The 967404-nt window shown below is 46.9% G+C and overlaps 260 protein-coding genes and 1 non-coding gene across 261 annotated transcripts; 132 read left to right on the forward strand and 129 right to left on the reverse strand.

Moving 5' to 3' along the window:
• Positions 1-1293: 1293 nt before the first annotated feature.
• Positions 1294-3543, reverse strand: GIQ15_05388 (uncharacterized protein; the record flags this gene model as incomplete). The annotated part of the gene is made up of 6 exons (XM_033552805.1): positions 1294-1423; positions 1475-1860; positions 1932-2050; positions 2110-2187; positions 2244-2791; positions 3170-3543. 6 exons carry the CDS (start codon positions 3541-3543, stop codon positions 1294-1296), a joined length of 1635 nt encoding a protein of 544 aa, XP_033403949.1.
• Positions 3544-4500: 957 nt separating this feature from the next.
• Positions 4501-5948, forward strand: GIQ15_05389 (uncharacterized protein; the record flags this gene model as incomplete). Its single annotated transcript, XM_033552806.1, has 2 exons — positions 4501-5345; positions 5405-5948. 2 exons carry the CDS (start codon positions 4501-4503, stop codon positions 5946-5948), a joined length of 1389 nt encoding a protein of 462 aa, XP_033403950.1.
• A 633-nt stretch (positions 5949-6581) lies between these two features.
• Positions 6582-7765, reverse strand: GIQ15_05390 (D-mandelate dehydrogenase; the record flags this gene model as incomplete). The annotated part of the gene is made up of 3 exons (XM_033552807.1): positions 6582-6695; positions 6765-6849; positions 6906-7765. The coding sequence occupies 3 exons, from the start codon at positions 7763-7765 to the stop codon at positions 6582-6584; spliced, it is 1059 nt and encodes a 352-aa protein (XP_033403951.1).
• A 715-nt stretch (positions 7766-8480) lies between these two features.
• GIQ15_05391 (peptidase S8 and S53) lies at positions 8481-10571 on the reverse strand (the record flags this gene model as incomplete). Its single annotated transcript, XM_033552808.1, has 1 exon — positions 8481-10571. The coding sequence occupies one exon, from the start codon at positions 10569-10571 to the stop codon at positions 8481-8483; it is 2091 nt and encodes a 696-aa protein (XP_033403952.1).
• Positions 10572-15210: 4639 nt separating this feature from the next.
• Positions 15211-16825, forward strand: GIQ15_05392 (uncharacterized protein; the record flags this gene model as incomplete). Its single annotated transcript, XM_033552809.1, has 3 exons — positions 15211-15382; positions 15433-15589; positions 15646-16825. 3 exons carry the CDS (start codon positions 15211-15213, stop codon positions 16823-16825), a joined length of 1509 nt encoding a protein of 502 aa, XP_033403953.1.
• Positions 16826-17391: 566 nt separating this feature from the next.
• GIQ15_05393 (oxidoreductase, short-chain dehydrogenase/reductase family) lies at positions 17392-18333 on the reverse strand (the record flags this gene model as incomplete). Its single annotated transcript, XM_033552810.1, has 3 exons — positions 17392-17862; positions 17973-18220; positions 18282-18333. The coding sequence occupies 3 exons, from the start codon at positions 18331-18333 to the stop codon at positions 17392-17394; spliced, it is 771 nt and encodes a 256-aa protein (XP_033403954.1).
• A 566-nt stretch (positions 18334-18899) lies between these two features.
• GIQ15_05394 (amino acid permease) lies at positions 18900-21229 on the reverse strand (the record flags this gene model as incomplete). The annotated part of the gene is made up of 10 exons (XM_033552811.1): positions 18900-19051; positions 19111-19516; positions 19578-19700; positions 19769-20112; positions 20175-20295; positions 20351-20385; positions 20452-20642; positions 20719-20794; positions 20863-20911; positions 21128-21229. 10 exons carry the CDS (start codon positions 21227-21229, stop codon positions 18900-18902), a joined length of 1599 nt encoding a protein of 532 aa, XP_033403955.1.
• Positions 21230-22107: 878 nt separating this feature from the next.
• On the reverse strand, positions 22108-24078 carry GIQ15_05395 (uncharacterized protein; the record flags this gene model as incomplete). The annotated part of the gene is made up of 1 exon (XM_033552812.1): positions 22108-24078. The coding sequence occupies one exon, from the start codon at positions 24076-24078 to the stop codon at positions 22108-22110; it is 1971 nt and encodes a 656-aa protein (XP_033403956.1).
• A 3248-nt stretch (positions 24079-27326) lies between these two features.
• GIQ15_05396 (fatty acids protein 3 elongation) lies at positions 27327-28556 on the reverse strand (the record flags this gene model as incomplete). The annotated part of the gene is made up of 3 exons (XM_033552813.1): positions 27327-27718; positions 27772-28054; positions 28134-28556. The coding sequence occupies 3 exons, from the start codon at positions 28554-28556 to the stop codon at positions 27327-27329; spliced, it is 1098 nt and encodes a 365-aa protein (XP_033403957.1).
• Positions 28557-29335: 779 nt separating this feature from the next.
• On the reverse strand, positions 29336-30124 carry GIQ15_05397 (uncharacterized protein; the record flags this gene model as incomplete). Its single annotated transcript, XM_033552814.1, has 2 exons — positions 29336-29695; positions 29738-30124. The coding sequence occupies 2 exons, from the start codon at positions 30122-30124 to the stop codon at positions 29336-29338; spliced, it is 747 nt and encodes a 248-aa protein (XP_033403958.1).
• A 59547-nt stretch (positions 30125-89671) lies between these two features.
• GIQ15_t0032 lies at positions 89672-89743 on the forward strand. Its single transcript has one exon. It is a non-coding gene; the product is annotated as a tRNA-Ala (tRNA).
• A 779-nt stretch (positions 89744-90522) lies between these two features.
• On the forward strand, positions 90523-91216 carry GIQ15_05398 (cytochrome c oxidase polypeptide VI; the record flags this gene model as incomplete). The annotated part of the gene is made up of 4 exons (XM_033552815.1): positions 90523-90722; positions 90816-90861; positions 90927-91044; positions 91095-91216. The coding sequence occupies 4 exons, from the start codon at positions 90523-90525 to the stop codon at positions 91214-91216; spliced, it is 486 nt and encodes a 161-aa protein (XP_033403959.1).
• A 333-nt stretch (positions 91217-91549) lies between these two features.
• On the reverse strand, positions 91550-95820 carry GIQ15_05399 (ABC multidrug transporter SitT; the record flags this gene model as incomplete). Its single annotated transcript, XM_033552816.1, has 3 exons — positions 91550-94638; positions 94695-95568; positions 95713-95820. The coding sequence occupies 3 exons, from the start codon at positions 95818-95820 to the stop codon at positions 91550-91552; spliced, it is 4071 nt and encodes a 1356-aa protein (XP_033403960.1).
• A 1282-nt stretch (positions 95821-97102) lies between these two features.
• GIQ15_05400 (aerobactin siderophore biosynthesis protein iucB) lies at positions 97103-98474 on the forward strand (the record flags this gene model as incomplete). The annotated part of the gene is made up of 2 exons (XM_033552817.1): positions 97103-98089; positions 98148-98474. The coding sequence occupies 2 exons, from the start codon at positions 97103-97105 to the stop codon at positions 98472-98474; spliced, it is 1314 nt and encodes a 437-aa protein (XP_033403961.1).
• Positions 98475-99391: 917 nt separating this feature from the next.
• GIQ15_05401 (stu1) lies at positions 99392-103574 on the reverse strand (the record flags this gene model as incomplete). Its single annotated transcript, XM_033552818.1, has 5 exons — positions 99392-101678; positions 101733-102540; positions 102600-102841; positions 102914-103032; positions 103119-103574. The coding sequence occupies 5 exons, from the start codon at positions 103572-103574 to the stop codon at positions 99392-99394; spliced, it is 3912 nt and encodes a 1303-aa protein (XP_033403962.1).
• An 801-nt stretch (positions 103575-104375) lies between these two features.
• Positions 104376-105272, forward strand: GIQ15_05402 (uncharacterized protein; the record flags this gene model as incomplete). Its single annotated transcript, XM_033552819.1, has 1 exon — positions 104376-105272. The coding sequence occupies one exon, from the start codon at positions 104376-104378 to the stop codon at positions 105270-105272; it is 897 nt and encodes a 298-aa protein (XP_033403963.1).
• A 963-nt stretch (positions 105273-106235) lies between these two features.
• GIQ15_05403 (uncharacterized protein) lies at positions 106236-107706 on the reverse strand (the record flags this gene model as incomplete). The annotated part of the gene is made up of 3 exons (XM_033552820.1): positions 106236-106289; positions 106333-107042; positions 107115-107706. 3 exons carry the CDS (start codon positions 107704-107706, stop codon positions 106236-106238), a joined length of 1356 nt encoding a protein of 451 aa, XP_033403964.1.
• Positions 107707-108770: 1064 nt separating this feature from the next.
• On the forward strand, positions 108771-109705 carry GIQ15_05404 (uncharacterized protein; the record flags this gene model as incomplete). The annotated part of the gene is made up of 3 exons (XM_033552821.1): positions 108771-109012; positions 109071-109379; positions 109585-109705. 3 exons carry the CDS (start codon positions 108771-108773, stop codon positions 109703-109705), a joined length of 672 nt encoding a protein of 223 aa, XP_033403965.1.
• Positions 109706-110298: 593 nt separating this feature from the next.
• GIQ15_05405 (uncharacterized protein) lies at positions 110299-113381 on the reverse strand (the record flags this gene model as incomplete). The annotated part of the gene is made up of 5 exons (XM_033552822.1): positions 110299-111381; positions 111750-111884; positions 111936-112157; positions 112370-113127; positions 113204-113381. The coding sequence occupies 5 exons, from the start codon at positions 113379-113381 to the stop codon at positions 110299-110301; spliced, it is 2376 nt and encodes a 791-aa protein (XP_033403966.1).
• A 594-nt stretch (positions 113382-113975) lies between these two features.
• Positions 113976-115745, forward strand: GIQ15_05406 (adenylyl cyclase-associated protein; the record flags this gene model as incomplete). Its single annotated transcript, XM_033552823.1, has 4 exons — positions 113976-114022; positions 114098-114335; positions 114402-114703; positions 114761-115745. The coding sequence occupies 4 exons, from the start codon at positions 113976-113978 to the stop codon at positions 115743-115745; spliced, it is 1572 nt and encodes a 523-aa protein (XP_033403967.1).
• Positions 115746-116412: 667 nt separating this feature from the next.
• GIQ15_05407 (uncharacterized protein) lies at positions 116413-118927 on the reverse strand (the record flags this gene model as incomplete). Its single annotated transcript, XM_033552824.1, has 3 exons — positions 116413-116441; positions 116599-118477; positions 118658-118927. 3 exons carry the CDS (start codon positions 118925-118927, stop codon positions 116413-116415), a joined length of 2178 nt encoding a protein of 725 aa, XP_033403968.1.
• Positions 118928-119436: 509 nt separating this feature from the next.
• On the forward strand, positions 119437-120116 carry GIQ15_05408 (uncharacterized protein; the record flags this gene model as incomplete). Its single annotated transcript, XM_033552825.1, has 2 exons — positions 119437-119523; positions 119571-120116. The coding sequence occupies 2 exons, from the start codon at positions 119437-119439 to the stop codon at positions 120114-120116; spliced, it is 633 nt and encodes a 210-aa protein (XP_033403969.1).
• A 906-nt stretch (positions 120117-121022) lies between these two features.
• GIQ15_05409 (uncharacterized protein) lies at positions 121023-123976 on the reverse strand (the record flags this gene model as incomplete). The annotated part of the gene is made up of 2 exons (XM_033552826.1): positions 121023-123808; positions 123859-123976. 2 exons carry the CDS (start codon positions 123974-123976, stop codon positions 121023-121025), a joined length of 2904 nt encoding a protein of 967 aa, XP_033403970.1.
• A 404-nt stretch (positions 123977-124380) lies between these two features.
• On the forward strand, positions 124381-125392 carry GIQ15_05410 (uncharacterized protein; the record flags this gene model as incomplete). The annotated part of the gene is made up of 4 exons (XM_033552827.1): positions 124381-124549; positions 124605-124750; positions 124808-125000; positions 125067-125392. The coding sequence occupies 4 exons, from the start codon at positions 124381-124383 to the stop codon at positions 125390-125392; spliced, it is 834 nt and encodes a 277-aa protein (XP_033403971.1).
• A 357-nt stretch (positions 125393-125749) lies between these two features.
• GIQ15_05411 (isocitrate dehydrogenase) lies at positions 125750-127272 on the reverse strand (the record flags this gene model as incomplete). The annotated part of the gene is made up of 6 exons (XM_033552828.1): positions 125750-125821; positions 125894-126613; positions 126683-126805; positions 126875-126961; positions 127041-127106; positions 127183-127272. 6 exons carry the CDS (start codon positions 127270-127272, stop codon positions 125750-125752), a joined length of 1158 nt encoding a protein of 385 aa, XP_033403972.1.
• Positions 127273-127553: 281 nt separating this feature from the next.
• Positions 127554-130710, forward strand: GIQ15_05412 (uncharacterized protein; the record flags this gene model as incomplete). The annotated part of the gene is made up of 2 exons (XM_033552829.1): positions 127554-129935; positions 130006-130710. The coding sequence occupies 2 exons, from the start codon at positions 127554-127556 to the stop codon at positions 130708-130710; spliced, it is 3087 nt and encodes a 1028-aa protein (XP_033403973.1).
• A 291-nt stretch (positions 130711-131001) lies between these two features.
• On the reverse strand, positions 131002-133959 carry GIQ15_05413 (nitrate reductase; the record flags this gene model as incomplete). The annotated part of the gene is made up of 7 exons (XM_033552830.1): positions 131002-131891; positions 131944-132576; positions 132629-132849; positions 132899-133134; positions 133190-133448; positions 133515-133614; positions 133683-133959. The coding sequence occupies 7 exons, from the start codon at positions 133957-133959 to the stop codon at positions 131002-131004; spliced, it is 2616 nt and encodes an 871-aa protein (XP_033403974.1).
• Positions 133960-137943: 3984 nt separating this feature from the next.
• Positions 137944-138721, forward strand: GIQ15_05414 (uncharacterized protein; the record flags this gene model as incomplete). Its single annotated transcript, XM_033552831.1, has 3 exons — positions 137944-138026; positions 138077-138144; positions 138228-138721. 3 exons carry the CDS (start codon positions 137944-137946, stop codon positions 138719-138721), a joined length of 645 nt encoding a protein of 214 aa, XP_033403975.1.
• A 6373-nt stretch (positions 138722-145094) lies between these two features.
• On the forward strand, positions 145095-148607 carry GIQ15_05415 (1-phosphatidylinositol-4,5-bisphosphate phosphodiesterase 1; the record flags this gene model as incomplete). The annotated part of the gene is made up of 1 exon (XM_033552832.1): positions 145095-148607. One exon carries the CDS (start codon positions 145095-145097, stop codon positions 148605-148607), a length of 3513 nt encoding a protein of 1170 aa, XP_033403976.1.
• A 940-nt stretch (positions 148608-149547) lies between these two features.
• On the reverse strand, positions 149548-150283 carry GIQ15_05416 (uncharacterized protein; the record flags this gene model as incomplete). Its single annotated transcript, XM_033552833.1, has 2 exons — positions 149548-150021; positions 150083-150283. The coding sequence occupies 2 exons, from the start codon at positions 150281-150283 to the stop codon at positions 149548-149550; spliced, it is 675 nt and encodes a 224-aa protein (XP_033403977.1).
• A 752-nt stretch (positions 150284-151035) lies between these two features.
• On the reverse strand, positions 151036-151985 carry GIQ15_05417 (U3 small nucleolar ribonucleoprotein IMP4; the record flags this gene model as incomplete). Its single annotated transcript, XM_033552834.1, has 2 exons — positions 151036-151929; positions 151980-151985. The coding sequence occupies 2 exons, from the start codon at positions 151983-151985 to the stop codon at positions 151036-151038; spliced, it is 900 nt and encodes a 299-aa protein (XP_033403978.1).
• A 571-nt stretch (positions 151986-152556) lies between these two features.
• On the forward strand, positions 152557-155935 carry GIQ15_05418 (uncharacterized protein; the record flags this gene model as incomplete). Its single annotated transcript, XM_033552835.1, has 2 exons — positions 152557-152843; positions 152980-155935. 2 exons carry the CDS (start codon positions 152557-152559, stop codon positions 155933-155935), a joined length of 3243 nt encoding a protein of 1080 aa, XP_033403979.1.
• A 2333-nt stretch (positions 155936-158268) lies between these two features.
• On the reverse strand, positions 158269-160563 carry GIQ15_05419 (anthranilate synthase component 2; the record flags this gene model as incomplete). The annotated part of the gene is made up of 1 exon (XM_033552836.1): positions 158269-160563. The coding sequence occupies one exon, from the start codon at positions 160561-160563 to the stop codon at positions 158269-158271; it is 2295 nt and encodes a 764-aa protein (XP_033403980.1).
• A 348-nt stretch (positions 160564-160911) lies between these two features.
• GIQ15_05420 (uncharacterized protein) lies at positions 160912-166614 on the forward strand (the record flags this gene model as incomplete). Its single annotated transcript, XM_033552837.1, has 4 exons — positions 160912-160976; positions 161038-162004; positions 162071-165166; positions 165229-166614. The coding sequence occupies 4 exons, from the start codon at positions 160912-160914 to the stop codon at positions 166612-166614; spliced, it is 5514 nt and encodes a 1837-aa protein (XP_033403981.1).
• Positions 166615-167825: 1211 nt separating this feature from the next.
• GIQ15_05421 (4-coumarate-CoA ligase 1) lies at positions 167826-169728 on the forward strand (the record flags this gene model as incomplete). Its single annotated transcript, XM_033552838.1, has 4 exons — positions 167826-168880; positions 168949-169237; positions 169291-169412; positions 169488-169728. 4 exons carry the CDS (start codon positions 167826-167828, stop codon positions 169726-169728), a joined length of 1707 nt encoding a protein of 568 aa, XP_033403982.1.
• Positions 169729-171577: 1849 nt separating this feature from the next.
• Positions 171578-172126, forward strand: GIQ15_05422 (uncharacterized protein; the record flags this gene model as incomplete). The annotated part of the gene is made up of 1 exon (XM_033552839.1): positions 171578-172126. The coding sequence occupies one exon, from the start codon at positions 171578-171580 to the stop codon at positions 172124-172126; it is 549 nt and encodes a 182-aa protein (XP_033403983.1).
• Positions 172127-172565: 439 nt separating this feature from the next.
• Positions 172566-173774, reverse strand: GIQ15_05423 (uncharacterized protein; the record flags this gene model as incomplete). The annotated part of the gene is made up of 1 exon (XM_033552840.1): positions 172566-173774. The coding sequence occupies one exon, from the start codon at positions 173772-173774 to the stop codon at positions 172566-172568; it is 1209 nt and encodes a 402-aa protein (XP_033403984.1).
• Positions 173775-176863: 3089 nt separating this feature from the next.
• On the forward strand, positions 176864-179194 carry GIQ15_05424 (uncharacterized protein; the record flags this gene model as incomplete). Its single annotated transcript, XM_033552841.1, has 3 exons — positions 176864-177272; positions 177327-177652; positions 178199-179194. The coding sequence occupies 3 exons, from the start codon at positions 176864-176866 to the stop codon at positions 179192-179194; spliced, it is 1731 nt and encodes a 576-aa protein (XP_033403985.1).
• A 1219-nt stretch (positions 179195-180413) lies between these two features.
• GIQ15_05425 (guanine nucleotide-binding protein subunit alpha) lies at positions 180414-181710 on the reverse strand (the record flags this gene model as incomplete). The annotated part of the gene is made up of 5 exons (XM_033552842.1): positions 180414-180457; positions 180518-180661; positions 180724-181136; positions 181196-181538; positions 181593-181710. 5 exons carry the CDS (start codon positions 181708-181710, stop codon positions 180414-180416), a joined length of 1062 nt encoding a protein of 353 aa, XP_033403986.1.
• Positions 181711-186256: 4546 nt separating this feature from the next.
• On the forward strand, positions 186257-188480 carry GIQ15_05426 (uncharacterized protein; the record flags this gene model as incomplete). The annotated part of the gene is made up of 4 exons (XM_033552843.1): positions 186257-186312; positions 186389-186455; positions 186557-188164; positions 188271-188480. 4 exons carry the CDS (start codon positions 186257-186259, stop codon positions 188478-188480), a joined length of 1941 nt encoding a protein of 646 aa, XP_033403987.1.
• Positions 188481-191176: 2696 nt separating this feature from the next.
• Positions 191177-193111, reverse strand: GIQ15_05427 (uncharacterized protein; the record flags this gene model as incomplete). The annotated part of the gene is made up of 1 exon (XM_033552844.1): positions 191177-193111. One exon carries the CDS (start codon positions 193109-193111, stop codon positions 191177-191179), a length of 1935 nt encoding a protein of 644 aa, XP_033403988.1.
• A 6591-nt stretch (positions 193112-199702) lies between these two features.
• Positions 199703-200338, forward strand: GIQ15_05428 (NAD(P)H-hydrate epimerase; the record flags this gene model as incomplete). Its single annotated transcript, XM_033552845.1, has 2 exons — positions 199703-199810; positions 199901-200338. 2 exons carry the CDS (start codon positions 199703-199705, stop codon positions 200336-200338), a joined length of 546 nt encoding a protein of 181 aa, XP_033403989.1.
• A 277-nt stretch (positions 200339-200615) lies between these two features.
• GIQ15_05429 (uncharacterized protein) lies at positions 200616-203043 on the reverse strand (the record flags this gene model as incomplete). The annotated part of the gene is made up of 3 exons (XM_033552846.1): positions 200616-202420; positions 202480-202933; positions 202996-203043. The coding sequence occupies 3 exons, from the start codon at positions 203041-203043 to the stop codon at positions 200616-200618; spliced, it is 2307 nt and encodes a 768-aa protein (XP_033403990.1).
• Positions 203044-205128: 2085 nt separating this feature from the next.
• On the forward strand, positions 205129-206166 carry GIQ15_05430 (serine-threonine kinase receptor-associated protein; the record flags this gene model as incomplete). The annotated part of the gene is made up of 4 exons (XM_033552847.1): positions 205129-205177; positions 205224-205242; positions 205303-205949; positions 206030-206166. 4 exons carry the CDS (start codon positions 205129-205131, stop codon positions 206164-206166), a joined length of 852 nt encoding a protein of 283 aa, XP_033403991.1.
• A 483-nt stretch (positions 206167-206649) lies between these two features.
• Positions 206650-208335, reverse strand: GIQ15_05431 (RNA binding domain-containing protein; the record flags this gene model as incomplete). The annotated part of the gene is made up of 6 exons (XM_033552848.1): positions 206650-207333; positions 207398-207464; positions 207520-207586; positions 207785-207808; positions 208144-208219; positions 208297-208335. The coding sequence occupies 6 exons, from the start codon at positions 208333-208335 to the stop codon at positions 206650-206652; spliced, it is 957 nt and encodes a 318-aa protein (XP_033403992.1).
• A 438-nt stretch (positions 208336-208773) lies between these two features.
• GIQ15_05432 (uncharacterized protein) lies at positions 208774-210295 on the forward strand (the record flags this gene model as incomplete). Its single annotated transcript, XM_033552849.1, has 2 exons — positions 208774-209361; positions 209612-210295. The coding sequence occupies 2 exons, from the start codon at positions 208774-208776 to the stop codon at positions 210293-210295; spliced, it is 1272 nt and encodes a 423-aa protein (XP_033403993.1).
• A 2960-nt stretch (positions 210296-213255) lies between these two features.
• Positions 213256-215457, reverse strand: GIQ15_05433 (serine/threonine-protein kinase MST20; the record flags this gene model as incomplete). The annotated part of the gene is made up of 1 exon (XM_033552850.1): positions 213256-215457. The coding sequence occupies one exon, from the start codon at positions 215455-215457 to the stop codon at positions 213256-213258; it is 2202 nt and encodes a 733-aa protein (XP_033403994.1).
• A 7301-nt stretch (positions 215458-222758) lies between these two features.
• GIQ15_05434 (short-chain-fatty-acid-CoA ligase) lies at positions 222759-224766 on the reverse strand (the record flags this gene model as incomplete). The annotated part of the gene is made up of 5 exons (XM_033552851.1): positions 222759-223046; positions 223135-224181; positions 224248-224283; positions 224344-224491; positions 224729-224766. 5 exons carry the CDS (start codon positions 224764-224766, stop codon positions 222759-222761), a joined length of 1557 nt encoding a protein of 518 aa, XP_033403995.1.
• A 559-nt stretch (positions 224767-225325) lies between these two features.
• On the reverse strand, positions 225326-226669 carry GIQ15_05435 (SET domain protein; the record flags this gene model as incomplete). Its single annotated transcript, XM_033552852.1, has 1 exon — positions 225326-226669. The coding sequence occupies one exon, from the start codon at positions 226667-226669 to the stop codon at positions 225326-225328; it is 1344 nt and encodes a 447-aa protein (XP_033403996.1).
• A 906-nt stretch (positions 226670-227575) lies between these two features.
• GIQ15_05436 (uncharacterized protein) lies at positions 227576-231411 on the forward strand (the record flags this gene model as incomplete). The annotated part of the gene is made up of 9 exons (XM_033552853.1): positions 227576-227662; positions 227757-227825; positions 227867-227951; positions 228068-228181; positions 228239-229456; positions 229515-230023; positions 230074-230483; positions 230652-230956; positions 231017-231411. 9 exons carry the CDS (start codon positions 227576-227578, stop codon positions 231409-231411), a joined length of 3192 nt encoding a protein of 1063 aa, XP_033403997.1.
• Positions 231412-232841: 1430 nt separating this feature from the next.
• Positions 232842-233854, forward strand: GIQ15_05437 (osmosensor protein; the record flags this gene model as incomplete). Its single annotated transcript, XM_033552854.1, has 4 exons — positions 232842-232910; positions 232959-233114; positions 233163-233285; positions 233342-233854. 4 exons carry the CDS (start codon positions 232842-232844, stop codon positions 233852-233854), a joined length of 861 nt encoding a protein of 286 aa, XP_033403998.1.
• Positions 233855-236310: 2456 nt separating this feature from the next.
• On the forward strand, positions 236311-237484 carry GIQ15_05438 (uncharacterized protein; the record flags this gene model as incomplete). The annotated part of the gene is made up of 8 exons (XM_033552855.1): positions 236311-236461; positions 236510-236544; positions 236589-236674; positions 236726-236816; positions 236868-236997; positions 237064-237120; positions 237183-237231; positions 237295-237484. 8 exons carry the CDS (start codon positions 236311-236313, stop codon positions 237482-237484), a joined length of 789 nt encoding a protein of 262 aa, XP_033403999.1.
• Positions 237485-238209: 725 nt separating this feature from the next.
• Positions 238210-241188, forward strand: GIQ15_05439 (response regulator mcs4; the record flags this gene model as incomplete). The annotated part of the gene is made up of 3 exons (XM_033552856.1): positions 238210-239797; positions 239888-240585; positions 240643-241188. 3 exons carry the CDS (start codon positions 238210-238212, stop codon positions 241186-241188), a joined length of 2832 nt encoding a protein of 943 aa, XP_033404000.1.
• A 1071-nt stretch (positions 241189-242259) lies between these two features.
• GIQ15_05440 (uncharacterized protein) lies at positions 242260-243150 on the reverse strand (the record flags this gene model as incomplete). Its single annotated transcript, XM_033552857.1, has 3 exons — positions 242260-242714; positions 242769-242818; positions 243116-243150. 3 exons carry the CDS (start codon positions 243148-243150, stop codon positions 242260-242262), a joined length of 540 nt encoding a protein of 179 aa, XP_033404001.1.
• A 415-nt stretch (positions 243151-243565) lies between these two features.
• GIQ15_05441 (uncharacterized protein) lies at positions 243566-245459 on the forward strand (the record flags this gene model as incomplete). The annotated part of the gene is made up of 3 exons (XM_033552858.1): positions 243566-244617; positions 244684-244990; positions 245055-245459. 3 exons carry the CDS (start codon positions 243566-243568, stop codon positions 245457-245459), a joined length of 1764 nt encoding a protein of 587 aa, XP_033404002.1.
• Positions 245460-245643: 184 nt separating this feature from the next.
• GIQ15_05442 (uncharacterized protein) lies at positions 245644-246534 on the reverse strand (the record flags this gene model as incomplete). Its single annotated transcript, XM_033552859.1, has 1 exon — positions 245644-246534. One exon carries the CDS (start codon positions 246532-246534, stop codon positions 245644-245646), a length of 891 nt encoding a protein of 296 aa, XP_033404003.1.
• Positions 246535-248825: 2291 nt separating this feature from the next.
• GIQ15_05443 (ubiquitin C-terminal hydrolase L3) lies at positions 248826-249515 on the forward strand (the record flags this gene model as incomplete). The annotated part of the gene is made up of 1 exon (XM_033552860.1): positions 248826-249515. One exon carries the CDS (start codon positions 248826-248828, stop codon positions 249513-249515), a length of 690 nt encoding a protein of 229 aa, XP_033404004.1.
• A 2232-nt stretch (positions 249516-251747) lies between these two features.
• On the forward strand, positions 251748-254182 carry GIQ15_05444 (dipeptidyl-peptidase 5; the record flags this gene model as incomplete). The annotated part of the gene is made up of 5 exons (XM_033552861.1): positions 251748-251815; positions 251882-251933; positions 251997-252229; positions 252286-253741; positions 253811-254182. The coding sequence occupies 5 exons, from the start codon at positions 251748-251750 to the stop codon at positions 254180-254182; spliced, it is 2181 nt and encodes a 726-aa protein (XP_033404005.1).
• Positions 254183-254783: 601 nt separating this feature from the next.
• On the reverse strand, positions 254784-256821 carry GIQ15_05445 (uncharacterized protein; the record flags this gene model as incomplete). Its single annotated transcript, XM_033552862.1, has 6 exons — positions 254784-254981; positions 255045-255688; positions 255755-255848; positions 255921-256288; positions 256387-256548; positions 256650-256821. The coding sequence occupies 6 exons, from the start codon at positions 256819-256821 to the stop codon at positions 254784-254786; spliced, it is 1638 nt and encodes a 545-aa protein (XP_033404006.1).
• A 578-nt stretch (positions 256822-257399) lies between these two features.
• On the forward strand, positions 257400-258318 carry GIQ15_05446 (uncharacterized protein; the record flags this gene model as incomplete). The annotated part of the gene is made up of 3 exons (XM_033552863.1): positions 257400-257455; positions 257519-258108; positions 258167-258318. 3 exons carry the CDS (start codon positions 257400-257402, stop codon positions 258316-258318), a joined length of 798 nt encoding a protein of 265 aa, XP_033404007.1.
• A 311-nt stretch (positions 258319-258629) lies between these two features.
• Positions 258630-259960, reverse strand: GIQ15_05447 (SVP1-like protein 2; the record flags this gene model as incomplete). Its single annotated transcript, XM_033552864.1, has 6 exons — positions 258630-258673; positions 258732-259167; positions 259216-259572; positions 259621-259718; positions 259773-259811; positions 259867-259960. 6 exons carry the CDS (start codon positions 259958-259960, stop codon positions 258630-258632), a joined length of 1068 nt encoding a protein of 355 aa, XP_033404008.1.
• Positions 259961-260846: 886 nt separating this feature from the next.
• Positions 260847-262372, forward strand: GIQ15_05448 (cell division control protein 12; the record flags this gene model as incomplete). Its single annotated transcript, XM_033552865.1, has 5 exons — positions 260847-260864; positions 261008-261083; positions 261140-261398; positions 261452-262057; positions 262132-262372. 5 exons carry the CDS (start codon positions 260847-260849, stop codon positions 262370-262372), a joined length of 1200 nt encoding a protein of 399 aa, XP_033404009.1.
• A 1535-nt stretch (positions 262373-263907) lies between these two features.
• Positions 263908-267869, reverse strand: GIQ15_05449 (uncharacterized protein; the record flags this gene model as incomplete). Its single annotated transcript, XM_033552866.1, has 4 exons — positions 263908-263982; positions 264109-264486; positions 264548-264975; positions 265040-267869. 4 exons carry the CDS (start codon positions 267867-267869, stop codon positions 263908-263910), a joined length of 3711 nt encoding a protein of 1236 aa, XP_033404010.1.
• A 1070-nt stretch (positions 267870-268939) lies between these two features.
• On the forward strand, positions 268940-269875 carry GIQ15_05450 (vacuolar proton-translocating ATPase subunit; the record flags this gene model as incomplete). The annotated part of the gene is made up of 6 exons (XM_033552867.1): positions 268940-268987; positions 269042-269059; positions 269393-269505; positions 269563-269647; positions 269697-269782; positions 269833-269875. 6 exons carry the CDS (start codon positions 268940-268942, stop codon positions 269873-269875), a joined length of 393 nt encoding a protein of 130 aa, XP_033404011.1.
• A 788-nt stretch (positions 269876-270663) lies between these two features.
• GIQ15_05451 (serine/threonine-protein kinase PRKX) lies at positions 270664-272035 on the forward strand (the record flags this gene model as incomplete). The annotated part of the gene is made up of 4 exons (XM_033552868.1): positions 270664-270835; positions 270920-271012; positions 271084-271208; positions 271313-272035. 4 exons carry the CDS (start codon positions 270664-270666, stop codon positions 272033-272035), a joined length of 1113 nt encoding a protein of 370 aa, XP_033404012.1.
• Positions 272036-273051: 1016 nt separating this feature from the next.
• On the reverse strand, positions 273052-274186 carry GIQ15_05452 (alpha 1,6 mannosyltransferase; the record flags this gene model as incomplete). The annotated part of the gene is made up of 2 exons (XM_033552869.1): positions 273052-273095; positions 273148-274186. The coding sequence occupies 2 exons, from the start codon at positions 274184-274186 to the stop codon at positions 273052-273054; spliced, it is 1083 nt and encodes a 360-aa protein (XP_033404013.1).
• A 19790-nt stretch (positions 274187-293976) lies between these two features.
• On the forward strand, positions 293977-295605 carry GIQ15_05453 (homoserine O-acetyltransferase; the record flags this gene model as incomplete). Its single annotated transcript, XM_033552870.1, has 1 exon — positions 293977-295605. One exon carries the CDS (start codon positions 293977-293979, stop codon positions 295603-295605), a length of 1629 nt encoding a protein of 542 aa, XP_033404014.1.
• A 1535-nt stretch (positions 295606-297140) lies between these two features.
• Positions 297141-299025, forward strand: GIQ15_05454 (thiF family protein; the record flags this gene model as incomplete). Its single annotated transcript, XM_033552871.1, has 3 exons — positions 297141-297488; positions 297597-297702; positions 297770-299025. The coding sequence occupies 3 exons, from the start codon at positions 297141-297143 to the stop codon at positions 299023-299025; spliced, it is 1710 nt and encodes a 569-aa protein (XP_033404015.1).
• Positions 299026-299805: 780 nt separating this feature from the next.
• On the forward strand, positions 299806-300809 carry GIQ15_05455 (bis(5'-nucleosyl)-tetraphosphatase, symmetrical; the record flags this gene model as incomplete). The annotated part of the gene is made up of 3 exons (XM_033552872.1): positions 299806-299905; positions 299976-300511; positions 300585-300809. The coding sequence occupies 3 exons, from the start codon at positions 299806-299808 to the stop codon at positions 300807-300809; spliced, it is 861 nt and encodes a 286-aa protein (XP_033404016.1).
• Positions 300810-301188: 379 nt separating this feature from the next.
• GIQ15_05456 (uncharacterized protein) lies at positions 301189-301931 on the reverse strand (the record flags this gene model as incomplete). The annotated part of the gene is made up of 5 exons (XM_033552873.1): positions 301189-301225; positions 301280-301335; positions 301398-301585; positions 301645-301813; positions 301869-301931. The coding sequence occupies 5 exons, from the start codon at positions 301929-301931 to the stop codon at positions 301189-301191; spliced, it is 513 nt and encodes a 170-aa protein (XP_033404017.1).
• Positions 301932-302976: 1045 nt separating this feature from the next.
• GIQ15_05457 (uncharacterized protein) lies at positions 302977-303839 on the reverse strand (the record flags this gene model as incomplete). Its single annotated transcript, XM_033552874.1, has 2 exons — positions 302977-303662; positions 303713-303839. 2 exons carry the CDS (start codon positions 303837-303839, stop codon positions 302977-302979), a joined length of 813 nt encoding a protein of 270 aa, XP_033404018.1.
• Positions 303840-304468: 629 nt separating this feature from the next.
• Positions 304469-305980, reverse strand: GIQ15_05458 (nuclear protein Qri2/Nse4; the record flags this gene model as incomplete). Its single annotated transcript, XM_033552875.1, has 3 exons — positions 304469-304656; positions 304726-305565; positions 305629-305980. The coding sequence occupies 3 exons, from the start codon at positions 305978-305980 to the stop codon at positions 304469-304471; spliced, it is 1380 nt and encodes a 459-aa protein (XP_033404019.1).
• Positions 305981-306334: 354 nt separating this feature from the next.
• On the forward strand, positions 306335-309299 carry GIQ15_05459 (uncharacterized protein; the record flags this gene model as incomplete). Its single annotated transcript, XM_033552876.1, has 2 exons — positions 306335-306570; positions 306641-309299. 2 exons carry the CDS (start codon positions 306335-306337, stop codon positions 309297-309299), a joined length of 2895 nt encoding a protein of 964 aa, XP_033404020.1.
• A 3816-nt stretch (positions 309300-313115) lies between these two features.
• On the forward strand, positions 313116-314231 carry GIQ15_05460 (mitochondrial GTPase 1; the record flags this gene model as incomplete). Its single annotated transcript, XM_033552877.1, has 2 exons — positions 313116-313376; positions 313461-314231. 2 exons carry the CDS (start codon positions 313116-313118, stop codon positions 314229-314231), a joined length of 1032 nt encoding a protein of 343 aa, XP_033404021.1.
• A 180-nt stretch (positions 314232-314411) lies between these two features.
• On the reverse strand, positions 314412-315236 carry GIQ15_05461 (pre-mRNA splicing factor isy1; the record flags this gene model as incomplete). Its single annotated transcript, XM_033552878.1, has 2 exons — positions 314412-315164; positions 315234-315236. The coding sequence occupies 2 exons, from the start codon at positions 315234-315236 to the stop codon at positions 314412-314414; spliced, it is 756 nt and encodes a 251-aa protein (XP_033404022.1).
• Positions 315237-315794: 558 nt separating this feature from the next.
• Positions 315795-323280, reverse strand: GIQ15_05462 (uncharacterized protein; the record flags this gene model as incomplete). Its single annotated transcript, XM_033552879.1, has 5 exons — positions 315795-316256; positions 316329-322311; positions 322374-322558; positions 322625-322768; positions 322828-323280. The coding sequence occupies 5 exons, from the start codon at positions 323278-323280 to the stop codon at positions 315795-315797; spliced, it is 7227 nt and encodes a 2408-aa protein (XP_033404023.1).
• A 678-nt stretch (positions 323281-323958) lies between these two features.
• GIQ15_05463 (uncharacterized protein) lies at positions 323959-327969 on the forward strand (the record flags this gene model as incomplete). Its single annotated transcript, XM_033552880.1, has 5 exons — positions 323959-324204; positions 324333-326526; positions 326587-327278; positions 327336-327582; positions 327770-327969. The coding sequence occupies 5 exons, from the start codon at positions 323959-323961 to the stop codon at positions 327967-327969; spliced, it is 3579 nt and encodes a 1192-aa protein (XP_033404024.1).
• A 1173-nt stretch (positions 327970-329142) lies between these two features.
• GIQ15_05464 (multidrug resistant protein) lies at positions 329143-330938 on the reverse strand (the record flags this gene model as incomplete). Its single annotated transcript, XM_033552881.1, has 4 exons — positions 329143-329402; positions 329468-329799; positions 329859-330462; positions 330524-330938. The coding sequence occupies 4 exons, from the start codon at positions 330936-330938 to the stop codon at positions 329143-329145; spliced, it is 1611 nt and encodes a 536-aa protein (XP_033404025.1).
• Positions 330939-332239: 1301 nt separating this feature from the next.
• GIQ15_05465 (phosphoribosylformylglycinamidine synthase) lies at positions 332240-336337 on the forward strand (the record flags this gene model as incomplete). Its single annotated transcript, XM_033552882.1, has 1 exon — positions 332240-336337. One exon carries the CDS (start codon positions 332240-332242, stop codon positions 336335-336337), a length of 4098 nt encoding a protein of 1365 aa, XP_033404026.1.
• Positions 336338-336610: 273 nt separating this feature from the next.
• On the reverse strand, positions 336611-339307 carry GIQ15_05466 (uncharacterized protein; the record flags this gene model as incomplete). Its single annotated transcript, XM_033552883.1, has 2 exons — positions 336611-339172; positions 339236-339307. 2 exons carry the CDS (start codon positions 339305-339307, stop codon positions 336611-336613), a joined length of 2634 nt encoding a protein of 877 aa, XP_033404027.1.
• Positions 339308-339665: 358 nt separating this feature from the next.
• On the forward strand, positions 339666-340864 carry GIQ15_05467 (alpha-1,2 mannosyltransferase KTR1; the record flags this gene model as incomplete). The annotated part of the gene is made up of 3 exons (XM_033552884.1): positions 339666-339822; positions 339877-340140; positions 340221-340864. The coding sequence occupies 3 exons, from the start codon at positions 339666-339668 to the stop codon at positions 340862-340864; spliced, it is 1065 nt and encodes a 354-aa protein (XP_033404028.1).
• A 745-nt stretch (positions 340865-341609) lies between these two features.
• Positions 341610-342955, reverse strand: GIQ15_05468 (uncharacterized protein; the record flags this gene model as incomplete). The annotated part of the gene is made up of 4 exons (XM_033552885.1): positions 341610-342474; positions 342541-342610; positions 342703-342816; positions 342940-342955. 4 exons carry the CDS (start codon positions 342953-342955, stop codon positions 341610-341612), a joined length of 1065 nt encoding a protein of 354 aa, XP_033404029.1.
• Positions 342956-344079: 1124 nt separating this feature from the next.
• On the reverse strand, positions 344080-346238 carry GIQ15_05469 (proline-rich protein HaeIII subfamily 1; the record flags this gene model as incomplete). The annotated part of the gene is made up of 4 exons (XM_033552886.1): positions 344080-345579; positions 345784-346027; positions 346091-346126; positions 346216-346238. 4 exons carry the CDS (start codon positions 346236-346238, stop codon positions 344080-344082), a joined length of 1803 nt encoding a protein of 600 aa, XP_033404030.1.
• Positions 346239-346526: 288 nt separating this feature from the next.
• On the forward strand, positions 346527-347818 carry GIQ15_05470 (uncharacterized protein; the record flags this gene model as incomplete). The annotated part of the gene is made up of 4 exons (XM_033552887.1): positions 346527-346579; positions 346626-346791; positions 346854-347516; positions 347570-347818. 4 exons carry the CDS (start codon positions 346527-346529, stop codon positions 347816-347818), a joined length of 1131 nt encoding a protein of 376 aa, XP_033404031.1.
• Positions 347819-348157: 339 nt separating this feature from the next.
• GIQ15_05471 (DUF255 domain-containing protein) lies at positions 348158-350760 on the forward strand (the record flags this gene model as incomplete). The annotated part of the gene is made up of 4 exons (XM_033552888.1): positions 348158-348256; positions 348318-348435; positions 348506-350023; positions 350138-350760. 4 exons carry the CDS (start codon positions 348158-348160, stop codon positions 350758-350760), a joined length of 2358 nt encoding a protein of 785 aa, XP_033404032.1.
• A 2095-nt stretch (positions 350761-352855) lies between these two features.
• On the forward strand, positions 352856-353851 carry GIQ15_05472 (extensin; the record flags this gene model as incomplete). The annotated part of the gene is made up of 3 exons (XM_033552889.1): positions 352856-353373; positions 353431-353714; positions 353784-353851. 3 exons carry the CDS (start codon positions 352856-352858, stop codon positions 353849-353851), a joined length of 870 nt encoding a protein of 289 aa, XP_033404033.1.
• Positions 353852-357243: 3392 nt separating this feature from the next.
• Positions 357244-360124, reverse strand: GIQ15_05473 (uncharacterized protein; the record flags this gene model as incomplete). The annotated part of the gene is made up of 10 exons (XM_033552890.1): positions 357244-357988; positions 358047-358343; positions 358398-359011; positions 359071-359304; positions 359357-359477; positions 359535-359577; positions 359740-359788; positions 359843-359973; positions 360028-360050; positions 360117-360124. The coding sequence occupies 10 exons, from the start codon at positions 360122-360124 to the stop codon at positions 357244-357246; spliced, it is 2265 nt and encodes a 754-aa protein (XP_033404034.1).
• Positions 360125-361161: 1037 nt separating this feature from the next.
• On the reverse strand, positions 361162-362484 carry GIQ15_05474 (prolyl-tRNA synthetase; the record flags this gene model as incomplete). The annotated part of the gene is made up of 1 exon (XM_033552891.1): positions 361162-362484. One exon carries the CDS (start codon positions 362482-362484, stop codon positions 361162-361164), a length of 1323 nt encoding a protein of 440 aa, XP_033404035.1.
• Positions 362485-363671: 1187 nt separating this feature from the next.
• GIQ15_05475 (CCAAT-box-binding transcription factor) lies at positions 363672-367379 on the forward strand (the record flags this gene model as incomplete). The annotated part of the gene is made up of 4 exons (XM_033552892.1): positions 363672-364589; positions 364650-365785; positions 365846-366392; positions 366459-367379. The coding sequence occupies 4 exons, from the start codon at positions 363672-363674 to the stop codon at positions 367377-367379; spliced, it is 3522 nt and encodes a 1173-aa protein (XP_033404036.1).
• Positions 367380-367673: 294 nt separating this feature from the next.
• On the reverse strand, positions 367674-369473 carry GIQ15_05476 (uncharacterized protein; the record flags this gene model as incomplete). The annotated part of the gene is made up of 3 exons (XM_033552893.1): positions 367674-368457; positions 368646-369201; positions 369293-369473. The coding sequence occupies 3 exons, from the start codon at positions 369471-369473 to the stop codon at positions 367674-367676; spliced, it is 1521 nt and encodes a 506-aa protein (XP_033404037.1).
• A 556-nt stretch (positions 369474-370029) lies between these two features.
• Positions 370030-370860, forward strand: GIQ15_05477 (putative short-chain dehydrogenase/reductase; the record flags this gene model as incomplete). Its single annotated transcript, XM_033552894.1, has 1 exon — positions 370030-370860. One exon carries the CDS (start codon positions 370030-370032, stop codon positions 370858-370860), a length of 831 nt encoding a protein of 276 aa, XP_033404038.1.
• A 2980-nt stretch (positions 370861-373840) lies between these two features.
• Positions 373841-375428, reverse strand: GIQ15_05478 (uncharacterized protein; the record flags this gene model as incomplete). The annotated part of the gene is made up of 2 exons (XM_033552895.1): positions 373841-374530; positions 374607-375428. 2 exons carry the CDS (start codon positions 375426-375428, stop codon positions 373841-373843), a joined length of 1512 nt encoding a protein of 503 aa, XP_033404039.1.
• Positions 375429-378032: 2604 nt separating this feature from the next.
• On the forward strand, positions 378033-382787 carry GIQ15_05479 (uncharacterized protein; the record flags this gene model as incomplete). The annotated part of the gene is made up of 3 exons (XM_033552896.1): positions 378033-378293; positions 378345-380747; positions 380817-382787. The coding sequence occupies 3 exons, from the start codon at positions 378033-378035 to the stop codon at positions 382785-382787; spliced, it is 4635 nt and encodes a 1544-aa protein (XP_033404040.1).
• Positions 382788-386146: 3359 nt separating this feature from the next.
• Positions 386147-391019, reverse strand: GIQ15_05480 (MAP kinase kinase kinase Czk3; the record flags this gene model as incomplete). The annotated part of the gene is made up of 3 exons (XM_033552897.1): positions 386147-390492; positions 390620-390894; positions 390982-391019. The coding sequence occupies 3 exons, from the start codon at positions 391017-391019 to the stop codon at positions 386147-386149; spliced, it is 4659 nt and encodes a 1552-aa protein (XP_033404041.1).
• Positions 391020-391139: 120 nt separating this feature from the next.
• GIQ15_05481 (uncharacterized protein) lies at positions 391140-393351 on the forward strand (the record flags this gene model as incomplete). The annotated part of the gene is made up of 11 exons (XM_033552898.1): positions 391140-391301; positions 391397-391516; positions 391573-391976; positions 392028-392130; positions 392185-392340; positions 392389-392590; positions 392708-392885; positions 392943-393074; positions 393140-393165; positions 393222-393263; positions 393314-393351. The coding sequence occupies 11 exons, from the start codon at positions 391140-391142 to the stop codon at positions 393349-393351; spliced, it is 1563 nt and encodes a 520-aa protein (XP_033404042.1).
• A 2035-nt stretch (positions 393352-395386) lies between these two features.
• Positions 395387-397202, reverse strand: GIQ15_05482 (delta-1-pyrroline-5-carboxylate dehydrogenase PrnC; the record flags this gene model as incomplete). Its single annotated transcript, XM_033552899.1, has 4 exons — positions 395387-396518; positions 396572-396640; positions 396694-397097; positions 397152-397202. The coding sequence occupies 4 exons, from the start codon at positions 397200-397202 to the stop codon at positions 395387-395389; spliced, it is 1656 nt and encodes a 551-aa protein (XP_033404043.1).
• Positions 397203-397608: 406 nt separating this feature from the next.
• GIQ15_05483 (uncharacterized protein) lies at positions 397609-399002 on the reverse strand (the record flags this gene model as incomplete). The annotated part of the gene is made up of 3 exons (XM_033552900.1): positions 397609-398011; positions 398091-398677; positions 398769-399002. 3 exons carry the CDS (start codon positions 399000-399002, stop codon positions 397609-397611), a joined length of 1224 nt encoding a protein of 407 aa, XP_033404044.1.
• Positions 399003-401952: 2950 nt separating this feature from the next.
• On the reverse strand, positions 401953-402864 carry GIQ15_05484 (uncharacterized protein; the record flags this gene model as incomplete). The annotated part of the gene is made up of 1 exon (XM_033552901.1): positions 401953-402864. One exon carries the CDS (start codon positions 402862-402864, stop codon positions 401953-401955), a length of 912 nt encoding a protein of 303 aa, XP_033404045.1.
• A 2612-nt stretch (positions 402865-405476) lies between these two features.
• Positions 405477-407219, forward strand: GIQ15_05485 (isocitrate dehydrogenase family protein; the record flags this gene model as incomplete). Its single annotated transcript, XM_033552902.1, has 1 exon — positions 405477-407219. The coding sequence occupies one exon, from the start codon at positions 405477-405479 to the stop codon at positions 407217-407219; it is 1743 nt and encodes a 580-aa protein (XP_033404046.1).
• A 1664-nt stretch (positions 407220-408883) lies between these two features.
• Positions 408884-409763, forward strand: GIQ15_05486 (uncharacterized protein; the record flags this gene model as incomplete). Its single annotated transcript, XM_033552903.1, has 2 exons — positions 408884-408973; positions 409083-409763. The coding sequence occupies 2 exons, from the start codon at positions 408884-408886 to the stop codon at positions 409761-409763; spliced, it is 771 nt and encodes a 256-aa protein (XP_033404047.1).
• A 39-nt stretch (positions 409764-409802) lies between these two features.
• GIQ15_05487 (uncharacterized protein) lies at positions 409803-410641 on the reverse strand (the record flags this gene model as incomplete). The annotated part of the gene is made up of 2 exons (XM_033552904.1): positions 409803-410159; positions 410225-410641. The coding sequence occupies 2 exons, from the start codon at positions 410639-410641 to the stop codon at positions 409803-409805; spliced, it is 774 nt and encodes a 257-aa protein (XP_033404048.1).
• Positions 410642-413539: 2898 nt separating this feature from the next.
• Positions 413540-413886, reverse strand: GIQ15_05488 (ubiquitin-like modifier SUMO; the record flags this gene model as incomplete). The annotated part of the gene is made up of 2 exons (XM_033552905.1): positions 413540-413596; positions 413671-413886. 2 exons carry the CDS (start codon positions 413884-413886, stop codon positions 413540-413542), a joined length of 273 nt encoding a protein of 90 aa, XP_033404049.1.
• A 1298-nt stretch (positions 413887-415184) lies between these two features.
• On the forward strand, positions 415185-418866 carry GIQ15_05489 (putative Nuclear pore complex protein Nup107; the record flags this gene model as incomplete). The annotated part of the gene is made up of 6 exons (XM_033552906.1): positions 415185-415241; positions 415299-415680; positions 415756-417834; positions 417903-418203; positions 418260-418375; positions 418433-418866. 6 exons carry the CDS (start codon positions 415185-415187, stop codon positions 418864-418866), a joined length of 3369 nt encoding a protein of 1122 aa, XP_033404050.1.
• A 2128-nt stretch (positions 418867-420994) lies between these two features.
• Positions 420995-425272, forward strand: GIQ15_05490 (uncharacterized protein; the record flags this gene model as incomplete). Its single annotated transcript, XM_033552907.1, has 1 exon — positions 420995-425272. One exon carries the CDS (start codon positions 420995-420997, stop codon positions 425270-425272), a length of 4278 nt encoding a protein of 1425 aa, XP_033404051.1.
• A 1245-nt stretch (positions 425273-426517) lies between these two features.
• On the reverse strand, positions 426518-427216 carry GIQ15_05491 (uncharacterized protein; the record flags this gene model as incomplete). Its single annotated transcript, XM_033552908.1, has 2 exons — positions 426518-427044; positions 427198-427216. 2 exons carry the CDS (start codon positions 427214-427216, stop codon positions 426518-426520), a joined length of 546 nt encoding a protein of 181 aa, XP_033404052.1.
• An 868-nt stretch (positions 427217-428084) lies between these two features.
• On the forward strand, positions 428085-430694 carry GIQ15_05492 (succinyl-CoA synthetase subunit alpha; the record flags this gene model as incomplete). Its single annotated transcript, XM_033552909.1, has 9 exons — positions 428085-428309; positions 428405-428518; positions 428591-428734; positions 428791-429173; positions 429233-429440; positions 429495-430096; positions 430162-430193; positions 430248-430540; positions 430602-430694. 9 exons carry the CDS (start codon positions 428085-428087, stop codon positions 430692-430694), a joined length of 2094 nt encoding a protein of 697 aa, XP_033404053.1.
• A 933-nt stretch (positions 430695-431627) lies between these two features.
• On the forward strand, positions 431628-432317 carry GIQ15_05493 (thioesterase family protein; the record flags this gene model as incomplete). Its single annotated transcript, XM_033552910.1, has 2 exons — positions 431628-432227; positions 432288-432317. 2 exons carry the CDS (start codon positions 431628-431630, stop codon positions 432315-432317), a joined length of 630 nt encoding a protein of 209 aa, XP_033404054.1.
• A 484-nt stretch (positions 432318-432801) lies between these two features.
• GIQ15_05494 (vacuolar ATP synthase subunit C) lies at positions 432802-434230 on the forward strand (the record flags this gene model as incomplete). The annotated part of the gene is made up of 5 exons (XM_033552911.1): positions 432802-433099; positions 433180-433274; positions 433335-433426; positions 433481-433973; positions 434036-434230. The coding sequence occupies 5 exons, from the start codon at positions 432802-432804 to the stop codon at positions 434228-434230; spliced, it is 1173 nt and encodes a 390-aa protein (XP_033404055.1).
• Positions 434231-434656: 426 nt separating this feature from the next.
• Positions 434657-435499, reverse strand: GIQ15_05495 (adenylyl-sulfate kinase; the record flags this gene model as incomplete). Its single annotated transcript, XM_033552912.1, has 2 exons — positions 434657-435437; positions 435492-435499. 2 exons carry the CDS (start codon positions 435497-435499, stop codon positions 434657-434659), a joined length of 789 nt encoding a protein of 262 aa, XP_033404056.1.
• Positions 435500-437229: 1730 nt separating this feature from the next.
• Positions 437230-441047, reverse strand: GIQ15_05496 (uncharacterized protein; the record flags this gene model as incomplete). Its single annotated transcript, XM_033552913.1, has 7 exons — positions 437230-438292; positions 438382-438799; positions 439226-439286; positions 439346-440302; positions 440355-440481; positions 440545-440717; positions 440811-441047. 7 exons carry the CDS (start codon positions 441045-441047, stop codon positions 437230-437232), a joined length of 3036 nt encoding a protein of 1011 aa, XP_033404057.1.
• A 1367-nt stretch (positions 441048-442414) lies between these two features.
• On the reverse strand, positions 442415-446466 carry GIQ15_05497 (pfs; the record flags this gene model as incomplete). The annotated part of the gene is made up of 2 exons (XM_033552914.1): positions 442415-442486; positions 442894-446466. The coding sequence occupies 2 exons, from the start codon at positions 446464-446466 to the stop codon at positions 442415-442417; spliced, it is 3645 nt and encodes a 1214-aa protein (XP_033404058.1).
• A 2486-nt stretch (positions 446467-448952) lies between these two features.
• GIQ15_05498 (uncharacterized protein) lies at positions 448953-450146 on the reverse strand (the record flags this gene model as incomplete). The annotated part of the gene is made up of 1 exon (XM_033552915.1): positions 448953-450146. The coding sequence occupies one exon, from the start codon at positions 450144-450146 to the stop codon at positions 448953-448955; it is 1194 nt and encodes a 397-aa protein (XP_033404059.1).
• Positions 450147-453538: 3392 nt separating this feature from the next.
• On the forward strand, positions 453539-454916 carry GIQ15_05499 (Subtilisin-like protease 11; the record flags this gene model as incomplete). The annotated part of the gene is made up of 4 exons (XM_033552916.1): positions 453539-453850; positions 453914-454456; positions 454507-454621; positions 454675-454916. 4 exons carry the CDS (start codon positions 453539-453541, stop codon positions 454914-454916), a joined length of 1212 nt encoding a protein of 403 aa, XP_033404060.1.
• A 1233-nt stretch (positions 454917-456149) lies between these two features.
• Positions 456150-456740, reverse strand: GIQ15_05500 (uncharacterized protein; the record flags this gene model as incomplete). The annotated part of the gene is made up of 2 exons (XM_033552917.1): positions 456150-456677; positions 456732-456740. 2 exons carry the CDS (start codon positions 456738-456740, stop codon positions 456150-456152), a joined length of 537 nt encoding a protein of 178 aa, XP_033404061.1.
• A 2132-nt stretch (positions 456741-458872) lies between these two features.
• GIQ15_05501 (vacuolar import and degradation protein 24) lies at positions 458873-460085 on the reverse strand (the record flags this gene model as incomplete). The annotated part of the gene is made up of 3 exons (XM_033552918.1): positions 458873-459234; positions 459300-459450; positions 459513-460085. 3 exons carry the CDS (start codon positions 460083-460085, stop codon positions 458873-458875), a joined length of 1086 nt encoding a protein of 361 aa, XP_033404062.1.
• A 512-nt stretch (positions 460086-460597) lies between these two features.
• GIQ15_05502 (mago nashi domain-containing protein) lies at positions 460598-461491 on the reverse strand (the record flags this gene model as incomplete). The annotated part of the gene is made up of 7 exons (XM_033552919.1): positions 460598-460612; positions 460665-460790; positions 460839-460926; positions 460980-461043; positions 461102-461197; positions 461252-461289; positions 461343-461491. 7 exons carry the CDS (start codon positions 461489-461491, stop codon positions 460598-460600), a joined length of 576 nt encoding a protein of 191 aa, XP_033404063.1.
• Positions 461492-461783: 292 nt separating this feature from the next.
• Positions 461784-464889, forward strand: GIQ15_05503 (coatomer subunit beta; the record flags this gene model as incomplete). The annotated part of the gene is made up of 5 exons (XM_033552920.1): positions 461784-462088; positions 462155-462575; positions 462630-463019; positions 463075-464674; positions 464747-464889. The coding sequence occupies 5 exons, from the start codon at positions 461784-461786 to the stop codon at positions 464887-464889; spliced, it is 2859 nt and encodes a 952-aa protein (XP_033404064.1).
• A 5140-nt stretch (positions 464890-470029) lies between these two features.
• GIQ15_05504 (sphingoid long chain base kinase 4) lies at positions 470030-471812 on the forward strand (the record flags this gene model as incomplete). Its single annotated transcript, XM_033552921.1, has 2 exons — positions 470030-470177; positions 470497-471812. The coding sequence occupies 2 exons, from the start codon at positions 470030-470032 to the stop codon at positions 471810-471812; spliced, it is 1464 nt and encodes a 487-aa protein (XP_033404065.1).
• Positions 471813-472926: 1114 nt separating this feature from the next.
• On the reverse strand, positions 472927-476231 carry GIQ15_05505 (protein kinase kin1; the record flags this gene model as incomplete). The annotated part of the gene is made up of 3 exons (XM_033552922.1): positions 472927-474911; positions 474962-475589; positions 475659-476231. The coding sequence occupies 3 exons, from the start codon at positions 476229-476231 to the stop codon at positions 472927-472929; spliced, it is 3186 nt and encodes a 1061-aa protein (XP_033404066.1).
• A 499-nt stretch (positions 476232-476730) lies between these two features.
• On the forward strand, positions 476731-479444 carry GIQ15_05506 (DUF1604 domain-containing protein; the record flags this gene model as incomplete). Its single annotated transcript, XM_033552923.1, has 4 exons — positions 476731-476796; positions 477009-477061; positions 477113-477394; positions 477485-479444. 4 exons carry the CDS (start codon positions 476731-476733, stop codon positions 479442-479444), a joined length of 2361 nt encoding a protein of 786 aa, XP_033404067.1.
• A 623-nt stretch (positions 479445-480067) lies between these two features.
• GIQ15_05507 (uncharacterized protein) lies at positions 480068-481235 on the forward strand (the record flags this gene model as incomplete). Its single annotated transcript, XM_033552924.1, has 3 exons — positions 480068-480070; positions 480254-481057; positions 481110-481235. 3 exons carry the CDS (start codon positions 480068-480070, stop codon positions 481233-481235), a joined length of 933 nt encoding a protein of 310 aa, XP_033404068.1.
• A 681-nt stretch (positions 481236-481916) lies between these two features.
• Positions 481917-483041, forward strand: GIQ15_05508 (uncharacterized protein; the record flags this gene model as incomplete). The annotated part of the gene is made up of 3 exons (XM_033552925.1): positions 481917-481962; positions 482021-482128; positions 482203-483041. The coding sequence occupies 3 exons, from the start codon at positions 481917-481919 to the stop codon at positions 483039-483041; spliced, it is 993 nt and encodes a 330-aa protein (XP_033404069.1).
• Positions 483042-484071: 1030 nt separating this feature from the next.
• On the reverse strand, positions 484072-484826 carry GIQ15_05509 (uncharacterized protein; the record flags this gene model as incomplete). The annotated part of the gene is made up of 2 exons (XM_033552926.1): positions 484072-484291; positions 484354-484826. The coding sequence occupies 2 exons, from the start codon at positions 484824-484826 to the stop codon at positions 484072-484074; spliced, it is 693 nt and encodes a 230-aa protein (XP_033404070.1).
• A 1287-nt stretch (positions 484827-486113) lies between these two features.
• Positions 486114-486781, forward strand: GIQ15_05510 (uncharacterized protein; the record flags this gene model as incomplete). Its single annotated transcript, XM_033552927.1, has 2 exons — positions 486114-486356; positions 486410-486781. The coding sequence occupies 2 exons, from the start codon at positions 486114-486116 to the stop codon at positions 486779-486781; spliced, it is 615 nt and encodes a 204-aa protein (XP_033404071.1).
• A 2817-nt stretch (positions 486782-489598) lies between these two features.
• On the forward strand, positions 489599-490516 carry GIQ15_05511 (histone-lysine N-methyltransferase Clr4; the record flags this gene model as incomplete). The annotated part of the gene is made up of 1 exon (XM_033552928.1): positions 489599-490516. One exon carries the CDS (start codon positions 489599-489601, stop codon positions 490514-490516), a length of 918 nt encoding a protein of 305 aa, XP_033404072.1.
• Positions 490517-491244: 728 nt separating this feature from the next.
• Positions 491245-491880, reverse strand: GIQ15_05512 (uncharacterized protein; the record flags this gene model as incomplete). The annotated part of the gene is made up of 1 exon (XM_033552929.1): positions 491245-491880. The coding sequence occupies one exon, from the start codon at positions 491878-491880 to the stop codon at positions 491245-491247; it is 636 nt and encodes a 211-aa protein (XP_033404073.1).
• A 2018-nt stretch (positions 491881-493898) lies between these two features.
• Positions 493899-500532, reverse strand: GIQ15_05513 (calcium-channel protein; the record flags this gene model as incomplete). Its single annotated transcript, XM_033552930.1, has 5 exons — positions 493899-494499; positions 494570-494883; positions 494944-496377; positions 496431-498782; positions 498850-500532. The coding sequence occupies 5 exons, from the start codon at positions 500530-500532 to the stop codon at positions 493899-493901; spliced, it is 6384 nt and encodes a 2127-aa protein (XP_033404074.1).
• A 653-nt stretch (positions 500533-501185) lies between these two features.
• GIQ15_05514 (uncharacterized protein) lies at positions 501186-502578 on the reverse strand (the record flags this gene model as incomplete). The annotated part of the gene is made up of 3 exons (XM_033552931.1): positions 501186-501690; positions 501894-502483; positions 502528-502578. The coding sequence occupies 3 exons, from the start codon at positions 502576-502578 to the stop codon at positions 501186-501188; spliced, it is 1146 nt and encodes a 381-aa protein (XP_033404075.1).
• A 330-nt stretch (positions 502579-502908) lies between these two features.
• GIQ15_05515 (60S ribosomal protein L6) lies at positions 502909-503770 on the forward strand (the record flags this gene model as incomplete). Its single annotated transcript, XM_033552932.1, has 3 exons — positions 502909-503016; positions 503209-503544; positions 503618-503770. The coding sequence occupies 3 exons, from the start codon at positions 502909-502911 to the stop codon at positions 503768-503770; spliced, it is 597 nt and encodes a 198-aa protein (XP_033404076.1).
• A 485-nt stretch (positions 503771-504255) lies between these two features.
• GIQ15_05516 (sterol desaturase) lies at positions 504256-505298 on the reverse strand (the record flags this gene model as incomplete). The annotated part of the gene is made up of 2 exons (XM_033552933.1): positions 504256-504768; positions 504822-505298. The coding sequence occupies 2 exons, from the start codon at positions 505296-505298 to the stop codon at positions 504256-504258; spliced, it is 990 nt and encodes a 329-aa protein (XP_033404077.1).
• A 323-nt stretch (positions 505299-505621) lies between these two features.
• GIQ15_05517 (uncharacterized protein) lies at positions 505622-506574 on the reverse strand (the record flags this gene model as incomplete). Its single annotated transcript, XM_033552934.1, has 4 exons — positions 505622-505960; positions 506007-506152; positions 506198-506219; positions 506278-506574. 4 exons carry the CDS (start codon positions 506572-506574, stop codon positions 505622-505624), a joined length of 804 nt encoding a protein of 267 aa, XP_033404078.1.
• A 619-nt stretch (positions 506575-507193) lies between these two features.
• GIQ15_05518 (3-ketodihydrosphingosine reductase tsc10) lies at positions 507194-508304 on the reverse strand (the record flags this gene model as incomplete). The annotated part of the gene is made up of 3 exons (XM_033552935.1): positions 507194-508018; positions 508072-508203; positions 508260-508304. 3 exons carry the CDS (start codon positions 508302-508304, stop codon positions 507194-507196), a joined length of 1002 nt encoding a protein of 333 aa, XP_033404079.1.
• A 661-nt stretch (positions 508305-508965) lies between these two features.
• GIQ15_05519 (Sas10/Utp3 family protein) lies at positions 508966-511033 on the forward strand (the record flags this gene model as incomplete). The annotated part of the gene is made up of 2 exons (XM_033552936.1): positions 508966-509158; positions 509223-511033. 2 exons carry the CDS (start codon positions 508966-508968, stop codon positions 511031-511033), a joined length of 2004 nt encoding a protein of 667 aa, XP_033404080.1.
• Positions 511034-512206: 1173 nt separating this feature from the next.
• GIQ15_05520 (mismatch repair protein 5) lies at positions 512207-515059 on the reverse strand (the record flags this gene model as incomplete). Its single annotated transcript, XM_033552937.1, has 11 exons — positions 512207-512284; positions 512401-512599; positions 512655-512744; positions 512804-512900; positions 512959-513313; positions 513366-513425; positions 513480-513557; positions 513609-514008; positions 514198-514420; positions 514507-514614; positions 514672-515059. The coding sequence occupies 11 exons, from the start codon at positions 515057-515059 to the stop codon at positions 512207-512209; spliced, it is 2076 nt and encodes a 691-aa protein (XP_033404081.1).
• A 285-nt stretch (positions 515060-515344) lies between these two features.
• Positions 515345-517504, reverse strand: GIQ15_05521 (heat shock protein 78; the record flags this gene model as incomplete). The annotated part of the gene is made up of 1 exon (XM_033552938.1): positions 515345-517504. The coding sequence occupies one exon, from the start codon at positions 517502-517504 to the stop codon at positions 515345-515347; it is 2160 nt and encodes a 719-aa protein (XP_033404082.1).
• Positions 517505-517930: 426 nt separating this feature from the next.
• On the forward strand, positions 517931-519091 carry GIQ15_05522 (elongation factor 1-beta; the record flags this gene model as incomplete). The annotated part of the gene is made up of 5 exons (XM_033552939.1): positions 517931-517970; positions 518027-518066; positions 518348-518730; positions 518788-518996; positions 519071-519091. 5 exons carry the CDS (start codon positions 517931-517933, stop codon positions 519089-519091), a joined length of 693 nt encoding a protein of 230 aa, XP_033404083.1.
• Positions 519092-522710: 3619 nt separating this feature from the next.
• On the forward strand, positions 522711-523117 carry GIQ15_05523 (uncharacterized protein; the record flags this gene model as incomplete). Its single annotated transcript, XM_033552940.1, has 2 exons — positions 522711-522770; positions 522830-523117. The coding sequence occupies 2 exons, from the start codon at positions 522711-522713 to the stop codon at positions 523115-523117; spliced, it is 348 nt and encodes a 115-aa protein (XP_033404084.1).
• An 866-nt stretch (positions 523118-523983) lies between these two features.
• GIQ15_05524 (ubiquitin-conjugating enzyme E2S) lies at positions 523984-525496 on the forward strand (the record flags this gene model as incomplete). Its single annotated transcript, XM_033552941.1, has 3 exons — positions 523984-523986; positions 524201-524374; positions 524429-525496. The coding sequence occupies 3 exons, from the start codon at positions 523984-523986 to the stop codon at positions 525494-525496; spliced, it is 1245 nt and encodes a 414-aa protein (XP_033404085.1).
• Positions 525497-526470: 974 nt separating this feature from the next.
• Positions 526471-530853, reverse strand: GIQ15_05525 (uncharacterized protein; the record flags this gene model as incomplete). The annotated part of the gene is made up of 5 exons (XM_033552942.1): positions 526471-526510; positions 526575-527587; positions 527649-528008; positions 528090-530692; positions 530748-530853. 5 exons carry the CDS (start codon positions 530851-530853, stop codon positions 526471-526473), a joined length of 4122 nt encoding a protein of 1373 aa, XP_033404086.1.
• Positions 530854-532452: 1599 nt separating this feature from the next.
• Positions 532453-534099, forward strand: GIQ15_05526 (uncharacterized protein; the record flags this gene model as incomplete). Its single annotated transcript, XM_033552943.1, has 2 exons — positions 532453-533271; positions 533329-534099. 2 exons carry the CDS (start codon positions 532453-532455, stop codon positions 534097-534099), a joined length of 1590 nt encoding a protein of 529 aa, XP_033404087.1.
• A 2698-nt stretch (positions 534100-536797) lies between these two features.
• GIQ15_05527 (uncharacterized protein) lies at positions 536798-537785 on the forward strand (the record flags this gene model as incomplete). The annotated part of the gene is made up of 2 exons (XM_033552944.1): positions 536798-536870; positions 536944-537785. The coding sequence occupies 2 exons, from the start codon at positions 536798-536800 to the stop codon at positions 537783-537785; spliced, it is 915 nt and encodes a 304-aa protein (XP_033404088.1).
• Positions 537786-539544: 1759 nt separating this feature from the next.
• On the reverse strand, positions 539545-546489 carry GIQ15_05528 (myosin class II heavy chain; the record flags this gene model as incomplete). The annotated part of the gene is made up of 1 exon (XM_033552945.1): positions 539545-546489. The coding sequence occupies one exon, from the start codon at positions 546487-546489 to the stop codon at positions 539545-539547; it is 6945 nt and encodes a 2314-aa protein (XP_033404089.1).
• Positions 546490-547319: 830 nt separating this feature from the next.
• On the reverse strand, positions 547320-548403 carry GIQ15_05529 (beta-glucosidase 4; the record flags this gene model as incomplete). Its single annotated transcript, XM_033552946.1, has 4 exons — positions 547320-547561; positions 547612-547772; positions 547829-548086; positions 548144-548403. The coding sequence occupies 4 exons, from the start codon at positions 548401-548403 to the stop codon at positions 547320-547322; spliced, it is 921 nt and encodes a 306-aa protein (XP_033404090.1).
• Positions 548404-548953: 550 nt separating this feature from the next.
• Positions 548954-549787, reverse strand: GIQ15_05530 (uncharacterized protein; the record flags this gene model as incomplete). The annotated part of the gene is made up of 3 exons (XM_033552947.1): positions 548954-549148; positions 549212-549619; positions 549674-549787. 3 exons carry the CDS (start codon positions 549785-549787, stop codon positions 548954-548956), a joined length of 717 nt encoding a protein of 238 aa, XP_033404091.1.
• A 495-nt stretch (positions 549788-550282) lies between these two features.
• GIQ15_05531 (suppressor/enhancer of lin-12 protein 9) lies at positions 550283-551134 on the forward strand (the record flags this gene model as incomplete). Its single annotated transcript, XM_033552948.1, has 4 exons — positions 550283-550480; positions 550593-550800; positions 550866-551053; positions 551117-551134. 4 exons carry the CDS (start codon positions 550283-550285, stop codon positions 551132-551134), a joined length of 612 nt encoding a protein of 203 aa, XP_033404092.1.
• A 1726-nt stretch (positions 551135-552860) lies between these two features.
• GIQ15_05532 (uncharacterized protein) lies at positions 552861-553674 on the forward strand (the record flags this gene model as incomplete). The annotated part of the gene is made up of 2 exons (XM_033552949.1): positions 552861-553016; positions 553177-553674. The coding sequence occupies 2 exons, from the start codon at positions 552861-552863 to the stop codon at positions 553672-553674; spliced, it is 654 nt and encodes a 217-aa protein (XP_033404093.1).
• Positions 553675-553816: 142 nt separating this feature from the next.
• Positions 553817-554723, reverse strand: GIQ15_05533 (uncharacterized protein; the record flags this gene model as incomplete). Its single annotated transcript, XM_033552950.1, has 8 exons — positions 553817-553939; positions 554001-554020; positions 554076-554178; positions 554231-554246; positions 554298-554437; positions 554486-554520; positions 554588-554615; positions 554682-554723. 8 exons carry the CDS (start codon positions 554721-554723, stop codon positions 553817-553819), a joined length of 507 nt encoding a protein of 168 aa, XP_033404094.1.
• Positions 554724-555273: 550 nt separating this feature from the next.
• GIQ15_05534 (endopolyphosphatase) lies at positions 555274-557240 on the forward strand (the record flags this gene model as incomplete). Its single annotated transcript, XM_033552951.1, has 2 exons — positions 555274-555445; positions 555505-557240. 2 exons carry the CDS (start codon positions 555274-555276, stop codon positions 557238-557240), a joined length of 1908 nt encoding a protein of 635 aa, XP_033404095.1.
• Positions 557241-558165: 925 nt separating this feature from the next.
• GIQ15_05535 (uncharacterized protein) lies at positions 558166-558987 on the forward strand (the record flags this gene model as incomplete). Its single annotated transcript, XM_033552952.1, has 3 exons — positions 558166-558195; positions 558269-558305; positions 558374-558987. 3 exons carry the CDS (start codon positions 558166-558168, stop codon positions 558985-558987), a joined length of 681 nt encoding a protein of 226 aa, XP_033404096.1.
• A 9013-nt stretch (positions 558988-568000) lies between these two features.
• GIQ15_05536 (uncharacterized protein) lies at positions 568001-569158 on the forward strand (the record flags this gene model as incomplete). The annotated part of the gene is made up of 1 exon (XM_033552953.1): positions 568001-569158. The coding sequence occupies one exon, from the start codon at positions 568001-568003 to the stop codon at positions 569156-569158; it is 1158 nt and encodes a 385-aa protein (XP_033404097.1).
• A 715-nt stretch (positions 569159-569873) lies between these two features.
• GIQ15_05537 (acyl-CoA dehydrogenase) lies at positions 569874-571276 on the forward strand (the record flags this gene model as incomplete). Its single annotated transcript, XM_033552954.1, has 5 exons — positions 569874-570062; positions 570129-570379; positions 570453-570673; positions 570725-571060; positions 571143-571276. 5 exons carry the CDS (start codon positions 569874-569876, stop codon positions 571274-571276), a joined length of 1131 nt encoding a protein of 376 aa, XP_033404098.1.
• Positions 571277-571638: 362 nt separating this feature from the next.
• GIQ15_05538 (fungal specific transcription factor domain-containing protein) lies at positions 571639-574225 on the reverse strand (the record flags this gene model as incomplete). The annotated part of the gene is made up of 5 exons (XM_033552955.1): positions 571639-572626; positions 572683-573696; positions 573758-573830; positions 573893-573921; positions 574065-574225. The coding sequence occupies 5 exons, from the start codon at positions 574223-574225 to the stop codon at positions 571639-571641; spliced, it is 2265 nt and encodes a 754-aa protein (XP_033404099.1).
• Positions 574226-574978: 753 nt separating this feature from the next.
• On the reverse strand, positions 574979-576907 carry GIQ15_05539 (ankyrin repeat domain-containing protein; the record flags this gene model as incomplete). The annotated part of the gene is made up of 1 exon (XM_033552956.1): positions 574979-576907. The coding sequence occupies one exon, from the start codon at positions 576905-576907 to the stop codon at positions 574979-574981; it is 1929 nt and encodes a 642-aa protein (XP_033404100.1).
• A 1543-nt stretch (positions 576908-578450) lies between these two features.
• On the forward strand, positions 578451-579284 carry GIQ15_05540 (uncharacterized protein; the record flags this gene model as incomplete). Its single annotated transcript, XM_033552957.1, has 1 exon — positions 578451-579284. The coding sequence occupies one exon, from the start codon at positions 578451-578453 to the stop codon at positions 579282-579284; it is 834 nt and encodes a 277-aa protein (XP_033404101.1).
• Positions 579285-579362: 78 nt separating this feature from the next.
• On the reverse strand, positions 579363-582392 carry GIQ15_05541 (intracellular serine protease; the record flags this gene model as incomplete). Its single annotated transcript, XM_033552958.1, has 6 exons — positions 579363-579965; positions 580031-580388; positions 580439-581566; positions 581626-581706; positions 581764-582065; positions 582135-582392. The coding sequence occupies 6 exons, from the start codon at positions 582390-582392 to the stop codon at positions 579363-579365; spliced, it is 2730 nt and encodes a 909-aa protein (XP_033404102.1).
• A 1423-nt stretch (positions 582393-583815) lies between these two features.
• GIQ15_05542 (2,4-dihydroxyhept-2-ene-1,7-dioic acid aldolase) lies at positions 583816-585189 on the forward strand (the record flags this gene model as incomplete). The annotated part of the gene is made up of 5 exons (XM_033552959.1): positions 583816-583981; positions 584073-584165; positions 584217-584540; positions 584588-584727; positions 585034-585189. The coding sequence occupies 5 exons, from the start codon at positions 583816-583818 to the stop codon at positions 585187-585189; spliced, it is 879 nt and encodes a 292-aa protein (XP_033404103.1).
• A 361-nt stretch (positions 585190-585550) lies between these two features.
• GIQ15_05543 (CORD and CS domain-containing protein) lies at positions 585551-586663 on the forward strand (the record flags this gene model as incomplete). The annotated part of the gene is made up of 3 exons (XM_033552960.1): positions 585551-585656; positions 585744-586281; positions 586348-586663. 3 exons carry the CDS (start codon positions 585551-585553, stop codon positions 586661-586663), a joined length of 960 nt encoding a protein of 319 aa, XP_033404104.1.
• Positions 586664-587881: 1218 nt separating this feature from the next.
• On the forward strand, positions 587882-589440 carry GIQ15_05544 (uncharacterized protein; the record flags this gene model as incomplete). The annotated part of the gene is made up of 5 exons (XM_033552961.1): positions 587882-588061; positions 588130-588241; positions 588311-588792; positions 588858-589201; positions 589266-589440. The coding sequence occupies 5 exons, from the start codon at positions 587882-587884 to the stop codon at positions 589438-589440; spliced, it is 1293 nt and encodes a 430-aa protein (XP_033404105.1).
• Positions 589441-590044: 604 nt separating this feature from the next.
• GIQ15_05545 (uncharacterized protein) lies at positions 590045-590983 on the reverse strand (the record flags this gene model as incomplete). Its single annotated transcript, XM_033552962.1, has 1 exon — positions 590045-590983. The coding sequence occupies one exon, from the start codon at positions 590981-590983 to the stop codon at positions 590045-590047; it is 939 nt and encodes a 312-aa protein (XP_033404106.1).
• A 539-nt stretch (positions 590984-591522) lies between these two features.
• On the reverse strand, positions 591523-592391 carry GIQ15_05546 (cu-Zn superoxide dismutase; the record flags this gene model as incomplete). The annotated part of the gene is made up of 2 exons (XM_033552963.1): positions 591523-592079; positions 592151-592391. The coding sequence occupies 2 exons, from the start codon at positions 592389-592391 to the stop codon at positions 591523-591525; spliced, it is 798 nt and encodes a 265-aa protein (XP_033404107.1).
• Positions 592392-593974: 1583 nt separating this feature from the next.
• GIQ15_05547 (uncharacterized protein) lies at positions 593975-596326 on the forward strand (the record flags this gene model as incomplete). The annotated part of the gene is made up of 1 exon (XM_033552964.1): positions 593975-596326. The coding sequence occupies one exon, from the start codon at positions 593975-593977 to the stop codon at positions 596324-596326; it is 2352 nt and encodes a 783-aa protein (XP_033404108.1).
• Positions 596327-597469: 1143 nt separating this feature from the next.
• GIQ15_05548 (extracellular serine-rich protein) lies at positions 597470-598651 on the reverse strand (the record flags this gene model as incomplete). The annotated part of the gene is made up of 2 exons (XM_033552965.1): positions 597470-597994; positions 598301-598651. 2 exons carry the CDS (start codon positions 598649-598651, stop codon positions 597470-597472), a joined length of 876 nt encoding a protein of 291 aa, XP_033404109.1.
• Positions 598652-601580: 2929 nt separating this feature from the next.
• On the forward strand, positions 601581-602237 carry GIQ15_05549 (uncharacterized protein; the record flags this gene model as incomplete). The annotated part of the gene is made up of 1 exon (XM_033552966.1): positions 601581-602237. One exon carries the CDS (start codon positions 601581-601583, stop codon positions 602235-602237), a length of 657 nt encoding a protein of 218 aa, XP_033404110.1.
• Positions 602238-603659: 1422 nt separating this feature from the next.
• GIQ15_05550 (uncharacterized protein) lies at positions 603660-604475 on the forward strand (the record flags this gene model as incomplete). Its single annotated transcript, XM_033552967.1, has 1 exon — positions 603660-604475. One exon carries the CDS (start codon positions 603660-603662, stop codon positions 604473-604475), a length of 816 nt encoding a protein of 271 aa, XP_033404111.1.
• A 584-nt stretch (positions 604476-605059) lies between these two features.
• GIQ15_05551 (uncharacterized protein) lies at positions 605060-606175 on the reverse strand (the record flags this gene model as incomplete). Its single annotated transcript, XM_033552968.1, has 1 exon — positions 605060-606175. The coding sequence occupies one exon, from the start codon at positions 606173-606175 to the stop codon at positions 605060-605062; it is 1116 nt and encodes a 371-aa protein (XP_033404112.1).
• A 1109-nt stretch (positions 606176-607284) lies between these two features.
• GIQ15_05552 (ADP-ribosylation factor) lies at positions 607285-608702 on the reverse strand (the record flags this gene model as incomplete). The annotated part of the gene is made up of 5 exons (XM_033552969.1): positions 607285-607377; positions 607427-607492; positions 607548-607823; positions 608292-608467; positions 608669-608702. The coding sequence occupies 5 exons, from the start codon at positions 608700-608702 to the stop codon at positions 607285-607287; spliced, it is 645 nt and encodes a 214-aa protein (XP_033404113.1).
• A 398-nt stretch (positions 608703-609100) lies between these two features.
• GIQ15_05553 (GNAT family acetyltransferase) lies at positions 609101-611002 on the forward strand (the record flags this gene model as incomplete). Its single annotated transcript, XM_033552970.1, has 4 exons — positions 609101-609758; positions 610226-610403; positions 610487-610680; positions 610740-611002. The coding sequence occupies 4 exons, from the start codon at positions 609101-609103 to the stop codon at positions 611000-611002; spliced, it is 1293 nt and encodes a 430-aa protein (XP_033404114.1).
• Positions 611003-611192: 190 nt separating this feature from the next.
• On the reverse strand, positions 611193-612443 carry GIQ15_05554 (uncharacterized protein; the record flags this gene model as incomplete). The annotated part of the gene is made up of 1 exon (XM_033552971.1): positions 611193-612443. The coding sequence occupies one exon, from the start codon at positions 612441-612443 to the stop codon at positions 611193-611195; it is 1251 nt and encodes a 416-aa protein (XP_033404115.1).
• Positions 612444-612825: 382 nt separating this feature from the next.
• On the forward strand, positions 612826-614235 carry GIQ15_05555 (basic proline-rich protein; the record flags this gene model as incomplete). Its single annotated transcript, XM_033552972.1, has 2 exons — positions 612826-612909; positions 612967-614235. 2 exons carry the CDS (start codon positions 612826-612828, stop codon positions 614233-614235), a joined length of 1353 nt encoding a protein of 450 aa, XP_033404116.1.
• A 744-nt stretch (positions 614236-614979) lies between these two features.
• On the forward strand, positions 614980-617390 carry GIQ15_05556 (uncharacterized protein; the record flags this gene model as incomplete). The annotated part of the gene is made up of 10 exons (XM_033552973.1): positions 614980-615066; positions 615117-615499; positions 615556-615980; positions 616199-616215; positions 616348-616545; positions 616594-616706; positions 616768-616935; positions 616993-617072; positions 617132-617212; positions 617278-617390. 10 exons carry the CDS (start codon positions 614980-614982, stop codon positions 617388-617390), a joined length of 1665 nt encoding a protein of 554 aa, XP_033404117.1.
• A 3490-nt stretch (positions 617391-620880) lies between these two features.
• Positions 620881-622206, forward strand: GIQ15_05557 (uncharacterized protein; the record flags this gene model as incomplete). The annotated part of the gene is made up of 1 exon (XM_033552974.1): positions 620881-622206. One exon carries the CDS (start codon positions 620881-620883, stop codon positions 622204-622206), a length of 1326 nt encoding a protein of 441 aa, XP_033404118.1.
• Positions 622207-623498: 1292 nt separating this feature from the next.
• Positions 623499-624657, reverse strand: GIQ15_05558 (ER-derived vesicles protein ERV29; the record flags this gene model as incomplete). The annotated part of the gene is made up of 5 exons (XM_033552975.1): positions 623499-623571; positions 623625-623689; positions 623751-624244; positions 624298-624410; positions 624491-624657. 5 exons carry the CDS (start codon positions 624655-624657, stop codon positions 623499-623501), a joined length of 912 nt encoding a protein of 303 aa, XP_033404119.1.
• A 1895-nt stretch (positions 624658-626552) lies between these two features.
• On the reverse strand, positions 626553-627767 carry GIQ15_05559 (uncharacterized protein; the record flags this gene model as incomplete). The annotated part of the gene is made up of 1 exon (XM_033552976.1): positions 626553-627767. The coding sequence occupies one exon, from the start codon at positions 627765-627767 to the stop codon at positions 626553-626555; it is 1215 nt and encodes a 404-aa protein (XP_033404120.1).
• A 2387-nt stretch (positions 627768-630154) lies between these two features.
• GIQ15_05560 (uncharacterized protein) lies at positions 630155-631043 on the forward strand (the record flags this gene model as incomplete). Its single annotated transcript, XM_033552977.1, has 2 exons — positions 630155-630237; positions 630314-631043. 2 exons carry the CDS (start codon positions 630155-630157, stop codon positions 631041-631043), a joined length of 813 nt encoding a protein of 270 aa, XP_033404121.1.
• A 360-nt stretch (positions 631044-631403) lies between these two features.
• Positions 631404-632771, forward strand: GIQ15_05561 (uncharacterized protein; the record flags this gene model as incomplete). The annotated part of the gene is made up of 1 exon (XM_033552978.1): positions 631404-632771. One exon carries the CDS (start codon positions 631404-631406, stop codon positions 632769-632771), a length of 1368 nt encoding a protein of 455 aa, XP_033404122.1.
• Positions 632772-633164: 393 nt separating this feature from the next.
• GIQ15_05562 (acetamidase) lies at positions 633165-635176 on the reverse strand (the record flags this gene model as incomplete). The annotated part of the gene is made up of 6 exons (XM_033552979.1): positions 633165-633529; positions 633609-633792; positions 633868-634292; positions 634356-634497; positions 634585-634854; positions 634913-635176. 6 exons carry the CDS (start codon positions 635174-635176, stop codon positions 633165-633167), a joined length of 1650 nt encoding a protein of 549 aa, XP_033404123.1.
• Positions 635177-636328: 1152 nt separating this feature from the next.
• Positions 636329-637753, reverse strand: GIQ15_05563 (uncharacterized protein; the record flags this gene model as incomplete). Its single annotated transcript, XM_033552980.1, has 1 exon — positions 636329-637753. The coding sequence occupies one exon, from the start codon at positions 637751-637753 to the stop codon at positions 636329-636331; it is 1425 nt and encodes a 474-aa protein (XP_033404124.1).
• A 21023-nt stretch (positions 637754-658776) lies between these two features.
• GIQ15_05564 (uncharacterized protein) lies at positions 658777-663361 on the forward strand (the record flags this gene model as incomplete). Its single annotated transcript, XM_033552981.1, has 3 exons — positions 658777-659509; positions 659769-661643; positions 662763-663361. 3 exons carry the CDS (start codon positions 658777-658779, stop codon positions 663359-663361), a joined length of 3207 nt encoding a protein of 1068 aa, XP_033404125.1.
• Positions 663362-667876: 4515 nt separating this feature from the next.
• On the forward strand, positions 667877-668467 carry GIQ15_05565 (uncharacterized protein; the record flags this gene model as incomplete). The annotated part of the gene is made up of 1 exon (XM_033552982.1): positions 667877-668467. The coding sequence occupies one exon, from the start codon at positions 667877-667879 to the stop codon at positions 668465-668467; it is 591 nt and encodes a 196-aa protein (XP_033404126.1).
• Positions 668468-668671: 204 nt separating this feature from the next.
• Positions 668672-670052, reverse strand: GIQ15_05566 (extensin; the record flags this gene model as incomplete). Its single annotated transcript, XM_033552983.1, has 3 exons — positions 668672-669238; positions 669288-669803; positions 669864-670052. The coding sequence occupies 3 exons, from the start codon at positions 670050-670052 to the stop codon at positions 668672-668674; spliced, it is 1272 nt and encodes a 423-aa protein (XP_033404127.1).
• A 245-nt stretch (positions 670053-670297) lies between these two features.
• Positions 670298-671815, reverse strand: GIQ15_05567 (nucleoside hydrolase; the record flags this gene model as incomplete). Its single annotated transcript, XM_033552984.1, has 5 exons — positions 670298-670948; positions 671010-671285; positions 671420-671570; positions 671632-671735; positions 671783-671815. 5 exons carry the CDS (start codon positions 671813-671815, stop codon positions 670298-670300), a joined length of 1215 nt encoding a protein of 404 aa, XP_033404128.1.
• Positions 671816-672615: 800 nt separating this feature from the next.
• GIQ15_05568 (uncharacterized protein) lies at positions 672616-673717 on the forward strand (the record flags this gene model as incomplete). The annotated part of the gene is made up of 2 exons (XM_033552985.1): positions 672616-673389; positions 673460-673717. The coding sequence occupies 2 exons, from the start codon at positions 672616-672618 to the stop codon at positions 673715-673717; spliced, it is 1032 nt and encodes a 343-aa protein (XP_033404129.1).
• A 547-nt stretch (positions 673718-674264) lies between these two features.
• Positions 674265-676308, reverse strand: GIQ15_05569 (fungal specific transcription factor domain-containing protein; the record flags this gene model as incomplete). The annotated part of the gene is made up of 3 exons (XM_033552986.1): positions 674265-675201; positions 675260-675868; positions 675947-676308. 3 exons carry the CDS (start codon positions 676306-676308, stop codon positions 674265-674267), a joined length of 1908 nt encoding a protein of 635 aa, XP_033404130.1.
• Positions 676309-684607: 8299 nt separating this feature from the next.
• GIQ15_05570 (benzoate 4-monooxygenase cytochrome P450) lies at positions 684608-685950 on the forward strand (the record flags this gene model as incomplete). The annotated part of the gene is made up of 2 exons (XM_033552987.1): positions 684608-684904; positions 684973-685950. 2 exons carry the CDS (start codon positions 684608-684610, stop codon positions 685948-685950), a joined length of 1275 nt encoding a protein of 424 aa, XP_033404131.1.
• A 2348-nt stretch (positions 685951-688298) lies between these two features.
• On the forward strand, positions 688299-689774 carry GIQ15_05571 (alkaline protease; the record flags this gene model as incomplete). The annotated part of the gene is made up of 4 exons (XM_033552988.1): positions 688299-688619; positions 688691-689230; positions 689314-689419; positions 689533-689774. The coding sequence occupies 4 exons, from the start codon at positions 688299-688301 to the stop codon at positions 689772-689774; spliced, it is 1209 nt and encodes a 402-aa protein (XP_033404132.1).
• Positions 689775-692104: 2330 nt separating this feature from the next.
• Positions 692105-693696, forward strand: GIQ15_05572 (secreted carboxypeptidase McpA; the record flags this gene model as incomplete). The annotated part of the gene is made up of 6 exons (XM_033552989.1): positions 692105-692435; positions 692508-692743; positions 692822-692924; positions 692983-693135; positions 693196-693318; positions 693386-693696. 6 exons carry the CDS (start codon positions 692105-692107, stop codon positions 693694-693696), a joined length of 1257 nt encoding a protein of 418 aa, XP_033404133.1.
• Positions 693697-694129: 433 nt separating this feature from the next.
• Positions 694130-696938, forward strand: GIQ15_05573 (fungal specific transcription factor domain-containing protein; the record flags this gene model as incomplete). Its single annotated transcript, XM_033552990.1, has 3 exons — positions 694130-694264; positions 694401-695743; positions 695807-696938. The coding sequence occupies 3 exons, from the start codon at positions 694130-694132 to the stop codon at positions 696936-696938; spliced, it is 2610 nt and encodes an 869-aa protein (XP_033404134.1).
• A 1360-nt stretch (positions 696939-698298) lies between these two features.
• Positions 698299-700937, reverse strand: GIQ15_05574 (threonine synthase; the record flags this gene model as incomplete). Its single annotated transcript, XM_033552991.1, has 5 exons — positions 698299-698382; positions 698472-699130; positions 699202-700007; positions 700061-700096; positions 700162-700937. The coding sequence occupies 5 exons, from the start codon at positions 700935-700937 to the stop codon at positions 698299-698301; spliced, it is 2361 nt and encodes a 786-aa protein (XP_033404135.1).
• Positions 700938-701226: 289 nt separating this feature from the next.
• GIQ15_05575 (threonine synthase) lies at positions 701227-703179 on the reverse strand (the record flags this gene model as incomplete). Its single annotated transcript, XM_033552992.1, has 6 exons — positions 701227-702203; positions 702268-702414; positions 702473-702527; positions 702592-702742; positions 702810-703027; positions 703126-703179. 6 exons carry the CDS (start codon positions 703177-703179, stop codon positions 701227-701229), a joined length of 1602 nt encoding a protein of 533 aa, XP_033404136.1.
• A 283-nt stretch (positions 703180-703462) lies between these two features.
• On the forward strand, positions 703463-704068 carry GIQ15_05576 (glutamyl-tRNA synthetase; the record flags this gene model as incomplete). Its single annotated transcript, XM_033552993.1, has 1 exon — positions 703463-704068. The coding sequence occupies one exon, from the start codon at positions 703463-703465 to the stop codon at positions 704066-704068; it is 606 nt and encodes a 201-aa protein (XP_033404137.1).
• An 89-nt stretch (positions 704069-704157) lies between these two features.
• Positions 704158-705190, reverse strand: GIQ15_05577 (uncharacterized protein; the record flags this gene model as incomplete). The annotated part of the gene is made up of 3 exons (XM_033552994.1): positions 704158-704674; positions 704733-705069; positions 705184-705190. 3 exons carry the CDS (start codon positions 705188-705190, stop codon positions 704158-704160), a joined length of 861 nt encoding a protein of 286 aa, XP_033404138.1.
• A 786-nt stretch (positions 705191-705976) lies between these two features.
• On the reverse strand, positions 705977-706231 carry GIQ15_05578 (uncharacterized protein; the record flags this gene model as incomplete). Its single annotated transcript, XM_033552995.1, has 1 exon — positions 705977-706231. The coding sequence occupies one exon, from the start codon at positions 706229-706231 to the stop codon at positions 705977-705979; it is 255 nt and encodes an 84-aa protein (XP_033404139.1).
• A 726-nt stretch (positions 706232-706957) lies between these two features.
• On the reverse strand, positions 706958-712406 carry GIQ15_05579 (uncharacterized protein; the record flags this gene model as incomplete). The annotated part of the gene is made up of 7 exons (XM_033552996.1): positions 706958-708836; positions 708998-709228; positions 709880-709951; positions 710009-710589; positions 710646-710821; positions 710872-710949; positions 711002-712406. 7 exons carry the CDS (start codon positions 712404-712406, stop codon positions 706958-706960), a joined length of 4422 nt encoding a protein of 1473 aa, XP_033404140.1.
• Positions 712407-712792: 386 nt separating this feature from the next.
• GIQ15_05580 (asparagine synthetase domain containing 1) lies at positions 712793-714594 on the forward strand (the record flags this gene model as incomplete). Its single annotated transcript, XM_033552997.1, has 2 exons — positions 712793-713473; positions 713548-714594. 2 exons carry the CDS (start codon positions 712793-712795, stop codon positions 714592-714594), a joined length of 1728 nt encoding a protein of 575 aa, XP_033404141.1.
• A 1215-nt stretch (positions 714595-715809) lies between these two features.
• GIQ15_05581 (bZIP transcription factor CpcA) lies at positions 715810-717933 on the reverse strand (the record flags this gene model as incomplete). Its single annotated transcript, XM_033552998.1, has 3 exons — positions 715810-716501; positions 716556-717438; positions 717913-717933. The coding sequence occupies 3 exons, from the start codon at positions 717931-717933 to the stop codon at positions 715810-715812; spliced, it is 1596 nt and encodes a 531-aa protein (XP_033404142.1).
• Positions 717934-723992: 6059 nt separating this feature from the next.
• GIQ15_05582 (uncharacterized protein) lies at positions 723993-726100 on the reverse strand (the record flags this gene model as incomplete). The annotated part of the gene is made up of 6 exons (XM_033552999.1): positions 723993-724466; positions 724521-724873; positions 724940-725302; positions 725368-725569; positions 725622-725820; positions 725871-726100. 6 exons carry the CDS (start codon positions 726098-726100, stop codon positions 723993-723995), a joined length of 1821 nt encoding a protein of 606 aa, XP_033404143.1.
• A 1509-nt stretch (positions 726101-727609) lies between these two features.
• GIQ15_05583 (sulfate transporter) lies at positions 727610-731233 on the reverse strand (the record flags this gene model as incomplete). The annotated part of the gene is made up of 6 exons (XM_033553000.1): positions 727610-728208; positions 728267-728888; positions 728937-729170; positions 729223-729422; positions 729484-730893; positions 730984-731233. The coding sequence occupies 6 exons, from the start codon at positions 731231-731233 to the stop codon at positions 727610-727612; spliced, it is 3315 nt and encodes a 1104-aa protein (XP_033404144.1).
• A 1423-nt stretch (positions 731234-732656) lies between these two features.
• Positions 732657-734608, reverse strand: GIQ15_05584 (cyclohexanone monooxygenase; the record flags this gene model as incomplete). The annotated part of the gene is made up of 7 exons (XM_033553001.1): positions 732657-733145; positions 733215-733651; positions 733709-733855; positions 733915-734007; positions 734059-734268; positions 734333-734376; positions 734445-734608. 7 exons carry the CDS (start codon positions 734606-734608, stop codon positions 732657-732659), a joined length of 1584 nt encoding a protein of 527 aa, XP_033404145.1.
• A 3542-nt stretch (positions 734609-738150) lies between these two features.
• Positions 738151-738865, reverse strand: GIQ15_05585 (DNA replication complex GINS protein PSF1; the record flags this gene model as incomplete). The annotated part of the gene is made up of 2 exons (XM_033553002.1): positions 738151-738759; positions 738839-738865. 2 exons carry the CDS (start codon positions 738863-738865, stop codon positions 738151-738153), a joined length of 636 nt encoding a protein of 211 aa, XP_033404146.1.
• Positions 738866-739882: 1017 nt separating this feature from the next.
• On the reverse strand, positions 739883-741379 carry GIQ15_05586 (HMG box protein; the record flags this gene model as incomplete). The annotated part of the gene is made up of 2 exons (XM_033553003.1): positions 739883-741253; positions 741323-741379. The coding sequence occupies 2 exons, from the start codon at positions 741377-741379 to the stop codon at positions 739883-739885; spliced, it is 1428 nt and encodes a 475-aa protein (XP_033404147.1).
• A 12077-nt stretch (positions 741380-753456) lies between these two features.
• On the reverse strand, positions 753457-756559 carry GIQ15_05587 (uncharacterized protein; the record flags this gene model as incomplete). The annotated part of the gene is made up of 7 exons (XM_033553004.1): positions 753457-754129; positions 754186-754427; positions 754501-754881; positions 754938-755777; positions 755848-756047; positions 756095-756230; positions 756386-756559. The coding sequence occupies 7 exons, from the start codon at positions 756557-756559 to the stop codon at positions 753457-753459; spliced, it is 2646 nt and encodes an 881-aa protein (XP_033404148.1).
• A 1154-nt stretch (positions 756560-757713) lies between these two features.
• Positions 757714-758643, reverse strand: GIQ15_05588 (cell differentiation protein rcd1; the record flags this gene model as incomplete). Its single annotated transcript, XM_033553005.1, has 4 exons — positions 757714-757894; positions 757945-758320; positions 758371-758526; positions 758580-758643. 4 exons carry the CDS (start codon positions 758641-758643, stop codon positions 757714-757716), a joined length of 777 nt encoding a protein of 258 aa, XP_033404149.1.
• A 923-nt stretch (positions 758644-759566) lies between these two features.
• GIQ15_05589 (uncharacterized protein) lies at positions 759567-760592 on the reverse strand (the record flags this gene model as incomplete). Its single annotated transcript, XM_033553006.1, has 1 exon — positions 759567-760592. The coding sequence occupies one exon, from the start codon at positions 760590-760592 to the stop codon at positions 759567-759569; it is 1026 nt and encodes a 341-aa protein (XP_033404150.1).
• Positions 760593-762516: 1924 nt separating this feature from the next.
• Positions 762517-765290, forward strand: GIQ15_05590 (uncharacterized protein; the record flags this gene model as incomplete). Its single annotated transcript, XM_033553007.1, has 5 exons — positions 762517-763565; positions 763748-764190; positions 764242-764379; positions 764604-764692; positions 764751-765290. 5 exons carry the CDS (start codon positions 762517-762519, stop codon positions 765288-765290), a joined length of 2259 nt encoding a protein of 752 aa, XP_033404151.1.
• Positions 765291-765910: 620 nt separating this feature from the next.
• Positions 765911-766696, reverse strand: GIQ15_05591 (uncharacterized protein; the record flags this gene model as incomplete). Its single annotated transcript, XM_033553008.1, has 1 exon — positions 765911-766696. The coding sequence occupies one exon, from the start codon at positions 766694-766696 to the stop codon at positions 765911-765913; it is 786 nt and encodes a 261-aa protein (XP_033404152.1).
• A 961-nt stretch (positions 766697-767657) lies between these two features.
• GIQ15_05592 (solute carrier family 25 member 38) lies at positions 767658-768739 on the forward strand (the record flags this gene model as incomplete). The annotated part of the gene is made up of 2 exons (XM_033553009.1): positions 767658-767700; positions 767757-768739. The coding sequence occupies 2 exons, from the start codon at positions 767658-767660 to the stop codon at positions 768737-768739; spliced, it is 1026 nt and encodes a 341-aa protein (XP_033404153.1).
• Positions 768740-769225: 486 nt separating this feature from the next.
• GIQ15_05593 (uncharacterized protein) lies at positions 769226-770873 on the reverse strand (the record flags this gene model as incomplete). Its single annotated transcript, XM_033553010.1, has 3 exons — positions 769226-769438; positions 769516-769581; positions 769665-770873. The coding sequence occupies 3 exons, from the start codon at positions 770871-770873 to the stop codon at positions 769226-769228; spliced, it is 1488 nt and encodes a 495-aa protein (XP_033404154.1).
• Positions 770874-776437: 5564 nt separating this feature from the next.
• On the forward strand, positions 776438-777016 carry GIQ15_05594 (uncharacterized protein; the record flags this gene model as incomplete). Its single annotated transcript, XM_033553011.1, has 1 exon — positions 776438-777016. One exon carries the CDS (start codon positions 776438-776440, stop codon positions 777014-777016), a length of 579 nt encoding a protein of 192 aa, XP_033404155.1.
• Positions 777017-777960: 944 nt separating this feature from the next.
• GIQ15_05595 (alkaline phytoceramidase) lies at positions 777961-779146 on the forward strand (the record flags this gene model as incomplete). The annotated part of the gene is made up of 4 exons (XM_033553012.1): positions 777961-778041; positions 778105-778291; positions 778373-778877; positions 778957-779146. 4 exons carry the CDS (start codon positions 777961-777963, stop codon positions 779144-779146), a joined length of 963 nt encoding a protein of 320 aa, XP_033404156.1.
• A 361-nt stretch (positions 779147-779507) lies between these two features.
• On the reverse strand, positions 779508-780383 carry GIQ15_05596 (uncharacterized protein; the record flags this gene model as incomplete). Its single annotated transcript, XM_033553013.1, has 1 exon — positions 779508-780383. The coding sequence occupies one exon, from the start codon at positions 780381-780383 to the stop codon at positions 779508-779510; it is 876 nt and encodes a 291-aa protein (XP_033404157.1).
• A 5523-nt stretch (positions 780384-785906) lies between these two features.
• GIQ15_05597 (tRNA (guanine-N(7)-)-methyltransferase) lies at positions 785907-787055 on the forward strand (the record flags this gene model as incomplete). Its single annotated transcript, XM_033553014.1, has 3 exons — positions 785907-786061; positions 786152-786339; positions 786421-787055. The coding sequence occupies 3 exons, from the start codon at positions 785907-785909 to the stop codon at positions 787053-787055; spliced, it is 978 nt and encodes a 325-aa protein (XP_033404158.1).
• A 238-nt stretch (positions 787056-787293) lies between these two features.
• GIQ15_05598 (LIM domain-containing protein) lies at positions 787294-789696 on the reverse strand (the record flags this gene model as incomplete). Its single annotated transcript, XM_033553015.1, has 1 exon — positions 787294-789696. One exon carries the CDS (start codon positions 789694-789696, stop codon positions 787294-787296), a length of 2403 nt encoding a protein of 800 aa, XP_033404159.1.
• A 3133-nt stretch (positions 789697-792829) lies between these two features.
• On the forward strand, positions 792830-794470 carry GIQ15_05599 (Mch2p; the record flags this gene model as incomplete). The annotated part of the gene is made up of 2 exons (XM_033553016.1): positions 792830-793054; positions 793121-794470. 2 exons carry the CDS (start codon positions 792830-792832, stop codon positions 794468-794470), a joined length of 1575 nt encoding a protein of 524 aa, XP_033404160.1.
• Positions 794471-794680: 210 nt separating this feature from the next.
• Positions 794681-797371, reverse strand: GIQ15_05600 (exosome complex exonuclease; the record flags this gene model as incomplete). Its single annotated transcript, XM_033553017.1, has 1 exon — positions 794681-797371. The coding sequence occupies one exon, from the start codon at positions 797369-797371 to the stop codon at positions 794681-794683; it is 2691 nt and encodes an 896-aa protein (XP_033404161.1).
• Positions 797372-798820: 1449 nt separating this feature from the next.
• Positions 798821-799229, reverse strand: GIQ15_05601 (uncharacterized protein; the record flags this gene model as incomplete). The annotated part of the gene is made up of 2 exons (XM_033553018.1): positions 798821-798908; positions 798979-799229. 2 exons carry the CDS (start codon positions 799227-799229, stop codon positions 798821-798823), a joined length of 339 nt encoding a protein of 112 aa, XP_033404162.1.
• Positions 799230-800263: 1034 nt separating this feature from the next.
• Positions 800264-802557, forward strand: GIQ15_05602 (acyl-coenzyme A oxidase 1; the record flags this gene model as incomplete). Its single annotated transcript, XM_033553019.1, has 4 exons — positions 800264-800626; positions 800688-801061; positions 801128-801797; positions 801865-802557. The coding sequence occupies 4 exons, from the start codon at positions 800264-800266 to the stop codon at positions 802555-802557; spliced, it is 2100 nt and encodes a 699-aa protein (XP_033404163.1).
• Positions 802558-805264: 2707 nt separating this feature from the next.
• Positions 805265-808568, reverse strand: GIQ15_05603 (YlBUD6; the record flags this gene model as incomplete). Its single annotated transcript, XM_033553020.1, has 2 exons — positions 805265-808294; positions 808386-808568. 2 exons carry the CDS (start codon positions 808566-808568, stop codon positions 805265-805267), a joined length of 3213 nt encoding a protein of 1070 aa, XP_033404164.1.
• An 891-nt stretch (positions 808569-809459) lies between these two features.
• Positions 809460-813226, forward strand: GIQ15_05604 (PAB1-binding protein 1; the record flags this gene model as incomplete). The annotated part of the gene is made up of 4 exons (XM_033553021.1): positions 809460-809635; positions 809914-810112; positions 810165-810441; positions 810492-813226. The coding sequence occupies 4 exons, from the start codon at positions 809460-809462 to the stop codon at positions 813224-813226; spliced, it is 3387 nt and encodes a 1128-aa protein (XP_033404165.1).
• A 2452-nt stretch (positions 813227-815678) lies between these two features.
• Positions 815679-818490, forward strand: GIQ15_05605 (SCY1 protein kinase; the record flags this gene model as incomplete). Its single annotated transcript, XM_033553022.1, has 9 exons — positions 815679-815801; positions 816085-816195; positions 816248-816283; positions 816462-816654; positions 816715-816835; positions 816887-817181; positions 817231-817434; positions 817488-817660; positions 817719-818490. The coding sequence occupies 9 exons, from the start codon at positions 815679-815681 to the stop codon at positions 818488-818490; spliced, it is 2028 nt and encodes a 675-aa protein (XP_033404166.1).
• A 4675-nt stretch (positions 818491-823165) lies between these two features.
• GIQ15_05606 (fungal specific transcription factor domain-containing protein) lies at positions 823166-826484 on the forward strand (the record flags this gene model as incomplete). The annotated part of the gene is made up of 9 exons (XM_033553023.1): positions 823166-823190; positions 823244-823863; positions 824209-824274; positions 824315-824774; positions 824827-824858; positions 824914-825351; positions 825399-826173; positions 826232-826375; positions 826423-826484. 9 exons carry the CDS (start codon positions 823166-823168, stop codon positions 826482-826484), a joined length of 2622 nt encoding a protein of 873 aa, XP_033404167.1.
• A 780-nt stretch (positions 826485-827264) lies between these two features.
• Positions 827265-831627, forward strand: GIQ15_05607 (putative transporter; the record flags this gene model as incomplete). Its single annotated transcript, XM_033553024.1, has 6 exons — positions 827265-827437; positions 827497-827875; positions 827927-828004; positions 828079-828786; positions 829419-831408; positions 831491-831627. The coding sequence occupies 6 exons, from the start codon at positions 827265-827267 to the stop codon at positions 831625-831627; spliced, it is 3465 nt and encodes a 1154-aa protein (XP_033404168.1).
• A 360-nt stretch (positions 831628-831987) lies between these two features.
• On the reverse strand, positions 831988-832784 carry GIQ15_05608 (ARD1B protein; the record flags this gene model as incomplete). The annotated part of the gene is made up of 2 exons (XM_033553025.1): positions 831988-832379; positions 832439-832784. The coding sequence occupies 2 exons, from the start codon at positions 832782-832784 to the stop codon at positions 831988-831990; spliced, it is 738 nt and encodes a 245-aa protein (XP_033404169.1).
• A 797-nt stretch (positions 832785-833581) lies between these two features.
• On the forward strand, positions 833582-836192 carry GIQ15_05609 (uncharacterized protein; the record flags this gene model as incomplete). Its single annotated transcript, XM_033553026.1, has 5 exons — positions 833582-834095; positions 834163-834762; positions 834821-835002; positions 835120-835329; positions 835746-836192. 5 exons carry the CDS (start codon positions 833582-833584, stop codon positions 836190-836192), a joined length of 1953 nt encoding a protein of 650 aa, XP_033404170.1.
• Positions 836193-837380: 1188 nt separating this feature from the next.
• Positions 837381-839150, reverse strand: GIQ15_05610 (uncharacterized protein; the record flags this gene model as incomplete). The annotated part of the gene is made up of 1 exon (XM_033553027.1): positions 837381-839150. The coding sequence occupies one exon, from the start codon at positions 839148-839150 to the stop codon at positions 837381-837383; it is 1770 nt and encodes a 589-aa protein (XP_033404171.1).
• A 792-nt stretch (positions 839151-839942) lies between these two features.
• On the forward strand, positions 839943-841354 carry GIQ15_05611 (WD-repeat protein pop3; the record flags this gene model as incomplete). The annotated part of the gene is made up of 4 exons (XM_033553028.1): positions 839943-839964; positions 840026-840047; positions 840110-840605; positions 840683-841354. 4 exons carry the CDS (start codon positions 839943-839945, stop codon positions 841352-841354), a joined length of 1212 nt encoding a protein of 403 aa, XP_033404172.1.
• Positions 841355-841869: 515 nt separating this feature from the next.
• Positions 841870-842496, reverse strand: GIQ15_05612 (uncharacterized protein; the record flags this gene model as incomplete). The annotated part of the gene is made up of 4 exons (XM_033553029.1): positions 841870-842178; positions 842239-842313; positions 842369-842407; positions 842470-842496. 4 exons carry the CDS (start codon positions 842494-842496, stop codon positions 841870-841872), a joined length of 450 nt encoding a protein of 149 aa, XP_033404173.1.
• A 408-nt stretch (positions 842497-842904) lies between these two features.
• On the forward strand, positions 842905-843355 carry GIQ15_05613 (vacuolar transporter chaperone 1; the record flags this gene model as incomplete). Its single annotated transcript, XM_033553030.1, has 2 exons — positions 842905-842938; positions 843009-843355. 2 exons carry the CDS (start codon positions 842905-842907, stop codon positions 843353-843355), a joined length of 381 nt encoding a protein of 126 aa, XP_033404174.1.
• Positions 843356-846985: 3630 nt separating this feature from the next.
• Positions 846986-848601, forward strand: GIQ15_05614 (cytochrome P450 2C38; the record flags this gene model as incomplete). Its single annotated transcript, XM_033553031.1, has 2 exons — positions 846986-847959; positions 848322-848601. The coding sequence occupies 2 exons, from the start codon at positions 846986-846988 to the stop codon at positions 848599-848601; spliced, it is 1254 nt and encodes a 417-aa protein (XP_033404175.1).
• A 184-nt stretch (positions 848602-848785) lies between these two features.
• On the forward strand, positions 848786-850903 carry GIQ15_05615 (uncharacterized protein; the record flags this gene model as incomplete). The annotated part of the gene is made up of 1 exon (XM_033553032.1): positions 848786-850903. The coding sequence occupies one exon, from the start codon at positions 848786-848788 to the stop codon at positions 850901-850903; it is 2118 nt and encodes a 705-aa protein (XP_033404176.1).
• Positions 850904-851433: 530 nt separating this feature from the next.
• Positions 851434-852313, forward strand: GIQ15_05616 (vacuolar protein sorting-associated protein 29; the record flags this gene model as incomplete). The annotated part of the gene is made up of 3 exons (XM_033553033.1): positions 851434-851490; positions 851710-852123; positions 852197-852313. The coding sequence occupies 3 exons, from the start codon at positions 851434-851436 to the stop codon at positions 852311-852313; spliced, it is 588 nt and encodes a 195-aa protein (XP_033404177.1).
• Positions 852314-852768: 455 nt separating this feature from the next.
• On the reverse strand, positions 852769-853449 carry GIQ15_05617 (mitochondrial 54S ribosomal protein YmL8; the record flags this gene model as incomplete). Its single annotated transcript, XM_033553034.1, has 2 exons — positions 852769-853107; positions 853234-853449. The coding sequence occupies 2 exons, from the start codon at positions 853447-853449 to the stop codon at positions 852769-852771; spliced, it is 555 nt and encodes a 184-aa protein (XP_033404178.1).
• A 1193-nt stretch (positions 853450-854642) lies between these two features.
• GIQ15_05618 (uncharacterized protein) lies at positions 854643-855410 on the reverse strand (the record flags this gene model as incomplete). The annotated part of the gene is made up of 1 exon (XM_033553035.1): positions 854643-855410. One exon carries the CDS (start codon positions 855408-855410, stop codon positions 854643-854645), a length of 768 nt encoding a protein of 255 aa, XP_033404179.1.
• Positions 855411-858676: 3266 nt separating this feature from the next.
• GIQ15_05619 (40S ribosomal protein S23) lies at positions 858677-859262 on the forward strand (the record flags this gene model as incomplete). The annotated part of the gene is made up of 2 exons (XM_033553036.1): positions 858677-858935; positions 859084-859262. 2 exons carry the CDS (start codon positions 858677-858679, stop codon positions 859260-859262), a joined length of 438 nt encoding a protein of 145 aa, XP_033404180.1.
• A 326-nt stretch (positions 859263-859588) lies between these two features.
• Positions 859589-861143, reverse strand: GIQ15_05620 (translation regulator GCD7; the record flags this gene model as incomplete). Its single annotated transcript, XM_033553037.1, has 3 exons — positions 859589-859661; positions 859716-860990; positions 861046-861143. The coding sequence occupies 3 exons, from the start codon at positions 861141-861143 to the stop codon at positions 859589-859591; spliced, it is 1446 nt and encodes a 481-aa protein (XP_033404181.1).
• An 870-nt stretch (positions 861144-862013) lies between these two features.
• Positions 862014-863332, reverse strand: GIQ15_05621 (kinase activator; the record flags this gene model as incomplete). The annotated part of the gene is made up of 4 exons (XM_033553038.1): positions 862014-862542; positions 862607-862721; positions 862785-863005; positions 863310-863332. 4 exons carry the CDS (start codon positions 863330-863332, stop codon positions 862014-862016), a joined length of 888 nt encoding a protein of 295 aa, XP_033404182.1.
• Positions 863333-863687: 355 nt separating this feature from the next.
• Positions 863688-865157, forward strand: GIQ15_05622 (uncharacterized protein; the record flags this gene model as incomplete). Its single annotated transcript, XM_033553039.1, has 3 exons — positions 863688-863827; positions 863889-864009; positions 864117-865157. The coding sequence occupies 3 exons, from the start codon at positions 863688-863690 to the stop codon at positions 865155-865157; spliced, it is 1302 nt and encodes a 433-aa protein (XP_033404183.1).
• A 2042-nt stretch (positions 865158-867199) lies between these two features.
• GIQ15_05623 (eukaryotic ribosome biogenesis protein 1) lies at positions 867200-869521 on the forward strand (the record flags this gene model as incomplete). The annotated part of the gene is made up of 1 exon (XM_033553040.1): positions 867200-869521. The coding sequence occupies one exon, from the start codon at positions 867200-867202 to the stop codon at positions 869519-869521; it is 2322 nt and encodes a 773-aa protein (XP_033404184.1).
• A 160-nt stretch (positions 869522-869681) lies between these two features.
• On the reverse strand, positions 869682-872037 carry GIQ15_05624 (ribosome biogenesis ATPase RIX7; the record flags this gene model as incomplete). Its single annotated transcript, XM_033553041.1, has 3 exons — positions 869682-871598; positions 871669-871917; positions 871978-872037. 3 exons carry the CDS (start codon positions 872035-872037, stop codon positions 869682-869684), a joined length of 2226 nt encoding a protein of 741 aa, XP_033404185.1.
• A 1462-nt stretch (positions 872038-873499) lies between these two features.
• Positions 873500-876785, reverse strand: GIQ15_05625 (protein of unknown function DUF1605; the record flags this gene model as incomplete). Its single annotated transcript, XM_033553042.1, has 5 exons — positions 873500-873926; positions 874077-874331; positions 874702-874802; positions 874858-876492; positions 876561-876785. The coding sequence occupies 5 exons, from the start codon at positions 876783-876785 to the stop codon at positions 873500-873502; spliced, it is 2643 nt and encodes an 880-aa protein (XP_033404186.1).
• A 397-nt stretch (positions 876786-877182) lies between these two features.
• GIQ15_05626 (CUE domain-containing protein 5) lies at positions 877183-878714 on the forward strand (the record flags this gene model as incomplete). Its single annotated transcript, XM_033553043.1, has 5 exons — positions 877183-877203; positions 877278-877587; positions 877649-877909; positions 877976-878263; positions 878341-878714. 5 exons carry the CDS (start codon positions 877183-877185, stop codon positions 878712-878714), a joined length of 1254 nt encoding a protein of 417 aa, XP_033404187.1.
• Positions 878715-879113: 399 nt separating this feature from the next.
• On the forward strand, positions 879114-879973 carry GIQ15_05627 (acetyltransferase; the record flags this gene model as incomplete). Its single annotated transcript, XM_033553044.1, has 3 exons — positions 879114-879117; positions 879162-879276; positions 879406-879973. The coding sequence occupies 3 exons, from the start codon at positions 879114-879116 to the stop codon at positions 879971-879973; spliced, it is 687 nt and encodes a 228-aa protein (XP_033404188.1).
• Positions 879974-880675: 702 nt separating this feature from the next.
• Positions 880676-882514, forward strand: GIQ15_05628 (protein phosphatase 2C Ptc2; the record flags this gene model as incomplete). Its single annotated transcript, XM_033553045.1, has 7 exons — positions 880676-880711; positions 880822-881140; positions 881194-881267; positions 881345-881429; positions 881491-881697; positions 881761-882021; positions 882108-882514. 7 exons carry the CDS (start codon positions 880676-880678, stop codon positions 882512-882514), a joined length of 1389 nt encoding a protein of 462 aa, XP_033404189.1.
• A 1277-nt stretch (positions 882515-883791) lies between these two features.
• On the forward strand, positions 883792-887399 carry GIQ15_05629 (putative DUF6 domain protein; the record flags this gene model as incomplete). Its single annotated transcript, XM_033553046.1, has 7 exons — positions 883792-884342; positions 884402-884752; positions 884849-885263; positions 885690-885793; positions 885892-886279; positions 886377-886455; positions 886588-887399. The coding sequence occupies 7 exons, from the start codon at positions 883792-883794 to the stop codon at positions 887397-887399; spliced, it is 2700 nt and encodes an 899-aa protein (XP_033404190.1).
• Positions 887400-887693: 294 nt separating this feature from the next.
• Positions 887694-890097, reverse strand: GIQ15_05630 (digestive organ expansion factor; the record flags this gene model as incomplete). The annotated part of the gene is made up of 5 exons (XM_033553047.1): positions 887694-888621; positions 888678-889243; positions 889301-889500; positions 889575-889936; positions 889994-890097. 5 exons carry the CDS (start codon positions 890095-890097, stop codon positions 887694-887696), a joined length of 2160 nt encoding a protein of 719 aa, XP_033404191.1.
• Positions 890098-890360: 263 nt separating this feature from the next.
• On the forward strand, positions 890361-891546 carry GIQ15_05631 (uncharacterized protein; the record flags this gene model as incomplete). The annotated part of the gene is made up of 3 exons (XM_033553048.1): positions 890361-890465; positions 890522-891234; positions 891306-891546. 3 exons carry the CDS (start codon positions 890361-890363, stop codon positions 891544-891546), a joined length of 1059 nt encoding a protein of 352 aa, XP_033404192.1.
• A 615-nt stretch (positions 891547-892161) lies between these two features.
• GIQ15_05632 (uncharacterized protein) lies at positions 892162-892794 on the reverse strand (the record flags this gene model as incomplete). The annotated part of the gene is made up of 2 exons (XM_033553049.1): positions 892162-892673; positions 892734-892794. 2 exons carry the CDS (start codon positions 892792-892794, stop codon positions 892162-892164), a joined length of 573 nt encoding a protein of 190 aa, XP_033404193.1.
• A 1007-nt stretch (positions 892795-893801) lies between these two features.
• GIQ15_05633 (pentatricopeptide repeat protein) lies at positions 893802-894887 on the reverse strand (the record flags this gene model as incomplete). The annotated part of the gene is made up of 1 exon (XM_033553050.1): positions 893802-894887. The coding sequence occupies one exon, from the start codon at positions 894885-894887 to the stop codon at positions 893802-893804; it is 1086 nt and encodes a 361-aa protein (XP_033404194.1).
• Positions 894888-896564: 1677 nt separating this feature from the next.
• Positions 896565-897677, forward strand: GIQ15_05634 (complexed with Cdc5 protein Cwf18; the record flags this gene model as incomplete). The annotated part of the gene is made up of 3 exons (XM_033553051.1): positions 896565-897119; positions 897285-897359; positions 897447-897677. 3 exons carry the CDS (start codon positions 896565-896567, stop codon positions 897675-897677), a joined length of 861 nt encoding a protein of 286 aa, XP_033404195.1.
• Positions 897678-898813: 1136 nt separating this feature from the next.
• Positions 898814-901439, forward strand: GIQ15_05635 (uncharacterized protein; the record flags this gene model as incomplete). Its single annotated transcript, XM_033553052.1, has 4 exons — positions 898814-898861; positions 898922-899691; positions 899747-899887; positions 899942-901439. 4 exons carry the CDS (start codon positions 898814-898816, stop codon positions 901437-901439), a joined length of 2457 nt encoding a protein of 818 aa, XP_033404196.1.
• A 706-nt stretch (positions 901440-902145) lies between these two features.
• GIQ15_05636 (RNP domain-containing protein) lies at positions 902146-902664 on the forward strand (the record flags this gene model as incomplete). Its single annotated transcript, XM_033553053.1, has 2 exons — positions 902146-902214; positions 902305-902664. The coding sequence occupies 2 exons, from the start codon at positions 902146-902148 to the stop codon at positions 902662-902664; spliced, it is 429 nt and encodes a 142-aa protein (XP_033404197.1).
• Positions 902665-904091: 1427 nt separating this feature from the next.
• On the forward strand, positions 904092-907125 carry GIQ15_05637 (E3 ubiquitin-protein ligase RSP5; the record flags this gene model as incomplete). The annotated part of the gene is made up of 10 exons (XM_033553054.1): positions 904092-904111; positions 904196-904218; positions 904280-904318; positions 904388-904493; positions 904547-904641; positions 904746-905940; positions 906009-906302; positions 906359-906496; positions 906567-906962; positions 907026-907125. 10 exons carry the CDS (start codon positions 904092-904094, stop codon positions 907123-907125), a joined length of 2406 nt encoding a protein of 801 aa, XP_033404198.1.
• Positions 907126-907809: 684 nt separating this feature from the next.
• GIQ15_05638 (alanine-glyoxylate aminotransferase) lies at positions 907810-909016 on the reverse strand (the record flags this gene model as incomplete). The annotated part of the gene is made up of 2 exons (XM_033553055.1): positions 907810-908869; positions 908928-909016. The coding sequence occupies 2 exons, from the start codon at positions 909014-909016 to the stop codon at positions 907810-907812; spliced, it is 1149 nt and encodes a 382-aa protein (XP_033404199.1).
• Positions 909017-909107: 91 nt separating this feature from the next.
• GIQ15_05639 (uncharacterized protein) lies at positions 909108-910544 on the forward strand (the record flags this gene model as incomplete). Its single annotated transcript, XM_033553056.1, has 3 exons — positions 909108-909301; positions 909557-909841; positions 909905-910544. 3 exons carry the CDS (start codon positions 909108-909110, stop codon positions 910542-910544), a joined length of 1119 nt encoding a protein of 372 aa, XP_033404200.1.
• Positions 910545-910973: 429 nt separating this feature from the next.
• On the reverse strand, positions 910974-913833 carry GIQ15_05640 (NIF domain-containing protein; the record flags this gene model as incomplete). Its single annotated transcript, XM_033553057.1, has 4 exons — positions 910974-911116; positions 911285-912605; positions 912775-912912; positions 913372-913833. 4 exons carry the CDS (start codon positions 913831-913833, stop codon positions 910974-910976), a joined length of 2064 nt encoding a protein of 687 aa, XP_033404201.1.
• A 375-nt stretch (positions 913834-914208) lies between these two features.
• GIQ15_05641 (presenilins-associated rhomboid-like protein) lies at positions 914209-916229 on the forward strand (the record flags this gene model as incomplete). Its single annotated transcript, XM_033553058.1, has 6 exons — positions 914209-914392; positions 914499-915026; positions 915124-915227; positions 915300-915633; positions 915709-915883; positions 915971-916229. 6 exons carry the CDS (start codon positions 914209-914211, stop codon positions 916227-916229), a joined length of 1584 nt encoding a protein of 527 aa, XP_033404202.1.
• A 566-nt stretch (positions 916230-916795) lies between these two features.
• Positions 916796-918913, reverse strand: GIQ15_05642 (uncharacterized protein; the record flags this gene model as incomplete). Its single annotated transcript, XM_033553059.1, has 1 exon — positions 916796-918913. One exon carries the CDS (start codon positions 918911-918913, stop codon positions 916796-916798), a length of 2118 nt encoding a protein of 705 aa, XP_033404203.1.
• A 991-nt stretch (positions 918914-919904) lies between these two features.
• On the reverse strand, positions 919905-923899 carry GIQ15_05643 (uncharacterized protein; the record flags this gene model as incomplete). Its single annotated transcript, XM_033553060.1, has 4 exons — positions 919905-921712; positions 921773-921883; positions 921942-923550; positions 923603-923899. 4 exons carry the CDS (start codon positions 923897-923899, stop codon positions 919905-919907), a joined length of 3825 nt encoding a protein of 1274 aa, XP_033404204.1.
• A 758-nt stretch (positions 923900-924657) lies between these two features.
• On the forward strand, positions 924658-927442 carry GIQ15_05644 (hydrolase; the record flags this gene model as incomplete). The annotated part of the gene is made up of 2 exons (XM_033553061.1): positions 924658-926443; positions 926523-927442. 2 exons carry the CDS (start codon positions 924658-924660, stop codon positions 927440-927442), a joined length of 2706 nt encoding a protein of 901 aa, XP_033404205.1.
• Positions 927443-928090: 648 nt separating this feature from the next.
• On the forward strand, positions 928091-930442 carry GIQ15_05645 (Glutaredoxin domain protein; the record flags this gene model as incomplete). The annotated part of the gene is made up of 7 exons (XM_033553062.1): positions 928091-928165; positions 928307-928598; positions 928707-928970; positions 929215-929412; positions 929766-930021; positions 930151-930328; positions 930392-930442. 7 exons carry the CDS (start codon positions 928091-928093, stop codon positions 930440-930442), a joined length of 1314 nt encoding a protein of 437 aa, XP_033404206.1.
• Positions 930443-931811: 1369 nt separating this feature from the next.
• Positions 931812-933552, forward strand: GIQ15_05646 (uncharacterized protein; the record flags this gene model as incomplete). The annotated part of the gene is made up of 4 exons (XM_033553063.1): positions 931812-931875; positions 931949-932070; positions 932142-932295; positions 932369-933552. The coding sequence occupies 4 exons, from the start codon at positions 931812-931814 to the stop codon at positions 933550-933552; spliced, it is 1524 nt and encodes a 507-aa protein (XP_033404207.1).
• A 582-nt stretch (positions 933553-934134) lies between these two features.
• On the reverse strand, positions 934135-935052 carry GIQ15_05647 (uncharacterized protein; the record flags this gene model as incomplete). Its single annotated transcript, XM_033553064.1, has 5 exons — positions 934135-934210; positions 934294-934657; positions 934807-934823; positions 934889-934928; positions 935007-935052. The coding sequence occupies 5 exons, from the start codon at positions 935050-935052 to the stop codon at positions 934135-934137; spliced, it is 543 nt and encodes a 180-aa protein (XP_033404208.1).
• Positions 935053-967404: the final 32352 nt, after the last annotated feature.

Consider the following 967404-nt stretch of genomic DNA (forward strand, 5'->3'; position numbering starts at 1 on the left):
CCCGGAAGCGTTGACCACAACGTCGAAACTCGCCTGGCTCGGAGCCATCGTTTTGGAACGTTGGGGACGCCTCCAGAGCTGCCTGCTGGAATCCACGGGCTGGTATAAATCCTGACGGCGAGGGACGCATACATATCGTTCCCCAGTCATGATGATCAGAACCGCGACTCGGGGCGTAGCCCGTAAGCCCGCAACTGGTCCTGCTCCTGGTCCGCGGCCATGGTCGTAGAGAGTGATGCTATATGTATCTCAAGAGATAAGCACAGCCGTCGTCCGTCGGCGATTGAAGATATGTGATGAAATGGAGAGAATACAAGGCAGACTCTGGATGATTGTCGATTTAGCCCATCCTGACACCTGCTTTTTCCTCTACCGTCGACCCAGAGAGAAAAACGAACAAGGTCAAGGAAAAAAAAGGAACCTGGAAAAGAATCAGATGATGCAACGGATATTTCTGATAGGTTCAGGCCTTGGAAACACGATGGGAAGAACTTTCTGGCGAACGGTTTGTGGAGCAGAGCAAGCCAGCTAATATTAATAGTTAGCCTCTGGGAACCCGCGGAACAGCTATAGGAGGAGGGTTCAGACCTCTATCATAGGGGTTCCGGTAGCATTTCATATATTAATCCAGCTCCCTGACTGGGCGCCCTGGGAGAATTGTCCCTGGAAGCTGTCGACGCCATCTGAGCGTTTGTTGCCAGGTTCCTTGCACAGTTTCTCGCACATCGCCAAGTGGCCAGCCGCGGGATTGCCCAGGTTCAGCGTTCGTTTGACATGTTGCGGCATGGATCATTATTCATTGGAAGACTATTCTAGTGGTCTTTCAAGGGTTCCTCAGATGTACTATGACTATCAGCAGATTGGTCCGTCGGCTCCCGGCGGCTAGGGTTATGCCCATTTGATGAACATGGCGAAGAAGTAGGATCGAAAAAGTAGGATCGAAGAAGCATGAGTAATTCTAGACCTTTATAATTAGTTGCAGGATCAACTAGCTATGTTTTGCTGTCTTAGTGGAGGGTGTGTATAACGTTCTTCTCCATATCGTTGTAGTATTTTAGTAGTTTGTAATGAAGATTACCCCAGGCTATAGCTATTGGGAGAACATCCATCACTGAAACATGCCCATTATAACAGGTCTATTGATCCATAAACCCTAGTGTCTACATGAACTAAGTACAAGTGGTTTCAATATTGTTGTTCAAGTCTCTTATTAACAGCTCCACAGTTCTGGTGGCTGCTGTTGCAAAAAGCGAAAAGCTATGATATCCAGTCTTATTAATGATACAATCGGGTTTATTCGGGTAAGGTCATTTGGGGGAGGAACATTTCGGTGATAAGGGTGTGAGATATGATGATACAGTGCGAGGTGTGGCTTTCAAATTGCCCGGTAAATCCAGCAGGGTTGATGTCGACTTCCGTTTGTCTGAGGCAGCCGTAGTCAGGGGGTTATGTATAAGAGAGCGATTAGGCATACCCAAACGCTTCATATATTGGGGGCTTTTTATCCGCAATCTTAAGCCACGGATGGCGTAGTGCTTCCTTCGCTGTAGGCCTCGTCGTGTGGTCTGTATCTAGAAGATATCGAATGAACGCGATGCAATCTGGAGGAAGATCGATTTTAGCAAGCTCTTCTTCAAGAGTGCCAAGTTCGAAACTCCCATTCTCCGCTAGGGTCTCCGCAAGATCAAATTCTTCCTTATGTTTTCGTAACTCGTCTCGTTTTAGAGGGCCAAGAAGCCGGATGATTTTGCCAATACACCAGGCAGCTTCATCTACTTTAATATAAGCAAACCCACGAAGACCGACGAAGTCCAGGTTCCCAAAGAGTGGTCGGGTTGGAGGTATAAGGGCTTGTGCTAGCTATAGTATCGGTTAATAAGGGATCAAAATAGGATAACCACGTTAATCAATAATAATATTATGAAACTCACGCAAACGCCAACAGACCAAACGTCACAAGCGGGTGTGACCAACCCTCCTTTCCAAATCTCAGGAGCCCGAATCGAACGCCTCTGTACTGGGAAGGGGGCGATACTCCCAGAAGCAATCACTATAGGAAATGAGCATGGGGTGTTTTAATGGAACTGGGAAATACGCAATAAGACATACTCCTTGAAAGGTTTCCTAGTTTAATCGAGAGATTCCATGCATTGGCATCTGAGACGGTAATATTATATGGTTGGATATCTTGGGAGATGTCAGTTTGTCCAATGGTATACTGGATTAACTCTGGTGGGGTTTACCTGTATGCACATGGGGACCCTTCCCGTCCATATCTGAAAATACCTTGACGGCTTCGAGGAGTGACTTCGCTAGAGCTGCTATAAATACAGGACCCCGTTCGTACATCTGTTCCCTCGCTGCCGGAAGGTGACAGCCCATGGAATCGAATACCATGCATCTGTCCTCCTCATTATCGATGATCTCTCGAATCGGCTGTATATAGGGGGAAGAGCGAATGCAATTTAATTTGTAAAAATCCAATTCTCGCTGGTATAGGGCGGGAGTAAGTCCTGTCTTCATAACCACCAAGCTGTAGGGATTTACACTTTTAGGTTGTGATGGAGTGGTCTGCGAGCTTTCATTTTCCTGAATTGAAGCCTGAAAGTTGTAGTCCCCCAGTGTTTTGAGGACCCGGTACGAAACATCGCTCCCTTTTATGATCACTTGCTTGTTCTTCGCAAGGAGGGCCGGAATTGAACGGTACATCGTTGAGGATGGAAGCATTGAAGCGCGATCTTGACATTTTTCGAGCTCATCCGGCCTGTTGATTATCCGGGCATACTCTCGCCTGTTTATATAAGCCAACTAATCCGGTTACATAATCCTCTCCTTTTGTCAAAACGACTCGACGACTTGATATAAAGATGTTAACATTTCCACGAGTTGGCTACAGTAGCAGGTGGCTGGTGGCTGGTTCAAGAACTAATACGCTGGAAGCTGGTAGAAATGATGTCCGGTGAGCAACGCGCAGGTTGCATCGGGTTCGTACTTGTATTATCTCTCAAGATGCCATTTACAATAGATTATCCTCAAAGGACTTCGACCAAAAAGTCACAAACTAACAGGCAGCCTCTTTGCAATCGCGTCTCTCAGTCCATCAACAGTGTCTACCATTTCAACTCCATATCTCTTGCACACAATCTGAACGTTACTCCTCTTCCAGTACCCCTCGGGACAGACAACGATGGCCTTTCCTGGCGTCCGCGCACAGAGCCCGAACTCGAGCAAGCTGACCGGTGCCTGGGTAGACGGGTGGAAGTAAACAACGACAATGTTGGCCCTCTCCTGCTTTTCGAGCTCCCACTCCACCTGTTCGCGATAGGGAGCGAAATTGATGTCCTCGCGCCACGAGCTATCCCAATCAGCGCGGTAGGGGTTATAGATTGTCACGGGCGTGTCAGAGAGTGCGGTACATATAACCTCACGCCAGTCGCGAGCGTCGACTCTGCTGGTGGTGCCGGCGAGAAAGACTGATGTAGCGTTGCGGGGAGCCTCGTCTGATGGCGCGTTGATGACCTGATTCCGGGCCTGGGTTGTCATTCTCAAGGATGCAAAGGTAGTCTTGGGCGTGCAAGTATGCAAGAGAGGTCGGAGAACGCAGGTTCGAAGCATTAAACTGAGAGGACTTTCTACTGTAGATATGGATTGGGGTCCACAGAGGAGGGTTGCGGTGCTAATAAAACGGCTAAACCCTCCTCTATCGAGGTCTTTGTCAGGTATATAGCAAACTTGGCAGGGATTTGATAGGGAAGTGCAAATAACCGTTGGGTATGTTAGACCTGGACGTTTCCCTATGGTGATGAGTTACCGAGTTATTTACTTCCAGCACCATAAGCCGAACCGCGCATCAAACTGGCCTATATCGAGCACCAAATTGGCCTAACGAACCAGATATCAAACATTCAACGGGCCTGCTATCAAGCAATTCGCCGTAAGGGTGGTTTTATCGCCAAGCCCTTGGTTCAATGGACGCATAACAATCACGGCGGCTGCAAGATGGCGCGTAAAAACACTCGGCCCATTGCTAGACCTCGAAAGACCACAATCAATGCTGTGATCACAAAATGGCCGTCCCTGCGACTGTTGGATCCGCCTCATAATGTACTGGTCTTCGCTCATCTAGGGCAGCTGCTCGACCCTAGAGAGGAGAGTGATAATGAAGATACAAATGGTCGTTCCTAAAGGACAGCAGGGCCTGCAATGTATCAGCCCCATCTTTTAACCGCCAGCCTCACATTCAACTATTACTGGCACAGAAAGATAGAAGGGACATGTCCCATTATGTGACGTTAAATACCCCGGATCCGTTCCGTGTATACGGCCTTGGATGATATTCGCGTTCACAGCCGTGACTTGAAGGGAACAACAAACATACACACTCTGTTCAGTTTGACAGCTTTGTTTTTGGAGTTATTATTTTGCTCGTGAAGAGGTCACACTGGGCGCAAGTGTCGTTTGAACGTGGACGGCTCCAAAATGCAACGACTGCTTCAGAAAATGACATTATCCCGCGAGAAATCAGAGGATTTAGAAACACAAGCGGACTCGGTTATCCGGAAATTTGCCTACAATAGACGCTTGGAATTTATCCAATTACTATTCGACGTCAAGCCGGAAATTCTCACCAGCTTCCCTGGGATCGAATCATACTGCCACTATTTAGAGCATGACGCTTTCCCGTCACTGATGGACCCAGCCTTTGGCTTGATCTGGGAATTGATATCCTGCACAAAAACCAAAGAGATTACAGATTGTTGGGACTGGAGTGTTGCAGTGTTGCGGTTGATACAGTCAGAATCACCCGAAGTCAGCATAGACGACATAGCAGAGTGCCTCGACGAGCGAAGTGGTGCCTCCAAAACGCATATAAGAGCCCAGGAGACGGCCTATCTTTACATTGCCATTTTTGGGGTTTTGTGCTGGTCAAGCCTAGCGATGCGGCCTAGGTTGATCTTCACAGATTCTGTGCCGTCGAATTTCGCATGCCTCCTGCCGAACGGCGTCAAATCGACATCAACCCCCTCTACGAACAGGCTGAACGACAGATGTAAGCGGCCACTCATGACCATCTTTCGGGCATTCAAGTCACAAAACTGGGGTGGCCAGTCCCGCGAACGCATAGTTGATAGATCGAGACCTCGAGAAACGGATAGCTTGTACGAGGCAAGCCTTAACATCTACTCTTTACGCTACTTTGGACACGTCTCGATTCAATGGACCGATACCATCAGCGAGCATCTACGGTTCAATCCAGCTAATCGTCGGCTGTCCTTGTTTCGCTTCCCCACATTCTGCGCATTGCTTGCTACCCATGGAGACAACGTTTTCCCGGTGATTCAAAGGTATAGTGCAAATCCTCGTACAGGCCCTTATTAACTTCGTTACAGCTAACCGATGATAGTGTTTATGAGCAACTCGACCCTTTGTCCCCAGAGGAGAAAGACCAGTGCTGCGTCAGTCTAGCGCAAGAAATTATCCTCTCCTACCGCCTTCTGTTTGGACAAGATGGCAAGTCCAGGAAGGTTGCACGTGAGGAAATCTGCAAGTTGAAGAACTCGTCCGCAGACCAAGTGGTGGACAGAATGCTCTCGGATCTCTGTGAATGCAAGTACGAGCGCGGCAGTAGGTGGTGGAAGACATACGACACAACTTTGCAAAGCTATCCATCCGAGATATGGCCAATCACCTGTCGGACCATGGAAGGTCAACTCCAGCAAAGTGACGTGTATAGCTCTCGAGGTGATTTCCCGAGGCTCGGACCACGGTTGATCAGGCTCCAGCAGTTCAATACACGTCAGAGACCTAGCAAGCTGACTGATTTGTGGTGCGACAGGCGTAATCCTTTACAATGGTACACTTTCTGGGCTGTGTTACTGGTTGGGGGAGCAGCGAACATCCTGGCGGCACTTCAGCTTCTGGTCTCCATTGCCGCATTGAAGTTCTAGGAGTTGGCTATTCTAGGATTGCCATCACAGCATCCATTTGAAGATAGCTACTCCGGAAGAGCAACTTCCAAGGAAGCGAACCGTGCTATAATATATATATATATATATATGGAAACCCAGGGCAGATACTGCACTGAAGGAACTTTCAAACTACGGTTAAGCACGCATAATCCACAGTGTTTCCGCAGGTTTCTTTCTCCAAGTCAGCGGTGACGGTCTCGACTCTTACCGTGGAACGCAATTTCTCTAAGCGCGCAGGAGTGTAGAAAGAACAGTCTCGATAGCAAAAGGCCCTGTATTGAAAACCTGGGCGTTGAAGGCGGAGAGAGAACATTGTTTAAGGAGCAAAGAAGAAGGATGAGCTAAGAAGGGAGGGACTAAATAAATAAAATGATATATATGCAATATTGATAGCATCATTTACACTAATGTTACCAAGAGTATATACAAGCTTGGAGATATCTGCTAGATAACTAACGCTAACAACACCAAACATTCAAAGAGCTAGGTAGCCAACATAAAACCTGTGCTGTGTAATTGAACTCATACACATAGAAATGCATAACCAGCTCAAAGAAGTCACCATTTACCAAGCCAAAAGAGACAAGCAAGGAGGTTATATGTTCCATACCCCTACAGTCGCTCTGTACTGGGTTTGTAGTCTTCGACTTTGTTGACTGGGGTAAGAGGCTTGCCATCACCGAAGAAGAACGCCTCAATGTTGCCCATGGCTATTTGTTCAAAGTTCTGTATAATTGTCCTTGTTAGCTTCGGAAGCCGTTGGCAACTAGAGACAGGAGGGAGCATCGAGCTTACTGCTTGCGTATCAATCGTTGCTCCTCCAACATGCGGTAACAATGTGACATGCCAGTTATCGAGTAATCGGGCATTAATCTTGGGTCTATGGATAGGTTGTCAGCGAAAAGTGAATATTTAGACGTGAAGAGGGAGACGTACTCGTCCTGATAAACATCTAGCCCAGCACTGCTCACTATCCCTTCGTCAATGGCATCAGCCAACGCCTCTTCATCCACACACTTCCCACGCCCAACATTGATGACTCGAACACCGCGTTTCATCAGTTTGAATGTTTCTGAATTAAGCAGATGGTGCGTTTCCGGCGTATGCGGACAAGCTAACAACAAGCAATCCGTAACCTCCAGCAACCCTTTCAACTCGGAGTGATATACTGCGCCTCCCAGCTTTGATTCCACCGCGCTAGTTTTTTTCGACCGGCCGAAATAATGTATCTTCATGCCCAGCGCCAAAGCTCGCGTGGCTACCGCCTGCCCGATCTCTCCCAGACCTACAATACCTAGGACCTTCCCGTGTGGATTGTGCGCGATCTCAGCAACCTCATCCTCGATGTCATAGTAGTTTCCTCTCCGTAAGCTACGAACCTTATGTTCGCAGAAGCTCGTTCGTCGAAACGTAGCTATGATTAGAAACAAAGCTAGGTCTGCTGTCGAATCGTTTGCTGCACCGGCACCGTTACAGTACCATATTTTATGCCGTGCTAGTTCTTCCGTATCCTGTCCGTCGTAGCCATGGTTGACCGAGGCGATTATCTTCAACGACGGAGGTAGATGAGGGATTAGCTCCTTGTTGAAGAGAGGCAGATTGTTGGTCAGGGTGTTATTCGGTCGAAGAATGCCGTCTACGGTCGAGTATTTACCTCCCTCGCTGAAGGCCTCTATGAGCTCGGAGAGGGGGAGTTTAGAGTAGTATAGCACGTTACAGCGCTTTTCAAGCTCTGCCCAGCGCTCACGGGAAAAACGTATCGGGTTTCCGACATAGAGAATGGTTGGTTTTCCCATTATTGCTCGTTATACGTATACGATGCGGCTGTCCTGCTTCCTGCTTTGAGCCAGATTAGCTATGATGCTCACACGCATTCCGAACTGGACCAGCCTTACAAATCTGCTGCCTGTCGATATATGTATACCTACTCGCAACTGTTCTTCTCCGCTTGCATAGTCTGCGAGAGAAGCGGTTACTGAGGTTCAGGGACATCAGGGACATCAGGGACATCAGGGAATGCGGAGGGACCTCCGATGCTGCCCCACATCGTAGGATTGGGATGATATCTCGGGGGAGAGAAGGGCGCATCTTCGTATCCCATGACGTACAGAGCGTTTGGCTGAATAATGATGGCATATCTTCGCTACTGACGATAAAACGACATGGACGGCGAGAGAAGTGATACATGAAGCTCTTGTGGGCCTATCAAGCTATACTACGTGTGATCTGCCACGCTCATTCTAATTTATGTTTCATCCTAAGGGGTTAGAGTAGGTTGAAGATGTAAAAGGCCTACCAAACTTCCTGGGGTTATAGATCGGGTTAACCGAGGCACCTTTACTGGTAAAGCTTTGGGGCTTTGGAGAATTTTGATAAGACATTTGTATCATATTTTCGTCCTGATATAAAAATTAACCCGAAAATAGTACTAGAATTCAAACTAAGAGTGTCATAAAACATCCTAACTAGACATGCCTTTTGTCCAGTACTAATAAAGACTGTTAGACCAGCCTATTTGAGAGGCTTATCGATGCTCCAGGCAACCGCAAAGCGCTGTGCAAACTGCTTCTTGAAGATGTGGAAAGCTCGCACTTGGACCTTGACATCTCCACTTGGAATCTTTGTCCATACAACCTGCTCGACGTTGTTAGATCGATCAAAATCTTTCTTAGAGCCCATATTGCCATGTCTCTCGGTGCCATCGGACGCAGTCACGATCAAGTCCAGGTCATTCTGTAGCGTTGCACCTGGTGGGTCGGACCAGACCAAGGTCACTTTCAAAGTAGAGCTACCTTCTGCCTTCTTGGGCACTTTGATGACCAGCTCGGAGTCAGTCTTGCCCTGAGTAAGAGGGCCTCCCTCGCGATATCCAGCACTTTCTTCATTGGGCAGGGAAATGGAGTTCTTGACGTGAACACGGCCGTATCCGGAGCTGATATTTGGTGATGGACCAGCCTCGGATGGAACGTATTGACCAGGCAGCTCGACGGCGCCGTTGATGAGCATTGCTTTGATAAGGGCAGCGGATGGGTCCTTTGTGCCGTTCTTAACAAGGGCCTGGCGAATGAGTGCCACACCTCCGGCCACTAGGGGGGTTGCCATGCTGGTTCCCCCGTTGAAAAACCAAGCTGGATCCGTGCTCGTTCCGAACGTGGTGCTAGGCTTCAACAACTTTGACGAACGAGTGGATAGGATAGATGTCCCTGGTGCAACGACATCGGGCTTAATGCGTCCTTCCTTGGTAGGACCACGGGAGCTGAATGCTGCCATGCCGTTAGGATGGTCGGCCACGCGGTCGTCGTTGTAGGGCTTATTTGGGAACCATGGAGCGTAGGTTACTGCAATATCAGGGCGATCGTTTTCACTTGCGCCAACAGTGATGCAATTCTTTGCTGCGGCCTGGGAGCCGATCTGATTCTTATCATTGGACCCATCCTGATCCGCATCAGCGCCTGCATTTCCAGCAGCGAAAAGGATGACCATGTCCTGATGATCCCAGACGAAGCGGTCGATCTCTTCGCTGCTAGAGTCATAGGGGAGTTGACCGCTTGGGCTGTTACTTCCCCAAGAGTTTGTATGAATCCTCGCACCGTGGTCTTTATATGGCTGAATGAACAGGTTGGTGAGGTCGTCTGGGATTCCACCGAGTCCATTGTTGCTATCTAGCAGCGATTGCAGGACTAGAGTGGCTTTAGGTGCTGTGCCCTGGATTTTCCCGCCCATTTTTTCAGAGACCCCGTCTCCAAGGACAGAGCCGCAGACGTGAGTGCCATGGCCGTTTGGATCGTCAGCCGTTGCCGGGTTCGTGCGGCCTAGGGCATAGAGATGCTTGACACGTCCCGTAAATGCTGGGTGGGTATCGGTTGTGCTGCCTTTGTCGAAGCCAGTGTCACCAACGGCAACGATTTCGCCCTCTCCTGTATAGGGTAGAGCCTCGGTTTTGGCCTCCATGGTGCCAATAGGGGCATCACTACTAGTGTCGACCTCGCCCTTGATGATAGGGACAGCCTTGTTGTTGAACAGAACGGCCGGGTGAACTTCATGGATGCTTCTAACGTCGTCGATAGCTGCAACTTCATCCATGTGTTGCTCCTCGATAATCATTCGGATCTTCTTCGGTCCAACACGGAAGCACGAAGTGGCAGCCCGCGTGGCCATGCCAAGGGCGTCGTGTAGCTCCTGTGACGTAGAGTCTACATCGTTGTGAAGCACGATATCTACCGTACGACGACGGCTAGACCTCGGCACGGTACCAGAAAAGGCAGCAAGCGCGTTTGTGCTTGGTGGTACAGATTTCATGGCCGACTGGATGACAAACATGTCAAGGTAGACGTTTGCCCATGCCACGAATGGTAGGGAGCGGATAGCAGCTAGATCAGCTGGTTTATAGCTGCAGAGGTACGTCTTGAACGAGACATATTCCTGGATGTCGACGCCTAGGCGCTCGAGCTCGTCTTCCTGGTCGTCCTCGAGGAGCTCCTTGGTTTGAATCAGGATATAGTTCGACTTGGACGAGTCTTCCGATTCCATGCCAAGGGCCTGGAGGACAGGTCTTTGGCTCTGGGGGTTGAGGTCATTCCCGTTGATGGAGATGAGAGACATGATTGTTTATCTCAAGACTTGACGGACGAACTGAATGTGGTGATAAGTAGATAATCAGGATATGTTTGATCAATGAATTGCAGGTTGGTGCAAAAAGCAGTTGAGTATTGGAATGGGGAAGGTAGATATATATAAGGAAGGGGTATAAAATTACCCGTTTTGGAAAAACAGCTGATCCACGCAGATGCTTCAGTCACTACAACCGTGACTTGCCAGTACATCACCAGCAACGAGAACAGGAGCTCTCTTTTATAGATAGCCCGACCCTTCAGTATATGCTGTGGCCGCGCAAGCTGAGATAGAGAGGGGTATTGTATCCCTCCATCCCCCACATCTTCCCTTCAGCCCGTCCAATATCAGGTGCAGGCCATAGAACTCTCTCCCGCTTCCTGGGTTTTTCTGATGCAGCTCAGAAATGGCTTCCCCCACAAGAACTCAAAAGCGACTTCTAGTGGCTATAAACAAGTCATCCTGACGGGCCCATCTGCGGTGCGAACCGAGATGAGAATGCCTCCGGACATCGCAGGCCTGGTCGTCACAGAGCTGAGGTCTTGACAATGCAGAACAGCCAAACAAACGTCTCTACTAGACGACGAGAAAAGGAAACACGGTAGCTTTGGCAGCGCGATGGATGACCTAGGCGAACCCCCTCGCGATCTTGCTGCAGCGACACAGCTCCAAGTCAGCCACGGCGACCGATTACTGGCTGATCACCGGCATCGCGATCCTTGGTCAGGCCAAGTACTGCAACGTCCAGCTGGGGGGTCTTAGCTGCAGCTTCGTGTTACTTGAGGGCGTCTCCCATGGGACAGGAAAAGGAACGAAGAAGCTATCCCTGATTCCCATCGGGGTTGGATGATGGATGTCATCATCTCACGAATTTGTTTTCATAAACGCCATTGTTACATTGACGGGGGGGGCTGATGGCGACGGCTGCGAGGTCTCGTACTTCGTATCAACGGGCGTGTGCGATGATGGTGGCGACTGTTGAAGAAGCAATATAATGGCACGGAGTACTGAAGTAGCAATGATCAAGGTTGTTCGCGGATCATCTTGCCTCCTTATTATAGCTTCCATGCCAATAACGGTGTGTGATTTAACCAGTTACATCACTGCCCTGTTATGGAGAATAGAATATAGGTGATATTACTGGTTGATGTTAATATAGAAGGAATTTTCTATCTGTTTATGTATCACGTGCTAAGTACAGGTTCATGATTGAACACAAAGTGAAGGTAAACGGCGATATCAAAGAAGATGTATAGAAGTTAAGAGGGAGCTGCTGGCTATGTATGATTAGCTCCAAAAGATTAGTTAACCCCACGATCCATATTTTGAAGCTGCTGTTTTTATTGTAAATCGACGGCGTTGAGCTATCCACCATCTCTATCTGCTCATGATCGATGAACCAACTGGGATAATCTGTCATATGATAGAAATTCACTATCAAATAAAGTTAGTCCAGGCCTAGCGATTATCGTATATGGCCATAGGTTAAATCTCTGCGAAATGCTGTTCGTATCTTCTCCTGCTTCGCCTTGTCGTGTCCGAGAATTAGTCAAGTTTATTCTCTGTTTATATTATAGTCAAGCGTGCTGCATTCGAACCGGACGGGGTTATCTTTTTGTTCTCAAATAGATCGCTTGTCCAATCATCTGGTTCGTCGTAGTACCGACCCATGAAGTAAAAACATGTATATAACCCAAGGATATTGTATCGATCGAGCAAAGAGGAGCGCAGAGTACGCCGTATGGTGAACATGGATGAAGTTGCCTGTTTGTTTATCGCTAGCTCGACCAGTTAAAACGGAAGTTCCGGCTTGGCTTATGTAACTAACTATTAGAGTTATTCTTTAGCGCGGGCGCTTAAAGTTCCTTCGTTCTCGTATAATCTCCATATCATCGTTCAAGGGGAAGGATAAAGGCCAAATCATTCAAGGAAAGGATAAACACAAGGTGAAGGAAATGTTATCTTTGATGATGGGCCTTTGACGATGATAAGATTTCGTACGAGAAGTCCCATCACACAGAAAGGGGATGGCAAGGATAAGCAATCAGAAGGATGATCCCTTCAGCGTTGAAGCATGTACTCCATTGTTCATGTTCCACTTTGATTCCTTATATATCAGTTATATACATCGACACTAGCACTTATACTTATATATATCTCATTCGCCAATTCTCGACAGACGATAAAGGTCTGCAGAAGTCTCTACCTAAGCCTTCAGGGCCCCGAGCGACTTATCAGCTAATCGGATAAAAGTTACACCTTTCTCATAAGGGGAAGTCCAAGGGGTAAGGGAAAGTGTGAGGACAAGGTTAAGGGCTCTTAACTAGAGATGCATAAAGGGATATCTCCTCCGATTGCTTGAGCAAAATATGGGGTCCGACGGACCCTCTGGTTTGATAATTGATACTTGTATGGAGCACTCCATATGGATTAATCATGTATTGATCGCCCTCCAAGTCGCAGTTCGTCAAGGGCACACCCGATCGATCGAGTTCTGATTTACGAATGAGTGTCGTATCAGATCTCCAATGCCTCCTGTCCACTAGCCTGGCTCATCCATCAAGATCAACGAAGATTACGTAGATTTGGCTAGGTAATATTATCCAAGGACTTAACCGTACCGGGTGTGACGGCCAATCGAAAATGGAGCAGGATTAATTGAGATGTAGTCGGTCTGTCGGTATCAGATTGCCTCCAAGCCGTCGCCCCGTCGTCAAATTTAACAAGCAACGAATAGTTACCCCTCTGGTAGTGGCTTGAAGGCTTGCTGCCCTACGGCGTGGCTTTAGCCGGACACATGCAAACATGGATACCAACGCGCACTGTACGACGGCGCTGGTGGTGGCTGGCGATGACGACAGTGGCTGATTGGAACCACCTACTCAGCCTAGGATGTTCGTTCCGATGGGAGCAATCAGAAATTTTCGCAGAGAAACACAGCTCCAGGTCGGCAGTGACTGAGGAAACATAGATGTGACTAAACAATCCTCCCGATCAGGGGAAGCGGTACAGGTACAGATCAATGGATGGTCAATGTACCTAGACAATAGGAAAAATGCCGTATCAGAATTGCCGGGCCGCAAGATCGATCTCCCCTGGGTCAAGCTTCAATAGCACAGCGTGTCCGTGGAGCAAACATGTCATCGCTGTTATTTGTCAGTGTCGACACTCAGCCACGCCACGTTCATCCACCTGTTTGCCTCGCCATCGGCCGCCCTGCCGTGGCCACTCTGCCTAGAATGAGTTGGCTGAAGTAGAACTAGAACATTACTATTAGACATCACCGTTAAACGTTAGCCCCCACGTCTCAGCGACATCCCAACCGATAACTCAGGGCATAAGATGACCGACCGCCAGGGTAGATTTAGCGAGAGCATGAGAAACAAAAATAAACCCCTGAGAGAGGAGGGCGGCAACCTCCTTGGCAGGCTGTATGTTTCTCTCCCACAGACATTCAACGGTCCAGAAGTAGAAGGCAGAGGCAGCCAAACGGCCGAACTGACCGTCTACTTAACTTGTCCCTTCGTGCCGTCGAATAGCGCAAGCTGACACCGCGGCATGGGCCCTATAACTACCGTCCTCCGTATACAATGTCCCTCTCCGGTATGGATGGAGCCCGCTAGGCCCGTAAACCCATGGGCTCACACCCACCACTTCGCCCGTCGATCCGTCCCGCGGAGAAAAACGCGGTTGACTCTGATACCGCACCCTGGACGAGCAGGCCTGCGCATTGAATAAGGTGTTCTGTGCATATTAGTACCTGTGTCTATGCGCCCGGAACTCGCTACTCGCTGCTCACTGCCTGGCCCCTGGCAGTCAGAAGTCGCATTGACCGACCCAGCGACGATGCCAGGTAAATGAACATTCCGCCCCAGGGGCAACACACTCGCGAATCGGCGTTGAGCATGGCGATCGAGGGGCGTCATTGGCCATTAGCGCTGAAGGACAACGCAGGAACAGAACCATCTATCATCATCATCCATATCGTTATTGTACGGTCATATCGTCCATATCGTATGGAACATCCATCACCAGTCTGTATCATCCGCACCATCTGTATCGTGGCCATATCGTAGCGTAGGTCCCACGCAATATGGGATGTCGCGGTTTAATGAACTGTGTCAGATCGGCGGTTGGCTGTTTCAGTAGACCCAAATCGGGCTAGCGCGGGCGGGCGTTTTTCTACTTCCTTTTCCCCTGTTCATCCTTCTTTATCTCTATCTCAGCCCCATCTCCAGCATCGTTTCTCTTCTTCTCTTCTTCTTGTCCCTCTCTTCTCGTTCGTCTCGTCCTTCTCTTATTTATCAGGCCGCGCTGCTTGTTGTCTCTCAGACAGATCACTCCTTCGTTCTCGGCGCGCAGCCTTGTCGTTCCTTATCCCACACTGCCCATCTGCCTTCTGATATTGACTATCAGAACCCCGTTTCGCTGGTCGCCTCTGCTCGCTCCAATACCAGAAAGATTCAAACATAGCGTCGAGCTGAAATACGTCTCGCAGGTGTCCAGATACGACTCTCAAAAAGTCACACGCTCCTTTGTTGACATAGAACATCTACATACTACATCTCGACTGGGTCGGGATCACGAACTCCCTCTGAACTAGAATTCAAGCTGAGATTTGTCTCTCACGATGCATACCGTTCAGTTGACCGCTTTGGCGGCTTCTGTCCTCTCCATGGCTGCGCCAGCTGCTGCTTTCTGGCGTATGCCTTGCCAGGGCCGTCTGGGACTGGCTAGGATGGATCCTATCGTCAACCCGGGCGAACTCTCCCCTCACGCCCACGCCATCCACGGCGGTAAAAGTATGTGCTGCTACTTATGTTGAGACGAACTGGGCTAATTCATATACTAGACTTTGATTTTACCGTTACTGGTGACCAGTTGGCCGCCTCCGACTGCACGTCTTGTGCCGTTATCGAGGACAAGTCCGCTTACTGGGTTCCTACCCTCTACTTCGTTCACGCCAACGGAACGGCTGAGCTCACCGAGCAACTCGGTGGCACTCTTGTGTATGCATTTGTTCATTCATTCGTCTACCCAGATCAAGTCCTAACTCGTTATTTAGCTACTATCTTCTGTATGGAGATAACCTCAAGGCCTTCCCACGCGGCTTCCGCATGATTGCAGGAGACACGGGCCTGCGTGACTTTCCCTTCGTCCAGCCAGACCCTCCAAAGGGTGCCTGGACCGAAAAGGAGCGCACTCAGTCCGCCCTTGGCCAAAAGTCCCTTGGCTTCAACTGTCTGAACTATGCCAACCCCCCAGAAGCCTCCATGTACAGGCACACCATGCCCGAGCGGTCCTTCATCGACAGCACTTGCGACAACGGTCTCCGTTTGGAGATTATGTTCCCATCCTGCTGGAACGGCAAGGATCTCGACTCCAAGGATCACAAGTCCCATGTCGCCTATCCCAGCGAGATCAACGGTGGAACTTGCCCCAAGGGCTTCGAAACTCGTCTCGCCACTCTTTTCTATGAGACTATCTGGGTCACCAAGCCTTTCGCCGGCATGGATGGCAAGTTCGTCCTTTCCAACGGTGATCCAACCGGCGCTGGCTACCACGCTGATTTCATCGACGGATGGGACGAGGGTGTGCTCCAGGATGCCATCAAGACCTGTACCGATGACTCCGGCCTGATCGAGAAGTGCAGTGCATTCACCATTCAGGACCAGGCTAAGCAGAATAAGTGCAAGATGGAGGTTCCAAAACTCATCCAAGACGAGGAGTACGAATTCTGCACCTCTGGTCTACCTGGAGGCACCAAGGTCTCCAACGGACCAGCCTACGTCAGCGGTGCTGCCCATGCTCCAGCCGTCAGCGTCCCATCCGTCTCTGTCCCCGGCGGACCAAAGCTTCACGTCCCAACTCCGGCTCTCCCAGCTCCCCCAGCTGCGCCTGCTCCCCCTGCTGCACCTGCTCCCCCTGCTGCACCTGCACCACCAGCTCCTCCAGCTCCTCCAGTTGTACCATCCCCTCCACCAGTCAAGGCGGGAACTACTGCCATGCCACCTGCTCCAAGCGCTCCCGCCGACCCCAACGGTCCATACACCACCACTACCTATACCGAAGGAGGCGTTGTGCACGAGGTCGCTATTATTCGCCAGACCGTCACGCACACCGTTGATGCTACAGCCGTTGTCCCAGGGCCTACCCACCAGGGAGCTAAGAGAGACTACAACTTCCTCCGCCACCACGGTGGACATGGCCACGGCCACGGCCATCGCCGTCGTCGCAACTTTTAAATTTCCTGTCAATAAGGTGATCACATAGGAATACATGCTTTGCTTACATTTTTCTTTTTTCATTCGGCAAGAAAGCTGTATTCGAGAATTCAATTCTATCTATGTCACGTACTTCATGTACCTTCACCATTAACCCTTCTTCATTTGCCTAGGCATTTCCCCCTTGTTACCTTCTTATTCAGGTTGGAGTCAATTCCCATCAATACGGCTGAACCAATGCCTATTGTCCACCCAATCAGAACACTATTGTTTATTCAACTTCGAGTACATACTTATTCATTTCCCCCCTTTTTTCGTGTACATGGGCTTTGTCGTTTGTTTATTTTATTTTTCTTTATGGTGTTATTTGATCGTTGTAGCTGGATGGCTGGAAAACAAAGGGCGCAATCTGTATGTGTATGAATTCTTTGTATGTGTTATGAATGAATATGGATATAGATATAGAGACCGTTCTTTATCTTGCGCCATTTTCGTTTTTAGTCAACGACATCACACAAAGAAATATATACTGTCCTATAGCCCATTCATCCATCCATCCATTCACCGTTCCACGCCGTACAGATCTATCAAATACACTTCCCCCCATCAACCACAAAATCCCCACCATTGATAAACCTGGCTTCATCCGAGCCAAGATATAAACACATATTTGCAATATCGTCTGCCTCCGCCAACCTCCCCAGCGGCACATTATCAATAAACTTCTGCCGATTCTCCGGCGTATCAGGTATGCCAGTGAACATCTCAAATAGGCCCGTTCCCGACAGTAGCGGACACACGTTATTCACTCGAACCTGATATTTGCCGTATTCAGATGCTAGGCCCTTGGTAGCGTTTGACACCGCACCCTTGGACGCATTGTACCATACTAGACCCGGACGTGGTCGCTGGGCGCCTGTCGAGGAGATGTTTATCATTGAACCACCATGGCCTTGTTTGATGAGAAGGGGGATGAAGGATTGAGAAGCGAGGAAGATGCTTTTCACGTTCACGTTAAAGACACGCTCGAATTCGGACAGGGTTACCTCGTCGGATGGCTGGATGATGTTAGTAGATAAATATATGCACGTCCATATATACTAGGAACTAGGGAGATCACAGCAAGGTATTGGAGTATTGACCAGCACTATAGATGGGACATATATACCTTGTTCTTATAAGTAGTTCCAGCATTATTCACCAGGATATCTACCTTCCCGTACTTTGAAGTCGCAAGGTCAAGGATAGCCTTCCAGTCCTCAGGGCTGGTGACATCCATCTTCTGAAACGAGATGCTCGATGGGTTGTTTGAGGCTACTTTCTCGCCGCCATCGACGTTGATGTCGCCTATTATGACCTTTGCGCCTTCTTGGGCATATCGGATGGCGATTGCAGCGCCGAAGCCTGAGCCTCCACCTACAGTGATATTTATTATCAGCAATCACTCGACATTGTAGATTATAGTGAAAATACTTACCAGTAACGATGGCTATTTTATCAGCTAATCGAGTTCCCTGGGATTGAGACATGTTCGTTTCAAGTAGATATCTATAGATTGTCCGTTGTGGAGATGCGGGGAAAGCTCTAGATATTTAATTGATGAACTCGTTCAATTCGAGACTGGAGCGTGATGATCGATATCTTTCAGCAGGCTGGATGAAGAGGAATTATCAATTGCAGTTTACAAGGGACGTCTTTAATACTTTTACTGCGTTGTAGGCCTGGAGGATCTCGAGGCTGCGGGGGTTTTGCGTTTGCTGTCGGCGAACTGCCGCCGGGCCGACGCCGGTTGTCGGCTGAAGCAAGGAACAGAACTATACCACAGAATACTCACATCAGTTGTGTTACTAGAATATATCTATATGATATGAATACTATACATCTATCATCTTCTAGGTCGAGATCATCGAGTTGGGGTAAAGTTAAGCTGGAGACTTTAGAGAAGAAGTTTAAAGATATTAAATATTTTCTAGATGGTTTTTGGTTTCTTGTAGATAAAGCTGGACTTTACAAGTGGGCTATAAGGGACTGAAACCCTAGTTTGGACTCGCAACAGCCGTCAAGTGCTGAAAGGGGGCCCCAATTTAGATAGGCTTTATTTTTCTTTCGGGGCAGTGACATAGCTCTCCTGGGGTTCACCTTCGACGAATTTAGATATACGCTCGCTTGGGAACCACGATTCTTCTGGGATGATCCGATATGAAACTAGGGCGATGATGGTCACTCCCGCCAGGATTATCGGGGCATCTGGAGGGAATCAAGTATTAGACATAGCCCATGGTTTGAACCAAGGAAAGAGGACTTACAGTTCAGTGTCTGCCCGGTGACAGGGAAAATATAAGGTGAAAACAGAATGGCGACAACCCATCCATTCCAGAAGATACCGATAATCTGAAACGGCCTGCTGAACGCTCCTAAGCTCCATCTCGGCTTTGGGAACTTCTTTGGCGTTAGGAATACTCGCCCGAAACAGATCAAGCCATATGCAGCTGCTGATGGAACGCCGGCAGCTGAAACGAGGGACGTGAACGCTACGCTTGACGGGAGGATAGTGCATGTTACTAGCGATGCAACACCCCAAACCACCTTAATGGCGTTGTAAGGTTGGCCGGATGGAGAAACGCGAGAGACCCAGCTGGAGAATGGGAGGACACCATCACGCGCAACGGCAAATACAAGTCTTGATGCAGCTACTATGGCGATAGTGGTGTTCTGGGCGACGTTAGAAAGCTGTCAATATCAAGGATTGATATAAAAATGGGGGGATACGTACAAACCAGTAGGTAATAACGCAAATAACATTCATGACAACATGGGCCCGCTTCCCCAGCACGACGGCATAGAGAGGTACGAAAGGCTGAGGCGAACCAAACGAAAATAAGGTCTGGGGATCGGGCTATCAGGCAATATTTAATTAGCAAGAGAACCTCCAAGCATACTCAGAAGAGGATTATCTGTTCTCACCGCACAGAACAAAAATAGGACGATGGTCATCGCAGCACCAATCCCGCTGACCGCGGTACTCCAGAAGATACCTCTGGCCGCAGTCAAAGATGCATTCTTAGTTTCTTCCGCAATATGACCAGAAGCATCGAATCCAATCAGGATTCCAGCAGTAGCAAGGTAGGAAAGACACCAATTCCAGCCAGCTGGCGCCCCAGTGCCGTTGTAGGTTGTCAAGAATGCTTCATGTGGAGTGCGGAAACCCCATGTGTTATGGGCACCAATTGGTAACCAGATGACGTTCAGAAGAAAGTCTAGAAGGACAAACGTGGACGAGAGATAGAAGACGTATCTAAAGATTCTCGCTGAAGTAGTGTAAAGACTTGGTTAGTTCTGATTTCAAGTTCATGAGTAGAGGTAGCCGTACGTGGTAGGAAATTGACAATGGCAGCCAAAGCAAGAAGAACCTCAGTACATGCCCACTGGACAGCTCTGAATTTTATGTCATCGACATTTTTGGGGAAATCGACATTGAAGACGGTCAATTCCTGTAAGTGGCCGGTTAGCTAACGCTCCCTTACCGTTCAACTTTAGACCACATACCGACAGAATGTAGTTCACGGCAGATTGAGTGTTACCTATATGATTGGGATTACACAATCAGCCAATTTATTCCTCATCCACAAAGATTATAGGATACATACTTGCACAGAACGTCGTCCATGCCGTGGTACTCCACCAAGCAACGACGAAGCCCAGCAGGCGTCCATACTTGGGACCACCAGCTTCAGCAGCCCATAAATAGATCGAACCAGCAGACGGCAATGCAGAGCAGATCTCAGCAATGACTGAGGCAGTGATTCCAGTGAAAACAGCCGTGATCAAGTAGTTTGTCCTAGTAATCGGGTTAAAACATGCATTGCATCATACACGAGGAGTCGGAAATTCTCCGCTGAAGAACGTGGACTCACCAATACGCCAAGTTGCCACCAGCTGCGATTCCGGTGCTGAATGTGACTCTCACTCCGCCGACGAAGTACAGGGCAGCTGTAACACGACTTAGCAGGATGTTCAAAACGGTCAGTGGAGATACCCCGTTAGAGCCGATCACTTACAGAAGGTTGTCGCAAAACTCTCCAAAAACGTATACGTTCGGTGAAGTACCTATATCAGCGACAAGTTATTGATTGATTCCTTTAATCCGAGATTCTCAATCATCTTGCATGGACTAAAGAGGATATAGACCCCTATCTGGCATCCGTACCGGTTTATATCCAAGAGTTTCCTATCATACGGCGCGTGTCAGCTTGGATGAATCCACACCTCCACCACTACGGGAGTACGGAAGCAGATAACGGAGCAACAACGGAGGCGATATACCAGTAGGGCTGCATCAGAAAGGGCCTCGTTGTTTTCCCGGCCACTTCTCTCGACTTCAGCTTCGGCTGTACGAGCTTGGCTTGTCTCGTCGAGGGGCGACATTATGGCCTACCCACACGCTCCGGCAATCCACCAGAAGAATCCAATTGGTGAGAAATGATATATATGTACGGAGTATATAATCATAGGATGAAGTATTCCGTATATATAGAAGAAAAAGAGCCAATGCGGTCTGGTATATAGATAGAAGGTAAACGTGCATATGCACAGAAGATATTTTAACTGCTTCCAAGCTAATATTCCCGGTCGACGCCAAAAGCTTCCAAGAAAAAAAAGCTAAGATAGGTGAAAAACGGTGGACGAGAAGAGTAAAAGTTAGACCGGCGGATCCTCGGGTAAGGCCGAAGTTTACGACGATGGCCCAATAGTTGGCGCTAAAGGCGTATCGTGGAAGCCCGCTCTTCGGGTAGGGCGTTTCTACGATATTCGGACATCAGGAACCGTTGTGAGGATAAATAGTCAATTTCTTATTAGAAACTATCAGTATGTGTAAGTTTGTGGTATATGCAAGTATAGGAAAGATGGGAGAAAACGAATGTATCCCAAACAATATAATATCCGAGACCCAAATAGGAAAGCGAAAGAAAAGATAGAACAAGGAAGGAAATATAAGTAGGATGGCCGCCTGAAAGGTATGCTGTTAAAACAAAGACGAGAAATGGGAAAGACATTAAATAATAGTCATTATGTTTGGGTTGGTTAGTATAGGAAAAAGCAAAGACGAAAAGACGAAAAGACGAAAAGACGAAAGAACAAAGATAGACAATATCCGCCCCGGACCCGGAAATCCTATCCTTTTTCCTGTTTGTTTGAGATGTAGTTGTAATAGACGAAAGTAGAAAATTAGAAAATAAAGGGTATAATGAAAGTGTAACACAAAACCATTATAAGTTTGTATATGTATGGGTTGGTGTGCAATATTAAGAGATGGTCGGCATCGCGACAGATTTCTTTCTCAGCATCGACCCAAGCTTGCTACCGGCAAGCGTCATACTCTCGCCCGTACCCTGAAGCCATTTGATGCTCTTAGACCGGATATGCTGAGGGTTGCTAACGCTAGACCTGGATGTGCTGACGCTGGTTTTCGATGTCGAAGAGTAGCGTTTTGACTTTCGTCCTAGGCTGTTGTTGTAGCTTTTGCTCTGGTAGGGGCTGCCTATGCCGTCTTCGTCAATGGTATCGTGTGCACTTGTAAGCATGCTGAGGTTGGTAGTTGACATTGCTCGAAGGAATTGATGTCTGGGCGGTAGGTTGGGTCGTTCAGACATAGTGCTGCCACAGTCTGATGGGCGACGAGGGCTTTCAGGTGCAGTTGGTCTAAGGTTGGATGATGACGAAGGGGTAGGGGATGTCGTTCCCGGTAAAGGGGAGACTGCTCTATTTTGGTATTTTTTGGCAATAGCTTTTAGAGAAGCGCTGTCGAAGGCCGGAATGCTGAATTTGCTTGCGTTGCTAGCTATGCTGCTGATTGAGCGGGTGCGGGCACGGGAGCGAGGAACTGGCATTTGGTCTAGATGGCTAGGTACTGGTACTTGGAAGGTATTGGACTTGCGCAGTGGGCCGGGGGACGGTGGTGGCTCCGAGACGGAGCTTTGTTGTCGATTAAAGGGCCATTTTTGTGGTACTGGGAGGGGGCTATTAAGTGATGTAGTGCTGTATTCGGATGGGGAGGTAGGAGGCGATGCTGGCCTCCATGCCACATTATTAAAGGATGGGGGTTTATCGGTTGCTCGTCTCCGATGGCCCTGATTAAGTTGTATTAAGGGCTGGTTCTTTGCATTCTGTGGCTCAAAGTCTGTTGGTGGAGGAGTTTGCACTGATGCGTTTCGATCTCGTCTACCGCCTCGTAGCTGGCCTGGAATTAGTGATCGCCGACGACTCTCAGAAGGAGCTTGTTTGTGCTTCTTTGGCTCGGTGAAGAACTTTGCAGAGTCTGGCGGCGTCATGGCTAGCATGGGAGAAGTAGCGCTCAAGGCAGGGGACGGCGCAGGTGAGATATATGTTGATCCTCGTCGTGGTTCGTTCCTGCTGACTTTTATGTGAAGGAGATTCTTATTAATATTACTGCTGCTGGTGCTAGAATGCCTGCTGACGACCGAGTCTGTCCTTTCCAGGGAGGCTGAGTCCCGTTTCTTCTGCTTCTTCTGTGCTCTGGGACTTTGTTCCTCGGGCTGTGATGGGATCTGTGGCGAGCGGCCGGACTGCGATGGCGGTGGAGAGATAGAGACCAGGCTTGGTCTGCCCTTGGGAAGATGGTACGTTATGGGAGTAGCAACGAAGAATAGTTCATCGATGGCTCCTCCATCCGGGGCGTCGTTGTCCTCGCCGGGTTCACTGTCGTTGCAGGTGTCATCGTAGTCCGACGGAGGATCGGAGTAGATGGAATCTACTTCTTCGGCCTCGAATATCATGGTGGCAGGTCTCTCAGCTCGGGTACGCGGGGTGACGGATGGACTCCTCGATCTACTGGCGTCTCTCCTCTGTTGTAGTTGCTCTGTGGATGTCTGCAAAGGCGGCAGAAGCGTCAGTCCACTTATACGCCTGATGGTATACACAGAAGTGCGCTGAGGTGTGTCCGTTCCCTGTCGCCTATCTGGCATCCGCTGCAGTTCAGATGGAGACATGGTAAACTCGAAACCTCCCTCGCAGTGATCTGTCGTCATTTGGCTGCCTATCGCAATATCACTTTCTGCATCCGGGGTTGAGAAGAACCGATCATCACGAGCGGCGGGTATATCTAGTTCTGATTCCTCCTCTTCATCGGATTCGTACCTGGTTTGCGGCAAGGGTTGAATATGCAGAGAAGCAGAGACAGCCGGGATGCTCCCGTCCAACTTCTCTCTTTCCTGAGGATTGTTCGATATAAGAGAGTGAAGCGGCGTGGTGGCCATAACGAATCGAATGTCGGGCGATAGAGGGGAGGGATAGCTAGCGGGACCGAAGCCAACCAGCCCTTCCCTGCCTAGTAGGTCTGGTGAGAAGAAAGGTGAAGAATGAAATGGCCCACACCTCGCCTCTCCTGTCGAGGTAGTAAATTAAAAATATCGCCCAAACCCTAGAGGGAGAACCCTAGAGGGAGAACCCTAGAGGGAGATTGTCGAGGTTAAATATGGAAGAGGGCAAACACGCCAGGCGTCGGCGGTTAAGTCCTTTGGTCCGAGCAGGGGGCCGTCTAATCGTGAGACCTGGGCCTCATATGAAGGAGAACTAAGGAAGGACTAAAGGAAAGGAACAATGTATAAAAAGGGAATGGAGAGAGAGAGAGAGGGCCGTCTTCACGCACGTTTTTTCAACGGCAGCATCGGGTACAAGCGCGTGTAAGTAGGCGTGAAGACAAGAAGACGGGTGTATCAAACCGGTCCATAAGTAAGATTAAGACTGATGAAGGGTAAGATTGGTTTGAAACATGCGTATACAAGAGTCGGCGGACAGGGTACTCTCCAGGTATGATCCTTTGGGGTTCAAATGAATGATCGACGAGGGCAAAGTATACCTTTCTTCCTCTTCTCTCTCTTGAGCCGCGGATTCAAGTAGATATCCCCTTTGATAGCTCTCCCTTCCTCTCTTCAGGCAGAGAGAGAGATTTTAATTTTAGGTTCAGGAACAGGAACCGAACCGTGTCCCAGGCAAAGTCCCTGAGATCATAACGTATGTATATATGGACTAGCATTTGAGACCGTCCGCTCCTTGCGAGGAGCCACCCAGGAGAGACGGCCGCATCTTCCACCATGCACATCCACCATGCACATCCACTATCCATGGCGGGGATTAGGGCCGGTGGGGAGGGAGGGTGCGTTCAGGGCCCAGCGCAATTTTATACCGCGACGAACAAGATGCATGCAAATGCAATGCAAATGCAAGCGCACAGCCCTTGTCTAGGTTGAGATATGGAGTCTCTGACTGGTGACCAACAGTTCGGCGGACATGATTGGACCACGAGCGCCAGAGTCGATGAGTTAAAAAGGAATAGAGAAAACGCCACCAGCAGTAGTTGGCTAGTAGTAGCAGCAGGCAGTGTAACTGTCCATTGGAGAGCTCTGCAGGTTATGCGCATCGGAGCAGATGGAGAGACGGTGGGTGTTTTGCTAACGGCGCAAGCGAGTTTTTCTCAAGCGTTATACTGGCGAAACGGCGGGCAGTCCAGGCGAATACGGGTAGCTAGCCAAATATACTCCCATGGAGAGGCCCGCCTGGTAGACATGCGGAATACCTGCTGGCCGTACGAGCTGCACCGTGGACTGGCGGCCTTGTCGAGGTACTGTCGAAGTCAACCTGCGCTGCTGAGAGGGCCTGGTCTGACATGCCCCTGGCGATGAGACAAGCCACTTCCTTGCATGTTGCACCGGGCTAAAACGAAACGACATGGATGGACTCGAGGTGGACCAGTTCGTGGAGGACTTTCTCCTTTCTCGAAGCCTCCACTCTGGTCGTAGTCTATACCGTCGTAGTCTATACCGTCGTCCCTATCCGTAGTCGCAGTCGTAGTCTGTTGAGCATCTATGTGCAGTGAAGCAGCGATCAATCGGTGATCGTGTCGATGGCCAGACTAGTTGCTGCATCGCATCGCTGGCTTCACTGATGCTCGACTAGGTGTCCGCTCGCCGTCTTGCCATGTTATCTGACTTCCTCTGCCTTTTTCTTTTCTTTTTCCCTCCAGCACACGATTCACTGTCCATCAGGGCTATGAGGGCATTGGATCTACGCCCTCGCTGCGGTATTAAGACTCGAAGGCCCAATATAGAGACCAAGAGACGAGATCGCCTCGCTATTTCCATCAGAGTCAGGGCTATGTTGGGGCTGTAAGTGATAGTGCTTGACTTTGGCCACCTCCTGGCTATAGCACGCTTGTCTACTTACTTATAATGTATACGCCCGGTGGCTATAGTGTATAAGCTTGCGGCGCCATCAGGAGGCTTCGAGGAGACGCGCCACCAACAGAGCTATGTAGCTTGTACATCGTAGCTCGTAGTCTAGCTCGAGAGAGGAAGGTAGTTTGCCGTGAAGAGTGAAGAGCTGGAGATAGCTGTCGGTGGTACCCCTGAGTGAAAGCCTGAGTAAGGAGATGCAGAGGGCTTACTGGCACGGTCTTACTGGTATACCCCGTCTATATGTAGCTCATGCAGATGTATGTCATCCGGAAATATAACGATCCTGACTGACGGTCAGCAAACGTGCAGCCGTGATAAATCTCCTGGGCAGTTAAATTACCGACCTGAGTCAGGGTTTGGGCGCTCGAAGTGGAGTTACGGATGGCTTGAAGACGTATAATAGTCGTGATAAGGGCTGGGAGGTCGGTTATGCCGAGGACGGATGCTATGACGGCACGAGGTGAGTTACTCGGTGAGTATATAAGAGGATTGCTTATAGTATATAGGATGGCGTTATATCGAAGAATAAGAAGAGATCACCAGCAGATACTAGACATCTAATAAAATGCAATCCACCTATACCCACCGCTACTCCGTACTTGAAGCCGAAAGAGATGTTTACGAGCGAAAGAGATATTTACGAGCAAAGATGAAGGACTTATAAATAGTTTTTTCGATTTCCATAGTCATTATACCCAAGAAAAAAAAAGAATAACAGGATAGGGCAGAAGGTGAAGGCGAAGAAGGAAAAAAGGGTCAAGTAAAGTCAGTAGGAAGACAACGTTGTGAAATGAAGTAATGCAAGTGCAAATGCAAGTATGAAAGGGAAGGGAAAGGTAATTAGTAGGTAGTAAATGTAGCAGGCATGGCGAAAAGGGATGGATAAGGTGGAGGAAGCAAAGAAGCGGCAAAAGATGCTCATCCATCCAAGCATCCAGGTCCATCGTGGTCTTCTTTTTCTCTTTCTAGTATGTATATCTATGCCTTTTTCCAATCTCCACGCAAAGTAAGTAGGTGTATGTGAAGTGTGTGTGTGAATGGACGCAATAGGCCCTTTTTATATAAAACCATCTCAATCGTTCCGGCGTCCGTGTATCAACCCAACCGTCAGCCAAGCATCCGTCAAGCTTGACGGAGCCGACTCGTTCCAACATCTCCTGCTCTCGTACAACACAATTATATTATACACGCCATCGCAACATGTTCAAATGCAATGTAAAACAAATATCAGGGAGCCTCCCGGTGGAGTCGATCGATGCAGCGCTGATTTTTTACGCCTTTCTCGACCTGGTGACGGGTCCGTTAGCGCGGGCAGTCGTGGTAGCAGCTCCGTTGGTGGAAGCGCTTCCGTTGGCGGAACCGTTGGCAGAGCCGTTAGCGGAACCGTTAGCGACGATGGCAGCTCCGTTGCTTCCGACAGAGGGGATCTCCATGTTCCTCATGCCGATGATGGCTTGCTTTCCGGTGTTTCGGCGGGGTCGGCCGGACTTGGCTCCCTTCTTGTAGGTGGCGAGGTAGAAGGAGATGAAGAGAAGGAGGTACGACGAGAGGATGATGAGACCTGCAAAGGCAGCGAACTCTTCACCGGCGCATTTGCCTGCATTGGGCATCCAGTCAAAGTAGGTCGAGGTGAAGTAGGTGTAAGATGCGAAGTAGACGAATCCTGGATCCCTGTTAGCAGATGCACGATAAGAAGGGGGGAAAAGAGGGACATACCTAGGTCGATGACGAACTGGGCGATCTGGAGACGGGTGATCCACTCTTTCCACCAGATGCGGATTCCACGGGCACTCTGGAAGTAGTACCAGTACATGACAACGTGGACGATCAGGTTGAGGGTGATGGGCACCCAGGAGACGGCGGTAGAGCCGATGAGCTGGGTGTAGCAGAGCAGAGCGGTGGCGCCATGGTGGTAGGTGTGTAGGAAGGTGAGTGGCTTCTTCTTGAGCACGAGGAAGACGGTATCAAGGAGCTCGAGGTATTTGGTGAGGTAGGTCAACTAAACAACATTCGTTAGCACGGAATTAACGGAGTAAATGGGCTGCAGATTGGACATGGACCAGGGGGGGTGCACCCACATAGTAGAGCAGAACCAACGGCTTGGTCCACCCGCCGGCGTGGTCGCAGATGGCGAAGAAGATGCCCTTCCGCGCCACGGTGGGCAGCAGCTCCTCGACGTAGAGGACAAGCAGGATAAAGCTGACAGCTGTCAACACAAAGTTGTGCACCATGAAGATACCGTTGAGTTTCATGGCAGGACGGCTGCGCATGAGCTCGCGGCCACCGAAGATGATGACATAGTAGGATATCAGGGCGATGGCGGTGGCCCTGAGCGTGGACATGGGCGTCTCATCGACGACGAAGCGGAAGTCATCTGCGGAATAGCCCTTGACGGCAGTGAAGAAGTAGTCGAAGATGGGCCATAGATGGACGCCAAACGGACGATCTATCGAGGGAGCGGAGACGGAGAAGGGGATGTTGGAGAGCAGGTTGGCGGACATGGCTGAAATATTATAGATACGTTATTTTTTTTTTTAAATGCGGTCTAATCTGGTAGAAGTCGTAATCGCCCGCGTGTGTCTAGTTTCTAGAAGTCTAGCGGCAGCGCGACGGCAGAGGCGGAACAGCGCAGAAGAAAGAGGCCCGAATCAAAAGGAGTGATGATCCGAGTCAGCCGGCGACGAGAGCAGCCGGCGTCAGGGCGGGTGTGGGTGTCAATGGCTGCGATATAGGGCACTTGTTGAATAGGGGTCGGTCTGGACGGAGCGAGTCTCAGGTCTGGGTTCTAAGAAATGAAGCCAAAAGGATAACGATTAAAAGAGGTAGACGGGAAGCATTAGAAAAAGAAGAAGAAGAAGAAGAACAAGCAAGAAGAGAAGACGAGAGAGAGAGAGAGAGAGAGAGAGAGAGAGAGAGACAGAGAGAGAGAGTTGACGGATCGCGAGGAAGGAAGAAGCCAGAAAGTTGGACTTTTGGATGTAACTTTTTTTTTGGTTGAGAAAAGCTTATGTCAGCGCCACTTAGTAAGCAAAGGGGTACCGAGGTATGACGATGATGATGATATAGATGATATAGATGATGATGATAGAGATGATATAGACGATATAGACGATATAGACGATATATTTGCTGCTCTATACTATTAAGGGAGTAGTCTGATTTACCGTCTGGCACCGGCTGAATGTTAGTACGGCTGGGTTCAAGATTAGTGTGTTGGCCGGCGTCTTGAATAGAAGCAACATTACGCTTTACTCTTACCTACTGTCCACCTCCAGAGTCTTTATCCGTCCAGGATTCCTCGGCGAGAGGGCTTAAGCCTTGGGTACATGGAATATCGACTCCCCGAGCTATACCCATCATCCAAATAAAAGTTGAAAAGACACGGCGGCGGAGGTCCATATTCCGTTTCCTCCTCAGTTTCCTCTTTCTCCGACGCCCCCATCTCATCTGATGAGTCAAATTCCTCTGATTCGGATGCCCAGTCGTATTCCTCTAGCCATAGGCCAGAATCATACGTTTTATGCCGTCCACTTGGTATTGGCTCCTCAACTCCAGTGACTTTCTCTATGTCGTTCTTCCCTTTGTCGTTTCTTCCTGAAGATGAAATTTGGTCCGTGTGATATTGGCATTCACCCGGTTTCTACCCACGTATGACTAGTTGTTGCAAATTCGGGGGTAGTACCTCGTGCGGTTGAAAAGAGGGGAGAGGATGTCCACTGATATCACTCGGTTTTCCCAGGAGCAAGTCGACCCCAATGCTAAGGTGCGTCAAAGCAGTAAAATACTTCAACGATTTGATAAACTGGTTAGGCAGGGAAGTAGAGGATTCGAAGTTTGAGTTTTCATTAGTGAGCGTTTCATCATCCTTCTCAGCCTGCAAATCGGCGTCTACGTCAAGGTTAAGCATTCGTAGAGTAGAGCAATGAAGGAGTAGCGTCTCTTGTAGGTCCAGTGGATAGATGTAACCGGGTTCATCCCCTGGGTGATGTTGTCGACCTCCAACGGTGTAGGTGAATTCCTCAAGTATCTTCGGCTGTCTGATAATATCGGCAAGATGGCCGGATGGCATATTAGAGTCATTAATACGGATTCCTGAACTTAGAAGTACCAGGAGTAATACACTCGGAGTTTCTCCAGTATTCAGAGGCGCATACATAGTTAATGCTTATTGTCCTAATGCTTGGTAGGTGGTCGAAATAGCCCATTTGCTTTAGAAGATCAGCTCTGATGTAATTAGCTGTGCGGGTAGGAACTCCGTAGCAAATGTTCACAACAACTAGTTTCTGAAAGCAATTCGAGACCGTAGATTTGTTGATCCTCTCCATAAATGGAGAGACCAAGGATCTTGATATTGGGGGATTTCATTATCAGCGCTATTGCAAAGACATGCGCAGCAGAGGCCTCCAGTCCAAGTATTAAAGACCTCCTAGGCATAGTCGGAGCAGAAAGTAAATTTAGCCTGTCAAGAGGCATGTTAGCCAAGTATCTTGCATTATTGGGGTCTGAACAGGAATAGAAACATTTGGGCGGCGTCAGGTGCATATGCATATTGCATCCAAAGCCAGGCTTTTTCCACAACATCGTCTTCAAAGCCGGCGCTCCTGATTGCATCTTTGAACAGCTCACTCTTCCCGAGGCCGGGAAACCTTCGACGCTCCTCCGGCAGAAGCGTGTTTTTTGGAGCGCAGAAACCCCAAAAATCGTTTGATGGAATGGCCTCTAGTTCGTGTAAATATTTCCCTGAATAAGACCGTTGGAGGATATTGGCCAGTTTTGTAAATGCTTCTCGACAGCAACGCTTTGTTCTGAGTCGGATTTGGTGATACTGGCGGCGTGTGGCTGGGTCGATAAGGTGGTAGAAACTCCGGCAGACAAGTGATAGACTTGAGTATCTCGCGAAAGGAGTTGAGATACGCGGCAACCTCCTGGACGAGCTCGAGAGGAAGCGTGTCGAGTCCTCCCATCGTCCTATCTCGCAGTTTCGAACAGTGATATGTTCGTGCAATGCATGACTTTTAAAGGCCTTTCTCATTAACAATGGAGCTTTGGATAGATATTTTTCTTAATACCTAACGTAAATATTGTTAGATGTAGTTAGAAAGCAGTGAACTAGATCCGGATCATCATTCAAACGGGCTGTTGGTTTAGTGGTATAATCGCCGAATTTCATCACAAATACTTCCGGAATAGTGCGCGAATGCCTTCTTGTGAATTTATATAAATTCCTCTATAATTTCTCTATAATTCCTATGAATTCTTGGCGTTTTACCAGAATATAGGTATAAGGGACCCTAGAAAAGACGGGAGAGTTATCTAATTAATATCTAACTAACTTTTAACTACCCTGGCTTTAGCTCGTGTATTCTTTCTATTTTCCTACCTCCCCTGCACGTATCCTCTACTAATAAGGGCTATAAAACTACCCACATACTAGGTGTGTATATATTATATAATGATCCTACCTTCTTATATAATAACTAAGGTAGGCTCTAACCTTGGGCGCTTAGAGAGATAACCTATATAACTAAAAAGTCTAGGTAACGTATAGCTTTCTGCACTTCTACCCTTTTTTATAAATACTAGGGCCTCTTGGCTATAAAGAGATTAATATAACATATATATAATTTATAGCTCTCTTTCTATAGTCCTTTTACTATTATAATATATAGAGTATAATCTACTAGATATAGTGGACCGCTATATTACCTTTTTTATAAGTTTGGACTTTCTATTTGTCCCTAATAAGTAAATTAATATTACTAAAAGCTAAGAGGTTTACTATATCTGAATCTTATAAAAATTATTACTTTTATCTTTTTGGTTTCTAATTAAGCTATCTAAAGCTATTAATATACTAAAAGCTAAGCAAAAGTCTACTAAGTTCTACTAAACGGGGAACCTATAGGGGAATTATACTAAATTTACGGCGGAAGGGGAATTAAAATCTATATACCTAGTATTTAAGCTAACATCTACGTATAATATTATTATAATTAAGAAAAGCTAAAAACCGCTAGTTATAGACTACCGCTAGTATATTATAAAGACCTCTTATCTAAATATTGTGAACCTAAAGGCTACGTATATTAATAGGGAAACCGTTTACTTTATATATAAGCGGATATAGCTATCTATTAAGTATATTTACTTAAGCTTGCGGCTTAAGAATATTTATATTACTATAATCTACTAAGAGGTTTAATACTTTTATATTTCCCTTTCCTTATAAGGCTCCTAGCTAAAAATTATTTAGCTAGGTCCTTCTTAGTATATTTTATATTTATAAGGAACTATATATCGTATATAGTAATATAAGTTATAGTAATATTTTTATATCACTTACTAGCTATATTAAAATAGATAAGATAGGGTACTAGAATATATACCCTTAATCTACTACTTATTAATTACCCGTATATATAACTTCTAAGTGATATTAGAGTAAGTATATTATTATAATAGAATAAGAAAAATCTTAGTATCTAAGTAATTAGCTATATAATCCGAAAGATCATAGAACTAGAAAACAGTAACTTAAATCTACATATGTTTTCTCTTAGAGATTCTTTAAGATAGAATCTAGATTTACTTAACTTCTTTAAATAGGCTAAGAATTCATTAATAACGGACTTCCTTAATATATATATATTCTATTAACTTTATCTCTAGATTCTTTACTAATATAAATAGTATATATTTCTAATATAGTTTAAAAATAGCCCAGAGTATCTAGGCCCGCCAGCTATAATCGCCTTAAGACGTACAAAAATTAAATAGAAGACTTATAATCTTTAATATTTAAGAATACATAATTAAATTAAATAAATATAGAAGTAGTTTAATCTAAAGCGAGAGTTAAGTATATCTTATATACCTAGATTAGTTTAGTCTAATAATTCTAGAAAGGTATCTAGTAAGGCGTTAAGTAGTAAGATGCTCAAGATATTTAGAAGCCTAGTTAATTTGGGCTATAGCTTACTGCCTAGAATAATAATGCCTAATCCTTTACCTAGAAAGAGTAGACTAGGGATAGGTGAGCAAGGCTGGCTATCTATATAATATAAAGATACTATAGGGCAGAACCCTTTTATCTATATAAGCGCTTTAATATATCCTACTATAGTGATAAGCGGTGGTTATTATACTATAAAGCCTACCCTAAAACTCTAAAGAAAGAGCCTTTTATATAAAAAGTATAAGAAAAGTAATCTATAATTCTAAATCGATCTATCTAGTAATAACTATATAGAATCCTAGTATAGATTAGGCCTCTATATATAGGCCCTTTTTATTAGTATACTAACTAAAGAAGTAGTATTATTACTTAATACCTCTTATTACTCTAATATAGCTAATAATTTAGAAAAGGCTAAGGGGAAAGAAAAGGAGGAACTATATATTAGAGAAATATTATATAGAGTTATAGTACCTCTAGCCGTGGTAAATACTATTATATTTTCTAGCAAATAATTAAAAGAGAAGTAAAAGGAAATCAACTATAATATAGTATAATAAAAGCTAATAAGGAATTAAAGAGGTTTAGGAGATTAAGGATTAAACCAAAAGTAAAGGTACTAGTTTTATATTAGTTTACCAAAAGCTTATTAAAGTTTATTATTATATTCTTTTTAGCCTTCTATCTTTTTATTAATAGTATTAGTAATATTAAATACCTAATATAATATTATAATAAAGTTGTATTTATCTTAGTATTAATTATATATATTTTCTCTAAGGAGTCTCCCTTAAATTCTATTAATAAATAGATAGAAGATAGTAACTGGGTTTTAAAGGGCAGATGGGTACTAAAAGGTACCTATCTTCCATCCTCTTATTATTATTATTAATAGCTATGGTTCTTATTTTACTTTAAGTTCTTCTTAGACTAGAACTTATATAAATTCCGTCTATATTTCTTTATATTTATCTTTGTTAATAGTGTCGACAAAATCGCCTATAAGCCAATAAGATAGGTAAGTTATCTCAATTGGTAGAGAATATCTCTATTTAAGATCTATAAGTAAGGTAATATTCCACTTCTTATTAACAAAGATATTACTCTAATAGAGATTAGCTAAGGAGAATATAAATAGCCCTCGGTGTAGATCTTATTAGAAAAAGAGAGGGATTAAAATATATATTTTAGCGAAAGTTGTTATCTATTATAAAAAATCTGATCTATTATTAATCGCATTTGGTTAATAAAGTAGATAGCTATTATAAAGACTAATAATATTAGTAGCATAGAAGTTGGTAGTTAAATATATATAATTATAAGGAATATCTATTAGGATTTTATTATTCTTTAGTTATTAAATTTTGAGAGTTAAGGGCCGATTTAATAATAAGATAAAGCTCTTATTATCTATAATACATAACCTAATATAGAGCAAAGGGACACGGGCAAGGTTTAGTATTATATAAGTAAGACTTTAGAATAACGTTGTCCTTAGAGTAGTGTTTAAATTTCTAAACCAAGTATCTAAGAGTATTCTTCTTTGACTTAGCTTAATATATTTTATTAGAATATAACTAAGGTCTAATAGGATCACAATAGGATGGTGGACGTATCAAGATAGAATTATATAATCAGACTATATAAATTTATTAATTCATAAAAGGATTTAGTAAGATATATAGTAATAGTATTTAATAAGAAGAGGTAGATTCTTTATTATAGTAAACTAGGGCTATTAGCTAGCTTCGTTGGCATTAAAAATATAAAAGGGAGACTTACTAATTCATCTAATAATAGTAAGAATCTATAAAGTTATAGGATAGGGATATTAGAATAATTTTCTTAAAGTTATATATAAGTGCCGGCTTTATATCTAATTTTCTTATTAGAGTTACTAGGCCTAAATGCCTCGCTAACCTTAAATGGAAGAGGTAAATAAAGAAGGATACGATTTCTAAGCTAGTATCTTATTTAGTCTTAAATCGTGACTAGGATATATAGATTAAACTACCCTTGAGCTAGGTTACTAAATCTACTATATAGTATCTGTTACAGACCACCTGCGGCGCAGCCCCAGGATATACACTCATTGGACAGGAGGATCACGGGCCAGGCCTTGAAGGCACTAGTCACGTGACTAATAGCGATAGGACCGATAGGACGGGCTTGGTAGCTTTCTATCAATACTATCATAACAACTAATAGAAGTGATAGGAACCCCTTGGTGGAGAACTATCATACTTATTACTAGATATATACTATATATATAAAGATGCTCATTACCTTAGGATCAAGAGTCTTATACTTGCGATCAAACCAGCTATAGTTTTACTATACTGCTCAATACAAAGCACCATTCTAGTTGTCTTATACTATATTTACTGAATACCCCTTTGCCTATTAACGCAGGTCAACTTTGTCTTTACTGCTTATAAGGACCTTTAGCCTTCATCCAACCTAGGCACTGACTGAAGCCATACTTAGAACTGAGGGATAGTCTTACTATAGTATTTTATCTTGCCTTAGTATCAAGCTATCTTCTATAATAACTTACTTCTAATCTAAGCTTTCCCTAAGACCTTTGTACCTTCTGTCTTACGGCAGGTGTGAACCTCTAATCACCTTTAGATAATCAAGGAGCGCCGTCAGCTTGTGATATTGATCGCCCTGACTTTATAGTTATAAAGAGGCATAATCAATTTTGACTTGATAGAGCCCCGACTTCATAGTTATAAAGAGGCAAAAGTAATTCTAACTTACTAGAGCCACTATACTGTCATAGACACTTCGACCTGAGTGACTTACGATTATATATCAAGAAGGACAAAACTAGGTACCTATCACCCTACCCCTAAGAGTATACTAACTATAGGAATATACCAAAGCAAGACGAGCTAATATGTTATTAGCAAGTGGACCAACCACTAACACCAACGCCTTGTTAGGGCAAATGCGACAGAAAATCATTGAGTTGGAAAAAAGGGTTGAAGAGTAACCTAACGATGAGTAGCTGGATAAGACTAACAAATAAGTAGAAGAATAATAAAGATTACTTAATAAATGCAAAGATATTATTAAATAGACTTTAGAATAGATTAAAAGTCATAAAGACGCTATTAATATACTTAGAGTCAGAACTAGAGATAAAAGAACTACTATTAAGATCTATGAACCTAATACTTATAAAGGAGACCGTGCCAAACTAGAACACTTCCTAGGGGAATGTGATATCTATCTGGTAACTAAATTAGGACTTACTAATATAGAAAAAGTTATCTTTGCAGAATCCTATATGCAAGCGGTAGCGGCAATATGGTTCAAACCATATCTTGAGGACTGGACTAATATTAGAAGATGACCCATACTATACGCGGATGTACTCAACAGCTACACATGATTCAAACAAGTACTTAGACAATTCTTTAGAGACATTGATAGAAAGAGGACCCTATAACGCAAACTACAGGGACTCAGATAAATCAGGGACGCAGCGCAGTACGCAGCGCAACTATAGCAGATCTATCAAGAATTAGGAATCCACAACGATGAGCAGAAAATGGCTATATTCAAACAAGGATTAAAACCAGAAACCCAATACAAAACCATCAAGATGGGACCATATAATAGTTTCAAATGAATGGTTGAAATGGCAGTACGCATCGATAATCAACTCTATAACCTACAAAATATATAATAAGGAAAGAACACTTTCTAGAAAGTAAACCAATATAAAGGGTCAAATAAACGCAATAATTACGGCACCACACCCATAGAATTAGACGCTATCAAAAAATGACTTTATAATACTAAGAAAAGCAAAAGATATAGAGACAAGAAGCTATATTTCTACTATAAGAAACCTAGGCATATCGCAAAAGACTATAGAAAGAAATAAAGATATACTAAGAAGCACCTTAACACTACTACTATGTCTAAGACTAGTAGCTATAAGAAGGAATAGGGTAGAGAAGGCTACTAAGACTCAAAAAATATCAGATAATACCTTAGGGCAATAAGGAAAGTCACCTATCTATAGCCACCAGAAAACGAACTCGACAATATATATAAATAAGTACTTAATATATAGTAACAATAAGAATAGCAGAAACAGAATAAATAGATTGAATAAGGAAAATAACCAGCATTGATATGATAGAACGCGATGATAGGATAACAAATATATGATCCAGCAATAGGCCCAAACCAAGGAATTGTGACATTAGAATAAACAGACTTAGAAGGAGAAACTGAATCAGAATACAAAGATACATAGGAAACAAATAATTAGAAAAATAAAGTACCACAAATAATGTTCAAAGATAGTCACAAACTACTATAGGAACAAAGAGAGAAATATAATAACTAGATACCTAACAAACACTAGACAGTGTGTAAAGAAAAAGGACTATATTTCAGACACAATAAGGAAAAACAAACAGAAGTCAGAGACCCCAGGCACCCATGCCACGATGAATATAGATAGAACTACCACTACAAATACCACATCTTTAAAGAAATATAGAAATCAGGATAAAGATTTCATTATAAAAACTACATATAATATCTATTATATAGAGATAGTAAGAACATCCACTAAAGGTATTTTACCAACAAGGAATATCTAATACACACTAATAAATACTTAGAATAGATAGATAGAAAAAGTGTCAATATAATGGACCAAGAAAACATAACGCCACACAAACGACTAGAAGTCTTATACTAGAAAATAGGCAAATAAATCACTATGTAGTATAAAGGACACACTATATAGTTCAAAGGAAAAGCAGCAGTACAATATTAGTAAAAAACTACATGACATCTACGAAGATAGCTATAGCTCTAAAAGGGTCAAAAGGACTGAGCAACACAGACAATGAAGTACCTGGACAAGGACTCAATAAATGAACTCAGTTGGGAAGAACTGAATGAGGAAATTCAAACTTTAACTAGCACTGAAGGACCATAGAATAAAGCTTATGATTAATAAATTAAGATAATAGGAAATGGCCGATTTCAATAGTCTATAGTACTTAAAATAGATAGAAGTCTAGCTATAATAAGAGGAAAGAATCACTTAGCGATAGTAGTCTAATTAGTAGGGCTAAACGCGCAAGCACTAATCAATTTAGGAGCCACTAGGAACTTCATAGATCTGGAATTTGTGAAGTAGTCAGGGATTTATACCCAAACGAAAAAGGAACTATACAAATTGGGAGGACTTAATAAAGATTGGAATCAAAGAATCAACAAGGAAATCAGAGGTATAAAGGTATACGTTAAAGGATAGTATAAGGGAACAGAATGTTTCGACGTGATAAGCCTAGGGAGTTACGACATGGTCTTGGGACACCCTTGATTAGCAAAATATAACTCGACTATTAACTAGAGAGACAGCATATTGTGACTAGATGGTGGAAACCGCCGCTCTGATTAGAAGACTGATACCCTTGCGGCCACCCGCACTGAAAGAAGGGATTAAGGTTAGATACTAGGTAAGACGCCCTAGGTCGAAACGGGAATGATAGAAACTACAAACAATTGATCAATAAAGAAGTAGGAAATGGTTTACCAAACGGAGGAAGCTACTGAAATAAATAAACTACGATAATAGATACTGAAGGAGTATCATGACCTAATTAAGGTATTTAGAGAATAAGAATCATTAGAAAGCTTGCCAGAATATCAGGTATGGGATTATGAGATACCCCTAGTGGAAGGGAAGACGCCTGCATATAAACCTATATATAGGTTGATTAAGATAGAACTCGAAGCATTATAAAAATATATTAATGACAACTTAGTAAAAGAATATATATGACAATTATAATTACTAGTAGGATACCTAATCATCTTTGTACTAAAGAAAGATAGAAGTCTATAATTATGTATAGATTATTAACAACTTAACAATATAATAATCAAGAACTGATATCTATTACCACTTATTAATAAGATATAAGACAGATTTAGAGGAATAATATACTTCATAGCATTAGATATATAAGAAGCCTACTACTAGATATAAATAAAAGAAGGCGAAGAATAGAAAATAGTATTTAGGACATGATTTGGATTATATGAATTCTTGGTTATACCTTTTGGATTAACTAACGCACTAGTAATATTCCAGGCGCTTATTAATAACGTGCTATGCGAATATTTGGATATATTTATAGTAGTATATTTGGATAACGTTCTGATATTTACTAAAGGAATCTAAGAAGACTATATAGAAAAAGTCAGGCAAGTACTTAAGAAACTTAAAAAGTATGAGTTTTACCTTAAAGTATTAAAGTGTGAATTCTATAAATAATTAGTTAAGTTCTTAGGACACATTATATTAATAGAAGGAATCTAGATGGACTCGGATAAGATCAGAGCTATTATTAATTAGCCTACGCTGATAATAGTTAAAGAAGTATAATAGTTCTATAGACTAGTGAATTATTATTGATAATATATATATAAATTCTTAGTAATAGTAAAACCCCTGATAGACCTATTTAGGAAGGCAAAAGAGTTTATTTGGGGAACTAATAAAGAATAAGTATTTAAAGAACTTAAGGAAAAGTTTAGTTAAAGAGATATGCGAATACACTTTGACCTAAATAAAGAAAGTTATTTTAATATAGACGCATTAGACTATGCGATTAGAGTATGGTTATAATAAAAAGATAATATAGGAAAACTAAGATTGGTTATATACTATGTAAGAACCATGACCCCTATAGAATAGAATTATGATATCTATGATAAAGAATTACTAGTAATTATTGCAGTATTTAAGAGATAGAAATAAGAGCTCCAAGGAGTAAGGCATCTAATCACAGTTATTAGCGACCACCAGAATCTAACATACTTTATAATAACTAAGGAACTCACTTATTGATAGTTGAGATGGTATACTAAGGTGCTAGCCTACTATAACTTTAAAATATAATATTATAAAGGAATAGAGAATGCCTTCACAGACGCGTTAAGTAAAAGATTAGATTTAATAATAAAGAAAAGAGAATCTAAAGTAATATTATATCTAGATTCAGATACTAAGGGTATGATCCTAGATTAGTAAGTATTGAGGGCTACTTGAATGGTCACGATCAAGGAAGACACTCTGATAAACAAAATATAAAAAGTAATAATAAAAGATCCCTTATTTAAACAAATTAAGGATAAAAAAATATAAAAAGAAAAACGGAATACTTCTATATCAAGGCTTGATATATATACTTAGAGAAGTATAACCATGAATACTAAGAGATAACCATAACGCAAAAGTTGCAAGACATTTTGGAATTAAAAAAACTATAGACCAAATTATATAAAACTACTATTAGCTAGGAATATGGAGAGAGATTAGATAATATATCTAGGAGTGTGAAGTTTGCTAATAAAATAAATTAGAACAATACGCGCTATATAGACTCCTATAGCCTATACTATATAAGAAAATAGCATAGAAATCAATGGTGATAGACTTTATAGTCAAGCTACTAAAGTTAATAGAGCCATAAATGGGCATTTAATACGATTTGATATTTATAGTTATAGATAGATTAATAAAGTATACTTATTTTATACTATTTATTAAAAAGACTATATTACTGGAAACAGTATATATTCTATTATAACATGTCTTTACAGATAAAGGATTACTAGATAAAATTATATTAGATAGAGATATAAGATTTATATATAAATTCTAGATAACACTTACTAAAAGAATAGAGATTAAATAGAAAGCCTTAACGGCATATCACCTATAAATAGATAGATAAAGCGAAAGGATAAACCAAATGGTGGAATAGTACCTAAAATACTATATTAACTATAAATAGGATAACTAGGTTTCACTACTACTAATAGCATAGCTCGCCTATAATAAAGTAAAGAACGCCTTAACAGGCATGACACCTTTCTTTATAAACTATAGAAGAGAAATAGAAATAATAAAAATACTAAAAAAAGGCAAGACGTATATTTTAGAAGTAGAGGTTTTAGCAGAATAAATATATAAACTCTATAAACACCTATAGTTAGATCTTGAATTCTTGAACTATAGAATAAAATAACTACTATAACTAATAGCATGTTGTCACAAGCTGACGGCGCTCCTTGATTACCTAAAGGTGATCAGAGGTTCACACCTGCCGTAAGACAGAAGGTACGAAGGTCTTAGGGAAAGCTTGGGTTGGAGGTGAGTCGTTGTAGGAGACGGCTCGGTACCGGGGCGAGATAGAATACTATAGCGAGACTATCCCTCAGTTCCAAGTGTGGCTTCAGTCAGTGCCTTGGTCGGATGAAGGCTGAAGGTCCTTGTGAGCAGTGAAGACAAAGTTGACCTGCGTCAATGGGCAAAGGGGTATTCGGTGAATATAGTATAAGACAACTGGAATGGTGCTTTGTATTGAGCAGTATGGTAAAACTGTAGCTGGTTTGATCGCGAGTATAAGACTCTTGATCCTAAGGTAATGAGCGTCTTTATATACATGGTATATATCTAGTGATAGGTGCGATAGTCCTCCGCCAAGGGGTTCCTATCACTCCTATCGGTTGTTGTGATAGTATCGATAGGAAGCTGCCAAGCCCGTCCTATCGGTCCTATCGCTATTGGTCACGTGACTGGTGCCCTCAAGGTCTGGCCCGTGATCCTCCCGTCCAATGAGTGTATATCCTGGGGCTGCGCCGCAGGTGGTCTGTAACATCATCCCCTCCTTTCTCAACAAGTCGTCCCGACGCACGCATATATAAACCTGGTTGGTTTCCCTTCTCCTTGGTTTATTATTGTGTTTTCTTGAGTATGCCTCGCCATGGCTCGTTCTAAGGGTGTTGCTGATGTTCCAAAGTCTTCCAAAGATTCTTCCTCCATCCGTGCTCGTGTGCTAAAAGAAAACGTTGCGAAGACTGGTGTCGCGATGCCTTCCCGTTGTGTTCGTTGTTTGGAGAATGGCGACCTCTGTGTCATGTCGTCTCATTCCACAAAGTGTTTGAAGTGTATCCGTGCGGGTCGTCCTTGTGTTCGCGATCGTGCACCTTCTTCGTCTGACTGGGCCAAAGTTTGGCGTGAAAAGGAAAAGTTGGAGTTAAAAGAGCGTGAGGCTCGCGAGGAATCTCGGCGAATTCGCGAAGCCTTTCAAAAAGCATTAAATGATTCCGATGCCCGTCTCGATCGTCTTGCTCGTCAGCGCGAGTTCCTTCAGAATCGTATCGGCAAGTTTGTTGAATCGTCTGTCGAGACCGTGGAGGAGTTGGAAAAGCTGGAGGAAGAGGAGAGTCGTCTGGCCGAGCTCCAAGAGCATGACTTCCAACGGCTCCTGAGTGAACTGAGTTCTTCGTCCAACCTTACTTCGTTCCTGGATCCTGCTCTGCTGGTCTCTTCTCCTGACGCTGAGTCCGCCGGTGAAACTCCTTCACTAGGCGCGGTGAATCCTTCAGGTGTCTAGCTGGCTCGTAAGTGTTTTCTGAGAAGTCGTATCCTTTCCATTTGACCAAGTAGTGAGTTCGTCCGCTAATCACTCTCTTGTCTAGGATCTTTTCAACTTCATATTCTTTTTCTTGATTTTCTGGTTGTATTTCTGGTTCGTATGGTTTGGCGTTCTGGGGTGCTTTTTCAATTAGTGAGACGTGAAATGTTGGGTATATTTGCATGTGGTCTGGAAGTTGGAGTTTGTAATTGAGTTGTCCAATCCTTTCCAAAATCTTGAATGGTCCCAGTTTCTTGTGGTCCAATTTGTCGCTTGGTCTCAATGTCTTGATGTTTCGTCGAAGTAGGAATACTTTTTCCCCCTTCTTAAAGTCTGGCGCTTCCACGTGCCGTTGGTCGTAGTAGTGTTTCATTCTGTAGTTCAAGAATTCGAGATCCAACTGTAGGTGTCTGTGGAGTTCGCGCATCTGTTCTGCCGAAACCTCTGCTTCTAAGGCGTGTGTTTTGCCTTCTCTTGGTGTTTTTATCGTTTCTGTTTCTCTTCCGTAATTTGCAAAGAAAGGTGTCATGCCTGTCGAGGCGTTCTTCGCTCCGTTGTAGGCGAGCTGTGCCATTGGTAGTAGTGAAACCCAGTCATCCTGTTCATAGTTGATGTAGCATCTCAGGTACTGTTCCACTGTTTGGTTCATCCTTTCGCTTTGTCCGTCTGTCTGTGGGTGATATGCCGTTGAGGCTTTCTGTTCAATCCCCATTCTTTCAGTGAGTGTCGTCCAGAATTTACACATGAATCTTGTGTCTCTGTCTGATATAATTTCGTCCGGTAATCCTTTGTCTGCGAAGACATGTCGTAATAGGATGTATGCTGTCTCCGGTGATGTGGTCTTTTCGATAAATGGTATGAAATAGGTATACTTCGTCAGTCTGTCCGTGACTGTAAGTATCGAATCGTATTGAATGCCCGTTCGTGGCTCTGTTGACTTCGGTAGCTTGACTATAAAGTCCATCGCTATTGATTTCCATGCTGTTTCTTTGTATGGTATAGGCTGTAAGAGTCCATATGGCGCGTGTCGTTCTGATTTGTTCCGTTGACAAACTTCACACTCCTGGATGTATCGTCTGATCTCTCTCCACATGCCTGGCCAATAATAGTTCTGCGTTATTCGGTCCATGGTTTTCTCAATTCCGAAATGTCCTGCAACTTTTGCGTCGTGGTTGTCTCTTAGTATTCGTGGTCGTACTTCTCTGGGTATGTATATCAGTCCTTGATATAGAAGTATTCCGTTTTCCTTTTTGTATTTTTCGTCGTCGTCCTTGATTCGTTCGAATAAGGGATCTTTTATTATTGCTTTTCGTATTTCGTTCGTCAGAGTGTCTTCCTCGGTCGTGACCGTTCGAGTAGCTCTCAATGCTTGCTGATCTAAGATCATACCCTTGGTATCTGGATCTAGATGCAATATTGCTCTGGATTCTCTTTTCTTCGTCATTAAATCTGGTCTTCTGCTCAACGCGTCCGCGAAGGCATTCTCTGTTCCTTTGCAGTGTTGTATTTTGAAGTTGTAGTAGGCTAGCACCTCGGTATACCATCTTGACTGTCGACGTGTGAGTTCCTTAGTCGTCGTAAAGTATGTCAGGTTCTGGTGGTCGCTGATAACTGTGGTCAGATGCCTTGCTCCTTGGAGCTCTTGCTTCCATCTCTTAAATGCTGCAACAATTGCTAGTAATTCTTTGTCATGGATATCATAATTCTGTTCTGCAGGGGTCATGGTTCTTGCGTAGCATGCAACCAATCTTAGTTTTCCTGTGTCGTCTTTTTGTTGTAACCGTGCTCCGATCGCACAGTCTGATGCGTCTGTATCGAGATAACTCTCTTTGTTCGGGTCGAAGTGTATTCGCATGTCTCCTTGACTAAACTTTTCCTTAAGTTCTTTGAATGCTTGTTCTTCATTGGTTCCCCAAATAAACTCTTTTGCCTTCCTGAATAGGTCCGTCAGGGTTTCGCTGTTGCTGAGAATTTGTGTATGTATTGTCGATAATAATTCGCTAGTCCGTGGAACTGTTGTACTTCTTTGACTGTTGTCGGCGTAGGCCAATCGATAATGGCTTTGATCTTGTCCGGGTCCATCTGGATTCCTTCTGTTGACACGATATGTCCTAGGAACTTGACTGATTGTTTGTAGAATTCACACTTTGATGCTTTGAGGTAAAGCTCGTACTCTTCAAGTTTCTTGAGTACTTGCCTGACTTTTTCTGTGTGGTCTTCTCGGGTTCCTTTAGTAAATATCAGGACGTCGTCCAGGTATATTACCACAAATATGTCCAAATATTCGCGTAGCACGTTGTTGATAAGTGCCTGGAATGTTGCTGGTGCGTTGGTTAATCCAAAAGGCATAACCAAGAATTCGTATAATCCGAATCGTGTCCTGAATGCTGTTTTCCATTCTTCGCCTTCTTTCATTCGTATCCGGTAGTAGGCTTCTCGTATGTCCAATGCCGTGAAGTATGTTGCTCCTCCAAATCTGTCTTGTATCTCATCAATGAGTGGTAATGGGTATCGGTTCTTGATCGTTATATCGTTAAGTTGTCGGTAATCCACGCATAATCGTAGGCTTCCATCTTTCTTTGGTACAAAGATGATTGGGTATCCTGCTGGTGATGTCGATTGTCGTATATATCCTTTTTTCAAGTTGCTGTCGATGTATTTCCGTAGTTCTTCGAGTTCTGTCTCGGTTAATCTGTATGTGGGTTTGTATGCAGGCGTCTTCCCTTCCACTAGGGGTATCTCATGATCCCATGCCTGATGTTCCGGCAAGCTTTCTGATGGTTCTCGTTCTCTGAATACCTCGATTAGGTCGTGATATTCCTTCGGTATCTGTTGTCGTAGTTTGTCCATTTCAGTAGCTTCCTCCGTTCGGTGAACCGTTTCCTGCTTCTTTGTTGATCGATCGTTTGCAGTTCCTGTCGTTCCCGTTTCGACCTGGGGCGTCTTGCCCAGTATCTGACCTCGATCCCTTCTTTCGGTGCGGGTGGCCGCAAGGGTATCAGTCTTCTGGTCAGAGCGGCGGTTTCCACCATCTAGTCACAATGTGCCGTCTCTCCAGTTAATAGTCGGGTTGTGTTTCGCTAACCAAGGGTGTCCCAAGACCATGTCGTAACTCCCTAGGCTTGTCACGTCGAAACATTCTGTTCCCTTGTACCGTCCTTTGACGTGTACCTTCATACCTCTGGTTTCCTTGTCGATTCTTTGGTTCCAATCTTCGTTAAGTCCTCCCAGTTTGTATGGTTCCTTTTTCGTTTGGGTATGAATCCCTGACTGCTTCACAAATTCCAGATCTATGAAGTTCCCAGTAGCTCCTGAATCGATCAGTGCTCGCGCGTTTAGCCCTGCCAATTGGACTACTATCGCCAAGTGATTCTTTCCTCTTGTTGCAGCTAGACTTCTGCCTGTTTTAAGTCCTGTAGACTGTCGAAATCGTCCGTTTCCTATCGTCTTGGTTTGTTGATCATGAGTTCCGTCGTACGGTCCTTCAGCACTAGTTAAAGTCTGAATTTCCTCATTCAGTTCTTCCCAACTGAGTTCGTCTGTCGAGTCCTCGTCTAGGTACTCTGTCGTCTGTGTTGCTCGGTCTTTCCGACTCTCTTGGAGCTGTAGCTGTTTTCGTAAGTGTCGTGTCGTCTTCAACCAATATCTGGTTGCCGCTTTTCCTTCGAACTGTGTGGTATGTCCTTCATACTGCACAGTGATTTGTTTGCCTGTTTTCCAGTATAAGACTTCCAGTCGTTCGTGTGGCGTTATGTTTTCTTGGTCCGTTACATTGACACTTTTTCCATCTATCCATCCTGAGTATTTGTCGATGTGTACCAGACACTCCTTGTCTGTACAATACCTCCAGTGGATGTCCTTGCTATCTCTGCACGATGGACATTTCATGCAGTTTTCGTAGTGAAATCTTCGTCCTGATTTCCATGTTTCTTTGAAGATGTGGTATTCGCAGTGGCAGTCCCACCCGTATTCGTCGTGGCATGGGTGCCTGGGGTCTCTGACTTCTGTCTGTTTTTCCTCGTTGTGTCTGAAGCATAGTCCTTTCTCTTCGCACACTGTCCAGTGTTCGTCGGGTATCTGGTTATCGCATTTCTCTCTTTGTTCCCGTAGTTGTTCATAACTATCTTTGAACGTTATCCGTGGTGCTTCGTTTTCCCAGTTATTCGTTTCCTGCGTATCTTCGTATTCTGATTCGGTTTCTCCTTCCGAGTCTGTTTGTTCTGGTGTCACAATTCCTTGGTTGGGCCCTGTCGTTAAGTCGTGTTCGACGTCTGTTGGTAGTTCCGATCTTTCCGTGACGGTTCGTCTGTGTTTTTCTAGTGTTCGTAATTCTTGTCGTAATAGATCGTTGTGCTGTTCTGTTGTGATTCCGTCGGTTCGGCATCTCAGGAGTCTTCGGTATTCTTCCTCCGTGAGTCCGTTAGAACTTGATCCATACCCTACGACTGCGTTCTGTCGTATCAGAGTAGGTCTCTTGCTGGTTGCCCTAAGGTATTGTTTGTCGTTCTGTGAGTCTTGATAGCCTCCTCTACCCTGCTCCTTCTCGTGGCTACTAGTCTTAGACGTAGTGGTAGCGTTGAGGTGTTTCTTGGTATCCCCTTGTTTCTTCCTGCAGTCTTTTGCGATATGTCCGGGTTTCTCGCAGTAGAAACATAGCTTCTTGTCCCTGCATCTTTTGCTTTTCTCGGTATTATAAGGTCGTTTTTCAGTGGCGTCCAATTCCATGGGTGTGGTGCCGTAGTCGTTGCGTTTGTTTGACCCTTTGTATTGGTTTGCTTTCCAGAAAGTGTTTTTCCCTTGTCGTATGTTTCGTAGGTTGTAGAGTTGATTGTCGATGCGTACTGCCATTTCAACCATTCGTTCGAAACTGTTGTATGGTCCCATCTTGATGGTTTCGTATTGGGTTTCTGGTTTTAGTCCTTGTTCGAATATAGCCATTTTCTGCTCGTCGTCGTGGATTCCTAGTTCTTGACAGATCTGCTGTAATTGCGCTGCGTACTGTGCTGCGTCCCTGGTTTGTCTGAGTCCCTGTAGTTTGCGTTGTAGGGTCCTCTTTCTGTCGGTGTCTCCGAAGAATTGTCTGAGTACTTGTTTGAATCGTGCGTAGCTGTTGAGTACATCCGCGTATAGTATGGGTCGTCCTCCGGTGTTAGTCCAGTCCTCGAGATATGGTTTGAACCATGTTGCCGCTGCCTCTCGCATATAGGATCCTGCGAAGATAACTTTTTCCGTATCAGTGACTCCTGGTTTAGTTGCCAGATAGATGTCGCATTCCCCTAGGAAGTGTTCCAGTTTGGCGCGGTCTCCTTTATAAGTATCGGGTTCGTGAATCTTGACGGTAGACCTCTTGTCTCCAGTTCTCACTTTAAGTGCATTGATGTCGTCTTTGTATCCTTCGATCTGTACCATAGTTTGTTCGACGGTGTCTCTGCAATCTTCAAGTAGTCGTCGTTGTTCTTCCACCTGCTTGTTGGTTTCGTCCAATTGTTCGTCGTTGGGTTGGTCGTCGATTCTTTTTTCTAATTCAAGGATCTTCTCCCTCATTTGCATGAGTAGGTTGTTGACATTGGTGGTGGGTCCACTTGCTGATGACATATTGGCTCGTCTTGCTTTGGTATATTCCTGTAGTTAGTATATTTTTCAGGGGTAGGGCGATACGTACCTAGTTTTGTCCTTCTTGATATATAATCGTAAGTCACTCGGGTCGGAGTGTCTATGACAGTATGGTGGCTCTAGTAAGTCGGAATTACTTTTGCCTCTTCGTAACCGTGAAGTCGGGGCTCTATCAAGTCGAAATTGATTATGCCTCTTCGTAACCGTGAAGTCGGGGCGATCAATGTCACAAGCTGACGGCGCTCCTTGATTACCTAAAGGTGATCAGAGGTTCACACCTGCCGTAAGACAGAAGGTACGAAGGTCTTAGGGAAAGCTTGGGTTGGAGGTGAGTCGTTGTAGGAGACGGCTCGGTACCGGGGCGAGATAGAATACTATAGCGAGACTATCCCTCAGTTCCAAGTGTGGCTTCAGTCAGTGCCTTGGTCGGATGAAGGCTGAAGGTCCTTGTGAGCAGTGAAGACAAAGTTGACCTGCGTCAATGGGCAAAGGGGTATTCGGTGAATATAGTATAAGACAACTGGAATGGTGCTTTGTATTGAGCAGTATGGTAAAACTGTAGCTGGTTTGATCGCGAGTATAAGACTCTTGATCCTAAGGTAATGAGCGTCTTTATATACATGGTATATATCTAGTGATAGGTGCGATAGTCCTCCGCCAAGGGGTTCCTATCACTCCTATCGGTTGTTGTGATAGTATCGATAGGAAGCTGCCAAGCCCGTCCTATCGGTCCTATCGCTATTGGTCACGTGACTGGTGCCCTCAAGGTCTGGCCCGTGATCCTCCCGTCCAATGAGTGTATATCCTGGGGCTGCGCCGCAGGTGGTCTGTAACACATGTAGAAGCGCCAGACTTTAAGAAGAGGGAAAAAGTATTCCTACTTTGATAAAATATCAAGATATTAAGACCAAGTAACAAATTAGACCACAAGAAACTAGGACTATTCAAGATTTTGGAAAAAATTAGACAACTTAATTATAAACTCTAACTCCTAGAATATATATAAATATACCTAATATTCTATATCTTATTAATTAAAAAAGTACTTTAAAATATTAAATTATATAAACTAGAAATATAACTAAAAAATTAAGAAAAAGAATGTAAAGTTAAAAAGATCCTAAATAAGAAAGTAATTAGTAGATAAACTTACTACTTAATTAAATAGAAGGGATATAATTTTTTAAAAAATACTTATAAATTAGCTAGGTATTTAAAGTATTTATAGCACTTAGTAAAGGACTTTTATTAATATATAAAGAATTAGTAGAAGGAAGACCTTTAAGAAGTTAATTAATAGAAAGATTATTAGAAAAGGGAGTATTAAAGAATAAATTAAAGAAATTCTATATCTTTTACTATAAGTAGGCCTAATCTTTAGAAAGTAAGGATTACATGGTTAGGGCTTATTTCTACTTAATATTAAAAGCTTTCAAATCCTCTACTATCTTTATATTAGAATAAAGAAATTTATTAGTATAAAAGTAAAGTAATTTTTATTATTTTTTAATCTAGGATAACTAATTAAAGAGCTTTAATATATATATTTAAATTTCTTCTTCCTTATATTTTAAATAATTAATAGCTTAAATAAGCTCATTTTAGTCTAAATCTAATATTAACTTCTTAGCGTTATAATACTTAATAGAATAAATATACTAATTATATTTTTTTAATTTTAAATTAGGATTAACTATATACTCTTTACCTAAATAGATATAATAAAAATGATAAATAGTTATAATCATACTAAATCTATTAATTTAATTAGTAAGATAGTTTTTATTAATAGTTAAGCTATAAGGAGATATAATTAGAATAGAGAATCTATAATTAAGGAAATAGAGAAAAAGGGAACTTATAGATATTTATATACTTATTAAGATAACTTAATAGGAAAAGAGGGGATAATATTATAGACTATCTATAGTATCGTCTTAGACTATATACTTATTAGATAAAGTAACTAAAATAGAAGAATTTAGTACTAGCTAGCTTACTAGCTTAGATATCTATAAATAGTAAGATAGTAGAGATAGTAAATACTAACTATACTAGTCTAGATATACTAGATAGTATAACTAATATAATTAATATATAAGATATATATAAAGAATACTTATTCCCTTAGGATTAAGAGTCTTATACTTATAATTAAACTAGCTATAGTTTTACTATACTATTTAATATAAAGTATTATTCTAGTTATCTTATATCATATTTACTAAATACCTCTTTATTTACTAATATAGGTCAACTTTATCTTTACTATTTATAAGGACCTTTAGCCTTTATTTATCTAAGGTACTTACTAAAGCTATATTTAGAACTTGTCACAAGCTGACGGCGCTCCTTGATTACCTAAAGGTGATTAGAGGTTTATATTTGCCGTAAGACAGAAGGTACAAAGGTCTTAGGGAAAGCTTGGGTTAAAAGTGAGTTATTATAGGAGATGGCTTGGTACCAGGGTGAGATAGAATACTATAGTAAGACTATCCCTCAATTCTAAGTATGGCTTTAGTTAGTGCCTGGGTTAGATGAAGGCTAAAGGTCCTTATAAGTAGTAAAGACAAAGTTGACCTGCGTCAATAGGCAAAGGGGTATTTAGTGAATATAGTATAAGATAACTAGAATGGTGCTTTATATTGAGCAGTATGGTAAAACTATAGCTGGTTTGATCATGAGTATAAGACTCTTGATTCTAAGGTAATGAGTGTCTTTATATATATGGTATATATCTAGTGATAGGTATGATAGTTCTCCGCCAAGGGGTTCCTATCACTTCTATTAGTTGTTATGATAGTATTGATAGGAAGCTGCTAAGCCCGTCCTATCGGTCCTATCGCTATTGGTCACGTGACTAGTGCCTTCAAGGCCTGGCCTGTGATCCTCCTGTCTAATGAGTGTATATCCTGGGGCTGCGCCGCAGGTGGTCTGTAACATCATCCCCTTCTTTCTTAACAAGTTATCCCGACGCGCGCATATATAAACCTAGTTAGTTTCCCTCTTCTTGGTTTATTATTGTGTTTTTCTTAAGTATGCCTCGCCATGGCTTGTTCTAAGGGTGTTACTGATGTTCCAAAGTCTTCCAAAGATTCTTCCTCTATCTGTGCTCGTGTGCTAAAAGAAAATGTTATAAAAACTAGTGTCGCGATGCCTTCCTATTATATTCATTGTTTAGAGAATAGCGACCTCTGTGTTATGTTATCTTATTCTACAAAGTGTTTAAAGTGTATCTGTATGGGTTGTCCTTATATTTGCGATTGTGCACCTTCTTTATCTAACTGGGCCAAAGTTTGGCGTCAAAAGGAAAAGTTAGAGTTAAAAGAGTATAAGGCTTGCGAGGAATCTCAGCAAATTCACAAAGCCTTTTAAAAAGTATTAAATGATTCTAATACCTGTCTTAATTGTCTTACTTATTAGCGCGAGTTCCTTTAGAATTATATTAGCAAGTTTATTAAATCGTCTATCAAGACTATAGAGGAGTTAGAAAAGCTAGAGGAAGAGGAGAGTTGTTTGGCTGAGCTCTAAGAGTATGACTTCTAATAGCTCCTAAGTGAACTAAGTTCTTTATCTAACCTTACTTTGTTTCTAGATTCTGCTCCGCTAGTCTCTTCTTCTAACGCTAAGTCTGCTAGTAAAACTCCTTTACTAGGCGCGGTGAATCCTTTAGGTATCTAGCTAGTTTATAAGTATTTTCTAAGAAGTTATATCCTTTCTATTTAACTAAGTAGTGAGTTTATCTACTAATCACTTTCTTATCTAGGATCCTTTTAACTTTATATTCTTTTTCTTGATTTTCTGGTTATATTTCTGGTTCGTATGGTTTAGCGTTCTGGGGTACTTTTTTCATTAGTGAGATATGAAATATTAGGTATATTTACATATATTCTGGGAGTTAGAGTTTGTAATTAAGTTGTTTAATCTTTTCCAAAACTTTAAATAGTCCTAGTTTCTTATGATCTAATTTGTTGCTTGGTCTTAATGTCTTAATATTTTATCGAAGTAGGAATACTTTTTCCCCCTTTTTAAAGTCTGGCGCTTCCACGTGCTATTAGTTATAGTAGTATTTCATTCTATAGTTTAAGAATTTAAGATCTAACTATAGGTATTTATAGAGTTTATATATTTATTCTATTAAAACCTCTACTTCTAAGGCGTGCGTCTTACCTTCTTTTAGTATTTTTATTATTTCTATTTCTCTTCTATAGTTTATAAAGAAAGGTATCATACCTATTAAGGCGTTCTTCGCTCTGTTATAGGCGAGCTATACTATTAGTAGTAGTAAAACCTAGTTATTCTATTTATAGTTAATATAGCATCTTAGGTACTGTTCTACTATTTGGTTTATCCTTTCGCTTTATCTATCCATTTATAGGTGATATGCCGTTAAGGCTTTCTATTTAATCCCTATTCTTTTAGTAAGTATTGTCCAGAATTTACATATAAATCTTGTGTCTCTATCTAATATAATTTTATCTAGTAATCCTTTATCTGCGAAGACATATCATAATAGAATATATACTATCTCTAGTGATATAGTCTTTTTAATAAATAGTATGAAATAAGTATACTTCGTTAGTCTATCTGTGACTATAAGTATCAAATTATATTAAATGCCTATTTATGGCTCTGTTAACTTTGGTAGCTTGACTATAAAGTCTATCACTATTGATTTCTATGCTATTTCCTTATATAGTATAGGCTATAGGAGTCTATATAGCGTGTGTTATTCTGATTTATTTCATTAGTAAACTTTATACTCCTAGATATATCGTCTAATCTCTCTCTATATTCCTGGCTAATAGTAGTTTTGTATAATTTAGTCTATAGTTTTTTTAATTCCAAAATGTCCTACAACTTTTGCATCATGGTTATCTTTTAGTATTTATAGTTATACTTCTCTAGGTATATATATCAAGCCTTAATATAAAAGTATTCCGTTTTCCTTTTTATATTTTTTATCCTTAATTTATTTAAATAAGAGATCTTTTATTATTACTTTTTATATTTTGTTTATCAGAGTGTCTTTCTTGGTTGTGATCGTTTGAGTAGCTCTTAATGCTTACTGATTTAAGATCATACCTTTGGTATCTGGATCTAGATATAATATTACTCTGGATTCTCTTTTCTTTATTATTAAATCTAATCTTCTACTTAACGCGTCTGCGAAGGCATTCTCTGTTCCTTTGCAGTGTTGTATATTAAAGTTGTAGTAGGCTAGTACCTTAGTGTACCATCTTGACTGTCGATATGTGAGTTCCTTGGTCGTCATAAAGTATGTCAGATTCTGGTGGTTGCTAATAACTGTAGTCAGATGCCTTGCTCCTTGGAGCTCTTGCTTCCCTCTCTTAAATGCTGCAACAATTGCTAATAGCTCTTTGTCATAGATATCATAATTCTGTTCCGTAGGGGTTATGGTTCTTGCATAGTATGTAACCAATCTTAGTTTTCCTGTGTTGTCTTTTTGTTGTAACCGTGCTCCAATCACATAGTCTGATGCATCTGTATTAAGATAACTCTCTTTGTTTAGATCAAAGTGTATTTGTATGTCTCCTTGACTAAACTTTTCTTTAAGTTCTTTAAATACTTGTTCTTCGTTAGTTCCCTAAATAAACTCTTTTGCCTTTCTGAATAGGTCTATTAGGGGTTTTACTGTTGCTAAGAATTTGTATATGTATTGTCGATAATAATTTGCTAGTCCGTGGAACTGTTATACTTCTTTGACTGTTGTCGGCGTAGGCCAATTGATAATGGCTCTGATCTTGTCTAGGTCTATCTGGATTCCTTCTATTAATATAATATGTCCTAGGAACTTGACTGATTGTTTGTAGAATTCACACTTTAATACTTTGAGGTAAAGCTCGTACTCTTTAAGTTTCTTAAGTACTTACCTGACTTTCTCTGTGTGGTCTTCTTGGGTTCCTTTGGTAAATATCAGGACGTCGTCCAGGTATATTACCACAAATATATCTAAATATTCGCATAGCATGTTATTGATAAGCGCCTGGAATGTTGCTAGTGTGTTGGTTAATCTAAAAGGCATAACCAAGAATTTGTATAATCCAAATTGTGTCCTGAATACTGTTTTCTATTCTTTGCCTTCTTTTATTTGTATCTAATAGTAGGCTTCTTGTATGTCCAATGCCGTGAAGTATGTTATTCCTCTAAATCTGTCTTGTATCTCATTAATGAGTAGTAATAGGTATCGATTCTTGATTATTATATCATTAAGTTGTCGGTAATCCACACATAATCATAGACTTCTATCTTTCTTTGATACAAAGATGATTGGGTATCCTGCTGGTGATTGCGATTGTCGTATGTATCCTTTTACTAAGTTGTCGTTAATATATTTTTGTAATGCTTCGAGTTCTGTCTCGGTTAATCTATATGTGGGTTTGTATGTAGGCGTCTTCCCTTCCACTAGAGGTATCTCATGATCCTATGCCTGATGTTCCGGCAAGCTTTCTGATGGTTCTTGTTCTCTGAATACCTTGATTAGGTTGTGATACTCCTTTAGTATCTGTTATCGTAGTTTGTCTATTTCAGTAGCTTCCTCTGTTTAGTAAACTGTTTCCTACTTCTTTGTTAATCGATCGTTTATAGTTCCTGTTGTTCCTATTTTGATCTAGGGCGTCTTACCTAGTATCTGACCTTGATCCCTTCTTTTAGTGCGGGTGGCCGCAAGGGTATCAGTCTTCTGGTCAGAGCGGTGGTTTCTACCATCTAGTCATAATGTGCCGTCTCTCCAGTTAATGGTCGGGTTGTGTTTTGCTAACCAAGGGTGTCCCAAGACTATATTATAACTCCCTAGGTTTATCACGTTGAAACACTCTGTTCCCTTGTACCATCCTTTGACGTATACCTTCATACCTCTGGTTTCTTTGTCGATTCTTTGGTTTCAATCTTTGTTAAGTCCTCCCAGTTTGTATGGTTCCTTTTTTATTTAGGTATAAATCCCTGACTGCTTTACAAATTCTAGATCTATAAAGTTCCTAGTAGCTCCTAAATTAATCAGTGCTCGCGCGTTTAGTCCTACTAATTAGACTACTATCGCCAAGTGATTCTTTCCTCTTATTATAGCTAGACTTCTGCCTGTTTTAAGTCCTATAGACTGTCGAAATTGTCTGTTTCCTATCGTCTTGGTTTATTAATTATAAGTTCTATTGTATGGTCCTTTAGCACTAGTTAAAGCCTGAATTTCCTTATTCAGTTCTTCCCAATTGAGTTCATCTGTTGAGTCCTCGTCCGGGTACTCCATTGTCTGTGTTGCTTGGTCCTTTTGACTCTCTTGAAGCTATAGTTGTTTTTATAAGTGTCGTGTCATCTTCAACCAATATCTGGTTGCCGCTTTTCCTTTGAACTATATGGTATATCCTTTATACTATATAGTGATTTGTTTGCCTATTTTCTAGTATAAGACTTCTAGTCGTTCGTGTGGCGTTATGTTTTCTTGGTTTGTTATATTGACACTTTTTCTGTCTATCCATCCTAAGTACTTGTTAATATATACTAGGCATTCCTTGTTGGTATAGTACCTCCAGTGGATGTCCTTGCTGTCTCTGCATGATGGATATTTTATATAGTTTTTGTAATGAAATCTTCATCCTGATTTCCATGTTTCCTTAAAGGTGTGGTATTTGTAATGGCAGTCCTATCCATATTTGTTGTGGCATGGGTGCCTGGGGTCTCTGACTTCTATCTGTTTTTCCTCATTATGTCTGAAATATAGTCCTTTTTCTTTGCACACTGTCCAGTATTTGTTAGGTATCTGATTATCACATTTCTCTCTTTATTCCCGTAGTAGTTTGTGACTGTCTTTGAACGTTATTTGTGGTGCTTTGTTCTTCTAGTTATTCGTTTCCTGCGTATCCTCATATTCTGATTTGGTTTCTCCTTCCAAGTCCGTTTATTCTGGTGTCACAATTCCTTGGTTTGGGCCTATTGCTGGATCATATGTTCGTTGTCCTATTGTCGCGTTCTGTCGTATCAACGCTGGTTGTTTTCCTTGTTCAATCCGTTTGTCCTGTTTCTGCTATCCTTATTATTGCTATATATCAGGTACTCGTTTATATGTGTCGTCGAGTTTGTTTTCTGGTGGCTATAGATAGGTGACTTTCCTTATTGCCCTAAGGTATTGTCTGATGTTCTGTGAGTCTTGGTAGCCTCCTCTACCCTATTCCTTCTTATTACTACTAGTCTTAGACGTCGTGGTAGCATTAAGGTGCTTCTTAGTATCCCCTTATTTCTTCCTACAGTCTTTTGTGATATGTCTGGGTTTCTCGTAGTAGAAACATAGCTTCTTGTCCCTGCATCTTTTGCTTTTCTTGGTATTATAAGGTCGTTTTTTGGTGGCGTCTAATTCCATGGGTGTGGTGCTGTAATCGTTGCGTTTGTTTGACCCTTTGTATTGGTTTGCTTTCCAGAAAGTGTTCTTTCCTTATCGTATGTTTTGTAGGTTGTAGAGTTGATTGTCAATGCGTACTGCTATTTCAACCATTTGTTTGAAACTGTTATATGGTCCCATCTTGATGGTTTCGTATTAGGTTTCTGGTTTTAGTCCTTGTTTGAATATAGCTATTTTCTGCTCGTCGTCGTGGATTCCTAGTTCTTGATAGATCTGCTGTAGTTGCGCTGCGTACTGCGCTGCGTCCCTGGTTTGTCTGAGTCCCTGTAGTTTGCGTTGTAGGGTCCTCTTTCTGTCAGTGTCTCCAAAGAATTGTCTGAGTACTTGTTTGAATCGTGTGTAGCTGTTGAGTACATCCACGTATAGTATGGGTTGTCCTCCGGTGTTAGTCTAGTCCTCGAGATATGGTTTGAACTATATTGCCGCTGCCTCTCGCATATAGGATCCTGCGAAGATAACTTTTTCTATATTAGTAACTCTTGATTTAGTTACTAGATAGATATTGTATTCCCCTAGGAAGTGTTCTAGTTTGGCGCGGTCTTCTTTATAAGTATTGGGTTTATGGATCTTGATAGTAGTTCTCTTATCTCTGGTTCTGACTCTAAGTATATTAATAGCGTCTTTATAACTTTTAACTTATTCTAAAGTCTATTCAATAATGTCTTTGTATTTATTAAGTAATCTTTATTGTTCTTCTACTTATTTATTAATCTTATTCAGCTACTCATCGTTGGGTTGCTCTTTAACTCTTTTTTCTAACTCGATGATTTTCTGTCGCATTTGCCCTAACAAGGTGTTGATGTTGATGGTTGGTCCACTTGCTAATGACATATTGGCTCGTCTTGCTTTGGTATATTCCTATAGTTAGTATGCTCTTAGGGGTAGGGTGATACGTACCTAGTTTTGTCCTTCTTGATATATAATCGTAAGTCACTCGGGTTAGAGTATCTATAATAGTATGGTGGCTCTAGTAAATTAGAATTACTTTTGCCTCTTTATAATTATGAAGTCGGGGCGATCAATATCATAAGCTGCCGGCGCTCCCTGATTACCTAAAGGTAATCAGAGGTTCACACCTGCCGTAAGACAAAAGGTACAAAGGTCTTAGGGAAAGCTTAGATTAGAAGTAAGTTATTATAGAAGATAGCTTGATACTAGGGCAAGATAAAATACTATAGTAAGACTATCCCTCAGTTCCAAGTATGGCTTTAGTCAGTACCTGGGTCGGATAAAGGCTAAAGGTCCTTATGAGTAGTGAAGACAAAGTTGACCTACATCAATGGGCAAAGGGGTATTTAGTGAATATAGTATAAGATAACTAGAATGGTGCTTTATATTGGGCAGTATGGTAAAACTATAGCTGGTTTGATCATGAGTATAAGACTCTTGATTCTAAGGTAATGAGTGTCTTTATATACATGGTATATATCTAGTGATAGGTATGATAGTTCTCCGCCAAGGGGTTCCTATCACTTCTATTAGTTGTTATGATAGTATTGATAGGAAGCTGCTAAGCCCGTCCTATCGGTCCTATCGCTATTGGTCACGTGACTAGTGCCTTCAAGGCCTGGCCCGTGATCCTCCTGTCCAATGAGTGTATATCCTGGGGCTGCGCCGCAGGTGGTCTGTAACAGATAGCCTCCTACAATATAGATCAATCCATTATATTAAAATAATTATTATACAAATGGTTACTAGCTCAATAGCTAAATAATTATTATTAAATTTAACTTCCTTTAAAAGCTCCTGCTTAAGCAGTCCAGAGATACCTAGCGTATTACTAAGCTTAAAAAAACCCTTCATATAGTAGGGAAATTTAACCAAGAATTCCAAATTATAAATAATTAATAGACTAAAAGATGCGAGAAGCTCTAAAAGGCGTATTTTAGTATATTCTCCACTCTAGAAGACCTCTAGCGAGACTCAAAAAATCTAGAAGAGGTTAAGAGAGTCGAAAATAAGCGTTTTAGAGCTATAATATATTAGCTTAAGTAGGAGCTTCAAAATTATAATAACGTTTAATCCTAAAGAATTATAATCTTAGCTCTTCTAAACTCTAAATTAATAACAATAGGTGCAGGACGTGTTGCTACTTTGAGCCCTAGAAGTGGGGAAAACTACTATAAAAATATTAACGGTGCTAAGCCTTAATGGTCAGCTACACGGCTTATATTTCTAACTTAATATCTTGTCTCTCTTAGTCCACGCCAACCTTAAAGAGAGAAGCATTTAAAATAAGGTTAGCGCGCTACTTTGCGTTTATTTTAGTTAAGCAATATTTATATAAAACTTTATTAGTTTAAGTTTTAGCCCCGCATCGCCTTACTAGTAATGCTATAAATAGCGCCTAAATAATGATAGAATAGCGTCTATATTAGCTACTACTACTATAACTACTAATTCAGGTATAGGATACACTGGCTAGGCCATACAAAACATCTTTCCATTCTAGTTTTAGCTAGTGGATGCTTCAAAGTTTCAGATAGGCGTATAATAGTATAATAATAAATTTATCCATATAGTATATCTACTTATTAACTTTACCCCTTAAGCTCACCGCCCTATTTATTCTATTCCTCCACGTTCTAGGTCTCCTTCTTATAATTTTCTTTATATTGGCTATAAATCTCTTCCCTTCAAATGGACTTTATTATACTATCCAGCTACTTCTTATTTTAAGTCTTCACTTCCTTTAAGTACCTTTTTCTTCTACTATATAACTCTATCCATAGCTCTATAAGAATCAGACTTATGGCTCAAAAGAATACCCTAGAATTAAGTCAGTGAAATTCTATAATTAGGTAGTTTTGCCATAGCTGCCGCTATATAACTTTTAAGGTTAGGTATTTCCTCTAATTTAGAAGAAAAGATCTAAAAGAATATTAATTTAAGCTATGCCTTTATCGCAAGAGTAAACGATATGATTAGATCTATACATCTGGGGCAAATAAGCGCTTTATCTAGCCTCTCAGGATAATTAGTAGTTATTATTAAGATTCTTCCTAAGGCCAATACTAGGCTATTAATTATATTAAGAAGGCTAAATAGAGATATTTATCTTTTATATCTTTAGCTACCTAGGTTCTCTCCGTCACATCGTCTAATATATATATAGTTAATATCCTCTATCAGAATAAAGCATTATTTGGGTAAATTATTAAGTAGATTAGCTAGGTCTTTGTTAGTAAGGAACGGGTCCCCTAGTAACATATAGTATATATTTAGCCCAAATTTTCCAGCCATAGCGTATAAGAGGCTTATCTTCCCCATTCTAGGGGGGCCTTCTAGTAAAATTTTAAAGCAATAAGAGATGCTATATTAGGTATACCACTACTAGCTGCTTAGAAAGTCTTTAATACTAGAAAGCATATAGGCTTTCTTCTTTTTATTTAGAATAACAGATTCTATAGAGCGAGCCTTATGAGTATTAACTAGCCTTTAAGGTATGATTTGTTGTGCCTCTGCTCATACTAGGTAAAAAATCGTAATTTGATCCTTTTTTAAATGGCATAGTGTTTAAAGAAAGTCATTGATAAGCCCTATTGGCCAATAAAATATATATAACGTTAGATAATACCTCACTATTAGACTAAGAGTAACTTAGCATTGAGAGTATTAAATCTACCACCCACGGTATTTAAATAAGCATATCCTTTAAGCACAATATTTGACCTCAACTTTTTTCTTTTTACTGAAATTCTCTCTATTAAAATTTATATTTTCTATCTTAGTGCGGGCTAGTAGATAATTTATAACTAGCTTTTGTTCCTTAAGCTATTACTGGATATTATAGTATAATATATCCTGCGATAGTATCTTAACGGAAGTGGTAAGAAGGTCTAAGATTGTTAAAGAGAAAGTCCAGAGGGTAAAAAGTAAAATTTTAGGCAGAAGAGAAGAATACAATAACCCAGAAGGTTAAAAATGTTATTAAAAAGGGAGTAAATATATAGGAAGTAATAGATCTAAAATTATTAGTACTAGGCCCGTAAGCCGAGATATGGTGGTGTTGGTTTCTATTATAATATCAAACGGGGATATAGCTTTAGTTTCTACTCTAGAGCGGATTATTAGTAAGTTATATATCCCGTTGCTTTTAGATATAGTTATTAAGTTTACTACCTTCTAGAGCCTCTATATAGGTTTCTGGCTTTTTTATAATTCTAATTTAGCGGGTATATATTAATACTAAACTTAAAAATCCGCTTTCTACCTATTAATTTGACGATTCAAAAACAAAACTAAATGGTATTAACTTAGGAGTAGTCAAGCTCCTCCGCCTACTTCTGGTGCAAGCATTATTAAGCGGTAACTAAACGTATCCCTCTATGAAAAGCTTGTATTTAGCTGTCGGAGTGTTACAGACCACCTGCGGCGCAGCCCCAGGATATACACTCATTGGACAACAAGATTCCGGGACGGAATAACTACACATCACGTGACCATAAGGACAGGTCCCAGATGCCAAGACCAGGGACAGGTCCCTATGGGACCGAACATGAAAGGTCCACAAAGGGACCAGGACATCAGGTCCATGACGGGACCTAAGAAGAATCAGGAGGAAGGGACCAGATATACCATGTATATAAAGACGCTCATTTCCTTAGAATTAAGAGTCTTATACTCGTGATTAAACTAGCTACAGTTTTACCATACTGCTCAATACAAAGCACCATTCTAGTTGTCTTATACTATATTTACCGAATACCCCTTTGCCTATTAATACAGATCAACTTTGTCTTCACTACTTATAAGGATCTTTAGCCTTCATCCGATCAAGGCACTGACTAAAGCCATACTTAGAACTGAGGGATAGTCTCGCTATAGTATTCTATCTCGCTCTAGCACTAAGCCGTCTCCTATAATGACTCACCTCTAACCTAAGCTTTCCCTAGGATCTTCGTACCTTCTATCCTACGGCAGGTGTGAACCTCTGATCACCTTTAGATAATCAAGGAGCGCCGTCAGCTTGTGACACGGAGTAGCCAGATATAGCTGGAATACTAGTTACACTACTATGCCCTAAAACTAACCACTACTAAGATATATCCACTTATTAACATCAAGTTAACTACTAGTTACCTGAGGTACTTCACTAAGGGTATGATTATTACTAGCGCATAGGGAGTAAGGAGTAAAAATAAGTTAACCCAATATTATCAAACTATATAAAACACCAACCGCGGAAAAAATAAAAAAAAGCCAAAAGATTTACTTTCTATATCTAGTATAAGAAATAAACTAAAAGTTTTAAATTAACTAGTATTATAACACACTAATAGTAGAGGCTATAAACTAGCTATATTATACCCCTTTGATATTTCTATTTTATATAATCTTAGCTAGTATCTGACCTTTTCTCTATAGCTGATATACTCATCCCCTTTAAGCTCGCTATTCAAATTTCTAGATCCCGTTTCCGTAGGGGGTTCTAGAAGATTAAGTATACTCTCAAGGTAGTACTCAATTACTTTCTCTTCTATATTTCTATATAATGGCGAGGACTGGGTAAGTAATATAATATCTAGTATATATATATAAGATTGAAGGCGTTCTATTACCCTTAATGTGGCTATATACCACTCAAGCCTAGCGTTAGGTATTATTAGCTTTTATATTATATTAAACTTTCCGTTTTCCTAGCTTATAATTGCCTCTATCTTTAAGATACTTTTAACTCCCGCGATTAGGTTCATATATTCTTCTTTAATATTAGTAGTACTAAAATTATAATACTTAAAGAGAAGAAGATTTCGGTAGTAGCTAGATATTAATAAAGTATTTAAGCTATTATATCCCTTAAGCTTATAAATTTAATCATCCTCTTCCTAGGAGAGTACTTCCTCGAGATTCTGAGACCATGAGTTAATATCCTGATTTTCTACTAGGGCGTAAAGAATAATAGTATAAATAAGAAAGATATAATAAGATTAGGATCGCTACTAATATTTAGTAAGTATAGTGAATAAAAGGCGGGAGGCGTAAGGGGTTCTTACTATAGTAAAGTTTATAATAGTTGGTGAAGCTGGCTCGGCTAGGAGAAATAATTTATTATTAACTACTATAGATATTTTAGTAAGCTCTTTATTAATATATAGAAGATTGTTTAGGGAGTCAATCTACTTTTAAAATATAACTTATAGGTAATATAGGTTATTAAATATATTAAGCTAATAATATATATCTTAATACTAGTTAGCTCTCACAAGTAACTACGCGATATGGTTTAATTATCCTATTTAAGCGGTAATTATATTTTAATAAAAGTATACTAATTGGCGTAAAACCTTAGGGTTTTTATTATATAGGTACTTTGTATATACTATTAAATTGTTTAAGTTAGATTTTAAGCTATATAGTTTCTATAACTACGTTAGAACCTTATATAATGTGTCTAGTTTTCCCTTTATATTAATAAGGTTATTTCTTATCCTTTTAAGGAGGATCCTTCTAACCCTCTTACTTAATATATAATAATCTAGAAGGGCTTTATTTAGCCCATTCCGGGCTATAAACTATTTATATTTAATATAGACGGCCTATTTATCTAATTCCGCATCGGCGGTAGTATTCAAAAACTCATCTTGATTATTATAGATAAATATATCATCTAAGGGATAAGCGTTAGGTATAACTAGCTTCAATAGAGTTGCTATAAGATAATGCCTATCCCCCTAAAACGTATAATAGCCCTCGATATAATAAAGGGCTATAACCATATTAAGATCAAGGATTAAGGAGTCGTTTAATTTAGTAAAAGCGATATAATAGATATTAAAATAAGTTGCTATTATAGTTCTAGAGTAAAGTATACTCGGAGCTAGATTCTATACCTCTAGAATCTAACTATATATACTAGATTATTTTATTAGGGGAAGCGAGGCCTTATATATTATCTATAAAAGAACCAAGGGGCGTATAACCTAACCCTGGTAAGAATACCCCCTATTTATTTTTACTTCCTATATATAAGGTATACTAAAATAGCCCTGCTAGGGAATAGACAATTAGCCAGTATATAGAACTTCTTAGATAGGAAAATAGGTAAGGAAGTCAAAAAGTGCCTACAATTGTTTCCAGGGAGGTATTAGTAGAGGATATCTAGATAACTTTAGGGGTTCTTCTAGGGTTCTCCCAAAGCGCTCATCTTATATATAATTAACCGCCTAGGCACGGCCTCATGTGTTTATTATATAGGAAGGCCCTATTAGTTACTTCTAAGATTAGTTAGAATTAGTCTCGCTAAGTATGTAATAAAGAACTATCCCTCTTCTATATATTCCTTTATGCCTTTATATATACTATTTATAAGTTTATAGATCTATCTACTTATTAATAAGGTCTTCTAGGCAAGTTATTAGTTCCCATTGCCCTTCTATAGTCCCATTATTCGAGCTCTATAGACTTTTCTACCCCCTAGGGAGCTTATATAGCTACAGTATATCTAGTTATTAGTTAGTATATAATATAGATAAATTAGTTTCCCCTACTAATATTAAATTGACCGTCCAACCCTATCTTAATGTTACAGACCACCTGCGGCGCAGCCCCAGGATATACACTCATTGGACGAGAGGATCACGGGCCAGACCTTGAGGGCACTAGTCACGTGACCAATAGCGATAGGACCGATAGGACGGGCTTGGCAGCTTTCTATCGATACTATCATAACAACCGATAGGAGTGATAGGAACCCCTTGGCGGAGAACTATCGTACCTATCACTAGATATATACCATGTATATAAAGACGCTCATTACCTTAGGATCAAGAGTCTTATACTCGCGATCAAACCAGCTACAGTTTTACCATACTGCTTAATACAAAGCACCATTCCAGTTGTCTTATACTATATTCACTAAATACCCCTTTACCTATTAACGCAGGTCAACTTTGTCTTTACTGCTCATAAGGACCTTCAGCCTTCATCCAACCAGGGCACTGACTGAAGCCACACTTGGAACTAAGGGATAGTCTCGCTATAGTATTCTATCTCGCCCTGGTACCGAGCCGTCTTCTATAATGACTCACCTTCAACCCAAGCTTTCCCTAGGATCTTCGTACCTTCTATCCTACGGCAGGTGTGAACCTCTGATCACCTTTAGGTAATCAAGGAGCGCCGTCAGCTTGTGACATTGATCGCCCCGACTTCACGGTTATGAAGAGGCATAATCAATTTCGACTTGATAGAGCCCCGACTTCACGGTTATGAAGAGGCAAAAGTAATTCCGACTTACTAGAGCCACCATACTGTCATAGACACTCCAACCCGAGTGACTTACGATTATATATCAAGAAGGACAAAACTAGGTACGTATCACTCTACCCCTGAGAGCATACTAACTACAGGAATATACCAAAGTAAGATGAGCCAATATGTCATCAGCAAGTGGACCAACCACCAACACCAACGCCTTGTTAGGGCAAATGCGGCAGAAAATCATCGAGTTGGAAAAAAGAGTCGAAGAGCAACCCAACGATGAGCAGCTGGATGAGACCAACAAACAAGTGGAAGAACAACAAAGATTACTTAACGAATACAAAGACATCGTCGAACAGACTTTAGAACAAGTTAAAAGTCACAAAGACGCCATCGATGTACTCAGAGTCAGAACTGGAGATAAGAGAACTACTGTCAAGATTCACGAACCCGATACTTATAAAGGAGACCGCGCCAAACTAGAACACTTCCTAGGGGAATGCGACATCTATCTGGCAACCAAACCAGGAGTCACTGATATGGAAAAAGTTATCTTTGCAGAATCCTATATGTGGGAGGTAGCGGCAACATGGTTCAAACCATATCTCGAGGACTGGACTAACACCAGAGGACGACCTATACTATACGCGGATGTACTCAACAGCTACGCACGATTCAAACAAGTACTCAGACAATTCTTTGGAGACACCGACAGAAAGAGGACCCTACAACGCAAACTATAGGGACTCAGACAAACCAGGGACGCAGCGCAGTACGCAGCGCAACTACAGCAGATCTGTCAAGAACTAGGAATCCACGACGACGAGCAGAAAATGGCTATATTCGAACAAGGACTAAAACCAGAAACCCAATACGAAACCATCAAGATGGGACCATACAACAGTTTCAAACGAATGGTTGAAATGGCAGTACGCATCGACAATCAACTCTACAACCTACGAAACATACGACAAGGGAAGAACACTTTCTAGAAAGTAAACCAATACAAAGGGTCAAACAAACGCAACGATTACGGCACCACACCCATGGAATTAGACGCCACCGAAAAACGACCTTATAATACCAAGAAAAGCAAAAGATGCAGGGACAAGAAGCTATGTTTCTACTGCGAGAAACCCGGGCATATCGCAAAAGACTGCAGAAAGAAACAAGGGGATACCAAGAAACACCTCAACGCTACCACTACGTCTAAGACTAGTAGCAACGAGAAGGAGCAAGGTAGAGGAGGCTACCAAGACTTACAGAACGTCAGATAATACCTTAGGGCAACCAGCAAGAGACCTACTCTGATACGACAGAACGCAGTCGTAGGGTATGGATCAAGTTCTAATGGACTCACGGAGGAAGAATACCAAAGACTCCTGAGATGCCGAATCAACGGAATCACAACAGAACAGCACAACGATCTATTACGACAAGAATTACAAACACTAGAAAAACACAAACGAACCGTCATGGAAAGATCGGAACTACCAACAGACGTCGAACACGACTTAACGACAGGGCCCAACCAAGGAATTGTGACACCAGGACAAACAGACTCAGAAGGAGAAACCGAATCAGAATACGAGGATACGCAGGAAACGAATAACTGGGAAAACAAAGCACCACGGATAACGTTCAAAGATAGTTATGAACAACTATAGGAACAAAGAGAGAAATGCGATAACCAGATACCTGACGAACACTGGACAGTGTGCAAAGAGAAAGGACTATGCTTCAGACACAATGAGGAAAAACAGATAGAAGTCAGAGACCCCAGGCACCCATGCCACGATGAATATGGGTGGGACTACCACTGCGAATACCACATCTTCAAAGAAACATGGAAATCAGGACGAAGATTTCATTACGAAAACTGTATGAAATGTCTATCGTGCAGAGACAGCAAGAATATCCACTGGAGGTATTATACAGACAAGGAGTGTCTGGTACACATCAACAAATACTCAGGATGGATAGATGGAAAAAGTGTCAATATAACGGACCAAGAAAACATAATGCCACACGAACGACTGGAAATCTTATACTAGAAAATAGACAAACAAATCACTGTGCAGTATGAAGAACACACCACACAGTTTGAAGGAAAAGCAGCAGCACGATATTGGCTAAAAACTACACGACACTTATGAAGACAGCTACAGCTCCAAGAGAGTCGAAAGGACCGAGCAATATAGACAATAGAGTACCTGGACGAGGACTCGACAGACAAACTTAGTTGGGAAGAACTGAATGAGGAAATCCAGGCTTTAACTAGTGCTGAAGGACTGTATGACGGAACTCATGATTAACAAACCAAGATGATAGGAAATGGACGATTTCGACAGTCTACAGGACTTAAAACAGGCAGAAGTCTAGCTGCGACAAGAGGAAAGAATCACTTGGTGATAGTAGTCCAATTGGCAGGGCTAAACGCGCGAGCACTGATCAATTTAGGAGCTACTGGAAACTTTATAGATCTGGAATTTGTGAAGCAGTCAGGGATTTATATCCAAGCAAAGAAGGAACCATACAAACTGGGAGGTCTTAATGAAGACTGGAAACAAATTATCAACAAAGAAGCCAGAGGTATGAAGGTACACGTCAAAGGACGGTACAAGGGAACAGAATGTTTCGACGTGATAAGCCTAGGGAGTTATGATATTGTCTTGGGACACCCTTGGTTAGCAAAACACAACCCGACTATTAACTGGAGAGACGGCACATTGTGACTAGATGGTGGAAACCGCCGCTCTGACCAGAAGACTGATACCCTTGTGGCCACCCGCACCGGAAGAAGGGATCGAGGTCAGATACTGGGCAAGACGCCCTAGGTCGAAACGGGAACGACAGGAACTGCAAACGATTGATCAACAAAGAAGCAGGAAACGGTTCACCGAACGGAGGAAGCTACTGAAATAGACAAACTACGATAACAGATACCAAAGGAGTATCATGATCTAATCGAGGTATTCAGAGAACGAGAACCATCAGAAAGCTTGCCGGAATATCAGGCATGGGATCATGAGATACCCCTAGTGGAAGGGAAGACGCCTGTATATAAACCCACATACAGATTAACCGAGACAGAACTCAAAGAACTACGGAAATACATCGACAGCAACTTGAAAAAAAGATATATATGACAATCGACATCACCAGCAGGATACCCGATCATCTTTGTACCAAAGAAAGATGGAAGTTTACGACTATGCGTGGACTACAGACAACTCAACGACATAACAATCAAGAACCAATACCCATTACCACTCATCGATGAGATACAAGACAGATTCAGAGGAACAACATATTTTACGGCACTGGATATACGAGAAGCCTACTACTGGATACAAATGAAAGAAGGCGAGGAATGGAAGACAGCATTCAGGACACGATTCGGATTATACGAATTCTTGGTTATGCCTTTTAGATTAACCAATGCACCAGCAACATTCTAGGCGCTTATCAATAACGTGCTACGCGAATATTTGGACATATTTGTGGTAGTATACCTGGACGACGTCCTGATATTTACTAAAGGAACCCGAGGAGACCACACAGAAAAAGTCAGGCAAGTACTCAAGAGACTTGAAGAGTACGAGCTTTACCTCAAAGTATCAAAGTGTGAATTCTACAAACAATCAGTCAAGTTCCTAGGACATATTGTGTCAACAGAAGGAATCCAGATGGACTCAGACAAGATCAAAGCCATTATCGATTGGCCTACGTCGACAATAGTCAAAGAAGTATAACAATTCCACGGACTAGCGAATTATTATCGACAATACATATACAAATTCTTAGCAACAGCGAAACCCCTGATGGACCTATTTAGGAAGGCAAAAGAGTTTATTTGGGGAATCAATGAAGAACAAGCATTCAAAGAACTTAAAGAAAAGTTTAGTTAAGGAGACATGCGAATACACTTTGACCTGAACAAAGAGAGTTATCTCGATATAGACATATCAGACTATGCGATCGGAGCACGGTTACAATAAAAAGATGACACAGGAAAACTAAGATTAGTTGCATGCTACGTAAGAACCATAACCCCTACAGAACAGAATTATAATATCCATAACAAAGAATTACTAGCAATTATTGTAGCATTTAAGAGATAGAAGCAAGAGCTCCAAGGAGCAAGGCATCTGACCACAGTTATCAGCGACCACCAGAATCTAACATACTTTATGACGACCAAGGAACTCACTCATCAACAGTCAAGATGGTACACTGAGGTACTAGCCTACTACAACTTCAAAATACAACATTATAAAGGAATAGAGAACGCCTTCGCGGACGCGTTAAGCAGAAGACCAGATTTAATAACAAAGAAAAGAGAATCCAGAGCAATATTGCATCTAGATCCAGATACCAAGGGTATGATCTTAGATCAGCAAGCATTGAGAGCTACTCGAACGGTCACGACCGAGAAAGACACTCTAACAAACGAAATACGAAAAGCAATGATAAAAGATCCCTTATTCGAACGAATCAAGGATAACGACAAAGAATACAAAAAGGAAAACGGAATACTTCTATATCAAGGATTGATATACATACCCAGAGAAGTACGACCACGAATACTGAGAGACAACCACAACGCAAAAGTTGCAGGACATTTCGGAATTGAAAAAACCATGGACTAAATAACGCAAAACTATAATTAGCCAGGAATGTGGAGAGAGATCAGACGATACATCTAGGAGTGTGAAGTTTGCTAATGAAATAAATCAGAACGACACACGCCATATAGACTCCTACAGCCTATACCATACAAGGAAACAGCATAGAAATCAATAGTGATGGACTTTATAGTCAAGCTACCGAAGTCAATAGAGCCATGAATAGGCATTTAATACGATTTGATACTTACAGTCACAAACAGATTGACGAAGTATACTTATTTCATACCATTTATTGAAAAGACCACATCACTGGAGACAGCATATATTCTATTATAACATGTCTTCACAGACAAAGGATTACTGGACAAAATTATATCAGACAGAGACATAAGATTCATATGTAAATTCTGGACGACACTTACTAAAAGAATGGGGATTGAATAGAAAGCCTCAACAGTATATTATCTGCAAACAGACGGACAAAGCGAAAGGATGAACCAAACAGTGGAACAGTACCTGAGATATTACATCAACTATAAATAGGATAACTGGGTTTCACTACTACCAATAGTATAGCTCGCCTATAACGGAGCGAAGAACGCCTCAACAGGCATGACACCTTTCTTTACAAACTATGGAAGAGAAACAAAAATGATAAAAACACCAAAAGAAGGCAAGACGCACGCCTTAGAAGCAGAGGTTTTGGCAGAACAGATGCGCGAACTCTATAAACACCTATAGTTGGATCTTGAATTCTTGAACTACAGAATGAAACACTACTATAACTAACAGCACATGGAAGCGCCAGACTTTAAGAAGGGGGAAAAAGTATTTCTACTTCGACGAAATATCAAAACACTGAGACCAAGCGACAAATTGGATCACAAGAAACTGGGACCATTCAAGATTTTGGAAAGAATTGGACAACTCAATTACAAACTCCAACTCCCAGAACATATGTAAATACACCCAACATTTCACATCTCACTAATTGAAAAAGCACCCCAGAACGCCAAACCATACGAACCAGAAATATAACCAGAAAATCAAGAAAAAGAATATGAAGTTGAAAAGATCCTAGACAAGAAAGTGATTAGCGGACAAACTCACTACTTAATCAAATGGAAAGGATATGACTTCTCAGAAAACACTTACGAGCCAGCTAGACACCTAAAGGATTCACCACGCCTAGTGAAGGAGTTTCACCAGCAGACTCAGCATCAGGAGAAGAGACCAGCGGAGCAGGATCCAGGAACGAAGTAAGGTTAGACAAAGAACTCAGTTCACTCAGGAGCCGTTAGAAGTCATGCTCTTGGAGCTCGGCCAGACGACTCTCCTCTTCCTCCAGCTTTTCCAACTCCTCCACGGTCTCGACAGACGATTCAACAAACTTATTGATACGATTCTGAAAGAACTCGCGCTGACGAGCAAGACGATCAAGACGGGCATCGGAATCATTTAATGCTTTTTGAAAGGCTTCGCGAATTCACCGAGATTCCTTGTAAGCCTCACACTCTTTTAACTCCAACTTTTCCTTTTCACACCAAACTTTGGCCCAGTCAGACGAAGAAGGTGCACAATTGTGAACACAAGGACGACCCGCACAGATACACTTCAAACACTTTGTGGAATGAGACGACATAACACAGAGGTCGCCATTCTCCAAACAACAAACACAATGGGAAGGCATCGCGACACTAGTTTTTGCAACATTTTCTTTTAGCACACGAGCACAGATAGAGGAAGAATCTTTGGAAGACTTTGGAACATCAGCAACACCCTTAGAACAAGCCATGGCGAGGCATACTCAAGAAAAACACAATAATGAACCAGGGGGAGGGAAACCAACCAGGTTTATATATGCGCGTCGGGACGACTTATTGAGAAAGGAGGGGATGATGTTACAGACCACCTGCGGCGCAGCCCCAGGATATACACTCATTGGACGGGAGGATCACGGGCCAGACCTTGAGGGCACTAGTCACGTGACCAATAGCGATAGGACCGATAGGACGGGCTTGGCAGCTTCCTATCGATACTATCACAACAACCAATAGGAGTGATAGGAACCCCTTGGCGGAGAACTATTGTACCTATCACTAGATATATACCATGTATATAAAGACGCTCATTACCTTAGGATCAAGAGTCTTATACTCGCGATCAAACCAGCTACAGTTTTACTATACTGCTTAATACAAAGCACCATTCTAGTTGTCTTATACTATATTCACTAAATACCCCTTTGCCCATTGACGCAGGTCAACTTTGTCTTCACTGCTCACAAGGACCTTCAGCCTTCACCCGACCCAGGCACTGACTGAAGCCACACTTGGAACTGAGGGATAATCTCGCTATAGTATTCTATCTCGCCCCGGTACCGAGCCATCTCCTACAACGACTCACCTCCAACCCAAGCTTTCCCTAGGATCTTCGTACCTTCTATCCTACGGCAGGTGTGAACCTCTGATCACCTTTAGGTAATCAAGGAGCGCCGTCAGCTTGTGACACTTAAGAAGAGAATTCTTAAGAAATAAATTTATACTTTGCATTAGACTTATAGCCGAGTATATTTATATAATAATAATAATAGAAGATAAGGATATCTAGTAGTTAGTAAAGTCTTATACTCTAATAGAGGATATTATCACGGCAATGCGATAGTAGAATATAAATTAGGCCATTAATATTTCTCTTATAGATTTTATAGTAAACGCCTTACGCCTTCTAATTATTAAGCCTCTAAGTCAACTAGAGGTTTTTGGGACCTATTTTCCTTTCCAACCTTTAGAGAAGATAGCTATAGTAGAGAAAGTTATTAAAGTATAAATAGTGGTATAGTAGTTGCTCTATAGTGGTTAATTAATATTAACTTCTTCTTAAAAACTAATTAAATATCGAAAGAGCCGGAATAAGGCCCAAAAGGGAAACTATAGATTATTTATCCGCGTAGTATCTAATTATTATTAACCCAATACTATAAGCGGCATCATTAAGGGGCATTATACTAAACAAAAAGAGGTTAGCTATTATTATTGCTTTAGGAAGACTTATATACACAAATAGCCTTTTTTTAGGTAAAGCAATTAAGATAGATAGCGGAGAAGATATTATCTTTAGTAGAGGGGAATCTATAATATTTCTAGGAGGCGGAGGAGGGTTAGCTATTCTATTATTATTAAATATATAATTTAATATATAAAATAAGCATCGGTTTAAAACTTCTTCTAAATTAACCCCTCTTAAAGTGGTTCAAAAGGCTTTAGATATTATATAATATTATTTTTAAGAGGGTTAGATAGATCATCCTAATTAAAGGGCAATGATTCGTAACTAATCAATAGTTTTAGAAGGTCATTCTAGTTATATTCTACAATTAAATTAAAGCTAGTATCCTAGATATTTTACTAGTATACCGAAGTATTAACATGGTTTAAGAAATACTGTTGGCTACTTTCAATACTACTAAAGGCTTAAGTAAATAATAGATTTAAAAGATCTTTAAAATTAAACTCATTAGCTATATACATAGTATCTATTTATATAATATTATTATTTACTAGATAAATATTATTAGTATATATAGTAGTTTGACCTATAGAAGTTAAATATAAGTTAGTAGGAGTTTTATCTAGTATCTAGATATCTATACTCAATATTAAGGAAGGTAACTATAAACACAATAGTCTATTATATAGCCCTATATATAAGTAAGCGTTTGTTCATTAAGCTATATTCTATAGCCTAGTATGCTAGCGCTAACTTACTATCTATTCAGCGTTTATCTAACAGTGGCTATAGGTATTTCTAATATCTATCAGCGCCTGGCTTTTTATTAATATATAGGGTTAGTATTATATTTAGGTAACTGGTTTTATCGCCGAGTAAATATATATCTATTACCTTCTTATTAATAAGGGTAAAAAAGAATTCTACTAGTAAAAGATTTACTATTACGTTAACGCTGCGAGATATAAGCTAGTAAAGTTAAATTAACTCTATTTAAAATATTGTTATTAAATAAGTTATTACCTATTACCTATTAATAGGAGTAAATCTCCTTAAGCTAGGCCGCTAATATATACCCTGTGGAGCTTATAAAGACGATTCTGCCCTAAGATTATCTTAGCTCTCTATTCTATGCCTGGTTAATACCTCTTTAGGCAAAATAATAGCTGAATCTATATTATAACAGCTAGATCTAGTTATTTAACTAGGTAGACTACTCCTTTAGCTTATTAATGAGATATTTTAATAGTAGCGCTTCTATTAAATCCAAGATTAAGATAGCTATAGTAATAATAAGAGGGGGACTCCTATATCTTTTAGTTACTTAGTAGCTTTTACTTAACTTTTTAGTATAGTATATATTTACCCTAATTACTAACGTCCAAACTAATATAATATATAGAAAGGGTTTAATTACTATTATCTAAGAGTAGTATCATTAGTAATCTATTTAAAGAAAATATCTTTATACTATTGGCTATATCTAATTTATTACTTATTTATAGTTTTTGGTTTATATACTTTAAAGTTTATTCCACAATATAATTACTAAGAGGTAAAACACCCTTCTTTTTAGCTATAGTATAAATACTAATTTCATTAAGGTAATCTATATTCTTTATAATCCCATTTCGGTTATATCTATTTATATATCTTTATATATTTAATAATATAAATATTAAGATTCTTTAAGAGTATAATAACTTACTTAGTCTCGCAGATTTCTAAAGGTAATAATAAGAGATAACCCAGCCCTTCTAGCTACTTTATCTAAATATCAAACCCTTGACCCAAGTAAATAAAGTTCTAAAGCTTCTTCTTAACGGTATTAATATTAGAATTAGGTATATTTCTATAGATATCTAACGCGAGGCTCCAACTTCCCCCTTCTCGCTAGTACTTTCTAGAGTAGTAGTTATAAGTAACTATAAAAGTATATAAGTTTCTCAAGTCAAATCGCTATCTAATCATCTAAATATCTCTATCCTCCTTACTTTACTGAAGCTTAACAAATACCGCCCCTATAGTTTTATAAGAATAAGACTTAGGGGAGGTTTCGAAGAAATATAAGACGTTATTATTCTTCTATAATAGTAGGCTTTTTTCTAGGCAAGGCGCAAGCTAAATTTTAATAATATCTATAACTTTAATTATCTTTCTAGTGGAACCCCCTTTTACTAAGTTCACTATTAAGACCTTCCTAAGCGCGGATAACTTCTTCTTAGAGAGTAAGCGGAGAGATATTTTAAGTTATTACTTTAGGTTATTATCTTATAGAAACTAAATAAGACGACGTAGAAGACTTAGAGACTTATCGGCCATTAATAGTAAATAGTTAAGTTAGTAGAAGTTAAGGTAGAGATAGAAAGGAAATAAATAGATGGAGTAATAAGTAAGTAGCAATAAGTATATTAAGATAAAGATAGTGTTTTTATTTAAAAACACTATTTTTATCTTAGTATACTTATCTATAATATTTATTAACACCGCTACTAAAATAATATAGAGAGAATATAGGAGGGTAGTTTATTTATACTCTTCACGTGTGGTTACACCCTCTTCCCTTAGGGGTTAATATTAATATATACTCTATACTTAGTTAAGTTTTTCTCTAGAAAGACTAATAAGATATAGATACTCTTTATCTATATATACCTAAGCCGGTGGAGCCAAAAGTAACTCTAACGTCTATATTTTATAGTTAGCTTCATCTACCTAATTTATATAAAGCGACCTTTGACTTTAAAATTTCAGAATAGAGGCGGACCTATCCTATTAAAAAAGTATATAGGGACCCTAAGTTAAAAATAGCTACTATTGACTGAAATCCTAGTTATAAGCGTGAGTTTAAAAAAATTAATAAACTCACTAGCGTCTAGTTACTTCTTATATTTTAATATATTCTTTGATATTTTGCTTTTAATATATATTTACCTTAAATTTTTAAATCTATATTTTCTATATATACCTAGGCAACCTCTAATAAATTCTTTAAATTCTTTCTCTATTATTAATAACCTACCTGGTGGTTTTTATAAGATTATAGGCTATCAAGGTAGCTAAAAGAAAGCTTATAGTTATCCTTTTCTCTTCTTACCCTAGTCTTCTTATAGTCCACGTAATAGAAATTTTATGACTCTTTTAGTGACCCTAGAGCCATGCAATTCAAAAATTTATATAATAAATTAGTAGTTTTTATATAAATAGGGATACTTCTCGACTATCCCTAAATAGAAATTAACCACCTAGTATTAGAAACTTTAAACTACTTCTTTGCCTTAACGCCTCGTATGCTTATATTTAATATAGTTAGGTTTTATTAGCCAATCTACAGAGGTGTTAAATATAGGTATAAAAAGGCTTGGACGATTATTAGAAAGCATAGTTTTAACTATATAAATAATTAATGACCTCTTAGTAGATCTATAAATACTATATCATCTTTTAAATATATAAATTACACATTCTTTATATATTACCCTTTTCTATATTTATACTTATATAATCAAAAGTCAATTCCTATTAGGTAAATACCTATCCCTACTTCGTTATTTAAATTTATTACTAACTATATTTCAGGTTAAAAATCTACTTAAATTTTATAAAGAAAGTTCTGGTATAGTGCTTTAAGCCTATATACTAATACCAATTATATATAATATGAAAATATAAGGGTTTAAGATATAATAAGTTATAATTCTTATTAACCTCTTTATAGAGAAAATCACTACTAATAATGCCCTTGTGTATTACTAGGAGGTGATTTATATCTTATACATAGTGTAGGAGATATAAAACACCCACTATGCAATAAGATAATACTAATTAGAGCTCTATAAGCTCGAAACTATATATATAATAAATATATATCTTTTAAATATTTTTATAATATTCTTCTTAATAAATATATCGCGTTAGTAAAAGAATTTAAAGCCTAATAAAAGAGGTTAAAGGTTATTGTATATATAGAGAAGCAAACTCAAAAGATATTATATAAGCTGCGGCAGAAGCTACAGAAGCGGGCTATATTAGAATAATAGATCTTAATATTACCTTTCTTTCTATCTTATTATATACTATAATATTAATTTCCCTATATTTAATTTAAGGAATATTTATAATAGTCTTTTAAGTTATTCTGTCTCTACCTATTTATAAAGAGTAGGAGTGTATAATAATAGATTAGTAATAAGATGCCAGAATAATATATCGCGGGCTCTTATATTAGGACCTATTTTACAAAGTGTTTAATATAATGTTCCTTACTACTTATTTAATTAAACCTATACTAATATCTTATCCCTTATAGAAATAAATAAGGAAGAGTTTATTTTTGCCCTTAATATACTCTCGTTAGGCCTATAATGGGTATTTGTAATTTATAAAAGTAGATATATATATATGCTACAAGCGGGCTTGTTGTAAGCTTTATAATCTCTAGAGAAGAACTAACTCTGGAGATTGCTTATTAGTGAGGTGAGTCATAGAGAAGACGGCTTAGTACCAAGCCGAGATAGGATAGAGTATATCGAACTATCTCTCAGTTCTAAGTGTGGCTTCGGTCCAAAGACTGAAGGTCCTTATAAGTAATGAAGACAATGTTGACCTGAACAATGGGCAAAGGGTATTCTTATAGAAGGGCAATAGAATGGTGCTTTGTATTGAGCAGTATAGTAAAACTGTAACTAGTTTGATCGCGAGTATAAGACTCTTGATCCTAAGGTAATGAGTGTCTTTATATACATGGTATATATCTAATGATAGGTGTGGTAGTTCTCCGCCAAGGGCTTCCTATCATTCCTATCCCATCCCTTGATAGTATCGATAGGTGACTGCCAAGTTTTTCCTATCGGTCCTATCGTCCTGGTCACGTGACCAGTGTCTCCAAGGCCTGGTTCATGGCCCGTTTATCCAATGAGTGTGTAGTCTGAGGCTGCGCCGCCGTAGGTCTGTAACAATATAACTCTTATATTTAGATAAATTATTAGTATTTAGAATATATATATATATATACTATTATTAGTCCACCTAGGGTGCTACTATAATTTTACTAATATCATTTTAAAGATATATAACTTTAAAATACTAGTTTTTAAATATAAATATATAAAATATACTATTATAATATAATATATAAAATACTAAAGGATAATAATACCGTGCCCTCTTTACGTTATTTCTAAGGAGTAAGTTTTGGTCTATCTACCTTCTCTCTCTTATAACTAACTCGATGTAGGGAAAGGAGAGGACTTTGTGGTATATTAAGATAAATAAATTTTAGTATTATACTAATAAGCGTAATAGGAAAATATAGCGGAAAAGGCCTTATTCTAGCCAAAACTCTTAGTTAAGTTAATTATTAGATAGATCTCTAGATAGTATATACCAAGTAATTAAGTAGGGGTACTAAGTTATTTATCTAAAAGCTATATATCTGGATATAGGTCGTATAATTAGGGGTAAATCCTTCTAGGATATTTAATAGAGAGTAGTTTAAAGCCAATGAGGGAGGAATATATTCAAGTTTAATAAAGTAATTACTAAAAAAATAGAAGGAAATACAAATGAAATACTTCTTCTTACTTATTTAGGCACCTTATTATCCTATATACTATTAACTAGCCATCTAATCTCAGAACTTTCTTCTAATATCTACTAAGAGATTGCTTTATTAACTTGAAGGTCCTCTCTAACTAACAATATAAATAGCTTAGATATTAGTACCTTATGTGTAAAGCCTAAGACTCTATAGTCTATAACTAATAGCTTAACATTAGCTATACCCCTAATACTAGTACTAAAATAATTCATAATATACCCTAATCTATATACTATAGTTGGTAATTAGTAGCTAGATAATAGGGTAATAATCTATAAGATATAGTCGCCCCACGGGCTATAATAGCCAGGCTTTTGGCGGAGAGATTCTTTCTTAATTAATAGCTATTTATTTATTTTAGATACTTTAGTACCAAAAAGCTATTTTATATACTAATGTAAAGCCAAGGTCTAGAACCTATTAAAAATAAGGATAAAATTTTTAAAGCCGGGATTCTAAGTTCTACTAGTTAATTAAAGGGTATCCTTAATTTACCTGATCTAGCTTGGTAGTCTCTTTGTTATAAGCTTTGTAGAGTAAGGCCTTTTATTTAAATAATATAAAGGAAGCGCCTATATTATATTTTTTAAAGAGTTAGCTACTAATCTTAGTATTATATATAAGATAGAGCACCACGTTAGTAGTGCTTTTAGAAAGATTAGTAGCTAGGATTGACTCCTTAACTAAATAGGGGCTAATAATTTATATAGTATTATAAGATAACCTCTTATAAGGCGTATGGCGACTAAGTAAGCTATATCTAGAATCTAATATAACCTAGGGTATAGAAGCTATACTTATATATCTGCTAATAGTGCGCTAGGTTTTTCTAGGAGGCTTTGTTAGTTCTAGCGATAGCTCAAAGCTTTTAAGGGTAGTAATAATAAATTCTTCCTTAAGGTAAGAGTTAAAAGGGCCTAATGGGGTATTTATTATTTTATTAATCTCGCGTTTTTACTTGCCGCTACCCTATACCTTTAGTATTAGTATACTATAGATATTATAGTAATAGCGCTATAGGCTAAGTACCGAGGGGAATATTATATTAAGGCAATATAGCGATCTATAGCCTAATAGATTTTTCCTCTTAAGCACTTAATAGTGGTTTTATAAGTAGTTTATAAAGGCTCTTAAATATATAAATAGGTATAGGCGCTCTGTGACTAGTAGCGCCGTGTTACTAAGGTAATGAAGATAATAAATAGATACTATAAGCATCCTTTATACTTCTAAGTAGCTATACTTAATAGGGATAGTATTAGGGTAGTTAAGATAATACTAGTAGTGGCTCTTGAAAGCCTTATAATCTATAATCTACTTATAGTAGATAAAATAAAGATCGGTAAAGTAATACTATATTATTAGCTAGCTTCAAAGGTAATTATAGATATGCCTCTACCTCTTACTTAGAGGTAGACTACTTATTTTAAGTTAGTTAGTTTTCTACTAAGAAGTAACGACGTACTTACTTTCCCTACTAGAGGTATCTAGTAGTAGGGCATCGGCTATTATCTAGTATTAAAGCTAGGTGGTTAGACACGGCCGTCCCCTTTTTATAGAGTATAATTATATCTTTAAGTATTTGCCTTCTCTCTAGGCTTCGTAGCAGAATAGGTATAAGAAGTAATTCACTAAGTCTCTTTCTCTTAGGTATTAGATATGAAACTTAATTAAATAATACTAGGTACCCTATAGTTGGCTTTTTTTTATCTTTTATATCCCCACTTGGCTAATAATTAAGTATAAGGCGTCTCTACTAGCTATTTAGCTCATGATCTAAGAGCTTGCTCCTCTTAGTATAAAGAGCCTAGCGCTTATTTTCTAGCTTATACTTATATTCTCTAGTAGAGGTATCCTTAATTTTTTTACTAAAATCTTTAATCTTACTATTAAGCTAAATATATTTTGGGCGCTTCTTAAATTCCTATTATAATTTAGTGAGGAGAGCCTATTATAGTATTAGATAGTAATAAAGGGAGAGTCTATAGAGATGTTTATGTATATTATCGCGGCGTGGTAGCTAAAGGATATTACTAATTCTATTAACTCTAAAGAACTTGTTTATATATAATTTATAATAGGTTCTTAAGTCTTTATAGCTAGTAAATTTTATTAAGTCGGCTAGTAAATAGCTATTTTCTAAAAGGTGTTTAGATAACTAAAGTTAGTAACTAGTCTAGTCCCTATATAAGAAGTATTAGCTACTTACTATTAGCTACTATTAAAGCCTCTATATAGAAGTCGTGGATTATTAAGTTATTATATTCTAATTAGTATCCTAATAGGGAGAGGTGATTTAAGAGCTAGTTGGACTTCAAAGTCTTGTCTATTAACTCTACTACTTTAACTCTCTTAAAGAATAGCGATACCTTTACCTTAGGCTTTACTTTTAACTAAGTCTTCTCGCCAAATAATTAATTAGTAGATATATATAACACTAACTTAATATAAGGTGCCTTCGGCTGCGGATTAAGTATAAAAATCTTATTTATAGTTTTAAAATCATAAAAAAGACCGCGCGCAAGGTATAATACTAATAGCTTTAGGACTAGGTTTAGATAGAGAGGGAGTAAAGTAATATCTTCCTATATAGGATACCGCGAGCTATTAAGTAGGATAAGAGATTAGCTTCTACCCTAAAAACTATTAACTTTACGACCTTAGATAAGTATATAATAGATAGATATATTATTATTTTTTCTACTAAGACTTATTCTTTATGTCTCGTATAGGGGTAAAAATAAGCTCTAGTATACCTTTGTGGTTATAGATTACTAAAAATATAATATTCTATAAATAGATTAGTATTAATTATACTTAGTCTAACTATATCGGGGGGTGAGCGGTTAGTATTAATTACCTTAATAAAGAGTTCTTAATTTAAACTGCTTTATAAGCTTAATTTTATATATTTGCTCACCCTCCTAGATAAATATATATATATCTTTAGAAGGCTAAATAGATATACGTGGTCTATTAGGAATTAAAATATAAATTAGTCCCTTTACTATAGCTACCGTAGTAGATTCTAGAAATAGATAAGTATAATAAAATACCTCTACTACTAGTTATAGTTAAAGGGAATATACTTGTTAAGCCTATCTTCAGTTGTGATCTACTACTAGAGTAGTTAGCTATAGTTTATAACTCTATTAGGGTATAGACCACTTACTTGTATACTAAAATTTATTACGATAGGTAGAAGCTTAGCGCTAGTCCTTTACCTCTACTTTGCTATAAAATCCTTCTATATTCTAGTAATATTTGAGTCTATAGGTTTATCTTTGTCTTTCTCTTTAACGCCTTCTACTATATATATAATAAAATATTTTAATATTTACTAATTAAAGATATTATTATCTTTAGTATTATAGCTCTAGTAGTACCTATATAGTAGATTAATATATTATAGTCTCACTTAGTTAATATACTAGGTATTTACTCTAGCTATAAATTCCTAGATTTAGTATAGTTATATTAGATACTAGGCTATAACTTACTCTATAACCTCCCTTAACTAAGAGAGGACTTATTAGGGTTAAACCCTTTTTACTAGAGCCTCTAGGCCCTCTCTTTAGAGCTTATCTTTCTGCCCATTATGCTTAAAAGAGTAGGTATTTATTTTGATGTTAAATATTTGAGGGAGGGTTGTTACAGACCACCTGCGGCGCAGCCCCAGGATATACACTCATTGGACGAGAGGATCACGGGCCAGACCTTGAGGGCACTAGTCACGTGACCAATAGCGATAGGACCGATAGGACGGGCTTGGCAGCTTCCTATCGATACTATCATAACAACCGATAGGAGTGATAGGAACCCCTTGGCGGAGAACTATCGTACCTATCACTAGATATATACCATGTATATAAAGACGCTCATTACCTTAGGATCAAGAGTCTTATACTCGCGATCAAACCAGCTACAGTTTTACCATACTGCTTAATACAAAGCACCATTCCAGTTGTCTTATACTATATTCACTAAATACCCCTTTACCTATTAACGCAGGTCAACTTTGTCTTTACTGCTCATAAGGACCTTCAGCCTTCATCCAACCAGGGCACTGACTGAAGCCACACTTGGAACTAAGGGATAGTCTCGCTATAGTATTCTATCTCACCTTAGTACCGAGCCGTCTCCTATAACGATTCACTTCTAACCCAAGCTTTCCCTAAGACCTTTGTACCTTCTGTCTTACGGCAGGTGTGAACCTCTGATCACCTTTAGGTAATCAAGGAGCGCCGTCAGCTTGTGACATTGATCGCCCCGACTTCACGGTTATAAAGAGGCATAATCAATTTCGACTTGATAGAGCCCCGACTTCACGGATACAAAGAGGCAAAAGTAATTCCGACTTACTAGAGCCACCATACTATCATAGACACTCTGACCCAAGTGACTTATGATTATATATCAAGAAGGACAAAACTAGGTACGTATCACCCTACCCCTAAGAGCATACTAACCACAGGAATATACCAAAGCAAGACGAGCCAATATGTTATTAGTAAGTGGACCAACCACTAACACCAACGCCTTGTTAGGGCAAATGCGACAGAAAATCATTGAGTTAGAAAAAAGAATCAAAAAGCAACCTAATAATGAGTAGCTGGATAAGACCAACAAACAAGTAGAAGAACAACAAAGATTACTTGACGAATGCAAAGACATTATTAAACAGACTTTAGAATAAGTTAAAAGTCACAAAGACGCCATCAACGTACTTAGAGTCAGAACCAGAGACAAGAGAACTACTATCAAGATCCACAAACCTGATACTTATAAAGGAGACCGCGCCAAACTGGAACACTTCCTAGAGGAATGCGATATCTATCTGGTAACTAAACCAGGAGTCACTAATATAGAAAAAGTTATCTTCGCAGGATCCTATATGCGAGAGGCAGCGGCAATATGGTTCAAACCATATCTTGAGGACTGGACTAACACCGGAGGACAACCCATACTATACGTGGATGTACTCAACAGCTACACACGATTCAAACAAGTACTCAGACAATTCTTTGGAGACACTGACAGAAAGAGGACCCTACAACGCAAACTACAGGGACTCAGATAAACCAGGGACGCAGCGCAGTACGCAGCGCAACTACAGCAGATCTATCAAGAACTAGGAATCCACGACGACGAGTAGAAAATAGCTATATTCGAACAAGGACTAAAACCAGAAACCTAATACGAAACCATCAAGATGGGACCATACAACAGTTTCAAACAAATGGTTGAGATAGCAGTACGCATTGACAATCAACTCTACAACCTACGAAACATACGACAAGGGAAGAACACTTTCTAGAAAGTAAACCAATATAAAGGGTTAAACAAACGCAACGATTACGGCACCACACCCATGGAGTTAGACGCCACTAAAAAACAACCTTATAATACTGAGAAAAGCAAGAGATACAGGGACAAGAAATTATGTTTCTACTGCGAGAAACCCAGACACATAGTAAAAGACTGTAGGAAGAAATAAGGGGATACTAAGAAACACCTTAACGCTACCACTACGTCTAAGACTAGTAGCAACGAGAAGGAGTAAGGTAGAGGAGGCTACCAAGACTCGCAAAACGTCAAACAATACCTAAGGGCAATAAGAAAAATCACCTATCTATAGCCACCAGAAAACGAACTCGATAACGCATATGAACAAGTACCCAATATATAGCAACGATAAGGATAGCAGAAACAGGACAAATGGATTGAACAAGGAAAACAACCAGCGTTGATACAACAGAACACGACGATAGAACAACAAACATATGATCCAGCAACAGGCCCGAACCAAGGAATTGTGACACCAGAATAAACAGACTTAGAAGGAGAAACCAAATCAGAATACGAAGATACACAGGAAATGAACAATTGGGAAAACGAAGCACCACAAATAATGTTCAAAGACAGTCATGAACTACTACGGGAACAAAGAGAGAAATATGATAACCAGATACCTGATGAACACTGGACAGTGTGTAAAGAGAAAGGACTATGCTTCAGACACAACGAGGAAAAACAGACAGAAGTCAGAGACCCCAGGCACCCATACCACGACAAATACGGGTGGGACTGCCACTACAAATACCACATCTTTAAAGAAATATGGAAATCAGGATAAAGATTTCATTATAAAAACTACATAAAATATTCATCGTGCAGAGACAGCAAGAACATCTACTAGAGGTATTGTATAGACAAGGAGTGTCTAGTACACATCGATAAATACTTAGGATAGATAGATAGAAAAAGTGTCAATATAACAGACCAAGAAAACATAACACCACACGAACGACTGGAAGTCTTATACTAGAAAATAGACAAACAAATCACTGTGTAGTATAAAGGATATACCACATAGTTTAAAGGAAAAGCGGCAACCAGATACTGGTTAAAGATAACACAACATTTACAAAAACAACTACAGCTCCAAGAGAGTCGAAAGGACCAAGCAACACAGATAATAAAGTACCCAGATAAGGACTCAACAGACAAACTCAGTTAGGAAGAACTAAATAAGGAAATTCAGGCTTTAACTAGTACTAAAGGACCGTATGACGGAACTCATAATTAACAAACCAAGATAATAGGAAATAGACGATTTTGACAGTCTACAGGACTTAAAATAGGCAGAAGTCTAGCTATAATAAGAGGAAAGAATCACTTGGCGATAGTAGTCTAATTAGTAGAGCTAAACGCGCGAGCACTGATTGATTTAGAAGCTACTAGGAACTTCATAGATCTAGAATTTGTAAAGTAGTTAGGGATTCATACCCAAACAAAAAAGGAACCATACAAACTGGGAGGACTTAACGAAGATTGGAACCAAAGAATCAATAAGGAAACCAGAGGTATGAAGGTACACGTCAAAGGACAATACAAGGGAACAGAATGTTTTGACGTGATAAGCCTAGGGAGTTACAACATGGTCTTGGGACACCCTTGGTTAGCAAAACATAACCCGACTATTAACTAAAGAGACGGCATATTGTGACTAGATGGTGGAAACCGCCGCTCTGATCAGAAGACTGATACCCTTGTGGCCACCTGTACCGAAAGAAGGGATCAAGGTCAAATACTGGGCAAGACGCCCCAGATCGAAATGGGAACGACAGGAACTACAAACGATTGATTAACAAAGAAGTAGGAAACGGTTTACTAAATGGAGGAAGCTACTGAAATAGACAAACTACGATAACAGATACCAAAGGAGTATCATGACCTAATCAAGGTATTCAGAGAACGAGAACCATCAGAAAGCTTGCTGGAACATCAGGCATGGGATCATGAGATACCCCTAGTGGAAGGGAAGACACCTACATACAAACCCACATACAGGTTGACCAAGACAGAACTCGAAGCATTACGAAAATATATTAACGACAACTTAGCAAAAGGATATATACAACAATCGCAATCATCAACAGGATACCTAATCATCTTTATACCAAAGAAAGATAGAAGTCTACAATTATGCGTGGATTACCGACAACTTAACGATATAATAATCAAGAACCAATACCCATTACTACTCATTAATGAGATACAAGACAGGTTTAGAGGAATAACATACTTCACGGCATTAGATATATGAGAAGCCTACTACCAAATATAAATAAAAGAAGGCAAAGAATAGAAAATAGTATTTAGGACATGATTCAGATTATACAAATTCTTGGTTATGCCTTTTGGATTAACCAACGCACTAGCAACATTCTAGGCGCTTATCAATAACGTGCTACGCGAATATTTGGACATATTTGTGGTAGTATACCTAGACGACGTCCTGATATTTACTAAAGGAACCCAAGAAGACCACACAGAAAAAGTCAGGCAAGTACTCAAGAAACTTAAAGAGTACGAGCTTTACCTCAAAGTATCAAAGTGTGAATTCTATAAACAATCAGTCAAGTTCCTAGGACATATTGTGTCAACAGAAGGAATCCAGATGGACCTAGACAAGATCAGAGCTATTATTGATTGGCCTACGCCAACAATAGTCAAAGAAGTACAATAGTTCCACGGACTAGTGAATTATTATCGACAATATATATACAAATTCTCAGCAACAGCGAAACCCCTGATGGACCTATTTAGGAAGGTAAAAGAGTTTATTTAGGGAACTAATAAAGAATAAGCATTTAAAGAACTTAAAGAAAAGTTTAGTCAAGGAGACATATGAATATACTTCGACCTAAACAAAGAGAGTTATCTTGATACAGATGTATCAGACTATGCGATCAGAGCACGGTTATAACAAAAAGATGACATAGGAAAACTAAGATTGGTTACATACTACGCAAGAACCATAACCCCTACAGAACAGAATTATAATATCTATGACAAAGAGTTACTAGCAATTATTACAGTATTTAAGAGATAGAAGCAAGAGCTCCAAGGAGTAAGGCATCTGACCACAGTTATCAGCGACCACCAGAATCTGATATACTTTATGATGACCAAGGAACTTACTCGTCGACAGTCAAGATGGTATACTAAGGTGCTAGCCTACTACAACTTTAAAATATAATACTATAAAGGAATAGAGAATGCCTTCGCGGACGCGTTAAGTAGAAGACTAGATTTAATAATAAAGAAAAGAGAATCTAGAGTAATATTATATCTAGATCCAGATACCAAGGGTATGATCTTAGATTAGCAAGCATTGAGAGCTACTCAAACGGTCACGACCAAGGAAGACACTCTAATAAACGAAATACGAAAAGTAATAATAAAAGATCCCTTATTCAAACGAATCAAGGACAACAACAAAAAATATAAAAAGGAAAATAGAATACTTCTATATCAAGGATTAATATATATACCTAGAGAAGTACGACCATGAATACTAAGAGACAACCACAACGCAAAGGTTGTAGGACATTTCGGAATTAAGAAAACCATAGACCGAATAACGCAGAACTATTATTAGCCAGGAATGTGGAGAGAGATTAGATGATATATTTAGGAGTGTGAAGTTTGCTAATAAAATAAATCAGAACGACACGCGCCATATGGACTCCTACAGCCTATACTATATAAGGAAACAGCATGGAAATTAATAGCGATGGACTTTATAGTCAAGCTACCGAAGTTAATAGAGCCATGAACGGGCATTTAATACGATTTGATACTTACAGTCACGGACAGACTGACGAAGTATACTTATTTTATACCATTTATTAAAAAGACTACATCACCAGAGACAGCATATATCCTGTTATAACATATCTTCGCAGACAAAGAATTACTAGACGAAATTATATTAGATAGAGACATAAGATTCATGTGTAAATTCTGGACGACACTTACTGAAAGAATAGGGATTAAATAGAAAGCCTCGACGGTATATCACCTACAGACAGACGGACAAAGCGAAAGGATGAACCAAACAGTAGAACAGTACCTAAGATATTATATTAACTATGAATAGGATAACTAGGTTTCACTACTACCAATAGCACAGCTCGCCTATAATAGAGCGAAGAACGCCTCAACAGGCATGACACCTTTCTTTGCAAACTATAGAAGAGAAACAGAAATAATAAAAACACTAAAAGAAGGCAAGACGCACACCTTAGAAGCAGAGGTTTTAGCAGAACAGATGCGCAATCTCCATAAACACCTATAGTTAGATCTCAAATTCTTAAACTATAGAATGAAACACTACTATAACTAATAGCACGTGGAAGCGCTAGACTTTAAGAAGGGGGAAAAAGTATTTCTACTTTAATGAAACATCAAGATATTGAGATTAAGCGATAAATTGGACCACAAGAAACTAGGACTATTCAAGATTTTGGAAAAAATTGGACAACTTAATTACAAACTCCAACTCCTAGAACATATGTAAATATACCTAACATTTCACGTCTCATTAATTAAAAAAGCACCCCAGAACGCTAAACCATACGAACCAGAAATATAACCAGAAAATCAAGAAAAAGAACATGAAGTTGAAAAGATCCTAGATAAGAAAGTGATTAGCGGACAAACTCACTACTTGGTTAAATAGAAAGGATATGACTTTTTAGAAAACACTTACAAGCCAGCTAGACACCTGAAGGATTCACCGCGCCTAGTAAAGGAGTTTTACTGGCGGACTTAGCGTCAGGAGAAGAGACTAGCGGAGCAGGATCCAGGAATAAAGTAAGGTTGGATAAAGAACTTAGTTCACTTAGGAGCTATTAGAAGTCATGCTCTTGGAGCTCGGCCAGACGACTCTTCTCTTCCTCTAGCTTTTCTAACTCCTCCACGGTCTTAATAGACAATTTAACAAACTTACTGATATGATTCTGAAGGAACTCATACTGACAAGTAAGATAATCAAGATGGGCATTGGAATTATTTAATACTTTTTGAAAGGCTTCATAAATTTACTGAGATTCCTCGCGAGCCTTATGCTCTTTTAACTCTAACTTTTCCTTTTTATACCAAACTTTGGCCTAGTTAGATAAAGAAGGTGTACAATTATGAACACAAGGACAACCTGTATAAATACACTTTAAACACTTTGTGGAATAAGACAACATAATATAAAGGCCGCCATTCTCTAAATAACAAATATAATGGGAAGGCATCGCGACACCAGTTTTTGCAATGTTTTCTTTTAGCACATGAGCACGGATAGAGGAAGAATCTTTGGAAGACTTTGGAACATCAGTAACACCCTTAGAACAAGCCATGGCGAGGCATACTCAAGAAAAACACAATAATGAACCAAGGAGAGGGAAACTAACCAGGTTTATATATGCGCGCGTCGGGACGACTTGTTGAGAAAGGAGGGGATGATGTTACAGACCACCTGCGGCGCAGCCCCAGGATATACACTCATTGGACGGGAGGATCACGGGCCAGACCTTGAGGGCACCAGTCACGTGACCAATAGCGATAGGACCAATAGGACGGGCTTGGCAGCTTCCTATCAATACTATCACAACAACCAATAGGAGTAATAGAAACCTTTTGGTGGAGAACTATCGTACCTATCACTAGATATATACCATATATATAAAGACACTTATTACCTTAGGATTAAGAGTCTTATACTCGCAATCAAACTAGCTACAGTTTTACTATACTACTTAATACAAAGCACCATTCTAGTTGTCTTATACTATATTCACTAAATACCCCTTTGCCCATTAATATAGATCAACTTTGTCTTTACTGCTCATAAGGACCTTTAGCCTTTATCTAACCAAGGCACTGACTAAAGCCATACTTAGAACTAAAGGATAGTCTTACTATAGTATTCTATCTCGCCCTAGTACCAAGCCATCTCCTATAACGACTCACTTCTAACCTAAGCTTTCCCTAAGACCTTCATACCTTCTATCTTACGGCAGATGTGAACCTCTGATCACCTTTAGGTAATTAAGGAGCGCCGTCAGCTTGTGACAAGGGTCAAATAGATAGTAGCTAAGTGGTAGGTGAACATAGTGACAAAGAGAAAGAAGAGAAAGAAGAGAGAGGGAGAAAGAGGAAAAGAGGAAAAGGGGAGAAGCGCTTCCTATCTATAGGGTCGAGGGTATACTAGATAACTATAGTATTATAAATACTTGCTAGTAGTTAAAGCGCTTATAGGGTAGTGTAAATACGGCGTTAAGTTCTTTTAAAGTACTATGAAATTATATAACTTTAAGAGAACTTACGTGAATTCGTATAAATTCACAAGCATAATTCTAATACCTGTTTAGGAAAACTTATAAAATGGGGCTGTTGGTTTAGTGGTATAATACCCCCTTAGCATGGGGGTGGTCCAGGGTTCGATTCCCTGACAGTCCATTTTTTTTGCTCTTCCTGTATCTTGACTTTCACGAAAGTAGGCGCACTTCAGTTCGGCCAGCTTATCTGAATGTCCTCGCTTTTTGGTGGAATTGAGTATATGCACGATAGAAGGATGCGTTCATCAACAGGCTTGGTATCCGTATCGTAACACCACATTATGTGATACCTACACTGCAGACTGGATCGCAGTTTATATTTCGATATAGAGAGCGAGATCTAATATTTTATCTATTGGCGTCTTTTATTACCTGGTAAAGCTCAGTCAAAAGTAGTATGGCCTATATACGGAGTAGAGACATCGAATATCGAGCAGTGGAGTTCATCGACCTGACTGTTCAGATTTATATATAGATTTTTTAGTATTACATCCCCTTCGCATGAATTAAATAAGCAAGCAGTATGTAGGTATGAATTATGTTCCATCACGACTTGACCTTTCCGTCTCTACTATCTTTCCATCTTCTGTATTTACCCCTATTGTCATACTCTATCTTCCACTTATTCCACTTATTCCTCTGTTATACTGTTATACTGCTCTATTGCTGCTCTCCAGCTAGGTGGTGGTGTGGTCTGATGATCCCGTGACTCGCACCAACCTCAACCTGCCAGAAAATCTTCCTCCAACGTCACTGCAAACCACAACCAACGCCATATCGACTTCCACCGTGAGCTTCATCTCCCTCTTGCGTCTCCAATTGACCGTTGCCCGCATTAACACGCCGCCGTACAGCTCTCCCTCCGCCTCCGAGCGTCAATCTTCGCTTCATCCACCCGCAATGGCTTCCACGACCCTCTTCCGTCTCGCTACGCGCTCCTCGTCCGCCGCCTCCCTCTTCAAGGCCGCACCATACACCGCTCGCGCCAGGCTACCGGCTGCTGTTCCTGCGCCGGCCGCCAGACTCAGCGCCTTCAGCACGACCCCCATGCGATACAGCGGCGCCCACGAGGAGGAGACCTTTGAGCAGTTCTCAGCCCGGTGCGTCTAGACCAGCCAAACACAAGTAGCAATTGGCAGTTAAACCTGTCAATATAAGCATCAATAGTCAATGGAGGGTACTGACGGAAGCAGATATGAAAAGGAATTCGACAGCGTACAGGATGTCTTCGAGCTCCAGGTTAGACACTCGCCAAGTCACGCATTTCAACGACCATCGACTCACACACTGCTTTTTTATTATAGAGAAACCTTAACAACGCCTTTGCGTACGATCTCGTCCCATCCGTCGCTGTCATGACCGCCGCTCTCAAGGCTGCCAGAAGAGTCAACGACTTCCCCACCGCCGTCCGTGTTTTCGAAGGTAACTCTACCCGTGTACCTGGTTTATCATCCATTTCTAACATCATCCAGGAATCCGATCAAAGGTCGAGAACAAGTCCCAGTACGAAGTCTACCTTGAAGAGCTCAAGGATCTACGAGAGGAACTCGGCGTCGTTCTCCAGGAGGAGCTATATCCAGAAGAGTCCAAGTAGAGTAGCACATATCACTTGCTCGCTCCCTCCTTTTGTATCTGAAAAACCTACTGCTCTTGTTGTAACATGTCTTCATATAGATAAAACAATTCTTATCTTTGTTTTTTTGTCTGTCTTTTCTGCCTGTCCTTTTTTGGAGATGGCACGAATCGATGTATACATATGGTGGTCGTCTGAATCAATTGACTTGTTCGTTTATCTGATCAAAGTCGATATTTACACACGAATGTGCCCAGCATTATATCCAATGATAATCATCGTAGTCTATATACAATCTTTTAAACACCTATCTAAATATTCTTTTGCAATACTCAATTCTATGCTTCTAAGCTTTTACGTATCCAGCGACTGATGAATGACGTTCGCCCTATAACTCTTGCACCTCTCTACCAATTCCCCATGCGTCCCCTGATCAACACACTTGCCTCCCTCAATCATAAATATCCTATCCGCCCGATGGATCGTGTTCAACCGATGCGCTATAGCCACTATGGTCGTTTTACGTGCAACCTTCGCCAACGCATCCTGAACATGCTTCTCGCTCTCCACATCAAGCGCACTAGTGGACTCATCCAACAGCAGAAGACGAGGTTTCCTCACCAGAGCCCTCGCAATACTCAACCTCTGTCTCTGACCACCACTAAACTGTTTTCCATCCTGGCCGCAGACGGTATTATATCCGTCCGGCAGCGCGGCAATGGTGTCATGTATATTAGCTAGACGGCACGCCTCCTCGATCTCTTCCTGTGTAGCTTCGACGTCAGGACGGGCGCCTAGACCGATATTAAAGGCTACTGTTCCTTCGAACATGACGTTCTCCTGTGGTACGAGGGAGATGGTATCTCGGAAGGCAGCGCCGGATTGTTTGGTGATGTCTGTGCCGTCGACCAGGATGGAGCCTGAGGCTGGATTGTAGAATTTCTCCAATAGGGCAAAGGTGGTTGATTTGCCAGAGCCAGAGGGGCCGACGAGAGCACAGAATTGGCCTGGTGGAATGTTAATTGTGAGGTCGTCGAGGGCAGGCTGGTTGGGGCGGGATGGGTAGCGGAAGTGGACGTTGCAGAATTGTACGCCCATGCCCTTTGTTGGGAATGAAGATGGAGTAGCTGTATTTGACTGGGCCTCGACATCCTGGGGCTTGTCTTCGATCATGTAGAATCTTGGATCGGTGTGTTTGGCATGGGCACTAGAGCTACTTTTGTCATATTCTTCGTCGCCGTCGTGTTTGATGGATAGGAGATCGACGATGTTGGATGCTGCAATGCGTGCCTTGGAGATGTCAGGTACCAGAGCGAACATCTGGCCGCATGACTGTGTACTGAACAGCAGTGCAGGCAAAACGATGAAGAATTGCACTTGCGTATACATGCCAGATAGAATCTGTTGAGATCCCCACCAGTAGGCCAGTGCATATACCAGCGTGCTGATACTGTATGCCAACGATAGCCAAAAGTTCCCATACAATACCGACTTCATGTTCGACTTATACGGAGCTCTCAGAGACCGACTAAATACTCCATAGGCCTCACGCTCAAGCGAGAATGCTGCGATTGACTTGATATTATCCACAGCCTCGACGGTGATAGCCGTCGCTTGTGCAAATGCCTTCTGATGCTTCTTCTGGTATTGAGCCATTATACGAAGTCTAAGGACTCCCGAAGCCAGGAGAACCGGCAACGTAGCTAGAAGAACGACAGCGATCTTCCATGCAATAATATGCGATAGGATGACACCTGCAAATAAATTCGCAATGGTGGAGAAGAGCACGCCAATCGTGGTGCCTGTCAGACTGCTCAGGGCAGAGGCGTCGCTGGTAACATGGGCAATTAGTAGCCCAGGTGTTCGTCCATCAGAAGTATGCCATTCCAACGGCTGTCGGAGCAGTGAGCGCAGTGAAAGTACCCGTGTTCGATAGAGGGTCTTCTCAGCGGCCCAGCCAAACGCGGCTCCGTTGACTATCACAGCGATGAACTTGACTACTGCAAGAATGAAAAAGAGCAGACCAAACAGCATACCGCTATCGCGGATGCTCGGGCCGCCTCGACAGACGCTGAGGCTGCCTACGGTGTGACCGAAAATGACTGCTTCACCAGTATAGCTGACTCCAATCATGATGGAGGTAGCCAGTCCAAGCGAGATAAGTAGTAGATTCGGCCGGATGAGCGGGAATGATCCCTTCATAGTAGCCCATAGGCTTTGTTTGGGCTTCTCCTTCTCATCAGATTCAGCCTTCACTTCTTCCGTTTCTTCAGGTATATATAGCTGGGCGGCTTTCTCCTTTTCGTCTAGCGCGCCCTTATCCATTACCAGCGTCCCGTCTTTATTCACAAGCGTGTCCGTAGTGATTAGAGACTTCTCGACGTTTGCATCAAGCTGTGTGGACTCCGTCATAATCGAACTAGAGGAACTGAACTTCCCTAGATTCTGCAGCCGGACCATACCAGCATACACCCCATCCTGTGCTACGAGATTCATATGCGTTCCCTGCTCCATCACCTTACCCTTCTGCATAACGATGATGTTATCAGCATCCTTAGCAGTAGCCAATCGATGTGCGATGGAAACAGTCGTGACATTTTCAGACACCTTGTTCAGAGCTGCCTGTATCAGTCGCTCGCTGGTCGAGTCAAGCGCAGCCGTAGCTTCATCTAGTAGTAACAATGGTGGATCTCGAATTAGGGCCCGAGCAAGGGCGATCCGTTGTTTCTGACCACCACTTAGTTCCGCACCAGAACTGCCTACCCTTGTCGCTAGACCATCGGGTAGTGCATCGATGAAGTCAATCGCATTTGACAGGGTAGCCGCATGACGCGTAAGATTGACGATCTCTTGGATCGTATCTTCGTACTCTGATACAGCTTCCTCTTCACTTGCCCCCTGTCGCATTTTCTCGGCTAAGTCAGAAAGGCTCGAATCTAACAAGGCAGGTAGAAGATGTTCGTGTTTCTTCTGAGAGGAGCTGACGAGCCCGTGCGCGATGTTTTCTAGTATAGATCGATCGAGCAGATTAGGCTCCTGTTGAACAAGTCCAATGCTTCCTCGTAGATGTCGGACATTGATATCCTTTAGGTCCCGATTACCCACACGGATGGAACCTGTGATTGGATCGTATAGTCGTTCCAGAAGTGCGACGACAGTCGACTTGCCGCTGCCTGAAGTCCCTACAATAGCCGTATGTTTGTTTGGAGGGATCTTGAAGCTTACGCCTTGCAGCACGGGGACCTCGGGGCGAGCTGGATACTTGAACGTAACGTCTTGAAGCTCAATTTCCTCTGCGGCCAAGGAAATGGTCGCGTCACCTTCCGAGGAGGTTCCGTCAATAGCAGACTGACGTCGAATGGTGGTCATGAGCCTTTCCGATGCAGATGCCGCCGAGGCGAAAATATGCATAAATGGGGCCATCTGGCTGAGAACAAATGAGGCTAAAACCGTAGATGTTAGAATTTACTCTTAATTATGAAGGGATGGAAGTACTCACCGTCAAGTAGAACAAATATAACAGTGTATACAGCGCCAACCGAGACCTTGGATGGCTTCCCCTCCGCAAGATCAGCTATCATTCTACTCCCTTGCCAGAATGCAAGCGCATTCGATGCATATGCCACAAAATAGAGCATACCGAACTGCATAGAATGGGTGAGGGCCTTCTTCAACGAATCCATTCGTGCACTAGCCAGATGATGAGCGAATAGCTTCTCCAGCCTCGCATTCGCGTTAAATGCGTGGACGATACTCATATGAGACAAACTAGATGATGCAATTGACGTTGCGGCGTTGATATGAGTCGATATTCGGCCCGAGTATTTCTTGATATAGTGTCCTCCACCAAACGCCATCAGGAAGTAGATAGGAACAACCGATATGAGCATGGCTGCGATGGTTGCAACTTTGAGAAATGCAACAACGTACGCAGCAACGAAGTAAGAAATGGTACCGATAAACAAGCCTACTTTCTCTGACGTTCCTGCTTGAATTACTTCAATATCACTGACCAGACGAGAGGTAACATCACCCGAAGGTAGAGTGTCTGTATAGGAAATCTCTTGTCTCAAAAGACTGTGGAAGTATTTGGTCCGTAGACGTCGAACCAGGCGTTCGCCAACCATGCTCCAGCACCCAGTGTGGATGTACATGCATACGAAATTTAGGATCGAGACATAAATGACCTGCAACACCTTGGTGGTGATGGCAGCTTGGTAGCCTCCAGGTGGAGGTGGAGCGGTAGTGCATGTCGACGAGTTCAAGTCATCGACTAATTCACCGAACAGAATACCGAGTAGAGGGAATGGGATGCCTGCACCTATTCCTGAAATTGTTCCAATGATTATGAGTGCAATATCTGTCTTCGCAGGCTGTGTCCCAAACAGTAGTCGAAAGTATCCGAATGTTGGAGTTATGGTGTTTTCTCGAGAGAATATATTCCGGATTTGTGACGACCACTTCAATCGGGTAAGCTAGAAGCAAAGAATGGGGGCTTCGAGTAGTTTTAGACATACCTTTGGCGGACTCTGTGATGGTGTCTGCACTTGTACGCTGGTATTTGCTGTGGTGTCTCCGGTCACCAGCCCTGCTCCCGAGGGAGTGTCCTCCTCTTCCTTTGCCATTGAGAGCCGTACTCAAGTATGGTCGATAGGAAATTGCTCTCAATTCGACCACAAGAGGTCAAGAGGCCAGGAGAACGGTTGGTAAACTCCGGACGAGGAATTGAGGAGCGAGAGATTGCATCCGGTAGCTCATCCCATCGAAAGTGTATATATCGGGACAACGGGGAAGAGAGGAAAAACGAACAAAAAGACAAAGCTGCTTCCGGACGAAGCGGTCTTAACGTATGCATGCTGAGGACTGCTCCAGCACCCAGGTCTAACCCAGGCCTAACCCAGATCAGAAACCTTTGCTTTGGGCACGAGTGGGTATTCCATGGCGGGGCCGAGCAAAGGAGAAGAATTTTTATCAGATTGCAAGGATGGGAATTGTGCAGGCATAGGTTGCCCCGTCGCTGGGCAAACTCAGCTAGTGCACATTACCCTGAGTGCCTTGGGGGTTCGAACCAGGGGCGATGCCGTGACCTGAAACATTCTCTCGTGGCGGCTGCATCCAAAGCAAACATGCAGCCGGACCAGACAGCCATGGCAGACAGACTAGACAGTCCAGACAGTCGTGGTAGACATGGCGGACATGGCTGAGGACAAGGCGAGGAGTGTTCCGCTGAGGGAAATGTCGGATGCAAGGAGATGGCCGAGAGACGCTAGGACAGAGATAAGATGGCAGTGGCTCCACTCTTTTCCATCTGATAACCTTGTCTCGACTTGTGCGCGGAACGAGCGAACTTTTCGCATACGAACAAGAGACCAGCATCAGCGCTTTGCTGCTGGCAGTGGCCATCATTGGCCTGCAGGAAGCCCACACGGCATCTGATAAGGATCCACGTTGTCCACGAAAAACGAGTTTCGTGCCTGTTGCATCATGGAGGGCCCCCTGACGTGTTTGCACTTTCTTGCGGAAAAACCCATGAATGGCCAGCCGTGCTGATGGACCGAGGGCGGGTAAGGGTCCAGGGGTCGCTAAACCTACGTTGCATTATCAGATGGACATGGCCGGAGCGATTTTCCAGAGAGTGGGTTGGCCAACGTCCCCTCAATGGCCTGATTTATGGATATCCGGCTCTCTCTCTCTCTCAACGAAAACGCTAGCTCTTAAGTTGCATCATATACACTCGTATTCCGGCTCTCTTGTGACCGTTGGACAACAAAACGAATATATTTTGGCCCCTCTGACGTCCCCTCGGCCGCCAATTCAAAAATTTCCCGACGTAATCCCGTTGTCCTGCGCTCTAAGGGAAAAAGGCCATTGTTCATAGTCCCGGTTTACCCAATTGATTATTTGAAGATGTCGAATTACTCTTTGCTCTCACAGGAGCGTGCCCCCTTCATTCGAGTCCCTGAACCACAGAATGCTAGCTACGAGATCGTCGAATCCTCTCCCAACTGTAACCCGAAATCTCTCCGGGTTCAATTATGCGCCGAGACCAACGCAGAATCAAAGCCGCAGAAAGTAACTCTTCATCACCCCAGCCTTGCTTTCACAGACCTGTGCATGGAAGATGCTTCGTCTATTCCTCCGGACAATAATAACTCAGCATGGGCTCGCGCCAAAAAGAACCCGATTTCTAACATGAAATGGGAAGGGAATGATACTCCAACCGTCGGGCAGATCTGGATTGTTGTCTATTCTATCCTCACAGTCCATCCAGAACTAGAAGTGTTCAGAATCACATTAAACGGAGGCGGGAGTGATGTACTAGCTCGACAGCTTGAAGCTGTTGGATTGGCGATCTCTCACCCCGCGCCCAGCGCCCCTCCAGGCCAACCAGTCCCTACTTCGGAAGACCATATTGGCCAGCTAGTTGTTCTCAGACGGTCATTCTGGCAGGGTGCCGGCTCTCCCTTTGGACCAAAACCAATTTGGGTTGCTGGACCTGAAAATGCGGACATCTCTCCATCGTTCGAATCTGCTTTCCCTCCCCGAGCACTGGATTACTCACTGACCACAAAATTCCCCTCGTCACGAATTCACACAACTCATCCAATTCGCCCAGTGAAGCCGACACCGGGATCGACCATTTACAGCCGCTATATCCCTCACTTGAAGGAGACATTCTCCATGGTCGCGCTTGATTGGACGAATGAGGAACATGTTAACTATTTCCATGTATGGCAGAATGATCCCAGAGTCGCTGCAGGGTGGAATGAAACCGGAACCCTAGAACAGCATCGGGAATATCTACGAAATATTCACGAAGATATTCACCAATTCCCAGTCCTGGCCAAGTTCGATGATACATTTTTTGCCTATTATGAGATTTATTGGGCCAAGGTAAGCCATCAACTAAAAATGAAGCGAAACCAACACATATTAATGTATTAAACCATAGGAGGATGCCATTGGGCCCTACTACGATGCCGGTGATTACGACCGTGGTCGACACTTCCTTGTAGGCGACGCTCGTTTCCGTGGCCCACACCGCGTTAAGGCCTGGCACACCTGCCTAACACATTACATGTTCCTCGATGAGCCTCGCACCAACTTGACCGTTGGCGAGCCGAGAGCAACTGGCGCCAAAGTCCTTGCTTACGACCAAGCGAACGGATACCATATTAACAAATTTATTGATCTACCCCATAAGCGGGCCGCTCTGATCATGTGCCCACGGGAGAAATTCTTCCAGCAGCCTCCCTTCGAATATTGTGAAAGTTCATAGGAATCCTTTTGGAAATCACTTGATTTATTTGTATTGTGCGATAAAAAAAATCTGCCCTCAAGTGTAGGGAAATGTACCGGGTTGATAGTTATTACGCTTCTCTCCGAGGCGATAATGAACATATGCAAGAATACGAGATTAGCCAAGCGTAGTTGGATAAGCTGTTCAAACGAAATCTGCCTCCCCCGTTCGTAACCAGATAAAAAGTGTGAATTCCCGAAGTTGACTAGAGGTACATGCATCCTGCATGCATGGAAGCCCATGAACGAAAGACACGAAACGAAAACTTTTAACAACCTTGTCGCCCAGTCCAGAATCCAAATTCTGGTCAAACTCCCAAACCCTCAAATCACTCTTCTTTTACCATGGATGTGCCCCTATACAAAGCAGATAGTCCGTACGGTAGTAACGATACAGCCAGCAAGGAGGGTCGAAACGCTGATATCTCGAGCAAAGCTTTTGAAGTTCCGAAGAAAGAAAGCAGGAACAGGGAAAAAGAAATGTGTAGTTAAACGCGGGCACGGGGGTTTTTTTAGCACACGACTCAGTGAGGAGAGAAAAGAAGAAATATATAAAGAAGAATTAAATGGATACTATTGAGGTTGGGCACAAAGATGAAAAGAACTAATATCAAATAATACAATCCCGACGCTGAAGCATCATTGGCTAGAAGGTATCCCAGTTCATCTCACAGCGTGACAGCGTGCAAAACGCGATACATTGCCTGCGTCGTGAAAACCAAAGGGGCAGAAAGGGAGAATAAAAGTGTTGACGAGTTGGTCAGGAGATATTAAAGAGAGTATAGGGTTGTCCAAAGTCAAGGGTATGACGCAAATATGTAGCTGAGAAAAGAGAATTTGAAGAGGAAAAAACGGGGCTACGGGAAGAAAAGGAAGACAGAATGAGAATGTCTCGGATCAAACCTTTGGTTTCCGCATGATATAATATGTTAGGAGCGGTCGGACATCCTCAACTGGGGAGTTAACTATGGACCAAAACTTGTCTTCCGGCTTGACCATCTCGTGTAACTCTAGGCAGAAGTCCATCACTGCACGACGAACATCAGGCTGTGGGTTCCTGAGATTCTCGCTGGCAAATTTGCCCAGTCGTTCAAGTTCTGGATCACTGAAGTATAGCTTCTTATCGTTTAGACGACGTAGGAGTCCGCAGAGAACATAAGTGCCCATGGATATCATGCGACTCGCCTCTGGAGATTTCTCTTCTGTTTCCAGGAGGTCGAGAATTGCGTCAGCTACTTCTGGAGGATTGCAGGCACTGACGATATCCTCGGACGTTTCCTCAAGGCCGGAAACAATGTGATTTGTGATCTCGTAATGTTTTCTTGCCGTGATGATCGAGATCATTGCCCTGGAGTAGAACTTTGAAAAAAGCTCTCGGTTTTGGGAGAACATAAGACGTATGGTGAAGAGAACTTGTGTTTTTAAATCGAAAGACCGACCAGTGCTTGAAGCCTTATCTCCATCGGGGGATTCCAATGCATCGAATAACGCGAGCAAAATTTGGGAATATTTGGTCTCGTCGTTAACAATTGACTCGTGGTATCGGACTAGGCCCTGAAATTTCCTATAACCATGGACATCTAGAGAAGACGTTCGGATCCTCATAAGTCCACGATCGATCATGTCGCGAGCCCTGGCTGGATCTTTGGAGTGAGGGCTAAGGCTCCTTCGTCTTTCTGATATTTCGACTTTCTTCCATCTTCGGTGGGAGTTCTCATTGGATGCAGGGGAAGGAGGAGAATATGACAATGGCGCGATACTCTGTGTATCCTGATTATATTTACGATTAGTGCTTGAGGGTTCATTTAAAGGTAAAGCCTCAAGAGGTTTAGTTCTAGAAACTAGCCGGTTTGTGTGTGGTGTTGTGGGAGAAGGATCTGCAGCTTTTGAGAGAGGGGACTGAGGGTCCTCATAAACTTTAAGAGCGGTCGCTCCATTGGATTCTGCAGATGTAGAAGGCGGAGATAGCTTGATAATGGTAGAGATTTCCGTATCAGGGGGCCGAACACTGCTCTTTGGCGGGGTCTGAAGGGGGCTGGAGAGGGTAGTGTCCTTGCCATTTTTGCGAAATTTGGGAGATGGTATAGGGACTTTGGATAGTGGCGTAGTGCTGACGTGATGAGGTCGAGGGGGTGTAATTTGGCTGTCTGCGATAACTGCATCTGTAGTGGGATCTGGCTGCACTTCTGGCATATCCTCAATACGGGACTGCGTGAGATCTGCATCTACCCTGGACAGATCGGTCGAGTCAATAGCAGTTGGAACTTCAGCTGGTGACTCAGCTGGGATATCAGCTATGATATCAGCTGGGGGTTCATCCGCGACTGCAATAGGCGCTTCAATCGGCGAAGCAACCGGAGCTTCAATTGGGCTTTCAGCTGCAGCATCAACTGGGGCTGGATTTGGAGCAGCAATGGCTGAAGCGTTAAGATCAGGCAAAACGATAGTAAGATCTTCATCTGCCTTAGTCGGGCTTGCAACAGCCTGCTCGACTACCTGGGGCGCCGGAATAACCGGCTCCGGCTCCGGCTCTATAAGGTTGATAGCTTTCTGCTCAGTCCTCTGAACCACTGGCGGCTCAGACGCTGCAGGTTTCCTCTGTAGAGTATTCGTCGTTACACCCTCCATTCGAGATTTAGGCCGGGCTGGAGGATTCCTGGTGCGAGAAACGGGTGCTGTTTTCGGAGTTGGCCTCTGAGGGCTGTTGGAGGGACTTGATACCTTTGACTGAGCGCTGAGTGGAGCGTTTCTCCGAGAATAAGGGTCTGCGGTTGCAGGCCTCATTAACTCTGGCCGACGAGGACGCATGGCTGGGCGCATGGGGGCAGAGGATAGTGAACCTCCTTGCGCAGATGGTACTGATGATGAAAGCTGTGCTCCAGTGGGCACGTTACGAACAGAGGAGGATGACGCCGGTTGTCTGTTTACGTTAGGCCTGGCAGGCCGTGGCTCAGAGAATGTAGATTGAGCGGATTCTGGGCGGGGTGGAAGGCTTCTCGCGGCAGCCATACGAGCCTTCTTTTGTGCAGCAATAGTTTCTTTCAGAGTCATCCTTGTGGAGGAGGATCCTTGAGACTGTCCCTCACGGGATGTAGACGTAGAACTAGAGGGTGCTACGGCATTAGGGTTTCCGGGGTCCTTCTCAAGGAGGGACCTCGATTTTGTGTCCAGCTCGGATATGATGCTGCAAAAACAGTCAGTATCTCTATCATATAAAATGCGTGAAGATATACCATACCTCCTAGCTCTATCGGGCCAGATGTGTGCGAATGTCCAGTAAGTTCCTCTCATGTTTTCTCTCACGCCCGGGTTAGCGTCCGCCAGACCTCTCTTGATGCACTTTTCAATAAGATCAACACCACCGCTATGTTCGATAGCGTTTTTCTGCCTCGCGTGTCGAGTCATGATCGTTTTGAGCCATCCAGTAGTATACAGTCGTGGCTGTGTATTTTTATCCTGACACGCAGCCCACATATGCTGAAGTATACGCGCCGAATAAGATATGTTACCAATAATAGTGTCGACAGTAATATTCCCACTCTGGGATGTTATTTTCTTAACGGCACCACAAAGTTTGATAAGACTTTGAAGCAGGATTTCTACCATTGGCTCAATGGCCGGTCCGTTTACGCGAGCGATATCTTGAATAAGGGAACATCCTGCAGCTGATAGAGTGGTGCGGAGGGAGTTGACAGCTTTCAAAATACCGTCTAGGAGCTGTTTGATACCAGCCAGATAATGGACCTGGTATTCGTGCGGCGCGTTCCCTTTTGTCAACCTTCGTAAGGTAGCGACTCCCTTTTCACGGAATAGCCAGTTGTGTTCAGTCTCCTTGCCTTCAAAATGAGGTGTCATGTCTCGGAACATGTCGTCAATCTCTCTGTTAGAGTATATGGTGATTGGATCAATGGGTTCAGGTTCTTCAGATTCAAGATTAACAGCCGGTAGAGACTCGATGCTGGCAGCATGCGAGAGAAATGCGTCTTTTCGGGGTGGATCTCCCTTAGGGACTCTCGATTGGCCATAATGGGAGTCATCATTTCGACCTTGAAGATCCGTGTTAGATTATAACAGTTTGAAGAGTGAAGTGGATATTAGAGCATACCATCTTGGTTTGGGTGTGATCGTGTTGAAAGAACCGAGTTGGGCCTTGGTACCTCTTCTCGACGATGAGAAAAGCTGCTTCCCGGCCGAGCAGCACTAAGCCCCGAGTGGGATGATGGGACGTCTGCATCGGGGACGGAATTGATTCCAAGAGCAGCAAAAATTGATAATGTAATAGACCGCCTCACATTGTGTGACTGGATCTGTCTCTTGAGGTCTGATATAGCTCGAGAAGGGGCGTTCCTACAGGGACAAAACAGAGTTACAGGGTATGAACTGATAAGACAGGGTACTAAATGGAGACTGCTTGCTTACTGGAATAACTCGATAACAGCGGCTTTGGCTGTTTCTCTGACGGCACTGTCTGCATCTTCGAGGCCGACAACAAGACTGCGGACGTGCGTGCGGAAAAGAACCCCATGCTCCTTCGTCATCTGTATAACAGCAAGGGTCAGCAGGTGTGTATATTTATATAAGAAAAAAAGTTATCATGGGGAATAAAAATAATGAGATTGCATACCTTCACAAGCCATGTCATACTAGTCTCCTTTGCCCTCGGACTCTTGCCGACGAGGGCCACCTCGAGAACATGATGTTCAACTTCGGCGGGTGACGCTGTCCAAAAGTCCGTGAATGCCTGGGATGCTTGGGCCCGCACACGTTCCTTGTGATCACCAAGCTTTTCCAGTAGCAAGGTATATGTATTGCGCCCCTGACTGGCGATGAGTGCATTTTGTTCCTGGAGGTAGAGCCGCTTCAGCAGGTGGCCGAGTGCGGAGAAGCCCCCGGCAGAGAGGGAGGCATGCTGTGACGCAATGGCCAAGCGGATGGCATCAAAGATATCTCCAGCAGCAGCAGTGGGAACGTTCCTCTGCTTGATTTCCGACTTGAGCTTGGCCAGCGATGCTATCTTCGCGTCGACGGAGAGGGAGGAGTTGCGCAGGGCAGCCAGTAGCTCCGTGGCTCGTTCGTCCATTGTCAGAGTCGCACAACCGCAAATGTCATTGGGATAATCGTTTAGTAGTGATCGCCGGGTGTCAGTCTGTATGAGAAAGCGCGGGTTGGGTTGGTTGCTAGGGCGTGTGGTGGACAGGATAGGGTGTTGGTGCGGGTCGAACTACTTGCTGTAGATAGACCAGGAAGCGAGGAGGTTACACGGAAAAGGAGGTGATGCCGCAGCGTGAGAGCGTTCGACGGTGGCTATCGAGCCTTGTGAGACCGGACTGGAGCTTGAGAGGGAGGCAGCTGTTCGCAGCGGGCTCGCAGTGCTGTCTCGATGACTCGGGCGGTCGTGGTGTTTCTTCTGCTCTCGACGTCGTCGTTTGTTGATGCGCTTCCCGCGGTGTTTTGCCGATGCGCTTGACAAACGCCTTGGCATTGCTTACCTCAGCCGCTCTCTATATCAACCGCGAACTTGTCTATATCAACGTCAGGAAGCATCACAATACAATGATAGAATGATACAGCGGTGATGGCCAGTGGTTAAGGTGATATTGCTACGGTTTTCTGTACGTACGGCCCGCGTCTCTCTACCGTGGCTCGCCAGTCAGGCACAAAACCATGTCATGTGTTTCCATGGCTCGGTGCAACCTAACTTCTAACTTCATACATATATTTTGTCGGCTGACTAGCTGAGGAAAAGAAAAGAAGAGAAGAAGAAAGAAAAAAGAGAAGAAGAAAGGAGAGAAAGACGGATATATAACTCGAGTCTGTGGCATATATCGCTGCTCCTATGAAACATATACACAGCGCGTTTTGCAAGTTGATATCAGCAGCCATGTCTAGCTCTTCTTCCGCTATCCCGACGCCTACCTCCTCCCTACTCCCGCCAGGGGTAGAGACTGGTGTAGATGAAAGGGAGTCCCCCAACGACCCTCCGCAGTGGGGGAAGGAGGGATGCGGGAGCACCGCTGCACCGGCCGTTCCCAAGCCAAAGCTCCGCCTTCACTTTGAAGATCTAGGCAACCAGGCCTCAAAGACCTTCATCGCAGCAGTTCAAGATCCATACGCAGCGATCCAGGCTGCTATAGGAGAGATTGTGAAATATCTTTATACCTCCCCGTCAGGTTCAGCTGCGCCCGGCAGACAAGTCCACTTCAACCCTTCTCTACCGCCAACCAGCGCTGTCTCGTTTATCCTCCACGATTTCCAAGGCGTCGCCTATACCGTGGGTCTGAGCTCAGACAACAACCAAAAGGAGATCCATTTCTCACTCTCCTATATTGCCCACACTGCCAATTTGAAAGATACGACAGCCGAGATCTTGGGAGTCATCCAGCATGAGCTCGTGCACTGTTATCAACATACTACTCCGCGAGGCAGATCAGCTCCAAACCCGCCTTCTGGACTGATTGAGGGTATTGCAGACTTTGTCCGTCTAAAGACGGGGCTCGACGCTGCTCACTGGAAACGCCCAGCCACCGTGGCTGACCTCCCCAAGAGTTGGGATTCAGGCTACCAAAACACCGCTTTCTTCCTTGAATGGATTGAAAATATCAAGATCGGAACTGGCGCCGTGGGCATGATTAATGACCGCCTCCTGAGGCAGGGGTATCTCGGTACTAATGGTGATATTTTCTGGAACGGCCTCTTTGGCCAAGACGTTTTGGATCTCTGGGTCGACTACGCTGAGTATGTCGGGGGCTTGAACCCCAGGGACCAGAACTGTGAATAGATGTCTGATGTTGGCGGAACTATATTAGGGCCGATGTCATAGGCTACTTCGTTTCTTCGTGTAACTATTTTGGGGTTATTGGTAGAATAAGGTACTCGACTATTTCTGCTATAAATTGACCTACATAAGTGTATTTATCGTACGACCCGAGGGCCAGAGGACCGTCTATGCATATAACAATCAATTAGGTTCGTCGTTATCCGACGTTAACGATAGGAATAGGCGTTAGGCTCGGTCTAAAGATAAGTTTAAAGCATTTCACGGGTAAGCCTAAGGATAAGTTTAAGGGTAAGCCTACGAGGGAATTTTAGGGATAAGATAAAACTTATAAGTAGGCTAGGGAATACTAGCTATCGGCTATAAAGAAATAAGAAATTGCATTTATATGACTATCTGATAAAACATGTGTCCACAAGGACTGTACATAGACCTGCGTGAAAAAAAAAAAATGTAGAATCCACCTTAGGGCATAGAGACCTGCTCTAGTAGTTCACCTTAAATCATCAACCAAGCTATCGTCAAGAACCAGCTTGAGTCGACTATAGGGGCGCATTTATCAGTTGCCTAAGTCCTAATATTGTTCCATTGCGCGTTATCTGATAACAATGAGCGGGAGCCAGACGACGCAGCAGCCTCACTTTTTGCGAGACTGCTTTCCAGAGGTCTTATTCGAGGAACGAAGCTTTCTCCCCTTAGGACTTTCAGATCTGGAAGGCTGTGCATCCTCCCTTGGTCGATGAGCCAGGCTCAAGCTAGCATGCTCACTCGGTTGATAAGCGCTCGGTTGACGAGAACTCGGCAATGGGAACCCGGCCATGCGCTGCCCCGAACTGGGAGCTGGTGTTGGTGACTGTAGGAATATATCACGGGAATCCCTTGCTGTAAGTTCTTGATGATATGGCAGGACGTCTCTTCGGCCTGGCTCTCTGGCTGCTCCCCGTTGAGAACTTGAATATTCCGAATCTAGTCTTGATTCCCCCCTTCGGCTTGGCTCTCTAGAGGAGCTTCGCTCATGGCCTAGATAACCTGAATCCAATCTAGATTCTCCTCTTCGGCCTACAAGACTTGATGGCTCTTCCAGACGAGATGAATCTTTTGCCGAACGATTGGAAAACAGCCCGCCTCCCCCTTTTGAAGGTTTTGGGTTCTCTCCACGTGAATCGCTGAAGGCAACTGTGCGCTGGCTAGAATTCCCGTCCCCTTTTCTCGCATCCGGTTTGAGAGCAGTAGATAGGGATTTATTGCTCTTGTCATCGAAAATAATTACCTCTATCGATTTTCCGTTGATTTCAACAAGTTTTTCACCACGTTTCTGTTCGTGAATATGACGAGCCTGGAAGGAAATGGTTGCTTCGAATGCCAATCCATTTTTAACTAGGGCTAGTGGCGCAGACGACTGTAATGGTTGCATACCCATCGGTGTCATTTGGAGTGCTTCGTGCGATGGTTTAGTCATTTTGGTGACAGGAGTTAATTCTCCGTAGGAAGGTAGTTTGTAAAGTGGACCAGTCCAGTCTTCTTCCTTGAAAGTATTCTCCATTTCACGCTGATTAGTTTGGTTGATGACGGAGAGGATGTAGTAGAGGCATTGTCGAACCGAAACGTTATCATCATCATTGTTTGGAGAACTAAACGCGTTGATGGGCGGTGAAAAAAGTAGTCTCGACTTTCCATCACTCCCTCGGTCCTGCTGGAGGAATATGGTGTCGTTGTATGTTGTGAGAAACCCGTACCTCATTTGATAGCGATACATATAAGAGGCGATCTGGCCTAGAATAGGGACAGTGTTAGTTAACTAATCGTACAACGTCATCAAACGCAGGAAACTAAGAAAATGCATACCAAGTGCTCGCCGAAGGTGGGTATCCTGCCCCTTCTTGTATCTAGAAACGTATTCACAAAGGTCATGCTTCCATGGAGTCTTTGCTTCTCCCACAACGGCCATATTGGGCTCAGTCAAAAGCATTTCTAGCTCATCAGGGGTTCTGGCTGAGCAATCGACGGCAACATGATCTGGGATATGCCTTTTATTGCCCGGATTTTGGCTCTCAATGCAGACCTTGTGGTCGCCGAAGCGGAAGTTGATACCATTATGGATCGCAACTGCGCTTGCCGGGCCAAGAGCGTTCTGCGCAAATCGCCCGCATATGGACTGCTCATCGCCACAAAGGTAGTGCTCATGGTGGATATAGCCTGCGTATTTCATGATGCTTTCCACGTTGACGGATAGAGGTTGTTTCTTCAGCAGGTTTGAGGCCGTCCAGGCCTTAGCTTCCTTCATCATATGCCAGGGGCGCAACTCTCCCAGATAGTATATATCGTGCCAGGCGGAGCTCATTGTTTGAAATCCTTCTCGAATTAAAAGTTCAGGAAGCGGATCGCGGAGGATTGAGGCGCCATCGAAGTAGCTAACTTTTTCTGGTGCTTTCTGCATGTTTGCGTTGAATTTAAATTGGAGATCAAGGGATAAAAGTAGATACTAAGTCTTGCAGTGATAGATTCTGAGAGAAGTATAGGCTTGAAGGTGAATAGTAAGTGCTGTGTGAATAGTAAGTTCTGTGTGATTGAAATTTCGAAGAAAGCAACGGCTTTATAACACTGGGGGTGTACGTCTGTAATAGTAGTTCATGCACCTAGGATCTACTACGGGCATTGTCGTGATAGCCAGCGCGTAATGGTTGGATGAGATATCTGGGATCCTTAATGTTGGTAAATCCACCGCGGCGAGACGCCGTCTCTGTATATCCCGCATTATATCCTTGCAGAGCTTGCTCGTCCAATAAGTACTGTGCGTTAGCGTTATACCAGAAACACACCCATCATAACGTGGGCCAAATTAGCGCCACGAGTTAGGCGCCGATGACCTGCTAGTTCGGCCCCCATATAGTGGGTAAGAACCCCAGCAATAGCCCTTTTGGACGCTTGTTCAATACCAGGGAATGACGAAAGCGCTGCCCATTAGAAAAAGAGTAAACCGAAGGTGGGTATAAGGTTGGGTATAAGCTTTAATACTTAAGCAGGATTTAAATGGATAAGGGCTGTTTCTATCTGATTCCTTAATAAAATAAAGAACCTTAAGGACTGATCATATAATCTCTGTTTGGTATATAACCATCTTGCGCTAAAATTATAGCATTGACTGGCCAGGGAGGGATCAGAGCTGCACGCCCTACAGCAACGGCGGAATCCTGGCCGCATATGAATGTATCAATGCACATGGTTCACCCTTCTAGCCAGAAAAAATAGGCCATACTTATAGTACGCGCCCAAAGTAGCTGCGCCGTGCATTGATTTTTGATGGTCAAACGAATCTAGTTGGAGTTTGGGTGGTTGTCGTTGTTTGAATCTAATAGCCGCCCCCAAGGTCTATTTTCAAATTTGCCAAGACTCAACTAGGCGCCAAACATATAAACAAAGCAACATCACTGTCGGTTTCCCTTCATCCATCACCACAATCATCTCTCTGCTTTCCTGTTCTTACTTCGATCAATTTACATTATGGGTGGCCCGGAATTTTACCAAGACTGGATTGGGGACTTGTTTGACAACCTCGTGATTTGGTGCAATGACGATAAATCAGAGTGGTTGATCCAGGAAAAGCTATCTGAGCGGGCAACTTTCTGTCCAGGAACAGTAACTGGAACAAGGAAGCCACTGGCAGAGGGCCAAGCAGTCTATACTTGCCGACAGATCGAAGGAAAATCGGTTGGGATGGAGGCTATAGTTAAAATTCGACTACAGTAAGAACCAAAGCCATAAGTATTCGAATTTCGATGGTTGAATCTGACATTGACACAGAGTGCCCCCTGAATATCCGGCCAGCAAGATTCCGGCAGTTCGAAAGAGACTGGCTTCTACCGAGCCTTCTTCTTGGACAAATCAGGAGGTTGGATCTTTACGGCACTTCAATAAGAAAGGCTGCAAGGTGACTCCGAAACTCTTCAACGTGAAGCGGTCATTGCAAGAATGGGGCCATTCACCCGTACCAGGTGGCTATATCATGTTTATAGTGATGGAGAAGGTCCCCGGGGTGCCCCTTACTCATTTTTGGGAATACGACATGGCCAAACGTAACAAGATTCGGGCTGCTTTTCGCAAATCTCTAGAGTAAGGCTCCCACTTTACTGTTACGCTGTCGTCTGTAGTTGGGAATTTGCTTTAACCAGATATGTATTAGGGAGCTATATCACTATCACGCTTGTCCAGTCGACACGCATCTCGCCAACGTCCTCTACGACGAGGAAAAGAATAAATGGCAAGTTTATCGTGGTCCGATATATATTGTGCTTAAATTCTGACTCTGACCTTACAGCTGGTTTGTCGACTTTGAGCATATCTTTGTGGACGAAAAAAAGGAGCCAATGAAATTCTCAGAAGGCGACTATATCCTCTGGGGCCTAGCACGTTCCAGCGCCCGTGGAACGAAATGGTAGTCAGTGTAAGGCTTCTTATGAGTTTTGATGTACTGTGGTGGTATGGGGTGAAGGCGCTTGTGTGTTTCCTCCTTGACCGGTTATTTTGGACTCGGCTTTCCGTTTTTTTTTTTTCGGTGGTAGTCATGTCTACCCATTCTTTCTTTGGCGGCATGCGTTAATATTCCAAGTGTATCTGTCACTAGGGTTATACTATCGCCTTAATATGGCTTTCTATTCAGGATAAAGGAGTAACGATGTTTACCATACCAACGTTAAGGATATACTAACGGAACCAAGGTTACTCTTATTAACTACACTTTGACTGCAGGTGCTACTACTTCAAGGTGGTTATAACCCTTTTGAAAAAAGGAAATGTTAGGTCATAGGCTTGGGGGCGGGTACCAGTTTAAAAAAAACGTAAAAGTATAGAATTGACGCAACAACGCCATATATATGGTACATGTATTTCAAAAAAGAAATCATAGTTAAACATGGTTGGAAAAAGGAGTAAAAAGTAATGTATCATGTCCAACCTCCGCGCGCCATGACCAGCCAGATAGATAGGTAGGTCTGTCTCTGTATGTAAAATAAGCTTTTTGCGCTCTCCCAAATTAAACAATGATCTCTCCCGGATCGATGTGTGCTCGTTTCCATGGCTGCGCGCCCTCTTCTTCCATTGAGCTGGGGACTCTGGCATTGAGTGGGCTGTAGAGGTACCAACTCTTCAACGCGGCGACGGCTGCCCTGACGCGAGCCTCAGATAAGCTTGCACCAGCTCCTTCGCCGAGTTTATCCTTGCCGGAGTAGATGCCGACGATATACACAGGGTGTCTGCTCATTCGACCCGTTTCGCTGATAATCTTGGCCACGGGAGCCTCGAATCCTTCGCGCTTGCACAGTTTTGAGAGGTCGCGTGTGGGCTGCGAGAAACCAAAGAGATCAGCAATTGGTAATTGGCGGGTCTTGAAGTGTTCTTCGAAGAAGGTCTTCGCGGCAGGCCGTCCTCCGTGGAGGTATATGGCACCCATCAACGCACGGACGAAGTTTGCAGAGGCCTGTGTTGGTGTGATGGGGTCGCCGTAGGAGTTTGGATTGAAGTCACGACCCTCGGTGAATTCGCTGTCGTTTACAAACAGCGAGCCTAGCCCTCGCCTAAACTTCTCGCCGGGCAAGGGGGCGCGGGATATGCCCGGAGGCACCTGTTCGCTCTCCTTATCTAATGTTTCCTGGTCCGCTATCCTGAACTGGAGGTAGGCAGGATCAACCTCGCTGCCTGGCTCGGCTGCGTGCTCAACGCCCCATTCACGAGCCACGACAGCCAATGCCTTTGGCCCTATGTATGCGTACAATGCTGTCCAGAGTACCGACATTGGGAGCCGTGGGTATTGGCAGATGAGATGTTCGGTGGTGTAGTATGAGAGGAGGTCATTACCAAGGACGGAGAAGGAATGGTTGTTAAATTGAGTCGAGGTGTCAGCGGAGGCATCGATTAGGGTGCGAGCCAGCGTTTGGAGCGGTAGTCGCTCTGGTAACGAGAGTCGAGCATGGAGTGACGAAAGCTTTGGCGAAGCTATGAAATCCACTGCAGATGCGAGCGGCGGGCTTGGAGTTCGAATGTTGTGGGAGAGAGGAGGAAGGTCATGGTCTGGAACGACTGGCGCGGCCACGGAGGAGAGACATCTCGCACTCCTTTGCTGAAGAGGCCGTAGATATGTGCTGCTGCTGCTACTGCTGCGGCAGGATCGTATTGGCGGCGATAAAACGGCACCGCTCCAGCGTAGGAGCTGCAGTCTTTTCATTTGGGCTCCCAGTCCGCGGGTACAGATGGGTGAAGGGTCGGGGGGTTCAGACGAGCAGCTCAATTGGAGACGCTGAAGTGACTGCTCGACGTTGCTCGACGTGTTGCTTCTCCTGTGCTGGGGAGCTGATAAATTTGCAAACTCGCCCGGAGGTTGAATTTGTGAGATGGGTTTGCAGGGCGCGCTAGGCCGTTTCGGGGTGGGCTGGCACTTTCACTCCTTCGACGTCAAAAGTCCAAAGTCGCAGGCCAAACAAGCAGAACCACGCAGATACACCACATCGCGCTCGTTGTCCGGCCGCACAGCTTTGAAAATGGGTGGAGGTCCAAAGATCCGGTGCGCTCGCTGCTCTCTTTGCCCTCTCTGCCGTCTCGACCGTCCAATTGGCGGTTCCCCGGCTGGAAGTCGACGCATAGCTGACATCTTGCCATCACAGTTACCCGACTCACGTCTGGTCGCCCGCGGGCGGCTGGTACGCTCAGCCCTCCAACTGGAAGTTCAATACGTTCGTTATCGGCACTACCGCCCTCGGGTTTGCCGCATTGCTCTTCAACTACAGCGCGGAGCACGAATTCCGAAACAAGTTCCCAGAGCCAGGCCGTTTCTTCCCCAGCCGATGGTATGGACGCACCTACGAAGCATACATTGGGACCAAAATATTCTAACGGTGTCTTTACAGGTGGAGCAAGCAGATTATCGAACACGAGCGGGCGATAGCGTCGAAAAAGGATTTATGAGCTAGAAGTGGATTGTGGCCTGTACAGTTATTCATATCACGGCGTTTTGTTTTCAAGTGGATAGAAAACAATTGATGTTCAGTTATTGAGCCACCACCTTATTTCTTATGGGATGTCTCAATAAGATTCCTGGTGTAGAGACGAACCCGCGCAACATAACTCGTGCCGTTCCAGTATTCCTCGCCTTCGGGCGAGCAGCTTAGGACAGGGACGCCTACTTGCTCGATTACATAGCTAGCTGCGACTGTGGCGCATATCAGTCCAGCCAGGACGTTCTCCCTGTCATCCCATGTGACGCAAGCTGCTCTCCAGTCCTCCGATTCATCCATGATTTCGCGGGCTGCTTTAATGGGAGCCTGGTTGGACCCCGCGAGGACCTGGCAGAGGGCTCCCAGAAACGCGTTTCCTGCACCGGTGGGATCTACTACTCTCGAGTTCAGATATGCAGGCAGTGCCAGCTGGTCGCCCCGAGAAAAGGCATAACATCCTTCTCGTCCGGCCCGCACCACCAGTACCCCGTTTCCGTCTATCCCGATACCCGACCGGACAACCGATCGAGATAGCTCTTGGTCCCTAGGGTTGTCAACGTGCCACGAGGAATTGCCAAAGTAGCTTCCCATCTCAAGCTCGTTCGGGCTCACCACGTCTACATGACGAATGACCTCGTAAAACCCCGAGAGCTCCTCGGGACGACAGGAATCTGGGAATGGCTCCCAGACAAATATTGGTCGTCGTAGTTCCAACTTGTGTTCCTCACTTAACTCGCGCCTCCTTTCAAGTATCCCTTGCACTATGTCATAGCACCTGTCTGCAGAGCATGACATATGGAACGTGTTTGAAAGGACTAGCTCCGGCGTAAGTGACTGGGGGCCGATACGGATTTTCGGCGTAAGGTACTTGAAGACTAACAGCAGTTCCAAGGCAAACGTTAAGAGGAGAGCTTTAGCGCCTGTGTGAGTGTATAGATAATTTCAACCCACCTCTCTTCTCATTAGCCTCGTAGCCGTTCCAGCCCTTGGTGGTTTGCCTGTCCGGGTCCTCCCTAAAGACGCAATGCGTATCCCAGCTTGCAATCAGGTCTCGGACATGCGCTGGAAAATCGTAGCCCATATCCACGATCCAGCCAACTGAGCGCGAGTGTTCCTTTCCAGCAGCCATGCGCGCACCTATAGCGGCAAATGAGCCAGCTCCGCCGACGATATCTCGCACCGGAGGCCTGGGAGGCAGATATTCGATCTCGTCTACATCTTCCCCCTCCGTTAGCTTCGGCGGCTGGACAGGGAGACGGAATGGACGTTTCACTAGCCAATGATGAACATGGCGAGAGTACAGAAATCTATCTGCCTGCTCCCACCTGGCGGCGAACTCATGGCCATCCTCTCTGTTTATCTTATTATTGCTGCCTGTGTTCTTCTTCTTTTTTGATAGATGTCCAAGGGAAGATGTGAAGCTATATATGTATTACGGTAATAATGGTAATTAATCTCCGCTTTGACGCAGGATACTTTGTTACCTCTGTATTAGGCTGTAAGCTAAGGCATCTTAATTGTTGCTCTCCTTAACTGTATCAACATCGCCATCTACATCCACCAGCAACCCTTCTTCCACCTCACAGCGCGCCGGTGGAAGAACGCAGGAAGCAGTTCCTGGACGTACGGAGTACTACTTGTCCAGCTCGCCAGCTATCGTTTATACAGGCTGTCAAGCCGCCCTCTCCCTTATCCCCCCCAGACGCGACATACATCCGGCAAGATGGTTGCGAATAACCATATGAATAATTTAACGACCCTTATTAAGCGGTATGGACACTCTGATTCTTGGGCGACCGGTATAGCTGGAGTGAGATTGTTAACTGATACTCATTTCTATCATAGGCTTGAAGCTGCAACCTCTAGGCTGGAGGACATGGCCTCCTGCCTTGACGGCCCCAGCCCAGGCCCGTCATCAGGCACCGGTATCGTAGGTGCTGATGCCTCAAAGGCCGCAGCTCCGGCTCTCCCAGCTGCAGAGCCTCTACCAAGATGCATCGAAGCCTTTGACGCTATTATCTCCAACGAAGTGAAGGCGTTCATCGATATCAGCCAGCAGCTCGGCGGCCTCGTTGCTCCTCAAGTAAGCTACCACTAGGCTTCTACAGCTATGAGAGGAGCTGTATACTAATGATAGCTCTTACTATAGTCAAAAGCCATACTCAAAGCCTTCGAAGCCGAGCGAAAATACCTCCTTGTGTCTACAAAGGCCAAGAAGCCAGAAGCGCAACCCCCAGAGCTCTTCACAGACCTCCACAGAGCCTCTGATGAAATCAACAATATTCGCGAGAGCAACCGTCCTTCTCCGTTCTTCAACCACCTCAGTGCGGTTGCCGAAGGTGTGGTTGCCTTGGGCTGGTTCTTCGAGACTAGACCGGCTACTTTCGTCACGGACACGCTCGGTGGCGCACAGTTCTACGGAAACCGAGTGCTCAACGAATACAAGGACAAGTACGTTTGCGGAGTCGACAGCATGTCAAATACAAGTATCCTGCTAACGTCTCGAAGGGATAAAATCCATGTCGAATACATCCAAGCTTACTACCAGATCTACAAATCCCTCATCGACTATATCAAGGAATACTACCCTCGCGGTGTGACTTGGAACGACAAGGATGGCATTGATGTGATGGATGCATTGAAACAGGTGTCTTCCGGGTCGCAGGCTGGCACCCTTCCTACTCCCTCTCCATCCACTTCGGTGTCCAAGGAGGCATCAGGCGCTTCGGCGCCACCTCCACCACCACCACCACCTCCTCCACCAGGCCCTCCGCCTGTATTAAAGGGGGCTGCAGCTGGTAACGATATGAGTGCTGTTTTTGACCAGCTCAACCAAGGCTCCTCCGTCACATCGGGTCTCCGAAAGGTGGACAAATCCGAACAAACGCATAAAAACCCCAGCTTGCGAGCTCAGTCTATTGTTCCAGGCAGCCCAACCGGCTCTTCCCGAGGCAAATCACCTGCTCCCAGCAAGAAGCCAAAGCCTGAGAGCATGCGTGTCAAGAAACCTTCCAGAAAACAACTCGAAGGCAACAAGTGGCTCATTGAACACTTTGACAACCCCACCGGTGTCATTGAAATTTCCGCCTCCCTTTCCCAGTCCATCCTAATCTCCCGATGCAACAAGGCAATCATCAAGGTCAACGGTAAGGCCAATGCGATATCAGTTGACAACTGCAACGGTGTCTCAATTATCGTTGATTCTCTTGTTAGTAGCCTGGAAGCAATCAAATGCCTCAAGTTTGCGCTGCAGATCGACGGAGCCGTTCCAGCCGTCATGTTCGATCAGATTGACGGAGCCCAAGTTTACCTCAACGCAGCCAGCTTGGAAACGGAGGTCCTCACAAGCAAATGCACGGCCATCAACCTTGTTCTTCCCCCGCAGGAGGATAATGAATATTCAGATGGTAAGGAATGTCCTATTCCGGAACAGATTAGGTCGTATATCAAGGATGGAGTGGTTGTTAGCGAAATCGTGGACCATACTGGTTAGGGTACAGTACTCTATTATGGTTAATGTCTCTAAACTAACTCGCCATCCGTTGCACATACTCGGATATATACACTATGTCTTGATACATATTCCAATATACGCCGCTTTTTTATTTAATAGCTGTACCCTCCTAAATATTTGACTGTTACGGAGTATATCGAAAATAGTTCAATTTCATTTATAGAATATCTGAACGGCAACACGACCGTAATATTTCCTTAGCTGTATACACAAAGGAGAAACAGACATAATGCTCTACATTATGCATTTGAGCGGGGATATCCTGGATGGGAGTTTGACCGAAGATATAAAGAAAAATAAAAATAAAAATATACCTGCAAAATGTATTATTCCTCCCACCAATACAACACCAAAAATTGCCAATTAGTTTATTTTTTGAACTCAGCAGCCGTAGTGAAGAAAAAAAAGGAAAGAGTTGCGACCGGGATATAATGCAATTTAAGATCGGGAACACAGTAACGGACTAGCTGCCTTTCTCTAGGATTAAGAGGGGGTGGGTATCTTTGCAAATGACGAAACGTTCAGGAATAACAGGAATAAACGAGATGAGATGTGCGATATATGTATGAGTGTAGGAAAATATATTGAAGACGACGTTGGATGAGATTTCACGTATTTTGGGAAGAGGGTGACGATGACGTTTCATTTAGATCTCGTAGTTTGCGAGATAGTAGGCTTTCAGTGTTAGAGGATCTGCTCGAAGGACGTGAGTGGGAATGCGGCAGTGGTGCCTGTGGATCTTGGAAGGAACGTAATGGGTTCGAAGCCGGATTGTTTAACGTATTAAGTGTAGATAATGGTTCATGTCTTATATCCCGCAGAGGACCTTTACCGATATCGTTGAAAGGTCGCGTTTTTGATCGTGGTGAAGTGGAAATGTCTGATATACCGTCGAAGGTATCTAGAGCACCTGCACTAGGCCGGATACGCCACCCGGCGGGAGGCATGTATAACGGGCTTGGGAAAATGTTCTCACGCGTCTGGGATTGCGTATGGAAGCCGAGGAGTTCAGGCATTTGGGGACAGAGTGATGGCGAAGGTTGAATGGGCGAGAGTGTTCCTGCACCAAAAGGTGAGGGGCTGACTTGTTCCCTAGCGCCCAGTCGTATGCCAGAGCTGCGTCGACGGTGCTGCTGCGCTTTATCAGCCGCTAATCTGGCGGATTCCTTTGATAGCTTATAGCCACTGAATCGTGGCTCTGGGTATTGTAACTCGTTCCGTAGCTTTTCTTTGCCGTCCGGAACTCGGTTTGCGAATACGGCGCGGATTCCAGAGTACAGATAGAAACGACCACGGGAGGGACAGCAGATGTTGATATGGATTAGATAGCGAAGGACCGGCTTGTCCTGGGGAGAATCATCGGTGGTTGGCATTGTTTGTGGAATGTCCACTGCGGGACCGGTGGAATAGCTTCGTTGTCGGATAAAGGTCTTGGTGCCCGGCTCCATACCTTCAAGGTCGTAGGGTACAAGAAAGAGCTTCACGGCCGTTTTGTTTGGATTCTTAATGATAATCTGTAGCTGACCTTGCTGTGGAATACGGTAACATCCACCTGGAGGTGACTTTGGGGACTGCGAACGGCGGGATCGCTTTTCCCGTGCCCGGATCTCGCCATGGGGCGAGAGAGACAGGTCTGAAGAAGCAACGGCCTCTTCTGGCGGGTGACATGGACATTTTCGTGGAGCTGGCTGCTTCTTCGACTTCTTAGCATGGGCTCTGCTTTCGCCAGGAAGAGAGTTTTCAAGGTCGATAAAGCCGACGTATGGACTCGGGCTATCATCTGCTATGTTCATACCGCTAGCCGAGCCAGAGTAGCTGTAAAACACGGCGGGAAAGGGCACGGTGACATGCGGGGGGCATCTCAGGTTAGATTTGCAATTGCCCTTTCCAAGGACTCCTATCTCGGCAGTGAAGTCCAGCGGTTTGGATGGGTTGGTGGACATCCTGCCTCTGAGGATCGATTCTTCATATGATCCGACCATGGAGGCGTGATGCAAGGGAGATGCTTCTGCGGACTGGGAGGGCCGTCTGGGACGGTAAAAGTCGGGACCCTGAGGAGACGAGGCTATCTGTAAGCTTCGCATGGATGTAATAGACCTCCTGGGCTGATGTGCTTGGTAATAGGACGAAGGAGAAGATGGGAAATTTCGAAAAGTTTCCGGAGGTAGAGTCCGTCGCCTGCTGGCCTTTTCAGAACTTGAACATATGTCCATATGTTCATCCTTGACGGAGAAGTCTAGATCCGGATTGTTTGCCTGGATTACGAGGGGACTGGTGGGCGCCTTCAGGATGTAGCTTGAAGGAACCGAGCCGAGAGATGGAGCTCTAGACCTTCCTAGCGGAGTACCGAGTAATTGGCGATGGTTAAAATTGATATCAGCAAAGGCATCCAAGGGCGCTGGCGTAGGTTCGACGTTCGAGTCAACCCAGCCTGGTGCCTGAAAGGACTCCCTCGAGACATCAGTAAACGGGGGCTGAGCCAGCTGCTCTAACCCCAGGATCTTGGGAGAGCATTCACGAAAGTCTCCCGAGTGCAGAGCTGACCTTGGACGCTCGATACTAACCGGTGAACCGCACGATCTATAGCTGGGGGCTTCCTGCTCAGGTGAACGTTCAAGCTCAACCGACGGCAGCAAGGGCGAGCTCTTCCTCTTCTTCTCCTCGAGTCTCTCGAGCGGAGAGTCGCCATGTGTGGCGAAGTATTCTTCGAGCTATTTTGATTAATTGTTAGCATTGTCCGTATCAACCAAAGGTCCAGGACCGTATATGTCAGAGTAGAAGATTAAAGAAGAGATATCGATCTAAGCCGGTTCTCTCCATCCTTATGGCCCGGGACAGTCCAAAAATAAACCGCTCTCCTTGCTATGGAAGCTGTGAAGAGGACTACTTACAGCACGGTTGGGAACCCATGTTGGGCTTTCGCCGTCCTTGATTCTCCTGATCAGTTCTTCACGGCTGCTCGTCTGAGGGCCAGAACAGCCAGGCGTTTCCATGGCGGTTTCGAGAGACGGCCCGTCTATCATGGCTTCGTCTTCAACGGTCTCTGCCGCCACATCTGTCTGACGGGGACGCTGTGGTGTTACGGGGCGAGGAAGCGGACTCAGGGCCGTGAGCCAGAAGCTATACTCCTGGCAGCGATCTGGATCCTGATATACCGGCATGTTGGGCTCCAAAACGCTTCAACCGCACATTGTACAGGCTGTAGTCAGGCCCAGGAGACAGACGTGGCAATCCCACGGCAACGAGAGCGTCTGCGGCCCTATGGAGGTCGGTGGAGAGATGACGATGCCAGCAATGGGACGGACGAGTAGAAAAAGGGGGACGGCCGTGTAAGACGCAAGGGCAGGTTTTACATGCTATTCAACCAGAGCCATGTTTCAGGGCGCCGGCTCCTATATTAAATATGTTGGCCATCGAGCGAGTTCATGCTCCAGCTTGTAGAAGAGCCCAAGAGTCAGCTGGCTCAACGGCGAAGATGACGAAAAGCTGCAAAGACGCCAGCGCTAGAAAAAGGTACTTCCTGTGTATGGGCGTTACCGCTAGGGCAGAAGTACCTGGGAAAGTTACGTCCCGCTGCATGGTTTCGGGCGATACAGACTTTTCACACGACAGACAGACAGACAAGAAGACAAGCAGATAGACAGAATGCCGCCGAAGAGGAAGATAGACGATGAGACGGGCGAGGGAGCAAAACGGGCGAAGAAGGGCTTTTCAGTCGGTCCTGCTAACCTGCCAGACGGCACATATCGACGCAAAGGTATACATCTCTACTGTCTACTGTCTACGCTACGTTGGATCTAACAGAGTATAGTCCAGAAGATCAAGGCCGATTTGATCCACAAGGCCAAGTTGAAGAAGTCGTATGAGAAGATCAAGGCCCGCGAGCTCGCTTCGACTCCGGTCAAGTCTATCTACGAGACACAAAACGACGATGACGGTGGCAACGAAGACTCGAGGCCTGCAGAGGAGCCTGCAGAGGAACCTGCCAGTCTCGAGCTACATCCAGACAGACAGGCCATGGTAGCCTCCCACAACGACGAGCAGTCAGAAGAAAGGCCGAAACGGCCGTCAAGACGGAGAGACAGGACGCAGGATGAACATGACGGAGACAGTCGACCACACGGCAGGAGGCCACGCCGGGCCAAACCGTACCCCTTCACGAGGGAAGAGGAGGCCGCACAGAAACGGATCGAGGAAGCGAATGCTAGAGAGAAGCTGAGGCTGCAGAGGGAGAAAGAGAGAGCAGACATGACGCGGGCAAAGAGGCCCGATCAGTTCGGGAAGAGGAGACTGGGCCGCGAGAGCAAAGTGCTTCTGGACAAGGTCAAGAGGCTCGTAGGGACAGAGTGATTTGCTATACTCCGTACTCTGTACTCGAGACAGGCATATAATCGCCTGTTTACCATACCGGGCCCGGAGCGAGTCAAATATACTGGCTCGATAATTACCTGGAAGGAAACTCTGCTGGGTATCTCTTCCATGATGAAGAGCCGAATACCAATGCATCTCGCCCATGGATACAGCCTTTTCGACCTGATAGACTTCTGACGGCGAAACATCGACATTCCCATTCGGCTTTAAAATGCCGTAAACCAGGCGTAGCTTCCAGGCTCACCTCTCTCGGTAAGGATTCGCCTAAACTATCAACTTACAAGCTGTGCGAGAGATCATCACAGGAATCTTCGGGGATAGACCTACGCCAATATGACGTCTTCCTAACGGAATGCCTTTCCGGAAATTTACCCTGACCAACCCCATGTAGTTATTGTAACTCTGCCTGTACACACCATGTATGTATGATAGACTAAGCTCTGGAGATAGCAACGAGCCGGCCCTCCCAGCGAGAACCAATAACACGATGCCGTATAAAGTACCTGCAGATATGGTATCACTCACAGCCAGCATCGAATAAAGAGCGGTCAGTCTATGGGAAGAAACGTGAAGAAAGCACGGGTTGTATCACGGCTAGTCGAGCAGGCTTTTCTCGCATATGACTTACATATAGCCAAATAATAAGCAGCCATGGACGCCACATCTTGCATTTCTTTCTCGACTGGTTTAGAGAATGTTTAGTACATGGCACGAATAAATACCCTGGTCATGCAGCCGATCTTAGAACGAGTTCACCCGCAAAATGCCTCATGAGATCGGGTGCGATTTCTTCGCAGCTTCATTCATGCGCGTACAGGCAGTCGGCCGTAAGTAAACACAAAAGTATCTAGACAAATATATGTATAACAAGGGGATCAGTCATATCTATCTATAGAATTCATTCATATCAAGTCGTAATAGCAGGTGCTCAAAGGTTCCGTTGCCGTCCATATCGGTTGCCGCATCACCCAGGTCATCGCGATCGGTCATATTCTTAACACCGCCCACGACCTCGAGGCCGCGCAGGAAGCGGATAAACCCGCTAACCTGCTTTTTAAACCGCACGTATAACTCGTGAATAGATCGTTCGTAGAATGCTGTTGTTTTCGACGTTGGCATCTCACCATCCGCCATGGCCATCGCGACTCGCTCTTCGTAAGCTTTGACATGGAAGGAAAACGCAAGGATGATTCGGAGAACGTCCTCCAACAACTTCCGAGCTTGAGCTTGGCTCTTATTTAAAAATAGAGCGTAGATGATTCTATCGAGCACCCTTTCATGGTATTCTCTCAGTCGACGAAGCCCTTTCGCATGCATGATGGTGCCCTCTACATCGCCGGCGTCAATGCACTTTTCGATCTTTGACAGTCTCTTTTCGAAATTCTGCAATGAATGCTGGATTCCGACCTGGAAGCAGTAGTCGCTAACCACTTGGACGAAGTGGAATGCTTCCAAGCGAAATCTCTGGTCTAGTGTTCCCTGACTTCTTCTGTTCCGTGACCCTGACGGGCCCCGAACCAGATCACGCGCAACGGAGAGCATCCGTATTAATCTCAGCAACTGCCGAAATATCATGTCATATTGCTCCAGGCTACGAGGAGTGATGACTTCCTCCAACGGTGAGGGCGGGGTATATTGTATTCGAAGGAAATCAAGTGCTTCAAGCGAACGCGGGTTTTTGCATCTCTCCAGCTCCTCTCCGGTAAGGTCTCGGATAGAAAAACTAAGACCGCCAGGTAACTCTCGGGAGCCACCCAGGTGATGATCCCCCTTCTTATTACCGGCATAGCACTCAGCTAGCAACCCAGTCAAAACGAGACGAAGCTCAGAACTCGCGGGGGGCCAGGTATTCCGGTTTCCAAGACGCAGACCAGTGGACGAACCGCCTCTTGCAACGCCAGATTTCCGTTCACCGCTGTGCATATCCGGGTCAAAAAGGGCGAGAGATATGCGTAGTAAGAACTCGGCATTGCCGAGCAACTGGAATTGTTCCTGGAGTTTCAGATGATCTCTAACTTTGTGGACCTTGAACAAGAGATGGAGACACGAAAAGTTCACCAGTCGACTTTGCGCTGAGATAACGGGAGCAAAGAATAAGGATAGAGCAGATTCCAGCGGCGGGCCAAAGGTGTGCTCTGCAATAATGCTCTTTTCAACATCGACACATGGGCCGTCCTTTACCAGCTTGTAGAGCCTACTCGATCTCACTGGGCAATCCTCCTCCCTTTCTCCTGAGGAGCCCGGAGAAGACTCAAGGTCGGCAATTCTATAGATAGCATCGATGGACAAATCATCCTTCTGTAGGCGGTCTAAGATATACTCCTTTGGCGTATTATCACTTTCAGAACCCGGTCTTTTAATGGCATTGTTATACTTCAAAATCTCATCGCGAAGACAAGCCTCGTAGCTTCTGGCTTTGAGCTGAATCTTATCGATATCTTCCCATGTAAGCCCCCACTCCAGCGACAAGGAGGACGTATTTTCCTTCTGATGCACTTCGGCAAGCGGATGGCCTTTGTGGGACGACTTTAGGAGATTCAGGCCGGTTCCTGTCTCATATATGACCTCTGCATCTTCGTGTGTGATGAAACTTGGCATCGAATTAGGGCTAAATGTGGTTTCTTCGGTGGTATATTCATCGATGTATCCAGGATCAAATTCCTGTGAATGCTGCCTTGGCATGATTTTGTCTTTGCTATTACCAGGTGCATTAAAGTGCCCGCCAGCCGGCCGTAGACCAATCCACTGAGCCACACGGTAAAGCCATAAGCTGGCAGTGGTACCCATGATTTCATGGAATATACTGGCAAGCCACAAGTGTTGATGTGAGTACTGTTCACATTTTGCGAAAATAATCGATATAACTTCTGCATCAGTTGTAAGATTGGCCGCGTTCTGGACGATATCCACCAAACATTTGATGAGACAACCTATCCGCCTGAAATATAGCTGCGTCTGGAGGAGTGTTGGGTTGGTCTTTGCTCGTGCAGAAAGCTGGTCTTCGATGCTAAACAGTAATATGAAAACCACTCGAGAAAGACTAGCCACGGAATGAGGTGCGCCACACTGGGTTGGGATAGTAGCAATGAACCGTCGAAGTTTCCGCACCCACGTTCCGCATTCTAGAATACCCTCGGCCAGTCCATCTAGTGCAGGCAAGCTGATGCCAGAAACGCGGACGTCTCTAATATGCTTCTCGAACTTTCGCGACTGCTCATTGTATCGAAAAAATACGGAGTTCCAGCCAAGTCCAAGCTTAAAGAGTGAAGAAACGACAACGTCTGTTCGTGCGACTCGCCCGGAATTTTCCAGACCGGTCTTCGTCGCTTGATAGCTTAATGCTGCATCAAATCCACGGGGTCCAGCTTCACTTAGACAGGTGGGGAGAGATTGTTCTTTCCAGGTGTCCGGAAATACGTCCCAGGATCTTAATTCATAGCCCACGGTGGGAGATGCTGAAATGTTATCTAGTGACCATATGTCCTCACTAGAGTCATCGCCATCGCTCTCTTCCTGGGTGTCATTCTGTGCAGAACTGGACGAAGAACCAGCCACGCTTGAAGGGGATGCATCTTCCAGTTTCTCGTCGCCAAATATATTCAGCGTGTGCACTTCCGGCCCATCATTTTTGAGTAGGTGCAGGGGGTTTTCAAAAAGCCCCGGCGTAAGGTCTTTCAGAATATCAGTTCTGGCTACTCATTTATAGGATATACGCACTCACCTGCTAGATCGTCGTCCCACGAATACTTCTCCAGGGGTTTGATGGGATCAATCGCAAAGAATATGGGCTCTTGAAGAACATCAAGCTCAAAGGGGTCAACGGGCGGCTCAAAATCCATGGCCGCCACCGGGTATACGACACGCGATCCCCAGGTCAAAATATGCAGTTAGTAAATCAGCATCGGCAGAGAATACCATTGTCCCTGTCCTCCTCTTGCTTGACCGTCTTCATGCCAGAATTACTGTTGCATCTCGACATCTTTTGCTCTTCTGTTGTCGTCGATTTCCCTTTTCGGCCTTCACGATGCGTGACTTATGTAAGCAGAACGCGACCGATGCTATTAGTCCATATGGGGCAACGATCTGCACATCTCCAAAGGTTCCCAAAGAGGTAAAAGAAAGAGCTTCACATATATATCAAATGACAACAGCCACCATATAAGACGAGGATTGAGGGAAGAAACGTCATCATACAGCTGAAAAACACAGCCAGCTACAGCTACTGAACAGCAATTACTCCGCCATGCCCCCGCGCAAGAAACAAAAGACCTCGTCAACCCCCTCGCAGGCCGAGCATCCGCAGCCCACGCCCACTGGCCGCGAGATAGATTACGATGCGATAGTCGCAGACCCATGGACAGACGAGCAGGAGACGTCGCTGCTAAAAGGAATAATACGATGGAAGCCTGCAGGTTTGTTCATCTTTCAGCTACACACAAGCAGTTGCATAAAGCTAACAGACACCAGGTATGCACAAGCACTTTCGCATGCTAGCTATCTCGGATTATATGAAGAGTCAAGGATATGCGACGCCGACTGAGCAACATACACGAATACCGGGCATATGGAAGAAGCTGGGCACACTCTACAATCTACCTGCGCTAGATGAGAGGGTAGGTACAGAAACGTGAATCCAGGGCTTATCATGATGCTAAACGGTTATATTTTAGGAAGAGCCAGTATCTACAGAAGAGTCGGAAGATGCGGAGCAACCACAAGAGCTGTATTGCCCATTCTCACTACCGATGGACGAGTTTGGAGAGATGATGTGGGACCGACGAATAAATCCTGAGGGCTCGGTGTCTCCGTCAGTTAGCGGGAGAGGAACTTCGAGACGGGCTAGCACAATTGCAGATACAGATGGTAAGCTTCAATTCTCGTTATCTAGGAATATATATACGTCCAAAGACTGACGCATTCGCTGTTTAGAACCACGGTCATCACCTGCACCGTCACGAGGAAGCCGGCGCGGAGGACGTTCGAAGCGTCAACCACGAGGCAGCACGCGCTCTTCACGATTACAAGTCGAGGTAGAATCGAACAGGGATGCAACTAGCGATAAAGGAAGTGCCAATGAAATGGAAGATGGGGACGAAGACGACACAGAGGCCGGGAGAGAGGGTAGCGATGAGGATGGTGATGGTGATTCGAAGATAGCAGAGTCACCCGCGCCGCGAGCTACGAGGACACAAGCGACGCGCGGGAAGCCCAAGAAAGGGAGGCCTGCATCGAAACGAGGCGGTCGACGGCGGTGATATCTAACAATCATCATTACCGGAAGGTGTATCGTCTGGTGATAACGCTGGTTGTATAAAGATCAAGCAGTTTAGAGTATTTTCAACTCTCGTCTGAGGTTCCCAGAATCAAACCACATATTAAATCATCCACGTATCATTTGTACATACTTAAATAACATAGGAACATGTGACAGGTTACAAACACATCAGGGGGGATAAACAGATAGGAAATACAGGCAAATGATGTCCAATTCAAATGGGAAATGCAGAACGATTCTACTCCGTCTAATTAATAGTCTTTTTTTGGGGCTCTGACAAGATCCACGCTAGATTAATGAATTAGGTAGATGGCCTTACTATATGGTCGCGGACCGTTTATATGTTTTTGATGATGGCGTCGGCATATTCGTGGGTCTTAGCCTTGCCTCCGAGGTCACCGGTAAGAGCCTAGCGATAACGGTTAGTTGATACTCAACCCAGCAGTGAGATAACGGTAGATTCAATTGTGTTTGTTCTTACCTTTCCTTCGGAGAGAGTCTTGAAGATAGCAGCTTCGATCTTGTTGGCGTCATCGGTCAATCCCATGTGGCGCAACATCATCATACTACTCAGGAGGAGAGCTGTTGGGTTAGCTAGTCCCTTGCCGGCAATATCAGGAGCAGAACCGTGGACAGCCTCGAAGATAGAGCACTCGTCTCCAATGTTTCCGGATGGGGTCAATCCCAGACCACCGATCAAGCCGGCGCACATGTCGGACAAAATGTCTCCGTACAAGTTGGGCATGACGAGGACCTTGTCGTTGTAAGGGGCGGGATCAGTAACGACTCTCAAGCAGGTGTTGTCGAGAAGTTCAGCATCGAATTCGATACCGGGGAAGTCCTTGGCGACATCTCTGGCGGTGTTGAGGAAGAGACCGTCGGACATCTTCATGATGGTGGCCTTGTGGACGACGCGGACCTTCTTCCTTCCGATCTCTTGCGCATGCTGGAAAGCGAACCGGAGGACACGCTCAGATGCCTCGCGGGTGATGAGCTTAATGCTTTGGACGACGCCATCGACAACGACGTGCTCGATACCGGAGTATTCTCCCTCGGTGTTCTCTCGGATAAGGACAATGTCAACATCGTCGTATGGGGTCTTGTATCCGGCAATGGATCGGCAGGGACGGAGGTTCGCGAAGAGGTTAAAGGTTCGTCGGAGGGTCAGGTTAAGGGAGACATGGCCTTTGCCAATGGGAGTCTACTCAATCGTTAGTTTCTTTCTTATGACCGAAAGCTCGAGCCGGGATTGATTGATCTGGTGTCATACAGCAAGAGGTCCTTTCAGAGCAACAAAGTTCTTCTTCACGCTGGCAATAGCATCGTCTGGGATTGCGGTCTTTCCGTTCTTCAGGATGGGAGTAACGTCAACTGGTTCCCATTTAATTGGCACCTATAGTAAAAAAAAAATTGAAATTGTAAGTTACAGCATAGGCCGGTGCAGTCGCCTCTGGAGGTATACCTTAGCTGCGCTGAAGATCTGTTTCACGGAGTCTGAGATCTCTGGTCCGATACCGTCACCCTCGATCAGAGTGACAGTGTATTTGCCCTAGACAATGCATAGTTAGCAGCTCGTTCTGAGCTTGAAGAAGCCCGAAAGGCCGGGTATATGGGACAGTCGCGCGTACATCAGAGCCCTTCTTGCCGTTGAATTTGGCAATCTTATCAGCGGCCTGGACGGAATAACATCGAACCTAACCAACGAAGCCACTGTTAGTCCTTATTCTGCCTGTTATGAAGCTATCAATGGCCTCCGCTTGCTGGACTTACGGCCTGGAATGAAGAGGGGCGGAACGCCGAAAGAACAGGTCCCCGCAGGGACGACCGCATGGGAAGAGTGAACAGACGCCCTGTAGCCATGATGCTAGACCTCCTGGGTACAGCAAGCAACGTATCGAGGTAAAAACAGCACAATTGAAGGGATAAACAGGCGGGTGGACGGGAGTTGTTTAAAGACGGAAGATGTGAAGCCGTGAAAAAAGTGCTCGTTCTTGTTACATCGGAAGCTTTGCCCTGTTTGTCTTGTTTGCCTTCCACCAGCGTCGCATCTCCGAGCTCCACCTGGCCTCCTTGTTACAACGAGTCTGGAGTAAACAACGAGATATATAGACGACGAACAAGGACGCACTGGAGCTGTGACGATGACCGATGTGCATTCCCGGGATGCGTCGCAGTACTACAACCTGCCCGATCTCTATCCGGAGGAGTGGCCGGCAGAGCTAGACTCCAACAGCGAGGACGAGGGCGACGCTGCGCCGAAGAGCGATGAATACCGCCGGCGGTCGCAGATAAGATACTCTGGACTGCTGCCCGGACGAAGGGACCAGGAGAGGGTCAAGGGCGGCGATGGCGCAGTGCTGAAGGACGAGCCTGACCCCCTGGGCGGTCCGGATACGATATTGAGGACTCTCAGGCAGCGCGGACTCCCAGTCGACGATGACCGGGTACGCAAGCAGTTTCTACTGTCTTCAAAGAGCTTTTCGCCTTCTCAGTTCCTCTCCGAGACCCAGGAGTCTGCGTCAACCCAATCGCTGCTTCAGGGCCTCGATTACCTGTCGAGGTCAATCGACGAGAAGTCTGCCTCGCTGAAGATACTTGTCGAATCGAATTTTGAGAGATTCGTGAGAGTAAAGGCGACACTGGACAATGTCTACACTGAGATGAAAAACGGCGGCGAGGCCGATTCACGTCTTCGTCAATCGCCCTCCAGCGAACACCGCAGGTCAAATTCCCAGCTGGGCGCACCTAACGCGGGCTTATGGCGGTCGAAGAGCAAGGCAGCTCTCCGGCCGGAGGTGCCAATCCCCAGTTCTGGAAGCCAAAGCCAGACAAGCGTTTCCGGCATCAGCACTCCCCTGGCCGAAGCATCCGATCAAGCAAAGGAGCTGTGGAGTGAGGCACTGAACGGTCAACAGCGCGAGGAAGGCTTGAAATCTATTTTGGATGCTGTCGAGAAGCAGCGCGATATATACGAAATTGGTGGACATTTATCAAAATCCATCCAGGAGCGGGACTACCAGACCATCTTTGAACAGTATAGCAATGCTAGAAGATTCGCAAACGAGGCAAAGGTCATTGCGGAACGGGCAGCTTCGACTAACCAGCCATTGAGGGACGAACAGGTTTATACAATCCTAGTCACCGGAAGAATGTGGATGGATGTTGAAAAGCAGGTACAAGTCTTTAAGCGTGATCTATGGAAGCGGTTAAGCAACGCGCAATCTACTTCGCCGACAAACGCGAGTGGCGGACAAGCCGAAGAACATATGGAGCTTATAGCTGCTCTACTAGAACTCGGAGTAGACGACAACCCGGTCTGGGTCTGGCTCCTCAGTCGATACGACTACCTAAAGACAAAGATCACTGCCTACTGCCAGCGGTCGAGGTTTGAAATTGAAACGTTAAGGCGCCGTCTTGCGGCTGGGAAGAAGCCAGAACCCCAATGCGTGGCCCCGTACCTCCGAATCTCTTTACAAGAAGGAGCCAGGACGGCCAAAGATCATCTTGATTCAGAATCGGTCATCGAACTATGGGAATGTATCCATACATTCTTGAAGAAATTGCTTTCCGTTCAGGGGGGCATTCTTGGAGATGTGCTTGGATTTTGGGACTCAACTCAATCCTTCCTTGACGGCAGCAAGCAAAGACTCCTGCCCGCTGGGTATGATGGAGAAAGTCGAAAACATCACCGCTTATCCGCCAATGGTGTCAGTGATCTCAAAGATGGGATCATCGAGCTTATGAGCCTAATCCGCGACAACGTTGTCTCTATTTTCGCTGAGCCTCCCCCAGAAGATATAGCTTCTCTCATCCCTACTGTTCCACCAACAAGTCCTACCGCGAACTTCACTGGGCTGACTTCTGAATCCCGCTTCAAAATTGACCCTCAGGATATCCCTCCCGTCCCAGAGAAAAAGGGGCAACCCTGGGATGATTTTGCATTTTGGCCTCCCTACTCCAATTCCTTGAGTGGAGTGCACTACCTTAGCGAATTTTTGATATTGATTGGCACTGCGGCAAGCGAGATGGCTGATCTGAGTCCTATATCAGGCCATAGCGGTGCATACGACAGACTCAAGCTCCTCGTTGGCGGGACTCGCGAAAGATGTGCTCGTGCCGCGTGTGCGGCATGGAACAGCGACGCCGAACTCTGCAAATACCTTGAAGATTGGACGCGCCATCCGACAGTTAAAGACTTGAGTAAAATGCCTAGCCATTTTATGACTTTCGAAACTTCAATTCTCTCCGGTATGCAGAAAATATTATATATCTCTGAGGCAATGAGGAAGCCTGGCGCAGTAGATGTTGTTACACCCCCACCAGCGAAACTCCTCCAGATGGTGCGAACGCAATTCGTAACCAGTGTGTATAAAGCCTTAAGTGGCCTCGTCGAGAATGCAGAACACCCAGTCAACATTGATAATGATACCGAATGGGTACTTCCCGGTCCCGAGGCTGCAACGACAGGACCAGACATTCATTCTTCAGTATTTGCAAGCGGAGGAGTTGACTCGAAAAACAGGGTTAGTTACTTCAAATACACAAACACAACTTGATCTCTACAACTGTTATACTTACCAATAACCACTTTAGAACATTCGTATACTTTTAACTCTATCCAACCTCAGAGCTCTCCGTGCCGACCACGTACCCCGACTCGTCACAACTTTCGAGTCGTCATTCGCCGTCAAACTAACAGACGAATCAAAAACTATTCAAGACGTTCTAGGCCAGATCGACACCCGCCTATTCCAGTCATACTTAAAACCAATTGTTGAAAGTTTAAAATATCCTATTCTTGAGGGAATCGCATCCCCCGACTGGATTCCTACAAGCAGCCGCCCCGATCAAATTAGACCATACGTATATTCAACGATGCTCGGTCTCGTAATGGTTCACAATGAAGTCTCCACAACCTTACCAACAAGGACTTCAGCCACACCTCCCTCGTCATCCTCCTCCAATCTAACATATAAAATCTTGGCCGAACTACTCACTCAGGTCTCAAGCGCTCTCCTCGAGGCCTTCATGGGACGGGCCCAGTATACTCTACCTGCACTCATGCAGGCTACGTTGGATACTGAATTTATTGCCCAGACACTTTCTCAATATTCCTCCGAAGCAACATCTAAAGTGCAAGGCCAAATATACCTCGAGTTAGATCGCAGGACAACTAATGAAGCTCGTGCAAAACTACAGGCGGAACTTGGGGAGATGCGTGGTGTTTTGAAACGATTGAGAGAAGCAACCCGTGGAGAATTTGCATGCTTTAGGAAGCCAAAGAACCCCTCCAAATAGCTGTTTTAGCGTATATAAATGACGTATCGTTTGTTTTGCCTTCCAATTAGTCTAAGTTTACAGGGCATTGGAGCTAAAAGTATGAGTCTAGACAATATGACAGGGCAAGGTTTATTCTTGTATTCCATCTATAGTCAAGCTAACTAGTAGAGACAGGAAAAATTGAAGGAGAATAAAAAACCAAATAAAATTCCCCAAACCAGAAGGGTGATATAAGACATGAGGAGACTAAAAAGAGATATAGAAATATATGTTCAAGCAACCTCCGATGAATATAGGAATTCGAAACGCTTAAAAGAAAAAGATATCATCCTCACTCCACTGCTGTTTAAGCAGCATACCCATCACGGACTTTTCCATAGAGGCAGGACCACAAATAAGCACCATGCTGTTCTCGGAACGAACAATGTGCCTGGATAGCAAGTCCTCTGAAATCCTACCCCTATACCCGGACCATGCCTTTGAGGGCTGTGTCAGGGTATGAATAACCTGGAATTTATTCTTCTCATCACGCGATACAAACGAGGCCAGCTCGGATCGGCACATGATGTCCGCCTCGGTGCGGTTACCATCAATGAGGGTGCATGTCGTCTTATCCTCCTCGTCTTGCAGGATTGCTCGGATAACCTGGAACATCGGGGTAATACCACTTCCACCACAGATCATGTTGAATGAGGATATTTTGCGCTCAACACCATTGATAACGGCTCTGCCTTGGCCAAGGTATTCGAATTTGCAATGAGAGGAAAGCCTGTAATCGACTTGTGCTCCAATGGGTAACTTGTCCAGAGGAACGGTTAATTGTCCACCAGGGAAACCGGGACCGGGCCGATAAATTTTGATAAGAAGGCCCATGCTGCCTTTCTGTGTCGGTTCGGAGAGTGGTGTGATGGCCCTGATAACGGCACTGGTAGGGTCGCTAGGCCTTGCATTTACCCTCAACATGATGTGCTGACCAACACCGATTCCTAGAAGCTTAGAGCTGTCGGCAAAGGAGAATGTGAATAATGCCGTGTCAAGCGATAGGTTAGTTTTTTCAGTCAGGTTTACTTTCTCCCATTCGTGAACAATCGGAAGAGGCTTGGTGGATACCCCCTGAGAGCTCTGGAGTTTACGCAGTGCGGCAGCGTCAAGAGTCCCAAGATGGTAATCAGGCATCATGGCCTTTGCTGATTCGCTATCTGTATAAGACGTTAGTAATTGATCGAAATAATCACGGTATTAGCAACTTACGAATCGCCAGAAATTCATCAGTGCAATCTGTCGCTGCGGTCGAGAGAATGCTTTGAGCACCCCCTGGATGTCCTTCAAGGAAAGGCGTGCCATCGTATACCTCACCATCAACCACGAACCAAGGGTCTGTTTCCCGACTTCTATGTGCTTTGAACTCTTCCAGGCTAATAGTGACGTTCAATCCAGGCTTTTTCATATTAATTTCTGGCTCTGGTTTAATGTCGGCTGGTTTCGTGGCACGGTCTGATGCCTCACCCCAGTTCCCATCTTGTAAATCTCCGCCAGCCTTTTTAACTGCTTCCATCCAGCCACCTGGCTGAGTGGCAGGCAAGGTAGGGTGTTTGAATTTCAATACCCCATCTTCCTTGGTTATCGTGATGCGGAACCAAGGGTTGTTCATCATACCAAGGACGGTCCAGTACATTTCTTTTGGCTGGAGGTTCAGGGCTTCGTCCATGGCGCGAACAACAATACTGTCTGCGCTTTCAAGCTCGTGTGTTTGGACTTCAAGAGACCAGAAGCACCAGCAAAAGTAAGTCTCGCGCCAGGACAAATCAAGTTGTCCACCGTATAGGTACTGGCTCGTTGCCCTGTACTTATCCTCGTCATATTGAATGGGTGCTAGTCTCCAGGCTATGGATATGTTAGCATTGTTCGTATGGTATACACAGTATAAGCAACTTACTCTTCCCGCTATCCAATGACACCTCCATCCTTGATATCTGTCTTCCACCACCCGCGTATGCATACCCTTTGATAGTGTACGTAGGTGTGGAGGCTACAACAAGTTCTTCGTCGTGTTGTGGGTAGGCAATGGCCGAATTGACGTTGAGATGTTGAATAACATAACGCTCATCTCGCCACCATGAATCATCTTCAGTTGCCATTTCGGGAGAGCACATCGTTCTATACTCTGTTAGCGTTAAATATACCAAGAAGGGCTAGCAATGCTTACGGTAGCACTCTGTTGTCATAGATATGATACCAGTTATCACTTGGGTTCTCCGTCAATGTTATCTTGGTGATCCATTTGACACTTCTGCCACCAATATGGCCCGGGATCACTGCACGGAGTGGCCATCCATGGTCTTGACGTAGAGGCTCCCCGTTCATCATATAGGAAAGCATGACACCCATAGCTGGGTCCATAGCCGTTGACAACCTAATAGACGTGCCGTAGTTGCCATTTGGCTATTGGAAGAATTAGTATTCTAAGAACTAAAACCATGCATAGGTCACGACATACCAGTTCATCAGCTCCCTCCATGCACATGTATTTAGCCCTTCTCATCGGCCTTGCCCGGCTCAAGATATTGTGCATCATTGGCCCTGTAAAGAGGGCCGTCGACAAACCTGCGGCTCCCCAGTTGAAGCCTTTGGACTTCCGAACCATGTTCTGCTCTTTACGCCTGTTACCAGCGCACACGAGAGTGATGGGGCAAGTGACCTGTTCGAATTCGGAAATTATCTGGCGTAAAGTGAGGACGATCGGGTTTTCCACCAACCTAAACAGGATTGGAGGTTAGATCTTTGAAATTCAAGGGTGTCTGTCTGATATGGAGGTGCCTCACCCTTCAATAGAAAGCTCCCAGTTGAGGATGTCATCACGCTCAATGACAGGTACAGCTCCATGGTTCCGAACGAAGAACAGCTCAGGGGAAGTTAGGAATCCTGTACCATGACAGCTGCCAGTTAGCAAAGATGGAGCCATTCAAAGCAGCATGCCAGGGGAACAGTACCCTCATCAAATAGGGCAGTCAATGGAGACTCTGAGTTGAGCGGGTGAACACCAGTCAGGCGAACCTGTATGGGGTCTCTTGGAACGTGTCCATCTGGAGTGTCCTTGTCTATGCCCAAAACTTCCGACGGCTTTTTAGAAGGTGGTGGAAGTGGTATGTTAAATGCATTTATAAACGCATCTTCATTCTTAGCAAAGCTTTTCAGAGAAGAGATACCAATATCTTTGGTTTTGATAACAGGGATAGGCTCGACAATGATTGGATCGTAGGATGGCATGATGGCGATGTCAAGAGATTGCCTGCAATCTAGTTTATGTGTATATGAGCAGACTCATGTCAAGAAAACTCCAATCCTCCATGGGCATCCGGCGCAATAAATATTTCATCTCTCTTCCACCCAGCTGATATGAGCGGCAAGTCCAGTGAAGGCTGGGTACCGCAGTGCTGACGCAAGCTTCGCCAGCTGCAGGGAAGCCTGCTCACTCCAGAACAGAAGACGGGGTTTCTCCATCTCGAGAGGGAGTGTATGGGCATGAAAGTCGATTTCTAGCAGCATAGAACCTGTTGCTAACTAAACTTGTAGAGAAAAACAGGAAACCTCCGCGGAGATATAAAGAAATCCTCTCGACAGGGAAGAGGGATCTACAGATGGGCGTGCATAGAAAAAGAGAAGGAGGAGCGGCATCGGGGGAGAGAATTTAATTCCGCTACCGCTGTGCAACAGCAGTGTTTCTGATAGAATCCATCTTCGACGTGGATTTGGAAGGGGTCGGCGATGAGTAGAGTAACCAGTCAAGCTTTTGGCTGATTCGAACTGCATGAGCTTATGCAGGATGGTGGAGGAACAGAGGCACCCCTGTCCTCGCATGCACGACCGAGCAAAGCTTGATTAAGCTTGAAATTCTGCTTGCCTCGTCCAGGGTCGAAGGGACGGGTTTTATTTCGGCATGTTGACTGCATAGAAAACGAATATCTGGGGGATATATGCTTATCCATCAGTCCCTGGAGGTAGATGATAACCCCTGACTACCAGAACCCACGAAGTAGACAGTATAGCGTGCTGATTTTGAAGATGATAGCAGACAACCTACAGTCAACGCAGGTGTGCTAAAAATGGCTGGCCTAGACTCGTGTAGAGAAACTCCTGAACGACGTTGAACAAGGGAGCGACGTAAGACAGCTACGCCCCCGAAACAACGATAGCGCCCACGCCTCCCTCTAGGATGGCTTCAACGTTGCATAATTTTGAGCTCACCGACCATTTCATTCGGATCCTTTCGCTGAAGGGCTCGGTGGCCCCAGATCCGCAGTCCCGGCCGATTCTTTAATTGGTGAGTTGTAGTTACGGCCAGGGGTCGTGGTGGCAATCAAACATGCCGCAGCCAAACTGTAGATAAGACAGCTGTCCTTCTGCTGGAAGTGTCTCCATGTCTCGCTAATAGCGATGGCCTCTCGTGTCGATAAACAGGGCGAGCTGCATGGCCCTCCGTATTTCCCTGGTGTCTTCATCAGTTGTAAAAAGAGGCAGTTCCGTAGACATCGGCTCCGTAGAGGTGGATCTAGTAGTCCATAGACGGAAATGACAGAGATGCTTACCGTTACTCGCTATCGAATTACATCATAGCTATTTGATAAGTAACACCAAATGATGGACAGACAATTCCCGAGCCATACTCCGCACTTACATTTTGGAGCTGAGCAAGAGCAGTATCCCAGCGTCCAGCCAAGCAGCAGGGAACACCGGATGATCCATCATGTCTCCAGGGTAAGATGCAGTTCACGGATCCTGTATGCAGCCAGCAGTCATTTGGTCCTGCTCCTCAAGGCATGATCTTCTACAATCCAGGTCCTTGGCGAAGGCTTCTTATCTTGAGCAGAGAGACGAATCACTCTCAGCCGACTGTCATCATCCAGGACCCCATGGATATCGAACCGTCTGCGGCTCCAGTTGTCGTATACTCGAGGGAAACGGCTCGCACGATGTTATTCCAGATATCAGGAGGTCTCCGATCAAGGTCTCGGATGGTGATTCAGTTTTATGCCACTCCTTCGCCGCTATTATAATTAGCAGCTCCGCCGAAGGAATATATATATCGTCGCGGAAGTGGCATTAGCTGTCCAGCGAGCAGGGGAGAAAATGGCCACACGTGGAGGGTGTCAGGTCGCATGAAGAATGGGATCCATCGATCTGCCTTGCCAGTGTTTATGCAGACGGATTCAGGCAAAGGAACGAAAGTTCATCGAATGAACTAGGGGTTTATTCTTTGACTCCTAGTTTTGAAGATATCCATAGCCCAGTATCCACCCCGGGCCGCCGTATAACACTAGCAGGTGAGACGATGTGCGAGTAGCCCTCGCGCACCACACTACTAACGACAGATAGTGCATCATGCTTCCACATCTAGAAACTCTTTGAGCGGAACGGAACGATCGTTAGTATGCATTGCCGTATGCATGTAGAGATAGATCTCAGATTGGATACTTTCCACTGACAGGCAGGGAAAAGAGACCCCTAACATTACGTGGCACGCATCCTGCCACCCTCAGGCATAATAACCTCAAAAAAAAAAGCAACTTTGTGCATGGGGATGAGAAGGATCACCCAGCGTACGGAGTAGGGAGGCCCTGTATCCGGAGAATGCTGAAATTGATCATCCTTCCAGAATAAAGTGGAAGCGTCTGCTCACGAGATATGTATCTTGCGGCTGATGGGCAGTTTATGCGCCCAACCAGCAGGGCCAGTGCCTTGTCGATAGCCTGTTGAACCCAATCGTCTGCTTCTCTGGCCGTGCTACTGCATAACTGGGCTAGTATAGGGTGTTCATTCCAAGTCAGGACTTCCGGGAGCGCCGTCGTCTCGAACCAGCTATGGACGGGCTACTGAGGAGGATGGAGCAGGACGTCCATTATAGGTATACACCACGACGGGCTTCCGTAATTAAGCTTATAAGCTTATATATTAGGTATATTAACCTATCGTATCCCAATATGGTATTCGGTACTCAGTCCTCCCTGTAATCTGGCCGTGATCTCCATGTATATCGTCCGTCATCAGGCCGCCGCCGTGCTGCTCGACAGGCAACGGCAGTGCCTCGAGGTCGCAAGTCCCGAGACTCTCGACGTCTTAAGTGGTTTCAGTATCATTTAGGGTTGGCTAAGCATCGGGGGCCCGATTTAACCGTACCGACCGCTCCCGGCCCTGGTGGACGAGACGGACATGGATATAGGCAGATCGATATGTCGAGGTGACATCGCCCCAGCCTGTCGACGAGGACTACACCGAGCACCCGATCTCGGGCTAATTGAGAGACGAATCCTTCAACCTGTCAAACCTATCCTCTTCCACGGCCGTGGAAGAATCTCCGCGGCGACAACCAGCAGAGGAGATACATATATCGCCTCCCGCCTGCAGAGTTGGACAGGATCGACTGGCGATAACCTGATGCGATGTTGCATGTTGTCCTTTTGCTGAATATCGTCAAACACGAGGAAAACACGTGGTGCTAAGAGTCCAAGACTTCATCCATGAATATCTCGACGTTGCACTTGGATCAGGGTGTTTCCAGGTGCAGTTTTGGCTTGCACCATGAAGCTTGACAGTCTTGGGCGTCTTGGTCACTCTTGGCTATGGCAAGAGCCTTGAGATATAAAGAATCAATGTACCCAAAGGACCAAGTGAAGGTACTACAAGTCGGTAGACATGCTACAACATTGTCCTACGATACCTATTAACAGCTTGAAAGATAGTCTCAATACCCTCAACCCAGGCGCCTTTGTCTCTGCAAAGTGATGCCAGGAGCAGAACTTGTCAGGCACATAGATGTTGGTGATTACCATGCTGTCATGGACTGCTGTCACCAACCATCTGTGTGACTGTGGTTAAGGCCAGCTGTTATTTAATCTCATCATGATGGCATGCATTCACCACCTATAACCAATTGAATAAGGAGTCCAGCTCACGACTTCAGAATGAAAGAACTTAGGTCCTTATTTAAGCACTTTCCGCTGCTAGACATTCTGGATCCTCTTGATATTTACCCTACTTAGGATATTATATCTACATCCTTATCTGGACAGATATCTTACATCGAAGGGGTTATCAGAACAGAATGTAAGTTGATTATTGCTAGAATATGGACAGAACACACAGAGCCAGAAGAGGGCTCATTTTATCAATTTTGCTGAAGAAATAACCAAATATAGAAATCTAGTCCAATATCTATTCACATTTCAGCTGCACACGCACAATTCCACTGTCAAGATGCGTTTAATATACCTCCTTCTAGCAGCTTGTCCCAGTGCATTTGGACACATCGAGATGAGGAAACCATACCCCTTTAAGAGGTGAGTACTGAGAATAATAAATAATCGATCATATACTAACTATCGTGCAGCAAATTCGACCCAGAAAACAAATCCAACGACGTCGACTACTCGATGACAACCCCACTCAACGCCGATGGTATGTCCATACTAACCTCGACCCTCATTAATAGTCATGGAACCCATCAAAAGCAGCCATGACGTTAACGCCAACCATTGCAGGCTCGAATTTCCCCTGCAAAGGCTATCATCACACCAAGACCTTCCGCGCTACAGCAAACTACACCGCCGGCCACTCCTACTCTCTCGAACTTGCCGGCTCTGCCACCCACGGCGGAGGATCCTGCCAGATATCCCTCAGCGTCGACAACGGCACCTCATTCCAAGTGATAAAATCCATCATGGGCGGGTGTCCGCTTACGCAGTCATATATCTTTACCATACCAGACACGGTGCCGTCCGGAAAAGGGTTGTTGGCCTGGACCTGGTTCAATCTGTTTGGTAATCGGGAGATGTATATGAACTGTGCTCCTGTGATCATTACTGGCAGCACTTCCAGACTGTCCAATCACATATTGCCGAAGATGTTTGAAGCGAATATCGGAAACGGTTGCAAGACGGTGGAAGGACGAGAAACGGTATTTACAAGTCCAGGAAACGATGTTATCTACGGTGGTAAGATTACGGCTGGCAGTCCTCCAGTACCAAAGTGTTAGCAGGTTTCAACCAACGACGCAATATATCGGCCGTCGTTCGACCGCTATTTTACAACCTTACAGCCTATTTGCTACTGTGGGCTCCAACATTGCGAAACGGTATCAATAACCTGTCTATCTTCCATTATATCCCCTCCCGTGACCCCTGCCCCGTGGCCCCTTTTTCACTATACTTTCAAGCTGATAGAACTTCCCCTCCCGCTCCCTCTCACAGCAACGGCCCTTCCTCCAACCTTCTTTTCAAATCTCATTTCCATTCTCCAACATTATGTCCCAATAGGAGACCGTTTCCACACTTCCCGCCACAGATCCATGACGTTTTTTGCCATTTGCCATTTTAAAGTCGCACCTACTGGCGTTTTGGGTATGACTATTTATTTTCTACGGAGCACAAAAAAGGCAGCACATCCAACGACTTGCCAATCTCAGCGTCGCCACGCGGTATCCCAGCCCTCTCGTTGGCCAGAAAGACGGCCGATCTCAATTTCAGTCACGGGCGAGGGGAAATACGAGTGGACATGAAGGGGGAAACAAGCTCCCAAGCCTCCAACGCCAAAGCCAACGCCAACGCCGAGCTCCAACGGCGCGCGGGGATATTGAGATGTGCATACCGCCTTTTGAACATGTGCATTCCTACTTATTATGTGCTATATGTGTAGATCGTAGTCATTCTCCACCGTTAAAGGCTTAACTGTTAACTGTTCAACTGCTAACTGTCCAACTGTCCAACTTGTTTCAGGAAGGTTGATCGCGAACCTATATTCTATGGAGTAAGGAACGTCTCAAGTAGCGAGATCCACGTCGGCCAACGTGATGGCAGGAAACTCCGCGATACGGCATACGGCCCTGCGAAGATAAGGAGGCCGTCGCTTGCGGAGCGCTCTCCCCGTCGCCCTCGGCCTGCCAGGATGGAGAGTAAACGTGGAAGACACAGCCAATGGGGCAGGCAATGCTGTCGAATGCGACTGATCGAGCAGGTTAGAGTTGCGCCATCTGCAAGGCTCAGAATAGTTTCCATCCAGCTGGGTACCTGCACGCAAGTAGAGCAGAGCTGTGGCTGGTGTACATGAGCCAAGCAAGGAACGTACATGCTCATGGCTTGCGAATACAGCACGTATATGCAAGGTTGTCTATATTTGGCAGAAGGATGGAGGATGGAGGGAAAACCGGCTGCGAGGCTTTGCTTTCTTCTCTCACTTTCCCCCTTTTAAACGAACTTCGGTATCTGCTTTCTCTTTGTCTTTTGCCTTTTTTACCGAGTAAGTAGAAGTTATATCTTATATATTACCCCGAGGTATTCGGCAAACAGGTCGATACTGGGTCGTACGATACGTATACGAGCCAAGGAATAGCACGCTAGTAAGAAAAAGATGCTGTTTTATTTTGGGCTTGTTCCTTTTTTGTGTCCGCTGGGCGCAACTTCGACCTCTCGCCATGCACCACGAATACAAACCTGTATCACGCGAGCGCATCTTGCATATCGATTGTCTGCCATGCATGATCGCGCTACGACGGCCTCCTCTTGAAACGGAACTTTGCCGGTATTAGCCGGTGAGATCATGAGCTACGACTATCTTGCGGACGTTCTCCGTCAAGATATACTCAGCATCCTCACATAGTTACTGATATCCTGATATTGATATACTGATATTGATATACAGAGTACTGATATAGAGTACGTACTGTTGATATACGGAGCAGGAGCCGGAGGCTTGCCCGGATTACCCGATGAGAGGGCTGGTCTTCCATCTCCGAATAGAAGAAAACATGCATGCTCGTACTCCTGACGCAAGCTGTCCATAGTCTGGTCGCTGGCGGGGTAAATAAGGTATAAAAAAGACAAAATAAACAAATAACAAGGAAAAGATTGCTATTCCTAGGAACGAGACGAGTGCCGCCGCGCGCCGGGACCAAGAGATCAACCTTAGCTTTCGTCCTTTTCTTTGTCATTCTCTTTTCTTTTGGAGCAGGCTCGAGCAGGCCTGAGCAGGCCTGAGCTGAATATAGACAAGTGCATATAGTGGCCGGGGTGGGATGGATGGCCGGGTACTTGCATATATCGGTATCCCACGGAGGAGAAAGCCACACTTTATATGTACGACTACCTGCGCGATAAGTATAGACATGTCCAGCCTCCGTGTCTGGTTGTATGCTTACATATATGATATATGTATGATACGTGGCGGTGGGCTGCGGGTGGGGGTTTGACCCTTGCCGGCAACGGCTGATGCGCGTCCCATTTAATTCGAGTGAACGGGGGGAATAGGGAAGAGGGAGAAAAAGAAACCAGGTCATGCCCTTGTTGCGCCACAGGTTGTGGCACCGTCCTGGAAACGGTGGCTCGGGATTCCCGGCCTTTGGATATATCCTGCGATGATGTCGTGCTCTACCAGTCGGACAGCGACGTAATATGTTCCACAGGACGGCGTAGACATCTAATTCAAAGATGAAATCGGGGCTGTACTTCATACGTGCTCGTAGATGACATCGGGACGTACTCTGGCCGGGGAGATGAGTCAATTGGGCGGTCAGGATGGCAGCGAAGTCATGGCGTTGGAAACGGTCTGTCTGGGGATGTAAAGTCCGAGAGAATGGATCGCGATCTGCTTGGACGCACGAGATAGTCGGCCCTTTCTCGGCTTCTCCCTCCCCCTTTTACCCGCCCGCCTTGGCTCATACACGGCGTATACTCCGGCTGTGATCAAGCCCGTATAGATCACTGTCTTCGTACTCCGGTGAGACATTTGATCATGTTGTCAGCGTTAGAAGAAAAGAACAAGATAAGAACTTACGGCGTACTATTAATAATATCTCATCGACCCCGGCGCCCGTAGCGATCTTGCGCCTCCACTCAACACCTACTCCATCGAGCAGGTCGGTAGGCGGCAGGTCTGACAAGCCACACAGCATATATCCATGAGCCAACATCCAACCCTCCCATCCAACGCCTTTTTAGCCTCCCTCTTGGTCGATATTGAAACCCGGCCTGACCTAGGGTTCGACTGGCCTTGCTGCGGGGCAACATGCCTGATCCATGCATACGTACATGATGATGGATGATTACTGCTGTACGTATGTAGTATGTGCATATGTAATGCGTCTCCAGGCTGCAGAGAGGCTACGCTCAGCTCATCATGTACGAAACACGACCTGCAGCCCAATCGAAGCGGCTGTTTCTGCGCTCGATTCTTCGTCTCTCGGTGTATGCGATTCAGAACCCGCTCAGCCGAACTGGGCGAGTCGCAGACCTGAGCTGTTGGATGGCCGACGGTCGGCTCTCGCATCCGATCCAGTCAGTCACCCTGTGTGACGACAGGGCAGGGAGGGATGAAGGGATGGGGAGGGGAAGCGTCCGGCATCAGCATCAGCATCCAACGAGCGGTGGGTCGGTTAGCAAGCCACACAATTCGATGGATAGGATTCAGTTGGCTAGCGTGCGGTCTGCGAATGCTGCGACTGATCTTCCAGTACTTTTTGCTGAAGCATCCAGTTGTTAAAGTATCCAGGCACAGTCACCGTAGATATGAGCTGATTAGTGATACATCGGTGTCTATCCAATAGCACGGAGTATCAGGAAGTCCTATATCACATCCTAATTTCGGCCATCAGCGAGCCTGGGGACAATTTGCCGTCCCCGTCGCTCCACTTTTTAGATAGTTTTAGTGATGCGTCTGCGCCAGTGATGTCATCGTGCCTCGCCTCTCCGCCTTGCCAGGAGAGAAGACAGCAGTCGGAGTAGGCAGCCGGAGAAGAGAGGACAGTCGGAGTAGAAGAGAAGAGAGTCGAGGTGGGCCAGACTGAAACTGCGCAGACACGACATAAATTAACGACTCCACGACGTCCATGTCTAATTAGCAGCAGATTAGGGCTGAGTACGATACTGTACATACGATACACATACATCGACGAGACTTACTTATAGTCTTAAGTATAGGTTAGAGTATTGTTTATAGAGAAGACTCTAGATATAGGCATAGATATGTGCCAGGTGGCGTGACAGGCTCGGCTGAGTCTACGCTATCTGCCTAGACGAGAAAAGGTCAGAAGAAGAAAGGTGATGCAGTTTTTTTCTCTCTAGACCAGATCCAAATGCCAAAAGCCAATTGACAGTCTGCCTCCCGTTCGCTCAGCGCTAGCAATGCGAACACAACTGCCATCCCGCTGTCGAACCCCACGGTAGATGGGGCAAGGCAGGGCAATTGAGCTTTTCTTCGACGTCTCGTCCTGCCTGGCGGTCTCCTGGCGCGCCCGATTCGTCTGCGCGCTGGAACTGTTGCCCGAGCTGTAGGGTAGTTCCTTGCCGTGGCCGCTGGCATGGTGTAATCGTGTGCCGTGGCTTCGCTGGTGGCCGCCATGACAGGGGTGACCAGCCTGGCAGCCTGAGACTGACGACTGACGACTAACTGAAGAATCTGACGGCCGTTGCTACCTGGGGCGCATCTTGGGTCGCTCTTCTCTCGTCTTCTCTCTCACATTTCAGCCTGATAAAAATGGATCCGTAGCTGTTCAATGCGGACATCGGTCACCGCTTCTCGTTACGTATAGCAGGCTGCCGAACAGCCTAGATCAGGCAGCATTCGAATACAGAGTATACAGAGTAGGTAGAGCAGAGTATAGTGTAGGTAGAGCAGAGTACAGCGTAGGTAGAGTAGAGCAGAGTAGAGTGTTGGTACAGAGTAGGTAGAGTAGACAGAGTAAGTAGGTAAGGAGAAGGAGTAAGCGATATGGTAAGAGTAAATGTAAGAGTAAGTGTAAGTGTAAGCGAAATACCGTATGGTATCTGGTATCTGGTATCTGGAATACGAGTACCGGCTGTGACGTGGGCGAAAAGGGAAAAGAAAGGGCAAAAGACCTAGTGCGAGCTCATCCTCAACTTCTCGTCCATGGCCCAATCTGCTTTATTTTCCCTCCCCTTGCTGCGGCATTGTTTGATACAGCCCGATAGTCAGGCAGATCTTCGCTCTCGTCTTCTTAAAGCCAGCCCTCCTCGCTCTGCAGCTTTTGCTTCTTCGTCCTGCCGTTCATCCCCCCTGCTCGCTGCGATCAGATAACTCGCCTACCTGCCTTCACCCCCCCGTCCCTCCGTCGACAACGACGCCTACTCGACGCCTCGAACCGTCCAAAGGTCCCTCCGGCGCATAAGGCTATCGACGTGCCTGCATTGCAAAAATACGAGCTTCAAAGGACCCTTTTGCTCTCCCTCTCCGCGCCAACGAGTCGCTCCTTGCCTGCACCTGCACCTGCGCACCCTGGGGCCCCCTCTGACCCCTGGTTCTGCAAAAAAAAATATAAAAATAAAAACAGCTGAACCCTGCAGGCCCGGCTGCATTTAATACCCTGGACGGGGTCCGTTTACTCTTCACTATATACAGCGGCTTGCGCGCTGTTCGTTCAAAAGGCACCGACTCTGTCAATTTCTCGCTCAACGCGGACCATCTTTCTCTAACTCGCCGTCGTTTCGATCGTCTGCACACCACCAACGATCGTCTTGTGTGACTCGACTGTCTGCTAGTGAGCGAGCATTGGGTCTTGCCCTTGATCGTCCTGGTCTAACGGTCCCTTATGAAATAGTTACAAAAACGACCACTTTAAAACCCTTAGCTTGCCTCGTCTGGGTTTTTTTTTTTGCACTTCAGCTGCAAGAGCTACCTCGCTCTTAACCTTACCCGGCCAGACTCGACTTGTCCATCCAAGAGATCGTTTGACGCCCTGAAGCTTGCTCTGGAGCTCTGACCGCCGTCACTAAGTCCCAAAAAGGCTGTTGGGGACCAAAGTTGATTCTCCCGGACGGGAGGCCCCGGGAGTTGACAGCAAAGAGAAGAAAAGAAAAAAAAAAACAAAGAAAGGAAAAAAAAAAAGCAGCCTTCGCCGAAGGAAGTAAATATATTCGCAAACATTTGCATATTCAAATTCTGCTCGTTTGTTTGAATATATTTTTTACTTTGAACCGCCAATGCTCTCTGGAAGAGTTTGACTTGTTTAACTACCGCCTGTCAATATGCACAACAAACCTCTAGGCCAGGTAGCTTAGGTGACTGCTTTGGTTTTTACCGCTCGCATTTATCGCATTACGCTTTATCGCATTGTCGCTTAAGGATTACCATTCCCCCCAGTCACTCCCTTTTTTTTACAAGTCGCAAACTATTTTCCTTCCCTCGCAGTTAGTTTATACGTTTTCGCATACAAAAAGCAGCTTCTCCCCTTTCCTCGCAAGTCACAAACTCGACGCCGTCCCCCAACTCTAAAACCTCGTTTGCTTGTCTCTCAGAGCAAGCATTCTTCCCGAAGGGAGAGGGACGTGCTCTCTCATGCACATAGCACCGGCAACTTTTCTCCAAATACACCGGTCTTCTCTTTTTTGCGAATCCTCAAGATGGCCTCCGCACCTCCATCCCCTACCCTTGTCGGCCGTTCTCGTGCCACTCCCATCAAGTCGACTTCGCCATTCCATCGAATCCCTCTAGTACAGGATTTCATTTCTTCGTCATACCCGGCTACCCGCTCGGTAGCAAACTACGGCACCCAATCCACCGACATGTCAAGCTTAACGTTAGTTCATCGAAGTCATCTATCAAACTCCTCAAGCCCAGTAACGGGCCCCATTCAAACTTCAGACCTCAATATCTCCGGACTCCCCATCATGGCCTCTCCTTTAACTAGCTCGCTCGAGAACCCCGTTCCTCTTGAACTTCCAGAAGGAATTCTATCCGTCCCTTCACAGCAAAGCACTCCCTCTGAATCATCTCTCATGAATGCTTCCAATAACAACAACAGCAACAACACTTCCAATAACAACTCCAATAACAGCAAGGGTCCAGGCCTGATGAGGAGACTATCAAGAGGCGCCGCCAACAAGCTCACCCGACGACGGCGGTCGAACTCGCAGGATAGACGTGATAACAACTCTGGCCCCGTTACGATGCTCAGAAGGAGCAACAGCAAGAAATCCGGCACTACGGCATCCTGGGATAGTGCTCTGGATTCAAGCTACGAGGAGGACGAATCATGTGATACCCTAGGTACATGGTGCGGCCCCGATAGCAGCCAGGTCAAGGGTGACTATCAGAGGTCCATCACCAGCACCGCCAGTGGAATTGCTCCAAAGATTGATCCAATCCTCCAACGCGGCTGCACATTGATAAAGGTAAACAAGCTGAAAAAGAAACCAATGACCTTCTACCTCGACTTTGACTCGGGAAAGATGTTCTGGAACCTATCAAACCCCTCCAAGAGGGTATATATCGACGATATCAAAGAAATTCGACTTCGCCAAGACGCTCGCATGTACAGAGAAGAACATCGGATACCAGAGGAGTTCGAGAATCGGTGGTTCACTATCATCTACAATAACTCCGAAGGGTCGAAAAACCGCGCGGTAAAGACCGTTCATCTGATTGCACCTAACGAATCCATGTTTGAGCTGTGGACCACAACTCTTGAGAATGTCGCCAGATATAGAATCGGTCTCATGGTCGGCTTGGCCGGATCGGTGGAAAGTGAGTCCATCTTAAACGCCCACTGGCAACGAGAGATGTCCAGACGTGGTGGTGCTCAGGACGTCAAGTCGGGCGAAGGAGAGAGCCTGGACTCGGAAGGGATCGGTAACCTGTGCCACAGTCTTCACATCAACTGCTCCAAGGAGATGCTTCGCGTCCTCTTCGCTCGCGCCGACACCTCAGGTACAGGCAGAGTCAACTTTGCACAGTTCAAAGAATTCATCAACCGCCTCAAATACCGCAAGGATCTCAAAGATCTCTACGATCGTCTTGTCATCGACGACGTGCATGGTATGACTCTAGATAACTTTCTAGATTTCATCCACTACACTCAGCGCGAAGACGTCGAAAATAATAGGGATTACTGGGTCTCCGTATTCGAGAAGTTCGTTCGCAAGGCTAAGCTTCGGTCACAAAGCCAGCCAGACGCCACGTCACCTGACGACGCGCCTCTTCGGATGAGCCTCGATGCCTTTTCTAATTTCATGATATCGACTTCAAACGGTATCTATCCTTCGCATGTCCCTGCGCCTAAATTCGACCACCCTCTAAACGACTACTTCATTTCAAGTTCACATAACACTTACCTCCTAGGCAGACAGGTTGCTGGCTTTTCCAGCACCGAAGCATACGTTACGGCACTTCAAAAGGGCTGTCGATGCGTCGAAGTTGACTGCTGGGATGGCGCTGATGGCCGTCCTATCGTCTCCCACGGGAGAACGATGACCACGAGCGTCCTGTTCGCGGACTGCATCTCAGTTATCAACCACTACGCCTTCCTTTCATCCGACTATCCACTTATCATCTCTCTTGAGGTTCACTGCAACCCTGAACAACAGATTGCAATGACCAACATCATCAAAAACACCTTCAAGGAGAGGCTGGTTCTTGAATCGTTGAGGGAAGAGTGGCCTATCCTGCCCACCCCGGAGGCGTTGAAGCATAGGGTTCTCATCAAAGTCAAGACTTCCGACGAAGTAATCGATACCGGGCCCGCTTCCGCACCTATCGGCCTCGTCAGCGTCAACGTCGGTCGCAAACGCAGCTCTAGCTCTCCATTCATGCCTCCCACTGTCATGGAAGATCCGCTCCATAACTTCCCACCGCTCTCATCTCCCCCAACAATCGGGTCAGGAGCAGATGCCGCGCCCCCTACTCTCAACAGACGTGCATTCACAGCAACCAGCGTCTGCAGCACTTCGGAAGAGAGTGACATCGGCCAGGGCTCAGCCGCCATACAGAAGGAGAAGAAACGATCGCAAAAGAGCAGGATTGTTAAGGACCTAGCGGATCTCGGTGTCTACACGCGAGGATACAAGTTCCATAACTTCCACTCACCCGAAAGCAAACGGTTTAACCACGTTTATTCATTTGCCGAACGGGCGTTTGAAGGCATATGTCGGGATCCTGAAAGTAAAGCTCTTCTCGAATCGCATAATCGACGCTATCTGACAAGAGTATACCCTTCCGGGTTCCGTGTTCGATCCTCAAACTTCGACCCGAACATCTTCTGGCGTCGTAGCGTGCAGATGGTTGCTCTCAACTGGCAGACATACGATGTGGGGATGCAGATGAATCAAGCCATGTTTGCTTCAGGGACAGATCGAACTGGATACGTTCTAAAGCCAGAAAGCCTGAGGTTGCCGCCAACCTGGAAAGGTCCAGGCCTGAAGCCAAAAGTTGACAGAAAGCTTGTTCGGTTCTCCATCGACGTTATCTCGGCCCAGCAGCTACCTAGACCTAAACACATTGGGCTCGATGATAATATCAACCCCTACATCGAGATTGAAGTGTTTAGCGCCGATGACAAGACGAAAGGTCTCGCGTTCGGAGAAGGCGGAATGGATACATCTGACCGCAATGGGCTTTCTGGCATCGGTCACCCTCACCGCCGTCGAACAGGTATCGAGCAAGGAAACGGCTACAATCCCATATTCAACGACCAATTCAAATTCTCCCTGGAAACAAAATACCCTGACCTCGTCTTCGTGCGCTGGGTCGTCTGGAACTCCATCGACGGCAAAAACGTCGGCAATAACAGCAGTTCGCAGCTAGCCACCTTCACAGCCAAACTTAGCAGTCTCGCCCAGGGTTTCCGCTACCTACCTCTCTACGACGGTAACGGAGACCAGTACCTCTTCTCCACACTCTTCTGCAGAATCACCAAGAGCGAGCTTGCACCGGTCGTGCCTCCTTTTGACTCCGATGAGATAAAGAATGAACGCCGAGGTATATTCAAGCAGATCGGCCAATCCGTGCTCAAGCGAGCGATATCTACTGAACGCGATTCCTCCAAGTCTAACACCAGCTCAAGTGACCAGTCTAGGAAATCAGACAACAAACTCCCTTCCTCTCCCGCATTGAACCCGAGTGTAACCACTTCTCCCTAAAAGCTCTCCCATTTCATTTTCCCTATTCATCTACCTACCCTCTGACCCATTCATACTACCCGAGATATAAAACCACACCGACAGATACCTCCGTGTGCAACATCGTCATCTTTAATATCCTTTTTTTTCTTTATACTTCATTTGTACCCCCCTAACGACCCGTGATGACCCTGTGCGAATAATATAGCGAGAATATGACCTGTTTTTTACCCCCTTTTTGTCTTCCGTCATTGTTTTCCATCTTTTACCCACTCGAGTCTGAATCGATGAATGTTTGTTTTTCATTTTTTTTTGTTCTCTCCCAAGGAAAGGGAAAGCCCCTTTATTTTATAAAGCATTGCTGGGGCATGGTATATGTGATCTGAAGAGAGCCGGCCTCCTAAGTTTCGTTGTTTGCTTATGTTGTTGATATGGAAATGGAAAGGAAATGTGCATTGAAATGGATGTCATAATATCTGGGACATGGGATGGATTAACTGGGTCTAGAACGAATCATGCTATTTATTTCATACTTCATATGTGATTTGCCTGTATGGGTTGATGCATATAACAATACCATTATCATTATACTATCTAACATCCTACCGATTATCCTTAATTACTACTTTAATACTAAATGTAAGAGGAAGTTTTAGGCACCGGCCAGTTTATAATATACCACCACCCAAGCTATACCGGGGGTCTGGTAAGCGGCTGCAATCGATGCATGAATGTATTTCATTATTACAACTATGAACAGAGCAGGGATAACAATATAATAAACAGACGCCCTTAACTTCTGTACTGGAAACGTACTGCCATAACAATTAAAAAAGGAACAGTCGGCCATTCGGTCACTATTAATATAAACGGTATTGGCTATAAAGAACCCTCCCCGACCAATCTTTGCTGCTATCTGCCAACAATTGGCACAAACTGAAATCAATTAGTAGCAGTTTCGTTAAAGAGCAAGAACGTCTCGGAGACATTCGATTGAGGCATGATCGCGAGTGGTCTTCATCATATGGTACCAGACCGGGTGCATGGTCAGCGCCCCATATCCCTCGGGTAGGTCATCAAAGTCGAATAAGATTTCACCCCCGTTTTGCGCTGGGTTCCCAGACTTATGGGCATCTCCCTTCCAAATGCGACTGAGGGCCTGCGTGAACCCCGACCAAAATAGAGAGAAGGAAGTACGGTCCGAGAAGGTTGGGGGATTCTTGCCAATGGTGAGATTGCGCTTCATGGCAAAGATCTTGACCAGCTCTCCGGTGGGCTCGGTGTATATCGGAAATGGACACGCGGTTACTCTCCTGTAATGATCAATCAGGGTATGCGCGCCAATCCCGACAATGAACACCCTGACATTCGGCGAGAGATCTGTTTCTGGGTTCGCGAACGCCTCTGACACGGCGCGGATATAGTCTTGACAGTTCTATAAGACGGTCAGATAGCCGCACTTGGAACGATTCGTGCATGTTTACCAGAGTACTTACGCCGCAGAAGAAGTGTCGGATGAATATAGCAAGCACTCTCTTCGCCTGCAATCTATGCAGCTCATCCAGTGTATCCCCAAAGTCGCGCTTTGCACCCGCATCATCGATCAGGGTAACATCGCGGGCTTTCAGGACGGCCTCTGCACTTGGGAGCACGTCGGAATGCTCTGTCATCGCTGGAGTGACCCTGAGAGGAGGCATTTTCGTCTCGGCTGCTTGTGTAAACCTTGGATTTCAGTCACAGTAGGAGGTCCGGCTGAATATCTCAGATTCCTTGCCGGTATTGTCTTTGTATCCTCGTCTACCTCTCCAGGCGCAGGAGGAGGTATTTAAGGTGATACGATCGTCCGTAGGATTCAGGCCAGCAGCTGCACTGGGATCGCCCATTATCAAGTTAGCTAGATACTTCGCGGCCGGTGTCGAAAAACTTACTAGGAGAGAACTAGATAGGAAGACGGATGAGAGAAATGTATCAAGAGGGCGAGCTGGCTTGTTTATTATGTGCTTCTATAGTTGCTCGTCACTTCCGCCGGCCAAATATGTAAACATATGTATATATTGGCAAGTTCAACCTATAACTCGTTCACTCTTGTCTTATGGGATAGATATATATCATTCTCCATGCGAGCCATCGTGTTTATTATAATCACCTGTTATACTCTGGGGTTACTGTTGATAGGCGAAGGATCATACATCCCTGCCAAAGACAAGCATAAAACTAGAAAGCCACTGATTTACGTGAGAACTGCATCGTACGAGGGCGCAAGGAAGCGCGGAAAAGACGAGATGATAAAAGCCGACTTTATTCAGCTCGCAAGAACTCCTAATAGAGGTATAGGTATCAATATATAACAACGGACTGACTCCAACACGCCACATGAAAATGCTTTTTGATACGCCCAAGAACCGCCCTCTATTTTTTGACCCAATAAATGATAAGGAAAACACTAGGATCATAAATAGTCCTTCTTCTTGCTCGTCCTTGTGTACTGGGTAAGAGCCCATTCAACGTCTCCTCCGGCACCTTTCTCCAGGGTGCCTCCCTTGATCTCAAACAGCCGCATGGTCATACGAGGACCAACCTCAGCTAGCTCGACGTCTTGATAGCCAGTCTTCACAAAGACGTGATGCCGTACCTCGATGCTGTCTTCGATATTTTTAAACGTGACCACTCTGCTGCCAATCTTGCCTGGTTCTCGGGGAGGGAAGAGATGGGAGAGGATCTGGACAACCCGCTTCCCCAGCTTCGTCGTGAACCCTTCGAATATCAAGTGAGGGTAGCTTTCCGAGACCGTTCCCCGCGAGGCGTTGGGGATGTCGGCTCGGAGGACGACGTTGTGTAGAGAGAAACTGGCAGTCGGACCATGAGGAAGATGGGAGATGGTGATTGCCGTCGGTGTGCCTCTGTGTTCGTGTAGAATGACCATATCACTGAGTGCTGAAGCAGTGGCGCTGGCCACCAGGTCGTTGAGAACGAGCGTTCCTCGATTCAGCCGTATCGACGTAGGCATGAGCAGCCGTATCTCTTTAGCAAACGTGCTCAGACGTGAAGAAGGGTCGCGAGAGGTCGTAACGAGCGGCCGCGGGTCTACGAGGCCCGAAGTAACCGCATACTCATCGTCGACGTCGATTTCCTCTCCCTCCTTCGACTTGGGGTCGGCCGTTGGAAGCGATTCATCGTACTTGAAATCCTCTCTTAAACTCCTGTCGTTCGCGATCGACGGGTCTAGCGGTTTCCCTGACGCCAGGGACGCTTTCAACGTCGCTCTTCGCTCTGCGATCGAGGCATCCTTGAGCAGTAGAGCTTTGCGATAGAGATAATCTCTCCGCTCGCGTGCTTGCCGTCGCTATCTCCAGTCAGCAGGCAATTCCTCATAGAGTCCAGATAACCACTTACTATCATATCGTCAGTCAATCTCCCGAATAACAGCTGGAGATTGTATGTTGTAAAGCTGAAGTTGTTGAAGAGATATATTTTTTTTTTGTTCAGCGCTAGTAGGCCGGCTGCGTGACCGTAGGCGCGATACGCTTTTTTCCCTCTCTCTAAAGTGAACGAGGAAGAAAGTTGACAACGACCGACTGCGCCAGAGCCCAGTGCAGCGCCGTCTCTTTTCTTCTTCTTCTAGATCTCTTTAATTCTCTTTCTCCCTTGCAGTGCTGCTGGCTAGCTGCTTGCTTGTGGTGTATCTGCCCCTATCGCGCAGATAAGTCAGCGTCCTTTAGGTTTATCCAGAGCTGATTCTCCACAACTACTTTTTGATAGGTATTGCACTGCTCGATCTCTCGCTCCTCCGGACAATTATATTCCCTGCTCAAGTCAGATATCTTGACTGTCTGCGATCCTGAGCTAATGAAGTCTTGCTTATAGTATTGTTTCGGTTTTATTTTTTTCTCTTCTACGGGGGCTGCGCGTGTTATATCGGACAAAGTTACCCCCCCAGGTCTCTGCGTGAAGCCGAGTCATATGTGGTAGCATGGAGGCGTTTACAAAGATGGGAAACCATATGGTTTCTGATTCTGCAGCTACGATTAATGCCGGTGGTGACGATATGTCCACCGTCGACGGTGACGAGGGCGTGTTGAATATGGGAGGCGGGCCACAAAAACGAAGACATGATGATGAAGACGAGGGTTCGGATGCTCTCGATGATGACGATGAAGACGATCTGGAGAGCATGGCTAGTGTTGCAGTTGATGGTGCCGGGAAAACGCAGACAACCAAGGCAGAGGAGGAAAAAGAGCTCCCCGCACACGCATGCGGGTAAGTACATTCTGCATCTTTCGCCGGAAACGAAGTTATTTGAGAAACGACGGAGCTAATTCGCACTTAGATACTGCGGCATACATAACCCCAGCAGTGTTGTAAAATGCTTGAGCTGCAACAAGTGGTTTTGTAGTGCTCGTGGAAACACTTCCTCCTCCCATATCGTGAACCACCTAGTCAGAGCCCGCCACAAGGAAGTTCAACTCCACCCGGCGTCCTCTCTCGGAGATACCATACTCGAATGTTATAACTGCGGTACAAAGAATGTGTTCCTCCTTGGGTTCATCCCGGCAAAGTCTGATACCGTCGTCATCCTGCTCTGCCGTCAGCCATGTGCGGCGATGCCATCCTCAAAGGACATGAACTGGGATACTTCACGCTGGCAGCCGCTCATGGAGGACCGTTCGTTTCTCCCCTGGCTGGTTGCCGCGCCATCTGACCAAGAGCAGCTCCGAGCCCGCCACCTCAGCCCACAGATGATTGCCAAGTTAGAGGAGTTGTGGAAAGAGAATGCATCGGCAACCGTTGAAGACTTGGAGAAAGCTACAGGTGTAGACGACGAGCCGGCACCAGTTCTACTTCGATATGACGACGCATACCAGTACCAGAACGTTTTTGGCCCTCTTGTCAAAATCGAGGCGGACTATGACCGTAAATTAAAGGAGGCCCAGTCGCAAGATGGCCTAACCGTACGATGGGACCTTGGCTTAAATAACAAACACCTTGCCAGTTTTGTTCTCCCAAAGCTTGAGCTTGGTGATGTGAAGCTTGCTGTTGGTGATGAAATGCGCATCAAGTACACCGGAGAGCTTCGGCCGAAGTGGGAGGGTGTCGGATATGTTATCAAGATTCCCAACAACCAGTCTGACGAAGTTACTATCGAATTGCGTTCAAAAGGGGACCACAAGTCGGTACCTACGGAAATCTCCCATAACTTCACCGCGGATTATGTTTGGAAAGCAACATCCTTCGACCGTATGCAACTCGCGATGAAGACATTCGCTCTGGACGAGATGAGCGTCTCAGGCTATCTTTTCCACCGTCTGCTTGGACACGAGGTTGCTGCAGCGCCTATGAAAACCCAGATGCCGAAACAATTCAGCGTTCCCGGTCTCCCTGGTCTCAACAGCAGTCAAATTAACGCCGTCAAAGCGGTTCTACAGAAGCCGTTGAGTTTGATTCAAGGTCCCCCCGGCACAGGCAAAACCGTTACATCAGCTACGATTATTTACCATCTTGCGAAAGTCAATGTAGGCCAGGTCCTGGTGTGTGCTCCATCCAACGTCGCCGTCGATCAGCTTTGCGAATGCATTCATAGGACTGGATTGAAGACTGTCCGCGTGACAGCAAAGTCTCGAGAAGATGTTGAATCGCCAGTCCGCCACCTCTCACTCCACGAACAAGTGCGCAACAATGATAGCAATATCGAGCTTGTCAAGCTCAACCAACTAAAGACTGAATTGGGTGAACTTTCCAGCCAGGATGAAAAGAAATATAAACAGCTTACTCGCGCTGCCGAAAAGGAAATTCTGACCAATGCCGATGTTATCTGCTGCACCTGTGTTGGTGCTGGTGACCCCCGACTGGCGAAATCGAAGTTCCGCACCGTTCTCATTGACGAATCGACCCAGTCTGCGGAGCCAGAATGTATGATCCCGCTTGTCTTGGGCTGCAAACAAGCTGTCCTCGTCGGTGACCACCAGCAGCTTGGTCCAGTTATTATGAACAAGAAAGCTGCCAAGGCTGGTTTGAACCAATCCCTCTTCGAACGACTTGTTATTCTGGGTTGCCCTCCTATCCGCCTGAATGTTCAATACCGAATGCATCCTTGCCTGTCTCAGTTCTCTTCAAACATGTTCTATGAGGGCTCTCTGCAGAACGGTGTGTCCAGCGAGGACCGCCTGCTCAAGAACGTCGATTTCCCCTGGCCAGTAGCAGATAAACCCATGGTGTTCTGGTCAAACCTAGGTAACGAGGAAATATCCGCCTCCGGAACATCGTACCTTAATCGAACTGAAGCCGCGAATGTAGAGAAGATTGTTACTCGCTTCTTCAAGGCTGGGGTTAAGCCATCCGGAATCGGTATTATCACGCCATACGAGGGCCAACGCAGTTACGTCGTTAGTTCTATGCAGTTGACCGGCACGTTTAAAAAGGAGTCTTATAAGGAAATTGAAGTTGCGTCCGTCGATGCGTTTCAGGGGCGTGAAAAGGACTTTATCGTTCTCTCCTGTGTCCGATCCAACGACCATCAAGGAATCGGTTTCCTTAGCGACCCACGCCGTTTGAACGTCGCCCTTACCCGTGCTAAATATGGTCTTGTTATTCTTGGGAACCCCAAGGTCCTCTCCAAACATCCATTGTGGAATTACCTATTGCGTCATTTCAAGGAACAAAACTGTCTCGTCGAGGGCCCACTATCTAACCTCCAAGCATCTCTCATTCAGTTCAGTCGACCAAAGCAAGCCTACCGCGGTCCGCAGCGCTTCCAAATGTCGTTCAACCATGCGTCCAACGTTGATAGCAGCATGATGAATGGAAGAAATGGACATCCCCAAGATTATCAGGACGCTGGATCGGTTGTTAGCTATATCCCTGATGATGTGTCCTCGGTGCACTCATCTGCATTGGGTGGCGTTGCAATTCCTTCTGGGTATCCCCATATGTTCCAGAACTTCACCGAATCCTGGCCTACTGCCCCCAACAACCGTCGTCCAAATGGCTCCAGGATGAGAGGCGCACCTAGTGTGGCAGGAGAATCAGTCGCCGCGACTGAGTCCGACGTTACCGGGAGCGTTGTTGACGGCAGAAGTGCTGTTGGCCAAGGTGGAGTCAGCCTCGCTGGTCTGAGCATTCATGACGTCCACAAACAGACAAGTCTGAGTCAGTCTGACCGTCTAAAGCGCTATGTCGAGTCAAGCGGTCGCCCTGAGCCATACCGAGGCGGCACTGACACTGGAAGCGTCTTTGGTGGCAGTGCTGCAAGCATCCGCGTCCCACGCCAAAACCTAGGCCATCTAGGTGACGACGATGACGCGCGTAGCGTCTCTACTGCGTTTGCAAGTCAAGTCGGTGGAAACTATGACTGAGCGGTTCCATAGGCTCCTGTCTAAATATGCAGGGATACAAAAGATTGCTTGCTGTATAGGTGATTCAAGTACCATGGGAACGCAATGCCTGCAGCTCTTACGCCATAGGTCTTACCGCCGCCGTTAACCACGGCTGCTGCATGTTTCTATTGTCAACGCTGCGAATATTTTGCACTACACTTGGGCCAGCCAGCTGTCTCGAAAAGTTCGCTTTCCGCTAATCAGTTCGGTCCAATTTCATGTACAGCGCACCTGCTGTTACCTCGCATTGGAAGATATATCGGGAGATGCATCTATGCAACGCCCCCACCTACCCGACCACCCGCTCATGAACTCGACAAAACCAGTTTGGTCTGGCAACGCCCAACGTTTGCCTGTTTGCCTAACCGGTCCAGTGTTGATGGACGGTAAAGGTGGTAGGTGTTTGCCTGTGATATAGCAGTTAGTGATGTGAGTTGTCGGGGGAGAGTGCACGAATCTGGAGGTGAACGACCTCAAAAAGCCGAAAAAAGTACAAAAATACAAAGCCAAATTGAACCCGAAATAAAAAAGAATGAAAATGTGAATTAAACAGATGAAATGCCGCAATATCACACCACACTCGTTTAGCTTTTCATTAGTTAATATCTATATTACAAAAAAAATATCCTAGGATAAAACGGAATATCTTATTGAACATTATATTTTATTGACGCTCTTTGCATTTCTAGATACACATCTTTGGCACCCAGAATCATCTATATCACTGGACCCGCCCCTCGAAATCAACATTCTCCAATCCAATTTAAGCTTCTGCAGTAGTAATTGCAGCAGTAGGTTTTGAAGGCTCAGGCACATATTCAAACCAATCGTCCCAAGAGGGTACCTTTTCACCGGTTTTTGCGTTCTTCGGCTTTGGCACACCATCCCTTCTGCACCAGGATTTGCCTATTTTAGAGAGAAAGAATTTATTGAATAGCTGAATAGCTATAGGTAAAGGGCTGCCGATAGGAGCGCGGTAATCTGATCCAACTCGCCCTGGGCGTGTGTATTTTGCAAAGACCGCATACGTGTGCGGAGAGCAGTCCGATTCATAGAGCTATAGTGTGAGTATATTAAGCAGAGATTCGACAGCCAAAGTCTACAGGTATAATACCTTCAAAATGTGCTTTTCTTTAGCCATGGATCCCTCAATAGGCCGAATTAGTGTTGCCATGTAGCGAGTTCCGGCTGCATCCGAGTAAATATGGTGCCCAGCTACAAACAAGGGATCATTAGAATATAAATTCCTGGTATAAGTTTGGAATCCAAGGTTATTCACCAAGCTCTGCATTTTTCTTCGGTGCATTGCCTGTTTAAGGAGAAATCAAGGGGTTAGTAACGTATTTATTTTGGCCCTTAACTTTTGCATAAAAAGGGGCATACAGACCCTTCTTCTGGTCGGTTGATTTAGGCCCCTTGCTCAACCGCCGTTCTTCGGCAGCCTTTTTCTTTGCTTCTTTAGTCGTGCGAGCCCAGAGATAGGGGCCTTCTCGCTTTGGGCGCCGTGATTTAGACAAGAGAGAATCTTCCAACTAGTCGGAAGAAACGATTCTAATGCTCTTGATACGTTTGGCGGCTCGCACTATACAAGGGTGTTAATAGTAATGTAGACAGTAGGAGTAAAATCCAAGTGAAATGCAAGTCAACGAGGGACTGCGGTAGATAGCTAGGTAGCGTACTGGCAGTGGTGGCCTTTTTGAAGGCTTTTTCGGTGGACAGTAGATGGGTCACTTTGTTATCGACTTCTTTAGAAAATGTACCACCATTGGCTTCAACCCATTGCTTGAACTTGTCAGTTTTGGAACCAAATTCTCCTGTTACGCTTAAAACGACATTCCTGAATGTTTTCCCCATGGCTTCAGCTCAGTTCTAGATCTCTCTGTTATATTTCGCCCCTTTTGTGTTCCAGTAGATATTAGCGGAAATGAAGCGAAACTGAGACCCTGTTCGAACGATAAAGGGTAAGTATTAGCTGGAAATTTGGTATCAATGAACCCTCGGGAAGGGGCTCTGTAGAGGGCTTAGTGACGCTATGAGAGACACAAGTATAGGGGGCAGGTAGAAGTTGAGGTTAGCAAATTGCTGCTAACAGATAGGTAAGATAATTGATAGATCAACGGAGCGTTAAACGTAGCTCCTATGGCCAGAAGATAGAGGATAGGCGACAGGGTGATAAACTCAAAGAAGGTATATATTTCCCGAATCACATTAACCTTAACTCATTATCGTAAAAACATTCTATAGCGGATAAACACCGAAACCATAGCAAAATAGTCCCTATGAAAGCATTAGGGACACCCGAAACCTCGAAATCACAAAGCAGTGTTTCTGATATTTTTAGCCGCAGTGATGAAAGCCTTGATCTTTTCCACATCCTGCTCTCCATCAGTTTCAACGCCACTGCTGACATCCACACCCACGACCTTTTTGCCTTCTTCGTCAAGACCTTGAACGGCCTCGATGACATTCTTATCATCCAGCCCGCCCGCCAAGATCACGCGTAGTCCGGCATCATGCTGCAGAACAGCTTTGACTTGGTCATGGCCAAGTTTCTCGCCGGTACCTCCAGCACCCGAGTCCAGGAGGGGAAGCGTGTGGTGACCCCTTCGGGAGACCCCTGAATCTGAGGTCGAGAATTTTTTGATGACTGGCACAGGAAGAAGGGATGACCATTCAAGAGGCTCGGATCCGTGAAGTTGAATTACATCGAGGCCTAACTTCTGCTGTTGTGATATAATGTAGGATAGGGGCTGGTTTTGGAAAACGCCGACCAAGAGGGCACGGTCTGGATGCCTGAGGAGGCCGGTGGAATGATCGAAATAGTCGGAAGCAAGGAGTGCGTCTCCGTTGGTACTTTGTGTTGTCAAAGGCGATGGGCGCGGGGTTGACTTGACAGTATTGGAGATTTCAAGGGCAGTCTCGTTGGAGACAGTTCTTGATCGACCTTCGGCCAAAATGATACCAATCAGGTCAGCACCAGCTTCAATGGCCTCCTTGGCAGCGTTGGCAGATCGTGTTCCACATATCTTTACCAGGGGAGCACCTGGCGTTTGGGTGGCAGGCCCAGGTTTTGTCCCGAAAAGAGTAGAAACAAATTCATTGACGTCTTGAGCGCGCATTAGAGCTTCTCCTACAAGGACAGCCTTGACCCCGTTCTTCTGATATGGAGCAACGTCATCGGGACCAGAGATGCCACTAAGGGCACACACAATGGTGGACTCAGGGACTTGATCCATTAGCCGACTAGTAGTCTCCAGATCGACTTCGAAACTCGAAAGATTGCGGTTATTCACGCCAATGACCTTGGAGCCCAACTTCACCGCAATAGCCATCTCCTCAGGGTTGTTTACCTCTACCAGGGGCTCCATGCCAAGCCCTCGGGAATATTCGAAGAGCCGCTTGAGGAGTGACTCTTCGAGCATCTTAACAATCAGAAGCACTGTATCAGCACCGGCAAGACGTGCTTCAAGGATTTGGTACTCGTCAAAGACAAATTCCTTCCGTAGGATTGCAGGGCGGTTTGGGGTACCCTCCAAGCTCTGTCGAACTGCACGTAGGTCATCTAGGCTTCCCTTGAACCACTCAGGCTCAGTAAGGACGGATATAACACTAGCACCAGCCATGGCGTACTTTCTGGCCTGAGCAGGGGCGCAGATGGATGCCGCAATGATACCCTTCGAAGGGGAAGCTCTCTTAATTTCAGCCATGAGCGAGAGAGGGAACGGCGACTTCGCTAGACGGTCTGGGAACGAGATCTGTGGAGGAGAAATGCCGAGGTCATACGAAGCCTGGAGGTCTTCGGGGGTCTGAGATGGAATTGTCTTCTGCAGTTTGACTGCTGCTTGACGGTGGGCGTAGATTTTTTCCAGGATTGACCCTTTCTTGGTGTCAGTAGATTGACCGTTCGTAGACCCAGCAACGGGTGCAGAGGCATTGTGCTCTTCCCACGTCCCACCACGAGTCAAGAGGAAGTTCCGGAACATGGCTCGCCCATGCTCGGTCAGGATACTCTCTGGGTGGAACTGGACTCCCTCTACGGTGAACTCCTTGTGTCTCACGCCCATGATGACCTCTGGCCGGTCAGCGTCTCCCAGGTCGGTCGTGGAGGAGATCTCAAGACAGTCCGGAATCGTGGTATGGGTTCCAGCCAGCGAATGGTAGCGTGTGATGTTCAGCGAAGGCGGGAGCGAGGCATATACGCCCTTGGAATCATGCTTCAACGGCGAAGTCTTGCCGTGTAGGATCTCGCCGGCGATGTCTACCTCTCCGCCAAACGAGGATATGATGCACTGCTGGCCCATACACACTCCAAACACCGGTATCTTCCCTGCGAAATGCTGGATTGCCTCGTTGCAGATGCCCGAGTCGGTCTTGGGATGACCGGGACCAGGGCTGAGAACGAGCTGGGTGGGCTTCTCTGCGATCAATTCCTCCAAAGTGGCAGCATCATTCCTGATGACCTTGACTGTGGCGCCCTCCAGGACAAGATACTGGTACAGATTCCAGGTAAACGAGTCGTAGTTATCGATCAGGATCACCTTCGAGGCATTGTCCAGACGCCCAGCTGTGGTGGGGTGGTTTGGTGAATGGTCGACCAATTCAGCCATCTCGACACTGAGCAGACGCAGATGCAGACGCAGACGCAGACGCAGACGATGCTGACCTTCTTTCTCTCTGTATCCTGTCTCTCCTCTTGGTATATGGTGGAAGTTGTAAGAATGTGCAACTTGTCTTCAGCTGGAGTTATGGCTCATAGACCAGACTGAATATATCGCCGGCTCGTATCCCAATCGGGGCTAGGCCCAGATAGGCATCTACCTTTGTTGACCCCAAAAGCTTTTGAGATCTTGAAGCTTCAACTTTTTACACCGCGTCTCGTCCCTGAAGCTCGACTACGGGCGCTGCTTGCACTCTCCCTCAGCTCCCGCCGGACAATGATATAGCTGGATGCGCTCATGGCTCCGCCGACGGACGTCTATTTCCCATCGCTGGACGATTGTTTTGGCGACAGCCAACTCATGTACATTCACACCTCTAGACGCCTTTTGATCTAGGAAACAGGAAGCTAACTACGGCGATAGATCATGGAAAACCGCATACCTGTCCATAGCGAGGACAGACGATGAATCTAAACCCGATAGGAATATTGCAGACTTTCTCTCCGCTCCAACCAGTCTCAGCATCCTCTCGAATCCCTACTCTCCATTCCCGAAACCATCTAATGCTTCAAAAACCGCATTCGAGTCTAAGACGGCCGCTATTCACGTTACGTCCTCTAAAAACACATCTGATTCCGATGAAGTAAAGTCGGATGCGCTATGGCTGAGCAAGGAGGCCGGAATAGACGAGGTGTCCGCGTTGCGCATCGTGGTGCTAGCCTGGCAACGTCGCCGTGAAAACGAACTGCTGTCCCATTTTTCGGAGGAGGAATTTACGAGTCTACACGATGCTGTTGGAATTGGAAGGTCACCACACGGATCCTACGGAAATGAGGCCTCTAGCATCATCAAATACGCTGGCTCGCAAACCGGAACGTCCGATAGATTGAAGTCCAAGGAAACGAGACAGAAGATCCTCTTCCATATTTGGCTATCAGAGCAACGACACATACTCAAGCTATCGCATTTTTTGATAGCCACGTCACTAAGAGATAGACCGCAGGGTCAACAGAATTCGGAGTCTAAGCCATCTGGCGATTCCGATGAGGATTCTTCCATTGCGGAAGCCAGCCAGTTAGGAAGTGTAATTCTCAAGGGTCAGTGCGGCGAATTAAAGGTGGATAAGACCGAAATTAATATTCCGAGCTGCATCGAGGCTTTCCGGCTACGCATCAAGGGACTGGAGAGTGGGAGCTGGTGGTCAAAGGCGGTAGGGCCGGACATGTTGATGGAGAATTCATGGCAATCAAGCTCTCTCGAGGAACTTGTCCAGATATTAAGCCTCATTTTCCTTCAAATCAGATCCTCCGAAGCTATTCCCTCCTCTGAAGTGCTGTTGTCCTGGCTCAGATTGATGAGCGACTATGAATTTCTAGAGACCATTCGCCCAGTAAGTACCCCAGAGCGGTTGAATCTCTTCTTCAAACACGCAGTCCAATTCACTAATTCACACTAGTCAACGGAGGAACAAGTGGCTATATGCTCCAAGCTTCAGACGCTCATATCAATAACGACACTTTCATTCCTCAAGCTTCAGACATCTTCCGCGCGCTTGGATAAGCCAGAACTAAAGCCAACGAATGCGCCATACTTCCTATCCCAAAAGGACATTGGCGAGATCAATGAGATATTCCTCAAGGCAGCCCATGCTGGTCGGCTAACCGCAAGTCCTGCTGTATTTTCTTGGGCAGTAATCATGTACTCCGTTGGGGAAATCGCCTTGGCCATAAAGGAAAATAGGGAGCTTCAGCAGGCAAATCATGCCGTTGAATCCTTTAATAACAGCACACAGTTTGCGACACCGTCTGGCCTTTCAGAACTATCCATTTACGAGGATGTCTGGGAAAAAGCACACAACCCCGAATTCGACGAAGACTTTGTCAGGTTTCTTGTCTCGAGTGCCGTTGATAGATGTCGCTTGCTTGAACTCGTATTCGCCATATCAGAGCAGCTCCGAGCTATCCCTGGCCAGGGAGAGGAAAACTTGGTAAACCAATGGGGTCAACTAGAACTTTTGGACCTGATTAGGGCCGGCGTTCAATACCTGGACTACATCCCTGAGCTTGTAGCGGCGGTTTTGTGTATCGTTTCAGAACCGAATGAATATCAAAGCCTGGGCAAGGAACCAAAATCCGATGATGCTTACGATCCCCGAGCCGTGTTCCTCGGAGACGACGTTTTGATGGAAAAGATCTTTCGAAACGCGAAATCTCGATTCCCATATGAGGCTATAAACTTTTTGAAATTTTGCAGAGCTCTCGCAGGATGCAGCTTATCAAACGACGACGGATTACCCGTAATCTGCCAAGAGCTAGAGTCTATGGCTACCTACACGCAGGCCGTTGCACCTGGGTTCCAGGGATATAGGTCAATCCGAGAAGACGAGAACGCGAACTACGTCAAGCTTATCGCTCCGCTTGATATGAAGGAGGTCGCTTCTACAAGGCGAGATGTAATGCAGACCTCAAACGAATTGGTTCTTGCCAATGAATTATCTGTTCTACCCGCAGTCACCGTTGGCCAGGTTGTCAGCGAGTCGAAGCCTGCTGTGATAATGTGGCATCACCAGTATAACTGCCTTGGATTTCTCGGAAAGTGGTTAGAACAAGCTACGAACAGTCGTGGAAATGAGAATGCCCCTGATGATGAAGTAGCCTCCGATATCATCGGCCTACTCGCCGATTTGATAGACACTGCATATGCAATTTCTAGAAGAAATGGGCACGAATCTTCTGCCAAACGAATTCTAGAGATGGCGAGTGACGGATTGGATCGTCATGCCGATATTCTCTCTGTGATTTTCGATATCTTTGAACGGAGCCTCCAGAGCGCCAGTTCCGCGAGCTCCAGCAATCGAAACCTCGATCTCACCATGTCGTGTATGCATTTTATTTCTGCTCTAACCAAAGTTCTCCCCGGCAGAGTTTGGCCAGCACTTATACGAAGCTCATTCCTGTCAACGAATGGAAATGGAGGAATGCTCGATAAAATCATTTTCTCGGTGGAGGCAAGCTCGGGGGATCTTTCATTCCTCCTGTCGTCTATTAGACTATTTGAGTCTGTTGTCGATGACGCTATTACACATGCTGCACTTCGAAGGACGACCGCAAAAGTTACCTCTTCATCCTACGTCGTTGAGTATACAGCTGGAATTCCCGTACGTTCAATGCGCACCTGTCTGCTCAGCTTTGTTCGGGCGATGGTGGAGATATACAACAGCGGTTCAGGTTGGAAACACAACGACATTCATCAGCAGATCCAAATCAACACATCTTTAGCCAATAACTTCCAGAAAATTCTCTATTATGTTTACGGAACAGACGATACCCAAGATCTCGACGATAAAGTGACTGCCGTTTTTTCAAGTTCTGCCAAATACCTATTGAACATTCTTCGGCCAGGATTGAATGAGAGTCTTCCGGCTAATCCTATCTTGCGCATTATACTGGGCGGCTTTGAAGCCCATGTGCCTGAAAATATGGTTCATTTTAATCCTCACTGGAATACGTTAATAGTATCGACACTTGATCTGGCCAAAATATTAGTACAGGTCGGGTGGCTGACAGATGCTCCTGTTTCTGCGCTCGAGAAGCAGCTCTTCAGCGCTTCACCGGTACTAGCGAGATTATTTGTCCTTGACCGCAGGTATCAGCTCCCGGTTGCAACATTGCTTGAGTTACTCATGTCTCGCGCTTCCGCATACACAGAGGGGGAGCCTCCATCGTTACTTGGACACCTTGGTGCCGAATCCTCCTGCCGCTTCCTAGATGCTCTTGCTAAATTCGACCAGCCATTTGGATCCGAAGATATTAAGATAGCCATATGGACGCTTGTAACCTCCGTCATAACCAAACGACAACAGTGGCTTGCTGTTTTCCTGCTCACAGGTTGCTCACCCCGAGAGTCATTGAAAGCCGACTCGGATAAAGGAGCTGCGTCTATGAAATCAAAACCATTCCTAGAAGCTTCTCTGGATCTACTGTCCTCCATATCTTCCATCCCTCCCCAGATAGCAGTCGCTGCCCTACATTTCATCGCCAAAGCCCAAGAAAACTGGCCCTGGGTAACACCAGAGCTAAAGAAGCATCCAAACTTCTTCACAGTGGTGACGAAATATGTCACAGAGCTAGACATCAACAAACTCCCACCATACAAAAAATGCATGAACATAAGGATTGCAGCGCTGGTGGTCGATATTTGCAACGTATATCTGCATAGCGCCAAGGAAGCAAGAGACGGATCGTTCTTCAAAACACTGATTCCACTTGTGTCCTGGCTCTCGGAGAATGCAGTTGAAGTCGACGGCTATAATGCGTCACTACACGTGAACTTGAAACGAAATTTCGAGATGAAGTATCGCGAGAGCAAGATATCAAACATCAAACGTACTGCTCTCGTACGACCAGAATTCGGGGAAGAGTACTATTACGATGTTCCTATGGGCAATAAGTTATTTGGCTATGATTTCGCATGGGTTGGTAAACGGGATCAAGGATTCGTGGAAGAAGTCAAACGAGCCAATCTAAATCTGTCTCTCGTTGAGGCGCAAATGGTAAGTTCTATCCTAGTGAAGGATGTAGAGTGAGCAGCCTTACTGACTTTAAAATCACATAGTCACTTCTTCATAGCTGGAAATTCTTCGCGATTGAACATTGCTCGGATTTCATGCCTGACCGTGAAGTTCAGAAATCCATGGCTCGCGTTGTTCGTCGTTGCCTAGTTGCAAATTCTCAAGATATTCCTGATGAGCAAATATTTTTCAAGCTACTTGAAACTCGAGCAGAGTTCGCTGTAGCTTTGCTTCATCGCCTGGTCGAAGTTAAGTCTACGGGTGCAGAGGTGTTCAGCCTTCTAGCTGTTGCATGGGAGACTATCAGGGTTTGCAGCCCGACATACGAGAGCGCTTTGTTGCACGATAATACGGAATACTACGGCCTTTTGCTGAACGTATTGTTTCTCACTCTGCAATTCCACGTTGCAGGTGCTAGCAAAGTCAACCCCGAAGCTGTTAGCAAGAAACCTGAGGTGTCTTCCGACCTCTCTGTGGTTGTCGACGTGATTAAGAACGTTGTTGCGAATGGCTACCGGACTCTATGCACACATCTACATGATGACCCCCAGAAGTGCACTCCAAAGGACTTCGCGATCTTGACCGCGATCCTGCAAACTTCTCTGAAGGTGAAAGATGTCGACCGCATATACGAACAGATTGCGTTCCATCTAGCCGATAGCGATACCATTAGATATGCAGCCACTCTCTTCTCCTGGTCATATCAGCTGACTATTGACGGTGACCCAGTTTACGGAGAGATCAGCATGTTGTACCTCCTGGAGCTATCTTGCATCCCTAATATCGCTGAGCAACTAGCAGTAGACGGAATACTTGTTAAACTATCAACATACCGACTAACCGAGATATTCCGTCAACCTCAAGGGTGCGGGCCATTCGATCCTACTCCAAGGCTCTTCTCCATATGGAATACCGGCTTCCTTCCTCTCTGCTTGAACTTACTCTACCACATTGGACGCACTGTACCCGAAGTCGCTGCATTCCTCAACCAATTTGAAGGCCAACTCCGCCGAGCGTCGACTGCATTTTCACTCGGTAGCCCAACGATAGTTTCCAACTCAAGTCTAGCTGCAAGCCATCATTCCGTCAGGCGGCTATCTCTTGGGATGGCGACCGAAGCCTGTTCGCTGGCACTTATATCGATGATAATTCAAAAGTTCCGAGACGCAGGGCCAAGCGCAGGTGTAGACCCACAGAATATACAAGATCTCAAGTGGGACAGGGTGCAAGTGAAGGACGATATTGATGCTTTGTTGGAGAAGCGGTCGGTTCTGCGATCGCGTATCACTCCAACTAGTGAAAAGGAAGTTGCTTGGTCTCAACGTCCGCCTCTGGATCGATCGGGTGGAGCGGAGAGTTTGCTCGAAGAAAAGATAGTGAAGGAGCTTCAAACAGCCGTTGCATGTATGGGCGCAGGAAATGATGATTAGTTTATATGAGCCATTTTAAATGTCAACCTTTTTCTTGTTAGTTTTGTCTTCCCTTTTTCTATTCATTCTAAGGGTATTAGAGACGGAGTATGTAAACGCATGTTGATGCTAGATAGCCCTTTGTACGATCTGAGATGCTCACCGAATAAGTTCGCTTTGACGAAGTTTATATCTCCTTTCTTTTTTCGGTGAACATTCCATTTCCACCGAGTTTCTCGCCAATTCAACGTTGATCGTTGGGTCAAGGTTCATGCATGCAAGTCTGTCATAAATTAGGTAGTTAGGAAGTCAAGGGACTCGAGTTGCTCCCTTTTTCTATCCGCTAGCCAAGTCGCTTATTTTTGAGCACCGATTTGTCCAATAATGTCAACGCAATTTGCTGGTATTTGTGTCAATTAAACCCCCTCGCCTGCGAGCTCCCGTTGCAGTGTTTAGTCTATTCGCAGCCAGGACCAACTCATCAGTGTAATGCTGGTTGGAAGCAGTCGAATTTGATATTGCAGCAACGGCGTTGTCCGCAACCGAACCTCGGCCGGCTGATCCGTTCGTATAACGGCCCCTGGCCCACCGCGGAGACTGAATATTCCATAGTTCTCCATTATAGACCCCGAGTGCCGAGGCATTCTCGAAGGTCGAAAGGTGTCAAAGCGAAAAGGGGTCCCTGGTGGCTTTGTTCTGCTCAGATCTTACGTAGTACTGGGTGAAGGGATACACCGGAACGCAGGGAATGTAATGCGATAAATGTCCTTTGCGAAGGAAGATGCCTAAAGTTGTGAAGCCTCGGAATTTCGGTTAAGGTTGTCTTCTCCGCAAAGTGTATTTATTTCTATTCGACCTTCCATCAGGCAGATCCATGACCCAACAGAGGGGAACCGGGACGGCTTCAAGTCACCGTCCGTCTCTTAAAATTAGTTAAATGTTCACTGAGCGTCAAGCTAGTGCGGAACGAGGAGACTTCCGACATCTGAGCCCTTCTCCTTGGACCTGATTGAAATCACTCCTATGCAGCTCAACCCCCCGTGCGCCATTCCGTTTGTCATAGGTCTATAATAAGAAACAAGAGGCATATTAAAGACCTGTTGATCTCCAGCCCACTCGACGAAGGTAGAAGTTATACCAGCCCATATCTACAAGCATCTTTCTCGAGTTCGTAGGGCTAAAACCTCTCAGCATCAACTACTCCTCACCTCACCTCACCTCACCTCTCCAAAATGCCGTTCAAATCTCGATGGTCAGTGGAGATACCCAACGCCTCCCTACCAACCGTTATCTTTGAATCACCTACCCATCCACTATCGACGGCCAAATGCAGCTTTCTCGACGCTGCTCGGCCTGACACCCATTATTTCACAGTCCATGACTACCGCCTATGGTGTCAGCGGTTCGCTGCCGGATTGAGAAAGTCAGGTCTAAAACCAGGCGATCGAGTTCTTCTATTTTCTCCCAACGACTTGTTCTTTCCTGTGGCATTTATGGGAATCGTGATGGCTGGCGGTATCTTCACAGGCGCAAATCCTACATATACACCAAGAGAGTTAGCATATCAGTTAAAGGACAGCGGTGCGAAATACCTTTTATGCGCCGATGCAAGCCTGGATACCGGTATTTCTGCAGCAAAATCCATCGGTATGGGCCTGGATAGGGTATTCATATTCAACAGCGCAGTATTTGACGGAACAGGCCGTGGTGCAAATGGGTGTCGTCACTGGGGAGACCTCATCGCTTCTCCGGCCGACGGAAGCCAATTCTTCTGGGACTCCTTGACGGCTTCAGGTGAAGCAAACCGTACACTAGCATTGAATTATTCTAGCGGGACGACTGGTGTTCCCAAGGGAGTTGAAATTACACATAGAAACTATGTGGCCAACCTCCTTCAATTCACCAAGACCGGCTCTCTTCATAATGACTATGTCAATCGGAATGCTAGAACTAAATGGCTCTGTTTCTTGCCAATGTATCACGCGATGGCACAAAACATCTTCATAGCTGCAGCCCTTAGGCGTGGCGTCCCAGTATACGTCATGGCGCGGTTCGATTTCATCCAGATGTTGGAAAACATCCAAAAATTCCGCATCAACGAGCTATTGGTGGTTCCACCGATTGCCGTGGCGCTGGCCAAGCATCCCCAAGTCAAGGACTATGATTTGAGCTGCTTGGAGTCAATTGGAAGCGGAGCTGCGCCTTTGGGGAGAGAGGTTAGTGAAGAAGTAGAAGCCCTGTTCCCTGCTGGACAGCTTCATGTTAGGCAGGGCTGGGGTATGACTGAGTAAGTTATGTACCTCGAATGTACCTTCTTCTTGCTATGTGGAGAGCTGACGATAGATGTGATACCAGGACCACTTGCTCTATTCTCGGCTGGGACCCAAATGAAAAGGGCACGAGTGCATCTGTCGGGGAACTAAATGCAAACTGCGAGGGCAGGATAATGGCAGATGATGGTGTGACAGAGCTGGGCCGGAACCAGAGAGGTGAAATCTGGGTTAGAGGTCCCAACATCATGAAAGGCTACTGGGGTAGGCCCGACGCAACCCGAGAGACTCTCACCGAGGATGGTTGGCTGAAGACCGGAGACATCGGCTACGTGACTGACGCAGGGAAATTCTTCATCGTGGACCGAAAAAAGGTAAGCAAATGCACCAATTGCAGCTCCTCCCGCAGGTTCCAGGCTGACTCCAGGGTATCCGAAACGTGCAGGAACTTATCAAGGTCAAGGGAAACCAGGTAGCCCCCGCCGAGCTAGAAGGGGTACTTCTAGACCATCCAGCCGTAGCTGATGCAGCTGTCGTTGGCGTAACCAGGTTAGAAAACCACCATTTCCAACCCACAGGAATGAGCTGTCAAAAAAGTCGTGCTAACGCAGGCTGATTCCATAGAGATGGTGAGGAGTATCCACAGGCATATATAACCCTAAAAGCTGGTGCAACAGCAAACGCCAAGGACATCGTCGACTACATGAAGAAGAACGTTGCCCCCACGAAGCGAATCACGGGCGGAGTGGTCTTTGTAGACGTAATACCCAGAAACCCGTCCGGCAAGATCCTGCGGAAAGTCCTACGCGAGAGGGCAGCCCAGGAGGCACAGCAAGAGCCAGTGCAGGTCTCCGCCAAACTTTAGCGAACGGACAAGCTGCGGGTGCGGAGTGCGGAGTAACAACTGCGGAGTGACAATTGCGGCTTTCAATAGAACATTGGGCCGCTTCCCGCTTGCCAGGTAAAGGGCGTAATTGGGCTTTAGCTCATACATCGGTTCAGCTGGCTGCATGCATGTATGTAGAATATGGGGTAAAAATTGCGTTCAATTCATAGGGAATCGCTGCAGCCTGTCGCAGTCGAGATCGCCATGGCCAAAAGTATCGACGGTTAAGCGTAGATATCGACGGCAAGCGGCCTATCAGACCGTAGTAGCCGTCTGCTCGTTTAGATGCCGAGTCCGGTTAAAGACGAGGGAAAGCCAAATTGTGCCTCTTCAGCTGAGGGCTGCCGCTGGCTTGCATTCTCGGGATCCATTTCGCTTGACGCGCTGGAGATCAGGCCAGTCGGTGGGATTTGTGCATGGTGCAATGTGCCGATACGGTCGTTATGCTTCCTATCCGGTCCATCCTTGTTTGATCGAGCGTTTGTCGAGTGATACGTGGCTGGCGCAGTTCCTCCCGTGATTGCCTTGACCAGTGCGCAGCAGGGTCTCGGCAGGACCAGGCCGTACCCGGGCTATAGCAGGCAGCAGGATAACGTAGTCAGAGGCGTATGTACATATCGTAACTGCGTAGAAAACTCGTCCTGAATATGTGGACGATGGCGTCTATATAGTAGAACGAAGCTCGAAGTCCAAAATTTCCCTTCTGAGATGTGGCTGGTGGCGTGTGGCTGGTGCAAAGCACGTGTTTAGTGTGGCTGTGTCCACGCTAGTCCCGATACGGCTAACAGGTTGCCATCGCGAGCTGAACTTCGCCTTGCATCCTCAACCTCCACAGCTTTCTTCAGCTTGCATCGCTTCGGCCGGCGCTCCAGGGCCGCGAGGTTACAGCGAGGTCGTTTGAGGCTCAGCTGACATGGAGTGGCCGACAGAAGGTTAACGGCAGAAGGGAGAAGGGTACGGCCGTGTTGGTTCGTCGAGCTTGGAGAGGCTCAAACAGCTACAGCAGGATACACCTATACTACCACCACAACGGAATCAAGTTGAACCCACCCCTGCGAGGTAGTGGCGCTGGCCGAGCTTGAAGTTTTTTCTTGTCGCTGCGGGGCAAGCTCCGTCTCATTCGGCCAGCCTGCTTCGTGCTACGTAAGGGGGGCATGCGAAGCACTACCCCGTTCTTGATGCGATGCCACCTATACCCTCCCGTCTAATAGGCAATATCAGACAGTTCCACGGAGATCTTCACAGGATGCCGGCGTTCCCGTCTTCCCCAGCGCTTAGGCCTACCAAACTCGATACTTTGACTGCTGCAATCGTTCAGGATCGGCCGCCATCTGCGTGTACCAGGCTTAGTAACCTGTCTCAGCGTTTCTTCCAAGCTGAGCTGGCTCTTACGCAGACCCGGAGCCGTGGGCTATGGGATCTCGGGAGCTTCGGGGCATGATCATCCAAGCTTTAACGGGCCCACCGTTGTGAAGTCTGGCCATGCGGTTGCTGAGACGTCCCTGTGGAAAGGCTAGATGACGCCGACCCGGAGGCGTATCCTTCTTCCCTCTTTCTTTTTTCCTTCTCTCTTTTAACTCTTTATGCAGGGATCGGAAAATAGTTTGATCTTCAACTGCTAGTCAAGTGTATATATCTGTCGCCTTCTGCCATATATATATCTTATTCCTTTTTTGGAAAATCTATCCTTGCATGAGCATCTATATCCGCCTCCTTTGCCTCCTCTGCCTACTCTTTGCATAATTCAACGTCTCTTTAGTGATACTTCCCGAGAGGCAAAATTATTTACTCTGTTCGCCTTCGACATCTGTCATATAAAACATCCGCCATGGCTCCCGTCAAGCAAGATATATTTCAACTACAGGCGTTCAAAGTTCCTGCTACCTGGCTATATCTCCTCCTACCCCTTTCCGTGCTCATATTTGTCATTGTCCGACGGTCTCGACAGCACAAGATGTCATCCTCTCAAAACTCCGGTGCCAAAAATTACTCGCGAGCAATAAATATATCCGACCATTCTGGCGAAAAGCTACAAATTCACTTGTTCTTCGAAAACGGGAGCCCTCCCAGCAATCAGCCAACGCAGAATGCGAATCACACTGGCCGTCCTGAAATTCCAGCTTCAAACACATCCGCCAGCGAACCCCACCAGTATACACAAGCCTTTGATATGACAAGCTTGCCTCTACCTACCGCGACTCAGGATATGAAACACCACACGACGACATTGACAGAGCGAGAGTTCGCACAGCCTGTCTATTCGGAACAGTCCAATCCAGCAGCGCCGCGCCTCCAAAAGGAAACCGTGCAGGTATTCAGAGAAGTTGGATCCGAGACTCGAAAAAACTGGAGGAGAAAGGTACTCGAGTACCGCTAGAGCGTCTTACAAAGCAAGGGAAGGGGTTGTTGGCATCTCGTACCCTTGTCACGATTTTTAAACTCTGTTCCTGGCTATCTCCTTTTTCCTTTCTTGTTTATCCCTTTAAAAAGGATGATATAATTTTACGATGAAGTGATACCCTCAACGACAACATCATATTTCTTTTTTTTTCTATTTTTGATTGCCTGGCTGGCGGGACAGTTTATTTAATCTAGCAACAGGGGCCACAGATTAGTCCGTTCAATGAATAAAATAAAGTTATCTAAAGCCTTATTACCATACACTGCGGCCACGATGTGCCATTATCGTAAATATCCTTCTAGACCATTTCATATAGGTAGTATTCTAGCACAGAAAATGAATCCATAATGCAGGTCTCCCTTGCTCGCCAATAAATATTCCGAGGGCATCGAATAACTACTATAGCTTGTTTACTCTAACAGAGTGGCTTTGTCCCGTACACCTTCTTTAACTGCTCCCAAGTGATCTCTTCTCCAAACATGACCTTACGAGCACGCTGTGCAAACCAGAGTGCCTGACGGGAATTACTAATATGACAGAAGTAAGCAATCTCTGCCTTGGGAGACTCCATGAAAGCCGAGAGGAGGGTTTTCGAACAGTCCTGGTCCTGGCTTCCACGCTCTTTGGCCTCCCTTTTCTTTATAGCCTGGATAACCAGGTCCCTGAACTCGATGATCGGTCGATTATCGTCGTCGGAACGGCCGGGGAAAGTTATAAACTCCGGACATAGTGCAAAGCGCTCCAGGGGCACAGTTTGGGCATGACTCCAATCCAAGACTCCAGTAAGGTTATATTCTTCATCAAATAGGATATTACCATGGTGCAAGTCCAGGTGGCAGAGAGGGAACGGGCCATCGATCCTGTCATCGGTATAGATGTGATCGGTTGCCATCTTAAGCACCCAGCAAGCAGTCAGCCAGTCCGGGTCGTCCGGGTGAACAGACACTATCTCTTTGTTCTGTATCACTCTCTCTCTGTAAAAGTAATCAAGCGAAGTTTGCGGCGGCTCAGCATCTTTATTCGGCCCGTGTGGAATCAATTCAAATTCTGACCTAGCATCACCACTCGATACAACTTTCCCGATGGTGTCAAACGATAGCTGTTGGAGCTCAAAGAATATATCAGCAACCTGACTGGCAGCCTTTTGAAAATGTTTCGAAGGAGCTGCTGTTGCAATTACGCTATCGCAAGGTTTCCCTGGCAGGCACTGCACCAACATATAGGGATACCCAAACGGGGTATCTGAAACAGCGTAGTCAAAGACTTCAGGCACAGGAATTGATGTGCGTTCGCGAACAAGACGCATTGTTGCGATCTCACTAAGCATATCTTCCTGGATCGATGCATCAACGGGACCATGCTGGATGCGTGCAACCCAATATACCTGGTCGGAAAAGACGACTTCGAGAATGAGGTTATTGAAGCCACAGGTAAAGCGACTGGTATCAATGCTGCAAGAAACATCGGGTGATAGCGTTTTGTCTTTCTTTGTGCGAAATCCGAGTGCCCGAGTCTCGAGGTATTCAAAATTCGCAGTGGACAGCAGCTTCAGGATGCGATGGTACTGATCAGACTCCGAGTCTAGGTTATCAAAGCCAGTCCACGCATTACTTGGGCGTGCCATGGCGGTTAAATTTTTGAGAAGCCCAGTGTTTTGAAATGGTTAGTTACCGTTGTAGTTACCAATAGTGTAACTCACAACTTCGCCTGGCAACCGATGAAGATTTTATATACGCCTGTCCTGCTATGTTGACGCAAGTCTCGTGCCAAGAAACGACTGAGTTGGCATGTTTGAAGCTCGACGTCCTTTACATATGGCCATTCCATTTGATCCGAGTTTCCGTTTGACATGGCCCATATCCTACTCGACGCATGGTTGACTAGGCTTCAAGCTTCAACACTGTTGATAAAATATAGCCCTGTCAGGCTGCCAAAGCAGTCACAATGGGTAACTACCTTGTTTATCAATATGTTTCCATTTGTAAATGCATATCGATGCGTCTTGGTTTTTGGGGTCATGCTGAATGGATTGGCTACAGGGAATATGTTATTCATTTGACGCAATGACAAGGCCCAATACCCCTACCGGATTCTGAGGAAACCTTCCTGGCCGCATACCCCTCACAGTTGTCTGCCATACATCAATGTGCCAGAGCATGGTGCTGCCAGCGTGTCCAAGGGTTTAGCTGGATCATGCGCTAAACAACCTTCGAATCAAATGGAGACTCCAAATTTTGAATTTCGGCCTCGTTATCTCTATTCTCTTTTCTCTATTCTCCATTTAGAATGAGTCTGATAATACCCGAAGGCCGCGGGGGAAGTCTATATAAGGACGTCAATTATCTTTCTCCCTAGGACAAGATAGAGTGCCCAGGACACCACTATCAGACACAGCCATTGAAAGAAAAGTCAATCTACCTACCTGAAAGATACTCTAATCTTACCTATCTTGCCCAGCTTCGCATTTTCGATTACGTCTATCAACGACCTGTACCCCCAAAAAACATCCAACACTACAAACATGCCTGAGCAAAACAAGGCAAAGACTTCCAAGAAAACCAATACAGGAACGTCTAAGAAAACTACGAAAAATCCTGAAACTAATTCCTCCGGTCAGCCACGCACCATCACGGGGGTTACTAGTTTTCCCGATTGCTGGAGTTGCGGTACGAAGCTGAAAAATATCCCGCCTTGTGCCTGCAAGGGATGCCAGATTCCCAACTGATACAAACGTCATCATTCAAAATTGGCTATGTATGCACATCTACTTTTCAAATTTGCGGATAGCAATCTTCTAATTAATTATTTAAACACAGTGCGACCTATCAGTATCCACTAAACACCAAGAGGGTATTTCCGACTGGTGAATGCCTTACAATGAAAGCGAATTTATTTTTATTTTTATTTTTATTTTTTTTTTGACCTCATTCAAGTCTTGTCATTTTTTTTTTGCTTCCTCTGTGTCCGTGCATGTGGGTAGGGGTTGTAATGAAGGGGATGCTACGGCCGATATGTTACCTAAATATCTGTTATTTGTAGCCATGGTGTTGATACGAAAATCCAAAAACAAGAGAGAAAAATGCAACCTATGTGCTATATTAACCAGATGTTAGACACTCCCACTTGTTTCCCATACTTTATCACTCTGTTATAAAAATACCACCTCTTCTTGTACATCTCAGAGCGAAGATAGTAATGACCGCTCTAAGGCAACATGACTGATCATCATTAGGGGAGATCTGATGGCTCGTCGTCAGAAAAACTTGACCCGTCTGCCGACTCGTTTTCTAGCGAATCTTCAGAGTCCGTCTCACCCTCTTCATTCCACGCCATCCAAGGTTGCAGAACCATTTTTCTTCCAGTATTCACATTGAAAGACTGCAATTTCCACCCCTGGTCCGTAACACCATGGAGTTTGTGCATTAAAATCTTGATGTTAGCGGGGCAAGAAATCCGTGCCGCGAGCAAGGTGGCTTGTTCGTACATATTGTCCTGTAATTGTAAAAAATTTCTTGGTCTTCCTTCAGAGCCGCATCGGGCGCTATATTTAGCGGATGTTTTTAGAGAAGGTTCGTTTGATAGACTGAGATTAACGAGGACCTCTTTTAAGTGTTTAATTTCCTTATCCCTAGGTTGGAGAGCAAGAGGGCATATTTGACGCATGCGCAGTTGAACGCGATGTAATTGTGGGAGAAGCGCGGATATATAACGGCATATATGACTTCGATCTTCAGAATGCGGAGTGACCGTGTCAGCCTGGCGGGATATCAAATAGCTACCACACGTGTCTAATACCAACACGGATAAATTTTCTAGAGAAAGAATGTTGGAGATGGTGTCTGCGTAGAGATAGCTCCGTAGTGCAGACACCGGCGCATCGGGATGGAATTCACTATATGCGTGAAACTCAAGAGTTCGAAATGCTTTATTATTGCAGAGCTGATCCCTGAGTTTCGACAAATTCTTGTTCAGCCTTTCCGTCCATTCATCGAGGCGTTGTGTGATATCGGCATCGATCTCTGTTCTGTCGTCCGAGTCCCAGTCGTCGTCGTATCCATTAAGCACCACCCTGAGCGTTTTCACCCCGTTGCTGATATTTCTCACTTGAGTTGATAGATTTGGACTGGCAAAAAGCCTTGTTAAGGCCTTGGAGGATAGTTTGACATCGGTTTGGAGCACGCGGTAGGCAACGCGATACCACTGCTTACAGACCGTCAGTCGTCCTAGATCATCCCGGAAGAATGAGGCACCTAGGTATTCTAGCACCCAATGAAGAAGTTCCGCGGGCAGCTTCAATAGGTACATCCTTTAGAAAGAGGGGCTAAAGGGAATAGTGCTCGACAATGATAATGGTTGTAAACACAGTGTGGTTGTAAACGGTGAAATTGATGAAGTGGCCTTTGGCGCCGAGATGAGGCCATTTAAATAGCCCAGTCCCTTTTCCTCAGCCAAACATTCATTGACCTTTTAAAATGTTATATACGAAAGAATATTAATATAATAAAATCGGTTCTTTTTAATGATAATTATTTCAAAATAATCATGACTAATAGCAGTAATGGCGTTCGTAGTTCTAAAATTAGTAGTAAATTGCGGGCCTGATTTCTATGCGTAAATGCTACCTTGCGTTCCAAAATAAGTATATAAGTCAGAGTAACCCGCGTAAAAGAGGGCGTTACCACTATTCAAATATCTACACCAAGCGAGGAAAACATGCATCTCGAACACCTCCCTCTCGGGGATGCAGACTTCCCAGAACTAACCAGGGCATTGTGGGAGGCCTACGAAACACCTCATCAACCGTTCTTCCGCGCTTATTGTCCGATTCTTAACAATGACCGGGAGAAGAGTATTGCAAACTCCGAGAGACTCTTCGAGGAGGAATACAGGGGCGAGTTCCCCAAGGCTCAGTGGATGAAGGTAGTTGATACAGACGCGGACAATAAGATCGTCGGTGCAGCACTATGGAAGATCTACGAGACGGATCCATTTGAGGGCTACGATGAAGAGAAAGTTGTAGCCGACTGGCACCCCGAAGGCTCGATGGGCAGAGTGGTTGCGACTGGGTTTCTTCGTGGAGTCACTGCCCCTCGCGCGAAGATGGCAAGGAGACCTCATATATGTAAGTTGTGCGCTGACCATACATCTGCAATATGAGCTAACTTTTTTAATTCAGTTTTGAATATTGCGTTTACCATACCTTCCTACCGCCGTCGTGGTGTAGGAGCCCTGTTCCTCCAATGGGGGGTGGACAAGGCCGACGCTATGGGACTTGAATGCTGGCTCGATGCTACCGATTATGGTCGGCCGGTCTATGAACGCTATGGTTTTATCAACGTGGACGATCGGCATATAGAGTCTCCCATGCCCGAGGGGCTTTCGGAGACGGAGATGAAGGAATTTGAGGCTGCGCGAGCGGAGATGCTGCCTGCGCATAACTCCTGCATGTGGCGGCCAAAGGGCGGGGTTTATACCGAAGGTGTCACTGAAAAGCCATGGGAGGTGAAAGGACAAGCTTGACCGTCATTATCTTAACAGTATATGTGTTCATCTTCCCACCTGATTGTCAATAATATAATTATAACGAATTTGAATAGATGAATAGAAGTTGAAAGTGGAAGTTGAAAGTTGATTGTGGCTTCTCTTTATCGATAAGATATCACATGACATGTCTATAAACATGCTTACCTAATCTCTAGATAACATGTTCAAGTTGCCGAATATCAAATAAAGAACAGCAAGTCAATTCAAAAGAGCAGAAGACAGACGCTGGATTGAAGGCTCTAATACTCTTGCAATGGCTCGAAAGCTATCCGAAGCATACTCCTCCTCGAACACAACCTCTATAAATCTTACTCAGCTGTTATCTCGCCTGGAAAGCAACATACTATCGCCTTCCGCAGACTTGACGCCGTTGCTGCGATCGCAATATCATAGAGCTCGCGTTGGTGCTGTAAGATTGCCTAACTCTTGGATGAATATGTCATAGGGACTATTCACCCTCGCCCCTGCTTGTTCTAGCGTGACAATAGCTGACATTTCGTGTAGAACATAGAATATGGTCGCAATCTACTCCTCCAACTCGAACGCAGCTCGTCGGAGATAAAACACCCCCAGCGCAAACAAACCGTTCAATCAGACCTCTCGCAAAAGAGACAGCAACTCAAGATCCTCCGGCAAAGGCTAGATGACCTAGGCACTCAGGCACATGCTCGCGCAACAGCAGCAGCCAATACAGCCACACCCGAATCCGAAATCGATGCAAGCATCTACACGTCAGAAGATGAAGAGGATATCCTTCCCACGCCGCAGGACAGTGCCACGCCGGAAAATACATCGTCACGAGCATCGACCAGCTCTGCGAATGTAAGGGATGACTCCAAGCAGACAGGGGAGAAAGAAGCGTCCACCCGATCAGAACGAAGTCTAAGCTCAACTATTCCCACACCACCATCCTCGACGTTCGGGCCCGGGTCTGTTCACGGAGAGGAATTCAGCTCAAATACATTACGCAGCCGAAATAACATACCCACCCCTACGACAGCACATACTCCCACCGAAACAGCCAGCCACCCTACCAAAGCCACCATGTCAACAGGGACCTTCTCAGCTTCCGCCCATCCGGCTGCATCCACACCCACATATACATCAGCCGCCCCCAACCCTCCGTTCCGCCCCCACCCCTCTTCAAAAATAGGTGCAGATGCAAGCAAAGAACTAGATTCCGAAACGTCCTTGTCCATCGATCGCCAAGAACAGGAATCTCTCACCGACTCCCTGCTCACACTGGCTGCACAGCTAAAGACATCAACACATACGTTCCATACGACGCTGGAGTCGGAGAAATCTGTCCTCGACCGTGCTGTTGAAGGGTTGGATAAGAACACCTCTGGCCTAGAGTCGGCGGGGCAGAGGATGGGAATGCTTCGACGGATGAGCGAGGGGAGGGGGTGGTGGGGCCGTATGCTGATGTATCTATGGATATTCGGGCTGTGGTTTGTGGCTATTATGATTGTTTATGTCGGGCCGAAGCTGAGGTTTTAAAGGGTATCCATGCCTGTTGTAGGATTTTTAGCGGAGTGGGCATGGGCTGGTCTTTGACTTCTGCGTAGGGAGTAGGGGTGATGTTGATACCCGTATTGTTATAATTACGATTTAATGATCTAACTGATGACCTGATAAGCACCGTAATCGTCTCTTACATGTACTTCGTAATTGCCATGCGGGAGGGAGGCGAAGGCCAGTCGTTGCTAGATCTATCATATTACTTTAGCAGGGGTGTAACTGCGGCCCCATTTCATCTCGTGATGATTGTGACTACAGTTTCGAACGGAGGGAATAACGTTGAACATCATCGAATAGCTATCATTTTCTATGGGAACTTCGCCAAAAAGTAATAAGCGATAGAGAGATGCAAGGAAACACGGCAGACGGAGAGATAAAACACAAGAAAAAGGGCAATCAAGACGCGAGAGAAAGACAAGTGGAGAAGAAGAAAGAGAAAAGAAAATTATAAAATAGCATTTACGGCCATGGTTATCCTCCCAATTTCCGAACCGACATTTAGTTAGGGAAAAGTTTGCATTTGAGGCGTTGTACAGGATTCCCCATAAGTGAGAGAGACAAGACAGAGACAGAGACACGGGTAGGGAAAAGGCGCAAGGAAAGGGGGAATACCTGTGAAAGAGAGACGGAGAGACAGAGAGAGGACTGAGCGCAGAGAGAACAAGGAAATGTAAGGAAAAGAGCTAAACAATTGACATGGAATCCGTAAATAGGCCGGCCAATGCAATGCGAAAAGCATAGCGCTAGCATCGAGCAGTGTGGTGGGGGGTGTAGTAAGTAACGACGAAGAGATAATTCCGTGGGAAAGAAAGGGAAAACCAGGGGTGTGGAATGGAATAGAGTAGCAACAAGAACTTGACACGAGGCATGGAACGGTGGATATCCTTCTGTGAATAGGAATGGAACAAATTAGTAGGAAATTATAGTGATCCAAGATAGAGTGACCATAGATTCAACGGTCAACGAGACGCCTGGAGTTCAAAGGAAAATCAAGGAAAACGGGAATAAGGAAGAAGAATGAAAGGTCACCGGGCCACGCAGATAGGGGAATTGAGAATTTGGGAAACGTGTCGCGTAGGTTGCTGGGTTTTTGGCGGGTAAATTATGGGATATCAAATACACGTAAGATGAAAAAAACCGATGAGAGGTCTGAAAGGTCAAGATTTCCTTTCATGGAGATGCGAGGAGGGGGGGTGCATTATATAAGACCGCAGAGTCGGAGATTCTCTTGTATGATGATGTCTAGACGGAAGTTAGTAAGATATTGATGTTTATGGTGAAATTGGGCAAGATATCACGTACCATTGACAGCTGCCATGACGAATCGAATCTGGGTGGTGTCAGTGGCACATGTGAAGTGTGTGTAGATCTGTTTCTGCTCTGCTTGGTTTAGCGAGACGAAGCGGTTGAGGATGTAGTCGCAAGCAGCAGAGTAGTCGGCGCCTCCTAAAAAGAAAGCATGTCAGTAATCAAGTCTAAAAGGTTAGTGTATCAATGGCGAAACGCACCTTCGTAATCTGGGAAGTAGTTCTTCATTGGGCTAACAGGAAGCTTCTCCTTGAATCGATCGATCTTATTCAAAAACAAGATAATGGAGGTGTTGATGAACCACCTTGAGTTGCAGATGGAGTCGAACAATGTGAGGGCCTCCTGCATTCTGTTGACGGTCTCGTCCTCGAACAGGAGCTGGTCGTATTCTGAGATAGCGACGAGGAAGAGGATGGTGGTGACGTTTTCGAAGCAGTGGATCCACTTCTTACGTTCAGAACGCTGGCCACCGACGTCGAACATGCGGTAGGTGAGGTCGCCGATGATGAAGGTGGTCTCGGTGATACCGGTGGTCTTGACACGGGAGCGAAGCACGTCCTGGTCGTTGGGGAGGTAGTCTGGCGCGGCAATGCGACCGATAGAGTCAAAGTAGCTATTTTTAAAAGGGTTAATACATCGCTAGAAGACGGTAGCAGCGAGAATATAGCTTACTATCGTGCAGAGTCGTTCAATTGGTACTCTCTCGACCGCTTGAAGCACTCCTGGACACCAGCGTCCTTCCACAGGGCCTCGATGGCAGCACCAACCTCTGGTGGCAGAGAGTCACCCTCGATCTGAGCGGGTTGCATGAAGATGGTGTGTACATGGTATTCAGCGCGTTGGTCATCGAGTGGTAGCTCCAAGCTCTCCATGGCCTCGAGGATAACACGCATCGACTGAGCGGTGTTGCTGAAGATAATTTCTTTAAAGGATTCACGTTCATCACGCGAGTACGATCCCTCGTGGATAAGTTTCATCTGCTTCAGGATGGTGGATTTTCCAGACTCTCCAGCGCCTAGTTTATGCATTGTAAGCCACTGCTCTGAACATGGACAGCTGATGAACTTACCAAGCAGAAGCATCTTAATTTCATTTCTCTGCATGAGTTTATCTCTCTTGAGCTGGTTCTCAATCTCTTCGTTTCTAGCCTTCCCCTCCTTATCCTCAGTACTCATTCCGCAACCCATCTTGGCGGTTTCGAAAGAACGTTGTGTTAACGGTTTAGGTGGTAAAAAGGGATCTGCTCAGCGGTGAGGTTAGAAATTGTGTTCACCTAGAGTATTGCAATGTCTGAATGCTCCTTTGATGCCATATAATCATGGTAAAAGAAGAAGATGGGTGTAGGTTGATATCCAGCTCGACAGCCCCCAAAAAAAACCGGCATCAAAAAAGAAAACAAACTGCCAAAAGACAGCGTTCTGGACGAGGATTGCACTCACACTATGGACTCCCGGCGGCGACAGAGGCAGACACAAAGACGTGCCAGCTGCTCTCAGGCGATGCAAGATCGGATGCAAGCACGCAGGCAAGACCAGACAAAAGGGGATGGGCCGTGGCGGAACCGTATCGAGACGAGAGCTGGGAGCTGGCGTCTGGCGATTAGCGACGAAGAACGGCCGCCCTGGGTCTCTAGACAGCGACAGTCGGCGTCGAGAGCGAGAATGCGACGGGCGACGGGCGATGGGCGATGGGAGACGGCGGTGGTTGGTCTTTGGTGGATGGAGATGGTCGTGGATGCGGATGGCGGAAGGGCAAGAAGGTCTGAAGGGGGAAGAGAAGGCCAATTCCTGGCGCGTCACGGCATGACAGTACGGGAGGGCATAGAAATACCGCACCATGCCAGATCGGGACACCAGACCCGCCCGAGAAGCGTCCCAGGAGTGCGTTCTTGGCCACCTCGGGTCGCCCTAGCCGTATCGCCGTTACATCGGTATCTACGTATCTCTCCATTATTATCTACAGTATGTCTACTCTACAGATGGACATCTACAGAGGATGCTAGAGATGGATGAAGAAGATCTGATGGCGTCAGACAGTATCGTGTACGGTGCTGTCAGCCCTGTTCGAGCTGCCACGCAGTGTGATTGGGTGTGCCGCGAGGATCACAGCCTCCGACTCTTCCACGCAGCCTGGAAAGCCCATTCGCTGCTCGCTGGAGATCGCTGGCTATACGGAGTACCAGCAGGCTCATTCGCCAGCGAGGTCCCGCAGCCTTCAACCTTCTTTTTCTGTCTTTGCTTACTTCGGCCTAGGAACGTACCGTATTACCGTACGTACAAGCACTAAGGCACACTCTCGGAGTCTGCTAATATATCAATATATCTTCGAAGCTGCTTTCTTAATATTACAGGCTGGTCCACCTTCACTCCGTCGAGACTGGTAATTAGAGCTGACATTATTAGATCGCGACAGAGTGGGCGATAGAGTCCCTTCCCCTATCTCGAGGCACATTTGTACGGTCCGGACCGAGGAAACATGAAACACATAGTGCCACCATCGGCAGTTCGTCTGGTCTGGAGGATGCAACTCGCCATCTAGGCACCCCATCCCAGCCTCGCCATCGCCAGGCTATGAATCGAGGGAGAGATCTGGCTATGCACGGGCTTATACCCCGTTGCATGGATCTGGATATATAGGTTCATGGCCCTTCTGCCAGCCTGATACTCCGTGGCACCGCCGTTCCTCAGTCGACATACACTTACAGCCCCCGGTGACGTTTCATCCCTACTCCTCGTGATCCATCCTTGCATAAACGCCCATAGCTACAGGGTTAGATACCGACTCTATAGCCTATGCGGAGCATATTCCCTCTCTTCATGCAAGTTCAAAGTCCGAACTTTCCACCAAAAAGTGATATCACGTGGTCTCCAACCCCTTAAACTGGGGCAAAATATCACGTGAGAAGTTATTTTTATGATCTTCTGGTGGGTCAATTACTGGTTTAGGACTAGCGCCATGCTGGACGAACTTGACGATGTTTTCCTGCAAACTCGCGATAGAATGGAACATGACGATAGAACGATAGAAGATGGAACGATGGAACATAAGTTGCCCCACGATCTGCGGCGGATATTGAGCTCCGACCCTGTCTGAATATGACGAGCAACTGCGAGAGACCCGCGAGTTGGGTATAGTGCGTGGATAGGGCTTGGTATCCCTGCTGTTTACCTCTCTACTTCACGGAGTACGGAGGGCATGAGAACTGAGGATGCCACGTCGTGGCCCTGGGCCTGGCGTCTGGCTGGCCGCTGTCCGAGGTTACGCACATCGATGGAGAACTCCGCTTTTCGATGTCATGCACAGAAGGGCCCCTACTAGATTATCTTCCGTACGCGAAATGCGCGTTCCGAATGGGCGCTACAGACAGCCGCCACCCAAGGGGCCAGAAGGACGCCAGAGGATTACGATACGCTGCGTCGCTGCATGTAAACCGCTCGCCGTTCGGTTGATAGTGGATTCTCCTCCGCTGACAAGGTTTCATCGAATTTTTCTAGAACAAGTTTCTTCTCCCTGTCACTTGATGGAAGAAACGGAGTAATATTAAGAATGAACCTGACCAAGCACGCTGCTCGCCGTGTGTATGGCCGTCGTGGCCGAAACTATTGAAGTTTTGCAGTGATGATCGAATTGGCATCGTGTCTGATGATGGGCGGCCCTGTCCTTCGCTCCCTAATAGATCTGCGCCTCTTGATACCAGTATGGAGCCCATGTATGTAAGTATTGACATCTTGATCACCAAGCTAGTTGGCGACAGTTGGTGATCATGGCAAGGGACCATGGTTCCCCCCAGCACCTCTTCCAAGCAGCATCCATCCCACGACTTACTCCGTACATCTCTTGGGTGCCGCGTTCTCCGTGCTTCAGAAGATGGATCATGGCTGTTAAAAAACTTCATACTCCAGTCTATCGAACCAGCCCGCTTGTGGTTAAAGTTCGCTAGGCGAGGCTGGCTTACTAGTTTCACTTATAACAAGGGTCTTCCTCTCTCGCTAACTACGGGAAGGATGATGGAATAAAATTATTCGATATCCTGGGAAAAATTTGCCTTGCTTGGAAAGCACACCGTCTTTCTTGACTTTGGCGAAGAACCAATCGGCTGGGCTTACCTGTACGTAATACCCCTATTTTAACCAGCAAGCACCCCATTCGTAGCAACATCAGGTATAAGCATTCCAAAGCACCCAGTGGAACGACAACGACAACTTTATTTTGACTATTTCCGGATGGCCACTCTCCTGGTATTTGGGATCGGAACTTAGGGTCACCAACGCCTCTCCCGGGTCGGTAGCGAATTTTTCGTTCTACCCATGAACCACCACCTCGTTATATAGGGACATTCAGAAGGCTTTGAATGCCGCCTATGGGAGATGGCGATTCGCAGTCGTTTCTTCCTATCTCATTCCGTTGCTAGACTATATGCAAGATAAGAGGTCTCCCACGATATCCAGGGTCAACCAATACCCATTCCATTCCATCACTGCACAGATGCAATCCGGAGGTTCCTCTAAGAATTAAGCTTCAATTTTAGCTGGGTAGCCTGGGCTATCATTCCGTCAAGTGCAGTCGACTTCAGTTAGAGATGCCCGAGTTTGATCTCGATCTCCTAGCTCAGACGTTAAGCATCCAGACCGTTGGATGTATGGCCCAGGAGAGCTTTGATAGCCGTTGTTCCAACTTGCCGAGCAGGCTTATCCTGCGATAGGTGCATAATGCCCTATACCGTTGTGATCTAGTAGTTCACATGGCCATAACCAGGGCTTTTTGTATTGCTTTAGGCGTTGCAACCAGGTGGATCTCAAGTATACCATCAACTCCTATATCGCCACGGAGTATATAATTGGAACATTGAACGGTTAGTATTCCGCACTCAGAGCTGATGTATTTTGCTGAATAATTTGTCTATAGCCATGGATTTAGGTAGGTAATACTAAGACGCCCCTGGAGATATGTTACCGGCTATGCACGAGGAACTTCCGCAGTCCGCTTGGTGCTGGAATCGTCGGAATATATAACCATGGGACAGTCTGTAGACCTAGTTCCAACGATCACATTATGGCCTAGAATATTGCATATCATAGCTTTTGCCTGATTTAGAACCTATATCAGTCTCGGACATCCAGCATACTCGGACACTCATCTGTTCAAGTCATTCAAGCGTCGAAGCAGCCATTTGACCAAATAACGGCCCAAACGGCCTCGGTATGATCGGCAGGCTGCATTAGTTCAGCAGGGACTGGATAAGATAAGTAAGTCAGTAAATGTATCAGATATATTAGCTGTCAATTGGCATGACATCATCTTATTGGGAGCAAAAGAAAACAGAGAACCAGTACGTAGCAACGTTATATACCCCTCCTCAGAGTGCCATCGAGCCTGTATACAGAAGCGAGATAATCAAATAACAAACAGCCCTGGTTCAGGGGAGAGACTCCGGTGGTTGCCCTGATAACCAAAGGATGGCGGTTTGTTGACAACGGCATCGGCCTTGGCGGGCAGCGTAACTCCTCGTCACTTCGTGCAGCACGCCAGCATCTTATATTCCTGACGAACGCACACTCGCGGTAGCCCGGATAATTGATATTATTTCTGTCTCTAGGGCCACAGAGAGGGCGTCAGACTCTGGCCTAGGTTTAACTAAATCTAAATTCCTTCTTCGAGTGATCATTACATTTTGTATACAGGGGCCTGAACGAGGGCCAGGGCCGCGCCACTTTGGCAGCTTAATTGTCCATCATGTTGACTGTAGAGAAGCAGTGGATTAATGTCCAGCAAAAGACATTCACAAAGTGGTGAGCTATGGATCCCCTGTACTTGTTATGGGTACTCCAAATCCAAATTTATTAATCCTCTCGTCGTCATCTGCAGGTTAAACAGCAAGCTCAAGGTCCGGGATATCGCCATTAATGACCTGGTGGCCGATCTTTCAGACGGAGTCAGTATTCATGACGTTCTACTCGTTTATACTCTATTTCTGCGTGTCACAATATCCTAGAATGAATAACGAAGTGCTAATATACCGTGAAATCAACACAGGTCATCCTCATTCACATCCTCGAGATACTTGGGAACGAGTCACTTGGTCGATATGCCTCCAAGCCGAAACTTCGAGTCCAGAAGTTCGAGAACGCGAACAAATGTCTCGACTTCATCAAAGGGCGAGGGATACAGATGACAAATATCGGAGCAGAGGACATTGTCGACGGGAACAGGAAGATAATACTGGGCCTGATATGGACACTCATTCTACGGTTCACGATCAGCGACATTAGCGAAGAGGGCATGACAGCAAAGGAGGGACTGTTATTATGGTGCCAACGGAAAACTGCCTGTTATCCTGGTGTGGAAGTGAGGGACTTCTCCTCGAGCTGGAACGATGGGTTGGCATTCTGCGCACTGCTGGACATCCATCGACCTGATCTGATTGATTTCGACGCTTTGGATAAGACGGAGCATAAGAAGAATATGCAGCTGGCCTTTGACATTGCTGCAGAGGAGATTGGGATTCCAGACTTGCTCGATGTCGAGGACGTGTGCGACGTTGCAAAGCCGGACGAGAGGTCTCTCATGACCTATATCGCATACTGGTTCCATGCCTTTTCGCAGCTTGAGAAGGTGGAGAACGCTGGAAGGCGTGTTGAGAAATTTGTCCAGAACATGCAAGGGGCGTGGGAAATGCAAAACTCATTCGAACGCCGGATGAGGGCTTTGCTCAAGAATATCGCAGCCCAACATCAGCAGTGGCTAGACTCGTCGTTTGAGGGAACGTACGCAGATGCCAAAGAGCAAGCGAGCGAATTTGCTGCATACAAGAAGAACCAGAAGCGCGAGTGGGTTGCTGAGAAATCTGATCTCGCCGCACTTCTGGGGAATATCAAAACAAAACTGAGCACATACCGCCTGCGAGCCTATGATCCGCCGCCAGAGCTTAGGCTAGAGGTTTTGGACGATGCATGGGCTAGTTTGACTAGCTATGAACACAAACGAAGCCAGCTGATTAACGAAACTATCCGTGATATCAAAAACGCCCTTCGTCGATCCTTTGCAGACAAGGCAAACGATTTTGCATTAACCTTAAACACTCTATCTCTTGCAATATCAGGCCTCGAGGGAGACGTCGAGGATCAGCTAACACACGTTCGGCGGCTGAGCGATAACCTTCCTCCTCTAGACGCCTTCCTTGATACAATCGAAGATCTCGACGAACAGTGTGAAGAAGCTAACATTGAAGAGAACGACTTCACAACATACACTTTTGAAGAGCTATCATACGAACTTAGCCTTGTCAAGTCGAGTGTAGCGAAGAAGTTGGCATTCTTAGAAAACCAGATGGTTGCGCGGAATATGACCAATCTTACACCCATACAACTCGAAGAATTTGAGTCTGTATTCAGACATTTCGACCGAGATGATACAAATACACTGCATGAAATAGAATTTTCAGCCGCACTGGCCAGTCTAGGATTGGTGTATGATGAGGACGAAATGCATGAAGTCTTTGTGGAAACGTGCGGACCAGGCCGTCTAGAGAGAAATGCAGGAGTCAGCTTTGAACAGTTTATTCGGTTCATGGTCAGCGTGACAGAGGATCAGAATACGGCTGAACAGGTCCTCCAGAGTTTCAAGGAGGTAGCTGATGGGAAGGTAATAACATCATTGAAATCTGCTTATTCCCTCCTTCATTCTACGGGAGCTTTTTACTTGAACCCTTGAAATAATCCTACTCACCAGGCTAACCATTTTAACGCAGCCATATGTTACGGAACTTGACCTTCGACATTCCCTTATACCTGATGAACTTATCGAGAACCTAGTAGAGTCAATGCCCAAACACTCGGGACCCGATCTCCTAGAAGACAGGGAGGTGCCAAAATACGACTATATGACCTTTATGGAGCATATGATGAATAAGGGTGGCCATGGTAATGATGTTGGCGGCGAAGCTAACAACACTGGATAGAAGAAGAACTGCATTTTTTCAACCTAACCTTCTGATATACCTCCAACTTTGACTTCAAAGCACAAGGAGAGCAACATCCGCAGCCAGAATATTCGCTTTCAGCTCGTACGGATCAGCGCACACCTTTCGACTAATTCTTCTTCTCTTCACGTGGATGCCTTTTCAACCATGCTATATTTTTAATTTCTCTTATTGGCATGGTTCTTTTTGCCATCGGCAGGAGTGATTGTTCATCATTTTATTGCATTGTGCATTGAAGATACCATGGTCAAGGGGCTGGGTTAAAATGTATGTTATCTTTTTAGGGTTAGTTAGCAATGATAGTAACTTATCAGTCTTCTTCAGAAATCAACCGTGGCATTGATAGGTAATGGCTAATAATATTACAAACCATATTCTTACAGATAACTCGAAGCTGAAAAGAGGATTTTATAAAAGTAATATCCAGAAGAATACTAGCTAAATATTCCCACAGGTGGAAGTTCGTTGACGGAAGAGGGCAAATAGCAGTATACGATGGATATAACTCTGCCGGGGGGTGTACTCCCAGGCACTAGAGGAAGAAGCGAAAGAAGAGCAAGTCGAAAGCGTGAAAGAAAGTGGAAAACGCAGTCGCATAACCCATAATCCGGCCAGTGTACGATCTCCAAATCCCGCTTTGTGGTAGAACGCTGTGCAGATGAGCCCGCCTCAAGGAGGAAAGAAGAATACACATAAGCGAATGAAAATGATATGCCTGACAGCATACGGAATTCAAAGAGGATTAAAGAAGTAGAGTTAAGAAAGCATTTGAGTCCTCTGGAGATGCGAATGTTAAATATAAATAAAAAAAGATATAAAAAGTATGATGAATTCCCGCGGTTCGGGGACGCCTGGCCCGATCTGCCTTAACCAGGGCAGGGGCAGCAGGAAGAAGAAGCGAAGTACGTCGAAAAGAAAAAAAAAAGAAAAAAAAAGCTATGCTTATGAATGAGAAGAGAAGAGACGGATAGAAACCAAGAAAGGAAAAAAGGAGAAGAAGATATGAGAATATAAAGGAGCGTGAGGGTGATCTGTGAGGTAAATTCGATGGATGGTCCCCCTTTTCCTCGTCGACTGTGGAGGAAAAAAGGCATACAACAAAGCCAAAAAAATAAGTAACAGAAATATCAATCCATAATTGAAATGAAATACAACAAATAGAAAAAAAAGGCAGACCAAACACAGACCCGGTAATGACAGGAACGAAAAAATGCAAGGGGGAATGGGGTATACATGCTATCCGTTTTTATAGTGTGCAGACAAGACAAGACAAAATGAAAGAGCTCAAAAAAAAAGCGTAAAAGAGATGATGGACAACTTCAAAATCAAACCAGACAAAACCACTTTGATGACCCGGCCAGGCGCAATGATGACTCGACTCCTCCGTATCCTTTGCTTGCCCGTTTCAAAATTCTACCCCACGCGCGCCCTACCTCCACAGAACAAACTGATGAGTAAAAATATAAATAAAAACGAAGCGGACATGCAGTGGCCTAACAGTTAACGGCTGATTTGCGTCCATTGGTTGGGACGTGTTGCGTTGGGAAGCGGTTGGCTCGCATGTTTGATATTTGGTTAGATTGCGGACCGGAATGTGAGCCAGGGACGGAACCGTAGTATATCGCCTCCATACCGTGGGACAGACCGGTTGGCAAAACAAGGGGGTAAAGCCATGCAAAAGTGCAAACAATGAGATAGAGACAAAATAAAGAGATATATAAAAAAGCGCGGCTACAAGGTGTGGTGGGAACGCCTCAAAGATGGGAACCGGAACGCAAACCGACAGATAAACGGCAATGACCAAATCATGATATGTTGGACGCAAAGCAAAGCAAAGCAAAGGCAAGGGGGGGTAAGTTAGTAAGATAGACGCCAGCCAGCCGCAAAACGAGGAGCAAAATGCAACAAAACAACCAAGGAATTAATTAATCAATCGTAGGCGCGCGTGTTCCATGACCAAGACCATGACCATGACCGTGTTTTCATACAACAAAGTGCAAAGCGCAGTGTATCGCTGCGAGGTATCAAAGAGGCAGAAAAAAGTAGAAGGGTTAAGGTAGCAAGCGGAAGGGAGAGAGGACGGAATCGGAATTGACGGGGGATAAGGGGGATGAGATCAGACTCGAGCGAGTTCAGAAAACATCATATTTTTTTTTGGTATTCCGGTTGTCCGTTCCGTGAAAGCAGGTAGGCAGTGGATGGGTAGAAGACAAGGACAAATCAAATACGCTTTAAACGGGTGCATGGAGATGATATAAAATGAGACGGTAGGGGAGGAAAAGGGGGAAGAGAAAAGGAGATAAATGGAATAGATAAAGGAAAAAACCACTCCACCTGCATACCATGCCGCTGCTAGACATAACCCGAGAAAATGATCCTATGGTTTGTGCTGAAATGAATATGATGAAAAAGAAGAAACGGTCCCAAATAGATAAGATGACAAACGTAGAAAAGGAAGAAAACAGAGATATGACAGCAAATAGAAGACGTATAGAAGGGTGAGTATTTTCGAAATTGGCGCCTCTTGGGAGGGAAAGGTGATGGTGGTTGTGTTTGTGGTCCGTTGCGCCCCAATGCTCCGTGCCTTCATCATACATGTCATGCTATGCTATGCCATGCCACACGCCATGCGAAACCAGTATACAGACGAGATGTAAGTGAGTGCCGCAATCTCTCTATCTCCCCATCATATAGTCAGGGTACGAGCCGCCGTTGTTGATGGCGCCCATGTTCCCTGCCGTCGGCGACCCGATGCCCACGCCGACGCCGACGCCCATATTCATCTGCGCACCAGGACCAGCACCCGGACCGGTTCCGGGCCTCATTGATCCCATGGCATTAGCGTTATGGTTTAACCCTAGCCCCAGGCCGTTGAATTGCGAGGCATTAAGGACCTGGACCTGCTGTGGCGGACCCATGCCTGAGCTATTTGTCGGGATAGACATTGGCATTGGCATGGGTAAACCGGGCGGGGCGCTGAGACCGGGTGGTGGGCCGTTGGCTGTTGAGAACCGGACCGGTCCCATGCCTGTTGATGAGCTGTTGTTGATGCCGGAGACTGGTCCCGGAGAGCTCATGGAATTGGCAGGATGGATGCTTCCCGGTTGGCCGTTGCGGACGCCAAGAGGGTTTTTGGAGAAACTGAGGCGGATGCCGCCCTTGACGCTGTTGGAGAGTTCGTAGCCGTAGAGTTCTGTTAGGCATTTGGTTGCAAAGGAGACGTCTTCGAATTCGACGAAGCAGATGGGGCCGTTGGGTTTTTGGCGGAAGATCATTCGTTTGTAGCCGCGTTGGCGCGAGAAGAGGGCCTTGAGCTCGTCTTCGGAGGTGTCTGGGGGCAGATTGCCGACGTACAGGGTGTTGCAGGGAGGGTTCTGGTCGGCCGGATTGACGGGCGGGTAGTTGAGGCGGTGGAACTGCAGCTGGTGGTAAGGGGTCGTTGAACCGCTGCCGCTGAAGGTTGATACTGCGCTGGTAGGCGTGGGCATGTTCCTCGTGGCGGGCGTCCCGGTGCCAGCGCTGAAGGGAGGGAGAGGAGGGGAGGACATGGTCGTCGTTAAAGAGAGATTGGAGAATTGCGACATGGGGAGCTGGGGGTTCGTCGAGCGGCGCTGCAGGCCCATATGGCCTGACGGGCCGTTTCGTGCGTATGCAATGGGGTCCTTGAGGAGTTCGCCGGTGTCTTCGTCGACGTCCTGATCGATGACTGATTTTCCAGAGACACGCGGGCGGTCGTTCATCCCGTTTCCTGCGGGCGACTGAGAGGAGAAGATGGAGTGTATCCGTGAGCCCGTATCGGGCGCCGGGAGTTCACCGTTTGTCGTAGCTGGCTTGCTGATGGACGAGCTGTCCAGCGCGGTGTCGAGGGAGTGTATATCATCCAGACGAGACATCATACGAGACGGCGGAGGCATGAACGGATGAGGCGAGGTCGGAGAGAGCATGGTCATGGAGCGAGGCAGATGGTCGATGGTATTGCGACGAGATATCATCGCAGACGTCGTAGGACACGCAGACACGATCTCAACGATCATATTGGCGTCGTTTGTCGAGTTGGGCTTCCCGTTCAGCATCGCCTGAGCCTCTTCGGCGGCAGTCCTGGTCTCGAACAACGCAATTGCAGTGAGAAAGGACGAGTCTTCTGAATACTCGTTCGGTATAAATTCTGCATCGACCAGGTTCTTTGCGAACAGCAGCATGCTCCGTAGCGCTTCGTAGCTGGTATTTCGTGGCAGCAGTCGCATGCGAACAGCGGTGGCTCCTCCGTGCTGCTGCTGCTGCTGCTGCTGCTGCATCCCACTCCCGTTTCCCATGTTAGAGCCGTTCGAGCTGGTCGAGAGCTGTTGTCCCAGACGGGCTGAGACGGGGGTCCTCGAGTCGAAGCTGGACGGCTTCCCGATGGGCGTGATGGCGTAGGGCATGGAGGTAGGCAGATTCGCAGCCTGCGAGGTGCTCGAGAAGATATCTGAGGACAGGCCGCTCTGTGAGACAGACATGGCCTTGGACGTGGCCAGGGAGAGACGAGGGAGGCCGGCGGAGTGCGAGTCTCTGCGCTGGAGGGCGTTTTCAAAAGCGACGCCGGCCTGGTTTGGATGCGCAGTGCCCATCATTCACGCAGCGCTTCTGCTGGCCGAGCAGACCAGGATAGATGTGATCGCGAGGGAGGTCCAGCGAGGAGGCCAAGGGCGCGATCCTCTTAACGAGACACGGCGACGTTGTGGTGGATGAGGATGAAGATGAAGAGGACACGGAGTCCTGCGCGCAACCTGAGGCGCAACAGCGAACAGGCAGAGCAGAACCTCTTTACGGCGTGTAGGCCGAGATGCGACAGAGAGCGATTCGACGAGATTCGCAGTGTTGCCTGAGTTCCTGACTAACTAACGCGCGGCGTAACCATGATATCTGACACGAGATGAGCAGAGAGAAGATGAGATGAGAAGACGAAGAGGAGATGAAGATGAGTACGATTCGGTGAAGATGAAGAAGTTGAAGTTGAAGTTGAGATGAAGTTGAAGAGATGAAGACAGGGCCAACTTACAGATATCAGCAGGACTAGTTAACGTCGACGTCCACAGACGATATGCGATGCGACTGACAGGATACAGGAGACGAGCCACTGATGTTATTTCTGTCTTCCAGAGATGCCAGAGTCAGGATAGACAGAGATAGACGACAGACAGAGACGGCGGTTGAGACGACGAGACGAGACAAGACAAGACAACGACGAGACGATGAGACGACGAGATGAGAGACGACGACGACAAGAGACGACAGACGAGACAGAGCATCGCTTTCACGGTCTGGAGCGAGCTGAGCAGACCTTCGCGGCCAGGGAGAAGCCAGTAAAGGACGAGGATGCACAGTGGGCCAACGATACGGGGCAGGAAAAAGCAAGCATGGATACAGACTACGATTACAGTACAATGATAGGACGGTAGATGGGATATGGAGGATATACGGAAGAGAGATGGAGATGGGGGATATGGAAGATATATGGAAGATGGCCTCGTCGATGCCTATCAATATCTATCAATATCTATCAATATCGCCGTCGATATCGTCAATATCAACATCGTCAACACCAACACCACGATACATACTAGCCCGCATACCAGGACCCCCGGCCAATCGAGCGGTCTCCAGGCTTGCTTGGTGCTTGCTCGATGCCTTAGCCTGCGCCAGCGTCAAGCACACCGGCCATCAGACCCGTTGATTGGCATCTCCGCCGTCCCTCGTCGCGTCGCCCAATCAGCCGGCCGCGGGCTGCTGCTTTTCCCTGGCTTGGGACTTGGACTGGACCTCGCACAGGGGTACGACCTGTCGACGCCGGCTTGCAGGTTACGGACGTTACCATGAAGCCACGTTAGACGTTGGGATGAGCAGAGCTGGCTTGGGCGGGCTTGCGAGAGCTCGCGGTGGCTCCCGGTTCATCGTAGCGTCTCCGTTACCATGTCCGTGGTGGAAGCTATCAACCTTCGACTGTTACAGGCATCCAGCAGGGAGCAGGTCGTGGTCACTGCATCTCCTGCCAGACGGTCCTTCGTTTCATTCCTTCACGATATCACAGCATCTAAGCATCAGGATCTTGCAAGTGCAATCTCGCCTGCTGTTCCGCCGATGGCTGCCCCGGACCCGTCCATACATAGATATATACTCCGTGCTACACTGCAATGCACTCCCTGCAGCCCTTCTCTGCACGAGGAACTGCCTCTATCCATGTCACAGTTCATGCAAGCCGCATCTTATACGGGGATAGCTTACACGTGATGACAGGAGATACTTGGAACTGGAGAGACTGGAGAGACTGGAGAGACTGGAGAGACTGGAGAGACTGGAGAGACTCAGAGAGATGGAGAGACGGAGAGAGGAGAGGAGAGATAGACGGAGACGAGACTGCTGGGTGGGTATGAGTTTCGTGGTAGGTTTGTCGATACTTTCCAGATATTCCCCTGAACCGTTGAACGGTTTTCAGTAGCCGAATCACGGCCAGGGGATGACCGATGCTAAGTTTCTCGGAGGCCTCTTGTCAGCCAGCCGGATAAAGCCAGAGAGCCTATTTAACATCATTCCTCTTGGGTGGCCACTCCGAGATGTCAGAACGGATTCGAAAATAGCTCCCTTTTTTTCTTTTTCCCGCCATTGTTTTTCGGTTTACCCGGTTCATCCCTGCGTGAGACCCTGGTCGCGATCTCTAGGTTTGCTGGACGATTGGATTCTGGTAGCTGGACACGATATCGCCTTCATTTCTCCAATTTCTCTTTACGACCCTGTTGCCTGCTAGCTGCGAGATCGGGTCAATCTTTTTTATTTTTAAAATCAAAACGCCGCTTCGTTTTGAGTTAGCGCCCCATTGATACCACCCCGAGATCAGCAAGCTGCGAATTCTCGAAATGATGCCGGTTTGTTCATGTCAATGCATTGCAGGGTTCTTGCCAGGAGACTTTGATGATCCCTATTTTACTCTCTTTACCCTTCTCTTCTTTATGGAGATAAGGTCGAGGTTAGCAACGAGGATAATTAGGACTGCGGCTCCTTCGTCCGTCGTTTTGGAAATCCGTCCATGATCTAAAGCTGGCTATCCGGGATCAAGCTTCATCCAAAGCACAAGCGCTATCTTCCCGATGAATCTCGAGCGGCTATGAGATGAAAGGCTTCACCGTTTCACAGGGGCTATTTGCGTTCTCCACGCTAGAACTGCAAGTCGTTCCCGGTCCGCAATCTCTCTTCGTATGATCCTGGGAACAATGGCCCGAATCGATGCTGATTTACGAGTATCTTTATATCGTATTCATCGTGGTCTACTGGGACATCGGGTCTAAAGATGTCAACCCTTCCATACCGCGGACTAATAGCTGCAGTGTAATTTGCCATTGATCGCGCTTCACGGACGAAACAGATGTTTTGTTTTGGAAACGAGGAATGTCTCGTTTGCTGTGCAGTGGAAGTGGTTAACACTCTTCACCCCAACCGTCCGGGCATGGGTCAAGTGCATACCCTGCAAGCCAGATGCAGTCTTGTGGCTGTTGCGTCCTCTTTAAAGGCCGAATTTATCTCTCAGATCTCCACAGGCGCTGTAGCCTGGATTGTTCAAGAAATGTGCCCGGAGGTCAATTTAGCACGGCATCATCAAATGAGAATATACCCAACGGATAACAGGAAGATACCAGCAAAGGAAGCTCCCTTACTAGTGCCTACTACTCGCGTAAGGGATGCTTGTATCACGGTACATGCTTTTCAGTGATCGGACTCTACGCAGACGATAAAGACTGTAGTTCAACAACTTCCGTTTCATGAAGGCACCATAGCCCGTCTCCAGACTCAACAAGTACTGTTAATCGGGATATTACAAGTCGATGGCGCGAACTATATGACCAAGTATATATGTAGAGCCAAGAATGGAAACTGAAGGCGACTGAAGAGTTCTCCCTGGCGATCAGGAGGAATTTTAGCATAGACATCATAGACATGACGTAGACGATTAGAAGAAAGGAAGAACGGAAGATAAAACGGTTATTCTGTGGCTTTGGCCGTTTTGATGTAGTACAACTACTGTAATTAATGTCATGTTTGATATTTAGTTCTACGTTGATGTAAAGCCTTTGAAGTGACATTGCAGTGTCATAGATATCTATGTCTCGATTCTTCCTATATGTATCAATATATAAATGATGCCATATTACTCCATAAGCTTATCGTCGTTATTGTCAGGCATTGCATCCTATATTTTCACCACTCCCCTCCACAATCTAACACCGCCACTTGATAGACACAAATTCCCCTCTAGATCTTCGGCGTTAGGGAACCTTAACTCGATCTAATCCCCTCCTTGAGGTTAGAAATCGCCTAATGACCGTTGATGTCTGGCTCAGGCTCGACATGGTTGGGAAAGGGGCTTTGGGTTCTAAAAAAATATACGAGATGCTGATGGTGTGGCTTGAAGGAAAACGCCTGACATATATCTACGTGCCACACTGCATGAGCAGACTTTACACAATATACTCTATATACGGAGTACCGAGTGCCGGCGTCTCAGTCTCGCCAATTGGCAGTTCCTCCTGGTGAACGATGCCCGAACAACGTGCGATGTGGAAGAGATATACTATGCATTTCCTACATAGCCTTTCATGCGAACCGACGGACCTTTTCAGCTTTGGCTTCGACGGTGTCAGAAAACCCCTGGGGTGATCATGATCAGTGAAATGCAAGGATCTACCTGATTCAGCACAGCTTAGAGTCCCATGTTAACGGTCACATATAGGCGGAGAGTTGCAGAGGACCATACTGTATGGACGCATAATACTCCCTACGTGTGACTGATTTGACGTCCCGCATGAATACTCTGCTCCCGGCGAGATGAGAACGAAGAGGGGATAAAGGGCGTCGTCACTATCACTACGACTACTGCACTAGCTCGATACCGCTCGACATACGAGCTGCAGCCAGGCGAACAATAAAAAGACGCAATCTTGCTTTTTTCAACCCCCTTGTTTACGGGGTACATGGTACATCGGGAGTGACCATCTGAGGAGGCCGATGAAACTGCTATCCAACATGCAGCTGGGCGAGGCCACAGCGTCCAGGAGATGACGATGTTCGACTAGTACAAGGGTAGATATGACATCTCAGTTAGCCACAAGAGGAAAGTCGAGAATTCCCTGTTTGGAGCTGGACGGCTCGGAATCGACTGTATGATTGCGGTTGGTTTAATAACTTCAAAACAAGCTATTATTGACCCATGGTGGAAAATGTATTCCCAAGGGACCTGCCTGTTATCGAACATAGACGGAGATCGGACTCTGGGAAAATGGCCCGAGGCAACAGGGACAATCCATATCTAGCGGATCGGGTATATCTTTCCGCCTTGGGACGATAATAGAGATGCATTCCGTCTAGTAACATCTAGATTATTGACATATCCTACTCTCCAGCCAATAGACGCCGCATCCCGAATCAAAATTTAAAATACAACGCAAATGCTTGATACATGTGTAAGTAGTGATGACGGAGCTCACCAGGAATAGACGTTGGAAAAGAAAAAAGGGTATGTAATATACAGAAAACAAGAGCGCTCGAGGATGCCGCGCAAGGGGAGGAGGTCGGGAGTATGCGTCTAGGCTGTGATGGGCGGCTTCTCTGCGCATTGTTTTGGTAATCATAACTGCCTCGGGAGACACGATACCGTCGAACGGCTCATTTAAATAAATCTTGATTAATTGGTATTTGCCGCCTTTTCCGTGGACTGCGGCTTAGCCTGCGCCTTTTGCGCCTTTCCCATTTTCGGTTCAAGTAAGCCAACCTAGTCGTAATTCACTATTATTAGCAGCTGTAACCGACTCGAGTAGTAAAATTCTGCTGCTCAGGATGTATGCAGCATCGCAGAGGTAGCTATGATATCGACTGGCAAAATTAAGCCCAACATACCAAACTTAACAACCGCCATACGCTTTCAGTTGGCTGGGCTCCTACACCAAGCCAATATTTTGTCCTGGCTCGATCAAGCAATATCTCTTTATACGGCTTCGCCCTTCGTGCTTCGTGATCTGTAAGGCCAACCGGCTTTTGTGGGACGGGGTTATAAGTTCCGAGGACTTCGATGGGCTTTGAGCAGGGGGCAATTCTGGTTCGAGTTCGTTAGCACTGCACAGCGGTTACATGACTTGTATCTTTAGCTCTTAAGCAGCGACTCAGTCATCACTGAGGGAGCGACAGATGCATTGAACGGGATCGTACTTTGCTTGAGAAAGGACAATGTTGTAGAATGGGTCGTGTCGTTTGCCGAGACGAGCCAGTCGAATTCGGAGCACCATTGTGAAAAGCTGGAGGGCTGGTTCGTGGATAGATCGATTGGGTTAACAGACGGGATATAGTGCCCTCCTGTATCAGCGACCAAGGGCTCGTTATTGATATATCTCTGTCTCGACGTCGACCGCAGCTTTCACGCGATGTTCATGAAAATTGTCCGGGACGGATGTTCTATTTTCCGCATACACCACGTGATCATTTTATATATTACATAAGCAAACAAACGTCATACATTTCTCAGAGCTCAAAAGAAACAGCTTCACTCTTGGAGATAGAAGTCTCAAAGGTGGTTGATGCTTGTATTTACTCTCTGGATGGTTTGAGATTCTCAGGGCAGGTAGATGATTAAGTTGTAAAGCCTGGATGTTCAGAACCTTGGTACCACAGCCGCTGTTTACATCCACTCGCAAATATAGCCGATTATCCATGATGGCATTAAAAGTTGAGTATCCAAAGGGAATCATGACATTCTCTCCTTTTTCTCACTTTACATCGGGCTATACCAAATGATTCCCCCGGTATTATGAACCGTCTAACGGGAATTGAATGATACCCAGACTATTAACCCCAAGGATGCATCCTCCCTCGATAAAGATCTCATGGATGCGGGGGCCTTCTCCCTCGACCAGTTAATGGAATTGGCTGGCATTTCTGTCTCTCAGGCTGGTATTGAATTATACTTCCTCTTCAGCTGGTCCACATTAAAAGTGCTCGCCTGTTCGAGAGAGTTTAGCTGACTCCTACCGATTCTCGGATGTTTCAGTATATCGAGTCCACCCGCCAAAAGAAGGACGCCATATTCTAGTTGCCTGTGGTCCGGGAAATAACGGTATGGGTGTACCCTCCCTTCCCCAAATGGCTCAATTTGCTTTGGCCGCGGAAAGTTTGTAAATCTCCTAATGGCGAATACAGGAGGTGATGGTCTGGTCGCCGCTCGTCACCTAGCGCACTATGGATATAAACCTACCGTCTATTATCCGAAACAGGGCAAAAACGAACTATATGAGGTACGTCAACACACCCTCATATACGCGATATACCCCAGATAATGCGTTCTAGACCTTTAAAGAAGCCATGAGCTAAACTATCTGTCACAGCGCCTCAAAACCCAGCTGAAGAATCTTTCTGTACCATTTACATCGGATTTCACTGCGTCTCTTGAATCATCCGATCTGGTAGTGGATGCTATATTCGGTTTTTCATTCAGCGGGCCGCTCAGAGACCCGTTTCCCGCCATAATATCCCAACTCGAGCGGACCGAGGTTCCGGTACTGAGCGTTGACGCACCCAGTTCATGGGACATCGAGTCTGGGCCGCCCAAGGATGGCCCTGGCTCGAAATTTATGCCTGACGTGCTGGTCAGTCTAACAGCCGCTAAGCCGTGTGCGAAATGGTTCAAGGGAAGACATTTCTTGGGCGGAAGGTTCTTGACCCCTGATATTGCGGGTAAGTATGGGTTGGATCTTCCGGAGTATCCAGGGGTTGATCAGATCATGGAGGTCGATGTGAACGGGGACGGGGGTGGGAGGCTCTGAGTCAGTTAGTTTAGTTCACGTTTGATCGTTGGGCGCCAGGCTGCTAAAACACGAGTTATGTTATTCATTAGGTAAATGATTTTCGGTGCATGAATCTAAGCCGATGATTAGAGTACCTTGGAGAAGCGGGTAGTTCTCGAAAAGTTATTCTAAGACATGCGATATTTATAACCCATCATTTCCAAGGCCGAACGACCAAAGCGCAGCATATAACAAGGAAGTACATGTCATTAGTAACTTCAAGTCTATGTAACGTTCATACTACCCCATTAGGACTCTAATTGATTGCGACTCTAATCTCGCTTATCACTCCTTTAACCCTTGGCTCCCGCCCAAACCCAGCATCTAGAACGCGAGTCAAGGTCCGTTCAAGTTCGTAGATTTCTTTCGCGGCCGCTCTGATTTCATAGTCTAGGCCAACGACTAGTGTTCCGAGAGCGACCAGCCCTCGATAAACGGCTTCTGAATCTTTCTCTTTCATCAGAACTTTCGTTAGCTGGTCGAGTAGCACTAACCCATGCTCCGACGCCTCCGGTGTGTCAACTCTTTCCTTCGTGGTCAGGTAAACGGCCAGATTGATGTATAGCGTTGTTGCAGCAATCGTCACATTGCGGTTACCGGTACCGACAGAATCTGACATGACAGAACCTATCTTGTTGGTGACTTCCTCAAAGCAACCAGCGACAAGCGTGCGGCCTGGATCGGTTTCGAAGAAGTTGGCCAACATGCGAATTGCCAGCATGGTGTTGTTGGGACTGAGAGGAGCGTCAAACACGCCGCTTGATATTATCAAAGCCACCAGATTTCCTTCGCCTTGATCCCAAGTTGCTGCGAGGGGGGAAGCAGCGGCAAGAAGACGGAGAAGATCTAGGCCTGGAAGCCGATTTCCAGCTGGCCAACTTGTTGATATCTTTACAAGTAGGGGGATGGTTGCCTCGACGACTGGTGACTTGGATAAAGTGGAGGGCTGTTCTAGTTGAGAGCAGAGAGCAGATACGGCTTCCATTTCCAAAGGGGCAAGAGATATATCCTTCGAACCCGAGGATATCAGCTGTGAGTTTAACTCGGAGATTTTCTTTTGTATCGCCTTCAAGTTTGCTGATTTTATGGAGAGGTATGACGTTTGTGGTAATACTTTTGGACGAGATTCTGGAAGAGATTGTTGCTGATATGTAGATTCGTTTGTCTGTGCTGGACCTACCACAGCCCCCTTGGTATTCGACGTTATAAAATTCGCAACCTGCTCCAGGTACGTTATAGGAAGCTCGTTGGTCTCGATAAACTTCTTTGCAACGTCGTACGGGTTTTGGGATAGGTTATATGGGAGCTTCAGAGGTGGCTTTCCATCTTCGATGTCGACGTCAAAGACGTAGTCGTAATCTTGGCCCATATATTCCACCTTTCTGCCACTGCTTCCAACAGAGTCCACAACGGTCCCAACGGGGACCCATTGAGACGCGGCGGAAGACCAGGTATGGGCGGTAACACTTCCGTCCTCTTCACGGATCATCTGGACTTGCCCATCCTTTGTTCCAGATTTCTGCTTAAGGAATTCCGGACTCGGGAGTTTTTCCTTGTTGACCTTTCCAACCTGTTCCTGGGGAATGGATGATTCCTTGACGGCATTCTCGAATATCTGTGTGGTAGCCTCGTCCGCATGGCGGTCCTCAGCTCGACTAAAGACTCGAGCTATCCTGTCACTCGCACCAGAGACGATATCACCGGACTCTGCGCATACGGCAACGGACCATACCGATATAGCAGGGTGTGTAATCGTTTGAACGCAGCTAGCACCATTCCATATCCTGACGGTCCGGTCTTCTCCGGAACTCACCAGCTCGCCAGATGGCAGGCTAGCGAGAGAGTAGATAAAGCTCTCGTGTCCGTGTAGCTGGCCGACCTGCTTTCCTTGGATCGTCCAAAGCCGAATGATACCGTCATTCCCTGCGGATGCTATTTGGGCACCCGATGCATGACCATCTGGAACCTTGCAAAGTGCTCGAACAACGTCCCCGCAGCCACGGAAGGTATTTAGTAGCTTTCCAGAGGTGTTGAACACACGTATAAGCTTATCAGCGCATCCTGTAACCCCATTAGCATGTGGTAGCTCCCATTGCACTCTTCAAAAAAGTACTGCTCACCCGTGATAACTGTATCTTTGTCGTACGCAAGAACAGCCCAGACACTACCGCCGTGGCCTTCCAAAACGACCTCTTTGCTCCATTTTCCAATCTCCCATAGACGACCGGTCGAGTCCCAGCTTCCACTAGCTAGCCATGTACGATCAGGCGAGACAGCGAGGGCACATACGTTGTTAGTATGACCCAGCAGCATGCGATCTGCATTCTCATCGGCAGCTTTCCCAGGCTGTCTTGCTTCTATTATTGTATCCTGACCACCGCTGAATATCAATCCCTCCGGATAGTCTTCCGTAGGCGGGCAGTATGCCAGAGAGTTTATGAATGCCGACCCATGCACGGTGATCTTGTCATCGAATTTAGGAGGCGGGGAGGATATGACCGTCCACATGCGTACTGTGGCATCTCGGGACGATGTTAGGACTGTTTTGGGATTTGGGAAGGCCACAGCTCGAACCTATAAACAAAAGGGTCAGTCAAAAGGTTCTGGGTCTGAGTATGGCATCCGTATCAACTGACATCATCGCTGTGGCCTTCCAGGAGCGCGGAGATCTTGAAGTCAGGCATACAAGGAACGCTGCAGTTTGCGGAGTAAACGCTTCAAGTTAGTATCCGGAAGATAATTGCGAGGCTCCAAGACTTGATGAAAAGAAAGAACAGCAACTAGGTGAGCAGTGAGAGATCCGTGTTGCTGCAGAGTGTGGGGGGCTTTCTTCTATATACAACTTGTGCTCTATATCGAATGACATAATACAGCTGTTAGTCACCTGACCTAAGCATCTGCCGTCTTAGACCATCATCTTTGAGTGATAAGTTAGTTATTTAGTTACGGGTGGTAAGATAGTTATGGTATAAGATATAGGTGGGAATAGAATGGAGATATAAGGAGAGGTTAACTAATGTGAGTTGCTAAGGTACCTACAAACTTATACCTCTATGCATATTTTGTATGAGAGTATACATTATTACAAGTACCCAGTTCAACGACATCCATCAACTTCCTACCTGATAGTAATATAGAAGTGGACAATGATAAAAATAGGCCTCAACCAGCATCTACACATACTTCTGCTTCTGGATAGACATACGAGTACTATCGATCGTAACTCGTATGTAACAGAATGCTCGAATCCTGTAATTTCGCATCCGCTCTCCGGCGATTAAATGATAGAGTTTAGTATCATTGCCTCTGGTGGATAAAAATAGCCACGTAGGTTTGATAATGGGAATATGGTGATGTCAAAGAAGTCAAACTCGATCTAGATACTCACGGGGGAGTATGGCCGGTATCAAGCATGCTGAGGCTACCGTCAACAGCACAACCACTCCAGGACACTCCCTCTGTATAGGTTCGACCGCGGGGCTCGGAATCGATGAACTCGCCGAGACATCTCCTCCAACGCCAGCCAGGTTGCTCACTAGCCAAAGGATATATCCCTGTGAACAAGCCGATGGGCCAGGGACGTCCGGGATGCGCCAAATTGCAGGGAAAAGTCATGGACGGGCCAGTGTTCCCCTGCAGCAAAGTTTCTTCAGCCCAAGGACGCGCTGATCTCGATGTGTTATATCTTATATCGTCCATTCTATGTCCATTCTATGTCTATTCTATGTCTTTTCTATCGTCTTTTCTACTGAGGTTGAAGAATAGAGATCATGTGCCCTGGCGCCTTGCCTGATCACGCCTAGCGCTTCCTCCCTCCGAGCTAAACTCTCCACCGAGCCCTGTGTGCTGGTATCAAAAAACGCAGTTTTGTCCTTTTCTCTTCACGACGTATACGACCATTCCCTCCAGGAAGTTCTCGCAGAGCATCGTCAGTGTCTCTAGAAAGGGTCTTGGGAGACGGAGACGCCCGTCTTCACCGTTCGCCCTTGCTGGGCTGCTCTTCGTCTATCTCGCCACCTCTTTCTCTTCCGCTCCCTTTAGACGACTCTTCTTTTTAATGACAGGAATGTTTTGACGACTGAACGGATTCCCTTCTTCTCATATTACCAGTGTAAAGACCGGTGTTCTTGGCCTCTGTTTTGCTACCCGAGATACGATTCCTGTCTGGCTCGGGGATCTCTATTTCGCTAATCTTCTTGATATCTCTCTTCTCTCCTTGGGTCTTTTTCTTCTCTTCATATTCTTTCCTTTTAACGCCCGTCTACGGACCGTTTTATTTTCTTTATTCTCCCATTTCTCGGCTTGTGACTGCTATTTCTCAGTCACCAGTCACCCTGTCTCTGAGCAGATGGCGTCGGGTAAGCGGTTTCCTACCAACAGCTACCCCTCCATGACATGGCAACCTGTAACAATGACTTGACCACCGTTGGATTGGCAGGGGACCGATTTTCAACGCAAAAAAAGGATGTTTTTGCTGACGATGGGGGCTTTTTACTCTAGATGCTTCAAAGGTTGTGCCCTTGACTTGTCATGGACATTCACGGCCTGTCCCTCATATCAGCTTCTCTTCAATTACCGAAGATGACCAGTACTACCTGATCTCAGCATGCAAAGGTACATTATGGACTGGTCTTTCTCTGCTATAGCACCTCGGTTAAGATTTTCAATATAGATAATAACCCTATGCTTCGAGATGGCATAACTGGTGATTGGTTAGTAAAATACTTCTAATTTGTGTAGCAACATCTCTTTTATAACCTCCAACTGACATGACCGCATCAATCAAGGATTGGGACATTTTTGGGCCACAAGGGTGCTGTATGGCAGGCAAGACTATCTGTGGATGCTACTATTGCTGCTACAGCTGCTGCAGACTTCTCTGCGTATGTTGTTCCCTAAGCATCTAATCAGTCTTATTGCTTACTTTTCACTCTCTGTCCCAGAAAGGTATGGGACACACATACGGGCGAGTGTCTGCACACACTGCAGCATTCCCACATTGTTCGAGCTGTTGCATTCCCTGTTCAAGCTGGCCCCCAGATCCTGGCTACCGGCGGCATGGAGAAGAAACTACGCATCTTCGACCTTTCTCGAGCACAAGGTAGTAGTTCTTCCTCTCCTACGTCGCAAAGCGGCTCGGGAACTGCAAACGGAGCAGGCTCAAGCTCAAACTCTGCCAACACAATGAGCTATGAAATCGGGCCTGGCGTACATACCGGCACCATCAAATCCATTATCTGGTACCAGGACTACAACATCCTCGTCACCGCAGCTGATGATCGGAAAGTACGGTGGTGGGATCTTCGCTCCCGTCATCCATGCGCGGAGTACTCTGTAGATGGAATCATCGGCAGCTGTGAACTGAATGCCGTTTCAACCACGCCAAACGACCCGGGCGTGTTGAGCGTTGCCGCTGGAAAGTCAGCTTACTTTTTCGACCCCGTTCAACCTGGTCGACTGATGAAGAAAGCGGACTTCTCATACGAACTTGCTAGTGTTGCTGTAAATAAGGCTACGAACCGGTTCGTCACCGGAAGCACGGGTGATACCTGGGCGCGCGTTTACGATCTCGAAACGGATGAAGAGCTAGGTATTTATATTCACACTCCGCCCCCCGCTATGGAGGTATTAGTTCTATACCGCTGTGCAGGTTTACTGATATATCTTTAGAGGTTCAACGAGGCCACCACGGCCCTATCTGGTCACTTAGCTACTCCCCAGACGGAAAGATTTACGGTACAGGAAGCGAGGATGGAACTATCAAATTATGGAAAGCATGTAGAGAGCCATATGGTCTATGGAGATAGGGATGGGAATTTAATGCATAAAATTTGCAGGTCAAAGGATCATGTAGGAAGAACCCCTTAAAGGTGGTTGGTTAGCCATGTAGGGTTACTTATGGAGAAACGGGGGTGGTTCTTGTTACCTTCAAAATAACAATACCACCCTTCATCTACATTTCTATTATTGACTTGTTTCTAATGATACTGTCTCTGCATATATTGGGATAAGAGCTTGCTTTCTCGTGGTGAGTTACGGCATACTTGTTCGTGAGTTAGTTGGAGAAAGAAACACAGGCATAGCTCTTATCAATTTAGATGTTTTCCTGTTATCTGGTTCCTATTGCTATCAAAGGTCAAAGTTGATATCTCATACAAAGCGGAGAGTAGTAAAAATATGCCGAACATCTGTCACAGTGTTATGCAACTCACAATTGCGGCCCGGGAATAGATTCAGTCTTTATATTTCCATAGCCGTACAAGCCGCCAAGTAACCCCCAAACAGCACGCCTATTCAATCATGTCAATGTCCTCCTCAGCACCAGCCGCAGGAGCGGGAGCAGGTTGGCTAGGCTGAGCGGCTTGGTTGGCATCGGTAGCTGCAGCAGTAGTAGTGCCAGCGTCGGCACCCGTAGCAGCTTCAGCTCCAGTATTCGCCTTCCCCCAATAATCTTCCATCTCCTGATCCAACTCTTCCTGCGTCTTTTTCGTTCTTCCTGTTCCACGAGTTCGGCTATCGTTGCCTTCTCTAGCCTCTCTACCGCCGCGACGGCCTCTGTTTCTCCCAGAGTCATGTTTCCGTATCGGCGATCGTTGACCGGGTACATAGCGATCGATGTTCTCTGGCGGTGCAAGGTTGGTATTGTTCCGCCTGCTCCGTCGTCCACCGTTAGCGTCTGCGTCTGGGCTGAGACTGCGGCTGTCTCTGCCTCGTGGCCTTTCGGCACGATCGAATAGGCTACCCTTTGGCAACTCGGCGGAGTCGAATGGGTTGCGGCGTCTAGGGCCGGCGTTAGACGTGACTAGGGAGAGACGGATTGGTTGACCCTTGGCGTTTGCGCCGTCGAATTCTTGGATAGCGGTCTGCGCATCGGACAGTCGTTTGTATGTGACGAATGCAATGCCTTCGGAACGACCGGCTCGGTCATAGAGTAGAGAGACGGAATTGACTGGTCCAATGCGGGTGAACAGCTCCTATACGGACTGGAGTTAGGATTTTGGGTGCTTGAAGCGTGGTTGGATTGAATAATAGTCGAACCTCGAGATCTTCTTGAGTCAAGTCATAGTGAATATTGTTTACTCGAACTTTTGACCCACGTGAATCGCTGAGTTCATTATAGGTTAGCGATGAAGCTTATATGCACGAGAGAAAGCACATACTGGTCGACAACGGGGCCAGAGTTGTATCGGTCGGTGCGAGGTTGTCGTGGGGGTCGGGAAGAGCGTGCTAGAATGCCAATGTTAGTATCTTACCCCAAAGAATAAGTAGAGGTAGAGACTGACTATCTCTATCATCTTCAAACCTGTCATGAACCCAATCACTACCAATAACGAAACAGCCTGTTAGTCTTGAACGCCTAGACGATTCCAAGCTCCGAAGAATGTAGTGTTGGAACCCTCTCCATCTTCCATATTTAGTACTCACAGGTCCAAATCTGCACGGTCTCCTCTGGAAGGCTGTTGTTACTCAGAGGAAAAGGACAAAGGTTAGCCGAAGGTCAGTCAGATCTAGTTGATATGGCCTTGTGTATCATATCGGAGAAGTGTAATTCTTCTTTCTGCTGGAATAGAGGCAGGAGCGTGAAATGCGCCGAAGCGCGGCCTGGGAGAGCAAGACGTGCTTCGGCGCATCCCACGCCTTGAGCCACACGGTACGGCTTTGCAGGTAGCTAAGGCAGCGATGGGAGGAAGAGGATGAGGACCTATATATATCAACAGGACCGCCAGGTTAGTGTCAAACGGCTTCCGGAGCGGGATCTTGTATGTCCATGTATATAATTGAACCGACCTTCTGAGAGTCGCGGTAGTTATTCCTTCGGGGGCGGCTATTCGCCATCCGGTCTCGAGGGCGAGAGGTATTCTACATAGCAAACGTCAATACATGTCTCTTCATTGCCATCGCTGCCTTAAGGCTCGAGGATGGACGTAGAAACTCACAGGGCGTTCAGCTATGATCTCATCCAAGCTCTGGTCCATCTTTGGAGCAATCGGGCTGTATCTTTTCTCGTTCAACTCGGATATTGTGCAATGAGGATGCAGACGCAGAGGCCGACAGGGTATATAGTGTCTACTCGTCTTCAATGCTCCAGCAGTGAATCTTCAGACCGAGCAAAGGTGTGTTTTTGTCCGTACTCTCTTGACCCTGAACTGAAGCCTTATCACGGCCTGCTCGAAATTAGTGAGCTTAGTCATCATATTCAACACGTGATCACTAACATCGGAATTTTCTGGGAGAGCAAACTTCTTCTGGCCTTTTTTCCTCCCTGTATAGCAGATAGCAGCTACGACAGCCAGCATTTCCAACCCATTGGCTGATTAAAGGCATATAAAGTCGCAGCGAGGGCTCAGCTGTTTTGTTTGCTGAACCCTCTATCATTTTTCCGTGTCTTTATACCGTCTTTTTGACCTCTCACAATGCCTCCACGATTAGGAAACGCACAACGGCTCCTCAGCTCTCAGCGCCAGATTACTTCCTCTCAATCTCCTTTAATATATAACTCATCGACCGCCCTCTCTTCGTCGTCTATATCCTCGCCATGTCGGTCTCTCCCTCAATCGCGTGCGTTCAGTTCCACACCCAGAGTCCAGGCTGGCCCGAGTCTTCGTCAGGAACTGATCTGGTGGTTAAAGGGACCTGGCTCGGTGTTCAGGAACCCTCTGCCCGGAAGCACAAACTATGTCAGCGCCTATGATGATAAGGGAGTTTTACGACGTGAGAGACATAGGCGGTTCGAAGGTGAGGATGCCGAGGAAAAGAACGAGGGCGAGAACGAGGACGAAGATATTAGCGCGGAGCGGATGGAAGATCTTAGGCCATTCCCTCTCAATCAGACCTTTCATAGTCAGAGTGTGTTGAGTGAAGAGTTGCGGAACGAGATCTACGAGCAGGTTGTTACTAAGGGAAACAGCGTTCGGCATGTCAGTGTGTCGTTTGGGATTGATATGAGGCGTATTGGAGCAGTGGTGAGGTTGGTTGAGTTGGAGAAGAGGATGAGGAGCGAGGTATGTTATATTCCCCGTTGGCGTTTATACCATATACCCTAAAAAAAAAAGAAGCGTGCATCGCTATCTTCTTTCTATGATGAGTAAATTTTTCGATTAGTCTTGATGACTCCCCTGGGAGAATGCTTAAGTCAATTTAAAATTATATCTCTCTGAGAAAGAAAAGATGTACGCAGTCTCCTGCAATACGCTACTTGATCAAAGTCACACACCACCCTTCAATTGAATCAGAAGACTGACCTGGATGCAGAAAAAACCCCTCGCATTACCATATGCCCGTGCAATCCATCAAATGGTCCCACTCACACCACTTGCCGAAAAGGGGGAGCTGCAACGTCGTCATGAGCCGATCAATGATCTCCCAGTTCACAAACTCACCGACCCTCAAATATTCTACCCAGTATCTGAATCCCGCAGGTTCACTCGCGTTGACGCTGCACGAGTATTCTCAGCAGCACCCGAAGTCACTGAGGACAAACGCGACGTGCCCGGAAACACACCCGAGGCCATCGCCAAGATAACGCAGGCCCCTCACAACATAGAGAGGGTCGGCAAAGGAGCGAACGAGCAGCAAGTTCTTCAGCCGGCGGATGTTCGAATCCCCCATCCTCATCTCGTTGCATTTGAGCACGACGTGATCGAGTTTCCTAGCGAGACCCGTAAGCGCAGCCAGCGTTACAATGACCGTCTAAAGGCCGAGATGGAGAAAGAGACCCTCCGCAAGGAGAAGAAAAAGGCCCGAGAAGCCGCTCAGTTAACCCGGGTTCAGCCTGAGAATGGCCGCTTTGAGTTCCGGTTCCGAGACGTCGTTGTTAGCCGCGAGACTACCGGGCTGGACGGCCGTGGTGTGAAGGGTGTTGGCCGACGGTACGGCGTGCCTCACGCAGACAGGAGGAGAGGAGAGGTCAAGATCCCGACCAAAGTGGAGGTTTAATGTATTACTATACCACTGTTCTGTTTCCCTTTTGCATTCCTTTTGGCTGTATACTAGGAGCCTGCCCACTGTACAATATATATGTCCATTAGCGGAATAAACGATCTTGGCCATTCCCTTGACTCCTTAAAACAGCGTCCGTATCTCTCTACCAGCGTAAGATACAATACTTTTTTACATACGTCCATACATCCATACGTCCATACGTACAATACTTCCATACATACGGAGTACGAACTGCAGCTTGCATAAATACAGGCTGCATACCATCTTTGCATACGAGCGTGCAACAGGAAAATCACCCAGGTATCCAAGCAAAGGATGCTCGCTTCTTCTCGAAGGCGGCCTTGGCGGGCGGGTTACATCGCAGGTCACGGAAAAGCCTTGGCACTCCTTCTTCAGGCCCCGGCGCCAAGCCCCAGATACCACCCGCTTGGCACGTCTTGGCAGCCCGCCTTCCTCCTGATTTTCCCGCCGTGTCACGGCTGCTTTTGGCCATCGCGGGCCTGCAGTTGGCTGACTTATGCTTATGCTCGCGGGGCGTACATGCTGCACCGTCAATCATTCTTTCGTTTCTTCTTCATGCATCGCCCCGATCTGGTCGTGGTTCGTACCGATTGGGCGCGTCGAGACTCCTTTCTTTCTCTCCCGGCTCGTCCGTAACAAGGCGTGTGGGCGGTCGCCTGCAAAGTCCTGCGCGCCGACTATATCTGACCATGTCGTGCCATGCCAATACTCCGCGGTGTTGCGCATTCTTGCGCACTCTTGGTATCGATAGTAGGCGCTGCACTGCCTCCTGCGTCGCACGTCGATGATGAGCGACAAACGAAGCCCGCCCAGAGAGCCAAGATGAGAGAAGAGGGAGATCATACTTACCTAGTGTAGATCATGGATCTTGATATGTTTGGTTTCATGCGACCGACCTTAAAAAAAAAAGGGTAGGAAGAAGAAAAGAAAAAAACAAGCCTCGTTTCATTCATCTCGCAGCGAGCGAACGAGCGAACGAGAGAGAGAAAGAATAAAAAAGGGGAGGCCAAGGTATCAGCGAAAAGAAAAAAAACAAGAACAGATAATCCAGTTCATTCGGATACACAGACAAGACCTTTCTACCCCCTATCCTATATCCGCTTCTTCGTTCTTCAGCCTTCTTGGCCCGCTGGGCCATCTGACAAGGCAAACGAGACCTGAGAGGTTTATCCATACCCCAGATCCATACACCTACATACCTTACATGCATCCATAACCCATACACATGTCCACAGACAGGCATACGCAAATGACCTCTTTCATGTGTTCATTCAGATCATCAGCCTCTCTGAGACGTGGATACCTTGGCCAGTCTTAAATTTCATTTTTTATTTCATCCATCTCTTCCCTTCATGCTGTTGCGAGAACGAACGCCCTTGGCATGGCGTATGGCTTACGTAGCTGGATCTCGGCGACGAGACGGGTTCGATGGGCGTGAAATTTGATACCCTGTGCTCCCGTCTGGGTGCTGTATTTGACACGATCGGCTCTTCATCATCAGCTCGCCAATGTTTTCAGCAGGGTGCGATTGGTCCGCTCTTGGCGCCGACGGCGGAGGGACATATAGTATGAGTTGGCATTGCGGCAGGTATTGGTGGCATTGCACAAATATGAGACGGAGGATGGATGCATAACTTACGCGCCGAAGAGAGTCGATGTGTTCGGAAATGACCGGCAAAGTCAAGAGGTGAGGCTGATTCAGTAAGAGGCTGGGCTGGATTAGGCTGGCTGGATGGTCTGGGTTGGCTGGTCTGGTCTGTTGGCTATGGGTGGCTTGTTGGCTGGTTGTGAACTGGTCCGCGACGAGATGAAGGGAACCGTAAATAGCTGGCCAGCAGACATACACCGCCAAGAGGTGATATCTGGACAAGTGATCAAGCTGACCTGGCAGCATGTAAGACACAGAGACGGATGTTCCGAGTTATATGTTTCGAGGTAGTAGAAGAGCCGTTGCCAAGAGGGCGTAGGTTGTAGTGCGACGATGGAGATGGAAGATATCGAGATGCGAGGGTGATAGTTGGCCTGTTAAGGGCAGGCATTGCACAGTTCATAGGGGCACGAGGGTTGCCAGGGGAAGAGACGCCACTGATCATATCAGAGCACATATCGAGTACAACACTATGCAGTGTACAGGCAAAGTCATGTAGCCAATGGTAATGTATCTCATTCAATGCCTCGCAGCAGTAGCTTAGTATAGCAGTTGACCAGAAACAAGCCCGTGTATAGAAAGGAAAGACAGCATTATCGTAAGGAAAGGCAACAAGTATAGTAGTGGTGGTGGTAGTAACCCAACAATCAATCCATTGACGTTAATATTAAAACAAGACACAAACATTAATCCTAAACAGACAGGTTTTTCAAAGGTTTTGTTATCAAAAGTGTGTTTTTTTTTTTCAAGTCACCATACCATGTAATCGCAATCAAACAATCAGCTAGACACGGAGGACAGGAAAAGAAAGAGAAGTAAAGAGAAAAAGGAAACGAGAGAACTCTCAACCCTCGCTCGGGGAGAGTATATTAAACAACGCCAGTTTAGAAGAACAATTTAGCAAGTTGGGATATTCACACAGAAACAAAAAGGCCAACCAACCGGTTAAAGCAAAAGGTGGAAAGTTCAAAGGTGGAAAAGGTAAGAAGGAAAGGAATTGGGGGCCGTTATTTATGTACGCTTGAAAAAGGAATGTTGATGATAGAAAGCCTCAGGGCAAGGGGAAAAGAGAAGGCAAAAGGACAATCTTTTCAGTGAGGATTAAAAGGGCTAGAGAAGGATGGAATGATGATGATGATAGGAAATTGGACCCCCGATGCAATCGTGATGAGCAAACATGAGCATAAACAGAAAGCCTCCCTTTGTATGTGTATGGTGAAGATAGGAAAAGTTGAGATAAAGGAAAAACGTATTCTTGATCGGGCGTGCAGTGGCAGCGCGATGATTAATAGCCATCACCCATATCAAAGCGGTACTGAGGCAGGTATTTCTTCTGAGGCGGGAAATGATGGTGAATCTTCTGCACAACCATCTTGCTGGCGAGTCGAGAACTTCCCTTGTTGGTGACATCAATGCCACCGCGTTCTTGAGACTCTACGCCTTTCTTGCCAGCCTCTGGTGAGCAGCATTCGACAGACTTCATGAAGCGATCGCCGATAACCTCGGCGATGGTGGCGCGTTTCGAAGGGTCGGGATGCAACATCTTCAAGAGAAGGGTCTTGAAGTTTCTGTTACCGATCTGCTTGAACGCGGGTCCGCAGGAAGGGAGTTTGTCGTCGCTTGGAACGCCGGTGGGCGAGGTGGCAAGGAACTTTTCCCAGCCGTTGATGAAGCGGGAATAGTTGGCGTGTTCGGCGTTGGCAGTGGGCCAGAGGTTGCCGCGGAAGTGGAGGGTGAGGTAGACGACGGCGCAGGACCAGACGTCGAGCGGACGAGGATCATAGCTTGCCTTTTTGGCCAGGACTTCGGGCGCGATGTATGGCAGGGAACCGCAGATACCGGGTGAAGAGAGACGAAGGTCGCCCATCTCCTTACCGCATTCGCCTCCGGAGCTGCGAAGGCCAGGGTGAAGACCAGAGAAGACCTCTGAGACGCCAAAGTCGGTTATCTTGATGTATCCGTCGTCTGAGAGGAGGAGGTTCTCAAGCTTGATGTCACGGTGGGCGATACCATTTTCGTGCAGGTGAGCGACACCACGAACGATCTGCTTGAAGAAACACTGGTTGTCCTTTGGAGTGAGATAGTTCTTCTGCACGAGCGAGAAGAGTTCGCCGTACGAGCAGTATTCCATGACATGGTTGTATCGCCCGTTGTGGGTGCAGAGACGGAAGGATTCGACGATGTTCGGGTGGTGGAGGGACTGGGCGATGGAGAACTCCGATTTCACTTTCTGCTCGTATTCGAGTTTGTCTTCCTTTGAGCCACATTTGCGGAACTCCTTGACTGCGAACAACTCGGATTTACTGCTTCCCTTGCGACACATAATCTTGACGGTTGCAGTGGCTCCACGGCCGATCTCTTTACCTCTCTTTCCGGGCATTTTGCTGCTGTTGGTGTACTCATCGCCAAGTAAACAGGTGCTGACGGAAAAGTCGTCGGGCAGGCTGGTGCTCATGCGGCGAGCCTTGAGGCCAGCGCCAGAGACTGCAGGGATAGAGAATCCGGGTCGCTCGGGCTGGTTTTGGACGTCACCTAGGCTTGGAGAGCGGATACGGGGGTCCTCGTCACGCTGGGGTCGAGGCGTGGCTCCGAACATGACCCTGCTTCGTTCACGGAGGCTGAGGCCGGTGGATGAGCGGTTAGGTCGTTTGGGAGCGAAGGGGCCCTCTGCGGCTGGCGAGACGCCGAGAAGCATGGGGTTCTGGCCTCCATGGAGAGTGCTGGATGGAGAAGAAGGCGACTGGGGAGAATTCGAGCGAGAAGAAGTTGGAGAGTGTTGGTTTGTGGAGGAGACGGATCCCTTGCGGTTGGACGGCTGGAAGAGATTGAGAGATAGTTTTCGAGGGTCCGAGCCGCTGATCGGGGTTGGTGGTGGCGCCATGGCTTCGGAGGAAGTACTTGGGCGTCTAAACATACCCTTGATGGATTTGGATGCCTTTCTCAGCGGGGAAGAACGCTGTGAATTCGAGGCTGAAGTGGTAGGACGCTGCTGAGGAATTGGAACTGGAGCAGTCTGAGCAGAAGAAGTAGTAGGGGGAGAAATAGGAACCGCCGCAGTGGAAGGTTTGGCGGGCGTTGATGGGGGCGTGGGTTCGGTATTTACGATGATCGGCCTCTTGAGCACCTCGACAGGGTTGGCGTGGACGTCGACGACCGGATCTCTGCTGGGCGGGTCGATGCGAGGATGATGGCTGTGGAAGGGGTGATGTGAGACGCTGGTCGGGGTGACCGGCTCGGAGGGCTCGGTGGCAGACTCTTCTTCTTCTTCGTGGATGACCTCTGGCAGGTCTGAGCCGCGAATACTCTCCGGCAGGTCGATCGTGGGCCGTGCTGGAGTTTTTACCTCGAGGGCCGGAGCAGGGTGTTTAACTTCTTCCTCCTGGTGCTGCTGCTGCTGCTGCTGCTGCTGCGGCTGTGGCTGCTCGTTTTTATCAGTCTGGCTTTGGCTGGGCCAGGGCGAAAGGTTGACGACAGCGGTGGTGGCCATGATCGTCGAGGGTGCTGGGATGAGCCCTGCTGGAGGTGGTGATCGAACAGGAACGTGAACTGTCTACACCGAGTTATGCTCAGATAAGTTTTTCACTCCCTTGCAATCTTCCTTGCAATCTTTGCTGTTGATATGGCCAATTGTGGTCTTGTTGCTGATGCCTTGACGTCTTTGTGATGTCTGGTGATGATGACTTTGGTGTCTTGATGATGGTGTCTTTGATGATGGATGGAGTTGATGAGGCTAATCTCTCTGGAGCGAGCTGAAGCGGCCAGACGGAGCGTGTAGGAGACGCAGAGCCGAAGCAGAGACTGGACGTGGAAAGAAACTGGGACCGGATAGCGAACCCATCAGACAAAGGCCAGATGCATGTGGTTGACGGCAGTAGGACAATGATGGTGTGGACAGTGATGACTAGAGTCAAGTGTCAAGTGTGAGAGTGAGGTGAGGAGAGGAGAGTCTTGAAGAGAGAGAAGAAGAAGAAGAAGAGGAGGAGGAGGACGTCTAAAGAAGAAGAGGGAGGAGTATAAACGGAAGAAGCAGAAGGGGGGAGGGCCAAGCAAGCAAAATCTTTGTATCGCCCGTACCGAAGAGCCCCGTATGCAAAAAACCGCCGTACTACCCCGTACTGCAAATATGGACGATACGCCCATAAAACAGCATAAAACAGCAAGTATACGCCCAGCACACACCAAGAAAAGCCGAGGCACGGCAAGAAAGTGCCTTGCCGGTGTATGGCCCGTACGTGGGGACGCCTTGAGTTGATACCGTATCGAAACCGACCAGCCGGAAGAAGAAGAAAAAAACAGCAGCAAAAAAAAGAAACGGGCTAAGTTTTGGGTGGAAAATCCTCCACACTTGAAAAACAAATACCGCGGGCAGACGGCGAGTGATGTCATATACGTACGGTACGATGATACGGTGATATGACACGACACGACGATGACACGACGAGATGATGGTGAGATGATGATATAGAGATGGGATGTTAGTGAGATAGGGGATAGGGGAGAGGTAGGGATAGGTGAGTGTGAGAGATAAGGGTGAGTGGTGGTATAGGGAATGGTTGACTCTTTCTTTTTAAAAGCTCGTATATACAGTTGACTGTTTACGGAGAGCTCAACTGCCGTCAATCGCTGAAAAAGAAACCACCAGAGCCAGCACAGCATCATCAGAAATATGTGTCTGTTGTTGTCGCCAGCCAAGCCTGTAACGGCCACATCGCCAGGCCCAGCAAATACTGCGACTGCCCAGTCTACATAGTCCTGCTTGGCTGAAGATCAGGAGTCGGCCACATCAATATCGATATCAACATCACATCACATCAGCATCAACCACAACTATCTTAACTACGAGATGGAGTGTTATGGAGTTATGGAGTATGGAGATGGTGGCTTTCGTGTTTTATAGGGCGATAGGCTTTGCCAACCCTGCCCATGTCGCGGAGGATAAGACAAACCATCCGCGCGGGCTTCTCGTTAGACCGCGAGGACTGCGTCTTGCGTGCTCGACGGGAACCGGTGCCGAAGGTTTATCCTCGAAACCCCTTCTGCCCCTTCTGGTATCCCGGGCCGTCTATACTACACCATTACTGCGTACAGCATGGTGGCTGTTTGCTGGGGTAACGAGGTCTGCCATGCGAGGCGACAGAGTTGGCACTAGAATGTAAAGCAAGGACGGGCGGCCTTGCTCTTCTATTCGACTTGTCGCGAATTTCCCAGCAGCCGCCGATTCCTGAACATAAAAATCGTGGAGGGGGGACGTCTATTGGGTCGCTGCAGGGAGGACGCTGATTCGGCGACGGGTTTGCTGGAGAACTCGCCCTGGTCCCTCGCCCTTCTTCCGGCTGTATCCTCGAGCACACAGACGCCCGTCAAAACACCCCGACTGGCTGGTCTACACCCTAGCACTATGGACATTCCGATATAGGGGATGGACATATCAACCTGGTATACGGAGGAGAGGACTCGGTATATGAGACGGGATAAGAGAGAGAAGAGAGGGTCGCGTGCTTGCTTCCTTCAATCGGCCACTGGACATGTTGCGATCAATTAACTAGCTAGCCGCCAGTTCCTTTCGAAATTCCCCAGCCGGCCAAGACAGAGGGAGATGAAAAAGACACTCGGGCCCAGTGACTGGCCGGGTTGGGATGCTTGTTACATACGTGCATGATGCATGCACCAAACATCAACACCAATCTACTGACTACAAGAAGACAATAAGAAGCACACAAGCAATACAATAAGAAGAAAGAAGAAAGACGAGGCGAGACAAGAAGAAAGAAGAAAAAGAAGAAGAATCCATGACAGAGGCACGGGACGCGGACAAGTCAATTGCAGTCAAGCTTCTGCATAGTCTCGTATTCAACGGGAAGCAGAGCAAAAGAAACTGCAGAGTTGCTTACTTTTCTCATCTCTCTGTTTGGCGTACCCTTTGACTCTCCTCCCCTTACTTCCCGACCGATAGACAGCCGCTGACACACGACAGCACCCAAAACAAGAAACAAGCTCGAACTAGGCGTCTCGGTAAGAAAGCGGCCTCTGCCAGCCCGAATTGCAATGCTTTTTTCTTTCTGGGGAACGTTGGACAAGAGGATCGCGATAAGCTCTTTCGGTGAGCTACCACACGGATAACTATGGATAGCTGCCTGCCGATACGAATGGGCTGCTGGCTGGCTGGCTGGCTGGTGGTGCTGCTCACAAGACCAACGACCGCTTCTACGTGCGTGCAGGTCGAATTTTTTTCAGCCCCGGCCGACAAAAGCACGCACTGACGGCCTAGTGCACTGCACTATTATTGGTAATATGTTGCGCACGCAGAAGGTTTCAGAACATGCATCCATGGCCATGCGGTGCCCGGAAAACGTCTCCAGCAAGGGGGCCCATCCATTCAGCGACCGCCATGTCAAGCGCAGAGGCGGAGAAATAATTAAATGGCGCATACCGAGTCCATCGATAGTGCTTAAGTATAGTCTCTTCTCACCCCTTAATCACCATGTCACTGCGAACGGCTGACGGGCTGGGCCGGCCACTTGATGGACAAGGCATGGAAGGGGGAGGGAGGGAAGCCTAGTCAGCACGGCATGGTTCGAGACATCAGCATCGCCTTGGTTACGGTGATTACTCTGCCGTGCAATCTGAAACGTAGGAGAGGTAAGGAGGTTTGGCTATTGTCGGCAACAAAGGCGTACGTATGTCGATATTTGCGGTGACTGGGGATAGCGAGAAAAACTTCCGACAAAGGGGATGATGGGACGTTGGGATGTCGGCCCGCTGCCTAATTCTACCTAATCCATCAACCTGAATACGTACCCTTTGCCCTGTCTGCCATCCGTTTGCCCTGGTTGTTGGCATGCCTGCTTCTACGCCCGAGGGATGATCGGAGGCGAGGACCTGTCCATCTCCATCATCGGTGAGCCATGACACCGACTCGACAACGGTCTCCATGGGCAGCATCCATAGCCATATGAACACATCATATAGGCCGGCCTATCAACGCCTGTGCGCCCGGCCGAAGCCAGCAGCATGGAAGCCATGGCTGCCATGGCTACCATGTACCACCTGTGCGACGGCCTTCACCTTGCCTATCCCTGTCTGCTAGACTACCGCCACTCCTGACATCGCTACCAGCCATGGATGAAGATGACCGGCAAGATAGGCAAAACACGTGATGTGGCGCTGGCCCCGAGACGATGGAAGATGACGCCAGTTTAGAGAGCAGATGCCATGAGCAGTGTGGATGGCTCCGATCTGGTTACCTTTGATGGAACTGTTGCAGTCGGGCGAGACGGACTCGGTGCTGCCGACATAGCAACCATGGACTACCAGAACCAAGAACATAAGAAGACAACCAAGAACCATGGACAACAAGACAACCAAGAGAACCAAGAGAAGAACATACAAGAGATGCATCCGAGGAGTTACAGCAAGAATTACAGCAAGAGTTACGCAGCAAAGAGTGAAGAGTGAAGAGCAAGATGTCCCATGGGGATACCCCAGCATCTTTCTTGCTTCTTCTTCGGTCTCCATCCGTCGCCGCTTTAGTAGTTACCCGTATTTAATTGCGTATCATGACTGTATCACTGCCATATCCTGTAAGTTATGTAAGATAACCCCGTAATGACCATACACGTAAGTTCCAGAAAGCTTCCCTGGATAGCGCGGAACCTTGGCCACACCCGCAGGTATTCTCCGGCCTGCCACAAGTACCTCCCCGCCTGCTCTACTATGGCAAGGTACATGGCAAGGGCGTGCTCAGAATATCGCCGATGAGGACGAGAACGTGCACGGTTTTAGCCCGATACGACAGGCCTCTTCGTAGGAAGTTGAAGTTGAAGAAGTTGAAGATGATGAAGAAGACGAAGTTGGTGGGAGATCTCATGTGCCAAGCACGCAGCATCGAGCACTTGCATATACCGATCGAGTGTTGTAGGCTTAGGCGTCCACGGCCGTTATACGTACGTTGGGAGATGAAGGGGCCGTGTAGGAGGTTAAATCGCGCAAGCGGCACAGTGAGCACAATAATAGTACTGATAAGACGACTACGCTGGACTGGACTGGACTGGATAAATTAAAAACCCGAGTCTCCCATGCTTCGACCATCCATCCGTGGCTAGCTGTCATGGGAGCCAGTCCCAAGCGTGCGAGGCGAGGGCCCGACCATTTAAATCAACAGCGCCAAACGCGGCATGCACAAAATTCCCCCCGGTTAAGGTTCTCCCTGGTCTCTTTTCTTTTCTCCGGCTTTCTCGCTATTTCATCCTATTCCAGACTAATGTATGGAGTATCCTATTTATATACCCTGCAGGTTACATAAGCATGTCATGCAGGGTGGAGAAGCTCGGACCCTGTGCTCCTTGCCCTTGCCCTTGCCCTTGCCCTAGCCGCTTTGGGACATCCGGTTGCCGCTATTAGTGGGGGTTGGTGCTGCTTTTGCGGAGGTGGGCAGGGGCTTTTCCGCGGACCGTGCGTCTCTCGTCCGAAAACAACAACAACAACATAACATGAACAACAACATGAACAACAAGAACAGCAACATGATATAAAGATATAAAGATACGGAGTATAAAGATATAGATGGAGGAAGACTTCGAGAGCAACGCAGATCTGGAGTCGAAAGTCTAATACCGCCTCTGCTTCCCGAGAGCGAAGTCGACCTATCGAGATGGCCAGGAAGAGCACGGCCTGGGGACGAAGGTCCGGGATGTCATCTGATACACACTCAACTAATGTTAGGGACCTACATACGCCCCCGTAATCAGCCGCCCTAGCAGTGTCGACAGGAAATAGATTCGATTACTTGATGTCAACTCCGTTCGAGCGACTTGCTGGCGCCTGGCACCGCGCAGGCAGGCAGGATGGTGGCTTATACAGCTGACCCTCGTGTCGAAGGAAGCGAGTGGCGATGACGATGGCGACAGCCCCTTCCAAGTGTACGCAGTATACATTACCTGCTTTCAGCCTGGGCTATATATATCGTTCAGGATGTAGGACGCCGTCAACGGCAAACAGGTACTCCGTATGTATCTGAAAGTTCAGCCGATGACCGCTATGACTAGAGGGAGGAGATGAGACAGCGTCAAGCTCGCCTCAGTTCAATGCATGCATCCCACGGACGGATGCTTAATTCTGGCTCTGTCGCATAGCTCGGCTCGTCGATAGATTGGACCTGGCCTGACCTTGCTGGCTGCTGGCTGCTGGTTGCTGGTTGCTGACATCTGCATTGTTCCATGCATGTCGGTGGCCGTTGGGCAGAGCTATCCGGCCTTATCCTGCCCTGCGGTGCCCTGCTGTGCCTGCTCTACCTTGAGGCCATGTCATGGACGTGGCTCGTTTGGGCGATGATGTGCCGCATCTAGATGGTTATGTCCTACGCTCGACGGTAACTTTCAAAGTTATGTGCACATATACGAGCATGTACAAACAGGGAAATACGAGATTTTGCTCAAAAAATGTCAAAATTTGCGAACACCCATACCGTCAACTATACATGTAAGAATACCAGCTGGTTCTGTATAGATGACGGTATATTGGATAATATAAACAAATAGATCGCGGGGGGAGGGACAAGGCAACAGAGCAGGAGGGAGGGGGATCATTATTCACTCATATGGAGAATGAGTATATCCAGTAGAAACATCCCTTTCCTTCCACGTTTCTCGACACGACCTAACCACGTCTGACCTTCTCTCGAGCCGCCTGAGGTTGTTTCAAGTTCAGTGCTTCTCCTCGAGCAGCTCAATTGCACGTTCACGGAGCTTGAACTTCTGTATCTTGCCACTAGCGGTCTTCGGGAAGTCTGTGCCATCGATGTAGAAAATATATTTGGGAACTGCCGAGAGGGAAGTGATCGTCGTTAGCGTCAGCGGCAAAGCACCAGAGCGGCCCATACTGAAATGCAGGTGGGAATATGGAAAAACGGGAAAGAAGGGGGAGAGGGAAAAGGAAAGTATAATGGGGAAATTCTCCGGGGAACTGGGCTTGAAGAATGAAACAGAAAGGCAAAAAAGAGACTGTGATGGGCATGGGCATGGACGTTGGGATGGTGACAGCTTCAGCCCAGTCAAGGGCACGGATTACTCCGTTATCTGCGCCGGGTTGACAGCCGAATGGGCAACGATGGGCGAGGGAACATTAACTCAAAGAGACCAGAGACGGGCCCTGTGTACAAGCATTCAAGCGAGTAGGACGCTAGAGATGGGCTGTACAAGGGCAGCTTGCACTTGTTTTACCACTCTCGTGGACTCCACATGGATCACATGGAGGCTTGCTTGAGGGTTGCACGGCCATGTTGCGAGGGTGGTGTGGGATATCGGTATAAATGACAGCGAAACAATTGGACGCTGCTGGACCGCGCTAACGTCGTTGGCCGTGGGCGACTTTATCAAGGTAATCAATCGCGGATATGTGATCACCACCCGCGGCCATGGGGTGTAAAGTATGAAAAAAAAAAAATAGAAAAAAACAAGGATAAACATGAAACGCTGTCCGTGATAAGGGTCGGGCAGAAGCGAGCTTCACAGGGACAGATAGATTAAGGTAGGACAAAATGCCGAAAGGTCAGGAATAGGAAAAAAAGAAACATGGCTGTTTAACGTGTCGATGGGAGAATAACCTCAAATAAGCAAAACCAAGCATTGCCAGGGATGCCTTGGCGGGTGTTGATCCAAAAGGAAATATAAGGGAAGTAGATATGGGCCACGCAAGACACGGCAACCATCCCATAGAACTGGGACAGTATTTTGCAAAGAAGATCAAGGACGAGCTCCGGGTATGGATGTTGGATGTTGAATATGTTCTAGCTCACTTACCTAGATGATGGCTAAGCTTCTCCCGGACCCAGCTTCTAATCTCGTCGGAAGTCACCCTGACTCCTCCTTCTTCATGTGCAACCACGAAGGCAGCAACGGCCTCTCCGTATCGCGCGTCGGGCACGCCTAGCACGGATACGTTGGATACGCCGGGGTGTGCGAGCAGGCAGTTCTCTATCTCGAGGGGGTGAATGTTCTCACCCCCACGGATGATCAGGTCTTTTATGCGTCCAGTGATTGTGATATACCCATCGGCCGACATCGAGGCTTCGTCGCCGGTCTTGTGAACGAGCATGTTAGAAAGCCGTAGGGTGTAGGATGCAGGGGCAAAAGGAAAAGCAGGTAAAGGAAAAACAACGGGCACTCACATGCATCCATATCTTTCCTTCTGAGTCGGGTATCATCACGGCTGCTGTTTTCTCTGGCGCGCCCCAATATCCCTTCATCACAAGGTATCCGCTGACGGTCAATTCGCCTTTCTCACCGAGAGGGAGGATTCGGCTGTGGTCCAGGGGGTCGACGACCCTCGCTTCGACGTGTGGCAGCAACTTACCTACGGTGTTTAGCCGTTTCTCGATAGGGTCGTCTGTAGCTGTCATTGTAGAGACAGGACTCGTCTCTGTCATGCCATAGCATATCGTAAGCTCTGTCAGGTTAAGTGTCTTGTGTAGTTTCTTCATTAGTTCTGCCGGAACACTGCTCCCAGCTGCAATTCCGGTGCGTAGATGCTGGAACCCTTCGTACGGCACCACGCCGTCCGCCAGGAGCTCAAGCTCCTCTATGAACATCGTTGGCACACCGTATAGTGCCGTACACTTCTCTTCCTGCACCGCTTTCAACGTTGCAACTGCGTTGAAAGATTCGGCTGGGAATACGATAGCTGATCCATGAGTAGCTGTTGCCATATATCCCAATATACATCCAAAACAATGGAAAAGCGGCGGAGGACAGCATACGATGTCGTTGGGCGTGAGTAGCATTCTGTCTCCGATTTGCACCCCGTTATTCAGAATCGATCGGTGACTCAAACATGCAGCTTTAGGCATCGACGTTGTCCCAGATGTGAATTGAATATTTACAACATCGTTAGGAGAAAGTCCCTGGTCGGGCAATGCCTTCATATCCTGCGAGAGTTCTGAATATATCGAGGTATATGGCGTGACGCATTTCAAGGAGGAAGTATCAACTCGTCCGTCATCGTTCTGAACTAATATTATTTGTTTGAGGGACTGGACGCCGGGAGATTCAACCTTTATGGACTCGAAATTCGGGACAATCTGCTGGAGCAAAGGAATGTTGGATCGAGGGTCCCGTCGTGGTAGGTTCACTTCCGTACTTATAATCAAATGCGTGGCTTCCAAGTGACTGAGGGCAGAAACGACTTGGTTGAAATTGAACGAGGGATTGAGAGGAACCTGATCAATGTACCAGTTAGCAATTCCACGTCGTTAACAGTCAGACTGGGAATTTCTTATGCTCACCAGAACCGCTCCCAGTTTGAATAGAGCGTATGTTGTCTGCCAAACGCCCCGTCAGCTCAACTCACTCCGCCAGCTTCACCGTGGCTATATTCTTACAATTGCATATTCCATGCCATTCCCCAACGAAACGGCTACCCTGTCACCCTTCCTGACACCGGTAGCTGCCAACCCGCGAGCCAGGGAGTTACTCCTCTTATCCAATTCTTCATATGTGACTCGCTGATTCTGGTGCCTAGAGATAACACTGTCCGATTCCAAGCCAGTTAGACCGCCATCGCCGAGTAACAGGGAATGCTGAGTATAGGTCTAACGCAGTTCTCTCTCCATGTTTCTTCACGGTATTTGCAAAGTAATCGCCGACTGTCTGCTCGAATAACGGAGGCTAATAGCACACTGTGGTTAGCTGAAGCTCGACGACGGCAGAGAAACAAGTCACCAACCTCCGACGGACCTCGAGCGTAACTCTGACCCGATGAATTACGACTCTGCAACACCCCCAACGGGCTTCGACAGCTCCATCTCGTTCTCTGTAGGCTGGCGATGCGCCTAGAGAGCTGCCATGGAAGTGTTGTTCCCCGCATAACTGCAGAGACGGACGACCGGAGCTCGAATAACCAACGTCGACCGGATATCGCCCTCCACGCTCACGCAGACGCTAACAAAAGGAACGAATATACAAAAAAGCCACCACTACCTCTATCTCATGATGTCGTCTCAACAGAACTGGAGCTGGGGAAACACGAATGTTTGTCGGCGTGGGCGGTTTGGCCCGTTATTTAGGGACTCGGCGCTGAGCCCCGAAGCATAGCCGAAGTATGGGGAAGCCTTTTAGCCTTGGTACCTACATTTTCACATGGAACCCCTGAAGGCAATAATGGAATATGCAATATTCAATATAACACTGTTTGGATTTAATCTACATCTCAGGACCTCAATCATCGCGTAGTTCGCACCTGCACCCATTTCGATGGAAGTCCTTTCTGGGGTTTTTGGCAGTTGAAGAAAAGTACCTCTCTAGTATCCAGTTAGAGCTTGCTTGTCGAATGGGCTGCGTAGAACTTCCTTCTCATCTCAATCTTCAGTCTTCTGGCGTTAGCTCGAGTTTTACCTGATGTTCACGCTTGTCGAGTCCACACTGGCATAGCATAGACGAATGGCCGATGTTATAGCTCACAGTAATCTCCTGCATCGGTTCAATGCGCATGGTTGTGACAACCGCCACAGCGAAACGGTCGTTATATACACTCGGCACGAATTTGGCATTGGCTTTGCAGGAGTGATTCAGGAAACGTGTCCAGTTCCCGTTAGTGCTGGTATCAATAAACGAGAAGTAGGTGTCTTCGAAATTTGAATCCGGAGGCACCAGTTGATCGCCCTGAACTATGTCGAGCTTAACTCCCTTCTCGATCCTGACGAGGGAGCGGACGCCAATTCCACGCTCATCGCTACACTCCATTAACTGAAAGAATGAAGGATTTATATCATCTCCTTTCCCCTCCTCTGCCGCTTTGCACCGTTCCAAATATCTGCACCAGCACACGTTGGGCGGTTTCTGACACGATTGACACATTCCTCCAATGCGAGCGTCTGTGATATCCGGTGTGTTGAGTTCCCCCTGAGGCCAATCAGCCAGGTTAAACCGACAAACAATGCTGATAAGAGACGCGTTTGGTCTGCGACTCTTCCATTGGTAAATCTCACCTGTGCTGTCGTTGACAACAACACTATGGAGGTGGTAGGTTGTCAATGGCTGGCCATCAAGGTATGCTGAGGATAATGTCACTGTAAGTTCCCCGGCCTGTGATATAATTGGCCACGTATAGTCCAAACCTATGCCTTGAGCGAACGTTTTGATGCTGGTACGGTAGTGCTGAAGGTCTGCCACTAACCTATCCCAGAGCTTCGGTTCGAGCTTCACCAGCATATCCCTGAATGCCCTTGCGTGCACTATGATTAACATATATTCAAGGTCTATGATCTTGCCGTAGAGGGCATACCACCTATTGCGCATTAATAGTTTGGCATTGTTCCAGGGGTCAGAGGCGCTGCCACAGGTGGTAAGTTGTGCCTCGTGCATACTCTGTGACGTTGCCGATATTGATGGATCCCGACTCCTGACGTTATTAACTATGGGGAGAAGGATGTCGATAAGGAGGTTCATCCTGCGGTGCTGTAGGTCGTCACAGTCGAGTTGATAAAAAGACGACCCACCAGCATTCTTTGCCTGCTGCATGGAGACAGTGTTCACTAGATCCTTATAAACCCCGGAAAGGAGATATTTCGTAACATCTATACCAGTCTGATCATCTGGTACCCCCCACTTGGAAAGCTGGCTTTCGTAAACACGAGGCTCATCAAGCTTCTTGAGTCTCTTTATGACGGCTAACGCCTTCAGTTCGTCATATTTTGCCCGTTTTGACATTCTAAGCACAGATCAAACTTTAGTAAGTTTGAATCTTGTAGACTGGTTGCACTGACCAGGACACCAGATAAGTAGATAGAGCGGGTGGAAGTATATAGAGAGGAAGCGTACCTCCGGTTTGAATGTCTTTATAGGGAGACCCAGCGTTTCTTGTTCAGACAATAGAGGGATAAAGTCAATGCAATCGAGTTATGATGAAGCAAGTCAGGAGAGCAATATCGCAGTATTCGATTTCTGGTTGAGCCCAGAGTGGGGAATGTGATGTTGCTTTTAGCTGACAGCGAAGTGAAAGGAGTTTGAGAGGCGAGACTCGCAGGTGAGAATATGAAAAGTCCACAGAGGGAATGAGAAGGTTTTATTTTAAGAACCTGTTGAAAATATGAAGTTCTTTTCAAGTAAGCCAAAGGGCCTTTCTTGCCCACTGTATGTTGGCTGAAGTGCGTCCTCTTGTAGGTGAAGAGGGACGCAAAAATGAAGGTGCTTAACTGAAAAAGCTAAGCAGAAGCTGGTAACTCGGGTAACAAGATGATATGATCTTGATGGAGGCCTGATATAACTTCTGACCAGTAGTAGGGGTTGCATAGCGTAACTTTCCGGTTGGAGTTTTGCCTGGGAAAAAGGGCCATAGTATCATAATCTACTTTCATGAGATATTATGGTATTAACCTGCAGATAGCCACACGCTTAACTAGTGTTATAGCTAGTTAGTCGTAGGCCATGGACTGGTAGAATGGAGTTGGATATCTAGCCTTGACGGTGTATCTAAAGATGTACAGAGTAGAGGTTGGAGATGATGACGAATGCGAAGTGGCTTCCCCGTGACCTGGATCTATAAACGTCTGCCAAACCCTCGTTCGCAGCTTCAACCTCTAAGCTCACCACCAGCAGGCGGCAGGCAAACCGATCATGGTCCCGGAGATATCAGAGGAGGCGATTGAGGCATTCGTGTCGTTCACGAGTGCCTCGAAAGAACAGGCAGTCGCTTTTCTCCAGGTATGTGCTGCTACCTGACTTCCAGACAACAAGATCCCCTCCATCTGCTACGCTTGAGATACACCTGCTAACGGCTTCATGCTACGAATTACAGCACAACAACGGCGATTCCCAGAGAGCTATCAATGCGTATTTTGAAAACCCGGACGACCCTTTCCCACAGGTAAGCGGATGCCAGCTTCTCACCACCGACGCGCACACCAGACACCTCCCCTAACAGCGCATCGATACGACCAGGAACCTGTTACCGAGATCAAGACTCACGACTACCAAGGCCCGGGACCCCAGAGTAAGCATGCGCCATCCTCGACCAGCGATCGAAGCTATAATGGACACTTATTTACCCCACTAGAATCCATTTTTTCTGACTTGTTGTTCGAGGATCGTTTGATATCGAGTGTATAGATACCGGTTATGGAGCTGCCCCGTCCCGTCCGCCCTCGCGAGTCGGGATCCGCGAGAAGAAACAGGTGGAGTCGACTACTCAGACAGCGAATATACTGGGAGACCCGAGTTATTGTGAGCTTCTATAACTATCCTCTTTACATGCCTTGGCTTACGGGAGGGTTGGAGTAGCGGATAACCTAGAGGGGTTTACGTTGGCGCAACGTGAAGAACATGAGATGCAACATGCGATGGCCGCATCACTGGGCCATGATCTGTCTACCGCCGGTCAGGAATCCGGTGTGGTCACTTCGGAAGGCTCCAAACTTGGACCTGCAAATCGCGACCACTACGAGGCACAGTCGTGGGCCCTGACGCTACATGGCGCTACGTCGCGGGAGATATGCTTGGATCCGGACCCAGAGCTACGGAAGAGAGCTGATGATATACCTGTCTTCCTCCGACCCAGCGTGGATGGAGATTACCTTCCCTCCTTTTTAACTATTCTCCACGCTATCCCGTTAGCCAGGGAAGAGCTCTTATGGAGGGATAGAGTATTATCCGATTATGGGCATGACAGCCAATGGTGGAATGGACAGCCGATATTGAACGCCAGTGATCAAGTGGATGTATCACAGGAGACAGAGACACCACTAGAGGATACCATTCACGAGACTCAACGGTTGATGGCTCTCCTTGACCGCACCCATCGAGCGTTTGGAAATGCGGATGTTTTGGCTGATATGAAGGCATTAAAATGCTGGAGACCCGATGACCGAATAGCTACCTTTTTCAAAATATGGGAAGAAATCTCACCCCCGGAAGATGATGAGCTACCGCAGAAAACCTTCTTCTCGAGAGGAGTCAAACAGTCACTCGCAGAAGACGAATCTGCAAACGAAGCATTTTCCTTGCTAGATCTCACGGTCGACAACAACTCCGCTGGACGAACACTATACGAGCTCCTCGATGGACATATCTGGTGCGATATGCCTGGCAAGGACCTCGATGACGTATGGCTAGACGAGGTTGCGCCCGTTTTCACGATGCGTATTAATAGTAGCCATAACAACGGCGGTCGTGTAGACGTGAAGATTCCTGCTGTGTGGTACCCTGACAGGTACATGGACCACTGCAAAGAATTCGCCGCGGAACTTAGAAAACGGCGTCTCGTTGTTGACATTGAGCTGGAGAAGCTGGGAATGCTGATTGACCGGTTTATGGCCAAGAAGGGAGGTGTGTCGATTGATACGATTGTGGAAAAAGTTCTCGCTGGCTCGCAGGTCGCTCTAAACAGCCCATACCAAGCTGATGGCGCGACAAAACCACCTTCCACTACCCTGGAAGACGTAGCCAGCCTTGTCGACCAGCTGAAAGCGTTGTCAGAGGAAATTACCCATAAGATAAAAGGTAGGTCAATCCCGATCAACTAATACAGAGCATACCGCTAACGTGATACTGCAATCAGAACTGGAGGAAAGAAAGAGACAAGCTATCGAGAGCCTGCGACAGCTCTCCAACAGCTTTACCGGTCCGCCGTCGTCTCCAGATGAATCACCACGTCACAAGTATACCCTTCGTGGCGTGTGCACGGAGCCACATATTTTCTACATCCTGAAACGCCGAAAGCAAGATATCGACCTGATGACGGACGATATCGCTGATGCACCAGCGTCTGACGAGTGGCAGTGGTGGCGAATCAGCTTTTCAGTCGCAGATGCGAGAGTTAGCTCTGGATCCGCGACACTGAAACCAACCCCCCAAGGAGACTCTGCAACATCCTCTCAGCCCGGCAGCAAGAGCGTATCTAGAGCCGTGGTGGCAGATAACGTGGATATCATTGGGTATACGGCGCGCCCGGTACGAGAGGTTGAAGTCCTGCGTGCTGCCAGGGAAGAATACAGCACCGTTCTGCTGGTCTATGCCAACGAAGATGCTATGAATTTCGAGGCCGCAGATCTCCCCGAACCATTAAAGGTACGTTAGAACCTAACCCTAAGGCGGCGTCGATGCTAACAAGCTGATAGAATTTCGTGGATACGGATAACGAACTATTCCGGCAAGAGCTCGAGGCATTCACAGCAGACCTTCAAGGGAAAGCAGACGGAGGTGAGAACGATGATGTCTACAGCACTGGAGCAGAGCAAGGTGACCTTTTAATGGAAGAGGCAGGCTCCGCTCCTCAGCCAGCGGTAGAGGATGAGGGCACCTCTGACAAGCCGCCGACGACTGGTAAAAACGCACAAGCCCAAGAGCAAGGCGTTAAAGGTCAAGAGATGCAAGAACGAGCAGGACAGCACAGTGCCAGCATCGTTCCACCACCGACGACGCCACGACGAGCAAATGTACAGCCCAAGTCGATGGACCAGATCAGGGAGGAAGAGGGCGAGGATGCGGACCGTATGCACATTGATGGAGGAAGCCAGGCTCCGGCGGCGTGAGCATGATGACTATGTATTTAATGTATGAATTAATGCGAATATACTATCCTACATTCTTTCGCGTGTCCTTGTTCCCTGTACTCCGTAGATAAGCTACGATGCCTAAGCAGGGCAAGGTTCAGGCCCCTGGCTTTAACTGTGGCTCAGTTAAACCCAAGCCCAAGCTCCAGAACCATCACCAACATAACATCACCATACATCACCACACAGCAACACGAGGGCGAGGTAGAGATGGACTCCGAATACACGACCAGCACGGCAGCAGACACCATCGAGCTCCTCGAGTCTCGCCTCCGAAGAATCGAATTCCTACTCACCGGTCAGACGAACTGGGCCGGCGAGCCAGAACAGATATCCGAACCACCAGCTTCAGTTCGAGATACGGTCTCTGCCCGTCTAGCTGAGCTGGAACACGGCCTGAAACGTCTATCTGCCCAAGTACCAGCCGTACAAGATGTGTTGAAGCTATGTAGGTCACCATACTCCGCGAACAAAGCTACGAAACGTTCACGACTAACATGCTATGTAGACTCGCGATTCCCTGACCTCTTCCAGTCTGCGCCTACACATACACCACCGCCTACGCTGTCGCCTGGCACACTGGCATCTATCGTGCTTTCATACGCTACTGCTTTCCCCGAGACTGCATCACGGCTTAGCTCGTTACAGGACCTGCCTATACCGCCTGCCAGCGCGTCGACGGCGCTGGTCGAGCTACAGCCGCGACTGGATAAGTGTCTGGAGACGCAGAGACGGCAGGCGGAAGAAGTAGCTGAGCTGAGGGTGCAGAGCACGCTGTTGATGAAGAGGTGGATTGAGGTTGGGCTGGTGGGCGGCGGAGAGGTCTGGGGAGAATGGGAGGAGCGCGTGAAGCTGGTTGAGAGGGAGGTGAGGAGGGAAGAGAGGGCGCAGGAGGAGAGATAGATAGAGCTGGATACTACATTGATATTGACATCGACATCGACTATGATTGTCTAACTTCTACCCCGGCCTGGAGGATGTCTGAAGAACACGACGACGCACTCCATCGAGAGGCCATAGACTCTCTACACTCGCTTCAGACCGTCAACTTCTGATGCATCATGCTTCCACGAGACTATTCTACGGCTACAAAAAGCAAAGGTGAAACACGACACGCTCAGGACGCACAACAGCGCTCGTGGAGCCGGCGAAGACCAGTCGAAGCCAGCAAGCCATCCCCCCAGCGGCAAACATGGATCTGACTTCCGGACGCCAGCGACTAAGGGTCTATTAGTTGAAGACTAGCAGGACTGACGGGACGAACCCAACCGCCCGTCCAAGGACTTTCCTGTGCTCTGCTCTGCTCAGGGATCCGATCGATCTCAGAAGCAGGCAAGACCCTGCCGTCCATTGGCGACCAGAGCCTCGACGAGCAGAACTGCAAACGGTGAGCCGGCGTCATCGATCGCCGTCAACGCACTGCTGAAACCTCCATCCCCAGCAGCCAGCCAGGAGCCACCAGGAGCCAGCCAGGAGCCAGGAAGCCAACGAGAGCCTCCGTGCAGGCTAGTCAGGGCCAGCTTGGCGCGCGGTTCGAAACAAAGGACAGAGGACACAGGATAGGACGGAGAGGATGCTGAGAGGAGAGAGGACAGGACGGAGAGACCGGGATAGACGGAGGGGAGGACAGCCTATCTGCGGCGTAGGACAGGCCGTTGTTATTCTATCATCGTTATATCGTTATATCTGTTGGCTATTAATAAAGCGTCCGTTATAGACTATGCGAAGGATTATTTACTCTAATCTCGGGCTTAAGTAAGGCCAGGCGCAGCCAACCACGGGCCCGCGCTCTTTTTCTCCTGAGCCATCTTCACTCTGCTTCATCTTCATCTTCAACTTCAACTTCGTCTTCATCTTCGTCTTCATCTTCGTCTTCATCTTCGTCTTCTCTTCCTTGCCTTCGCTCACACTCTCGCTTCCGTTGCGTTCGTTCTGGCCTTGCCCGTTCTTCCAGCCAGGTGCTGACGACTACTTTCCATCCTCGCCGTGCCAGGACACCACCATCACCATCGACATCGACATCGACATCGACATCGACACCACCACTCGACCGTACCGTTCACTCGTTAACTGTCCTTGACCGTCAAAGGAGTACGGTGTCGCCTTATCCCACTGCGACCTGCCAAGTATCAGCATCCGTCAATCAGCATTCAGGATCAGGATCAGGACCACGACCAGGACGCACGACCAAGGCTCGCACTTACACGACAGAGACCCTTAGACGGAGTACGCTCCAGCGTGTCCTACGATAGTCTCTCTGGTCTTGCGGATAGGCTCTTGGATGGTCACGTATCCGTTCTACTTCGCCGTATCCCAGATAACTACAGACCACAATGGCGCGCTTCCAGATGAGTAACCTGGTCGGAGACCCGTTTGCGTTGGCGACAGTGTCGATTGCGATGGTACGCTTCTATCTTTTTCCGTCGTTGAATAATACTTACTCTGCGTAGCTCGCTTGGATCATCGGCTTCGTCTCCTGCATTATCGCTGATATCAAGACCGACATTCCAAACTTCTTCTGGTGGACGGTTGCGTTCCAGTTCTGCATCGTTACTGGAATCGCGGCCGTCATGGGGTCGAATACCGCTCATATCTACAGCACGGCGGTAGGTTTCGTCTCTTGTTCTTTGCCGGGATGATGCTGATATGTATAGATTGTCGGATACGCTGCTGCTGGCCTAGTTAGCACCACCTTCGTCGTAGACGGACTCCTCACCAGCAAAGAAGGCGCAAAACAATCTGGTGGTGCCGGTCTCATTCTTCTCGCCATGACTGATGTATGTCCGCTCTCAAGTCGTGATCCCAAGTACCACCCGCTAACAACTGATATCAGATCGTCTGGATCTTCTACTTCGGCTCAACCCCTCAGTCACGACCAAGAAACTACATCGACTCCTTTGCCCCTCACAAGGAACAGCCAAACTACCGAAGCAGCAAGCCAATCTCACACAGCTACACGCCCCGACCCGAAACCACCCTCTCCTCATCTCACCAGCCACAATTATACACATCCGCCCAACTGAACGGCTTCGAAACCTCCTCGCCCATGACGGGATACAACCCAACCACCGCAAGCGCAACTGGCATCCAGCCCATGCTTGGCTCGCAGACCAACCCAAGCACGGTCGGCGGAGAGACATCGAACGAAGTCGGCCAGCCAACAGAATATCCCTACCGCGCAAAGGCGATATACTCATACGAAGCCAACCCAGATGACGCGAATGAGATCAGTTTCACGAAACATGAGATTTTGGAAGTATCGGACGTTAGCGGACGATGGTGGCAGGCTAAGAAGTCTACCGGCGAAACGGGAATCGCACCATCGAATTATCTGATCCTCCTCTAAACCAAACGAACAAAAAGCATATGCCGTTTTGCACAGTTAAAAGGTATCTAAAACAGTTCACCTACCTCAAAAAAAAATTATGCCTAGCCTGGCCCTCCCATTTTCCTCGCGCGTCTTTGGTTTAGTTTGTTTGGTTTAGTTTATGATAAGGGAAAAAAGGAGGGAAGGGAATGTGCTTGCTTCTTCCTCCTTTTCTTCCCCTAGTTCCATCCTCGTCTGCGAAATACTTTGATGGACGCGATACCCGCTTTGGCCTGCCTTTGATTGATGGGTTCCTTTTTCTACTTTTTTTCTCTCCCAACTTCATTTCCATTCTATTTCGTTTTACCTCGTCTTCATCCCCCGGCGCACATTAGGGGCGGTTTGAATTTTATGCCATGTCTCTCTCTATCTCTTGTCGAAATTCATTTGTACAACTCGCAAATCCACCCATCCATTGCATCTTGCATTACCGTCTACCTTCCTTCCTTCCTTGACCCCCTTACTTATCGCGTTCTTTATGACGAAGATTCGTGGATTTGTGACCATTTTAATGCCCTTTCCCTCGCCCTGGTTACCATTAACCAGCCGATCGACCTCCTTTTTCCTTTCTACCAGTGCTTGATTTGTACGTTTAAATCCATTTTATGTCCATGATATGGTTCCTCTTCCTATTCGTTCTTTTTCTTCCCCCTTTCCTTTCGTGTGGTTTAGATAGGTAAGGCAGTTTAAATAAGAGATCTGAGATCTGAGCGCCTTTTTCTTCTTCTCGTTCTTGCGCATGCTACGGATGCATGTATGTATGCATGTATGCGTTGGATGGACTAGCGAACTGGTCGTATCCCTGCTTCGCTTCTTGGTACTTGCCCAGTACGTCCCTGCTTGCATCTCATGCCGGATATATATTAATTAATGCCTGTAGTTCTATATGCTTGTACGTAAGCGCTCTTTTAACGGCGCTGTTTGCGGGTAAACGAATATGGGATAATAGTTACTACACTGAGATATTGAGGCTCGTGAAGTCGCATTTCGTTTATATGACGGTGCTGGCGCATATAGTCCGTACAGTGTCCATATAAATGCCGCCCATGCTTGTCTACTCCTGAAGATCTGCTCTACGACCCCGCCATGCCATACGATCCTTGTCGAGTTGCGTATATAACAATATAGCCCAGAATTAAGATCCCCAGCCACCTGTGGCATCAACTTCAACGAGAACATGCCGGCCTCTGGTTCCGTCACGGCAAGTTATATTTGTAGTCTTCTATTGATAAAATGTAATTGATCATAGTATCTATTCTTCTATATTAATGGTAATAATATCATGGTTGACTGTAGAACCTTCGTTGGGATGGGTGTGTAGAGTAACTTCTCTGAGAATGTTTTGTATAACAGGGCGTATATAGCCAGGCTGATACATGCACTTCAACATAGTACGGCTGGTGAGATAACATTCAACTTGCTGCATCTTTCTATGATAGCCTTGATATCTCACCTTCTCAATGAGCTCGACTCTACCTCATTAAGGACTTGTATCAGTGGATAGACCAAGGATAAGCAAAGCTCAAGGATGATTAGACAAAATGACAACATCTATCCCACCCGAGAAGAAACATGGAGCCTACGAACACATAGCATGGATCCCCGTATATACCCAGCAAGCGTCCTGCACATCCTGTGGGATATGCATGTATCGTTGCTCGCCTGTCCCGCGCCGGTCACCATGACATAGTACGCCGGCTATTGGGATCACTCCTCTCTCTTCATCTACCCTGGTGTTCTATCTGCTTCATTCCAGCAGGCTGTTGATATCTGACGCCGCGCTCCCTGTGGCCATATCTGCGGCAAATCGCGATCTCATCTGCTATGGTAGCATTCGCCAGGCTGATATAGCGCAGCCTTGGGGATATCGCGGCGCCTACCATCATCGAGATATCGGGATTGGACGTCCCTTTACCCCCTGTCTACTATCCCTAAGCAGCCTATTCGCTATCCTTATACCCAGTCTTACTTCTGCCTGCTCATTGACTGGGAGCTTCTGGTTGCCTTATCCTCCTCCCGATACCAATGGCATGATCTACTCCTTTTTGGCCCCCTATGCCCGTATTACTGGTTGTTGATAAAATGTCAAGTTTGATATATATAGGCCAAAGGATGGAGGGCTGCGGTGTCTATTCGTTGTGGTGGTACTGTACCCTGACCGTGCCTCTATGGGATGCCTGAAATCGACCTATTAGATGGATGAAGGTGGTATTTGGATACATCTTGATGTTGATATGTGTGGACATGGGTGAGAATGTCGCTCAGCCCGTTTCCATTCCGACTGCGATCTATATTGAGAACATGTTGCCGACGTTGATATCTACTCGAGGTGTATATATTGGCCTCCAGTCCTGTCAAGGCGTCTTCTATCGACTTATACAGCATATTGCTTTATATATTGCGCAATATACGGTCTTGTTATTCCTCCAGTCTACATGGAGGGCAGTCACTCTGTTACAGTCAACGTCCTGGGAACCTTAGGCACGGTGCTCTGGTGCATACAGCTGGTGCCTCAGATATGGCTTAACTGGCGAAGGAAGAAGACAGAAGGCCTACCGGCTGCCATGATGTTTCTCTGGGCTCTATGTATGTTCTGCTCTCTGTCTGAAGTGTATAGATAGCTGATTGTCTCAGGTGGTGTGCCGTTTGGTATATACATGATTCTACAGGTACGTTCTTCAACCCACAAGCTACCAGCGCTGACCAGTTGTAGGAAGTGAACATACCATTGCAGGTACAGCCTCAGGTTTTCACACTTCTATGCCTGATAAGCTGGGCCCAGACACTGTACTATAACAGGTGAGGTCCCTCTACGCCTATAGATGCACTGGACTAACCTCTGTCGAATAGCAAATATTCCAAGACCATGGCCGTTGCCATCGCCACAGTATCGGGAGCACTGATGGGCGGGACAGAAGTACTGTTCATCCTTGCACTGCGGGTAAGCTTGCCCCTTTATCTTACACGAGCCACAGTTCTGACTCGTATACAGGTCCCGTATAGACAAGGCACCACATGGCCCGCGCTGGTATTCGGTATCATTGCCGGTATCCTGCTGGTCCTTGGCCTGGTCCCCGCGTACCTGGAGCTATGGAAGCGAGATGGCCGGGTGATCGGTATAAGTACGTCTTGAGTCCACCATCTATTTTATTTATCGGATCAGGAAACCTTACCAGCATCCTATCTAGGCTGGATATTTTTGAGTATCGATAGTCTCGGCGCATTGTTCTCCCTCTTAGCTCTTGGTACGTGCCGCTGTCTGACGTTGAACCGCTGCTGGATGACCGGATTCTAATGTAAGGTACAGCCGCCGAAGGGACGTTTGACGTACTGGGTGGCGTCCTTTATATCACATTGTAAGCTCGACATCGTCCTCCCTCCACGCGTTTCCCCCAGGGGCAGAACTGACAGGTCCGAAGGCTCGTTTTAGAACTCGGCATAATGACCAGCCACATTATCTGGCGGGCCAGGAACCGAAACCTTCTTGGAGAGGCGAGGAGTAAAGGGCTGAGCGTGGACGAGCTGCTTGACGGTCGACGACCTGCTCGGCCTGCTCGACCTGCTTCAGACGAGGAGGATGGCCATATACCGGCCAAGTCGCAGTCGTAGGAGATGTATCCAAGATAGCAGTTCATAGTTAAACGGCGGCCCGGACCCAGGGATAGGGATCTTACATTTTACCTTTCCTTTCTTTTCTTTTTCCGCCTGTTCTACACACGGTCGTCTGCTCTGTGCTGCTCTGTACCGCATGATCGTTCATATCGGTCTACCACGATAAAGGGGCAGTCTCTTTGAACAAAGATATAGGTTCGTCTGCCAATCCCTGTGCGGATCAGCGTAAGCCCGATCGTGCTGCATGCCTCCACTGCTGCAACGGGCGAACGGCTTGAGATACGCAGCCAGACGCCGGGCGCAGCTAACGGGAGGCGTAGGAAAGAGAAAAGAAAGGGACGAGATCGTAGTTTGTCCAGGGCTATCTCATTGGCAAGCCGGGGAGTGAGACACCTCAAGAACGCCGACGCCCATCCCTGCCTCGCATTCCACATGTCATTTAGAGGCTGCTATAAACTGCGCATATGCTGTGATCATTCATCTCTCGTCAACTTCAATCAACACGATAACTTCAAGTCAACACGATCACGACGTCAACAGCTTCAACTTCAACTTCAACTTCAACCTGCAGTCAGCATCAAGCGGTCAAGAGAACTCAAGTTATAGTCAAGTTATAGCAGGCCCGCAGTAATCTCGCTTACTTCTTGCCTGCACCATGCGCGTCCTCTGACCATTGACCGGCTTCAGCTTCACGGCCAACTGCCTCAACTGCCTCCAGCCTGATGCCCGCCGCAGGCTCTCCTGTCGCTGAAACGATGCCGGCGGAGAGAGAGCGTAGGTTTTCGCGCTTGACGGCTCTCTTGCGGCGTCCGTCGTCCTCGTCCGCCAAGAACGCCTCCGTCGACTCCACCACTTCGACTTCGACTTCTTCGACGACGCCGACAACTTCGCCCATCACCCATATCAACAGCGCCAGCACCGAGAAGAGCGACACTGCCAGTCCGAAGGAGACCCCCAAGACGCCCTGGCACTCCTTCGCCACGCCTTATACCCCGAATTCTGCTCCGACTCCGACTTCAACGGCTACTGCTACTGCTACGGCTTCTGCTGCTACGACTATAAAAGCACGGCGGACTGCCCTCAAGTCGCCAGAAGAAGCAGATGGACCCGCGCTGAAGGGCCAGAAATTGGGCGCCGAGTCGTGGCCCAACCGAGCTCTCTCGCTGTCCAATCCGTCGCGAACCCATACTCCCACTCCCCAGGCCACCGCTACGGCTCTACGCTCTGCCTCCGCCACTCCTCGACAGACGCTCCCCGTCCCTCTCCCGCTCATCGAGACGCCCGGTCCGGCCTCGAATCTGCCTCTGGCGCGCGCGAGGGTCGTCAGCGTTGACGGCGGAAAGGACGCTGCGGCTCTCAGACGGTTCGAGGACTATACCTTTGCCTCGTCCGCGGGCCAGGACCCGGCCCAGTTCCAGAACCGCGCCCAACGGCAGCCCGTCTCCAGGGGAAGCGTGGTGCACTCTACCCGGCAGCTGAACGCTCTCGACGAGTCCCGCCAGAGCCTCCCTGCCTCCGCCTGCACCACCCCAGTACCGGGCAGAGTACCTCAGAATATCGACCCGAAGGCCCCTCGCCGCCCTACGCTTGCCGTCAGGCGTCAGTCTCTCGTCCCCGCCTCGCAGCAGAGGCTGATCAACACCCTCCTCGATCCGCCATACCCAAACGGCAACGGGGCCGACTACTTTGCCCGTGGAACGCCTACCATCCGGTTCGACATGATCAACCGAAAGGTATGGGTCAAGCGGCCCGGCTCGTCGCCTACGCTCGTCCTGGTCACGGAGGAAGACCTTGTTGACGACCTGCGAGATGCCATCCTCAAGAAATACGCCAATTCCCTGGGCCGGACCATCGACTCGCCCGATATCACCATCAGACTCGTCCAGCGAGAACCGTCCAGCAGACACGGCCACCAGGAACGTGTATTGGGGCCAGAGGAACCCCTCGCCCGGACACTCGATCATTTCTACCCGGGAGGACAGACTATAGACGAAGCACTCATCATCGAAGTCCCTACTCGACGCACCCCGAAGCCTTCCCCGCTTACTCCTTATACTCACCCGGACGATCCCCGTGCCGAACCAGGCGAATACTTTCCACCGATGCATATGATCACGAATTCTGCTTCGTTAAAGGATAACATGAAAGCACCACATCAGCCGTCAATGGCGGTTCTCACCACCGGCCAGCTGCCCGCTCTTCCGTCTCCGGGGAACCGAGGGTCATGGCCACAGCCTCCGCATCGAGGTAGCTATCCACACAATAATTCCCAGGGTGCCCCGGCTTCTCTACCATCACCCTCTACCAATGGTACGTTCTTTGTTTTTATACTGCTTTTGTTGAAGGTACTGCTTTTGTTGAAGAAAAATGTCGTTAACTTGGGGTGATTCACATATGTAGATTCGGTGAATCCTCCAACCAACGGGGTTGCCACAGCGTCCTCTCCTCCCTCAACCACCACCCCTCCTGCTCTCTCCGAACCAGCTTCTAAATCAGCCGTCTCACCCCCATCTCGCGTCTCCTCTCCCCGCCCCACTCAGGTTCTTCGGAAGTTGAACAAGAATAGCAGCACGAACTCCGACTCGCTACCGACCTCCCTACTCGACGGTGCAATACCGCCGATCAACGTCCTCATTGTCGAAGACAACACCATCAACCTAAAACTCCTAGAAGCCTTCATGAAACGCCTCAAAGTACGCTGGCAAACTGCCATGAACGGTCGTGAGGCCGTGAACAAATGGCGAGAAGGCGGTTTTCATCTCGTCTTGATGGATATCCAATTACCCGTCATGAACGGTTTGGAAGCCACGCGAGAGATCCGACGACTAGAACGGGTGAATAATATCGGTGTATTCCAGAGATCGGTCTCTGGTCCATCTTATTCTGCAACCATGGTTGGCTCGCCACCTGCTTCGCCCGCTCTTTCAGAGACACCGGTTGCACAACCGGCCGTGCAAGAAGAGGTTAAGCCCGAAGACATGCTGAACAAGGAGAACCAATTCAAGAGCCCCGTCATCATCGTGGCGTTGACAGCGAGCAGTTTGCAAAGTGACAGACACGAAGCATTGGCTGCAGGTTGCAACGACTTTTTGACCAAGGTATGTTTTTTTTTTTGCCCCTGTATTCACAGATCATAGCTAACCATCGCCACTCAGCCGGTAAACATCGTCTGGCTGGAACAGAAAGTCACCGAATGGGGCTGCATGCAGGCCCTAATTGACTTCGAAGGCTGGAGGAAATGGCGCGGCTTCAACGACCTATCTAACGTCTCCAACAGCGCCAATGGCAAGCCCAAAGGAAACCCCAACTCAGGCTTCGTAGCTGCAGATCTCACGCCTCGAAAACCCCACGCCGTCAAACCAGTACCAGGCAAAGCGAGCAGTGGGAATATACAGCCCAAACCCTTACCAGCCGCCACGGCAGCCGCGGCAGGCGTGTACGGTGAGGGCGCTGAAGCCGGTGCCGACGACTCATCGTCGACAGTCAACTCTACGAAAACGGTCGTTCTAAGCACAGAGTCGAGTCTCACTGGCTCCGGTATGGGAGCTGGCCCGTCGCCTGTAGCATCGAGGAGATTCCCCGTAGCTACCAAGGCGATGACGTCGAATGGGAATGCAAACGGCAACGGCAACGCAAACCCGCAGGCTTGGAAGAATGCTCATCGAAACAGTGTGCCTACAGTGGGACATAATATGTCTTAACTACCCTATTTCCGCCGTTCCATCTCCATCTTCATCTCCATGTCATCCTTTCCTTTCATATATCACTATCTAACTCCCTTCGTTCCGCCCGCCCACGTACCGTATGATCTTCTTCACATTTCTCACATACCTTTCTCCCCGCCTCTTCCATTTGTTTTCATCATGTCTATTATCCATTTTATAGCGCACTGAGGCATGGGAGAATAAGTTCTATCGTTTTTTTTTTCTTCTCGTTTTTCTCGTCTTCTTCATCTTCATATACCAGTCCGCCTTTATACCATTCGTTTTCTTCTTTTCTTTTCCTTCGTATCTACCTAGGACCGACTCCTTAACTGATTGATTGATTGATATGTACGTCTGGCTGGGAAGCGTTATCGTTCACGTTTACGTTTTGTAATGGAGGCATCTTACGCTACTCTTTTCCATCTCTATCGTCATTTCTAATTCTGCTTTTTAGTCATTTTCATTTTCATTCTACATTGTATTGGTTGATGGGTTGGGAGGGAAATTCGTGTATGTCCTTTTTTTTTTTGCCTTCGTTTTCTCTTTGATAAAGCATGGCTTTTGTTGGATTTTATACATCGTGAGTAAATAGCATCTATCCTACAGATGACAAACAGATAGTCAGACAAACAGAAAAATGGAAATGGAAATGATATTTCCAGATCTCTTTTGGTTGCTGTGGTTTCGTTTTGTGTTTCCTTATGCCGGCTTTCTTTGATGAGTCGTTCAATCGGTCAACCCTTACCAATTGTCTGGTGTGTGGCATGGTATCATTGGCTCCTGGCTTTAAATACCGGCCGCATGCGATGTCGTGGATAGTCGAGTGCGTTGGTCGGCAATACGGGTGTGTTGCTATTCATCTTCACTGCGGATGGTTCGCCTCGCCAAATATCCTTGGGCCATGATGCAGCGATACATCACTCAGTAGTATGAGCCTGCACCTGAACCCAACGGTCCGAATAGAAATCCCAAGTAGATTATGGATGTTGAAATGGCCCAGGCCAGCTCTGGTTAAACGCCAAATCTTTTCCATCAAAAAGGCATCAACCACGAACCCAGACTGCCGGTTCAAAAGTCCTGAATCCCCGTTTCTCCCTTCAGTGACTCTCTACCATCCCCTCCCTCTCCCTTCTCAACAAGCCACTCCGGCTCTTCATCGTCAAAATACTTATCCTGCTCTTCACTCAGGTCATCATAATCCTCACACCCATCCACAACCGCATACTCAAACTCATCATCTGCACCCTTCACAAACCTCATTTCCATCTCATGTTTCCACCGTTCAGCCCCTTCCTGCTTAGTACCCGGTATCTCATCTCTGTCTTCTGCTAGAATCTCCCCGTTCGGTCCACGGGTATATGTGAACAATGAAGTCGGGTCAGGATGAGCCAGGGCTTCCATCTTCGCCTCTGCACGCTCGAGATCAGCCTCTAGGGCGCCAGAGTGGCCTTTTCGACGACCTTCGGCTTCGCGTTCGCTAGATGTTTGGAAGCGGCGGATCAGCCTGTCGTAGAGGAGGGGGTCTGATGTTGTGTTAATATTTTTGTGGATGGCTGGTTTATGTTGGGGAGACGTACCGGCTAACTCTAGTGTTGGAGAGAAATATTCAGGATGCAGGTCTAGATATCTCTTTCGTCAGTTTTTTATCTGTATAGATGCCGGAGGGTTCTTTGGCTGCTCGGGGTTATGCATCTGCCTTTCAGTATGGGTTGTGGCTGGTGTTGAGCCGTTTGGTCTGTCTTTGCCTTGAGGCCTATCTAAGCCTGTGTTCATGGGGAAGAATGGCATTTTAATGGCTATTGGGAAGTTCTTCTGCTCCTTAGAGTGATGTATAGTTCAAGTATGGCGTTTTACAGTTTGATATTGCGATAAAGCTGCGATCGAATGCCAAGCACTGTGATGTCAGATCGAGCCTCGGCCTAACATCTTCTCTAGAGCTCTAACGTAGCTCTCTTCCATAATTTAGACACCCGGTAGTAGTTCTCCTGTAGATATCTATATCTTCCGGCTATTTTATATGCCGTTGTCTTGCCACTTTAGGAGTCCGGGGTAACTCGGCTTTTATCGGGCCTTTCTCCACGCGGCGGTTACAGGTGGGGTTAAAGCGGCGTGCTTCAGGACCTAATCGAGCCAGCATGGGGGTAGAAACATATTTATACCAGTTCAGCGTTGGATAAATTCAACCTCCAACATGATCATGTCCAGCACTTTATAGCGCCACGTCAGTCCTTTTATTTACTTCCATGGTTGCGGTATAGGGTGACTTTGCACGACCTGGCTCTCTCGCGTCCATCACCTTGATACGTTGTTTAGATGAGGCCAGCTTGACAACAACTTTGAAACACGGCAACCTGAACATCAGCAGTTGCTCGCCATGGCGAAATCAAAGTCGACTCCGTCGAAGCAGACGGCTGCGAGGAGTCCGGCCAATGCATCGGCTACAGCAAAGCCAGTTGAGAAGTCAGCTCCCCGTGGACCGGCGATTGAAGAGCAGCGGAAGGCTTCACTACCAGAGCTCTTCTTTGTAGCTACCATTGGAGCAATCGTGATAGGTCTTGCTGGAGCATATTCTTACATATCTCAGTTGACGCTTGCTCCTGTGTACGGCTCGGCTCCTGCAGGAAAGTATCATACTGCAATTACGCTGATAGCAGCAGGCGTGGGCTCAATAGGTCACCAATTTGTTCACAGATACGCCCGCCCGACGACAACACTGCCAATTCTTGCATTTTATATTCCAACCATTCAATTCGTCTTGTTCAAGTTCAGCTCTACCCTTGGACCTGTTTTGGGACCTATCATTACCGAAGTACTCACGTTTGCGCCCTTGGTTTCGCTGTCAATCTGTGTTCCTGGAGTTTTGATCCAAAAATTGAACCTGAGCCCCAAGCTGAAGCAAGGAATGGAGCAGGGAAACATTCTGGCCGCATATGCTCTCTTTAACGGTGCGAAGGGCAAACTTGCCGAAACGTTGCCTTATCATATTGGATCAAGCTTTGTGACGACAAGTGTTGGGCTTCAATTCATCATCGCTCTCAGTCAAGCTATTCTTCTACCATCAAAGTGGCTTATCCTTGCGCTTCCGTCTCTTATGTTCACGGCTACTTACAACCCTCATGTTCCACTACCGTATACGACGGACCTGCTCAATTCTACTCTCAAGGCAGATAACTTCACTTTACTCCATCGCCAGGAATCATTGACTGGATATTTGTCTGTGCTGGAGAACACGGATGCTAAGTTCCGCGTGATGAGATGCGGTCACAGCCTTTTGGGCGGAGAGTGGCTGCCACATTTAATGACCAAGGATGCCAAAGTATCGGACCCCGTTTTTACTGTTTTTACGGCTCTCGAGGCTGTCAGACTTGTCAAGAAGGATTCCCATAAGCCAGAGAAGGCTGATTCAAAGAAAAGTGCTCTCGTTATGTGAGTTAACCTATAAACCCCTCCCCTTTTCTGGTAAAAAAATCTAGCTAACGAGGTGAACCGTAGTGGTCTGGGTATTGGCACGACCCCTTCAGCCTTTGCTGCACATGGTATCAACACCACTGTTGTGGAGATCGACCCAAATGTACACCAGATAGCCATGGACTATTTTGAATTCCCTCGAGGGGTTAATACGGTGATTGAAAATGCTGTGAGGTTTGTTGCTCGTGCTCAGGAGGAGACTCCAATCCAAAAGTATGACTACATTATTCACGACGTTTTCACCGGAGGCGTAGAGCCACTGGACCTTTTCACTCAAGAGTTCATGCAAAGCCTCGACGCGATGCTGGATGATGAGGGTGTCATTGCTATCGTAAGTCTAGAACAGAATATACCCTGTGGCTGTTGTATTAGGTTTTAAGCTAACTATATAATAGAACTATGCTGGCGACATTGCTCTGCCACTCGCCGGTCTGGTCGTTCGCGCCATCACGTCCACGTTCCCATCATGCAGGATATTCCGTGATAATAAACCATTGCCAGGCTCTTCGTCTAGAAGAGACCTTACAAACATGACTATCTTCTGCAAGAAAACGCCAGGACCTATCAAATTTAGGACTCCGGTGCCTAGTGATTACCTAGGAACTTATTCAAGGAAAGAGAGCTTGGTACCGCGCCTTGAATTTAGTCCAGGCTCTTTCTCAAAGGACCCCGAGGGAAATACGGATGCTCTAGGACCAACTGTGCCAAAGGAGCTTGCATACTGGCAGTTCCAGGGAGCAATCGGCCACTGGCATGTTATGCGCAGCGTGCTTCCTGCTAGCGTCTGGGAGAATTGGTGATCTTGCAAGCAAGAAAGTCCAACGCAAGTATGTTGATCTATTTGGTGGTATATTTTCTAAATATACTCTAACTTCTAGATATGAAAAAAATCGTTACCTCATGTGCAAAAATGACAGCACTTGCAGATGTATACTAAATGACATAAGAAATCCAACCTTTATCCTGTTCACGTCCATGCGCCGCTTAAAGGATTGCCTTCTCTTCAGCAACAATATTCTCCTTGATCTTCTTTATATCCTCATCGCTAAATCCAATGGCCTGCTTCATATATCCCTCCACGCCTCCATATTCGCTATCCAAATATTTCAACGTCCCGGTAATAGCAGCAGCTTTAGCACCCGTCATCCTCACCGCCCCGTCTCGATCGCCCGAAACGGCTGGATGATCCATCAGCTTCTTTATAAACTCCCCTCGAAGTTCTCCCAGCCCAACTTCAGTAAGCGCGTATTCTTCCCCGATAACCTTGTCATCCGTCACACCAGCAAGACGCAAGAGCAGAGCTGCAAATACCCCTGTCCTATCCTTGCCAGCCGTACAATGGAACAACAACGGCTCCGTAGGCTGGTCTCGAATATGTTCAAAAACAATCTTGTACGCTGACTCTGCTCCAGTTCGTAGGATTTCTTTATATGCCCTGATGAACCCTTCTGCTCCGTCTGCGGCGGAGTAGTCTTTATATCGTAGCGCCAGGCTCGCGGGGCTTGCATCCTGGTTTCTGAACACAGGGACATAACGGCGCGTGGTACCCGGTATGTCTACGAGCGGATACCTGGCTATCTCGAGGTCGGAGCGGAAGTCATAGATGTATGTTATCCCCAGCTTGTCGACGATAGCCTTGCAGCCTGCGGGCGTTATCCCCGCTAGATGCGCTGAGCGATAGATGAAGTTGCGCCTCACTGATGTGGTGGGGGAGACGGCGTAGCCACCGATATCTCGGAGATTGTAAACTCCGTCTATCGCGTAGAATGGAGGGGAAGGCAGAGCGGCTTGGGAGGTGATGTTTGCCATGGTCCTTTGGATAAAGTATGTTCCTGATCGCAAATTTGTAGCTTGGTTCATGTAATTATGTTCCATGGGTTGAGATGTGTTCCTGAACTGAAGATTAGTTGCCGAGGCCCCTACCTATAGTTTCACCTTATTCGGATCCTTCGTTTAGGCTTTGGGATCATAAATTAGTCGGTTTTATTGGTTGATTCGTGGTATATTGTCTATCCAACTTTTGGGATGTTATGCTTCTGGACATTGATATCCCTAGATTCGTTAAATTAAATTCCAAGCAGTGAAGGTGTCGCCCAGCTTCTTCTCACATTTGTTTCTATAACCAAGTTTCACCTTCTCGTACCGCAAGCGAAGGTCATCTGTTCAAAGTGTCAAACGGGGCGTAATATCCCTAAGATGGCATCGCTGCCGGGTCGCCTAGGTCCATCCCGGCCTGAAAGAATTGGGGAATCTGGGGAGATGCGTTAGACGAAATGATTGTACTTGAACAGGCATTCCCCATTGTACTAGATATGAACAATTTCGGCTTTAGCCCGATATAAAGGCACAACGCATCTTAATATCTAGCGTTAGGGACAGACATTTGGGACATGTATCTCCATAACGAGACTTCGGGCAGCAAGACTTCGGGGAAATCAAGCCGTACTATAATTTGTCTGATGGTAACTTATCGTTGTTGGATTCTTCAAGGAACAAAGCTGGGAATCTGCATCCATGAAGACTGTATCACGTGTTCTTGATATAAAAACGATATTGGTACCTAAATACTTGGAATTTAATGTAAGTTAATCTATTTAATCTTCTAAAACCTGTGTGTTGCCCTTGTGGTTGTTTGACTATATGATAAACACCGAAGTCCCGCTATGCAGGGATAGAGCGAAGGTGGAACTCTATGCTCGATGGTAAATCCCCGGGTAGATCTTTAAATTTACCCAATAACCGGAAGACTTAAAGTGAGGTGGAAGGGATGTAAGATGGAGATTTGTGGTGGAGACAAGCTCCATAGAAAGCTGCTTGCTGGCGAGGCACCGAGTATATAACTATTATAAGGAAGGTCGACCATGAGAAAGGCGAGAGAAATGAATCAATTATTCCACGGTACTGGCCATTTTAACAATTAGAATCTATGTGGAAAGTGGCTATCTCAAGGACAATGAGGATTCACCAGGGGTTGATTGAATTTTATATGGTTCTTTGACTTGTATTGATGCCACCCTACATCTGATGTTCCAGTACGGTGACGCCTATCATAAGTTTACAGTGGCCCTTATATTTACCCTTTATAAGGAGAAGTCTAAGGAGTCTTAAGTGTTAGAGAGAAAATAACATCCCCATCTGATCCTACCAAATAAGAGGTATTAGGGTCATGGTAGGAACTTCTGTACTCTGGAAAGAGTCAGTCACTCTAGGACGCCGTAAATTGCCAATCGAAGGCTCACTCTTGCACGTTGATTGTAAAATCCTGCCTGGTGGGTGTTTGTTCTTGATCTGGATTGTATAATGCAAGACTAGTGGGCAAAGTTCTCACAAGTAACGTAGTAGTTGTGTCTTATAGCCGGCACCAGAAGAAGAGCTCTGTAAGTAGCATCCTTTAAATAGTCTAGACATCATCTCGGATAGTCTCCACGTATCTTTGTCACGGAGACGTGAACTTGACGGATCCTCATTTATATCTTTGTAGTTGGTGGGCATGTATCTTTGATCTGTGAAAGATGGTATCCTTATCAAGTATAACCAAAGCCTGCGAGTTCGAGAATATAAGGAGGAAAGACTGAAGTTGAAGTTTGATATAAGTAACTACGCACTTTTGAGGACTGTGACGTCATTGGCTCAGTGATGGATTAGTAAGCTAGGCAACCGTACAGCTGACGTTATATATTTCAAATGACTAAGCAAATCCACGCCCAATATGGCCGTTTTTTACCAAGTCCGGTGGTAACGAGGGCGTAACGCTAAAAACGGCCATGTTTATCAGAGCAAAAAGACATGAAGAACTGCGTCATGGTTGTAACCTACCACAAACACATCTCTCTTATTGTTTATAACAGGACAGAGATTATAAGAAGAGTTGACAGACAGGTTTGATCGGTGACGTCTAAGGTTCTTGTCTTGTCAGTATCAGCCATGGCGGAAGAAAACAGAGCGGAGATACAGTATATCGATGGAGTAAAGACTCTGGTTCCTCTAGGTACGGAGTTGTCTTTGTCTTGATTCTTCTTCCTTGAGTTTTCTCCCTTGAGTCTTCCTTGAGTCTTCCTTGACTACCCAGGCTCTAGGATATATCCATGGATGAGCCTTTTTTTTAGCTTCCAATGTGAGACCTCTGCTAACCACGGTGAGCAAGGTCAGAAAACAACCCGGAAGTCATGTCCCACCTAATCCATGAGCTGGGCGTGTCTCCCAAGCTAGGGTTCTACGATGTCTACAGCATCGATGATCCGGACCTGTTGGCCTTCATCCCTCGTCCGGTGTACGGCCTCATCTTCATCTGCCCTCATGATGTCTATGTCCGTACTCGCGAGAGTATGGACACCGACAACATGCCTGAATACACGGCCTCAGGGCCAAACGAGCCCGTCATGTGGTTTCGACAGACCATCAAGAATACCTGCGGGCTGATGGCCCTGATCCATTGCATCAGCAACGGGGAGGCGAGGGAATATATCCCGGAAGGATCTGAGCTGGACAAGCTGTTCAAGACAGCCGTGGATCTGGCTCCAACTGAACGAGCCCAGTTGCTGTACGACTCGACCTTGCTGGAAAGGGCACATCGTTCGGCGGCGAAGAGAGGAGACAGCTCTGTGCCGGCACCGGACGATAAATGCGGTTATCATTATATCTGTTTCGTGAAGGGTGCGGACGGCCATCTGTGGGATCTGGAGGGAGGGGTGAAGGGTCCGATTGATCGAGGGCTGCTGGAGGACGGTCAGGACGGGTTGAGCGAGAGAGCTCTCGAGCTTGGGGTTCGAGCGTTTCTCAAGCATCAGAGCGATATAGGGCAGGGAGTCGACGCATCTGGCTTCAGCATTGTGGCTCTAGCACCGAGCATGGATTGAGGGAGTTTTGATTCAATTCTACCAGGTATCTCCGCGCCCTTCCAGGTCGGCTAGCCCGGCTAGTCGTTGTGTTGGGTCGACCGCTATATGATATGTTTCCTTATAGCAGGCAGTTTATTAGACATAACCGTGCCCGTCAACCAGGTTGATCCCAACTTCCACTGCATGCCAAAAGCCTATAGGAAGCCCGCCAGAAGTATAAAATACCCGATCCATGTGACATGACGGGCGTGCTTGATATATCGTGCATATTATCCGAGCTCGCTCAAGTCCTCCGTACAGAGTAAACCTTCCAGAAACACTGTAGATATTAACTCGCAACCTTTCTTACTGAGTACTTTGGGTTTGTCTGGGTAAAAGACCTTTCTTTTTCTTCTTTCTATCATATTATATCATATATTAGCGTTTCCCAGCGTTTTTATCTATGGAGCATGCCCGAAACCTTCCGCAAAGATCTGTCACGTGAAGCGCATATCTCAACCTCCACAAGGTCGCGATGTCGTTTTGCTCAGTGTCAGTTCTCTTTGCAACTTGCTGTCCAACGTCCCACCGGCTGAATGCAGAATTGCAAGGGGTTTGGCCGTCTCTCGAGGCGATATACAATGCCCCACCGTCCAGCGGGCTGTCACGCTGGCAGAGGGCCGGGTCTAGCGAGGGTCCTTCATCCTTCTCGCATTTCTTTTAGGCAGTACGCCCCGGACGCAGGGCCATAGCAGCGCTGCCAGACGCGACAGGGGTGCAGGATGAAGAGGCAGGCGAGACGGCGAGGACGGCGAGACATCGCACAGCCAGAGGCTGAAGGGTTACCACCATCCAGATCCGCCTTAGCTGCGATTATTGCTAACTTCCAAGGCCAATTAGCAGCCCGCGTCCTCACCAGGGGACCCTAAGTCTTAGTGCTGCTGATCCCTCCCAACTCTATGGAGAACGAGCTGCTGCAAGCCTATTTGTCGCTCGCCTTCTGGAAAGGCACAAGAGACCGCGGGCCCTGCAATCAGAAATCAGGCGTGGGGAGATCTCCACAACGCCCCAATAACTTGGCATTGTAACCCTTCCCTTTCCCCATGCCAACCCACGATAACGAAGGGGAAGAAAAAAGCTCCCCTGGTCAGCAAACACGGCATCGGCTGCGCTGTCCCCAGTCGAATGGCCTCATCTCCCCTCTGCTTGACGTGCCGTTCCACTTAGGCGGCTGCCAAAACATTGCTAGGCGGATGGGTTCTACAGCGTTATTTCGGTACGGTTGCCACCCAGAAAATGCTTCCATTGGCAGTCCGTCAGGAACCACTCTTGCATCCGCAATGGCCGGCGCGCCCTAGATCTAAGCGTATATTCTCGTATCACTCAAGTCGAAGCTCCATTTCCCGCATCTGCCCGCGAAAAAGCTATAGACAGGCTTGATTGTTGAGATGAAGTCGGGCCTCTAGGCCAAGGCCAACTCGAGAATCGATTTGCTAATAATAAATCAAGCGTTTTTTCCCCGAGCTCTCTCGTATCGGCTAATTGCATCTCCATTTCCCTTTTCGCCATATCGTATCAGTATCCTGCATCTCATCCCTGGCATTGCTCTTTATAATCTCCGGGGGTGAGGGACCCGAGCAGATATGCCTTGGTTGCGGTGGGAGCTAACCTCGACTGCGCAGTCTCCACGAGCTAAGCAGTTTTACTCCGCCGGTGATCCATTCTTCCATTCTTCCGTTGCTCCATTGAGCAGAGCGGCGATAAGGATAATTCCAACCGGCAGAATTGTCAGCAAAAAGTCCATCCAACACTTTCGGGCATGAACTCGATCCTTAACGTGGTTAGCTTGACAATGCGGAATGGAGGATGATAGGAGAGGGGTAATCCTGCCCCGGCTTTCCTTTCTTCTCCAGATTGGAAATCCAAGGGTACATCCCAGCCTGGGGAACGAATGACCAGGTCGAATCCCACGGGGTGATGCAAAAAAAACTGGGGCAACCTTGAGGTTCCGCTGAAAAAGCAAAAACGAGAACCGAAGCTCATAGAACATGAGTAGGCAGAGTCCATACGAAGTGGTAATGTTTATTTGATTTGATTGACGAGCTAACTGGGGCCGCAAAAGTATTAAATGCGAAGGGTACCGCCGACCTTTCTCCCGTCTCTTTTCTCTTTTCCCTTCTCTCCAGTGACGACTTCCAGAATCTCTTTTGACCTTCTGGCTCTTGTATCACGCAGTCAAAGAGAGAAGCTATTAGATTAGCTCCATTCACAATGGCGGGAGCCAAATGGTTGATTGCCTCCCTGGCGTTTGCTTCGTCAGGGTTGGCCTTCACCCCAGAGTAAGTAGATCCGTGGATCTCGATCATCTCTAGATTTCGCAGACAGGATGTTAATCAATTCTGCAGGAACTTCATCTCTGCCCCACGAAGAGGAGAGGCCATCCCAGACCCCAAGGGAGTAAGTAGCTACCTATATTTGCATGCATTAAAGATTTGGAGCTAACATGGTTTGCAATTGTAGCAACTCGCTGTCTTCCACGTCTCCAAGTATAACTTCGACAAGAAGGACCGTCCCTCAGGATGGAACCTTATGGACCTCAAGACTGGAGCCATCAGCATTCTCACCACTGACCCCGATGTTTCTGAGATCACCTGGCTCGGTGAGGGTACCAACGTCCTCTACGTCAACGGTACCGACTCAGTCAAGGGAGGAGTTGGAATTTGGATCTCCGACGCCAAGAACTTCGGCAACGCGTGAGTGACCCCTTGAATGGAAAATATATTGGTCTATTATTTACAATTTGCAACAGATACAAGGCCGGTTCCATCTCTGGACCATTCTCGGGCTTCAAGCTTGCCAAGTCTGGTGACAAGATCAACTTCGTTGGTTACGGTCAGTCCACCACCAAGGGTGACCTTTACAACGAGGAGGCCATCGAGAAGCCAATCACTTCTGCTCGTATCTACGACAGCCTCTTTGTCCGTCACTGGGATGCCTACGTCGGCACCCAATTCAACGCCGTCTTCTCCGGTGCCCTCTCCAAGAACGGTGGCAAGTACACCTTCGACGGAAAGCTGAAGAACCTCGTTCAGCCCGTCAAGTACGCCGAATCCCCCTACCCACCATTCGGCGGATCCGGTGACTACGACCTCTCCCCCGATGGCAAGACCGTTGCCTTCATGAGCAAGGCCCCAGAGCTTCCAAAGGCCAACCTCACCACCAGCTACATCTTCACCGTCCCACATGACGGTTCCCGCCTTGCTGAGGCAATCAACGTCCGTGGAGGCGCTCGCACTCCAAAGGGAATTGAGGGTGCCTCCTCCAGCCCAGTCTTCTCCCCTGACAGCAAGAGAATTGCCTACCTCCAGATGGCCACCAAGAACTACGAGTCTGACCGACGTGTCATCCACGTTGCTGAGGTTGGCACTAACAAGCCCGTCCAGAGAATTGCCAGCAACTGGGACCGATCTCCCGAATCCATCAAGTGGTCTTCCGATGGCCGAACTCTCTACGTCACTGCTGAAGAGCACGCCACCGGCAAGCTCTTCACCCTGCCCGCTGATGCTCGTGACAGCCACAAGCCTGAAGCTGTCAAGCACGATGGCTCCGTCACCGCATACTACTTCATCGGTAGCTCCAAGGCCGTCCTCGTGTCCGCTAACTCCCTGTGGTCTAACGCTCTCTACCAAATTGCTACCCCCGGCCGTAACTTGAAGAAGCTCTTCTACGCTAATGAGCACGATCCTGAGCTCAAGGGTCTTGGTCCAAAGGACATTGAGCCTCTCTGGGTTCAGGGTGCCCGCACCAAGGTTCACTCTTGGATCGTCAAGCCAACTGGCTTCGATAAGAACAAGGTTTACCCACTTGCTTTCCTCATCCACGGTGGTCCTCAGGGATCTTGGGGTGACGGCTGGTCCACCCGCTGGAACCCAAGAGTTTGGGCTGATCAGGGATACGTTGTCATTGCTCCTAACCCAACTGGTAGCACTGGTTTCGGCCAGCAGTTCACCGACGACATCACCAACGACTGGGGTGGTGCTCCATACAAGGACCTCGTCGCCATCTGGGAGCACGTCCGTGACAACCTCAAGTACGTTGACACCGTCAACGGTATTGCTGCCGGTGCCTCTTTCGGTGGATTCATGGTCAACTGGATCCAGGGACAAGATCTCGGCAGAAAATTCAAGGCCCTCGTTTCCCACGACGGAACCTTCGTTGGATCTTCCAAGATCGGAACTGATGAGCTCTTCTTCATCGAACACGACGTATGTATTCACCGTTAAAAGCTCAGCCACATTTTATAGTATGCCTTGCTAACTTGTATTGATATTTAGTTCAACGGTACCTTCTACGAGGCCCGTCAAAACTACGACAGATGGGACTGCTCCAAGCCTGAGTTGGTTGCCAAATGGGGCACTCCTCAGCTCGTTATCCACAGCGACTACGACTTCCGTCTCTCTGTTGCTGAAGGTGTTGGTCTCTTCAACGTCCTCCAGGAGAAGGGTGTTCCCAGCCGTTTCTTGAACTTCCCCGATGAGTCCCATTGGGTCACCAAACCAGAGAACTCTCTCGTCTGGCATCAACAGGTCCTTGGATGGATCAACATGTACTCCGGCATTAACAAGAGCAACCCTGACTCTATTAAGCTTTCGGATACCAAGGTTGAGGTCATCGACCACGAGGCCGGCTCTACCTTCAAGTACTAGATTCTTTTCACTTAACGCAGACCATCTGATGTCATGTCTTTACTAGCAATGCAAATATTGTAATATTTTTTCACATCTGACTACTTTCTTAAAACCAACGGCCCTCAAAAGGCCAGTCCAACTGTTGTATACTGTTGTGTATTTAATAAGTGAGTAACAACACAATGACCATCATTTTTAACCATGCACTATATGGCGTTAAAAGTCTAACCGACGTATGGATTGGCAGTAGGTTATCGAGATAGAAGTATAGATGAGCAGCATGATCTCCCATAATGAGAAATTAATGTACATTTAATTCCTCTGGTTGAATCTATGTACTTGAAAATGGGTATCGTACAAAGCAGTGATAGGTAAACAGCAACGCAACGCAACAAAGGAAAACAATTAGCAAGTTAGTCTGCATGAAGTGTATATAAACCAATGCATCAAGAAGGGTTGGAAGCAAGAAGAAGCTGCACTCGTAGTGGTAGTATACAGCTGACAATGATCGGACGCGAAGGATAGGAGCTTCATGAAGGTGTATCCCAAAGCCTTAAAAGGTATCTCTCGTCATCATATTATCCGGAAAATCTAGTACGAGCAATCATATTGAGATTGATTAAGATGCGGCGTTCGACCTTGGGCTGCCGCCGCTAGATTTCTTAACTAGATCTGCGAAAAAGGTAGCTAGCCCTTGATTGGCGAGCTTCCCATCACTAGCTTGTCCGAGAGGCGGTATTCCCGGAGATGTCGGTCCACCAAGCGGCGTGGGCGACACGGAGCCGCTTCCACCAGCTGCACGGCTAGCTTCTCTCTCCTAAGAGTGGTTATTAGTAACTGGGTGAATATCAAAGGAGAAAGGAGAAACGGGGTAGCTTACTTTTAATCTCCTTAGCATGTCATCCGCATCAACTTGGATACCGCCCATATTAAACTGGACAGGTCCAATGTGCTCGTTTACTCGGTTCATGTCGTCCATTCCTATCATCATCTCTGCATCTTTGATGATACCTCCTCCCTTGCGCATTTGTCTTTCTTGCTTCTCGTCCTCTGCTTTGAGCTGTTCCAGCACTTCAAATTGCTCCGTTAGGAAAGCCTGGGAATCGACCGTCACTATCTCGATCTGGCTACCTTCCGACTGCCTAGCGCGAGAGACGGATGCGCCGCCTTTGGGATCCTGGATGGTTTGTTCGTAGATAGTTACAGCGCTGGTTCCAGATTCTAGCTCATCTGTCTCCTGTCGTTCTTCATCGTCTGCGTGGCGAGATGGTTTAAAAGATTCCGGGGGTTCTTGGATTTCGATGGACCAGCTCGTCCCAACACCTTCAATATTGAATCCTTCTCTGATAATCCGTATCTTTCCCCATGAGTCCCAGTTTGATGGCACTAATATCTTATCTCTATCGATGACATTGTGTTTAAGAGATTGCCGTTTGAGCAGAGAATGAATGCCCAGCGAGGACTGTATCAAGCTTTGTAGTGAGTTGGCCAAGAAACGTGTGGTGTATATTAAAGATGATCCATCTAAGTAGCCAAATCAGTCGGTTAGCAAAGTAGAAAGATTATAGCCAGGGGACGATGGTAGCTCACGCTTAAGAAGTATTGTTCGCATGAACTGTAGAATGAAGTCGAACTCTTCTTCTCTCCATCCATGGTCCTTTTCTAGCTGTTCGATCTTCTCTGCCTATTTCAGTAGAAACAATCGATTTTAGCGCTGCGGACCACCTCACTGGTAGAAAAGAAAGGGGAAACATACCCCTTGACAAACAACACAAGTGGGAATACCCAGCCCTTCATCCCACTCGCCTGGCCCCAACGGTATCGATGATACGGGGCCAGATCCGGCAACATGTGAAGGGTCCAATCCTCTTCTACGATCTTTCCAGTCAGTCATGACCTCTTCCATGACCACTTTTGTTTCATCATCCAGGGATATCAAGACTGAGCGCAAAAGCCGGACCCATTCTCGCAATTGCCTGACCCATGTCCAGGGGTTTTCCCAATCCAGGAGAAAAACTATCAGCATCTCAGGGGCGGTTTTGGGGTTGATCAAGGGACGAAGGAGAGGCGCATAGGACACTGATGGTTCTGAAAGTAGATAAATTGAGATTCTGGCGAGGATATCTGCATGTTAAAAGCGTATATAATTAGTTTATATGCAAGAAAGTGGGTGGGGGGTGGGATCCGTGTTAGTTAGCGTTCTTGGAAGCTCCCTTGCTTACCTTCCTGGTCCGCATCAAGGACGTTCTGATATGTGTACCCAAGTGCAAACTGATTCGCAATCGGGGGTGCCTTTTGCTTCCGTCGCTCTGAGGGTAGCCCGGCCTCGGTATGGTCAGTAGATAATGTTGCTAGAAACTCCCGCTGGCTCTCCGGTGTACCGCCTGGTGTAAACCAACGTTAGAATCGTGCTTGCAGGAGTGATAGAACGGACAGTCTCGTAGGTGGAAGTATAGATTGATGTATGAGGGTATCCAGGACGTACCCAAGACTAATAATGTCTTCTCCGGTAACCGTTTCCCACTCGCTCCAGCTTGGAGCATCGAAGACCAAAGCTCCTTTTTGCTGCCATCCTTACTGGTCGGCCGACTGTTGGTTCCTCCCTTTGAAGCTGAGTTCTGGCTCAGGGTTGAAGCCCGCTGTCCTAGTTCTACCATATTGGCGCGACCATACCCTTGTATATGGATGCCGGAGGAGAGACACGGACGCGGTAGGGGGAGGCCTGCGGAGGTCGGAAAGGGACCAGCGGTAGAAGAGATATCTTGAAGTTCGCAAGACGGACCGAATTGACACTTGAGCAGCGGTCGCAGGAGCTTCCTGACGTTATTGCGATGTGCTCTCCCAGTAAACCAACCTTGGGACTATTTTGGTTCCCTTATCGGGTTCACGAGCACACGTGATTAAACTTGATAAAGGGGTGTTTATTCTTCGTGTGCGTGTTTCCGGCTTTGGCTCTGGTTCTGATGGTTGTCCGCGAGAGACTGCAACAGTTTTATTATTGTAATAATCGTTATGCTACGAGTCAAGCTGGAAGAGTTGTATAGATATAAAATGTCCAAGTTTGGGTGTCGTCCCAGTGCCTAACACGTGACCACTTGAAAAAGCAGAGCTGACTAAGCTGTGGCATCAAAAGGTAAAAGAGCCAGAGATGAAGCTGATAACCAAGTTAAATACACCCTGGGACGCGATCATACGTCTGTTCATGACCTGTTAACAGGCTGAGAGTATAGCCGTCATGAATGCGATCCGCCAAATTGAAGCTCTCAATAAAACAGAGCTCGAGAACGCAGTGTACGTCAAGCCTCTAGTGTGATTCAGCCGACCTTGCTAACAGCTACTTTTCTCTTCATTTAGATCTCCAGAAGCTTCCTGGCATGCTGACTACCGCGATACGGCTTACATCTATATCGGAGGCCTCCCGTTTGACATCAGTGAAGGCGATATTCTAACAATATTCTCTCAATACGGCAACCCAGTCCATTTAAACCTAGTTCGAGACAAAGAGACAGGAAAGAGTCGAGGGTTCGCGTTTCTTAAATATGAAGACCAGCGAAGCACAGATCTAGCTGTGGATAATCTAGGAGGTGCAACGGTGCTCGGCAGGTTGCTTAGAGTGGACCATGTGCGGTATAAAAGACGTGAGGAAGAAGGGACGGAGGATAACCTTGCGAATGTGGACGAGAATGGGGAGGCGGTGACTAGGGAGAGAGATGGAGAAGAGAAGGGAGGAGAGGAGAAGGGCAGCCGAAGGAAATCGAGAAGGGACGAATCTGAGGAACCGAAAAGACCGGCTCGACAGCTGTTGAAGGAGGAAGTGGAGCTACAGCGGTTGATGGATGAGCATGACGATGAAGATCCGATGAAGGAGTACCTTGTCAAAGAGAAGAAAGAGGAAGTTGAGAATGCGCTGGCACTGGTGAAGGTGAAGTCAAAGTCAAAGTCGAGTAGGAGAGATCGCAGTAGAGACGGCCACAGCTCGCGTCGTCATCGGCATCATCACAGAAGAAGACCTAGTGAGGAACGATCACGCTCTAGGGAAAAACGCTCACCACACAGGAGCAGAAGGGAGAGATCTAGGGAACGGTCAAGTGAACGGAGACACCGTCGAGAAAGACGGGATCGGAGTTGAATATTCTAATTCTATCCTGCCCTAAACTCAGCTACACATCACAAACCGGAAACAGTAAGCTAAACCACGAAATATCCTCGGCCTGTCATTCGTCTGTGGTTCCTCCTCTTGAAAGACAAGTCAATATGCACTTGCGAAATCTCAGCTGGGGACATATTAAGCAGCGTACCGGATCATGGGGGTCTGCATTGACTTCCTCCTCTTCTGCCAGGTCATGGATACGGCAGTCAACGATCAACTGCTCCTTACTAGGAACTGCCCGGATTATATTTCCTTTTCTTTATGTGTTGGATCAAACATGCAATTCTCGGCTGCATGCATGCAGCATGACTTCCATCAAACAACGCTTTCAGCTTCCGAGGTATCGCTTCCATCCGGCTCTAAGACATTGTCTTGTCCCGTCACTTGCTTCCTGGAGAACAAACCGTTCCCACCTACCAGCCTTGCCAGCACCGATTACGAGTAAAGTCTGATCGCTCGTCCAACCAATAATGCCCTTTGACGGTCGTTCAGAGGGTGCACCAGGTGGCGGAACGTACTGGGAGCCAACTGGCTCCTCGCCAATATCAAACCTGGCACTGGCGAATGAATAGACGTCTGAAAACACACGAGGAAGGAATGGAAGCTTTCCTAGAATCCCCCATCCGCGATTTGCGGATTCTTCAGGGGTAGCTGTTGGTGGATTGCTGCTGTCCTGCTCGTTCCGTGCGTGTGGGATGTCGAATATGTGCAGAGTTGCTTTGTCAGAGGTCACTGCAAGAAGAGTGTTGGAGGGTGAAATAGCTAATGAGAATATCTCTGCCTGGTCAAGTCCTCTTCGAAGTTCGGCCATCTTGGCACCGTTACTGGTAGCAAAGACCCTTATTATAGTTCCCTATATCATATTAGTATAGCCTTTATAAGAGTATTATGCTATATTTACCGTTTGGCTTGCCGTGGCCAGGACAGCACCGTCACCACTAAACGTCATCGCACTCAGCGGCGACGTGTGGGCTGGAAGAATGTTCACATTCCCCGTCTTTAGCTCGATGAGCTGAACCTGCCCGGGAGACCGGCCGGGAACCGCGATATGGGTCTCTCCCAGACACGCAAGACCATGCGGGTTATCTCCAGTCTCATAGACGGCTATCTTCTCTGGTGGCACTGAAAATGCGTAGAGATGAACGCAATCATGGAGAGCAACTGCGATGCGAGACTTGGTGATACACACTCGTAGGATCGAGGTGCGGAATTCAAGCGTCATCGCCGCGACTTGTTTCGCATCGTCCCAGATGATCACCTGTTCAGACATTAGAATACATCCTTCAACTGAGAGCGTACTCCGTACCTTGTTCTGTGGAAACTTGGGCGTCTGGCCTCCTCCAACGACGGCCAGGTAGTTGGACTGCCCGACCATCTCTATGATTCCGATGCCGGCATTAAAGTCTGATATGTTTAGCAACAACATATAAAATGGTAGATGGCCAGTCTACTCCGTACCTCTTGATACTTTAAGCTCACAGGGGTCCGCATTAAATACTAGATATATATCAGTGCCCGTCGTACTATGTATAGAACGACAAGATAGACATACCACAGAACCCCGAGTCCAGCCCAACGGAGAAACAGGTGCTGTCACGGTTGAACGACGCCGTCAACGACACTGGGCCGCCAGAGGCATCGAGCATCTCCCTTGTATTCATAGCTGATATCTCCCCTCTCCCGCTGTAAAACGGAGTAAACGACTCAAAACCAGGCCTGCTGCGTTGACCGTCAGCACTGATCCAGTATCAGGCAGCAGAGAAAGTGCGCCGTCCGCTGGTTGGAGGTATAAGTGTATGAGCTGGCGAAGTAGATATCCATGAGAGGTCGAACCTCATATTAGGGAGTAAGGTCACATGACCCCAGGTTGCCCAAGAGAGAAACGATGCAAGTTGTCTCCCCCGTTTGCTGCGGCAGCTGTTTGTCCGTCTGCTCGGCCTGACCGGCCCATGCAGCGGGCGCAAACTAGCCTGCACTCCTCGCTGCTTCACCCAGCCGCCATCGCCCTTCCATCGTCCTGCTGGTGGCTTCGACGGCGGGAGAAAAAAAGGGGTAAAAACTCAGGAGTTACCCAAAAAATACACGCCCGTAATTCGCTCCACCAAAACCTGCGCACGGAGCGTATTTCTGATACGCGAAGGGGCTGAACTGCCCGTGTATCCGTATTATATCCAGCCAATAAACATGTAATTTATCGGCTGATATTACACAGTCACCGCAAAGTGAATACGTGATGTGACCGTATGGTAAAGGGATAACACACCACGTGACATAAAGGGAGAGCCCCCTAACCCAAACTGAATTGTTGCTCTGCTCTGCTAATAATTACTCCTGCTTCAAGACATCGACCGACACACCAGCATCGTCCAGCTTGTCTCCCCGCCGGCCATCTCCAGCTCCTCTGCAGCCTCAATTCGCTCCGGATCCAGTTCGCCTTTGCTTCTCTCGCTAGGCAGACGCTGTCTCTCGCTTTCCTGAAAGCAGCACCTTGATCCGTTAACTCTATCATACCTCACCCCCGAAACCAACACGATGTCCGCTCCAAACAACGTACGTGCTCTCCCCCCCCCCTCCCCCCTTCATATCCTTGCATTGAGACTCGTTGCGGGTCTCTGTACGCGGCTCTGGAGTGTCCTCTTCCTAGAGCTGTCGACTTGTCCTGACGGTGAACGGTATACTGACTCCGGCAATAGATCAGGATCCGCAAAAAGAAGAATGTCAAAAAGGGTATTCAGTTTAGTTTGATGGTGTGTGGTGCTAGCGGAACTGGTATGTGGCCCTGATACTGCGTTTGTCGCGTCCCTGGCTGATGTCAATGGCTCTAGGTCGCACCACCTTCGTCAACACTCTATGCGGAAAGCAGGTCCTTCAGGGGAAGGATGCTGATGATGCTGGAAGCGCCCACCTCGAGGAAGGAGTTCGCATAAAACCAGTTACTGTTGGTATGCATATCTCAACGTACGCTGGACAAGACAACATCCTCACTGAAGCTATAGAACTAGAACTTGACGAGGAAGGCACACGCATTTCTCTCACCATCGTCGACACCCCCGGATTCGGCGACCAGATCAACAACGAGGAGAGGTATGCTTGTAGATCTTCTTTTACAGTATGGACATGACTAACTGGTGTGCTAGCTTTTCTGAGATCGTTGGATACCTCGAGCGCCAGTACGATGACATTTTGGCCGAGGAGTCGAGAATCAAGCGTAACCCAAGGTTCCGTGACAACCGTGTCCACGCTCTTTTGTACTTTATCACACCCACCGGCCACGGTCTCCGCGAGCTGGATATCGAACTGATGAAGCGTCTCTCCCCCCGTGTCAACGTCATCCCCGTCATTGGCAAGGCCGATTCGTTCACACCTGCTGAACTCGCCGAGTCGAAGAAGCTTATTATGGAGGATATCGAACACTACCGTATCCCCGTCTACAACTTCCCATACGACATCGAAGAGGACGACGAGGATACAGTTCAGGAAAACGAGGAGTACAGATCACTCATGCCATTTGCCATTGTCGGTTCCGAGGACGTGCTCGAAATCGGTGGCCGCAAGGTGCGAGCTAGACAGTACCCATGGGGTGTCGTAGAGGTCGAGAACCAGCGCCATTCGGATTTCTTGGCCGTCCGCAGTGCTCTCCTCCACAGCCATTTGGCGGACCTGAAGGAGATTACCCATGACTTCCTGTACGAGAACTACCGTACCGAGAAACTCAGCAAGAGCGTTGAGGGAGGTGCTTCTGCGTACGTCTACACTTTTCTTATTTTTCCCTCTTACCCCTTTAATTCTATGTTCAACTTGTACTAACCTTCGCCAGTGCTCACGACTCTACCATGAACCCTGAAGACTTGGCCTCTCAGTCCGTGCGCCTGAAGGAGGAGCAACTCCGCAGAGAAGAGGAGAAACTCCGTGAAATCGAACTCAAGGTACAGCGCGAGATCAACGAGAAACGACAAGAGCTGTTGGCCCGTGAGAGCCAGCTGAGAGAAATCGAGGCCCGCATGCAGCGTGAACAAGCTGCTCAACAGAACCAGGACCCTAACGGAGAAACGGCATAAGCAAAGAAACCTGCCAAGACCCAAAGCTAAGCAAGTAAGGGAGCAAAGGCTAATGCTTGCGCGGTTTGATACTGCGGTTTAGAACGTTTTCTTTTTTGACATACGAGGAATGGAGATCGCACACACTCACACACAGGGGACGAGGGGATTAATGGTCCTAAGCCGCGAGGAAAAGGAAAACTTGGCTTGAAGAGAGATTCACTTTTTACGTTAAACATCATTTTCCCTCATGTATACCTCAATCAACCTCAACTCTCAGCTTTCCTTCTCACTTCCCTTCTTTTCTCTCCTTGTGTTTCTACCTGCAGTCTCTTAATCACCTTTCCTTAGCCATTGGTCTCCGTCCAGCTTGGACTTCGAATTTTTACCTGGTCCTGTCGAGGATCTACTTCTTTCAATCCCTCCCCTTTTTTATTTTTTATGCCCTCCATTGCCTTATGCAACCACCGCCCACCATTTTTCATACCCGGTTTCCGCGCGTGTTTTTTTTTAACCTCTTGTTTACTATTTTAAAGAAGAAGAGTAGTTTAATTAATGGTATTTAATCCTATATCCTCTTTCCCTTGCCATTTTAACTGTGCCTCTTGACTACGTTTTGGCAGATGCATTAAAATGCATGCAGGTGCTCGAATTTTTTTTGGCGCGAACACAAGGATTGGCTGCATGAGCTGACAGTAGAGATCCGTGACGTTTCAGTTGGATTTTAAACATGGCATCGGAAATCTGCGTCTGTACGACTCTTTGACAGCTGGCCGAGCCTGCTGACCAGATTCCACGCCATTTGTTTTAACGATAAACCCCCGTTTGAACGGGGAGAAGATACAGTACAATAGAACATGCAAGCAATAGCAACAATGACATCTAAATAATCTAAACACCCAAACAAGGCCTACGGATAAAATGGGAATATCAATCCTATCCACACTTTCTTGCTTGCAGAGGGGTATCTCAAGAGTTGCACGAGCCTTATGAGAAATTCGCAAATCATCCGTATGTAAAACTGACAAAAAGGAAATGAGGTCAGAGATACTAGATATGTAATTAAAATAGTCGAAAAGATAGAGATAGAGAGAAAGAGAGAGAGGACATGAAGAAGAAAGAGTACAGGGTAGAAACCTTCCACCAACCAACATGAAAGAGAAAGAGATCGGGATGATGGAAGAGAAAAGACCCCACAAAGATGGGAAGGAATCAAATGGTAGGAACAAACAAAGATGGTATAGAAGAATAGAAACATGAAGGACTAATTCATCGACAAAAAAAGGAGGGATAAAGGTGAATGAAGGAGAATGCATCATCATCAGTTGAAGAACAGAAGGAGGGGGTGACATCAGGCATAATGCCCATTCAGGTGCTGCGCGAATAGACGTTGGCCAGAACGAGAACAGGAAAAAGGTGCATAACGCTCGAATTGTAAAAATTAGATGCCGCAGGGCAGGCAGGCAACTTCAAATGCTCTCAAAAAAAGAGAATTGGACAAGAATGTCCCGTTGATTCCCAGTGTAATTTTTTTTTTGCTTTGCAGTCCTTCCCGTTTATGCAGGCTTGTTCCAGAAATCAAGGCTAGTGACGACATCTTCTCCGGCTTCGTCTTCATACGCATATATGATCTGTGGTATATCAGTTAGCAAACATGATGTGGAATAGGTGAGTATGAGAAAATAATATGGGGAATTGTTTACCTCTCTCGTTGAAGTATGTAGCATACGAATATTTCGTCCAGTCATAACATGTACCAATTCACTCGTTTCAAGATGTCGAATCTCAATGAAACTAGGTTCAAAAGCGAGGATGTAGGGATAAGAGAGGGCGAAAGCTGTAGGGTTACCTTCCCAGGCAATTCGCCAGTCTGGTCTAGCTCGCCACCCGTTACGGTTGACGAAGAAGGAGAAGTCTGAATAGTTGAGTAAGAACTCTCCGTTAAGTCTTTCAATATGAATGGGTTTGACGTTTTCTTTTCTCGCGACGAAATCAAGAGATGTATCGGCTTGGTCTAGCAGGGATTGTCTCTCGGTAGTTTCTAAACTGACGACCTCAAAGCCACGGGAGCAGCCGACACAGAGGGTTGATCTTAGGAAGTGAACAGAGGATGATTCAGCGGGGATGTAGAATTCCTGATGTAATTAGCGATCTTATTAGCAAAATGTACAGCGCAGATGGTTGGATAGTATATACCTTAAATGGTTTCAATGCATCTTGACCACTCTGGAACATTTTGCTTAGAGGCTTCTTCTTGCCCTTTGCAAGGTTCTCCATAGGTTCGAAAACCTTGATGGTCGTTGATAAAGTTGACGTCTTTACAGAGCACACCAGGTGTCTGCCTAAGCCGATACCGGACTTGAAGAAATTGGCATGCCCTTGAATCTTCTTGGGCCGTCGCACCATAGCGCTCTGGTTATCGTTTGTATCCAATGCCTCAAGCGGGTAGGAGCTTAGAGTCTTGTTGGCTAGCACCAGAAGCAATTGATATTCTTCCAAAGTATCGATCTGGGTCACCGCACTAGCTTCAAGAACACGTTTTGGCGTTGATGTTTTGTCCTTTGGCCAACGTTCGGAAACGTAAATGCCATTATCCGTTCCGTATACCAGCTTTCGTCCTCCATCTACAGTCATGATGTTAGCAAATATTCGGGTTAACGTATGTAAAAATATGACGGTGGTACGTACCAATAGGAACCAAGCAGTTGATTCTGTTAACGGCGCTGAAGAAGTTCTCGCAAAGAGTAGTCTTCGAGTAGAAATTGCTATTTCTCTCTCGTAATTTCCGCTGCTGCTCTTCAACTAGTTCGATAAACCGTTTTCTCTGGGTCTGTGACGTTGCATGGAGAGTTATATCGTAACCACCTTTGCCCAGATGGCGGAAGGTAACGGGAAGCCCATCCTTGGCTGAAGTAGGAGTAGCGTTAACCGCCCTCCCTCCTGGAATGAGGCCGGCAGCAGTGGGACGTTTGTGGATACCTAATTTAGGCAGGACTTCTTCCATCTGGGTGATGACAAGAAGTTCAAGCGGGATTGGTTTCTTATATACTCGGTACTCCTCCCGCTTATTCACAGGTTTTATTCGAACTAGTAGGACGGAATGATCGAATAGGTAGGCGGTGACCTCTGCTGAATCAGTAGGTCCCTTCTTGAATGCCATCTTAATCAACATCACTCGGTTCTCCTCTGTAAGCTTCAGATCAACGTAATCGCCGGGGGTGAATTTCAACGCAGAGTTCAATTGAACGAGATTGAAGTGGTTCTCTGCTTTTCCACTCTCAGTGTTCACTCGAGAGAGGAAATCTCGGATCAAGACAATAGCCTTGGGGATGTCTTCCTTGTCTGGGCTGTCATCGGCAGTATACTTGGCCACACCTTCCAGCAGCAGTGGATATCTTGCTAATCGGGTCGTAGGCTTCGTAAGATAACCGTTCAACTCAAGCTTTCGGGACTCCTTCAAGCGCTCCGTCTCTTCAACGAATTTGGCAAAGGCCGGGTTGGAGGATCGTTCCTTTTCAAACTCATATTTTCCATGAAGCTGGTTGGCTCCGTATCTAATGAATGGATCGAAACGGGGCACAAATTGAAGGAAGATGTCGCCAATTGTCTGCACAACCTGGTTCTCCTTTTGCCGGGTGTTTAATGCCTCGGATAGCTTAGAGTTGACACCCAGCACTTCTAGACAGTTTCCGAATACCGTGCGTATGAACTTTTCTCGGCGATGCTCAGGGATGGGAGAAAGGTTAGAGTTGTTCAGCGAGCGCAGTGGGCGCATCCAGAAGTCCCTCAAGTATTCCAAGTCCTTTACAAAGTCACGTTCGGTATACATAAGCTCGAAGATAATCTCCTGTCGCTTCTTCTCACGGTCGTCAAGGCTATCAGCCACCTCCTTGGGTACCATGTTGATCCACAGTTTCTGGTCATCGTTATCTTCCTGGTCATGGAGACTGCCCTTGGAGGCAGATGGTCTTAGTCCAGGCTGGGGCTTGAGATTCAGTCGTGCCTGTTGCTCTAGTCGTCGGGGGCAAGCAATTGAATAACATAGCTGGTCTCTGGTACAGGTTGGGGAGTAGCACTCGGTCAAGAGCGTAAAGACACCATTGACATCGTTGACGGGAGATTCCTCACCCATCGTCTCCCTAAACTGGTAGAGCTCGCCGGGTGCATCTCGCAATCGGTGGTCATAGGTAACGTCATGGAACAGCTTTTGGGCATCCAAGGCTCGACCAAGGAGGAGAGCCAGATTGCGATCTGTCGTCTTGATAATGTACGATATCAAGTCAACTGCTTCTGCACCAGTAAAGGCGTTCGTGTAAGCCAGGTCATTCTTGATACGTTCCCCGACCGCGACTCGTTCCCTAAATACAGCAGCTACCCGAGATAGGAGAGCAGGATATGCAAGCGGGGTCCTGCGGTGAGCAGTACCCGCTGGCGGAGGAGGCCCTGCCATCGAGTTGTTGGCTGATTTCGTTGGGAGAGGCTTTTGCAAGCTGTTGTTTCGTTCTGGGGTGACAGTTGACGCCATAGATAAAGTACGTGAATTAACCGAGCTTTCACTCGGGTGTCTAACACGTAACTGAAGATCTTGCTGCGGAGGAAGGACGTGGTGGCCGGAGTGTGCAGGAGTGATAGGTTCGTCAATAGTTGGTTGCATGGAAACTGGAGACTCCATGAACTGGCGGTCCATGCCTCCAGCTCGCTCACGGTCCAAGGCCGACTCTCTCCTTCTATTCGGCACAACCCTTCCAGAGCTGATCGTTTGGGCGTGGTCGCGGTCTGCAGAATAAGAGCTCATCGACATGGCCCGTTCGTTGTCGTGTCTCTCTGGCACTATGCGGCCCTGTGCTGTCCTAGATCCCATGGAATGATAGGATTGCTGGCGGAAAGCATTGACAGGGGTAGGCGGGTACTGTGATTGTGGCGATTGGTACGAAGGAGGGCCTCCGAGTCTTGCCATTGAACGTGATCTATACTGATCCGAGTTCAGAGCGGGCGGAGGTAGAGGTCGATTCTGGGGGTTCGGTTGCTGGAATTGAGGAGGAGGCATCGGCCCTGGCCGTGAGTCCAGGCGTTGAGGGTGCGGGTACTGAGGTCGGCCAGGGTAAGGTCGCTGCATGCTCGGCGGATATTGCTGAGGGTTCTGCGGGTGCATAGGGCGCTGCTGGGGATGGGGAGGGGGAGGTGCGCGGTGCTGTGGGGGAGGCCCCGAGCCGTTGGGTTGCCATTGGGGCCTGTGGTATTCCGCTGGCGGATTTGGCGAATATCCGCCACGAGACTGTCGCATAGGCTGGGGAGGTCCCCGGGACTGCGAGTAGGAGTCAGACGGGTGCGAGGTCATTGTATGTGCGCGCTCCTGGTTGAACTGTGGCGTTTGCGATGTCATCGTCTGAGACCGGCCTGGAGGCGGCGTGCCTCCGAAAATCTCAGAAAAGGCAGCATCTCGCTGGAAGGACGAAGCAGGGCCACGAGAAGCTCCAGGCCGGTAGCCCCGTCCTTGCTGGGCTCCCAGATCCGCCATGATGGAAGCTGGCTATCCCCTCTCTCGATGTATGTGCGAATACCCTGGGGGACTGCAATGCAGGCGTCGGGCCTCGATTATTGATGGTAAGACTGGTGATCTTCGAGTCGGTCGGTAGGAAGACAGTGCAGGTTGCCTGCTTCGTAGTAACATCCAAATTCGAGCCAAAAAAAGATAGTTGACTATATTGAAGGTGATCAGCTCGCCTTCATCCTCCGAGGAGCTAGCCACGCAGTCTAAGAGGGCGAGACAGCGGTGCAAAACGCCCAGCGATGCCCTATATACCAAGACGAAAAGATAGAGCGCCTCAACAGCAGGCTATTCGGCAGGGGAGAGGAGCAGGGTCTTTCTGTGAGGGCTATGATAGGGATCCCCTCATGCTCGAGACGGGGAGTCGAAACACGAAAATTCAGCGGCCGTTGCAGGACAATGCCGGGCCAGTGGTGAGCTGGCACAGGAGAGAACGCGGCGGCCGGACAGGGCTGGTGGTCGGGTGCGAAGACAGAGGATGGCGGCCGTGATGCGCGAGTTGGATGTCCTCGTCGTCGTCGTTCGAGTTCAGTCTTGATTAGGTGCAAGATGGATGTGACGAAGGAGGCCGAGAAGGGAAACGTATCTCCGTGACCGCACCTCGACCTGGGCCTGTCAACGCAGTCTGCAGCTCGTATATTTGGCGTAGAAGCTGTATTCAGCCAGTAGATGTGTAGAGGATGTCGGTAGGCATAGAAAAATGAAGAATAGAGGTGCAATTCCTGGTTTATTCAGTTGTCGAGATTGTACGGAGGTTGTATCGTGTATTCACGTGATGAGGATCCTGATTGGGCCTGCTCACTTCAATATACGACAACGGATACAACAAGAGAAGAGACAAGATACGACAAAGAGAAGAGACAAGACAGTATACGAAGAGACAAGATAAGAGACGAGACAGTATACGAGAAGACAGGAGATAGGATACGACACAGCATCGATATAGAGACGACAGCTAGCTTCACTTGCTGCCTACGGCAATCCAGACGGTGGATGAGAAGCATCTCTACGACAGGATATTGCCCGGAGCTGCAGACACAATGGTGGACAGTGAGCTTGCTCCCAAGTTTGCCCCCTTCTTTGGGATGGTCAGTTCTGCTTCTTCCCTCCAGCTTGACCATGGCTAACAGTTAGAATAACAGGCCGGTATAGCTGCTGCTGTAAGTACCCTTCCACCTCAGAGCTCGGAGTATTGAATTCAGGCTATCGAAAACAGCATTAACCCGCCGGTCTTAGATAATCTTCGGATGTACGTTACCTCTCGCTCGCCGGAGCTGGGGTCTCCCTTATCGAGGACTCTAATATCGAGAACTCCATATTGACATTGAGTTATACAGGTCTTGGAGCTGCATATGGCACAGCAAAGGCAGGAATTGGAATTGCAGGTGTCGGAACATTCAGGCCTGATCTGATTATGAAGGCATGGCCCAATTCTCCCATGTTCATTGCTGCGGTTATGAAGAAGATTTGCTGACATGATGGTACCTCTACAGTCGCTGATACCCGTCGTCATGGCCGGTATCATTGCCGTGTACGGGCTTGTCGTTGCCGTCCTCATTGCTGGAGACCTAGGGCCACCACCAGAGACCCATTACAGCTTATATACGTACGTTTATATACCGTTTGACCAACGAGGATGGATCGAATATTGACTGGGTTTTAGTGGGAGTTTGCACCTTGCAGCTGGACTTTCGGTCGGCCTCGCAGGCCTTGCTGCCGGTTATACCATTGGAATAGTCGGCGAAGCTGTGAGTTCCGTCAACAAACTCTTTATGGGCCATTACTAACATCCATCAGGGAACGCGCGCCTACATGCAGCAATCCAAAGTGTTCGTGGGTATGGTGTTGATTTTGATTTTCGGAGAAGTTCTGGGTCTATACGGGTACGTCTGTCTCCTTGTGGCTGTCTATAATATGACACTAACCTTGGTAGATTGATTGTCGGCTTGATTCTGAACTCGAAGAGCTCTGCCTAGACTGGTTACTCGGAAGCTGGACCTACATCCAGCTCCAACTTTCTCACATCTCTCTTCATCTCTTCATCTATCCATCTATTCATCCATCCATCTCTCCTAGCTCACCAGCAAGAGCTCTCCGGTGTCCTTGTTGTATATACTCCAGCGACGCGTCCCTACTGCCAGCCACGCAGCAACGGGTGTTTCGGGATGTTTTACTGCGCCTTCTTTAGACATCTTCCTGTACTCTACTACCTAATAGCATCGTAACAATATATATCTACACGCCCTGAGTAAGCCCTGACTAAGAGCCCCCTGATGCCCCGCGTTACGTCAGAGTGCGGCTTGTTAGTGAAAGCGCGCCCGAAACAGCGCCGTATAGCTTGCTTAGCTTACCAGGAACCCAGAAGAGAGAAAAGTCTGCCCCGAACGCGATGTCTCGTCTGGCTCTGCTTCGGCCTACGGACGGTTTGGAAGTCAATGGCAATCACTGCGACCCTTCGTTGCCCCGGACACCGCGCTCAATGCCTGCTGAGCATGCTGCATGAACTACATCCAAAGGATCTCTCGTTGCCGAAATCTCCGAACCCGTTTCTCCAGGCCTGGTCCTCTTGCTAGTCGTGGATTCGGCATGGCGAGGTGAAGGGAAGAAGAGCAAGAGAAGGAATATACTTGGGAAAGACTGCTTGTCGGGATATATATACACACACTGCGTCCTGTGCTACGAAACTCTGCTGCTCGTCCTGATGGCGACGACGAAGTTGATAAAGCAGCTTCTGCCCGACATATCTCACGCACAAGGACCCCAGATGCAGCCAGAGCATCGCGAGACGGAGGTGAAGCCGGACCGTCTCTCATGGCCGGCGTCGAGGCCACGAACGCCCAGGGACGTCGCTGAAAGTCGCATAAGGGAATTGGCTGGTTTACCGGATCGGAGGCTGGCGTTTGATGATTTTGAGCTCGTCAAGACATTGGGGACTGGTGTGTACATGCGGGTTGACCGGACAAGGCCATTTCCAGGGCTTCATTAACTTCTGGGGGCTTCGTTGCCTCTCTGTCAAACAGGTACTTTTGCGCGCGTCTGGCTCGTCAGACTCAAGGCGACCAAGGAGCCCAACAGCAATGTCTTCGCCCTGAAGGTCCTTCGGAAAGCTGAAGGTAGGTCGTTTCATCCTCGAAAAGAGTGAGATGGGTGGCCATTGGCTAACGGAAGATTTGTCTACTCGCAGTTATCAAGCTGAAACAGGTCGAACACGTAAGAAACGAGAGCAAGTGCTTGTCAAAGGTTGCCGGGCATCCTTTCATAACAACCCTGGTTACGACCTTTTCAGACGAACTCTGCCTTTACATGCTGGTACGTAATCTGTCCCCGTCTCGTTTGGCACTAGCTGTCAGAAAAGAAAAAGAGAGGCGCCGGTTATAAGATATTTCACGGGTGGAGGCTGACCAAGTCTCTAGCTTGAATATTGCCCTGGTGGTGAAATATTTACCTTTCTCCGTCGATCGCGCAGATTCAATGAATATACATCCAAGTTCTATGCAGCTGAAATAACGCTAGTAATCGGGCACCTGCATGACATGCATGGAATCTCCTATCGCGATCTCAAACCCGAAAACATCCTTCTTGATCAAGACGGCCACCTCAAACTAGTTGACTTTGGTTTCGCCAAACAACAGTATAACTTAGAGACATATACCCTCTGTGGCACGCCAGAATACCTTGCTCCAGAAGTTATACATAACAGCGGCCACGGCCTTGCCGTCGACTGGTGGGCGCTGGGTATCCTAATTTACGAATTTCTCGTCGGCCAGCCACCCTTCTGGGACTCAAACCCAATGGGCATATATGAAAAGATTGTTGAAGGGAGAATCCGGTTCCCTGCAAATATGGCAGCTCCCGCTAAAGATATAATTAGCTCGTTGTGTAAAGTGAACCCGTCGGAGCGACTGGGACATATATCCGGAGGAAGCCAGCGGGTTCGGGACCACCCGTTCTTCGAAGGGATCAATTGGGATGACCTGTATCATAAACGGATGAAGGGCCCCATTGTACCGGAGGTAGGTCATCCGGCAGACACGACCAATTTCGAAGAGTATCCCGAACCTCCTGACCCAGCCACTCAAGCTGTTTATACCGATGAGATGAAGGAGAAGTACGAAGAACTATTTCAGGACTTTTGAAGCAATGAATGAAAGAAAGGAGAGCTGCAGCGGAAGATCCCCTCCTATAGATGTACAAGCTGCATTTACACGACGTTTATGCGCGACTCAAACTTGCGTAGCATCTCCGCATAGAGATACCTCATCTGCCTTTGAATACGCTGCTGACCTTTTACTCCAACATGCGGCTTGCGAATCACAATACTAATAGCCATTATCCCGATCGACGTCATCCATCCTCCACTGTTTCTCAGATATTCTTACGTGTCACTTCCCTGCTGCCACCAAACCTCCACGGGACGAGATCTTCTGGGTAATACTCCACTATATAACCGTCACCCCTACCTTACACAGGGATTCTACATATACTCCACACCGTCTATATAAACACATACCCCAAGGAAGGAACTGCAGCCTCAAAGTGGCAGGATATCATGTTCTTGCTCTACCGCAACTAGCTACTTTGGAACGTGACACATTTTCCGGCCTTGTGTTGGAATCTAATACTTTATTTAACTATCTATTATGCCCCGAGTAGAAGAGAGAGAGGAAGGAAGGAAATGGATGCTGTAACTCTGAAACAACAGAGCCTGCTCTGTGTTTATGGCTTCTTTTTCAGCCGGTTCCCCTAACTGTGGAAACATGATGCGAGATAGTAGACTTGTAATCCTTTCTAGAGGAAAAACATAGGTAAAGGGGACAGGGTGGAGCGTTAGTGGCTGTTATAGGAAGTATGAAGTGGTATCTGAAGGAAAGCGAGGTCGTAGGAAATGCTTTAAGAAAGTCTATGTATAGACGTCAAGCCGAGGGAGTCTGAACGGTAGGAAAATCCCTTTACAAGGGTTTTGGGGGAATGATCGCTAAATTAACTGACAAATAGAGTGTGGGGTTGTAAAGAGAATGGATGGACATGCCACAATGGGCTATGAAGGATCCATATATCCGGGTAATGCAGTTGTAATACTAAAAAGGGAATTATGGGGGTTGGTTCATCAAAAGGAGGAGAATGCGAGACATGTTAACGAGCAAAGAGCCCATTACCATTTGCCGATTCGCCTGTCTTCACTCGACTTCCACGATCCTATAGATAAAAGTTAGATCAAGGTCGTTCAATCATGTATTTAGGATCATACCTGAAAACTGGTGCTGGACAAAAGCCATCTCGCTGTCCAGCTCTTCAGAGCCCATCTGCTGTACACCCGGGCTGAAACTTGTAATCGGCAGAACAACAATGTCTCCCATCTGCTTTTGCTTCGTCATGCCAGTGAAGTGGGTAGCAGAGATATTTCTGAGCTTCCCATCCTCACTAGGGAAGTAGACTGGATCGTTGAAGTATCTGAAGATAGCATCCGTCCAGACCGCAGGCCCGGTGAATTCCACAATCGACCTATCCATTTTCGATTTCGTTAGAGGACCATCGCCCTTCATGCGCATTGTCTCCTCCGTGATCGTTGCAATCACATCTCGAAGAATTGGGTGGCCCGGCTTTGACTGGATGGTCCACTGGCAAAACTGTATTCTTCGCGAATACCACTTGGCCCAGTCGACACGGTCAGGATCAGCTTCAATGCCAACAACTAGTCCAATGGTCGATCGGTCAAAAGACGACGGTATCCATTCCGTGGCTGGCCGAATGACAAACGTATCTATGTCGGAGTAGATTCCTCCCCGAGCGTAAAGGATCAGGTAGCGGAAGAAGTCTGCCTTGAGAACAGGCAATGGCATGGCGTTGTATGCTTCGATGATTTCCGGGAAGGAGGCATATAGATATCTTAGAAAGTATAGTGCACTCTCGTCGTCGATGACCTGGTGGACGAACCCGGGATGGTATTCAGTCCAGCTTGCTTCCAGCGGCCGCAATGTCGGGTCGAACTTCCCGGAGGCGGGAGTGTACTTCCATGTCTGCCAAATATATCCAGGAAACTTGGCCGCAACGCTGTACGGGAAGTGGTATTTGAGGCGGTCTCGAAGCGTCTTTGGCTGTTCCGGGACAAGCTTAGCAGTGACCGGTGTGCTCTCCAGCACTTCTTCCGACTGTATTTCTTCTGATCGCTGGTGGTGAGAGTCGGTCTCCGCATTGATAACAACCGGGTTGGCGTGAGACGCGTGGAGGAGGAAGAGGCCTGAAATGATAACGAACGCAATAAACACGCATTTTCGAAAGGAAATCATGGTTGCTCGAAACTAGTGAGAACTGTCATTGGCACACCAGGGGGTCGCGGATGTTTGTAGTGGGCAGCTATCCGTAGCTGGCTTTGAGGCCCTGGCTCTATATGCTGCTTGCCATTAGATGGAATTATTGAACCGTTTAAAGATTAAGAAAAAGAAGGCCAAGAAAGGCTGGGGATCAATCCAGCAGAGAAGAGAATTAAAACATATATTAAGTGACAAAGGAAAAGGGAGGCAGGAGTGGGCAGTCTGGTGTGATATGTATCAGGTGTTGGAGGTTGGAAGGAAGATCCTTTTGGGGTACGTACCCCTTTCCGGTCAGCTTTCAACTACAACTTCATTCCACAATATAACTGCACATGAGGAGGACAGAGGATGATCCAGCAGAACAAAGGAGAATGCAGACACTCGAGCGCATCACGGCGTATATGTGCTAAACTGGGCCACCATCACGAGCAGAATACTACCTCGCTATCACCGGTCCGCCGCCGTTATTACCCTTGAACGGCCCAACTCTGTGCCCCCGTCTCCAGGTTCTACAAGTATCCCAGGCCAGAAGGGAACCGCATACGGATTTTAGCATCGGACGGCCTCACGTACGCATGACGTCTACCGCCAATCACGGACAGCAGGATGGGGTCTTGCACAAAGTTCCCGTTCGGCCTATCTTCTGCTCCATCGTCGTTCTGGAATGCGGATTTGCTCGACCATCTCTTCCGCTAGAAGATCGATCCAATCCGCCGGCGGTAGCTGTACAAGCTTTTTTGGCTCAGGGCATGGATGGCATGACGTACCTTGAAGAAAAACCTCTGCCAGTGTCCAATCAGACGGTCAGGTCGGCATGACCTCGTATGTACGCCTATTGAGTGGATGGAGCGTGGAATGCGCCAGCGATCCTGAAACGCGGATCATCCTCTTCCTCTCGCGACAAGCAGAGATGACGACGCCTCTGGACCAGAATTATCGCTGTCGGTTTCTCTGATAAAGATAATCCCCACGGTGGCCCCCTTGAGATTTTACCCTGCAAGGACCCTGTCTATACTTCGAGAAGGCAGATACAGCCCCCTGTCAGGAAGGCCCCGGACAGGGACCAGGAAGCTTGCGAAGCGTAAGGAGAATTATTTTGGCCCACATATTCTGTTAAGAGATTTTGGTTCAGTCGCCAAAATTGATCCCTGATCTTATTACGGGCGCTCTTCACGAGGCGACGGCACGGAAAGTCAAGCTACACATCAACCTCCCTGATAAGAAAGAAGCGGTGGAGATCGCCTCATCGACTCCTCCGTGCTTTCAGGTGATTACCTGACGCTTCATGTTGGGCTTACGAAGTATATGGGACTTCTCCATACATTTATATATATGCCATCCGCCGTCAAACGAAGCTAACCCTGAGATTTTAGAGTGCAGAGGCCTCGGAACATAAGGTGTTTCGCATGAGTTTGAGATTTTATGTTTATTGTCCGCCCGGCCTTAAACGAGATAACCAGGGTTTCAGAACTGGGCGCGAACATTCGGCCAGGCCCGCCTTAAGAGCCAGTCTTCGTCGCTGCACTTATCTTAACGCCCTTAATTTGACTATTGCATGCTGACTATGATCACGACATCCTATGTCTGCATGTTCACCGGGAAAATATCGGCAACTAATTGCGGATATACGGAGTACAGGTAGGACATGTATTACCTGAATATTGCAGTTTGGGCCCATTTTGTACCCATGATCTCTCGCACGGTATGCCCGCCCATCTGGGCGATATCACAACTTGCCTCTTTGCCGCTTGTCCACGAACAAAGTACAGTTCATTTGCGACACCGTATTGGGTGGCCAACCACGCATACCCGCCGAAGGCGACGGGATGTGGGCTTCTACTTGGCACCATGACGAGTTTTGGCCTTCATATGCTCACTCCTTCCTCACATGGTAAGGGAGATGTACGATCTTATCTTGGCTGCGAACTTCTCCGCTTCAAACAATACTTATATTTGACGTACGATCGTATATACACGCGCGGCGGCCGTGTGATCGTCGGCCCAGAGAAGAAATCAATGCAATGAAACACGTAAGTACCAAGAGGCCCCTGGCTAATTGTCGTGACGCTACAAGGATCCTCTCCAGAATCATTTTGAAGATCTCCCAAGAAATACGAACACTCTGACATATTTACGCCTTGTGTTCCTGGCTTCATTCGGCTGAGTGGAACAACCTTTGGATATCATCGCTCAATGCCTCACGACGAAGGATTAAAATGCCTCGATCAGCATTGAGATTCCATCTGACTAGATGAGGGGTGAAAGAGGGGAAGAGGCATCAAGTCATACCATAGCAGCATCTGGTGCAAGGCGTCTATAGCCTTGCTGTTAGATTCGGTATTCTGGGAGTACGGAGATGTCGATTGCATATATTCCCCCGCTCTGTAACCATTTACCACTGGTGCACAGGCGATGTTTCTCGGATTTTGCGGGGTATATACATGACGCCGACGTTTCTGAATATTCACTATATATAGCCTGGCAAGGTACAGAATGTTTCCGCGACAGACGAGCCGCAAGTGCTGAAGATTCGTGTTGCTTATTTGAACTCTCGTTCTGCCGAACACCATGCGATGTTACCACGATGATCCCATACCCCAGGTCAAGAAACAAATCTGGCTACCAATAGAAGTGCTGCATCGTTGACTAGTTAGGGAGAACGTTCAGCCGCCTCAAGCCTTCGGGGCTACATTCTTAGGTTGGGGGAGATACATTTAGTACCACCAGAGGTTTCCTACGGTTGAATTGCTTCGTTGGCCTACGTTATTGCCCCCTTAATATATAGAGAATTCTCAAGAATCTTATGGCCCCGTCACAATCTCTAACATTTACTGTCTCATCGAGCTGGGAGTATATTTAAATATAGTACCAGTTAAGCAACAAGAGAGAAACAAAACTAATCTTGAAACAAGAAATTAACGTTCTCATATACTTCAGTATATGTGGTCGTGTGGCCCGAAAGACCCCTGCCAGGATATCGAAGGGTGTGCTATATCTCTGACGAAAATAGTCGACTTACCTAGTATCACAATAGTAAGTCACAAAGCCAGATGTAGATATCCGAATGTAGTGTCCGGAGTACCCCGTATTCATATTCTTATAATTGAAACTACCTAAGCACCCGGGATTTGGACAGCCATAGTGGCCAAATACCTGACATTGGAGCAGTGTCTCGTGTAAGAGCTGTGAGGTTGGGATTCTGATGCTTCTTCAGTTTGTTGAAGCCAAAAGTCATCTTCGTGTCTTGATATCGTATCTATGGTATACAACTTACACTAAATACATGTATTAACAAAATATTATTGGATAATATGATTAGGTCTGGTATCGTCTGTAATAGCATGACTCAGCAGCTGAATAAGCAACACTATATCTAATAACGTAATCCACATGCGAGCCGGCCACTCAAGCGAGCCGGCCACCAAATTGATTATATATAGATTAGTTGTCAGAATCTTCGTGTGTACGGCGTCTTGGCAGTATCAGGCCAACGCCACTCCCCCCTGCAGATCTGTTTGATTACGGCTCGTACATACGCTACGCCTTCCCCCATATATAGAGGCCAGATATGGCCTGTTTCCCTAGTTATTATCATCATTCATCGATATTAGGCCTATTTTTCGCTCTTTGCTATTGTATCTTGGGCTTATAGGCATTGATTTGCCGTTCCGCTGTGTCCCGTAGAGACGCCATAATCGTACCGATCATTAGCGCGCTCCGATATTAGTCAACTTTTTATATGATAATTAATATTAAAAAAAAAGTATTAAATTAAAAATTAAATAATACTAGGATTAGGATATCTTGTTCTTCTATATCTAAGAATATTATAATTACTATATTATGGTTAAGCTCATAATTATGGTTATAAGGCTGATGGTTTAGCTTTAGTAGACTGATTAATTATATATTTAGTAGATAAATTAGGGGGGGTAACAAGGCTTTAAGCTTCTTCTCTTATAATACCCCCTGGTTGTTGAATTCTATGATTAGATCTTATATATTTTTGCTTCTCTTTTTTATTTATAGTAAATATATCCTGATATTGCTTCTTTATTATTATTATAGTAACTATCCTATACTTATAGACCTTAATAATTTGATTAAAGCCTTTCTTAAATTATTTAAAGGGTTTTATATAGTCTTATCTAAAAAGGTTCTTAACCTTATTTGCTTATCTATATAACTAGTAAGGGTTACTAGGTGTTTATAGACTGTCACAAGCTGACGGCGCTCCTTGATTACCTAAAGGTGATCAGAGATTCACACCTGCCGTAAGACAGAAGGTATAAAGGTCTTAGGGAAAGCTTAAGTTAGAAGTAAGTTATTATAGGAGATGGCTTAGTACTAGGGTGAGATAGAATACTATAGCAAGACTATCCCTCAGTTCTAAGTGTGGCTTCAGTCAGTGCCTGGGTCGGATAAAGGCTGAAGGTCCTTATGAGTAGTAAAGACAAAGTTAACCTACGTTAATGGGCAAAGGGGTATTTAGTAAATATAGTATAAGATAACTGGAATGGTGCTTTATATTGAGTAGTATAGTAAAACTGTAGCTGGTTTGATCGCAAGTATAAGACTCTTGATCCTAAGGTAATGAGCGTCTTTATATATATGGTATATACCTAGTGGCTCTCCTGGCTCTCCTGGCTCTCTAGGCGAGTTGGGCGAGCTGGGCGAGCTGGTGGCTCTCCTGGATAGCTGGCTCTCTATAGCGAGTCGAGCGAGCCGGCTAGTCAGTAATTCATTCTTCTGGTGATCCTTCTGGATCAATTGTTGCAGCCTATGAAGTTGTGAGGCTGTTGGTCTGTAACATCATCCCCTCCTTTCTTATTAAGTCGTCCTGACGAGTCCTATTTATATTACACCCTTCTTCCTGGTACATTACCCTATGTTTCCTAGTTATTTATTCTTGACTAACCATGTTATCTAAAAAGTCTCTAAATAATCGCCTTCTTGCTGGCCATATTGCTTAGTTTGGTATCATGATGGCCGTCCGTTGTTCTCGTTGTGCCCGTCTAGGTAAGGAGTGTGTGGTGGATCCAAATTCAAAATCAAAAAGGTGTAGCAAATGTATTTGCTCAATAAAGAGGTGTAATATTGGTGAGTTAACGTTAGAGCTAGATTAGAATAAGTTGGTCTAGGCTACCGATCATCTTAAGTATAAGGAAGAGGAAGTTCGCACTGAGATCGCTTGAGTATTAATGCTATTTACTTATCTATTATGTCTTAAGAAGCAGAAAAAGCTCCTTCGATCTTATGCCAGGGATATAAATTGTGGAGGACCTAGAAGCCTATAAGGCGGAGCGTGAGCGTGCCGCTCTATTAGAGGATTAAGCTTATCTTTAATAAGAGGCTAATAATCCCTTCAACTTAACTTTTGGCGCTCCCTCCTCTAGCGATTTCTTTATTAAGTAGCTTCTCGAGGGTATTCCTTCTCCTGGTTCTTTACCCATTAATAGAAATCCTTCATCAGGCACTACAAATGCTTTAGGTGCCTAGCTGGTTCATAAGTATTTTCTAAAAAGTTATATCCTTTCTATTTAACCAAGTAGTGAATTCTTCTACTAATCACTTTCTTGTCCAGGATCTTTTTAACTTTATATTCTTTTTCTTGATTTTCTAGTTATATTTCTGGTTTATATGGTTTGGCGTTTTAGGGTGCTTTTTTAAGTAATAAGATATAAAATGTTAGGTGTATTTACATATGTTCTAGAAGTTAGAGTTTATAATTAAGTTGTCTAATTTTTTCCAAAATCTTAAATAGTCCCAGTTTCTTATAGTCTAATTTGTCACTTAGTCTTAATATTTTAATATTCCGTCAAAGTAGGAATACTTTTTCCCCCTTCTTAAAGTCTGGTACTTCTATATGCCGTTAGTTATAGTAGTGTTTTATTCTATAGTTCAAGAATTCGAGATCTAACTATAGGTGTTTATAGAGTTTGCGTATCTGTTCTGCTAAAACCTCTGCTTCTAAGGCGTGCGTCTTGCCTTCTTTTAGTATTTTTATTATTTCTATTTCTCTTCTATAATTTGTAAAGAAAGGTGTCATACCTATTAAGACGTTCTTTACTCCGTTATAGGCGAGCTATACTATTGGTAGTAGTGAAACCCAGTTATCCTATTTATAGTTGATATAGTATCTCAGATACTATTCCACTATTTGGTTTATCCTTTTGCTTTGTCCATCTATCTATAGGTAATATGCCGTCGAGGCTTTCTATTTAATCCCTATTCTTTTAGTGAGTGTTATCTAGAATTTACATATGAATCTTGTGTCTCTATCTGATATAATTTCATCTAGTAATCCTTTGTCTATAAAGATATGTTATAATAGAATATATGCTGTCTCCGGTGATGTGGTCTTTTCAATAAATAGTATGAAATAAGTATACTTTGTTAGTCTGTCTATGACTGTAAGTATCAAATTGTATTGAATGCCCATTCATGGCTCTATTAACTTTGGTAGCTTGACTATAAAGTCCATCGCTATTGATTTCTATGCTGTTTCCTTATATGGTATAGGCTGTAGGAGTCTATATGGCGCGTGTCATTCTGATTTATTTTATTAGCAAACTTCACACTCCTGGATATATTATCTGATCTCTCTCTACATTCCTGGCTAATAGTAGTTTTGTATAATTTGGTCTATGGTTTTTTTAATTCTGAAATATCCTGCAACTTTTGCGTCGTGGTTGTCTCTTAGTATTTATAGTTGTACTTCTCTGGGTATATATATCAGTCCTTGATATAGAAGTATTCCATTTTCTTTTTTATATTTTTTGTTGTTGTCCTTGATTTATTTAAATAAGGGATCTTTTATTATTGCTTTTTGTATTTCGTTTATTAGAGTGTCTTCCTCGGTCGTGACTGTTCGAGTAGCTCTCAATACTTGCTGATCTAAGATCATACCCTTAGTATCTGGATCTAGATACAATATTGCTCTGGATTCTCTTTTCTTTATTATTAAATCTGGTCCTCTGCTTAACGCGTCTACGAAGGCGTTCTCTATCCCTTTGCAGTGTTATATCTTGAAGTTGTAGTAGGCTAGTACCTTAGTGTACCATCTTGACTGTCAATGAGTGAGTTCCTTGGTTATCATAAAGTATATCAGATTCTAGTAGTCGCTAATAACTGTGGTCGGATGCCTTGCTCCTTGGAGCTCTTGTTTCTATCTCTTAAATGCTGTAACAATTGCTAGTAATTCTTTGTTATAGATATCATAATTCTGTTCTATAGGGGTTATGGTTCTTGCGTAGTATGTAACCAATCTTAGTTTTCCTATATCGTCTTTTTGTTGTAACTGTGCTTCGATCACACAGTCTGATGTATCTGTATTAAGATAACTCTCTTTGTTTAGGTTGAAGTGTATTCGCATGTCTCCTTGACTAAACTTTTCTTTAAGTTCTTTGAATGCTTGTTCTTTGTTGGTTCTCCAAATAAACTCTTTTGTCTTCCTGAATAGGTCTGTTAGGGGTTTTGCTGTTGCTGAGAATTTGTATATGTATTGTTGATAATAATTTGCTAGTCTGTGGAACTGTTGTACTTCTTTGACTGTTATTGGCGTAGGCCAATCGATAATGGCTCTGATCTTGTCTGAGTCCATCTAGATTCCTTCTGTTGACACGATATGTCCTAGGAACTTGACTGATTGTTTATAGAATTCATACTTTGATGCTTTAAGGTAAAGCTTATACTCTTTAAGTTTCTTGAGTACTTGCCTGACTTTTTCTGTGTGGTCTTCCTGGGTTCCTTTAGTAAATATCAGGACGTCGTCCAGGTATACTATTACAAATATATCCAAATATTCGCGTAGCACGTTGTTAATGAGTGCCTGGAACGTTGCTGGTGCGTTGGTTAATCCAAAAGGCATAACCAAGAATTCATATAATCCAAATCGTGTCCTGAATACTGTTTTCCATTCTTCACCTTCTTTTATTTATATCCGGTAGTAGGCTTCTCATATATCCAATGCCGTGAAGTATGTTATTCCTCTAAACCTATCTTATATCTCATCAATGAGTGGTAATGGGTATTGGTTCTTGATTATTATATCATTAAGTTGTCAGTAATCCACACATAATCGTAGACTTCCATCTTTCTTTGGTACAAAGATGATTAGGTATCCTGCTGGTGATTGCGATTGTCGTATGTATCCTTTTGCTAAGTTGTCGTTAATATATCTTTGTAATGCTTCGAGTTCTGTCTTGGTCAACCTGTATGTGGGTTTATATGCAGGCGTCTTCCCTTCCACTAGGGGTATCTCATGATCCCATGCCTGATGTTCCAGCAAGCTTTTTGATGGTTCTCGTTCTTTAAATACCTCGATTAAGTCGTGATACTCCTTCAGTATCTATTATTATAGTTTGTTTATTTCAGTAGCTTCCTCCGTTTGGTGAACCATTTCCTGCTTCTTTGTTAATTAATTGTTTGTAGTTCCTGTTATTCCCATTTCGACCTAGGGCGTCTTGCCCAGTATCTGACCTTAATCTCTTCTTTTGGTGTAGGTGGCCGCAAGGGTATCAGTCTTCTGATCAGAGTGGTGGTTTCTACCATCTAGTTATAATATGCCGTCTCTCTAGTTAATAGTTGGGTTATATTTTGCTAACTAAGGGTATCCCAAGACCATATTGTAACTCTCTAGGCTTATCACGTCGAAACATTCTGTTCCCTTGTACTATCCTTTGACGTGTACCTTCATACCTTTGGTTTCCTTATTGATTCTTTGGTTCCAATCTTTGTTAAGTCCTCCCAGTTTATATGGTTCCTTTTTCATTTAGGTATAAATCCCTGACTACTTTATAAATTCTAGATCTATAAAGTTCCTAGTAGCTCCTGAATCAATCAGTGCTCGCGCATTTAGCCCTATTAATTAGACTACTATCATCAAGTGATTCTTTCCTCTTGTCGTAGCTAGACTTCTGTCTGTTTTAAGTCCTGTAGACTGTCGAAATCGTCCATTTCCTATTATCTTGGTTTATTGATCATAAGCTTCGTTCTATGGTTCTTCAGTACTAGTTAAAGTCTGAATTTCCTTATTCAGTCCTTCCCAACTGAGTTTGTCTGTCGAGTCCTCGTCCGGGTACTCCATTATCTGTGTTGCTTGGTCCTTTTGACTCTCCTGGAGCTGTAGTTATTTTTGTAAGTGTCGTGTTGTCTTTAACTAATATCTGGTTGCCGCTTTTCCTTTAAACTATATGGTATATCCTTTATACTATATAGTGATTTGTTTGCCTATTTTCTAGTATAAGACTTCTAGTCGTTCGTGTGGTGTTATGTTTTCTTGGTCCGTTATATTGACACTTTTTCCATCTATCTATCCTGAGTACTTGTTGATGTGTACTAGATATTCCTTGTTGGTACAATACCTCTAGTGGATGTTCTTGCTGTCTCTGCACGATGGACATTTTATGTAGTTTTTGTAGTGAAATCTTTATCCTGATTTCCATATTTCTTTAAAGATGTGGTATTTGTAGTGGCAGTTCTACCTATATTCGTCGTGGCATGGGTGCCTGGGGTTTTTGACTTCCGTTTGTTTTTCCTTATTGTGTCTGAAACATAGTTCTTTTTCTTTGCACACTGTCTAGTGTTTGTTGGGTATCTGGTTATTATATTTCTCTCTTTGTTCCTGTAGTAGTTTGTGACTGTCTTTGAACGTTATTTATGGTGCTTTGTTTTCCTAATTGTTTGTTTCCTGCTTATCTTCATATTCTGATTCGGTTTCTCCTTCCGAGTCTGTTTATTCTGGTGTCACAATTCCTTGGTTCAGGCTTATTACTGGATTATATGTTTGTTATTCTATCATCGCGTTCTGTCGTATCAACGCTGGTTATTTTCCTTGTTTAATCCGTTTATCCTGTTTCTGCCATCCTTATTATTGCTATATATTAGGTACTTATTTATATGTGTCGTCAAGTTCATTTCCTGGTGGCTATAGATAGGTGACTTTCCTTGTTGCCCTAAGGTATTGTCTGACATTTTGTGAGTCTTGGTAGCCTCCTCTACCCTATTCCTTCTCGTGGCTACTAGTCTTAGACGTAGTAGTAGCGTTGAGGTGCTTCTTGGTATCCCCTTGTTTCTTCCTATAGTCTTTTGTGATATATCTAGGTTTCTCGTAGTAGAAATATAGCTTCTTGTCCCTGTATCTTTTGCTTTTCTTGGTATTATAAGGTCGTTTTTTGGTGGCGTCTAATTCTATGGGTGTGGTGCCGTAATCATTGCGTTTGTTTAATCCTTTGTATTGGTTTGCTTTCCAGAAAGTGTTCTTTCCTTGTCATATGTTTTGTAGGTTGTAGAGTTGATTGTCGATGCGTACTGCTATCTTAACCATTCATTTGAAACTGTTATATGGTCCCATCTTGATGGTTTCATATTGGGTTTCTGGTTTTAGTCCTTGTTTGAATATAGCCATTTTCTGCTCGTCGTCGTGGATTCCTAGTTCTTGACAGATCTGCTGTAGTTGCGCTGCGTACTGCGCTGCGTCCTTGGTTTATCTGAGTCTTTATAGTTTGCGTTATAGGGTCCTCTTTCTGTTAGTGTCTCTAAAGAATTGTCTGAGTACTTGTTTAAATTGTGTGTAGCTATTAAGTATATCCGCGTATAGTATGGGTCGTTCTCTAGTGTTAGTCTAGTCCTCGAGATATAGTTTGAATCATGTTGCCACTGCCTCTCGCATATAGGATCCTGCGAAGATAACTTTTTCTATATTAGTAACTCCTGGTTTAGTTACCAGATAGATATCGCATTCCCCTAGGAAGTGTTCCAGTTTGGCGCGGTCTCCTTTATAAATATTAGGTTTGTGGATCTTGATAGTAGTTCTCTTATCTCTGGTTCTGACTCTGAGTACATTAATGGCGTCTTTGTGACTTTTAACTTGTTCTAAAGTCTATTTAACAATATTTTTGCATTTATTAAGTAATCTTTGTTGTTCTTCTACTTATTTGTTGGTCTTATCCAGCTGCTTATCGTTAGGTTGCTCTTCGACTCTTTTTTCTAACTCGATGATTTTCTGTCGTATTTGCCCTAACAAGGCGTTGGTGTTGGTGGTTGGTCCACTTGCTGATGACATATTGGCTCGTCTTACTTTGGTATATTCCTGTAGTTAGTATGCTCTCAGGGGTAGGGTGATACGTACCTAGTTTTGTCCTTCTTAATATATAATTGTAAGTCACTCGGGTCGGAGTGTCTATAATAGTATGATGGCTCTAGTAAGTTGGAATTACTTTTGCCTCTTTGTAACCATGAAGTCAGGGCTCTATCAAGTTGAAATTGATTATGCCTCTTTGTAACTGTGAAGTCGGGGCTCTATCAAGTCGAAATTGATTATGCCTCTTTGTAACCGTGAAGTCGGGGCGATCAATGTCACAAGCTGACGGCGCTCCTTGATTACCTAAAGGTGATCAGAGGTTCACACCTGCCGTAAGACAGAAGGTACGAAGGTCTTAGGGAAAGCTTGGGTTGAAGGTGAGTCATTGTAGGAGACGGCTCGGTACCAGGGCGAGATAGAATACTATAGCGAGACTATCCCTCAGTTCCAAGTGTGGCTTCAGTCAGTGCCTGGGTCGGATGAAGGCTGAAGGTCCTTATGAGTAGTAAAGACAAAGTTGACCTGCGTTAATGGGCAAAGGGGTATTCGGTGAATATAGTATAAGACAACTGGAATGGTGCTTTGTATTGAGCAGTATGGTAAAACTGTAGCTGGTTTGATCGCGAGTATAAGACTCTTGATCCTAAGGTAATGAGCGTCTTTATATACATGGTATATATCTAGTGATAGGTACGATAGTTCTCCGCCAAGGGGTTCCTATCACTCCTATCGGTTGTTGTGATAGTATCGATAGGAAGCTGCCAAGCCCGTCCTATCGGTCCTATCGCTATTGGTCACGTGACTGGTGCCCTCAAGGTCTGGCCCGTGATCCTCCCGTCCAATGAGTGTATATCCTGGGGCTGCGCCGCAGGTGGTCTGTAACAAGTCAGAACCAGAGATAAGAGAACTACTATTAAGATCCATAAACCCAATACTTATAAAGGAGACCGCGCCAAACTAGAACACTTCCTAGAGGAATATAATATCTATCTAGCAATTAAACTAGGAGTCACTAATATAGAAAAAGTTATCTTTATAGGATTCTATATATGAGAGGCAGTAGCAATATGGTTCAAACCATATCTCGAGGACTAGACTAACACCAAAGGATGACCCATACTATACGCGGATATACTCAACAGCTACACATGATTTAAACAAGTACTTAGACAATTCTTTAAAGACACCAACAGAAAGAGGACCCTATAACGCAAACTATAGAGACTCAGATAAACCAAGGACGCAGCGCAGTACGCGGCATAACTACAGCAGATCTATCAAGAATTAGGAATCTATGACGATAAGCAGAAAATGGCTATATTTAAACAAGGACTAAAACCAGAAACCTAATATGAAACCATCAAGATGGGACCATACAACAGTTTTAAATAAATGGTTGAAATAGTAGTACGCATTGACAATCAACTCTACAATCTATGGAACATATGACAAGGAAAGAACACTTTCTGGAAAGCAAACTAATATAAAGAGTCAAACAAACGCAGCGATTACGGCACTATACCCATGGAATTAGACGCCACTGAAAAACGACCTTATAATACTGAGAAAAGCAAAAGATATAGGGACAAGAAGCTATATTTCTACTATGAGAAACCTAGACATATTATAAAAGACTATAGGAAGAAATAAGGGGATACCAAGAAACACCTCAACGCTACTACTACATCTAAGACTAGTAGCAACAAGAAGGAGTAAGGTAGAGGAGGCTACCAAGACTCACAGAACGTCAGACAATACCTTAAGGCAACCAGCAAGAGACCTACTCTGATACGACAGAACACAGTCGTAGGGTATGGATCAAGTTCTAATGGACTCACGGAGGAAGAATACCAAAGACTCCTAAGATGCCAAACTGACAGAATCACAACAGAATAGCACAATGATCTATTATGACAAGAATTACAAACACTAGAAAAACACAGACGAACCGTCACGGAAAGATCAGAACTACCAACAGACGTCGAACACGACTTAACGACAGGGCCCAACCAAGGAATTGTGACACCAGGACAAACAGACTTGGAAGGAGAAACCGAATCAGAATACGAGGATACGCAGGAAACAAATAACTGGGAAAACGAAGCACCACGGATAACATTCAAAGATAGTTATGAACAACTAAGGGAACAAAGAGAGAAATGCGATAACCAGATACCCAATGAACACTGAACAGTGTGCAAAGAGAAAGGACTATGCTTCAGACACAACAAGGAAAAACAGACAGAAGTCAGAGACCCCAGGCACCCATGCCATGATGAATATGGGTGGGACTGCCACTACGAATACCACATCTTTAAGGAAACATGGAAATCAGGACGAAGATTTCACTACAAAAACTACATGAAATGTCCATTGTGCAGAGACAGCAAGAACATCCACTAGAGGTATTATATAGACAAGGAGTGTCTGGTACACATCGACAAATACTCAGGATGGATAGATGGAAAAAGTGTCAATATAACGGACCAAGAAAACATAACGCCACACGAACAACTAGAAGTCTTATACTGGAAAACAGGCAAACAAATCACTATGCAGTATGAAGGACATACCACACAGTTCGAAGGAAAAGCAGCAACCAGATATTGGTTAAAGACAACACAACACTTACAAAAACAACTACAGCTCCAAGAGAGTCAAAAGGACCAAGCAACACAGACAACGGAGTACCCAGACGAGGACTCAATAGACGAACTCAGTTGGGAAGAACTGAATAAGGAAATTCAGGCTTTAACTAGTACTGAAGGACTGTATAACGGAACTCATGATTAACAAACCAAGACAATAGGAAACGGACGATTTCGACAGTCTACAGGACTTAAAACAGGCAGAAGTCTAGCTGCGACAAGAGGAAAGAATCACTTGGCGATAGTAGTCCAATTGGCAGAGCTAAACGCGCGAGCACTGATCAATTCAGGAGCTACTGGAAACTTTATAGATCTGGAATTTGTGAAATAGTCAGGGATTCATATCTAAGCAAAGAAGGAACTATACGAACTGGGAGGTCTTAACAAAGACTGGAAACAAATTATCAACAAAGAAGCCAGAGGTATAAAGGTACACATCAAAGGACGGTACAAGGGAACAGAATGTTTTGACGTGACAAGCCTAGGGAGTTACAATATTGTCTTGGGACACCCTTGATTAGCAAAACACAACCCGACTATTAACTGGAGAGATGGCACATTGTGACTAGATGGTGGAAACCGCCGCTCTGACCAGAAGACTGATACCCTTGCGGCCACCCGCACCAAAAGAAGGGATCGAGGTCAGATACTGGGCAAGACGCCCCAAGTCGAAACGGGAACGACAGGAACTACAAACGATCGATCAACAAAGAAGCAGGAAACGGTTCACCGAACGGAGAAAGCTACTGAAATGGACAAACTACGGCAACAGATACCAAGAGAATATCACAACCTAATCGAGGTATTCAGAGAACAAGAACCATCAGAAAGCTTGCCGGAACATCAGGCATGGGATCATGAGATACCTCTAGTGGAAGGGAAGACGCCTACATATAAACCCACATATAGATTAACTGAGACAGAACTCGAAGAACTACAGAAATACATCGACAGCAACTTAAAAAAAGGATATATACGACAATCAACATCACCAGCAGGATACCCAATCATCTTTGTACCAAAGAAAGATGGAAGTTTACGACTATGCGTGGACTACAGACAACTCAACGACATAACAATCAAGAACCGATACCCATTACCACTCATCAATGAGATACAAGACAGATTCGGACATATTGTGTCGACAGAAGGAATCCAGATGGACCCAGACAAGATCAAAGCCATTATCGATTGGCCTACGCCGACAACAGTCAAGGAAGTACAACAGTTCCACGGACTAGCGAATTATTATTAACAATACATACACAAATTCTTAGCAACAGCGAAACCCCTGATGGACCTATTCAGGAAGGCAAAAGAGTTTATTTGGGGAACTAACAAAGAACAAGCATTCAAAGAACTTAAAGAAAAGTTTAGTCAAGGAGACATGCAAATATACTTCAACCCAAACAAAGAGAGTTATCTTAATACAGACGCATCAGACTATGCGATCGGAGCACGGTTACAACAAAAAGACAATACAGGAAAACTAAGATTAGTTACATGCTATGCAAGAACCATGACCCCTATAGAACAGAATTATGATATCCATGACAAAGAGCTATTAGCAATTATTACAGCATTTAAGAGATGAAAGCAAGAGCTCCAAGGAGCAAGGCATCTGACCACAGTTATTAGCGACCACCAGAATCTGACATACTTTATAACGACCAAGGAACTCACTTGTTAATAGTCAAGATGGTACACTGAGGTACTAGCCTACTACAACTTCAAAATATAATATTGTAAAGGAACAGAGAACGCCTTCGCGGACGTGTTGAGCAGGAGACCAGATTTAATGATAAAGAAAAGAGAATCTAGAGCAATATTGCATCTAGATCCAGATATCAAGGGTATGATCTTAGATCAGCAAGCATTGAGAGCTACTCGAACGGTCACGACCAAGGAAGACACTCTAACAAACAAAATATAAAAAGCAATAATAAAAGATCCTTTATTCGAACGAATCAAGGACAACAACAAAAAATACAAGAAGGAAAACGGAATACTTCTATATCAAGGCTTGATATATATACCCAGAGAAGTATGACCACGAATACTGAGAGACAACCACGACGCAAAAGTTGCAGGACATTTCGGAATTGAAAAAACCATGAACCAAATTACGCAAAACTATTATTAGCCAGGTATGTAGAGAGAGATCAGACGATACATCTAGGAGTGTAAAGTTTGCCAATGAAACAAATCAGAACGACACGCGCTATATGGACTCCTACAGCCTATACTATACAAGGAAACAGCATGGAAATCAATAGTGATGGACTTTATAGTCAAGCTACCAAAGTTAATAGAGCCACGAACGGGCATTCAATACGATTTGATACTTACAATCATAGACAGATTAATGAAGTATACTTATTTCATACCATTTATCGAAAAGACTATATCACTAGAGATAGCATATATCCTATTATAACATGTCTTCGCAGACAAAGGATTACTAGACAAAATTATATCAGACAGAGACACAAGATTCATATATAAATTCTGGACAACACTCACTGAAAGAATAGGGATTGAACAGAAAGCCTCAACAGCATATCACCCACAGACAGACGGACAAAGCAAAAGGATGAACCAAATAATGGAACAGTACCTAAGATGCTACATTAACTATAAATAGAATAACTGGGTTTCACTACTACCAATAGCACAGCTCGCCTATAATAGAGCGAAGAACGCCTCAACAGGCATGACACCTTTCTTTGCAAACTACGGAAGAGAAATAGAAACAATAAAAACACCAAAAGAAGGCAAGACGCACGCCTTAGAAGCAGAGGTTTCAGCAGAACAGATGCGCGAACTCCATAGACACCTATAGTTAGATCTTGAATTCTTGAACTACAGAATGAAACACTACTATAACTAACGGCATGTAGAAGCGCCAGACTTTAAGAAGAGGGAAAAAGTATTTCTACTCCGACGAAATATTAAGACATTGAGATTAAGCGACAAATTGGACCACAAGAAACTAGGACCATTCAAGATTTTGGAAAAAATTGGACAACTCAATTACAAACTCCAACTCCTAGAACATATGCAAATACACCTAACATTTCACATCTCACTAATTGAAAAAGCACCCCAGAACGCCAAACCATACGAACCAGAAATATAACCAGAAAATCAAGAAAAAGAATATGAAGTTGAAAAGATCCTAGACAAGAAAGTGATTAGTAGATGAACTTACTACTTGGTTAAATAGAAAGGATATGACTTCTCAGAAAACACTTACGAGCTAGCTAGACACCTAAAGGATTCACCGCGCCTAGTAAAGGAGTTTCACTAATGGACTCAGTGTTAAGAGAAGAGACCAGCAGAGCAGGATCCAGGAACGAAGTAAGGTTAGATAAAGAACTCAGTTCACTTAGGAGCCGTTGGAAGTCATGCTCTTAGAGCTCGGCCAGACGACTCTCCTCTTCCTCTAGCTTTTCCAACTCCTCCACGGTCTCAACAGATGATTCAACAAACTTACTGATATGATTCTGAAGGAACTCGCGCTAACGAGCAAGATGATCAAGATGGGTATCAGAATCATTTAATGCTTTTTGAAAGGCTTTGCAAATTCACTGAGATTCCTTGCGAGCCTCATGCTCTTTTAACTCCAACTTTTCCTTTTCACACCAAACTTTGGCCCAGTTAGACGAAGAAGGTGCACGATTGTGAACACAAGGATGACCCACACAGATACACTTTAAACACTTTATGGAATGAGATAACATAATATAGAGGTCGCCATTCTCCAAACAACAAACACAACAGGAAGGTATCGCGACACTAGTTTTCGCAACGTTTTCTTTTAGCACACAAGCACGGATGGAGGAAGAATCTTTGGAAGACTTTGGAACATCAGTAACACCCTTAGAACGAGCCATGGCGAGGCATACTCAAGAAAAACACAATAATGAACCAAGGAGAGGGAAACTAACTAGGTTTATATATGCGCGTCGGGACGACTTGTTGAAAAAGGAGGGGATGATGTTACAGACCACCTGCGGCGCAGCCCCAGGATATACACTCATTGGACGGGAGGATCACAGGCCAGACCTTGAGGGCACCAGTCACGTGACCAATAGCAATAGGACCGATAGGACAGGCTTGGCAGCTTCCTATCAATACTATCACAACAACCGATAGGAGTAATAGGAACCCCTTGGTGGAGAACTATCGTACCTATCACTAGATATATACCATATATATAAAGACGCTCATTACCTTAGGATCAAGAGTTTTATACTCGCGATCAAACCAGCTATAGTTTTATTATACTACTTAATATAAAGCACCATTCCAGTTGTCTTATACTATATTCACCAAATACCCCTTTGCCTATTAACGTAGGTCAACTTTGTCTTCACTACTCACAAGGACCTTTAGCCTTCATCCAACCCAGGCACTGACTGAAGCCACACTTGGAACTAAGGGATAGTCTCACTATAGTATTCTATCTCACCCTGGTACCAAGTTGTCTCCTATAACGACTCACCTCCAACCTAAGCTTTCCCTAAGACCTTCGTACCTTCTGTCTTACGGCAGGTGTGAACCTCTGATCACCTTTAGGTAATCAAGGAGCGCCGTCAGCTTGTGACATGACTCTGAGTACATTAATGGCGTCTTTGTGACTTTTAACTTGTTCTAAAGTCTATTTAATAATATTTTTGTATTTATTAAGTAATCTTTATTATTCTTCTACTTATTTGTTGATCTTATCCAGCTGCTTATCGTTAGGTTACTCTTCGACTCTTTTTTCTAACTCGATGATTTTCTGTCGTATTTGCCCTAACAAGGCGTTGGTGTTGGTGGTTGGTCCACTTGCTGATGACATATTGGCTCGTCTTACTTTGGTATATTCCTGTAGTTAGTATGCTCTCAGGGGTAGGGTGATACGTACCTAGTTTTGTCCTTCTTAATATATAATTGTAAGTCACTCGGGTCGGAGTGTCTATAATAGTATGATGGCTCTAGTAAGTTGGAATTACTTTTGCCTCTTTGTAACCATGAAGTCAGGGCTCTATCAAGTTGAAATTGATTATGCCTCTTTGTAACTGTGAAGTCGGGGCTCTATCAAGTCGAAATTGATTATGCCTCTTTATAACCGTGAAGTCAGGGCGATCAATGTCATAAGCTAACGGCGCTCCTTAATTATCTAAAGGTAATTAGAGGTTCACGCCTGCTGTAAGACAGAAGGTATAAAGGTCTTAGGGAAAGCTTAGGTTAGGAGTGAGTTATTATAGGAGACGGCTTAGTACTAAGGTAAGATAGAATACTATAGCGAGACTATCCCTTAGTTCTAAGTGTAGCTTTAGTCAGTACCTGGGTCAGATAAAGGCTAAAGGTCCTTATAAGCAGTAAAGACAAAGTTAATCTACATTAATGGGCAAAGGGGTATTCAGTAAATATAGTATAAGATAACTAGAATGGTACTTTATATTAAGCAGTATAGTAAAACTGTAGCTGGTTTGATCGCGAGTATAAGACTCTTAATCCTAAGATAATGAGCGTCTTTATATATATGGTATATATCTAGTAGCTCTCCTAGCTCTCCTGGCTCTCCATAGCGAGTCGAGCGAGCCGGCTAGTCGGTAATACATTCTTCCAGTGATCCTTCTGGACCAATCGTTGCAGCCCATGAAGTTGCGAGGCTGTTGGTCTGTAACAGTTTGAATTTGGTGGCCGGCTCGCTTGGGTGGCCGGCTCGCATGTGGATTACGTTAAGGAAATTAACTGCTTAGTCATTATTTCAATATCACGGGGTCTCAATATAATTGACAGGAATCAGGTGATATTTTCTTAGTCATAGCCAATCGTCTTTTAGTATTTTAGCTTATATAACCCCTGTTCAGGCCAATGGTTAAGCGCCAAGATGACGCAATAACTACCGAGGCACAGGATTTGTCATCACGGCGATAAGCTGATGGCTATAGAAGTTCAGGCGAAGTCAAGGAAGCCGAAGATAGATAGGAGGATATCCTCTTGTCGTGCTTCTATTCCAGTCGCATACAGCCCCAGGAAAGATGAGTGGCCTCCAGCGAGTAGCCGGAGTCACGGTCCGGCCGTTCTCGAGGAAGTCTTTGAGCCAGCACGGCCGGTACCTTGGTATCAGGTGGCCGGCCACTTCACTTGCATGTCACCGCGTCAGCCCTGTGCCGGCGATCTGCCAGCGTCCCATTCACGTTCAATCCTCTCTCCAGGCCCAAGTCGTTGCTTCTCAGTCGAAAACGCAGGGAAAGGGCCAATATGACTCCTCAAACCCGGCCATGTCGTTCCCTTGCCTGGACGCATTGGAAGCTAAGTCGGCTGCCTTGTCGATGCGATCGCTTGCTTCGGGACCTGAGCCGTCATATACGGTTGGAAAACATGAGCGGTTCATATCGAAGCAGGATCTCTTGCTGGATTGGGGTGGCATACTTCCGGAATTCGAGATCGCCTATGAGACGTGGGGTACCTTGAACGCAGACAAAAGTAATGCCATCCTACTTCACACCGGCCTCTCAGCTTCAAGTCATGCGCATAGCACGAGGACGAATCCTCAGCCAGGATGGTGGGAAAAGTTTATTGGGCCGGGAGCTCCCTTGGATACGGACAAACATTTTATTATCTGCACGAACGTTATTGGAGGCTGTTATGGTAGCACAGGGCCGTCATCTATTGACCCGTCAGACGGGAAACGATACGCCACCAGGTTCCCCATCCTCACCCTCAACGACATGGTTAGAGCGCAGTTTCGACTTCTGGACTTTCTAGAAATCCGAAAACTGTACGCGTCAGTTGGCTCTAGTATGGGCGGAATGCAGAGCTTGGCTGCAGGAATACTATTTCCTGAACGGGTGAACAAGATTGTCAGCATCAGTGGTTGTGCAAGGAGTCATCCGTATAGCATAGCCATGCGTCATACGCAACGTCAAGTTCTCATGATGGACCCCAACTGGGCACGAGGATTCTATTATGATTCCATTCCTCCGCATTCAGGCATGAAACTGGCCCGGGAGATCGCCACGGTCACCTACCGCAGCGGACCAGAGTGGGAGAAACGATTTGGCAGAAAGCGGGCAGACATCAGCAAGAATCCAGCATTGTGTCCTGACTTCCTAATTGAGACATATCTCGACCACGCAGGCGAGAAATTCTCTTTGGAATATGATTCTAACAGTCTCTTATATATCTCCAAGGCCATGGACCTTTTCGATCTTGGAATATCTCAGCAACAGGCTACGCACAAACGCCGGTTGGAAAGTGAGAAGTTAATATCCTCTCGTGGTGGTCGGCCGGTTGAGAATAATGCGTCGTGTAGCTTGACTTTACCTTCGGAACCATATGAGGAACAACCTTCTACACCGGAAAGTCCCCAGAGCACTGGAGCTCCTTCACCTGCCCAGCATCAATCCTCGTCATCAGGGCCGCCAATGGATTTAGTGTCTGGTCTCTCTCCGCTGAAGGACCACCCTATACTCGTCATGGGAGTAGCAAGTGACATTCTCTTCCCGGCGTGGCAGCAACGAGAAATAGCAGAATCGCTTCAAGCTGCTGGCAGTCAGACTGTCAAGCATGTGGAGCTGAGCGAGGATATATCCCATTTTGGGCACGATACCTTCCTTTTAGATCTGGAAAACGTTGGAGGCCCTGTTAAGAGGTTTCTTGAATGATATATCTAAAAACCATTTCCACCTTTGAGATTCGGGGTGGCACTCTGTTGGAGTTTGGAGGTTAATTATGATCTAAGCGTTGTACATCTAGCATCTACTTATTTTTAATCGCCTATTATTTAGGGAACATCTCATGCATATAAATTTAGATAACACATACATCTATCATTTCATCTTCCTACTCGTATAGTAGTGCTGGTTGACTTCCAGGGCATTCCACCTATATCAACCACAACCCTGGGATTGCATAAAAAAATATAAAAAACACAAAGGGGATTCAAATTGAAAAAAGCCATAAACGTCCTCAGATTAGCTCTCTTTTGTTCTCATTGATTTCCATGCAATTGTATTGATGTGCAATGACACAGCGCCCCAACCCAAAGCCACCATAGAAAAGAACAGATTAACACACTTATATCTGGTAGGCTTTGGTCAGGGCGATAATATCTTTTGCAGGATATCGTGCAACTTTGGCTTAAGACACGTTGAATCATCACCGGACGGCTTATCGTGTTGATATTGACATTGGTTTCCGCAGCCCTGAGACGTCAAAATAGGTGTGGTATAATGTGGGTGGGGTAAGTCATCTATTTTGCATATCATAGCGCCAAATTAAAGGGTATTAGGCCGACATTTCAATTCCACCAAGGCAATCCTAGGATATACTGAAGATCAACGGTTAGTCAACACATAACTTCACCTGTAGCAAAGCCAGAAACAGGAATCAACACAGCAAGTGATTGACAAGCGTATCAGATTGAAAACTACATTTTATCTCGGCATAGGTAATTGCTCAAAACGCCGTTTTACTTCCCCGAAAGGCAAAAACATGCGGAGCAAAGAGGGATTCAGTATCCCCACCTTAGTAGACCTTTGCGGTAAGGTTTCTTCATATTTTTGGGAAGTATTTTGATGGAGGGGAGGGCATAAATTAGATAAATAAGGGCAACATCAACGTACCTTGAGTGTGTTATATCCGTAGCTTCTTCTTCTTTGGCAAAGTTAGTATGGGAGACTGAAGATAGACGACAACGCACGTTAGGTTGGAAAAGCAAGATGTAGAAGACGGCGTAAAGGGTATTGCACGCGTATCTTGAATAAAAATGCCATTATCAAAACGCGAATAGCTGTTGGAGTGTCTCTAAGATTTCTGTTCAATTTCCTCATCTGTATCCCTCACGGGTACATTGCAAGCGATTCCATCCCTTCCGGCTTGCGAGCAAGAGACATGCAAGGGTGGATTCATCCTTAACGACCTGCGAGGGAGACTCGGATAGCTCTGTGACGGTTCATCATCATCGAGACAAGTTGTGAAAGAGTCGCGGTCTCTCTCCAAAAGTTCCAAGGTCGAGGCCGAAAAATACAGTGTCACGTGTCGCCGTTTATGTACGATGACATAGATGCCAGCTAGAGAATGCGACAGCGAATGGAGGAAGACGCATCGTCACTCGGCTTCGTTGTCTATATAACATCCTTCATGTCGTTCAGTCAGTCTATTTAATCGAGGATGAGTACGGAAGCCCTATATCCAAGTCATGGATTACCCACGAAATCATAAATACAGCAGGTCACATAATTACGAATATTACCACGACAACCCATGGGCAGATTGTGACGATAAGAAGAGGATTGACCATCGCCGCTACAACAACGAAAGCGAACAACCAAGGGTAGTCAGAGAGGGTGTTAAAAGGCGGGAAACGATGGCCAGTTGGATTCAGCGCCAGGCAGGCTCACACGGTGTGCAGCTGGCTGGCGCAGCGGTGTTGTCTGGAGTTGCTGTAGCCGGTGCAATTCTTGGTTACCAGAGCGTGAGGCGTCAAGCAGCTGTGGAGGAGCTGAAGGCCTCTATCCCAGCTCTGGACGAGAGGTCGGCGGAGAAGGTTGGTATTCCCCTTAGTTATGGGACTAGCAGTTCACAAGAATATCTCCAATTTCTTGATATATACCCGGATTTAAAATTATTTGCAGCTAGCTAACAGGTGGTGAAGCTTACAGAATATGGTGTAGCAACACCACCGCCGCCGGCAATGAGTGAGGAAGATAGACGGAGTGCCCTTCTTGCTCGGAGAGCCCAGCAGGGAGACTACGATGACGGTATGAGATCTATTCATCTCTAGACAGCTTTCTAGATCAAGCTAACATATACTTCTCGCTTCTATAGATCTTATTCTCGAACAACTTGCTCGAAACCGTGTATTCCTCAACGACGAAGGCCTAGAAAAGCTACGATCTTCCTTCATAATAGTGGTCGGCTGTGGTGGAGTGGGCTCTCATGCGGCCGCTGCCCTTGCTCGATCGGGTGTTGGGAGAATCAGACTCATAGACTTTGATCAAGTAACGCTTTCGTCACTGAATCGGCATGCGGTTGCAACACTGGCGGATGTCGGAACGCCCAAGGTCCACTGCATTGAGAGGAGGCTACAGCAAATAACCCCGTGGGTACGTTTTGACTGCCGCAACCAGCTGTATAGCGAGGCGGCTGCCGACCAATTGCTGAATCCCTGGTCTATGGCGAACGACTCGGGGACTCGCAAACCGGATTATGTACTCGACTGCATCGACAATATCTCCTCCAAGGTGTCTCTACTTCATTATTGCCACTCGCGCGGTATCAAGGTGATATCGTCTATGGGAGCAGGGTGTAAATCGGATCCTACTCGCGTCGTCGTTGGAGATATCTCTCTTAGTCTCGAGGATCCCTTATCACGGAGCACACGACGCCGTTTGAAGCTACTAGGAGTTTCAACTGGCATACCTATTGCTTTCTCCCTCGAGAAGCCAGGGCCTGGCAAAGCTGCACTTTTACCCTTGGCCGATGAAGAAATCAACAAAGGAGATGTTTCTGAACTGGGAGTGCTGCCGGATTTCAGAGTCCGTATACTTCCAGTACTAGGTACGATGCCTGCAGTTTTCGGTTACACCTTGGCGAATCATGTTATCTGCGAGGTCTCTGGATATCCCAACGAGTACAACCCAGCAGGTAAAGGACGAGATAAATTCTACGACGGAATCTTAGGAACGTTACAGGGCACAGAAGCACGACTTGCAAAGACTATTGAGGGCCAGGATCCAATTGGATTGAGAATACCCGTCAGCAAGGAGGACGTCGGTTACCTTATTGAGGAAGTCTGGAGAAGCAAAAGCGTGGTCAGCGGGCTCACTACTCGCCTTTCCCTGATAAGATGGGAACGTCCGGCCCACGGCTTCGGAGCTGACCCTGGGCTGCTCAAAGAAGGCCAAAAAGGCGTACGACTACAGCTTAACGACTTGGTATGCATGACCAAGGAAGAGGCATTAAGGCATGAGACAGAGATCTTCAAGGGTGGGAAGAAACACTCCGAGATCTATGATGATACGATAATACAAAAAGTGCGAGAGCGAATGGAGGAGGAACAGTTTTTCCAAAGATATAGATGATTATGCTTTTCGTTGCAAGGTCTCAACTTTTATGCATTCTGTTATGTTCATATTATTACTACTGCCATTGGAAGTAGTCTACGTTGACGATAAACTAAATAATGAAAGACTGAATCTCCATGATACTACAACAAAACGTATAAAGGCGATCTGTAGGGCTGGATGTCTTCAACCCTATTTCAACCAACTATATCTTGCAACAAGCGAATATTCCCCTAATCGAGCGCCTGTCTCGCATAAATGACCTGTATTATTGGCCATCGATGTTAGATTTTAACCATGAGAGAGTTGATATAGTTTAATCCTACATCAAGGAAGCAAGAATACAGAGTTTACTCACAACCATGTTTCCATGTCATAACCGAGATGACGCAGCTGTTTTATAAAATTGATATATCTCAGTAAACTTCTAGATGCTTTACTTACTCAATGCATATCGACCGTCGGCCCCTGTATACCCCAAACTATAAGACTTCTCCAACAAATGACGCCCTGATGGCGATCGCATAATCCATGCCTTCTGACCAGAAGAATACGCCACGCGGAGGGATTAGAGATATCGTAGCAGTCACTTCAGCACCGCGGTTTTGGCGACGCTTAATCGTCTTCCTTGTTTTTCTATGCATATCCTACGGAGTCTGGATGAACTTTGAATCAGCCCAAGTGGAAAGGAATGAAGAGCTAGACAGGGCATTGGACACGAGTAATCGAGACCGAGTTGGGGGGTGGTTTGGCTCGAACGCGCTGCCTGGCTTTGGGGATATGTCTCATATACAAACTATGAACCCAGCATTGCTTCCGGGGGAGAGTAGGGCATGGTTTCGCCGTTCTAGGCGCAGACTTGTGATTGTTGGCGATGTACATGGGTGTAAAGATGAGTGTATGCCGCTTCACCGTTGGATGTCATTTCAGTCTGAACGGCTAACTGAGAGACTCGCTTAACGATTCAGTGGAGAAACTTCTTGTTCAAGTCTCATTTAACCGTGAAAAGGGTGACCATCTGATTTTCACAGGAGACATAATCTCAAAGGGCCCGAAGAGCGTTGAAGTAGTGCAACTTGCACGAGAATACCATGCTTCCTGTGTCCGGGGGAATCATGAAGACAGGGTCCTTCTGACACGCCGGGAGATTGCATCACAATCATCAAAATCACCACATCGCAGAGTATCCGGTAATGAGGCAGCAGGAGAAGAAATTGAAGGTAGTGCTACGATCAGTTCCAAACACGGGAAACTAGAAGATAAGGTACATACACTCGCCCGCCAACTTAGTGGTGAAGACACCGAATGGCTCGAGTCATGTCCTGTGATCCTTAAAGTTGGGAGTATCAAGGGCATGGGCGATGTAGTCGTGGTTCATGGCGGATTGCTCCCCGGTGTCCCGCTTGAACGCCAGGATCCATCTTCAGTGATGCATATGAGAACGATTGATCTAGACACTCATACCCCTAGCAATTCTCAAACTGCGGGTACTGCCTGGTCTAAAGTAAGTATTCCCATTTACTCTGCCTCACGGATAGTCTAGATGGCTCGATTAGTTCAGCTCTGATTTATAATAGGTGTTTGATGAGCATCAGTCTCGTATATCAAAAGAAAAAGGCTCACAGCCCACAACCGTGATATACGGCCATGATGCGAAAGATTCCCCCGTCATACGAAAATATACAAAGGGGCTCGACACGTCCTGCGTACGTGGCGGGAAGCTTACAGCCCTGATTATTGAAGATGGTGGGAAGCAACGTTTGAAGCAGGTGAAATGCAAGGGTTATGTTTCCTGGAAATAAGTCTGGGGGTGGCGTCGTTGACTTTATGATTGATACGAATTGACAATGCAAGATTCGTGGTCGAAAATAGAACATTCGTATCAACAGATTATTTCATTGCATTGAATCGCTATATTCATTACTAGTAAAATCATAAGCTCGCAATAAAATCATGACTCGGGTATATGAAAGCAAGGAAATCGGATCGCGTGAAGGAGGGCATGGAGGATAATTAGATATTAGAGACATTGGTATCGTCAACAGGTCATGGACATAACATGACATAGCAGCGCGTTTCTTCGTTCCAGACCGCAATGGATAGCCTCTCAAAGGTCAAAAGGTGATTAATTTAGCCATGTCCCTTTCAGCCCTTTTTGGAGCTTTCTTGGTTCGAAGGCGTTTAGACGGCATGACGACGGTACCACTTGCGGCGGCCACTAGAGGGAAATCAGTAAAAAGCACTTCCATAGAGATATAGAATGTATGCTTACTCAACTCCATCACCAGCAACGGATTCATTGCGCTTGCGGCAAGTAAACCAGACGCCCTATTGAGACTCGTTAGAAAGGCCTATACGTAAATACTACAATGCGCATGGTGGAGACTTACCAAGAGCGCAGATGCCATCCAGAAGCAGGCAGAGAGGAAGCTGAATGCCTCAGCGGCTCTCCAGCGACCACAGGGGTTGCCGCTGGTGAAACCGGTCCATTGGAATGCAGTACCGCAGTTGCGGGATCCGAGAGAGTTGACCTGAAGACCGAAGGAAGCAAACCAAGCGAGCGAGAGGATTAAGTCCACTAAGAATTGTATTAGTATCAGGGAACTAGATTTTAGCCATGGACGGGGCAGCGCATACATGGCCATGCCCAGAACGACCACGAGAAGGGAATAAGCCACAGTAGACCGAACAGCATCGAGAGACCAGCGATCACCTCGGTGTAAATCCAGCGACTCTGAGGGAAACGACGGACATGTTGCCAACGATGGAAGGAATGCAAGTATGAGCCGATGATACCGGCGACGACCTTGGAGAGCAGTCAGTTTCACGTCACTTCACAACTTGTAGTTAGGTCTACCTACCGCAGCGAAGATGATTTCTCCCACTCGGAAAAACGGAGAGATGAGGCGAGAGAGGGCTGGCATGGCGACTATCTTGCACTGATACCGTTGATTGAAGATAGAGGAGTCGTTGAAGGTTACGAGAGACGCAGCGAACGGTTATATGCCTTGGCAGGACTTGTTTGCTGGGTATCAAAAAATATCGCTACTAAAGCTCTCCCATCTCGATTTGCGTCCGGGATACAAGCTCGAATTTATAACAACAGAAAAGCTAACTAGAAGAGCTTACACCAATGACGCAAGTGAGAGCAAAGAGGACCATTATTGGCCACTGCTGGGGGGGCTATACTGGAGCAGCTTAAGCTCTGATCTGAGAGCAAAAAAGTGGCTATCAAATCATGGCCTGGTTCTACAGGGAAAAGGCCCATCTCCACGGGTAAACCTTCTCCTAGGCAAGATTACCGTGATCGAAGAAGGCGATACCATGCAGGCCGTGAGGGGGAACAGCCACAAGTCAGTGTTTCCTTTCCGTGCCATCCATCTCGCTATCACCGCCATAGGAGGGAAAAAGGGAACAAGGGAGATGCAGAGCCGGGCGCGCCTGGCGGTCGATGACGCAGTGGAGCTCTACATCCCTGTCGCCGGCGATGTTAAGAGGCCAGCATGCGAGGATCGGCCTTCGCTAATTCTCCTTGTTCTTCATGTCGGTGGAGAGGAAGAAGCAAGGTTGCGATCACCCTGTGCTGTGGGCGTGATTGGCTCGATGCACTAAGCTTGCTCTGCGAAAGGTTGCGCTGTCACCAAGCAGCTCTGGCTGCGTAGCACACTTGCAGGACGATACAGTTGATACACGGCTGCCGGGGGGCGGGCTCTCGTTGCGATCAGAACAACGGCGGCCGTCTAGTTCGCCGTCTGCGCACTAGCACAAGAGCACTGAGTATGGAAAGCCGAGATTGATATTTGCTGCGTCTTGTGATCCTTGCAAGTCATGTATTTAAGCTCTGGTGGATAATATGACATCACAGGCATTTGCATGGTAAAGGTCTTTTATGATTAACGGCAGACTCCGTGATTATACCGTACATGGGATAATGAATAAGGAATGAAGAAATGTTGAAGTCGAAGATAGTTATTGTGAACCCTGGGTCGAGAGGAACCATCGGAATAGGGTTCTGAACATGTCCTTTGCTCCCTGATCAACTGTATCACCATGGCACGGAATTGCACGGTCAAACTCCCACTCATCGATCCTCTGCACCGACCGTTTGAACGCCTCACGGTCGTTTTTTGACAGGACGTACCAGATGAATCTCTGCTGCCCTATCGCGCTACCTTCCGTCGACATGACCGAGACGTAAATCTTGTTCGTGAGACCGTCCCTGGGGCCTTCCTCCGACTTCTGGTACTGCTCGACGGCTGGCGGGTTGAAAAACATATCTGCTTGGATCAGGGTGGCTGAGGGCTTATGTAGGATGACAATATCACGGTTGGCATGGGCATGAACGTATTCGATATCGAGATCCGCGGCGAACTCGTCCGATATATGAAGCGTCTTCTTATTCTCAGGCGTAAAGATATACTTGAACCTCGGTCCGGCTGTGTCAGGGTTCTTTTCTCTCTTCTCCCATAGCCCTTCTGGAGCTATCACGTCTGCATCCGGGTACGCTTTCGTCCAGTCGTTTAGGAACAGATGATGTTCCATGTCTGGCGCGATGAGATATTTCACCGTTCCATTCAGGCTATCGACAGCCTCTCTCACAGACTGCGTAAGTGCAACGGGAGAGAAGACTGCGATAGACCCGGTTTGTAGACGCACTGTATAAACGAGTTAATACATGGTCTATATGATATGGAGATTGACCAACCTAGGGTTGCACGACCGCCAAATTTAAGAACTCCGAATCGAGCAAACGGTAGACTGCATGTAATAATATCATCGCACACCTTGCGAATAACCATCACCTTGTCCGGGTCGGACGGGGAGAGCGACATGTCGACTGAAGAGCTGTGGAAAGGCGCAGATGCGGAACGATGGACTCGAGATAGAACGCTGTGCTTGTCCCTTTGCTTCCCAGGCCGTTTAGAAATGCAGACGTAGCTTATATTAGCTCTTGATAATATGTGTGTTCTCTTTGCGCCGTTGGTCACGGAGAGATATGCTTGACGGATGACTGAAGCGCAGCTGGGAGATCGATGCAACATGTGAGCTTTACAACGCTCTCTTATGCCGTGGTCATTTGAAATATGATGTTCAGCGTATGACTTTTGAGATATAAATGTGTAGATTCGTAGACCTCGGGATGTTGTCGATAAACAGGAACCAGGGCTGCCTTCCTTATTAATATGGACATTTTCTTCTATATGACGTAGGCACACGGGAGTACTCGACGTTTCTGGAATGCCGGGTGAATGACCAATATGTACAAATAGTATAATAAGTATTTCAAGAGTGTAAAATGGCAAATAATCATGCTTGCTAAAGATAATGGATGCCTCCCAAATAAGAAACCCAACTATAAAGGGTTGACGGTGAATTACAAAAACACGTCTTTTGCGCAGCAAAATCAGTTTCAAAGAAGATAAGGGGATAGATAAAGGGTAAGGGCAGGAATTATGCAGTGCTATGCATGCCATCTGCCTGTGGAGGTGTGATTCTCAGCTTCATCATCCCGGTGTGGAATTAAGGGGTCTTTGATATCGAACGTCTCGATAAGTTGCGCCCACGTATTGAAGTCTAGCCCAAAGACAGCTTGGTGTTTTTGGATGCCCTGTTCCCGAGCCTCTGAAGGAGCGAGCGGTTCTGACGGAACTATTTGTAGAATATACTAGGTTAGCCTCTAAAGAGCACATTAAAGGGGAAAAGGGAACTAGGACATACGTAATGTGGGTAGGTTGTTCCCGTCCATCGACATGCCTATACTTCCATCACGGACCAGGAAACTGACATAGAACAAGTTCTCGACGGACTGGCCAAATGATCTTGGGTTGATACAGAACCGGAAGAGCGGAACTCCGCCATCGTCTGATATTCCATGTTTATTCATCACTTCGACGGCTTCAACCTGACTGACATCGCCCATCTGTGCCAGTTCATCACGGGCTGATGATTCCGCCTCTTGTTGTATCTTAGCCAGAGTGGCTCTTATGTTCGTACACATGGTCGTTAGCGTTGCGGTTTCCTGCTTCCCCAAATCTGCAGCTTTAACATCGTTAGGCCGTACGAGTTGGGACGGATCTATTCGTTCTCTTGCTCGTCGCTGAGTCTGTTGACGAACACGCTTCTGTACCGATAGTGGACCAAGCAGAAAACCGGAGATGGAGGGCCGTAGGTTATTTGGGAAACAGGCATTCCGCCCAAGATAGTCCCAGTTGAAGGGTTCCTCCTCATCGTCACTATCAGCTGCCGCGCGCGAAGGATGACCGGAGCTGCGACGATGGCTTTGTGTTGGGGTAGGTAATGATGATTCAGTACTGGCGGACTCTCTCTGCATGAATGAGATACATTTTGACACAAATTCGTCAATGTCAAGACCCGCTACATTGTTTCCTAGGCTAGCTTGCGCTGTTCGTTTATAAGAAAGGTCCGCCGCGGTAACAAGGAGACGGGAGTCAAGAGTTGCATCTGAGGTTTGCTTGACCTTTTTGAAGTATTCGTTTGCCTTTTCAACAGTTTGCATAAGACCATTTGATTCAAGCCGGACAAACTCTGCTCGTGAATCTATACAACCATATTTTAGTAAAAAAAGACACTCAAAATATGAAAGGAAACATATCCTCATACCGTTTAAATTTGTAGCTAGTTCTCTCAGCCCCTTCCGAACGGCTCTCCGCTCCTCTGGATCCTGGTCTGGGTCATAGTAGTCGGTGTCGATAGTTTGACGAAGGCGGCGCTGGTGGGTGGTCTGTGACTGTTCGGGCATCTGCTCAGACACACGCCTCTTCTTATTCGACGCGCTGGCCATTGGAGGGACCGCTAGGCTGCCGGATTTCCGCTTCTTCAGGTGCAGCGTGCGTGCGCTTCGATTCTCTTTATCGGAAGAAAAGGAGGTAGGTGGTGACGGTTCAGAGCCCCGATCCGAGGCCGGGGGTGTTGCAGAGAGAGATCCATCATCACGGCCGTTCCGTCCTGCCATCTTTAAATATACGTCTAGCGTTTTGTCAGGGATAGGATGCAAGCGTCGCAAATTCAATGCGAAAGGCGTTTGTTGGAGCGCGTAAATTGGGAACAAAGCCGTTCGGGGTCCGCATAAAAAGGTCAAGATGGTGTACGGAGTAAAGGACTGCTGGCTCAGCAATTGTCTAGAGACATCAATGTTGTACTGCGATTGTTGCACTGAGGTGGAAGCAGATATAGGAGTTGCCGGTCTCCCCTCTATCTAAAAAACATGTCAACTAGAAAGTGGTTTCCCAAAGAAGAAACAGAAACGCGATGGTCTGTGCACCCTCCACAATTATTCCTAGCGGAGTTACGTTTATCCGGATAAGATATGGACGAGGTCTTGGCGCGGACAGCTTCGCCCTTTGAGGTCATAGATATAGACAGACGAGACGGCGACGACGACGAGGAGGCTGATACTGTCTGTCTGCCCGAGCGAGAGTCCGGCTCCGAGGATGCAAATAGCTCAGACGGCGAGCGTGATATCTCTAAAAATTGGGTGACCGTCATGGACACCTTCACCTTTGCGACCTCGACGCAGGTTGCCCTCCCCATCCGGGCCAAGATGTAGGTATAACAACTTGGGAAAAAACAATAGGCCGTTATGCAGCTGTACTGACCGGTGTTTTTACTGTAGATGTAACTTGGAAGGCAAGCAGAAGCAGATTCCGTTTTCTGTCTTGCTTAAAAACCCCGAGCTTCGTCACCTTGGCTCCAACCAGAGCCCAACTTCGGACCTCTACGTTACTGCACAGCTATGGAGCAGCTGCAAGCCGCTTGGAATGCCCATGCAGACGGCCTACAAGTCGTTCAAAACCAGTCGAACATGGAACGAGTGGCTGGAGATGCCCATCCTGATCAAGGATGCGCCGCAGAATACACAGCTAGCGCTCACCGTCTGGGACCTGGCGCCCTTTGGCGGAGATGGAAGGCATGACCATTCAGTTCCATTTGGTGGAACGACCGTTTCGATAATTGATGAAGACGGTACCTTGAAGAAAGGGAAACAGAAATGCAAACTATACCGGCACAAAGCTGCGGATGGCTTCTCGTTCACGACAACACCGTCTACCCCACCGCCAAAACGCCGTACGGGCCAGTTTGCCGAAGAAGGTCCTACTCCCGCAGAACTTGAGCTTGAGAGGCTAGAGAAACTGCTGAAGAAACATGAAATGGGCGAAATACCCCGTATTGACTGGCTGGATCAACTGGTCTTTCGTGCAGTGGAAAAGATCAAGGTCGAGGCTGAGGAAGCTGCGAAGAAACGTGCACTCCGAAATAAAGCTGCAAGGGATAAGGCAGTTGATGAAGCCAATGGCGATGCCGTCACCCAGGATGACGACGAGGAGAATTTTATTCTCTATATCGAGTTCCCCCGTTTTGACTTCCCCCTCGTTTTCCAGGATTTCGAGTACCCTCCTCCTCCAGTTTCTTCACTTGTGCAGCATGCCGCGCCTGGGTCTACTGTTACTCTCAAACCACCGCCAGAAGTTCGTCTCGGCCCTGACATTGAAGGTGCGACTGATGACGAAGGCAATTATCCCATCATCCGAATTTATGATCCCGAGGTGGGCCAGAGAGGGAACCCGTGCGAAGATAAGCACCGAAGGCTAGTCCGTAGCCATCGAACTGGTATTATGGACCGTGATTTGAAACCGAACCCGAAGATCCGTGATGAGATCAATGAGATCATGTCATACGGCCCAACTCAAGAATTGAATGCGGAAGAGAAAGACCTTGTCTGGAAGTTTAGATTCTATCTCACTCGAGATAAACGAGCTTTGACTAAATTTGTCAAATCAGTTAACTGGCAGGATGTCAGTGAAGCTAGGCAGGCGGTTGAAATCCTGCCGAAATGGACCGAGATTGATGTGGACGATGCTTTAGAGCTACTTGGTCCGCTTTTCGACAACCCTGAGGTTCGAGCTTATGCCGTTGATCGCTTAAGAAAATCAGACGACAAGGAATTGCTTCTATATCTTCTGCAGCTGGTACAAGCACTGAAATTTGAAGCTATTCCGAAGGACGCCACGGAGGAAACAGATGGCGCGCATGATTCCTCCTTGACTAATTTCTTGATCAGCCGTGCAGCCAACAATCCTATACTTGGGAGCTATTTCCACTGGTATCTAATGGTTGAATGTGATGACACGGCTGCCGGGACACTCTCTACGCACCGCAAATTCTTTGCACGCGTGGAGTTTTACTTTATGCTTGAACTTGAGAAAGTTAACCCTGCCCAAAGAAAGGTTTTACTCAGGCAGGGCGAACTTATTACCATTCTCTCCAAGATCGCAAAGGACATTCGATTTGCCAGAGTAAATCGGCCTTTCAAGATTGAAATGCTCAAAAAATTCCTCAGTGACCCTAAGAACGACATGTTGCAGATTGACCCTCCCCTCCCTTTTCCATTGGACCCTGAGGTCTCTATTGTTGGCTGCCATCCAGAGGAAGCAAATGTTTTCAAGTCATCCCTATCTCCGCTTTTCATCAACTTCAAACTATCCGATGGCCGAAAATACCCTGTGATATTCAAAGTTGGAGATGACTTGCGCCAGGATCAGCTTGTCATCCAAATAATTACCCTTATGGACCAGCTGCTGCAAAAAGAAAACCTGGACCTCAAACTCACACCTTACCGTATCATCGCAACTGGTGCTGCTGCCGGTGCCGTGCAGTTCGTCCCATCAACACCATTATCTGCTGCCACAGCAAAGTATAAAGGCTCCCTGCTTGCGTATCTTAAAGCAAACAACCCTGACGAGAGTGAGCCGCTGGGGGTACGCAAAGAAGCAATGGACACTTACATCAAGTCCTGTGCAGGATACTGCGTTATCACCTATCTCCTAGGGGTTGGCGACCGACATCTGGAGAATCTCCTCCTTGCACCAGACGGACACTTCTTCCACGCCGATTTTGGTTTCATCCTTGGTCGTGACCCAAAACCATTCGCACCCATGATGAAACTTTGCAAAGAAATGGTCGAGGGAATGGGCGGAGCGAACTCTCCGAATTACATCCAATTTAAACAATATTGCTTCACAGCATACATCACCTTACGCAAATCCGCCAATCTCATTCTTAACTTGTTCAGCTTGATGGTCGACGCTAATATTCCAGACATTCGAGTAGAGCCTGACAAGGCGGTGTTGAAAGTCAAGGAACGATTTCACTTGGAAATGACTGAGGAAGAGGCAATTCGGCATTTCGACGAACTCATCATCAATAGTGTCAACGCTATCTTCGGTGCTGTTATCGATCGAATACACGATATTGTTCAAGGCTGGAGGGCATAAACTACGTTTTACTGACCCTTCAGCGTCAAGGCTGATGCTCACCTAAAAAAGATTTTGGTCTTTCTCGTTTAAATATTACATACATAGATTCTCAAACTGTACTAGGGGATAGGAATTACCAGGAGTTGCGAGAACGTTTGGAGCAGGACTGGTTTATGTCCAGATGATATACCCATTTTTACGCGACAATTTATTTATTTTACTCACTAGTTTACGGTGTCCCGCAGCCTGGAGCGATATATGGACCTAGATGGTTATACAACTAGACGGTTTCTTCTACATTCCTAGTACTAAGTTACGGGGATTATCCTTCGCCATGATCGCTCGCTAAACCCGATCAACCGACTCCCCTCTAGATTCTAGCACACCGGCATCATTTTCGCCTTGCCTTCCTTTCTTTTCGCTAATATCTTCCTCTTTGTCCTCAGTATCCTCAGGCGTACCAGCTTTACAAGCCCATGCGTCTACAAACCGAAGCACTTCCCTCCTAAACCAGTGCTTCATAATCAAGAGCCTAAAAGGGACGAGTAGGATGATTAAAACGGGAAAGGCCGGGGCTCCACGTGTGAGGGTCAGGACGAATATAGCTGTCGTGATTACGAGTTGAAGTAACGTGTATAGATGGATTGGTATGTATGATGGCTTTGACAGAGCTTCGGGGGTCGTGGGAGCAGACGATGGAGTAGACAATGAGGTGCTCAATTCCGCCGGAAGGGCAGGAAGTTCAGATGGTGGTGTTAAAAGGTAGAATGTTCGATAAAGAATAGGACTAATGTGAGAAACCCGTGCAGTGGTTAGTACATGGTTTTTCAATATATAGTAAATATTACTTCCAGGTGAAGATATACTTACTTGACTGACAAGCTCTGCTCACCCATGAACAGGAATAGACCCGCTAACACGCTGGTAGGGGTCAAACCGAGGACCTTCATGAAAGGAGGGCTGACAAACGCAAGAATGCCGCAGCCGTGGAGGAAAGATGACCATCTCTGCTCATATACCCTTCTGGTCGGTTGAACTTCAACTGTCTCCTGACCATCCACTTCAACTATAACTTCTTCCGTATCCGCATGCATCAAGGACTCGGAATGAAGCGGAGCCTGGGGCAAGAGTCCATTTGCAGGAGGAATACCCAGTATGCCACATAACGCTGTGGTAGTGCCGAGGAGAATGATATCCCAAGCAAACCCACCAGGTTTCCGCGTTTTATATCGGTCGATAGTGCATATTATGGAACTTATCTCATGGTCGAAAAAGAAAAGCATCGTGATAATGATGCCTGGAACGATAGCTGCAAATATCCAGCGTAAAGGGAGCTTCCAGAACTCTACAAAAAACACCTGTCGATCTGGAGACGTAGGCTTGAACGTGGTGCTCACGGGGAGCGTCGACCTGTCTAGATGAGAAAGCTCTCCAATATATGGCAACCCGATAAATAGTATGATTGATATTGCGGCGGCGTACTCCGACAGACCCAGACGGATATATCGATGAAATAGGGGTTTCCAGGATTCCGCCGTAGATAGAAATATGGCTAGCAGCGTTGTCCCTACTGCCCCTATTATAGCATACAGAAATGCTGCAAAAGAGAGATTCGCATGGGCACGTTCAAGCTCCTGGATAGCCTTGTGGAAGTATATCACGCTGTTCAGAAGAGAGAATATTTCGGTTGAGAAAGTAGTAACGTAGCCCATAGTCCAGTCATGGGCATTGAATATAGCTAATAGGTAATGTAGCCATCCAGCATGGACGAGCGACCATGCCATGAACGGAAGAAATGGAATCTATATATCGGAATTAGGAATCAAAATTTGAATAATTAGAAAAGGGACATGACGGCCAACCTCGAAAGTCTCATCACAAAGAGAGTATAAGTTCTCCGCAAGCACAGAAAAAGGGCCAGTAACCCCTAAAATGGTAAGAGGTTGAATGGAGAACCTAGATATATGATCATTCAGCTTTGGGTATTTTTGTATATTGAGAGAACTCGTTCAGTTTGGGGGGTCCCTACAGAGAGAAGATGATGCTGCATAACCCCGTACTAAAGACAACTTCGATAGCGCCCCAATTCTTGCCCGTGAGCACATAAAGATCACTTGCAAAGGTGATACCTGGTAGCAAGTTTGTAAAGAATACATAGACTGTGCTAGCAACTATTAACTGATTGAATATTTTCCAATCTGAGAGATATCGTTGCCGCAAGTTCGCCAGGTCCTGCTTTACAAGACGATAGGGCCGCAACGGGCCACCTGGCCCAATGGTTCTGTTCAGTAGCCGAAATGGCTTGGGCGTATGCTTGGATGGGGTTATATATGAGTGAGCATCGTCTCCGGGCAAATCTTCATTGAAACCGCTAGAGGTTGCACTTTGATTTAAACCCGAGGAACGACGCTCCTTTCTTCGACGAATCATGTCCACCATCGGCCTGGTAGAACGAGGCCGGAGGTACGAGCCTACAGACATGCAGATAGCTCCTCTCTTATGATATCTCAGGGAGTGACGATACCTAAGTCACCACCGCCACCTTGCTCTTTCAAGTTATGATTAATGTGGATAGCATCAAGTGAGTATTATATGGACTGGAACGCGTGTATTGAGCCGTTGTAGGAGTAATAGTACCTCAACTGTTCTACTTCGTTAGTGATATAGCTTTGCTCCAACGAGGGGGAAATATTTTAACACTTTTAGGTTCAACGTGGGAACCAGGATATGGCGATACAAAGCGCAAAGCAGAGCTAAAAACATGAACTGCTACGTAAGCCAAGCGCTGCCATGCCTTGTAAAGGGGAATGAAATGGCAGACGGCGAGCATGAGGACTCGTTTCTTGCATGAGTTCTTGGGCACTCTTGGATACCCAAGGCACTAACAGTGAGGCCGAGCCTTTGTCGATCCAGTAATACCAGATATTCCATCTCGGCGCCGAGTTCTAAGCCTTGGAGATTGGTTCTGAAGACAGAGTACTGCATGATAGTCTGGGCTTCTCGGAGTATAAAACAAATAAGTCGTAGCCCTGTGTGGTTTGCTTAGAAGGATATGTGTTGAACGGAGATTCGGTGTAATACTGCCTGATCGTACGAAACACGTTAGTCAACTACGCCGTTTCATTAAATATCAGTGTCAGCTCTCCATCATCGAACAAATGCTACGCCCGGCGTTTTAACGCCTGTTTCAGCTGTAGCTGGCATCTCCGCGATGGCAAGATACATGGCCGTATGAGGAACATAAATAGGAGCTCAATATCGTGTATTTAGATGATCAGTGCTTGATAGATTGAAATCTCATAGATTGCTCCAGACCCACCTGACCAATCAAATCAATCAAATATCTCGTATCTCAGAATATGACATTATTTTGGAGGAAGTGGTAGCTGTTGCCTCAGTTCGTTGCATATTTGACACTTTCTCTGCTAACGCCGCATGCTCTATCTATACAACACTTCCCTCCTCTTCTCTTTAACAAGAAACTGAATTAGTTATATCCTCTCCCGCCGGTATAGCAAGTGATTGATAGTTGTAGTCAAGAATATCCTCAAAAGATGCCTCGGCAAGAGATCAAATTGGTTACTTAATCACATCACGTGTACTGATTAGTCACGAGATTGTCAAGACCTTCGCCGCCTTATGCTTTTCTGCCATGGCTTATCGGGAATAAAGTTGTTCCGTTATCGATCTCGAGGATCCAAAAGTTATCGCATCAACGACTCGTAGGATTCGAATATCTAATTGCTGAATTTGAGCGTGTATAGTGAAGATATCACGGTTTTTACTTTCTATAACCATGTTACTATAACTATTATAATTGAATTTCTTTTCAAAATGGCATCCTTTGTCCCTCGGGCGGTGTTCTCGGCGTCAGAGAACATCCAGCGAAGCTACTTTCTGGGGCATCATCGAGCTGGTCTCGACAAAATGAAAGCAATGCTGGACTCCGTTGACCATGTGATCGAATGTCGAGACTTCCGTGTCCCCGCGACTTCCATAAACCCGCTATTTGAAGAGGCATTGGGCGAGAAGAGCCGGACAATTGTCTACACAAAGAGGGACCTAGGAGCTGACTCGGAGCTAGAATCACGGATGGTACCTATCACTTTTCTTGTTTTGTTATTGTTCTTTAAATACCGAGATATACTTGCTTATTTACTAATATGTTTTACTATCTAGAGAGAAAGACTCATCTCACACTGGGAGCAGAAATCTACAAGGGTGTTCTTCGCGAGTAGAAGCCTGAGGAACTCGGTCACGCCGTTAGCGAAATATATCAAAGGACTCCCGGTGGCCGCGAATAGCATAATTGGATACCGCATGCTGGTTGTTGGAATGCCGAATGTTGGGAAATCAACCCTGATCAATAAGCTGCGGTCGATGACCAACATTAAAAATGTTAGGAAATCTGCAGTTGTCAGAACTGGCGCGGACCCAGGAATCACAAGGAAGATCGGGACATCTATAAAGCTATTTCAGAAGGACGATGTGGGCATTTACGTATATGACACACCAGGTGTGTTCGTGCCGTATATGTCTGACCCAGACAGCATGTTGAAAATGGCCCTCTGCGGAATCATTAAAGACTCCCTGGTTCCTATTGTTACCTTGGCCGACTACCTTCTTTTCCACATGAACTGCCACTCATTATCAAACATGTACAAAGCCTTTTGTCCCCCGACCAATGATGTTATGGAGCTACTGGATGCAATGGCAAAAAAGGCCGGCCGACTTGTGAAAGGAGGCGAGCCGGACTACGAGGCAGCCGCACGGCTCTTCATCACGCAATGGCGAGAGGGAAAGCTTGGGCTATTCATGCTTGATGATGTAGCGAGGATCTCCTGGGAGAAGAAGAACGCCAAATTGGGGAACACCGACTCGGCAGCCGGAACCTCGCTGGATTTTACGCCTGAAAGAGCCCGGCGAATACTCGCGACGGGGGCAGTATAATAGTTGCCCTTATTTTCGATGTCTATGTTTTATATACTTTGCAATATACCCACACAAATGTACGATAATCACTGTAACGTTGGATGGACTAAATAATTATACATAATACTATCATATAAAAATCTCGAATAACAGCACTATAGCACATGCATCTAATGCCTGTGGGCAGCCTTGGGCACATCAGCCAATCTTATCGAGTAGCTTCCTCCTCCGTCTTTCCACCAGCTCTTCCTGGACGTCATCTAGCGTAGGTAGCTGCCATTCAACGCCATCCCCTGCATCGCCGGGGAGCGGCTCCCACCCGTCGTCGGGTTTATCGTCACCCTTCTTCAACACTGCCTCAAATGCTTCCTGTTCCTTCTTCTTTTCATACTCTAGTAGCGTACCGTCTTCCTCGTCTAGCCCGTATCCAAAGTATGCTGCATCAACATGTTTTTTGAACATATCAATCTGTGCCTTCTGTCCTCCCGCACCATCCAGCTCGTCGGCACTCCTCTTTTTCGTCGCAGCCTCAAACATCTCCTTGACACCCGGCAACTCTCTCGCGCGGCCAAAATATCTATAGCCTTTACCACCACCAGGAATCTCTTTCCCATCCTCATCATATACCCTCCCGCCGCCGCGAGTATAGTTTGGACCCCCCAAATTCCGTATTTGAACTTCCCACATCCATTTTTCGCGCATCAGTTTGTTTATTTCATCGTTCACATCTCGGATCTGAAAATCGCTTAAACTTAGGTCTTGTATGCGTGTGACTTTCCGGGATATTTCCTTGAGCACTTGGCCTCTCCATTTTTCGCATACGGGGATGGAGTCGATTGTTGTGATGGCTTTTGGGCGACGGGTACGACCAATATCGAGGATTCCAAGGTCTGCAGCTTGAGCGGCACGAAACCGAAAGAGCATAGACTGCGCCTTTTCGCTATTGCGAGCCTAATGGACGCGGGAACGTACTGCAATTAGTAGGCAGTTATAAGATGGAGTGATGCGGATTAGGCTTACCATGGCGAGCGAACGGGGCTTGGATTAACCAGAGCTCAAGCTGGGAATATTTATTTGAAGCCAGAATATGCGATGGTGTAGTAGACTGGTCAATTCTTCTCACGTCAATCCTCGTTGTTGTTTTGTTTGAAGGATGTGACTTTGACCGTTGCTACAGCACAAGCTTTGTTGCCGCCAATCTTATCAATCTCGGCCAAGCACCTGCACTCTCTCCGCCAGCTCAACTTCCAAAGACCATGTATGATTTACAATTAAGTCAATACCTACTACACGAGAATATTGCAGATATTTGATGATAGAATTACACCGACCATCCTATTAAATACATGAATTCATATGAAGAACCCCGCTCATCATCATACAACCAGAAATCAACAAAGAAACCAGGCTATCGTCCACCTAAAACCTATACAGATTTGCAAGTCCTAATAATCCCACGTACTCCATCCAGGATATCCATCGGAACAAAATAAATTGGGCCAGGGAAATGCAAACAGCACTCGATACCCCGATCTGCACCATATTATCCATGCAACAAAGCAAACGCGGCAGTATGAGGTCTTACAAGAACCCCTTGCTTGTGCTCATCTTCCGCTGAGGAACCTCAATCCCAGATCCGATATATACTCCGCTTCCTCGACGGCTGAACCTGTCGCCCATCTCGCTCACTCCTCCGTATGCTGGCCCTTTCCCGGCTACACTACCTCGCTCCATTCGTAGAGCCTTCCAGCCTTCTAGCTCTCGCTCCAGTCGGAGAGACTTTTCGCGCTCCTCACGCAGTTCACGATCAGCACGACGAGCCTGAAGTTGATTTTCGGAATCGCTGGTTTGAAGTTCTTCAATGGTTTGGAGAAGACGTTCGATCCTGTCGCGAGACTTTCCGATGTCCTCAGTGAGTTGATTGTTCATCTTGTCTCGTCTCTCGATCTGCGTTTGGAGGTCTTTAACAGTTCTATCGACATTACGAACAGACCTCTGCTCAGCATTCCGCTTTGACTCTTGGTCGTCTAGCTGAGTTTCAAGCTAAAATTGGGAAAAAGAAACAGATTAGAAAATGACCATTGTATAGAGAGAGTTAGGATGAATTCGACATACCTCCTGGATTCGTTTATTTAGGAACCTGACATCTTGGCTAGAAGACGAATATCCCTTAGTTTCAAGGTCAACACATCGCAACTGGGCCTCTTTGAACTGTTTCTCCAATGCAACCTTGTCCTTGAACAGTTGGGCAGTCGACTCTCGTTGAGCTACAATTTCCTTTTGAACCTCGGTCGCTAGAGCTTCTGCTCTCCTCATCTTGCCAACCGCAGCGGATGCGAGATCCTCTTGCTGGGCAAGCTGGGCTTTTAGGTCGAGAATCTCACGGTCCATCCCAGCGGCATTCCGCATTGGACTTTCGCCCTTAGCAAGATCCTCTAGGCGGTCTCCCGCTTCAGCAAGCCTGGACTCGAGACCTCGCTTTTCCTTGAGAAGCATATCACGTTCGGCTGAGATGTCATCCACGGAAGTACGAAGGGTGCGGACTTGAGTTAACAAAGTAACAACCTTGCCTTGAGCTTCGTTATGGGCCTTGACAGCGTCGTCTCGGGATGCTGAAATGTCTTGCAGAGTCATCTCTATCCTGGATTTCTCCTTGGACCAGGTCGAGCTATTTAGGACCTCATCATCCCACTTGGATCGTAGCTCTTCAAGCTCCTCCTTGAGGCGAGTGTTTTCTCCTCGAATATGGAGTACATTTTCACGCTCTATTTCAAGCTCGTTTGTAAGTGTTGAGAATTCCATTTGGTATTTCTTCCTGGTTTGCTCCATCGAAGCCTCCTTGTCCTCGATATCCATGGCTCGCTGGCTACGGTAATCCTCGAGCTCGTTTTGAAGGCGCCTCTTTGCCTGTAGCGCCGCATCAAGGTCGGCAGAAAGATCTTCGATCCTTTCTTCTTGGGATTGTGTTTGTCGCTGCAAGTCTTCAATGAGGTTATCTGTTTGTTTCCGTTCAGACATGATATTAGCGCAAGTGTCTTCAGCCTCTTTGGCTTGCGATTTGGCAAATTGTTCGGCGCGGGTAGCTTTCAAAACTGCTATCTCCGCTTGCTCCAATTTGCTGAAATATTCGTTTGCACGGCTCTTGTAGAGACTCAAGCTAGAGGCGACGTCAACAGCCTTGGAGGTTTCGGCATCCAGGCGTATTTGAAGATCAGAGAACTCCTGGAGTAATTGGCTGCGGCTGGCCGCGTCCTGTTCCCGTGCAACCTGCAGCTCTTGAAGCTCAGATCTTGTGTCTCGTAACTCTACCTCCATAGCAGCCCTTGCGTGCCTGAGTTTCTCGAACTCGCCTTTAGCCTCGGTGAGATCTGACAAGGCCGCCTTGTGAACCTGAAGGAGGGACCTTCGCGATTGCTCCTGAGAGCTGAGAAGGTCGTAGAGCTCTTCATGTGATTTTGCCTGGACATCACGAAGGCTTAACTCGCCGGATTGAATATTCTTTTCCAGCGCGGAAACTTTCTTAGCGGAATCATCGAGCTTTTCATGGAGGCGGCCATTTTCACGTTCAAGTATCTGCATCCGCCGGATAGATGGACTTTCATCCTGCCACATATCTCGAACCGGAGTGGACCTACCAACCTGACTCTGAAGGTGGCGGTTATGCATCTCAGAGAGCTGCAACTGATTTTGGAGGCTCTCTATTTCTGCAGCATGATCCATTCGCTTCTGATATGCTACAGTATCGACAGTTCGATCTGATCGGCCTGAATCACCAGCACCATCGATAAGATTGTTGTATCGACGATTGGGTGTTGAAGGATTAGAATAACGCTTGTTGGGCTCTGAATTCTTTCGGAAATGTGAAGGGGATCTAGTGTTGGCCACTTGATTTTGATCAATCTCCTCGAGTAGAGCACGCTTTGACGTAGAGTAACGAGCATCAAGCTCATTCATCTCGTCTGCATGCCGGCGACGCATTTCGTTGAGTTGATTTTCTGCTCGAGAACGCTTTTCCTCGCTGATTCGAAGCTCATTGTGAGCGGCCTCCAACAGAGCAGCCATGTCAACCTTTTTAGACAAATCAGGCTTGACTGTTTCCCATGATTTTGGGGCAGGTGATGGGTCAGAGTCAAATACTTTATGCAGCAGGATTAGCTGTCGATGGCAGTCTTCGAGCTCTGCGTTTGTTTGGTCCATTGAGGCCTGAAGCTTTCTTGTGTTAGCTTGCGCTTGAGCTTTTAGTTGTCGTTCCGTCTCAAGATTCCTGTTTGCTTCAGCTAACTGTAACTGAGCTGCGGCAGCAGACTTCTCTGCATTTCGACTAGCTTTATGCTCGCGTGCCATCTCGTGATTCAAATCCTCAGCACTCAAGGCGAGCTTTTCCTTTTGTTTCTCAAGTGAATTTATTGATAGCTGGGCGTCTCCGAGTTGGCGTGTCAGTAGCTTGTTTGCCTCGTCAAGCCGTGATTTTTCTGTTTGGAGTTGCGCCAACCTGGCCCGTTGAGTATCACCAACCCTTGAGTTAGAGCGTGCGATGTCTAGATTCTTTTGCTGGACCTTATTCAAAAGTGCTCGATTATCGTTTTCAGAAGCCGCAAGACGGCCCTTGACAGTCACCAATTCCCTCTCCAACCGCTCCTTATGCTGGTCATGATGGGTACGGAAATTTTCAGACTCCGCAATCAAATTGCTCAGGTTTTGAACTTGAGAGCTTAAACGGGCGTGTCCAGCTTCGGCGTTGGCGAGGGCCTTGGATTTCTCGTTAAGCTCAGTCTGAAGTTTGGCTAGCCTTTCAGTTGATTGAGCAGTCATTTTATTTGCAAGGGAGGTTTCGGCATTCAGGCGAGCTTCCTCGATCTTTGTTATTCGTTCCCTGAGTTTGATAACTTCTGCTTGAAGTTGCTTTCGGGACTCTTCTGCAGCGGCTCGTGCTTCCTTTGCCCTCCGCAGAGTATCCTGTTGGATATACATTTCCTTCTCGATAGTGATCTTGGAATCATTTAGAGCCTCAAATTCTTCTTTCAGCTGTGCAAACTTGTGTTCTGAAAGCATTTGCACATCGTCTCTTGATTGTTGAACTCGACTGAGCTCCGCCTGTGTTTGATAAAGTTGAGCCTTGAGATCTTGAACTTGTTTGTCTAGCATTTTCCGGCCTTGGGCTGACTCTGCGTCTTCAGATAGCTTTTCTTCAAGGAGCTTTCTGGCATCTGCAGCTTCACGCTCGAAGTTAACCTTTTCAAGCTTCGTGGTGTCTATCTCGGCCTGTAGGTCACGAATTCTTCGCTGCATATCATCGTGTCGATCAGATAGGCCTCTCTTTTCTGTTTCGAGGCTTCGCTTCTCGAACTCATGCTTCTTCAAGTCAGCTTTAAGAACTGCAACTTCGCCTTCTTTGCGTCGTACTAGTTCTTCATAGCCAGTTGACGTTGAGGACAGATCTGTTATCTGCTTCTGGATTTCGCGATTTTGATCCAAAAGTTCTTTGATCTGCTTTTTAGATGAGTGAAGCTCTTTCGTAGTGTTCGCTAACTCAAGGTCAAGCTGTTGGTCAGATGTCAAAAGCTTCGCTTCCAGGTCCTGAAGCTTCCTGTCCTTTAAGCTTAAATGGCTGTTGAGCGTTCTGACCTCCTGGTTCAGATTCTCGATTTTATCATCGTATTTCTCGTGAGCAGCTTCAACTGATTTTAACTGCTTCTCCATGTCTGAAATACGGTCCTGCAGCTCCTTCTTTTCACCCTCAAGCCTCTCCATTATTTGTGCTGCTTGCTCGAGCTGGCCCCTGCGAAGGTCCAGCTCATGCTCTACCTTCTTCTTAGCGGCGATCAGTTCGTCTAATTGATCTTCCAGGCTCTCTTGATCAGCAATTGCTCCAGCTAGCTTCTCGCTGAGTTCAACTTCCCGAAGCTGTAGCCGTTTGAATATTTCCTCTTTGTCTAATGCAAGAGAACGCTCGCTTTCTAAAGTTTTCCTGACTCGCTGCATCTCGGCTTCCACCTTCCGCCGCTCTTCTTCTATCCTCTGCCGATCAGATAGATCTTGCTGAACTTTTGCTTCAAGCTGCTGGATCTTCTCGTCTCGCTTTTTAACCTCGCCTGCAGTACGAGTTTCCCCAAGCAGCGGTTTCATGGTCGCAAAAAGCCTCCACCACGGCGATGACTTGAGGTTGAGATAAAGGTGGAAGTTCCGCTGGATGATCCGTGTAGCTTCCGCACGGTATAATCGCTTGTTGGCAATATGTCTTTGAACAAATCCACGGGCTACAGATTGGAATCGTTTCATGATCTCACGGATGAGGGTATCGCGTTGTTCTTCCAACTCTGCCAATACTCCGGCCCTGAAGAAGATCTTTGATAATCCCACTCTGAAGAGAGACTTGTCTAGGCCTAGCTTTTCCACCATATAAGTGACAGCCATCTGCCCATCCAAATAACCTTTGGGCATGCCACGACAGAGTACTTCGTATCTCTGACGGAATTCGTTGAAAGTTAAGCGATTGGGAAAGCCGGTTCGAGCAATTCGAATGCCTTCCAGGACACCGTTGCATCGTAGCTGGTCCAAGACAAGTGGCCCATTGAAAAGTTTTGGCCGCTTCTTGTTATTTGGCAAAATACAACGGACGAAATGGGGATGGGTTGAATGAAGCTGTGCCATCAGACTTGAAAGTTGTTCTTTATGCCTCTGCGCAACGGTTCGGAACAGACCCTTCTTCACAACACTTCTAGTCCCATTGGATACATCATCGGCATAATCGGTAAATAGGTTGGCAACGTGCGGATCGTTAGAATTGGATAACAGCCGAGTTACGTTGTCATTGAGGGGGTCCTTGTTTTTCTCCAGCCAATTTTCCGTGTTATATTCCACCTCTGCTGCATAATGGGTGAGAATAAAGCCTTGGTTTAGACGCGACGCGTGGTACTTCGGAGATTTGCGATCCCACAACGAATGAAGTTTCTCAGTAAATGTTTTGTCTGTCGCCTTTGGCATCACTGAATCCTCGTCAAGACAAGAAAAGATACCAATAGGGTTGGATAATTCAATGAGGTCGATTGTTGGCTGGAGATCCTTGCCGAAATCAATGAACTGCCATTCGATTTGCTCCCGGGAGTATTCCTCCTGTTCTAAAACGAACATATGGTGGTTGAAGAATTGCTGTAGCTTTTCATTGGTGTAATTGATGCAGAGTTGTTCGAAGCTGTTTGTGCCAAATATTTCGAATCCTGCAATATCAAGGACACCAATGAAGTGACTCTCCTCAGTGACAATTCTGCTACGGTCCAGTTGGTTGTTAATTCTGTTGACCAGGTCTCCGAATCCGCGTTCATAGATACCCTTTGCCAAAGAATCAATTGCGAAGCGGACTTGTTCGGGTGTCTGTACCTTTTCCACCCATTCTCGTCCAGCTTTCACACGGGGGTGTAGTAAACCTTTAACAAAGGGTTCGACAGGTACACCTAAAAGATAACAGGCATGTTTGACGCTTTCGGTATCATCTTGTGTGAGCCTAGCTTGATCCGCGCGTAAGCTCTCCTTTCCAACGGTGATGTTCCCTAAATGTAACACAGCAGCTACTGTTCGCAGTATCGCTAGCTGATCGTCCTCCCCAAACTTCATGGTATCAAAAGCTTCAATAAGGGAGTCCCACTCGTCTCCGTCGGATACACCAGCTATAGTGTCATTCCCGTCTCTTGTGTATGCGAAATCTTGGATATCCAGGTTTGAGAGCCGTAGGCGGTCTCGTAGTGCCTTGCCAGCTCCGTGAAGCAACTGGTAAAAGATGTGGTAACTCCTTTCTTGAGCATTAAGCTTGACAACTCTAGATTTCTCAAGGAGATACCAATCAATGAAAGCTCCACAGATTTGACCTGTCCGAGAGAATTCAATACGAATAAACTTTCCGAATCGCGAGGAGTTGTTGTTTCGTACAGTTTGCGCATTCCCGAACGCCTCAAGGATCGGATTCGCCCTTAATATTTGCTGTGAAAGGTCCCCTAGTTGCTTGGAAGATAGGTTTCCGTGGCTAGCATCACCAGGAGCAACGGCCGCTAAATACTGAATAACCTTCTTGGTGTTTTCCGTCTTTCCAGCACCAGATTCACCACTATAGTTCCAGATATGAGCAACGAAAATAGAGTATTATGAGGGAACAAAGGTCGAACTCACGTCACAAGAATACTCTGGTTCTCTCCTTCGTCCACAAGATTGCGGAAAGCCTCATCTGCCATTGCAAATATGTGCGGCCGTGTTTCCTCTCGGGTTCGGCCTTTGTACAATTTGACATACTCATTTGAATATATAGGCAGCGGGCAGTAAGGATTTACGGTCACCAAGAATAACCCAGAATAGGTCTATATGTCTAGTCAGTAACTCATCCTAGCCCACACTCCAAGGGGGCCAAATGAAGTAAAGCATACGTATATCAAGTCCGATTTGTATCGAGTGTGCAAGTTATGCACTACTGAGCCTTCGTTTAAATGAGTGAGCTCGGCCATATCGTCTGCCTTGTCGAACTTCGGCGGGTTGACCTTGTCGACATTCTCGGGGTTGATTTCCACCTGCTGTAATGCTGATTGTCAGAATACCATTTTCTAAAGAATGGTCGTGCTTGTAAACTCACGCGGCCATCATCGCACTGTACAACCAAGAGGCCATCCTCAGTCTCTCGAACTACAGCTCCACGGATAAACGCTTTCTCGGGGTCCTTCAACCACACGTATCGCTTTCCAGAAAAGTCATTATCACCCTCTTCACCTCTTATCTGATCCGCACCTCTCCGTAACTCTTCCGATTTTATAAACTGCGGAGCAAACGTGTTGGAGGTTTCGGAGGGGTGTCGTGCTGAATTAGATCGTTGCCTATTTACGCCATTTGTAGAGGTAGGATTCAATGGCGTCAGGGACGAGTTCCGTGAGTGTCCCGTAACGTATGTCTGTACAGGGGAGGTAAATGTGACCGACTTGGGCCGGCCTGACACTCTGGCGGAGGAATCTGGAGGCGCTGGAGATGGAGAGGGAGAGCTGCGGGAAAATGGATTGTTTCGTTTCGTGGTGCTATTATATGAGGGATGCATAGTTTCAGGCGGTAAAGAGGAGCGATTAACTAGGATCAGGTCGTGGAATAGGCGTTAATTCATGAGATATAGTCCTGACGGCGAAACGGGAGGAGCCTAGGCATAAGGGTCATGGAGCGGTAACGGAAAAGTGTTAAACGAAAAAACAAATATTTCCAAGGTCGAGAAGGAGTACAGCAGGGGAATTCATCACACGTCAAGGGTGGTCGGCCTTCAATAATAGTAACCTGGTATGGGCGTTCGCGATGAACCAAACGCCGCCTTTATCTCAATTATCACCAACTTTAAGCGTTGTTTGTTTACATCCTTCCTAACCAGGACTAGCTCAAGGACCGTGCTTGGCGCGAGCGCTTATAATCACGTGATGACTATTTTGGGCCAAGAAGATCGATCTTTTTTCCAACTTCAAAATATCAAATTAAACAGAGACAACGGACTGGATATCGAACATTTCGTTCACCCTCAAGACTCAAGACGGCTGATGTTATCTATCTTGATCCTCTGACGCGTATCCGTTTGGTTTCTCTTTTTAATTACCGCGGCGGTTTGATACGGGTGGCACCTCTCCTTTTTTTTACACCGACTTCTTTCACATCCCGTTCACATGCCTCAGTATCAATCCGTGTACAGCATAGACACAGTCGCGTTTATTCCTGACCTGCCAGTGCGCAGCTAAGAATGCTTTCAACCGCTACATCAGGAAATATGTCCGGATATCCGCCAGCTCCATCGTATGGGGGTGCCGACCCCCGTTGGCCTGCTAACCAACAAGCAGGTTACGACCCGAATATGCCCTATCCCCCATATAATATGAATCCACCATATGTTCCTCCTCGAGACCCTCACACCATGTATGGTGCACATGCGGGAGCTCCTTACATGAACCCTGGGGCTCACCCGTTCACCCCGAATAATATTCCGAATGTAGGTTATCTACCTGCAGGAGATGCGCGCTATTTACATCCACAACCTCCATATACATTTCCTCAAAATATACCGGTAGGCCTTGTTTTCATATCCCCTTTATACTCGTAATCTCACACCCAGACCAGAATCCTCCTCCACCAGCTACGTACCACCAACCAATCGAGGAAGCAGAGCAGTTATCAGACGCGATGGACGTCGACGCAAGGGAAGAGGGCGAGTTGAGCAGCTGTGGAGGGGATGTTGAACGACGGAGCTTTAATTCCGATAATCGGTCCTCTCATCGACATGAACGACATGAGCCCCATGCTCAATCCTCGAGCGGCCTGAGACAGGGTGATGCCAGTACGGACCTTGAAGCGAATGGAGCTCAATCTACGGGAACAGGCATTCTCACAGGATCACAGGAGAAACCTGACATCCCAGAAAAGGGCCCTTCCGCAAAAGACGATGTTCACACGAGCTCCCTGGCGGGGAAGTCTCCTTCGCAACTGAAAGTCCTTGCGCAAGGAGCGCTATTAAATCTTGCACCACACAAGATTCGATATAACGAACTCGTTCAAGAAGGCATTGATGCAGCAGTATTGAAGTCCTTGTATGATGAAATCGGGATAAAAATCATGGCGGAGCCCGACAACAAAGCAGTCTTAGCTCACACAACCTCTAATGAAGCTTCACCCGTGGCACAGAAGACCTCGCAGGCCGTAGGTCTAAACACCCCCAACGGCGCATCTTCAGGGCAGGGTAAACCGACAGCACCCGCCAGGGAAGAGCAAGCGGCAACAGCGAAGCAAAATAATGAAGTCACTTCTGCTAACTCTAATAAGCCGATGGAACGCAAAGATGTTATTGCCCGCATGTTGGCAGCGAAGGCTGCAAAAGCTCCAGCTCCCGCAGGAACCCCAAGCCAAAGCGCTAGCTCCCAGCCAACTAAGATGGCAATTCGGCCGCTTAATGAAAGCACTACCCAACCAGCACAAAGTACGCCACTAAGCACGGCGCAAAGCACGGCACAAAACACGCGTGATGAAGTTCGCACAAAAGAAAAGAACAAAGCCCAAACGGAATTGGCTAGGCAGCGAATGGAACAACTTAAGAAAGTTGGACTCGGGAAAACTAATACTCAAATTCCTGGCCTCGTTTCGACTCCTCCAGCAATAGCAAACATGGATAGTTCTGTCCCTACGGCCTCTCAGGAACCATCATCCCTCCCTCATCCCTTACCCGATCGTCCTCCACTGCCAGGCAACGCAGCCTCAACCCGCATTCCAGGACTAATCATGACAAACTCTGAGTCGAGCAAGGTCGATGAGCCCACTACGAACGATCAAACCCAGAATGAGAAAAAGGAAGTCACCGAACCCTCCTCTCGTATGCCTCGGAAACGCCCTAGAGCTTCAGATTTTACCGATGACCTTGACGATACACCGGCAAGAAAATACTCCGGAGTAGGGCACCGTTCGACCAGTGCTGAACAGAGAGTCATTATTGATATCAGTGACGACGAGGCCATGTATGGCCTAGATGACGACGAGGCTGGGGGAATGACCGATGCCACGAATTTGTCGCGCGTTACTAGCTCCTCTACGAAACCAACAATACGAGAACTACCCCCTTTGCCTGATTTTCCGCCCCGGAATTATGGTTCTCATCGGTCCACCCCTGTTACGGTATCAAGTACTCCTCCAAAGCCAACCAATGGTCTACTTCAGAAAAATATGGAGATACTGGCCATGCGGCAAAGGATTGCAGAGTTAGAGGCCCGACGGGGTAAGAAGCAAACAACGGCTCAAAACCGAAATGCCGAATCTTCGAATGAATCGGGTGCCACTCAATCAGACGATGCACAACAAGAAGCTGAGAACTCGTCTTCTGAACTGGAAAATGCCCGGAAGACGTTGAAACAAACCGTTGAGCGAGCCTTGAGCGAAGCTAATGAGCCTACCACGAGTGCCTCGACGGTGTCCATCCCTGTAACAAGCTCATTAATCAATCCCCCCAGTCTATCACCAGCACCATCTTCTCAGGCTATTTCTCACCCTAATTCTCGCCGAGCTGAAGAATTAAGGCTAAAAGCGCTCCGCAGAAAGGAAATTGAGTCTGGGCTTCCACTTCTCGACGCTGAGTTGCTAAAAACCGAACAGAAATTAGCCGAATTCCGTGAACAAGAGAGGAAATTACTTGAACAAATCGCCAAAGGGAGGGAAGGAAAACGCCGGTTGATTGAAGAGCTGGAAAGTTTAGGGATTGAGACTGAGGGGCTGTCTATGGCAGAGCTTAAGGAAATATCGAATGATATTGAGAGCACGGAAGACGGTTCAGGTAAGATATACATACCAACTCTTCCTACCATTCTAAATACTAATATCGTTTTTATTGTAGTAAATGAGCAAGAACCAGCTACAAAAACCACCATCGACCAGAATCAACAACACGAAATTACCCCTCCTAATGATGATAAAGGCAATGCTCCCGATACTAACGTCCCTGATGCAAGCGAGGAGGCTAGCTCCCCTGACCCTCATTCAGCACAGGCCGAAGGCGACGTTCATGATGCAAGCAACTCACAGGATGAGATCATGCAGGGAACATCGTCTGCCGAAACACACGAGCTCCGTGAAGGGTCCTATTCAAGCTCCGCCATGGATGAATCTATGGGAAGTTCTGAGGATGAATCAGAGGATGAACCCGCCTCAGTGGCTAAATCGCTATCACTCGCTAGTACTGGCAACGAAGCAGCAACGACCACCAGGGACCCTTCTCCCCACCACGTAGAAGTCAACGCCTCGCAGAATGACGCCTGTGTAACAGGCACAACTTCTATATTACCAAACCAGGATGATGACGAATATTGCCCTACTCCGCGAGAGGCCTCGGTTTTATCTGACGGATATGAACCGCCGGAGCCAGACGTATCAATGGATGATGGATCGCTAGACAGCCCTCCATTCAGCCCGGCTCCTCCAGACCCAATAGAACAGATATCTATAGCGCCACCCGAAACCCGAGATACCCCGATGCTAACTCCTAGTAACCAAGAAGCAGCCACTACAACGGCACCGGAATCCCCCATGGTACAATATCTTCTCTTTTAACCCCAAAATGGTAGATTGCTAACCTAGAGCTCATAGAATGATGCCAATGCGCCTTCGCATCAACTCACTCATCGTTTCGACCCCTACCATAGTCCATTGAATATATTTAGGGCATACCGCTACCATCCTAATTTCACAGATCATGTAGAGGGTGGTTTCCGCTCCCTGACATACAGCCACAAAATTGACCCACATAAACCACTATGTGATCTTGAAATTACCGGTGGCGTTTGTGACGCCCCTTCCTGTGGCTTCCAACATTTTCGAGACATGAATCTGAGTGGTGCGTTGATGGGATTATCATCTTCAGATTCTGGCCGTTCCCATTTTTCCCCTACCGATACCCCTTTCTCTTCAGGCACTTGACCCTCCCAGATGATACCCTTCTTTCTCTCCACGCGTTTTTTAAATTATTCTTTTGGGGGATTAGAGTGACAGGCTGACAGTTAGGTGGCGTTAACGTTTCATAGATGATAAAATCCTCGTCGAAATGGGCTCATTGCGAGAAGGCAAAACTCCAGCTGAACGTGAAGAGTACGTGACTGGCCTCAGACAAATCATCAATGACATGCGACGTGATAAGGTGAAAGACTTCGCCATAGTTGCGCAGGAAATTGCTGCATATCGCAGACGCTTCCTTCAAGACCCCTCTCGAGTTTTAGCTCTGTAAGCCATTTCCACCCATAACCACACGACCAGACCGTAGGAGCAGAGTCAACAAAGCTATTGAAACCATTCTTCTTAAAGAAAGGTGAGATGCTCGACTAAAGATGCTGCGAGCCTTGGCCCATCCAACATATACCAAGAGATAGGGTTTTGTGTGAAGAATTTGTGACTTGGAAGAAGCAATAATTCCAGCCGCAATTTTTTTACATATCTTAAATCCTCGATTAATTTGGTTATCAAGCTGTTTTTGACAGCCACGTTTCCCTTCGACCTTTTCTTTTCATTACCAATTTTCCCCCATACCCCATTTTTGGTGAGCATAGCATTGCCCGAGAGCCTTGAGCACTTGAGGAGTAATGCGCGTTTGAGCTACGACAAACAATACGTTTATCTTCGGGCTAGCCTAGCACGAATTATATGGTTTCGCCATTTTAGCTTTTACAACATCGATATTTTTGTTTTATACCGAACAGGCAGGGGACTTACATATCGGTTCAGCAACATTCGGCGCCTTCGGATACATTGTTTAGTCTGGCACTCCCATACAATGGGATTCCAGCTGGAAAATGATGCATTTCAGAGGACATAGGTGTATAACAACAGGGAGGTTTTCTTGCTATTTATCATGGTGAAACAAAGAGAAAAAGAAGGGGTAGAAGGGGATATCGAAAGTACTATCTATCCTTTGGATATTTTTTCTTCCACATAGGATGGATGGAAATTTCGAAGGGATGGGACAAATAGGAAGGAGGACGAGCCCAAACGACACGTACCTGGCTACTCCCTGTGCTGCGCTGGTGCTTCGTATGAAGCTGTGGCTCCGTGGCACGATCGAATGACGCTTCTGACTGTAAAGCTTGTTATTCTCGCTGATATATACCCCTTTTATGACTTTGTAATTCTAGCTCCGGTGCGTCAATAATTAAACATTATTACTTTATCTTCTCATATTTAAAGGTGTATCATTCAATAAATTATGCTCTATACATGATCTAATAGCTAGTATTTCTATATATAGGTAGCCCAACTTTTAGAAAGCAAATGAAACGCTTCATAACTTGACGTTAACAGCCTCCGTTAGGAGTTCCCCATAACCTGTATAAGGACAAAAAGCGCTATTCTTCTATTATTCTGCTCGAAAGGTATTGAAAGCCATGTCGGAAATTTGCGGGTGGGACTATCTCTTCTCTGGCGTGTTTTCCTCGTCCTCGACGTATGCGTATCTGGAATGTCGACGAATTGCCTCCCCCTTGAAAAAGAATACAAAAGGAATTACGCAACAGGCCAGAGCAATAAATGCGATGAGTGAGCTAGCCCACTGGTCTCCTAACCTGGAATACATCTGGTTGGTGAAGAGAACTACCGCGGCACCCCACATCGAACGGAGGAATGTCTTAGCGGCCAGGGCAGAAGCAGCCTGGTGTTGGTAGGTATCAACTATTTCAAGAATCATGTTAGCAAGTTTTTGTCTTTTATACAACTCCTCCAATGGAACAACGTACCTAAATAGTTGTTGCAAGCGTTGTAAAGGAAGATGAAACCAAAGCCGACTGGGAAACCGCCTATGGCAGGACCGATCCAATGAACTTCGGAGTACGACGTCCAGGCGAAGATGAATATACCGATTGGGATGAGCCAGCAGGATATCATCATCGGGACAAGACGCATTTCCGCCGGAGGTTTGCCATTATATTTAGCAACAAGCGTTAAATAATGCTTGTTAACACTTGGAGCAAAAATAGCACTGCCTGCTACTCCTATAGCTAGGGGGATAAACATCAACCCCGTAATGCCAGATGAATAGCCCTTTCCTTCCTCATATACAATGGGATATCTAAGGAGTAAACTTGGTTAGCAGCGTTCTGATAGAATGTTTAAGTAGGGTGTACTTACGCAATGAAGAACATATACAAGAGCCCGTAGAGGACCGACATGTAAATCGAAAGAAAAAGGACGATCGGTTCCAGGAATAGAAGCTGGAATGGTCTGATCATGAATATGCGTAGTTTTTCTCCCATGGGCCGCGAGTCCAGGTCGGCTTCAGTAACATATGAAGGGTCGTTTTTCTCCTTTTGAAGTTTCTTGGCTCGTTTGGCGAGTAGGGTGGGTGTGTATGTTTCGGGAAGAGTAAAGGTGATTAGAAGGAATACAACGCTGGATAGAATCAACTGAATCCAGTATAGCCATCTCCAGCCCATAGCATCACTCAAGAAGCCTCCAACCAAGGGTCCGATCGCTGGACCTAGAAATGGAGCTGCACTGAACGCAGCCATTGGGACTCCTCGCTCCTCACTTCGCCATAGATCCGCCAAAGTACCTCCAACAAGTGTCATTGGGGCAGAGAATGCGATGCCGTCGATGGCGCGGCAGACTAGGAGCGTAGCAATGTTTTTTGAAACAGCACACGGTATTATGAATATGACGGCGATAAACAAGGTCGAAACATATACTGGCTTTCGACCAACCAATTCGGATGCCGGTGCAAATGCCATGGGGCCTATAAACGAATACCAAAGTCAACATATGACACTCTACAGAACTTCCAAATATATACGTACCAACACCAAAGCCGACAACAAACAAAGATATTGTTAGGAGGGTCACCTCCAGGGAAACATCAAACTCCTCGATAACACCCCCTAGATCAGCAGTTATGACACTGCTGCAAAAAGCAACCACAAAGCAGGTGAATGCCACCACCATGGTACAATACCATTTGTAGAGCTTGCTCCAGTTCTTCGGGTTCTCGGGGTCTCCGACTGTGAACGTGACGAGCTTATAATCCTCAATCTTCCCCGTCACATTAGATTTGACGGACTTGAGTATCTGTCCATTGGGCGTCTCTTCTGTGAACTCCTCAAAGTTCGCCGTTTCGTCCAGCTGGCGATATGGTAAATCTGTGGGCTCAACACCGGTAGGGACTGCTGCAGGATGATGCGAGTCCGATGACTGCGAACTGAATGACCTATCCATCTTGAAAATATTATCCAATGGATGGTGGAAGGAGTGTTGGAGGAAGGTTGGGTTATACAGTAAGGGGCCCTCGGACCAACCCAGGGGTATGGACACACATATATATAGCCATTGTACATACACCTCACGGCAAGTTTATGCCGATATCTGCATGGTTTTATCGCAAACCCGTGGTAGACTCATGACGGCCAAATGAAACTTTTCATCTAGAACCGTATATCAAATATTTTCAGGAACTCGGCAAACTTTCGGCCCATGCTGAGCTCTAAAATTAAGCTCTTTGGGCTAGATTTATATGGACAGATAACATCCATATAAATGATGCAATCGAGTGGGCCGTCCTGGGAGAAGGAACAATGCCCATTCGCTGAGCTATAAGTCTTCATCGGTGATAACAAACGGCTCCGCAGCTGAGTCGACGATCGTAGGTACACATATATGAAATGAATAACCGTGTATCCGGCTGGGCAAAATCTGGCACACCCCATCGGCTGATGCTATCCTTGTGAAGCATCTTCTCAAATTCAATAGTTTCTGTTTTTGAGCTGTTAGGTCGGGGTCAAGTTGAAGAAGATAGCAATCGCGGTTTGAAGGTACCTCACATATAATCTATTCATTGCTTGGGCGTCCATCCAGTCTCTATTCATCATCCTGTTTCTAGTTTCTATAGCTCGGACTCAACGATATAAGCCGAGATAGCATCCCTTTTGCTTGGTAAGGATTGATAAGGTCATAGAAAGAGCGAGGCCCGAACTATCCCCGGGCAGACCTTTTGGTCAAACTCGGAGAAAACTCGGTGTCTCGGGCCGATAGATTTTCCATATCATGTGACTGTATGCTGACTAATCATGGCACGGACGGGTATTAATATAATGCCGGAGGTCTATTAATCAGCAAGAAAAAGTATATGCAAACAGTACAAACGATCCAAACTAAACAAACATAATAATGAGTCATCCATCTGCCCCGCGCTTAACCCAATTTAGGGCTTATCAGTTCTTTATCATCATGTGACTTTCCCTAGGGCGCTGGAAGAAGTGGAGGAGAAAAAAAAAACTGTGACTACGAGGACGAAGAGAAGGAATTGCTTTCTTGACCCCAAAAGAAGAGGATGGATCCTATGGGGGACTGCTTTGTTATGCTCTGAGTATCGACGAATTGTGCATTCATTTTTGCCTAAGTAGTAATACCTTTAACTACTTTGATATCCATCCCAACTGGCCTACGTGGGGCAAGTATCTGGGGGCAACGCCGTTGATAGACCTAGCTGCAGCCGGAAAATTGTTTGATACATCTCCAAAATGGCTACTTCAGACTCACTATATCTGACCCTACCGGGCTCCGTTGCATTCTCGGATTTCCGATGTCGCGGCATAGCTGCAAGCACCAATGCTAAAGCCGTCCGGGCTCAGTGGGTTCATTACCTACACCTCGCGGAACCATTGCAAGGCAACCAGCCTACGGACTTGAAACAGCTCTTGCAATACGGAGATATATCAGATTCTCCGGGATCTTTTGCGGCCCAGGATGGCCGGTCAATTACCTACTATGTCAGCCCAAGAGTGGGCACCATTTCGCCATGGAGCTCTCAAGCTACCGGAATCGCTCATGTCTGTGGCTTTCAAAAGTGCCTCAAGCGGATAGAACGTGGACTCATGATATCCTGTCTCTTGGACGAAGGGGTTGACAGCCTGGACTCCGCGAGCCTTGATATTTTACACGATAGGATGACGCAAGTCATAAGCACCAGCGAGCCAGACCTTCAGGCTATGTTCGCCGAGAAGGCACCTGCTCCTTTGGAAGTTGTGTCTCTTACTGATGGAGAGAAGTCTCCGCGAGAGATTCTCCAAGAGGCAAACAAACGCCTCGGCTTGGCGTTGGATTCGTCAGAGATCGACTACCTTGTCGATGCTTATGCGGCGGGAGGACCCATCTCAAGAGCTCCTACGGATGTCGAATTGTTCATGTTTGCGCAGGTAAACTCCGAACATTGCCGTCACAAACAATTCAATGCGTCCTGGGTTATAGACGGAGAGGAAAAACCTAACACGCTTTTCGGTATGATTCGCAATACCCACAAACAACACCCCGAATATACAGTCAGTGCGTATAGCGACAACGCTGCAGTTCTAGAAGGAGAGGAAGCAGGTCACTGGGCTCCGGATCTAACTACAGGAGAATGGTTCCAGACAAAGGAGAAGGTCCATTTCGTTGCCAAAGTTGAAACTCATAACCACCCTACCGCCGTCTCGCCCTTCCCCGGCGCCGCCACTGGGTCTGGTGGTGAAATTCGAGACGAAGGATCAGTCGGCCAGGGATCACGACCAAAGGCGGGACTCTCTGGTTTCTGCGTCTCGGACTTGTTGATCCCCGAACACAGACAACCTTGGGAGCTTGACGTCGGAAGACCAAACCATATTGCCAGCAGTCTCGACATCATGCTAGAAGCACCTATTGGAAGTGCATCTTTCAACAACGAATTTGGTAGGCCGTGTACAGGTGGCTATTTCCGAACTCTCCTGACCAAGGTTGACCTTGGCAATGGGGAGTCTGAATTCAGGGGCTACCACAAACCTATTATGATTGCTGGAGGTGTCGGTACCGTCCGCCCTCAGCATGCCCTGAAAAATCCACATGCAGTTAAGCCAGGTTCCTACTTGATAGTACTGGGAGGGCCAGCTATGCTTATTGGGCTTGGAGGTGGTGCAGCTTCAAGTGTCGCCTCAGGGGAAGGCTCTGCGGATTTAGATTTTGCAAGTGTGCAGAGGGGGAATGCAGAGGTTCAGAGAAGAGCCCAGGAGGTTATCAATGCCTGTGTCGCTATGGGAGCAAACAACCCCATCAAGTTCATTCATGACGTTGGTGCTGGAGGGCTATCTAATGCGTTACCCGAGCTTATCCATGATGCAGGCCTAGGGGCTTCTTTCGAGCTTCGGGAAGTTGACAATGCCGATAAGGGAATGAGCCCCATGCAAATATGGTGCTGTGAAGCCCAGGAACGATATGTTTTGGCCGTATCTGAAGAGGGAATGGCCGATTTTGTAACAATCGCAAATCGTGAACGATGTGGATTTTCTGTCGTTGGTCGTGGACTCGGACAGCCGGATGAAAGTAGGAGACTTGTTCTTCTCGACAAAGACTCAAAGGAGTATCCAAAGCCAATCGACCTCCCTCTCTCAGTACTCTTTGGCAAACCGCCCAAATTGACGAGGACGGTTTCCTCAAGGCAACTCAGTCTCCCTGCATTTGATTCTAGTCTGAAGACATATCTTCCTACTCTACCAGATCAAGATTTGATGGGTGAGGCTGTGATGAGAGTTTTGCATCTTCCAGCTGTTGGATCTAAGTCCTTCCTTATCACCATCGGCGATAGGACCGTTGGTGCCCTCACAGCTAGAGATCAAATGGTCGGTCCCTGGCAGACTCCTGTATCGGATGTGTCCGTCACCGCCACCTCGTTACTTCTTGGGATGAAGACTGGGGAGGCTATGGCTATGGGAGAGAAACCCACTCTTGCCCTCATCTCCCCTGCAGCCTCGGCAAGGATGGCAGTTGCTGAATCGTTGATGAACATTGCCGCAGCAGACCTGCCTGAGAGGCTCAGTCGTGTCAGGCTTTCAGCAAACTGGATGTCTGCTACCAACCATCCAGGTGAAGGTGCGGCTATCTACGAAGCTGTTGAAGCCATCGGGTTGGACTTGTGCCCCAAGCTTGGAATAAGTATCCCTGTTGGAAAAGACTCCATGTCTATGAAAATGAAATGGAGCGACCAGGAAACAGGAAAATCTAAGGAGGTGACCGCACCTTTATCCCTTGTCATTTCTGCTTTCGCCCCAGTTCAGGATATTAAGAATACGTGGACTCCCACTTTGCGAAGCTTCGAAGAGGTTGGCGAGACTGTTCTAATGTTCGTTGACCTCTCATTTGGTCGTAAGAGCATGGGGGGCTCAGCCATAGCACAAGTTTTCGGACAGGTTGGAAACGATTGCCCCGATATTCGTGACGTGCAACTCTTCAAGGACTTCTTCGATGCCACCCAGTCACTTCAGGAAGCTGGAATTGTCCTCGCCTATCATGACCGCTCGGACGGTGGACTGTTTACAACCCTTGCAGAAATGATGTTCGCAGGAAGGTGTGGAGTCCAGGTCATGCTTGATGATATCTGTGCCAGCCCTAATGTGAAAGATGCAATTGAGACCCTGTTCAATGAGGAGCTGGGTGCCGTTTTCCAAGTGCGCAAGAGCCACGAAGGAGAATTCAGAAGTTGCTTTGCAACTTGCGGCCCCCCTCCAGGTTTGATCTTCAGAATCGGCCGTGTTGCGGAAAAGAAGAAGCAGAATCTGTCCATTTACCATGGATCCACCTTGATATACCGAGAAAGCCGAGGCCGCTTACAACAAGCTTGGTCCGAGACTTCATACCGCATGCAACGACTCCGAGACAACCCAGCTGCTGCTGACCAGGAGTTTGAAAATATTCTGGAGGATAATAATGCCGGACTATCGTACAACCTATCCTTCGACCCGAAGGATACTGCAATGCCATTGATGACGAGCCTTACGTCTCGCTTCTCGCCCTTTGCAACTCGGCCAAAGGTTGCAATTCTCCGTGAACAGGGAGTTAACAGCCAGGCAGAAATGGCATTTGCTTTCAATATGGCCGGATTCTCTGCTATCGATGTACACATGACCGATATACTTACGGGCAAGGTTTCGCTCTCTTCGTTTGTAGGTCTAGCCGCGTGCGGTGGTTTCTCATATGGAGATGTTCTGGGAGCAGGACGAGGATGGGCCAAATCAGTACTTCTTCACAAGCAGACACGAGAGGAATTCAAAGCATTCTTCGAGCGACCGGATACTTTCGCTCTTGGAGTTTGCAACGGTTGTCAATTCTTCGGCCGTCTTAAGGAACTTATTCCTGGTGCTGGAAAATGGCCTAGCTTCGAGCGGAACGCAAGTGCACAATATGAAGGACGTGTGTGTATGGTCCGTATATCAGAGCCAACTGACATTCCACCAACCGTTTTCTTCCATGATATGAATGGCTCTTCTCTACCCATTGCTGTTGCGCACGGAGAAGGCAGAGTATCGTTTGAAGATACCCCTGGTATGGATGGCAAGCAGCTCGTACAGAGCGGGCTTGTCCCAGCTCGTTATGTTGATAACACAAGCCTCGAGCCGACGATGCGATATCCCTTCAACCCTAACGGTAGCCCTGAAGCTATTGCTGGTGTACGTTCACCAGATGGAAGGGTTCTTGCTATCATGCCCCATCCGGAGCGAACCATTATGACCGGCATAGGAAGTTGGTTCCCTGGAGATAAAGCAATGAGCGAGGAATGGGGCAATGTTGGTCCATGGGGTCGGGTGTTCTTCAGCGCTAGACGATGGGTTGGTTGATCCCGCCTAAGTTATATCTCGAAGACTCGAAATAGAGGGATGAATAAAAACGAAAATTTCAAAACAAAAGATAACCACGCGGTTTTTTTCAACGGACTTTTGGGTCCGTTTTCCCAATAGCATATCCTTGTTTGTCTTGTTGAAAATTATGTACATAAGCTCAAGTTCTAACAAAAGTACTTTTATACAAACAGAGCATAAATGAGAGGATGAACCATTCGGCAAGTATTCTATTGGTCTTAAATTAGCAGCGTAATATCATTAATGTACTCATTAGCCCCATTCGAGGCTATCAGCTAAAATTTCCATACTCTGTGAGTAGTCGCCATGATCGACCCTCAGTCCAGCCTTGATGGACTCGCATAAGTTATCAAACTTCGATTTTACGTGCAAAACACGTCTGCGGTAGGACTCGTCATGGAAAGAAATGTTAGTGGCATTGCCAGCCTCAAACATAGATATTTCCATATCAGATTCGCTGTCACCAGACTCATCTTCAGATGATCTTTTGCCGGCAAGTCTTGCCAGGCGTACTGTGCTCAACGTCTGGTCGTTTTGATCTTGCTGGTACTCCAGGGTGCGGGCAACTTGTGTATCTGAGAAGGATATACATAAGTCCAGTAAAGATATCAACGCGCGGTGAATAGGCGCGAGGCCCTTGCTAAGGAGACACTGTGCCTCCAAGGACTTGATGTACGATTGATGTATCTCGATCATAGTATCGACGTCCGCCGATTCTTTGGCAGCTTTTACCATCTCTCGGGTCGAACGAGCAATGATCACCTCTGTAAAATGATGATAGAGAACATTCAAAAACCACAGCAAGCGATGTCGAACGCAAAAGCTTAGGACATGGTCAGCTCTCTCTTCTTCCTCGCCCAGGGATAGATGTGGCTTTGTAAACCAGCGCTTTTCCAGAATATATTTTCCTCTGCGGATTTGCATGAGTAATAACGAGATACGTTTGTAGATAAGAATAGATTCCTTAGTGACGATGTTTGCAACGGGCCAGGGTAATGTGTAATCAACGGATATAACCTTCAAAATTTGGACAGATCGATTATGCTTTTCAAACACGTCGAATGGTATTTTTGCTGACCGCCCAATCAGCCGTGTGACATCAATGCATGGCAAGGAGCTAAAAGCCTGTCGAAGGAGCTCTGTGACGAGGAACCGATCATTCCAAGACTGGCTGCCCCTATCGATTAAATCGAATAACCTGTAGTCCGTTGCAGAATATCTACCGTAGTCCTTGCCTAGATATAAGTACTCTAGAGCATCCAATGCCTGCCATAAGCCACACTTCTCATCAAGTTCTGATTTCAGCAGGGAAGACGCAAAGTTATGGTTGATATCAACAAGTCGATTGAAAGCTGCCTCCAGCTGACCAGCGAAGGGAAATAATGACAATGACTGGTCTGACGGACAGATATCCTCGTAGTGCAGAGACGGTGCATCGACTAAACTGGAAGTCATGGGGTCAACTCCAAGATGGCGTAGAAAGACTAGACTTTTTCCAGTCGTGAAAATCTTCCTAGATGAAGGGTGAAGGAATTTTGGTGCATAGAGACGCCCGGAGCGCTGATGTAAAATAAACCAGTCATGCCATAGCGTCCGCAGGTCATCGCGCGAGCTAGATGAAGCAGTGACGAAAAAGGCTGAGTTCTGGGTTAAATCCAACTCTCCCGTTACCATCCAACGTCGAATGGGTCTCGTGTAGCTTTCAAAACAAGTGAAAAAGAGCTTCGAGACGTCCCGATATTGACTATCTTCGCCAGTAGCTTGTTTTTCGCACACTAGGTCATATAACAAATCCAGACAACGGAAATTTTCATGACTAGGATTTTCATCTAGCTTTCTGACAAGGCTGGCAAGTTCAAGCAGCACTTGCACGCGTTTCTGGACCTTGAAGAGTAGATGCAGAAGACTGACGGAGAGGGGGGTAGGTTGGTAGAGGTAATGTGACTGTTCTTCGGAGAGGTATTTGTCGAAATCCGAGATCAATGTTTCCACTTCTTTCTGAAACGTTTGCATAAATGGCACTACCTGTGGGCGCTTCAAAAACGTCCTAAGGGCCTGGGTAGAGGAGCCTATACGACTGAATGACTTCGCCAACTCTTGAAATGCATCTCGTGACGTATGGCGCATGGAAGAGCTACGGTTGGCGACAACCTTGTCATTAGTCGTTAAGAATGTAGTCGTCGGTAGGCCGCGCAGCATAGATATGGCATCTTTGATGGTTTGAAGCTCGGTCAAGTATGAAATCTCAGCATCGCCTCTCTCTGTCCGAGCCTGAGATTCGATAATTGAAGCGATTAAAGTGTCGTCCTCCACGTCGATAAATAATTCATCAGGTGGATTAAACTCATCCAAGGGGATTGTTGAGCTATGTGGCACGATTTTTGGAATCGAAACATCGCTTGATGCTAACGATATGTCGTCGTCATCAGAAGACTCGGCGGCGTAATCAATATTATTCCATAGGCCCTCTGGCTCCGTAGTTTCTGGATCATCGAGATCAGCCCATGTTAAGACCTTGGGTGCTTTTGGTTGTAAAAAGCCTTCCGCCTTCTTTGGGTCCGAGAGAGTGGCAGGGTTATCTGAGAGCTGCAGCAGAAGGGAAAGAATGTCAGGGGCCAAATTGAAACGTATTTGGCCCAGTTCTTCTAATCTTTGGTGTAGTGCATCTGCCAACTCATCGTTTCCGACGACCTGAAACTTCTCTACTAGACCATCAAGACTTTTCGTAACTTGAAATTTATCCGTTCTCATAGAAGAGTCATCCTTGATTTTCTTCTCGATGCCCGCTTTCAACGTTTTGTAAGAAGGCAAGTTCTACTATTGAGTTAGAATTGTAAATGTATCATAGTGAACGTATGTAAAAAAAAAGCATGTCACCTTATTTGAGGTCTTTGCGACAGCAGCTATCAACTCATCTATCAAGGCACCCGTTCGCAGTGAGATAGGCATTGTCATAGATATAGAGATCTATTGGACCCAACATTACGGAGAGAATTGAAAGTATAGACACGATCAGTATAAAAGGAAATGGAGATGTAACCCTTTCAGCTACCGACGGATCATCTCCTTGTAACTGACAGCCCCAGCAGGCTTGCTCTCCTCTGTATCTTGTGCTTCACACTTGAGTCGCGATCGTTTCTCAATTATCGCAACAGCGACGCGATTGACCAAATCACGTGATAGATAAGCTCCATGTATATATCACGTGATGATTCGCCGCTGATAGCATCATTTTGATGCCGGCTGGAGGATCAAATTACATTCTTAATTAAAAGCATCGCATATGTTTTGAGTGTCCATTGTCAATATGGCTCTCGCGCGACCGATCAGGCTAATTATCGGAGTCTGTATCGCTTTAATTCTGTTGCTTATCTATCAAAATTCTAGTTCGCCATCCCTACCCCTTTCTCCTATCCGAAAACATAAATTCGACAATGGGCTGAAGCGCGAGCCGCTGAAAGAATGTAGGTCTTTTCATATAATATTTTGTATTAGCGAGTTACTGACCCATTTTATAGTCACAGGGGAGCCAGAGGGGCCACTATGGAGGGCAGAGAAAGACGCGTACAGCCCTAACAATCCAAATTCCGCTCGAATTAAGGCGACACTTATTTCACTGGTGCGGAATGAGGAATTGGAAGATTTGATTCCGACTATGAGGGAGCTGGAGAGGACGTGGAATAAAAAGTTCAACTATCCCTGGACGTTTTTCAACGATAAGCCTTTCTCAGAGGAGTTCAAAAAGAGGACGCAGGCGGAAACGAAAGCAAAGTGCAATTATGGTACGGCACCTAGCGCACCCCTTGGCTATTTTTGCATTGAGTGTTATGTGAATGCTAATACGTCTTGATTTCGCCAATAGAGCTCGTACCGAAAGAACACTGGGATGTTCCCTCGTGGATAGACATGGATAAATACCGCACTAAATCCAAGGCTATGGAGGATAACGGTATCCAATACAGTACTATGCTATCATACCACCAGATGTGTCGTTGGAACAGCGGGATGTTCTACAAACACCCTGCCCTGGCGGATATGCAATACTATTGGCGTGTGGAACCGAAAGTGCGCTTCTTCTGTGACGTGGATTACGATGTTTTCCGGTATATGCAAGACAAGAACAAGACGTACGGTTTTACAATCAACATATACGATAATCCTCAGACTATACCATCGCTATGGCCGGAAACCGTCAAATTCCTAGAAAAGCACCCCGATTACCTCCATGAAAACAACGCTATGGACTGGTTGACGGATTCTAAGCAAAGGCCCGATCATACTAAGAAGGCGAACGGGTACTCTACTTGTCACTTCTGGTCCAACTTTGAAATAGGTGACTTATCCTTCTGGAGGAGCAAGGAATACGAAGATTACTTCAACCACCTTGACAAGGCAGGAGGCTTTTTCTATGAGCGATGGGGTGATGCGCCTGTTCATTCTATAGGGCTCGGTTTATTCGCAGATAAAAGCAAGATACACTGGTTAGTATACCCTCTAGGCGTCTAAGCATCTCATTGCCAGACTTATTACTCATACTTATCTTACCATTTAGGTTCCGAGATATTGGCTATAACCATATCCCTTTCCTGAACTGCCCGAATTCCCCCAAATGCAGGGAATGCGAGGCAGGACAGTTTTACCGTGGAGAGCCATTCCTTCAACTCGAAGATTGCCGGCCGAACTGGTTTAAATATGTTGGAGAGGGCTAATTGCCAACAGCCATATAACCGGCTGATAGCTCCTGGGATAGCTGCGTATAATTGTGTCCACTCGGAGTTGCCTTTCGTGCCTCCTATATACCCCCCGTTCCTTCACTCCTATGACATGATATTCAGATGCCAGTCCCACGATATCACTATCCTCTCCTATTACAGCTAAGATAATGAACGCCGATATCATGCATGCAGGTGGCGTTTTGAGAAAACGTTTCCATGATGGAATATTTAATCGTTATTAACTAAAATCGTTTTGTTTTGGTTGGCGTTTTTTCTCCTTCATATATTTTCCACTCTATTTCAGAAATGTGTAAACGAAACAATGTATTATTCTTTATAATTATTCATCTTATTTTGCATCTTTCGGTAATTCTCATTGATCTATACCAAAACTGCCTGACGTCAAGTTTATTAACCTCTATGTTGGTGTAAAATAATTATATAATTGTTCTAATAGAAGGCTAGGGAATATTGAAAAAAGGTGGTGGTGATGGTGGTGGTGCAAGAATATGCTAAATCAGTTAACATATTTGAACCTACCGCCGGAATATTCGGATATTGGATAATCTCTGCTTGACTTCGAGCCATGCGGACTTGAGTGTCCTCCCAAGCCGTCTCTCGTCCCGCAAGCGGATATATATGAGAAGTATTCCCAGAAGAGCAAGGTCCCAGCATAGTTGCCGTACAGCGACCCAAACCAGCCATTTTAACCATGCCCATATACCGGATTTCTTCTGCTCGAATGCTTTGCGTGATTCTAGCTGCTCTCTTACCGCAGCAACTTCGACGGTCATTTTCGTCAAGGCCTGCTCAACGCGTTTTTGCCATCTTTGGTAATGTCGCTGCCCAACCCTCGCGGGTGGTTGTGGCTGCTGAAGCCGTGGGTCTTCACCAGGTTCTCCATTCTCATAAAAGCTATTCCTAGCTTCTTGGAACTCTTCCTCTTCCTCTTCATCGTCTTGCTCTTCTCCCTCTTCGCCTTCCACGTCTTCCTCCCTGTCCCTATCCCCCGAGCTTTGGTCATGTTCTCTTTCGGACTGGCTGCCGTAGCGTTGTCGCCTCAATCCTCCGTCTGGCTGACTTACAGGGCTCAATACGCGGAGCCTAGAGTCCCTCCCAGCATCATCGAATTCCTGTCGCGCTATTCTACTTCCAATGTTATCGTAGCTAGTGTGCGATTGTAAATGTGCCGGGCCCGACACGCTTATGCCTTGGTCCGGGTTCGAGGATGAGGGTGAAGTATTAGACTTGATCTGGTCCCAAACGAATTCCAGCTCAGATATAAGCTCCTGTGCCTCCGGAGTCGGAGACGCATAGCGATGCATAGTCTCTATAAGTGTCGTTATATACCGTCGTTTCGCTTCCGTTCGAGATATGTTGCGTTGTGCATACCACGAGTCCCTTTGATAGTAAATAGATAGAAATTAACCTATACGTTCAAAGCAAGACGTTTGAGATTGTCTTTACCATTTCTCTTTCTCCGCCTGGACGTCAGCATCACCAACCGGTCGATCCATTACACCTTCCACATCGCCCTCTAAATATTGTCAAATAACCCCAAACGTCAGCCTTGTATCCAAAGATGTGCCCTTAAACTGGTCTCAGAACGGAATAGCCGGCGGTAAATACCCATGCTTTGTTTGTATAATCCATAGAGCTTCAACCGGTCAGACGGAGGCGGCCTGGCCGACCCCGTCCGGGGAATCTTTTTCACAGTATTAAGCGCATGGACAAAGACTCGATCTAATAGACGTTCATCAGCTTAGTGGACCATAGCTTGATAAGAGGCTCTATCTCTTGCGGAGGAGTGGATAATACACCCTTGCAGGGGTTTTCGGCGTAAACAAGAGCAGGAGGATAGCATACCGACTGAGTCTGACATGATTCATGGGCTGTACTGGCTTGGTCCCTACATGAGACTCGGACTCGAGGAAATGCGGAGAATGGGAAGAACCGAAGCTGTGGACGCGGACTCCGGGAGCGTAGGCAACATGGAGGATGTATTTGCCCATGTAACGGTCTGCGAGTCAATTCTTTCTCAGGAGAGTATAACGGGCATCGTACTCTCTCTTAGCAGGCGTTCACTGGATCTGAAGACGTTGACGGCGCGTATCATGGCAACTTGTCGAAAAGGCTCAAGGCAAATGGCCTTTTGTTCGTGATGCAAAGTTGAGCCGCGGCTGTCGGGCGCGCAGTTCACGTGCTACACTGCCAGTTCCTATCAAGGGGCCAAACAAACAAACAACCGCATCTACGATATATCTACATCGGCGTTCTACGGTAGAAGAACACGGGAATATGCAAAGAAGCCGATAGCTGCGTCTTTGATTTTGTTATTTTGTTAGGTGTTTTGTGGTTGCATATGATACAAGCTTGCCCCCTGCGTCCACTGCTAAATTCACGTTGAAAAAGCATCATTATCTAGACAAGGAATCGAAATCAAGAGTAGAAAGGCGTTTCGCAAGATGAAAAGGAAGAAGGGCTCACGATGAAGTCGACCGAGGAATAGAGAGAAATGGACTCATTTTGAAGGAGAAAAAGAGGTGGCAATGCCTGAGCAGAGAGTACATATTATTGGTTTTCTGGGATGAATTGTTGAAATGAAGGGAGCAAAAGAAAAGAGGAAACTGGAGACATATCAACCGGTTAGAGAAAAAACAACGGTATGATCATTTTCAGTGGCATCAGCGGCATCACTCATCGACCTGGCCAACCTTGAATAAAATCCATAAGAGACACCCACCGAATGCGCCATGCAGAAAAAAGAAAAAGAGGTAAAGGTGAGAGAAATGCTCAAGCCCGCACACCGAGTTGCGCATACCAACCTTAAGACCAAACCAAGGGAACGAGGCGTGATATCATTCTTTCGCTACAAAATGAGCAGATTGAAACTTGCAGAGGCATTCAAAGTAGGCGTTGAGAGGGGCCGATTTGAAGAGGATACATCCAGTGAAGACCGGGAAGTGAGGGAAAGACAGCTCATCTCGGCCTGGGTCGTAGTATCGTTTAGGAGCTAGATGGGACTCCCGTGGACTCAGATGCAACTCGTCCGCCACGGAAACCGCCTCTGCCACGTCCACCGCCATAGCCGCGGTTGTAGCCTCTGCCACGGCCGCCGAAGCCTCGTCCACGGCCACGGCCTCTACCACGGTATCCGCTGTCGACACTTCCTTGTCCGAACGTCTCCATGTTCTTCTTTTCTTCCTCTCCACGCCATTCGCGGCCGCTGGTCTTGGACCGAGTATTTTCCTCTCTGTCACGCATCTCGCTGGATAGGTTGTCAAAGAACGATGAGGTTTTATCATATACCCCTATAGCAGAGGCATGACCCGATGCAGCACTTGACGCATCACCGGCATCAGCTCCATTAGCTTCAGAAGGAGTGCTAGCTGGCTTTCCTTCAGCCTCGAGCAATGGCGATCCAGACGCAATGGCCTCCTTCACAAGGTCCTGTTTGTTAAATTTGGCATTTGCAGATGCAAAGTCGTAGTCGGTTGTAGGGACCTCGATTTTCTTCACCTGCTGCTGTTGGTGGTGTCCACGATGAGCACCGCGGCCGCGGGGAGCATGGTGGCCCTGGCCTCGTCCATGACGTTCACCGTCGAATGGTCGCATCTCGCCGACCTTCTTGGTCACTCCGTCTACGGACCCGTTCGTAGGTTGCTGTTGCTGTGACCCAGCGGGCTGCGGTAGCTTTGCCATTGCAGCTGCAACAGCGGCCGTGGCAGCACGAGTAGCTTCCTCCATAGCATTAGGAGCATTTCGATTCGCCTGTTGTCCAGCAGGAGCAGGAGCAGGAGCCTGGGCCGCGGGCGCAGCGGGCTTGAGTGGCACGGCAATAGGAATAGCTGGGATGATTCTATCATTCTTCGGAGCAGTTGCTGGCTCGGGAGCCGGCTTGGCGGGCGCAGTAGTTGGAGCCGGCTTTTGGGTTTGGTTAGTCTGCGTGGTGGAGGGTTCTGGCTTGGCCTGAGATGACTTTTGCTCTGGCTTCTCGGTGGTGGTACCTGGGGCTGGTGTCGCAGGCTTCTTTGGAGCTTTCTCGCCGCCAGGAAGCTCTGAGGTTGGCGCTGGGGCATTCTGAGATGCTGGGGCACCTTCGGCACCAGGCTGCTGCGACTGAGGCTGCTGCTGTTGCTGCTGCTGCGGTGGTTGCTGTTGTTGCCCTGGTGGCCCTCGTGGAGGAGCTATCGGCATCTGGGGTGGTCCGAATGGGCCTGGCTGCTGTGGAAAGCCTTGTCCTGGAGGCGGATACCATCCTTGCTGTCCATAGGGCATGTTAGGAAACCCGGGACCAGGACCAGGAGCGCCCGGGAATCCAGGTGGACCGCCAGGTGGGCCACGGAACTGTTGTCCATAAGGATTGTAGTAATTGGGATAAGGAGGTGGTTGCTGAGGATATCCGGGTGGTGGTTGTTGTTGTCGGGGTGGCTGCTGTGGGAATTGGGTTGGCTGACCACGACCTGCTTGGGCCGGACCAGGAGCCTGACGTGGAGGAGCGGTAGTCTAGTTTAAGCATAACCGTTAGCTGGTAGTCTAATATATATTATTCACACAATGCGGGCGTCGATATCAATCCTAGTCCAGAGAAGCGTGCAGCATGTTTATATGTTCATGCGCTTATAACACATCTATGGTCCACATCCCATGTTTTATAGGACAAAGGCGGGATGCAAGTCTTAAAAAGTGAGATGGAAGTCCACCACTTACTCCAAGTATAGCAGGATCATTGGGCACCTGTGGCTGTTCTGGAGGCTGGTTTTCCTTCTCCTCGTCTGCAAAGTTGATATCCTTCACATCACTGCCTCTAAAAACAATGTATTCGTACACGCAGGTGGCCGGCGGGACTTCCTCTGACGCATTGCCGCGTCTGCCTTCGGTGCCGTGTGATATGACGTTCTCGAGCGCGATGGTGGAGGCCTCTGGGTTGATGTCGTGCAGAGTACCAACATAACTAGCATATGTCAACTAATAACGCCCCCACGAGGAATCCAAAGGTGGCATCTGGGTTTCCTACCGGATGTCGCTCATCGACACGAGGTTGAATCGCCGACTAAATCACATCGTTAGCTCGCGAACGGGTTCCTGGCAGGTAAACGGAGCTGAGGCTGGGGTTTGGGTTCTGCTCTTCACAGGCCGTACCCGATAAAATTGTTCATCTCCATGGTGAAGGTGGTGCGCGGATCCGCGCGGTGAAAACAAGGGGAAACAGAACCGAAACACGAGCGTAAGGAAACGGACGCAGAGAGCAGAGAGCAGAGAGAAGAAGAAGAAGTCGAGATGTCGAGGTGTCGAAGGTGAGAGTTGCGGCGCGAAGGGGCGATGTTTGCAAGTGAGGTTCAAGTTGCTTTTTTAGTGCAAAATCGTTACGGCGCGGGGGTCGGACCGAGAGCGCACTTCATCTACATTTTATATATTACACTTATATCAACACTTACACTTACATCATACATATGATAATAGATACGATGCAGACGTCGAACAGGGACTACTTCTTTCAGACAACGTATGAGCTCTGGCCGAGATTTATAGACGGCGGCTGACTGGTTTAGGGCCCAGCTGGAGAACGCTGAGAGGAAGCGGAAGAAGTCGACAAACTCGAATGGAGAGCCAATTAAGCTGCAGAGCAAGGTCCTCGCCATAGTGGCTGATCCGACTAGAGATGACGCCGTGTTTCTTGCAGAGAGCTCTGGCACTGCTAGGCGGCTTGTGCTAGAAGTAGGTGAGATATACATCCGGCATATCGAGATTCCACGACGGTGGCTAACACGCCAACACAGACGGGTGAATCTGCCGCAGTCTACAAGGGCCCTACTGCCCCGCTGCCCTGTATATGTCTGTCTATGGACGGCAGTACTGTCTATGCTGGCTGCTGGGACAAGTCTATCTGGAGCTGGGACGTCAAGACCCATAAACCTGGCCACAAGTTTACCGGCCACACTGACTTTGTCAAATCAGTCATCTACGTCAAGTCTGGCGGCCGCAACCTGCTCATCTCGGGAGGTGCCGATACAGATGTTATTATATGGGATCCCGCCACCGGGGAAAGACTGCACGTCTTGAAAGGCCATACCCATGGGATCCAGTGTCTGGCAGTGGATCCTGTAGCAACGGCAGAAGGTAACCCGCTTACAGTATTTAGTTCATCCAGCGGCCAGGGAATTCACTCTTTCAGCATCCCTTCAAGTCTCAGTGAGACGGCCCTGTTGGAGCCTTTCAAAGTCCACGAGACTAGTATCTACAAGATATTCTTCGACGAAGATGGGGAACTATGGACTGCCTCGGCTGATAACATAGCTCAATGTCTCAACCGGGAGAGTGGATGGAAATCTGAAACGGCGCTGGAACACCCGGATTATGTCAAAGATATTGTGATCGATGAGGCCCGGGGGTGGGTTATCACTGCTTGTCGAGATGAAGAAGTGCGAGTCTGGGATCGAGCCGTGAGTTCCACTCCTACCATTGAGTGTTACTTTTGCTAACTGAACTATATCAGACCGGTGAGCTCCACCACACGTACACGGGTCACTTTGAAGAAGTAACCGGACTGCTCGTCTTGGGCTCAAAAGTAATCAGTGTCAGTATCGATGCGACGGTTCGACAGTGGCCGCTGGACCCCAAGGAGATACAGCGTGCAAAGGCTGCAGGGGAAACGGGCGCTCAACCTGCCCCCGAGCCCGCCCCCGAGTCGATGCTCACGGAGGAGGAGGAGCGAGAACTCGACGACCTCCTGAACGATAACTAGATACTGATACTTGTATATAGTTGATGCATACTTGAATTGAAGAAAAGCTTCCACTTTCCACTAAGTCACGTGTTGTATGATATCATCTTCCTTTTTACCCCAGCGACGGCCGCATTTCCACCCTGACCAAAGTGCCCGACTGGCGCATTCTATACGATCGCCCTTGACTATCTCCGAGGCGTGTTGTAATTCCATATAGCATTGATGAGTGCGATTGCCAGGGGCCCCTAGACCGAAACCCACCATTCCACCCAATCCCGGCTGCTGCCTATATCTTTAAATCGGGAGTACTCCGCCGTCGTCCCTCCTTTACGCAAGCAGCAGACAACATCCCGCAGCATGGATTCCGCATCGCATAGGAAGCAGACGGAGGGGCCCTCTGGCTCAGCAGCTTCTCCTGAGCTGGTTAACCGGCTTAGTGAAAGCCGTTCTCCATATGTATGTTCTATAGCAATGACGCTCATACCCCGGACTGAGGGCTAACTCCCGACCTGTGCAGGTACGCGGCCACATGCACAACCCGGTTGCATGGCAATTATGGGATGCTACCGCTATAAATCGAGCAAAGGAGCTTAATCGGCTAATTTTCCTAAGTATCGGCTATTCAGCTTGTCACTGTGCGCTTTTACCAGAAGACACCCTTCCCCGGAACCTAGCTTCGCCTCGGGTTATTAATAAGTTTTATAGGGTGCCATGTCATGGAAAAGGAGTCCTTCATGTCTCCTGAGGTCGCCGCGATTCTCAATAAATCGTTTATTCCGATCAAGCTAGACCGAGAAGAGAGGCCGGACATCGACGATGTGTACATGAATTACGTTCAGGCAACTACAGGCTCCGGAGGCTGGCCACTAAACGTTTTCCTGACCCCCGACCTTGAGCCTGTGTTTGGAGGCACGTACTGGCCGGGACCAAACACAATTCCACTCCCCAAGTTTGGAGGCGAAGGACCTGCGGCTTTCGTTGATGTGCTGGAGAAGCTGCGAGATGTCTGGGCCACGCAGCAGCTACGATGCCGAGAGAGCGCAAAGGAGATCACTCGGCAGCTTCGTGAGTTCGCTGAAGAAGGCACCCATTTGGCGCAAGCAAACAAGAACGAACAGCAGGAAGACCTTGAAGTCGAGCTGCTAGAGGAAGCCCTCGGACATTTCGTCACTCGATATGATGCCATCAACGGCGGGTTTTCAACATCTCCTAAATTCCCAACACCTGTTAATCTGTCATTCCTTCTTCGCCTGGCAAGATATCCGGATGAGGTGATGGATATAGTTGGCCGGGAGGAGTGCGCCAGGGCTACTGAGATGGCAGTAAACACGATGGTCAAGGTGGCGCGGGGAGGTATTCGGGATCAGATTGGCTACGGTTTCTCGCGGTACAGTGTCACTCCGGACTGGAGTCTACCGCACTTTGAGAAAATGTTATACGATCAAGCTCAACTACTTGATGTCTATATTGACGGATTCGAGGCGAGTCACGAACCAGAGCTGCTAGGTGCCATCTATGATCTCGTCACCTACATGACGAGCCCCCCGATCCTATCGCCTATGGGATGTTTCTACTCATCTGAAGATGCAGACAGTCAGCCCAGCCCGGAAGATACCGAGAAGCGGGAAGGTGCATACTACGTATGGACATTAAAAGAGCTGAAACAAATATTGGGACACCGCGATGCTGACGTTTGTGCACGCCACTGGGGAGTTTTACCTGACGGAAACGTGGCGCGTGTAAACGACCCCCACGACGAATTTATGAACAGGAACGTTTTAAGGATCGCCACGACACCCGCTCAAGTTGCGAAGGAGTTTGGACTACACGAGGAAGAAACGATAAGGATTCTAAAGGCATCTAGAGCGAAACTGCGAGAGTTTAGAGAGACGAAAAGAGTACGACCGGAATTAGACGATAAGATAATCGTTGCATGGAACGGACTTGCGATCGGTGCGCTGGCAAAATGCGCCATACTGCTCGAGGAAATCGATATTGAAAAGTCAAAACACTGTAAGCTCATGGCTGGAAATGCAGTCAAGTTTATCAAGGAGAATCTCTATGATGCCGAATCCGGCCAGCTGTGGCGAATCTATCGTGCTGATTCTAGGGGTAACACGCCTGGATTCGCTGACGACTATGCCTACCTTATATCGGGGTTGGTCCAACTCTATGAGGCAACATTTGATGACAGCTATTTGCAATTTGCAGATCACTTGCAACGTAAGTAGTTGCGCCCCAACCCAGCGGGCAGAACAAAATCTTGCCCGATTTATTTATTACCAATTAAACAAACCTAGAACGTGGGGATCACAAAGGTCTAACTAACGTGTATAGAATATCTCAATAAATATTTCATATCCGTGTCCGCGGACGACAGCAGCATCTGTACGGGGTTCTACCTGACCCCTTTGGAGGCCGTGACAGATACACCTGGCGCGCTCTTCCGTCTCAAGACAGGAACTGACTCCGCGATGCCTTCTACCAACGGTGTCATCGCTCAGAACCTGCTGCGACTATCCTCGTTACTAGAGGACGAATCCTACAAGACGATGGCTAAGCAAACATGCAACGCCTTCGCGGTGGAGGTGATGCAACATCCCTTCCTCTTCGTTGGCCTGTTGGATGTCGTCGTTGGCCTTGAGGTAGGTACAAAGAGTATAACAGGCGTTTTGGGCAACGATCAATCAACAGGAACAGCGACGGGTGATGGTAGCACGAAAGCGGAAAGCAGCCTGATTCGGAAGATGCGCGCTGAAGCGGGTAGTACAGCCTCGACCAGCGCAGCCGTTCCCTCCATGGTCGACGTTCGTGCTACCGGCGACGGACGGGCAAACACATCGAAATGGCTCCGGGGGCGGAATTCGCTGCTCAAGGACCTCTCGTCGGGGAAAAACTTCTTACTCGTGTGCGAAGCAGGATCATGCCGGACGGTCGATATCCCGCTGGAAGATGCCTAGATCCATTACTCTATTCGGGATTTGATGAGTTAGATATATATGCATATACATGGAGCCCGTCTAGGTCTGGGGTGGTTTAAGATGGTCAACATTTCAATGCTCTTACTCTTATTTTTCCAGCTGAAGATAAACAGCTGTGTGATGCAGTGGAACCAATGATGTCAGATATCTTTCCTCCATTCATGCGAGATTGTTTACGAGCGCTGGCCAGCCTGTGTCATGTCTTGCCGAGCTTTTCTAACACAGACGGTGGAGAGCATTTCAATGCCCAGGTCTCAGTAGCCGACGATGTAATTATAATTAACTAATTGTTGCATAAAAATTCTGGCGGGATCAACGGATATAAGCATTCCTAAAACACAGCCTGGTCCATGTCTCTCCGGATGGATGCCGCACATCCCCGACACCACGGAATCTACTTACCTAGGTATATATGTGAAGACCTATACTCATGCGTGCCAGGGAGAAAGACAGCGGCTATACTTAGGTCCTACACAAGTTCTAATACGTCGCCACAGCACATCGATGTTGGCCATCGCAGACATCGCGCCTTGAGCTTCCGGTGAGGGATCCGATGCTCCCAAACATGAGACAGAGCGTGTTCCGCAAGCGTAATTAACAAAGGGTCAACAGCTCTAGCTAGCTCAAGGACGAACCGGCGAGTAGTGAAATTATCACGCAATGATTAAAATGAGAAGAATAAGAAATGATATCATGTCCTTGGTGACCTAAATTTAACAACTCCAGCATTACAGACCCAGCATTACAACTCGGGATATAACTGCAACGCCGGGATATCACTATGACGGATCGTGCTGAAGTCCATGCAGCAGCAAGGAAGGCGACGGCCAGAATACGGTCGGACAATTCCAGACCATGGCGTGTTGAGTGTCTATCTATCTTAAAATGGAACCCCTGAGGGCGAATATAAGGGAGCCCCTGACATGAGTTCCACCGCAATCCCTGAGCCCGTCGCCACTAAAATGCCCATTGGCGCCCTGTCATCGCCGGGCGAGCTCGATCCAATCGATCTATCGCTGGACGGCCGCGGTCAAACTCCAGCGAAAGCCCCAAAACGGAGTCCAAACACCAAGCGCCAGTTAGCCATATGTATGTCATGGGTGGCTCTTCGCTGTCGCACCACCGAGCTAACACGGAGGCACGCATTGAGAAAGCAACCGGCGCCTCTCTTTTCTTTTCTGACAGCCGTTCATGCTGTCAACGACGCCCCGGGGGACATGAGCAGGCATGCTGTCCGTACTCCACTGGATACGCTAAAGCCGCCAACACGGAGGTAGTCTACATACGTCGAGATGGGATGAACATGACGAGACGATCGGCTGCGCTGTGAGGCTACTGCTGATCAGCATGCCATCACCCCAGATATATATGAATCCTGTGCACGCAGAGGCCCGAATGGCCGGTGATGCATGGTGGCACGAGAGAAAAGAAGAAAAACACCTTTAGACGCTCTTATTCTCGGTGACCAACCTTATTGTTGTTTCCCGCCGTGAGATTGATACTTCGCGCGAGCCCCTGAGCTGTTTCAGCGCAAATTGCGACTCTAATTTCTCTCCCACCTTGCGACGAGCTTGCTGTAGGCGACGGCGACGGCGCGAAGATGATGAGACCGATGCTTAATGTCCGCTTTATTATGCTGGGTCCTGCTAGGGATCTTCGATATCAGGCGATGGGCTAAGCTGGGCTCCGTACTATGTATGGAGACGGCATATCCCCCAGGCTTCCCGTGTCCTGTTCCCTTACTAGACTAATCTTAATCTCAATAATAGCTTCTTTTTTAAGGACTATCCCTCCCCTCTTCAGGGGCGGCTTCTCTTCCCTTTTATTACTTCGTCGTCGCCCAGCTGTCTTCTCCTTCTCTTCTCTTCTCTCTCACCAACTACCGCTTCTTAGCCACTTTCCATTCCTTAAAGTGCCTAAGCAAGCCAGTCACTCTTTTACCCTTTACCCAGAACATCCTGCCTTGGCCAGGATCGTGTCTCCCGCGTTGGAAATCGAAGAAATCTCGCAGTTGATCTGTGACCATCATACCCGGCTTTAGATCGTTGATCAAAGAAAGAAGAAGACCGCAAAGATGAAGACCTCTATGTTGTTCACCGCGCTGTGCGTTGCTGGAACCCTCGCAACCCCGGTCCGCAAGATCTCAACCGTCGTCGATATCAAAATCGTCACCACGACCATGACCACCGTCATTGGCTGCCCGACTTTGCTTCCAGCCCCTACTCCAAAGCCAGAGCCAATTCCAGCTCCAGCTCCTGTCCCATCGCCAAAGACGAAGATTATCACCTCTCTGCCAGAGCCAATTCCAACATATGCTCCCCCACCACCTCCTTCATCGACAAAGGCCCCTAAGCCGACCTATGCTCCTGCTCCTCCACCACCGCCACCACCGCCGCCACCACCAAAGCCAACCCAGGCTCCTCCACCACCTCCACCACCTCCATCCAACCCAGGAACTGACTACAAGTCTATTATCATGCACCACCACAACATCCATCGCTCCAACCACTCCGCCCCTGCCCTCACCTGGGATGCCGGTCTAGAGTCCAGTGCCAGGCAGCTTGCCGAGAGCTGCAGCTACGGACACAACACGTAAGCATATCAATTTATCCCTTAATATCAGATTGTTGCTAACAAGTACCGAAACAGTGAGATTGGTGGTGGTGGATATGGCCAGAACATTGGCTACCAGTCTGGCTACGATGATGTTGCTGCCCTCATCACCAACAACATGTACAACGACGAATTCATGCTATTCGACGGCAACTGGGGCTTGGACAACCCACCAAACTTCCACGAATGGGGCCACTTTACCCAGATCGTCTGGAAGGGCACTGAGCGTATTGGATGTGTCACTGCTGACTGCCCAAGACTCGGAGGTCAAGCCTCTGCCAGCAACGCCAAATACACTGTTTGCAACTATGGCCCAGCAGGTAAGCATCCATTGACCCCTGACTGAAACATATTTTACCTAGGTTATGATTCTAACATGCACACATTAGGAAACGTCGTTGGTCACTACGCTGATAACGTTGCTCGCCCAGCTGGACAGCCTATCGTCGTTGCGTAAGGGATTATCATTTAAGTGCCAATAGCTTAAGAAATGCTAGTGAAGGTGAATGCGATTAGAACATGCTGTGGGCTGTTAGGGCAGCGTTCTCTGCATCCACATGTACGATGCATGCCTTTTTAGGGATTGGAACATATCTGGGAATAATCTCCTTACCATCTGCCCTTTATCTTTTTAAAGATTTGGACAGCATGTCTCGTCGTGATACTTGACTTGACAAAAACTCCGTTCGATGTTTTACCTTTTTACTTTTTTTCACAAAACAAAGAACCATTACCTCTTCTGACTTCTTACGGGCCTCTTTCATTTCACTTCGTTTTGGTCTCCTCGATCAACCCTCTTTTACCTCTACTTTTACAAACCACTTGTCTGAACACATGTCTTTTTTTTGTTGGATTTGTTTCTCCGTAGCCTCTTACGCATCTTGATGAGTAGCTTTATGAACCGTCTTTTTAACATGGAACGAAACTGGGCAAGAGCCCCGTAGATTTATAATATAACAGATAAATCCCCTCAACACAACACAGCGATAGGCAAGACAATATCTAAACATGGATGTAACATGTTGGTCGTTTCGAGCTAATATTTACACGTACACAAGGGGAAAGGAAAGAGTCCGATTTCAAGAAAACCGACTCTAGTATTGTTCGCCTTGGTAGTTTGCATATATCTGTTTCTTTCGAAGGTGGACGGGGACTTGGCCGGCTGGGGTATCGGGAATGGTTTTCTTCAGGCCCTGTATAAATTCAATATATGATCAGCACTCATACTCTCGTCTTGCGATGGGGGATGGGATTCGTCAAACGCACAAGATTCTCAAAGACACAGTTGCTAAGTTGATTCTCATTTTTTCGGCAGTACCACAGCTGGTGGTTGTTCTGTTCTAAGCACTCCCAGTGTGCCTTGAATTGTTGCATGCAGTGCGTGTTGATGTCCTTTATTCTGTAATACCCATCGGCCGGATTAGCAATACTCTCGTAAACCGACAGTTCACCTGGTCTCTAGTCTCGTGCTGCCCATGATTTCGCAGGGATATAAAACGTACACGCTTGCTGCACAGCGGGTGACCTTGCGTCCTTCCTTCAAACATTCGATCTCTCCTCGTCCATTGGCCTCGGCCTTGCACTTCATGTAATCGTCATTGAACGCTCTGCATCGGTCGCCAATGAAATATGCAGCACTCATTAATGGCGCTGAGGTTGCTCCGACTTCATCCACCTTCGGAATGTGATCGGGCATAGGCGTGTGGTCCACGAGGGACGTCTGGTTAAACCTGGACAAACACCGGTGTCAGCAACGAGCAATCAGAATAGTAACACGCGAGGGCTCAAGGACGCACTGGGGTCTCCGTGAGCCGGACATCTTGGCGGCTCAATGGCTCTTTGCGAGGTGAAGCTGGCGGTTTTGAAGCTGGCGTCTTGCGCTGTGGAAGCAGCTCGGTCAAGATGAAGTCGATGGCCAATTTCCTGATTGGTCGTTGTTTGCTTAGTAAGCGGTACTCGTCAAGAGGGCGATGTTGTAGAAAATATTCAATATTCTTGAAACACAAATTTCACGGATAAGACGATAAATATATTAATTTACCGTGGTAGAGTGAAGAGTATAGAAAGCAAACACTCGTGGCATCCGAGCCTAAAAGTGACAGCAGATTAAGCTAGCTACGCGCAGTATAAGGAGTATATACGACATAAGCTGCGACCATGCCAGGAAATATAAAGAAAGACATAGTATCTATAGCTAGGGCTAATATAATATTGTAGATAGGCTGACATAGTATAGTTAACCCAAGGTTGATATATAACATCATCAAGAGTTGATAAGATATAATCCGTGGGCTAAAAAGATATTAATATTCACACGTCACTTTCCCCCGATCCCTCCCTAAACAACCTCAATGCTCCAACCCACCAATATACCATATACCACCACATAACACCGCCAATTAATACTCGCACCTCGACTAGAAATAGAGAAATGGCTGCATCACAGAAATCTGCAGCTCCGGCTCCAGGCACAGGTTTGTGACTATAACCCCGCATTCTGGCTCCCACCAAGATAGATATCCCTACCGAGCAAACAGGACGACGGTATAAGCTGCTCGCATGCTAACATATGGAATACAATTAGTTGATATTGCTACGCTCTCCGTACCCCAGCTCCGCTCTCTCCAATCTCGTCTAAGCTCTGAGCTCGAACACCTCACATCATCGCATACAAAGCTGCGATCAGCGCAGTCCAAATTCCGAGAGTGCATCCGCTCCATAAATGACGGCGTACTTGCCAAACCGCAAAAGGAAGGACAAGCAAACGATATTCTTGTACCGTTGACGAACTCATTATACGTCAGAGGGAAGCTCTCGGATAGAGAAAAAGTGATCGTCGATGTTGGGACTGGGTTCTATGTTGAAAAGGTATTAAGGCCTGATATCCGCCTTTGTTTCTTCTTTTTAATTAAGGTGCTGGAAGGAAATTCGCCGACGCTGATTGCTAATACGCCATTTACTCAGACACCTGTTAAGGCAACAGAATTTTACAATGGGAAAGTGGGAGAACTAGGAGCGAATCTACGTGACCTAGAAAAAGTGGTAGCTGCAAAGAGCACGAATCTAAGAGTCGTTGAAGAAGGTATTATCCCTTTGCGCGCCGGACTATCCTATTTGGCTACTTGGGTGATAACCTGCTAACAATACCCTTACAGTTTTGCGGCAGAAGCTTCTCGCTGGCGAAGGCAACGCGGCGCAGGCTGGGCCTAGCGGAGGCGGACAATCCTGAACGAAGAGGGTGACATTTAATTCTCGCCATCCGGAAAGTGAAAAAAAGGCTATCTATCCTTGGATAGATCACATTTTGCCATCAGTGTTCCGGTAATCGATATGCAACAATTCGGAGAACATCGTATCTTCACGAAGATTTGGCTAGTGTCCTCAAAATGTACGGTAACTACATCGGTGAAAATGCCTTGTAGCAATAGAAGCGACTATTCCCATCTGAAAAGTCTTTAGCAAAGAATAGATCTATTACAAAGATTTTTTATATATAAAGGAAACCTTGAGTTATAGTTTAATATTGACTTGGCTAGTAAAGGATTTTCATAATTCATCTTCTCTTATGGGCTCGAGATACATCTTGAAATCAATTTTTAGACATGCATTGGTATTATCCACCTCGAGATATATGAGATACCACAATGAGGTGGCGATGGGGAGTTCATAGGCGTGAAGTTCTTGTGGCTCTACCGTCTCCTCCCCCATAATATCCTTCTCGTTGCAACAAGTGGCAATTCACCACAAATATTCTCAGAAGCATCAACTTGGAACAGGAGGGTGAAGAGAAATATGTCTTATCCCTCATTTCACTCGATCTTCTGTTTATTCTCTTGAGGCCTGGCTTCCTTAATCCTCCAAACCTGGAATGTCACGCGAAGATGTATCCAGGGTCGAGCTTTTTGAGACTTCCTTCCCCTGTGTCTCAAAAACCTGGGATTCAGGCTCAATGGGCTCTACGACGCCAGATGTGGAAGGATTAGAGCTACCCTCTTCCCCACTCTTCGTTGTTTGTTCCCTTCCCTGTTCCAAGGCCTTATTCTTAAGGTCCTTTTCATGTTCTGGCCCAAGGAGGGATGCAACCTGTTTAACAAGAGGCATAAAGCTGTCGAATCCGCTGCGAAGGTCAGATGGATCTGCATCACCAAGAAGGGGGAAGAAAGTCTTTAGGTTAGGGCACCAATCTGCTTTTTGCCCGACTTGGAGGTTGGCGTGCTTCCCAAGCTCGTTGTCCCATTCCGGATGAAAGATGGATGCCCCCCAAGACGTTACAGGGGTAGTTGGCATGTAGTTCGTGTTTGGCCCTTGGAGCAGAAGTTGAGCGGCCGACAGCTGAACGCGTCTGTATTCATCGTATCGAGCGAGTTCAAAAATGTACTTTGTTCCTTTCAGTCGGTACTGTAGGGCTGATTTTTCAACATGCCTGGCAATTGGGACGCGGTTTGAGAATGATACACGTTTTTTCCCAGGGCCGCTCAGATTGGCAATTTCTTCAGGCTTGAAATGTAGAGAATGCCAGAACTCCTTGAGAGACTGCTCGAAGGTGGACTGCTCCGGGAATTCGAGCGCTTTGATCTCCAATTGCCAGTCAGACCTATCAAAAAGGTAAGTATAATGTGTTTAACAAGGGTTGCACAAGTAAATAGTAATACCTTTCGAAGTCGATGACAGCAACTTGAAGGGGTGGCCTCCTATCCCCCGTCCTATCCTCTCCCTGTGGATGTATCCAGCGCTTGGTACCAAGTCCATACTCGTTTGTAATGGAAGACTTCTTGAATTCAACTTCTAGCCTCAATAGGGTTTCATTGCCCTGGAACTCAAAATTAGCAGAATATAAAGGTTCCGGTTGTTCTAGGGGAGCTTCGTGAGGGCCGTGAAGGTTCGTGAGAATATGGCTGGCCGAAGCGCATTTTGCAACAAGGTTGGTATCACCACAGTTATACTCCAGCCTATATGTACCTTTAGTAAATTGAAGAAGCTCAGTAGTGGAATCTGAACATTACCCTGGTACAAGATGACCCCTGGTTCTAGGATTGAGTAACATAGTTCTGAATTCATCGAATGTGTATCGAGCCCTTGACCCCTTGGGCATCCGGTAATCGTCCAGAATAAAAGTCCCAAAATTGACGCGCATACGGACATGGCCACGTAGGAATTGAATTCCGTAAAGTGATTCCTCAATTGTCTCACATAGGCGACGTTCATTATTCGCGGCGGCATTTTCCTCTTGTTCGTGCCAGAAGTCCAATTTCATTGCAGTCAGGGGTGTCCCATATAGCACCGGTGTTGCATAAGTATGTCCTATTCCTCCAACTGAGTGAGCGACTCGAACTACCGCAACTTCATTCTTCCTAACCTGTGCTGAAGCTGACTGCACCAGGTAGAGCTTAGCCTGAATGTGGATTTTTGCCATAACCTCAACCCATTTAGCACGAAGCCGATTAACAACTGTGATAATCTTTTCATGATCATCGCCATCTACTTTAATAAACGACGGCTGCTCGTCGTAAATGTAGATGCAACAACCTGTCTCACGGCGTATGGGGTCGAGAGCCTCTAACTCTGACCCGAGTGCTAAATCAAGGGGCACCTCGTCGGTCGGCCATAAAAAGAGCAGCTGCACCAAAAAATTTAGTTAGTGAATATAAAGTAGTTAGGGGGGCGAGTGTAACGCACACTTTCTGAGAATTCAAGGGATGGATCTGGTTTTCGACGGAGCTGCTCGATGACGATACTGTGTTTGTCAATCTGATCAAGCCGTGCTTCCTTGCTGGCTGAGTAGCTATAAACTTTTGCAAAGTCTTCTTTCTTCTTCTTCGATGGTCCTTGAGCCAAGCAGCGATCGATTAGTCGAATGAGAGCACTCCGGGCGGTAGCTACTTGAACCGGGTCACCCCAAATCTGAAGCCACTATGACCATGCAAATTAGCAGCGAACAAGTATAGAATGAGACTAAACATACCTGTTCAGAAAATTTCTTTGGCTGTGGAATGAACGCGCCCGTCTCCTGGTTTATCTTTTCAAACAAGAAATCATCAATGCTACCGCCGCCAGCTCCTAGCCCGTTGATATACTCCGCGGCCCTAGATATACATAGTTAGCATATGACCTCAACTCGAGAAAATAATTCATTGACTAACCTCTCCTTAAAGTGCCCAAACGATATCGGGAGACGGAATGTGCCTAGATATTCAGTTAACTAGCAACCAAAATTTATATTTCAGGGGTGCTCGCCTGATGAAGCAGCGCCACAGGCCCACGCGTTTCTGCTCACGGATACTGATTTGTGGTGAGGTCTAATGTAGCGTTCCCCCGGGATAAAGGCATTTGCAACTGGAGAAAGACGCGTTGAAGTCGATATAGGTGCCGATGGGATGGTGACCTTGATCTCGTTCTATATAAGTTAACCAGTCAGCCTCTCTCCGTCTACTGGCGCTACGCTACTTACCCTTTCTGCTCTGGGACCTGTTGGGATTTTAGGGACCACCACTCTATCAGTATCAACAGGCTCGTCATCCTCGTCCTTCCTGACAGCGCTTGTTTGAGGATTAGGCGGTTTTTCCTCCTCTAGGCTCCATTCTATAATCGTAATTAGCTCATATATTTCTTCAGAGAGAAATTAGCCTTGCTAACCTTTGGCACCTGAAATTTCGTGACTGTAGAGCTTGTCAGAACGTGGTTATAGGAAGTATCGGTTGGAAGATGGGTACAGAGATACTCACTCTACCATTGCTTTAAGCGCAGTAAAGCCACTTCTTAAAGATTTATACGTGATATCTGAGAGTAGAGGAGGTTCTTATAGTATCATGGGTAGCTGTAGTTGTGTTCTTGAGAGGAGAAATGGCGTAGGGTAGAGGCAGCAAGTGATAGCTCGGAGTCTTCACTCTTGCCGCAGCAACAAGTGAATGTCTTAGGCCAGCTGGGACTTGGAGCAGAGATTTCACCATAGAATCTAATACTACTAAGCAATGCATTCGGCAAAGGAACATGTTTATTCTGAGAATCAAATGGTATCATTGGGCAACTGCTTCCTATGCTGTGAATGGTATGCGTAAAAATATGCAACTATCCGGATAGATGCATATTTTAGGCCTCTCAATGTTGAAATTTGTTTAGTTAGAACCGCTCTCCTTTGATATAATCAAGGGTCCTAGGGCCCCGTTTAGGATTGATATCAGTGTGTGGTCCTATCACTGGATATTGGCCTGCAGTGAGGATTTCGCCCTGGCTGCCACATCTAGTTACCGCTTAGAACTCCAGAGGGCTAACTATCGAGGGCGCCGACATATGAAAATAGAATATGGTATTCTCTCTCTGCTTCTATCACCACAGTATGGAGTCTTGTTGCTTCTTTGTTTGCCCATCGGTATTCATACCGCCGTCGGGTTTGTTGTCACTGCATTCAGATTTCTCTGTCTTGCATCGCGGTCAGCGTTCTCGCAGTTTCTCCTTTGTCTTCTATCTTGTACTGTGGCAGAGTACTGGCTGCTCACCCTTCAGCCGCTGCACTGCGAAGAGTAGGCTGCTTCCTTTGTCCTTGCCCTGGTCAAGAATCGCTCTTTTTGCATCGTGGCTGAAGCGTAACTAAATAGTTACTAATCACCGTGTCTTGCGCTGAAGCGTCCAGATTTTAGGCAAGGCACTGTCAACATTGAGTCTATAGTACAGGTGTATATGATATCTGCTTAAAACGCCAATCGCTATAGTACAATCGCTATATTACAGGTTTCACAAAGCATAGGCTGCTTGGGACGAGACATGATCCCGCTATAGTTTGCTGAGTAGAGATGAAACGAACTTGGGCAGCTCTTCCAAGGAAACAGTGGTTCGAAGATTATCAAGTCGTCGACATTGAACCTCTACCTGGTTCCCGGAATTCCATGATTTCTTTCCAACGGCCAAAATAATGGGGTATCCCACGAGATCGGCATCTCTCAACTTCCAGATGAAATCTTTGCTTCTATCGTCCAGAATTGCGTCTACGGACTCGCCATTTCGCCCAACAACTGAATCGTAGACGAGTTCCGCTTCTTTTTCGAGTCCCTTGGCAGGTACAACTGCAACCTGGAAAGGAGCTATGGCTTGTGGCCAGTTGAGTCCCTTGTCATCCGCAAGGATATCTGATACCGCAGATATCATTCGAGAAACCCCAATTCCATGGCACCCCATCTGTACAGGGACCATTTCTGTGTGTCCCTTCTTCCCAGCTTCCTCTAAGATTGCAGGGTTGACGGCCACGTTTGCCTGCAACACATCACTATATCGCGTTCCAAGATGGAAAGTGTGAGCGAGTTCTATGGCCTGGTCAGGCTTAAGCGTTGGCTCCCCACAGATAGGACACTGGTCACCTGCTCTGGCCCGAAGTAAGTCAAGACCAGTCTCGGTTCCGGGGAAGCGGTCGAGTAACGAGGAACGGATATTTAGGTCACCACTGGGCACTCCCTCCAAAAGCTCCTTGATTGGTGGCCGGTCATAAACACGGACTCGTGCATCATAAACGTCCACAACTCGTATATTTTGCTCTGTTGTCAGAGGTTGTTTTTGGATCTCACCTTTCCAAGCAGCAAGTGCATCCTTCACGCCGATATCAAGGTCGATTCCATAGGCAGATAGAATCGATTTTAAAGAATGCTGGTTCACCTCCCGTTGAGCGGGTTCTGATTCCCCATCTGTAATAAGGAATTTGGGATAGAAGGCCCTCACTAAGACCTTTCTGTCCTTTGAGATGGATGTCCATTGACCAGTTGAGATCGCCGATGCCTCCTGCCGACCCAACCCGTCGGACGTAGATGCAGATTTAGAGTCAGCTGTAGGTTTATCCTTAGCATGATTATTAGAACACTTCCCGCTCGCCAACTCCTCGTTGAAGACATATTCACAACTGGAGCAGCTGACGATAGTATCCTCTCCCTTTGGACTAGGGAAATGGAATTCGTGGCTTAAGTTGCCTCCCATATTGCCAGAAGCCGCTGAGGCTACGACGTATGGCAGTTTTAGTTCCTCAAAAAGGTGCACATAAGCTTCTTTCACCGTATTATACGTCTTCATTGCTTCAACTTCTGTGGAGTCAAACGTGTAGAGGTCCTTCATGACGAATTCTCGACCACGTAAAAGGCCATGTCGCGGCCTAGGTTCATCACGATATTTCCTCGCTATAAAATAGACTCTTAGTAAGCGTAACCAAATATGCCTCGAAAAGAAGAGTCATACAAATTTGATATACTCGAAGAGGTAGATCTCTGTATGACTTAACAAGATTAGAAACAAGGGCTGTGATTTCTTCTTCGTGAGTGGGAGCAAGAAGGAGCGGTGTCTTCTTTCTGTCTAGAAGCCGGAAGACCTATCCTTGGTAATTAGCACAAATGACCCAGTTCAATTAAGGCTATCAATTCCGATCAATACCTCTGAATCACCATCATTTAGTCTTCCAGACTTCTTCCACAGCGACTGAGAGGACAGGGACGATAGAGATAGCTTTGAGGCACCTTGGTCAAGATATTAGCGGTGAACATGGTAGGGGCAACGCAACGGGCTAATTACTTAATTTGCGCATATGTTTATCGATGAGCCGCTCTAATTTTTCTTGAACTCGAAGTCCTAGAGGAAGAAGATGGAATACCCCTGAATAGGGCTACTCTAATGTGAGCCTGGAACGCGGTTGGGACTCTTCTGGGACTCATGAAAACATACCTGTCTAAGAAATCCGGCTCTAATTAGAAGGTCATTTGAATCTACTACGTAGGTAGTTAGTATTGAAATAGCTCCCCGCGGAAGTGAGTATTGTTCTATTTACCTCCTTTTTTGGATGTCCCAGCTATTCCACCAGATGGTGTCCAAAAGCTAGATGTTCTGTTTCTTGTATCATCCTATATTAAATGAAATGATAAGCATATTGCTCCCCAATGGAAAGTATTTCACTTACATGGTATTTCCGGAGACGCTGATGTGTGTCCGCTCGAAGAATGTTCAACGTGGGTCGCCATTGGCGCAACTCTTGACAATAACTTAGCCGAGACCGAAGAAACATGAGTTAAGGCTAGTATCAGAGATCGGCGGGGGACTAATTGAAGTTCTCAAAGAGAAATTGTAACTGATTCTACTATCATGAGATTGTAAGTCGTTGAAAGCGTTGTCAACTTTTTTACATGCCTTATCTGATCTGATAATATCATCGGATAAACTATCTTCCGACATATGAAAATCACAGTTTATTTTTTTGATGCGAATATCTGAATTCCCGAATTACTTGTTGCAACACCAAACCAAACAAAAACGACATGACAAAGGCACAGGGAAAGGTTGAGAGGTCGCCTAAGGTCAAAGATGGTGTTGCCGCCGAAAATAAACGGCTGAGCGGCGACGCTGACGCCGCGCCTAGCTTCTCTGATGCTATGGTAGCTAATCTCACAAAACGAATTGAGCAAAAGTTGAAAGGGGGAGAAAGTGGGAATGGAGCTCCAAACAAAGTTGACAAGAAACCGAAAGCTGGGAAGAATGAAAAGCGCAAGGACCGGGACTCGATCATTGAAACCAAGCCCGCCGATAAAGCTCCTAAGAAACGGGAGTCAATTCCTGAGAGCAAGCCTGTCGAGAAGACGGCCAAAATAAGGGAACCAATTGCCGATATCAAGTTCGCCGATAAAGCTGGCAAGAAACGGGACCGGAGCGGAAAGATAATTAAACCCCAAGTGACGGAACGACCCCAGTTGGCAGAGAAGGGCCAGTCTGCAGGTGGGAAGTCATTGGAGGAGGAGGTGTATGCGATTGGCGGTACTAAGGAGGATATTGACCTGGTTGCTGGCGTTGAATCCGACTCGGAAATGGAAGATAAAGAAGTATCCAGTGGCGATCTTGAGAAGCTCCGTAAAGATCTCGGAAGACTCATTAACGGCGGCGACGCACTTCCCGATATCGAAGATACGCCGGCAAAAGAGGAGACGAAACCTGCTAAAGCGAAGCAAGAAAAAAAGCAAGACAAAAAGAAGGAGAAAAAGCAGGAAAAAAGGGAAGCTGAGGAAATAATCCCAGAGGAGGCAACCCGAGAGAAATTGGTGCTAGAGAAGGCAGCTCCAGAGTCAGCTCCAGTTAAGCGTGATAGTAAAGAGGCGCAGAAGAAGGATGCCGTGAGCGCAGTAACTGCTGTGACGCATGAAGCTAAAGCGCCAAAGAAGGCACCGCTGTCGTCCTCCAACCTCGTGGGTAAAGCATGCCATTACACTCGAAACCGTTTTACTGATAGATATCTATATATATAGGTTGTCCCTGATCGATCCGACTGGTATGCTACCCCTCTACCCGAAGTTCCATACGATGCCAACCGTCCTGCCAATGTTCCACGACAAGTGCTTGAGCGTGTTCGCGAATACGCAATGACATTGCTGGAAGCAGACAATAAAGCGTACTTGTCGAATAAAGACTCGAAGTCCTCGAGCCACAAGTTTTATTCGACTATTGTCTCTTCAGGTACTTTAAGTGACAAAATATCTGCATTGACCCTCTCTGCACAAGAATCACCTTTACACAATACACAGGCATTGGAGACTTTAGTTGGTTTGGCGAAGAAGCGAAGCAGAGCTCAAGCGGTTGAGGTCTTGCGGTCGCTGAAAGATTTGTTCGCCCAAGGAACCCTGCTACCTAGTGACCGAAGATTGAAACACTTTGTCAATCAGCCGGCCTTGGCTGCTGCTATTGCAGAGTCTGGAGGTAATTGGGATATCGGAGACCGACTCCCAGGACAAATTGAAAAATGCCATTTGGTTATGTGGGCATTTGAAGACTTCGTTAAAGAGCAGTACTTCGAGGTGCTAAAAGTTCTTGAAGTTTGGTGCAATGATGAAATAGAATTCTCTCGATCCAGAGCCCTGAGCTACGTTTACGAACTTTTGAAGGAGAAACCGGAGCAGGAATCTAACCTGCTACGTCTTCTGGTAAACAAATTGGGTGACCCCAGCAAGAAAATTGCTTCGCGCGCATCATACCTCCTCCTTCAACTGGAACAAGCCCATCCGCTCATGAAGGGAACAATTGTTTCTTCAATAGAGTCAGAATCCCTCTTCCGCCCAGGGCAGAGTCAACATGCGAAGTACTATGGCGTCATCACTCTCAACCAAACAATTTTAAGCACAGCCGACGATAAAGTTGCATCCCAGCTTCTTGATATTTACTTTCCCCTTTTTGTGGCTCTCCTGAAACCAAAGAAAGAAACTCATGTCTCTGGGAAACATAAAAAGAAGGATAAATCCTCTAAACAGGGCAAGAAGGGTCACGGTAAAGAGGAAGAAATTATTGCCAAAGGAGAGGCCCAAGACGAGGAGCTGCGGGAAAAGCTCATTTCAGCTGTCTTGGTCGGTGTAAACCGTGCTTATCCTTTTACAACTTCAAGTTTTGAACTGTATGTGTGGCTCATATCCTAACGATATTCAATCGTGATGCTAATACTGCTATGCTCTAGTCTTTCCAAACATCTGGATACCCTATTTCGCATTACCAACTCATCCAATTTCAATACCAGTATCCAAGCTCTTATGCTTATTCAACAGCTTTCATCGTCACACGCAGTTTCGGCAGATCGTTTTTACAAAACGCTCTATGAATCTTTGCTGGACCCTCGCATCGTGACGTCTTCAAAGCAGTCGATGTACCTTAATCTCTTATATAAGGCATTGAATGCGGATATCAACATAAAACGAATTAAGGCCTTTGTTAAGCGACTAGTCCAAGTCCTAGGCTTGCACAATCCGTCGTTCAGTTGTGGTGTGTTGTACCTGATCAGACAGCTGGAATCGACTTTCCCTTCCTTGACAACATTGGTGGACCAGCCGGAAGATCTCGAGAGTGATGATGAGGAAGAAGTCTTCAAAGATGTCCCTGAGGAGGGAGAGGAAGAGGCGGATGCGGTTGACGAGGGAGCTAAGAAACAACCTTTTCTAACGCGCTACGATGCTCGGAAGCGAGATCCAGAACAGAGTAATGCTGATAAAAGCTGTCTTTGGGAATTGGTCAGTAATTTTAATCCGAAAACCTCTCGGTTTATATACTTCGAAGCAACTAACAGTATTTTTTAGCTTCCTTATTTATCTCATTTCCACCCCTCGGTAGCCGTTAGCGCTAAGCAGCTTCTAGCGCACGAGAAAATGTCTGGGAAGCCTGACCTCACGATCCACACTCTCACTCACTTCCTAGATCGTTTTGTTTACAGATCCCCCAAGGCTACGCCTGGCCTTCGTGGATCCTCTATTATGCAGCCTCTTGCAGGTGGGGATTCAAGTGGTCTATTGGTAACATCTGGACGAAGCGCAGCACAACAACCCGTGAACAGCGAGTCATTCTGGAGGAAACGGAGCGACGAAGTATCTGCCGAAGACGTTTTCTTCCACGACTACTTCAATCGCTTGGGTAAGGACAAATTGCGCCAGAAATCCAAGAAGAAGGCCGGTTCCAAGGGCGATGGCGAAGACGAGAGTGACGGAGAGTCCAAAGTTTGGAAAGCTTTGGTACAATCGCAGCCCGAACTTGATGGTGAAGGCATTAGCGACGATGATATGGATATGGACGGCTTTGATTCTGCCATGGAAGGAAGCGGCGATGACTTGGAGGGTATGTCCGATGACATGGATGAGGAAGATCGTGAAATCGACGATGGAGTTATCATTAACGAGGATAGCTCCGCCGGGGAAGAGGAGGAGGAGGAGGAAGAAGAAGAAGTGGCTTCCGAGGCTGAGCCTGAGGTAGACAAATCTATGGACATGGATGACGACATGTTCAATTTCGATCAATCCGATGATGAGGCGTTCTTGGGTAGTGATGAAGAGCTACCTTCTGACCTGGATATGGACGTCGCCGTACCAGAAGATACGTCGTCTACCAACAAATCTCAATCACAGTCAAAGAGGGAGAAGAGACGAAAACTCAAGCACCTACCCACGTTTGCGTCTGCCGAAGATTACGCTGCGCTGCTAGGCAAAGACGACGACGAAGATTTTTGATTTGTTTTCTGCTGTCAATAGCCTGGAAACCATATGTTGAAGTACTAGAGAGACTCTTCTGGTTTGAAGATGTATACCAAAGCTATCATGTAATAGTCCATGATTTTTGCTTTGTAGACCATGTTCGCTAAACAGCTAAAATACCCCCCCAAAAGCAATAACTAGAGCCAGTCCTTTTTGCCCAAATCCCATGTAGATGCTTCCACCTAACCTTTTAACCACCTTAATTATGCACCAAGATTACCACAAATAGAAAGAAGAAACCATTAAATATCAAAACAGGGTTGGGATACATTATATGTATCCTTGAACAGAAAGGCCGGGCATCCCCAATACATGACGGAGATCTCGACGGAACTCTCCATCACTATCAAAAGCGCCGTGACCAATATCTTCGTCGACCGCCATTTTTCGTAGACGAGCTGATATCACCACACAAGCCTCTGACCAGGCAACTAATGTCCCAGAAAGGCCTTCGTAGAGGCTGTAGGGGTGGTCTGGCATACGGTACTGTATACTCTCTTCATAAGTGTGCGTGTTGAATGGCTGTGTCTTTCTGGCATGTAGCAGGAAAGCCAGCGCCCGAGAAAGATATTGGTCAGCAGTAAATTTCTGCGGAAGTGGTGGTGATTTGGTCATTCGTTCATTAAATGCCATTTTATCGGCTCTCGTTCCCTGGGCTCCGTATTCGAATATATTGTGTAGCATTAAAAAGGGCCATGCGTTTCCTGCGATACCGTGACAGAGACCACCGCCTTTGAAAACGAGGCCTTGTTCCCAGACTCGCTGGCTAGCAAGGGAGATCGCTTTGTCCCAGCTTGGATCCCAATGTAGGCTTGATAGTCGTGCATTGTCTCGTGAACGAGCCAGAAGGACTAAGAGCCCTGGGGCGCCGTGGCAGATCTGGACGAGAGGGGAGCGTCGTGCTAGCGGATTATGGGGTAAAGTGGACGGAAGCTGGCCTTCATTTGCGATAGCCAGTTTGGAAAGCTGTGTGATTGTCTTTCCAATGATAGGAAGATGGTCATGATTTGGTTGTCCGTCTCCTAGTTCCTCAAGTTTGCATTCAAGAAGAATACTGAGAACTCCACCTATGATTACCGTATCAGCATATATCAACGACGACTGGAATAGTCATGGGCAGCACTTACATATTCCATGACACCTGATGATTTTTAAAAAAAAATCATATAGTTAGCTCGTAGAAAGGCCAGAGGTTGGATTGGATTTATCAGTGGTAAATAGGAGCGAAGAGAAAATACTTACGCTCCAGCATAGTATTTCCCATGCCACGGCCACATAAGGGGGAGTGCCTCGCTCTCTCCATACTCTTCGACGAATGCCTCCGCCCCAAGCTTACCAGCCTCAACCATACAGTTAACAAGATAAGGTACGTTTTCAAACACTAGCTGGTAGGAAGCAACTGTTTCCTTGTCCAGACGGAACTGACGAAAGGCGAGTATGGCGCGAAGGAGACCAGCACGGCCGGTCAACGCATCGTCGTGCCCAAGGCCATAATCCTCATCGCATGCATGATCAAACGCCTCACATACACATGCAACGTCGCGAGAATGAACCCTGCACACTCCGGTTCGGGAAGACATATTCGCAGCAGCGGCAAAGGTACGAGCGAACGCAGCACCTAGGTGTCCTGATCCGGTGGGCGAAACCATTCCATGCTGCGGGTGTATTTCGACTAGATGTGGACTAAGACGCTCCTTCGCGAGGGCATGGCAGCTGGCAATTAAAGCATCTGTCTCTGCCTTGCTGCCGCCGAGATATTTGGCTTGAATCGCAATGCGAGTAGCCATGACCGCAATGCCTGTTACCGGGAAGTTCGCATCTCAGCTAATTGTCCCCTTTTAAAGCTCTTCCAAAAGCACTAGAGAAGCAGGATATGGGTCTGAGCATACCATTGTCGCCATTGTATAGGGATCCAAACGCCTTGGTATCGTTTATATCTGGCGCAGGACTGTTTGCCTTGATCAATGCGAATCCACAGACAATAGCCGCTCTGAGCTCACTCAGTGTATTCCGGAGCGATACCTTGTCGACGGGGACCAGATAAAGGTCGTTCTTGAAGTATTGGGGCATTATCGCTCTCACAGATGAACCCCTTGCAGTGAACCAACCCCGTATGGACCGTTACTTGGACTGTATGAAGCTCATAGACGGCGATGATCGACTTGGGCATCAGCTATAGCTTCCGTGGCAAGGTTGGTGATGTCATCCCGTTGAATCCTAGAGCTAAAGCTTGACTTGACTCCAGGTAGACATCATGATATTATACATGAATTTGTCTCTCTCGGGTCAAGAGATTCCGATCTACCAGCAGAGTCTCGCCTGGCCCCTGAATGTTGTAGGATCAAATAGAAGCGCCGGTTAGATTCGTCCGTATGATTTGACCGGACTTAAGGTCTTAAAGTCGATCCTGCGCTCAACCAGCTTCCTAACGCCGAGTACATGATCGGTTTTACTGATAGACGTTTGTCCGAGCAGCTTTCCATTTCGTCCGTTAGGCGGATGAACGAGATGTATATAACGACCGTGTGCAAAGTCGAGATGTTAGGCATGGATACCAACAAAGCAAATAAATCGAAGAATCTACCCTTAAAATATCAGGTTAATCGCCATTCAACTTGTCTCAACCATGTCTTCCTTCATTGACCAGGTAATTACTGCGCCAAATTCCAAATATCTGTCAAAACTAGCCAACAACAGAGTGGTCGTATTCGGAGGATCCTCTGGCATCGGTTTCGCCGTGGCAGAGGCTGCAATTGAGCATGGCGCCTATGTGACCATCGTCAGCTCCAACGCGCAGAAGCTAGCAGATGCCCAGTCCAGAATCGTGGCCAGATACCCTGACCGCGGCGAGTATATCAGCAGCGCAGTGTGTGATCTGTCAAAGAAGGATGATGCTGAGACTGAGATCGAGAAAGCCCTTGACCTTGCTGCCAACACCGGCCCCTCGACCCCTGGCCACGTCGACCACATCGTCTTCACGGCCGCTGGTTCAATAGAAACAAAGCCGCTCTCGGAGCTGACGGCTAGCTCCATCGATGAAGCCTTTGCTGTCATGTTTCTGGGCGGCGCGCTGGTCGCAAAGCAAGCATCTAAATACCTTCGAAAGAGCCCATCATCGTCTCTTACGTTTACCGGCGGCGTCAACACCTACAAGCCCGGAGACGGTTGGGAGGTCTTGGCTGGACTCGGTGCCGCGATGGAAGGACTGTCAAGAGGTCTTGCGGTTACCATGAGGCCCGTCAGGGTGAACCTCGTTTCTCCCGGCGCTGTGATAACGGAGAGATGGGAAAGGTTTGGGGAAGCCATGGGGCCTATCGCTGAAAAGTTCAAGGGGGAGACAACCACAGGATCATTGGGGACACCTGAGGATCTTGCAGAGGCCTATCTGTATTTGATGAAGGACAAGTTTGCCACTGGTTCGGTTGTCCATAGCAATGGAGGCCGATTGTTGGTGTGAGAAGTATCTTATTTATGATCTCAGTATAGTTACATAGTACGCATTCAACTCTTCACTCTCTATCAAATGAAGCATCTTATTACGGAAATATCAAGTGGATGTGATTTAACTACCGTTTGATGGGGTTTCTGAGAGATTGATACCTACCACGGGAGATATATTAGCAGAAGATGAGTAGTCTATGAAAATTGTCTGGTAGATATTTGAATTATTTGCGTGTTAATGAAGGGTAATTTCTAGTGGCAAAGGATTTTTTTGAGTCTGTCTTGAGAGGAACAGGTCCTAGGTTTGATCCTTTGACATATATTGCTCAATTTGATACTTTTGGAAAACGCAGGGTATCCAGCATTGCCAGTGGATTTACCATTCTAGGATTTTCGGACACTACAGGTAGGCTTTATCACCTTTACCAATGCTTTGTTTACCCCGGATATATAATTCTAACCAAATTTTTGCTGTAGTCGAACGTCTTTTCAGCCTTAGTTTAACGAGCGTGGCTAACACTGCACCGCCCCTATTAGATCCGGGTGTTGCGAAAGAGCAGCCCTTGATCCAAATATAAATGATATACATATAGAGGACAAATAAAGGATGTTCACTCTTATAACCTAGTTTTACCTTACGGTAACGTATCTCACCAGTCAACGATCACCACCAGTCAACAATCACCACCTCCAAATGCTCCTTACGTCCAAACATGCGTGTAAATATCGAGATATCTCAACACAACGTAAATAACAAATAAAATTGACTATTAAATAACGATAGTAGGGTTCTAGTTTACATACAAATTAGATAGATTAAGAAAAGAAACGAGTGTTGGGCTTGATAACTCGCCCGGAACGGGTTCCCCGCGGTTGGGATAGGAAATTGGGTATTAGAGCAATAGGGTCGATAGGAGCAACCTTAGAAGGTGAAGTCTTCTTCTTTCCTAATCGGGAAGGTGAGATAGGGCTTGAGACGTTGTTTTGAGCCTTTTTGGCCTTCTTAGCCATTCGCTCAGCTTCCAATTCACCAGCTTTACGCTTCTGTTTAATCGCTGCCTCTGCGCGCCGTGCTGCAGTCTCCTCGCGGGCCTTCTTAAGAGCCTCCTTACGTTGCTATTGATCTATAAGCCTTTAAGCCTTCTTCTCTATAGCCTCTTGAGTCTTATTATTGTGGTAAATTGATTGCTAAAGCTTTATTTCCTCTGCCTGAGCTATCTTATCTTGTTTTTTAGTCTCTACCTTAATAGTTCGCTGCCTTGCTGCTTTAACCTTAGATAGAGAGAATATCTGCGCTTGGCCTGCTTTATCCTTTTTAAATAGGCCTAAGCCCTTGCCTTGCTTCCTTTTCTTCTTCTCTTATATAAGTGTAGCTATAAGAGACTTATTTTTATATAATAAGATCTCTTTATTGAAGACTAGCCTCTCACTGGTGCGGATGATCTTTGATATATAAAGGCTGGTTAATGACTGCCAGAGCTGCACTTTCTTAACCGCGCGGCGGAGACCCCGTACAGTAATAGGGGTAGGAGGCTCAATATCGATATTTGGAGGTGTTAGAGGTCTCTTATTGAAGTATTTCATTTGACGTTGAGGCATAATAGGATATATCCCTGTACTTGCAAATCCAGACTTAATATTTGCTGGTGTAAGAGCTCTTTTCCATGTAGTGTAGAAGAGTCTCCAAAAGTCTCGCTTTGACATTGATAGATACCTATATCCGCTGCGTAAGAGATTATCAACTTCCTGGGAATATGCACTGGCTAATGGCCCAAATATCCTAACATCCAATGGCTGCAGACGGTGTGTTGAATGTGGAGGTAAGATAACTAGTAAGATATGGTTTTTATCTGCATATTTGATGAATCCTATATTGATATGAGATGAGTGGCCATCTAGAATAAGAAGCCTTCTTCCCTAGCTAGCCTTTGCCTTTGTATGCTTATTGAATATTTGAAGCTATTCCTTGCCAAAGTTATCATTGCTCCAGCCATTTGGAGATACTATAAAATATGCTATTTCTCTCTGAGGGTTAAATTTGTCCACCCAGGTGTCTTGTAGATCACCTTCTCCCTTATAAATAAGTGTAGGAGGAATCTATTCTCCATCTGTAGAGATAGTAGTAAGTAGAGAGATAAACTCGCGACTTCTATCTTGTATAGCTATTATCCTTCTATTTTTAAGCGTATGAATAGGAACCACCCGTTTAACAGCATGTTCTAGGCCAATAAGGAAGCCTTTCTTATCAAAGTTATAAATATTATCTGGAGTAATATTATACTTATTTATTGCTTCCCTAAGCTAAAGAAGAGGTTAATATCAATATTTAATAGCTAACTACTAATAAACAAGTACTTACAAGCTTATAAAAGTGTTCAAAATGCTTGGAATTATCAGCAACATGCCTGGATTAATCAATGGTGCGGAGATAGAGACTCTTAATGCGATCCTTGTGCCGGCTACAGAACCGAGCCACCCAGTTGATGCCAACAGCCTGTTTAGTGAGCTCGTATACAAGATTTCGCAGTACCTGGGGCGTAGGTAATAGGCCTCTCTCTAATAATCGATTTATATGCTGTAGGAGCACTTCTTCTTATGCATTTGTCAACTTTTTGCGATGGATAGATGTTGCTTCAGCTCTTGAGACTGCAGCACCTTGATACCGCCGCGCCAGCGTTATTCGGTTAATTTTGAACTTTTTAGCGGTTTGTGAGTAATTAGGAGTCTTTTGTGATTTTAAATCTTCAATCACAGCAGCAATTGCTGCCTCATTGACCATTTTGTGGCTGTTGGAAGGTGGTTGTTTTGGTGGATGCAGAGTTTTTGGGGTGTGTTCATTAAGTGGTGATGATCGTTGACTGGTGGAATACGTTAAGGAAAGGATTTAGTATGTTCCAGCCACCACTAGTAATATACAAAGGGGTATATTAAGAGGCACCGCAAGGGTCATCATAACGGCATCTAAAAGTAAAATTTAAGGATAAGTATTAGGGCGATTAGCAGCTACCAGCCATCACAGGCTCAGATTTTACGCCGTCATTAGGTCCGCCAACTGCAGCAACTACAACTTTGTTGCCCGAACTCTGCGCCTGTACTGTCGTCTCAAATCCACTCCTCGGCTCGTCTTTAATCTCTTTCAGCTCTCCTCCATCCAAGGCTTCATATACCTTCCACGACTCCACGTCTGTAACTCCATTCCAGCTCACATAAACTGTTAATTCCTCCTTATTCGTGGTGCTGCGGCATGCTTTGACACTTGGCTTGGTTGTTGGTGTTCCGGTCCAGGCAACTCGATGCACGCGATAAGAAGCGTCGACTATATCATCGCCATAGCGAAGGCTCATGACAAGTGTATCATTTCCATTATATTCCTCAATCACCGGGATTTGTCCGTGATTCATCAATATATGTCCATTAGCCAGACTCTGAAAGCTTCCCAAATCTCGAGAGACGATTGGATGTTTCTTATTCCACAATCTTCGCCTCCGAACAGCTTCCATTTTCTGTAGGTCAAGGTCCAAGACAAGTCCGACTGTTGGCTGTGTTTTTGTGCTGAATTTTGAGTTGGCGTTGTTGTGCATGGTGATAGTGATCTTGTTCTTGTCCGGGTACTCGTTGAGCCGGAGACCATACTGATAGCAAAAATTGGCATCAGGGCCAAGTTTGAAGTCACCGCCGTTTATTCCCTATTGAACGGAAGACATCCATGGTTAGCTATAGGTGATCATGTTTAAAAGGGGCAGTAGAAATGACAATACTTACACTGAGGTTCCAGGCAACTGTTCCGTTGCGGGCAATATGGAGGACGCTGCATCCAAACCCCCATGACACGAGGTAATCGTCCCCGTACCTGACAGTAGACGACGTGCGGAAAAAGTCCCATGGATTTTTCTCAGATGTTCCAGTTCTGTCAAGCGGGCTTTGAGACAGCTTGAACGGGATTTCGTCGATATGTTCTACCGCACTCCAGCGAAATAGCACCTTGTTCGTCGCAATATCAATGTCGTAAATCAGGGAGTCTAAAACCCAGCCGTCCTCAGGCCCACCCACAGACCGAAGGTCGGCCTGAGTAACATTGACAGCGGCTACAAGCAGGGATCCCTTGTCATTCTCAATGATTCCCTCATGCAGGTCTATGTAGGATGGAAACGTCTGCGGCTCGTAAATCGTTTTGAAATATTCATCGGAAAGGGTGATTTTGTGGGCCGGGTGGTAGGAACTGTTGAGCAGATTGACAGCACCGTACCCATAGCCTTCTTTGGTGAAAGGACCTTCCCAGTAAACGAGCATGGGCTCATCATGCAGCGTCTGCGGTCGAAAACCGTAAATGTTTCCCTCCGGGCCTTGCCAGATGAGCTGACCGTCATCCTGGTAGATCGAGGGATGTCCACTGCGACCTCCAACCCAAGGCGTGACGAATATGTATCCTGGCTCCGTCTCGCCGTACTTTGTGGTGTTAAAGGAGCCTGCGCGGATGTCGGTGCTGTGGTACGTCTGTATCGGCCATGTTGAATTGGGGACTGTTGCTGCACCCGCACCTAGAGCGAAAAAGAAAGTAGCTAGGCGAGCAGCCGATGAATGCATCTTGGCAGTAGCCTGGGTCTATCGTTCAATTGATCTGCCCTTTTTTTTTTTTTTTTTTTTTTCTGGAAGTTCTAATGGTGAAGGGGGACTGCAATGTTGAATATATACCCTGATCATACAGGGATTGTTCCAACCATCTGTCGGCCCTCGCCATTGTCGTGGAGAAACAATTGGCACGTAGTGATCTGCTGCCATGCGTATCTAGGATATCCAAACGGTTTCAAACTGGATGGGTTTGATATATCGATCGCCCAATGGTGTTGATCTAATGACCGCTAGATCCTGGAATCGACTCCGCGAGATGTTCGGCCCGGTCGACTAAAGAGCGATCTTGCCAGACAAATACGACAGAACTAAATATACCTGTCCCTGCCGTGGCCCGAGACCAAATCCCGATGGCGAGCTGCAGGGTTGTATATGGAGCAGCGAGCTGGTCGGGAGTCCATCGCTCTGATATCAACTGCCATAGTGGAAGCCGAGATGCAGGAGATCGGCAAGAAGGTCGTTCTGCAGCCGCGGAGATGGATGGCCATGGTGTTTATATAGCTGGGATCCGCTGCAATCATGGGCATGGCCATCGGAAGCTATACAAGGGCAAGGCCTTTCCGTGGCAGAGAGTATCTCCATATCTCGGGCCTCTTCTGGCTCATCCCAAGATCTCGAGCAGTCAACGATGGCATCGCTTTTAAGTCTCGGTCTAGCTCCGAATCGTCAGGGGTAAGCTGCTATGATCGCCTTGCCACATATTATACCAAGCCTTTCTGTCGTTTCAAGCAGACGCCGGCAGTGGAAAGTCTGGAGAAGGCCAAGATATATATATATATATGCTTATGCGGGGCTTGACTTTTCATCGTTAGCATCATTAACTCGGATGCAACATATCGACCTGCGATGGAGGAGAGTTGATACGCCGTTCGCTTACCGGATGGTAGGCCGGAGCATGTACTGGGAGACAGGAATGCATAGTTGATGAATTGGCAAGGGATGGGCATACATTGCTATTTTCGCGGTAATGTTCTTGAATACGTTCGGCAATCCCCTATATAACGTACTTCACCACCCGATGACCACTACCACTAGATGAATAATAAAGTCGGCTCCGGCAACGTTTCTGGTAGATTATTTAGTCAACACTAGAAATTCCCCTTTGCAATGTCCTCTTCAAACCACTCTGGGCTAGCTTCCATTCCTGTATGGGCAGCGAACTCTGCCATTTTCATAGCGAGTGGAAAGTGGAGCAACGCATCATCATGGAGTATATCCTTAGGAACCGGCTCCGGGTTCCCCAGGTTGCTGAAACTATACATACAGAGTGGACAAACGGGGCCGACCGTGGGCTGTATCACGGCCGTTTCAATGCGACGGTACCTATATCTTTCACGGCACCCTTCAAGGCAAGGCTTGCACCCGCAGCATCGTCTACAGTAGAACCCGGATTTCTGTATTTTCCAGCATAGACCGCACACGAACCCGGTATGTCCATTGACCTGAACTGATTGTCCTGACTGGTAGATTCTTTTCTCAACGCCACAACGAAGGCAGAATCGGATAGAGCTTTCAGTATGACCTTTCCCTCGTTTCTTCTTTGTTTGTTTATCGGCAAACGCGTCGCGGGGACGGAGCTTGAGACAACGGCTGCAGGCAAAGCAGTTTTCATATCTATGTTATCGTTAGCTGGAGAGCCGGATTGTCCAGTGTCTGGAACTATGTTATGCTTACTCTGGCCAGGTTTCTGCAGAGATTATGAACGATAATATCTCCTCTGGCTTCGTAGGAGGTTCGCCTTTTTGGACCATCGATCTGAAGAAGCTACTGCTCTGTGACAGCGCGACGCGGGAGGCATAGTCGAGATAGGTGGAAATCTGTAAATGCAGCTCAGTTGGTAGATCTGATAACGCCATAGTAAGTCGTTTTGCCGTAGCGATATTACAGCCTGTTGACTGCTCCGTAGTTTGGTAGAAAATCGAATATCTGTATGAAATATTCATATGAAATGCAAGAGTTGCGAATGGTGGAAGTCTGCTCTTATGATGTCACGCTGAAGTGAACTTGAGGATCTATACCACTTTACATTACAATGCAAACCTCAGTTCACTACCTAGGTATGAATGCCCATGACACATCAACATAATACCTTGTGTTTATCTTCAGTGTACTCCATACTGAACGTCCAGTTGACACTTTGTTCTCTCTATCACGGTATCAACATAACTGCCTATTATTTTCTTCTTCGAGCCTACTCACGATGTCTCGCACGCCGCCCGTCAAGGTGACCAACGAGCTTCCCCAGCCTTGCATCTCGTCTATTAGTTAACTATGCAGGCCTTCATTAGCTCGACAGGGTTCGGACTTTCATCCTTCAAGCCCCGCTGCTAGCACAGCGAGGCTGAACGCGAACGGGCCAAAGCGAACCCTATTCATCCTTCAAAATACTAGCCAGCGACGACGAAAATGCCTTTAAAAGGGAAAAGGCTGGCCCCTGAGGCGGGTTGCAGAGAATCGGCGATTTCGTCTTCCTGTGTCTTCAGCGCGTCGATAGCTCGCCTGGAAAAAAAATTTACTTGCGCTTCACCATATATCGGCGACTGATAAAGGCCCTCCAGCATGGCGGGAGCCGAGCCTGCAGACGATGTTGACATCGAGCAGATGTGGAGGGAGACCGAAATCGAATTCCAGAACCTGAGCGGAGCAAATACAAAGGAGCTGAAGCAGCTTACGGTGGAGGAGGTCCTTGCTAATCTTCAGCAGAAGAAAGAGGCAGACGCAAAGACAAGGGCGAGATACGCCAGAGTGCAGAATGCCGTCGACAAGACACTCATCTGCATTCAGACCTTGGGGTCTTTTGCGGCTTCAGTTGCTTCGAATGTGAGTGTGGTTTGCCATTGGACCATTTTTCGTACTAATATTTTGTTATAGTTCTTTGGACCATCAAATCTTTGCTTCAGCGCGGTTAGCATGTTGATAACAACATCGCAAAAGTACACCAAGATTTTCGATGGTCTTTCGGAGCTCTTCGAGCGTATTTCCACCTTCTTGGACAGATTCGAAATTTATGCAAGAGCGAAAGTTGTTGGTGTCCAAATTGACCCGCATCTGAGGAGAATTATCCATGACCTACTGCGGAGCTTTGTGCGCATTTGTGCGCTTTCTATCAAGATCTCCAAACACTCAAAGGTGCTTTTGGCCCTTGAAGTGTTCAGCTTCGGAAGCGATAAGGGCGTTGCGGCCGAGCTCAGCAAACTGGAGACCCTTGTACAAAATGAGACTAATATGAGCATCGCCCTGATTTTGGAGTCGGCCAAGATCAACGAGGGAAACATCACCGCTGGATTTACTGATGTCAAATCATCGTTGGATACCGTGGACTCAAAGCTAGACACCATTGATGAGCAGATGGATAACGTCTCTTCCCTCTTGGAGAGACACGACCTTGCCGAACGACGCAAAGAATCGGACGGTCTAACAAAACAGCGTCGCGACAAGATCAAGGCGGCCCTGAAAATTGACAAAGAAGTATGGAGATCCCACCAGGAAGACTACGTTAGCAACATAGTGCCGGGTACCGGTCAGTGGCTTCTGAACGATCCTCAGTTCTCCGCCTGGGCAGACGCAGAGGCAAAATCGGCGCCTATCATTGGGCTCAAAGCGAAGGAGGGATATGGAAAGAGTTACCTGTCCTCTGTCGCGATCAGATATCTGTATCGCCTCTACCCACCAGGAAACCAAGACACGCGGATGTCAGTGGCATACTATTTCTTTGAGGGAAATACCTTTAATTCTACGGAGAAATCCGTCAACACCGCGCTAAGGTCGATTATTTGGCAGCTCACACAAAATGACGCGGTTTATCAAAAGAATGTCGCGTCCGCGTGTGACAAACCAGAAGAATTTGGGAACTCCTTGGAGCTTTGGAAGCAGCTCGTGGTCAACTTCTCTCCAAAGACGAATGCCGTTTTTTACATTGTCCTGGACGGTATTGAAGAACTGGATAGCGAAATCGGAAAGCCACTCGTCGAGGTATTTCGCGACATATCACTGATGGCGAACGAAAAAGGTCTGATGACCGTGAGGCTGTTCATCACTGGCAGACCCACCATCTTCGCTGAAGCTGAGACGGCATCTGGCGTTTCCCTCTCCACGATTGAGCTTGGAACCCGAAATAAGGAGGATATTGAGAAGTTCATTGAAATGCGAATGGATAAAATGGAAATCCTGAAAAATAAGGAGAAACCTGAGATAGTCGAGCTAAGAGATCTTGTCAAAACAGGCCTCACAAAGGGCACTCAAGGTGATTACTTCCAGCTAAACTACCTGCTGACTGAAATCAGCAAGAAACGAAGAAAGAAGGAGATCCAAGAGGTTCTGGAGCATGCCGGCGAGGATCGAGAGGCAACCATCGCCCGTGAAATTGACCGGTTGAATCATACCCTTGGATATGAAGATATTCAGGATCTTGTGGAATTGCTCAGCTGGGTAATGAATGGAAAGCGCGCCCCGTTCTTGAAAACTCTCGAGGGAGTCCTTCTGGTTAAGAACGGTGAAAGCTCACTTATGCCGCTAGAAGAACAAATACGGAACAAGTACTCTTCGCTTCTTGAAATAGCAGAGTATGATACGGTCATACTTAGCTCGAAAGCAATCCGCGAATTCTTTACTAAGCAAACAAAACAAGCAACAAACGAAGCAATTGCAAAAACAGAGCTTCATGAAGCCGAAATTTCCATTGTGAAGAGGTTTCTAAGCAGCGTCTGCGATAAAGAATTGTTCGACAAGTTCGGATTCGAGGAATTCTTCAAGTCAAAGCTCGGAGCCAAAGCTGCTTCCATTCGCGTGAATATGGAGACCCTAAAAATCCACGCGCTTCTTGTCGGTATGAAAGCTGTTGCTAGCGATTGGGATAAGGAGCTAGAGTCGCTCAGACATTCGCATTTCTATTTCTTCCAGGACTATTTAGATGAAGTTGACCTTGCACTAACACAGCCGGAGCCTAAAACTGAAATTGGAGCATTACTCATCAGACACTTTACGGATGAGATTTTCATTAAGAAGTGGTGGATTGATGACCGGATGTTCCAGCGCACTTGGTGGGCATATCAAGACAAACACGTCAATACGATGTTGAAATGGTTTAAAGACTCTGCGGTGACAAGGAACCTTACTCCTGAGATGAAGGAATGGGTAAACGGGCTAATCTCGAATACCAACCCGGGTGATGATCTCCTTTGCCATGTTGCAAAATATATTGCAAGGAAGTGGTTGCAAACCGTGAATTGGACGCCAAAGGAAGCCTTCCTATGGCTGCTTGGATACGTTACTAAGGTTAGTATGATCTACACGCTCCCCTACTATGAACATTTTGGTATAGACTAACATTGTTGATATATGTAGATTAAGGAACGTAAAGGGGAAGGCAAGAGAGTTACAGGAGATGTCTCGCCTACATTGGAGCAAATCTACGATGTGGAAAAGTGGGCAAAGTCTGAACTGGAAATAACAACCGGTGATACACTTTGGGAGGTACAGATGGGAATCGTCCTCCAGTGTTTTAGTTTCTTTGACGAATCGATTGAGAGATGCATTATTTCTCGCGAGTTGGATGCGTCGAATTGGCGTGCTCCCTACATCCAAGCACAGTCATTGTGGGAAAGGGATGACACGAAGTTAGCGCTTGAATTGATAGCGCCTGTTATCGAAAGGTTCAGGAACGAAGAAGCACTGAGAATCGAATACGAAGAAAAATTCTACCTTGGAGTTCTTGCATTCTACGGAGTCTGGAATACTGATATTAATGAGTACGACAAAGCGACGACCGCCTTCCAAGAAATTCACGAGCATGATATGGATCAATATGCACCAATTTATTGGACTTTGGACCTGCTTGAGCAGCAAGAGAAGCACTCGGAAATCATCGAGACCCTCCAAGACTTGAAAGGCAAGAAAAATAGCAAGGGCCAAACCCGTCTTGCAGCAATGCATCATCAATACGCAAATAAGGAGGAATACCACAACAGGTTGATTGTTGCTGGGAGAGCTTCCGATAGTATGGACGTTATTCGCGAGGCTCTTCATGAAGCACTAGCACCAGAGAACACTGCTTCAGTGATCCCATATGTTATCCAATGGCTCAATCACTTCCTTGCCCATGTTTTGTACCATGATCCAAGGTCTGATGCGGATAAAGTCGAGGCCATCAAGATTTGGGCGCACATTGTCAACAAAACCGCTCGCAAGATCTATCTTACAACTGAATCCGATGTTCTCGAGGCTACGACTGAGAAATTAGGGGAAGTATATCTTCACCAAGCGATAGATGCCGGATTAGAAACACCAGCTGCACAGGAATATTTGACAAAGTTAATCGATTTACTTCCCAATAACCCAGACACAGCCAACCTATTTTCTTGCCAGAATTTGAAATTCCCCATCGCCCGACTGCAATACCTCTTGAACCAAAAGGAGAAAGCAATGGAAACCTTGAGGGGCCACGTCAAAGTTGCATTGGACTTACTTTGCGATGACGATGAGAGTAATGACTGGGATGCGTTCCTAAAGCTAACGTCTGTGGCATATGTTGGAGATGATGTCAATTCACTCGCAGCTTGGTCTCTGCTCAGCCCATCCAAACCCGAAGAAGAAGCGGAGGAAGCGGAGAAGGAAGTGGAGGAGGCCACCCCTGGGGAACCCACAGTTGAGCAGGAAGATGGAGCTGAGAAGGATGACTCCAAGGAACAAACGGGCTCAGAGCCAAACGAAGAGTCACCGACAACCGATGTGTCAACTAAAGAAGAATCCAAGGAGGAAGAAGTTAAGGAGGCAGAAGTGACGGAAATAGAGATCAAAGAAGTAGAGGCGAAAGAGGAGGCGGAGGTAGTGGAGATAGTGGTAAAGGAGGACGAGGTGAAGGATGAAGCGGAAGACGAAAAGGACGAGAAGGAGGAAGAGGATGGAGCCGCGGAGCCAAAGGAGGGAGGCGAAGAAGACGGCAACGAAGAGCTAAATGAGGGTGAAGCAGAGGATGGACTATCAGGACCTATTGAGCTGTCGTGCGATGGTGCATGTGGAAAGGAGTGGACCTACGCAGATGATTTCTATGCATGCAAAGACTGCTTGGATGTGCAATTCTGCAAGGAATGTCATGACAAACAAAAGGCCGGTACGCTAAAGGAAAGAGTATGTGGCACAAAGCATGAATTCCTGCATATTCCCCCATGGGATGCAGAAGCTGCAAAGGAAGTGCCCAAGGGATCTGTTCGGGTTGGAGAAGAGATCATCCTGATCGCAGACTGGGTGCAGCAAATGCGGGTGCAATGGGGTATTAAGGAGGATGAAGTCAATGCAGGCGTGGAAACACCTACCTGATTTGTTAGTATACTGGTAGCTACTTGATATTTTCTTGGTAACGTCTGAACGATAACAATTAACGGCAAGGATATAATGCCATATCTTTATTCACACTTGGCCCAACGCGCATATTGGATTCAATTGCATTTACTCTCGTCGCCTTTCTTTTTCTTAGTTTTGCCAGCCGTTTTTGAATTTTGCTCTCAACGCCTAGTTTACCGATAATAGTCTCCATAGGCGTATATACCATCACATTGTTTTAGCCAAGCACATACACAATATCTCCTACTGCTTTACAGGAACAGCTGTACATCTAGTGGATATCTTGATCTCTTCAAATGGTGGCGCCACGGCAGACGCATCCTTAATGCATGCCCGAGATTTCTCAATTTATTTACCGTGATAGCCGCCGGCTATCGTCATTATCTTTATGCATAGATAGTTTTGGGCTTAGGCAAGAAGGTATTCCAGGTGCTATATTGCCAATAGCCTTGCTAGTAGAACACTGGGACTTTGGGTCTGAGGCCAGGGTAGAAATGAACTCCTAGGCACAATTGTACTAAGGTTACGTTTGGATAAAGTGAAGGTGGCGTATAAATACCAGGTCTTGGTTTCCAAGAAGTTTTCCAGCAAGAAAGAGAAGGGACATCTCGATGTTATGTTGTGATTTGACAGATATCTCGTAGTAGATCCAAGCCATAGTCAACTTGGCCTCGGCACATCTAGCTGGAATCGCTTTAAATGCTGGTACACGTGCTGACAATGGAGTAAAGGATCAGCTATGTTAGCTGTGTTTGGATATAAAGGCAAAAGCGTAAGTCGGAGCGTTCTATAAAAGCAAGTAACGAGGGAAGCCTACTTCGTGATTATGAAATGAGTCTTTCGAAGAAGGCGAGGTGGAGCAGAAACTTTGGAGACGGGAACCGGGAGGCCCACTTAGTAAGCGGATAGCTTATTAATCAACCTTAATATAGAAACTATAAATAGACTATAAACTTGCATAACGTCGCAGTTTTACTGATTAATGGCAAATTTATATATTATTAAGAAGACTCCCTGATGTAACATCCAAATTCAATTCAGGCTGCCAGAGGGATGTCAATTCCCTTAGTCTATAGCATCTAGAAACTCGTTACGTTGTTATTCAGCCATTCTCATGGTTACTGTTTCTCAAACACATTGCCGTTCCGTTCGATCTGCACGCTACGACGGTGCAAGCTGGGTTGTCGTTTTCGCCGGCTAGGCCAAAAATAATTTGTACCACCAGCCCCAATCTAGCCCATACCTTTTGCCTACGGGGGATCACATTTTCTCATGGCTAGTTTTTTCTATCCCGTATTTGTATTAACCTACGAGAATAATCATGTTGAAAGGCATTATGCAGAAACTATTATTTTCAGGATATTTTTGCTATAGGATATTGTCCGCCTACTTATACGTAGGAAATTTGAGAGATTGAATATCGTCGACCAGCTAAAACCTCTACAACTTTATATGTAGAACGCTAGTGCTAATAATTCCCGGCCTCTGGGATCTACAAAAATTCCGGAAACGTTTTTAGCCCAACCGAATGAGATTACTCCACCTCAGCCCGTTCTTGTTAAATACAACAGCTCAAATTTTCACTAGGGAACGTGGGAAACGATAGGCGGCTCATATATGACGCTGGCTAACCGCCAAGTCGCACAATAATGCTTTGTACTACATATATTTCCCCCTTAAGCTTGTTTCTCACCCGTTCACCAACTCAACTCCAACAAGTAATTCTACTCAATAGTCCGAGTTAAAAGGCATAGGTCACCTTGACCCATCCATGTTGTCGCCACGTCAAATCAAACGTATCTAAATGATATTAGTCAACCATCAAAGCAATATTACTTGCTGGCCTAGAAACGCGAGCCGAGGATGAATATCCCTAATGCAATCAGGGGGCCGTTATAAAGTTGGGATAGTTCAACTTAAAAGCAAACTAGCCTCCCCTCCTTGTTGCCCACTTACGGGTTGGCATGGAATACGATTGTTGTTTTTGTCACACATTAGACCCCTGGTTTTGACTACAAGGCTATCTACTCAAAAGGATTGCGGGATATCTATGGCTCTGAATGTTGAATTATTTAAGGGGATATCCTTCCTCAAGCAAACAACATTCCCTTTTGCTCTAAAATCGTTCTCTATATGCATACCATAATTTAAAAAGCCCGACTCAGCTTGAATTCCTCTTCATATCAAAATAACATCTCCACCAATCGCAATAATGAAGGCAGTTCTGCATATATTTGTGGCCGTCGCGCTACTTTTCGTTACGGCGCTTGCTAGAATTGGCCAGCCTAAGGCTGCTTTCGGCGTTGATTCCCATGCCGACCCGGTGGTGGTTCAAGGGTGCTGCCCCCCTGGCAGAAACAGGGTGAGTAAACTGGAAAACCTTCACTAAGAATTTTTATTATGCCTTCAAAGTCATACTTCAATGCTTATATTGGCCAAATAGAGATGTAGGGATGGCAGCGAGGCAAATCCGGACTGTGGGAGAGGAGGTAAGTAATTTTGCTCCCTCCTCAAGTCATGCTTATGAAACCCTTGTTCAAGGATTAACCAGAAACTTATCAACTATAGCTTGCAATCCATTTGGTTGTCAATGTCGCAGAGGGTGCCGTTAGTGGAGGATTACTCGCAGAGGTAAATTCTGAAAGCATCAGCTCCATTTAGTGAACATATACTGATTGATACCCTTATTTTTAGGACTGACTTGTTGCCCCTGAATTTATCTCGATTCCTGAGCATAGCATTGAAAATATTTATATCTTTCATGTTCCGCCTCACTGTGGTCAAATGAGCTATCAGGGCAGCTTCACAATACTTCTATTTTAATAGCGGTTGAACATGGCTATACTTTCAGAGGATCATTTCAAAAAGATTTTTTTGTGTAATTGAGTGCTATATAATGAACAGCTTCCCAAACTTTCCAGAAGTCCGGCTGGGTATTCATTTGGAAAAGAACATACATATAACTGTGGAGATAAATGGCTAACGGCGAGGGTGGTATGCATTAAGAAAGGCGCATATGTAATGATAGAATATAGCTAGTCGGTCATAAGAATCTGTTGGACAGGAAGTCACCCACCCACTTTAACGCCAGTTACAAAAGAGGGAGGAGAATGGAAAAGAGAAAGATATACACTCCCCCCAGTCCTTGGAAGAGAAAGCGTATATATATGTATATATGTAGAAAATATAACATAGATGATAAAAATGGAAAATGCGTAGGTCCAATCGTTAACTCCGGCCCAACGCAATGAGAGCCAATACCAATACCAATTTCAACCAAACAAGCGGGTTGCTCATTTTGGGTTGTTTTATATATATGCATGTTTCCATCATTTTCAAAATTGGCTTGAGTTCTGCCGGGTGCCGACTAGGCTAGGAGTATAGGCGCTCCCCTCGCTGCTTGGAGTTTGCGGTTCAGCGACAACCTGCTTCCTAATGCAAACCATCCATTCATGTTGTAATAGTTCAGCGGCACTTGGCCGTTTGGCTGGATCTGGTTCGAAACATTGTCTGATGAAGTCAATTCCGAGATCGGATAGTTCACCTTTGCTCGGGAGATGGGGTTGATTGCCTTGTGCGATCTTGTACATTATCGCCCATTCATTATCAACGCCAGCCCAGGGTCGCATTCCCGTTGCCATTTCGAGAATGACACAACCTAAGGACCAAATGTCCATTGACCCATGACGGGAGGAGGTGTGGCTTGTTTCTCCCCTTACGAGTTCGGGAGACATATACATTGGCGTACCGGTGACAGATTTCTGGTTCTTGCGTTGGTCCTTGTTGGCGACTGCAGGATCCTTGTAGTGGTCCATGGCAGCGAGGGTCTTGCCTTGTCTAGCAATGACCATAGCGGCGCCGAAGTCGACGTATTTGATGACTCCGTTATGGTCGAGGAGGATGTTGGCGGGTTTGATATCGCGATGGACGATGCCAGCTTGGTGGAGGTAGGCGAGACCCTCGAGCATTTGGAGGGTGTAGACCATGATGACGGTTTCGTCTTCGATGCGGCCATGCTCGAGGAGGGTGGCAAGAGAACCACCAGAACAGTATTCCATGAAGATGTAGACTTTGTCCCGGTGGACTTCGATGCCGTGATACGAGACAATATTGGGGTGATCGAGGACTTCGAGGACACCCATCTCGTCTCTGATCTGTTGAGCGGCGCCAGGGATGACAGACGGTTCCTGGAGACGAATTTCTTTGACGGCCATCAGGTAGCTGGTATCCAGGTCGATGGCGGCGTAGACGGATCCTGATGTTCCGCCACCAATAAATTGACCTTGCTGCCAGCGTAAGTTGATGTTTGTAGCCGATGAGGAGAGCACTGTAAGCGAGCGGTCGGCTTCGTTGACTCCTTCCAGCACCTTTCCAAGCGGTTGTCGCTTGGAATCTTCCTCTGCCCTAAAAACCTCTATATCGGACAGATGCAGCAGTCGTTGCTCTCGTACCTGTGCTAACGCCACTTCGTCACTTGCAACACCACTGCAATCCAAATTCCTGTAGCTTCCAGTGGCATCCGTGCGTTGCTTTTCAGCCTTTGCAGCCAAAGTGGATCTGGCACCCATAATATCGAAATGGGAAATTAACAACGCCATGCAGCCGGCAACCTTGACACGGAGCAGGTCGTACTCCTCGTCGCTCATGGCAATGACAGAATGGCCATGAGTAATGATCATGGCAAACTCGAGGGCAGACACGGCCCATTTAAAGGTCTTGCGATCTGCAGCATCACAGTCGTCGCAGATGAAGGAGATCCAATCGAGACCTAGCTTGACAAGTTTGCCATGGTTCATCGATCGGTGGTTAGGATCCATGTACATTAATGATCGTTTGCCGAATTCTGTGGCGAATGCGAAACAAGATTGGATGAGCTCGAGGTTTTGTCTATCTGTGCCCTGGCTTCTGATGATCTCTACACTGTCGATAATGGTGTTTGACAATTTAAATGCCGTTTTCTTGATCTTGTTGAGTTCGACGTTGACACGTCCCAAGTTCGCACGTTGTTCGATAGTGACATCGAATTCTAGTCCAGTGGACCTGGAAAGTGCCAGACGAGCATTTTGAAGTCGTTCTTGCGATCCATCAGCGACTAGACGGAGTTTACCCATGCGTACATCAGTCGGATGTTCGAGTAAATCTACCTCTAGTCGTTTCCCTGACCACTGGAAAGGCTTGTCCGGCCGAATGACGAGAATGTAGGGGTATGATAAATTTTCGGGGGCATCTTCGGCGAGGAATGAAGTGCCAAGGATGGATTGGATGTCCTTTGGACGGTCAAACAGAGATGGTGAAGCGAGAAGCGATACACCTTTCTGGCCCACAGAGTCCGTAGACACAACGAGGAAATGGCCTGATGCTAGCAGCGCTTCGGTGAAGGTATCTATACTGTCATTGCGTAGATTGAACTCAGTGGCATTTTCGAAACGTTGGCGAAGGAAGCGAGAGAAGCGGAAGAGTTTTCGCTGTCGAACCCGAACGGAGTCGAGGATATTTTTGTATTGTTTCTCGCTCTCCATGGCGTCCTCTTGGGGCTTAGTAAGGAGCTCACGTTCGAAATGCAGCATGAGTCGCTGCAGAGCCTTAGCGGTCAGGGTACTAAACTGTTCGGCAACCTCGATATCGCCACCGTCAAGCTGTCTCCCGATCTGGTTCGAGAAATCCCACTCCTGCTCTAATATTTCTGCCTCCTTGAAGGTATTCTTGTTCGCGCTGAGTTTCCAATTGAGTAGCTTGAAGTAATACTTCAACGCATCTAAAACGACCATGTCGAAGTTCTCATCCACACATGGAGGAAGGTCCCAGCCCGGCTCAGGGTCTGAGATGATGAGGTATCGGAGCTTGATTTCGGTGGCTACTTTCATAAGGATCTGGAACTGGACGATCATCTGGTCCAGGAGGATAGGAGACTGTTGACCTGGATCTTTCATCTTTTTGGCGTACGAGAGGCGGATGCGGGTGACTTCTTGGATGAGGCGAGAAGGGAAGTTGATCAAGGTGAGTAGTTCCTCGATGTACGGGGGTAAGTGACGCTGGGCAAAGGAATCTGCGTTATCGATGAGAGTGTTTTTGGCCTTTTTGATCACTTTGCCTACCCCATCAAGCATCTGGTCGCCACCTTGTAGTGTCTTGAGGCCGTCTTCTTTCATGATGCGATCGAGGAACGATCCTTCATCAGACAATTCCGAGGCGTATGAGGTGTTGACGATGGGTTTTGTGAAGTCCAGTTCTTCGTTGCCTACCCATTTCTGTAAGATAGAGAGCTGTGTGTTGATAAGCTTGGTGGTATTGTGCCATGAGATGATGGCATCGCAAGATTGATAGAACTCCTCCGAGGCTGCGCGGGAGTTGGCGAGCTTGAGCTGTCGACGCGAGGCGAATAGGCTTTCAACCTTTTCAATCTTCTCAACGATATCCTCGACCTGTTGAAGAGGGGGTTTCCCAATTTCTGCCTGGCCCTTGATCTTGAAGTTGATAATATCTTCTAGCATGGGACCAATGGTTTTTCTCTCCTCCTCGATAATCCTAGTCTGGGTCGCGACGGTGCGTCCGAACGAACGAGCTCTGACGCCCATCCAGATCTCACCGCCCAGTACCTCTTTACTTTTCTGCTCCATGGTACCGATGAGACGTTGCTTTTCCTGTCTCACGACATCGCCCTTGAGTACCGAGGCCAGCATGGAATGCCACTCCAGCCTCTCTCGTACTCTAGGGTCCTGCAGTTCCTCAAACGTGGGTTGTAGGTCTTCCTCTTCCAGAGCCATACGCAGGTCTGGATCAAAGGTATCATTATCGAACTGGGCCTCTGATGATGGCGACTCCTCGCCCACATCAGACTCGAGATCCATGGCTGCCGCGGCCGAAGCCGATGACATCTGAGGAGAAGTATTGAACCACTCGTGCGGGGGGCCCTGCCGTACTCTCTGGACGTAGGCCTTCTCCTGAGCTTGGTACTGCGCGTTGGGGTCTCGGTCACGGTCACGGCGGGGTGTCCGCTTTGAAGAGAGCGGGAGTTGGCTGGTCGAGTGCGCGGTGATAAACTGATTAGGCCGTCGTGGGGGCGCGTAAGTGTTCGAAGGGGTTCTGGCAGGTCCTAGGGGCCTCTGCGGGCGCATAGGAAGATTGCTGTTCTCTCTTTCACCCATTATGCCTGTGCTGCCTGTGATTGCTGTCGTGGCTGCTTCCGTACCACCACTACCACCGCTGCTGCTGCTGCTACCTCCGAGAGAATGGCTGGCGGCAGCACTGCCGGGCCATGAGGGATACGTGGATGGAGAAGCTGCTGGCGAAGGGGAGTAATGTGGTGACGGTCTGATGAGGTTGAGATTGGGACCGACGCCAGGTGTAGTTGGGCCTACTCGGGCAAGGAGGTTGAGGTTTAGCTGTGAATTGTCTTCACGGTTGGAAATGGAGCTTGCCGTTGCAGTTGCACCTTGCCCCGGGCCTGGACTGAGAATGGCCTGGTCGTGGTCGTCAACGGCGGCCGGAGTGGAAGCGGGGAGGGCGAAGCCAGAGGGATGATGGCGCGAGTAGAAGTACTCGCCGTTGGGATCACGGTCTCTATCACGGCCAGGGCTCTCCCTATCCATCCTGAAGAAGTCTCGTCGTCGGGCGTCGCTGGCCGGCGGGCGGGTTGGGCGGCTTGCGGCTTGAGGCTTGAGGTCTGGGGCTTGACCTTGAGCTGTGCTTGTTGGAATAGTCCCCCTGTCCCTTCTTACTAGACCCTGCTTCCTGGTACTAGTGACCTCTCTAGCGAACCTCTAGTAACCCTGCTAGTTCTCCTAGTGGCGGTACCGCTGCGTATTTACACTGGCTAGCTTGCAGTTGGCCTGCCGGGATAGGAGGGATGGGAGATGAAGCTGCAGCAGAGTTGGCGAGTAGCGAGCGGGCGAGTGGAGGGCCCATTGGCCACTTCGAGTTTAGCATCGCACTAGTAGCTGACAGGTCGACATTTGCACCGACACGCACGCCTGGTTCCTCGCGCTGGAGGCGAAGGGGACGGGAGATGTTGACTGATATCGAGGGTTGAAGAAAGGCAGAGAAGAGAGAAGAGGTCAGAATATCCCAATTGGGAAGATACGAGCTGGACGAGAAAGTGCGGGGTAAAGAAAATACGAAAAAATACGAAGAGGACGCACGTGTATTATTTTTAATACGGTATTTACCTTACAACGTGACCTGGCCCTTGGCCTGTGCTCCACTGAACATCCCAAGCTCGATTTTGATATGAAAGAGCGAACACGAAGACACGATCGGCTTGGATACTGCGATTGCGCTGATATTGAGACTTATATTGAGACTGATATCGAGCTCGAGAGTAAGACCACCATGTCAGACACCGAGCTGCCGCCGTCGACGTTCCCCAAGCCAGAAGACTTCGACACGGACCCGCGCGTCTCCTTCTCCAAGCTCGACAACAAATACATCCTGGAGACAGACAACGGCGAGGAATTCACGTATGATGACGCTTTGAAGAGATGGATACCCTCGGTAGGCATGCTCATGGCTTAGTGACATTGAAAGAGGCCACGATGGTGACTCAGTCGGTGGGGCGTCCTAACTCATTGTCTTGACCGGAGATACAGCTGGACGAGTCCTTGATGGAACAGCAGAGAGAGGCATACAAGATAGAGGGCGTCGACGAGGAAGAGCCCGCGAATTTCAAGGCCATGCAGGAGAAGAAGAAGCGGAAACACAACAACGATGTCAGCTCCCTCTCTCATGTTGCCATGTTATCAGTCCAGCCTACTTACGGATCCAGGACTCGCATCCCCCGCATAAACCCAAGAAACCCCGCGTCAACACCGCCGTCTACGTAACCGCGATCCCTCTCGATGCTACCCTGTCCGAAATCAACTCCCTGTTCAGCAAGTGCGGCGTCATCGCGGAGGAAATCGACAGTGGCAAACCACGCATAAAGATGTATACAGACGACCAGGACATGTTCAAAGGTGACGCGCTGGTAGTTTACTTCCGTCCCGAGTCCGTCAACCTCGCCATCCAGATGCTGGATGACACCGATTTTCGATTCGGCGAAAAGGGCGCACAGGGAAACATGCGGGTGCAGCCTGCGGATTTCTCCTTCAAGGCCGTGCAGGATGCCCCAGCAAAGGTCAATATGCGAGATAAGATGAAGATTATGCGAAAGACGCAGAAGCTAAACAGGTAAGGAGCATCGTCGAGCGTAGAGTGTGATGTGGCTAATCCGGGATATAGTAAGCTTACGGATTGGGATGATGACGGCGCTGAGGCCCAGCAGTCGTCCAGGGGAGGGAAGGTCGTGGCGCTGAAGCATATGTTCACGCTAAAGGAGCTCGAGGTAGCTATTTCTCCCGGTATCGGCCGTTATACCGTTAACACGTATATCATGTAGGAGGACCCTGCTGCCATCCTCGACATCAAGGAGGACATTCGAGAAGAGTGCTCCAAGCTAGGCGAGGTGACCAACGTCGTGCTCTACGACAAGGAGGAGTCAGGCGTCGCCACAGTCCGCTTCTCAAACCCAGAATCTGCCCAGGCCTGTGTCCAGGTTTGTTCTCCATACACCGTCTTGTGCGTACATGTCTGACCTGTCTAGATGATGAATGGCCGCTTCTTCGGCGGGACCCAGGTTGAAGCATACATCATTGAGGGTAAAGTGCGGTTTAAAAAGTCCGGTGCCAGTGCGGCTGCGGCCCTGGAGGACGACGGGGCCGGCTGGGAGGCCGAGGTCAAGGACGACGACACGCAGCGTCTGGACAAGTTTGGAGCCTGGCTGGAGCAGGAGAAGGATACTAGACGTTAAGCCGTAGCATGTATCATAATATATCTCTTCTATATCTCTATATCTCTTCTCTCCACGCTGTATATTGTCTGTCTTAGTAAGCAACCCCTGATCCGCGCTAAGGGTAAACAAGACCATGCCCGATCGGGCGCCTCCTTGCACACCGCCCACCACGTCAACTTCCTTCTCCTTCTCCTTCTTCTTCTTCCTCAACCTCAACTCCTCCGACTCTCCCTGAACGCCCATCTCGACACTCTTCACCACCCCAATCACCCCAGAACACCGTCTACCTCGCCAACATGCGTGAAATCGTAAGTCTACCCTCCCTCCCCCTCCATTCGGTGCCCAACACGACACGCTCTGCACAGGCCAAGAAAGGGGGGGCCACCACACGATCATGTCCTCGGGCACGAGCGTGAAGCGACGAGCCTCCAGTTTCAGAATTCAGATCCAGCTAACGTGTTGTTGTCGTATAGGTGCACCTTCAAACCGGCCAATGTGTAAGCTTTGATCGATCCCTGGTTCGTTTTGCAGATTCCCGTTGAATTAACGCTTTTGACCTCAGGGTAACCAAATTGGTGCCGCTTTCTGGTAAGCATCGACAAGGAAACTGATATTGGGTGTTCGTCGTTACTAACAGTCTATAGGCAAACCATTGCTGGCGAGCATGGTCTCGACGGATCCGGACAGTGAGTGATACTACTGATGGTAGAAGGATTCAGTTATTGACAGACTCTAGCTACACTGGATCTTCTGACCTCCAATTGGAGCGCATGAACGTCTATTTCAATGAGGTTGGCACGACCAAGACCCTTTTCTTCGGCAGCATACTAACTCATTGGAGGCAAAGGCCTCTAGCAAAAAATACGTTCCGCGTGCGGTGCTCGTTGATCTCGAGCCCGCCGCGCTTGACGCCGTCCGTGCCGGTCCTTTTGGTCAGCTCTTCCGCCCCGACAACGTCGTCTTCGGTCAGTCCGGTGCCGGAAACAACTGGGCCAAGGGCCACTACACTGAGGGTGCCAACTTGGTCGACCAGGTCATCGATGTCGTCCGCCGTGAGGCCGAAGGCTGTGACTGCCTTCAGGGTTTCCAGATCACCCACTCTCTCGGTGGTGGTACCGGTGCCGGTATGGGTACCCTCTTGATCTCCAAGATCCGTGAAGAATTCCCAGACCGTATGATGGCTACCTTCTCCGTCGTCCCATCCCCCATGGTCTCCGACACCGTTGTCGAGCCATACAACGCCACTCTCTCCATCCACCAGCTCGTTGAGCACTCCGACGAGACCTTCTGTATCGACAACGAGGTAAGCTCGTCATTCTTTTCCTATTTGGGTATATCTTCTAACATGCCTAGGCCTTGTACAACATCTGCATGAAGACCCTCAAGCTCACCAACCCATCCTACGGTGACCTCAACCATCTCGTCTCCGCCGTCATGTCCGGTGTCAGCACCAGTCTGCGTTTCCCAGGCCAGCTCAACTCTGACCTCCGCAAGTTGGCTGTCAACATGGTTCCATTCCCCCGTCTTCACTTCTTCATGGTCGGATTCGCTCCCCTCACCAGCCGCAACGCCTACTCTTTCCGTGCCGTCTCCGTTCCAGAGTTGACCCAGCAGATGTTCGACCCCAAGAACATGATGGCTGCCACTGATTTCCGCAGCGGTCGCTACCTCACCTGCTCTGCCATCTTGTAAGTTACAATCATCTCATCCAAACCGCGTTCCCTATTTTACTAACACGTTCAATAGCCGTGGTAAGGTCTCCATGAAGGAAGTTGAGGACCAGATGCGCAACATCCAGAACAAGAACTCCGCCTACTTCGTTGAATGGATCCCCAACAACGTCCAAACCGCCCTCTGCTCCATCCCCCCACGTGGTCTCCAAATGTCCTCCACCTTCGTCGGAAACTCCACCTCCATCCAAGAACTCTTCAAGCGTATCGGTGACCAGTTCACTGCTATGTTCCGCAAGAAGGCTTTCTTGTTCTGGTACACTGGTGAGGGTATGGACGAGATGGAATTCACTGAGGCCGAGAACAACATGAACGATTTGGTCAGCGAGTATCAACAGTACCAGGACGCCTCCGTCTCTGACGGTGAGGAAGAATACGCTGAGGAGGAACACTTCGAGGGCGAAGAGTAAATGCAAAGCTATCCGTATAACTGAAGCACATAAGCATCACTTATCCGCGCTCCTTGCTTTTCTCTTTTGAAAAATATCCCGTCCCTCTCCCCCCTTTTCTCCCGCACAGCAGATGTACTATCCTTCAAGCGTGCGCCTCGCGTGTGCTAGCTTATGCTTATGCTTACGCTTACGCCTCCGCTTCCCTTGTCTTGTCTGCTTAATAATTCCCCCCAAACCAGCGTGTCCGTTCGAGTCAAGCCAATATTCAATTTCACAATAGTCACTAAGTGATAAAAAAAACATGATCAATTGGTTGTTTGATATCCCCTCTATCCCCAATATTTTTTTTTCTTAATTCCTTTTGTTTCGGAGAATCAAATTACAAAAAAACATTTAATTCAAGGTATCCCATCACCTTACCTTCTCTTTGCCTAGGTAGATACTTGGCATATATGTTATATCCTCATAGAGGAGAAAGAGAAAGAAATCAAAATCCAGCTCCCTGATATCATATCACATCATCGTCACTCTTCATCTTATATATTAACCTCGCCTATATTTAAACATTGAAAGCAAAGCCGTCCATTATATTTTATGACCTGTAGGAGTATAAACGGGGTAAATACTATTTGATTACGCCCTCTAGCCAGTCTGGTAGGGCAACTAACGACTATTTTACCTACCTACCTACTCATTACTCGGATACAGCACGGTATCCGCGGGCACAAACTCCTCCTTGATAGACCTCATACTCACAAACCTACCCATCAACGCCGCACTACCCGCCTTATCATTCGTTCCCGACGCCCTCGCACCTCCAAACGGCTGCTGGCCAACAACCGCTCCCGTACATTTACAGTTGATATAGAAGTTTCCTGCCGTGCCCCTCAACGCATTCTCGGCATAATGCACCGCCTCGCGATCCTGTGCAAACACGGCACCAGTCAATCCATAGCTACCGGTGTTGTCGATGGTGTTGCAGATCTTCTCAAACGCATCAGGAGCATCTTCGCCGTCAGGATAAATGAGGATAACAAGCACGGGCCCAAATAGTTCGGTGTGTAGTAGTGGATGCTCAGGGTTGGTGGTAGAGTATATGGTAGGATGGATGAAGTATCCCTTTGAAGCATCATATTTACCACCAGCGAGGAGAGTGAGGTCTTTATCCGCCTTGGCGTCATCGATGACCTTGGATAGCTTCTTAAACGACGCTTCGTGGATGACGGGTCCGATGAAATTGGTGAAATCTTCAGGTGAGCCGATCTTCAGCTTCTCCGTCTCTTCTACCAGTTTGGTGCGGAAAGCGTCCCATTTCGATTGTGGAACGTACGCGCGTGAACAGGCACTGCATTTCTGGCCCTGGAACTCAAAGGCGCCGCGAACGGTGTGGATGGCAGCGTTATCTGTATCGGCGCTTCGGTGGAGGAGATGGAAGTTTTTACCACCTGTCTCTCCCACGATGCGCGGGTAGCTGCGGTATCTACCGTCTGCTACGCCCTGGGCTATTTTGCCGTAGATGGAGCGGAAGACCGCGGTGCTGCCGGTGAAGTGTAGGGAGGAGAAATGCTTGTTGTCTAGTACGAGGCTGGTGATTTGTTCTGCGTCGCCGGGGACGAATTGGATAACGCCTGGGGGCAGGCCGGCTTCGGCTAGGACGCTGTAGATGAGGAAGTTGGAGGCCATGGCGTAGGGGGAGGGTTTCCAGAGGACGACGTTGCCCATTAGGGCTGGGGCGGCGGGGAGGTTGCCTCCAATGGCGCTGAAGTTGAATGGGGAGATGGCGTAGACGAAGCCTTCTAGTGGTCGGTATTCCACGCGGCTAGAGGTTGATTAGAACAAGCGTCATAATTAGGACACTATATGGGTGCTTACTTCCAGATCCCAGGAGCATTGTGGACGGGCTGCTGAGCATACAGCTCAGATGCATAGTGAACATTGAACCTATATCGTACATTAGCAAGACTACTAGCTGTAATGTAAGAAAATAGACATACCTCAAGAAGTCACACAGCTCAGCAGCAGCATCAATCTCCGCCTGCCACGCATTCTTCCCCTGACCCAACATAGTAGCGGCCATGAGCTCGTACCGGTACTTGGTGCTGACTAGATCGGCAGCCTTCAAGAAGATCGAAGCCCTGTCGGCGAACGGCATGGTCTCCCACATCTTCTTAGCTTCCAATGCGTTGTCAATCGCAGCTTTGATGTCCTCGTCGCTGGCACTGTGATACTTTGCAATGCTGGAAGCGTGGTCGGACGGGTTCTGTTGCGTCTGTATCTTGGAGGTCGTGATCGCCTTTCCTCCGATCATGACAGGAACCTCGATGGGAGCTTTCTTCTTGAACGCTTCTAGGGCGCTGGCAAGCTTCTCTCTGTCCGGAGAGCCCTTAGCATAGTGTTTCTATAGGTACAGTGTCAGTAAGCGTATACATGCAAGCAGGGGGAAGAGACAGACGTTGGGCTCGTTCTGAACCGTTGGAGGCTTGAAGGTAGCTAGCTGTGCCATGGTGACGGTCTATACGGCGGTGGTAGACTGAATTGGAGTCGTATATACTATCTGTATCTGCCTTCTAAAGGAATACAAAGCTGTCTGCCATCGTGAAGCCAGGAGGAGGAGGGGGAACTTATATAGACCCCAACCGGAGCGGGGAAACTCGGCCAAGCGCTTCTTCTCTTCCGCTCAGGGCAGTCTGGTCACTTTTCTCTCTTCCTGGACCAGCATAGTAGGTACCTGCTGTATAGGCCAGTTTTCGCCTGGGCGGGAAGTACCTGCGATGGAAACACTGGGAAAGGGGCGGATAGGGGCGGTCGGAGAACCTGGGGTAGTCACGTGTAGCTGTCACTATAAAAGACCTATATAGATATAGATGATATAGTTGATATAGAAGAGCTATGTATTGATAGTAAGGTCATCACTTGATAAAGGGACACTGGCCCGTCCGCTCGACCTGCAGCCTCTTCTTCGTCTGCTCGTGGTACTCTTTGCCCTTGCCCAGAAACCGCTGCGGTCCCACGTCTGGAGGGTTGAATCCGCCGGGGAAGTACTTGTCGCCGTCGTCGCCAGGAACCGGTCTGCCCAGCATGCGCGAATACATGGTTTCGGGGCCCCAGCGGTTCCAGAGCGTCGGCTTGACATAGTAGGGCGCGTTGTCCCAGACTAGAAGACTATGCGGAGCGGCCTCGTCGAAGGCTTCCGTATGGCGGGTCACCCGTAGACAGTAAGGGCGTGGGAGCATCAGGTGGCGCGCGACAAACTGGCGAGCAACGAGGATATTGGAGAATATGAAGCGATATATCCACTCAGGCCGCTCGTACCTAATAATTGTTAGTGGTCTAGACTCTGTCACTGTTGTCATCAAAAGGGCGTGCGTGGGCGTGGGGCCATTTTACATACATCATCGCAACGCGGAGACGGTCTTCCAGCAGGAAAATAACACCCTTCCACATAATAGGGTGGATAAAGGAGGGTGCGTTGTAAAGCAACAATGCAACAGTTTCGTTGGCCGTCTGGTGGTTGTGCTTATCCGGAACCATGTACTCAATTTCATACTTCCTGCTCCACGCTTCAATCTCTTCCAGCCAATGTAGCCCATCTCTGAACCCCGTTGCAGCAGACGGCAGCTTGTCATACTTGATCTCCATGCAATCACCTATGCTCTTCCAAAACGTCCCCACCGCGCATCTCTCCAGCTCACTAACTTCACGCCAGTCATACCGGTTCACGAAGCGTGTGGGTTCGAGCGCAAACAAGCTTAGTGTATATAGCATGTCGTCATCCAGGACCTTGCCGGCCTTGCGGTAGGTATGGTGCAGGTAGTTCATGCGTGCAATAGCTTCATGTGACCGGTCAGAGGAAGGCGGATTCGACATGAACTCGTCAATCAGCACACTAGTATCCGCGTACCGCTTCGTAGATGTCTCGGGGCTGGACAGTTCAGACGTCTGAACCAGTAGTTTCGAAATAGTAGGGATCCCGTATGTCTATCGTTCCACCGAGTCAGTCTTTCCATTCTCGCTCCAGCTGGCCTTGCCTTGCCTGGCCTGGCATCTAGAATAGACTCGATAGGCATACCTTGAATAACGCAAACTGCAGAGCCTTGAACGTGAAAAATGGGAACTCCAGCATGAACATCGTCCGCTGGATCGCCCACGCTTCATCATCCGTCATCTTCGCAAAGGACTCGCGCGTCTTGTAGCCATACTGCTTCTCCAGGCTGCGTATCCTTTGAAAGCGAAGTAACTGCACCGCAGCAAGATACGCGGCACCCGCACATACCAGTCCTGGCACCGAGAAGAGCGACTCCATCGTCGTCGTGCACAGCGAGGAAATGTGTTCCATGATAGCCAAAACACGTAGATTGTCGTCCTAGGCCAAAGTTCATCCAGCTTTCAGCTTTCCCCAGGGTGGCGGGACGTAAAGATCTAAAGTCTTCACCGATATATTGCAGGGATACCGGGCAGCAAAAGTGGCTGAGTTGTTGTTCCTGTTCCGCATTGTTGTTACCTGTCACCTGTGTTTCGCGGATAAACGTCCAATAATTTGGTCCTTCCTCGGCACAATCCACGATTTCGGCTGAACCCATCTAGCCGCTCACCGTCAACAGAAACACCGACTACCGTGATGGCCTGAAGTCGGATGTTGGCCAGGAAATGGTAGAGAACAGGAGAGAGTCCAAGACGGAAGCATCCGCTGAGGTTCCATCCTACTGGCACTAAGGGAATACTTTAATTCTTCCTCCCATCAAGTCACCCATGTAACCCAACATACGCGGTTACGAGTACTTTAAAGCCCTGGACGTGTGTCTAGTTAAGGGTGACTCGGCTGGCAGAATATAAGGATGAAGCTATAAGAATGGAAGTAATAAGGCTCTCCCTTGTTACGGTGTTTTTTATTCTTGCTAACATTTGGAATCTACACGGTACTAACATTGGTCGAGCGACAACCAGCTATCTACGAAGTGTCTCTGAACAGAGAGATAGAGACCTTGAGACCACATTCCTAGCCTTCTTGTAGATCTTGCATCGAAATATAACATGGACAGTGATTTCACCAGCTTGGTTCCTTATGCATTCTTACGATTCAATTGTACCCAAAATACTTGACCTTCTGGTTACTTGGGGAGGAAATATATATCCTCCAGGTCCCGATGTTTTTCCTGACGATAGTACGCGCGAACCCCATTTTCTTATTCGACTTTCACCGCTGATAACTTATCCGTACAGGGTTTGCCTAGTATCCATGTCCGTTCCAGCTATCTTTGGTCCTCATTCCTACCGTTCGTGAACACGAAGGGGGTCACACCCTCTATTTCATCTCGAAAATGAGAGGGGAAACAGGGCTGAAGTCATGCCATAAGACTCAGTTCGTCATGGTACATTATCCAGTAACCATCCGCGCAGCAAGGTTTGGGCGTGGTATTTATCAATAACCTGGTCTTCGCTTTCCCCGTGTGACTCAATAATGACATCGTATAATAGGTTGATGGTTGCATCAGGAACACGCAATAATGCAAGGGTATCGAGATCGAGGATTGATACTTTAGGTGATCTGTTACCTGGTTAGGGCTGCTAAATCACCAACGGAGATGGCAAAGGCACTCTATTGTACCTCTAACCCGGCCCGAATTAAACTCTAAGTTGAGTAGCAGGATCTGCTAGAGACTTAATTGCTAAAGCACTGCCAATAAAGCATCCTAGAAACTGTGGTAAGCTTTCCGGGATGCATAGCAGGACTCGGCTGATACACGCAAACGTCAAGGTCTAGAAATAGCAATCTAGGGAGGTAAACCATCAGCTGGATAAAGAAGGAGGATCAACATGTTGCACGGTTTGCAAGACTCTAAGAGGAGAAACCCAAAGGCGACAGGGAGAGAGAGAGAGGAAACGATGAGAGGTGACTAGCATAGTCGACATAAATTTCATGGCTGATATATAATTGGAAGTGGAAATTATACAAACCAGAAAGAAAGATACAAACAGGCGATATGCCTTTATTCATATTCGCCTACTGAAGCACCCGTTGTTGTTAGAGCCGGATCTGTCTCTTCTCGCTGTCGTGTAGCACAACAGCTCGTTTTTTCGATGCGCTAGTTTGGTCTCGAGATCCAGGGGTAATCCCGCCGGCAACTAAAGATCATTGGCTAATTACCCGATCCGTCCCTGGACACACTATTGGGTTACCATCTTAGCGCCCGAAACCTAAGTAAGTTTCTAAATACAATTGATGCTAAATCCTAACGTCACGCTGGCCAGCGCTGCCATTCAAGTCTCGCAGTCTCCGGTCAACGCGGAGCCAGTGTTCGCCTGGAGAACGAATATCAGATTGGGCCAGTGCAACGACACAAGCCCTTCTTCTATCAACCTTACTACATGGATGATATTTGAACTAGTATAGGAGGTATGCAATGAACTTATGAAGCCTATAGAGAACTTCTTTTATAAATATAAGTAACTACTCGAGGGTGGAGTGAAATTAGAATGCAAGTCATAAGTATATTAAATGATAGATACTGACCATGTTAGGGTCATCTTTCTCGTATGTATATTACTCGGCGAGCGCAGAGTAATTTATGGAATTGAATGTGGGGATCATTCTGGATTCTGTGATGCGTTTAAGGATATTAATATACTTACTTTTTGGTAACTATCTAGTTCAGTAAATTATGATTAAGCTCAAGGGGTCATCAGGCCTTGTTGGCCTCTTCTTTTTTTTATTTGGATAGCTTGATTTACTAGGGTATTACTATACCTAAATTTAAGGGATTACTATATACGTTTATCATTTCACCTAGGAGTACTGGAGTAGCTAGATGAGGTTATAGCTCGTGTTAGGGTCCATAACCAATAATTATATCCTGCCTATCCTCGCAATGCAAATTTTGTGGTCGACCTAAAGGTGTAGGAAAGGATATCGCTCCGTTTGCTATCGAAAATACAATTGTTGAGCATTAATCAGCTTCGAGCTAGCCCCTAGAGTCACACTGGCTGGCTGGGGGCCTGTGTCTCGCTTCTCAAACTTGAGATACATGATCCGTGAAGGACTTCCCTTATTAAAGCATTCTCACAGATTCCAGGCAATAAATGGCTATTCATACGGCTGTTGAAGGATAGACTAGCAAATGGCTATATACATTTCCTTGCTATAGATACCGTTGTGTTGACTCCTCTCCCCTTCTCCAATCTTGGCGCGGTACAGTTAAAATTCAGGAAACTCCTAGATAACACGCGAACTCATCGGATCAAACCAATATCCTCAGTTATATTACAGCACGCAGCGTTTCCCTGCTTTGTTTCCGAGCTATGCTCACAACCCGCGGCATAGACAGAGCTACGCCAGCCAGTGATTCCTGATAAACTTCCCCAATCAGGTTAAAAATCTTCTCCGAGGCCTGGTGATTGCCTGCAGTCGCCAGGGTAGTTGCAAATTCTTCCATCGTTAACAGGTGTTGGTCTCCATTGGCCTTTGCGAGGTCCGGTCTATCGACGTAGTTGTACTGTCTAGCACTTTCAAATCCCTCGCTGCTTAGAATTTCAGGAAGCTCCAGGACCCAGTCGTGGCGGCCATTGGAGTACACAAATTCTCGCAGAGAGTCGAATGCTGGGGTGGCTGCTGTTCTCTGCGTAGATGACGATACCGATGGTCTCCTAACATATGTGTCGGGATAGTTAAGGTCATCCCATTGAATGTAGCCGCCGGGCTTGAGCATCTTAAAGGCTTTTCGGATAATGGGTCTTGGGTCGCTATTTTCAACCACCAGGATCAACAGCCTTAAATGGACGATGTCATATTTCCCAACAAGGGCATCCGGTACGTCATCGAAGACGTTCCACTCCCGCATCGTGACATTTCGCGGCCACCATTGCTTCTGGGGAGCATTTGCCAGGCTGATATCAAAGCCATCCAGTTGTGCCGATGCAGGCAGCTCGCGTGCCACGTCAAACAGCCATAGCCCGGTCCCCGTGGCAATGTCTGCAATTCGCAAGTCGCTTTCTATTGGTATAGAGATGGAAGGGTGCAAATTAAAACGTAAAGATTCTTTCCAGAGATAAAATTGGAAGTTTAGCCTCGAAGAGGCGAAATAACCACGGTCAAGCATGTACCCTCGCCCATCGGCTAAATGGAATCCGGAGTTGACATCGTTTTGAGGTATATGAGGAGTTTGAGGCATTTGTCTGTATTACCTCGCTCTGGGGAAAGCTTTTTTTTTTCTGAGGGACAAGGGCACCAGAGAAGCAAGTGGAAGAATATGTAAAAGAAAGCTTGGCCGTTCTTTTAACTCAGGGGTCACACTGCAGACACAGTCTTGCCAGGTCAATATAAGAAGAAACGTCTCTCCCAGGCTAAAGGAATAGCCTTTTGGTATACACACACCGCCACCTTGCGAAACCGAGATTGAAAAGAAAAAGGAAGGAGAAGGTTCGACATCTGACTCAATCAAAGCTCCTCCGTAACGGTTCAGAAATAGCAAAAATGTTCCGCCTCCGCGAGGTTTATACATAGTACATCCCGCACAGAAACGGCAAAACCTTAGACTAGCACAAGCTTATCAAGCGTGTGCCGGTTCCGACACACATAATCGGTATGGAGAATTTTATCCCCTCCTTGCCGAGCGGAGAGGCAGGCCGGTCGTTGTGCTCGGGCATCTTCGCTTCCTTTCTCCGTACATGACTCCCTTGACTGTGGGGGGCTGATAATGCAACGCGGTCAGGCATATGCATCATATCAAGAACCACTGTTAAGTAATCCCACCTCCAACGCCTCTTGCTTGTTAGATCAGGTGTGGCTAGCCATGTTAGCCCTGGGGGGTGATTCTCAGGGGAGACCTGGAAAACTTTAATCACCAACCAGTTGGTTTCCGGGAGTGGTTGTCACAAAGGAAGTATATACGAGCGAAGGTCGGTGAGAGTCGGCTTCGTCGTGAGTGATCCAATCGGTCCAGAGTTAGCACCTTCGGGGATGTTCGTATCGAGCAAGTTTCAGTGACGGGAGCAGGGATAATTCGGGGTGAAGGTTGCAGGAATCGAGCGAGTTATTTAGATTTCGTAGACCAGAATTATACGTTTAAAAAAATAAAATGAGAATCACATGGATTGAGAGCCAGACCACGTCATCGTGATAGGAGTTGGAACTTGTCAAGTTCTGCGGGTTTGAGGTGTTCGTTTCCATAATTTTGATTTTTGCCTTGGGAATGCCCCTTGCTTGGGGCGATGAGTGGTTGGAATTGGACCCCATCCCTGTGTGTCTGAAGATATATCGTGGGGTAAATATATCTGCAAAATGCTGACATGGGCCAATACGGAGTACGATGGACTGAACTATATCCGGCCTTTCTCCAATATGACAACGCCGATATTATGGCAAAAAACAAATATGCATGATCCTCGATCAAGGGGATCGCTGGAGAGTGAAGCGTCCATGTCCGTACAGAGTAGGAATCTGCTCTGCTAACGACGCAGATGATGCCCTCAGTCCTGCCATGCAGGATGCTGCCTTAGTCACGTACAGGGGGGTTGATGTCCGCCGCCGGGCTGGAGACCTTCTATTCACGGAATAGTAGGAAGCGGATTTTAATATATATAAAGATCCCTTCTTTGTTATTCCTGGCCATCCTAGGACAGACATTGGATGTGCTAGAAAGTAGACCAACTTTTGGTGGAATGTTAGTGGTCTTTTGTACCCTGATCCAAGCATCGGAGCCAGGGAATAATTTGGAAGGAATAAGAGTGATGGTGGCGCTTCAAGTCAAGAGATGAATACGAGGCAAAGAAGTTTCATGTCGGTTGATTAAGTCTCCACGAATTAGACAGACATAGATCTGGGGCTGTCAGGGAATCAGCATGCTAAAACGCCTTATCAAGTCTCCTCATCTAAGGTCATCGGGATGCAGTATCGAGATCAGATCTGCTCTGGACGCATGGTCAGGCGGAGGAGAATTTATCCATACCAAGAGAGATCGCCACAGTCGTCATTATGGGTACGTAACGTAAACTTCACGATATACGACTGCAGATGGGTGCCAATTGTCTGCCTTTTGAATCGGGAATCCTGCCAAAAAAGCTTAGGTGATTGATTCCGACCGTGCATACAACCAGTAAAAATACATATATGCGAGAAGTACTAAAATAGAATCTCATGTAGCCTAAGGTCTCACCCCTGGAAGACTCAGGAATAAGAAATGAGATGTGAGAAAAGAAAGGAAAGATCGCGGAGGAAGCTTGTCACGCCGTATTAAGACCTCCATACTACTACGTACGGAGTAGGTCTGGCTTATAGAAAATCCATACAAGCTCCAAGTTGGAAGGCAGAACGAGAGGGACAGAGTTAAAATCCCGTAAGAAAAGGGCTAATGTGTTGTTGGGCTCCAGCGCCAATTTAGATAGGGAAATTGTGCATTCGGTTGTCATAGAAGGAAACGATCCATCGAAGTATAAAAAAAAATTGGTGTCTAAAAATGGCGGTAGGAGGGAGGCATCGAAGGTATATAGTAGCTTGCGGCCTTGACCTGGTCAGTAGCAACACGGACCTCGTCCCAAACGTCGCGACTGCTTGTTCCCTTGAAATACTACTGTTTCATTTCTGTCGATTGCAATTTTTTTCAATCTCGTCTCCTGTTTCGTTGACATAGCTTAAATATCAGCTAGCTCTCGAACCGCACTTCAGGAATTGTATATTGTTGGGTTTGGTTGACAAGCGGAGATAAAATCAACCCAAGAACCCCCCAAGAAACAGCGGTCGACAACCCCCCTCCAAACCTTTCTACTCCATAATATTTTTGCCAAGATGCATGGAACGGGTCCATTACGCGTTGGCGTTGCCATTGGACATGGAACGGGTCCAGAGCTCGCAGCAGCATTTGAGCATGTTGCGCAGCAATTGGCATCTCGTTACTCTTTGAGGGTCGAGTTTGTCCGTTCAGACAGAATCTACCATTCCTATAACTCTCTGCCTCTTGCGGAGAATAACCAAAATGCGACGCTTGACACCTGCGACGAAACCGTAAACGACATAACACACTACCAACAATTTTGCGAACAAGAAGCAAGTCGGGGCCTCAAAGTCATATTTCGAACGGCAATAAGTGCGCAGTCGCTGTACACTGTGCGCCAACAACTGGAGGCCGTCAAGGTTGAATGCTTCGACCGCGGAACGTCATCTCTTTTGGTCATCCGCGATCAAGCGCAAGGATTCTATACTGGGACGAATAAACTTGATCAGGATCAGAACTCGGTGTCGAGAACATGCGAGTTCCGCAAAGAAGTTTTTCAGCATATCATAGCGTTTTCTCTCGAGCGAGCAAGGGAAAAATGGGGTGACGATCTCGGAGGGATAAAATCCTTGTTGTTGGTGTACAAATTCCACTTGTTTGACGGATTATTGCTGTCCTGGGCGAAGGAATGGACGAAAGAATTCGGTATCAAGGTGGAGTTTGTACAGCCAGATACGATGAATAGGAACTTGATCGCGTTCGGCGTAGGCCGTTGCCTCATGGTTGCGGGTAATGAATATGCTGATATCATGCAAACAATCTTCCTCGAGAAATTCAACATGCGGGTTCAAGAAACCTCCTGCTCTGAGAACGTTTATTTGCACCCAGTATTGAACCGGCTCAGCGAGTATCAGACCACTCACGGCTCGGCAGATGATATCACAGGAAAGGGAATCGTAAACCCTTCTGCCACAATACGCGCGGCTGCGGCCATTCTTGAACGTTTCGGGGGATGCACTGGCGTTGAAGCAGAGGTCGATGGTGTTTTGAATATACTCCAGCAGAACAAGTCAGTCACACCAGATCAAGGGGGAAATCTCACCACGTCCGCCTTTATCGACATCTTTCTTCAAACTCTCCCCAGCCCTAGTGTCGGCTCGCCCGCTGCGAGTGAATGTTCGCAATCGTCCTCCCTCGTTGTCAATGAGGCTGAAGGGATGTATCAGGCGCCTGATCTCGCTGCAGCTTTTATGGGGAAGCCAACAGCTGTAGTGGTAATAGATTTCCAGAACGACTTCATTGCCCTAGGAAACCCAGCAACTATGAACCGCATCACAGATGCACTTCTTCGAGTCCTCGCTTTCTCCAGATCCCATGCGCAAGAAGTGGTCTTTATCCAGCATCTAGGGGATTCACAATATCAGGGGGCAAGCTGGCGGCATCGAAACTGTGTTCAAAACCGCAAGGACCTCTGTCTGGAGGGAACTTGGGGAGCAGAATTATCCCCTGCCCTTTCACCGGAGCCTGGTGAGCTTATATTCAACAAGAAAGCACAGTTCGATGCATTCCAAAGCCCAGACTTTGAAAAGTATATTTCCGAAAAGGGGATTGAACATGTCGTCCTCATGGGCCTGTATGCGGACATTTGTATAGACGCAACAGCCAAGGCAGCATTCCAAAGAGGCTTATGGACCACTGTTGTCCAGGATTGTACGACGTCACTGCATCTGAAGGAAGAAGATATTTTGGGGTACATGCAGAAGGTTTACGGTGCGAGAGTTGTGGAAAGTGAAAAACTCTTGAGAATGCATGCATAAAAAAAAAAACTTATCCCCATCACCTTTTTTTTGGTCTTCTCAGTCTCAATATTCCCACAATTCAAAGTTATGGATATCATAAACTGTTATAACTCAGGATTGAAGGGATCAGTATTACTATCGTGTGTTGTTGATAGCTGGATATATAGAATTTGTCTATGCCCCTTGAGAGTTATATTTTAGCAATGGTTTCCTTGAATGCGCGCAATGATATGTTATTGATCTATCAACCAGGTATAGATCAATTTGCCAGATCTGTCACGGAAGTCTATACTTGCCAAATGGGTCTGCCACATAGGTATATTCCAAGTTTGCCCCTGTTTTTTCGTATATCCTCTCAATAGAGCACAAATCTAGTAAGTAGACATATATGTATACTCCATATACCATGGAATACGGATATAGGTCTATAGTAGTACTTCTGTACTCCGTACTATACGTACGCTTGTGAAGATCAATATCTCATGATCGGCCACCGAGCAAGACAAGGAATCTCTCGAGTTGTCTAATAACCACCTGGCATATTGCTCACAATCACGGTTGACAGCCGAGTTGCGTTCACAGACGGTTCGGCATCGACAGGCAGTCCTCGGCTGACAAACGAACTGCTGCATATGCAGGTAGCCACCGAACCGTAGTCAATATTGTGGAGATTTCAGATGCAGACTCAGGATGGGTTGTCATGCGAGCCTTGGGCTTCTGTTGCGCCGGTCTTCTGCCAGCTACCCTGTTGATGTTTCTCCTCGCTTATTCCCCTGCTTCGAGCCGTTGGAAGTCAGGTATTTGTTTTTCAGGACGGAAGACAACTTACGTGGGCAGGCTATCGACCTTCCGGATTTTACGGAAGATAGGCGATCAAGCAGGCATCTTCGTTCGTAGAACGCTTTGCTTTTTGTTGCCTCTGTGGACGCCAGGGGCGACGTACCTAGTACAAGGATATAGGAGCACGTGACTTCGTAGGTCCAACTTCGTGTTCGCGACCACCTCTAACCGCAGACCTCGCTTGTTCTCACAACCATCATGATCCCTACCATACAGGCATGCAAGGGATGCCGTATCCCGTGTATTCTATGCAGAGGAACGAATCTTCACGTGTCTTCAGTGATAGAAAGTGATACCCACTCCGTGTCTGTGAAAATTCGCTGAAAAAGCGGACTTCATAGCCTTGTGAAAAAGTGTCCGAATCCCCCTCGGGCTGATCAAAGGAGCCGCCGAACCAGCCTCGTCTTATAATAATTGCTATGGAGACGGAACAAAAGGAAGTTAGGAAGGAATAAAGGAACCGATCATGACCTGATATCCACAATACCCGTGATTCCATAAATTAAGCTCACATTATGCTGCTGCTTGATGTCCAGGGTGTGGACGTACAACCTTATACCAAAGGCTATGTGGCCAAAATGAACAGACTCGAGATGATGGCGCGGTAGCACTGCCGTGCCGAAGGGAGAGTTATGTGGTCAGGGCTCACCAAAGTTATCGGCGGTGAAACAGGACCCTGATGGCAATCACCCAATTTCAGGTCTGAAAGCTAAGGGCTAGAAGCCTTGCAACTGCCTGATATTTACATTTGCATATAATATGGCTAGGGGTTGCCGCCTTGTCAGACTGAACAGAAATAGTCGACAACGATTCTAATTCCACGCACATCAAATTACCTGAAAATGGCTATCGATACTTCTGTATGGTACAAGCCGCTGATCGGGCCGCGGCTAAAGGCCCCTACGAGATATGTTTTCGAAAAATGGAGTGGGGTAACTGGCAGGGAGCTCGTTGCTCACTTACATTCGATCGTGAGATACCTGAATATTCATGAGAGAATGAGGGAATATATATCCTGTACCTAGACTGACAGCTACCTAGCGCGATAAAGCTTGGCCATTGGGCGAGTACCCATGCGTGGGCGAATGGATATTTCTCCTTCCCAGCATATCAGCCTTCAAACAATTTCCCGAGATTGTACATCGCGCAAAGGAGGGTGCAACAATCCTTGATGTCGGCTGTTGCTTTGGACAGGACCTGAGACGTCTTGCTGCATATGGCGCACCTACGGAGTCCATGTACGCTCTTGATATCAACTCCTCATTATGGGACCTGGGCTACGAGCTATTCAAGGACGCAGACCGAATGAAAGCTACGTTTCTTGAGGCAGATTTCCTCCAAGAGAATTCCGCATTGTCCTGTTTAGATGGAAAGACTGATATCATTATTGCCTGTCAATTCCTACATCTGTTCGGCTGGGAAGACCAGATTAAGGCTACAAAGCGAGTAGTGACTCTCTCGAGACCGGGAACGATGCTCATCGGATATCAACAGGCAAGGTTAATGGCAAGGGAATATATTAGGCCTTGGGGAATGATGTTTTATCATAACATTGAGACATTTCGGGAGATGTGGGAAATCGTGCAGCGGGAGACAGGGACGCGCTGGAACGTGACCGCAAACCTCGTTGATTTGCACGAATGGGGCATGGAAGACGAGGATGTAGAGTGGATGCCCCAGGACAGGATGGGAATCAATTTCATTGCTACAAGAGAGAAATAGTTGTATGAACTGATACCGCACGAAACTTCCTATGTACGATTAGGCGCGTTTGAAGGCCTCAATGAATCCTTCCAAATTTTTCACGTTCAGCTCTACGTCGAGCTTGAAAGGTGCACAGTGACTCGTGGGGACCTCCTTGGTCAGCCACTCTTGACCGGTGCCTGCTATCATTCCATACTGGGCCGCCTTCGGGACCGCAAGGTCATTACCAGTTATGATATAGGCGAGTCGACCTTTGAATGCGGGATCTGCCCAGGCCGGGGGAGGCTGAGGAGAATTAAACGCGAGCGAGGAATGCGGTTTCAGTTCTTGTTCTGTCTTCTTGGCGAGTCCTTGATCGAAGTCTGCGGCGAATATCTTGATGGGGTCGTCGGGGACGTTAAGTCCGGGCGAAGGCTAGCGAAGAAAGTTGCATGAGCGAGAGTAAATTTGGACGTGATATAGGCAGGGAGTCAACCTACATTGTCGAGCAAGATCCATGGGGGAAGGCTACCACCCTGGGCACCTGCACAGCTCAACCCTTCGGGCACGAGAAAAGCGGCGATAAAGATCATGCCCAGAATACCTCCTAGTTTCCCTGCCTGGGATCGTTCGGTCTTCGACAGCCCCTTTGCAGCGGCAGAGCCGGGCATGCCCGCATAAGAATGCATCACAAGAACTACATCTTTACCCTCGTCCTCCACGAGAGGCTGCAGAACGTCGCGAATGGCCACCGTATCTGTTGCGCAGTCTGCTTTCGAAGGGTCCGTTGGGGCCAGAGAGGGATACCCGGTGAAGCGAGTCTCGAATCCAGCCTTTTCTAGCGTGTGCAAATACGGGGAGTAGAAATGCTGTGGGATCCAGGCTCCTGGAACGACAGCGATAGTTGGTCTTGACATTATTTCGAATTACAGGCAGATAAGCTGGAACTGGGCAGATGGTTCAAATCGATATTCACCGGCCCCCTCTTATCTCAACGCGTCTTCCGTGCCCGACTATATAGCCTGCTCGATACATAACTAGGTTGCATGCCGAAAACGACACTAATATCACGCCTACGTTATGGACAGGGTTACCGCTGGAATCCGAGCTCGTAACAGATGGCGCTGGCTGTGGCATTAGCGCCCCCACTGGGATGCGGATATTATCCTCCTGCCGTCCCTCGGAGACCTTATCCCAAGGCTGCTAATCCACCAGGGGATCTACCCGTTTCCAGCAGGGGACATCATGTCGCTCATGAGCATCGCTGTTAATAACGCCGCTTTACGAGGCCTTGGATGGCTAGAAAGCCCTTCAGACATACATGGGGCCTTGCGGACCTGAGGCGTCGTCTCATTTAATTGAGGGCTTCCGTCAACCCTCATTTCTCTTCTTTGGTCCTTTGGTCCCGATGATCCCTCTACCTCATTATACGCTGCCTCCCAGAGCACAGATGTCGTTAAACACGGTCTTAAAGGCTTGACGCTCCCCTCGATTCCCTTTGTCAAAACACAATTCGTTCGTCTTCCGACGCCGCCAGTGAACTCTGTTTGCTACTAATTCTGGTCCACCCCCGCCCCAACTCAATAAGGAGCGATGTCGTTGGACTTCAGTCCTCCCCCAGGAATTGATGTGTATGAATCACAGCAGCCTCAGCTCTATGCTGCATACATCTCCACATTCTGCTTGTCTGTGATTGCTGTTGTTCTCCGGATAAAATGCAGGCTTGGTCATTTACGGCCGGGGCTCTGGTGGGATGATTATATGATTATTACTTCCCTGGTAAGAGATGAGAAAGAAAAAATATAGGATAATGAGAGGTTATCCTCCTTGGATTGGCCGTCGGTTCTGATAGCTTCCTAGTTGATGACAGCGGGGAACTTTGTGGCAATGATAATATGTAAGTATTGGCTATTCTGATACGTCCAATTCTCTACTGTCATCGTCCAATTATTGCTAGATCGTAAACTAAACTGGAGCATAGGGATACCTCGAGGACTCGGAATGCATATATACATATTTGGACTCCAAGGTTTTGAAGACTTCTTCCTGAACCTCTTCGTTATCGAGATCCTATACACATTATCTATATGCTTCACGAAATACTCTATCCTACTCTTCTATTGGAGAATATTCAGCGCAACCAGCATCCGTCTCCCGATCTATATCACTACCGGTCTGGTAACCGGATGGGGTATTGGAGTTGTAAGTTCATACTCAAATTTACTGATCAATGGTCAAGTCAAACTAATTAAACAAACACCAGATCGGTACAACCATCTTCCAATGCTGGCCAATTCAGGGATTCTGGGACAAAACCATCGTGTCCGTATGTGGAGTTGATGTGAACAGCTTCTTTATTGGCAATGCGGTCCCAAACATCGTCACCGACTGGGCTTTGCTGCTTCTGCCCTTGCCGTACATCTGGCGTCTGCACAGAAATACCGTACAGAAGCTAGCAATCTATGCAACCTTCATGCTTGGTGGATTGTAAGCATATCCTAACTTACCCTTACACCCTACCACAAAGCTATCAGGTCAGAAACTAATATAGTGGGCTTTCAATCTTATAGCATCTGTATCATATCAATCATTCGGCTTATTATCATGTTGGGAGCTTACAAAGAACCCTCCATCGATGTTACATGGGTGTTCATCGGTCCATCCACGTGGACTGCTGTCGAAACGAACATTGGAGTTGTATCTGGTAATTTTTATCCTCCCTCTATTATTGTAATAATCATTGCATTGCTAACATGTTCAACTTTCTCCCTAAAGCGTGTCTACCTTCGCTCCGCCCGCTACTCAGACGCTTTGGCGGCTCCACAGAGGCTAAGCCTTCCTATAACCAACGCGACGCTGGCTTCAGTGGAGGTAGCGGTTACTCCTACGGCTCCGCCTGGGCAAAGAAGAGTGCATACGTTCGTCAAGGAACAGACAATTCTAACGAGGGGTACGCCTCAGATCATAATCTGACAGAAATAAACGTTCGCACTTCGGTGGATGTTCGAGGAGAGACTGGATATAGTAACGCCTGACCATGAAAATTCGATTTTATTGCATTTGTTTTGATGGTTGAAGGAAGGAAGGATACCCCAGCAGTTGGCGCATGTCGCTGACTTGTTCCCTTGTTGGACACCCTGGTCGATACGATATGGGATTTTTTTATGAAAAAAAAAAAACGATGAATAAAGGGCCATCACTATCTTTCTGTGCAAGCCTACTGTTTGTCTTTATGTTTATTTTTACGCCTCACACCACTGCACATGCAGATTGTTGCCTGTTGCACACCCGCTTTTTACTGTATATATCTCATGTGCATAGCCTCTTGTATACCTTTCGAGGTGGATAGTAATGTATTTATCTTTTAATTCTCTTTATCATGAATATTTTACCCTTTTTAATATATACTGGCGAGGGTTCCCCTGGCTTAGCAGTGATATGGGTGTGTATTATTTAGATGAAGCAATCTCCAAGTATTGAATTGACAGCTTTCTTAATTAAACAGCCTTGCAAAACGCAAGGGTTTATATCTACCGTTGTATGGCACACATAGTACGTGAAGAAAAAAGAACGTAACCATTTCCTATCGAGTATACATTGCGCAAGACGGTTGAAAAGAGTGAAAAGAGGAGAAAAAAGCCGTTATCCGAAGTATGAAGTAGTGGCCGTTTAAGATGGGGAGTTTTAAGGAGCTAGAGGAACGAACTATGTTAGTAGGGGCGTAGGAGACATAGGTGTGAAGGGAAAAATATACAAGTAGCTTACATCGTGATCATGTCAATCGTGTAGTGAGTTATTACGTCGAGCTGCTCATTTCAGCCGCCAATTTGCTCTTGGTGTACTTCTAGGGTATCACCGTCTTGCATATCAAGCTGCCATGAGACATAAGAGTTAGCTATCGGTTCATTGATAGGAGAAGCGAGGAATAGCAAGGCGCGAGGCTTACGGTATCGGGCGAATCGTCAGGGCGTACTCTGGTGCCATCGAACAGGAACCTGACGGTGGAGATTTGTTTCCCTTGACGTTCGCAAAATGCATCCATCAGCTTCTTTAGCTGCGTGCTCCTCTTGATCTTGAAGAAGACCTCGTTGTTGTTGTCCGTCACCTTTATATTAAGATGTTCCACCGCGGGTGGCATGGACTGTGGAGGTAGATCTGCCATATCTGACGTGTTTATAGGGTATGAGTAGAAGAGTCGAGTTGACGAGGCCGTATATCTTGCACACGGGAGGTTGAAGATAGAAGACGAGCAGTCTGGCGCGGTTGACCTGGCTAACAGCGATAAAAGTGAAGTCAGAGCGAAGAAAGTGATATCGCCCCCGCAAGAGGACTGCGCCGGAACATCTATTCTCCGGCTATCCCGGCTTTTGGTGCAAGAGACTAAAGCTTAAGTGAAGCACAACTTTGCACAGCGAAGAGGACAACACAAAGAAGAAGAAGAAGAGAAGAGTCCTTGTACCTGTACTATTATTTTTATCGGCTGAAGAGCAGAGAGAACGGTGGACGCTGTCCTGTCCTTCGTTGTACTTAGTTCCAATGGAAGGTGTTGCTGCTGATCCGCCTTGCCACCCTCAAGCTGTACGTCAATATGGAAAGGCGGTGTTCTTGTCAATTGAGCGATGTGAGATCTATGAACCAACTAACCCGGTCACTTAGTGCGCTATTCAAGGTAACACCTGGCCCTTTCAAATGGGAGAAAGGCGATGAAGTATGTGCTAATATCAACTGTGAAGCCTGCTTGACCAAAAACTCATATAGTGAAGCCAAATGCCGAAACCAGATCATACAGCTATACAAATGCTGTAACGCCTTCTATACGCAGAAGGGAGAGGAAGCAAAGACCCCTAGCTGTCCAAAACCTGCCTTGTTAAAGGTGAAGTTGAAGCAAATCGAGAATGGTGACATTTGACACCATGTACGCTACGGGCCGGGCAGTTGATTCTGGAGATGAGAGGTTTCAGCATCCTGGTATAACGTCAAAGCCCTCTTGAATATAAATGTCTATAAAGTGCGGAGTACTCTGTATATGTATATATCGCGGTTGAAGTAAATACCCCAGGTTAGATGCTGGATGTAACAACCATCATATCTTTGATTCCAGGAAAAGGTCAATCAAGAGGTTAGAGGATTGTCTTTGCTCTAAGACGGTCGTGAGCACGCTAGAGGTTCCAGAGGAACCTGAACAAACATTGAAGCACCCTTTACAAGAGTTGGCTGTTCCGAGACTCTAATGACCACCTATATGACATTTGTTGAAGAAAGAAAAGAAAAATCAGAATTCTCGCGGTGGAAAAAAAGTATTTGTAACAGTTTCGCCCACGTGACGCTAGTACGCTTTGGGCCTGGTCGCGTCGCGCTAGTTCGTCTTTGGCAGCTTGGGATTTTGGGCTCTGCGCAGTAAATATAGCGGACAAAACAACTACCCATCACCATCACTCAACGGCGGACACACGGCGATGCATGATGGCTTCAGCCTCTGATATGTCTACGGACGAGTCGGACTCCATGTTCTCGGATGTGAGATAGCACGCTTTGCCCCCCCTTGTGTCGGGGTTTAAACTGATAGAAATCCAGGTTTCGCCAGCTCCCCCGAGCCGTCTTCACGCTGTCGAGATAATCGAGATCGAGAGCAGTGACGATGACGAGTACAGGAGAAACGACGAGAGGCGCGGTGTAGGCTCGGAGGAAGGGGACTCCGACGAGCGGGACTCGGAGATCGTGACCGATAGCGAGTTTGAGGCTCGGCCTGGCTACGGAAACGACATCTCAATGGAAGAAGATGAAGACGAGGAGGATAATGACGATGATGGCGATGAGGATGAAGAGGATGACGAGGAAGAAGATGGAGAAGACCAAGAAGAGGACGTTTGGAAACCAAATGGGACTCACCACAATGGGCTCAACGGCACAGCGCCAGAACCTGTCCGGATTTCCCATCCATCCAAAAATCAAACAGGTTGGTTAAATCGAGCCTTTAGATGGCGCATTCTTAATAATATAGGGGGGTTCTAACAATTCTGACTGTTTTTAGAAACTATTACCCTCTCCTCTAGCCCCGAGTCACCCCTCCTCCTCCCAACAGAAGTAAAGGACGCCCTCCACCCGCTACAGCACACTGCGGATCGCGTGGTCAAACAGATCGAAACATATGCGCAGAATTTAGACAACTTTAGGCGACAGGGTCTTCGCCCTGGCGACACACAGGCATTCCGTGAGGCCTGTAAGCTAGTAAAGAAGTACCAACAGATAGCCGAAGACACGGCGAAAGAGTTATCCCAACCCACCGGAGCCAGAAAATCGATTAGGTCGTCGACCATACTAAATCTCAGCCAGAGTTATAAGCCGAATCAATCTGCTAACAAGGATGAAGAGAGCGGTATAAGGCGGTGGCAATTGGAGGCAGACACCTGGGGTCTGGTTTTACATCTTCTTACGGTAGGCGATCCGGAATCGCGCATCAAATCACAGGATAATCAGAACTTCGCGTTGCAATCCCTCCATCGATACTCGACGGACCACGATATCTGGCAGGCTTTCTTGAAGTCGGACCATTTCGCGTTGGAAAATGCAGTCATGCTCAAGTGGCTTGAAAACACGGCAAAGGCAGGCATCGAGGTTATGGATTCAACGATTTCAAAATTGGAAATGGATGCAAACAGAGGCGAGGGTCTATGGGCACACGGATGGCTATATACTAAGGAGGCAATCAAAGGTGCCAAAAGGTTGCGCTCATGGCCTCAACCTCTCGAACCGGATGACCCTAGCATTACCGCTTCCCTCCTAAGCTCAACTCATAACGAACCCCTCATCACCCAGCTTGATCCAGATGCGGTTACACGACAAGGCCTTGGTCTACAGAAACAAGATCAATATTTTGAAGAAGCGACATGGCTGGAATGCTGGAAGATGATAAGGACTGGTAAGGACTGGATCTCTATTCGTGAATGGGCCAAGGAACGCCTTGAAAGTTGGCGGGCGATTAGCTTGTGTGGTTCCGCCGGGGACCCGTCTTCGCCCACCGATGACCCATCACGTTCCAGCCTTCTTCGAATGATGAATTACCGATCCCAAGAATCTTGGAGAGCTGCCTGCTCAGTTCTTGCAAATAGCCCAAACTCCAATCGCTATGAGCGAGCCGTTTATGCTCTGATATCCGGTGAAACTGGGCCCGCATACGAAGTTTGTCAAAGCTGGAGTGATTTCATTTATGTCAACTGCAACCATATTCTGCTTTCCCGATACCGAGATTTCTGTAAACAGTTTCAGCGGAAATTAAGCTATGCTCCGACCGGCAAGGTGGACCTACACGTTGACCCACCGCAGTATGAGAGTATACGCAACTTCCTGGACACATTGGTGAAAGATCCACGGACAGCAAAGGAGTCCAAAAACCCATATTGTACCATTCAAGCCGCGATATTGGGTCAGAACTATGACCAATTCTTCAACCGTCAGGCAAATGCCCTGGCTAAAGTGGCCAAAGACAGCGGAGAGCCAACTCTTATCCCTGATGTCGGTTCTATGATCTCGTTTGACCAACCAACTTTGATTGCTGCGAAGGATAACGACGCTCTACGACTTACGGCGCATTTATATCTGATTTTGCGGGCTGTTGGTTTAGTTCGCTCTGATTCACATTACTCTGCTACTGCCTCCATCAATGTGATAAGGTATATCGACTTCCTACGGGAATCAGGAGCTACCCGAGATATCCCACTATATGCCTCGCTTCTCCCCAAGGATATGGGCAATGAAGTCCTTGGGAAGGTTCTAATCAACGTGACTGACTCATCTGAACGAGAATCTCATATTCAAATGATGAAACGCCTGAAAATGGATAGTGCCGCTATGATCCAAAGTCAATGGCGATGGGTTCTTAAGGAGGCAGATGAGATGGAAGATGAGGCGCCAATTAGGCTTATGAGGACGGTTACAACTGGTGGAGACAGTCCAGGAAGGATTGGGCACATCATGAAGAGGTTCATCTCTAGATTTGCCGTCTCACCGGAAGATGAGAAACTGATTCGTTGTATCGACTGGCATCGGTACATTGGTGGTCAATGGTCAAGGATATGCATTCTTGGAAACCACCTTTACAAGCGGTTCATCAGTAAGTTTGCTTATGTATTCAACGTTTATGAGACGCAGCTTTCTAACAGCCGTTTGCCATTTATATAGCTGCTGGCAAAATATCTACTGCCCGAGAACTGTTCAAACGGACAAAGCTACACCAGACCCTGGTCGACATGACTGCCCGGGGACATGGACCGCTCATGGAACCAATCCAGCTGAATGAAAATGGCGTTACCAGCCCTACCATGGACGCCACGCCCGAGCAGCAGAAATCAAAACAACCCGAAAACAAGCTCACCCGTGAGCAGCTTGTGATGCAGGCAGAAACCATGCATGAACTTGAACAGCTCATACAGGTCTTTGATGCCATTGAGAAGTGGGGTGATTTGATGGACGACTACACAAAGTAAGTGCTGCGCCTCGGATGTATGCGTCATGTACTAACCCGGTTTTTGCGTATAGTTGCTCAGAGGCCTCTAAGAAGCCGGCGATAAAGACAAAACTCCATTCCGCCCTGGATGCGATTACCCGTACCATAGAACCACTCTGTACAGAATGGCTCATTCAGCCTATAGATGGTAAGTGACTGATCTCCATAACGGCCAGCTTCACCAGCATATCTAACATACATCTAGCTGCCGAGGCCAAAGAACTAGAATTCATACGATCAACCTACCTCCCTGAAGTCATCCTAGCATACCACACGGCGCTCTATTATGCAGGACATATACTTGGCCGTGAAATCTTAGCTCAATGCATGACCCTTGCAACAGTTGTTTCGTCATCCGCGACCTTAACCGAAAGCTTCATGGCCTCTGGTCGGATGCGCGAGCTGGTCGATGCCCTCACCCTGTCTAGCTTTGCTATGATGGGGACAGGGGAGTCGAAATTGAAGCGGAAGCTACCCAACGGAGGAACCAATGATATCTGGAAGATCAAACCACTGAAGATCGACGAGCATGAAGAGAGCGAGACCCATGACGACAAGAAAGTCAAACTAAATGGCGCCGAGAAGAGTATTGATGTCAACCATGTAATTTCAACCTCAACCGCGGTGCCTGTGGTCTAGAGAGGCCTAAATGGACACTCTCCAGCTGAGATGCCTGATGCTTTCTTCTGTTCGTTCTACACGTCGTGTGTACATCCATCCACTTCTGGTTGATTCCCTTTTCCTTTCCTTTGTTGTTTGTCCCTCTTTTTTTTTACTTAACTGATTAGGCGATGCTCTCTACATTTAAAGGCGCTGCGGTGGAAAGATGATCTGATGTATTATAGTCCCGTAATCACAAAAATTCAGCACACATCATGAGGAATAAATTATCTTCTTTTTTTTGCCCTTGCAGAAACCGTAAATCTCTACGCTCTACGTTGCACTTGTACCTGTACTCCATAGTTATTGTGACTGTGTAAACATTACTCCTGCAACGAGCCATGTCTAGGAGCTGACCGTATTATTGAATATTGAGAAGTTGCTAGACCATCGGCAATTGAGATGAGACTGCTAGTTTTTGTTTCATTTTACTGCTTGACTATACGTTAAAAATGCTGCTAGTACTCGTAGCCGTGGTGTCATTGCGCCGCGGAAAAGCAGCTAAAGGTGAAGATCAACGCCTCAAAAAGACTAGTATACCATAGTAAGGACGCATATCGTGTTCTACTCCATTCTTTTTCTTGCCCAATTCATTTCGATGGTATGAGATCGTAGAACAATTATTGGATTGAGAAAGGCAGAAGACGAAAGAGTCGCCTACCACTCACATCTTACGCCGTTATACTCCGTATGCGTTCCTGAGCAGGCATATATCCAGGGTGGAGACGTGCAATTATTCAGAAGAGCCCGAATCAACCAACCACGCTCTAGGGATGTCGATAAGTAATAACCTCAGGCTCGAAGCTGCTGGGATTTCTAGAAGCTTTTCATGGATCCGGCCGTTGCAGAGAAGTTGATATAGCTCGAGTGTCAGGTTTCGTGCTGGAGATACACAGGGAAGCCGATGTCTCCGTCTGTCTGTGGAAGGCATTTATGCATGCTGTGCCATCTTATGCCTCGTCTTGGGCTCCGGATCCTGTTTCACGAGCTCTTCACCCTCCCCCGTAGCGGCAAGCTAGCACCCCGTAGCCCCTGGCTCTGCCCATCGAAAGGATATGAAACTTGGCAGTGGCAGTGCCTCGCGCCTCCGTTGATTTGTCGAGCTCTGATATCTGGCGTCTCGGGGTGGGCCCATACTATATGACTGCGCCTTCTTGGAGAAACCCAATAGCAATAGTTGAAGCGGTGCTTTGGCGATTCATGGGCCTCCTCCCCCCTTGCGATATTTCGCATCCACGCCGAGTAGCTCGGCCAGCATTCGACCAGATTCGCCCGGTGAGGCGACAGTGTGCCTTCTCGACTGCATATTTGGCTTTTCCCTCATTCCGCTGTCTGGGAGAGAGGGAGGACTATGATATCATCGCCGCTATTCCAGAGCCGACCTTGGCTTGCCTGTTGATAGAGCAACCTGATTCCGCGAGCTGTGGCCTTGGTGCCTTGGCGATTTGGCGATTTGCGAAATTTGACACGGACAGAAGGCGAAAAGACTAGAGCGTCAGGCAGGTTTCGAGGAGTGAAAGCCGCATAGCGTTTGTTGTTGTCGTTGCTGTTGGTAAGTAAGCAAGTTTGGTCAAAGGGGCGGGTTTTTTTATTATTCGCCTTAGGTCTCAAAACATCACCGCTTCATTTACCTGTGTGCATACGGGGTACAGCATTTTGCTTTACCAAGAACCCCTTGTCCTCTTGGTTTCAACTGGTGGAGAGCAACGCCGAATAGATGCTGAGATCCTGTTAGACCTAGCTTCGTCGCCACCAGACGCTGAAGTCGAAGCCTGACTTTCCGCGGAAATTGTGAGCTCGTGAGCATCTTTCCAAGCCGTCTTTGTTGGTGAAAATCTGTTCCATTCTATCTACACCGTAAGTGGGTGTAGTTTACGCTGTGCTTTTCAGGTTTTGCTGACCCCTACGCGTCTTTGGGCAGAGCTCCAACCCAAGATTCCTGATATACACCATTTTGTGGCGGACGAATATTCAACCTCTTGTTGGACATACGGTCATGCTGGCTCCGGTCTATCTCACGCCATACTGTTAGTTAAACGCGCCCAATCGAGGCTGCAATCGATACAAGTTCACCGTCGCCCAGCATATATCACCAGTATCACCGACGATGAACCCATCAAAGGACGACGACGTTCCCACCCCTTCTTCGCCATTACGGCGGGAACGAGCCCCTACAATCACAATCGATACGTCTGCCGTCAGCTCTACGCTGAACATTACGGAACCCGACACAGCAGTGGAAGCACCGCAGCTCGGGAATCAGCCAGTAGGCGCGAGTAACGATGTCGAATCGAGGGAGGTCCAGGGCTCTCCGCCAGGCTCTCACACGGACGGCAATTTGAGCCCTTCGACGGAGAGAGGAGAAAGAGAACCCCGGCCGATATCACCACATAATGTCTCCTCGCCAACTGCACGGTTTGCTGACCCGAATTCACAAAACTTCCTATCCGTTCCAGGGACGAGATCAAGGGGGAATTCTCTCGACTCCGAAGATGCCAACTCACCCCATTCGTTTGGCAGCGAGACCTGTGTCCCTTCGTCTCCATCTACGGGTGAACACCCGGACAAGGGAGCGATGAAAACGGGTGCAGATGTGAGGAATGATCCAGATGCCCTGAAGCCGGACCCAAACACAGAGGATGACTTCGAGGTGGAGAACAACAAATTCGCGTTCTCACCGGGTCAATTGAACAAGCTTCTCAGCCCAAAGAGTCTTTCTGCTTTCTATGCTCTTGGAGGCCTGGCAGGGTTGGAGAAGGGTCTACGAACTAACCGATCAACAGGACTCAGCGTTGATGAAACTGTTCTAGACGGTACTGTGTCTTTCGAAGAGGCAACCAGTGCTGGCACTCCCGAACATACCCCAAAACCATCTGCAAAGGTCATGAGCATGAAGTCTAATGCTGAAGAAGTTTCAAAGACCAGTAATGGATTTGCCGACCGCAAGCGTATTTTCAGTGACAACAGACTCCCTGCGAGGAAAACGAAGTCAATTTGGGAACTTGCCTGGATCGCCTATAACGACAATGTCCTGATTCTTCTATCCGTCGCCGCCGTGGTGTCCTTAGCTTTGGGTATCTATCAATCTATCACTGCCACCGGAAACGAGGCCAGAGTGCAGTGGGTCGAAGGTGTTGCAATCATGGTCGCTATCGTGGTAGTTGTGGTCGTCGGAGCGGCCAACGATTGGCAGAAGGAAAGGCAATTCGTGAAACTGAATGAAAAGAAAGAGGATCGCAACGTCAAGGTCATCCGATCCGGCAAATCAATCGAAATCTCAGTTCACGATATTCTGGCAGGAGACATCATGCATCTTGAGCCTGGAGACATGGTGCCGGTCGACGGTATTTTTCTAGAGGGCCATAACGTCAAGTGTGATGAATCCTCTGCAACCGGTGAATCCGATGTGCTTCGAAAGACTCCCGGAGACGTTGTATATCGTGCCATTGAAAACCAAGAACCTCTCGCGAAACTGGACCCGTTTATCTTGTCTGGTGCTAAGGTGTCAGAGGGTGTGGGCACATTCCTCGTTACGTCCACCGGTGTCAATTCGTCTTATGGTAAAACGATGCTTTCTCTACAGGATGAAGGCCAAACAACTCCCCTCCAGCTAAAGCTGAATCTGCTTGCCGAGTATATCGCTAAGTTGGGTCTTACCGCTGGTCTCGTCCTCTTCGTCGTCCTGTTTATCAAGTTCCTCGTCCACCTGAAAAGTATCCAAGGCGCCACAGCCAAGGGTCAGGCATTCCTACAAATTTTTATCATGGCGGTAACCGTGATTGTCGTTGCCGTGCCCGAAGGATTGCCTCTTGCCGTTACTCTTGCACTTGCATTCGCAACAACTCGAATGTTGAAGGATAACAACCTAGTCAGGCTACTCCGGGCTTGTGAGACTATGGGAAACGCAACTACTATCTGCTCAGATAAAACTGGGACTTTAACACAGAATAAGATGACGGTTGTTGCTGGAACCTTTGGAACCACAACCAACTTCAGCGTAAACAATTCATTAGCTCAACCCGGCGAGAACGATCAAGCGCAATCCACCGAGACAAACGATGTCGCTCCCGCTGACTGTATTGCATCTCTATCGCCCTCTGTGAAGGAACTCCTGCTGAATTCCATTGTTTTGAACTCGACAGCCTTTGAAAGTGATGAAAACGGATCAACTACATTCATTGGCTCCAAGACAGAAACTGCATTGCTCAGCTTCGCACACGACTATCTAGCCCTAGGATCTTTGAACGAGGCAAGGTCCAATGCTGAAATCGTCCAGCTAGTACCATTCGATTCTGGCCGTAAATGTATGGCTGCCGTTGTTAAGCTCCCGAACGGGAAGTTTAGGATGCTCGTCAAGGGTGCTTCGGAAATTCTTATTGGAAAATGCACGAAAATTGTTCCTGACCCGACTCATGACCTGACCGAAACTGCACTCACCGAAGAGGAGCGAGTTGCATTGGGCAGTGTGGTTGAACAATATGCCTCCCGCTCTCTCCGAACTATTGGAATGATCTATCGTGATTTCGAACAGTGGCCGCCACAGGGTGCACCAACCCAGAAGGAAGACCGCCAATTAGTGGTATTTGAAAAAGTTTTCGACCACATGGTGTTTTTAGGTGTTGTTGGTATTCAAGACCCGCTTCGCCCTGGCGTGAGCGAGTCTGTCCTTCAATGCCAGAAGGCCGGTGTTTTCGTCAGGATGGTAACAGGAGACAATCTCATGACTGCAAAGGCCATCGCACAAGATTGCGGTATCTTTACTCCCGGAGGTCTGGCAATCGAAGGACCGGTATTCAGAAAACTAAGCTCCCACCAAATGAATCAGGTTATTCCACGACTACAAGTACTCGCCAGATCAAGCCCAGAAGATAAGAGAGTTCTCGTTGCGCAACTAAGAAAGCTAGGAGAGACAGTGGCTGTGACCGGTGACGGAACCAATGACGCACCAGCCCTCAAAGGCGCAGATGTCGGATTCTCCATGGGTATTGCTGGAACAGAAGTCGCAAAAGAGGCGTCGGCCATCATCTTGATGGACGACAATTTCAACTCGATCGTGAAAGCTATATCCTGGGGTCGGACCGTCAACGATGCCGTCAAGAAATTCTTACAGTTCCAAATTACCGTCAACATCACTGCTGTTGTGCTGACATTTGTCTCTGCCGTGGCCAGTAACGATGAAGAGTCTGTTCTCACTGCCGTCCAGCTGCTCTGGGTGAATTTGATCATGGACACCTTCGCTGCACTTGCACTGGCCACCGATCCTCCCACGGACACTATTCTAGATCGCAAGCCGGAGCCCAAGTCCTCTCCACTAATTACCCTTACGATGTGGAAGATGATAATCGGCCAATTTATTTACCAGCTTATCGTCACTTTCATTCTAAACTTTGCTGGAAGAAGCATCCTAAATGTTGGTCCCACCGAAAAGGACGACAGAGTGTTCAAGGCTCTTATCTTCAATGCCTTCGTTTGGATGCAGATTTTCAACCAATATAACTCTCGCCGAATCGATAACAAGCTAAATATCTTCGAAGGAATTCTTCGAAATAAGTGGTTTGTTGGCATCCAGTTTATTATCGTCGGTGGTCAGGTCCTTATCATATTCATTGGTGGCCAGGCCTTCTCAGTCGAACGTCTTGGCGGAAGAGACTGGGGTATCTCCATTATCCTCGGACTCATCTCTATTCCTGTCGGCGTCCTCGTTCGATTAATTCCAGATAGCTTCATTCGGATGCTCATACCTAGCTACTTTCGGCGGAAACAGGAGAAACCACAAGTATATGTCTCTGATGAGGAGCAGCGATATGAATGGAACCCTGCCTTGGAGGAGATTAGAGACCAACTTACATTCCTCAAGAAGATACGGGGCGGTCGATTGAATACTTTGAAGTATAAGCTGCAACATCCAGAAACTCTCATCCCACGCTCTCGAAGTAACTCCAGATCATCGGTCCCACAAACGCCACAAGGAGATGACCAGGAACAAGGAGGCAATACTCTTCCTCCGACTCCAAGTTCTAGGAACCGTTCACGATCGAACTCTGCCTTCGGTCCTGCTGCAGCCATGGCTGGTGTAGTGGCAGGAAGCATAGCAGGTTGGTCTCCCGTTGGCCGACCAGCAGGCGAACCAGAGTCGGTTAAATTCTCAGGCACCGGACGACATTCTGGTTTAGACCAGCAGGAAGGTATCGAGGTCCATCCTGGCACACGAGAGGACGACCCTATTATCACCGAGTACTCGCACACAAGCAAGGTGCCACCAAGCCAGAATCCTGACCTTACTCCGGAATTCTCTCACACTCTCCCAGAGCCATCTGAGGGAAGAGGAAGGTCAGGTTCTCACCGTTCGAAAATCTCAGCACGCAGCAACGCAAGCCAGAAGTGAATATGCACTCAACACGCAGTGCTTGCCCCATAGCCTCAGATGGCCTAGCTCCGGGCATCCTTGCCCAATCTTCTACCTTCTTACACAGACATGGCATATACCAGCACAGCGGGGCCACATATTAAATCCATCTTAATATTCTTTTCTGGACGGCTACAGCCAAACTTACCACTTTACTACCCCTTTACCTTCATCCCTAGCTCCATCCTAGAGCCTTTTTTTTTTCGCTCAGATTAGAATCCCGTGGTATCTCTTTCCCTTCTTGCCATTCACTCACCACCCTTCATATTACTGAGTGTGCATGAGACTGTGGTTCCCAGCTTTTGGCCCATCAGGCAGAGGAATCAAACCGATCCTTAGCCCCATAAATTCTCATTTCTCGATTTCAACCCCCCCCTTCTTTACGTTCATTTCCTTATCTGTTCTTTTCTAAATAAATTTGCATGGCGTCAGGGACTATTACCGTTCACCATCCTCTTGTTGCAATCTTTTTGTTCAACCTTTCACATGTAAATATTTTTCACAACTTAAAAGAGGTATCCTATATTCCTCCCTTCAGACAATATTCTATCTCGGGGGGGTGGTTTAATACAGTTCGTTATTTCTATCTCTAGGGCCTTATACCGTGGACCTTTTCTTTTGTTCATCTATTGCCATCATTTTCATTTTGAGGGAACCATTGCTAGTCTTCGAGTGTTCGATGATATTTCTTCCTTTTACTGCCTGGCTGATGTACGATAGGTTTACAAATAATAAAAGCCCTTGTATATCAGGGCTTAGGTTGCACAAGTCCTGTTCACTGTAAGTCTTGGAGCTTACTTGGTAAATTAGAAAGTCATCATGGCTGCCTCTTTGCTTCCACATCTTCCACATAGTGGGTTATCATTATCGTTAAAGTACATATCTTTTGGTAGAAGGATGAAAAATGGAGAGCCACTTGAACGCGTATGCCAGTGAAAAACATAGAAACCGAATCTCTGGTACAATAATCCACTCCTGTAGCGTGCCTATTTTCGATTGATGGTTTCCCGTGTATCATATCAGTTCAGAATTGGAAAACGAGGGAGGCTGCAGAACAAACAGAAATGAACCAGCATCATCATGTTGGACTTATGAGTATTTGGTAATGTTTTCCAGCATCAGTGGGTGTGGCAAGCGAATGGCTGTGAAAAGAAACATCATTTGAGCAGTCATAGAAAGCCATATCGCGTCTCATTCATTGTAGAAGCCTCACTGGAGAGCAACTCAGGACTCCCATATGGCCGCTTTAGCCTTCTCAGCATCCGCCTTCCTCTTCTCTTCTGCAATCTTCTCTTGTTCACGGCGCTTCTTTTCATTGGCAAGCATAGTCCTGTCATATGCTTTTTGGGCTTCAGTGCGAGTAGAGCGAATACCCAAAGCACTAGCAATCATGCGGTTGGCCACAGCAGCCTGCTTCTCTGGACGCTTGCCATATGTAGATGAGCTGTGCGAGGCAGTGCTGGTAGTAGAACGGCAGCTAGACTGGCGGGACACATTTGGCGTAGGTGGAGGAGCGCGTATGCCATGATGCGGTGGGACTTGAGATCCAACATAGCTACTTGCTGCGGGAGAAGAGCTAGGCGGAGCAGTGATAGTTGTCTCAGCATCGCTATCTTGCTCCTCTTCAGAAGAGAGGTCTTCATCTTCCCATGACTCTGCGATTTGGTTCAGGCGAACTCCACCACGGGGGACAGTAGTGGGATTTCCAGAGGTGGAAGAACGGCCATTATGGCCAGTAGAAGCTGCGGTTTCTGCTTAGAGAAATGATTATTAGTTACTGTTCTGTATAGCTAGATATATCTCCTTACGCTCTCTAGCTATCTGGTCATCTCGTGAAGGGTATAGACAAGCAGCCTCCAGCCTAGAACGAAACCGCAGCTTATAAGAGAAGAACAAGGACCTACCTGGATGATCTTCCGCCATCTTTAACTGAATCAGCGTCGTGATAGTGGGAAACAAAGCTATAAGCTCTTTGGTGGGTGTTTGATGCGGTCAAAGTTGGAGAAAGAGAATAGCAGGAGAGCCTGTAAATATAAGTGAGACTGCCACCCACTCTCACTTCAGCTGTTTCTTTCTTCTCTGCCTCTTGTCCTGTTCACTGTCCTGCTGTCCTGCTGTCTCCTGTCCTCACTGTCCAGGCAGTGTTGCTCTGCCATCATCGCTTCACATCCCACTAATTGGCGCGATAAGGAACCAAGTTGCAGCATCAATGACATCACGTAAGCTTCACCATCTTCATGGCGCGGGATAAGGGGATCAAGGCAGTTCTGCAGCATCCATGTCGGTGATTGCCGGAGAGCTTCACATTCAACAGCTTCCAGCCAGCTTGGCCTTTAATATCAGGCCAGGATGTCCTCCCACCGCAGACAGCCGTTTGAGACACATGTATCTCTGCCTGTTTAGTACCTTCGATATGCCCCAAGACGGCCCTTCAAAAGCAATTATCGCAGAGACTAGAGCTGCAGCTATCTAGCCGTGTGTTAACCATCTACCTCGGGCGTAGGGACTCGCGACTTGCGCCTCGGAGTCCAGCTTATGACGCCCACTGCCCGTTTCCGAGAGCCGGCGATGTACTCGAGAAGTCATGCTCCAGGTGGATTCTCCCCGGGCATGTTAAAATAGTGGAATAGTGAATGTGGTGGAGCCAGCATGTTTTCTTTTACAGTCATCCTCGTTGGCTTTTTTCTTCTTCCTTATACAGCTGGATATGTATGTTTAGTCGAGAGTAATCGATCTGTACACGCATCCCGCATCGGCCGTGAAGTCCTCTCTCTTCAAACCGTCCGGCGAGATGGCCCTCGGCTGGAGACATATCCCTGGCGCTGTACATCGGACTCTTGCCGGTCGCCGTTTGCCTTGCTCGGCGCTTCTAAGACGGACGATATTGGACTCCGGCTTTTCTACCTCGACGAAATGCCAGTCGTATGAAGATACGCTGCCGAATCTCAAGATAGGATCGCACACGCGGGTTCTCTTCCAAGGGTTTACTGGTAGGGTCTTCCCTGTAACGATTTCGGTAAAATGTGCTAATAGAACCCGAATAAACAGGCAGACAGGTATTTATTGCCTCTATTTACTATCTGACCATGCGACGGCTAATTCCGAACATAGGCAACGGCCAATGTCAAGGAATCGCTGGCATGGGGAACCAAGATCGTAGGAGGCGTAAAGCCCGGGGTTGAGGGTGAACATCTGGGATTGCCCATCTTCCCATCCGTCCGCGTGGTGTGTTGCATGTTCAATCTTTTTACCACTACAAATATATATAGACTAGTGAGTCTAATACTTTAATGTCAGGCGCAAGAGAAGAAAAAACCAGATGCTTCGGCGGTATACGTACCCGGAAGCCAAACAGCCAAAGCCATCGAGGAAGCCCTGGAGGCAGAAATACCCCTTGTTGTCGCTGTTGCGGAACATGTTCCCATCCACGACATGCTAAGGGTGTGTTCCATCTGTGTTATATCTATACTTCATATCCCTTACTAACCATATCATAGATCTATTCCATGCTAAAAACGCAGTCCAAGACACGCCTCGTCGGCCCAAATTGTCCAGGGATCATATCGGCTATTGGGAAATGCAGAATTGGCTTCCAACCTCTTCCTTGCTTTGCGCCAGGGAACGTCGGAATCGTAGCCAAGTCAGGTACGCTGGGCTACGAGACTGTTGCATCGACGACAAGGGCTGGGTTAGGCCAGAGTCTATGTATCGGTATGGGCGGCGATGTCCTTGCTGGAACGGACTTTGTAGATGCGCTGAAGGTTTTTGAGCACGATGATGATACGCATGGCATTATCATCGTTGGGGAAATAGGGGGCGAGGCAGAGATGGAGGCTGCAGAGTGGATTACGAGATATCGTGCCAGGAACGCAAACGCTAAGTATGCATGCATGCATTCTATGGTGTACGTGAGGAACATGGCTAACGGAAAGTGTATAGGCCGATTATGGCACTCGTCGGTGGTATTGAAGCCCCGCAGGGACGAGTAATGGGCCATGCGGGTGCGTGGACAGAGCCTGGAGATCCAGATGCTAGGACGAAGATACGGGCATTACAGTCTGCTGGAGTAGTTACTGTTGACCACCCTGAGAAATTTGGCGAGGGTATGAAGAAGTTACTGGCCAGGACTCCTAGAAGACCTACATTAGTATGTACTTCCCTATATCTGGATAAGTACTCGCCAGCTGACATATAGATACAGACACCATCTGGGACTGTCCAGCAGCGAGCATCCTATCACACCATCACTAGGCGTCCTCAAGGACTAACCTCATTTTATCCTCAACGGAGGACTCTATACATAAAATCATCCGATGCATTCAGCCTACTCAAAGAGAAAAATATTTCTGTCCATGAAACTGAAGAACCCGCCAAATTCACCCTTACCGTCGCCATAGACCGTAAATCTCGCGGCCCATGCATAAAAGTCACCAGATTAGGCCCAGATGCAAACGGCATGACCTACCAGTTTCCATTCAGCTATAACGTCCGCGACTTTGACGAAGCATCTATCGCCAGCACTCTAGACTTGGAAAACTACCATCCATCAGCCACCGAATCGTTTGAGAAGCTACTGCACGCATTAATGGATATCTTCGTGACCACCGAAGCGTTCCTGCTTGAAGTGAAGGTTGGGGTCACAGAAGATACGAAGGGCTTGCACGTTCTCGATGCGCGGTTCGGGTTTGATGATGCCGCGTATTGTAGCTCTGGCAGACAGGGTGATATCCATGCCTTGAGGAATAAGGCAGACGAGGTTCCGTCGGAGGTCGAGGCGGAGAAAGACGGCATCGTTTATATCACGTATGTTCCACCCCCTGACCGAGATATGAGCTACAAATAAAAGGCTGACATTGAGTATAATGAAGTCTCCCTGGAGATGGCCATATCGGAACACTAGGTAAGCAACCCCATCCCTGATGATGTAAAGTATAGCACGTCTAAGCTTTTATAGTAAACGGCGCCGGTTTAGCTATGAACACCGTTGATGCCCTGACCCTGCACGGCGGGAAGTGCGCCAACTTCCTCGACACGGGCGGCAAGGCTACTTCGGAAACAGTAAAGTCCTCGTTCCGCATCATCCTCTCTGACCCACGGGTGAAGAGCATCTTCGTGAACATCTTCGGCGGCCTGACACGATGCGATATGATTGCCGAGGGCATCATCATGGCCTTTCGCGACTTGGGCATGAAAGTACCTGTCGTCGTTAGACTGAGAGGGACGAACGAGGAGCTTGGTCAAAAAATGGTTCGTCATCTTCATCAATAGCTTCATGCTTCATATCGTCGTACTGATGTTTTGTTCATAGATTGCGGAGAGCGGACTGCCGCTGCATGCTTTTGACTCTTTTGAACAGGCGGCAAAGAAGGTCATCACTCTTTCAACGGTAGAATCTAGATAGCTATAGAGTATACTATAAGAATAAAGAATAAAGAATAAATAAAAAGAGCAAAAAACGAGGGACGTGGGACTCGAACCCACAATCTTAGCTTAGCTTACTACCCAGTAAAGAAGTAGGAGAGCTACGCATTACCCTTCTGCCAGCCCCTCTACGCTAAGTAAGGGGGCGCCCTCTTCTGCTTTTTACCCTGGCACTCTCCATCCCACAGCGATACTCATGAAGTACAGTACCTAGTAGTATGTCGATATTATCTAGTACTATGCGTCGGTATACGGAGTAGAGTAAGACAAGTGGTAAAGATATTGTGGTGGCAAGTGCCGAGGCTGGTGTTTACCTCGGCATCTCCAACGGCTTACTAACCAACAAGGCTTTCGCGGTGGACCGAGATAACCACTTTATCGCCGTCTCGTCGAATCAACCGTCCACCAGACTCCCACGTTAAGCTCGTTGCTGCCTGCCGTTGTTGGGGGACGAGTGGATAGACTATATTGCTGCAGCCATGCTGGAATCGCGGCTCTCCCGGCCTTCCGCGCTCAACATGGCTCGCCTGGGGTTCGGACTGAGGCATAACTATTGCATATCGCCATGGCTGCGCCAACACCAGCACCAGCTCCAGCATCAGCTCCAGTGGCGCGTTCCTGCTTCTGCGAGATTCCTCCGGGCTCCAGCTAGGTTTATTTCGCCTGGTTAGTGTTTATACATGCGCCGGGACAATTCTATACCGTTAAAAAACTTTGATGTCATCCGCTATGCTATATATGAATACTTACTCTCGCCTCTCCAGCTCAGAGCCAGTATACTTTCCAGTATCCTCCTCCTCCTCCTCCTCCAACATATAGAAAGCGGTCTCTTTTCCGGCGTATACTAGGATTCTCGGCTATAGCGTTTACTTCATTCGTTGTCGGCATATTTACCAATCCGGACGTCTTCAAGATGCATGCCTCCATTGTCTCTATACCGTCCGACGAGGAAACAAACACCCTCTTCAATCCCCCGGACGACATCTCCAAAGAGATCAATGACTTCATCAACACACATCCTCTCTCTGTTTCACTCCGCGCAGACTTCAAATATAAAGAATCTCGACCACACTTGAAATACCCCGCTGAATTACGCGCCCACAACCTAACGGGAGGCACTCTCGCGGGGCCAGGACGCATCGTCGTACCACCATTCACATGGAACACGGAAGACGGGAAATCATTCGTCTCGATATTCTACCTTGGCTCTGACGTTTCTGGCCATCCGGGTATCGTTCACGGAGGGCTGTTGGCAACAGTGCTCGACGAAGGGCTGGCGAGATGCTGTTTCCCCGTCTTGCCTAACAAAGTCGGTGTCACGGCCAGTTTGAGCATTAACTATTGTAGCCCGGCGCCGACTGGCTCGTTCTTCGTGATGCGAGCAGAGACTATCAAGGCTGAAGGGCGCAAGGCGTGGGTCAAGGGTTGGATTGAGAGTCTGCCGGACGATGGGACTGAGCCTACGAAGTTCGTAGAGGCAGAGGCCTTGTTCATCGAGCCGAAGAGTGCAGCGGTATGTCCGGTCAACTAATCCCTATTCATCCCGGTACCTCTGCTAAAATTTCTACAACAGCTCATTCCACGTCTCTATAAAGTGACCTGATCGATCGGTCACCCATCGTTTTTCGGCATTTATTACCCCTAGATTTACCAGCGACTTGTCCTTTGATGTACCTCCTTTGATACACTGTTATCTACCCGTTTATTTAGACCTGTCAATAGATCTATGCCATTAGATATTTCTTTTAATATAAACATTCATACTCTACGCCGTCAATAATAAATAATCGTATACGGAGTAGCTGTTTAGAAGTCGACCTGATAAGCCGTGGTGGAGCAGTGTGTACAGGCCCGAAGCCTCATTGGTCCCGTGGCCGCAGCTCCAGGTCAAGGCCTAAACATCAACCTTCTAACCATTTACTACAGATACCACCACCACCACCACTGGACCAGCTTCAGACCAGCTTCATCCGGCGAAGGAAGGACAGCTACTGTGAAGCAAGCATCCTTGTGTCTGCAGAGTACCCTGATGAGCGCGCCTGCGGCTCTGTAACCACCACCCCGAACCCACCACTCAAAACGTCACAATGTCCAAACAAACAAGATACATCCTCCTCTCGCTGCCAAACTCCATCACCCCTTCACACCACCGTGACGATGCTCTGGAAGCCATACGCTCGGCAGTCACGGATAACGGCAATGTGGCTCCCTTCGCTGTGCCGGAGTTCAAGATCGGGACGCTAGACGCCTTGGTGCAGCAGGCGGATGAACTGGGTAAAGTCGAGGCTCTTTGTGAGAGCGTTGTCGGTAAAGTGGGAGATGTGCTTTCGAGCGTGCTGGAGGGTGATGAGGAACAGATCTCGAGGATGAAGATGGTTAATGAGAGTATGTTTGTCCCTTCAAGTTTCCAGGGATGGCCGAGTGGGGTATATTCGAGGATTTGCGACTGATGGCGATGGAAACAGGGCCGCTGGATCAATACCTGCAGTCCTTCTCGTGGAATAAGGTCAAATACAGAGCCGATAAGTCATTGGCGGAGTTGATTGATTTACTGCAGAAGGTATATACCGAAGTTCCTTCTCCCGGATTTGAGACGGAAACAAGAGCTAAATATTCCTAGGAAATCAACAGCATTGACAACGACGTGCGAGCAAAATTCACACAGTATAACGGTGTCAAATCGAACCTGGCTGCCCTCCAGCGAAAACAAACGTTTGTCCCTGCCTCCAACGCAACATGTTAGACTTGATACTGACAGCTTCGTAGCGGGAACCTCTCAACCAAGTCCCTCGCCTCGATTGTTGACCCTAGCCTCCTGGTACAAGACTCTGAGTATCTAGAAACCCACCTCATCGCACTTCCCAGCCGTGACACCAAGGATTTCCTACGTGTCTATGAAACTCTCTCGCCCATGGTGGTGCCACGCTCGTCTATACTACTAGCCTCAGACGAAGACTACACTCTCTACGGCGTTACGACCTTCAAGAAACACAGCGCCGAATTTATCCACAAATGCCGTGAGAACCGATGGACGCCGCGCGAATACAAATACGTAGAAGACGGCGGAGAAGAGGAACGCAAAGAGATCGATCAGGTTGCTGGCGACGCTAAGAGGTTGTGGGGAGAAGCTTTGAGGCTCGGTAAGACAGGATGGGGCGAGGCTGTGATGGTGTGGGTGCATATCTTTGCACTGAGGATGTTCGTCGAGACGGTACTGAGGTATGGGTTGCCGTTAGACTTTACATCCGTCTTGATCAAGGTATGTCTACGTCTTTACCCTTGTGGTTTAGAATATATTTGAAACTAACGGCCTTTCACTAGAGCACGGGCAGGAACGCTAAAAAGATCAAGGATGCGCTTGACTCGTCGTATTCTTACTTGGGCGGTAATGCGTTTACTCGGGATAAGAAAGGTCGGGTTCGGAAAGATGATCCGAACGAGATGCAACAAGTTGGTGTTCCCGACACGGCGGCCGAATATACAGCTTTTGTATACTATGAGTTTGAAGTCGAGTAGGCTAGCTACATTGGTTCAGGACGGTATATATTACTTTTTTTTTGGTTTCACATACTTTTTTCCTGGTCGTTACCTTTAGGCTATGCGTGTTCTTTGACTTGGTTTTCTGCTTTTCGTCCGAAGTGCAGAGATACTAGAATTGGATAATAGGTGGTTAATAACCAACAGATTTGCTACTCGGAGCTACTATCACTTTACTTTTGATGGACAAATGCTTGGATTGGAAGAAATACTCCATTTCTGCATAAAATTCAAATCTATATATGTTCGCAGTTCATAACGTTCCGTACCCTATCTAAAGGCCTTGGGGGATATCCCAACAAAGTGACAAAGGAAAGCGGAGGAGCGGGAGGGAGGTTGGTAGGTATCTTGAGAGGATGGTGGCATTGGGTGATGAAGAGAGGTCGAGAGGTCTAGCGGAAATGCCTAATTGGCAGCTGGGGCTTCTGAAACAACTGGGATTTCTGTGGTAGCTGGAACTTCAGTGGCTTCTGGGGCAGCTGGAGCTGGAGCAGCTGGGATATTCTGCGCGATGCTGGTGATCTTCTTGGCAGCGGCCTCGAGAGCCTGTGCGGGAGTTGGGAGGAGTTTTTGCTCGTCAAGGTAGTCCATGATCTGCTTAACAGCGTCCTTGATTTTCAGGTTGTCGTTCTCTAAAAGAATCTCAGGGTTCTTCGGCGCAAAGTAGGGTGCATCGGGGCTGACACCAGTGAAGTGTTGTATTTCCCCAGCCAAGGCCTTCGCGTACAATCCCTTGGGGTCTCTCTCCGCAGCGGTTTCAACATTGACCTTGACATAAACTTCGATGAATCGCAGTTGTTTGTCTGTCTCCTTGCCCTCTGGGCTTAGTGCGTGCACATCACGAACAGCCTGTCTGTCCTCTGCGTACGGGGAGATAAATGAAGCGATGGCAATCATGTTGCTGTCGGCAAAGAGCTTAGCGACATGTCCGATACGGCGAATGTTTTCTGTGCGATCTTCGGCAGTGAAGCCCAGACCCTTGTTGAGGCCCATACGGATGTTGTCTCCGTCAAGGCGGTAGGCGGCGACACCGCGCTTGGTGAGCAGCTCGTGCTCTAACTCGACGGCGATGGTAGACTTGCCGGACGCAGAGAGACCGGTGAGCCAGATGGTGAAACCTTTCTGGCCATGGATTTCTTCCCGGGTCTCGCGGGTGACGAGATGGGAGTCGTGGAAGGTGAGGTTGCTATTCGGAGTTAGCTTCTCTATCATATCTTGCTCAGAGCTGCAGTCTACTTACGTTCCCATTGTGACGGAAGTTAGGAGTGATGAGTTGAGTAGTAGCGGTGGTAGTGGTGATTATGGTGATGGGTTAAGATGGATGCGAATTGAATCTCAATCTGTGCTGGAAATGCGGTGATTTATATCAAGCTGGCTCTCGAGATGTGGAGGATAAACTCGGATACGGGTAGTAAGGGGGGATCCTGGTTCCCGGGGTAAAATTACAGCAAAGATTGGCAGCTGGAGAGACGGTTCAACCCGGGGGCGAATCGTTCGTTCGTTCGCTGAAGATAGGATGCGCAGAAGGTTGCCGAGTTTCGCAGATGAAACGCCCCTCGGAGGGGTTCGGTCTGAGCCATGGAATGCCGTGCGATAAGTTTTCCTCAACCAAATTTAGCTTCTGGGCCTGATATACGGAGTATAGCGCTGGAGTACGTGATACCTGAAGAGTATCATCAATGCTCCTCGCCTTCACCGCCGTCCGTCTTTTCGCCTAGATATGATCGCCTATCTCATCATCTACACCGCCAACGTCGTTGACATCATCTAGATGATCCCGAGTCGGCATACCGCATGGTGACCGTGTAACCATGTTACAGGCTGAAACTGCATCCATCATCGCTCCCCGTATATAAGCAGTCGTATAGGTGGCCACTTTGCTCTAGACGGGAGGAGGGTTTATAATGCGAACGGCCTTCGCCCGATCATTTCTAAGCAACCCGATCCCCAGCCCGAGTTCTGGCTCCGTTTCACGATGGAGCCGACATAATCATGCATTCTAGACCCATGGGTTTGCTAAGCAAGATGGCCATCGTCCGTGGTTGATTGGTGGTGATCTCCCGGCGCTATCGACCGCAGCCATACATGTTTTGCATGAAGATATGCAGTATATATGCAGGTCTCTCAGGGTCAGTTCACGGTCAAACGGCCATGGCCTTGGACTCTCGACGTGAGAGATGTACTCTGTATTGCCGTACTCCCTGTCCGTGATGTCGACCTTTGGCTCGGAGAACAATGGCATAGAAGTACTGAAGATCACCGTGGTATTTGCTAGGCCTTCGAACGAAGCACAGGGGTCGTTTAAATAACATTCAAGAGACAAGGGTGCAACCCGAACCTTCGTTGAATGAACGGTTCATGCATCCGATTCATCTTGATGCCATACTCTCATCTCAAGCTCAACGGACGCTCTGGTAGATGCCTTGATCTGAGGTTAATTATTAAAACCACCAATTGACATGTTGCTTTTGGTGAAGAACATGTACACCCCTCAATAGAAGACCTCTGGGTGGTTTGATAGAACCTGCTAGTGAATGATGATACCAGACGTTGAAAGAAAGTAGGCCAACATTATGCCAGGACGTTGTAATGCTCGGCGCACATCACCTGCCTACTTTCTTTTGACACAACTTCTTCTCACCTTCACTATCTTCTTTACAAAAAGTGATATATTAACCTATAAGTTATTTAGTCACAATAATTTCCTAGTATTTTCAACCACGAGGCATAGGTTTACACCCTCTGACTCCGCTCTATGTATCTAATACTATCTATTCTCTAATGTACTTAACAGTGAGGTTGAATCTCAGTTAGATTACTTGCGTGTTATAACATAGAACAAAAACCTATCAAGGGAAACAGACATCAACCAGGAATATTGGGGTATGCGGGGCAGTATGTCTTCTCTCCAACACGAGCTCGCTTGGTCTTTTGGATTTTACACTTGTAAAAATTATAAAGCGGCAGAAATGGGTTATTTAGCCTCTATAGAACTTGGACTCAATCCATGGCATGGGAGTGACGGTGGCTTTGCGTAGCTTCTTGCGGACAAGGACACCAACTTCGGTTCCTTTCTTGTGAAGGCCCTGCTTAATATATCCCATAGCGATGTTTGTACCACCCAAGGTTGGGCTAGGGAGACCAGAAGTGACGACACCTATCTCTGTCTTGCCATCTGCGAGATCGACGATGGTGGCACCCTCACGGGCAGGTGCACCACCTTCAACGGTAAAGCCTACTCGTCGTCGAGTGAGGGTCTTGGCTGGAGATACAAGCTGGGGTAGGATAGTGGAAGATCCGTTGAACTTGGACAGCGGGGACGATGGGTCTCGTCTGTCTTTGCCAACGACCCAGCCAAGCCCGGCAACTGGTGGGGTCTCGGAAAGAGATATGTCATGGCCATAGAGGCACATTCCGGCCTCCAAGCGAAGAGAGTCACGAGCAGCGAGGCCGGCAAGCTTGACATCTGGGTTGGAGATGAGAAGCTCAGCAATGCGGCGTGGTAGATTGGCGTCCTTCTCGGTCGGGATGGAGATTTCAAATCCGTCTTCGCCAGTATACCCAGTTCTAGATATCAGAAGGCGGGATGGAGTGCTCGATCCATCTGGGAAGGTCAGGTGAAGCTGGCGACATTGTCCGAAATAGAGAGTTGACAGGTCAGTTTCGACAGAAGCTTCCTTCTTGATGAGTGACTGTAGTGCTTTGGCACTTGCGGGCCCTTGGAGGGCGAGTAAAGCTCTGCTATCAAGAATTGACCAGTTTATGATCGATTCACGTTTGGATGGGTCTTGAGAGTTTCTGAATGCCTCGATTTCTTTCGTTAGAAACTCCAAATCTTCCTTGCGGCGGCCGGCGTTTGTCACGAAGTAAAAGGACTCTGGTCCAAGACGAGTGACAATAGTATCGTCAACAATCCCGCCAGTGCTTTCGTCTAGGAGGCAGGAAAGGGTCGAATGGTTGTCCTTGAGTGAGTCAAGAGAGGCCGGCGTAATCTTCATCAACAGATCTCGCGCACCGGGCCCAATGATGTGATGTTGCACCCTATTCAGGAACCATGGCGAATTAGCAATTCAATGCCGGATTACAGTGCCAGATGAATTTTAGGCATAAACTGCAGAACAAACACTTACATATGGCTCACGTCGAACAAACTGGACTTCTCCCTCGTCCACTTATGACTCTCCAAGTGGCTCAGGTCGGCGTATTGCAGAGGCATAGAGTACCCCGCGAACGGGACCATCTTTCCCTTATGTTCGACATGGAAGTCATAGAATTGTGTTTTCTTGATGTCGGCGTCAGCTGCAGAAGAGCTAGAGGCATATCTCACACCTGATGGCTTTCCCGATGCAGTGTTGACAACCAATGGTTGCCGGTACCTGAATATCGGAGCTCCGTGAAGCTGGCGGGAATGGCGGCTCAATTGAGCGCCGAGGGTAGCTCCAGTCCAGCATTTGGAGTTCGCGCTGGCCTGGAGAACCCGACCGCTGACAAACTGTGGTACTCTTGCAATTGGCTTCATGGCGAACACTGACATCCAGCCTCGAGAATCTGTACAAGACGAAGAAGTTCGGCAGCAAGAAGGACGTCGGAGAAGGCTCGGGAAAGAAGTCGGGGAACTTTTGATATCCAGTCACGTGGAGATACTAACGCCAAGGGCTCCTTTCGGCCGATTACCTAATCTTTCGGTTTTTTTTAAAAAGGTCACGGGATATCATTTTTCTGTCTAGAAAGAGACATGAAAAGAAATATAACTCTTGTTGGCCTCCCCTCACAGACGCCAGAACTCCTGTAATCTCCAAGAAGTCTTCTCCAGGTTCTGTCCCAGATGCAGCTATCCGTTATTCGAAAAATAAATCCTCCGTTACATGGTTTTCACAAAGAGAAACAAGATGTCAAATACCCAACTCCACCACCCCCCAGACATGAAAATAGAAAGAAAGAGACTCAGAAACTTTTACAACCCGTTGTCCTTACAGGAAAACGCGCTGCCGACCTTCCCGCTTTGATAGTTAAGTACGACACTGTCGATGGATGCCTGGTTGGCGTGTTAGTGAACGTTACCTTCAGGAGGTAGGGGCATTGGGAATAACTCACATAAGTTCCGGGGCCTAGGAACAACAGCCCGACGCCGATAAGGAATACATTAATACCCCACCCGATCCATCCTTTCATGCTGCGAGCTTTCCCAGGCTTTGCTGCTTCGTCTTCTGATTGCATTCGGAGATAAGCCACTCCCCAGAAGATGAATCCGAAGAACGAGTCGAAGAGGGAGCTCATGATGGAGAGAAGGTCGGTGAAGAATGGAATGACTTCTGCAACGATGAAGGCGAGTATCCAAACCACGGCCAAGATGCCAGCCCATGCAGACCAGCCGGCTAGCGTATGATCCGTCTTGTGACGGGTGTTATCAAATAAGCGGAAAAAGATAAATCGTGCAGAAACCGACGCATAGAGCACCCCGAGGAAGATCAATGTTGGTACCATGAACGAGAATGCAACCTTCTTGTAGACTTCGTTGCTGAGGGAGCCGAATGCTGGTGCTGTCATGTACTGAGTTCCGGTGAAGACATATACCACCGCACCCACAATACTGAACACAATTATCTCAGCGATAGTGACTGCCCAAAGAGCCTTGCTGAAGTCCCTAGGATTCCGCATCTCTGCAATGAAACTTGGAAGCGTGATTTGGCCGATAAATGTGTAGCTGATGTTCAAGAATGCGCTCATTCCTGCAACAAAGGTGGTTCCGGGAAGTGGGAACGCCGTCACAATAGGCTCACCTCCCCTAGGCTTGCCATCGGGCCCTTTATGGTTCGGATCGGGGTTGTATTTGGCTGGATGCGCCTCAAGTCCGGCAAATATCATTGCAAGGAGAACGGAGATGAACGTGAAAAAGGCCGACAGTGTCGCAAGTTTGGAGAGGGTGTTGAAGGTTCTTGGGATTGAGCAGAAGAAAGATATGATGGCTGTGACTGCAACGAATACCACGGTACAGGTGCTGTGGTTCGTCATCGTGTTAAGGTACTGTGCACCCACCAAGCAATGTAGGCCCTGTGACAGACGTTAATGGCACGGAAGTGCAAGGATTGGGCATTGAACAAACCTGGATGAAGGTGTTGTTAAGCAGGAACATGATGGCCGTAAGGTACCAGGCAGCTCTTGAGCCCCAAAAGAGGCGCTGGCCGATGTCACAGATGTCTCGTACATCTGGATGACGAAGACAGTACTTCCTATTAAGCAGTCCAAGGGTTAAAAACGTCAGCCCTTACCGTGTTTTCATGGAGACCACTCACCAAATGATCAGCGAAGTATAGAGAACCATGCCGGCAACCACAACCGTCAGAATCAAGCCGGGGACTAAGCCCAGAACTGAATAGGAATATGGGAACGACATAATAGCCAAGCAGATGTACTCTGAGAAGAGCAATGCTGCAGTCTGATACGTACGCACGCCGTGATTAGCAGTCTGACCGTATGGGGTATCAAAGCACAAGGCCATTTCAGTTTATCATTATCCGCGACAAGGTCAGTGATGAAAGGAGTTCGCAAAAGAACTAACCTTCTGCCAGCTGCAAGTCCTGTACTTAATCGCTTGATCCGCTTCCATCTCAACCTGCTTGCTCACACTGATGCCGGAGCTAGTATCATCCTCGGTGCTGGAGCTTTCATCTCCGATGACACCGCCATAGCCATCTTGGGTTGCCTTTCGAGGGACCCGGCTCCCGTGGGCGGGCAATGGAGAGGTTTCGGTCGTTGACAGGTCTTTGTCAACCCCATTTTCGAGATCTAACGCCATTTGATAAATCTGATTGTACGCTTCCAGCGCACGGGAGCGGGAAGAGCGGTAGCGGCTATTCTTCGATCGACCGATGACATGTACGTCTATTTCCGCCGTTTACGATCAATTGGAATTGAGGGGTGTTTTCCAGGTTTCGGAAGGAAGGTGTGTTGCGGAAATGAGGCTCGACTATCGGTCTTTCCAAATATATATGCACGAAGAAGGCCGATTACGAAAACCCTTATTTTCTACTAAAAATCAATTAATTGGAACTCACCCTAATATATATAAATGGGACCACGACATCCATCGTTCCAACATGACGTCGCATACACCAGTTCGCTGCGGGAAAACAAAAACCTAAAACCTTGTAAACAGCGAGCACGCCTTGCCTCTGTTCCTCGGTATTGTCTCCATAATAAAGTGTATCTCAACAGATCTGCTCAGGCTGCCATATGTTATTGGATATATTGCCGTTAGTCATGCATCCGCCGCATCCTCCGGCTTGCTATCCCTGGATCCCCTGGAGTCTGGAGACCCGTGCGGCGCGTGAGTGGCAGTTTTGGTGTGACTTGGCGGACTTTCCTTGACTGTTAGCTGGTTTCTTCCCTTTGAATTCTTCTTTCGGCAAGATATTTCCTCGTTGCCGTTGTGTTCTGGGCTTCTCTGTACATCGGGAATACTACGTTACTCGAAACTCTCTGAGGTTATATATATTATTTAACGGCCCGTAGGCTGTCGAGCTTCAGAACAGCGCGTTAAATATCATTTTTACTGTCGGACGTCATGTTGCGGTCTTCTCCCGTATTGCAACATGAGCGTGGCGGCACTGGTAGTATGATGTCATTATCCGAACTCGGCTTAGCGCCCAAGCAACAAGTGCCAAGCCAGGGCGAAGCTTGACATCCCGACCTTAAGTAGCTTAATATCACCGCCGTTATATCACCAAAGGCATTGTAGATGGTAGGTCGTCCATATTAACTATATTATAGATAATTCTTTAAAGATGATTAAGCCTGATATCGGATTGTTCTATCTAGCCGCGCCTACCTCCCCTCTGCTCTAGCAGTTCAGCTATCCTACTAGCACCATTCTTCAGAGCGATATCCAATGCCGTCTGCCCTTTATTGTCTTTTGCGTTTATATCAATCTTTGGGATATCCAACAGCCTCTGAGCTATATTTATACTCCCACTACGAGTGATGCTTCTATGTAAGAATGTCTTCCCTTCCTTATTTCTTGCGTTTGGATCCGCCCCCTTTGCGAGCAACAGCTTGACTGCTGTAAGTCTACCCCTTGTCACTGCGGTATATAGCGGCGTCTCTTCACTATCATCCCTTGCATCTATTTCCACTGTGTTCTCGTTCAGAAGTAGCTTGATTGCTCTACAACACCCCATTGCTGCCGCTAAGGAGAGTGGTGTTGCGCCGTGATTGTCTTTCAAATTCAAACCCGCCCTGTACGCGTTCAATAGCAGTTTAACCATGTTATAACTCCCATTATTCGCCGCGTAGTGTAGTGGTATCTTTTTGTAGCGATCCCGTAAACTTGCATCTACCCCTTTCTGGGCCAGTAGCAACTTAGCCACTTTATAATGGCCGAATTGTGCTGCCCAAAAGAGTGGGGTTTGACCCCTCCCATCTTTTAAGCTTGCATTCACTCTTCCTTTAGCCAGTAGTAACCTAACCACTCGAGTCTGCCCCCATTCAGCTGCCCGAGACAGTGCTGTCCTCTGATGTTCATCTTTTGAGTCTGCTTCTACTTCTTTCCTGGCCAACAATAGCTCAACCACTTTCGCATGCCCACTTTCTGCTGCCAAACATAACGGTGTTCTATCAGACGAATTTTTGGAGTGTGCTTCTACCCCTTCTTTCGCAAGTAGTAGCTCAACCGCTTTAGTTTGTCCCTCGAACGCCGCCCAAGATAGTGGGGTATCCCTTTCTCTATCTTTTAAACCTGGCTCAACCCTTCCATCGGCTAGAAGTTCCTTTATAATGGATAGACGTCCAAAGTATGCAGCGTAAAATAGGGGTGTCCACGGTCGATGATCCCTATAATTTGGAAATGCTCCCTTTCCTAGGAGATATTTGAATGTGTTGATATCCCCACTCTGTGCGGCATGTGATAGTGCGGTGCGGCTTTCTGCGTCCTTCCGCTCCAAGGCCGCTCCATTATCTATTAAGGCTTTCACAACCACATACCAGCCTTTTTGTGCGGCTAAGAAAATAGCCTTTCCACCATTTTCGTTGTCATTGGTAATGGATTCTGGATTTAGAGAAAACAACACAGAGTCTAGTGTGTCGTTACAGACGGCCCGAAAGAGGGTGGTTTCATTTTCATCATCCGCTTCTTTTATGCATTGGTTGGTATTTTTGTAGCCGAGAAATTGGCATGGAGTCCCTTTATCGTTTATTCCCGCTAATAGTTTTGTCCTTAGCTTGTTGATTATCTCTGCTTTAGCCTCGGATTGTGCGACTTGAAGGGCGGCTATGCCATAGGACCTGACCGTTTCAGCAAGGGTATATGAATAGACTTTGCCTATATACTTTGTACGCTGCTCTCCCTGTGAATATTCATTTTCACCATCTGAATATCTAATTACGTTTCGAGATTCCTCTATCTCTGCGGCTTCAGGTTCCTCTTCCTCTGGCTCTTCATCTTCTGGTTCCTCTGGTAGCTCTGGGCCATCTGCGGCAACAAGTGGGATGTCTTCTAGGCTTTTGAAAGTAGGGTCATCAAGCATTTTAATGATACCACTCAGGCAAAACTCGATCTGTCCATCTAACAGAGCTTTGCGATAGCATTCGCACAAGGATAATATCAGCAGGCGATGATCGTTGATCAGCTCGGTCTGGCGAGTTTGATCATCTCCCGGATTGAGGGGCATTCTTGACTGTAAGCTGTGTGGAAGCGCCCACAGTAAAAGCTGCTCAGCTTCCTCCCATCTCTTTTCGTCAGTATGCATATCTGCTATTTCTCGAGCATTGGATAGGGTCTTCAGCACCGAGGGGAGCTTTTCTTGGATTGCGAGGGCTGGAAAGATACATGAAAAGGCATCTTCTGACGAGCCTAAGCCACTTTCCGTGAAAGCCTCTTGGATTTTGGAGATGTTAGTATTGGTGAGGCTGAAGTCTCTATTCTTTTGAACCTCTGTTTCCCCACCAATATCCTTGATGGCATGTACTATTGATGTGAAGAATAACGAATAGATCTCCTGGGCACACATCATTGGCAAAGATTTTGTGGCAGCTGGGAGTCCCAACACCGTAATACCTGCAGGACTATTGGCAGGGATATTATGCCTACCAAATAATGGAAGTCCCTGCGGGTTCTTTTGAGCTTCCGTTATCTCAATGCTGGAGCCTCCACCTTCACGCCATAGATCAAAGTCCATGGTGAGATCCCTTCCGGTTGCAGAATCAGATTTCACTGAGAGAATGCGCTTGAGCGGCGTGTGCACTTTTGTGTTGATACTTCTAAGAGACCATAGCCATAGCCCAAGGACCGCTTCTAGTTCGGATTCTTCAGCATGCCATGTTCCTCCAGAGCGTCCGTTTATATCAATTTCGCGTGTGAGAGAGAGGTATACGTTTCCCTTGGTGGTTTCCTCTTTATCCAGTGAACATTGAACTGCCCAGAATAGTGTAAAAGCCGCGTTCCATCCCTTCTCAAAACGGACATTCGTAGTAAGGAAGACGTGCATTGTGGCCTCAATAGCATGTGCTAATACTCGTGCAGTACCTCGCACGCTGACAAGAGCTTCACTCCAGCTATCAGTCAGACGGGCAAGCCGGGTCCTGTACAGAAAAGCTTTTGCAAAGTCATCTTGTACTCCGGTTAGCTTGTCGCCTTTTGGTTTTAACTGCATTTCGGCACGCCATTTTTCTGGGGCGAACTGAATATCGGCTCGCCAGCCTGATGCTAATCGAAAATCCCACCAATCTTCTGGGCACTGGTCATCTTGTCGCTCTTTGGTGTAGCCGCTGTCTAGCCTAAATCCAGTTAATAGGCACTTGCCCGTATGGGACACGGACATTTTTCGAAACTCGGTGTATTTGTTTGGAAAAGGCTGAGTTTGCGAGGAGTCCTTCTTGTCGAGTAATTTCCACCCCTTTTCAGAGATATCTACTGAGTCGGGCCGTCGTGCTGACGAAAGTTCCCATTTTGGACCAGGAGCATGTCCGGATGGTGTAGGCCTGATGTCAGTTCCAATATTTAGTGCAAGCCAGTCCAATTCATGCCCTTGATATAAATCTGGTTGATGCGCTAGGAAAACCTCCTCTTCCTTAATTCGGTTTGCACGGAGCATCGACCGCACCACGCTCATCACGATAGTGACACCTAGTTGGACAACCGCCACGGACGAATGGCAGGCTCTTAGGCCCAGAAATTGCAACAAGAAACCAATTGCCGTACAGCTAATACCGGCCCATACCCAGATTCCGTCGTGCTCACTCTTCTTCGTCTTCCACGATGTGATATACCGAGTGAATTGGTTTTTTGGATGCGTGTATGCAAAGGAGTCGAACGCTTGATCACCAACAAATTGAGTGCCCGGCTGGACCCAGTATACTTGGGATACAGCCTCTCCTTGGGATGCAATATCTTTTTGGGATATAGATTCCTTTATTTTTCTTTCAAACACTCGCTCCTTAGTGCTACCTTCGATTAAGGAAGCGCAAAGCGCCACCCCGACACACAAAAAAAAGGTCCCTATGACAGCTAGTGGGACGGCATATAAGTCTTGCAAATCCTTTCTCACATTCTTAACGGTATACCTAGAGAGGATAGCCCAGACGAGCACGCTAGACTGTAGGATTATCCCAAATATAGCCGCTGCGGTAAACCAATGTACTGTGGCCTGTTTTATCCCGACATTCAAAGATAGGTTTGGATTTTGTGCAAAGTCCCGTTCCTCTTGATCAGCATCAGGTTGCAGAGGCACTTTTTCTTCATCACTGGCACGTTTGTTGATCTCTTTCCACTCTTGCTTGTCTTTTTTCAGGTAGTCCTTAAACAAATAAATTCCAGCACTTGCTGAAGCCGCCGGACCTTTGTGATAAAAATCGTCAATCGTAGCATTCGGGTCATGGACAATTTCTAGAAGTTTCGGGCGCCCGAATACACGGGCAATGCCTCCGTTGTTGTATAGCTCACAGACTTCTCTGCTAGTGGATGAACAAAGTTCGGCTTCGGCGTTGCCTGCTCCCTCTTGGGCGCGGCCGATGAACGCGCGAAGGGATGGAGTTCCGCAAACACGGATCGCTGATACCACTGTAGTAATGATACCCAAAGGTGCCATCGCAAAGATGATGATATCCGTTACGTTCAAACATTCGCTCAGGTATTGTTTCGTAGGCGCTTCTCCAAATAGCGCAATGAGGGGAGATAGATCGGTAGCTAGATTGTTGGAAAAATCGGTCCACCAGTCGTTCATGATTTCGGGTATCCCAGAGTATAAGGTGAATGTTTATGTCGTGTGAGAGATAGCAATGTGGTATATGATAATATAAACAAGGTCAATGATGGATTGTGGAAAATTGCCAGCAGCTCACGAGTTGAACGCCCCTTAAACTGGCATCTTTCTCTGACCCTGTGAGGGAGGGCAGGGCTGTCCATCCCGCAACCGTAGTAATTCATTCTGAAACTAAGATTTAGCCGCCAGGAGGTTGATCTGCGCAGTCGGGTGTGTTTTTTTGCAAGCCTCGTTGAATGCTGATTGGCTCCAGTTGAGTTGGCAAATACCGCCCTTCGATCCCAGTGGAAGATTTTTATGAGACGGAGTATATGCAGCCCAGATAGAAATCGATTCAAGCCTGACAACCAATTATTTTTCAGGAGCGTAGCGGGGGTTCTCAATGAGTTGGCAAGAGGCCTGTTTTCGCCCCCAAGAGCTTTTCCTAGTGCCTTGGCTAGTGGAATCGCGGGCATGGTTTGTTTTATCATTGGCCAAGCCCATCACCAACAAGTGTCCTTAAGCGCCCTGTTATCGGGGGCACCCGAAAGTCAACCTTATTCCACAACCTTTGTTAGTAATTGTTACCTCAAGCCCTCCTAGTTTTATCCATTCCCTAAGGAGAAGCCTAAGGGTCAATATCAGGACAGGACCAAAAATAACCCAAAGGACAGGGTTAAGGGCAGAAACCTCGGGCTTTAAGGCTCTTCGGTTGGGGCCTTCGTACGGATGCCTTAGGCCCACGAGGTGTGCGTTTTTCCATAACGCCAACATACGTATAACTGCCCAAAGTTACTGACCCACATTCTAGGATCTGATTACTCCGAGTGTTCTGTAGTCTCGGTGCGTGAAGCCCGCTAAACGCTGAGTATGGATAGTTCTCACCCCATCCGCGTCGAATAGGAGTCGAAATTGCGCGATTCACGACGGGCTGTCTCCAAAGAACTAGATATCTCCCTCCACATCCAGACAGGGAACCCCAGTACCATATAAAGCACTTGCTTATGTGCCGATAACTTTGGCTAAGATCACTGCAAGTGGAGCAGGCAAAGCTTGTTATACTGCTTATAAGAATTAGCATTAGGTCAGTAGAGAAAAACGACAAGCTCAACATTTCTATCACCACGATAGCTGCATTAAGCCCAAATAACTGTTTTACATACAATATTCTTCCATGGGGCCAGCAGTCCAAGGTTGAGAGTCTTATTTTCAATCATACTAAGTCAAGGCCAGTCGCATTTGTAGCGAGGCGTCAGGGCACATCCAGAAAAAGGGTTCTCCTGGGGGCACGGTCCGACTCAATGCCACAACCGCATTGCGGGATGAGAGGTGCTCTGCTAAATTCGGTATGCAAATAGGATGTATACCCAGTGGGTAACAGGTAAGCACTAAGCAAAGGGAATGCATTTACCAAAATAGCAATAAGACAACCTGAGACCGTAAATAGATATCCTCTCTGGAGCTATGACAAAGGGGAACACAGCACGTCGCCCACCCCGGTGAAACAGAGCTATACACCTCATCTTCGAGAATGGAAAAGATCGCAGGCTAAATACTCGCCAGTGAATTGTTTCCTAGCCGAGATATGAGCGTTAATTAGTGGTAGCGAACCTGAAGTCTTGTTCCTGAGATTCGCAAAAAAGTGAGCTTCCATAATTCATTCTTCTGAGCATATCCCTTATAATCGCGTCCGCTAGATGGCATTCCCATCCTCAGCGCGTCCATGGTACTGCCGGACTCCCCAAATAAAAGGGAGCACAAGGCGTGGCCTCAGGCAAATGGCATCTCTTAAGGCTAAATCGTGCTCACTCAGGGTCTTGCTTTGATATATCAGTCAAGGAAATGAAATAAGTGCAGAGACTTGCTGGTTGTAAAATTTACGCGTAGTTGAAGAAGTGACTTTAACCGCGAGTTTGAAGTTTAAAGCGGAACGGGAGATCTATGATCCGGTGGCCTATAAAACTCCTCAACACCAGAGTGAAAGAACAACCATCTCGGTCTCACCAGGCCTATATATGCTGTATAATATACGTGATGAAAAGGCTGGTGGTGAAGACAGAAGGGGCTGTCCCTGGCATATGGAAATTCCAAATTGACACTTTACTTATCAGCAGGATAATATTCTGTTAAAGGCCCTTGAAGATCCTTATCTTTTACCCCCGTTTCCTATGGATAAAGGACCGTCTTAAGAATAAGCCCCAAGGACAAATTTCGGAATAAATTTAAAGATAATACAGACGAGGTTGAGGAGAAATTTAAAGCTTCAAGATGATCTGAGATATAAGTTTAAGGTTATAAACCAAGGTTAAGGAGAGGGTCGCCTTTAACTCAACTTAAGGATCTTTATAGCTCTCTAAAAGCGGTCTCCAGTGTAGCAGAGTAGATCCCTACTACTTGTTTAAATTCAAGATTCTTTATCAATCATGTTGCGTTTTTGAATATGAGAAGATATTAAGAGATCTATATCCTCACTTAACCAGGTCCTCGACGCTCACTTCAAACTTGGCCATGATTTCCTTCACCCTATCAAGAGGCAGCGCCTCGACCTTTCGTCCCAAGTAACCAGTCATAGTTTCTGCCATACAGAGTGCATTGTATATTGCCTCCTCAGTCACATCAGCAGTTGCATCAAAAAGGTTATCAATTGTCGAGTCATCGATAACCTCAATGGAAACTGTGGTTGGTCCCTTGCGTGGCCCTAAAACATCTATATTCGGGATTGAGTTTCCAGTCGAGAAAGCAAGGAAGATATCCCCAGAGACATTATGGCCGTGGCCTCCAACGCGAGCTAAACCAACCGTTGCACGCTTCGCAATGCGTTGCAGTTGCAATGGGTGTAATGGTGCGTCAGTGGCAAGTATCACAATGATGCTGCCATCCTTATGATCCTTCTCCCTAGCGAGCTCCTCCAGCGCCTCCTTTCTAGCTTCATCCCTCTCAGATTCAGCACATAGTATCCGGCCGATGGGCACTCCCCCGATGCGCAAGTCCTTCATCTTGCCATAATTCGCTTGCACAAGGGCTGCGATAGTGTATCCTTTTTGATTCTCCTTGCCGTCTCCGCGAGGAATGACTCGGCTGCTGCTGCCTGTCCCACCCTTGAACCGATGGCATATCATACCTGTGCCACCTCCGGTATTTCCTTCTCTAACTGTACACGTATTCGCACTCTCTAGGCTTGAAACGACATACTCGGGCTTGACGGAGAATGATGTACAGTCATGCAGATACGCCTCGCACGTTTCTGCCACCACCGGCAGCATTAACCAGTCCACTTTCCCTTTTTTAGAATCTAGAGTTTTGATGGCATACTTGAAGATGCCCTGGTGCGCTGCACCAATCTCCAATGTTCCAGTTAAGACGATAGGGGAGAATAGTAAGCCGGTCTCATTAATCATGTGGGCGCCTGTAAGCTCGCCAGAGCCGTTGAAGCTGAACGTGCCAGCATAACAAGCCTCTTTAGACCAGTTTTCGCGCGGTAGAATGGACGTTATGCCAGTGTTGACCGTTCCATCAGCACTGTCAAGTTCTAGAGTGTTGACTTTGACACCGGGCACATCTGTGAGAGAGTTGAGCGGGCCGGTAGGGAAGTCACCAAGATGGAGGTTAGGGAGAAGTTCTCGGACGCGCATCCGCGGTGTCTGGGAGGACTGTTCGGACATCCTGATAGAAGCTAATAGCGCCGTATTGGTTGTTCACCAGTGTTGAATGAGAAGCCGTGGCAAGGAATATTGAGATGGCTGCCCGGCTCGGGAATGCGGCTGATGCCCAACCAGGATATCAAACATCCTGGTTGCGGGGGACCTGGTCATGAATACCCGCACCCTGAAACTAGTCTTTGGGAATCGCTCAAAACAAGCCGCCGGCGTCTTAAAGGGATGGTGTCGGTAATTACGTCGATATAAAAGCTTGGTAGGCTATTAGATCCATGCGTAGGTCGCTTTCCGTGGAAAGTCTAGTGAATAAATTAAGAAATAAAAACCTCCGTTTGTTAGATATCGGGCGCTTTAGAGATACACTCCTCGGAAAGCTGTGAAGGTGGAAAGAAGAACGTTGTTCAACTGGAGATATTTCTTTACCCTCTTACTCTAGTTGACTAGGTTACTTCCTATCTCCTATCGTTGTATCAAGTTTCCCGTGGGACTTGTCCGATCTTGTTCACCGCGGCCAAGCCGAGGACCTTCTTAGATAGACAGGGAGTAGGCTTTATATTATCCTACAAATGTATGACATACACATTTCTCATTTGAGCGAGATAACGACGGTGAGAAGTGGCGACATGTAACATCTGCAATAAGAAAGGGACAAAAGTTGGGGATAAATACTAGTTCCTCAAACGGCTTTCCCTCCGCTAATGCTTGTTTGTTAAGTCTTTGCCATTCGCTCCATGGTATTACTACTACTAACGGTTTTCCTACCATTTTTAGTAGTTTCATAAGCCAATCCCATACACTCGGTGGTATCGTTATTGCTGTATCTTCGATTGTCTGTCCGCTGAGATTCAATGATTGCCCTTCAACCGCAAGTCCTGCTGCTATCTCTTTTTCTCGTTGTTCGATAGCCTCAATCCCATATACTATTTTCGACCAGAATCTAGGCTCAAGGTTATCCTTAAGCCATTTAGCATCCGCGGAATTTTCGCGGATGTGCTCAAATGCACACCTTGTAAGTGGCCTATTTTGATGAAGTTCTGCCCGGATAAATTCACGGGTTGGTACTTTCTTTCGAGATTCAGGTGGTGAATCCTGAACCCCCAAAAATGGAAAATATTTCTTGAGCGTGCGTTGAACCTTCGAGGTTTGGGCTAGCTCTGGCCTAGGTTCACTGCATGCTAACGTTAGTCACTGGCGATGAATGCCAATTATGCATCAAGGATAGGGGAATACAAACAGGGCGTCTCCAGTCCACTCGTAGGACAGTACCGGTACATCATCGTCATCTGTAGCCTGTCCGTAGTCGATAAGGAAATAACACCGACGGTTGTCAAAGGCAAAGTCGGTACCGTGGTGGTACCACCTATGAATCTTAGGTTGTCATCTGCAGCCCCAATGTTTCTGGCAGATCATATCCTGCATAAATTCGCACCTGTCAAAGTAATCATTGCCGGGAACAAGGTGAGTCAATGTTCGCACCAGGATCCGTAAAGGACCCGGCGTGTTTGGGGTCGCACCCTTATCGGGTTTACTTCCAGCCGATTTCATAATAGAAACGTTACAAAAGTAGACAAAACATTGAAATGAGAGATATAGAAAAAGAGATATGGAGAAAGATAAATGGAAAATAGATGAAGCTGGAGGGACAAAAGAGTGAGATGGAGACATCGGCTTCATGTCGCTCGGGCCGCAGTATTTCCATCGCCGGGATATCCACAGTCGGCGCTTAATTAAAAGTAAAAAACCTGCTATTACCAGCTCCACGGAACTTCTAGTCGGGATGCGCTTTGGAGCTAGAGAAACTATCTATTGGATAAGACTGCTAGATGAGCAAGGCTACAATCCAACGTACATAGAATTCCATATTTATTTTTGAACAAAGACCGAAGTAACGGATCCCAAAGCCCCTTCTCCTGAACGATGCTAGTTGGAGCTGGATCTCAAACCATGCGAGTTTATGATTAACCGGGGTCTTGCTGCCCGGTCAATGCCTTAGGCCCCACGATAAATTAGGGTAGCGCCTAACTTTTATCAGATGATCTAGTGGAGGAATCTCCTACTAGACATCATTATATACCTTTAAACTTATCAGGCGTGTCCTTAAGGCCCTGGGGTTTGTGATTAAAAAAAGTAGTAAGATATAGAACTTGAAGGGCGTAGGACTCTCTGAGGAGGCAGTTGAGGTAGCTTAAAGTATTTCAATTCGGGCTCGCGAACAAACTGAACAGTCCTTGACTCTAAAACTTTGGCGGCTGTTAGGTTTTTAGAGCGCCCCGCTCTCAGAGTTAAAAAAATGGAGAAGACGGGTGCTTATATAATATATCCAAGATTATGTAATTAGATGCTTGGCGTGGTATTACCTAAAATGAACTCGCGGTCAGCGAATCGCTCTTTTCTAGAGCCATTCCTCGGTTGTGACAAATTATCCTAACAACCACGAAGCGTCATAGCCTTAGTCGAACGAAGCAAGGATATTTATGTCACTTTTTAGGCTGTGCTATCAGGCATATTAATTACCAATACAGATGCAAGGAGCCGGCCTTCTTTCCGGCAAGGGGTTCCATCCTAGTCACGGATGACTAGGATTCATCAAGGATCTTCCTAGGACTGTTAGATGCCCGCCCAGTTTACGATGGAAGTAGGCTCAGACTACGACTTCACTCCCATTTATCTCTCCGCTCGTCCGAAGATAGTGGTGAAATTGCCTTGCTCTTAGCATAACGGCCAGCGTCGGTGAAGCTTACTGTAACCCATTTAGCGGATAATCCCTGATTGCTGGAGATCATGTTCATGAAGACAGTTACAAGCGAGATATACATCGCTCTAAGAGTTTCATGAGAGCAAAGACGAAAATTCCGGATCAAGACAATATCCTCAGTAGTGGCAGACAAGAGACTGGACACAGAAAAGCAGGCTATGATCAACGCGATGGAGTCGTGTGCGCCTATCCGCATCGAGCTTTACTCTTCATTGAGCTTTGCCCGATAAATGATGACTGCATACCCCCAGAGCGTATGCTAGTGCCGGGAAACCCGGCGTTCGAGCGGTTAGCCAGTGATCCGCTGAATATCTGCAGTATGGCCCTGTCGTCATACCCTAGCAGATGAACATACCGCGAATATGTGTATGTTAAGATGCCATGAATCCCGGCAGCGTGAAGGGTTCGATCATTGAAGCCATCAACGCTCTATGTTCTCCATGGCATCTAGGATACGACCCTCGACGGATAATCACGCATATTATTCAAATTATTTCGCCTAGGATATCCTCGCCTAGGAGGTTCCAAAGGTCTCGGGGATGAGACCTCTGACGTAATTGTCCGGAGCTATATATATAACATTGGTAACCACCACCAATGCCATATTATTATCGCAACTTAAACCCCTTTGAACTTCTAAACCATGGGCATTTTCAAAGTGATAGTCACGGCGTTTGCTGCTTTGTCAGCTGTCGATGCTGCAAGTCTGATAAACTCTGTGGACGATAAGGACATTGTCCCAGATTCATACCTTGTTGTTATGAAAGACTCTGTCTCGCCCATTGATTTTGATTCCCATGTAGCCTGGGCTACAGATCTCCATCGAGAGAGTATTAGCAAGCGGGGATCCGAAAGCCTTGATGGCTTCAAGCACTCATATAAGATCAATGGATGGCATGCGTATAGTGGCTCGTTCCACCGCGAGACGCTTAATGAAATCCTTCGAAACGACAAGGTGAGTGAAGTACACCACGCACACGAAATTGGGAAGACTATATTAACAAGGTGTGTGACACAGGTCGACTTTGTTGAGCACGATCGCTACGTTCATATAGATGGTTTTATCACTCAACAAAACGCACCATCCTGGGGACTCGGGAGGGTCTCCCACCGCCAGAATGGCACTAGGGATTATGTTTACGATGAAACTGCTGGAAATGGCATCACCTTCTATGGAGTCGACACCGGAATTGATATCCGCCATCCTGACTTTGGTGGTCGTGCTGTCTGGGGTGTCAACGTTGTCAATGGGACCGGAGACAACGATCGTCATGGTCATGGGACCCATACTGCTGCCACCGCGACTGGAACTACCTACGGTCTTGCTAAGAAGGCCAAAGTTGTGGCCGTGAAGGCTCTCAACGACCACGGCGCCGGGCTGTGGAGCAACATCATGAAAGCTCTCGAGTGGTGTGTCAATGATGCCCGGGAGAAAAACATACTTGGAAAGGCAGTGTTGAATTTGTCCATCAGCGGTGGGAAGGTTGTAGCAGCAAACCAGGCTATTACCAACACTGCAAAGGCCGGAATATTTGTTTCTGTGGCTGCCGGAAATGATAACGTACGTCACAACCAACGATTCATACCTCTAGCTGTTTCCAGTGTACTAAGTTTCTACTGCAAGATGCTACAAACAAAAGCCCGGCCTCCGCTGAAGGGGTATGCTGTGCTGCCGCCACCACTATCAGAGACGCAAAGGCCAATTTCTCCAACTATGGATCAGTCGGTAAATTTTCCCTTTGAAATTAGGGTAGCCCCAGAATCTAACAGTTGATACAGTTGATATTTACGCACCCGGTCAAGGGATAACCTCCGCTACACCTAACAACTCGACCGGAGTCATGTCTGGGACGTCTATGGCTGCTCCCCATGTTGGTGGTGTTGGAGCCACTCTCATGGCTTCTAAGGGCATTGCTCCAGCCGCCGTCTGTGCTGAGCTTGTCAAGATGGCATCCGGCCCTGTTCAGAACCCAGGAAGCAACACTACCAACAAGCTTCTCTACAATGGCAGTGGCAAGTAGGGAGTATTTCTCACCATGTTAGATCTTAAGCCAGCCACGCCCGCTATGAATTACTATTGGAAATTGATGAATACACGATGCCAGGTAATTGGCTTATCGAATATTTGTATAAGTCAATAAGAGAGCTTCTTTATCCGTTAAATAGCCATGCTATGCATCCTTCACCAAAAGTGGCTATAAATCCTCCTTTGCAGAAGTTAGCTACAATCGTAGCCATTGAATTTCCGTAGTCATGCAGAATGAAGCACGGAGACATGACCTATAAAAACAGGCAACATTTACTCAAGTCAGGTACTCTTCTGCTCTTCCTTGCTACATTTCTCTTCCACGAGCTACTCATGACCAGATTTCGAAAATATACCAAGCTACCGTTATCAAGGGCGAAGCACAACCGAGCTACAGAAACAACCTGCCTTTTCAGCAAACGCCTTCTCCAAAGAAGCGGCACCCATCTCGCCAAATACCCAACACCCAATAAATAGCGTCTTCTACAGATATGTGCACCGTACTACTAAGAGTCTATAATGGATGCGGTCATTGCCACCCCATGACCCAAGAAGGGTGTGGAAAAGGGAGATGCACGGGGAAGAATTTGAAGACCAGTATAGCAGTCCGCCTTGTTGGTTTATGCCCGCTCTGTAAAACATGGACGAAGTACCACCCGCCAAATCGGTTTTTGAATTAAAGCAGGGGGTCAAGTATCACACAAGACCCGGAATTTAGGAAAGTTCTGGAAACATTATACTCTTCCATGAACCAGTACAAAATCCAACAATAAATGTCTTATTAATTATATTGTAGACCTAAAATTTCTACAGCCTTGCTGCAAAGTCTCTGGGGCGCTGAGTCGACTGCCTCCTTGCCATTTTATCATCAAAGTCGAATGGAGTGAGTCTGGCATTAGTGACTTAACAATATAGGCTGGGTATCGTTGCATTATTAAATTGATATGAAATCTTCAATATAACTACTAGAAGTTAACGTACCCTAACAATTCACTTTAAGTTCGAAAAGCGTTAACATTTTTTAGCAACATGCTGCATTCATACCTCAGTCATGCGCAAAATTATCCCCCTCTTGACTTGGATATCTTTGGCAAACTGTGCAATAAGGGGTATATATCTTAGCCACAATCTTGCCATCCTTGAAGTAAACCTCAAGGGAAGTGGGTAGCCTAAGGCGTAAAACGAATATAGCTACCACTTGTCCAAAATGCGATGTATCTTCTAGAGGTCAAGGAGACGCTTTGAGCGCAAGTTCAGTCAGGATGTTGTGATTTTCCGCTTCGTCTCTCTTGAGATCGTAGGAACCCCCGGTGTTCTCTGTGGGATAGTCCTGTAATGCCTGTCCATGTGGAACTAAGTAATAGAAACGCAGACATGACCCTATGGCAGCAATGCCGTAGAGGGTTTCCTCATCTCCCTGTTCTGTACGAACTAATTCCAAGTACTCCGTAAGCCGTTTAGTGATGTCAGCCCATGTAGCTGCATCGGCCTCGCGTCCATTTTTCTTATCCTCTAGAAGAACTATTTTCGTGGGGAAGGTGTCCCTCGTGCCACTCCTGACGCATAGAATAGTTATACCATCGCGGTTCGTGATGGCTCCTGACAGTGGTCGCTGTTCTAACTCTATTCCGTAGAGTTTATCCTGCGTGAAATATAGAGATAGAGCGTTGGCCCAGAAATGGTTTGCTGCTGATTCAGTCTGCCCAGCCTTCTCGAGCTCTGAAAAGTAAAACTGAAGCACCGGGTTGCTCAAATACTATGAAGAAGTCAGTGAAATGAGTCTAACGTAGTTGGGGTACTCGCTACTAACGTAGGACATCTTGAAGCAAGAGGGGTATTGATAATATTCCTGTTCATTTGCATCAGCTTCAACAAGACGTCCACGATGCACACCCTCTATGGTTTAGTTAAGCAGCATCGTCGATTTTAACGGGGTCTTTCTTCAGAGCCAACAATACAGCATGCCTATACCACCAAGTACTGACATTCAGGCCACTTGTTCTTGATAGAAGCCCTACTTCGAAGATTCATCAAAACCACCTGTACCATCGAATATCGACCTTTGTATTCAATATTCCAGATTGATCGTCATGGTCTTCCAGCGCATATCCTTGCTAGTGTGTCCTCTGTTCCATGAACGCACCCTGGTAGACTATCTTGGAAAAGTCAGATGGCAAGACGAAGAGACAGGATACTTGGAGTCAGACGGCGAAACTTGTGACTAGGGATAAGAAGAGAATAAAAGAGAAGTCACCTTATAGAAATGCGGAAGCTATCATGGAATCAATCTTTCCAGGCATGACAGGTTCTGTAGTAAATAAACGTCTATCCCCGGATACGTATATTCAGTAGACGGCGGTAGATAGAGAAACCGACAGCACTTACATCCGTTTCTTATCCATATACTCCGTACTTCGTAGATATCAATGCTGTCATCGAATTTCTTCTGCAGCTTGCACTTTGCCCTGCTCACGTGCCCACCAAGAGCTGTAGAAGAAGAAAAGAAAGAAAAACACACAAGTGGCCATCCCTTCATCAAAGTTGATAGATCATATATTATTCTCCTTACTTTCTTCCCGGCCAATTGGCAGCGGAAAAGATGCCCAATCTTCAACCTAAAAGCTACACGGTCTCTACGAGGCCTGAGGTCCGAATTTTTGAACCGAGGTTGGCCCGAAGAGCCTCCATCAAAGCCGGGTTAGCTCAATCGGTAGAGCGTGTGGCTCTTATAAGATGGCGAGCAATCAGCTTAACCATCGAGATCACCTCAAGGCTGCGAGTTCGAGCCTCGCATTCGGCTTTCGCTTTTTGTCGTTTTTTTTGGCCATATTGTTCAGTTCAGTGCGTAACTTTGGTGCTAGTTTGCGGGACGACAGGCATAGTCCATGTCCGAGGTGGAGAAGCGATATCCGAAACAAAGTGATAAGAGTAGATAACGTCATTCATTCATTGATTGATTGATTTTTGTTTCGTTGAGAGAAAGAGAATAAAAGGCGAAAGGGAAGATCGATTTTGAATTAAAAGGAAATAGATAAGGAGAAAGAAAAGAAACCGTCCGTACGGAGTATGAAAGTAAAGAATGAAGGAGGAAGAAAAGATGGGAAAAATCGCTGACGTGGATAGGGAGAAGATGACAGCTTCAAAAGGTTAATTTTATCCTATTTTTGGGATAAGGAAGGGGGCGTTCGTTAGCGCCTGGTCTGATCTGGGTGCAAGGAAGAAGCGCAAACAGGGGGCAACCAGCTGGTCGGTCAAATAATAAGGATATATCAAGGTACGAGACGAAAAAAACAAAAGCGCCTAGAACACCAAACAATAAAGAAATCCCAAGCAGGCTAGCCATTGTCAACAAAAAGCAGGAGCAAAAAATAAAAACAATAAAAAAAAAGGTACTCTGGAAATGGGGAGTACACGGGAAGATGCAACGGAAAGGGTCCAATAATGTGAAGGGTACGGAGTAAATGGGACGCATAAGAAAAACTTCATACTTCATGCAGTAGATACGAGCGATTTGGAATGGTTGGGGGATTTGGTGAGAAGGGAGGGGAGTTTGTGAAGTTGGCAGGTAAGCCACAGAGAAGAGGCGAGAGGAACCGCCACAGATAAGGAGATGGACTGTCTCCCATCAGCCATTCTCCATTCAAGCACGGAGTACGTAGTAATCATGCAGTTATATAAGCTTGGACGGAGGGAGCGCAGATCGACGCCCATCTGATGTTTGGGCAACAACGGAACCGGCCCAAATCACAACGGCGGGTGATCGATCGTTTGGTTAAGGTAGGGGCAAGATTATCGAAATTCGACAGCAGCGCAGCATCCGTAATTTTCGACTGGCTTGAGCTCGAGTTGTTGGTACCTAGGTCAAAAAAAGTAAAAAAAGTAAAAAGGTTAGGGCTGGCGTTCTTGATAGAAAGTCGGGCATCACAACATGGCTTGGAACGGCGGTGAGACCTACTTTTCGCTCTTTGCATGGAAGTAAATGCCACTGATGGTTCCTTGCACCTGGTTGAAGCAGATGTAGTAGAATCCCTCGAAGCTAGCTCCGGAAATAGTCTTCACGCGGTGGTCTGGGACGAGGAAAGCTTCCTTCCAGCGCATGAAAATGTTCTCTCGCTGTGCGTAGTCCTTGTAGGTAAAGTCTGGTTTTTTGGCGAGTTTGGCTAGGGGCCGCCAGGCTGGGAATCGAGACCAGTGGTGCATGTCGGTCTTTTCTGTAGCGCCCCAGTCTTCGTGGCGGGTCTGAAAGGTGTGTTTGGTGCCGATTATCTCGCCTTCAAAGAACGTTGTCAGGGTAGGGTGGTCTGGGGTCAGGCCTGTAGTAGGTCCAGTGTTAGATGTGAGCAGACAATGTAGAGTGAAGCAGCTAAAGTTATTGCACCTTTTATTTTAAGGTATCCGCAAAGGTAAGACTCGGACATGTCGACGTTCTTTATCTCCACGTCGACCGTGTAAATCTGCTGGTCAGACTGCTGGGTGCCGGTGAATTTGCTGCCACTTCTGAAATATGACGAGGAATGATCTGGTATCAACTAGTGGTAGAGTAACGAACTATTAGCATATATTAACTTGCAATGATCCATTGAGCACTCACTCTGGCCTCGGAGAACTCATAGCTCATGGACCTCCTATGGGAGACCGGCGTATCGAGGTGAGTGACGGGAGTAGGAGGATCCCGCTGCTCGTCCTTGATCTCAGTGGCAGCCGAAACGCTCGTAGACGGACTCATTGGCTCGTCGGTCTCATCGTACTCGTCGGTAGTGGTCGACTCAGACGCCGGAGACTGAGCTTCCTCGGCAGTGGTCGATGCAGCCGCCATAATCTGAGCTTCACCGGCATTCCCAGCATCCCCAACCGACGTAGAGACAACGTTCTCCCTCTCTAACGCAGCCTGAGCAGCAGAGCTGCCATTATCGACAGCCGAGACGGAGATCGAGTCGGGCACACGAGCCGGCTGCGGAGCTTCTTCCTCGGCGGCATTCTCCCTCCCTAGCGAAGATTGGGCCGCAGAGCTGTCATTATCGGCGGGAGCTGCGATTCGGCCCTCAGCAGACTCGATCCAGGAGGTTATCCTGTCTGGCTCGGGCGGACAGGTCGGTCGTGTGGACGGGGTCGCGTTTGGAGCAGTCGAGGGCAGATGGGGACTGATGTCACTGTGGGTTGGCATGGAGACGACTTCAGCGGCAGCACATTAGACGGAGGAGGATCGATTGAACGGCCGGCGGGTGCAGTCAGGATGCGCAGCGGACGGAGCAGGGCGAGGTATCAGGCGAGGGCGAGGAGTGTAGTGTGTAGTTGTATAGCGATGGAGAGTGTCTTTGAGGGAGCAGAAGTTGTAGGGTACGGGAAGGTTTTGGCAACGCACTTGCAGGGCCAAGGAGGTGACTTCGTGGTCAGAGCAGCGCCACTAGGGCGACAAAGGGGTCATGCGATCGCGGGGAAGCCAGGGTGAATACTGGCGGCAGGGATCGTATTAACGGCTGTCTAGCTACTATATTCAGTGCAGTATACCGAGTATCAGTATATGGAGTATCTACATATACGATCAACAATATGAGTACATAAGATATCCTAGACCCTGCTCCTCTGCTCTAAACCTCAGCTGCTATCCTCTGTCCTCTGCTGTAGCTATCCTGCTGTAGCTCCCTCTGCTGTAGTTAACTCTCGTTAATTCTCTGGTTAAATGGGTTTGATCTAGCGAGCGGTTAATATGCAGAGTTCATGACACCGGAAATGAGGCGAATACCTTGAAATGCAGGGATATTAGAGAAAAGACGAGAGCCTTTAGATCTTGCACCAGATAGTAAAAGACTCGCAGCCCTTCTGGATCCGCAGACTCCGTGACGTCGACGAGAGAGCCAATCTTCGCTGTCTATACAACAGTTAGCCTAGGTAAAGATACACGAAAGAAGCAACCGACCTCGAAGGATATGTGTTCGTTTCCGAGCCGTATCTCCAGCTCCTGTCTCCCGTCCTTGTTCTTCTGTGGCCATTTAGAGTCGTCTTCCCTAGATAGACAAGTTAGACCTGCACGTCAAGAGAACATCCAATGCCGACGTACTTGATGATTTCACTCTCTTTGATGATGCGTTTGATTTCCTGTATCAGCAGCGAGCTGACACACACTGCAATCGCTTAGTCTCTCGTCGTGAGCTGGATATGAAGATATGAGATATGACGTACTCTCTTTGCGGATCAGGGAGTCATTGCGGTAGTTGGAATTGTTAGCATAACGGGCAGACGCGCTGCGGCCGTCCCCGAGTGATCTAAAGTCGAATTCTGGCACCCGGGTAAGCTGATATACGCGCGCATGTAATAGCTAGAGAGTCTCACCTAAAAACTCATGTCCGAACCGCCCAGAGTGTCCCGAGCTGAACGGCCGTCAGCAGCTGAGGAGACCTGGGCAACAGGCAGGGTGTCTTACTAGTATCGCAGGTAGAAGGTCTCGTTATCGCCCGGCATCTTGCTGTCTTCGTCTCGTCCGTCCGCCGTTGTTCGTTCTTCTTCTTCTTCCTCTTCTTCTTCCTGTCGCAAAGTCCAAAAGTCGCGGGCAAAAGTGTCCTGCTTAGTCATCCACACATTTGGCGGGCGTAAGTTGCCAAATACTGGACAGAGTGGAACATTGAATGGACGGAAGACACCATAGACATATCAACTCTCCGCGAGGGCGCTCTCTCTATAGCAACGGCCGACTTGTCCAGGATCCCGCCGCTACGTCGACGACCATCTGCTCTCCGAACGGCCAGGCGAGGCATGCGGACGCCGCTCTGAATCCTGACATCCTGGGCCACTTATCGTAAACCGTCTCCCTCGAACCCCCGTTCCCCTTACATACAGCTCGGAAGACGACCACGACCACGACGCAATGGCTTCCTATATGGATCACTCGTACACCCTGGTGCATCAGGATAACTCTGCCGACCAGCCTACGTTGCAGGAGCTGAAGACGCAGCTGGAGAAGGGCACCGATGAGACTAAGCTGGAGACCATGAGGGTTATCCTCATCATGATGCTGAACGGAGACCCGATGCCACAGCTGCTGATGCACATTATCCGCTTCGTCATGCCGTCTAAATCCAAACCACTCAAGAAACTACTCTACTTCTACTACGAAATCTGTCCCAAACTCGATGCCAATGGCAAGCTGAAGCAGGAGATGATCTTAGTCTGGTATGTTGCATGGAATGCACCGTCCATTTGAAAAAAGATTCACGGGCTAACCAACGGATACTATAGCAACGGCATTCGAAATGACTTGCAACATCCCAACGAGTACATTCGTGGAAACACACTTCGATTCCTCTGCAAACTTAGGGAGCCGGAACTCCTAGAACCCTTGCTCTCGTCAGCACGCCAGTGTCTCCGCTACCGACACGTATACGTACGGAAAAACGCAGTGTGGGCGATTGCCTCGATATTCCAGCACTCTGAATCCTTAATCCCCGACGCCGCAGATCTCCTTTTGGCGTTTTTGGAGACGGAGACTGACCCCACCTGTAAACGCAATGCCTTTGCGGCTCTGCTCACCATCAGCCACGAAAGCGCTTTGGTATATATTAGCTCTACTTTCGACGGAGTAGCCAATGCGGACGAGCTGCTGCAGCTGGTGGAGCTGGAATTTATTAGAAAGGACGCTGTGCAGAATTCCCAAAACAAGGTGGGTTCCATGGATCCAATGCATGGTATAGTTGGCTGACATGTTGGTCTATAGGCGAGATATCTTCGATTGATATTTGATCTTTTGGACGCAAATACGAGCACGGTTGTATATGAGGCAGCAACGTCTCTAACGGCGCTGACGTCAAACCCGGTGGCCGTCAAGGCTGCAGCTGCAAAGCTGATCGAACTATGCATCAAAGAGGCGGACAACAATGTGAAACTCATTGTTCTAGAACGTGTTCACCAGCTAATGAAGCGCAACGAGGGAGTTCTAGCCGACTTGACGATGGAGATCCTTCGTGTTCTCTCGAGTCCCGACATAGATGTGCGGCGCAAGGCGTTATACATTGCTCTTGAGATGGTCTCCAGCAAGAACGTCGAGGAAATCGTTCTCTTACTCAAAAAGGAGCTCGCCAAGACTGTTGACGAACAGTATGAGAAGGTAATACTCCTTCAGAAGACTTTAGCAGCGATAAGTAGCTAATGGTTTGTCACAGAACAACGAATACCGACAATTGCTTATCCAGTCCATCCATCAATGCGCTATTAAATTCTCCGAAATAGCTGCCAGTGTCGTGGATTTGCTCATGGACTTCATTGCTGATTTCAACAACAACTCTGCCGTTGACGTGATAAGCTTCGTAAAGGAAGTTGTTGAAAAGTTCCCCAAACTCAGACCATCTATTGTCGAGCGACTGGTCTCTACCCTCGACGAGGTACGCGCTGGCAAGGTATACCGCGGTGTCCTGTGGGTTGTAGGTGAATACTCTCTCGAAGCAAATGATATCCGAGAGGCCTGGAAGCGCATCCGAGCAAGTTTAGGAGAAATTCCTATCCTCGCATCGGAACAGCGTCTGCTGGACGAAGGCCCCGACGCCGGAACTGGCCAGGACTCTGTCAATGGACACGCCAAGTCGACAACGGGACCCAAGGTTTTGGCCGACGGTACATATGCACAGGAATCCGCGCTGACCAGCGAGTCGGCAGCTGCAGCAAAACTAGCGGCTGTCAAGGCCGCGCAGAAACCACCATTGAGACAACTCATTCTAGATGGAGATTACTATCTCGCAACAGTCCTTTCCTCGACACTCACAAAGCTTGTCATGCGCCATTCCGAGCTCTCGCAAGATGTTGCTCGCACCAATGCCCTACGCGCCGAAGCTATGTTGATCATGATTTCCATTATCCGTGTTGGCCAGTCACATTTTGCCAAGGCCTCCATTGATGAAGATTCAGTTGACAGAATCATGTCGTGTGTACGATCGTTAGCTGAATCCGCTCAACGGAAGGAACTTGAGGCTACGTTCCTCGAAGACACGAGACAGGCGTTCCGCGCTATGGTTCAGGTAGACGAGAGAAAACGAGCTGATAAAGAAGCGGTTGAGAAGGCGAAGACGGCCGTTCAGGTGGACGATGCCATCCCGATTCGGCAGCTGGCGAAGAGATCAGGCGAAGAGGGTGCAGAGGAGATTGAATTGGACCTTGCCAAAGCCACGGGTGGTGATGCAACTCTTGAAGATCTATCCTCCAAGCTTAGCAGGGTTGTCCAGCTTACCGGATATTCTGATTCGGTTTATGCAGAGGCATATGTCAAGGTGCATCAATTCGATATTGTCCTTGATGTCCTGCTCGTCAACCAAACGACCGATACCCTCCAGAACCTCTCCGTCGAATTCGCTACACTAGGTGATCTCAAGGTCGTCGAGCGACCTACCACACAGAACCTTGGACCTCACGACTTCCTAAACGTCCAAGCCACAATCAAGGTCTCTTCTACCGATACCGGGGTCATATTCGGCAACGTCATCTACGACGGGTCAAGCTCGGCAGAGACACACGTGGTGATTCTCAACGATATCAAAGCTGATATCATGGACTACATACAACCAGCTCACTGCACGGAAACACAGTTCAGGGCCATGTGGACCGAGTTTGAGTGGGAGAATAAGGTTAACATCCATTCAAAGGCCAAGAGCCTGAGGGCCTTCCTGCAACAACTCATGGATCGCACCAACATGAGCTGTCTCACCCCGGAAGCTTCACTTGAAGGAGACTGCCAATTCCTTAGCGCTAACTTATATGCAAGGAGCGTGTTCGGTAAGTTACTAAGATCGTGGTTCTTTTCTATATTACTTTACTTGAAGTGCACTACTAACCGCTGCTCTCTAGGCGAGGATGCTCTTGCAAACTTGAGCATTGAGAAAGAAGGCGACGACGGCCCCATCACAGGCTTCATGCGGATAAGAAGCCGGTCTCAAGGATTGGCGCTTAGTTTGGGTTCTCTTAAGGGCATAAAGGCCAACTCCGTTTAATCATGATAATCTGTTATTTGATGTTGATGAAAGGTAGATGTTCTAGTCATGGGAGCTTTCGCTCTCCTTATTCTTTACTCGCCCTACTCCTGTTCTTGACCAGTTTCACTGTGCATGGTAATGAATTTTCTATTCGATCTCATCGCTCTTCCCTGCGGTCTCCTTGTCCTTGCACTGTATGAACCCAGACAATAGGTTTTCTTAGGCTGGCTAAAAGCATGGGATTAAGTAATTATGTAACGCACGATCAATCTTCTTCTTCCATGGATGTCTTCCGTAGCTGGTACACATTAGAGTGCTATGATATATTCTCTTACTTATTCACTTATTGTAGTCGTCTCATGTTGAAATTAATATAACATTTAAATAATCATTATACAGGCACTTTGAGCCTGCTTCCTAGACATGCAATTCTATCCTTGGTAATAATCGGTTTTTATTAACCCCCAGACCCCCTGAAGAGACAGGCATTCTCCAGGTTTCACTTGGTCTTCAGCGAATGTTGCTTCCTCTTGTTCACACTCCCACTTTCTCGGTCGGTTGCTAGAGGTGGCCACTTAGATCCGTCAACGGCGTCCACGAAGTAAGTTCTGTATTCCAAATTCATGATACGCCATTGTCTGCGGCGAAGGGTATTGAAATTCGGATGAAAATCTGCGAGGCTCACGCCGTCATGGAAAAAGTTACTCGTATACTTCTGATATCAAACCCCTCTTCTGATCCTGGCACATTCACTTTTATCTGAATTATACCCTGGTCCTAGACGGCGACCCCGATGGTCTAGATGGCGCCCCTGGCGCTGGACTGTCGATAAGTTTTGAATAAGGGCCTGGGGCGTGTCGGTCGGAAGTAGATGCCATCTCATAACTGACTTCAAATTCCGTCCTGTGTATGATGTCCTCCTTTGAGTCACTGTCGATCAAAGCCCTGTCCTTATGAGCATCGGCTCGGCTGGAAACGACGACTGACGCCGAATGTCCGTGTGCGTGATGGTAGGTGGAGGGCCGTATTCGAGAGGTAAATAGGGATTTGTAGGACGCAAAACATGACACCATCACTGAAATAGTGGCCTCCATTGCACTCCAGAATAAGAGCCAGGATAGAGGCGGTTGTTTCGATTTACCATCAGCTTCGATGGAGCGTAGAATCGATATAATAACAACTGCGAGCCCGAGCATGAAGAGGCCAATAAGACCTAACTTTTGTGGCATGGGAAGAGAAGATCTGAGGACAAAAGCGACAGGGAGGGACATGACTTAACGTTCGAGGTTAGCTCTATCATATATAGTGATATCAGTTGAGAATTGACTTACTCAAAACATCCGTAAGTATGTCAAAAACAGTGCTTACATATATATCAACCGTAGTTAATCTAACACTTTTAGGAGAAAGGCAGGCAACTATCGGGTGTGTGTCAGTCAAGAAGTAGGATAAGAATGCTCGTGAGGGAAGATATTTTTAACGTACTAGAAGTTAGTTCTGGACAGGCGACTGGAGGGAGGATGATTGAGAGTAAGAATCCAATCACTGTAATGCCGATGACAAATCTCCAGGCCTTTCGGAATAAAGGTAGGCTGCGGAACAGCCGCCAAAGCAAGGCAAGCAAACTGACTTTGACCGAATAGATGCAAAATCGGAAGAAGAAGTTACTGGTAAGAACCAGCTTCAACAGATGGTCGGATTTTTCGAGGAGAGTGGGTTCAAATAGGCCTAGGCCGCCGTCGCCATTCTTTTCATACAGACCAAGCAGTAAGTAGACCGTAGGCAGAGCCACGGTGGCTACAACATTATGGCATAGAAGGAATATAAAGGCAAAACCTGCAAGTATATCATCCCAAAATAGTTGTCCATGGAGGCGAAGTCGAATTACAAAGCGGCTAACAAGTAGCAGTGTAGTAACAGCAAATAACATCCAGACAGATATCTACAAAACGAGTTTAGTATTCCGTTTAAATAGCATATTAAAAAAAAAAGAGATATCTCTCCGGGAGTTGGGTGAACCAAACATACCACCAATGCGGGACGGCTGATTTTCCGCGCGAGAACCAACTGGTCCTCAGCAGCCATGACGAAGAGACTCTGATAACTGCGGGAAACTCGCGTGCCAACAATTCTAACAGCGCATTTTGAATTCGGCGACGATGGCTTTCACGAGCCTGGCAAGGTGAAAGAAGTCGAGAGCTATATAGAACGGTGGGGATCGAGATCATGATTGAGATTTCGGGGAACCCGGTCAATATAACCGAGAGTTGAGATGCTACATTGTTGCTGGCGGGCATCGGTCATGCATTCATATCAGGCTAATCAAAGTCCAGCCCTGGCGGACGAACACAGGGATATTGCTTGGAGCGGGTTGCAAGATGCGATTCGAATCTTGAATCTCGATGGCCAGGGGCAGACACATGGGTGGGTATCCACTGCTACAGTTACAGAACGAACTATCCTCTCGCCTCGAAGTGATCTTGAGCGCGCATCCCGGCATCGCCGAAGTCATTGGTCGAATAAGGTATCTCGCCACGAGGTGATATAACGGCCATGTACGTGATATCTGACGGAAGCAGACTAGGCTTTTTGCCCGGTCCTGGAATGTCATCCCCAAACTTGAGACATGACGGGGTCCTCCGTACACAGTTACATCGAGAGTCCATGCTTCGGAGAAACACTGTATGCGGAGCATGATATAACCGAGCTTTCTCCCCCATATCACTACTAGAACGACTTCTAGTACTTCTACAGGAAGATAGGCTGCTTATAACTGCATCGTCGTCGTTATAGCGATATCCAGCTCCCGATGTCGTTTTACGTAAAAAGTCGACGTCGTTTTTCTTTCCTCTGTCGCTTAAACATTAGCCGCATTATGTAATCACGGCCGGTATTACGCATATCCCTGCGAATTATATTAACAACTCCACGACCAACAACAAGACGGAGGAGTGGAAGAACACCGACTGGCTATGCTGGTGGCTGGCAGTCTACTAGCTATACGGAATAGTAGACACGATGCGGCCTCGTTGACAATACCCTACAGACTCTCCTGTAGAGCCCTCGTATGGACCCTGGAGGACCGGCGTTGAGTGAATGCAGAGTGATCGAACCCGGAAAGTGACTGGAAGATATATGTTAATGCATCTTGGAGCACTGCAAGTATGCTACTTCGCCGCTCTATCCGACCTTTATCTTTCTTCATCCCCTGCGTCGGCTCTCCGGGAATCCCCTATCCCTTGCAGGCTCCCATTATCCCCGCCTCAGGGGTCAGCTCAGCCCTATGACGATCACCAATACCTCGGGATTCGATGCCATGCAAGACGAAGGCTAACTCCTCCCGATAACCTCTCGATAACCTCCTCTCAGATGGAGGATATGTTTGTTGTCAGGTTTCCAGCCGGTATAAGGACGATACTGCTGTCTTGAAAGGATGTCTCATCGTGAATATCTGAATATTGACGCTTCCTCCTTAAGCAGTGCATCGAAAAGCGAAAATAACTAGATAATTCTTTACTCTGCTGGCAGGGCTAATCTTTGGTTCGATTCAGAGACGAGAAACCACCCAGCTATCCAGCTCTTAGCACACGTCAGTCTCTAGCTGTTTGATGAAATTGCGATATACTTGATCAAACGATGAGCGACTTCTTCGAAGGCCTCTCGGTCAACCAGGCTTTGGTTGTGAAGCCGGTTTCCACGAACCTACGTCCCAACTTGAACAGAGTATCGAGGACTGGGCTGATGGCCAACCACTAGTTCAAGCGCATGTCCAGTTACGTTCAGCGGATACCTTGAATTTCTCTGGAGTTGGAATTTCAATAATGGGGGCAAGCTAAGGCATACAAATGACGATGACGTCTCAAAATCTCGCCTTTATACAAGATCAGCCTTCGCCAGGCCTTCGGGCTAAGGGCTTGCAGATCCAGAGCAGTAAGTCCAAAAGTTTACGCTAGGAGAGTGGGGAGGAAGTCCTTGCACTGGTGAGAATATATTGTGAGTACAACTACACCTAGCATACAGAGCAGAGGCCGTTGTCAAAAGGCTGGTATTCTATCCCATTTCCAAAGGACGAGCCTAAGGAGAATGCCAGGGGTAGATCCAAGGACAGGCCTTTGGATGGGTTCAAGGGGGATAAAAGAAGGCCAATTAGGATGCCCCTTTACCAGCTCTTTGATTAAATTTAGGGGCTCTAAAGGACATTGGGCAAGGACCTCTATACCTTTCGACCCAACGGTCCCGCCTCTACTAACACGATACTTTGCGCTAGAAGTTCTACGGGTCATTCAAGACCGTTATCCCGCTGCGCGGATTGGAGTTTGGCGCAGCTGAGTTGATCGACGTTTCAGACAAGTCGCAAGTCGCAACGCGAGAAGCTGGATATTGATTGGGGAAATGAAGCGAGTTGGTTAGAGCAGAGCTAGCGTTTGAACGTTAGTTCAGTACGGAGCACTGCGACACCAATAGAAAGCATCTCTCGAAACACATGAAGAGAGAAAGGGTAGGGTGGTCCTTGACGTTTTCAGTGAGAGTTGTATACGTATAGGGTTGTTCAATGCACAACATTGGGCCACTCTGGTGATGTCGGTATAGTCCAACGGAGGTCAACTCTTATGATCCAACAGAGATCAACTCTTATCGTTATAATTATATATAGAAGCGCACATATTATTCTCTTATTTTTCATCCATGGATCGAATAGTAACTATCATGTGACGCCGGGTACCAACTTCTTCATCGTTTCTCCCAGAACAAAACAAACACAGCTTCATTATATACAGTGGTCTAGCTGTATATCCTCCGACTGCGATCGCCAGCTCCGATAGCATGTAACTATCGTGCAAGTTGGACAGATCTAACAGAAGACAGCTTGCATCGTGTCTCATGCGCGTCCCTGTCAACCTCGGCAGATGATCTATAAACATCTGCTGATGATCTATAAACATCTGTTGATGATCGCATCGTGATCCCGCAGACCAACCACTCTTCCTCCATACATACTCCATACATATACAGACTCCACGGAGCTTCGGTCCGCTTTATAGAAGGCTGGAGCAGCCATTGAACCGTCCACGGCGCCTCCCACGCTTCCTACGCTCTGTTCGCGTTCCTCTGCCGGACGCTCGGCATGCGCCAAGTTGAACATCTCAAAGCTTAAGCCATGACGTTCAGCCGCTTCTTCTCGAGCTCTGCCGACGATGGTCGAGGAGAAGACGCAGAGATGCAGGCTCCCAGGGACGGAACCGCGGTTTTGCCCGTCGGGGTGAATGCTTCGTTAACATTGGCGGCCGAATCTCTCATTGTCCAAGGTAAGGGATAACCCGGTCTCTTATGCCGCTTCCCTCCACTGCCATATAATTGCTATATATAAAAATTTTTCCTCTCTTTGAAATTTACCGGTTTAATAACTTATGGCGTGGCTGCTTTGTCCTGTGAAGACGACGGTCATAATAATAAATCTAGTCGAAGTTGCTGCGGTCTGATATCTACTCCACGTATGAACTGAACCTCGCTCCTCCCCCTTCCGCGTCCTCCGTTGGGCGGGAAAAACGCGTCTCCCATGGCGTGCAGACAAGCTATGGCAGACAGGCCGTTTCTCTACATATGTCTGACATCTCGTCCTTATAGGCGTTGCGCGAACCACACGATCCATTCCCTACTTCAACATCCTCTGGGCGGATATATCGGATAACCACCTCAACATCAAGTACGCCAACCCAAAATCCAAGAACGACGTTGGAGTTGCAACGATTTGCTACACTATCGAACGCACACAGCTTTCAAAGGCCGAAACATGGATTTCCTCTCTATTGGATTTGTCGTACGGAGAAGCACAACGGAACAAGCGGATAAAGGTTCTGGTAAACCCTTTTGGGGGCAAGGGTAGTGCTTCCAAGACATTTTACAAGGAAGTTGAACCAATATTCGAAGCAGCTCGGTGCGAAATTGACACGCAAGTGACGGAATATTCTGGTCACGCCGTTGATATTGCAGAAAAGATCGACGTAGATGCATGGGATGTCATTGCTGCTTGCTCCGGTGACGGGGTAATCTTTGAGATATTCAATGGTCTGGGTAAAAAAGAGAATGCGGGCGAGGCTCTAGCGAAGCTGGCCGTCGCTCACGTCCCCTGCGGCTCGGGGAACGCAATGAGCAGGAATCTCAATGGCACTGCGGGCCCTAGCATGGCTGCGCTTTGTATCATCAAAGGCTTGCGCACGCCTCTCGACCTGGTATCGATCACCCATGGGGAACAACGAACGCTTTCTTTCCTGTCCCAAGCTTTCGGTATCATAGCAGACACAGACCTTGGAACAGAGAATCTGCGGTGGATGGGAGCTGCTCGTTTCACATTCGGCTTCTTGGTCAGGTTACTCGGCAGTAACGTCTATCCGTGCGACGTAGCCCTCAAAGTTGAGATCGACGACAAGAATCGCATCAAAGAACACTACAACGCCATAGTGCAGAACAAGTCCAATGTAGAGCCCCGCGGAGAGATACCTGAATCGGGGGGCCTTCCACCTTTGAAATACGGCCTAGCGACAGACCCTATACCCGAAGATTGGATGCGTATCTCGCATGACAAACTCGGCAATTTTTACTCTGGAAACATGGCCTTCATGGCGCAGGATGCCAATTTCTTCCCTGCATCGCTTCCAAACGATGGGTTCTTGGACGTTATTATGATCCGAGGAGATATAAGTCGAATCACTGCGTTACAGATGCTAGGCGCTTTGGATAACGGGGAGCTCTTCGACATGCCTGATGTACATGCGCTGAAGATATCAGGATTTCGAATAACACCCAGGAGCCAGGATGATGGATATATCAGCATCGATGGCGAGAAAATCCCCTACGAGCCATTCCAGGCCGAGGTTCATAAGGGACTTGGAACAGTGATCTCTCGGTCTGGATTCAAATTTGAAACCGGCAAGGGATCCTAGAGCAATGTCTTCTTCTCTTTTGTTTTGGATCCTTACTTTTTTTCCCTTTCCTCTATGCACATTCATCATTATTACTCGGCTGTTTGTTGTATTTTTTATATACTGCTCCTTTACCCCTCCTGTCCTTTTGTTCAAGGCGCCGTACTGGTCTATTCCTCTACTCTGTGATTTCATTTCCTTTCTTGCTAGACCTGGCGTTCATGGTTCTCGACGGTCGGCGCCAGATTGCCATGGCATTATATATATCACCCTAGCATGAAATGTGCTATCCATTATCTATCCAAATTTCATCTTTGGTCTTTTTTGCCTGTATGGTAATCGAGTATATTATAGTTAGTGAATATCTGGAACAACTCGGGGTTGCTCCGGCTGTTTGCTATTTGTTTTATGCGCACGTAGAGCCGAATCATTGATATTGAATTAAAATTATACGATCAACGTGTACTTGAGAGGAGACTATTAACATACGACAGCCGTAACCTTCCAGGATAAGCCATCATGAAGATATATTTATTTACAAGGAACAGTTTATACAGTATTAAATGAAAAAAATTAAAGATCGACCCGCCAAAGAGAAAAAAAGCTATTTACTTGTGAAATTCCAATAAGGCCAGGAACAGGAATGTAATTTACTACCTCGCTCTCAGGGAGAAAAAAAAGGACAAAAGAGAAATGAAAATAATGAGCTTGCTAGCGTAAGATGGACATGCTTTAAGTTGAGCTTGAGAGTCGGAATATAAGGAAAATGTCGGGTCGGTAAATGAATTCATACAATGTTAGAAAAAAAGAAAAATCCATAGCGATGCGTGTACTCCATAAACAAGGACAATTTCAAAAAGATGACATGAGGCATAAACTGATTAGGCAATTAGAATAAGACGACATTATTAAGGCCATTGGAGGCGATGGTGGATGGGTGAGACTAAGAAATGGGGTGAAATCAAGCACAATTAACAAGTATAAACACAATGGTAGGCAAAAAATGGGGGAAGGGAAGGGAGGAGAAAAAGAAAAGTCCACCTTTGAAATATATTCCCATAATATCGAACAAACTTAAAGAAAATAGGGCCGTATGTATGTATGTATGATGGTCACGGATAGAGATGAGAGGATGTTATAGCTTGAGGTTATCTAGGATCTTCTTCGCCATCTCTCGGTACTGCCACATACCTCCGGACACCTTCTTGAATTGGATACCATGTAGAGAGAAGAGGGGCACCTTGACGATAACGATCTCAAAACGGAGGACGAGGTTTGCGCCAGTGTCCGTTTGGACCTTTGTGGTGGTCTCGCCTACCACACGCTCGCCACCGGCAGTGCTGTCACGAGGCGCAACGTATTCGTCCGACCCTTCAGAGTTGGTGACGAAGCTTTGATCAGGAGCTCGCTGGCTACGGCGTGGCGCTTTGGTGGGCGATGGTTTGTGTTCTTGCGTTTCTTCGGCGGTTGCATGGGCGCGGAGGCCGGCGAAACTGATTCGGCGACGATGGCCAGAAACTGGCCCTTGTCTCTCGGGACTTGGAGGGTTGGCATCAACGACGCGGTTGAGGTCTATGCTTGGGGCGTGACGACAGCTGAAACCTCCCTTTATCTCGACATATTCAACACCAAGCTGTTTGAGAACACGTATGATGTCGGAGCGTATAAATTGTAGTGGTTTGCTGCTGGTAGTAGATACGCTGAACAGGCCCTTGAGATAAACTGGTTTTGACAGGTCTTCGCCGGTGCCTGTCACGGCGTTGGGGCCATCGAGGACCTCTGTATCCGTCTCCTCGGGGACTTGGGCTTCCTTTGCTTCCTCTCGACGAGCGCGGCGGGCTTGAATGCTTTCGCGTCTCGCATGTCCCAACGACTTAGTCCTAGCCTGAGGGGGGTAGGTATTCTTTGGCTCATTTGCTTGCTCGTTGGGTTTCGTCTTTTGGACATGTAGATTAGATTGGTCTGATCCGCTGGCTAGTCCTGGTTCATTTGCTGGCGATGAAAGGTAACCTGAAGGTCCTCTCCTGTTACCTCTTCGGATACGGTTTTCTCCAGAGTTCACACTTGTTGATCTTGCGAGGATATTGTTTGCTCGAGAAGGAGACAGGCCAGAATTAGACCCATGCGGGATGTCAGGATACTGAGAGTGGCTGCCACTAGGATGGAGGTTGCCTGGGGCTGCCTCTCCACGTCTAGACCTTCGTACACTAAAGCTCTTCCTAGGCGCGAGGAGGTCTTCGGCGAGGTGTGCATGCGCAGACGCGGGCTGTTGGACTGGCAGTCTATCTCTCTCTGCCTCACGTCCTCTGTCTCGTGTTCTTCTCGTGCTGAAGCGTCTCAACAAGCCAGCAGCGGCACTCTCCTTCTTTGGCGGAGCAGTTTCAACGGGAGGGGCTACTATGGTTGGCGACACCGCCTGCTGGACGGGCGGCTTAGCCACGGCCAGGTTCTTCACTCCTTCAGTCAAGTCATCGTCGCCGTGCGTTCTAGCTCTTGGGCGAGACCTTCCTCCCGAGTCCTTCTCTCCAGGAACTTCGTACGCATTTTGGTTGGTATACGCAGCTTCTGGCATGGGAAGATCCGGTTGCCTCAGTGAGGTGTCTGCGGGCGCAGGGAGGCCACCAGGATGCAATTGGGGATTTTCTCTATCCTGCTTCTCCTTCACGAGATTGTACACTGAGATGAGCGGGTGGAAACCACTCGAAGGGTCACCGAATGAATGCATCGTTTCAAATGACGGAGAAATGGATAGATTGTCTTTGCTCATGGAGTTGCGACGTTTATAAAAATCGAAAACTCCTCGTCGCTTTTCGTTTAAGGGGTTCGGGTTATGATGTTGCTGTTCTTTTGCGCTGCTTCTGACGGCTTCCTGATACTCGTCAGACTCAACGATCTTGGTGAGCTGCGAAGAGATGAATTCTGGTGGACCAAAATCGAATCCAGTCATCTTCTGGATGACTTCCTGGTCCAGGGGTAGCTTCAGTGGCTCGCGCTGTGGGAGGTAATTCTCCGGCACTCCACTGTATCCCTTTGTCATCCAAGGATGCTGCATGATTTCGGCCAGCGAGGCCCGTTGCTTCGGATCAGTGACCAACATGCGGGAAATGATATGGCGGCAATCTGTAGAACGATAAGTATATTAAAGTGGCGTGAAGAATAGAATAACTAACCTGACGAGAGACCAGGCGGGTATTCGACTACTCCCTTTTTGATTTTCGCGTGAAGCTGCGGCATGCTCTGGTCGTCAAATGGGACCTTACCGCAAACGAGAACGTAAAGGACGATACCAAAACTCCACACGTCAACCTCGGGTCCAGTGTACTGGCGAGCTTGTAGTAGCTCAGGGGCAGCAAAATACAGACTTCCACAGAACGTCTTGAGTTGGCCTTTGGGTGAGAACAGATTGCTGAGGCCGAAGTCGATGATTTTGATATCACCCGTCTTGCTGATGAGAATATTCTCGATTTTGAGATCACGGTGTACGATGTTGTTTCTATGACAGTAGTCAAGAGCGCTTGCGATTTGGCGAGCAAACTTCCGGGCTTGCTTTTCCTTTAACTTGCCATGGGAGATGATGTAGTCGAGCATCTGACCGCCATTCACGTACTCAAACAGCATATACCAGTGGTAGTTTGTGCGAACGACATCTCGCATTCCGCAGACATACGGATGGTTCAAGAGGGTTACGATAGCCGCCTCTCTCGCGGTCCGTATCTCTTTTGAACGATCTGCCCTTTCATTCTCGCGAGTGCTGCGCTGTTCGTCGTTGGTGTGGCGAGGAATGATCTTGACGGCAACCTAACGATCGAGCGTATTAGAAATTTGTTTTAAAAGAGTAGAAGTAGATATACAAGGTAAAGAACGTACCTGTTCTCCAGTTTCAAGGTTTTTTGCTAGCTTGACTTTCCCCATGCTTCCAGCGCCGATTGTTTTGCCAAGTGCCCACTGTCCTGAAGGCGTAGTGATCGTAGTACGTCTCTTGGGCTGGGCAGCTAGCGAGGCACCATTGGAGGTATGACTATTGCTTGCAGGGGGATGCGACGCGCCATCGACGGCGGCGGAGTTTGAACGGGCCATGTCGACGCTATCACCGTTTGTGGGCCGAGATGACGCGCGACGATGGGTGCGGGAAGGGTCAGGGCGATAAGACGAGGAAACCTCTCGTGCTCTGTCCTTCGAGGAGCTACGACCAGTGGTGCTTGGTCGAGCGGTGGTGGTGGAAGGCTGTGGCTCGTAGTCCCGTCGAGCATTGCTCGCGGTGCGTGTATGGCCGCTTGGTTCCTGGGAATAGGACCTGGAGCCGGTTCGACTATGAGCTTTCTGGTGCGGACGGCCGCTGGTACTCTGTGTCCTCGACGGAGAGCCAGACTCCAGGGGCGGGCTTCGATATGAGGTTGGATTGCGCACGGCGGTAGGCGTAGAGGGGGCCGCGGTGGACATGGTCGAATTGGCCGGCGGGCGTGAAGAGGGGGGATACGAGCAAAGTTGACTTGCACACCGCCCGTCAGTGACAATAGACAATGTCGACTGAGTATTATTATAGACGGAGTTGTCGTAGATGCTCCTCTCGATGGGCTGGTTTTGGGAGGGTCAAGGGCGTGGCGGAGGCCAGGTCAAGACAACGAGACGACGGATGACATTTAGGGAGAGTCCAGCGGCGGATGGCGAGTACAACGCTGAGACGAGAGCCTTGAATATCAACTCCGGCAGTGTCTACGCCGTGGTCGACGTGGGTTGCGGGCGAGACGGTGATGGAGATGTGAAAGATGAAGTTGGCGGAGGTCGAGATAACTGCTCAAAGGCGTTGCTGGGCAGAAGAAGAGGATAAAATGTTTGTTTGTAACGCGGGATTTCAAACCCGCCCCCAGCAAGCAAATAAGGGCTCGAGTCTGCTACGAACGGTCATCTGCTGGGCCTCGTACAGATACAATATATAAAAATGAAAAAGGAGTTCTTCGAAGCTGCCGGCGTCGCGAGGCGCTCAAAGGGAACGGCGAAATCCAAGGTATGCAGAGATACCTATTTTTGTGAGTGGCTGCGGCGGGTTTATATGTACCAGTTGCATAGTCTTTGTTTTATGACCCTGATTCCACGTGACTGGCCCAGCTGCGCAGGCCGCGTGAAGAGATCATGGAGGAGAGAGATGACAGTTAAAGAGTTGAACAGTTAACAGTTAACATTTAAGTGGAAGAAGTTAGCAGTTAGCTGGAGAAACAGGTGACAGCGCCGGTGACAGGCCGCGATGGACGATTGAACGCATGTCGAGACGTGTAAGTGCTGCCCTGGCGATATCACGGCCGAGCTGACCTGCGGTTATACAGCATCTATATCTACACTGGAGACTGGAGACTTAAAGCTAGAGACGACGGTCTGATCTTCTTTGTCTGCAGACACCCCCTTGCCATGGCGTACAAACGGTCTCGCGCCGCGTTCGAGGACGATCACCCCGGATCTCCTTTCATCGTCTATGGCACCCCGTTGCCTGCGGACGACCCTGATGCGCGCGACGATGGCTCATACGTACCGCTCTGGAAGCAAGAAGTAAGGGACGAGAGGGGACGGAAACGCCTTCATGGCGCTTTCACCGGTGGATTCAGCGCTGGGTGAGCTCCAACACATCATACCAAGAGATATAAATATATACCACCCGCCTTGGTCGTCGAACGAGCACTAAATAACCCCCCCGCGAATAGATATTTCAACACGGTAGGGTCAAAGGAAGGATGGACTCCGTCGACTTTTGTTTCGTCTCGCAAAAACAGGGCTACGAAGGAGGGCAAGGAGCAGCAACGGCCCGAAGACTTTATGGACGAAGAGGACCTGAGAGAGGCAGAGGAGGCGAGGGTGCTGCAGACTTCTACTGAGTTCGATGGGATTGGTTCTACGGCTACGGATGCAATGAGAGAGACGGGGCTGATTGATCTGTTCAGCTCGTCTGGTGAGATGGTTGGTGTTCGGCTACTGAAGAAGATGGGCTGGAGGGAAGGTCAAGGGATTGGGCCCAAAGTGAGAAGACGAGCCAAGTTGGATGAACATGATGAAGATGGCGGTGAAACCTATCTCTTCGCCCCCGAAAACACGCCGATGATCCGGTTTGTGGATAAAAATGACCGCAAAGGCATTGGCTTCGAGGGAGAGAACCGATTGGAGCTGCCGACCAAGTCAGATGCTGGTCAGCGTAACGGCATGGCCGCGACGGCGGCCGCTTCTAAACTCTCTATCAACGGCAAGAAACTACTGCAGAAACCCAAGCAGCGGAAACTAGGCGGGTTTGGCGTCGGTGTCCTGAATGACACTGGATCAGATGACGAGGATCCGTACGAGATCGGCCCCAGCATCTCTTACAACAGAGTGATCGAACCTTCTAAGAAAAGCACCAAGGCTAAACGGCTGGAAGCACCGAAGCCGGCAATCAGATCGTCGAATCCCCTGCTCGACACCAAGCCCGTCTTCATATCGAAGAAGGCCACGACCGCCGGACGGGACAGATCGGGGTTCAGAAAGTGCCATGACGGACGCTTCCCGCTGGACGGCTTCATCCTTAGCACACAGATAGATCTCACGCCGAGGAGCAAGCGATACGATCCGCCCAAGGTACCAGAGGGCTGGGTATCTGCCAAAATCCCGGCAGCCCCAGAAGATGGAACTAACCCTATCTCAATAGCTGAGGCTGCAAAGGCGTCTACGTTGGACCCAAAGGCCAGGGCTGCACTGCTAGGCGAGGCTCAGCTTCCTGGGAAATCTGTATTCGACTACATGACCCCGGAGGCTCGTAATAGGATCGCACTGGCAACCGGGCGAACCGACCTCCCACCGGCACTGGGCGAGAAGGCGCCCAAGGGGTTTGAAACATCAGACAACCAAAAGCGAAAGGAGATATGGGATCTGATCCCTCCGCTGGACAAAGAGGCTGCCCTGCAGGCCCTTAATCGCGGAGTCAGTGGATGGATGCCGTACGCAGAAGACGAGAGTAAGAGGGCTCGCTATCGATCCTTTCTCGAGGTTCGAGCCGGCATCGTCACTGATCGGTTGCCGGAGCGTCCACCGGCAGCCTCGACAGACGAATGGGTGACAGAACTGCGCGAGTTCGCTCGTGCCGCCGAAGTGTTTAAACCCATATCAGGCCTGATGGCATCACGCTTTACATCCTCTACGCAGGCAGGCTCCGACGGTTCTGGCACCCCCTTACTGAAGAAGCGCGAGCCCAAACCCGAAGACCCGACAGAATCAGCAGCCAAACTCGGGATGTACGGCCCAATGACTCGCCTCCACCGGCCGTTCGCTCCAGCTCGACTGCTCTGCAAGCGATTCAATGTTCGGGTCCCCGGCAGCGCGCGAGGCGAGAGTTCGAACACGGGTGGGTTGGCCGATATAGCAGGCCTCGAAGCTCCGGTAGAGCCGCCGCCGGAAATTATCTCCCGAGAAACCATGTATCAACTGATGCTGGAGTCAGGGCGCAAAATAGACTCCGTCTCTGGCTCTGGCTCTGGCTCTGGCCCGACTGCGCCGCCGGGTGAGGAATCACAGATCCAGCCAGGGCTTCAGGCATCGGAGCCGGCCGCGGTTGATCCAGAGCGTAACGAGGCGCTCGAGGGTGAGCGGCCCGGCGAAGCGGTGTTCAGAGCTATCTTCGGCAGCGATGATGAGGACTGACCTTGGCTATTCTATCTTCTGTTCTGTCTTCTGTCTCCTGTCTGCTGTCTGTCGTTCGATGTATACTACGTGTGGAGATAATCCTACCGACACCCTAGCGAAACTCTGGATATAATTAGGTTCCCGCGCCGTGAAGATACAGATATATTAATAAACTATCAACTATTGTAATAATACGCGGGATCACGGCATGCTCTGTGCCACCGGGCCCTTCGCCCGAGATCGATATCATCGTCATGCTGCCGGCAAGGGTTGCTACCTGTCGATGCTGGATGTCTATACTGGATGTCTATACTGGATGTCGCCCTCGCCTCCAAGCACATTAGAAGCCTGTAGATAGTATACGAGAGTTAAGGTAGGTCAGATGCATCTTCACTCGCATGATGGCGTGGTTTTCTTCTTCCTGGCCCCTTGTCGAGCCAGCCAACCAGAATACCAACGACAAGCTTAGCTAACTGGCGACTTTCGAGATAGAGAGAAGCTATATTAGTGCATCGCTTTTGCCGGCTGTCAGGGAATATTCGTCACCGTCACCGTCTCCTCCTCCGTTGACCGTCTTCTATCCTTGCTTCCTCTCTCCTACAGGAACCCGCCCCTGAACCCGTATCAACACACAATGAGCAATGGTGAGTAGAGCAGCCCGTTTCTTCAGCCTGTCTGGGCAGACGTAATACTCGGGCCTCTGTCGCATCTCGCTGTGGGGTAATATTCAGATTATTTCAAGCAGATCTTTCATGTCTCCAGCCGCCTTGGACTTTGCTTTGCCTTTTTCTCTATGTTACGGAGGCATATCTGACTGACGGTCCTAGGGGTGCTGCTTCTCTCGAGACTCCAACAGCTCGCACTACCCAGGCTCCACGGCCGGCCAGCACGGCGACTCCTCTCGCCAGATCAACCAGAATCCAGCTGAGCAGTCGACGATAAACCGCGCCCGTTCGCACTCGCCCTCTGGCACATCGACAGCTACCTCGCGGCCCTCGCAGTCGGCCGGCCGTCGTGTTGCTCTCCCGCTAAGCGAACATTTCAACCGGCCGATCCGCCAGCATGTCTGGAAGAGCAAACGCCGCATATGGACTCGGGCGGCCCTGGATAAACAACGACAGGACTTTTTCGATACCCGAGTCGCCGGTCGACCAGAGATATGGGCCGCCTTGTCTACCGCCCTGGCCCTGCTGAGGGAGGGTGATATTTCTACTGCGCAAGGTATCATCGATGCGGCTGGCATCACCGTTCCTACGGGCGATATATGCGAAGGATGCTACGATGAGAGTGGCGCGCTGTACAAGTTTCCGGAAGCAATTGTATCGGATCCTATAAATGTTGCTGATGAGAGTCCTACTGAAGACAGCTTCAAATGCGATATCGGCACCGATATCGATGGCGGGGACGATGAGATGTCTACTTCAAGGATGGTGTTGGGCGTCGATTCATGTGATGACCTACTGGACAAGGAAAAGGAGAGAAGACGTGAAGAGAAGGGGAAACGGAGTGAGAGGGACTACATCAAGGTCACCGCACGGCTGAGTGACCGTGGCGGGCCTGATGTTGTCGTCAGCGTCGGTAGAGAGCAGACGGTCGGTGCCCTCGTTCGAAAGATTCAGGCTGAAGCAGGGGTATGTTGCGCCTCCTCCATATACTTACATTTATGCTAACCCTCTTCTATAGCTTCCCAGCAACAGCCGGATCCAGATCGTATACCTAGGCAAGCTCTTCAAAGAAAGCAATACACTGCTTGCGCAAGGGTGGAAAGAAGGCAACGTCGTCAACGTCTATGTCAGGAGCCACAAGTGAGATAGTCTTGCATTCATACCTGCGAGGCATCATCTTGCTGTCTCCCACATGTGAGACATAGGCCTTGATATCCCCGTCCTATTCGACAGTTAATCCCAGGCGCTTCGTCATTACAACCTTCGGGCCCATCAACAACCTGCCACAAAACACTTTTAATTTTTCTTGTCAGATTTAACGGCGTTACTCGGTGCCATCGTCATCTTCCTCCTTTCTTATCTGGAATACGAGGACCCTTATTTGTCTATTTGCTCGATCATTTGCAGGCAACGGCGTCCCAGGAGTCGCCTTTGCTTAATCTACTCATATCTGCTTTTCAGTATAGCCTTTGTTTTCTACTTTTGTATATAATTCGTTTACAACTACCATTTAATCGCCATTCTACATAATATCTCGTCACATGTTTGGCCTTGTAGGATACCAAACTTATATAATGTTAACGTTGGCGGGGTGATGCAAACATGACAAACAGTGCAAACATGACAAACTTAGCTACGAAAGCGAAAAAAAGTTGCGACAAGATAAAAAGAATCAAACGCCAGCAAATCTTCGCGCAAACAGCACATACCGATTGAACGAGGTTTTTGAGGTCCTCGTCCTCTCCAGGTAGCCGATTTTAAAGCAATCTATTAGCCCTACTCCCTTGCAGTCTGAGTTTGGCGATCGCCATCGCCTCCACCAGCCATGGATATACAACAGACGCCGTTCGTACGGGAGTTGGCATCAAGTGGTAGGCGCTTTCGTGTTGTATTCTTTCTATCTAAACTCTCACTAACATTGATTAATAGACAAAAAGACTCGTGACAAAGCAGTTGAGTCCCTAACGGCCTTCTTAAGGAGTAAACGAGATTTAAAGCTCTTCGATCTTTTGAAAGTATGGAAAGGGCTATTTTACTGTATGTGACGATTCATCCGATACAGTCATATCTGTGTGGCCTAGATCATATGCTCATTCATGGTTGTATGCTAGGTTTCTACCACTCTGATAAACCTCTCACGCAACAAGCTCTCGCCCGCTCCCTTTCATATACCCTGGTTCCCTCCCTACCAGAGAAGATGGTTCTACCATTCCTTCGAGCATTCTGGATAACGATGTCGCGCGACTTCCACTCCCTAGACCGACTACGCTTGGATAAATATCTACTTCTAATAAGATGCTATGTCGGTGTCTCATTCGAATATTTCTTGAAAAGAGGGAAAAGCAAACGCCAGGATAAGACTGGTAACGACGACAAACAAAAGACGAAAAATAAGAGGAAGAGAGCTGAGGCAGACGAGAAGAACGGTACTTCGAATTCGAGGCGCAAAACATCCAGCACAACAGCGGTACAGGTGCAACAAGAGGGTGAATGGTCTGAACTAGAAGCGTACCTCAATATGCTCGAGGACGGTCCATTGAGTCCACTGATCTTCGACTCGGGGTCATCCAATGAAGCAGGCTCCAGCCATGGCCAGGACGAGAACGGAGCATCGATTAAAATGCCAAAGGGTCCGGATGGAATACGCTATCATCTTATGGATATCTGGCTAGACGAACTGGAGAAATATGCTACCGAGCCGGACGAGTCTAATAATGCAGACGACGGGGAATCATCGACAAAGCTAAAGGATGGAGTTCCGATGCAGTTGCTATTACGGCCAATTGAGAGGTTAGAATCAGAAAGCCCAAATAAAACAGTGAGGACTCGGGCGAAAGATACCCTGGCGGACGAGAGGCTGGTTGCATGGGGTGTCAGGGCGCCAGAGAAGGCAGAAGATGATTCTGATGATGGAGACGATGGCGAAGAATGGAATGGTATAGAAGATTGAGATCGTAGCTTGGATAAGGTGTATAGCTACTAAGTATGATAACAAATTTAATTGGTTTGCTCAAGCAATATATTTAGAGCTTGGCAAAATGATAAGTAGCTCTTTTCCATCTATAAAAGCTAACCAGTGGTAAGCACGATGGAAATAGCCAAATACATGGTATTTTTTCCAGAGGTATGTTATGTTTAAGGGCGCGGTCACTAGAAAAGGTGCCCTCTCAATTTACGTTGCTTAAGCATATGATTAACACTAGGTCGCTATTTTAAATTTACGATTTGAGGGTTATTTGCCGTCATTTATGTACTAGGTAGTAACTATATTTCACCGCTTTTTCCCTTTCTTTTTTTTCTTTTTTATTTCTTTTTTCTTTTTTTTTTCTCTTTATTTTCTCCTTTTTTTTAGAGGAGGGGGGGGAGGGGGGATTCGGTAATGGAGAGGTAGCAGTGCTATCACGAATCCTATAATCGAAACTGAAGCCTTTACTATCATAGAGCTGGCCATGAAACCTCTCCGGCTAATCAACTCTAGTATGGAAAAAACAGTGAACTAAAAATCTTGATAGTCTTGCCAAGGCCAGGTAGCCCACATTCCTGGCGCTTACTAGCTCAGCAATAAGCGCTTAACTTCCCGCACCTGCAGAACTTTATATATAGATTGCACAGCTTGAAAGAATGGAACGCTAGGGGTACTATCTGTTCAATGGAGACACCAGTATCAGAGAGGTGGGGGAATCTAGCCTCATATATATTAGTTGCTCGCATGCTAGACTCATACTCGTTGAAACTGGTCTCGTATCTAATATTCGGCATCATACTAATTTCCCGTGTGGATATTCCCCTATGAGTTGCATAAATTCCCGTTTGGCAGTGTTCTTGTTCTACCCGAGGAAATTTTAGATTACAAATTCTCTATACAAAAAGGGTAATGCTTTGGGTACTGATGTTATGGCAAAAAGGTAATAATACCACTATAAAGTTGACTTGATGGTAGGCGATAACATATTAACTAATATACAGGATATAACGGCATCTTAGGCTTTGTATGGCATATCCCCAGTAACAACTCGGGTATATCCCTCAAAAAAGCCCTTATCAATGCTACAGGGGACTGGGTTCCCTCCTAGGACCGGGAAACGGAGGCCCAAAAGACGGTACACATTTCGCGTCGGAAGGGTTACCTGGAACGGGGTATGCGAGGTGACTTCCGGTCGAATACATTTATAACATTCCAACCGAACGACAGCTTGGGTGCTACAGTTTAACATATCAATTATGGCTCTCTCGGGGTATGATTGTAGTATAGAGGAACTCACATAAAGTCACGGCTGCCATAGTACTTTTCGTTTATATTACGGAAGTAGAAACGATGTAAGTTGTTGTCCGTAAGAATCCTTACCAGTTGGCCGAGTGTAATGCGTTGGAGAAGAGGGATATTCATGGTGCATGCTGAGCGGTTAGAAGGGTCAGCGTATGCGACTGGCTTGACACGCAGATCACCGAGCTTGCTAGATCCGCCTCCTGCCGAATGAATGCTGGCAATCTCATAGTCAATCTTGGTAGAAACACGAGCACCGTCATAACCATGGGATGGAGTTACAAAATCGATTTTAAATGCAGCGTGGTTCTTTAGCTTGGCGGTTTCTTGCTGAGTTAAGCTAGAAGAGTCGAATTTCAAAAATTCAATGGCGATAGTACTGCATTCAGGGCTGTAAATTTCCGGAGGTATTGCTTGGAGCCCATAGGTGCCGACACTGAAGCCCTCTTTTGGAACCGTGAATGGAGCCATGTAGAAGAAGTAGGGGCGTGATAACGAAAGCAAAAGGATATTGGGGTAGCCTCGATTGACGCGTTGGGTAGTTTCAAACTTTGAATTATTGTTTTGATTGTTTGGTTGTTGTTACTTGTTGGTTTATGATAGTCTTGATGAAATCTGGGAATTTGGCGAAGATTTATATTCGACGCTGATGGTATATTCCCATTGAATTACTATGGCAATCCCTTTGGATCTTGCTGTCAGCCCACTCTAGGCGCGTAAATCTCAATGCAAAGAATACTAAGTGAAACCATTTGCAAATCTCCTGCCATTGGCGAGCAAGTGACCTATTCACATATTTATGCGGAGTAATGGTCTCGCACAGGAGGTATATGCAAGGACTGGTTAGATGGGAGAGACCCTTATGTCTAGGTATGCACTGTGGATATAATCCGTCGATAACAGGCCAACAGCTTGAAAATGCGGCATATCGTACTCGATACCAATGATATATCGTTAATATATAGATGTTGTTGGTCCGGCGCTTCGAGCTCGAACTTTAAAGCGCGCTAAAAAAAAGCACTTTAGCGCCAGGAGTTAATGACTAAGAAGTGAACGTAGCGCTGGCCGAAACAGGCGATGGAGGAGCCCTGGTAGCTATTCAAAGAATACCGGCTATAGCTATAGAGCATTCTCTATACTCTACCATCCGTTTCAGGGCCAATAACTCTTAGCTTGCCGTCTATATTTAGCTATATTTCGGCTTTCATGTTCTTAACTAAGAATGGCCTAAACTAGATAACTAATGACTAAGCTCTCTTTTCGACTTGTCCGCACTAAAACGCGGGCGACTTCGGCCTATAGCATCATTGATTTATTATGCTAGCGGGTACTATCTTAAGTCACTTCATCCTCTTGACGTCCTTATTCTTCTAAATTGTCATCAGATTCATTCAGAAGCCTGTTGAACTCTTTGATATATTGATATCGCTCACATGTCCTCCTCTGCGTCAGAACCACCCACCCTAACCATGGAGTATCGAGGCGTGGAACCACCCTCGGGCACCACCCTCGGGCACCCATCTGCCAACAGCCGCTGAGATATTAGAACTCTGCGCCGGACAGAAACGCAATGAGCTAAGAGGTCTACCCTATCCATCTGAAGCGCCAGTACTTTGGATTAAATACGGATGCGGAGTCTACTGGAGCGAAGTGTCTGCTCAGTCTACGGCGCATCGTGAGCTTCAGAAGTTGGGGTCACCCGTCAGAGCCCCTGCAGTCTTCTATGCCTTTCAGGCTAATTACCAGACCTACATTGTCATGGAATATATACCAGGAAAGTCTGGGACCCAATTACTAGAGGCTACCTCGGAGCCGACAGAGAGGGAGGCCGTCTATCGGCAGATGGCCTTGGGCATACAGGAGCTCCTACGGATCCCCATTCCACCAAACCCGCGCCCAACAGCTATTGATGGAGGGTTGATCCGACATATCATTTTTGAGCAACAAGAAGCTCCGCGACCCTACCAGTCGGTTGACCAGCTTGAGCAACATTTCAACTTGGTATGTAACGCGGTGTATAAATTAAACGGATATATCTAATAGACTCTTTATAGTTTTTACAATGGACAAAACGTGAGCCTAAGATACTAGGGTTATCGCGCGAGCCGATGGTCTTCTGCCACTCAGATGCGTGGCCTGGGAACTTTATAATTAATAAACAGGGCCATGTAACCGTCGTCGACTTTTCGGAAGTAAGTATTCTTCCATCCAGCTTCGCCAAATACGCAATCACGCCTTCGGTTAAAGACCACGAGTACAGCTTGTTGCCCTGGATTGATGTACCGAGTACCGATGGGGTCGATAATACTAGGGCACTTTTCGCTGCTACTAACCCAATGATTATGGGCGCAGGTTCATTTGCAAAGGCGGGCAAGCGAATACCAGGCTATGACAGAATTCCGTCCCCGATCCCCCCAGTATCTTAGTTACTTCTTTTTGCTACTCTTTTTTTGTATAATTCGAAGATCCCCATATTTTTTTTTTCCCTTACCCTAGCATCGGTCGTTGGAAAGCGCAAGTTTTCTAGAGGGGGCGGAGATATATACGTCACTCACAATTTAGATGTCACAGATGCATATACTATAAAATCTAAGATACCCAAATGGCGACAGAAATCCAGTTGTTAAAGTGAGAGGTGTAGCGCAATACTTGATGGTGTTTCCAAATTCTTCACCTCTATCTGACTCTTCGGCTATATTTCTTGACACTGTATGGATAATATATAATAAAAATTTTACTTGAACTTTTGATTTTGCTATCTCAGTGACTCAGCCTATCGGGTTACCTATTATTTGTGTCGGTTCCATTATGCCAGCTCATAGCATACTAATACATGATGCGTATTACAACCAACCAGCTGATCCAGCTCTGGCCAGTGAACGCTCTACAACATTCGAGCCTCGAGGCGACTTGACGTCTCTCGTGGCACAAGAGATAGTAATTAGCAAATATTAGTTAATTTAATATTATTTTGTTCAAATATAGCTATTAATTAAAACAGCTAGCAGAGTAACAGAGCGAATATTGAAAATACTAGTAAATAAAATATATATAACCTACTTAATTATTTATTAATTCTTAATCCGAATCTAAATCATTAAATAGTTAGTCATTTAGTCTCTAATTTAATATTTATATACAAAACTAAGTCTTTAATTTCTAGAGTTGAAATAGATATTTTATTACTTAGATACACAATATACCACGATAGACGAGGCGAAAAATTTACGATACATCGGTTCATGGGGCTGCGACGCTACGAGCGCCGGGCACCATAAACGAGGGACGAATTTTGGATAAAAGACCTTGGAGCAAAGGAGTTGATTAAGAGGAGATAGAATAAGCGATTTAAAAGTTTAAGCAAACGGTTAACCGAAATGGAGATTGAGTCTGATCGACTGCTCGACTGCGCGGCCTCAAAGCGTTTGAGAGGCGGGCCGCTCGATAATAACTATCAAGGTGAAGTGCGCAGCGATATAAAAACATAGCGCGATCGAATTCTAGGTTTCAAGCTGTTAACATAAACATATATCCAACTCTATTCGCCTATACCAGAGCCTGTGGTGAAGAGGCCAACCCATGGGCCCATCGTCTTGAAGAGCGCAATTCTGGAGTCTCTGTCATAGTCAAGTCCAAGCCAACATCGCAACCTCTTACCCTAAATGTCACAGCCAAATAGAACGATAGAGTTGTGAAAAGAGCAGCATCTGTATAATTCGAAGAAAAGAGCCAACGAAAGAAAGAAGCGGGAAGAAGTTCAAAGAACAAGGAGCAAGACAAAGACTGATGATAAAGGCGCGCATCAAAGACAACCGAGAACAACAGATACAGTGTCCGTTCTAACAATACAGAATTATATCATATCTTGCACTTTTTCTTCTATTTATTCTCAAGTTAATTTGATTATTTATTCTGTTAATTAATAAATTACTAAAGTATTCAAATATTAATAGAAATTAATTAATTTATTTAACTATTTTATATTTATCGACTTTTGTATTATTCTATAATTTTAGCGATAAATTTCTAAAATTAATTACACTAGTGGAAAATTTAGTATTATATTACTTTTTATTACTTACTAAGCAGTCGCTAGAGTATTTATATTCGCGACTTCGCCTCTTAAGGTCGCTTTGTTTTGCTTTAATCACTCAAGTTTCAGATTCTTAAGCGCTTTGTGGCTATCTTTATTTAAGTCCTAGATTCTTTAAACTCTTAAGAAACAGAGTCTTCTTATTTAGGCCTTTCTTTATAAGAAATCTAAGGTGAATAAAAAGCCTTTACTTTTAAATTTACTTTATTTTAATACTGATTTCTAAAATCTAGGAGTTTTAACTAAATTTTCCTTTTAGAACGATTTAAGGATTTAAGAAGTTACAAGTCTCTGTTAAGAGGAAACTGAATACACCAGATAAAGAGGAAACGGCTGGTAAGTATTAAATAAGAGATCCTGTCTATATTATTCAATCTAATACTCCGTACTGATGGCGAGATCAAGGGCCGTTGATATATCATGGTGGTTGATTTAACAGGGGACTCAGACTCGGAACGCGATGACTTTTCGGTATGTCGTCCAGGCGCGTTTCTGATACCTCGATGCTGCCTTGACACCCAAGAATATATAGGTAGAACCCCACGGGTAATCTTTACTATATATTCTTGAGCTAGTTTGCGCGATTCTATTCTTTTCAAATAGAATCGATATTTGATATTGTTTTTCACTCCCAGACCCTGGATCCACTAACCGTTTTGGGCTATATAACTAGAATGCTGAAGTTGTGTCCAACGACTTGCTCGCAATTTTTATAGGGCCACGGTCAACTACTCCAATAAACCGGTCTCATGAGGTCAACGGCAATGGCAGTTCAAGCACCTGCTGCTCTCGCCCGCAGTCTAAATGCTCGAATGTTTCAGTGGTGATTCCAGTGGGACGGCCACCTGGTTCTACTCCATCCAGCTCTCGATCGACACAAGCGAGCAGGAAGCGTTCACTGTCCCCAACCAACGAAGGTCCACCACAACGGTTGGCTGCTACAGAGATACCAGGTCATCATGGTCTAAGCCAATTTTATGCCGTGGAAGCCTTAGATACCTTAAAGAGTGTTTACCGCAAAGCTAAAGAGTGTGACCGGAGCACCATTAAGATCCCTCATACGACTAAACGTTTCCGTCCCCATCCAGACAGGCAACATGAAGCATCTGCGTCCGATCGGCTTGAAGATCTTTACAACCAGAAGCTCCAGATGATCGAAGGACCACGGATTCGGTTTATATCCAAAAATAAAGCTCGAAACGTCGACTTTAATTTTGACTTTATCAAATCCTACAAGTTTCAGGATGGATTAAAACCGGTTGGCTCTGGGTTTATCTTTGGCTGCAGTTGCAATGGGTGTACAGATGAATGTGAATCTTGCCTCCCTTGTGATAGAGACACTGGCCATCCTATCATGCCATACCAGGAAGCTACTGATCGCCTCGGCCGACCAGGCCGTATGGTCTTACGGCCAGACTTTATAGAAAGGAAAGGGGTAAAGATCAGAGAATGTAGCCCTCGTTGCGACTGTTATCCGACCTGTGGGAGTCATGTCGTATATGCTGGTCGTCAAATCGAGCTAGAGGTCTTCGAGACGCCAAACCGCGGCTTCGGTATTCGGTGCACCAAACCTATCCTGAAAGGGCAGTTTATTGACACCTATGTGGGCGAGCTGATCAAGGAGTCCACATCCGACAAGAGAGAAGACGCATTTGACGCCGACAAGCATGCTAGCTACCTCTTCTCCCTCGACCTCTATAAAGATGATGGCCATGGTCCAAAGAACGAGAAGTTTTATGTCGTTGATGGCCGCAAGTTTGGCTCAATCACCAGATTCATGAATCACTCTTGCAATCCCAACTGTAAGATGTTCCCAGCCGCGCAAAGTGATAGTCGGCAGATCTATGAGATCGCCTTCTTCGCCATTCGAGATATACCAGCTGGCACGGAATTGACGTTTGATTATCTGGGCGGAAAGAAACGGGAGTTAGGATTGAGAAAGGCTGATCCAAGTGCGACTAAGTGTCTTTGTGGCGAGAGGAAATGCCGTGGTCTGCTCTGGACAACTAATCGGAAGACAAAGGTAAAGGATGCCGAGTCTTCTTCTGATGAGTCTGATGAGGAGTAGAGCATATCCATAAATCTTTCTTTGGACCTTTTTACGGACTTCATTGTTAGCTTTGGACTGGATGCATCCTCCGGCGTTCAACGTTTCCGTTCTCCCTGGTTGTTCTTTTCTAATACCCCTTTCTTTACGATTAGCCCTGCATCGACCGCTTTGCGTATTACATGTCCGGTTAAATAATAATACCCTTTTGTTCTTACTGCCTTGAATTTGCGCGTAATTTTATGGAGTTTTATAGCCACTGTGCTTACTTTTCTTACGACATGGGAGTAGGAAGAGCGATAGGTATATCTGATGTTTAAATCTGTATTAATGTGTGTTCGTCCGCTGAAAAATCTCGTTCTATGGAAAAGGCCACTCGAAATTGGACAAAAAGGAACAGAAAGTCAGAGAAAAACAAAGAATATTTCACAATACTTACAATTGAGTAGGAAATGTTATACCTATAAATATTTGGTATCATACAGCGTCTCAAAGGATAAATTAAAAATGGGGACCAAACAAGACGAAGGCAAAGAAAATAGAAAAAAAGAACCCAGGGGAAAACCGGGGAAAGCTGCCGTCACCAATCGGCACCCTTTAATGCCATTAACCCAAGATATAAAAGCGTTTACCGGTGGTGGGTTTTCTCAAAACAGAAAATGTGGTTGTTTATCAGATTCAATAACGTCGTATCTTTGAACGTTGTTGAGCAGTAGTGGCGTGAAACAGTCGTTATATGAGGCTGAGAGTTATGCCGAGCCCTCCATGACCTCGAGAATCCCCCCCATGACGAACCTTGGGGTCTGACGAGCTGATGTTGAGATGGGCGATAGCGTAGACGGCTCCTTTAGATCGAGACCGAAGCTCGATAGGTTGTTCGAATCGTTATGCGTGTCCATCATCATAGGCATTGGGTCCACTGGACGAGGTTCCAGCAAGCCCAGCCCACGTCGTTCTATCACGTCCTCGTTGCACCTGTAACGCTCTTCTGTGAGAGCAAGGTCGACTGTGGACGGACTGCGGCGAAGTAATATCGATCCAAAGCCGAGAGAGGATGTCGAGTAGCATTTCTTGCTTCGGCTGCCAATTCGGCGGAGCGGGGAGGTGAAGCGGTTCATGCGTGGAGAGGCACTTATAGGACTGGATGTTGGAGACGACATCGGGCTAGATGTTGCTGAGGTCAGGAGTGAAGGGCGTTCGGAATCGGCCTCGCTGCCGATGGTTGATTTTGGCGAGAATGGGATGCTCAGGGATGGGGTCATCTCTGCCCATGGTGATGGTAGTAACTGACTTAGATAGCGTGTGTGTTCGTCCATCTTGGACTCGCTGGTTTCTATGGCCTCGTAAAGGTTTATCAGGTCGTGGACAACTGGTTTCGATGCCATTTATGTCTTCAATGGCCCGGGATGAAGGTGATTCTTGGACGAATAGCCGTCCAACCCTCGTTTCTGATGGGGGATTTCCGTATATTATAATAGTAAAACTTCGGGAGTATTCAATGTTTATTAAGAGTGCGGGCGGGACAATTCAAGGCACAGCCTGTCATTCGGGCCTGCCCAATTTCAACCGTCGACACGGATCAGGAGATGCACACGGAGGTTATACTGCGAAGATATTGAGATATCCAAGGGCATCGAGTGTAAAAACCTCCCGCTGGCGCAAGGAAAAGGCAGAGAACGGATCGACCGTGAGAAGGATGCCGGGTAAAAAGAGACGAGAGCCCGGAAGGTGAAGCCCAGGTTGCAACGGCGAAACACGCGGAATCGAGAGGCAGCAGCAGCTCGTATCTCAGCGACCGTCCGGCTGAAGGAAAAGCCCTATCGAAGGGGGAGGGAGGGGAGGAATCGATATATTGTATTCCTGGTTGAGCAAAAAAGCAAAAAGCGCGAACATGAATCAACCAAATAGAGGGAGATCGCTAACCACAGAACGGAAGCTGAAGAACACTCGACCATGTCCCAAGGGAACCCGTCTTTAATGACCGGAAACACGCAGGGAAGAGAGACGCAAGATGATGAAACGAGGGCGCAGGCCGGGGTGCGGTGATCATGATACCGTGTGGAGCGCATCGCATCCCTCCAGCTTTAGCATCTTAACGTGTCCTCTAACGCCGTAAAACCACCCACAATTACGGAGCTGTCCAAGGGGGTTTCTCTGGCTTCAGCGTATCATCGACTTGCCGGCGTCTTCTCTGGGGCTCAGCAGTCTCGTCGGGCCTCCTTTCTGAGCTCTCACCTGCGCTCCAAGTCTGCCAGGTAAGACATCTTCGCTGGCGATGCAGGGAAGCAGGTCTTCGCCTTACACAAGGAACCCTGCCAGCTGGCGCGGAACGGGAGTTTCACTTCATTTTTATGATTTTTATGTGGGATTTTCGACGGATCAATCTGCGATTGGGCGGTGCCTGGATTTATGTGCCCGTCCATTGGTCGCGGCGGTACGACTTTTGGCCTGGGATGTCTATATCAGCCCGAGACCTTAAACCACCCCCTTTTTTCTGATATAGGTCGATATCGCGCTCGTCAGCCACTTTCCCCGAGAATCGTATCGGGGGGGAGTGTGTGTGTTCGAAATCTGGCTGGGTCTTCTAGCCAGCTGCCAGGGTTGCTGAAGGATCTATCGGTATAGAAACGCGGTTCAAGATGACCATGGAACATTTTGGAAAATATCCGTTGCCATGATCTTCGCTTGATCACCCTCCTAGCCAGGGAGTTATATTGCTAGCGGACTCGTCTGTCCGCCCTTGCATGTGCTTTTGTGCGGTTCGGGAGTTCTAATTATCATTAAGATTATGAGAGTTGTGGAAGGGTAACTATATACATAAACAATCTCTAATGAAGTCGAGGTCGCTCATAATAGGCTGGATGACGCTAGGCTGAATAGACGAACAGGTATTTGAGAACTGCAACGGGGAAATATGTGCAATATGTGCAATGACCCCAAATGTCTAGTCACAACTCGGTCCTCGTGATGTAATAGACCGTCTCGATCAATGTCAACAACAATCCAGGGGAAAAATAGCAAGGAAGGGCGGGAAAAAAAAAAGAAAGAAATGAAACAAGTTGGCATAATCAGCACATATACAAGAAAATAATAAAAAGGGAACAAAACTAAAGCATCTCTCATCCATAGCAAAAACTCCCGGTCACGATCCCCTTCGCTGTTTAGAGGGGCGGCTCATAGATGCGCGGTTGCTTCGGATAGTGAAGATAAGAACGGGAAGCGTAATACTTTTGCTTTTTTTTTTTGCTAGTTCCCCTACGAGCTGGAATCATGTCTGTCGTGTCGCGTCTGCAATGTCCGGTGCATATTATACACACAAAGGGGTCGATATATTCACGTCGAAAAGCAATAGGTGATAAAAAGGGTTGGAGAAGAGAAAGTGACTGACAGGCTGAGTATGCAGCTACTCGTTACCTGCGGAGCTATGGGATCGGCGGCGGGTAAAGCTTCGTCTGATACTCTCGCCCCACACGGAATGATCGAACGAATCCAAAACATTCTGTACGCTGACAGAGCTGTCGCCACGCTGATGGCCATGTTCCCGGCCTGTATTTTCGTGGGGGATGATAGTATCATACGGAACGGTTGTAGGACCTTCACTCAGATGCGGGGAGAGAGATGGGTTGAAATTTCCCCAATCAGAGTGTGTAGGCGATGGAAGTCGGTGTGCATCATCTCCATACATGTTCGTTTCGATCCTAGGCAAGACAACGCGAGGGCGTGTACTTGAAGACCCGTCTTGGGAGCCTGAAGTCCTAGTCGACCGGTCATCTGATGTTCGTTCTGGCTGGTCCTCGTCTAGAGGCCCGTCCTCATCCTCAACATATATTTCGGGGACGGAGAATTGTGGTACAGAGACCAGGCGCGAGTCATGGCGAGACTGGATACGTTGTCGGAAACGCCGGGACCAGTATAATGTATTGAAAAAGCCGACCACGACGTTACGACGAACAGCTTCCTCGACCCTCTGTAAGCGAGCACGTCGTCGAAGGAACTCCTCCAACCTAATATCGAATGTTAGCTGCTAGCTCGAACATGGCGGGGAAACTTGAAACCGAGCATGTATATGCTTACCTCAAGCTCTTGCTATCAGTAATGACATTATAATGAGCAAGTATCATAAGGCATGAGGTGAAAGATATTCCTCGTTCAGGGTCAGAAGAGACGAGAACCTCCTCATAAAATGCATTAAGACGCGCGCGCCTTTTACGAGTCTCGGCAATTGGCAGATTAGAGAGGCGAAGCATAAGCTTTTTCAGGTCCAGTTCACCGACAGACCGAGAATGCGATATCTCGGATTCCCGAACGTTGACGCGACAGTCTTCCAAAATACGGCCAACGGTGAAATCACCCTCGTAGATCCGCATCTCAAACACGCCAGATAGTTCCTAAGGAAGTAAGCTTTAGTATGGTGACGATGAGAGCAGATCGCCAAGCGATGAACTTACTCCTAAAAGCCTCGGGAATACCTCCTTAGAGATGAATCCCGTGCCATCGGGGTCAAACGTTGACCAAGCCTGCTTGAAACGGCGGATTTCATCTCTGCTAATCGCGTAGAGACCACTGCTTCGCTGATAAACATAGGAAAAACTCTCGAATATCAGCGAGACGAAAAGTGAGACAAAAATATACATGCTGAGAATGTTCCACGAAATAAGCAAGGTTCGTGCCCATGCAGCACTGCCACAATCGCTTTTATAGAAGTCTCCTCCCATTGTACAGTAAGGAGGCTCCATAGTTGCGAAGTCCTCCATAACCTGGTTCCAACCCTCACCACAGCTCATACGGAATAGGAGGATGAGCGCCTTCGGAACACTTCTGAAATTGATATTCCCCGTCTGGGTGCCCCCAAATTTAGTCAAGCCGAAAATCTGGTTTAATGCGATGGCGTAAACAAGGAAAAGAATAAACCATGTGGCTAATAGATTGCCGATTGACGTTAAACTTGCTGCGGCAGTTTTAAAGAGCTGGTCGAGTTGATTGTTCCGGGGTATTATAAGCAACGCGATAGAAACCAGGAAGAGCTTGTGAAGCTGTGCAAAAACCGTGTTTTTATCGTTGATTAGAGCGAGGAGAGTCGTGATAAAGGTTCCCGACACTGATACAACCGAGTATAAATCCCATGAGCTGCGTCGGAATCGAGCCCAGGTTAGGCCAACCAGACGGATAATAACATTCGCGATGTAAAAGAGAGTTAGGAAGAGGAACAGTGCGTCTCGTGTCCTCTCCCACCATGAAACCTCTGGATAGAATTCCAGAACCAGGAGAATGAGATGGATTAGCAGTAATGCAGTGATAAATCTTGCCCACTTGCCATGCTTCTTGACCGCGATTCGGTAGCAATAAGCCTTGAGTTTATTGTTGTCCTTATTGAGAGATCGCTTAGAAGGAGATATTTGTTTCAGGAGCTTTCGCAATTCTAGCCATGATCGTTGTTCAGCCGTTAAGAAGGCCACACCTGTTTGTTCCGTATAGTTTCGCATAAAAACTGAAACAAACAGCGTAAGGACAAAGACGGCTCCAAGAAGGTTGAATACCACGAAAAAAAGGGCATTTGCTTGTGACGAGAAGGGTCGAGGTTGCTTGCCAATTCCGGTAATACTCATGGCACTCCATAAGACATCAGTCCACCCTTCCTGGGACACAATTTGGAAGAGAATGAAGAGAGAACTTCCAAAGTTATCGAAGCTGTAAAAAGGGTTATGTACTGCTCGAGGCGCAAGCACCTCCCATTGGAACGGGGAGCTTTTATATTCGCCAACGCAGTGAGAGAGATCATCGTATCCGAAATCACCGTCATTACATCTCTTCATTTGGCCATTGAAGATATTCAGACCGTAAATGGCAAATGGAATAAGGAAACTCATCGAGACAAAGGCGGCCTATATATCAATGTTAGTACTCTGCTTGCAATTATGCAGGATGTATCGCATACCGATATGACTTTCCATCCTCCCATTACTATGACTGCGTGGAAGGTTTCTCTTGCGCTATCACTGACGTTTAAGAGCCTTAAAGCTCTGAGTGCCCTGAACGCGCCCACAACTCTGGAAACATCACCTGTCTTGTATAAAGCGGCCACAACATTTACCCAGAGGGTAATGAGCACGATGCCATCGATAAATCCCCATGATCCACGGAAGTAGGCATTCGGGGTCCAAAAGAAGCCGTCTGCGATGACCTTGATAACAGCCTCGACGCTGAAAAGTATCGCAAACCATAGATCTGTCCATACAAACCAATTGTGGATGCCAGGCTCATGGGTCTCGAAGTAGGTCCGCTGGTACAAGGGTGTGCAGATACAAGCAATCAGGACCATTGTAACGATGGCTGCGTAAATAAATGCAGAAAAGAGATACCACACGGGCTTATAGGGGTCCACTCCTTCGATACGTGACTTCCCGCGGCCTGGTCCTACCATACGTTGGCAAAAATGGCGGATGGGGTTAGAGGGTGTGAAGAGGTAAAGGGAAACATTGTATCTGGGATATCTTTGGAGATATTGTCGTTGGGCACGCTTCCTTTGCTCAGCGGCAGAAAGAACCTCTTTCGCCATGGCTGCGGGATCCAGCTCATCATGATCCCTTGAGAATTTAAGCTTTGAGTAAAAGGGGTTCAGCTCCCTGTTCAAGACGCGCTGTGTTAATTTGGAGTAAAGCCTCGCAAAAAATCCTGGCTGGGTTGTCTGTTGCTCTGGAGGGTTCTCTGGTGGCTGGCTTTCCATAGGCCTTAGCGGTGAAGTTTCATCTAAAAAGTCCTGGACAACCGCCTCTTTTAGTAGCATCTCAAGTGCCGCAGGGCCATGATCAAGTGGGTCTCTATATCTTTCACGGTCACGACCAAGTTTGAAAATGCTGGATAACGCGAGGTTCCCATGGGATGATTCGCTCAATTGCTTTTGCTGCAAGAATGCTCTAACCTGGTAGAGTCGTTTCTCGTCCTCGGAAATATCAAAACTCTCTTGGATGACAGCAATAAACATATTTAGGACAACGAAGTTAGCAAGCACAAACCACATGACAAAAAAGGCTGCCGAAATCCAGGCAGTGCCCCGGGAATTATTTGCGCTTGTTGCCGAATATAGAATAGTAGTCCAATTTTCGCTGGAGAGGACCTGATACATCCCCAAGAACGAGTTATATATATTATAAAAAGTTGTCCGAGTAGTTTCACCAGCCGGGGTCTTGAAGGGTATTTGGTCGCGAAACAATTGAACGGCGAAAATGGAGGTTAGAAAGGTGATCAAGAACACGAAGATAATGAGGTTAAGGAGTCCAACGATGTTGCTAAAGACAGTCATGATAAGGGTTCTTGTCAACGAAAACGCAAGTACGATCCGATATACCCTAAGTACTTGGAAAATGGACAATCCTGCGTAGACATCCCCAGAAGCCCGGATGGGAGGGATTTGCATGACCATTGTGGTCACGGCAAGGATAAGATCGACCCAGTTCTGTTTGGATTTGAAAAAGTTTCTCCAATCCACTCCGATACGGAAACAGATTTCAATAAAAAGGACCGCAGTGACGGTGGATTCCGTGTTGTCGATGAGCTCCTTTCGACTCTGGCTCATAGACGAGCTTCTCAGGCATTGGACAATTAGGCCAATCGTTATGATACCAATCCATAGGTAATTTGTCCTGTTGAATAATCGTTTTAATTTGCTGACTCGACGAAACGACGTGTCCTCCGGTCCAATATCATCGATCCTGTCTGTGGTAAACGCGCTTCGCTTACTTTCCTCTCGAATAACTTGAAAGGATGATGTTATGACAGCAACTAACAAGTTGACAAGCCATAAACTGAGGAAAATGAAGCCGGCGATGAAAAAGAGGGAAGCGGCAAGATAGTCGCTGTCGGTAGTATAGTATAACAGATCAGAAAATGTGTTCGAACTCATCAAAACGAAAACAAGCTCGAGCGAGTGGAGTACATCGTCGAAGCTGACGGTGCCTGCGTATGGATTGGTACCCTCAATACAGAGAGAGCCTTGAGGGCATAAGTGGCCTTTAGGGTTCGTTGTCCCGTTTGTCCCATCTGCGTGTATCCAAGGATGGGCTACGCCTGTTTTATTGACCAGGTGCCCTCCACAAAATTGGACTGAGTCTGGGGCTTGGTTTAAGGTGTAATTGCTTATACCCATTGGGTCTATCCAGACACAGGTTCTTCGGAGACTAGATTTAAAGCTCTGGACTCCGATGATGGCAAAAAGGAGCCAGAAAAAGCCTATAAAAACGGCGACGTTTACTAGAAGGGGTGCTGCTTTCTTTAAACTTCGAAGAATAACCTATGTATGGGTTAGCAATAGTATTTTTTTTTAAAAAAAGATCAGTGTTGGGCTATAGTTTTCTTACAGTTGTGCCACTTGTCAATGCAAGGAGGCGGAGAATGCGAAGGCTGCTCAGCATTTTGAAAATGAAGATATGGTGGGTGGAGTCGATGGATAGGACAGACAACGAAAACGCAATCCAGTATGATACGACTGCGAGAAAGTCTAGCCTATTGAAGGAATGTCGAAGGAAAGCACGGCGAGCAAGTCGAATGCGCTGTTGTTGTCGGCTATCTCCAATTTCATCCGCTTGTTGCTGCATTGTTGTAAAGGATCTGATAATGGACATTTGCTGTAGGTCTGCAGGCTTCTTTGTAGATGGCTGCCTTTGCAGGGAGAAGAGTTCTCTTGTTTTCGTCATCACAGCGTTTCGCAGTCCAGCTGACCGGTCCAGAGTGCTATATTCCTCAGGGTTGATTATGAACCCTGAGACTATGGTCCTAGCAATCAATTCCAGGGTATATATTATGAAGATAACTAGAAAGGAGATATCAACACCCGGAGAGCTCCAGCCTTGTCTTCGGCCTGAGTGGACAGAAGATTCGATGGCTAGGAGGATCGTCTGAACAACGATAAGGAGAAGGATTATGGGTTCTGTGACGGGATGGACGAGTACTTCACACAGCCATTTTCTAATTCGGTTGTCAGGTGAGAATATGCCCAACGATTTACCCCTTAACGGACTCAAGGTCGGATGCATATGTTTCCGTCTCACTCTCGAAGGCTGTTTTTCGGGTCCTGTCTCGTTTAAGGTATCTGAGGATGCAACGTCGTGTGCATATTCCATCATGGCAGGTAACGAAGGTGGTGCATCCATGCGGGCATGTTTAAGAACTGATTTCTGTCGCATAACACTCTCGATAACCTCCGGTTCATTACTCAGGTTGACAACACGCTGAGATACCATGCGCATCATGGAGCTTGCTCTCGATAGGGCCGACGAAGGAGAAGGTGAAGCTGACAGTCGTCCTGTGGCAGATCTGTGGGAATTCCGTACACTGCTTCGACCCGTTCGCAGGCCATCTTCCAAATCGTCTCCCAGATGAGACCCGCTGCCCGTAACGCTCCCTGCAAAACGAACGCTACGACCTCCATCGGAGTTTCGATTTACCTGTCCTGTAGCTTCTGGAGCGGTTGCACCGCTAATTGGTTGTAGGTAACGTGGATCCGCGAGCGGCAGGGCATCATTCTCTCTATCATACGATGCTGATAGGTAGCCGCTATGATCGGCTGCTGTATCTTGGACTGTTGAATCCTCAGAGGCACCGAAATAGTTGTTGTTGTCGTCACTTGGTCTCGGCTGGCTCTCGTACGGTGTCGAAGAGTCTGAACGTCTGGATGGCTGGGGCCCGAAGCTCAACCCAACAGTACTCTGGTGGAAGGATGCATGATCGAAGGACGTTCGCCTAGTATCTTGCGACAAATTGACAGACTCAAAGTCATCAAATTCTCCTCTCCTATCCCCCCCGGTTGGCGAGTCTTCCGCTATCCGCTCATATCGTCTCGAGAGGGTTCTACCCATAGAACGGATCCCCCTCACCGATCTCTGTCTCCCAGGAACGTCATCTTCAATAGTGGCCCTTCTCGCCCGGCGCCCGGCGCCATCTGCAATCACCGTGTCCGGGGGCCTCGAGAGGTCTTGGAGGGGTATCGAATGGCTGCCGGGCGGGTTATTCGCATCGTAGCCGGGGTTCTCGGACGGAGCCATTTGTTGCTGGCGATTCTCATGGAATTGTAGGCATCGCAGCTACCTGTCCCTGACGAATACGTATATCGCGATTTGTCCGACGAAGGGCGTTCTGGGCGGGCGACACCACGCGTTCCAACCGGTATTGAACAACAGTTTTGCAAGGACTTGAAACGCTCAACGCACATGCAGAAGTGAAGGAGTGCGAGGAGGAGGGAAACGGTATCGTGTCTGCCTGAATATCTTCCAGCTCAGCGACGGGGAGAACAGCGGCTCGAGGAGCTTTGCCTTTCCCCAGAATCTAAATTCTTTTGCGCAGCTGGCGAGATCGTGGCTGAGGAGTGACGACGTTACGGAGTTGCGTGTTACCAGAAGTTGTATCTGCGTTACAAGAGGATATATTACACACCAAAAGCTAGACTTACACACCGGTATCGCGGTGACGAGGTCGAGAGATACGATGATGTGGCTTGGAAAATCGTTTATTTTGCCTGTCCTTAAAGCAACAGGTAATCGTTTCTAATAATAACTAGCGGCATCGAGGCCAGCTAATCAGAGCATCTCCTCGATGACACAGTGGTTCATATCAGGGGATGCTGTTTGGAGCCAAGCTTACAGCTCGTCCAGGGATAAAGGCATATGATCTTCAGGTCTTTGGGGGCGTAACAAACAAATTAATCCGTCTCCATGTTGTCGGCCTTTTGGCTATCCTCTACCTGCTGTTTTACACCCTCGACAAATGCCTTGACAGCTTCTCCTCCTCCTAACGGGACACCACCACGGCGCATAAAGCCTCCATTCTGAACAGGGACCTTCAGGGCATCGCTGATGCTGGGGAGTCCTCCGTCTCTGATAGCCATCGTCAGACTACCCAGGCTCTGTGCGAACTGTGGAGAGCGAAGAACCCGTCGAAGAGCCTCCCGCTTCTGGTCCACGCCGATATGTTCAACCGGTGCTCCACCGTTTTGTTGTGATAGTAGCTGTAGAGACTCAGGGAGGGAGGTAAGTAGACGGTCGAGGGTGCTCTCATCGGCCGATTCAAGGAAAGGTATAGTAGATGGGGTCGATAGTAGATCTGCGAGAGTGGTGTATGGTGATTCTGACGTTTCTTGCGGGGTGCTGTCCTGGAGGGAGTGAAGGAGGTTTTGTATGACTGAGGATGGATCCGAACCCGCAGCACTATGAGTTCACCAGTTAGTATAGGCTATTAAGTTGAAGGCAATATGTGTATGTGATTCAGGCACGCGGAGACGCTCGTTTATATGGTTGGCAATAACACGATAACATAGCTGGCATAACATCAAAACTATACGCGGTTGCGCTAAGCTCTAGAGAGAGAGAGAGAAAGGAAGATGATGTGCTGTGTTGAGAGTAGTACCTACGCTCTTCCGCCGTCTGCTCCTCCCTCTCTCGACTCCTGGCCTTCTTCTCGTATATCACCACCGGTAGCACCGGGCCCCGCCCCTCCACTCCCGCCATGTCGTTGTCTCTCGGGGTTATGGTCTGTTCCCTCTACATCTTCCATCGTCTCATCATCGTCACCGCCGTCATTGCCACCTTCATCCCTGGGAAGGCTGTCAATGGCGTCTTGCACATCGATATCTTCGCCCTGCAACAGCGTGTTCACGATCTGTCCCAGCTTCAAGTCTCGCGCGCTGAACCACGCGGGGTTGCCCTGCTCGTGCTGACTTCGAGACTGGAGCCAGAAGAGGTGCCTCTGTGAGCTGGAGGCAAACTTTAGCACGTATATCCTGCCGTTCGTGGGTCGTTCGGCGTTAGATGGTGTCTGGGCGCTGGTGGGTTTGTATGGCGTGAAGGTCCCGTCAGAGGGCACCATGACAAGGTCCAGCTCCGGCTCGTCTATGGGAGCAGACCGTGGCCGCCAGCAGAAGTGGACGAGGTCATCTTCGGAGTAGAGATAGATGTAGCCGGGCGTTGGCTGTGGTTTTACAGCGTTGGGCGTAACCGTCGTCTGTCCCGTTAGCAGTTTTCTCCAACCCAGGGCGAGATACGTACATCCAGATCGCAGATGCCACCCTTGAAGGTGATGATCGGTGATATCGACATCTCTCTCTCTCTTCTCCTTTCTTCTTTTCTCTTCTTTTCTCCTGTCTTTTGTTATGTCTTCTCTTGTCTTCTCTTGTTATGTCTATGTCTGTTGTCTAGATGAAGCTAGATGACTAAGCCGGGGTAAATAAAGTCCGAAGTGTCTAGATTCGCACTAGCGCGCTTCGGCTAAGAAATAGGGCATCGCATCCCACAAAATATCACCACAGCGAAAGACGAACTTCGAACTTCGAACTTCCGGCCAGCATCCCAACACCAACAACCACCGACCACCGGGAATCCCGCAGCTTCCAATTCTCTTTTCCCAAGTCTTCGTCACATAGAGCCAACATGTCGGCGCCGGGCCAGACGAAGAAGTTCGGAAAGGGCGAGAGGACCGTCCCGAGCCAGAAGGCTCAGAAGTGGTATCCTACTGACGACGAGCCCCAACAGAAGAAAGTCAGTATACACCCTCTGCGGTGGCTGCAGTCGTTTCGCAGATGCTCGAATATCGGCGGGGAGAGTCGTTGCGTGCGGTCGTCCCGCAGTGATACCCCAACATTTGATATCCTGGATTTGAGAAATCGCGAAACGACTGGAGCACACGAAAGTGATATAATTGACATATATTAACGTGCGTGCTTGATACAGGTTCGCAAGTCCATCAACCCGGCCAAGCCACGAGCCAGCCTCCAGCCAGGCACCATCCTCATCCTCCTCGCTGGTCGTTTCCGTGGCAAGCGTGTCGTCCTCCTCAAGCACCTCCCCCAGGGTGTCCTCCTCGTTACCGGCCCTTACAAACTCAACGGCGTTCCTCTCAGAAGAGTCAATGCCAGATACGTTATCGCCACTAGCGCATCGGTTAAGTTGACTGGCCTCGACGAGAAGACTTTGGAGAAGGTCTCCCAACCCGGATACTTCACCGCTGGCAAGAGCACCGAGAAGAAGGGCGAGGATGCTTTCTTCAAGCAGGGAGAGAAGGTCGAGGTACGTGCAGCAGACGACAGCGGTTGAGGATCACAGGAAGGGAAGGCTAATTATTATTGTTTTGTTATAACAGAAGAAGAAGATCACAAGCGAACGCGCTACCGACCAAAAGGCCGTCGACCAAGCCCTTTTGTCCACCATCAAGAAGGAGGAGTTCCTCGACAGCTATCTCGCCTCCAGCTTCAGCCTACGGAAGGGTGACAGACCCCATGAGATGAAGTGGTAGATGGAGGGTTTCATGGCCGTTAAAATAATGTCTTCTATTCTCTTCTTTTTTACAAGCGGAGATTCCTGTATGTTGCAAGGGAGGGAATATGCAACACAACGCCCTCATTGATGTGTGTATGTTTTGCGTTTAACTATGCTCTCCGTCACACAGATATGACTTGTTTCCCCCGAAATACTCAAACCATTTCAAAGAAATAAAGGGCTTATTGCAACATTCCAAAAACCCTGCAATATAAAAACTACGTCCAAACAAACAACCTCTTCTTTACTTCTGACATGAGCGCAACCATCTTTCCTCCCCGAATAACCCTCCCTTACCCACCCCTTTGTCAAGTATATTCTACTACTTCTTTTTTTTCAAGCCGCGCATACACATGTCACTACAATAAAAATCGCAATGACTGATGGCACTTTGGTTTTTGATTTTCTCCCAGATATCGATAACATGTAGGAATTCGTCCAAATCATAAGTATACGCCACTACTATACATTCGCCCTCGTCCGGCGACTTCTCCCATTATGGCTCCTCCTAGGCCGTTTCTCTACCAGCCTCTCAGCGAGACCATTATTTCCATGGCCATCAGACTCTTCTGACGCCTCGTCGCCCATCGCATCCCCAATTGATGTTCCAAGCATCCAATCCATAACCCCCCAAGGCGCGTAGTTGCCATGTCCTCCGTGTGACATGTGTAGGTCCACCCGTCTTGCTATACCGCCGATGAAGAAGCTCGTCGGCATTGGTTTATAGCCTGAATACGCAAATGTCTCTTCCAGCGAGACTACGCTGAGATATAACATATAGGTGAGGAGGTGGCTCCGGAAAGCTGCTACTGGTAGAAAAGTAGGAACAAAACGCCAAAGTAGGTATGCGACCGGATGGTCATAATGGGCCGTCAAGGGATATGGGGTGTGTAATGAATGGTACCATTCGTTATGCTGGCGCTGAAAGGGCGTCCATGAATGGAGAGCGTTGCGGTGAATTATATATTGCAGCACCTAGATACACCGTCAGTTCCTCAAGTCACGAATATAAAAGGTATACAAGCTACCTCTCGAAGTATCAATGCCCGTCCTATTCCCTTCACAATATCCCATGGCAGAGGGAGCTTCGTCGTCACCTTCAGCGCGCTCTTCACTCCCAGCCCTTGCGTCAAGCAAAATTCAATAAACCCTTGCGTCACTATGCTTAAAAGCAAGTTGAGAATCGACCAGGCTGCAACCTTGAGCTCCGAGCTGCCGTAGTGCTTTTTCTTCCGCTGCGGTAGCCCATCTTTTCCGTATACTTTCAACACGACCGATGCGGAGGGGATCAAAATATCGAAGAGGAAAAATAGGACGGAAGGTATGAAGTAAAATATCAATCGGACCGCTGCTGTTCCGACCAGCTCGACTTTCAATGGCGCGTGGGATAGGACAAGGGTCGTCCAGGTGAGATAGAAGAATATGAGGTTAAGGCTGGTTCCGTAGGAGGACATGGACGGTATTAGCAGAAATGAGAGCACTGGTATCGAGAGGAATGCGCCCATCGCTGTTGTTGCGATAGGGAAGCTAGATGTTGGCCGTCTATCTCTCTATAGCTTGTCTCCGGGTCTGGGTCAATGGTTATACGCATATATATATAGGTTCTCTGTTCACTATTTAAGTGACATCCTCCTGCTAAACCGCATTGTGTGTTTTCATAAATCAACAAGGATCAACAAGTTACGTCATTCTGGTAACAAAAAAGAGCTCGTAAAAATGCTATTCCGTCCCACCACTGCTTAAATATATTCGATATCCGTTAGCGAATAGCCCCTTATGAAGTCATGCAACCATATGGAGTATTGTGGGCCACGTTGTAGCCGCGTTGTCAGTCAAAATGTCGCCAGGTTGGTGAGAGCCACAATTTGACGGCTGCTTTTAACACCGACTCAGGGTTTGCAATTTTGCTGGTGACAGCTGGTTGGGCCTTAGCATGAAATGCTGCCCAGAAATGCTCTAGAATGTTCACGACGGCGTCGAGGTGAACCACAGCGTCCCTCTCGTCGTTATAGAACTCAATTGAGGCGAATCTCCAGGCCATATCTGCCACGAAGCTGCTAGCTTCTGCGTCTGTGACATCGGTCATCCAGTCTATGATTGCCTCCGCCAGCAATGGTATGGCTGGGTTTGTTAACGACGAGGTCCTGATGAAAAGGCGAATCGTTAGCTTTATCACCTACTTATATGAATGCTTGAAACTTTGAAACACGCACATTCTTAATACCCATAGAATTGTACGTCGGTGTATCATCAAACCTCGATATAGTTCTGTGATGCGCAACCATGTCGATTCCTTCTTTGTGGGTGGCCGCAAACCAGGGAACGACTTTGCCATATTCACCCCATACCCGACTGCTGTCTGTTCCGCTGTTGCCCAAGCAAGGTCATGTAACTGTTTATATACCATCCCAGTCAGCAACGCTCAACTTGTGTCAAGATAGCAATTAGCAGGGTAGAGCAATTCTCATTCCTAGCTATTCTTACCGGTCGATCAGTCAGTCTTCCATTTTTGCGTTGATTGAAGAATTGGGCCCATTTGTTAGATGGGGGATTCGAATAGGTAGCGTTCGATAGACCAAGCGAAATGGCTGCTCCTTGTTGCACGGATTCGACCACGGCTGCATTGATAAAGGAAAGCCAGGTTCCACGTCCAGCCAGATCTTTTCTGGTAAAGAAGTCCATGACTCCCTCCACTGCGTGAAACTGGTCGCCGGCAGACAGCACACCGAACTTGGTAGCAGACATATATTTCATGAACTCCAATCGATCTACCATTCCCATTGATTCAATATTGGCGAGAGAACAAGTGAGACTCTCCCAACATACGTCTTTTGGACTAGAATTGAGGAGATATTTGTTGCCAACTACTTGTTGATTTGGCTCATAGGAATTGAAAGCGTCACAACGAGATACCAAGTAGAGCAGCGTGTACCATGAAAGGAGGAGTAGATTCATGGTGAGGAAAAGGACGAGAAGCAGACACTCGTTGCACAAGACTTAAATGCGTACAATGATCTATCGGTTGGTCGCTTCAAGGCAGTGAAAGTTGTGGAAGATGTGGAAGATGTTGAGGAGACGTTGTTGATGTTGACGTTGAGGTCTCTGCCTACGGTTTACGAGGAAACAGCGAAACTCGCAACCGCCATATGGCCACGTCTATATGAAGTGCATAAAATGCATGTGGTAACTGTAACCCGACTTAAGTAGATGATTGATTCTCATTCCTTCCATAGGATAATACTTGGAGTATCTAGACAGAATACCTAGTAATAATATTAAACGCCAGTGCGCTCTAGGTATGTTCGGCATTATTTAGATACACCTTTATAGGGAACATGATGTATGGACAGTATCCAAAGGTAGAAGAAACAACCACTTAAACCCATCTCGGCAAGATTTCTCAATTACCACGGGGGACACCATGAGTACGACCCCAGTTCCAGGCCTTGCCAGTTAAGTCTGGTATAACAAACAGGAACGCAATGGCACTCACCATACTGGTAAGGGTGTCGATGATGATATTGTTTCGAGGACTAGCTCCCATCGTAGCCGCCTTCATCATCGTGGCTATAAACATGGTCGTAATCATATATTCACCCCTCTCAAGGCCCTTGATCGAAATTTCAGCAACCTCCTCCGGAGTCTGGGGCTTATCAGCCTCTTCAAGCAATTTCGTCAAGTCTGGCTTTATGGTTTGTTCGTGGGCAAACCCTGGCGAAAGGATCCCCATGGGGTACACGATGTGTATCTTCACGTCAGCAACCGGGGCAGGTTGTTGCAAGTTCTTCCTCGATCCATTGTAGACTTCAATTTCCTGAACGAGGGTATCCGCCAAGGCTCTCATGGCTGCCTTTGCAGGACTATAGGGCCCGTATCCAGCAAGCGGAACGAACACAGCGGCTGATGATGTGAAAATAATGTGGCGAGGGGAAGTCTTCGCGCTCCTTGAGCTAGGTTCAACCGGAGAGAGCCATCTGTTCAGGGTGGAATGGGCGGTAAACGCGGCAGTCCAGTAAATGGTATCCATTTGGGATTTCAGAGTCTCGGGCGGCGTAGTAACAAAGAAGCCGGGGAGAGACATTCCCGCACAGCACCAGACGATATCAGGAGGCTGACCCCCGTTCCATTTAGAAACCTCTTCAAGGGCGCGTTCAGTCCCCTCATGATCTCTTAGATCTGCGCTGATGTAGTGAAACTTTTGCTTTTCTGGAAATAAAGCAGCCGCCTGTATCAAACATGAGCAAATTGGCCATATTTCCTTTTAGTATAGATACATACTTTGATATCTGCCAACGCTGCCTCAAGCTTGGATACGGTACGAGATACAATAACAATATTTGCTCCCTTTTGAGACAACTCAATGGCAATGCTCCGGCCCATCCCCTCTGAGCCTCCAGTGATAAGAACCGTCTGCCAAACTATTAATTATATGTCAGGTTGAAACTTGTCAGGTCGGTACTCCTTACCTGTCCCTCCACCTGGAACTGATTTTTGCCGCCAAATCCAAACATGGTTGCTGCTAGGTATATAAAGACTGCAAAGAGCAAGGCTGCGACAATTGGTTGAAGGCCCAGATATGCTACTCCTTCCATCCAGGCGACTCTTTTACCAAGGGAATGAATTAGGAAGAGATTATAACTTTAGAGAAGGTCTTTGGTCCTATCTGACCTCCTGTCTAAACGGCGGTAGGTAGCTGTCAGGGATGGCAGAGAGCAAAGGGGCTGGAATGTAGTGGAGGAAAGAAACTATGAGAGTCTATAATTCCTTCTTCGAGCTATCAACAAGCGATAACACGAGCACCAACTAGTCTCATTGCATGCACCATTGATGCTATATGATATGACCAACCGTGCCAAATTGAAAATACTATTAGAAAATATATCCAGTTGAGTCGTGTCTATAGATCTGATAAAATCTTCATTAAAATATTGACTGGTAATAAAATACACGTTCAGTACACGGTTTCCCACCAAATTCTTATCGATAAACCGTAATTGATACCAAACATATCACACTTTTCCTAATACGGTTAGACTTCGACAGATCCACCATATTTTTGGTAATTTTGTATTTTTTTTTATCTCGAAGCTCGCATTTTGATATAGACATTGAACTGGGATAGACGTTGGAATACTTCCCTCCGACACCCATCTCCGTTTCTCACAGCACATCATGGCTAAGAAAAGAAAGGCCAGTGGGGCCGCGTTGGCTCATAGGAGTAAAAATCCAGCACAAAACGAAAATTCCAAGTTTGCGGCAGATGCGAGATTTGAGAACTCCGAAGATGAATTCGAGACTGGACGGGATCGCATCTTGCTTGAAGAGCGCCCCGAGGTGAAGCGAAGGCGCAAACTAGAAGAAGACGGTAAGTACGCTTTTTTGGATGCATAATACAATACCCAATCGGGGTGCTAACCTCGAATCTTCAGAACAATTTTTGCAGGCTTCAGACGAAGAAGTTCACGCCTATCAATCCGCGTCCGAAGATGAAGATGATTACGATTATGGGGATGAAGAGGAGGAGGTCGAGGAGGAAGACACAGCCACACGTCCGAACAAGAAGACTCCCAAATTACGACGCCGCGAAGAACTAAGCCCGGATTTCCTTGATGAGCGCAAAGATGTGGAGGAGGACGAAGAGGAAGGAATTACTGGATGGGGCGCCTCAAAATCGGACTACTACAATGCTGATACGATTGAGACCGAGGGGGACGCACTGGAAGAAGAGGAGGAAGCCAAGAAGATTCAGCAAAAGAAACTGCAGGCCATGACGGATGCTGATTTTGGATTCGATGAGTCGGAATGGCTTGACAGTACTAAAGGGGATGTAGAAGTGTCCAAAGATGCCAATAAGCATGGCAAGGTTATTACAGAGGTTTTGCCGGAATTGCAAATACCAGATGACATGAGCGCGGGCGAGAGGATAGAAATCTTATCCAAACGGTATCCCGAGTTCGGACCTCTATCGAAGGATTACGCAGACCTCCAGCCACAGTATCAAGAATTGTCTTCAGTGGTTAATGAGGTCCAGAAGTCTCGTGAAGGAAGCTCTAGCGACGTCACGCCACTCTCAGTGCTTCAATTCCGTGCCTTATCTGCCTATCTCGGGGTCATTAGCATGTATTTCGTGCTCCTGACTTCACCTGCCCGCGACGGGGCTGGAAACTGTTTGGCTTTACCACCAGCAGAACTGAGGGAACACCCTATTATGGAAGCACTGGTTGCCTGCCGGAAGCAATGGGAAAGGGTTAAGGATCTACAGGAGATAGAACCCGAACTATCGGAGTCTAGTGACTTAGAGGAAGATGAAGTTGTTGTCCCCGTTCTAACGAAAAAACTTATCAAAGAAAAATCTTCCAAGGTATCCAAGGTCATCAAGATATCCAAAAAATCTAGGGCGCAGAAGTTGGCGGAAGATGTACATGCGATCGCCGAATCACAGCGGGCTGCAAGACTTAGCAAGACTGAACTCGGCCTCCAAGAGCTCTCCAGACTCCTTGAGCAGGGAGGCTCAGCGAAGGCCACATCGCAACGAGACTCACGACTTCAAGACGAGGACTCGGACTCGGACTTTGGAGACGAAACAAAACTCACTGCCCATGAAGCCGCTGAAAAGGCAAAGAAAAAGAAATCGTTACGCTTCTATACCTCACAACTTGCACAAAAGGCAAACAAACGCGATGCTGCAGGCAGACACGCTGGTGGTGATACGGATCTCCCGTATAAAGAACGAAACAAGGACCGCCAGGCCCGCCTTAATGAGGAAGCAGAGAGGAGAGGAAGAAGGGAAGCGAACGAGAACGAGCGTCTTGGTGGTGATAGTGATGAAGAAGACCACAGGATTGCCGGAGAAGTCCGAGGTGATCAGAACGACTCCAACAGTGATGATTATTACGATATGATTTCATCACGCAACAAGGAGAAGAAAGCAAACAAAAAGGCACTTTCGGAAGCGCAAGCTATTGCCGCTAAGGAAGGCGGTCATGTTGAAATCCAGGAGCAGATTGGACCTGACGGCAAACGTGCCATCACCTATGCCATTGAGAAAAATAAGGGGCTAGCGCCGAAGAGGAATAAGGATGTACGAAATCCTAGGGTGAAGAAGAGGAAGAAGTTCGAGGCCAAGAAGAAGAAGCTCGGAAGTATGAAACAGGTTTATAAGGGCGGCGAGGGCCGTGGTGGATATGGCGGAGAGCTGACCGGTATCAAGAAGAACCTGGTGAAGAGTGTAAAATTATAAATGGTCTTGTCATTCGTTATATTAAATAGGTAAACGACTAATGACAATATCAAATTTCGACAAGACATACATTTCTCGAATGGACTTCATTATCATTTAAGGTGATAGTAGCGATGGTGAATTTAAATCGAGGGTTTGGCGATGCTCCGTATCTTCCTCCATTCCTGTTGTAGAGCCTTCCTGGTCGAGTATTTTGTCTCCCGTGGCCCCTATTATTCTTTCTAATAGCGATACAACAGGACCTGATGCACTTTGTTCTCCACTCCTTTGTAAAATTCTATGAGAAAAATCTGCCTCAAGGAACCTTCGTGCCAGATGCTCCTAAAGTATTAGTTTCTCGTTAGTTCTGCTAAGCTCCAGCTTGAGGCTAGCATGCATTTTAAAAGAATATAGATTATATCATAGATGGACGAAAACTGGGCTTGTACCGCTTCTTCAAGTTCATCCATTTCCTTTGTAGTCATCCTTGCACAACTGGTTACTAGATCTTCTTTTCGATGCGCTAACGCTTCAATCTCTTGGGCCCGAGAAATAATTTCTGGGTCGATTCCTGCCATTGCTGCGCAGCTATAATAATAACATTAGTAACCGCTCAAATGTTATTACGCAGGACATGTATACTTTGTCCCGAAGCTTGAACTGCTTCTCCCCAGTCGGAAACTAATGCGATGATCAGTCAATAGTTTTTCAAGGGAATGTAGTAGAATCTAACTTGTATAGATATGTGACTTGATCTTCAACACTTCGGGCAGAAGTGTCTACTTGAACTTCCATGTGGCCAAATTCTAGCTCTGGTCTTGGTTGAAGGAACCCATTCTCGAATATTTCGTGAAAATGAGTAGCTGCTATCACCTTTGGACGCTGGTTACCCATACTCAAGGCATACTCGAACAGTCCGCAAGCAAGCCCCGCGCCATCTATATTTCAAATGAGAAATTGGCTGAGAGGGAGTCATAAAGGGGGAATACCAGCTGATTCGGTCCCTTTTCCAAACTCATCGATAATTATCAAACTCCTATTCGTGGCCTGATTTAGAGCAAATGCTACCTGCTGTAGATCGTTTGCGAACGTACTTTGTATCTGCGCGTGTCAATGTAAATATCAAATAGCTTTAAAGGCATGGTACACCGTCACACCTTACCTTTGAGACGGTTTCCCTTGTTGAGACTCGGGTCAGTATCCTATCCGTATAACCAATTGTGGCGCTCTCTGCTGGAACAAAGCTGGAAGAATGGTTAGCACTGGTTTATACTATAGGCTGTTAGTCAGTAGCAACCTTCCGATGTGAGCCATATAAACGATAATAGCAACCTATAGGTACCGTAAGTTGGAAGCTATACTCTTCAACTACATGAAGATTCACCTACCTGGCTGAGGTAAACGCTTTTTCCAGAGAAATTGGGACCAGTCAACAAAAGCATGCTTGGGCCCTGAGTGGCCTCGTCGATAGGATTGGGCTGTTCTGTATTGGACGCGTTGTCGCCAGCTGCCCTAGAACCATTACCCCCGACAATAAACGTATCATTCGGTACAAAGGACGACACTGTAGTTTCGTGGAGGATATGTCTGTAAGTAATTAGCTACTCTGTTTCAATCTTCTGGAGGGATTATCTAAACTTACCGGCCCCCTTTAATGGCAATGGTATTATCATCAGTCATGCGTGGCCGTACAAGTTTTTTCAAACTGGCACCCTGGACAAAAGCCAGAAGACTACACTGGATATTAGAAAATACTCCATACCTTATGTAGTGATAGTCTTCGTGGCATACCTATCAATTTCCCCACATATATCAGAGGCACTAACGAGCATCTTCTCATATGTTAGGATGTCCTGCGCAAGTTTGTACACAATTTCTATTTCTTTCTCTGCCGAAGTTGTAAGTCATAGGCGTGGATAAGCCCAACAACCTGGGAAGCAACATACCGCATATAAGGCCGTATATATCGCCGAGTTTTTCGTCCATCTCACGCATTCTAGAATCTTTGAAATAAGCTCTGTTTTCTGTGTTAAATACCTGAGTCCAGTTCTCATCTTTGCTGCCATATACTGGTATACCCCTTTCATCGAATGGGATGGCGATGTTGAATCCAAGCTGAGGAAAGTAGACAACGTTTATCTCCTTGTTTATTCCTTCAGGGAGGGATGCAGCAATATTGACAGCCACTTGGTTGAGTAAATTGTCCATTCCACTATACGTTTCCTTCAATTTGTCAAGTTCTCTGTCAACTCCTGGCCGCACAACTGTTCGGTGTTCCTCGATTGAGAGTGGAAGATCAACCTGAAGGTTGTTAGATAGTGTGATATAATTTCAATCCTGAGGTACTACTTACAATCTCGTGAATTGCACTACCGACTTGGTGTAGTTGAACTAAATCGAGCTTAATTAGGGCCTATAAAAACGGTAAAAATGTATCCCGGCGAAATTAATTTATCCTTTCTCTCACTTTGATGTAGATGTCCAATGTTTGTGCCCCAGTAACCTCTTTTAATGATTGATTCACATCGATGGCATGAAATGCGAACTACAAGTCATGTTATTAATGCAATTTTCTCATTCAATGGGGCGGACATACATCGAGGAGAGTTGACCACACCACACCCTTGAATCCCCTGAATTTCGCACTTCCAGTGCTAATACCTTTTCGCAAATGGACCATCACTGGCCTTAAATTCTTGATGTTCTTCAGACTCTTGATTATCTTCCCCAGTGGAGGATCGTTTTCTGGCCGTAAGAATGCGCTGATGAAGTCATGTCTCTGGGATATGACATTGGCGTCAATGCTTGGACGGAGAAAGTACTGCTTCAATAAGCGCTTCCCTTGAGGTGTCCTCGCAAAATGATGAAAGAGGCCATAGATAGATAGGCCCTCCTTTGAGCTGGATGAGGTTTTGCCGGGGCCCTGGTTGAATGCGTTTGGATGGGACTCCGACTGTATTATTTGAAGCGATGCTAGAGTGTCCTTGTTAATGAACCTAGAACCAGAGGTGTTAGAATAAATGGGTATGTCGTAAGATAGTGCTAAAGGGTATACTAGCATCGTCTTTTGTAGGCTTAGCATCCCAACGGCATTGATAGCAAGCGTCCCAGTAGCCACGGTGTCACTCTGCAAAGATATAGACGCCCGTTTTCTTTGTAAGTATGTCATAATGGCTCCTGCACACCCGACGGAGATGCGGTTCTCCATGTCAACGAGCCCGCCAATATGTAACAGATCGCCTTGCTCTTCGGTGAAATCGACGGTATCTCCAGTAACATCACCATCATAAGAGAAGCTATTTCCTGGAATAAGAAACTTGACCATCTCGTCTGCTTTTGAATTAATTTTCAACGAAGAGAGTTTTGTCTTTGCATTTTCAAATCCAAATTCCTGTGTCGGACGCACGTCTAGATGGTAGGGTAATTGGAATTGAGAATCTGATAGATGATGGATCAGATAAACGCGCACTATACCCGGAAGATGCAGGTCTCACCTATGTCTGAAGCTGTACGATTTGCATTTCCTGCAGTTGTAGGGTCTTCCAGGCCTTGATCAGCTCTCATTGATAGCAACAGTACCGTTGGCTCAACCTCCAGCTTTACTATTCATCATCCTATTAGCAGACTGTCAAGGCAGTGTATGTCCAGTTTCCACATACAGATATCAATCATATCGAGTTCACCGTAAGTTATATCTTCCATGACGTATAGTTTCTCTTCCTGGGCGGAGTAGTAACTGCAACCGATGGTTCCCCGATCTTTGATATCTACGGCCATGACGACCTTACAAAGATCATCATCGTCATCCTCCAACCGCTCCTCCCGGGTATTATTTTCGCTCTCCGGAATCGCGTTACTGGACACTCTCTCATTCTGAGCGCTTTGGCTAGTAATGACCGAAGTCGCTCTGGAATAAGTCGGCCTTGATGAGATATTGCTGCTCTGGCCACGGGACGCGTTGCCTCGAGATCTTCGGCCATAGAATCCCCTGCCGCGACCCTTGGAGATAGGAGGCCTTCTCTGTCTGCCCGTGAACGACCGCGCCATAGTCCAGGCTGTAGTTGGATTCTTGGGTAGTTGTTAACAGCTGAAGTATTGATGATGTCGTTGTCAGAACCAAGAGAAGAGGGGTAGGCCTTAAGCCAAATCGGGCATTACCCGATTGGGATGAAGGAGTTGGTATCATTAAATTAATTATCATTGGTATAAATATTGAAGGGGATGCTATACAGAGAGGGGTTTCGTCCATTTATACATAATATAAAAAGAAGAGATGCGAGGTATAATGCTATATAATACAAACCAATATCGTAATCATACATAATACAAAAATCACGTCGACTTTTCGGTTGAGATATCCAATCCTGTTTTGTCTGCGTTAAAGATGGCGGTGGCTGTTTGGCCTGAGACAACCTGTCCCCGGATGATTTTATCAGCAAGGTGGTTACCGATTTGCTTAGCGATGAGCCTGTTCAAAGGCCTGGCGCCATATTTAGGGTCATACCCCTTTTCACAAAGCCAGTCTTTGATCTCATCGCTAACACTGAAGGTTATTCGTCGATCATCTAACCTGGCCTGGAGCTCTCTGATTCGGATATCGACAATATCCCGCAAAGCAGAACGGGAAAGCCTCTTGAATACGATGAATTCATCGATCCTGTTCAGGAACTCAGGTGGGTATGACGATTGGACAATCCCCATCACCTCCGATTTCATCTCTGGGGAAATCTCTTCACCTTGAGAAGCATCTGCTGCAACAAGGACCTCAGCGCCGAGATTGGATGTAAGGACAATAAGGGTATTCCGGAAGTCAATTTTATGTCCTTGAGCATCAGTGAGGAAGCCTTCGTCCAGAACCTGAAGCAAAAGGGCAGAGATGTCACGATGGGCCTTTTCAAACTCATCGAACAGAAGAACGGCATAGGGTTTTCTGCGCACAGCCTCAGTAAGTTGGCCGGCATCATCATAACCAACGTAGCCGGCTGGAGATCCGATAAGGCGGCTGACGGTATGCTTCTCTTGGAATTCGCTCATATCGAACCGAACAACGGCGGATTCGGTTGAAAACAGGAACTCTGCCATCTTTTTGCATAGTTCCGTCTTACCAACACCTGTCGGGCCGAGGAACATAAAGGATGCCAGGGGGCGGTTCTCACCGCTGAGGCCGGCTCTTTGCATTCGCACAGCGTTTGCTACCGCCGAAAGTGCTTCATCCTGGCCGCGCACCGATTTTCTGAGTGTATCCTCCATGTGGATTAATTTTTCTACCTCGCCAGACATGAGTTTGCTGACGGGGATGCCTGTGGTACGGGAAACGACACCGGCGATGTCATCCGCAGTGACGGAGTCATGGAGAAGAGTCCGTCCCTCTGCGACTGTGGCTGTAGGGTCGTTTTCCTGCGGGAGCTTCTGTTCTAGGCTCGGGATCGTGGAGTACCTCAGTTCACCGGCCTTAGCAAAGTTCCCTTCAAGCTGGGCCTGTTCGAGCTCGCCCCTGGCACGTTCCAGGTCCTCTTTAGCTTGTTTGATAGCTTCAAGCTCCGCCTTCTCCTTATCCCAGGCTTCAGTCAGTTTCCCAACTTCCTCTTGTTTTGACTTTAGCAGGTCTTCTAGTTTTTCGCGCCGCTCCACGCTAGCAATGTCCTTTTCCTTTCGGAGAGACTCAAGTTCGATTTGGATGGTCATGATCTGCCTGTCGAGCTCTTGGATCGCATCTGGTTTTGATTCCTGTTGTAGTCGTAATGCTGAAGCCGCCTCGTCCACCAGATCAATTGCCTTGTCGGGAAGGAAACGGTCCGTAATGTACCTATTGCTGTACGTGGCTGCCGCAACAAGTGCACCGTCGGTGATTCGGACTCCGTGGTGGACTTCGTATTTGTCCTTGATACCTCTGAGGATCGAGATGGTGTCAGGTACTGTGGGTTCTTCCACCAGGATAGGCTGAAACCTTCGTGCCAGAGCAACGTCCTTTTCAATCTGTCTGTATTCGTTGAGCGTAGTAGCACCGCAGCATTGCAGGTCGCCTCGGGAGAGGGCTGGTTTGATGAGGTTGCTAGCGTCTATGCTTCCTTCTGCCTTTCCAAGGCCCAAGAGCGTATGCAGTTCGTCCACGAACAGAATGACACCACCCTGAGCATCCTCCACCTCTTTCAAAACACGCTTCAACCGTTCCTCGAAATCACCACGGAACTTGGCGCCGGCAATCAGCTGTCCCAGGTCCAGAGCAACGACACGCTTGTTCTTGACGCTCTCCGGGACATCGCCTCTGACAATCCGCTGGGCCAGCCCTTCGAGGATTGCGGTTTTCCCTGTTCCGGCTGCTCCGATCAGCACCGGGTTGTTCTTCGTTCTCCTCGACAATATCTGGATGGTGCGGTGGATTTCAGCGTCTCTGCCAATGACCGGATCGAGCTTCCCATCCCTTGCTCTCGCCGTGAGGTCGACTCCAAACTGTTCCAACGCTGGCTTCTCTGGCTCTCCGCCCAGGTTCATTCGATGCGTTCCGCCGGGAGGATGAGGTCTGCCATTTGCGTAGTGCCGTATGGTCGTGAGTGCAGGTAGACACTGCTTTGATACTATGCTATACAGGCCCGGTCGAGCTATCGTCACAGCTCTGGCAGGCTGCGATCGAAGCAGCTGGCGGCCGCCACGGAGCGCAAGTCGATAAGCCATGTCGGTATCTCACTTGATCAGCATGTCCACTGCCAGGCCGTATCCATGGATGTATATATATCTGCGATCCCTGTTCGAGCTGCTGGTTCTCGAAAGCTCTAGTTGGTTGTCACAGGTAACACTTAGGCAGTCACATGACCACGGGCCACCTCGAAAATTCTTCGCGAACAAAAACTCTGCATCTTCGCCTTCAACTTCCCCTCTCCCTCCCAAGCTCGCTCATCGTTCTCGTTCAATTCCTGCACAATGGGTTTCACCGACTTCTCTTCTGACTCTGGCCTAGCCAGTGAGTGCCTCTCGCCATCCAACTCTACCTTTGGAGGCTAATCATTTTTCCCACAGTCGCCGACTCCTTCTTCTCGCGAAGAACCTATGTTGAGGGGTAAGTTCTCTCTCTCTGCGCAGCCAACCATGCATCTCATCCCACCACGAAACAACAGACTCCCTGTCTCCTCTCCCCTTTTTTTATGATGAAAACAAATTGGTCCGTGTTTATGAGGCGGCTTAAGACCCCGCCGAATGACTAGAAAACAATTGTCCTTGTGGCATTTCTGAAAAAAAAAAAAAGAACCCTTGCTCTTGCTGCGTTGTGTTTACATGACTCGCTCCCTTTTAACTACTTGGTTACATGCGACAGCGAACCAATGCTAACATTGTAAACAGATACGAGCCATCCCAGGCTGATGTTGTCACTTTCAAGGCCTTTAAGAGCGAACCAGACGCCGCCAAATACCCACACGTTGCCCGTTGGTATAGACATGCTGGCTCTTTTGAACAGGAGTTCTCCACCCTTCCTGGAGATGCCTCCAAGGAATATACTGCTTATGGCCCAGATAGCAGCGAGCTCCCAATAAACCCAAAGAGCGCACCTGCTGCCGCAGCTGCTGATGAGGACGACGACGATGAGGATCTCTTCGGCAGTGACGACGAGGACCCAGAGGTCGTTGCTGAGCGAGAGCGTAACCTTGCTGCTTACAAGGCCAAGAAGGCCAACAAGCCTAAGCCAGCTGCTAAGTCTATTGTCACTCTTGACGTTAAGCCATGGGGTATGTCGTACCACTTGTTGACGCGCCGAAATCGTTAATACTAACTTGTACGCTTAGATGATGAGACCAACATGGCTGAACTTGAGGCCGGAGTACGAAAGATCGAGCACGATGGTCTCGTGTGGGCCGGCTCTCAGCTCGTTGCCGTTGGCTTCGGTATCAAGAAGCTCCAGATCAACCTTGTCATCGAGGACGAGAAGATCTCGGTCACCGACTTGCAAGAGGAGATCGAAGAATTGCAGGACTACGTCCAGTCCACCGATGTCGTAAGTTTTGCCATTTCCCCCGGCTCGTAGAAAGAAACGCGTAGACCAACCGACTCTAACAAACATCTCCACAGGCTGCCATGCAAAAACTTTAAATTAAACAAAACCAAAAAAAAGTATCGTCGACCAGACGTCGCCTTTTACATATTACGAAACGAAGATGATGAAAAGCATGCTAGGATTATGAACTTTGGCTTCACAATGCCGAATATTCCCTTTGTCGAAAGCACACGGTAAACAAAACACAAAATGCTAGACACGGCTGCTTATGTTTATTGACGTTAATGAAAATTCAAATGACTCGACCAGTTTAATGTTTATTCTCTGATTATCTTGTACGTGCCGTAGATTCTGTATAGACCTGCCCAACGCCCCTCCTATAGTCAGCCACGTGACGTGGCATTCATGATACAAATATAACGACAGATAGAATAACTGCCGGATACATGATCTGCTGGATCCGGCAAGAGGATATATGTACGGAGTAAGGTAAACAGCTTCGACACCGTTGGGCAGCAACTTCAACCAAAGTCGAGAAGAAGCAAAGCTATCCCTCTACACTTGGCATCAAAAGTGCCAGAGCAAACCAGCCAAACATCAGTTAGCTCTTCCTTCGCCCTTCAAGCTTGACCAACCGCAACAGAAGCTCACTCGCAATATCAATACTGATTCCACCCAGAAACCTGACACGCCAGTGCAGAAGATAACGCCGGTCGCAAACAATGTCCATGACATCTCGCCTGGTAGTAGGCATTGGCTTGCTTCTGCTAGCCCATGCGTGAGTGCATTGAACCACATCCCCATATACCAATACCAAGCTTCCATTCCTGCTCTCCTGATACAGAATAGCTTACCTATGTTTCTTCTCTGGGTGTGTATAGCGGTTATTCCACACATGAACACTCTACGTTATACGGCAGCGTCCTTTCTCTACCCGCAGACATCGCTCTCGAAACCCTCGTGTCGGTAATAATGGTGACGGTGGGGTTGGTTCTGGGATCCGAGAAGCTACAGCCGATTAGCTGGAGTTCTTGGGCGGGCGAAATCGAGAAGCAAGGCGGTTCTGAGAACCCATTTAGGGGGCTGGAAGAGCGGGTTGGATTTCTTGATATCAGGGTTCGTCTGATCTTTGGATGATCTTTTGAACCACGTCCTGGTTTATCTCTTTCTGGTTCCCTGCTGACTGATTTCTTTACTTATAGGCTAAACGGGCGGAGTTTGCGGATTGGGTACGTGGGAAGGACGAAAGTACGAAAAAATAGAATGACCGTTCATCAATGACTATTTTACGATCAGTTAGATATATGCAATCTTACTGCTAATTTCCATTTTACATATATATCTTCGATGACGCGTTCGGGGACCAACTGCTTCACATCCAACTCGGTAAGATATAGGTTGGATGTCTTATGTGCAGGCAGTATACCCCGTCATCCTAGACGTGACCAAATTTCCCCAACCGGTATTATGTGACTTGACGTGGGGCAATATGGACTGCTCTCCTTGCCAGTTTATATCTTTCTACCCATTATCCCTTGATCGACATGCACCCTAGACTAGGAGTAACTGGTATAGTATGGCGTGGTTCGCACTATTCAGTGAATTTCTCTGAAATGAACAGAGAACCCGCTCCTTGAACTAGTAGCTATAGGGCAGACCGAGGTAATTTCGGCACAAGGGAAGCCTTATGGCCGTAATAAGGGGATAATCGTGGGTGGTTCAAACTGTGTGATTGTAGGACCAGTTGTTGTGGCCAAGACACTCGCTCATTCAGAGGTTTGAGTCGATCAAGTCGGTGAGTTTGGTGACTCTGCTGGCGGTCTCAGGATCAGACTATGTTGGTGTTAGCAGTAAGCAACTGCATCCTAGTATATACCTCCTGCATATTACTCTTAACCGATTGTGCCAGGCATGGGTTATATAGGCGCTTGGAGATGTTATTATAATCGGCAGATGGGTGGCAGAAAGAGAGTACAGCATCGACGCTTCGAACGACGTTGCGGCTCCGTTGGTTATCAATATCAATATCAATATCAACATCATCATTATTCATATAAGTTGGTATCACTATGACGCCAGGGCCTAGCAAATACACATTCCGGTGGGTATAGCTTCTATTCACGGGAGAGGGCTATCCCTGAGATACGATACTTCATTGAAGTGAAAGTCTAGGCATATTACCTGTGATGTCCTCTTTGCTCCGTACTCCGTACAGAGTCCAAGTCTTTAGATCGTGATCCTGTTACTCCTTCTCCCTGAACTATTGACCTTTCTTACCGTAGCATGACCTTTTACTAAATTTAGCAAATGGATAAATAATCGCTTCACACCAGCGGCGGACGTTTGTGCGTGGTTATGGTGAAACTCCCGACGCAGCCATGGGGAGAAGGGAGACCGGGGGCGATCATAAGCGTTGGAAGTATCAATAACGACCGGGATAAGGCAGACCGTACTTTCTGTCATGTATCCACGCCGAAGGAGAAATGACGGCCATTCTCCGTTGGTTGCCCGGGCAGAACCAGCATGCGAGATATATTGCGTTACATTTATCACCGAGAGCTGGTGATATATCACTCGGAGAGATGCAGGTACATGACTGAGCTAACACGAAGCCACCAGAAGAAATACGCTGCTCTCCATTGGCTGTGTCTCGCATCCTCAGATAGGACCGCACTCCGTATAAAAAACTCCGTATTGCGTAGCGGACAATCAGGCTCGTTTTCCTCGTTTCCTTGACGATTGGCTAGAAGCTGCTTGGTCGCTTGCGGGTGGGACGTCTCATCTCAGATAAGGAGAGCGTCCCATATTTTCCATTTTAGTCTGCCCACGCCAGGTCTTCAAAGGCTGGGCTGGAAGTTTGACAGCAAGCTCCGTAATTAATTAGTTTGTGTTTTTTTATTTTTTATTTTGGTCGCCGCTTGCAAGGTGAGACTTTTGGTGCTGTTGTGGATTTTTCGTTGGTAAGGGATGCTTGCTGCTATTTTTACCGATTGGAGCTGACGAATGCACCACCCAAGCTTTCTCTGCCCAGCCCATATCAACGGGCTAGTAAGGTCGATTGTCACTCCGGCTGCCGTGACATGACATGACAGGGCGGTTCGGCTGGCCTGGTGCATGACGAGGCGCAGTTGCGCACAAAGGCAAGGGGCCATCCGTACAACAGTCAAGAGCTGCGTCGTCACCACTGCACACACCGTACCCAGCCGTGTGAATTTCGATATTCGAGTGGCAGGAAAAACCCGTCAGAAGGTTAAGCATCGTCAACCGTCAGCGCCAGCGGGAAGCGCGCCGGGTGGCCGGTCAACCCAGCAGAATTGTGGAAAAGAAATGACATCCAGAACATCTGGTGGAGCCGTATATGTTGCCGTGGAGCCCTGCCCCCTGGTCCACTTCATAATATTATCCAGCGCGAGCCGCAGGTGAAACCAAAGGAGGATCGACCCTGAAATGCGCCACTAAGGCAAGGCAAAATTACGAATCGACGGGGATCCCTTTGTGCTTCCGTCTAGCCATCGGTTTTTTTTCCAGGCGTATATATATTTCCCGTCTCTTCCACGCGGTTCTGTTTTCGATTTCTTTCTTTCTTTCTCTCTCATATATATCTCTCACGCACGAAACGATACCAAAAGTCATCAACGCAGACCTACCATCCATACTCTCAGCCTCATAACCTCATAAACCGAGTTCATCTCAACAACACAACACACAATCAAAATGCGTTTCTCTGTCGTCTCCGTCCTTGCCGTGGCCACTCTCGCCATGGCCAAATCTGAGGTAAGTTGCTGCTGAGTTCACTTCGAAGTCATCGAACGAACGACTAACCTGAGATATAGTCCTCTGCCACTGGCTCCATGACCATTCTCCCAGTCACTAGCAGCATGGTCATGACCACTGCCCCATACCCAACTGGCGGCGTCCCAACTGGTGCTCCTGGAACCGGCACTGGTGTCCCAACCGGTACTCACAACTCTACCCGCACCATCCACACCAGCACCCGCACCGGCTCTGGTCCATCTTCCTCTGCCACCCACACTTCCACCTCCACCGGTCTCGCTGCCACCGCTGGCCCAGCTCTCGCCGGTGTCATCGGCGGTGCTGCCGTCATTGCTGCTTTCCTTTAAATGCATAATCCCGAGCACGAGGGGGAGGGGTTTCCCGTTCCGATCTTTGGGCAAACATATATCTTAATTGGTCCGAAGAAACGGGAATAATCAGGAAATTTCTCTTCCCGTAATCCTTGTCATCGTTCTTGTTTTCGCATCCATTATGTAGAACCCTTTTCTGTACTATTTTCTTTAACTTAATATACCACTTGCTTATTCACCTGGCGTTGGGCTTCTCCAGCGGTGGTGGCCTCTGATTTTGGATATTTTGCAACAAAAAATTGGACACGCCCCGTTCCTTTGTCATGGCTTGCTTTGCTTTCTGTTCCAGGCCTTTGACCGCCTTTCATATGTGATTCTAGATAGATATCTTAATGCAGTGTTGATAAACAAACATCCTCTGCTTTGTTCACGTACCTATCCCTATCCTTATCGTCCGGCATAAGCATGCACGGGAGCCAGGGATCCGTCTGGCTCCCCCGGCAACGACCGTCAGACGGACTCTTCCTTGCCAATGACGCTGTTGTTGCTTCTGCAGAGTGAAGTATGGCGTTGCAGGGAAGTCGAACGCGCTAAGTGAGAAAAGTCGCGGCGAGAAAAAAGAAAGAAAGCCCGTTTTCGTGTCAACTTTAGCCTCTTCCGGCCTAGCCCGTCGCCCCAAGCTCGACCAACTCGCATCTCTCTCTGCGGCATCAAAACAAACATCACCACAACAACGACCAGACGATAATGCGCATTGATTTATTGTTTCTTTAAAGGTCCTGAGTTGGGTCTTCCTTTTCTTTTGACTCTGTAGTACTTCTTTTCTCGTATCTACCTACGGAGTATACCTGCTGGAAACTGGGCGCACAGTTGTACCCGCCACCCAAATACTGAACAGGAAGATGGTATGTCCTATGACGCTCTATATCAGTCGAACAATACAGCTAACATGCTTCCTAGGCTTCCAGCTTGAAGCGTCTGGCGAAAGACCACGCTGCCCTTCACCATAGAGGGCTTCCGCCGTACTACTGCTTTCCCAGCTCCAACCCCGCGGGCCCGGATAGCTTGACACAGCTCACAGTCCTACTCACCGGTCCGTCTGGCACACCTTACTCTCAGGGTCTCTGGCGTCTGCAGCTTCGTCTGCCAGAAGACTACCCGGCCAGCCCGCCAAAGGCCTTTTTCAGGACCCGGATATGGCATCCTAATGTTGAGGAGTCGACAGGCGCAGTCTGCGTGGACACACTAAAGAGGGACTGGGATTCGAAACTTACGCTGAAAGATGTCCTTGTTGTGAGTTACCTTTACCGCTTCATAGCCGGAACCAGTGCTGATCTGTGACCAAAGACAATATCGTGTCTCTTGATACATCCTAACCCGGACTCGGCATTGAATTCCACTGCCGGGGCGTTGCTGCAGGATAATTACGAGTCGTTTGCACGACAGGCAAAGTTGATGACATCCATACACGCGCCTATACCAGAAGACATGAGAGACTCTGTGAACGAGGCAAGACGAGGAGCCGATGAAGCTGAGCAGGCGAGTGGCGAACAAAAAGGCTCAGATACGGGCCTATCTAAAGGACTGCCATCATCCACAGTCACCATGAAACGAAAACAGCCAGCTCCAGGACCAGAAGAAGGCTCAAACATGTATCCCACATCAACACAAGAACAATATCCCCTCCCCGCAGACCCAGACTCAGACTCGGATGCAGAATCCGATGCAGAAAATTCCGCATCAAAAGAGAACGATCCCACCCTCTCCAGTTCCCCAGTAATAATACCCGCCCGCAGCCCACGTAGCGTTCTCGGAAAACGCCCCTTATCCGTTCTCTCCGCGCCAGAAGAACCAGACCTAGTCTTGATAAACGACTCCTCTGACGATGAAGACGGAGACCACCACTCTGAATTCAGCGGCATGACAGCTTCAGAAAAGAACGTTGCAGCCAACGTCTCCAGTCCCGCTACGGTCGTGGCCAGAAATAGATCCAATTCAACACACTTCATTCCATCATTGAATGATCAATCATTATTACTGCAGCTGCGACGAAAGGCGCCTAAGTTATCTGATTCGGGAGCTAAGAGGTCATGCATCAATGTAGCTCCCGTCAGCATATTTACTAAGTCGGCGGATAAGAAGAGAGTGCCGGAGGGTATTGTGGTTAAACCACTCAGTCCGATTATGAGTGCAACTACCTCGATGACAGCAACGGCCACGATGAAGGATGAAAGCTCGCTGCTACCGAGTCTGAAGCAGGCGTCTAGCGGAAGCAACAAGATCGCGCCACAGCCGTCCTCGGTAGCGGTAGAGGGAGAGGTGTCTCGATCTATGGCGCCTGCTTTAACGAAGAGGCCTGCCTTGAGCAACCTGACGGTGAGACCAAAGCCTCGAACTGGGCTAAGGCGGCTGTGAGGATCTTTATTTCTTTCTTCCTGGGTGTTATGATAACTACGATGATGATGATGATTGACACGGCGGCATATTAGCATCGTTCGCTTGTATATACTTAATTACACAATACCATTGGCGCGTTTATGCATTTACATCATAACACCACCATCTACGGAGTACATTGCCTTCCCCCCTGTATATGTATACGCAGCTCGCTTGGGATAGCCAATGGCAAATTTCAAAACCGGGGCCTTTTAACGAGTAAACGGCTTTTATTAGAATCGGCTAACTATAAAAACATTAAGTAACAATAATGGTTCAGGAATAATGATAATACTAATAACAATAATGACAATAATAGATGTAAAATAATAGAAAAGAACACAATATTAAATAGACAGCTGGCCAATTTTTCCACCTTGCACCAAGCTGGTCAGACATGCGGGAGGAAATGGGTAATTTTCTTCGGGAAAAGAGTTTTTTTGGGGGGGTGGTCGGAGTGCATGATTCAACGTCTTGGAAAGCGAGGGTCTTCGCTTCGGGCCCTTTTTTTGCTTTTTCTTGCTTTTCCTTTTCTTATTTCTTGCCGGGGGTAATGGGCATTTTTTCATTTTAAAGCCCGGTGGATGTTTGCACCTTTCCAGGTACAGTTATGGTGTGTGTTCTGATGGGATACGATGAACGCCAAAACGTTCGGATAAACGCCAGCAATGAGTATAACAATATAAATGTGATACGTATGAAGGAAATGTAAAGAGCGACATTTGTGATGTGAATCACGAAGAGACGAGAAAAGAAAAGAAATATGTTGAATGCTGCAGTGAGCGGAGTGAAAGTTTTTAAGAATGCATTGCGAGCAGAGCTTTCAGGCAAGTGAATCGATTTGACAGTGAAATAGAATATTAATGTCGCATAAAGACGTCGAGCGATAAAAACAGACGATCCGATCCAATACTTGATAGTAGGCCGTTAATATTCAATTTGGATTTGGGCTCCTACATAGCGTAGGGGTTCATGGATCGGATGGTCAAGCACCTGGAAGAGTTAATGTTAGTTATGAAATTCCAGAAACGTGATAGACGGGGGAAAGAAAACTTACGGTGGGCTCTTGGAGAGGTCAATCTTGAGAATGATTGGCACACGAGTCATTTCTCTGACGTCCTGGATGTATTCACCATCCTCCTCACGCAATTCGAAGAGATGTCCGTATCTCTCCCTGTTCGTCATCTGGCCGTTGGTAGCCTCGCCAGCAGTGGTTGCGATCCTGGGATCAGACTGTGTGCGATGAGGTGGGTGTGCAACACCGTTCCTCGTTGGGGACGGTGGCATGCTCTGAGTAGAGCGGTCGGTATTATTATTATTATTAGAGTTGAGGCTTACTCCAGCAAGGTGATCGGCGACTTCTGACAGGTCGTCGTCGTCATCAAACAAATCTTCAACAGCGTCAGTCGAAATTGTGCTGGTTTCAGTGCCTCTTCGCTGAGCCTCCTCTCGCTCGCGTGCCCTCTGTCGTGCTTCCTCTGCTTCACGAGCGGCGGCTGCATGGTTGGCGGCGCGGGCACTGAGAGCTGGTTTAGGACGCTCGTCCTCGGGGATGTAGGTCGATGATGGCACGCCCTTCTCCCAGTACAATTCCAGAACGCGGTCATTCTTGCGGAATTCGGCCTTCTTGAGAGGCAGCTGATCGCAATGGACACGTTTTTCAAATCCATATTGTGGGATCAGAACATCAAAGGCGGATTCGTAGACGCAAAGGACAATTCCTTCAGCAATCAATTCACTTCCAATCTCCTGTCTTTCCTTGTCCATTGCACGGCAGGCTTCAATGTGCACACTCTGCTCTTGAGCAGTTTGGGCAGAATCCTTCTTGTTGTTACACTGATCAGCCAACTTAGCGAAGGCTTCCATGTCTTCGGGCCAGTCTGTTGCGCCAGATAGAGCTGCTTCCAACTGTCTGTGAACAATGATATCGGCATAGCGGCGAAATGGGTTGGTGAAGTGGGTGTAGATGGGCAGGTTAAGAATGAAGTGTGGCCGGTCTTGCTCGCTAACATTGCCAGAAATATAATACTTTCCGCGTCCCATGGCCTTGAGAAGGAGTGTTTCCATGCCCTGTCATATACATATATTAGCACAATGAACTGAGACGTTGTATGGCTGTGGGGAGACAAACCTTGCGCAAATCATCATCTTCCACCTTGAAGAGACTGTTCTGCACCAAGCCGCTGCTAGATGAGTCGATTTCATACCCAAGATTGTTCATTCTCTCAACGAATGTTTGCATACGCCTAAAGTTTGGCGGAGCCTGTCTGCGAAGGAAGGCCTTCTCAGGGAAGGCAGCAACAATCTTCTTGGCGACGAAGTGGTTGGCCTTGTAGCTTAGCTCCTCGATAGCTTCATGTGCAGGTGTAGAGTTGAAGATGTTACGCTCCACCGGCACATTCTCGTCATCAAGCTGGTACAAGAGACGAAGAGGTTGCAACCTCTCCGAACGATGGCCAAGTCGTGCTTCGCGGAATTTACGGGTGATATCCTAACATCATGTTAACATCTCTTTCTCCTAGTAAGGAAATAAAGAAAGAAAGAAGGGGGAATGGAAAGGGGCTAAACTCACAAACAACATCTTAATATCTCCGACCGTAACACCGCCAAGTTGGACGTCATCAGATCCATGAATTACCTTGTCAACGTCATGGTAGCTCAGTTTGCCTGAGCTCTTGATCAGGCCTTTACCAATCCAGGGCTCACCTTCGACAGCACCAGACTTGGGATCGACCTTGAACACGACACTCATGGTGAGACGTTGTTCGCCTGGCAAGAGAGCCAGGATTTCGTTTGACAATCGCGATGGGAGCATGCTCACAACGCGGTTTATCAGGTAGACGCCGCTGCCACGCTTCTTCGCTTCTCTATCAATAGGGGTATTTGGTTTGATGAAATGAGAGACATCGGCAACATGAATACCGATTTCAACCTTTCCACCATCTACGGATTTAATATGGATAGCATCATCCAATTCTTTGGTCCCGTTGGGATCAATAGTGAAAGTGTTCTCGCTACGGAAATCACGACGGGATTGGAGGGCTTCAGCATCCTCCTGATCAATGGACCAATTTTCAAAGCCAAGCTTGTCAAGGACCGATGCGGGGAACTCATCAGAGGCGAAGTTGTTATCGCGGAGCAAAGCGTCAGTCTCGACCCTGAGATCGCCCATGAGGCCTAGCTGTTCAACAAGAGTTCCGAACGGATGGAGAGAGGTGATGGGCCATCTCTTGATACAAGCAACAAAGATGTCGTTGGCGTAGTTTGCATGCTTCTCGAGGAAGTCACGGGGCGCCTGCTCAGTTGGGATAGCGATAAGGGGAACACGCTTGTCGGTAGGCTTGAACCAAACGATCTTAGGCTTTTCCGCGCGGCGCTCTTCGCGTCCATGGTGTCCGTCTCTGACCCTTTCAAGCTCTTGCTTTTCCTTGGTGGCCTGGCTGCTGGGGCGGAGTAGACCCAAAGATCCGGAGAACATCTGTCCTGGAACACGCTCGATGACGGCAACGACGTGGCCTGAGTACAGGGGCTTGTGGTCATCGCTGATCTCGTCTTCTTCAACAAGAAGCAAGCTCTGGCCTTCGACTTCGACGTCGTCGTTCTTCTTCTGGGTAGGTCGCTGGCGGAGACTGCCTCTGCGTCGGATACTGCCATCGGGGCCTACTTGTTGGTTATCGGCGTTGGCGTTGGAATCAGAACGGCCTCCTCGGTCAAGGCCAGCGGCACTTCCGCTTCTGGTGTCGGTGATGTCCTTGCGCTTCTTCTTTTCTTCCTTTTCGCGCTTCTGGCTCCAGACCTCATCGACATCAAGGAGCTCGATGGCAACCAAGTCGCCTTCGAGGGCTCGGTTTCTGTCCTTGCTACCACAGATGAAGATATCTGCGTCTAGATCGGCACAGCTAACATATGCGTCGGAACGGTTTTTCTTGTTGACACGGAGGATACCGGTAACGAGCTGGCCAGCAGCCAAGAGACCAGGAAGACTAGACTGGGCAAGATACGGGGTAAAGAGTGTCTTCCTCTGTTGCTGCTGTTGCTGTGGGGTCATCTGGACGTTTGCTTGCATGCCGTTGAGTTGACCACTCTGTAGTTGTGCCTGTAGCTGTGCCAACTGCATGGGGTTATACTGTTGTGGTTGACCGGGGAACATCTGCGGCATAACCATTTGGCCTTGAGGCAGCTGGAGAAGCTGTTGCTGGTTAGGGAACTGGAAGTTTCCGACAGACTGGTTGATAGAGCCTCTGGCGCGGTGACCTGGCTGGAAACCACCGCCACCTTGCTGTTGTTGCTGCTGCTGCTGTTGGCCCATGTTGTGGCCGCCCTGGGCACCACCTTGCTGGCGCCAGTTGCTGTCGAAGTTTCTAGAGCCGCTTCGACCGTGGCCAGGTTGGCTTGTTCGTCGTGCACCATCAGCTCCGGCAGGGCCAGCAGTTTCGCCGGCTGGAGAGAACTGGAATCCTGGGGTAGTTCTACCAGTCGCTTGACGGCCATTGCCAACAGCCATAGACTGACTGCGTAGATGGGCACCGCCACCTCGGATGTTTCCTGATCGCTGGACGCCAAGACCTTGAGCTGGTTGCTGCTGGGCCATAGTGGGGCTATTGTCTTCTGGCTTTTCGTCCAAAGCTTCATTTTGGCCTGCGGGGGAAGCACCAGAAGCGCCTGGGATAGGGAATTGGAAGCCCGATGTAGTTCTCTTTTGCTGGGCGAGCTCCGCGGCCCTTCTGGCTTCGGGTAATGCGAGGGAGTGACGGCGCTGGTGGCCACCTCCTGGAGGACCACCACCTCGGCGGGCCTGATTGCTGTTTTCACGGCCATGGTTTCCATTGTTTTGTCCCTGTGCCTGGCCGTTGTCGCCATAGCCTGCGGCGCCGGATGCTCCGGTAGATGGAGCAGGTGGCGGGCCCATTCCAACGTTTGGAAGGGCTGATTGATTGCGGCGATGGCTGCCAGCTTGGTTTGCGTTGCCCATGTGAATTCCGAGCTGCTGTTGTGCCTGCATCGGGGAGAGTTGGAATCCTTGCATTTGGGGATAACCTTGCTGTGGGATAGGCTGCTGGGACTGCATCATGCCCATGTTTCCCATATTGCCCAAATTCATATATTGTTGATGCGCAATTTGCTGTTGCTGCTGCTGCAGGTGTTCAATTTGTTGTTGTAAAGCGAGTTGTTCCACTAGAACCAGTCAATACCCATATCTATATACGGAGGAGCAAGGAGAGCCACGTACTGAGTAACGGGGTGAGGGAGGAAGGGGTACGTCGATGGGCGACATTTATGCGGCGACCGGCCGGTCCCGGGACACTTGACTGCCCCTGGGGGCCTTGAGAGTCCATAATGATGGCTTAGAAAGGCACGAAATGACGGAGTTTGGTAATTACTAGTCAAGTGAGAGTGCTACTCGACAACCAAGGTGTTCTAGTCAAATTAGACGGTCCATCAAAGAGAACTCAACAGATAGAACGGAGCAGAACCAGATGCAGACAATACTAACAAGACCAGAATCAGAGTAAAGAGTATGTGTGTAAAGGGATGTGTGTATGTTTGTGTCTTGTTGACTGCAGCTGGACAGGAAAGAATGGACAGGACAGGCTGTAGGAGCGTATGATGCAGGGAAAGAAGCGAATATACGGAGAAAGCAGCCCTTTCGACCGGGATATCACTGCTTATATCCTTCTCGCTGGCTCGACGTCCGCAGCTCTAGGACGAGCCGCCGGAGCGTGGCAAGCTGCACGGAAACAGACGAAGCTCGACAGGGGACCTCGTCTCTGCGCTCTCCGATGGATATGAGTGTGTGTGTGGCTGCTTTGAATGAGGGTGAAGGTAGAGGTGCGGGCGGCGAACGAGCTCGGCTGAGGAGGCGAAGGAGGGAAAGGAGGCGCTGGAGACAACAAAGAAGGAAAGGGAGTGGACACGGCAAAGGAGGGACGTCTGAGAGAGCGACGCAGTGACAGGACGGTGGAGGAAGAGAAGACGAAGAGAAGAAGAGAAGAAGAGAAGAAGAAGAAGAAGAGAAGTTGAAGTTGAAGATGTGAAGATGGAGGTTGACGCTTTCTGGTCTTTGGGGGGCAAGGCTCTTGGCATACATACGACAACAGACGACATAGACATAGACGAGACAACATACGATATAAACAGAGACGAGATAGAGACGAGATAGACGTACTTTTTTCTATTTTGTCGGAGAGGTAGTCGGTAGATGAGTGAGAGAGGATACAATGAGAGAAATCGCGGTGGGAATGAAATCGACCTGAAAGCAAAGTCGCCTGCACTGGAGTGAAGGAGAGGAGGAAAAAGCAAGGTGACGGCTACGAGGGAAAGGCAGGGAGAGATCCCTTATATACGCTCGCCTACGCTCTGCTCGCCCTTTTCGCACTCGCACAGTGTCTTTCTGGCCAGGAAGCGTCCGGACGGTGATGTAATATGTAGGTATAGAATCCGGGGCACTCATTAGATGAACCAGACGTTCCTCAGCTTAACATTAACAGCTAACGTTTACTACCGATGTAACGTGGCTCTGTTGACTACTGTTGACTGTGACTACTGTTAGATGTGTTGAGACGTTGATGTTGACTGTTAGACGTTGACTGCATGATATCTGCATGAGCTTATCTGATCCGGCGTCTTTTGAAGTCGACCGGGATGCCTCGCTGCTACACCATCCGTACATTCAGTCGACTGCTTTAACGTTTGACGGAGCTTGGAGACTTCGCCATCAACCGAACCACAGAACACGAACACACATATTCACGGCCCAAGATATACACCCTACCGAAAACCGTTGATACGGCCTGCTATTACGTGCTAGACTTCTCGCGCCGGCGCCGGACAGAGCCGTTTTTCGCCGTCAGACCTTTTACCCGAATCAGCCATCCTCGAACATACGGTATACCATTGCCACTCTGCCGTGCCCTGTCTCGCCGTAAACACACGCCATGGTTCGAGTCAACTCGGTTACGCACCGGGCTCCCGACAGTCCCAGCCGGCAGCTCATCCAGGAGCTGACCAAGGACCTCGAGCAGGTCAGGATACACGGGGAAGAGTTAAAGCGCGTCAAGGCTTACGAAAGCCGGACCTTCTACGAAAGACTAGACCAGATAGACCGCCAACGCGAGGAGGTCCACACGACAGCTCTGAATGAAGCTGCTGCCAACAGAGACAGACGGAGACAGCAGGCCGAAGAGACGCTCAGGCAACACCTGCTCGCGGTAGAAGAGGAGAGAAAACGAAAAGAAGAAGGAGAGAGGCAAAGGTTGGAAAAGTTACGTCTAGAAAAGGCGGAGAAAGAAAAGAAAGAAAGAGAGGAAGCCGAACGAGTTCAGGTAGAGAGAAGAGCTAAAGACGCTGAACGAGCGAGGTTAGCCGAAGAAGCTGAAAAGTCAAAGAGAGAGGCAGAGGATAGGGCACGCAAGGAACGGGAAAAGCTTGAGCTGGAAAGGAAGAAAGCTGACGATGAGCTTAAACGGAAGGCAGAGGAAGAGGCCAGACAGAAGCTGGCTGTCGAGAAGGAGAAGAAAGAGGCCGCCACGAAGAAGAGCGGCATATCCGGCTCTAATCATCGGACCGCAAAGGAACTCCAAGAGCATGAACGGTATATAAAGCTTCATGCCCATCTGAAGGAGTTCAGACTGTACATGCGAGCTCAAACCAAGACGAACCCGGTCCTAAAGCAGCATATGGGCGATATGCGCCGGACTATCCGAAAGTGTGTTGGCCAGTTGGTGACGGAAGACAAAACCGCGAACCAGAAACCAGTAAGTTATTCGTACTCTGACTTATGCATGTATACATCGAACTGACCTGTATAATAGACCCGAGAAATTGCTGCAATTCTCAGAAAAGCACAGGACTTGGCCGAACCGAGCGTGGATATCCGGCAGTTCATCGCCTTTCCGCCACCAAATATTGCAAGTCTAGAAAACCCCCAGGTTCCGGCTCTGTGGGTGTACCTTCTTAACATTCTAGCTAAATCTATACTTGCTCAGCTCATGGCCGAGGCTGGAGTTACTACAAAGTGCGCGGAGCCGTTGGGCGTTCTGACCGCCCAGATATTCTCGATGGACGTCTTCTGTTTCCAGGGCCAGTCGATGATCGATATCCTCCTTGCCAAATACCGGTTTCTCTGTCCCGTGCTCTGGGGCTTCTACGGTGACCAGACTACAGACGAAGGCAGGACGGCAATCGGCTGGATACGAGAGGAAGGCAAAGGCGCCTTTGTAAGTGCACAACTTCATGAAGAACGCATGGCTGGTCTCGGGGCCGGTTATGCCGCCATTGCATTACGGAACTTTGCCAAAAGTCCGCGCCAGAACCCTTATCCAAACAGTTACTTCTGGAAGACGTTATCGTATATCGTCAACGTTCCGCCCACAGAGGTGCAGGATACGCATCTCGTCGTTCTAGCTGCCATGCTACGCTATTCGGCACCGCGAATTGTCAATTTCTGGGGCGATATGGGTGTACTGGCGCTACGGCAGGCCATCGTTCAGTTCCCTGCTGGGCTGCCTAAGAAATCGACGCAGCGAGCCATGGTCGAGGATCTCCGCGATGTCCTCGCACGTGAGAAGAGGATAGTTATCTAATCAACGCGAATACATGGGCAGGGCGAATGCACATATATCTATCCATGGTTGCTTGATAGAGCATCATGTGTTGCGCTAACCTGATATGACGGCATGGAATTAACCTTCCAAGATCTGATGCAACTGCACGGAATTGTTTGCCGATTTGATATTGCTGGGTACTGCATCTTACAGGCCTATCAGCCAAGTCAGCTATTCATGTGATGGATGGTCTATGAACTTCTAGGCTCCAATGCCTGATATCTGGCTTGCATAATACACCGATGCACCAGAGAACCTTCATGACCCCTTTTCTCTCCCACTACGCATTGCCACGAATCCCCCTTACTGGCGGATTTGTTTCGTTCTTGGCCATAGACCCTGGAGCAAGGTACAGCCATCCCCGAACGCTCATTTACTAGGTTCTTACCCCTTACAGACTTGGATGTATTAGGAGGCTGAGGGCGGCTCGTGAACAATTTCCTATTTCCTACCTCTTAGGTGAGGCTTTTTTCTACTGCCATCCCTGCTTTTGTCATGTACATATACAACGTATGGAATAGGGAGTATGGTAGACGGAATTCGAAATTTGAGAATTGAAACGTACCCTTTTGTGGCACGAAGCTGGCATGGATGCATGGGCTCTTGGGTGAGGCGGTATTGCCTCCGTGTCCTGCATGAACATTCCTTGAGGTGAAGATTCGCTTTGTCTGGGGGAGAAATCATCCGTCAGCACAGGACGCAGCCTCCCAGCATGTAGCTATGCTATGCCATGCCGCATGAACTGTCAATGCACTTCCGCCTATTTTAAGCTACATGTTGGTCAACGAGCAGGTTTAGGTCGTTACGCCGTCGCATTGATGACCTGTGGCCGTGAGGTCGTCGCAAGTTCGACGGTAGTAGATTAAGCCACGGACTAAGGGACGATTCCCAAGCATTATCATGGCCCATCCGGGGGCATAAAAAGGCACTAAGGCCTTACGATACAATACCGATGCATGGCCCCTGCTTGTAGATTGCTCCCTGGCCCTATCAAAACCCCTGATCCTCAGCCTCTGCTGGGCGACTTTCCCCCAACGCCGGGTTGTTCATGCATGGCTGTCTCCCTTGCGGCTCAACACTGTTATCTGGCGGTGGCAGACCCTGAACTCTCGTCGTCAGCTTCGTCGGCGTGGTCTCGGAGCCCCGGACCTACCGAGATGCTTGCATACCGAGTAGGCTATTGGGGGTTATACATCGGTTTCCATATTGAGAAACTGGTGCAATCGACCAACATGGACGATCCGTACATGTTCTCGACACGCGTCTTTGCTCTCGGCGACGGTGAATAATGCTCGAGGACGGAGTACGCCCATCTCCAAGCCTTACGTACGGAGTACCTCTGTTCGATTGCTAGATCTACTTGACGGCCGTAAGACAAGATGCAAGACAAAATACAAAAGACAGAATGCAAATGACAGGATGCAAATGACAAGATGCAAAAGACAGAATGCAAAGACAAGATGCAAAGACAAGATGCAAAAGACAATATCATCAGACCAGAAGGCCATCAGCAGAGCCCCAATGTTGCATCAGATTATGAATTCATGCAGTGCAAGAAACGGCGTTTCCCCCTTTTCTTGCGCTTAATTGGTCGACCGTTTTCGTCCGCATCCCACGACCAGCTCTACCGCCGTCTAGACTCCGTAGCCCAATAGAGCCCGACTTATAAACGGAATAAACCACTTCCGCGCGGAGTTTAGCGACTTGGCAAGTATGTATACAAGTTTCGGGCCTCAACAACGGCAGCAAGTTTATCGTATTCCTTTTCTTCCAATCCCACCTTGCGGCATCAGTGGCATGCGTGAATACATGCATGGAGACATGGATGGCTCCCGGCCTCCCGTTCTCGTGGGCTATGCTCGGTGGTCGCCGATCATTTGTGTCCAAAAGCTCGATCCCAAGCCCCCCGCAGGGCGCTGGCACTAGAAAATTAATAGGCAACCATCCCTGCATGATAATCAACACTAGCAATAGTGAAAAAATACGCCATGTGTTTGGCCCATGCATACGCTACCGTTCGAGAAGCAGCTTGAGTTCGAGCCTGGTGGGAGATCGATCCGGGGTGAGAGAGCAAATGCGATCACCGTGGGATTCCCCCCTGTCCCCCCCGTACAGCAAATATACTTAGTCACCTGTGCAAAAGTCTCAGAATCGCAATTGGCAAATGTTTCCTATCCATGCTCATATGTGATTGGCGAATACCGCCATATTTTCTCCGTTATATCCATGCTGTGGCAGCCATGGGCTCAGGTCTGCCTGTCTTGCTGTTTGCTAGTCGGTACTGGCACACAGCAGTGAATACCGAGTAGAGGGAGAGAGCAACCAATCTGCACTCTTCTACCTTGCCTATCCCTTGTTCTCTCGTTCTCCAAAACTGGCCCCCATCTTCCTTGTTACATGGTGGAGATAAGAAGGGTCAACGGCATAAATTCCGAGCCTTGAGCCACTCTGTGATGATAGAAAAACATTTGCATAATTATGTGGCTTTTCCCTTTACATGTCACCGCTGGAGCCTTGGATCTCCATCACTACGTCTTTGTCCGGCGCTAATTCTACCCTCTACATATTTATAAATACCAACATATATACCTCAGTCATGGCTTTGGTTATGATGCCGCTTTGCCGGAGTCGTCAGACAGACTATCCTTTAAAGGCATCAAAGACAAACACCCCAAAAATGCCAAACGCAGAAGAGCAGAGCAAGGAGGCCAAGAGGAGGGAATATAATCGCAATGCTCAGCGAATGTTTAGTGAGTCACTGCTTGCCCCCATCCACTTAATCTATGTATGAAATTAGAGACGGTTTTCTGATACGAGATTTAGGGCAACGTCGCAAGGAGCATATTAGGAATCTAGAGCGTGCGGAGCGCGAACGGATCTCAAGCCAGTTAGAGGAGATCGAGCTCCTGCGGCAGGAGAACCTGGAGCTTCGACAGGAGAATGAGACGCTATCGAAATTCGGCTCCAGCTGCAGCTCTCCCTCGTTGCTCTCAGTTGGCCGTCCTTCACATATTGGTCTTCATGAGTCAAGTCCTCTCATGACAACAGCCGAGTCAGTCCCGGGCGTCTACTCCGGGTGTCTCTTCCCAGACGCTGCTGCAGCAACAACAACAAGTGCTGCAATATCCCCCCGTAGCTCATTGGAAGACGCTCCAACCCCAGCAAATAGATTCTGCATCGTGACACCATACGACGTCCGTCGAGTTCGCACTTACCTATACTCACTCTTCCATCCTGTCCTAAACCTCGCCGTGCATGGCGCCTATCCGGATCCACAACTACATTTTTTTACACTCTCAAGGCTAGCACCCTCTCTTCCTCCATCATTAAAACCCACCGCTCTCCAGCTGCAGACACCACACAACCCTCGGATCGATCTGATACCCTCACCGACACTGAGAGATACGTTACTGAGTGTAGACGCTGCCACAGCGTCCACATTCCTAACAGAAGTTTGTACGTTTGCATGTGAGATCGAAGACCATGGACAGGTGATTATCTGGGGAGAAAATTTCCTTAATGAGTTTTCATGGGAGTTCTCGGCAACGGTGTTGGAGCGATGGGGCGGTTGGATTCTTCCCTCTATCTGGCGTGAGCGAGCGGACTTCTGGCGGCGTCAGAGAGGGGACCCAGTGCTTTACAGCACCTGGGAGGACCTTGTATAGATGGTACTGTATAACGACACTTATGAAATATTAGCGTGGATTATTAGCCTCTACCCCTTTTTTTGGACTTTTCTTTTATTCCCTTTTTGTTTATAAAAATATATTCCCCTGTCATACCCATGAAGTTCTATTCACGCGATATCCTGCGCCCCTGATAGAGAGGTAGAATGTACAGAGTACGGAGTCATGATATCGCGATCTCTCGGACCAGCCTTCCCGGTATTAAACCCCCATGCGTTCTCCACATGGGCTATGGAAGCCTGAGGCCGCCAAGGATCCAAACGGTTGTTAATTTCGCTAACTTTGGAGCGTGACAGGGGAGGTGCGGAACGATGTAATCTCGCTGCGCCGTAACTAAGGGTTATGGGCAGCTGGTTGGCTGAGAGGTAATTCATGCGTTGGCAGACAAAATGATAGAACGTAGGCGCTGATGGGATGCGAATGGGCATGACTTGAGTTAACCAGGGATTCTCCCACGCAGGAACGCATCATTACCCTGGAGCCTGCTATATATGTCGATGTATACCTTCCATACTTTGGGTTGTGGTGTGGTGGATCCCTGGTCGCAATTTTTACCTGTTCGGGTTTAGCCTCTGCCGGCCCAGCGGTGCTGCGGCAACTGTATTTTAACATGGGTTAAAAAGTAGCTCCTAAAAGCATGCGAAGTCACGAATCACGGACTAATGCACCGTTGTCTTTCTCTAGAACCATGAGATCTCACTAGGGTTGTCTAGAGTTACATCGCCTGCAGGGTACAAGCTGAATCAATGTGACGGCTGCTCTCGTGAGAATTAACAGCCAGCCTTGCCGTTCTCTGGTCGACCCGTGGTACGGAGTACATCCTCTGGGTGTGCGTAAGGGAAGCGGGCCTCGAATGGTAGAAAATACCCATTGAAGGGTCTCCAGTCGTTGTGAGAGAGGTAAGTAATGCGCCATTTTCACATGGCCTACGTGCTAGCCAGGTTGTCTGCAAGCGGGGCCTCCGGACGATGCAGCCTTCCCGGTATCCTTGGGCCAAGGGCACGCGAAAGCGACAGCCTGATGTTGGGAGGGACATGAAACAACGGAACGTGGCAACTGTAGGGATTGGACCCTTGCTTGAGTCGATGGAGCATGCATATACTGCATATGCAAACGTACTTCATGGTAGACGTCATGGTTGAAAACCAGACTGACTAGAAACTACATTCCTATAAGGGATATTCAAATGACTATACCGATTCACCCTGCCGCGTGGTATGAATAAGAATAGGAGACTAATGTAGATCTTTGAGAGAGTATATTTAAAGTGCCTAGAATAAGGCTAGGAGAATAAAGCCTATATCCAAAAGGCGGGAACTTGGTCTGAGAGATTAGCTTAAATATAAAGTCGAGAGGAGACAACGTAACGGGAGTGGACGGAGGTACTAAGAACCGATGACGTAGGAAAAAAGTATTATATAGAAGGGGAAGCTGAAGGATAGACGTGAATAATTATACAGAAGGAAGAAGGAAAAACAAGGAAAAGGAGTCGGTATCACAAATTCTAAGAAGAGAGCCGTAAAACAAAGATTAAATATATAAGGAAATAATAAGGGGCGAGAAGAAGGGTGAAAGATCGTAATCGCTATGCAAAAAAAATCCAATCCAAGAAGTGTACTATATTGTAGATAGTGGGGAAAGGGAGAAGTAAGAAGTCAAGCAACGGGGTCTTTGGAAACCAGGCAAAAGTATATAATGAGAAATAAAAGTAAGGTTTGGTATATGGTTCATCTGGCTCTTAAATCTCCGGACCAAACGGGCCTTCGATAGGGCGAATACCAGGTTCCCGTCCTAGTAGGCCGCCAATGACGCTATCGTTATCGTTGTCGTCTGCCGGACCACCCGCGCCGTAATGCATCGTTTCAGCATCATGGTCGTAGCTAGAGGTTCGCAGGAGTGGCGGCGTCGTGGGGGCCATGATGTTGTCTAGTTGGCGGCTAGAGAGTCTGTGTATGCCTGCATTCTGTCCTCTCAGGGGGCGACTTTCAGAATAAGTTCGCCTTCCAATCGGCGCAGGCGGCACAACAGGGGTGTCACGTGTATTGGAGCTTGGGGGCGTCATCAGCCCGGAGAGAAAGCCCTGAGATGCTGACATTGGCTTGGACGGTTTGGACGGGGTGAGCTGGTCGCCGCCGCTGCTGCCGCTACTGGACGTTGCGGTGGATGCGGCGGGAGGGTTGTTGTTCCCCTTGCGCCAATTACCCCAGGCTGCGGCCGCAGCCAACGGTAAGGTACGGGGAGAAGATGCCAGACTAGTGAGGGAGGCTAAGCTGGGAAATTGCTGGTTACCCCCTGACATAGCCCTCTCCTTTTCTTGTTGCTGCATTTGCAAATTTGCCCGTAGACGGATGGCAGCGTCTCGAACGGAGTGTTGGTCGAAAGAGGGCTGTGAGAGGGCTCGGATGAGATCCCGGAGGTCGTCGACGCGAACGCTGAGCAATTCACGTAACCAGTTGATTTCGGTTTCCTTCTCCTTGATCTTCATGGGCGCATCCTTATCCATGGTCGAGAGTTCATGCTCAAGTTCTTCAATGCGTCCCTCACGCTGTTGCAACTGATCTTGCAAGACCATGATGGATTCGCGCAAGGCCTGTGGTGAGATTCTGTCTGGGACTTCCGAGCCCTGAGCATAAGTCATAGATGGCGCGGTTGTTTGTGTTGGTGGTTGGGGTACTACCACCGGAGCAGCTTTGGCACTTTGCGCTGCCTCTGCTGCAGCGCGGGCGGCAGATTTGGCAATCTCGAGCTTTTCCTCGATATGGGCGACCTTCTCCTGGAGATGCTCGATCTTTTCGTCTCGTAGCGCAACCACTTCCATGTAATGGGCCTCATCTCGTTGCCTATCTTCGGAAGTATTGTGCATAGCACGAGCGTGTCTTTCACGGAGATCATTCAAGGTTCGTTCGTGGAGGCGGCGCTGGTCTTGAATAGCCGACTCCTTGGACTCGGAGGCATCGTGGAGAGCTGCCAGTTTGGAATCTCTAGCTTCGGCAAGTAGGAGTTCATATCTCGCCTTGGCCGTCTCGGAGTCCATCCTGGCATTATCTAGCTGACTCTGCACATTAGATATTTGAGCTTCGAGCTCAGTGCGAACAAAGTTAACTTGGTGGTTTGCCGCATTGAGATCTGCCTCTAGCAGTACCCTGACACGCTCAGCTTCGAAGTGGCTGTTTTCTACGGCCTCCTTGGCTTCGCGTTCAAATCGAGCAGCTCTGGTCTGGTGATCGTGGCTTTCCTGTCGAACGTTCATCAACAGTTCCTCGAGCTTGTCATTTTCGTTCTGAGATTGGTCTAAGATATATCTTAATTTCGTGGCTTCCATCTCTTTTTGTTCAAGATCGTTAATGTGAAGTTCCAACTTCTGTCGCTGTTTAGATTCGCGAGTAAAGTCGGCCATGAGGGTGTTGTATTTGATGTTGGCCTCGACTTCCTTCTTCCTCCACAGAGCCTGCTCTTGGGCAATATCCTTGGTAAGAGTCGTCACATCACCTTGTAACCTCTCGAACCTCTCTCGAAGTTTCTCCTTGACATCGGCGCCTTCTTCGGTCTGAATCTTGAGGATTTCAAGGGTGCGACGGAGATCTTTGTTTTCGGCCTCAGCCTTCTCCTTATCGGCACGTGCTTGATCAGCGCTCACTCTGTATTCGTCCAAAGTGCCTTGAAGGTCGATATTCTTGTCAGACAGCTCTGAAAGGGTCAGGCGCATGATATCTTGTTGTTCCTTGAGGTCCCTGGAGTGTTGTTGACTCTGTTCCATTTGAGGAAGATGTTGGCTCTTGAGCAACTCCAAGGCCTCCTCGGCAGCCAGTCTTGCCTCTCGCTCGGTTGCAGCCTCCTTCTCAGCAAGTTCCATCTGTCTCTGAGCTATTGCTAAAGAATCCTGAGCAGCTCTTCGTGCATTGTACTCCTGGTCAGCGCGTTCATCCGCTAGACGCAGCATGCTTTGCAGGCCGTCGACTTGCAGTTTGAGCTTCTCCATCTCTGGAGCCAAGTCAGGCTTGTCATCGGTGCTCTGCATCGCTAGGAGAGCTGGATGCTCCGAGATGCTCCGGGAGATCATATCCCGAATATCATCCGACTGACTTTGTTGTTGCGATACCGAAGCAATGGCAGTTTTTATCGCGGCGAGCGTAAATGTGATCTCAGACAAGTCGACATTTGGCGCAACTTCTTGCTGAACAGGCTGATGATGAGCGGCCAGGGCGTCTGTAACAATGCTCTTGATCTTCTCAGCCAGCTTGTCACGTTTGTTCCAAGGCGATCGCGACCTGTGACCACCTTCTTCCTCATCATCTTCATCATCAGCATCGCTGTGTTCCACTCTTGCTGAGAGAGACTTGTGTGGCTGCGGTAGGTTCTGAGTACCCATCAGCGTAATGGACTGTTGAATACCGCTCAAGATTCTTTCTACAGGAGCCAGATGCTCGCCGATAGATGTTTGAACAATGTCTTTAACATGGGTTTCGAAGAAGGGAGCTCTCTGTCGGAGCTCTTCATCTTCGCCAGAGGAAATAGCGTCATCCCAGTCACTGATATGATCTTGAGGTTGAGTGTTCAGTTGACGGATAGGGGATTGGGCATCCAATGCTGGGCTGCGCTGTGCCAAAAGAGCTGATGGTGGTAGCATATGGTCGATTGTCTCCTTCTGAACGAACTCTGGTTGCCATGGCTCGGCTCGCAAGCTAGGGCTAGGGGCATTGCTGCGAGAAGCATAGCTTGGTGCGAGTTGAGGAACTGCATCGTTGAGGTTATCATGGAAGACAGGCTGTGGGGGAGGAGTGCCTAGCCTTTCAACGCCGACGTTAGAATCGCCGTCATTGAGCTGTTTCATGACAGCATCAATCTCTTCCTCATCAGACGAGTTGGGATTTTCTGCAGGAGGTTGCTCTGCCTGACCAGTGGCCTTGAGACCAGCCGTAAGGGCACTCTTCTTTTCTGTGGGTTCGGGGGAAACAGACACGGCGTATCGTGAGGCGTAGAGACCTTGTTTCTTTGGTGGTGGAGATACTGGAGTCTGCACGGGCGACACAACGGGCGATATCGATCTCACTGGTGGCTCACTGGGTACAAATTCGAATGGTTTGGCAGTGGGTTTCAAGACCGATGATTTGTGCTCGATAGTTACTTCCTCGACGGTGCTCTCTTGATCATCCTGATCGCCATCCTCGACAATGGTATCTTGTTCTTCCTGATCAACTGAGCCATCTTCCTCGACCGCAGCTTCAGGGCCCTGAGCTGGCTCTGATTCCACCTTCTCACGGTCATGGATAACTCCGTCATCTCCCAGGACAGAAGGATGAGCATTACTAAAGTCAGCTGCGTCTTGTGAGTTCTTGAACTCGAACGGCTTGGCAACAGTGGTGTTATCCTCACGAATTTCACCTTCCTCTAGTTCCTCTGATTCTTCAGGGGCCGACAATATGGTCTCGATAATCTTGTCTTCCGTCCTCTTGCGATTCTCAGCTATCTCAGTTGGGACATCACTATCTTCAACCACGGCAGCCGTACGCTTGGAATCAGCTGCAGCAGGTGACATAGCAAACATAAGCTCTTGCGCATCACTGTGTTCGCCACCTTGGCTCTCGACGCGGCGGACACGCTTTTCTCGGCCCTGAGCACCAAATCTACCTGAAGCATCACCTTCCATCTGGTCGTTGCTGGGCTCGTTGTTCTCATTCTCTCCTGGCCGCACAATCGGGATGGCTTTAGAAGCCTTAGCCGGTGGTATGATGGCCGATGGATCGAAGTTATCAAATATCTTAGTCCGGGTGCTAGATGGTGATGGTTTCTGAGTAGTTGGAAGATTGAAGCTTGCACCTGGGCTGAAGACAGGCGCAGCGACGTTGAAAGTGGCGGAGGAGAATTTGAAGTTGCTTGGTGTTGAGACTGGTTGTTGGGGTTTCGGTACCGGAGCGAATGCTGGAGCTGCAACGTTGAAACCGCTGGAGTGTGCGCTGTGGGAAATACTTTGAGGTACGCTTGGGGGAAGAGCAGGGCGAGGATCGAAGCCGCCGAAGCTTGGTTGGAAGTTGTTGTTGGGCATGAAAGAGAAGTTATTTGAGGAGAAGGATGCGATTGATGGGTCGAATGCCTTTGCAGCAACATTGAGCTTCGAGATGGAAGATGTGGATTTGTGGCCTGGGATGAATGCAGAGCCGGTGCTGTGTTTCGCCTCGTGGTTGTTACCTTGGTGGTAATCGTTGGCAGGGGAGCGAGAGTCTTTGATACTGGGGTTCGTCTCGAGATCAGAAGCTTCATCATGACGAGCTCCTTTATGGGCCTGCTCTTCGTCGAAGATATGTTGCTGGAGGCGATTCGATTGATTTATGGACTCAGACTGGAAGAAAGAGTGTTGACCCATTGGCTGTTCGCCTGGCGCAGCCCATCGGGAATTCATCAAATCATCCTCTACCCTCTGCCCATTATCGACTCCATGGTTCTCAAGTTGGTATTCTCTTTCAACGCCCTTCTGCAGAGTCTCGCTTACATTGTGTCGATGGCCGCGTGGAGTTGGATGAGCGATTTCAGGCCCAGAGTTATTCGATTGGATGGTATCATCATCGGCTTCCATGTCCATATTAGACTCATCCAAAGGCAAAGGCTGCTGTTGCATGGGATTTTCGAATTCATTTGCCCGTCCCAGCGGAGTGCCGACTGTGTAAGGGTTGTTGAAGTGTGAGTGTCCCATCATACTCGCCATACCGGGGAATTGTTTTGATTCATCAGCTAGCGGAGAAACAGAATGCAGCAATGAGCCAAGGTTTGGCATATTGCCCATGTTTGAAGGTGTCATGCCACCAGGCCGTATGCCATAGAGATTCTGTGGGCTGTGGGTGCCATGTGTCGGAGGAGTAGGCTGGAAAGGCAGGAAGGGGTAGCTTGCTTCATTCCCATATCCGGTTTGAAACTGCTGGAAGGGAGAGTCTGTATGGAACCCAAAGGGCGATGATGGCGAGTTCATGGAACTTATATTCGATGTCGCCTTTGTGGACTGGTTGAATGCTGGCGAGAATGGATTTTGCATCATGCTCAGGTGATTGCTGCCCGCAGAGGAGGTAGGGATAGGCGGAGATATGGTATGGCCTGGATGTATTGGCAGCTGGGAGGAGTTGCGGCTCATGGCGCCAGGGGTTGGCGACATGATCGGGTTCGGTTCAGGGTCGCCTAAACTGACACCCAGCGCACGAAGTTTCTCCTCTTTCAAGAAATCGACATACTCTTCCCAAACTGACTGATCCGGGAAGCTAACGGTGTACTTGCTTTGCTCGAATTCCCGTCGTGATTCGGCTGGGTCTGGATGGGTTTGGCGGTTTTGCAGGTCGACAGCGACAGGCTCGCCTCTGCCGGTTCCTCGAACATCGTATCCTTCATCTTCCCATTTGTCGAGTATCTGCTCCATGTCCGCAGGCGTCAGAAGCTTTACCCCCCCGTTTTCCGATCCACGGGTGTCTACAAGGGGGAGTGCGATCACGCATTGCTTGCCTCGCCATGGGATCTTCTTCTTCGGTCTTACAAAGGCAGCTGCTGTGCGGATGGTTTGTTTCGATGCACCGCCTTGAGGTTGATCCAGGGCATCTTCTACCGGAGTCGGTGGGAGTGGAAGAGGCTTGTCTGTAGGTGAGACGTATGTATATTGCTGTGGTGGTGGGCGCACTTCGGGGATGGTCAATGGCTCAAGGTTCGACATGGTCACTGAACCACTTTCCTCGTCCTGGGATTCGGACTGGGACTGCTGTGACTGGGACTGGGACTGAGACTCGGGTTCAGGTTCGTGACCAAAGTCCCAAAAGTCAGACTGTTTCAGCGTAGCCGTGCTCGCTTTGGGAGCGTGGTTCGCCTTCAGGTGCGCAGGGCGGGATTTCCAGCTATACTCTGGCTTCTTTCCCTTGAATAGCTTTGAAGAGGTCGGCGTTTTCAGGAGGTCTTCCTTGTCGTCGAGATCAAGCCAGCCTTCAGACTCTTCTGCTCGCTGTTGATATGCGGTGAGGAACGAGCCAACGTCACTCTCCCCGGAGTCGTCACTCAGCCAGTTCGTGCGTTCCGAGCGAGGCTTCCCCGTCAGATACTGATTGATCCAATCCTGAGTGAAATCCTTGATCGACTTCCCCCGGTTCCTGCTCACGCTCTCCGTCTGCAGGTCCCGTTCGAATAGGGTGGAGGTTAGTTCAGGAAAGGGCACAGCACCGACTTCGCTCCCTGTCTCTAGCCGTTCCTGTTCCTGGCCAGTCGTCCGTATGGAGAACGGGGACGTCTCCAGCTCAGATTCGAAATCGCCCTGTCTGCTCCTCAGCTGCCAGGACAACCTCCTTGAGCTGGGCGTAGCGTACGGCGACCCCCAGGCGGCGGTGTAGTAGGCACTGGTATCTGTCCGTTTATTGTCAGGCGAGAAAGTCGACGACTGCGCGTCCGAGGTTCCGCGATAGCCTGATGGAACGGCAAGGGATGCAAACGCCGACGGCACGGTTTGGTGCTGCTGGGGCGACGATGTGCCTGCCGCGATGCTCGAGACAGCACCTGGTGTCACGGAACGGCGCAGCGTCAGGGTATGTTCCTGATTCTCACTCTCCTCCTCTTGATGGTGGGATGGTTGAAGGATGATGGGATTGGAAGAATTGACTGCGAGAGTTGAGCCTGCAATCGACGCACACGTGTTAGCTGTACTTCTTATGCCAATCACGGCCATCTGTACGATTGTGACTCCGTATCACCCGGAATATCAATGTATATACACACATATATATGTATATCTGGTAGACACTCACCTTCCGTCTTGTCTGATGCAGCAAGCAGGAGCTCGCCGCGTTTGATATCCCCCTGAATCTTGACGCATAGAACTCAACGGCCTTTTTCCGCCGTTGGTAGAGACTCTCTTGTCGATATCTCGTCTATATGACCGTACGCGGTATCTCACGCTGAGATCGCTATAAACCAAACCAGACCGTCCGTCCGTCGAGCAATGCGAAGAATCCCGTAATAAACAACACGTCGGGCAGGGAAAAGTAAACAGTCGAGTTAGAGAAACCTAGGTTGGGCCAGAGAACGAACCATGGCTCAGAACCGCTGGAAGAGTTTCGGATAGCCTTTTCCCCTCGGGAGTCTCGGTTTCAGCGGCGAACGACGGAGGGAGAGGACGGTGAGGGCGGTCCTGGGGGAGATCGGGCGATGTCGAGCGAGCGGATGGGAGATGGATGGCGTGTCGTGGAGTTGATATCGGGCGACCAGGGGGAAAAAGGCCAAAAATTATTTTTACCCGTGGTCGTGGAGAGCAAAAGCGACGCTAGGAGGAACGTCACCTTAGGTAAGACGCCAAAGAAGAAAAAAAGGGGGAACTATCGCGTCGAAGCCGCGTTCTCTTCACCAGCCACAGAACTTGGATCTACGCACTTGTGACAGTGTGACAAGACTGACAGCAATAAACAAGTCTATACGTTTAAAACCCAAAGATACAAGAATTCACGACGGTACAAAATCAATTACTATGCCCGCTACCTCAATGCTCAAAATCTACCACATCTACTTCTTCTGCTTGCAGGAAACTTCAAACTTGGGGGTGCGGTCGGCGTTGTACATGCCCCAGTGAGTCTCATCGGCGGCCTTGCCGTTATCACCGATGCTCTTGGGCTTCCATGGCTCGTCAAAGGCCTCGAAGTAGAAGACATCACCTCCAAGGCCGAGCATGGCACAGATGGCGTTGTCGTGGAATGCTTGGGCGTTCTTGGTTCCGGCTTTGGCAACTCCGTAGTCGGTTCCCTTGTCTGTACAGAGCATTAGTAGTTATAATATAAAGATCCAGGAGTGGACGTACCGGTGGGCCAGCCAGTCTCGCCAGTGGCAATCTGGATGTCCTTGGCGTTGGGGCCAGCGAGTTTCTGGATGTGCTTGGAGGCTTGGTACATATCATCGAGGAAGGTCTTGGGGGCCTCATCGATAGACTTGCCCTGCCAGAAAGCAAAGGCGTTGATCAAGCTAGGAGGTGTTAGCATGTCCATTTCCAGCGTAAGAAGAAAAGAGCTCCAACGTACAAGTATTTGACGCCACCGGTGATGAGGGCATCAGCGGTGCCATCGGCGTATTTGTTCCAGCTGTCAGCAGTTCCGACCTTGACCTTGGGGAAAAGTTTCTGGACCTCCTGGATCTTGGTCAGGAGCTCTGGGCCGGTGAAGTTGCCACGGTAGAGGGACTCGGAGCCGACGGTGATGGCAGTGATGACATCCTCGTTGCCGGGGACGGCCTTCAAGAGGGCCTTCTTGTCTGCCTCGAAGGACTCTGGGACATCGGGCCTGCAGAAAGATAGTTAGCACTGAATTAGAAACGTCCAGCAGTGAGAGTGGGCATACCAGATTCCGAGAACGAGCTTGAAGCTCTTCTTCTTGGCGGCTGGGACGATGTAGAGGGTGTTATCACAGTCGGCAGCAGCGTATGTTCGAACAATGTTGGTGTGGGCGGAGAGGACGTCGAAATCCTTCTCGAAGTCGGCCTGCTTCTTGCAGGTTCCGTCAGCGTTCTTGACGCCCAGGGCGAATCCGAGCTTTCCGGCAGCAGCAGAGACCGCAATGGGCCCAGCCGCCAGAGCGAGGGTAAGAACCGAGAAACGCATGGTTGTATACGGCGAAGTTGATGGTGTATGAAGGAGATAACTGGGTAGAGACTGTTTCGACGGAAGTTGGAGGTGAGAGGAGAGAAAGAGAAAAAGAGGGTGAAGGAAAGCCGAAGGAGAGACTTTTAAACGACCGGATGGCGTGGAACCTGGATCTGATGGAGAGAAGGAGAGCGAGTTCTTTGGTTAACGGCGAGAAGTTCGACAGGCTCGACCCAGAAGAAGGAGAAGATGTCGGCTTAGTCATGAAACACGCCGGCCCAGGAAGCCTGTTAGCGCTCCCTTTGCCCCTGAGCCACCCGGAGTTTTGTCCATCGTTTATTTATATCTATAGCCATTTTATTGATATTCATGCTGAATAGGAGAATGGAGACGCTGGTCTGGATAGGGGTGCGCGTCGGTCACTGGCAGGTAGCCTGATCCGCACTGTCGTACGTGTGCATCTGAATCAAATGACGTTGAAGGGATGCCCATCGGGTAGATGGCCTGGGAAAACCTGCAGGCCGCCGTCTCCACGTACGCTGTGCTATGGACGATGGACGGTTCCAGGCTATGACGGGCGGACGTGCCGTTTTGCTTCCTCTGGATCTAGCCGCTTGCCGGTCTTGTCGAAAAACTTGGAGCTGATGCGCAGCCACATCTCCTTGTCGTACTTCTCCGCCAGCTTGTTGAGCAGGATGACCTCCTCCAGGCTCAGCGACTCGTCCGTATAATATATTACTTTCTTAGAGCCTTCTTTACTCGGCTGTCGATGTCGAGATGTTAGACAGGGCCTACTCTATGAGTACTGAAAGTATAGGGATCGTACCTTATCCTTCGAAGGCTCTGTGAACGCAACCTTCTGCTTGTTCTTCTCCTTCTTGTTGTCTGCTTTACTTTCTTCCTTATCTGGCTTTGCTTCCTTAGGTGGCTCCGGCGGCTTAATGATACGCCAGCGCTCCTTTAGGTCACTGACAGGCCACTTCATAGTCTCAGCTATCGTCTTCCAGCTCACGTTGTCCTGTTTCAGCTTCGATAGCTGTTCGTCCTCCTTATCAGTCCAGTTCTTAATCTCGCTAGAGGCACCGGGTTCGTTCTTCTGCTGGCTCGCCTCTGGTGGCCGGATAGGGGGTGGAGGAGCCGGTGTGCTGTTCGCTTTTGGCGGCCCCTTGGTGACCTGTGCCATCGCCGCCTGCAGTTCAGCCAGTCTCTTATTCTCGGCTTTCAACTGTTCCCGCTGTGTCTTGCATGTTAGCAATAGCTACTACTTGGCTCGAGCTATGTGATTCACCTTCCTGGCCACTATAGCCCTCTCCGCCTTGAGCATCTTGCTGCTTTTGAAGACATCTGCGAACGACACCTTGATATCCTGTCCTGGGACGTTGCGGAAGTCTGGACGCGGCATTTCTTCCTCTACTGGGCCTGCTGATGTTAGTAGATTGATGCTATGCTGAGTAGAGAAAACGAGGTAGAGATGGCGAGCAGCTTGGTTGTTTTATAGAAGGAAAGTCCCTTGGATAGAGGTGACCTCCGCGACAGTCACTCTGCCCAGAGGAAGACAGCCTGATCAAAGAACTAGACAAATAACCATGGTAAAGAGCTTGATATATACTCCGTACTGTAGAACACATATCATCGGCGTAGTTCTCGAGCTTGTATCTTCGTCGTCTGCAGCTCGTACTGAAGAAATGTAAATGTATGTGATGGGTGGTCCGTGCGCCTTAACACGCTAAAAAGAGAAACCGCTTTCTCAAGGCCAAGTTGCATACATCCAGACAGACAAGAACAATTGCGACGAATCTCCTTTGAAAACAACCTCTCTGCCATCCTTCACAGGCGGATTATATCTCGTTCCTCCCTGTTCTCTTCTCAGTCCTTCCTTTACTCCCTGCACGGCGCCATGAGGTTCAGCTTTTCCTCCCTGGCAGTGTCTGCCCTGCTCTGTATAGGGGCAGCAACAGCACACAACATTCCGCTGAAAGCGCACTCGAGGGAATGTTTCTTTGAAACCCTACACAGCGGCGATACTATGATTATTGGCTTCCAAACTGGTGATACCGAGTTTGGTGGAAGCGGGAACCTCGACATTAATTTCTGGGTATGCCTTTTGACCATTCGCATGAACCCCGGTTATCTTCACAGAAACTTGAGATGAAGATAACAAGGCGAACGGGCTATGATTAATTTGCTAACTATTTCGCGAAATATAGGTCGATGACCCAACTGGCCATAGACTTTATAGCAAGAGCTCAGTATCCGCCGACGACTTCAGTTTCACTGCCAACCGAGATGGAAAGCACATCTACTGCTTTGGAAACGAGGCCTGGTCATCGAACAGCAAGGAGGTTTCCTTCAACATCCACGGAACCGTATACGTACCTGCAGACGGACAGCCCGCTGACCCGCTAGAGGCTGAAGGTTAGCATCCCCATATTGCAATGTCCTGGGTAGACAGACGGTATATCTGACTTACCTGTCTATAGTACGAAAGCTCTCCGAGGAACTCAGCCAGGTCAAAGACGAGCAGTCGTACATTATCATCCGTGAACGTACCCACCGAAATACCGCAGAGAGCACCAACGCGAGAGTAAAGTGGTGGAGTCTCTTCCAGCTGTTCGTGCTCATCGCGAACGGTATCTTCCAGGTTTGGTGGCTGAAGCGGTTCTTCGAGGTAAGCTACATCTCTTTTATACCGTCATTGCTACAGAATACTGATGTTTGTCTGAAATTACAGGTTAAGAGAGTCGTTTAAATTCCTTCTTCGCTTGCAGATATACTTGGCCTTTATCACTGTATTATGATATGAGCAACGGGAGCATATGAAGAGAGATGAGGATAGCCATTGGGCCCCATCGGCCGGCCGATTGGACAGTTATCAAACCATTCGACATATTTTAATATTTTCCTCTTCCAAGGGCTGTTCTCTCGCCTTCTGTGAGATATGTCCGCTAAAATTTTGATGGCTTTCTTTTAGCTTAAATGTCTTGCTTGATGATATGGTATATGGGGTTGCCTTGTCGCTCGGGGCATTCCGTATATCACTCTATTCGATCCATGGCATCATCTTTCATTACGTGATGATATCTACGCTTTTTTTGAACTGTGTTTCCTCCGCATATAACGGCCAATTAATATACAGTGATGGACTTTCTTCTGTCTATGTGTCTACGTATCTTCGCTGTTTAGTTACTATCGCAGTCCGCAGCTCCATGCTTAAACATTATTTACGTACCCAGCTTGTGATGACTAAGATCGGAAACGGCTTTATGATATTCCGGTGGGAGTCACGTGTATATAAAACTCCGAAAGAGGAAAGCCTATCACCTCTCGCTCTGCTTGCTTCTCTCCTTCAGGCTCTATGGCCGTGGTGAGTCCTGGCTGAAATGAACATCTGAAGAAGTAGTTGGAGTGATGTCAATCGCCTTTGTTTAGTTGCCAGAGAATCTGCACGAATTCTACATCATCCAGACCTTCAATCTTTATTGTGCAATGCAGAGCTCGCATCATAGCTCTCAGGTACTGTGCAAGCCGAAAGCTATCTACTTAAGCTTGCTGCACTGTGTGATTCATTGAACCACCTAGCTCCTGCATTTGCCGCTGCTTCGACTATAACAGGAGTTTATAACCACTGGGCCTGGCGGGTGGTGGAAAGCAGCCTCGCTTGATTATGGTATTTCATAACGCGGTGGCATACCACCAAGGGGTGCATACCCGACCTTACTCCATCACAGTACAAGGTTTCAGCTTGTGCGGCGAGACTTGTTTAGCATTCGGGACGAACGCCTCCACTTCTCGGGGGCTGGATGAAGCTTTAAATGAAAGGCATTCTGAATGTGCTACTCACAACCTTTTCTCTAGAAGGTTTCCCTGATTGAACGAAAGCTGAAAATAAGGTATTGCGGAGCCATAAATGTCTCAACTTCTTGCTTAATGCTAGGAATGAGGCTTGACGGCTGACTCTATCACATCAGCTCCTCCAAACACAGCCTATCGATTTATAACTATCTACGGTGATCAAAGTTTCCACGCCTGCTGGCTTGACATGCCTTCCTCTCAATTTCCCTTTCGCTTTGCGGCCTTTGAAAGGATGTTGAGTGTTTGAATACGGACGGCCCTTTTGATAGCGATGGTGATACGAAAGTATACTCCCGCATCGCATGTCGTAAGGGACGATCGAAATGGGAGAATTCATCTTGATTGGATTTGTCAATTCATACTAACGTATCTGGTAATTGGTGTGTCTGAATGTTTTTGATTGGATGCAACGAGATCGTCGTACTGCATGAATTCTTCAGCCTAAAAATGAGGACTTGGCATGCATATTAGCCCAGTTGAGAGTACGTATCAAGGCAAATATCAGACGTCCTTCCTAGAAAGCATGGAGTTGTACGGGGTACAGGTCTTTTTTTCTTCGTCGTCCTGATGATTCTATGACTTCCATTTGATCGCTGCCGAAAGTGAGCGTGTGGTTCATCACCATGGAAAACGACAGCGCGCCCGCCGCTAGAACAGCAGCAGCCATCCAGCGATTCTACGAAGAGCGCAATGCAGATGATCTCCTACAGTTTTGCTGGCGGAACCAGGATTGTGACCGATGTCTTGGTGCGGCTAATTTTTGCAGCTGGTGCCCGTTCGTATGTATCTGGGGTTTCCTACCATCCAGTTCTAGCATTATTTCCCCTTGCGAACTATATGAAGATACACATATACCCCGCATTCGACTAGATAGGGTGTGTCTACAAGGGTATATATATACCTTACTACATGCCCGACTGACCCAGTCCCTTGACATAGTCATCAACCTGCGTCGCCAATGCATCACCTTTCCCTCTCCTAGCGCCCTTGACGAGCGAAAAGATCTGCCCTCTCGGCCCCAAGGAGAGGTGGGAGATACGCACCCGCCCTTTCGGATGCAGGGTGAGCACTGCTTCGTTCTTGACCAGCCTTGTCTCGGTGATGAGTACCATCGCGCTAGTTTTGATCGGATACGCAGCTTATCAAATGTGGGTTGCGAAGAAGAGGGCTGAGGAGGAGCGGCAGGAACAAGAGAGAGAGGAGCAGAATGGTCATCAGTATGGGAATGGCCCATACGGGAGCGTAGGAGGGTATGGTGGTGCACAGTACGGGGAAGGAGGAGGATTTGGCGAAGGAATAGGCGGAATGGTGGTGCCTGGGGTTATGGGGGCTGTTGGTGGTGGTATTTCGAACTGGATGGGCCAAGGGCAGGGGCAAACAGGTCCAGAGACGATCTATGAGGAGGACGAAGCAGACGAGAACTCGCCCTTGCTATGACGCGTCACTCTACCTTGTCAGTTGTACGATGATTTCGGTCTGGTATATAAATGTTGGTTTTATATCTCGAAGATTAAGTCGGATGCAGTAACTGAATGTTATTATGTCGATGACTTGTAAGGTCTTTGAGTCAGCTAGCTATCTACGCCTTGCAGACCTGGCTGACCTTGTAGTCAACTGTAGGCTGCTTGCCCTTCTCATAGATGAAGCGGCCAGCAGCCACAAAGATGCCGTTCTCTAGAGCCGCATGATCGGAGTCTCCGCTCTGAAACATGTAAGTGCGTGTGACATGCATGATGGAAGAGACCATGGAAGAGTAAACGAACCTCGAGCTTGACAGTGATGACTTGAAGGAGGGAGTTAGCGAGGTGTGCCCCAAAGGATCGAAGGAGCAGTCATACATATATCTCCGAACGGTATCGTTTTTGACTCCGACTGGCCCGACAAGATGGCGCTGATATCAGGAGTCAGGTCGACGACCCCAGTGTAGTGAATGTACACATGCTATGCCATGAGTTTAGAGTATGCATCGTATAGACAGTTTAGGGATGCTCACGGCTCCTGTCTCGGTCCTTGAACGCCTTGTCAGCAAGCTCTTCCACTAATATCGCGAGTAGACATACTTCACTACCGCATGCGCGTCGAGTCTCAGACGCTTGCCATCCGGATCGGTGCGGATATAATCATTGCCAGTGCCGGTGAACTCGCCGTTGAAGGCTGGTGAGAAGCCAGGCTCGCTCTTGACGGTGCCGCTGGTCATGGGCTACTCGCTTCAGCATCGTGTCATTCAGCGTAGAGGCATAAGACGCACCACGACGACGAAGCTGCAGTTCTTCGCAGTGCTTCCTATTAGCCGGGGGTTCATTAGTATCCTACACCACCTTTGATGAATAGACTTGAAGCTAATGCATACCAACGTTCACACCTGGGTCAATACTGACCTGCGCGAGGAAGAGGCAGACATAGGTCAGATCTGGCTACGGGACATTGATATCTTGGGAAAATACCTGCATGGTGAATGCCGGCTTCAGCGTAGGGAAGTCCGCCATACTGCGAGACGGTCGATGAGGAGTTGTTAGTACCAAAATTGAGATGTGATAGAGATCAACCCCGCCATGTCTCTATGTTGCTAATGTTGCTAAGTTACTCTGCATAAACGCATCATCCTGTATGGCTGACATGGATGACGGATGCTATATCTCGATGTTATACAGCTGAGCGTGTCCACCGGATCTGCCAGCCCACGGCGGTTCTGAGGCTGCTATTTGTTCGCTCCCGGTGCGATCAGTCATCTGTCACTCAGCCTGAGCTAGCAAGAAAGCCTTGTCCTATCTTTTGCTTTCTTCGCTCTCTTTGCTTATTCTTCTTATTCTTCTTCTTCTTCTTTGGCCAAACGGGAGCCAGGCCGTTGCTTAGCTAAGCCGTACGTCACCTGCGGAACATCCTTGCATGACTTTTTTGACTGAACAAGCTGTATCACATCCCCCAGACACATTTCTCCGATACGCAGATATATATATTGGCCCGTGGTGGGATGTCGGGACGGCGCTGATGGCTAGAGAGATACGCTGCCTCGACTCTGTCTGATCAATCGGCACCATGGCGTCGTATATGCTGCGCTCCTTGCTTCTCCTGGCCGCCGCTGGCGCGTACGCTGGGGCCTTGGGCCAGGATCAAGCACAAGTTCCCCTCGGTGTGCCTGTCGATGATACAGATGATGTCAGTGGAGAAGGACATACTGGTCTGCATGGCCGCTTCTTACATATAACAGGTAACCTTTCTTTTGTTTTGTTCTTCGTCATGATGAGCTCGGTGCTGATATAGATACAGATATCCATGCGGATCTACTCTACAAAGCCCACGCGAAGATAGACAGCGACTGTCACCGTGGCCATGGCAAAGCAGGCTTCTACGGAGCCCCTGGAACCTCGTGCGACACCCCGCGAAGCCTCCTCGACACCACCTTCGACTGGATTCGCGAAAACCTACGAGACAAGGTCGACTTCGTCGTCTGGACCGGCGACGCAGCTCGTCACGATAAAGACCGACGCCGGCCACGCTCTGAGAAGGAGATCGTTGACACGAATCAGATCTGCTTCGACAAATTTGTGGACGCTTTCCGAAAACCAAAGGATAAGCTTGGCAACCGTCTCAAGGTCCCCATTATACCGACCTTTGGAAATAACGATATTATGCCTCACAACATCATGGAAAAGGGACCAAACAGGTGGACGAGAATCTTCGGGGAGATGTGGGATGCCGTCATTCCAGAGGAACAGAGACATTCGTTCGCAGAAGGAGGTTGGTTCTACGTCGAGGTCGTCCCCGGAAAGCTGGCGGTCGTCAGCTTGAATACGATGTACTTCTACAGAGCCAACAGTGCGGTGGACGGATGCAATTCAAAGTATGAACCCGGGTACGAACATATGGAATGGCTCAGGACGCATCTGCAGCTACTTCGCAGCAGAGGCATGAAGGCAATTCTCATCGGACACGTTCCACCCGCCAAGAACAAGAAAAAGAAGAACTGGTCCGGCTCGTGTTGGCAGAAATATGCCCTGTGGATGAGACAGTACCGGGACGTGGTGGTGGGGAGTTTCTACGGACACATGAATATCGACCATTTCATGATTCAGGATTTCGACGATATCAGATATATAACGAAGGATCTACCGGCATGGAAGTCAGGGGAGGTGGAGGCGCCTAGGGATATCTCATCGACGTCGGCGAGTGGCTATCTGCGAAAGTTGAAGAAGCAATGGTCGAAGCTCCCGATGCCGCCGTGGGCGGACGAGGACGCCATCGACAAGCTGGAGCACACCGCTGGGTACAAAAAGGACTTGAGGAAGTATTACGCCGAAGTAGGCGGTCCATGGGCTGAGCGATATGCTGTGTCGATGGTATCCCCGAGCGTGGTACCGAATTACTTCCCAACTCTACGACTGGTGGAGTACAACGTCTCTGGCCTAGGAGATGTAAAGAGATGGCCAGAGCAAGTCACCTTATATCCCGCCCAAGACACCACACTCGATGAACATGAAGATGAAGATGACGATGAAGAGGAAATTCCATACGACGACGCCAGCACGTCGCCGTTCGATATATTCCGAAAACGCAAACATAGAAAACAAAAGAAGAAATACCCTAAATTTACTGTCCCCAAGCCTCCATCCCGAACAGCGCCGCCGGGACCGGCATATTCCAATCAACCATTCACCCTCCTCGCATACCAACAATACTTTGCAAACTTAACCGAACTTAACCAACCCTATGACGACGAGGTCTCGGGCCGTACGGACGTCAATGCCGGCAAAATCAAGACACCGAAGAACTTCTATGAAGTAGAGTACGATACGCGAACAGATCCGTATTACCAGTTACCTGATCTGACTGTACACAGCTACCTTGAGCTTGCTAGACGAATAGCTAGCGAAGAGGAAGTCCCAGTCCACGATGATCAGCTTTCCGTTGATGAAGACCCATCAACTCTCGGGCGGAAGATATCCCTCTGGACCCTTTTCCTTCGAAGAGCGTTCGTGGGATACTACAGTGACGAAGAGCTTTGAGTAAAAGGCTCAAAGAAACATTTTTTAGACTCGGAATTTATAGATAACCTACTTTTCTTGGATACACCTACTTTATTGTTCCATGCGCGACGCCTTTGTTCTTGGGAATATTCCGCCTTTTTGATTTCTTTTGTACTCTGAGATTGTTGGTTTATCCCTTCACGCTACCTGTGCGGTGGTACTATACCCCTTTTTACTCTTTGAACCCCCTATTTTTGGATTTGGAGTGGTCTTCTTTTTAGATATTTGTGATTTTTCGGCTATATACCGTGCTAGAGGTGAAACTCCACCCTAGACGTACATGTGCTAGCATTTAGCGGAGACAATACATAAAATGATTTATCTTTTTGCCGTTCCACCCACTCGCCCCTATGTCTATCTTGTCAAGCTCGTCTAACGCGGTGTCGAATCGCGCCTGCAACCCCGCAGATGGTATCGGAAATGAGGAGAGGCCATAGCCAGCAATTGAGTACGTCTGATTCTCCCAGTTTTCTTGGTGGCTGAACTTGCCTAATGTGTGCCTGTACTAGGTCAATCATGGAGCATGGCCCGTCCAGACGGATTATATTATCGACGGACTCAATGTCTATACCGGTACCAATGCCTGATGTGGCAATGGCCAGCTTAATGGTGTCCGCCTTGAGCCTTCTGTCCTATCTATGGAACTACCGTGCGTTGATTTGAAGGTATATCCCGGTGAGTAGATGTCCTTTCAACAGTAATAGGTATATAAGAAATCAAGGGGGCCGACCTCTAGGAAAGATAGCATACACCAATATTTGCCTATTATCTACCACTGCATTCTGACGATTTCTATTGCAACAACAGCGTTCAGTCATTCTGCTCCTAGTTCTTGCTTCTTCTAGCTCAAGTTGCTTCTCCCTAATCAGTTATAGAGACACTAGCTATATCATTGTGCCTCCAGATGGCTTCATCTGAAAGCAATTCAAACCAGGTAAGGGGCCAGCTCTGGGATGATCAACTCATCTAAAATCTCCCCCCTTTGAATTGAGACTAACAACGAGAAGACACCGTCCTCCAATTCACAATCCCAGGGAGGTCGAGGTATGTAGTCCCTGAGTACCTTATATATCGACCTGAAAATTCCAAATTGCTAAGACCCAAAAAATTAGCCGGAGCAAAATGGAGCGACGAAGAAGAAACATGGCTTGTCATAAATAGCATGAGAGATGTGACTATTGCCTGGCTCACTGAGAACTTCCCAGGCCGAACTAGGGGTAAAAATGGCATTTCTGGCCATCTGAACGACATGCGCCTACGCAGCCACTTGTCGCGCAAATGGCGTAACAAGACCTGGGAAGATGAGCCAGCCTATACCATGCGTGAAGATGTAGAGATCATGCAATGGCATGTCGGAGGTCGCCGCCATGTTGATACAGAGATATTTGTGCCCAACCAGCGTGCGGGAGGGAGTGTAATCGCTAGAGCGGATTACCTCTGTCAAGACGAGGAACTGGTGCGCAGGGTTAAGGAGGCGGAAGAGGCAGCGCAGGCAGCACTGGAGGCGAGGGACGAAGCTAGCTATAATGTTGAGCATCCCACCGACGATGATCCAGCCGATCACGATGCGCTGGGAGAAGCTACTAGGATTCTCCATAGAGAGGAAGATGAAAATATGGTCACGATCTGTGAAGCGATATCTCGCTCACTTGCGGCGAGAGGGGAGCACCACGAGGACGAGGGTCGGGATGTTGACAAGGAGGACAGTGAAGACAATGATAGTTAATGATGAAGGTGACAACGAAGGTGACGAGGATGATTCCTGAGGCTCAGTATATTTGCAAACCCCCTATTCTTGAGTGGCAGCACGGAACCCTAGTAGCACATTGAATATTTCACCTAGTTAACCAGTCTTTCCTGCACTTTTCGTAGACTAAACCTGAGGTTTACTATGTTTCGTCTTTCTATCCGTTTTGTTAAAAATGGCCTGTCAACCTTTCAGGGCCTTCATAGGTATGCATATATGGGAAAGAGTTTGTTATAACATGCCTGCTAGGGTTATGGAACAGCCGTATGAACGGTATAGACGTATGTTTTTGACCAGAGGCCCGCGAACGACGCTTACTTTCTAGTTCAACTCAGTGGCTGCACAAAGCTGCGACCAAGGAATGCAGGATGGCTCCTCATATCTTCTACCAACCGCACCCTTAGGGCACCAAGGAGGATGGTGCTATAATCTTGGTGGTTCGTAGCTCCCGCCTCCTGGACCTCATGGTCGCGTAGTGCCTTGTAGGCAGTCCACACCGAAGGAATGTAAAGCCTTGGGCTTAGCCATGGATAGGGTACATGGAACTGTACATGCTGGGTGGGTGACCTTTCAATTCACGAGAAGCCCTTGAATATATCGTGTAAGAGTCCTGCATCGGAAGCTGCTGAACTATACATGCGGGTCTGCTGCTTCGTTCAGAAAGGGCATGACGGCAATGCCACACCATTTCTAGGTGACATAAACCTCGGTAATGAGCTTCACACTTTGAGAAACGAGTTTGCCAGCCTTAGAGAATATTTGACCGTTTAGGCCTGGTGGCAGGACTGGTGACTGTAGTAGCCCCTGAGTGGTCAATAACGATGGTGGTTAAGTATTAGCCATCCGCCTAAAGTCCCTGCTTCCGTGTGCTTTGCGGCCGTATTGTCAAGTGAACGTGGCCACATTATGAATGATCCTCCATGCACTGTTTAATATTGCGTTTGGTCTAATGCTTTTGAGTTTAGACAGTATCTTCCTACCCCTAACGTGATGTAAGGAGTTCGGTAAGGACTAGGGTAGTCTGAGGGGGGGCCGAATCATTAAAAGGAGATATAAAGCACGTAATAAGCCATACGTCACCAGCCCTAGTTCCTTTGAGGTAGTCTAAGTATCCGGGAGGATATCCATTGTAGGATATCCTCCCTACAAGAGGCAGAGTCCCATTGCTCTTTTATGTTTTTGATAACATCATGTAAAACTCCGGGGTGCTTTAGTGCTATTGCCTGGTCTCTTGACCGCGATTACCAGTTTCCTACTGTAGGTAGTACTGGGTATAACCCAAGTAGAAAACCATCGGATGATTATCATTGGTTGCTAGTTGTTCAACGCAAAGGAACAAGCCAGGCTCGTTTCCATGTGTTTGTGAATTCATACCCGTCGTAACGTTGGAGTCGGCCGGGTGTAGGAGGAACCGAAGGCAACTGGATGTTAGAAGTGGTATTCAACAGAGCTCCCATATTAGCCAATTGCATCGCCAGTGAAACCTAAGGATACCGATGCCAATGATCCAGCTTCGTGTTGCGTTTATTTTAGCTTGCTTGTGAGTGTGGTGGATTTGATGATTTCGTTGAAGAAATAATCTAGATCGTTACTCGAATCCGAATTCAATTATCAAGGGCAGACCCGGGTCTTTGATAGTTATTTGTAAGGGCTTAGCCTCTCTCATAGTACTGTCAATCATTCATCCTCCTGCGTTAGCAGAGACAGTTCCTCTTTGAAAGATAAGGGACTGGATACGCCACATGTCCCCCCGCCTTATCTCCCTCTCAGCCATAAGGATGCTCCATATAAGGACGCTCCTGAGTCTTCGCAACTGACTGGGGGAGATCGGATTAGTGTTCGTAGTTGACATATGGCAATCTGCTACGTAGGGCTGTGAAAGCACACGCAACGAGATGTCACAATCGCTGTCTAACAGGACGCATTCTTCAGGTCAATTCCTAGAAATCGAGCAAGGCTTTTAAAAGTTGGAAGGTCAGGTTCTGCACCGCCATGTTGGGTATCCTTTGCGCGACTATCAACGTCTGCCAGATTACCTCGTTATCTGTGGTTTCGGCCCCTTTTGCCTTTTCAGCCGTCGCTCTCTCAGTCGCGAGCACAAAGTTGGATACGTCGTGATAATGATCGCCTATCGTCACTGGTATTCTACCTGGAGGCAGCCTCGGTAGGCAAACAAATTGCAGAGACGTCTTAGCACAACTGATGTGCCATTGTGCACAGCGTAATTTCCCGAAAATTTGAGTAGATGCTTGCTGTAATGTCTATCTCATAACTCGAAGTTCACATTCGTTAATCCTTCATTTAATAACTTCCCCACATCAGATTCGTCGTTATGCGATGGAAGGCAATGTTCAAAGATTGACTTGACTGATGTTTTCCATGTCGGCCACGAGTAATCCATTACTGGAGATGTTAACTCCACTGCAAAAGAGCATTGAGGGAAAGTGGGATTTAGTATCGCAATAGATAAGAGCAGCTAATAATTTGTGGTAGCAGCCGCTTTTGAGCTCTCCATCAATGCCAAATATGAGACTTGGTTGAGATGCAGTTTGGTTGGTATCCAATTGAATTCTGTCAGGTACGTCATCGCAAGATACGGGATGCCGATATATATCGGTAGCACCGTCTCTGTGAAAGACGTGTGAGATGTGCGTCTTTCTTTTTTATCCCATTTTTTCTCATAGACCTTTGGTGCTTTCGAGAGAGTGTAATAAAACCGTCACTGGTTGACCATTTTTTGGTGGACCCTCACCATGGTGCCAGATTTTATATACTAGCACCGGCAAATATGTCGTCCCAAAGGCTGGACCAGAGCAACGTTATCGACAAACGACCGATCACTACTATCGACATCGGACATATGCATGGCTGGGCGAAAAGTTTTTCTATGGCTGCATGTCGACGGCTTGCATGTTGGCGGTAAGAATGGATTGAGCCGAGGAATGGACATAGCATATATCACCGTCCTGATGACGGTGAGGTCATGGATGCACCTTTCTTTCAGGTTAATTAGGGCTAGGGTGTAATATCGGAATCTCGCGATGTTCACCACCAGCAATACTTAGTAGCAAACAGGAACATCAAAGAACAGGGCATGTGCCGATGTAAGGGATGAGTCCTACTCATCAACATATATTCCCCAAACGAGCACCCAGCATGTCCATTTCTCTTTCTCTTCTTCAGCGTTGTATTTTAGTTCATCGGTGCTCGTTTGGTCTTAGACTCCAAATGATATGACCGTCACACTGCCCAAACGTGAGCGGGTATATCTCTCCGCGTCCGTATTCAGTCATCTAACAGCGGTTGCTCTTCTAGCCACCAATATCGCCTGACATACTCACGTATGTTCTCTGCCGTTTCTGGTGCTTTATTAAATTGATGTCTTAGTTGGTAGTTTGTTAAAAATCCGTATCGGACCTTCCCCTCATACATATATTTCGATATTTGTCCTATTTCCGAGGCGAATTAAATAAAAGGTTGTTTTGAAAGTAGAGGCATATAAATCCACTAGGATGTATCCGTAGACCTGTCCTTATTCTTGCCTTGATCCCAACAACCGACCGAGTTTGGTGGGAGTAGCGCGTTACCGGACGGTATGGTGGGAAATGGTGTTCCCAGCGCCATAACGTTAACTAGTTACTTGTGGCGCCTGCCGGTCGAGTTTGACCGTTATGATGACCCGGCCCAATATTTTCTGTACCTGGTTTTATTCCACAAAGCGATCCAAGGTGCGTTGTCCGAAAAGAATCCACCTGTATTGGCGGATAAGCTGAGATCCTCAGGCTCCGGGGATTGAGCGGCTTCCTCGGCAATAATAGCGGTAGGGCGGAGTGACGATAGAGAGTTATTGGGTTAGGCAAATCAATCGATTGCTCGGGTAGGGAAGGGCTTTCGGTATATAATATTGCAGTTGATATAGTAAGGTCGTGTAAATGCTTTCTCCCCTTCTTGCTGCGATTCTACAAAGTGATCACAGGCTCATCGGCCGAGCTAACCCAGGCAATATAATAACGCCGCGACTCATTAAACATGACACGATGGACGGCTCAAGCTTGGGTATTTAGGAAGTGGGATCAAGTCAAAGAATATTGAACGATGTAGATGGACCCATATGTCTAGATATTTATGAGAATGCGAAGCCGCTTCAGGGTTGATTCGTTAACTAGCATCTTGGGCGTGATTAGAGCATATTGGAACGTGTATGTATAAGAATACGGGGATGCTATGTATAGCGGGAGGCATGAGGGAACTGCCTGGAGGAATGGAAAGGAAAGAGAAAAGGGAGGGGGAAGAAGAGGAATGGCGAGGGGTATATATGTTCAAATCCAGGGGTGAATCGTGGATAGAATCTTGCCTTGGCTATGGGCAGATTCACTATGCATGTATCCTTCACCACCTAAAATGAGTGAGACAAGCATGTAGGAAATAGTGAAGCAGTATTTTGTACTGCCCTTTGGGCCATGTGCATCAAAGAACTGCAGTGAAGATTCCTTTTTATTCGGGTATAATCAAGTGTCATATTTTCCTTCACCGCCAGTCGTAATAAGAATATTCATTGGGATTTCTTGTAGTTCGGAGCTCAAGGTATTCATCGCTCATATATTCATTCCTGTATGCTTAATGGCTTGTGTCACTAGTTTAGTTTTCTAATCAAGTTCAATCAAGGGTCAATGTCTATCTCTCTTCACTTATCCTGTACTTTCGATTCCTGCGGTTTCGGCTCCTTTGGTTTTGTATTTTTGGCCTTCGTCTCCTTCTGCTTCACTGGCCTGGGTATCGGGTGTGGATTGCCATTCCATTCTAATCTCCGGGGAGTCATGAACTGCTTCAGAACCTCGTCCGTCACAGCCTTTCTTCGCTCTTGAAATTCCTTGACGTAATCCTGCAGCAGAGTGATAGCCATCTTCTTTAACTCTCCAGTCAAAAGATCTCCCTTGCGATAATCCTCCGCTACCTTTTTAAGGTTTTCATCGTCATCGTCAAAGTAGGAAATATCTAGGGGTGCGTTAGCAAGTAAGTTTGCGGGGTCGGGAACAAACGGAGATCGGATACAGACATTGATATGAGACGTCTACATCCGGATTTCCACCGAGTTTCCGGTGCTCTTCCACGGTATCCCTGCCTCCGCTAAAGGCATGCTTGTTGATTTTATTCTATATCCATGTCAGACGGGTGGTTACAGCAATTATCCGATTATCAGTAAGACATACCTTAATTTGGTTGGGCGTATCGGACATGAAAATTGCAGAACTACAAGGGTAAGTAAGTTATGCTGTGCTACAGCGGATGGTTGCTTTTCATCTTACTTGGGATCACTCGCGCTCATTTTACCACCAGCTCCTTGTAGTGCAGTAAGGAACTGAGAGTGTATGAGAGCTGGCTTGGGCGATGGGAATCGCATTCTATGGGCATTCTCGCGCACGAGCCTGAAGTAAGGGTCTTGGTCGATGGCCATGGGAATTAAACATTGGATACTTGCCGTGGCTTTTGTTCGCTCCGTAGCTGGCTTTTCAGTCCAGATTTCGGGATATGAGGTTGCGAACGCAGCGGCACTATCATTCAGTCAATAGCCTATTCTCTTGCCCCTGGGGTAAAGAAAGTAACGTACCATTGCACCGCTGGGAACATTATGCGACCGATGTTGGTGCTATATTCTGTCAGTATATGAGATGATAACCACAAGAATAGTGTTATCAATATGGATAGAAGTGGCCGCGCTAACCTCTCATTAAACCCAAAAGCTCCTCTAACCTGGTTGAATGTCAGGAGTTTAGAGAATTCCCAAACATTGGTTAAGAACGGGCCCTTGATATATTCCAAATCGCTATAGATGAACGTCTTCTTCAAGTCGAAGCCGCATGCAATGATATCCTTCGCGTTTTGAAGGGCGAACTTGTACGTGTCCTCGAATGTGAGATTCTCTTTAAAGAGCGCCTTTTCGTCATCTTCTCCTTGTGTTAACATAGTCGTATAATAGGTTAATAACTAGGGGTATAATAGCTCACCAGTAAGCATAATGACTATTCAAACTTGATTAGTCAAATTCAATCAATTTGGAGGGTCTGTCACATCCAACATGAGGGATAGCCTACCTAATGGAACATCAAAAACGTCTTGCAACCATTTTGTAAAAGCGAACGGGATCGTATGTCCCAGATGTAGGGCATCGGTGGATGGTCCTCTGCCGGTATATAAGAAGAAGGGCTCGCCGTATTCATACTTGTCCAAAATCTTGTCAAAGTCCCTATGCGAGAAGAACAGGCCACGCCTTAACCAACGGTGGGGTTTGTGTCCTGTAAGACGCTCGAATCGCTGGAGGATATCGTCGTCTATCAGTTTGGTTGCCCATTTCCTATCCGGGATAGTTAGCACGAGGTCAAGGATGGTAGAAACAGGAACATGCGGCCTACTGTGAGATGGCAACATAATCGAAAGCTAGAGTGTTCCCCTGCGCATCCTTTGCGCCCTTGACATCCCAAGGATTAATGACTTGCTCAGTCGCGGCAGCTGATTCTGCTTCTTCGCGAACGGGGACCACGGTCTCCGCCTTGGGCGCATCCATCTTTCTGGTTCTCAAGCAGTAAATGTTTTTATTTCTTGGTGATTTCTGGCACAGCAGACCCTTTCGTAATCGTTAGAGCAAGAAAATAAGAGGCAGATCCGTGAAAGCGACGCAATTGCAGATATAAAAAAGCACAACCCTGCCCCTCGTACTTTTTCGACTCACCTTGAACAGTCAGAGGGGCATCTCGATATATGACTAAGCTGGGGATGTTTGCTCTATTTATTCTGGTTGCACTGTTTGCATCTACTTTTCTGCTGAGTAATAGGCCTTCGGTATTATATTAATCCTGTTCAATCATATCACGTGAGAATATCATGACATAAGCCATTACATAATCCGATCTTATTTAGGATCTTCCGAATCGGGTAATACCCGACGGCGATTTAGTTTCGTACTCCGGACTTCAAGGATATCAAAAAAAAAACCATCTCCATGCTCCCGACGCTGAGCCCCAAGGACCAAGGACGAACGGCGGTGGCCATGCGGAAGCCTGCGCGGAACCTAGCAACGATGAGGTGGCATTGGCAGGCCTTGGTAGTTAGGTGTCGCCATGAGCGGAGAGACAGCCTGTCGGGCCTTCTAGCGCGGACGACGGAGCGCCTGAGGGACTGACACGTCAAACAGCGGTGGACTCTGGACGCTGGACCCTTGGCTCCGACTGCATCAGCCTGCAGGACCAGCACATCCACCCAGTTGCGAAAAGACGGGACGTCTGGAGGAGCGCCGGGCCTGTGATAGAAGGGAGAAGCGAAGCCTTGATCTCGATGGGGCAGGGAGAACTCTCATATTTTCTTTTTCGCTACTGGCCGGCGCTGGATCCTGCTGGCTCTTTAAATATATTCCTCGCCCCCTGCATATACTTACGAAGTATTATCAACTCGGTATTTAACATCTCGCTCCCTCTGCCTCCATCCAGCTGCTGCTTCACCACCATGGGTTACTCCTGTGCGACGGCACTAGAGGCACAAAATTAAGCTGCGTCGAAATTATGGGGAGTAATTGATCGATCAATCAGCCATTGCAAGCTCCTTCAATTAAACCCGCTTGTCGGTCGTTTGTCGTCTGCCGCCTAGCATACGGGGTACTCTTTACCGACTCTTCGCTCAACCGTCACCGAAAAAAAAAATAAAAAAAATCCAAGTGATGGACAGGTTCAATGGCTGCCTTATTTCTTAACGCATGCATGAACTGACCATTTCCCATCCGCATCCCGTACTCCAGACCTCTCTCGCCTGGTCCCGTTTGCTGTCAGGTTACGACCGCTTCGCAAAACGTCTACAGCTCTAGCAACGGACGATAATGAATCGAATTGAGTCCAACACACGACCAGGATTTCATACTCCAGCCTCTTCAGCGACGTTTACTCGCTTCTCAAATTGTTTGGGCATCGTTGGATATCGGCGCTGGGCTTTGGGCGAACCAGAGATTCGTTTGGAGCTAAGTTGAATTATTGTCTGTCACTGTACGGAGTATGCCATTGGACATTCACTGTCGTCGTCTCTTTCACATAAGGATCTCGCTGACGCCCCAATGCAGGTTCTGCGGTTATCGTCAAATATATTCTTTTTGTTCTTGCGCGGCGTTACCTGTTGTTCTTGTATACTAGACCAGCAATTCGATTTCTACAACCGGGCCCCACGATCGCCTTCAACGACCTAATCAACACCTATAATCGGCTGTCGACATCGATACACCCTGTACAATAGAAATTCGTTATCATTCACTCAAATTCGCGCCACTGCGGAGCATCTAGGTTCCAGATTTCAACCTTGGCAGGCAATCGATACGCCGACAGAGCACTTAGCTTCGGCCTTAGTTTCTAATAACTCGCGCCTCGCCCGACGCCTTGGTGTACATTCCACGCCTCAGAAACGGTGCAAACCCGTCCTTACCGTGCGCCGCCGTCATTGACGAGGGAAGAGCCCAGACGGGGAACTTGTCACTTCCGACATCCAACAGACCTGCCAACACCATAATAAGGGTTACACGGGCGAAAAAAAGTACCTTAAAGAATTGAACGAAGGTGTTCAATTTGCTGGTTGGTCCTATTTTGAGAGGTAAGCGCCCAGTCTCGCGATCATTCCGTTTGGTTTTCCTTTAGCCGCCAGTCAAAACCCCGAAAAAAACAAAGCATAAAAAACCAGTTTCCTTTCCCTATAAACCAGTTATTAAGTACTCAGTCATGTTCGACATTTTGGTTCCCCCCACCTGGCTCTCATTTCTCTTAGGGTTGCTCATATTCTAATTGCCTGACAACCACTTTATGCTGTACCCACGGCCTTATTTCATGGTATCATGTCAACCACGAAGCATATTGAGCCTCCCAGCCACGGCCTCATGAACCAAGGCTATGCTTATATCAGAGAGCTAATCTGTGCTTCCCGATTATGGCAGGATTTTACCGAACCCATAGAGTTCGCTATATGGATGGCATCCTCAGAAGTAGACCAAAAGTTTCTTTGTCACTTTGCTACGCGCACCGGCGAAACCAACCCGTTCCTCTCGGGTATGCTATATAAGATACTGGGGCTTTCAGTAATATTATCCAAAAAGTTGCTTCGCGCTCGCAAGCTACGGCGGCTAGACCCAACCCGGGAAACGAAATCGTTCCAATTATACCACCATATCCTCTGGCTTTCGCGGGAAGGGCTAATTATTGTGGAGCAGTATGTGCATCCCATGGTGACGGATTATGTCGAACTGCGAGTTCTGGCATACAAACTGCAAGCATCGTTTTATCACATATTTGTGCTCTTCCACAACCAGCCCCGAGTTTACCACCGGGGTATCCAGACTCTGCCCGGTTCAGCGTCTTACGTTGACATTGTCAATGCAACTACACCCGCCAACAGACAGAATGGGGGAAATGTACCGGACTCCTCCACAAAGCCGGCCCCAATGCCTTCCCCTCCACCCGAAGGTGGGCCGGTCGGATCTGGAAGTCAAATGCAGCCACCAGGCCTCGAGTGTCCAGTACTGCCGAAATTCGCGGCCTCCTTCATTCTCCCAGCGATAGATTATACGCCACGGGCAACCGAGTGCTTTACTTACGTGGCTGCGTTATCCGACCAGCTACTCCCCGGATCTCATCCCATACGCCTGTCTGTCAAGCTGGAATACGCTGCATATCTCTATGATTGCCTCAATGATTCGACGGCGTGCAGACGCGTTGCCAAGCAAGCCATCGCGGATGTATACAATGCCCAAGAAGGGATGGACGACGAAAGTTTTGAAGATGCGGCAGAGCTAGTGAGTGTACTGGGGAAGATGGTCAAACGAGGAGGTAAAACTACCAGCAGTGCCGGCGGAAGCAGTACTGGTGGAGCAGGAGACAAGTCGTTCAGTGACGCCAGCCAAGGCACGCCTTCCCGTGATGCTGGTGCAGTAGACCTCAGCGGCACTCCGAAACATCGCAAGCCACAGCCTAAACAGCAGCAACCAACGACACCACAGCGGCCAATACCCACCTCCAGAGGAACACCCTCAAATATCCCAGCTGACGCAGGGCTTGGCCTAGCCATTCCCCCGCCTACCGTAACTAACCCATATGAGGCATCTCACGCTGGGCAAACGGAACCATTATGAAATCACGGACTGACAACAAGAGAGAAGATGCCCCTTTTGCATACTTGGAGATAGCTCATGGTTTTTCTTTTTTTTGTCTTTTTTTTTTTTTTTTTGCTTCGGTTTGGAGGCTTTTGTTTACTTTGCGTGTTTTGGTTTACTTTTAGGTGTTGTATGTATATGGAGTCTGATTATCCTGCCCATTTTATTTTGATGTCCGCGACTGCAGCAAGCGTCCGATTGATATCAAGTTATCTCTTTCAAGCTGCCCGTGAAGTCGCTTATTACGCATCAGTCGCTGGTCTCTTTGGTTCCAGATATCTAATCCATCTTGAAATAACACGTGATTGTGCCTCGGCCCGGGGAAGCTTCCAAAGTTGCTCGGCTTTATCTAAGCTTCGGCTGTTGACCTAAACCTCGATGCCTCCTTTCCTCCTTATCCTGAAGATATGCAGGCTGATGCAGTTATACATAACTAATTCTCGTATATATAATAAGAAGGATATATTCCTGATCTTAACCCAACTTAAACATACATGCAACCAGGCTCCTAAGCGGTGACTTTAGCAGGCAGCATCTCAAAAGCAACAGGATGGCGACGAATTCACCCAATCCAATCCCCTTCTCAGAGCCACCATATCTATGTGGCCTGCCCTCGCCATATTATACTGATGCTCATCGCCGCTTTCAAAAAGCATGCCGTGCCTTCGTATGGGAACATTTACATTCCCACGCGATGGAATGGGAGCGAGAAGGCACTGTGCCACCACATGTGTTTGAAACCTTTGGAAAACACAACATGTTACTCCCTAATCTACCTTCTCCCTTGCCAGTTGAATGGCTGAAAAAACTGAACATCCACGATATCCTGGGAGTGAAGGTTGAAGATTGGGATCTCATATATACTGGTATATATTTGGACGAGGTTAGTGGCCGTTTAGATATAGGGTACATAATTAGGTCTAATTCATACTAATATTGTTGAATTTAGATGTCAAGATGTGGGTTGAGCGGTCCACCTAGCTCTTTGACAGCCGGCTTTGCATTCGGAATTCCGCCAATGCTCAAGTTTGGCAGCGCGGCTTTGCAGGAGAAATTTCTTCCTGATATGTTAACATGCAAGACCAGATCGTGTATTGCTATTACTGAGCCTGATGCGGGTAGTGATGTCGCAAATATCACTACTACCGCCGAGAAGAGCGCAGACGGCAAGCATTATATCATCAACGGCGAGAAGAAGTGGTACGTTAAACCACACATCTATGTTTAGGTATGAAGATAATATTGGCATGATGTTAGCTCATACTTGCCTTAGGATCACAAATGGAATCTGGTCAGATTACACCACCATGGCTGTACGTACTGGTGGCCCAGGTCCCACTGGATTGTCGATGATAGTCGTCCCGTTGAAGGGCTACCCTGGCGTAACAATGCGTCGGCTCCCGGTCTCTGGCCAGGTCTGCGGTGGCACTACCTTCATTGAATTGGATAATGTTAAGGTGCCGGTCGAGAACCTGATAGGTCGAGAGGGTTATGGTATGAGATATATAATGACGAATTTCAACCACGAGCGTCTCACTATTGCAGTGGGAGTAACTCGTCAGGCGCGTGTTGCTCTCAGCGCTGCATTCGAATATTGCATGAAACGCGAGGCATTTGGCAAGACGCTGATGGATCAGCCGGTTGTGAGACATAGGTTGTCCAAGGCTGGCGCGGAACTCGAGTCTATGTGGGCCTGGGCAGAACAATTCTTATACCAAATGAATAATATGTCCAAGGATGAAGGAGACAGAAGATTGGGTGGTTTGACTGCTTTGGCCAAAGCTAGGGCCGGAATTGTGCTCAACGAATGTGCCCAGGTGGCAGTTCTACTGTTTGGCGGGCTAGGATTCACGAAATCCGGTCAGGGAGAGCTGGTTGAAAGTGAGTTACATACCATGCCATTCCATTCCATTCGCTTCTGCCCTATTATTCCTTAAAAGGCTAGGAATGCTAATTAACCTAGAAATCTTACGTGATGTTCCCGGAGCTCGAATTCCAGGTGGCTCGGAGGACGTCCTGCTTGACCTCGCGGTTCGGCAGCTTGTTAAGAATTTCAAGGCAGAGACCAAGAAATTGGGCGAGCCTGCTAAGCTTTAACTAATTAATGGGATGGGGACTTGCCGATCCTTAGCCTATGATTTTATTCTTGAATTTGCCATGTTATGTGTTCCCCACTGAAAGGAGGAAGGTGTGATATCTACTATCACCATGTATGCATTGATTCATGTAGTGATAATATTGGAATATGCAAATTAGTATTAATTGATTAATTTAAGCCTCTGTGGTATTCCGTTCCATTTATAGACAAAACTGTATAAAAGGTATTGATCGCTCTGTGGCTCAAGTACCATCTGTTACATCTAACCAACCCGGTGGGGGTTTCGCGATTCCAGAGGTTCCAAGGGGCAGTCTTGCGCCGGTCGTTATTCCTACAATTCAGAAGACAAGCCAGTTTAGACTCATGCTAAGCATGGTAAATCCCCAGGCAGGGTTTCCAGCCAAGTAACATCATTAACCTGCTGAGGACTTGCCTCGTCCTCACTGCCAGTTCCGCCTATATTAGCACTGGCTATCTCAGCTACATTCGTAGCTAGTGACTCTATAGCAACCAAGTATGTTCCAGCCTTGGAGTTAAAGCTTCGGTATTCGCTGAGTAGTTCGATGCACCCTTTCCAGGCGTCTTCAATAGATTTGCTACCTCCCGGTAACTGTTTGTGGAGATCGCCAGGGCAAAGTCGTGCGGCAAGCAAAACTAGAGCGCATGTGAAGACGAATCCAATATTTTCCCACCAAGCTGGTAGGGGGGCTAGGTGGTCGATTTTACCGTCAGGTTGCCGGTTGGTTATTAAAATGTTTATGATTTCCCAGGCAGACATGATGCATTTGCATGCACCTTTGTAGACGATGCTATATATTAGAGGTGATTCGACGGTGTCATGTATATTGTGTGGCTTGTTAGAAAATTGAGAGGTTTCGGAGGTTATAAGATCTGGAGATGCGGCAACAAGGGCCAGAAGTGGCCTCCAGAGGAGGAGTCGGATGTTAAGATATCTGATGCGCAGGATGTTATGCTGTCGTTTGGCAACTGGGTTGTCAAGGGAGTCGTGGGTACTCCCTGGTACAAGGAATGGAGGTAGTGCTGCTAGCCAGTTACACAACCGCCTATCAGCGTTTAGAAGATTCTGGCATTCAAACGTTTCCATAAGTTTTCGAGGATGGCGTAGAATAGGGCGGAGTTCCTCTTGAACAGCAACAATGTCTTCATACCTCTCCATCAGGCGGGTCGAGACTGTGAAAAATTCTATGATTGACGGCCGTTCGGAGGCTACGAGTGGCTTCCCTCCAAAAATTACATCCACGTACTCATTTTCAAGAGGTGTTGGAAGTGGTGCTTGGAATGATCGTGGAGTCACAATCATATTTGTGCCTAGGTTTAAAGCAATTGTCCTATTCAACAGTTAGCTGTAATTCAAATGCTAATACATATATCCAACATAACCTACCTTTCCAGAAGAATGCAACTATGCCAAAGTCTCCTCGCGAGCTCTCTATCCACTCTGTCTTCAAAATGCTGGCTTCCAGAGCCAAGGTGAAGCCGAAGAGTTTCGGCAACGCGGATTGCGACACCAATGGATTTCCATGCAGATTGGAAGTTGTTGATTGCTATTAGGTATTGGCTGGCGATGATATATGCCTGAATAGTTGTTAGACTATCTCCTTCCAGTGAGCCTAGTCGAATAAGACGTTGAGCCCTGATAAAATACATAGAGGCATCGACGTGGCTATTAGGATCTGTCACGAGACAGCCCAATGCAAACATAACGTTCAATATACCGTGGAAAATACCCGTATCATCCGAAAAGCCTTCATTTGCCCATAGCCCGGTATACTTGGTGTGAAATGCAGGAAGGTGAAATATTGGTAGGTTGACATATTCACGGGTGAGATAAGCGGCTAGTAGACGATCTGTAACCTGTCGAGAAGGTAGTGATAAATCCTTTGCGTCAGGTCGCACTTTTACAAGCCCGGGGTTATCCTTCCGTATCTGTGCTAGTCTGGCAAGCTCGCGTTTAGCCTGGTTGCTATAACCAGGTTTTGATACATCTGTCCGGTGCGAGATAGCTTCGTTGAGCTCATCCAACCACGCAGATGGATCTAACCCGCCGCCGTTCAGCTCTCCGTGGCCGACGATATCCATAAACTCAACGGAATCACTCCGGTTCTCTTCCTGATCCTCCTGCTCTTCCTTGTGTGTCTCGGCCGGTGGTCCTAAGCTCGGTAACACGCCCGCGTCTGCTGTAGGCTCGGAAACCTCCTGCGCTTCGACTCCCGCTTCACTTTCCGAAATATCATCTGACATATGAGATGGTGCCTTGCGAAGGTTTGCGCGTGGAAGGGGGGGAATAGCAACCATAACAAGCTGTTCCTGGCCGGTGCGACGGTTTGGCATGGATAATCTTGGAAATTTTGAGGGACGTTCAGAGCTATCGGGAGAGGGCCGATAAACTACTTGTAGCCTGTAGGGGTAAGTATACAGTTAGCCATCTTGCTTTTGGAGTAGGATGCGTTTCAACGTACGTTTGTCTGCGTGGTTGAGGGGTGGTATAGTCATATTGGCAATCGAGATTCCGTTTGACACATGGGTTGCATGCTATTGTTATGGCCGTTAGCTGTGCAAATCGTAGCTACAGAAGTCTCTCGCGCACTACATACCTGGTGTGACGCCGTCACATTTCTTCTTCCTGGTTCTACATATCAAGCATGCCTTATGTGCCCGACTGGGAACCAATTGTCGACCTCCAGTGTAAACACATTTTCGTTTTCGCTTTGTGCAAGTACTGCAAGCTACAAAAGACAGGCAGGCAGCGTTAGCTTGAGCTCTTACATGTTGGAAGAGAATAGGAACTCACCGGGCTCCTGGCCATCGCATTTGGCGTGTCCAGTACGGCAGGCCTGGCAGCTGATGACTTTATAAGATGAGTCTGGCGCATCGGCCTGGGAGTTTGTTGGTCGCTGGAGGGGCGGAGGTGAGCTGTCGACCTCCATTGTCGCCTTGCGCTGCGCCAACTAGCTCGGGTTCTCCGAGGTAGCGCAGATACCCAGTTTATATATGTATATTAGTAAGTATTTCATCTCAATCCGCGCAATCTGCAGACCCTCAGCGACGGTAAAATGGACATGAGCGCATCAATCGCCGTAAATGCTCTTTTGTCTTCGTTTGGACGTTGCGGTTTTATATACTTGCTTAGTCATTATATCCACTTAAAGGTGGACGCTAAAAATAGCCAAATATTTTAACAGCTATAAAAACTTCATCACCTTCTCTATAACCAAACCTCAACCCGGTCCATCATTTTCAAACGCACTTTATAAAGTGACACATCGACTGATTAGCACAGTCTTATTCTTCAAACCCAGTGGTCCTTGGGTATCCAGAAATTCTCCATAGAGCTGGAAAATGAAAGACCTCAGCATGTTGTCAAGGATCTTCGGAAACATAAGAAGGAGGCTCGTCCTTCCTTCTATTCGCAAACTCAGACGTTCCCATGAAGTCCCTATGCTATACTGCCGCCCTGTGATCCCTTGGGATATATGGTAACGTGCAGCAATATGCTCTTGGGTGTTGGCAAATTGCACAGACCGAGCATCCATCGATGAGCATTGGGCCATCACCACATCGACAACAGGTCCAGTGAATAATCTTTTGCTCGGCCTCCTCGACGCCGAGGCTAAACCTTTTCACTTTACCCCTGACTATCTTAAGTTAGGAATATGCTTTCTATATTCGACGAGAGTGAACTAACCTGCGGAAGATTCTTCATCAGCCCTCCTCTCCACCTTCGCTTGGCCAGAGGGAAGCAAGCAAATTAGGTCTCTGGCGTATACTGCTGCCGCCATGGCCGCATACCCTTGCCATCTTTCGTTTCGATGAGAGTCTGAATAGTCGCATATACCTTGAATAACTACACATGGGAGGATACCTGTCAAAGTGTCTTCTCCCATCATGTAACTCAAGGCATTGGATTTTGCTGCAAGCTGTTCACGAAGGAAAGCATCTTTTATCGGCTCATTTATCACAATGATATCGCCGTAGTGTACTGCTGATTTATAGTCCTTTCTAGTTCGCTCGCGCCGGTTTACCAACTTTGAAGGATCGTCGCCACAGGCTTCCGCGCAGCTTAGCCCACCGATCGGATGACGCACAGTCGCTTTATAGAGCCTGTCGCTGGCTGGACCCGGCCGGTGCTGAAGATGTTGGAACCATGGAGTCCTCCTCAGCAATGGACGAATCTTCTCCTCAATCTGAGGGCCTTCCGCCGCGTACTTGCCCCGGATCTTATCAAGAGCTGTTCGTAAAAGCGATTTGGGTTCAGAAAAGATGTCATAGGAGTAAATATCTGGGTTCGGTGCACTCTCGCCATAGTATGAAGCCATATCACTGACTACAACGTCGCCCAGTCGAATGTCGTGTCTCGGAGAAGGCATACCACCGCCGATGCCCACCACCAGCCTAATACTGATATTTGGGAAGGCTCGCAGCATATTTTCTACATCACGCAATGTAGGGATCACATCATGTTCTCCACCATACCTACCATATTCTCCAAAACCCGAAGGAGCAATAACAACGTTATGGGTATGAATTCTGCCCATTTTGTAACCATTGCTGCCGTAGTCTGGTATACCTTCTGGGTTCATATGTTCCTCGTCTAGTGCAATCAAAGCGGTATACTCTACGCCAAAAGAACAAATCCAGCCTACCGTGTAGGCCTCACGAGGGAATTTAGGCTTACTTCGTATAGATTGAGAGCCAGACTGCCCTCCACCAATATCGGAGGACCTGGTAATGAAATCGTCTTGGGTTTGGTGCGGTGGCTCTGGTACAGGCATATGGGACTTTTCGGCTTCCATTAACTCTTCAAACGGATCCTTGTTGGGTTTGTCCAGAGTGGCGCTGCTACCTTGCGGCCTTTCGTTCCTTTTGTTTCCATATAAGCCACGAGATTCTGCAACTGCTAGGTCATGAGGTTGAGGTTTGCTGCGTATCTTTGCATTTTTAGAGAGGTGACGGGATCGGCCTTGGCCAACTATCGTCATCTCACCCTCCTTTGCGGATAATGGGCTTGGGACACGTCTTCTCTTTGGAGTTTCTGGGGTCCTTGTATAATTACCCCTTTTTTTGATACTTTTAGCCGACTCATTTATAAGTGGCTTTTGCCTAAGAGATTTGGAGGTTGAAAGTTCATCTCTATCTTGATGAGGTTTCCAATTGCGCAGTGGCTCTGACCCTTTCGTGGACGTCCGCAGGATGTTCCTATTACTCTCCAAGATATCTAGCATGTCGTTCTTTGAGGAGCTACTAGCGGATACATCATATGAATCAACAATAGGGGCCTTGGCGGTCTCATAGGCTACTGGCACTATATTTTGTAGAGCCAAAAGAGCAATATCTTCCAGGTGAGTTTTAATATGTTTTCGTAAGGAATAATATGCGATGATATCATCAAACCAGGCACGGCCCGAGGAATTAAACCCATCTTGGAAGGGACACTTAAAAAGTGCCTTTCTTGTTGATTGAGAAGCGCCAGCACTTATGATAGCGGCATCCTCCTGTGAGATGTCATGTATCCCCTGGAGATGTTCCTGGTACCCACTTTCGGTATCAAACCTCTGGAGGGAATGAGATGGTGCCCGACACTCCCAGAAATGACCCTGACAGGATTCCATATGGCAAATCCAGCTGTCCGAGGTGCAAAAGGTCATTACGGTGGAGAACTCGGCCGTGGAACTGGAGCAATAATTGCTGAGACAGATATAAGGCTCAAGATCCTGTACAACATGATTTCTGGAGAGAAAGATGAATGCAAGAGTCAGATAATTTCACGCCTTAGAGCTTTTGTTATTCTTACCTCCAGCAGTTTTGCTTATCTTTCTCAAACGAGATATCCCAAGGCTCTCGGCAATATGGGCATATGCGTGACTTCGGGGTCAGGGGGAAAGGTGGACGTGCATTCGCTATGGCTAAGTCTCCAATCCACTCCTCTATCGGCGACTCACTGGCAGTTGAAGTATGCGGCGCACTCCCCATAGCTGATTGTGGAACTTTCACCTGCTCCTCTGTCTGTGTTTGTAGAGGTTCGGGATCAGCCCTTGGGGCTCCAGTTAGTGTGGGACTTTGAGCCGGCTCAGGGCTATTACGTTGCGGTGGAGGTCCTTTTTTGCTTTGTAGAATGGAATATAGACGCCTGAACCGCATCACGTTTGCCTCAGCCAATGCTTCTTGCAATTCCTTCGGAGAATTGGGGAAATGTAAGCGAAGATAGCCATAGGTATCTTCTCGGGTCTCCTCGGCCAGCCGGTTGGCCTCATCATTGTTCGTGCTTCCTAATATCCCCGGCCATCGGGCGACATAACTTGCTTCTTCTCTCCGCTGTTCAGCGACACAGTCTGCTTCTTCACTCTGCTGTCGGGCGACAGCAGAAGCTTGAACCGCATTTGATAACCTGAAGAGACGTGTGATAGTCCCGCTAAGAATTGTGTTCGTGGCTAATGTCTTTGACTTGCTGCTACAATCCCCGGCACTGAGCGAAACAGCTGGTGTTGATCTGTCTTCTATCCCAGGGTTAAAGGGCCTCCAGCTCTTCGTAGAGTGACTTTCAGACCTCTTGGCGACATTATTCGATATCACTGCACACAACCGGTCAAAACAGGAATATTTGAGGCTTCGGCGACATAAGGAATTGGCGCAGGTTTCACATACAGTGATCCAATGTGTCTCGAACCACATTTAGTAACTGATGGATTATATTCGCATCGAGGGATCTGTATTCCAAACCATATCTAAACGGCTTATTAGAAGACTTAAAGGTGGTTATTCTTGATATCCATAATCTAAAACGATCCCGCTGATCATCGAGGCCGGAGGGTTTATCCACGGCGTCAATAGCCTGGTTAAATCGGATACTGCAGTCTTCAGCTTGCTTCATCATAGCCCGATGAGCCCTACCGTAGTCTAGAAATGAAAATTTATTAATATCGATACCTCCTTGGGTGTCCATTCTGATGGGTTGATGGAATCCGTGACCGCCTGGTTAACATAGACAAACGCAACAGGCTGCCTTTATATGGCTGAAAGATGCTGCATCTCTCTTGGCATAACTATCCAATAACCAATTACCCTAGGTATCCAACTACTCTAAGTAGTTGATTTCCCCGCCATGTAAACTGTAACTTGAAGTCTCTCCTTTTTAGCATCTTTATCCTTCGCAGAATGGCCTTCGTTCCCACATATTTCCTGTGTCCTGTAGCAGATGTTGTTCCACCACCCCCTAGAGGCGCATTAGCCCTGGGGAGCATTTTACGAAGCCTGGCTACCCCTCTTGCTCCCGTGAACAAGGATGAGGTCCTCACAGCGCCAAACGTTGACTCTGCGACGGAGACTGACTGGCAGAAAACTACGTCTGACAGTACATCTCTGAGCGTTGGAGTATTCACTACTTTTCTTGAGCTATTGCTTGGGCTTAGGGCAGATGTGAGCATCGACCATTCGCGACAGGACCATAGCAGCTTCGAAGTCGAAAAACTGACTACGGTCTCGTTCCAACCCACCGTGGAGTATGTTAGGGAAGCCCTCCGGATTCCTAGTGTGCAGCAGTACCGGAATGCGAAAGGCCTGGCACGCTGTAGGGCGCTTTATCTTGTCACCGGGCTGAAGGTGGCGTCGGGAGCAGCCATCCGCCACGGATTCCATCGCGGGCCAGGCGTCTCTGCGGAGGTTGGAGTTGATGGGACTACGCCCATTACCATAGGCCCCACCTGCGGGTGGTCCCGCGAGCGGGCCGAGGAAACAAGCTTTTACCGTAGAGACGAGTTTATCTTTGCCTACCGGCTTCACAAGATCTCCTTCTTCCTAAAGTCCGATCCCACCGTTAGCCCATACATCAAGGGTGCATTTTTGAATTCAGGGGAAATTGAGGAAAGTGAAGCGGAAGACGAAACACAATTTATGCTAGAAGAAGTCGAGGGAGTCAATCTCCCTGGGTCTGCCCTTCTTTTCGCCAACGCTGAGAATCCGTTGGTGTATGTGGTTCGACCTGTGGCGTGAAACCTGCCACCATGTGCCTCCTATATCTGGTATATTGATTCTGACTAGTTAAGTACATGTTAGATTATATTTAAGGATCTATCTTATATTATAAATGTTTTCTTTTAGCTGCCTTATTTTCTCATAAACCGATTCCTTGTTAACGGGATGGCAGAAAAATTTCCATGGGGAAAGCATGTCGTAGTTATCTTTTCGCACAACCAATTCTTTCAGGAGCTCCTCCATACCATGGGGCCTTTTTAACCAGGATAATATTGAAGGTTTTCCCAATAGGCTGGTCTCCTGCTGTTGCACAAATGCGAGCACACTTGCAACAAACCCGGCAATAATTGGGGTGGCGATGGAACTCCCTGACCGAGCTCTAGCAACCCCAGAGGGCCAATCGGAAACTACGTCTTCGCCAAGAGAAGTCAAATTGAACGCTGTTCTGTATGGCTTCGGGTTGAATTTAGACGAGACTCCATTGCTGTCCATTGAGTGAATACCGAACACCTCCTTGTAATTCGCGGCGGGGAATGTCCGCTTGTGGAATAAACCATCGTTAGAAGCAGCTGCAAACAATAATATGTCTTTCTTTGCTGCTTCCGAAATGGCATTTTCCATATCGGCGTCATTCTCTCGAATACCAAATGACATCGTGATAATGTCCACTTTCCACTCCGCCGCAGCGTATCGAATTGCCTGGCACATCAGTTAGGTTATTGAACAGTGGAGAAATGGATTAGGATGGGTTAGCCTGTAGGTACCTCAGTAATTGGCTTATACCCTTCGCGGTTGATCGTTGAGTTGTCATCATCGGCAATTTTTCCCACAAATATATCAGCGCAGATAGCGGTCCTAAGGAGCAAGCCCAATGTATGAGTTCCATGGCCAATCTTGTCTTGCATCAACGATGGACCATCTGTCCCAAGTACGAAATTCCGTGTTGCCCTTATCCGTGGATCAGGACGGCCGATTTCGTCAGTAACAAGATTCGGAGTATAGCCGGTGTCAAGGATCGCAATGCGTATTGGAGCGCGGGAGCAAGGGGGGAGGGATGCGTTGACATAACTGTGGATGAGCGTATCCAGTTTTTTCAGCCACATAGATGACCCGGCACTAGTCCTATCCGTGTCAATCGGGATATCACGATTGAAGGAAGGGTTGGGTCTTACTTTGAATATTGGAGAATATTATCCTGGACATCAAACAGGCTACCCTGGGGAACGGGTGCTTGAACAACACAAGAGGTGCGGGTACAATAGGCCGTTGCAGTTTCTTCGATTTGCCTTTGATATGTATTCCCAATTTGAGCTGCAGTCAAGCCAGTTGAGTTTTCTGCTAGAGAATTAGCGATAGGCGGGTGAGTAGATACTGCTCTTTTGGTCTCTACAACCGATGCCTGGAAAGTATTTTTGCCTAGCTGAGTATGCCTATCTTGGGCGTAAATACTCCATAAATTCTTTTTCTCTGCGTGATCTTGGTTGAGGATTTGGAGATGACCCATATCTTTAATCCATTTATTGGAACATTTCAGTAAACGCGAAATCACATTTTCACAAAATTTCGTTTGTATTATTGCCGAGTCGAAGGCAAAGTGTTGCCCAGGAGGGAAATAACGAGCGTTTAGACAAGCCGACAATGCTTCGCAGTAGTCGTCCCCTTCTTCATTGGATATCTCTTTTTGCAAAATTTCAAGCGCCATGCACTGCTCTCGGTTTAGAGATCTCTCCTGATTGGGACCATGATCCTCACGGGTAAGAGGCCTGCATCGGTATATTTCAAGAAGGAGAATCCCCAACGCCAAGACAGTCGGGTGAGGGTGCAATATATTTTGGTGAGAATTATGGGAATTAGTTTGTTTGGCGAGGGTATCCAAACGTGTGAAAATGAAGGGGTTTGTGAGATCCGGCAAGGCTCCAAGTTCCTTAAGAAAATAAACATCATGGTAACTAAAATCTGACAGAAGCCAGGGAGTCTCGAGAAGCGGTTGTATCATCGCCGCTAGCAACAGAGACAGCGTAAGCCTCCCGCGTCTTGAAAATACAGAATATTCGCCAATTTCCTGCTGGAAGTCAAATATCGACTTGAGAGAAATTGCTGCCGGGGCGTCTATGTGCATCTTGCTTCCCATGCGCAATTCTCGTAACGAGTCGTCCTCAAGCAAAATGTGAAGAGAGGTCGAGTCTGTGTGACAGGTTTTGATAGACAGACAGATATCTTTATGGCTCAGTGGAGCTGTGCAATTATCTGCCATGGGATCTGTCTCACCTGCGATACGGCCCGCACGACGGGTTCGCCCACTATGAAATCGAAGTTAGTAATGTATTGTGTAGAGTTCAAGTCTACCCCTATTACATACCCGATGAAAATTTTGCCCTCCTGCCACTCGACCTTATCCTGACAACCCAAGGCGAAATAGGCATCAAACTGGGTGTTGATACTATGAGACAAAGGCAGCCGAAGACTTATCCCATGGCATTGTTCGCATGTACAAGACCAATGTTGCTTGAGTTCTCTGTGAAGGGACAACGATTCTGCTTTCAGCATTAAGATAGGATGCTCGTTGTCTGCGCTTTCGTCTTCAGCAGGCTGACGATAACCCTGGCCTGGAACGCCGGAAACATTGCTCCCAATGTTGTCGTGGTGACTTCTATAGCGTTTCCTGGGACGATTCGATTGCTGCGCGAGCTGTTCGATCAACTCTTTACGTATTCTGGTTCGAGAGGCGGTTTCCCTCTGATACGTCTGGCTGCTCGTTTGTCGATTGCGATCTAAACGTGGGGACTGTACATCGGCACACTAGGTTTAGTTATGTTAGTGTCGAATCTTTTTTCTGTTTCTAGTCAGGTCTTTTAACTATGTAGTTACAATCGAAGGAGGGGTTTCTTCCTCATTATCCTCATCTTCCAGTGACCTCTTCAGCGTATTGAAAGTCTCATTGGCTTGGATTTCCTCGTCTTGGGTCGCCGAGAGATAATATGAAGCCGCCAATGCATCGGCCCTCAACCAGGGCTGGGTGGGATCCGGGATGCTGTCTCTCGGAGACTGCTCCGATGTCTCTAATGGAGCTCCTGACCTGGCTACACTGAATAAATAATCATGCACCTTCAGAGCATAATATGCCATTATGGCCGCCTGTATGGAAGGGAAAGGGAAGAGAGGAGGGACGGGACACCGCAGACTGGACCTCGTAGATGGACAAAAGATCACATGATTGAGGCTATCCCAGAGGATCAGTGAAACAACTGGTTGGTTAAATAGTTAGCTCTCCCCCAGTCAATCATCTAACGTGTCAAAAACATGTTGCAAAAGAGATGGATTGCGGCTTGGAAATGGATTGCGACTTGGAAATGGATCGCGACTTGGAAATGGATTGTGGCTCCGAAAATGCATCCCAGCGCTCAGAAACGGATTTTATACCCCTGCTGGCTCAAAACTGGATTATAGGATTATAGGATTGTTGCCTGACTTGAGAAAGATATAAAATCAAGCCCTTCTCTCACCTAAAACAGGCCAAATCACTTAAGAAAAGCCATTGCAATATCAGTTATATATACGTGCAAGCCATCATAGAAGACTTATTTCACTCGAGCAACCTCTTCATTTATGCCCGTAAGTTCAATGATCCCGTTGAAGATGATTGTAGCTAAGCTTTCTTTCAACAAGACCATGCAATACATCAACCGTTTCGCCACAGTAATGACATACAGGGAGTCAGTATCAGAGCTGTCTATCTCTATCCACTCCTCCCTCAGCACTCCATGCGAAAATGGAGGTTCGCTGAATATCTGGTCGAAGCCTGCCAAGGAACACAGATCTTGCGGAGGCAGCAGAGTCGATGGAGCCTCAGCCCTCACAATAAAAAGAAATACGCCTGGATTGGGGAATAGACGCTTCTATATCCTGATGGCACTTTTGATCGCTCAACGAATCATCTGGGTGTGTGATGTATGAAGAGAGTCCTGTGTCAAATATCTCACTCACTAGTCTTCCTTGCATATTAACAGAGTCTGCATGGCAGTGATAAGGCTTGCTGAGCCAAGTGTGTTCCATATTTGACATGAAAGATATTGATCTTTGGATATGATGGCTTATGGGAAACTTGATCGAGAAAAGGGAAAAGAAGAGAAATAAATGCCAAGCATATATAGTATCTTACGTAATACGGCGTTTCTCCCGAGCACAAAAGAGGATATAGATCTATAAACAGAACAGAAACAGCTACATTTAACCTATAAATCTGGTGTATATCTACATAATAGTGATAAATTATGTCCTTATTAGTCACTAGAGCCCGGTGTTTGCTGACTCCGTAATTACAAAGTGAACTGCTTCTGGTTTCGTGATACCGGCGACTTCGGCGTAAGCTCCATGTCCCTTGCCTGGCGCTCTTGTTCGCCGGGAAGAGCGGTTCTGACAGCGGGGAAAACGCAGCTAACTTACATTATAGCATCGGTTAGCCGGGATGAGCTTGCATCTCGACATTCCTTTCCTTCTCCTTCAAGACTTTAGGCTAAGATACAGATAACGTTCATCTATATCTTCAAAGATGGCTTCTACCATGCAGTCTGCGAATCGCATTCAGTCCGTTCTTAAAGCCGGAAAGACGGCGTATGGTGTATGGCAGATGTTCCCAGGAGCTAATCTTTCTCGGATAATGGCAAGATGCGGATTTGACTGGATTCTCGTTGATACTGAACATGGAAATATCGACGGTACTATCCTGCATGCATTCTTCGTTGTGGTTTTATCTATTCCCAGAAAACGACGTGCTAACGTTGAATGCTAATTTGTATCCTGTTCTAGATGCTCAGATGCACGAAGCCGTAGGAGCAATTGCGGCAGCAGGTGTCAGTCCTATTGTTAGAATTGCGGCTAACGAGGGATGGATGGTTAAACGTATGCGTAATCTATCTTTAATGGTGTATTACCTGCTAAAACATTTTATAGGTGCCCTCGACGCTGGCGCTCATGGTATTCTCGTACCACTCCTTGAGACGGCCGACGATGCCAGGAAGCTGGTCCAATCAGCTAAATTCCCCCCAGTCGGAAAGAGAGGTTTCGGATGTCCCTTTGCAATGGGGTCAGTCGGCAATGTAACGCCGACTGAATATCTACAGCAGGCAAATGAAGCTCTGATTACAGCTGTGCAGATAGAGACAAAATCTGCCCTTGATAATGCAAGTCTACCATCCTCGTCCAGAGAACGGGAACATCGAGCTAAACATGTCGATAGGTTGAAGGAATTGCCCAAGTACCGGGGATCGATGTATTGTTAGTCGGGCCATGGGATCTTGGAATTAACATCGGCCGGCCGGTAGTCACTGATGAATTTCACCCTGATCTCGAAGTAGCCATTGAGCGCGTCCGTAAAGCGGCAGTAGATAGCGGGAAGAAGGCTGGAATCTACTGCCCGTCTGGAGAATTTGCAAAGAAGTATATTGATCAGGGATTCCACATGGTAAGGCTGACCCCTTCCCACCTTTCCATCTCTTATCTTCCGGCCGTCAAGTTACTCATTCCATTTCGTGTGTGATAGGTTTCAGTTATATCTGACGTGACTGCGCTCCCTATCTTCCTTGGCCAGAACTTGAAGGTTGCGAGGGGAGAATAGACGTCGACATAGCACTCTAAATCTTCCACAACACGGATGTATGCAATATGAAGATTAAAGACATGTATATGATGCATAATAAACCCCAATTAAAACCACCTAACATTCATTGATTGCCTTTTGAACTTCTGCTTCTGTAAATCGATGAAACAGCTTTTTGGGGTCGCTCAGCTTGCCATCGGGCAGGGTCTTTTCAACATGCAGAACCGGAACATCGAATTCATATACGTCCTTCCATTGTTTATTCCCAGGAGCCATGACATCGACCTCGGCGTATTCAACGGGCTTTCGGTGTCGGAAGTTGCTTAGGGTGTGTTTGGCCGTGTCGCAAAGGCCGCAGTTCAGGCGGGAGTAGAGCGTCAATCGAACATTCTGTAGGAGGGTAAGAGTAGAACGCATCTTGTAGAGAGAAGTCGTTCGCTTGACCGGATTCTCTTTGCTCTTGGGCTTCGTTTCTCCGTGAAGCAAAAGTTTGCGGTTGCTGGGTAAGTTTTTTTGTCCAGAATCTTCGATAAGGGCAAGCAACCCTGCCACCAAGGGCGATAAAGAAAAAGAAAACACAGCCATTTAAGCTGTACCATATGGAAGAGCTGCTCCCACCGCCTCGTTGATTACTTTCCCCTCCTCTTAAGGGAATACCAATTGCGTCTCTTTCGTTTATTCATACAAAATGGCCTCGAAGTGTGTTCATAAAGGGTGTGGCAAGGTGTTTACTGACGCTGATGAGTCGTGTGTCTACCATCCTGGCCCGCCGATATTCCACGAGGGACAGAAAGGTTGGTTATTGCCATGGTTTAAAAGAGATACTTGCTGTCTTTTACTTATCTAAAGTGCTGACATATGTGTTCCTTGTTGCGATATAGGCTGGAAATGCTGCAAACCTCGAGTTCTTACCTTTGATGAATTCCTCGTCATCCCGCCATGTACGACCGGAAAACACTCTACGGTTGACGATACACCTGTTGAACCAAAGAAGGAGGCTGTTGATGTACCAGAGCCAACCCCTGCTGCGCCTGGCACCACCAAGCCAATCGCCGTATCAGCTGCGCTGCCTCCCTCTCTCAGTGCAACCGGAGCCCATACCCCTACGCCTACAGGTACTCCCGCACCACCAGAATCCGAGTCGGACGACCCTTCTTTGGAAATACAGCAGGGCGCAACATGCCGTCGGAAGGGATGCGGTAAGACGTATAGCGGGTCTGGATCTAGGGAGGGCGAGGAGTGTGTACATCACCCTGGATACCCGGTCTTCCATGAGGGGAGTAAAGGATGGAGTTGCTGCAAGAGGAGGGTGCTGGAGTTCGACGAGTTCTTGAAGCTGCCTGGCTGTACAACCAAGAATCGCCATTTGTTTATTGGGAAGGGGAAGAAGTCTGCCGAAGAGAAGGTTAATGACGTGCGGTAAGTGGGAAGAACCATATATTCTATATGAGACACTTCACGACTAACGGGGACATTTTCATGTAGGACCGACTTCTACCAGACCCCGGCGACGGTGATAGCATCGGTATACCTGAAGAAGATAGACAAGGATACCGCAAAGGTCGACTTTTCGTCTCCAACCACAATCGATCTGGACCTACCCACGTCGGACAACAAACGCTTCACACAAGTCTTTTCCCTCTTCGCCCCAATCGACACAGAGAAATCGAGCTATAAGATCATGGGAACGAAGCTTGAATTCACGCTGGTGAAGGCGAATCATGAGAGCTGGGCGACACTGAGAAGCACAGATCCGAGGACAGGCGAAATCATCCAGACCGGACGGCCGACGAGGGCGTAAACATAGCCAGACTAGCTGCACATAACGGATTTAAAGGTGGTATACGAATAATGAGCCAAAAATAAATAAAAAAAAAAAAAAGAAGTATGTAACTTATATTGATTGCCATTCTTAAAAATATCTAGTGTGGAAGCGCATAGAAACGTAAAATATTCGTATCCGAAATTTCACTTTAGTCAAGAGCTGAAAACTCAGGCTTGACACACTCATAGCGCCCTCACGGACCCCCAATTGGATGTCTCCTCGAGACTCCAAGTAACCAACATGATGGGAGGGGGAATGGATGTAACGTGTCCTCCACGACTAAGCCAACCGAAGAAATGTGAACGCTCAGTCATAAAAGTATGGGAAAAGGACAACGCAGTCTCCTCTCCGAAGCCGGGAACGGAAAGAAGCCCATGGTGAAATGGAGCAACCTTCAGCAGGCCGCCGTAGCGGTGCCTCGGGATTGAAATTTACATGTAGTAAACCTCTACTGATGTGAAGAAAGAAAGAAGAAGAAGAGGAAGGGAAAATTTCAGCGTGCATTTTTGTACCTCTGGCTGGTCACGTGTGGCTTACATAAAGTTTATGTCACATGATATATCAGTAATATCTCACGTGAGTTATATGCCAAGAGACGCGGTCAGGTGATATCACATGCCTCGGCTAAACTTTCCACTTTGGTTCAAATCCCGTGACTTCCGGCCGTGCACAACAAGGTTCCGGCTGCTCCAAAAGCGGACTAGCGGCGCTCAGGGCGGCAGGTGGGCACGAGACCTCTAACCTTCTCCTTCTCCTTTATTATTTTTGTTCCTCTGTTGATACTTCTTGTTCCGACATCCTCGCGCCGCCTCGCTCCCCGCTGATATCGCTGCCATCCTGGCTCCGTCGCATCCTCTACTACTCCGTATACCACCGGCTCTACCTGCAGATCTCCAGCTCGCCCTCCAGCAAGGGTCACCTGCGGGGACCGCAAAACACGAACGTCATCGCACATAAAGTTGTGGCCGCCCACCCCCCTCAAGGCGCACCCTCATCCTGTCCCCGTTCCAAAAAGAAACGATAGGCGAGTCGTTTTCCGGAGAGAGAAGCAGTCTGCCTGGTGAAATACCTATTTATTCGTACCTCTCTCTCTCTGCAGCCCGACATTTCACATCACACAAGTATTTCTTCTAGAGCCAGAGCTTCCCCCCACAACCAGACCAAAGAAAAATAAAAAAGAAATAAAAAAAAAATATGCCCTCTGCGTGTACACAGCCGGTTGGCTGCCATGAAGTCAGATACATCCCGCTATCGTACAACCATGCTGACTCGCAGGCTTCGGCTTTGAGACTCGTCTTGACTGTCAACCCCCACTGGAAGGATGCCGAAGGAAGAATTGAGTTTGTTCGCTTCACAGATGGCATTACGAATACGGTATGTATATGAAGGGGCGTCGGGAGGATGGTTCTTGTTGGTTTCTGGGTCTGACATTTTGATGGTAGCTGTTGAAAATCACGCTGCGGGCGCCTGGCCTGTCTGATGAGGAGATTGATAAGGAGGCCGTATTGATGAGAGCTTATGGAAATAATTCTGAAATCATCATAGACAGAGAACGTGCGTTGATCCATAGACTCCTACTATAAAGATGATTAGTTCTGCGGCTAACCCTAGTGTATCGAATAGGAGAAGCAAGATCTCATGCGCTCCTTGCTTCGCGTGGTCTTGCGCCACCACTGCTTGCTCGGTTCTCCAATGGTCTTCTATATCGGTTCATCCGCGGACAGGTAGCATCTCCTGATGATCTTACTAAACCCGCAGTCTGGCGTGGAGTTGCGCGTAGGCTTGGACAATGGCATGCTGCTTTGCCCATCAGCGAGGCGACCTCCGATGCAGCCGCCGCAGATTCCCGAGACGGCGATTCCCTTTCCCTGGGTTCGGCTGATTCAGACTCGAAACTGGGTCAGGAATCGACTGCTGTTGCAGATGATATAACACCAATTGTCACGAGACTCGATGGACCAAACCTTTGGTCTACGCTGCAGAAATGGATCCTTGCTCTACCCCAGACGACCGAGCAGGAACGCGTTCGACGGAAAAACCTCCAGAAGGAGTATGAAGGAATAGTCGCGGAGTTTGATGACGGGTCAGGCCTAGGCGAAGAAGGGGTAATATTACCTTGAATGTCTTACCAATGGTTTTAAATCAGGTTGCTAACATTTTTCACGTTCAGATGGTCTTTGCTCATTGCGATCTGCTAAGCGCAAACGTTATCATCCAACCACGACCAAAGCAATCACCTCTCCCAGAAGGTTTTGCAGAGACTGTTGATTTCATCGACTACGAGTACTCCACTCCATCACCAGCAGCGTTCGACCTGGCAAACCATTTCGCCGAATGGGCTGGTTATGATTGTGATTTTACGAGGCTGCCCACACGATCCGTTCGTCGAGGCTTCCTTGAAGAATACGTCGATAGCTTTAGCCAGCATGACGCTCTCCCCGAGTCCAAGCAGAAAGCGGTTGACGAGCTGTTCGCTGATGTTGATCGCTATCGAGGACTCCCCGGGTTTTACTGGTAAGGCACTTGTAATCATAATCTAACAGCTGATATAAAATTGCTAACTGGTAATTGGCGATAGGGGCGTATGGGCTTTGATCCAAGCAACCATCTCTAGGATCGATTTCGACTATGCTTCCTACGCGGAAGAGCGTCTTGGGGAGTACTGGGCCTGGAGACGGGAACAGGACGGTTCTCGTGCAAAGGCCGGCGAGAAGATACCTCTACGTGAGCAGCGATGGGCTCAAGAGGTCTAAGCCAGCATTTACTACCTACCATCTTTACCCCTCCAGCTTCTGGGCAACCTTTATCAGGAACAGACTACCGTTTCATACCTGACTCGATCTCCTTGTTTGCATTAGTGTGATTCAAACCTTCTGCGGTACGTTTTACTAACGCCCCTACATATCCTGCATACCCATCGGCGTCATATGTTTCTGGCATATATATATTTATAATCTTCTTAATTTACGGGAACTGGAACTACAATCTCTATATACTTTATCGGGTCTAACCTGTTACGGGCCGAGATCAAACTCCTAGCGAGCGTTTCAACAACATGGTTTGCACTTTTCTTTTCACTGTTTTGACCTACCCCCCCATCTAGACGGCGGAGTTGTATGAACAGGCAACGATGACGTTATAGACAGACGGACGGACAGATATACAGGATACTTCCTCGGAGAGAACAGCAGGGGAAAGGAGAAAACGGGTTTACTTCTTTTCTGGTGTGCTGAACAGCCGAGTTCTACGTTTATTTATGGTAGACAGATATTTACAATCAATCGAGTCTTAGCCAACTGTTCTTCTCTAAATATATTTCCTCTCTACATAGAAGCCAAAAACAGCAAATGAATGCTATCACACGAGATTCATTTTCGCCCACTCTTCAGCAGTCAAGGCAGGGATGCCAGCTTTGAAGTTCCAGGTCTCTCCCACATCCCATGCTACACCACGACCTTGCCCAAACACGACGTTATATTTATGTAGCGAGTTAGTAGGATCCCGGGCCAGCGCCTCCTCCACGTCTTCAACCGTTAGAACCGTCTTCTGAAACGGCTTCCCCGTCAGATCTTCCACTATCCGCGCCACCTTCGCGTAACTAACAGTATCACCAGCGATAAAGATGGGTTTGTTCGCAAACACTTCCTCCCCCGCCTGCCTTTCTCCGAGGACAATCTCAGCCGTGATTTTACCTATATCCGTCGGCGCCGTGACGGTGACTTTGTTCTCCCACCCTCCTAACGCCCGCACCGTAGCCCGCTGCACATCAACTATGCCCACCCCGCCCTCGAAGAGGAAACTAGTAAACATCCCCGTCGAAACGATGAGCCATGCCGTCTCACTCTGAGAGCGCAACAGACGTCTAACGTCGAGCTGTTCATCGAATAGATCCTGCGCTGACCCGGGTCCAATAACGTCATAATCAACGCCGAATTGCCAGGGTATGAATCGGGGTATTTTGGCAGATAGGACTGCATGGGCGATTTTCAGCTGCGTTCCTTTACCGGCGATAAAGCCTGTGCAGCTTATTACTAGATCATAGGGCTTGAATAGAGAGGATAAGGTGTGTTGGGCATCATTGACGATGTCGCCTGTTACGAAGGAGATGTTGAGACTTCGTAGGGCGTCGAGTTGGTGGATTTTACTTTGTTCTGTTGATGATATTGTAGATGCGCGGAGGAGAACGGCGATGGAGATGTTGTGCTCGTTTCGGGCAGGGTGGTTGGCGAGGGAGTGTAGGATCTCAGTGCCTAGTTCGCCGGCGCCTAGGACTAGGATGTTCTTGACAAGGTTCATGGCAGGGATGGTGTAGATCTATCAATTGATGGCGCAAGTCTATGAGTGTATCATGATCTGAGTAAGGGTGGTAGAATTAGACATGGCTTTATAGAGCTATCGATGCCCACTAGATATTTATCAGCATCCCGGACTTTAAGCTGTATATCGGACTTAGCTGGAGGTAACGGACGAACGTATACAACGACGAATCAAGTGTAGAGAGTTGCATGATGAACCTGGATTTCCATTGATGAGACACCTATCTACCTAAAACGTAACAAAAGCAAAAAACAAAGCAAAACAAGACTCCGTTGTCGCTGAGAATTCGCCGCCTCTAATTACTTGGAAAGGGAAGCTATTAGTCTAGTATGGAGAGGGCAGAGACAAAGGAAAAAGAGAGAAAAGGGATAAGAACTAGGGGTATACAGGATAGAATAATGAAAGGATGCATGATTTTTGGTGGTCCGTGGACGCCAATGACAAGGAAATAAAGCCCAGGCTGTGTTTGTTGGATACAATCCATAAAGAACTGAAGAAGAGGAAAGGAATGCCCGCCTTTACAAAGCAAAGGGAACGATAGCAGCGACGAGGGCGCCGAGAGAGAACCCGACGAGACGTCCGGATCCGTTCGAAAATACTGGCAGCGAGGCAGTGGCGGATGGCGGATTGTAAGTAGCAGTATTAGAGGGAATGATACCAGTGCCAGTTGCAGCTCCAGCTCCAGCTACACCAGTTCCAGAGGGCGCACGAGAGGAGATGGTTCCAGTTGGCATGGAGCCGCTGGAACACGATTCGTCTTCATGGTGGACGAGCTTGAAGTTGCCGCAGTTCATGCGCTTACCGTCCTTGTTGTGGACGACGAAAGAGCGGTTTCCGAAAAAGGTGCCGACGCCTGGCCGGGTAGAGGTGTAGAGGTCATGGTATCTGGCCATGAAGTGCTGGTTGCCGTAGACGCTGATTTTACCGTGTTTGCCGCTGAGGTCGCCTGGCTCGCAGGTCTCTGGGTGTGGGGTATCGCATGGTGGTTTCTGGCCACGGCCGAAGGGATCGATGTGGTCGAGAGTCTTGCTGCAGTTACCGTCTTCTGGGACGGGGTCGACGTGCAGGTGGTAGGCTGGTGACGTTAGTATGCTGTTACTTGTTTATGTTTGATGTTGTTATGTTGTGGTAGTTGAGGGAGCTCACCATATGGACCGTCATCCTTCTCGAAGCCGCTGAGGTCGACCTCGAAGACAACACCTCTGCCGTCCTTGTACGCAGTCGCAGAGATGGATCCTCGGATCTCGGTGCTGTCCTTGTCGAGCAGGGTGGCCTTGTAGACTGGGCCGATTGGGTTGTCGACAGTCTCAGGCGCGTCCTGGGTCCCTGTAGCGGTGGCCAAGCCGAAGCTCAAGACTGAGCATGCGAGGAAGAGAGAAGCCTTCATTTTGTATTAGATATCGTGTATGGTATATGATATCGAGGTATTAATCGAGAGGTGTGATATCGGTATATTAATCGAGTGGTGTGTATGTTGAGGAAGTGTTTGTTATGGAAGAGAGGAAGTAGAAGTAGAAGTAGAAGTGAGATGCGGCTTCTTTAAGTGCGGTAAATACGCAAACAGTGAAGGAGATATTGTGTGTAACTGAGGGAATGAACAAAGAACCAGTTGAGGCGGGATATATCGATCTCTTATATACTACATGAAACAAGCAAGCCCCAGCTACAAGCTACAGGCGAGTCATTTACACGATGTACATGCTGCCCAGCCTCCGTGGAGATCTCCCAGCTGTGGCATCTAGTTCCTGTTTCTGGAGCGAGGTGAAGCAAGCTGCCCGGCGCCTGCAATAGGGCGAGCTGTATAAATAGCTGGGTGGCTAACGCAGCGCTCTCACTGGACCAACCCCTGCCCTCTGCCTTGACTGGCCTGAACCGTGATCTCCAGCTGTACAAAGTCACCACCAATGGGAGCAACGTCGAGGCTGGCGCTGGGGTTGCTCGTTTCAAGGGGGAACATGGAGAGTGTTGGCGGCGCTAAGCTGCAGGGCGGGTAGAGCCCAATCCCGGTGAATATAGATCTTATCACGCTGTTATTGCCTATTAATATGTTATTGTCTATTAATATAGGTTGTACGTACGTTCGACAGCGGTATTTTTAGGCCTGTAGTTTTGTTTATGCATTGAGTATTAATAGATTAGCCATCATTGTGGATAATATGCAAGTACTTCGTAGCTCAGCTTGGATAGCTTCCTTAATGGTCTATCCGTCGCTCGACTGATTTCATCGTCTGTCTCCGTTGTGTATGTTTCTTGCTGGATGTACGCCGTAGACATGAAGCCATCTCTCTCATACTCTTCTCTCCCTTTCACACACTTCATACTCCCTTCCCTCGTCACTCTCTTCCTTTTCTTCTTCTCTTCCTCTTCCTCTTCCGTACCTCCAAGTAGCTTCTCTCTTCCATATCTCCATGTCTCCAAGTATCTTCTCTTTCTTCCATATATCCATGTATCTTTCTTTCTTTTCTCTTTCTCCTTCATCCTGTATCACATGACATCACATGATGCTATATAGTATCACATGACGTCACATGACGGAACGTGTTTTATCCTTCCTATTTTGGACTAGCGTTCGAGTTGCCATGGAAATGATGACTAACCACACTCTCTCATATGATTGGCTAGAACAACGCCAGAAACAGCCATGGACCCACACACTGTAAACAGACTTCATGCTTAACTAAGAAGGCCGAAAGAAGTATGAGATCACTTTCCCGTCGAACGCGCAACTTCTCCGTCCCATCAGCTTTTCTTTTCTCTGCACATCTTTCCATCTCGAGTCTCTGTCTCTCCTGACATTGTGTCTCCTGTCCAACGGCCCCTTTACACTGCGCGGCTCGGGCCTTCTATTGTCCTTCCATTGCCCCTTATTTCGCCACTACTTTCATCCCCTGAGATAGCCGTTTTCACTCCCAGATGGACAATTGAGGCCTCTTATCACCATAACTCAGAGCCGTCGACATAGACACCGAGATGACACACAGATCGGTCTCTGACCCCGTAAGGGAGACGGCTACTCCCCGGCTGGCCGTTGAAACCGAAAAGTACTCTCCCTACGACCACGATGAAGAGTCTGGCTCCCACTCGGATTTCTCCTACTCCACTCCCGCCTCCGAATCCTCCAGACCCTTTCTCGCGCAAGCCAAATACAGGCGGAAACCGAGAGTGCAGCTCTACAGAGTCCCCAATTCCATCATGAGATGGGTCTGTCTGGGCGTGTTTGCGGGGTTGCTACTGTTCGTCTTCACCTTGTTCAGGGTCACTCTCTCCCAGGCCATATTTAAGATTCCAGCCACCCCGCCGCCAAACATATTCAAGCCAACGCCGCCGGAGTGGGAGAATTTCTCGTTCCTGGAACGCTATTATGGCGGACTCAGAACTCTGATGCCTCGGAACGAGACTGTTCCTGAATACCCGGGAGAGAGTCGCGGGGAGCCTACGTCCACCGCGGACGAGCCCGTTGACCCGGAGAGAGTTGTTCAGAGTTCACCGTTCAACCCTTATCCGGAGTATACGTCCAAAGCGTATGTCGACAAGTATGGGAAGAAAGTGGACTGCTTTGTGGATGCCAATAGGAAAGTCTCCATCCCTCAGCTTCGTCGACATGATGGAGTTCCCAGGGGGTTTCCGGATAGCGTCATGGGGTCTAATGAGATGATTGGACTCGATACGAGTGTATGCTATGATAGATTTGGTAGACTCGGCCCCTACGGATTGGGGTACGGGGTTAGAACTGGTGGTAGCGGAGCGGGGCTGGAGGGTGACCGATCTGGGGTAGACCAGATGTGGGAACACGCCTCCCCTGTTGACTATCGAAAAGTCAACTGGGCCAAGGCGCAGGATCAGTGTCGATTTGATAACCGCCATCGATTCCCGGCTCCCCGACCTCCCAAGTCAGACAGATTCCAGGGTTTGCCGGTTGGGGCTCAAGCTCCTCGAGCTGCAGAGAATGATGCACCGCAGAACACTACACCTGCTCCTACCGAGAAACTCCCTCGGACTGCCGTTATAATTCGAACCTGGTCGAGCTTCCGTTACGATACAGAGGCTATCTTATACTTGCGCTCACTCATCTCCGAACTCTCGCTGTTCTCAGGAGGAGAGTATGATGTGCGATTCTTAATTCACGTCAAGGACGACAACTTGCAAATTTGGTCAGATGAAGAAACCTATAACCGTGTCCTGCGAGAGTCACTTCCCGAGGAGTTCCATGGCATGGGCACCTTGTGGTCTGAACGACAGATGGGGCTCATATACGGTGGTCTTGAAGAGACGTTTGCCAGAGATCTTCCTGTCCACGGTGTATACCGTAGTACTTTCATGCCTATTCAATATTTTGCGCATCAACATCCCGAATATGACTATCTCTGGAACTGGGAGATGGACGCTCGCTACACCGGACACTGGTATGACCTGTTTAACAAGATGGGATTATGGGCGAAGAAACAGCCTAGAAAGGGCCTGTGGGAACGGAACAGTCGTTTCTACGTTCCTTCTGTTCATGGATCTTGGGAAGATTTTAGGCATACCGTTCGAGTGCAGACTGAGCACGGAACGGCTAGTCCGAATAACATGTTTAGCCCTCCATCCAAGGACAGGCCAAACGGTCACCGTCCAGCAACGATGCAGGGTGATAGACCTATTTGGGGGCCCGAGCGACCGCCCGCGCAAGACGATATACTAGAGTTAGAAGGCGACGGTATCCCACCGACTACATACGAAAAGGATAAATTTCAATGGGGCGTTGGTGAAGAGGCTGATCTTATTGTTTTGAACCCTCTATACGATCCCGAAGGCACTACATGGTTACTAAAGGATGATATAACGGGCTATAACAAGACGGAAGAAGCACCACCCCGACGAGCAGCTATCATCGCTGCATCACGTCTATCTCGCAAACTCCTAATGACAATGCACAAAGAAACAAGCCTAAAACGGCACCACATGTTTTCTGAAATGTGGCCTCCTACCGTCGCCCTTCACCACGGCTACAAGGCCGTTTACGTTCCTCATTCAGTTTACATTGATCGCCGATGGCCAACCACCTATCTCGAATCGGTGTTCAATGCGGGCCGAAACGGCGCAACGGGCGGCGCTAGAACGTCAGTTTTTGGTAGTCGCGAACACAACTTCCGAGGTACGACGTGGTTTTACTCCGCGGGTCATCCAGAGAATCTCTGGCGACGGTGGTTGGGCTATCGATCTAATAATGATGGAGGGGAAGAATATGAGCTTGCTAATGAAGGGAGGATGTGTTTGCCGCCTATGCTCTTACATCCTATCAAGGATATTAATATGGTGATTGATAGCGCGGGGAGATCATGATCTTTCTCCCTTACACTCTACAAAACACCCCTTACATATATCCCTTTTCTTATTCTATCCCATCAGGAATGGGCTGGTAGATGATTTATTTCCCTTCCCATGGCGATGGCGTTTATTCACCTGGTCCTCTTTATGAATATACACGGGCCCCTTTCTCACGACATTTCCCCCGTTTGATACGTGTTACCCATTATACATATATGAACTTATCTAAGACTTCTTACTTACATGGCTGGGTGATTATGATACGGGACACTAGTTAAATTCTATGCCTTTGGAAACCTATTCCAACTGGTAATGATATGTATTTCTGATACCTTTATTTTTCGAAATGAAACTCGAGCTTGCTCTATGACATGATTAGTTTTTCTGTGCATTTGAAAAATAGCAGAATGGACAGTAACAATGTTAGGTTGCCCTGAGCTGGCGTTTACTGAAGCCGCAATGTGACGGCCCGATACTCCTGTCGATACTCCCGTTGAGATAACTAACTCTCAAGCTGGATTTACTATATGACACCTGAATGGTGTAGGCCATCGCATGGTCGATACTGGAATATGTATTGGTACGGAGTCTACCAAACCTCTACTCGGGCACAAACACTATGTAGGAAACAATAACCTGATTAAAGATGGGTGGTATTTATCATATAATCGTAGAATGTCGTTAAGATCCTGATCACACCGTGGTAGTTGTTGAGCTTTCAAGATTCTCTAAAGTCTATGGTAAAGACAAACTAAATATTAACTTAAAGCTAAATATATAACTTTTGTCTAGGCGAAAGCTAATCGACGCCTCATCCATTGAGATAATTATCCAAGGCTAGCTGAGTAAACGAATTAAATAGACAAATTAGAGCTCATAGGCCAAAATGAGGCATATATTCAGCAAGCCAGGGGGTATTTGCAACTCAAGATATGAGTTATTATCATCGCTGGAACGCGTTGGAAGAAGCTAAAGTGCGTTCTACTGGCAGTCGTTAAGGCTAGATTGAGATGGTGAGAAATTCGTGTGTTTTTGAACATACCAATCATGACTGGCCTCTGGTCAGTGCGGATAGAGCATGTAGCCAATCTGTCAGACCTTTTCTTTTGCTTTCGCCAGCAGATAAACGACGTTTCGGTGAAAATATAGGCCTGCTCATCAAGGTATCGGTGGTGGTGAGCCAGTCAACTCCGCCATTCGAGGGTCTCGAGCCATGCCCATCTCTGGCTGCCTCTCTCCATCAGGGCCTTGGGAGTACATGCCCTGTCCATCCCAGCTCATGTGTCTAGGGTCCGGGGGCTTTGAGGGGTGACTAAATAGCCCGTCGCCAGCGCCCAGGGTCCATCGTCGCGTGCGTTCGCTAGTGCTGTCTTCCGACTCCAGCCACCTACGATAGACGCGATTGCGACCAAGTATGAAGAGTAGCGCGCCAATAAGGGCGACAACGGCGACGCATCCGACTACGATGCCAGCGATAGCCCCGTCACTTAGCTCCGGTGACGGTGGTGGTGGGTGTGAGGTCGAGGTTGAAGTGGAAGTGGATGTTGTCGTCGATGTCGTAGATGAAGAGGAAGTCGGTACCGGACTGCCATCACTTTCAGCAGGCGGTGCTTGGCCTGGAACTAGCATATATGGATACTCCTTGGCCTTTGATTGCTGGGCTGCCCAGCTCATAGTCTTGTTCTGTGAAAGACATAAGGGTTAGTGATCTGGAGCATGAACCTGGAAATAATATGGGTCTATACAGGATTGATTGCCCCGACCATGCCATACTTGATACAAGAACCAAGAGCAGTGCAATAGAAAAATTGCGGCTGACAGTCCTGTGTTAGCATGCGCTAGTATTGAGGACGGTTAGAGCAATTTTTGATACCTGAGTGTCATTCACTGTCAACTTCCACGATGGTGGCTGTGGCAGTTCACGGTTAGTTATGTAACAACATGATAGGAGACTTCTGCGAGGAGCGCTGAACTAAACAGATAACTCACCTCCCCAACCAAAACGCCATCATACTCGTTGAAGGAGTTGAAGGTCCCTGAATAGAAGTAACGTGTCTTCGACGAGGGCGCGCATGGCGCAAGGAAATCCGCCTGGACTACGGAGTGGTTGCGCGGGTAAAACTCGAAGATGATCACGTCGCCAATATTTGCGTAGACGATAGCGGGTGAGTAGCCGTGCGGAGATTCTTTTGAGCCTACCTTTACGGTATAGGTGGCTTGCGGAAAATTTGAACTCGTACTGGAGATAGCGCTTTTTTGAGCGTAGCACGGACTCTCTCTAACGACTATATTGAGGGCTAGTAGGACCAGCGATAGCGCCTGGGTTGGGTATCTCGCCATCTTGGGCCTCTCTCCTAGGCTCAACGGACAGAACATAGAGCTTCTGAATAGGGTATATAGTGAAGAGCGGGGTTAACGGGAGACTGAAGCGACTTTATAAAACCAAGGCTGGAGCGAGAAACGGCCCACGAGAGCTAGGACGCGTGGAGCGGCGTTCGAAGGCTCTTGAAGCATAATTGAGCAAGCTGCATATTCCGCTACAACGACTCGTCTTAAGAAATCTCTATCTGTAATAGATCCAGCTCAAAGACACGATAGAGGGCAAGTTTGGGCCCAAGATGCTCTAGCCATTGTCGACTAGCGTTACGTTGTAACTTTGAGGTCGGCCAATATGTTAGAGCCTTGTTGGAGACTCGTCATTGCGGCAGACTATAAATCTTGCCCAATTATGCCATTTGTCCGTTGCTTGAGGTTGCAGCTATCAACTCCAACCTTAGTGGTGATACAGTGGCAAACAGTAGTAGCCGTCTTCCTCTTAACGGGCATAAAGTTTCCCTTGAACGTATATTATTATTGCCCCATCAATGACACATGGCTCAACCCGGGGTGTAATTAAGGTCTTGGGGTATTAGCTGAAGGTTCGCCGAACTCGTTCCGTCAATCTGGAGCCGCGCTCACTGGGACTCTGCTCGGCTAGGTCAAATGGTTAATCGAATGATATTGGCTCGCTTCTTTTTTCCTTAGGAGCTCACAGTGGCAAAATTGTGTTCAGGCGCAATGATGCAGGAAGCCTCCTAGAACTGGTTGGGTTACAATATAATAAATCGTAGAATAAACCGACAGGGAGAAGTTGATACATCGTCGAAGTCGCGATATCTATATATCACGTGTTTATCTAGTTAACTATACGGATCAATATTAATCCAGTATTTTTCTATCCGTCCTCTTTTATCTCCCTTTCAATCTTCACTAACAGATATTGTCGAGTTATAATATACTTTATAAGCAGGAGTTGATTTTGACAAGGCTGTTCCGGATTTGTGAACCGGATGCAACTAAACTTGCCTGGTTTCCTTGAAACAGAGGACCTAAGATGATTCCCTACCCAAATCTATAAGGGAAATCAAAGCTGACACGAGCCCCAACCTTTGGACACCTAAATGCGATTGATTGAGAGAGTTCAGTGCACCATACTGGCGGTGTCTACGATTATTACTACAAATCTCATATCTCTCGAAAAAATATATATACCCATTATATATATGAAACCTAGCAAAAACATCATTCCACAGAATGCAGCTCCTATTGTCAACCACACGGGATCAACAGCAATCTGCAAAATAAAAGGAAGTCTATCGAACTCCAGTTCGACGGCCCAAAGGGTCAATATCTAACCAAATATACCAAGGCTTTTAACGAATACGCCTCTCTCAAGCAGAGGCTAAATTTCACCACCACATTCTCTCTTCGAAGCCTTATGGAAGTAGCGGAGGGCATATGAATATAGAGTGCCAGCTCTGATACTTACATTAAGTTTCCCTTCATCCATCCCATTGTTGCCAGCTAAACAAGGCCTAGCCCTCAATAATCTACGTCTTCTGCTTGGCTTTATAACAATATTGCTCTACAGATTCTCCTACAAGTTAGCTGGCAAGCATATTGGAAAAGTTGGTACAGTACGCCATTCGATCGTAATGGCTATAATGGCATTCCTTCTGGCAATCTCCATGGGAACTCAAACAGCTCTCGAAGTTCAAAAAAACAAGCGAAACTGGGGCCTTGGATCGGGTATTAAGGGGCCTTTGTGCGGCAAACAGTATATCGATGTGCGCTACAATGGCTTCAGTGATGATTAGAATATTCTTCACCGCCATCGAGGCTCTCAAATGTGGAATTGAGTGCGTTTTTATTGTTCCAACTGCTCGGAGGGTTTGTCGACATCGACTAACACACACAACTGCACTCGCGCTCCTGGATAATCAATTGATGGCTCGAAATTTTCTGAATGTTCAAACTAGTGCGGTCAACTACATATCTTTTGATTATTATTACTCCATTTACCCCTTACACCACCTAGCCGTGGAAAGAGTCATAACATACATACGCCTTTAGCCTACAGGTCACAGGTGTCTCTATCACGCATGATCCAACTCTCTAAACAAGGAGGTAAGTAATAGAGGGTATACTGCCCAACTTTCTCATTAGCAGTTAAGGGGGAAAACTTCAGCATTGATTTATTCTAAATTCGTCCCAGTTTCTTCTTAAAGTTGCGCAAGATCGACCGTTAAAATCTGCGGCGCGTCCTATCACACATTTCAGCAATTAGGCAGATTAAAATGTGGCATACTGACTACTTCTGCCTTCCCATGTCAAAAGGAACCTAAATTTTACCAAATTTTACTGCTTCTTACACCGATCCTATGCCTAGAGTAGCAGGGGAAGCAGCTACTAGGATGTTGGATGAGCAAAATAAATAACCGCAAAGTCTGCTAGTCTAGCCTCAATACCACAGCCTAATCTACCGCCCCCAAGCCAATTCTATGATCTCCAGTCAAAAAATCATTCTACTACTGGTAGCTTGCCGTGTGACTATGATCCCCAGCTCGCCTACTCCAATGGCCCCTTTGGAGGGTATATGCATACGAGGACTGGTTATAAATCGCGGCCTGCCAAATCTGAGGGAGCTGAGTGGCCGAGATCAAAGAAACTGTTCTGGGATTAGCCCCTGAAGTGCATGAGGCTGTTGTATCAAACAGACCCCTTCGCATCTCGACCGGGGAATGAATGGTCCGTACCGGCATTTTTCTGAATCGGTATGGAGGTTACATTCAGCAATTGGAGAGGAGGGAGTGACATAATATTGAATATACAATGCATACAAAGCCATGCACGATCGCCCCGGAAGTTCTGACGGGTTTAAGAAAATTTTCCAAACGCCTAATTGTCGCCTCAGCCATCTCTTGGGGACAGGCAATACATCAAGAGAGCGATGTACGAAGTCGCTACCGTCAAGGCTGGCTTCAAGCTACAGGCAGTTGAACAGCAGACAACTGACCTACTTACGACGGTCAATCATATCCTTAACGAAGTGCGGGAGGCCTGCCGACTCCACCAACTCAAAAACCTGAGCCTTGACACTGGAGAACGCGAGTGGATGGATCGTATCATCACCGAAACTGACACTGCCGCACACGCAGTCGCTGATGTTCTTGAGTCCAGTCGTGTCGACCGCGAGACGTTGCAAGGGAAAGTTCGTATCCGTACCCGCCTCCTCTGGGTGCTCAGGGACTCGCACAAAGCAGCTGACAAGTACGCTCGTCTCATGGTCTGCCACCAAAGCCTCGTCTCTGCCATCACCATCCTCCATAACCGCCCTGGCCCTCGTAGCCCCTTGTCGTCAGGTGGTCTCCTCCTGCAGCAGGAACTGGAGGGTTCGCCTAGCTGGTCAGCGGAACTCGAGAACAACATGGACAGGAGGGTTGAACTCGAGGGCAACAGGGGCATGGGGGTTGGCCCCTCGATGAGCCGTGATCTGAAAGAAATGCTGGCTCGCCGGAGTAAACTCGATTCCGACGGTGAGGTGAAGACGGGCCCGATATCTACTACCGCAGACACAGCAGAACTACCAGGTTCTGATATTATGTGATTATTATCTTCCATGCGGTATCGAAATATTCCTTCTTTGTCCTTCACATATTTCTTAAGCTTTTGAAATTTCTTATTTCTCTTTTCTTTTTTGCATTCTTAACTAAATATGTATTGGTTAATGAGAACTATAAGGCTTTAGAATTCTGCTTTGTGCATATTCGCCTACAAGTATCTAGTCTATCGTCAGCTATTAGTCCTTCTCTATATCATTGATAAGGGAGTTTGCATTGAATCTTGTTACCATATGTCTGTTCCCTCTCCGTTCCCTTTGGTTTGCTTCTTGTGTGATAGTGCCTCACAGAATGGTGAATAGATAGGGGTTGAAAGGAGCCAGAAATATCTATAACCATCACGTGGTGATGTCTGGTCAGTTCAAATCTGCTGCAGTTTCAGCTTCAATTTCCTCCCATGTCTTATTCGATCTTAAATAAACCACGGGCTACCTCTGCAAATGAGGCAGCCCTATCACCATTCCGCCTTTAGGCTTAAACGTGGACTTCTTCCTTGTTTTCGCATGGCATGCAAGCCAATATGACGTGGTTAAGCCAGAACCATAACGCCCATTAGCTCTGCGAGAAAGTCTCGAAGGCCTATTGCCCACGTATCATGGCAGCGAACACTCTTGATCCTCCGTCTAGGGTGCCGTGATCCCGAGACTGGAAACTTACAAGGCCAGGAACTGTACGGTTGATAGGATACGGCAAGCTAGAAGTCTAACTGGGTTGCTGAACGAGATAAAACTAGTCTCGATATACCAAGTTCGGCTTCATGAAGCGCATCCTCGCGCTTTAACGTCTCTGGAGTCGCGAGTATACCATTTTGTGGCGTCAGACTGCGTACAGTTGCCGGCCTCTCTCCGGCTTGCGCCTTGTCGATTGCTCTCTCAACGGTAGTACGAATAATCTAGCGACTGCTGGATGTTCAGCCCGAGCTAGTGTAACGCCTCACCTGGCTAAGGGCGATCAAATGATAGCCAGCCAGCGCTGCGAAGCTGATGACCTGTCGAGCTTTCCTGCATTTGGTGCTTTCGGCGATTGGACTGTCGACTTCCCTTTTGGGCACCGCCATCGCCAGATCTCGTGAAGACGGGATATATTTTAATTCAACGACCGCTTGTTTTCATACTCTCGCTTCCATCTTTTACCACTGTCGCTACCTCGATACCCTAGACAGCTCTTATTCTCAATTCCTAAGACGCTTGCCAGCTCTGCCTTGCTCACTCGCATGTCTCCAAAGAGAAGTTGGTTTGTCGAATACCAGTTGACAGACTCCGATCTCGTGGCAATACTCAATGGTAAGCATGATATATACCGAGTCATATTTACATTGACTCAAGGTAACATCGAATCACTATGTATAGGTGCAGTGGAGCTTTGATTGCCCTCCAATCGACTTCAGAGTCGATATAGAAATAAACAACATGCAGGAAAACAACAATACCCATACACCATTCTACAGCATGATGTTTATCATTATGACAATACCACTCTTGTTCCTCCTCTTCCGCAGGATCAGAGCTGGATATCTTGAATTCCTCTCCCTGGGACCAGGAGGGACACCCTCTACTCCCATGGGATACCTCCGGATATGCGTCTTAAGCATTTTCACACTCAGAAACGCTTTAAAACCACCCCGTGTACCAGAGACATTGAACCCACAAACTGGAATCATGAAATACCTTCCCACTCGCTTTGGACCTCGTCCACAGGTTGCCGGAATTATTCCTCACAGACAGGTATCCCAACAAGCGACGCCGTTCATGTACGCTGCTCTGCGAGAGGAGATTAAAAAGATAGCTCTTAGCAATCCGGACCGGCTCTACGAGGGTACGTCATGTTTCGAAAAACATAGCACCGGCCTGTTCACGCCCCTCGACTTGCCCAACAGGGTAACCTGCAATGGAGAAGTTTGTCACGCCCACCCCATTGATGGGAGCATTCATATGACTCTCCACCCGGCGGATGTGAAATTTGTCATTGAACGAGGTTGGGGCGAGCGTCATCCACTTGCCCGAGATAGCTGGTGGTGGATATTTCGACTAGTACCGACGGGGTTCGTTATGATATATGCTCCCCGGACGCTAGAGGAGTTGGACAGCGTGGTTAAGATTATCCATGCTGCCTCTTGGTGGGTGAACGGGATAGAGCCTCGCTGGTTGACTCCTAAAAAACCCGCCAAATGTGGAATTGATGGGGGAGCGAGCTTTGTCAATACTCAAGTAACTGTCATGAATTGAGAGTCTGTAGCGAAAAGAGTGAGGTTCTTGTGATTTAAACGAGTTCAATGATCATGCGATGGGCAAGGCGGTGCTGGCAGGGTAATCATACGTTCCTTTGGCCATGATCCTTAGTTCCACGACATTTTTATTTTATGAAAGCTATTGTTACATATGGAGGGAGACAATGTGATGAATGAACAGTGAAAATATCATTAACTTCCGCTTCTAATTATCCTCGAGCGTCAGCTGTATCCTGCTACGTTAACTATCTAAAGAACATGACTTCGACCTCTATCTATCCTGAGAAACAAGATGACCAATTTAAATGCAACCAAAGGCCTGGTAGGGACTAACTAGTCAAGAGAGGAAGCCAGTAATAAAGAGTAAAATTGTAAAAACCACGTCCCCGCCTCTCAGATGACCGAAACTGATTTGATAATGGCACGATATGTAACCGAGGGCCAATAGAAAGGGGCTAACATTATTCACTATGGGCTTGGGCTTTCGATCTATTCAAGTCATGGCCATTTAGCGGCTTGTTAGCATGCACTTCCTCAATAGATATAACGTATGTAGATGTGAGGGGAAATAAAGGGGTGATGCTAGCTGAAAGTGGAAGAGAAGTGAGAGGGAACTCGACTCACCTTTGGACGTTTGGTATTACCGTTCACAGCGTAGAATGGAGCATCACGCTTCACCATTCGGTGATGGAGATAGAAGAACTGATGGTTAACGGGCTTGTTGGTACGACGAGGGCTATCGTAGCTGGTGCTGGTGATTGACATAGAACCATCAGAATCTTCCTCATTATTGGAGTCAGAGAGTGTTTCATCGGAGTCTTTCGCTTGCTGGACAGCTGGACGCTCGGTTTCGTAGTCGAACTCGATGCTGGGAAGAATAGATTCAGATTCATTAGAGTCAGAGTCGACTTCCATTTCCTTGACCTCGGTAGGGGAAGAGACAGATCCAACTGAGTCCGAGTCGGAGTCAGTGTCCATGCCCCCGAGGTGTGCTGGAGGGGAGACGGATTCAACCGATTCTGATAACAAGTCTGATTCGCACTCCATGCCCTCGACGCTTGCCTGAGGCGAGCTGGATACCGATACAGAGCCAAATTCCTTCATCTCTCGATCTGCTGGAGGAGAGACGGATGAAACGGAGGAGTTGGAGCCGTACTCTCTTGCCTTCTTGTTGCCGTAGTCAGGGACCCAGCCTGGAAAGCCGGTAGCCATGCGCAGGACGGATTCAGAAATGTTATACATATTGTATTTCTCTGATGCAGTCGTAGAATCAGAGGCAATGCTCTCGTTGTCGTCATCTGGCCTATTCTTGCGCGCATAGCGAGGCATCAATTTGCAGTCATCTTCCATATCCTCGTCAGTATCCTCAGTATGTTTCTCATATTCGTCTTCATTCGTACCGGCAATAGAATTCTCGTCGTCAAAAAGATGACCGTACAGATCAGTAAAGTCCTGATAAGCATCACGATACTTCTGAGGCGTATGGCCGGGCGATCCAAGGTCAGACTCCGTGACGCCGAGACAGGAATACTTGTCCGCACGCAGCTCCTCGTGCATCTGCTGAAGCTTAGACAGCGTCCCGAGTCGTTTGGTCAAGTCTTCAAAAGACTCGGCTTCCAGTTTTCTTGCTTTTCTCCTATCGTCTCGCTGCTCGCTCTTTGATTTTTTGGGTTTCCAGTCAGGAGATGCGCGACTCATCTTGTCGAGTCAAGGGAGGCAATAATAGAAAAAGGAAAGAAAGTAGCTGCGATATCTAGAGCAAGCTAGATGAAGGCAGAGGGCTCCAGGGAGATAAAGAGAGTGCAGGAATGATGGCTCATTCCTCCTGAAAGGGCATAAAAAGTTGAGAAAAGTAGGTATGTTATGACAGGACGATGTAAACAACACTGCTGTCTCTGGGCAACAGTTAATAGACAGGCTATTAACTGAAGGACAGGAAAACAGTCCTTTATAGGCATAGCCATGGGTGCGTCGACGAGATGAAGAACATTATAGTCTTCATAGAACAGGATGGTGGGTGGACTACAGTGGTGATTGGAACAGAGTAGAAAAGGGGCGGCAGTGGTAGTAGTAGTAGGAGAAGAAAGAGAAGATGACGTCTAAACCACAACAAATTTGATATTTCTTTACATTTGGACCAACTCACCTAGCAGAGTGTCTATAGAATGCAAGAGCAAGGTGGGAGGGATGTGTTTTAACTTGGGGGAATAAGGTGTCAATAGCAAAAAGGGGGGGAAGGATATTCTTATAGGTATGGCGTGAACCAACCAGAGAAGTGCATTGATAGAAATATAGGAGATGCAGTAGAAACCTTTTTTGAAAACAGGAGGGGAAAAAACCAGTTCATAAAAAAGGATTCGATATGAAATAAAAACATAAGAGGTAACTCCTGCATGACTATAAAGCACTGGACTGGATAGGAAGGGCATTGCAGTTCGTGAAGGGGAAAAGGGGAAAAGAAGAAAAAGAAAGTAAAAGTGACGTGACCACTGATAAATGTATAATGCATGGGAAAGCACAGAGTCCTTGCACCTAGACACCTTTCTTGTCGGCCAGGAGTTGCAGTTATCAAATATGTGTGAGTGGCAAGGGGAGTATAGGTAGGGAGGAAGCATCAGGCAGACAGCTGATGATAGAGCCAAGGACAAAAATGTAAAAGAGTCTGTTTCACACAGGGCATAAGGAAAGATAGCAACAAGACCTATGAAAAAACATGTCCCGTGTCCCAGCCCCATCTTCTGCATCATCATAATACACATAATGTCTGCAGATATGAGGATTCACATTAACCATTAAATAAGAGGCATTTACTCGTGACCAGCCTTCTTCAGGGCACCGGCAAGCCATTCGAGACCCTCGTAGAGACCGTCTCCGGTGGTGGCGCAGGTGGATTGGATGTACTACACTGGGTTAGCTACGAAAACAAGTTGAGCGTAGGCAAGGACTTACCCAGGCACGTCTGTTCAAGGACTGTAGGCCAAGTTGCTGGGTGATCTCGGCTGGGCTCATGGCGTTCTAACGACAAAGTGAGTACGTTTTCTAGCGTTCACAGTGAGAGAGCAGTGCTTACGGGCAAATCCTGTTTGTTGGCGAAGACAAGGAGCAGGGCGTCCCGTAGCTCGTCCTCGTTGAGCATCTTCTGTAACTCTTCCCTGGCCTCGACGACACGATCACGATCGTTGCTGTCAACGACGAAAATGATACCCTGGGTGTTCTGGAAGTAATGTCTCCACAATGGACGGATCTTGTCCTGACCACCGACATCCCACACGGTAAACTGAATGTTCTTGTATTCGACAGTCTCAACGTTGAATCCTGATACCCCGTCAGCCTCCTGTGCACTGTACTGGGGACGACCGGAGCGACCTACCGATGGTGGGGATGGTTGTGACAATCTCGCCAAGTTTCAGTTTGTACAGGATGGTGGTCTTTCCGGCGGCATCGAGACCGACCATGAGAATTCGCATCTCCTTCTTGCCGAACCATAACTTGTCCAACAGTTTCGAAAATGACATACCCATCTTGGCGGTGTTTTGGGGGAGAACGTCGCGGTGGGGTTATAGGAAAAAAAAAGGAGACGCTGTGAATACCGTCAGTCCACGAACGCGTTAAGCTTAAAAAGGCCAGCAGAGATAGGCCAGTCGTCTCGTCTGCGGAGAGAGCGTAGAAGAGAGAGATAGAGGCAGAGACGGCGAGCTTGGTGGTGAGGCTCGCTGGTGCGGTGTTATGCGGTGTGGTGTGGTGGGATGTGAGGCCGGCCGTTTGAGAACACCTTTGCACAGGGGGTTGGCTGGACGAGCGTGGGACGACTTACCGGCGGGCGAGACGGACGGTGCAGGGCGTCCGAACAGAGCTGGGAGTGTGAAGCTGGCGAGCGCTGCTGTATTGACGGCGCTGGATGTTTTGTTTCTCTGACGGTCGTTGGAGTTGGGAATTTCGAAGGGTTAGAGGTAGGATTGAGGAGTTCGGTGGCAAGCGTAGCCTCCGTCACTAACTAGGAATGGCGTAGGAAAAAAAATTCCCCAGCGAAAACGTGACTTCACAACACAGATATAGAATACGGAGTAGATGAGAGTATATCTATAGTGAGGATAGATAGAGTAGATATAATAGATAGAGATGAGATGAGATGGCGCTTTTATGTCTGCTATGGTGGTGTGCCTGGACGCAAAGAGGACACATCGACCAAACCTCGACCTAGGCACCAGAATTCTTGATGCTTCATAGAGGCGAATAGAGCCGCGGATGTTGCTTTTCCTTACGCTAGGCCGATAGTATGGATATCTATCCCGAGACTATGACTACAGGGATGGTTTACTTATAGCATTCATATAAAGATGGTTGTGGCCGTCTGTGGCTCTGGGGTTGTATAGATAAGGCTACGTGCCAGATATCATACGAATCTTCCTGGCTGCGTTTCCTAGAGTCGATCTTGTCTGGGGTCGATGGTCCCACAGCGCAGGTGGAATAGCTGCTCCATCAAGTCAGATCTCATCCTTGCCCTCAGTGAGTCAGACGATACGATCAGAGCGAGAGGTCCTACTTAAAGGTAGCTGAAGCCCGGAACTGGCAGAGAAATGACTACAATCGGCGTCTCTTCAGGTCCGTCACACTCTGCTCAACATGGATAGGGATCAAATCATCCAGGTTCCACAGGGAACACTTGCCCCCTCGAACCTGGCAGAGATATGTAACCGTTATCGAACTGCACGGCTGAGAGCACTGCAGACATACCCCGAGGCGTTCTCATCCAAATATGACCGTGAGAGAGCCTTCACCGACCTCGAATGGGCCCAACGTCTAGAAAACCCAATGTCAAGAACCTTCGTAGCGGTCAGCGTTGAAAACGAGAATGCAGCCGATGACGACGTTGAAAAGCTAAAGAACAACGACTGGATGGGCATGGTCGTCCTACTCGGACCGAAGGTGTACGAAACAGATGCAAAGACGAAATACCCCTGGGATCCCTTCTTGTCTATGGCTTGGATGCAGCCGGAGGCAGCGGGTGCGTTGAAGGATGCTGAATCTACGAGCTTTGCGGTCTCGATGTTTGTCCTACCGGAGGCAACGAAGCGCGGTATCGGGCAGAAGCTGATCTCTGCGATGATCGAGTACGCACGGGAGAATGCAAGGCGGGAGTCGGTGAGGAGATTGCACGTCAGTCTGATTGTTGAACATGACAATGTGGCTGCTATACGATTGTATGAGAGGTGCGGGTTCTGTCATGTCGAGACAGGGCCGGACCTCGAAGGTATAGGGGCCAGGCCGGTTGCGCCCTTGGGTATGGCATGGAGTGAGACTTTGAGAGAAGTAAAGTGAAGTTAACATGAGTATGGCCGAGATGTTGAATCAGGGAAGAAACTCTTCATCGACGTTTACTACTATAGATATGTTGAAAATGAGAGAAAAGAAGAAAGATATCTCTGTTTCCCTTTTAGGAAAGAGCCTCGGATATATGATTATGTAACATCAAATACACGTGACATACTTAGCCCTAATCTAGATACGGCTAGCGCGTTAGGGCATCCCACAATTCGAGATAAGCCAGAAAAGGAAATTTCAACATCGAAACTTGCAACGAGAACGCGCAAATCCTCACCATAAGAATCTCTTTTCAAGGTATTCTTCTGGAAGACTGTACTCGCCATGTCTAAAATCACAGTCGGTATGTTCCCAGCCACCCGTCAACGAGTCGCGGTGAGCGATCGAGCTCAAGAAGAATGTTGCTAACCAGCTTATGATGAACAGCCGGAGTGCGTACCAACGTCCAGCAGCTCTTGGACTACTCTCACAACGAGAAGAAGAGAAACTTCGTTGAGACCGTCGAGCTCCAGATCGGCTTGAAGAACTATGACCCTCAACGTGACAAGCGTTTCTCCGGCACTATCAAGCTGCCTACCCTTCCTCGCCCAAGAATGAGCATCTGGTACGCTTCGAGAGATATATCAGGAGAGAGAAAAAGAATACGGTTGGGGGTGGTCTGCTGACGGATGGTTTTAATTCGTATAGCGTTCTCGGTGACCAGCACGATATCGATCGTGCTAAGCATCTCGGCGTCGATGCCATGTCCTCTGACGACTTGAAGAAGCTCAACAAGAACAAGAAGCTCATCAAGAAGCTCGCCCGCAAGTACGATGCTTTCCTCGCTTCCGACTCCTTGGTCCGACAGATTCCTCGTCTCTTGGGTCCCGGTCTCTCCAAAGGTTAGTAATTGCCGTCCTAAGAATCATCTTGTCGGCAATATAACTAACTTGTCGATTAGCCGGTAAATTCCCTACCCCCGTCTCCCACAACGAGGATCTCAACAACAAGATGAACGACGTCAAGTCCACCATCAAGTTCCAGCTTAAGAAGGAACTTTGCCTTGGTGTTGCTATTGGCAACGTCGGAATGACTGAGGATGAGCTCATTGCCAACATCATGTTGGCCATCAACTACCTCGTCTCCCTGTTGAAGAAGGGTTGGCAGAACGTTGGAAGTCTTACCATCAAGGCTTCCATGTCCCCACCAAAGAGAGTGTACTAGGCTTTCAGTAGCTAGGTTCTGATCTTTGAAAATTAAAAAAAAAAAATGCCAAAATATTAACTCGATCAATGAGAACTTATGACATAACTTCTTCCTAGTAAAGTGTGATTTCTTATTGCGCTGTAATTTGGTTGCGTAGAAATACAGTGGATATATAAATACAGGAACATGGTAAGAAGATAGGCAAGGTCTATTCCATACCCTCCATATGATCAGTCTTATCCAAGATCATACCTCTCATGCCGATGAATTCACGTATGGCTTCCCACTCTTCACCTACCTCCTCACCTCGCATCAACGGGTCTTTGAAGCCCCATGTTTGCGCAACCCTATCCAACGCCTGTCTCTCCTCCTCTCGTAACCAGCGATGCCGTAGCGCCGTACCTGGAATCCAGACTACTCGGCGCATGTGATCATTGGCAGTGACAGCCGCCACTACTCCCACGGCTGAAGTAAACGTTACATACGCAAGGATGGCTGCAAACGAGATCCCTCTAGCAGTGGAAGGGTCCATGGTGTTCTGAAGCGTGGAAAGGTATGTTGATATCGCCCAGGCTGCAGGCGGTGTTGCCAGCATTCCGGCCACGGGGAGAGAAGCTTTCCGGAGTATTTTAGAACGGTAGAAGGCGGGTGTGCAGTATGCGCTGTCGATGATGGCTAGGGCCAGAGGAAGGTTAAGCTGCTCCATCGCCACCTCTAGAGCCTGGTCAGCAATGGTTGAAGGGATTGCATTCTTCGGGCTCTTGGGGTTCGCAGGATGGTATGATATCGTGTCGCCGCTGGATCGCGGGGAGGGTTTATTGGCGTATAGGGTGAAGATTGTGGGTATATGGTCTGCCTTCTTGAGCTGGCATTGGATCGAAGTATAGAGTCTCAGTATCTCGGGTGATATGAACACTTTGGGATCCTGCAGTAAGTTGTTCAACATGTCCGACAATGCTGATGTAGCTATGCTTGGGTCTTCCTTTTGCGATTGTGGTGCCTGAGTTCGTTCTCCCTCGTCGTCAAGCTCCAGGAGGGACGAGATTGCGTCCTTTTTCTTGGGTTTGACATCAGACCGGGCTTCTGACAGTGCAGCGTCTGTTTGAGCAGCATCGACAACGGCCTGGCTCCGCTTGAGAATGTTTATAACCGACTCCTCTGACGGGATGCTTGTGCCTGATATTATCGAATCACTGTGGGAGATTATCTCTCGAACGCCGTAGTCACTGTGAGACGCGCGCTGGCTCTTAGCCACGGTCGACGAATACCGATATGCAACCTCATTCCGCCGTAGAGAAGGTAGAGCAGCAGCTCTGCTGGTGGTATAGAGACTGTTCCTGTTGATAGCTCGCGGCGAAAAGGGCGTAAACCTCCGTGAGATCGAGGACGTTGAAAAGGCGCAAAGCTGGCAGACCGAGCCTTGGGCCCTTCTCTGCGCCTGGAGGCCGATTCGCTTCATAATCAGGCCTGTCCGTTTGACAATTGCGTCTCTCTCTTCGTCAGTTCTCGCGGTGGTTGCTGATCAGATTTATCTCCAACCGCGCTTAGGTAAGTTGTTCGCCTGCACCGCCACAGCTTCTGCATCATCTTCGAGATCAACTCCAACTCCCGTACAACCAACGTCGTCATCCGGCATCACAGACGCCTGGAGGGAGAATGATATCTGCCTAGCAGGCTTCACCGGGACAGGCAGACGATATAAAGCGTCGACGCAGAGAGACCGGCTGGCGTTCATCTCCTATACATATAACTACCGCTTTATGATTGCACCACATCCTCCCCGGCGTCATATCTCGCCCTTCTCCAGCTGAACAAGTTAGCTCTCGTCTTCTCACGCAAAGATGCCTCCTCCTCCGCCTCCTCCTCCGCCGCCGCCGCCTATGCCAGGGCGGTCTGCCGGCGGTGGACCTCCCAGAGCCGCTCCGGTAGGCAATCAGGCCTCCTTTGCATAGATAACTAGATAAGATATTAACATCATATAGGCTTCTCTCCTTACAGACATCTCCAAGGGCACTCGACTCAAGAAGACCGTTACAAATGACAGATCAGCACCTATCGTTGGAAAGCCGTCCGGAGGCTCTGGAGGCCCTCCCCTCGCCGGTGCCCCTCCCGTTCCTGGCATGGCACCCAAACCTCCAGGCGGCCTAGCTCCTCCAGTCCCTGGCGGTGCTGCAAACAGGCTTAGAAGCAATAGTGAAGGCAAGGAACATGCCGGAGGAGACGACGGTGTTTCCTCGGCTCCACAGCTAGGCGGACTCTTTGCTGGCGGGATGCCGAAGCTGAAGAAGCGCGGTGGAATCGATACTGGCGCAACTTCGAACGCAACTTACCTGTCAGACTCGGAAGCGCAGAACAGTTCCAGGATATCACCCCCCACAGGATCTGCTCCCAAACCTCCAACTCCATCCAACAAGGCTCCTAGCTTTAGACCACCTCCTCCACCATCTACAGATGCTCCAACGCAGCCTCCTGTGAACCCGCTAGTAGCGAATCTCCGCAAACCACCACCCCGGCCAGCTCAAAGGCCATCATCTTCAATATCACTACAGTCGTCGAAAGCTGCACCAGACGTACCACCGCCTCGCGCACCGCCTCCGGTTCCAGGTGCCAGCAGGCTCCCACCACCCCCGCCTGCTCCTCCAGCGTCGAGAAAGGTCTCAGCACCTCCCGCTCCTCCGCCCCCGCCACCGTCGTCCACAGCTTCTACTCATCCACCACCCTCAGTACCGCCTCCTCCAACATCTACGGCCCCAAGACCGCCGCCACTACCTCCATCTGCATCTCCCGGCGCAAATGGAACTCAAGCATCGTCGATAGCAATGCAGGCTGCGCGCAATGCATACGGATCTCCTCACGCACCTCCTCCACCACCACCATCTGCCCCAGCATCCCAACCACCCCTTCCACCAACTTCGCCTCCTTCATCAGCACGGACATCCTCCCTTATATCAACTCCTCTTTCCTCGCGCCCTTCCTCATTTTCAGATAATCAACACAGTGCTCCACACCACCAGCTCCCTGTCCGGTCGATGCTTGATCCCAGCTCTTATACACTCACGAATGGCGGCTCACTGCGGCACGGAGCCTCCAAAGGCTCCACTTCTAACACAAAGGTCCGGATTGAAGACCCTCGATTCAAGTTCCAAAATGAATCACAGTTCCCGAAACCGAGAGAGTTTACCGGCGGCCAGAGAATGTATAGGGCCGGACGAGGTAGCAGTGTTCCTTTAGATTTAACGTCTTTGGGATGAAATGGAATGTCTAATGGATTGCTCTATTTACTTCGTGGTGGCCTGTCGGTTCATGTTCATCTTCTTTGACATTTTTGGGTTTAGGAGGAAATTGTAGCATATATACTGCATGGGCTGCATGGACTGGTGGGACAGTGCGATCGGTTGTTTTCTTTACCCAGCCCTCTTAGTTCTATCTGACTACTGTAGATCAGTATACTGCATTATTCCTATGTTCGTAACCTTTCCGTCTATATAAACCGCCTATCTCAGAGGCGGCTAATTAAGCGTTTACAAAATATGGTAGAATGGCAAATAGTGCAAAACTCACCGTAGAACCATGAGATATTTTACATTATGACGGAAAAGCTCATTCCTCTATTCAAGCACTGGCTGGCTATCTATATTTGTACTGTCTGATTATATAGTCGGTTTTACCGTGGTTCATTCTGGGTTTTTAGCTATGAAGTACATATATTCCATCATTTGCTCAATCTAGCAACGGTATTCTATATAAACAAACTCTTCATATATAGTACTAGACCTATATATAAAATGGCAACTCTGTACGGAATATTCTATCGTATATATTTACTACCCATACTACGCTAAAATACGCAAGGGACAACGTACCCCGCGTGTGGCCTTGCTTCTACCGCGTACAAAAAGATGAGAAATAGCTACAGTGTGGGATTTACTAGACTGTCTCTCCCTAAACCTCCGGCTTAGACGTCTTCATTAGTTACGTCTCGGCCCACTACGAACATGGAGCAAATCAACGAAGGCACAGGCTCTGAGGAGAGGATATTTTTCGTACAAGGCACCCGGTATATCGCGACCCGTTCAAACACGGTAGGTTCAGAAGGAGATATCAGAGATGATAATGCTGAACAGAAGTGAAGGACGCCGTCTTGACCATCCCCGACGAGTTCAGCCTCGCTACCATTTTCATGCTGCCGAAGGATCAACATGGAGAAATAACTGTGGACTGGATGCGTGATAATGTCGAAAGATATAAGCTCCTTGATGATGTCTTCCATGAAGCGTTCCTGGCCGGTGTTATCTTTCTCTGTGCTGGCGAGGAGCACGTTAAAGTGACGGACGAAGCCTGGACTTATCTCCTCAAATCTGGTGCTCAGTGGATCAAATATATACCTGCACTTGGCGCTGGTCAAAATGTACTGCCAGGTCCTTGTGCAATTTCAAGAAACCGCATATGTGATGTGTGGAAACTGGTCGATGATACTAATGGGACATGCATGAACGCTCTTTGGCCTCAGCAAGGGTCAGTGTTCACTATTTCAGACGTGTTTGTATAGAATTATGTACTCACAAGTACAGCCATTTCAAGCAGTTTCACTTGAAGAGCGTCGATGGTCAATCTTTGAGTGTTGCTCTCCCCTCGCGGATCAAAGGGCAAGCTGTCTCTGGTTCATCTATAGCAGGCTGGCGTATGCTTATCAAAGATAACATCCACCTACAAGGCATCAAGTCATCTCTAGGGAATAAAGCGTTCTATGATGCTTACCCTACGCAGCCAGAGACCGCCGAATGTTTAAAACGCCTTATTGACCATGGAGTGGTAATTCTTGGAAAGGCTAAGATGAGCTCCTTTGGGAACTGGGAAGAGCCTACTGATTACACTGACTACCAAGCACCGTGGAACCCACGAGGAGACGGATACCAATCGCCAGGTGCAAGCAGTTCTGGATGTGCTGCGGCCATTAGCTCATACGACTGGCTTGATATCGCAATTGGAACTGACAGTAAGGCCATATTCCCCCATACCCATATTTGGAATGAGCTATAGAGACATGGCTGACCTATGCTAAGCCTGGGGAAGCGTGACCAGGCCGTCACTTTGGTGCGGCTGCTTTGGACTGCGTCCAAGTATTGGGGCAGTCTCTCCTAGGGGAGTCGAGCCTTGCGTTAGGCAAGGAATCCGCATCCCCTTCGTTAAAAGATGTTACGCTAATTGGCACAGCGCTTGGGATATACCTGGTTTGCTGGGCCGAGACCTTGGAAAGTGCAGGGAGTTTGCCTCCGTATGGCTTCTGCAAAATGCCCTCATAAGGGAACCAAAGGTCTAAAGCCTTTCTACCCATTGTCTGAACCATCATTGACTCCTAATAGCCGTTTTCCTCCATCATTTGGCCAATAGACTTTTGGAAAATTATTGATGCCGACCAATGCACACTTGCCCTCCAATTCGTCAAAGATATGGAGTCGCATCTGTACATAAAACACTCGAAGATCTCATTCGAGAATGTTTGGTCGAATTCACTACCTTCTGAAGCAGCTGGTCTTTCACTTCCTGAGTATATTAATCCAGTAAGTCCCCACCAACCATCCCAAAATGGAAACGTCATAACGCGTTAGGCAACGGCTGCGCTGGCATACGATGCATACCACAATAGTGATGATTTCCGTGCAAGATATTTGGCAAAGTTCCGTCGGCAGCCTTACACCACGCATCCGAATCAGAAGACATGGTAGGTCGTCTTCCCCTGAACAAGCTAGCACTTGCATGCAGGATACTCACGAGCAGGTCAGGGGTGTGGGTAAAACGATATCCAAGGAACAACGAGACGCGGGCTTTAAGCGTCTCAGCATATATGAGCATTGGCTGACAGATACAATTCTATCTGGCGAACATTCGAACGCACTTCTTGTTCTTCCGCTGGAGAGCATGAGCCCTAGATATCGGGATGAGCCACCCACGTTAGTCATATATTCTGGGTGAATTTCGCATTCTTGGTTTTAAACCAAAATTTAAAGGTTCAAAAGGCCTCCGCAAGACGGCATCAATACCCTGGCTTTCGGGCCTGTCATGAAATCCCCTGTCTTGGCCGTTCCCAGTAGGTACCATCCAAGGACACCTCGGAGATGTGTACAGGGTACTGATGTACCTTCATAGTTGGGGAGATTCCGTACGAGTCAGTGGTGACGAAAAATAAAGAAAAGCTTCCTTTTGTCATCGCTGTTATGGCTCCTCCAGGTATATTTTCTCGCTCTCCTATCCTGTTGACTTATGGTTAGGCTAACTAGTAACGTATACCCTAGGGACCGACCTGCTGCTCATGGATTCTGTAAGGAGTACTCTTGAGAGTGCTGGCCGACCATCAACGGTCAGAACTGGAACCACCATGTTTGGGGCCTCTGGCACAAAGATATAAGAATGAAGTACAAAATCGTGTAGTTGAGGTTTGGTAAAGTGTGAGCCTCGTTATTACTTGGTCCGGTGTATTTATCCACCTTGGTATCAACGAGCCTTAGGAAACCCCTTCCGAGGACGTAGAAAACAGGATATCTCGCGGAGGCCATAGAAGGGCCGGTCGATATAATTGTGCAACGCAAGAAACGTCCATCGATGTGGAAGTTGACCTCTGAGTAGCCAATGCTGACTCAGCCACTCGTATCGAGCCAAAGCATCAACGGCGGCGCGAGATCTAAATTGCTCTTTAAGAGAAACCTAACATTATCAAGGACTCAATTTTGATATCGACAGCGTTTATATTAGCCGGGGCTCGCTTGAACGATATAACGGCCGAAACTACGCGATTCACTAAAAGCAATACGAGCCCGCACCTCTGCGACATCCGATACGGACACGCGCATCGAAGCAGAGACCGGACAGTCGTCTGCCTCTGGATGAGCAGCGTGAAAGTGACTGGGTGTGCCTACCAAGCCGCTTCCTCCTAGAGAAATACAAGAACGACCACGAAGAACTATAGACATGTCCCTCCAATCCTATATTAATAGTTCGTCTTTCCATTTTTTAAATAACCCACCAATACCCCTCCCGTCATTTCTCAAATCAGTGCTATGATATTATAAACATAGAATACGTGACAATGGCTAATTACTGGCGCGTCTCTCTAATTTAGAAAAAATACTTGTTCTCACGGTGGACGGCCGCACATTAATAGGCACACTCCTATCGACAGACCAACTTACAAATCTCGTTCTATCCCAAACAGTTGAGAGAATAATTCGGACACCAGATGACCCAGAACCTAGCTCGGAGGTAGAACATGGCCTCTATTTGATCCGAGGAGACAATGTCGTTATTTGCGGAGAAATAGACGAAGAGGTGGACGAGAAGATAGATTGGTCAAAGGTTAAAGGGGAGGTGGTTAAGAATACCAAGAATGCTTGATGACACTGGCTTCAACGATAGAAGGGAGCCAGGGCCACTTTGGTTAAGATAGGGAGAAGAATGAAGAAGAGAGATTAACTATCGAAACCCGGTTTATAACTCGCCTACCAACCCGGCGTCTACCTTGTTCCTTGTCGTTCGTTTACGTGTGATGCATATCGAGGTGGGATGGTCCCAGGGGCGCCTTTATATCCCGTTTCGACTGTTTGTCTGGGTTATATGAGATCAAAATCGGTATTGACGCGGGTATCAGCCAGAGTCTATCCTTGCTCCTGGCCCGTTCCTAGCCCCAAGATTTCATCTGAAGAAGTTCGGCTAGATGTATTTGACTACATCACATGGCAGCTTGGTTATCCTCTAAGCATGAACTTATGGTACTCTTGTGGTGTTTAGCTTAAGAGAAGATAAACAAGCCACGAAAAATATGGAGCATACACAATCACGCCCGAGTTCAAGGTATTTCATATTAGTGTTTCAGTCGTATATCTCATGCATGCACACATCTCACATATCCTATGCGTAAACGATACCGTTCCGTCAGTTAAAACCAAACATTCGGCAAACGGTACCTGCTTAGTTCAGTATTCGTTGCTCGTCCTAGTCTGAAACCCAAGGCTGGGCTCCTGGTTTTGGTAGACCAGTTTCGACACTCTCAGATGCAACGCCCTTAACTTCCCTTCTATTTCCAGGTATTTCTCTTTCAGCATCATGCTCTAAGTCTGTTCTGAGCATCGACGCTCTACTCAGTGGACACATAAGGCCACGACGGCCTTGTTTTTTCTGGGAGCAGTCATCAGACGTTGGTTGATAAAATGGCCGATCCATGAGAAACCTAGGCATATAAATAGCATTTTAGGTAAATCCAGGTGAGGGTATCACATATAAACATCGAGAACAACCCGAAACTGCCAAAATAGGTGCAAAAACAATTCAGCATATTGAGCTACCCAACACCAGTAGGAGCTGACATGTCTCCGGAAGCGAACTCTTGCCTAACGTAGGCCGGGGTCAACGAAGAATGGAAATTTGACGGTAGTGACACAAGTAGGCAGCGAGGATGGAAAAGATGATGGTAGAAAGGGGTGATGTGCAAGGAGGAGGAAATTGATATCTCGTAGGATTAGACGATACAGGCCTTGGCACTTGTCGGGGATACCTCGGCCTAGCGTCCCCAGAAAATAATCCGAAGACTTAAGGTCTAGCTATAAAAACTTACTTGGAGGCATCCAGACCAGCAATATACACTTGTCGAATGCTCACTATACTCCTTCTGTCAAAAACTTTGCCTCATATACGGAGAGTCTATCATTATACATTCCCGTCTTATGATCCTTTATTTTCTTTTTCATTAACAACGCTCGGATCACAAACAAACAACCCGGACGGGATCTCGGGTCTTTTACATAATTGTATCAACGTAGCTTTAGTCAAGCAAACCGGATGTCGACTTGGCAGGTAAACACCGAGAACTATAATAGTTATAATAAGCCACAAGCCAAAGCAAGCTCTACATCCGAGACAGTACCTGTATATACCACTTTGAGATGCCAGCCTGACTATCACGCTTGATGAGACCAAGATGGATAATGCATGGAGATTCGTCTATTATGCCCCGTATTCTTCAATAATCAAATTGTTAAACCCCAGCGAGTATCTTCACCCTATCCAGCGTAAACAGGAGGGCGGACCCCTGTAGCCCAGCGTACCGTCAAGACCTTCTGATCTTCCCGTCCATGCATCCCCGGAGAGAGTCGGGCTGATCATGTCTACCCGCCAGACGGCCAGACATCGCCGTTCATCCATGTGCTGAACCATCCGCCATGATAAGTCGAGTCTCTCCCTCTTCTCTGTCCTTCTATACCGTCCTGCCTTATCGCTCTCCTTATCACACGTGTGGCTGAAGTACCACCATGTACCTCCTCATACTAACTTACCGGTAAAAGGACGTTGGGTGACATGACAGGAAGAAGCGCGCTTGGCGCATGGAGCACTGGCCTTCCACGTGATTGGCCTGGCCTTACGTCACGCTAGTCCCAAAGGGGTAAACCGGGGCTTGCGGGGCCGCGCGCCACTTTTAAGGCTTGGCACCACGTTGGCCGCTTTGGGCAGCCACAGGGTCAGTGCTCGCTTCTTCTCTCCCCTTTGGATATACAGATATCTCTCTCTCTCTCTCCTTTTCTCCCTTCTCACTTCTCACTTCCTACGTTTTCTCTCGACGACAGCGGCTGGCCGGACTGACTTGCTCGCCTGTATCTTAATTGCCTCTGCCAATTGCATCCTGTCTCCCCCACAGCAAGTCTCGAGCAGGTTTCACTACCGGAGTAGCGCCTTACGTTTCAGGTCCATTGAACTCGCGCAATTATCAGACGATTACGACCACCACTTCCAACCCGTCCAGCTCAAATGTGCAGACTCCCCGGCACATTCTTGCATGCACTGACTTGCCTGCTGGCGAAGCCGTGAGCTGAGCTGCGCTGACCCTTCCACGACCCTTCACGGATCAGGTGATGTGGCTGTTCAGAGGCGCCCAGTCTGCGATCTTTTATTACGCGGCCTGCACCCCTTGCACGGAGCAGTTGCAGAGACGAAAGAGGAAGAGGGATGCGCTCAGGACAGCACGTGAGGTAGGCAGGGATGCCCTCGTTGCAGACCAGCCGGTATTCTACCAGCCATCGCCCTTCAGCACGAACACGTACTGGAGCGAGGAGATCGCCTTGGGGCCTGGGCCGCCGACGAGGAGAGGGAGGAACAATGCCGCCAGTCGGACGAGCAGCCAGAGGAATCTAGCGTCGCTGGATAAGCCCGCTGTGACGGAGAGGGCGGTCTTGACGGGGGTGTTGGAGGATTCGTCAGTACCGGAGGATAAGAAGGATCTAGACAGAGTAGACCGTCGGTGGAATAGTGTGCGGTACCAGAGAGATGACGAGGCCCTCTGGGGGTATGATGGGAAGTGGTCGTCTACAAGTCTGCGCGCAACGACGAGGGGCTCGTCAAAGTACTCGATAGATCCCCCGCCAGAGGTCAATGACCTGTACCCGCCAATTGCAGGCGCAATCCAAAACAAGGAAGAGATCCAATGGATGCTCCAGCCGCCACCAAGTGCGAAGGTCATGGAGGGCAAGGTCAGGGCAGATTCGTCGTCGAGGTTATCGTCCAGTGGCAGCCCGTTGCTCAGAGGTGTCAAGCCATCATCAAGTACCGCCTCCCGCTATGACAGGGGCGGACAATCACCTCTTGTTCGGCCATCTCCTGCCCAGAGAGCCGAATCATCCTCATACAGCCCTATAAAGTCACGCAAATCTTCGACCGCGGCCGCTATGCCCCGCCTAATACCCATCGATTCATCCATATCCCTCTCAAACACCGCCCAGTCTCCAGGATCGTCACTCCCGCTTCCATCTACAACTGCCCCAGCTTCTTCTTCATCATCTCCTCCCCCACGAGGCATCCGAAGCCAATCCTACGACCACCACGGGCAGCAAGCCAACCTGTCCTCATCGGTCGAGTCCAATTCTAACTCACCGCTGGAACTAAAACCCTACGTCTCCCTACCTAGCCTTCAATCCCCCAACGCCCGCCAGCACCACAGATACGAGACTGAATATCGTCCAGCTTCCAAGGAAACTATCGACAGCGGAAAGGCGTTCCATCCCACTACTCCTTCAACTCCCTGGCTACGCGCCGCTAACCACCCAAATATCTCGAAACTACCATCCACCAGCACCCTACACATCAATGATATCGACAACTCTAGCGCTGACCACGCAATTGACGAGGAAGAGTTTGACCGACTAGATCGGATCAGAACCTACCGTTGGAGTATGGACTTCTAACCTTAAACAATACAAGCAAATGCAAAAGCAAAAACGAAAAAAAAAAGCAAAAAAGAAAACGCTTTTTGTATATATTCAGGTGCCTCTTTTTGTCCCTACTTGGCTTATTAGTCCTGTGTTAGGACCTACCGTCGTCATTACCATATGGACGACATACCTTCTACCGCTCGTTTTTGTTCCCACTGCGCAAACCGCTATTTTATCTATGGCCCAGCGCTTCTTTTACTGTTGATACTAACGCCAGGGACCATGCGTTTTTCTTCGTTTGATATTATATTGCGTCTTAGCTAAACTGCACAGACTCGCCAACCGAGGACAGCACGGTCTGCCTCACACCATTCTCATGTCTTACTTCCTTCAACCACAGCGTTATATATTATATTTTTGAACCTACCTTTTCAGCAAGCAGGCAAGCGAGTCGTTTTCTTCTCTTTCGTCGATCGTTTATGTCTCGACTCTATTTACGTCTGGTTACTTACTAAAAATAAACGTGCTTGTGTTTATTCTCTTTGTCTTCTTTGGCTGGTTTCTATCCTTATATCGGTCCTCGAGTTGTTTAACAGGTAGATAAAAGTGGTTGAATAGACAGGCCTTTTTTTACTTATTTCTGCATTAAAATCCATGTACCATGATGGTTCTCCGTCTATCCTAACAATTACCATGAGCAAAAACCAAGGTATATTGCATGATCGTTTCTGCACCTTCACTCCAGGCTAGGAAACACCCGTACTAACGACGTGTGTAGAAAGGCAAAGTAAAACTCCATGTTAAAACATATCAGGAAACTAAACAAACCGAACGAACAAACCCTCGACGTATGTTTACGAGAAATAACGATCTAGATGAGAAAAGAAGGGAAGGGAAAGAAAACGACAACACGAAGAGAAACAATGATACAACTCATTCATTTTCAATAGATCATGAGATAGATATATATATGAATGTGACCCTCTGGCTTTCCCAACTGATGTAGATTGGAACATGGACTGAAATGTAAGGAAAACAAAAAATGAGTAAGGCAAACAACATATGGATTGTTGTGGGTGCTGAAATTGCAAACAATGAGATGATGGGCAGGGACTGGTAGGATACGGAATACATGACATGGCAAAAATGAAAAAAAGAGGTTCCTAGAGAAGGAGAAGGCTCTTCTAGCGTTGGTGATGAATTTGATGGTGGGCTGGGTTGGGCTGTGCAAGCGTATTGGAGTCCTTCACATCATGATATATTTTCTCTCTCTGCTTTTCATTTCATTCCTGGGCGGCGGCTGGTTGTTTTATGGAGCCATCCGCTCAGTACACCTTCTTCTTCTCGTCCATGCTGAGCTGTCCAGGGCCCATGTTGACGAGGAGAACAAGACCACCACTATAGAGAAGTTAGTACATACTTAATGTCGTATCTTCAAGGGTTGTACTTACACAATGGAGAGAATCTGGAAGAAGTCGTATTTGGCAAAGTCCTTGTGAGGGTGGTGGGGGTGAAGCTATTAAAGAAGCCAAGTAAGCAAGTGGAGACGAAACCATTGTATAATGACAAACACATACCGTCCAGAAGTTGTTGACAAGGACATTGAAGATACTCAAGACAACGACCAAGATAACGGCACTCCACTTCGCCTTGAATCCAACGACAACCATGACCGAGGCAACGAGTCCAATGCAGCTAACAATGATTCTCCACAAGCTCCATTCTCCAGAGAAGACGAATCCAATGAACAAGAAAATCAAGAGTACTCGGCCGGCGAACTGGACATACATCTTGCGGTCCTTCTCTTCGAGCTGGGGGAGACCGGCGGGCATGAACTTCTTGCGTACCCAGGAGTCGGAGAGGACCATGAGGAGACCGCCAATAACGCTAAGGTTGCGGACGATGAAGGTTATGTCGATAAGGAGGCCGTATCCGAGGGCTTGGGCGACCACGACGCCGAGGAGACCAGCAACGGCGTATTCACTGTGTTTGCGGGCGACGACGAGAACGGAACCAGTAAGCATGACGATGACATTGACGATAAGGAAAAGGTGTGTTATTCCCCATGGAACTAAGCTGATGTTAGAAGTGGTATGCAGTCAATAGACAGTATCAAAAACGTACTGTGTCTGAATTGGTTGAGGTATTCGAGCTGGGGAGTCCATTGCGTCATTATCCGCAGCGAGTCTTCAAGGAAAGTGACAACGATCAGGAATCGACCGATTGCAGGGAGGTGACTGTCGAGTAGCCAGTTAGCTTAGCCTGCACCAGTGTAGACGTTCAACAAGTATAGCCATGTAAATAGGAGGCGACATACGGCTTGATTGGATCAGCAATGCTATCTAGCCAGTCTTCAATCTTGCTCGTGTGTTGCCGAATTGCGTCCAGCGGGCTCGGGTCGCTGGTAGCATCTTCTCTTCCGGGGCCAACGAAGGGATTCTGATGTCCCAGGTTATACCCCGCCGTACCGCGGATTTGGGCCATCTTGAGTAGAGGAGATGCAGGTATCTGGTGTGTTGCTGATTTTTTCTGTCCTGCCGTCGACAATTGGTCGTTGTTTTCTGGATTCGAGGCTTCCTGGCCTACCAGCTGATATGTGTCCTCAACAGGTGTGCGTTGCGTGAGGAGGATGATCCCAGTCTTTGCGTTTTGGTTAGATGCTGATGACGGTGGGTTCGCGTGGAGGACAAAACAAACAGCCTCTGAGCTTCCGAGCGGCGTCGAGAGCGGCGGACCAGAGTGCCAATTGGACCAAAAGGAGGGAGCGGAAGGTGTCGAGGCAGTGAAGAAGAAGAGACGAGGAGGAAGAGAGAGAAGCAGAGATGTTGCAGACGGTGCTTATAGACGGAGAGAACAAAAGAACAGGCCACGATGCGATAACGGGCGAAGTTTAGCAGGGAAAGTCACGTTGCCAAGGGAGATCACGAGACCCACCCACATAGATAGGACAGAGATATAAAGATATAATATATAGATATATGTATAGATATACTCCGTATGTATAGATATGGATATAATATATATAGATATAATAAAGGGTAGAGACATATAGAGAAGAGGCCGGGTGCATGTAGATACGAGTAGATGTGGCTAAAGGAAAGACTAGTGAATCATTGCCTAGGTACAAATACGACTTCGCCGTAGAAGAATACTTTGTCTCGATTCCGCAAGCTTTTATATTAGAGAAGCCTCTGCTAGCGTCATTATCTTCCTCAGGCTGAGATATATGCTTTTGGTTGACCTCAGTGACCTGTATTTTATACTAAGTGCAGTCGAACCTGAGTCGCCGTTTACTGCATAGCAAACAGTATAGACACCCGGTGACTTGACTAGACCTTCGATGCTGTTGAACGCCGAGTCGTACCCCTATATAGGAGCAAATATTAATATCGGATGACCCCGACCATGCCAGCTTTAGGGCTGAGGCAGAATTATATAGCAGAACCATTCGCCAATCATCAACAGACATTCGCTGCTTCAACGCAGGCAGCGTTCGCTTAGGTATTTTGGTATGCTTGGCCTGCTATACAAACAGTAGACATCAGATAGGACGACTTGGTTGTCGACGTTGTTGTTGTAGGGCTGAAGCAGAAATTTAACGGTTGAATGACTTGATCAGCTAGAACTTTGATACTTCGGCTTCACCAACGTTAGCGACTGGGTAACATGGTCAAAACGTTTTTCGTGCCTTGAACATACAGCTAACATCTAGTAAATATACAAAGCTAATATTACGAGATGACACTTATAAGTTGTAATCTTTCAATCCCCTTGGTATTAAGCCCAGTTATAAGATACCTACGTCATTACTATGTAGGAACCCTAGTAAAAGAAGCCGGGGCCGAGGCTGGTCAAGTTGGGTGGGTGATTTAAACAGGACAGTTAGAAGCATGAGGGTACGGTTACATGAGAATAAGCACAGTTGCTGGGAAAAAAAGCAAAAAAAGGCAAGTGAAGAGTAGAAAACCAATAAATAATACAATTGAATCAACTCGGAAACAAAAATGGGCAAGTTTGAATAAAACAAGGAAGAAAAGGGACTTGGATGGAATTTAAAAAGAGGCTGGATATCCCACCGCCGTTGAAGGCAACGTAAAGTGCCATAACGCCATGAGCTAATAGTTAAAAAGGAAAGGAAAGAAAAGGAAAGAAGTAGAAAGGGCCGGTAATAAAGATGTAGGCCTGGATGCTGTGGGAGAAGGACATATGGAAGGTTGTTGGGCGGGAGATGAGTTGTGGTATGTATGCAATGCAGGAATGAGGTGACGCGGTGGGTAAATGGCGGATGGTGGATGATGAATGGTGGTCGAGTTAAGAGTCCTCTCTATGCTGTTCATGATATTGTTTTAAGAGAAAAAAAAAAGATCATTTCACTACCATCAAGTCTCGGCGAAATTACTGTGTTGTTCTGAGCTGCTGGCTTCGCTCATCGACTCGGCATTGGCCTTGCTTCGCTTCTCCTTCTTACGATTGGAGACTGTCGTCCATTCGTTCTCGCTGCTCAGCGTGTTGAGCATTCTCATCTGCTCTTCTTCGGATGGGAGATCCTTGGCCCATGGGGTCTTGGTGGAGGACTTTTTGTCGCCGGCTGTCGGTTTAGGCGTGGGTTGAGATGGCTCGAAGGTATCGAGCAATGGGATGGTAGATGGCTTGGTAGAGTTGCCATTGGTGGCCGGTGCGAGGGTTGCTGCTGGGGTGGGAGATGGAGCTGATTCCCATGCGTTTGGAAGTGGTGCTGGAGCTGGCTTCGCCTTGGCCTGTTGTCTCTCGAATTCTCTGGCGGTATGCATCTGGTTCTCGACCATGGCACGTCTGTTCTTCTCGGCCTCCTTGACCATCTCGTTCTTCTCCTCGCGCTTACGGCGCGCCTGGCGCTGTTTCTTGGTCTCTGCGGGCTTGAAGTTGTTTTGTTTCTTCGTTTTGCCGTTCTGAGCATCTTCCAGCAATCCCGTCAGGCGAAGGACGGATGCTGCCGGGGCCGGTTCCTCGAGCATGTCGGAGACATCACCGGCGGGCTTGACGACGGGTGAGTTGATGGGCGACATGTCGTCATCAGCGTCGGCACCAGTGGTAGAGGAGGCGGCGGTAGAGACATGGTTGGCGTGGGAGTCGCCGTTGGTGGATGGCTGCTGGGCTTGCTTCCCGGCACGGGAGGCCTTTCCTTTTGTGCTGGTGCCGGCCTTGGATTTACCAGCCAGGGGAGTGCCGTTCTTCACTTTTGAGAACTGTTTGGCGAACTCGTAGTTATCGTCCATTCCTCCATTGCTGTTGGAGGTCGGCTCTTCGGCTTGGGCGATGCTCTGCACTTTCTGCTCCTTCTGCTCCTTCTTGGGTTCGGCCACGGCCACGGCCACTGGCGTGCTGACGCTGTTGCTACCCTCGCTGGAGTTGGAGTTGCCATTGCTCTCCGACTGTGCCTTGCGCGTCTTATTGCGCTGCTTCGTCTTCTTGTTCCCTGCTGGGCCACTGTCCTGCTTCTCAGTTGCTGGCTTTAAGAACGCAGGCCTGGCCTTTGGTGCTGAGCCATTCTTGTAGTAGTAGCCCAGTCCACCTGCTGTGAGGAGCAGGATCGCCCAGCTCATGTACGGGTTCATGCTGGAGGAATCACAGAGAGGCTGTCTCCTGTCCTTGTCTTGTATCTGGCGGTGGCTAACGCCGAGCAATCAGGAGGATCCCAGGAGTCCGGCGTTGCGACTGTGCGAGTTATTAGGAGAACAGTCCGGACCAGGGCTGTAGATTAAGCATAAATAGGGTTGGATGTAGCTAATTCAGACGCGAGGTGAAAGGTGAGATGGGCGCGTAGAGCAGAGATGTGACAGTGGTGTTGGTCCTTTGCTTAGAGGGGAGGATGCGAAGGTGGCTTGTTCACTGTCTCGCGGTTAGGTTCACAGCATTCACGCGGTTTAGGTCTTTCACTTACTGAGCAGACATGCATATCTCACAAGAGAGCAGTGAAAGGAGAAGAGAGAGAGAGAGGACAAGTGGAGGACACTGGGATGCGGATGGGATGGGAGTGGAAGACGAAGGGGCTCAATCCTGGTTCCAAACTACTGGTCAATGACACAACAACCTTATTTAGGACCAAAGTATGAGAGAAAGACGATGAAACAGAAACGAAGACGAGGTCCGCCTTGTAAGGAGAGTGATGTCCGACAAGCGAGTGTTGGGAGAGAGGACGACGATCCGAAGGAGGACGAGATACTGTTATGTACGATCTCAAAGGCAGACACCGAGCAGGCCTTGAGGCCAGGTTTCCGCTAATCACTACATCTCGCATCTGCATCTGCGTGTGCATCCTGGGCCTGGTCTTAGATTCCTTGCATGTACGGAGTACATGGCTATATTACCAGCATGACGGTGTGCATCTCCGTGAGATGAGGATGCATGCGGCTGTCCTCACTGTCGTCCTACAGTCGCTCTGGAGTAAGTACTCCCTATGTATGTCCAGATTAGATACATCCTAATACTTGTCCTAGATGTTGCATCGTCATCCGGAGACTTGTCCTTATGGAAAAGGAGGTACCTCTACCAATCCTCAGATAAGGGACTAAAGGATATATCCTTGAGCCATCGACTAGCTCGCTACGCATTGATGCCGTAGATGTCTTGATGATGCTCAAACACGGTCCTTGCACCGAGTTACGCGGCAGGGGTCGTTTCATCCTGAGAACAGAGAACAGAGGCACAAAGGACGGACTTCGTATATACACATGTTTCTGCGCGGTTCCATCTCCGAGGATATAGGTGGTACGGTACTTGTGTCCTTCCCGCAGGTTGCTCATACGCTCATATACGGGCCACCGTCCACCGTCCATGCGGTCGCCCGCTGTCTGGCTCTAATTGCGTGCATAGTACGAAGTACGAGGACGGAGTACAGGCCTGGCCATGGCCCGATCCGCTAGGAGAAAAAGAAATAACAAAAATATATATACTCCGTACGGCTAATCCCATCCGTTTCTGTGCCTGAACATCTTCACTTGAATCTTCTCCAGGGCAAGTTGTTGATCTGTACGGAGTATTAGCATGATAATATCGAAAACGTCCCTCTACCACTTTAGTTGGATGCTGGCTTCTCCGAGAAGTGCCATTTAACATCTTCCACCAACATTACGGAGTTGCTCATTCGGATACTCCCTATTCCGTTCTAACCAAGACGTTTGCCATTGCTCCAAGAGTCTGCTATACACCCTGCCCCTGCCTCTAGTATAAGTACCTTGGTAGTTTGACACTGTTAGAACCAGGCCAAGATGCTTGGTCGATTGGGAAACAAGTGAGATCGAACAACCTTAGGATGTGGCGGTGGATGGTCGTTTATCATTAGCCGCCATATCCATAAAGCAACACTGTACAGAGTATCAAAGAGTCAAAATTATTCTGATCGTTTCCTACCATTAAGAGGCGGAATATAGTTCAGCCGTCATTAGTTCGCCCTTGGAGTTGACTAGTTCGCCCCTTGCATGGATAACGGCTGCATTTTCTTTTTGTGGACAAGCTGCTCTCATATCCAGCCCCTGGACACAAGGCCTTTTGTCTCTTTTGGTCTAACAAAGCCATCTACCTCTACGGAGTACTCCGTATACCCTAAGATAAAGGTTAACCTACAACGGCTTGCCTTGAGCTCTAAGTTGGCATCTTTGATGTGAGGCATATACCAATGTGAAGGTGGATTTGTCTCTACTGCAGGCTATGATTGTCCAGCTTTACCGAGATCAATGATGTTTCTATATCACAAATACTTACTCGTTTGTACATCAGCAATCAATGCAAAGGGTAAATCACTGAATCAGAGGAGCAATCACTTATGTAGGAGGTACCTACCTTTGCTGCTTCTTCAATGCAATATTTAAATATAGAGGGGTCTTCTATATTCTCTTCCTGTTCCATATCCATCAAACCATTTGTCCTCTACAGAGTACGACTTGCATAGATTTCTGGAGGAAAGAAACGATTTCGCAGTACCCCTTAATGACCTCTGGGCAGAATGGTTTCAACTGATAAACCGTCTGGTCTCCCCGGACTCAAGGCAGCTCTGGAAGTTCGAGATTTCCACAAATGTGGTGCTTTGTATGAAGCCCACGCTATCCCCCTACCGTATTTATTATTTGAAAAGGGCTATGGCTCAATTTCTGACCCTCTATAGGTACAACACACTGCTCGATGACTCCGAACAGCCCCCAATTGCCGATAAGCACATTGCAAACTTGGCAGAAATATTTGTCCGCAACGATGCCGAGAAGGTCTTTGGAATTCATTTGATTCACGGCCATTTTAAGATCCCCCAGGGCACCGTCATACTTGGGACTAATTTCAAGGATCCCTCATTGCGCTGGGCTAGAGTTACCAGTATCGACAAGGTCGATCCTCTCCGTGTTCACGGACACATATTCGCCCTCACCAAGGACGGACTATGCGCTTATGAGCTTCAAGATGGGCCTCTTCCTGACCTTTCTGGTGTTAGACCCCAGTTTCTTGACAGTTTCATCAACTATCTTGTCAAGAACGATCTCACAAGCGTCATTGGTCTTCAAGTCCTTGGTTGCAGCAATTGTTCCATGTCGGAGCTCATTCTTGATCAAGGGACTGTCATGCTAGATTCGTCTTGTGTCAAGAACCCTGTGCTATCCCGCATCACAGGCTGGAAATTCGAGGAGGTTGGTGGCATCCCGCGTGCTTGCAAGCCGAAAGAGCTTCATTTAAAGAACGTCGATGGAGCTCATCAGGTCTATCGTCGGGGAGAGCCTATTCCGAAATTGGAAAATATCGATGACCTGAAGGCTGCCCTCTCTGAGGCTGGTGTTATTTATCTGCTGGAAGATTGGATATGGCTATTTCTCCTTTTCCAGCATTTCCTAGCCTTTGTCAATTGTTGAATTTCACACCGTTAATACCCTAACCTTTTGTCGGGTTATGCTGAATCTATGAACTTTGTAACCGAGCGAGTTACCGTAGTTATGAAAATATTTGCCTATAAATGTTATCATGAACATTTTAATAGCACCAAATTCAGGGTTTCATACCTTAACGCCTATTGTAACAATGGCTGACAGTGTGTTGAGTTTATCTCACTCTTGCTCTTGCTTCATATAATGATGGATAGTATAGGATTGATGGTAAGGGAGGAGTGACCAGTGTTGAGATCACCCTCTCAGGAAAAAAGATATACAGTCAAAAAATGAAAAAGGAAAATAGGCAAAGATATAGGCCGAGAACCTGTGCCTAAAGAATTCAAGATGAGGCACCTACGTTTGCTATACTTGATATATGGCATCGTCGCCGTTCTGCAGAACCTCCAGGTGTCAGCATGGTCGATCCCACGAGAATATCTCGGCGTCTATACGAGCAGCAAGGCCCCGATAACTCATAGTCTTTCACCAGACGAAGAGGCCATCAAACGTGCGCCTCCACCGATTCAACCTGGCCAGGCCACCGCTACAAATACAAACACAGCCGCGAGCGGCGAGGATGCTACAGAGAACAGGGTTAACGACGACGCTATCTTCAAGCGGCTGATGTCAGATCTTGAGACCTGCGTTGAAGACCTTCTCCCTTACACAACGGAAAATACACCAAACGACCAGGTCCAGATCAGTGGATCGAAAGTGAGATCGTGCAGACAGGCCATTTTCTCGTTGATACGGTGGCTCGGTGCTCGAGGAAACAACCCGCCAAAAGGGAGCTCGTCTGTCGTCGGAGCCACGGACGAGTATCAGGAATCTCATCAGTCTCATGAGAACGAGAGAAGAGATGACCAAAAATCACGTTTCAATCTGGTCAAGCCGGGAAATAATAGGGATCCGCGCGAGTCTGGCAGGCTTGAAACGAGGGTCGATGAAACTGGAAACCAACCAACACCAACTAATACCAGACCGCTCACTTGTCATGATCGAGCATGTACCACCGACGACATTCTATCGACGTGCGTGACAAAGAAAGGGGCAAAGCTGAAGCCCAAGGTTGCTAGAATGTGCAAGATGTGTTTTCCGCGCAGAAACGAGCAGCTGGTTGACGTATATTGCTCTGAACTGGCCAAGAAGGAGTGGTATTTGTTTTATATTCTCTTCGCTATACTTATTACAGCTGCTGGCACGTTTATCGCCCTGACCTTTCTCCGAAGACTGAGGGCAAAGGCTCAGAATACACAAGATGGAGGAGCAGGCATTCTTCCAATCAAAAGATCCATCCGACCGCCAACACTAGGAATGCCCCGAAGTAGATCTAGGGGAATAGCATCAAGGTGTACAAGGATGGCCATATATCTCAGAGCTTCGGCGACACAAGCTGATGTAGAGGAGCGACTGATGCTTGACGCAAAGGCATATCTGTCTACTCCGACTCACATTCCGCCAGCCCAGGTCAGTAAGCATAAGCAATATCCGTTCCAAGGATCTGGTGCCGAGGCCTGCGAAAGACAAACGGGATTGAAATTTCGGAAGAGCTGTGATTCAAACTTGGAGGTACCTGCTGCCGCTGCACAACGGGGACGTAGCTCCAGCGTTCAAACGATACCAAACGTTGCCCTGGCTACTGGAAACGAAGGTGTCGGGCTGCAGCGTCTCAGCGTGGATACACCTGTTCAACGTCCGCATACCGCCGACTGAATGGAGGATAGTTCTGGATAGGGATAGTTAGTGTGCTCGAGGATTGGTCAGAGTTCCTATAGTTAATGGCGTCCCGTTAGAAGCCCAATCGGAGCCTTTCGTCACTCCTTGGATAAGGGCAATGGTATCTCAAATCTTCAATAGCAGGATGTATTGTTAAGTCACTTTGTAGCATGATATCAATTAGACTGAAAGTGGTTACCTTTATAAAGGATGGCATTGGTAAAATTAATGGTTTATTCCACGGTAACTGAGCTCCCCGAAACGTGGTAAAGGTTGCTATCATGGAAATATTCACCATCCGTCCATCTGCTTGGGGTCAAATGGCTGGAAATAGAGCTTGACCGAAAGTAGCCTCATAGAACAAAATACCCCGAGGCCAAAAACATACAATCATCCATTCAGACAATTAACAAAGGGCAGGCTAATCGCCTCCTTGATTTCCTTCATTGCCTGCACGACCAATTCATCTTGCATCTTCTTCCCTACCAGCTGCAGAGATACCGGAGCCGAAGCCTGAATAACAGGGTCATAATTCGCTTGGTACAAAGCGTCGTCATCGTTTCTAGGCGTATATTCAGATGGCTTGGGGTCAAGTCGAGGGTTGACTCTGGTAACTGGGAAAACAATGGCAGGATAATCGAGGATATTCCAAATCGATGTATATCCCCAGTAGCGGGAGGTAGAGAGGACAGGAGCAACATTGGCATGTGCGGGGCATAGTATCACGTCCATGTCAGGCTCGAGTTTGTTCCATTCTATTAAGTATATAATAGGTTAATTTGAGATCAAGAACTGCAAGATGAGTGGACTGGGAATATGAATAAGGAGCCATACCCGTTAGGTAGTCAAATTTGTAGGCTTCGCGCTGCTTCAGCAAATTCCATAGAGCAGGGAGATCATGGGCTTTAACGGAAGGTCCTGATTTAGCAACCCAGTCTGCGAGGAGAAGAGAAGGCTCTCCACCCTCGGCCAAGAGTGCCTCGAATGATTTTCCACCATCGGGGGAATAGAGACCTGACTATGGTCGGTGATCAAATCAAGTCAGCATGTGTCATAAACTATACCAAGGAGCTGGCATCAATCCGATACTTACAAGGATTTCCATCGCCTCATCGTGGCGGTATGGTTTCCATTCGACGATTTCGACTCCGGGGACGGACTTTAGCTTTGTCACAACCTCCTGCAGGGCTCTAGTTACCGGCGGGAGTGGCTTCACAATACCATCGTCCCACATAACACCGACTCTGAACTTCTTTTCTCCTTTCGGGTCGATACACCGGGCCTGTTCTCTCCAAGGGACTTGGTGCAGGCTTGGGCTCTTGCGCCAAGGCTCAGCATCGAGGATCACCTTCATAAGTAGAGCAATGCTTTCAAATGTTGGACTGATGGGGCCAGCAGTTCCCCAGATCGTTTCGACGCCAATGTTGTAGGCGGTCCACCCGGTAAGTGGAATTCGATGAGTGGTGGGCTTAAACCCGTATAAGCCGCAGTTAGCAGCCGGCGAACGGATGCTGCCTCCTATCGCTTTGTGAGCACTACACGAATGCCAAGGTTGGAACAGATTAGATCAGTTATACCTACCCATGTCTGTGCCAACCCCGAGCGGGCTTCCATATAGTGCCTGGAGCGCCGCTTCACCACCCGACGAACCGCCAGGGGTGAGGGCGATATTGTGGGGATTCAACGTCTCACCGGTGACATTACTTTTAGTTTCTAACATCAACTAAGATGTGCAGAAACGATGTGAGCCAAGGCCAAATAGTGAGTAGTGGTAATATGGGAAATGATCCTTGGGCTCCTGTTTACTCACCAGTCCTTGTGGTTCTGTTGTTCTAACATATTCCACTGCTCCGGCGGTAATGAGAATCTTGAGAAGCTCAGCATCATCGGGGGACGGACGTCCCACCCATGCGACAAATCCCGAACTAGTATCGCAGCCTTTGACTCCCATGTGAGCCTTCACGCTGATGGGAAGGCCATGGAGGGGCCCAACCGGCTTCTTGTGCTTTGCGAAATACTCATCGAGCTCCTTTGCGCGTGCAAGCGCTCGCTCTGGTAAAAGTTCATGAACGCAATTGACCTAAGGACCGGGATTAGAACGTCATATTCGTCTACTTCCCCTCCACATCTTAACTGACCAATTTCTGTGCGACCACCGCACGGCGAAGGAACGCCTTTGTAACCTCAGTGGCAGTAAGAGTTCCTTGGGCGAGCGAGGAGAGTAAAGATTGTGCAGACGATTCAGTAATGGCGATGTCTGCCGAAGAAAGGCATCGTCTTGGAATATCCGTCACGTTGCCGGATAAATCATCTGGGACTCGGGACAGATCAACGTCCACCTTGGAAAGTGCTTCTAGGCGGCGAGCTTGGAAGCTAGCAAGATTATCCTGCGCTTGCGTCATTTTTTTTGATGCAGAGAGGAAGAGAGGGAGTCTACACAGAGGACCAAATAAGATTGGGCTGCGGTGTCATGCTCTGGTTTCTAAGACCAGAATTATATACTGTTTGACGAGGTGCGAGGCCACGTAGGACGGTACGCCCTATTCACAATGAGCCGTTTGTTTAGCTCGAAGCTGGGGGGCGTAATAGGTCGATTTGCAAGCGAAAACAAGCTGTTGCACCCACCATTCGTCAACTGTGTAAGGTCGGCACTCCGGGTTGCACAGCATGTACCGAGTCCAATCCCAGGTCGATGGGGTCAAAATTGGAGTCGAGATAAGAAGATCGCCAAGTGCCAGGGTGGTTGTCCTTATGTATGTGGACCAATCTGACGTTTTCTGAGTGCACTGAAGCCGGACAAGGATTATCGGGGATGCAAAGAACCGAAAATCCCAGTAGGTTCATGGATGTCAGGACAGCCTGTACTTTATATCGGTCAAGCGCGTGGGTCGCTGGCTTGCGAAGCACATCCGTTCCCGGCCGGCGGGAGAGGGCGAGGGTTGTCCCGCACCCCTTGCGGCCCACAGAAGAGCTGTATCATGTATGATCCTCCAGGTAATTTATGCAAGACCAGGTTCAGAGGAGCAACCACCACCCCCAGCGTGAATCCACCCTATGTATAGAACTCGGTTAATGGGACGGTAGGTACCGAAGCCCACCGCATGCCTTTGAGAAAAATACTCTATACCTGCATTGGCCTCAATTCAACCGCACAACAAGCCTGGATAGCCGTCTGTTCCACCGAGATGGTGCGGTCGTTGTTTTATGCTCGCGATATCAAAGAGGTTGGAAGTACTACGGGTCGGGAAACAGACCAGCTAAGCATTTAGAATAAACTTGATGTCACGTGATACGCTTACTCTGACGTCTTTAAAAACATGCGCACTTCTAAACAATCTACCATCAAGGGACATGTCTAGAGTTCTTCTCAGAAGCCGCGACAAGGGAAAAAACACATGTATCGAGAAGAAAGATAAGGAAATAAGAGATAAGAAATAGCAACAAAAAACCTATAAATGAGAAACGCGCAAACTGTGTCGTCCTCGACCCAAATCCTGATCTAATTATACCTCCTCAGTTATTTGCACTCCACTCCAGTCTGGGTGTCTCCCTTCTCATGCAAGAACTCGCATCTGCTCCTTCATGCCAATTCCAAGCTCCTGCGCGGTTTCCAAGCATAACTGAGGCTGCCTGGATGGCACATTATGATTTACTAGCGTGTTCATGTATTGCACCGAAAAGTCAGACCATGCTCCCAGTAAATCAGAACGGAATCTGCTGCCCTGGATAGACTTTCCTACATAGAGGCGAATCATATCCCCTGAATGAGCCAACGTCCCCCGGGGCCCAGACAGCTTCAAAATTAGGTTCGCGAGATCCTGTGGGTTTGGATTGAACCGAAACTCCTCTGGGTAGAACCTGGAAGCTTCCACAACTTTGGAGTTGGAGATCACCGTTGTAACACCGTTCAAAGCCGCTTCCAATGGTGTAATACCAAGAGTCTCGTAACGAGACGGACACACAAAGATACCGTTTTGTCTTGCGACTTCAAATAGGCTGTAAAGTGCGGATCTCGAGACTTTGCCTACCAAGAGGAAGAGGTGCTGGTACTGTGCTGGGACCTTGTCCATGAGTGCCCTGTGCTCCTTGCTATCTGCATGTTCTCCCCCTGCGACGAGGACCCTGAGAGGTATACCCTGGGCGCATAGGGTAATAGCCGCGTCAACTAGCAGATCGATATTTTTAAAGTAATCCAAGCGAGCAACTGCCGTGAACATCACTACCCCATCGAAGTTAAACCAGTTTGTAATGTTTTCGGCAAGCTCGTCTTTCGTTTCCTCAGTTTCGGTGAGAAGTTCAATGGGCGGGCACAGCTCACGAAGGGCGGTGACTCCCCGGGAGGCCAGGAAATTGCCTTGAAGCTGGGAGTGCTGTAGGACAAATGCATTCTCACGACTCTTGATGATCTCAATTCCCTTGCTTTGCTGTCTTTCCAGATGCTCCGCCTTCTCCATGCTCCCAAATGCCAGGGCAGCAGCCTCCTTGGAGAAGATAGTCGCAAAGCTTCCATAAAAGGGGCCATGGTGTGTGACACACAGAGGGATGTGGCGTGGGTGGTATTCTAGCAACGTGTCGGTTTGATAATACAACATCGGGGTTCCCTCCATGGGGCTGGCTGCGTTGAGGATCCTGATGCAGCTGAGTAAAGCATTCGCGACTTTGCTCTGATTCATATTGAAGTTGAAAGATAGAGTGACGGTTGAGATCGAGCTGAAGGCCTCGCTGGAGATGTATGGATCGGCGATATTTTCATCCCTGTGGTACAGGATCATTCCCAAAAAGATTCCTCTTTCCACAAATGCCTGAACCACCGAGGCAGCAAATGCAGCAGCCCCAACCTTGGCGGCAGTGCCATTGTCAGTGATCAAGTATCTTCGGTTGAGGACAACGACGGCAGGAAGGAAAGGTTTATAGTCTTTCGCCATGGCCGAAGACTGAACCACAGGGGCTATTGATGTAGAGTCAAGGATGAGAGGCATGTTGAGATATTATTTTTTTTTTCCAACACCGAAGTTGAGCTTGATATGGGCGACTTGATGACGAAGGGGACGATTCTCCCATGGGATGATATTGAGGGATCTTATATATTTTCGCCATGTATATATGCCGAAGTATAACCAGAGAGCCTCGTCTATACGACAGCTGAAAACAAGACTGATCCTCCTGCCACCCCTTCTATTTCGCCCGCCCGGATGCCGACATGCATCCCAGAAAAGGCCGATAAACACGTTGGCGATCTTTGAAACTAGCCGGCAAACTGAAAGGTACCGCTTTCTCATTTTTGTGAATATTAAAGTTGAGTAATCCAAGCTTATTTAGAAGATGACGAACGGATATCTCCATAGATCGCCCCCTTATCCTTATCTACCGCTTTATCATGCGGCGTGCTATTATCCATGTCGGCGGTGGTGTGCATAGACTTCGCGGGTCTAGACTGGGGGAAGTAAAAACGACATGAGGGCCGCCTGGTAGATCAGTATGTAATCTGCAACGCCCCTTTTTGAGACACTGATCATCTTGGAGATTGATTAGCACCCGACGGCAACTCAAACAGTGTTTCCCCTGAATAGCCATTGCTTAACCTAATAGCACGCGTTGACGTTTCGGGCAACGATTTCGGATATCTTCCACTCGAACAGGGTTTTATAGTTCCCGTTAGCTTTGAAGCCACTCTTTTCTGACTCGCGTACCGTAGTGTGCGGCCCCATTCGTTGTCATCCGCGGTGGATGCTGTCTTGCATCCATCTGCTGCATAGACTCGAGTTCATTGGAGCTTCGTTTTACGGTGAATTGGGATTTTCCTTAAGAGCCATTTTTATCACATATGGGCATATACGTCCAACTAAGAACTATACATGCTAGCAGCCAATATCACTTTGTTGAGGAAGGATTCTTTAACTTTCGGATCTCGGATATAAGGTAGGACCAACTTTGAGCTGATAGTGTGAGTTTCCCTGGTATGTATGACAGTTCAACTGTATAACAGGTGAGCCAGCCACGGCGTCTCGAAGGGGCGTGCTCCAGGCACCTTCAACAACACACTGTTTTAAACAAGCATTATGGGCCAGCGGATATCACGGCTAGTCTCCCCATCCATACTCCACAGCAACGCAAAATCATCCACGTAAGAGATCAGCCAATGAATAACAAAGTGCTATGCATCGATATTATGATGCAATGCTGGCGAGCACGTTGAGCCATGGTCGGTCCTCTGGTGGGAACCACCAGGCTGCATCCACGGTGGAAGCGAAGCTTGATTATTGCGATATTGCAACGTATCGGCATAGGCTAAGTCGGGGGTAGCCTGCAGTATGGAATAACAATATCCACAGACGAGTCCACTCCCATGGCTTGACAACTCGGCACTTCTCAGATATGCATGTCACTGCTTCCATGGGATCAGCAGAGGAAAATCAAACAGGGGAATGTATATAGAGAAGGGAAAAGCATGCGTTGATAGCCTGCACAAATAGGTAGTTCCTTGCGTAGGGAAGTACCACGTGATACACGTAATTTCAACCTAAACCTTCCTATATTGGTAAGTTTGCGCTGTTTGTATATAACCTTTGTTGCTGAATAATTGACCTCCGGCTTTATATTAATACCCTTCCGGCTGAGTAAAAATTATCTGACTAATATAGTCATGTGATTTTATTGTTATATATCTTGGCCCCGTGATATCTTGGAGTGACTAAGCGTTATTATTGCCTAACTGTTACAGACCACCTGCGGCGCAGCCCCAGGATATACACTCATTGGACGGGAGGATCACGGGCCAGACCTTGAGGGCACCAGTCACGTGACCAATAGCGATAGGACCGATAGGACGGGCTTGGCAGCTTCCTATCAATACTATCACAACAACCAATAGGAGTGATAGGAACCCCTTGGCGGAGAACTATCATACCTATCACTAGATATATACCATGTATATAAAGACGCTCATTACCTTAGAATCAAGAGTCTTATACTCGCGATCAAACCAGCTACAGTTTTACTATACTACTTAATATAAAGCACCATTCTAGTTGTCTTATACTATATTCACTAAATACCCCTTTGCCCATTAACGTAGGTTAACTTTGTCTTTATTGCTTATAAGGACCTTCAGCCTTTATCCGACCCAGGTACTAACTGAAGCCACACTTGGAACTAAGGGATAGTCTTACTATAGTATTCTATCTCGCCCTAGTACCAAGCCGTCTTCTATAATGACTTACCTCCAACCCAAGCTTTCCCTAAGACCTTCATACCTTCTGTCTTACGGCAGGTGTGAACCTCTGATCACCTTTAGGTAATCAAGGAGCGCCGTCAGCTTATGATATTGATCGCCCCGACTTCACGGTTACAAAGAGGCATAATCAATTTCGACTTGATAGAGCCCCAACTTCACGGTTACGAAGAGGCATAATCAATTTCAACTTGATAGAGCCCCAACTTCACAGTTACAAAGAGGTAAAAGTAATTCCAACTTACTAGAGCCACCATACTATCATAGATACTCCAACCCGAGTGACTTACGATTATATATTAAGAAGGACAAAACTAGGTACGTATCACCCTACCCCTGAGAGTATACTAACTACAGGAATATACCAAAGCAAGACGAGCCAATATGTCATCAGCAAGTGGACCAACCACCAACACCAACGCCTTGTTAGGGCAAATGCGGCAGAAAATCATCGAGTTGGAAAAAAGAGTCGAAGAGCAACCCAACGATGAGCAGCTGGATGAGACCAACAAAATGGCTATATTCGAACAAGGACTCAAACCAGAAACCCAATACGAAACCATTAAGATGGGACCATACAACAGTTTCGAACGAATGGTTGAAATGGCAGTACACATCGACAATCAACTCTACAACCTACGAAACATACGACAAGGGAAAAACACTTTTTGGAAAGGAAACAGTTACAAAGGATCGAACAAACGCAATGATTACGGCACCACACCCATGGAATTGGATGCTACTGAAAAACGACCTTACAACACTGAGAAAAGCAAAAGATGCAGGGACAAGAAGTTGTGTTTCTACTGCGAGAAACCCGGACATATTGCAAAAGACTGCAGAAAGAAACAAGGGGATACTAAGAAACACCTCAACGCTACCACTACATCTAAGACTAGTAGCAACGAGAAGGAGCAAGGTAGAGGAGGCTACCAAGACTCACAGAACATCAGATAATACCTTAGGGCAACCAGTAAGAGACCTACTCTGATACGACAGAACGCAGTTATAGGGTATGAATCAAGTTCTAACAGACTCACGGAGGAAGAATACCAAAGACTCCTAAGATGCCAAACCAACAGAATCACAACAGAACAGCACAACGATCTATTACAACAAGAATTACAAACACTAGAAAAACACAAACGAACCGTCACAGAAAGATTGGAACTACCAACAGACGTCAAACACAACTTAACGACAGGGCCAACCAAGGAATTGTGACACCAGGACAAACAGACTCAGAAGGAGAAACCAAATCAGAATACGAGGATACGCAGGAAACAAATAACTGGGAAAACGAAGCACCACGGATAATGTTCAAAGATAGTTATAAATAACTAAAGGAACAAAGAGAGAAATGCGATAACCAGATACTTGATGAACACTGGACAGTGTGCAAAGAGAAAGAACTATACTTCAGATACAATAAGGAAAAACAGACAGAAGTCAGAGACCCTAGGCACCCATGCCACGATGAATACAGGTGGGACTGCCACTACAAATACCACATCTTTAAGGAAATATAGAAATCAGGATGAAGAATTCACTACAAAAACTATATGAAATGTCCATTGTGCAGAGATAGCAAGAACATCTACTAGAGGTATTGTATAGACAAGGAGTGTCTGATACACATTAATAAATACTTAGGATGGATAGATGGAAAAAGTGTCAATATAACGGACCAAGAAAACATAACGCCACACAAACGACTGGAAGTCTTATACTAGAAAACAGGCAAACAAATCACTATGCAGTATAAAGGACATACCACACAGTTCAAAGGAAAAGCGGCAACCAGATATTGGTTAAAGACGACACGACACTTACAAAAACAACTATAGCTCCAAGAGAGTCAAAAGAACCAAGCAACACAGACAACGGAGTACCCAAACGAGGACTCAACAGACGAACTCAGTTAGGAAGAACTGAATAAGGAAATTCAGGCTTTAACTAGTACTAAAGGACTGTACGACAGAACTCATGATCAATAAACCAAGACGATAGGAAACGGACAATTTCGACAGTCTACAGGACTTAAAACAGGCAGAAGTCTAGCTGCGACAAGAGGAAAGAATTACTTGGCGATAGTAGTCCAATTGGCAGGGCTAAACACGCGAGCACTGATCAATTCAGAAGCTACTAGAAACTTCATAGATCTGGAATTTATAAAACAGTCAGGGATTTATATCCAAGCAAAGAAGGAACCATACGAACTGGGAGGTCTTAACAAAGACTAGAAACAAATCATCAACAAAGAAGCCAGAGGTATGAAGATACACATCAAAGGATAGTACAAGGGAACAGAATGTTTCGACGTGACAAGCCTAAGGAGTTACGACATTGTCTTGGGACACCCTTGATTAGCAAAACACAACCCAACTATTAACTAGAGAGACAGCACATTGTGACTAGATGGTGGAAACCGCCGCTCTGACCAGAAGACTGATACCCTTACGGCCACCCACACCAAAAGAAGGGATCGAGGTCAGATACTGGGCAAGACACCCCAGATCAAAACGGGAACGACAGGAACTGCAAACGATCAATCAACAAAGAAGCAGGAAACGGTTCACCAAACGGAGAAAGCTACTGAAATGGACAAACTACAGCAACAGATACCAAGAGAATATCACGACCTAATCAAGGTATTCAGAGAATGAGAACCATTAGAAAGCTTGCCGGAACATCAGGCATGGGATCATGAGATACCCCTAGTGGAAGGGAAGACGCCTATATATAAACCCACATACAGATTAACCAAGACAGAACTTGAAGAACTACAGAAATACATTGACAGCAACTTGAAAAAAGGATATATACGACAATCAACATCACCAGCAGGATACCTAATCATCTTTATACCAAAGAAAGATGGAAGTTTACAACTATGCGTGGACTACAGACAACTCAACAACATAACAATCAAGAACTGATACCCATTACCACTCATCGATGAGATACAAGACAGATTCAGAGGAACAACATACTTCACGGCACTGGATATACGGGAAGCCTACTACCAGATACAAATAAAAGAAGGCGAAGAATGGAAAACAGCATTCAGGACACGATTCGGATTATACGAATTCTTGATTATGCCTTTTAGATTAACCAACGCACTAGCAACATTCCAGGCGCTTATCAACAACGTGCTACGCGAATACTTAGATATATTTATAGTAGTATACCTGGACGACGTCCTGATATTTACTAAAGGAACCCGAGGAGACCACACAGAAAAAGTCAGGCAAGTACTCAGGAGACTTAAAGAGTATGAGCTTTACCTCAAAGCATCAAAGTATGAATTCTACAAACAATCAGTCAAGTTCCTAGGATATATTGTGTCGACAGAAGGAATCCAGATAGACCCAGACAAGATCAAAGCCATTATCGATTGGCCTACGCCGACAACAGTCAAGGAAGTACAACAGTTCCATGGACTAGCGAATTATTATCGACAATATATATACAAATTCTTAGTAACAGCAAAACCCCTGACGGATCTATTTAGGAAGGCAAAAGAGTTTATTTGGAGAACCAACAAAGAACAAGCATTCAAAGAACTTAAAGAAAAGTTTAGTCAAGGAGACATGCGAATACACTTCAACCTAAACAAAGAGAGTTATCTTGATATAGACACATCAGACTATACAATTGGAGCACAGTTATAACAAAAAGACGACACAGGAAAACTAAGATTGGTTACATGCTATACAAGAACCATGACCCCTGCAGAACAGAATTATGATATCCATGACAAAGAGCTATTAGCAATTGTTGCAGCATTTAAGAGATGGAAGCAAGAGCTCCAAGGAGCAAGGCATCTGACCACAGTTATCAGCGACCACTAGAATCTGACATACTTTATGATGATTAAGGAACTCACTCGTCAACAGTCAAGATGGTACACTGAGGTACTAGCCTACTACAACTTTAAAATACAATATTGTAAAGGAATAGAGAACGCCTTCGCGGACGCGTTGAGTAGAAGACCAGATTTAATGATAAAGAAAAGAGAATCCAGAGTAATATTGCATCTAGATCCAGATACTAAGGGTATGATCTTAGATCAGTAAGCATTGAGAGCTACTTGAACGGTCACGACTGAGGAAGACACTCTAACAAACGAAATATGAAAAGCAATAATAAAAAATCCCTTATTTGAACGAATTAAGGACAATAATAAAAAATACAAGAAGGAAAACAGAATACTTCTATATCAAGGCTTGATATATATACCCAGAGAAGTACAACCATGAATACTGAGAGACAACCACGACGCAAAAGTTGCAGGACATTTCAGAATTGAAAAAACCATGGACCAAATTACACAAAACTATTATTGGCCAGGCATATGGAGAGAGATCAGACGATACATCTAGGAGTGTGAAGTTTGCCAATAAAACAAATCAGAACGACACGCGCCATATGGACTCCTACAGCCTATACCATACAAGGAAACAGCATGGAAATCAATAGCGATAGACTTTATAGTCAAGCTACCGAAGTTAACAGAGCCATGAATGGGCATTCAATACAATTTGATACTTACAGTCACGGACAGATTGACGAAGTATACTTATTTTATACCATTTATCAAAAAGACTACATCACCAGAGATAGCATATATCCTATTACGACATGTCTTTACAGACAAAGGATTATCAGACGAAATTATATCAGATAGAGACATAAGATTCATATGTAAATTCTGGACAACACTCACTGAAAGAATAGGGATTGAATAGAAAGCCTCAACGGCATATCACCCACAGACAGACAGACAAAGCGAAAGGATAAACCAAATAGTAGAACAGTACCTGAGATACTATATCAACTATAAATAGGATAACTGGGTTTCACTACTACCAATAGCATAGCTCGCCTATAATAGAGTGAAGAACGCCTCGACAGGCATGATACCTTTCTTTACAAACTATGAAAGAGAAACAGAAATAATAAAAACACCAAAAGAAGGCAAGACGCACGCCTTAGAAGCAGAGGTTTCAGCAGAACAGATGCGCAAACTCCACAGACACCTATAGTTAGATCTTAAATTCTTGAACTACAGAATGAAACACTACTACGACCAACGGCACGTGGAAGCGCCAGACTTTAAGAAGGGGGAAAAAGTATTTCTACTCTGATGAAATATCAAGATATTGAGACCAAGCGACAAATTGGACCACAAGAAACTAGGACCATTCAAGATTTTGGAAAAAATTGGACAACTCAATTACAAACTCCAACTCCCAGAACATATGCAAATACACCCAACATTTCACATCTCACTAATTGAAAAAGCACCCCAGAACGCCAAACCATACAAACCAGAAATACAACCAGAAAATCAAGAAAAAGAATATAAAGTTGAAAAGATCCTAGATAAGAAAGTGATTAGCGGACGAACTCACTACTTAGTTAAATAGAAAGGATACAACTTCTCAGAAAACACTTACAAGCTAGCTAGACACCTAAAGGATTCACCGCGCCTAGTAAAGGAGTTTCACCAGCGGACTCAGCGTCAGGAGAAGAGACTAGCAGAGCAGGATCCAGGAACGAAGTAAGGTTAGACAAAGAACTCAGTTTACTTAGGAGCTGTTGGAAGTCATGCTCTTGGAGCTCGGCCAGACGACTCTCCTCTTCCTCCAGCTTTTCCAACTCCTTCACGGTCTCGACAGATGATTCAACAAACTTGCTAATACGATTCTAAAGAAACTCACGCTGACAAGCAAGACGATCAAGACGGGCATCAGAATCATTTAATGCTTTTTGAAAGGCTTTGCGAATTTGCCGAGATTCCTCACGAGCCTCATACTCTTTTAACTCCAACTTTTCCTTTTCACGCCAAACTTTGGCCCAGTTAGATAAAGAAGGTGCATAATCGCAAACACAAGGACAACCCACATGGATACACTTTAAACACTTTGTGGAATAAGACGACATGACACAGAGGTCACCATTCTCCAAACAACAAACACAACGGGAAGGTATCGCGACACCAGTTTTCACAACATTTTCTTTTAGCACACGAGCACAGATGGAGGAAGAATCTTTAGAAGACTTTGGAACATCAGCAACACCCTTAGAACGAGCCATGGCGAGGCATACTCAAGAAAAACACAATAATGAACCAAGGAGAGGGAAACCAACCAGGTTTATATATGCGCGTCGGGACGACTTGTTAAGAAAGGAGGGGATGATGTTACAGACCACCTGCGGCGCAGCCCCAGGATATACACTCATTGGACAGAAGGATCACAGGCCAGACCTTGAGGGCACCAGTCACGTGACCAATAGCGATAGGACCGATAGGACGGGCTTGGCAGCTTTCTATCGATACTATCACAACAACCGATAGAAGTGATAGGAACCCCTTGGTGGAGAACTATCATACCTATCACTAGATATATACCATGTATATAAAGATACTCATTACCTTAGAATCAAGAGTCTTATACTCGCGATCAAACCAGCTATAGTTTTACCATACTACTCAATACAAAGCACCATTCCAGTTGTCTTATACTATATTCACCGAATACCCCTTTGCCTATTAACGCAGGTCAACTTTGTCTTTACTGCTCACAAGGACCTTCAGCCTTCATCCAACCCAGGCACTGACTGAAGCCACACTTGGAACTGAGGGATAGTCTCGCTATAGTATTCTATCTCGCCCCAGTACCGAGCCGTCTCCTACAATGACTCACCTCTAACCCAAGCTTTCCCTAAAACCTTCGTACCTTCTGTCTTACGGCAGGTGTGAACCTCTGATCACCTTTAGGTAATCAAGGAGCGCCGTCAGCTTGTGACACTAATGTAATCCACATGCGAGCCGGCGAGTCGACCACCAAATTGATTATATATAGATTAGTCAACTTTTTATATGATAATTAATACTAAAAAAAAAGTATTAAATTAAAAATTAAATAACACTAGGATTAGGATATCTTATTCTTCTATATCTAAGAATATGTTACAGACCACCTGCGGCGCAGCCCCAAGATATACACTCATTGGACAACAAGATTCTGGGACGGAATAACTACACATCACGTGACCATAAGGACAGGTCCCAGATGCCAAGACCAGGGACGGGTCCCTATGGGACCAAACATGAAAGGTCCACGAAGGGACCGGGACAACAGGTCCATAACAGGACCTAAGAAGAATCAGGAGGAAGGGACCAGATATACCATATATATAAAGACGCTTATTTCCTCAGGATTAAGAGTCTTATACTCGCGATCAAACCAGCTACAGTTTTACTATACTACTTAATATAAAGCACTATTCTAGTTGTCTTATACTATATTCACTGAATACCCCTTTGCCCATTAACGTAGGTCAACTTTGTCTTCACTACTTATAAGGACCTTTAGCCTTTATCCAACCTAGGCACTGACTAAAGCCACACTTGGAACTAAGGGATAGTCTTACTATAGTATTCTATCTTACCCTAGTACCAAGCCGTCTCCTATAATGACTCACTTCTAACTTAAGCTTTCTCTAAGACCTTCGTACCTTCTGTCTTACGGCAGATGTGAACCTCTGATCACCTTTAGATAATCAAGGAGCGCCGTCAGCTTGTGACAGTTTGGCGCGGTCTCCTTTATAAATATTAGATTTATAAATCTTAATAGTAGTTCTTTTATCTTTAGTTCTAACTCTAAGTATATTAATAGTATCTTTATGACTTTTAACTTATTCTAAAGTCTATTTAATAATATCTTTATATTTATTAAATAATCTTTATTATTCTTCTACTTATTTATTAGTCTTATCTAGCTACTTATTGTTAGGTTACTCTTCGACTCTTTTTTCTAACTTAATGATTTTCTGTCGCATTTGCTCTAACAAGGCGTTGGTGTTAGTGGTTGGTCCACTTACTAATAATATATTGGCTTGTCTTGCTTTAGTATATTCCTATAGTTAGTATGCTCTCAGAGGTAGGGTAATACATATCTAGTTTTATCCTTCTTGATATATAATTGTAAGTCACTTGGGTTGGAGTATCTATAATAGTATAGTAGCTCTAGTAAGTCAGAATTACTTTTGCCTCTTTGTAACTATAAAGTTGGGGCTCTATCAAGTTGAAATTGATTATGCCTCTTTGTAACTATGAAGTCGGGGCGATTAATATCACAAGCTGACGGCGCTCTTTGATTACCTAAAGGTAATTAGAGGTTCATATCTGCTGTAAGACAGAAGGTATGAAGGTCTTAAAGAAAGCTTAAGTTAAAAGTGAGTTATTATAGGAGATAGCTTGGTACTAGGATAAGATAGAATACTATAGTAAGAGTATCCTGTCACAAGCTGACGGCGCTCTTTGATTACCTAAAGGTGATCAGAGGTTCACACCTGCTGTAAGACAGAAGGTACAAAGGTCTTAGGGAAAGCTTAGGTTAGAAGTGAGTCATTATAGGAGACGGCTTGGTACTAGAGTAAGATAGAATACTATAGTAAGACTATCCCTCAGTTCCAAGTGTGGCTTTAGTCAGTGCCTAGGTTGGATAAAGGCTAAAGGTCCTTATAAGTAGTGAAGACAAAGTTGACCTACATTAATGGGCAAAGGGGTATTCAGTGAATATAGTATAAGACAACTAGAATAGTGCTTTATATTAAGTAGTATAGTAAAACTATAGCTGGTTTGATCGCGAGTATAAGACTCTTGATTCTAAGGTAATGAGCATCTTTATATATAAGTTCTTGTATATTCTATTCTCCCAAGTCGCTTGGTCGCGCCGTTGACTCCATCAACCTAGTGACTTATACTGGCTCTCCCTGCTCTCTTAGTCACTCTAGTGAGTTGGGCGACTGGGCGAGTGGGACGTGGTTGTTCTGTTCTGTCTTGTCTGTCCAATGAGTGTATACTCTGGGGCTGCGCCGCAGGTGGTCTATAACATCATCCCCTCCTTTCTTATCAAGTCGTCTCAATGAGTGCATAAATATCCATAAGTGTTCTCCCTTTATGTTTTTAGTGTCTTCCTTCCTTTTCAGCATCTCTTATTATATACTAATCATGTTGTCCAAATCCAGTGAATCTTCTCTTAACAGGCATTGTCTTACCAAATATATTGAACACTCTAGTGTCGTTATGGCCTCTTATTGTTCTTATTATGCTTGTCTTCAAAAGGAGTGTGTTATTTCTCCTAAGTCAAAGAAGTATAGCGAGTATACTCATTCTAGCAAATAGTGTAACGCTAGTGACTTAACATTGGATCTGGATTAGAATAAGCTTATTTAAGCTACTGATCGCTTAGAGTATGAAGAAGAGAAGACTTATGCTTAGGTGTCGGAACTATTTAGTCATCTTTCCTACATTAAAAAACAACAGAAATTGCTTTACTCTTGTGCTAGCGAGTTCCTTCGCTCCGATATGAAGACTGTAGAGGATCTAGAAGCCTTAGACGCTAAGAGGGAGCAGGCCTTGGCTACTCAGGCTTCTCTGTCTGATGACCAGGCTTTCCTTTAGCAAGAGGCTCAGGATCTCTTCGCCCTGACTTTTGGTGCCCCTTCCTCTGGTGATTATTCTATTAATCAACTTCTTAAGGGCCTTCCTTCTCCTGGTTCTTTACCTATTGGTAGAAATTCTTCACCAGGCGCTGCGAATGCTTCAGGTGCCTAGTGGGTTTGTAAGTATTTTCTGAGAAGTTATATTCTTTCTATTTAACTAAGTAGTGAGTTCGTCCGCTAATCACTTTCTTATCTAGGATCTTTTTAACTTTGTATTCTTTTTCTTGATTTTCTGGTTATATTTCTGGTTTGTATGGTTTGGCGTTTTAGGGTACTTTTTTAAGTAATAAGACGTGAAACGTTAGGTATATTTACATATGGTCTAGAAGTTAGAGTTTATAATTAAGTTGTCTAATCTTTTCCAAAATCTTGAATAGTCCTAGTTTCTTGTGGTCTAGTTTATCACTTAGTCTCAATGTTTTGATATTTTATTGAAGTAAGAATACTTTTTCCCCCTTTTTAAAGTCTAGCGCTTCCACGTGCTGTTAATTATAGTAGTGTTTTATTCTGTAGTTTAAGAATTTGAGATCTAATTATAGATATCTATAGAGTTTGCATATTTGTTCTGCCAAAACCTCTGCTTCTAAGGTGTGTGTTTTGCCTTCTCTTAGTGTTTTCATTATTTCTATTTCTCTTCTATAATTTGTAAAGAAAGGTGTTATGCCTGTTAAGGCGTTCTTCGCTCTATTATAGACGAGCTATACTATTGGTAGTAGTGAAACCTAGTTATCCTATTTATAGTTGATGTAGCATCTTAGGTACTATTCTACTATTTGGTTCATCCTTTCGCTTTATTTATCTATCTATAGATAATATGCTATTGAGGCTTTCTATTCAATCCCTATTCTTTTAGTAAGTATTGTCCAGAATTTACATATGAATCTTATGTCTCTATCTAATATAATTTCATCTAGTAATCCTTTGTCTATGAAGACATGTCGTAATAAGATATATGCTGTCTCTAGTGATGTAGTCTTTTTGATAAATGGTATAAAATAAGTATACTTTATTAGTCTGTCCGTGACTATAAGTATCAAATTGTATTAAATGCCCGTTTATGGCTTTATTAACTTTAGTAGCTTGACTATAAAGTCTATAGCTATTGACTTCTATGGTGTTTCTCTGTATAGTATAGGCTATAAGAGTCTATATAGCGCGTGTCGTTCTGATTTATTCCATTGACAAACTTTATACTTCTAGATATATTATCTGATCTCTCTCTACATGCCTGGCTAATAGTAGTTTTATATAATTTAGTCTATGGTTTTTTTAATTCTGAAATGTCCTACAACTTTTGCGTCGTGGTTATCTCTTAGTATTTGTGGTCGTACTTCTCTGGGTATATATATTAATCCTTAATATAGAAGTATTCTATTTTCCTTCTTATATTTTTTATTATTGTCCTTAATTTATTTGAATAAGGGATCTTTTATTATTACTTTTCATATTTCATTTATTAGAGTGTCTTTCTTGGTTATGACTGTTTGAGTAGCTCTTAATACTTACTAATCTAAGATCATACCCTTAGTATCTAGATCTAGATACAATATTACTCTAGATTCTCTTTTCTTTATTATTAGATCTGGTCTTCTACTCAACGCGTCCATAAAGGCGTTCTCTATTCCTTTATAGTATTGTATTTTGAAGTTGTAGTAGGCTAGTACCTCAGTATACCATCTTGACTATTGACAAGTGAGTTCTTTGGTTATCATAAAGTATGTCAGATTCTGGTGGTTGCTAATAACTGTGGTCAGATGCCTTGCTCCTTGGAGCTCTTATTTCTATCTCTTAAATACTGCAACGATTGCTAGTAATTCTTTGTCATAGATATTATAATTCTGTTCTATAGGGGTCATGGTTCTTGTGTAGCATACAACCAATCTTAGTTTTCCTGTGTTGTCTTTTTGTTATAACCATGCTCCGATCACACAGTCTGATGCATCTGTATTAAGATAACTCTTTTTGTTTAGGTCGAAGTGTATTCATATGTCTCCTTGACTAAACTTTTCTTTAAGTTCTTTAAATACTTGTTCTTCGTTGGTTCCCTAAATAAACTCTTTTGCCTTTCTAAATAGATCCATCAGGGGTTTCGCTGTTACTAAGAATTTATATATATATTGTCAATAATAATTCGCTAGTCTATAGAACTGTTATATTTCCTTGACTATTGTCAGCGTAGGCTAATCAATAATGGCTTTGATCTTATCTGGGTCTATCTAGATTCCTTCTATTAACACAATATGTCCTAGGAACTTGACTGATTATTTATAGAATTCATACTTTGATACTTTAAGGTAAAGCTCGTACTCTTTAAGTTTCTTAAGTACTTGCCTGACTTTTTCTGTGTAATCTTCTTGGGTTCCTTTAGTAAATATCAGAACGTCATCCAGATATACTACTATAAATATGTCCAAATATTCGCGTAGCACGTTGTTAATAAGCACCTAGAATGTTGCTGGTGCGTTGATTAATCTAAAAGGTATAACCAAGAATTTGTATAATCCGAATTGTGTCTTGAATACTGTTTTCTATTCTTCGCCTTCTTTTATTTATATCTAGTAGTAGGCTTCTTGTATATCTAATGCCGTAAAGTATGTTATTCCTCTAAATCTGTCTTATATCTTATCAATGAGTGGTAATAGGTATCGGTTCTTGATCGTTATATTGTTAAGTTGTCGGTAATCCATGCATAATCATAAACTTCCATCCTTCTTTGGTACAAAGATGATTAGGTATCCTACTAGTGATTATAATTATCATATGTATCCTTTTGCTAAGTTATCGTTAATATATCTTTGTAATACTTCAAGTTCTGTCTCGGTCAACCTGTATATGGGTTTATATGCAGGCGTCTTCCCTTCCACTAGGGGTATTTCATGATCCCATGCCTGATGTTTTGGCAAGCTTTCTAATGGTTCTTATTCTTTAAATACCTTGATTAGGTCGTGATACTCCTTCAGTATTTGTTATTATAGTTTGTCTATTTCAGTAGCTTCCTCCATTTGGTGAACTATTTCCTGCTTCTTTGTTAATTAATCGTTTGTAGTTCCTGTCATTTCTATTTTAACCTAGGGCGTCTTGCCCAGTATCTGACCTTGATCCCTTCTTTTGGTGCGGGTGGCCGCAAGGGTATCAGTCTTCTGATCAGAGCGGCGGTTTCTACTATCTAGTTATAATATGCTGTCTCTCTAGTTAATAGTCGGGTTGTGTTTTACTAACCAAGGGTGTCTCAAGACCATATTATAACTCCCTAGGCTTATCACATTGAAACATTCTGTTCCCTTATACTGTCCTTTGACGTATACCTTTATACCTCTGGTTTTCTTATTGATTCTTTGGTTCCAATCTTTGTTAAGTCCTCCCAGTTTGTATGGTTCCTTTTTCATTGAGGTATAAATCCCTGACTACTTTATAAATTCTAGATCTATAAAGTTCCTAGTAGCTTCTAAATTAATCAGTGCTCACGCGTTTAGCCCTACTAATTAAACTACTATCGTCAAGTAATTCTTTCCTCTTATCATAGCTAGACTTCTGCCTGTTTTAAGTCCTATAGACTGTTAAAATCATCCATTTCCTATTATCTTAGTTTATTAATCATAAGTTCCGTCGTATAGTCCTTCAGCACTAGTTAAAGCCTGAATTTCTTTATTCAGTTCTTCCCAACTGAGTTTGTCTGTCAAGTCCTTATCTGGGTACTCCGTTATCTGTGTTGCTCAGTCCTTTTGACTCTCTTAGAGCTGTAGTTATTTTTGTAAATATCGTGTCATCTTCAACCAATATCTGGTTGCCACTTTTCCTTTAAACTGTGTGGTATGTCCCCTATACTGCATAGTGATCTGTTTGTTTGCCCTCTAGTATAGAACTTCTAGTCGTTCGTGTGGTGTTATGTTTTCTTGATCCATTATGTTGACACTTTTTCCATCTATCCATCCTAAGTACTTGTTGATATGTACCAGGCATTCCTTGTCGGTACAGTACCTTCAGTGGATGTCCTTGCTGTCTCTGTATAATGGGTATTTTATGTAACTCATATAGTGAAATCTTCATCCTGATTTCTATATCTCCTTAAAGGTGTGGTATTTGTAGTGGCAGTCCTATCCATATTTATTATGGTATAGGTGCCTAGGGTCTCTGACTTTTGTCTGTTTTTCCTCGTTGTGTCTAAAGCATAGTCCTTTCTCTTTGCACACTGTCTAGTGTTCATTGGGTATCTGGTTATCACATTTCTCTCTTTGTTCCCATAGTTGTTCATAACTATCTTTAAATGTTATCTGTGGTGCTTTATTTTCCTAGTTATTTGTTTCCTGCGTATCCTTATATTCTGATTCGGTTTCTTCTTCCAAGTCTGTTTATTTTGGTGTCATAATTCCTTGGTTTAGGCTTGTTGCTGGATCATATGTTTATTATTCTATCGTCGCGTTCTGTTATATTAACACTAGTTATTTTCCTTGTTTAATCTATTTATCCTGTTTCTGCTATCCTTATTGTTGCTATATATCAGGTACTTGTTTATATGTGTCGTCGAGTTCATTTTCTGGTGGCTATAGATAGGTGACTTTTCTTATTGCCCTAAGGTATTGTCTGACGTTCTGTGAGTCTTAGTAGCCTCCTCTACCCTATTCCTTCTTATAGCTACTAGTCTTAGACATAGTGGTAGTGTTAAGGTGTTTCTTGGTATCCCCTTATTTCTTCCTATAGTCTTTTGTGATATGCCTGGGTTTCTTGTAGTAGAAATATAGCTTCTTGTTCCTATATCTTTTGCTTTTCTTGATATTATAAGGCCGTTTTTTAGTAGCGTCTAATTCTATAGGTGTAGTGCCGTAATCGTTGTGTTTATTAGACCCTTTACATTAGTTTGCTTTCTAGAAAGTGTTCTTTCCTTGTCGTATATTTTATAGGTTGTAGAGTTGATTATCGATGCGTACTGCCATTTCAACCATTTATTTAAAACTATTATATGGTCCCATCTTGATGGTTTCATATTGGGTTTCTGGTTTTAGTCCTTGTTTGAATATAGCCATTTTCTGCTCGTCGTCATGGATTCCTAGTTCTTGACAGATCTGCTGTAGTTGCGCTGCGTACTGCGCTGCGTCCCTGGTTTGTCTGAGTCCCTATAGTTTGCGTTATAGGGTCCTCTTTCTGTCGGTATCTCTGAAGAATTGTCTGAGTACTTGTTTAAATTATGTGTAGCTGTTGAGTACATCCGCGTATAGTATGGGTTATCCTTTGGTATTAGTCTAGTCCTTAAGATATGGTTTGAACTATATTGCCGCTGCCTCTCGCATATAGGATCCTGTGAAGATAACTTTTTCTATATTAGTGACTCCTGGTTTAGTTGCCAAATAGATGTTGTATTCCCCTAGGAAGTGTTCTAGTTTGGCGCGGTCTCCTTTATAAGTATCAAGTTTGTGGATTTTGATAGTAGTTCTCTTATCTCTGATTCTGACTCTAAGTACGTTAATAGCGTCTTTGTGACTTTTAACTTATTCTAAAGTCTATTTGATGATATCTTTATATTCATTAAGTAATCTTTATTGTTCTTCTACTTGTTTGTTGGTTTTATCCAGCTACTTATCGTTAGGTTGCTCTTCGACTCTTTTTTCTAACTCAATGATTTTCTGTCGCATTTGCCCTAACAAGGCGTTGGTGTTAGTGGTTAGTCTACTTGCTAATGATATATTGGCTCGTCTTACTTTGGTATATTCCTATAGTTAGTATGCTCTCAGGGGTAGGGTGATACGTACCTAGTTTTGTTCTTCTTGATATATAATCGTAAGTCACTTGGGTCGGAGTATCTATAATAGTATGGTGGCTCTAGTAAGTTAGAATTACTTTTGCCTCTTTATAACTATAAAGTTGGGGCTCTATTAAGTTAAAATTGATTATGCCTCTTTGTAACCATGAAGTCGGGGCGATTAATATCATAAGCTGACAGCGCTCCTTGATTACCTAAAGGTGATTAGAGGTTCACACCTGCCGTAAGACAGAAGGTATAAAGGTCTTAGGGAAAGCTTGGGTTAGAAGTGAGTTATTATAGAAGATGGCTTAGTACTAGGGCGAGATAGAATACTATAGTAAGACTATCCCTCAGTTCCAAGTGTGGCTTTAGTCAGTGCCTAGGTTGGATGAAGGCTAAAGGTCCTTATAAGTAGTGAAGACAAAGTTGATCTGCGTTAATAGGTAAAGGGGTATTTAGTGAATATAGTATAAAACAACTAGAATGGTGCTTTGTATTGAGCAGTATAGTAAAACTGTAGCTAGTTTGATCACAAGTATAAGACTCTTGATTCTAAGGTAATAAGCATCTTTATATACAAGTCCTTGTATATCCTATTCTCCCGAGTCGCTTAGTCGCGCCATTGACTCCGTCGACCTGGCGATTTATACTGGCTCTCTCTGCTCTCTTAGTTGCTCTAGTGAGTCGGGCGACTGGGTGAGTGGGACATGGTTGTTTCGTTCCGTCTTGTCCGTCCAATGAGCGTATACTCTGGGGCTGCGCCGCAGGTGGTCTGTAACATATCCCTTAGTTCTAAGTGTAGCTTTAGTCAGTGCCTGGGTTAGATAAAGGCTAAAGGTCCTTATAAGTAGTGAAGACAAAGTTAACCTACGTTAATAGATAAAGGGGTATTTGGTAAATATAGTATAAGATAACTAGAATGGTGCTTTATATTAAGCAGTATAGTAAAACTATAGCTGGTTTGATCGCGAGTATAAGACTCTTGATTCTAAGGTAATGAGTGTCTTTATATATATAGTATATATCTAGTGATAGATACAATAGTTCTCCACTAAGGGGTTCCTATTACTCCTATTGGTTGTTGTGATAGTATTAATAGAAAGCTGCTAAGCCTGTCCTATTGGTCCTATTGCTATTGGTTACGTGACTAGTGCTTTCAAGGTCTGGCCCGTGATCCTCCTGTTCAATCAGTGTATATCCTGGGGCTGCGCCGCAGGTGGTCTGTAACACACTGGAGACAGCATATATTCTATTACGACATGTCTTTGCAGATAAAGGATTACTGGATAAAATTATATTAGATAGAGATATAAGATTTATATATAAATTCTAGATGATACTTACTAAAAGAATAGGGATTAAATAGAAAGCCTTAATAGTATATTACCTGTAGATAGATAGATAAAGCGAAAGGATGAACCAAATAGTGGAACAGTACCTAAGATGCTATATTAACTATGAATAGGATAATTGGGTTTTATTACTACTAATAGTATAGCTCGCCTATAATAGAGTAAAGAATACCTTAATAGATATAACACCTTTCTTTATAAACTATAGAAGAGAAATAGAAATAATAAAAATACTAAAAGAAGGTAAAACGCACACCTTAGAAGCAGAGGTTTTAGTAGAATAGATATATAAACTCTATAAATACCTATAGTTAGATCTCAAATTCTTAAACTATAGAATGAAATACTACTATAACTAATAGCACGTAGAATCACCAGACTTTAAGAAGGGGGAAAAAGTATTCCTACTTTGATAAAATATCAAGATATTGAGACTAAGTGACAAATTAGATCATAAGAAACTAGAACTATTTAAGATTTTGGAAAAAATTAGATAACTTAATTATAAACTCTAACTCCTAGAATATATATAAATATACCTAATATTTTATATCTTACTAATTAAAAAAGTACTCTAGAACGCTAAACTATATAAACCAGAAATATAACCAGAAAATCAAGAAAATGAATATAAAGTTAAAAAGATCCTAAATAAGAAAGTGATTAGTAGATAAACTCACTACTTAGTTAAATAGAAAGGATATAACTTCTTAGAAAATACTTATAAGCTAGCTAGATATCTAAAGGATTTACCACGCCTAGTAAAGGAGTTTTACTAATAGACTTAGTATTAAGAGAAGAGACTAGTAGAGTAGAATCTAGAAATAAAGTAAGGTTAGATAAAGAACTTAGTTCACTTAGGAGCTATTAGAAGTCATACTCTTAGAGCTTAGCTAGATAACTCTCCTCTTCCTTTAGCTTTTCTAACTCCTCCACAGTCTTAATAGATAATTTAATAAACTTACTGATATAATTCTAAAGAAACTTATACTAATAAGTAAGATAATTAAGATAGGTATTAGAATTATTTAATACTTTTTGAAAGGCTTTGTAAATTTGCTAAGATTCCTTATGAGCTTTATACTCTTTTAACTCTAACTTTTCCTTTTTATGCCAAACTTTGGCCTAGTTAGATAAAGAAGGTGCATAATTGTGAATATAAGGATGACCTATATAGATATACTTTAAATACTTTGTAGAATAAGATAACATAATATAGAGGTTACTATTCTCTAAATAATAAATATAATAGGAAGGTATCGCGATACCAGTTTTTATAACATTTTCTTTTAATACATAAGTATAGATAGAGGAAGAATCTTTAGAAGACTTTGGAACATTAGTAACACCCTTAGAATAAGCTATGGCGAGGCATACTTAAGAAAACACAATAATAAACCAAGGAGAGGGAAATTAACCAGGTTTATATATATGCGCGTTGGGACGACTTGTTAAAAAAGGAGGGGATAATGTTACAGACCACCTGTGGCGCAGCCTCAGGATATACACTTATTGGACGGGAGGATCACAGGCCAGACCTTGAGGGCACTAGTCACGTGACCAATAGCGATAGGACTGATAGGATGGGCTTGGCAGCTTTCTATTAATACTATCATAATAACCAATAGAAGTGATAGGAACCCCTTGGTGGAGAACTATTGTACCTATTACTAGATATATACTATATATATAAAGATACTTATTACCTTAGGATTAAGAGTCTTATACTCACGATCAAACCAGCTATAGTTTTACTATACTATTTAATATAAAGCACCATTCTAGTTATCTTATACTATATTTACTAAATACCCCTTTGCCTATTAACACAGGTCAACTTTATCTGTCAGAATCTTCGTGTGTACGGCGTCTTGGCAGTATCAGGCCAACGCCACTCCCCCCCTGCAGATCTGTTTGATTACGGCTCGTATGTACGCTACGCCTTCCCCCATATATAGAGGCCAGATATGGCCTGTTTCCCTAGTTATCATCATCATTCATCGATATTAGGCCTATTTTTCGCTCTTTGCTATTGTATCTTGGGCTTATAGGCATTGATTTGCCGTTCCGCTGTGTCCCGTAGAGACGCCATAATAGTACCGATCATTAGCGCGCTCCGATAGGTTATGAGCCCTCGCTCTTAGCCCGGATACCAATAAGATGCCTGATACGGGCATGCCGCTGCAGGACGCTGCAGCTGCAGATGTTGATCACCAAACTCAGCCAATAGAATGGCACCGAATCCCGGACGTCGCCAAATTCAACCCGATCGCGGGTATAACCATGCTCGCAAATGCGAGAGACGTCGACATGTGGGTAACGAATGTCGAAAGAAGGCTGAGAACGCAGCAATTACGCTGCATGATCGACGGATCGATACCAAACGGACCCCCAGACGGACACGAAGACCATGCCAGATGGGAGGCCGCAGACGCCCTAGTCGTGGATTGGCTGACATCTCAGATCTCGTTCGATTTATATCGTCAAGCACAAAACTCATGCCTTCCAATTGACACGGCGTATCAATTGTTTACCGTCATCAAGCAGGTCTTCACCCACACACGGCCTGCAGACGCACGATCTTACTGGGCCAAATGGAAGTCCATCAAACGATCAGACTATGCCACGATGCATCAGTTCGTTGAAAATCTTTCCAAATTGTACGTGGATGCCACCAGAGCTGGATACCCATTCCCACCGGCTGATGCACTGGACAACCTGGTGCATGGCATCAACGACGAGATGACCGTATGGTCGAATCTCATAATGAACGAACTCGAACAAATCAAGCCCGCGGACGTCACCCGCGAGCAATTCCTCGGCTACTGCTCACGAACGCTGGCCAAAGTTGATAATATGAAGATAACAGCCGCCGCACCGAGACCTCAAGCACGTACGGCGAGCAACACCCGGAAGGGACAAAAAAGGTGCACCTCCGGAAGGAACGTCCCACGAAGAACACGTCAAACATCTCATGGCCTCATTGCCAGAAGAGGTGGACGGCAAATGCGGATATTGCAATATCCCTGGGCACAAAATCAGTAGATGTCATTTCTTAGTCCCAAGCGCCCGTCCACCAGGCTGGCGTTCAAGGGGATGGATATGGGCATACTTACCGAAGAGGACACCAACTCAACCAAACGCCGCAACAGCCGCGCGAGATACGGCCGTTGGTGGTTCAAACGTTGCTACAAATATCGTTACAAATAACGAATTTGTTACTAACTTTGCTGGTGCAGCAACACACGTGACGCCTAACATTTCGGATATCAACATAATAACAACAGCGAACTCAGCGCCAAATTCGAGCTCTCGCACAACGTGGATAGCAGATACAGGCAGCGCGTACACTATCTGCAATGATATAGCCTCATTCGTCAATTTCACACCAACAAACAGCACCCCGGTGCGCGGGTGGCAGGGCTCAGTCTCCGAGATGACTGGTAAGGGAGATGTGGTGATCCCATTCCTAATGGATAACGGCACCATCAACAAATTAGTGGTTACTGCATATTATGCGGAACATGCAGTACACAACCTCCTATCCGGCCAGGACCTGAAGACAAAACACGGTGCCTATATATCAGAAAGGGATAATACCATACGTTCGCTGCGGGACGATTCATTGATAGGCTACACTTACTGTGGTGGCGGCGTTACGATGCTAAGAATACACCCCGATCCTATCCATGCAAATGCAGCGACGAAGGCCCCTACCACCAACATCTCACCAGAGACCTGGCACCGAAGGCTTGCACACTGCGGATATCCAGCACATCTCCAAGCCGCAAGGGCAAATAACATTGACGCCCCTACAAAATTACACTGCGAGCCATGCGCACTAACAAAAGCACGAAGGATAGTCTCGAGAGACCCCCAAGAACGTGCCTCACAATTTGGTGCGAAGCTCCACATGGACCTTGTGCCAATCAAGCCACCAGGCCTACAAGCCTATCACCAAATGCTCGTCGTAATTGACGATGCCACCAGGCTCAAATGGGTATTCCCCCTAACCGGCAAAGATAAGGCCAGCGAGGTGTTACAAGGCCTCTGTGAATACCTGAATACAGAGACTACCTCTTACCCGCGCAAAATACGCTGTGATAACGGCACTGAATTCAAACAGTTCATTACGTGGATACGGCTCAAAGGCGCCAGCATCGAACTGTCACCACCTCGCTCACCTGAGTTGAACGGTATCTCCGAGCGCCATGCCGCGTACATCGAACAAACCAGTAGGGTAATGCTCAACGATGCGAGCCTCCCCCTGGAACTTTGGCCTTGGGCAACGGAGACCGCATGCTACGTGTTAAACCGCCTACCAGAGGGCACAAATGGTCGCAAGTCCCCATACGAACAAGCGTACGGGACCAAGCCCACACTTGAACATCTCCGCGTGTTCGGCTGCGTGGCGTATGTATACATCCACAAGGAAGACCGTGTTCAATCACAAAAGATGCATCCCCGAGCCCTGATTGGACGGCTCGTGGGCTATATTGGCAACGGCCACATTTACAAAATATGGATCCCTGAGACCGGCAAGATAATACACACAAAAGACGTCAAGTTCCTAGAGGAAACAAGACCTCCACCCCTGCCGGCAAGGGAACAAGATCCGATACCATGTGTAGGACCAACAGTAGCGCCGCCACGAGTCCCAACGGCACCCCAAGCCGTACACCAATCGATTGAACAGGCACCCGATGAAGCCGTGCCAGTCCCATCACGTCAACGTCTCGCGATAGAGAACAACGAACAAGTGCCTTGGCAGCTACAATTTGAACTTGAGCAGGCCATTAGTCAGCCAACCACGCGCATACACACCCTATCACCATCGCCGATATCCGCTCCCGCACACGTGCCTACAAGGTCAACCAATCAGGAGCTATCTGAGCCAGAGCCGCAGCGCCAAACAGCCGCTAAAAGTGCAAATGACCAAATATCTGCCCAAAATATTGAACAAATATCGAACGCCAAGACCTCTACCGCTCCACCGGAGCCACCAAAGCCTCTCCGGCGCAGTGCCCGTATATCACCAGCACCAACACCGTACTTACCAGGCGCCTTCGAACCGCCACCCGAAGACCCAACGCCGCGCCCTATCCGAGTATCTGCTCGCAGCAACAAGGGCAAAACACCAGAGCGCTACGAAGGGGGATCCTATGCCCTCACAGAAAAGATATTAGCACACAAAATACCAGTGCCAACCACCTACAAAGAGGCAATGAGATCCGAACGGGCAGCCGAATGGTGGACCGCGATGGAGCAGCAGATCGCCAAATTGAATACGCTCAAAGCATGGTCCCTTACTAAGCCCCCGGAGGATGCCAAAATGTTACCTGGCAAATGGGTATACGACATGAAAAAGGATGCAGACGGGTACGCGACAGATTTCAGAGCCAGATGGGTTGTTTGCGGCAATTGGCAGCGGCCAGGGCTTGATTTTGATGAAACGGCGTCCTCCGTTGTCCATGAGATTTACATCAAACTATCTCTTACGAAGATAGCCATAGAAGACCTCGAGTGCGAACAGGCGGATATCATAACTGCGTACTTGCATGTAGCATTGAAGAAACACAAGATATACGCGCGAATGCCCACCGGTTTTCAAGCCTACGACCCATCAGGCGGAGAACTCGCCTGTTTACTTCTCCAGGCGCTATATGGCCTCAAACAGTCAGGTATGCTTTGGCAGGAGGAGTTCACCAAGCAGTTGAACGAATTGGGCTTGATACCGTTAACAAACGATCCATGCGTGTTCACGAGGCCCGATGGCCTCCTCGTACTAATTTACGTGGATGACGCATTGATCGCTGCACCAACAAAGGATATCATAGCTGAGTTCAAATGCCGTTTAGGCAAGGTGTTCCCTATTAAGGATATGGGGGAGCCTGCGTACTTTCTTGGCTGCAAAATACAGCGTATCCGCGACAAAAGGGTCATATTACTCTCACAAGATGCCTATACAGAAAAACTGCTGGCGAAGTTCGGTATGGAGCATGCACACGGTATCAAAACGCCAATGGAAATAAAAATGGTCATCACACAGAACACGCCTCTGGACCCATCTCAGAAAAACGTTTACCAGCAAATATTGGGTGGTCTCAATTGGCTCGCTATAAAAACAAGACCTGATATATGTCAAGCACTTGGCCAACTCCAACGCTCGATCGGCGATGTCACCCTATCTCACCTACACTGGGCCAAGCGTATATTACAATATCTCGCCGGCCAACGCACCGCGGCACTGATGCTTGGTGAACACCCTGAACAGGCTTTACAAGCCTTTGTTGATGCCGGAGACCAACAAGACGGCCGTTACACGGAGTCTTATATATTTTTTTACGCCGGCTGCGCAGTATCTTGGGCATCACGGAAACAATCATTGATCGCACCGTCATCCACCATCGCGGAGTTCCTGGCATTTGATCCAGCCGTAAAGGACATCCTCTGGCTGCACAAGATCCTTAAATCACTAAGTCTACCTTTTAATACGCCTACAACGCTGCAAACTGATAGTATCAACGGTATGGCCGTGATCAATGGCTCCCCTTACAGACGCACTACTCGCTGGATTGACAACCGTTATTTCTTCACTAAGAAATATATTGACGAAGGCGTATTGCACCTACGATACGTTAATACCGCAGACAATGTTGCCGACGGCCTCAGCAAGACGCTGGACCGTATCAAATTTGCAAGATTCGTTGCGCTGCTCAACTTCAAACACGTCCGACACATTTGACGGATAACCACACTCATTACCATTTCCTACTATGTTATATTTGATATATTTGTACGTATAACGGCTTCAACAGCCATTTTCTTCGATGGTTCACCCAGACGTGTTCCAAATCGTACGTCCCGTACGAGCCTAGGGGGGTATGTCAGAATCTTCGTGTGTACGGCGTCTTGGCAGTATCAGGCCAACGCCACTCCCCCCCTGCAGATCTGTTTGATTACGGCTCGTACGTACGCTACGCCTTCCCCCATATATAGAGGCCAGATATGGCCTGTTTCCCTAGTTATCATCATCATTCATCGATATTAGGCCTATTTTTCGCTCTTTGCTATTGTATCTTGGGCTTATAGACATTGATTTGCCGTTCCGCTGTGTCCCGTAGAGACGCCATAATCGTACCGATCATTAGCGCGCTCCGATATTATCTTCACTACTTATAAGGACTTTTAGCCTTTATCTGACCCGGGCACTAACTAAAGCCACACTTGGAACTAAAGGATAGTCTTACTATAGTATTCTATCTCACCCTAGTACTAAGCTATCTCCTATAATGACTTACTTCTAACTTAAGCTTTCTCTAAGACCTTCGTACCTTCTGTCTTACGGCAGGTATGAACCTCTAATCACCTTTAGGTAATCAAGGAGCGCCGTCAGCTTGTGACACTTTAGGACAGTAAAAATGCTTATATCTAAAGGCTATAAGAGGTGTAAAGAATAAGGAGGCATATAGAGAGGAATAATATTATTCTCTATATAGAGTCAATTGAATTCAGGTATAAAATAGCTTCTATAACCATTTAATATAAGTAAGGAATAACTACCTCTTTTTTATATATTTATAGTTGGAATAAATATCTTTATAAGCTATTTAAGCCCAATCTCATCTATTATCTAACTATTAGGACTGATATTAAATCTCTAGCTATCTGGAAGCCTATCAAACCATCCTGATGTTACAGACCACCTGCGGCGCAGCCCCAGGATATACACTCATTGGACGGGAGGATCACGGGCCAGACCTTGAGGGCACTAGTCACGTGACCAATAGCGATAGAACTGATAGGACAGGCTTGGCAGCTTCCTATTAATACTATCACAATAACCAATAGAAGTGATAGGAACCCCTTAGTAGAGAACTATTATACCTATTACTAGATATATACTATATATATAAAGACGCTCATTACTTTAGAATTAAGAGTCTTATACTCACGATTAAACTAGCTATAGTTTTACTATACTACTTAATACAAAGCACCATTCTAGTTATCTTATACTATATTTACCAAATACCTCTTTGTCTATTAATATAGGTTAACTTTGTCTTTACTACTCATAAGGACCTTTAGCCTTTATCTGACCCAGATACTAACTAAAGCCACATTTAGAACTAAGGGATAGTTTTACTATAGTATTCTATTTTACTCTAATACTAAGCTGTCTTCTATAACGACTCACTTCCAACATAAGCTTTCCTTAAGACCTCTATATCTTCTGTCTTACAGCAGATATGAACCTCTGATCACCTTTAGATAATCAAGGAGCGCCGTCAGCTTGTGACACCTTTCTAAGTATTTTGGCCTTTAAGAATAATATATGGAGGTAAATCCCAACCAGACGCGTTCACTAATTTAATAACTATAACCTATTCTTAATTTCTAGACTATAGGAGCTTTATATAGCTATATTTCTTAGAGCTAGAAATAACTTTTATAGTTATATAGAGTCCTATTATAAATCTAGTTTTATTAAAGTTATAGATATCTTTTTATTAAATTCTATATATAGTAAAGGTAGTATTTAGTTAATTAAACCATTCTTAAATAATCTTAATATCTTTATATTTAGTCTATTTATAGTTATAATGTCTTAAGTATTAACTTTAGAGCTCTATATAGCGCTTTACTAGATTTAAGACCTAGTTTTTACTAACTCGCGGAGGTAATAATATAGACTCTTATATAGAAAGAAGATAATTAGCTATATTCTTAATAAAGGTAGGCTAGGGTAGTAGTCTTTATTTATTTAGGTCTAGAATCTATTAAATAAATAATTCCTCTTTAGTATTTATTAATTTATATAAGTTTATATATAAATTTGTATATAAAGGGTGGCCTTTAAATTAATCTATAAGAGTTAATCTTAGTATATTAAATTAATATATAGCTTTATAAATAAAGATAATTTCTTTATTTTTTAAAGTAAGAATTATAAGTTTAGTCTTTCCCTCTATCTCTATAGAGTTTCTATTATTTTTGTTATAAATTGGTGGCATTATCGCGTATAAAAGTTGTTAATTAGTTAAAAAGTGTACGCGTTTGAATTTGGTGGCCGGCTCGCTTGGGTGGCCGGCTCGCATGTGGATTACGTTATCTGGGTAGGAGATTACGTAGTCAGCCACTAATTTAAAACATTACAGAAATTTATATATCATTATAATGAGCCAATAGAATGATTGATATCAGGGCGTTCACGTACATGGTATCGACTGATTACACGGAGTAACTATATTCCCGGAATATTCGCCAACGGTTTTAACACTCAGGCTTCTATCAACAAGATGCAGACGGCTATATGAAGTAGTGGGTGTTAATTGGATAAGATAACTTGTCTTGATGCTCATTGCTAGAAGACCAACGAAATGTTATCCTGTGATAACATTGGTAAAGATGACTCCGCTGTTTGAGCTCGGGGATTGATTTCCGTACCATAGGCTGAAACCGGAATGGCGGCTATGGCTCACCTTTACTCCCGATGCCCGGTGACTTGTAGTTAAGGTCCTCTTCGACCTTATTCTACTATTTTAAACACTCAAAACTTTGACATGAGATCAATGCATGTACAACGGAGCATGATTGCGCTCCAGAAGAGTATGGCCTGCCTTTCTTTTACTACTGATAGCGTTAGCGAGCTCAGGGTTCTCCCAGCGATAACTGACGTTTAACTTTGTCCATTAGTGTCGATGCCTATCATTCTGCGTGCCTCGTGGCAAGCAGCAGGAAGGAACACTAGCAATGCCGTTGTCCCTGGAGCCATTCAAACCAGGTGGGCTCAGGCTTACCCTTAACTACAGTCTTTCCTAATCGCTGACCAATATATGCCAAATAAGACACCAATCAACCAAACCGAAGCTCGATGTAAAATCTACGTCTATCCTCGCCAAACAACGCCTTAATCGCCCAGTCGCCCCGCATCTAAGCATCTACAAATGGCAAATCAATTCCGTCAGCTCCGCCATGGAACGTCTCACCGGTATAATGCTTGCTGGATCGCTGTATGTTTTCGGTAGCGCCTATGTTGCTGCACCCCTGTTAGGCTGGGACCTTTCGACAGCAAGTATGGTTGCCGCGTTCGGCGCGTTGCCTGTTGCTGCTAAGGTAGCAGCTAAGTTTTGCATGGCGTGGCCGTTTACCTATCACGTTCTTGCGGGAGTAAGATATACTGTTTCTGCCTTTGCGAAGACATTGGATAGCAACCCGCAGATTATTAGGATTGGGTGGGCAGTTGTGGGTGCCTCGGTGGCCAGTGCGTTAGTGCTAGCAGTTTGGTAGTATATAAATATTTTCCAATAAGTACCATATGCTGGAGAAATGTGTTTGTTGAGATTTCGATAAGGAACTAATTGAGTTGTGTAAATACTTAGATTCATAGGCCTAAGAAAGTGTCAGCTATGCGACCGTATAGCCAATATATACGTACAACTATATAGAAATACCTAATTTCGCCCAGAGGCAATGCATTTATCGCTATCAAAAAAGAAATGTGAAGGGTTATACGAAGCATGTACCAAGCTTGCGCCTCAAAACGCCCCACATTAACCTAAGGGACGCCCATGCGCGGGCCGAGCCGCCAAACCATATACTAAAGTATAGAATGTCAAGCCACTGTTCAGTTCGGTGTTGTTTAGCAATCTACCGATGACTCACTGCGTCCGTATATTATGCTTTGAAGAATAGCTAGACAGGAGAATGTGGTATAACTTGCTAGCATGGAATGGTATTCTCTGGTGGACGAATTGGCTGTGTAGGGAGGTAAGAGAATCTATGTCCGTTCAAGACTTACACGTGGGAACCACGGTCGCCAACTGAGCGTCCTGGATGTGAAATAGACCGCAAGTATCACTATAATGATATCTCCCATTAATATAGTTGATATCCAGTTGATAGTTGTAGTTGATAAGTTGGCATCGCATAAGCCTAACCTTGGAAGTGGAAGTATGTATACATCACGTGGGGAAGCGTGCCATCTCACGTGGCCCTCGTGACCTGAGTCTCGTGACCATCTGCCTTTCACCTTCCCAAGCTTCAAGCATACAACAAGTAAACAAACACATGCGTAAACAGTTGGCCTGCATCTACCGTACATATACGACACGGAACATGTCCACGGCCACACATACGCCATGCAGATACACTGACATCGACCAATGGCGTGTCACCGCAGCCTGCAACCTACGAGCTATATACCATACTGCAAACTATATACCATACTAGAGAGGGCGAGGTATACCAGGTTACGATGAAGGTTACCTCCGCGATCAAAGCGAAATGCGCCAAGAGCCGTAAGAAGGGAAGACCGAAGAGAGGCGCAAAGACATCTCCACCTCCGCCTGCACCTCCATCTGCATCTCCCAAGGGAAGTCCTAGATCCGGCCAAAATACGGGATCAAAGACATCCAAACCCACGCCCACAGCTGCGAAGGGGAAGGGCAAAGGCAAATGGAAAGGAAAAGAGAGAGCAAAGTCCCCGTCCAAGTCCGATGAAGACCCGAAGAGAGAATGCAGTATATCGAACATCCTACAGCCGCTGAGAGAGCGTATGCGTCTGCGTAGCTCTGGCGGGGAAGGGGAGCAGGTGAATATACCGTTTACGAAGCATAATATAGACGCCTACCTTATTGAGAAAGGGACGTTTGATGCTGTTGATGTGCGGCGGGAGGAGGTGTTGAAGTTGGGCGAAGGGGTGTTTCGGGTTGGGGAGGGGGTGGTGCCTGAGGATGATGAGGATGATCTGTGCTGGCAGCGGGCGCCGGACTTGAAGGTGCGGAAGAAGGAGAGGGCGCGGCGGAGGGTGGAGGAGTGGTTGGATGATGTTTATAGTATGAGATGAGATGACGAGTGTATGATGACGATGATGATACCTTTATGAGATGGAGACGACTGTATAGAGTCTATCTATAACCAACAAGACAGACGAGATAAGCACTTTTCCCCCGCCGTAACTAAACCATCCAGGCCGCCCATTATTCCCTACGCCGCCCATTCAAGAAGCCACCACATGAAGAAAAGAAAGACATAAAAAAGAAAGAAAAGATCAATGGGTGAGGAGGTCATGAACACTCATGCCCATCTTCCTCTTCGCTCTGGGCCAGATGGTCGGGGAGGGCATGGTATTCGAGTGGCGTCTATCATTAGTGAGCATGAGCAGGGCCGTGGTAGCTTCGCGGTCCATATCCGTATCCTGAACCGCCACCTCATCCGGACTCTGCTGGCCTTGCTGACCCTGCTGACCCTGCTGACCCTGCTGGCTCGACTGCTGCTGCGGCACGAGCAGAGGCGAGGTGGTGGTTGAGGTGGACATGCTGTATGTGCGTACGTGGGCGTGCTGCGGGTGTCTGGCGGGCTGCAAGGCGGGAGAGGGCAGGACCATGGGTATGATCTCAAACGAGGCCCGGGAGGAACAGTCTCTCGCACTCTGGGCGGGCGAGGGCATGGTGGAAGTGGACAGGGGATCGATGTCCGGGGAGACGGAGTATGTGCTCTCACTGGCGTTGAAGGGGATGGAGGGCTGCCAGGCTGGAGAAGTCGGCGTGTCGTCGCGGTTGGCGGCCTTGAGGTCCTTGACGCAGCTTTCCAGGTAGTTCACGTACTCTATGCTCGCCTGTTCCAGTTAGCATCATAACGTAATAAATTGAGGGTGATGGAAGTACCTGTAGGATGGCAAGTTTGTGCATCTCATGCCCTCTGCAGGCGGGAATCATGTCCTTGAGGGTCGCAAACTCCTGGTTCATCTTGGACCGTCGCCGGCGCTCGATGAGACTGTGAGCGGTGCGTCGAGCGATCTTCCTCCCCGCCGCCGTGGCTGCGCTGGCTCTCTTCTTGCCGCCGGCCGGTATCTCCTCTTCGTCTTCGTCTTCGTCTTCCTCTCTCTTGCTGGGCGAGGAGGGCACGGCGGCCGTCTTGGGCTTGACCTGGATGATCTTGCGGGTGCGTGTGGGCGGTGGAGGGAGACTGAACTCGGCCTGTCGCTTGGTCGACCGCTGGCGCAGGCGCGAGTCTGCCACCTCTGGCGATGCTGGCGATGGCGGTTGATGCTGTTGATGATGGTGGATGGCTGCTGGCGGGAGGGCGAACAGCTCGTCCACGGGCGCCAGCGAGGCCTTGTCCATCGCCGCGATATCGGTCGACGACGCCGGTGTCAGCGGCATCCGTGGTTTTGGCATTCTCTACCCTATACAGTACTGTATCTTCTGTATACTATATCGTATACTGTATCGTGTGTATACCGTGTGTGGTGTATATGTGCATGTCGAGTGTGTAGAGGAGGGAGGCTTCTTATCAACTTCTTCCCTTCCTTCTTCCTCTTCCTCTTCCTCTGTCGCGTGCTGCCAACGGTTGGCTGACAGACGCCCGAGAGAGGAAGCACTGCACATGGACGCGGGGAGGACGCTGGTTGGCTGCACATCCTGGCGCATCCTGGGGTTGGAGAGGTACCTGCCGCGCCCCCAAGTCTACTGCGGCGGGCCATGTACCTATCCTGCCTGCCTATACTCTAAGGGCACGTGCCTACTCACTCTTCTCTTGTCTGTCTACATATGTTGTCTGTATGTATGTCTTATGCATGTCTGTCTTGTTTATGTCTGTCTATGTCTGTCTGTCTATGTTCAGTGTTGTGACTATAGATATAGATATAGATATAGTATAGTGTCAAGGTTAAGGGTTATAGAGTAGGGGTAACCCGCGCGAGGAGGTCGTGGGCGAGCGTGTCCGGGCACCTCGTCAGGACGCCCACCCGGTTGCCCCCGACCCCCAGCCATCCGCCCCGGTCGCTCTCGTCTTCCTCTTCCTCCTCGACGTCGACCTTCTTCCTCCCCGTCCGCCTGTCCACCACCGTCATCCCTCGCGTCCACTGGCCCGTCGTCTCCACCCGCACGTCTCGCTCCTCCCACTCCCACCCTCGTCCCTGGTGAAGGGCATACCACACGCACACAGGGTCGTGCAGGCTCATCTCCGTGTCCGTCTCCTCGTCGTCCATCTGCTTGCCTGCCCGAAGTAGTCGGAGATGGCGTATCATGTCGAACGTGTGCTCTACCACCGTCGGCACCAGCTGGGCCAGGGGTGACGCTGCCTGTACCAGCGGGGCGACGGCTGGGCGGAAGGCGGCGGGCGTGAAGTTGTGCTGGTGCGTGAGGTCCAGGGGCGCCATCTTGAGGTTTAGCGGGTTGCTTAGCCTGGCTGGGGGCTGGCTCTGTAGCGTCGAACACTCGGAGACGACGGGCATGGGGATCCGGGGGCGCGGGGAGGTGAGGGCAAACACCCTCGCCGCGGCCACAGGGTCGGCGAACACGTTGAACTCCGCAAACGGCGTTACCTACTCTGTTAGACATACATATATAGAAGTAGATATAGATATAGAGGAAGAGGGGGCATACATTTCCTGGCTCGTCGATGGCGCCGCCCATGACGACGACCTCCTTGACGCGCAGGAAGGCGTCCAGGTCCTCGGCGGCGGCGAGGGCGAGGTTCGTCAGGGGACCAACGGCCACGATGGTGATGGTGTTGGGCTCGTTCTCGCGTAGGAGTCGCAGCATCTCCCGGTGCGCGAGCTCCCTGGACGGGGTGTACAGCTGCGGTTCGTCCGCGTTCAGTTCCCGCACGCTTGCTGCTGTCCCGTCGGCCGAGTCGGGCGCGAACAGGGCCTCGTACGCCTCGTGGGCCGATAGATGCGGGTGCTACCATACTCAGTATATAGACACATATATATAGATATAGATAGAGATATACTGACCTTTGTATGGATGTTCCCCAGCCCGTCTTCGCCGTGAAAGTAGCCGGCAAGCACCAGCTCGCTATCCAGCGGCCGGTCAGCACCCGCAGCGACTACCGGCTTACATGCCTTCAGCGCCTCGAAGCCCTCTTCCCGCCCGCGTTCACGACGCCAGGCCATCTCCTTCTCAATCACGTGGAATACCGAGACGGCGTTGCGAAGACATCTATCCTGTCAGTAGAAGACAAAGGGAGGATAGTAGTCCGTCTTATAAGGAGGATACACACTTTCTGATCTCAATGTTGCCGAACGTCAGCGAGACGAGGAGGACTTCGATCTCGGCTGCGGAGGAGGAGAAGGCGAGCAGCAGGGCGAGGATGTCGTCGACGCCCTGTAGAGGTTAGTATGTCTATGTCTATGTCTCGAGGAGGACGCTACCGGGTCGGTGTCGATGATGACACGGTTAGGCATGGTATATATATAGATGAGAGTATATGAGAATATATATATGTAGATGAAGAGTATATGAAGAAGAATATATGAGAGTATATATATGTAGATGAGAGTATGAGAGTTGTATGTAGATGGCTGTTCTTATATGCTGGTTAATAACCCCACCCTCGTTTCGGCAGCTCGTCGTTTACAGTCTTTGGTTTGGTTTCAGCGGAGGACGCCGATGATACTTTGACCGGGTAGACGATATGAGCGTATACGAGGTAGTCCACTCATCTATCTCCCGTTTCTTCTATATCGTATATCTACATCTACATCTTCATCTTCTTGTCCCTCTTTATGCAGCTCAAGGGCATTGTCACGTGGTAATCTTATGGCTTATGTAATATATACTCTTTTCTTCTCCTTCTTCTTCTATTCACATTGTATATACTAGATAGTATATGTAGCAGTCACTGTCACTGAGATAACTGTGAATAACCTGCCTAGATACAAAGTATAGTCTAGTGACTAGGCAACATGAAAACATTAACTGGATTCGTCTGGTCCTGCATTCTTCACTGGAAGAGGGCATATTCATTCCTTTCGTCGGATGTGTGAATGACTTATATCCAGGAACTTGCTGCTGGCAATCTTCCTCTTCTTTCTTCCTCTTCTTACACTCTTACATGCTTCAAGTTCCAGCCTCGTACTTGGATTTGATACCACTTTGTTACTTGGATGCTGAACTTGAACATTTGATACGACACTGTTGATACGACACTGTTGATACGACACTGTTTGAACGACACTTGATATTGTTGATATTGTTGATTGAAATGCCGGTACAACGGGAATGCGTTCGACTGAACCCCCACTTCGTCGTGGGAGACGCCAACATAGAAGAAACAGCTGTCATCAAGACCATCCTACGTCCGCTCTCAAACGGCCTCTTCTCGTCAAAGAAGATCCGCATCTTCGGGCCCTTGGGCGTGGCCATACCCCTCCGCGAGATGGTCGTCGGTCTAGGAGACTACTATCTATATACCAACCAGGACAAACAACAGCTAGTCGTCCCCGACTGGCTGCCTAACCCTACCTCGACCTTCTTCTACACCCCGTACGTCGACCAGGATTTCGACTCCACCCAGTTCGAAATCATCTGGCAGTTCAACCGCTTCATACACGGCAAACAGATAGATGGCATCGACGATGTGCTCGCTAACAAGATACTGACTGTTAACAACAAGCTTCCCATGCCAACCACCACCTTTAACCCGGAGAGCCGTCGGTATGTCTATCAGGGATGGACGCGTGCGCACCTCGTCGAGTTCTTCAGCGAGTACTGCGCTAGTAAAGTCACTGCGGCCGTGTTGGATGGTAATCTTGGTCCGTCGGTGGGTGAGTGGATGAACGCGAGGCCGCCTGATGCCATGACGGAGGATGACTGGCAGCGTCTCGCGTGGGAGATTGGTAGTTTGGAAAACATTTGTACCGACGAGGCGTTTACTGATGTTGGTGCCTCGCTTGTCGAGCATAGCGGCCCTGGTATGCCGGCTATCATCCAGGGGATGGGCCCTGCTGCTACAGCACGGCCTCGTATGAAGCAACGTGTAAAGAAGATGATATGTCCGAGTCAACCTGACCGTTTCTACGATATGAAAGACTAATTTGACCTTGTAGAATCGCAAGCTGAAGATGGGTAAATATGTCGTCGTGCCTCCTGATGCGGCGTCCATCCTTGGGCCGTGCGAACAGAGTCAGATCGTGCTTGACCGGCGCCGCAAGGCTGTTAGGCATGCCAGACTACTTCGGCGTCGGGCGAGAGTGGTTAGGAAGGCCAGAACGCGTGTCAACCGTCCAGTGTCTGCGCCCAAGATACCAGCTGAACCACGTATCGATGTCAATTTCAGCGATGATCTGATTATTTTTGACGTGTGATACCTGATTTTGTTTTTTAAGGCGTTGGCTGATCTCTTGGTTAGTATCGTGTTATTTGCAAGCAAATTTACTGCGGCGTATACTACTTCAGGCTCATGGTTTCTCTCTCTTTGCTGCTCACCTTGATGCAACGAATTTATTAGTGGCAAACATCGTGATTTTCCTAATATACCCTTATACTATGGTTTCTTTCTGGCCTCCTATATTTTCTTTTCCTATTTTCTACTGGGTATTACGAGGTATCAGCTGTTTATATTTATTGATATATCTTTATTACTTCACTTAAATCTAGTGATTGTCTTTAACGCTGGATATCGACATTCTCGTTCTCTTATCAAAAGACGGTTTACAGCAGATTGATGTTTAAAAAAAATGTCATAAGGGTCGTACGCTAAGGTAAGTGGATGCGGGAGTTCTGTTATGCATATTGGGCGGCAGCTTTGTACAAAAACTCATCATGCCAGTGAATGGTCGATACGATGAAATTCGGGGTTTAGATATATAAGATGTCTGCATGCAGGTTATATGAGCCTGTTAAGGGTAGTCGCTAGTCGCCGTTGTATGATGAGGGTCGTCCGGATAAATGGCTTCGTCGAGGCAAAACATAACCCGACGTCGTAGGCCCTCCATTAGAGTTGATCGGCTGGCTCAGAGAAGATTGCTGCATGGAAGAGCCAGCCAGTTGGTCTTCCCCATACTTGAATGAAAGTATAGTGGTAGCAGAGTCCACACGCCCCTTAAAATCGTCTAGAAGGCTTCGTATACCCCATCGCTTATGTGCGGTTTCAAGAACTGAATTTGTCTTGGCAAGGGATTCTAACGCTCTCGTCGTCGAGTTGACTCTTTTCGCTCTGTCTACATACGGTGGCATTGGTGCCTCGGAAGTTCCCGGCGGGGAAGGTGACTGCATCAAGTACTCAGGCAGTGTGTCGCTGAGCACCTCGTTATGGTAGTGGTTAACGATGACGATCAGTATGCATGCAACGGTATATACCCGCTCAAAGTCGATATAAGTCATTGGCACATAGAGGGACGAGTTAAGCAGAGTGTGAAAATTCGTGAGATATTCGATAGCGTACTCGAACAAGATTATTCGGTTGATCTTGCTGATTACTGGTGCTCGCTTGGAGGGAGAGAGCACTAGTATTAGGGTATATAGTAGTTCAAGGTGGTATAGCGGTATCAATCGGGGAGTTAGGTCGCCCCGGGCTGTCTCAAACCACTCCATGAGGATTGCGCAGCGTCTCCAGGAAACATTCTCGGAATCGGGAAGAGCGTCTCTCCCGTTGAAATAGAGGTCTTGGTAGTAGGTGGATTGCCTCCGTCGAACTTCAAATAAGCGGATGGCTGCCTTGATATTTTTGGGGAACATGGCGTCTCCTAGAACTATTGTACTGGAGGAAGAGGGTGATACCGGCGGAAGAGGTACATTGACGGAGTCATCAGAGAACGAATAAGCGCGACCCAAGGCTCCGCTGACGTATCTAGAGAAGTTATTTAGCTTACGAGCGTTAGAATTCTCTGACGGTAAGAGTCACATACCTATCAATAGAGTAAAGACAGTGGAACGTCTTTCTAGATTGATTCAAAGCTGCGCTGTCCATATTTATTATTGACCGTTGCTCTTGATGTATCCCCAAATCAGTGGCCACCCGACTTGCCATGCCTATCAGATACCACGTCTTAAAGTATTTAGGCGCGAACATAGAGAATTGGGTCAGAAGTAGAATAGACTGTATCCCAGCAAGCGATCCTGGGTGTAATACGTCTTCGGCGTACTTTAGTGCAGCGTAGACATGGGACAAAGCAGCCTCGCACTCCGCATCTCCATGGGTGCGAGACTTCATTGCCGACGATATCGCCAACACCATTCGCATAGACCAATGGTCGAAACTTGTTGCGAATCTGCCTGAATCATGGTATATATTATCCAATGACGCCCAGAACTTGGTCTCCATGAGGAAAGGCATCAAGACATAGAGGTTGTCGAAGTAGTATTGAACATGGCCCACGGCTTCTGCTCGACTCGGATATTCAACCGGTGGGTGGGGAGGTATGGAAGACGGCCCCTTTGCCACGGTTAAGAGGAGGCCGGCGAAGGAGGTCGAAGACGTAATTCCATAGAAATCTCGAGATGTCGCGTTGACAGATCTATATATCAAGGGTAGGTTAGATAGTCTGCGCCTTCAAAAATTGACCAAACACTCTATCTCAAGTGCATATACTGACAAGAATCCAAAATCCCCAACTAAATCATCGATATCAGACGTTTCCTTGCCGTAAACTGCATTCGTCGTCCCCTGGCTATCTGGCGAGTCTCCCGGCTGGCTACCACGCAGCTCCGCGAGCCTGTTCTTTAGACGCTCACACTGCGCCTCCAGGGCAGCAACATAGCTTCGTTCTTTTCCCTTCGCGAACTCGTCTGTAGCCCCGGAGCAGCTGCGCGCTTTACCAGCTCGCTCACACGCCGAACAAGCCGGCAATTTGCCATCACACCTGACCTTGGATGACCGGCATCTAGAGCAGGCTGCAATAGGGCGGCTAACCTTCAGCAGCGGGTCGTTTAAGAGGGTTGTGTATACGGCATCCATCGCGCGATCGTTCGTACAGATATACCTTGACTCCTTAGGCAGCAGTGGTTAACACTGTATATCAGGTGAGTACGGATATTGCGAAGTCGAGATTCAAGGCGGGGGCGTCATGACGGAGCGAATATCGTGCAGCATCCATCTAAACCGCGAAACAAAGCCTCCACGCATGCCATCAACCGACCTACTGCCAATCGTCGCTTATGAACATCGACATGAAGCTGCAGGAACTTGTATGGATGTTCAAAATGGCTGGCAGGTTGTGGGGAGAGTTCCGCTCTTACTAAAATGCTTATGTAATCACCAACTCCGTCGTCTCAACATTGCTGCAATTTCACGGACACACACGCGGCATTGCATTATCTGTTTCTTTAAGTGGAATACCCATCTCTGGTTATATGACCTAACTATACCGTACGGGCTTATATACAGGCTATATCTAGACCTAGCGGATGGAACACGCCCTGTTGGAGCTGCCAGGATACTCAGTCTCATCACACAACCACTTTTACCACGGGGAACGACAAGGATACGGTCAGTCTTGCGTGAAGGGGTGCATCATATTGCGCAAGGCTGAGCGGCGAACCACGACAAATGCCTAGATACAATTATAATACAATTATCAGGCGTTGATATACTTGCTACATGCTGTTCCATACAGATTACTACCCCCTGATAGGATACCATTTTTGCAGGACTCCTCGATTCAGTTTCATCCACACCTTAGAGCTCTATTCCTCTTGCCTCTGTGCAGATTTTCCTTCTAGTTATTCCCTTTGAGGGGGTTGGTATATAATCACTCAACCTAGAAAATGATACCAGCAGATCAAACAGGTGAAACATATACTAGTATCAGCCCTCTAGGGTCTCTTTCGAGGTCTTTACAGCGCTGAGCATCAAGTGGACCTCAATTTCTTTTCAAACAATGCCATCCATATTTCCCTCCAAAACTACTCGCCAAATAATACTCGTCTGCACGGTGCTAGCGAAGAGACCGCCAGTATGGGCCAGCTTATATTGGGAAAGGTCTGCACTAATTTGCCCCTTCACTCGAGTTTATCATCATTATGTGTCTAACCGTTCTTTTTGGGTCAATAACCAACGGCACACTTAATGCGCCGGGGGTAGGAATACATGATGTAGAAGCAAGATATGGTTGGCAAACGGAAGCTCAGTTTTTTCACGAATAGGCAGAACGTCTAATTCGGCGCGTACTAAATAACACTGCTTTTCCAGAACCATTTTGCAGAACAGTAGCAACTTCTATACCGCCAATATTCGTATAGACCTTTAGATCTGGGATTGTGTATAGTTTAGATGTGACTCAGCCGTGATGAACTTCTGGTGAGAAATTTCTGGCTGCGAGGGCCCTGTCAGCATCGAGGCGTGCGTGTGGCTCAAGTATACATGCATATATAAACTGTATACACGATGTTTTCTAAGTAGTAAAAGATGTATAAACCGAAAAAACCCTAGGTCCGTGGAGTATCCGTATAAAGTTCCAAAAGAGGAAGGAATATAAACTTCGCGCCTTAACTTTAATCGAGTTTAGCTTTGATTAGGTAAGTCTTGGCGTGTATTTTGCCCTATACCTTATTAGGCAATTTTATTGTCAAATCAAAGAGAGTCTCTTTCAACATCAAAAACACACGAGTAGTTACGGAGTACTGTTCGTGCATAGTACTGCGTACTCCTCAGAGTTGCCATTTTTTTGCTAGTGAATATATGCAGACAATGCGATTTCATAGTGCAGGAACTCATACGTGGAGCCAATAGCATTCACACCTGGAACGAAGATAGGAGGAATAGGACCAAAAACAGTCCTCAAGCCACAGATCCTCGGTGTCAACTTTATGAGCACGGAGCCCAGGCATATCCAGATCGCCGTCCTCAGCAAATCCAAGGGAAATCCCACGCGCTAGGCTATGTAAATCCACTAACTAGCGCCCGTCGCCTTGATGCATACCGAATCGCGAAAGATGTTTAAGGCAGCTCAAAATTAAGATATCGTTGCACCTTTATGCGGGAATGTCTCTGGGATGCTTATATTTTTAAGGGTGGGTACGGAGTATGCTGACGGATACTGGAACCTCCACATCTAAGTCATTGGAAATACCCCTTGGGCTCAGCCTCGATAGTTGTCGAGAATAAATTTCTCACTTTCATGCAAATATGAGCACCTCTAGGAGACCGGTTACAAATGGCGATAGCCGGAGCGAGCAATCTAGAGTTAAAGAAACATCGCAACATGCCATAAAGTCTGGTTACAAGATTAATTTACGAAGTATCGTGACTGGCATATTCAGTTTGACTCTTATGATATTTCTTCCGTCCATAATTTCTATCTGGTGGATATCGCTGGAATTCTATGGAGGTTCACTCTTGCATACCTTACGCCGCATATATTTGGAGCCATCGGTCATTTTTCTCATTTACCAGCCGCCTCAGCCTTGTGTTGTCTTTATATTTACTGCTTGGATAGTAGTCCAAGCCCTGTTATATACGGCGATTCAGGGACAAGTCTGCATAGGCCAGCCAACTCCAGCTGGACAACGGCTCCTCTACAAAATTAATGGGTTCAGCTGTTGGCTTGTGACCATGATACTCGCCACATTTCTATGGTTAATACAGGCGGTTAATATGGCCTTTATTGCAAGAAACTGGGGTCAGTTTCTGACAGTCACGGCTTATTATGCTTGGACATTTGCAGTTTTGGCATTTATAAAAGCGCATATAGCTCCGTCTCACCTTAAAGATAGAAGATTCAGTGGTATGTTAAGCCAAGCCCCGATTATATTTTGTGTCTGACACTGCATAGGAAACCCCTTAACTGATATCTATAATGGGGTTGAACTTAATCCGCGGATTGGCAAGTCCTGGGATATAAAGATATTCTACAACGGGCACTGTGCGTTGACTGCGTGGTCTATGATGTAAGCACCGCAGGTTACAGGTTACAGCTATATAATGGCTAATACGATTAACCAAACGTAGCGATCTATCATTTATTGCATGGCAATACGAAACACATGGTTTTGTCACAAACTCAATTCTCGTTGTGAGCATTCTACGAGCCGTCATCACGGTCGATTTTTTTTACAACGAACGTTGGTATGCACTTCTTCACTGTGTCACTAGTATAAGGCGATAGCTGAAACTTTTCAGGTACCTACGCAGCATAGACATCTGTGAGGAATCTTTTGGATACTACTTTACTTTCGGTTCTGGAACTTTCCTGGGTTCAATGTATACTCTTCACTCACAGTACTTGGCACGCTATCCAGTTGATATCTCACCGGGGGCCTCTCTTTTTCTACTCTTTGTAGGAGGAGTTGGATATGCGATCTACAACATTGCAAGCGACCAGAAAAATATGGTCCGAGATTGTCAAGGCGATTGTATAGTATGGGATAAAATGGTAGAGCCCATTGAAGTCCAATACGTTACAACTGACGGTGTCCGTCGAAAAACGTTTTTAGCTAGTTCTGGTATGTTCGGAGGCTTTGCCTTCTTCTATCATAATCAATTTTGTCTCTGATTCTACGCTGCAGTGGCTAACTCGAAATGCTAAGGTTTATGGGGAATTGTCCGCCATCCAAATTACGTCGGCATGATAATAATGACCCTAGCAATGGGTGGTGTGTGCGGGTTTAGCAGCGTTCTACCTTGGACAGAATCGATATTCGCAGTCATCTTTCTTGCAATGAGAAGTGTGCGTGATGATGCCAAATGTGCCAAAAAGTATGGCCATGGTTGGGATTTATACCGCCAGAAAGTAAGGTGGAATTTAATTCCAGGGATTTTTTAATGTTAAGAGGGAATGGGTTTGATAGCGACGCCCAAGGGGTAACTCGTTAGCTAGCAGAGCTGACATCGACACCAGAGGTAACTATTATTCGAACATGAATATGGCTCCCACGCGATGAAGCAAATTGAATGCATTCCATCCCCATCTTTCCAGTTGAGCTGCTCATGCGTTGCCCATTTGCTCGTGGCCCTTTCACGCAGGGCTCTGACCGTGCTACCCACATTGAGATTCAACCAGTAATATTTAATATCTGGCGCCCAAAAAAAAAGTTTCCATCAATGATTGCTAAAGCAGATCATTTGTTTTAGAACTTCCGTGATACGATACAGCCAATGTGGCGAACACCCAAAATTCAGTCAAAGGATGTTCCACCAGAATACGAAGATATAAGTTGTGGGAGCCTATATAGTCTTGACGAAGCTGTCCAGGATGGAAAGCAGTTCGAAACCAAAGATTTTGCGCTATTCAACAACTTGGGAGACATGGGCGCCATATGGAGCCAAAGTGTGTGGATTTCCCAGCCACCAATAACAGAAAATAACATTCCTGACCAGAGTGGAAAGGTATCCATCGACCTGACAGCCACCAAATACCCCATAAAGATTCCGCGCTGAGTATAGGATAGGTGTTCATAATAACAGGAGCCAACGCTGGTGCCGGTTTTCAGCTTGCGAAAATTCTTTATGGGGCGAATGCTCGTGTATACTTAGCATGTCGGTCAGAGAGCCGCGCGAATGGTGCAATTCGACTTATTAAAGCCTGGTACCCTGATTCCAAAGGCAACCTGGCATGGCTACCCCTGGACCTTGCTGACTGGGATTCGATCAAACCATCAGCTGAATATTTCCTTCGCAAGGAGAAGAGGCTCGATGTGCTCTGGAATAATGCTGGAACCTTACTACCGCCTGTAATCAGGTCAAAACAAGTGAATTTTTGCGCTTTTAGCTCACAGTAGCTTCCTTGTTGACGATGGTGTTTACTAACCACCCTCGTAGGGACATGACTATCAGTTGAGCACAAACGCTCTGGGACACTACCTATTAACCAGGTTGCTCCATCCAATACTAAAGAAGACGGCAGAGGTTTCTCCGACAGGTTCTGTCAGGGTATGCTGGGCTAGCTCCCTTGTTGCTGATTTTGCACCAGAAGGTGGCATCAACCTGGACGAGTCAGGGGTACCAATACCCTCTAGAAATATATGGGTCAATTATTTTATTTCTAAGGCGGCTGCCAACTTACTAGCATCAGAATTTGGGAAGCAATGGGAAGGGGACAATATTTTACACCTTGTATGCATTTTCTCTTTTTAATCATTCTTTACCCTAGTAACTAATTGGCAAAAAGGCGTTCAATCCGGGGAATCTCGATACCGAGTTGACACGGGGTGTAATGCTGCCGTTTCTTCAACCGGTTGGGCTATATTTGCAGGGAGTTGCACTGTGGCCAGCCCGCTTTGGTGCTTATACAGAGCTCTATGCAGGGCTCTCGTCAGATTTGACAATCGAAAAGCATTCAGGGGCACAAATATGGCCCTGGGGATGTGTTGGTTATCTACGTCCGGATATTGAAGACTCGTTTCGTTCTGAAAATGAAGGCGGGTCAGGGAAAGCTGCAAAATTCTGGGCATGGTGTGCGCAGGAGACCCTCGATTTTGCCTGAAATGCATTATATCACATATCGTGCTTGTCCTTGACTTCTCCGGTCTATATAATGATGACGCCAAGGGGCTACATATAGTCGCCCAGCGGAGGGGTGGGTAGGGGATGAGATGACGTGATGTAATATCTGACAGTACTCCAACCCGATATATTGTCAGATTCCTGTGTATGGCACGACTTGTTCCTATATTACCAATGGTACCCATTGGACACTAGGTCTTTTTGTCCCGGGATGGCAGGTATTTAACTATATAGTGCGCCAAGTCAAGCATCCATGGTTGGATCATGGATCATGACGTGAGCTCACGTGCTGCTTCCATGGCTCTCCGAAAACATTTAACCGCCTGTGGTAACAATCTCCTCACATTCTTTTCCTGCTCCTCAAACTTGTTCTTTTCACGTCGATGGACTATGATTAAATAACATACTGTGACATATAGAGAATGTACCACCGAGCTGAAAGGCTCTGGGAGGAACATCTCTCCGGTATTATGAGTCCTTTTAAAATGAGCTAAATGCGAGCTTCATCATTGTTGTATTATTGAAATCACTCCTTTGATTTTTGCCCAAAATGCGTACTTCTAGCTTCATACATATTATACCCTATTCGATGTGTTCATTCCCCTAAAACAAAATAAAAAAATGCTTTACACTACCCCTGACCATCTCTCGATAATAGCCATACTCATCACAGCACCATTATCATAGGAACACACAATATATATACAGCAGGCATACTTCAGTTCTCCAATCCATGCTTTCACGTGAGTCTTCTACCTAAGCCGCACGCATCTTGTGTTAGCTAAGGCTAGAGTTTGATGTCGAGTGGTGATGAGACTGAGAGCCAGTGCTATGCATCGGACTAGATTTATACCCTGGCCTGACGGTACCCCTTTATCTAAAAAAAAAAAAAAAAGAGAGGAGTCTGGTTAGCCAGAGCTCAGATGGGTATAGTTCGGTCATCGAGTTCGACTCGGTCGAGGCCGGTGATCTCTCTCCCTGTTCTTTTCACATGTTTTCTTCATCGGGGGAACTTGAAAGGGGACTCAAACTTACTACTTGGTCTTAGAAGCAAGGTTCCGGTCACGAACTATGATAGACTGATCACTCTATCAAATGCGAAGGACGCAATTTAAAGTGGTTTAACAGCTATACTGGGTAAACAAAAGAAGAGAAAGAAAACAAAGGAAGACAGGGGGGAAAAAAATTAATACTAGCCACCGGGGTGGCCACTCCTTTCTCTAACTGCAATTACACACTTAGGAATGGCAGGTGTATTAAATGGATGTAAAAGGAGAAACACATCATAATTAGGCGTTTTGAGAAAGAGGAAGTATTACGTATTGAATCTACCTAGGTACGTTCTATTCTTTAGATGACTTCAACATCACTCCTTTATAGCGACTGTACAACTTATACATCCAATTTGATCACATACAAGAGAGTGACCGTCAAAAGCACGCAAGTTATGTATTTGATCGCCCATTCTTACCTACCTAGGTAGATAGTAAAGGCGGCTGTATGCTTTGAAATCTTTAAATCTTTATGCTCGATAAATCCCGTAGCAAGGAAGCTAAAGATGGAAACCTACAACAACAAAGTCACCCTCGTATTAAGCACGGGAATACTTTAAGACAAGCTACTTTATTAGAAACTCTCTAGCAACGCCTATGACAAAGTACGTTAGGCCACAGAATCTAGAGGGAAGGATAGAATACTTAATTAAGCAGGATATCAGAGGAGAAAAGGGTACAATACCTTCGGGTGCTGGAATAATTACGTACCTACGTACTCCGTAGATAGTTACTAAAGAGAGCCTCTTGCCTGACGATTAAATCCTTGTAATCCTCTGTCATAAATAAAAACTAACTAAATAACTTATCCCTACCAAGGAACGGTCCACAGAGTTTGCATTCAAGAGCTACATTTGTGGCAGAACATTTGGTGGCACCCTGATTTACTCCGTGCGTGGGTTGCATTCATCCTCCCTCTAACCCATGTCTAGTCCGATGAAGATGCGCCAGTTGAATCATGCGGCTGATAGGATTGGTTGACATCACGAAAGCATTGCAACCCTACCAGTCAAGATCCAAATCCGACAATTGAGCAAAGGCACATTACGCTGTCTACCTTTCCGCTTGGACTTCCTTTTTCTTTTTCCATATATTATTGGGCGTTGGCCGTTCCTCTTTGCTAGGTGTGTCATTCTGGTTGCAAGCCACCACAAGAAGTGACGATTAGACCTGGTACCAAGTTAAACATGGATTCCATGCCCCTATTCCCCATGCCCGGAGAGTTCCGAGAGAAGTGGATGCTAGCGCTAGTCGTGAGCGCCATAGCGATTTATGTGAGAACAAGCGGCCATTTTCATACACAATTTTCGGAATTAGCCTATATACCCTAAGGAAAGAGTATTTCCAGCTAATAAACAAATGGTTTACCCTATTAGGTCCCCCTGGTTGCAATCTATCGTCTGGTGCTGCATCCTCTTGCGAAATACCCAGGGCCCTTTTGGAGTAAATTGTCAGATTGGCCCTTCTTTTTCGAAGTTTGCAGCGGAGACCGGCATCTGGAGTGTTTAAGACAACATGAAATCTATGGTATGCTTAATGGAAGTTAAGGCGAGATGACGAAATTCCGGCCCCTGGCTGTCTGACGCCATTCTTTATCTTTTATAGGCCCCGTTGTTCGTACTGGCCCGAATAAGATATCTATCAATAGCGCTTCAGCTATACGGCAAATATATACCCGAAAAGCAAACGTGACAAAGGGTGACTGGTATAAAACACTATACACTTCTGCTTCTAAAGCTCATACGGTCCAAACCGAGACCAATATGGAGAAGCATGGCTTCCGGCGCCGCGTCATGGAATATGCATTTTCGGATTCTGCTCTAAGATCTTCTGAAGACTTCATCATTGAAAATGTCCAAATATTTTGTGAGGAACTAAGCAATACTGCGGCAACGCCTAGCAAATGGGGGACACCTCAGGATATGAATAGCTGGAGTACATACCTGAACTACGATATCATGGGAGACTTGACCTTCAGTACCAAGTTTAACTGCATGAGGAGTGAGGAGCATCGATATGTCCCAGCTATAATGATTACTGGAACCGAATTCCTTTACAACGTACGTCCAACGAATCAAGTACATTCATTCAACCAATTATATCCCAAAATTAACCTAATTAATTATAGTTCGGTTACTTGCCATTTGTGAGGTTTGTTCGCCCTCTTCTTGGTAGCAAGTTACTGGAGATTCTCGGAGGAAAGTTGGCTCGTGACGGGAAACGTTATGTGGAATATGCCGCCCGCCAGATGGTCCTACGTCTTGAAGACACTGAAAAGAACGACGCCGATTTTCCCAGGAAGGACCTTATGCATTACCTCATTAACGCAGAAGACCCTCAGACAGGCCAGGGGCTATCTCCTACCGAACTCGCCGCGGAGAGTAGCCTTCTCATGGCAGCCGGGTCTGACACAACATCAACGGCTCTCTCTGGAACATTCTTCTATCTCCTTCATTCCCCAGAGTGTTTAGAGAAGGCAACAATTGAAGTACGGTCCATGTTCAATTCTATTGAGGAAATTCGTGGTGGCAGCTCGCTTGGTAGTCTTGTCTACCTGCGTGCGTGCATTGATGAGACCCTGAGACTCAGCCCTCCAGTAACAACCAACTTGATGGTAGAGGTGCTACCAGGAGGTCTCGCCGTTGATGGAAATCATTTCCCGGAGGGGACGACACTTGGAGTTTCCCCATATGTTGTCCATCATAATGCGCAGTATTACCCTGATCCTTACGTGTATCGACCGGAGCGATGGATTTCTCGCGATAAACACTGCTCTGTGTTAACCGACGATCAGAAGAGCACAGTTGAAAGTGTCGCTAATGCCCGATCTGCATTCTTTGCATTCAGTGCTGGACCCCATGGCTGTCTTGGGAAGAATTTGGCTTACCTTGAGCTCATAATTACTCTCGCCATGCTGCTATTCAAATTTGATATCCGAATCCCCCAAGACAAGGAACTCAGAGAGCCTAGTGGAGAGGGGATGTCTGGCAACAAACACCCCGGTCGACGCAGGCGCGATGAGTACCAGCTTGTAGAACATTTTATACCCATAAAGAAGGGGCCGATGGTCCAGTTTAGAGATGCAAGATGGGAGCTTATCGACTAGCAGTGACCGAAGATATGACAAGACAGGTTTTACCAGGGCTCCCTGTTAACCGCTAGTTCTATCTACTACACTCATTCGAAAGAGTGATCTCACTCTCAGGTCGTTTGACTGACTATACCCATTCAGTTTATGTCATTCTCCGTGTATGTAACGCCGCTGAACCCCCAGTATTAATATAATAGTAACACATTACTCGGAAAAGATTTCAAACTCTCACAGCCAGCATGGTCCATCGCCTGGCCTATGACTTTGTCTGACCACGTTTTATGAGTTAGAACGACACACTTCCGCTGGCATAGGTGTAGACAGCCGAGTGTGCCTTCTAGAGAACATATATGCCGGTGGTTCAATGACGGATTGACTGTCATATCCTGCAACCGGTGGACGTTCCGCACGATCATAATCGTGACGTTTACTCTATTATCTATCCGCCGAAGTCGTACTCATACGATCACAGCCATTTAGGCCATTTGGAAGGTAACTGCTGATGCCAATACAGCCTATAAGAAAGACATAACAATACCATTAAGGCAAGAAGGGATAAAATTTTAGGTCCAAAGTAAAAGGGGTATCGTATCAGTCCTAGTCGTAGCAAAACAATGCTTGTACTAATATCAGCCTTCGGATATTACCTCGGAATCTAACATGGTTAAATTTACCCCAAATCTGTGAACCATACTCGGTGCTTAAACTTCAATAACCGACAGCCGATTAAGTATGCAAATCAATGCATGTTAGTGCTCCCACCACGCTTGGGAGATGGAAGATGAACATAACCGTTAGAGGACCGTATATTGCTAAAAGATGCTACACATATGGACTAAATTACCCGTAACTTATTCCTATATCAATATTTGATTTTTATTTGCGCCTTCAAATACCTGTTATTCATATTTATGCTTGCTCTGCAGAGCTTCGCCGCACTCCCAAAAGCGTTATTGCAATATATATTCCTCGTTGAATACCTCCCTGCCTGGATATGAGGAAGTACGTCAGTCAACCTGCGTCTCCCACGAGACAGACCCAGGTCGTTCTAAAGCTGGGCACACACGAACTACAGATCGGATTTGTGGTATGCGTGATCTTGGTCTCGGCTGATTGTACAACTACATACGCGTGTTTATATAAGCGGTGGTGCATTGTACAACCAGTAGTGGTTACGCCTGCTTTGGGTACCATGGGATAATGCGTGCGACGACACTATGTATAGAGTGCAGAACGCCATGGCATATGAACTAGGTAAATACTCCGAGTGTCTCATATCTTTTGCCATAACGTCTATTCTAACGTACGGAATATCCGTGGATGATATTAACATACAACTGCCGTGCATAATTTTTGACTGCCTGAATGGGAAACCCAAGTAGGAGTGACCGTGTCATTTTGTCAAGGTCTCTTGTCGTGTTCTCTCGATGAAATATTAAAAACTTAATCAGAGCGATGCAGTCGATCCTTGATCCCGAAGCACTCTGCCGTTGGTTGATTGAGGAATTACCCAATATCCTTCCTTCCCTCACCCTCCTTCAGCTGGCTTCCGGGAACAATCTTTACCCTTGACTACTTGGAGCAGTTCTATCTGGTTTCCTGGATAGGCCTATAAGCTGCACCTCTGGGATACACGGTCGACCGGTGGGAAACCTGTTGGGTATATCTGGGGATACGAGGCATCGTGTTCTTGATATCAAGTTGGTTCAACCTCAGCGGGTAATTTGCCTGATGGCAAAATCTTGTCATCTCACCATAACCGAAATCGTACTAGCCTATAACATTAATTCCAAGCATGGATGGCCTTCATGCTCTTCATGCACATGCCCAAAGCTGCTAACTGATATATTAAGTGGCGAGCGGGATGGTTTCATCCGTGCCATGTCTCATACTTAGCCGATTGGGCTATATCTGGTATAATGCTTTCTGCTTGCCCGAAGATGTTACCTTGCATGTTTTGCTTCAAGTCTATGACGCATTGGTGCCCGTGGCCGTCAGACAAAAATACCCCGATCCATGGGTGATAGGTGATAATACCCTAGCCTGTGGTCTCCCGCAAGTGGCAGAGCATCTATGGCATCTTATTGTCTAAGTGTATCCTGGCTCATGAAGTTTGCTTCGAACCACATTCGCAGCGGCCACCCATCGCATAAAGCAAGGAATCATCCATGTACTGTGAGACGCAGCACTCGTTATGAACTGTGACCTTAAAATCAGCAATTACGACTCTGCAAAACCCTTTTTGCATGGGGGCTGACAAGAGGGAAAGCCGATGCTATATAATTGCTGAAGTCCATCCCATGCTACTATGATGAGTTATTTCTCTCTATACTGTACCCACTGAACATTCTGCTGCTGTGACAATGGGTTTCTTCCGCACCTTAGTTTCCTTTTCCATCCTTGCGCTGTCTGTTGCCAAGCCCCTTAAATTCATTGGCCTTGACGACACCAAAAATGCTGTCCCTAATTCCTATATCGTCGTGATGAAAAATGCCATCACGGAATCGGAATTCAAAAACCACCAGGTTTGGGCTGCTAAAATCCATAGTCATAGCTTGAACAAGCGTGATCCGGAGGAGACGCCGTTGGATGGTGTTAAAAACGCTTTCGATTTCCCAGGGTTCAAGGGTTACAGTGGTATCTTCGACAAAAAGACAATTGAGGCGATCACTGAAAGTTCTGCTGTAGGTTCTCAGCTGCTCCCCAAGGTTTAAATATCCATGGAGTTAAGTTCTTAACTCTGCTGCTTCCATAGGTCGACTACGTTGAAATAGACCGTGTCGTGAAACTGTCCGCTCTCACTACCCAAAGCAATGCGCCATCATGGGGTCTGGGCAGAATCTCGCATAGAGGAGCTGGTAGCTCTGACTATGTGTACGATGACAGTGCTGGTCGAGGCATTACCATCTACGGCGTCGACACTGGCATCGATATCGGTCACCCCGATTTTGGCGGCCGTGCATCTTGGGGAACTAATACCGTTGATGACAAGGACGAGGACACACACGGTCATGGCACGCATACCGCTGGGACATTTGCTGGAGCAACATATGGAGTTGCTAAAAAGGCAAATATCATTGCAGTAAAAGTGCTTAATGCCCAAGGTTCAGGGACGACCAGTGGTGTTATCGGGGGCATTCAGTGGTGTACGAACCATGCAAGGGATAACGGCCTTCTTGGCAAGACTGCTATGAACTTGAGTCTGGGTATTCGTGGCTCTCGCGTTTTTAATGAGGCGGCGGAGGCAGCTCAGAGAGCTGGTATATTCCTTGCTGTGGCAGCTGGGAATGACGGGGTGAGTCCACTCCGCTTAAGTCCCTTTCCGTTTTCCTTTCAACAGCCGCAAGCCCTAGAATAAAGCTAACCAATTCATGCAAGGCTGACGCGGGTCAATTCTCTCCTGCTTCTGCACGGGGTGTTTGCACGGCTGCGGCCACGTCTAGACAGGATCAAGCAACGTCCTGGTCAAACTATGGGTCCGTTGGTATGTTTTCTCCGACCAAGGATTAGATTTCTTAGATTCATTCCCATCCAAAGGGGTGCCCGTTTGGATGGCATCGGGTCGTTCATCTCGCTTATCAAGATTTATTTTTTTAGTTGCGGTATACGCTCCAGGAGACGAAATACTTTCTGCTGCTCCGAACGGGGGAACGGCCACGCTGTCAGGAACATCTATGGCATCTCCCCATGTTTGCGGAGTGGGTGCATATCTGATGGTCCTCGAGGGCATCGGCCCAGACAGGGTCTGTGACCGCATTAAACAACTCGCACAGCAAAGTGTCAGGAATCCGGGACCAAATACGACCAATAAATTGCTCTATAATGGCAATGGTGCGTAAGTCGACCGTCAGCTGCTAGCAGCCACGCAAGCAATTGGAAGCATGGAGGAGCTAGGGCCCCTTTCTTATGAAGTATGATGCTGTCTGTGAAACTGCCGTAATGCTATTTTGCTCTATTTTTGGGTCCTTAAAAGGCAGATGTCCTCTTTTAGGTTATGAAGTGGAACAGAAGTGGCGATATAACCCCTGAAACTGTCTAGCCGGCCGCTGAGTGCTCTGTAGAGTTTGTAGACCTGGTTGGTGTCGTATAGCCAGCTGCAACGTTTTCGTCCATTCGAGTCCCGATAATCTAAACGACGAAGGTCTTTGCAGTTCATATTATGGTATCACACACAGGTATCAGGCTCTTGACACTAGACCATTGCTCCCTTTTCCACAGGAACCCAGCTCAGCCGATCCAGATGTCTTCCGCTTCCATATGTTAGCCACTCATGCTGTGTGAACTGTGCTATATCTGGGACAATGAGGGTAGGACGCCATGCCAAAAACCCCCAATTATACTTATCATGCCCTCTTCCTGGTCGCCGTAACATAGTAATACCTCGTTGCGTGGTATCAAAAGAAAGATTTATGTAGTTCTACTTTGTTGCCCTTTTTGGTAACTCACCGAGGTCTGTGCAACTCTTAGTCATCTTGTTGTTCCACGTGATATGGCATATGTCGGATTAATAAATATCCGTATATCAATCACGTGAGCTCCCAAGTAGGACGCCGAAGAAGTCACAAAAAGACACGACGACGTTCGCCGACGTCAAAGCAGCAAGTCCCCGTTGGAGGATCCGCCTTGCGAGACCTGGGATGTTTGCTTGCCTGAAAGACCCGGCGGTTGTCTACTAATATAGCGTGAGAATAGCATTTCAAACCGGCCTGACTGCTGGAGAGATGGACGCTAAACTCCAGGCGTCATGCCATAAACGGGAATAAAAGCCCGGTCGGTTATTTTGCTGAAGACCTTCGACATGAGACAAATATCTGATCCGCACGAATATACGGCCGGGGAATGCGGGGTTAGACCTGAATCTGCAGTTATCCCGGCCTTTAACTGCAACGTTGGTCCACTGGGCCGAGCTAATTGCCAAGGGCAGTTTCGACTTCCAGCGCCTCCAAAACCCCAGGCCTTCAGGGGCAAACCAACGACTAATCCTCGGGGCAATCCTTGGCTGTGTGGGCGATCCTTACGGTAGGATACCGCCAATTAAAATCTCCGGCGCGGCCGACGAAATAAGAGGAGGAATGAACACGATGAAACTCTCTCGCGACTCAGGAAAGGCTTGTGTCTGGAAGACTGCTCAGTGGACGGCCAACATACGAGCCAACTTTAAAATAGACCAAACAGGTCCACCGATATGATGTGGTAGCTTGAAACCGTTCCTCCAAAACAACCTTGCATCACGCACACCCATTTAAATCCAATTCGGTCTCTAGTTTGATTACAATTGTTTATCTGTGGAGTCAGCTAGAGATCGACGCGTTGGCCTTGAAGGCTCGTGATGATATTCATGACACCCCCCATTCCTTGCTCAGCCAGGCTTATTCGCTGAAGCTTCAGGCCTTGCGCTATGGTTGTATGTACGGTCCAAGTGACGTCTTGTCTTGCACGTTGCATATACTGTCGTGCGCGGCCCACCCGTATATGCTGCGATCGTCATGCTTCGATATCGTTCTATTTTGCGTCTACAACAAATGTACCTTAAGGCAATCCTCCGATACGGGGCAAACGGCTTGCTACGGCAGGAGGCTGGGATAGGTCGTCCATCTATCTCGTTCCTGGTCATGGTGTCATAGTCAACATTGTGCACAGCACGGAGTATCAAGCGTGCCTATCGCGCCTGAGGGTGTACTTCCGTACCCCGTAAGTTGATGAACGCTTCACATGTCACTTTCGATCTGCTGTCTACTGCAGTTGATTACAGCCGCTATCCATCGCCTTTCCTTTGAAAGTATTCCTCAGGCGGAGCTTCCGTTTACTATATGTTCGCTACATATATGGGGTACGGAGTATACAGCATATATATCCAAATGCTTGTCATTTGGAAGCGCCCTGTGGAAGCTAAGTCTTTTACAGTGGTCAAAACTTAGAGCCTGACCTACTGTTTTGCAATCTTCCTTCTCCACTCCTGAAAAGGAACTTTATCCGCCGTCACGGCAGATGTTCTTTTTCTTCCGCTGATCGGCAAATCCGAGGCATAGCTAGTATAAATGGCTTCGTCTCATCCACCAGACTTTTTTTGGGTGTTTGTCTTTCGCTCTCAGGCACTGGTGTCTGATTTCCTTGTAGCCGCTACTTTTGTATAGCTCTAACGAGCTTCTATCACGTTTCCTTTTCAATCATGCAGTCCATCTTAATCCTCGCCGCGCTGGTCGGCTCAGCGCTAGGTGGTGCCATTCCATCCCAGAGTCAGAGCGCCAACTACCATGGATACAAAGTCATGCGCCTATCCGGAGAAGACCCAAGCAAGATCTCTAACATTGTCAACAAGTTGGGGCTAGAGACCTGGAAATTCCCCAAAACCTCGAACGCCAATGTCGACATCGTGGTCCCACCCAAGAAGATCGACGAGTTCGAGAAGATGTCTCTCTCCGCCGGTCTCAAGAAGCAAATCATGCATGAGGATCTAGGAAGATCGATTGCCTCTGAAATGTCGTTCCGCCCTTACTCTTGTAAGTTTAATTTGCTACCTTCGGCTCTTTTATAATAAATCAAATCGCTCACAATAATACTCTAACTTAAAGATGGCAAGGCCAATGACACCTGGTTCCAATCGTATCACGTATACGATGACCATTTGAAGTTCATGAACGACTTCCAAGCCTCCCACTCTGAGAATGCCGAGATCGTCACCTCTGGCAAGTCACACGAAGGCCGTGACATCACTGGTGTCCATGTCTGGGGAAGCGGCGGAAAGGGCTCCAAGCCAGCTGTTGTCTTCCACGGAACCGTTCACGCCCGTGAATGGATTACCACCATGGTAAGGCTCGATCCCGGTTCGGATCTTTTCTTCGCTGCTACTGCCCTGCATCTTGACTAAATCTAATTGATTTTTTAGACCGTTGAATATATCCTCACCCAGCTCTTCGACGACCAGGAGGCCGGAGCTGCTCTCCGTGAGAAATTCGACTTCTACATCTTCCCAATTGCCAACCCAGATGGTAAATACATACCTTCTTGAGATCGTGACCAGAATTTCGAAGTGACTGACCTGCGTAGGCTTCGTTTTCACCAACGAGAATGACCGCATGTGGCGCAAGAACCGCGAACAGAACCAGGGAGGCTGCTATGGAACTGACCTCAACCGTAACTGGCCCTATGAATGGGAAGGTGACGGCTCTACTACCGACCCATGCTCCGAGACCTACAGGGGTTTGTCCATCCTATAATGAGAGACGTTTAATATGTTCCTGTCGCTAATAACTAGTATAGGACCCTCTCCCGGATCCGCCCCTGAGACCAAAGCCAGCACCAGCTTCATCAAGGGCCTTGCTGATGGAGCAGGACTTAAGATGTTTGTCGACTGGCACTCATACTCTCAGCTCTTCATGACCCGTAAGCCCAACCCTCATGCGTTCAACTTGATGCTAAAACAACGTACTAATTCCATTAATCCCCATAGCCTATGGATACAGCTGCTCTGCTCGCGCACCAAATGACGATGTCCTCCAGCAAATGGCAAGCTCTTTTGCTGACGCCGTCAAGGCCGTCCATGGAACCAGCTTCAAAACCGGGCCTATCTGCAGCACCATCTACCAAGCCAACGGTAACTCCGTCGACTGGGTTCTTGACGAGGTCAAGGGTGAAACCGCCTTCGCTGCCGAACTTCGTGACACTGGCATGTACGGTTTCGTCCTTCCTCCAGACCAGATCATCCCAAGCGGTGAGGAGACTTGGGCCGGTGTGAAGGCCATGTTCAGCAAACTTGAGTAAGCAACTCAGGCTATCGCAGCTGGCCAACCGCAATGAATGCGGTGTACATATATATCTTCTCGGGAACATTTGTTGATCTACAATGTCTATATCTATTCTTGTACATAGTTATGGTGGCATGTGCCACTCTACCACTTTAACCCACCCAACCAGAGGTCATTACATATTATCTCAGCCCGTAAACAACGTAAACAACGTATCCACCGTACATTCCACAATCTTAACTGTATAAGCTGAAGTTATATCTTTGTATTTGCACATGCAAGGGGCGGTCAACCATATCACGTGATGGATCTCATCTGGAATAGGAGATCGCTCTAAAACGCAGCTTAGTTCAGCCCTACATCAACCCACCCGGATGACACTTTTGACATCTTCCATGCTGGGAGGCAGAGAACACGACCAAACCCCAGTATAGACCCCATGTATCCTAATGGAGCCCGTCGCCGCAGGGCCTACCACCTCGGGTTCGCGGGATACCTCAGGCGCGATCCATCCATCCCAAGCAGACGAGTCCAGCGCCCCCCGCATCGCACACACCCTGACAGCTTGCATACGCTGTAAACAGGTAAGGACTATTGGATCCCTAATATATGCCCTATACGAGCCTCTATCCCTCACCATAATTGCCGGGTTAGCAGCCATTTGCGGTTAACTGGCTGCCTAGACCATTGGTGTTCGTGCTAACGCGTGCTCAACTATAGAGAAAATCTCGCTGTGACCCAGGCATTCCCCGGTGCGAGCCATGCAAGAGGAGCAATTCGAAATGCGAATACTACGACCACACCAAGGAAACTACCATATCGCGGACATATATCTTAGAATTACGGGAGAAAATCAGACAGCTCGGCCATGAACTCGAAGAGCTGGAGGACGAGGCCGACCGTGCGCCTGACGCTGAGGCTATGGCGCGCGGAGCCGGCTTGATCAAATTCAAAGAGACCGATGAATCCAGGTTCCTAGGCCCGTCGAGTGGCATTGCTATTACTCGGTTCGTCATGGACATGGCAAAGCAGAACACAGGTTCAAAGTCCATAAAGGAAGTCGTAAACGATAATACCGCACAGCAGATCAAATCAGTCTTTGATATCGAGAGCCAAAAGCCTACATCAAAGGTTTTCCCAATGATCAGTTCTGTGGCGGAGCCAAATCTACCGCCTCGAGAACTTACGAATAAGCTCGTCGATATTTTCATGGCAAAGGGTATGCATGTCCGCTATGTCGATATATATATATATATATATATAATATACCTTTACATATCCACTAACGCGTTTACCACAGCCCAGTACATGGTCCCTATACTGCACGAGCCAACATTTCGTTCCGACGTCGACGTCATCCTGAACGGATCGCAAGATCCCTGCCAAAACTTCCAGCTGCGCCTTGTCATAGCGATTAGTATGCAAAGAGTCAGTGCACAGTATGCCGGGTTGGCTGATAGCTACTACCTGGCCGCACTGCCTTATTTCGATGGATGTCTGGCCAAGATGGACATTTCTACATTACAGTGCTGTGCTCTCATGGCCTTATACTCCCTCCTCACGCCGACCAGAACCGCCGCCTACTGGGTAGTTGGGGTGGCCGCTAAAATATGTCAAGACCTTGGTATATCTGACGAGGAAACTATCACGAAGGGAGAAAACGGACAGACACTTAGTTTTCTTGAGATAGATATGCGAAGAAGGTTGTTCTGGATCATAACTTCTATGGAATACGGACTCGCCCATAGCCTTGGCCGCCCAAACTCCTTTTGCGTGAGCCATGACCATGTCAATGTGAACTTTTTCCAGACATGCGATGACCGCTATATAACCCCAGGCGGCGTATTACCTGGAGCACAACCAATAATGAAAAAGTGCATTGCCATTCATTTCTTTAAGATGAGGCTTCTACAGGCTGAAATTCGGCGGAAGCTGTACCTTTGCAAACGGCCGACTCCACTAGACGATCGAGATCCATGGTTTGCGCAGATGCTAAACAAAATGGACAGGTGGGTTGAATTATGCCCAAAGAACGATGAAGGCAGCGGGTTCAGCCAGCTATGGTAAGTTTCTTCTTAATCTCCTCCATTGCAATACATCATGATATATTCTAAGTGATATAATAGGTTCCAAGGCAGGCGTAATACAATGATTGTGTTCATGTATCGTCCATCTCCACAAATTCCAGAACCCTCACTTCACGCAGCTCAAAGATGCTACGACGCTTCCGTGTTTAACGTGAAGATACAGCGTGAGCAAGTTGCCACCGGATCGGTGGACCTTACGTGGATATTTACGCAGTCTGTATTCATGGCATTGAATACGATCCTATGGTCACTTTCCTATCCTGAAATCCGAAAAGAGCATCCGGTTGAGGACGTAATAGCGGAGATCCGCCTCGCTATGGAGATCCTTGCCATCAGCTCAGAACGATGGCCAGGAGTCGAATCCGCCCTAGAGCTCTACAAGAGCCTCATTTCTGGCTGCCTTAAAGCATATTCAACCGACGAGTCCTACGTTGTTCATTCACCTCCTTCAAACCGACCCTCTCCAGACCCTGGATCCGAATATGCTACACCACCTCCCATGTCTCATTCACCGAACACCGCCACGGTTCCCTCCCCCATGTCGCAGCCAAGGTCTACACCCAATCAACTTAGCTCAAGTCCTTACGATACAACACACTCTCACGCCTCCTTCGAGACTGTACGACTCCACCCTGGACAGCCCAAGTTCGAGTCTACAACCCCTTCCCCCCATACAACAATGTCGACATTATCCTACGACCTCACCCCGTCACAGCAAAGCAATTATACAAACGGGAACGGAACTAGCATTGATCCCAACTCAAGAAGTCCGGCCCAACCATTCTCATCCCCAGAAGTCAACCATCTTGCGCAGTGCGATATTAGCCCGGAATCAAGGAATCATTTCGATCCGAGCTCATTCCATAATAACTTCCCTTCGGTTTTGCCCGGGCTGCATCACTGGGACCCGAATTATACCACTGCCTCTACAACAGCAAGCTATCTTACATTCCCTAGCGCTGCCATCGAGCCCATGTCCTGGATAGGGACTATCGGTGATCAATATTCCCAATTCTACAACCAGCCATACCAGTCGTCATTATTCAGAGATCGGAGGTTGAGCTACCAGGAACACGAAGAGCTGATGAATACGCTTGGACACGATTTACCAGATGTTTCACAGCTTGTTGAAGAATCAGCCACGTTTTACAGTAGTAGCATGATACCTTAGCGAAACGGTGTGTCATCATGCCTCGGCCTTCTATTTTCTTCTTCTTCTTTTTTTTTTTTTTTTTGTTTTTCGTCTTTTCAGCTAGTCAATGTTTTAATGTGTTTGAATTTGGTTATATTCTGGGTCTCCTTTGGTCTTCTCCGTTGGCTCGCTATCACTTCCACTTATCTTGTCTGGAAACGAGATGTTATGGTCCGCGAGAATCGCCTAAGTACTATATATACCCCTGGGGAATACATATGTCCTTTATTTTATCTTTGCCTGCTATCGTTCTCGGCCCTATGGAAGTTTACTTAAATGAACTATTTTTGGTTTGGCTTAGTCTCGTCATGGATACTTTCACGGTACGGTCATATCTATCTGTTGGTCCTTTATACCCATTTATTTCAAGTCGAACACCAAGAAGTCGAAGGGCAGGTCCATTCATTCACCATGGAATCTCGTTTTTATCCTACAACTCTTAATGTTTCTTGGTGGCTAAAGGGACCGTCTACCGCGTATATTTCTGTTAAACGATATATTTAGACGAGAGCGCTCGAGTTCACTTTACGATTAAAATAACTCGTTGGAAAGATCTTGATATTACCGAATCGAGTAAAAATAAATAATACAATTCATCATCCACCGGATGATATTGAATCTGGTTTGTTTAATTTTCTTTGGGAATACACACTTATGTACGTTAGTTATGCTTACGATACACGGATTATTTGGCATGTCAAACCAAACAGCCAAACCCTGTTCGTCAACTCAGGTCACTCGTCTTCACAATCACATCTCCTCGACTGAAAAAAAGAGCAACAAATAGGAAGTAAAACAAGAATATCAGGGAAAGAAAGTATTGCGGAGGGAACTTCTGGAGAGTTCCACCTTCAGTCCTCTAGTCTTCACCACATTAAGGGGAAGTTGAAATAAAACGTTGTAAAAAAAGGGCCGTGGGAAGGCAAAATAACAAGAAAATACCAGCAAAAAAGGAGAAAATAAAAGCAGAAACGACAAGAAAGAACCCAATACAACCACCGTCCTGTTGAATCGCCGGGAAACACCGCAGATTAGAGAAAGAAAAAGAGGGATCAACAAAACCCTTAACGCCGTTTTGACCGAAGCGGGTATATCCTGCACCACTATGCAAATTTGAAGAATTAAGGAATGAAAGTTCGGGAAGGGGAAGGGGACAGGGAGGAAATGAGGTTAAGGAGGGGGAAGAACAGGCGGTTTGCACCGAGGTTGTTGATGTCGAAAGTAGTAAGCCGACCCTGAACGCTGCTGGGAAGGTTGAATAACTGAAAGAGAAGGTAAGACGATCGAATATGTTAGTGCCAACAGACGTCATCGAAAGTTGAACCAGTTTGGGTTATTGTCATCGGGCACCTATGCCGAACATTCCAACACCGTAGCTGCCACCCCGCTCGAACGATGGAGGACCTCCTGCCGCATGCTCCTGCTAGAGTTACGGTAAGTAAGTACTTTTAACCAGGGTTGTAGAAAAGTAGTAGCTCGGGGGAAGTTAACCGATATGCAGGGAAAACCAACCATCTTCTTTCGTTTTTTCTTCCCTGAAGTACTTCCATCATCCTCGTTTGAATAGAGGGAGCCTTCGAGCTCATCATCATCCGGGAACCCTTCGCCATACCCAACAAAGCTACTGTCATGGTAACTTCTCTTTCGACCAGCGCGTTTTGGCCTTCCCGGGTCAGGCACCACCGTCGAATGATGGGCCACGGGCGTACCATTGCTCTGAGGTGTTTGTTTAAGAGAGCTTGAACCTGCTTTCTTCGGTAGCTGCTCGGGAGCATTCTTAGATGGTTTCTCATGACCGAGCACGTCTTCCCAATACTCGTTCCTTGGCGTTAATCCTGGCTCCAGTTTCATGGCTTTCAACTGCTGTTTGTAGAATGCGGTATCCGGTTCCGCAGTCGTTATCTCCTTTCCAGCAACCTTTTGGTTGTACCATTCTTCGTCAGGCCACATCATTAGATTCCGTAGTCCTCCAGGCGCGCCTGGTTCTTGTTTGACTGGCTTGTTCCTCCCTGCAAGCCCCAGGCCTTTTATCTTTCCTTCGTAAGACTTCCGTAGCCGATTTATCTTCTCACCCGTGACGGGATCTGTGCGAGCTACCGATGCAGCTATGGGCCCTAAACCGTAAAGTGATACGATATCAAACTTGGGGGTTGGTAGAGATGAAGTGTAGGCTGTCCTGTGTTAACATCGAACTAACAACGTAAACGCCAAAAGAAAGAATTGGCAAGGTTGAAAGCCTTACTGGATTTGCAGAGCCCTATCGCCTCTCCAACATCGCGTTGGAGGGACTCCAGGCTTAGGTCCTCCGGTGGGCCACCTCCTTCTTTCAAGTCAATATCCATTGGATCGTGATCATTATTATCGTTAGATGAAGTTTTCTGCGTGTTGATACTCTTCTCATCATTGGACAGGTCGTGCGCGAGACTTTTCGCATCGTTCCCCAGGGCAGCAGACGCGGGCTGGCCCATTACAAACGAGACAGAAGCCGCTCCTGTGCCATCCTGTCCATCTCTCGCGGGCCCGCTAACGCTGCTGGCGGGCGTAGGACACGAGGTGGACGTCGTTACAGTCGACTGGGAGACGGACTGGGGATGCATGGCGACCGACGAAGGGGGGGAAGAGAGGTTAGCCGACTGCGAGGCCGTATGGGCTGGAGACGTCGACTGTGTCGTGGACGAGCTTGATTCATAGTTCTGAAAACTGAATGACATCAACGGGGAGGGAGAGAAGTGACGGCGAGGCGCTTTAGTAGGAGAGAGAAGTGCGGACGCGGGCGTGAGGGCGATGGGAGCGGCTCTGCAGGAGCAACGAGCCTGGATGTGGCGATGGATGAAGTCGGGCTGGGAGCAGAGAGAGACGCGCGGGCGGCATGAGACGAGGCCGGGAGATGCGATAGCGGGTAGCGGATTGCCGGAGAAAGCAACCCAGAGCCCTAGAACCTGCGTTGAGCGTGAGATGAACCTGTCGGCGTGAGGATGGGCGTTGGCTGCGACTTGGCTGGAAGTTGGAGATATGCAAAAGGTCAAAAGGTCGGGCGGTTTTCGAAAACTCGATGCTTAGTCAGTTGCTTAGTCACCCCTTTACTTCGACCTCACTCTTACTTCTCTTCTACTTCTTTACTATCATTCTTCTCTTTACTATTATATTATTATGTTATATCATATGTATTGCTTCTTATCGTTGCTGTGTAACTCTGTGCTACGGCTCCCGTTCGACAGCGTCTGCCAGCGCAGCTAGATCGCTAAACCGCCATCCAAAGGCGACCTTCCCTGCATACTCGGCCGCATCGCCCTGCCCTCTAGCAATCCAGACACTATGCAGTCCCATCTTCTTCGCCGGCTCGTGGTCGTGGTGCAGGCTCTGCGCGACATGGAGGATGTCCGTCGGCTCGACTCCGAATTCAGACCTGACGTGTGAAACGAGATACTCAAAATTGCGTAGATCGGGCTTGTACGATCCAATATCTTGTGCTGTGTAAATGGCATCGAAGAACGGTTCCCCTTCTCCCAGTCCTTCACGCAGTCCGCCCAGTGGTCCTGCGAGGGTCTTGGAGAACGACTCATGGTCCACGTTCGACAGGGGGACAAGTTTGTAGCCCTTCTTCTTCAGACGGCGCATGGCAGCGACAGTGTCGTCGAACGGCGGCCAGTGACCAATGCTCTTGCTAAAGGCTGTTCCCTCTGTGTCGAGGACATGTTCGTCTGCGGGAGCCGCCCCTAACTCCCTCGCCAGGTTCTCGTAGGTCGACTTGAGGACCAAGTTGTAGGTTAACTGCGGGTTCTTTGGCTGGATAGCTCGCTCATGCTTGTCGTATTCAGCTCCCAGGGCCTTGGGATCGGACTTTAAGGGGTTCGAGTCGTCGAGTCGCTGGATTAATGGCTCGAGGGCTCCATGGATGCCGGCTTTCCAGTCGATCAAAGTGCCGAATATATCAAAGGATAGCAGGCGGAACGAGCTCAGAGGTCGACTGTTGTCCATTTTAACACGTAAATGTATGCTTATACTCTCTGGTAGGATGTCACTCTTATATACCTCGTCTATAACATTCTATGAGTAACAGGTTCGAATACATTCTCTCGGATGTACGGGCGAAAGTACGTAAATGCGGGGATGATGATATCATTAATAATATGCAGCCTGGTTTTAAGCCGCCAGCCACCAGCGTACAATCGTCTGCATGACCGGATACATGGATCAAGGAGATCTCTATACGGATATACATGAATAGGTGAATTTATTAAATCTCAAGTATATGTGCAAAAACTATCTAAACAGAAACATTAGAGTTAATGACCTCCCCAACGGTCTTCCAGGTAGCTCCAGCCGGCACAGAGATGACACGGCGTTCCTTCTTCTCGAGCCCCACAAACTCTGGAGGAAGGACATTATCGAATGAATATCCCTTTTCGTTTCGGAGAGCTGCATCGACGGCTTCAGCGAATTTGGCCGGATGCGCCGTCGATAGAGAAATGTGGAACGCGTCTGGGTATCGGGATATCGACCGCTGCGAAGCCGCAACTCCAATAGCTGAGTGAGGGTCGAGAATGTAACCCCCTGCCTCTCCTCTGGTGCCAGCGCTAGCGGGAGCGGGTGGGAAGCAGGTCGAGTATACGGAACGGATGGTATCGATGGTTTGTTCGTCTGATACCCGCTCGCTCTCAAACTCTTGCTGAGCAGCTTCTAATATCTTCTTGTCGACTCCAAATCCACCCTTGCTAGAGAGCTCTTGCAGCCAGCCCCGGACGGTGTTGCCGGCTATTTTGCGCTTCTCGTCTACATCCCCTTGTCCGTAGGTGTTGAAGGCAAGGAACCAGAGTAGTCGTTCAAAGTTGCTAGATACCAGGATATCCATAGCCGGGCTCCATGTTTCCTTAACGGCAGGTGAATCTTTTGATTCCTGGGTTTGCGCTTGCTTCGTGTACTGGCCGGTTTTCAAGAACCTGTTGAGAATATCATTCTCGTTGGTGGCAATGACAAGTTTCTCTGCAGGAAGGCCCATCTGCTTTGCGAACCAGCCGGCCAAAATGTCACCAAAGTTGCCCGATGGCACAACGAAGCGAACAGGCTTCCCCTTGACGTAAGTGGGAGATCGAATAAGGGAGAAATAGGAGTGGAAGTAGTAGGTGATTTGAGCTAGGATGCGCGCCCAGTTTATCGAGTTCACAGCAGCTAGTTTGTACGTCTTATTGATCTCAGGGTCCGCAAATAGTGCCTTGACCATATCCTGACAGTCATCAAAGGAGCCTAGAGCCGACAATTAGCCAAGTCTGTGGATAGAAATAGCCATTAGACGCCAGTGGAATCATACCTTCGACGCTGATATTGTGAACATTTGGATCCAACACGGTTGTCATTTGGGCTTCTTGGATAGGTGAAACTTTGCCCTTTGGATGTAGAATGAATACGGAAGCGTCCTTCTTTCCGCGTAGTCCATATATAGCAGCTGAACCGGTATCTGGGAAATCGTCAGTAAGCCCCCTTCACCCATAGTCAAGGGACATAAGACCACATACCTCCACTCGTAGCGCCGATGACTACAAGGTGATGACGGTCCTTGCCGGTTTTACCCTAGATATAGCAAATACATATGATTAGCTGAGCTATCTCCTAAACAGATATTCGATGGTCATACCTCATTCCGTCGCACGAGGAAGTATTCAAACAGATTTCCAAGGAATTGCAATGCCACATCTTTAAAAGCAAAGGTTGGTCCACAGAATAACTCTAGAAGATATAGTCGCTTCTGCTCGTCCAATGTGACTAGGGGCGTGATATCCGGAGACCTAGGATCTTGAGTCAGTAACTAAATTTCCATACCAATTGAGAAGAGTATAAACGGCCAAAGCATACCTAAATGTCCCGTAGCTACGAGCAATTATATCCTTGAGGTCATCCGTCGGAACTTCAGAGGGAGAGATGTACAACGACAGGATCTCGAAGGCCAGCTCCTGGAAGCTATAGTTGCGCCATTTGGTCTCCCAGTCGGCGGGCAAAGAAGGGATTTCTTCCGGGATAAACAGGCCGCCGTCAGATGCAAGGCCTTTGAGGACAACCTCTTCGAAGGAGAACTATTCAATTCATCCATGTCAGTTGAATTGGTCGAGAATGTTGCTGTTCAGGCATTTTGGCAGGGGGTGAGTCAACTGGATGCGATATCGGTACATACCCCGTACGAGCCTCCCCTGGAGCTCAGGTATTTCTGCGACGCCGTGCAGGACATGGTGGTGTGTGAAGACCCGTTTTATCTTCTAGTGAAGTGCATACACCACAGATTGATAGAGAACGACGGGCGGTTAAAGAGTAAAAGACCGTGAAGCTCAAAAAAACCGGCCGTTTTAGTGGCGGGGCACAAATTGCGACATGATGCAGAATGCCGAAGTTTGCAGCTTTTGCACTCTTCCATCCTTCATAAATTCTTCTTTCTCCTGCCAGTAATTGATTAATATTCCTATCGATTTTGTATATTCTTTGATTATTCATTCTTATTGAACTATTACCTGGCAATGGACTCTAAATTCGAGGCTGCGCTGAAGAAGATCGATGACGTCCACTCCAAGGACCCCAAACTCGTCGCAGTTACTGGCACCAATAATGTAGAAGAGCAGATACCAGACGAACTCCATTATGCAAACAGAATGACAGAATACCTTCTCCAGCATGATCACAAGCCGTCCGAGCTGCTCCGTCTGGCTGTACGAGCCCAGCATCTGCAGCGATGGGAGATCCCTCGCGCCGACTATCCGATGAACCGGATGGGCTATCTTTCGTGGAGAACGGCCCAGAAGAAGCGTCAGGCGACGCATGCAGAGGATATCTGCTTGAGCTGTGGCTACTCTGCAGAGGACGCGGCGAGGGTGGCGGCACTGGTGAGAAAGGACGATATGAAGCGAGACGCAGAGTGTCAGGTTCTAGAGGACGTTGCGTGTCTGGTATTTTTGGCCGACCAGTTTGATAAGTTTGAACAGGAACACGGCGGAGATAGGGAGAAGGTGGTCAATATTTTAAAGAAGACGTGGGCGAAGATGTCTGAACGGGGCCATGAGCTGGCACTACAGATTACAATGTCTGAGCAGGCAAAGGGGTTAATCGAGGAAGCGCTCGCATCTTGATATGGCTCTTATCTTATTCGTTTTAAAGGAAATTTCAGTTTTAAGCAGTCGTCTTGGATATCGTTAGTCGTTCTCATGTCAGGCTTCCTTCACTCTGGCCCGCTCCCGGAAGGATTGATAGCTCGAACAAGAGCAATTGATGCACCGGCAGCCAGGCCTCCAACGACGACCATCTGAAGTCCTCCCTTGATCCCGGCCACAATGTTGTCCTTACCTGCCCAACCACGAACGACACAGGTCTTGACATACCCAAATACCAATAACGTAACGCCCATCATGCCAATACTATAATACAAAGCAACCAAGACGTGGTCAACGAGAAAATAAGGAATGAGAGGGATGAACCCCCCAATGAAATAGCCGAGTGCAAGGGTGACGGCAGATATCCATGCCTGGTTGCAATTGGGCTTCGCCTCCTTGTGGTGAAAAGTGACGAGGAAGTCAAGGAGCTTTTGAGGAGAGTCGTGCAGGATGTTGCTCATACGGGTCACTGGTTCGTCGGGCAGGTTGAAGGGGGCGAAGACTTCACGGATGATGTTCACGGTTTCTGTTGGAGAGGCCCTGACTAGATGTTTCGTCTCGCGAACCGTAGCTTCGTATGCTTCGCTGAATTGAAGACGTGTTACTTGTCATGCCGAAGTGAATATAAAGGGGGCTGACTTACACTTCACTCCGGGCACCGACGTATCCGCCCAGGCCCATGGATATAGCACCAGCTACGAGCTCAGCTAGGCCACCCACTACCACGACCCTGGTGTTTCCAAGGGCAGATAGACCTGCGCTGAGAGCAAAGGGGACGGTCAGCCCGTCTGACAGGCCTAGGATCGCATCAGATACGATTTTCGGGTTGACTCTCGTCCGGGTCGAGATGGCACTGTCCGAAGTCCCTCTGCTCTCAGATGGTGAGGGTGGGAAGGTCCTGTATGGCGAGAAAGTCTGGCCCTCGGCGTCTATCTGGGAGTTTCCATCGTTGAAGTTGCCTCCACCGAGTAATGGCCGGTCTATACAGCTAGTCAGCCTTATCTCCTTTACATTATCCACTCAATCATAAAGGGGAAAGGTGAAAGGGGAAAGAAGTGAATGGGAAAAGAAGTGACAGGGAATTGAGGGCTCACCACTCATTCTGAGCTGAGTTCTGATATCTTGGGGTATCTAGACTAGATATGTGAATATGCTTGCACAGAGATGTGTCTACCACACAATCAAACAGATTTTGACAGTCTCTGGCAGTCTAACGGTCTGGCAATCTGGCAATCTGGCAGTCTCTAGAAGTCTCGGCTTGTGAAGTGCAGTGTCTGATAGAAGCTACTGTGAAGGCTTCAGATAATTGTATAGGCAAGAAGCAGCCAGGAAGCAGAACAGGCGCCGTCAGGTCATCTCTATGTTCAAAAGTCCTCCGGGCATGCACCATGAGAGCGTCATCTCCCATTTAAACATAGATTGTACACACACTAGCATGCTGTCTCCCTGCTTAAAGCCATCCTGCGCGTCCATTTCCATGATACTATGCTCTATCAGGATGACGGGATAGGGATATACAAATCATCCAGCCAATCAGGCCGTCGATGAATGTAAGCAAGAAGTAGCTCTCTACAAGCATCTACGTATCAACCGTCCAGCAGCCAGTCGGATCAACGCTGATTACTATCAAGCTTTGTACACTCGCTGTTTCATGTTCTTGATACCCCGCCACTGTCAAGGGTAGACCATGTAGAGGATACACTTTCGCTACGCAAGTCCATGGTATACAGCGGCTGATGGGAGATGGGTTTAACGGAGATATCGTACAGCGCCGGCGAGGTAGATGTTATGTTACCAGGCAGCCGTCTTCAAGTGTTCATATATACATAAATTGTGGGAATCATGTCTCTTGGTGGCCATCCTCTGCGGTTCAAATGATTGTCGAGATCAAGCGCCCCCTTCTCGCTTCGCGTACTCCTCCTCCATGCGTTCCTCGTATAGTCGATCGACCTCTGCCTGGGTCATAAGGCCCGGGCCTAGGACTGTTGGTGTCTGAGAAGTGTTTCGAGACTCGGAGGTTGTAGTTGTAGTGATGGTAGAGGGAGACGACAGCGGATCGTTGACGTTGGATTTGCCATGAGGGCCTGATGTAGAGTGATCCTTCTTCGCTGAGCCCTTGTCTTGACCGAGTGGGACGGGCATCTTGTTCTTCGTTATCTTCTTCTCTGTTCTGTTCTGTTCTGTTCTTATTCGTGGCGCTCCTGGGAGTATCTGTTAAGCTGTTTAACTGTGCGTGGTGGTGGAATATATATGTAGAAGACAGGGCTGAGTAGGTGGCGATGGTCATCGCCACGTCTATGATGCAACATAAACTCGCTAGATCTAGCAGGGTCCCTGATATCGACATGGATACGCATAACTTCTTCGATGTCTATCAACTCATCTATACTAAGGGTCACTCTTCTTCAACCTCCTGCGTAAAGCAGATATGATCGATGAAAAGTTTTATATGCCAAAGAATGTGCCTCTCAAAGACCCGAAGGCCGATGAACAAGACGAGTCCACCGCGAAGTGCAATGCAGGGACCCTTCTGTGGAGAGTCGCCTCTATGATCGCGATCCCCGAAACAAGGTAAGTATGAAGAAAGAAAGAGAAAGAAAAGTAGAAAAGGCGAAGGAGGAAGATGTTTTTATACAGCAAAGGAAGACGCTAACATAAGCGAATCCTGCTCTAAGCACTTTCATTGGATACTTAAATTAATAAGCAATATGGAATCTACCTAGGTAGTATAAGGATAGGATAGGATAAGGAGGATAGGTAAACATGATATCATTAGTTATGGCATTTTAGCTAGGCCCGAGAGACATAAGTAGATAGAAAGAAAACCAAGTCAGGATGTAAATTCGAGGTAGATGGCGAGTTTAAGTCCTAATCAATAGCCAGATCTTGAACAGAAATGTCTGCTTCTTTATCGTCTGCAAGTCCCTGTTTCTGCTCGTTGTCAGCCTCCTCCTTGCCATTGCCAACACTCTTTTTACCTCGGTTGCGCCCCGTGCCAGCAGAGACAGGGGCCATGCGAATCCACCATGAAACCGCCTCCGCTCGCTCGCTGCAGAAGGGAAAGCCCTTGGCGTCTTCCTGTGCCCATCTCTTGAACACCGCGTTGGTAATATGGTTAGTGTGTACTGGTTTCTCGTCAAGGAATTCCTTCTGGCCGGTCTCCAGAGCTAGTTCACGGCCGGCTGCCTCAGCTGCCGCCGCAATTGACTCGGGTGATCCCTTCTTGTATGCGGTTGGATGGCCCGGGAGCGGTGCGGGAGCGCAGAGTATCTCCCATGGTTGCTTGAGTTTGAGCCAGTTGTCCGTGCGGTGCAGGATTTCCATCCAGTCGGAGCGGGAAGGGGAACGGGGGGCGAGGAAGATTGGATATCCGTCACAGATGCGTGCTACTCGGGCTACCATGTGAGCGTGGCGGAGGAACTCCTTTTCTGGCGTCTGGAGGATGGAGTGGCATATCAGAACAGAATGGAGGGCGTCGGTGAGCAGAGGGTGATAGGTCACGGCTTCGTGGCAGACAGTTGGAGTCCTGGGTCGTTGCCCTTTGAGAGTCAACGCTTCGGACTCCTCAGGGTATGGAGGGAGATCCGCAGGAGGCTGTGAAGAGAACAGAGCCGATACTTGGTGGACCTTGTACACCGTCGTCACGGTGCCATCAGCCATGGTCTCAGGCGATGGACCCGGTGTATAGGGAATGAGCGACAAGAAGGCTAGATAGTCCCGAAGAGCCCGTCTAGCGTTTGTCTTGACGATCTTGCGTGCCTCCAGCCAGCGCCGGTGAGCTTGCTTCTCTATTGGACCCTCGCCATTTTCAATCACTTCCTTGGGGCCGTCGCCATTAGTCGAGTCTCGAACCTCCTTGGACTTTTCCCACGCGCTCAATGCTTCATGGATATGCTGGGTTGCAATGCTCAGGTACACCCCTGCTCTGTGGAAAAGTAGCTGAGACTCCAGGCCGCGTGGCTGGTCTTTCTCCTCTATTTTCGGATTATATCGTGACGGGGTAGATTTTCGTTTGGTGCTCTCGCTCGCGAGCTCTACCTCTTTTTTGCCATCGTCATGCTGCCTAGCACAGGCACGACAAGCCGCAAGTCCATCCGTAAGATCCCTCGCTGCACCAACGAGGTCGTCCTTTAGCATCTTAGCCACTGCCCTGGTCCGGTAAACAGCCCCATCCAGCTGTCGTATGGCAATTATATCATCTAATGGCTGTAGACTCGTGCACTGCACCAAGGAACGGGAAGGGATCTTCTCGTGAAAAAAGTGTACATATTTCGCATCGCAGTCATGCTCGTTTCGCTGTAGAACCAGCTTCGCCACTTGCTCCAGCGCAGAGGCAGACTGCATCGTTGCCACGCTTGCAGCAATCTCATCCAACGCATAGGCCTTGGATAGTTTCTGCGATGCGTGTTCTCGCATGCGATGCCGTCGTTCTCTGCTCAGCTTCGTTGTCCCATCGCCTCTGCTCCCCCTCATCGAGCTCCCCATAGATCCGCCCCCGCTCCCCATCAGACCATAGCTCGAGTTGAAAGAATTGCTTCCGGGGGGAGAGGTGGTTCCATTGACTGCGCGAACGGCGAGATCAGTGGCTTCTTCGATCAGTTGACGGATCTTGATGAGGTCGAAGAACACGGCCGGGTCGATTGGCTGTGGCTGCGGCGAGGCATAGTTGCTGTTTGCTAGACTCTCGAGTATCTCAGGAGGCAGCTGGAGCCAGGGACCATGGAAGGACGAGATATACCGCCAGTGCCTATACGGTTGTAGAACATGAGTATCTATCCAAACGATTGACAGGGGTAGCAAAAATAAATTTCTTCAATAGCTTCGCCCGCAGCTACTTTTCCCCACACCGGATGGCCATTGAAGATATAGAAAAAGGGACATGACGAGGAGGACGGGCAGGCTACTCACTTATTGCGCGAAATGATGAGGGCAGAAGTCGAGGGCTCTGCAGGCGTAGTTTTGACAGCTTTCGGATACGCTGAAGATCCTTGTGGCTTTTGCTCCTGGTGGCTCGAAGTTGCGGGAACATTGGCAGCACTCTCGCCTTTGCTCTCTACAGTCTTCTTCCTTCTGGTCATCACGACGCTGTGCAGGACAAAGGCGAGCGGCCGTCCGTCTTTGATGGCCCAGCTCCTGTTTCTGGGGGGGTTAGATCCTGCGACGTTCAACAGGGCTGGTGGAGGAAGAGAGCGAGAGAAGTTAAATGTTCATCCAAAGGCTGGTTCAGATATTAATAATTAATAAGGTTGCTGTTCTTGTGTACCAGGGGGAAACCAGCGAGCAGATCTCGCGGTCTTCCTCTGCTTTTACCTGCTATTTCAGCCTGTGAGATTATTTACATTGGACGTATATCTGGCCCCTTGACTGGAACAAAGAAAAGAGCTGCGAAAAAGTGAGGATGAGCAAAGATGCAAAGTGACGCCCAAAGCTACTCTAAATAAGCTTAAATGATAGCTAAAGAGAACTATTGGACATAGCGTTTTAAGCTACTACCTTACTCCGTGTGTTTTGATGGCAACACAGTCTAGGTTAGTATCGAGGAAAGAGATTAAATTATTACTATGTGCTGAATGGGTATCCATGATATTATGAACCGACCATAACTCCCAAGTTATGCTCTCAAAGGTTTGCGAAACAATTGCTCCAGCCTCTCATCTTCAAGTAGCAGTCTATTCGGCACTCAGCGCAAGACAAGCATCAACTGCAAGGCCAACCCTATACAAGCAGAACAGGAAAATGGTTAGCCGTTGTCCTACAGATACAGCGAGACGGGTAGATGGTAGAACTAACCTTCCTTCCTTCATGCTAACGACGTCGTCGATTATATCTCGATCCAAGTTGGGAAACATGCCTGAAAGTGTCCTTGAAGGTGAATGTTAGATCATATCGTATCAGGTCGAGTGATTAGCATAGACTTACTCAACCACGTCGTTATGCTCGGCTCGTTGAATCCGACGTGCCTCTGCCGACTCGGCGCTTGCCTGACGAGCGGCAGCCTCCTGTGCATCAAAGCGGGTAGCAGGCTGAGGCGAAGTTCCATCACGTCCTCGCGACCGCTCCTGGCCCCTCCAAGAGTCACTATCCGAGCGTTGAGCTGGATACGCTACATTCTCTGATGCTGATGAATTGTGTTGCGAATTGAATGGCGATCGTTCTCGTTGGTACTCTGTATCATCAGAGAATATTCGCCCAATGGTGGTTAAGGGTTTTTGAATCGTTCGAAGTAATCCCGCAACAGGAGTATTATCATCAGTCACGGGCGAATGAGACGGGGAAGATTCCTTATGTCTAGAGTTTGAGCCCGTTTCAACCGAGACTCTCGGTGTTGGTTCTCTCGATTTGCTATTAGAAGGCTTTTCCGGTACGGATGGCGGGTCTTCGGGTTCTGGGTTCCGCTCAGCTATGGCGGAGACGGCTGCCTCTACGTTTCGCTCGAATTCTTCATCGCTAACAGTTAATGAGGTCCTATCCAGGGTTTCTATGAACTGGATAGCGCCAGACTATCAACTAGTTAGTGAAAGGTAGCCAGGATCTTAAGTCACTGGTGAACACATACGAGAGAAGATAAGTAGTATCCTGCCTCCCCACTTAGCTTGTCTTGGTTGCGGAATCGGAGAATATATTGCACATTGGAAACCAAGTGTTCTGGGTTTGCTTTTAGGACCACATAAATTAATAGGGGTATGAACGAATCCGCCGAAGTATCACTACTTTTGGCATTGCGCAATAAGCCTATTGTTGTTAGTGTACGTGTATGAATAGGCATGTAGAGATAGTCATACCAAATATCACTTTGCAGCAATTCAGAATGCAAATAACTTTATCTCGCGGCGCACGGTATCCTTTTATCTTTAAGAGTTCTGGAGAAGATTAGAATGTGTCCTCCAGGAGCGATTAAGGGATGTTCCATACCTTGTTGGGCCAAAAGCAGGAAACGCCGTCCGTTAGGACCAACAGGAGGGATATCAAGATGCTCCTCTCGGACCCAGCTGTAAATCCGAACTTTCTGGGCCAGAATCTCATCACGCTCAACGTCTTCTTGATGCTGCCCACGTCTACCAGGATTATGCATCCTCTCTATCTCCTTCCTCCTCCCTCGGCTTCTACTTCGCGAAGGGGTTGGGGGAGGAATAGTTGGCGAGAACGTTTGGGTATAGAGCCTGTTCATAACCAATTTCTCCATTCCCTCTTTGGCGTTATCGAACTCAACGTCAGAAACACCTTTCCATACATCACATTGGGCCATTTTATTAGTTATAAAGGCCAAAAAGTCGCTGATTATCTTTACTTGTTCATGGACCATCCACTGGCGTTTGCCAAATTCTGTTAAGAATGAGCGTAGGAATTTGGCTACCGGATCGGCAGTTCGGTGTCGTAGCTGTTCTAGAAAGCGGTGGAAGTCAAATGGCTGTTCTGCCTCCGGTTCTGGGGGTGGTGGGACGGCCGAGTTTGGAGTTGAAGGAGCGTGATGGCTATCAGTCTTCTCAACGGTAGCTGGCTTCCCTGGGTTGGCACTAGGGGGTGATTTTGGCGGTACGGCGGGCGGAGACAAGGAATGGCGGTTGCTGCTGCTGGTACTGGGCAAGACGGAAGCTGCTTGGACATCAGCAGGTTCCTCCTCTGCTTTGGCGGGCTGTTCAAGGCTAGACTTCCGAGGCGGGAAATGTCCCTGGCCAGTCCGAAATTGTTCAGCTAGTTCGAGCCTTGGAGACATGATCTCTTCCTGGCGAAGACTGCTGATTTCGTCTGAAAATTGGCCCATGATTGTTTGTATCTCTGACTGGGAGTCTTCGCTTTTCCTCTCCTCGCTTTCGGCTTTCGCCTTGGTACTGCTGCTTCCGCTGAGAAGGTCATCCTGTGGTACTTCCGGTAGGTCTTTGTCGGTGGGTGATCGTGGAGCCTGCGGTGTCTTAGGAGTAGGATCTAGGTATGGCTCGTCTTTCTTGGGAGGGAGAGGGGGCTGGTCTCTTTGCGTGTCGACTTGGAGCAATTGGCCAGGGTTTCCACGCTTGGATTGAAGGGTGAGCTGTTTCGGTGGCTCTGATGAAGTCGGTTTGTCCTTTTCCTCCATTGACGAGGGTGGTTCACCTCCATTAGAAGCTTCTGCCGTAACATCCTCGCCCTTGGAAGAGTCCATGTTGTCTACAATGCTATTGTCCCCTGTGGCATCCGGCGTGCTCTGGTCATCCTTAGAGGTAGCTTCACCGCTTGGTTTCACGGAAGCTGGGTCATTTCGAGGTTCCTTGGTTTCGATAAGGTTCGTAGACGTCTCCCCAACGTCGCCTGACGGGGAGACCTGGATGTCTGGAGGAGACATAAGCTCAACATGAGCTAGCTGGTGGTGAAACTCTGAGTATATAGGACGGAGACGATGTATCGGGCCTGGTAGAATCAGCTGTAGACCATATTGATCGGGCAAAAGGCGTGTCAGAGGGTCGATTTAGGCCAGCGGAGCAGTTAAACCACAAACACTGCGTACTCTAGAGCAGCAAACGCCCTTGGTCTCCTATATATGAGTGTCAAACGCCGTATAATTAACAGTGAACCCTTGGGTGTCCGCCCAAAAAAGACACCGGATCATCGTTTCGCCAGGCTAGTCCATAGAGGGGCATTTTTATAGGACTTTTTGGCCTGCTTACCTAGCTTCATCACGAACACATCGAACACATCGAACACAACGCTCGCTGGCCATGAGAAACAGGCATGTGTGGCATCTTCTTCTCGCTGAGCACCGAGGAGCACTGCTACCCGGGCCAATTGACCGAGCAGCTTATCCGAAACAGAGGCTCAGACAGTGTTCAGACGCGCTGTGTCACTGTCGCAGATGATGAGACCGTCTACCTGACATTCACGTCCTCCGTGCTAGCGCTGCGAGGAGACTCTACACAGGCGCAGCCACTGGTAGACGAAGAGAGCAAGTCTGTCTTGTGCTGGAACGGAGAGGTGTGGAAGTTTGCAGACCGGCCGCTGGAAGGAAACGATACGTACGCAGTGTTTCAGTCGTTTCTGGACGCGGTGAAGCCGTGCAATGGCGAAAGCACAGAAGATACGCTGAAGAAGCTCTGTGTTGCAATTAACAATATCTCAGGCCCGTTTTCGTTTGTTTTTTACGATAATTATGCGTGCAGGTTGTTCTACGGAAGAGACTATTTGGGTCGACGCTCGTTGCTTCAGGGATGGAATAGTGATGGACACTTTAGACTATCCAGTGTCCGAGATGAACATGCGTCAGACTACTTTGAAGAAGTAGATACTACGGGGATACATGTCATTGATCTCGCGGATCTCGCTGAGCAGAATGCAGCAACCAGAGCTGAAGCACCTAAGTGTCCTGTCAAGATCACTATCATCCCATGGTCCCCTGATCCGTCGTCTTCGAGTCTTGTGAGAATACTAATCAACCGACCCCCCTTTTTTGATACAGATGCAGTGTACAAATTCACAGCTAACGCAACTAGAAACGGCCTGTCCCTGCTATGAACACTTTTATTCCCGAGAGCGATTCACCGCCCCAGTTATCCATCGAGTCACCGTGTATCAGTACACTACAAGAGAAACTGCGGGAGTCGCTTGAACTACGGCTTACGACAATACCGGGGATACTCACTTCTCCGGACCCAAAGGTCGCCGTCCTCTTTTCCGGCGGGCTCGACTGTACTCTACTCGCAAGATTGGCGCACGATATACTACCCGATGCTGCGCCTATAGACCTTCTCAACGTAGCCTTTGAGAATCCCCGAGTTGTAGCGGCAGCCACAAAGAATATGACGGCCGGCGCTTCGATATCAGTTTATGACGAATGTCCCGATCGGAAGACTGGAATATCTTCATATCACGAGTTGAAACGTGTCTGCCCGAGCCGGAAATGGCGGTTCATCCGCATCAACATTCCATATACCGAGACCATCGAGCACCGCTCGCATGTCAAACACTTGATGTCCCCGCATAACACGGAGATGGACCTTTCCATCGCCTGTGCTCTCTACTTCGCCGCGAGAGGCAAGGGAACCTACCATCCCGATGCAGACAACGATGGAAATGAGACTCCATATACCACGCCCGCTCGCGCCCTACTGTCGGGTCTAGGCGCTGATGAGGTCTTCGCAGGCTACAGCCGCCACTCCATTGCATTCTCACGACAGGGATTCCGTGGCCTAATCGACGAGGTACAGCTTGACGTTGGCCGGTTAGGTAAACGCAACCTAGGCCGTGACGACCGTGTTATCTCGCACTGGGGCAAGGAAGCGCGATATCCGTATTTAGATGAGGCATTTTTAACCTGGACGCTATGTCGGCCTATGTGGGAGAAGTGTGGGTTTGGTTGTGTGAAGGCAGAGGGTGAGGTTGAGGTTGATGTAGAGGACGGAAAGAAAGCGCTGCGTCTCATGGCGTGGAAGCTGGGTATGCGAGATGTGGCTAGGGAGAAGAAGAGAGCTATACAGTTTGGGTCCCGCACGGCGAAGATGGAATGCGGGAGGGTTAGAGGGACGCATGTCCTTGAATAACCAGCCCATCACCTACATCACCTTACACCAATTGATGTGCAGCGATGATGACACAACAGATACTTCCGACTCCCCCCCGTCCCTATCTAATTATCCCGTCATGATTCACGCATCTTTTTCTCCATGAAGGCCTTCTTTAAAAAACACTCCATCCATCCCTGCAGCTGCACAGCTACTCTCCCCTTCTCAGGTCAGGCCCCCCTTTCACGAACCAAGCCTATCTACCGTCCACCACGGTGTTCATGACACTCCCTATCTTGGTAGCGTGAGGGCGTGGACTCGGTGGTGGTAGTTGTGGTGGGTGAGAGGGGGAGAGGGTGCAGCGGCTTCGGTGGTTGGATGTGTTTGGAGGCTTCCGATGGTCAGGGGGAAGGGTTGCGTTGGGTTATGCGGAAGGCGAAGGGAGGGAGATGAGGAGATTAAGGCAAGTCTGAGCTGCATACATATACATAGTCTATAGATAGCTTTTGGCCTATCATGTACACTACTTGGAAGTAAATTATTTAATGTAGTCAGATAAGGAGAGACAGAAGTTTGAATTTAGGATCCTATCCTAGGTATCTATCAGTGTGCATGTATGTATAGTCTAGACCACTTCAAGCCATGCCCTTATCTCAAAAGACAGGCGAGGGTCATCAAACGCAACAACTGAAAACATCGAGGCAGGAGATGGACAACAGGTTAAAGATATAGAAGAAACAAGAAGAAGCAGGGTATTAGGGCTGGTGTCCATCAAGAAAAGAAAAAGAAGCAAAAGGGAGTAATGGAAAAGGCCACGAGTCAATCCCAACACGACACATACCAACAAGGTGAAGGTAGGAGTGAATAGAGAAAAAGAGGAGACATCAGACGGCAAGGAAAAGAGTAAGTTGAGAAAGAGAGAACACAAAAGCAGTAAGTAGTGATTATCGCAGCGCGGCGCAGTGCAGAAAAGCGAGAAGGGACACTGGGGTAAAGGTAATAAAACATGGACTGGAACTTTTCTACAACGCCGGCTGGGCGAGGCAAACGGGGGTGGGCTACCCGACGAGTCTCGGGTTCCGTGTAAGACCTCGTTGGGACTCGCCGGGTAACCGGACATCATCATAACATAACAAACCACCAACTGTGCAAGGTATGGTTACCCGATGAGCCTCGACATCAGTTCGGAGGCCCACGAGGGTAACCGTGAAGAGGAAATAGCAATATCAAGCAAACAATACGCTTCCCAAGCGATCAGCTAGCACCAGCAACACCCTTCCAGTGCTCGGTTTCCGCCTTGGCTCGCTCCAACTCGCTCTCCAACTCTGCAATTCGGCGTTCAAGCGACTCTTGCATCTCTACTTTTCGTGCTCTGGACTTTCTGGCTGCCTCAGTATTTCTGGCCCTCTTGACTGCAACGGGATCAGTTGGATCGACAGTGATTGGTGGCAGGGCGGCTTTCTCGCGAACTCGCTTGGAGACTCCAGACACAGATGAGTGACGGGACGAAACCGGACGAGCGTTGAGACGAGGTGATTCTTTTGGAAAGTTTTCGGCACGGGTGGCAGGCGAAGCAAAGACTTGTTGTTTGGGCAGAGGTGTGGGTTGAGTTGCGACAAAGGCTGGAGTTTCGACGACTTCTTCCGGGAGATGCATTGCGTCACCAGGGAAGAGTGAAGTCCATCCCTCGTGGCCTGGCAGGTTATCGTCCAAGTTCTCGAAGAGAGGGGATGTATCATGGCTGAAGGTTCCAGGAGACTCGAAGGAGGGCGTGCTTAGGTCGGTGAAGGAGGTGGAAGGTGGGCAGGAGGCATCCAACATCAGTTCCTGGGGAGAAACTGTCTTTGGCGCCTCCCTGAGGTTGGGAGTGTAGGATTGCATTTCCATGTTGATGATTTCTTCGTTGGTCATATCAAAGGAGGTGAAGTCAAGGAGGTCACCAACATCTGGAAGGCGGTTAGCAGTGTTCATACGACGAGAAGCAGCAGTGATAGACATACCCCCCGACATATTTGGGGTCGACATAACGCGAGGACGCTGCTGCGGACGAGTCTGAGACGGATACTGCTGATTCGAGAACAACGGCACTGGTGGGCGAGGAGAATGTGCAATAGAACGAACACGAGAATGTGCGATAGGCGAATAAGTGGCTGCCTGATTGTTGCTGTTCACAAGACGTCTAGGCAAGGCAGCAGTCGCGGCGCGCGATCTATGGGTAGTCAAAGTCGAGTTCAAGTAGGCTTCTCTCGCAGGCCAACTCTTGGGCTGTGCTGTCTGGGGAGGCTGCGGATCTGTCGGAAAGAGCAGGAAGTCTGGCGAGAGGATATTGCCGCTGTCGTTGTAGCTTGACTGGTGATTGTTTGAAGCCGGAGGCTGAGAGGGCTGGGGTTGGGTAGGCCATGATGGGCGTTGGTTATCCGTGGTGAACGACGTGGAGTCGAACTGGGGAATGGTGAAGGTTGTTGAGAACGCGGCGTTTGCACGAGACAAATCGGGAGATGCGTTCAGAGGTCCGTTAGGAGGCTCTGAAGGGGCGGTTGAGGAAGCGAAAAGGGTATAGGCGTGGGAATCCAACTTGGATGTCTCTTGAGAAGAGAGACCGGGCGAGCTTGAGCCAGCGTCTAGAAGGCCATCTTGCAGGTCTGAGAGAAGATCGAGTTCAGTGTAGGCGCGTATGGTTACGTCTGGGGGCTTGTTCAGTGATATCTGTACTTGATATCGCGTGTTTTGTGTCTCTTGTGTGTATGTGTATGGGGATGTGTGGAAGTGAAGATGGAGGAAGAGAGAAGAAGCGAGGTTGCGATATATAAAAAAAGACGAAAAGGGCGGGCGGGCGCGGCAGTAAAGGCCACCGCCTTCCCTATCGAGCGACCCGACTCCTCGCTAGTCCTAAAGCGGCATATCGTGGGTCTATACGTGTGAGTCACCGCCTTCCGGTCCCGTGATTGGTCAATGGCAGAAAACCCGCTTATCTTTAGTCAGCAAGAGAGGTCAAAGCAGCGCGACGAGGAAGAGTCGGAGAGACACGAGAGAAGATGGAGAGGAAGGGGAGGACGCGGGAGACGTGGATGACCAGATATCAGCGAGAGAGAAGGGCGAGGTGACGAGAAAAAGGCAGGAAGAAGGTGAGACCTATGGCGTGCGCGAGGAACCCGCAGAGAACGAGATGCGGCTCAGCGTCGGTTCAGCCTGGGAACACGAGCCAGGCAGCATCCCTCGCCGCAGCGCTCATACAGTACACCAGACTCGTGTCTATAATCCAGTCCATCTACAATACCTTTACTACTATGTCTATATCTACATCTATATCTATATCTATGTCAATGTCTATATCTATATGTCTGTCTATGTATATACTCCGAGGTCGGATGAAGTCATGTGCCGCGTTCCCGACAGGAACCTATGCCAAGCCATGCCAAGCCCATTCTAGGCTCCACCCTTAAAATAGTTCGCTTATATAAGATATATAACATAAGCCCTTACCTAATCAACGGGACCTGATGCTCCGTGGGGGGAACCCTGATAAGATGAGATAAGATGAGATACAAAGCAAAGGGAAAGCATCGAAAAGGTCTCGGATGGAGGCCGCAACCCCTCACGCTCTTTACATATATCCTCTACCTCAGGCTATATCAAGCCTATCTCTGAACATACACTGTCAGCGCCTGGCATGATACCCGTCGTGCGTCTCCAGCTACTAGATAGGTAGACACGCGACCATGAACGTCCCCTCGCCCTTGCGGCGGGCCCTGGTCAGCTACGGGCACCACCATGTCCGCCTCTTCTCCTGCTCAGCCAGGTACTATGAACAGCAGCAGCAGCAGCAGCAGGGCAGCCAGATCAAGACGACCCCGTACTCCTCCCTCACCGTCGGTGTGCCGCTCGAGTCATACCCGTCAGAACGCCGGGTCTCCCTCTCGCCCGCCAATGCCGCGTTGCTGCTGAAGAAAGGGTTCGGGCGTGTGCTAGTTGAGCGTGGAGCTGGTGCGGAGTCCCAGTTCACGGATAAGGCGTATACGGATGCCGGAGCGAGCCTGGTTGACCGTCGTGATGCGTGGGCGAGTGATATCGTGCTCAAAGTCAGGGCTCCCAGCGTCAATGGCAACGGCGGTGAGGTTGGCTTGCTGAAGGATGGAGCAACGGCGATATCCTTCCTCTATCCGGCCTTGAATAAGGAGGTGGTCGATGCACTGGCTAAGAAGGGGGTTACTTCCTTTGCCATGGATATGGTGCCTCGCATCTCTAGGGCCCAGGTCTTCGATGCTCTCAGGTAGGCTCTTGTACTCGATGCTGTATGTATACGCTAACTATCGCAGTTCAATGGCGAATATTGCTGGATACAAGGCTATACTGGAGGCATCAAACCATTTTGGAAGGTTTCTGCCTGGTCAGGTTACGGCTGCTGGGTGAGTACGCTTCATATCAGAGAGTGACAGAGACTGTATGAATGCTAACATGGAACAGCAAGGTCTGTCTTCGTATATTCTCCCATCTCAACCCTAGTTAATACCATAATAGATTCCACCCGGCAAAGTACTCGTTATCGGAGCTGGCGTTGCTGGTCTCAGCGCAATCTCAGCAGTAAGCTACCCAGTGTCGATCTAAGTATGTATATACTCACAAGATAGGCACGTCGTATGGGCGCCATAGTACGCGGATTCGACACCCGTCCCGCCGTCCGCGAACAAGTCCAATCTCTCGGCGCTGAATTCGTCGAGGTCGACTTCCACGAAGACGGTTCTGGAGCAGGTGGCTACGCAAAGGAGATGTCCAAGGAATTCATCGAAGCCGAGATGAAGCTGTTTCTCCAGCAGAGTCGCGAGGTCGACATCATAGTCACCACCGCCCTGATTCCTGGAAAACCTGCCCCAAAGCTGATTACGGAAGAGATGGTGATGGCCATGAGACCCGGTTCTGTCGTCGTAGATCTAGCGGCAGAGGCAGGAGGCAACTGCACCTTGACTAAACCCGGTGAACTTGTCGTGAGCCCCAATGGCGTTACTATCATAGGCTATACGGATCTGCCATCACGTCTACCCACGCAGTCGTCAACATTGTACTCGAATAATATCACCAAGTTCCTGCTTTCCATGGCACCGGTGGAAAAACAGTATGGTATCGACCTAGAAGATGAAGTAGTTCGTGGATCCATCGTCACCCATGCGGGTGTCATCTTACCGCCTGCACCAAGACCTGCTCCGCCTCCACAACCGGCCACGACCAAGACAGACGACGCTGCTGTCTCTGCTGAAACTGCAAAACTAGAGCTCACGCCCTTCCAGAAGGTGTCGAGAGAGGTCGCTACAGTTACCGGCGGGATGGGCACAGCGCTCATCCTAGGTAAATTCACCGGTCCCTTGTTTATGAGTAACGTCTTCACTGCCGGGTTGGCTGGGTTGATTGGATATCGAGTTGTATGGGGTGTCACTCCGGCCTTACACTCTCCGCTGATGAGTGTCACCAACGCCATTTCAGGTACGTACAACTCCTTCTCCTACTCTTATATAGATGGTTGGCTCATAGTGTTGTATAGGAATGGTTGGAATTGGTGGCCTATTCGTTATGGGCGGTGGATATTTCCCCGAAACTATACCCCAAGCCCTTGGAGCGTTGTCGGTCCTACTCGCTTTCGTCAATGTATCTGGTGGCTTCGTCATCACCAAACGCATGCTAGACATGTTCAAGCGTATGTCCATTCTATTCTTTCCTTATCAGTTTATATACCCCATACTAATGGCGTACAGGCCCTACCGATCCACCAGAATATCCATGGCTATACGCTGTTCCTGGTCTTCTGTTTGGAGGTGGATATATCGCGGCTGTCAGCACTGGAATGGCCGGTCTCATCCAAGCCGGGTATCTTGTCAGCAGCATTCTTTGCATCAGTACGTCCAATATTCCCTAATCACGATGCACCTGGCTTCCGCTAACTAGATAGGTTCTCTCTCCGGCCTTGCATCCCAAGCTACTGCACGCGCAGGCAATTCACTTGGTATACTAGGTGTGTCAACAGGTATACTGGCCTCGCTGGTTGCTGTTGGCTTCCCCCCTGAAGTACTTGCCCAGTTTGTCGGACTGGCTGGAATTGGAGGTTTGGCAGGTTAGTTCATCCCCTACTTAACCCTGAGTCTCAGGGGCCCTGTTAACGATGACACCATGTAGGTGCCATGATTGGTCGTCGCATTACTCCAACCGAGCTGCCGCAGATGGTAGCAGCACTGCATTCCGTCGTTGGTTTAGCTGCAGTCCTCACTAGCATCGGAAGCGTGCTCGCTGATATTGACGCCGTTACAACTCTACACCTCGTCACCGCTTATTCAGGCGTGGTCATAGGTAAAGCATCCTTTCTTCACCTTGTCTTGGTCACCAGATCTAGGAATATCTAACCGATCAATTGAATAGGTGGCATCACATTCACTGGCTCCATTGTAGCATTCCTGAAACTATCAGGCAAAATGTCCTCTAAACCACTAGCTTTCAGGGGTCGACATGTTCTAAACTCTTCCCTACTGGGAACCAACATGGCGCTTATGGGAGGGTTCATAACGATGGCCCCCGGCGCTCCATTGGTGGCTGCTGTTTGTTTATCGGCTAGTACCATTCTCAGTTTCGTCAAGGGGTTTACCACCACCGCCGCCATTGGAGGTGCTGATATGCGTATGTCCTTCTTTCCTCGTCTCTACCGGGGAAACCACGCTAACATATAATATAGCTGTCGTGATAACGGTTCTAAACGCGTATTCTGGCTTCGCTCTCGTGGCGGAAGGATTCATGCTTAATAACCCGCTCCTTACCACGGTTGGATCACTGATTGGTATCAGCGGTTCTATCCTTTCGTATATCATGGTTTGTTCCGCTGTGCTCACGTATTCCAAAGCTATATAATAATCTGACTTACTTATCTAGTGTGTTGCGATGAACCGATCCCTAACCAACGTGTTATTCGGTGGGATATCATCCCCCAACCAAGCCCAATCAGACCACCAGATTGAAGGAAAGATTACGAAGACCTCCATTGAAGAGACGGCAGACACCCTCGCGAATGCAGAAAGCGTCATTATCGTATGTTGACCCTGACCGATGGCATCGTTAGCCAAGTTAAAGAATAGCTCGAACTAATGTTAACTTTTAATAGGTCGTTGGATATGGTATGGCTGTGGCGAAAGCTCAATATGCCATTTCAGAAATCACACGCATGCTGCGCGCTAAGGGTGTCAAGGTGCGATTCGCCATTCATCCTGTTGCAGGCCGTATGCCGGGACAATGTAACGTCTTGCTTGCAGAGGCTTCCGTTCCATATGATAGTAAGTACCGCCATATTCTCCAGATTCTACATAAGTAGATGGTGAGTCTGTGCTAATTCGTGATTCTAGTCGTGCTCGAGATGGACGAGATCAATGACGACTTCAGCGACACCGATGTCACGCTTGTCATTGGAGCCAACGATACCGTCAATCCCATTGCTCTCGAGCCTAACTCGTCTATTGCGGGAATGCCTGTTCTTCATGCCTGGAAGAGTAAGGAGGTCATTGTCATGAAGCGTGGCATGTCTAGCGGATACGGTACGTGGCTGTCTATCTGACGATATCGATAGAGTTACTGTTTACTGACTTCCCTATAGCCGACGTGCCTAACCCAATGTTCTACATGCCCGGTACCAAGATGTTGTTTGGAGATGCAAAGACATCTTGTGATGGTGAGTTATACGTTCATCCCATGGCTAGATCGAAAGCATATACTGACGTATTACAGCCATCCAACATGCTCTCGAAGCACATAAGTGAAATCGCCCGCTACTTACTTCCTTACCTTGCTTTCCGGGATATAAACGGACGCGCGTGTTTTTTAACCACCCAATAGATCAGCTAGATCACTTGTATAAAGACCGCGATACAGACAAGAGATCTCTTTCATTGTCGTTGTAGAACCCTTCCCAGACATACTAAAGCACGATTTTAAAGAGGCCTGCTTGTCGTTAAACCAACCACTGTCCCGGTTGCATTACAGTTATATTTCCTATTTCTGTCGCGGATTTGCTTTTGTTTCCCTTTCTCTCTTATTTCTCATACCCATGATCTGACCTAGTTGATATTTATCGAAGGAGTAGCTACTTGATCTATATTCTTGTCGTCACTTTTCCATAAATAACATATTAACCGGTTTAAACACGCTATTACTCAATACAGTTTCCTTCTCCCGCCTACATGCTTGGTCTCAATCAACCCGTATATACAGCTCGTTTCACAACCGTTTTTCTTACGATAAGTATGCATGAACAGATACAGGTAACTGTATTTGCCAATGAATGAGCTGCATCCAGCACGCCCACAATATAGACAGGCAGCCGGACAGGTAATTGTGGCATGATCTGATGCAAATACGGCGGCAAGGATGTCCGGGGAACCCAGAGCCTAGATGCCGTTTTCTAGGCATGGGCTTGCGTCATTCATTCTGCAGGCGTATCTATACAGGCAATTCCGGAAAGGCTACTTAGATGAAGTACCTCTCTTAACGGGCTGGCTATAAGCAGGGGCCAAACGGATAATACGGAGTGTAATCTTGTAGCGAGATATCCGGATTTCTACGAGTTAATGACGGGACGAGTAATTAGTAGGATTTAGAGGGAGGTTAGATAATTTAGGGGGTATGAGTATGCATGAATGTGGATGCAATTTGAGCTAGTCGTTGACAAACATTACACTGAATAGAGAGAATATATATGCATTCCAAAGCCCAAGGAGCCCAGCTAGCGAACGAACGGGGTAGAATGGGATGGATGGAGGGATGCGTAAACGACTGTGTTCGTTCCAAACGCATATATCGATCACAACTTGAGTACGAAATACGAATCAGAGGCATCAAAGTCACAACTTACATCAAGAGAAAAGAAGATGAACAGAAGAAGAATTATGCAATGGAACTAAAGTAATTAATTAACAAAACAAAAAAACAAAACGGTATGATTTGGGTATCGGGGTATCGGGATCGGGTATGGGTATCATTCACGTCCACCTCGTCTTTTTTTATTTTTATTAAAATTCCCACAAACACAACGACGCATCACTGTACCGTGAAGTGAAATTCCGGAAGGAGTGACGAGATAGTTAGTAGCGGTGGAATTCGAATTGGATGGATCGAGCCAGTAATTAATTAGACAAGAACAGCAAAACATAGGAAACGGAACAAAAAAGGATAGGAAACGGAGACAGATATTAGAGTGGGGTTTGAGGGTTTGGATTAATTTTTTGGGATTGGGAAATCGTTGCCATGCTCGTTAAATTGGCTGGGCTGTGGTTGGGATTGTTTGATGGCGGGACAATTCGATGTTTTTTCTTTTTCGGTTGATATCGTTATGCTGTAGACAAACCAGGACAGTGCATGTACCGCTGGTCCCACCATTTTTCGATCTCAACGGAGCTCGTCCTGGCGTCTGCTCTTCATGCGGCGGTGGGGACGGGTTGAGTGGCAGCGACAGGAGCAGGCTCGGAAGAAGCTGGGGCCTCGGTGGTCTTGGACTCCTCACCGTTGACGGCCTCCTCGGTGGTGGTGACGGGGGCTTCGGTGGTGGATGGCTCCTCAGCGATGGGCTCAGTCTCGGTGGTTGGGGAGACGGCGGGCTCCTTCTCCTTCTTGACGGCCTTGCTGGGCTTGCGGAAGATACCGCCGAGCTGAGCGAGGCTGCCGGACTTCTTGGTCTCGCCTTCAGAGGTCTCACCCTCGACTTCGGCCTTCTTCTCCTTCTTGCCACCTAGGGTGCCGAAGAGGGAAGTGCGGCGCTTCTCCTTGAGGCCAGGGGCGACAGAGTCAACGGCAGCGGTGACGGTCTCGTCAGCCTTGGTGACGGCCTCATCGACCTTCTTCTCAACGGTCTCTGGGACGGTGGTCTTCTCAGACTTCTCGGCCTTCTTGTCCTGCAGGTATATTAGCAATTGGCAGATGGATCAGTAGATTAGGACCAGACGTACATCAGTCTTCATCTCCTTCTTGATGAAAGAGAGGAACTTGTTGGAGGAAGAGGTAGGAGTGGTGATCTCCTCGGCCTCCTTTGGCTTCTCGGCGGCCTCATCGGCAGGGGCGGTGACGGTCTCTGGCTTGATGGGCTCAGAGGTGGAGGCGTCAACTGGGTCTCCGAGCTGAGGAGCAGTGCTGGAGACAGCTGGGGTCTCAGCAGCGACCTCCTTCTTGGCCTTCTCATGGTCCTCCTTGGGGAACTTCTGGAAGAAGTTGCCGAAGAGAGAAGCACGCTTGGACTTCATGGGAGTCTCGGTCTTCTTCTCCTCGACCTTCTTCTCTTCAGTCTTTGGCTCTTCAGCGGGAGCTAAAAGAGTGAAACCATGGTTAGCAATGGTCAGACGAACTCAGAAATTATGATTGATTTGCTTACCATCAGTGACTGGCTCGACGGCAGCGGGAGTCTCGGTAGCCTCAGGCTCGGCAGTGGTCTCAGTAGCAACAATAGGAGCAGCGACGGCCTCAGCATCGTCCTTCTTGACCTCCTTGTCTTCAGTCTTGTCTTCTTCCTTCTGCTCTTCCTTCTTCTCCTCTTGCTCTTCCTTCTTTCCGAGGAAGTTTCCGAAGATGCTGGCACGCTTGCGGGATTGAGAGCGGCTCTTCTTGTCCTCCTTCTTCTCCTCCTTTGGCTCGACAGCGGACTCGACAGCCTTGGTAGCGTCGTCGGTGGCCTTCTTGGTCTCGTCAGTCACCTTCTTGGTGGCGCCAGCAACAGCGGCGACGACTGGGACCTTGGCTGTGTGAAAGTTAGTACCCCATCTAAAAAAAATAAACTTCACAACGGCGGTGGTGTTTACGTACTGAACTTCTCGAGCTCGCCCTTGTAACCTTCACTGGCGACGATCTCTTCCTTGGCGGCCTTTCCTTCAGCGGCCTTGGCCTCGATGGCAGCGATCCAGCTGTCGCGCTCGTCGGCAGTGGCGGCCTGGAAGGTGTGCTTTTGGCCGTGGAGCTTGAAGATGAACTCGTTGTGGCCGTCCTTGGTGACGTCGGAGATGTCGCTCTGTCCATGTCAGTTTCAGCTATGCCTGTCGTTTGAGCAACAGGAGACCTACCAGGTTGATGATACCAGCAGGGCTGGCCTTGTCCTCGGCGCGCTTGGCGAAGAAGAGGAGACCCTTGCCGGTCTGGCTGGCCCAGGCGGCGTTGGGGTGGGCGACGCTGAGCTTTTCGTTCTGGAAGTAGGAGCTGAGAGACTTGCTCTCGACGGCCTCTTCGCTGAACCAGAAGTATCGCTTTACGAATCGGAAGCTCCTATTCCTATTAGCTTTCATCTTGTATCATCGTATATAGAAGACACTTACTTGACGAGTCCAGGGGCCTTGTAGCCGAGCTGGCCATCGGTGGCTGGGACGACCTCCTTGGTCTCCTCCTTGGCTGGCTCTTCGGCAGTCTCCTCAGCCTTGACGGGCTCCTCGACGGCGGGTGTCTCGGTGGCTGGCGCCTCGACAGCTGGGGCCTCGGTGGTCTCTGGGACGACGGCGGCTGGGACGACGGCGGGCGTCTCCTCGGTTTGTTTTTGGACTTCAGACATGGTGATCGTGTCGTGTCGTGAGAAATGTGCGTGTGTGTGAGAGAGGGAGGAGTATTAAAGTAGCTAGAGGTCTCGAAAACGGGGTATCTCGGGTATCACGAAGAAGCGAAAAGGCGGCAGAGGAAATTAAAATAAGGGCGGGCGGCGGGAAGATAGTTAAGGAGGAGGGCTGGTTATTATTAGGGGGAAGTAAGCAAGCAAAATGGTATCACTGGGTATCACGCAAGAAGAGAAGTGAAGTTCAAGATAGAAAAGTGAGAGAGAGAGAAGAGGAAGAAAAAGAGGAGGAGGAAGAGAAAGGGCGAGGTCTGATTAATATTTGCGACCGGATAAGGGGCAGAAGCTGCGAGATCTCGTGATGCGCTCTCCCTTTTAAACCCCCTTTTCCATGTCATTACAATACGGTATTACCACCACTACACCACCCACAAAAACTACCCACTCTAGCTACACTTGGGCTAGCACAGCACTGTTAAGTAGGCGGTATATAGGTATGATCAGCGTATGTAAGTTACATGTACGTGACGTTACATACATGCCATACCGACCTGATACCCTCATCATTACACATCTTACTCCGTACACACTTTACCCTTTACATCTTACTCATATTTAGGGCGGAGGCATAGATACAGCCACGCATAGTCTGCAGTGCCGCCATCGAAGATCAGTGACGCAGGTACATCGCCCGCGTGTATGTAGTGTATATAGTGTGTATGTGTATTGAGACAAGCCCCTGAGCACGTGACTCCTCCTTTTCCTCTTGCGGTGGATCCGCCTTGGCATCAGGTCACATGGTCTCTATTTCTCTTTCTCTTACTTATACTTATACCTCGTTACTTCTATACTTATATCTTCTGCTTATTACCTCTGCTTCTATAGCTACTCCTGCTTCTGCTTCTACTCTACTGACGGACAGGCCGAGGCAGTGGCAAGTGTAAGATGTAACGTATTGACAGTGGAGACGCACGGGAGAGTCTCGTTTGCTGTCATATTAAATACTGCTATCGCGTAATAGTGGAAACAGCCGTCGTTCGCCAGTTCGTTAGCTGCCCCTTTTCTCTCCACGCAGCGCGCTAGGCATGGGTAGCTGTGGCCTTGTCACTGGCAGGCCTGCTCCAATAGGCCTGCGCAGATAGGCCCCTGCGCCAGTCACTCCTCGCTAGTCCTGATACTTCGCTTGGGAGAGCAGTCATGAGTGCGGAATATTGATGTATTGTGTATGTACAGTATGTACAGCATGGTAGGGATCGAGGAAATGAGCACCCCTGGCTGCCCTATCGCCGATAGCAGTGAACTGATGGGGAGAGTGCAAACTCAATTGAGGGCCGGCAGTCCACTCCGGAGAGCTGCAATCAGCGTGTGGCTGTCAATACGTATCTAAAATGAGCTGTTAGAACCCGGCGATCGTACAGGGGTGGAGCTGCCCCGTCGTCCAATGGTGCGTGCAGGAGGAGAATAAAGACCGTTTCCCGTGCAACGAGATAAGGCCTTACAGTATGGAATAACTTACGAGGTGATGCTCTCTGTCCGCTCCGCCGTCAGCTTCAGACACACCTTCATCATCTCCAGCGCAACCGTTGGCTCCTTGACCTGTAGTGCCTCCCACTCCTTCGTCCCAATCATCCAGACCACGCAGTCCCGCTCTGCCCGGACGGTTGCAGTCCGGCTTGTTTCGCCGAAAAATGGTAACTCGCCACACGGCCGGCCTGCGACCATGAGCTCAAAGTAGCTCCTGCCCTGCTGCGTGGCGTACTCCGCGCGTAGCATGCCTGATTCCAGCAGGTAGAAGTGGCTGGGGTAGTCGTTGTCGCGGTACAGGACGGAAGAGGCTGGGAACTCGGCGCGGGTGAAGTACGGGCACGCGGGGAGCCAGAACTCGGCGGGTTTGGTGCTTAGGCCCTGGAACGTTTGCAGCATCAGGTGGAGGGGCTGTTGCTGCTGTTGCGCTGGGGATAGGCGTTTGTGTAGGATCTTGCCCGAGCGGGAGTCTTCTGCCTCTTCGCGGAGGAAGTTGGAGGCCAGCTGGTGCAGGTAGTAGCCGCGCGGGGAGTTGATGGCTGTAGCGTCAGCTGCGAGGGTTTGGCCGTGGGCCTTGTTGTACGGTCCTTCAACATTCGTTAGCATACCCCCTTAGTTTATACATTAGCAAAGGGGACGACTTACGCAAGTTTCCTTCACCCGGGGATGGAGAAGGTGACTCTTTGTGATCGTGGATAGCCTTCAACGACTCGTTCTCGCAGTACTCCAGCGCGGAATTCAGGTCCTGGAATATCTCTACCTTGTCATCCAGCCCGAACAGCCCGACGTTCTGCAGACTCGTGGCTACTTCGCCTGTGATATCCAGCCCACACACAATCATGTGCACCCCTTTCTTCTTCAATATCCTGTTCAGCCTCGTAAATGCCTCGGCGGCTGAGAAGTCCAATCCGTTGACATACGAGAAGTCCAGTATCAAGAATCGGATGGGTCGTTCACTGAATGCTTCTGCATCCACCAGCCCGCGTATCCGTTTCTCGACGCTGACGATGGTGCCGAAAAAGAGAAAGCCGGCGAGCTTGATGACGAATGTCTGTTTTCCCGCTTCCCGGAGGAAACGGGCGTGCAGAGGGTGCCGCCGGACGGTGGAGAGTGCAACCTGGCCAGTGTATGTTGCGGTTATGGCAGACTTTTGAGATGTTTGCGCAACGAAGTTGACACATGCGAGGATGATTCCCACAAGGATGCCAGTCACAAAGTCCCATGCTCCCATAGTGACGACGATGGCTACCACCTGGTTCACGTTATCCTGTTAACCAACCAGTGAACTATAGTAAGTAAACAGGTGAGCACTTACCGTCAAGTATTCAAGTCTATGCAGCTTCCCCCACGTATCAACCAGAGCTTCCTCCATAAGCTCAATTCCAAGCATATAAATCAGAGCGCCTACAACCATAATCGGAATGTATCCCACAACCCCAGGCCCGATAATCAAAATGCCAAACGTGCCAATTGCTAGCATAATTCCGGCCAGCCGGTGATTGCCTCCACTGGCTATGAAAAGGAGACTGTTTGTGTACACCAGGTAGTTCTATGCTGTTCGTTAGCCATGGCCAAGTAGGTAGGCGGAAATGGAACCATACCTGCACACTACCTGCAAACCCGGAAAAGACATTGGATATCCCATGTGAGACTAGCTCTCGATCTACATTGAGATGGTCCTCGCCAGTCGAGATCCCCAGCGCGGGAACGTTAATAGGGACGTGAAGAATCCCAAAGAAGGTCAGGGCAAACATTGCAGGGACAGTTTCCGCGAGTGCGGACCAGTTAACAGCAGAAAAATCTATACCACTATTAGCATCGCCTGTGGGTTAAAATGAACTGTGTAGCTGGGTGGGACTTACCGTATAACGTATAAAAATGGTACCATGGCTGTGACGATGCAGGCGCATAAAAAACCCATCCACCCTCCCTCAACGCATCCATAGATATATCAGATATAAACTTGACAATGTAAAAACCGGCTGCAATAGCCAAAAAATAACCGCAGAGCAAAAAGTTAGACTGCACGTATCGCTTCAAAACAAGGAGACCAATGGCTAAAAGTAATGGAACCGTCCAAAGGGAAATAGTGTCAAGTTGGAAAAGTTTCTGTAACGTTTCAAGATTGTACTCTAGATTCCCTGATAGACGTGCGGAGACTTCAATGCCTGTAACGACGAGAAACCAGCCCACGCCACCGATGCAGCCGATCAGGATATGGCGGGGGAAAAACCCGATCAGGGCACCGAGTCGGCATGCTCCCATCGCAAAGAATACGGCCCCGGTGAGAACAGCGCTTAGAGAAAACGCGAGGATCGTGGTTGCATAGACGGCTCGCGGGTCATCTTCACCCACGCGCGCGAGGATTTGCATTGCCATTTTATGGAAAAAAGGGACGACCTCGATCATTTCTGCGCCAACACCACCTTTGAATGCTGAGCCACCACAGGAATAGACTATTTGTGAGATTATGGTGCTGACGTAGAACATAGAGATTCCATCCGCGCCCATAGAGGAGAAAATCGGCTCACCCAGTGGGAAAAGGATCATGCCGTAGGAGAGGGCATCTAAGACGTTGAGCAGTAGGCCTAGGAAAACAGCTGGTAGGAGGCTCATTGGGAGCTCTACGCCATTTTCGTAGATGGCTTTCTTGCTCCACGTCCGTGGGCGGCATATATTCTTGGCCCATTTGGGAGGATTCGAAATAACCCATCTACCAAAGCCTGCTATATCTGGCCTGTGAGGTCCAATTTCCTCGAGCTCGTCGGACGTGGTGCCATATTTTGAGCCACTCTGAATCCGAATCAAGGGTGCCTGCTCTGGATCTAGATTTGCGGGTATAGATGTAACTGGGCGACGACCAAATGGTCCCTCCTCGTCATCGTCGTCGTCGTCATCGTCGGACATTGCTCGTCTCCGCCCCGACTGTACGGGGGCACTGGTTGACTTGGTCAAGGGATTTGTAGGAGACGATCGTAGCATTGCAGTCAGGGCAGACTCGCCAACGTAAGAGGGCAATGCTGATCCTCGAGGGGTAGTAGGCTCGGATCTCTCTTCAATTGCCTCTGGTCGAGACCGAGAGCGGGTAAGGCGATCTGACACCCCATCTGCAAGCCAATTGTCCCTCGCGTACGGCGCCCCCGTCGACGTAGATAGATCGCTGGCATAGCCAGAAAGCGACTTGTGGCTAATTGACTCTGCATCGGATAGGGCCAAAGATTCTAGTTCCGCGGTTCGTTCTCGGACTCCCTGGGAGGAGTACTGTGCATTGTCTAAATAAAAGGATGACGGGTCAGCTTCGTTTTTTTTTTTTTTTTTTGTTGGCAGCGTAAGCCTATTCACTGTTAAATGCTAGTTCTCACCTAATGGTCCATGGAATGTTCGATGGTAGAATGATCGTGTAGGTGTTTTCTCGCTAACAGAGATACGACGGCGTATCGACCCTCCATTTGAAGCGTCTGGAGCTTGTAAGAGGTCTGGGTTGTTGCCCGTGGCCGTGGCCGTGGCACTCTGTCTCCGGTCAAAAGAATCCCTCAAGAAGCTCAGGTTAGACAAGGTCGAAGACCGACGCCTGCCAGTGATCGGACTATCTTTCCCCTTCCCTCCATCCATTATGTCGTTCTGTTGATGTAAACACGGGGCATCCACACGCTTCCCGCGACCCAACAAAGCGAATGGGCACTCGATAATGGGGGATCTAAGGGCCGAATCTTAGGCCCTATACCAAAATCTGTGGTAGATTCATTCTAGTGAAAGTCATTGAGGGGAAAAGATGTACAATCCAACGATGGCGGCCGTGATCTCGAATGCCCCCCTCTCTTGGTGGTCTTGTGATAGCTCCAGGACCTAGGCAGGCCGAGCAAGGAATGACGCAACGGGGCTAAGGGAGGTACCGGGGTTGCCGCCAACTTCTGGGCGAAAATCGAAGTATCTTTTTTGACCCGCCGCTTGGAGCGCTCAGTAGGCAAACAACTTAAGGGCACGTCAACTCTTGAGTAAGGCAGATCTGATGCGATGCGAGGAAGGGGAACCTCATCGACCATCCCTTGAGGCCTGTCCTGTCTCACATACTTGTCAATATCAACCTGTCCCTGGCGATAAGATAGCTCGGATAATCCTGGATTGTGGCGACCACACGGCAGATGCATGGGCTTTGACACTGCGCTAGTCGAGAACTCTAGCTAGGCGCTGGCGATACGATCTTCGACCTTCTCAAAGGGTCGCCTTCGGTCGTGGGAGGTGATAACGATATCTGACCATGTCCTCTAAAGTCGAACGGGCGTCTACAGCTTTGGAACTGTCAATATCCAACCCTTTCTCCGTTAAAACGCGAAGTTGAAGTTGAAGTTGAAGTTGATACGCCAAGACTTTCCTTATCTAGGTTTCTTGGCATTGTTTGGGGGATGACTAAGCTACACGAGCCTCATTTAGTCACGTGTTTATCTGACGTCCTTCAACTTGAACAACTTGAACATTTTGACATGGCCATCTTGATATGCAAAGATGAGAAGTCATAGCTGTATCAGCTTGATTGAAGTCGTGGCAGGAGTTCGATGGCTTAGGAACGCAGGTTCGAGGTACTGTTGTATGTATCCAGCTGAGATGAGTCGTCGATGCCACTGATATTACCTTTAGGTCCAACCATGGACGCCAGACCTTCGAGATATGAAAACGACTCCGTTTCAAGGCTGGTATAGCGACGATATTAGTGATATCTTTAGTGAGGGAAGACTGTGGACGTCAATGGGGTAGAATATGCGGATGCAGGAACACCATGCGTCCGTATCTAAGATATGGTGGTGCAAAGATCTAGTTCGGTCTTTGATATCCCGAGACGGCCTTTCACTGGCTACAAGACCAAGACTCCCAATATCTGATTATATTGATAATAAACTAATTGTCAATTCTCAAAACAAACATGGTACGACGTTGATAGAGAGCTGACTAAGTAAGCTTTTAGAGCCTCTTCGTATTTATTTGAGACTGAACTGACAGCAAACCAATGACGCCATCAACGACTGTTCAACGTGGAATTCTAGTCAATATGATATGGGACGTCCTCGTTACGCAAGTATGCCACCGCATCGTCCCACCGTCCTTCTACTTCGGCTGCCGTACGCCCGTTCTTGAGGAACGTCCACATGTTACTATTTCGATACTCAAACCTGTAGTGTTCAAAGCGTGGCGTCTGCAGTGTCTTGAGCATATGGACCAATGATCCTGCCCAGAGCATTACCGGGCCATCGGTAGTGTTGTTTTTATACCAACTCTTACATTTTTCTCCCCACACCGATCCGCTGTGCCAGGCATCGAAATAATCGTTGAGCTGCTGCGTTACATCCTCGCGAACCTCCATCGCTTTGACCTGGTCATCGGACATCTTGGCAATGCATTTCATTGCATACTCTATTTGTGCCCCGATGGATGGCATCGCACAGCCCAGAGCCCAGTTTCCTCGTGGACCGTTAATATGGAAGTAGTTGGGGAAATGTGGAGTTGTTGTTGCAAGGTATGGCTTTGGTAACTGGTAAGACATTAGGTATCAGTCATGCCTGCATGCAAAATTATCAAGGCACCTGGGTATTCATATTACCGGATTCCACCAGTCGCGGATTGACAGTCCATTCACCCCGTATAGAGAGCTGGTTGGGATAATCATCTTCTTCAGCTCCTCGTGTCCAGGACCCATTCGAGAGTCCATTCTCTCAGCCCACTCCTTCTTCGCCTCCTTGTTTATCTCTGAGCCACTGAGAAAGAAGGCAAACTCGGATACTTCTGCCTTTTCAAGAGCGCGTCTGTATTTGAGTAGCTCCGCCTGATTGTCTTTTGCAAACGTCTCCTTTTCTTTAGGAGAATAAATATATTGGTTGGCTGCATTCTTTCGGTGTGGATTTTCGGCAGTACCCTGGACATCGCTCTGCTCTTGACTGCTAGTCGCTTGTTCAACCTTTGAGCGTTCTAGAATATCACTTGCGGACGGTGGGCAAACCCAAAGGGGACTTCTCATGCAAACGTAAAGCTGGGACGCCACTTATGAGCGGATTAGCGGTGCTAAGTTCTCAGCAAGTATGATGCATATTGGCTTACCCTTTTGCATCTCAGGTACAACTTGCACTGAACTTGAACCGCCCCCAATAACTGCAATGCGCTTCCCTTGTACCTCCACGTCCTTTTTCCAGGCCGCAGTATGCATCAAGGGGCCCTTGAATGAATCGAGACCTGGAATGTCCGGCCCTGTTCGCTCGCTTCAGTTTCTAGCCCGTCCACTTTATTCTTCGACGTTATCTACTTACACTTCCACTTATTTGAAACCCCACTTCCATTAATCAACGCATGGCACCAATCTTCCGTCGTTTTGCCATCCTCACCTCTCAGCTGCACAATATCTACTTCATGTCAATCTCTGAATAGGGTGATGACTGGAACTCTTCACTCACACTGTCCCAAATTTCCATCCCAGGTTGCTGAGATGACTTCGGTATTGAACCGGAAGAAGCCTTGGAGCTCGTGTTTTTCATAAAACCGACGGAGGTACCCTTCGATCTCATCTGATGGCGCGTAAAAGCTACCCCAATCGGGGTTCCCTTCAAACGGATATGTATAGACATGGGCAGGTATGTCGCACGCACATCCTGAAGAAGAGAAAACTGCCGTCAGAAAACTGTGACAGAATGACTTCTTGGATCAAGAATTAAAGGTTCGGCTGTATACCGGGATATTTGTTCTCCAGCCAGGTTCCACCGATGGTCTCGTTCCTAACTTCTGACTTAATTTTTGATCCCACAATCTTGACTTTAAAGCGAGATATTATGAATGCTCATACTTCTCATAGCAAGTCAGGTCATAGTTCCTCAGCAGCTTCTTGGCCTTGTATGCTGTTAAAATCCCGCTTGCTCCAGCTCCAATATGGATAATTCGAATACGAGCTGGATTCGAGTGTGGTTGGTCTGGAATCTCCAGTGAGCTCGGCTTAACAGACCCCATCATCGCAAACTTCCTAATACCTGAATTGGGCAATGAGGAGACGAAGAACTTTTGTCTTGGGGGCGGCTTCAGAGTTCCCGAGCACTGAGAGGGCGTGAGTCACCCAACCTTTACTTCATGAATCGTGAAGTGACCTAGGCTAAAAAAAGAAACAGTGATTGGCTAAATAAGCCACATAGTACAAGCCTATCTGTATCGGAACTAGGTAGTATTTCGTCTATCGTCTACCTTGTACAGTCTGGTATTTCCCTGGACTTATTAGATCTATAAGGTAACTCTCCATTCCCACGCAATATTTAGATATTTTTATAGTAAATCTTTAGCTATAGCCTTTTCTTGATTCTATACAGACCTTATATACTCCGTAGAGAATGCAAATATATATTTAGGGAAGACTTCTGCAGACATCTTTGTAAAGCTTGGTGGATCGGGCGTTGGTCAAATAAGCGCTAGTTCTCGGGCCGCCCCGGTGTTATTTATAGTTAAACATATTTAGTGTTTGGCCACGCTCAGTGATTCATTATGATTCATAGCGGCTCATCCATCGAAGCCAATGAGAATAGATAATTGCGGGTGGATAGGGCGAGAAGCCGCGGTAGAGCTTCAAGACGAAGATATATATACCACGAGCCCATCCTTACGTTTATTGAGTAGTTGACTAACATCCATTTGGTTCAAGTTGATTACCAGCATCTAGCAAAAGGCTTTCAAGCTTATATACCCAGTTACTACACGACCAAGTACCCGTATACCGCCGAAATTCACGACACCGGAGCAGCCTGTGCCGAACATCTACTAGCAATGGATGATAAATTTCCTTCTTTTTGCAGGTTATGCAATCTACCGCTAACCAGCTCGAATGCGTGGCGACAGCACGCAAAGAGTGAATGGCAGTGAGTGTCAATCTTTCATCAGAAAGGAAGAGAGCTGATATTTATATTGAAGTGTATACAATCTTCGTCTGCGAATAGCAGAGCCCGGGAGCGTTGTATTACCTCCGCCATCAAGCACAAAACGGGCGGTGGATGTGAGCAGAGGTCCCAGTTTCGAAGCTGCATCAAATGAATCAGATGAATCAGATGAAAGCGATATAGACAGTTCTGCAGCGCCGGAATTTAATCCCGAGCAATGTTTATTTTGCTGCGAGACAAATACCACTTTCGGTGACAACCTTATGCACATGTCCAAAATGCACAGTTTCGTGATACCATATCAAGACGACTTGATCGTTGATATTGAGACGCTTCTCAGGTACCTGCACCTGGTCATTTACGAATATCGCGAATGTATCCTATGTGCCACGCGCCGGAGAACTATCAAAGGCGTTCTTCACCATATGACGGCCAAGGGTCACTGCCGATTCAACCTCTCCTCAGACATCACCGAGTTTTATAAGTCTCTTGAGCCTAACGCTCGAGTGTTAAACAAAACTGCGCCTGCAGTTAACACATCGCTGCGATTAGCATCAGGCAAACTTCTAAATCATCGTGCTCGTCCAAGCGAACTAGCCGTGTCGAGAAAATCTCACCAACCAGTGGAGCGAGGCGTAGAATTTACGACCTTGCCATCGGCAGCACCAACAACTAGGCCGGAATTTGGCACAACTCGAAATAATGATACTTCACCGACATCATGTACCCAGTTGTCACGACTTAGCCGAGGAGACCAGCGAGCTCTAGCTCATCTTTCAAACCCTGAAGTTCGATCGTTGCTTGCCATCAGGGCCAAACATATCGATCAGTCAAGACGAGAGGAGACGCATGCTAAACTCAAGCTTGAGAAGGCTGGGAATACCACGTTGACAGCCCACTTTAGAGCTGATACCTCTAAACGATTCAGAGGCCCTTGGGGGTAGGCGAGCAATTATGGGAATGCGGAAATGTACAGTAGTTTTTATTTACGGGGAGATTATAATATAGGAAAGGGTGGAAACTCAGCGTGTAGAGAGATTCTCCACCGGAAGTTTACCTTGGTCACAGTTATTAGGTGCATCTATTAAGAATCTAGAGATCTTACATAAATTTCAAAACAAGTAATAGTTGTTCCTGAGGCATTCTTCAAACTGCAAGAAATGCCACACTGCCCGGTTCTAGAGCAAACCAGAAAAATATGTATAAGACCGGTTCCTAAATGCGGTCGGGAGTTTCCTCCGAAACTTTCTACTTCATGCAATGTCGGCCACGGACATGCTGAAACTAGATATCGGGTTCGATCGCCTCTCTATCTCCAACCCGATGAAGATTTTCCCCAACTCCAGTTTCTTCAAGGAGAAACAGCTGCGTGCGCTCTCTAATCTGGATCACCCCATATTGTAGGTGGACAGGGCAAGCAACCACTCAATGATATAACTCGACTGGTGTTGCCCCTATCTAGGCACGCCTATATCCGTGCAGGAGTTGCACGATGTTAGTATGGCCTTGATATAAAACCGACCCCATAGTGAATAACTGGTCGGCCTCCGGTACGTAATAGGCTGGCGGTCTCTTGAGATTCTGGGGGCTCATAAATTTTGCATTATCGGCTTCCCTTGCATCGAGATTGATTGAGTGACTGGCCCCATGGATTAGACAAAGGCCGCTATATCCGTCTAGTACAACTTCCTGTTTAGTCTCTCGTGGATGCTGCAGAGAAATGGCCTTGCTAGTGGTCGTGAAATGCTTATTCAATAGAGTACTTATTCTGGGTTGTAGTGCAAATCGAAATTTGTATCACCCACCAAAGGTAGTTTCTTTGATGATCCGCGCTGGGTGGTGAATTCTGCATCGGATGCGATCGGAGGGTGACTCCTCGGGGGTGTTAGCCAGCGAGCTCGATTGCGATAATTATGCGGTGACAGATTGAAGGCGTATAATTGGCCTGAGTGCGCAAATAGAAATAACCACCTGCAGGGTGAGCGAAGGTGGGTGTGCAGCCGTAAGAGGACTAATCTCTAGTAAAGGCAAACGCAAAGGCAAACGCGAGGCTAACGGAAGGTTCGGATAACGTGGCGAAGGCGAACAGGATGATGCGGCCTGACTTCGCGGGAGCCATGGCTATGATTGTCTTTTCGCGCGGGCAGCTGGTTGGATATGCTGAAGGGTTGAAAGGGGACTGGGAAAGGGGATCAGACACCAAGAGAGGGAATTAAAAAGGGGATTCAAAGGGGGAAAGAAAGGGGACTATGAACAATTCGACTGTCCAGTTCTGGAACGAGTGTAAGGTTGCCGATGTCCTTTTGACATTGGGTTTGTATTTGGTACATCTTCAAAGTCCTGTGGCCATCTAGGCCATTTTAACTCTGTTTCCACATGGTTTCTTCCACATGGCTGCACGAGACATGGAAAATCTTTCGAGACGAAGGTCAATTTCTAACTTAATCGTTGAAGGTAACCCTGAGTAATTAGCTGCTCTACATCCCCTAGCCTTACGAAGAACTGGCTGTTCTTTGTCAAATTGATCGACCTGCCCCCCCCAGAAAGAATAAGTGAATAAAACATTAGCCTTTTGAATCCGTGTATCAAAAGATAGAACCACATGGCAACGCATAGGCCAGGTGTGAAGAATGCTTACCCGTATTCAGTCTGGATCTCGCCAGCATCCTTTAGCACTCGAACATCAATGTATAATTCCTTGGGTGGCTCCAGGCTGCCCGTCAAATCAATATCTGTCCAATGGCCTTTATACGCCATTAGCATATCATTGTACTGTCGAAAATACTCTTCTTCCACCGGCGTCAGTGAGCTATTGTAATAGCCACTTGAGAGAGCGGTCCTGTCTCCCTTTGGCACGCCGCTATCTTCATCGTTCTTGTTCTCGCTCTCGATTTCTCGCTGTCGTAGTTGGTGCTCTAGGGGGTCAATCCCATTCCAGCACATTTCCTCAATCTTCTCTGCCCGGATTCGGTGATATGCGAGAAGGCAGCGTTTGTTGCGTCGCATCGATAGATGGTCGACTAAGAGGGCACATGCCGTTGCTGGGTCGTCTGCGGGATTGAACGATGACTGAGGGACACCTCCTTCTCCTCCTTCAGCCGTTACGCGAGCTTGTTCGAGCTGTTCAAGGATACGAGCCACATCTCTGTCCAGGTCGCGGACTTCACGTGTCATTGCTTGAACGATTTCCCTCTGGTAGGGAGGGAGATACGCGAGGGATTGCGTGCGTTTGGCATGTTGGACCTGGACGAATTAGAACTGTGGATATATAACTGATAACAACTGGATGTTTTACTCCGTATATAAGAAGAAGTCATCATACCAGCTTGGTTCCCAAATCGCCATACATCTTCGATGCGATAGTGGGTTAAAAATGATTTGGCGGGGAAGATTCAACCGGCCAAAATACAACTCTAGCTACGAGCTCATCACTGCAGGCGCCGCTCTAGCAACCGTAAAGATCTTAAGAGCCAGTATATATCATCTGTAATCGACCAAACTCCAAACGATCGAGAGTTGAAGATGTCGAGTTGGAGAGAGCAAAAACAGTCAAAGGTCACGACGCGAAACTCGTGATCTGCTTATCGATAAGAAAGCGCCAAGCCTTACTCTACAATGACTTCCATAATGTTCAATCTCTTGGTTTTACGTCTACGGAGTAGAGAGTGAAGGGGAATGGAATGAAGTTATGAAAGTGAATCAAATTCAGTCTCTCTGTGAGTGCATTTTCTAACTAAACTAATTTACTGCATGAAAAAAAAATCTGGAAACGTTATCGCCAACCCGATGATGATGCAAGAGAAAAACAGCCTCTCGAGAAGGGAGGAATTTATCCAAAAGAGATGAGAAAGCCACCTACTGCATGAGCATGAACATGAGGCAAAGAGGAGGAAAACACATTGGAAGGTAAGATTGTGATAGGTAGGGAGAGGGTGATGATAGTGTGAATATGGAAACATTGTGATATCAGAGAAAAATGCCTATGCATGAAATAAAAGAGAAAACATTTTTGGTTTTTTCCAACTCTCGACTCTACTAACAGAAATCGGTTTTGATGGAGAAGCCAATAAGAGAAAATCATATCATGAGGACAACGCCGGCATTCCGATCACTCCTCTGTGCGCCGCCATCCGCAACCGTGTATTTGATAAACCGCAGCTGTCAATGTCACTAGGAAACTGCAACAGCAAAGGAATAGAAAGAGGATGAAATGCAAAAGGGGAAAAAAAACTGGCTTCAATAAGACATGAGGAGAAGGTAAGGTAGTTCTGAAGAGAGAACAAGGGCGGCGAGGGACATCGCGTGGTAGGTGCCTATTCAACACACTCTTGTCTCGTTTGATCATTCCGTGGTTAGTCGACCATGATCAGTTTACAGTCGATCCGCTGAACCATTCATTCAACTCCTCGCATGTTGGCGGAGGTAACCCTTGAGTATCACCCCACATCTCGCGGTCAGTCATCAACCCAGCCATTGACGATGGCGGAAGTGCGGCGTGATGGTATTGGTCTGTTTCAGGCCCAGACATGTAACCATGGACATAGTTGTTGTTTGATGGAGGAAATTGCCAAAAGTCGGTTTGGCCTCCAAAGCCACCGTTGTTATCCGCTGGGAGTGGAGTATGCGACTGGTCGAAGGCCAGCAACTGGGGATCGACTTGGACTTCACTCATGGAGACGGCGAGTCTATTATGGGAGAGTGGCTGTGGCTGAAGAAGCTCTGGATGAGGGTTGCCTGGCATGCTAGTCATTGGTCCGGCGGCTTCATAGTTCACTCCTCCTGGAATTCCGATCTTCTTATACGTCACGTCCTCGATATTCGATCCTAGGAGGCTTTGGTGTATAGATGGCTGGTAGTAATGTGTCTGTTGTGGTGGAGATAGGATACCAGGGTGAGGTCTGCCAGGGTTGATCATCTCCCACGATGAGCGGTTTGCATCTCCATTCTGGTACATGTCAGCATGTGTGTGACCCATGGGAGTGGGGTGACGGCTTTCATATGTGCTGTCATCGCCTGGTGTCGAAGTTCGGCTGCGGTTAACGTCACTGCTGGGACCGAAGGCTCGTCGTCGGTTGGCTTGACGGGGGTAGGAGGTGATATCAAGGCCTTGGTCTTCAAAGTCACTGAGCTCTTCTTCGTGAGAACGCTTTCTCTTAGTCGGGGTGGTCTGGTTTTTGGCACCACTCTGTTGCTTGGGTGTATTTTGATTCTTGTTCGGTGCGAACTTGTAATCCGGATGGGCTTTGTGGTGGTTATCTCGCTCAATGGTTGCGTATCGTTCATATCGATCTCGGATTTCACGCGGTTCAAGGGGCCAGCTCTGTCCAGAGGCTCGTGAGACGACTTGGTGGTTATTCTGCGCGCACCACTGTTTTGTTCGCTCTGCGTATGCTGATCGATATAGCATGAATGAGTTCATTGGTCGTGCAATCTTGCCATTCTTCATCTTCACTTCTTTCAGTCGAGTCTCTGCAGAACGATTCACCCAAGCTTCCATGTCACGGATTGGAATATGTGGCATATTCTTCGTCAGTTCACTTAATGGTGCATCAACTTTTGGGCCATCCCCCTTGTCAACCTTTGCTGGCTTTGGTCGCCGTCTGAGCTTTGCGGGTCTTATGATTCGTACTTTGTCATCGCTATTTGGCTTTGGAACAGCTAGGCCTGCCTTGAGGCTTTCTACTGTCTCATTGGTAACATCACTTGTTACTGGAAGTTGCCCAGCCCGAGGATATGTCTGTGATATGATAATGGTCAGTTACATTTCGATATGTATAATTTGGTCTAATGTGTTTCTTTTGCTTACCAAAATTGGAAGTGACATGTCCTGTGGGTAATCACCTCCAGTCAGACTGCGATACATGGGGTTGGATGTATATCCATTCTGATATTTCAAGTTTCAAGTCAGTTGGAGCTCCAAGCTAAATCATGTCAGGCCCTAGCCAAGCTAGGTATATTACACTTACCATTGGTCCATCCATCGTTGAAGTACCTACTTCCAAGCAGTTGTATGAAAATGGCCCACTTGCTGGGATATATGTGAACTGCTGCTGCTGTTGCTGCTGCTGCTGTTGTGGTTGTTGTGGTTCACTATGAGGATATGTCTGTTGCTGAAAGGCAGTCTGTGATAGTGCCTGAGGACTGAGTTTGACGTCGCCGTCATTCGATGGTGGAGGAGATGGAGGCTGCTGATTGAACATGATAACAATAGCAGCTAGATAACCTTTTCTTTTTCCTCTTCAATGTTTTAAAGGGAAATATGTTCCACAATTCAGATGGGGGGGTTTGGAAAGAGAAGGGTTTGTTCGCAACTTATGAATGAAATTGCTTGCAGACCTGAGGGAAAGAGGGGCTAGTAGGGGGTGAAGGGAATCTCCGTGGTAAGTGAGAAAAAATATGCTGCTCTCAGGTTGTTTTACCTCCTTTTGCGTCGTTGATGGTGTCTGGGGGGAACCTTGCTATCCTGATTGGTGTTTCATTTGATGGATCAGAGCTGTTGGAGATGTTCAAGAACCAGGGGCAGATCTATGGTCATGCCTTTTTTTCCAGGACTTGCAGGTTGCTGGTGGATAAAAAGAATGATCGAGCTTCAGGGGAAGGAAGGGGGTTCTCCACAATGAAGGTGACGAACAGACAGCCGGGAGCAGAAGAGTGTCCAATGTGACTATGGGGAGGAAGAGGAAAACAGCGATGCGATGACCTGGTAGGAGATACCTTTCAACTGGTGAAAGAAATTCCGAATCCGGAGGAGAAACGAAAAGTACTGGTGGGTTCTTCCGCAATGGAGCTCTATCAGGTGAATATAGACTGGAGAATTCCTTCTTCTGGTGGTTCACTGTGTTCGTGGCTCTTCTCTCAGTTGAGGACAGATGGTATTTTCCCGCTTTGCCACAATTCAGCGAGTGATTGAGGCAGCAGTGAAGGGGCGAAGTGAGAAAAGAATGAGGAGAATAGGCGATGCGGATGAAAAAGGGAACCTCCCAGCGCTGCAAATAATATAGCAGATGCGGGTGGAGCCCTGGCTGTTTCTCCCAGCTTGATGAACTGTTGCAACCACCCGTTTGGCTGCTTGGGGCAGTGAAAAAATTAACTAGATTCGCAAAGATCCTATTTCTCTCTGAGATCTTTGAATTCTGGCGCGAATCAGAGACATGCAGATGGCCAGCTTGACCTGACCGTTTTTCCTAATCTAAAACATACCCCCATCTAGTCAGCACATCTTATTTTTTTTTTAAAAAAAATTATTTTCTTCTTCTCTTGTTCTCTTTACATCTGGACGCAGACAGACACAATTGACGAAACATGATCCTTGTGGAGAGTATCAAAATAAGGGGTGTGAAGTGAAGAACATATCTCCCCCTCCTGGATCGCTCTTTGTTGGGTGGATAAGAGAAATCTTTGTACTAACCTGGTCAACGGAAACAGCAGATAATGGGCTCCCCAATTTCTGACGGTCTTCCCGCTTCCTCTTTTTAAGGATGAACAAGAAGGAATATCAGGAAGAAGAGTTCAACTCCAGCTGGGATAGAATATGCCGATAATAGCGCGGTTTTGTCCTTGTCAGTTGTTTCGGTTTCCCCTATGAGCCTGCTGTTTTGTTTCCTCCTCTTTCTCTTTTGTTCAAAGTACTATACAGCAGCTTGTCCTAGAGAATGGGTGCGGCGAGCAAGGGTGGAGATACGGAGAGCAATCGTCGCGAGGTAGCGATTGAAGATAGCCGTTGGACTGAGAATTGAGAAGTGGGCTGGCCTTGGAACCCTCGACGTTGGAAGGATGGAGCTATGCAAGTTGAGAGGGGGAAGCGGAAGAATGATATAAAGGGAAACCTTTTATGAGAGAACGGGGGGTTCCACTCATGTCAATATAAGAAGCCAGCCAGAGTCAAGACGAAGGCGATAATTAAAGCCGCCGCGGCGGGTATGTATGTATAGTGGAAAGGTAAAAAGAGCTAAAGATCGAATGGTACATGCATGTCAGGGAGTGGTTGGGGGTTTATTTTTTTCATCATCTGCAAAGCATAAAAGGACCTTAAAAAATGTGTATAGGCAATGTCTGGTTGATAGACATGGCTGGAGCAGCCAGGCGCTGGGCTGTAACTTAGTCGACTTAGTCTGGTTCTACAGATGTGGAGATACAGTAGAAAGTACATGTATAGAACGGACCAAGTACTGGCTACCTGGATACCTCTTCGGGCTCTCCACTATTCGTGTATCTCGTACGCTTTGTGCCCCCTTTGCCAGGCGAACGGGATACATCCAGCTAAAGGCTATAGCCATACCCCGAAGTCACATCGACGGGCCTTAGATTCAACCTTCGCAATCGCTCCATCACTATCTTTGGCCTGAGAGTTGGAGCTTGACAAGACGAGGGATGCCAGCCTGGGGAGACGACGGCGACCCTGATGTATTTTTGACCTGGCCAGTAATGTGCAAACTCAACACGTTTTTTTCCCAACTTGCTGTCCGGAATTCTCAAATCGCACGATAGGAGTTAGGGGTTGTTTTTGCAAAGAGACCGGACTCGTCCAGGATGCACCCTGAAGCCGATCCTGACATGGTGATCAACGCCTTTCCTCGACCTTTGGTACAACAGATGCAGGAAGTAATAGGGACGCTGTACCGCATAGCGACCTCCTGGACCCCAACAGGAGACATACATACATGCCACATATAACCCACTAGGCCTGCTGGTGGTCAAGAACGGTACGCCAGTCGATCGCTTCTCTGCGCAACCCCCTTCACTGCCGCTGAAGTTGCTCCCATGTCATGCGGAGGGGGGGTGTAGGAGACGGGATTAACGAGTTCCAACACCCTCCGGAAAAAGAAAAGAGAGGGTACTCTGGGTACATCTACAAACCTATCTGAGCCAGGATGCAAAATTCCTCAATCACACCAGAGCTGAGGACCTGACTGGCTTCCGTTGTGGCGGGTTCGAGGCAAAAATGGTGCTGGAGAACGAGTTCGGCCGTACCATATAACTACCATATATTTCTAGGGTAGAACGAGCTTGGCTTGCTGCAATTAGTGTTTGCCGCTAATATATTTCTCCCTCTGGGTTCTCTCTCGTTTTTTTTGCTCATTCCACTGCTAAATGTTACGTTTCGTCAGAGGGAAAGTTTGTATCTCGCCCTTCGTTAAGGAGACGGCAAGGAGATTGCGCGTGCAGAGCGAGAGATGAGCGATATGAAAACGGCCGGCTCTGTTTCGGGGGGGTCTGAGACCTGAGCTGCGGAACCCAGCAGCGGTGGAATTTGCTGCTGCCATGCATGCAGAGATGGCTGCGGCGTCAACGATGGACAAACACCAAAGCGCCGGCCAGCTGGCTGAGCGCAGGCAAAAGGCTGGCATCTCCTGGACGCTAGTTTCCCTACCCCAAGCCTGCCCTGCATTACAATATTATTATATAATTGTTGAACCTAAACGGATGGAGTCGTCCAGGTGGCCGCAGAGGATGTTGCCAGGGCTAAACCATTGCTTGGGATGCGCTATATTCTCGCGTCTGGTCGTCCGCCGTTTGTTGGCTTCTGCTTGACGTCGAGCCCCCACAAGTGACAGGCGCTAGAGAAGAGAAAGTGGTCCATGATGTTGTTTGTTTCTTAGCTAGTGAAGTGGATAGCAACAGTGCGCAGTGATCGCTAAGCTTTAGAGTCAGTGGGCAGCGGAGGAGAGGGATGGTGAAGCCGGTGGAGCCGGCCGCCGTCTACGATATACTCTCTATGCTCCGTACGGCCTGTAGGGGTAGTTCGGCGGCACGACGGCGACGCTGGCGAAGAGAAGATGGCGGCGATGAGGCCGAAGTTGGCAGGTATAGTGATACGGGCTTGAACTGGTCGACGAACGTCCACCGACGGAGGCTCCGTCTGCCCTAGCACGGCCTATACATCGTTTGCAAAAGCGTGACACCAACATATAACTGTTGGCTTCGATTGGCAAATGTCAACCGGGGGATCCGATCTTCCGTAGGCGATGGAATATGACAGGTTCAGAAACCTGTGCCCCAGGAAAAAGGACGGGCACGAGCATTGGGACCATATCCAGGATTTAGGGGACGAGAAGCAGACAACTCTCCTGCCACCATGGCATATAGCGTCAAGAATCCAACCGGTCTGGCGGTGCTATTGTCTGTCAGATGACAAGCCAGGTAACTAGGTAACTCTTCAGTGATTCCTCACCACGCGGCCGGATGGTGGTGAGCAACAGGCCCGGCTTCGTCCTCGGCCCCCAGCCAGACTTAGGACCTGGCGAAAAACTCGGGATGGTGCACCCATATCCCATACTCTCTTGCCTCCTCCCTCCTTTGATCGGGCTGAACTCCGTGGCGCTTCTTTGAAACGGGTTCTCTCCTTGCAGTGGTGCCCTTGCAGCGCTCATCCGCTGCGCCGACTTACTGACATACATATTCTACCACACCTCCCGCCCATCGAAGTAGAGATAAAGTAGGCTGATCGGTAGGCAAATATAGGTCGGCATCATAGTCCGTCGCGGGCTAGTTATGTAGTGGCTGGCCTCGGTATATCAAAGGGGCCCTGAAAATGACATGTCGACACTATCTATGGACTGGAGGGAAGGGGAAGACGTACTTCCTGAAACGGACACGCAAAAGGGACACACGGCTGAGATATCCTTAGATCAGTATGGCAACGACATCATCACACCGTATGAAATCGATATCCCAGCCGTCTTCGCCAAATAGCCCCCATCTCGTAATCCTTAATCATCATGTAAGATGTAACCCCTTTCCCCAGAGTCGGGACTGCGGCTGCATTTTCTGAGTCCAGAGTTTCGTATTTCAATTCACCACAAACCTGAACTGCTGTTCTTCAAGAATACCAGGTCTTCACAAACCTCATACTTCCAAACCTCATGCTCGCTACCACCTTGAACAGCCTTCAGCCTTCAGGTTGAACCGAGCCGGTACATCTTTTAGCGAGCGTGGCGTGGAGAACCAGAGAGCCTGAAGATGGTTCACTCGCTAGGCAAAGAGAACAGGAGTGGTCGACCGTTCCCCTGGGACGCTTTGAAAATAGCGATTGGCCGGCTCTGATTTCAACCAAGGATAAAGACGCCCTGCCACTTCTATCGTGGATAGAATCTTGATCCCCTGTTGCATGCCCACTGGAAGATCAGTCCCCTCGATACAAACTTTCGTTGCTATGCTTCCTTCTTCCTGCGCTCTGTGCTGGCCGTTAACGTTCGCCCTAATCAACTGGCCATAGCACGGAGGATTTTTCCAGGCTTGAAATCCTTGCCAAATATCCCCTTCTGCTTGCCATTTCCATCCTAGTGCGGGCTTCCATGCTGCTCTGCCGTCTCGGATGGCTGTCCGAACTGCTATTAGGCCCGAAAGGGTAAACGGAATCCTCTACGTTAGACTCGAGGTTGGATCTTCTTCTCTTGCCTGCCTGCTAGACGGGGTTGTTTCTCCCCACGCGTTGCTGAGATGATCTTGACAAATGCGGTCGCATCCGGCCACCTCCACCGTCCAGCATAATATATATAGATATATATGTATGTATAGATGGGTGGGTGGGTGGATGTATGTATAGTATATCGCCCTAGTCTCGTACGAGAAGGGTTGAGCAGCAGCGCCCTAGCAGGGACGGGGAGTGTAATCTCAATCTATCATATTAATCATATCTGATAGCGCGTTTTCTGACGACTGATGGACGGTAGAACGCGACCTCTGCTGCGTATATCACGGTAGACGGCTGTAGGGCACGTCTGTATGTGGAAGTGCTTCTCCTATCAACCATGGCTGTTCTCGGCCTGCGTTGCTTTTGGTCAATTGGTGCATATGTCGTGATACATCCAAATTTTGCTGCAGAGAACATCGATGTCCGCGTCCGCATTTGCGGTTGTTGGTGGTGGTGGTCAGGATGACGATGAAACTTGCATTCTCAAAGACGTCCAAAAGTAGACAACATTTTTGGCCATTTTGATATGCATCTGACACGCCACGGTGGTACTACTTGGGGCAATGCAGGGCAAGGTGGATGGGTTCGTTGACGTCGCGTCTATCAGCTAGAATGAACGCGGCGATGACACATTTATAAATAGTAAGGAGGCGCTCCTCCAGCCTCTGTTGATTATGTTGATTGAACCTCTACGCCGCAATCGGAGGCTCCCACACACATCTGAAGCTTCTTCCGTCGATTTCTCTTCGCAACATGACTTGCAGCTCCCCTACCTGCCTGTCTCAGTCTCATGGCGTAGAAGAGAGCTATTAATAATATTATCTTCCACCGATTTCGAACTGGCGTCGCCGTACGGAGTACTCCGTAGTCATCCCTCAAATTAAAACTTGGACTAACGCACTTTGCATGCTTAACTCTTCAGAATAATCCATGTCATAGCTTAAATCTCTCTGACAGACCTGACTCGTAGTCAAACAACCCCGATGCAACAATTGTGAGCCACTAAAAGTTGGATTTCTGTTTTTCCTTGACCGAAAAACAGCCCAAGCGCCCCTACTTGGGACTAAAAAAGCCGCACTTCGCAAAGATCTGCTCTGCCTTAAGCCACACATACATCTATCCAACCAGACTTGCGTACATGTGTATGCAGATGGAAATGGAAGGTCTCTGTGGAATGGAAGTAACATATTTGACATCACCAGGCATCGCCAACCAACGAAGTATTCTCCTCGAGTGTTGACTTGTCTTAGATCTTCTGTCGTACCATGTAACACAGAAAATCAACATGCAATGACAAGCCATGGTACTGGGTCCGGGGAAATTTGACAATGGGATCCCCCTTGAATATCAATCTATCGATATATGATAGATGAGACTATTGAAGCCCAGGTAGGGGGTTAAAGCACATACTGATAGATTCGCCCCCATCAGTGCCTCTTAAAATCTCATTTGTAGATGGGCTGCTTTTCTTTGCGCGCTGGTTGTTGGGACGGTGGAGTTATCGTCAAACTAACCAGTTGCAAACCAGGTTTCAAAGTGTAGTTAGTTGTCAACTTGCGTGATTCGATCTTCAATATCCTCTTTTCAATTCGACTTGAACTAAGGCACGGTTCCCCACCTGAACGAGTTGGAATAGAGAGATCTGTTCCTGGATGTGGGGGGGAAATCGTGGATCTAGAGATGCGGTTGTCCATCATCCCGGGGTGGTTCTTTTTCTGCGTTTGATACCACAACGCTGAAGACGTCGGGATCTGAATATAGCTTCAGATATTACCAGTTATGGTACCGGCTGCTGGCTTAGTAAACGGTTTCGGCTGGGCCGGTGCATGCTTTAACCTTGGTTGGAAAGCGCCCAAATGCCAAGGCAGGGTATAGCTGATATAGTGGGTAAAATTTGATATTTGAATATCTACACTTGATCGTTGTGTCTCCAAAATCACAGCATTCTCCCAACATCTGGATATTTCTTTGATTGGCCAGGGAGGTAGGACAACTGGGTAACTGGTATGGCCGGTATGATGTGTGTATTTCCATCATGGATAGACGCTACCAAGTGCTGCAGTGTGCGATATCACAGACTGCGGGGAAACAATTTCGATGGTTCTGGGCTTAACGTTCCAGTTATCTGGTATAGGATAGGAAGATTTGAGGTTGGGTCTTACAACATCATCCATATTTCGGGTTATGACCAGTGACCGTCAGGCCTAGTAGCACGCATTGCATTGCAGGCTACCGGCATACTGACAACCATGGGTGATTTCCGTTTCAGATGGACAGAGACATCCTTTCTAGAACCACTGATTAAATAAAGCACCAAGCATATCCCGAAGCAGCACTGACACCGGGAGATTTTCCTCTAATTTCCGTCTTCTGCATGCATGTTTGGAATGAAGCACGACGTAGACTGATCGCCCACCAAGTAGTCGCGTTGGGGATGCGCCCGTCACTATGCCACCAGGCGCAGCGATCACTTTGGGGAACGCTTCTTGTGATCTGCTTGCTGTACTCTCCCGCGTAATAATTCTCACCCCCAATGCCATTCAATCACAAGGACTATACCAGCAATTAGAATATGGTTGATATAGGTGGTACATTCGGATTGTAACTATTTGACTAGGCGGCCGTTGGGTACGAGGTATGCAGGCATCTTGGTGGGACAGTCTTCAACCGCGGAGAAATTCAGGCCACCTGCAGTTGATCCTCGGAATTTGTGCGAAATGATCTGCATCTACCACAGTCAAGGTATCCACATTAGATATACTCATTTACGGAGTACTCCGTACCTGCTTGCATTGTAAACACCATGGGTATTATTCTTTTTGAAATGACAACCCAACGGCCTGGGACAGTCAAACGCAGGCGCAGGTGGCTTGGGATATGATAAGAAATCGGAGCTGTCAAATTTCCTCCTGTACCAGCGGATGCATGTTTGTTTGTCTTCCTATTTTCCCTGCCGCACATTTGGGGTTGAATGGGCCGCAGGGTTGGGATGAATGATCGCCTTTGCAGAACTTATGCAATGTAAAAAGCATAGTTAAAGCAGGATAAGCTTTCCCACTCAGGACTGAACCCTGACATGTAGGTGCTCCGTCTATGTACGGTTCTGTTGGATATGATCTGCCCGTCTCATGTGCGCTTTTCCCTAGAAGGAAGTGGTTCATATTTGCATCTACGCTCATGCAATGGTAATCAGTGTGCCTCTGTCAAACGCATGATGAGTTGGTCTAGTTCCAGATACTAGTTGTTTGCTCTCCAGTCAATATATCGAAATCCGCCACGGGATGAAAATGACTTCAACTGCTGCTTCCCATACATCACAGCCCCCAAGTCCAGGGTCCGTAGTAGTGGTTTATGGAACCAGATCGTGCGCTCTTGAAAGTGACACTATATTCGAGTCAGTCTTATTCCAAGGCATAAGGCAAATGCTGCGAGGCTGGCTCTAGGCAGTGACACCAATCGCGGACGGGTTGTGGAATCCTGCTCAAGGACTACCCAGTCTGGCTAGCAACAAAACGGCTTAGATGATTGGAAAACAGCTATGGCATCCCGTACCCTCCGATAGAGCCCAGCCATTGAGGCGAAAGCCATCGTGGCCTGCTGGTCCTGTTAACGCGTTTGATGGGCCGCGTATATTCTAAACACGACTTGATAGTTTCTCCATTCCGAAGGATCCCAGCAAACCTGACAGGCTGGAAGCAGAGTGACGAGGGCTTGACAACCCTAGTGATAGCTGGATAGTAATATGGGCTCGCGATTTGGTCGGACTGGGCACCCTAGCCAACGCGAATGTTGTTTTGCGACTCGATAGTTGCAGGATGTCTGGAAGTTTTTGATATCACATGGTGGGCATCAACATCGCGGAGCTTTGTAAGCAGTCGAGAAAAGACAACCTCAGCTTCTCCTATCCATGAGGAGCTTTTTGTACGAATTACAGCCATCTCGAGCGGTCGAGCCCAGAATAACTCGTGGCTACTGAACTCGTGAGTTGTACAGAATGCACGAATGATCCGCCTGTCGACATTCCCTACACCGTCGCACGAGAATGTTCTAATAACATGGCGAACATGACGTAGGGAACAGGCATCCTGGATAGCGACAGTGTCTCTACAATGCTGCTTGGCCTATCTACGAAAATTGGATATGCGTTGGAGCATAGAGGACAGCGTGTTACCGTATGACAATTGTTCTCGTCGTGTCCCGTTCCTCGACAACTCGACCTGAAACGTGGACTTCATGTGTATGCTGCTACGGTATACGGAGGTTTGAGAGCCTGATTCTCATCCTGGAAGCCTGGATATATATGACTTCCATATACCCTTTATTCGGACAGGCTCATGGACCCGAATATATATCTATATGTTCGTCTACATGGGGGTTTCCGACCAACTTTGGTTGGACACGAAAGATGAGATACTATAGGGAAGGATTATTCGCTGTTAATCCGTGTCCTGGAGCCTGTGCCATTCTCTATCAGGATAGCTGATGCTATGCCGTCTCCCCGCGGATAGTGTATGGCGTTGATCTCACAACCAAAAACGGGAATGCGGCTGTTGCCTTACTATCATCCGCAATTGCTTAGACGGCCGCCATACAGCCAGACGCTGTGGCATAATGTCCCGGTGTATGTCGGCCTCACAGATAAGGATAGCTTCTTTTGCATTATGCTGCTCAACCTGACGTTGCTATGCTGCGTGATTGAGTAATGTTGTCCCTGTTTCCAACCTTCTCTACGGAGCCACCGTGGGCGTATTCGGACGCCCCGGAAGGAAGACCGTCGTCATTCCCCCTTAGACCGATACAGACGCCTCGAGTCTTACCTGGCATGCAGAGCCATTTTCAAGACAACCGACGGAACGTCACCTGGGTGCGCGCTTAAGACAGATTTGAGAATGTGGCGAAACCTTCGTCTTGTGTGGATATTATGTTACATGGTTATGATTCGGTCATGGATGGATATCATCTGTTCCGCTATCTCGCCCTCGGGCCCTTCCTGTGCGTCGCTACTTGTGTTTTCGCTGTATGGACGGTGTATTCGTTTTATCCCGCGACCGAGACGCGATCGTTGTACGTCCATAAGACTTGCGAGGTCGCCAACTGTGTAATCAACTTATACATATACTAGACCTGATATCGCTCATCGCCTCGTCTCGCTTTTCCTGTTTAATCTTGAGTATAAAATAGCTTCGCGCTTCTCTTCTCCCTCAGCCTGAACGCACGGGGCACTGGCCCGGCGAGATATCTTCTTTTTATTGCGCCTTTTCTTACGCTTTATTTTCTTTTTCTTGTTTTTTGCTTCTGCGCGGAGAGGGCGTGCGATAGCGGGAGTGCCCACTTGACAGGATGGTTCGATAATTGGGGGATGATCTTGTCCATGGCTTTCGTCCAATCTGGTCTCTTCATCATCCAACTAGCAAACTTGATGCTGGGATAGTGGCAATTCTATGCGTGGCAGGATAAAATATGTCCCCGAATGATATTTCTTTTCGTGAATAATAATGTAATAGCATTGTGTAAAAGCATGGTACATTTAATTATTGAATTTTGACCAGTGTACGGGGTACGGAGTATGCGAGAGATATTTCTCAGGACCCATGCGGCTTTAATGCGTATAGTTGGGAGATAGTTAGCCGAATTAACAATGCTGTTGTTTCTTCTTGCATCTCCATCGTTTTTTCCTCAGACACGGAGTACTCTGTTGTCGGTTGCCCTGTCCATAGCCCTAGTCCCCGTTGGCGTTTTGAGGCTTTTTCTTATCGAATCCCCAAGCCAATCAATAAACGGTCACGGAATATGAACTGTCTCTAATCAATTAAGCACATGCCATTACGGGATAATGAGCTTCTTCCGCTTGATTTAAACTATTAAATTCGGCTAACTAATAATTCATGGTCTATGCGGGTGAAAAGGAAGTTCCTGACTATCTACGGGAGATGACCATCTATGGAAGCAACAAACGTCAAAGAGCACTTTAATATATTGAATTTCGGTTCGGAGCATGGAGTACAGAGTATATTGAAGCCAGAACACATACAGGACCCCTGTTTATCTAAACCTAACCCGGGACATGACTGTGAGGCATGCAGGTTGGTGGAATAAGCTCTCAAAAGTATATATAGACCCAGGAAAGAAACTGGAAAAGTATGGTGTATGCGTAGAAACCATAATTATATGCTATTGATACATAGATGACATGCGTGACTTATCATATACTAGGATTAGCACCAAATGAAAAAAAGGGGGGCTGCCGGAAAGACAAACAGCAGCACAAAGTGTAGAAGGATGAGGGACTGATGATATATGTAGCCAACTTTTCATAGTTCGCCAAATGGTAATACAGTAATACAAAGCGGGCAGAAGAATAAAAGGGGTTGGAAAGTTCCAAGTAGAGCCCTGGCCCAGTCGGGATGTCAGGAAACGAAAGTTGCTGTAGTAGAATATTCATATAACCTGATATTTCCCTCCAAGTTTATTAAAAATGCAACATGCGATGCTGGGTAACTAATGAAATGTATCCGGTTCATGCTCTATCAGCCAGCCTTGCTGGGGGAGTATTGGTTATGGGCCTCTCGTTGCCGCTGTTCAAATGATGTTGGATGCGTAGATAGGGGGCTAGTGTAGTTCATGGCTCCGAATGGGTGCTGTTGTGCCACACCGTTATTTGTATGTACTGGCTCTGGAGCCATATTTTTCACTGGAGCAGGAATGGGAGTATCGGGTGATGCTCTGCCCATAAGCTTTGGGCTAGGTTGGAGTCTCTGTATTGGCGGGACGACGGACTGGACTCCTACTTCATTGAACGAGGCAGGGCGAGCAGGTGAGTGCTTTGTAGGACTAAGACCCGACATTGGGATTCCTGGGGAGTATCGGTTGGAGGGAGGCGTTTGCCCAAATGAAGCTTGGGGGTTGGTCATGGAGGAGGAGAAAGAGGTGGATGGGGATTGACTTGAAGGGTGGTGATGTTGTGGCTGTTGTTGGAATGGATAGGGCGAGAAACCTGCGTGGTTACGTTGATATGGGGTTCCTGGGTATGTGCCATTTGTCCCAGGCGAAGGCGCAGCTGTAGGTGCCGGGACGGGCGCCGGTGGGAATCCAGCTAGAGGACCAACGTCTCCGTTGCCCTGTGTTGGTGACATGGATGGCCGGTTTTGAACTGGAGATGGAAAGCTGCTTGGAATGGAGCCAGACGATGTAGGACGTTGGCTACCAAAGGATGACACCATGTTTCTAGGAATTGATGCCTGGGGTAATGGGTGAACGGGTGCAGGTTGTCGCGCATAAGGCATAGCTGGTCCTGGTTGATGGCCTTGTTGGGCTTGTTGATGAGCATGTTGATGAGCTTGTTGATGCGCTTGTTGGGCTTGGTAGTGGGCTGGTTGATGTGCTTGTTGGGCTTGTTGATGAGCCTGTTGATGGTCTTGTTGATGGACCTGTTGGTGGCCTTGATGATGGACCTGTTGGTGGCCTCGATGGTGAGCTGGTTGATGGCCTTGATGGTGGGCTGGTTGATAGACCTGTTGGTGGCCTTGATGGTGGCCTTGATGGTGGCCTGGTTGATGGACAGGGTGATATACCGGCTGCTGAGGCACGCCATTTTTAACAAACATAGGATGAGATGCAACGGGAGGATTTGGAGCGAAGAGGCGTGGTTCCATAGGCGCTGGCCGGAATTGCTGGGTCGGAGAAACACTGTGGTTATTGGCAGGTTGATTCTTGACAGCAGCCTGTACATTGTCAGGTTGACTCCCTTTCTTCGAAGGCGGTGATGCTGAAGATGTGATGCGGAATTTCAACGGTGGAATCTTGGGCCGTTTTGCTTCTTCAATGCGCCGCTTGCAGTCTGCACATATGAAATGGAAGTCATCCTTTTCTGCCTCTGACTGAGATATACCAAGGCACTTGCTATGCTGCCAGACATTGCATTTGTCGCATGCAACGCTATGAGAGCCGTCATCCTGGGAGAAAGGTGCGTTAGTATTATATTCTCTGCCAAAAAAAGGGGTATCCGTACCAAGTTCTCTCCGTGAACACCACAGCCAGAACAATCGAAGGTCCAGTCTTCTGTCTCGAGCTGTTCAAGGCCCTTCTGGCGTCTTTCCATCTCGGTCTTGAAATTCCGTCGAGATATTCTAGCTTCTCCCTCCTCTGCTAGCTTAGCTTTTTCAGTCATGCGAACTAGTTCTTCCTCATGCTGTCTTCTCTTTTCCTCGCGGTCCTTCAGACGTTGCTCGCGCGTCATCAAGCGATACTGGCGCTCCTTCTCGATATTCTCAGCCCTTTCTTTCGCCTTTTGCTCTGCAATTCGCTCCGCTTCAAGTCTTTTGGCTTCCTCGGCTGCTTGCGCTTCCTGACGTTCTCTGTCTTGTTTGCCCGCAATTCTGCTGGATCTCTTTGCGGTAGCTAGCTTTTCTAGGTTTATCAACTCTTTCTCTCTGCGGAGGGCCTTCTTTTGCTGTAACTCTTCTACTTTCTCGATGACTGGTAACACTTCCTCAATGAGACGGTCTCGGAGGGCCTGTTCGTTTAGGTCTTTTGACTTCTTCAGCGATTCGATAAAGGTATTGTAGTCATTTATGGAGATGGCGACACACTCCCACTCGTAGTCTCGGGAGCCATTTGATGTCGACTGCGCGGCATCGGCGTCATCGTTTTGATCGTCGGTGTCGTCTTGGACCTCAGCGACCTTTCTCCTTTTCGATGAGCGGGCGCCAGCTCGTCCTCTCCTGGTGTTCACCTTTCGTTTTACGGGCCGTTCCGATGGGATTCGAGGTTCTATGCGGCGATAGAGACGGTTGTCGTCGAGGACATAATATTGGTGATCATCACGGTCGTAGCCAAGTTCGTTAATTCTCTATTTGTTCAAGTTAGCCGGTGTCAGTTATGCAAGACCGTTCAACGTCAGTTTACGGCTGTTGGCATACCCATTGTATCTGATCCGATTCTTTCTGTTCCTCCATCCGCTCTCGAAACCGGTCTGGATTCCACAGGGTCCATGCCGACAATTGCTGCAAGACACGTATTCTCTGGAAGATATCCAACTGGTGAAACTTCAACGGGGTTTCCTCATCCCCAAACGGGTTACGGAGAGGCGCTTTCGCGAGGTACTGACGCCGTGTGTACTCTTCGAAGTTGTCATAGCTGAAGGAGAGAGAAAAAGGTTAAATATACCGACTAGAATAGTGATCGTGGGGACGGAAGAGGCGTACTTTAAGCCGCGATGGGAAGAGACGAATTTTAGAAGATTTAGGCCGATGTTAAGTAGCCTCTCTGAGTGTCCCGGTTTGAGACATTCGGTCTCGAGATCCTATGGAGCAGGTTTGATTAATATATTGGACTTCACAGCGGGATATAAAAAAAGCGCGTCACGGCGATGGCAAAAAAAGCTCTGCAGACGGGAAAAAATATAACAGAATTACACTATCTCTCCTACTCCGTACAGCACGCTACGCGAAGACATACCTCTATATCGATGTCATCGTCGAGCTTCATGGGCTTGCCAAAGGTGTATATGTATTGCATGAGATTTGGGAACTCCCACATATTGCGCAGCTTGTGGAGGAGGCCATGTTCCTGCGCGGGTTCTGCAGCGCTGTCCGTCTCCGTCTCCTCCCTGGCACGCTTACGCGACACCATGTTGGGTTGTCGATGCTGTGTCGGGCCTGTCGAGCGAGTCGCGATGGGATGCGATGTGATAGGGAGGTCGAGCTCGGGGGTAGCTAACCGCTGGAAACGAGCGAACGGCAGGGTAACGTAACGCAGGAGATACCGGGAGGGTGTCCGCGTCTGAACAGGAGAGAAGACTTGTCAGGGAGAATAAGATGCGTTGGTCGAGACGTGAAGCCGGGGTGGAATTTTATGATGCTTGCCCAAGTTAACTCCCAAGCCACCGGAGCCGATCTCGATGCGGACCGAGAGAAGCAAGAGACACGCTTTGCCTCGCGTTAGGCACGTGATATACACATATACAAGATCCATGGATATAGATATAGATATAGATAGATATAGCTAGATATAAGGAGTAGATAGATAGATATAGTGCATGATTCTCCCATTCATAGTATTCCAGTAAGACGTGCCATGATAGAGACAGCGTATCCAGCCGAACGGATGAAGCAACAGGGAAATAAATAATACATGAGTACCCGACTTTTGTTCTTGGTGACGAGACGGGTTAAATTAGAGGGCAATGAAATCAAGTACGAAGGGTGATGCTCTTCTAATCCATGGTATCGTGAAAACAACATAAAAAGGAAAGCAGTAGCATAAAAAAGGGTGACAAAAACATTTCCTGACCTCCCTCCCCCCCCTCCGTTAAGTAGAACACGCGTAAAACGAAAACAAGGTCAAGCAGAGATGCAGATATACCCATTGAATGATCGCCTCACACCGAAGTCCCCCTTTCCTCAACACGCACGCGCCAAAGACCAGACAAGAAAAATACAGATGTAGAACTGATGTGGGCCCTAGGATGAGATCCAGAAATATGGCAAGAAATGGTGGAACGAAACGGAACAGGAACAGGAACGGGAGAAAGGGTGATATGTAGGTGGCCAGAGGCAAATAATATAAAACATTGACAAGAAGCCGGGCGGAAAGGTATTTTATGGTGGACGCTGGGGACGAAAATAAACCGATTCAAAGTAGTACCTACTAACCTTTTTCTTCCCTTCCTTTTTTAAAAAACATAAAGACTCGAAAATCAGGATATGATTACTGTCTAACGAGGACACTGTTTTCGATGTATATCCCATGTTAAGATCTTCATTTCTCTGTAAGTTGGAGTTGGATCACATTCCAGGGCCGGCATTCGTGCCGTCGACGACGTTGTCAGAGAGGTTGATGAGGAGCTGTGCAAGGCATCGTTTTGTCGCCGCATCGTCGCGGAGGACAGACGAGAATGTGGCGTCGCGGAGTGGTTCTGGCAGACACTGGCGTAGCGCCTCACGAGCACGGTTGTTGTCACTGAGTCTGGGCAATTATTAGCGGTTGGTTTAATATTTCAAGAGGCAACGACTTACCGTAAGAAGCAGCGGACAACGTGCTTCAGGAGTCGAACTGTTTGCTGCTCGACAAGCTGAGTGACCATATTGCTCAACACAGTACCGACGGCGTAGAACCTTTCGTAGGTAGCACAGATATAAGCTAGGCCTATATCGTCGAGGAGTATCTTTTGGACAATGAATATCGCGACAGTCTTGCTGAGTTCTGAGCCGGTCTCCATTATTCGAAGACATAGCGGGATGATTTCGGTAGTGAGAAGAAAGTTGATGACATCGGACGAGTCGTTCTTTACCAACGCGCCGATGACGCCGAGAGAAGTGAGGCGGAGGTATTCGAATGGACGTGACTTGGAGGTGGTATTTAGGAATGGGTAGAGAAAGAGTGGAATGTGCGCTAAATGATATCAGTCCAACTGTCCTTCAGTACATTATACGGAGACGTACCGTTTAGGAAAAGGGTTCGGGTCTCGTTATGGGAGGCGACACACTGCAGCAACGCCAGAGCATTGCATACTCGGTTAGAAGCAGCGGCTGTCAACTGCGATGGGTTCAGGAGAGGGTAGACAGAAATGATCTCCTGTAGAAGGGATGTCATGACGCCTATGAGAATCGTAAGCATATACCAGGCCGTCATCGTCTATACCGTAACCTACCGAATGAATGCCAGATGATGAGAGCCAGTTCTGGAACCTGTTCTCGCTTCTTACTCAACTCCATGAGTGCGGACTCTCGCCGATTCGGGTCCAGCAGCTCGGCAACCCAGACGAGAACCTTTCTATTCTCCTCGCTCACGCCTCCGTCCGCGTTTCCAGAGGCCCCATTGCCATTCTCCTGGCCACCGGCCGCCTGTGCATTGCTGGCGGCATTGCCACTCATGCCGATGCGGTTATAATGCTGCTGCTGGTGTTGGGCAGCTGCAGCAGCGGCGGCCGCCTGTGCCTGGGCCTGGGCATGTTGCTGGGCCGCGAGAGACTGATGCTGCTGCGACTGCTGCGACTGGAAGTGGGATTGATGCTGTTGCTGCTGTTGCTGCTGGTGTTGCTGTTGCTGTTGCTGCTGGTGCTGTTGGTGCTGCTGGGCCCATGAGGACTCGGCCTGGGGATATTGGTGCTGGTGCGAAAAGACCTGCGGAGCTTGACTCTGCAGCATGGTGAGAGACGAGTTGTAACCACTCTGGGGAGTTGCCCCAAGCGATCGCGAGGTTCAGGCCTGAAGCAGTGTGAGTGCGAGATACACGCAGAGATATGAAGAATATGAGGAGAGCAGGCGAAGAGATGAGGTTAAAGTGGTGAAGAAGGAGTGGGGACAAAACCACCGAACTTCAGCTGCTGACTAAACCACGCATTTATTCCTTTAGCTATTTAACGAGCCATCTAGACATCAGAAGCTGCTGTACAAATTAAGAAACACATATACATCATATAGAACCATTAAACCCGTCCCCTCCGTCGTTTTTGTGCAAAAGCGAGGATGCCATTATGTACCCGAACGCCAGCCATATCCACAGAAAGAAACCCAGAATTTGCACCCATAAATCATGAAAAGAACATTGAAATCGCGTGGAAACATCAAACGTGGAAAAGGACATCATGAGACCGTCGTCCCAGAGGTGGCACACCATGATAAAGACTTAGAGGCCTTTAAGACCGCTGTGTCCGACGGCCTGAGCTGCTACTGCTGCTGCTGCTTGACGAATAATACGACGAGCCGGTGTAGTATGTCGACTTGTCGTCCTTTCGTCGACCCAGACCGAGGCAGAGCGCGATTGCACCGATGACAACGCCCAGACTAGCCAGGCCCAGGAACCCGGTCTTCTTTTTCTTCTTCTCGGAGTCGGGTCGAGAGCCACCGCCGCCGCCGCCGCCAAACCAGCCATGGTGAGACGAATACGATGATGTGCCGGTGTAGGAAGAGTGTCTGCTTCGTTTGCGGCGACCACCTATGCCGAATATGGCTCGCACGCGGTCGATACAGCTCCCCACGCAGCAGCAGATGCATATGAGCAGCAGTATCAATGCTCCGGCGATGGATCCGATGACGATGCCGGCAATTGCTCCACCGCTAAGACCGCCGCTGCCCTTTGTGATGCCGATAACGCTGCTGCCATCTGTGCCGACGGCTGGCATGAACGGGACGGTGGTGGTTGGGGTCGAGGTGACGGTCACGCCCTGGGTGCTGGTGGGACGTGTGGGAGGAGTTGGAGCCGGCTGGGTAGGAAACGGTGAACCGCCGGACTGAACGCATACCAGGTTCTCGTTGCATGCCTGGGCTGCAGTGCAGCATGTCGTTCCGCATACCGTCTCGCCGAGATTGGCCTTGCACTGGGGGCCGGGTCCTGTCGGTGCAGCGATGGGCCTGCTACCGGTAGACGTGACGGTGACGAAATCGGTTTGGACGTAAGTTGTAGTGAAGTATTCCCATTGACCACCACCGCCGCCTCCGGACTTGGGGCGACACGAGGCCTGGTTGTTCGAGTCGGTAAAGCACTCTTCGCTGGAGAGACAGCATGCTTGTCCATAGTAGCCGCATGGAGCACACTGTCGGGGTTCCAGCGAGTGCGTAGGACGAGGAGTAGAGAACGGCGAAGCTGCGACAAGCTGTAGCTGCAGCTGTAGGAGGAGAGCGAGAACAGGCAACGAAGCCCGGCGCAAGTTGTTCGCAAACATGGTCGAGATAGCTGGTATTTTCGCTGGAGAGCTGCGAGTTGCAGATACCCAAAGCGGGGGAGCTTCAGGCTTTTGCCGGGATTAGACACAAAATGTACAGATGCGAGACAGGTATATGCTGCTTCCAGACGAACGCCTCCGGATATGGAGAGCAACGAGCAATTGCAGTATACTATGTGATACTATGTGAGTATGGATGGACAAAGAGTGGGAGAGGAAGAAGGAAATAAAAAGCCTGCGGGAGACTCGAGATGCCGGTTGTAGATGTTTCCCAGCCATCTCCAACATCCCAGCCACCCTCGCCCAACCACCTGAATTTACCCTCTGGCCTCGACAACGGCCGCCGCGCCAAACCGTGTAGCCATGGACGGTCGACGGTGGGCGCCGTAGGCTCCGTCATAGCGAACATAGTCCTACCCTGAAACTGCAGGGAGAACGGGAAAGTCGTCGTCGTTGTACTTTTGTCCGATGTTGTCAGCCTGACATCCCTGCTCAGCGCCGGCATCAGCATCTCAGCTCATGGTCAACTATCTCCTCCATGGAACTACATCGCTCCAGTCCAGCAGTACTCTGTATTCTTGTCTCTCAGATGCAGCTATAACCAAATATCTATCCATGGATCGTCTTCCAGCGATATATACCTTGTCACGTGGTCTACTTTACGCTGCCCAGGGCAAGGAGTAAGGGGAAGACGAGCAAGGAGGAGAAGACTCTGTGATGATAGACTTGACTCTCTGAAGCATATGCCATGATCCATATATCCACCCATAGTCACGACAATATACCCTTATGCGCCGTATCGACTTATCATGTCGCCGTATCTTGATACCATCCTCGTGTTGGATATACAGAATCGGTAGTATGTCATTTCATCGTTGTGTTGGATATGCCACAAGGACGACTTACAATATTTAATGCTAGGCATTATTATGCTAGTTATAAACCTGATATATTTTAAGATTGGAATATATTTCCAGCCGACATCGACTGTCAGTCTTCTACTTTGTCGTCCTCTACTGCGTATAGGAGCTAACTAACGCATACCAGGTGACAGGTGATGAAGAGTGCTGCCATGATGCTGATGGAGGTCAGATCTCACAGTATACCTCAGACGCTTGACCCAACTCCTGACTCCAGGACTGCTATGGTAATTACGCCAACATGCTGCAACCATTTGGTCTTGACAAGTTACGTACAAACATCATGGACGAAAGACTTAACTTCATTCACGGAAACCATCTGTAATGATGTAATGTCTTGTTACAGCTAATATTGGAGGTTTTCAGGCCAGATGTGGATGCCCACTGGGTAAAGTCGTTATGGCCCCTGAAGAACCATGGGGACTTTTATAGTTGCAATCCTGGCTGCTAAGAGGAACCTTGCGTTGTGTCTTGACCAGTAGTTGTGCACTAAAATATTGAACTTTAAGGGGTTATTTAGTTCTCTCTTCTAACTTGGTGTCATATAGCATTGGATGAATGGAAGATATACTACTACATCGTTGTTTCGAGAGCCGTTGTCGGGAGTCGACGTCATCTCCAGATAAATGGTATAAAATATGAAAGATGGCCAAGGTCGCAGATTTGTCCTTTTAGTTAACTACCTTGTTGTAGGTTCTTTACTTCACGCCAACTCTTACACACGCCGTCGTCCTACTCTTATACGGAATAAACAATGACAGAACAAAGTACTTAGGGTGTTTCGGAACCTTTGGTAGGAACCACGTATGGCAAATAAAACGTTGCTAGAACTGCAAGGCAGCGGACTTTCAACAGTTCGATACGAGCTGCATGGGGATACAAGGATGTCGAGGCTGCCCGAATGGCTTCAAGCCTTGGGAGCCTTATTCCATATTTTAAGGTCAAGTATATATCCTCAAACTATCAAGGGTCGTTACTAATATCTTTCGCTCCTTCGCGCCATAATGGAGCCCCCTTCGACTACGTTTGCTAAAGTGATACCATCAAACACGGCGGCAAAGCTGGCCTTTCACGCCGTGTATGAGGCTACCATGGACGAGGATGCCCCTCAACTGCACAGGCAGAATATCTACGTGCATCCCGAGCAGCAATACGATAAGGATGCACTCTTATCCTACCTCGAGGAACAGAAGATCCAAGGGGATACTGATAGCGATAGCCTAACGGACCCGGATACCGATACTGAGAATACCGAGAAACTCCATGCAATGATATGGACTGGCTGGTTTTCTTTCAGCCTTGACCCAGGGCCCCATGACCCCGTAACTGGATGGACTATTGGCAAGGGAGGCAGAAGAAGGGTGAATATTGACTATCTGCTTCCGTGGATTTCAGCCGGTGTTCGGGGCTACCATGCGCGATTCAACTTGCACGAGAAGACCGGCTATCTTTTTGTCTCGAAGACGTCTAGTGCCCCCCATGCTGAAGTTGTTGTTAATGGGAAGAGCGTGGGCAGCGGCGAGCAGTTTTCTCTAAACCAGAATCCGATGAATATTCGGATCAGCAATTTAGAATTCGAATTCCAATACACGAATTTTGCATACGCCGATCAATTCTACAGAAGGAGGCAGACTTATATGAGAGCTAACCTGAATACTATAAGTTTTCCAAATAGCAGTATCACGCCTACTCCTATTTCCACGTTTCGTTGCTTCGGTCCATGGACGATTTCGAGTTCCCTTGGGAGAGGGGCGTACGGGAGAGTCTCGTCCGCAACCAATAGTAAGGGCGAAGTGGTTGCAATCAAAATTATTGAACGCAGCGAAAGGACAGCCCACCAAGTCAGCCATGAGGTCCGTATCCTCAACGAGCTTCAGAAGCTGCCAGAAGTGCACGAGGGTGACAGGGAGCGTGTTGTGCGGCTGAAGGAGGCTATCTATCAGAATGGGGATGAAGTCTATACTTCTGCTGTCTTTGACGAGGTTGCTCTTGTCCTTGAGCCTGCTGTTTCTGCAACGTTTGCACATATCACCAGCCCTGCCGCTGGCAACAAGTGAGTATCCTCTTACTCTCCTTAAATCTTATATTCGTGGATGCCTTGTGAGTAAGCTTTAGATAAGTCCATGGATAAAATAAGGCAAAGTAGGCTTAAGGGGTATAAAATAAGACGGACTAAAGGCCCCAAGAACTTTCCTAGATACCTCTATGAGGCATACGTCTAACGTATTTCATCAGGTTAAACTATAGTCTGCAGGACCTTACCAGGCTATTCCATGATGCTTTGCTGGGCCTGAACTTCTTGCACTCCCACGACTGGATCCACGGAGACCTCAAACCCAGCAACATCGGCATCCTCGACGTCGGCTTCCTCCATGTCGTTCTCCTCGATTTCGGCGGAGCTGTCAACTTACCACCGGGGTATATCCTACAGCCGACGCCAGGTCGAAGTGGAACGGTCAACTATCTTGCTCCCGAGCGCGAGCTTGTAGCCTATGACCATTCCATCGACGTGTGGGCTATGGGTGTAATTGGTTTTCAACTTCTGCACGGCCACCACCCGTGGAAGTTCGCTGTTAATCCATGGCGGCGTGAGAACCAGTTTGCGTCTCTACGTCCAACCTTCCATGACAAGTACCGCAAAGCGGTGCATAGAATGAAGAGCCACGTCAGTACAGAATGTGAGACTGACTCTCCCGTTAAATGTAAAGTTCAAAGGCTGATATGTATAGTCAACGAGATGTTACTGCAGATGTTGCGGCATCCCTGGGCAGTGGAAGGTAATAACGGCGAACGTATCGCTGTCCGGGACGCTCTTAAGAGTGCTTGCTGGCAGGACTTGGAGGGAGATCAGCCATTTGTGAAGCGTAGTCGACCATCATAGATCTAGACGACAAGACTTAGGATAGATATTATTTGACCATCCTTTAAAGTGTTGAAGTAGTAGATGGGCATCGTATAGATGTTCGTGATTAGTCATGATGCAGCCAATCAAGACAGGCTGCGGTTAAATACTATCTAGTAGACATGGCTTCATGACCCTCTTCCTCTATCTAAACCCCATGAACTGTCGAGATATGTTCGACGCCTCCAGCGATGGCCGCGCCTCAAGAGCAAGCCGGCAGCCATGTCTTCAAGTCATGGCTCGATGCTGCCGCTGTTATAGATGAGAAGATGCATGGAGTATGTATACGTCTGATGCTGGCGCTGCTTTCTTGACGCTGACCTGGCTGCCCATCAGCCTCTCCCAGACGTGGTATCTACCCAGGGCCACCATCTAAGACCCCGTCCCAATAGCCCGATATTCGAACGAAAACACGATCCGGAGTTCCTGGAGAAACTCGACTTCTTCCTCGACGACCTGCTCTTTCTGCAGAAGCTACGGCGCCGCAAGTATGGAAACGAGGTCGCCGACGAGTGGCCGCCCAGCCACACCCCGACCGAGATCAAGGACCGCTGGAAGACTGAACAGGAGGAAGAGCAGAGGAAGATAAAGGCTCTCCTTGACATTCCGACGCCTCCTACGCCTGCGGATGTCCAGGTCTGGACCATACCGCGGATGGCCTCTAAAAGACGGAGGCCAGCCGACTCTGCGTACTCGTCTGGCCCGCCTACGCCGGTTTTATCACGAAAGCGTCGTAAACATATACGTCCCAAGGAATCTGCTTCTACCGAGATATCACCTATATCTTCCAAGACGCTGCCACGAGATGGTCCATCTTTCCGGACCCCGCCTTCATTGCATTCTGCCTCACCCGAGTCACTTGGAGATGTCACCTAAAAAGGCGGACATACAGGTCTGTCTTAATCTACCTGTGATGCTCTAGTGAACAAGCAGTACAGATACCCCAGAACCCGATAAAAGGATGCATCACGCACCATAGGGAGCGCAGTCTGGCAACCACCGAAATCCATCGGTTGATCCCAAAGTACATACATATATGGTGACATCTCTGGCAATCTATCTCCCAGAACGGAACGGAACCAGTCACCCAAAGCTAGTAGTTAATATACACCAGCAGCTGACGTCCAGATACGGGCCAAGGATCCAGGTGAGGAGTATGAAGTGAAGAATGTTAGTGAGAGAGAAGCGAGAAAAAGAGAGACATCTGTACAATATGGAGAACACAAAGTCTCTGGTAACGATACTCAAATTGTGCTTCAAGATGCATAGCTGTACATACTATATAATGAACCAAATGTTAAAAAAACACAGAATAAAGTGGTAATTTGGCCAAAAAACTATATACTACTGCAAGGAAAATAACAAAGAGAAGAAAGACATCAAAAATAGATCATTCATTTCCATCCCGTTTTGCGCCGGGTACATCAAGCCATTATAAACGAAACAAAAACCCAAGCACCAATTGAAATATTTGATAAATAGGCGTGAGAGGCAGCTCAAGCAACCATTCCAGCAATAGCTATGGACAAGCCGACGATGATCTCGTATAATGCCGAGGACCGCTGCGGCGAGCTGTTGGGAGAGCCTCCCACGTTTCCAAAGGCGGTGCAGTATCCTTCCTGCAGGCCGTAGCAGGCCCGCGTCAAGAGACTCGAACATATAGCCTGTCCGTTGCCAGTAGGTATCGCACCCTGGACAGTCGTTCCAGCACCATTCCCGCCGTTGATGGTGACCCCGTTCGCACCGCCCAGTGAAGCCGTGCAGGCAGAGAACTGCGACTGGCAGCCGGAATAGGACCGTACGCACTCTAACGAGCCGTGGAAGGTGGTCGGGATAAAGACGAACGGGTATGGAGCGTTAGGCACCGTCGAGCCCGTCGGTGTTGGCGGGGCCGTAGTGCCTGGCTGCGGAAACATGAAGCCAGATGAAGTTGGCGTTGGGCCTGGAGGAGCCGTCTGTGTCGATGTTGCTGTCCCTGTTCCCAGCGTCCCTGTGCAGGCTGCTCCTGACGGACAGCAGGCGATGTGACTTGCGGCGTCGCGGGAGCAGACAGCTTTCGGCTGGCAGCATGCCTCGGGACTCCCTAGGATGGCGCAGGAGTTGAAGCCGGCCGGACAGACGTTCTGGCGTCTGACTAGCTGGGCGAGCTTGGGGGAGAAGCCTCCCAGGAAGAGCGAGTTGTCGACATCGAGGGCCCGCGGCGCATAGAAGGGCGAAGTGTTGTCTGCCGCGGAGGGAAGTATGGATGCCGCGACGAGGAGGAGGATTGTCTGCAGCTGCATCCTAACTGTAGGTGTATGTCTGTCTAGTTCATGAGGCTGTCGCTCTGGTCAGCTTTCTCGCTCATGTTGAAGCTGTGCGTAGATGTATATGGTTGGATGTATACAGAATGGATGTATACAGAGACCGTACCTGGCAGAGTAAACAAGTTTCTGGCAGTGGTGATCAGGTTGCGACCATCAAGTTGCGGCCAACTCAACCTGCTGAAGAAAGCTGAAAACAAGAGATCTGAGTCCTTGACAGGTCGCTTGTCGCTTGTCTGTTCGTCTTTTCGTCAGTTCGTCTGCTTCGTGGCATCCAAGTCCTTTTCTTCATCTTCCGCTGGCAGGGCAACGGCGCCAAGTCGCATACCGGCCAGCATCCCGGCCTCGACTTAGTAACAGTTCACGGCACTATGAGTTGACCGGGGAGGACATCTCAAGAGCTGCTTCTATCAGTGGTCATCTAGCTTATGTTTATACTCTGTAGTGGTACTTGGTAGTGTAGGCATCGTTATAGTTGTAGCCGTAGCATCAGGACAGCAGATACCGCAACAGACGCCAGCAGGCATGCGACAGCGGTCGTGTCAAGTATATCCCATCCCAGATAAGTATAAGTATATCAGATATCAGATATCTATCTCGACCTTCGCGGAGGCTGCGGATGTTCCGAGGCCGACCTCGGTTTTCGGCCCAGAGAATCAACTTTTCTTGAAGATTTCTTGAAGAGAGAACTTTTCAAGACGCAACACAAACATCTCGACCGCAGCTGATATACATCTAGCTGATCGTGGAGGCTGTATAAAACCAAGCTCGCCGGATATGCCTCGCGTCATGATATACGGACTTACCATGGCCCATAGTTAACTCACTGTCCCGTCATGCAAGCTGCTACTATATCTTCCTGCGCAGTAGACCAAGAGCCTGGACTAAATAGTTAATACTCTCTTCTTCTCTTCTATTCTTACCTCCGGGAGCTATAAGAATGTCTAATGGGTCCAAATCCGATGCGTTGAAGACTCCAACCAGTAAGTCAAACACTCGTCCATGGCTGGCATCACGACTGACAGATAAACCAAACAAGGCACCAAGCCGGTCTTCCATTTCGCTGCCGGTCTCTTCTCAGGCCTCACGTCTTCCATCCTCTTGCAGCCGGCAGATCTCCTCAAAACCCGTGTCCAGCAGTCCGGCCAGTCGTCGTCTCTCATACCTACTATCCGCGCAATACTAGCATCGCCGAATCCTATACGGAACCTATGGCGTGGCACGCTTCCCTCGGCCCTCAGGACGGGGTTCGGATCTGCCCTGTACTTCAGCACCCTTAATACCTTGCGGCAATCGGTCGCCATCGTCAAGGTACGAACAGCAGGGGAGACTGGTGGCAGCAGTGCTGCGTCGTCCCGGACATCCGCGCTGCCTAAGCTATCACATTCTGCAAATCTGGTTACCGGAGCCATTGCACGGGTTTCTGCAGGCTTCGTCATGATGCCCGTCACCGTGCTAAAGGTACGGTATGAATCAGACTATTACTCGTATCGGAGTCTATGGGGTGCAGGAAAGGACATCGTTCGAACAGAGGGCGTGAGAGGCCTGTTTTCTGGCTTTGGGGCCACCGCCATCCGTGATGCGCCATATGCCGGTCTCTACGTCGTGTTTTACGAACAGGCGAAGCGATCTCTGGCTGCGCTGCTGCGTCCGGCCGTGCCAGTGCTATCCCAGGACAAGGGAGGAAAGGATACCACGACGACGGCCCAGTCGCAGCCATCGGCAGCTTATATTCACTTCCTCTCCGGAGCACTTGCTGCCGGGTTAGCGACGACCATCACAAATCCGTTTGACGTCATCAAAACCCGTGTGCAGTTGATGCCGACTAAATATCGCAACATGTGGTGTGCGGCAAAGCTGGTATTGCGCGGCGAGGGAGTACGGGGCCTTTTCGGCGGGTTGAGCTTGCGTATTGGGCGAAAGGCCATCAGTTCTGCGTTGGCATGGACCATCTATGAAGATTTGATATTGCGGGCCGAGGCGTCTCGCTGGGCTCAAGGAGAGAAGAGTTTATTGTCTTGATTAGCATCTTTAGTCCGTTCCTCTACTCACTGTATTATTATCCATCTTTTCTCCTCATTCTGTCCAGGGAGGCCATCTGTTTCCTGTCTTGGGTCTGGGCCTATAGGTGTATGGAGTGTGTCTGATGTTTTATCGTTTTGGACATGTATGTATATACTGGATGACTGGATAGAGAAAACAGGACAGAATAAATTAATAAGATCAAAGTGAAATTGTTTAAATACATGGGTTTTCTCGAGTCCCTTTCAATTCATTAATGCGGGCACCTCGTCGTAGTCGTCATCATAAGAGTCGTGGGGATGGTTATATATATGCGCAAACGGTCTTATATAACGCCCTGAATGGGAATAGTAAAGAGAATGAAACGGAAACCAAAGGGGACAAAAAAGGAAAGAAAAGAAAAAAACGATGAGAAAAGAATAAAAACTGAGTAGAGTGTGAACTCTACAAAGGGTAAAAATGAACTCGAATCAAAGACCTAGCCTACTACCAAAACAAGCCTCGTTTGTCTGCCTTCTTCCTGACCAAGAACATACCATCCTTTTTCTTATCGTTGACTTTCATCTCAACCATGACTGGGCCGTTGTGTGGGGTAGCAGTAATCACGCGCTGTCCACGTATCCTTCGTGTGTGCTCAAACAGTCGGTCTTGATCTTCTTGACAGAGGACATGGTAAATAAGCATGTAGTCCGCATCGTTCTTCAAGTCAGATATGTTAGCCGAGATTCTTAGGTAGAAACGTAGAGGAGGCAGAAAGTAGAAAAAAAAATACTCACAGGGTCGTATTCCCATGTCAAGTTGAATGCGTCCAGAGTTCGAGCGTCAACATAACGGCGATGAACCTATACGGAAGGTGTTAGTAAGGAGCGTTCAAAATGATAGATGAGATTCAGATCTAAACAGAAAGCCATCGGAGTAGGCGTACCTTGACAAATGCCTCTTCATCATCCCCATCGTCTCTATGTCTGCCATGGTGGATGTATCTGTCAACCTGAACGATCTCCTTCTCCTTCTCCTTAATAGGCTTGCCTTCCAAAATAGCAGTGATCTTGTCCTCGGAGAAGCCGGCGGCGCCAAACAACTGGTTCACCTTATCAGTGAACTCCTTGTTGGCCTTCTCTTCTTCCTCTCGCCGCTTCAACTCCTTTTCTGCCTCCTTTTTCTTGTATTCTTCTATGGCACCCACTTTCAATTTCATTTCTTGCTGTAGTCTTTCCATCTCATCTTTCTCTTTCTGGGCGATTTCCGCTTCAACCTTTGCACGAACTTTCCTCTCATGTTCCTTTTCTTCCCGCTCTTCTTCCAGAGCTTTCATGCGTTCGATGAGGAGGGCGTCCTCGATTTTCCTTCGGGCAATGTCATCGCTCTCTATCTTCTTCAGCCTCTCGAGTTGAATCTCCTTTTCGATATCTCGTCGGCTTAATCCTGACTCTTCGCGATCTTGACGGTCTGAGCGTCTCTCTGGTCGTTCCATCTCCTGCCACTCCTTATATTCCTGCATCTTCCTCCATCGTCTCATACTCCTAATTTCCTCTTCCTTTGCAATGCGGAATTCTCGTTCCAATTCCGTTTCCTCACGGCGTTCTGGAGCTTGCTTACTTTTGCCGCTCTCAATGCGTTCACGCTCTTCACGGCGTATACGGTCTTCACGACGGATCCGTTCTTCTTCGCGGCGTACGCGATCTTCTTCTTTTCTCATTTCATCAAGCTCATGCTCTCGCTGCCTGATTCTCTCCAGCCTGACCTCGGCTTCAATTTCCGCTCTTCGTGATGGCTCCTCACGCTGTAGTCGACGAATAGCCCTGCGTTCGTGGCGAATGAATTCATCTTCCAAGTCGCTAAGTTCGTCTGCTAGGGCAGGCCGGCGACGAGAGACGGACCTGGCTCGGCCGACTGGAGCTGCAGGAGGAGGGGCGAGTCTCGTGTTTCCTTGTAGCCCTTGCTCATTGTTGATATCTATGTAAACTGCAGCGTCCCCCGGGCGGCGTCGGTGTACTTCGGAAGTTGAACGAGGCCGTCTCCTATCCTCGATGATGACGTTATCACGAGGTCGCCTGTGGACGCGGTGGTAGAACTCTTCTTCCGAATCGGTATCGGAGAGGTCGGCGTGAAGCTGGTGCTTGTGTCGAAACATGGTAGGTCTCTATACACTAATTCCTGTAATAGTTGATGGTGGGAATATAGGGCTTACGCCGTCGTTTGAATTGTCGTACAATATTTAACGAGTATGCGGGGCTCCAAGGCAAACTTGTGAATCTGTCATCCGCTTAGCAGGCGAGAACGGTGTCAAATCGTCGATAAGGTCTGCAAGGCAGGCTGGTGAAGTGTTGAAATCGCCGGATAATAAGAACGAAGGGCTGGATGACTGGTCGTCGGTGGTTGGTCGTCCAAGCGACCCAGAAACTAAGATGGATGCCAGAGACCTGTAAACACTCTCTAGCTGCAGGAAAAATGTTCAAATTCTCAGGTTCGATAAGTAAGTAAAAAGACGAAGGATCAGTAGTCGAAGAAGTGCTGTCGATGCCGTAATAAATATCGCCGTGGGATCAAGAGCCTCAAGCGAAAAGGAGGGGCTATTCTGATAGGGCAGCGACTAGGTATAGGTCCTATCCTATCCTCGTACAGCGTACGGTTTCGGGTTTCAGAACGGCGTCGAGCGATCTGTAAGTCAGGATTCCAGTGGTCTTCGAGTCTCTTCGATGGCCCCGGGTATGCAGATATGCAGTGCTGGGTCTCCCTGCTGGCGGTAAGTGGGATCAGGTTTCGTCATGTGTCTGCATCTGAGGCCTGTCAAGTCATGTACGTCTGCCCAGTATTTATTTATAACCAGCCCTGGCCTGGTGGCGTAGGCGGCTAGCGAAACATAGCGGCCCCGTCACGGGGAGAAGAATCCGTGACAGCCACCAGATGTTGGGCACGTCAGAAGGGCGGCAGGCCATCAGCGCTTAGCCTGTCGATGGCAGCATTGTTGTTCTCGTTACTGGTTGTCATTGCTGTTGATCTGCTTTCTCGCTGTATATGCCGGCATGTACTCCGTGTAAATAGATCGTTGCATTATGTAGGAGAGACGTCGTCAGAAACCAACTACGGGCAGGTTCCGTGGTTCCTCAAAAGGCAAAACAACCAACAACACAGCTACTTGGAATTGAATCTCGGCTTCGTGTCGACTATATAGAAAGGCAAGACTGGAGGAGGAATTGAATTTTTTTTTTCGGTGCTCCATACTTTCAGGCCAAGCCAGATTTGTGATTTGAGGTTTGCCGTACTCTGTAAGCGCCGCTTAGACTGATAGGTTGCACAAAAGCATTTGCCTTCGTCTCCACGAAGCTGCATTCTAACCTGTTCCTTGTCAGATTCACACGCGTGGGTGAATACCAAGACTGCAGCGTTTATGCCATTTCCCAATATGTAAGACATATACGTTCATAAATCGTTTAACCGGCATGCAAGATCGTGACGGCATTTGGCACTGAGATATGATGCAGCGGCCAAGTCAAATTCCTGTCAAGGACCAGACGCCCCACCGGAATGGTAATTGTTTTTGAACCAAGGTAAAGTAGTGCGTATATCCCCTCTATGCTCTTCCCCCACTCCGTAGCATCTGTTCTATATGTTCACGGCTATTCTTGTGTGTCGTCTCAAGGTAGTGTAATCTCTTTTCGAGATTGGCAATATCCGTCTTTAATTCTTTCGTTTCCTTTGATAACCGTGTGTTCACCTTATCTATCGGCGTGGCAACGAACCTGGAGAAACGGAGGGGGTTAGTTTGCGGCTTTCAGGAGTAGTAGCGCGGGCTGGTTCTATTTGGAGGAGCATATGCTTGGGTCATGGCGAAGAAGAGGAACCCATGGATACACACATTTTACCCACGCCTTCATATACATTTGTGCCTTCTGGGACTTGGCCGATCTCCCCAGAAGTAAGTTCTAGCAGGCGCATCTCTCGTTGCTTGGCTGTGATTTGGGTCCTGACGACATTGATCTGCTGCTGAGCTGCAATTGCCTGTGACTCTATCTCCTGAACGAGCTAAAATAAGATAAACAACCATACCGTCAGTACCTATCTCTTCTGTCGGGACCCAAAATGTGGGGGAAGTATTTCTCCTCTCACCTTTTGGAGAGCTTCGTTCGGAATTGACATGGCTCCGGTTGCTGATATATTCAACAGCGGTATCTGGCAAATCAAGTTAGACGCAATTATATGCAACGTAAAGCTGTAGACGTGGGCTTGACTGCGCGCGTGTAGCTGCAACGGACAGATGCCCCTCGGGATATCTTTTAGCAACAACCAGAAGAAGATCTGATTATGTAATGGAAGGCAGGAGCTCTTGTTGTCACGTGACATGACCAACCATCTTCGGCTCTATCAAAACATATAAATGACATCTTGCCTCGCTTTCTATCCAACTGTGTAATGTGCTAGGCGCCTTGTTCGAAGAGATGCACTCGCTGCTATTCTAGGTGGCACTGTTCCAAACGATGCCGGAATCTTTCTCGGAAGCCAAGGCGCCATTTCAATTTTTGTTTCCCGACACCCCAATTGAATACGTGAGATGCAGTAAATGCGTCGACTCAATAATTGCCGGTAATCATGGGCCCAAAGCTTGACGAGCTAAGGCCCTTCTAGAAAACAATGGGCGGATCCTTATTTATAACTGTTCATCTCGAAGAAGATGAGAGGAAGACATCCCTTATGCCGTCGATCACTCACGACTTTCGAATTCCAGCATAGCTAGGCACTCCGAGGGTAATAATAATTTCATTTAGCGCTAAATCGGTAGGGTTACCTGCGTCGAAGGCTCCAAAGAAGATGCTCCATTCGCAGGCACTAATTAGCGCAGACTTATCCGTAATTTCAGCGCTGTACGATGAACCAGGCAGAAGACGACACAGCAAATCGAATGATTTTTCACCATCCGGAATCAGACCAATGGTAGTGCATCATTGACAGGCTGGCATCAATACTCACTGGCCCAAAGCCAAAGGCACTGGCATCTAGAATTATTTCCACTTCTAAATACCTACATGCTGGATAGATCCATGGACTGCTAGCTCGACAGAGATAGTAGGTCTTTTAAAGTGCTCAATACACCACGCAACTATCCAATGCGTACCTTGGTATACAGATTGGCCTTCAAATCCAAGGGTATGTAGGAACTTGGTAGCAAATACGAATGCATCCACCCGGTGTTTATAGTCAATTATGCAATGATCTTCTGACCTGTACAGTCTAAATAGGGACTCAGCTGGATCGTTTGCATCAAGCAAGGCTCCCCCAGTATTTGATAAGGCACATTATTCAACGAAAACGGGAGCAGGGTCATTTCCAAAGGCTATCTGTACGCCTTCGATCTTCACAGCTGTATTTAGGCCAAGTATAAAATGGCACCAAATCACAATCATGCTAATTCCTGAGTTGCATTTCAAATATAATATTCGGTCATCGGGGAACTCCTGTATAGCACGCAGCCACATGAGTAGCATTTGGAAAATCGAAAAAGGTGAACCTCGATTCGAGACACTATCTCGTTTTATTGCCTGGGGATTTTTTTTTTCGCATTCCTCGCTGATTTTCATGCAGGTGGCCCTTGGCTCTTCAGCTCCTGGTAAATTTTTTCTTCAACCCATTCAAAACAGGACGTCCAGGAGAACGCAGCAGTCTGTTTCTGACATGCGGTGACTGTCCCTAGTACATAAATGAAGTCTAATCCATGTTCGAGTTTCTCTCCACCTGCAATCAATGCGGCCTCAAAAGCTGTGACGAGAGCATCCGCCAAAGCTTGAGTATCATGCGAGAATGATAGTGCAGCTAGTTGAATCACAACAGAAGATACTGTTAGATCTTATAGCACCAGATTTTAGGATAGCTCTTGCATCCATCTTGAGAGGGGTTTTGATCCGAGCTGGCTATTTTGGAACGGAAATGCGGTTCGACTACACCCTCAGTCCGATTCCTGCCTATCATCGAGGTTGGTTTAATCTCTGCGATGATATCAGACCCGGATTTCTTCCTGGCTTCCGCCAGCACAGAGAGCCAGTTCCGACGAGGGCCTTGGCTAACGGGGATATCAAATTGGTCAGCTCGACACCGAGCTGAAATCCCGTTTGCATAGCCATTCAATTCTTCTCACCAACGGAGAAGATCGACGACGTAGGAATTATGCCAACAAACGTCATCAATCATGAGGATTCATCGGTGCAAATCACTGGAGTTGCAGGAATGCCAGGTTGGGTGCATGTTCCAATGAAGGCAAGGCTGTAAATGTTGAGGCGTGGCACAGCTCTGGCTTGCACATCTACCTAGTCATTGGACAGAAATATCTGCTCCTAACACGATGGAATTGGTGCGGCGGTGCATACTACCTAGCCTAGTTAACTGGTTAAGTAACTAGTTAATAACCAATGGCGCATTGGGTCTCGTGGTGGAGAAAGGGATTTTGTCTGCCAAAGCTCTTGAGAAGACACCAGTCGTGTGTGTATTTTGACAATTCACTATTTATAACCGCGTCTCCGCTGTTACGGCCCTCTGCTCTTGTTTCCCGTCGGCCGAGGAGATATGTGATGATAACAAGTCCTTCCGGACGGGCCAACTGGTTAATTGGGCCGTAAATGCTGAACATGCAATGAATGCACCTTCATCAGAATGGGATGCTCGGGTTTAATCCTAGCACCCCGTCTTGTCTTCGGCCCCAGCATTCCCTCGGTAGACCATCCTGGAGCTTCCTTCAAACCCGCGCGCGACGACCAAATAACATGGGGCTGTGTCTCTTGGATCGTTCCACTGGAAATCTTCCTGACGTTCCATGGATTCAAGAGGGATCGTGGAGACAAAGCTGAGACTGTGGGGTTGAGGCTGGGGAATAATGTATTCAGCAGACACAATCCTTGCGATTTTATCCAGCGACATCGATGAACTGTCTGTCGATTATTCTTGTCAGCTCTACTTGGCCTGAAGATCTACATGCACAGCCGTTCTTCGCGAAATATCAGATGGAGCAACTCGCCAGCTGGTATGGCTACATCCATGTCAGAGTTTTGCACGTCCTTCGGCGGATGTACTCCGTACGGAGTACCGGAACATGAATCAGTTATTTCTCGAGACTGGCATCCTTGGAGAGTTGTGCCACTGCATGGTCTCTCTATTTTTCATCAGAGTACGGAGTAAGCGGGGTTTCAATCCTTCAACTGACACCTTTCACTTTGAATCCAGGGAGTGTAACTACTTTGAGTCTTGCTCCGGAGTCGAAGCTACACTCGAGCCACTAAATATATGGAAATCTGGAGACAGATTTCTCTTGGCAGGGCCCCCGTCGATGCAGACTAATATAGTATGCTTTGGCAGGTGGTCGAAGATGTCCAGAATTCATGCACCGGTCCATCCGGACATCTAAACACGAGAGGCAGCGCAGATATTGACACGGTTGTAATGAATCGTGCATTTCGACCTTATCCTTCTCTCCTGAAGGATTTACGATCAGCCGCTTAGCTGAGGATGAAGGCAATGTTAGCCGGCCACATGAGGTGGCAGTGGTGAGAGGAAAAAGGATATAAAGGCAGCTTCTTGACCCGGAGAAAGGAGGACAGAATCAGAACAAAGCAAAAGAACCAGACGAACTGTGCTCAATACCAGATCAATTGCTTAAACGATTTATCCTCCTGTCTATTCACTTTGACAACCATCTTTCAAAAAAACGCCACAATGAAGGTCGTCGCTATCCTCTCCCTTGCCGCTGTTGTTGCTGGAGCAAACATCAGAAACCACTTTGAGGACGGCTGCAGAGGCGGCTACATCAACTACCCCAACATTGCCCAAAGAACCTGCGCCCTTGGCCTCCATGATAATAATACAAAGGGCTCCGTCAGCATCGCTTTCTCGGCGTTGCCCCAGCACTCAGCTGTTTATGGCTGGCAGGGCAACCGTAGCGGGAACCTCTGTGGCACGATCGCAAAGAAAGACAACGTTGGAAACACCGACCACAAGTGCTTGGGCTCACTGTCCGGCGGCTCCCAGTATGCTGGTAGCAGCTGGACTCAGCCTGGATTCAACCTGAGAGGTGCCAAGCAGGATACCACCTGCACGGCTAAGGTGGCACCTCACTCTCTTGTCCTGAACGATGGACACAAGTACATTCTCGGCGGTATGGAGGAAGATATGATGAAGTCCCTGTACGATTTGGCCGTCAAGGGAACCACTTCTCAGGAATTGCCAAGCGAATATGCGGTATTTGAGATTGAAAAGGAGAGCGTCGAGCAGCGCGCTCAGGATATCCAGGCTTAGATACTGGGCCAAAGGGGATGAACGGAGGGTGGGTGTGGGTGCATAGCAATATAGCGATGTGACGAGACGATGGTATGGAGTGGTGGAATGGTGATCCAGGCCTGATTTGTTTTCTACAGCCAGCCTCGTGCCATTCGCAGCGAATTGTTTCAAACTGGAAGATGAATTTGTATCACAGTTAGGATATCGTAGCGAAGAGAATGAACGACGAGCCAAGATTAGCTTCCTAGAATCCCTCTCATCTGATTTGTAAATGGACTCCAAGACGAACATCGTAGCTCGGAGATACTCACCCTGGACATGGCCGGAGGATTAGTTAGCGTGGTAGATCTAGTTATGGGTGTATTCACGCTAAAGGACGACGGGATGGTGTAGGATCATGCTGTCAGCGGGCTACATTCGCGGAGCCAAACTTGCTCTCATAGTTGGATGAGTAGTATTCGGAGTTCCAGTCTCCGGATGGTAGCGGGCTGCAGGCTTGTGGTACCTGACACCTGCTGTCACCGGCTTTTGCTCATGATCACGGACAGCCTCTGACGTGAGCACGCGTGACAGTGCCAGAAGACCTGTTTTAATGGCATCAACAGTAATATATCCACCCCCTGGCACAATAGACCCCCCTATTCTTGCACCTGTTGAGGCTCTTCCCGTCTTCCTCGCCTCCTCTCTATCCTCTTGCACAACTGTTGTATTTATATCCGAGGGCGTAGGGCTTCGAGATAAGCTTCGGAAGGCCGACAACTCTAACTTTAACCGGCGTCTTGGCTTTGATGCCAACTTTCTTCTTTCTCTCTCACTCCCCTCCAAGCTTCTCTCTCTTTCCTTTCCTTTTCTTTTTCCTCTTGTGAATTCTTTTTTCTTCTTACTTCTTTCTTATATCACCGCTGAGCGGCACCTACGACGATATATCTGGCTTCTTAAAAATATAGGTTGTCGTTACGCAGATGCATTTCCACATACCCTATCCGCCGGCAAAGGCGGGATTCTGGTCGCCTGTCACTTCGACCCTCAATTGGTGCGAAGAGGTAACTACCGCCGCCTTCACTGCAGATTCAATTGTGGCCAGCTGATCTGACGGTACCTGATAGGACTACTATGCGACTCCATATGCCGCTGAAATCGTCAATGCTTTGACCAATGTCCTCTTCTTGTATCTGGGAATAAAGGGCATCCGGAGCTGCCGGAAGAATGGCCATGACCCTATCTTTCAAATCGCATTTCTCGGATATCTCCTGGTGGGATCGGGGAGCTTCCTATTTCACTCTACGCTGAAATGTAAGCATGTTCTACGTCTACTCTGCCGCTATTCAAGTCCTCCTGCTCCGTGTGCTGATAAACTGATGTGTGACGTAATAGATCCTATGCAGCTTGTTGACGAGCTATCGATGATCTACACGACATGTCTGATGTGCTATGCCACATTTTCCTTCTCCAAATCTCGGACTCAATGCTTTATTCTCGGGGCAGGTCTCCTAGGGCTGTCTATATTTATTACTCTCTATTACCATTACATCCAAGATCCGGTGTTCCACCAAGTTGCGTATGCAGTGCTGACTGCCATCGTGGTATTTCGGAGTATGTGGGTAATGGAAGTTACACTGCGGCCATCCTTCCAGCGGTCCCGCAACCAAAACAAGCCACATCCTTCTATTCCGACGATCACCGTCAATGGAGAAACATTGGATGAGAGAGATATTAGGATTTTAAAGAGCATGTGGGCCATGGTTGCCTACGGACTATCGACTTTCCTTGGAGGTTTCGTTATCTGGAACTTAGACAATGAATATTGCTCGACGCTACGCGGTTGGCGCCGCGAAATTGGGCTTCCGTGGGGAATATTGCTAGAGGGACACGGCTGGTGGTGAGTCAATAATCACTTCTTAATCATTACCCTCGTCGTGGGCTGTCATTTCAAATAGATAGTTACTAATTTGTGACAGGCACGTCCTCACTGGAATTGGTGCTTACATGTATATCACTTGGGGTATATGGCTGCGCCATTGCCTCCACGGTCGCCGGGACGAATATAAGTTGCACTGGCCTCGCTTCTATAACGCCGCAGACATCGTTCGCGTGCAAGATACTCCCAAATCTACTGTTAACGGGGGATACGAAGAAAAAATAAACTAAACACCTCCTACTACACCATTTCCCTATCGCTGATCGCCCTTTCTCGACAGGTTCTAGAGTTTTGGGGGTATATTAGTATTCCCATCTCATTATAAACTGTGTTGGGTATACAATGGTCCTTTGCTTAGCCTTTTCTTTGTATTTTGTGTGTTTACAGCTGGTTAGACTGTTACAACTAGGCATAGAGGCGTAGAGGATATTTCTATCAGGCTGAAAATCAAAATATATGTTTCACACTTTTGAGTGTATCAGAAGTGCCTGATTTATTATGTTCAAAGGTATTCCAATATTAGATTGAGGTTTGCGGAGCCTCCCTAACCAAATAAAATAGCCTGCAAGATCCCAAGAATATATATACCCATTATAATTTTGCCCCAACTGTGGCTTTCTTAGCCGGATTCCGTGCATGTAGTCGATCGACCTGCCTAATCCACTCTTTATCAACGGTTACCTTCTCGATGGGAGATTTCTTCTTCCATTCTATGATAAACTGCTCCTCTTCCTTGCGCCAGCGCTCCATCTCCGTACTTATCTGACTTGTGCACAGCTCTGCTGTTTGGCCAACAGCCTCCATGGGTATTAGATGTCCTACTTTCTCCATCAATACCGCCTTGACCCTTCCTTCCGTAACGCCGCCGCTCCCGCCAACCCCAGTCCCGGTCTGATCCAGTTTCTCCCGGTTTAGTTTTGCATTACTGACCTCCGAGAACTCTGCAAATAGGTATAGGACACTGGGCCTGACAAAGGGGAGCATCTCGAATGTCTTGTGCACTTCGTAGCGGTAGAAAGGGAAAGTAGACATATGTGCTCGAGGGTCAAGGTCCGGATGAGTAAGACGGTTGATAGACTGACTGCCATTGTCTTTTGCTCCATAGCTAGACCTAAAAAATGAGAATACCTCCTGGTGTCGGGTCGTTGTGAGCGTTACTGGCCGTTGGCCTATTGGCTGACCGACAGAGTCGCTATCCAATGGATGAATGGCGGTGGGAAGTTCCCGGAGTCCATACTTTATGAAGCGATTGAGCACTCGGGGATCCCAGTTTTGATAAAACTTGCTTCTTTTAAGGGCCTTTTCAGCAGCTTCTCGTGATGGCCAGAGATCTCGTCGGTATGTTGAGGCGAGGGTTGAAACTGGAATTTTGACCTTTGCCTGTTTGGAAGCTTCATCCACAAGAAATTCGACTCTGTTTGCCACGGGGTCAAGCAGAATGAGAGATGTAAAAAGACGGGGATGCATAACCGAAAGACTTATTCTAGATTTATCCCGCTTCGTTAATTGCGGCCCGTTATATTTGGTTCAAGGGGTCCATCCGTACAAGTTATTGCCGCCCATACTATGGCCAATTCCAATAATAGGACGAGGCATCTCAGCTCTCTTTAGGTTGACCAAGTTTAGTAGATCACGCGGATGATCGTACCATGATGCTAATTAGACAGTTAATGATAGATGTTCGTAACTTGTGAGAAAGGCTTGAGCTCCTTTGGAGGCTCCTAAACATACGGTCATTCCCCAAGGAATTCTCATTGAGCACTCCGCTCTGCCCTTGGTGAGCGACATCCGCAATCCATATACCCCGAATGCGGAAATTGCCCTGTTTTGAACGCTTGTATATCTCCTCCCACAAAGGTTCATATAACTCCTGATATTAAAGATATTAGCCTAATCCAGTGACCAAAAGCACCAATAAAAGCTCCATATCGAGAAACCCCGTACAACAGCTCACCTTTGGAAATCCATTAGCATGTGCACCTATTATGGTAACATCGCCTGGCTGCGGGTTTGGGTTATCGTAAGGGATATATTGCTTAACAGCTAAGTTGAGCGTTGCTTCTTGTTCCGTGGCCGTCGCCTGAGGATAATCCCTGATGTGTTGGCAAGGCATGACATGCTCAATGACCCGAAAACAGCTGGTCATGGTGTTTCCTTTTCCTGCTGTGTTCAGGTACGGGGCAATATTTTGATATTCTCGGGTCCCAACGTTCCAAATGTTCAGCTCAATTGTCGACACAATGTGCTTTGGCCGTGATATTTGGCCATTCCGATGTCTCCGCCTTTCTATAATTATCGCTGCAGCCTGCAATGTATGGTGTTTACAGGGGTTGGTGCTCCTTGCTGCGATGGTTGGGCGGGCCGAATCCTACAACTACCGATGTACCGAGGTCTACCATTTCCGCAGTTTGATCGGCGGAGGTATCTGGCTTTACTGGCCATGGACATGTTGTCAACGTGCCTGTGCCTGGATCCATTCCAACGGGATAGTCGTAGACACGAGTAGAGCTTCTTTACCTCTACATGAGATGATATCGCCGAGGCGGCTTGGGGATAATGCCAATACTCGTATACGTCGCTCTGTTAACAAATACTTATGATTAAGCAGTTGCACGTGATGAATATTCAAAAATATATCCCGATCATGTGATGGTACTCTGATTAATAAGCAATATTATTTCCTTTATAGGAAATGATCTTTGTATAATACAGCTGACTCGTTTTAATACCAAATAGAACCAATACTTCATAGCTTGTTCACCAATAGAATGTAAAAATGATGTAAATACATTACCACTAGTATGAGTCAAGAAATCGTGAATAAACACGTGACTCACGTGTTTTTGACGCGTTGGTGAACTTTAAGGCGCGTCATTTGGTATATCGATATCCCTTCCCTATCGACATCTCGGAGAAATGGTGGGATAACTCCAAAGAGATTCAAAGCCTAGAACCCTCCTGAATCTGATAGTTTTGCTTGAAACAACGATAACATGGCGGAAGAGGGGCTTTTCACCCAATGTAGGCTTTGTATTGTCTGCTCGCCGCAACTTAATACAAAATTAGCAGAGGAAGTGAGTTGTCCTTTTGAACAGGAATGTCTCTGTTGAACTTTGGCTGATTCTGTAACTAGCTATCCTCTGCTTTACAAAAGAATGGGGGCGAGGTAGTCATACATCAACCGCAGACGCCCCTCCCATCCATCAGCGAGTTCAGCCACATAGTCTCTGCAACTATAGACTTCCCAGGCCACGACGCAGCATGCGATGCTCTCATTCCGGTTGTGAAGCCCCAATGGGTTCAAACCTCGATATCTAAGCACAAATTGGCGAATCCCCGGCAGTATAACCCGGACCCTCGACTCTTTTTGAACGACGTCATTGTCACCTGCGAGGATATCCCAGAGGGTGATAAGGATGCGATAATAGGCGGAGTGCTGGCGATGGGTGGCCTTTATACATCCCGGATTACGAGCAGCACGACGCATCTCGTTACCTTGACAATGACTGAGAAATGTACAGCTGCTAAAAGAAGAGGCCTCCCAACCAAAATAGTGCTACCACACTGGTAGGTGTATTGGACTCGAATTCCCTTTCGTTTCGCTAGCCACGTCTAACTGAAGTAGGTTTGACGATTGTCTCAAGCTTGGCAAAAGAATTGATGAGAGACCTTATATCCTTCCCAATCCTGAGATACTCCGGCCTGACTACAGCGGCCCGCTCCGAATAGCTGAAAATAAAGACGTAATCGGAGCCTCCACGCCAGAACCCAACGCTATTCCAGATGTGACCACATCACCAGGAGGGTCAAGGAAAGATTTGAACGTGTTTGAGGGAAAAACTGTGATGATATCCTCAGATTTGGACATAGCAGAGCGCATGCTTAGCGCTATCGAACAACTAATAGTTGAAGGCGGCGGAAAAATTACCAACCAGGTTCCAAAAGCGGACATCTTTGTTTGTCGATACCGTGAAGGCGAAGACTATAAACTTGCATCGAGGTCGGGGAAAGATGTTGGTAACCTCTCCTGGCTATATCACCTCATTACGCACAACGCATGGACGTCCCCCTTGCGGAGGCTCCTTCACTATCCCCTTGCGCGGGACGGCATTCCTGGATTCAGCAAATTTAAGATAAGCTTGTCCAATTACGCAGGAGAAGCGAGAATCTACTTGGAGAACCTCATAGCCGCTGCCGGCGCCGAGTCCACAAAAACTTTGAAACAAGATAATACCCATCTTCTAACTGCTCATGGTAACAGCGAAAAGTGCACCGCCGCTAGGGAATGGAATTTGCATATTGTCAACCATCTCTGGCTCGAAGAAAGTTATGCAAAGTGGCAGCAGCAAACGGTCACTGATCCTCGGTATACGCACTTTCCTCGACGGACAAATCTGAGTGAGGTTGTGGGCCAAACCCGGATAGATAGATATGCGGTAGAAGAGAACTTCTTCCCTGCAGAGCAAGCCCCAAGTGCCAAAAAATCAGCCGCCATGCAGCAAAAAGATAATAACACTCCTCTAAACAGACCGTCCAAGCAAGCAAAAACACCGGTTTCAGTACGAAAGGTTAGTAAAAACGGGGCAGAGACCCCGGCAACTAAACCTGATAGTACCGTGAAGAGTACAAAGAAGTTGAAGGAGAAACTTCTACAGACTCCTGTACCCTCTAGGTTTGCTGATATCGGAAAAGAAAATGAGACCCCCTCCACTACTGGAAGCCGGAAATCAAAAGAGGTTGCGGCTGCGAGGCTACATAATCTTGCTCCTGATATATCATTATATGAAAAGGAATCTAAGCGAGTCGGCGGAGTCATTTATGGGGGTCGAAGGAAAAGCGGCGAACCCGATTCAACCAGGAAGAGATCAGCGGAACCCGATAATGCTTCAGACCCCGAAGAAACTACTGAGGTTAAGAAAGTAAAGATGTCGAAACCGCCGATTTCAATACGTCTTCTCATCACAGGCTTTACCAGGTGGCTAGATCAGCCGAAGCAGGAAGATTCGGAAAGAGTTGGTCTATCCTCTAAACGGAGAATTTATATGAATTTGACTTATCTAACATGCATTTAAATATAGTCTCAACTCCGAGATCTTGGAATTGCGGTTGTCCCTGATCCTTCGCGATGCACCCACTTAGCGGCGCCTACTATTAAGAGGACCCAGAAGTTTGTCAACGCATTAGCATATGCACCAATGATCATCAATTCAAAATTCATAACGGACTGCCTTGAGAAAGATGAGCTCTTAGACCCCAGCAAATATATCCTCAAAGACAAGGCCTCAGAACAAAAGTACAATTTTTCTTTGGAAAAAGCCAGGCAGAGGGCGCAAGAAAACAAGCAAAACCTACTCAGCGGACACACCATTTACTGCACAGAAAAAATCAACGGTGGATTCGATGCGTTCAAGTCCATCATTGAAGCGAATGGCGGGCAGTGTGTTATGTATCGGGGCCGCTCGGGAACGATGATCAGTGGCCGACGTTTGGCGGCTGACGCACCTAACCAGGATGAAGCAGATGAGGTATTCCTAATAAGCGGAGTGGATAAAGCCAGTGTCAAGCTTTGGGGAAAATTCCGCAAGATGGCTCATGACGCGAAGCGAGTACCCAAAATCGTCCAGTCAGATTGGATATTAGATATTGCATTGTCCCAAGAGTGGCGATCTGGCGATTCATATGAGCAAGCTGACGAAGATGCCCAGTAAAACGACAAATAGTCAAGCTGGACTATCTGCCGATTATGAAAGTCACGAAACATTTGAGCCATTCTCTTAGTTAAGCGCATCGAAATATTTCGTTGATGGAAGTGTGGCGCTCTAGGCGTACTCGGATGCATTAGAGATTTCCCAGGGTTGCGTTGGCTCCCCCCATCCTGATAGCGATGCGTTTTACAATCTTCCCAGCTGTCGAGCGCATCATGTATATAACCAACCGTCCAGCCCGTAATGTCTTGCTTCTTTTAGCTAACGTATATGCACATTAAGCTATCAGGTTAATTCTTCAATTCAAAAGAATTTGACACCTTGTTGGTCTTCGCTGCCGAATACCTGTGCCTTTCCCTGTTTGACCAGAACTTGGAGAGATTTCTGCAGGGCTTCAGGGTCCATGTGATGGAACTCTGGATATTGTTTGAATAAGCAACCCGGTGTAAACAGAATATCTCAATGCCGGTTTGGGTAGTACATACCCTGTGAAATTGTTGCTTCCCCCTCCATGAGTTCATAAAGTGTAAGGACAGTATTTTTCTGCGCTGTTTCTTCAACCTGTGAGCAATATATCAGCATATAAATACCACTATAACCGCGATCAAGATGACAGCATATCGAAAGTATTCCCGGCATACTCACCCAGCTTGCCAGCACACTAGCCCATTCCTCTGGTCTTTTCCACCATATCCACGCTATTGTCTTCTCACTCCCGAGCCATTCTGCGCGTTTACCCCCACCAACACCCGCCATCCAGTCAACGACTGTTATGGCATCTGCCAGACTCAGGCGTTTCTGTAGTTTGGTATTGTGAAATAATGGCGAGGAAATGGTATCAACTAACGAGAGACGGTATATCCGGTGATGTCGACAGTAAGACTGAATTAACGTCGACCATTTCTGGAATTGTTCCTGGCGAGTCGTGATATTAGGCTGTAAAGAATAAAAAGGCGGAAACGAGTAGTCTCGCGGGAACTCGAAGTTGGATGAGTCGGTAGTATTTCCGCTACCTGTGGATGCGCTGGGGTTCGCCATTTCTCATTAATATATATGGATTATATACCGTGAATTCCAGTGATGGTGAAGTAGAAGTAGAATTGGAAGTGGAAGAGAAGTAGAAGTGGAAGTGAAGCTGCTGATAAGATAAGATCGCGTGGGGTCTCGGAAGCAAAAAAAGAACTTCCAGTCCGTCCAAACCACTTCCACACCACGGCTACTCAGGACACCGGCGACGAAGGATGCTATAAGACGGACCTCCCGCGATTACAATTGATCTCCTAGGATGTCGGCGCCAGATCAAAAGCGCCAACGGCGCTCTGGACCACAGAAAATACCAGAAAATAAACCAGGCGAAGATGGCCAAATAAAGCTACCAAGCAAGAAGCTCTATCGCCAACGCGCGCATGCGAATCCCTTCTCGGACCATCAGTTGACATAGTATGCATTAGTACTGCATCGCCTGTTTTTGCGTTTGGCATTATACGTCTTGAAATTAGAATAATTAGCTAACTTATGAACAACGCATAGTCCTATTAGCCCAGATCATATGGACTGGTCTGCAATGTTTCCCGCCTACGTCAACCCAGATTCGACCGTGGTTAACCTTTCAGGGGCAAGGAAGTTGGTAAAGGAAGTTGAGATAGCTGATATTGGGTGCGGGTTTGGAGGGCTACTGGTTGCGCTGGCGCCGTTGATGCCTGATACATTGATGGTTGGTATGTGTTTGCTTATGAGCCATTCCCGTTGGTATAGAGGCATATATAAGGCTAGAGAGCGAACTGGTTAACGAGTTCTAGGCATGGAAATCCGCGCTCAAGTTCTGGAATATGTGACGGAACGTATTAAAGCGCTGCGATCTCGACTACCGCCTCCAGCAATACCTCAAGAACCATCTCAGAAGACCCGCACAGAAGCTTCCTCAATACAAGACGCGCCAGAGATACCACCCACCTCTTCTTTATCAAATCTACCTGGACAGCCGAACTTCCAAAACATATCCGCCATTCGCTCAAATACGATGAAATTCCTACCAAACTTCTTTTCACACCACCAGCTCTCTAAGATATTTATATGTTTCCCAGACCCGCATTTCAAGGCACGGAAACACAAGGCACGCATTGTCTCAACTACATTGAACGCCGAATATGCATATGTATTACGGCCAGGCGGAATGCTGTATACTATTACCGACGTGGAGGATTTGCATTTGTGGATGGTTTCGCATTTTGACAGTAAAGGTTCAGACAATGATCTTAACTCACATGATGTTGCTGAGTTATGGGAGCGGGTGGGTGATGAGGAGCTTGCTACGGATGAATGTGTTCGAGTCATGAGAGATGAGACAGAGGAAGGGAAAAAGGTTACGAGAAATAATGGACAGAAATTCGTGGCTGTCTGGAGAAGGAAGGATGATCCGGAATGGTCATGTTAATGTATATGCAAATAGGGCATCCTAGAAATTAGGCCGTGTATTTATACTCCTAAGCCTACTTAACAAACAACAATAAGAAATTACAAAGGCCCAAAAAAATTTCATATTTGTGTAAAGTATCGCTAGCTCCCCTACGCTATGGAACAAGCTAAATGACATATGGTTCACTGCTATCCCCCAAAAAATGATATCAAAATCAAACATGCTAGAACAAATGCAGCAATGAGCGTGTGCGTAATCATGCCTTCAGCCTCTTCGACTCACAAGGCTCACAGACTGGTAGCTCGACTGGACCGCCAATCTGTCTTCCCCTTGCATTTACCTTGGGTTTCCCTTGCCTCACGAAAAAGCGTCCGTCAGGCCCGAAGGAGCCCTGACATTCATGACACCGGAAACATTCCTCGTGCCATTGACCTCCAAGTGCAGAGACAACTACATCCTCAAGTACCGGCTTCTTGCAGGCTTTGCATTTAGATGCGGTACGTCGAGAGTGACAATGGATGCACCATGCGAATCCCTCCTTTTCAACGAAAGGAGTGGATGGCGTAAATGGATCACCGCATTCGGCGCAGAAGAAATGGCCAGCGTGCCACGTCGAGCCACACGCGACGATAACCTCACCTTCGATGGGCGTTTTGCAGCTCTTGCATCGTGGACTGAATAGCTCGTGGAAATCTAAGTGGCAGTAGAATCGTGGTACTTCGGGTCCTAGATCATGTCGAGATTCCAGCTGTGACAACTTTTCTTGACGTTTCTCATCTGGCTCAGGATAGAAGGCAACGCATTCAAGAGGAGTGTGGCAGTGGAAACAGTTGAAACATTCAGGATGGAGGCGGTATGAGCTTGCAGTTACGATACGCCCTGAGATGGATAGATCGCAAGCGACGCAGGTTGCTGTTGGGACACCCGCCTTCGAGAGGGACTGATATCTTTCAATTCCAGAGTTAACGGAGTTCGGGCGTCGGTGGGACTGTTTCTGCCCGGGAATCGGCAGGTCTCTCTTATGCTGGTTTTGACCAGCTTGCTCCATTTCAGATATTGTAGGTCCGAGTGAAGATATGCGAATCTCTGGTGCGGTTGGGCCTTCACCCTCAATGTTGATACTGGGGACTGTTGGACCGCTGATGCTAACTTCAGGTATAGAAGCTGGAGGTGGAGTGACGCTGGAGCCTGTGGACTGCCTAGGGGTACCATGTCTGTTACCCTGACGTATTTCACTGTTCGGCGGGCTGGCAGACCGTTCCTTCTCGGGTTCTTTCCAATTGGGATCAAAGCTCACAATCGGCCGTCCAGGTTTGTCGCTCACGGCTGAAGGCATTGGGAGCTTCGCGCTTCTGTCTCTCAATCTCATGCTTGTCGCGGCGCGAATTTCATCATCACGAATTTCAATGCCATTCTTGGTGGGGATGTCTGGTTCATTCTCTGGCTCTGGAGTTTTTTCCCGTGGAGTGTAGGAATTTGTCGTGTAAAGGGGGTTTCTGGTCTGGCTTGGTGGGTTTTTATGTATATCAAATCGATCTGGCTTTCCTCCCGTAGGGACAGTACCCCATCTGTTTGGCAAAGGCCGTGCGCCTCGAGGAACAGAGTTATATGGCTTGCTTGTTAAAGCAGAGATAGGCTCAGTGGGTTTAGTTATGTTGGGCTCTTCGTTTGTATTGACATCTTCAGGTTCTTCATAAATCGAATCTTCTGGGTTCCTGAATACTCCCTTGGAAGAGCCGCCGCTGCTGGACCTTCTACGGCTCTCAGCTGCTTGATTCTCGCCCTTCTTGTCGATTCCGCCGTCAGGTAGAGCAAAGTTCACCCTTCGCTTTCGCTGTAAGCTCCCTTTCTTCGCCACATTTAATGATGACAAGTTTTCAGGAACTGATGATTTGGTCCCACTCGTTGTATTTATTCCGTAATATGAAGGAAGTTTGTCGGAGCCTGAATTGCTTCCACTTGAACTGCCTGATGCAGACCGCCTACTTTCAGGTCTAGGCTGCCCCCAACTCGGCTCTCCGCGTGTCCCGAGACTCGGTGTCCTCGTGTGACTGCCCTTCTCGAGATGCTGCCGAAGTCTGCTAACATTATTCATGTCGGGATTCCTGTACGCCGAGTTGGTGTCCTTAGGTTTAAAGCCATGAGTCTGGTGCTCCAAAACGAGTTCTGTGGCCTCCTCCTGAGCTGCCTCGAATAGCCGATTCTCATCCTCCTGGACATCCATTTCTTCCAATGCCGTCCTTAGAGACCTGACTTCTTGTCTTTCCATCCATCTTTGACCTCGTTCTATGTATGGCACGGCGGTAGGGTTTGCTGACACCAAGCTACTCCCAGATTGTGATATATTTCTCGGCCCGTTATACACTTCAGATTCGGGGATCATCGGTGTTCCACTTGAGCTGGCGGTATGTGATGACAGCTCAGAGGTAGTCCGTCGATGTGAGAGAGCACTGGACGAGCGGGGAATGATGTCCCTGGAGTTCGTCCTTGAATGCCCATTATCGGATGGTCTCGTAGAGAATGAAGAAGCCGGTCTGGCTGGTACGTCATTTATGTTGACGGGAGCTGGTTCAGAGTCCTTCGAGGGAAGCGGCCGTGAGCCCTTGGGACGCGGTGGGCGTGATGTTCGAAGGTCACGCAGATAACTCCCTGTTGCCATATCGGCTTTAGTTTCAGTGTCGAACTAATGATGGCCGTCAAAAGCCACTTACCTAGCTGGTCGTCACTCATAAACGTAGGCCCTGGAGGAGAACCCTTCCGCTGGCTACTTTTTAACTTAACACCGTGCATCGTAGGCGTATTGAATGAGACGGTGTTATGATAGGGGCATTGAGCACAGCCTTTTAGATGGCTGAGAAGTGGTTATATATAGCTAGTAAGAGAGAGGAAGGCTGGATGGACCGTCGAAACTGCAGATCAGGTAGTACGCAGGTGGCTAGTTATATTCCAAGCGCGATGTTATGAACTAGCCCGGGAGATCTTGTACACCTCATAAGCGTTCGTCTGGGTGTTTTTAGCAGCGTATCAACACAAGCCAAGTCAAAGTTTCGCCGGTTGCGAGGCCAACGCATTGCTGACTCAGCACGGGAGTCGGTGCGAGGCCCGTGAAGAGCTTATTCTTGTTTCAACTCTCTCTATCAACATCAACCTCCATCACGTCCATCACGCCAATCACCCGGAGATATAGATTTTGAAGAGAGAGTCCTTTTGTGAGAACAAGATGAGACACACGTGTCGGCATTCACACGCAGCCACTTGACTCGTCCGGCCGGCTCCATTATTAGTCAAGGCAAGCTGGCTAGTTCCTGGCACAGCTCAATAGTCCGTCAATGCCATATATATGTGGCGATAATTTGCTTGCTCTATCTCAGTTGCTCTTCTTCCCCTTCCTTTTGTATTCTTATTGCCACCCGTGTACGACTTTCTGCCTCGAATATTGGAATCCGAAACTCCGGTGTTTGCTGGGTTTCTCCATGCCTCGAGTTGACGAGCATGCTTCTACTCTCTGGGACTCCCTACAGTGCGGCCTATCGAATGCATATTTCGCCGGTAAGATATAGCACCGATAAATTATGTATCTGGTATTAGGAATACCGAAATCTACCCCATTTCTGGGATTAACCCCGTCAAGCATAACATACACGAGCGAACCAGACCCCGCGTCCCCAACAACGATTCCAGGACAATGGCTACATTTTGAAACAGTAGATGCACTCCGAAATAACAGATGCATTCAAAGCAACAGACATTCAAACAGACACACTCCAAAACTACATATACATTCTAAGATCGCTGATGCACGCCAAATCAGTGGATATATGCCGCAATAGCAGACGGAATCTAAAAAAAAATAGATGCATGCTATGCTACTAATGGGATAATATTTAGAGCGATGTGGCGAAGCACAGGGCCGAGGTTGTTTATGCGGCTGAATTAACATCATACCGGCGCTTCTCCTCATTGTACCCTAGGAATAGCGATTGTTGCCTTGTCGGTCCGAAACCTTGGGTTAGTTGCCCAAGATGGCAGAGGATCTTTTACGAAAACTCTTTCCCCTAATTCCAATCCATGGCATCCGCCCCCACACAGCTTTTCGATGAGATACGACAGGCGCACGCAGATATTATTAAAGATATCTGGACAAGAGGAAAGCAGGAGTTTGGTAACTACTAGATCAGTTCCTTCACACAATATGATATACTGAGTCAAGTTTACTACTCGGTTTGATGATGTACTCCCCTTGAATGGTTCTGATCTTGATGAGCTTGAAGCTAAGTGAGCTGGGAAAGTCCGCTCTGACCATCTCCCGGATTTAGAGGTTAGTGAAAATTCTATGTTGTTATGGAGGCAAGTTGTTACTTGAACCTCTCTTAGGATATTACAAGGGAATCTTCCCTGTGTTTCAAAACCTGGTTTCGAAGTTCTTTTGTCATACGCGAACTTCAACATAAAGCGCAACGATGTTGAGAGCTTCCCACAAAAGCTACGGCCGTGCCCCCAGGATATGCTTGATGATTGCATTGAATGTTTGCGCTCAGGCTCACCATAGCAAATTGTGCTCTCTGCTATATCTTGTACACGGCTGGCAATTTATCCACAGACTCGACCACACGCCGCCAGTTGATATGCAAATGATAGGATGAAAAGGTCCATGGGCAGGTTCTTTAAAAAAAATGTGTGTTTTAAAGTCATAAGAAACCCAACCCACCCACCGGAAGACGGGAGAGGCTGACCGGCGACGCCTCGTAACGGGCTTGCTTGAGAGGGAGAAGGAGAAGGAACGGCGGAGATCAGCCAATCTGTTGTTCCAATGCATTTCTGAGCAGCGGGTCCGTATTACCCACGAAGGAGAGCATAACCGTGACCAATGCTGTAGATGTTCCTGGGAGAGGTGAGAGTGCGGTTCATTTTGCCGGCCCTGGGTATGTAGAAAGGATGCAAAGGAAGAATGCGCTAGATAATCCATCGAGTAAGCCGGTGGTCATTGGACAATCCTCCAGCGACAATCCTCCAGCACTCCAATCGTCCTCGACTGACTGGTTCCGACATCCGGGGCTGCATGGAAAGTCACACAATTACGATATCTCGCTGCAATGTTCTTGGGAATGGTGCTACCATTTAGATTAATGGGCTCATTAGCTAGGTTCCCCTCAGGTTCAGCACAGTAAGTATCTCCGGCAGGCTTTGCCCATGGTCTTCGAGGTGAGCCGGACGTTGTCATAGTGTGTCCTGGTTTATTCTGGTCTTCTTCGAGCAGACGATCAAAACAGCAACATGACAGGAATTGGACGCAAGGGTTATCACAGGAGTAATCTCTAGCAGACGGTCGAGTCAACTATCATAAGAGGGTAGTATCAATGGGCGAATAGGGCTTATGTAGCACATCAAGCCTTGACACTTCGATAGAAGACTGTCTAGGAGAAAGCTGGTACTCAATATGCGCCACTTCTTCTTGTCTTGCGATAGGGCGTGTGTTCGGCCTTAACGGTTCCCTCTCGCCCGGTTAATCAGCTTGAATACGATGCTGCCCCCACCGTTCCGCTTAGACGGCACTGACTCGCAACAATCGACTGGCCATTTTCGAGGCTTTGACATTGCCGGAGGGCTCTCCCGGGTGCCTAGGTTGACAGCAAAAATGGCTTCCTTAATACTGGGTCCATGGCCGCAACCCTTCAGAAGGGGTTTACGCCGTACTTCTATGTTTAATCTATGACAAGCAAGATAATCCTGCTCTGTCGACAACGGGCTGATTCCCTCGTACTTTATACAGCTCAACAGAGTGTGGCTCCAGAATGGCAGATGGTCCTACACCCCACGGTAGCAGCGGAATTTCTACTCAGATAGAAAAAGCCCTGGATGGCTTTGAAGAAAAGAAACTAAACCGCAATTCGACACCTAGATCAGAAGAGGGCCTGGAGGAAAAAGAGCCAGAGGATATCCCTCCAGATGGGGGATACGGCTGGGTCTGTGTTCTATGTGCTTGTCTCATAAATGCTAACACCTGGGGTGTGAATAGTGTGAGTTCTTTGGCGTTTTATATACATCTCAGGTTAAAGGACAGGGGTAAACTGACCTTTACTTAGTCGTATGGTGTCTTCCTCTCTTACTACCTTGAGAACGATACGTTTCCCAATACAAGTCCGATTGAATATGCCTTCACTGGCGGACTGAGCATGTCTTGCTGCCTCCTCATTTCGCCGCTGGTTACTCATATGGTACACTTGTATGGTAATCGAGCCGTCCTTAACTTTGGCGTCATTCTCCAGACTCTCTCCTTTATCGGAGCATCCTTTGCGACGCGGAAATGGCACATCTTTCTCTCCCAGGGAGTATGCTTCGGCTTCGGGATAGGCGTGATTTTCGTGACCTCTGTGAGCATCATACCTCAATGGTTCCGGCGTAAACGGAGCATTGCCAATTCACTTGCCGCCGCTGGCTCGGGATTAGGTGGTTTGGCATATTCCCTTGCCGCGGGCTCACTGCTCCCGAACGTTGGCCTGGGATGGACTTTCCGCGTGTTGGGTCTATGTTCGTTCGCTGTGAACTTGATCGCTTGCAATCTCATGCGTCATCGCAACAAGGCGATCGGTAGCAGATATCGCGCCTTTCATTTCCCGTTACTCAAGCGGCCGGAGTTCCTATTCCTTCAAGCCTGGGGGATGCTGTCCCTACTGGGCTACGTCGTCATATTGTTCAGTTTGCCAAATTTTGCCCTCTCCATTGGTTTATCCCAGAAGCAAGGTAGCATCGCTGGTGCATTGCTGAACCTGGGTCAGGCCCTTGGACGCCCAGTCGTCGGTCTCGTCAGTGATCGGTATGGCCGATTCAATATGGCCATTTTGTTCACCATCTTCTGTGGTTTCCTCTGCTTAGCTGTCTGGATACCGGCTTCAAACATGGGTGTACTCTCCTTTTTTGCCGTCATCGTAGGCACCGTTGCTGGGACCTTCTGGACAACTATCGTCCCAATCTGCGCAGAGGTGGTCGGCATGCAAGAACTTCCTGGCGGGCTCAGTCTTACCTGGGTTGCCATGGTGCCTGCAACCACGGTGGCCGAACCAATTGCCCTCGTACTCAAGCGTGGACAGAACACCACGGGCTCATATACTTATGCGCAGATATTTGCAGGACTTGTATATGTGGCCGCGGGATTGTTTTTGTGGGTGGCTCGAGGTTGGAAAATTGGAGATAACGAAAGAATTGCAAGGGACGCCGTCGCTAGGGATGCTGCTGGTGGCGTCGTCAGGTCTGATAGGAGGCTCACTCTTGTTCCCTCCGCTGCTATGGATGATCCTATTACCGGCTGCACGACAGTTGCACCTGTCATGAGTTGTCCAGATAACCGGCTGGATCAACCGTCTCCCAGTGCGGATATAAAAATATGGTCTCCTCTAACCCTTGCCCGCAGGATGATTTCCTGGAAGCTAGTCTAGCAAAAGTGTGTTGTTTCTGCGTTTCGTTTACAAATTGATGGACGATTTAGGCATGTCTTGCATAGGGGTTTATTTCGTGTGCATTTCGGGCGATAGGATACTTAATAATATAGATAATGGGCAGTCGACACTGTATTGCATCAAGAATTTTTTTATAAATTCGCCTCCATACTTGCGGAGAACAATATATTACATCGTAGATAAAAGTCATCATGCTTTCTCTAGAATCAAAACCCTGACCCTTCTTTTGCCTGCGCCTCGCCCCTTTTCTTCCTTTACAGAGCTGACGTTTACCTTGACCTTATCGAACAATTCGACAACCATGCTTTTCACCCCAGGCTTTGATTTTGCACCGTCACCACCATCGTCTCCCTCTTTCTCCCATACTTTCAGCGAATATTGTTCGTTGTCGAATTCACTCTCTCTCCTTGCCGCCACCTGCTTGCTAGCCTTCTGATCAAGAGCTTTTCCAGGTCCTTGTTGGCCATCCAGAACAAAATCCTCTAGCCTGACAACTCCTTCAATACCAAAACGTGGAATAAAAACGACGACACCGTTATCAAATACACGCATGACGTATCCTTCTTCATCAACACCAGGGGCGACATCGGAGCCGAGACGTTTAGCTTCTTGTTCACCTCGGGCCTTCAATGCTTGGCCAACATAATATTCTATACTAGCCCTGCCAGCGAATTGGGCGTTTCGGTGTCTGTGGTTGATGTTCTTGCAGATATCCTCCAGTTTGCTGCGAGTAGCAAGACCCTCCCCAGCAGAAGCTCCGGGTCCTTCATACCCAATTGCAGCAGCCAATTGTCGATGGGCGACCAAGTCAGCATATCGTCGGATGGGAGAGGTGAAATGAGTATAGATTGGCGAGGCAAGCCCATAATGCCGGAACTCAGATTCTGAATGTGCTCCGGCACAAAAGTATTCAGCAGACGTCATACAGCGTGTTGCCATGATACGGATGAGTGTGTTGAAAAACGGGTTTCTCTCGTCAATACACTTATCCAGGGAATTAGCCAAGGCTAGAGAGCTAGACACGTCAAGAGAGAGGTCGCGCTTTTTCGAGAGCTGAGTGATGAGCTCTTCAAAGTTAGAAGGGGGTGGTGTGGCGTGTCTTCGGAGTAGGGCAGTTTGAGGGAACGATTCATAGATTCTGGCAGCAACCGAGATATTGGCGAGAAGCATGAATTCTTCAACAAGGCTATTCGTATCTAGAAGAGCTTTCGTCTTAACGTCCGCGACTGGATCGGAAAGCTCTGAGTCCGTTTCAATGCGAACCTCCGGTGAGGCAAGATTTAAGGCTCCTGCGTCCATCCTTTTCTGGCGAAGGAGTTTCGATAGTTTAAGCAAGGTGCGCATGCTTGTAGTTAAGTCGTCTGTTTTCGACTTGTCATCGATGCGTAATTGTGCCTGCTCATAACTAAATGCTTCACGAGAAAAGATGACGGATTTCGTAAAATTTGCAGATACGATCTCGGCGTCAGGGGTTACCTCCCAGAGGACGGAGAATGCATAGCGTTCGACATGAGGCTTTAGAGAGCAGAGATCAGTTCCAAGGAGCATTGGAAGCATGTCTATGCGCTTGTCAACCAAATAGACCGTTGTGCCTCGCATACTAGCCTCAGTGTCCATTGCATTATTGGGTCGTACGAAGTTAGAGACGTCTGCAATGTGGACGCCGACTTCAATATTGCCGTTTGGCAGTGGCCGGGAATGAAGGGCGTCATCAATATCTTGACAGCCAGGCGGATCGATACTGCACACGAGAAGATTCCTCAAATCTTTCCTGTCTTTCCACCCTGGATCAGACATATCTTGCGGGACCTTCCAGTCGTGGCCCTCCGAGGGCAGACAATCCAAGACTGTCTTGGGGAATGGTTTATATTGTACATCGTATTCCAACAAAAGAGCCTCTGTCTCAGCACCTTTCGTCTCCACCTCACCTAGGGAGCGCACAAAATGGCCCATGGGGTACCGAGAATCTCTGTCCCAGGCGTCTATCGTGATTAATATCCTTTGGCCCATGAGCTCATTCGCCTGTCGAGTGCGTATTCTTATTTTCGGCACTCGTTTATCCATGGGGATGACGAAAACAGTTTGTTGACGCCGTCCAGCCGATGAAGCTTGAGAGCTAGACGAGCCATCGATATGTCCAACATACTGACGCCAGTTCCTCTTAATTATGCCAACTACCTTCGCAGTTGGTTGAGGGCGGCCTTCGGTACCAGTTCCATGAGCTTGGCGGACCTCGTCCTGAAGAGCTTTCCTTTCGCGCTCCGTCACCACGGCTTCGTTCTCTTCTGACTCTGGGTTGTCATCCTTGGTTAAAGCTTCTTCATCAATGATCTTGGATGATGGAGTTTTCCACTGATCTTTGGGTAGAACTTCGACTACCACGATATCTCCAGCAATTGCTCTGTTGCTATTATCCCGTCCTAGAATGAGAAGCGATTTATCAAAGGCAGGAACATTGACGCTTCCTTCCAGGTAGTTATAAGGAGACACGTTGAATATCCCTTGGTGTAGAGTACCAGCTCTAATTTGGGTCATCATCTTGGACATCGAATAGTACTCGGAATACAGCATCTCTCCTTTCTTCGGTTTTGCATCATGGGCTAATTTTGATTCATTAACCATGTCCAGGAGTCTATCTGCATCTTCGAGTCCGGAAATATAGTCGGTCAGTGATAGAGCAATCACACCCTCCTTATCCGATTTTCGGGCGTTCTCCTTATCATCGGTAAGAACGACAATAGCAGGGATATTTAGCTCCTTCTGGCTTTTTCTTGCCAATTCCTGGAGGTGCTCTGTGTACCACTTTGCAGCTGCCCGTACAGCCCTGTCGTTGCGATCGTTTATACTCTCATCAGCCCCTCTCCTGACATGGGTCTCCATCCGAAATTCGTTAAAAAAGAGGTAGTATCTCTTTTCCTCACTCCGGATTAAGGATATCAACCGATTATATAGTGGTAAGGACTGATTTTTAAGCTCCTCTAGAACGGTTTGCAAGATTATAACGTCATAAAATGCGCTTGTCTGCTCGAATAAATCCATCGCATTAAGTAGAGCGTTTGTGTCGGGCATCAAATAGTGGCCTTTTGGGAATTGCTTTGTACCTGCTGGTTTCTCTGATAGCACAAATGGAGTTACTGAAGCGCAAAACATTCAGTTAGTAAATTGTGCTTAGAGCGCGGGTCAAGGTTAAGGCTTACCAACGCCATTGGCATCCGTTGGAGCGTATGAAAGGCATGTTGTGCATAGTTTGGACGAGCACGGAATATCCTGTCTTAGGTATAACTCTCGCACAATCTTTTGAACTTTCCCGCTCTTTGTTGACCGGACAAATATTTTGCTGGAGACATTCGAAGCGTGAGGGTTTGAGGAATGATTCCTCCTTAGGCTCTTCATGGTGGCGGTGAAATTAAGAAGCCTTCGAGGGGTTAACGAGGTCAAATTGCTGTTATCAAAAGATACTACAAATCGATCAACTCGGAGGATGCGCGGCGGGACGAAGAAATATCAGCTCTAATGGTCTTCTAGAGGGCTGTCGCATAAAACCAAAGTCCGTCCGAGAGAAACAAGGCCAGAGTTTGCTTGGTTTGGTGGTCGAAAGTCGCGAGCTGCAATCGATCGATGCCCGCTAATTTCTACAGCTTTGGAGCTTTGGGCTGTTGATAGCAATTTTGTTATCGTTGATATCACGTGATATGTAACTCTATGAGTCGATCGTGAATGAAGGTAATGCGTAACTCGTTTCTCACACAATTGTATCTACTTAGGAGGCATCTGACGGTTCAAGGCATGGGGGGTATACTGCAATTGGTTATTATGAGAAGTCCAAGGAAATATAGGCCTTTCTTTGGTTATATGAAATACCATGAGGCGGATATCAATCGAACTGAGAGATACACTCCTAGACCAGTGTTGCTAGACAGTAAGTGAGCTACATCGATTAGTCGGGGGGTTGTATGGAGGTGTGCGAGAAGAGCGGCTTTAATTGGCCTATCTATATAGAAAATATCAAAACAGAGAAAATGCGGATGCTCCGTCCCCGGCATAAAAGAAATTCGACAGGATAGCATTTCCCTATCAGGGGAACCGAAAGATAATGGAAAAAAAATAATGAGGGGGTCTAGTACTGTTCTAAACTCTTGAAGCCATCATTGGTGTACCGTGTTTTCCGCTTGAGGCCATCCGCTTTCGACCATCCAGCCCACCAACGTCTGCTGATTAAACCACCGCAGTTTCACTCTCCTCCATAAAAACAGACATATATACAACAAGGGCAGCAAAGCGAACAACGTCTAGAAGCAAGGCAGATCATATGGCGTACGGGCGAGGAAATCATTGTTTTTGTGCTTTGTCGGGATCCTCAAGAATGCCTTCCTTTTCAAGTCTTCTTCGTGCCTCTTCGAGAGCCCATGTTTGTATCCTGTATAAGTCCACGAGTTAGTGTGCTGTGATGGTAAGAATAATGATATAAGCTGCGGTCCGAGACGTACGATGTATCTGGCTTGAATGCATAGGCAACGCCGGCAACGAGGAGACTTCCGATGAAGCCGTAGTAGAAGATTCCTTCCCAGCCCTCCTTGACATACTTGTGTCCCGGCTTCACGCCAAACAGCCATCCGGTTGGCGGATCGAAGTGGCCTCCGGCACCGAGCAGGGAGGCTCGGGTCGAGAATCGGGCGTGCTGTGGAGTTCGGAGCAGGCAGCGCGATCGCGCGGGGAGAGAAACGGCACGCGCAGACATGGTCTCAGTCTGTCTGTTGGACTAAGTGTGAAGCTGAAGAACGATGGTATGGACGGGTGATTGAACCCGGATGAGGTGAGTGACCTTGGCGGGGAGTTGGCTGGTTTAAGATGAGGTTCGTTTCCGATTTTTATGCTGGTCGGGCCAATTGAGACGGGGTCGGCGGTACTGGGCGTCTGGGAGAGGCTGGTTGCGTCTGCACGAAAGGTTCAAGAGGCCATCCAAGGATGGAGATGCGTGGGGAATGTCACCGCGGTGTCTGTCGTGGACGGGCAACGTTCATGGATATCTCGCCTTTGCCTTTGCTGTTGCTCTTTCGGGCTGTGACTTGGCGGTAAAGTCTGGCAGTTTGGGCCGGAGAGGGACAACGTTTCTCCGGCGGGCCTTGGGAAGGTCTGCCGAGCTGCTCACTACGGAAGGCAGGCCGAGACATATTAAACAGTTTGATATACAGAGTATAGAGTAGATAAGTAGTGAGAGTATGTAGAGCATGATAGTGTCATGTGTCTCGTGTAGTAATGTTATTATACCGACATCTGCAGTCAACGGAACCACATACTACCGCGCAGACTAAGAGTAATTTCACATCGCACAGGGCAGATATAGACGACCTGAATGACATAATTCCCTTAGCTGATACCCACGCAGTGCGATCGCCGAGCTTCGAGATATCACGGGAAGCTCGTGAAGGCGCCGTTGGCCGGCGTTCCTGCGCCTATGTGAGTGATAGGGCTGCTTCTCTGGTCAGGGGGCGGAACTTCCGGCGCAGAGCCTACTGCTTAGCTAAGCCACTAACGCCGCCATCCTAAACCTCGGCATCTTTTTTTGGTCGTCGGGAAAGCTGAGCTTCCACTTCTCGCGCCTTGGATTCCAGCAAAAGGAGCCGGCATCTTGTGATTAGAACCATTTTTGCTCTTATATCTCCCCTCGTTCCCCGGCTTCTGTTTATCTTTTTCTTCTCCAGATCCCCCATCTTTCTCCCCAGTCCTAATCCGCTGCATCTTCTATATATATATATATATATCCGATACACCATGGTCTCTTCTCCGGATTGGGTGAAGAAGCTGGCGCCCACTGGGCCTCAGGGATCAGAGCTTCTTCAGCATGAGCGGGAGCAGTCCAATGTTTCCGTTGAGAAGCTTGCGGACTTGCTTCATACCAGAGAAGTGCTGGAGAGACAGGATCGTATCCTCTCCATCATTCAGCCAGAGGAAGTCTTTGATAAGTCTCAGAACCACTCGCTCGGCCGTGTTGAGCGAGTGAAGAGATCTCTTGCCAAAGCCAAGCGCCTCGAGCAGCTGAAAATTCAACATAAGTGGTCCGAAGATGACTTCCTCATGGCCAACAGCTTGATCAGTGAACCCACTCCATACGGCCTCCATTCCACCATGTTCTTGGTAAGACCTCCAAGGCCTCCTTCGTTAGTATGATATTTTATCTCCTAACTCATGTGTCTAGGTCACTCTCAGAAATCAGGGAACCCCGGAGCAACATAAGCTCTTTTTGGAGCCGGCTGAGAGATATGAAATCATTGGATGCTATGCTCAGACTGAGTTGGGCCACGGATCAAATGTTCGCGGTCTTGAGACAACTGCCACATGGAACCCGGAAGACAAGACCTTCACGATACATTCACCTTCTTTGACTGCTTCGAAATGGTGGATTGGATCTCTCGGAAGAACCGCCAACCACGCCGTTGTCATGGCCCAGCTTTATATCAGCGGAAAGAACTACGGTCCACACCCGTTCTTGGTCCAAATTCGAGATCTCAAGACCCATAAGCCTCTCGAGAACGTCCATGTTGGTGACATCGGCCCTAAGTTTGGTTACAAGTAAGTATCCATTTCCAACCCTCTGCATTCGTTAGCACGTACGTTCCCTGCTAACATTCCACCAAGCACTATGGACAATGGTTTCCTGCTCTTCAACAAGCTAAAGATCCCCCATATCAACATGTTGGCTCGTTTCTCTGGTATCGATCCCAACACCAACAAATATGTTCGACCTGCCTCGCCATCTTTGATTTACGGCACTCTCACCTGGGTTCGATCTACTATCGTCCTCCAGTCCGGCGGTGTCCTCGCCCGCGGTGTCACCATTGCCACCAGATACTGTGCTGTGCGAAGGCAGTTCCAGGACCGTGACGCCCCAGCTAACGAACCCGGCGAGAACCAAGTCCTCAACTACAAGATGGTTCAGATTCGATTGCTACCTTTGCTTGCCGCTACCTTTGCTTTGCATTTCACTGGTCGCGGTATGATGGCGCTTTATGACCATAACCAGGCCATAATGAAGAAGTCGGCTAGCAAGCAGGCAAGCAGCAGGGGTGCTGGGCCCGAGGAACTGAACCCTGGCGCAGATCTCTTGGCAGACCTTCATGCTACATCTTGTGGACTTAAGGCATTGGGAAGTACCATTGCTGCTGAGGGCCTGGAAGTATGCCGTCGTGCCTGCGGTGGCCACGGTTATAGCAGCTACAGTGGAATCGGATCCTGGTATTCCGACTACCTACCAACCACCACCTGGGAGGGTGACAACTACATGTTGACCCAGCAGGTTGCCCGATACGTGAGTTACTATCATTCCCTTCATATAGTGTTTGCTACGATATGATGGCTGATTATATACAAAATAGCTCCTCAAATCTGCCCGGTCCGTCTTTGCTGGCAAGCCTGCTAACAATGACACCTGCACCATCCTTCAAAACTACCTTTCCCGTCGTGATACCGGTGCCGCATTCGATATCCTCGAAAATGACTCTGATATTGTAGCTGCATTCGCCTGGAGGACAGCATACTTGACTTTCGAGGCCCTGAAGCACCGTGACGTCGAGAAGCGATCCTGGAACAGCCTCCTCGTTGACTTCTGGAGACTCTCTACTGCCCACTCGCAATACCTTGTCGTCAAGAACTTTTATGAAGCCGTATTCCCATCCGGCTCCACTTCTGAGGCCGCCGCTTCTCTAGGTATCGATGAACCAACTCTCGATGTCCTACGAAAGCTCTTCCGTCTCCACTCCCTACACACCCTCGAGCGCGAGTCAGCTGATTTCTTCACATCAGGAGCTGTCACCACCAGACAGATCATCCTTACTCGAACCAAGGCCGTTATGAAGTTGCTCGACGACATCCGTCCCCATGCCATCCGATTGGTCGATGCATGGAAGTTCCCTGACTGGCAACTCGACAGCTCCTTGGGTAGATTCGATGGAAAAGTCTACGAAGACCTGTTCCACCGTGCAAGTGAGCAGAATCCTCTCAATGACTTGACCTTTGACCCTTACCCATGGAACAATACTCTGGTGAAGAGCGATAAAAGCAAGCTTTGAATAGCTTTTAAAAATAGAGTTCGGGTTGGATTTTTGCCTTCTGGTTGATTGATATATAGAGTCTGGTGTTGTGATGGGAAGATTAAATATTATGACCCATTTGAGCATAGTGAATTCTCATGGTTGATAGATCACTATAGAACAAGGGCGGTTGTGTTAGATTTGATAGAACATCGTTTTTTCTTATCATTTTGTTCTGTTCATATTTCATTTCACATATTTTTCTATAACTAGCATTGGAATTGGACCAACTTTATTGATTCCTCTAGTCTATTATCATTCTCATGGATATAATTGGCAACACCAATTCGTATAAACATGGCTTCAAAACAAAACATGACATGATAGAAATATCACTCCTTCAGAGAGTCAGCTGAAATAACAAAGAAATATAAAGTTATATAAACCTCACTCTCGATACCAGGCATCTAGACTAGTAGCTTCCAGATTAGCATAGCCATCATCCAAGTATAAATCATAGGTTTATCATGACTAGCCACGTTCCCTGGTTGCACTTTGCCGACCGCTGCAGTTCCTATGCCTGTCGCTGACGCCGTGCAACTAATTTGTCCACAGCTGTACCCGTTAGGACAGCACCCGCCTCCATCACTTGGGGCACAGCTCATCCAGCCATCAGCACATCTTTTAGTAGGGGTCGCGGATGCTGAGTTGGGGACACTTTCTGCGGGAATTACTATCGTCATCCCATTACTTTCGACTGTTGTGAGAGACGCAGTGATCGGACACGACGTCGTATGGCAATCCCTTCCTGTCTGGCAGCACCCACCGCCGTATACCGCAATACAGGCGTAGAATCCTATTGGACATAGATCTGGGATACTAACGGATGAAGTCGTAGAGGGTGGGTTGGAAGTAGGCCGACCAGGTGGCGAGATGGTTGGAGATGTTATTGAAGTCGGTGCTGGAGGCGGAGGCGGAGGCAACGTTGTAGTCGTATGGCTGACGGTAGAAATTGATGTTAATGTCGAGGACGATAGAGTGATTATAACCGTCGTCGTTGAGATGAGTAAGCACCCTTCAGCCACGCAAGTATAGCCTGGGGTACAGCATCCGCCTCCCAGGTTGGCAGGACAGGTGGTGAATCCCTTGGGGCAAGATATTAGTTGTCCCGAACAGTCCTGGCCCTGGGGACAGCATCCAACGTCGCCCAGGCCCGTGTCTTTCACGAATAGACAGACATCTCCCTTCTGACAGCAGCTCTTGGGCCGGTTGATAGATGTACACGGTGCGGATCCGGCAGGGCACTGAAATTCTCTTTTCCCCAGTATTGACCGCCCTGCCAGCGGGAATGGAGCTGATATATCAGGGGAATGCGCAAGGAGAGGTGACCGGATATTGACTGATGACCTGCCTCTGACCAAAGAGTCCTCGTTTGCCACATCCGTTCCTCGTTCAAGGATGTGGTCTTCATTCACCGCTCTCTCAGCAAGCGAGGAGATGGATGGATTGCTGCTCTTCATGCCATCTATACGCCAGTAATCCGGCCAAAACTTCTGTCCAGGATCATCTGACATCTTCCGGACCAAGGAAGGGTATTCCTCTTGGGCCTTATCATGTTGTTGTGATATAACATTATGTGCGGTGTAATTGGCGTTGACTTCCTGGGTATCGGTATTGCTCGCAGACAACGCATCAGCCGAGGGAAGAGAAAAGAAAAGAACAATAACAATAAAGAGGTAAGAGATAAATGATGGTCTGTATATTATCGGCATTGAAGCATGAGGTCTAGGACGCACTGCGGCGCCGTTAAGTATCCGCATATCGACAATGTTGATGTATCTTCAATACACCGCTACAACGACTCAAAACCAACAAACTAGCAAGCAAGTTGCATATTTTCTCAGCTTCTGCAGATGGAAGTGAAGGGGAAACGCCACCCGTCTATGCTCGACACGAGACGTATTCATTCGCAAGCTCAACAGTTTCATGAACCATCCTAGCAAGCAGTGGCGGATATTAGTTGAAGAAAATGCAAGAACCTCATCTTATTGGTAGAACAACGCATAAAACGGCTATTTATTTCTTACACACTAACTAATCATATCATCCACAACCTAGGTGTTTCTTTTTTATATTATAAAAGTCAGAAAAAAAAGTAAATATAAGATACTTCTACTTGGAAACAAGATATCTAGAAAGGTAAGCATAAGATAGGTAATTAATTGACCCCCGCTCGATACGATAATTATCCAATCCAAAATTTCCAACCAAGCTAAGCCAGGTATCAACCAACAAGAAGTTTATAGACGAAGAAAGAGAAGAAGAAAAGAAAACGAAAAGAAATTGGGTATCGGACATGGGGCACAGAATCGTCTCATAAGGATAACACATACAATATGATAAACATGTGAAGAATGGTGGTGGATCATATATAGAAGAAGGGAAGAAAAAAGAATAGTGAATGAAGGTAGAAATCATCAGCAGGTAAAGAAATGGATGGATGAGGAGTGAGTAAACGGAGAATCCAACGACTCCGGATACCGTTGTTATATGGGGTTGAATTTGGTGGATGGATGGGTGGATGGGTAAGGGTATAATCAAAAAGCAACCACAGCGACTAGCGGGTAGGTATATGGTCTATGGTGAGAAAATGGCAGTGAGCCATGACGTGCGCCGTTTACCCGGTGAAACTGGACTCGTACATATATCAGAACATAGCACCGTACATAGAATACAATAGCTGCCTTTATGCAGCATGATCCGACATACCAGGAGTATCGGACGATCGGTGGTCCGAAGAGCCCTTGTCTACCTGAGTATCCTCGGCATCATTAGTGCCAGTGTTGGCATTGTCTTTGGCATCAGAGGTATCTTTCTGCTCTGCGGCTTCGGGGTCGGTCGGCGCTGTCTGATCGTCTGGAGTATTCGATTCGGGCCCTTGTTCCTGGGCTTCACCGCCGGCAGTTGCTGGTTCGGGTTCGGCAGGAATTAGTCCCTGCATACGCTCCCAGACCTCCTTTCGAATACTCTCCTCTTTTTCCCTTCGGACACGTTCGAGCTCTTCGAAACCACCGCTGCTCTTCAGTTTGCCGTCGCCTACGAAACTGCTTAGTTCTTTCTGGAACTCGCCTCCTCGGCGGCTCTCTAGTTCCTTTTGGCGTAATTTTTCGGCACGCTCGATTGCTTCGAGGCGTGTTTCGTGGTTGGGTTGGAGAGCGCGGACTTCACCTAGTAAGCTGTCCTTCATGTCGGCGGGGGTGGCGTGGTGGTTCATTGTCCGAGACACAGATCGTAAGGCGATACCGTTGGGGTTGGCTCCGGGTGTCTCGAGGGTCTGTTGTTTAGTAGCTTGTTCAACGAGAGCAAAGGTCTGGGTAGCCTTTTCAAGGTCGTCTTCGAGATCGACGGCCAGATCTTCTTGCATTGTCAATTGATCTCGCTCCTCGCAGACAAGTTGGAGTTCCTTCTCCCAGATCTTTGTCCAGATGGGTTTCTCGCGTTTCAGGAAGTCTTGCATCTTCTTGAGCTCCTTGGTGACGGCACTGATATCTCGACCGACGGCCTCAAGCTGACGTGGCAGTGGTCTGACTCCGCGAGTTACAACGTCCTTGCGTAGGTCTTCGACGAGGTCCTGCAGGTCGTCTACGCGAGCAACCAACTTCTCGGATTCGTCAGCGAGCTCTTTCTTGCCGGCTTGGACTCGAGCGTGGCCGGCGTTGGAACCTGGTTCGAACGACGGGACGACAGCGTCTACAGCCGCAGACTTGACCAGACTAGCCTTGGCTCGGATGCTGCTCATCGACGAGGTGATGTCCGAGGTAAAGCTGGAATACGTTTGGCGTAGGGAGGCAAGGTCATCACGCAAGCCCTGGAGTTCGGCTGCCTTCCCGCCTGCTCCGCCTATGGAAGGCTTGAATCCGGAGAGAGCGGGCATACCACCCGGCGCAGCAAGACGAGATATTTCCTTGGAGGTTTCTTGCTGACGGTCGATAAGCCGTTGAATCGAGGTACCATGTCCGTCAATGACATCGCGAACGCTCTCGACTATGGTACGAATGCCTCCAACGCTTTCATCGAAATGCTTTCTAACTTCGTCTAGAACCTCAACGTTTAGCACAAGCACCGACCTATCCTTTACATCCCTCAAATCTTCTAGCTCATGGCGAATACCAGAAACAGGGTCTTGTATATATATCTCAGGCAAGTCTGCACCGTTGCTATGCGTATTCCAAGCGAATTTTTCAATGAATGCGAGCTGGAGTCTGGCAATTGTGAGGCCGGAGTATCCTTCGGGAAGCACGTATTTCTTTATCTTGCTCTTATACTGCAAGAAGAGGGTTATCTCCTTGCTCGGCGGAGGGGAATGCTCAGGGGTATACTCGGGTCTATGAGACTGTGACGGGGTAGAAGGCGAAGGGAGCGGCTTGTCAAGATTCCGATGACCTGGTGTGTGACTATCGGCGGTAAAGTCTCGTTTCTTAGGCTCCGGTGACAACGAGTCCTGTTCGGCAATCTGCGGCAGACCAGATAATGACGATCCTCCAACAAGAGGGGCGTCTCTGCTCTCAAACTCCCTTGGCGATCGGAGTTTGTCTGTTGGAGTCCGTGCTAGTGGACTACCGGGCGTCGCGACTTCGGCGGTTGGCTCTAGTTTAAGATTAGGAGATACTTCGCGGCCACTTGGTGAAGCGTTTTTACTCGAAGCGACATCAGCAAATCGATTTCTTGACCTCTGGCGGTCATGTAAATGAGGCCCCCGTAGACGGACAGCGTTCATGGATTCGCGCACGTCCTGGCCACGGTTTGGGATGGGCGAATTCTGCGCTGGAGGCAGGACGGGGATGCCGTTGGGTGATGCGCCGAGGTGTTTCTGGATCTGATAAGCAGAAAACCGTCTCGACGCACGTCGTTCGAGCTCGCCGCTTCTCTGTAGCATGCCTATGGCGTCATTCTGCTTTGAGGTTGGGGGAAGTGGTGGAGGGGGGTGGGGGAAGTTGTGGATGTTATAGGAAGGGGATTCGGGTCGGTTAAGTTGTAATTCTGTGTCGGAGTGTGGCGGCAGAACGGGCATGTTCTGCATGGTAAAACTTGACAAAGACGAGGATGCTGTAGTAGTGGCAGTGGAGGGTGCCAGCGTGCGCTGTGTCTCCTGTCTCCCCGCCTCACGTTCGGAAAAGCTGCCACCGGGTCGATCGCCAGGCCAGGGAGATGGAGACTTGTTTCGAGAAGATACGGATGCCTGGTCCTCATCGTATGGAGCACCCTGGCGGTGGGCGTTTACGGGACGCTTCTGGGGCGACTGCGTCGACGTACTAGGCGCCTGCTCTATCGTCTGCTGGACAGCTCCATCTCCGAGTTCGAAGCTCCCCGAGCTTCCCTGTCGCGGTGGCAGAGCCTTGCCTTCCTTTGCCTGCCGTGACCGTAACTTGGCCTGCTTCTTCTTGAGCCCATGTAGGAGGTTTATTATGATATCTCGTATACGTGGCAGGTACCGATCGAGACTCTGAGGGGAGGCATCCTGGCTGAGAGTGTCTTCGAGAATTGTGCGTAGCAGGTCCGGAACTGGGCCCAGGTCGGCGGTATCCATGCCGATGGCACCAAAAGCGCGACAGGCGAGGTTGAACTCGTACCCCAGCCGCACGTATACATCAGAGACTTCGGTTTCCTTGGCCTGTTTGCGCGACCACTGGGTCAGCATCTCCAGCAGCTGCTTTGTCGCAACCAGGAGATGCGTGACGCTCTTTTCTATCTGCGAGAGCTGCTTATCGGCCGCCTGCTGTAATTATCAAGGAGAGAGAGAGAGTCAGTCGACTGTTATCATCCCGTTCCAGCCACCTGGCGGATAGGCGTAAAAACGAAAAACTCACGTTGCTTCTTGTCGAGGAGGCCTTTGAGGCAGAGGAGACCCGGGCACCGGCCGCAGACTGAGTCGCATCGCCAGCACCGACGACGGACCCTGACGACGAGGGCGAGGTCTTGTAGTGGCCCTGCTCGGAGCCGGGCGAGCGCCTGGGGGTAGCTCGAGCCATGGAGGACGAGTAGGAATCCATCTCCTCGCGCACAGGAGGATAAACAGCGAGCTGCTAGGACGGACTCATAGAGTATCGCTCGTCGTCTTCGTCGTCTTCGTCGTCTCGTCGTCGTGGTTCAAGTGTGAGGATGTGATGAGAATCGGGCCGCAAGAGCTAGCCTGATGGAAGCGGCAGGAAGTCGATAGCGCGAGGCTTTCAGCAGGGCATCGGCGCTACGCTGGCTCTGTTGGACACTTGATAGCTGCAGGCCGCTGTCAGTGACTGTCATCTCTTGACTGCTGACTGCTATCCGACTGCTATCTGTATAAACTTGAAGCTGACTTGAAGCTGAACTTGACGTCTTGAACTGTTGAACGAGGTTGGAGGCACATGACCTGTACGATACCATACATACACAATACACATACACACATACATAAATAAATAAATATATATATATATAGATAAATAAATAGAGATATAGAGATAGATAATAGATATAGATATCTTAGATAATAGATTACATAGATGGGAGGCGGACAGGGCATAGTCGTGGATATAGAGACAGCCATAAAGATAGTGTGTATCAAGTATCAAGTCCAACTTCTCATCTTCACAACAGACATCCACGACTCCGACATCTCCATCTCAGCACACACGACCAGTCACACTGCCCGCAAGCTGCCCTCGTCCTACCTGACCGAGGCCGTCCTGCTTGCACGATCTCGCTGCTCCCGTCGCTGAGACCGCTGCCCTAATTGACCGCTGCGACCGGCGCCTGGCTCCCCTTCACCCAGTGCCCGGTGGGCCGTCGTGCCTTTTCGCCAGCTTCGCCAGCTGCTTACCGACGCCGCTGGAGCTTCCGGAGCTGCTCGAGCTGCCTGAGCTGCCTCTCCTCGAGCCCGTCTCGTCCTCTCGCCGCTGCTGCAGATGGCTTCGACCGTCAACTCGCTGCCGTCGTCGAATGGAGCCGCTGCCACGCCGCTGAACTCGTCTGTCTCACCGAACACAATGGCTTCCAGAACTGCCGGGCGTCCTGCTTCGGGCGTCAAGGGCGCCGACATCACTCGTCGTCAGTCGGGGAGTCCTGTTGACGCTGGCCAGAGGTGTGTATTCTCGCCCTGTTTGGTGTTTCGCCCTCTCTTACGTGGACAAATCTCTCTTTTCCTACCTTTTTTCTGCCTTTTTCTGCCTTTTTTCTGCATTTTTTTGTCTACCTTTTTTCATGTACTTTTTTCTGTCTATTTTTTCTATGTATGTTTTTACCTTCAAATAGACATGTCACTTTGCTGGCGGTCTATCTCACAGTAAATTTCCGCGGCGGTAGTACGCGGTCGTGGTGTGCTGTCGTTGTTTGGCCTGTACTTACCTCTCCTGCCTACAGACGCCCCAGCTCGCAGAAAGCGTGGACGCAGAACATCAACCCTGCGAACCAGAAACCCTCCAGCCCTTACCCACAGCAGAATGGGAGTGCTTCGGGGAGGAAGTCTGCCATGTCTCCCAGCCCCATGCAGAACAAGGAATCTTCCACTCCCGACCAACACGCACACGACCGTCTTATTTTTCTTCTCACGGCGGCCATCGTACGTACTCTATTGCCTTAACACCGGCTCAGCCTTGGCTAACACTCTCTAGGGGAGCAATGTGACCGTCACCATGAAAGACGGCGAGAAATTCACCGGCATCTTCTCGGGCTCGGCCCTAGAGTCCAACGAGACCATACTCATCCTCAAAATGGCCCGTCGTTCACCTTCTGACGCTGAATCGGCGCAGTCTAACGGTGTCAGCCACAGTGACAGCTCGTATGTTGGTGCTGGTCCGGATCATCAATTGATGATTGACGCCCAAGATATCACCTGCTTGGATATCCCAGCCCTATCAACCACCGGTGTGGCGGCCAAGGAACAGAATGGTGAGCATCACCAGTCACTCACGTCTTGATTCATACTAATCTCTGAAAAGGAGCTACATCCGGGTTCCGCACCGACACCGATATTTCTGGAAACCAACCCGGCCGTGAGAGACAACTTCAACGCTGGGAGCCAAGCGGAGCAGACGCTGCTGTTGAGTGGGCTCCAGAGAGCACAGGATCGGCAGGCTGGGACCAGTTCGAAACCAATGCTAGACTCTTCGGCGCCACGTCCAGCTACGACGAGAACCTATATACCACTCGCATCGACCGCTCCGACCCTTCATACAAACGCAAGGAGGCCGAAGCTGCCAGAATCGCCCGCGAAATCGAATCCACTGACACTGATAACGTTCACATGCGTGAGGAACGAGGCCACGTCCAACAACACGACGATACCGATGAGGAAGCAAAATATAGCGGAGTGAGACGCGATAACTCGGCAGTTGTTGCCCCTCTGGCTTCTGGACAGCCTAATAAATATATGCCCCCAGCAAGACGACCCCCTACCGGCCAGCCAACCGTGCCAGGAGCCCCAGTCGACCCTGCTATTATTTCTGCCCAAATTGCTCGACCTGACAGCCAAGCCAAGGCTCCCTCCTCTCAGCCTAAAGAGGCCCCTTCAGCCCCCATAAATAAAGAATCCCAGGAGAAAGAGAAGGCTCCCGCTGCTCCTAAGGCTAACGAGGCTTTGAAGACCGTTGCAAGTAACGGGGCAATCGAGGCAGAGCGTAAGGGAGCCGCAGCTGGTCCCTCTCAGCCTACATCAGGTGCTGCATCCGCTTCTCGCGGTAGCGGTGAGAACGCTGCCTCCAACGTTGAAACCGAAGTGCTTGATCATTTCCGACGATTTGCCAATGATGAGAAGATGAAACTCCAGGAACGACGTCGTAACCAGGCGTCGTATGATCGTACGATCAAACTAAATGAGCTGATGAAATTTTCAAAGAACTTCAAACTGGGTACCCCCGTTCCCAAGGATTTGGTGCCAATCTTAGCTAAAGACCCCAGCAAGCAAGAGGAAATCGTCGAGCGTGCAAAGAAACAGCACGAAGAAAAGACCGCCGGTGTACCAGCTAAACCAACCGCTGCTGCTGCGGCTGCTACTACGACCACCGCTTCTGCCTCTACCACAGAGGCTAAAGCGACTCCACGCAGCGCAGGTGCTCCCCGTTATGAAGGCGGAAACGGTCTCCCTGCAAATGTTCCAGACCGACAGGGTGGTCACGGACGTGGCCGTCAAGGTTATCCACCAATGGGTCCCCAAGCTGGACGACAACTCCAACATCAAGGAGGCCACCCAGGCCGTGCTGGTCCTGGATTGCTCAGTCACCGGTTAGTTGAGATTCAGCAGCAGCGTAGAGGCGCCGGTATGGGTCCTGTGCCTGCACCGCTTCCCATCCAGGATGCTCGTATGCAGCCATCTGCCCCAGCTGGCGGTGATCAAGGACAGAGCAACAGCCCTCCAAAGCCGGCTGCTCATACTCCTACCTCTTCCGCTTCTACCAAGTTCAACGTTCGTGCTATGGAGTTCAAGCCTAACCCAGCTGCAAGCACTTTTACCCCCGCTGGACCAGCAGCCGCACCATCTAACGCTGCACCAGCAAACGCCCGACCTCAATCTGTTGCTCCACGAGCCACGAGCCCAACAGCCTTCTTCGGCGCTAAGAAACCGCTACCTGCTACCGAGAGACCCCTTATCGTCAACAACTTTAACCCTGTAAAACGTATGAAGAAGGAAGCCACAGAGGCCGGTTCCAAGGACTATGCTTTCAATGGCGGTATTCCACCTGCGTACAGGACTGCTCCAACTTGGGATGTTTCCCCAATCAATGAAAAGAAGACATATGCGGACATGTTCAAGCCCCCAGTTACCGCTGCAGCTGCCTCGCCACAAACTCGTTCTTCAAATACACAGATGCCTCACCAGCAACAACTCCCATACCATCTTCAGCATGGTGCCCACAACATGCCACCAAGCAGCGGACCTCCAACTCATCTTATCCCTCCACAACAGCAGCACGCTGCTCCAATGCATTATGATGATCACCATCGAATGCAGATGTCTGCATCATCTTCTCAAGTCTATCCTTCTCCACGTCTCCAGCACAGTACCCCAATGGCTTATCAACACTCTGTCGGCCCACATAACCAGATGGCCATGGGCCACGCTGTGCCTCCATACTACCCACAGTCCGGACATGTCCGCCATTACCCCAATGGACCCCAATTTTCCAACCCTCCTAATGGTGGTGCTCCAATGATGGCCCACCAGGCTTCGAACGGACCATATATGGGTATGCCACCGCAAGCAATGACACCATATAATCCTCCAATGCAGATGTTCTCTCCCAACCCTGGACATGTATACCCTCAACATGTCCAACCTCCAATGCAGACGCATAGTGGCTACCCAAGTCCTAGCCGCGGTGCGCCGATGATGATGCATCAGGGCTCTCAACAGGGACCACCTCCTCAGCCAATGATGGCCATGAACGGGCAGCCAGGACAGGGCTACTATCCTCCTCAGCAGCCTAATCATATGCCACCAATGCGTCCCGGCCATCACCAGCAACAACACCCACACTTCGCCTCCAGTCCCCACCAGTCCCATAATTACCCGCACCACCAGTACCGCAACCAAAATCAGAACCAAAACCAAAACAATAACAACAACTTCAACCAAATGCCTCATGGGCCTCCACCACCCATGCAGCCGCAAGCCGGTCCACCACCCGCTGCCTCCTCAGGCGCCCATCCAACCGAAGCACCAGAAGAAGTGAAATGAGTGACAAACTTCTCGACAACTCCGCTTTCAACCTGAGGCTTAAATCCTGCCACTCCAGCACGCCGCATGCGCTGTTCATCTATTTCCCGCTACTACTACTGGCAGCTATGGTTCGCGGCAAGTGAAATATGAACAACCCGATTTTTATTCCCTTTTCTTTTACATCTTAAATATATGTATGGCCGTTCAGTCCAAGCAACCAACCAGCCACAGTCGCTCGCCGTCCACTTGTACCGTAACTATTACCCTTTTGCTGGATCGCAATTGTTTCGAAATCCGAAGCAAAGGGCCTATATAACCAGCACCCCCGCTTAAAGGCTTGTGCTACTGAATTCACAGGTATGTATAACACAATACCCTTCCCGCCAGCTTAATGGACCATGGGCTAACATATCTCAATAGCTACATGTGGATATTCCAAATTTATCAAATACCGAGACACCGACGAAGACAGATTCTTGATTTTTGTGCCTGAGATGCACACCTTGACAAACTACTGTGATTAAGCAGACCATCAGCGTTCTCCGGTCACCTTCATTTCATGCATACATGCATGTCTATGTCAATTTTGTGATGCAGATTTAGCCATCGTCGATCACTCAGTCGCGAGTTGATCGTGTATTGAAAACAACCCGCACATCACGATGGCTTAGCTATAGCCCCGATCTTCGCATGTACCAGCACGTACCATAAGCCACGCATGACTGTTACACAAAATTAACAAGTAATGATAGGCCGGAGAAACCAAGAGAGAGAGAGAGGAATGGATGTCTGCTGGGGAAGCTGAAAGTCGATTTTCTTTTTCTTTTTTTTTTCTTTTTTCTTTTCGGGTTTTTACTTCTTCTATGACGTGAAGTTTTAGGAGACGGGACTTTAAGCTGTTTAAGGTGGAGATGTATGGAATTGAAAGCTGCGAGAAGGATGGAGGGAAGGGAATGAAGCAAACGGAGGAAGCGTGACGTGGATAAGAGTTTGTTTGTTACTGATTTTGGTATTATTCATATTCGGATAGTGTGATTCGATTCAATTAGGGGAAGTAGTTTTATTGAATGGTCATATCATTGCGTCTATCTATTGCGTTAACACACTATAAACATCGTAGCCGTAGAATAATTTCCTAGAGTTAGTATTCCAGAGCGGAACGCGTCATCCTATTGATTGCTCAAGTTAGCCACTGCCATGAAAAACGAATAGTACCGAACAGTTGGATAGGAAGGGCAAATCAGTAAACACAGATCTCCTCAGGTCTTTTCAGTTATAATTTGGACATCATTCTTGCAGAGACAGGGTTGCCAGGTACCAGCCAACTCCGAGGGTGTGAATCCAAAAACATTTAAACAAGCCGGCTTGCCTGTTCAAACCAGAGCGTTTCTTATAGATATGGCTTCCACAGCCCCAAATGTCCCAGGGCAGCAGGCTGAGCTCTGGATCAAGCCAAGAGCCAAGGTTCCGTTGCAAGATCGTATGTATGTGCTGTTAGTGTCAAGGGATTGCTCCCCTTTTGTCAACCACTGCCATTAGCCCCTGTGTCCTCATGGTGGAAAGCAGATCAAGGGCTCCAGATAGCGGTAAGATATTCTTCATATATGCATTGAGCAACGTACTCAGGAAGGGAAAGTGTTGGATTGCAGCTGATGAGGGCAGCCCGCACTAACGCCCCTTGGACAAACCGAGGACAGGAGGGGTTGGAGAGTGGACGCCATGTCCAAGATACAGCTGCTGGCAAGAACAAACAAATGTAAAAGAATGAGCCTGTTCGTTCGTAGATCCATCCTCAAAGAGACCCAAATCTAGCACCGCGACTGTCACATTTCAAGTCTGACCTTTTACCAGGGTCACATCATTGGAGATCTTGTAGATGAGAAAACAATTTTCTCCGTTCCTGGAAATAACGGGAAGTACAGAAAAAGAGGAAAATGAAGCTGGCCTTACATTCCTGACCTCATATCCAGATGAGGTATCGCCCCCTAGCTCACATCCTCCACTGATCTATATGCTAGCCGTGGGTGTATCGATTAAGCTGAAGGTTCTATGCTTCAAAATAGCCGCGCTGGCTTTGAATTCCAACGTAGTAGAATGAGAGTAAAAAGAGATGAAGTTGACGAAGTTGAAGAAGTTGAAGAAGTTGAAGTTAAGCATTTTGATGGACAGGTTGGCGCTAGACCGAGTTGGGAAAAGCCCCTAAGGACACCGATATCAAACCTTGGGAGTAGATATCAAAATCATTAAAGAGCAGAATGACAGTTCGAGTGCGTTGAGGACGTTTCATTGGATGCTACTGTTGGTCTATGGTTACGATAACTGATTCCGCTTTCTGCGCCTTCTTCTCGCTCCCGTTATTCTTCTCCGCGGGGTGCTCAGGCTAAATTTATACGTCCTCTTATCGCCGTTCCTCCACCCCTTTATCTTCGCTGGCAGTGATACTATAGCAGCTACGGAGTAGTCAGGCGTTATGGATTTCCTCAAGTCAGCGGTAGCCTCTGCGATTGCGAAGAGCAGCTCGTTTCCATACTCGTTCGGAGACAAGGTCGATAATGGCGACTCGATTTGGACGCTTCACAATGGCACGAAGAAGGTATTGAACTACTTTCCCTTCTCCTGACGCTTCATGAGCTGTTTATTGACTAATTTTGGTATTAATTTAGGAAGATTCCTCTCCGTGTAGCATATTTACTTTCGAAATAATCCAGAATAAATCGCATCTCCCACTCGCAAGGAACGCGCTGCGGAAGTTACGGACACTGAGGCATCCTGGGGTAATAAAAGTCTTGGAAACAATTGAGGTACGAGCTACACTGGTGAAAATTGACCATAGAGGAAGTGGTGTCGGATGGTGCTCTAGCTAACTTGGAAAATAGACGGAAACACAAATCTATATCGTCGTGGAGCGAGTTACTCCCCTCTCTTGGCCAGTCAAACGGCGGAGTCTGTCAGAGGAAACGATAAAATGGGGGCTCTATACCATTGCTGTTAGTATCATGACTCTATCTGTCATAGCGATTTCTAAACCGGGGTTTCTAGTCCACTCTTAAATTTATCAACGAAGACGCCTCATCGGTACACGGTGCGATTAGAGTCTCATCTATATACACCGGGGAGAGTGGAGAATGGAAACTAGCTGGGTTTGACATATTAAGCTCGCTGAAAGAGGAATCTCCAGTTATATATGTTCGTACCCCGCTCCGCACTGGAAAATAGCAATCTGAAGAGCAATCCATTCTAACAAAGCATATAGACATATGGGAGCCTATTGCCGGACTCCAGGCGATACAACCCTCCAGAAGTTCTTAAAGGTGGATGGGATGTTATAAAAAGCAACCCTCTTCCAGCCGTGGACGCGTATAATTTTGGAGCAGTGGTGTTTGAGGTTTTCAACGGATCCTTCAAGGGGGGTGAGCAAGCCGGGCAAACATCAAATATACCCCCCAGTATGCGACCGAGCTACAAAAAGCTTATGAATACGAACCCTAAGCTACGACTAAGCGTAGCCCATTTCCTCGATCAGGGAAAACGCTCGGGAGGCTTCTTCCAGACACCGCTGATCAGACTAACTCAAGATATTGAAAGTCTAGGGCTTAAAAATGAAGAAGAAAGAGAACAATTTATCAAGTAAGTTTGGAGGGGCCCCTTTGCTTTCTTTATGATGCTAATCAGCAGCAGTGAACTGGATGAATTATCTGATGATTACCCTGAGGAATTCTTTAAAATGAAAGTTCTACCTGAGCTACTCAAATCTGTAGAATTTGGTGGAGGCGGGCCGAAAGTACTCTCTACTATTTTGAAAGTTGGCACAAAACTAACCGATGACGAATATGCGCAAAAACTTATACCGGTCATTGTTCGGTTATTCGCAAATCCAGACCGAGCAATCCGCGTGTGCCTGCTTGATAATCTTCCCCTTATGATCGACCGTATACCCCAGAGAACCGTAAATGATAGAATATTTCCACAAATGGTAAGTCTGAACTGGTTATGGGTCACACTCAAAGCTAATGCTCCCCTAGGTCACAGGATTTACAGACCTTGCACCGGTAGTTCGAGAACAAACAGTCAAGGCTGTTTTAGCTATAATAGGCAAATTATCTGATCGCACTATCAACGGTGAACTAGTACGGTATCTTGCTAAAACCGCCAACGATGAACAGCCCGGTATCCGTACAAATACTACAATATGCCTGGGCAAAATTGCTAAGAATCTATCGGCGGGTGTAAGTATCCCGAGCACCTCTTGGTATGCCCTTCACTAACCTGTACGAAACAGTCTCGGCCAAAGATCCTTGTAGCTGCCTTTTCCCGTTCATTAAGAGATCCGTTCGTCCATGCACGAAACGCTGGGCTTCTTGCTCTAGCGGCAACGCTGGATCTCTTTTCTGAGGAAGACTGTGCCGTCAAAGTCTTACCAGTAATCATCCCTGCACTGATCGATAAGGAAAAGTACGTCCAATCCTTTCTAAAAACCGGAGTATGAATATATCACTGACGTGTGACATAGGCTTGTTCGAGATCAAGCCAACAAGTGTGTAGACCTATACTTGCACCGAGTACGCAAATTTAGCTCGACTATGGCCGACACGGCAATTCCACCACAAGACCGAGGGAACCCGTCAGTGGTAGCCACCAGATTGCCTAGCCCTAACAACGCAGCATCGTCATGGGCCGGATGGGCCATATCATCTTTCGCGAGTAAACCAGGGGAAACCAAAGGAGTCATTGAACCAATTCAACCGACCCTACCAAAATACAATGGCAAGCCAGTGAACGATTCCATGCCAAATTCACGAGCTGCATCAACAGCTCCCACCATTGCGCAAAATGCCGCACGATTCTCGCAGCCAATAACAGCTCCAGTTTCAGCCGCAGCTACCCCTGACCTACTAGAAGAGGATGATGAGAGCAATGCGTTTGAGGATTGGGGTGCAATGGATGAAGCTATTGATGATGATGTGGAGGTTCAGGAGCAGGAAGAAGCATTCCTTGAAACTACACAATCTCCCAGCCCGGCTCTCTCGCCTCGACCTCACCATTTTGCAGATGAAGGAGAGCCCGACTTCGCTGGGTGGCTTGCTAGTCAATCTAGGGCGAAAGCAAATAAACCGTTAGCAAAAGTGGTTAAGAAATCCATGGCCTCTGGGAACTCCAGCAATACACAAGCCAAGCCGACACGGGCAAAACCTAAGGCACAGCTTCAGCCTGCAAAGAAGATCGATACGAAGCCTAAAGACGAACCGTTAGATGATGACGGGTGGGGAGATGCCTGGGAGTAAAATTTTGGGTCGCCATTCTACTATACCCGTTCCCTTCATGTATTCATGTTATGGGGGAGTTGGAAATGTCCCCCACAAATGTTCCAATGATGTTTTTTTAGCATTGGCGTTTTGGATGGAGCCTTACCAGGTAAATGAGCTCCGATTATTATGTTGTCATTGTATTTCGTTGGTTATCACGGTGCTTACGAGCGAAAAGCGAAAAGCGAACGAACCTATAGGGGCACTAGTTGGAATGGATATCAATATCGATATCTTTTTACGAAGTAGGCAGCTAACGAAGTCGGTAAGGTGCTATCCTAATAATAATATGCTAGTTGTTTCAAGACGGAATTCCCGTGCGATAGCAGGCTGGCGTCGTGTGAGGTTAGTCTATCCTGGGCATTCCACCGTTTCTACTCGGTTTCTAACTTAGCCAGCTTTACGAAGGCAACTCTTTTTTTTCTTTTTCAGCCAAGTCGATCTCCAATCTAGTCACCAGTCTGCAAGTTAGCACGAGTCAAAGTTTATGGCCTGGCATGAGCTCCGTCTGATACAACTTCTCGCAGCATCGTTTTTATGGCGTTGTCCTGGCTTGCATTCAGGGGCGGCGCGGGTTCTATCCGTGCTCGATTTATAAAGGCAAAAGATTCTAATATAGAACCGAAATGCTGCGAGCAGTATAAGGACGACCCATTTCATTTCATTACCAAAAAATACAATAAAATAAGGCAGCCGGCCGGTTATGCATGCAATCATTACCCATGAAGGTCATCAAAGTTAGGAACGGCTCCCAGTGCAGGATTTCACAGGCCTGTGACCGATGTCGGGGCAAGAAGATTCGATGTGGTGGCATCAGGCCTTCTTGTTCACATTGTACGAAGGCCGGAGTTACATGCAGAACCAGCGACAAACTCAGCAGACGAGCGTTGCCTGGAGGATATACCGAGTCGCTGGAGGGCCGCGTCATGTCTTTGGAAGCTGAAATACAAGGATCGAAATCTCTTCTAGAGATGAAGGACGAGCATATCGGCGAGTTGTTGAGGCTTCAGTCACTTTCACAGTCTCCTCCCCTGTCGATCTCTACGCCCGCATCGACCCTGTCTCCCTCGACACCTGCATACTCAAGTCATCAAGTATCACCGGCTGTCGGCGACAGTGACCTCGTGTACGTTCAGCAACCGACGTCTGCGTTAACAACCCCGGGTCCAATATACGATCTTCCATATCAACAATCAGCAGCCTCTCTTTCAGTACCCGTTCTACAGTCTTCGCCAGATACTATAGGCTGTTGGTCAGGGAGATCTTTGGCGTTGGCGTTGCGAAATGCCATACCTAAACACGACAATGTCAATTTAACGGCATATAATGAAGGCAGAAGTTCGAATATCACGGTTCAATCTATGGGACAACTCAATCCCCACGAGACAAATGCCCAGTATCTTAACGCCTTTATCTCGCCAATGCATCTATATGAAGCTATTGGGATGCCGCTCAGTCCCAGTTCGATGCAGCATGTGGCGAACGTTAACGCCTTCATCTTTGGTGCCTGATGTCTGATGCCAGCATTCTGTGATGTGATGATGTGATTTGTATTTGTTTGTTTAGTAAGGGGTGGGTTCTATCGAAGTTACTTGCGCTATGTAATTATCTATTTGAAATTTGTGATTTCAAGTTGTTTTGTCAACTTCTAGTTCAGAAATGCATTGAGTGAGCCATTGTAGGAGGGATGATTCTTCTTTCCAAGGTACGTGATGCATCCTACATTGGCCCAACAGGCCTGTACTCGCATAAGGGGGCGAAGTTGACGAAACATGTTGGCGACCGTACTAATTGCTTTTTGTACCTGTGAAGTTCTACACTTATCCACCTACGGAGTTGTTAGCTCGAATTAGCCGAATAGGCGATCACCATATTGCAATCGCCGTCGACACATTGCTTTTGTCGGAGAATGGACACAATCGCCGTTGGTTGCCGTTCCTGTTCGACAAGGCTGTCTCTCCATGAAGTGAACATATAATTCGTCCAGTATGGAATATATACGGAGTAGGCGAACACGATTGACAACCAATTAACTAGTCGGTGGCTTCGATTTTACGATAGATTCATTCAACAAGATGCAAACCTCCTGCCAAAACAGCCATCGTCAGAACGCCATAGGGTGGACCGGTGGTCGCTATACGAAAACGCAAGCTGGATATATATATTTAGCATAGCTCTGCGTCTGTGGGTAAATCGACTAACCCCATGCTGTACTTGATGTAAGCAACGACCATGCGTTAGCCATTCACACCGTCGGCATCAGTGACATCGTTGAGACTAAACGTCAAACATCTACACCGGCACACCGTAACTAACGGAGACCATGCGGAGATAACCCCTGCTTCTATCAAAAGTCAATCAATCTTTCGAAGAAAAGGGCTGCATCAAATGACATAACTAGTCAACAAGACCGCCGCATCCACGTAAAAGGCGCTGGCCACATGGCAAGTGCTTTTTCCTTTCTTTTTTTTCTTTCTTTTTTTTCTGGATAGGGGTTAAGCGAGCTGTCCAGTTCGTGGTTCAATATATCATGCTATCTGAGTACAGGATAGCTCGCAGTCTGGCATCTGGTACGTATACCTACTACGGAGCATCAGGTGGACATGCAAATATGCTTGCTAGATTATTTAGTCTAACTAGTCCAGTTGCCAATATGCGTTCATCCTGGTCTCGTTTCTCTCGGATGAAAAGGAGAAGCCATCAGAAACGGTGGCAAGCTGCTCTGTCGATAGGTCATCAACTCCTCCGTATACTGAAACCGCCCCTGATCATGCACGGCCATGCAGACCTCTGCGTATCAGTCTATGTCTTTCTTTTCCCACATAAGCTAATGTTTGACTAGAAATAACGATCAGGGCACGGTCTAATCCTTGCCAGCCGGCCAAACGGAGCTACCCATGCCACATAGCGGGCTGGCACTATGAGCAGGGTAAGACGTCGCCGCGAAGATCGCCGCTAGAAACATATCAGATGAAAAAGTTTCTCTCCTCCCAACGATCTTAGGACTACCAGATACCAAGGAAAGGCTAGCATCCCTCCTCACGGCAAATACTGAGGACTAAGATAGCTCGACCGGGATGAGGGTCGTATTCGCCCGTTGGTAGCGCCGGCTTTGCACCAAACCCCCAAGTCTACAACCGTATCCCCATCACCGTCATTGGGCTGGCGCATATGGTCTTGCATCAGGCCTCCGATGAAATGTCGCAGATGTGTGATCTCCATTCAAGAGTGTCTAAGCGGCATTAACTCCGTACTCCCACTGCAGCCAATCCGTTCCATATCAAGCTCCAAAAGTCACTGACTAATAGTATCTAGATCTCGCTGGTCTCGACTCTCGATCAAGGCTCATTCTCCACGCTCCACATACTTACTCATCCGAGGTGGGTGGCAGCTTTTGGCGCGGCGGTGGCGCTACATAGGCTTTTGATGCCGGGGTTACCTCTCTTTCGAGTCTAGGTATATCCTAACTAGACGGAAGCTTCACCCTACAATGCTGTGGTGCCCAACGCCCGAAAGCTCGTTCGAATTATGGACGACCTCTATTCTACTATTTTTCGATGACCAGATTGGCCCTATTCAGATATAGCCATGTCGTATATTCAGCCTCTGTGGCCTCGAAGAGAATCAGCCGTTTGTCGTGAACTCCGTGACCTTAGCATCAGACGGACTAGGTTCCCCACGTTATTCCTTCCTCGACCCAATCTTCTTTCCTCTAGCTTTTCGTTTATCCATAAAGCGAAGTCTTAGAGGAGCACCGGTGATACGGACGGGGCTCGGGAAAGGTAAGCTTTTGCGCGGCCGCCTCTGCATGCTTGCTTCCACTTTGCCGAACCAGCAACGGCTAGCAATTTTCTCTTACTCATCGACTCGCCGCCGTCATGTTATATTTAACGCTGGCCGTCGGTTAGAGTGGTTGGCATTAACGCCTTTGCAATCTGATCTGGAATCCAAGCTCCAATGAAATGGATTCTAACCATCACCTTACATATGGCCATCACTCGGCCTCAACAGCGCATATACCCAAAGTACCATTTTTTGTTCGTCAAGTCTTCATCTTACTAAGGCTTACTTGATAGTTGTTTAACTGACGATCTTTAGGCAATATTATGGACCCTCTTCTTGCTCACAACAGCTGTGGTCATTCTTCGGATAATCATCAGATTGTGGCTTTACCAGAAACTATTTTGGGACGACGTATTCACTATAAGCGCATATATAGGACTTATCGTCCAGCTAGTCCTCGTTACTATTGCAGCCCCCAAGGTATATAAATTATTTCATGGGCTTTCTCGCCCTCTCCCGCCAACCGCTCATGCTGAGCAGGTCACATCAATGCTCCGCATGGTGTTTGCACATAATGTAGTTTATACAACGACTATATACTGTGTTAAAGCGACCTTTCTGGCATTATATTGGAGAATTATTTGCAATTTGAACGGCTACCGGAAGGCATGGTGGGTTATTACGTGTCTTTGCGTGATAGCATACATTACGAACCTCGCTTTATTCTTAGTAGGGTGTCCGAACTTGCAAGCATGTAAGTTGATGATATACCTACTCGCTAAGGGCGTCAACTGACAGAGTACTACTAGCTCGATGTATCAACCCTACACGCACCCATTATATTGTTGTCAGTATCCGGTTCCATACTGCAATGGATATCATCACCGATCTGTGTAGTAAGTCAACCTGCTATGAGATAATGAAAGAGGTACTAACAAGTTTACGATAGTTATGTTCCTGCCGATTGCCATCATTATACGCTCTAATCTCCCTGGTCCGCAAAAAATTGGGCTAGTAATCCTCTTCGCGCTCGGCCTCAGTGTTATTGCTATATCGGTTATTCGCATCTCAAAGGTCAACAAATACCGTAAACAGCCACCCCTCATCCGGCTGTTATTCTGGAGCACAGTGGAGACAGGGGTAGCAATTATAACGTGCTGCATCACCACTTTCAAATCCCTTTTAAACCAGCGAAAAAAGCGACCTTCACGCCATGTATACTACCTCACGTTCTGGTTTTCAAACACCCGCAATTTGAACTCCGGGCGTGTACAACAAATTATTGACATAGAATCGAGACAGACATCTTTGTCGAAGTATTCCAAAGGGGAAGCCGAGAGAGGAGCACGAACAGCCGGCGGATATTTGGTCGATCGGAAACATGTCAGCGCTGCGAGTCTTGCGTTGGATAGGAATACGACCAAATGGTACGATGAGGATTCAATCCAGGAAACTCTGAGTGATGGCTCGTTGGACCTTTCCAGCCGTCAGGCAAAACTTCAATATTACCAGAACCCTCGGCATCTGGAGGATAACAGTCTCAGTCCTCAACTGCCGAGTAAGGCACGAGTACGATAAACGATCTATCATTTTCTATGTCTTTTCCTCGTCTGGGTTGCAGCGCTTCTATCCCTCGGCGTCATGTGTTTGGTATGGTGGAAAATATATCGAGTTTTTTTGGGATGTACACATAATGGTCGAACGGTCTTTGGCTTTTTTCCTCCTTTCTCACGTCTATACAAATCAGGACGAACCCCAGCTTCTGGGATCTGGAGCTGGCAAGACGCCGCGAGGTAGAGCTCGCTTGCCTTCTAGCAGGCGTCGAGAGCGGCCTCTGCTGTCCTGCAATCTGTGCAGGCGCATGAAGTGAGCGTCCATCCGTCTCATTTACGAACATGTTCTAATTCTCACCAGACTGCGATGCGACCGACGGCAACCCTGCGGAACCTGCACCCAGCGATGCCTGGATGCCTCCTGCTCGTACGCGTCGAATATGTCAGGTCCTGCTAATGGCGAACAGCGAGCTCCCACTCTGCACGATAGGATCAAGCAGCTAGAAAGCCTAGTAGTCGACCTGATGCAGAAAACTTCAGATACTCAGATACCAGCAACTTCATCGCTCGCCGCGGAGCGCTCGACTGCATCTGCTCTGAGTGCAGGTATCGCCAGCAATGCCTCTCCGGCCTCTGACTCTGGTAGTATGCGGTTGACCACCTCAGGTGCGAGCTACGTTAACAGCTCCCACTGGGCTGCTATCCTCGATGAAATCGCAGAAATCAAAGATCATTTCGAACGAGAGAAAGAAGTCCAAGCTAGTCCTCCGCCCTCTGATCTGTCTTTTCCTGGTTGGACAAGCCCGCAGCTTCTATATGGCTGTGCTAATCTCATAACCAAGGAAGAAATACTGGCCTCAATCCCTCCTCGGCCAGTTGTTGATCGGCTGGTCTCGCGTTACTTTAATTGCTTTGAGATGTCTCCAGGTGAGTATACTCTGAAATTGAGCTCGATTCTAAACTCACAGTTGCAATATAGCTGTTCTGCATAGCTTTCAGTTCCTGAAGGAGGTATTACAGCTCTTCCGCCCTGCTACTGACTTGTTTACCACTGACACGTCCCAAGTACGAAATTTTTTGGGAGGATCCATCAGCAGCGCCGGTTATATGGCTTGGTCTCCTCTTCACCATCATGTGTCTTGCGACACTATTTCAAAAGTTCAGGTTGGACCCTAACGTCCAAACCCCCGAGAGCATATCGATAGAGCAAGACTTCCAGAGGAAGATGGAAGGCTTTCGGCAAAATATCGTGCATTGCCTTATTTTGGGCAATTATACTAAAGGGGGCCCTTATGTACTCGAAACGCTCATTCTATACTTTACCGTTGAGCTCTTTACCCACCCTGATGCTGAAATTGGTGTTTGGATACTCCTAGGCACTATAGTTCAGCTTGCGATCATATGGGCTACCATAGAGATCCAAAACACTTTCCGGAAGGAATGTCCCCCTTTACAGGTGAAATGCGAAAACGGGTCTGGGCAACCATTATCGAACTTGACCTTGGTATTTCTACACAGATGGGTCTTCCACGATTAATTAAGCAATGGCAGGCCGATACGAAAGAACCTTCAAATTTACAAGATAGTGATTTTGATGAATCTACGGTAAATATGCCACCATCACGGCCTGAAACGGATCTCACGCCAATGCTGTACCGCCTGGTGAAGTGCAGGATGATGTCAACGGTTGGTTATATATGGGACTTTGCTGCTGACACCAGGTCCTACACCTATAATGAGGTGATGAAGATGGATAAAAGGCTACACGACGCTCATGAATCAATTCCAGAATGCCTCAAGTGGCACTCGATGGTGCATAGTATCTTGGACTCGCCACAGATTATCATGCAAAAGGTATTCCTAGATATTATATTCCACAGGGCTAGGATCGTACTACACCGGAAGTACTTATATTGCTCGCCAACGAAGTCGCAATACAGCCAATCTCAACAGGCATGCTTAAACGCGGCACTCGAGCTTCTCAAGTATCAGCATATACTACAAGAAGAGACACAGCCCTTCTGCCGACTCTACCAGGAGCGATGGAGGGTATCATCTCTAGTCAACCATGACTTCCTCCTAGCCACTAGCATCCTCTGCTTCTATCTGCAGAAGACTCGCGGCGAGACGCATGAAGGTGCCGAAGTGTTGCAAGTTGACGACATGTGGGCAACTCTTAGGAGGTCATACGATATCTGGCTTCACTCAAGCGGTTCATCAAAGGAGGCACAAAAGGCAGCAAAAGCATTGAGAGTGGTTCTCAGTACTAGCTGCAACGCCTCCAGTACAGGTTTGGACGTTGAAATAAATACTCCGCTCGAGCAAGGTAAGTGAGAAATGGTAGAGGGAGTCTACATATTAGGACCTAATTTTCGTTTACCTAGCCAACCCTGCTGGATTCGACATCCAATCCCCAGCCTTTGATGCAACGATGTTGGCTAGCTGGGCATCTCCGACAAACGAACACCTCGGGGGTTTTGCAGCTCCTACGTCTACTTCAAATGTTGACCGGCAGGCGGTGGGCGAACGTAATAGCTCTTTCGCCGTTTATTTAACTTAGCTAACTTATCGATAGCAACGCACATCATGAACTCGCTGCAATGGCCATGGGACGTGGACTACTCCAATGACCCCTAGAGTTGTTTCCACATCCCTATTCGTACCATGGATAATGCTCGAGCCCGATAGACAGAACTATAAACGGCTGCATTTCTAGTCGTTGATTTTGCCATTGAACCTATATATATATGATTATAACCCGTGGCTCCAACTTCTATCTACGAGGGTATATCTTCATGGGTTACGGGCACTAGTTATGGACTTGGCACCAAGCTATCTGTACTCCTATTTGTGGCGGCGTTGCTTGATATATCTAGCCCTTCTTGCCTTATCTTTCTCCATTTCTCTACACACGCCCGGCCATTGAACTGTGGCTATTTGCACGCTCTTGGCGTATCAACTACTTAAGCAGGCTAACTGATCGATCGCATATGAAACGAACATTTGCATGTTCTGAAATGATATCTCCGCTCCGGATCAAGCGCCCGGTCAGTACAAGCTCGGGAGATTCAGGCGAAACAAGACTGCCTATCGCCAATGCAGGCCCATGGCTAGAATGCAGCTGTTATTTAGTAGTTATGTGGTCCAGCACTGTTCAACCGGCGCTTGTTGCGAAATCCGATCCGATGCCCCGGGCCGATGCTGGATTCAGGGGTTGGCTTCCGTCTTCAAGATATCCCCGATTGCTTTTAAAGCCAGACTATATACCAATATTTTCATGGAGACTTGCTCTTAAACATACCCAAATCTTTTGATTATTTACACACTACTAGGACGTGCAGAGAGCCGCGAAAACAACATCGTGAAAACACTTCAACGGGATTTACAATGTCCATACCAGCTCATTTGGATAAACAGATGGAAGATCGGGAGAAATTGCCCTTGCCTGCCCCAAGTTTACCCGATGAGCTGCCCAAGGATCCCAGCGTTGTGGACTGGGATGGCCCCGATGACCCTGCAAATCCCCTCAACTGGCCATCGCCCAAGATTAATCTACATATCGCTATAGTGAGCCTTTTCATACTCAATGCGTAAGTAGTTTGACCTTCCTTTTCATTTGAAATATAGCACAATGCTGACCCTTGATCAGTAACCTGGCCGCAACTATGTTCGCCCCTGGGGCAGCAAAGCTGGCTAAAGAATTCCATATCACCGATCCCACCGTCGAGGTTATGACAGTAAGCCTATACGTGCTTGGTTTTGCCCTGGGCCCGATCTTCCTGGCCCCTCTTTCGGAATTATATGGCCGGCTCCCTATATACTACTTTTGCAATTCTGTCTATTTTGCATTTACCCTAGGGTGTGCATTTAGCACCGGCGTTGCTATGTTCCTCGTTTTTCGATTTATCGCCGGCTGCGCTGCATCGGGCCCTATGAGTATTGGCGGTGGCACGATAGCCGATATCACACCTCTAGAAAAACGGGGGAAAGCGATGGCACTATTTACTATGGGGCCATTGTTGGGACCTGTATGTGATCTCTACCCAAAAGATACTTATGCCTGCTAACAGACGATATAGGTTCTTGGACCTGCTATTGGAGGTTTCGTATCCCAATATACCGGCTGGCGCTGGACACTTCGGATTATACTTATATTTGTAAGTACTGCTTCTCGGGATTTTCTTTTTATAAAATTTCTACTCTGTGAATCAAACTAATATACTATCTTTAGTCTGGGGTAATCGGAGTTACTACCTTTGTCTTTATGCGGGAAACCAACACTGCAGTCTTACTACAACGAAAGGCAGAGCATATGCGTAAGGAGACCGGAAACCTCGAGCTTGTGCCTAGAGGCAGTATTGTAAGAGAGACACCTCGGCAGATGCTCCTTAATGCTATCATTCGCCCGCTTAAGATGTTGATCTTCTTACCAATCGTTCTACTTGTCTCACTCTATACTGGTCTTATGTTCGGCATCGTTTTCTTGCTCTTCACCACCTTCCCATCCGTTTTCCACGGAGTCTACGGGTGGGATGAGGGTGTCTCTGGCCTCGCCTACCTCGGTCTCGGTATTGGCATGATGCTTGGGTTGGTCCTATTTTCTATCCTAAGTGATAAGCTCCTAGGGCAGAAACAAAAACCAGGAAGCTCCAACTCTGATGCTAAGCCCGAACAGCGCCTCATCTTGATGAAGTGGTTTGGCCCAATTACTCCACTTGGCTGCTTTATATATGGATGGAGTGCATACTACCATACCCATTGGATTGTACCGATCCTAGGCACCGGCATCATTGGACTTGGGTCTCTATTTATTGTTATCCCTGGGCAGATTTACCTGGTTGATTGTTTTGGAGCACAAGCGGCTGCTTCTGCCTTGGCTGCCAACTTGCTCGTCCGCTCTCCATTTGGCGCATTCCTCGTCCTTGCTGCCCCCCCCGATGTATGAGAAACTAGGACTGGGATGGGGGAATAGCGTGTTGGGTTTCGTTTGCCTAGCTTTCACACCAGTCCCATGGCTGTTTTACCGCTACGGCGATGTCCTGAGAAGTCGCTTCCTGGTCAACTTGTAACTTCAATTGCGAGTTCCCATACTGCCTGAATTGCGGTATCTTATTTGGCATATAGAAATAGATATCTTACACTTTCTTTCCTCCATATCAACAAATAATCCTCAGGTTTCTTGGACTTTAACAGATTACTCCGAGCCGGAATAGGTCGTCTTCTTTGATAAAGCATAGATTCCATATAATTGTGAGTATTCATGTATAAGAATAGTGCTAGGCAAAAGTTCCACGCTGTGAGCTGATCTGGTGGAAGCTACCGTCCGCTATATAGACTATTCAGGTATCTAAAGCGGGATAGAGACATCGAGGAAACGATATAGACACGATCGGATGCTCTACACGAAGATGGCGCTCGATGTGCTGGCTGTCGTCCCAGGCAGCAGGATTATTGGAGGATGTCGTATCGTCGCTGTGGCTGAAAAGTGAAGCCTCAGCCTCGTATTTATACAAGTCCAGCCCCGCGGTTTCGTCGCTGCCTACGATTGTTCTATCTTCCAACATATAAAAGCAATTGCGGCATATCGAGTATATCTGTATCATCGAGCATCAGAGTGAATTCAGGTTTACCGGCTTCAACATGACGCTGACACAATCGCATCCTGACGATGCGCCTCCGCCCTACACTCCAACCGACCCTCTCACACCAGCTTCCACTCTCAATGATTCCTCAAGCCAGATATCGGCAGACCACATTGCAGAGAACATTCTATCCTATACCCATGCCGTGGAGGCTCCCAATTTCATATCTGCAGCTCCCTTTTTCAGTGAGCGCGGCCTACCAGCTACCAATCAATCTGATACACGGCCATTTGAACATACGCTGGTTCTCTACAAGCGGAGCCAGGCCAAAGACTACTCGCGATATCCGCGTTGCTGGCGCTCCAAGAGTGAAGAGATCACTCAGCATGACTGGGATACGTTCTTAAATTACCTTCTGCCTTCGCATCTTGGGCCTGCGTCGAGTCACCCTCAGTTACCGCAGAAATTACGTGCGGAGATAGAGCGTGATAGGAAAGACAGGCCACAGGAGACGGAGGAGGAACGGCAGGCGAGGATTTCGGCAGTGATTCAAGAGTGGAATATCTCTTTCTTTCGACCGAGGGGAGTCATGATAGTTTACTGCTTTAGCCGCGAGGATGGAATGCAGCCGGAGTCTCCGTTATGCCCGACATGTTATCCAAACACGACGTCTTCTAGGACACACAGCAATACCTCCCGCCCCTTGTTTGAGGAGCCTACGTCCTCGCGGGCGGTACATGAGCCATCTCGGGCCTCTTCTTCAACTCCAGTGAGCTCTCAAAACCGGCAGGCCTCGAACTCAGCACCGCCAGGAGGAAATGGAGGAAATGGAGGAAGCTCAGAAAATCAATATCAGTACAGTTCTGCCTCTACCGGCGGACCTGGTGTGTGGATGTTTAACCCCAGCGCCGCAGTCAATAACATCGCTTCGATGATTTCAGATCAGGTTCAACGATATAGTCAATATATTGGCGAACAAGCGGCTGAGCACAGTAGGAGGGTCAGTGAACAGGCACAAGCAGTCAGCCGCGAGGCGCAGAACAATGCCCAGGCACATGCAACATATGTCCAACAGCAAGCTGCATACGTCCAACAGCAGGCTGCACTAGCGAGAGAAAGGGCCTACAACAACATTACAACATACAGGAATCAGGCACAATCGGCATGGGCCGGACCCCATGGCCCATTCCCAGGTCCTGGCCGGGGCGGCTTCCAACGCGGTGGATGCGGCCCAGGCGATCTAGGTAGAGGACATCCACACACCGCAGGCGGCTTCGGGTTCGGTGGATTTGGAGCGGGTAGAGGTGCTTGGGGTTCTGGTCCAGGTATGTGTCCGCCAAACACCACTGGCCTGGGATGCACCCAGGAGAAGTCTGAAGCCGGCCAAAGAGATCGCGAATGGGGCCATGTCGAGACGAGGGCTCAGCCGACGGGAAGAGCGAGGAGCGCGTCTATCTCTTCCTCCTCATCTTCTTCATCAAGCAGTTTCTCTGACTCGTTGGACTCTGCTTCATCCGACTCGGACCTCAAAAAGGGTGAACTCGCTGCTCTCAAAACATCCCTTCACAATCTCAAAGAGCAGCAGGCCCAGAGACGCATTTCGAAAGTGGACTATCGAGCCCGCAAACGGGAACTGAAGCGTGATTGCAAAGCCCTGAGGTCGGCTCGAAGAGAATTCCGATCAGCAGGCCGCCGTTGTCGTGGTCCTCCTGCTGGTGCAAGTTCCAGTGGACCTAAGACTACCCGCGAGGAACTTGGTGCAGACCTTGAAGAAATCAAGAGGGACATACAAGAGATCAAACAGCATTATCACAATTTGATATTTGGATATCGTCAGGAGAAGCGTGAGCTTAAGCAGGAGCAAAAGAATCATAAACAGGAGGAGAAGCAAGCTAGAAAAGAAGCGAAGGCAGCGAGGAAAGAAGAGAGGAAAGAAGAGAGGAGAAGGGCTAAGGAGAAGGGCAAGGGCAAAGCTAAAGGTGAGCTCAACTAATCCCTTGCTCCATGATTGATATGTTTTTACTATAGCACGATGTCTGTCCAGATGCTAACAGTGGGTAGAAACAGAGCCGGTTGAACCTCTAGCGAACAACCTAGGGGCTATGGAGATTGGAACCGCCGAATCAAGTAGATCTCCCCCACAGTATTCGGATACGCCGCAGCCTGCTGAAACCACATTGAAAGATGTCAAGCAATGAGATGTAAATCACCAAAGGTGCGGAGCATTCGGCAAGGGAAATATCCTGTCCCTATGAAAAGCGAAAACTGCCTCGCATTTTCGGGCGTGTCGGATATGATGAGATATGATATGGCGTAGATATGGTTGTTTATTACTTTTGTCTTAAAATCCTTCTACTACGATCCCTAATGTGAACTCTACTCATTCGAAATACGTTTAAGACTCCAGCCATGCTTCTAGGTTTATCAGTCTCGTAAGAGTAACCAGTGTCATCCCTAATAAAGCCGTGTAGGGCAAAGGCATAGCATAAATGTGTCAATAGTCTCATCACCATCGTTCGTACATTTTGAGAGTAGATAGGCCAGGACTATCTCTGCTGTCACGCCTGCGCCCGACTCTCATTACGCTCAACGAGGTCTCCCACGCCCAAACTTCTCCCGACCTTTACTCTGATCTTCTTCTCCTCCTTGCCAGTCTCATCGCCGGCCTTCCCCACATCACCAACCTCATCACCCTCATCTAGGTCGTCATCTGTATTCTTGATAGCCTTGCCATTGGGACCCGATGTAACTCCCTCGTCATCCTTGATCCATAGGCCTGTCAGGTCCATCTTCATGGCATACGCGTTCTCACCGTCAGCGTAATATTTAGATTCGATTTTCTCGACTTCGAACCCGAGTGTGTCGCGGTAGAGACGGAGAGCCGCCGTGTTAGAGACACGGACATGGAGTGAGACGTAGTGTGCCTTGTGAGATTCCGCCATTGCTCGTTCTACTCCAGTATTAGCTTCTAGATTTTTTTTTATATAGTCTGGGGGATGTGTGACATACGACTCATGCGCATCAGCCTCTCGGCAATTCCTAGCCGTCGATGTGTCCTCATGACACTTAAACTTGTAATATGGCCATGAGGGAGCCCGTCAGACGGTTCCTCTTCCATCTTAGCGAGGACATATCCAACGACTTTGGGATTGGAGGAGGGCGAGTAGGGATCTTTTGACGAGCTCGACCGGTCTCGGACGACGGCCACAAAGCTAAGCTGAGGCCATGAGAGCGCGTGGTAGAGGTAGTATTTCAGGAAGTAGTTTTCGGGGAGATTGGTGATATTGCAAGTCTGCACTGCGGGGAGGAGAGAAATATAGGACGGGTACGAGCAGAGAGGAAGAATGTCGACCATTGTGGCTTCACTCTCGGTGTTTCTGCGGTCTGTCCGAGTTAATTGGCGATGGCAGACAGATGCGGAGGGCGACTCTGGGCCGTTTTAATAGTGAAGCCGCGAGCTGGAGACAATGGCACGCCGGAGATATTGTTGGCGATATTGAAGATATTGTTGTCTGGAGGGGAGAAACAAAGAGAGCTTGTGGAGAGTTCGTGCGAAACACAACTACCACTACAACTACAACTTCTACTTCTACTACAACTTCTACAACTACGACTTCTACTACCATTACAACTACGACTTCTATCTACACTACGTCGTATGAGACCATCTCGGACATGCTATGCAAATGAAGATCTACAAGTCAACCACGGTCCGACTGGCTAGTATCGTTCAGTCAAGACGCGCAACCAGAGTATTCACCGGCCTGGCTATGCTATAGATGCCTGTCTGTGGCTGAAGACCTCGCCCTGAGCTGCTTCACATCGCATGGATTATCATGCTATGTCTTAGGATAAAGCCTCCACCGAGATCCAGTTCGGCGTGACGAGGACAAGACGAGGACAAGAGGACTTGGTGGTTTTGCTTGATCACCGGCTTCGAGCAACCAGATGACCAGAGGTTGAACTGTTACACCTCGCTTGCTCTTCCTCCCATCGCTCTATCACGATATCTTACCTATCTCTTGTCTTGCTCTGGGCAGCTGTCTGCAGAGTTGAACTTTTCCTTCTCTCCACCGGTTACGTCATTATCTGCAGCAGGTTGCTGTTAAATAGGCGTCAAAGACATTTTCTCTTTGATACCTACGACCAGCCATGGAGGCCTTTTTCTTTACTCTTTGCGCCCTCCTCGTCGGGTTTCTTTGTCCCATCCAGGCGGCAGCCGGAGCGACAATCACCTTGAGCGGCTCAGATATCCCTACTTCCATCTCGCTGCACCATGCAGCGCATACTGACTCCAATGGACACTACGTTGCATATGAGTCGTCTACCACAAGGACGAGTACAAGCGAGACAGATACATCCTCGTCTAGGAGCTTCTATACCACCACGTCTGAGAGCTATACCCCGATCGTTGGCAGCCAGAGTACGAGTACTGTCACTGCAAACGAGACCACTCTGTCTGGAAACGTCACCGCGACGGAGACCTCGCGGGAACCTCTGCCTACAAACACCCGTCCATGCAACGGCTATCCAGAATTCTGTGCTCGAAGCTATGGCAACATCACCCAGGTTGCAGCTCACAACAGCCCTTTCGTCCGACCAGGGAATATTGCAAGCAACCAGGAACTGGAAGTCATAACCCAACTCAACGATGGCATCCGAATGCGTAAGCTATCTTATTCCAGCGATCCCCGTCGATGATACTGAAAACGAATGTCTGACCTCTCCTACAGTGCAATTTCAAACTCATTACATGAATGGAACCGTCTATCTCTGCCACAGCTCGTGTGATCTGCTAAATGCTGGCACATTAGAGAGCTATCTGAAAAAAGTTGCAGAATGGCTAAAGGCCAACCCCTACGATGTGCTCACCATCCTCATCGGGAACGGGGACTTCATCAAAGCCACGAACTTCACGGCGCCGATAGAAAGCTCTGGCTTGATAGACCACGTCTTTACTCCCAAAAAGCCGACGCTCGCTCTGGACGAGTGGCCCACCCTCTCTGAAATCATCCTATCTGGTAAAAGGGCGGTTGTATTCATGGACTACGAAGCCAATCAGCGCGATGTTCCATACATCCTTGACGAATTCGCCCACATGTGGGAAACCCCATTTTCACCGACTGACAGAAACTTCCCATGTGACGTACAACGGCCTCCTGGCCTTAACGAGGCGGACGCCAGAAAGCGCATGTATATGGCGAACCACAATCTGAATCTCGAGATTAGCATTGCGGGTACGACGATTCTAGTTCCTAATTCTGTTCTGTTGAACGAAACGAATGCGGTCTCTGGCTTCGGCAGCATCGGAGCCATGGGAGGAAACTGTACAGGTAAACAGACATATTCTTCCCAGGCCCTTGCGGTTGCACATACTAACATGCCTGTCAGAGAAATGGGGTCGCCCTCCAAACTTCCTTCTGGTGGACTATTATAACGTCGGCAATGTAAACGGCTCTGTATTTCAGGTCGCTGCCAAACTTAACAACGTCACTTATAACGGGAAATGCTGCGGAAGAACGACCTCTCTGGCGTCTAGCACCGTGTTCTCGGGCCTGAGGACGATATACACGGTCCTGCTTACCAGCGTGTTATTGACGATACTATGAACTTAGATATATCGTGTACCTCAGTAGAATAAGACAGATCCTTCGTTTGTGTTAGAGTATACGTAGAATAATCGTAGGTAGCTGCGGATCGGCTGGGATGTTGACCAAGGCAAAAACACGCCAGCAACTCCATCCACGCAACTCCAAGCCACTTTCTTCTCCACCAACATGCAACTCGCAACTTGCAACATCCTTGGGCCATGGCAAGCAGCCGAGAGGTTCCCGGGTAGAGTCTCTCGCTACCTTCAGCTTTACCATGGGTCAAACAGACAAACGTTCCAGGCCGCCGTGGTGTGTCTGCGTCTTCGCGTGATGGCGTCACGGAACACAGTCTGCACCCGCTGATACCTATACTCCTGTCCCCTATACCGCACAGTTAACCCATTCAACCGCCATCCTAGTCGCAGCCTGTGAATCTGGACCAAGACGAGTGACCCGCTGGCTCAGGAGGATCGTCTCTTGATCCGCTGTCACCGGCCGTTGCGTTGTGCGCTGGAGCTGGCGAGAAATGTCAAGCGTCAAGACGCCTCCAGAGCTTCACGAATTCCTCTTTATCAACGGAGTGAGCTCCTCTGCTAGAGATACAGCTACCGGATCCTGTTCATGCCTTTGCTGCTGGCCTGCACCTCCCAGAGTCTAAGGCTCACTCCGAGCTATCTCTCGACGATAACCATATCATTACCCACGATACCTGATCTACGGGATAGTATACCATGCCGCTTCCCATTCTTTCGAAGTTATGGCCTGGTGCTCCCGTAACGAGCGAAAAGGCTCCCAGCCAGAGCTTCTTGCGCCGACGACCTGCGATACCGCATCGCATCCTTCACTCGCTCATCTACTTGCCGGCATTCGTTATGCTCCTCCTCGTGCAAATAGCGAACGTATCGAACAAACCCGTACTCCGAGATATCTATTTTCTAAAGATTGACCTCTCGAATATCATCCCGTTGACCGTTCCAAACGCTGTCCTGATTAACAGTATCGCCCGAACGATAGGGTTGCATGATTTCTATCAGGTTGGATTATGGAACTTCTGCGAAGGATATGGGGATGGTTCGGGGATTACACGCTGTTCGAAGCCGAAAGCAACGTACGCTTTCAATCCAGTCGAAATTATTACAAGCGAATTACTTGCTGGTGCTACAAGTCAGTAACTCTCCTCACGCCTTGTCCACGAGGCATGATGATTATTTTAGCTCTTGCTAACCATCTGTCTTATATCTAAAGTTGCCTTGCCTAGTGGAATAACTCGCGCCTTAAATATCGCTCGTGTTGCTTCCAACTGGATGTTTGCATTCTTTATCACTGCAACGATTCTCACGTTCCTCTGTGTGATACTTACTCCCTTCTCGATACCTTCCTCGTCGACCATTCTCGCAGCGCCCAATTATTCGTCCTATTATCGAGCGAAAAGAAGAGCCATGCCGAACAAGATCGCTATCCCGATTGCTATCCTCGCGTTCTGCGCCTGGTTCACTGCATCTGCCGGAGCTGCTGTTGCGACGGTGATGTTTGTCATATTCCAGTTGGTCTTTGAGAATAACGGAGCAGACCTAAACATCCACGCTGAACTAGGAATTGCAATGTTGGCATTGACCTGGATTCCGTCCTTCCTTGTGATGATTGGATTCCTACTACAACTCCGCAAATTGACAGGGTCATGCCGCAACTGCTGCTTTTACTGCTGTTGTTGCTGTATATTCCCGTCTGCTAGAAAGGCACATAAAGAGGCCCAAGCCACAGGATAAGAGCAGAAGCTTCAAGCCTGTCCGTGAGATTAGGTCAAGGTTTTGAACTAATTCGCGGACGAGGGAAGCTATCTGTGATATGAGGGTTAACCTCTGGAGTTATCGTGAAGGGAGGCCAAATGGCCGACGTGCTGGATAGCCCTCTACAGGGCAGGAATAGATGAACTACTACGGCAGTCAGCGTTCCTGCAAGTATCTTGTATGCCTTGCTCTCAATACCCGTTATTTAACCCTATGTCAATGAGTTGTATGATGGTTATTCAACCGCAAATATTACTGTGGAAGAAGGTAAATATATTTGCAAAGAACACGGAACGGGTCAATAGTCCCGGCATAGGAGAGGATAACCCTAGATTTTAGATACCTTGTGGGCAGATACATGTACGAGACCTAAATGTATGTATCCAAGCCCGAAACGGACATTTATAGGAGATGAAATGAAAGTCTACGAAATACGTCTCCCAACGGTTATGCAGGATTAAGAAATAGAAAACGCAGTAATCACATTGGTCGTGTACTATCTATCGGTCATTAGTTTTGTGAGAAAATAGAAACAGGGGTATCATATACATCGCTAATAATAGAATAAGAATGTTAAACGGTTGATTCAAGTTCTCGCATCATCATTTGAGCCAATTCATCATCATCATCTTCTTCTTCTTCTTCTTCCTCCCTTTCATCCTGTTCAATCTCCCCTTCGCCAATCTGTGTTGCCCGTTGGGATAAAGCACGATTTCTGTTGTTGTCAAGCCATTGGTACTTCTTCTTACGCAATCCATTTAACGCAGTAACATTGGGCTCTAGACGAGGAGTTTGTCTTGATGCCCTTGGTTCAATGGGTACCGGTTCTTCTGCGGTAAGATCGATGCTAACAGGTTCCGAGCATGTAGTCCCGGATATGCTTGGGGTTCTAGTTGAAGGCTGAGAAGTCGGTAGAGCGGCTGGCAACGACTGGGAAGTAAGAGGAGTTCCCGGCGCATTTTGAGGTGCCATGGCAACTTTGTGTTGAGAAGCAAGGTTGCCGTACGTGACTGCGAGGCTTTGGTATTTGTTTCGCCAAAATTCCGCCTCCGTCATCGCGTCAGTTGCCCTTTTCTCCTTCAGGGCTACTAATCGCTTTAAAGCCGAACATTCCTCTTTTATTTCCTGCGCCTTAGTTTTCCCTGTCCTGGAATCGACTGCTGTCCACTCTTTGGAGAGCCATAGATATTTATTGCGGTCGTATCTGAGGTTCGAGAGTAGCTTGCGGTATTGATTCATGCGATCGACAATGGTATCTTCCGCAACTTCGACACTTTTGACGTGGACTGTAGGGGTTGACGGAAAGTAGCCTAAAGGCCCACCCATGCGAGGATAAGGTGATATATATTTCTGTGCATTGCATGGCATGGTGAATATCTCCCGGTGGGCATAGTTAATCAAGTCCTGGTTTTTGACATTGTTGTTCGTTCTTAGGAGCTCAGACGCACTGGCTGGCAGTTGCCGTTCTGTAACAGGCGCCTCCCTAACGGGTGGCTCTTCAAGCGGAATAGGAGACTCAGGTGGTGATAAAATAGACGGGGATAAGGTATGGCGTCTCGTGCCAGGTAAAGATAGTGGTTGGTGGGCTGAGGCCGTATCGGGAACATTTATATCGTCAAAGCTGTCGAATAGGGAGTCCACAGATGGTTCACGTTGAGCTCGAGCACTACTATCTAATACAGTAGGTGTTGAAAGTTGCTGGGTGCTCGGCGGTAAGGATAACATATGCTGATCAATACTTGTCCTCTCAATGTTTGCTGTTCTAGTAGTATCTGTATGGGTTGCAGAAGTGCCTGGCGGTCCCTCAGTGCCAGTCAATGTACCCTGGTAGGACTGAAGAGACGCAGGAATCGCATCGTAGGTAGGCGAGGGGTATTTGTCGAACGGATGAGAGTTGCTGGCTCGGGGCTCTGTATCGTCGATGACCAGATGACACGGCCATTTCGCCGGCCTAGTCGTCTCGCCAAAAGCGGCATCCGTGGCACAACCTATGCTATCAAAAGGTCTTTTGAGAATTTGCTTACCCGCGCCTGATGCCTCCGCTACGGTGGTTGTAGGTACGGATTCCTTTGGTTCAAAAACTTCCTCGGTTTCCAGTATATGCGGCCATGGAGGTCCGTTATCGTTTGGTGGGTGTTCAACTTGGTACGAGTTCCCAGTGACACCGCCATCACTTCCAGGTAAGCCCGCAAGGCTGTTTATACCATCCTGGGGACTTAAACAGTCTTCGTCAAGGAGACCCAGCTCCGCAAGGGTCCTGATATCCTCCAGTTCGCCCAGAAAATCCCACGAGTCCTGCAGCTGTGGTTCAGGGAAGTGTGTAAGCTCTAGGCCTTGATTCATATTTGGCGGAGAGTGAGGGGAAACGTCTGTCTGAAGCTCATGAGGGCTTTGGGCAGGGTGAAAACAGCGAGGCAGTGTCTGTAAAGAAGCATAAATACCTTCTGATGACAAGGACTGCATCTTTAGTGGGCATATAAAAGCGTCACAGTGCAGCTCGCTATTGGTATTGATGCTACAAGCCTGTCAATAACAGTTTATAGATCAGTCGAGGAACAATAGCATTCCTCTTCGAAGTAGCAAGAATCACACCTAAACAAGCGTGTGAGGGATGCAGTTTCTGTCTTTGAGCCGGTAACTCATAAACGAATCTGCTATCCACTTGTTATGCAGTTCTAGCTAGTCGATCGAGGTGGTAGAAGAGAGATCTTCGTTGATATGAAGATATCTTCTGTCTGTGTTGCTCAAGAAGGATTTTTGAGTCACTTTTGACGCCGCCGGAACATCCATTTCCCACCGGATTAACTATCGCATATATAGATCACGCGAAACACATCATAAATACGGAATCCAGATACTAAAAGTGGTTTCTTATAAATAGCAAACTGCGTATGACAGTATATCTAGTTAATTCATATATGTAAATCGAAATAAGGCACGATAGACCCATATTGTTGTATATTCCACGCAGAAAGTATTTATATCCGGCAAAACATTCCGCCGGGCCCCGCGGCTATCCTCTAGGTCTGATAATAAAAAGACGAGAAGAGAGATACACGACGAAGGCTTCAATTGTGATGACCATTTCCTAGCTGCTCAAGCCGTACCTGACGCTACAAGTAGTCTACTGCAAGCATGAGTGTGATTCTCTGTACTGGTAGGCATGCTCCCACTTCTGATTTCCTATATCAAGTCAGCTAACAGCGCATCGAGTATAGCGGGATACGACCATATTATCCGGTATGTTTTAACTGAATATGTAAGACTGAAGCTCGAAATCACGGAACTGACCTATTCACTAGCTTCTGGGAGGCCCTCTCCGGCATCTGCTCGCGAACAATCCAACATCCAGAATCGCAAGTCAACCGATTATGCATTACTCCGGACAAACGGTTTGTCGCCGCTGCCGGCCGTCACCGTGTCTATCTTTATGATATCAGATCTACAAACCCGAACCCAGTGATGAAATTTGATGGCCACACGAATAATATTACTGGGGTCGCGTTCCACTGTGAAGGGAAGTGGATGGTTACAAGCTCAGAGGACTGTTCGGTGAAGGTGTGGGACGTACGTTCTGGGACACTGCAGCGAAATTACACACACAAGGCGCCCGTGAATGATGTGGTGATCCATCCGAACCAGGGTGAACTGATTAGTGGGGATGGGTCTGGCTATATCCGAGTTTGGGATTTGGGTGAGAGTAGGTGTACGCATCAGCTTATACCAGAGGAAGATGTTTCTGTGGCCAGTGTTAGCGTTGCTAGTGATGGCTCCTTGCTCTGTGCTGGGAATAATAAGGTATGGCTGCCTCGATCCTCTCGCTTTACTCCTTCACTCCTGGTATATACATCTTACTTACCACTGTTACTGGGTAGGGAAATGTATACCTCTGGCGAATGCTTCAAAATCAAGATGAAACGAGTATTGTTCCCGTTGCAACTTTCCAGGCTCATAAAGATTACCTTACCCGAGTACTACTCTCGCCGGACGTCAAGCATCTAGCTACCTGTTCGGCAGACCACACAGCCAAAGTATGGTCACTTGACCCGGAGTATGCCCCAGCGAAGATGGCAGCGGCTGCTAGGGAGAAAGCCGGTGAGAGTGGCCAGAAAAGTGCCCCCAACGGACCGGAAGCAAACGGGAAGACTCCGGGGAAAATATCATCAAAGCTCAGGACGGAATGGAATGGAAAAGGATCACCAGCGAGCTCTGCGGTTATTACATCCGGCGGCAGTACTGAAATATCAGCCTCTGAACTTATCCAGGCTGACAGCTTCGTGTCAGATACGCCATTTGTTTCGTTACTTGACGGGCCGCCTATGGATCCTACAACCAATACCCTCTATCTCGAGACAACATTAGCAAGTCATCAGCGCTGGGTATGGGACTGCGCGTTTTCGGCCGATTCAGCATACCTGGTGACGGTGTCTAGCGATCACTGTGCCCGTCTGTGGGAGCTTTCATCGGGTCAAATCATCCGTCAATACCAGGGCCACCATCGAGGTGCTGTATGTGTGGCCCTGAATGATTATTCAGAGCCGCGGTGAAGGTAGTCGACTTTCCTTTTTTCCTCACAACCCGATTCAGACACTATATGCGCGAGGTGATATATTTTCTGGTCCTTTTGATACCTATCTCCTATCTCCCTCCTTAGCTCGCTGTGTTTAGCCTGGCGTTATATTTATTACGGCGTTTTGTTCTACCGCAACCTTTCAGGATAGGTTAATGTATGGAGGAAGTTAGTTCCATGTATGATTCATGAAATGAATTTAATTGAGTTAAAGCCTGGCATGGCAGAATGGGAGATATGATATTGGACAATCTTTATTCTCTTGTCAGCTCTCCTTACTTTATGTCGCTAGAAATAGATATAAGTAAAAAATGCTTGAAGCCCATCCGCATTGACCTGCTGCGAGAAGATGGCCTTTTGACTAGGGCTTCTAATGGATATTCCTAACCACTTAATGTACCCCTGTGAATTCAAATTGTTCTCATCCTGGAGATTGCATCTTTCCAAAAAAGAATATTCTGTATGATTTTTTTTAACCTCCCCCTCCACGGTTTACTTTGTAGAACCGAACCAGACCACGTTCAGCACCAGGTCCATCCCCTTATCTTCTCCGCTCGGGTGTTTGTATGTCCACATGCCGTCATGCTTGGTGTCCCAGTACGCTCCCGAAGCGCAGTGCATGCCACGTCGCCCAGCAGCTTCGACAGAGTTAGATCCCTCTTTACTCGAGAAGCCCTGCTGTATGATTGTGCATGTCACGTTGAACCGGTATGTGGGTTTCGAGTGGTCCTTGGGGCCGTCTTCTTTGTCATCAGATTCGTCCGAGGGTATCGCGGCAATAAGTGACTGGAGGACTTTTTTCTGCATTGTCAAACGGTATTAGTCAATGGTTCGGGATAGAAAATGGTGGCACGGCCGTACTATTATCTGCGCGCTCCATTCCGAGACCTTTTCGTGGTCGTATTGCTCAACACCATCTAATGTTGCATCGCATGCCTGGCGATTGAGTTAGTGACTATGGCTACCATTGATACATGCGCAATGGGTGTACCTCTGTTGCGAACTTGGTGAGCTGTTCCACAGGAATTGGCTACAATAAAGACAATGGTGTTAGTGTATGCATTGTTATAGACAAGAAGCTGGGGTACCCACAGAGCTAGAATGCGGTTCGACCGCCATGCTTCCGGGAGTACGGGGTAAGAGGGCAGTAATGGCAGTTGGACGGGCTCTGTCGTGAAGATGCGAGTGATCGTTACTCTGCTACCGGCATGCAGGGATGGTATATCGCAGACTCCCAACTCTTAAGCCGCGGCCCTTTTTGTCTCTTCGTGTTTACGCAAAACGGTCAACAAATAGGGACTTACATAAGCAAGCCCAATAGCTGATTGGCCCGGAACCACGTGAGAGCTTCGTCCCAAAGTGGCGACGACGCAGGATGTGCTTTTCTCTCTGACGCCTACGACCGAGCGAACGCAGCAGAGAAGACGACGAGACGGCGATAGCAGCACTGTCGCCCTGGGATAGATACCAATTGCAGCTGTTCCCCTCGATATACCCCCGCAGCAGCTTCCCCTACACACAGCCGCCATGTCTAGCCAGCCCCTCCTCCAGTCAGCTCCAGGTAAGCTACCGAACAGGATATCTCAGCCGGGGGAAACCTCGAAGCTAACAGCGATAATGACATGGCATAGGCAAGAGGATTGCACTGCCCACTCGTGTTGAACCCAAGGTCTTCTTCGCCAACGAACGAACGTTTCTCTCATGGCTCAACTTCACCATCGTCCTCGGCGGCCTGGCCCTCGGCCTGCTCAACTTTGGAGACCGCGTCGGCCAGATCAGCGCTGCCCTTTTTACATTTGTCGCCATGGCTGCCATGATATATGCGCTAGTGACGTTCCACTGGCGAGCTCAGAGCATCAGGAGACGGGGACAGAGCGGGTTTGATGACCGGTTCGGCCCCACGGTGTTGGCCATCGCATTGCTCGCAGCCGTTATCGTCAATTTCGTGCTGAGGTTCCGACAAGGTAGCGCCAAATGAAGGGGAGAGAGTGTGTGTGTGTGATGCGGGAGTAGATTGTGGAGTTAAACCTGTTGTCGACTGCCGGTTTATCTACCTGCGGTGTTGAAACTTTGGGCGCAGAGGGATTGGCATGGGTCTGCAAGTTAATACTATATCTGACGGTCTGGCTTCCTGCTGTGGAATATGTTTATATATATGCATGTTTGATGAGTTTCCGAGGTCTTTTTAGCTGGTGGTATGCGTTATCAGCGGTATGAAGTGATTGTTGCTGCATCCGTGTGCAATGGATGAGTGATGCTCAGGGCAGCCGGGCAACTGTACATTCCATTTCCTTTATTGTTACCATTGAATCGAATTATTGCTTATCAGATATTGAAGGATTGGCGTATGTCATGCAGGTTTCTGCCTTGTCATCCGATTGGCCGGCGTAAGCGCGACTGTAGAAGCGCGTCTTCCTGGATGAAAAGTTGACTTCCATGTCTTCGCTATGGCTTCAGCCTGGCTGTACTAAACAACTCGAATATTCCACCCGGTTGGGAAGATATACATATCAGTTGTATATCCACGTTTCTATCGTAACCTCCGTTGATACCCAGACCATGGCAAGCTCATGGTATTGCGAAAGATATCCTGACGTCGACCATTTATAGACAGAGATCATATCCATGATTCTGAGATACGAGATATTTGATTGATTTGATTGGTCAGGTGGGTCTGGAGCAATCTATGAGATTTCAATCTATCAAGCACTGATCATCTAAATACACGATATTGAGCTCCTATTTATGTTCCTCATACGGCCATGTATCTTGCCATCGCGGAGATGCCAGCTACAGCTGAAACAGGCGTTAAAACGCCGGGCGTAGCATTTGTTCGATGATGGAGAGCTGACACTGATATTTAATGAAACGGCGTAGTTGACTAACGTGTTTCGTACGATCAGGCAGTATTACACCGAATCTCCGTTCAACAATGATCGAGAGCGAAGTTTCTTTTATACCCAGCCTAAAATTCCTGTGTGATGCTGAATATTATCGACCATGCCAATATGAAATCTTGGAGGTCTTCGTACTTGTCATGGATGGTGTACCGCCTAAAAATCTCATGCCTCCCTCTTAGGCTAGCCAACTAGATCTATCACAAGAGGACAAGAAGTTTGTTTTGAAGATAATGAAACTCAACCGACGGGACAGTGCAACTGCAAAGGCCCTTTCTGAGCATGAGTGGCTCGGTAGAATATAACAGATTGTGCAGTTCGACTTGCTTTTCCGTGGGCAAGGGCTGATCTTTGTTCATCTCGGATGAACCTATGGCTGGACAGGCACGGGATAAACTAACGCATCAGAGTCAGCTTACCAGCTCAGATAGTATGATCACCCGCGAGCTTGTGTCGTCGAGACTAATCAGATCCTGCATCTTAGACTCGCAAGAACTTGTTTGCCATTGGTTCTGTATCAAAACTCGTGTCCCCTTAGTATGCTGTATGCTACTTGGACAAAAGTAAGCAAATTTTGAGGATGCGTGGAAGCTCTTATTCTGTTTGAGGACGATTCGCTCCAGTATCCAGTCAGTGCATATGATCCCTGACCCTTTGTCATCACCATGAAGGATCAGCCATACAGTACGGGTAGCACGAACCGTTGTGACCGGGCTGCATATCTCGAATCCTGCAAGCAGGCCTGAGAGCGACTACAGGTCGCGTATGTCGGAGATGGGCGGCCATACGTTACCCCCAGGTTGTACAGGCCAGCATACCATGCAACACGACGGATACCCGTGTTCAGTCGTTAGGATGTTTTGAACCAGGCGGCTCATGTCTTCTTTTTCATTTCAGGATTAGTATGTTAGGTACGTAATCGCCCCCGGAGTTTAAGCACTGTGACGACCAAATATACTACCTACTGACTGGAATCAACACTCTCAGTACCTTAAGAATAGTCTATAGGCACTAGAACTACACATCTGATATTGTACCCTGGATCAATAAAATTTGTTCCCTAAGTATATATATTTAGCTAGTATACTTCCTACTAGGGCTGTTATCTGGCTTATTCTTACTCCCTACTGTCCTGTTGGTCAATAAGATGTAGATCTATAGAATGATTCGCTGTTGTGTTTGGCTCCTAGAATTTCTGCTTTTTAGGATCGAGGGAAGCGGAAACTATATGTAGGTACTAGCTTAAAGCCCCCAGAACAGAGCGTAGTATCTACATCAGTCATGCAGAAACGTACTTCATGTGGTTGATTGGCCAGAGTCTGCTATCTGCGCTGCCCGTGTATTTCATCGTCTTTGTTTTGAGTCTTGACATGGCCGCATGATTCTCTGCCGTGTGTGATACGACTCGCGTCCAATATCCAACGGTTTCCATTAGACACCAATCCAGCCTTTTCCTCCTTTCGGACCTATCAGTTTGCTACGGGGCTTGTCCGCGGCTTTTTATTTACGGGACGAGCCGTCCATAGTGCAGGATTTAGTGTGTAAATTAAGCTGTACAGAATAAAAGAAATATTGGGCTGAAAAAGAAATTATCTTGAAAGACGAATTTTTTGACATAGCCCGTGAGTATAGAGTAGTCCGAACGTTATCGGAGGCCCATTTTAGCCTCGTTCACGGCCTCATGAGGTGTATTAGCTGGTATACTTTCTCTGGTTGTATTTGGGGTTGGATTGTGAAGTATGTAGATATACGAATTCGATGTTTTGACATGTTCAACGGCAAATGTCTATAACTACATCTTTGAATTATCTCGTAAATATTTAGAAGTAGACTGCCACCGCATACCCCGCACCTTAGGGCCCATTGTGAAATGTGTTTCACGTAGCAGTTACACTGCGTTCGGCCAGTAATCAGCTCTACCTTGTATGTTGAACAGGTAGAAACGAATACATCAATACTCCGTACACATTCATCGAAAGGGCGTCAAGAATCAAGCTTATATCGTAAATATGCACCTCAAAATAGAGGTGCATATTATCTTGGAATGTGCTCATTTGTGTGTGTGTATATATATACCCCGTATGCAGGCATTGAATGTAGGGAAACCTCCAGGAGCCCCGACTGCTTGAGCTACATTTTCTCCCTTCCCAACGGACGAGGGACCCACAATGTTCATTTCCTTGCCTATCATTTGCCTTGGGCTGGCGGTTTGCTTTTTTTCGCTTCGGTATCTCCGTCGACGATTACCACTGCCTCCAGGGCCCCCGGGACTGCCGCTTATCGGCAATCTGCATCAGATACCAGAATCCTATCCATGGAAGACTTACAAAAAGTGGCATGATATATATGGCCCAATCATTACTGTCAAACATGGTCTAAAGACAGTCATTATCCTCGGATCACATCAAGCAGCCAAAGATCTGTTGGATAAGCGAAGCGGTATCTATAGTTCTCGGCCGAAGTTCCGTGTCCTCAACTATATATACGGCGGTCTTCAAACCTCGCTCCTACCGTATGGGCCTAAATGGAAGCAGTATCACCGTATCCACATGTCATTTCTCAATGTTAGCATGGTGAAAAGATACCGTGTCCTTCAGGACGTTGAGAGCAAAAGGCTTCTGCAGGAGCTACTTCTGAATGGAAGTGACTTTACAAGTATCTTGCGGCGTTTCTCGTCCAACCAGATATTTTTATTAACGTATGGTAGAAGAATGGTCGACAAGGACGAACGAGAATCCATCGAATTTTATAACAACGCATTGGCTGTTCTATCGGAGGTTCGGGGCGAGCTTATTCTCGAAGAAACACCAATTCTCCCGTATGTCCCAGACTTCCTGGCCAGATGGAAAATCTCGTCTCGACGGCTCCTCAGCAACCAGACTGGGATCCTTGCACGGAACACGAACGCTGCTCTAGAATCAGGTTCCTGGAACTGGTCTAAAGTAGGGCTCAGGGAGCAAGAGACAAGTGGACTTAGCCGGGAAGAGCTAGGATGGGTTATTGGTAATATATATGACGCTGCTCACGCATTGCCGATGGCTCTGGAAGTCTTCGTTATGGCAAGTGTGTTGCATCAGGATGCTGTCCGAGAGGTGCAGGAGGAGCTTGACCGAGTTGTTGGGTCAGATAGGCTGCCGACCTTTGATGACATGCAGAGTCTACCTCGTGTCAATGCCTTTATCACCGAGGTTCTGAGATGGAGGCCAGTTACTGTTGGCGGTATGCTTCATGCAGTCGACCGGGACGACGAGTATATGGGCTACAGAATCCCAAAGGGCACAACCGTGGTGGCAAACCACTGGTCCTTGGAGTTCGACGAGAAGGTCTTTGGGGACCCTTGCAACTTTAGACCACAGAGATGGATTGACAACCCGAGCCTGCCGAGTGCTAGCTTCGGGTTTGGCAGGCGAGTCTGCCCTGGCCAGCATCTAGCCCGGAGTTCTCTGTTTATTATTGTTTCACGGGTTCTCTGGACGTATCGAATCGACTATGCCTATGACATGAATGGCAAGAGAAAGGATATTGATCCATTGGATATGACACAGCTTAGTGATTCGCAGCCTATGCCCTTTGATGCCTCCTTTCATGTCCGTAGCCCGAAGCACCAGGATATCATAGAGCGAGAACATATGGCCTGCGAGAAGGACCTGGACGTTATTCTTAACGAGGTCAAACCTGGTGTCAAGTAACATCTTCATCATCACCATCATGTCTTCACTTTCTATGAAGTCTGAGGTTGATAATAAGTTAGAAAAAAGAAAACATATATATGCAGGCTTACTAAGCATAAACACGACTAACGCAACGTCTCTCCTTCTTGCTCTTATTATATTGCTATACTCCTATATTACTTGCTATACTTCTTGTTCTTATATATTGTATACTCCGTGGTATAGTCGCCTAATCATCCATGACCGGACTCTCTTCGTGGTTCTTGGTTGCTGTGCCCGAGTATTCGACAGCGCGCGCCCTGGTTGGCCAACCTTAGGCATCAAGTAACCCAACACGAACTTCGCCGGACCGTCCCCCTGGCCACGAACGTCACAGCCTGACAACTGACAACCTCACGACGTCGCGCACTCACCAACGCCGCGACTCAACGCAGCGCATCTCTGTGCCGGGAGAAGCTGCAGTGCTCGCCGTCGCGCCGTCTCTGCTGGCCTTGTCTGGACATCCCGCCACCGACGATAACGCCTCGAACCTTGCTTCCGTACCTGAAACAGCCCGTTTCCCGGCGCCCAAAACCTGTCCGGAATACACCCCCAACGCTGCAAACGTCGCTCTCACCCGGTCAAGACGGATCGCATTGTCGAACACGGTCGCATAGCCGTCACAGAAGCCGACTATCTCACCTTCTCTTACCTTAGTGGCCGACGAGGCAGTCTGGTGATGGTGGTGGTCGCGATCGCTATACCAATACCAGGTAGAAGTACCTGAATAGTGGACTAGTTACTTCTGCCTGAAGCTGTACAAAACCTGCATATAACTTTGAAGGATCACTCTCATATGGCATGTTCCGTCTGTTGCCCTGGTCTTCAATCGCTAGGGGTGAAAAGGTAACTGCGCACCAGGAAGCAGTAGAGGGTATGGCTGTGCCAGAGCAGAACCAGCCTCCAGCAGCGAAACCCCATTCACCGCAGAAGTTGAAACGGAAAAGGTCGGATTCTGCAGGCTCAGAAGAGACAAAGGACGATGGTAGGACCGTTTCAGCTCCTACCGCGGGTCTAAATTTACAACTCAACACTCCGCATAACACCTCGTCCAAGGTTGGAAACGGCAATTCTGGAGATGAGCCAGCCTCTAGCATAATACCGGACGACCAATTCCCTGACCGCGACTCAGGGAACACGACCAACAAACCAGACAGGCCCAAAGCCGACGAATCCCGCCGACCCATTGCGACGCAGAAGATGGACACCGACGAATTGCGCCAGACTCTAGAGTCACAGCTTAGTCTAGAGGTTTTGCTGAAGCACGATGAATTACGATTGATAGAACAGGAGATGGCAAAGTGCCAAGTTGCCCTGGAACAGCTTCGTCGGTGCGCTGAAATTCCATACCCAGGATCTAGCCTGACAGGACCTTCATCCGCGGTCAGCAACGGCACAGGACCTGCTATAATACCACGCAGCAATCCAAGACTACCAGCTTCCCCTTCGCCGTGGGGTACGAATGACGGAGCTTATACCCGCCATTATGCGCGATGGCTGCTCCCAGATCCGCGATTTGATGGCGGTGAGATCGAACTCGTAACACCGTCTGGTGCAGGGAAAGGCTTGATGGATGGTCGAACAACCCGGGCATCATGGGCTGATACAACTACCTCATCTTCACGCTCGCAACGTGGTGGCTCTGGAGCTAAACTGCAAGCCCTTTCTAGCGGATATCCTCCACCAAAGGACAAGGTCGGCCCAATGATCATAAAACGGAAATCAGATGGCCTGTTCGTCAAATTAGTATGTCTTGATTGCAGACGCGATAACTTCTCGAGCACTCAGGGATTCATAAATCACTGTCGAATAGCGCACAACCGCAGCTTTGCCAGCCACGATGCTGCAGCCTCCGCGTCAGGCGAACCAGTTGAAGTCGACGAAGCGGGCACCGTTGTTGGCGGACAGAGTGAGCCGCCTGCGGCTGGTCCTGCTGGCTACGTGCATCCTTTAATTCGGTCGGCCCTTGCAGCAGATTCTACCAAAGGAGCACAACAGGTCGTACCTAAAAAAGTTAGCCATGTTGGACAATCAACCGTCACTCCTTCACAATTACCTAAACTTAACACCCGCAAACGGGATTTCAGCAAGATGGATATCTCTCTAACATCTGCCTTCAAGGCCTCTCCGCAAACCCCTCATCTATCTTCCTTGATGCACTGGAAGGGCATTGATATAGATCTATCTCATATCGTGGAAGATGCCCTTACAAAACCGGATGTCGACATGCTCTCATCCGACGACAATTCCGATAGTGATGCGGAATATGCGTCCCATGCTCAGGCAAACCATGCTTCCTCCCAACTAAGCATTGGAAATAACCGGCTTCCTACACGAACGGTATATCCCTCTTCACAACCTCAGCGACCTGTGAGCCAAAAGGGGATGGATAAACGGGGTCTGAACCATCGATCGCCAGGCCCTTTACGAACATCACCAACACCATCTCCGTCTGCAGGACGGGGTGCTGGAGGGAGACATCCACAGTCCGATCGAGATGTTGATATGGTTGATTCAAACTCCCCGAACCTTAGTCCTAACACTGTCGAATCTAACCAGGCGCCTAGCTTGGTGAGTGATGATGGAGAAGAGTACGAGGCTCGTTCGGAATCCGAAAGCCCAAGCCCAAGCCTGTCCGGGTCTGATGACGAAGGGAACGACTTTGACAATGTTGAAGTGCAGGATGGAGACGACACTAGCGCAGATTCCAATGCATCTGACTCTGCTAGCCATCTCTCCGGTCCTGCGAAACACCATACGCGGCCGCCTATACCGACGGCACCAACTCGAAATACCGCCACGAGAAAGGACAGCATTTCGAAGCCTAAGCATTCCACCCATATAAACTCCAGGGCCGCGCAGAAACCTGCGGCTACTGCTAGATCACAAAAGGGCGATGGCAAGAAACGCCATCGATAGTTCTTACCCGACTCTTTAATACTTTAGCTCATGACTCTTTCATGGCATTGTACTTCACCAACCTATATTTCAGACCTATATTTCAGATTTACCAAAGTGTTAAGCATTGTATGCTTCGTCTTACGACTCGTTTTATGACCCTGTCCTTTCCCCCTTATTTCTCCTTTACACTATTACCTTATTATTATCATCATTACATTATTGTCTCGATTGTAGCGAAGACTTGTCTTTTTAATATAAATTAGGGGATTGGCTGTTTCTATTATATTTGTTTAAGCGCTTATTAGTCTACACGTTGTCCATGTGCGGGATCAAGCAAGTAAACGCTGCTTTCTCACTTCTGTAACTATATATAGATCCATCTTTTGTTAACAAGTGCCTTCCGCCATCATCCATCACGTGATAGCTTCGTGACGTTTGTGGTTCTGATAAGGGCGATCAAGAGGACGAAGCAGATCAAATCCATGCCATATTGGATCTCCTTGGAAGGACTGGGAATGGGTTATTGATACAGTAGTCATTGATCAAGGATGACGTCCCGCCTCGTCTTGGTCATTGGCGACCTTTTTATTCCTGACAGGGCACCAGTAAGCGGACATCCATTGAATCCCCCCTCATACTGCTGGAGTCTTTGAGCTATGAAGTGTGGAGGAAAATTGCTAAATACGTTACTCTATAATCAATTCAGGATATTCCCGCGAAGGTACAAAGCTATATCATCACTCGCGCTCGAGTACCATCCTCTCGCCAGCCACACGTTGGCTACTATATCTCCCTGCAGCCTGCTAACACAGCAACCTATATAGTTTAAGAAACTCCTTACACCAGGCAAAATCGGTCAAATCCTGTGTCTAGGCAACCTTACCGATCGTGATACATATGACTTCCTCCGCCAAATAGCGCCCGATCTGCAGGTGGTGAAGGGTGACTTCGATGTGGACTCTCCCAACCTCCCGCTCTCTAAGGTTGTCACGCATGGGAGCTTACGGATTGGCTTCACCCATGGACATACCATTATTCCACAGGGGGATTCAGAGGCGCTGTTAATTGCAGCAAGGCAGATGGATGTGGATATATTATTATGGGGTGGCACACATAAGTTCGAGGCGTACGAGATGGAGGGCAGATACTTCGTCAATCCTGGCAGTGCGACTGGCGCCTTTACCACGGCGAGTGCGTCAAAGGGGGAAGAACCCCCCCCGAGCTTTTGCTTGATGGATGTAAGGCATTCTAATCTATCACTCCCTTCCCCATTTTCTTACATTGACTGGTTCCTCACATTTCTGATTCTAGGTGCAAGGGGATGTTCTCGTGCTCTACGTTTACCAGATACGAATAGACGAGCAAGGTGCTGAGACCGTGGTTGTGGAGAAGGTGTCTTTCCGGAAACAAACATCTCAGCCAACCTAATGATGAGAGAATCAATATCTACTTGTACCCCTATTTGTACTTTCTGAGGATACTAAAGAGGGTGTGTCATTTCAAAACACATGGCAGCATCATAGGCACACTGAATGATGGGCTAGTGTTTACCACTGCTCTCTCTATTACCTGCGGCAGCTTTTTAGAAGCCAGTTGAACTGGTCTGTTTCCCATTACCCGTTAAGAGAAACTGAATCGGGCTTTTCAATCCATAGAGATTTCACGAACGAATCATAATATACAATGCATATAATGTAACAGACATGACATACCGGCCGCTATGGGACAGTGATACCACTCATGGCAGATAGAATACCAAATCCCCTCTATGTCAAAAATGGAAGAGAAGTAGGAGAAAGCAGATGATGCACCTCCGGATTTGTCAAATAAAATTACAGTCCCACGCGCCATACTGAGCAAAAAGAACAGGGAGTCAAAACCGTTTATTTTCTCCCTGCCTTCTTTTCCAACTCTTCCTCCACCCTCTGTACTTCTGCTTCCAGAGCAGCCTGGCCATCTGGTCGAAACCTGGTCACTTTCATCACGTTTTGAGCGGTGACTTCGTTCATCGTCTCTTGACCGGCAGCTCTCTGGCGAGCAAGGGTCTTCGCCGTCATTGCAAAACGCATATCGCGCACTCCATCAACTAACTCAAGAATGGCAGAGGGCGCTTGGTCTGGCTTTGTAGGTTCAATTCGTAGAACACGAGTGTAGCCACCGGGTCGGTCCATATAGCGTTCACGAAGCGGTCCAAAGAGCTTTGGAAGGAGGCTCTGAGGAGTCTAGTGAAGCCCATAGGGTTAGTTTGATTATATTATCAAGCATACGCTATTATTTCGAGCCATGTCTATGAGATCTGCCCTTCCTTCTTCCATGCAGCCCATGATGTGTTGTGGGAGTGAACGTACAAAAAAGACCGATTGTGCTCTGCTCCGGCTGGCCTCTGTATTCTTCTTTCCCAGTGTAATCAATTTCTCCGCCAGTCGCTGGGCTTCCTTCGCCTTTGGCCATGTCGTCGTTATGGATTCATGTGTGAAGAGAGAGGTAACTAAATTTCGCAGGAGGGCTCGTCGATGCGATGATTTGCGATCGAGATGTCGGTATTTGATGGCACCACCAGCCATTTTGAAGGGTATAAAAAGGGGAGAACAGAATAAATAGCGTAATTTATTATCGATGCGAGGAGAGTAGAGAAGAGACGTGGTGGTTTAATTGATATAGCTGGTTTGGTTGCGGTTGAAGCATCGAAGAAGAGACAAAAAATGTTCCTGGCCGAAAGTCTTGGCATTCTACCTCCTCTGCGACTTGGTTCGATCTGCGAACTAACAACAACTGAAGGACAAGAAGCTGACGAGCACGATAAGAACCTGATCTCAGGAAGAAAATGATCTGAGAACGATCTTCTGGCGTTACTGCCTCCCATTGTTGATAACCATGGGCTTTCTCACCGGATTTGTATGCTCTTTCTCCTCCGCGGAATTGCTCCCTTTTGCCAAATTCAATTAACAGGCGATGGTCACCTCTTTACTAACGATATATCCCTGGGATCGAATGCCATGTCAAGGCTGGAGGGCTTGCTCTTAGCTACGCTATTATTCAGCTTACTATCTTCAAGCGCCTCTCAGATCGACAGCACCAGCAGGCACTCCTACGGGAACAAATCGACACCCTCAACAACATTTCTATGCCTGGAGCTACGGCATACAACCTGAGAGATAAGCTCGATTATGCTGCTGCACTAGCACGGCAAGGCTACGCACCGCCCGAAGGGCCAACTATTGTGGATACGTGGAAGTCGAGGTGGAATCAAGAAGTTGAGTCGCTGGCTCGAAGTATACATGAATTCAGCTGGGAAGACTTAAGGGAAAGGTTCAGAAAGGCTGGCGGATGATAAAGACACAGATTCTTATACTCTTCATTGTACACTATGCCATATGGGAGTTCGGCGTCTCTGTAATGTAATACAGCGCATTTATCTGCCTAACGCAGGTGCTGCGAGCTGAACGACTATATTCCCATCAAGTCGATCTTAGCCTGCGGCGGAAGCCATTAAGAAACATGACAACTTACACTCGTATGTGCGCTCTATATGGTGCCATGAATGGCCATGATATCGGTTGGCGATGTGCGTCATCCAATATAGAAGGTATTGGGGAGCATATTTCTGCTAGTGCTCCGGCGAAATACCCCGGGCGTTCAACACTGCCAATAATATGGAGAGCCAGTATTCCCCATCTCTTGGATGATATCATGTTATAACTCTGCCAGATGCAGAAGCACCAAAACTCAGGGATTTTCTTAAGATAGAGCTCTTGAATCAACCATCAGAGCCTACAGGAGTCTGCACGCTTCCGCTTTCACTCCAGACCTCCTTGCTCTTGCTTGCAACCTCTCGCATTGTTTGCGCCACGTCTTCTAACTTCGCGACAACGTCAAGGACACCGTTGTTGACACGTTCGAAGTATCGATCATTTGCCTCTCTCCTCTTCCGAGCATGGGTAATATCCCTCTCTGTCTTCTCATCCAGAACCTCTCGAGGATTACCTTCATCAGTTTCCATAAAGGCAGTGTCGCCGATAGATGACACACTGTTAGGGACCTCCTCGGCCTCAGTCCTTGCCCAGGCTTGCGCGAGTGAAAGTTGTTTCGCTCGCAAGCTTTCTACAACTTCCGGGTGATAGGACCCAAATACGCGATCACCACCCATAGCTGCTAGTTCCACCTCAGCAAGAGTGCTCTGCATCTGGTCCCAGAGAGCGTCTGCTCCCTCTGCCCGGCGTTGGGGTTGTGTTTGCTTGCGGCGAGTCGGCAGAAGGTTAAGGCCTTGTATGTCTCGAATATCATGGATATCATGGATGTCGTGGATATCTTGAATATCATTCAGCACCGAGACTCGAGAAGAAGAGGCCTGGGGGAGTACAGGTGAGGGCGCTGATGTCGATGGTGCTTTTGACGGTGCTTGAGCCCCGTTTCCGTTCCCGTTTGTTAGGGATAGGCTGGATGCATTTCGGGACGGGCCTTGAAACAGGAAGGGAGGAGGTAGCCGCTGGCCGGGCTTTAACGAAGACTGATCAGGTTTCGTCATCTTAACTTAACTTATCATACCTACTAAGGTAGCATTTGCAGTAAATAGCTATCTCCTTGTCTGGCGAATGATGGTTTTAGTCGTAGTTCTCTAACATGCTGTGATTGGTCGAAATGTGAATCTTGGCAGTGGTTACTCAGCTGAGCTCTACACTCGTTGCAAAGAGAGAAGATTCGAATATGAAATATCAACCTACAAAAAATAAGAGAATGATGCTCTACGTACATATCCTCACTCCAGAGCCTATACTACGGCGACGCCGTTCCGCAATATGGAAAAAATGCCCCGAAACATGGGAAAGACGGGTCCTATCCTCCAAACAACCCTTGCGAGATAGGTCCACGATTGACAAACCCCGTACCTGCAGCTATTCCGAATAACGAAACAGCCTTATCTATATTACAACTGTCTGTTCAAGCCAGAAGATAAAGTTGTCTATTAGGTACCAGAAGCATCCAACTTAGCGGTGTACTGCTATATAGGGACCCTGACAAGCCGGTAAACTCGACACGCAAATACCGCGGGTATCTGCTCCAAATGGCGAAATAACATTGCCTAGCTGTTTCAACGGGAGCCCTTATCTTTCTGAAATTTGATGCCAAACACCACAATTGACTTGGTATCCTACGGAAGGCTCTGATTACAAGTTGGATCACCCCTCTATCCCAAGCCTGATTTTATGGAAGTGGAACTACATACTCATATCGAAGTTGGACATAGGCTCCCATAGACCACGTTAACTGCAATGTGCTAAGCAGTTGATATCTATACACGCAAATCGAGAGCTCATGTCCAATCAATCTAAGCATCCATTAATGTAGTGCAACAGTAAGCGGCTTACGCAACCAAAAAATGCAGTTAGGCTGTGACTGGCAATCCTACTTTAATGCTCAACGGAGCTAAGGGGTCGAGCCAAATAATGGCACGGCCGACGCTTAATGATCTATAGAAATGCAGGATTAATATGTTGATAGAACTCCGTATTCTAGGTAGCTTACTAGCGCCGTACAAGACCAATAGCTTGAACCAAGAGTTGGTATTTAGTGAAGTGCCAATCTAGAAAAGGAAATGGCCGCGAATTTCAGAGTTTAGAGCTTATAAATATTATACCGAATAGACTATATCCAGAGCCTAGTCAATATCTTTGTATAGTGTTCTACTACGACGGTTAACTATGTGATGTAAAATTAAGTTTTGTGGTGGGGTTCCATATTTTAAGCTTAACTAAGTATTTACACTGCAGCCGGAACCTAATCCGATATATAGATGTGTCTAGAGGGCGGAAGCCTCGATTCAATTCTATTATTCGAGATATGCTGCCTAGTTACACAACGGCTATCGGGCTATATCAAAATACCAATTCTTAATATACTCATCCAGTTTATCCTGTATCTCACCGTGAGACCGAGACCAGAGTGATTATGTTAAATGTTTTGTGTTTGCCCTTAGGACTAATATCTCATGCAAGGAAGGGTTATAGGCCAAAGGAATTTAGCCGAATAAAGAGGTAGAGTGGTTTGACTAACACCCCTTGCTAAAGACATGATAAGTAGTCTATATCCAGCACTGTCACAGCACGCTGGCTTGTAACTTGGTAACGAGATTTGTAGCAACGAGTACTCTAAAATCCACTGGACCTTGTGTAATCCCTGACTACTTTTCATTTCATCTGCCCGAGGTGACCGCAATACCCACCCTCCCACCTAGAAATTAGCAGTTTTTCTATAGTTGTTTGTCCTGATGAACAGTTCAGACTCGGAGTTGGCGGTTTAAAGGTAATTGCGTAGGCTAGATAAATAAAATAATAACCCATTAAAACATATACAATTAATATGCTATAATGTTAAGAGCCTCTACAACTATGTTGAAGGGCGCATAATTTGGTATGATACATACCCAGCACTAGATGATTGAATATCCACACAATCGATAGCACAGCCTAGAAGAAGCCCATTTAGCAGAGCCAGTCGCTCGGTATTGCATCTGATTAAGCCTTAAGATCATGAAACCGCCCAATACAAATGGAACAAGTAACCACAGTTACAACAACTGCAGCCGGTTAAAAACCACATATCTTCAGCACCTGGAGAAGATGGAGGGTCGGGTACTGCTGACCCTGACCCATCAAGCGCAGTATCGGAGTCTGCTCCAATTGTCGTGACACTTTCGAGCTGGCTTGACTATGTTGCTAATGCCGTAGACTTCGAACAAGATGAACACGACGGAATGGTTAAAATTCCCGTGGGTTTGCCTCTAAACGCCATCGATGCGCCCAATGATTTGAGGTTAAATCTGTCAAAGATATGGCAGCTGCACCATGCTGGCCCAGGCCATTACCTAGTAGTTGACTCCATCCAGAGGCAAATTCCGTACTTCCAGAAGCCAGGGGGCAAATCGGAAACAAATATGTACGGCTTCTTTGAGAGGCCGATTGACCGATTTGAAAGATGCTGGGTAGAAAATGACAATTCCACCGACCAGGCTGAAGCCCGAGTGCCTTCAAAAGGCCATTTTTATAGTGTAATCAACTATTCAGAGGAGTATCGTGCATCTTGGCTGGAGCTAAGCTTGCAGTGTAAGAATAGAAGACTACCGAAGTGAAGAAGAGACGAGGTTATATTTGCTCTTTGTCCACAGGGTGTCACTATGGCCCAGTTTTCGCATCAAGAGAACCACTCTCTTAAGCTCGCACCATACGAGTCCAGGCAATGGAGCGCAAGTATATTCCCCACCTAATGCCTCAGTGAATGATAGGTTTGATAATTCCTATATACTTAAAATCCGTGCGTGGTATCCCAGAGAGAGATGTAGACAATATTGTTTCGTAACACCGAGAGATAAATATGACCATTTTCACCCCGCAGCCAGACCATACAACGCGTAAGATATTATTATCAGGTCTCTACATAGAGACAGAGTGATGGTGAGATGTCGCCGTAGTCGTGGATGAGTATGATTACATAATCTTTGACGGAAGAACCAAACGCCGTGCCGAACGAGTTTCGCTTACCAAACGCACACGCTTTAAGGTCGATGAGCAAAATTTGGTGGAGGAAGTGCTCGAACACCAACGACGACATCAAAAATCCGACACAGCTCGCCTCGTTGGCCTTTCATCTTCGACACATCTCCCTTATCAGTACGTGAGAGCTCTTACACCTCCGAAGCCACACCTCGCATTCCTCCTTCCCACGACCCCGCGTCGATATTGCATTGCGTCTGGCTTACACGTTCTTACAGCGAAAAATTATAGATAATTATTCGAGATGGGAAAAGGCAAGCCGCGTGGTCTTAACGCCGCCCGCAAGCTGCGAAACCATCGCCGCGAGGGTCGCTGGGCAGATCTCTCATACAAGAAGCGTCTTCTCGGGACCGCCTTCAAGTCCTCTCCATTCGGTGGATCGTCACACGCCAAAGGAATTGTCATAGAAAAAGTCGGTGTCGAGGCCAAACAACCCAACTCCGCCATTCGAAAGTGTGTCAAGGTTCAGCTGGTCAAGAACGGAAAGAAGGTTACTGCTTTCGGTAGGTCTTCTTTGGATCATTCTATTCAGCATTTATACTGCGCTCTGGGTGGGGGATAGGGCTTTTAGCGAGGAGGACTTGAGAGCCACTGCTACACCACGCGTACGATAGACGAACGCACGCTAACATGGCTAATTCTGAACTACAGTCCCCAATGACGGTTGCTTGAATTTCGTTGACGAGAACGACGAGGTGTTGCTTGCTGGATTCGGTCGAAAGGGCAAGGCCAAGGGTGATATTCCCGGTGTGCGATTTAAGGTCGTCAAGGTCTCTGGTGTCGGTCTGTCTGCTTTGTGGAAGGAAAAGAAGGAGAAGCCAAGATCTTAAACGGGCTCGGCGCGATGTGTGGTTTACGTGAGGATAAAGCCTGTTTGGCTATGGCACAATACAGAAGCTAATTGCTACGAATTCTACGGTTATGTGAAGGATGATCCTGCCGAGCAAAAGCTCTGACAGAGACCTAGATTCTTGATCACAGTAAAAGTGGAATCCTTGTCCATTTGCTCGATTTAAATCAGTAGCTCAGGTGCAAGTCAACAAAAATTCCATTTCTTTAATCTGTACTCTTTTGTTTGCCATAAGTTCATACATCTCGTGTTCGTCTTGATCTTTTTCTAGAGGGTATTTTTTTTTCAACCTGGTATGCGCCTGGTTTAGAAGGTGATATCTTCCGTACGGTAGTGGTCCGACACAATACGGTACAAGTATGACGGAGCATGGGCACCACTATGTTTTAGTGTTAGTAGTCGACAATATACGGACGTAGTAGAGAATACTCACACATTGGTAATGTAAAGGTCGACCAGCTCAGCAGGTACATAGTCGTAGAGTGGATTCATCACCTCAACTCCTTCAACCACGTCACTATACTTATAATCTGCGACAGCACTGGCATCTCCGTACTCGATAAGGGCCTCGTAGTCAAAGGGGTAAACCGGGCTTAACTTGTATATGCCACTAACCACAACCACGGGGGTTTTGTGAACCTTTGCGGCACTGGCTACAACTCGGGATCCAGCTGCAGCGACCAGGCCACCATTGGCGAGAACAGAGTGTGTTCCTAATATGACTTTATTCACTCGCGACATCAGGGCAAATACTGCAGAATCTGGGATCAAGATGACTGTGATGCCTAGCGCGATAAGGGGTTTTTGGAAGGAATCCGTGGCTAGACCTTCTTCATCCCCTGTCAAGGTACCGGTTACGGCTGCATGACTATCCTTGTGGCTATTGGGATAGGATTCGACATGGATAACAGTAAACTTTCGCCTTGCAGCAGCTTTCAGCAGGAACTTCTGGACCGTGACCGAAGCTGTGTAAGTAAGGATTATCTCGTTCGAGTGGATATGCTCTAGTGCATAGGCAGCGATTTGGTCGTCCACTTGTCCCAGCTCGTCCACAATTTCAGTTATGCCGTCAATAACTTCTGCTTTAAAGTCCTTTGGACTATTGCCTGGCTGGTCTGTAGGAGAGGTTGAAGCAATTGGAGATGCAGGCTGGGGGGACTCTGACTGGGGTTCAGAAAGCAAGTTAAACATAGATATCACTGGGGTGCTCATCACTGCAGAGAATGATGGATGGGTCATTAATGGTGGCCTGGATGAAACCCGTCCATAAGCGTCAAAGGGCGATAGTGTTTTTAACTCGTTATGATGGCCCCCCCGCCTCCGTGGGTGTGGTGCATGATGCAGTGGTATCTCTAGGCGTGTAGGTGCTGGGTGAGTGTCTCCGGCACTCTGTGGAGTATGTGGTCGAGTGTTGTCGGATCCAGTATCGCTAGGTGGTGGTGGAGGCTGCTTTTGCCGTTGTGCGCTCAGCCCTCGAAAGCGTTCATTCTCTGCTTCGTCTCTGATAAGACCTAGCACGCGACGGACAATATTTCCGACTACCATCTCTCTTGGCTGTGCCGCAACTATCAGCCTTCCGACCTGTTGCACTCTCTCTATAAGCTTCTCCGGCTCCGCATCGCGAAACATCGAAACGACTCGCATGAGAAGATATGCCGTTGCCACCGCACATGAGTGTGACTGGCGTATCTGACGTCGTTTGAGCAGTCTGGGGGCCGTTAGCAATGCGGTTTTCCATTGTGTAAAAGGAGCGAGCCACGAACGATATGAGGGTTTCTATTGACGACTCGATCGAAGTGATCTTTAAATTCCGGAGAAAGGTCGTAAGCCCGGGAGAAAGGGCCACCGCGGTGGACGACATGGCGTCGAGTTAATGTATCCACCGGCTCAGGCGTTTTCTATCGTACTATAAGCAGCGATGGTTCTCCTTTGATCGTGGAAAAAAGGTCGAGTGAAAGTTCAATGGGCGATATAATCAACCGAACAATCCTGAAGATGGAACTAGAAATGAGTCAGATACGCATTTTTTTCTGTCAGATCGACACATATAAAATCAATACTGTGCAGTCAGACTAGAGACATACCTTCTGCCACTGTATAGGCTGCTGTAGAGACTTGTACAACCGAACTGTGCAATAATCTATGAAAAACGCAGCGTTTTTTGTTCCCCCGCAGTTCGCAGCAAAAGCGAGATTAATCCAAGATAGGAAATCAGCTCTTGTCGATGCTTGGCGGCTTTTATCATCACGTGAAGTGGGATATTTCACCAACACTGGAGAGAATGAAGAAGACACTGAAGAGAATTAAGAAGAGAATGAAGAAGATATAGAGATGGATAGAAGTGTGCATGAGAAGGCAAGATGGTATTCAGACGCTCGCTCGACTGTTTAGTTTCTATTGACTTTGGCCTTTTGCAAATAGCTAGTCCGTGACATCCACTTCCACTTCATAGCAGGACTGACCATGTAGTACGTTAAATATCATGTAAAAATGTAAAGGAAACCAATAACCAGTATCCCACTTAGATGCCTCAACTCAAGCCCATTTGACAAAAATAACTCCCGGCAAATAAAGAAAGATGAATAAAAGGAGAAGAAATGTCCACATATCCCATGCACTTTGGCCTTTTCAATGTCCGCAATTATTTTGCCCAGTAGCTTTCAATTGATGCTCCGACTCCCCCCCCCCCCCCCCCCCCCCCCCCCCCCCTGTTGTTGTTGTTGGTTTAATCTCATGGCTGGGGGGAAGCATGCTGAGCCCAGTGGCCGGCAAGGGCTTCTGGGGGGATCTTCTCTTGCGTAGTGTAAATGTCAATCAGGGGTTGCATTGGTTCCAGTTCTTTGTCTGAAACGAGCTTGTAGTATTTGGCAACGGTGACAAAGTGGACAAAGCACATGTTTAGGACTTCGTGCTTGTTGATGTGCCAGAACGGGTTCTCCCAGTGGCCGTGGTACAAGTGAGCGTAGCAGCGGAACATCTGTTTCATGATGCCTTGACAGTCCTTGTAGAAGGTGGGCGGGAAGCCGCTCGACTTTCCAATCCAGTCCTGAGATGGATCAGAGCCCTGGGCAGGGCTGCCTCCATTTTCACTGTTGGCTAGCTCGTTGTAGCCGAAAGTGAAGGGGGTGGTGGTGACCGGGTCAGTGGGGAACATGACCGGGTCGTGAATCTTGCTGACAATCCATTTCTCGACGCGATTGATGAACTTGGGAGCAGATATCCGCGCGGCCTTGCCGTCTACCAGCCAAGTGTATGTTAAACTGCGCAAGTATACTTTAGCAAACAGGGTCAGATAATGGTCCGACTTTTTCAGGCCATACTCACTTTCCAGCAGACATGGTCGGACACGTCATCTCATTACAGATCGGGTAACCGGTGACGCTATTGATTTCTTGTATAACCTGCAGCATACCATGGAGGAGGCGGTTTTGTTCGACAACTAGAACCACCTGTTTAGCATCCCGAGGTAAGGGGCCAGGGGGTGGCATCTCGAGTCACTCACCTTGGTGGGCAAGCCACTCGCCAAGTTCGACATTCTTCGGACAAGCACAGAGGGTCAGGAAGTTCCCCTTGACGTTTAACGAGGCGTATTTTTCCTGGAAGAAATATTTGATAGAGTCGCGCTGTTCGGGCTGCGAGGGCTCCAAGGCAGCAGAAGGAGGGGTTGACATGGCTGCTTGGGCGTGGGGGTAGGATGGAGACATGCCAGCGCCGTCGGGCACCCTGTGTAGACTGCCGCCATTGTTGTTGTTATTGATGCTACCGCTGGGGGTATTGTTGCCGGTGGTGCTCGCGCTGGTCGTGCCGCTGGTGTTTGCACCAGTGTTGGCGCTGTTGTTGTTGCTACTTTTATTTGATCCACGGCCAAAGCCCTGCCGGCTGATAGTCGAGAGATGTCAGTATATAGGAATGCCACAGTGTATCAATAGGGGGCCAGGCAGGCTGGCTTATATCATATATCAGACGCAATAGGGTGGTGATATATCGAGATAAGACTGAAACGTAGCGGGAGGGCCTCAAAACATACACGCTCTGGAAGAAATTGGACATCGTCTGGATGCGCCCTGCGAAAACTCCCCTGGTCGACTCCAGCACTCGGGTCTATATGACAACCACAGTCGTGAATATGGAGAGAAGCGTGGCTGTCGCTGTCCTCGAACGCTCACGCTGTCTCATGCTCCTTGATGTCTATCCTGGGGCCACCGCCTCCAACTGTTATCTCGCTGCCCCGGACTTTCTAAAGGGCCGAACACCTCACGAACCCTTGGCGGCTCAGAGCTATCTCGATTTCTCTCCGCTCTCTTCTTTTAATTCTCCTCTTTAATTCTCTTCTATTCTGTCTTCTCTTCTCTCCTGCTTCATTCTCTCGTCTGAGTTCACGTTATCTTGTGCAGAAATCGGAATCATGGACCTGGACGAGTCGCCGAGAAAGACGCAGGACGACGATTTACTCGACGATGCGGACGCGGATAACAGTCCTCCAGCTCTGGACGATGACGGCGATGTAGGGCTCTTTGGGTCCGGCTCGGAGGAGGAAGAAGATATGTATGCTTCAAGTCCAGCTTTTACCTCCTACGATATGATATATGCGCTAATACAGCTCCAGACATGAAGGACGTAGAAAGTTGGATGATGTGCAGCTGGACTCGGGCGACGATGAAGGGCGCTACGACCGAGCTGGCTCTCCGATGGAGGAGGATGGCATGGAGTACGGGGAGACGTTGAACGTCATGGACTTGAATCTAGGACGCGCGCCAGAACCGGAACCGACTGATGGACAGGCATGAACTCGTCCTAGCCCATGCGGTCAATAACATACTAACCTGGTTTGCAGGTCTTCAATTGCGCCGTACCCAACTTCCTTTCCATAGAGTCTGAAGACTTCAATCCCGAAACCTACGTTGCGCCACCCTTTTCCTCTGCCTCTACCTCCTTATGCTGGAGGACTACTCCTGACGGCGACGATATTCAGTCCAATGCCAGGATAATACGCTGGTCAGATGGCTCGTTAACTCTTCAGCTTGCATCGAACCCTACCGAGCAGTACAGGATATCATCCAAGGCGCTTGCACGACCCAGCAGGCCTGGGAAGCGTGACGAGTACGATCCAGATCTAGATGCGCATACCTACCTCGGCATCGCGTCTGAGTCTTCCTCTGTCATCCGTCTTACCTCGCACATTACTTCCTCCCTCAGCATTCTCCCAACAACTGTCGAAACAGATGACGCAGTACAAAGATTACAGGAATCTCTTGCCGCCGCGTCACGAAGCGGTAAGAAAACTGCTGACGGGTCTGTTGCGATTATCGAAGTCAAACAAGACCCTGAGCTCGCGAAGAAACAGGCTGAACAGGCCGAACGAGAGAAACTCCGCGAAGCCCGTAAACGGCAAGCGGCAGTTGAGCGTGAAGTCGACCGTGGCAGGCGAGGCTCCAATTTCCCGCGGACAGGAGCAGGTCTTACAATTGCTGATCTTGAGGGAGACGATGAGATGGCTATTACCAAGTCACGCGGTGCGGCCAAGAGACCAGCACGCAAACCGCGCCGTCGTGATGATATATATTCAGATGAAGAGGATGATTATGATAGGAGAGGTCGGTCCCGTGAAGACGAGTATGATGAAGACGATGGCTTCCTCGTTGCTAGTGATGAGGAGCCCGAAGTTGGGGAGGACGAAGATGACGAGGAAGAAATTGTCGATGACGAGGATATGGACGCTGAGGGCGAGATTGATGAAGATGTTCAGCCCCAGAAACCGAGCAGTAAAGCGCCCAAGCCTTCTGCAGCCGCCAGTGAGTCGCCAGGGCAAAAGGGGGCTTCACCTCAAGCGCGGAAGAAACACAGATATGTCGTTGATGATGACGACGATGAGTGATTTGGTTGATTCATACTACTCAAAACATCTACTCCTATTCCCCGCCATATTCCCTCCACCCTATGCCGAACACTTATCCAGCGAATTTAAAATGAATAGACAATGGTGCAAAAAAATACCCTAACCAAACTGGTTTGATTCATGTACGGTGCGGTGCATATATCACCATCTTGGCCGTCGAGATGCCCGCCCATATATGTCCTAGTTGAAAATCAAATAAAACAATATAAAATTAATTAGAGAATCGAGTGGCAGGGAAAGTAGTAGATTTTGCTCTATCTAGAGGCTAATACACATATGCTTACAGTATGTATTCTAGAATGTTGATATTCATCCCACTTGTAGGTACGATCTCAAGTTATAACCTGTCAATTTCTATCCTGATATTCTTTAGCATTAAACGCGAATCTGTCGATAGTTTGCCTTGCATTACCAGCGATGCGAAGGCATAGGAAATCAGGTTCCTTTTGGCCAATGGGGGCAAGATTCTGTGCATGGTGGTCTTGTGGGCAACTGGCGTTAACTAGGGGCATTCTAGTAGCATGCCATCGCATCTGGCGCGCCTCCATCTCTTCTATTAGACTCAAAAGGCTAGGAGTCTCTTCGCATTGGCTTTGGACAAGGGGGACGTTGGGAGGCGTAATGTTACCGATAACTCCATATCGAACAACTTGGTGTAGCCAATCTTTCCAAAAGGATTTGCGGAACTCGTCATCGGCCGGAAGTGAGTTAATATAAGATGAACCAAGTGTCTCCGTTCCAAGAGGTTCACCATCCTTTAATGAGATTTCAAGCCAGGAATTAGCCATGCATGTGAGTAGGGTTCCTAGCAACATAAGATTCTGCACTGCAGAGCTGTATGCATTTGGGCAGATTTCACAGCGTAACACAGTACATGCCGTCTTAGCTGCATTGTATAAAGTAATCAGAGTGTTCGGGGAGAGAGGGAAAGAGTTGAGTGATGTAAGGGAGCTAAGGGAAAGATATAGATGTGACAAGCACGGACAGGGTGCCAGTGTCTGCGGAAGCCCTGATGGTACCGGGCTGCCGTTGCTCGTAATTGAACTAGCTTCCAGGCTATTTTGAGATGGTGAGACCATTGGTGTGATTTGGGAGTAGTCAATGTCTCGTGGTATAAGGGCTGAAGACTCCGGGGGAGCGGGCTGCAGTGACTCTCCTAGTCCAGATAATGGACCATCGCTCATAAAAGGTCCAGGCCGCACATCGTACGTGTTCCGCATAAAGGTTTTATAGATTGCCGGACACATATTGCTAGCCTCGAACGTTCCTAGTGCGTCTGGCGTACTATATGTCGAGTCTGCTTCACCCAGCCTCCCGGTGCTACGCAACACAGTCTTGCTGTTGATTTCGTCCAGCTTTCTAGCCGACTTCGGTGGCCGGCCCATCTGCTTCTGGAACGAATAGTGACAATAGATGCCATGCCTAGTACATCGGCGACAGCCCTCTATTTCTCCTGTGCACTTCAGTTTACGTTTTCCTGACCCATTAGAACGGTCCGTCAGCATGTCATATCCCGCCAACGTAGTTCTTGTAATGAAAAACCAAAGCTTACTGCATTCATCACAAGCGGCATGTCTCTTTGGCGCCTCTGCTGGTTTGCTGGAGGACAAGGGATCCTGTTGTACGAGAGGTAGTGACTGGTCAAGCAAGTTGAATGCGGCTGGCTGTCCGGCATCCATCTTGAGATCTGAACTGCCTCCGGCCCTCGAGGGTATATATTACAAGCCTATGGATAACAGGCCCTTTCTATCAAGGCCGCCACCCTTCCCGTCAGCCTATAATATAGAGTAGGGATAAATAAACGCCATCAGTGCTTATAAGAAACGTCGGTAGATGTTCTCGCGGTTAAACTACTTTATCCCAGTTGAGGTCCATCCTGCTTATGTAAGATGTACCTTGGTATCCACTTCTTGCTCAAGGAAAAAAAAAATCTACTTTGATATTTCAATGTCAATTTCCGGAGCTTTTGCACAACGCAAAAAGAGGAAGAGATATTGAGTGATTTCTCTTGCTCCCCAGTCATGGCGCCCTCGATGGAATCTAGGAAACGCAAGGCTGTCACAAAAGATATCGAAGGAGACACGCATATTGTATCCGGCGAGGAGTTTCGCTTCGACTCCTCCGCATCCAAGAACTCAGACGATTCGGAAATTGAACTTATTGACGACGTCAGTGACGAAAGCGAAGATGAGTCGATCGATGGCGATTTGATACCGAAAGGCCAACTGCCGCTTCATACTAAGAATGGGAAACGAGGAAAGGCCGGTAATTCCTCGTTAGAGAACGGTGGGGTTGAAGTTCAGGATGAAGATGAAGAAGCTGTCAATTTCCGTATAATGAAGGATGCAAATGGCAACGAACGATATGTCTATGATGAGATAGACCCCGATGACAATTCCGATCTCTCTGACGGGGATGAAAATGGGAACACAATTGGCAATATCCCCACTTCGTTTTACGACGCCTACCCTCACATTGGTTATAACATCAATGGCAAAAAGATCATGCGTCCTGCGAAGGGAGAAGCACTGGATGCGCTTCTCGATACCATTGAAATACCCAAAGGTTGGACCGGCTTGACTGATCCAGCTACAGGAAAACCGCTACAGTTGAGCCAGGAGGAGTTGACTCTCCTCAGCAAATTACAAATGAATGAGGTCACTCAAGATGGATACAATCCATATCAGCCCACTGTCGAGTATTTCACAAGCAAAGAGGAGATCATGCCACTAAGCGCCGCCCCTGAGCCCAAAAGGAGATTTGTGGCGTCGAAACATGAAGCCAAGCGAGTGATGAAGATGGTAAAGGCGATTAGAGAAGGAAGAATATTGCCGTACAAAGCGCCTGAGGAGGAGGACGAGTCGAAAGACAACATACAGACCTTTGATCTCTGGGCCAACGAGACCCCCCGCGACGATCACCCAATGCATATCCCAGCGCCAAAGCTACCCCCACCGGGCTACGAAGAGAGCTACCACCCTCCACCTGAATATCTACCCGACGAAAAGGAGAGAAAAGCCTGGGAAAAACAGGACCCAGAGGACCGCGAGACTCCATTCTTGCCTAAAGATTATGGCTCCCTTAGGAAAGTTCCCGGATTTGAAACATTTGTTAAAGAAAAATTCGAACGCTGTCTCGACCTGTATTTGGCACCCAGAGTACGCAGGAATAAATTAAATATCGACCCGAGCAGCTTACTACCCAAATTGCCGAGCCCCGAAGAATTGAAGCCGTTTCCAACCACCTGTTCAGCGCTATTCCGAGGCCACAAGGGTCGCGTTCGGAGTGTTGCTGTTGATCCAACAGGGCTATGGTTGGCCAGTGGTGGAGATGACGGTACAGTTCGCGTGTGGGAACTTCTTACAGGTCGCCAATTATGGAGCGTGCAATTGAACGATGACGGACCAGTCAATGTGGTCCGGTGGAGGCCTGGAAAGGACGAAGTTGTGCTATCTGCCGCTGCAGGAGAAGCCGTATACCTAATGATACCAGATATCCTAGGCCCTGAGCTTGAATCAGCCAGTCTCGAAGCCGTGGATGCTGGATGGGGCTATGCGGCTACGACTTCTAAAGGGGCTCAAAGCACCGAACAGAAAGCGTCCAAGGTCCAATGGGCCCGTCCACTACCCTCTCTCGCTGACAATGGGGTATATGCTACCATACCGCTGGGTCACAATGTCAAGTCGATATCATGGCATCGTCGTGGTGATTATTTTGTCACAGTTTGCCCTGCCTCATCGACACCAGTCTCGCTCGCTGTTGCGATCCATACCCTTTCCAAACACTCAACACAGTACCCGTTCCGCAAACGTATCAAGGGAGGTGGCCCTCCTCAGACAGCCCATTTCCACCCCGCCAAGCCCATCCTTTATGTTGCAAATCAACGCACTATCCGATCTTATGATCTTTCCCGGCAGACTTTGTTGAAGATCCTTCAACCTGGCGCTCGCTGGATATCATCCTTCGATATTCATCCAACGTCCTCCATAACTTCGGGAGACAATCTGATTGTGGGATCCTATGATCGTCGCCTCCTGTGGCATGATGTTGACCTATCCGATCGGCCATATAAAGCTTTACGTTATCATAGTAAAGCCATTCGTGCAGTGAAGTACCACCCCCGCTACCCACTTTTCATCGATTGTAGTGATGATGGGCTGCTTCAGATTTTCCACGGCAGCGTCACTGGCGACTTAATGAGCAATGCCAACATTGTGCCATTAAAGGTTCTCCGTGGTCATAAAGTCGTTGGAGATTTGGGTGTACTGGATGTTGACTGGCATCCTAGGGAGGCGTGGTGTGTCAGTGCTGGTGCAGATGGTACTTGTAGACTTTGGATGTAGTGAGAACTAATTCAAGCGTTTATTTATGTTTGTTTATAGAGCCAAGTGCCTCCATGGCTATGGAGGATATCTAATTTGTTACCAAAACTGGGTATCAATTATGCAATACAAAATTTGGGTGCACGAGTACTTTCTATAATGCTGTAGTTAGCTCCGTCTTCTAAAACGCACTGCCCCCTCCCCATACCCTCTTCAGGCTTTCATATTTTTTCATATCCGTTACGCTAGGCCGTATCTGCTGCTTTGCAGCAATGAAGTCTTCGAATTTGATAGTGTCTCTTCGTTTTATTGCAGAATAACCTGCACGGCGTAGCAAAGAGCCTAGGTCCGCTCCGCTAAATCCTTCACAGGATCGTGCCAATTCCTCCAGATCTTCAGTCATTTCGATAGGCAAGTTCCGCACAAGGGTCCGTAGGACCTCTGGCCGTTCGTCTCTTCCAGGCAAGTTGACAAAGAGTAACGTCTCAAGACGACCTGGCCGAAGCATGGCTGGATCAATGATGTCAGGCCTATTGGTTGCTGCTATCACATAAATACCATTCCTTGAGCTTCCGAGCCCGTCCAGTTCAGTGAGCAGCGTATTAACAACGCGTGCTGACGCCTCTGACATGGTATCGTCTCGCCGAGGAACCAGAGCATCCAGCTCGTCGAAGAAAATAACACACGGAACAGAGGATCGAGCGCGAGAGAAGACTTGTCGTACAGCACGTTCAGATTCACCCACGTACTTGTTGAGAAGCTCAGGTCCCTTTATACTGATGAAGTTTGCACGGGATTCGTTGGCCACAGCTTTGGCAAGTAGGGTTTTACCACATCCTGGAGGGCCCCAGAGAAGGACACCAGTGGGCGCAGATATTCCAACACTGGAATAGATTTCAGGATTCCGTATCGGCTCGACTATGGCCGTTACAAGCTCCTCCCGTATAGAGCCAAGTGAGCCAATATCTGCCCAGGTAGTAGCAGGAATAGTTGCGAATCCTTCTCGTTTCGAAGATGGTTGAATCTTAGGGAGTGCAGTAAGGAAATCGGCATTGGAGACGTATATCTGTGGATCTGCCTCATGAGGAGTCCCACGAGCACGCTTTATGAGTTGGCGAAGTTCCAGAACCTTTTTACTCACCCCATTTGAGGGTTCCTCGATATCCATTTCTTCTCCTGGAGACGTTTTTAGCAAATCAAGATAACGTTTTATAGCAGCTGTTGCGGCTGTAGAAACCAAATCGTTCAAATCTGCACCAACGAAGCCTGCCGTCCCTTTCGCTAGGAATTTAAAATCCAAATCATCTGCTAAATTCATATCCCTCGTTAAGGCCCGGAGTATCTGTTCTCTCACAGGCTCACTAGGAACTGTTAGATTAATTTCTTTATCAAATCGCCCCCCACGCCGCAATGCGGGGTCGAGACTGTCAGGTCGGTTTGTAGCAGCTAAAACGATCACAGGCTTTCCATCGGTTTTCGCCAATGCTAAGTCGTCCATGCAGGTGAGTAGTTGCGCAACAATTCGCTTCTCCATCTCTCTCTGCGCACTCTCACGTTTTGGTGTAATTGCATCGATTTCATCCATAAATATCAGACATGGGGCCACCTTTTTGGCTTCCTCGAAATGGTCACGTAATGCTTTTTCAGACTCGCCAGACATCCCTGAAATGATTGACGGAGCCGATATCGCGATAAAAGGTACACCTAATTCGGCAGCAAATGCGTTGGCAATCATCGTTTTACCGCAACCCGGTGGTCCATGAAGAAGCACTCCGCGAGGGGGCTGTACATTTGACGAAGAAAATATTTGTGGTCTAGTCATCGGAAGGACAATCAACTCTTCTAGTTGTTGTATAATATCATCCACGCCTCCCAAATCCGCTAGGCTCACATGAGTTGGCGGTGATTTGTCAATGGAGCTTTCTGGTTTCCGTCGTTTTGGAGCAGACTCGCCCCCAGCCCCTCGGCGTTTGCTAGCTGTCACACGTAGGGACGACACGTCTGGGGTTGTGTTTTCTGAGGGCCTTTGTGATGACGACTGAGCTTTTGGTTGCGGAGCCCACATGTTGACAATGCTCTTGTTCAAACCATTCGACTCCTATAGGAATATTAGAACATTGCCGAGTTATAGGTTGACAGGACTCAACTGTAGGGTTGGGGGTTCCTACATCGGGTTTATTCTCTTCCAGGCCCTCGAAATCGCCTTCAATTATATCCCCATCTTCCTCCACCGCTCGGTCCTGCTTAAAGATGTCCAAGACCCGTTCAATGCTATCTTCAAGCACCTTTTTTGGCCTGCGATTTAGACTGGAATTTGACCGTCGGATTCTGTCATATATAGTATGCGCCACTAAAGATAGCGGCTCCCCGGTTTCGTCAAGATGTTGTTCGTCAAGCTTGCGGATTGCTTGGTAGATCTGCCATGGAAGTGGTTAGCTCCATTGAAGGAGAGAAAGTCCTGTAACCGCAAAACTTACTTCTTTGTCGAGGCCATGTCCGAGGCTTGCGGACTTGTTCCCACGGTATCTGGGCGCCATCCTGAATATCTACCTGGAAACCGTCCACTTATCACTTCGTGGACTTCGAAATCACAAAAAAATAAGCTATGTGGAGTTTTATTTTTCCGGGAGATAGCCGGGAACGGGGAACCTTAAATCCTTATCGATAAGGCCGCCTAAAACGATGTCATCAAGGGCCAAGTTCCACGAGATAGGGACAAAGGCCTGCCATGAAAGACGATGCGCAGCCCTTGGATGCAGGATATCGGCCATAGCAAAGATGGGTAACACTGCGAGCACACATAAGATTTCGGCGCAAGATAAGTACGTGTCATGTCATGTCGCAGTAGCCGGCGGCTGCCTTGTACATGCCCAAACACCCTTGCATCGATATCCTGACCATTCAGAACCAAACCGGCTAACTCGTTGTCCTGGCACTTTTTGCTTGTTGTCTTCGAATAAATTAGAGCAATCCTCGATCTCAAAAATCAGCGCGATAAACTGCACCAATACCAAAGACGGATAACGGTTCTGACTGATCGCGAGACCGAGATCGCCCGCCAGTGCCTTGCGCGAAATGACCGCCCTCGGGCGCTATTAGCCCTGCGGCGGAAAAAATACCAACAATCTCTCCTTGAAAAGACTGATGCGCAGCTTGAACAGTTGGAGAAACTAACCGGGAGCGTGGAATTCGCCTTGGTACAGAAGGACATTTTGTTCGGTCTAAATCAAGGCAACAAAGTCTTACAGGCGATACATCGGGAAATGGGAGGTATAGAAGGCGTAGAAAAGCTCATGGGTGAAACGGAGGAAGCCAGGGCTTACCAAGAGGTAACCTCACCTTATGTCTGATCTTCTTCTTCAATACTCGTATCTAACAGGTGTTTTCGTGCAGGAAATAAGCCAATTAATCAGAGGGCAGATCTCCACTCAGGATGAAGAGGACGTAGAAGATGAGCTGGAGAAACTTGAGTTGCAAGTTTCGGATCGAGTTAAACTCCCTAATGCTCCGACTACTTCTTTGGAAAATGAAACAGAGCAACCTCAGGAAGCAGCGCCAGCGAAAGCTAGAGAACCAATTGCGGAGTAGGGTCAAGTGGCCATTGGTGTGGGTTCCCTTCTTTTACTTCACATCCATAGATTTGCATGGCGATACATGCAGGAGTTTCGGTATAACTTCATATTTTGCCTGGTCACTGTCGATACTAATATTTCATATAACCTACTCTGTATATATTGCTCTTCTTGCCCCACATTCGTTCTTCATGTTCTATACTTTATGTATAGCGGGATTGAATAAGTAAACGGTGTATCTTTGCATATTTTTGAGCTTCAAGGAATGGGGATGACACTATAGCAAGTATAATAGAATTTGCCAGCCTGGATAATAGCCTGCTGAGGAATGCTACATAAATCGAGTCGTCAGCCGGAGCGTGCATCTTTACAATTCAAAAACAGCGTCAAAATATGCATCAAAGTCATTGATTCTTGAGGTCAAATATCATTTCCCGGTTCCGATGGTTTTGCCCACTCCATCAACTCCCTGAATCACAGTGTGGTCCTTTGGGTTTGCAGCAGCTTCATATAGGAAAGTAATCGGCTCCTTGTTCAAAGCCATAAAATCTCCCTTGAAACCAATATATCCCACTCTAGTGACGTCTTCTTCACCGTGGCTCCAATTGTCTTCGAAGAACAAGGTTACCGATGTTGTCCCGTTCCAAACTGCACGGTTTAGTGGGATTTCCAGCACATCTGTCTGTGAACCAGTTAGGGATTGAGGGACAGAAATTGTCTGGGTTGGTGAGAGGTCCGATGCCGTGGAAAAGTCAAGGTCGGGACGGTTTCGGAACAGTTTTACTGTATTTGGAGCCGAAGGTGATGGTTCCGCGTATATTAATACCGAGTGTAATTTCACTTGGCCAGCAAATCTATACACAAGTTAGCATCAATCACCAGAGCCTTATACAACTTGGTGTGCCATGGATATGCTCTCCTAGCTAGCAGGAAATAGTTCAGCGGTTTCGAGTATACTGGGGCAAGAACCATGCTGACGGATGGAGGGTATAAGGGCCACTGACGGGATATGCATAAGCAGCTGCTCGTCTGCATCGCTTTCAAGCTGAGGTTCAACTTCTAGACGTTGGTCCCAGGGCTTTTTTACAATCGCAGCGCCCGCTTTCGGTTCTGACTCGTTCAGTGTCACGATTTTATCAAAATCAACTTGCTTATAGAGCAGGGATTGGACTGCGGGGACGACGTCATTGCTATGGTCGTGGCCAGCTTCATCATGACAACCATGGCCGTGGCCGTGGCCGTGGTGATGGTGAGGCATCCTGAAAGTTCGTAGTCCACGTTATAAATGCTTTTATTATGGCTGGGTATATCTTTGGCGAGGAGTGATAGATAACGTTGGTGGGATAAAAATATATTTAGGATTTAACAAAGTAAATATACCCATGATCGCCAAGTTTGCTCCGCATAAACTCACGTCAGAATTCATAGGAAATCCAAGACCGGTACGTCACATAAACCAACATGTATATGGAGTAGGTTACCGGTAACAGCAATGGAATAATATATCTTTTACCTTGGATTTATATCAGAAGTCCACAAAATTAATAAAATAGTGGCAGTGGACGTTTTATCATGTGTATTATAGTTTAACGGCTTTACTTCTTGACTTGATAATAGTCCGGCGCATACTCAAGCAGCCAGGGCTTTTCTATTTTTGCGATATCTTTGATAAACGTTTTAGTGCTGGTTTGCAGGATTTCGTTGAAAATCACCCACTCTGCTTTGCGGTTCTATACATCCAAATTCAGCATTTAGCATGTACTAAAGGGGTTAATGACAACTTACAAACATAAGAGAACTTGGATGGGCGTGCAAGGTCATTCCCCCGGTGATGCTTTTAAAAGTTCCATCGGGCTGCATTTTAGCTGCATGTCCGAAGAAACCGGTGGTAAGGCATCGTTGGATATTCTCGGTAGTGACGGGGTTCGTACTGAGCTCCCGTTTACTGACGTCAATCCCAAAACGTTTGAGATGATTTTCAAGCTGTACACGAACACTAATAGCTTTCATCATGGATTTGTGAACAAGGGAGTTGTCCTTGCACCACTTCGGTGCTTTCTTCCCCTTGGTAACGAAGGCATGGTAGATGTTTAGGTATGTCAAATGATCTCCTTCCTCAACAGCGAACTGTCGTATAGCTGGTGATATTCCACGTTTTTCATCTTGGTTGGACCAGATAGTATCTTGAAGTGTTGTCATCGCTGCAATGGATAATATTTCGCCAAGACAGCCGAATTTCGTTGAGCTCAGCAGTACTTTTGCCATCATGGGGTTAACTGGAAGTTCTGCCATTTGGATTCCAAGAGGTTTGGAGAGTTTGGCATAATCATCTATTGCGCCTAGAGAGGAGAGAAGTTGAAACGCTCGTACAAAAAGCTCAGATGGTGGTGGTGATATGTAATCGAATCGTACAACATTATCTATCCCTAGGGATTTTAGCTGTAAGATGATTGGCGCCAAATTTGAACGTTGAATTTCGGGGACGGTCTCCTCACTCAGCGAGAGGAATGACTGCTCGGTATATAGTCGAAAGCACTTCCCTGGTTTCGTTCTCCCTGCGCGGCCTGCCCGTTGTGTCGCTGATGCTTTCGAGATGGGGACTGTCGTCAGCTTTTCAATGCCCGTGGCTGGGTCATAGGCCCGAAGCTTTGAGAATCCACAGTCCACGACATATACTATCCCGTCAATCGTGACCGACGCCTCAGCCACATTGGTAGAGACAATCACTTTCCGCGTGTTTATAGGGGCGGGCTCAAAAGCGTATAGCTGTTGTTCAACAGTCAACCCAGCATAAAGTGGCACCGGTAGAAGTGCTGCCCCTTTCTCGTCTAAGAGAGCAGCCTGTTCTGAGATTTTCTGGGTTGCCGTATTTATCTCGTCCCGACCTGTAAGGAATAGGAGGATGTCTCCATCCGGCTCACTGGTGTGGATATCAAAGACGGTTTTAACAGCTCGTTCAATGTAGTCTTCTGCTGGGGTCTCCAAGTATAGACAATCCACAGGATACATCTTGCCTCGCAAGGTAATAATCTTTGTGATGTCATTGTCCTCGTCGATTTCATTTGTAGCTTGGTCGCCTCCTACAAAGAAGTTCACGTAGTCCTCAGCTTTGAGTGTGGCACTACTCACCACAATACGTAGTTCCGGTCTGCGTTTCCTGATTTTTTTGAGTACACCAAGTAGCACGTCGGTGCTAATTGACCTTTCATGCGCCTCGTCAACCATGATTACAGAGTAGCGAGAGAGCAGGGGATCTACCAGAGCCTCCCGCAGCAGCAGACCGTCTGTCACGAACTTGATCCGTGTTGCAGCCGAGGTGACATCTTCGAATCTGATCGAGTAGCCCACCTTTTGACCAAGTTGACACTTAGTCTCTGCTGCAACGCGGGCTGCAACCGATGTAACGGCCACCCGCCTTGGCTGTGAAGGTGTCAGTAATCTTCTGCTACATGAATAAAAGAAGTATACAGCTTTGAAGGCGAACTCACCTGAGTAATAGCAATCTGCTTCCCATCATTGCACCATCCGGCCTGCTCAAGAAATTGGGGGAGCTGGGTGGTTTTCCCACTCCCAGTCTCACCAACCAGGATCACGATCGGGTACTTTTCAATACCATAGAGCAATGCCTGCCTGTGCCGCGATATTGGCAGGAGTTCTGCAGGCTTGTAGAGCGAGGGAACAAAGGATCCCGAAGTATCAAATTCTGAGTCCATCCGTGGTATCAAAAAACTAATTCAGCGAGGGTATAATGATTGGCGTTGACATCAGCCATAGCTAGAGAACACGAGCGTATCAACACTGCAATCCTGCTAAGCCGCAATGTATGCCAATAGTTAGTTGACCAGAGACATCTTTTTTTTATATAGAAGTGGGCTGTGTTTAGGCGATTACATAATACACGAAGTTTGATGGCGTCACAACTTCTTCGACTGTAGGAAAAGGAAAAGGGAACCTCGCATTTCTTCTAGATTCTCGACACGTATCTTGATATTTAACAGTCGCGGGCTTGATAGGGACGCCTCTATTACTCGATCTTAAAGCGCCCTTGCTACTTTTGGTCTTAGCCTGGAATATAACTGCGAATACCAGCAAAATATATACTGTTTCGTAATGGCAGACACAGACAAAGTGGTATGTTAGTTAGGCAACCCTCTTTCACAATCCAATCCCACGATGCAGGCAACCAGCTAAATTCTACGGTACAGGGCACCACCCCGAAGAAGACATCGGCGGGCAGCATCAATCCCGAATCCCCAACTACTGCGCGTCCGCTTGATTTCGACGACGAACCGCAAGAATCTGGACTAGCATCAGCGCCCATCAGCAGCAGGTCGTCCTCACAGCTAAATCTTGCGAACCAGGCGGCAGGAATGCAGTCGCAGCGCCCCTCCAACCCCCATCAGAAAATTACAGAGGACCTTAGGGAGGCTTTCCCGAACATAGATGCCCCTGTCATAAAGGCGGTAGTTGTTGCTAGTGACGGAAATGTTGAGAGGGCCTTTAATGCATTGCTCGGTGGGTGAATTGTGTGTCATTACGTTTTTTAAGGAGACGGGCTGTAACTGATTTGTGGCAGGTATGTCGGACCCGGATGCACAAGACGATGTCCGTCCTGCGATGCCCCCTCGCCCTGTAAGCGGGGTGCCAACCTCCACGGCCCAAAGCCAGCTTGAAGACGACGAGAGATATGCACGTCAGCTAGCAGAACATTATAGTGGCTCTGATCGACAACGGGGCTTTCCGCAGTCTCCATGGGAGCATGGGCCGGCATCAGGGCAAAGGGGGACGGGCTTAAAGCCAAACGAGCTGTATGATCGGGAACATAGCTTTATTGATGGTGAGCCGAGGAACACCAGACTTTATTATTGCTGCAGCAGCACTTCTAACAGAGATATATTTACAGACGACCTGCCAATAATTAAGGAGAATATTCGCAAAGGGTTCCTAGAAACTCAGTCGAGGGTGAACACCTGGGTGGAGAATTTCAAGAAGAGACTCGATGGGGAGGAGTCCGACGAGGACGCGCAGCATGGACATAGGCAAAGACAATATACAAATGCCCATAACGACCAGGGTTATCCGAACAGGCGGAGTACAGAGCACAGGCGGAGCGTAGACCGTGAGCGATATGACGCCGACCCTCATGTGCTAGGTGATGACTTCTCCTCGCTTGAGCTCCGGGATAATGAAGGTACAGCTCAATTTTCTATACTTGTTTGGTTTTTTGTTTGGTTTTTTTCAAACTTGACTGACTCCGGCCAACCACAGTCCCCCCACCGCGTCCTCCTCGCCCTCAAGCGAACCCAGATTTATTCAAAGCCAAGAGCGCGTCCCCAGACCGCCGCAAGGTTTCGTTCCAGGAGGGCCCTCCGGAAGAGATCCAGGATTCGTACTCTGGATCTAACTCTCGAACCACGTCCGCGAACAAGTCGAGCAAGTGGCAGCCGCTCTCAGCCGTCGAGCCATCACCCGTGGCTGACAACGACCCGTTCAGCCTTGGAGATAGTGACGATGAGAAGGACACGAAGCCAAAGGATGCGAAGACCGATGAAGCAAACGGAAAGAAGACTACGACCGAGACGACTGCTGGAAAGAGTGACCAAACCAAGGACAATCGGGCCAGCGTGCAGGATGGGATATAGCAGAGCCTCAAGCGTTGAAATCTACTGCGTATTGGTATGATTGCGATGGAATTGGATTCTTATATTAAATTGCACTGAATCCTCACCACCAATAAATATCTGTTCATGCAACTATACCGAGGAATCTCCATATGCATCGTCAACACAAGTTGCTGGTAAGATCGTTTCTTCGTAGGCACAAACATGTATGGTCGACCTTAAAGTACAAGTAGACATCTACGGCTTGTCATCGCTATCCGCATCAACTCTCCTCAGCTCTTTTATCACATTCTACCTCTAATTAGCTTCTGCATGCTCAGGGGGTGATGTATTCACGACACAAGTACTTACAGCCAGAGCTTCGGGATTCACGCCGTTTTCGATGAGAGAGACGCATAGCGATAGCTCCGTCCTGTCCAGATGGGTATTCTGCGCCATTAGAAGGAAATCATTAACGTCTATCCGCAGAGGCAGGGGAAGGGCTGACACCGTACAAGGAGCGTAGAGATCTCGTGGAGGATATCGATGACTTCTCTTGCAGCCTGTCGCTTGTCGTCCTGGGGAGCCATGTCAGAAGCTATAAGTGAGGACCATCCGGCGTCCTCGACACCAGTTGTAAGCTATCTATTTATTATATTGATGCCGAAGTCAACCTTCATCACGCCAAAAGATGATGATTACGTCATCCATGATAAAAACACAAAGGTTCAAGTGAAGACGAAGACGAAGACGAAGAGAACGAGCAGCTGGAGAGTCCCCAGCACAGAGGAGAGATGGCAGAGTCGCCTCTTGTCATCGGGGATATCCACGCCCTGGGCCAAAATGAGGCGACTGCCACCATCGAAGCCATCTCGCGCATCGAGCGGCGCACATTCCCGACCTCTGAAGCGATGCAGTTCGACGTGAGCCTGTGGAGGAAGAAGCCGAACACGCGAGTCATCTACGGCAAGACGACGATGGCGGCGGCGGCGGCGACGTCGATGACATCGAAAGTGATAGCCTACGCAGTCTACGTCCGGGTGAAGGAAAAGGCACTGCTACATAAGATATGTGTCGAGGGCGGCCATCGCGGCCAGGGCCTGGGGAGACAGATGATGGTGTATATCGAGGATCGACTGCGCAGAGAAGGATGCCAGGCTGTTCACCTGTGGGTTGACGCTGCCAGGACGCCGGCTCGAAGACTGTATAGCAGCCGCGGGTTCGAGGAGACGGAGACGGTGGACGACTACTACGGGAGAGACAGGACCGGTATCAAGATGGTTCTTGACCTGACCCGTTGACATCACCGCCAGCATCCAAGGTCAAGGACAAGGTCCCAGGCCAGCCCAAGATCGGAGTTGAAGCCGTCAGACATCCATCTGATAGACCTTGCCTTGACAGCTCAGACTGCTCCTCTGGCCATAGTAAAACCATCCGCACATTAACACTATCTTGATCTATATCTATCTCTATATCTATCTCTATATCTATCTATCTATCTATCTATATCTATCTTGATGCTATAACTATCAATCTCGTAGCTGTAGAGCCAGGCTAAGGATTAACTTTTCTGGGCGCACACTTCAAACTTCGACCTTTTCCACCCCCGCCATGAAGGGATTTCGCGGTATGACGGTACTCCCAGCTCCAGCATAGGTCTCAGGGATATACTCTGCTCTGCTCTCCTCGCTGCTACGCTTCTTCCTATACTCATCTGCCAGCTCGCGCCCCCGTGAATCGCTCGCCGTCTCTTGTCTCTTCTCCTGTCCCGCAGTGTGGACGGCTGCCTGAATAACTAACCAACTGGAGGCCTCTCAGCCCTAGCCTCTACGCCAGCTGCAGTCCTCCTCGTCCCTCCTCCGCGACTCGTCTCGGAGACGCCCTCCTTCGCTACGTCGACGTTTACCAGCAGCTCGTCTTAGACACACTCACACACGCCCGTCGCCGGTGCATGAGCTTTTGCGCAGCCCGCCGAGCAGGCCTGTATAGATACCGCTGGAATCATGGGACAGACACTGTCGCAGCCCATAGTCAAGAAGGTGAGTACGCGGGTTCTCCCTGTGCCGGAGATCGAGCATCACGCTAAAAAGGGGTTCATTCGTGATTCTGATCGAGCATCATGCTAAAAGGGGTTCATTCGTGTTTCTAGGAGTCGGACGAAGGCGAGGATGAGTGCGTCGTGTATGGACTGTCAGCGATGCAGGGATGGAGAATCACCATGGAAGACGCACACGCTGCCGTTCTAGATATCCAAGCCAAATACCTCGACAAGAGCCATGGCCCGACCAGTGCTGATAAGCGTTTATCGTTCTTCGGCGTCTATGACGGCCATGGTGGGGAGCAGATGGCACTATACGCAGGGGAGCAGGTCCACAAGATCGTTGCCAAGCAGGAGTCGTTTGCAAAGGGAGATATCGAGCAGGCGTTAAGAGACGGCTTCCTGGCTACCGACCGTGCTATCCTCGAGGGTATGTCGTTTCATCCATCCTGACGCTACTACGGCACGTACTGACCAGATTAGACCCGCAATACGAGAACGAAATCTCTGGCTGCACAGCTTCCGTCGCCATAGTCTCAAGAGATAAGATTATAGTGGTACGTTGAGAAACGTCTCTACAGTAACTTCTTTTTTTTTCTTTTTTTTTTCTTTTTTCTAACGTCCATACTCTCAGGCCAATGCTGGAGACTCCAGATCTGTTCTCGGTGTCAAAGGCCGAGCAAAGCCCTTGTCCTTTGATCATAAACCACAGAATGAAGGTATACCTTTGTGTTTCCCTCCTGACCCATTCCTACAGCAGCCAGCTCACACTATGGATAGGCGAGAAGGCACGAATAAGCGCCGCTGGCGGCTTCGTCGACTTCGGCAGAGTCAATGGCAACTTGGCACTATCCCGAGCCTTGGGGGACTTTGAATTCAAACGCGCCGCAGATTTAACCCCTGAGCAGCAGATCGTAACTGCCAATCCCGACGTCACAACCCATGAAGTTACCGAAGATGATGAATTCTTAGTTATTGCTTGTGACGGTTAGTCTCCCATGTCTTATTGGAAGATAAAGCTCTAAATCTAACGTCGATACTGTATTATAGGTATATGGGACTGTCAGTCTTCGCAGGCTGTAATAGAATTTGTTAGGAGGGGTATCGCGGCGAAGCAGGAGCTACATCGTATTTGTGAGAATATGATGGATAACTGTCTCTCCTCAGACCCGGAAACCGGTGGACTGGGCTGTGACAACATGACCATGGTCATTATAGGGTTACTACACGGCAAAACCAAAGAGGAGTGGTATAATACCATTGCTGAGAGAGTGGCAAATGGAGATGGCCCCTGTGCTCCACCCGAATATGGTGAGGCCCCGAACACAGCATGAATTGTGGGTGGTATACAAAATCTTCCCAGTCTAACACATTTTTTTCTTCTTTCTTTCGAATAGCGAGTTTCCGTGGCCCGGGCATCCGCCGGCAGTTTGACGAGGGACCCGATGGATATGATTCAACAGGCCCAACAGGTCGGTCGGGACGAATCATCCTCCTTGGTGACGGTACCGAAGTGCTTACAGATATGGGCGACGAAGACATGTTCGATAGTGCCGATGAAGACAAGGACTTGGAAAGCCAGATCCGGAGAGAGGTGACGGACGAGTCTGAGGAGTCTGAAAGAAAGGAGCGTGAGGGCACGCCTGGACCGCAAGCGAGCCAACAATCAACCGCCTCGAACGAATCGGCAGGACACGAAGGCCTGACTGAATCGCCTCGTGTCATATCTGCCTCACCTCTCCCAACCGCGGACTCTTCGCCAAACACAGCGTCAGATAACAACAGCAAACCGCAGTCCTCGTAATTCCTGGCCAGAGAAATCAGTTCCTCAACTCTTCCCAGTCGGGATCCCCTCTCTCTCACTCTCACTTGTTACTGCCTGTGTTGTGTCAAAATTTGCAAAACAGCTGGCTGGGTGAAAGTACGACTGTGACTTGCAAATGTGTTTAATTAGTTCCATCGTTCTTCTGGCCACATGCAGGCGCGAATCTAACATTTTTCCTGATCCTGATGAGCCCTGACTTTATATTATCTATTTGCCTGGGGTCTTTCTCTCCCTCTCGGTCTACGTCTACGTCTACATCTACATCTACATCTACGTCTACTGTCCTACATGAGAAGACTCAGGGTTTGACGCGAAGCTGGCCAATTTATGGCGAATTAAACGAATTGGGGATATTTGATGTTTTCTCTCCGTTATCCGGCTGTTATCTACTTGTTAGGATTTGTTTATTCCACGCTGCATTTGTCTCTTCCACTGGAGGAATATGTTCATTAAGGGTTGACGATACACTGAAACGATTGGCTTGAAAAAACGACTGGCTGTTATAAAGGGGATTGGGAAGCAACTCTCATCGCCGCATTCTTTGAAAGGAATATCGGGTGTTTCCTCTGTCTTTTTATCTTTCCCGTCGCTCACTCTGATCGGGCTTCTGCTTCTACCTCTTTTCTCCCTACTCCTTTTATCCTCCCTCTTCTCTGTTCCCTCGTCCCTATAGCTACGGATGGCCCGACAGGTGAGGCGCACCAAGGTTTCCATATGCTGCATTTTAAAAATCCGAGATACGCATACTGTCTTAATTGTTACTCCTGCCGGCGCTGCTTGATGCTATACTAGCTACCACGTCTCGGTCGACAGTCTCCGACCATTCACTCCTTCTCTCGCACCCTGCCTTGTGTAGAATTATTATCCGGCGCAGCTGTCTGTTTACGTGCTTTATGTATGTATATAGTGGCCTTCCAAGCAAAAACAAAGGAGATCCAACCACGAACGCCATCGTCGTACACGAACACAACGACCCTTCTGAGCTTGAGCGTTCTCTTGAGCGTTCTCATCAGTTACAGGTTACCGCGTAAGGGCAGGTAATGTGCCCGAGGACACTATTCGATATTTAAATACCTGGAACAAACGCTGATCCACCCGGGTTCGGCCCCTGAAAAACCGCGAAAATTATTTGTTGGAGCTGAGCTGTTGTTTTCGCCTTCACGTCTCAGTACAGAGACATCTCTCTCCCCTATATTCTTCAGCTACTACCGGAGAGACAGCTGGTGTCCGCTCTCTTCACACACACACTATTTACGATGTCGTCGTCTCCCTCATCGGCGAAACGGAAGCGCAGCTCCTCGCACCTACACGCTGCATCCAGCGCACCAACTCCAGTGCCAGCAGAGCTTCTTCAGCCAACCTCCCGCGACGCATCTGGCGAAGATGCTGGCGATTCGACCGCCGCCACAGCTTCTCCGACCTCGAAGCACAAGATAGCTGCTCTGTCGCGTGATGGAGCTGATGTTCCGCCCACTAAACGGGCTCGGAGACGGTCTGTTGTGGCCGAGGACCCGAAGCATAGATCTGAAGACAATCAAGACCCAAACAACTTTTCGACAAGCAATGTCGACCCCGGTGAGCCGTCCGAGACCACGGAGGCGAGCATTGATATCGAAAATCGTGCAAAGCGGCGAGCGGGGTCGCGACAGTCTATCGTGACACCACCGCAGGTACTGCTAGACGAGCATACCAAGGTACCTACATACCCCGGGATCCAGGATCCCAAGGGTTATCACACCAATCCTCCTCCCACGGACCGGCCGGTGAGAGTATACGCGGATGGAGTGTTTGACTTGTTCCACCTCGGGTATGTACTAGATCGGTGTGAGGATGCTGGCCACCGCTAACCAACATTTTCATATACAGGCACATGCGTCAGCTAGAGCAGGCTAAGAATTTAATCCCAAATACATATCTCATCGTCGGCGTGACCGGTGACGCGGAGACGCACAAGCGAAAGGGTCTGACGGTCCTGAACGAGGCAGAGAGAGCAGAAACTATACGCCACTGTAAATGGGTGGACGAGGTGATTCCAAACTGCCCTTGGATCGTGAGCCCCGAGTTTCTCGAAGAGCACGAGATTGATTATGTGGCGCACGACGACTTGCCTTACGGAGCTGATGAAGGAGACGACATCTATTCTCCAATTAAACAAATGGGCAAATTTCTCGTCACCCAGAGAACCGAGGGTGTCAGCACTACGGGCATCATCACAAAGTATGTCGGCCATACTATCCCTCCCCTGTTCATCTTGTAGACCTGTTTCCAAGCAGGGTTGGTTATTGGGCTATCTTCTTACCATGTTCTACTTAGGGTTGTACGCGACTACGATAAATACATAGCTCGACAGTTCAAGCGAGGAGCTTCTAGACAGGAGCTGAACGTTTCCTGGGTGAAGAAGAACGAGCTCGAAATCAAACGACACGTAACGGAACTCCGCAACGCTATCAAGAATAACTGGTCAACCACTGGCCAAGAATTGAGCAAAGAGCTCCGTCACCTGTGGCAGAACAGTCGGCCTACTAGCCCTACACGACAAGAAGGCGGCCATAACTGGGGTTCCAACCCGGCAATTCCTAGCAACCAAAGCATATTTTGGCCGACAGGTGGAAGGTCCCATTTACAAGCCGATACTCCCAGCAGACCAGAAAGCCCAGGAGTGGCCGGTAGAAGCGAAGACTTTGCTACCGGCTATAGCTTAGGGCTGATTGGCGGGGTTCGATCATGGGTATGATTCTTCTTGCTGGAGGCAGTCTCACGGTTTAGCAGCTTGTATCACTAACACATCTAATACGCAGATGATGAAAAGCCGAACTTCGCTTCATAACACAGCTAGCCAACCTGTGTCGCCATCCGGCAGTGATGAAGATACTGACCGTAATGTTTCAAGCGGAGCTGGAAAGGAATGATTATTTATTAATGTATGAGATGCTAGGCCAAACTTATGGCTGCAAAAATTGCGGGACGAAAAGATGATGGCTAGCAAAGCACTGCAGCAACTACGTAGTCTTCTGATATTGATATTATTGATATGGGTTTCATGGGGGATTCTCTTCGCGGCAGGGGATGATTTACGTTACTGGCAGTGTCTTGGTTAATAGGGGCTCATATTTCCTTCTGTACAAACGTAATATATTAATTCTGGTACTATTAGCCGGTAGAGACAACTGCTTGTTACCACAAATTGAAGCTGAAGCTGAAGCTGAAAGATAGAACCTCATCCTCCGTGGTCTGCTACCCCCACGCAGATATCCTCGGGTAAAATATTTGTCAAGGCCGAGACGTGATCGGATAACTTTTTTTTTCCTTTCTTGCTGTCAGCGATATGGGAGAACGTTTTGTTCACACTTTGTTAGATATCCCTTTACCATCCTATCTCTCTCTCTCCCTTCCACTTCCTACGCCTCCGACGCGATGTCGAGCTCTAAACACAATGCCGAACAAGCGTCGTCCTCCAGTTTAGCCCAAACACAGGGCGAGGAACCATTAACAAACAGTGATGAACCCATGAACGCGCCTATTGAAGAACGTACTGCGACGAATGGTTCAAGCCAAAGTCATGAACCCAGCTCGAGAGATCCTGCAAAGTCCTCCCAGTTGCTCCTGAAATTGTGGCAGATGTGGTTACAGGGCAAGGGTATGGCTCTAGTATTACTCGCCCAGTTCTTTGGTGCTTCCATGAATGTTATGGCGCGGATATTAGAACAAGATGGCCCCCATGGCAAAGGCATGGCTCCTTTCCAGGTTGGTTTCTTTCTCTTCTTCTCCTTCTCCCGAATCCAACGCCGGTTCAAGACGCTTCGATGGCATAGAGTAGACCTGAACTGACCTGGATATCTAGATTCTACTTGTTCGAATGCCTGCAACGGCAATGTTCAGTTTCATGTACATGTGGTATATGAAGGTGCCTGACCCCTTCGGTGCGCCTGCTATACGGTCTCTTCTAGTACTCCGTGGTATCAGCGGGTTTATAGGCGTCCTGAGTCTATATTATTCCTTGATCTACCTACCACTCGCTGAAGCTACGGTCTTGACATTTCTGATACCCATAGCCTCTTGCTATGCGGCATCCCTCGTCATGCCTAACGAGAAGTTCACAAGGAGCCAGCAATTAGCCGGAGTTATATCGATCTTTGGGGTGGTCCTTATTGCACGGCCAATGGCTCTCTTTCCGGGGAGCCCAAAGCCAAGTTCTGTGAATCACGATCCCGACTTGGAACAGCATCTTCTCGCAGTTGCGGCTGCGCTCGTGGGAGTGGTAGGAGCAACGGTTGCGTATACCATGATCCGTAAGATTGGGCGCCGTGCTCACCCTCTTGTGAGCGTCAATTACTTCGCTCTTTCAACCTCCGTTATGTGCTTGATTGCAGTCCTTGTCATCCCCTCCGTCAGCTTTAGACTCCCATCCAATCTCATGGAGCTCTTCCTACTCATCAGCTTGGGCCTATGCGGATTTGTCTTCCAGTACCTTTTGACTGCTGGTCTTTCATACGTCCCCCCAACAAGCGATGGGAAACCTTCCACCCATGGTTCCAAGGCTACGTCTATGTTGTATTTGCAGATAATCTTTGCACTCTTCTATGACAAAGTGATATGGAACACAACACCTTCCCCTACCAGCTGGCTGGGATCAACTATCATTCTTCTAAGTGCGTTATATGTGGCACTTTCAGCTAGGAACGATGAAAAGGTCGACAGTAGCAAGGGAGTAAAGCCCGCGGAGCCTATTTGCCAACATCCTGAAAACCTCAGTGGTGATCATGACGTCGAGAATCAAGCGTTGCCAAAACGGTGGACTGCTCAGGACCATGCGTTAGCCGATGAGGGTGAAACCGAGGCTCTGCTAAGCCACCGTCAGCCATAGTGATTGAATAGACAGTTAGAACCCAGCCAGAGGGCTATTCACATATACTATCCTTGGACATAATACATATACCACTGGATTTGGGCTGGGTGTTTAAATGTCGATATAAAGTGGTAAATGTACATATTGTGCAACATAGAAATGCTTTGGCTCCTTAGGGCGTCCTTAATACCATATAATACATCTAAAAGATCAGCCTTGGTGCGTAGGGCTCGTACTATATCGTGGGATATAAGCAGATAAAGAAATAGGTAAAGTATTGGCTCGTTTACCTCCTTGCAGTGCCTGCTGTGCCTAGACAAATGTAAATGTATCTCCTCCTTTTTCTAACAACATGTTTCGAACTCTGGTTGTCCCCACGATCCTCTCTAGCTTAAAGGCGTCCCATTTCGAGAAAAGTACCCTTAGGGTAGGAATAGGTCCACTAGCGGCAGCTGTAGCACCAGGACCGGATCCTAAATACTCGACTATTTCGCTCCAAAACATTGGGTTGTCAGGTAGTCCATACATCACAATATTGCTGACACCCCGAATATTATATCGCCGGAAATGATGTGCGCGTTCAGTATAGAGGAGGACAGAGTGCCGGTCGTTCATGAAATGGCTTCTAGCTTTTGATGAATCGCGCACGGATGTGTATTCCGATATTAAGCCAAACGAAATGTTAGCGGTCTGGGTGGAGTTGGCAAAGTAGTTTCTGACACGGACAAAATCCAAGTAGGATGGTATAAATATCAGGGTTCCCCCAGATTTCCCCTTCCCAGAATTTGGCCCCGTCCAGTTCCGAGAAAGATTGGTGAGGACCGTTCGAGTAAAGTACTGGAAGCGAGCTTCCGGATCCTTAAGTGGGGAAAGCGAATCAAAGCGGGAGAAAGTCTGCTTCACAGAAGACAGCAGTCGAAGGTTGAGAATAGCCCCATCATATTTTGGTATGATTTTTGCTTTTCCGAATATGTTTTGCATCTGTGAGCCGTACAGAGCATTGAGCTCTGGAGTAATGAAGGCCGAGAACACGAGCGTTTGGCGAATGTACTTTCCATGACCGTCAAGGTACCATTTTCGTACTCGGCTAAAATCACAGCCATGTGCTTCTTTAGGCTGAAGGTTGAGATTGGAGAAAACATACTCGACGTGTTCCCAATTCTGCATGATGAGGGCATCTGCGTGATCCACAATTACCATCTCTATAGAGGATAGGAAATCATTTTCGAGCCGTTTCCCCCTAAAAATAATAACGTTACACATGGTTAAGAAAGTCAGAGGCGGAGCTTTGCTTACCCTTCCTTTTCTATGGCAGTTCGTAACCCAAGTGGACTTGCAAGGATGATATCGGAGCTATAAAACTGTGAGAAGTATTTAAGGGACTTCCGTGTGAACTTCAAACCGAGTCGGAACATATCGTCATCATTACCTCCAAATAACTCCTTGAAATCCTCAGTTTTGTTAACCCAATCGTCATTATCAGGTGCAGAGAAGCTGTCCATAAATCGTTTCTTATTCTCTTGTTGTTCCGTTGGATAGAGCTTAGAAAGAGAATCGATGACACGGACACAAGCTTGTCGGGTTGGGAGAATCATTAGAACCTTGGGCCTTGTAAAGCCCTGATCACTTAGTTCGATATCCCCCCCATCTTCCTTGGACAAAGTCGCACTATTCTTAATTACGCGATCTCGGGTTTTAAGAACATGATTCAAAGCATGTAAACAATAGAGATCACGAAGTTTGGCTGAATTTTTGGTCGTCCTTGAGCAAAATAGAATGTCATGGTATCCAAATATATATGGCGTTAGGCAGTTGCTAAGAGGGTCGAAGGAGACGGCATTTCTTGCTAGTTTTTGCTTTAGCTAGCGAAAAGTTAACTTTAGGACATCCAGGAATTTAGTATATCAGAGGTTACATACTTTAAGATTAGCAGGCGTAGGTGTCGAGGGCAAGACAGGACATGTTGCATGACCTGCATCTGGGCTGCCGGCCACAACATACATGCCCTCAATTAAATCCGATTTTATAGAGCGCCAGGGCTTAGACGAAGCCTCAATTTTCTGGGATAATTCAGATTCGTCTGGATTTCCGAAATGGGATTCAAAGGGGTCGTTTCTTCCTATATCCAGCAAACCATATTAGCCCTGAGGTTCTCTCAATTATAGATGAATCTAGCGAATGAGGATGACCAACCATCATTTCCAGAGTTGTCATAACCATCCACCTGGTCCGAGACATCATCATCCATATTCTCCTCATCTGATGGCTCCATAACTGCCAACTCGTCCACCGCCTCAACATCTCCATCGTCCTGTACAGATGTTTCATGCTGGGCTGTGTGCGGCGTGTCAGATCTAATTTTTCGTCTCTTGCGCGCCGGCTCGTCTGATTTGGCACCATTATGCAGGAGTTTTAAGAGGGTGCTATATGAATTCTCATCCGGCTGCTCGTCAAGGTCACTCCCGGAAGATATATCGGAGCCCTCGCTACCGTCCAGTTCGTCGACCGGGCCACGACTGACGTCCTCTGCTTCATCTTCGGAAGAGTTACCCTCACTGTAAGATAAGTTAGTAATTATACCAGGTGGAGGAGAGAGCTTGATCTGAGCAGACCTAACATCCTTGAGCCTCGAGGTCTCGAACTTTCGTCGTTTGCCTCGAAGAGACTTAGAACCTCTACCCCGCTGGGGCTTAGCTCTCTTATGATGAATTGCCATTGTCCTGGGCTTGAATTATCCAGCAACAGCCAGCTTCGGGCCTACTGACGAAGAATAATTCTTAAATGCGCGCGCTGTAAGTTCCCAGGTTAAGTATTTTCGATCTGGATCTTATCTTATCTAAGCGTAGAAAATTTCCGCCACACACAAATAATGAACACCTCCAAGGAACAGGAACCACCCCTCAACTAATCGCTGCCCCCAAAGCACCAGCCGTGTCGTAGGAATTCTACTTCGAACGAAACATCTACACTTTCGCAATCATGGCAGACACTGGCTCCTTCGTTCACATTGCGCGGCCCTTGGGACCCGCCACTGTTGGAGTTGCGCCCACCACTGCCCCTCTCAACGTTATCATACAACCTCAGGTCAGTCGAGACAGCAACAGCTTGTACGTCGCTTAGGCTGATTACCGTGGATTTAGGCTATTTTTTCTATCCTTGACCACTCCCTTCGACGCAATGCCGACCAGGAACGAGTCATCGGTACTCTCCTTGGCACTCGATCTGAGGATGGGACAGAAGTCGAGATCCGTACCTGTTTCGCAGTAGGCCATACGGAGACCACTGACCAGGTCGAAGTCGACATGGAATACCAGAAACAGATGCTTTCGCTTCATTTAAAAGCCAACCCAAAGGAAGTTCTGGTCGGGTGGTACGCAACGTCTTCGGAGCTAAATACATTCTCAGCTTTGATTCAAAATTTTTACGGTGGCCAGGGGGATGGGACGTGGCCTCATCCAGCCGTCCACTTGACCGTTTCTACGGAGCCCGGAAAGGATATTGTGACCAGGACGTATATTTCAGCGCCAGTTGGTGTTACGACTGAGCGAGCGGCGGATAGCGCAGCATTTATACCGGTACCTTACGAGATTAGATACGGTGATGCAGAGAAGAACGGGCTGGAGGCAATCGCGGCAGCACGAGATAGAGAGGATCGAGCGACGAACCTATTCACAGACATTGACAACCTAGAAAGGTCCATTGAGGAAGTCATTGGAATGATCGACCGTGTCTCGAGATATGTGGAGTCAGTAATGGACGAGGAGGCACCCGCCTCCACCGCCCTTGGTCAATTTTTACTGAACGCCCTTGCACTCGCACCAAAGGTGGATGCTGCTGAAATCGAGAGCGACTTGTATGTGCCAATTTCTATGTCAAGTTTCATATTTCAACATGTCTACAGGATCAAGCTAATCGTTTTCACAGTAACAAACATATCCAGGACGTTCTTGTCGTCTCGTACCTTGCCAACTCCATCCGTACACAAATGGAGCTTTCTAACCGACTTGCAACTGCCCAGCTTACGTTGGGAGGGGGCGGAGAAAGCAGTGGTAACGCAGCTGGAGCAAACACGGGAGGAGAATCAGGCGGCCAGCGTGGCGGCCACCGAACAAACAGAGGTCGTGGTGGGCAGCGGGGAGCTCAGGCGGAAGAATTGCGGGCTTAGGCAATATCTGCGATTTTGGCCTCCACCACTTTCCCCAGTATTAACTATAGTTATGGAGCTGGCAGGCCGTTCGATAAATTCATTTTGGAGTCGTGCTTCGTGTCGGTTGTGGGAAAATGAAGGCGTCTTTGGAGTTTGTATTTGCGTGATTCCCGCATAAAGGGGGGTTTTAATCAGGTAGATGAATGAAATGGATTCATATTTCTGTCACAACAGATATTGCGCAGTGGATCAACGCGGCATTCTATGCCAGGTCGTATGTATTTTCCGATATTGATCCATTGCTTCGGTTAGCCCATCAGTAATGTATGATCAGAGGTCGTTGTGCAAACGATATGTTAAGAGTCCGTAACTAGTGTCAAAGCATTACGAGTCCATTCGCCGTTGCGGACAGGGCCAGCTTGTACAATTGGGTGATGACATCAGGCGGCCATTCCACTGGGGATAGGCGAAGATGCCTCCAGTATTATCGTTAACTTGGTTGAATGGGTATTGTCTCTCTCTTCACAATTGCTCGGGGATCGAAAGGCACGATCTCGAAAGCAGTAATAAATGGTAATAATATCCGAGTATGTGTTAGGCCTATCCCCCGGGTATCAATGTTGAGGTACTTATTTATGTGATATTGTCGTCGACGGAGCCCAATTTCCGCTTTTTACCAGCGCCAGCGACGGACTGGTCGGTAGAAAAACGCTTTCCCGAGTTCTTTGTCTTCTTGCCCTTGCCTCTGTGTCCTGAGGTACCATCTTTGGATACGCTATCATCTTGTACGCCAGCCGCATCGGCCAGATCAGCCAGCTCTGCCTTGGAGGCTTCTTTTAAGCCTCCACCTAAGCGATCGTCATTTTGATCGAAAGCCTTTCTCGCTTCTTTAAGCTCACGTTCTAGCCGGAACAGCTCCTGAACTCTGCCGAGCTTAACAGGATCTCGGCGTAGAATGAAACGAAAGTCATCAGCTTTGACTTTCTGCCGGTTGGCGTAGTTGGCAATCTGTGCTGCTTCATGGCAGGTTTCGATAATAAAATCAGTTACAACTTCGTCGAGGACGCGGACAGTTTCAGCGTTGGGCTCCTGCGGGAAGCTGGCGTGAGGAGACGTGTCGCCGTAAGCGTATAGTAGTTGTCGAACTAAGTAATACCAGCAGTTAGAAACAGACACAAATCTGAATAGACTAGATTAAGTCATACTTTCGTTGCCGAAGCTCAGTTGGCCCTGGTGCCGGGTCAGGCGGACTCTCGGTTCTGACATCGTTGCTCAACAAGAGATGAGCGCTGTTCCTGTTGCTATAGATTTTGGCCGGTCCTTGGGTGATGGGTCAGCTCCGGCACTTGTTCTGCTCGACCTGGGCCACGTAGATGGCAAGTATTTCCCAGCTGACGGTGGAATGAATGCCCTTACAGGAGAATGACGATGCTGGCGTGAAGTACCAAAGTAGGCTGGCGATAGTTAACCGAGCTCTTAAGCTTAGCGCGCGTTTAATGATGTCACATGACCATAACTTGGCTTTCAGGCTTCGCTGTTCTTGTTCATGAAGCAAACCAGGACATAAAAAGAGAACCTCGAAATACACAGTTTGTCTAGGGAAGTAGGGAGAGCCCGCTAGAACACCATGGTAGGTTAATGATGAATCTCTGTGTTTTTGGCCATTTTAAGATTGCATTATCTGACCATTCCCTAGGCTGCCCTCTTCAATTTCCAGTCACTTCTACTCGTGATACTCCTGATTATCTGTACAAGCGCTTATGCGCACAGCATAATGCCTGGAATTATGGACCGCCATCAGAATGGGTAGTGTTTATATTCCTATCCTAACTATGCTTCTAATCTCTAACATGTACTGGACAGCTTTTTCGGAATATTCTGGAAATGTGCTCGAGTTGGTGAGAGACTAAGCCCGTATGTCAGTATTTGTTGCATCATCATGGCTGTGAGTGTCTACAACCCTTCCCCGCCCATCGCTGAAATATACTACCAGAACTTTGCCTGACAGGGTGGCAGATTTCTCTTTTTCTAGGCAATTAGCTAGTTGATAGTCATTTTTTTTTTTTCGGTTGGCGCTTGCGGGGTTTAAGGAGTATGTATAACGTGATAGAGAAATTACGAGGCCTGGTTTTCGCACCTGCCGGATGATAACTTGAAAGGAAAGGACAGAATGAAAGAAGGACATTTAGTTGTTTCAATCATCTATGGAATATAATACAATATATCTATGGTACAATATCTTGGTGGAGGGGGTTAAAAGCGCATAGCAAATGTTACCACTCTCTGGCAGTAGTCAGATCGTCCTCTTCCGGCTCAGACTCAGGCTCATTAGAGTCTAGAACATCAAGCATAGTTCGAAGCAACTCCTGGTTATCAATCAATCCCAAAGCTTCAACAGTGTGCTTGTCAGGTAACCAAGATTCTTTCTCCATGTCCTTCAACGCTTTAGCTGCTGCTTCGACCATTTGATTTTGAGCATATCCTCTGATTAATATGTTCCATGCCATGGAGTTGACCTCAATCCCGCGTTCTTTCATCTTTTGGTGGAGCTTCTCTGCGGCCGCTATGTTGTCATTACAAATTAATATGTTCAACAATATCGTCCATGTTATTTTTGAAGGTCGCGCTTTTGCGAGAGGAAGTCGAAGACCGGCCCGGGTTATTTGGAATGCAGCTTTAGGAAGTGGTTCGAGCATGTAGTCGACAATCCTGAAACACTTGGCTATCGCCCGGCTGTCACATCGAAAAGCCATAATAAAGATGTTGAAGATATAATCAGTTCTAAGCATAGGGACAAAGTCACGGTGTCCGGCGCTAACTAGATCCTGGAAGCGTCTGAAGATTTGCCAAATACTGAAGAGTCTGGGTTGCGTATTTAGATATGCCGTGATCATGAGGGCTAGTGTTGAACTTGGAGGGCGAGATCTAGTGGTCGAATATTTTCCGTCATCGTTGCTCTCAGGGATTAGTCCCAGATCAATGAGCGGTTGCACTTTATGCGCTCTCTTATAAACTTCCAGCATTGCCTCGAATGTTTCAGTGGCAGGAACTTCTTGACCTATCCCTGTAGTTTTGCGAAACTTCAATATTGCATGCAGTGTTTTGTTGACAATGTGCGGCTCCCTTGATAGGAGGTTAACCCTTGTGACTTTATGGAGAATTCGGTCCACTTTTTCGCGGTTCATAAGGCGAACTGCATTGTGCAGAACTAACAGGTAGGTATAGGAGTCCGGCCAAATTCCCCGCTCTTCCATAAGTTCAAGTATCTCCAAGGGCGTGTCACTGTCATTGGTACTCGAAACGTATTCCACGATGTTATTAAATATAGCCAAATTCGGTCGTATTCCCATTCCCAGCATCTGTGGCAAGATCTCAAAGGTAAGACTGCCGTCGGGGTTGCGGGTATAGCGCTCAAATTTTAGAAGATTGCAACATCGAGGTATAACTTCTTTAGAGCTGAGGAGAGTTGGGGAAGGATATCGTGTTGTAATAGCACGCAATGCATGCAGCGAATTTGAAATATCGCCATCCCTTGTAAAGAGATCCATAAAATATACTAAGGTCTTGACTGCCAAAAAATTTGAATCAGACATGAGACGCTCGAAAACGGCCCGGACCCTATGGGAATCGCAGTATTTGAGATAGAGCCGAAGCCCACGTTGCCCGGCTGTTGATAGGAAAGGAAAAGATTTCGGTCTAAGACAAAGCTGCACGCAGGAGACGTATCTCATTCGCAGCTCTGGACAGCGCTCAAATTCTTTGAGATGGAAGATTTCAAAATAGATAAAGCAGTCGGAGACCATAGAATATGAAGGAGAGTAGGAGATGGATGTCGCCAGTAAAAACTTGAGGGCATCGCGTGGAGAATGCAACAGGAGCCACAGGGTTATATCGGACCATCGCCTTGCAGCTTCACTGTGAGGAAGTTGCAACCACCGTATGTTCGGTGAGGGTGCTAGGCTATACGGTCCCAAAATATCCTTGGCCCATTGAGCGACAGTTTGAGAATCCTCCTCAGTATCCATCTGTTCCCATGTCTCAGGCGCAGGAACATCATCGAACTTATTTTTAAATAAGATCTGTATGTTTTCTCTCCACTTTGGATGGGTTACCGTGAACGGAAAGAGAGACTTTTCCCTCACTCTGAACTCTTTAGCGTATAAAAAGCGATCCGGAGTCGTGTCAAGCTTCTTACACCGGATACGAATTGCATTTAAGATTTCTAATCTCTCGTGCTGTGGCATTGAATGAAACTGTCCCACTCTTATATAACAGACATCGGTTCCATGGGGCTCGTTGCTGTCTTCGCTGTCATCAAATGAGCTTTGGGTCAACCGTTCGTTTGATTCGCCGCGCATCCGTCTGAAGACGTCTCCAGCCCCATCCTTTTGTTGGGGTGCGGTGCGGATATCACCATTATTTCGTCTAGCCAAAGGTTCTAGGTACCTGGATTGCGTTGAATGGGCCGCTCGAGCTATGAGCGGGAGCGAAACGAGATATATTTGTGCAATCGAGGCATGTTGTGGCCTCAGGATAGGTTTGACATGCAAAGCCCCCGACCGTACGGCAAACAACGGCGAGTATAGGCTTTTCCTTCGGCCTACCAGAGGGCTCATAACTCAGTAGTCAGATCCTCTGGGTAATTGTTTCCCATACCCTATGAAGGTAACAACGGTGGGCGAAGTAGGGGGATATTAAACGACCGAAATGAGATGAAAACAGGGAAATCGAATAGTGAGCATTGGACTGTGACGGCGTTATCGTTGGGCTGGATCCGCGTTGTAGGCAGCGTCTCGATAATGGATAATTGATGGTGAGGTGTTTCTGAAGAAGCTGATGGAGGAAGAAGATATAAAATTGTTCAACGCTAAGGCTAAAACCCCCGAGAAAAAAAAAATGCCGAAACGGGAAAGTTTGCTTGTGGCTTTGTGGCGGTACATACCACGACCTCTTCGCGGAGCAAGTTTTATACGAAGGAGTATACTCCGTACAGCTCTGCATCTTTCTTCAGGACAGGCGTTTACAAGTCCGTGAGCATGTCTTCTTCACATACAACCCTAGACGCTGCTGCTGCCGACCGCAAAGCCCGCCTTGCAAAATTAGCATCCCTGAAGAGACAACGACCCGAGCCCGAGACCGACACTGCGGACCAAAGCAACTCGACGGGCAGCACAGCGCCTCAGTATTTGTCTGGTCGAAACTACGACTGGGAATCAAGGGGCGCAAAGCTCGGATTTGAGAGCGACCCCACGCGAGATGCCATTACGCTAGAAGACAAGGCTGCTGAAATCGCTGCTGTGACGGCTCATGCAGCGCATGAAAACGAAGACGCCGATAAACCTATTGACCTATTTAACCTACAACCGAAGAAGCCTAACTGGGACCTCAAACGAGACCTTGAGCAGAAGATGAAAGTGTTGGATGTCAAGACCGAGAACGCCATGGCCCAGCTCGTCAGGCAGCGGATCCAAAATTCACAATCTGCGATGGAAAACCAACGGACGAGTGGTGGAGACGAGGAGCCCGCCGGTATTGACGGTGAAATGCTCGTGCAGGGAATTCACTCTCTTGAACGGGAAGAAATAGAACAAGTGAGGAGGGAGGGAGAGGACTGGAGTTAATGATTACAATTGGCAGGAAGGCGCTTATAAATGCGCTTGTATCTCTTGCGTTCTGCGTTTCCTATCTACCTGATGTAGCCATGGCTTGTGTTAACGCTATGCGCTTGCTATATGGGCTTAAGCTTCGTTGCCTAGGCGGAGACTTTTGCTGAGCGGAATGGCTCTCGAAACCAGGACGATTTTGTGGATGGGCTCTCCTATCGCGTGGGGGTAAATTGTGTCTGTTATCATCCTCACTAACGGACCTTTCTCGTCTCCTTTGCGTTGATCTGCTTTTTTGTGGTATGTGCTCTCTAGACCTTGCACGGCGCCTGTTCGGCTCAGGGGGATGCGAATGCCGGGGTCGTTGTTGTCGGCTTGTATAGTCACGATTTTGAGCCTGTTCATCTCTCGCGGGAGGGCTGGAGGCATCAGACTCAACCTCTCGCCTTTTCACCACCTGTCCTGCTGGAGAACGAGCCCTTGATTGCGAAGGCGAGCTGTGTCTGTCTCGTTGCGGACGGCTGGGGGGTGACACCGAGCGACTAGTCGATATAGTAGATACTGAAGAGCACGACGATATAGATCTAGCTCGTTTCCTTGAACTGCGAGTGGCACTGGGATAGTCTCTTCCCGGGCTCCGGCTCCGGCTCCGGCTTAACCTTGACCGTTCTTCTCTTGACCGATTCAGCTGCTCATCAGCAATCCCTTTGCTGTGTACAGGATGTTAATATAGCTCGTAGACCCGTGGTGTATTGGCTGGCTTACGTTCTCAGCAAATCGTTTGGAACATCAGTCGAGAGCTCTGGCCGAAGGCGCGGGTTGGATAGCTGCTGGGTTCTAGACGGACGAGCTCCATAGGGACGTTCTTGCAGCTGTGTCGTGCACTCGTAGCTGTAGTGGCTTAAAAACACGGTCAGTACAGCCGTCTGTCTTTGCTGTGGGCGAGGATAGACCTATCTTTCTTCAAACACTTCTGGCACACGGTCGTGGGAGAAGCTCTGGACGAGGCCGCCCGCCCTGGGATATTGCGATACCGATTCATCCTTCATCCAAGCTCGTCGTAGATTGTCTTGTCTTGTACATCGTGGAATAAACTGGTCGTCTTGTCTGGGGAGCTGTTGTTTCCTCTGACTGCTGACTAAGCCGGAAGCCCTTTTATGCTGGCCACACAAGGGCAAAAGGGCAAAAGGGCATCTTCACCCCCGATCCCAAGTCGAACTCCAGCCGACCTCCATCAGAGCGCCGTCCTCCCCTTGCATGGTCCGGCGTGTATACGGATTACCTCTGCCGTCGACTCCCTTGCGACTCCCTAGTTGTTTTACGTGCGTTGAGTCTGCTCGTCCAAGGCACATTTCTCCTGCCAGCCCGCGACCGCATCCTCCATATCAGCCTCGATCCGGGAGAAAATTATCGGCGCCTTCGCGCGGTTGAACTTTGGACGTTGGATGGTCGGAAAAGCCTGTGGTTTATCCATGAACTCATTATTCATGACGGGTATTGAAGCTCAGAGATATGTCGTCACCGTATCTGGGCTTGTGCATCCTAGCTTTTCTTAGAGATATCGTTTCTATCCCTTGATCCCCCTGATTGTTATCAGTTGATATCTACGTGCCCAACGTCTGTTTGAATCAATACCGACCGCTCTCTGCCTTTCACATGGCCACCGGCCCTTCGTTTTTGCAATGACATCGAGGCTAGGTGAATCGGGCAGTCGGCCATTGTTTGCAAAGGTACAGGAAACCTCAACAGGTCCATACACGCGTGCTTTGCTAACTATTATTCTGCTCTAGGTTGCTGCCATGCACTCTCGTACTGAACCAGTGCTCTCCGAAACGCAGAATTATAATGAAAGTGCTCGGTCAGACAGCCGTCCGTTGAACCAATTCAACATAGAATCCAGCACTCTCCCGGCCCAAGATGTCCAAAGCCCAGGTTCACAGACAGCGGCGTCGATTAAAGGTGGAGATGACCTGATCGAAACCTTGGATAGTCTTCATCTCTCAAAGGAAAAAGAGGGAAAACCTACGCCAGAACCCGCTGGCGATATCCAAGAGGATGGGCAGCCACGAACGGACAGTTTGTTCGATGATGACCAAACTCATCTCTCTAATTCATCCACGAAACCTGCCAGCTTCGATTCCAAAAGCATGGCTTCTGTCACTACATTTGCCATGGATGAAAAGGAGTCCCTACGACCTGACGACAGCGCGAGTGTTCAAGCTGTAGAAGAAGATGAATATCTTGGCCCGGCTGCAGACGCGCTTAGCTCTCAGGTCAATTCAAACCTGGCCGTGTCAAGCCGTGGCGCAGATCGCAAAAATCACTTACTTCGAGAGCCCGAACTGTTAAAAAAAGATGCTCTGCGACTCAATGAAGATGCTCTACGAAGAAATGGGGTTCTTCCCGTGGAGAATATGCCGGTAACAGGGAGCGAGCGGAACCTTCACGGATTCCCGAGTGAGCCAGATGAAAAACTCATGGAGGCCATGAGCTCGCCTAAGGACCGTCTTCTATTACTTCAACTAGAAGAAAAGATTGTGTCATTCATCAAAAATTCAAGGTACCGTTTTTCCGGTTATCACTATTGCCCCATATTATGCTAACTGATTCTAAAGCGAGGGGTCACTGGAGCTACCTCCGTGCAACTCGTTTGGACGCCTACTTGCTCATAAACTGGGCGACTACTACCACCTAACGCATTTTGTAGATAACAACGTCACTTCTGTCAGGCTTCATCGAACGCCATGGAGCAGGCTGTAAGTCGTATTCGAACGACTTGTGTGCAGGTTTATGATACTAATAAAGTATAGGCCAACCCCATTGACGATGTTACATCCAGCTAATACAAACACGCCGCCACCGAGTGCTCCAGCAATGAAGATTATGCGCCGACTAGGGCAACCTGGAGAGAAAAACTCCGCGGGAAGTACAGCTCCAAGTTCGGCTGTTCCTTCAAAAACTGCTTCGGAATCTGGAGTGGATGGGGCCAACGATGAGGATCGGAATGGTGGCACATCATCGACGGGAGCTACACCCTCGAAAGATCGTGCTAATCTAACCCGAGAAGAGCGTGAAGCTAAGTATCAGGAAGCACGAGAGCGAATATTTAGGGACTTCCCTGAGTCAAAATCGACCGAGGGTGCCGGTAGTGGAGAGCATAGCGCCGACATCTCTAGGTCAAGCTCAAGAACTGGGCGGAAGAAACCCTCAAAACCGAGGTCTCCAAAGGATGATGGTTTTGAAGCAAGATCACAATTCAACGCTTATTATACAACTCCTCCGCTCTCAGGCGGACCGGCAATTTATCACAATTCCCCGCATAACGGGAGCGTTAATTCTCAGAATTACTACGTGGTAGCTCAGAATTCACCCGGTATTGGGGTAAACTACCCTCCAATGAATCCGACTGGGCCAATGTACACACCACCCGGAGGTATGAATGGAATGCTCGCATACTCTGGAACACAATCGCACCCAAGCCAGAATAACTGGCAGAATGGCCACCCAGCCCAGATTCCAGGATATACCCAATACCAGCATGCTACCCAGGTTTCACCTATGATGTCTCAACGTGCTTCCACCGTACCGTCTCCTAGAGCACCTACTTACTCAACGTCGAACGCTCCCCAATATTCGCAACCAACTCCAACATGGGCACCAGCCCCTTTCCAGCCCGGATTCTCTCCCCAGTCTATGGCACGGTCACCTCCTGTCCACTGGCCCGCTATGCCTCCCAACGCGATGGCAGCCGGTCAAACTCCTTACGCACAGGGTTTAGCGTCCGCTCAGCCGTTTATGCCCAATAAATCCTCTCATCCTGCCCCTGGTAGCTTTTCTCGTACACGGTTCAGCCCTCAAAGCCGATCATTTGCTCCAGCTGGGAATTCGCATGCAGTCTATTTTGAGAATAACACTCAGCCCTCTCAATACGCGAGCACTCAATTCAACAACGTTTCCCGACACAATTCCAGAGACACATCGAAGCCCGGACTAAATCCATCGCCTCCTTCACTACACTATAAATATAAAGGACCCCTTTCCAATGCAGTGGGCCAGCAACCAGCATACGGGCGGCAAACCGACGCTCAAGATTCAATTGCTAAATGGGGTACTCCATCCCACCTACCCCCAAAACCACCGCCTCCAGAAGCCCCGTATCACCATGATTCAATGAACCGCCCTGCTGTCGTCACTTCCCCACTTGCATCTAACTTCACGCCATCCGATACAAAATCCGCTCCATTTGTGGTGTCCGGGTCATCTAGCAACGAGAAAACTCAGCCTCATGGCAATACATCTACCGGATAATAATTTGTCTTTTGCTGTGTACCCTAGGAAGTGGAAGGTATATTAGCTCGAGTGTAAACACAGTCACATGAGCTGACTCGAGCGGTTTGGTGTACTAGTATTGCTCAGCGAGAACGGTATTTGTTTCGACCATTTGATGTTGGTCTATGTTGATCGACAGCTCCATAGGTGTGGCATGGTTCAGACCAAAGCCACAAAATTGAACGAAGACATAGCAGGCTCCCTTTTGCAGCTTGGTAATATCTATTGCATTTTCTCATGCTGTGGTATCATATCTCAGCTAGTTTCGGATGGCTCTTGCGATCAATTTATTTAGTAGAGAACAAAAGCAGACGTTTTGTTATAATTCTTCCACCCTCCTATTCAATAACTCCTAAGTTACAGACGGGTTCTCTTTCTTTTTTAACCCCTAATAAACCTATCTACCTGGTTTAACTAGCTATTGACTATAAAAGCACAAAGAAGTCCTCTGTTGTATATATAGGCCCTGGGTTGCTCCCTGCCATGGTGAAGTAACGTGATCTGCCAGTTTTGTGTTTATTACTCCATCACTTTTTCAGAGGCCTTCAACGGTCAGCTCGATCACCACATAACCTCTTTACCTGCAATTTTGTTTTATTTTCCTAATATTAAAACCCCACCATTCTTTGATCTTTCTTATTTCCTTTCTTATTGCCTTATATTTCCTACACCTCCCCAGCCCATTATGGCGAGCACAACAGATGAGGTTGCTGAAGAGCATATGGTCAGCCATGAGAAAGGTGGAGATGATGAAGTAAACATACAACGCTCCTGTCTTCCCCATTCTGACCCATGGGTTATAGCTTATAGCGCGTTTGATTGATAGCTAACCGTTGTTTCTTAGGAAGAAATCGCCGCCATGAGAGAAAGACTAACGAAGATGGAATCTGAGGCGGCGAAACTGCATGAAATGCAAGCATCACTGGACCAGCAAACTGAGAACCTGCGGGAAGATAAGGAAGACATCGACGCGAGGAGTATCTTTGTCGGAAATGTCGATTATGCAGCGTCTCCAGAGGAAATCCAAGCCCACTTCCAAAGCTGCGGCTCGATAAACCGAGTTACGATTCTATTGGATAAATTTACTGGCCATCCAAAGGGGTTTGTCTCTCCCAACACACCTACCTGCCTGCTTGCCTGCCTACCTACGGATTCCGAACTCCTTCCCATTCCCCTAGAGTCCGATATTCTCGACCCTCCGTGATGACTTGATGCTGTTTATTTGTTTATCTTATCCACGACACAATTTTCTGGTGCTCTCGCGCTGCCTGGCAAGAGATGGGAGGACTAATGGTGCATTGCAGGTATGCGTACGTCGAGTTTAGCGAGCCTAGCCTTGTCGCGCAAGCTCTAGTCCTGAATGAGAGTCTGTTTCGTGGGAGGAACCTGAAGGTCAGTCCCGGTCGCTAACTGTAGAATACAAAGCTATGATACTGACTTGGATGATCCTGCTGCTATCAGGTCGTCCCCAAGCGCACAAACCTACCTGGGATGACGCGCGGGCGAGGTCGCGGACGGGGCCGTGGTGGTTTTGGCCGGGGTGGAATGCCTCCTCGGGGAGGATATCGAGGCGGCGGCTACCGGGGTCGTGGTAGAGGATATGCGCCATACTAAGGAGCTGCACCTCCAAATTGCAATCGCACGAAATGACAAAAGTGGAACTGCAGAGGCCTTTTTTGGTTTGAATTTTTTAAGTACCCGGAGTTTGGAATGGTTGTGTATGATACGACGGCGATAAGACTGGGGCAAAAACGCACTGCATGAAATCGACATTCAATCGGACCTTCTTTGCGGTTTATTCTACCTTTTTCCTCATCACCTTTTTTAACTTGGTGACCGGGGACAGGCTTCAGAATTCTACTTTCCTTGCTACCGTTTCATCTCATCAGAGCTGCTATTTACCGTAATTTCATATCGCCCTGAGCTTTCAGTCCAGCTACAGTTCTCAACGTTATCGAGCTGCCGGACGACTACTCTCACCCTCTATCCACCCATCTATCCATCTATCCATCTATCCATCTATATCATCTATCCATCTATATCATCTATATCATCTATATCATCTATATCATCTATATCATCTATATCTATATCTATATCTATATCTATATATCTATCTATATATCTATCTATATATCTATCTATATATCATGTTAGCGTTACGTCACATGGCCGGGCGCTAGTCCGTATCGGGAAGCCCTGGGTTGCAAGTTGTAGAAGAAAAGCGACTTCGACCTTGAACTGCTCGACTTCGACGATATAGAAGGCCGTCTGCTCCCCTGACGCTGCTCTTGCGGATGCTCTGCTGCGTGTATAGCTGGATGCTAAGTGCGTGGGGGGATTGCCACCAGCGCGACAACCCTGACCATTGGCTGGCCCCAGCACCACTTCCAGTGCTCAGCCTCCGTCTGCGCCTCTTCTCCATATCGGACGAGGTTACAGGTTACAGCTCGAGTCGAACCCATTCTCTCTCCCAACCGCGAGACGTCGTGCATTCACAGCTCTCGATCTTCCTGCTCTTGTTCTGTTGCGGGGTTGATGCTACGCTCCCAGCTCCCGAGGGTGATTTAGACGCCGTGAAGCCGGTAGACGGTGTCGCCAGTCGTGGGTCAGGACGACCCGTGAGCAAAGATGGGCTCCAACCTGCCAGCGTAAGTGATGGCCTTTTTGGCTCTGCCGGATGGCACCTCTCCCACTGCGTGAATCACTTGCTAACGCCGTCTACTTCTATCCAGGCAACCGAATCTTAGGGTCACCAGTAAGAGAGATAGATGCCCCGCGATACGTTTCGCCCTACTAACGCTTCCCCCTCCTTGCAGTCATTGCTGCCGATGGTTTATACAAACGCGATGTCTTCCGTACGTCTGGAACCTCAGAGCGGCCCCCTTTTTTTTCTTTACACGGAGGCTAATATGGGTATCTCTCAGGGTTCCCGGATCCCTTTGCGGTTGCAACCGTTGGCGGTGAACAGACCCATACTACGTCCGTCATAAAGAAGACCCTGAACCCATACTGGAATGAGATGTTTGACCTGTATGAAAACACCGGTTTCTCGTTCACCGAGTTATACACTAACACACGCCCAGGAAAGTCACGGAGGATAGCATACTCGCGATACAGATCTTCGACCAGAAAAAGTTCAAGAAAAAGGACCAAGGGTTCTTGGGAGTGATCAACATCCGTATTGGCGATGTTATTGACCTTGCTATTGGTGACGATGGTCCGTGATTTCCCAATCCATATGTTTGATGAAGAGACTTGCTAACCCGGCCCGGCTCTATCTAGAGATGCTTACCCGAGATCTAAAGAAGTCAAACGACAATCTTGTGGTTCATGGTAAGCTGATACTTAACCTTTCTACAAACCTCTCCACGCCCGTTCCGACGACGCAAAACGGAGCTACACGGCCGATCAACAACAGCAGCACTTCTACCTCACCTGCCCCCGCTGCTCAAATCTCGCCATCGGTTCCAACACCGCTGTCTGCCCCGCGGCCCAGCTCCACCGCTTTAGAGCCTCCGGTCAGCAGCTCTAGTTCTCATTTAACACCTTCACATCCTCCCCCAACGTCCACAGCCATGGCGCCCGTTAACGGTTCACCTCAACAACCCACGGTACCGGCTCGAGGAGGCAATATAAGCAGCTCATTTGAGGACAGCCAAGGTAGGCTGCCTACCGGCTGGGAGCGACGAGAGGATAACCTAGGCCGAACCTACTATGTGGATCACAACACCCGTACGACCACCTGGAATCGACCCTCGCAGAATTACAATGAGCAGACACAACGGACTCAAATGGAAGCCAATATGCAGATGGAACGTCGGGCCCATCGGAGTCGAATGCTTCCAGAGGATCGCACTGGCGCAAACTCGCCCGACTCGCAACAAGCTCAGACTCCGCCTACCACCGCCCCAACTGCGAGTGCCGTCTCCATGATGGCTAGTAATACCACTACTCCTGGAACTGGCGAACTTCCTCCTGGGTGGGAACAACGCTTCACTCCAGAAGGCCGCCCGTATTACGTTGATCACAATACACGAACCACGACATGGGTAGACCCACGCCAGCAACAATATATTCAGATGTATGGTCCCGAAACGGGTAGCCAGCTCACGGCGCAGACTGTCAATCACCTCGGCGCATTACCGAGTGGCTGGGAAATGCGCTTAACAAACACTGCCCGAGTATACTTTGTGGACCACAATACCAAAACTACTACATGGGACGATCCTCGGCTACCGTCATCTCTCGACCAAGGCGTGCCACAATACAAGCGTGACTTCCGACGCAAACTGATATATTTCAGGTCTCAACCTGGTCTAAGGATAATGTCAGGCCAATGCCATGTCAAAGTCCGACGTGGCGCTATATTTGAGGATTCTTTTGCCGAAATAATGAGACAAAGCCCCGCTGACCTAAAGAAACGTTTAATGATCAAATTCGACGGAGAGGATGGTTTAGATTATGGAGGCCTCTCAAGGTACGTTATCCCGATATATCCTTTTTGTTTGTAATCTGTGACGCGCTTGCTAATACCTGAGTATATAGAGAATTCTTCTTCTTACTTTCCCATGAAATGTTCAATCCGTTCTATTGTTTGTTTGAATATTCCGCTCATGATAATTATACCCTTCAGATAAATCCCCATTCCGGAATTAACCCTGAACATTTGAATTACTTCAAGTTCATCGGCCGTGTGGTTGGACTTGCGATTTTCCATCGTCGCTTCTTGGACTCATTCTTCATTGGGGCTTTCTACAAAATGATGCTAAGAAAGAAAGTAACTTTGCAAGATATGGAAGGTGTTGATGAGGATTTCCATCGAAATCTGACGTGGACCCTGTACGTGAATACCGTCAGTAATTTTATGCGCGCATTTACACTAACTTTCTTACCAGGGAGAATGATATCGAGGGTATCATTGAACTTACCTTTTCCATTGATGACGAACAATTTGGCGAGCGCAGGTCAATAGATTTGATTCCTAACGGAAGAAACATCCCGGTCACAAATGAAAATAAAAAGCAATACGTGGAGTGAGTTTATGCTTAAGTCCGTCAAACAGCCTATAGTTCTCAGGTTCTAATCAAGTTTCTCGCCTTACAGATTAGTGACTGAATGGAAGATTCAAAAGAGGGTGGAAGAGCAGTTTAATTCTTTTATTGCTGGATTCAACGAACTTATACCTGCTGACCTTGTCAACGTCTTCGATGAACGCGAGCTTGAGCTTCTCATCGGAGGTATTGCCGATATCCATATTGACGACTGGAAGAAACACACCGATTACCGTGGCTACCAGGAAGATGATGAAGTAATTCAGAACTTCTGGAAGGTCATAAGGGGCTGGGATGCGGAACAGAAATCCCGATTGTTGCAGTTCGCAACTGGAACATCGCGTATCCCTGTCAATGGTTTTAAAGACCTGCAAGGAAGCGACGGACCGAGGAGGTTCACAATTGAGAAATCAGGGGATATCAATGCGTTACCGAAATCCCATACTTGGTACGTCATTCCCTCCCAAATACAAAGGTGATCGATCCTACAGCCCACTAACCGTCAATATAGCTTCAACCGACTTGACCTTCCCCCATATAAATCGTATGAAGCTTTACAGAACAAGCTCACCATTGCTGTTGAAGAGACCCTCGGTTTCGGTCAAGAATAAACTAATTGCCCATTTCCTTGATTGCGCAAGGTCCAACTCAGGTTCAGATGTGGTCGGAGATAACTCAAGGGCCAAGAAACCTCATGTACAATTAGTATATAGGAAAGCCAATGATTTCACATTTGACCACGCTTTTTCTGTTAACCTCTTTGCCATTGTCATGCTAATTTTTTTTGGTGACCTCTCATTTTTCGCATAGTTGTTCAAATTCCGCTGGTTGGGTTGATTGACTTGCTTACGGATAGGTTCTATTGTGTCCATGAGAGGAATATATGTCCTATCCCCGTTCATCTGTGCGTGTTGACTTTATTTTTATTTATTTACAAGACTTATACAATGTTCCTCGCCCGCTTCAAACCCGTGATCAAACACCCTGAAGTTGAAGCGTTCGCTGGGGGCCTCTCCCCTAATTTATTTCACCCATGATTTTCGAAGTTAACCAAGGATTTAGATTCACAAGGGACGCCACCATTTATTATATAGTAGATAACAGTTCTACCTGCAGGCACAACGATAGATTAAACTTGATTTTTGAAGGCTAACTCGAAGGAAGTTGCACTGGATTGGTCTATCCAATTATAATTATAAGTAGCTAACCCTGAGGTTTTCGAATGTAACTATGCGAAAGGTGTTTTAAACTAGAAACTTCAACCCATCTAGACCTATCCATTTTTAATTCAAGGCTCACTTCTTCCCTTCTTCAAACACCTCCTTCAGAGCAGCAAGGGCTTTATCAATATCGTCGCGCTGGGGATCTGTCACGCTAACGCCCATGTGGCCGAATCGAATGTATTTAGAAGCGATCTCCTTGTGCAATCCACCGGCAAACACTAGGCCCTTCTGGAAGAGCTTTGGGAGGACGTCAGGTGGCGTCAAACCCTCTGGCAAACGAATGGCCGTCATGGCATTTGCTTGGTTCTCCTCCTTGGTTGCCAGCTGCTCGAGGCCCAGATCAGACACGGCCTTCTTCACCCGCTGAGATGCGGCTCGGTGCACCGCGAAACGGTCTGCAAGGGGCTTGGAGGTGATCTGGGTGAGTGAGGTATGCAGTGCGCGGACCAGTTGAGTGGCAGGGGTAGCAAAGTATGATGGCTTTCCTGCTTCGTAGTTTTGCATGATGGGCAGCCAGTTCTGGATCGAAGCGTAATAACTTGCTGGCGGGGAAGATCTGTTCTTTGTTCGGTCCATGGCACGGCCGGAGAGCATCAGGATGCTCAACCCAGGTGGGCAGCCGATGGCCTTCTGGCCAGCTGTGAGGACTACGTCAAGATCCCATTCGTCAAAGGCAATCTCCTCGCAGCCCACAGAGCAAACACCGTCGACGACTACCAGTGTGTTGGGGCTGACCTTTCGGACAACTTCCGTGACAGCCTTGATGTCGCTCAATACACCGGTCGAGGTGTCAACATGCGTAACGGTCAGGACCTTGTAGTCACGCTCCTGTAGAGCCTTTGCTATCTCCTCAAGAGACGGCCTCTCACCAATTGGGGCCTTCAACTGGGTTGCGTTCACGCCGTAAGTTTGTAGGCACGCGGCGAGGGAGTCACCAAAGTAGCCGGTATGGAGCACCAGGGCATTCTCACCACGCTCGACCAGGTTCGACGCAACAAAGTCCCAGCCAAGGGTTCCGGAGCCAGAGATCACAAATGGCTGTGAGGTCGACGCTTTGGTTTGGAACAACTGTCGAAGCAGGGTCAACGTTTCACCAAATATCTTCACAAACGCCGGGCCAACGTGGCTCTCGCTGCAGCAGCAGATATCAGCACCATGCCAGACAAGAGGACGGGACACAAACGACTCACGCATAGGTCGACATGGACTGCAGCACAGCATCGTCGAATTCAACTGGCCCTGGGATGAGGACGGTGGGATGGGGGGCTTGAGCCGACATGGTTGCAGCTGGATCTCTTGGTCTGTTCAAGAGCGAGCCTGGGTACGTTCGCTGGATGGGTTTATATTCAACGTCGTCTGGTTCGACTGAAATGCTCCTCTCGGTCGAGAATGGCGTGTTGAGTGCAGGCAGCGGGAGCTTCTGGTCGAAATGCCTGGAGATCAAGCTCAACCGCGGCTTTGCCTGTGAGGACGCCAGGACTCCGCTCGCCGCGGGGTACAGCCGAGTGGCGCGGAATGCAGCCAGCGTGGACAGCGAGGTGTATCCTGGCACTGCTTTGATGCTGTATATGTAGATACGACGGGGATATCTAGCTGGACGGCGAGGATGTTCGTCGTTGTTGACGAGATGGAGATGTTTTCTCCTTTGGGACGTGCCTCGGGAGTGTATAGTTAATCCGATCTGCCATCATCTACCATCTACCACTTCATCGCTACTATCTATCATCTACTATATTCATAATAATGCCGGACTAGCAGACATGGCGTCTCTGTCTCCCTGGGAGGTCTCGCTGTCGGCTCTGTCTGAACTGCTGTCCAGCTACGACACCACCCTGGCGCGTGTATACCGCAACAAGTTGACCGCGAAGACTAGAAAAACGGCGCCCAAGACGAAGCCTACAGGCAAGTCGATAGCCCAGGAGAACGAAATTGAAAACAAGTTGAAACTGTTCGTGGAGCTGGATGGCTGGCGGTATACAACTCTCCCTGTGATTCTGCGCGAACGAGCAGCCGACAACGAGGACAAGAAGAAGAAAGGAGGGTCACATTCTTCCAATGGCTACATTATCAAAGACGAGTTGGTCCGTTTGATGGACTGGAAGCTGTATGTTTCTTCTCGTCCTCGCTCTCTTTCAGGGTGGTTCTTAATTTTTTATAAACCCAACAGGAAACATGGCTCGTTTCGGCCTGCACTTATGGGCTTGATACGCTCAAATCAAGAGTCGCAGGTAGAGTCGGCCAGCAAGGACGCGTTCTCAAAGCTGGCGGAAGACTCTGCAACCGGAAAATTCCCCGAATCGAGCATGCAGCTGCTGTGCAAAAGCTTCCGTGGCGTTGGTCCTGCAACGGCGTCCCTGGTCCTCTCACTTGCACCACATAGTGACACCTACGAAACTCCGTTTTTCAGCGATGAGCTTTATTACTGGCTCTGCTTGGATTTGTATTCGTCCCCAAAACCAAAGCAGAAACAAATTCTCCCGAAGCTTAAATATAACATAAAGGAGTATACGGAGCTATGGGACGCATTCTCAAGGCTACGTCAGCGCATTGAGCGGCTGTCTGGAGAAGAGAAGGCCAGCAATGCTAGAATTGCCTTTTCGACGCAGGATATCGAGAAGATTGCATTTGTGGTAGGCCACCCTGAGGCAACCGGCCCCGACAGAGATGACTCTAAAGTACCGTCAAAACCGGACGACCAGGGGGATGCGCCCTCAACGCCATCATTGCCAACAGATGCAGACCCGGAGACGACGGCCGAGAAAGATCAAGGCAGGCGTACTCGGAAACGAAAAAGACAGGGCCCGTAGGTGTACATATCACTGTTGAGCTACCTAATTGGATATATAAGATTATTGCGTTGAGCCATTAAAAAGGGACCTCTGGCAGTAGATTTATATGCTCTATAATTCATTGGAAGCCAAGAAACGAGAAGGTAATAATAATTAGTGGATCTAGTGATATTACAACTGTACAATTCTGCCTGGTATTTATATGTTTCCAGTAGAACAAAGAACATAGCTCAAAGCAAGGGGTAAGATACAAAGTAGTAAAGAATCAGGGGAAGAGGAGCGCCGTGCCCAATGCCACTCACCACAGGAGTCTTTCTATCAAAGAAATGAGGAAAGGCAAGAACGAAAAGTAGAAACATATAGGTACCAAGGCATTGCCCAACTATGCTATTGGAATGCTAGTCCCGTTAGCTTTGAATAGGGGACTGTTCATACAACAGAAGCCAGCTAACTTCCCGCCTCGCCTCGTCGAAGTGCCAGCAGTGCCCGAACGTCCGTTACGTGCTGCATCGCCTCCAGGATAGGGATGAGGTGGAGAAGATCGTTATCGGTAGGGTCATTGATCCAGCCTTCAATAGGAATTGCATTATCTGTTATGGTCAAGCTAGGTTAGCTAATAGCACATTGGAAATATGAAAGATTCAAGAACCATATGTCTAGAAACGGCGGGGGGTTATAGGAGTAATATCGAGCGTGCGAGATAGTACCTTCGTGAAATATATAGCTCATTGGACTATTATCCAAAATCATGACTTTACTTAGATCTGGCTCGACCGAGCTAAGATCCTTGATATAGGCACCGTTCCTTATAGTGCAATGCTGGCGATAGTATCTACTGTGGAAATATTTGCGCTCCTGCTCTAGCCAGTCAATGACTGGATCAGCATATTCTTGAACACTGGCAGTGAAAACCACTAGTTTATACCATTGACAGACTTTGCGTAGGAAAGCGTCACAGTGAGGGCGTTTGTGAACATAGTATAGAATAGGATGCTGCGGGCCAAGTATGGTAGGCGACGCTCCGGGCCCGGCTGAAGTGGCCATTGGTACGGAGAGCTTAACCTCGACCATATGTCCGCTCGACATGCGCCCGCCCTTTGACAGAGAGTGGATTAGGGTTTCGTCAAGATCGAGGATCAGGGTCTTTTGAGGAGACCGAGACGGGGGAGCACCGAATAGATAAGATGGCTGGCGGCGGGGGATTAACGGTCTAGGAGGAGTAGGCGCATGGGGGTATCTTGTGAGTTTCCGGACAGCGGGAGACACGGGCGATTTCAGGCTATCGGCCACAGGGCTGCTATCCATATCATTGCGACGGGAGGATTTGGACCTTGTCTGTTGCCTTTGCTCGCGGTTCTGCTTACTTTCATTCTGTATCTTAATCCTAATAGAGCGCCTAGGCGTTCCTTCGTCGTTATCCGTCGTGGCCAAACTAGACTTCCTTCTTGAATGGCGGTTGCGCACATCAGGTTCACCCGAAAGGGACCGATCAGTCTCGGACTCTGACGTATTTGAGTAGATGGACTCAGATGACAGCGAGTTCTGCATTTTTTGAGGACCCCTATAGCGGGTTTTCGAACCCTTGTCCAACCCACGAGAATTTCTCCCCTGGTCTGTATTCGGAGAGTTATTCTTCCTACCAGCTTGACGCAACGACCGTAGTGGTTCTAGAATCGAAAATTGGCCGTCACTGCCGCGAAATCGGCGGCTCACATAAACAGCAGGAGAGGAGAAGATGGATAGTATAGTCTTTAGCGTTTCGATAAGGGCGTCGAAGAATTGTTGTGTAATAGGGAGTATCATCCCAGCCGAGCCCGACCTCTGCAGCTCCTGCGCGAGGGCAGGTTTCTGGTCAGCGTCTTCCGTCAAGCGGGAAAAGGCATCTTGCTCCTCGTCTTCGTCGAGTGCGCCGTCAAGCTGCTTTGTCTGGTTTATATTCCCTTCGCTGTAGGATCGGCTGGCCGCCAGGTCACCTCTGGGGTTCGCGATGCCGTCCTGCGAACGAGAGCGGGCTCGCGGCGAATTGTTCGCAGTGGCCTGGCCGATGACTCTCGAAGAAAGGATATTCAAAGAGTTCATCTTCCGGCCTCAGCCATGCGATATTAGGAACGGCAAAGAGTGGTAGTTTTTGCGCAGACTTTGGAGGAGCGGGCGAGCAGGGTCAGGTCAGCGCAGAAGGGCCTCCGGGACGGGCAACGCAAGAGTCAAGCTGTGCAGCTGGCTGATATACAAGCTGGAGGCTGTTTACCGTCGTCAGTCCAGGGCGCCAGTCGGCGGCGGCGCAGGGCGAGGGAGGATGGCCGGTCGTGAGGGATTGGGGAGAGGAGAGGGGCTTCTCTTGCTTGGGGTTGAGGTCAACAAGAAAGTCGGCGTTCCGATCCTCGCGCTAGCTTCAACGGCGCCATCCTTGCCAATAGATGCTATACAAAGATGTAGATGTGATGTAGATGTGATGTAGATGCGATGTAGATACAGATGTAGGTGTAGATACAGATGTGATGTAGTGTCTATGCGGGTCTCGATATAATAACAGTTGTATTGCTGGACATGTATAGAGCTATTATTACAGCATGCCTCCAGACAAGCACCATAGAGTGCTGCATAAGGCACCCGCGGTGGCTAGGTAAACCGTAACAGATGCATTTCAAGCGTAGTATCCATGAAATCGCCTGCATGACGTTGGTCTGATACAGTTGCCGCCGGTGTGAGAGGCGCACCGGGTCGTCAGGTCATTGATATCGTTAAAGTCGTGAAGCTGTTGCAATGCTGCCAACATAGAGACCCTCCAACAATATCTCCTGGACCAGCAGCAGCAGATACAAACCTGGCCTGGCTAGAGATGTACGCCCTCCTCAGGTCCGTCGTCCTGCCCCTCGAAACGACCAGGGCTGCCCATCACGCCGTTGGATCCTTCGTTGGCTTGCGAGCTCGCTGGAGGACCATCATGCGAGAGGCCCTGACCGTCCGCAGAGGAGCGTTCACGTCCAGCCGTTTCAGCCTCTTCGTCCTCGAGATTACTCGCAGGCTCCGGCCACTTCTCGCCTCTCCTTTCCAGCTCCAGCTTCACGAGGCGAACCCTCTCGCGCATGCGCCCGATCACGACTTCATTCTCAGCCACAGCCTCTTCACATTCTGTCTCTCCGTCAGGCGATTCTTGGATAAACCTCCGTAGCTCGAGGTTGGAGCGCTCCAGGTGTGCGGTCGAGTTCTCTACCTCTGCGATCTTAGCAAAGACTGATGAGAGCGGGAGGTCTTGTAGGGCCTCTGCAAAGGCTGCAGGATCGATCGGCCGCGACTCAGCAGACATCTTTGATTCTTCTCTTCTTCTCTTCTCTTTTTCTTCTTCTTCTCTCGTTTACATCTTCTCTTGTTGTTTTTATTCACGAAACGCGGTTGGTCTTATCGGTCATGTGATCTAATCTGATAAGAAACGGCCTTTTTGTCCAAAAAGACGAAGATATAAAGATACAAAGATACAAATACAAAGATCAAGCGGTTGTCGAGTTTCAGGCGCAAGGAGCAGGAGTCTTGGTGCACCGTAGCTCTGTTCTTACTACCGAGGGTCTACGTTGGCCTCCTCAATTGAAAGCGAAGCCGCCAGTATCTAGCCTCGGAGAAACGTCTCTCGCATAACTAGGTATTCATTCGACCGCCAGGAGATGAGCAATGCTACCACGATAGCATGGCGAGCTCCATGTCGCTGGATTCATACGCCTTCTCGACCTTCTGCCCTCCAGTCGTCGCCTCTAGCTCAGCTGCGCCTCATATACCCTTCGTCAACACAGCCATTGCAAGCCATACGATGTGCATCTACGAAGTCGTCGAGTTCAAGGACTGGCAGTCAACGGGCATATCCTCCGGCACAGGTCCATCGCACGCATTCTCGCTCCTTTCATAATTCGCACACCTCGCCCAGTCGTCGCTCGCCACAGAGCGGTCCCAAAAGTCGAGAACATGGAGCTGTGTTCCTAGAGCGTGATCTGCCAGCTCCTCAGATCGCCCAGATATTCGGCACGGCCACCATTTCCGCAAAGCAAGGAAACCGAATTCTTCGAGCTATTCAGGAGCAACGAGTATCAGGGATCATTGATCTCCCATTGCCTGCTGATATCGCCCGAGCCGCACCTCCACATATTATCAATGGAGGCCTTTCATGGCTGCGGAGCGCCCACCCCATGGATGAGGAAGCAGCTATTCTGGCAAGAATTGAAAGAGAGGAACAAGAAGAAGAAGATAGGTTGATACGGCGTGCAGAGGAGCTTGGTATCTACAAACCACAAAGTGGGAGGTTCGGTGCCACAACCGTCAAAGAGGGAGATGTGTACGGAAGTAGTATACTTGAAGAAGTCAGGAAAGAAAATATGAAAACTAGCAAGCAAACTGAGGAGAAAAAGAGACAGGAGTGGCTTGACGGTGAAGCTAAACGGACTGAAGAGCTTCAAGCACAGGCGAGAAAGTTCAAAGACATACAAAAGTTTGAGCCGCAAGAGCTTACAGAGGGTGAGTACCGCTTGTTTTCTATTCTCTTTTCCTATCCTACAGAACCTCTACCTGATCTGCTATACCTGTTGTGTATCGCATTAACTGGCTTCTGTAGCTCGTCCGCGCGCAGACCCTACCGTACGCCCAGCCCTAGCCTGGATTCAACAACAGCACTTGAGAGCAACTGCAACTGATGGTGATGCGTCGAAACTTACAACGGTTAGTACCTTAGATTTTATGCGTATTCACTCTACCATTTTGATGGTTCCACAGAGCTGACTCGTTGCTTAGGCACGGCGCATCCTCCCATCGCTTGGTGTCGTTGCCTTAACCCTTGGGCTATGTTATCTATATTCAGAAACATATGAGGAGCCTAAACGTGAACAAAGATTATGGTCAGATATTCGACCTGCTGCAGCAACTGTGGTAACTTTGGTAGGCTTGAATGTAGGAGTATTCGTGCTTTGGAAGTTCGTTCCTCCTGCATGGCGACTCCTCAACAGGTACTTTGTCAGTGTCCCCTGCTATCCACACGCTGCTAGTGTGGTTGGTAGCGTATTCAGTCATCAACAGTTCCGCCATCTCGGCTCAAATATGCTGGTACTATGGTTTATTGGGATGAGATGTAAGGCTTCCCTACTTTGGTCCTTCTGGGGCCCTCTTCTCCTACCCAAATAACTACCTTGCTAACAACTTCTAGTGCACGAGGAAATTGGCCGAGGCGATTTTGTAGCGGCCTATCTTTCCACTGGTGCCTTTGCAACATTCGCGTCCTTTGCTGTCCGTGTTCTATCAAACAACTTGAGCGTTTCGTCACTCGGAGCAAGTGGAGCAATTTCTGGCATAGTTGCAATGTGGTGTATAATTCATTCAAAGTAAGTAAAACCAATTCCCTTGTTTGCCTCTAGGGTTGTACTCCAGCTTCAGCCGTAGCTACCATTCAATCTAACGTCTGCCTTCAGTGATAAACTCACAATTGCCCTGTTGCCGAGCGATTGGCAGGATAAGATATCGGCCTCGGGCTCTACATTCTTGTGCGCAATAATTCTTGTGGAGCTACTAAATTTTGTACCGGCGTTCCGCATGTTTGCAGTTGACTTATGGTCTCATCTAGGCGGATACGCGGCTGGTATAGTTCTCGGTTTGCTGTGGAAGGACAAGAAAGAGCGTGAGCGGAGAAATAACCCTCCTCCTACCTGGCTGAAATCATTTGGATCCTGAATGAATATGTATTTAACTCCTGTATTTGTATAAGTTTTTTTTTCACTCAATATGGTTGTTAATATATAACCAACCCGGCCCCGTGATACTATAAACAGCTTACTGGAAATTTCTCTTAATAGGCTTGCATAGCTAAGATATCTAATAAACCGATTTAGAACGTGATTGACATGTATATATGAAATAGGATAGAACTAGGCGTGATGTAAATAGGATAGCAGCATGAAACAATATCAATAATTAGCTCAGCCGGCTCATAGCTAAAGCTACGAGCTGATGCCCGGGAGAGGAATAACTGGATAAAAGAATACAACCACTGTTTAACAGCCAGAGCTTAGGGGAATAAACATAACGCGTTACAAATAGGATGGGGCATTACTTTGAGAAAGAGATAGAAGAAGAGGGCTACCGATTTCGAAAGCTCGGTAAACTAGGCATCATCCCTTAGCAGCGGAATGGTTTACCACATGGGTGGGAATTTCTCATACGAAATCACTCAGCACGGGCGGGGGCAATCAGAGGTGGAACTATAGAAGATAAAATGAGTTGAGTTAGCGGCTAGAAGGTCAAACGTGGTGGCGATGAGGAGTAATATAGCAAAGCACGTAGTGCCGTGTAAGCTGGGAGGATCGAAACATACCACTGAATCCATATCCCTCTGTCTTCCCTTCAATATCGGCAGGGTCGATTTCAACGCGAATGGCTATATCTAGCCCGCCGGCCTTGCCCGTCACATTGCTCACGCCATCAGAAGAGCGGTACTTCGTTCCAGCATCTTGTTCTCCTGGATGTAGGGGATCGTGCCCGTCCTTTGGCGCCTTGGATAACTCGGCTTGTTCACCTGAAGCCACGGGGTTATTCGCCGGGGCAGTGACTTCAGTGATGCAGGCATAATTACGAGACGGCATCGTCACCTTATTGGACGCAGAGGACTTATCCTTTCCGCCCGGCTGCTCGTTGAAGATCTTCATGAGAGTTTCATCAGTATGGCGGTCGAGGTGGTGGATTTTGTTCCTGCTGGCAAGGAGATTGGCAACGGCCTTTGGCGGAGGCTTGTTGGTGATGGCACTGCTGATAATGTTGATCATATATTTTGGGTCATTATCAATTGGGACCTGGTCCTTGACTCTAGAGTAGAATCGACCAACGGCTGCCAGGTGGACATCACCGCCGAGGATGGTAACACGGACAGAAAAGCGGCTGGATAGCTGCTGTAAGCGCTGGATCAGATTTCTTCTCTCAGATTTATGCTGTCGCGCAGTGTAGTGGTCATCCAGGTCATCGAGAAGATCCACCTGGCCATCGAATTTGTTGAAGAAACTGCCGCCCCAGCCAAATCGTTTGTTTAACAAGCGGATGGGAGTGATAAGCGGGGAGGAGAGGATGTTCTCCAACCAAGCAAGGCGAGGATAGGCAATCGGGACACCAAGTAGGAGAATCAAATGCTTTATTTCTCCATTCGCGGCGGCGAACTCTCGTTTGAGGCGGGCAAAAATGGCATCGTAGGTCTCCGGGTAGTTGACCTGGTGGCGAGTTCGCTCGGTGCGTGCATCAATTCCTGCAAACGCAATGCGCTTTCCGAGTCGCATGTAGAGATTTCTACTTGTTTCCTCGACATATGGACCCGGCTTGGAACCGACTATCCAGCTTGGTTCATCCTGGGTCTCCTTGTAAACGTAGCTGTTTTCAAGCTGGCGTTGGTCAGGCCCAGCAGTGCCACCGGAAGCCTGCATTGTCTGGGGAGCGTCTGTCGTGAAGGTCGACACTGGAGGGGCGTTGTGGTGCTGGAATAGGCAGTAATACTTGAAGGCCACGCCTCCAAGACCGCGGAAGACAGCACATCTCATGAAATGATCCGTGTAGGAGCCGAATCCGTCAATGATATCATGATCATCCCAGATATTGATCTGGGGGATCTGGGCGTTGGCGGTTGCAAACGGCTCTGTCCCGTACCACTTTACGTAGTTCTTGAAGTAGAATGCATCGCACTCCTCCCTCAGGCTGTTTGGAAACGGATGCGCCCGTCTCCTGTGAGGGTTCGAGATATCAGTCCACTCCTTGAGCGGGCCCTCTGTACGGACGGAATCGTTATATATCTGATCACCGCCTCCGATCATCACATGGAAGGGTCTTTGCGCGTGAAGTCGAAGGACGTCGTGCCATAGGAGAGGGCCCTGCCAATGGCCGAGATCCGTGCCGACGGAGAAGCCATTGCAGGAGTGGAACATGATGCGCATCGATTCCTCCACGGAGGGCACGATGAAGTTCCATGAGGTCATCGTATGCTTCTCATCGACATGCCGGAAGCCTGGAATGGTATACTGCCATCGAGCTTCGTAGCTCTCCATGGGAACAGTAAGACGGAAGCGCCAGAAGGCCGAAGTAGGGTTGGCAAACAACTTGACGCCGTCGACCGTCGGCTGGACACCGCCAGCACCATCGATCGGGCCCTGGACGTTCGAGACTGGGCCGAGACATTGCAATTGCAACACGGGTGGCTGCTCGCACGGCTTTGTAACTATGAGGACACTTCCGTTCCAGGACTGACGGGAGTTTCCATCGGCGCCCATATGCTTGTAGTTCAGCAGCGGGCCACAGAGGACCTCCAGGTTGCCAGGCTCCTGCACAGCGACATTCCCGCCAGCGATGTTTCCATCGCCGGGTTCAGTACCATCAGGGCGCATGTGGCTAGCTAGACATCACCGTTACTCCTGTCAGTACAGAGCTCATTGACGCGACAGAGGGGAGGGAGAGCGCACTTGGGTCGATGGGCTGCGGAGCGATATTTGTTGTGGCTGGGTGCTGAGACGCGGCCAATTGAGTGGCTTCCATTACGAATCAAGTCGCGCTCCTCGAATCTACAGCCTCTGGAGGACAAAGACGGTTGCGATAGAGCGGCTGTGAGGATTGCGCCAGGCCGAGAGAGCTTTCGAGAGCTTCCTGGAGGGCAGGTCAACAAAGCAGGCTACGGGCGAGCTAAGTACGAGGACGCGAAACTGAGGCTGAAAGTGGCGAGGGAGCGCGCACAGTTAGCTGCAAGCAGGTATTCGGTACAGAGTACGGAGTACAGGGTACTTTCGAGCTGTTGCAGAAAAAGAAAGGTGAAGGCGCTGTGATGCGATCGGAGGTTGGACAGACGGCGGATGGAGAGGATGTTCGATGGAGCTTGAAGGTCGAACCACAGTTGGTGGAGCCCCTGATATACCAGGTTTTGCTCCCTGCCATACTCCGTGCTCTACTCCCAGCAATTACTCAACGATAGATATCTACGGATAGACGATGGACAGACAGGCTCAGTAGCCGTGATTCATGGTGTATTCATGGTGTATTCATGATGTATTCATGATGTATTCATGTGGTATAATGTATTCATAATGGTAGTGCATAGGATATCGGTAAAGCAGCAAAGGGAATGAAGGATCCTTGCAGCAAGGGTTCGCGCTCCCTGGATCCCTGTGGACGGACAGTTTGCCAATATCATTCGACAGGCGAGAGCAACAGCTTGGGTTCAAGCCACAGCGCATGATCCACACCTCGTATTGCGAGTCTGCGCCGCGGGAGACGGGATGCTGCATAAGCCGGGGCGCATCTGTATCTGGACACATCGCCATCTCGTCATTCATCACAGAGGGTTGAGGTCGGTTGCTCGTTTCATCGTGTAATTACTCCGTTAGATCAGTCCACCCACACCAGGACCCCCTTTCCATCCGTTTTCATGCCCTCCGTTGGCAGCACATGGAGCGTTTTGTTGTAGTACGAATCCACCACGACCAGCTGCGGCTGTATCCACGTCCCTCTCCGAGTCGCCAGGAGACTGTACTGCACCGTGTGCCGGCTTAGAGGAACCAGCTGCACGGCGAGTGACTTGGGCCCGCTGAACGCGAACTGGTCGCTGGCCTCCATGGTCAGACTAAACGTCAGGAAGTGCATTGACGGGTTTTCCAGCGTGTAATTTATCTGAATCAGCCCAGGAAGGCTGGTCGGCGCCGCTGGAGATGCGAGCGCGCGTGGTTCGCTCATCGGAATGACGAAGCGCGGGATAGCCAGGGACGTTGTCGCTTCCCCTGGAGGAAGAGACACATCTGGCGGCGTTGACTCGGGTGTATCCGTTATGGAAACGCCGTGCTGGTTCCCCCGACGCCATCTAATATCCAGCGTGAAAGTTAGGGCCGTTGACTGGCGATCGTCTACCGCAGGCCGTTCTACGTCGACAACGAAGTCCGAGTTCTGGGGTTCTTCTGGCCGGATGCTTCTCCGCTTAGGCTTGTTGCTTTGCTCTGCGGTGATGGCACAAACCTTCCCTGCTACCGTGCTCACCACCCTCAGCGTGACATCCTCTATGACAAGAGGCTCCTGTGCAAAGGACATCAACTTCGAATGGACTAGCCACCGTTGTTGCATGTTAGTCCGCGGGCCCGCTCCCTCGTCGGAACTTGTCGTATCATCGAAATGGAAGAAATCCGGCCACGGGGTCGGATGTAATCGGGGAAGGAATTCGTAACTTGCTTCAAATGGCTGGATAAATGGCAAGTCTAGCGATATTGTCTTGGATATTGGAGTTTCCGGGTCGGAGTTGAGATGATAAAACGCGCTGATTTCTAAATCATATTTTATCGGATGGGGTGTCTCGATAACGACTGCTGGCAGGATGGTATGTTCGGCTGGCCCTAGTTTGGCAACGTTGCGCCTAATAGTTTGGGTTGTGATGACTGGTATACCAGGAGTCGCTCCCGCTGATTCCGACATATCTTCAGTGTGATCCAGGCAATCGACGTCGTCCAGCCAACTGATTGTGGCAGGAGATTCAGAACGGCTACTAAGCTTCACTTCGATGACGATTGTCGCTGTTTCATCCTCATTATTGTCCAGCCTGACATTTAACCCGGCTTTCTCACCCAAATAGTACATATCGCGTAGGCCAGGAACCGAAATCAGTACTTTTGGTGGTTTGGGTAGAATCTGGCAGGCCAAGGGGTCCCTTTCTTTTCCAATTCTCCTCGCAACGACACCATTTTTCCCCTTCGCCCACCACCGAGGTTGCTGGCGGGAATGGTCGACGGTAGTGTAGGAGAGGTCAAATTTATCATCTTTCACTACCAAAGTAATTGATGCGACCCGAACATGGCCTGCCTCGCGTGGGGTCAAAGTTAGGGTGACCGCGCTCCTCTGCCCAGGGGAGAGTGCCAGATTTGCAGTCCCTCTCATCTCCGGGTAGGCTGTTGCTGAAGCTTGGCCGCCGGAGGGGATTGATACCGCATCGCCCAATATTATAGATGATAGCGTATGGGAACATTCAGATGCTGGTGTCGCGTCGGCATCAGCAAGTATTCTAATTGGAGATAAACCACCCTCGAAGGTGATTTTCACCTCGCTGAGGTATATCGGCGCCGAACTTTTGTTGCTATCTGATTGGAGCACAAGTTGGCCTTGAAGGGGCTCCCCAACGTTTCCTCGTGAGGAAATGAATAGGAAAGAACTCGAAACTGAGGTGAACTGGTAAGCCAAAAGCCAGCAACAAAGTGGATAGATAACAGCTCACTTACTGCAAGAGGTAACCTCTTCATCCCTCAAAACTATAGTAGGCCTTGCGTCCTGAGCCAAAACGTCATATTTTTGATGTATATCATATTTCCAGTCAGGTCGGTTAGTAAAACCTATAGCTGCGTTAGTAATTTTAACGAATAACCGTTGATAAATATAAATATCACTTACTCTTATTCATTAATTCCCAGTCTATACGGTAAATAGTCTCAACGTCGCTGCAGCGCACTGCGCATTCGCGTAGTAACCATCCACATTCTTCCATCAAACTCCACCACCCTTCCTCCCTCCAAGAAAGTAGAAGCCATAGTGGGCGTAGGACCTGGATGGCATCAGTCCAAGATTCGAGACGGACATACTCTTTCGCCATGTCGAATTTCTGCTTTTCAACAGCACGGAACTGGCCTCTCTTGGCGAATTCTGCTACCGACCCTTCAAGATACCCCAAAATTTGTTTCGAGTACTTAGCTCCCGGTTGGTCAACAATGGGGTACTCGTTATGAGGCTCAGGGGCCTGGTATGTATCATAGACATTCGACCAGGCTTTCCGTTGTGATCCTGAAGGCTGGTCTGGGGGTAAACGATCCTCCTGCGGTATTTTCTCAGCGAGGAGTCTTCGACGTGCAGTATGCTTGGCCGCGCGACTTAACCAGTAACCACGATGGTGGAGGAAATCCCATGGAGACACCCGTTCTCCTGATACCACTGCCTTTTCAGACATAACGTAGATCGATTCACCTGTATGTTCAGCCGCATCCAGAGGGTTCCCGTGTCCTGTAAACATGGAAAGATGGGCGCGATCTAGCAACTCTGCCATCACTAGAGACCAATTCACTTCCCACGCTTCCCATCCGTAATTACTAGTTCCTTTCCCTTGGCGGTTGACAACATCCTGAATTCGTCTTCTATGCGCGTTCCAGAATTGGACAGCAGATGTTGTCTGTTCCACCCACAAGTAGCACCGGAGGATTCGCATAGCAAGTACGTCCGCAAGCATGCGCGCATCATTGAACTTTGGACTCCATCCAGCAATTGATCCAAACACTTCCTCCCCGAAGAGTAGATCATATGCGCTCTCATAATTACGGCCGGCCGCGTCCATCTCCTGGCGAAACTCTGCAAAAACACCCAGTTTAAATTCATAGCGAACATTCCATCCCTGAAGCGATAGAGTCTGGGACGTCCCGCTTGTCGGCGGCGATGTTGGTGGGGGGATACTACTCCGATTTCGTTTCCGTCGAGTGTGCTTTGAGAGGTCTCTGTAATATTCGACGGCTGGGCCCTGTAAGGCGGAGATTAAAGATTTTACGAATCTCTGGATATCAACTGGGTTGGGGTTCGGTTGAAGAGTAAAAACGTTCCTGGGATCCAAACCAGTGGCCTTTCTAATACTTGAAATGCGGTAATTGGCATCATCTCGAAGCGGGCCGTCTTCAAACAAAAAGACGACAACAAATCGGGTCTTATACTCTGATTGAGCCCAGTCCCTTTTTAGACTATTGATCTCTATCTTCAGCTGGTTGTCTTTGAGGGATGCCATGTTTGTGTCAGTGGTGAGAGGGAAGAAGTTGATGAACGCTGCAGGAACGAGGGATCGGTGTTTAGTGATCCATTCCGGCGTGATGATGCCATCTGGAAAGACCTCAGACCCCGGAGTCAGGGGAGAGAGCGGCGAATGTAGCACGAGAGGAGCGCCCAATCCCTTCCCAGAGCCCAGTGTGGTGTCCGCGGCAGTAGGTATCGACGGTCTGGCAGCCTTTTGCGGGGGGAGCGTGTACGTCTAGCAAGACCGGTTAGCTGTAGTATGAAGATATGGGAGTATAGCGACCTACCCTCCCAGCTCTCCGAATCCTAAATCCCACCCCGTTGGACCTGTGGCTGAAATATCTCGAGTTCCATGGCCAGTCCGAGGCATCCTCCGCGAGCAACGCACTCAGCAATCCGTCCGCAGTGGCACCAGTAATGAGCGGGAAATCCGAAAATATGCGAGCTCCGCCGTCTGTAGAGCCCGTCGCCTCTGGATCTGCGAGCAACGGCAGCCGATCTTGCGAGCTCTGGTCTGGGCTGAGGCCTGATAGTATAACAAGCGGGAGGTTGTGGTCAACGTAGCTCGCGGGAAACGCATCCATGGCGCTCGGCCGGGCTCAGGAGCCAGGTTATCTCAGTGATGATTCGCTTTCGTCTCTCGTCCCTGAAGGCCCCTCCGTCTAATTAAGCCGTAAACTCCGTATAGTGGGAAGCTCTATATCATGTCGCTACCTCTCGAGATCGAGCAGCATATTGTCCTCCCTTTTTTTTTTGGTCAAATCAAAGGCCCTGGCGCAGTGATTGGACGCATGCTAGCATAACCCCTGGCACGCTGAAACGCTGGACCTCCCGGAAGCTGCTCCGAAATGCAGATGTTCAAGCCATCCAGAGCTGTGTCCGTCTTGCTTCTTCTTCATCCCTGACGCGCTATCGAAACCTTTCCCCAAAGTAGGTCACGTGCTCGAGCTCGAGGACGAACTTCGACCTCCTACACCCTTGCCTATATACTCTTTATATCTCTGCTCTCTGCTCTCTATTCTTTGCCCTTTGTTTTTCCAGCTAGAGTACCTGGCGCCCGGTTGAAGGCCGCCAGTAGAGGGCAGACGGAGGCAGCGGAGCGCAAGTTTTTACCAGTAACGAGACCCCAACTATGACCTCCCGAACTACGAGGACGACCTGAACCCGCTCTCCCGATTGCCTGCCTCCTTTCCTCCCGTCCGATGTCCCCGACGATAGTACAGCAATAATGACAGAGCAGAACGTCATATTACATCGAGTGCTAGACATCCCACGCCATAGGCACGCTTCAATCTGATATTTCGTCGAGTTTTTAACTCCCCTGCCGAGGGCAACGCGCGCGATGGACGCTTCCAGCGACATACGCTCCTCCCGCCTCAACAATGCCACTCCGCCTGAGATATCCCAGAGACGCCAGTCGTTGCCGGCTGGCTCTGCGCCTGTGCCAGCCAGGCAGCCCGTGGCTCGCGGGCACATCGCCCCGGCTTCTCCCGAAGTCATCTCCTCGCTCATCTCGTCCCTCTCCACCATCTCTACTCCGGCTCGAACCCATTTCGAAAGCCTACCCAGGATAGGCTCCCAGACAGCGCCACCCTCGCCGACCTCTGCGCACGACGCCCTTTTCGACGAGGATGCTTCTGGTCTGGATTATGGCTCGTTCAAGGCCGCCGCTGCTGCTGAAAACGAGGCCCCCTTTCTGCACCCCTATGATGCAGCGATGTCGCCAGTGATCAGAATGTCAAAACCACCGTCCTCATTACGGTCTCCGCGCTCCTCTGTGTCATATCACTCATGCCGAAATACCGCAGATGATACCGCTTCCTTACGGCCACCATCTCGCGCCTCGCATGGCTCGTCAACAACCATCCAGGAGGACTCTACGACTTTCGGAGTCGTCCGTCTGGAGCCTGGTTCTGGAATGTCTACCACCAGTCTTGTCTCGTCAGGTAGCAGGAAAAGTCTGAAAAATCAGCTCGGTCTCCTCCGGCGGTCATCGCGAGATTCTACAAATGCAAGGGGCAAGGATACCGAGCGCCCAGGCGCAGAGGATGGGCTTTCGGTGGCCAATTCGCGCAGCAGGTTTAGCTTGCGGTCCGTTCGTTCAATGGCAGATCTTGCAGAGGAAGGAAATGGCACCCTGTCGCACAACAACAACAGCAGCAGCTCCCAGAATATGGCAGGCGGTTTTCAAGACTTTAGACGGGAATCTGCTCCCAATCTGAAAGAAACACAAGCGGCCCCTGAACCTTCAACTTTAGCTCCAGGTGGTATCGGAAGTGGCAGAAGTATACCCACTCGAGAATCGTCACTGCGGCACAGCTACAATGGAACATCGACGAAGAAGCGTCGCTCTGCTAGGTACAGTGGATATTCTTACAAGGATGTCACGGTTGATAAAGAGATTGCAGAAGTCAATGCAGAGGCGGATCAAGTAACACAGCGCATTAAGGAGATCAAGGATCACCAGAAAAAAGTCAAAGATAGAATGGTGCTCGATGATCGGCTCCCATCGTCTCCATCAGATACCACGAAGGTCAATGGCCGAGCATCTGCTCAATCTATGCAGTTGACGAAGGTAGATGAACTGGCGATCGATATTGGTGATAGCGCACCCTCACCCACCGTCAGTACTCGAAGAGTGCCATCCGTTAGCAAACGAAGTACCCCTCTCGCGCCCAAGGCCGGAAATTTGCAGGCAGTCCCTGCGGCGCATCGCTCGAGGAATGATGAAAGCCATAAACAAAGTAAAGCGTCTGATGTCAAAAGCCATAGAAGAACACACTCTGACTCGCCATCTACCGTACCTCGCGCCTCGACGGACGCCAACGCTAGGCCGACCAGTCCTGACGTAATAGAGGAGGCCGTTGAGGCATATGTGACGGCGTCTAGACTTACACAAAAAGTGCATCATCCGCAGACTGGTCGGGTTATCGCCTTCTCCGAAGTGGGAGACCCCAACGGCCATGTTGTATTCTGCTGTGTAGGTATGGGGCTAACCCGATATCTCACGGCATTTTATGATGAGTTGGCTCGGACACTCAAACTTCGGCTTATAACCCCCGATCGACCTGGAGTTGGAGAAAGTGACCCTTGCCTGGATGGCACGGGGACTCCCTTGAACTGGCCTGGTATGTGATCATTCTCGTCAACATCTTGTCCGCGACATTGTACTCGGTTTAGTCCTAGTTCATGCTAACTTAATCACAGACGACCTTGCTGTTATATGCAAATATCTCAAAATATCAAAATTTTCCATGCTCGCACACTCCGCCGGTGCGATATACGCTTTGGCCACGGCGCTACGGATGCCTCAGCACATAAGAGGCCGCATCCATCTTCTCGCGCCATGGATACCGCCCTCTCAGATGTCCGGTATGGGTTCACACAAGGATCCGCTTCCGGCTAACGCACTTCCCTACTCTCAACGGCTTTTGCGCGCCTTGCCCACACCGATTCTGAAGGTTGCCAACTCTAGGTTCATGACTGCAACCAGCGCCAGCATTACGAGCAGCCTACCAAAGAGTTCACGAAAACCGAAGCGCCGAAGTACCGTGGGAAAGGAGACGACACCCACACCGGGGGATCTTGGAGGCACCAATACCGCCAATGGTCAAGGCAGAACGTCGGCCACAACTCCGCGAAAACACCCTCCCCTCCCATCCCAAGAAGCAACACCCGCTGTCGCTTCTAGCGCATCTAGCTTCGTTGCTGGCCCCGCCGCCGACGCGGATTCTAAATCAGAGCAGGAACGGCAGTCTGAGTACGACAATCGCTTAACGCATGCGATTTGGGAGCTTGCCACCAGTAGTGCTAACCCTGCCGTGGATTTATTGATCTGCCTAGAACGCCGGCGAGCTATTGGCTTTCGATATGTCGACATTAATCGCGCCGTCGTCATTCACCATGGCTCCCGAGACACACGAGTCCCCGTTGACAATGTGCGATGGCTGGGAAAGACAATGCGGCGATGTGAAGTCCGAGTGCTTGAGGGAGAAGGCCACGGACTAATGGCATCCGCAACCGTTATGGGCAATGTGCTAATGGAGGTTGCAAAAGAGTGGGAAGACTGGACGATTGTTGTGCAAGGGCGGAGAGACGGAGCGAAGCCAGCAGTCGCTGTGCAGTAGCTTATATTGCAACGGAGAGTCCTCGGCCATCTAACTCCTCTTCTATGCCTTTGGTTTCACAGCCTGTCCATCTCCAACTGCATTGCCACCATTGTTTGGCTAACTAACTACCTGTGCTCTTCTTGTGTTTTAGTACTTCTTTTTTTCCACCATGCCTATGAGCTTGACCCTACGTTTTGACCAAAGGTTCCTTTTACATTGACGTACATATACCAATAATCCTTAAATGTATATCATTCATATATTTATATTTTTTATGATTCAAAACTCACTTAGCGTTTTCACCTGGTATAATTCTATCTGACGCTAAATATATGGTAGCTATCGAGATTTCGGGTTGTAAACGGCCTCCAGTCTAACTATGATAGACAGGCGGTAGCAATAACGCAGGCAACCTCCTTCAAGATATTCTCGCCTTAGGAAGTTAGAATCGCCCAATGCTGGTGACGTAAACCAGATTTCACAGGAATCAGGGGCAAACACGAAGTTAACTAGCGTCTCACGACATATCAAAAATCCAGCTCATCAAACGTCATGAAGAAACAGACCTAGCTCCACGCAAACCTCGCAGTTTATACCATCAGCAGTTCATCCGCGCATAAGGGTTGTAAAAACATACATCCAGCCTATGATCGTATTGGCCTAACGATGCTTTCTCCGCGCCGTCTTCGAGTGTTTTTCATCTCTGCACTGGTGCTCGTCTGTTTCATACTATATTTCACCGTACGTCTAAATTCCACGATCCATAACATCTAGTACATGTTTGGCTTGGTCAATTGGCCGATGGATGCTGCCACCTATTCTTTAATCATCTGGTATTCCACTTGTTGGTGGACTCTGATCTAATCTACTCGAGTACTGTAGGGGAATGTTCGGCATGCACAAGCCGTAAGAGCTGCCTCGCAGCCAGGAGCAGTAAAGCTCAAAGGGCCTGGAGAGCATGGCAACGAGAACGATGGCAGTATCTTTGAGAAGCTGAAGCCAGGGTCACTGCGGCCAGGCGACCGACAGCCCTTGGATAAAGTAGCCGCGACAATACACAACGCCGACGCTGTGCAGCCAACGTCGACTCCAGGCCAAAAGGAACAGCAGAACGCAAACAGCGAGGATGAGACGGTGAAGGAGGAGATGAACTCGATCTTGAAGAAATCTCCAGGTAAGCTTCCATCTCAGGCAAGCCAGGTCATACATATATCTACAAACAAGCCTACTGCCTAAATATACTTCCGTCTAATGCAAGTACTAATGATGTGGCATGATCCAGTCATTATATTTTCAAAGTCATACTGTCCGTACAGTAAGAAGGCGAAGTTCTTCCTGCTTGAGAAATATGACATTGTTCCTAGCCCGTTCGTCGTGGAGCTGGACGAGCATCCGCTCGGCAAAAAGCTACAGGCGTTGCTTGGAACAAACACTGGGCGGAGAACCGTCCCCAACGTCCTCGTCAATGGCAAGTCCATAGGCGGAGGAGATGAGATAGAAACATTATATGCATCTGGCGAGCTGGGGGGGAAACTCCAGGCCCTTGGTGGGAAACGGGTGACGGCAGGCCCGCGGAAAGAAGGGGGCCCAGAACCTTAGAGCATTCCTTACATCGTCCACGCTGCATCTGTATATATTGTTATTCTGTGTACTATTAATCCTTATACCGGCCGTCCTTCATCTCTTCCCTACCACTCTGCGAGCCTTTTGATGTCTTCGTCGTCCTTCGAGAATGTCCCAAAACGGAATGTCACGTGAGATATGTTAGTAAGATCACGCTAGTCCGTAAGTGGACCTAAGCGACACACACAATTTGGCGGCGACAAATTTACTGATCAAACTAAGACTGGAACTTGAACTTCGTGGAGGAGAAGCGCAACACCACGACAACCATTTCATTTCTTCCGTTTCCCCCTCGGTCAACCTCACAGGCGGAGTCAAGATGCTCTACATACACTCCCAGGAGTCTCTGCAGATCCCAGAGAATGGTAAGCCTTGTCCTGGTGCGGCAGCCGTCGCGTTTCTGGCTATAGCAGCAGAGGACGACGCAGCTGGAAGCCACTCGGCATACTTGCAATGAAATATAGGCAGAGCGATGCCGCAAGCTTAATTTGTCTGCCGGGATTGCCTTGCTGACGAGATGTTTTTCGATATATAGTGAACTTGCACATTCGATCCAGGGTCGTGACGGTCGAGGGACCTCGAGGTACGGTCCAATATTCACCCTCCTACACCCCTCATATACTCTCAACAATTATCACAATGAGTGCAAATCAGCAGTAGCTTGATGTTGTATACTGGCCAATTGCACCGGCATGCGCTCACACCTTTCAAATTGCAGGAAAATTGGTCAAGGACCTCTCCCACCTTGCCGTCTGCTTCAGTCGCCCAAAGAAAGACACTATCGCTATCGAGGTTCACCATGGAGGACGCAAGGCCGTTGCCACTCTCCGCACCGTCAGGACCATCATCAACAACCTTATCATTGGCGTCACCCGTGGCTTCAAGTACAAGATGCGCTACGTCTATGCCCATTTCCCCATCAACGTGAACATCGAGACCAGCAAGGAAAGTGGCGCCGTTGAACTTGAGATCCGGTACGTTATACATCAATCCCAGACGTTTGACTCCAGGACACCTCCATTCGATGGCGAAAGAGAGTTCGGGGTTCCTGGAAGGAGTCAAGTTGCTTGATGGATAACTCGGAATGCTAATACCTTGTCTAGTAACTTCCTCGGTGAGAAGGTTGTTCGTCGCATTGTCTGCCAGAAGGGAGTTGAGGTTGTTGCTTCCGCCAACGTCAAGGACGAGATCGTTTTGTCCGGTAACTCGATAGAGGGTGTATCACAGAGTGCTGCCGACATACAACAGATTTGCCGTGTTAGAAATAAGGATATCCGCAAGGTGAGCACCCTTATTCGGTACATTATCTGCCAAGCTGCATACGCTAATACAAAGCTATTCTAGTTCCTTGACGGCATATACGTCTCTGAGAAGGGGAACATCGTGGAAGAGTAATCAATTTTACCAAAATTTCCTGCTCTGTTGAGATTGGGGGAGCGTCAAAACCGTCGATAGCATGTTACTCTGCCAAACGATAATGAACACTTTCTACTTACCACGTACTCTCCCGTGGAGAAGTCACTTCTTTCAACTGTAGACGTTTAGTCTCTCTCTCGGCTTACTCGCTCAGAAGGCACTGGAAGCAATAAGATTGGCGTCCTCTTTCGAATGCAGGCTGAAGTACGGTCGTTTTGATCAGTCAGTCTGTATATACTCATAGATGAAAGCCTATTAATTAGTGTTCAGTGGAGAGGTGCCGTTGGCCTAGTCAATAGCAATTTCGTGGCTAAAAAAGAGATCCATTTTAACCTTGCTTCCATGTAGCTAGATGTTGATACTTATCAGGGATTCCTCTTCTGTGTCTCCAGTTTATCATGGCCCCCTCTTGGCTAGTAAGAAGTTAGCCTTGTGCGCCGCAATGAACGACGTCTATGATTCCATCATGCATGTTCTTAGTGCTATATCCCAAGTGTCATAGGCCTTGTCTAGCCTAACATTGCCCTCGCTTTATCAGGCTGCCCCTCCTTGGTAATCTCCGCCCTACCTATGCTTTACTGTCTACGGGCATATATAGAAATTGATCTTGTACACTGCTCCTATACGAGTAACCAAAGGTTTTTCAAAATTAAGCTTTAGGTGGTGATATATCGAGGATCAAACTATAAAGTTATCCATGCAGCAAACCACAACTCTGAGGTTTTGAATCTATAGTAAAACGCCACCACTTACAACCAGGTCGAAGCACTCCGTAGTTAATGCAGGGTAAAAATTCCTGAACATCATCCAAATACTCTAAGGTAGCTACATTTGTACACACCAAAGATAATTCAAAGCACGATCTATGTATCTCAAAATGCTTCAATATTCTGTAAATTTTTTTCTCGGTCTATAAATATCATATCATATGGCCCGTGCATCTGATTAACTAATGTCACGTGGATGTCATTAGCGCTTATCTAATCGAAGCGCGAAATGGAAGATATCATCATCGATTGAAGGAAGAGGAAGAAGACAGATGACCTTTTCGAGTGAGCGTTTGAGTGCGAAGACATCATAAGACTAGCACCATAGTATTTGATTTTGTTTGCGCTTGCTTATATTTATACTTAATTTATATCACAGCCGACTCTCCTTACTTTTTGCGCCTCCGCGGCCTCCCGATATTTCTCACGTCGCATCCTGGATGCGATACTCGCTGCTCTAGCTGACATTCAGCATCCATACGCCTAATCCTTGGCCAGTCATTAGTCCTCCGCGAACCTCTATCTAGGGGCCCTTTATAGATCCGAATACATTGCTCTGTGGTCGCAGCCTGCCGCGTGCCATGTCTTCGCAAGCTGCATTAATAGACGAGACCATCGTCGGGTTGAAAAGGGCCCTGCTGCGGCGTACCTCAGGTCACTACTCCTATACCATACCATTAGTCTTGAAACCCCCACTAACACAATTCTATTAATCCAGATGCCGCTTATGACGATGCAATCAACCAACCCTCCAATCGTGGGAATAAGACCAAGCTGAATGCCGAATTCGTTCGAGAGGGTGCTCTAGGGTACATGAACCACGAGCAATTTTATAGGAAGGTAAGCTACGTATATGTGAAACACGGTGGTTTGATGCTCTACAGCGAGTGCTAACTCGATATTTTGCATAGCAAGCTGAACATTCGGGGTACAAACGTGATATCTTAGAGACCAACCCACCACGTTACGATGCCGAAGGAGATGAATTAGATTTTGATGACTCTGATGCGATCGCCGATGCTGACGCGGCAGAGGATAACCCATTTGCAGCAACTCACCTAGACGGTAAAGCTCTTTCACGAATTATAATAGATGTGCGGCATGTTTTATTGCTACGTTGGCTAACCATTTATTTTAGATCTACTATCTCCATTAACACACCCGTCTGAGCTTGCCAATCACTCGATGGCCAATGCCTACACTAATAAAGCGATTACGATAATGATCGAACGGATCAATCGCCGCCTCCGTTTGGAACGACATGCACTCTGGCAGGCAAAAAACGTTTACAGACAACTTGTGACAGACTCCATATGGATGCCATGTGGTGCAGTAGAACTAGAAGAAGACCGAGACATTTTTGGGCCGCCACCCAGTGCGATTGGCCTTGCCTCAACTTCTCCAGCGAATGGAGCCTCGACTTCACGGCCTGTAATAGGTCATCAGGAAGGCACACTATCTGTCCCCAAACCAATGGGCGAAGGCGTAGCTTCACCTACCCAAAACGTTACCTGTACAAAAACTGAACAGCAAGGAGTGAAGAACGGGAACGCTATCGCGAAGGAAAACAATAAAACAAGGGTGAATGGTAGTTTATCTCAGGCCTCACATGGGCCCTTAAGTCCACCGCAGGGCCCTCACGAAGGCACTCCGATGGACTTGACAGATAGACATGAGCAAGGTATCGCCGATCAAGAAGGATTCAAAGCTGGTCATAAAGATGGATCAGCTAGCGGTCAGTGGGACGATGGCCAATCTACAACAACTTTGCAGCGAGAATCATCGCCAGGGGAGGGAGAAGCTGCAGACGATGGATCCCCTCATCCACCTCGCCGAATGACGACGAGGGCACAGGCGAGTCAGGCTATGAGCGCACAAGAGCAGAAAGATGACGGGCAATTACCACTAAATCAATCCACAAACAATGGAGATGGACATCATATTCCCTTGGAGGTTGATCCTGTATTCAGGTTGCCACGAATAGCACGAGATGATAGGAACTGTGGTTTATCTCAGAACGAAGCTGATGAAACACGCCGTATGCTATGGGCATACATCCAAAAACAAGGAGAAAGTGTACGACTATTTACCGAAATGCTTGAAATGCTTCGGAAGTCTCGGCGGATGAAAGAAGAGGTGTGGGAATGGTGTAAAGCGGAGGCACATATAGGGGAGATGAGTGATGGAGAAGATTGGTATGACAAAGACCGATGGGGGCTAGCGGAGGGCGAGGACCTGAGAAAAGGCGCTGATGAGGAGGAGACAGAAGGAGTAGAGGAGGGAAGGCCAGCAGGCAAACGAGGCAGAGGCCGTAGAGCCTGAAGAACCAAAGCCTCTGGCATGTATTTAAGCCAAATAATGAATCGCCATCTAGAGTGTGCCCATATTTACCCTAGTTTCCTGTCTTGTTACCAGCGCGAGGAGTTTCCTTTTAGGCTCATGTACTCCGTATGGATAGTATGATTAGAAAGTTTGGTAGTGAAAATCAGGAACAAGTGCATATTCTAGTAAATGAGCCCTGGTGTGATATATCTATATACAAGGCGCTGAAATTTAAGTATGAAAGTGTCAGAGCTTGCGTTTAAGCAACCAGGGAATACGGCACTCCCTGAGGTAACCATGAGGTACAATTACAGTGACAACCAAGGATGAGTGTTCATATCAGAGCCATCCAGGTTTGCCACACAACAATATCAATCATCTCGGGAGATATAAAAAATCCGCCATGCGAGTGAGCAGGCCCCCATGGCGGTAACGGTATACACTCAATAAGACTAGCTGCCGATGAGAGTCGACCAAGTGGTCTACATACCGGCTCAAAGCTGACCAGGTAAAGCGCTCAACATACGCCGATGCATCCATGGCATGCTTGGTTTGGCAGTTCTTGGGGAGGGGGGTAACTGTTTAAGCTGCCTTACCATCCTTTTTTGACGCAGCTCTTTCTCTGTCGCGTTTACTGTAGATCTCAACAGTGAAGGGTCTATAAAAGAAGGATAGAGCATTAGTCAATTCCGTAAGGTAATAGGGCATTGCGGTATACGACCGCGGGGATTCGAAACATACTCTTCCCATAAGCAAGCAATCTTGTAGCAGATATAGACCTCAGCGGTCAGCAGTAGGCCAGCTGGCTTTCCATGGTACAAGGTGACTGCGAGAAAGCTCAGGGTGCTGCCCCAATACATCGGGGCACTGGTGACGTTGAAAGGGAAGCCAGTAACTGGCGCGTCCATGAGGATGCCAAAATAGTCACCAAGATAAGTGCCCGTGATACCAAGAGCCCACATGCTAGACAGGACAAGGACATTTCCAGCGGCAAAGAGGCCGTAGGCAAGATACGGTTGATGAATAGCTGCGAAGTAAGGCTGGTTCCTAAGGGCGTCATTGTAGAGATGATCGCGGATGATTCCGAGCGAGAAGATGGTGACGGCTAGAAAGTAACAGCCATTGTATTTGTTCCCGAAGATTTTGGTCAGGAAATGATTGTTGTATTCTATCAGCCACGGGATATTAGGACCTTGCTCGACTGCAGTACTGCGAGGTCGGTTTCAGATGGAGGGGTAGATATAAATAACGGACCTTGACGGGCAACAATACTGCAATGGTTAGCACATGTATTGTTCAATAGCCATGTCAGAGACAATAAACTGTATGTACTCACTTCCAAAAGAGCGGATTGAATGCAATTGTCACAGCAGACACTTGTATGTTACGCCGTTAGCTGCTTGATGTCAAGTATATAATGTCGAGTCAAGTAGAATGAGTATAGGCAAACTTACAGGCGAGACTTTGCTGTGAAAGATCAATATACTGTGAGAGAGACATGTCGAACACCAGGCTTGAAATAAGAATCAATTTAAAGCAAGATAGCAAGCAAGTGACGAAGTCGCGGGAAGCTCGAAGGTGTAAACAAATGTTGAAGGTAATAAAAGAAAGAAAGAAACAGTTTCCTACTTACTGTGGTGCATATGACAATCTCGATAACAACACGTGACCTTATCACGTGGGTCCTTAGGTATTCCATGTTAGGACTAGGGGGATCGGGCGGAATGATCGAGCCTTAGACTGCAGCTCTACGGAGGTAATATAGCAATAAATAAAGGAACTACTAAATAATACATATAATTACTTTTAATTTAATAATTAATCTTTATAAAATAACTAAAATAGTAACCTCTTTTATATAGTTATTTCTTTATTAACTCTTTAATTAAATATTAATATTTTTTTAATTAATAATTAATTTTTAATTATCTTTAACTAAAAATCGATATTCTTTAACTAATAATTAATTCATTAATCGAAATTTGATGAGTAAAATACTTATCGCCTTTTTCTGCCAGCCAATAAAAGGAGAGAAATAAATGCAGAACGACAACAAATACGCGGCAGAATAATTACAAAGCGTACATTATTGATTTATTCTCCAACGTTGACATCAACAATTTCAACTGCGTCAACTTTTCACTGCGAACGACACCATGACTACACTAAGTGAGATCAAATACTTGCGCCAGGACTGCATCGCCGTAGTCCGTGACTACTACCAGTTTCTAACCACGATGTATCTTAACAAAGACATTGTTCTTGAGCCACTAGAAGGAGGCTAACCATTAATTATGGACGAAGCCATGCTGGCTATTAGTAAGGATAAGATAGTTGCTTCTCTACTCCGCCATTTGCCTTATCTAGCTTCTTCTATATTATTGGGAATAGAGAGTGAGCCTATCCTATTTGTCTACTTTGCTAATTAGGTATATAACTATACCTATATTAAGTCTGGTGGATTAATAGCTAAAGGAGATAGGGACACAACCCAAGGATTTAGAGATATAGAGAGGATATGATCTCATATCGTCGGTCTCACGTGTGGCGGACGGAATAATACTATAATACTCCTTAATACTAAGCTTGGCGTTATATTCTGGCCCAAATACCCTAAGGGTATAGTAGAGGACCCTTCTTAGGAGAAAGTTCTAGATAATCTATATAACTATACGCCCGAGAATAAAGCAGACTAGTGTATGAGTGGTGATCAATAGATAATTATAGACTTTTTTAAAGTATTTAAATCTTAGTTTTGTAAGCTATCCTTTATTCTACTTAATATATATATTATAATTAAGATCTATTCGGCTAAGTCACAAGAGGTTATTCTAATAGTATAGGAGATTTATTAAAAGTATAGCTGGCTAAATATAGAACTTTATAATAAGTAAAAGTGCCTAGCGTCAGTTGTTACAGACCATCTACGGCGTAGCCTAGATAAGTACGCTCATTGGATAACAAGATTCCGGAACGGAATAACTATTAGGATCACGTGACTAGCAGTCCAACGTGCCGAGGCCAGGACCAGTCCAAGGGATGGACTCCAACTATAGTCTAAGTATTGGACTAGGAATATAGTCTAAAGGATGGACTCTAACTGCAGTCCAAGTGATAGACTAAAGGAAAGCTAGTGATATAGACTTTCAGGGAATATATATAAGGACGCTTATTTCTATAGGATTAAGAGTCTTATACTCGCGATTAAACTAGCTACAGTTTTACTATACTGCTTAATACAAAGCACTATTCTAGTTATCTTATACTATATTCACTAAATACCCCTTTGCCCATTAACGCAGGTTAACTTTGTCTTTACTGCTTATAAGGACCTTTAGCCTTTATCTAACCCAGGCACTGACTGAAGCCACACTTAGAACTGAGGGATAGTCTTACTATAGTATTCTATCTCACCTTGGTACCGAGCCGTCTCCTATAATAACTTACTTCTAACCTAAGCTTTCCCTAAGACCTTCGTACCTTCTATCTTACGGCAGATATGAACCTCTAATCACCTTTAGGTAATCAAGGAGCGCCGTCAGCTTGTGACATCAGTGCGGGCGAAGTTGGAGGACAAGTTCCCCGATTGTGCGCATATTGATAGTTAGGCAATCGATATTGAACCACGGGATATATAAACCAGCCTATTAGTTATATATTCTCGAGTTTTATATATATAGTTCAGAATCTATGCTTCCGCTCGCTTGGACCCTGTCTAATCTATCTATATCTTCTATATCATAAGCTGACGGCGCTTCTTGATTACCTAAAGGTGATTAGAGGTTCACATCTGCTATAAGATAGAAGGTACAAAGGTCTTAAGGAAAGCTTAGATTAAAGGTGAGTTATTATAGGAGATAGCTTAATATTAGGGTAAGATAGGATACTATAATAAGACTATCTTTTAGTTCTAAGTATAGCTTTAGTTAGTGCCTTAATTAAATAAAGGTTAAAGATCTTTATAAGTAATAAAGATAATATTAATCTATATTAATAGATAAAAGATATTTAGTAAATATAGTATAAGATAACTAGAATAGTATTTTATATTAAATAGTATAGTAAAACTATAGCTAGTTTAATTATAAATATAAGACTCTTAATCCTAAGGTAATAAGTATTTTTATATATATTTTATATATTAGTTATACTAGCTATATTAGCTATACTATCTAATATATTTAGGCTAGTATAGCTATTATAAATCGTTTGCGGCGTAGTCTCAAACTATATACTTATTAAATAAAGTAACTAAAATAAAAGAATCTATTGTTAATTAGCTCACTAGCTCAAATATCTATAAATAATAAAATAATAAAAAGAGTAAGTACTAGCTATACTAGCCTAAATATATTAAATAGTATAGCTAATATAGCTAGTATAACTAATATATAAAATATATATAAAAATACTTATTACTTTAGAATTAAAAGTTTTATACTTATAATTAAACTAACTATAGTTTTACTATACTATTTAATATAAAGTACTATTCTAGTTATTTTATACTATATTTATTAAATACCTTTTTATCTATTAATATAGATTAATATTATCTTTATTACTTATAAAGACCTTTAGCCTTTATCTAACTAAGGTACTAACTAAAGCTATATTTAGAACTAAGAGATAGCCTTACTATAGTATTCTATTTTACCTTAGTACTAAGCTATTTCTTATAATAATTTACTTTTAACCTAAACTATCCCTAAAACCTTTATACTTTCTATTTTATAGTAGATATAAACCTCTAATTACCTTTAAGTAATTAGGAAATACTATTAGTTTATAATATTAATTATTTTAACTTTATAGTTATAAAGAGGTAAAAGTAATTTTAACTTATTAAAGTTACTATACTATTATAAATACTTTAACCTAAGTAATTTATAATTATATATTAAGAAGAATAAAACTAGATATATATTACTTTATCTTTAAAAGTATATGAACTATAAGAATATATCTAAAAGCTAGAAATAAGATAAGTTAATATATTATTAGTAGGTAGACTAATTACTAATATTAATACTCTATTTATATAAATAAAAGAAAAAATCATTAAATTAAAAAAAAGAATTAAAGATTAATCTAATAATAAGTAATTAATTAAAATTAATAAATATAAAAGAATAATAAAAACTATTTAAAGATTATAGAGATACTATTAAATAAACTATAGTATAAATTAAAGGATATAAACTCAATATTAATATACTTAAAGTAAAAATTAGAAATAAAAAAACTACTATTAAAATCTATAAACCTAATATCTATAAAAGAGATTATACTAAACTAGAATACTTTTTAGAAGAATATAATATCTACTTAGTAACTAAACTAAAAGTTACTAATACTAAGAAAGTTATTTTTATAGGATTTTATATATAAGAAATAGTAATAATATAGTTTAAGCTATATCTTAAGGATTAGACTAATATAAGAGGATAATCTATATTATATATAGATATACTTAATAATTATATATAATTTAAATAAATATTTAGATAATTCTTTAAAAATATTAATAGAAAGAGGACTCTATAATATAAGCTATAGAGACTTAGATAAACTAGAGATATAGTATAATATATAGTATAACTATAATAGATCTATTAAGAACTAAGAATTAATAATAAAAAATAAAAAATAGCTATATTTAAATAAAGACTTAAATTAAAAAACTAATATAAAACTATTAAAATAGAACTATATAATAATTTTAAATAAATAGTTAAAATAGTAGTATATATTAATAATTAACTTTATAATCTATAAAATATATAATAAAGAAAAAATATTTTCTAGATAGAAAATTAATATAAAGGATTAAATAAATATAATAATTATAGTATTATATCTATAGAATTAGACACTACTAAAAAATAACTTTATAATACTAAAAAGAGTAAGAGATATAGAGATACAAAGTTATATTTCTATTATAAAAAATCTAGCTATATTATAAAAGACTATAGAAAGAAATAAGGGGATACTAAGAAATACCTTAATATTACTACTATATTTAAAATTAGTAACTATAAAAAAAAGTAAGGTAGGGGAGGCTACTAAGATTTATAAAATATTAAATAATACCTTAAAGTAATAAGGAAGATTATCTATCTATAGCGACTAAAAAATAAATTTAATAATATATATAAGTAAGTACCTAATATATAATAATAATAAAATTAGTAGAGATAAAATAAATAAATTAAATAGAAAGAATAACCAATATTAGTATAATAAAATATAATAATAGGATAATAAATATATAATTTAATAATAAGCCTAAATTAAGAAATTAGGATACTTAAACAAATAGACTTAGAAGAAGAGACTAAATTAAAATATAAAGATATATAGGAAGTAAATAACTAAAAAAGTAAAATACTATAAATTATATTTAAAGATAGTTATAAACTACTATAAGAATAAAGAGGGAAATATAATAATTAGATATCTAATAAATACTAAATAATATATAAAGGGAAAGGACTATATTTTAAATATAATAAAGAAAAATGAATAGAAGTTAGAGATTCTAAATATTTATACTATAATAAGTATAGATAGAAATACTATTATAAATACTATATCTTTAAAGAAATATAGAAATTAAGATAAAGACTCTATTATAAAAATTATATAAAATACTTATTATATAGAGATAGTAAAGATATCTACTAAAGATACTATATAGATAAAGAATACCTAGTATATACTAATAAGTATTTAGAATAGATAGATAGAAAAAGTATTAATATAATGGACTAAGAAAATATAATACTATATAAATAACTAGAAGTTCTATACTAGAGAATAGATAAATAAATAACTATATAGTATAAAGGATATACTATATAGTTTAAAGGAAAAATAGTAACTAGATATTAATTAAAAATAATATAATACTTATAAAGATAACTATAGCTTTAAGAAAGATAAAAGAACTAAGTAATAATAAATAATAGAATACCTAAACGAGGACTTAATAGATAAACTTAGTTAGGAAGAATAAAATAAGAAAATTTAGACTTTAACTAGTACTAAAAGACTATAGAATAAAACTTATAATTAATAAACTAGGATACTAAAAAATAGATAATTTTAATAATCTATAGAATTTAAAATAGATAAAAGTCCAACTATAATAAGAGGAAAGAATTACTTAGTAATAATAGTTTAATTAATAAGGCTAAACGTGTGAGTACTAATTAATTTAAAAGCTACTAGAAACTTTATAAATCTAAAATTTATAAAGTAGTTAAAGATTTATATCTAAATAAAAAAGGAACTATATTAGCTAGAAGGACTTAATAAAGACTAGAATTAAAAAATTAATAAAGAAACTAGAGATATAAAAGTATATATTGAAAGATAGTATAAAAGAATAGAGTATTTTAATATAATAAGTCTAGGGAGTTATAATATAGTTTTAAGACACTTTTGGTTAGTAAAATATAATCTAACTATTAACTAGAGAGATAGTATATTATAACTAGATAGTAGAAACTACTACTTTAGTTAAAAGACTAATACCTTTATAGCTATTTATACTAAAAGAAGGGATTAAGGTAAAATACTAGGTAAGATACCCTAGATTAAAATAAGAATAATAAAAACTCTAAATAATTAATTAATAAAAAAAGTAGAAAATAGTTTATTAAATAAAGAAAGCTACTAAAATAGGTAAACTATAATAATAGATACTAAAAGAGTATTATAATCTAATTAAAGTATTTAGAAAATAAAAGCTATTAAAAAGCTTATTAGAATATTAGATATAGAATTATAAAATATCTTTAGTAGAAAAGAAGACGCCTATATATAAATCTATATATAAATTAATTAAGATAGAACTTAAAGTATTATAGAAATATATTAATAATAATTTAGTAAAAGAATATATATAATAATTATAATTATTAGTAAAATATCTACTTATCTTTATATTAAAGAAAGATAGAAGTTTATAATTATATATAGATTATTAATAACTTAATAATATAATAATTAAAAATTAATACCTATTATTATTTATTAATAAAATATAGGATAGATTTAGAGGAATAATATACTTTATAGTATTAAATATATAAGAAGTCTACTACTAAATATAAATAAAGAAAGATAAAAAATAGAAAATAGTATTTAGAATATAATCTAGATTATATAAATTCTTAATTATATCTTTTAGATTAATTAATATATTAGTAATATTCTAGGCGCTTATTAATAATATACTATATAAATATTTAGATATATTTATAGTAGTATATCTAAATAATATTCTAATATTTATTAAAGGAATCTAAAAAGACTATATAGAAAGAGTTAAATAAATACTTAAAAAACTTAAAGAGTATAAACTTTACTTTAAAGTATTAAAGTATAAGTTCTATAAATAATTAATTAAGTTTCTAAAATATATTATATTAATAGAAGAAATCTAGATAGATTTAGATAAAATTAAAGCTATCATTAATTAGCTCACGCTAATAATAGTTAAAGAAGTATAATAATTCTATAGACTAGTAAACTACTACTAATAATATATATATAAATTCTTAGTGATAGTAAAACCCCTAATAGATCTATTTAGATATCACAAGCTGACGGCGCTCCTTGATTACCTAAAAGTGATTAAAGGTTTATACCTGCTATAAAATAGAAGATATAAAGGTCTTAGGAAAAGCTTAGGTTAGAAGTGAGTTATTATAGGAGACGGCTTAGTACTAAGGTAAGATAGAATACTATAGTAGGGCTATCTTTTAGTTCTAAGTATAGCTTTAGTTAGTATCTTAATTAGATAAAAACTAAAAGTCTTTATAAGTAGTAAAGATAATATTAACCTATATTAATAAGTAAAGAGGTATTTAATAAATATAATATAAGATAATTAGAATAGTATTTTATATTAAGTAGTAATAGTAAAACTATAATTAGTTTAATTATAAATATAAAACTCTTAATTCTAAAGTAATAAATATTTTTATATATATAATATATATCTAGTAATAGATATAATAATTCTCTACTAAGGGGTTTCTATTACTCTTATTAGTTATTATAATAGTATTAATAGAAAGCTATTAAGCCTATTCTATTAGTTCTATTATTATTAGTTATATAACTAGTACCTTTAAGGTTTAGCCTATAATCCTTCTATTTAATAAATATATATCTTAAGGCTATACTATAGATAGTCTATAATATTATCCCCTTCTTTCTTAATAAGTTATCTTAACGCACGTATATATAAACCTAGTTAGTCTCCCTTTTTTTAGTTTATTATTATATTTCTTTAGATATATCTTGCTATAGTTTATTCTAAGGATATTACTAATATTCTAAAGTCTTCTAAAGATTTTTCCTTTATCTATACTTATATACTAAAAGAAAATATTATAAAAATTAATATTATAATATCTTTCTATTATATTTATTATTTAAAGAATAATAACCTCTATATTATATTATCTTATTCTATAAAGTATTTAAAATATATTTATATAAATTATTCTTATATTTATAATTATATACTTTCTTTATCTAACTAGGCCAAAGTTTAGTATAAAAAGAAAAAGTTAAAGTTAAAAGAGTATAAGGCTTATAAGGAATCTTAATAAATTTATAAAGCCTTTTAAAAAGTATTAAATAATTCTAATATCTATTTTAATTATTTTGCTTATTAGTGAGAGTTTCTTTAGAATTATATTAGTAAATTTATTAAATTATCTATTAAGACTATAAAGGAGTTAAAAAAGCTAAAGGAAGAGAAAAGTTATCTAGCCGAGCTCTAAAAGTATAACTTCTAATAGCTCCTAAATAAACTAAATTTCTTATCTAACCTTACTTTGTTTCTAGATTCTACTCTATTAGTCTCTTTTTTTAATACTAAATCTATTAGTAAAATTCCTTTACTAGGTGTGGTAAATCCTTTAAATATCTAGCTAGCTTATAGGTATTTTTTAAAAAGTTATATTCTTTCTATTTAATTAAGTAGTAAGTTTATCTATTAATCACTTTCTTATTTAGAATCTTTTTAACTTTATATTCTTTTTCTTAATTTTCTAGTTATATTTCTAATTTATATAGTTTAGTATTCTAGAGTACTTTTTTAATTAATAAGATATAAAATATTAGATATATTTATATATATTCTAGAAGTTAGAGTTTATAATTATTAAAGCGAAGTGAAGACTATTTAGTATAAAATAAACTTTTTAGGTAGAGTTAGAATTCTATATTTATAGATCCTCTTTAAATTATATAATTAGCTAGCCAGAACACTACTTTATTAGTTAATAGAACTTAATTTAATTAGATAATTAGATTTTGCTAAGGCTAAACTTATTATACACTAGTTATTGGCTTATAGATCTTACTTAGCCCCTATTTAGGCCCCTATTCAGGCCCCTATCTAGTATTAAATAAGGCCAATATCTAGTATTAAATGAGGCTAATATTTAGTATTAAATACACGCGATATCCAGTATCAAATAGAGTCGATATCAAACACCTAAGCGAACACCTAAGCGAACACCCAACCAAGCACCCAATCGAGCACCTAATCGAGCACCCAACCGAGCATCAAACCGAGCATAACACAGGGGTGGAGAGGGTGTCTGGGGATGGCATCTAGTCAGGCCCGATATCATGCTAGATATCAGCATCAAATTGGCCTGATATCGAACCTGATATCCATCACCCAGGGGGCCCGATATTAGGCTGGATATCAGCATCAAATTGGCCTGATATCGAACCTGATATCCAACACCCGCCGGGCCTGATATCCAGCATGATATCCATCACCCAGGGGGCCCGATATCATGCTGAATATCACCATCAAATTGGCCTGATATCCAGCCTGATATCCATCACCCAGGGGGCCCGATATCATGTTGGATATCACCATCAATTGGCCTGATATCGAGCCTGATATCCAACACCCAACGGGCCCAATATCATGTAGGATATGCATCACCCAGGGGCCCCGATATCAGGCTGGATATCACCATCAAATTGGCCTGATATCCAGCATGATATCCATCACCCAACGGCCCCAATATTAAGTAGGATATCCATCACCCAGGGGGTCCGATATCATGTTGGATATCAGCATCAAATTGGCCTGATATCGAGCCTGATATCCAACACCCGCCGGGCCCGATATCATGTTGGATATCAGCATCAAATTGGCCTAATATCGAGCTTGATATCCACCACCCACCAAAGTATTCTATAGCTAGATCACGTGCTCTGCATAATAATATAAGCATATCACGTGATTTCAAATCAACGCTCCGACTCAGTATTGAAAGCTTGCTATCAATAGGAGAAAGCTTTGGCTTTAGATCTCCTAGTAAAGTATCTAAATAGGGACTCAATAGATAAACTTAGTTAGGAAAAACTAAATAAAGAAATTTAGGCTTTAACTAGTATTAAAGAATTATAGAATAAAATTTATAATTAATAAACTAAAATACTAGGAAATAGACAATTTTAATAGTCTATAAGACTTAAAATAGATAAAAGTCTAGCTATAATAAAAGGAAAGAATTACTTAGTGATAGTAGTCTAATTAGTAGAGCTAAATATACAAATACTAATTAATTTAAAAACTATTAAGAACTTTATAGATCTAGAATTTATAAAGTAGTTAAAGATTTATATATAAATAAAGGAAGAACTATACTAGCTAGAAGGATTTAATAAAGACTAGAATTAAAAAATTAATAAAGAAACTAGAGATATAAAGATATATATTTGTTATAGACCGTCTACGGCGTAGCCTCAAATTATACACTTATTAGATAAAGTAACTAGAATAAAAAAACCTAGTATTAACTAGCTTATTAGCTCAAATATCTATAAATAGTAAGATAGTAGAGAAAGTAAATACTAGCTATACTAGCCTAAATATACTAGATAATATAACTAGTATAGTTAGTATAACTAATATATAAAATATATATAAAAATATTTATTACTTTAAAATTAAAAGTCTTATATTTATAATTAAACTAGCTATAGTTTTATTATATTACTTAATATAAAGCACTATTCTAATTATTTTATACTATATTTATTAAATACTTTTTTATCTATTAATATAGGTTAACTTTATTTTTACTACTTATAAGGACCTTTAGCCTTTATCTAACTAAGATACTAACTAAAGCTATATTTAAAACTAAAGCATAGTCTTATTATAGTATTCTATCTTACTCTAGTACTAAGCTATCTTCTATAATAACTTACCTTTAATTCAAGGCACCTTAAGTTAAAATAAAAATAATTAATTAATAAAAAAGTAGAAGATACTTTACTAAATAGAGGAAGCTACTAAAATAGATAAACTATAATAATAGATATTAAAAGAGTATTATAACCTAATTAAGGTATTTAAAGAATAAGAACTATTAGAAATTTTATTAGAATATTAGATATAAGATTATAAGATACCTCTAGTAGAAGGGAAGACGCCTATATGTTACAGACCATCTACGGCGCAGCCTAGATAAATACACTCATTGGATAACAAGATTCCGGAACGGAATAACTATTAGGATCACGTGACTAGCAGTCCAACGTGCTAAGGCCAGGACCAGTCTAAGGGATAGACTCTAACTGTAGTCCAAGTATTGGACTGGGGATATAGTCTAAGGGATGGACTCTAACTGTAGTCTAAGTGATGGACTGAAGGAAAGCTAGTGACATGGACTTTCAGGGAATATATATAAGGACACTTATTTCCATAGGATCAAGAGTCTTATACTCGCGATCAAACCAGCTACAGTTTTACTATACTATTTAATACAAAGTACCATTCTAGTTATCTTATACTATATTCACTGAATACCCCTTTGCCCATTGACGTAGGTCAACTTTGTCTTTACTGCTTATAAGGACCTTTAGCCTTTATTCGACTAAGGCACTGACTGAAGCCACACTTGGAACTGAGGGATAGTCTCGCTATAGTATTTTATCTTGCTCTGGTACCAAGCCGTCTTCTATAACGACTCACCTCCAACCCAAGCTTTCCCTAGGATCTTTGTACCTTCTATTCTACGGCAGGTGTGAACCTCTGATCACCTTTAGGTAATCAAGGAGCGCCGTCAGCTTGTGATATTGATCGCCCCGACTTCATGGTTACAAAGAGGCATAATTAATTTCGACTTGATAGAGCCACCATACTGTCATAGACACTCCAACCTGAGTGACTTATGATTATATATCAAGAAGGACAAAACTAGGTACGTATCACCCTACCCCTGAGAGCATACTAACTACAGGAATATACCAAAGCAAGACGAGCCAATATGTCATTAGCAAGTGGACCAACCACCAACACCAACGCCTTGTTAGGGCAAATGTGACAGAAAATCATCGAGTTGGAAAAAAGAGTCGAAGAGCAACCCAATGATGAGTAGCTGGATGAGACTAATAAATAAGTGGAAGAATAATGAAGACTACTTAATAAATATAAAGATATTGTTGAACAGACTTTAGAATAAGTTAAAAGTCACAAAGACGCTATCGACGTACTCAGAGTCAGAACTGGAGATAAGAGAACTACTATTAAAATCCATGAACCTAATACTTATAAAGGAGACCGCGCTAAACTAGAACACTTCCTAGGGGAATGCGACATCTATCTGGCAACTAAACCAGGAGTCACTAATATGGAAAAAGTTATCTTCGCAGGATCCTATATGCGAGAGGCAGTAGCAATATGGTTCAAACTATATCTTGAGGACTAGACTAATACTGGAGGACGACCTATACTATACGCGGATGTACTCAATAGCTACGCATGATTTAAACAAGTACTCAGACAATTCTTCAGAGACACCGACAGAAAGAGGACCCTATAACGCAAACTACAGGGACTCAGATAAACCAGGGACGCAGCGCAGTACGCAGCGTAACTACAGTAGATCTGTTAAGAACTAGGAATCCACGACGACGAGTAGAAAATGGCTATATTCGAATAAGGACTAAAACCAGAAACCCAATACGAAACCATCAAGATGGGACCATACAATAGTTTTGAATGAATGGTTGAAATGGTAGTACGCATCGACAATCAACTCTATAACCTACGGAATATACGACAAGGAAAGAACACTTTCTGGAAAGCAAACCAATATAAAGGGTCAAACAAACGCAATGACTACGGCACTACACCCATGGAATTAGACGCCACCGAAAAACGACCTTATAATACTGAGAAAAGCAAAAGATATAGGGACAGGAAATTATGTTTCTACTGTGAGAAACCTGGGCATATTGTAAAAGACTGCAGGAAGAAATAAGGGGATACTAAGAAGCACCTTAACGCTACTACTACGTCTAAGACTAGTAGCAATGAGAAGGAGTAAGGTAGAGGAGGCTATCAAGACTCATAGAACGTCAGATAATACCTTAGGGTAATAAGGAAAGTCACCTATCTATAGCCACCAGAAAACGAACTTGACGACACATATGAATGAGTACCTGAGATATAGCAACGATAAGGATGGTAGAAACAGGATGAACGGATTGAATAAGGAAAATAACTAGTGTTGATATGATAGAACGCGACGATAGGATAATGAACATATGATCCAGTAATAGGCCTAAACCAAGGAATTGTGATGCTAGAATAAACAGACTTGGAAGGAGGAACTGAATCAGAATATGAGGATACGTAGGAAATGAATAACTGGGAAAACGAAGCACCACGGATAACGTTTAAAGATAGTTATAAATAACTATGGGAACAAAGAGAGAAATGCGATAACCAGATACCTGATGAACACTGGACAGTGTGTGAAGAAAAAGGACTATGTTTCAGACATAATGAGGAAAAATAAATGGAAGTCAGAGACTCTAGACACCCATGCCACGACGAATATGGGTGGGACTGCCACTGCGAATACCACATCTTTAAGGAAACATGGAAATCAGGACGAAGATTTCATTATGAAAACTGTATGAAATGCCTATCGTGCAGAGACAGCAAGAATATCCACTGGAGATATTGTATAGACAAGGAGTGTCTAGTACACATCAATAAATACTTAGGATGGATAGATAGAAAAAGTGTCAATATAACGGACCAAGAAAACATAACGCCACACGAACGACTAGAAGTCTTATACTAGAAAATAGGCAAACAAATCACTGTGTAGTATGAAGGACATACCACACAGTTTAAAGGAAAAGCGGCAACCAGATACTGGTTGAAGACGACACGACACTTATAAAAACAACTATAGCTCTAAGAGAGTTGAAAGGACTAAGCAACATAGATAATGGAGTACCCGGACGAGGACTCGATAGATGAACTCAGTTGGGAAGAACTGAATGAGGAAATTCAGGCTTTAACTAGTGCTGAAGGACTGTGTGATGGAACTTATGATTAATAAACCAAGATGATAGGAAATGGACGATTTCGATAGTCTATAGGACTTAAAATAGGCAGAAGTCTAGCTGCGATAAGAGGAAAGAATTACTTGGTGATAGTAGTCTAATTGGTAGGGCTAAACGCGCGAGCACTGATTGATTTAGGAGCTACTAGGAACTTTATAGATCTGGAATTTGTGAAGTAGTCAGGGATTCATACCCAAATGAAAAAGGAACCATACAAACTGGGAGGACTTAACGAAGATTGGAACCAGAGAATCGACAAGGAAACCAGAGGTATGAAGGTATACGTCAAAGGACAGTATAAGGGAACAGAATGTTTCGACGTGATAAGCCTAGGGAGTTACAATATGGTCTTGGGACACCCTTGGTTAGCAAAATACAACCTGACTATTAACTGGAGAGACGGCACATTGTGACTAGATGGTGGAAACCGCCACTCTGATCAGAGGACTGATACCCTTGCGGCCACTCGCACCGAAAGAAGGGATCGAGGTCAGATACTGGGCAAGACGCCCTAGGTTGAAACGGGAACGACAGGAACTGCAAATGATTGATCAACAAAGAAGCAGGAAACGGTTCACTAAACGGAGGAAGCTACTGAAATAGAGAAACTACAACAATAGATACTGAAGGAGTATCACGACCTAATCGAGGTATTCAGAGAACGAGAACCATCAGAAAGCTTGCCAGAATATCAGGCATGGGATCATGAGATACCCCTAGTGGAAGGGAAGACGCCTGCATATAAACCCACATATAGGTTGACCGAGACAGAACTTGAAGCATTATGAAGATATATTAACGACAACTTAGCAAAAGGATATATACGACAATCGCAATCACCAGTAGGATACCCAATCATCTTTGTATCAAAGAAGGATGGAAGTCTATGATTATGCGTGGATTACTGACAACTTAACGATATAATGATCAAGAACTGATACCCATTACCACTCATTGATGAGATATAAGACAGATTTAGAGGAATAACATACTTCACGGCATTGGACATACAAGAAGCCTACTACCAAATATAAATGAAAGAAGGTGAAGAATGGAAAACAGTATTCAGGACACGATTTGGATTATACAAATTCTTGGTTATGCCTTTTAGATTAACCAACGCACCAGCAACATTCCAGGCGCTTATTAACAACGTGCTACGCGAATATTTGGACATATTTGTGGTAGTATACCTGGACGACGTTCTGATATTTACTAAAGGAACCCGAGGAGACCACACAGAAAAAGTCAGGCAAGTACTCAAGAGACTTAAAGAGTATGAGCTTTACCTCAAAGCATCAAAGTGTGAATTCTATAAACAATCAGTCAAGTTCCTAGGACATATTGTGTTAACAGAAGGAATCCAGATGGACCCAGACAAGATCAAAGCCATTATCGATTGGCCTACGCCGACAATAGTCAAAGAAGTACAACAGTTCCACGGACTAGTGAATTATTATTGACAATACATACACAAATTCTCAGCAACAGTAAAACCCCTGATGGACCTATTCAGGAAGGTAAAAGAGTTTATTTGGGGAACCAATGAAGAATAAGTATTTAAAGAACTTAAAGAAAAGTTTAGTTAAGGAGACATATGAATATACTTTGACCCAAACAAAGAGAGTTATCTTAATATAGACGCATCAGACTGTGCGATCAGAGCATGGTTATAACAAAAAGACGATATAGGAAAACTAAGATTGGTTATATGCTATGCAAGAACCATGACCTCTGCAGAACAGAATTATGATATCCATAATAAAGAATTACTAGCAATTATTACAGCATTTAAGAGATGGAAACAAGAGCTCCAAGGAGCAAGGCATCTGACCATAGTTATTAGCGACTACTAGAATCTGATATACTTTATGACGACCAAGGAACTCACTTGTTGACAGTTAAGATGGTACACTGAGGTACTAGCCTACTACAACTTCAAGATATAACATTGTAAAGGAATAGAGAACGCCTTTGCGGACGCGCTGAGTAGAAGACCAGATTTAATGATGAAGAAAAGAGAATCTAGAGCAATATTGCAACTAGATCCAGATACCAAGGGTATGATCTTAGATCAGCAAGTATTGAGAGCTACTCGAACGGTCATGACCGAGGAAGACACTCTGACAAACGAAATATGAAAAGTAATAATAAAGGATCCCTTATTCGAATGAATCAAGGACAACGATGAAAAATATAAAAAGGAAAACAGAATACTTCTATATCAAGGATTGATATACATACCCAGAGAAGTACGACCACGAATACTAAGAGATAACCACGACGCAAAGGTTGTAGGACATTTTGGAATTGAAAAAACCATGGACCGAATTACGCAAAACTACTATTGGCTAGGAATGTGGAGAGAGATCAGATAATATATCCAGGAGTGTGAAGTTTGTCAACAGAATAAATCAGAACGACACGCGCCATATAGACTCTTACAGCCTATACCATACAGAGAAACACCATGGAAATCAATAGCGATAGACTTTATAGTCAAGCTACTGAAGTTAATAGAGCCATAAATGGGCATTTAATATGATTCGATACTTATAGTCATAGACAGACTAACGAAGTATACTTATTTTATACCATTTATTAAAAAGACCACATCACTGGAGACAGTATATATCCTATTACAACATGTCTTCGCAGACAAAGGATTACTAGATGAGATTATCTTAGATAGAGACATAAGATTTATATGTAAATTCTAGACGATACTTACTGAAAAAATGGGGATTAAATAGAAAGCCTTAACGGTATATTACCTGCAGACAGACGGACAAAGTGAAAGGATGAACCAAACAGTGGAACAGTACCTGAGATATTATATTAACTATGAATAGGATGACTGGGTTTCACTACTACTAATGGCATAGCTCGCCTATAATGAAGCGAAGAACGCCTTAACAGGCATGACACCTTTCTTTGCAAATTACGGAAGAGAAACAGAAACGATAAAAACACTAAGAGAAGGCAAAACGCACGCCTTAGAAGCAGAGGTTTCAGTAGAATAGATGCGCGAACTCTATAAACACCTACAGTTGGATCTTGAATTTTTGAACTATAGAATGAAATACTACTATGATCAATGGCACGTGGAAGCGCTAGACTTTAAGAAGGGGGAAAAAGTATTCTTACTTTGACGAAATATCAAAACATTGAGACTAAGCGACAAACTGGACCATAAGAAACTAGGACTATTCAAGATTTTGGAAAAAATTGGACAACTCAATTACAAACTCCAACTTCTAGACCACATGTAAATATACCTAACGTTTCACGTCTCATTACTTGAAAAAGTACCCCAAAACGCCAAACCATACGAACCAGAAATATAACCAGAAAATCAAGAAAAAGAATACGAAGTTGAAAAGATCCTAAACAAGAAAGTGATTAGTGGAAGAACTCACTACTTGGTCAAATAGAAAGGATATGACTTTTTGGAAAATACTTACAAACTCGCTAGGCATCTAAAATATTTGCAGCGCCTGGTGAAGGACTTTTACTAACGGATAAAGAAGTAGGAGAAAGAAGATCCTTAAGGAGAAGACTAATAGAAGGACTATCATTTGACGGAGGACCAGCCAGTTTCTTGGCAGAAGACAACATCTCGTCACCACGGAGCTGAAGTTCGAGCTCTGTGGACTAGAATTTGGCGAGGCGATGAGATTCTTCTACCATAAGATGATTTAGAGTGGCCAGCTTATTCTAAAGATGAGCAGCCTGAGATAACAGAAGAGAAAGTGTCAAACGACTATTAAAGACATGACGCTGGGCCTAAGACTTGCGCTCTTCCCAACAAGCCCATTTAGGGGAATCAGAAATGTGGCCAACGCAAGGATAATCATCGTGAACATAAGCTGAACATCGTGTAACGCGACGACCAGACAATGACTTATCTATAACAACATAGGGAGCTATGGAGTAAAAGCAGTTGTCGCAGGGGAAATCGGAAAGCTGACCATGACGGTTAATAGTTGCAGCCAAAACACGAAGCTCGGGAGCCCGGTTATAAGGGGGACAAGAAGACTTCTTAATACCTGATTTGGGAGCCATGACGATTAAGAGGGAAAGAGGTGACTTACTTAAGAAAGAAATTAGAGGACACGCACTTGCTATTTATGCACTCATCAAGATGACTTAATAGGAAAGGAGGGGATGATGTTACAGACCATCTACGGCGCAGCCTAGATAAATACACTCATTGGATAACAAGATTCCGGAACGGAATAACTATTAGGATCATGTGACTAGCAGTCTAACGTGCCAAGGCCAGGACCAGTCTAAGGGATAGACTCTAACTGCAGTCTAAGTATTGGACTAGGGATATAGTCTAAGGGATAGACTCCGACTGCAGTCTAAGTGATAGACTAAAGGAAAGCTAGTGACATGGACTTTTAGGGAATATATATAAGGACGCTTATTTCCATAGGATTAAGAGTCTTATACTTATAATTAAACCAGCTACAGTTTTACTATACTGCTTAATACAAAGCACCATTCTAGTTGTCTTATACTATATTCACTAAATACCCCTTTGCCCATTGACGCAGGTTAACTTTGTCTTTACTACTTATAAGGACCTTTAGCCTTCATCCAACTAAGGCACTAACTGAAGCCACACTTGGAACTAAGGGATAGTCTTGCTATAGTATTCTATCTCGCCCTGGTATTAAGCCGTCTCCTATAATGACTTACCTCTAACCTAAGCTTTCCCTAGGATCTTCATACCTTCTATCCTACGGCAGGTGTGAACCTCTGATCACCTTTAGGTAATCAAGGAGCGCCGTCAGCTTGTGACACTATATATAAATTTATATATAGATTAATTAAGATAGAATTTAAAGTATAATAGAAATATACTAATAATAACTTAGTAAAAGAATATATATAATAATTATAATTACTAGTAGAATACCTAATTATTTTTATACTAAAGAAAGATAGAAGTCTATAATTATATATAGATTATTAATAACTTAATAATATAATAATTAAGAATTAATATCTATTACTATTTATTAATAAAATATAGGATAGATTTAGAGAAATAATATACTTTATAGTTTTAAATATATAAGAAGCCTATTATTAGATATAAATAAAAGAAAGTAAAGAATAGAAAATAGTATTTAGAATATAATTTAGATTATATAAATTCTTAGTTATACCTTTTAGATTAACTAATATACTAGTAATATTTTAAATACTTATTAATAATATACTATATAAATATTTAGATATATTTATAGTAGTATATCTAAAATAATATCCTAATATTTATTAAAGGAACCTAAAAAGATTATATAGAAAAAATTAAATAAATACTTAAGAAACTTAAAGAGTATAAATTCTATAAATAATTAGTTAAGTTCTTAAAATATATTATATTAATAAAAGAAATCTAGATAGACTTAAATAAAATTAAAGCTATTATTAATTAGCCTATACTAATAATAATTAAAGAAATATAATAATTCTATAGATTTATAAACTACTATTAATAGTATATATATAAATTCTTAGTAATAGTAAAACCCCTAATAGACCTATTTAGGAAGATAAAAGAATAAATATTTAAAAAACTTAAGGAGAAGTTTAGTTAAAAAGATATATAAATATACTTTAATTTAAATAAAGAAAGGTATTTTAATATAAATATATTAAATTATATAATTAGAGTATAGTTATAATAAAAAAATAATATAAAAAAACTAAGATTAGTTATATACTATATAAGAACTATAATATCTATAGAATAAAATTATAATATTTATAATAAAGAATTATTAATAATTATTATAGTATTTAAGAGATAGAAGTAAAAACTCTAAGAAGTAAAGTATCTAACTATAGTTATTAATAACTATTAAAATCTAATATATTTTATAATAACTAAAGAACTTACTTATTAATAGTTAAGATAGTATATTAAAATATTAGTCTACTATAACTTTAAAATATAATATTATAAAGGGATAGAAAATATCTTTATAGATATATTAAATAGAAGATTAAATTTAATAATAAAAAAAAAAGAATCTAGAGTAATATTATATTTAGATTTAGATATTAAAGATATAATTTTAGATTAGTAAGGATTAAAAGCTATTTAAATAGTTATAACTAAAAAAATACTCTAATAAAGAAAATATAAAAAGTAATAATAAAAGATTCTTTATTTAAATAGATTAAGGATAATAATAAAAAATATAAAAAAGAAAATAGAATATTTCTATATTAAGGATTAATATATATATCTAAAGAAGTATAACTATAAATATTAAAAGATAACTATAATATAAAGGTTATAAAATATTTTAAAATTAAAAAAACTATAAATTAAATTATATAAAACTACTATTAGCTAGGAATATAGAGAGAAATTAGATAATATATCTAGAAGTATAAAGTTTATTAATAAAATAAATTAGAATAATATATACTATATAGACTCCTATAGTTTATACTTAAACTAGAGATAGATTAGTTTAGGCTAGGTTTTTAGTCTATTCTATTTTAACTTAATAGGTATCTATATTATTCTATACCTACGAGTTTAGATATTAAATAAATTAAGTATTAACTAAATATAAGTTAATTATATTAATCTTTTTATTTAGTTCCTAATTTAGTTAGATTAGCCTATTTTTAGAACTTCTACTAACTAAATAGAGTAATTTAAAGCTTAATTCTCTATTAATAATTAGGTTTTAGCTTAATAATTAATATTTTAATATCTAGTTAGGTATTTAAAGGATACTTAACTTATTAAAATAAGTTTTTTAAAAAGAATTACTTAACTAGTAATAACCTAGTTAAGTTTAATTTAGTTTAGTTTAGGTAAAAAATTTATATCTATCCCTAGTCTATCTATACTATATAAAGAAATAGTATAAGAATTAATAGTAATAGACTTTATAGTTAAACTACTAAAGTTAATAGAGCTATAAATAGGTATTTAATATAATTTAATACTTATAGTTATAAATAAATTAATAAAATATATCTATTTTATACTATTTATTAAAAAGACTATATTATTAGAGATAGTATATATTCTATTATAATATATCTTTATAGATAAAGAATTACTAGATAAAATTATATTAGATAGAGATATAAAATTTATATATAAATTTTAGATAATACTTATTAAAAGAATAGGGATTAAATAGAAGACTTTAATAGTATATACCTATAAATAGATAGATAAAATAAAAGAATAAACTAAATAGTAGAATAGTATTTAAAATATTATATTAATTATAAATAGGATAACTAGGTTTTATTACTACTAATAGTATAGCTTACTTATAATAAAGTAAAGAATACCTTAATAAATATAATATCTTTCTTTATAAACTATAAAAGAGAACTAAAAATAATAAAAATACTAAAAGAAGGTAAAATATATACTTTAGAAGTAGAGGTTTTAATAGAATAAATATATAAACTTTATAAATATCTATAATTAGACTTTAAATTTTTAAACTATAGAATAAAGTATTATTATAATTAATAATATATAGAAGTACTAAACTTTAAAAAAAAGAAAAAAGTATTTCTACTTTAATAAAATATTAAAATATAGAGACTAAGTAATAAATTAAACTATAAGAAATTAAAACTATTTAAAATCCTAGAGAAAATTAAATAATTTAATTATAAACTCTAACTCTTAAAATATATATAAATATATCTAATATTTTATATTTTATTAATTAAAAAGGTACCTTAGAATATTAAATTATATAAACTAGAAATATAATTAAAAAATTAAAAAAAAGAATATATAATTAAAAAAATCCTAGATAAAAAAGTAATTAGTAGATAAACTTACTATTTAGTTTAAATAGAAGGGATATAATTTTTTAAAAAATACTTATAAACTAATTAAATATTTAAAGTATTTATAGCGCCTAGTAAAGAACTTTTATTAATATATAAAGAATTAGTAGAAAGAAAACCTTTAAGAAGCTAATTAATAAAAAGATTACTAAAGGAAAAAATACTAAAAAATAAGTTAAAGAAATCTTATACCTTTTATTATAAATATATCTAATCTTTAGAAAGTAAGGATTATATAGCTAAAGCCTATTCCTACTTAATATTAAAAGCTTTTAAATTCTCTACTATCTTTATATTAGAATAAAGAAATTTACTAATATAAAAGTAAAGTAATTTTTATTATTTTTTAATTTAAAATAGCTAACTAAAAAGCTTTAATATATATATTTAAATTTCTTTTTCTTTATACTCTAAATAATTAATAGTCTAAATAAGTTTATTCTAGTCTAAATCTAATATTAACTCCTTAGTATTATAATATTTAATAGAATAAATATACTTACTATATTTCTTTAATTTTAAATTAGGATTAATTATATACTTTTTATCTAAATAGATATAATAAAAATAATAAATAGCTATAATTATATTAAATCTATTAATTTAATTAGTAAGATAGTTTTTATTAATAGTTAAACTATAAAGAGGTATAATTAGGATAGAGAACCTATAATTAAGAAAATAAAAAAGGGAACTTATAGATATTTATATATTTATTAAGATAACTTAATAAAAAAAAAGGAGATAATATTATAAATTATCTATAGTATAGCCTTAGACTATATACTTATTAAATAAAGTAACTAAAATAGAAGAACTTAGTACTAATTAGCTTACTAGCTTAAATATCTATAAATAGTAAAATAGTAGAGAAAGTAAGTATTAGCTATACTAACCTAGATATACTAAATAGTATAACTAATATAACTAATATATAAGATATATATAAGAATACTTATTACTTTAGGATTAAGAGTCTTATACTTATAATTAAACTAGCTATAATTTTATTATACTACTTAATATAAAATACTATTCTAATTATTTTATACTATATTTATTAAATATCTCTTTCTCTATTAATATAGATTAATATTATCTTTATTACTTATAAGGATCTTTAGCCTTTATTTAACTAAGATATTAACTAAAGTTATATTTAGAACTAAGAGATAGCCTTATTATAATATTCTATTTTACTCTAATACTAAGTTAGTTATCTTCTATAATAATTTATCTTTAACCTAAACTATCTCTAAAATCTTTATACCTTCTATTTTATAGTAGGTATAAATCTCTAATTATCTTTAGATAATTAAGGAGTACTATTAGCTTATAATATTTTTAATTATTTAAAAGTAATTAAAGGTTTATATCTACTATAAAATAGAAAGTATAAAGATTTTAAAGAAAGCTTAAATTAGAGATAAATTATTATAGGAGATAGCTTAATACTAGGGTAAGATAGAATACTATAATAAGACTATTTCTTAGTTCTAAATATAGCTTTAGTTAGTACTTTAGTTAAATAAAGGCTAAAGGTCTTTATAAATAATAAAAATAATATTAACCTATATTAATAGATAAAAAGGTATTTAATAAATATAGTATAAAATAACTAGAATAGTACTTTATATTAAATAGTATAGTAAAACTATAGCTAGTTTAATTATAAGTATAAAACTTTTAATTTTAAAATAATAAATATTTTTATATATATTTTATATATTAGTTATACTAGCTATACTAGTTATACTATCTAATTTATTTAAGCTAGTATAGTTAGTATTTATTTTCTCTACTATTTTACTATCTATAGATATTTAAACTAGTAAGCTAGCTAATACTAGATTCTTTTATTTTAATTACTTTATTTAATAAATATATAGTCTAAAGCTATACTATAAATAATCTATAATACTAGGAGGTCTAAAGCCAAAGCTTTCTCCTATTAATAGTAAGCTTTTAATAATATATTAGAGTAAATATATTATACTAATTAAATTCTAAACTACGTAATCTACTTATATAAGATAATATTACCTAATCTATATAATATAACTATATATAAATATTATATAAGTAATCTATATAATATTAATAATATTTAAGAAGATCTAGATATAATATAGATATTAATATAGAGTAGGTAATTCCTATATCCACTATAGTTACTATAGTAATATAGTTAGTAGAGGAGTCTAGGGATAAGTTTTTAATCTAGTAAAATATTAAGCCTCTTTATATCTTCTTAAATCTATAATAAATAACCTTACGTTAGATATCTTTTAATTAGAAAAGCTACTAATATCTACTAATTTAAAAGATATCTTAAGTAAGTTAAGCCTATATATATATTTAGTATAATATTAGCCTATAAATATAAAAAAATTATTAAAAATAGACTACTAATAGTTAATATTCTATATTTTAGTAGCTAGTAGTTTCTTAAGTAAATAGAAGGTAAGATTATAATATATAGAACTTATCTTTAGATAGACCCTTAGGACCCTTACTATAGAGATAGAAGTTATCTCTAAATAGGCCTTAAGACCCTTTATAATAGAAATAGAATTTATCCCTAGATAGGCCCTAAGACTCTTTACTATAAAAATAGAAGTTATCCTTAGATAGGTATATACTAACTATTATACTATTATATAGTATAATACTACTACTATAGCTAAATTAAGATAAATTTGATTTTATAGATATTAACCTTAGCCTATTTAATATTAATTAACTAGATAGACCCCTATAGCTGCCTTAGCTACCCTAGCTATCTCTCCCCTTTTAGCCGCCTCTCTCTAAATATATCCCCCTAGCTCTAGACCTAGATAATATAGATAGTAAGCTAAGTAATCTATAAGATATTAATATATTTATAAAAGAGGAAGCTAAAGTAAAGGATAGTCTATAGATATTATCTCTAAATATACCCTAATAAATATAATACTAATATATTAATAGAAGAAATTAAGATTCTCCTAAAGATAAAGTTAATAGTAGTATATAGAATTAATATACTAGTATTACTTTAAAATCTATTATATAGACCTACTTTTCTTCTTACCTAGTAGTAATTATACTTAGATTATATAGTACTATTATACTAACTAGCTACTTAGAGTAGTAAAAGTAAGTATATCTAAGGCGCTAACCTTAAGGAGATTTAAATAATTATTATTCTTAGTAAGTATAAAAGTAATATATAATACTTAGTATTAAATAAGTAAGGCTAAAATAGTATTAACTATATAGTATTATTCCTCTTTACTATCTATAAGCTAAATACCTATTATAAGAATAGTATCTTCTTTAGTAAAAATCTTTCCTTTAGGGAGGTTAATAGACTTTTCTAATTATTTTATTATTTCTTATATAATAAGTATACCCTATTTAGAGTTAATAAGCTAAATAGCGGTATCTCTCTAATTAGAGTTATTTTTATCCTTAAGTAGTTATCTAGCTAGCTCTATATATCTTCTATTATACCCTTATATAAAAAGGTATATCTATCTAAGGCTAAGAAAGGTAAAGCACTATTCTCTAATAAGTGGGTTAACCTATCTAATAATATAAATATAGATATAGATTTTTATACCCCTATACTAAGGGCAAACCTAACTTCTTCCGCCTCTTTTAAAATATCTACTATATAGTTAAAGTAGAGGGATAAAGTCTTAATACTAAATTACTATCTTAGGTTAATAGTAACTACCCGTGAGGACTTAATATAACTATACTAGTAAATAAGATTACTTAAATATATACTTATTAAAGCTATAAAACTATTACTATCTAAATTTAAAAATATAGCTAATAATAAAGATAGAGAGGCTCTAGCTAAAGTAAGTCAAAATCTATTTAATAGTATATAATATCTTAATACTAAAAGTATTAATTAGGATTAGGAGATAGCTATTAGTAACTCTATACTATATACTATTATATCTACTAATAAATTAATCTGCTAGTTTAAAAAGTAGTAGAAGTAGCTAGATAATCTTAACTATTAGTAAGAAAATATTAATAAGGCTAACTATATACTTTAGATATTAGCTACTTTTATATTTAGAATACCTAATATAAGACTATTAATTATACTTAGGTTCTAGTAGCCTATTACTATTATTACCCTCTAGTAATTTAGAACTAGTAGCCTTCTACTAGGAGTTATCCTTATAGATATTATTAATCTTAGTAAAATATAGGTTATTATTAGGTATCTCCTATATATAAATATAGTATCTATAACGTATTTATAGATAATATCCCTAAATAGGCTCTATCCCCTTACTAATATATATATTATATAAAGACTTTAAAGTAACGCTATAAAGCTAGTCCTTATTATTATACCCTTTATACTTATTATATAGTAGAAGAGTAAATATATAAGGTTATATTTAAACTTAATATTATTATCTATTATAGAGATATATAAGAGGCTAATAGTAGTATTATAGGCCTTTTATATCTTAATATAAAGCTTTTTATAGATAAAGATACTAAAAGAAATATTATCCTAATAAGCTACTAGTTATTTAATAGTTATTATAGTTAAAGCGTAAAGGCTAACTAGTTAGTAGAATATATAAACTATATCTCTAAGGATAGCCGCTAGTAGAAATATAACCTTAATAGACTCTTTAATAAAGTTATTATAGACAAGGTCTATATTATTAAGAATCTATTATTTTAAATCTTCTAGATAATACTAGTACTAAAGGCGTAATTCTACCTCTATCTAACTACTATTCCTCTATTTAACTCCTATAGGGACTTCTAGAGGTTCTAATGGTTTATTATCCTATATAATAGTAATAAGGCCTAAAAAGGTAAGCCAAGCGTTAAAGAAATTAACTCTTTTAAAGATCCTAATTATACCCCTCTTATATTAATAAAGAAGGCTATAGATAAATATATATAGAAAAGCTATATTTCTAAAATAACCTTTAGCGCCTACTTAACTATAATATAAGAAAACTATTTAATCTACTAAATACTTATATCTTTAATTCTATTTAATAGTAATAGAATTATTAGCGCTAATATCCCTATTAAATAATAGAAAGTTATACCTACTCTATTTTTAAAGTTAGAATAGATTAGGTATAACGCACTTACCCCCCGCCTCTATTAAAAGTTAATAAGATATATACCTAATAGCTAAATAGCGTAGAATATATTAAAGTATTATTAGCTAGTACTCTATACTTTCTAATTAGACTTTAAATATATATATACCTCTATTAAGAGTAAGAATATATCTAGTACTATTAGATATATTAAACTACTTAAGCTTATTACTAAGTGGCTAGAAGTTATTACTAAAGCTAGTAACTAACTCTTTAATAAAAATACTATCTCTAAAAAAGACTAGATAGTAACTATTCTAAAATTATCTCCTTACCTTTAAGCTATACTATTTATTATTATAGAATAGGTTTTTAAATAAAAAGAAAAGTCTATAATTTGGGTCTTATACCCTACTTAATAGACTTTAATAGTTACTATACTTAAACTTATAAGGATAAATATATATATATATATATATTATACTACTCTAAATATAAAGGAACACGGCTATCTTATTAAGGAGTTCTATATATCTATAGATACTATAATAGTCCTAGTCTATTTATATTTAATAAATTTAGTAGGTATAAATCTATAAGTATTATATTATAATATCTATTTATTTAATATAGCTATATTTAATATAGTAACGTAGTAGGCTATTAATAGGGTCTATTATATTAAGTAGATATATATAGTTATAGTCTATAAGTATAGAGTCTTAGTATTATTTAATATCTGCTAAGTTATTAATAATATCTAGAAGGCTATTCCTAGAATAATTATAGAGCTTAATAGGGGAATCTTTAATATAGAGGGTAATAAGGATAGAGAAGTTAACTTTAGTAACTAGACCGTATATATTAAGATAAAAGATATTATCTAGATTAAGGAGGGTATTAAGTTAGGTAAGGACTACTATATCTTTAACTCTAGCCCTTTTATTAAGTATATTATTAGTAGTATATATAGAGAAAAGCCTATTATTAAGTTACTTATTCCTAATTAGATAGTAGTAGTAGTAAAACCTTACTAATAAAGCTATTTTATCTATACTTTACCTTTATCTATATATAGTATACTAAAAGACTCTTTATTTAGCTATATACTTATAAAAATAGAATTAATATTAACTTAACTCTATTCTCTAGTAATTAAATAGACTATCTAGGGATATTATCTATAGGGTACCTTAATTAACTATTATACTAAAGACTTATTAACTATATTCTAATTTATCTACTATATATAGGGTCTATATATGATTTTAATTTAGTATAAAAATATATATATTAAACTTAAAATTAAATATAATATTATTAAAAGACCTAATATAAGAAAGGAATATATACTTAAGGCCTATATAGAATTCTAAATAGCTAATATTAAGAATAGTAATATTAAATATTATACCTTAGCTCTTATAAATTATAATTATATATATAGGTATTATAGTAAACTAAAGCCGTAAGTATATTTCTACTTAATATTTCTACTTAATAGTAGAAGTAAAGATTAGTATAATAGGTTTATTATTATTATTAGTAAAGATATTAGGGCTATTATAAATATTTAGCTTAATAAGTACTGCGTAAGGGATATCTCTAATTATATTTTTATTATAGCTTTTATAAGATATTATAAATAGTACTAAGCACTTTATTAATAACTCCCTTTTTTATTTAGATATTCCTTATTAATATAATTCTATAACTATAAGATAAATAGATCTTTTTAATAAGGTTCTTGGTATCCTTAGAGGAGGTATAAAAACCTATAAAGTACCCTAGATTCTTTACTCTAATTAGAAGAACTAGATAAGGATACTCTTGGAGGATTTTATAGTTATAGGCTCTAACTACCTACTTAGTAGTATAGAGTTAAAAAGAGCCTTTAAAGTAAGACCTCTCCTTTATTATTAGTTAATTATAGTACTAAGTCTATAGTAATAGATAGTCTATATACTCTATATACTCTATAAGACTAAGTTAAAGGTTTACTAATATAGTATAAAATCTAAAGAAAGTATTATTTATTCTCTACTACTATATAACCTAGGTTAGAGCTATAGTCTTATCTATTACTAAGTATATATTTCTACTATATATCTAATTAATATAGGTTTTACTATATCTATTTATAAATATAAATAGTATACTATCTAATATAAGAGGTAGTTAATAGAAGTCTCTAAATATTAATATATTTTACCCTCTAAATATTTTATTATAGTAGTAAGGAAATAATTTATATAACCTCCTATCTATATTTACTATTATTCTTAGGCTAACTATAGACTTTTTATTAATAATAATATACTAGATATAACTAATAGTATCTTATATAGTAGTAAAATTACCTATAGGTAATAGTATATATAAAGCCTTAATAGGTAATTGAAGAAGACTATATAAAGTATATCTACTAATATTAAATATAGTAATATCTATTAATATAGTCTATATAATAAATATTACCTTATTATTATTATTTAAAGAAATATTATTAGATATACTATTAAGTATATTATTATTACTAATTTACTTTAGTACCTTTTAGCTCTTTAAGACTTTATCTTTATATATAGAAATATTAGATAAATAAAACTTATTCTTATTTATCTTTTTATATTACTCTAAAGTATTAAAGTTATAATCTTTATAAGTTATTTAATATTAAGAGTAGGCCTTAGCCTAAGAAGCTATTATACTATCCTTATCTACTTATAGCTCTACCTCTTTATAGTAAAGATAGTAAAAAAGTATCTTAAGCTAATAATAGTTATTATAGTTAAAATAGATAGAATCTAGACTATAGTAAGGGTAGAAGTTAATATAATAGACTTTTACTTTTAGCTAGCGCCTTTATTACTATTCTATATAGTTATTATTTCTAAAGTAGTTAAGTAATATAACTTCTTTATATTTATAAAATTTAGATTAATATTTATTTTATAATAAAGCTAATTTATATCTTTTCTACTTTTTAGTAATAGTAAATATATTTAATATAGCTCTATTTAGTATATACTAGAGCTTAATTATCTATTAGTCTATCTATATAAGACTATTATAAAGAAGAAAATAATAAATCTCTTATAAAGATTAATTCTATTTACTAACTAGTAAGTTTAATAATTTAATAACTACTTTAACTATATTTAGGCCTTTTTATATACTTTATATATTATTATATACTATTAAGGCTATTTAAGTATAGGAGATAGATTATATCTCTTACTTTATATAGTATTTAGCTATATATTTAAATATTTAGGATAGTGTTATAGACCGTCTGCGGCGCAGCCTCAGACTATATACTTATTAGATAAAGTAACTAAAATAAAAAAACCTAATACTAGCTAGCTCACTAGCCTAGATATCTATATATAGTAAGATAGTAGGGAAAGTAAGTACTAGCTACACTAACCTAGATATACTAGATAGTATAGCTAGTATAGCTAGTATAATTAAAAAATAGAGAAAGAAGAAACTTATAAATATTTATATACTTATTAAGATAACTTAATAAGAAAGGAGGGGATAATTGTCGGAGCGAAACGAAGACTATTTAGTATAAAACAAACTTTCTAAGTAGGGTTAGAATTCTGTATTTGTAGATCCTCTTTAAATTACGTGATTAGCTAGCTAGAACACCATTCTATTAGTTAATAGGACTTAATCTAATTAGATAATTAGATTTTGCTAAAGTTAAACTTATCACACGCTAGTTATTGGTTTAGGGGCCCTACCCCCTTCCCCTATTCTTATTTCCCTGTCTTAGATTATATTTATTTATAGGTTTCTTTTATCCTATACTATCTTTTATTTTATATTATCTTATATTTAATATTCCTATTATCTCTATTATATTGCCTTACTCTAGCTATTATTAGTTTTATTATAGCCTAATACTAATATATACCTAATATACTAATAAATACCTTACTTAGAGTCTAAAGTAATATTATATAATAATAACTATAGAACTAATTCTAGAAATTTAGGTATCTACTCTAGTCTACTTATCCTAGTACTGGACTTTGGCCTTATAGCCTATAGCTATAGATATAGCTACTTTCCCTATATAACTTTAGGTAATAGTACCCGCTCTAAATCACCTATTCTAATATAAGACTATACCCTTATAATCTCTAGTAATGAATCCTACCCCTATATTTTATATTTTATAGCCTTAAATAGTTATATCACTACCTATTTACCTATTTTAATACTTTATTCTTCTAAAGTTAATAGATTATATTATTTATAAGTCTTAAGTAAGTCCTCTATACCCCTATAATATAATAATAGTTACTAATAAAATAGAGCACTCTATTACTTTTATCCTATCTTTAATATCTTTCTCTAGTATTTTTCTCTCTAAGGTCTCTTTCGCTAGTCTCTATTCTATTCTCTTTATTATTTATAATATCTTAATAGGGCCTATTTATAGATAATATCTCTAGACTACCTCTAACTCTATATTTAAATCTTTTTTTATAAACTTTGGCTATAAATAATATCCCTAGATTATTATTTTAACTATATCTAAATACTCTAGACTCTCTATCTTTAAGTTAATTAGATAGCTTATTTAATCCTTCTAATGCCTTTACTACGTCTAAAGGAGGGAGATAATATTATAGTACACGCTATAGTAGAGGGCATCTTTATTAAAATAATATCTACCCTACTCCTACTACTACTAAAGGAAATATTTAGGTGGATCTTCCCTAGGTATAGCTATTAAGGATAATAAATAGAGTAGATAAGGCGATAGATAAAGGGGACTAGAGATTTATTAGGGATTTCTATAGTACGCTTAATAATATTAGTATAAAAGAATACCTATTATATAATAAAAAGTGGTTCTTAATTAATCTTAGTAATAATATAAATTACTAAGTGTATAAAAAGGTATTTAAGGTAAATAAGACCTCTAAGCTTTTAGTAGTAAATTTAATAGACCCTTTACTAATATCTAATCTTTTAGAGTTAATACTTATTAAGGAAATAATAATTACTAAGGTAAATCTATATATATAGGTAAGACGTGTTTATAGCTAGTAGTATTACTATATAAAATATATAATTTATTTTATATAGAATATCTAGACTATAGCTAATAGGCTCCCGCGCCTTCTAATAGACCTTAATATTATTATTATTTAGCTTTATATTCTACTAAGCTAGGCTATAAATCTAAATATCTATTATACTTTTACTATAGACCTCTAGGTATACTAAGCTAATATTAAAATATAGTTATAGTATCTTAAAGATAATTACTCTAGATATAAAGATATCTAACTTAATCTTAAAAGTATCTAGTCCCTCCTAAAGGATAGCGATATTCTAGATTAGCTTTTTTCTACTAAGGTAAATAAAATAGATAATAATATATAGCCTAAGGTTAGACTATTTAATAATATAGACTAAGAACTAAACGAGCCTTAAATTAGCTCTAATATTATTTCAAATCTTA

Source organism: Arthroderma uncinatum (genome assembly GCF_011692745.1).
Source record: "Arthroderma uncinatum strain CBS 119779 chromosome Unknown scaffold4, whole genome shotgun sequence".
In the NCBI taxonomy this organism is placed as follows: Eukaryota; Fungi; Ascomycota; class Eurotiomycetes; order Onygenales; family Arthrodermataceae; genus Arthroderma; species Arthroderma uncinatum.